The sequence below is a fragment of the Coccinella septempunctata genome, chromosome 1, assembly GCF_907165205.1.
Source record: "Coccinella septempunctata chromosome 1, icCocSept1.1, whole genome shotgun sequence".
Classification (NCBI taxonomy): domain Eukaryota; kingdom Metazoa; phylum Arthropoda; class Insecta; order Coleoptera; family Coccinellidae; genus Coccinella; species Coccinella septempunctata.
Window position 1 is genome coordinate 61,256,963 of NC_058189.1, and position 1,152,927 is coordinate 62,409,889.

Genomic DNA, 1,152,927 nt, shown 5'->3' on the forward strand with positions numbered 1-1,152,927 from the left:
CATATTGTTGAAATTTTAACCATATCAGCTACAAAATGATGAAGAGATAAACTGGATGTACCTTGCGAAATGAAAATGTAGTACGTTGTATTCGGTATAACCGGAAGTAGCAGTAGTCTGAGAATATAATAATATGATAAAGTTTATCTTAGAATAGCACATCATCTCAATACTCATGACTAAGGTCCTGAAAGGACATAAGAAGGTAATAATTAAAACGAGAATAGACTAGTGGAAATCCAAGTTGACAGCAGTTCAGTTCTCAATTTCTATTTCAACTAATCTATTTTCGTTGTTAATATGATTGGTTTTCTATAAACGTCTAATAGGTCTGTGCAGTGCATTCCTCTGTGAATTGGAAATCCATCAAGATGCTTGTTATTGTTATCCTTATTATTTATTATTTTCTTTAACATATCTATACCTCGTATGTCCTTGGGGTTTTCCTTCTTTCCAATACTGTATCATTGTAGCGCAAAGAGCGGAAAAACGATTGCCAGATAGGTGACGGGTCATGTGTCGTCTTCACACTCCGTGACCGTTTAATGATAAGTGCTGAACGGTGCATGTGTCATGTGTTCTAATGATGCCAATGCACGGAACATTTGTAAAGATTTATCTGTACAACAGACGAATTACGACGGTTAAACGATAAAGCTTCGACATAAATACACCTACTTGACGTTTCTGACAGGTCTAGAATTCGGGAAAGAAATTTCACGAGAACCCACCAGATATACCGTTGCTATGTTTACGATGACCTGAGAGGGATTGATTTTCCACATCCTAGCTCCATAAACTTGCCGAAGTCCTACCTTAAGTACCTAACTACACATTTTGAAAAGCTCCTTGTGAGAGCCTCCACGAAACAATAACACTCTGAATACAGGGTGGGCTTTTTAAAACGAAACAGACGAGACAACCACATTAATTGTTGAGGAAAGTAATAACCAATAATAATTATTCCGTTGTCTAATGTTGACAATTAACGGTTACCATCGTAACCACAGAATGAATTAGTCGAATAATTGATGATTTCACATAGCATGGTTAACGGAATGACTGGAACTATACAAAATTCAAAATTAAATATCTTGAAAACGAATGAAATAAATGAGAAAAAAATCAATACGCTGAATTCAGGATAAAAAGGCCTTTCAAATGAGGTATCACTCACCCTATCCTTCCTATTCAAAATTTAGGGGTTGTTGTTCTAACACTAAGGGTTGAAGCGATATAGTTGTGAATTTGACCTCAAAAGTTGTCCTCCTCGAAACAAAAATCGACGTGTCCGAGCATTTTTTCGAAATAAACGAGGAAATAAATTTATTCCGCCCGTTATCTCGTCTGTTTCGTTTTAAAAAGCCCACCTTGTATAACGAATCGTTCAATTTATCCTTCCCTTTATTATGCCTTATATCTCTCTTTTATCAGTAATTATTTCCCAAGGCTCAAGCATAATTTTGAGTATTTATTTCATCGAAGGTTTGCCTAGATGTTCGTATTCATTATGTCAAATTTCTGACCTCAAAGTCACCAATTGGCGGAGTGAAACTGACTTCGTGGAAAAATAAAAATGCAAAGTTCTTCATTCTCAAAAAAATCGAATCTAGAAGGTGGATATGTTGCGCCTGAAGCCAGTGTTAAGAATTTACTATACCGGGTGTGATAGGAATCAGGTTCTCACATGAAAAATCTTTATTTTCCAAGATATAGCTTCGAAATTTTAGAAAATACCAGAGATTGTTTCCATTTCAGTATTTCTTCAACTTCTGGTTAATATTTCGTTTTTATTACTTGCAAAGGATGAGCATTCAACATTAAAGGTGCCTACAGATTACTCTGAAGTGACGTGGGTCATATTGCGCATGATTCAAGAATCTAACTAAGGATTTTGCGCGGAAGCGTTCAGATGGTTTGATGTGATGTATGAATGTACCGTAGAGCTATATTATTGAGGATATCTTTTTCTACATTCCGATTAAACTTATTTCGATATCTAACTTGTTTTCTCAGCATTGTCCTCAATAATATTGCTTTACGCGTACAAGGGAACAATTTCGAGTGGAAACAATTTTTTTAGATTTGTAATAACTGCGAAAATTCTTCTTCAATTGCAATATATTCAAAGATTCGAAATAAAAAAATATGTTTCGAATGAAATATTTTTTTTTACAGGAAACAAAATTGCATCGGAAGTCTTGAAAACTAAAGATTTTTTTTCTGATTGAGCTTGTGACAGCCAGTATAACATTGTGATAATCTTTTTTTGCAATCTGGATCTTGGGTATAAATTCTTCGGATTATTTGACGTCACAAACGTTCGTCTTGTGCTTCTGCGATAACTCATTTTCAAGTGGATCAAATCAGGTTTTAAATAATACTCATGAGAATCGAATGAAGGGTAGGATTGTGACTTCACACTAAATTGAGAATTCGCTCAGTGTTTGAAATACCACAGTTAATTCATAACGAGATGAATAGTCGAATCTCATACGGTGTGGCGAAGAATAATGTCTACAAATCATGCTCAATCTGAAGTTTGTAGACCCATAGTGAAAGAAAAAATTCTTACCTGAATTTGTTGGCCCTTGTGTTTCGAAATTGTCAATCTGAAATCAAAATCAGAAATTACTCGCATTGAAACACAAAGAGATTAGAAATAAAATTCTTCATCAAAGACTTCCCAATGCAAGGAGAAAAAAGAATATCCTTCTATGTCCGGTTCATAGATTTTTCGATAAAAACAACCCAAATTCCGCGCGAAAACGAAAAACGTCCGCATAAACGATGTCGCACGGTTTTTTCGCATCGCGGCAATTTTACCACAGCCGGTAATCAGACAAATTTTTACTGTTTACACTCACCCTGATCTTTACGGTATCAAATGGGCCCATTTGCAGTGATGGAGACCCGCCATATTGGTTGGGCGTATCGGCCGATATAGAGCATTGATTTAAATTATGCTGATTCACTTTTATCGCCCTATTTTCCGGGCAACTTCACCCACGAATGAATGGGCCTGATTCAGCGTAAGAACTAATAGAACTTTTATTGTGATACTTACCTCGGTTAATATTCCAGAAAGAGATACTCGATAATGAAATTACCGCAATTTATGCCCATCGAAATGTGGCGGATGCAGACTTGGATGTAATATCTATTTGTATCAGGAGAATGACTCACTTGGATTGTCCTTGTTGCTTCGTTTTCGTCTACTGTTTTTTTTTTAATTGAAGACATCGAGGTACTTGGCCTTTCCTAAGAGGGGTCTACACCGTTTTAGTGGTCAGTTCAAAAAGAGAAAACGATTATCTTACGTCAGAAACCACTAATTTATATGGGGTTTTCATTATGATTCGATTCAATCAGTTGGTCACCTAGGAAAGTCAGGAATTTTTTTATCCGTCAAACGAAAAAAACAATAAAAATTTTTTTTTCATTTAAGAACAAATATTCCGTCATGTTACTAACTTTCCGATGTGCAGTTATCTCTTCTATGAATTTCCACATGAAAAAAATTCTCGAAAAGTCTCACCATTGGCTACAGTTCGTATACTGGTGAAATTGAAAAAAGACGTTAGTTAAGTGCTGCCATCTTTTCGATGAAAGTATTATAGAAAATATTGTAATATTCGTAACTTCTACTACTCTACTCTTATTGTTCAAGTGGGGGACAACCCAAATTTTGGTAGTCTTTCCCCCTTTACGCCTTATAGGTTATAGGGATGGCGAGAAAGTCCCGTGGTATAAATTCCTCTTAAGACTTGTACCATGAGCGAAATTGAAGTCTGCTTTTTATTTCAAGTGAGGAATGTCTATTTCATTAAGTAAATAAGTTCCATAAAAGAACTCCGAAGAAACTGAAGCTTTGAATTCCAGATATTGGACTTTCACTGCTCAAAGTGACCGTTTTACGGGAAACTACTACTACATGTACAGGGTGGGCAAAATTCGTTGTCCACTGAGGGGATCTCGAGAAGTCGAGAACTATAAGAGCTAGAAGAAAACGGATGACACATTTCTAAGCTTTTTTCAAAGAAACAAAGAATGGTAAAAACCGTAGCCTCCTACGATTCTTCCTTTTTGAGTTATTAGCAAAATATTAGATTTTCAAGATTTCGAAAAATTCTCATAATTAAGAAATGGATCACGCCTTCATAGTAAAGCATCTGAATTAATTTGATTATTGTTCTCATAATTTTTTTTTTCTTCGGAGATACAGATCTGAAACTTGAACCTTCTTAGGCACTTTTGTACGTAGAAACTAGCTGGTACTTCATGGGGTGCTGATGCAGCCACTCTTCGAACGGCAGCCCTAGCTTGGGTTTTTTCGGCAGCTGAATATTGTTGCCCCGTTTGGATTAATAGTGCTCATGTGCAGAAAATTGATGCACAACTGAATCTTTCCATGAGAACCATAACTGGAACTATTAGATCTTCACCTATTCAATGGTTACCAGTTCTTTCAAACATTTTACAGCCTCATATTCGTAGACAGACTGCGGTTATGAATTCCTGGAAAAAATTCCAATCCTATCCCGACTCGTTCCCAATTCTATCATATATTCCCGAAAATACCATTCCAAGACTGAAGTCGCGTAAACCTTTTCCAACTCTTTTCTTAATTCGAATATAAGGGACAAAGACCTTTGGCAGTCTGAATGGAATAGGTGCACTATTTTCAACAAAGAATTAGTAACTGATCCTTCGACTAGAGTTCCTGGTTTTGATCTTCCCAGGAAAATATGGTGTATTCTGAATCGTATAAGAACAGGTCACGGACGTTGCAATAGCATGCTTTTCAGGTGGAATTCAGTTGAAAGCCCTAGTTGTGAATGCGGGGAACCAGAAGAAACCATAAATCATCTAGTTAATCATTGTCCAATTTATAAATTTCAGGATGGTTTCAGAGCTATACATGCAGTTTCCGAATCTTTTTTGAATTGGGTTGTCAATTTTAGGTCAATCTGACATATTGAATCTAATTTTATTATTTTACGTTTATCTGCTTTTGTTTTCTCTTTATTTCAGATAAATGTTTCTGGTATCTTGGAGAAGACTTTCTGGATTTTCCTTTTGGAGAAAGAATCAATTTTTGCAGTGCGAGATGCCCTTCAATATGGAATATTTCAGCTTATTTCGTGAACAATTACAATCCACTACACTCACGGGGAGAAAGGGTTTTTTTTTACTGAGGTTTTTCTTTAAGCTCTTGTATCATACACCAATTTGTATGGTACCCCGTTACGCTAACCTCTGCTTAAACTGTATCTCATACACATGCTATAATTATTGTTTGCTGTTCAAGATTGTAATGCTCTATATCAAAAGAATATATATATACTGATAAAAGATTTTTTCCAATTCAAAAATAACTAATTCAATAAAAGTTCAAAAAAAAGAAAGTTCGTGATTGGATTCTTCGTAAAAAAGTGCCTAAGAAGGTTCGAGTTTTAGATTTGATAAAAAAGTTATGAGAACTTTTCGAAATCCTCAAAAATTTTTGCTAAAAACTCAAAAATGAAGATTCGTAGGAGGCTACGGTTTAGTTTCATTGTTTTCATTGATTAATATTGTTTTACAAAAGATGAGCCTTTTTAATTATAGTTGTAAAAGTTTCAAGAAAATATCTGTTGAAAAGACTAAAAGGGAGTGCGGGAGACTTGAACCATGCTATGATCGGAAGACCAGTCATGTGGTCCAAGCTTCCCGTACTGAGCTTAGATAATAGTTCGCATCAAAAAAATGAAATTTAATGATAGAAATAAATATAAAAAATATACAAAGATTCGAAAAAGTAAAACACATCTCAAATATGAGTGAGTGGTTCTGAAATACAAAATATGTATTTCATACTCTGATACATCTGATGATGAAAACCTTGACATAGACAATCTTTGGTCATAGGAAATTGTTGTCTTTCAATGTTTTTCCTGATAAACAAACTTATGGTCAAGTCTCTCCCGCCCCCTGTTCAACCCTCCCATAGGTTAGGGAGACATGAGCCAATTTTCGGTTCCTTAAGAAGGAATTGCTGTGCTCAAAATGTTCTCTCACCATCGCTCTATTATCTATCGTTACCTATTTCGGCATGATATCTTCACGCAAAAATAATAAGCTGCTACCATTTACAGATACAACTTAAGTGGCATCAGTGTGAAAAAGGGTTCAACTTTCCCGGACTCCCCATACTTTTATGAAAAACTGGTATATTTTAATTTGTTTTTATCATACATCTTTTCTTCGTATTGAATTTCAATACGAAGAAAAGATGTTTCTTCTTTCTCTCAGCGAGATTGTGGAAGTTTTTTTCTGTAGCACTGTAGCGTGTAGCACGAAACTGTCACAAATCTGTCCTCCTTTCAAATGCCGTAATGGAGAATGAATATCAGGAGTGAAAACATTCCGAAGGCAATCCGACCCGAAAAAATCCTCGATCTCAATTCCCTTCATTTCGAATGATCCGACGATATGTTTGCTTGGCAGACAAATATTTGTTGGTGCGATCGGTTGAAAAATTGCATTTGGAAATAGTGCAAAATCACGGAATTGCTCATATGCAGATGAGGATTTGGGACGAAATTGAATTCAGAGGAACAAATATCAGGGCGCAAATAAAATATTGACTCTTCTCCCGGACGTACAACGACGCTCAATATTTATGAGCTTTGATGTTATGGATTGCACCCGGTAAATCGGTATTGAACGATGGCCGTGCAGAGGTCTCTTCATCAGTTGCGTCCGCGCGCGTAGAGTTGCATTTTTAATCAATTCGCGGGTCGAAGTGCACTTCGGTGTTCTACAATTCGCGATAAACTCTTCAGATAAAAGACTCAAATAAGTTTAACTGATCAAAACCTAAGCTTTGCACTTGAAACCCATAGCGGCACGAAATTTCCCAAGTGATAGTTTGAAGCTTGTAAAAATTTTTGCCGACTTCGAATTCCGTGCTAGACTTGAATTTCATTATATATATATCGGTTTTAAAACGTTTTTCTTCGTTGTCCGATGCCTAACTTCCATTCTCGACGGTTGTTCCACTGGTCTTCTCTCAGATCTCGGGCACTCATGGCTTTCCCGATTTCTTCCTTCCAAGTTTTCTTCGGTCTTCCAGGCTTTCTACGGTGTGTTGGTGTCCACATCATTGCAATCTTGGGCAGTCTAGTTCCTTCCATTCTTTGAACGTGACCGTACCATATGAGCTGTCTTCGTTCTATAACGGTCATTATCGAGCCATCTATTCCCATCTGTTGTCTCACTTGAATTTCATTACGAATGGTAACAGAGAACGCCATCTGCTTACTTTCCGTGCCGAAGTGCACGCGTATTGATTACAAATGCAACTTAAAGGTAAGCTTCCACAGTTCCGCATCGTACGCAACGCACGGATCGTATCGAAAGTATTTTAGAATGCTTTGTGTAAGAACTCATATAAGTGCGTCTACGGATACTTATCGTTCTGCCCGGAAGCATCACTTGATCCTTTTAATGCATCACTTGATCCTTTTAATCCGTGCGTTATGTACGATGCGGAAATGTGGACACTTATATACCTTTAGTGCATCGTTTCGGTAGGCAATTTTTGACATATAAGTATAGTTCATTCAAGAATGATTGACATCCCAGTGAGTCTGGAAAGTCCAGACGCAGCTTAATATCTGGTCACAAAAGATTTTCAATAATTTCTGTTGTTTCAATCACAGAACTGGAATATAGAAATATAACCTAGAAAGTATTTGAAATTAAAAAATGTCAAATTTATAAATCGGCATTCGAAATTGATACAATTATGTTTCCAATTTATTATATTGAATTAAGAACATAAACAGCAGTAAAAATTCAAATTATTTGCTGTCGGTGCATAGATTCACATATATGTAATAGGTTTATAGAGATCACTGTTTATTCATATTAAAAACCTGAATTTCGCAACACAAAATCTTAATTAATGGGCTATTACCAACATAAATTCAGTTTTCCATAGCCACCCGAGATGTCAATCATTCTTGAATGGACTATACATAGTATGTAGGCGGCAGATATTTGTTTGGTATGAAAATATAGGTGTTTGAACACGCTGAACCTATTGCGAGCAATTTCGAGAGCCTATCTTCCTTCGTTTATATTTTCATCTTGGAAATGGCATTTTTCGAAAATTGCAATTTTTAATCTTCGATATCTCCTGTTATATTCGTCTGATCCAATTGGGATTTGCGGTTATATAATCAGCGTTGCCTAGGCTTCTACCCTAGCAAAAAACTCGCTCTCGAAAATCTCGATTTCTTGGGTCAAACATGAGCAAGGAGATAGACCCCCCCTAAAATGACCTATTTGCTACTCTGTCTGAAAATCAGGATGTTCTAATACTGTCCTAGGATATGGAGTGAATTGAAGTTGTTTTGAAGATTCTAGACAAAGAAACAGTTGATGATTCAATAGCGAATTGTACTCCAGAGAGCTCTTCGAAGTTAACTCGAAAATGAAGAGTGGAAAAACAAAAAAACTTATTTTCTCCTAAACAGGGCTAGATATATATTGAATTTTGCTTTGGAAATATAGGTTCTCGAACAAGCTATTCTATTGCGAGCAGTTTCGAAAGCCTATCTCCTATCTTTTCATCTTGGAAATGGCATTTTTCAAAAATTGCAAATTTCACTTGAAAATTTGTCAAGAGCCAACGTTTACGCCGAGATGGATGAAATTCTCAGAAATGAGCAAGGGGTTAGACCCCTTGAAATTACCCATTTGCTCCTCTGCCTGAAAATCACAATGTCCTATTAATGTCCTACGACATGAAGTGCATAGAAGACATAGAAGTTGTTTTGGATATTCTAGAAAACCAAACAGTTGAAGCTTCGATGAAGAATTGCACTCCAGAGAGCTCTTGGAAGTCAACTCAAGAATGAAAATTGGAAGAACAAAAAAAAAATATTTCATCCTGAACAGGGCCAGATATTTCAAATTTTTTTATGAAAATTAAGGTTTTCGAACAAGCTGAATCTATAGCAAGCAATCTTGATAGATCTCCCTTCGTTTTATATTTTCATCTTGGAAATGGCATTTTTCAAAAATTGCACTTGAGAATTCGTCAAGACCGAACGGTTGTGCCGAGAATAATGAAAATCTCAGATTTATTACTAGAAAAGTTGCTCTTTCAGAATATGTATAACGTTTGGATCCACGATAATTTAAACGACCCGAAAGATGACCTTCGAAAAATTCCCAAAAAGTTGGGTTTAGTTAAAACACCGAACGATGATACGATGATTTTCCTACAAGATACGCGACTCGAAAATTGACTCGAAAAATTCTCAAGAAATCAGTTAAAACTTCCTCAAGACCCAACGGTTGTGCCGAGATGAATTTCCCTTCAAAGTGAATTCGAAAATGAAGTAAAAAAATATTAAAAAAATATTTTCTCCTAAACTGGGACACATATTTGAAATTTTGGTAGGAAAATATAGGTTTTCGAATACGCCGAATCTATTGCAAGCATTTTCAGAAGCCTTTCTCGCTTCGTTTAGATTTTCATCTTCAAAATTTTTCGTATTTCTTCGATCCAATTGAAAACTCCAGTTCCAGAATCATTGTGCAGCATAGTGGTCTTATTTTTGAATAAGTAATTAAAAGAAAGAGAGACCATAATAGTTGACGATACGATAAACAATTTTTTGCACACATTTCTCTGTTGAATCAACAGGAAAATTTCTGACACTTGTTGGACTTGCAGGACCGACTTCTAAAACTCTAAAATTGGACTTCTTTTCTCATTTTTTCAAGCCTTGTTCTACCTCTTCATGAGTTTCTAACGCTTCGATTGAAGAATGGCCCTCCTGTTATTATTAAACGGTATCTTTGACATTCATAAACATGCCTCACCACTGGAAACACAGAATTGAAGAGACTTTTCATGGAATGCCAAACCGAGTAATCTCCACAGAATTCCCGAACAGCAATCACCCGGGAACGATGCCGGTGCATTGCTCCTAAATCCGTAATAATATTATCTCACAAAACGTTAATTAACAGATAGGGTTCGAGGTGTACAGGGCCAAGTTCATGGAATTCAAACAAGAGGAACCGAATCCATATTAATCCCCCCTTGAAATATCTATCCAAATCAAACACGAGAAGTTCCCGGTATGAATTATGGTCTATTACCACCCGTCGAAGAACTTTCCATATCCCACTCATGAATAACTCGCATATCGTTATACGAGAGGCCGGCGATCTATCTATACTAACTGACAAAGAAACTGCGAAACCCAGAAGGAGATGTTTAAATTTTGAATTTTTTGTTGGTAAAACATAATATAGCAATCAGTAAATGATTAAAATTTGAAGAATTTTTTATTAAATTTGTTAGTAATGTGTTTGTCCACCGCGGTTATCTATACACTCCCCAACACGTCTTGGCATTGAGGCAAGAAGATGAATATTTCTTCTTGAGGGATACTATCCCAAGCTACCTGTACTTCATGTCTCAGAGCCGCCAAAGTCCGTGGGGGCTAGGGTAAATTTTCAAGCCTTCTACCCATGATGTCTCAAACATGCTCTATGGGCGAAAGATCGGGGGATCTGGGCTGCCATGGCAAAAGATTCACATGGGTGGCTTCGTTCGGACAGTTACAGGATGGCCTTGTTCTCCTAACCACTCATCAGCCAAAGGTCGAGTTGTCGCAAATCGGTCTCTAATGGCCATAAGTCTTAGACGCTAATCTTGAACTTCATTTGTGCCCCTTCGACGTCTGGTGCCTACTCTTCTTCGATTTTGGGCATTATCGAACCACGCTTGACAACATCTCATAACAGTAGTTGGATTTCTGTTCGTACGGTTAGCGATTTCTCGAAATGACAACCCCGTCTCCCGTAAACCAATAATTTGATCTCTTTCAAATTCACTTAGCTCGCGATAAATTCCGAGTAGACGTGCTCTAGGCATTTCAACAACAACTAAACATCGACATAGGTTCTCCCCGAACAGCTGGTTTGTTGTGAAATTTAAAAAATTTGCAAAAAACGACTACAATTTTTGAGTAAAAAAATGTTTATTTTAAAAAACCTTCACGATTTTTTTCCCAAATTTTAATCATTTACTCATCCTTGCTATACTAGTTATGTTTTACCAAAAAAATTTAAAATTTAAACAGCTCCTTCTGGGTGTTGCAGTTGCTTTGTCAGATAGTATATATTGAGTGTGCGTTAGTGTATCTGCTCTAACTCATCGGTAGTAGCACTCTCGAGCGAGCCGTTAAGCTTTTTGTTGTTTTTGGAGCCATGAAACCGAAATTCGCGGACTATAAATTACAGGATAGAGAGACGATGTAACGTAGTTACGAACTTCCCGTTTGGAGTGTCATAGGAATTCAGGAGGATTCGTTGAATGAATATACTATGTGACATTGAAACGTGGAAATTCTGTAATGGGAGAGCACTCCTCTTCAGCCGTGTCTGGTGAAGTAAAACGAGAAACTTTTATTCTGTACTTTTCAAATTACGAGTCCCATTCTTCTCCAAGGTCATTGCATTTTTGCATCCGAGGAAATAATGATGAAAGAAATGTCATTAGAGGATAGGTCTATGCTATTTATGGCGAATGACTCATTATTCTTATGTCTTGGTCAAGGAATACTATTTTCCTTGAGTTTGGGCTTGATGATTTCTCGATTGTGTGATATTTATCGAACTGTTAAGGCATGTCGAAAAGAATTAAGATGTAATATTGGATTTCCCTCCAGTGCTGTATGATGAGTTTGGGAGAATTGAACCCCTTTTCACTCTGAAGCCACTTCAGTTGTATCTGTATGATAGCAACTCATTTTTTTGCGTGAAGATATCATGTCCAAAAAGGTAACGATAGATAATAGTAGAGTGATGGGGAGATGAACATTTTGAGTACCTACAGCAATTCTGTTTTTAGGAACCGAAAATTGGCTCATGTCTCCCTAACCCATGGTAGAGAACAGGGGGCGAGAGAGACTTGACCATAAGTTTCATCAGGAAAAACATTGAGAGAAAACAATGTCTATGTCAAGGTTTTCATTATCAGATGTATCAGCGTATGAAAAACATATTTTCTATTTCAGAGTCACTCTTACTTATTTCCCAGATGTTTTTAACGTTTTCGAACCTTTGTATATTTTTTTAAATTTATTTCTAATATTATTTTCCTTTTTTTGAAGCAACTTATTATGTAAGCTCAGTGCGGGAAACTTGGATCACTGATTATGTCTCCCGACCATAGCATGGGTCAAGACTCCCGCACTCCCTTTTAGTCTATTATGTTCTCTTGAAAAATTTACAAGTATTATTGAAGAGGCTTATCGTTTGTAAAACAATATTAATCAATGAAAGCAATAAAACTAAATAACACCACGCACCTATTAAACTTTTCAGACAGTGTAACAAACACACTAGTTGTGCCATGTTACGAGTATGTATGTATTCACGATACCTGTAGAGCGATTTGAATTGGAATATTTGAGGTGGTTCAAGTCTCCTACATGAGAAAGTCTCCCGGACTACCCCTACTATCCTTATTCTATACGTAGGGGAGAGTTCCTTTGAACTGGACAGCCATGAACCGGACGCTACAGTTTTCTACTACACTCGATAGCAATTTAGCATCTCTTATGTAAATCCCATTTTTGCAACATCGATCGAGATCTCTTGTAAAATGGCTGACCCTGTGGCTCGCGCCTTGTTGCGAAAATGGGATTTACGTAAAGGATGCCAAATCACCATCGAGTGTTTTAAAAAACTGTAGAGTCCGGTTCATGGGCCATCCAATTCAAAGGAACTCTCCCCTAACTGATTAGATGGCGTGAAATATTATTCTTTTTCTACAAGTTGTGACTATTTTCCGATTTCTGGAAACTTTTGGGTATCTTAGATTAACACTATGTACAACAAGAAGGGATTGAAAAATGCCTGTGGCATACGGACCAAGGATAATGCTTTGCGTTTCCGGTTGAAAATCCAACATCATCAAAGTTATGTCGATTTTATAACGACTCAAACTTAGGCAATCCTTCAGCTGCCTATGTTTCTCGGTTCATTTTGATGTAACTGATTTTTACTCAGGAAACCGTCATTTCAGATAAGTGAAACCCGTGGAAATTCATAGTTCACCGCATAAATTGGTACTCGACTTGTCACTATATATTTCACCGTTTTAACCACAGTTGAATTTGTTGAAAAAATTACAGCCCATCTTTTGGAAGGTAGTAGTATACAGAAAATCCCAAATTAATTGATTTTGGCTGTTTCTGGTACTTCCGGACTATATAATAAATTTCAACTTTGGTCATCATCCCCGTTTCTGTTTGTGCTAGGATGTTGAAATGAAAACATTATACAGACACTTTTTTGATAGCAATCCAGTGGCATACTCTGATTTTTTCAGCGGGTCTATTTGCTGAGTTTTAACATAAAGATGTGTGTTTTCTTATGAAGTAGTTTAAAATGACTTGGAAAGAATGTTTGATATATTTCTGAAACGGAAAAAAATGGTGGTTCATTTTTTACTACTGTATTCAAAAGAAAACACACAACTTTATGTTATAGCTCAGCAAATAAGCCTGTAGGCAAAAAATCATACAACACCACTGGATTGCTATCAAAAAGTGTCTCAATAATGTTTTCATTTCAACATCTTAGCACATACAGAAAGGGAGATAATGACCAAAGTTGAAATCGCCCAAATTTCATTTTTTTTCTATAACTCGAAAACAAAAGGAGATAGTGGAATGCAGTTGATGGCATTATTAGTTTCTCGGAAAAAGACGACCGTAATGTACCATTCATTTTCCTCTATCTCATTATCACCAATTTTGCCCACCCTGCACAAATTATTTGAGTATGATAGTAACCTATATTTTACCTGGACGAGCCTACATCTCTTACCTATCTGTTAGGAACAGGTTATTTGTGATGTTACCAACCTAAACATACTTCAACCCTAGAAACCAACCTGGTTGTATGATCGGGTTGTCGCGTGTGCAAGGCTCTTTATACATGATATTTTAGCAGAATCCAACCCAGTATACGCATAGTCATTGCCCCTCGATTAATAACCATCAGTCGTACATGCACGATGATTACCAGCGGCCATACCCTGATTAATAACGCAAAATTATTAAAATTCTGTCTTGCCAACGCGACGTGTCCATATTGAATGTTAGCGGCTTGTTCAGTTCCGTGTACCGCGAATTTCCGCGAAATCTCCATCACGTGACGCCATGCGCCATGATTGATGAATCGCTCATTATTTCCTGTGGCCCATCGCCTACGCACCAAGTGCATGTTTGCTGATAAAGAAACGTATTGTGTAATCAGCATTGCCAAGGCTTCCACCCTAGCACAAAAACTCGATTTCGAAAATCTCGATTTATTGGGTCAAAAATTAGCAAGGGGTTAGATCCCCCTAAAATGACCTATTTGCTAATCTGTCTGAAAATCAGGATGTTCTATTACTGTCCTTACTGATCCATATGTATAGCACCTTTATTTCTTGTTACTTTTTCTACCGTTAAAATGTTAATTTCTCTGTATGACATGACATCTGATTTCAAAAGTAAAATTGGTTCTGGTTGCACTCAAATATTTGGAAATACGATTTCATTGAACACTGAAGTTGAAAGAGATAGATTTTGGGTATACTATGCATATTTCTTAAAAAGCAGAAGTTCGAGCATATTTTGGAGAGACCTACTTACCTTTATACCAGTATTTTAGAAGAAAACGTATCTTGAAATCATTCACGATGCAATAACGACACCAAAAAGAAATAACTAATATGAAATTATCGAACAATGACGCTATGTCAAAGTTGCAATAAAATGATTCTGTGAAAAATCATAGACGGAACAGAAATATTTTCAACTGTCATAGACAAGGTAATGATATTTTGACGCGGTGAATGATTCGAAATGTAACTCTCAAGAAGATATAGTTCTATGAAAAAAACACAGAGAAAGTTGACCATAGATTGACAAAAATAATCCAAAAAGGACTTAACACTTGATTGAAAATGCAAGAATTATATCAGTCTTTTCGAAGTTTTAGTGTATGGGGGATTGATCAGTATGAAATTCCTGTCCAGAAGAATCAGACTTCTCACCAAATATTGCCTTTCATGCACGTAAGTGTAGCCAAATCGTTCTGGTTAAATATTTTCAATTCTTCAACTGAACCAAAAAATATATATTTTAAAAAATGTTTATGGTTTAATGGTGTCCATTGAAGTAGAATTTGGAAAATGAATAGAAGAACGATAGGAATTTTAAATCTTGTTTATGACGTTCGGAATATGCCTTCAAATTATAATAAACTCAAATACAATAAATTATTTTTGTAGATTCTTGAAGATGCTAATAAAACAGGTAGCGAAAGCTCGAATGAATTGCAAAAAGTGTTTTCCAATTTAAACCTGGCTGTTAATCCCAATAATTTTTTGTTGATTTCGAAAATCTCGATTTATTGGGTAAAAAATTAGCAATTACCTTTATACCAGTATTTTAGAAGAAAACGTATCTTGAAATCATTCACGATGCAATAACGACACCAAAAAGAAATAACTATTATAATATGAAATTGTCGAACAATGGAGCTATGTCAAAGTTGCAATAAAATGATTCTCTGAAAAATCATAGAGGGAAACAACCATATGAACAGAAAATATTTTCAACTGTCATAGACAAGGTATATATTTGACGCGGTGGGTGATACGAAATGTAACTTTAACTAGAGAAGATATAGTTCTATGAAAACAACACAGAGAAAGTTGACCATAGATTGACAAAATAATCCAAAAAGAACTTCAAACTTGGTTGAAAATGCAAGCTATATATCAGTCTGTTCAAAGTATTAGTGTATGGAGGATTGATCAATATGAAATTCCTGTTCAGAAGAATCAGAGTTCTCACCAAATCTTACCTTTCATCCACGTAAGTGTAGCCAAACTGTTCTGGTTAATATAATATATATTTTTTTAAAATGTGTATGGTATAGTAAGTGTCTATTGAAGTAAAATTTGAAAAATGAATAGAAGAACGATAAGAATTTTAGACCTTGTTCATCAAGTTCGGAATATGCCTTCAAATTCTCTTCTTCTATGATTCACCACAATTCAAATCATACAGGATGCCACTGTTAAACACGCTTTTCTTCATAACTAGTCATAAAAATGTTTCCTCATGAAATTCCTATTCGGAGCTGGTTATTATTTGATGAAGATCTCAATCCTTACACTTGATTACCTAGCGGTTCATGTTTTGGATGAGAATGGATTGAGGATGGAGTGACACATCATTTCTCATATCTTTTCTTCGGTTGAAAATAAGACGAATATCGAAAAAGTTCATTATGAGAAGGAAAAAGACAAGTTAGACATGAAGAGGAAAGAAAATCAACGAAATTTTCCTAGCCCACTCCGATACATAACTGTCCCCTTCTATTCGGTTGCCCTGACTTCAATCATCAGCACACATTAGTCGAACGAGATTGATAGAGTTTCCGCAGTCTCCAAGATTCCAAAAAAAAAAACACCAGACGTTCGTGCGTCGACTGTCGTAATTGGAGAATCCAACAGGATGATAGATGGCGCTTCGGTCGCTGCATTTCTGCACTGTTTGAAAATGCGATTGGAACGTCTATCGCGATTGATGGATGACGTAAACACCGCTGCTGCGTCTCTTCAAAGCTTCACGCTAAACTGCAGTGGGGACGTCAGTCCCGCATTTTTTTGTTTGTTCTGTTTGACGGTTCCGGACCGCTGCCGAGGCCCGGGTTACCAACTATCGAGCTGTCAGTCAGGGAATAGTTACGCCCCGAATGGAAAAAAAAGCGCTCCCCGTCTTCATCGTCTTGATTTACAAAGTTTGTCCGTGAGTGAATCACCAAAGGGCCCTTCGTTTTAAATTATTCGTTTTTGAGTAAGCTATGGAATTTTTGATGTTGAAGTTCGGTGTTTTCAAGCTTGCCTTCTATATTTGTTCAAGGGAGTGTAAAAAGGGATATCATAATGATATGATACTTGAAGTAAGATAACGTGATTTGATTGTGGAACCTATGTCCGCTGCCCCTTCAGATCTCAGATCAAATTTATTTTGAACATGTCGGATCTGCAATGTCACATCAATTACACCGCTTACCTTACCCGCCGCAGACCTTACAACAACTCGCCAATGCTTTGGCGGATCTTTGGCAAAATATTACTCAAACTTTCATTGATAACCTCATTGAAACAATTCCGACTAGAGTAAGAGCACTACGAAGTGCTTAAGGTGGCATCAGCCGATAGTTTGTGATGGAAGGGACCTTTCTTAAGCCTGTATACTCCACCAGGTAGAATTATTATTTTGTTCATTTCCCTGTTAGTTAGGGAGCCCTAGAGAGAAATTCGGTAGTTGCTCGAGAGTGTCAGATTAATATACGGAGAGATACACTGCGCAAAAAAATTAACGCACATTCTGAAAATCTTTAATGAAAGTTAACTCTACCTTGACTTTATAACTTATTTTTTATGTTCTCTCGGGAAGGTTTTGAACGAAACAAGACACATTAAATGGAAGAAAAATTCAGGATTTCGCCGAATCTTATGTGAAAGAAGAGAAATGAACAATTTTCAAAATACTGAAATGCTGATAAGTGATTTATTACTTGGTATTTCCACCCCTTGCGTTAATTACAGCTCGGCAACGACGGTTCATACTCAAAATAAGTGATCTTAAAATGTTCTGTCTAATCCTTCCGTCTAATTTCTCCGAGTTGGATTCCTAAGTCATTAAGAGTAGCTGGATGATTTTCTGAACTTCTCAGCCTTCTATTGAGGTTGTCCCAAACCTGCTCAATCGGATTGAGATCTGGACTTCTTGCTGGCCATTCCATTCGAGAGACTTCAACCTTTTCAAGGTACTCCTGAACGATGCGCGCACGATGGGGTCTGGCATTATCGTCCATAAAAATGAAATTTTCACCAATGTATGGGGCAAATGGCACTACATGCTCTTCAAGAATGTTCTTTATATACTTATCAGCATTCATAGCTCCATTATCAACGATCACTAGGTATGTGCGAGCAGTCAAAGATATTCCACCCCATACCATAATCGATCCTCCCCCGAAACCAGTAGTATTCAGGAAATTGCACTGTGCATATCTTTCATGTGGACGTCTGTATACAAGGGAACGTCGATCACAATGGTAGAGGCAGAATCTAGACTCATCTGTGAAGAGAACTCTTTCCCAATCGGCCTCTTCCCAATGGATATGCTCTCTCGCAAAATACAAACGCGCCCTTCGATGGGCTGGGGTAAGAGCTGGGCCTCTTGCCGCGACACGAGGCCTTAAATCATATTCTCTGAGGCGATTTCTTATTGTCTGAGTGCTAATTTGCACATCATGAGTTTGCTCAAGCTGAATTTGAAGGAAAGGAGCGGTTGCAAACCGTTGTCTCAACGAAGAAACTCTCGAGTAACGTTCTTGAATGGCAGTTGTTATCTGTGGTCTACCCTGTCCTGGTCTTCGGACATTCATACCTGTCTCCCTGAATCGCTTCAACATTCTGGACACACTTGTATGGGAAACTCCAAACCTTTCTGCAATTCTTGTGTATGCCCACCCTTCTTCTCGCTACCGCTGGGGCACATTCCTCGATCCTAGCGATCGAGTGTAGAAAATCAAACGAAAGAAAAACTATTGATCACTAGAATTGATCGAGAACAACTGATTTTAGAATGGAGCCAATACATTCAAAATCTTATAATATCATCTTCTTTTATTCCTGTTGGGAAAAAACATCTGTATTGAAGAAAACCGTTGAAAGTGGATAACATATGCATGCATAATTCTGATAAAAATAATTATCATTGAGAACACCTTCAGTTGTAGAATAAATTTGAGATTTCCATAATGTGCGTTAATTTTTTTGCACAGTGTATTTTGGACCCTGTAAAGAACCTCTACCAAAAATTAAACCTGTATACAGGGGGCATGACGAAAATGTGTGAAAGGGTGCCAAAGATGCAAAAAAAAAATGTCACGTGTACATTCTCGGGTGCGGTGATTTTTTTCTCAATTTGAAGATAACGATTCAAGAATAACGGAAAAACTACAATCTGACAGTTTTAGCATGCCGAAACAATAAATATTGGCCATAAAAGTTACAAAAATCAGTTTTTCTGAATTGTCTCCTGAGCTCAAAATTGTTTTTGCATTCATTATGAAAGTTGTAGAGTATAAAATTTTCTAAATATTTTGTCGGAAGCAATTTTCCCTACGTTTGAACGTTTTTGAAATATATGGCGATGAATGTGAATTATCTTGGGTTTCTACCTTGTCCTTGGCCTTTTCCATGTGTGGCTAAGCTCCTCGCTTTTATCACCCTCTAGCTCGAAAACGGTTGATTTTATAAAAAATTGCTTCAGACAAAAGTTGTATAGTAATTTATTATCTACGACATTCATAATGAATACAGAAACGATTATAGATATAGAAAGGGAGATATTTTGAAAAAATGCCTTGTTATCATCTTCAAACGGTGAGATTAAGAAAACTCCCCCTGAACAGAGTCACATTAATGGGTCAACAAGTCTGCAACACCAAGATTAACCAACTGTATGAATATCTGACACGCTCGAGTATGTTCAAGTAACTATTTTTTTGTCAGTCTCTTAGGTCCAATTAACATATCCTCTAACAATCTGATACGCTCGAGAATTTTTTTTTCACATTTTTCAACTCTTTCGTACGGCCTGCCCCACCACGCAAACTGTGGAATTAACATGAATTTATTGTCAGAGACACAACCTTACTCAATAAGTATTGGCTTTTGGTACTTCTAGTGTAGACTATAGATAGGGAAAAACGTTGAAATGAGTCTTGAGCTGGATTTTCGTGAGGAATCCATTAATGGAAACCGTTTCACGATATCTTTATTTGTCTTGAAGATAAAGCGAAATATTGATATTTTGTCGATGTCGAAAATGTGACTTGACTTCTTCATTTTAAGTTTTCGAAAATATCTGAAGACGATTAAAACATTTTTCACTGGGAATACGACAAGCTTCGTGGTTATCACCTCGCTGATAGAGAAGACACAAGGCACTGGACGCAAGGCGTCGCTAGCAAGTGGGACAAAAACCACCTGACAAACCAGACTCAGGAAACTTAATATTCATGACCCGACATTTTTACTATCTCAGAACCGGTTCTTCAGTGCAGGATTAAAGTTAATTCTAGATTAATTTCGACATTTCCGTTCAATTCTGTCACGTTAATCTGGGCTTACTCCTGGAACCGGGCCTTAGAGGGCTAAGTCCCCATTCCTTTTAAAATTTAGTCGTCTAAGACATATAGATGATAAATGCGGCGATATTACAGTGGGTTACTTTGTTTTTTGAAAATCTTTTCGGAACGACGATGCAATCATCCTTGGCAGGATTGACAGAAAAAAATTTGTTTACGTTTTTCAACGCCCGAGTTAAGCAACCCAACATGTTCAAGACGAAACAAAAATAATAATGCATAAGCATTAAGAGGAACGAAAAAACCTAAGGAAGCAAGATTTGTAAAAACACGTAACAACTCCAAAGAACTCCCTTTCCCGATCTCAACCGGTAAAAACCGTAGGGTTACATTGTGCTGGAAAATAACCAGACGCCACGTTCTCCCCGCTCTCAAACGGAATTCATCTCTTACCACTTCCAGATCCATCCACTCCAGCATTTTTCGACTAAAAGTAACACTACATCGGGGCTCGGATTCCGAGCAGAGAGCGGCAAGAAAGAAAAAACGGAAAATCCAATTCTCTCCTCGCCGAAAAACGAAAAGTTTTCACCGGCCCAGCCGCGTTTGTGCTCGAGATTGTTTCTGGATGTATTCGGTTCAACTTTGGCAACTTCCAAAACCTGAAAAGTCGAGTAGTTCCGCGTTCTCGGTGTTTGATCAACACGTTTGAAACTTTAAATTGCGCTAAAAGCTCGGCAGAATAAAGAGCGGTTAACATTTAACTAGTGTCTGACGCAGCGGCGGGGTAAAATCTTTCTTGCGACCATTCTTCATCCTTAAAAAATTGGGGTTATACCTGAAAATTCTCCGGGAAACTTTTCAGTCTAATTAAGAAGAAGCAATGTATTTTTTGGTAGGTCTTTCTTTTTTCCTGATCTCGAATACGAGGTCTGCACCCTTATTTAGAGAACTTCATAGTTTAATAATTAATATATTCGAAAAAGTGTACAGGGTGGGCAATATTCATTCTCTACTGAGGATATCTCGAGAACTATACGATATAGAAGAAAATGGATGACACATTTCCGAGTTCATTTTCGGAGAAACAAAGAATGGTGAAAACCGTAACCTCCTACGATTCTTCGTTTTTGAGTTATTATCAAAAAATGATATTTTGACGATTTCGAAAAGTTCTCATAACTTTTTTGTCTTTGAAGTTATAGATTTGAAACTCGAACTTTCTTAGGCACTTCTATACGTAGAACCTACTAACAAAAGAGTTTTTTCCAATTCAAAAATAACAAATTCAATAAAGGTTTGCCTTCAAAAAAACGCCTAATGATTCGAAATGAAAAAAATATTTCGAGCTCGTCAGTAGATTATAAATATGTGAACAAGTGCCTGTGGAAGGTTCAAGTTTCAGGTCTGTAACCTGTAACCGACAAGTTATGAGAACTTCTCTCATTTAGAAACTCAAAAACGAAGAATCGTAGAAGGCTACGGTTTTCACCATTATTCGTCTGATATAGACTCCGAAACGTTACAGAATTATAATTTCAACGTTATTTATTTTGAGTTCATTGTCAGGCAACAATTTTTTCTAGTTAATTTGCTCCTGACAAATTAGTGCAAGAATTTACGCAGGAGCAAATCGTTGATTTCATTTTAAATTGATTTTGTTTCAGAGATTGGGAGTGAAAACCCTAAAAAGTTTATGAAGAGATGCAGAATCCTCCCAGAATAAATTTCAATCGATATCGAAAATGTGTCATCCGTTTTCTTCTAGCTCTTATGGTTCTCGAGATCCCCTCAGTAGACAACGAATTTTGCCCACTCTGTATTCTGATTTTGATACATCTACAACTTTGCCAACGTTTCGGACATTATTTGTCCTTTCTCAATCTAGACCAACAGATCTGACATTCACCTTTGAAAAAATTTTTGAAAAAATATTTTGTCTCGGCAATGAATCTTGTTTTCGTATTTCTGTCAAAGGTTATTGTACTTCATGATTAAGTGTTTATCTCATCTGTCCTATGTCAGCGAGTTGGTAAATCCGTTCTTTCCTAACAAGTGGCCTCAGCAGTTACAACATATTAAAAATCCACAAAACATCACAATTTTTAAATAACAAAAGTCGAAAAAGCATAAAATTTGATTTGACAAGTTTCATATCATGAAATAAAAATAAATGTGAGATTACAATATTACTTCTCTTCGACGTAGATGGGCTTGTAGCCGGATTTTATTTCTTAGCGTTCAATTTGAGTCACGTCACCGTGAAAAACCTCACAAGTAACTAGTGCCAGAACAACCGCTAGAGACAACTTCCGTACAGACGTCCAGAGGTAAGACAGCACTCCATACTATTATCTGAGAATCTCAACTTCCATCTTTACCCATCCTTTTCCACAATTTATGTTCTGCCCCTATTGTTAATACCATTCTCTGCTGGTGTGAAAACCCGGGGGGAACAGAAAGCTTTCAGAGGCTTATCGCAGTGTTTCTGTGAAATTTTGTTCGAAACCTATCCCTGCTGAGATCCGACTTCATTGCCCTTTGAGTGTAAGTCTTGGTTTTGGCTGTTTCTATTTCTATTCCACCTATTGCACTGTGATTTTCACTTGACTGATTCATTTTATATCCCTGTGAATCGGTGGTTTCTAAGAGTTGCGTAAGAGTACCCATTGTGTTAATTATTGCGAAACAACCAATAAACTTTCTTACCTTGGATTTTGATTTTCACTAGTTATGGCTAACTCCCTAGATTACATGGAACCTTGTCTTCAACTCGAAGCCACCGGAGTATAGGTTTGCTGTTTGCTATTTTTCCTTTGAAGAAAGTAAGTAAGTAAGTTATATTCCGAATATTTCGCCATTCGGAACACTATGTCGAGGAAAACCAATCATATTTGAGCAAGAAAAAGCCTTCATGGTTTTTGAAAATCACTAGCAATTCGATTTATCAAATTATGATTCTTTGCAATGGGACACATAAATTACGCTTCATTGACAGCAGTTGAACCCAATCACTACGTTACTATGGCCGTAAAAAAACTGAGTTACCATTCATTGTCACTTCAATGAGAATACCGAAAAGCAAGCCCTCAGCACCCCACTGGCCGGCTGGTAGCTCATAAGAGAACAAAGAGAAGTTGGCGGCTGAGTATTTCGCATCTATGACTGTGTCGTTCCTTTCAGCCCTTTACATTTTCATATAGATCAAAGATTACATTCGAAATGTTCCAACCGCTTTTAGCCACGTTCCAATTAAAAGAAGATTTTTTCGTTTCGTTTAATTGCGTTTTTTCACGTCTCGCCTTCCTGAATGAACGGGCCACTGGCGAAATGTCCATTTCGCTACAGTTCAAATACGTATCCATTTTCATATCCACAAAGGTTTGCACTTTGTACCGGCTTCAGACTTCAGAAGTGAGTAATTAACCTTTTTTCTGGCCGGTTGGTAATTCTGGAAGGTATATCCAATTTGAAGTAGTTTTGATGCAGTTATTGCATGAATTTCTATCCAGTAAATAGGGCAAAATGGTAGTTATAATCCATTCTGGGTGGTATTCGAGTTAGATACAGCGAACCTGCAACGTCTCTAGACCTTTCAAAAAAAAAAGGTTCTTCTTGCTTCGCAAACCAGACCTCCACAGCTTTTATTACCTCCTCGTTGAAAGGAAATTTACGACCTTTTAAACTTTTTTCAGTTGAGGAAAGCGATGATAGTCGGATGGAGCCAAATCTGGTGAATAAGGGGGGTGTTCTAGTTATTCAAACCCTAAATCACGAATTTTTTGCATGGGTGAGATTTGTGTACAGGGGCGTTGTGCTGCAAAAACAAAACACCTTTGGATAGCTTCCGTGTCTTTTCTCTTTAATTTTTTCCCGTAGAGTGGTCAGTAATGTCGAAAAGTAATCTCCGATTATTGTTCTAACCTTATCCGAAAAATCAATCATGATTACTCCATGGCAATTCCAAAAAACTGAAGCAAGTACTTTTCCAGCAGATTTTTGGACACGAAACTTCTTAGGTCTCAGAGAACCAGAGTGTCGCCATTCCATCGATCGTTGCTTTGTTTCTGGATCGTAGAAATGTACCCAAGTCTCATCCATAGTAACAATTCGGTTTAAGAAGTCTACATCGTTTTCATATCGAGCACAGATCGAATCCGATGCTTCTTCCCTTGCACGCTTTTGGTCAACATTCAAACATTTGGGGATCCATTTTGCATCAATTTTCCTCATGTCCAAATTGACGTGAACTATATGGAACGCGTTCGTATGGAATATTCAGTGCTTCAGATATCCGTTTTAGCCCAATTCGACGGTCTGATAAAATCATGTCATGAACTGCATCGATATTTTCGGGGACTGACACAGAAACTGGCCTTCCCAATCGGTCATCATCTTCAATGGAAAATTTACCCCTCTTGAAGCTTGCAGTTCAATTTTTCACGGTCGCATACGAAGGATATTGATCACCAAGGGTAAAGCATATCTTCGTAAATCTGCTTACCTCTTAACCCTTTTAAATACAGGTACTTGATGATGGCTCGACATTCCAATTTTTCGATTTTCACAATTTCGGTGGTAATCTTCTTTCTTTCAATTCATTGCGTAACTCTGGTTTACTTTTTCGACCTTAAACTTCATACTGACACTTCTTTTGAGTTATTGTTCGTTGCTATCGTAACGCAATATTTTTTTATGCATGGAACTGGTCTAGGCTAACTAGATATCAATAAATCCTCATAATGCTCCGTTTTCGAGTATTTAGATGTTCGAAAATGAGAAAGTATCTGTGAAATTTGAAAAATTGGGGACTTTGGCTGAATACAACTCGGTTTGAAAGATCCACAGATGTGTAGTGTCACAGATTTAGCTTCTTATTCTGAAAGTATAATAATTTTGTGTTTTCAGGGGTATCACAGCTAATTATGAAATCGGAAAAATGGTATGTAAAAAAAGTGTTTCTTTTGACCTCAATAATCTACTGTTACACTGTTACACCCTGTATACAGGGTATTAATAATATTTCAAATCTTGCATTTGACTGGGAGGATCATTCTAGAAGAACCGGTCTGTTCTTCAGTTATTCGAGGAGATTTACAGGACCCTTATGTTGGGAATCATCACCCACAGATTGGTGATTCATCAGAAAATATGAAGAAAACGAGAAAGAAATTGGAAAAACTTATGACAGTTTATTGATAATTTGTCATTAAATTAAAGACTTTTGGCGGTATGTGCTGGGGTGAGTTCACGCTATTTGAGGAAATGCGTGCTCTTGGGGTGATTGTTTCGTCCCACTGCTAGGGTCGGACTCATCAGGTAGGTTAATGAACCCTAGCAGCTACCTACGACAATCGCCGAAGCAGCGTAGTTTGTGCCTGCTATAAACGCCGGTTACGTCGAGGGTATCGAGTTTTGCGTCGCCGGTGGCGCCATCGTTTGGCGTATGCTGCACCGCAATAGACGTATAATCTACCCTGTGATCGCAACCGTCGCGCGCAGTGATGCCATCGTTTGGCTACCCTTGGTACCATCATGGTGAGATGAAGTATTCCTCTACCATGGGTACAACTACGCCGCCACAGACTCTTCTCGTGAGAAGTATATTTAAAAAAGTGTGAAGAAATTACAAAATACGTATAGTATTCCAGTCTAATTCAAAGGCCCTAGAAATTTCAAATTTGCGGCCAAGTATAAAGGATTCCAAACCAATGGATTTGTGTTTATCTCGATTCGATAAGGAGGCAACAATTTGCATTGCACAGAAATAAGGAGAAAAATTGTGTTCGCAGGGAATTCCGAATATTCTCATTTCCGAGAATATCAGTTTTTTTCGAGAAGTCCAGCTGGATACTTAGGTTCACACGTTCTACGTGCTCTTGTGGAATAGCCAAAGTTCGAAAAGGAATCGGGAAGGCTAGACTTTTCAAATTGGTCACGGCTACCGGATTCCTAGGAGGCCGCCATCCGGGAAAATTGAATTTATAAATATTTCACATCGGATTATACAAGTTGGCGCGAAAAACAGCGATCGGAAAGTGCTTCTGACGGGGAGTTATACCTAGCCGATAATTTTTAAATTGGATCTCTCTATATATAACCGTGGGCGTGGGTGCAGCTGGCTCAAACGAACCGAGCAATTTTCACGTTATTTCCGAACAGTAAAGGCGGAAAAAATGTGGGAACAGAAAAGTGATCTTGCGGAAAGTGGATATTCGGGATGTTGATGAACAGCGTTGAAAAAAATTTCGGGGCGTGGTTGTTGTACGAAAATAAATCTATATCTATTCTCATTTAACTGTTTGTGATTCGATATTGACTCACAATTACTACTCTCCTGAATTGAAGGAATCCTCTTCAATCTTGATTCAATTATTTTAGCCCGAGCATTCTTGATTTCCACTGAAGGCGTGGTAATTGCATTTGTAATTAGATGTTGTATCTGGCAGGAAAATCATAGAAGATTTAAAACGTGATACATACTCTGAAAGAGCAACCTTTCTAGTGATAAATCTCGACATTTCATCCACCCCGGCGCAACCGTTCGATCTTGAGGAAGTTTCAACTGAACCCAACTTTTTGGGAATTTTTCGAAGGTCAGCTTTCGAGTGGCGTATCTTCCAGGAAAATCATCGTTGATCCGAATGTTAAACATATTCTAAAAGAGCAACTCTTCTAGTTATAAATCTGAGAATTTCATCCACAACCTTTCGGCATTGACGAATTCTCAAGTGAAATTCGCAATTTTTGAAAAATGCCATTTCCAAATTGAAAATCTAAGCTGGGGGAGATAGGCTTTCGAAATTACTCGCACCAAAATTTCGAATATCTGGCCCTGTTCAGGAGAAAATAATTTCTTTTGTTTTCCCACTTTTTATTTTCGAGTCGACTTCGAAGAGCTCTCTGGAGTGCAATTCTCTATTGAATCATCAACTTTTGGTTTTCTAGAATCTTCAAAACAAATTCTATGCACTCCATATCCTAAGACAGTAATAGAACATCCTGATTTTCAGACAGAGTAGAAAATAGATCATTTTAAGGGGGTCTAACCCCTTGCTCATTTTTGACACAAAAAATCGAGATTTTCGAAATCGAGTTTTTATACTGGGATGGAAGCCTAGGCAACGCTGATTATATAACCGGAAATTCCAATTTCGATCAGACGAATATAACAGGAGATATCGCAGATTGAAAATTGAGCAACCGTTCGGTCTTGAGGAAGTTTTAACTGAACCCAACTTTTTGGGAATTTTTCGGAGGTCATCTTTCGAGTCGATTACCTTCCAGGAAAATCATCGAAGATCTAAACGTGATACATATTCTGAAAGAGCAACTCTTCTAGTAATAAATCTGAGAATTTCATCCATTTCGGCACAACCGTTCGGTCTTGACGAATTCTCAAGTGAAATTAGCAATTTTTGAAGAAAGCCATTTCCAAGATGAAAATATTAGCGAAGGGAGATAGTCTTTCGCAATTGCTCGCAATAGCTTCAGCAAAATACTATAAAATCAGAGCCAATATAGTAGGACATGTAGATTTAGGTTCAAATAGTTAAGTCATAAGTTGCTTTGCAGAAAATCGATCTTCGGGTAATTTGTACAGTTTGTGATCAAGGCACTATACCATCAGAGACAAAGTTACTTGATATCATGGAAGCTTCTCCCCATTTCATATTAGGAATGTTTGACAAGCTTGGATTCTTCAGAGTGCAGCTAGATTTTGATATTCTCCCAATTCTCAGGGGATGGTTCTTGTACAGAAATATGTCTTTAACCCTTCTGATTCAATTGTTTGTGATTCGATATTCACTCACAATTTCTACTCTCCTGAATTGAAGGAATCCTCTTCGATTTTGATTCCATTATTTTAGCCCAAACATTCTTGATTTCCAATGTGTTCCCAGGCATGTTTGACAAGTTTGGATTCTTCAGTTTCTCCCAGTCCAACTAGATTTTAATGTTCTCCAATTTTCACTCTGAGTTAACGTTTGGTTTCTCCATCTTTGGATATCTAGAATTGTTGGGCCACAGTTATAAGATCATAATGGAGGAAGATTCCTTCAATACAGTGGCGAGCGAATTTCGAAATTTATATCATATTATAGTACCCGTTAGAATTTCAAAGTTAGATATATCAAAAATTTACTGAAACATTGGGAAATTTAAACCAAAGAGATTGAGGAAACAGCAAAAATAATTCTCCAGTAATTCGTTCACAATGGAGAGATCGTTTAAAAAAAAGATTCAGCTAGTCGTCGATGAGCTGACGATAACCAGTAAAGCTCAGACGTTCGGGATATCGATTCAATTTTTCCTTTTCTTCGCCGCACAACTCATCAACGACATCGGTTGTCCTGTCCAGAGAAAATCCCGGAGTCTTAAATTCCAAGTCTATTCATACGATGCCTCGAAGCACGGTGATATATCTGTCGGGGTGTCCATGTGAAGATAAACCTCCAGGAATGATTCCCCTTTCAATATGTGTACGTGAATGGCTCAGCTGGAATAGGTTTTCCTTTTTCGACGTTTTACGTCCGATAGAACCGTCCGGCGAGGCGATTAATGTGAGAAGAACTGTTGACCATATAATATAACGACTAACGGAAAATTCATTCGAATATGTGTGCTCGGGTGGAAATAAATTACGTTAGCTCATTTGAGATGAGGAAAGAGTAGATTATGGACATTTCGATAGACACCAAAACTGAATGTTTGAACATTAATGAATACTCTAAGAAATGTGATAGGTCAGAATAGTAGGCTCCAGAATGTACAGGTGGCCTGTTTTGATATTGAAATATTCCTGGCCAACTTTGGACATCCAATCAATAAATTAATACGTCGTTATATGAAATGCAGAAGATCTGCAGTTATCAATTAAGGATTAAGGGACTGAGTCAAGAATCTGAAGAGTATAACCTGAATCGAGGATAATCAATGAAGACAATAAAATTTATGGCATTTTCAGGAAGAACTCCGAAACGTTTTAAGATAGTAATGAATAAGGAAACTTCAAAACGAGTATCTCATTATAGGCTATGATATTATAACCCCTGATTATGAAAACGATATACGAGGATGTATTGATATCTAGTTAGCCTAGACCAGTTCCATGCCTAAAAAAAATATTGCGTTACCAAAGCAACGAACAATAACTCATTAGAAGTGTCAGTGTGAAGTTTGAGGTCAAAAAAGTAAACCAGAGTTACGCAATAAATTGAAAGAAAGAAGATGTCCACCGAAACTGTGAAAATCTAAAAATTGGAGTGTCAAGCCATCATCAAGTACCTGTATTTGAAAGGGTTAAGAGGTAAGCAGATTTAAGAAGATATGCTTAATACCCTTGGTGATCAATGTCCTTAGTATGCAACCGTGAAAAATTGGACTGCAAGCTTCAAAAGATGTAAATTTTCCATTGAAGATGATGACCGATCGGGAAAGCAAGTTTCTGTGTCAGTCCCCGAAAATATCGATGCAGTTCATGACATGATTTCATCAGACCGTCGAATTGGGCTAAAACATATATCTAAAGCACTGAATATTTCATAAGAACGCGTTCATCATATAGTTCACGTCAATTTGGACATGAGAAAAATTGCTGTAAAATGGATCCCCAAATGTTTGAATGTTAACCAAAAGCGTGCAATGGAAGAAGCATCGCGTTCGATCTGTGCTCGATTTGAAAACGATGTACACTTCTTAAACCGAATTGTTACTATGGATGAGACTTGGGTACATTTCTACGATCCAGAAACAAAGCAACAATCGATGGAATGGCGACACTCTGCCATGTAGTAATCATGATTGATATTTTGCATAAAGGTAGAACAATAACCGGAGATTACTATTCGACATTATTGACCACTCTACAGGAAAAAATTAAAAAGAAAACACGCGGAAAGCTATCCAAAGCGGTTTTGTTTTTGTAGGACAACGCCCCTGCACACAAATCTCATGTTGCCATGCAAAAAATTCGTGATTTAGGGTTTGAATTACTAGGACACCCCCTTTATTCACTAGATTTGGCTCCATCTGACTATCGTCTCTTTCCTCAACTGAAAAAAAGTTTAAAAGATTGTAAATTTTCTTCCAACGAGTAGGTAGTGAAAGCTTTGAAGGTCTAGTTTGCAGAGCAAGAAGAAACATTTTTTTTTGAAAGGTCTAGAGAAGTTGCAGGTTCGCTGTAATAAATTAAAAGGAGAATATCTTGAGTAATAAAATATTTTGACATTTAAATTTTGTTTGGTTCTATAGTAGACTAGGAATTTTTCAATATATCCTCGTATACGAGAAAATATGAGGAATACTTTTATTTTACAGAACGTTCCAGTATTCAATAAATAGCGTCCAACTTGGTTTCAAGAGTTGGGTTCTTTGAATTTTTGTTATTTTAATGGTGCGTAATGGTCGTAATGAGAAAACTGGAAGATGTGGGGGATATCTTGTGTTCGAAAAAGATTTATCAAATAAATGGAAAACTTATTCCGAGATTCATTTCTTTCGATGAAACTATTTGTGAGATAGAACTAAAACAAATTTTTTTTATGGTTTTTCAACAGTCTGTATCTTTCGAACCGAGCCGATTCGGAAAAAATGGTGAAGGAAAAAAGGATTTCTTTTGACCTCAAAAATCTACTGTTGAAATATTTGTGCTAGTTGAAGACTCACCCATATTCTTACGGTTCAAAAATTTTTTCAAATCACCCCCAATAATTTTTGTTTCGAATGTAAGTACTGAAGCATAGATATCGAATAATTATGGTTCGGTCATCTTTTTCATTTTCCTGCTGCCGACGTTGCTATCCAAAATCCTGTACTTGAAATTTAAGACCCGTTTGCACCAAACGCACTTAGTGTTGAGTGTCCCTTAAAATAAACACTTAACTTAAGTTACGTTGCACCAACTGTAAAGTGACATTTAAATGGCTAAAGCTAGCCTTAAATTTAAGCGCTCCTGTAATGACCACTTAGGTATTTAAGGGCGGGATTCTAACCTAAAATAATTTGTTGAACTAATAAACTGGCTGCAGAACTGCTGTGGGTTTTCTAATAACGTCAAGTACCTTTTATTTGACAATCCATTATTTCATTATCAATAATAATGCTAATTCAGCAACAAAAAGTTGTCACTCTTTGATAATAATATAATAGTTTACTTGACACTGACTGACAGGACAATAAAGTTAGGTTAATGAAATGACAACGATCATCGGCAACCGGCCAACCAATGAAAAGGCTTTATTAGTCTAGAATGTAGTTGCACCAAAATAAAAAACTGAAATATCACTAGATATGAAAACTTAAGGGCCCCTTAGTTAAGATTCTGTTAAGCCGCAGTCGTGCAACTGACAATAAAATTTAGCGTCCATTAACTTTAAACTACGCTTAGTTAAGTACTCATTTTAAGGGGGATTGGTGCAAACGGGCCTAAGAGAATCACATTGAATTTAAGGGAATGACAACTACGACATCTTGAATATTTTTGGTGAACTCATGCATTTTGATGAGTTCCAGCTCCTGAAAAAGAAATCACTTTTGAGAACACCCTGTATAACTGTCAGTCCTTCTTCGTTAAGGCCTTCCTGCTTTCCCCAATCGATATTTCATTTCTTACCACCGATGTCACCGTTGAAAAACAGCCTGCCTTCTCTCCTCATACTATCCCAATGGTCGCAGCTCAATCTACGTTTAACATATTTACTTATTGCTCCAAATGGATAGACGATTGAATATTTATATAGGTATCCCCGAAAAAAATCTATCCTCGGACTGAAACCTCAGAGGAGATACGTCGCTCCACTCGTTCTGACCAATTCCGAAATATCCCCCTTATTGTTACGTCCGTCTGTGCCATTCGGAAAAGGCACAAAGTACGTGTAAGCTATTGGGCTCCCCAGGGAGGGCTTATGGAAAAACCGATCTTCTCGGAAATGAGTTGTGCGACGAAAAAACGGAGTGACTGGCGGATGGGAATTTAAATACGATCGCAGGAAATATGGACGGATGGTTGGGGATATTCAGACTGGCGGAGGAAAAATTATGTTTTCGAGATGAAGCGAAACTTGATGCATTTCGTAATACCTTTCCGACTAAATAGAAAGCCGTTGAAAAAATTTAAAAACCCTGTTAATTTAGTCCGTTGCTCTGTCAAATTCGAATAAAGAAGAGTCCCTATGGGGTGAAGTGAGAATTTTTCAGGATAGAAGGAAACATCTCCGTAAAAACTATCAAACTGGTTTCAACATCTATTATTACTATTATTCAAGAGGCGGTTTTAAACAGGGTGTTTCAAAACTAGTGAACCAAACGTCACACCATGATGGAGTAGACCAAATACTATTGAATGACACCAATATTAGTTCAGCGAAAATGTACCGTTTCCAAAATAATCCGAATTTTATGAAAATACCTAAAGTTGCCGATTTTCGAACTATTTTTTTCAATCACAGTGCCAGTTTGGAACAAAGGATAGCGATTTTAAATCGTATTAATCCTAGATTATTGTTTTATCACACCTAATTAAAATTATTTCAAGTTGTTAATCGAAAACCCAAGTAAATGTAAATTAATGTTTTTTCTACATGATTTTTATTACTCAGAATAAACCCCCTCTATAGGGGTGATAATATGGGCGAAAAACGCTGTCCTTATTCACAAATTGTCCCTGTGATTAGAAAATAGACCAAAAATCGGCAATTTCAGGTTAGGTTCTTTTGGAAACGGTACATTTTCGCTTAAATGTTGGTGTCATTCGATAGTATTTGATCTACTCTACCGTGGTGTGACGTTTGATTCACTAGTTTTATGACACCCTGTAGAGTATCTGGTTATGTTCTCGAAATTGCTATCCTATTCTTAAAGCTGTTACTTCATATCGTAGCTTGATTGTCAGAAACGCAAACAATTCGTAAGTAGAATATAATATAAGGACTGAAATCAAACGAGCATGAAACTAGCGTATTCGCCACTTTGCAACTAAGGAATGTAAACTATTTCAATAAAATGTCGGAAATAAATTTGACATCATAACTCAAGATGAACTTTCTACTTCCAATATCGATAAAGGAAAATATAATCATTGATAATTTCTTTCTATAGAGTTTGGCAGAGAGCTCTTGAATATGCGATTCAAATAGTTGGGGAGCCAAAGAGGAAAATTCTGGATTTATTCGAGTGTCAGATTAATATAAGAGGACATACCTTTAACCCTGTAGTAGAGTACCTCTACCAAAAATTAGACCTGTATATAGGGGGAATCGTCTCGGACATCCTTTTAAAATAGTAATAATAGAAAGAATCATTGTACATACTCGAGCGTGTCAGATTAAGATATATGTGGTTAATTTCTTAATAAATTTTTTAGGGTTTTCACTGCCAATCTCTGAAAAAAAATCAATTAAAAATGAAATCAACGATTTGCTCCTGCGTAACTTCTTGCACTAATTTGTCAGGAGCAAATTAACTAGAAAAAATTGTTGCCTGACAATGAACTGAAAATAAATAACGTTGAAATTATAATTTTAAGTGGTAACGTTTCGGAGTCTATATCAGACTCCTTCATCAGACGAAAAATCTATTTTCGAAAATCTTCTGAATTGTGGCTTTTGTTTGACATTAATTGTCAATACATAGAAACAGAGACTCCGAAACGTTACCACTTAAAATTATAATTTCAACGTTATTTATTTTCAGTTCATTGTCAGGCAACAATTTTTTCTAGTTAATTTGCTCCTGACAAATTAGTGCAAGAATTTACGCAGGAGCAAATCGTTGATTTCATTTTTAATTGATTTTGTTTCAGAGATTGGGAGTGAAAACCCTAAAAAGTTTATTAAGAAATGCAGAATCCTCCCAGAATAAATTTCAATCGATATGTGGTTAATTACATATTGAAAAGTATATATTCTCTTAAATGACAATTTAAGCTTGACAAAAATGTGTGAGACGGCGCCAAACTTGCAAAAAATCGACACGTGTACATTCTCGAACGTGGTGGCTTTTTTTCTCATTTGGAATCTAATGATTCAAGAATAATGGAAAAAATATATTCTGACAGTTTCAGCAAGCCTAAACAATAAGAATGGGGTTCTCTCCTCAATTTGGGTTATCACAGCATATGCAAGTTTAAACTGAATAATTAAGAGTTTCATTCATGAATTTTTCAAATGCACCGCGGAAATTATTTAAAATCATTCTTCAAATATGAGGTTTTAAAATTGAAATCGCTTTGTTTCTTGTTTACAATTTGGCAACAGACCCCACTAGAAAATAAAAAGAACAATGGCTTGTTTATAAAATAACAGCTGTTGATTCAGCCATCATAAGGCGGGTACTCACTGGCGAGCCTAAACAGCAACCGGCCATAAAAATCCCATAAAATTTTACGACCTTCCTCGTTCATCGCAGACTCCATAGACAGCCATCTTTGTTTATCTCATCTGTTGTCCTTTATTATCAACGCATATTTCAGTCGATGTTGCCAACTTGTGCAATAGAAACGAAACGCTTCAAATTTTGAATATCCATTTTTATTTTCCGTTTTAATGTACCTAAAACAATTTTTTTTGGGAAACGGTTGAAATGGTCATTTCGAAATACATATGACGTTTCGAAGATATTTCATCATTATCGTCACAAAGAGTATTATTCCCTATTGACCATAAAAGTCACAAAAATCATTTTTTTTTATTTATCTCCTCTTCTGGGCTTCAAATTGTTTTCGCATTCATTATAGAAGTTGTAAAGCATAACATTCTCTACAAATTTTGTCCGAGGCAATTTTTCCTAATTTTAAACGTTTTCGAGATATATGCGATGAATGCACATTAGACTGGGTTTCTACCTTGACCTTAGCCTTTCTCATGTGCGGCTTATCAACCGAAAACGGTTAAGAGTATGGAAAATTGCTTCAGACAAAAGTTTTGTATAGAATTTTATTATCTATCTACAACTTTCATAATGAATGCAAAAACGACCAGAGGTACAGGAAGGGAGATATTTCGAAAGAATGACTTGTTATCATCTTCAAACCGTCAGATTAAGAAAACCCCCCTGATTTGTTTAAGATTAATGGGTCAACACGTCTGCAACACCGAGATTAAGCATTTGTATGAAAATCTAACACGGTCGAGTATGTACAAGTAACGATTTTTTTTGGCATTTTCAAAGGCCTGCTGTAACCTTGCGTAACGTGCGAATTGTCAGTCTCTTGAAAAGTAGCTTCCTTCGGTTCCAATGAACATATTCTCTAAAAATCTGACACGCTCGAATTTTTTTTACCTTTTTCAACTCTTCCATACGGCCAGCACCACCGCGTAAATTATCAGATTCACATGAATTTATTATCAGAGACACGTAGGGCATCTACAGTATCTTAATCTAACACGCTCGAGTATGTACATCTGACGATTTGTTTTACATCTTTGAAAACCTGCAGACTCTTTCGCCACCGCTGAAAGTGCATACCTACATCAAAAAACCTTTTTCTCTTTCTACCATATTATCTTCGAAATTCACTAGGTCTCCATTACGCGCGAGTAAATCCCGATTAAGCATCGTCGGCTCCCCAACTATCAAGAATCGTCAATCTCATACAATTAATGATAACCACCATTTTCAAATTATATTACATATGTACACAATGTTTCGCACAACATAGTTTCTAAAATTCGATAAATATCACACAATGCTTTGCTACTAGAAGGAATATTTTATTTAACCTCTTGCACCCTTATCGGAACACTTTTCATGTTATACTTCGAATTCAGCAGAGAGCACCTCCACAGTTCTGCCCTACTTTCCATAGCGAATTTCATCCCGAGTCCACGATATTAAACAGGACGTCTTCCATCAACCTACCCATCACTTCGGAAATTATCCCCCAGCCATGTTTATTAACTTTCAGACGCTTCGGTAACCGTCTTGCGCCATCGCCATCGACTGTCGTCCTGATAACTTCGAAGCGAACACGTAAATTCTGAATAAAATGATGCAATTTTCCGGAATATGTACTCCACACTCTCTTTCCTTTTGAGCCTTAAGCGGATTTCGTACCCATCACTTCACATCCCCTTCATTAAGCCCGGTCCAAACTGCGAATGGGTCTGTTACCCTGTAACGAATTTCAATGAGTTTTTGGTAGCGAGCGAGGCTTCGCTCCCTTTGACTGATGGCATTATATCAATCTCGTATGTAAATTCGATGGTAATAGGGACGATTTAGGGATTTCTGCGCGGATGAAATCTCTGCAACTTCCAATTGGCACGGTTGAATGAGAGTGAATTGTGTTACTTCAAAGCTACTAATTTTCAAGAACGTTCATGAATGAGAATCTCCTGGTTCTCTTCTCTCTTATTTTGAAAGAGCATAACTTTTTTCAACATGAAACAGTGATTTATAGCATATGTACGAGGATATATTGAAAAATTCTTAGCCTACTATAGACCAAACAAAATTTCAATGTCAAAATATTTTATTACTCAACATATTCTCCTCTTAATTGGATACATTCATTACAGCGAACCTGCAACGTCTCTAGACCTTTAAAAAAATGTTTCTTCTCACTTTGCAAACCAGACCTCCACAGCTTTTATTACCTCCTGGTTGGAAGAAAATTCACGATCTTTTAAACTTTTTTTCAGTTGAGGAAAGAGATGATAGTCGGATGGAGCCGAATGTGGTGAATCAGGGGAGTGTTCTAGTAATTCAAACCATAAATCACGAATTTTTTGCATGGCAACATGAGATTTGTTTGCAGGGGCGTTGTCCTGCAGAAACAAAACACCTTTGAATAGCTTTCCGCGTCTTTTCCCTTTAATTTTTTCCCGTAGAGTGGTCAGTAATGTCGAATAGTAATCTCCAGTTATTGTTCTACCCTCATCCAAAAAAATCAATCATGCTTACTCCATGGCATCCCCAAAAAACTAAGCAAGAACTTTTCCAGTAGATTTTTGGGCACGAAACTTCTTAGGTCTTGGAGAACTAACTAATTGTGATTGAAAATAGTGTACGTATTCCATTCAGAGTGCCAAATGTCCTTGTTCCTTATATTCTTATTAAGGAAAAGGTTGGATCATAAGGGTTTAAGCGAATTTTGTCTGGAAATCGACTTTTGTGTATAATATAAGACATTATTTGAAATTAGTCGGGACAGGAGTGAAATTCATTCCAGGAATAACTGCAGTCTGTCTACGAATATGGGACGCCAAATGTTTGAAAGAACTGGTAACCATTGAATAGGTGAAAATCTAATACTATAGATTTAGTTATGAATCAATTTTTTGCATATGAGCACTATTGACGAAACGAGCATTAATATTCAGCAGCCGAAATAACCAAAGCTAGAGCTACCGTTCGAAGAGTAGTTGCATCAGCACCCCATGAAGTACCAGCTAGTTTATGAAGGAAGCTATTCTTAGTTTTCAACTTCAGACGTGAGTTTCCAGCATAACTCCTGGATATTTTGGATTGAAGTTATGTTCCAAGAAGGAATTCCCGAAACTACGCTCAATTTTCTATATTTTCAAAGATATTCACATAGAAACAAGAAACCTCAGTTTTATTTAGATTAGGACTAAGATGCTAAAAACATGGCGTATGCACTCGTCAATTTTTGAATGAAATGACATTAGACTAAATCGAAAATAAGAGATTCGTTTTGTGGCGGCGTCACCATGTTCTATCTTTGTTCTATGAAAGAAAACATCTCTGTGTTCCTGATCCATCAAAGAATCCAAAAAAACTGAACCGGTCTATTTTCTCAGCTGTTAACGAGTATTTGTGATTAACACTTGAATTTTCGTTGTAAAAACTAATCTGCAGATATTTCAACACTATCGAAGGATTCGGAGGAGTACTTACTATTTTTCTTCAATACTTCTGTTTGACAAACTGTATTTGTGAGGAAGGTAATTCAATATGATTTCAATAAAACAGTTGATTGGCGAAATATGCAATATATTCAGTTGACAGAAACGCAATTTTTGCTATACTTGTGAAGATTATTTGAAGAACAGTCTCGAACAGATTAACGTATTTCTGCTTCTTAATACATGCTCACAATTCACATTACGTATTTTCAATGCAGTTCCTTTGATTAAATATTGCTAAAGTTGCCATAAAACTGTTAGCTCTATCCGTCCCGAATGTTCATCTGATTTGGCTCTGCCTCAATTTCCAACAACAAAGAGTGATAGTCCAACAACACCGAATTCTTAGCTGTAGTTCTTGATTGTACATACAGAAAACTGAACGACATGTTCAATAAATGAATGTTATACGACCTTTCACGAAAGTAATACATTTTCACACACCAATAATGGCTTATAAATACAGAACATTCGTAAGTCGTAGGAATGCATTCAAATTATTTTCAAATATCAATTGACTACTGTCAATTCCTAAACAGCGCTATCTACAGTGGGAAAAACGAAACTTATCTTTTATTTTCGAAGCGGGAAAAACAAAATCTACACCATGTTTTTAGACATCTTAGGACGCAAACGCCACTGGAAAAAGTAATTCCTCAAAAGTTCTAAATATGTAGATAGATTATTCTCTATGATCTCAAATAAGAATCGAGATCAATATCATCAGCGTATAATAATTTCTCTGAAGAAGTAGTAGGAATATCACACAGATATAAATTGAAAAGAAGAGGTGCTACGACTGATCCTTGTTATTCAAAGTTTTGAAATTAAAACAAAAACACGAAACCTTCTATCTCACATCATGTTTTCCACCAGTACATGTAAAAATTTTGAAAATCAAGCAATCCCTCCATGCTACGTCATATGGTGCAGATAAATCCACAAATGCCGTTCCTGTTTTCAAAAACAATGGCGCAACCATTCTAGTGATATATTAAAAAAAAATTCAAATCATAAAACCATTCACGATTATCGTAATGTAGTAGCTCAATTTGAGGGTTTAAACCTCCAGCCTTCAGCCAAAATTATCCATTCCTATGCTTGACTGATTAAGGGCCATCCTGTATATTAGGAACTCTTAAGTATACGAATCGAATCCTTACAAAAGTCAACCGAATCGAACAACAAAAAGAACTTATTGTCAATTCAACTTACCGCAGCCCTAGAGGAGGAAGTAATTGATGACTCGTGAAATCCAAATACAGAATCCATCCCGGGCGAGAGAAAAAGGTGTCTTGGAGAAATTTAAAATCCTTTGTCAGTGTCAACGGGCGTGTAACTTTCGGCACATCGACTCCTTCGGAGAGCAAGCATTCGTTCTTGGAGTTACGAACAAAAAGATCCCGAATGGTCTGCGCTTTCTTACAGTTTTTCGCGATAATGCATCCAGAAGTGCAATATATTTTATTTCGAACCAAGAGGTGTCTTTCTGGATCTCTTGGCGTCTTCGAACTTATCAGATTGGAGTTTTTACGGTAATTGAGATGGAAGGACTGGAGCGGATGATAACAGATTCCATTTCAGACTCTAGAGTCTTTTAGTCTGTATTGATAATGAGTTGGGGATCTCTTACGACATTGTTTCAAGTGATCTCGTAGTAAATATTGTACAAAAACCCCATGATTCAATGGGTTGACTGAGAATTGTTGAATTTTGGTATATACGCAGTTGCCAGAGCCAGTTCGTTGTTGATTCCATAAATACCAATGTCAAATCTGAAAATTTTTTCCTAGAATGTATGTAGCTGGAAAGAGATTCTTCTCCGGTTGAAAACAAAAGATTCCCTGAACAGGACTAGGGAAAGATTGGGTGTATTGATGAAATTGTTTTAATATTGTAGAGGATACAAAACTTTTCATTTTCAGTGGACAGTACCTACTTATGAAAAATAAATGTTTAAAATCTAGCTGCAGCAAAATTGAAGAATATCTTGAAGTTGTAAAATTCATTTTTGTCTGTGAGGTCAAAAGAAATATATACTCCATTCACATTCATTTTAGCAGTCGGTCGGCCATGAAATAATTTTCTCAAGTTTTTGTAACTAGAACGGAGTAAGGTTGGCACTCATGAAATGTCGTTAATGTCATAACGCCGTTTCCATAACTAATATCAATTTTTATTACGAAAATGCCGAAAGTGATTGAAAAAAGAGACAGGGTTTCAGGAAGTGCTATTTAGAATTCAGGTCCGCTCATTCAAATAGTTATAACCTAAAATGCACAATACATCAGATGGTAGCGAACATATTCAATGTAAGAGGATTTATATAATGTTTCATCGGAATCTAAACGACTTATATTTCAGCTGAATATTTCCTCAATCAGAAAGATTGTGAATGAAGAGGATGACAAAGAATTTCCTTCTATTGAGAATTTTATGTTTGAGTGAATTAATGCGAAAAGTTTACTACAGGATTTTCGATGAATGTCATCGTAGAATAAGTTCTCGAAAATTGATTTTTCTATTTTCAATTTGACTTGTCCTATATATTGTAAATGTCTTAAGGTACCAATAAATACCGAATTATTATTATTATATCACTGTATCAAGATGAACAGACACAAATACGCGCCAGTTGTCCTGTTAATTGTTTATTCATGTGAAATTTTTGCTCAAAGGAGAAGTTCATCTGGACTTGAAACTTCAATTTCTTTTACTTATATTGATGAAAGATGATTTTTGTTGAAGAATTTAACATTCTTTTAATTATCTGTTAATTCCTTCGGGAGATACCCATTCCCAACCACTGCATCATATGCATTTTATCTTCGGGTTAATATTTTTGAAATCTACAACTGATGTAACGTAGTCAAACTTTATCCAAAGAAGATAACGAACATCAACTCTCTTCAAGCTAGTGCATATTATGATATTATACTGATCTCTTGTATTTTCCATGCAAATAACTGGATTTGGTATGCCTTCGTTCAGTTTATATAAACTTCAATTATGTTCGTCACATATTTTCCGAAGAGATTCGACACTGTGATAAAATACGTAATAACAGAATCTTTTACGTAGAACGGGCAACATAGCGTTGATTTCAAACCCAAAAATGTTTTGACAAGCTTCATAACCCCACATTATCGTACTATACAGAGTGAAATGTGTCAAATTTCCATGGCCAACCTAGTGCTAAAATAAAAGTGAATGTAGTGTACTTTTCTCTTATGCCAGTTTTTCCTATTGTGCCCTGATAAAGAGATATAGCCATTTTAAGTTTTCATAAAGAGCTGAGCCACCCCTAGAAAAATAAAATTACCTTGAGAATAACTAGCTGAATCTGTGACACTACACTTCTGTGGATCTTTTAAACACGGTTGTATTCAGCCAAAGTAACCAATTTTTCAAACTTCACAGACACTTTTTGAATTTAGAACATCAAATTATTCTAAAATGGCGCAATATACGAGAAAATATGAAGAATACGGTCATTTTACGAAACGTTCAAATATTGCTTCCAACTTAGGTTCACGAGTTGGGTTCTTTGAATTTTTGGTATTTTTAAAGTACGTAATGATGATATTGAGAAAACTGGAAGACGTGGGTGATATCTTGTGTTCAAAAAAGATTGATCAAATAAATGAAAAACTATATTCCAAAATTCATTCCATTCGATAAAACCGTTTGTGAGATAGAACTTAAAATTATCTTTTTTATGGTTTTTCAACAGCCTGTATCTTTTGAACCGAGCCGACTCAGCAAAAATGGTAAGGAAAAAAAGTATTTCTTCTGACCTCAAGAATCTTCTGTTAAAATATCTTTACGAGACACACTCTGTAAAGTTTTCTCTTTTGAGCGCCCTCTGCTTAGAATTATTTTAATTTTCTCTTGAAAATACGAAACTAACAAGAATGAACCAAGCAGATATTTTTTGCGGGTGAGACAGCACTGTGAAAAACTTTTGTTGGTGTTCCTCTATGATTACAAGGGGTAGAAAAAGCTACCTCTAATCCTTGTTTTGCAAGAAACTTTTTCCCATGTTTATATTTTACAATCAAGAAATTTATTTTCGATTGCTTGTTCCATTCTTGAAAAATGAGGTCTCTTGCAATATCCACCTAAAGTACACTTTTTCCGAAAAAAAAAATATTTATCAACAGGTTATGTGTCTGAGTCGTAGAAGCTAAAATTATTTTCGACCTTAAATTTATCCACTAAGCGGATATTAAGTTGATATTTTTATAGAGAACTGGTACAAATATTAAATAAATGTAACAAACAAACAATTTTAAACTTTTCCCAAATTAAATAAGATACTCTTTTTGAGTGCCTTCTAGCTCCCATAAAATGTAGGCTTCTTGTCAGGTTCTTGGTTTTTGAGAAGCAAATTAAAAACTCATCTTTAGGAGACTGTAAGCTGTAACTAAGTAGGAGGGCCTCAAAAAGGAAAAGGTTATATATAAAAGACCCTATTTTGGCGAGGAATCACCCCCTAAATTTTTCAGCAACTATTCATATACAGCCTGTAAAATTTAGAAGTGACCAGCGCATTCGCCAATTTGTGCATTATGATCATTTCAACAAAATAAAATTACCTATAGTGGCTTACGAGAATCCATCACCTAGCTCTATTGTCATTAAAAATAATCAGATGAGAATTGATTGAAAAATGGAGTAGGTATTGTGCAAAAGCAGACGAATTAATTGCATTTGGTATCTATACACAAGATTTCGGTCTGTACCCTAGATCCAAAACGAATAGGTGCATATTGTCATCGTATGATCCATGTCTCCTTACTCCACTCTTTTCTACGATACTGCGATATGAACAGGACGATATGGCAGACCTATCTCATCTCAGGATAATGTCGATCGTACATTCGCGATTCTCGATTTCCGCGTTATCCGTTTCAATTCTTGGGATAGCGAAAAGAAGAAGGGTTTCTCGCATCTATCCAGACAGCTGAGCCTTAGAGCCGCATTTGAATTTCAATCACACATGATTCCCCAAGAGCATCATGGAGAATATTTTGAAGCCTGACGCCGGAGAGGCTGTTTGGTTTTATTTGAGCGTCGGAATCGGTTTTATGATTCGAAAAATGCATTATCAAATTTTCAGTTAATAGCGCGCTTGATGCAAGGCTGGATGAGAACGTTGAATGACATAGGGGAAAGGTTTCAGGTTATTTTGTCCTGCGAACACTTGATCAGAAGAGTCAGATGGCCTTTGAATGTACCACTCCACAAAAGTTAAGGGAGTTCAGAAATGTTGTGGCAGTTTTAAAAATTAACTTGATTATACGATTTCAAGAATCACAATAGGTCCTTTCGTCTGTTTCTTGGTGTAGTGTAATCTACACTGCACTTTAAATCAGCTGATTTTCAGTCTAGTTGAGCAAACGTTACGTCCGTGATATTAACATCATATTTTGCATTTCACACCACAGAACACTAATATTACACCTCTTTTCGACTAAGTGTGGATATACTACACCTCCTCTACACTGGTGTAAATCCAATCAGCAAACGAATACTAAAATCGAATGTAAATTATACCGAGTGTAGAAAAGTGCTACACTTCCTATGCAAACGAGAGGACCTAATAGCATCTCCAGGGGGGTAAAGGTAAACTGTTTAACTTTACCTTCATCTTCACCTTCATTAGATATGATATGATATTTGAAACCTTCCGAACGAAAATAGATAAAACAAGCCTGAGTTGGGGGGTCCCAATGTGCAAATAGTAGATAGGCACCTGAATTCTGGAACCAAACCTACCACCGAACTACTGAGGTTGTGGTATTATTGTCATGGATTCTTCTAATCTAAGGTATGTGGCTCTCATCAGTACGAAAATGTATTGATATCTAGTTAGCCTAGACCAGTTCAATGCATAAAAAATATTGCGTAACCATAGTAACCAACAATGACTCATCAGAAGTGTCAGTGTGAGGTCTGCGGTCAAAAAAGTAAACCAGAGTTACGAAAGAAATTAAAAGGAAGACGATGTCCACCGAAATTGTGAAATTCGAAAAATTTGAGATATGCTTAATAACCCTGGTGATCAATGTCCTTCGTATGCGAGCGTGAAAAATTGAACTGAAAACGTCGTAGAAGTAAATTTTCCATTGAGGATGGTGACCGATCTCGAAGACTAGTTTCTGTGTCAGTACCCGAAAATATCGATGCAGTTCATGACATGATTTTATCAGACCGTCAAATTGGGCTAAAACAGATATCTGAAGCACTGAATATTTCATACGAACGCGTTCATCATATAGTTCACGTCAATTTGGACATGAGAAAAATTGCTGCGAAATGGGTTCCCAAATGATTGAATGTTGACCAAAAGCGTGAAAGGGTAGAAGCATCGCGTTCGATCTGTGCTCGATTTGAAAATGAATAGACTTCTAAAACCGAATTGTTACTATGGATAAGACTTGGGTACATTTCTACGATCCAGAAACAAAGCAATAATTGATGGAATGGCGACACTCTGGTTCTCCAAGACCTAAGAAGTTTCGTGTCCAAAAATCTGCTTCAAAAGTACTTGCTTCAGTTTTTTGGGATTGCCATGGAGTAATCATGATTGATTTTTCGGATAAGGGTAGAACAATAACCGGAGATTACTATTCGACCTTACTGACCACTCTACGGGAAAAAATTAAAGAGAAAAGACGCGGAAAGCTATCCAAAGGTGTTTGGTTTTTGCAGGACAACGCCCCTGCACACAAATCTCATGTTGTAAATTTTCTTCCAACGAGGAGGTAAAAGAAACTGTGGAGGTCTGGTTTGTAGAGCAAGAAGAAACATTTTTTTTGAAAGGTCTAGAGACGTTGCAGGTTCGCTGTATCCAATTAAAAGGAGAATATGTTGAGTAATAAAATATTTTGACATTGAAATTTTGTTTGGTTTTATAGTAGGCTAAGACTTTTTCAATATATCCTCGTATATGGAGCCTTCCTTATAGTGTTCCAAATGTGAATCAGCGGAGTTTATTTTACATTCGGTATCTATTGCTCAGACATTCCGATTGAAAGATGAAACCAAATTTTATACATCGATGCATAAATAAGGCGCATTTTACAGCTGAGCAGCCAAGAGGAATCTATTCGGACTGAAACCTGGTCGTTCGTTCCATAAAAGGTAATCTTTCTTTTCTTTTTCCATATCATATAATCCCAAGTAGCTCCTGAAAAGTTCTTCCGCATGTGTGAATTTTACGCCGGAGCTGATCCGTTTATAAATTCAATACGAATTCATCACGCCACGATTCGGGGCATTGATGAAATGAAACTCTCTCACTGACTGATCGGAAATATGAAATATACGCTGATACTTTCAAGGAAGCTGAAGGATTCTTCTGCTTGTGATTCGATTCGTGTTGGCAGCTTTGTGTATTGGACAGATGTCGATAAATACAGGATGTATTGAAAAATTCCTAGTCTACTATAAAACCAAACAAAATTTCAATGTCGAAATATTTTATTACTCAACATATTCTCCTCTTAATTTGATACATTTATCGCAGCGAACCTGCAACGTCTCTAGACCTTTCAAAAAAAATGTTTCTTCTTGCTAGGCGAACCAGAACTCCACAGTTTCTGTTACCTCTTCGTTGGAAGAAAATTTACGACCTTTTAAACTTTTTTTCAGTTGAGGAAAGAGATGATAGTCGGATGCAGCTAAATCTGGTGAATGAGGGGGGTGTTCTAGTAATTCAAACCCTAAATCACGAATTTTCTGCGTGGAAAAATGGAATTTGTTCACAGGGGCGTTGTCCTGCAAAAACAAAACACCTTTGGATAGCTTTCCGCGCCTTTTCCCTTTAATTGTTTCCCGTAGAGTTGTCAGTAATGTCGAATAGTAATCTTCGGTTATTGTTCTACCCTTATCCAAAAAAAAAAATCATGATTACTCCATGGCAATCCCAAAAAACTGAAGCAAAGACTTTTCCAGCAGATTTTTGGACTCGAAACTTCTTAGGTCTTGGAGAACCAGGTGTCGCAATTCCATCAATTGTTGCTTTGTTTCTGGATCGTAGAAATGTACCCAAGTCTCATCCATAGTAACAATTTGGTTTAAGAAGTCTACATCGTTTTCAAATCGAGCACAGATCGAACGCGATGCTTCTATCCTTTCACTCTTTTGGTCAACATTCAAACATTTGGAGATCCATTTTAAAGCAATTTTTCTCATGTCCAAATTGACGTGAACTTTATGATGAAAGAGTTCGTATGAAATATTCAGTGTTTTAGATATCCGTGTAAGCCCAATTCGACGGTCTGATAAAATTATGTTATAAACTGCATCGATATTTTCGGGGACTGACACAGCAACTGACCTTCCCGATCGGTCATCACCTTCATGAAAAGTTTACCTCTTTGAAGCTTGCGGTCCAATTTTTCACGGTCGCATACGAAGGACATTGATCACCAAGGGTATTCAGCATATCTTCGTAAATCTGCTTACCTCTTAACCCTTTTAAATACAGGTACTTGATGATGGCTCCAATTTTTCGATTTTCACAATTTCGGTGGTCAACATCTTTCTTTTAATTCATTGAGTAACTCTGGTTCACTTTTTTGACCTCAAACTTCACACTGACACTTCTAATGAGTTATTGTGCGTTGCTATGGTAACGCAGTATTTTTTATGCATAAAATTGGTCTAGGCTAACTAGATATCAATACATCCTAGTGTACTCGGTTACAATATAAATATAACAAAAAGAAGAAGACATTTCTTTTTGATAGTTTAAAAGATAATCAAACGATAAAATTTACAATAGTGGGACAAAACAGGCTAGTGGAGATCGGGCAATGTTCGAAAATAAGCAGGGCCATTGGACGACTGGTAGTATAACTGGCTGTGGATAAGGTATCTTCAAATATAGCAGCTCATTATTCAAATGAATTGTAAATCTGTAACGTGTGACAAGCTGCAATTCGTGAAGGCAGTGTTATACTATTTAGTTTTTACCGGTAGTTAATGAGGAATTTTTCAATTTGAATAACGAAAATAAATAGCGATGAGTATTTCATATGAAAATTTGAATAATTGACTATATTTCGTGATATTTACATATATCAAAAAAATATTTTTTCTCTTAAAAATCCTGAATAATATTTTGGAAGATGCGGTCAGGCAAAATGAGATACCATGCAATCGGATAAAACTGGATAGTATCCCGTTTTGCCCAACCAAGAGATCTATTGGTTGCAACAAAGATTTTGAATTCACTTGTTCAACAAGTCAAAAGAAGGATTGGAAAATATGCGAGAAAAACGAATCGGCAGTAAAAGACAAGAAGAAAGAGAAGGTAAAATATATAATATCTAACAAAAAGTCGGCAAAAGAAAGAGAGGAAGAAACAAAAATTGTAGTAGTTCAGAAGATGTCCAGAAACCCGCTGTGACCTGCATTTATTGTTCAAAATTGAACTCTAAATTAAGGAGTGCTGACGGTTGGGTAATGTGCCAGGACTGTCGTATTTGGTCTCACGAAGCTTGTGACGGGGTGGAGAATGATGGTGATATGTACTCGTACGATTTTTGTCGTTGCTGAAGTCTAAATCTGTAAACTTATAAGTTTCCCAAGGTCTTCTGTTTTCTATTTCAGTAGATATATTTGACTCTCATAATCATTTTCATTTTTATTCATACACCATCCCATTTCTACGACTAGGGGGGCAAAACAGGGTACTTAACCTTTTATAACAAATATTACTTTTTCTACATAATCATCAAACAATGAAGGAATGCTCGATATTCAATGTAGACACCAGAGAAGTTATTGTGCAGAAGTAGCAGTTATCAATAGCATATTTAGGGAGTTATGGGTTATATAACGTAAGCTATCCCTTTTTATTCAACTCTCCCCTAGGTTTTATCAACATGAGTTATTTTTTATGCAGAGTCTTCCCAGATTGAATTTCAATCGATACTTAGTCCATACCTTTCGTGAAATTGATTTGGTTGTGGTGGTTGTTTCAATGTTTCTATTTCCCAGGCCAAAGGCGGAGGCTGTTGAAAAATTCATCGCAACCACGGATCAATCAATGATGGAAATAACTATATGCTAAAACTGGGAGTGCAGGCTACGTGTCGACCAAGAACAGTAGTCCTCGGGGTATTTATAGCTCAGAATATCAATTTATATGCAAATTCGTGCGGACGGTGCTGTAGCTTCGCCTTTCAATTTTCGGAGCGATCTTGTTTTATTTGTCGGGCCGCGCGGACGCATATCCGTTGCGAAATTTGTCACACGTAATGAATTCCAGTTTTCCAATTACATTTTTCAATTCGATTTTTGCAACTGCAGCACCACCGCGAGACGCGGCGGTGATCCATCGCGAGGCATGGGCGCGCGCTGGCTCAAGGATATTTAAATTTTTCTCCCCATTGTGGGGATAATCGAATATCGATCCGGCAGATGGCCAGAAATTGCACTTAGGAGATCAAACAATCAGGGCGAATTCGTCCGAGTTCGATTCTGTTGATTGCGTAGACCAATATTGGAGCACTCAAGATGGGAGTAGAAGGGAGCTGCAGACTGCCTCAAGTTGGTCCTGTGACTGCTAATAGGAATTAACTGGATTGAACAATACTCGTTTTCAATACATAAGCATTCATTATTTTAAATTACATGTGTCTCTTAGCTTTATAATTTCTGGACTACTAGGATTTCAACTAGTACATTATTTCTGCTTCAGATTTTTTTCTAAGTAGTATCATATGAAGAAAAATGGACTTGTTAACCAATGGAAGCGAGAAGATTTCAGTAATATCTAATAGTCAGTGAATAATACAAGTTAATCCGAATTAATCTTTTCTTTGTAGTTTTCTACATGTTTTTATAAGACATCTCTAGTAGATTGAATATACTGCTCCACAAAAGTTGGGAAGCTGACTTCCTTTATGGAGTTTTGCTTCCGAATTTGAAAACTGTGGAATCATTTCTTCGTACTCATAGAGTCATTCGGGGCAACTGTGCGCACTTTTGCCTTTCAAGCCATACCCTGTTTCAAATGTTGAAGCTAGGAAAATTAAAACATATTCAAAGATAGAGAATTTTCTAATCTATATGAAAACATCAAAAAGCAAACAAACAAAAACGTTTTCTTTCCGCAAAAAAGAATTTAATAGAGAAAGTCGGAGTGCGTTCACATGCCCCGTATTGCGGGTAAGTGTGCGCACCCTCACGGGGTAAGTGAACGCAGTGCTTTGTGAACCACACAATCAAAACAAATTACAAAATAATGTCATCAAAATGTTACAATATAAGAGAAATGCTGTTTATTGTCAATACAGAAGCGCCATTTTACAAGCAGTGCATTATTGTTCGTGCCACAATTCTTGGTGAACACAACATTTGATACATTCCCCTGTTGGTGGCTCTTCATATTTTTCTGAACAGATAGGACAATATTGATCGAGTCTTAACCAAGAAAATCAGCAATGTCATAATTAATTCCTCACTGAACTAATGCCCACATAATGAATCTATGCGCACACTTACCCGCGCACACTTTCCCCAATAAGCCAAAATTTGAATTGACGTTCTTATAGAGTTGAGCAGCTAAGAGAACCTGAAATTTTTTATTATATATTCAGATTAATATGCCCATGATCGAATAAAATATTGTTTAACACTGAGGGACTCGGAACTTGGACCTGGCAGAATGTGCAGAGATGCTAAAAATTAAAATGAAAACTAGTGAATTTGATTGATTGCAAATAAAAAGTTAAAGAAACGTGGCACGGCGCGCTCCTATGAAAAACTAATTTGGCGATTCTGCGCCCTTGCTTCACCCAAATTAACGCCTCTTTCATACATTGCATAGTCGAGATATAGGTACGCACTGCGCACACTTACCCACTGCGCTCAGTTACCCCGAATGACTATATCACTTTTTCTTATTTTTTCCCAATGGTACAAGTTTTCGAAAGCCCGAAAAAATGAATTGTTTTCATCGAAAACTTCAAAACAATGATCCAGAGCAGAAATTCTTCATTCTGCTGCCATAGACATACCAAGACAATATCTAATAAATTTCATTCAGTTTACCGAGGAGGACGTAGAATGTGCTCTTCAGAATCTCAAGGTCGATAAGGGTCCTGGACCTGATTCAATTCCACCTTTCTTTGTTAGAGAATGTTGCGAATCCTTAAAAGTCCCCCTCACTATAATTTTTAATAGATCTCTGGCTATACGGGAGTCTTTCCATCTTATTGGAAATTGATTAGCAACTATAGACCAATAAGCAAGCTTTATGTGTTCGAGAAGCTCTTTGAGTCCTAGGTTTATCCACACCTTTTCCACTTGGTAAAGACTCAGATTATTCCCGAACAATGCGGGGAGATCGGTTGAGACAAACCTGTTGAGTTTTGTCGAATATCTGGAAAATAGGTTTGACGAGCGGGAGCAGTGGTTCGGGTCCTACTTGGAGAACAGGGGTCAATTTGTTGTGGTTCAGGGTTTCAGTTCAGAATTCTAATGCTACATCGGGTGTGCCTCAGGGGTCTCATTTGGGACCGTTACTTTTTCTGATTTTTATCAATGGAATAGGGAAATGTTTCATTAAATGTAAAATTCTGCTATTTGCAGATGATTTGAAAATATTCATTGTAGTTCGCAACATACACGATTGCATTGCTGTTCAGAGAGAGCTGACTATATCTTGTGAGTACTGTAGAAAAATTGGCTTAGTTTTGAATATTTTTAAATGCTCAGTGATCTCTTTCACGAGAAATAAGCATCATCCTATTCTTTTTGACTATTCCATTGACAATAGGACTCTTTTTAGAACTGACGTAGTCAGAGACTTGGGAGTAGTACTCGATTCCAAACTAACTTTTCATCATCATTTCGAGTCCGTAATCAATAACAGCAATAAAATGCTTGGTTTGCTTACTAGACAATGCAAAGACTTCAAAAATGTAGACGCATTATTAGCTGTATATTATTCTTTCATATTCAGCAGATTAAATTTTGCAACGTCTGTGTGGAATCCTCATTGTAATGTTCACATATTGAGACTCGAAAATGTTCAGAAAAAATTCCTAAGATTTGTCAGTAACAGGTTCGGTCTTATAACCCAAAAAGGTGATCCTTAGAACTACTCTATTAGACAGAAACATTTTAACTTGGTCATTTTGGAATATCGCAGAACTATAAGTGATGTGTTGATGCTCCAAGAACTTGCCGGTATTACCTTATATACCCCGAGTATATCACTGAGGAAACACGAAATCTTTTACTTCCCTAGGAGAAACACTGTTGCTGCTCAGAGTTCGCCTCTGTATCGTAAGCAAAAAGAGACTTCCATGTTTGCAGAATTATGTGACTAATTTTCGACAGTTCCAGAACTGTTAAGCAGAAAATGTTAAGAAAATATTTTGGGGAACTTTAACTTTATCGTCTTCTGTGTATCATTCTTTCTTTTTTCAACTATGTAGATTATTTTGTTATGGGGGATATCACTTCTGGATTCATTTTTTCTTTTTCCATCCATAATGCAAAGCCTCTTGTTTTTTGTGTTTCTTTAATGTAACTGTTTAAATATTGTACACTTTTTTATAATATTTTGTGAATACCTTTTTGAGTGTGAAAATCACCTGTGTGTATTCCTTAGTTGATAAATAAATAAAATAAATTGAAGACGAACGCACTTGGTGAAAACTTTCAGGGTATGTTCATGTGAAACACGAGCCAGTGGACTTCGATACCTACTAACTGACAAAGAAACTGCAACACCGAGAAGGAGTTGTTTAAATTTATTTTTTTTTTGGAAAGAGAATTTGAGAGAGATCGAATTATTGGTCTACGAGAGGCGGGGTTGACATTTCGAGGAATCGCTAACCGTACAAACAGACATTCAACTATCGATTGAAATTTATTTTGGGGGGATTTTGCATCTCTTCATAAACTTTTTAGGGTTTTCACTCCCAATCTCTGAAACAAAATCAATTAAAAATGAAATCAACGATTTGCTCCTGCGTAAATTCTTGCACTAATTTGTCAGGAGCAAATTAACTAGAAAAAATTGTTGCCTGATAATGAACTCAAAATAAATAACGTTGAAATTATAATTCTTTGTAACGTTTCGGAGTCTATATCAGACTCCTTCATCAGACGAAAAAATCTACTTTTGAAAATCTTCCGGAATTGTCGCTTTTTGTCTGACATTAATTGTCCACACACAGAAACAGAGACTGCACAGAAACGTTGATTCATTGTCAGGCAACAATTTTTTCTAGTTAATTTGCTCCTGACAAATTAGTGCAAGAATTTACGCAGGAGCAAATCGTTGATTGCATTTTTAATTGATTTTGTTTCAGAGATTGGGAGGGAAAACCCTAAAAAGTTTATGAAGAGACATTCAACTGTTATGAGATGTTGTCAAGCGTGGTTCGATAATGCCCAAAATCGAAGAAGAGTAGGCACCCGCCGTCGAAGGGGCACAAATGAAGTTCAAGATCGACATCTAAGACTTATGGCCATTAGAGACCGATTTGCGACAACTCGATCTTTGGCTGATGAGTGGTTAGGAGAACAAGTCCATCCTGTAACTGTCCGAAAGATTTACCGCCGTATAAAGGCGCGTACTCACTGGCGAGCAGCAACAGCAACGGCAATAAAAATTCCATTAACTTTAACCTTTAACGACGTTGCACCAGTTAGTAAGTCCCGTTTTTCGTTGCGAAGCACGGTTTTACTTTCCTTTGAGAGTGTAGATGACCGATAAGTCTCGGATCGCTTCGAAGACTGCAACGAACGAAGAAGGTCGTAAAATTTTATGGGATTTTTATGGCCGGTTGCTGTAGCTGCTCGCCAGTGACTACGGTCTAGTTTCGGCTAGAGATGCCCACTAGACCAAGAGACTAGACCAGACTTCAGTAAAATCTCGTCTCGTTGGTCTCGTGGCCATCACTAGCCGAGACCTGGTCGAAACCAGTGACTCTGTCTCTGACCGAAACCCAAATTTTGATCGCGCATTTGAATCGACCCGCGTTGACTACCAAGTTGTTCTGTTTCGTGGTACGAACAACGATATTCCGGAAGTATTTTTCAAACTCTATTAAAACTCCGGAGTTTCCCTCTGTTGAACGGCGCACATCCTATCCGCGGTTACGGTTATTTAAAGCGTGCATCCCCTAATTCGCTTTACCCTTCCTTTCGAATCCAGCCTCGTAAAAGGCGCTGTACGTTTCAAAAGAGACTTCCACATACACTGAATTTCCGCCCGGCACCGATGCGGTCGAATTTAATATAAATTCATCATACGGAAACGCCGCCGCATCCCCCGATTCGCCCATTGAAAAAGTGATCCCTCTCTCAGACAACAGCCGAACAGATCGGCTTTCCCTAATGTTCAAGGCATGCAACTAAAACCGAATCCCTCTGTCTGTAAAATAAATATTTGAGAGGCGGCGAACAGAACGAGAGAGACAGAGAGAGAAAAGGAGAGAGGCAGACACGGTCTCAACGGTCGACTGCACAAATCCGCAACTTTGAAGCCCCGCATATTTCATTTCCCATAATCGATTCCAATCGATATTCAATTTATCAAAGTTTGAAGAATTTGTTTTCGGGAGGTATCAAAAGGACTCGGCAACTTTTAATATAAACGCGTTCAAAGTGCGGGATCCGCTTCTCTACGCCAGACTAGGCAGGACGTGGAAGGAAAAAAGCGGACTTTAATTAAGGCCCTTGCAACATTCATTATTTTTCAGCGCAGCCGTGGGGGAGGTCGGAGTGAAAGGATCGGAAAAACCTCGGTTAGCCACTATTTCTCGGGATAGGCGATCTGGTATTGAGATTAGATTTCTGAGTCAATAGCCTGAAACCTGAATTGAGCGGGGTCGATCTAGATCTCTAGAAACTGACTAGCAGGAATATCCGACAAAAAATATTTTTGACCTTGGGAAAGAATTCATTTGACAACGTCAAATGACCGTTAATATCACAGTCACTTATGTTTTTATTAAATTGTGGATACACGAAAATGATAATAATAGCCGCTGAGCGCTCTCCTACCGCGCCTTATCATGGTGACGACGGCGGACGAAAAGAGTTTGCGGACGAAGAATACTTAGCTTTTTTCGGATTTCGGAAATCAGTATGTAAAATGACATTTTTGTTGAGGTCGTTTTATTCAGAGAATAGTAATGTACCAAGGGCGAAAAACTGTCTATTACAGCCGAGCTGCAAATTTTGGAGCGAGACAATATAGACAGTTTTTGACGAAGTGCATATTAAATTTTTTCGTCGATTTCATGAAAGTACTCACCTGGCGGTAGTTGCCAATTCCCTCATCTCTGAAGGAGTGTTATTCATATTCATACTTCTATCACTTCTTAATTCACTCTTAAAATCTAGCAGATTTCATAAAGAATCAATTTCACAAGGTAAATGACTGTTAATGTCGCAGGCACTTATGTTTTCATCAAAACCTGGCTCTCGAAATTGATTAATGGTCACTGTCTTATTTGTCTCCATGACTCTCCAAGCTCCAAACAGAGCGGACGAAAAGTGTTTACGGACGAAAAGTATCTGACGCGGACGAAAAATACTTGCCATCAAAATTAGTCGACTTTTCTTTCGCGAATTAGTACGTTAAATGTCATTTTCATTTCATTTCATTTTCATTTCATTGCTGTATCCCGTTAGCAGGAATAAATTTGTAATTTCTTAGTGCTAGTTGCGACTGTGTGCGTTCCTGTGACTAAAGAGACCCAACCGTGACCTGAAGATCCTTCCACACTCAGGGCATGGATAGTCACCAACCAGATCTGGCCGCCGCTGTATCCTTCTCGATTCTCCATTATAACTGTGTACCAAAGACCTCCACTGTGACCTGTCTAACTCTAGTTGTTCCCAGTTATGATTGGCATTAACTGATTTCAGGGATTGATGTAGTATATCCTTAAAACGCTTATACTGGTCTTCTGGTTTCCGGGCTCCCTCAGTGAGTTCGCCGTATAGAGCTATTTTGGGGAGTCTTGTGTCTTGCATCCTCAGAATGTGGCCGCTCCATCTGAGTCGGGCCCTCGTTACTTGACTCTCAATTGTTGTACAACTCGCGCGCTGCAAGACTTCTGCATTCGAAACTTTGTGGAACCATCTGATGTGCATTATCTGTCTTAGATGACGTTGAGGTTGACGAAAAAAAAACTTTCCAATCTGGCTACTTTTTCTCATTTTGGGGACACTGCTTAGAAAATACCTGTAAGGCGCCTGAACAAAAAAAAGGTAAGCGGTAATCAAACGTCCCTGAATTTTTGGTTTTAAAATTTGTTGTTGTCGACCAAAACTTTTTTACGATGGACTTCTATGGGTGGGCAAACGAAATAATTGCACGGGCGTAGCCAGGGGGGGGGGGGTTTGGGGGTTCAAACCCCCCCCCGAAATAATATAATTACATAATATTAGTTTCAAAAAGTCTCAATTTATATGTCAAAATCAGAAGAATTTCATTTCAAAACCCCCCCGAAACTCAACCCTGGCTACGCCTATGAATAATTGAGTGCACATTAGTGTACAAACGATCTATGCCATCGAAAATGCTTTTTCGCAATCTCCCAGAAAATGTAAGGAAAAATCTTTTTTTTCCATATCTCTTGAACTGTGCCTGAACAAATGAAAAAATTGCAAGACAAATTTGGGCCTTAGATTGACAAACAACAAACCCGAATGATGACTGACTGACTTGTCCACCTCCATCCTTTGTGCAATATGTTATATTGCCATTTTGATGATTTTTCAATCGCGCCACATCGATTGTTTGTTATGAATGCTCTGTTTTCTACTTATTCTGTTTTAGTATTTTATGACTATATTTTAGCTCAATATATTTTAATGTAGATACTTTCAATAGTTTATTCTGAAAGTGAGTCGCATCACTGTAGATTACCTACTGTTTTAGTGTGTTGTTTATGATTTTTCAGGTATTCATTTGAGTTAACATCTTTTTCATACACTCATAGTTGACATTGTCTATTTAAGCTTGATAAAGGATACATATCAGCCAAAACGTCGCTGGAAGATTAATAAATATATGAATAGATGTTCCTGTGACCGTTATTTTCCACCCTCTGTCGAAAATTTTGGAAGGAAATATCGAATTGGATTAACAAACCCGAATGTATTTGCATTCGGGGTTCCAACTTCACAGACCTTATATCTCTCAATCTTCAGGTCTGGAATGGAGTTTGCCTTATCGAACAAAATTTTGTTTGCAAAATAGTAGATGGAGTTCTTCATTCAGTACAGAGGTCAGAGGGCCATTGATGTGAATGCTTTAGGCAGCATTTATTTTGTGTAAATCGAAAGCAACCTGTATACATAGTCAGAAAAAGAAGTTTGAAACCCACTTACAGAATACAGAGTCCAGAGGCGTATCTATAGGACAGAAAATTATAGAGGGGAACAACAAGCTATAGCAATATTCCATCAGTGCAAATAGCATTCCTTCGGGAACAGTTTCTGTAATTCATATCTTAAAAAATAGAGAATAAAATAGATTTAGATAGACGATAGTTGGTAAGGAGGTTACATTTCACTGCGACCTTAAGATCTATTGTGCCCCCATCAGAACGTTTATAACAAAAACCCTCTACAGCTTGACCTCCAGCTCCAGAGTTCCAATGAACTCCAGTATCTGAGAGGACTTCAAGGAGGCTAAGTCCCCAATACTCCTAGATAGACAATATCCAACATATGAATGGGAAAGTTGAGGAGATAATGTAATGGTTAAGGATAACAACCCTATTTCGACTTGAGGTCACGATGTGGCGCTGTTCATCCTTGAGATCAAGCAATTACCTCGATCACTTGACCGATTCTTGGAGCGATAGATACTCAATCTATGAACACGTACAATCCTCTTATTCCTCCAATTTGTGCCTCTCCCGAGTGATTGCTTTCAGACACCTACCACTTCAATCCTTCACGATACACAATGGCGAGCATGCCTTGAAGCAGTTCGTGTTTGTCGTGATTAAACAACATTAAGTCTGAGCGCTGTCAACCCAGGACAATTCATATTTCGAACGTGAATCGCTACAATGATATTCAATTCTCTTCCCATACCCGAAGATCTCAAACGTTTGTTGCACTTTGAATAATGCCCGTTTATTCCGTCTGCCACATGCCATCCAGGAATCATTTCCTCGTAAAATTCGTCGGGGCAGCTTTTTCGAGGTCGCAGCGGCAGTTTGAGGATGCAATCATATGAGATTGACAAAACACATTTATGCACGACAGTTCGGAGTGACGTCGATGGGACTGGGAGTCTTGGCTGTATTTTAAGTTGATAATATCGCGTCTGTAGTGAAGCGGCGCCGAGTTTTTACCATTAGGTGTTGTTCGTCGATATTCCTTCCAAGCTGTATGTAACCCTGAAATGGTTACCCGTTAGATATAACAGAACCATTTAAATGTATGGATTTAGAATAATATTTCCGGATTCAAGGCTTTGCAATGAATAACAAGTAGAAGTACTCTTGGTCAATCAAGCAGCAAATAATACAGCAGTTAAACGTGCTGAATATGCGACTTTTTGTGTGATTTATTTTTCAATATTTTTTATACAGGTTGGCCTTTTGAAAACGAAACAGACGAGATTACAGACGAAATAAATTTTTTCGATAGAAATGCTCGGACAGGTCGATTTCTGTTTCGAGGGGACAACTTAAGATGTAGGTTACGGATGCATAGCGCTTCAACTCTTGCTACTACAACCCTCACCCCCAATTTTTGAATAGGGAAGTTGGGGTGAGTGATATCTCATTTGAAAGGTATTTTTATACTGATTTTAGCACAGTAATTGTTTTTTCTTTTTATGCATTAGTTCTCGAAATATTCTTAACTAAGTATTTGAAAATGAAGTGGTGTTTTCATGGCACTTGTAGTGTTTTTTTGTTAAAAATCGACATTTTGAGCTTCAAAACATACTTCCTATTAACATGTTTATCTAAATGTCGTTGATTGAAGAATTCTGCGGTTCTATTCGCACATTGATTGTTTGCAAAAAAAAGTTAAATTATTTCCAACCGCTCTGCAATTGAATAAACCATGTCGAACAATGAATTAGAACACATACAAGTCTCGATTCAAAACTAAGAATAATTCATATGTCAAAGAACCAGTAAGCCAACTTGATGATCTGTTCGTAATGAATAAAAAATTATCGATTCTCATTTTTTTTAAAAAGATATGAATTCAATAATCAACAAAATGAAAACATTATTGAAGCCAACTGAGAAAACACTTCATAATTAAGTCGGAAATCGTTTCACGAATTGGGACTGGAATATTTCTGTGGCATCATTAATGATTTGATTTTCTTACCTGGTAATCTGATTAGAGATATGTACGTTTTTGGACTTTTTGGAGATTTCTATCGATAAAGTGTTACCGCATGTTATTGGAAATTCTGCAAATTATATCGAAGATAATTTAGATTGAGTCTCAGCAAGATTGAGCTCCTTCGCAATACGCATTGTTTGTTCGACATCTTGATTAAAGATTTCTATGTCAGTGGATTGGAGGAAGGAAGCCACAGTCATGGTTGTTTTGAAGCTCGAAATGTCGATTTTTCACAAAAAAACACTACAAGTGCCATGAAAACACCACTTCATTTTCAAATACTTAGTTAAGAATATTTCGGGAACTAATGCATAAAATGAAAAAACAATTACTGTGCTGAAATCAGTAAAAAAATACCTTTCAAATGAGGTATCACTCACCCCATCTTCCCTATTCAAAAATTGGGGGTGAAAGTTTTAGTAGCAAGGGTTGAAGCGCTATGCGTCCGTAACCTACATCTTAAGTTGTCCCCCTCTAAACAGAAATCGACCTGTCCGAGCATTTCTATCGAAAAAATTTATTTCGTCCGTAATCTCGTCTGTTTCGTTTTCAAATGGCCACCCTGTATGTATTATGTTCTTCTGCAAGAAATTACTCATTTGCGGACAAAATCTTGGCATGTTTTCCAAAACGAGCATATCCTCGTGTGATAAACTTCCCACCCCATCAATTAAAAAACTACGTCCGGAGTTTAACAAGAAGAACCAAATCCTTAAACTTGATTTATGGCCATTTTGCTCACGTAAGAAATAACTGTAGAGGTAACAATCAAACTACTTTCACCCATGCAACAAAAAAAACGAAAACAACGTTTTATTTACAAAAAACGACGCAGATGACAGAAACTGAAGAATACGCTGCTCGAGAAGCATATCAGATAAGAAACATATCTACTTTTTATCCTTATCTATATAAAGTATGTATCAGAGAAAACCTGTTGTCCCTGGTATGTACGCTATATGCTGGGCCGGCAGATGGAAGATGGTACCTGAACAAGCGGTCGCTAGGAATGTTTCTGAAGGCGGCGCTTTCATCTTCGTAGTTTGAGATGTGCCTATTTTGTCTACAGACTGAGTAGATTATGATGGATTTGAAAAAACAGCCTAATTAAAGTCTTGTCCAGTACTTTAGTCGAGTAGCGTGCAATTTAGAGAATGAACACCAAAAATTTAGTCTAGTAGGAAAGTAACTGGCGTTTCATATCTTTCTAGTTGTCGAATTGAATTTTTCGACAAAATAAATTGGGAATATCTAACTTCAACCTTTTTTTATAAAGGGTTTTTCAAATTGAGCGGTTTTTTTTTAAATAAATAAAACATATAATTTGCCATCGTTTTTAAAAACTTTTTATTGGTGATTGAAGTATCTGTTACGACATTTATGTACGAAAAACAATATCTGCCGAATGGCCTCCCCTTGCAGCTCTACAGACGTCTACTCTTTTGTTTAAATTTTCAATGAAATTTTGACATAATTAAGGCTCTATCTCACTAATGACACGAATAATTTCATTCTTTAGTTCAGGAATCGACTGCGGATTATTCTTATAGACCTGGCTTTTCATATAATACCCAAAAAAATAGTCTAACGATATCAAACCACATGATCTTGGTGGCCAATTGACATCAGTGTTTCTGGAGATTATTTGTCCAGGAAATTATTGTTTCAATAAATCAATTGTGTCATTTGCACAGTGAGGTGTAGCGCCATCCCGTTGAAACCAAATGTCCTCTTTATCAATATTTATTGATTCAGGCCACAAAATTCGTTTATCACCGAACCGGTCTCTTGAATTTTTTTAGTAATTCGACCAACAGTGCTCTCAGATGGACGATTATATAAACCATAAAATTCACATAATTTTCTAAAAATACTTTTCACAGAATGCTGATTTTCATGAAACAATTTAACAATTTGAACGTGTTGTTGTATCATGTACGAAGCCATTTTTATAAATGTCGTACATCATACTTTTTAAATCTCAAAACACCCAGACGAATTCGGTACGCCATCTATATTTTATTTAGTCTTAAAAAAAAACGCGCAATTTGAAACACCCTTTATATAGATCATTTCTGAGAGATCAAAAGTAGTTTTTCCACATTTTGAAAATGCCACATTTTCTCTTTTTCTTCAAATGGAACAACCCATGTAAAATGGCATCAATTGAAATCTCTTTAAATAAAGAATTTTACCATATACAGGGTGAGTTTTTGACTCGTACAAATATTTCAGTGGTAGATTCTTGAAGACGAACGAGAAACTTTTTTCTCTACCATTTTTTCCGAATCGGCTCGGTTTAAAAGATGCAGGCTGTTGAAAAACCATAAAAAATGTTATTTTCAGTCCTATCTCACAAGCGGTTCTATCGAAGGAAATGAATTTCAAAATATAGTTTTTTCATTTATTCGATGAATCTTTCTCGAACATAAAATATCACCCACGTCTTCCAGTTTTCTCATTATGACCATTATGTTCCATAAAAATACCAAAAATCCAAAGAACCCAATTCTTGAAACTAGGTTAGACGCTATCTGATGAATATTTGAACGTTTTGTAAAATAAAAGTATTCCTCATATTTTCTCGTATAATTTGTCGTTTTCGAGTAATTGGATGTTCAAAAACTAAAAATAATCTGTGAAATTTGAAAAATTGGGTACTCTGGCTGAATGCAACGCTTCTTAAAAGATCCACATATGTGTAGTGTCACAGATTCAGCTAGTTATTCTGAAGTTAATTCTGTTTTTCCTAGAGATGGCACAGCTCAGTATGAAAACTTAAAATGGCTATATCTTTTTATCAATTTCAATTGCAAAATGAAACCTCAATTACCCTTGATGATTCTGCGTTAAAAAAATCTGAAAATATCACTTCTCACCGGTGAAACACCCTGTTCAGAAATGGAGCAAGAGAAATAATTCTCGAGTAAACGGAGTTTAAACTCAACGTGTCTTAAAAGTGAAGGGACACAACGGGAATGTTAAATCTAAAAACTAACCTCTAACAAGGAACATAGAAATCAAGACAACCCTGTCAAACAAAAACATTCAACCTTGTTGTAATTGTACGTGGATACTTCAGTAAAGATGGGTTTTAGAAAAACTATCTTCTAGAGTAGTTTTCAGACGAACTTTTAATACATTTATTCCTAGGACGGAGGCACAGGGAAGGCTGACGAGACGAGCCAGCTCTTCGAGATCGAAGTGAGCCGGCACCGAAGGTCAAGGTGAGTCTGGGACCCAGACGTGGAGGCCGAGGACTACGGCGACGGCGTCTCGCCGGGTCGCACCGCCAGCCGTCGTCCCCGCCCCCTAGATGCACCGGACACCCACACCTGGTACGTAATTATTTATATGCAATCTCGCAGATAACGAACAGCTGGAATTTGGGAATCTTCGTCGGGATCGGAGAATATTTCGTTCCATTATTCAGCGCTATTCGAGGTTTTACAGTTTATTCGACATACAGGATGTTTGTCGAGCAGAAGAATGAAAGACACAACTGACGGATAATCAGATCACATAGATACAAGGAATGGAAAATAAATATTTGTTGTTGTCCAAAGACTGGAGTGAGATAGTTGCTTAGTGTCGCCAATCACTATTGAGATAGTTGAATTTGACATCAATGTCACATGTCACATCAATTTTCCATACGGAAAGGTAGGAGCTACAAAAGTTTATTTATTCTGTCTCAGTGTCGCGCTAGACAGAGAAGAGTTTGTACCACAACAAATACATTCATACGTCAATGTCCATTCCATGTATTTATGTTCAAAGAATCAGATCGATTCGGTATTCTTATCCCGTTCCAACAATGCCTAAATTTTAAGGGATACCTAAGAACATTTAGGTGACTCTTAGCTACGATATGTTTAGGCCAGGCGCAGATAGAAACGCAGGTTGGTGAGGTGATACAGCTTTTTTCTGCGCTGCACGTACTATCTGACCAGTCACTGTCAAGCTTTATTTGCGAGGTCTTGGTCTTTTCTATGTTTTACAAAAAAACACGCTGCGTCACCTCACTAACCTTCGTTTCAATTTGCGCCTGACCTTAGTGAACGCTTAAACACTAAGGCCCAGTTTCACAATATATGGTTAACCCAAAGTTATGTAGTGACCAGTGGTTAAATCAAAAATTCTGTTTCACAAAGTGTGGTTTATTGTTTGACCTAAAGTAAACTTGTGGTTGACTTAACCCCGAAAATTTCATGAGTTAACTATGAGTTGCCTGGACATAGAAGTTTCTTTGCGTATGCTTTTCTGCATAGATAACATATTTTGAGTTCTGTCAGAGACAAGTCAGCATTTCTTCGGGAATACTGGTTAGGAAGCGTTTCACATTTATTGGGTGTTTATTAGTTATTATTTACGATTATCGTGGACGATTATGATGAATACTCATAGTAGTGATGAGGAAACAGTGAGGCCCAGAAGATTTGGAGCTAGGAGGAATTATTTTGAGTAATATGTCGACCTGGATTTCTTCTGTAGATTCAGAAACACAGTGGAAAGGAAGGCAGTTGGAAGCGAAGAATCTCAGCTCCTTCAATGAGAATTTTAAAAGTATAGATGCAATGATGATGATTAAGTGCACAGTTTTTTTACATAACATATCTTGTAATGAAAATGAAGGACAACCTCCTTCATGAGGAGAAGAAGAAGCAATGAATTCATATCAAAATGTTGCTGTGCCCCCTATAGGGGATCAAGAATTATTGTCAAATAATAAAACTAGAAGAACTAGACTGAATCTTATGAATAGTTATTATGCAAATATGTTGAATTAAAGTGGTGAAATTTGAATTTTTGAAATAGATCAAAGCATCTCAATTCAAACTCAAATAATCAATAAAAATAGGCTTTTGTAGAATTGTTGATTTTGATTTGAGTGAAGCTGAAGCGTTCGTTTTTTCTTGTGCGAAATAAGAAAAAACAGTGCAACTGTGCTGGACCAATAGAAATTATTACTTTATTGAAAAATTCAAACAAAATTGAGTTTTGCATTTATAACTTAGGCAATTATGAAACTCATATCAGCACAGAACATCAAACATTCGTACGGTGCTCATAAGTTTTATTCGTTTTCTGTCACACTCATAACAATTTCTATATTCTTAAGTTCTTGTTCCACAGAAATACGAAATGTCAGTAATGAATAACCCAAAAGTAGATCTATCGTACACGAAAAACATTACCAACCTTCAGAAAAAAATTTAAACCGATGGTCAAAAAACCATCACTCGTTTTTTTGTTGTGAAACGAGCATCTTTTTAAACCTTGGGTTAACTCAAAGGTAGTGGTTAATAAACCACCACTGGTTACCAATGATTGTGAAACTGGGCCTAAGGGTCACCGTAAATTATAATTATATTTTGAGTTCTTAGCAAAATGTGAGATTTTGACGATTTCGAAAAATTCTCATAACTTTTTTGTCTTTGAAATTACAGATCTGAAACTTGAACCTTCTACAGGCACTTTTTCACGTAGAATCCAAACGACGAGCTCAAACTATTTTTTCATTTCGAATCATCAGGCGAATTTTCGTTTTTTAAGTGCAAACTTTTCTTGAATTTATTATTTTTGAATTTGAAAAAAACCTTTCGGCAGAATATTCTACGTATAAGAGTGCCTAATAAGGTTTGAGTTTCAGATCTGTAACTTCGAAGACAAAAAAGTTATGAGAACTTTTCGACATCGTCAAAATATCATTTTTTGCTAATAACTCAAAAACGAAGAATAGTAAGGGGCCACGGTTTTCACTTTGTTTCTCTTGAAAAGAGCTAGGAAATGTATCATCCTTTTTCTTCTATCTCTAATAGTTCTCGATATCCCCTCAGTAGACAACGAATTTTGCCCACCCTGTACATACACGAGTGTGTCAGATGATTAGTCTCTGTGTTGCAGACGTGTTGACCCATTAATCTGACACTAGTCAAGAGGGATTTTCTTAATCTGATAGTTTGAAGGTGCTATAACAAGGCATTTTTTTCAAATATCCCCCTTCCTGTACCTCTAATCGTTTCTGTATTCATTATAGAAGTTGTATATAATGAAATTCTATGCAATTTAACATACCGCTAAGCGTTTTCGAGTTAGAGAGCGATAAGGGCGAGGAGCTAAGCTAAACCTGCGAAAGGCCAAGGTCAATGTAGAAACACAGTCTAATTAACATTCATCGCCACATATCTCAAAAAAGTTCAAACATAGAAAAAACTGTTTCGGACAAAATTTGTGGAAAATGTTATGCCCTTCAACTTTTAATGAATGCGAAAACATTTTGAAGCCCTGGAGAGGAGAGTAGAGGTACTCTATAAGCTCCAAGGTATCTCCCCTTATATTAATCTGACACGTTCGAGTAAAACCCGAATTTCCCTCTTGGGCTCCCCAACTATAAGTGTTAGTAGTGAATTTGTGGTGAGTATCGATACTTCGAAATCCCAATCATTAAATTGGAGGGATTTATTGGTGATTTTTGCATTGATTTGTTGACACGGTTGTTTGTATGTAGTTGAACTGAACTGAAACTGCAAACCGACACCAAAATAATTTAAATCAACCTCATCAATGTTTTCGTCCATCTATTCAACCTTTCTTGAAATGCAACTCCGTAAAGTTACTGCTCCATTTTCTGAACCCCTGAAAATTTTCGCGATGTTATCTGAACAGCAAGGCATTTTGTATTTGTGAAACGGGACTGAAAGTTTGGTAATCTCATGAACACAAGTTTTGTAGAAAGCTCAGCTCCCATTCCTACATTATAAGTTCCCTTCTCGAGACCTAATACATAATAATGCGGGAAGCTTTCTTATCTAGAATAATAACAAAAGCGGGAAAAAGTTATAACATGCAATTTTGTACGAAATTATCACATGGTATCCATTATTACTGCTTAGAATTCAGTTCGAAAGGAACTGACAAATTCTACTTGAAACAGTTGGTAAAATACACTTGGGATAAATGGAATTTCTTAAAATTTCTATTGACCAGCGCAGTCTTGACGTTGAGACTGTATAGACTCTCAGAAAAATGTTTTGATCTTTAATTCCAGAATCTTACAATATCAGAATGACTGATATAGATAACCTTCGAACTGTACATATTTAGAACTGCATATTTGGATGGGAATCAAACACCTTTATAGTATAGGAACCTTTTCTTCTTTTTCTACGTTCTTTTAGATGTGTAATATACTCTGCGGACATTTCTCAGTGTGCAGATAGGAACAGCATACAATTCACCTTGCACTATGGGGATGGACTTTCCCAACAGGGAGGGGAGGACTGGTTGAAATTAGGTACGACAATCCCCTGTGGACATTAGAGAGCTGCCATAAGTTAATCAAGTGGGACCTTAAGGAACAGAAGCCTTTTTGGTGTAGCCTGATTGGATACTGTGTTTATTTCACAGTAGTTGGTGGTACATGGTCCAGCATCCAGCATCTCGAATAGAGTTAGCCCATTACCAAGCAACCTAGGAAGCTTGATGTTCCAGGACAGCTTACTCCTAGTAAAAAGAGCCATCTCTGTGTTATAAGCATTGGCCGAGAGTTGGTTCCCAAGCACCATAGCTCAATCAATTTTTTTTTGGGTAGCAGGGGGAAAATCTGCAAATCAGACGAACCACCCCCTCCTGAGGGGGAACAAGTGTGGGGTTTCTCACTCTTCTGAGCTCGAGACCCACTAAAAACCCATAACTGCTCCTTGAATTTTGGTTCCGGGCATTTGCCTATACACCGTTCGTCTCTTAGTCGGTTTTCTTCTCGCACATTAGCGTGCTGGGATTTATGTGTTTATCCTTTATTGGATTAACACTTTATTGAATTCTTCAATAAGTTTCTGTTGTTATTTTAATCTCTTTTTAATTGATCTCTTGGTCTCCTTCGGTAAATTCGCATTCTCCTCTTGTCTTCCTCTGGGTCGTAGTCCACTAGTCTCCTTAGTTCTTGATTCGGATGGTTTTTCGCTGTTTCGAATAATTTCTCTGCTTTTCTGTTCATGAATTCCGTTATGGTTTCCCATTTTAGGTCCCTATAAATCTGTCTATTCCTGACAAACCAAGGTGCATCTATTGCACATCGTAGCAGCTTGTTTTCAGTGGCCTGAATTCTTTTGATGTGGCTTTTTGCCGCGAAGCCCCAGGCAACTGATCCATAAGTCAGTTGAGGCCTAGCAACGGCTTTGATTTTCTTCAATTTTGTCTCTTTCGACATGTGGCTTCTTCTTCCTATTAAAGGGTAGAGTCTATTCATCGCTGCTTTCGTTTTGTCGATTGCTTGTTTGATATGACTTTTCCAAGTAAGTCCTTTGTCAAGCGTTATTCCTAAATATTTGGCTTCATTTTTCCAGTCGATTTCTTCGCCGTCAACTTCCAGTTTCGTTGTGGGTCGCAGTCTTCTCTTCTGTAGTAATATTGCTTGGCTCTTTTGTCCATTGATCTTGATTTTCCACTTTATGCACCAGTCATTTGTTTCGTCAATCGTTTCTTGTAGAACTCGTTCTATTACTTCTGGGTTTCGGTGTCGAGTTGCTATGCCTGTGTCGTCAGCATATAACATTAGCATGGTTCTTAGATTCTTTGGAATATCGTGAATGTATATGTTGTACAGAAGTGGCCCAAGCACTGACCCTTGGGGTACTCCAGCCTCTAAATCTCTTGTTGTGGAGCATTCTCCTTCCACTTTCACGTGAAATCTTCTATTTTTGAGATAATTCCGGATCAACTTGCATATTTTGATCGAATATCCAGCACTTCTCATCTTATATATTAATCCTTCATGCCATACTCTGTCGAAAGCTCTGGCGACGTCTAGTGAAACAAGACCTGTGGCTTGTTTATTTTGGAATCCCTCTGTAATGTACTCTGTGAGCCTTAATAATTGTTGCTCTGTTGAATGCTCTCTTCTGAATCCGAACTGTTCTGGCGGTTTCAGTTTCAGATTTTCGGTTTCCTCATTTAGCCTCGTGGCGATAATCCTTTCTACTACTTTTCCTAACGCTGACAGTAGACTTATCGGTCTGTAGTTTTGTGGGAACTTCTTCTCTTTAAATGGTTTATTGAATACTATGACTTCCGCTGTTTTCCATTTTTCTGGGTAGTGTTCTGTCCTCATGATTTCATTCGCGATATTTGTTAGAGCGGCTATACCTTTTCTAGGTAATTTTTTTAACATAACATTCGTTATTTTATCGCTTCAATCAAGCTCAATCAAGCGTAGAGCATTCTGACTCTGATCAAAAATTACGTTACCTCTAATCAGTCATCCTCATTGGTCACAACAGCGAATCCACTCTTTGCCAGCTCGACCAAGAGCCCCATCAGGACAAGATTCCACTCTAGAATCAACGCCCCGGTGGCATGAAGGAACCTCACAACATGCTGCACGATTAAGAACAAGTATAATCGTTCTCACGTTTTCTCTGAAGGGATATAATCCGAGGAAACTTCCGCCACATAACCATCTGCGCAAAGTTCGTAAAAACCAGCGTTGGAAAAATTCCCATCAGCCCATAAAAATCGCATGAATTTTGCATGTGCCGGCAAAGTTGTTCGATCTCCTTAACATCCCCATCTCCAAAATGAACCGGAGAGCTCCCAACTCCTCTAGACTAGAAACAGATTAAACGTCTTGTTAATTCTGGAGGCCCTCCAAATCGGGTTACACTTTCAAATGGAGGGAGTCTCCCGGTAATGAAATTCACTAGGAGCGCGCAGCTTCAAGTTGCAGTCAGTTAACTTCGTTATTCGATAAAACTAAAATCTTCGAGCGTTAAAACTACAAACTCGCTCTGCATAGACGAGAGTGGCAAGTTTCCGCGGGAGCGACGTAAAATTTTTATGTTAACTAGTGTTGCGGGGAATTCTTAATTAGCCCTCCGAATGTCCGTTTACAAAGTCTTAAAATGGGGAGTGGAAAATAGTTTGGAAACTGTTCGGTTGTTTGGATTATAATCCACTTATCGCTTCGGCATTGTTTATGTTGTATTCTTCACTGGGCAAACTGATGCAACGGATTGGGAAAGATCTACGTTCATCCCTTTTCATCCCTATTGGGGCTTCTTTATTACTGGAAACCACATTTCAAATTTCATAGCCTTCTCCTCATAGGGCTGTTATTTGCCCAGTGTTGGGTAGAATTCCGTTAAATGGTCAAGTCAATAATAATATTATAATAATAATAATAATTTTTGTTCATTCTTTAGGACAGGTTACATCTGTATAGAACACGTCAGAAATGAAAACAAAATGAAAAATTAAGAAAAATAGATCAATACCCTAGTAACAAAGAAAAGTAAATGAAAAAAACCATAAACCTCAAACAATAGAAAAATTCAAAAATTCACCAACACTATAAAAACAATTCACAATTAATAATTCCTTTATTTCTCTCTTGAATTCTCTGTACTCCAAAACTTTTAACTTCTCTGGAAGATGATTAAAAAGATTGATACCACAGTACATGGGTGAGTGCTCAAATTTAGTTGTTTTATGTTCAGGAATACAGAGAATATCCTTATGCCTGGTATTGTAACAATGAAAATCAGAGCATTTCTTCAGTGAACCAATGTTTCTTTTAATATATAGTAAACATTCAAGTAAAAAAATACAGGGAAAACTCAACAATCTGCTCCCAACAAAGTAGGGTCTACAGGACTCCATAGGTGAAAGATTGAATATGAGTCGAATGATCTTCTTCTGTGCGATAAATACACGATAACTTGTAGACGACTCGCCCCATAATACTACGTTATAACTCAGATGAGAGAAGACAAGTGAGCAATAAATACAAATTAGAGATTCTTTTGGTAAAATCTGCTTGAGACTCCTAATGGCGAAATATGCACTACCCAATTTCGAACAAACTGAGTCAACATGATTCTTCCAACTCAGAACCCACAGTCCGAGGAACTTTACACAATCGGAATTCTTCAACTCACGAAAGTTTCAAGCTCAGCTGGCAATTCATATACCGCGACTGAAAGTACAGCAGTCTTATTTATATTCAGGATTATAGAATTCCGAAAACACCAATCAGTAAAACAGCGCACTACAAGTTCACACCTAGCGGTGAGTTCAACAAGGCTGGATGCTCGAATTATAAAAGAAGTATCGTCAGCAAACAAGACTATTTTGATATGGGCTAATAGTGATAGTGATATAGGCTCCAATAGTGATTATTGGAGAGAAAATTAATATATTGCGGTTAAATTCCAAAAAAAGTTAGATTTGGAATGATTTTCTAACCTCTTGAGATCGGATAAAATAGCAATAAGAGTAACTTTGGCATCAACTCAAATCGAAATAGATTTAGATGGTGTCTCCACCATCCATGAACAGGGTGATCAAACGCACATGAAATGGAGGATTCTTGACGTTATGGTTGCTAAAAGATGGACTACACGTATCCCAGTGAAATTTCATAACCCACACCACTGGTAACAAGTAGGGGGAGTCCGGGAGACTTGCTCAGGTACGAGACTTGAACCACCTCAAATATTTCAATTCAAATTTTGCGCTACCGGTTTCGTGAATAGCTTGCGATATACTAGTAACAGGGCAGAACTAGTGGCGGCTCCATTTTGGCCGCCATCAGAACAGTTCGGGAGTGAGAGGGTTGAACGTGATTTTGTTGTTAGGAACTAAGAAATTCAATAATTTTTGTTTGTTACACTGTCTGAAAAGTTTAATAGGTGCGCGGTGTTATTTAGTTTTATTGATTTCATTGATTAATATTGTTTCCCAAACGATGAGCCTTTTTAATAATAATAGTTGTAAAAGTTTCAAGAAAACATCTGTTGAATGGACTAAAAGGGAGAGCGGGAAACATGACTCATGCTATGGTCGGGATATTCAGTGGTCCAAGTTCCCCGCACTAAGCTTAGATAATAGTTTGCTTCAAAAACAGAAAATTAAATAATAGAAATAAACATAAAAAAATTCAAAAAAGTGAAAAACATCATAAGTGAAAGTGACTTTGAAATAAAAAATATGTATTTGATACGCTGAAACATCTGATGATGAAAATCTTGAAATAGATAATCGTTGGCCATTGGAAATTGTTTTCTTTCAATGTTTTTCCTGATAAACTTATGGTCAAGTCTCTCTCGCCCCCCTGTTAAACCTTTCCTTGGGTTAGGGAGACATGAGCCAATTTTTGGTTCCTAAAAAACAATTGCTGTACTCAAAATGTTCATCACACCATCACTTTACTATTATCTATCGTTACCTAATCTAATTGGGCATGATATCTTCCATCAAAAAATGAGTTGTTACCATTTACAGATACAACTTAAGTGGTTTCAAGAGAAAAGGGGTTCAACTCGCCCAGACTCCCCATACTTCATCCGACATCTAAACGACTTATATTTCAGCTGAATATTTCCACAATCCGAAAGATTGTGAATGAAGAGGAAGGCAATGAATTTCCTTCTATTGGGAGACCCAAAAAAGTGGTGGAATTTGAAAAAAGTTTACTACAGGATTTTCGATGAATGTCATCGTAGAATAAGTTCCCGAAAATTAATTTTTCTATTTTGCATTTGACTTGTCCTATACATTGTAGATTGGTACCAATAAATACCTAATTATTATTATTATTATATCAATGTATTAAGTTAAACAGTCACAAATACGGGCCAGTGGTCCTGTTAATTGTTTATTCATCTGAAATTTTTGTTCGAAGGTGAAGTTCATCTTGACTTGAAACTTCCTTTAACTCCTTCTACTTATATTGATGCAAGATGATTTTTGTTGAAGAATTTAACATTCTTGTAATTATCTGGGGGAGATACCCATTCTCAACCCCTTCATCATATGCATTTCATCTTCGGGTTAATATTTTTGAAATCTACAACTGATGTAACGTATTCAAACTTTAGCCAAAGAGGATAACGAACATTAACTTTCCTCAAGCTAGTGCATATTATGATATTATACTGATCTTTGGTATTTTCCATGCAAATAACTGGATTTGGCCTGCCTTCAATCAGTTTGTATAAACTTCAATTATGTTCGTCACATATTTTCCGAAGAGATTCGACATTGTGATAAAATACGTAATAACAGAAACTTTTACGTAGAACGGGCAACATAGCGTTGATTTAAAACCCAAAAATGTTTTGACAAGCTTCATAACCCCACATTTTCGTACTATACAGAGTGAAATGTGTCAAATTTCTATGGCCAACCGACTGTTAAAATAAAAGTGAATGGATTATAGTGTACGAGATAAGTTTTTTTCCATTGCTTTGCGATAATTCAGATAACAAATGATCTAGGATCGTATAGGGATCTATTTCAGTAATCTTTTTAAAATTTTTTTTTTCAACCTTGTCATTTTGAAAGTTTTGGATAGGTGATTTCTGGTAAAACGCTTTATTTTGACCAGTACCTACTACGTTCTATCAAAAAAAGCCTCAACTTTAAATACACCCCGTATGTGTGAAATTGACAACCTTTTTCGAAGGAAGAACTCAAAGTTGGGATTGTCGTACAGAAGAAAGTGTGAAACTGAGAAAAAAAGAAATCTTTAAATAATCCTTCCGGTGTTGACTCAAACTTCAACCTCGCCACCTCTCAAGAGAAACTCCCAGATGATAAATCCACGTCACAGACGCGAACAAAAGTCCTTCCGTCTGACGAAAAGTTCTGGAAACCCTCCCAGGACCGACCGGCAAACAACTCGTTCCTCGATACAGTGTACAGTGTATCTCGAAACCTCAATTTAACGTCGGTTACTCGAGTTACGTACGCGAAGAATCCGAATAAAACGCTCTCTGGCAGGGACCGGGAAAAAAACGCCCAGTGAAACTGACATGCAAACTTTCGGATCCGGATGAAATGCCCAAAGTTTGCTCAACAAAGTACTCCCGGGAATAAGAATCGACGATTCCGGCAGACTTGCACATTCCGAGACAATTTGATTTTCGACTAAAAACCAAGTAAAATATGCTGTCGGCGGAAACTTTCAATTTACAGGGACAAATAGCCGGCTTAGAGAGAGAACGAGGCATAATATCGGAGTCTGGATAATGGAAGTCTTTGATACTGCTCGTTGTGAAATAATTTGGGGAGTTATGCAGATTGCTCGATTCTCTGTTTATAACTAAGTTAATATTATGGCGGAATTTCTTACTTGCTGCAATTACTACAGGATCCGCTCGGAGCCTCGCTTCAGACCATGAGGATAAGGTTTTTTTTGTTCTAGAAGAAATTGTATCACTTAAGAATTTGTCACAGAAATCTAGTCACATCTTACTCTAGGCTGCCTGGGATATTTTCCAAGGCAACATTCAGCGTGGGTTTCCAAAGCAGCAGTAGTTGGCACCTAAAAATCAATTTTTAGTTAAACTAGAAAATTTAAAGAAATGAGATTGAGCAGACTTATATTTTAGCTGAATGTTACCACTATAAGAAATATTGTGAATGAAGAGGATGACAAAAAATTTCCTTCTATTGGGAGGCCCAAAAAAGTGGTGGCATTTGAGAATTTTATTTTATGGTGGTTAAATATAGAATTATCAGGTATCATTTAACAAAGTATTGAAAATAAACAGTCATAAATACGAGCCAGTTATCTTGTTCATTGTGAATTCATCTGAAAGTTTAGTTTAAAGGTTTAAAGTTCCTCTTGCCTTGAAACTTCCTTTAATTCTTTTGATTTCCATTGATGCAAAATGATTTTTGTCGAAGGATTTAACATTCTTGTAATTATCTGTTGATTCCTTCGAGAGATACCTATTTTCAACCACTGCATAATATGCATTTAATTTTCGGGTTGATATTTTTTTTTGCAATCTACAACTGATGTAACGTATTCAACCTTTAGCCAAAGAAGATAAACAACATTAACTCTCCTCAAGCTACTGCATATTGTCTCAATAATTCAATTGTCTTCCATAGCAAAAATTAATATATTGAAAAACTTATCTATTGTATTTTCAATGCAAATATCTAGATTTGGTATTCCTTCAATAAGTTTGTACAACCGTTAATTACGAGGATACCGTTAATTACGAGGATGTATTGATATCTAGTTAGTCTAGATCAGTTCGTCCAGTTCCATGCATAAAAAAATATTGCGTTTCCATAGCAACGAACAATAATTCATTAGAAGTGTCAGTGTGGAGTATGAGGTCGAAAAAGTAAACCAGAGTTACTCAATAAATTAAAAGAAAGAAGATGTCCACCGAAATTGTGAACATCGAAAAATTGGAGTATCGAGCCATCATCAAATACCTGTATTTAAAAGGTTTGAGAGGTAAGCAGATTTACGGAGATATGCTTAATACCCTTGCTGATAAATGTCCTTCCAAGGCAACTGTGAAATATTGGACTGCAAACTTCAAACGTGGTAACTTTTCCATTGAAGATGATGACCGATCGGGAAGGTCAGTTTCTGTGTCAGTCCCCGAAAATATCGATGCAGTTTATGAGATGATTTTGTCAGACCGTCGAATTGGGCTAAAACGGATATCTGAAGCACTAAATATTTCATACGAAAGCGTTCATCATATAGTTCACGTCAATTTGGACATGAGAAAAATTGGTGCAAAATGGATCCCCAAATGTTTGAATGTTGACCAAAAGCGTGCAAAGGTAGAAGCATCGCGTTCGATCTGTGCTCAATTTGAAAACGATGTAGACTTCTTAAACCGAATTGTTACTATGAATGAGACTCAGGTACATTTCTACGATCCAGAAACAAAGCAACAATCGATGGAATGGCGACATTCTGATTCTCCAGGTTCCTGCTTAAGTTTTTTGGGATTGCCATGGAGTAATCATGGTTGATTTTATGGATTAGGGTAGAACAATTACCGGAGATTACTATTCGACATTACTGATCATTCTACGGAAAAAAATTTAAGAGAAAAGACCCGGAAAGCTATCCAAAGGTGTTTTGTTTTTGCAAGACAACGCCCCTGCACACAAACCAAAGCTCAAGTTGCCATTCAAAAAATTCGTGATTTAGGGTTTGAATTACTAGAACACCACCCTTATTCACCAGATTTGGCTACATCCGACTATCATCTCTTTCCTTAAGTGAAAAAATGTTTAAAAGGTCGTGAATTTTCTTCCAACGAGGAGGTAATAAAAGCTGTGGAGGTCTGGTTTGCTGAGCAAGAAGCAATATTTTTTTTGAAAGGTCTAGAGACGTTGCGTGTTCGCTGTAATAAATGTATTCAATTAAGAGGAGAATATTTTGAGTGATAAAATATTTTGACATTGAAATTTTGTTAGGTTCTATAGTAGGCTAAGAATTTTCTCAATATATCCTCGTATGCTTGGCACATATTTTCCAAAATGATTCGATATTGTGATAAAATACGTAATTACTGAGACTTTTACGTAGAACGGACAACATAGAGCTGATTTAAAAACCAAAAATGTTTTGACCAGCGTCATAACCTCACTTTTCGTACTATACAGAGTGAAATGTGTCAAATTTCCATGGCCAACCGAGTGCTAAAATAAAAGTGAATCGAGTATAGGTATACTTTAGTTCTAAAATTGTTCCACCCCGAACGACGTGTTGATGAATAATTTTATTTCAAAAACGTTACTTCTAAGATAATACAGTAGATGTTATCACTATACAAACGTTAAATTTCTATGTAATAGATATGAGATCTCATTTGGTGCAAGTCTTGAATGGAATTCAAATTCAAGAAGACTCATCATATTTTCACAATAAGCCATGATTTCATCAGAGAATTTTTAATTAATTAGTCAAAATACACTGTGAAATCAGGAAATCCCCAATTTCCCATTCATCAATTCATCTAGAAATATCCATCCTCAAATAACAAGCGAAATCCTAATGATCCAATTTGATGATGCGCTCAACATAAATGAATTTCCAAGACGATAATGAGATTTGTCTCAGAGCTAGAGCTGAAAAGCCCGAACACAATACTTCCCGTCGAAAAAAAACCTGCAACCCGATTCTTCGAAACGAACGGAGGAAAGCCCTCGGAAACGGCAACGTATAAATCACTTAAACCTTTCATTCTTCCAGGTCCGACGGTGCTTTATTTCTTGACTCCCATCTTCAAACTCATGAATATTCAGGCGAGAAGCGACGATGAATTTTCATAGCGACGAAATCGGCGGAATACAAAACCGTTACGTTCGATTCGGACAGATGGGAAAAAAATGCATTTTCCTCCCGACGGCTGCGTTATTGCTTTCCGTTATGAACACTTCAGTAATCGCGAAATCGGGACTTTCCATTACTTTTATTCACCGCATTCCGGCTTTTATACTACTTATATTTCTCTTCGTCTGTACTGACGCCGCGTCAGGTCCTAATGAAAAAGACCGCTCGAAGAAAAACAATTGGCTATTCGCCTAATGGAAAAACAATAGGGACTTTCTGAACTGTAATTGCTTTCGCAAGAATCGCTGCAATATTCGTCCCGGCAAGATCGATTGCGGATGTGGGTTGTCCATGGTCCAAAGGAGCGCTTCGGCAAATTCCGAAGAGAGATTAGAATTCTCTTAATGCGGTGAGCTTTTATACCGAGTGGATATTGAAGAAACAGTTCAAGAACTATCTCCTATTTCATCACGTCTGTATCAGCTATAGTGTCTACTTCTGTTCGATTCAAATTAGTGATGCCCACGAGACCAATTTGACCAGAGTATTAGTATTGAGAGACGACTCGTTGTCTCTAGTCTCTTCTCGTTTCGAGTCTCGTATGAGAGTCTTGTAAAAGTCTCGTCAATCAGAACGTTTTGCCAAAGCAGAATATTTAAATCTAATTATAATTACGAGGATGTATTGATATCTAGTTAGCCTAGACCAGTTCCATAGCAACGAACAATAACTCATTATAATCATAGATTATAATGACAGTGTGAAGTTTGAGGTCAAAAAAGTAAACCAGAGTTACTCAATTAATTACAAGAAAGAAGATGTTCACCAAAATTGTGAAAATCGAAAAATTGGAGTATCGGGCCATCATCAAGTACCTGTATTTGAAAGGGTTAAGAGGTAAGCATATTTACGAAGATATGCTTAATACCCTTGGTGATCAATGTCCTTCGTATGCGACCGTGAAAAATTGGACTGCAAGCTTGAAAAGAGGTAAATTTTCCATTGAAGATGAGGACTGATCGGGAAGGCCAGTTTCTGTGTCACTCCCTGAAAACATCGATGTAGTTCATAACAGACCGTTGAATGGGCAATTTTCCTAAAACTCCAAAATCGAATTTAAGGTTATTTATGGAAACCCTTTTCCATTAGTGATCCAACACCTGAAGGATTCGCTTCAAAATTTAGAAATTTCAGAAATACACCCTTCGAAACTTACTAAACATTCGAATATGTGAAAGCTTGTGACGTAGAATGCCTTCACTAAAGTCTAGTAAAATTTGTTAATTCGACAACAGTGGAACTGATCAAGAAGATATCCACAGATTGCATAAAATTGTTTCTGTATTCCGTGTCTATACCTTCTAAGATGTCTAAAACACTGGTGTGTGCACTTGTCACTTTTGGCAAGCATCAACATTTCAGAAAATCTGGGATATGGGATCAGTTTCGTGGCGGCGCCACCATGTCATTTGCTTCGTTCTATCCTTGTTCTACCAAAGGAAGTCCAATGATACTCTCTCGTTTTATATTGTTTTGCCGGTTTTGCGTTGAAATCGAATGTCGATCAACGAGTTCAAAATATGAACTGGTCCATTTTGTCAACTGTTAAGGAATATTTATGCTTTCCAGTTCAATTTTCGTTGTAAAAACAAATCTGTCAATTTTTCAATACTATCGAATAAGGGTTCAAAGGTGGATTTACTGTTCTTCTTCAAGATTATTTCCGTTTGACAACTTGAATTCGTGAGGGGGGTAATTCAATATGATTTTAATAAAACACAGTTGATTGGTCAAATGTCCAATATATTCAGTTGACGGAAAGGGAATTTCCACTATATCTACTCAGGAAGAATATTTGAAGTAAAAGACTCGAATAGATTTATGTATTTCTGATTCTCAATACATGATCACAATCCACATTACGTATTTCCAATACAGTTTCTTTGAAATATTGCTGAAGTTTCCATGAAACTTAGGTATATCGGTCCCGAATGTTCGTTCATCTGATTTGGTTCTGCTTCAAATTCCAACAACACCGAATTCTTAGCTGTAGCTCTTGATTGTCCATACAGAAAACTGAACTTACTGAACGACATGTTGAATAAATGAATGTTCTACACCCCTTTCTCGAAACTAATACATTTTCACACACCAATAATCGCTTATAAATACAACATATTCATACGTCGTAGGAAATTATTTTCAAATATCAAATGACAATCACAGATAACAGCATCATGATGACAATGCTCTGTCAAATTCTAAACAGCGCTACCTACAGTGAAAAAAACGAAACTGATCCCATATTCCCACGAAATTAAAAACAAAATCGAATCAGTGAATACACCAGAGTTTTAGACATCTTAATAGCTTCTTAAAACCCATGACATTTTGTGTCATTGTTTGTTTTTCTTGTCAAATATAATCGAAAAACTTGATATTTATTACGTCTATGTTGATCAAAAAACTTTCATGACCATCATAGACATATAGACTCTATGTCTATGATGACCATTATTGACTCGATGGGCGTTGCCGGATTGTGAAAATGACGTAGAATGTTCATAAGAGAGCACTTCTGAAATAATAATTTTCGAAAGTGAATACAGGCAAAATGCAATATGTTAAAATTCGAAAAAAATATATTTCGATATATTTGAGGTATAAAGATTTCAATAACATATATTTTGAAATTTAGGAAAATACCCCATTGGGCTAAAACGGATATCTGAAGCACTGAATATTTCATACGAACGCGTTCATCATATTATTGTTCACGTCAATTCGGACATGAGAAAAATTGCTGCAAAATGGATCCCCAAATATTTGAATGTTGACCAAAAGCGTGCAAGGGTAGAAGAATCGCGTTAGATTGTGCTCGATGATTGAAAACGATGTAGACTTCTTAAATCGAATTGTTACTATGTATGGGACTTGGATACATTTCTACGATCCAGAAACAAAGCAACAATCCATGGAATGGCGACACTCTGGTTTTTCAAGACCTAAGAAGTTTCGTGTCCAAAAATCTGCTGGAAAAGTTCTTGCTTCAGTTTTTTGCGATTGCCATGGAGTAATCATGATTGATTTTTTAGATAAGGGTAGAACAATATCCGGATATTACTATTCGACATTACTGACCACACTACGGAAAAAAATTGGAGAGAAAAGACGCGGAAAGCTATCCAAATGTATTTTGTTTTTGCAGGACAACGCCCCTGCATACAAATCTTATGTTGCCATGCAAAAAATTCCTGACTTAGGGTTTGAATTACTAGAACACCGCTCTTATTCACCAAATTTGGCTCCATCCGACTTTCCTCAATTGAAAAAAGTTTAAAAGGTCGTAAATTTTCTTCCAACGAGGAGGTAATAAGGGCTGTGGTGGTTTGCAGAGCAAGAAGAAACATTTTTCTTTGAAAGGTCTAGAGACGTTAAGAGGAGAATATGTTGAGTAATATAATATTTTCACATTGAAATTTTGTTTGTTTCTATAGTAGGTTAAGAATTTTTCAATATATCCTCGTACACTATTCAGCATTGTTTCAATGACGTTATCAACGAAAGTTTCAGGAATGTTTTGCCAAATGTCCGTAAAAGCATTGGCGATCTCGTGTAATGTCTGCGGTGGGTTAGGTAAGCGGTGTTATTGCTACGATATTGCAGACCAGACATATTCAATACAATTTTGGTCTGGATAGAAAGCCGGCCAATCTATTCGGTTAGTGGTCATTTCAATCTGGTATCTTTTAGTTTTATTTTAGAGGATTCTTACATAGCTACATTTACAAGATCTTAGCTGAAGTTAAAATAGTATATAGTATAGTCGATAGCTATGAGTAAATAAACTCGTTCAATGTGAAGAAACTTCAAATGTCTGTTTCATGTTAGAGGTATGTCCACATTTTAGTAGTGGAAAAATCACGAATTTTAGATAACATTCAGCAAGGACGTTTATACCTGAAATCTTGCGAACTGTTGCCGAAAAATTGAGGCGTTCCATACTTTAAACTGTAAAAGTGTCCAGACTATATGATGATATAGTTCTTTATGCGTTTTCAGATAATACAGGTTATTAACCTGTAGCAAAAGATTAAATCTTCTTAGGGGTTAAAATATCGCTTCTTATCTTCTTCGTAGGAAATGTATCTGCCTTTATGGGCTTCTCACTTTTCGTCTCTGACAGAATATTTACAGAAAAAAACAATAGGGGGAAGATAAATACCTTGAATAGTTTCTCCTACTATTGTAGGAAGGGAAATCCGTTCCTTGTCGCCCCTACCTCTAATTCCACCACGGATATTTGTCCATTCAGATTTAATCTAAACTACGTATAACTCACGAGTGGCTCTCAGCAATCTCATCAGGCAATTTAATCCTTCAACGTCCACGACTAAGAGCTAAAAGAACAACAAACGAGGTGAATGATGACAGTCCCCGTTAGCATTGAATAGGCTCACCCCACGATCGATTCCAAGAGAAAAGAAGCCGTCATCCGTCACCGGAAGCCAACAACGGAAACCCTAATGCAACTCAGCAACCTCTCACGACTTTTATTCAACGCCGCCATTAATCCGCCCGAAGATATCATTGCCGTAATGCGGGAATATTAATTTTGTGTTTTTGTCGATGGGACGGTTATTAAACACACATGTCTGCAACGTATTCTTCGAACGGCCAAATGGCCGTCCTAAATCATTGCCGGACTGCGCGGAGCACCGAGCATTTTAATGCAGCCGTCGCGCATTGTTCCACGGAACACAGAAAATTGTTCTGGCTGCACTAAATGTGTCCATTAGGCGGCCGTGCGGGAAACGGGGTTTACCTAAACACCGCCATTGTGGCCGGCTGATACGAATGGCCGCTGAATCGTGAGAGGGCCCAAGACCGAATTTCCGAGATTTATTTTCATTCGGTTCCCTCGGCCGCGTCGTGAATTACGCGGCAACCTTCGAATTCCCATTCTATTCCGGTGAAAAATGTTAACGGTTTCTGGGGGGCCATAATGCTACTTGGACGCTTCGAGTGGAGGATACATTTGCATTCTTCCGCCATTTTGTTAGCGTCTAACGTTCGGCGGTTAGGTTCTTGGGGTGAGTTACTACCCCGTCCGCCATTGCGGAAGATTTTCTACCTTTAATTTGAAACGAGGCAGGGTCCTTTCTTGGTTTCCATTATATCCATTGAACACAGGCTGTTTTCAAAGGTGAGGCTCTGTTGACAGAAGGTAGAAGTCATCGAAATGAGTCTTTTCACCAAAAAATGTTTATATGAAATATTCAAGATGGCTGAACTACCAACCCTGGAATTTCGAAGTTCATTTAATTTCGAGTACGGCACTGTGTAAGATGACTACGGCATCGGAAATATGGCTGAAAAAGGAATGTCATTCAGTACATCCGAGTCTATCTGATTAGTTGTATCAGGCCACTAGAAGAATATGTTGTATCTTGCGACTTGGGGTGAAAATACTGAAGTAAATTGAGGCATTTCAAGTTCTGTTATTGAAACTACAGAAGTTATTGAAGATTTTCTGTGACTAGATATCAAGCTGCGTCTGGACTACTGGGATGTCAATCATTCTTGAATGGACTATACTGGGTGGGTCTCTGACACGTACAAATATTTCGACAGTAGATTCTTGAGGTAAAAAAAAAACCCTTTTATCCTATACCATTTTTTTCCGATACGGCCCTGATAAGAATTTGGCCCTGATAGCCATTTCAAGTTTTTATAATGAGCTGTGCCACCTCTGAAATAACAGAATTACCTTGAAATCAACTAGCTCAACCTGTGACATTACACATCTGTGGATCTTTTGAACAGAATTGCATACGGCCAAAGTATCCAATTTTTCGAATTTCACAGATACTTTTTTTTTTGAAGATGGAATTACTCGAAAACGGCGCATTATACGAGAAAATATAAAGAATACTTTTATTTTACAAAACAGTCAAATATTTATTGGATAGCATCCAACTTAGTTTCCAGAGTTGGCTTCTTTGAATTTTTTGTATTTCCTTGGTAATGCTCTTAATGAAAAAACTGAAAGATGTGGGTGATATCTTGTGTTCGAAAAAGATTAATCAAATAAATGAAAAACTATATTCCGAATTTCACATCATACCGTAAAACCGTTTGTGAGAACTGAAAATAACATATTTTTAAAGTTTTTCAACAGTCTGTATATTTTAAACCGAGCCGTTTCTGAAAAAATGGTAAAATAAGTGTTCCTTTTGACCACAAAAATCTATTGTTAAAATATTCGTACAAGTCAAAGGATCACCCTGTATATGCCATGATGAGTTGCAATTTTATTCGAGAAATTTCGGGAAATATTTCCCTGACTCTTTGAATACAATCTGCATAATATGAAAAAGTGAACTTAAAGTTCTATTCTATAGATTCTTGGAAACAATGAAGTATTGAGGTTGACAAAGACAGCCTGAGACTACCTCAGTTAGTGTTTCAGGTGACGTGGACGGACTATTATGGAAAAGTATATGCCGACTTCTAATGTCCTTCATCCTTCATGATCTTGGACCATAAATACATGGAATGGCCATCGTAGTGCTACGAATGTATTTGTTCTGATACACGCATTCGATGCTTCTCTGTCTAGCTCGACACTAACGCGAAGTGAAATACCTACCTTTTCGTATTGAAAATTGATGTGACAATGATGTCAGATTCAACATTCTCAATTGTGATTGGCGACACTAAGCAACTATCTACTCCAGTCTTTGGACAACAACAACTACGAGGATGTATTGATATCTAGTTAGCCTAGACCAGTTCCATGCATAAAAAAAATATTGCGTTACCATAGCAACGAACAATAATTCATTAGAAGTGTCAGTGTGAAGAGGTCAAGAAAGTAAACCAGAGTTACGCAATAAATCAAAAGAAAGAAGATGTCCACCGGTATTGTGAAAATCGAAAAATTGGAGTATCGAGCCATCATCATACAGTACCTGTATTTAAAAGGGTTAAGTGAGCAGATTTACGAAGATATGCTTAATACCCTTGCTGATCAATGTCCTTCGTTTGAGACCGTGAAAAATTGGACAGGAAGCTTCAAAAGAGGTAAATTTTCCATTGAAGATGATGAACGATCGGGAAGGCCAGTTTCTGTGTCAGTCCCCGAAAATATCGATGCAGTTCATGACATGATTTTATCAGACCGTTGAATTGAGCTAAAACGGATATCTGAAGCACTGAATATTTCATACGAAAGCGTTCATCATACAGTTCACGTCAATCTGGACATTAGAAAAATTGCTGCAAAATGGATACCCAAATGTTTGAATGTTGACCAAAAGCGTACAAGGGTAGAAGCATCGCGTTCGATCTGTGCTCGATTTGAATTGATGGGACATTTCTACGATACAGAAATAAAGCAACAATCGATGGAATGTCGACACTCTGGTTATCCAAGACCTAAGAAGCTTCGTGTCCAAAAATCTGCTGGAAAAGTTTTTGCTTCAGTTTTTTGGGATTGCCATGGAGTAATCATGATTGAATTTTCGGATAAGGGTAGAACAATAACCGGAGATTACTATTCGACATTACTGATCACTCTACAGGTAAAAATTAAAGAGAAGAGACGCGGAAAGCTATACAAAGGTGTTTTGTTTTTGCAGGACAACGCCCATTGCACATAAATCTCATGTTGCCATGCAAAAAATTCGTGAGTTAGGGTTTGAATTACTAGAACACCCCCCTTGTTCACCAGATTTGGCTCCATCCGACTGTCATCTCTTTCCTCAACTGAAAAAAAGTTTAAAAGGTCGTAAATTTTCTTTCAACGATGAGGTAATATAAGCTGTGGAAGTCTGGTTTGCAGAGCAAGGAGAAATACTTTTTTTTTAAGGTCTAGAGACGTTGCAGGTTCGCTGTAATAAATGTATCCAATCAAGAGGAGAATATGTTGATATGAGTAATAAAATATTTTGATATTGAAATTTTGTTTGGTTCTATAGTAGGCTAAGAATTTTTCAATATATCCTCGTATGAAGAAATCCGTAGATTAATGAATATATAAGTAATTACAAATTGGATAAAACCCAAAACTCATAACTCCAAATATATTTGGAGAATTATATTCCAAACGTCTTTCGTAACGTCTAGTAGGCCATGTGACTGGCAATCACCTTGTATATTGAATACAACGAAATTCCCAAAAACACCCGCCCCGGCCCTAATGATTAATTTGCAGCCGAAATAATTCATGTTGTCGTCAGCTTCCCATCAAAATCCTGGTCTATTATCCCGTCTTATCTCTCCTTTGTCGTCTCAGCTTACATCCTGGATTCTTGCAGCAGGAATTGATTGTGATCCGCGCCTCGTAGCGGGAGGAAAGTGAAGGGCTCCACCTCGTTTTGAATATATTCCAAATCGAATCTGATGCACACAGTGGGTACTCGAATGCTCAAATAAGCCGAGTCGAATCGACAAGGATGAGATTTCCATACCATTGACTGCAAAGAAATTCCTTGAACAAGATGAATTTCAGTCGGATCCAGACGCAGATGAACCAGGAGGAGTGAGCCTTCGGCAGGACCGTCTGAGGGTGCCGCGCATATAAATCTGCCAATTCGTGCGAAATATTTGTTTAAGGAGAAGTAATACCTCAAGAATCTCCATTCAAAAACGACATTCGCTAGTTCCTAATTTACGCTTACAATTTCTTACCTGAAGCCTTGATTTTTTGTTAAATTGAAGTTGAATAACGTCGTGATGTCACCCCGTCTCTTTATTTCCAATTTAGTTGTTTTTTTATGAGAAAAAAAACTTGAACTTTAGTGTCAATAAAACTTGTTTTCACAATTATTTTTCGACGGGGAATTCTCCTCAATTTGGGTTATCACTGCATATGCAAGTTTGAACTGAATAATTATGAGTTTCATTCATGATTTTTTCAAATTCCCGCGGAAACTATTCCAAATCATCCTTCAAATAAGGGGTTTTAAAATTTAAATCGCTTTGTGCGGAGTTTACGATTTGGCAACAACGCATACAAGACAATGAAGAGAACAATGTCCGATCAGCTTGTTTATAAAATAACAGCTGTTGATCTACAGGCGCCTACTTACTGGAGAGCTTCAACTGTAACCGGCCATGAAAATCATCTAAAATTTTACGACCTTCCTCGTTCGTCGCATCTTCATAGACAGCCATCTTTGTCTATCTCATCAAGATAATGTATTGGTTGTCCTTCATTATCAAGGCATATTTCAGTCGATGTTGCCATCTTGTGCAATCCACATGAAACGCTTTATTTAAAGCTTCATTCAAAGCGAAAAATAAAAATGGTTATTGGAAATTTTTTAAATACCCATTTTTATATTTCATTTTCAAGTGCTTAAAATAATTTTTTTTTTTGGGAAATGGTTGAAATGGTTATTTCAAAATGTGACGTTTCAAAGATATTTCATGAAAAATACATTATTTTCGTCAGAAGCAGTATTCCCTATTCTTTATATATTGCAAAGATTTTCATAGCGATATATATGCCAAAATTACGCTGAAATTCCGGAATAACTGAAAATTATTCAATATTCCGAATATTACCACTCACGTGGTAATTTCTATTTTTCAACTGACTCAGTACGTAATTCAGGCTATTGCTCAAAGATAGGACACATTTTCGTATTTGGGGCAGCATCCATAAAGCAACCTTTGAGTATTAATACTCCATAATAATATGGTTTTTCTTCACTGAACGATCTCAAGAAAAATTAAGAACGTTTTCAAATAATCAATAGTAGTAATGAAGGGATTTCTAACGACAAGAGTGATCATTCACAAATTCTGCAGAAGATTTTTGACGCAAAGATGATATTTTTCACAGTGCAATTGGAGAACAAGTTATGTACCTATGATTAATTATTTTTTCTTTAGTTATCATCACATCTTCGAATCAATTTGATGAAGGCTGTATTATTCATTTTTTCTTTCTCGTTTTCTGCTCTGGTTTTTTGTTTAAGATATAATTTCGAAATGAAGAGGGGAAAATGGACTGGAAAAGAAGCCCTTCAGTATTAAAAGCTTATTCTGTAAACAAATTGCACATCATTACACTATACACGGTCAGACAGGGTTTTTTTAATGAGGTTTTACCCTAAGCTCATTTATGGCACTCCTTTACACTAACCTTTGTTGAACCTAAAAATGTATGAATCATAAAAATACACAAGGTAAGTCTTCGACTCCTACAAATATTTCAACCGTAGAGGTAAAAAAAAACACTTTCTTCCTAAACCATTTTTTCCGATTCGGATATGATAAAAAGATATAGCCATTTTAAGTTTTCATAATGAGCTATGCCACCCCTATAGAAACAAAGTTTCCTTCAGAATAACTAGCTAAATCTGTGACTCTACAATACTGTGGATCTTCTAAAAAGAGTTGCATTCGGAGAAAGTACCAATTTTTCGAATTTTTTATTTTCCACCATCAAATTACTCGAAAACGGCGCATTATACGAGAAAATATAGAGAATACTCTAATTTTACAAAACGTTCAAATATTCGTTAGATAGTGTCCAACTTGCTTTCAAAAGTTGGGTTCTTTGAATTTTTGGTATTTTTATGGTATGTAATGGTCATAATGAGAAAACTGAAAGACGCGGGTGATATCTTGTGTTGGAAAAAGATTCATCAAATAAATGAAAAACTTCATTCCGAAATTCATACATTCGATAAAAGCATTTGTGAGAACTAAAAATAAAATTTTTTTTAATGGTTTTTCAACAGCCTGTTTCTTCTGAAAGGAGCCGATTCGGAAAAAATTATAAAGGAAACAAAGAATCTACTGTTAAAATATTCGTACTAGTTAAAATTTCACCCTACATATTCTAAGGCTCCTTCGTTGTACGCTCATTGAAAAAAAAATAGATAAATAGACTAAAAATATAAGTAATTCACAAAAATAAAAATACCATACAAACAGTCTCTTCCTTAATTACAATCACTACCGGCTACACAATCGGCCGATTGGTCACCCATAGTACATGGCATGAACTACACAGCTGTAACCAGGCGCAGGGCTAGTCTGGTGGCATAAATTAGCAGTGTCACTACTATCTCCCTTGCGCTCACTGGGTTCGAACCCCAGCCGGGACCACTTCTTAAAAAACTTTAATTCAATTACAATAATAGTAGTTGGAAATGGTTGGTGAGGTGGTTCTGGGAGCGGTTAACGATTATCACAAATTACGCAATACCGCGGCATATCCCAATTTGTGATACTATATTGGTCACAGCGTGTCCGTGAAGTAAATGTTGGCAAAATCTGTCACCTTCACTGAACACGCCCTAAAAGAACATGGATTAGGCCTACAGGGGAAAACCATGTAAAAATAAAACGCACCTGGCAATCTACCTCAGAGGTGGTGTGGAAAAGATTGCTTTTTTTGAATTTCAATATATAATAGTTTATTACAAACATTTAGAATATTGGTCTAGGCTAATTTAAACTCATTTTAAATATCCAGAAAAACAAACTAAATCTAAAAAACAAAACCCTTTTATATAAAACAATCATTAGACCCCTAATAACATATGCAGCCCCAGTTTTTTGTCACCTCCGTCCCTGGCCCCTTCGCAAGCTGCAAACTTTCCAAAACAATTGCCTCCGACTCATAACAAATAGAAACAGATATACCCGAGTATCAGAATTGCATGAAATAAGCAAAATCCCAACCATTCGCGAATACATAGACAGTGTTTCGAACAACTTCTTCGAACACCAGTGTCGCGAGAACGATCTCACAAAAAACATTACCAAAACGAGGTTCCACAATATAGATCCTCATAGCAAACACCCCTTACCCTACCAATTCCTCCCTATATTCCTTCAACCCCTCACCAATTAAACCTTATGTAAATAATGTAAATTTGTAAATAATTGTACATAGTAACACAACTAACTAAATCAGGTTTTTTATTTTTCATTTTTCCTGAAAAAATCGTTTTGATATAGATACATTATACCATGTACCATAATATTTATTTTAAAAGTAAGACAATTGTTAAATGAATTCCCGAATATTCAATACTTGTAAATTTTAGTGGATACTCCATGTAGGAACTAATACTTAATAATATTAAGTGAACAAATGTGCTCCCTGGAGCCACACCAATGTTAAACAAAATATGAATAAACTCTTTTTGATTTGATTTGATCACTGGGTTCGACACCCAGCCGGGACCACTTCTTAAAACACTCATATTCAACTACAATAATTGTACTTGGAAATGGTTGGTGAGGTGGTTCTGGGGTTACAGCGGTAAACGATTATCACAAATTACGCAATACCGCAGCATATCCCAATTTGTGATACTATATTGGTCACAGCGTGTCCGTGAAGTAAATGCTGACAAAATCTGTCACCTTCACCGAACACGCCCTAAAAGAACATGGATTAGGCCTACAGGGGATACCATGTAAAAATAAAACGCACCTGGCAATCTACCTCAGAGGTGGTGTGGAAAAGATTGCTTTTTTTTAATTTCAATATAGTTTATTACAAACATTTAGAATATTCGTCAAGGCTGATTTAAACTCATTTTACAAATATAATCGTTTCATTGCACAGTGTGTCATGGTGAATAGAAAACAAAATTCAGTAATAAAATAATGATATCGAACTAGCTAACCAACATTACTGAGGGTGCCGAAAGAAAGACCGTCCCATCAAGGAAAAGTTGATATGCTGACCATAGTGTAGAGAAGGATTCATCAAATAAATGAAAAACTTTATTCCGAAATTCATACATTCGATAAAAACATTTGTGAGAACTAAAAATAACTTTTTTTTATGGTTTTTCAACAGCCTGTATCTTTTGAACCCAGCCGATTCGGAGAAAATGGCAAAGGAAAAAAGTATTTCATTTGAGCTCCAGAATTCATTGTTAAAACATTTGTATTATTTAAATATAGTACAGATTGAATAAATAGCTCACTATACTGGATACCATGCTCATGCTGTAATGTTGTTTTTCAACCATCAACGTTAGTTAACCACACGATATTTCTGAAATTGCCAGGGCCTGCGTAGATAATGACATAGAGACAATTCAATATTGCTATCATGAGTATGATGCTCCACTATAAGATAAAGTTTGTAATCGAACAGTAACCCTTAAGATCATTGATGTAGTTTCTATCATATCAAACAACGTTTAGAAACGAAAAAAAAAAGCTCTTTCAATTCTCCTGAGGATCACGGACCGATGAACATAACACCATTATGTGAGAAATTGATGGTATATCTCATTCTGTTACGTAATCTATTCTGAAAGCAATCAAACTTCGTCTATAATCTCCTCTTGAATTTCCCTCTGTTATCTAATGATTGATAGCGTCTTCAGTAACTAGTGTAAAATATTCACCAGATATTTCAATCCATGCTGCAGAAACTGCAAAAGTACAGGGTGGGCAAATTTCGTTATCTACTGAAGGGATCTCGAGAACTATAGCAGCTAGAAGAAAACGGATGACACATTCACATTCTAGAGCTCCTTTTTCATCAGTATAAAATATTCATCAAATAAGAATTTGTAAAATATTAATCATATTTCATCATGAACCGTATCTTTGGGAATTTTCAATTTCGATTTTATTAGAGGCTAACTTGCAGGAACGTCCATTAGGCTTTAAAGCTCCATTAAAATTAAAAACTGCCGTTCTTGAAGGAAATGATGGAGTATTATAAAATTTCAATAAGGCGTTTAATTTTAACGGACATTCCTGCAATCTATTTTATCGGTTGATTTTTTTTTCAATTTGTAAATGACTGACCTTCAAAAGTACCTAATATATCGTAAATTTTCTACGTCTCGTTCAGTTGTGTGAGTATTGGAGTTCTAGTCATTAATTCAGATAATATGGTGTTTATCAACTCAAACCCCATGACACAGTGAAACTCTGGGGACCATCAAAATCCATGTTATCGCAACTGTCCTCAATCATTTCCCCAATACCGCGTCACACGACAGAATGGATACAGTGTGATTGAATTCTAAATCCTTGTCCAACAACAAACATTATACAATGTCCATCAGCGAATATCACGGGCAGAACAATGCACGATCCGAAAAATATGCCCTGCAACAACTGCACATGCACAAGCACTCTATCCTGCCATCGATACTCAGGAGATCAGTGAAATAATGTGGAATGGAACTGTTGGACCATTCATCCGAATTGAATGTATAGTTTAATGACACCAAAACACGGGAGACCGGATTTAATGGCTTCGAACTGCTATATTTGAACCAACTATTCACGCCGGACGAGGGTTTACTCAAATTATAGGAATTTCACCTGGTTTTTAAATTCCACAAAGGCCCAATTTCAAGGATATAAACCGAGGTTACACGTCACTGGCGTTAAGGGAAGAAAATCCCCGAATTGAAATAATTTCTCAAAACATCGCCTCATCCTCCGGTTGGAATATTTGGCGCTACACTGTAGTGATGAGGGACAATGATCCCGAAACCGTTCTACAGTTGCGTTTAGATATTCCAACTTCTCTAGAATTTCCTACGCCCGTTCATGACTAGTTCGCATTATTAGAACGACAATTCTTCGAAATTGTTGTTTCCAGTTTGATATTTCTTAACTTCAATCAAAATATAGTGTCACTGCGTTTTGTGGTTTCTTTACCCTACGTACTTCACTTCATGGACAAAGCAGATGTCAATGTTAAGATGAGTTTGTTTGAATATTAAGCTGAGTTTAAGTTAAGCGGAGTTAATCACTGTTTCCTGAAATTCGTTTTTAATATTTAATTGAAAATCGATGATTTTCACCTAGACTTGATCTAGTTACAATCGTTATATTTCAATAATTACTCCCAGAATAACTTGTTTGCAATATAAGTACTTGTCTTGTTTCGAATGCACTATACATACTTTTTTCGCACAGTTATAGAGGCTTAAAAGTTAGGTTTGGTTAGGTTGTTTGCAATGTACTTGTTTGAAATGCAATACATTCTTCTTTTTGAAAAGTTAGAGGCTTAAAAGTCAGGTTAGGTTAGGTTGTTTGCAATGTACTTGTTTTAAATGTAATATATTTTTCTTTTTGAAAAGTTAGAGGTTTAAAGGTCAGGTTAGGTTAGGTTGTTTGCAATGTACTTGTTAGATATGCAATACATTCTTCTTTTTGAAAAGTTAAGGGCTTAAATGTCAGGTTAGGTTAGGTTGTTTGCGATGTAATTGTTCGAAATGCAATACATTCTTCTTTTTGAAAAGTTAGAGGCTTAAAAGTTAGGTTAGGTTAGGTTGTTTGCAATGTACTTGTTTGAAATGCAATACATTCTTCTTTTCGAAAAGTTATAGGCTTAAAAGTCAGGTTAGGTTAGGTTGTTTTCAATGTACTCGTTTGAAATGCAATACATTCTTCTTTTTAAAAAGTTAGAGGCTTAAAAGTCAGGTTAGGTTAGGTTGTTTGCAATGTACTCGTTTGAAATATAATATATTCTTCTTTTTGAAAAGTTGGAGGCTCAAAAGTCAGGCTAGGTTAGGTTGTTTGCAATGTACTTGTTTGAAATGCAATATATTCTTCTTTTTGAAAAGTTAGAGGCTTAAAAGTCAGGTTAGGTTAGGTTATTTGCAATGTACTTGTTTGAAATACAATACATTCTTCTTTTTGCACAGATAACGGATAGGTTAGGTTAGGTTAGAGGCTTACAGGTTAAAACACAGTGACTTTAACAAGACACTGGCGACAATTGTGGTCTCGTTTTTCATCGGCTATTTTAGTTTTAGCAATTTAATGCCGGATTTGTTCACGTGACGTTTCGTGTTCCAATCCGCATTCTATCTCAGATCTCAGATCACAGCATTGTAATGTGAGCTTATGGCTGTATGCACCGTTTCGTTAAACGAGATTAATTCCTTGAACGTCTTCTTTTCATAGAAATTTTTTGCTTGAACTCCCTTTGAGGGCTTAATCTTCGTGAAACGGTGCATAAGCCGCCATGTTATCGCTGAATTCTTAATTGTCGACATTGTCTTGTTAGACTCACTGTAGGAAATGCCAGCAAATGATGAGATCTACTAGGCAAATTCCGAATTCAAGTAAATAAGGAGTATGTCTATTGTGTTCAGGAGATCATGAGGATGATTATCACTCAAGTAGAGTCGGAAGAACCGTTAAATCATCGTATCCATTTCTCGTTTCACGAAATAAGTCACGAGTCTTTCGGAAAACAGCCAGCTTTCTCAACAATAGATAAATAGGAACGTCATGTCACCAGCTGTGACCTGTTATAGCAAATGGCGGCAGACTTCTGAAACATCCGTTATGGAGCTGCTCTGTAATGAATCCATTTGTTACTTGTCCCGAGCTTCACTCCAACAGATTTCTACTTGTGGGGTATTTAGAGATGACGTATAGCTTCCATAAGAATTATGCGATCTCAGTAGCTTCAACGAAGAATAATCATAAGCGGGGATGATTGATTGGACCTCATCCATCTCGTAGTTGTGTTTTTTCATTACAGTCGAGGATGCACCTTTCTGAAATGTATTCTTTCACTTTTTATGCTCGGGATATACAGGGTGATTTCAAAATCGGGGCCAAAAATGGAAAAATTAAGGAACGTAAACAGACAGCCACTCTACTCTACTTATAGCAGAGAAGGCAAAGGATCATAGCATTGGCAATCATATAATCAATGCCCTTCTATTATGATCGTGTAAAGAGCCAAGAAGTTCCTATATTTTGAAAATAATACTCTGTTTCATCAGCTGATTCAGGACATAGTCGGAATCTTACTTGGGAAAAAAACAACTGTAACCTGAGAAAAAAGTTATTTGACGAAAATCTCGAAATCCCCTTCAAAAATGACAATGACTCCACTAACTATGTGGTTCGAAATGTCATCGCTACGTCGCTGCTATCTATATTTGAATCTTAGAATATAGAATATCTAACATTTCTATGTTCTAAGATTTGAATCCCCAGATGAAAGTAAATATTATAGAGTAGAAAGATAGGAAACCCCCTCACATCTCTAATACTAAAGACCGACTATGTTTTGGTCACTGAAAAACATTTGACAATAAGATGGCGCTGAAAACGGCGCTGTCAGTACAGAAAAACTTTCTAATAACAGTTTTCTGTTTTAAAATTGAGGGGCGCGAAATTCGAATTCTATTCCTTGTATTGAATGTGAAAATCGACATTATTGAGACCAGAAAACAAACATACTGAGCGACAAAACAAAAGCATGATTTTGATTTGTGATCAGAATGTTATTTTTCATCTGAACATTCTTTGGAATCAATTATTATGGATGAAATAGGTACGCTGTCGAATGTTTTTATTTGCAATTTATAAAAAATTCACAAAAATTTCAAATTATGGACAACGAATAGAGCTCTGACTAGAACACAAGAGTAAATGGTGATCTGCTATACGTCAAAGTGCAATACGTTGTTTTGAATTGATAAACTTAGTTGAATTTGTGCAATTTATATACATGAACCACTCATAGCTTACATATTTCGATTCTTTACATATTATTTATAGAATTTTCAGAACCACAATTAAAACAAAGTCAGTATAGTTTCTTTATGCTTTTTTTATGATTTCTTCATGATATGGTCTCTTCATGACACAATTATACAAATTGATTAATGAATTGATAATCAGGTTTCATAAAACTTGGACTTTCCAAACAACAATTTGACAGTCATTCGATTTCCAAATCGAAATCAATAAAACCTTCGCATTTCTAAATATATTGAAGAAGTAGCAATTGAGAATATCTGAATGGACCATGCAATAATTTTAGAGCGATATTTTGAGGTTTTCACAAAGAAATAAGACAACAAACTTCAATAATCAGCAACAAAAAGGAGCTAGATAAACAATGGATGGTACGAGAATCAAAGCATTAGAATCTTTGAACAAAATGGCCATCTACAATCTTACAAAATTTCATATATTTCTGCAAATGGCTCTCGCCACATTTGAAACACAGACGGCGCTCACATCAGTTTAGTCGCTTCGTTTAACATATTTATACTTTATAATCTTTGGTTGAAGTCTTGTTTGACCAGAGGTAATAACACGAATGCTTGAGAAAGTGATATAAGCAAATCCACGTTTGACAATACTGACCGTCGTCAGAGAAATAGACTGAGCAATATCAGCAATGCCAGCATGAAAATGGCTATTTTATAGAGAGAGAGAAATGATCGTCAGGCCAATACTTGTCTCTTTTCTGTTGATATAGACTTGAATGTGGACCTATCGAAATTCTAGAAGAAGGCAACTGGCTGATCTGATGTTCAGTTTCTCCCTGTAAATTTTTTAGGACGTATTTCATCCACAGATGGAGAGGGTATGCTCAGTCCATTTATTTATGTCTATGGGTGGCGGCTAGTACCAATTCAACTCATGAATAGCGAAGAGTAAGGTTTTTGGCCTCGGTATTTACACGAAATTCATTTTTTTAATGTTTTTTTTTTAGGGCAAATCAGTAGTAACATTACTACTTCCATGAAGAAATTCCCGTTTATGCTTGAACCCAAGGATTCCGCAAATAATTATGCCATTTCATCCATTACCCAACGTATTGTTCGAGAAGTCTCAAGTTCAACAACCCGATCGTGGAGGGTATTTTAAGTTTCCCGAATTCTCGTTTTCCTCCCCTTGCACACAGTCCATATTCCGTATTTCCGCAGATGGTCACGTCTTCGACGCCATTCAGAGAGCAGTCGGCTAATTTTACGGACGCTCATCAGCACACTCCGGCTTTGGAAGATCTGCGATGTTTAACTATTCAGCGCGTCAACTTGGCGGATCCTAAACAAATTCAGGCACGGATCGTATTCCGATCATGAACCGGTGGTTTCACGGGAAATTTCGCGGATCATGATGATGGATCCGGGTCATTTGGGACTTCCGTCTGGGTAGCAAAAAAAAAGCTTCAGTTCTTCCTCGATTCTAGTCGCTGGAAAAAGTTTTTCCAACATAAGAATATGGTAGCACTCCCTGAGCCATAAGGAATACAGAATTAGTGTTTGTTGTGTCACCTCACACGATTTTGCAAGTAACTCTCGCGGTTGACTCCGGATGTTCATCGAATTTTTCAGCTGTTCACATCGAGGCTTATCTACAACGCTGAAATCAACAATCTAGAAACTTCACAACCATTCCTTTCATGATTTAATAGCCGTAAACTTCCACAAGCATAAGATGAGCATCAGCTGCACTTTTCCTCCAATTAAAGAAGAAAACTTGAACCTCACACAAATGATACTTTGTTAAAATAAAATTTTATATTATGGCAGAAAAAGGTTTTTTCATTAAATTCGAAGCGATATGCGTCCTAGCTCTTTTCTTACACAGGTCGACAGCGACATGCAGTCTGGCCCACTGAAATTGCAGAATATAGGACATGTTTTATGCCTCATTGCCTTCTAGATGGTGCTAGAGTACTAATATTACTGGGAAGCTCCTAGCAGTATTCAATTAAGGCCCGTCTATTCAAACCTTTGTCCATGGGACTATAGTATATCCAAATCCAAGAGGCCAGCGTAAACATTGCAGCATTCAGTGATCACGCGCCAAGAACGTGATAACGCAGAGGTGTACTAATAAATTTAATTCCGAGAGCGTTATATTTTGATTTGAAACTTTTTGAGTGTACCCGTTCCCGTTCCCGTTGAAAAATATGTATGCTTATCTACGAGTCTTAATCTACTTATATCAAGTTTCACAAAACTTTGATTGCTCGATCAACGATTTGGCATTTGATTTCCCGAAGGAAATCATTAAAACTTTCATATTTCCGAATATATTGGAGGAGTAGCAGTTGAGAATCATTAAATGGGCGTGTATAGATAATTATTTGGTGCAAGAATGATATTCAGAATGCTTATGACCAACTTATCGACTGAAAACTAACTATTTTTAATACTTTCTCTATAGTCGGGTGTTCATTTCTGAAGAAAAACTCGTGAACTTTTCGCCGTATTACATTTTAATCGAAATCTGATAAGGACTCCCATTTGGTGGTCCGATTTTGATTTGTTGCCGGCTGTGATAGAACACCGGAATTTATGCCAAGTCTCTCAGCAACTTGGAGTTCAACGTCCTTTAAACACATTCCTGCATTTTGAATTATCTCAATTTCATAAGTATTCAAAATCATTTCTTTTATCTCGGCACTGAAGTGTCGTTTCAGACGTCTCTTTTTTGGAGGATGTAAAGTATAAATGTGAACGTGCACTGTTGAACTGAAGAATACTATAATAGATATGATTCTATGATTGTTGATAAGGACATTGTGACAATGACAGTTATGCTGAACTGGAGTCAGTCAATAAAAAGTATTTACCGCTCACTTATTTTCTACGCTAGTTTTATTATAATCAATATATATAATTACGAATCCAACATTACAGAGGACTTAAGTCAACACGCGATTCCTCAGCAGTATCAGTACTTGACATTATCTTAAATGCTTGTAACTTGAATAACTTACTACAACTATAAACCAATTTACGAAAGAAAAAGCAATGAATGACCTCTGCAATTCTGCACAACAATTCGCATACAATCAATGAATCAAACGTAATGCGGTTCTGCATTACTCCCACCTGCAAACATGGCGTTCCTGAAGCTTTGACCAATAAGAGGAGTACCTCAAATAAGATCACGCGTTAGTCAGTTTGTTTACGCTGGCCTCTCGGATTTGGATAGACTATAGAGTTGTGTTGCCCTGAATAGATGAGATCGGAACCATATGCATGGTTCCGATTACGAACTCCAGTTGGCTAGTTCGTAACACTTGTTGATATTCATATCAGCAGGTCTCTGTGAGTTAAACAGCAAAATTATAAATTTGTACTCCCAATACCATGACTTTTTAGTATGAAGGTGAAGGGAAGAAGTATCGGTAGAATCGGGTGACTTGGGACAGTCCTGTAACTTGGGACAATTACCCCCTTTGCAGTTTTCCTTGTTTCTTATCATTTATGAGTAAAGGGACAAACTTTTAAGATTGTGTAGCGTCTTTTCGGTTAGTTTAACAATTAATTCCTGTTGAGTTTGCCGTGACCAGACCGTTTGAATTGACAGGAAGAATTTACGAATTCAGGATAGTAAAAGCTCGCTTTTTTATGGCTCTTATACTTTCTAGTGTCCTGTACATGTGTATCACTTCGTGCATGTGTAATTTTTTTTCTGGATATGTGGGATATTGGGATATAAGATATGTCATGGAACAAGGTTGTTTACAAATCAAACGTCAACACGGATCTCATTCATTTATTTTCTTGTTTCATAGAGTGACTTGTGACAATGCCGAATATATACAAGCGGCGCATTAGCAGCAGGAAATATGCCGATTTTTCGCAGGATATTATTATTTACGTTATTTACACAAAGGAATCACCAAAAAATGAAAGAAATCAAAGTTCCCTTGTTTTGTTTAGTTTTTTTACATTTGAGTGACAATATTTATTTAATTTCGGTGTAATAGGGGTTTATCATTTGAATTTCCTTACCGAATTTCAACTATATAATCACAAATTCTAATTTTTCAAAACTGTACACCATTGCAAGTCACCTATTTCATTTGAGAGTTGAGAAATCAATAGATTTTAACTTGTGTCCCAAGCCTCCCAAATCGGTGGGTGACTTGAGACAAGTAGGTACATTTTATTTTTTTCAAAATGTATATCCGAATTCTGAAGCATGGTATAAATCCTAATCAATAGTCTGAGTCATTAAGCATATTCGAACCTCTTTTTCAGATAAAAATAGGTCACCGTTTTGAAAATATGACCAGTTGAATTCAACAATCGTCCCAAGTCATCCGAATCTACAGTAGAAGAAAAGAAAGATATTCTTCAATTAAATTCTACAACAGTTTCCATCATATTTTCAGTAGATGTAGGTAGATTTCCTTTCTGTTCAGAAAATTTGGGAAATATCTCCGTAACTAATAATATTCCTCATATTGACTGTACTTGTACATGAGTTTTTTTGAAGAGGGGTCTATTTTTCTACTAAAAGTAGAAATGGTTTGGCTACGAATATTGCCGATAGGTTTTTGAAAGGAAAAGAAAAGAAAAACTCACGATGTCTGTATTTTTCTCATCAACCTGTAACTTAGACGATTTCCAATTAGTGTTTCATTTCGATACGTACAAAAGAAGAAATACAAAGAATTTTCGTTCCATTATTACCAGCCAATCATGAATCAGCGCAAGAATTCTCAGAGACGCTTACACATATAAAAACAAACTGTATATAGATCGATTTCGGGATTATTGTCCCTCATCAGTACAGTGCAGTGTTACACATCTGAACCGGAGGATGGTGCCTTCATGCGAAATTGGAGGCCCGCCATAAGGGATAGTTTTCAACCCTCATCACGAAGCGCCACCTGTCCCACCAAAACTGAACCAACTCCCACTTGCTCCTGGTGAAATGATTTATGCTGATTTTAGCTTCTGCCAGAAAAACGCACTCTGTATCTGTTGAAGTTTGTTGAGCTCAACTCTCATTCCAGGATTGCCTAGATAGAATAACGACTAGCTAACTCTAGGAGACGATAACTCTTTGAACTTACAGTCGTCCGTTCTTGTTATGTCGATATCCGCAGATCAAAAACCCGCATAGTTAAAAATTCGTTATCCCCACAGAGTCTGGCCGTGGTCGGCGACCCCGAATTTCCAAGCCCGGCTCGGAATTCCCGTCAAAGGCAAATTTTAATTCTCATATCGCAGATAGCCTGGGAAACTCCGCTTGCGAAATGAACGAACCCTCCAACCAGGACCGCGTCAGTCTCTCGGGCTTAAATTATTTACAGCATCCAGTCCGTATAAATCTGTGTCTGATTCAGTAATCTCGTTCACTCTACGTTAATCTCCGGATTATAAAGCTGGACGTCATCACTTTCGGGATGGTCCGTAGCTGAAGCTGCCAGAAATTTTCCACGAAATCGGTTCCCATAAAAATGGAGACATTTTTCAGTAGAGATAACAGGGATGGGGTAATCGAAAGAATACACAAGACTCGTCATTCGAGCAGTAAAAAATTATTTTGAATATTCATGAAACTAACAACTCCAAAGGAGCAATTTTCAGTGAAGTATTCATGGTAAAAACAGAACGTGAATGTAACATTATAGAATTCAAGGTTGGGATTAAGTATACGAGGATATATTGAAAAATTATCAGCCTACTATAGAACCAAACAAAATTTCAATGTCAAAATATTTTATTACTCAACATATTCTCCTCTTAATTGGATACATTTATTACAGCGAACCTGCAACGTCTCTAGACCTTTCAAAAAAAAATGTTTCTTCTGGCTTTGCAAACCAGACCTCCACAGCTTTTATTACCTCCTCGTTAGAAGATATTTAACGACCTTTTAAACTTTTTTTTAGTTGAGGAAAGAGATGATGTCGGATGGAGCCAAATCTGGTGAATAAGGGGGGTGTTCTAGTAATTAAAACCGTAAATCACGAATTTGCATACATGGCAACATGAGATTTGTGTGCAGAGGCGTTGTTCTGCAAAAACAAAACACCTTTGGATAGCTTTCCGCGTCTCTTCTTTTGAATTTTTACCTGTAGAGTGGTCAGTAATGTCGAATAGTGATCTCCAGTTATTGTTCTACCCTTATCCGAAAATTCAATCATGATTACTCCTTGGCAATCCCAAAAAACTGAAGCAAGAACTTTTCCAGCACATTTTTGGACACGAAACTTCTTAGGTCTTGGAGAACCAGAGTGTTGCCATTCCATCGATTGTTGCTTTGTTTCTGGATCGTAGAAATGTACCCAAGTCTCATCTATAGTAACAATTCGGTTTTGGTCAACATTCAAACATTGGGGGATCCATTTTGAAGCAATTTTTTCTCATTTCCAAATTGACGTGAACTAGGTATATGATGAGGGCGTTCCTATGAAATATTCAGTGCTTCAGATATCCGTTTTAGCCCAATTCGACGGTCTGATAAAATCATGTCATGAACTGCATCGATATTTTCTGGGAATGACACAGAAACTGGCCTTACCGATCGGTCATCATCTTCAATGAAAAATTTACCTCTTTTGAAGCTTGCAGTCCAATTTTTCACGGTCGCATACGAAGGAGATTGATCAACAAGGATATTAAGCATATAATCGTAAATCTGCTCACCTCTTAACCCTTTTAAATACAGGTACTTGATGATGGCTCGATACTCCAATTTTTCGATTTTCACAATTTCGGTGGACATCTTTCTTTTAATTTATTGCGTAACTTTGGTTACCCTTTTGTGACCTCAAATTTCACACTAACATTTCTAATGAGTTATTATTCGTTGCTATGGTATCGCAATATCTTTTTTATGCATGGAACTGGGTCTAGGCTAACTAGATATCAATACATCCTCGTAGGACCAAGAAAATATACGAAAAGGACGAAACTTATAAAAATTGGCAGGCTTATACACTGTCGTCTAACAAATCATAATTTTCGTTACACCCTCAGCTTTTTTAATTCAATTGGAACAAATGAAACATCCTGTATATTTTATGGATTTAAAAAACTCCTTTATTTCGAAGTCTTAAATACTAAATTCAGTTAAAATAATTTGAAAAAACGAGAAATAAATCGCCTAGCAGAAAAAACCTTGAAAGATAACATACCATATATCACTTGAGTGTGAAAGCCAACGACTTTCCAAGGTTTGAAAAATACCCAAATACAGGGTGAGTTTTTGACTCGTACAAAAATTTCAACAGTAGATTCTTGAGGTCGAAAGGAACACTTTCTTTCTTTACCATTTTTTTCGAATCTGCTAGGTTTAAAGGTACATGCTCTTGAAAAACCAAGAAAAAATCTTATTTTAAGTTCTATCTCACAAACGGTTTTATCGAATGAAATGAATTTCGGAATATAGTGTTTCATCTATTTGATGAATCTTTTTCGAACAGAAGATATCACCCACGGCTTCCAGTTTTATCATTAACCATTACGTACCATAAAAATACCAGAAATTCAAAGAATCTAACTCTTGAAACTAAGTTGGACGCTATCTAATCAATATTTAAACGTTTCATAAAATAAAAGTATTCTTCGTAATTTTTTCTATAATGCGCCAATTTCGAGTAATTTGTTCAAAAATTAAAAAGTATGTGTGAAATTTGAAAACTTGGGTGGGTACTTTGGCTGAACACAACTCTATTTAAAAGATCCACAGATGTGTAGTGTAACAGATTTAGCTAGTTATTCTGAAGGTAATTTTGTTTTTCCAGAGGTCTCATAGTTCATTATGAAAACTTAAATAGCTATATCTTTTTATTAGGGTCGTATCGGAAAAAATGTTATAGAAAAAAGTGTTCCTTTGATTTGGGCCTCAAGAATCTATTGTTAAAATATTTGTACGAGTCAAAGACCCATCCTGTATAGAAAAAAAGTTTCCATTGTAAGCGTTTTGTCGAATTTTCACAAGGTTGGCAAACGACAACTCGTCTATTCGAGAACCAGTCTAGAAATAAACATAAACAGTTCCCATGTAAATGTCCCTCCGTTCTAACGCAAATATGCAATTCCGCTAAAAAAGAGAGTGTTCCTCACGAATGTAATATCGCTAATTATTGCTGTCGTCTCTCTTAATTAGTGATCAATATTGACAAACCGCAATTTATTCATATTTGTAAACCCCTCAATGATGATGGACCCGAGTGGTTTGCCCATGCTCGAATTCATAACGTTTGATATTAAATGTTTGAATACTGAATCCCAGAACGGTCAAGATCAAACAGAAAGGCGTGTTACACCATGCATAAAATAGTGTTCACTTTGAAGACAGCATTTCAGCGAAATAGGATGTGAGGACTGCCTTTGCTGTACAGTAACAAGTATTGAATTGATGTGGGCGATACTTGATGAAAACCCATAATTGAACTCGAAACAGATTGAACGATTTTCACAAAATGAGTTTTTGAACCACGTCACGTGTTTCGCTATCACAATAGCATCTTCACCCACCTGAAGATGTTATTGTGATGGTGAAAAAAGACTTTGCTGATGATATATTAGTCATGTACGAAGATAAAACTTTTGAGAACCTGAAACAAAAGCAATAAATACCTTAAAGAGTCTGAAGACATGGTTCTAAGACCCGTTTGCACCAAACGCTTAATGTTAAGTGTCCTTTAAAATGAACCCTTAACTTAAATTACGTTGCAAAAGCTGTTAACTGACATTTATATGGCTAAAGCTAACCTTAAATTTAAGTGCCACTTACATATTTGAGGGCGGAATTCTAACCTAAAATAGTTTGTTGAACTGGCTGCAGAACCCATTTTTGATGGATTTTGAAAATTGAATGAATTCATTACTGAATACAAAGCCTTTTCTTTTGCCTTTATTGTAATGCCATCAGTCTTTTTATTTTCAATGTTGTGTCACAAATCACACTATAGTTAGCAACAAACTCTTTTCTTCTGTTGAGAAGTTGAGTGCTCTTTGTAGATTATCACCAGCTGCTTGGCAATCATTCACCGTATTCTTACTAATAAGTACAATAAGGACATTTTTTCCCGTTCCTCTTCAACATTAATTAAACAAATTCCCACAAGACCTTACAAAGAAAGTATTGTACTTATATAAACTCAGGTACCTTCTATTTGACAATCCATATCATTATCAATAGTTTCAACAATGAAAAGTTGTCGCTCTTTGATATATAATAATTTACTTGAAACTGACTGACAGGACAATAAAGTTAGGTTAATGAAATGACAACGATCATCGGCAACCGGCCAACCAATGAAATGGCTTTATTGGAGTAGGATGAAGTTGCACCAAAATAAAAAACAGAAATATCACTAGTTATAAAAACCTAAGGGCCCCTTACTTAAGATTCTGTTAAGCCACAGTCAAGCAACTGGGAATAAAATTAAGCGTCCATTAACTTTAAACGACACTCAGTTAAGTACTCGTTTTAAGGGGTATTGGTGCAAACGGGACTAAGTTAATAAGCCCACCTTAAATCAGCAAAAGATGAAGCATATGACTTTTTTTAGAGTATCTATGTTTTTTTTTCGGGTATGATCTCCAGCAATTGAGAATAAGAATAAATAATAAACAAGTGCCCATCTTCGTTCAAGGCAATAACGAATATAGGTTTCTCTTTATTGGCCTGAATTTCTGTCCCCTTCTGCCCAGCTTTCACCGATCAACAAGTTTCTGTGCCTAAATACACTGCGCAAAAAATTTACGCACATTCTGAAAATCTCAATTTTAATGAAAGTTAACTCTACATTGACTTTATAACTTATTTTTTATGTTCTCTCGGAAAGGTTTTGAACGAAACAAGACACATTAAATGGAAGAAAAATTCAGGATTTCACCGAATCTTATGTGAAAGAAGAGAAATGAACAATTTTCAAAATACTGATAAGTGATTCAATACTTGGTATTTCCACCCCTTGCGTTAATTACAGCTCGACAACGACGGTTCATACTCAAAATGAGTGATCTTAAAATGTTCTGATCTAATCCTTCCCAGATTTCTCCGAGTTGGATTCCTAAGTCATTAAGAGTAGCTGGATGATTTTCTGAACTTAACAGCCTTCTATTGAGGTTGTCCCAAACCTGCTCAATCGGATTGAGATCTGGACATCTTGCTGGCCATTCCATTCGAGAGACTTCAACCTCTTCAAGGTACTCCTGAACGATGCGCGCAAGATGGGGTCTGGCATTATCGCCCATAAAAATGAAATTTTCACCAATGTATGGGGCAAATGGCACTACATCCTCTTCAAGAATGTTCCTTATATACTTATCAGCATTCATAGCTCCATTATCAACGACCACTAGGTCTGTGCGAGCAGTCAAAGATATTCCACCCCATACCATAATCGATCCTCCCCCGAAACCAGTAGTATTCAGGAAATTGCACTGAGCATATCTTTCATGTGGACGTCTGTATACAAGGGAACGTCGATCACAATGGTAGAGAGGCAGAATCTAGAGTCATCTGTGAAGAGAGATCTTTCCCAATCGGCCTCTTCCCAATGGATATGCTCTCTCGCAAAATCCAAACGCGCCCTTTGATGGGCTGGGGTAAGAGCTGGGCCTCTTGCCGCGACACGAGGCCTTAAATCATATTCTCTGAGGCGATTTCTTATTGTCTGAGTGCTAATTTGCACCTCATGATTTTGCTCAAGCTGAATTTGAAGGAGGCGAGCGGTTGCAAACTGTTGTCTCAACGAAGAAACTCTCAAGTAACGTTCTTGAATGGCAGTTGTTACCCGTGGTCTACCCTGTCCTGGTCTTCGGACATTCATACCTGTCTCCCTGAATCGTTGCAACATTCTGGACACACTTGTATGGGAAACTCCAAACCTTTCTGCAATTCTTGTGTATGTCCACTCTTCTTCTCGCAAAACTACCGCTTGGGCACATTCCTCTTGGGTCAAATTGCGTGTTTCGCGTTGCATAGCGATCAAGTGTAGAAAATCATACGAAAGAAAAACTATTGATCACTAGAATTGATCGAGAACAATTGATTTTAGAATGGAGCCAATACATTCAAAATCTGATAATATCATCTTTTTTTATTCCTGCTGGGAAGAAAACCGTTGAAAGTGGATAACATATGCATGCATAATTCTGATAAAAATAATTATCATTGAGAACACCTTCAGTTGTAGAATAAATTTGAGATTTCCATAATTTGCGTTAATTTTTTTGCGCAGTGTATAATAAAACTCAATGTTAATGAACTTAAATTTTGCCACTATTTCCTTCACCCATCTGAAGATGATGATGTTGGGAAATTGTTCTGAAATTTTTCTCCATAACATCTAGGATTTCATTTCCCATCAAGAATCAAGAGAAGGAAGCTACGAACGCTAGAGAGATAAACTTGGCGAAGTAAAAACCATCGAAAGGCTTGAGAAAAATCAATTGCGCGACCCGTTACAAAGGGTGACATATTTTATTTAGGACTCCCTATTGGAACCACTCCGACTGCAATCGGCTCAGATCTGCCGTACGCGAAACGACCTCAATCGCCGTCGGCAAAAACATCATTCCATCCACTCGAACGCGGCTGTATCGACGATACAGATCGGATCCTTTTGAGTCCTACGAGAGTGAAAAAGACAGCCCTCGTTCACCGTACACACAAAACACACACACACTCGTATAAAAGATTCAATTCCCTTTTGAGCGCTTAGAACTATCGAATTATCGAGAAGTGGCTGATAGGAATTGAACGCAGGAGGTTGCAATCTATCTTTGTAGGCAGCCGCAACCCGCTGCAACTGCTGCAATTGTAAGCGTCGCCAATTTGGGAGCATGCAGTGTACCTCTAGGATAAGGGGCAAAAGAACATCTCCCTAGGGATAGATACGGACTGAAGTGACTGAGCAGTGAACGGTCAGCTCAAAAAGCCCCATGAACCATCGAAAGTTGAAATGATTGATTCATTTCAACTAAGATGTCTAAAAACATGGTGTATGCACCATAGACCTATAAAACACATGGACGCGCCCTTTCAGTGAGTTTCAATAGCCACGAGTGCGGCCAACATGAGATGGAGCTAGTATGGGCAAGATGGTATTAATTTCCGAGCTATATTTGTATATTGGCGCCCGTTAGAGATAAAAACAAGTACCTATAATCGAATATAGAAAATTGAACGAATATTAGTATCATTTAGATTGCGTTTAATGATCCAATTAGAACTAAAGAGCACAATTTTTGCTTTCGGCAACTATTCCTCGGAAAATACAACAGATAAGTTCATGAAAAGTTTGTAAATAAATTGATTTGAATAAAAACAATTGAGCACATTTTTAGCCAACACAATATTCTGATTTCTTGTTCAATATCTGAAAAAATATTTCATTGCTCAATATTGATCAAAAGGTTGAAAAATAGACATTACAATCAGCATACTAATTTTCTCTTCTAATCTCAAGTGCTTATTGAGTATTATTTTAGCTAGATGAGAAAAGAATTGACATACATTTATTGATTTGAAATGAATAATTCAACTATGATGTAATAAATCGATTAATACATTCGAAGTTACTATACCTGTGAAATTTCACTTTATCTGTCTTTTCAACTCATTTCGTACTATTAATTGCACTCTACGAGGACACCACTATTACTTTCATAATAGAAAAAGGATACGACATTCAAAGTTGATCTAAAATTGATGAGAAAATTCTGAAAATTTCGATAAATACAAAGTTCAAACGAATGTTTTGCCCATACTAGCTCTATCTTATTTCGGCCGCACCCCCTCTCTCTCTACGCCGTGTCCATGTGTTTAATATGTCTATGGTATGCACTGATTAGATTTTGTTTTTCCCGCTTCGAAAATAAGAGATAAGTTTCGTTTTTCCCACTGTAGGTAGCGCCGTTTAGGAATTGACAGTTGTCAGATGATATTTGAAAATAATTTGAATGCATTCCTACGACTTGCGAATGTGCTGTATTTATTAGCGGTTATTGGTGTGTGAAAATGTATTACTTTCGAGAAAGGTCGTACAATATTCATTTATGGAACATGTCGTTCAGTTTTCTGTATGGACAATCAAGAACTACAGCAAAGAATTCGGTGTTGTTGGACTATCACACTTTGTTGTTGGAAATTGAGGCAGAGCGAAATCAGATGAACATTCGGCATTCGGGACGGATAGAGCTAACAATTTTATGGCAACTTCAGCAATATTTAAGCAATAAAGGAACTGTATTGAAAATACGTAATGTGAATTGTGAGCATGTATTAAGAAACAGAAATATGTTAATCTGTTCAAGTTTGTTCTTCAAATATTCTTCTCGAGTATAGTGAAAATTGCGTTTCAGTCAACTGAATATATTGAATATTTCGCCAATCAACTGTGTTTTATTGAAATCATATTGAATTGCCTTCCTCAAGAATACAATTTGTCAAACAAAAATTATCTTGAAGAAAAATAGAAGTACTCCTTCGAATCCTTCTATAGTGTTGAAATATCTGCAGATTCGTTTTTACAACGAAAATACAAGTGTAAATCACAAATATTCGTTAACAGCTGATTCTTTGATGGATCAGGAACACAGAGATGACTGTAATCTGTGATCGATATAAATGCAGAACAAAATAAAGCGAGAGAGTATCATTAGATTTTCTTTCATAGAACAAGGATAGAACATGGTGGCGCCGCCACGAAACGAATCTCTTATTTTCGATTTAGTCTAATGTCATTCCATTCAAAAATTGACGAGTGCATACACCATATTTTTAGACATCTTAATTTCAACTTTCGATGCGGTGATCTCCCGGAGAAACCATCGTAAAGTTGAAAGTGATACATATTCTGAAAGAGCAAATCTTCTTGCAATAAATTTCTAAATATCATCTACCTCGGTGCAACCTTTCGGTCTTGACGAATTTTTAGGTGGCCCCATCTTTTTCGGAATTTTTCTAAGGTCAATTTTCGACGAGCGTATTTCCAAGAAGAATGATCGTAAGCCCGTTTGTAACAGCCGAGAATTCTCTACCAAATTTTGTTGAGAAAACGGCAGAGATTATTTTGTATGCAACTGAACAGAGAATTCTAACGAAAGTGCGTATGTAACGGTAAAGAATTCAGGGCGCATGAAATCTGGAGTAAATTCTCTAGAGAATTCTCGGCTGTTGCAAACGGGCTTAGAGTTGAAAGTGATACATGTTCCGAAAGAAAAACCTTTCCGTTAATAAATTTCGAAATTTCATCCGCCTCAGAGAAACCGTTCGTTCTTAACGAATTTTTAAGTGACCCCATCTTTTTCGGTATAAATCAAATTTATAGTTGGGGAGCCGACGATGTTAAATCGGGATTTACTCGAGCGTCGTGGAGACCTAGTGGATTTTGAAGATGAGGTGGTAGAAAGAAAAAAAGGTTCTATGATGTATGCACTTTCAGTGGTGAGGAAAGCGTCTGCAGGTTCCCAAAGATGTAAAAAAAATCGTCAGGTGTACATACTCGAGCATGTCAGATACTGTATATGCCCTACGAGTGTCTGATAATAATTTCATGTTAATCTGACAGTTTGCGTGGTGGGGTTGGCCGTACGGAAGAGTTGAAAATGGAAAAACAATGTTTTCGAGCATGTCAGATTTTTAGAAGATATGTTAATTGGACCCAAAGGAAACTACTTTTCAAGAGACTGACAATTCGGACGTGAAGCAAGGTCACAGCGGTCTTTTGAAAATGCAAAAAAAAAACGTTTTCATAATCGGACGTTTCAGATTTTCATACAGATTGTTAATCTCGGTGTTGCAGACGTAGTGACCCATTAATCTGACACTTATCAGGCGGGTTTTCTTAACCTGACAGTTTGAAGATGATAACATGACATTTTTTTTAAATATCTCCCTTCCTGTACCTCTAATCGTTTCTGTATTCATCATGTATACCTACTCCATTCACTTTTATTTTAGCACTCGGTTGGCCATGGAAATTGACACATTTCACTCTGTATAGTACGGAAATGTGGGATTATGAAGCTTGTCAACACATTTTTGGGTTTAAATCAGCTATGTTGCTCGTTCTACGTAAAAGTTTCTGTTATTACGTATTTTGTCACAATGTTAAATCTCTTCGGAAAATATGTGACGAACATAATTGAAGTTTTTACAAACTGATTGAAGGCATGCCCAATCCAGTTATTTGCATGGAAAATACAAGAGATTAGTATAATATCATAATATGCACTAGCTTGAGGAGAGTTTATGTTCGTTATCTTCTTTGGCTAAAGTTTGAATACGTTACATCAGTTGTAGATTTTAAAAATATTAACCCAAAGATGAAATGCATATGATGCAGTGGTTGGGAATGGATACCTCCCGAAGGAATCAACAGATAATTACAAGAATGTTAAATTTTTCAACAAAAATCATTTTGCATCAATAAAAATAAAAGGAATTAAAGGTAGTTTCAAATCAAGATGAACTTCACCTTTGAACAAAAATTTCACATGAATAAACAATTAACAGGACAACTGTCGCGTATTTGTGACTGTTCATCTTAATACATTGATATGATAATAATAATTAATTAGGCATTTATTGGCACCTTAAGACATTTATAATGCAGAGGACAAGTTAAATGAAAAATAGAAAAATCAATTTTCGGGAACTTATTATACGATGACATTTATCGAAAATCCTGTAGTAAACTTTTCGCATTGATTCACTCAAACATAAAATTCTCAAATGCCACCACTTTTTTGGGTCTCCCAATAGAAGGAAATTCTTTGTCGTCCTCTTCATTTTCCAATCTTTCTGATTGTGGAAATATTCAGCTGAAATATAAGTCGTTTAGATTCAGATGAAACATTATATAAATTCTCTTACATTGAATATGTTCTCTACCGTCTGACGTATTGTGGATTTTAGAATATCAGGGTATAACTATTTGAATGAGCGGACCTGAATTCTAAATAGCACTTCCTGAAACCCTGTCTCTTTTTTCAATCACTTTTCCGCATGATATTAGTTGTGGCAACGGCGTTATGACATCAACGACATTTCATGAGTGCCAACCTTACTCCGTTCTAGTTACAAAAACTTGAGAAAATTATTTCACGGCCAACCGACTGCTAAAATAAATGTGAATGGAGTATAGTTGTAGTGTATTTAACTCTGCTCGTGTGAAGCTGAAACGGTTCTGGTGGTAGAAAACGAACTGCTTAAAAAAAAACTAACAACGAAACATAAATGTGTAGAAAGAAAAGAATAGCTCAATTCAACCCTCGCGTTTTATGATAATTTCCATACGTCCATGGAGACACGGGCCGTAATGAAACACCAGAAACGTAAGGAAGTGTACGCCGTTCCCGAAAACAGATTAGCCCGATGAAAAACGGCTACGCCCGCGTTGCACGCCCGGTCCGATCCGGAGAATATTATTTTTCGAAAATCGCCCGGTTTCCGTCATGTGAAACTTTATTTTAATTCGGTAATGTTGGTCTTATCAGTGATTTATTGCGCGGAATGCGCGCATTTCCCATTGTTTCATATTTTCGGGGTGATTTACGAGGCCGGGCGCGCCCGCGCCCTCCTCTCAGGAGCCGCCGGCATCGAACACACGCCCGGTATCTTTTTCTTTTTTGAGAGCTCGCGCCGTTTCGGGCACTCGTGATGAAAGTGCACATACACAGAAGCTCTCTCCGAGGAAATCTAGCAATATATATGTGGTGCTTCTCATCTGGTCCCGAATTGAAATATTGTTTTTCCCGACCCCGTTTTTCGAGACCGTTTAGGATGCTGACACTAGTTTTTCTTCTCGCGGATACGATCTAGATGAAGGATTATGTTATGTATGCCGTTTCCAAGTGGTCTCGAGAAACGTCGCGATGACATAGAATCATTTTTCTCGAATGATTTGCGGGAGGAATGGCGATATTGTCGCTTTCATTCTATTCATCTTGCTCCCAAATTCATCTCGTGTCATTTCGATTAGGTTCAGTTCGAGGATATTCTATCTTGATCTGGCTTCGAATAGGATCGATTTCCAGAAAAATGTCCAAGTTTAGAGTACTGTATTGAATACGATTATGCAAAATACAAAAATACACAGCTGGAAACATGGAAATTCGAGAGGGATTGTTGTTTCTAGTTTGATATTTCCGACGTGGAATACTGTGTATACTCCATTCGCTTTTATTTTAGCACTCGATTGGCCATGTATAGTACGAAAATGTGAGGTTATGACGATTGTCGAAACATTTTTGGGTTTTAAATCAGCGCTTTGTTGTCCGTTCTACGTAAAAGTCTCAGTAATTACGTATTCAATCACAATGTCGAATCACTTCGGTAAATATGAAGTTGAAAATATACAGGGTGGCCATTTGAAAACGAAACAGACGAGATTACAGACGAAATAAATTTTTTCGATAGAAATACTCGGACAGGTCGATTTCTGTTTCGAGGGAGACAACTTAAGATGTAGGTTACGGACGCATAGCGCTTCAACCCTTGCTACTACAACCCTCACCCCCAATTTTTGAAAGGGGAAGATGGGGTGAGTGATACCTCATTTGAAAGGTATTTTTATACTGATTTCAGCACAGTAATTGTTTTTTCATTTTATGCATTAGTTCTCGAAATATTCTTAACTAAGTATTCGAAAATGAAGTGGCGTTTTTTTGTGAAAAATCGACATTTTTAGCTTCAAAACAACCATGACTGTGGCTTCCTTCCTCCAATCCACTGACATAGAAATCTTTTATCAAGATGTCGAACAATCAAAGCGTATTGCGAAGGAGCTCAATCTTGCTGAAACTCAATATAAATTATCTTCGATATAATTTGCAGTATTTCCAATAACATGCGGTAACACTTGATCGATAGAAATCTCCAAAAAGTCCAAATACGTACATATCTCTAATCAGATTACCAGGTAAGAAAATCAAATCATTAATGATGCCACAGAAATATTCCAGTCCCAATTCGTGAAACGATTTCCGACTTAATTATGAAGTGTTTTCTCAGTTGGCTTCAATAATGTTTTCATTTTGTTGATTATTGAATCTGTGGCATCATTAATGATTTGATTTTCTTACCTGGTAATCTGATTAGAGATATGTACGTATTTGGACTTTTTGGAGATTTCTATCGATCAAGTGTTACCGCATGTTATTGGAAATACTGCAAATTATATCGAAGATAATTTAGATTGAGTTTCAGCAAGATTGAGCTCCTTCGCAATACGCTTTGTTTGTTCGACATCTTGATTAAAGATTTCTATGTCAGTGGATTGGAGGAAGGAAGCCACAGTCATGGTTGTTTTGAAGCTCAAAATGTCGATTTTTCACAAAAAAACACTACAAGTGCCATGAAAACACCACTTCATTTCCAAATACTTAGTTAAGAATATTTCGAGAACTAATGCATAAAATGAAAAAACAATTACTGTGCTGAAATCAGTATAAAAATACCTTTCAAATGAGGTATCACTCACCCCATCTTCCCTATTCAAAAATTGGGGGTGAGGGTTGTAGTAGCAAGGGTTGAAGCGCTATGCGTCCGTAACCTACATCTTAAGTTGTCCCCCTCGAAACAGAAATCGACCTGTCCGAGCATTTCTATCGAAAAAAATTATTTCGTCTGTAATCTCGTCTGTTTCGTTTTCAAATGGCCACCCTGTATGATGAACATCATTGACGTTTATACAAACTTATTGAAGGTATACCAAATTTAGTTATATACATGGAAAATTCAAGAGATCAGTTTTGAAATATATTTATTTTTGCTATGGAAGAAAATTGAATTCTTGACATAATATGCAGTTGCTTGAGGAGAGTTGATGTTGGTTATCTTCTTTGGCTAAGGTTGAATGTACATCAGTTGTACATTTCAAAAAAATCTACCAGAAGATGAAATGCATCTGATGGAGTGTAGGGAATGGGTATTTCTCGAAGGAATTAACGGATAATTACAAGAATGTTAAATTCTTCAACAAAAATCATCTTGCATCAATAAAAGTCAAAAGAATGAAATGAAGTTTCAAGGCAAGAGGAACATCACCTTCAAACAAAAATTTCACATGAATTAACAATTAACAGGACAACTGGCTCGTATTCATGGCTGTTTATTTTTAATACTTCGATATAATAATAATAATTAGGTATATATTCATTAATCACTCAAGTCATTCACATTTTATAGGACAAGTCAAATGAAAAATAGAAAAATTAATTTTCTGGAACTTATTTTACGATAAGAGTAATCGAAAATGTATGTAGTAACTTTTCGCAATAAAATTCTCAAATGCCACCACTTTTTTGAATCTCCCAATAGAAGGAAATTCTTTGTCGTCCTCTTCATCTGATTGTGGAAACATTCGGCTAAAATATAAGTCGCTTAGATTCAGCTGAAACATTGTACTGATGAGGGACAATGATTTCGAAACCGGTCTTGAGTTGCGTTCAGATGTTTCAACTGAGAAATTGCCATATTCAATTATGATGAATAACTTGCTCGTTTCAATTCCTACTAGAAAATGATTATTACATTATTACAGGCATTTTTGTCTGAGACTTTTACTCAGGAAGTAATAGATACATAGAAAAAATCACAGAATATTGAGTACAAATAGGAAAGTGTACCCATTGTGTGAGTTAAGATTAAAATAGAAACAAGTAACAAGGGTCTCAATCTCACAGATTTATTGCTCGAAATCACGACCGGTTTCGGGATGTCTAAACGCATCCCATCTTCAGGTTCCTACAAAAGATTTTTCTGAGATGTTACCTAGGTAACGAAATGACAATAAAAATCCCAACCTGTGATGGACTACAGTTAGAAACTAGGAATTCGGTTATAAAATTTAAAAGATTCAAAACACAAATAAAGCAAGCATACATAGGAAAGGTGATTACAAAATGGTGGTTTTATCACGCAGCAGTAGAGATATAAGTTTATAGCGCCATCCACATTTTCATATTGTAAAAGGATGACAATAAACAACAGATAAATACGTATTAAGAGTAGGAAAGAAGACTGAGAAAAGGGAGCTTCTTTCATATTCTGTTTGGACGTTCAATGATGTCCGGAAGTTAATTTTATATCTCATAATTTCCAAATTTTCCAAACAATTCAGTTTACGAACTTTTTCTGCAAAATGGACGACTTCGAAACCGTCATCAGTATAAAAATTGTGGTTGGTCTTATTTGCCAAACATATTCTTGAGACCAACCACAATTTCTATACCGATGACGGTTTCGAAGTCGTCCATTTTGCAGAAAAAGGTCGTAAACTGAATTTTTTGGAAAATTTGGAAATTATGAGATATAAAATTAACTCCCGGACATCATTGAACGTCCAAACAGAATATGAAAGCAGCTCCCTTTTCTCAGTTTTCTTTCCTACTCTTAATACGTAGATATCTGTTGTTTATTGTCATCCTTTTACAATATGAAAATGTGGATGGCGCTATAAACTTATATCTCTACTGCTGCGTCATAAAATCACCATTTTGTAATCACCTTTTCTATGTATGCTTGCTTTATTTGTGTTTTGAAGTTTTTAAATTTTATAACCGAATTCTTAGTTTCTAACTGTAGTCCATCAAATGTTGGTATTTTTATTGTCATTTTGTTACCTAGGTAACATCTCAGAAAAATCTTTTGTAGGAACCTGAAGATGGGATGCGTTTAGACATCCCGAAACCGGTCGTGATTTCAAGCAATAAATCTGTGAGATTGAGACCCTTGTTACTTGTTTCTATTTTAGTATTGAGTACTCGGGGAATAAATTCAAATGAATTTTGTTTCTCTATGGGTGGCAAAGCTCATTATGAAAACTTAAAATAGCTATATCATGGCCGATTACGAAAAAATGGTATAAAAAAATTGTTTTATTCGATCTCAAGAATCTACTGTTGAAATTTTTGTACGAGTCAAAGACTCATCCTGTATATTGCAATCTTCCTTCTGACTTTTTCATGTCAACCTAATAACTATTATAATTTCAGAAGTGAATATCTCGAGTGCTTTCGGGAATTTGATATTAGTTTTGTACCCGATGCTACTTCTGAATTCACATTCATTTTCTTTATATGCCGTTTCGCGAAATCGAATTGATTAAATAATGCCTTATTAGAATTCTCATTCCAAGATAAAACAAAGAAAACGTTCAATTCCATTTCATGCGTCCATTTCAATAAGGGATATAATAAGCATTGCTGAATTGAACGTCAGACAGTTGTATCTCTGCTTACTTTTTTCGACTTTTTCCCCATTTCTCCCAGAAGTTTCCAGAAAGCCTCAGGCGGAATCATCCAGGAATCGTACTGATCTCTTTAAACTCCCATTTTAGTTGCTTCCCAATGGCCATTTCTATAAAGGATTTTTCATTTTTATCGGTTCCCCAATGAAATATGTATTTTCAGTTGCGCGCATCCAGGGCCGGCCTAATCCCTCTAGGATTTGGACGGTGGAGCCGTTGTTACCGATGCACATAAATTGCTGGAAATGGACAAAAAGAAGCTGAGCTCCCTGGGAGGAATCGGACGCCAAACATACATCAGAATACATTATGCAAAAGTCTGGGGAGGGAGGAATTCCGTCCGAAGATTATTTTGAAACAAGACTCAAATAATTTATTGTCGAATTCAAATTTTCCAGAATGTTCGGCAACGCCGATCGTTTCCGGTATTTTCCGATATGAATCCGCGGTTTTCCTGATTCATTGCTCGATAAATTTCCCCCAGGATACGTTTTTCATGAACGAATCGATTTACAATGGTGTAATTTCTATAGCGATTCAAATTACATATGTTTTTCGATTTTTATTTTCATTTCTGGATGAGTCATATATTCGCGCACAAGTTGTGCCCGCCTCCTTGACAGGACTAATTTTCTTCCCTCAACTTTTCTTCTCTACTCCACTTCACTCCACCATGAATTTAACAGTATTTTCAAAAAATTGGTCCTCGAGTAGCTTGAAGAAGATTTGTTGTGTATCTAACGTTGTACTCAGTGCATACCAGAAATATTCTTGAAGAATGTCAACTCATTAACTGCGTTAACCTCCAGAATACATTTGGAAATAACTGAAAACTGAACTTTCCTAAAGAAAATACGAATATACAGGATGAGCCTCTGACTCTTGCGACTATTTTAACAGTAGATTCTTGAGGTCAAAAGAAACACTTTTTTTTTCTCTACGATTGATTCCGAATCTGCTCGGTTCAAAAGATACACGCTGTTGAAAAACATAAAAAAAATGTTTTTTTCTAATTCTATCTCGCAAACGAATTCATCGAATGAAATGAATTTCGGAATATAGTTTTTCATTCATTTGATGGATCTTTTACGAACACAAGATATCACTTACGTCTTTCAGTTTTCTCATTATGATCATTACGTACCATAAAAATACCAAAAATTCAAAAAACCCAACTCTTGAAACTGAGTTGGACGCTTTCTAATGAATATTTAAGCGTTTTGTAAAACAAAAGTTTTCTTCATATTTCCTCGTATTATGCGTCGCTCTCGAGTAATTTGATGTTAAAAAATTAAAGAGTATCCGTGAAATTTGAAAAATTTCGTACTTTGGCTGAATACAACTCTGTTTGAAAGATCCACAGGTATGCAGTGTCACAGATTCAGCTAGTTATTCTGAAGGTAATTTTGGTTTTCCTGGTGTGGCACAGCTCATTATGAAAACCTAAAGTGTTATATCATTTTATCAGGACCTAGTATGAAAAAATGGTTTCAGAAAAAAGTGTTGTTTTCGACCTCTACTGTGGAAATATTTGTACGAGTCACAGACTCACCCTGTATTTATATATCATAACACAAAATATCACTTACATCTTTCAGTTTTCTCATTATGATCATTACGTACCATACAAATACCAAAAGTTCATAAAACCCAACTTTTGAAACTGAGTTGGACGCTTTCTGATGAATATCTGTGAAATTTGAAGAATTGCGTACTTTGGCTGAATACAACACTGTTTGAAAGATCCACTGGTGTGTAGTGTCACAGATTTAGCTACTTATTCTGAAGGTAATTTTGGTTTTCCAGGGGTGGCACAGCTCATTATGAAAAGTGCTATATAATTTTATCTTTGCCGCATCTGACACAATAGTATGAAAGTATGAAGAAAAGTGTTTCTTTCGACCTCAAAAATCTACTGTTGAAATACTTGTACGAGTCAAAGACTCACCCTGTATTTATATATCATAACCCTTGGACAACAACAAACTGAGTTTCAACAGATTTCTATTTATTTAAATGTCGAAAAAAAAACAGAAGCCTTTACCTCACAAACCATTTGGAGTCTAGACGATAATAGTTCGAAATTTCTACAGCTCTTAATCCGAAAATTCCCTAGCTATTTTTCTTTTGAAAGTTTGATCGTGGCCTGCTTCGTCTACAAATTAGTAAATTAATATGGCTCTCATCCATAGGAACAAGGAGAAAGAGATAAATGTCTCATAGGAAGACCAGAATTATAGGGTCCGATTTAGAGGCTCATTGTTTGCCATATTTTCCTTTAAATTATTCTATTTGGAGTATTTTTAATATTTGAGACCCTGTTGGAATAATTAATTTTGGCCGAGAATTCGCAGCAATTTTAGGTTTCACATCAGATGATGATCAGGTTTTCCTAGTTTGTAGGAGTAATCAATAATCGATTTATACCAAAAAGAGCTTAGGTCGGATAGTGTGGATTGAAAGAAAAGGGAAATTCGGGAGTATACGAAGGTTGTTGCATCATCTGGCTAGGTCCCAGGGAACTGAGTAACAAGTAGGCTTAACGTCTCGGTCTTTTAAGGGATTAAATAGAATCGTATATTGCCTGCGGGGGTGACATCGAAGTTGGGGATCGTTCGGAGTTATGCAAAGATGCAGACTTGTGCTGAATTGTTATTCAATGTAAGTAAATTTATACAGGGTGTTCCTAAATTGAACGTACAAACGAAAAGCGGAGATTCCTTAAGTGAGTTTAAGAAAAAAAAGTCCCATAAACATGGGGTCGCAAACGTTCCGTTTTCGAGATACAGAGTGTTGAAGTTTGAATTTTTTTCAAGTTTTTTTTCTCATAGTATCTACACTTCACAAGATATTCTACTGAAATTTGGCATAGATATTACATTTTAGAGTTCTCACCACGTGACATGGCAATTTCGATAGAAGATCTACAGGGTGATATTTTTTCTGGAACACTGCCACCTGTTCTTCTGCAGAACTTTTTTTTGGTGAGCAACTGCTAATTTGAAAAAATGTAAAAAGAAGCTCTGTTCTTATACTAAACCTTTCGGTCTCTTGTAGTTTTGTCGTATCTACCAACGATTTCGAGAAAAAAAATTTTGAACGATTCTGCAGAAGAACAGCTGGCAGTGTTCCAGAAAAAATATCACCCTGTAGATCTTCTATCGAAATTGCCATGTCACGTGGTGAGAACTCTAAAATGTAATATCTATGCCAAATTTCAGTTGAATATCTTGTGAAGTGTAGATACTATGAGAAAAAAACTTGAAAAAAATTCAAACTTCAACACTCTGTATCTCGAAAACGAAACGTTTGCGACCCCATGTTTATGGGACTTGTTTTTCTTAAACTCACTTAAGGAATCTCCCCTTTTCGTTTGTACGTTCAAATTAGGAACACCCTGTATTGTTTCATCTCATTCTGCAGATAAAAAAAAGTTTAAAAAGAGCAGAAAATTCCTCGAAACGTAGGCAAAATTTTTGTAAATTAGCTGCCTAAAGTCCACATTCCCGACAATCTTTTTCACTATTGATAACATGGAAAAATCAATGCATTTCTTTCGATTAGGAAAGAAAGTACGATCATGCATTTGTTCCAGCTTCAGAAACTATTACCTATATATACCTGTCTCTCGCTATCATTACTCAGATAGGTTGATGTGGAAGTTTCCCTTTCTTCAAAGCTATCACGAGAAAATTCATCACCTAAAGCACCATACCGTTAATGCTTATACTACGTGTTAAATTGACGATAAAACACCAACACAGTCTTGATGCTTTCAAAGAAAATAATCTGTGGTTTACCTTCGATGAGTGCGGGGATGTTTTGCATCCGCTAAAAACTTTTCTGGCTTGCGGGTGTTGCATCTCTGGAGATTACGGTGTGATGCTAAGGAAGGAAATCGAAATTTAATAGGCGAAGAAAAGATTATGCAGAGACGATGATTTCCATAATCAAATGCTTTATACCCACATCAAAATTTTACCCTTATTCGGCGGGAAATTCTGCTGTTATGAAATATAACAAAGGAAAGAATGAGGAGTTGTTTTCGTTCCCGCAGATTTATAATGAGAAATATTTATTCTTCGGATCTGTCGATTGCAAGAACGGATTTAGAAATAGACCAGTAAATTCTGACAGGTAGCCAACATAACATAATAACAACAAAAAACTTGTGTCTTCAATATACATCTGGAATTAATTACATTCAGATTCTGCGTTTTTATGGCTGCAGTCCAAATCATGGTGCGAAATGAAAACTGCAAACCCTATAAGGCACAAAAAAAACCCTTTCCTTGGAACATAGATAGATGGAATGGAAAATAAACAATCACAATTGAGACAGTTGATTCGGACGTTGTCAAATGAATTTTCAATGCGAAAAGAAAGGAAAGTATATAAATTTATCCATGTAACGCCACTGTCTTAGGGTAGCTCTAGATAGAGAAACTCTAGGGTTTCAAATATTAAAAATACTTCAAATAGAATAATTTAAAGAAAAATATGTCCCACACTGAGCCTCTAAATCGGATCTTACGTCCGTCTTCCTATGACATTTATCTTTCTATCCTTGTTCCAAGGGATGAGAGCCATATTATTTTACTAATTTGTAGACGAAACTGGCCACGATCAAACTTTTAGAGGAAAATAGTTTTTTCTCATACCATTTTTTCAGATTCGGCCCTGATAAAATGATATAGCACTGATATACAATAAAAATTGGCCATGAAGGTCACAAAAATCATTTTTTTTTAATCATCTCCTTCCCTGGGCTTCGAATCTTTTTCTCATTTATTATTAAAGTTGTAAAGCATAACTTTTTCTACAAATTTTGTCCCAAGCAATTTTTTCTACGTTCAAACGTTTTTGAGATATAAGTATAGCGATTAATGCGAGGTGTTTAGCGATACCTGCTGAAGCGAAAATTCGCTCGTTGGAAAATAGTACATTCTAAGGTTCAGTCACAGACAACACTAAAATATTCGTGACTAATTTCAAAATTGTCTCCATAGAAAAACCTTGTCATTTTGACAATTGGATGAATGAAGATTAGACTGGGATTCTACATTGACCTTGTCCTTTCGCATGTGTGGCTAAGCTTCTTGCCCTTATCGCCCTCTAACTCGAGAACGGTTAAGAGTATGTGAAATTGCTTCTGACAAAAGATGTGTAGACTTTTATTATCTACAACTTTCATAATGAATACAAAAACGATTAGAGGTACAGGCAGGAAAATATTCGAAAAAAAAGCATTTTTATCATCTTCAAAGTGTCAGATTAATACAACCCCCCCTGATTAGTGTCAGATTAATGGGTCAACACGTTTACAACACCGAGATTAACCATATGTATGAAAATCTGACACGCTCGAGTATGTACAAGTAACGATTTTTCTTTACATTTTTAAAATACCGCTGTGACCTTGCGTCACGTCCAAATTGTCAGTCCCTTGAAGAGTAGCCTCCTTTGGGTCTTATTAACATATCCTCAAAAAATCTGACACACTGTAAAAAATTTTTTTTTACCATTTTCAACTCTTCCGTACGGTCAGTCCCACCGCGCGAACTGTCAGATAAGGATGAATTCATTATCAGAGACACGTAGGGCATATACAGTATCTCAATCTGACACGCCGAGCATGTACACCTGACGATTTTTTTTTACATCTTTGAGACCCTGCAGACGCTTTCCCCACCGCTGAAAGTGCATGCATCATAGAACCTATTTTCTTTCTACCATCTAATGTTCAAAATCCACTAGGTCTCCACGAAGCTCGAGTGAATCCCGATATAGCATCGTTGGCTCCCCAACTATAAATAAAAATTGACCTACTCTAGAATTTTTTTACAAAATAAGAAATACCAAAGATATGGATTTTGTGAGTTACTTTTCTCTCATCCTGTATGATAGTCTGTTTGTTTGTGGTGAAGCATCGCGATCGAATTTATCAGACGACGAAATTGCCTGAGTATGAAGATAGGATCTTCATTCAATACCCGCATCGGATCCGTCACCAAACTTCTCGCATTAATATACCGGCGATATTGAGGATCCTTGTTCACTTGTTCATGAAATCTCATATCTAAGGAGCATATTTGCGATGCGACAGCCAAGAAAACGCCGTGAACTGTTAATGCCCGTAGGGTGGATCGAAAACAGCGAGACACGTGGCCCTTTGTGAGGGTTCCTTTAGCCTTCTCGCCCATTATGCCAGGCGACGTACGTAGGTATGAAATCCTTTGAAGTATTTCCATCAATGTCGAGGTATTTTTATAGTAATTTGAGAGTGCACATACGTCTGGGCTCACACAAGTTTGGCGTTCATGGGAATTTAGGCACTGTTAAGTTCGCTACTGGCACTACGCTTGGTTTCGTCTGTCGGTTACAGTTTCTACGCTGATTTGGAAATATTCGGATCAGTTCTGTGCCAAAGTGTACCCAAGTATTTCTATATATGTCTCTCTGATATATCTGAGCATTCATTTTGGGTTCAAGCTGATTTAACTGCAGTTTACGAAGTTAAAAGATGATAAAAGGTAAAACGGTAAGATGAAAAGAAAAATTAGAAGATAATAGGTGTGGGTACTAGATAGATAAATAATGGCATTAATGTGAAAATTCTCTGATCGAAGATCAGTGATCCAAGCACTTCTAGATGAAACAATGAAAACAACTTGAATGAATAACTTCTATTACAAATGCATGCATGGGTCAAAGTTCCATTGAAATTAATGTTTTGATACTTTATCGACTCAAAAATACGAATTACAAAATACAGTAAGGAGTTATTAGAATAGAATACTAATTACAACTAATCCAGAACATCAGCAAATTGATCGGCAAAAGATTTTTAAATGTGTCAGACAACAGCTGCTAAAGAAAATAATCTTTTTTCTACAGGTGCTGATGAGCAAAAACTCTTGTTATATTTTATAGTGTGTGGCAAAGCCGATTGATAAGTTTCGAATGGTCAATGCTCGGTCTGTGGTTTGGGTAGGTAGGTGTGGAAAGGCCTTGGACCATAGATACATGAAATGGCCATTGCAGTGCTAAGAACGCTCTTGTTGTCGTCCACATATTCGATACTTCTCTATCTACACTCTAGATAGATGCAACAGAAGAAAAATATGGGTTTCCGTTAAAAAAAATGCAGAATTTGATGAATTTCTGTTTTGATAATGGATCTACGTTTTCGTGGACCCTGTATATAATATGGTTATTTACAAGGAAAATTTTTAGTTTATCATTTATTTACTAGACACAGTCCAAATTTGAATCAATTACATAGAATATGGACTGAGGGAGCTACAGTCCTTTATGTAAGTACCTAAAACTGTCAAAATATTAATAAAAAGTCAAATTTCTCGAAAACCGTTTAGAATTCAGACATAGTTGTGTCATCAAACTTATAATCAAATCAAACAAGGAATTCAAAAATGTAAAAAGATATAGGGTGTTCCATTTGAAATAACGAGGTTGATAGCTGTGCAGAAGAAACGAAACACACTAAGGTTATGGAACACCCGATATAATTGATATAAAACTTCTAGCTGAGGCGATGAACCTGTTGAATTGAAATGCGAATTTTTCTTGGGAATTCCTTCATTTACATTTCAATTCAGCAGTTCCGATTTTAGGTTGGACAGGTGTGGTAATTCTGAAATCCGAAATTATCGTAGATATCGATTGGAAACTGTCCGTTAGGCCTAACGATTCGTGGGCATAGAGAAAATAGCACCAATTAATATCGAGAATCGTTAGTGGTCGCGGAAAATTGGAATCCCCTGGAGTTTCGCTCTATCGGCCTTTTATGGGATCGACAACCCTACAATACTTTCTAGACCCGCGTTAAAAATCATTTAAATTATACGGTTCGTGCTTTTTAGTTTACGATTCGCCAAAGTGCTCAGATTTTATGCATTTCGACAGTCCTGGATGTCGGGGGCCGGGTGTGCACACAATTTATTCACTGTTTACTCAGGGGCGGAGAAATGGGGACAGAAGTTCAGAACATAATGCATACAAGGTGCGAGTCTTTGTCTCGTACGAATATTTCAACAGTAGATTCTTGAGGTCAAAAGAAACACTTTTATCCTTTAACATTTTTTCAGAATCGGCTCGGTTTAAAAGATACAGGTTGTTGAAAATCAATGAAAAATTTTGTTTTTAGTTCTATCTCACAAACTGTTTTATCGAATGAAATGATTTTCGGAATATAGTTTTTCATGTATGCGATGGATCTTTTTTGAACACAAGATATCACCCACGTCTTCCAGTTTTCTCATTATGCTCATTACATACAATAGAAATAACAAAAATTCAAAGAACCCAACTCTTTAAACTAATAAACTTTTCAGGGTTTTCACTCCGATTCTCTGAAACAAAATCAATTGAAAATAGATTTTTCGTCTGATGAAGGGGTCTGATATAGACTCCGAAACGTTACCACTTAAAATTATAATTTCAACGTTATTTATTTTCAGTTCATTGTCAGGCAACAATTTTTTCTAGTTAATTTGCTCCTGACAAATTAGTGCAAGAATTTACGCAGGAGCAAATCATCGATTTCATTTTTAATTGATTTTGTTTCAGAGATTGGGAGTGAAAACCCTAAAAAGTTTTTTAAGAAATGCAGAATCCTCCCAGAATAAATTTCAATCGATATCTTTAAACTAAGTTAGACGCTTTATAAATGTTTGAACGTTTTGTAAAATAAAAGTATTCCTCATATGTTCTCGTATAATGCGTCGTTTTTGAGTAATTTGTTGTTCAAAAATAAAAAATATCAGTGAAATTCGAAAAATTGGTCTAATGCAACTCTGATTCAAAGATCCACAGAATTCCATATTTGCTACGTTGTCACGATCAATAATCGAAGCTCAGGATTTTTATTTTGAATGAAAGGTAAGTAAACTAGTTGTAGTGGAGTTAGGTATTTGGATGAACTTAGCTAAATCAACTCCTAATCCAAATCCTCATTCGTTCGAGCTAATTTTCACAGTTTTGACCTCAATAATCTATACTATTAAAATATTTGTACGAGTCATAGACTCAACCTGTATAGTGACAAAAATTGATTCAACCGGGAATTTCACCTTTCATTTCCTTCTACATTTGACCTGAAATACACTCCTACTATGGAATCAGAGAATCAGAGAAGTAATACCTCAAGAATCTCCATTGAAAAACGGAATTCACTAGTTCCTAATTTACGCTTTAAATGTCTTACATGAAGCATTGATTTTTTTTTTAAATTGAAGTTAAAGGTCGTCTTGATGTCACCATGTCTCTTTTTTTCAACTTAAGTTGTTTTTTTATGAGAAAAAAAAATCTTGAACTTTAGTGTCAATAAAATTTGTTTCCACAATCATTCTTCGACGGTTTTTCGACATACTTCGATAAAAAGACGACGGGATGACATCGGCGATTCAATTGTTTATATATTGCAAAGATTTTCATAGTGATATATGCCAAAATTACGCTGAAATTCAGGAATAACTGAAAATTATTCAATATTCCTAATATTACCTCTCACGTGGTAATTTCTACTTTTCAACTGACTCAGGCTATTGCTCAAAGATGTGACACATTTTCGTATTTGGGGTAGCATCAGTAAAGCAACCAATGTCGATCGTCTTGATCTCGAATCGTATGTACAGGATGGGCAAAATTCGTTGTCTACTGAGAGGATCTCGAGAACTATAGCAGCTAGAAAAAAACGGATGACACATTTCCAAGCTCTTTTTCGGAGAAACAAAGAATGGTGAAAACCTCAGCCTCCTACGATACTTCGTTTATGAGTTTGATAATTTCGTAAAGTTCTCATAACTTTTTTGTCTTTGAAGTTACAAATCTGAAACTTGAACCTTCTTCAGGCTCTTTTTTACGTAGAATCCACTGATGAGCTCAAAATATTTTTTCATTTCGAATCATTAGGTGAACTTTCATTTTTGGAAATGCAAACTTTTATTGAAGTTGTTATTTTTGAATTGGAAAAAAAACTTTTGTCAGTATATTCTACATATGAAAGTGCCTAAGAAGGTTCAAGTTTCAGATCTGTAACTTCGAAGACAAAAATGTTATGAGAACTTTTCGAAATCGTCAAAATGTCAATTTTTGTTTATTACTCGAAATCTAAGAATGATAGGCCGATTCTGTTTTCAGATTTGGATTAGTCATGAAAAGAGACCTACAGAATGTGTCATCTTTTTTCTTCTAGCTGCTATGGTTCTCGAGATCCCCTCAGTAGACAACGAATTTTGCCCACCCTGTACTACTTCTACTTGCAAACGCCATTCGAATATGGGGTTCTGTAGAATACTCATGGATCATTTGAAAACTGGCGTAATTGTCCGTTGTGCTTGAAAATCTGACTGGTTGAAACGTCAATCAGAAATCATCCACCGCATCTGCGGACCACGGTTTAAAATTTACAGGCTCGTTTTCGACGAAGAACAGCGGCGATGTTTCCCCATTGCAAACGGATATTGCCAAAAACTCCCCTTTCCCAGATAGAATTTCAATTTCCGTTCGATTTAATTAGATGCCACGTGGAACCGAACGACGCACGCCACTGAATTTAATTATCAAAAGTTATGTTCTTGTTCGCATAATGACATTCGGGCCATTATGGCGAACAGCTATCTACCTCGATTTTATAAGCAAACACACAGCACCGAAGCCAATAAACGTTTTCCAGCTTTCCAGGGGAAATTATACGTCGAAGGTTATTTCCGTCTTGGATCGCCTGTAATAAAATTTTCATGGAAGGCTGACGTTTCAATAACATCTTGATGTCACGTGCTTTATTAACTTAATCAGGGCGATGCACGGATGTCCCAGCGAAATATTGCAGGCTTTAAGTATGTTTCGGGGTATAAAAAGCTCTTTTTGTGGTAGAGGAAATTGAAATATATTCAGTGACGTAGAAATCGCGACAAATCCCTGAAGGGGAAAGAATTGTTGGACCAAAGAGAGCAGGTACGGTTTAACTACATGAAGATAATATGTCTTTTTCTTTCATTTCAACGCTTTGTTCGTTCTTCGTTGTCTTGGCTATCTTTATTTTGAGAAATTCATTTTTCTCTTTACCGATTTCGCTTGCACAAAGTCCATGAAATAGTGAAATATAAGGTCCTTTCGTCTGTTTCTTGGTGTAGTGTAATCTACACTGCTCTTCGAATCAGCTGATTTTCAGTGTAGTTGCGCAAACGAATGAAACAAAAATCACTGAAGTTAGGTTGTTACGCTCATAGATTAATAATTTTGATATAATCTATGGTTTCGTTTTTCAGAATTTTTGTAAATTTTTCTTTCTCTTGTAAAGTGATGAATTAAATTCTATCCATTTCAAAGTAGATTATTGTGACGACCGTGACGTTAACATCAAATTTTTCATTTCACACCACTGAACACTAATATTACACCTCTTTTTGATTAGGTGTAGATAAACTACACCTCCTCTACACTGATTAAGATGTATTAAACACTGGTGTGTGCACTTGTCACTTTTTGCAAGCATTAACATTTCAGCAAATCGGGGATATGGGATCAGTTTCGTGGCGGCGCCACCATGTCATTTGCTTCGTTCTATCCTTATTCTACCAAAAGAAGTCCAGTGATACTGTCTCGTTTTATTTTGTTTTGCGTTGATATCGAATGTCGATCAACAAGTGCAAAATATGAATTGGCCTTTTCACTGTTCTTCTTCAAGATAATTTCCGTTTGACAACTTGAATTCGTGAGGGGGGTAATTCAATATGATTTCCATAAAACACAGTTGATTGGTCGAATATCCAATATATTCAGTTGACGGAAAGGGAATTTTCACTATATCTACTCAGGAAGAAGATTTGAAGAACAGACTCGAATAGATTAATGTATTTCTGATTCTCAATACATGCTCAAAATTCACATTACGTATTTCCAATACAGTTTCTTTGAAATATTGCTGAAGGTGCCATATAACTTAGCTATATCCGTCCCGACTGTTCGTTCATCTGATTTGGTTCTGCCTCAAATTCCAACAACACCGAATTATTAGCTGTAGTTCTTGATCGCCATACAGAAAACTGAACTCAGTGAACGACATGTTGAATAAATGAATGTTCTACACCCCTTTCTCGTAACTAGTACATTTTCACACATCAATAATCGCTTATAAATACAACATATTCCCAAGTCGTAAGAAAGTATTCAAATTATTTTCAAATATCAATTGACAATGCTCTGTCAAATTTAGAACAGCGCTACCTACAGTGGGAAAAACGAAACTGATCTCATATCCCCACGAAATTAAAAACAAAATCGAATCAGTAAATACACCAGAGTTTTAGACATCTTAACACTGATGTAAATCCAATCAGCAAACGAATACTAAAATCGAGTGTAAATTACACCTAGTGTAGAAAAGTGCTACACTTCTGATAGTGACACACATTCTATGGTCACGTTATGATTTATTTTATCGAAGATTCTAGATTCTTCAAATTTGTCATCGTTGATACCGCATGCTTTCGCAAGAGACTTTTATCTGAACAAGTGCCACAATAGACAAGTCCAATGCGATGCATGGAAATTAACCGATGACGAGTTTCCTAGCTCTTTTTTAGAGAAAAAGAATGGTGAAAACCGTAGCCTCTTACGATACTTTTCACGAGTTCTCATGACTTTTTTGTCTTCTTAGGCACTTTAATACGTAAAATCTACTGATAAAAAAGTTTTTTTCTCATTCAAAAATAACAAATTCAATAAAAGTTTGCATTCAAAAAAACGGAAGTTCGCCTAATGATTGGAAATGAAAAAATTGTTCGAGCTCGTCAATGGATTCTACGTAAAAAAGTGCTTGTAGAAGGTTGAAGTTTCAGATCTGTAACTTCAAAGACAAAAAAGTTCTGAGAACTTTTCGAAATCGTCAAAATATCATGTTTTGCTAATAACTCAAAAACGAGGAATTGTAATAGGCTACGGTTCTCACCAGTCTTTGTTTCTCTGAAAAAGATCTCGGAAATGTGTCATCGGTTTTGCTCTAGCTATTCTAGTTTCCGAGTTCCCCTGACTAGACTCGAATTTGGGACACCCTGTACAGGATTGGAAGTCGTCACCGAATGCAACGACAGTGCGTACACTGCAGAAAGAGAAGAACTTGTCTCTCTTCTGTGGACATAGACGTGGGTGTGGTCAATTCAAAATTCTAGGAAAAACAGCTATTGGCCACACGTTCGGTTGTCTTTTTCACATTTTCCTATCATATTTACTGAAAAAGGAATACTTGGTCTATTTTTTTTATCTCTAAGGCCCAGTTTCACAATATATGGTTAACCCAAAGTTATGTAGTGACCAGTGGTTAAATCAAAAATTCTGTTTCACAAAGTGTGGTTTATCGTTTGACCTAAAGTAAACTTGTGGTTGACTTAACCCCGAAAATTTCATGCGTTAACTATGAGTTGCCTGGACATAGAAGTTTCGTGGCGTATGCTTTTCTGCATAGATAACATATTTTGAGTTCTGTCAGAGACAAGTCAGCATTTCTTCGGGAATACTGGTTAGGAAGCGTTTCACATTTATTGGGTGTTTATTACTTATTATTTACGATTATCGTGGACGATTATGATGAATACTCATAGTAGTGATGAGGAAACAGTGAGGCCCAGAAGATTTGGAGCTAGGAGGAATTATTTTGAGTAATATATCGACCTGGATTTCTTCTGTAGATTCAGAAACACAGTGGAAAGGAAGGCAGTTGGAAGCGAAGAATCTCAGCTCCTTCAATGAGAATATTAAAAGTATAGATGCAATGATGATGATTAAGTCCACAGTTTTTTTACATACCATATCTTGTAATGAAAATGAAGGACAACCGCCTTCATGAGGAGAAGGAGAAGCAATGAATTCATATCAAAATGTTGCTGTGCCCCCTATAGGGGATCAAGAATGATTGTCAAATAATAGAACTAGAAGAACTAGACTGAATCTTATGAATAGTTATTATGCAAATATGTTGAATTAGAGTGGTGAAATTTGAATTTTTGAAATAGATCAAAGCATCTCAATTCAAACTCAAATAATCAATAAAAATAAGCTTTTGAAGAACTGTTGAGGAAAACACCTAGATAGATATAAATTATTTAAGGAACTTCAAGTTATAAATGCAAAACTCAATTTTGTTTGAATTTTTCAATAAAGTAATAATTTCTATTGGTTCAGCACAGTTGCACTGTTTTTTCTTATTTCGAACAAGAAAAAACGAACGCTTCAGCTTCACTTAAATCAAAATCCAAACTCATATCAGCACAGAACATCAAACATTCGTACGGTACTCATACGTTTTATTCGTTTTCTGTCATACTCATAACAATTTCTATATTCTTAAGTTCTTGTTTCACAGAAATACGAAATGTCATTAATAAATAACCCAAAAGTAGATCTATCGTACTCGAAAAACATTACCCACCTTCAGAAAAAAATTTTAACCGATGGTCAAAGAACCATCACTCGTTTTTTTGTTGTGAAACGAGCATCTTTTTAAACCTTGGGTTAACTCAAAGGTAGTGGTTAATAAACCACCACTGGTTACCAATGATTGTGAAACTGGGCCTAAGTGTGTTTCATCCATTAGAACATGTGCTATTCCTGTAATTCAGGTCACTATAACGATCTCGCTCGTTCATTTTGAAAGTTTTGTATGGGTTTTGGTGAAATGATTCATTTTGACGAGTTCTACCATCTGTTAAAAAACAGACCCGCCATTGAAATCACCCCTTATAATTAGGTTAGGTTAGGTTTGGGTGGAGATTATTTGGAGTTCTACCATCTGTTAAAAATGAAGAGTCATCGTTGAAAACATCCCTTCAATCTTAAAGTACCTTTTACTTTGACTGAAAAGAGAAACTCAAAGAAGCATTAAAGTTAAAGAGACTTGAAACTGGTTGTTCAATTGATTATGAAACTGGCTGTTAATCTTCCAGAATTGTTGATCAGACAAGCCGGCCCTGGCAACTTTGTCCCAGGCATTCATTATCCACTATCTTCAGTTCCTGGTTACGTTGGATAGCTTAACTTAATAGTTCGATGCTAAAGTTTCACGTCATTCTCCGACAATAATTTATGAGCAGAGACAGCATTACTCCGAAGAACGTGTTTGATTAAGTATTAAATTGCCATGATGCTTCCAAGTGCCTGTCAAAGATATTCCGGAGTTCCTCCGGAACATACTCCAACTCTAACACGATCCCGGTTTAATTTTCATCAAGAGTCCAACATACCAACGTTCTGCTACAATGTGGGCACGACGGGTTGTATCATTTTCTCTTCGCTGTTGTCTGGAGCATGACTTGCTTTCTTGGTATTCATCGAGCACGAAGTTTCTGCACTCTGAGTTCTATTCTATCGGAGCTTCATTCTTCACGAAACAGGGAACAATTAGGTCTTTTTGGAAGAAGCAAATAATGTTTATCACTACAGGGTAATTTCAAAGGTGAGACTTTTTTTTGACAGAAGGTAGAAGTCATCAAACGTCATTTCACCAAATTGTTTATGTAAAATATTCAAGATGGCTGAGCTATAAACCCTAGAATTCCGACAAAATCCCATTAAATTTTAAGTATGGGACTGTGGAAGGTGACATATGGTGATATATGGCTGGACTGGACAATGAATCCCAGATGACTACATTACTGAGCAGCTATATAGCAGAAATATATCTGGAATATAGCATTCAGGGCACAAATTATACGTTAATGGTATCATGCTCTCTCCATGATCTTAAACTGATACATGGCAAATATAGAGCAGAGTTACAAATATGTTACGTCACGGAGCGGGAACATGACATTCACAAAATGTGGATATAATTGGCATATAGCACGGACACATCCCAAATATCGTATCAGACACATAATGGTTACAGAAAATATCACATAACAAAGTTCCCTATTAGATCTCCCAAGAAAACATAACAGATATGTTACTGGTCACCTGGGATGGTTCAGTACATCCGTTTCCATATTACACTTCGCAAAAAATTAACGCACATTATGGAAATCTCAAATTTATTCTACAACTAAAGGTGTTCTCAATGATAATTATTTTTATCAGAATTATGCATGCAAATGTTATCCACTTTCAACGGTTTTCTTCAATACAGATGTTTTTTCCCAGCAGGAATAAGAAAAGATGATATTATCAGATTTTGAATGTATTGGCTCCATTCTAAAATCAGTTGTTCTCGATCAATTCTAGTGATCGATAGTTTTTCTTTCGTTTGATTTTCTACACTCGATCGCTATGCAACGCGAAGCACGCAATTTGACCCAAGAGGAATGTGCCCAAGCGGTAGTTTTGCGAGAAGAAGGGTGGACATACACAAGAATTGCAGAAAGGTTTGGAGTTTCCCATACAAGTGTGTCCAGAATGTTGCAGCGATTCAGGGAGACAGGTATGAATGTGCGAAGACCAGGACAGGGTAGACAACGGGTAACAACTGCCATTCAAGAACGTTACTTGAGAGTTTCTTCGATGAGACAACGGTTTGCAACCGCTCGCCTCCTTCAAATTCAGCTTGAGCAAACTCAGGAGGTGCAAATTAGCACTCAGACAATAAGGAATCGCCTCAGAGAATATGATTTAAGGCCTCGTGTCGCGGCAAGAGGCCCAGCTCTTACCCCAGCCCATCGAAGGGCGCGTTTGGATTTTGCGAGGGAGCATATCCATTGGGAAGAGGCCGATTGGGAAAGAGTTCTCTTCACAGATGAGTCTAGATTCTGCCTCTACCATTGTGATCGACGTTCCCTTGTATACAGCCGTCCACATGAAAGATATGCTTAGTTCAATTTCCTGAATACCTACTACTGGTTTCGGGGGAGGATCGATTATGGTATGGGGTGGAATATCTTTGACTGCTCGCACAGACCTAGTGGTCGTTGATAATGGAGCTATGAATGCTGATAATTATATAAGGAACATTCTTGAAGAGCATGTAGTGCCATTTGCCCCATACATTGGTGAAAATTTCATTTTTATGGACGATAATGCCAGACCTCATCGTGCGCGCATCGTTCAGGAGTACCTTGAAGAGTTTGAGTCTCTCGAATGGAATGGCCAGCAAGAAATCCAGATATCAATCCGATTGAGCAGGTTTGGGACAACCTCAATAGAAGGCTGAGAAGTTCAGAAAATCATCCAGCTACTCTTAATGATTTAGGAATCCAACTCGGAGAAATCTGGGAAATATTAGATCAGAACATTAAGATCACTCATTTTGAGTATGAACCGTCGCTGCCGAGCTGTAATTAACGCAAGGGGTGGAAATACCAAGTATTAAATCACTTATCAGCATTTCAGTATTTTGAAAATTGTTCATTTCTCTTTTTTCACATAGGAATCGGTGAAATCCTGAATTTTTCTTCCATTTAATGTGTCTTGTTTCGTTCAAAACCTTCCCGAGAGAACACAAAAAATAAGTTATAAAGTCAATGTAGAGTTAACTTTCATTAAAATTGAGATTTTCAGAATGTGCGTTAATTTTTGAGTGCAGTGTATTTGAATTCTCATAAGTGGACATTTGGAGGACAAAGAATCAGTTGTGTTTCAACCTAGGCCAACCTAATCGTTGCTGGCCAAGCTCGAAACCCAGAATAACTTGTTGTGCCTTTTCGTGACCGAAATCTTGATGAACTTCCCGAATCACTCCTGTCGGAAATTAGGAGGCCCCGTTGGAAGAGCAAGGAGAAGGGGGCGACGCCGTCGAATTATACGAAACCACGTCCAGTGCCACCCCTCCCAGACGTCGTAAAACGTCACCGAGTCTAACGAGGTGATTGAAAAGCCCAATAGCCGAGAATCCTGAAACCGATGAATAGCCTGCCTCATATTAGGCAAATCCCATCTGTCGTCGCTGCAATAAAATGAGCATCTCGTTAGGTAATTTAACGACACACGACCGGCAGGGAAAAACAGTGCTGTACGAGCGTCGGGAGCTTTATGAAATTCCTGTCCGGATCTCTGTTTTCCAAGAGATGTTGATCACGGCGGAAACGGGAAAATTGAATTTGTACCGACGTCTGCCGGGTTCGCAGTCTGTCAATTTGGATTTCGAAAGCTTTCTCCCCTCGTTTTCATCCTCCGATTGTATGCGGCGAGGATGTTGCAGCTCTTCGGCTAATGGTAAACAATTGAATATGTGTTCAATGCCTCATAACGCCAAGGCAACATGTATTAATTAGTACCATTAGTACGGGTCCAAACGGATTATGAAAAACAGAATTGAAGAAAAATTCTTAGCAGTATTAGTTGGGGAGCCCAGGTTGCTAAATCGGGATTTACTCGAGCGTCGTGGAGACCTAGTGGAAAATGTATGAGACATTTCGTCAATCTGGTCGCCTTTTTTCTGAAGTTTGGTTCTTTGCATATGCTTCATGAATGTTCTTATTTTGAAATGAAGTCAGCTTATCATCGGCTTCGATTTTGAAGGAGTTTTCTGAAAATGCCAAGACGTAAATTAACAAACGCTGAGGCTAATAGGGCTATCGGAATGCTACAGGCTGGCCTATTTCAGGTTGTTGTAGCGGAAAGGCTCCAAGTCAGCCAAAGTGTGATATCTCGACTTTGGAATAGGTTCAGGGAGACAGGTTCCGTGTTGGAAAGACCAAGGCTTGGTGGGCGACGAAAAACAGCATCTGCTCAGGATCGTTTCATCACCGTTTCGGCGAGAAGCAACCCTACATCTACGTGTAGAATGCTACGGAATACTCTTCAAAATGCAGATGGGGTTCAAGTTTCCATCGAAACCATCAGACGACGTTTGAGAGAGGTGAATCTAGGTTCTAGACGTCCATTAAGAGGAGTTCCATTACACGTGACCACAAGCATCAAAGACTGGAATGGGCAAGGCAGCATATCAATTGGAACCACTAATGGCGTAGTGTCCTTTTCACTGATGAATCCAGATATGGACGATTTTCAGATTCTCGAAGAATAAGGGTATGGACAATCCCACGCATATCCCGTAATCATCGCTATGTCCAAGAAGTCCATCCATTCTGAGGGGGTAGTGTTATGGTATGGGCCGTGATATGTTACAACGGGCGCACAGATCTGCACATTTGTCCTGGGAATATGACCGCCTTACACTATAGGGAGCATGTCATCGACAATGTTGTGCCAAATTTTCACGCTGCTATTGGTGAAACTTTTCAATTTCTAGACGATAACGCTAGACCGCACCGTGCAGCCATTGTTGAGAATTCGAGCTTGGTATTCCACATTTACCAATACCTCCGCACTCACCAGATTTGAATTGCATGGAACATGCATGGGATATGCTCCAAAGAAGATTAGATAATCATCAACCTACCCCAGAATCCTTAAATGATCTGAGAGAGCTTCTGCCCCGTTCATGGAACCAAATTCCTCAAAAATGATGTCAAGATGTCAAGCTATTATTGATGCCCGTGGAGGCCATACATTGTTTGATTTTTGAAAATTTCGTTATTTTACTCGATTTTTCTTAACCACCCTGTATAAGCTGCCGACCTACGAGCTAAAATTATTTTGCAACTTGAAATCATATTAATATGAATTTTCATCACAGAAATCTTATTTTAACTATATTTTATTGCAATTTAAGTCAATATACCTAACTCATGTGGAGCAGTTTATATGTAGTTGGTCGGCAAATTTAGTATAAATTACCTTCATTATCAGAAAGCCACCTGACATTGAGAGTTACATGATATGATACATGTCGATTTATCTACGATGAATGATACGTCATATAGTTTTGCTTCGAATTCAAGTACACCCTGTGACAAAAAAATCTTTGCAAACAGCCTTATAAAAATGATAATATATACGAGTTTTGGTGAAATGACTCATTTTGATGAGTTATACCTGCTGCCGAATAAAATCCTCATCTTGAAAAACATCCTGTATAGTTATTTTTCTGTTTCTTTTGATGTTTGAAATCATTAATTTCCTGAGCAACTTTTTGCTTTGCATTACTGACTTACATCAATTGAACAATTTGCCATTTCCATTTTATAATCCATGCTGCAACTCCCAAAACGACACATCTTTATAATTCCAGGTAAAAACTTCCTCATGAACGATAACAAGCCATAAGTCAGTGAATATACTGGAACCGTGAAATAATAAAAATCCTAACAAGATTGCCTCTCCCAGTTATTCTCAGCCATTACTTTGTAGGGCTTTCTCGAGTGCTACGTTTACATGCAAATATTTGAGATAGAGCAACTAAGGTGGAAAAATTCATTTCCTGAGTTCCCAGTTGTACAACTGAAGTCATATACAAGACGTAAACTCCAACAGCTTTAGCTCAGTCGAAAAACTTTCGTCAGTATTCACATTTTTATGGATGCATAAAAGAAAACTTTTCAATTCTGCACGGGCGCAACATGAAGGAACGCAGATGTGTAATGCTTAGTTTCAGCCCTTTGTTGAACTCCCATTGCTCGGGGATGCTGTATTGAGAATCTCCGTACTTTATACATGTTCTGGGGAATTATGGATGTTTACAAGTTTTTACATTTGCGCTAACATGTAGACAGGAAGTTGGGATAGACATGAAAAACTTTTATATTTGTTGTACTCGCGGAGGATTATTATGCTTTGTTTGATGAACGTATTCATTTTAATTATCCTCATTTTAGTCTAGAGGATTTCCTTGGCTATCCTCCTCCTCTTTGAAATTCTGTTTATTGGATTAATGTACGTTTCAACAACCATCATTTAGTTTTGAGTTTAAAAACTTTAACGAACTGATAAACTGTCGTTAATTTTATGTGAGTTTCTGATGCCACTTTCAGCGTTTTGAAAATCAGATAACTGTTGGATTTCTAGAGATTAATCCATCCAGTATCTTCACACTGATCTCTACAGCTACACTAAAAATCCCAAACACTAGTATGGTATCCACTAAAGTGAGGTTAAATGCCTGTAAACAAGAAAGACATCGTCGAAGGTTTAACTTAATCCAAGGTTATTGGAAGGTTTTCTTTCCAGTAATCAGTACATTAAGTTTAACGAATAGATAAACTTCCAATAAACGGAGTTCAAAAACCGGGCATTAGGAATGGGGCGATGGTGAAATGATATGTTTTGATGAGTTTCATCCCAATCAATCCCACATCAAGTTTTTTGAAGAATACAGGTCATTAAAGAAATTTGACCAATCTGATGACGGTTCCCCCCAAAGTTTTGTTCGAATCAATATAATTCCGAAAAATTACTGCTAAAAATGACTATTTCACTGTCTCTCTTATCTTCATTTCATGCAAGAGCGCAAACTCATGCAGCCTGTGTCCAAACGTCTGTGAGTGTTTCACAATCTCTTCGATAGATGGAATAGAAGAGTTGTTCAAGGTTCTTTTATGGAACCGTTGATGTTTATTCCTTGGCTTCTCATTTTATTCCATTCAATTTCTCTTCATAAAATGAATTGGTTCTGTAAATTTCATTTTATATTTAGGTTTACCTATACGAGGTTACAAGGATGTTTTAATATTTAATTAGCCTAGACCAGTTCCATGCATAAAAACAATATTGCGTTACCATAGCAACGAACAATAACTCATAAGAAGTGTCAGTGTGAAGTTTGAGGTCAAAAAAGTAAACCAGAGGTACGCAATAAATTTTAAAAAAGAAGATGTCCACCGAAATTGTGAAAATCGAAAAATTGGAGTATCGAGCCATCATAAGAGGTGAGCAGATTTACGAAGATATGCTTTATACCCTTGGTGATCAATGTCCTTGGTATGCGACCGTGAAAAATTGGACTGCAAGCTTCAAAAGAGGTAAATTTTCCATTGAAGATGATGACCGATCGGAAAGGCTAGTTTCTATGTCAGTCCCCGAAAATATCGATGCAGTTCATGACATGATTTTATCAGACCGTCGAATTGGGCTAAAAAAGATATTCGAATCACTGAATATTTCATACGAACGCGTTCATCATATAGTTCTCGTCAATTTGGACATGAGAAAAATTGCTGTAAAATGGATCCCCAAATGTTTGAATGTTGACCAAAAGCGTGCAAGGGTAGAAGCATCGCGTTCGATCTGTGCTCGACTTGAAAACAATGTAGACTTCTTAAACCGAATTGTTACTAAGACTTGGGTACATTTCCACGATCCAGAAACAAAGCAACAATCGATGGAATGGCGACACTATGGTTCTCCGAGACAATTTTCGTGCCCAAAAATCTGCTGGAAAAGTTCTTGCTTAAGTTTTTTGGGATTGCCCTGGAGTAATCATGATTTATTTTTTGGATAAGGATAGAACAATAACCAGAGATTACTATTCGACATTACTGACCACTCTATGGAAAAAAATTAAAGAAAAAAGACGCGGAAAGCTATCCAAAGGTGTTTTGTTTTTGCTAGACCTCACCCCTGCACACAAATCACATGTTGCCATGCAAAAAATAGTAGGGTTTGAATTACTAGAACACACCCCTATTCACCGGATTTGGCTCCAACCGACTATCATTTCTTTCCTCCACTGAAAAAAGTTAAAAGGTCGTACATTTTCTCCCAACGAGGAGGTAATAAAAACTGTGGTTGTCTGGTTTGCAGGGCAAGAAGATACATTTGTTTTAAGATCTAGAGACGTTGCAGATTCGCTGTAATAAATGTAATTAAGAGGAGAATATGTTGAGTACTAAAATATTTTGACATTGAAATTTTATTTGGTTCTATAGTAGGCTAAGGATTTTTCAATATATCCTGTTATATATGTTGATGAAATTTTGATATGAAATGGTAAGAATTGAGAGATGCCAATGATCGTTCGGTAGGAACTCCCAAGTATGGCAAACGACATTCTGCCTACCCTGGGTATTGATCCAATAATACAACTTCAATATAATAAGTAGTACCCTATAACCATAAACAGTTTGAAGGCATATCGTCCCGAAATGTTATCGTTAATGGGGCAATTTTTCTGCATTACACAAGTGCTCAAGTTACAGAAAAGGTAAATGTGGATTGATCTCTCAAGGTTATAATCAAAATTCGATCTCCTAAGACAAAACTCGAATATTTCCTTGTAGACTTGTATCGTTGGCTTCATATAAAAACAACTTCATGATTCTGAATTTCTCCTCTCACCCTGGATAAAGCCTCCTTAATGCCCCCACTTGATATTCCTAATCGCAAACACCTCGATATTTTTAATACGTTTCATTTCCTGCACAGTATCCGGGTACATCTTTATGAAATTGCAACAATAAACTTTTTACGATTGAATGAAGCTGTAAAGTGGTCCATAACTTACATTTTAATGACCGAAAGTTAGATGTAACAGCATTGCATGCACCCATTCCATTTTTACTTGTTACCTTTAATGGCATTAAATGTGCGCTAAGGTTGATAGTAACCCGTAAATGGGAATTGCTTTAGTTGCATTAACTGTATTTCCCCCATGAACTTTGTAAACTTTCGACTTCGATTGAAACCTCCACGAAATTACTGTTGGCCATCTAGAGTGGAAGGTCAGGAGGGTGCGGTGCAGGGTGAGAGAATCCACACAGAACTCCCTTAACAGATTTAGATGATTCGTGTAGAGCGTTCATCAAAACTCTTCATCAAACAGGCTATCGAATTTCTACTCAATTTATGACTTCAAGGATTTGATTTATAAGCTGAAATGTGCTGGCAATTGGACTCACACATCTCCATGTGAGAAGTTAAAAAATTAACCTCTGTTGAATATGGTGGTGACTGTATGCTGAGGAAGGATAAGAAAAACAAGCTGTTAACAATACAGCTACAGCTAGACTGAAGTGAAGAATACAAACAACCTCGGAAGGCTGGTTTGCCTATCTGGTGGTACCAAATAACAAGGAACAAAGGTTTTCAAGAGTTTTCGAACTAGAGACGAACACAAAACAAGATATTCATTCAGACCTTCCACAATGACCGTTTCTGTCGTTTTTCCAGACTTTTTTCAATCAGTTCTGTGTATGGAGAGTAGAGAGAAGGAGAACGTTCGCTGCTTCGAGACCATAGATTATTCGTCATCTAAAATATGTACCAATAGGTAGTTCATGTTTTTGCCAATAGCCGCGCTGGCGATCACGGGATGGCGAAATTTTGATGTAAACTATACTCCATTCAATTTTATTTTAGCAGTCGGTTGGCCATGAAAATTTGACACATTTAACTCTGTATAGTACGAAAATGTGGGGTTATGAGCTTGTCAAAACATTTTTGGGTTTTATATCAACGCTATGTCTCCCGTTCTACGTAAAAGTTTTTGTTACTACCTATTTCATCACAATGTCGGATCTCCTCGGAAAATATGTGACGAACATAATTGAAGTTTATACAAACTGATTGAAGGCATACCAAATCCAGTTATTTGCATGGAAAATACAAGTTACATACGTTACATCAGTTGTAGATCTCAAAAATATTAACCCGAAGATGAAATGCATATGATGCAGTGGTTTGGAATAGGTATCTCCCGAAGGAATCAACAGATAATTACAAGAATGTTAAATTCTTCAACAAAAATCATCTTGCATCAATATAAGTAAAGGAATTGAAGGAAGTTTCAAGTCAAAATGAACTTCACCTTTCAACAAAAATTTCACATGAATAAACAATTAACAGGACAACTGGCGCGTAATTGTGGCTGTTCATCTTAATACATTGATTTAATAATAATAATTAGGTATTTATTGGTACCTTATGACATATACAATGTATAGGACAAGTCAAATGAAAAATAGAAAAATCAATTTTCGGGAACTTATTATACGATGACATTAATCGAAAATCCTGTAGTAAACTTTTCGCATTAATTCACTCAAACATAAAATTCTCAAATGCCACCACTTTTTTGGGTCTCCCAGTAGAAGGAAATTCTTTGTCATCTTCTTCATTCACAATCTTTCTGATTGTGGAAATGTTCAGCTGAAATATAAGTCGTTTAGATTCAGATGAAACATTATATAAATTCTGTTACATTGAATATGTTCGCTACCGTCTGACGTATTGTGGATTTTAGAATATCAGGGTATAACTATTTGAATGAGCGGACCTGAATTCTAAATAGCACTTCCTGAAACCCTGTCTCTTTTTTCAATCACTTTCGGCATTTTCCTAATAAAAATTGATATTAGTTTTATATTTCCATAGTTGTGGCAACGTCGTTATGACATTAACGACATTTCATGAGTGCCAACCTTACTCCGTTCTAGTTACAAAAACTTGAGAAAATTATTTCATGGCCATCCGACTGCTAAAATAAATGTGAATGGAGTATAGTTAAAGTTGTCTGAGCAGACATCTTTCTCTATGAGGCTGAGGGAACTATCTTCCTGGTGACAGATGATTATTATTTTCAATTTTTGAAAAAAGAACAACATAGGCGAAATGTTGAAGGGTGCGCTAGTGTAAAGAGTGGTTTGGCATAGAAAGAAAAGGAGAAGAGATAAAATTTCAGAGTGCAAATTGGAAAAAACCTCACCTCAAGAATCGATTCCAAATCAATTCGTGTGTCGAGAGCAATTTTGCGATTATAAACGAAATCGGAAATTGGAAATGGTCATCCCTCATGTACTCTTCTGAATAAGAATATCAAACCAATAAAACTATATGGTGCAGAAGTGGATATTCTTGAAGAATTTTGTTGACATAACATAATACATGGTTTATAACGGTTCTCAGCTGAGTATTGGAAACAGAATCTACTTTAATACCTAAGTTTTAAATCTGAGATTGCTACCTTTTGTTGTCTGTATGTGTTCTACACCTCACTGCGAATGTACCTATCTAATTTTGAAGATGACATTAAACCAACTAATAAATCCTGTTTAAATAAACAATGATAAACATATGTAGAAATCATTTTTTTGATTAGTGTTTTTTTTTAATTCAATTGATTTCGTCATTTATTATGAATAAATAAAGCTGATTACCGAGTCCCCTTTATAATGTGAATTGTATTTTATTCTTTATTATTCAGAAAATTCATATTTATTATAGATTTGAAGAAACGTATTTGAAAAATCATCAGAAAAAACTACGATGACACATAACCTAAAATAAAATGAAGGCTGTTCATTTCAAATTGACCCTTTAATCCTCCCCCCTTATCGATCAACCTAGCGATCGCAGCGACCCCTATATTTTCCCCGTTTTTGGAGACACATTTTTAATATGGCAATCGTTCTCCTTCTCTCTACCCTCCATAATTCTGTGATTCGCAAGAACTTTTAACACTTCAAGAAACTCGATGTCTCCATACAAATCCCTATGAATTAAACACAAATCCATGCTTTGCGATATCCTCAAAAACCCCGTGTCCCTTCCGAAATTTCTCCATTTTAGCATTTAACATCTTCCCCATCATTTGATATAATCCTTGCGCTCCTCTCAAATCTAATGTATTATCCATTAACATATCATTAGAGTGCTCGCCCACTGGGGAACTTCAGCGACTATCGAAAACAAGAATGACTGATTGATCTCACCACCAAACCGAAGAAAGAAGGGTAATTGATTTGGGTTATTTTCAGATGGGAACCCGTCAGCTCGTAAAGTCATATAATTGATTACACTTACACTCAATCAATCAATGCTTCTTGTGGATGCCTAGGTCTGGGATTAGCAGCAATCGAGATCCGGGAATCAGGGGTTCATGATGCAATCTTTCTGGGAGTTTTCGCGAATATCATCGCCAGGAAGAAGCGTTTATTTTGATCGTGAGTTTCATGTTCGTCCAGGTATTGGATGGTTGTTGTTGATTAACTAGTAATTTTAGAGACTATCTGGGTATGATTATTGGAAAACATTTTAAGGTGAATATAAACCATGGAAATATACTGCTCCACAAGAGTTAGGGATATCGTATTCAATCGTTTTTAAAAATATGCAATCTTCAAGAAAATCGCTGTAAAATCATTTAAAACTCAATAACACCTAGAATCGATTCAATAAAAATCAGTATGAGACATTTCGTCAATCTGGTCGCCTTTTTTCTTAGATTTGGTTCTTTGCATATGCTTCATGAATGTTCTTATTTTGAAATGAAGTCAGTTTATCAACGGCTTCGATTTGAAACAAGTTTTCTGAAAATGCCAAGACGTAAATTAACAAACGCTGAGGCTAATAGGGCTATCGGAATGCTACAGGGTGGCCTAACTCAGGTTGTTGTAGCGGAAAGGCTCCAAGTCAGCCAAAGTGTGATATCTCGACTTTGTAATAGGTTCAGGGAGACAGTTTCCATGTTGGAAAGAACAAGGCTTGGTGGGCGACGAAAAACAACACCTGCTCAGGATCGTTTCATCACCGTTTCGGCGAGAAGAAACCCTACATCTACGTGTAAAATGCTACGGAATACTCTTCAAAATGCAGATGGGGTCCAAGTTTCCATCAAAACCATCAGACGACGTTTGAGGGAGGTGAATCAAGGTTCTAGACGTCCATTAAGAGGAATTCCATTAACATGTGACTATAAGCGTCAAAGACTGGAATGGGCAAGGCAACATATCAATTGGAACTATCAATGGCTTAGTGTCCTTATCACTGATGAATCCAGATATGGACGATTTTCAGATTCTCTAGGAATAAGGGTATGGACAATCCCTGTAATCGTCGCTATGTCCAAGAAGTCCATCCATTCCGGGGGTGTAGTGTTATGGTATGGGCCGGAATATGTTACAACGGGCGCACAGATCTACACATTTGTCCTGGGAATATGACCGCCTCACACTATAGGGAGCATGTCATTGACAATGTTGTGCCAAATTTTCACGCTGATATTGGTGAAACTTTTCAATTACTAGACGATAACGCTAGACCGCACCGTGCAGGCATAGTTGAGAATGAGCGCGAGGAGCTTGGTATTCCTCATTTACCAATACCTCCGCACTCACCAGATTTGATTCACATGGAACATGCATTGGATATGCTCCAAAGAAGTTTAGATACTCATAAACCTTCCCCAGAATCCTTAAATGATCTGAGAGAGCTTCTGCCCCGTTTATGGAACCAAATTCCTCAAGAAATGTTCAACAACCTCGTGTGTAGTATGCGAAGAAGATATCAAGCTGTTATTGATGCCCGAGGAGGCCATACATTGTATTGATAGCCTTAAAATGCTTGAATTCTTTGGGAATAAAATTTCGTTATTTTACTCGATTTTTCTTAACCATCCTGTATACGCTGCAGACCTACAGGCTAAAATTAATTTGCAACTTGAAATCATATTTATATGAATTTTCATCACAAAAGTCTTTCATATACAGGGTGGTCCAACGAACACTTAACACCCCAATTTTCCTACTTTGAAATGAAAATGTCGAAAATCGCTTGGACCTGTCAATTTCTGAGTGGGAACAACTTTTCCTCTCTTTGCATCCCCGTTACTGCAACCCCGTAGGGGGTGAGCACAACCCCTTTCCGGAAAATCGAAGTGTTAAGTTTTCGTCAGACCACACTGTATATCAAGAGAGGCAGATGAATTCAGTGCAATACCTACATCCCAGAAGAAATCAGGAAAATTTATTTCACTTCTGGATTCAAGGACAAAAACTCCAATTCATTTTTGAAGTACCGTGTCTTATAAACCTTAGGACCGTAATAGAGAACCTAATTTTCCCCATTCAGTTTTAATGGAGATTAAAAATTTCATCCAAGACCGGTCTGATACTTTCGTAACGAGTTTGTACATTCTCAGTTCCACTGGAAATGATGCAACTTTCCTCATTAAATTTCCACTATAACTTTGTCGCATCCATCCAAGTTGATGCCCCGTCACAAAATCAAATTCGAACCATGAACACAACAACCGAGAAAAAAAAATTGAATGAAATAGAGAGCGCAGTCAGCAGACCTGATGCCAGGAAACTAGAACTCGCCTGTGGAAACATCCAGGCTGGCCTGGAGCAACAAATCCACTTCGAAGTGCAAAAGTTAAGACGCCTACAGGGTCTACTGCGATCCGAAGAAATAAATAATCTCTCTGGGATAAGAACAAAACTGAACCGAAGAAGAACGAGAAGTCGAAGTCGAAATCTGAAGTTTGGGCAATCAGAGGATTTCACTTTTTCCCCAGAGCTGAACTGGTTAATCGTAATTTAAACCTGCCCAGGATTTATTCCCAATGTTAAAAGTATAAAACAAACTTGGCGTCTCGATCCTTTCTCCCATAAATCAGGGAGTTACCGACTTGAGATAAGGGAATGGAATTGTTCCCACCTTAATTGACGCTTCACGGTCATTAATTCATTTGGTGGGAGTCAAATCAACGCATAACTTTGTATCGGATCCCAGAGGTCAGGAATTCAATTTTTACCAGGACTGTTTGCAGCAGTTTGATTCTCTTTAATTAAGAGGGGTCTACACCGTTTCAGTGGTCAGTTCAAAAAGAGAAAAGACGTGTCTTACGTCAGAAACAACTGATTTATATGTGGTTTTTATCAAAATTCAATTCACACAACTCGTCAGCTCGGAAAGCCAGAAATTTTTTTATTCGTCGAATGGAAAAAAAATTTGAAAATTTTTCTTAGTGAAGAACAAATGCTTATTCATGTTATTCACTTTCCTATATTTCATTCAAATTTATTTTAGCAGTCGGTTGGCCATGAAATAATTTTCTCAAGTTTTTGTAACTAGAACGAAGTTAGGTTGGCACTCATGAAATGTCGTTAATGTCATAACGCCGTTGCCACAACTAATATCAATTTTTATTACGAAAATGCCGAAAGTGATTGAAAAAAGAGGCAGGGTTTCAGAAAGTGCTATTTAGAATTCAGGTCCGCTCATTCAAATAGTAATACCCTAATATTCTAAAATCCACAAGACGTCAGACGGTAGCAAACATATTCAATGTAAGAGAATTTATATAATGTTTCATCTGAATCTAAACGACTTATATTCCAGCTGGATATTTCCACAATCAGAAAGATTGTGAATGAAGAGGATGACAAAGAATTTCCTTCTATTGGGAGACCCAAAAAAGTGGTGGCATTTGACAATTTTATGTTTGAGTGAATTAATGTGAAAAGTTTACTACAGGATTTTCGATAAATGTCATCGGAGAATAAGTTCCCTAAAATGGATTTTTCTATTTGACTTGTCCTATACAATGTAAATGTCTTAAGGTACTAATAAATACCTAATTATTATTATTACATCAATGTATTAAGATGAATAGCCACAAATACGCGTAAATTGCCCTATTACTTGTTTATTCATGTGAAATTTTTGTTCATAGGTGAAGTTCATCTTAACTTGGAACTTCCTTCAATTCCTTTCACTTATATTGATGCAAGATGATTTTTGCTGAAGAATTTAACATTCTTGTAATTATCTGTTAATTCCTTCGGGAGATACCCATTCCCAACCACTGCATCATATGCATTTCATCTTCGGGTCAATGTTTTTGAAATCTACAAATGATGTAAGCCAAAGAAGATAACGAACATTAACTCTCCTCAAACTAGTGCGTATTATGATATTATACTGATCTCTTGTATTTTCCAAGCAAATAACTGGATTTGGTATGCCTTCAATCAGTTTGTATAAACTTCAATTATGTTCGTCACATATTTTCCGAAGAGATTTGACATTGTGATAAAACACGTAATAACAGAAACTTTTACGTAGAACGTGCAACATAGCGTTGATTTAAAACCCAAAAATGTTTTGACAAGCGTCATAACCCCACATTTTCGTACTATACAGAGTGAAATGTGTCAAATTTCCATGGCCAACCGACTGCTAAAATAAAAGTGAATGAAGTATAGGTTAAACGATTTTTTCAGTGAATTTCCACATAAAAAAATTTCTCGAAAAGTCTCGCCATTCGCTACAATTCGTATTCTGCTGATATTGAAGAAGACGAAGTGCTGCCATCTTTTCGACGAAAGTGGAAACTATTGTAATATTTGCAACTTTTACTGATCGTTCGAGGGTTCTGGCAACACCCCACATTTTGGTAGTCTTTCTCCCCCTACTTATGGCTTATACGGATGCCGTGAGAAGTGAGAAAGTTCGTGGTATAAACTCCTCTTAATGATAATACGAGCATGAGTATGTACTGAGATCTAGTTAGCCTAGACCAGTTCCAGGCATAAAAAAATACATATTGCATTACCATAGCAACGAAAAATAACTCATTAGAAGTGTCAGTGTGAAGTTTGAGGTCAAAAAAGTAAACCAGAGTTACGCAATGAATCAAAAGAAACAAAATGTCCACCGAAATTGTGAAAATCGAAAAATTGGAGTATCGAACCATCATGAAGTACCTCTATTTAAAAGGGTTAAGAGGTAAGTAGATTTTCGAAGATATGCTTAATACCCTTGGTGATCAATGTCCTTCGTATGCAACCATGAAAATTGGACTGCAAGCTTCAAAAGAGGTAAATTTTCCATTGAAGATGATGACCGATCGGGAAGGCCAGTTTCTGTGTCAGTCCCCGAAAATATCGATGCAATTCATGACATGATTTTATCAGACCGTCGAATTGGGCTAAAACGGATATCTGAAGCACTGAATATTTCATACGAAGGCGTTCATCATATAGTTTGCGTCAATTTGGACATGAGAAAAATTGCTGCAAAATGGATCCCCCAAATGCTTGAATGTTGACCAAAAGCGTGCAAGCGTAGAAGCATCGCGTTCGATCTGTGCTCGATTTGAAAACGATGTAGACTTCTCAAACCGAATTGTTACTATGGGTGAGATTTGGTTACATTTCTACGATCCAGAAACAAAGCTTCAATCTATGGAATGGCGACACTCTGGTTCTCCAAGACTTAAGATGTTTCGTGTCCAAAAATCTGCTGGAAAAGTTCTTGCTTCAGTTTCTTGGAATTGCCTTGGAGTAATCATGATTGATTTTTTGGATAAGGGTAGAACAATAACCGGAGATTACTATTCGACATTACTGACCACTTTACGGAAAAAAATTAAAGAGAAAGGACGCGGAAAGCTATCCAAAGATGTTTTGTTTTTGCAGGACAACGCCCCTGCACACAAATCTCATGTTACCATGCAAAAAATTCGTGATTTGGAGTTTGAATTACTAGAACATCCCCCTTATTCACCAGATTTGGCTGCATCCGACTATCATCTCTTTTCCCAACTGAAAAAGAGTAAAAAATGAAAGCTGTAAAGGCCTTTTCTGCAGAGCAAGAAGAAACATTTTTGTTAAAGGTCTAGAGACGTTGCAGGTTCGCTGTAATAAATGTATCAAATTAAGAGGAGAATATGTTGAGCAATAAAATATTTTGACATTGAAATTTTGTTTGGTTCTATAGTTGGCTAAGAATTTTTCAATATATCTTCATAATTCAAGCCAAATGGAATAAAAACATTTAGACTGGATCATTCTGCGACTAAAGCTCCTAAAGATGCATAGCTCAAAATCTCGAGGACGATTATGCATAAACCAAACGTTACTACGTTACTATCTGCTATCCGGATATCCGAATCCGAAATTCGATAACGAAGATCGACGTCGGAGAAGAATCGCATAAACCGGCTCGATGCACATCGTTATCTAGTCTAGACCTCATTTTCGAAATACGAGGTAACTGGATACACTCCAGAAATCGAATACCATATGGAGGAGCGACCTAACGATTTAACGACGTAATGGTCTGATGCGGATGGTCTAGTGTTCTCGTTGGAATTCGAGACAACGCTTCCAGATTATGAACATGCTGCCATTCAGCCGAATCGTATTACTAAGTATTCATCGCCTCATCAAAAACCGAGAGTTCGATGCTTCTGGATACAATGTAGGCATATACCTTCCCGCTAACGTAGATGAATGTTACACTCGAAACTCTCAGAAGAAATGATGTCAACTGCTTGATATTTTGGTAGCGAAATGCCTAGGTTTTAATCACTGCAACTGTTTAATACAATACAATTTTGGAGATGCAGCCGCCAAATCATTCATTTAAGCAGGCCATGCATTTCTATATCTTCTATATAGAATTCTATATCTCCAGGAAAACCTTACTAGGACGCACATCTACGTCACAACGGATAGTTAAGTTACAATCAGAACTCTGGATTCACGCAGCCAGACTCTGATGCCATGGATATAGCGTAGTATATTAATCAACAGGAGTCATAAGGTTACTCTTCTATGTGTGCAATCAAGATAACCACCTGCTGGACGCAACCCTTCGCAATATGGATTAGCGATCCAACAATGGGATGGGAACAAAAAAACAACTCTCTGGACGAAAATTGCTAGACTTAAAGGCAGAAAGCTCCTGAAGCTACCACGATCTGAGCTCAAGTAATGGTGGTCCTGCTGACGGGACACTGTAGGTACTCATATCTTTCAAATCACTTTGGGACGTCAGCAGATGAGACATGCAGACTCTGTGGATAGAAAAAGACTCAGCTGACAGTGAACAAGGGTCCTTGACTGAAGGCCTACGTTCTTATGAGGAAGACAGTCCTGGTAATTGCAAATTTGTATCTGCGATATCTTTTTTTTTTCTTGGCAATGGTCTGAGAAGTGGTTTTTGTTCCAACAACCTGACCTTCAACCCTGTCAAGTAAATCAGTCTATCATTAACGAAGGACTCAAGCCAAGAACTCATTCTGATATAATTTATTATACTCGCCCTTCCTGCTCTATAATGAGCATTGCCATATGAGAGCCTTAAGTCGTTTCCGAAAATCTTAATTTTTAAGTCAATGAGAAGCAAGGGGTTAGACCCATAGATTAATAAAACAGGAGATAGAGCATTTCGACAAAAACGCATTCACAAAATACTGCCATAAATATGAATTTGGATTCTTTGGGTGGGGGAACTGGACAGGGGCTGATTCAGAACTACTTGCACTGAATATTTCAGATAGTCGGCAATAATTTTATATCGAATGGAAAATAAGTATGTTTTAATGCAAAGATTTCGAGTATTTTTTTATGACAACTATTCAAAGGTATATAGAACTAGTAATACCAAAACTGTAAGCTTTAACTGAATAATAATGTTACTCTAAAGCAAATTGTTTGAGGTCATTGCCATATTTATGTTTTTAATGCATGCAACTGTCTTCAAAGAAATTTTTCATAAGGTATTTGCCTCGGCTTTTCAAGCTTTCATCTTCAATTTTTCCTTCCAATGAATAGACAACGGCTTGTAGGGTAGCAAATTATTTCTTGAAGTACTGACGACACACTCGTCGTCTTAAATCGGTTTCGACTTCAATTGGCTGTTTTTCAATTTCTGTTCTCCGCGTGTTTTTTCCTGCAAAAATTTTTCAACTGAAATTTCACTTCGAAATATCCTGATAACAGACATTTTCATTCAATAATTAATGGGAATATCCGAGCTCCATTTGAATGGTCATAATATTGTGTTCATAATTACAGTAGTAGCATAATTTTTACATTGCCATTGAAATACATGTTACAAATGAAGAAAACTTTTTTGCTTATCAAAAAAGGTTCAACGCCGTGTGCCTCAAAACATGACCTTTACTCATTTTTGTGGATTTTCATTCCTAAGACGAGTTCTATTAACCATAGTAGTTAAGAGAATTTTTTGTAACACCCTGGGTGGGTATGTATCTTACTTGTTTTATTCTTGAACTACAAGACACTTTCATTTCTGCAAATCCTGAACTGGCATTCATGTTTGATGATTTTCATCCCATTTTCCTTCCATTTTCTTCAAAAACTCCAGTACTGATGGCAGGCACAGTATTGGCTATAATTAAAGCATTGTTAAAGCAATTAAAATCTCGTTCTACTGTTCATCTTGAAACCAGGAAGGATGTTTATATAAAAAAGCATGATTTATTATAGGAGAAAGAGAATCTACCAAATTTCAACTTCACCTCAAAACTAGAAGTTGTCAGAAATCACTTGCAAAATTCCAAACAAAGTGATATTCGGACAAGAAAGCGAGTTAAAAAAGTGGTAATGTACCTATCTTACCTCACTCTGGATGGTATCTTTTTCAAATTAACAGTAAAAGTCGATTTCTCTCATTATACTGAAGTCTGGAGTGTAAATTACAAGAGAAGTGTAAATTGTTTTCAAGACCCAGTCTGGTCTGGTCGTCTGGTTTTATTTCTTGGAAAACTAAAATTTAAATCAATTATTTTAATGTACAAACTCAACATTTCAATGTAAGCAGAAATCATTAGATCGTATTCAAACAGAATTCGACCCTGGCGTCCCCTAACTCCCTCCCCTGATTTCATAAAGTCGTGTACTCAAAAACAAGAATAAAATATCCAAAACTTACCGGAATAAGTGAATCGCTTTCCCCTTCCATGTATAAATGCACTTTTATTTCAAACACACTTTTTACGGCACATCGTTGCATATTTTCCAAAATATTACGACGTGAATGATTGAAATAATGAGTCGTATGCATAAAGAAGAGTATTTGCTTTTACTATAATACTATCTTCGTCAGTTGCTTATAAAATGTATAATTTCCTTTCAATAAACTGAAGTGAAAGCATTTACTACTTCTTTATGCATATGGCCCATTATTTTGACAATTACAAGTACACACGCCGTCTTAGAAATTTTGAAGCGATCAGGAGGGGAATACAAGCGAAAATTCATTTCATTGGTGGTTGCATGGAGTGGGAATTATTGGAAAAATGAACAGTCTGGAAAATAGCTTATGTTCCATCTATATAATCTATGGTTAGACCCTTCTAAAAGACCTATTTGCTATCTTGTCTTGAATCAGGCTGTTCCTTTACTGACCTAGGATTTGGAGTGTACAGAAGTTGTTTGGTACATTCCAGAAAATCAAACAGTGTATGATTCAGCCGAGAATTGCAAAGCTGAGACTTTCTGAACTGAACTGAAAAATGAGAAGTGGAAAAACGAGTAACTCAATTTGCTCGTAAACAGCATCAGATATCCGAAAGTTTGGTATGAAAATATGAGTTTTCGAAAACGTTGAATACAAGGCGAGCAATTTCGAAAGCCTTTTTTCTCTGGTTTAAATTATCTTCTTCGAAATGGAAAGTTAACTGACGTCTTCGAATTTTTCATTTTTTTATTAAATAAAATAATAACAGAAAACCATAAGAATATAACTCTTTCAGTAGAGACGGATGATGCCACACATGATGGACGGCTTTATACAGGTACAAATATAATAATAGTAGATTCTTGAGGTCAAAGGAAACACTTTTTTTTTGTACCATTCTTTCCGATTCGGTCCTGATAAAAAGATAGCCATTTTAAGTTTTCATGGTGAGCTTGGCCACCCCTGGAAAAAACGAAATTACCTCCAGAGTAACTAGCTTAATCTGTGGATCTTTCAAAGATGTATTCAGTCAAAGTACCCAATTTTTCAAATTTCACAGATACTTTTTAATTTTTGAACATCAAATTACTCGAAAACAGCGCATTATACGAGAAAATATGAAGAATACTTTTGTTTTACAAAACGTTCAAATATTCATCAGATAGCGTGCAAATTAGTTTCAAGAGTTCTTTGAAGTTTTGGTATATTTATGGTACGTAATGGCCATAATGAGAAAACTGGAAACAGTAGGTGATATCTTGTATTCGAAAAAGATTAATCGAATAAATGAAAAAGTGTATTCCGAAATTCATTTCATTTGATAAAACCGTTAGTGAGATAGAACTCAAAGTAAAATAGCAGCCTGTATCTTTTGAACCCAGCCGAATAGAAATGTGGGAAAAAGTGTTTCATTTGACCTCAAGAATCTACTGTTAAAATATTTGTATGAGTCAAAGATTCACCCTGTATATCTCCAGAACAACTGATCTATCCCTCAACAACACAAGCTTCCGATGCTGATGAGTTTGCTTTTGATCGATGTTTTCAAATGCCAAATCCATGTTCAACATCACTGATGACTCGATGAGGCCATTTCTCTCTAGGTATTCAACCATTTCGTTATTTAAAGCTACTTCCATGACTTATATAAAAAGTTTTGGTGGCAACTTTAATGAAAAACACTTTGTAATCTTCTTTTCTTTTCTGAGTATCGGGAAAAACTCCTATATCTATATTCCATTCACTTTTATTTCAACACTCGGTTGGCCATGGAAATTTGACACATTTCACTCTGTTTTTTTTTTCAATCACTTTCGGCATTTTCGTAATTAAAATTGATATTAGTTGTGGCAACGGCATTATGACATTAACTACCTTTCATGAGTGCCAACCTTATTCCGTTTCAGTTTCAAAAACTTGAGAAAAGTATTTCATGGCCAACCGACTGCTAAAATAAATGTGAATGGAGTATAGTACAATATATTGATCAATTAACAGACAACAGGTGTCAGTTCTGATGAACACTTTTTGTGTTTTTATATAGAGTCATTCGGGGTAACTGAGCGCAGTGGGTAAGTGTGCGCAGTGCGTATATCTCGACTATGCAATATATGAAAGAGGGGTTCATTTGGGTGAAGCAAGGGCGCAGAATCCCCAAATTAGTTTTTCATAGGAATGCGCCGAGCGACGTTTCGTTAACTTTTTATTTGCAATCAATCAAATTCACTAGTTTTCTTGTTAATTTTCAGCATCTCTGCAAATTCTGCCAGGTCCAAGTTTCGAGTCCGACAGTGTTAAACAATATTTTATTCGATCATGGGCATATTTATACAAACATATAATAAAAATTTTAGGTTCTCTTAGCTGCTCAACTCTATAAGAACGTCAATTCAAATTTTGGCTTACTGGGGAAAGTGTGCGCGGGTAAGTGTGCGCATAGATTAGTTATATGGGCATTAGTTCAGTGAGGAATAAATTATGACATTGTCGATTTTCTTGGTTAAGACTCGATCAATATTGTCCTATTTGTTCGGAAAAATATGAAGAGCCACCAACAGGGGAATGTATCAAGTGTTGTGTTCACCAGGAATGGTGGCACGATCAATAATGCACTGCTTGTAAAAAGGCGCTTCTGTATTGACAATAAACAGCATTTCTCTAATATTGTAACATTTTGATGACATTATTTTGTAATTTGTTTTGATTGTGTGGTTCACTAAGCACTGCGTTCACTTACCCCGTGAGGGTGCGCACACTTACCCGCAATACGGGGCATGTGAACGCACTCCGACTTTCACCATTAAATTTCTTTTTGCGGAAAGAAAACGTTTTTGTTTGTTGGCTTTTTGATGTTTTTTCATAGATCAGAAAATTCTCTATCTTATGAATATGATTTAATTTTCCTAGCTTCAACATTTGAAACAGGGTATGGCTTGAAAGGTAAAAGTGCGTACAGTTGCCCCGAATGACTCTATAGTATCTAGTCTGTTCCAGGTATTTTCTTGAAACTGAACCTATCAAGCACTACACGAATGATCAGTAGTCTAAAATAATCATAATAAATTCCTTGATTTTGTAAGGCAGGCTGGAGATTTGTATTTAACGGTTTTATGATCTACCACCCAAAAATAAACTCATCCACGGCAGTACTTCTTCTCAAAGCATAAATTGAGTCCATTTTCGTCAAACAACGAAAATGACGAAAAATCCCTCACCCCCATTCTCGACTAATATCAATCTGCCATCTCCAACAGCGCTCCAAACTCAGCGATGCGAGCACCACCGGCTCCAATCAGAAAAACAATGAAATGGAATTACAATTTTTCCATCTTTCGTTCGGTTAACGAATCGAATTCAATATCGGACAGGACGGGAAAGAAGTCCGGTTAGTCCAGGGGACAGGACACGACGTAGCTTATTCGATTTCGCCTTTTTCACGAAATGTCCAGGAAGTCTACGAAATGATATATGATGGGAAGGGAGAAAGACCGGACTACGGCATTCGCAGCTGCGGGATTCTATCAATTCAGGGAGAATTTCATATTTTTCGGCGGGACGTTTTTCACGCCTCCTTTCTTCCGATCAGCATTCTTGAATATGGATGGTCCCTAGGGAGGGAAGTTTAAGGTGACGCCAGGGGGGTTGCAGTATGTAGCAGCGGTTGCAATTTGTGTTCCACTCTTTAATGGCGACTGAATCTGTCAGAATCGAACGTCGTTGATTCGTTGAGGTGGAGAATGACGTAACGTAACGACGAGTGACATTGGGAAATGACATATGACAGGTGTTGAATAAGTGGGAAGTGGATGAAATCGAGATACATTGGATATAGTTGGAAATACATGGTTTGTTTCGTTCAGACGTATACTCCATTCACTTTTATTTTAGCACTCGGTTGGCCATGGAAATTTGACACATTTCACTCTGTATAGTACGAAAATGTGGGGTTATGAAGCTTGTCAAAACATTTTTTGGTTTTAAATCAACGCTATGTTGCCCGTTCTACGTAAAAGTTTTTGCTATTACGTATTTTATCACAATGTCGAATCTCTTCGGAAAATATGTGACGAACATAATTGAAGTTTATACAAACTGATTGAAGGCATATCAAATCCAGTTATTTGCATGAAAAATACAAGAGATCAGTATAATATCATAATATGCACTAGCTTGAGGAGAGTTAATGTTCGTTATCTTCTTTGGCTTAAGTTTGAATACGTTACATCAGTTGTAGATTTCAAAAATATTAATCCGAAGATGAAATGCATATGATGCAGTGATTGGGAATGGGTATCTCCCGAAAGAATTAACAGATAATTACAAGAATGTTTAATTCTTCAACAAAAATCATCTTGCATCAATATAAGTAAAAATAATTAAAGGAAGTTTCAAGTCAAGATGAATTTCACCTTTGAACAAAAATTTCACTTAAATAAACAATTAACAGGACAACTGACGCGTATTTGTGGCTGTTCATCTTAAAACATTGATATAATAATAATAATAACTAGTTATTTATTGGTACCATAAGACATTTACAATGTGTAGGACACTTTGGTTGGCCATGAAATAATTTTCTCAAGTTTTTGTAACTAGAACGGAGTAAGATTGGCACTCATGAAATGTCCTTAATGTCATAACGCCGTTGCCACAACTAATATAAATTTTTATTTAGAAAATGCCAAAAGTAATTGAAAAAAGAAACAGGGTTTCAGGAAGTGCTATTTAGAATTCAGGTCCGCTCATTCAAATAGTTATACCTACCCTTATATTCTAAAATCCACAATACTTCAGACGGTAGCGAACATATTCAATGTAATAGAATTTATATAATGTTTCATCTGAATCTAAACGACTTATATTCCAGCTAAATATTTCCACAATCAGAAAGATTGGAATGAAGATGATGACTAAGAATTTCCATCTATTGGGAGACCCAAAAACGTGGTGGCATTTGAAAATTTTATCGTAGAATAAGTTCCCGAAAATTGATTTTTCTATTTTTCATTTGACTTGTCCTATACATTGTAAATGTCTTAAGGTACCAATAAATACCTAATTATTATTAGGTATTATATCAATGTATTAGGCTGAACGACCGCTGGTCGATGGCCAATTGCATAGGCAATAAAGACATTTAATAATAAAAATAATATCAATGTATTTAGATGAACAGCCACAAATACGCGCCAGTTGCCCTGTTAATTGTTTATTCATGTGAAATTTTTGTTCAAAGGTGAAGTTCATCTTGACTTGAAACTTCCTTTAATTCCTTTTACTTACATTGATGCAAGATGATTTTTGTTGAAGAATTTAACATTCTTGTTATTACCTGTTAATTCCTTCGAGAGAAACCCATTCCCAACCACTGCATCATATGCATTTCATCTTCGGGTTAATATTTTTGAAATCTACAACTGATGTAACGTATTCAAACTTTAGCCAAAGAAGATAACGAACATTAACTCTCCTCAAGCTAGTGCATATTATGATATTATACTGATCTCTTGTATTTTCCATGCAAATAACTAGATTTGGTATGCCTTCAATCAGTTTGTATAAACTTCAATTATTTTCGTCACATATTTTCCGAAGAGATTCGACATTGTGATAAAATACGTAATAAGAAAAACTTTTACGTAGAACGGGCAACATAGCGTTTATTTATAAACCAAAAATGTTTTGACAAGCTCCATAACCCCACATTTTCGTACTATACAGAGTGAAATGTGTCAAATTTCCATGGCCAACCGAGTGCTAAAATAAAAGTGAATGGAGTATATATATAATTTCTTTAATCTTTCAAAAAATTAATTCACTCGTGAATTAGTGAGTTGCCATATCAAATTATCGATCAAACATCCACCCTACAGACATTTAACCCACAAGTCCAACACACCACATAACACATTCAACGATCATGGCAGATAATCCAGTTGATAAATTAAACATTCTGTAAGTTAGAAGTGAATCCGAAAGACGCTTAGGTACTCGATCATTCAGTTATGAAAAATTTCCAGGAAGGAGCAGTCCAGAAAGGAACGCAAGGCGAGGGTAAATTGGCAAAGAAAATGGGGTTACCACTTGGACTTCAAACGAGTGAGTAAATCATAACATAAAAGAATTTATTTATTACAAGTCGGAACTCCGTCCAGATAATCAAGGAGGAAGCCGAAAAACTCGGTTTCACGGAAGAGGAATTTTACGAGAAAGTTAGTTTCAAGAAACCCCAACCGAAATATGATTCGATTGGCTGGGATATTGAAGAGGCAGGCGGTGTTCCTCGGACATCTTCAGGTAATTCGATTTTTCGAAATCATATCCGTTCCCAGCGCATCGAAACAAAATTGATTCCATAAGGTATGTGCAGTGAATAAATTTGAACTTTTCGTATTTGGGAAATTTAAAGAAGGGATACTTGGATACTCGAGAATTTTCTTATTTCTTCCCGGACCACCCTGTATCACATACACTTGCCTAGAACCTGGGTCTTTCTTTCCACAACTGCAGGAAAAAATCTGAAATTAAGGGGTTTTATCGCACCAATGCACCACCAATTCCTATGAAACAACCATCATAATGAATAGCGTCTAAAAGGCCTATTTTTGATTTACGAGGATGTATTGATATCAAGTTAGCCTAGACCAGTTCCATGCATAAAAATATATTGCGTTACCATAGCAACGAACAATAACTCATTAGAAGTGTCAGTGTGATGTTTGAGGTCAAAAAAGTGAACCAGAGTTACGCAATAAATTGAAAAAAAGAAGATGTCCACCGAAATTGTGAAAATCGAAAAATTGGAGTATCGAGCCATCATCAAGTACCTGTATTTAAAAGGGTTAAGAGGTAAGCAGATTTAGGAAGATATGCTTATTACCCTTGGTGATCAATGTCCTTCGTATGCGACCGTGAAAAATTGGACTGCAAGCTTCAAAAGAGGTAAATTTTTCATTGATGATGATGACCGATCGGGAAGGCCAGTTTCAGTGTCAGTGAATAAAAAATATCGATGCAGTTCATGACATGATTTTATCGGACCGTCGAATTGGGCTGAAACGGATATCTAAAGCACTGAATATTCAAAACGAACGTGTTCATAATATAATTCACGTCAATTTGGACATGGAAAAAATAGCTGCAAAATGGATACCCAAATGTTTGAATGTTGACCAAAAGCGTGCAAGGGTAGAAGCATCGCGTTTGATCTGTGCTCGATTTGAAAACAATGTAGACTTCTTAAACTGAATTGTTACTATGGATGAGACTTGGGTACATGTCTACGATCCAGAAACAAAGCAACAATCGATGGAATGGCACTCTGGTTCTCCAAGACCTAAGAATTTTCATGTCCAAAAATATGCTGGAAAAGTTCTTGCTTCAGTTTTTTCGAGTTGCCATGGAGTAATCATGATTGATTTTTTGGATAAGGGTAGAACAATAACCGAATAATACTATTCGACATTACTGACCACTCTACGGGAAAAGAATTAAAAAGAAAAGACGCGGAAAGCTATCCAAAAGTGATTTGTTTTTGCAGGACAACGCCCCTGCACACAAATCTCATGTTGCCATGCAAAAAATTCGTCATTTAGGGTTTGAATTACTATTGCACCCCCCTTATTCACCAGATTTGGCTCCATCCGACTATGATCTCTTTCCTCAACTGAAAAAAAAGTTAAAAAGGTTGTAAATTTTCTTCCGACGAGGAGGTAATAAAAGCTGTGGAGGTCTGGTTTGCAGAGCAGGAAAAAACATTTTTTTTTAAAGGTCTAGAGACGTCGCATGTTCGCTGTTATGAATGTATCCAATTAAGAGGAGAATATGTTGAGTAATAAAATTCTTGAAATTTTGTTTGGTTCTATAGTAGGCTAAGAATTTTTCAGTATATCCTCGTAGGAATCATACCCAAACTCTAGTGCTTCCACGTAGGACTTCTATTCAAATGAATACCTAATTGAAAACTATTCTCACTAAAATGCTAAATTCCTGAATAATCACATTTATGCACAATGTGGTCATGGTTAAATAGATTTAATGAATGCAGTGACAGGCTACAATGTGTCGGAAAATCAATATGTTATCGTCCTTCCTGGGGAAAAAAACAATAGAATGTATAATAGACCAAACGTCCACACACTCACCCACTAAGAGTATGCTTTTGAAAACCACTCATCTTCATTTTCATATTGTTCGGAAACTGTTTCAAATGCTCTCTTCCTTAATATTCTCTAGTAAATAGAAGGTACAAAGAAAACTAGAAAACTATGGGTTAAACCAGGAATTATTGCGCTTCTTCCTCGAAGCGTTGCAGCTTCCGGTGTTAAAATTTATATAATCATATACTGCTTCCCTTTGGATGCGAACGAGTATCACTTATTTTAATTAGGAAGAGAATAAGGCAAGATAAAATAATATATACTTCACTAGAAGCTAGAAGACCTCGGTAAGACACTACAAACTATTGTTAATAAGCTCAGGTTCCTAGCAGAGACAAAAAACTTGATAAATCCTATTTAGGCGCACGTACTCTTAAAATCCTCAAAGTGATGTGAACACAGGGTGATTCGAAACTAAAGGAAAATCAAGAAAACTAATTATATCACTATGAGTCAAACTTGCAGTACACAAATATTTCAGTACCTACAGATACAGACTGTGACATTAAACTTCGGCCTCCCTTTAAAGATACAGCCTTTGGAAGGCGCTGAGTCATAAAGCTACATATAATATGAAGCACTAAATAGATGTTACTCACACAATTTTTTTTAAATCCCAAAACTTTATTATTAGGGGTTAAAACATGTATTTTAGCGGGAGGCACTCATTCTATGGAACACTTACCTATACGATGAAATGGAATGAACAGTGATTAGAACTGCTTGTAAGTTTTTATTTATTCCAAGAAAAGTAACTACTGCATCGAAATTCTGCAAGATACTTTTTTTCTCCAGAATTGAATGGGAAACCATAAGATAGTTTTATTTTTCGAAAATCTATCCCACGAAAACAATTTTTGCAGGAAAATCATAATGAGTTGTTATTTTCAACCCCTAATGATAAAGTTATGAGTCTAAAAAAATTGTATGAGTAACATCTACTTAATACTTTATATTATTTATAGTTTTAAGTCTCATTGTTTTTTAGAACCCGTAAAAAAAACTATCAACTAGCCATTGCCTTCCAAAGGCTGTATTTTGGAAGGGAGATCGATTTCGAAAAAAAATTATAGGAACTACCCCTGCTCATTTTCATCGAGAAATCATCTCCCTTACTCCTTCGCATTTGTTTGCAGACACCCTGTATGTCAGGTGAATACTATTATTTGACATAAACGTTGTTGAAGTGAAATTTTAATCAGAATACAGCTCCGGCCAAATAAGAATTTGCTGGTCATGAAATTTTGGACACCCTATTGCGTGAATCGTCATAAAATGGGATTTGTTTCACTCAGGACACCCTATATAATTTTTCGACCGGATTCACAGCGATCATGCAATGTTGACAACCTCTCCATTCCAAAGGATCGGGATTTAACTCTGAAGAATTATTAAGATGAACCTCATCCAGTAAAGCAAAGTGCTGGAAAAGGAATAAATATGTTGAGTGAATTCGCCTGATGAGGATTATAATGGGACCCATCAACCGATCTCGATCCTGGCTTTCAAATTCCGCTTGCGCCTTTGATAAAAAACAGCAGAAGATCCCGGTGCCTTCGCGATGAAATCCATAATGAAAGAAAAATAAAACGGATTATAATTCGCCAGGAAAAATTTATTGCGAGAAATTCTACCGATCGGAGAATGCGGCAAGAAGAAAATCTTCCATGGTCGAAGCATTCATACAGCTATATTTGTAATTTAGTCGAATTTATGCCTGTTGCACTAGGATACAGGATGTCCCAAAACTAGTGAATCAAACGTCACACCACGATACAGTAGATCGAATACTATCGAATGACACCAACATTAGTTGAGCGAAAATTTACCGTTTCTGAAGAAACCTAACCTAAAGTTGCCAATTTTCGAACTATTTTTTCAATCACAACGCCAATTTGTGATTAAGGATAGCGTTTTTCTCCCATACTATCACCCCTATAGAGGGGGTTTATTCTGAGTAATAAAAATCATGTAGAAAAAACAATTGTTTTAATTTATGTACATTTACTCAGGTTATCGATTAACTACTCTAAATAATTTCAATAAGGGGAGGTGAAACAATGATCTTAGCTCAATATAATTTAAAATCGACATGCTTTTCCACAAACTGGCCCTGTGTTTAAGAAAAATAGTTCGAAAATCGGCAACTTTAGGTATTTTTATAAAATTCTGATTATTTTGGAAATGGTACATTTTCGTTGAACTAATGTTGGTGTCATTCGATAATATTCGGTCTACTCTATCGTGGTGTGACGTTTGATTCACTAGTTTTGGGACACCTATACAGGCCTTGATTTCACATAAATGTCCAATACCACTTCAAAAACAGTGTAGAGCACTCATATTTTTAAATAGTGGACCAATGAAGTTTTCATTGTATTATCTTCACATTGATACTATTTAAGTTCAATTAAAAAAGTTGCACAGGCTCAAGATAGTCAAAATTGAAGTTCCGATTGGTTGATCCAATTTTTTACTGCATACCTGTGAAATAATGCATGAAGAATATCATAACACAAAAAAAAATATGTTCTGAAGATGGCCTAAATATGTAAAAAGGAAGGCTGTAGGTACAGGCTGGGCAAAATTGCTGATATCTGAACTACAACTTTTCAACCCAATGAGATAGAGGAAAATGCAAGGCACATAAAGGTCGTCATTTTTTGAGAAACTAATAATGTCATGCTATCAACTGAATTCTTCTTTTGTTTTCGAGTTATAGGCCAAAATTAAAATTTCAACTGTGGTCATTATCTCCGTTTCTGTTTGTGCTAGGATGTTGAAATGAAAACATTATGTAGAAACTTTTTTGATAGCAATCCAGTGGCGTACTATGATTTTTTCCAACAGGTATATTTGCTGAGCTATAAAATAAAGATGTGTTTCTTCTTATGAAAACAGTAGAATAAAATGACTTAGATAGACTGAGGGAGATGTATGATATATTTCTGAAACGGGAAGAAATGACAATTCTTTTCAAGTCATTTCAAACTACTGTTTTCATACGAAAAAACACAACTTTATGTTATAGCTCAGCATATAAACCTGTTGAAAAAAATCATAGTACCCCACTGGATTACTATCAAAAATGTGTCTTCATAATGGTTTTCGAGTTATAGGCCAAAATTGAAATTTGGGTGATTTCAATTGACATTTAAAATGACTGTCATTTTTTTCCGTTTCAGAAATATATTATACGTATCATTTTAAACTACTGTTTTCATAATAAAAAACCATTTTTTTTCATAACTCAGCAAATATAGCTGTTGGAAAAAATCATAGTACGTCACTCAATTGCTTTCAAAAAAGTGTCTGTATAATGTTTTTATTTCAGCATACTAGCACAAACAGAAACGGAGATAATGACCAAAGTTGAAATCGCCCAAATTTAAATTTTGCCCTATAACTCAAAAACAAAAGAAGATAAAGGAATGCAGTTGATGGCATTATTAGTTTCTCGAAAAAAGACGACATGAATGGTGCATTCATTTTTCTCTATCTCATTGGGTTAAAAAGTTGTAGTTCAGGTATCACCAATTTGGCCCAACCTCTACAATGAACACGGAGCTAAATGCAGTAGGAGTTTTTAGACTTTTCACCCTTTCTTCCTCAATTGATATCCACGATGGATTATAAAACAGTTATTTATAACCATCAGGATGATATAACTCTACAGTTCAGTCTAAAGAATGCAGCAACGCAAGCCTAATACTACCACTGTTGATAATATTCTCTAACAATTGAGTTGAGTTAGAGTTAGAAAAAATAAATATTCTACGTTTGAATTTGTATACAGGGTGGGCCATCCATAACTTTCCACCCCGAATTTCGAGCTTTGGGATGGAATAGCGAAAAAACGCTCAGACAGGTCAAATTTTGTTGAAAGGGGGCCAAATAAGGGTGTTCAAATGAGTTTGATATCACTACCCCTCTAGCCGCAACCCCTAACAGCTCTCATTTTTGAATAGGGAAAAGGGGTCGAGCAGCACCTTGTTGGAAAGGCAATTCAATTTCCTGCATGAGTGTATTTTATTTTCATCGCTTTATAATTATACAGAGTGACTCAGTTATTTCATCAATAACTTTAACACGCCGAATTTGGATCTTTGAGATGGAAAAAACGCTCGGACGGGTCAAAAAATGAATTCGATACCACTACCCCTATAGCCGCTACCACTTAGAGCAATTATTTTCGAATAGAGATAACAGATCGTAAATCGTGCGCTTTCGTTTAAATTGAAATAATTGCTGTTAGGGTAGCTGCTAGAGAAGTAGTGATATCGAATTCATTTTTTGACCAGTCCGGGCGTTTTTTCCATCTCAAAGATCCAAATTCGGCGTGTGAAAGTCATTGATGGAATAATGAGTCACTTTGTATAATAATAAAGGGATAAAAAAAATACACTCATGCAGGAAATTGAATTGCCTTTCCAACAAGGTGCTGCTCGACCTCTTTTCCCTATTCAAAAATGAGAGCTGTTAGGGGTTACGGCTAGAGGGGTAGTGATATCAAACTCATTTGAACACCCTTATTTGTTCCCCTTTCAACAAAATTTGACCTGTCTGAGCTTTTTTTCGTTATTCCATCCCAAAGCTCAAAATTCGGGGCTGGAAAGTTATGGATGGCCCACCCTGTATACAAATTGAAACATAGAATAATTATTTTTTCTAATTCGATATCTTGATTACCAAGGAGTGCAATGAGTAAAGTACGCAGTAAAATTTTTCAGTTCATAGTCCAGCTCTGATCAGACTTGAGTCATGGTAAGGATACTCGAGTATCATCTCCCAGAGCGTCCGATAAATTGCAAAATCCATGTTTCTGAAATGAACAACGTCCCATAATAAATCTCCAACAATCCCATCAATGAAACCTCGAGTTATTGGTGGTAATGAACCCGGACGATAAATTAATCGCAGCGTCTGGCGAATACTGAGTCACTCTGTATGATAATAAAGCGATGAGAAAAAAACACTCATGCAGGAAATTGAATTGCCTTTCAAACAAGGTGCTGCTCGACCCCTTTTTCCTATCAAAAATGAGAGCTGTTAGAGGTTACGGCTATAGGGGTAGTGATATCAAACTCATTTGAACACCCTTCTTTGTCCCCCTTTCAACAAAATTTGACCTGTCTGAGCGTTTTTTCGTTATTCCATCCAAAAGCTCAAAATTCGGGGTGGAAAGTTATGGATGGCCCACCCTGTATACAAATTGAAACGTAGAATAACTATTTTTTCTAATTCGATATCTTAAGTACCAAGGAGTGCAATAAGTAAAGTACTTTTCAGTTTTCAGTGCATAGTCCAGCTCTGATCAGAATTGAGTCAATGTTAGGAGTATGATACTCGAGTATCATCTCCCAGAGCGTCCGATAAATTGCAAAATCCATGTTTCTGGAATGAATAACGTCCCATAATAAATCTCCAACAATCCCATCATTGAAACCTCGAGTTATTGGTGGTAATGAACTCGGACGATAAATTAATCGCAACGTCTGGCAGGAAGTCAACAAGAAGATCTGAAGATCTCTTTCGAAGACGAAAATAATGCAGTGCGAGATTGTTCATTTACTTGTTGGTGCTCCTCAAAAGACCCATTGTCCGCACTAAATGTCATATAAGGCTTATTATGATGCTGTTCAAGCGCCGAACAAATTAATTACGTCCCATAATAGAGGCCGGAGTATCTAATAAAGGTAATGCGCTTTTATTAACCGGCGTTGATAGCTCTCGCTCAAAATGCATTTCCACACAACAATGGACGAAGGAGAATAGCCCTCATTTCCCTCATACCTTGCAGATAACTAATGTTATTTCCTTTCGGTACGAACTCGAGAACAATTAATCAAAATACCTTGCAAACAACTACGTAACGGCCTCCCTTCAGAATGATATATTGAAAACGTCTGCAGTAGTCAGATACTTTACCGCAAATAATGGTATGTTTTACCCATTTCAGCGTGTTTCAACCGGTGCTAGTTCACAGTTTCGACGTCACTTCTCACATTTAGCTGGAGCAATGTATTCGGGAACACCTGCGTCGGGCGGAAATGAGTCGAAAAAAAATTAACACGACGGAAACGCGCAATTAATCATCGGGGAAATGATCTGACTGTTGTCGCCGCCGCTGCTGCTGTTCTGTCTCTCTTTCGAGGCGTGGGTGGTGGGGGTGTGCGTGCTGAAACATGTTCGAGCTTTTTTGTATACTCCGTTCACTTTTATTTTAGCACTCGGTTGGCCATAATATAAGTTTCTGTTACTATAATAGAAATGAGTGAGGTGGCACTTACATTGAAATGTCGTGAATGTCATAACGCCGTTGCCATAACTACCCCGGGTTTCATAAAGCTTGATCGGGGAATCAACGCTTGATTGATGAATAGACGTCAATTCGTTTTCAATCGATAATTCAGTCATGATCATTCAGAATATCATTCTCGCATCAAATTATGTTGTTCCTACGTCCATTCACTCATTCACAATTGCAACTTTTTCAATATAGCCAGAAATGAAAAGGTTTCAGTGATTTCGTGTCAGAACTCAAGTGACTGTCAAATCGTTGATCGGTCAATCAGAGTTTTATGAAACCCGCTGCTAATATCAATTAATACTACAAAAATGCCGAAAATGATTGAAAAAGGGAGAAGACAGGGTTGCAGGAAGTTCTATTTAGAATTCAGGTCCGCTCATTCAAATAATAGGTAACCCTGATATTCTGATATATCTACAATATATCAGACGGTAGTGAATATATTCAATGTCAGTGAATTTATATTATAATGTTTCATCTGAGTCTAAATAACTTATATTTCAGCTGAATGTTTTCATAATCAGAAAGATTGTGAATGAATAGGATGACAAAGAATTTCCTTCTATTGGCAGACCCAAAAAAGTGGTGGCATTTGAGGATTTTATTTTATGTTGAACGAATGCGACAATTTACTACAGGATTTTCGATGAATGTCATCATAAAATAAGTTCCAGAAGATTCATTTATCTATTTTTCATTTGACCATTTCTATACATCGTAAATGTCTCAAGGGATCAATAAATATATGATTTTTATTATTATATCAAAGTATTAAAAATGAACACCCATAAATATGAGCCAGTTGTTCTGTTAATTGTTAATTCAGCTGAAATTTTTGTTTAAAGGTGAAGTTCCTCTTGTCTTGAAACTTCCCTCAATTATTTTGACTTGATGGAAGATGATTTTTGTTTTAGAATTCAACATTCTTGTAATTATCAGTTAATTCCTTCGAGAGATACCTATTCCCTACCACTGCATCAGATTAATTTCATCATTGGTTGATTTTTTTAAATTCTACAACTGATGTAACGTCTTCAACCTTAAGCGAAAGAAGATAACCAACATTAATTAACTCTCATCAAGCTACTACATATTATGTGTCAATAATATAGCAGAAATAAATATATTCAAAAACTGATCTCTTGTATCTTCCATGCAAATATTTTGCATTTGGTATGCCTTCAATCAGTTTGTACTTCATATTTACCAGACGGACGGATCTTTCTATACATACTTGAACTCTTAAAAATAAAAGTGAAGTTCATTTCTCACAGTTACTGTTGATTTTTTTGCTCGTCTGCCCGTTGTGCCCCCCCCAGAAAAAAATCCTGAATCCTTGTTTACCGAAGCGATTCGACATTGTGATGAAATACGTAATTACTGACACAGTTACGTAGAACGGACAACATAGCGCTGATTTAAAACCCACAAATGTTTTGACAAGCAGACAAGCGTCATAATCCCACATTTCCGTACTATACAGAGTGGATGTGTCAAATTTCCATGTCCAACCGAGTACTAAAATAAAAGTGAATGGAGTATAGATAACCTCGATCAAAATGGTTGATAAGAAACACTTTAATTGCGTAACTAATGATCTCCACAGGGTGTTCAGTAATTTTGAGGAAATTGCAACTCTCAGTTCTACCCTGTATACCATCAAATTCAATTGAAACATCAAGTGATGAACTAGTTGAATTTAAGTTGGTAATAATCCACAAATTGATATTTTGCGTTGAAGAATTCAGGTTGGCATTAAAAAATTGATAATTTCAATTTTTACTGCTGTTTTATGTTCTCAATTTAATCGAACATAATGGTACCAATGTGAATGCTGATAAATTTGCTCTGAATTCGATATTTCTATTTTCAAAGTTGCATTTATACAGGGTGAGTCTTTGACTCATGCAAATATTTCAACAGTAAATTCTTGACGTCAAAAGAAACACGTTTTTTTTTCCGAATCGGAATTATTTTCAGTTCTATCTCACAAACGGTTTCATCGAATGAAATGAATTTCGAAATATAGTTTTTCATTTATTTAATGAATTTTTTCGAATACAAAATATGGTCCACGTCATCCAGTTTTCTCATTAGGAGCATTGCGTACCATAAAAATAAAAGAAGTTCAAAGAACCCAACTCTTGAAAATAAGTTGGACGCTAGCTAATGAATATTTAAACGTTAAAATAAAAATATTCTTGATATTTCTCGTATAATGAGCCGTTTTCCAGTAATTTAATGTTCTAAATTTAAAAAGTATCGCTGTGAAATTCGAAAAATTGGTTACTTTGACCGAATGCAACTGTGTTGAAAAGATCCAAAGATGTCACAGATTCAGCTAGTTATTCTGAAAGTAATTTTGTCTTTTGACGGGTGGCACAGCTCATTATGAAAACTTAAAATGGCTATATCTTTTTATCAGGGCCGAATCGGAAAAAATGATATTGAAAAAAGTGTTTCTTTTGACCCAAATAATCTACTGTTCAAATATTTGTACGAGTCAAAAACTCACCCTGTATAATCTCCCAGCTCTAAGGTGTGATCGTCCCATTTGTAGGGTTGAAAATTGAGGGTTGAAGCATATAGATTTTCTATGATAGTTCATCCAATCTTTCAATTCGCAACACTTGTGTTTGTATACAGAAATCCACTCGAAGCAAAACATTTACCCAAAAATTCTAGGACTATATTTTAATTAGCTCGTCCGAATCCTAATCACGAAATAATGCCCGGCCTTCCTGCGTTAATAAAACTGGAGAACACAGACAACGTTAATCTACAGGTGTAATTAGGTGCTATCTACATTTTCTCATTATGAACCCTCATAGAGATTTACGCAGATTGTTTGCGAGTGCACAGTAATACTACACAAATCCTGAAATGCAGCATCCTCAGAAGGTCCAATAAATTAGAACGAGAAAAGGGTAGGATAATCGATCCAATTCATTGCTTCACCTTACTGTATATTATTGCACTCGTGAGGATTCATTGTTTGTAGATCGAATCTAATGAACTTATTTCTGGTTTTATAACATTTCAAGCTCAACAACCAAACATCTAGTTTTTGAAATAGGCTCAAACTTTGAAATTTTTATTGGGAAACCCCGTAACATTTTACTTGCCTGCGAAGTTTCATAAACATCCTCTTTTTCGTTCTGCAGATATTTACTTAGTGTCCAATCCTGTAGATATTTTAATAAAGATCCATGAGTCTAGAACAAACTCGAATGTCTTGATCTTAGAAATTTTTGCCGCCTGAATTAAATTTTGTTTCGTTATTTCAGGAGTGATTGGATGGAGAGGTGATTTGAAGTATTCGCTCGAAAAAGTTGGACCCATGTTCGTCAGTCCTCTGCATACGATGCCGAAGAAGGAGAAACAGAATTTCATAATTTTAGGATAGGGGTGATTTTCGTGACTTGAATATTTCGTTTTTTACTTTTATAATTACCTTCATTGACGTAACTATCACAGGGGTATAACATATCGTGATTTGATTGTAGGACCCATTATTGTTGCTTTTGGGCAGCCATCGTCACAATTTTTTTACGGTGATAATCATGCTAGAATTGTCAACCACCACATAGAAATGCATGCATTAAACGAATTTATTGACCCGCTGCCTATACAAATCAAAATTGTATTGAACATGTTTGGTCTGCAATGTCACAGCAATTACACCGCCTATCCGACCCACTACAGAGCATTACAACAGCAGTCAAAGCCAATGCTGACAGACATTTGATAAAACGTTCCTCAAACTTTCACTGATAACCTCATTGACGCAATTCAGAATTAAATCTTATTTTCAAAATGTTACCTATTTTGAGCATGAAGATTCCACCAAGTAGAATATTTATTTGGATCATTGTTTCACTATGTTGTCACTCTAATGCAATCTTAGGCATCTTAGGCAAGTAAAACGTACATATGTAGAGACCTAACTTAATACATCAGTACATTTATAAAAAATCGTTTCTTTGTTTCCCTTTATACCATACAAAGTGATAAAAATTGGTAATTGGGGGTAAGCTAAGGGTAGATCGAGGACACTGAGGTGGACCAGAATAATCTATATTCAAAGGGTCTATATTTTCTTATAATCAAGATACAGAGTATTTTATTGATTTTGCCAATTTCTTCAATTACCCATAACTTTCGAACCACTCTATATATTTTGAGGATATTTGGTCCGTTTATTCTCCGCAACAACTAGCTTATACTGACATAGCAACTGTTTTTTTTTCAGGTCCGGCCTAGGAAAAAGTTATAAATAAGATAGAATCCAAAAAAAACGCCCTGTCTATGAAAATTTATTTTATTTGGTATGATAATCGTGAAAAGGAGAAAAACTAAAGGGAATAACGTATTTTCTGTACTTTCGCATGCTATTTTAGTACTCAATAGACCTAGTCAAATCTGAATTTTCAAACGCAGTAACCAAAATTTCATAAATCACCATTTTTTTTTATTTGGGTTAATCTGTGATAATTTCAAGTAATTTCAACACTGAAACGATAACATTTATTTATTAGATATCAGACCTCTGCTTCCGTAGTGTATCACGTTACCCAAAAAATTCAATCAAATTGATAAAATTGATAAACACCGAATGAAATCTGATTTTTTTGAAATTTTGGTTAGGTACTGTGTTGTATGAAAACTCAGATTTGACAAGGTTTATTGAGTATTGAAAGAGCATGCGAAAGAACGGGAAATACCCTTTAGTTTTTTCTCCTTTTTCGAATATCCTATGAATTTTGAGGAATTTTGATAAACAGGGTATATTTTGGGGTTGAACCTTATTCATCAATTTTTTCTAGGCCGGACCTGAAAAAAAATCAGTTACTTTATCAATTGTTGCGGTGCGGAGAATAAACGCACCAAATATCATCATAATATAGAGGGTGGATCTCGTACAAATATTATAACAGTAGATCCTTGAGGTCGAAAGAAACAAGCTGTTGAAAAACCATAAAAAAAATTATTTTTAGTTCAATCTCACACAACGGTTTCATCAGATGAAATAAATTCCAGGATATAGTTTTTCATTCATTTGATGAATCTTTACGTACGTAAATGACATTATGATCATTACATACCATAAAAATACCAAAAATTCAAAGAACCCAACTCTTGAAACTAAGTTGGATGCTATCTAATGAATATTCGAACATTTTGTAAAATAAAAGTATTCCTCATTTTCTCGTATAATGCGCCGTTTTCGAGAAATTTGATGTTCAAAAATAAAAAATTTCTCTTCATTTCGAAAAATTGGGTACTTTGACCGAATGCAGCTCTGTTTAAAAGATCCACAGATGTGTGGTGTCACAGATTTAGCTAGTTATTCTAGAAGAAATTCTTCTTTTCCAGGGGTGGCTCTGCTCATAATGAATACGTAAAATGGCTATCTATATCTTTTTATAAGGGCCGAATCGGAAAAAATGGTAAGGGAAAAAAGTGTTTTTTTCGACCTCAGGAATCTACTATTGAAATATTTGTACGAGTCGAAGGCTCAGCCTCTATAGGGTGGTTCGAAAGTTATGGGTAATGGAAGAAACTGACACAATCAATTAAACACTCTGAATTTCGATTAAAAAGAGGGCTAGGCCCTTTGAATATTCTGGCTCACCTTCGTGACCTCTAACTACCCTTAGCTTCCGCCCATTTACCAATAAATCACCTTGCATATTTATTATCACATGTACGAAAATTATTATCCACTTCAATAACTTTAAGGTTATGTTATAACCATAAGCTTTGATTAGTATCATCCCTTATCAAACGATTCCAACGACGGAATCTTGAGTATACTCAATCTCAATATGATTATGCTCCCAACTCCCATCTCCCATCGAACTGTTAATTTATAACAGACCCTTTACTGAAGATGAAACTTCCCCATTGATTTCCTCGTAATCCGATCCTATCATTCCCATCCAGTGTAGCGAGGGCAGAAGCCTACGAAGTAAACAAACAAGATAAATCCAGGAATTATTTTCCCAGTACGATACATGCGTCAAATAAACGACAGAAAGCTGGACTATACGGTCAGTTGCCAGTCGGGCGATTAAGAATGGAGCGAAAAAACTTGCCTCAAAGGAAAAACAAACATTTTGATGCATATAGTGGATTTGTCAAATACGTATTATTTCCCTTGTTTGCATAATCCCGTCTGAGTGATCGCCTGTCCGTATAAACTGAGCCTGTCGGACGGATCAGGACGAGAAGGGAGGGTTGGATAGATCCTAGAATCGAATTGATTGTTTGCATGTCTGAGGTAATGCCTGAAGTTCTGAATAAAATAAAATTTCGAATAGGATCTCATGTGAACCAATCTATACAAATGGAAATAAATGATGAATAAAGAAATAACTGACATGAGGTCAGGGGCGGTCACCCATCCACGTCCTGAACCCACCCAACGTTGCTTAAAACAAGAAATAAACTGCTCCACATGAGTTGTATTCGGCTGTATATGAGCTGTATTCGGGTTCGGCTTTTGGACGGTCCGAGAATGGTTCTAGAACTGCGCAAAGGATTTTATACCAGGGCGCAACAGTTTTGCGCAGTATTAGAACAATTCTCGGACCGACCAAAAGCCGAACCCGAATACAGCCAGGGATATTGACTTAAATTGCAAAAAAATATAGTTAAAATAAGATTTTTGTGATGGAAATTCATATTAATATGATTTCAAGTTGCAAATTAATTTTAGCCTGTAGGTCGGCAGCGTATACAGAGGGTGCATGGTTAACAAAAATCGAGTAAAATAACGAAATTTTACTCCCACAGAATTCAAGCATTTTAAGACTATCAATATAATGTATGGCCGCCACGGGCATCAGTAACAGCTTGACATCTTCTTTGCATACTACACACGAGGTTGTTGAACATTTCTTGAGGAATTTGGTTCCATAAACGGGACAGAAGCTCTCTCAGATCATTTAAGGATTCTGGGGTAGGTTGATGATTATCTAATCTTCTTTGGAGCATATCCCATGCATATTCTATGCAATTCAAATCTGGTGAGTGCGGAGGTATTGGTAAATATGGAATACCAAGCTCCTCGAGGGCATTCTCCACTATGGCTGCACGGTGAGGTTTAGCGTTATCGTTTAGAAATTGAAAAGTTTCACCAATAGCAGCGTGAAAATTTGGCACAACATTGTCAATGACATGCTCCCTATAGTGTAAGGCGGTCATATTCCCAGGATAAATGTGTAGATCTGTGCGCCCGTTGAAACATATCCCGGCCCATACCATAACACTACCCCCTCGGAATGGATGGACTTCTTATACAAAGCGACCATTACGGGGTATGCGTGGGATTGTCCATACTCTTATTCTTCGAGAATCTGAAAATCGTCCATATCTGGATATATCAATGAAAATGACACTACGCCATTGATCGTTCCAATTGATATGTTGCCTTGTCCATTCCAGTCTTTGACGCTTATGGTCACGTGTTAATGGAACTCCTCTTAATGGACATCTAGAACCTAGATTCACCTCTCTCGAACGTCTTATGATAGTCGTCTGATGGAAACTTGGACCCCATCTGCATTTTGACGAGTATTCCGTAGCATTCTACACGTATATGTAGGGTTTCTTCTCGCCGAAAAGGTGATGAAACGATCCTGAGCAGGTGTTGTTTATCGTCGCCCAGCAACCCTTGGTCTTTCCAACACGGAACCTGTCTCCCTGAATCTATTCCAAAGTCGAGATATCACACTTTGGCTGACTTGGAGCCTTTCCGCTACAGCAACCTGATTTAGGCCACCCTGTAGCATTCCGAAAGCCCTATTAGCCTCAGCGTTTGTTAATTTACGTCTTGGCATCTTCAGAAAATTCGTTTCAAATCGAAGCTGTTGATAAACTGACTTCATTTCAAAATAAGAACATTCATGAAGCATATGCAAAGAACCAAACTTCAGAAAAAAGGCGACCAGATTGACGAAATGTCTCATACTGATTTTTATTGGATCGATTCATGTTCTTATTGAGTTTTAAATGATTTTACAGCGATTTTCTCGAAGATTACATACTTTTAAAAACGATTGAATACGATATCCCTAACTCTTGTGGAGCAGTATATTTGCTCAGTATTACAAAATTTACAGCACTGTAAAATTAGTGCAGAATTAGAATGTTATCTGATTAAATGTTTCCAAGATACAGATTTTTCTATTTTTTCAGTGAAACTATCCTTACGTATTCGTATTGACAGTCAACAACTATTCATACTGGGTATCAATTCACTTTAAGATCGGTATTTTTTCAATATCGTGTAGAAAAATTTAGATGCCTGTAACTCTAAAATTCGACCAGTGAATTTACTGATGACTCTGAAATTTTCTGGTCTCTAACTCTCATGGTAAAATTTCATCCATCCTTCCGTTCAACCTTAGTTGAAAGACTTTTTTCCAACCTCTAAAATATGATATTAAAAGGCTCCATCCAACAATTATAGTTTGCAGAGATAATTCATTCTAATTGACATAGAGCAGGAGGCTGATTTCTATGCTATGCAAAAAAAAATGATTGTCTAAAACAAAATTTATTCAATAGAAGATAAAATATATTCCAGAATACAAATTACGAATAATACTTTCTCGGAAATCTCATAAAATTGAGAAAAACTAACATGAATGATAGGGAGAATCCGCATATTTTACAGGGATTTGTAGAAGATATGATTTCCAATCGTTTTAACCTCTTTGCAGTTCTTCGTCCAGCTAGGATATTTCTTCATTTTTTTGCTGTGGAACTGATCGCATCCACCAGTGGGGTCTTGACTGGCTGGTGCATCATATATCCTGAAGGTTACAAAAAACATAGTTAATCAATCTAAAGATTTACACCGCTCAACATTTGATAGAGATCACCTATAATAATAATATGATAAAAACAACTTAAAATAGCCCAGTTTTGCTTAAAATGAATAACAGATATAATCAAAAGACAAGAATAAAAGAGAAATTTGATCCCCATCAATTGTTGAGCGGTAGGTATAGTTGGAAGATTGAATTCTTGCTTGGGCAAGCATTTATAATGCTTACTAACAAGAATAAACAAGTAATAAAAAGTACTCACGCGTTAGTGAGCTGAAGTATTTGTTGATATTTTGCAGGCTCGTTGATAACGATATCAGTCTTTCCATTCCAAGATGAAAATTGCAAACGTTTACGACAGACATCCCCTATTTTGCTTCCACCCCAATACGACTTATTCGCTCTGGCTCTATTTTTAATGACCCAAGCTACCCATATTTGCCCTTCTTGAGGCTCACCTCTAGCTTCACCATAAACCGTTTTCGCGAAGATTTCCCTGTCAGTCAAAGCCTCTGAAACTGCAAGACAACCTAATTGAAATTTGAATTTTCTTACGAAGAAAGTTCAAGGTACCACTTGACCACCAAACATTAACAATAAAGATGAGAGCGAATAGAAGAATGGAAACATTTGCTCCTCGGTTATATTAAATTGCCATACTAACGAAATATTTATCAACAATGTTACTGAAGAAATTTTTTTACCTGAAACTAATACTGCACTCATAAGGAAAAACAAGAAACTGGACGAACGCATCTTTCAAAATCTCGGAATACGTAAAGTTAACTCACGAACTGCAGCAAACGGAATAGAGTGGTCAAGTTCATTACACGAATTTGTTGATACTATTTATAGTGATACCTACGTGGTGAATCCATCAAGTTGTTGCTGGGGATTCACAGTTCCCAAGTCCTTATCTTTCTCCGATGAGTAAAGGTGATTTGGCGTGACCTGAAACTGGTTATAGGGTCTTTCATTGAAATCAAACTCTACTCTCGGATGCAAGTTGAAAGGAATCGAAAACAAAACACGAAAAACGAATGAAGGAGGCCATTCTATCAAAGGTTTTTATCACTATGAGAACATTTTACCAGAAGGAACCCTAACAGACAAGATTATTTTCTGTATTCCAAATTATTTTTCCCCTAAAATTTATACAGGGCGGGTACAAATATTTTAACAGTAGATTCTTGAGGTCGAGAGAAACACTTTTTTCCTTTATCATTTTTTCCGAATCGGCTAGGTTTGAAAGATACAGGGCTTCTCGACCCATTGTTCGATCTTGATGATTATTTCATTGATTACATCTTTTTGGAAATTTTTCGATAGTCAAAGTTCGAGTAGTGTATCTCTCAATAAAAGTAACCTCAGATGAAAATTTGATACATATTCTGAAAGAGCAACTCTTCTACTAATAAATCTGAGAATTTCATGGAGCTCGATGCAGCCGTTCGGTCTTAACGATTATTTCATTGATTCCATCTTTTTGGGAATTTTTCGATCGTCAACGTTAGAGTAGTTTTTCTATCAATGAAAGTAACCGTAGATGGAAATGTGATACATACTCTGAAAGAGCAACTCTTCTAGTTAAAAATCTGAAAATTTCATGGAGCTCGATACAGGCTGTTGAAAAACCATGAAAATACACAAAAAGTCGAAGAACCCGCCTCTTGAAACTAAGTTGGACGTTTTGTAAAATAAAAGTATTCTTCATATTTCATCGTATAATGAGCCGTTTTCGAATTTAAAACTATCTGTGAAATTTGAAAAATTGGGTACTTTGGCTGAATACAACTTTGTTTAAAAGATCCACAGATGTGTATTGTCATAGATTGATGTAGTTATTCTGAAAGTAATTTTGTTTTTCCAGGGGTGGCACAATTCATTAAGAAAACTTAAAATGGCTATATCTTATTATCAGGGCCGAATCGAAAAAATGGTATAGGTGAAAGTGTTTCTTTTGACCTCAAGAATCTGCTGTTGAAATAAACTGCTCCACATGAGTTAGGGATATTGACTTCAATTGGAAAAAAAAATGGTTAAAATAAGATACTTGTGATGAAAATTCATAGTAATATGATTTCAAGTTGCAAATTAATTTTAGCCTGTAGGTCAGCGTATACAGGGTGGTTAGGAAAATTCGAGTAAGATAACGAAATTTTATTCCCAGAGAATTCAAGCATTTTAAGACTATCAATAAAATGTAAGGCCTTCACGGGCATCAATAACAGCTTGACATCTTCTCTGCATACTACACACGAGGTTGTTGAACATTTCTTGAGGAATTTGGTTCCATAAACGGGGCAGAAGCTCTCTCAGATCATTTAAGGATTCTGGGGTAGGTTGATGATTATCAAATCTTCTTTGGAGCATATCCCATGCATGTTCTATGCAATTCAAATCTGGTGAATGGGGAGGTATTGGTAAATGTGGAATACCTAGCTCCTCGCGCGTATTCTCAACTATGGCTGCACGGTGCGGTCTAGCGTTATCGTCTAGAAATTGAAAAGTTTCACCAATAGCAGCGTGGAAGTTTGGCACAACATTATCAATGACATGCTTCCTATAGTGTAAGGCGGTCATATTTCCAGGACAAATGTGTAGATCTGTGCGCCCGTTGAAACATATCCTAGCCCATACCATAACACTACCCCCTCGGAATGGATGGACTTCTTGGACATAGCAACAATTACGGGGTATGCGTTGGATTGTCCATACCCTTATTCTTCGAGAATCTGAAAATCGTCCATATCTGTATTCATCAGTGAAAAGGACACTTCGCCATGGTCTTTGACGCTTATTGTCACGTGTTAACTCCTCTTAATGGATGTCTAGAACCTAGATTCCCCTCTCTCAAACGTCGTCTGATGGTTTCGATGGAAACTTGGACACCATCTGCATTTTGAAGAGTATTCCGTAGCATTCTACACGTATATGCAGGGATTCTTCTCGCCGAAATGGTGATGAAACGATCCTGAGCAGGTGTTGTTTTTCGTCGCCCACCAAGCCTTGGTCTTTCCAACACGGAACTTGTATCCCTGAACCTATTCCAAAGTCGAGATATCACACTTTGGCTGACCTGAGTTAGGCCACCCTATAGCATTCCGATAGCCCTATTAGCCTCAGCGTTTGTTAATTTACGTCTTGGCATTTTCAGAAATCTCGTTTCAAATCGAAGCCGTTGATAAACTGACTTCATTTCAGAATAAGAACATTCATGAAGCATATGCAAAGAACCAAACTTCAGAAAAAATAAGGCGACCAGATTGACGAAATGTCTCATACTGATTTTTATTGGATCGATTCAAGTTGTTATTAAGTTTTAAATGATTTTACAGCGATTTTCTCGAAGATTACATACTTTTAAAAACGATTGAATACAATATCCCTAACTCTTGTGTAGCAGTTTATTTGTATGAGTTAAAGACTCACCCTAGATTAGATAACAACAATGACATTTTTTTGTCCGGACGTTCTTCAAAAAGCTCAATAGTAAACAGCCTGACTGTCAAAATGTAGTACTATGACTAACTTCTGATAGTTAATTTCTATAACGCATAGATCAAAATGAAAAAATGGACCTGCTTTTACAAAATTGTAAATACCGCAGATATGAATGTTGTGCTTCACTTTTTAATCACTCCGTTCATAAAACATAAATATTAAAGCGCTCACACAGTTCTTCAGAATAATTATTTCTAATCTCCAATACAGAAAAGCTTTTGGAAGAAGCAAAGAGACCACTAACTTTATGTCGAAACTACCAAAGAATCTCTTGAATGCAGAACATTTTCATCAAAAGACTGTACATATATACACAAGCACTAGGGATAGTTATTCCACAATCCATTTCCCTTTCATTTACACATTTAGTCCGTCTGGGAAATCTCACAGAGGTGTCGCGTTTTTAACTACCCTCATGAATAATTCATTGGGGTTGAATTACTCGCCGAAATTTCAAAGTTACACATAATTTCAACGAATAAATTCACGCAGACCGTGGGAGATTCGTGTGCGAAAACTCTACAATAGTGAAAGGGTTCAAAATAAATCACATTCTGGGTTCTGAGGGAAGGATGAATGGAATAGGAAATCTCAGGAAGAGGAAAATTTGATAGAATTTTCCAGATAACGTGCCACCACTATAACCAATAGCTCATTTTTCTGTCAGTCGGTGAATTCATTTGATGGCGAAATTATTTGGGCGGGAATTGTGAGTTGTGTGACAAAACATTTCGATAGGTCTTCAATCTGAGTATTCATGTAATTCTTTTCAAAGTAACTATTGATAGATACCACCGACCACCGGCTAACATAAATACAGCATTGGTTTATACAGGGTCTTTCACGAGGAACCTCACCCATATTTATACGGGAAACTACTGAACGTATTTTCATGAAATTCAGCACTTATAAGTATTTCACGATGCTGATGAAATCTAAAATATTTTCAAGGCATGAGCACCTCCGGTTTTTCCATTAATGACGTCAACTTCCTTTTTTCAAATTAGAACACCATTTTTTTATTGCAGAAATAGATTCCTTAGAAAATTTCAAGTTATTTTGATGTAACATTTTTCAGTTTTGTTTGGAAAATTCTCTCTGAGCGGGAAAATTTGAAAAAAAAATCGAAAATAGAGCTCCGCTGAAACAAGAATAACTTCGAGGTTTTTGGATGGAAAATTTTCATTCTTGGGATTTTTCAAGATGTAAGATTGATGTATCCACTTTAAAAATCGAAATCGCGATTCATGATACAGGGGGTGAAAAAATCGCTTTCAAAGTTAGGGATGACAAAATCGTGAAAAATCAATTTTTTCAAATTAGAACCCCATTTTTTTATGGCAGATATTGAATCTACGTTAAAAAATAATGTGAGTGTATGCATCACACCCTTGCCCTAAAGTGGATATTTTCTGAGTTATTCATAAAAAACTGTTTTTCGTCTTGAATTTTCAGCTATTTCTTTTCCCTTCACGCCAAAAAGATGAAATTTTCAGGAAAAAGAAATAGCTGAAAATTCAAGATGAAAAACAGTTTTTTGTGAATAACTCAGAAAATATCCACTTTAGGGCAAGGGTGTGATGCATACACTCACATTATTTTTTAACGTAGATTCAATATCTGCCATAAAAAAATGGGGTTCTAATTTGAAAAAATTGATTTTTCACGATTTTGTCATGCCTAACTTTGAAAGCGATTTTTTCACCCCCTGTATCAGGAATCGCGATTTCGATTTTTAAAGTGGATACATCAATCTTACATCTTGAAAAATCCCAAAAATGAAAATTTTCCATCCAAAAACCTCGAAGTTATTCTTGTTACAGCGGAGCTCTATTTTCGATTTTTTTTTCGAATTTTCCCGCTCAGAGAGAATTTTCCAAACAAAACTGAAAAATGTTACATCAAAATAACTTGAAATTTTCTAAGGAATCTATTTCTGCAATAAAAAAATGGTGTTCTAATTTGAAAAACGGAAGTTGACGTCATTTCCGGAAAAACCGGAGGTGCTCATGCCTTGAAAATATTTTAGATTTCATCAGCATCGTGAAATACTTATAAGTGCTGAATTTCATGAAAATACGTTCAGTAGTTTCCCGTATAAATATGGGTGAGGTTCCTCGTGAGAGACCCTGTATAAACCAATGTTGCCATCCGAATCAGATTTGTGCTGCGTATAATCATTCAGAGTACCAAAGGTGAGAGTATAGAGGAAGAGTTGATGCTGGCTATGGTTTCGGTCACATTTGTATTTGTCAGAGCATTCTGTTGAATGACAGGATTAATTGTAGACAAAAATAAATACGATATGCATTTCGTAGTAAATATGTTTATATTATTCTAATATTTCTCGAATATAGAAACTTCTGTACTCAAAAAGATCAGAGGATTGTCGAGAATTTCATAGATAAAAGTCTTATTATCTAACCTTCACTCATTCCTCCAGAAAATATTGAATTTGTATCAAATATGAACAATCACTATAAATCATAAAGCTATAGTACAGTGAATTTCCAGGAAGATGAAACTGAATCTCACACAATGAAAAAAGTATTTTCTTGCGATAAAATCATTCTGCGTGTTCACGAATATTCATGAATGCAAATTCGTAGAATTACTCATTCAACTCAATGACACTATTTGATTCTTTTATCTTCATGATAATATTTGCGCAGCAAAGCATAAAAATACATAATGATGGAAATACAGAAGCGAAAGATTGAATTTTCCAAGATTGATGAACACATCTTCTACTTGCGATTAGCAAGGTGTCAATAAACGATATTTGAGATTATTCTTTTATAAGAATCTCACAGTTGTACAAATCTATTTGTTTTTTTAAAGATATTAGAGTGCATGGCTTTGAAGGCCAACTTTTTCATGTGTAAAATATCAATTTCCCGATAAAAATGTTAATTTTCGAACTTTACTACACATGTAGGTACTGTACATGTACGTCAAATTTTCAAGCCATTGTCATTCTTATGGTTATTTTTACGAAATTTGTGTGAAGTGAGATAACTGAATGTTTATTTCTTCCAATGAATAAAAATTTACAACTCATGTGTTGTATACAGAATTTTATTCCATTTCGATTAGGATTCAATTGATAACACTTTCTAGAGAATTATCTAATTTATGAAATAAGGTGTGCCTTCGATTAATTGTTGCTAGAGCAATATATTCAATCCATAGCTACAAGAGAAAGCTGAATTTTTATCCACTCATAATTCATGTGATTTTATTTCACTCGTGAGTTCAAAAAAATTATTTCACTGAAGGGATGAACGTCAACTTACCCTTGTTGCTATGGGTTGAATAATGTCTATGTTTTAAGCTTAAAACGTATCGAGAATAAATATAATATATGCTCAGCAAATGAAAGTCGACTGATACAAATGCTGCCCACCTAAACTTACCTATGATGCCCACTATTAAACTCCGTTGAAGGAACCATCATTTGACGTGTAAATTCTGGATAAATCAAGTTCCCAGCAGCCAGACGAAATTATTTAAGCGGATTGTAACTTCTGAACTTACCCTGTGGTCATGATAGTGTATAAACATCATTAATATGAACGTCATGTCATGTTATGCAGACATTCAACACCACAAAGCTCTCACTAATACTGTTTCAGTTTAGCAAGTTATGTTCTTAGAGTTGCTTCGTCCTGACCACTGACTTGAGAAAGCACATAGGTCCCTTATAATTTCATATTATGTCTATATTAAATTACTATTTAACACAGTCCTGCTTTTTTCAGGATCTTAATTATTCAAACCATGGTTCATTCCCTAAATTGGCAATGGAAAAAACCCTATATCATTACAAAGGTGGCCTGTAAGACTCATTTTTTCTTCTGTATGTAGGTATGATACAGCCTTTTCATTTGAGTGCAACATCACATTTAGTTCGTCAAATTTGGGAAAGAATGAAACATCAAAAACAATCTGTACATTTATTATAAAAAATTCTTCCTCCGGAATCAACATAAACGAATCATGTCCATTATTTCGTGCCGAATTTATTCATTGCAAAAACAGGCGGCAGATGTTCTTGTATTTTCATAGGATCCACTTCTACAGCTACGACTTCATTGTCGGAAAGCATGCCCACATAAATCAGATGCTGAAACAAAAAAAGAGGTTTAGTGATATGAAATTTCCTCTCTGTCTAAAGAATTGACAGACACTCTTCGAATAAGTTAATACGTTTTGGTTTTCTAATATGGTTTCATTGTAACTGGGAAAAATAGTAAGTTAGCCCAGCAAGTACCGAAGAGTTTTAAAGCTTATTGATAAGATAAGATATTGATATTGACAATAACGTTGGTGGTTTTTATCAGCGTCTCAATTCATCTGATGATGTTTCCTAAACTCTTAGGACTGTCAATTTTTATCTGGAAAGAGGCTTTTTCTGATGCGGTCAAACTTTCAAGTTTTTAATAGAGAATATGTAGCAGCAAGGGATTAAAGGGAAGCGCTGAGATTATGTCACTCCTCTGAAAATCGCTCCATTTATTCATTTCCTGGGGATCTACAAAAAGGACCCCCTTCCCTGCTTCATAAATCTCGATAATAGATTCCGAATCAATGAAAAGAAACGAGATAACACGAAATAATCCTAGTCTAGCAGGACGTTAAAGATCACGAGAACTATCCAGTCAGGATTATACAGGGTGTCCGGGGAATAACTGTACATACTCTTACCAGAGATAGAGTTGGACTAGCTGGTTACGGATTGACTATAAAAAATTAATTTCTGGATTTCCCTAGAAAGCTACAGGGTGATTTTCCAACTTCATGGAAATACTTAGACCATCATAAAATCCAAACTTATTGACGGATATTATTGAAACTTGGCAGGTTATTGACACATGCTAAGGTCAAGTCAGAAAGATATCAATTATTTCATTATTCCAGGGCCGGACTTATTAATATTCATTTAAAGTGTTCAGGGAAAAAAAAACACTTTGTATTTCAAATGACAAATAATTGATTCGTTTTTTAGGAAGAAGCTAAATTATGCTTCAATTCTCGGTATCACTCAAAGTTGTCACATCAAGAATTATTTTTTTATGAATTTTTGAATGTGGATAAAGTTCGAAAATTTGAATTTTTCCCCATGAAGAGAACTGGAAATGTCATGTTTGAATATAAAATGCGAATATATTAGTAGAAAATTAACAAAAAAGTTCAGAGCTTTAATAAGCACTTCAATAGCGAAACAATAACAAATGAAAAAAACTAAAATACAGTATAGAGTACCTAATAAAAATAAAAATAGGAACGAATGAACTGCTGAGTCAACGATATTTCAAAAGTGGTTCTAAATGAAAACCAATAGCTTGTATACATTTCTCTTGCCGAATTTTCAAATTGGATACAGCCTTTCGAATAATATCACCATTATTTCTTCAAATATCGCAACAGTTGATTATTCTGTTCATCAGCTGTTCTCTTCACTGGAAGAAGTGTAACTTCGGTCTATATCATTGCTGTCGAACACCCAGTATACATAAGAATAATTTTGAAATATGCTTCTGTATACCCTGTACACATCAGCAATTTTTTTTTCAAAATACCTTCATTTACTCCCTCAAAGTGAAGTCCGCGTCTGGGGTGGCCACCCAGTATATCAACAAATATTATAGTCTTCTTCACCTTCAGTGACTTTTTTAAGAAAATTTATTATTTATTTTCGACCTGCACAAGATGACTATGTCCTGTTCAGGTAAAAAAATTGCAATTTTCGAACTTTATCCAAATTAAAAAACTCATAAAAAAATAATTGTTGATGTGACAACTTTGAGCGGTACCAAAAATTGAAGCATAATTCAGCTTCTCTCAAAAAAGCTAATCAATTATTTGTAATTCGAAATACAAAGTGTTTTTTTACCCTGAACACTTTAAATGGAGATTAATGAGTCCGGCCCTGGAATAATGGAATAATTGATATCTTTCTGACTCAACCTTAGCATGTGTCATGAACCTCCTAAGTTTCAATAATATCCGTCAATAAGTTTGGATTTTATGATGGTCTAAGTATTTCCATGAAGTTGGAAAATCACCCTGTAGCTTTCTAGGGAAATCCAGAAATTAATTTTTTATAGTCAATCCGTAATCAGCTAGTCCAACTCTATCTCTGGTATGAGTATGTACAGTTACTCCCCGGACACCCTGTATAACGAAATTTAAATGCATGAAGCAGTTCTCATGATGACATGACGAGAGACGTGTTTGAGAACCTCGTATCGCTTAATAGTCTCACAAATCCCAGACCTGGGCAATGGACAACGAACAATAAAGAATAACATGAACTCACCCTAGATTTTTTGACTACTTTCAAATTGTAAAGCTCCTCTCCAATGTCTAGTTTCTTTTTCTTCGATGCCTTCTTCGAATTAGCCTGAAAAACAAAAATAAATCAGAAACTTGATGCATGATTATGAGGTGACAACTTGAACAGAATGTCATTTAAAATTCTTGAGGGAGGAATGGTTGCCTCCCCGCTTGGGGAAATAATGATCACACCCACAATTTATAATCAAAAGATGTCCCTCTCACAATCCACGTAAGTGAAAATCATATAATTCTGTTTTTAGTTCAATTATTGATTGCCATCAAGTATCGGCCACATCAAATCAAGATAGATGGAGATCATGCCTGTTTTTTTTGAGCAAGGTACAGGATGGGTAAAATTCGTTGTCTACTGGGGGGATCTCACAAACTACACTTCGCAAAAAAATTAACGCACATTCTGAAAATCTCAATTTTAATGAAAGTTAACTCTACATTGACTTTATAACTTATTTTTTATGTTCTCTCGGGAAGGTTTTGAACGAAACAAGACACATTAAATGGAAGAAAAATTCAGGATTTCACAGAATCTTATGTGAAAGAAGAGACATGAACAATTTTCAAAATACTGAAATGCTGATAAGTGATTTAATACTTGGTATTTCCACCCCTTGCGTTAATTACAGCTCGGCAACGACGGTTCATACCCAAAATGAGTGATCTTAAAATGTTCTGATCTAATCCTTCCCAGATTTCTCCGAGATGGATTCCTAGGTCATTAAGAGTAGCTGGATGATTTTCTGAACTTCTCAGCCTTCTATTGAGGTTGTCCCAAACCTGCTCAATCGGATTGAGATCTGGACTTCCTGCTGGCCATTCCATTCGAGAGACTTCAACCTCTTCAAGGTACTGTTGAACGATGCGCGCACGATGGGGTCGGGCATTATCGTCAATAAAAACGAAATTTTCACCAATGTATGGAGCAAATGGCACTACATGCTTTTCAAGAACGTTCCTTATATATTTATCAGCATTCATAGCTCCCTTATCAACGACCACTAGGTCTGTGCGAGCAGTCAAAGATATTCCACCCCATACCATAATCGATCCTCCCCCGAAACCAGTAGTATTCAGGAAATTGCACTGAGCATATTTTTCATGTGGACGTCTGTATACAAGGGAACGTCGATCACAATGGTAGAGGCAGAATCTAGACTCATCTGTGAAGAGAACTCATTCCCAATCGGCCTCTTCCCAATGGATATGCTCTCTCGCAAAATCCAAACGCGCCCTTCGATGGGCTGGGGTAAGAGCTGGGCCTCTTGCCGCGACACGAGGCCTTAAATCATATTCTCTGAGGCGATTTCTTATTGTCTGAGTGCTAATTTGCACCTCATGAGTTTGCTCAAGCTGAATTTGAAGGAGGCGAGCGGTTGAAAACTGTTGTCTCAACGAAGAAACTCTCAAGTAACGTTCTTGAATGGCAGTTGTTACCCGTGGTCTACCCTGTCCTGGTCTTCGGACATTCATACCTGTCTCCCTGAATCGCTGCAACATTCTGGACACACTTGTATGGGAAACTCCAAACCTTTCTGCAATTCTTGTGTATGTCCACCCTTCTTCTCGCAAAACTACCTCTTGGGCACATTCCTCTTGGGTCAAATTGCGTGTTTCGCGTTGCATGGCGATCGAGTGTAGAAAATCAAACGAAAGAAAAACTATTGATCACTAGAATTGATCGAGAACAACTAATTTTAGAATGGAGCCAATACATTCAAAATCTGATAATATCATCTTTTTTTATTCCTGCTAGGAAAAACCATCTGTATTGAAGAAAACCGTTGAAAGTGGATAACATATGCATGCATAATTCTGATAAAAATAATTATCATTGAGAACACCTTCAGTTGTAAAATAAATTTGAGATTTCCATAATGTGCGTTAATTTTTTTGCGCAGTGTATGTTGAAAGACACACTAAATAAAATCAACTAAATTGGAAAAAAAGAGTCGGGGTGACATCAAGACATCCTTCAACAATTTGAAAAAAAAAACAATTCTTTATGTTAAAAAATTAAAAGCGTAATTAATAAAAACTAGTGAATACTGGTTTTGAACGGAGATTCTTGTGGTATTACTCCCCCTTAACCATTACTCGTCAAAGTCATTGGAATACACCAAAATCCTAGGTAATTTTAAGAGAAACATCGAGATCGGTTGCAGTCAAGATGTCAGACGGGCCGCAATCGATCTACCGCGTCGTTCTTTCCGCGAGCCGAGCATTGATCGTCGTAATAACCGATTTCACGCACCGACGGCCGATAAAAAATGAACGCAAATCAGATCAGGCCGATCCGGCTATGCGAGAGCGGTGTCTCGTTTCGATTGGAAATTGAATTGAAAAGGCAGATCTGCGGGATTAGGACTCGGAGCTACCTCAGCCCGTTTCCGATGAAGGAGGGAATTATAAATTAGGCAATTAAATCGACTAATTTCCTGCCCCGCGAGCAAGGGATTAACGCGAGACGCGTTCACAAACCGGGATCGTTTGTGTCAAAGGATGTGGCACAGCAATGGAAGATCCTTGGAACAAAAATGATGGTGAAACCTATGAAATTTTGTTGAGAACATGTTGCTCTAAGTGAACATCGTAGTTGGCTTCGATTAATCTCTGTTTCTCCTCACTACACTAAAAGCTTTCGATAGTGCGTTCAAAAAAATTCTTCGTCAAGTTGGCTATGCAATTTTGAAGGTCGATGTTCTGTGACTGAACGTAATTCTTTCCTTGACTCACTTATTGTTCCCAAAATGAAAATACATACGTAAACATTGATGACATTATAAGTATTGAAAGGGAAGTGACTTCATAGACAAATTACTCTTCGTATGAACTCTTTACTGTTGAACTCTATATGTTTCGAGCTTTACAAGCTCATCTTCAGGAGTTAGATTCATACAAGTGAAGCTGTAAAAATATCAAGAGACTTAGCAACAAAACAAAGCGAACAGAAAGGTGAATCAACGTACAAACAACAACATCAAAAATCGAACATTGAAAGGTAGAATGTCAAAAAAGAATCAATGAAATCCAAAAATCACTGTGAAAATATGACATTAACCTACTCAGGGTGGGTCTTTCACTTGTACGTACAGGGTAAGTCTTTGACTCGTACAAATACATATTTTAACAGTAGATTCTTGAGGTCAAAAGAAACACTTTTTTTATTTTCCAATTTTTCCGCATCGGCTCGGTTTAAAAGATACAGGCTGTTGAAAAACCACGAAAGAAATGTTATTTTCAGTTCTATCTCACAAACGGTTTTATCGAATGAAATGAAATTTCTGAACATAGTTTCTCATTTATTCGATTGATAATTTTCGAACACAACATATGATCCACTTCTTCTAGTTTTCTCAGTATGACCATTACGTACCATAAAAATTCAAAGAACCCAACTCTTGAAACTAAGTTGGACGCTACGAGGATCTGTTGATATCTAGTTAACCTAGATCAGTTCCATGCATAAAAAAAATATTGCGTTACCATAGCAACGAACACTAACTCATTAGAAGTGTCAGTGTGAAGTTTGAGGTTAAAAAAGGAAACCACAGTTACGCAATTAATTAAAAGAAAGAAGATGTCCACCGAAATTGTGGATATCGAAAAATTGGAGTATCGAGCCATCATCAAGTACCTGTATTTAAAAGGGTTAAGAGGTAAGCAGATTTACAGATATGCTTAATACCCTTGGTAATCAATGTCCTTCGTATGGGAGGGGGAAAAATTGGACTGCAAGCTTCAAAAGAGGTAAATTTTCCATTGAAGATGATGACCTCATTGGGGAGGCCAGTTTCTGTGTTAGTCCCCGAAAATATCGATGCAGTTCATGACATGATTTTATCAGACCGTCGAATTGGGCTAAAACGGATATCTGAAGCACTGAATATATCATACGAAGGCGTTTATCATATAGTTCACGTCAATTTGGACATGAGAAAAATTGCTGCAAAATGGATCCCAAATGTTTGAAGGTTGGCCAGAAGCGTGCAAGGGTAGAAGCATCGCGTTCGATCTGTGCTCGATTTGAAAACGATGTAGTTCGGTTTAAGAATAAACCGAATTGTTACTATGGATGACTTGGGTACAATTCTACGATCTAGAAACAAAGCAACGATCGATAGAATGGCGACACTCTGGTTCTCCAAGACCAAGATCTAAGAAGTTTCGTGTCCAAAAATCTGCTGGAAAAGTTCTTGCTTCAGTTTTTTGTTATTGCCATGGAGTAAGCCTGATCGATTTTTTGGATAAGTGTAGAACAATAACCGGAGATTACTATTCGACATTACTGACCACTCATTAAAGAGAAGAGAAACGGAAAGCTATCCAAAAGTGTTTTGTTTTTGCAGGACAATGCCCTTGCACATAAATCTGATGTTGCCATGCAAAAAACTCGTGATTTAGGCCTTGAATTACCAGAACACCCCCCTTATTCACCAGATTTGGCTCCATCCGACTATCAACTGAAAAAAAGTTTAAAAGGTCGTAAATTTTCTTCCAACGAGGAGGTAATAGAAGCTGTGGAGGTATGGTTTGCAGAGCAAGAACAAACATTTTTTTTTGAAAGGTCTAGAGACATTGCAGGTTCGCTGCAATAAATGTATCCAAAAGAGGAGAATATGTTGAGTAAAAAAATATATTGACATTGAAATTTAGTTTGGTTCTATAGTAGGCTGAGAATTTTTCAATATATCCCCTTATATGGATAAAAATTTAATCATTCCTTCAAAATCGACTCCAACCAACTGAGACAAAACTCGACCAGAAGTTTGTGGAGCTTCTGTTATCACATTTTCAACATTGTAGATTCATTCTGGAGTTCTCTTCTTTAGTCGACCACTTCCTCTTTTTCTTTGAACGCCACCTCTTCAAAGAAGAAGAAGAACGCTAACACATCACGAAACAGTGCTTTGGAAAGATTGGTAATCTACAGCAATATTGGAATATTCATACACGCCTTCTATTTGCCCCCCGTTTCTGACGTTGAATTCGATAATAATAAATGCTTTATGTACGTAGCTTTCAATACAACAAACATCCAGAACACTAGGTAACTATCAACCTTGTAAATGGTACATAGCAGAAGCTAAGCACAGAACATTCCATAGCCTAGTTGACGGTAATTTTTTTTAACGCACGTTAGAATTGACAGCCACTTTAAAATCATTTTTAAAGACCCCTGTTCTGAGTGCTTCAAAAATATATCAGAAAGAACCCAAGAACTTTTCTCATTTCTCACCCATCTCCCGACAATCAACCGACAAATGTTCCTCTCAATTGAAGTCCCCAGACGCATTCCCTCCTCCAATAGAAGAAAATCACATTACGACTCTCCAGCAATTTATAGCGTCGACATTACCCTGATCGATTCAAGACAAAGTGACGTTATTCTATAAGACGTATACATCTCACATATCTCCCCGTCTCCCATCTACCACACCAAGCGGAACCACCTGCTTCTCCCAGATTTCTATCCGGAATCCATCCAGCCAACGAAATTGGATTGAACCGCAACCCCGCACATGCTACATGTATGTGCCTCCTCCCTTTATTTTTCAGACAGTCGAAATATTTCTTAACTAAAGTCCGCCTCCAATCCGGCATCCGTGCAACATAATCGACTCGATCCTTCTTGGAGAAAGAACGGGATAATGGTGATTTATTATTATTTAGTCGGAATGGCAATCCTAACAATGACATATTTTTCTGTTCTCGCAGTATATCTTCGTTATGGTTACCGAAAAGGGGAGAAGACCGAGAAGAATATCGAGAAATGTAATGAGGAAACCAAAAAATGCATCCACCCAGATTGCCCCGTCCCTAACGAACACATTTCCTTTCTGGAATTTCCTTCCTGCGAATGCATTTATCTTTTCCCGAACGAAGGATGGTGCGGGGGTGGGGGGTTGGACGTGACGTAATTCGTTTCCAGAGAATGGTGCTATCCGATGAAAAAGCACGGAAGTTTCGCGGAATGATGTAGACGAAAAAAGTTTCGGTCCTTCAGGGCTATGGAAATTTGCTATTTCTCGTTAGTTCTCCAATCTGTTAGCTTATGATTGATGCATTTTATAGCGAGTAAGGTTTTAGGGGTGATTAAGAGGACAAACTTGGGTCGCGAGCTATATTTAGACCCTGATGAAGGAGTATGACTGACGAAGAAGTATTCAGGGCTGGCATCATATGCTCACTCTACACAGGCCCCTGTTCAAGTTTGTTTCCGGTAGAAATATTGGCAATAAAAAGATGTGTGGAAATATATCTAGAAAGAAAGTATCAGAAATGCGACAAAGGGAAATATTCTGACAAGGTCAGGCTGTGGTCAAAGGACTGAGCTTCTAAGATCTCAGATGATACGGGAGTGCCGAAGGAAACTCAAAGAACTAGGCAAGAATAACAAGGTCACTAAGGAATCAAAGGAAATGAAGAGGCCAATACACTTGCGATGAAAGGAACAACCTCAATTCATTGGCTCGGAACCTTTCAGTGGTATAGGAAAATGTACATACAAGAAAGACCTTCATCAGAAGGGAAAAAACGAAAAAAAATTACTCTGGAGGAATCTTGCGAGGTTGGAACACCTAAAAGCTCCATGTGAACTGCCAGATCTAAGAAATTTCTGGATCTTAGCAAGCGTGGCTTGGTGGTTAATGCGTCGGCTTAGTATACCGCAAGGTACTGAGTTCGATCCCGGGCTAGAGAAGAAATTTTCTAGTCGATACGGGTACGGATCATCATTCACTGTTGGGTTAAAATTTACAGGGCTGTATCTAAACTGGCGTGAGGACACAATAACAATGCCTATCCAGAACACAACTGGTTCTCCGAATTCTTACAAGCTCACAGAGCTTCTGAGGGGTACTTCGGTACCTATAGAGAATCACTACACCCCCATACTGCATTCCTTATCAGGGCATTGTCGCCTCAGAAAACTGAGTAGAGTCTGTGAGGACCAGAAAGATCGTCTGGTGGCAAAATTCCTCGTCATAGCTAGGCAACGTAAAAAAAAAAGGTTTTGACGAGAAACTTGCAGGCGAAAGGACATAACCTCTTTGTAGCCATACACTGAACTTGAGTAGAACTAGCTGGTTAGCTGTTGACGACATAGGCAAAAACAGCTCTAGTGGGGAACACAATAGATCTACAATCTACAATTTTCAATCTATATGTAGAAATATTTTCTCCGAAGGAAAAGCACAGATTTGGAATGTTTATATAAACTGAAACGGTTGAATTGTTCCACAGCTATGCAATCAAGATGAAAGATGATCTTGCCTGGCAACCTAACTAACAATGATACTAGTAAAACTGTCACCATGGACAATTTCTGAAAAAAAAGCAATAACTCATATTAGTCATATTGTCCCATATAGATACCGTTCATCCTGAGAGAACATGAAAAAAACCTTGTAAGGTCGCTACTATTGTTAAATTCATTGACGAAAAATCGACAAGCATCAGATTCCAAACTGGAAAAATGGTACGCAGATATCTACTTTTCAGAAGCCATGTTTGAGAAAGCTTAGGTCGTTGAACGCCAGGTGTCGCATCGATTTACTTCATACTTCGATGCGGCTACTGGATTTTAACAAAAGGTCCTCCGCTTCATTTGGCCAGCATCGTTGATTGAGTTATGCGATACTGATGAGCTCAAATGAGCGCGATACCGATTTATCGGAACTCTCCTTCGATGTTGGCAGGTTCTCTGTGGTATACTCATGTAGGATCTTGCAGTCCGATTGTTTTCTTCATACAGGATAACCTCGTATGAAATAAAAAAATAAACCGGAAAAATCTTCGATCGAGAGTGATTCATATGTCTTGTAGTTGGGGAGCCGACCATGCTTAATCCGGATTTACTGGAGCGTCGTGGGGACCTAGTGGATTTTGAACTTAAGATGGTAGAAAGTAAAAAAGGTTCTATGAGGTATGCACTTTCAGCTGTGGAGAAAGATGATAACAAGGCATTTTTTTAAATATCTGCCTTCCTGTAGCTCTAATCGTTTCTGTATTCATTATCAAAGTTGTAGATAATAAAATTCCATACAACTTTTGTCTGAAGCAATTTTTCAACCGTATTTGAGCTAGAGGGTGATAAGGACGTGGAGTTTAACCACACATGGAAAAGGCCAAGGTAAATGTAAAAACCCAGTCTAATGTACATTTATATCGCTATATATCTCAAAAACGTTCAAACGTAGAAAAAATTGCTTCGGACAAAATTTGTATAAAATGTTATGCTCTACAACTTTTATAATGAATGCGTAAACAATTTGAAACCCAGGAGACGAGATAATTCAAGGAAACGTATTTTTATGACCTTTAAGGCCAATTCTCATTGTTTCGGCTTGCTGAAACTGTTAGATCAAGTTTTTTCCGTTATTCTTGAATCATTAGCTTCAAATTAAGGAAAAAAGTCACCGCGCTCGAGAATGTACACGTGACGTTATTTTTTCGCAAGTTTGGCGTCCTCCTACACATTTTCGTCACGCTTAAATTGTCAGATTAAGAGAATGTATACTTTTCAACATGTAATTAACCACATATATCAATCTCACACGCTAGAGTGAGTACAATGATCGTTTTTTTTTACTATTCTTACAGGCTGTCCTAGACAATTCCTTATATACAGGTCTAATTTTTGGTAGAAATACTCTACAGGGTCTAAGGTCTCCCCTTAAATAAGGGGAGATACCTTGGACCCTGTAGAGTCAGAATAATAATTCTGACACGCTCGAGTAAATCCCGAATTTACTTCTTGGGCTCCCCAACTATTGACAGCGAATGCGAAACACAATTTTAAAAACATCGGAATCAATTCATAAAAATGGGCCTTCGTATAGTTAAGCAGACAATCTCCCACCATACCATTCTGGCTACTGCGTTCGAATATCCCTTACTGAAAAAAAGGCACATTCATCGGTTCTTCGCTTTTGCATTCGGCAATTTCAACAGCACTCGTTCCGGTCATTCTGCGCATCAGACAACAACGAGAAACGTACAAATGAATTTATGAATGTAATACAATAAAAATTAACCAGCATAACGCCTGACAATCGTCCAGTAATAAGCCGGGGCTCTGAAGCGAAATTTGTATCGTTTTAATGGTCCCTTGTGTTTTTCGCAAATTGACTCGCAAGGGTTGTATTTCACGGTAGTTGGCTCGTTTTAGTCCACTTATAATAATTGTGAAATACGGCTTGAGCGACTGCCCTTAGGTGTACGGATGCATTCCCGAATCCACGGCATATAAACCGTGCTCGTGCTCTGTTTACAATTGCCCCCAACGTGGCAATGGTGTGCAGGTGAGATATTTGCTGTACTCTGTAGATTTGCGATAAGAACTGATAATTTTCAACATTTTTAGATCAGGGGATTGAGTAGACCATAACTGTGACCAGTGAACATAATATCATCTACTAATTGACAAATTTGACGCTACTGGTTGAGTCGGAAACAAACAGAGGGTGCGTGAAAGAGACGAAGCGAGGGACATGGCTGTCTTAGCTCATGTAGCAATGGATCCGACCTTTAAATACTAGGAAATTGTCTGGTGTTTCAAGCACAACAATCATATGAATCCCTGAACAACAAGAATTCCATCCTTATAAGCTACGATTGGTTCAGGAACTGAATGAGGATGATCCCGATCGCCCACTCCAGTTCTGTGAAGTGCTCAGTGAAATGATTAACGGTTATCAAGACTACATGTTCGATATCTGTTTCGCGGACGAGTGTTCATTTTACCTTAACGGCATTGTGAACCGGCATAACTGTCGGTATTTGTCAGATGAAAATCCAAGATTACTTCGTGAGGTGCATACTCAACTTCCCCAAAAATTAAATGTTTGGCTGGTATTTATGGAAATCACAGAATTTGCCCTTTTCTTATACCCGGTAATCTCACTGGCGAAATTAATTTACATCTATTGGAAAACGCTATTTATCCAGCCCCTGTGCAAGTATTGGAGAATTCACAAGACCACCAAACGATTATTTTCCAACAAAATTTTCCTCATATTCAGTGGCCACCCAGATCAACCAATCTAGCTCCACTGGACTTTTTTCTATGGGTTCATCTGAAATCCAAGATTAACGCTACCCAGCCTGAGTGACTGGATGATTTGCGAACTCGGATCATCAATGAATGCCGTCAAATTACACCAGAAATCTTGAGTTATGTATACTCCACTCACATTTATTTTAGCAATCGGTTGGCCATGAAATAATTCTCTCAAGTTTTTGTAAGTAGAACGGAGTAAGGTTGGCACTCATGAAATGTTGTTAATGTCATAACGCCGTTGCCACAACTAATATCAATTTTTATTACGAAAATGCCGAAAGTGATTGAAAAAAAAAGAGACAGGATTTCAGGAAGTGCTATTTAGAATTCAGGTCTGCTCATTCAAATAGTTATACCCTGATATTCTAAAATCCACGTCAAACGGTAGCGAACATATTCAATGTAAGAGAATTTATATAATGTTTCCTCTGAATCTCAACGACTTATATTTCAGCTGAATATTTCCCCAATCAGAAAGTTTGTGAATGAAGGGGATGACAAAGAATTTCCTTCTATTGGGAGACCCAAAAAAGTGGTGCCATTTGAGAATTGTATTAAAAAATACAAAAATTAATTTTTCTATTTTTCATTCGACTTATCCTATGTATTGTAAATGTCTTAAGGTACCAATAAATACCTAATTATTATTATTATATCAATGTATTAAGATGAACAGCCACAAATACGCGCCAGTTGTCCTGTTAATTGTTTATTCATGTGAAATTTTTGTTCAAAGGTGAAGTTCATCTTGACTTGAAACTTCCTCCAAAATGATTTATGTTGAAGAATTTAATATTCTTGTGATTATCTGTTAATTCCTTCGAGAAATACCCATTCCTAACCACTGCATCATATGCATTTCATCTTCGGGTTAATATTTTTGAAATCTACAATTGATGTAACGTATTCAATCTTTAGCCAAAGAAGATGACGAACATTAACTCTTCTCAAGCTAGTGCGTATTATGATATTATACTGATTTCTTGTATTTTCCATGCAAATAACTGGATTTGGTATGCCTTCAATCAATTGTATAAACTTCAATTATGTTCGTCACATATTTTCCGAAGAGATTCGACATTGTGATAAAATACGTAATAACAGAAACTTTTACGTAGCACGGGCAGCATAGCGTTGATTTAAAACCCAAAAATGTTTTGACAAGAGTCATAACCTCACATTTTCGTACTATGCAGAGTGAAATGTGTAAAATTTCCATGGCCAACCGAGTGCTAAAATAAAAGTGAATGAAGTATACGTAAACGTTTTCAGCAAAACTTATATTCCTGCATGGAAGTGAATGGTGCTCATTTCCAGCATAGTCAATAAACTAATCACAAAAGTAAGTACTCTTCCACTATTTTATCTTGTCATTTCGTTATTGATGGAAATTTTCGAGCAAAAATTCAGGATCAGATAGTACTCGATAAAATCTTCAACATGAGGTATGGCAACACCCCTAATCCCTATTCAAAATCAAGGAGTTGTGTTACTGGGTTGCAGTTACGAGCAAGCAAAGAGAAGAAAAGTTTTTTCAACTCGAATAGGAAATTGACGATTTTCCACATTTTCATTTTGAATCTGGTGTTGAGTTTTCGTTGGACCAGACTGTATCAATTGAATATATTGGTCTGTACCTACAGATGTCATCCAAGCATAGCACCAATCCAATGAGAAGTAGTTATTTCTTCCCAATTGAATGAGAAGAAAGCCCCTGTACCTTCCATTACTAAATTAGGTACTGGTGGGCAGATCTCATACATTAAAAAGCATTGTATAGATCTTGGAACATAGAAGGAATGGAAAATAAACATTTGTTATTGTCCAAAGACTGGAATGAGTTAGTTGCTTAATATCGCCAATCACAATTGAGATCATTCAATCTGACATTGTCACGTCAATTTTTCATACGAAAAGGTAGGAGCTATGCAAATTTATTTATTTCACGCCACTGCCTTAGTGTCGCGTTAGACAGAGAAGCATCGAATGTTTGTACCACAAGAAATACATTCATAGCACGTCAATGTCCATTCCATGTATTTATGTTCCAAGGTATAGATAGATCATTATTATAGCAATACTTTTTTCGGATCTCATGTGTGAAAATAGGCCCATCGGTGTCGAGAAATGATTCATTTCATGTGAGATTCATGTGAGATTCATTTTCGAATGATTCGATGTTTTGATCAAAGTTCGTCGAGTTGAATCCAGTAGTTTAGGTCTACAGAAAATCAACGCAGAATTTCAGGCAGGTTCATGATTATTTTTCTATGCGCATAGAATGTGAAGGATGATATCCCAGCTCGGATGTTCGGCCGGAAGTTAAAACAAGACCCAGACATTTCAGGTGCCTCGCCCCCAGCCGTCTGGTTGCAAGGCAAACATCCAACTTCCAGAAGATGTCTCCAAGAATAATAATTGTCTTCTCGCTCGTTACGTGCCGAATATCCAGGGCCAAATGCAAATCACGCGGCAAAACTAGTTTTCCGAACTCAATATAAGTTATCCCGGGCCACGGCTATAACTGCACATCTGCGGGATAGGCTACAGCCCCAGGAACGGTGCCCACCAGGACAGGCCCCACTCTGGAAAGCTGGGAAACTTTCTTAGTCCCTCAATCTGCTCCCCTCATTTCCTTTCCGGTCTATTTGAAACTGAACTAACGATGAGCGGATGTACACTGCGCAAATGGAAATCTCAAATTTTTTCTACAACTGAAGGTGTTCTCAATGAATTATTTTTATCAGAATTATGCATGCCTATGTTATCCACTTTCAATGGTTTTCTCCAGATGTTTTTTCCCAGCAGGAATAAAAAAAGATGATATTATCAGATTTTGAATGTATTGGCTCCATTCTAAAATCAGTTGTTCTCGATCAATGCTAGTGATCAATAGTTTTTCTTTCGTTTGATTTTCTACACTCGATCGTTATTCAACGCGAAACACGCAATTTGACCCAAGAGGAATGTGCCCACGCGGTAGTTTTGCGAGAAGAAGGGTGGACAGACAAGAAGACAAGAAGGGTGGACAGACAAGAATTGCAGAAAGGTTTGGAGTTTCCCATACAAGTGTGTCCAGAATGTTGCAGCGATTCAGGGAGACAGGTATGAATGTCCGAAGACCAGGACAGGGTAGACCACTGGTAACAACTGCCATTCAAGAACGTTACTTGAGAGTTTTTTCGTTGAGACAACGGTTTGCAACCGCCTCCTTCAAATTCAGCTTGAGCAAACTCATGAGGTGCAAATTAGCACTCAGACAATAAGAAATCGCATCAGAGAATATGATTTAAGGCCTCGTGTCGCGGCAAGAGGTCCAGCTCTTACCCCAGCCCATCGAAGGGCGCGTTTGGATTTTGCGAGAGAGCATATTCATTGGGAAGAGGCCGATTGGGAAAGAGTTCTCTTCACAGATGAGTCTAGATTCTGCCTCTACCATTGTGATCGACATTCCCTTGTATACAGACGTCCACATGAAAGATATGCTCAGTGCACTTTCCTGTATACTATTGGTTTCGGGGGAGGATCGATTATGGTATGGGGTGGAATATCTTTGACTGCTCGCACAGACCTAGTGGTCGTTGATAATGGAGCTATGCATGCTGATAAGTATATAAGGAACATTCTTGAAGAGCATGTAGTGCCATTTGCCCCATAGATTGGTGAAAATTTCATTTTTATGGACGATAATGCCAGACCCCATCGTCTCTCGAATGGAATGGCCAGCAAGAAGTCCAGATCTCAATCCGATTGAGCAGGTTTGGGACAACCTCAATAGAAGGCTGAGAAGTTCAGAAAATCATCCAGCTACTCTTAATGACTTAGGAATCCAACTCGGAGAAATCTGGGAAGGATTAGATCAGAACATTTTAAAATCACTCATTTTGAGTATGAACCGTCGTTGCCGAGCTGTAATTAACGCAAGGAATGGAAATACCAAGTATTAAATCTCTTATCAGCATTTCAGTATTTTGAAAATTGTTCATTTCTCTTCCTTCACATAAGATTCGGTGAAATCCTGAATTTTTCTTCCATTTAATGTGTCTTGTTTCGTTCAAAACCTTCCCGAGAGAACATAAAAAATAAGTTATAAAGTCAATGTAGAGTTAACTTTCATTAAAATTGAGATTTTCAGAATGTGCGTTAATTTTTTTGCGCAGTGTAGATGCTGACCATCGTTTCGGTCTCATTTGATCTCCGTTCCATTAGAAAAGGAGTTGTGTTGTTCTGACGAGGTCAAATAAGACCGAAATCATGGTAAGCTTTAGTTATTCTTCTTTGGTGGAACGTTCTCCCTCTCATTGTCAAATTGTTCATTTTCATATCAGCGGGTGGTGTGCATCATCTGAATTATGTCTCACTTTAGCCTTGCAGCTTTAACACTCCTCTCCAGAGGAACATTCACTTATCCCAGATATCTCAGATATCAGGAGGATTAAGCTCTGTTGGAGCCCTTTCCAGGTTTTCAGACTCGTGTTAGTGGTTGGCTACGGGCTGCTCCACGGCTTCTTGATGCTGATCAGGTCCTGTTTGCTCGTCTTGTCCTTGGGGTTCGTTGGGTTACTGATTGTTAAGAATTCGGGATGTATGTTTTTTTTTTGTTTGCGAATGGACCAATGCTCGAAAATGTTTGCCTTAAATTTACACCAGAACTGGTATATTTGACAACGTCGGTGAATCAGCGAAAGACGAAACTGATACTGGAGAAATGGAGAAAGTACCTCTCTCTCGACGGTCGAGTTTGTTTCGAGGAGAAAATTTCGAAAACTCCGAAAAATAATCGAGAATATAGTGCATGGTTGATGCAAGTAGAAAGGTGAGTCGAATTACCGTTTTGGTGACTTATTTCTTTTGGTTTCAAAATTATTTATTATTAAACTTTCGATCATTACAGTCCACTAATTAATTTTGTCGCGTTAACATTGGTCCATTCGGCGCCAGATTCGGTTTTTTTTCTTTAATTTCAATTGATTTGGAAAATTTATTCATTGTCGTTTGAATATTTTTAATTTTTCTATTAATTTGAATATTTCCATAATTACATATCTCATATAAGGATATATTATTGAATTCGATAACTCCGTATGTGCGTATATTTTTTGCGCGAAAAAAAAAAAGAGAAAGATTATTATTTCATTGTTTGAATTGCGAATTGGAATACTTTCTCGGCATTCGTCTCAGCAGTGTTGTCGGATTTCATACTAGTTTGTACTGAAATCCTTAAAGTTTCTTTTACAGTCATTTGCTCATTATGCCATCTGATATGGCGGCTTCGTTGGCTATTCATACCGCAAATCGTACAACTGCTTCGAATCGAATATCGGAAATTCTTGATGTGGCGAAAGGTGCTCAGCGCGATCCATCCTTAATTTCCGAACTAATAATGAGAATAGATAGGTTAGAGCCGATTTATAAGCAGTTTGAGAGTTGTCATTCTAAAATAGTCAATATTAGAGCGGTTGAGGGTGAAGAAGTTTTGGAGGCACAGGAAGCTATTCGTTCTGTGGTCGACAGGAATTATTTTACTATAAAAGCCATTCATTACAATTTAGTAGAAAAGGTTAATCTTAACAATAAGGATACTATTCCACCAACGGTATCTCATGTTAGGCTACCAAAAATATCTTTACCCACATTTGGAGGTATTCTTAAGGAGTGGCCAAATTATAGGGATTTATTTGTATCCTTAGTGGATAAAAATTCATCGTTGAGTAACATTGAGAAATTTCAGTACCTGTTGAGTAGCACATCCAACGATGCTTTAGAAATAGTTAAGGGTATTACATTGTCGGGAGAAAATTACCCTATTGCTTTCAATAGTTTGCTTAAGCGCTATAACAATAAGCGGCTTTTAGCGGTTTCGTACTGGAATGAAATTTTTCGTTTTCCAAAACTGGAAAAAGAAAACTTCATTGTTTTGAGAAAGTTGTTGAGCGTGTTCTCGGAAAATTTAGCAGCTCTGGACAATTTGGATTTTCCAGTAGATGAGTGGGATTTTCCACTCTTCAATATTCTTTTAGAGAAAATTGATCCTAAAACTAGAACTAAATTTGAATTGGATCATAGTAAGATAGAGTTGCCTAAGTATACTGAATTGGTGGATTTCTTGACCAATCATTGCAAGGCCCTGGAGGCAGTCGAATTTTCGAACGATAAGTCTCTTGTCCAGAAAGGTCCCTCGGTCAGTTCACATAAAGGTGGAAGAAATAGTTCGAGGGTTTCATTTGTTGCAAACACGAATTCAATGGATAAAAACCAGTGTGTATTTTGTAAGTCATCGAACCACATAAACTTGAAATGTTCAATTTTTCAAAATCGTTCTTCTTATGATCGATTTTTGCTGGCGAAAAATCATCAATTATGTTTAAGATGTTTACAATCTTCTCATCGCTGTAGTAGTTGCTCAAATAACACATCGTGTAGATACTGTGGAAGTAATAGACATCACTCACTTCTACATTTCGATCGAGCGGTAAACGAATCAGGGCATGATCGATCTTTGGAAAATAAATCAAGTACTTCAACTTCTAGTAGTGTTCCTAGTGGTGTATCTGGTGATTCTAGTTCAAAGAATGAGCAGTTAATTTCGAGTCAACCGGTTTCCCTGCAAACTTCGAATAATTTCGACAAAATATCTCCACTAAAGTCTTTAGAATCCTTCGTTTTGCTTTCGACAGCGGAAATTCTAGTAACAGACTCATATGGGAATAAACAGAAAATTCGTGCACTTCTTGATAATGCCAGTCAGGCCAGTTTCATAACAACGAAATGTTTAAATAAATTAGGTTTAAGATATAGCCCCATAGCAACTTCAATTCATGGCATAGGAAGCTCCCCGCCCGTTCTTCCTAAGGGCTGTGTTACTTGTACCATAGGTTCATGTTACGATGCTAATTGTGAAATTCAGGTCGATGCCTTTGTCTTACCCAGAATATGTTCGGATATGCCTAATTTTAAGTTTCGTTCAGTAAATTGGCCCCATATTTCGTGTTTGAAGTTGGCTGATCCTAAGTTTCATTATTCCCGTTCAATAGATATGCTCTTATCTGCGGATATTTTTGCGCGAATATTGGTTCCGGGTAAGATCGAAAATAATATCGAAGAGCCTATAGCTATTAATACATTATTCGGTTGGATTTTAACGGGAAGAATTCGTTCGGAAAATTCGTCGGTTCTCGATAGTGTTCATTTGTCGTCATTTTTGGTATCGAATTCGGCTGATAACGAATCTTTAGAGAATACTTTAAAGAGATTTTGGGAATTAGAACGGATACCTGAGCATAATGTCATATCCGAAGAAGATAGAGTCTGCGAGAGAATATTCACGGAAACTACAACTAGGGATGTCGATGGTCGATACATAGTTGATTTGCCATTTATATCGCAGTTTAAACCTTCTTTCAATGATTCTCGCGAGATCGCTCTTAGAAGATTTTTCAGTTTGGAAAATCGATTATATAAAAGTGATGATCTGAGAAGGCAGTATGGGGAATTCATGCATGATTATTTGAATTCGGGACATATGTCCCTCGCATCGGACTCGATAGATTGTAGTGAATGTTATTATTTACCGCATCATTGTGTGTTTAAACTCGATTCCTCAACAACTAAACTCAGAGTAGTCTTCGATGCATCTCAGAAATGCTCATCGGGATTCTCATTGAATGACTTATTGTACGCAGGACCCAAGTTGCAGAATGATTTAGTTAATCTGTTAATTCGTTTTCGAACGAATCCTATTGCGTTCGTTGCTGACATTAAACAAATGTTCAGACAAATATTGGTTTCACCTAAGTATAGAAATTATCAGCGCATTTTTTGGCGTGATTCAAAAGATGAGTCGGTCAAGGAATATACTTTGAATACGGTTACTTTCGGAGTTACATGTTCTCCATTCTTGGCTAACAGAACAATAAAACAACTCGCCGTTGATGAGGGTTGTAATTTTCCGCTTGTAGTATCTATTTTAAAAGACGACATTTATATAGATGATATATTGAGTGGTAGTGACTCTTTGGAGAATTCTCGTATAATTGTTGAGCAATTGATAAATATTTTCAATAAAGCTGGTTTTCCTCTAAGGAAATGGGCTTCAAACTGTTCGGCTTTATTAGATTTTCTTCCGGATGAGTCCAAACTGACTCCATTGGACTTTGACGATGACTCCATAGTTAAGGTTTTGGGTTTGAGGTGGAATCCTGCTAAAGATACCTTTTGCTATAGTGTGAATATCTTATCCAGGAAATGTACGAAACGCAGTATCCTATCAGAATTGGCGAGGATCTTCGACCCGTTGGGTTTTCTCGCGCCTTTAACATTTTTTTCGAAATATTTGACACAGACTTTGTGGACTTTGGGATTGGACTGGGACGATGTTCCCCCACCGGTTATTGTTTCTCGTTGGGATCAGTATAAATCAGAATTACATTGTTTAGAAACATTTGAAATCCCTAGGTTTCTCGGTATTATTAGACGAGAATCATGCGAATTACATGGATTTTGTGACGCTAGTGAGAAGGGTTTTGCTGGCGTTGTATACCTCAGAGTCAAAATTTCAGATAGTGAATTCGAATCAACATTAGTGCTTGCTAAAACGAAAGTTGCTCCTCTGAAGAAGGTATCGATACCGAGGTTGGAGTTGTGCGCTGCCGTGTTGTTGGGTAATATTTTGGATTACATTCAGTCGATATTTTCATCATTATTTACTATTACTCGAACGTTCGCATGGTCTGATTCTAAGGTCGCGTTATGTTGGATTAAGTCTCCACCAACGCGATGGAAGACTTTCGTAGGAAATAGAGTAGCTTCTATTCAGGAAAAAATAAGTCCGAACTGCTGGCACCATATAAGTGGTTCTGAGAATCCAGCAGATATAGCTTCCCGAGGTTGTCTACCCTCTGAGCTCATAAATAATTCGTTATGGTGGGCGGGGCCCTCTTTTTTGAAAGGTGTTTTTTCTGTTCCGGAAGTTATTGCTGGAGACTTTTCCTCTGACGAGTTTTTTGGCGAACAGAAACTTCACTCTTTCAATATTCAGTTTGAAGATAATATCGTACTGTCCTTATTAGATAAACATTCTTTTCTAAGTAAGATACAATCAATCGTAGCCTACCTCTACAGATTCTCACATAATGCGATGAAAAATCGAACTAAGATAAATGGTTTCCTCACTATTAAGGAACTGAACATGGCCTTGAATGTCATAATTCGAAATGTCCAAGGTACTGTGTTTGCTGAGGAAATTAATCGTCTGAAACTGAATTTGCCACTTTCGAAGACACTACGCAAATTAACACCGTTTATATGTAATTCCGGTTTGCTTAGAGTTGGTGGTCGTTTAATAAACGCCAAATTTTCTTATGATCGAAAATTTCCGATTTTGTTGCCCAGACAACACAGATTGACCAAATTGCTTATTGAAAGTTTTCATCGAAAATACATGCATCCTGGTCCTCGAACGTTGCAACATTTAATCTCGCAGCAATATTGGATTCTTTCACCTAGAAGAGCGATTCGAGGTGTTATTTCGAAGTGTGTTCAATGTTTCAGAGCAAATCCTAGGACTTTTCAACCTCTGATGGGAAATCTGCCTTCCTTCCGTATTTCCCAAGTAAAGCCATTTTCGTGCATTGGCATTGATTTTGGAGGACCATTTTACATTAAGAGTAGCCGATTAAAGGGTGCTAAAATTCAAAAGGCTTATTTATGTCTGTTTGTTTGCTGTGCAACAAAGGCACTACATCTAGAATTAGCATCAGATCTTAGCACTGACTGTTTTCTAGCGGCTTTTCGCCGTTTCATCGGGCGTCGTGGTCGAGTATCGTATGTCCACACCGATGGCGGCACTAATTTTGTTGGCGCCGCCAATTATATCAAGAATATAATGAAAGATGTTGCAGCAGCGGAAAAAATCGAATGGGCATTTAATCCTCCTGCCACTCCTCATTTCGGTGGCCTGTCTGAAGGCGGTATTAAATCGGTAAAAACTCATTTATTTCGTGTGATAGGTGAACAAATCCTCACTTTTGAGGAGTTCAACACGTTATTGGTCCAAATCGAAGCGGTACTTAATTCCCGACCTTTGACTGAACTCAGTTCGGATCCAAATGATCTTTCCGTACTGACTCCGGGTCATTTTTTAACCATGGAGCCTCTGTCGTCTCTGCCAGATCCTGATTTGGCACCTTTAAATATTAAACGTCTTGATAGGTGGCAATTATTAACTAGATTGCATCAGGACTTTTGGAGAAGATGGCACAATGAATATTTGCATACTTTGAATCAGAGATTGAAATGGACGGACAACACTGTTGGGATAAATGTCGGTGATTTGGTTCTGCTTAAGGATGAAAAACTTCCTCCACTAAAATGGAAGACCGGTAGAATAACGGAGTTATATCCTGGAAAAGATGGGGTTATTCGTGTGGCATCTGTAAAAACGACTGATGGTCATTATAAACGTGGACTTACCAAATTGTGTCCACTTCCAAGATCGGACTAATCAGTGCCGATATCAACATACATGTATATTGTGATTACGACATACATGTATGCAATTCATAATTTTTTTTGTTTTTTGTTTTTTGGGTTAAGCTACTCGGAATACCTCTTTTCAAGGAGAATTAAATATTTTTTTTTGTTGAAAACATTTTCATGTTTTGGTGAGCGGAATGTTAAGAATTCGGGATGTATGTTTTTTTTTTGTTTGCGAATGGACCAATGCTCGAAAATGTTTGCCTTAAATTTACACCAGAACTGGTATATTTGACAACGTCGGTGAATCAGCGAAAGACGAAACTGATACTGGAGAAATGGAGAAAGTACCTCTCTCTCGACGGTCGAGTTTGTTTCGAGGAGAAAATTTCGAAAACTCCGAAAAATAATCGAGAATATAGTGCATGGTTGATGCAAGTAGAAAGGTGAGTCGAATTACCGTTTTGGTGACTTATTTCTTTTGGTTTCAAAATTATTTATTATTAAACTTTCGATCATTACAGTCCACTAATTAATTTTGTCGCGTTAACACTGATCTCTCCGCACTTCTTGTCAAAGTGGATGCTGCTCTCTTCCATGTTCTTCTGCATTACTGTGCGTACTGTTTCGTACGCACAGTGCCCTCCCTAGCAGTAACGCCTTCTGCGTGACTATATATAGATAGATATAGATAGTTTCGTCCAAGTTTCTTCAAATACTCTGGTAGTTTTTTCGGTGTTAGGTATGGTCTCGATACATTCACTTCCACTGTTTCCTCATTTGTTCCTCGAGGTCTCCCTATGTCGACATCCTTTCGCTGTGCCTATCTACTAGGTTGTTTTTATTTGGAATCACCACATATATGAATATAGCTCTGCTCTCATCCTTACTCAGATGAGGCCAGGTCTATTGTGAGCTATTTCCCGGTCTTTGAGAACCGTGCGATCCCAGTAGGGCTCGTGATGTTCGTTTTTCCAATACAGAATCTGGACGGTTATGTAGTAAGGAACCTTTTTGACCTTAGAAGTTGGTACTTTATAGACTCTCATTCTCGGAGTGAAATCTTGGCAACATCATCATGCCTTTTCTTCTTCTCTGTGCTGGCGAACTACTGGCATCCCCGGGTTATGTTCTGGATGATTTCGTGTGTTATACAGCCATAACGATAATCATAGTCCACTCTACTATTGCTACTAAGGCATTGTGGTGTTGAAGGAAATGAAAAAGCCGATGAATTGCGAAAAGAGCATCAAGGCCACAGGCTTGGAATATACCAATATAAGGCAGCGGTTCAATGATTGAAGTTGAACAACAGAATAACCCTCTGGAGAAACAATCCTGGACTTACTCAGTGAAAGAAATTCGTGTCCTACACTCTCGACCTACACCAGAAAATTGCTAAAGCTGTCACGAGTTGAGCTTCATGGTGGGACTGCTGACAGGGCACAAATATCATTTGTACAGTATTGGAAAGTCAGCAGATGAGATTTGTAGGCTCTGTGGATCAGAAGCAGAAACAGCTGAAAACATGGTATGCAAGTGCCCAGAGTTGTCTGGCCTAAGAATTATTCATATGGGGAAACCTGTCCTGGATACTCACGAGGTAACGGCCAAGGCCCTTAATGTTGTCGGTTTTATCAACACCATTGACGACCTACTTGGCTTCCTTTGAATGAGTAGGGTATAGAGAAAAAAATCTACATGGTCCCTATTCTCGAAAAGCTAATCAAGCCGCAACAACATCGATTTAAATAATAATATTACTATTAGCATCCTTGCAATATACATATTTCGTGTAATTCTTAGTTGGAATCACTTGCTCCTGGATTGCAATGATGAAGCCTTCTATTTCGGGAAATAACTTACATGGTTGACCTCGTTCTGGTGTCTTCCATAGTTTGCCAATCAGTTTCTAAGTGATCCTATTGCAGCTTCAACGTAGTAGAACTATCATTATCACAAACTACTCGATGAGGTTCTGATGAAACAGCCTGGTTCGGGAAATATTCTCAAAGTACTGGAACAGTTGGACAAATCAACAATTCCTCGACACCCAAGATATCGTGCCAGCTCTGGTCTTTCTATTGAGCTCGAAGGGTTGATGTTTATGATGTTGTATCAGCATTGTTCTTATTTTTATCTGTAGGGCTGCTGAATTGGAGGTGGTCCAAGCCATTAACCGCTTTGAATATATTCTTGCTGTTATTCCTCCGTCAAATCTCTCTTCACCTAGCTCTGTTTGATCTCTAGACACCTCTACGTATCTCCTTCCTTTCATACTTCAATTTCTGCACCTTCCTTCTTCTATTTTGCCTCTCGTTATATTGAGACGATATTTTTCCAGAACATAACATTAAAATTATTATTGCCTAGAGACAGATACTCGGAAAATTCGGGGTCGAGTGCTTCTGAGACGGTCCTGCTCCAGGGCGTTCGAGGGGGTCGTTCTTATGATTGATTATAATACGCGAAGCGGCATTGTCACGTCTGACAGTTACTCACTTCTCTATTGAATAAGACAAATGTGCACCGAGATCAGATTAGGCGAATTACAATGTCGTCAGCCACCTGATTTTCGTGTTACCACTTTTGGGGGAAATTACACGACTAATCGGGTGGTGAAGGTGTCTCGTTTGGATGAGAGCATCGTAGATACCAGTCTGAGGTCGAATTTTACGTTTTCAACGATGCCTTTCTTGACTCTTCAATAGAAAAAGACTGGGTGTCTAGTTGGGCAGGTGTAGGTACTACTTGGAAAATATCAAAAGTTGATCGACTTTGTTGAAATGAATGTAAAAATTGTGTTTCATTTTATTCAAGAAAATTATACAGAGTAGGACATTTTCCGAAAACTGATGGATCGAAAGAAAAAAAAATTAAAAATGCTTAACTCAGAATAGCCTTTGTGTGAGTATTTGACTCGTACAAATATTTTAAGAGTAGATTCTTGAGGTCAAAAGAAACACTTTTTTCCTTCACCATTTTTACCGAATCTGCTTGGTTGAAAAGATACAGGCTGTTGAAAAACCATAAAAAAAAATTATTTTAAGTTTCATCTCACAAACGGTTTTTTCGAATGAAATCAATTTCGGAATATTCCATTTATTTGATAAATCTTTTTCGAATACAGGATATCACCCATACGTTTCTTGAAACTTTTTAGAGTTTTCACTCAGAATCTCTGGAACAAAATTAATTAAAAAAATTGAAATAAGCGATTTGCTCATGCGTAAATTCTCCGTAGTCTGATATAGAATCCGAAACGTTATAAAATTTTAATTGTTCAGTTCATTGTCAGGCAACAATTTTTTCTACTTGATTTGCTCCAGACAAATTAGTGCAGGAATTTACGCAGGAGCAAATCGCTTATTTAAATTTTTTTAATTGATTTAGTTCCAGAGATTGGGAGTTAAAACCCTTAAAAGTTTCAGGAAATGCAGAATCCTCCAGGAATAAATTTCAATCGATATATCACCTATACTTCATTCACTTTTATTTTAGCAGTCGGTTGGCCATGGAAATTTGACACATTTCACTCTGTATAGTACGAAAATGTGGGGTTATGACAAAGATATTACATGTGTAATATCTTTGGGTTATGAAGCTTGTCAAAACATTTTTGGGTTTCAAATCAACGCTATGTTGCCCGTTCTACGTGAAAGTTTCTGTTATTACGTATTTTATCACAATGTCGAATCTCTTCGGAAAATATGTGACGAACAAAATTGAAGTTTATACAAACGGATTGAAGGCATACCAAATCCAGTTATTTACATGGAAAATACAAGAGATCAGTATAATATCATAATATGCACTAGCTTGAGGAGAGTTAATATTCGTTATCTTCTTTGGCTTACATCATTTGTAGATTTCAAAAATATTAACTCGAAGATGAAATGCATATGATGCAGTGGTTGGGAATGGGTATCTCGCGAAGGAATTAACAGATAATTACAAGAATGTTAAATTCTTCAACAAAAATCATCTTGCATCAATATAAGTAAAAGTAATTGAAGAAAGTTTCAAGTTAAGATGAACTTCACCTTTGAACAAAAATTTCACATGAATAAACAAGTAACAGGGCATCTTGCGCGTATTTGTGGCTATTCATCTTAATACGTTGATGTAATAATAATAATTAGGTATTTATTAGTACCTTAAGACATTTACATTGTATAGGACAAGTCAAATGAAAAATAGAAAAATCCACTTTAGGGAGCTTATTCTCCGATGACATTTATCGAAAATCCTGTGGTAAACTTTTCGCATGATTCACTCAAACATAAAATTCTCAAATGCCACCACTTTTTTGGGTCTCCCAATAGAAGGAAATTCTTTGTCATCCTCTTCATTCACAATCTTTCTGATTGTGGAAATATCCAGCTGAAATATAAGTCGTTTAGATTCACATGAAACATTATATAAATTCTTTTACATTGAATATGTTCGCTACCGTCTGACGTATTGTGGATTTTAGAATATAACTATTTGAATGAGCGGACCTGAATTCTAAATAGCACTGAAACCCTGTCTCTTTTTTCAAACACTTTCGGCATTGATATTAGTTGTGGCAACGGCGTTATGACATTAACGACATTTCATGAGTGCCAACCTAACTTCGTTCTAGTTACAAAAACTTGAGAAAATTATTTCATGGCCAACCGACTGCTGAAATAAATTTGAATGAAGTATACGTGTTCCAGTTTTCCATAACGACCATTACATACCATAAAAATACCAAAAATTCTGAGAACCCAACTCTTGAAACTGAGTTGGACGCTACCTATTTGAACGTATTGTAAAATAAAAGTATTCTTCATATTTTCTCGTATAATGAGCAGTTTTCGAGTAATTTAACGTTCATAAATGAAAAATATCTGTGAAATTCGAAATATTGGTTACTTTGACAGGAAGCAACTCTGTTCAAAAGATCCACAGATGTGTAATGTCATAGATTTAGCTTGTTATTCTGAAGGTAATTTTGTTTCTTCAGGGGTGGCACAGCTCATTATGAGAACTTAAAATGGCTATATCTTTCATCAGGACCGAATCGGAAAAATTGGTATAGGAAAAAAGTGTTTCTCTTGACCTCATGAATCTACTGTAAAAGAGAGTGAGTACGCGCCTGCAAATCAACAGCAGTTATTTTATAAACAAGCTGATCGGACATTGTTCTTTTCATTGTCTAGTAGGCGCTGTTGCCAAATCGTAAACTCGAAACCAAGCGATTTAAATTTTAAAACCCCATATTTGAAGAATGATTTTGAATAGTTTCCGTGCTGCATTTGAAAAAATCATGAATGAAACTCATAATTAGAGTCATTCGGGGCAACTGTGCGCACTTTTGCCTTTCAAGCCATACCCTGTTCCAAATGTTGAAGCTAATTAAAATATATCCATAAGATAGAGAATTTTCTAATCTATAAGAAAACATCAAAAAGCAAACAAACAAAAACGTTTTCTTTCCGCAAAAAAGAATTTAATAGAGAAAGTCGGAGTGCGTTCACATGCCCCGGGTAAATGTGCGCACCCTCACGGGGTAAGTGAACGCAGTGCTTAGTGAACCACACAATCATAACAAACTACAAAATAATGCCATCAAAATGTTACAATATTAGAGGAATGCTGTTTATTGTCAATACAGAAGCGCCAAGCAGTGCATTATTGTTCGTGCCACAATTCTTGGTGAACACAACACTTGATACATTCCCCTGTTGGTGGCTCTTCATATTTTTCTGAACAAATAGGACAATATTGAGTCTTAACCAAGAAAATCAACAATGTCATAATTCATTCCTCACTGAACTAATGCCCATATAATGAATCTATGCGCACACTTACCCGCGCACACTTTTCCCAGTAAGCCAAAATTTGAATTGACGTTCTTATAGAGTTGAGCAGCTAAGAGAACCTAAAATTTTTTATTATATATTTAGATTAATATGCCCATGATCGAATAAAATATTGTTCAACACTGAGGGACTCGGAAATTGGACCTGGCAGAATTTGCAGAGATGCTAAAAATTAACAAGAAAACTAGTGAATTCGATTGATTGCAAATAAAAAGTTTAAGAAACGGGGCACGGCGCACTCCTATGAAAAACTAATATGGCGATTCTGCGCCCTTGCTTCACCCAAATGAACCCCTCTTTCATACATTGCATAGTCGAGATATACGCACTGCGCACACTTACCCACTGCGCTCAGTTACCCCGAATGACTCTAATCAGTTTAAACTTGTATATGCAGTGATAACCCTAATTGAGGAGAATTCCCCATTTGGTTCTGACGACCTACACTCTGTCTAGTGTTCACTAGTCCTTTACAACAGTATTACGATTAGGTATTTCATTCAATAGTCGTGGACAAATTTCTTAATTTAATTTGTCCGACAATTTGAATAAAACCAAAATTCTGATTTCAGTCAGCTCATCTAAACCTTCCAACCGTTCCAAGAGGAGAAAAAAAGTCGTGGCCCGACCTCGGTAATACATAAAACCCGTCCAGACGGAAGGGAAGAATTTCCACGACTCAGTGAACTCTTTGTACCGGAAAAAAAACGCACATTTCCATTACCCCCGTGACTTTTTTGCCCTATCAATTTTTATCTTTCGCTTTGTGCATATTGCGAACTGATGCCATCAGACCGCCGTGCGCGCCTTTGCAGCCCAAACAACATTAAAACTGTTCGAACGGCCATTTTCGGGGCAATTATGGTTCGGGGTGTGTTTCCGAATTGCGGATTCGGGCTGCTCTGTATATCGCACAGGTGTATTCGAACGGATGAATCGAAATTGCACATTTGCATTCGCCGTATTTCGTCGACATCATCCCTTTATGGTTTTGAGTGAGTGCCGTGACGTTCGTTTATGTTCGCAGTACGCGACTACTTTCTGTGGTAACGTTTATGGTCACGCCTCTCGATCCGGTCTACAGCAATCAGGATTCTCATAGGAATTTCTCCTGGTAGTTGAGCTGCTTAAGTGTACAGGGTGGGCAAATTTCGATGTTTTAGCACTACAGCTTTTAAACCAGAGGAAATAGACAAAATCTGATACCCCATTCTCGTTCTCTTTTTCTGAGAAACTAACAATTGTAGTAGTCATTTTTGGCCACCTACTTTTGTTTTCGAGTTATAAGCGGAAATTGGAAAAATGGCGATTTCGAAATAAATTTATATCTCCGCTAATACTGATGATAGAGCTCTGAAATTAAAACATAATACGAGCACTTTTTTAAGTAGAATCCAGTGGCTTGCTTGCCTTTTTAGCAGGATTTTTAATTACGAAGGTATGACCCAAAGTTATGATTTTTTTAAATGGGAACACTAGATTTCTGTGCAATTTTTTGAAAGCTCAACTTTTACTGATTTCAAAAATATATAACATCATATGGTTTGTATCAATATAAATAATAGAAAATGGTCAAAAACCTTTTTTCTCAATATTTCTATGGGTTCTACTTTTGACGAGCATAGAAAGAAAGAGCTTTCTATAACAAGAGCAGTCTCCTTCCGGCAATGTCATTCTTTCTACGAGTTTTACCAATTTTCTCAAAATTTGAATCTTGGAGAAAGTGAGTGAGAAGCATAGAAATGAAAGGACTAAAGATGGAAACTGTGGTAATTATAAGATGCTACATTTTTCTATTCTCATCAAAAGTAGAAACCATAGAAATATTGAGAAAAAAGGTTTTTGACCATTTTCTATTATTTATATTGATACAAACCATATGATGTTATATATTTTTGAAATCAGTAAAAATTAAGCTTTCAAAAAATTGCACAGAAATCTGGTGTTCCCATTTAAAAAAACATAACTTTGGGTCATAGCTTCGTAATTAAAAATCCTGCTAAAAAGGCAAGCACGCCACTGGATTCAACTTAAAAAAGTGCCTGTATAATGTTTTCATTTCAGAGCTCTATCATCAGTATTAGCGGAGATATAAATTTATTTCGAAATCGCCATTTTTCCAATTTTCGCTTTTAACTCGAAAACAAAAGAAGGTTTCCAAAAAAGTCTACTACTCTTGTTAGTTTCTCAGAAAAAGAGAACGAGAATGGGGTATCAGATTTTGTCTATCTCCACTGGTTTAAAAGCTGTAGTGCTAAAACATCGAAATTTGCCCACCCTGTACTCAACCGGCAGTTTCTACCAAAATGTCCAAAGGGTAAAATTAAAAAACAAGGACATACACAGAAATTGAAACTTTCCTAAGGACCCTAAGATAAATATATTTTCCCTATCATACAGGGTGAGTCTTTGACTCGTACAAATATTTTAACAGTAGATTCTTGAGGTCAAAAGAAACACTTTTTTCCTATACCATTTTTTCCGATTCGGTCCTGTTAAAGAGATATAGCCATTTTAAATTTTCATAATGAGCTGTGCCACCCCTAGAAAAGCAAAATTACCTTCAGAATAACTAGCTAAATCTGTGACACGTCTATGGATCTTGCATGGAGTTGCATTCGGTCAAAATACCCAATTTTTCGAATTTCACAGTTATTATTTATTTTTGAACATCAAATTACTCAAAAGCGTCGCACTCTACGAGATAATATGAAGAATATTTATTTAACAAAACGGTCAAATATTCATTAGATAGCATCAAACTTAGTTTCAGGAGTTGGGCTTCAAATTTTTGGTATTTTTATGGTACGTAGTAGTCATAATGAGAAAACTGGAAGACGTGGGTGATATCTTGTGTTCGAAAAAGATTAATCAAATAAATGAAAAACTATATTCCGAAATTGATACTGTTGCCTGTATCTTTCAAACCCAGCGGATTCGGATAAAATGGTAAAGGAAAAAATGTTTCTCTTCGAACTCAAGAATCTGCTGTTAAAATATTTGTACGAGTCAAAGACCCACCCTGTATTTTCTCTATCATATACTGTATGACCAAAGATTACAGAGTAGACAGATGGGAAACGAAACCACTAAATACAGTGACTCTATCAAACACAGTGGCGACAATTGGAAATTTAGCAAGAATATGGCGGCTTAGAAGCATAGATTTCAATGCTATGATCTCTAATTCGGAATGCGGATTGGCTCACGTCATTTGAGCAAATCCGCCATATTCTTGCTAAAACGATGTGAAACGAGACCACAATTGTCACCACGGTATTTGATAGAGTCACTGTACCACTAAAAACAGTGACTGTATCAAACACAGTGGCGACAATTGGAAATTTAGCAAGAATATGGCGGCTTAGAAGCATAGATTTCAATGCTATGATCTCTAATTCGGAATGTGGATTGGCTCACGTCACGTGACCAAATCCGCCATATTCTTGCTAAAACGATGAAAAACGAGACAACAATTGTCGCCACTGTGTTTGATAGAGTCACTGTACCACTAAAGTGATGTGAGCGCCATCTCGTGCTTCGAATGTGTAACTAAGGCTCTAAGACTGGATAAAATAATAATTTGAGGGCCATTTGCAAAAGCATATGAAATTTTGTAAGATTTAAGATGGCCATTTTGATCAAAGAAGTTTTGAATGTTTTAATTCTCGTACATCTTTTTGTTTATCTAGCTCCGTCTAGTTGCTGATTACACTATTCAACAAGGGTTCTCCCACCTAAGAGATTTATATTTTTTTTGTTAGGTATTCCTCACCTTATTACAAAAATAATAGTACTTACGTTTGTTTAGCTCCCGTTATCAAAATAAAAGACATGCGTGAATTGTCCATGTTCGCACTTCTGTACCCTACGATACTTTATAAAATAAACAAACTATTGAAACAAGTTCAGTTTCTGGCAGCATTTAATGACTTTGAAAAAGAAGCCTGGTTGTTCTTTGTAGAAGTGACCAAAAATTTTCTTGGCAATCACAAATCTCCGCAATATGTAAATATTGTCAAAACGATGTTACAGGCTCATCAAAAAATGGGATGCAACATGTCCCACCTAAGAGATTTATATTTTTTTTGTTAGGTATTCCTCACCTTATTACAAAAATAATAGTACTTACGTTTGTTTAGCTCCCGTTATCAAAATAAAAGACATGCGTGAATTGTCCATGTTCGCACTTCTGTACCCTACGATACTTTATAAAATAAACAAACTATTGAAACAAGTTCGGTTTCTGGCAGCATTGAATGACTTTGAAAAAGAAGCCTGATTGTCCTTTGTAGAAGTGACCAAAAATTTTCTTGGCAATCACAAAACTCCGCAATATGTAAATATCGTCAAAACGATGTTACAGGCTCATCAAAAAATGGGATGCAACATGTCCTTAAAGCCCGTTTGCAACAGCCGAGAATTCTCTGGAGAATTCTCTACAAAATTCTCGCAAGAAAACGACAGAGATTATTTTGTATGCAACTGAACAGAGAATTCTACCGAAAGTGCGTATGCAACGGTATATAATTCACGGCGCATAAATTTTTGAGCAAATTCTCTAGAGAATTCTCGGCTGTTGCAAACGGGCTTAAAAATACACTTTTTGCAATCACATATTAATTTCTTTCCACAAAATATGGGAGCCGTAAGTGACGAGCATGGAGAGGGATTCAGTCAAGACATCGCGTCATTCGAAAAACGCTACCAAGGCAAAGGGAAACCCTCTATGCTTGCTGATTATTGTTGGTCCATCGTTAGAGAAATACTGGAGTCGTCCTACAGCAGAAAACACAAAAGATCTAAGCGATCGGAATCTCTTACACCATTGCAAATATTATAATGTATTGTTTTTGTTAAAAATCATGAATATAATTATTAAAAAACAACAAGAGCTAACTTCCACTTTTTATTTATCGTGCGTTTATACCTTGGCTACGAAGATTCAAAATATATATATTTTCCTTAGGTGGGAGAACAAAGCTGTAATTTTGTCGATCAGTGTTATTGTCTATTTTTTTGTCTGATTTCTATATGAAAAATCCAAAATATCGCTCGAAAATTATTGGATGGTTAAGAACTGTGGATCAAATAAAATGGATTTGTCGAATTTAAGTTTTTTACTTTGTAAGTAGGTATGTAACTCAAAACATGTGAATCGGTCATTCATTGATTTTTATTTTCAGTGCTCCCCGAAGTGGATAAAATTTTCAGGGCGTAAGGACAATGCCTTCAGTAAACACTTCTGAGTAAAACATGTGCACTGAACATTTTACTGCAAGTCAATTGGGAACTGTTCATCCTTCATCGACGTAAATTGTTGTATACAGGAAGCATTCCTTGCAGGAAGGGCCCATTTATTGGAATTTATGACCTTTATAAGTCCATTCAATGATTCTCAATTGTTACTCCTTCAATATATTCATAAATGCTGAGGTTTTATTGATTTCGATTTGGGCATCGAGTGACTGTCCAATTGTTGTTTAGACAGTCAAAGTTTCATGAAACCTGCTGTGAGTTCATTCATTAATCAATTTGTATATTGTGTCAGAAAAAGACCATATCATAAAAAAAATGATAAAAAAGGTATAAAGACGGGCTAACATACAGGTCTTGCATACCTCTGTAAGGTTTTTTTTTTATTGTGGTTCTGAAAATTCTATAAATAATATGTAAAGAACTGAAATGCGTTTGCTATGATGGTATATTGAATATTAGTTCATATTAATTTTTGATATAAATTGTAAAAATTCAACTAAGTTTATTAATTTAAAACAACGTATTGCACAGAAATAACACCTTTGACGTATAGTAGATCACCAAATACTTTTGTGTCCTAGTCAAAGCTCTATTCGTTGTCCATAATTTCAAATTTTTGTTAAATTTTTATGAATTGCAAATAAAAATATAGCACATCCGACAGCGTATTTCATTGATATCAATTGATTCCAAACAATGTTCAGATGAAAACTAACATCCTGGTCACAAAACAAAGCCATACTTTTGTTTTGTCGCTCAGGATGTTTATTATCTGCTCTCAATAAAGCCGATATTGAAATTGAATACAAAAAATAGAATTCGAATTTCGCGCCCCTCGAATATAAAACAGAAAACTGATATTAAACAGTTTTCTGTTTTGACAATACGTTTTCAGCGCCATCTCATTGTCAAATGTGTGAAACACATACCAAAATGTTGTCGGTTCTTAGTACTAGAGATATGAGGGCGTTTCCTATCTTTCTACTCTACCTGAAGGTTCTCTAAGTGGAAATTAAAGATTACGAACATACAGCCGTAAGGCAAACGTAAGAAGCTCGACGACATATCTAAGGCTCTTTCAACCGACGATCACACATACCCCTACAAAAGGCTCTAGGCCGTTTTAAATTTCACACACGGACAAAGCTCTCCTTGACCTCCCGAATCTCGGCTAATTAATCAGAGTCGCTGTCCATCCGAATGGACCGCACGCGCGGACACTGATGTATCGTCCGAGCGACGTTATCTCCGGTCGACGGGCCTGGTGGTGGGCCACACTATGGGCCCCCTTTTGCTCGCTACGGACTAAATGCAGATGACGATACAATCGGGCCGCGACAATGGTGGATGTAGCGGGACCGCACAATGGATTATTACGATTGATTACCGCCTATACGTCTTTGTTCCGCAAATTAATGTTCCTCGTCAGGGCAAGGGCCGGTTTCGCTCCTTCCGGTTGGTATCTGGACAACGGGATCGGGGAAGGTCGTTGTATCTAGATGACAGGCTGATGGTAATTCTGTCGGAGGTCGATGCGACCAGGGGCCTGTTGCGCCAAACTACTTTTTACGTTCAAAATAAATTCAATGGACGAGTTCAGGAACGTTTGCCAACCTTGTAAATAATAGAAAAGACTCTTTCAATGGAAACGTATTTTTGTTAAATCATATTTGTGCCTTTCGGTTGCTTTAATCTTTTCACCATCCTTGGAATGTCCCCGGCTCTCAAATCCAAGTGATATAAAAGAAAATTTATATTGGATTTTCTAGGTGAATTTTGACATCATTCAGGCGTTTTTTTTTCGTGTTTCGTGCATTATATTTATGGTTTCATCCATAGACTAATCATTTAAGCCATATTTTCGCGATTAAGACGCGTGAAGCGTCTTTAAGCGGTGCTATTCGAGCGAATAAGTCATGACGTCAGTCTTTAAGACGCTTTAAGCGGAACCTGGCGGTCTGTGGAGAGCGCCTGTGTCATAGAGTCATCTTGTCTCTGGCCTGTGTCGTCTTAAGCGGAAAGAGGTAATATAAAGAAGAAGGGAGAATATGTTGTTTATATCGAATTTGATTTGAATTCCTACTAGGGAAGAGTGCTTTTATTGCCAATAATGCAGTTTCTGCATTATCATTTAGAATAAATAAATATTTTTCAAATAATCGCCAAAGAACAGAAATTGAAAAATTCACAATTCGATTCGCTGTCTAATGACAACGACAGATGACTCAACCATCAGCGATATTCTATTTTTGCGACAACAAAATTAATGACGTCACGCTTAAAGACGCTTAAAGACATCGATTAAGACGCTTAATCGCCAAAATATGGCTTTATTTATCATTAGACTATGGTTTCATCACAGAACGCCTCAATTACTAATGTGCTCTGTGATGAAACCATAAATAAATGATTACTCTATGGATGAAACACGAAAACGCCTGAATAATGTCAAAATTCACCTTGAAATTTTCTTTTATATCACTTGGATTTTGGGAGCAAGTATTGGAGAATGTATAAAACCATCAAACGATCATTTTCCAACAACATGGCGCACCATTTCATTTCGTTCAACGTGCATCAGTTCTTAGATGAAAATTTTCCTCACGCCTTGATTGGAAGAAGATTTACGCTACCCAGCCTGAGTCACTGGATGATTTTCGAACTCGGATCATTGTTGAACGCCGTCAAATTCCATCAGAAATCTTGACTATTGTACGTGAACGTTTTCAGCAAAACTTATATTACTGCATGGAAGTGAATGGTGCACATTTCCAGCATTTAATAAATTAATCACAAAAGTACTCTTCCGCAATTTTACCTGTCATTTCGTTAACGATGGAAATTTTGAAGCGAAGTTTCAGGGTCGTTGAGAGTTTCATATATCTCGGCGCAACCGTTCGGCCTTGACGAATTTCTGACTGAACCCATATTTTTCAGGATTTTTCGAAGGTCAGCTTTCGAGTCGTTTATCTGTCAATAGAAGAACCCGTAGATGGAAATGTGATACATATTCTCAAAGAGCAACTCTCTTAGTCATTAATTTGAAAATTTCATCCATCTCCGCGCAACCGTTCGGTCTTGACGAGTTTTTAACTGAACCCATCTTTTTCAGGATTTTTCGAAGATCAGCTTTCGAGTTGTTTATCTCTCAATAAAAGTAACCGTAGATGGAAATGTGATACATATTCTGAAAGAGCAACTCTTCTAGTAATTAATTTGAGAATTTCATCCATCTCCGCGAAACCGTTCGGTCTTGACGAGTTTTAACTGAGCCCATCTTTTTCAGGATTTTTCGAAGGTCAGCTTTCGAGTCGTTTATCTGTCAATAGAAGAACCCGTAGATGGAAATGTGATACATATTCTCAAAGAGCAACTCTCTTAGTCATTAATTTGAAAATTTCATCCATCTCGGCGCAACCGTTCGGTAGAAAAACCGTAGATGGAAATGTGATACTGAAGGTACCTATAACACCGAAGAAACCTTCCTTCGGGAATATTTCGCCAATCAACAAGCTTAAGTAAGAAATCGATATTCAACAGTATCTGGTTAGTAGGTTGAACACATTGAACACCCCACATCAGGACTCTCCTTTCAGATTCATCATCCACGAAGAGAAATTAAACTGAATGTCGTTTTAACCCTCCCGAATTATTAATAAACAAACTCAGACAATTCCAGAAAAGCCCTAGGAAATAATTTCCGTCTTCAATATCAAAGAGCTAATTTCGTTCCAGGGAAATATGACAAGTATTAGGAATTAATTATATTGTCTAGGAACTCCGGGCGAACTTTAATCGAGTTCCCATGTTCCGCAGCGGAAAACGCGAAAAAGCCAGATATTACTCGGAAAAGTTGAGACTGTTGAAAATATGAACAACTCGTTACGAAGATCATACAAAGTGACTCTCGTTATACTCCTTTTTCGATGTGGACGGATAAATTCTACAGGTAAATGCAATTGTAAGTTGGATACCGGGAAGTTGCAAACTCGAAACGAGATGCCTCTAATTATATCGAGTTATAATGCAGCATCCGAAATGATTTCATAAGTATTAATGAGGTCGCCTCAACCCCCTCAAACCCACCAAACAGGAGCGTTGTTCATGATCCTAAGCCCTAATTTACATGCGTATAGCGCGTGTCAGGTCAACAGGGAAGGCTATCTAATGACTTTTTACTATTGAATTTAAGTCTACAGCTGAAATGAGTAGAATAGCTTTAGGCTAAACTTCGCCTCATGATTGTATTCATAGAGTACAAAATAAAGGCCCTTTATTATTATTATTATTATTATTATTATTATAAATGAGCAAAAAAATGATGAACAATGGCCTTTTCTTGTCAAGTGGAAATCCATTTTGAATTACCTGCGCTCAGGTGTACAATTTCGTTAAGTATAATGCATTTTTATTGGTTTACCACAATTCAATGCCTCCAACTCAAGGACATGGTCATAATTTCGATAATACATGATCAAAGAACTAGATTATATTTCTCTGAAAAGTAGTTGAATAGACTCAGACTTTTCGTCAGTGCCTACTCATTTTGCACAGGAAATTGTGTATATATACTCCATTCACATTTATTTTAGCAGTCGGTTGGCCATGAAATAATTTTCTCAAGTTTTTGTAACTAGAACGGAGTAAGGTTGGCACTCATGAAATGTCGTTGATGTCATAACGCCGTTGACACAACTAATATCAATTTTTATTACGAAAATGCCGAAAGTGATTGAAAAAAAAGACAGGGTTTCAGGAAGTGCTATTTAGAATTCAGGTCCGCTCATTCGAATAGTTATACCCTGATATTCTAAAATCCACAATACGTCAGACGGTAGCGAACATATTCAATGTGAGAGAATTTATATAATGTTTCATCTGAATCTAAACGACTTATATTTCATCTGAATATTTCCCAAATAAGAAAGATTGTGAATGAAGAGGATGACTGAAAATTCCTTCTATTGGGATACCCAAAAATGTGGTGGCATTTGAGAATTTTATGTTCGAGTGAATTAATGCGAAAAGTTTAATACAGGATTTTCGATGAATGTCATCGTAGAATAAGTTCCCGAAAATTTATTTTTCTATTTTTCATTTGACTTAGCATTGTAAATGTCTTAAGGTTCCAATAAATACCTAATTATAATATTATTATTATATCAATGTATTAAGATGAACAGCCACAAATACGCGCCAGTTGTCCTGTTAATTGTTTATTCATGTGAAATTTTTGTTCAAAGGTGATGTTCATCTTGACTTGAAACTTCCTTTAATTCCTTTTACTTATATTGATGCAAGATGATTTTTGTTGAAGAATTTAACATTCTTGTAATTATCTGTTAATTCCTTCGGGAGATACCCATTCCCAACCACTGCGGCACTGCATCATATGCATTTCATCTTCGGGTTAATATTTTTGAAATCTACAATGGAGATAACTTATTCAAACTTTAGCCAAAGCGATAACGAACATTAACTCTCCTCAAGGTAGTGCATATTATGATATTATACTGATCTCTTGTATTTCCCATGCAAATAAATGGATTTGGTATGCCTTCAATCAGTTTGTATAAACTTCAATTATGTTCGTCACATATTTTTCGAAGAGATTCGAAATTGTGATAAATTACGTAATAACAGAAACTTTCACGTAGAACGGGCAACAGCGTTGATTTAAAACCCAAAAATGTTTTGACAACCTTCATAACCCCACATTTTCGTACTATACAGAGTGAAATGCGTCAAATTTCCATGGCCAACCGAGTGCTAAAATAAAAGTGAATGGAGTATATGCACCTTTCCCGTCACGTCACGAAAATCCGCTCGCTGTTAGTTCAGCTTGAATATCCCATCCTTTCACTGAACACCATGCTCATAGACATTATCAAAAAAAAAAAAAACGATATCCCTACCGATTGACACGTATCGCTTCTATGAACGGCCTGAAAGCGTCTATGAGCACCTCGGTTGACTGCCATCTAAATAATGGATGAGCATCAATGAAAACACGAGGCATGTTTCATCGAGCGACTATCGCAGAGAGGGTATCACATGTCGAAATATGTGGCGTGTCGACATGACAAGATCTGATTGAATTAATTATGGCGGTTTGTCCGGCTCCGCATAACACGTTAGTTCATGCCAAACTACGCCGCCACATCGAGATGAATCGATACGACAGCAGATTTATCACCAAATGATATCGGACAGATTGTACCAATCGTCAAAATTTCTCATCTCAACGCCATTTTTTTGAACCCCCGGAAAGGTTCCACCTCGAAGAATTCTTCAATTTTTATAGAAATAAATAATAATCATTCACAATATTTGAGTGAATGAAATGTCATTAAGTCGGCAAAAATATGGGATATGGGGTTAAATTTTTCCTTCAGTTTCAAGTTTCCGAAAAATAAGAGCAACTTTCGCAAAAATTTGAATGGCACGACTCTACATATATAGCAGAATTCATTTCAACTATTACAAACCAAATTTTAGAAAACTGCTGGTCTGGTCCGTTTTACACATTAGGTGGAATATCTTGAGAACTGTATGTAATAATGACAAAAGTCTCCGAAGGCACAAACCTAGCTCAATTACGCACCAACATTTTTTGTTTCTAAAATGGAAAGTGCCAGGCCAACTTTGCACACTCCAACATTTGATCTCCACCAGATTTAAAAGCTGAATCTACAGATTTCCAAACAATCAGGTTTCATCAGCAGCAGAGAGAAAGAAATACAAATAACAGCCAAAAATTATACACAAATATACACAAAAAATAAATAACTGAGAGAATAATTTTTGTACATACCTCTTTAGCCTCAATCACCATTATACTGTTGTCATCATGAAGTACAATTTTGTCTGTAGGCACATTATAGAATATATTTCTGATGGAGTAAAATCTAGAGGACCAGCCTTCGGGCAAACAATATGGCAGATTCTTTGACAATTTAGTGAATTCCCTTTCATTTATGCTGTACTCAATTATCTGAAATTAATTTAATTCGGGTCAAACGATTATGAGATAAAACTATGAATATTTTATTTGTAAGATTGTTGAACATTTTTATATTAACCATGAATATAGTAGAAAAAGCAATGAAATGAAATATCACCTCTCCAATTGAATTAATAATCGAAATCAAGAGACTCACCTTATTGTCAGCATACGATATTATAATATTCTCTTTGACTGGGTGAATATCCATACAAACTGGGGCACAATGATATGTTGGTAATTTACAAAAGTATGTCCAAGAACCTCGTTTTTCCTTCTTCCATATGACAATATTACTAGCTGTGTCTGCAGCTACTAAGTACTTTCCATCATCAGATACTTTCAAAATAGTTATTGTATCTGTCAGTTCTAAAAATCAAATAAAACATGTGAACAATCTATATTTAGTAAATTCAGACCAATACTTGAATAAGAATGTTAAATAACAAATAAGAAGATAATTATATAGCATAACTTCAAACTGAGATAGTTTATTCATACCTTTGCCCTCCAATCTTTGTGAAACAGAAACACAATCATTAGAAATATCAAAAACAACTATGTTTTCGCCACGGCACGCTGTGATGAGCTGGGTGTTATCAGGGGTAAAAACGCCATTGAGATGTATACTGTTTGTACCATCGATGTTTTCTACCCTCAATAACGTAGGATCCTCTCCCTCTACCTGAAATAAGAAAATATTCTTAACCCGATTTAAAAATTAAAAAATTTGAAAACTATTCTGAGTCACAATATACAAGACTTAGCCCCCAAAAAAATACTCACATTGATTAATTGGAAAACCCTCAGTCCAAGTCGTGTTCCATAAGCTATCCACATACTATCATTCGACATAGTAGCAAAGATAATACCTTCTTTCACTTCAACCTTCTCGTGATTTTTCACCAACCTCTGGAGAGTCATGATTTTTTTTGGTTTGCTTTTAATGGTGAGTTTATTACATCTGGCCAATGTCCAAACTTCTAAATGCTTTGGATATCTGAGCAATATGACACGAGCTTCTTTACACAGAGTAATCACTGGATTTTGTAATATGGGAGGAAATTGTACAGACTTTCTCGGTTGTTCACAGCTCATCGTTATATATGCGTTACTTCCACCAGAAAACAGTTTATTATCATTCAAAACAAGGGACCTAACATCGTGGTCCTGGAATTTTCTATGCATACTTCGGATCCATTGTTCTTTTCCTCCTTTGGTTTGGATTTTCACAAAATTATGTATGTTAGGGTCAATTCCTGAACAATATAAGTTTGACTCATCCTTAGATATGCATAAAGAAAGTATATCTGCCTTATGCGATTCATAACTTTCCAATTGGGCTCCCACTTTACCATCCCAAAAAGTCAACTTTCCTCTAGAGTCACCACTTATCACAGTCAAATTGTCAGTAAAAGCTAAACACCATACTATAGTGGGTTTTTCAGCTTCTGCTCTTCCAGTCGTCATTCTATGAAGTGCATGACCTAAAAAAATATTCATTAGCCACCCAACCAAACTTTTAGCAATTTAACTATGATAGATGTAGAAAATTCTTACTAACCTGTTTCAACATCCCAAATTCTTATAGCATCTAGACCCCCAGATGCTACGTAAGAACCACTAGAATGAAATTTCAGACATAATATTCGTCCTTCCTGTTTGTCGAAAAATTTGTTGTACATTATTGAATCATCCTTAATATCGAAAATATTCAGATATCCTTGTTCCGTACCAACTGCAATTTGTTTTCTACCTTCATGTATGTCTAAGCAATATGCAGCCTCTCCAGTTACTATAGATTTACGTAAAATAGTACATTTGAAAAGATCGTATTCAATTATGAATCCATGTAACCCTATAGAGAAGAGTCTGTCGTGAAACCATGCTAACTCATCGATGCTATAATTTTCTGTGTTTGAGGCTAGAGTCTTCTCAATAAAGGGAGAATGTTTCACGTTCCATATCTCGATGCTTCCATCCATCCTGAGGATAAAGAACAAATTTGTAATAGAAAAACATTTAATTTCAATCTCTTACCTTGCTACTGCTAATTTTTGACTATGTTGGTTAAGACTCATGCAACATATTGTGGCCGGTTTAGGTTCATAAAACCTAATGTTGTGCACTGTAGAAGATTTTCTCATTTTCACTAATTAATTCGTTCATCAAACAAAAATTCCTGAAAAAGTTTTTCAAGAAAACGTGTAGGTTAAGATTGCCATAACCAAACAAAACAAGTAAAATGACATTTGAACTAATATGCGGTGTGCACAGAAATGTCAAATATTTTCTTTTCTTTCATTTCAACATCGTTATTTTCGAGAAAACTTCATCTTTATGAAGAGCTACTTATGCCAAATTCTTTTTCTTGGTCTTGAAGGGAAAATTGATTGCAAAATATGAACGACGAACAGAAATTGTACCTTGAAATGAAACAACCATAAATTCAATCATAATCTCTTTGTAATCTCTTCTGTGACTTCTGTGTTTGAAAATTCTATGACACCAATCATGTCAATAAATATTATTGTTCATTAATTATTTTTCTAATAAAATAATTATTCATTTGAATAAATTGAGTACAATAATTTTTAATTCATGAATCACGAGAGTAGATTATGTTAAATGAAACCAAATCAAACTTTAAACCAAAGTAAAAATATTTGTAGAAAAAATTGCTAGTCTAAATAAGGGAAAAATTCTGGACTCCCCTAATAAGCCAAAAACAAAAATGCCAGCAATGAAGGATTCATATATAGTTAAAATAGCGGTTGAGATGACTGATCAGGTTGCTCAACTCATTGAATTCAATCAGAAGCAACCTTTGAGTGGAATTATACAAGAACTATGCAATGGGTGGAATCTCTCTGATCCTGAACAGTATGCTTTACAATTCAATGAGAATAATAACAAAAATTATATAACTGAAAAAAATAGGAATGAAATCAAGAATGGATCAATTTTACGTCTACAGTTTTCCCCTTCGAAAACTGCTCAAGATATTTTACAAAAGCTCCAGAATGGCACACCGGAAGAAAAGTCCCGGGCTGTTAGTAACTTATCAAGTTTGAGTTCTGACATGACATTTGCTTTTGATTTCATCAATAAACAGGGGTTGTCTCTGATAATTAAGCAAATTGAGGGAGGTAAATGTAAAGGAACTATTTTAGCGCATACTCTACTATCCTTTGTTGAACTCATGGAACATGGTAGTGTTTCATGGGACATACTGAATGGGGAATTTATTACAAGAGTAGCAAGTCTAGTAAATTCCAAACAAGAGCCTCAAGTTACTCAGGCAGCCTTATCAATATTAGAAAATGTAGTGTTGAATAGTACTGAAGGATATGGTCAAGTTAGTATGATACATTTCATTTGCATGAACGGTTTTTAAGCAAATATTCAACCGTTAAATTGAGGAGAAATGATTTAATTTCTTTCATAGAATGTTAGTATGGTAGATTAAAAAATATATCCATCTACAGTTAGTAACTCTACCTAATAGAAATAGTTTGCAGGTTGAAAAAGAGATTCCAATTGGTTCTTTAGTAGAACACCTTCAAGCAACACCAGTAGTGCAACAAAATGCCGTTGCGCTGATTAATGCTCTCTTCCTCAAAGCCGATATGGTAAAAAGGCGTTCATTAGCAGCTACTTTAGGTTCGAAGCAGTTTAGGATGTGTATTCAGCATAATATATTGCAAACAGGAGCTGCAGAAGGAGCTGAAATGGCTCATCAGCTGTACGTGTTACAAACCTTGATGTTGAGTTTACTTGAACAGAGAATGTCAACAAAAATGGATCCTCAGGTATTTAATTCCACAATATACAAAAATTTCAATTTCATATCAATCTTTGCCATATCCCAGAGTCAGAGTTGGTTAGGTTTTAAGCTATATGTAATATATTTTTGAAAGAATGATCACATTTCAACTATCGCTATTATTCTTTCCTTAGGATCAGGATGGCCATGATAAAATCAAAGAACTCAGGAGAATTGCTTTTGATAGTGAAAGTGCTGGAGGAACAAGATTACCCACAGGTTCTACGAGAGACTACAAGAAGTTAGGTTTCAAAAACGACATTAATCCTGCTCTGGATTTCACTGAAACCCCCCCTGGTTTGCTGGCATTGGATTGTATGATTTACTTCGCAAGAAACCACCCTGAAAGTTACATCAAGTTAGTGTTGGAAAATAGCTGTAGAGCGGATGAGCATGAATGCCCATTTGGTAGGGCAAGTGTTGAGCTGGTCAAGATTCTTTGTGAATTATTAAAAATTGGGGAGTCTCCATCTGAACAAGGTGCGTCATTCCAACCATTGTTTTTCACCCATGACCACCCATTTGAAGAATGCTATTGCATTTGCATACTTTTACTCAACAAAACTTGGAAAGAGATGAGGGCAACGTCAGAAGACTTCTGTAAAGTTGCCAGTGTGGTTCGTGAACAGATCGTTCGGGCTCTTGCAGATACGCCTTTGTCTTTAGATCAGTTAAAAGCAAGACTTCAAACTCTAACTTACAGTGAAATTACTCAATTGTGGCAGCTGGAAAGGACCTCCAGGGAGGAGTGGGAATCTCATGCTAGACCCATTGTTGAACTACGGGAACAAATCACCCCGGAGATTGTTTCTCTTATAAAACAGCAAAGACTTGCTTTTCTTGTGGAGGGAACACGTTTCACCAAATATTCCACCAGAGGGCAGCGTATCAAAGACAAATTTTGGTTCATGAGGTTATCCATCAATCACAAAGTTCTCCATTATGGAGACTGTGATGAAAAAAGTACTCCATCTGCTGAAGAATTACCATCCAAATTGGCAGTTTCTGACATAAGGGCTTTATTAACTGGTAAAGATTGCCCGCATATGAAGGGTAGAAAAGCGTGTCATCAATTAGCCTTTTCCTTAGCTCTTGAAGTTGTGGATTTGCAGTCTTTAGATTGCGTTGCACCGGATGAATTAACTTACGCCTATTGGACTGATGGAATTAACGCTTTGCTGGGGAATCGAATGCATAGCAGAGAGTTTGACAAAGATCTGGATACCCTCCTTTCCATGGAAATCAAGTTGAGGCTTTTAGATGCCGAAGGTATAACTATACCGCAAGAACCGCCAGTTGTTCCACCAGAACCTGCAAATTATCAATTTTGCTACGATTTGAAATGAAGAGATATTGAGAAAGTATGACTTTGAATATGTTTTATGGTACAATTATAGGATTAAGGTAACTCCGTGTATATGGCGATTAAATTGAGAAATTATAGTTCAATACATAATAATAATTTTGTACCAGAGCCCATTTTTATGGTTTTTTTTTAAATAATTTATTAATATACTCAAAACTAAATTTTAAAATATATCGAATTACATCCTTTCAATGATATGTGTGTGGAAGATGATAATTCAATTACATGTTTATTGCAATATTAAAAAATTTTACTCAAATTATTTTAGTAAGATATGTTTTCGAATATTTATGATTTTATAGTAGACCATTACCTACTAAGATATACTTATATGAATATGAAAATAAATGACTGCTTTCCAGCTAATTTATATATTTTATGATCTTCTACTTATTGCATGTTTTTATGATGATTATTAAACTGTCATCTCAGCTAATTTATATATTCTATTATCTTATTATTCTATTTTTTTTTTTTTGATAAATTCTTGAACTGTCAACTCAGCTAATTTATATGTTTTATAATCTTCTACTTATTCATGTTTTTATACCAAATATTCTAAGTCTGAAATAATTAGAGATCTTATACCTGTATTTCAATTTTGATACAAAAATAAAAAGTACTCTGTTAACAAGTTTTTTTATTGCACTCCAAATTCATTTTGAATGGTAGAAGTAAAATATTCTTCGTCGACGATAAGCTCTTAAATTACCGCTTGAATATAAAATATGGCTGCATCGTAGAAGGAAATTTTTTCCATAACTTAAAATAAAATTCATTCGAAAAAAAAATTTAAGGGTAAATAAAAAAAAAAACGACTTTACCAAAACGAAGGCTGAGATATGAGGATCAACGTGCAAAATTTCACAGCGATGGATTCAAAATTGCGAACAGTAGCGTGCTTACAACATATTTGAATAACTCAAAAACTATCAATGAATTTACCAAAATAAATTCGTTTCTTATCGGTATAGCGGTATATTTATTTCGTGAGGAAAAATCAGGATTTAGAAAATCGCTATCTCTGAGCTAATCGCCGCATATTAAGGGCCGTAAAAAGTGCCAGTTGATATAAGTGTGAACAACCAGTCACCCCATATGCATGATATGACCTCTCTGATAATAAAAAAATTTCTTATCTCCAGCGATTGGACGCATGACCTTTCAAATCTCTGTTTCAGTACTCCTGATATAGTGTATCCTATCGAAACTCATTAAAAGAAGTGTTTCCTGAACAATTTTTTATTTCTTCATTTGAATTCACAGAATTGAAACACTTTCGAAAATAAAAAATTAAACATTTATTCAGTATCTTATAAAATGCATATATACTTAATGTAAGTAGATAGGTATCATTAATCGTATAAAAATTATAGTTACCCTAAGTCAGACAAAACAAACATAACAAACTTCAACAACAATGATCAAAACAACAAAAAGTGGAGAATATTAACTACAGTACAATATACATGAGTTATTTACATTTATACTATTGATGAATAAGAATTGGCATTCATATTGCACACCTTCCTCATCAAAAAGGTAACTCAATTTCCTATACACTCAAATGATTTCGAAAAATTGCTTGAAATTTCAGAAAGAACACAGCGCACTCAGACGAAACTATCGTCAATAGTACATTTTAGACCGAAAAATTCGTAATATATTGTTGAGTAACTTCAAATTTAAAGCGAAAGCTTTTCGTTTTAGATATAAGCTGTTTTCCAGCTTCATTTTCAATTTCAGTTCATTTTTAATTTGGTTAGGAAGACCCGCCTCAACTCTTTATGAAAATAAGTTTGTAATACTATCAGAAAAATCAAATAACTAACTGAAATCTTCCTTCAACGCTTCAGGAGGAGAGAGGGGTTGATCCCCATCAAACTAGATTGCTTCAAACGAAATTGGAATAATTATTGAGGATTTACAGGTAATCCAAATTAAAAATTTCATCTCAGCTGGTTTGATTCTGGTATTGGATCTGTTGTGGATGAGGATTGGTGTATTCCATGCCGAAAGCGACCTCTAAGTGTGAATTGCTGTCAGAATTTCCTTCTAAGTTCTCAGAGTCATACTTTATACCCCTTTTGAACCTACCATACAGGGACGAATAGGGTAGGTTGTAATGGATGGCCGCTTGGTTGATGGACATGTGGCCAAGCCTAGAATAATATCGGAACATGAATTTTCATTGGCCAATCAATCAATTCAAGGCTAAATATTATTATCCTTGTTCTAAGGCTCAAATTAACATACAAAGATGCGTTCAAAAGAAAAAACAATCGAACACCTTGAGCCCAGAAGTCCATTGAAAGGTTCAATTACCTGACAGCTTCTAGGGCCTCTCCCATTGCATCTTCAGACCATGGCGTTGGATTAGACCTAGACAGCTCTATACCCTCCCTTTTGCACCTCCCGTAGAGGGTCCCAGTTGGAATTCCAAACTCCGTCGATGCTTTCTGTACGGAAGTCTGACCAGACCTTATGGATTCCAGAGCCTTCTCGAGATCTTCTGGTGTCCAAGTTGTCGGCGCTGCGTTGAAAGGTGCTGCCAATCTGATTCCCTCCCTTCTGGCTATTTTGTATAGGGTACTACTCGGGATACCTGAGAGGAAGGAAAACCTAATCATTCACAGTATTCGAATGGAGTGAGAAATAAAAAAATTACCGAAAGCTTTGCTAGCTTTATTTGCCGATATCGTTCCTGTTCTCAGAGCGTCTAAGGCGTTATTGAGGTTTTCTTCGGTCCAGGACTTCGTTGGACCTTCTTTCTTTGGAGTGTCTATTCCTAATCTATGGGCTCTCTGCCATAAAGTAGTGGAGGGAATACCGTAGGTTGCAGATGCCTGCAACAGGAAAAGGGTGGAAATGTTTTGAAACATGCACACGCATTTATGTCGAAATAAACTGCTCCACATGAGTTAGGGATATTGACTTAAATTGCGAAAAAATATTGTTAAAATAAGATTTTTGTGATGAAAATTCATATTAATATGATTTCAAATTGAAAATTAATTTTAGCCTGTAGGTCTGCAGCGTATACAGGGTGGTTAAGAAAAATCGAGTAAAATAACAAAATTTTATTCCCAGAGAATTCAAGCATTTCGAGACTATTAATACAATGTATGGCCTCCACGGGCACCAATAACAGCTTTTTTGCATACTACACACGAGGTTGTTGAACATTTCTTGAGGAATTTGGTTCTATAAACGGGGCAGAAGCTCTCTCAGATCATTTAAGGATTCTGGGGTAGGTTGATGATTATCTAATCTTCTTTGGAGCATATCCCATGCATGTTCTATGCAATTCAAATCTGGTGAGTGCGGAGGTATTGGTAAATGTGGAATACCAAGCTCCTCGAGCGCATTCTCAACTATGGCTGCACGGTGCGGTCTAGCGTTATCGTCTAGAAATTGAAAAGTTTCACCAATAGCAGCGTAAAAATTTGGCATAACATTGTCGATGACATGCTCCCTATAGTGTAAGGCGGTCATATTCCCAGGACAAATGTGCAGATCTGTGCGCCCGTTGTAACATATCCCGGCCCATACCATAACACTACCCCCTCAGAATGGATGGACTTCTTGGACATAGCGACGATTACGGGGTATGCGTGGGATTGGCCATACCCTTATTGTTCGAGAATCTGAAAATGGTCCATATCTGGATATATCAGTGAAAATGACACTACGCCATTTATCGTTCCAATTGATATGTTGCCTTGCCCATTCCAGTCTTTGACGCTTGTGGTCACGTGTTAATGGAACTACTCTTAATGGACGTCTAGAACCTAGATTCACCTCTCTCAAACGTCGTCTGATGGTTTCGATGGAAACTTGGACCCCCTCTGCATTTTGAAGAGTATTCCGTAGCATTCTACACGTAGATGTAGGGTTTCTTCTCGCCGAAACGGTGATGAAACGATCCTGAGCAGGTGTTGTCTTTCGTCACCCACCAAGCTTTGGTCTTTCCAACACGGAACCTGTCTCCCTGAACCTATTCCAAAGTCGAGATATCACACTTTGGCTGACTTGGAGCCTTTCCGCTATAGCAACCTGTGTTAGGCCACCCTGTAGCATTCCGATAGCCCTATTAGCCTCAGCGTTTGTTAATGTACGTCTTGGCATTTTCAGAAAACTCGTTGCAAATCGAAGCCGTTGATAAACTGACTTCATTTCAAAATAACAACATTCATGATGCATATTCAAAGAACCAAACTTCAGAAAAAAGGCGACCAGATTGACGAAATGTCTCATACTGATTTTTATTGGATCGATTCAAGTTGTTAGTGAGTTTTAAATGATTTTACAGCGATTTTCTCGAAGATTACATACTTTTAAAAACGATTGAATACGATATCCCTAACTCTTGTGGAGCAGTATATTTTCAAAGAAAAGTAAAATGATTTTTTCTGGGCATATTCGAAAAAATGCCTCGTTCAATAGGCTGTCGACTGAAGAGTAGGCTATGTTTTATTGTGAATTGTCTCACCTTTGTTAGACTCATATTGTGGTTTCGCAAAGCGTCTAAGGCCATATCCATATCTTCCTGCGTCCACGTCTTAGGACCACCTGGGTTTCTCGATGTATCTGATGAATTTTTGCCCATCAGCATATCACCGCTGCCATTCATGATGTCCTCTGTAAATGTTAAACATGAATATTAAAAGTTGCATTTCACGAGATAGGAGAAGGTCCAGAAAATGACATTAATATGGCAACCAAAAGCGTTAAAATATGGCTCCAAATTTGCTCTACGCATATAGTTATCTCACCCCGTTACTGTACCCACCTGACCGACTAGAAACTCCCGGTACCATACCCATGAGCTCGGGCGTCACCAGCATGGAATGCATGGACTGGTCCTGATCCTCGTGGCTGTCTCTGGACAGGTCGGCGCCGGACATCCGGGAATTGTGCGAGTCAATCTCGAGCAACGAGTCTTGATCGTAGGATCGCAAGGTCTCGAACTTGATGTCTATCGCCTCCTTCTTGATCTCGTATTTGGAATCGGAAATGTCCGTCCTATGGATGGAACTGCTGTTCAGCAGGGTTCTCGTGGGCGAATGGTCCATGTCCACGTGACCGACAGGTATGGCCGAGGGGGCCGGGGGTTCTGGAGGGAAGTCATCTGTATCTACCCCGAAGTGGGAGAATAGCGTCTGAAATAAAATGGAATAACTGAAATTTTGTCTATTGGTCTATTGCTCGTCGAAAGGATAAGAGAATAGAAGTTTTCTATAACTACGGGCATAGAGGAAGAGGTTGATCCTAAGAAAATTCATGTGGATCAGCTTCTCTAAAAGGCTTGAATCACTCTGGTACATACATTTATTAAATTTAGAATAATTGTCCGCCCCTTTTAGGCACAATGCAAAACAATCAAGGAAGTAAGACTCATTGACTGACCAACCACTGTCACTGTCACGTCTCAGTAAATGGAAGTAGAAGATCCATGTTGATTGAACCAATAAATTATTGGAAGATGAGAAGTTGAGATAACTCATGCTAGCTGCACAGTCAAGCTCCATTCATTCATTTATTCATTGCTGAATCTCGTTACCGAGAGTAAATCTACAAAAAGACTCAAAAACCAGGCTATCAAACGTATAATTTCTTAGGGCTACTTGCAACTGTGTGTCCTCCTGTGACTGAAGAGACCCAACCGTGACCTACAGATCCTTCCACACTCTGGGCATGGATAGTCACCAACCAGATCTGGCCGCCGCTGTATTCTTCTCGAGTCTCCATTATAGCTGTGGGCCAAAGACCTCCACTCTGATCTGTCTAACGCTAGTTGTTCCCAGTTATGATTGGCATTAACTGATTTTAGGGATTGATGCAGTATATCCTTGAACCGCTTATACTGGCCTCCTGGTTTCCGAGCTCCCTCTGTGAATTCGCCATACAGAACTATTTTGGGGAGTCTTGAGTTTTGTATCCTCAGAATGTAGTCGCTCCATCTGAGTCGGGCCCTCGTTACTTGAGTCTCAATTGTTATAAAACTCGCGCGCTGCAATACTTCTGTATTTGAAACTTTGTGGAACCATCTGATGTGCATTATTTGTCTTAGACGACGTTGTTGCGTTTGTTCAAGATGTCCCCTGTAGGGCGTCCAGCTTTCGCTTCCGTAAAGAAGCGTTGGGAGGACCACTGCTTTGTAGACAGCTTTCTTGGTCTTCAGATTGAAGTCGTGATTTTGAAACACTCTGTCCTTCAGCTTCCAGAATGCCCGTGATGCCGAATTGATACGGTTGTGTATTTCCGTGTCCAGGTTAGCCCCAGTATTTATGAAGCTTCCCAAGTATTTGAACTGCTCGACCTGTTCTAGAGTTTCATCATCCAGGCTGATATCTGTTTGAAGGCTTTCTGGCGGATATTGTTTTGCCAATATTGACCGAAAGCTTCGTATATATGTTAATAGGTGTCCAACATTATCTGTAGATCCTCTGGGCTGCTAGCGATAAGTGCGCAGTCGTCTGCATATTGAAGTCCCGTGATAAACTTTGTACGGGTTTCTGCTCTGATGCTTCAGGTTAAACAGGCCTCTGTCAAAACTGAATCTCATTCCAACACCTCTTGCAGGCATACTAATGTCAGCAATAATCGAGATAACTATGGCAGTCCAGTTAGCTCATAATTATAGATCTGAGAAACGCTCACTGAGATTTCCTAGAACTGCAAAACTGGAAAATTGTGGAAAAAAGCTTGGCGGCGTGACAGAGGCACTCTGGTGAAGTCCCTCAGGTTTGCGACCTTCGTGAAGAATTTGGCAGAAATTAAAATTTTTAGATTATATGAGGAGAAGGAAGCAACCAATGCCTAGTAAAATAATACTCCGCTTGAAGAAGCCAAGGCGTGAGGGTTGTTTGGGCCATGAAATTGCAAGAGGGGTTGAGAAAAACCCTACATGAAGGCATGTATCTCTCAATTACTGAGGTATGGAAGTAAGTAGGTCACATCATGAGAGGCAACAAAAGTATGAACTGCTGAGACTAATAATTGAAGGAAAGATTCAGGAAAAAAGTCTGTTGGAAGGCGTCAAAACTCCTGGTTGAAAGACCTCAGAAGATGATTTGGGTGCACTTTCGTTGAAATCTTTCGAGCTGCTGTATCCAGAACAGCGTTAGCTATGTGGATCGCCAACATTTGAAAGGAGAGGGCGTCGTAAGAAGAAGAATAAGTATGGAAGAGCTTCTTGTAGGATCTCCTGAAAGAGCCCAAGAAAGAAAAGCGACAAACTAGACCACAAACTCTCAGAACATTACGACCAGTTCTATTGAACCTTGAATCTTGATCATCATTTTACTCACTTGGCCAGCAAGCAGCCCCTGGCTACTCATATTCAATGCAGTTCTTCGTTGTTGGTCAGGATCTCGTATCCTACCATCTGAATTCACAGGCATTTCCTCCTTTCCACCATCGTTCGAAACGTCCTCTTCTAGTTCGCAACGTTCCAATTTGGGGGTGGCCAATTTTCTCACTTTCTCCTTCCTGATGCAGTCATCCAGAGGGTCTTCGTTGACCAGATGCGCCGATTTCCTGATCCTGGTCACGTTGGACGAGTGGAAATGCTCGAAGTTGGGATTTTCCCTCTCGTTGGTCGACTCGCAGAGGCCTTTTATGCGCAGCTGATCGGCGGTTTTGAGGAGAGACTGGAAAAAAAACAAAAATTCATTCAACACTCAACAAGAAAGGTGGAGTGAAGAGTAGCATATCTGTAATATTCCACAGGAAGGCGAAATTCTGACAAAATGGAGATTTTTAATATCCGGATTGTATTAAACGAGCGAAGAGCGAACTAATTCGCTTTGTGAAAGGTTTTCCCAAATTTTAAGAGGTAATTTTTTCAAAATTCTATTATTTGTCTGCAGCCGCTAGTTTACGAATAAATTCATCACAGACATTAAACTTCCCTTCTTCAACAATTTCTTTTCTTATTTGTATGCACTACTTTTAATGATAACCGAAAATTTTTCAATTAAATATTTTTTGATGTTGTCTTTTGAAGTATCATTTCTTTTTATTTTGTTTGAGATTAATTGGTTACGGCCTCTTCTCTGTTTCATTTTTAATAATAATAATAATAATCCTTTTGATATCTGAGATATCTGGGATAAGTGAATTTTCCTCTGGAGAGGAGTGTGAAAGCTGCAAGGCTAAAGTCATAATAATAATAATAATAATAATTGTTCTCAGGTTATCGTTTCGAAACGTCGGCGTTGTATTGAAGAACAATAAAGAAAATTAGTCCAAGAATCCCAATATTCTTTCATTTCAAATAATAATAATAATAAAATATATTTTTTTATACAGGGTGTCCGCGCCATGGGTCAGCGGTCGATTACTCTAATTCTATTAACTTTGCATAAAAGAGTTTCAAATAAAACTTTCCTCTTTTTAAGGAGGGCATCTCCTAAAATCATTTAGAACTATACAAAGTATTTCGTTTCTTCTGCACAGCTATCAACTTCGTTATTTTAAATGGAACACCCTATATGTATATTTTTGAATTCCTTGTTAAATTTGAATATAAATTTGATAACACAACTATGTATGAATTCTCAACGGTTTTCGAGAAATTTGACTTTTTATTAATATTTTGACAGTTTGAGGTACCTACATAAGGAACTATAGCTCTGTTCCTATTTTATGTAATTGATTCAAATTTGGACTGTGTCTAGTGAATAAATTATTTACTAAAAATATTTCCTAATAAACTTTTTAGGGTTTTCACTCCCAATCTCTGAATCAAAATCATATTATATACAGGGTCCACAAAAACGTAGATCCATTATAGAAACAGAAATTCATCAAAATCTTCATTTTTTTAAATGGCAACCCATATTTTTTTCTGTTCATTATTTATCCATTTTTTGTTCGCTTTTAGTTGTTATAAATAATGAAGAGAAAAAAAATATGGGTTGCATTTAAAAAAATGAAGATTTTGATGGATTTCTGTTACAGAAGAAAGTTTTGTTTTTGTGGACCCTCTACATAATATGGTTATTCACAAAGAAAATTTTTAGTGTTTCATTTATTGACTAGACGCAGTCCAAATTTGAATCAACAACATAGAATAAAGACGGAGCTGTAGTCCTTTATGTAAGTACCTCAAACTGTCAAAATATTAATAAAAAGTAAAATCTCTCGAAAACCGTTGAGAATTCAGACATAGTTGTTTTATCAAACTTGTATTCAAATTAAACAAGGAATTCAAAAATGTGAAAATATATAGGGTGTTCCATTTAAAATAACGAAGTTGATAGCTGTGCAGAAGAAACGAAACACTTTGTATAGTTCTACATAATTTTAGGAGATGCTCTACTTAAAAAGTGGAAAGTTTTATTTGAAACTCTTTTTTGTAAAGTTAAAAGAATTAGAGTAATCAGATAAAAATTAATCTCAATTATCATTGAAAATCATCAGTTTCATTATATCATCATGTAATGACATTCGTATAAGACCGGAACTACCAGAAGTGGTTCATGATGTGACGAAACTAATACTCTTCTTAAGAACTTTGACCAATTTTCACTGAGCTACATCTACCGACAAATATTGGCTGGTAAATGAGATAATTAAGTGACATTCTCATTTTTCTTTCTTATGCACGACTTACTCTAGTCTACGAAAGGCGAACTGAGCAAGAACCAACATGGGACCAAGAGAGCAAAGAAGTGTAAACTCCACCTTTCTCACGATCAGCACAGCTGATTAGACTTGAATCGGGAAATCGGGGAAATGGCAAGGGCCCGCAATTTCCTCCTGCGAAACACGTACTCGACAGTAAGCAAAGTAATGGGGAAAGTGATGCTGATATTGTCTGTTCCCCCAGTAGCAATCAATACGGGGTTCAAGGACGTGCAACTCCTCAGTGTGTCTTTGCATCTTGAGAATGCTTTCGCCGACTTACCAAGTCCCCCCGTGTCCGAGCAGTGGCGTCGAGTAAAAATAAAAACCCAGCCAGTTCGTATAAGGGAGTTTTCCGCTCATAAATACACCAAGTACAAGGGTGGGCAAAATTCGTTGTCCACTGAGGGGATCTCGAGAACTATAAGAGCTTGAAGAAAACGGATGACACATTTCCTAGCTCTTTTTCAGAGAGACGATGAATGATGAAAACCGTAGCCTCCTACGATTCTTCGTTTTTGAGTTATTAGCAAAAAATGATATTTTGATGATTTCGAAAAATTCACATAACTTTTTTGTCTTTGAAGTTAAAGATATGAAACTTGAAGCTTCTACAGGCATTACTATGCGTAGAATCTACAGACAAAAGATTTTTTCCAATTCAAAACAAACAAATTCAATAAAAGTTTGCATTTAGAAAAATGAATGTTCTCTTATGATTCGCAATGAAAAACTATTTTAAGCTTGTAAGTGAAAAAGTGCCCGTATAAAGTTTGTTTCAGATCTGTAACTTTGAAGGTACAGACTTTATACGGGCACTTTTTCACGTAGAATCCACTTACAAGCTCAAAATAGTTTTTCATTGCGAAGGGAACTTTCATTTTTTTAAATGCAAACTTTGATTGAATTTGTTATTTTTGAAGTGGAGAAAATCTTTTGTCAGTAGATTCTACGTATAGGAATGCCTGTAAAAGATTCAAGTTTCATATCTGTAACTTCAAGGCAAAATAGTTATGAGAACTTTTCGAAATCGTCAAAATCTCAATATTTGCTAATAACTCAAAAACGAAGAATCGTAGGAGGTTACGGTTTTCACCATTTTTTGTTTCTCTGAAAAAGAGCTCGGAAATGTGTCATCTGTTTCCGTCCAGCTCTTATAGTTCTCGAGCTCCCTCAGTGGACAACGAATTTTGCCCACCCTGTACAAGAGATTATATATTATTGTTTTTGACGAACGATACCTATATTCCTCTCTAAAGCCCGTTTGCAACAGCCGAGAATTCTCTGGAGAATTCTCTACAAAATTCTCGCAAGAAAACGGCAGAGATTATTTTGTACGCAACTGAACAGAGAATTCTACAGAAAGAGTCAGAAATTCTGATATCAGTGATTAATTGATTGTTTCACTACTTTTCCCTTCATAAAGTATTTTCATCCATCACGATAAAATGAAGAATTTATCTACAGACAAGCAGTTTTCAAAGAATTACGAATTACAGCATGGTTGGTACGTAGAAAGGATTACAAGGATTTTGAAGAATTACTATGAATATTTTCTATATTCAAAAGACCCCCACAAACCAACTCGTATTTTCCGCTTGGCCAATATTTCGCAAAAAATCTCAAGGATAGCTCTTGCACAGTCCAGCTATTTCCTTGACATATGGAAGAGAATTCATGCATCTAGCTTAACAAAATATTAATTTATTGCAATTATGTTCTCTGGCATTTATTAACACGAAGCTTGTTTAAACGAATCATGTATTCCAAGAAGGACATTTGCCAATTTCATAATATAATTGTGTGAGATGAGCAAAGATTCTTAACTCAACTAAAAGAACAAAATGCTTGGGTTGATTAGCGAAAGAGAAATATGGTGAAGCGAAGTTAGCGAAGGACAAATCAAGATTACAGCTTGGTAGAAAATCTAGTCATCCTGTATATCGTGAACGATATGAGATAGATAACGTTGCAAATAAAATGCTTGCAGAAGATGAATCCTCCAAAATCTGTCTAACTAGTATCTTTTCTCATATGAAGTCCTTTGTTCTCTGAGATTTAATTTTAATGAGTCGAGAAAATCTCTCTCACATTGAAATTCGATGAGTGCAGAATAATGTTCGGGCTGCTAAAATTAACCACTTGAATGGCCATCAATGTACAAAGAAACTTGATATACTCTTTTTGAAAATAAGAATGTTTACATTCACCAACCACTCATTTCACCTCTACTGTTTGACCCGTTTTGTTGCCAAAATATTCGATTCTTCCAAATCTTTTGGACCACTTATGCAGTCAAACAAAACTTCCAATCAATCTTCATGAAAAAATTGATTGAAGACGCCTCGAATTCAACAAATACTGATCACAGAATTAAAGGCAGAAACATCGCTCACCTCAGTCTAAATTTTGGTCAATTTCGGTGGTGCAGTACCGATAAAAATTAAAACTCTTCCACTTAATTCACAAACTGTCTTTCAGGCGGAGTTGGCACAAGTTAGAGCCACAAAATACACGGGCTAAGTCACAGGTAGGTACGTAATGTTGACCTGTAGGGTCGGCATGCATTCTTCTCCAGTCTCTCATGATTTACAAATGAAACAGGTTCAATAAATCCCGCTTGACGATTGTTTCGAGGGGAAGGTGCTTTTGTTGACAGTTTAAACGATTTGTCCGATATTTGAATACTAAGCAGAGTCACTTTCCGCTCTTTCTGAAGAATATGAATCAGAGGGTAAACCGATCAGAAAACGCCGCACATTTTGAAAATAAATTTGGAAAATCCTGAATGTTTTTCACTATATAGGGTGTCAATGAATAGTTCCAAAAATATTTGGGGTAATTCTTTGTCAAATAGTGTGAGTATATCATATATAATCTTTTTTTTTGAGCAGCCCCTGTTTAGATACAGCCTACTACAGATGGCACCTGAAAATCAATTTTCAATTTTTTTCTTAGATACCAGAGAACTGTCAGGAATTAAATTAAGCAGAAATTCTTTGGGAGGGAGAATGCAATAAAAATTTTTTGTTGGTCTTAATTGTAAATGTAAGGAGTAGTAGTATCCACCCCTAAAATTTCCTTCATATTAAGTATACCCTTGAAAAATTCATTTGTGATAGTTTGATTCATTTTGAACAAATAAGATGATGAGAAATATTATTTCTTGCTGAAAGTAATGGTTTTTGAGAAAAAAAGTTATCTAACAACGTTTAAGTAGCGTTCTTCTGCCCAATTCCATATCTGTTAGTTTTCTGGTCCTAAAAAAAATGGAATTAAAAATTCTATGGTCATCTTATGGTATCAATGAAATCACAGTAGACATGAAAATATACCCCCATGATTAATTAACTCAATAATTCATGTTTTTTAGTCACGTTCACGTTCAGAAGAAAAAGTAGACATAATGGTATGTATGCAGGGTGAGTCTTTGACTCATACAAATATTTTAACAGTAGATTCTTGAGGTCAAAAGAAATTCCTTTTTTTCTATACCATTTTTCCGATTCGGCCCTGATAATAAGAATAGCCATTTCAAGGTTTCATAATGAGCTGAGCCACCCCTGGAAAAACAAAATTTTCTGCAGAATAACCAGATTAATCTGTGACACTACACATCTGTGGATCTTTTAAAAAGAGTTGTATTAGGTCAAACTACCCCATTTTTCGAATTTCACTGATATTTTTTATTCTTAATATCGAAATACTAGAAAACGGCGCATTATATGAAGAAATTTTTAGAAAACTTTCATTTCATAAAACGTTGAAGTATTCATTAGATAGCGTCCAACTCAGTTGCAAGAGTTGGGTTCTTTGAATTTTTGGTATTTTTATGGTACGTAATGGTCATAATGAGAAAACTGGAAGATGTGGGTGATATCTTGTGTTCGAAAAAGATTAATCAAATAAATGAAAAACTAGATTTCGAAATTCATTTCATTCGATAAAACCGTTTGTGATGTAGAACTAAAAATAACATTTTCTTATGGATTATTATCAACAGCCTGTATCTTTCAAACCGAGCCGATTGGGAAAAAATGGTAAAGGCAAAAAGTGTTTCTTTTGACCTCAAGAATCTACTATTGAAAAATTTCACGAGTCAAGTCTCACCCCGTATATATTTTTGTCATCTGATCAACTGCATCATTCACATTCAAAGAACAAAAACTTTGCTTCATATTTCGAAACCTAAAAGAGAAAAGTTTTTCAGAGTTCCAGTGGATTCTACGTAAAAAAGTGACAAGAAGGTACAAGTTTCAGATCCAGGGTCGTGACACTCTCTTACCCCCACTTCAAATCGCATATTTAGTTCTAATCGTATCGATAAGATGACTCTGTAGACGCAAATATTACAATGTTTGATCTATAGATGACTCTGTTGATCGCATAGAGAAAGGGAAAGAGGTCTCTTGTCTCTGGTTGATCGTTTAAACCCTTGGAACATAGATATTTATGTTCTAATAACAGAATCATAAATAATAATTTGTCAATTTTCAATGTCACTGTTGTCTTCAATGGATATGTACAAATTCGAATATATTTTTATTGGGCGGAAAATTATCAAAAGATCAGCTGAAAATCTCACCTTCGAAAGAAGAATTTCTTCAGAGAAATCGAGTGATTAGTAAAAGAACACGTGTTGGGACAGTTCAAGATACCTTCCAAAAAATGGTATTGAAAACTTATTGTGTATTTGGATGTGATGTGTGTCTTTTTAAAAAGTGGGTTGAAATCATCAAGCCAAAATATTACCAAGATTTATCTGTTGAGCAGATATACAACAGGTATTATGTATGTGATGCTTATTTTAGCTGATTTATCTATTCGAAAATTAGTTTGTTTTCCCAAACCCAAAGATAAAAGATATAAGTTATTGTATTTAGTTGACTCAAATAGATGTGAGGAGTTTAAATATAATTACCATTTCAATAAGGGGTATGTAAACAGAAATGTACTGTATTGAATAAACATTCATTTTTCTAATTTCTCACAAACTTATCTCAATGCTTGTGATTTTAATGAACATTGGATTTTTAAGGTTTTGAGTGGATGGAGGAGTTGTATAAATCTGTATGAAATATTCACATACATTTTTCATTTTAGGTCGTGAGCTCACGGAGGCAACTTATGTAGTAAACCAGTCTTCAATAGCCTTATTGGTGATATAGGCGTAAATGTCGAGTTTTATGGCGATCTCACCAATCAGGTAGAAGACCGATTTGCGACATAAGTTGCTTCCATGTGATCACGGTATAAAATCAACAAATAAAATTGCGCCAAAGCGCTTATTTGAATTTCGCGCTAAATTCGATTTTTTGTATCGATAAGTTGGGTCTCTGTAATTCGTAGTTCAAATCGCACTGTGTAGATGGCGGCGGCAAACAGCGTTTTTCACCATATTAGGGAAGTGTCGTATCTATATGATTCTGTTATCTGTGTTCAGATCTCTAAACAACACTCTGAGACAAAAAAGTTATGTGAACTTTTCTAAAACGAAGCATCGTGGGAGGCTACGGTTTTCACCGGTCTTTGTTTCCCTGAAAAACAGCTAGGAAGATGCCATATTTTTTGACACTCTGTACAGTTCAGAGATATTCTCCTCATCAGCGCCTCTTGCACTGTAGCAGTTTTCGATGAAAAGCGGGATGGGCATTTATTTTTATTTGTTCTATGGACGAGCTCCGGAACGTTTGCCAACCTTGTAAACAATAGAAAAAATTCTTTCAATGGTAACGTATTTTTTGAAATTATATTTGTGCCATTCGTTTGCTTTCATCATTTTACAATCCTTGGAATGTCCCAGGCTCTAAAATCCAAGTGATATAAAAGAAAATTTATATTGAATCTTCAAGGTGAGTTTTGACATTAGTCAGGCGTTTTTTTCGTGTTTCGTGCACTAAATTTATGGTTTCATCCATAGACTAATAATTTATTTATTATTAGACTGTGGTTTCATGACAGAAAACATCTTAGAACATAGAATATCAGGAAGGAGCTTTTTCGAATAAATGTGACGGGAATTGTGCGACGGAAACGGCCATATTGGTCTTCCAAATTCTGATTTGAAAAGTGGCAGACTTGGAAGTCAAATGATTCTGCTGTCTGTGGCCAAATGAACAAAGTGATGTTTCAACTTAATTTTGGTAATTTGGATTCTTGAAATTTGCTGGAAATAAAGATTTTGGATATTTTAACGTGAATAATTCATAGGTAGGTGATTTTTTAAGCTGAATATCATTATTAATTATGAGTTTCTGAATTTCTTGACATAACAAGGTTATCCCATGACAATAACACTCCATGGGCGTAGGTAATGTTGAGTCATAGACCTTGATTCCATTATGTATATAGCCAAGCAGTGTTAGGCGGGGTGAATTTCCGCTTTGATTATTAATTTGAACGAGCGTGAAAAAGCTTCTGACTTAACGTCAGTGCTTTCCTAATTTTTTTTTATTAATCAGAATCAAATGACTATTGAAGTTAGTTTTTTGGAAACTTCATTGTCCTACGCCTCTGTTGAAACGGAAATATATGTCGGCCATATTTCTCCTCTATTCCGGTCAACTTGAAATGAGCAATATGCTCGTTCCTGTTATTCTATATTCTAAGGAAAACATACATCGGTAGTTGAGGCGTTCTGTGATGAAATCACAGTCTAATAATAAATAAATTATAAGTCTATGGATGAAACCATAAATATAATGCAAGAAACACGAAAAAAACGCCTGAATAATGTCAAAACTCACCTTGATAATTCAATATAATCTTTCTTTTATATAACTTGAATTTGAGAGCCAGGGACATTCCAAGATGATGAAAGCAACCGTAAGGCACGAATAAAATTTAAAAAAAATACGTCCCCATTGAAAAAGTTTTTTCTATTATTTACTTTACAAGGTTGGCAAACGTTCCTGAACTCGTCCATTACTTTTGGGTGATTTTAGACCTTCGTTATCGGAAAAACTGAACCCAAATTTGACTTTCCACTAACCGGGTTGTTTCACGAAAACTACAGAAGAAGGACTTGAGAAATTTTGTGTGAAGTAACCATAGACATATAAATAAAATAATAAGTCTATGGAAGTGACCATATAACGTGCGTTCAAAAAAATTCGTCGTCAAGTAGGCTATGAAATTTTGAAGGCTGATGTTCAGTGGCTGAACGTATGTCTTTCCTTGAATTACTTCATCTTCCCAAAATGTAAACAATGATGACATTAACTTCAAGCAAATTGTTTGTACGTAAAATTTTCAAGGGAAATCGGTGATACCAAGGGTATCGAATGCCAAGAAAATATTCATTTCGATTCTACGAAACGCATAACATCGAATTCGTGGCCTCCTTCGACGAGAGCCGGGGCATCCGCATCCTGGCCTCGCATCCTCGCACTCGATAAAAAGGCGCAGAGCGTAGGAGATGAAAGAATCGATCCCGGAAAACCCCGGCTCCTTCCCGCGGCCGCCCGACCGAGAATTTTCCGCAGATGAAATCTCCCGCCGCCGCACGGTCCCTCTCTTAAAAGCGTCAGATATGCATCAATTGTTCGGGCCTAGAGCGGCGGGAGAGCGCGCGAAAGAGACGCGAAAACATCGTCAAGAGAGAGAGACACGAATCCACTCGAAATCAATAAGTTGCGTCCATCGGAGGGTCCAGAAAGCGAAAGTCCGGACGGGAATCGGTCCCCGAACCATCCGGCCATCCTGGGGACGTCTGGATCCGGAAGCGCAGCGATTAGCCGCGAAGAATCTGCGGGTGAAGCAACCGGCGGATGTATATAAGGAGCAAAACGGAAGCAGAAGACGCTGCCGCGGCCACGTTCAGTGTGCGCCCGTCGATTGTGCCGGGCGCAAGAAAAAAGGTAAAATGCAATGGCTACTCACCCTTTCGCCGGAGACGGCAGGAGCTCACTCGCACAGACACACACACACACTCAGGGGGTGGTTTCTGCCCCCTTCGACGGCCCTCGTGTGGCACTGGGTTCGAGAGAGACGTGAACTAAGACTGGCCACAGAGCACAGAGCCTACCTAGTAGGGATGCTGGGGCCGTGATAGATCGAGAAATGTTCCGCGCACGCACTACACAACTTCGGTTTTAATTGGGGCTTTTTGCCGACAAGGACTTCCATTTTTTGCCTCCGACCGTGCACGCCGGGCCTGCAGCCGCTCCTTATTGTTTTTGCGCGAGAAGGTCGTTCCTTCCACGCCGGAACGTTCGTCGGTTCTTCCTCTGCGGATTCGCCGAATCCTCGAAACTTAATTTCTTCGTATATCGCACGAGTTGAAAGTATGCCCCTCTGAGAATATGCAAGAAATCCCCAGTTTGGTTCGTCCCTTCCTACCCACACTAACTTTGGAAATCAAAACACTCAAAAAAAAATTCGGAGTTTCCATTTTAATGCTCAAAAACGTTGCGAATTTCACAAGTACAGGGTGGGCAAAATTGGTGATACCTGAACTACAACTTTTTAACCCAAAGAGATAGAGAAAAATGAATGTACCATTCATGTCGTCTTTTTTCAAGAAACTAATAATGCCATCAACTGCATTCCTCTATCTTCTTTTTTTTTGAGTTATAGGTCAAAATTTAAATTTGGACGATTTCAACTTTGGTCATTATCTCCGTTTCTGTTTATGCTAGGATGTCGAAATGAAGACACAATAGAGACACTTTTTTGATAGCAATCCAGTGGCGTACTATAGGTCCTTTCGTTTGCATAAAAAGTGTAGCACTTTTCTACACTCGATTTTAGTATTCGTTTGCTGATTGAATTTACACCAGTGTAGAGAAGGTGTAGTTTATCTACATCTTCTTTTGACTATGTGTAGATAAACTACACTTCCTCTACAATGGTGTAAATCAAATCGAGTGTAGAAAAGTGCTACACTTTTTATGCAAACGAAAGGACCTTATGATTTTTTCCTACAGGATTATTTGCTGAGCTATAACATAAAGTTGTGTTCTTTCTTATGAAAACAGTAGTTTAAAATGGCTTAGAAAGAATTGCCATTTTTTTACCGTTTCAGAAATATATCATACATCGCCCTCAGTCTTTCTAAGTCATTTTAATCAAATGTTTTCATAAGAAAAAATACATCTTCATGTTATAGCTTACCAAATATACCTGTTGGAAAAAATCATAGTACGCCACTGGAATGCTATCGAAAAAGTGTCTGTATAATGTTTTCATTTCAACTTCCTAGCTCAAACACAAACGGAGATAATGACCAAAGTTGAAATTTTAATTTAGACCAATAACTCGAAAACAAAAGAAGATAGAGTAATGAAGTTGATGACATTATTAGTTTCTCGAAAAAAGACGACCGTAATGTGCCATGCATTTTCCCCTATCTCGTTGGATTGAAAAAGTTGTAATTCAGGTATCACCAATTTTGCCCACCCTGTACAGGGTGGGCAAAATTCGATGGGATTGAATGGCAGCTCTGTATCAGTGAGAGCTAGGGAAAAATGGATGGCACGTTTCCGACCTCGATTTTCGAAAGATTGTTAATGGCCAAAACCTCATCCCTTTATCTTCTTTTGTTTTCAAGTTATAAGGGAAAACTCTTTTTTCGGCTCTTCGTACTGGTGCCTCTATTTCTTAAAGTATCAGTGATATCGAAAAACAAATGTTACATTCTACAAACATTTTTTCATGTAGAATGCAGTGGCGTAATCAATGACTTTTTAAAGTCCGCCACTTCAGTGATTTTTTTGAATATAAATCAAAATACAGGGTGGTCCAGATCGTAACCAAGAAATTTTAACCACGTATTCTGCATCAAAAATAAGCCCAAGTTTGCCATATAAACATATGTCGAGAAATGTTTCCTCTCCGAGATACGAGGTGTTAAAATTAAAGAAAAAAAAATGTTTTTTATTAATAACTTTCACACTGCTTGGAATATTTTCATGAAATTTGAGACATAGATTTTGAGCGTCAAGGAGAACTGTTTGCATAATATCATTTCTTTTCTATTCTACCAGTGGCGTCCGTACTGCAGCGAGACTGAATATTTTCAGATAAAAAAATGATACGCCACTGGTTTTTCCGACAATGAAAATTACTATTTAAATCCTTATTTAATTTGGGACAAATTCGGTCTCTTGACTTTTTGCTGTACGAGGCACCGTTTCCGGTTAAAAAAATAAAACACATTCTCATGCATGAAGAAATCGCCAAAATTTGATATGGTAGGTAGATAATAATAATAAGACTATTTTCGTGAACGATTTCTTCACGCATGAGAATGTGTTTTATTTTTTTAACCGGAAACGGTTCCTCGTACAGCAAAAAGTCAAGAGACCGAATTTGCTCCCAATTAAATAAGGATTTAAGTAGTAATTTTTATTGTCGGAAAAACCAGTGGCGTATCATTTTTTTATCTGAAAATATTCAGTCCCGCTGCAGTGCGGACTGATAGAATAGAAAAGGAATGATATTATGCAAAAAGTGCTCCTTGACCCTCAAAACCTATGTCTCAAATTTCATAAAAATATATCAAGCAGTGTGAGAGTTATTAATAAAAAACATTTTTTTTCTATAATTTTAACACCCCATATCTCGGAAAGGGAACATTTCTCGGCATATGTTTATATGACAAACTAAGGCTTATTTTTGATGTAGAATACGTGGTTAAAATTTCTAGGTTACGATCTGGACCACCCTGTATAGATTTTTTTCAGTGATTCAGTGATATAGTGGTGACTTTTAATTTTTTTAAATATAATCCCTGTGTTATTCTTACATATTTAAGTCCCATATTTTTTTTGATTCAGAATATATAACATACGTCGTTGTTACTCTGATTGATCTTCCAATGAAAAACTCAAAAACTAGATCCTTCTAGTTGGCAGGTCATTTCATTGATAATATGATAATGAACTTTATGCTCTTAAATTGTTTCAGGTTATTAAATGACACAGGCTTTGCCTTTAGTGGATTACCTTAGGTTTATTATTCAGATATTAAAATTGTTATAACCTTGTAGATTTCAAAGAGTTAACCTCATTATTATTACTAAGATGAGAGATTTTGAAGATCACTTTCATTCCAGATATTTGAAAGAATGAAAAATTTCCCAATATGGAATGAATCACTGTCAGGACATTTTATAAACCTGGATTCAACTGAATATGTTCCAAAACCTTTCCAACTAATAGATCATCTAAGTATCTAAATTCTAGTTCCACAGCCTTTTCAAACACCTTCACAAATAAGGCTGTTTCTTACTAGTATAGGGTTGCGTTCACAAACTTACTCAGAGCAAGCTCTGAGTAAGCTCTTATAACTCGAAGCGTTCACAAACGTACTTTTAGTTCCTCAGAGTATGCTCTCTGAGCATGGCCATACACATACTCTACTCTCGGAGTAAGTTTGTGATCGCAACTTAGGTAAATTGGTAAGAAGTCATAGAAATTCTCATAATTTCCTCATTTCCGAGCTTCTTCTGAATATCCGGAATGAAAGTGACCTCCAAAATCTCTTATAACTTGACACAACATAGGAGCATATACATAGTTCATTATCATATTATCCATCAAGAAAATGACATGCCAACTTAACCGAACTAGTTTTTGAATTTTTTTATTGGAAGAAAAATTAGAGATACGACATATTTTATATATTCTGAATCAGAAAAAAATATAAGACTGGAATTTTTAAAAATAACAGAGGTTATATTCAAAAAAATGAAAGTTACCGCTATATGACTGAAGTGACCGACTGAAAAAATCTTTGACTACGCCACTGTATTCTACATGGAAAAGTGTCTTTAGAATGTAACATTTGTTTTTCGATATCACTGATACTTTACGAAATAGAGGCACCAGTGCGAAGAGCTGAAAAATGACTTTTCCCTTAAAACTTGAAAACAAAAGAAGATAGAGGGATGCGGTTTTGGCCATACACAATCTTTTGAAAATCGAGGTCGGAAAAGTGCCATCCATTTTTCCCTAGCTTACGGTTACAGAGCTGTCATTCAATCCCATCGAATTTTGCCAACCCTGTACTCAAGTGATCTAATAAAGAGTCTACTGATCACTGTGTTGAACCTAAGTCATTGACCTCTTAGGGCCTAGTTAGGACATCCTTACTAATATTAAAAATGTGAATGTCTGTAGGTTTGTTAGTTTGTAGTATGTATTTCCATAATTCCTGAACCAGATGACCGATTTTGATGGGAATTTCACTATAGTGTAGAAAAATTATCAAATTAAGTTTTCGTGCGACATTGATTCATATATAACGAAGATATGACGAAAAATATCGATTATTCCTAAATAAGTCTCGCATGAAGCTATTAATTTTAGGCTAATGCTAGATGAACTGAATGAAATAGAGGAAATGATCAAGTACAATTCTGTACATCTGGAATTTCGATGGAACTTCGAGATTCATCTCAAGAAGAGTTGCTCTTTTAGAATATGTATCACATTCTGATCTACGCTGTTTTTTTAGGGAGCTACGCGTGTCGAAAGGTAAACTTCGAAAAATTCCGAAAAACATGGGGACATTCAAAAATTCGTCAAGACCAAACGATTCGATCGAGCTCAATAAAATTTCGAGGTTTATGACTGGAAGAGTTGCTTCAGTTAAAGAATTCTCAAGATCGAACGATTAGACCGAGCTCCATAAAATTCCGAAATTTATCACTAGAAGAATGGCTTCTTCAGAATATGTATCATATTCAGATCTACGTTGACATATAGCTTATATAACAATCATAAAGATATACCTATTTTATATCAACAAATACCTTACAAAATAATAATAACATTATCTTAATAAGGCTTATAAAAGCACTGACCCAATGTCTGGAGATTAAATATTCTACCTAGGATATGTTTTCGATTATTGGTTTTTGAACATGGCATTAACTTTGCAGTTATGAAAGGAAAATTTCCTCCGATAATGAGGCTTTCATTTACAAATAGACACAAAATGTGAACTCATTTCAGGTGCTGAAAACGAAAGAGAGAAAGAAACACTTAAACAACAGTAACTGAAAGTAAAGTTCATCAATCGCTTCTTGTACAAAATTCACCGGACACGAAAGCCTCCAAAATCCGATAATAAAGCTTCAATGAATCCAGATTCTCCGTCAAAGGTTCGAAGTATCAGTGGTGAATTCCACTCAATTTTCCTGAGAGTGAGAGTTATTACTTTTCTCCTCTTTATCGCCTTTCGCTTAGTCTTGACCCATATCTCCTTCGGCTTGTCTCATTCTTTCGCCATTTATATGCGACGACTCTGCTACCAGGCCTTAAATCTCGGTGGATCAACTGCTTTCCGAGCATACTTTCAATTTTTCCAATTCTCGGACTATACAGGCTGCTCCACCATACTCCTGACATTCTTTCAGTATACCACGTGCCCAATTTCAACATCTTATCTCAAGTTTACTCGGTAGAATTGTCCATCCTCGAGGTAGAGTAAAATAGATCGGATCTCAAACCTCTCCCACAAAATACAAAAGTTCAAGCAGGTTTCTATCTGCTCAGTGTACAAGAAACCGGAATGCCTTTTTTTAGTTCATGAAACATTCCTTGAAAGATTATTTCCACACGATTGCAATTTGGACTAGATAATTCCAAAACTCTCATCATCAAATGAGCTAAGGAATTAACACAAAAAAAACTCCAGGTTGTATGAACATCACTCTGAGAGGTGTGCCAATTTCTTTAAGTCTTTAAGGATGTTTGATGACAAAGGGGGCAAGGGGAACATCATTTTGGAAGATGCTTGTTGCAGTTTTGGGCGAAATGTCAGGTGAATTAACTAAAAACCACGGCTAAAAGTCCAGAAATTTCTATTATTATTTACTGTTTCTTTTCCGAAGGCAAATCGAGAACTGCCATAGTTTGGTAAAAACAGAGAAATACGATAAATATTACTTATTCTCAATAGCCAGAAAAAGGTAGACATTCCTTTATGACAATCGTGCAAAAATAAACTGAGTGAACAGGCACATCCTACAAATTTCAATCATGAAGAATAATCAAAGTTTTGTTCAATAGATTGCCAGATTGTTGCAAGAAAAAATGATTATCTTTTGAATTGCATCTATTCTGCCCTGTTGTTGTTTATACTCAATAACTTTCTCATATCTTTCATAAAATTTTATCATCAAATTATCCCCCGATAATTCAGGGGCGTAGGAAAGGGGCAGGTGACTGCTTACTTTCTCCCATATTCTGTGCCACTGGCAGAATTGCAATTTTATTATAAATATGACATTCTCCCTAACACTTTCCTTATAAATACTCAAGCGATAAAGTCATTATTTTCTAAGATATGTGAGTCATTAGGAAAATTTTTCGAGTTAATGGAACACGTACGATCAATGGCTTGATCTGGCATAGTGTACTATAGTTGTACCACCTAGCGCTTTTTTTTTCTTTGAACACTTATCTTTATGTTTTTTTTTGTGAGTTTATAGGCTTCGCCTCAATTCTTGCCCCTCCTGTGAGCCACTTTTAGTACCAACTATAGCATCTACAGGGTGAATCTTTGACTCATACAACTATTTTAACAGTAGATTCTTGAGGTCAAAAGAAACATTTTTTACTCTTACCATTTTTTCCCAATCGGCTCAGTCAAAAATATACAGGCTGTTGAAAAACCATAAAAAAATGTTATGTTTAGTTCTATCTCAAAAACGGTTTTATCGAATGAAATGAATTTCGGTTTATAGTTTCTCAATTATTTAACGAATCTTTTATTAGGAACCTAAGATATCGCCCACGTGTTCTAGTTTCCTTTTTAAAAGATCCACAGATGTGTAGTGTCACAAATTTAGCTAGTTATTCTGAAGGTTATTTTGTTTCTCCAGAGGTGGCACAGCTCACTATGAAAACTTGAAATAGCTATATCTTTTTCAAGGGCTAATCGGAAAAAATTGTATAGAAAAAAAGTGTTTCTTTCAATCTGGGGGTGATTTTTGGGCCCATTTTAAGAAAATAACTTCATATGAACATATGTCCTAAACGTCTTACCTTTTGAGATACAGGGTGGTAAAGTTTTCACGCACTGAATGTATTCAATAATGAGCAAATTTGATCTCTTGATTTTTTTTAGTCCGACGCACGGGTTTCATTAAAATCTACGTATGTTTCTGCATGGTGATATTGTCATATGTATGTATTAACCCTAGATCATGCAGACAAACGGTTTTTATTTATTTAAGCGGAAACCGTGAATAGTATTGAAAATAGTCAAGTGATCAACTTTGGTAAGAAATGATTGGGAATTTCAAAAATAATTTTTATTTCAGGATAAAATATGTTGCGTACCATCAATGTCTGCCGAAATAGGCAGGTCGAACTACGTCCGAACGCCACTGGTGAAAATTACAAAAACAGTGATACATTAAGAAATGCCTCTTGATTCATAGTACATACATGTATGATAAATTTCATTGAAATATCCGAAGTGGTATTGTAGATATTAATAATAAATGATATATTTTTGAAAACTTTACCACTCTGTATCTCGAAAGGTAAGCTCAAAATGGGCCCAAAAATCACCCCCATAAATATTGACATCCAATTAGGAATCACCCTGTATATCACAAACACAATATTTTATTCCCATTAAAAAAAAAGTTTTAGGGTTAGGGCATGAGAAATATCATAGGGTATCTTGATTTTTAAATTGAAAATCGTCGGTTGCAAGGATTTTCCTTTATAATTCCTCGTACATACAAGAATCAAGTGCTTGTTAGGTTACTTTTTGGCACGCCGGCGCTGTATAATCTGAGAACCACGTTCAGCGACTTAACAAACACGGTGTCCCAAAACTAGTGAATTAAACGTCACACCACGATAAAGTAGATCAAATACTTTCGAATGACACCAACATCAGTTCAGCGAAAATAACGAGGAAAATAATTAGAATATTATGAAAATACCTTAAATTTGACGAACTTTTTTTTCAATCACAGGGCCAGTTTGAATAGCAATGTTAGCTTATATTAATCCTAGATTATTGTATTACCACCCCTAATTAAAATTATTCTAAGTTTTCAATCGAAGACCTCTGTAAATGTAAATTAAAACAATTTTTTTCCAGTAATTTTTATTACTTACCTACTTACAAGGTGTCCCAAAACTAGTGAATCAAACGTCACACCACGATAGAGTAGACCAAATACTATTGAATGATACCAATATTAGTTCAGCGAAAATGTACCGTTTCCAAAATATTCAGAATTTTATGAAAATACTTAAAGTTGCCGATTTTCAATCACAGGGCCAGTTTGTGACAAAGGATAGCGATTTTAAATCATATTAATCCTAGATTATTTTTTTATCACACCTAATTAAAATTATTTCAAGTAGTTAATCGAAAACCTAAGTAAATGTAAATTAAAACAATTGTTTCTTCTACATAATTTTCATTTCTCAGAATAAACCCCCGCTATAGGGGTGATAATATGGGCGAAAAACGCTGTCCTTAATCACAAATTGGCCCTGTGATTGGAAAAATAGACCGAAAATCGCCAATTTCAAGTTAGGTTAGGTACATTTTCGCTCAACTAATGTTGGTGTTATTCGATAGTATTTGATCTACTCTATAGTGGTGTGCCGTTTGATTCACTAGTTTTGGGACACCCTGTATATGTATACCCCCTTTATAGGGATGATAATACAGTAATCTAGGATTAATAGGGGCGAAAAACGGTATGCTCTCTCACAAATTGGCCCTGTGATAGGAAAAATAGTTCGAAAATGGGCAATTTTAGGTTAGGTTTTTTTTTGGAAAGGGTACATTTTCCCTGAACTAATGTTGGTGAGTTGGTGTCATTCTATATTCTATAGTATTTGGTCTACTCTATCGTGGTGAGACGTTTGATTCAAAAGTTTTGGACACACTGTATAGACTAAAAATTCTAAATAACAATTTTTAAACCATCCTTATAATCCTCTTTGATTTTTCAGTTACGGTACTTGGAACCACCACACGGAGGAAGTGGCGCAGACCAAGACGCGACCGAGTAGTCCCGTTTCCACGACGGTCCACCACGTTGGCCTGCCGGCGCGCCAAGCCAAGTCAACGTCGCCGCCGACGCACCGGCTGGAGTGGCAGCAGTCGATTTCCTGGGGGCCTGCGGGGTTGGGCGGGACAAAAAGGCTCCTATCCTACGGTCCCGGCTCCTCTCTCGTGGTTTCAGGTTTGGCGGCCGTGACGGCCCGCTGTACTGCCCTTGCTGAAAACATCGCCATTCGCCCGATTGATTTTTATTGCGGGCACGACGCGGGGGCGTCCCGCTGGGACAGTGGCGTAGCAGGGGGAATGCGCGGGGGCGACGCCTTCGAGAAGGGAGCGGATTTCCGGCGAAAATCTCGTTGACAGGGATATGGTTGACACGTGACACATCGCATGGTGATATACCTAGATACTGGGTGTCCCAAATTTCTATTCGCACTATTGTAACTCGGTTGTTTCAAATAATATGCCTCGTAAAGTAAACAGGTTGTTAGTGAATAAGTGCAACAAACTTCAGGGGTTGATTCTGCTTCAAAAATGAATGAAAGTTTGATATACATGGCAAAATTCGTTTTCTACTGCGAGGGGATCTCGAGAACAGTAAGAGCAGAAGAAAACGGATGACAAATTTCCGAGCTCTTTTTCAGAAAAACAAAGAATGGTGAAAACCGTAGCCTCCTACGAATCTTCGATTTTGAGTTATCAACGAAAAATGAAATTTTGACGATTTCGAAAAATTCTCATAACTTTTTTGTCTTTGAAATTAGAGAACTGAAACTTGAACATTTTTAGGCACTTTCATACGTAGAATCTACTAACAAAAAATTTCTTCCTATTCAAAAATAACAAATTATACAAGTTTGCAATAAAAAAAACCAATGTTCGCCTAAACGCCTAATGATTCGAAATGAAATATTATTTTGAGCTCGTCAGTGGATTCTAAGAAAAAATTGCCTGAAGAAGGTTCATCTTTCAGATCTGTAACTTCAAAGACAAAAAATTATGAGAACTTTTCGAAATCGTCTAAATCTCAGTTTTTGCTAAAACAACTCAAAAACGAAGAATCGTAGGAGGCTACGGTTTTCAATATTCTTTGTTTCTCTGAAAAAAAGCTAGGAAATGTGTGATCCGTTTTCTTCTAGCTCCTATAGTTCTGGAGATCCCCTCAGTAAGACAACGAATTTTGCCCACCCTGTACAGTTCAGAATGATATTTTGATAATCGAGTACTCGTGTAATTTTCTAGTCGAGTATATAGTCCAACACTACAAAGAATTATTCACTTCAAAAACATTTTATTGCCTGCAAAATGATTTTCCCATGTAAAGTCTATAGAAACTTTAAGCTTCATTATCGATCAAATCATGTATCTAAGATCATTTAACACCACCCATTTTTTCTTCAGAATCCGAAATAGTTTTTATCCTGCTGTTATCTCTTCTTGAAAATACAGAAAAATTGAATTTTCTTATCAATTTCCTATAGGATGGGGCTTATCTAAAGAAAAACTGAAGGATATTAGTGATATTATGCCTAACATCATTGTGAACCACCCTGTATAATATTTTTCAACTGGTAACAACACAGGAATATTCAACCTTTTTTACTATTAAAAGGGTTTGAGCAAAAATTATAATCCTCAGAAATATGGGAACCACCCTGTATAACTTTTGTCCGCAAATGCTTCATTTTTCGAAGTAGAGGTGCTGAAGTTATCACATATTTATTGCTTCGAAGTATAAGAGTGGTCCAAATATGCAAATGGAACTTGGTGGGTAGTTATTGCTAATTTTTTTCCCGATTCGGCCCTGATAAAAAGATATAGCCATTTTGAGTTCTCATAATGGGCTGTGCCAACCCTGGAAAAACAAAGTCACCATCAGCTAAATCTGTGTCACTACACATCTGTGGATCTTTTAAACAGAGTTGCATTCAGCCAAAGTACCCTATTTTTCGAATATCACAGATATTTTTCAGTTCACAATCAAATTACTCGAAAACGGCGCATAATACGAGAAAATATGAAGAATACTTTTATTTTACAAAACGTTCAAATATTCATTAGATAGCGTCCAAGTTAATTTCAAGACTCGGGTTCTTTGAATTTTTGGTATTTTTATGGTAGGTAATGGTCATAATGAGAAAACTGGAAGACGTGGGTGATATCTTGTGTTCGAAAAAAATTCATCAAATAGATGAAAAACAATATTCCGAAATTCATTTCATTCGATAGAACCGTTTGTGAAATAGAACTGAAAATAACATTTATTATGGCTTTTCAACAGCCTGTACCTTTCAAACCGAACCGATTCGGTAAAAATGGTAACGAAAAAAAGTGTTTCTTTTGATCTCAAGAATCTACTGTTAAAATATTTACACGAGTACCCTGTATAGTAACCTGAAAACAGTTCAAAAAGATAGAGCCTGATGCTTCATTATAATGTTATTGAAGTTTCTTTTGACCTCAACAACCTACTGTTAAAATATTTGTACGACTCAAAGACTCACCCTGTATATACTCCTTACATTGTATATACAGCGGGGATTTTACAGTGTAAACCGTTTCCCCCATCCAATGCGCCAATTTTTCGTACGTGGAAGAAGAGATAAATAAATTATTATTCAGTAGAAAAAAATTGAGAAAAGATATCTACTGTAGCATTCCTACCTAAAGCAGAAATCTGTTAGCAAGATTACAGGGATTTGTACCAAAAGGTCAGATAATACTGCAGTTATGTCTAGCGCCCAACAGATGGCGGCACATATACCATTTCAGCTTACAATCAGAATCTCACAATCTTTCGTTTTTATAGAAAAAAACTCAAGAAACTTGAAAAAAATAATTTTTCTCCATCTAGTACGCGGAAAAAGAATTCCAGCGGGTCACGTATTACGATGCAAAATAACGAATATGGAAACCGGAGATGCTGAAACGGAAATGCCGGAATTGAAAAAAGAGATCCAGGGTTTTCTCTTGGTGAAAAGGCATCGTCATGTGTTTCTCTCATTAAGTTCGAATAACCTCAACCGGCTCTCTAATCCGATCGTAACTTAAAACGAATGGAAATGAAAGTCATCCGGTCTTGTTCCGAGTAAGTGAGATACCTGAAAGTGGAAATGCTCTCCACATTTCGACTTAAATATCGGACAAAAAGATATGGCTCCCTAGAAAACATCATAATGAGGAAAACTGACGGATAATGAATTTTTTGCGATAACAGTCCAAGCCTCTGAGGATTTCTATTAGTTGGAATCATCATTTGAAGATATACTTTGTTTTTCCACCAATGCCAAGTTTTTGGAAACTTGTTCCAACTTTCAAACAATTAATCATTTGATTTAGAAGTAAAAATCAGAAATAATGGTAATCCTGAAATAATAGGAATAATCAGGATACAAATATTGTCTCCCTTTGTACCCTACAAAAGAGAATTAAGTATTTAAGTAGGATTTCCTTCCCGATCAAACCATTTAGGGGTGAATGAATAATTTAAGGGAGAAGCATGAAAGAATTATATTTTAGAAGCTGCTGGAAGTTTGTTAGATGAAGTTAATTGGTAACAATTAACGGATGGTGGAATAAATATATCTTTTCGAGGCCAACTTTACATGAGATTTTATGATTTACTCCATTCGATAGAACTTTTATTTCGGAAATTCCATACTCGTCCAAGCTTGAGTGTCAGGTCGTCAATTTCAGTCGATATCCATTGCTCTGAGTGGAAAATCTACTCACCTGCAGTTCAGTTTGTGAAACGTCTATCTCCCCCTTATAGACGAACTCTATAATGAACTTCAGATCCGAAAACCGGATGTCCTGGGGCATTATGATAGTGGGATGTTTGCAGGGGTTCTCCAGCAGAAGCTTCTGGAAGTAGGAGGAGCACGCAGATAAAACCACCTGAAACAGAACTGTCACCATTATTGCTTGCGTTCGCTTTCTGACGTAAAAGAATCAAGTTATTGGGGTATAGTTGTGAAAATAACGAATTGAAGGACTTTATTTTTAGGAAACGCTCAATGAAAATTGAAATAAATCGATATTTTGTTCTGAGTCTGATTTGAAAATCAGGCCGGAACAACTATTTGCCCAATTTCTTTTTTTCTCTCTGTTTCCCTGTGGTGAGGATATGATAGAGTAATTCAAGTAGAACATATTTGAAGCATCTCACATGATCGAATTGAACGTGAACGGGGGGTGAAGTATTGGTACTTCACCACTATGTATTGATTTTCCATTGAATTGACGACACAAACGAGAAGCAGTGAAATCCTGACTCCCTTCTACTGAAATTTAGGGGAAAATTAAATCATAAACTAGTGAATGCGGTTTTGCATGAAGGTTTATAAAATCACAAGGTATGTACAGGAAGGGCAAAATTGGTGATACCTGAACTACAACTTTTTCAAACCAACGAGATAGAGGAAAATGCATCGCAAATTACTGTCGTCATTTTTCGAAAAACTTATAATGCCATCAACTGCATTCCTTTATATCTTCTTTTGTTTTCGAGTTATAGGCCAAAATTTAAATTTCAACTTTGGTCATTATCTCCGTTTCTGTTTGTGCGAGGATATTGAAATGAAAACATTATACAGATTTTTTCGATAGCAATTCAGTGGCGTACTATGATTTTTTCCAATAGCTGAAAATATGAAAATAGTATTATAGTTTGAAATGACTTAGGAAAACTGAGGGCGATGTATGATATATTTCTGAAACGGTCAAAAAATGGCGATTCTTTTTCAGTCATTTTGAACAACTGTTTTCATATGAAAAAACACAACTTTTTGTTATAGCTCATCAAATAAACCTGTTGGAAAAAATCATAGTTCGCCACTGGATTGCTATTAAAAAGGTGTCTCAATAATGTTTTCATTTCAATATCCTAGCACAAACACAAACGGAGATAATGACCAAAGTTGAAATCGCCCAAATTTCAATTTTGGTCTATAACTCAAAAACAAAAGAAGATAGTGGAATGCAGTTGATGGCATTATTAGTATCTCGAAAAAACACGACAGTAATCTGTCATTCATAGTCCTCTACCTCGTTGGGAAAAAGTTGTTCACCATTTTGGCCACCTTGTACAGGGTGGGCAAATTTCGATGTTTTAGCACTACAGTTTTCAAACCAAAGGAGATACACAAAATCTGATACCCCATTCTCGTTCTCTTTTTCTGAGAAACTAATAATAGTAGTAGTCATTTTTCGCCACTTTCTTTTGTTTTCGAGTTATAACCAAAATTGGAAAAATGGCGATATCGAAATAAATTTATATCTCCGCTAATACTGACGATAGAGGTCTGAAATTGAAACATTATACAGGCACTTTTTTACGTAGAACCCAGTGGCGTGCTCGCCTTTTTTGCAGGATTTTTAATTACGAAGATATGACCCAAAGTTATGTTTTTTTTAAATGGGAACACTAGTTTTCTGTGCAATTTTTTGAAAGCTTGATTTTTACTGATTTCAAAAATATATAACATCATATGGTTTGTAACAATATAAATAATAGAAAATGGTCAAAAACACTTTTTTCCAGTATTTCTATGGTTTCAACTTTTGACGAGCACAGAAAAATAGAATTTCCTATATCAAAATCTGTCTCCTTCCGGCAATGTCATTCTTTCTATGCTTTCTACCAATTTTCACAAAATTTGAATCAAGATATATTTAATAAATTTTCATAATAATGAAAGGACTTATAGAAGGAGGCACTGGTAATCATACGATGCTATATTTTTCTATGCTCATCAAAAGTTGAAACCATAGAAATATTGAGAAAAAAGGTTCTTGACCATTTTCTATTATTTATATTGATACAAACCATATGATGTTATATATTTTTGAAATCAGTAAAAATTAAGCTTTCAAAAAATTGTACAGAAAACTAGTGTTCCCATTAAAAAAAACATAACTTTGGGTCATAGCTTCGTAATTAAAAATCCTGCAAAAAAGGCGAGCATGCCACTGGATTCTACGTAAAAAAGTGCCTGTATAATGTTTCAATTTCAGAGCTCTATCGTCAGTATTAACGGAGATATAAATTTATTTCGATATCGCCATTTTTCCAATTTTTGCTTATAACTCGAAAACAAAAGAAAGTGGCCAAAAATGACTACTACTATTATTAGTTTCTCAGAAAAAGAGAACGAGAATGGGGTGTCAGATTTTGTGTATCTCCTCTGGTTTAAAAACTGTAGTGCTAAAACATCGAAATTTGCCCACCCTGTACATGGTGGGCAAAATTCATTGTCTACTGAGGGGATCTCGAGAATCATAAAAGCTAGAAGAAAACGGATAACACATTTCCGTGCTTATTTTCAGAGAAACAAAGAATGGTGAAAACCGTAGCCTCCTACGATTCTTCGTTGTTTTTGAGTTATTAGCAAAAAATGAGATTTTGACGATTTCGAAAAGTTCTCATAATTTTTTTGTCTTTGAAGTTACAGATCTGAAACTTAAACCTTTTACAGGCACTTTTTTACGTAGAATCTACTGACGAGCTCAAAATAATTTATCATTTCGAATCATTAGGAGGAACTTTGGTTTTTTGAATGCTAACTTTCATTGAATTTGTTATTTATTTTTGAGTTGGAAAACAAAATCTTCTGTCAGTAGATTCTACGTATAAAAATGCCTAAGAAGGTTCAAGCTTCAGTTCTGTGACTTCAAAGACAAAAAAGTTATGAGAACTTTTCGAAATCGTCTAAATCTCATTTTTGGCTGATAACTCAAAAACGAAGAATCGTAGAAGGCTACGGTTTTCACCATTCTTTGTTTCTCTGAAAAAGAGCTCGGAAATTTGTCATTTCCTTCTAACTCATATAGTTCTCGAGATCCGCTCAGTAGACAATAAATTTCGCCCACCCTGTATATTGAACTTTAATTCATTTTAAAAGCAGAATCAACCCCTAAAGTCTGTCGCACTTATTCACCAACACCCTGTTTCTTTATGGGTCATGTCATTATAATTTTTATATTTATTTAATGCAGAATTTCATTGAATCTGTTATTTTTTTATCGGAAAACATCTTTCGTCAGTAGATACGTATAAAAGTGCCTCAGAAAGTTCAAGGTTCAGATCTGTAACTTCAAAGACAAAATAGTTGTGTGAAATGTTCGAAATCGTCAAAAATCTCATTTTTTGCTAATAACACAAAAACGAAGAATCGTAGGAGGATATGGTTTTTACCATTCTTTGTTTCTCTGAAAAAGAGCTATGAAATGTGTTATCCGTTTTCTTCTAGCTCTTATAGTTCTCTAGATCCTCTCAGTGGACAACGAATTTTGCCCTCCCTGTACAAGAGCAATTATCTATTATTGTTTTTGATGAACGATAACTATATTCTTCTCTTACAATGAAAACTTTCAATGCATTCATGAGAAACATTTTTCTTTGAATGAATTTCTAAGAATTTTCATTTTTCACTTTCTCTTTTCGGAAATGCAGACATCAGTGATGTTTCTTTTCATCCATCAGAATAAAATGAAGAATTCATCTCCAGATGAGCAGTTTTTGAAGAATTACATCATTGGAGGTACGCAGAAAGGTTCAAAAGGCTTTTGAACAATTACTATGAACATTTTCCATATACAAAAGATCTCCACAAAGCCTTTCGTATTTTCCGCTTGGTCAATATTTCGCATATTTTATATTTCTCGAGATCTTTTCAGAAGACAACGAGTTTTGCCCACCTTGTACATCTTTTTGATGTCTTCTTCTTATATCCAAGGGTGAATGATTGATTCGAAAGCCTACTAGTGGTTAATGCCATTAAAAATCGCATAAACAAATTATAGCCTGAAAATAATTTCTTTGAAAGTTTTTACAGACTCAAACATTCATTCACTGAGGAGAAAAACAGTTCGAATCAAACACACATGAAAAGCGACTTCCTTCAATGCCATTTACACAGAGTAAACGGTATGCTATTTATAGTCCTTTCTTCGAATAGCTCAAATCCACTCCAAACCTCCCCTAGACCAACCCAAGGCCCACGAAATCCGTGCGTGATCCAAGACAGCTGCACTCGAGTAGTTGTTCCTCCGGTCTCCTGCCCCTTCCACCCCCGTTTTCCACCGCGTACCCGGTTTCGTTTTTCAGGCCGAAGATAATCTTCCTATCCTACCATCCAGCCCAGCCGGGCAGCTCTCTTGACATTGGCATAGCAACCGGCTCCGCTGGGGATGCCGATTTCCGTTGAGCGCTCCGAGCTTTTCCCAGCGCGGTACCGCCCCGGCCTGGCCTTGAAGAACTCCGGTATTGATTTTCGACGACGCACACACCACGGTGAAAACCATGTGGTGAGTCACGCTGGCTGCATGGATGGACTTGATACAAATAGAAAGCTCTGTTCTTTGTTCCGCTCGCCTAGGGCTAGAGGGGACTGGGGCTGTTCTATGGGGGGCTGATCGGTTGGGGAGGGTAATAATAATAATAAACGGGGTGTGTGTTTCATGGGGGGAAGAGGTCTGTTCGTCTCCCGTACGATTTTTCATCGTCCCGTGTGCCATATGCGTTCGTTTCGAAACGAATGATCATTTTTGCTGCGGTTCGAATGAACAGAAATAAACTGCTCCACATGAGTTAGGGATATTGACTTAAATTGCTTAAAAATATAGTTAAAATAAGATTTTTGTGATGAAAATTCATTTTAATTTGATTTCAAGTTGCAAATTAATTTTAGCCTGTAGGTCTGCAGCGTATACAGGGTGCTTAAGAAAAATCGAGTAAAATAACGAAATCCCAGAGAATTCAAGCATTTTAAGACTATCAATACAATGTACGGCCTCCACGGGCATCAATAACAGCTTGACATCTTCTTTGCATACTACACACAAGGTTGTTGAACATTTCTTGAGGAATTTGGTTCCATAAACGGGGCAGAAGCTCTCTCAGATCATTTAAGGATTCTGGGGTAGGGGTATGATTATCTAATCTTCTTTGGAGCATATCCCATGCATGTTCTTATGCAATTCAAATCTGGTGAGTGCGGACTGCGGAGGTATTGGTAAATGTGGAATACCAAGCTCCTCGCGCGCATTCTCATCTATATGGCTGCACGGTGCGGTCTAGCGTTATCGTCTAGAAATTGAAAAGTTTCACCAATAGCAGCGTGAAAATTTGGCACAACATTGTCAATGACATGCTCCCTATAGTGTAAGGCGGTCATATTCCCAGGACAAATGTGTAGATCTGTGCCCCGTTGAAACTATCCGGGCCCATACCATAACACTACCCCCTCGGAATGGATGGACTTCTTGGACATAGCGACGATTACGGGGTATGCGTGGGATTGTCCATACCCTTATTCTTCGAGAATCTGAAAATCGTCCATATCTGGATTCATCAGTGAAGAGGACACTACGCCATTTATCGCTCCAATTGATATGTTGCCTTGCCCATTCCAGTCTTTGACGCTTATGGTCACGTGTTAATGGAACTCCTTTTAATGGACGTCTAGAACCTAGATTCACCTCTCTAAAACGTCGTCTGATGGTTTCGATGGAAACTTGGACCCCATCTGCATTTTGAAGAGTATTCCGAAGCATTCTACACGTAGATGTAGGGTTTCTTCTCGCCGAAACGGTGATGAAACGATACCGAGCAGGTGTTGTTTTTCGTCGCCCACCAAGCCTTGGTCTCTCCAACGCGGAACCTGTCTCCCTGAACCTATTCCAAAGTCGAGATATCACACTTTGGCTGACTTGGTGCCTTTCCGCTACAACAACCTGAGTTAGGCCACCCTGTAGCATTCCGATAGCCCTCTTAGCCTCAGCGTTTGTTGATTTACATCTTGGCATTTTCAGAAAATTCGTTTCAAATCGAAGCCGTTGATAAACTGACTTCATTTTAAAATAAGAACATTCATGAAGCATTATCATTATGCAAAGAAAGGCGACCAGATTGACGAAAGGTCTCATACGGATTTTTAATGGATCGATTCAAGTTGTTTTTAAGTTTTAAATGATTTTACAGCGATTTTCTCGAAGATTACATACTTTTAAAAACGATTGAATACGATATCCCTAACTCTTGTGGAGCAGTATACATTCCGTTTCATATCTACATGAAACACTTGCATTGGTTCCCAAAAAGACAGTGTAAGTTCCTTGAACTGCTATGATTAGTGTTACTTTTTCTCCGATGACACTTGACAAAACACCTTTGGATAGCTTTCCGCACCTTTTCCCTTCAATTTTTTCCTGTAGAGTAGTCAGTAATATCGAATAGTACTCTCCGGTTATTGTTCCACCCTTATCCAAAAAATCAATCATGATTACTCCATGGCAATCCCAAAAAACTGAAGCAAGAACTTTGCCAGCCGATTTTTTGGACACGAAACTTCTTAAGTCTTGGAGAACCAGAATCTCGCCATTCCATCGATTGTTGCTTTGTTTCTGGATCGTAGAAATTTACCCAAGTCTCATCCATAGTAACAATTCGGTTTAAAAAGTCTGCATCGTTTTCAAATCGAGCACAGATCGAACGCGATGCTTCTATCCTTGCATGCTTTTGGTCAGCATTCAAACGTTTGGGGATTCATTTTGCAGAAATTTTCTCATGTCCAAATTGACGTGAACTATATGATGAACGCTTTCGTATGAAATATTCAGTGCTTCAGATATCCGTTTTAGCCCAATTCGACGGTCTGATAAAATCATGTCATGAACTGCATCGATATTTTCGGGGTCTGACACAGAAACTGGCCTTCCCGATGGGTCGTCATCATCTTCAATGGAAAATTCACCTCTTTTGAAGCTTGCAGTCCAATTTTTCACGGTCGCATACGAAGGACATTGATCACCAAGGGTATAAAGCTCATCTTCGTAAATCTGCTTACCTCTTAACCCTTTTGAATACAGGTACTTGATGATGGCTCGATACACCAATCTTTCGAATTTCACAATTTCGGTAGACATCTTCTTTCTTTTATTAATTTATTGCGTAACTCTGGTTTACTTTTTTGACCTCAAACTTCACACTGATACTTCTAATGAGTTAGTGTTCGTTGCTATGGTAACGCAATATTTTTTTTATGCATGTAACTGATCTAGGCTAACTAGATATCAATACATCCTTGTAATTTTTCCAACAGAATTTGAGGATCTAGGCAATCATAAGCCATTGATGTGCCAAGGATAAGCCACATACCTGATCTCCCTCCTCGATGCATCGACAATTCCCTATAGGAACCATCTTGACCATCCTTAACATTCGAAAAGCAGTTTATTTTGATATTCTCGACAGATTTTTCAAGTGATACCATTGACACTCAATCTTCAGTCTTCAATAATGAAATACTGGTATCGATGTCAGACAGTGCCACGTCTGCCCGTATATACCGTGGACCAGCCAAATCCTCCGCTGTGCAAATTCGCCTCTTCTGAAATACGACCGTAGAGAAAACTCGGGCCCCTTTTCCACCGCCGCCTTTCCCTGCTGAAATGTGACCTCGGTTCCTAGCCGAAACCAGTTTTCGCCGCCCATCTGGTCTCCGCCCGCGGTTACCGCACGTTTCGCTCCCGTGAAACTCTCTCATACATATGGATAAAATGAGTAGAAGTGTAGAATGTGCCCCGGCCCAGGCAGCAGCGTTGTTGAGTTTCTTCGAACCAGCGCAACCTTCTAAAATTCCGCCTGTGTGTCGTGCTGAAATGGAAATACGGGGCTTTCTAACGGGTCTCTTCACGGTCCAAAATGAGTCCGAGGCAGATTTTCACGCCGTCAGGTGTCTACGTGAAAGGATCCACTTTGCCGTTCGATGTCGGTCTCGTCCACATCTCTATGATCATGCTCGAAGTGATGGCACTGATCCCGATCTCTGCCAATGAGCCGATTCTCGAAATACTAATCGAAATTCTCCAAATTGTGAGATATACGAGGATATATTGAAAAATTCTTAGCCTACTATAGAACCAAACAAAATTTCAATGTCAAAATATTTTATTACTCAACATATTCTCCTCGTAATTGGATACAATTATTACAGCGAACCTGGAACGTCTCTAGACCTTTCAAAAAAAAATGTTTCTTCTTGCTCTGCAAACTAGACCTCCACAGCCTTTATTACCTCTTCGTTGGAAGAAAATTTACGACCTTTTAAACTTTTTTCAGTTGAGGAAAGAGATGGAGTCGGATGGAGCCAAATCTGGAGAATAAGGGGGTTGTTCTAGTAATTCAAACCCTAAATGACGAATTTTTTGCATGGCAACATGAGATTTGTGTGCAGGGGCGTTGTCCAACAAAAACATAACACCTTTGGATAGCTTTCCGCGTCTTTTCTCTTTCATTTTTTCTGTAGAGTGGTCAGTAATGTCGAATAGTAATCTCCGGTTATTGTTCTACCCAAAAAATCAATCATGATTACTCCATGGCAATTCCAAAAAACTGAAGCAAGAACTTTTCCAGCAGATTTTTGGACACGAAACTTCTTAGGTCTTGGAGAACCAGAGTGTCGCCATTCCATCGATTGTTGCTTTGTTTCTGGATCGTAGAAATCTACCTCAGTCTCATCCATAGTAACAATTCGGTTTAAAAAGTCTACATCGTTTTGAAATCGAACACAGATCGAACGCGATGCTTCTACCCTTGCACGCTTCTGGTCAACATTCAAACATTTGGGGATCCATTTTGCAGCAATTTTTCTCATGTCCAAATTGACGTGAACTATATGATGAACGCGTTCGATGAAATATTCAGTGCTTCAGATATCCGTTTTAGCCCAATTCGACGGTCTGATAAAATCATGTCATGAACTGCATCAATATTTTCAGGGAGTGACACAGAAACTGGCCTTCCCCATCGGTCATCATCTTCAATGGAAAATTAACCTCTTTTGAAGCTTGCAGTCCAACTTTTCACTGTCGCATACGAAGGACATTTATCACCAAGGGTATTAATCATATCGTCGTAAATCTGCTTACCTCTTAACCCTTTCAAATCCAGGTAGGTACTTGATGATGGCTCGATACTCCAATTTTTCGATTTTCACAATGAATGAATGAATGAATGGAACTGGTCTAGGCTAACTAGATATCAATACATCCTCGTAGATATATATAATTTGCCCAAGATACCAACTGCCTCTCTGATCTACACTGCTCAAGAATTGAAGTGGATATTCGACAGAAAACTTACGTTTTACATTTGAATGAAACTTTCAGTGTCCCTGTACTTAACATTAAGCAATTAAATCCACCTAATCTCGGAAAGCCGCTGATTTTGACGGAATTTATCCTCAGTTCATCGAGCATTTATAGTTGGGGAACCGACGATGCTAAAAGTGATTTACTCGAGCGTCGTGGAGACCAAGTGGATTTTGAAGATTAGATTGTAGAAAGAAAAAAAGCTTCTATGATGTATGATCTTTCAGCGGTGGGGAAAGCGTCAGTAGGTTTTCAAAGATGTAAAAAAAAATCGACAGGTGTAGATACTCGAGCGTATCAGATTAAGATACTGTATATGCCCTACGTGTCTCTCATAATAAATTCATGTTAATCTGACAGTTTGCGTGGTGGGGCTGGTCGTACGAAAGAGTTGAAAATGGTAAAAAAAAAATTCGAGCGTGTCAGATTTTTAAAGGATATGTTAATTTGACCCAAAGGAAGCTACTTTTCAAGCTATTCGATATTCGGAAGTGACGTAAGTTCACAGCCTTTGAAAATGCAGAAAAAAACTTTACTTGTACATACTCGAGCGTGTCAGATTTTCATACAGATGGTTAATCTCGGTTTAGCAGACGTGTTAACCCATTTATCTGACACTAATCAGGGGAGGTTTTCTTAATCTGACAGTTTGAAGACGATAACAAGGCTTTTTTTTCAATATCTCCCTTCCTGTACCTCTAATCGTTTCTGTATTCCTCATGAAAGTTGTAGACAATAAAATTCTAGACAACTTTTGTCTGAAGCAATTTCACATACTCTCAACCGTTAACGAGTTAGAGGGCGATAAGTGCGAGGAGCTTAGCCACGCATGCGAAAAGGCAAGGTCAATGTAGAATCCCAGTCTAATGTAACATTCATCGCCATATAACGCAAAAACCTTTGAACGTAGAAAAAATTACTTCGGCCAAAATTTGTAGAAAATGTTACGCCCTACAACTTTTATAATTGATGCAAAAACAATTTGAAGCCTAGGAGAGATGATAGGTAATTCAAAAAAACGGATATTTGTGACCTTTACGGCCAATTTTTATTGTTTCGGCTCACTAAAACTGTCAGATTATATTTTGTTATTCTTGAATCATTAGCTTCAATATAAGAAAAAGGTCCACCGCGCCCGAAAATGTACACGTGACACGTGAATTAATTCAGATGCATACCACCTGCCGATACGAATTCGACAGGAGTTACGATCTGAATGAGCTAGCCAATATGCCATCGTCAGAGCCACCAAATTAAATACGCTACATCGAAGAAAAGCAGATGCTGACCATGGTTTCGGTCTCGTTTGACCTCATCAGAGCAACATAGCTTCTTCTCTGACGAGGGGAAACGAGACCGAAACCATGGTCAGCATCTGCTTTTCTTCGATGTCTCGTTTCGCCTCGTCAGAGAAGAAGCTATGTTGCTCTGACGAGGTCAAACGCGACCGAAACCATGGTCAGCATCTGCTTTTCTTCGATGGAGAGTACTCAATTTGGTGGCTCTGGCGATGGCATATTGGCTAGCTCAGATCGTAACTCCTGTCGAATTCGTATCGGCGGTGGTATGCCTCTGAATTAATTCTTATTATTATTAATTGCCTTCCTCTTAAGGCGTTATCCTTTTTATTAATCTGTTTAATGACCTTCTATCGACTCAGAACTCTGTATAAAAGTGTTGATGTAGGTATCGATTCTCTAATAAGCCCCAGGTCAAGATCTATCGATTTTCCAATATGCCCTTCAGTTATGATTACCTACACCGATATAGGTACTAATTAATTCAATCGAAAAAGAATCGCAACTTACTTTGTGAGCCTTTAGTGAAAGATCATCGCAAGCCAAAGTTACATCGACGAAATCCTCGTTCTGTAAAAGTTGGTGAAAAACGGATGTCATATTACTCTGGTAATTATTCCATCTCAGGCAATAGTGCTGACTCGTCATATCTGAAATAAAAATTGGAGGCTTAAAGTTTGCTTTATTCCATTCATTTATACTTGAGTGCTTTATAGGAGATTGAGTTAATTAATGATAAACAGAATTTTTTGCGAATCTCGGTTTGAAACCACAACGTCAGATTTATTTTTGTGCTATATAAATTAGAAGCTACGGAGATTATTAATTTTCTCTGCTCGAAGCTAGGTTTCGAGTAGGAGGCATAAATTGCATCAATATGGCAAGTATGTACGTACATCCAGATGAATTCTCTTAATTCAGCATGATTTCAATTCTAGGCGAATTGAGCAATCAAATTTACGCATCTCACAAGGAAATCGTCAGAAAACAATGTTCGAGAGGTTTCTCTGTCATTTTTGTTGACCCAGAAACCTTTCTCAAGGTTTGGGGCTGAATGGAACAACAAGTAGACAGTGAGGAGTGTGAGGTACTGATTTTTAACAAGATCTTTCGACATTCCGATTTCGATTTTTATACCAGTTTGCACAACCTACTTATTTGAGGAAGGCTTAACGTTAAGGCTTACTTAGATGTCTGATTTATATAGCAGTTGCCATATAGCAATCAATGAAATAAGTTCTTATTAGGTTTTCTGGCTGTGATCTGTGCCCATCAAGAGCGAAAGTTTCTTCGTACCAGTGGACACTTGTACTCATTATCAGAAAATCAGCCACAGGACTAGTTAGTAAAAAGTACACTGATCGCCATTCCTTTAGCCACTGTACCCGCTCCTTTGCTCACTGTAATCTTCAACACTCGTGTTCGCGAGTGAGTGGAACTCTTGTTCAAAAGCGTCTTGATGTTAAATGACTTCGTGGAGACTACTTCTCACTAAGCTAAGAGAAATTCGAAGTACTTATCGCATCTCGAAGATGTTGAACCGTCATTCTGCAAATGCTCAGAGGCTGTCCCCCTGGTAGAGTCCAAATCAGCGTTCTAGCAAGTGGTCAACCGCTTCTGCATCTTTGACGAGCAGTTCCAGTGGAAAAGTACCTAGATCTTTATGAGTTTATGTAGTTAAACCAAGAAATATCGAGATGATACGGAAAATATGCTTCTTCGTAAAACATCAATATCTTTTTCGACGAGCAGTTGAAAATATAAGCTAATATAAGCAACTGCTCAGTTTATTTTTGAGTGGTTCTAGCGCCTTCAAGCAAGCGACCATTGGAAACGTGGAATATGCCTGACTCTATCAATCACACCGAAAAGCAAATGCTCTCTATATGATACAATAAAAGATCCATATGTCGGCATGGTTATCTACAGGGTGTGACAGAGCCGATTGACGAGTTTCGAAAGGTTATTGCTCGGTCTGTAGTGGGAGCAGGTAAGTGCGGAAGGGGTCTTTGTGTTCCTTAGGGTCTGTAGTTTTTAATCGACACCAAGATTTGTATCGGAATGAATAGAGGCTTTCGTTTCGCGAAAACAAAGCAAAATTTCCGGTACTGGGCTGCAGTTTATCCTCGTCAACTCCTTGAAAGACCACTCCACTCACCTGAAGTCACAGTTTGGTGGGCTGTGTCTCGATTGGGAGTTAAAGGCCCTCAGTTTTTCGAGGAGGAAGTCACAGAAGCTTCCCAGCGATACCTTTCGATGTTGAAAACCTCCCTACAACTTGCTGAAGAACACGATATGGGTGATATTTGGTTTCAGCAGGATAGGGCTCCAGCCCATACAGTTATTAGCTGTCTTAAGGATGTTTTAGGGGCGACTGGTCAAACTGAGAGTGGACGTAGCCAGCGCGCTCACCAGATTTGAGCATCTGCGACCTCTTTCATTAGGGCTTCCCTAAAGATATGGTCTTCGAACATCGTCCACACACTCCGCCACAACTGAAGCAGCGAATAACAGAAGAAATCCTGGCCATACCGCTCGCTACATGCCAAGTAGACAAAACTATATTAATTACTGAGAAATTAAACCGTTTTTCTCCAATTTTTACCATTTTTAAGCCATTTAAAACTCGTCAATAGGCTCTGCTGTATATAATTATAACAAGGTCGAATAAAAGTGCATAATATGCACCAAATACTGAGCTATAACTTACCGAGGATCTTCGAGAGTTAACTGGGAAAATGTACGAACTAAACAGGACGAAGATGCGACAAAGAATAGGGATGGATGAGTCCTGTAGAAGCCTGGAAGGCGAATTCACGAGAGACCGTTCGAAACGAGGAGAAAGAGAGCAGAGAGGATAAGTGAAAAGGAGAACTAGGGGACGCAGGCAGGGGAGCAGGGAGAAGAAAGGCCCGTTGAGACGGGGCAAAGGGGCACGGGATAAAAATGTCTGTCGCCTTGATGACGGATGGAAATGGAGAGGAGCGAGGGATACGGGTAGATAATAGATGCATCGATGGTGTCTTTCCTTTGTCTGGTTGGTACAGAAGAGACATCGGTATATTGGGATAGAATGTTTTTTCTTTTTTGATGAAAACCGGGTATCTATCCGGGGTGTCCCGAAAGTTAATTGCCATACGTTAACCATGGATTTTAAATCGAAAAATAACCATATTTTTTGATAAACTACAGAGTGAATCTACAAATATTTCGACAGTAGATTCTTGAGGTCAAATGAAACACTTTTTCATATACGATTTGTTCCGATTCGGCTCTGATAGAAATATATATGCATTTAAGTTTTCATAATATGCTGTGCCACCCCGTTAGAAACAGAATTTCCTCAATTTTTTACTCTAGGGACTAATCTTTTCTTTGATTAATCTGGATTCATTCCTCTTTCCATAATTTCCATATAAATAGGTGAAAGGTCTATAGGATTAGCAGGAATAGCAATTGCTCTTTGAGCAGAGCGCTGATTCTGATTCAAAACTCAAAAATGTTTTGACAACCGTCATAACGTCTCATTTTCGACCTATACGTCGTGGAATGTGTCAAATTTCCATGGCCAACCGAGTGCTTTTATTGAAGTGGATGGAATATACGTTCCAAAAACGCAAAGATGACTTTTCAGCCTGCTATCGTCAAGTTGGTGTTAAACTTCAGACTGTTGGGACAAGTTATTGATGTTAAAAAGTTCGTGCTCCTTGTGCAGGAACACCAATCAATATTGCTCTTGTAGCTCACGCTTTGGAGGAAAACCATGGTTTAACCATTCTTTGAAATGAAGCATATCGAAGACGACTCTAGTCGTTTTCTACTACTCGTGTACTGATTAAATAAAGTGAAACCCATGTAATGTAATCTAAATTTAATCTGCAGCAACCAGCAGTTCGAAATAACAACACAGTATTCCTCTCCCTGAACAGACAAACATAAAAAAGCGACACATTTTCAACTTATGGGCTTCGTTAAAGTACAAAACTGACACATTTGGGGATTGGGAAACCTTAACAGTCTGTTGAGAAGGCTTTCATTCCCAAAGTGAAATTGTTTGTTGGCTTTTTGGGCCAACGACGATTTCAAAATTATCACCATGCTCATTTATATCAAGGGGCATTTGTTTTCTGTGAAAATTTGTAAGAAGCAATTTTCTTTCTCTGTGCTTGATCGTGACACTGATTCCCTTACTTGGCATAACTGATAGCTTTCCTCTGAATGAACCTTGCACCAAAGACTTAGAAGCAGGTGCTTCGTTAAGGCTCACTTATTTCTTTGATTCTATTACAAGTTAGAATAGGAATCACAGAAATATGTATTAACGTTATACCCTAGAACAAGGATACATGAAATGGAAAATAAACATTCCAAAGACTGGAGTGAGATAGTTTCTTAGTGTCGCCAATCACAATTGAGACATTTGTTTCGGAGATCAGTGTCACATCAATTTTTACTACAAATAGATAGGAAGTACATAAAATTTTCAATATAACGCTACTGTCTTAGTGTCGCGCTAGACAGGGGAACATCGAATGTGTGTACTACAAAACATTCATTTGTAGCACTGAATGTCCATTCCATGTATCTATGTTTTAAGCGTTATACATGACTTTAATTCGATGGTGTAAGCGGGCACAAAATCAAACAATATGGCAGCCCCAGTTCAAATTTGCTTTTTTTGGGTAGTTTTCAGGATTCCCAAAGCTTCACTGGATTGAAGGAATGATCAAATTTTTTCTGACACATATGATCATGTGATAATCAGTGAAAATTCCAAGGAATTTCGATTCCTTTCGTGCTCGATTGCGAAGGTTCATCAATATTATGAAAAACCAACCTTGGAACCACAAAACCAGCGATAGTACAACGAACATTCAAGTTGATAGAAAATCATTTCCTTTTCAAACCGAAAACGATAAAAGAGGATAATAATAAAACTTATCGAAGTTGTACAGGGTGGGCAAACTTGGTGATACCTGAACTGTAGCTTTTCAACCCAACGAGATAAAGGAAAATAAATGGTACAGTACTTCGTCTTTTTTCGAGAAACTTATAATGCCATCAACTGCATTCCACTATCTTCTTTTGTTTTCGAGTTATAGGTCAAAATTCAAATTTGGGCGATTTAAACTTTGGTCATTATCGCCGTTTATGTTTGTGTTCAGAGACTGAAATGAAAACATTATAGAGACACTTTTTTATAGCAATCCAATGACGTACTATGATTTTTTCCAAAAGGCTTATTTTCTGAGCTATAACATAAAGTTGTGTTTGTCGTATGAAAGCAGTAGTTTCAAATGACTCCATTTTTTCCCGTTTCAGAAATATGTTATACATCGCCCTCTTTCTAAGTCATTTTACTGTTTTCATGAGGAAAAATATATCTTCATTGTATACCTGTTGGAAAAAAACATGGTACGCCACAGGATTGCTATAAAAAAGTGTCTGTATAGTGTTTTCATTTCAACATCCTAGCACAAACAGAAAAGGAGATAATGACCAAATGTTAAAATTTTAATTTTGGCCTATAACTCAAAAACAAAAGGAGATAGAGGAATGCAGTTGATGGCATTATTAGTTTCTCGAAAAATGTGCCATGCATTTCCCTCTATCTCGTTAGGTTGAAAAAGTTGTAGTTGAGGTATCACCAATTTTGCCCACCCTGCAAAGACCCTGTACAGGATGGGCAAAATTTGTTGTCTACTGAGAGGATCTCGAGAACTATAGCAGCTAGAAGAAAACGTACTTTTTCACGTAGAATCCACTGACGAGCTCAAAATATTTTTTCATTTCGAATCATTAGGTGAACTTTAATTTTTTTGAATACAATCTTTTATTGAATTTGTTATTTTTGAATTGGAACAAAATCTTTTTGTCAGTAGATTTTACGTATAAAAGTGTCTGTAGAAGGTTCAAGTTTCAGATCTGTAACTTCAGAGACAAAAAAGATATGAGAACTTTTCGGAATCGTCAAAATCTCAATTTTTGTTTAGAACTCGAAATCTAAAAATGAAAGGCCGATTCTGTTTTTAGATTTGGATTAGTAATGAAAAAAGAGCTCGAGAATGTGTCATTCGTTTTCTTCTAGCTGCTATAGTTTTCGAGATCCCCTCAGTAGACTTTTGCCACCCTGTACAGGGTGGGCAAATTTCGATGTTTTAGCACTACAACTTTTAAACCAGTGCAGATAAACAAAATCTGATACCCCATTCTCTTTCTCTTTTTCTGAGAAACTAACAAGAGTAGTAGTCATTTTTGGCCAGCTTCTTTTGTTTTCGAGATATAAGCGTAAATTGGAAAAAAGGCGATTTCGAAATAAATTTACATCTCCGCTGATACTGATGATAGAGCTCTGAAATTAAAACATTATAAAGGCACTTTTTTGAGTAGAATCCAGTGACGTGCTTGCCTTTTTAGCAGGATTACGAAGCTATGACCCAAAGTTTTGTTTTTTTCAATTTTTTGAAAGCTGAATTTTTACTGATTTCAAAAATATATAACATCATATGGTTTGTATCAATATAAATAATTGAAAATGGTCAAAAACCATTTTTCTCAATATTTCTATGGTTTCAACTTTTGACGGGCACAGAAAAATATAGCTTCCTATAAGCAGTCTCCTTCCGGCAATGTCATTCTTTCTATGCTTTTTACCAATTTTCACAAAATTTGAATCTTGGAGAAATTGAGTAAGAAGCCTAGAAATGAAAGGACTAATAGAAGGAAACTGTGGTAATCATAAGATGCTACATTTTTCTATTCTCATCAAAAGTAGAAACCATTGAAATATTGAGAAAAAACGTTTTTGACCATTTTCTATTATTTATATTGATACAAACCATATGATGTTATATATTTTTGAAATCAGTTAAAATTAAGCTTTCAAAAAATTGCACAGAAGTCTAGTGTTCCCATTTAAAAAACATAACTTTGGGTCATAGCTTCTTAATTAAACATCCTGCTAAAAAGGCAAGCATGTTACTGGATTCTACTTGAAAAAGTGCCTGTATAATGTTTTAATTACAGAGCTATATCATGAGTATTAGCGGAGATATAAATTTATTTCGAAATCGCCATTTTTCCAATTTTCGCTTATAACTCGAAAACAAAAGAAGCTGGCCAAAAATGACCACTACTCTTGTTAGATTCTCAGAAAAAGAGAACGAGAATGGGTATCAGATTTTGTCTATCTCCACTGGTTTAAAAGCTGTAGTGCTAAAACATCGAAATTTGACAACCCTGTACAGTGAAAATCCAAAACTTAAATCGATCAGCAGTTTATTTCAAGCTCAGAATCCCCCATAATGAGAAAATCCTGCCATATTTCCAAATGTTCAAAGCTACAACGACTAACAACATTTCGTTCCACACGACATCACGCTACAAATCTCAACGTTCCCATTCTTTTCTGATGACTGTTTCAAACCAGCCAGATCCTCATCGCAATCTTTGACGAAATCGGTTTGAGTGAGAGGAAGCATCGTGGAAGAAAATATACCTACTTTGGAAGGTGAATATCCTACTACAGCATAATAGCGGGAGAGAGAAAAAAGGTGCGGAAAGGACGGCGTTATGAAACTATGAGCCATTGTGTTGTTTCCATCACTTTTCTAGGTCTACGCTCTGTGCGGTAAAACTCCACGACTATAGCTCAGCATTCTTTCGACCGTATTTTTCTTATCGATTTTACTTCTTGCCGTATCTACTCCTCTTTCTCCGTCACCATTGTCAGTCAGTGGGGACTCGTCGTACTCGGAAAATTCCAACAATAAAACTAAACGTATTTTCACACGGTTAATTAAATTGACTATTATAAGCACTTTCTCACCCAGCAATCCTAGTTTGATTGTTCATATTATCGAAATAAAAAAGTTGGATTGGACCACGTACCTCTTCTTTCTCGCCTTTGACTCTTCATAAGACTCCAGAACTTTATCGAAATGGACTATTCGTGTTGTTTTATTCGGTCTGATTTTTCTTGGGAGAAATGACAGAAGTGATAAATTAGAGAATAACGTTCGTTGTTGCTTAGATTTTTCGTGAAACTGATTTCATCACAGAATTCGATGAATTTCTGTGAGTGAGAAAATGGTGAAGATATTCTGTACTATCGGAAATTCGTCGTCAAACTGTGCTTCATTTTTTTCTATTAAAAACATACAGATAATGATACCTCCAATTGCTGGCATCAATCGACTGAATTCTAAGGTTGAAATTGGAAGATCAAAAAATTTTAAGTGATGAAAGACTGGATTTCTTAAGGGGAAGTAAAACCTCGAGAATCTCCATTCAAAAACGGCAATCATTAGTTCCTAATTTACGCTTTCAATTTTTTACGTGAAGCCTTGATTTTTTTTTAAATTGAAGTTAAAGGACGCCTTGATGTCACCCCGTCTCTTTTTTTCCAATTCAGTATGCCAAAATTACGCTGAAATTCAGGAATAACTGAAAATTATTCAATATTCCTAATATTACCCCTCACGTGTTAATTTCTACTTTTCAACTGACTCAGTACGTAATTCAGGCTATTGCTCAAAGATGTGACACATTTTCGTATTTGGGGTAGCATCTGTAAAGCCACCAATGTCGATTGTCTTGATCTCGAATCGTATGTACTACTTCCCCTAAGTAATTTCGTTTACATGAATTTTGGTTATGTTATTAGTTTCTCTTTACAAGTTGGTTCATTTCTTCTTCCTCCAAATTTACTGGTTCGAAACTCAATGAGATTTCCCAATTTTTTTTCTCAAAACAAGGCGTAGATATCTTGAAAACTATAATCCTAATTGGGAGTCTTACCTCTGCTTTATACTTCAAATTACAATGAATTTTGATTAAGATGATAGTTTTCAAGTTATACACTATATATTTAACGACGAAAAAATTCTGAAACGTTACAAAATATTAGAATGTTGCACAACTGTACAAGGGAAATGATGGGACATTACTCTAGAGAACCTTTTTGTTGTAGAATGTAGAATCACTTTGTGAAATTTGGCCAGAGATATGTTGCTCACCCTATACAGTGTTACCCATTTTGAAAGATCCAGTGAAATAAAACCTGGATCAGAAAATATTTCAAATAAAAGTTTCTTAGTCTTTACGAGGACCTACATCCAATGTAGACATTCAATCTGACCTTGGTGTTAGATTTCAAAGTCATTTCAAGGTCAAATAGATTTTTTGAGGAGGCAGTACACATTTTTATCTGCAGAATCTTATTATTCGTAAACAACTGTAGGAATATTTTGTCTCTTTCATTTTCGCTACGAAAATCGTTGTGGGGATTGGGGATATGAAAATCTTCTAAACACAAACTACAGAGCATATTGAAGAAGAGAATATTCATGACAGAGACAAATATCAAATCAAAAATAAATTTTTTATCTGAGAGTGGAAAATAAATATCTAAATAAATAAATAAATGAAAGAATATTCCGAAGTGTCAGAGCTTCGGGCGGTTTATGAAAGTACATTTTACGGTATGCGCCTGTAAAATTCATGATTTGTTCCGTCATATCTTTTCTATTTGTAGGCGCCTCTGCGTAAACAATATTTTCTAAATACAGGGTAAGTAGTTGATTCGTACAAATATTTCAACAGTAGATTCTTGAGGTCAAAAGAACCACTTTTTCCCCTTTTCATTTTTTCCGATTCGGCCCTGATAAAAAAATATAGCCATTTTAAGTTTGCATAATGAGCTGGAAAACAAAATTACTCTCAAAAAAACTAGATAAATCTGTGACACTATACACATCTGTGGATCTCTTAAAAAGAGTTGCATTCGGTCAAAGTACCCAATTTTTCGAATTTCACAGAAATTTTTTATTTTTGAACATCAAATTACTCGAAAATGGCGCATTATTCGAGAAAATATGGAGAATTCTGTTATTTTACAAAACGTTCCAATATTCATTAGGTAGCGTCTAACTTAGTTTCAAAAGTTGAGTTCTTTGAATTTTTGGTATTTTTACGGTACGTAATGGTTATAATGAGAAAACTAAAAGACGTAGGTGATATCTTGTGCTTGAAAAAGATTCACCAAATAAATGAAACTCTATATAAAGAAACTCACTTCATTAGAAGAAACCGTTGGTGAGATAACAAAAAAATTAAAATGTTTTCTGGTCTTTCAACCTGTATCTTTTAAACCGAGCCGATTCGGAAAAAATGATAAAAGGAAATAGTGTTTCTTTCAACCTCAACAATCTACTGTTGAAAGCTTTGTACGTGTCAAAGACTCCCCCTATATACCACACGAAGAAATCAACGATTATAACGTCCAATTTCCATCCACCGGTTGGGATATCTTCGATTTAGAAAGTGTTGTACTTCTATGACCATTGAACACCTGCAGGAGTTCCATCATGCAGGAAAGAGACAAAATATTCTTAGATTTCCACGAAGACTCATATTCTGAAAGAATAATGCATTTTTCCCACTCAAAAATCTAATTGACCTTGAAACTTGAGATGAAACTCAGAAACTCCAAGATCAGAGTATTTGAAAGATTGTCTCCATCAAATGAATTGGTTCGATACAACAATTTTTCCATTTTCTCCATTTCGAAGCATAACCATGGATTTCCGCGGACACGACGATGGAAATACGGTGAAAAATTGGGGGCCCGCCACTGGAGTGCTGCAGGAGCAGACAGTTGTTTTTACGGTTGAAAGTTTCCAACGGTTTCCTTTCCAACGAGCCTAAACCAGGTTTCGTGCATCACAGCCGCCTCTCTCTTCTTGTCTGCCTACCTGCAGGCCCCACCTTCCCTTGAAAAGTCGGACAATAGAAAATAAGGAATTCACGTATTTACAAGACCAAACCCATCGTTTTTCATACCACGAGGCACGAAAATCTTGGCGAACTGGTCGAAACAACCTCAAAAGGGGACATCAGAAATGCAAGGTTGCCATTCTGGCTTGAATCGAAAATACTCGATGGAAAGTTGAGGGTATTTTTAATTGCGGACAATCCCACTTCAAAAAATTCAAATGTTACTGTGCCCTTGATAACTTGATATCGCCTTAGTTCAGGTTTTCCTACGTCTGCCTGAAGACTTAATTGTATGTACCAACGAAAAATCTTTAGTTTATAAATTATATGATCCATTTATGAAATTTTATGTTGAATAAATCATAATAATTTTTTTCCAAATAAAGCGAGAAATACATATATGCAGAAAGCTTGGAAAAAAAAATTGGTCTCATTATAAAAACGATATTTCACGAGAGAGAAGTCAATGAGCAATCAATTGATTTTTTCGTTGGTATTTCGAAAAAGAAGATTATTTCAAATTATTCCAATTAGGTTTGATTGAAATATTGTATACAGGGTGTTTCCAAATTAGACGCAAACCTTGGAGGAGGTGTTAATATCACTCATTTGCTGACGTTTGAGCCATATTTATTGATAACCAAAAATCAACAGTTTCCGAGATATATGAATTCTTGTGTTTAAAAAAAAAATAAACACCTTACTTCATTTTTCGTCACGTCCTTGTATGAGGAATGGTGGAGGTCATTTCGAACATAATTTATGAATACATTTTCTAATGAAATTTTGAGTTCAATTGCAATAAAAAAATATTTAATTCATTACGTTTCTTTCTTTGCTTCTATCCCTTTTCAAATCAGAATCTGCTGAAATGAAACTTTTTTAGGAAATAAAGAAGGAATTAGGCAATTTTTTAAAATAATTTTCTCATACATATATTTTGGAATTTGAAAGTTGCAGGCAAATTGATATTAGAAATTGATTTTTTTTATTCATATACCAACTTTTAAAACATACTAATTCTTTTTCAATATCTAATTCAGGATATTTTTACTTTTATCAAACGTAACATATCTTTTTCTGATGAAAATAATCCAAAATTATAATCAAACTTGGTCAACGTAGAAAAAATTGACGAAAAATGAAGTAAGGTGAGAAATTTTTTGAAAAACACAAGAACTCAATTATCTCGAAAACTGTTGATTTTTGGTTATCAATAAATATGGCTCAAAAGACAACAAATGAGTGAATCTAACACCTACTCCAAGTCTAACACTATCGTATTCCTTATCTTCAATAAAGTTGCGAAACGTCGCTTAAAGGAATGACTTAACGTCTCTCATTTAAACTTATTCCACTCCCAAGACAATTTATCCATATTATTACCTACTCCAAGGTTCTCGTCTAATTTGGAAACACCCTGTATTTTGTGCTACACCATTTCCCTTAATTCGAAGACCTCGAAATTTTCATGCTACAAATGAAAAATCCCCCTTAGCAGGGTTTAATTTTGGAATGAATTATAAAATAGAAATAAGTGAGTAATTGAAAATTCAAAATTAATTGCCGGTCTGTCTGGAAGAGTTATACAGAGTGAGTCTTTGACTCTTACCCCTGGAAAAATAAAATTACCTTCAGAATAACAAGCTAAATCTAAATCTATGACACTATATACACATCTGTGGATCTTTTATATAGAGTTGCATTCAGCCAAAGTACCCAATTTCCCGAATATCACAGATAATTTTTGTTTTTGAACATTAAATTACTCGAAAACGACGCATTATGCGAGAAAATATAAAAACTTTTGTTTTATAAAACGTTCAAATATTCATTAAATAAAGCCCAACTTAGTTTCAAGTGTCGGGCTCTTTGAATTTTTGGCTAATTGGATAAAACCGTTTGTGAGGTAGCACTAAAAATAACATTTTATTATGGTTTTTCAACAGCCTGTATCTTTCAAACCGAAACGATTCGGAAAAAAGTGTTTCTTTTGACCTCAAGAATCTACTGTTAAAATATTTATACGAGTCACAGAGTCACCCTGTATAGTAACAGGACAACAGTACAAAAAGATAGAGCCTGATGCTTCATTATGACGTTATTGATGCACAGATACTACAATCCATTACTTTTTAATTATTTACTCCTACAATATCTCCTATTATATTGAACATTCAGATTAGTCAACACACATATCGTAGAAATAAATGTCTAACAAAGAACTCAATACAACTTTGAACACTGTCGAATTGTAAATAATCTATTCAGCAAAATCGACTTCAAAACGAACTTGTTAGAACATATTATATTACGACGAATTTTTATCATTTAATTTAGGATATTCAAAGAATTGGTTGTGAAAATTTGTGGCCTCATTAGATAATGAATAAGTAATAAATCCATAAGGGGTTTCTTTCATCGAACTTGTTGTTCAAACTTCAAATAAGAATACTATTCGAAATGAAAACAAGGAAAGACAACAAACATAATCGAACAGATGCTGAACATCTTTAAAACACATAAAAGACATAAGTATGGTTGAACTATGAATTACGATTTAAAAGTTTCATATCAGAAATATTCAAAAATGTATACTCAATCACAAATTGTAAAGAAGTAAAAGGGTATATATCAAATAATTTTGAAATAACATGCAGGTTATTCATATATTATTGAAATTGTTTTTAGAACTGCTTAATCGTCTGACGCACAAGCATTTCTGATGACAAATTTTCATTATTATTACTTTGTTGTGTTTTATATATTTGTTTATAACACCCATCAAAATTCCTGGAAATACGGAATATGTCTTAGAGAAAGTCTTCCCTACTTTTTGTTAACACATAATTCACAGGCATGTTTCAGGCTTGATTTTCGGTTTGGAAAAAAAAATTTGAACATAAGCAAATTATCCTTTCATTAAAAGGTAATCTTGGACTAGAATCTGAATGTGTATGTCTCGAAAAAACAAGCTTGACATCAATACAGATGGAACACCATTATAGTTTTACTCAAGATAAGTTTCAATGTTCTCAAAACATGATGAATGCTACAAAAACTTTTCTCTTTATCGTTTTTCTGACTACATTCGCTTCTCTACAACAAATGGACTTTTCAGTACAAAATGTAAAACAATTAACAATCCATGTCGACGTTAGAACATTATTCTATTAAAATTTCCAAATTGTCAATGAAACACCTTGAATGATTTCACGAGTTGGCAACACCGCACCAAATATCAAAAAGCCTCGTCAGGCAGGAAAGGTTTCAAAAGGTAGGTACTTCTGAGAAAAAGCCTTAAAAGTTTCGGGGTAATTGACTACAAGCATTTTTGAATAGTCAGCTTAAGTTGAAGTGAAAATTTACTCAATTTCCAAAATTCCTAGAAGTATGACAACACTTTATGGCGGACAAGAATAGAATTTTGGGGATCATTGAGATTCATTAAATAAAGGTACAGGTCATTAAAATATCGTGAAAATCTTTAGAATTATGAAAGATTAAGCAAATTTTCAAAAGGGAATTTTCTTAGAACTACCTGCAGAGTCATAAATAATTTCAACCATTGATACCTAGCTTATGGCTTGTGAAATATGGTGTAGAAAATTACAAATGATGCATCAAGTGAAACATCACCCTATACAATAATCCTGGGGCAAATTCAATGAGGAAAGGAATAGAACTAAAAATAATGTTTTAACATTTGAGTATATTATTCTTCTCTTTTTGCTCATTTTTTGAGAATTCTGATTAAAATAGTTTTGTTTATACAGAGGGTTTGATTTTAACTCGTACAAATAGGTATTCAAACAGTAGATTCTTGAGGTCAAAAGAAACACTTTTTTCCTTTACCATTTTTTTCGAATCGGATCGGTTTAAAATATACAGGCTGTTGAAACTCCATTAAAAAAATTATTTTTAGTTCTATCTCATAAACGGTTTTATCAAATGAAATGAATTCTGGAATATAGTTTATCATTTATTTGATGAAACACAAGATATCAACATCAAATAAATAAATAAATCTTCCTGTTTTCTCATAATCACCATAAAAATACCAAAAATTCAAATAACCCAACTCTTGAAACTCAGTTCGACGCTAATTAATAAAAAATTTGGACGTTTTGTGAAATAAAAGTATTCTTAATATTTTGACGTATAATGCGCCGTTTTCGAGTAATTTGACGTTCAAAAATTTAAAAGTATCTGAGAAATTTGAAGAATTGTGTACTTTGGTAAGCCAATGTACCCAACCCAAAGTTGTATTCAGATACAACTCTGTTCAAAAGATTCAAAGATGTGTAGTAAAACAGACCTAATTAGTTATTCTGAAGATAATTTTGTTTTTCCAGAGGTGGCACATTATGAAAACTCAAAATGGCTATATTTCTTTATCAGGGCCGAATCGAAAAAAGTGTTTCTTTTGACCAGAAGAATCTCTACTGTTGAAATATTTGTTCGTACGAAGACTCACCCTGTATAATTCTGATGTAAATGAAAACTTTAAACAAAGAGTCCATCATTCAAAAATAGGCATTATATTGTGCTTATCTTTGTGAAATTAAGTTTTTTTGGTACCTTTTTGTCTAAACTAATAACCTGAATTTTTGGAATTTAGATGCTTTTACACATTATATAAATAAGGAACAGTTAGGTACGATTGTTAATTGTTACAAAACACACATGATGAATATGCGGTAGAACTTTGTCAAATTCTTCTATCTCTGAGATTTGGGGTCAACTAATATAAACTATCATCAATGATGAATGTCAAATTTACCACTTCAAATTTCAGATACCTCAGTCTTTCAACATAAGTACATTCACACACAGAGATAATTTAGAGAATATCGCATGTACATTGACAAAATGAGGTAAAAAAATTAAATTCACTGTCGATATATTATGAAACTTAGATTTTCGATCTTGGGCCATCAAAATCCAAAAGTGGAAGGAATATTGTGGATATTATAGACTGATGTAGAGGCAGAGTATCAATCATTATTGATTATTGAAAAACTATTTCGACTTCAGTGGTATATCTGCTCATCCCTTATCCACTTGAAACAATAAATAAAGGAAACATTATTCATTTCATTGAAACTAACATTTAAATATCCCAAAACTTCCACCTTCCTATCTATGTGGACCAACATTTTGCTATGAAATCTACAGCATTAAGTATCATTATTATTAATAAAATATCAAACTTCTTATCCTCTCTACAGAAGAATGGAATACGAAACTTTTTAGTGATTGCAGTAAAACGACAAACTATGAAAAGAGGAAAATAGTGATCTCATAGGATTTCCATTCATATAGTATAGCAAAATATTTCTGATTATACCCGAGTAAAGCAGACAGAGTTTTCTTTAGTAATTCGGTTTACTCTGTTAACTCAGTAAATAATTATTTTCCTGTGAATCGAGTCCCTCGTAGAATGGTAAATAAATAAATACTAAATAGTAATCAGTTTAATTGGATGAACAAACATCACGATACGCATGCTCAAGAGAGACGCTTGCGTTCAAAAAGCCGCGGGATTGAATGTGCCGCGAAATTTGAAATTTACTCGATAAGGCATTCTAACAGTCGAAGGAATTTTTTTTTTTTGGCACTTACAGGATTCTTACCTGTATGCCCAATTTTTCCAGGTTAACACAAAATAAAGTCAACATAAATTCGTACGTTGAATATTTTTCACCTAAAGAATAAAACGAAGACCGCTGTGTGCAAAACGGACTGAACCATGAGAAAAGATCATTGCGGCTCATTTCTAGTGTTTCCTATCTGCGCTCTCTCTTGAAATTTTCGCCATTCTCTTTCTCGTAAACTTTGCCTCGCCGAAAAGAATCACCGGACGACCTGTAACGCAGAACAATGCTTGAGCTTGCTTGCTTTCCTCACAATGGCCAAAAGCTTGCTTTCCCATTGGTCCGCTGATCAGCGTCGATGCGCAAATGTTCAATGCGCAACCGATGTGCCGCTGATATTAGCGTTGCAGGTCTCCAGCGATTCATTCTGCAGTGGAAACGTAACCTTGTGGACGGCAGCTTTTAGTCAAACACCGCGACTGCTACACAAAGCATATATGTATATCTGTTTCTATGTGAAAAGTAGGAACATACTGGATTTAAAATTGTGATATTTAGTTTAAGTGTGCCAAATAGGTAAATCATTTTTATTATTATTAATATTTCTAAAACTTGATATAGTGCGGTTGAAGATTAGTTTTAACAAATTTCGGGTTCGTTGGGAAGCTTCATTTCCCTCAAGCTTTTTATTCATGTTTTTCGTTATTGGAAAATTCGTTCGGAAAATTTTTGCGTGTACTACTCAATTACTCGCTCTTTAATCAAAATTTTGCTGTAATAATTGGTATTTTGTTCGAAATTTTGGAATTTTTCGTTGATGCCTCGCCATTTTTTCCATTATGGTCGGAAAAGCGGCCATTGCTGTTCATCAGCACGACTTGCTTTCCATTCCCCCACTACTTGATGACGTATTCAATGAAGCTTCTCTGGGCCAATAGTACCGTCGGACTTTAGGGAGTTGTACTGTTCGGTATTGATCATCATAATTATTGATCGAAATATGGCCAAGCGTCTTTGAATGTTTTTTCATCGCAGTATTTAAACTTACAGATAACCATGGAAGACGATCAGCAGTTTTGTTTACGGTGGAATAATCATCAATCCACATTGGTATCTGTTTTTGATACCTTACTAGAAAGTGGAACTCTGGTTGATTGTACCTTGGCTGCGGAGGGAAAATATCTCAACGCACACAAAGTAGTCTTATCCGCCTGCAGCCCATATTTTGAGGTAAGCATATAGTGAATGATACAAATATTTTATTTTTCTAGTTTAGAAAAGAACTTGAAGTTTAGGAAATACATTTTTTTCAAATCGAATCTTATTAAATAAATAATCGATTGTTTTTGTTGTTTCAGTCATTATTGTCCAAACACTATGACAAACATCCAATACTTATACTCAAAGACGTTAAATTCCAAGAACTTAAAGCCATGATGGACTATATGTACAGAGGAGAAGTGAACATATCACAAGATCAATTAGGAGCATTATTAAAGGCAGCAGAATCTTTACAAATAAAAGGCCTTTCAGACAATAGAAAAGGGGGCGATGTTAAACCAGCAGCCCCCATACAACCTAAAAGTCCTCAGCCAGCCTCAACGATACCAAAAGTACAAGGCCTAACGATAGAACAACGGACGAGAGATGATAGTAGGGAAGGGTCGCAGTCACCTGGGCCAAGGAAGAAAAAACGTATAAGGCGGAAGAGTGAAGATTTGGATAATCATGACGTTCATTCAAATTCTTCAGAGTCACATAGTAATCATGGACCTACCGCCCAAAACATTCCGTTACCTGCCCCTTCCAAGTTAGCTGCCGATGTGCCTGAACCTTTAGAAACCAAATCTGAAATTATTCTTAGGCATAAACCAAGTGACGAAATGATCCCTCAAGTTCCTATCAAAGAAAAAATAGAAACACATACAGAACTGATGCTAGAACCAAAGTCTGAATATGTTGAGGAAATGAATGAGGACAGTATTGAAGATTTGACGTTAGATGATGATGATATGAGTAATATGGAGCATATGGGTGACGGGGCTGGGCCAAGTCATGGCAACATGGGTGAGGGATCAAGCCAAGGTGAGATCCTAGCAAATTTTTTTCACAACTGTCGATATTCCAGAACACAACATTGCTGGTTGTTTTGGACTGTTGATAGCACTTTTCTTAGGTGCCGTATCCTGTCGAGTGGAATACTAAGGAGCTGTGTTGTTTTTAGATTATTCTGGAAGACAACACAACTTCTTTCCACAAGACATGGGTTGGCATGGTCAAGCTTCACAATATAACATCGAACCTCTTACTGAAGGATTGCCTTTGCGGAAATATTCGAAACCTGCTGTAGAGATGGCTCTTCACTCGATTTTAAACCTAGGACTTTCGGTCACTCAAGCATCTATAGATTTCAAAATTAAAAGGACTACTTTACAACATTACCTTAAAAGACTTAACATTAAAATGAATTATAATACTAGGAAATCGCGTCATCGTACTAGCTAAGTTCGTGTTTAAATTTTTTTTCGTTAAAATTGCTTGTCTGTTGGTGATATCTGTCAGTTTGTGGAATAAACCGTTTATTAAATTTTCACTCTGATTTTTTGAATAAGTAATCGGGAGGTTGTGCTTCACATTTTTAACTTTTACTAGTAATTCTTTCGGTTCTGAGAGTTTTTGGAGATGAGGTCAAAGAACTTACTGATAATTTGTGACATTTGTCATGAATTGAGTTTTGAGATATCAACTCAGTACTTCAGAACCGATATTTATATCATTGAAGTGTGTTGTGACTTATCGGAAATTATTTCAGTGATTTAGTTTTCCCAAATTGGTTCTAAATATTGAGTGAACTTTTGTATTGATGCGATTGTTCATTCAGTGTTTGATTTTGGCAGTTTTCCATCGGAGATTTACACCGGAATTAAAAATTGAGTTCTCCTTCTTGCTTCAGTATGATGGCTAAAATATGTTTTCTAGTTTCTATTTAGACACTAGGTTTTCATTTTGGCCTTTATGAAGCGTTTATTGAAGAGCTCTTCTGTTGAGAGATGATATTTTTCATTTCTCTTCAGTTCTGGTGTATTTGAAATCGATAGGTATGACTGATGGTTGTTTGGAAATTGAGCAGTTCTCAATTTTTTATACCACCGTTATACCTGTGATTGCAAGGTGGAATTGTCTAAAGCGATGAACTTTTTTGGGAATCTGACATTCTGAATTGGTTTTTGATTAACGTTGCAACCCACCGTTTGAGTTCAATAAAATATATGTTATATTGAAAAGTGTGAAGTACAAACCTATATCCATCAGAAAATTAGACCAATTTTCTTCATAACTTTAATGTCAAAAATTTCCTGGACATCTTATGTTTCTGAATAGTGAGGTCCTTCAGTTGAGGAATTTCGAAAGCAGGTTTTTCATTTCAACAATCATTTGTCCCAATATTGAATTAAAAATAAGTCTGTCAAAGAATTGTCAAAATCGTTGGTTCCCATTGGTTATGTGTGGCAGCCAATGCATTTCATAGAACCTGCCTCTCCATGGTAACCCACAATTTTGACAATTTGAGTGCTGCTGAGGTTCATGCTCCTTGCAGATCGACTGGAACTTGAAAAGCTTTCACCATTTTAGCCCAAGATGTGTTTGTAGTTTGTTAAATTAGCTGCAACACTTGGGTTGGTGGTTTGGAATCTTTTTGATCGAGTCAATGTATATGAACTCGGATTTGTTATACTAGAAAAACTTTTTCTATTAGAACAATCTGTTTTATTATATGTTGAACTCTAATAAGATTCTTGGTTGTTTCAAGTTGCACATTGATCCCTTTTTGATTTTAATGAAACTTTAGTTTCAATATCGAATTATTTGAATCAACGTTGGGACTCTTGATTGATTTTTTTTTCGTTATTTTTTTTTTTTTTTGTTAACTTATGGTTTTATCGCTTTTCCAGGTTTTGGTTCTTGGCACCTAGGTAATCAAAGTCAAGATGAAGTGTTCTTAGCGGCACAAGAGGCCGTTGGTGCGCATCGAGATTCACAAGGTAAGATTTTTTATTCATTTATAAACCCATCTGTTTCTCTGTTGGCGTACGTTTTTTTTCAATCAGTGCAATTCAGATTGTTGAATTTTTTTTTGTGATCACTCGAAACATTCTCCAACAGGCAATCAAATGGGTTTCTTTTTTTTTGCATTTACAATGGTATGGCAAAATTAATACACCTTGAGTTTCAGTCTCTGATTTATTTTAGTTGTGGCTTTGGTTTTTAGTTAACTTAGCTTTAGTTCACCTATTTGCTTTTGTCCATAGCTTATTTCTATGTAGTATTTGTTGAATTTCCGCAAAACCTTTCTCCCTCCAACGAAGAAAAAGTGGAAATCTTGATTAGTGTTGCTAATTCTTTTCGACTCATAGTTCGATTGATTTCATATCATTCCCTAGATACATAGTATTTAATTTAGAAATTCTGATTGAAATGAGACTACTCACTCAAGAAATTGGTCGTTTATAACATTTATGTTGAATTTTAAGACTCAATTTTTCAGTTTCGAACGTATTTACAAAATTTCAACGAATTCTTATTGAAAATTGAGCCTTTTTTTTTCGATTTATGGGAAATTCAAAATTTTAATAATTCAATGATATGACACGCGTTACAATCACTTTTTTAGGATTACCTAACGCACTAGGCAGGTTTCAGCACTTTTAAGGTAAGAAGGGGGAGAACTGGTATGGACTCGAATGTTGCCCCTTACTGCCTTTCAGAATTTCAATGATCACTCATTGTCGATAATTTCCAGACACTTCTGGCAAACATTCGAAGTCTTGAACGATCGGAGACTGAGGTCTCGGTGTTGAGTTACTCCCGCTTGTTACATTGTTTTATTTTATTCGATAATTTGAAGTCAGAAAAAATTTTGCCATACCGTTGTAAGTGTTGTTGTGTTGGGTTCTGTAGGAAGTAAATCTAGCAATTGAGTATCTTGTCGAATCCGAATGTTTTTCTGGTAGATTTGAATTATCAATTTATTAGATATTTAGGTAATGCGTAAGTTGATAATTGTAGACAAACATTCGGAAGTTCATTCCATTAACTGTAGATGAAATTGTTAGGTATACATTCCTCCAAATAATGTTGGCCTTCTATTTCATGTACCTTCCAATTTTTCGGGTCTAACACTAATTCAACTGTGCATGCTTTCATTTCATATTGTACAGTTTTATTTCCTGGTTACATACTTATTTTAGTATTTAACTATTTTGTTTCGAAATGTATTTCCTCCATCTCTGCAGATTTGCAGACATGGAGTTTTCAAAATGGAGGTTTTTCCCTTGAATAACCTACATCGGTGTGCTCTAGTTGCATGTGTTTACATGGAATGAGAAAAATTTTGGGCGGGATAGATGTGATGTGGTTGCATGTGAATCGATTTTGGAATTTTGGTGTTTATCAAAATTCCTCGAGTCGTCTTCAATCGAGGACTTTTGGATCTCGTAAAATTTTATGAGATCCCCTCAAATTTTTCTAGGCCTCTCATGGATCGTCCTGCTTCAATAATAATTTATATTTTTGTAGCGGGTCGATTTTGATTCGTGAGATGTGCCGATTTTTTTTCAAACTCGCCTCACATTTTGAGAATTGCGACATTTGTGGATGTTTCCTTCTATTACCTTGATATTTTCAATGTAATGTTTTCAAGGAAGCACCTCTACAAGTGATCTGTCTCTCGAAATGTTTTGGTCGGAACATATGAACTCTGAAACTATTTTATTTCCAGGTAAGTATGATGCGCGCAGAAGTCTAGACAGTTTCTTGACTTTTTTTGCTGACTGCGATTGTAATCATCGATTATTTTGACGTTGATTTTTTTCCTCCTCCCTTGTAACGATATTTTTTTATCGTTACTGGTTTGGAGGGAAATTCAACGATGAATTGACATACGTTATAATTGACTACTCCGAAGACAATTTCGAGTTTATTGATAACGTTTTTTGCTGGGGAATAATTCTGACATTTCATAATTATTCCAATCTTTCGTATTTCTTGATAGGTTCAGCTTATTTTCTACGTGTTACACCGTTCTACTATTGCAAAATACTTTGGAATTTCGCGTTCTATTCATCAGCAATTTTTAAGATCGAATTTGATTTCAAATTTGATCTGTTTTTCAACATTCTTCCTCGAACGAAGTACAGTGATTCTAGGGGGCCAACAACTGACAGGATTCACGTTTCAAATCTCTCTGAAACAGCTTGTCACTTCTTGAATGTTGCATGCCATATTTTTGTACGTGCAGTGTTCTAGAATGACAGCATGTTTTTTAGGAGTTGCGGTATGTCGTCGACGACATAATTTTATCGTCGATGATGTATCGCGATTTACTTCTGCAGCATATAATTTTGTGTGTGTGCATTGGTATAATCTTGAAACGTGACGATTATGTTGATTGTTGGTTTTCCATTTTTTCGACGACTGGTTTGTTGCAGATGGCTTTCCATCTCTCGTATGTCCTAGGTGTGGTCGAATTTACTCCGTGCCATCGACACTTGAACGTCATCTTAAGTACGAATGTGGCGTTGCTAAGCAATTCGAATGCGGTGTTTGTCATCGGAGGTTCTCCAGGAGAGACGTACTTCGCAACCATCAGAAAGCTCTTGCTCATTAGGGACTAGTGCAAGTGCCGCGTAGTGTGAAAAATCGATCGCTAGAACTGATTTTTATCAACTTTGCTTCAAATTGCTTATTTCTGATGTTTTCCCCCGATGGGAAACTGTCGGACTGAGCGAAGCTTGGTTTTTCGAATAGTGGACCCGATTTTTCATTGGTGTATTGGAATTATTTTCCGTCGACCAATGAAAAATTGGGTTGGGAGTGGAGGTGGGACTATTCGAATTTCATTTCATTATTTTCTAAATCCACCGGTGGTAAATTTCATTTTGTCATTAATCATTTCTCCCAATTCCCTTATCCCTTTATCAAACAATGCATTGCGATGACAGACAGCCCCAGGGATGGAATGGAGCCCAGCAGCCAGCATCGGAATTGGTGGACGTGGCCTGACAGCCAAAAAGAGGTTAGTATATATTATAGTCTGTTGAACTTCAGAAAAGACACTTCTTTCGTGAACTGAACTTTTCCGGATTCATTTTGTCTTATTGTGTGTTGTCTAGAGGCTATATTCCTCCCGAAATCTTTTCGTTTCGAAAAATATTCGATCATTTGAAGTGAATATAAATAAATTAATGAACATTTAACAATCTTATTTCGTTAGGCCAGTTCTAAACCTACTGCTGTTTCTCTAGTTCTTCGTATGCAAGTTCTAAAGATTCGACTGTTGGTGTTTGGACTGGCAGAAGTTGATTCATATCTATCAGTACAAAACGAGGCATCTATGGAAAATACTGTCGTGGATTTTTCGGGATGCGTATTCGTGTTTAAGGCGACTTGTCGTACTGGCCAGAAATATCGCAGAGAAAGTAGGAATTCGGTCCTATAATGTGCTAACCTCCGCCTCTGGATTGCTGCTATTGAACCGAAGAAGTAGAAGCTCCCTCGAGAATCCAAACATTTTCGAGTGGATCCTCTTCTTTCTCATGTTCATAATGTATTTGGTAGATATGAATCAACCTTAATCCAACGATATGATTGTTCTCCACTATATTTTGGTGCTAGTTCATTCTTTGATTTGTCACTTCTAGCATTGATCGTTTCGAAACAAAAGATATCTAGTTGAATTTCCCTCTGTCGAAAAGATTAGGTTGAAGTTGAATTCTCGATTGTACTTGAGTTAATATTTGGTTAAATACTTCAAGATTTCGAAACATTTTTAGACAGTTCTTCTCTTGAAGTTCTGGACAAGTTGCGACGAAAATTTGAAGTATTAATAAGTGAGTTACTCAATAATTGTCAAACTGGTTCATATCGAAGAATTCGACTTCTCTTGAGTCATTCATTCAACAAAACGCAGTTTAGATGGTATTTATATGATCCTTCTCTCTCTTGTTGCAGATCTCTCGTTGCAGCACCGTTGGCCAACGTGAAATAAATAAAAGAAAATGTAAAACAATGATTGAATAAAATGCAGATTTTTGAAATGTTGCTTTTGTCTCTTCCCGTTTCCAGAAAATTAGAAGGCCATTTAAAAAGTAAGCGACCTGTGAAGTTGAGATAGAATTGGCACTAGTATAGAACTCCTTATTTCCAGGAGACAAATGGTTTCATGCCCAAAATGACGTCGACTTCACACGTGGCTTTCCTTGTGGCAACTGTGGTAAGCTGTACAAGCATCGAGGAAACATGCGTCGGCACATGGTTTACGAGTGCGGCAAACAAGCACGTTTCCAGTGCTCGTACTGCTTCCGAAAATTTCATCAGCAATCAAATTTGAAAAGGCACTTGGAAAATAAACATAAAAGTATGCCAAAATTCAACGATAGCATAACTGTATTCAGAACTAGACGAGTTTCTTTAGATTCATAAGAATGATTTCAAAATCATAACTTTTTTTTTCCAAAGTTAAAAAGTAAGAATAAGTATAGCCAAAGTATCCCTAACTGAGAGACGATCAATAGAATACAGATTTTCCTTCAATTCATTTGGACTTGGCAGTAAAGTAACCACAAATTTTATTTGAGAATTCTGGAATTCTTACCTTCGCTTTGTCAAAATCAATCATTTAAAAAAGGATTAAGATTAAATCTTCCAGACGGTGCCATAATTCTGTGAGGAAAATTAATTACGTATCTAGTCGGATATAAGTCAGTATTTATAAATTTAGTCGGTTATTTTTGGAAACCATTGTATAATGTCTGTATCTGGTAAAGTTATTTAGTAGGATGATGTAGAATTAAAATTTTTAACGAAAGGAACTGAATTTTATGCATAATCGATAGATTTTCACTGCTATTATAGGCAACTCTGAGGAAGAGAGAGAGAGAAAGAAAGAAAGAGTATAAGGTAAGTATGTAATCATTCTGTTCCGGAGAAATTAGGGGGCTTGATGGATGATAATCATACTTGGAAAACTCTTATTAGGGACTATCGAGAAGTTTGATGTGTATTTTATTTCATTCTGTACATTCCTTGGTCTAAATATAAATTAATGTTTGGCGATAATAAGTAACACTTTTCTTACTAAATTCACATAGATGATGGTATTAACCTTTTTTGCGCAAGGTTTTCATCAATATATCTTGCCGATGTTCTCAATTCCTTTCAGTTCTGGGCAAGAAAAAAAAAATTTGAACAAAAGGTCAAGTCCCTCATCTTAACGAGGATGGAAACTTTTGAGCTTCAAATATTTGGGATTTCGTTCCTGTGTTGAAAGTTTCTTGGGTGAAAATTGGTAAATTGATGTTTAGAACGAATTTTTTGACTCATCTTCAGGTCTGAAAATTTGGTCAGTATCATAAAATTTTGGTAAATTTTTATATTTCGCTGATTTTTTACTATGGACAAGAAAGTGTTTTTTGTCAAAATGTATATTGATCAAATTTTTTGACTTTTCTCGTTTTTTGATACCCGAGAAGCTCACAATGCAAGGTTGTTCTTAAAAAGGGAGTCTAGTTTTTATTCCGCTTACATTCTATGAAATTTCATATACATTCATAATTTTTATTTTATTAGAAAATTTCCTGACTGCAGCCGAAGAATTTTAATGCGTATATTTATCAGTATTTTTTTACGACAGTGTTATGAAGCTATTCTAAAATATAGGTTCTCCTACTACTCAGAATGTACAGAAGAGAGAAATGACGAAAATAATCCAGGAATAGATGGCATTTATAATCGCAAGCTGGATTTTTTAGGTGCAAATTATCAAAGGAGAAGTTCTCAGTACCTACTATACGTATTATATGCGTATAATTATAGTTTTTTGTTATTTTAAGTTGGGGAATTTTCGAAGTTTACATTGAAATTGTTCCCATAAATGGGCTGAAAAAAGCACAATTCGTTATTTTAAGAATCACAAGGAGGATGAACCCCTGGAGTTTTTTCTTGATTTCAATTGTACAAAAGCTGAGCCCTAACAGCACTTTGCACCCAATAAACCGCGAATGAGAACAAAGAATTTGTCAAGTTGCATGAATGTCCGTTTTGGGTATCATTCAAATTTGAAATCCGTGATGAGTAAAAAAATAAAGGTCACTTTGTTCCAAATTAGATTTCAGTCAAGTAATAGAGCATAATTCAAGCTGTGTATCATTAAAAGCAATAAAGAATTTTAATTTGATTTGTACTATTTATTACTAGCTATTAATACATGTTGAAGTTTGCAAATACACACGAGTTGTAGCAAAGAATATTTATTAAAGTTGAAGAAGGTAGATTTGTTTGTAGTGCTTGTTGCAAAAGAAAACATTTTAGGATTTTTTCCTTTTTTTTTTTACATTATTGTAACGTTGATTCAGCAGTAATGCAAGGGGCTCTGGGCGTTTTCCAAGCTAGGGGAATATCATCCAAAGAATATACCTAATTATTCATTATTTTACCTTATAATGCCAATCTCTTCCTAGGGGATCATGCCAATGTCCCGAAATTAAAACGGTCACAGCTTAAAGAGACAAAATTAGGAGACCTCTTTCTTGATTTTTGCCAGGAGGCCCCCCCATCCGCATTTACAGCCCCCTTAATTTCGCCCCTAAAAATAGCCTTTTCTTTATATCTCATACGAAAATCACTGCATTTGGTTCACATCGGGAGTATAATGATATGCGAAAGCTCATAAGGGCCACCTATTTTGGCCAAGTCAGTTTTCACTAGGCCTCGGATGACCTTGCAAACACTAAAAATTAACATAATTAATTGTTAAAACGTTGGAGAGCCCTTCCAATTGAGAAACTTTTTTTTCTCTTGCAATTTTTTAATGCAACGCAAGAATTTTGAGAAAACCAAAAATGTGGCGGGTCGAGGTTTTATCGATCAAATGTTAGATTTTTCCCAAAAATCTTGCGTTGCATGAGAAATTGCAAGAGACAAGAAAGTTTTTCAATTGAATGGGCTCGGCAACAATGATTTTCTAAAAATTCAGATAAACGATGAATGTTCAGTCCTTCTAAAGACGAGAAAGTTTTTCAATTGAATGAACTTAAACAACTTAAACAATTTTAGAGGAAATTAAAAACGCTGTCAACCTTTAGTGGTTCCATAAACATTGTGGCCCAGGGAAAAGCATTTCAAGAGGGTCCATGGCTAAAATAGGTAGCACTAAGAGATTTCACATATCATAAAACTACTGTGTACCATATTCAGTTATGGTTTCGATTTTGGGATTCTGAGATTAAAAAATTCAGGGGGTTGAAACTTTGACCGATTTTGTTTAATTTTAGGTGACCTGTAACGGCCATAGATAGAGTGCAAGTTATTTCAGGCTTAATTGCACAGTCATTCTAGGGGCCATTTGCAATAAAAAAAGTTCTTTTTTAAATGTGTCCGCCCCAACGTATCTTTGTATCTTCAATATCTGGTGAATGAAAATGACTGATATCAAGAGAAAAAGGGATTAATTCTAGATGGAGAAGTGTATTTCATTTTTAAGGGTACGAAAAATTACGAATCAACCCTTAAATTAGTTGAGCTGCAATTGAAACGAACATCGTTGGTGGGGATGTACAACAGTATATTAAAAATTCTTGTAATGGGTACTTAGCACCAGAAAAACTCCTCAGCCGCACTCTACGATTTAGGAACATCGCATTGATTGTCATTGTTTTTAGGCCACAATTTCCAAAGATTCGTATGCGAAAGGTGTGGTCGAAGCTATAAGCATAAAACGAATTTGTGCAATCATATTAGAGAAGAATGTGGAAAGGGTCCCTCTTATTTTTGCCCCATATGCCAAAAAGGATTCAAGAAGAAGCAGCACATGCAACGTCACATCCAAACTCACACGGACTGGAACAAATTCTTGCCCTCACTTCCCCAACCAGACAGACCACCCCAATTAGACGTCTCTAGCCTTAATAATCTGTATCAGTGTACCCAACAATTTCTCTATAATTTTCAGAAACAAAATACGGGTTGATGAAGAATTTGGGGAAAAATGGCCTGGAAGTTTTTTCCAATGTCGGTTGAAAGTGATACCAAAGTTAACATAACATTTTATTTACGACTTAACTGGAGGACCTTGTATCAAATTTTTTTGTTTTATTGTTTGAAGTAGTGATGAATCTCTATTTTCTCTCAAGTTTGTGGCTCTTTCTACACCACATAGTTTTTGTTTCTGAATCTCTTTCGGATAGGCAAGGAATTATCAGCACATCGAAAATATTTTTTTAACAACCGTTGCAATAGCGGGTTTTATTCATATTTTTAGGGTCCTATATTTTTTCAATATTTTTTTTATTTTGTTCAGAAGTATCTTTTTATATGAATATCGAAAGAAGACTCAAATATCCATGATGGTTTGAGAAGATTGAAAGGGTTAAAAAAAATGGGGGAAATTCCAAATATTCTTTTGGTATTGGTAAAATTAAAGTCAGAAAAACATGGTTCAAAATACTCAATAACATGATTTTCTCTAGAATGAGTTTCCTGCATTCCATGAATTTTCAAGAATCAGCCACATCAATTCATTTACAACATCGTTCTGAAAAATTTTCAGGCTCTGTTACACAAAAGGATATTTCCATTATCATTATTACTTCAGAACGGGTTTGTCAATAGGAGAGGCCTATATTCGATAAAAATGTACAAATAATAGTCTAAATTATACGATTTTCAGAGTTTTGGAAACCTCTACAAGGGTGACTAAAAATTTCCGTTGTTTTGAAATTGTTTTTTTATAGAGAATTTTAAAATTTTATCGATCGAAGAGTATGCGAAAAATTCAGTAACATATTCAGTGATATTGACAGTTGATTAGCTTATAACAGTTTATAAGTACTGAAATTATGTGGGAAGTCGTGGTTCCCTAGAATTTTTTTTAAGAACATTTTAGTTACACTTTGTGCGATATTCAAAAATACTCAGAATACGATCGAGCTTTCTTCTATTTCACGAATTACATAATTGAATTTTTGAAGATAGTTTTCAATTGTCTGCATGCTGCTAAAAAATCTTCAAATTAAAGTTTTGTACATTCCTGAACAACAGGATATTATTTTCATATAATCCACAGTTTTGATTGCACATAAAATAGGAACCAATTTTAAGGACTCAATATTATTAAATGAAGGTATTTGTTCAATAATCGACTTTCAATTTGACCCCTTTCCGTCTCCTACCGTGTAGAAGTGTACCTAGTGAACCCAATGAATAATTTGATGTTTTGCAACCTAGTTCAAAAGTCACCAGTTTTCAGTTATGTTTTGGCATGCAAGTTTTCATAGTGAGAAGCTCCCGATCCACAATAGCTGCTTCATACAATTGTTTTTCGTGCTCCTGCTTGCAAGAGAAATGTAATGCATCCTTTGTTGTAAGTGTGCCATTAACTACCAGAATTGGTAATAAAAAAATTGAGTGGTATCGAAAATGTTGCAGATCTTGTTCTCTATGCTGCTACTTTTGAGGAGTACAGCAATCTCAAAGTGTTCAACCATGGGGTACGCTACGGCTGCTCCAGATGTCAGAAGACTTACCTTCAGAAGAAAACACTTGGCAGACATCTACGGTTTGACTGCGGTCAAAGCCCCTCGTTTTCGTGTCAGATGTGCTCTAAAAGATTCAAACATGGCTACATATTGTTGAAGCACATGAGGCACACTCATGACATATTCATTCAGAAATTGCGTAAAAGAAGTCAGGATAATTTTAAGAATGAAAAAATACAATAACAGAGTATCTAGTCAGAACCGAGAGTGAGCCTAGTCATAAATATATTTTCACCTAACGTGTAGTACATATAAGAGTCAGTAGGTATTTATTGCATAAATTATTCTTATAATGTATATAATAAGTATTACATTAAGTTATTGCCGTTATTATCACTGTCTTCAACGTTTGTTAGCAACCATGGTAATTATAGTAGACGATTCTCTTGAAACGGATTTTTGCTGTTTCAATTATGCTTTGTTTCGATGCTAAAGAGCCAACTGATGAAAAAATAACAAATTTTTCGTTGCTTTCAAGAAATATCAAATTGTGAAGAGAGGTCAAAGAGAAAATTTTTTTTAGTTTCAAATATCTCGCGCCGGTGTAGGATACAGTAATTTATCCCTCTATTGCCGGATGTACAAAAATTTCCAATTATTTTTTATCCAATAAATAAAACAACCTTTCCGAAAGAAAAAAAATATTTGAGGACATTAAGTTGAAACTATGTTTCCTATTCCTAGTCTTACCGTTAGATATCGACAAGTACCTTTTTGTGCTCTTCACAACTGTGCAACAAATTTTTCTGTAGCAGGGCCAGCCCACGCTGTTAAATGTGTGAATAATTGGAAACACTAGCGTCGCGTGTTATGGAGATTTAGTGTATCGTCAAGATAAGATCGTAGGGGCGTCAAAAATATAAAAAAAAATAATACATAGTCAAATGGACATATTCGAGCTTATCACATTTTTAAATACCGTTTTGGAAAATATAGCCGAGCACCTCGAACTCATTCCCCTCTATCTCAAGGATGGTTGAACGTAGGAAAAATTGCTTCGGGTAAAATCTCATAATATACAACTTTCATAATGAAGGCAAAAATGATGTGAGGCTCATAAAGGAAATTATTTCAAAAAAACTGTTTTTTGTGATTTTTATTCACATTTTTGCTTCCTCGGCTTGTGAAAACTGCCCAATTATATTTGTACCATTTCTTTCGCATTATAAAAAAAGTCCAACTCGCTCGGGAATGTCCAGGCTACGTACAGATCTCCTTTCGTCACGTTCAAAGTGTCAGACTTTCAGAATATACAGGGTGGGCAAAATTCGTTGTCTACTGAGGGGATCTCGAGAACTATAGCAGCTAAAAAAAATGAAAGGCATATTCTCGAGCTCCTTTTTCATGACTAATCCAAATCTGGAAACAGAATCGGCCTATCATTTGTAGATTTCAAGTTATAAACAAAAATTGAGATTTTGACGACTCCGAAAAGTTCTCATAACTTCTTTGTTTTTGAAGTTACAGATCTGAAACTTGAACCTTCTTAGGCACTTTCATACGTAGAATCTACTGACAAAAGATTTTTTTCCAATTCAAAGATAACAAATTCTATAAAAGTTTGCATTTAAAAAAATGAAAGTTCACCTAATGATTCGAAATGAAAAAATATTTTGAGCTCATCAGTAAGAGAGTGCCTGTAGAAAGTTCAAGTTTCAGATTTGTAAGTATCGTAGGTGGCTGCGGTTTTACCATTCTTTGTTTCGCCGAAAAAGAGTAATCCATTTTCTTCTAGCTGCTATAGTTCTCGAGATACTCCTCAGTAGACAACGAATGTTGCCCACCCTGTACCTACACTGTAATGAACTGAATATATCTTAATCTGAAACTTTCGAGTATGTACCGTGTAATTTTTTTTTATAACAAATTTGTGGCGCTGTTTTACATGATCTCCCTGTATACTCCTCACGACTCATGGTTTTTCCTCCTTATATTAATCTGATACGCTTGAGTAAATACTAAATTTCACTCTTGGGCATTTGGGCTCTCTAACTACTATTATTTAGTTCAATTGCTAAAGTCACAATCGTCAAATTTTTTCAGGAAATAATATACTCACCTGATGATTGCGTGAAAACATCATCCAAAGATTTTTAACTCAAATTCCAATATCTCATATATCCAAAAATTTTGCGTTTTTAAACTATGCTATCCCCCAAAAGGTTTCAGTTTCAGTATATTGATGGAATTTTTTTCGGGAAGAGCAAAAATTCGAAAATACCGAACCTAAGCTAGTAACTACCGTATGTTCGCGATTTTTCTCAAAAACCTCCCTCCTTGGTGCAATTTCTCCTGCTAGCCTTAAGGAACTAGAATAATCCATGCTAGTCCTAGTTATGTATTTTATTTGGTCAGTTCTTCTAGTCTTGTATTCGTAGTACAAAAAAATGTTGAAACATTTATATTTTGTATACATAAGCGAGTTTTATGTACAAATATTTATTCAAAAATAATATAAATATCCATTAGATGGTATGATAAAAGAATGCATTATTTTTTTACCTTGACCAATCCTTCCGTAGTTTAATTCTTGACCTTTCATTTCAATTTCAGTGAAATATTCTTCTTTTTCCTCTTATACCCAAGCATTATCAAGATCTAGATTCTGTATTTTCCATTAACGCAGTAGATAGGTCAACAACTTGTAGTTAATCGAGCAAAACTTTTTTTAGTTCCCATTTCTTTTTTAGGTATAAGGTCACTGGATCATAAATTCCAAATTATCATTCTCAGAGATATCATTAATTATTTAACAGTGATTTTTAATCTTCTAAATTGAACTAATAGAAACACAGATGATCTGCGAAATTTATCTCTCATTCACCAGACAATTTTCTATAAACGTAACTTAATTTTCAGCATGATATTTATTACACGGTAGACTCTATAGTGAACAGCTTCAACACCCAACTGAGAAAATTAAACTGTAGTTCGAGAAAAAAATTGAAAGGACTAGAAAAAATAACGTAAAATTTTTCAGAATTTCTCAATGGTCTTCTGAGAACGAAGAGAAGGGGTACCAAATGGACAGTGTCCGACATGAATGCTGCTCTTTATGCCATATCGAAAGGACTGTTAACGCAAAGGGCAGCCTCAAAAAAATTTAATATTCCACGAAGGACGTTAAGAGATCACATAGGCTTGTTCCCATAAGATGAAAATCAGACGATCGACTATTACATGTGGCCTTACAAAACTGTACATTTTCTACTCCAAATTCTATTCGGAAATAAGAAAATTGTGTTTATTTGTTGTACCTACTTCGTTAACCAAATCGTGAAGAGTATTATTTAACGATTTATTGTTTGGATATAATTAATGACTGAGCACAATAATGGCAGTGAGATTGTAAATAGCTATTTATTTATTTTTTGGAATTTACTGGAAACACATGTTAAATATTGACGAAAAATTATGCGAAATAAATATTATTGACTTTTTCTCCTCACCATTTTTACTGGGACTGGAAATTGACCTTCTCATCATTGCAGCTTTTATCTATCATATGGATGACATCCTATATATCATATAATGTTTATTCTGAGACTAAGTTCTGTTTTATCTTTTATTCAAAATTTTTCAGTATAAGTTTATATCGTTACTTCTTATAAAGTAGAGAATTTTCACTCAAGGAAATTTTAATGTGGCTCCCAAAACGAACGTCGAACACATATACCGAGTGAGTAAAAAGTATTGCATATCTTAGTTATCAGGTAATTTGTAGAAAAATGCTCAGACAGGTTTTTTATTTAAAATTATGCAAACAATTGCATCTTAATGCAGGTTGTTCCTTAGAACAACCTCAACTTTTTGCCAAAAATGGATAAACCATTTGCTGTTGAGGATGGGTCATTGACGTATTGATGTTTTTTATAATTTTTTTTTTATTATAGGGATGAAATGGTTAGACTCATTGAATCTGAATTTTTATTTTTATATAATTTGAGGTCAATTTCATACACTTCAAGAGTGGCTGATGTGTTTGACGTGTTCTCGAAAACATGCCATTACCGTAGGGTGATGAATTATCTGAAAAAAAATAACCATTGAAATAATTAAAAAAGTTAATGATTGACCTGCCCCAGCATTTTTCTACAAAATGATAAACTAAGATATGCGTTTTGTGCATCACTTTATACTGGCTCTATTATATATTTTTGTTGTTTACAGTTAATAATTTCGGAATTTTTTTCAGTCATTCGAACATTTATTGCTTCAGGGAAAATACTTCCTCATGAAAATTCCAATCCAAAGCTTCTGCTTCTCCGGAGTTCTTTCTTGATGAAATTTCTATCGATTTTGTGGTGTTTGAATTTATTTTGGTTTTTGCTATTACAGGTGTGAATACTTGTCCAACATGTCTCAAACAGTATAAATGGAAATATTCTCTTGATCGCCATATTCGAATTGAGTGTGGAAGGGATCCGCAATTTTTTTGTGAGTTTTGTAACCATCGATTTTTTTACAGATATGTTTATTTGCGTCATTTACAATTGATACATAATAATGCATAAAAATACAAAATATTGAGTATATTGAAACAAGAAGTTTTATTTGTGGAGTTTCTCAATCGCACCTGTAATAGAACAAACTGATATTAAGTAGTAGTAGGCCAAGAGATCGATTTACCTTAAAGAACCATAATGAAATTGAAGCTTGCGACGAAAGTAGAAGAAGGAAGGTATTTTACACACAGGATCACTAAAATTTTGTTCGTTCGAAGATGTCTTCATATTTTATTCAATTCAGCTAAAAAGGTTGAAGATCTTCTGGCAAATCACTTATTCATTGTGAGGTAAGTAGGGCAGAAATGGCGAAATGAAATTTTAAGCATGCCATTATTGATTAAAGAGAAAGGAGTGCTTTTCAACGTATTATTGATTCATTTTTTTTCCAGTTCAAAAATATTAAAAATTAAAGATGCACATGGTTTTCAGAACCAAAAAGAGCGACAACACAAAGGGTGAGTCTTTGACTCGCACTGTAGATTCTTGAGGTCAAAAGAAACACTTTTTTCCTATACCATTTTTTTCGATTCGGCCCTGATGAAAAGATTTTGAGTTTTCATAATAAGCTGTGCCAACCCTGGAGTAACCTTCAGAATAACTAGCTAAATTTGTGACCTTACACATACATCTGTGGATCTTTAAAACAGAGTTGTATTCAGCTGAAGTACCCAAATTTCACAGATACCTTTTAATTTTTTAACATCAAATTGCTAGATGACGGAGCATTATATGAGAAAATATGAAGAATACTTTTATTTAACAAAACGTTCAAATATTCATTGATAGCGTCCAACTTAGTTTCAAGAGTTGGGTTCTTTGAATTTTTGGTATTTTTATGGTACGAAATGGTCATAATGAGAAAACTGGAAAACGTGATTGATATCTTGGGTCGAAAAAGATTAATCGAAAAAATGAAAAACTACATTCCGAAATTCGTTTCATTCGATAAAACCGTTTGTGAGAACTAAAAATAACATTTTTTTATGGTTTTTCAACAGCCTGTATCTTTTAAACCGATCCGATTCGGAAAAAATGGTAAATGAAAAAAGCGTTTCTTCTGACCTCAAGAATATACTGTTAACATATTTGTACGAGTCAAAGACTCACCCTGTATATCTTAAAATACACTTAGGATGGAAAGACTAATACTAAGAGTTGTCCCTAGTGCGAGGATGCGTACTCACTCTTTCTCTCTTGAAGGAAAGAGACCTTTATAATTTAAGTTCTGCTTCAACCAACTTAAAAAAATAGCTTCCCTCGAACCGCTGATTCAGATTTCCTTTTGATTATTTTCAGTTATCACGAAAAAACTTGTTACCACATATTGCCTACGTTCTGAAACTCGTGACTTCATAAATTCATATAAAAAGTTTTCAGCACCGTATGCTGTCTACCCTTATCTAGAAAACTATCGAATCGATCCAATTTACTACATCCGATGAAGATTCAAAGTTGAAGATGAAATACCTGAATTGAGAAATGTTCTTTAATTGAAGAATGTTGGGATTAGCTTGTAACATGCAATTTTTGGTTATTTTCGGGATTCCCAACAAGCTTTTTACGATACCCATTTTGGAGAAAGTTCTCGTATACAATCCACATGTGAAATTAGCAGAGTTTCAGTTGGTTGGTCTCAACATCAGCACAGTGGAGAATGTCATTGATATTGATACCTATAAATCATCATGGGAAATACGCTTATTTTCCAAGAAATACGATTTATAATAGTTGCTTTTGTGGTACACTGAAATACAGTTCAACCCCGTTTGTCTGTCCTTCCGTTCAGTTTGGAATTGTTTTATGTCTTTCCTTAATAATTATTCATTTTTCACTATCAGACGTTGAGATGCCTCAGTTTTGATAGAACCAAGCCCTAACGGCTTGATGAACTTGTGGAATGCTTGATGTGCCGCAACCGCGAACATATCGAACTGATTAATATTGATTGTTAATTTCTAGGGCAGAAATCATCTTTCGGAGGAATGGGTCAGCTGTGGTCTATTCCGAACTTGTACGAATGCACCAAGTGCAAAAAAATTTACAGTCATAAAAAAACCCTCAGTAGGCACATTCGTCAAGAATGCGGTGTGGAACCTGTTCTGTCTTGCCCACACTGTCCTTATAGGGCAAGGAGGGCTTATGTTTTGGCTTCACACGTCAAAAGTCATGGATTCGCCTTTCGATAATGAAAACAGGATTTTCGAAATTTGCCAATATTTTTCCTAGTTAAAGGTGATCCTAACCATCTGATGATTCTGACGTGGAAGAGAATGACTATTTTGTCATCTCATTTTATTTTATCTGTTGTACTTAGTGATTAATTCACATTTATTCTAGTCATCTATAACCATTGATAATTTTAGTAAAATCAATTCCATGTGAGTACCTTATTTTTGTCATCATGCCAATGATTTTATGTTTTTATTAATATTTTTATGTTCCGAAAGTACATGTGAACTAAGTGTTTTATTTATGTTCAATCAGGAGAAGTATTGTTCGTTAAGAATGTCACTTGATAAGAAGCATTTAAGTTCAGTTTATTGAAATTTTTACCGTGGTATTATTTCCAGGAAATTTGAATGCCAATGGTCAGGTTTTAGAAGATGAATTCTATGGTCTTTTTTCTCATGGAAAACAAAATAGTATCTCCATGATGAATTCGATATTTTATTGAAAAATGTTAGGAAAAAAACATACTTACATACTTATCCACTTATCCTACAGAAAGGATGAGTGGAAAAGTTTTGGTCAACACTCAACACTCAATATAAGGCACTGGACTATAAAAATTGACAAAGAAAAACTTCCATTTTTTGAATATCTTTGAAGTTTTTGGGAAATATCCATAAAATCCAGTTAATGGAAAAATTCAATTTCATTTTCCAAATTCGTGCAATAAGCTAGAAGTAATCCAAAGATATAAAAAAAGTTATTTCAACTTTGACACTTGTTATCGATATTTTTGGTAAAATAAATTGCGCCAAGTCATCTTATTATCCTGTACATCATTTGCAGTTTAATCTCGATATATTCCTTTCGACGCTACTGTTTATATATCATTATATAAACTTTTAAAGAGCTAACTTTGAAGTTTCTTAGTGAACAAATACTCCTTCTAAGTCAATGAGAATTTATGTGCCATAATATGTTATTTGTTATAATTTTTATTTTATTGTCTGAGGATAAAGTTGAAATTTAAGAGTTTGTTTTATTTTTATCCCAACAAGTTGTGAGAACACCTAATACATCCACCCTAAAATATTTTCAGAGTTCCTTCTTTTCCCCGTTTAAAATCTAGAACTACTCAGGTTGAGCATTATCCCCTGACTATACCCTTCAGAAGAATGACAAGAAATCGGTAGTTTCCATTAATACAGGCTGGTCCAGATCGTAACCAAGAAATTTTAACCACGTATTCTACATCAAAAATAAGCCCTAGTTTGTCATATAAACAATAAACATATGTCGGGAAATGTTTCTTCTCCGAGATACGGGGTGTTAAAATTATAAAAAAAAAATGTTTTTTATTAATAACTTTCACACTGCTTGAAATATTTTTATGAAATTCGAGAAATAGGTTTTGAGCGTCAAGGAGCACTTTTTGCATAATATCATTTCTTTTTTATTCTACCAGTGGCGTCCTCACTGCAGCGAGACTGAATATTTTCAGATAAAAAATGATACGCCACTGGTTTTTCCGACAATAAAAATTACTTTTCAAATCCTTATTTAATTTGGAGCAAATTCGGTCTCTTGACTTTTTGCTGTACGTGGCACCGTTTCCGATTAAAAAAATATAAAACACCTTCTCATGCATGAAGAAATCGCTAAAATTTGATATAGCAAAAATAGTCTTACTATTATTATGTACCTACCATATCAAATTTTGGCGATTTCTTCATGCATGAGAATGTGTTTTATTTTTTTTAACCGGAAACGGTGCCTCGTACAGCAAAAAGTCAAGAGACCGAATTTGATCCAAATTAATTAAGGATTTGAATAGTAATTTTTATTGTCGGAAAAACCAGTGGCGTATCATTGTTTTATCTGAAAATATTCAGTCTCGCTGCAGTACGGACGCCATTGGTGGAATAGAAAAGAAATGATACTATGCAAAAAGTGCCTCTTGACGCTAAAAACCTATGTCTCAAATTTGATAAAAATATTTCAAGCAGTGTAAAAGTTATTCATAAAAAACATTTTTTTTTCTATAATTTCAACACCCCGTATCTCTGAGAGGAAACATTTCTCGTCATATGTTTATATGACAAACTAGGGCTTATTTTTGATGTAGAATACGTGGTTAAAATTTCTTGGTTACGATCTGGACCACCCTGTATAAATCCTCATTTCCTCTTGGCTCTGCACTTGAATTCTCCCTCCCAGATTCAATAAAGATTGAATCTGGGAGGGAGAACGTGGGTAAAGACCCACGTTCTTTCTGCCATGATAGTATCAGATTAATAGTAAATGTTCTACATCTAACGGCTTCTATTTTCCTGGCCTTGACGGAACAACCAGTAATCACTCATTCAATTATATTGTAGATGCATCAATGGAGCTGATAGAGAACGCGACAAACCTAGCTCTGGACCCAAACCTCACTCATTGGACATTCCAAGTGATCGATCCTGAGATCGATTCTTTAGAGCCTTTACTTTCTCAAACATCCTCGCATAACTTGTCGCTAGAAAAGGTTATGCAGGAGGCAGTGAGTGGAGAGAATATGGAAGACGTTACAATCACCATTCTCGAAGACGTGGCGAAATCAGAGGTCGATTTAGAAGAGCCAACTTATATAAAAATAGACACAGTCTGTCCGGAAGTTGTTGTTGACAAAAAACCCGTGATCAGAAGGGGAAAAAAAAGTCACACATTGATAGAACTCGAGAATTTCCACAGGGAGAACGGTTACGAGTGTCCTGACTGCAGAAAAGTCTACAGGGCGAGGAAAAACCTAGCCCGTCATATAAGGGTGGAGTGCGGCAAGAAACCGCCACTGTCATGCGCATATTGCCCATATCGAAGTTACAGGAACAACGAGATACAAAATCATATAAAAAATAAGCACATGGTTTGTTTTTTCTCTAAGTCAGAGTGAATTGGACGATGGTTTTGTTATGAATCATATTTGTTATAATTCGAGTGATTTGAATTGGTATTTATGTCGAGAAAGAATAAAAAACTTTTACTAAACTTTTTGTTTCCTTTTATGGCTCCGTTTTGTGTTTTAAAGAATTATTTGTTGCAAAGTACCTTCATACGAGAATATCAAATTTTTTCGTTTACCTCCTCATACCTTTATGAAAGTAAGTACTCACCTGTTTGTTGGCCTCGGCTATGTCGCCGTAGTTGCCAATTCCCTTCGCGCTGGAGTAGTGTTACTAATCACTATCCATTATAAATTATTATGAACACTAATATTCAAACCATGCACGTTCTCAACTTACTCGTAAATGACTCAATCGCCACCTTGGTACAGTGCCGTAGCGTAGAGACGGCAGCGGACGAAAAGAGTTTGCGGACAAAAAGTGTCTGCGGACGAAAAATACTTGGCTTCGATAAAAGTCAACAATTTTGTTCAGCTTTTTGACCAGCAACTTTTGTTGGAGCTAACATATTCTTGAAAACTTACACTGACTATTGTTTTTTTTTGAGGTCATAGTAGTATGCGTTTGATCACCTCAAACGATGTACAGGGTGGGCAAAATTGGTGATACCTGAACAAAAACTTTTTAACCCAACGATATAAAGGAAACTGAATGTACCATTCATGTCGTCTTTTTTTGAAAAGCTAATAATGCCATCAACTGCATTTCTCTATCTTTTGTTTTTGAGTTATAAGCCAAAATTTAAATTTGGGCGATTTCAACTTTGGCCATTATCTCCGTTTCTGTTTGTGCTAGGATGTTGAAATGAAGACATTATACAGACACTTTTTGATAGCAATCCAGTGGCGTACTATGATTTTTTTCGTACAGGTTCATTTGCTGAGCTATAACATAAAGTTGTGTTTTTTCTTATGAAAACAGTAGTTTAAAAGAATCGGCATTTTTTTAACGTTTCAGAAATATATCATATATTGCCCTCAGTCTTTCTAGGTCATTTTAAACTACTGTTTTTATAAGAAAAAATACATCCTTATGTTATAGCTCAGCAAATATACCTGTTAGAAAAAATCATAGTACGCCATTGGATTGCTATCAAAAAAGTGTTTTCATTTCAACATCCTAGCTCAAACAGAAACGGAGATAATGACCAAAGTTCAAATTTTAATTTTGGCCTCTAACTCGAAAAAAAAAAGAAGATAGAGGAATGCAGTTGATGGCATTATTAGTTTCTCGAAAAAAGACGCCCGTAATGTGCCACGCATTTTCCTTTATCTCGTTGGGTTGAAAAAGTTGTAATTCAGGTATCACCAATTTTGCCCACCCTATACATCGAATCAGACTTTGTTCAGGATCCATATTTTTCTATCACTGCCGTTTTCTGCTTCTGAATTCTCCATTTTGACACGTTTCAGGATATCGAGACGATCTGTTACCAAGTACTCGATTCATTCTCATAACATTCTTTTCGGTTTGGCCACCCTTGAAATTGTAAAGAATCACTGATAACCTACCAACCTTTTGATCAACTGCGAATACAGATGTATTTCTTTTTAACAAGTACTATACCTCCTCGATTAGTCGAAAGGATTACTTAAAATATCGTGACTTAAAATGAGCATTTTTCTATAATGTATTTATTAACGAAGATGGGATTTTCATGCGTTACTTTTCACATACTTTGTGAAGGTTTCTGAGACAGATTCAAGACGTTCTGAAAGCTTCGAATTTTACAACTGAAGGTGAAAAAACTGTTATTGATATAAATATGATAACAACCGAGGTTTGGTAGATTCTTTCACCATACTCGAACATTGAAAGACCCCATTTTGCTAATATTCATTTGTGCAGTTTCAGGTCGTTACGCTTGCAATAAATGTAGTAGAATGTATCGCACGTTAGGATCTTTGACTCGTCATTTGAAGTACGAATGCCAGCAACCTCCAAGATTCACTTGCTCTGTGTGTGGTGTAAGAAGTCATCTGCGATGTAATGTTCTGAAACACATCCGAAAGCAACATTCGGATGACAAGAATCCAGAAGTTTTGGAAGAAGAAATCTTACAGTCTTGCTGAGAGCGATTGATGCTTCTGATATCCAATTAACATTGTACATATTGTGTTACATATATACGAATTAAAATGATTTGTTATATGATTGTTTTCCAGAGTTTAACTTGCGAAAATTATCCTCGGGTTCAATCACATGTCCATAAAATGGTGTTCTTAAGCATTGAAACCAAAAGTATTATATAACTCGATTTTTTTTATGTGAACTATCAAATTAACATAAACATTCTAATCAACAGTGCCTTCAAAAATAGCAACTTGAGAAGGGAAGAATGAACGATTCACAATAATATACTGCCCCATAAAAGTTAAGGAAGTTCAGAAATTTTCAGTTTGAAAAGTTGCAGATTCTTGTCCACCAAATGTTCATTTATGAAAAATCAAATGTTTACTTTCTTACTTTCTTGGTCCCTTTTTGATAATTTTTTCAGTTTCAGGTAAGTTCTTGTAGTTTGCGTTTCTAAGAATTTTGGACCAGTTATTGTTTCACGTTGGAGGAGTGGACGCTCAAGATCCACCACTCCCGCACTAGATCGGTTTCTGACTGCGTCTATCCGTAGAGAGCCTTTGAGTACTTGTCGAATCATGCATAGGTATCAAGTCAGGCTTTACTGAACTTAATTTTTTCAATTGAATTGATTTTGTAGTACAACAACCTACTAAAATAAATTTTCACCTTTAACTGTGACAATTACAGATAAATGGGCAAAATAATGAGACATTCAGTCTAAAAATACCCTCCTTAACTTTTGCGGAGCAATATATTCCTCACCTTCTTTCTTCTTCTCCAGTTTAGCGGAATGGTTGACGTATTAACCTCTGTCGCTAATTGTGTGCTTTGCTGAATTATTATCTATTATTTCACAATTTTTCTCGAGTGCAAATTTTTTCACCTTTTGACTGATTGTGATTGTGATAATCTCACTGAAACTGCTATTTCATCATGGGATGGATGGACGCTGTAGATAGCCCATTTTTGCTTGCAATAAATCCATTTCATCATGGCCTTTTCAGTTTCAGATGGTCAGTATCAATGTGACAGATGTTTCAGAAACTTTAGGCATCAAGGTTCGTTGTACAACCACAGCAAATATACTTGTGGTGCACCAACAAAATTCTACTGCAATTTATGCGCTTACAGTTGTAAATATGTGCAGAGTCTGCAGTGCCATTTGCAACAAAAACATAACCTGGTTAAGACGAGACAAGAGCTGAAAACGAAGCTGTATATGCTAACTGTTAAGGAAATGAATAATATGTTGTCATAATATCAGTGATGAATTTTGATGTTGAAATAAATATAATGTGTATATATGGAAAATATGAAGTAGGTATATCTTATCTTTTTAAATAAATTATTATAGTACTGCGAGTTTTACCAGTTGCACGTGTTTGCACATTCTTCAGGTCATATTCTCTCCGATTTTTTTAAATATGAATTGAAGTTTTATGTTTGAAAATTATTTGATCCAGTCCATTATTTCTTGCGTCCACGTCAACTGATGACGTTGTGGAAATTCAGTAACATTTTAGATTCCGAAATCAGTCTATATTTTTCTACCTATTTCTTCATGTTTCTTCATGTTCTTGAAGTTTCAAATTGATGATGAGGTCGAGAAGCTTTTGTTTGTGTTTTCAATTTTTGTTTGTCTGAAATGTTGCTGCATCTTCGAATAAAAGTTTTTTTCTACTCCCTTATTGTTTTTCTCCCAAATCCTTGATCATTTCGAAGATGTACAGAATTGATTAAACGAGATCAAAAAAGGGGAAAAGCAATTTTGTTGATTCAACTTTCATCTATTTTTCGTGTATCCAGGATTTTCTGTATTGTGAATTCTTATGTTCAGTTACTCATTGGAGACTGAGCATTTTCGATTTATTGTCCATTCTTCTTCTTTTCTAACAGGTTGAGGGCTGGAAAAGCTATTGTAATGGACTCAGTAGATCGAGTCATTGTCTGTCTTCTACTGCCTAATTTTCATTTCTTATTTTTTTTAGTGTACAATTATCCTTGTCCTACTTGCAAAAAAGGATACAAGTGGAGAGCTTCGTTAAGGAATCATATGATGTACGAATGCGGCAAAGAACCTCAACATAAATGCCTTGCCTGCCCTTATAAAACACGACAAAGAGGCAATTTTCGGAGACATATGATGAAAGTTCACAATGTAGACGTGACAGAAGGAAAGAATTTTTATAATATTGAGATGATCAAGAAGAAATTGCCCGTGACTGTCTGATATTTTGTATTAAGCTTGATTATAAGAAAATTGTCAATGTTTGTATTATTTTTCATACAAATTACAATTACAATAATTTACCCAGTTTTTTTCATGCTAAATCTGATAGTTTGGCAGTGCAGTGAGATTTGTGAGTACCTTTAGAGATGTTGCCTTAGTTTTAGAAGAATTATTTCCAAGATATTTAGAAGATGAATTTTGTAGTTTGAGATTTATATGACATTATTCAAGTAGTGATTGTTGAACGAATTATTCAATTTTTGAAATTTGGAGTTTTCGACCGCGAGCATTATTTATCTGATCGAATAATTTTTCAGTTATACCTTGTCAGATCGTTATAGACGAACACCAGGTGGTGCTAGATTTCGATCAGGAAAAACCAAAGAGGAAGCCAACATCTTCCAATAGCAGGATCAGGGGTAATTTCGAATGTCTACAGTGCGGAAGGCATTATATAAGGAAAGATTCCCTGCAAAGGCATCTCACCTACGAATGCGGGAAAGAACCACAGTTTCAGTGTCCCTTTTGTCCCCAAAGATGCAAGAGAAAGGCACATCAGATGAGGCATATAATCAGACAGCACAAGGACAAAGTTGGCCTTGTTAAGGAGAACAATCCCGGAATGTTCAAGAAGACTGAGTAATTATGAAGTATTAATTTATGTGTGTGCTACGTTCTGTTTTACCATCTAAGAAGGAAGATGTGATATGGATTTTTTTGTGGACAATTTGTGAACAACTTCACATCTTCGCTCCGAAGAGTGTTGTTACTTCCAAATGCATTCCTCCGTTGTGTACGTTGAGGAATGTGGAAATTTTGGAGGTCTTGGAGCATTGTATGAATTCATGAATATAGCAAACTTTCTGTGATGTTGAGGGACAGCTTTTTCGTCCTATGATACTCCAACAACATTGGATTTCTCACTAGCATTCATTTTTTAACGTAATGTGTGTTTTCAAAGATCAAGTGATCTCTTAACAGTACAACTAAAGTAGTTATATCAATCTCTCAAATTACAATACAGTAAGTTCAAAAAATGTCCTAACGCCCACATCCAAGGTAAGAGTTTCCCTCTAAAGCCAAAATGTTGGAGGGTGGGAGGTTGTGAGTTTGAAAATTGCATGTTTGTAACCCTGAATCCGTTCACTTTACCAAAACTATGTAATTATAGGTAGGACCATTTTTGTTCTCAATTCAATTCAAATTATTCTTTTGTATAACACAATTTTCGCTCGTGATATTTGAGGAAAAGTGAAAAAACTACTGATTTTTCAACATTGATCCACCTTCCCTCCAAAACCCGACGCACAAAATAGACTTTTTACCCTATAATATATGGATTGTATAGAACAATTTGCAGTTGACGGGAAACCTTCATTTTGGATGTTGGGTTTTCTATCTAATCGCAAAGGACTATCAGATACGTGTGAATAGGATAATTTTTCCATTTCATCCAAGCTTCTTCCATTTACGATGAAAAGTATCCAGAATTTCCTAACCATTTACATAAATTTTCATTGAGGCGTCTGTATTCATGATATTCGTACAATGTTTCATAGGTTTGTCTGTGTGTGCTTCAGTATTTGTTTGCATGCGTTGCACCCATTGTGAAGTTCAAAGTTTCCTTTATTATATAAGTTCTGTTTATTTTTTACCGATTCTCTATATTTAATGATTTTCACCTTAATTCTGTTATTAAAATTTTCGTCTGTTACATCTGTTAAATACGCAGATTGATGAATAAATTTATTTTGTGCATTTCTGTTTTATTTTCAATTTTTAGTTTGTAAATAGTTATGGCTAGTTGTATTGGTGTTTCGTCACTGTTTTTCGTCCCATACTAACATATTCATTTTTCAGCCAAGGATATGTCGATTAAGTGGCCTCCCCATATAGCCTTGCCCATGCTGCTTATGAGGGAAAGCTTGAGGGAGTCCATGATTCAAACTCTGACTCAGACGGCTCCGAAATCTAATAAGACGGCTCTGAATAATTCTCTTCCCGAAGGACCAGGGCACGCCTGCAAGAATTGCGGAAGGGTTTATAAGCTGAAGAGTTCCCTGAGGAACCATCAGAAGTGGGAGTGCGGTAAGGCACCACAGTTTAGATGCGACTTCTGCTCTTACAAGGCCAAGCAGAAAATGCACATGTCCAGGCATATGGAGAGGATGCATAAGGATATAGATTATTCCGCTATTAAAACTGAGACGACAAAAACTGCAAGTCCTACTTCTTCAGAGTAGCGATGTCGTTTAATAGTTCGAATCGTGGTCTATCTTTATTCTGGTAATCGTTAATTTGTTAAAATTGTTCCTACGCAGATTGAATAATATCATCAGGGAGACAGATGGAGAATATTCTACTCTCAGTGTCCTTGAAAGGGATCAAAAACACTGAGAATGAGGTTATCTTCGTCTCTCCATATTCCAGAATGATTATGTATAATCTGTTCATCCTTCACACTCGGAAATATTGGATTGAGGGAAGGTTATTTCATTTTTTCTTGAATCATTCAGACTTTTGGATTGATTCAGCCACAGAGATGTGGAGTCCCATAAAAAACCGGATATTTTACGTTATTATTGTTAGTATCGTAACAAATGGAACTTCTGAATCGCAATACAATATTTCTTCGAGGAATCATCCTGGCAAATAGCCAACATACCCCCTCCCCCTTCACATCACTTTTTCTGTATAGTTCACCCTTTTACTGACAACATTTCTTTGCGTTAACTATTATGCAGCATTTATTAGTTAACAGTTTTAGGTCCAACATTTCCTTCTATTGGAAATATACTACAATCCGATCTCTGTATAAACTTTTACTTTTATATTCATTATTGTGTTCACTATATTTCACTGTCGCACATTTTAAACCTCGAAAGTCGTTTTTTGAGAGCTTCATGAATTTCGTCTGCGCTCTTTTGAAAATGGAAACCCCTATTTTTGATTTTTGCCTAGTCTTGAACCTAACGATTCAATAATTTTCAAGGAATTCAAATACACGGTTGATGTTTGGTCGTTTCAAAGATGTTGTGACCCAGGAAAAAGTGTCCATAGCTAAAACAGGTATCAACATGAGATTTCGCATATCATGAGGCTTCTGAGATAAAAAAGGCCATTTTTAGGAGTAAACTCAGGGAGCTGAAACTACTAGCAAAAATTAATAATAGGGGTAGTGAAAGCTTGACTAAATTTTGCTGCCTTAATTTTCTGTAGAGATTGGAAAATATTTTCTGAATCCAAAATCTGGCACTAACCAAGAAAATATAACTTTTTTCGTTTGTGGTCGACTAAAATAGTATTGGAGTGCTCAAAGAACGGCTTTGAACTTCCACTGCCCTGTTTCTGCAAACTATCTCCTACGTTTAGAAAAAGTGTGATATTTAAATGGCCTTAATGATATTTTCTCGACAATAAATGTAAATATTTTTGATACTATAGGATGTGACATCACATCTTTACAATTTAAAATTACCAGTAATTGTGATAATAGTGAACAAAAAATTATTTGTGCCTCATTAGATGAATGTTCCTCCAACATGTTACTACTAGTTGTTACCTTTTATTCTCTTTGATATTGATTCTCGGTGCCTTTGAAAAGACATTGTTTATTTACTCGTATTTGACTAGGTTAGTTGACAATATTTAAGTTGATGCTTGTAGGTGCTTTCTCGATTTTTGTCGAATTGGATAGTTTTGTAGTTGTCGTAATTTTATTCCCTTTTTTCTGAAAAGGTTCGTTTGTTAGATACCACAAATTTGGATGAAGAACGCACATTGTGGTAGTTTGTGATAACATCACTTTTTCGTCTTAATTTTGGATCAGTTTTCTGATAATGCTCTCTATTTTTCATTTGATACTTAATAGTGAAAATCTATTATATACTTAGAAATTCACAGATAACGGCAGCTGATTTTTTTTTCAATTTTGTAAATATTTCTAATTTTGTGGTAGAAATATGCTCTCGAATATTTTTGTGCTTTTGAGGTATTTTCGAACAACGAATCTCACTATATAGTGAAGAAAATATCCTCTTTTTAGATTTATTTTTTGCTTATTTTATATTTACACTTACGGTTAAGGGTGAGAAGAAATATGGAATCCCCGAACTGCGAATCAATAATACTCAATTAGCTATTTGTGATCAAGCAATAATCAAAAGTTCCTTTGATCAACTTCGTACATCCTGTTTTGTTCTACCAATTATGTACTTTTTTTTTTAGCCTTTTTCGCTTATTATTCATTATATAGCTCCGCTTTTTAGGTTCTGGTAGTGTTTTTTTTATCAATATTTTTATATCAATGATATATTGAAGTAATAAATTTCTACTCGTTTTATTTTTCGTTTCATTTAGCCAGTGGATCCTTCTCCAATTTTTTCAGTTTTCAGCCCTAACTTGAGGATTCAACGGAATTCAGGAAATATGCTTTGCATCTTTATTGAATTCTAATAAAAGGTAAAAAATATGGGTATTACGAAAAGACATCGTCTATGACCATTTGAATTCGTTAAGGTGATGTTGTGTGTTCATATTTTACTCATTAAACTGTTCTGGTTGAAATTCAATTCGAACCGGTATTTTTCTTCTTATCGAAATTTCCAAAACCCTTCCTAACATCGTTCTGTTTCAGATTATGAGGATGACGATGACGATGACGATGAAGATGACTTTGAAGAAGCGGCAGAAGAGAATTTCGTATACCTCGAGGACTTGGAAAGGCCCTCAGTGAAATGCACCACTGTTCGTCCCGCCCATCCCCTAAAAAAACCGAGAATCGCTACGCCAAAGAGCGAATACAGGGTGATACGAAACACAAGGCCGCCCAGAGTTTCACAAGAACGCATGAAGTTGTTCTTGAGCATGTCTCCCTCCGATATAAAACCAAAAGCGAAGAAAAAACTGGCTTGCGAGAGAGATCTCGATGAAATGCCCAAACCAGTCGATAGGTTGAGATGTCCGCTTTGTGGTATCTTACGCGAAAGGATGGAACATATAAGGCATGTGAAAACATGTAAGGGGACTGCCCCAACAATTCAGTACGGCTGCACAGATTGCAGTTTCAAACATTTCGATATTGGCTTACTGAGGGATCATATCAGGAGTGTCCACATGAAATGACCGATTTCTGTAGGACACGTTCGAAGTTTACAGGCATAGATATCAATATGTGACATAAAAATAGTGCAGGATGCATTTCGACAAGGAAAATGAAAGAATAACGTTTGATTTTTCGGCATATCTTTTCTCTTAATGTTTAGAAAATGAGTGTGAAAATTTGGTTGAAAAATTAACAACAGTTAGTCGAGAAGCTGTTTCGAAATGATTCAATACAGTTACTGCACTATACATCTGGATTTTTTTAGATCTGCATTCTGAATTCATTCGAATTAGTTGAATATTTGAGAGTTTCTCACTTCTTGTGTTAGTTTGTTTCTATGACATTAAATTTTTCTTAACAATGTTACTTTTTTATATCCGCAATTCCTTATTCTCCACTTTTTAGTGTTTTAGTATTTTATTTGTGTGTTACACGTTAGCTGGACTGTGAACGTTTATGGTTTCATCCATAGACTAATAATTTATTTATTATTAGACTATGGTTTCATCACAGAACACATTAGTTGTTGCGGCGTTCTGTGATGAAACCATAGTCTAAAAATAAATGAATTATTAGTCTGTGGAGGAAACCATAAATATAATGCACGAAACACGAAAAAAAGTCTGAATAATGTCAAAACTCATCTTGAAAATTCAATATAAATATTTTTTTTTATCACTTGGATTTGAGGGACGGGGACATTCCATGGATTGTGAAATACAATCATAATTTTCCACTCCGAATTTTGAGCTTTAGGATGGAATAACGAAAAAACGCTCAGACAGGTCAAATTTTGTTGAAAGGGGGACAAATAAGGTGCTGCTCAACTCCTCTTCCCTATTAAAAAATTAGAGCTGTTAGGGCTTGCGGCTAGAGGGGGGTAACTCATTTTAACACCCTTATTTGTCCCCCTTTCAACAAAATTTGACCTGTCTGGGCGTTTTTTCGTTATTCCATCCCAAAGCTCAAAATTCGGGGTGGAAAGTTATGGATGGCCCACCCTGTATAGCTCCTACCTTTTCGTATGGAAAATTCATATGACAATGATGTCAGATTGAACTATCTCAATTGTGATTGGCGACACTAAGCAACTATCTCACTCCAGTCTTTGGACAACAAAAAATGTTCATTTTCCATTGCTTGTATCTATGTTCCAAGGACTTTTGATCGGAGGGAAATATTCGATGAAATCGAATTGATTTTGGCCGATTGAAAAAATCGTCGTCAGATAGGCTCTGGATCATAAAATATTGTTTTAGAAGCAAAGCGCTACTCCCAATTAATACAGGATACCAACCTTCAAATTTCCATAGTTTACTTGATGAATTTGACTTATTATTTTGAGGTAAGTTTGAAGGTCATGAAGCACAAGACACAAACCTCTGACAAAATAGGATGGCTGTTTGAGTTTTGCAGAGGCATTTCAAAAGTTTTTTTTTTCAGAAGAAGTATATGTTATATCTATTCCGGAGCAAAAATTCATCTAGTGAAGGTAAGTTCAATTTTTTTCTGAGTGAGGAACTACTAATATCAAATAACCACTTCCGAACATGAAAAGACTTTTCTATGTGCATATTATTTTGTTTTATGATGAAATGTTCAACCAAGCGATAATGAAAAAGGTTAATTTTTTCTGGCTTATTCAATTACGGTATTATTTCAGGTGGATCCCCATTTCAGAAATTAATTCTGCAATCACAATATTTTTTGTTTATTTACCGTTTTTTGTGCAGTACATTTTTTTTTCGTTTAAAAATAGTTTGAAGTAGGTTGTAGTAGGTAAATCAAGTTTAGTTAGTTTGAATAGTCTTGATGGCATCTCTTAGGTAACCTAAATGTTTGTCCGTTGAATCTAACCCAATGCAGTGCGAATTCTCAACATCCCCTTTTCGTATCTTTTTAGCCCCAAACAGAAGAGCCAAAGGAAAGAGGAAGCCAAAAAAACTAACCAAAGAAAATGCAGACGTTGTACCTACTTCGGAATTATTCATGTGTCCTAAGTGTACGAAAAGTTACAAATTGAAGCACTCGTTATTGAGGCACTTGAGATACGAATGTGGGAAGAATCCCATATTCGGTTGTGATAAATGTGATAGACGGTTTAAGTACAAATACGACCTGAAAGTCCATAGGAGTTACAAACACAAACCTGTAGAAAAAGTCGATGAATCTAGTCAAAAGAACGAACCAGTCATGGATGATATAACGAATGGGGACGAAATTTAAACGATGGAGTGGAAGATTCATGAAAACACATATATCTATGTTTGACTGAGGATATTTTCGCGATCTGTGAACTTATGGAACTGACTGTTTGATTTTGAGATAGTTTTGAATGGATTATTTTCAGTTTTCTTTTATTTTTCTTATTGATTTGATACTGTGTTAAATTCAAGTAAATGTGCCATTTATTATTCACCGAAATAAATTAATTCTTCGAAGTACTGCTCTATTTATTTGGGACGAATCTGATGATTAATAGTGACAAATAAAATATTTCAACCTGGAAAAATCTTAAATGGTCATTTACGTACCAACGTCGAAAAACTGTCTATTATAGTCGAGCTTGGAAATTGATAGCCGAAACGCAGTCGAGGCTAGCAAGCAAGCGAGACAATATACCTAGACATATTACATTGTTTCGTTGACTTCATATACCATTATAAAAGTAAGTAATCAGCTGTTTACTGGCCTCGGCTACGTCGCCGAATTTTCCAGTTTCAAGGTCGACGTGTACGCAGGTGGACAAAATACTGCTTTTAACTCCTGTTTCATTTTCATTCTACATTGGGAAAATCCTTGTGTCATAACACTTTGTTTTCGATTCTTAGTGGCGAGAGGCGCTACTACGCTGCCGAACCTGTGTATTTTCATGAGGATTGTTTTCAGCAATTCATGGCTGCCCGAACTGTGGTAGATGTTACCGGAGGAGCGACTCGCTTCGGAGACATTTAAGGAACGAGTGTAATGTCAGAGGCAGATGGACCTGTGAGTGCGGGAAAGAGGCTAAACATAGGTTTGTTCTAGCAAAACACAAACAGACTTGTTGGTTTCACAATGCGAATTGAAGGATTGTTCGTGAGGTTCTGATTATGAGATTCGCTGTAGAGCGTTGATTATCTGTTATCCCCCTGTTCGAAATCCTTTTGTGAAACTCGTAAGACCGACAGTTTGGGTCTGGCGGTATCTTCAAAGGATTTTCATTGTGTTCGCCTTATCGTCCTGCAGTTTTAAACAGGGCTTACACTACGCATAATGCTTACTATTTTCTGTGTTTTTTCTTATTTTACGTGCTTATAAGAAGAAATCCTTGTCAATGAAGAATCTATTTCATATTTGTTTCATTACAAAAATATAGGTCGATTATCCGAATTCCTTACTACTTCAAATAATCGCCGCTCTACTCTATTTGAAATATAAACTGACGATGATAGATTATGAATGTTATTATAGATAATAAATTTTTTTATTCGTTTACAATGTTTCTTTTTGATTTAACACAAGGAAATGCTTGAGACAATGCTCAATATTTCAAAGAACCGCAGCTCACCATATGAGCTAAATTGTTTATTGAAGTGAAAATGAAAGAAATTATTTCACCTATACTCAATGAAATGAAACGGTATTAGAACAGGTACTTCACGATAATTTAGAATAATTTAGAATAAAAATTTTACTGTTGCGAGTTGTTGAGCAAATGCTTATCTTATACAGGGTGAGTCTTCGACTCGTACAAATATTTGAACAGTTGATTCTTGAGGTCAAAAGAAACACTCAGACATAAAAAAAAATTTTAAACGGTTTTATGGAATGAAATGAATTTCGGAATATAGTTTATCATTTATTGCATTACTCTTTTTCGAACACAACATATGAACTACGTCTACGCCTTCCAATTTTCTTATTATAACTGTTATATAGGGGAAAGTTGGGGAATTGGGAACACTTAAATTCAAACGCTGAAAAATTATACGAAAAATCGATAAAAATATTAAACTTCCATTAAAAAATGAACTTTGCTCATTTATGTACTTATCGGAAACAAAAAACTATAAAAAATCAACGTTTCCTTAAAAATATCAACGAAAACAAAAAATACTATCGTTAGTATTTACCCGACACCCTATGGGGTATTGGGAACAGTCCCGGGGCAAATAAGAATGAAATAAGATAATTAGAAATGGCACATATCACACAAGTATCCACTGCTTGTTTCTCTTGCAGTACATTTTTCATGTGCCCAGAGTTTACAGGTATCTCACATGATCCAATCCTACATTGGTGGGGCTTCATACCTTACATAGCAAATTATGCAGTAAAATTCTTCTTTTCTGTGTAACCTGGGTTGAATTTCCTAGTAATTTGCTTTTGGTGTGCTTTTTTGTACCCTTTTTATGTTGGTTTCAGGTTCTTTATGTTAAACTTTTTCCTTCTTAACATTTCTTTGTATTTGCCTTCTTTGTTTTCCTTCGAGTTGATTTTTCATTAGTGAACTCGATAATATCTTGAATTCATTTTGTGTCAATTTTCGAAAGAGATTATTTAGTTGCAGCTCAGCCATTAGGCTAAGCTCACATTAGTGAGCTTTTCGTTTCTTAAATCTTCGAACACACAGCGGGGATATTCAATTTTATATTTCGTTCCGGTCTTCTTTCTATAATTTCTTGGCATCTAGATACAACACATTTCAACGTTGAAATATTTTTGAACTATCAACCAGAGCAGCACAAAAGTGATTGGAAACGCAAGGGGTATAAGGGACGTTCCCAATTAACCACCTGACATCGTTTCTTATTAATCATTATCAAAAGATCTAATGATGTGTAGTGTCATAGATTTAGCTTGATATTCTGAAGGAAATTTTGTTTCTCCAGGGTTGGCAAAGCTCATTATGAAAACTTAAAATGGCTATATCTTTTTATCAGGGCCGTTTCGGAAAAAATGGAAAAGGCATGAAGTGTTTCTTTTGACCTCGAAAATCTACTGTTAAAATATTTGTACGATTCAAAGACTCACCCTGTAGATATATAAAAAAATATTTATCAGTGTTTTCGTCAACTAACTTCGGGGTCTTCAAGAACAGTGTAGAAATTACACAACCGTACTCGGACTGAAAGACTTTTGAAATAAAGCCACATTTCTTCTTTGAAAATTTCAAGGCCAGCTTGGGAATTAGGGGATGTAATTGGTTGATTGAAATCCCCATCAAATCATGAACAAGGGGGTATTCATTGAAACGCGAAATGCCTACCGTTTCGACAAATGTCTGGGGCTATTGACACGAGATGATTCTCAGTAATATCTGTAATGAAAATATTTTCAGATTTTGCTTTCCGTTGCCCTCAATGTGGTCGAAGATACAGGAGAAGAGACTCGCTGAGGAGACATCTCAGAAATGAGTGCAACCAGGAGAAAAGATATTTCTGTCAGCTATGTTCCAAAGCTTTCGCTCATAGGTACAATATGCTCAAGCATCAGAAACTTTGTTCGGATATTTTTGGGTGACCTTCAGATTGTTTGTTTCTTTGTTAATCACTCTCTGGAGTTGAGGTGTTGTTTATTTAAATCATTATATTGTTTGTTCAGTATTACCTTGTTATTGTTTGATAATAAATGATGGAATTCAATTTGTTTTGTAACCAAGTGGTAGGTACTTCTGTTCACAGGATAATACAGGTGATGATCAACCAAGCTTCTTGAAACGCTCGAACTTTTTGTATTTGGTGTTCCTCTTCACGAAACTGCTAGCACAAAAAATTGATTGATTGAAAAGAAAAGTTTTTTCTATTGCTCGAACAAACAAACAGAATCACTTCTGTCTAGTAAGTATTTAGTGAATTATTGAATGTATGAAGATTCAAGCACTACTACATTCAACACTTTCACTCTTCGTTAAAGAAATGGTAATATTTTTTGTTGTTTATCCAGAGGCGTTCTGTTCTTTCGGTAATTTAATCTTACTTCAATTATTGAAAGTGATTTTCCAGAGAGATGAAACATTTCAGCCTTAGAACTATGATTTCAAAGAAAATTATTAGAATTATAGTGGACATCAGAACAAATTACAAGAATAAAAAATAGAGAGTGTTATGCTGGGTATGCAGCCTTACTAAGAACTAAGACAAAAGGAACAAATCAAATTGGAAAACCATGTGACATCCATGTGCTAATTAGATTTGTGTAGTTCTTAAGTCTTAGTCTTTAGGAACTCTTCATAAACCATAACCACCATCAGTTGATAAAAGTAAAAAGCTTCAGGGGTTGATTCTGCAGGCATGAAAATAATTTCAGTTTGCTATATTACTTACGTGTGCAAATGCTTCGTTTTCCTAGTTTTTCTTAAAAACTGACAATTTATTCATTTTGCAATTGATCGAGATTGCAAATGGAATTCAGTATTTTTTAAAAAGTAATTATTGCGTATTTCTTGACATGCAAGTAAGAATATTATGTTCATCATTGACACGTATACGGGTAATGATCTCTATTTGAAAAAAATGGTACGCTACTGGGATGTTCAAAATTGAATATCATCTTTGAATTCCTCGTCCACTTTCCATCAAAAAATCTGTCATGCCTTTTTTTGTAAAGGAAACCGTATTCAGCCTAAAAAAATGAAACGTCAGATCTTGATAATGTATTAGAGAATCAGAAATAAAGCTTCAAGACGTTTAATTTTTTTGCATAAAAACGACGCCCCACACTATGTAAAGGCATGAGAGATTATTTGTCATGACTTGAGCGAATAATTAAAAAATATCATATCAGTTTGAAAAATCTCAATGGCGTACCAAAATTGAGATCAATGATGAACATAAAATTCTTTGTCGCACATGACTATCTCCCGAAACCCACGAAATTTCATTTTCAAAACTCAACCTGTTTCAGCTTAATAAATTGTCAGATTTCTAGGAAAACTTTAAAATTAATATGCCAAACTCTCATTATTTTTTCATGACCAGCCCCTGAAGTTTGTCACATTTATTATCACTATCACCCTATATAGAACCTAAAGAGTGAGGTGAGGATGCTAGAAAGGTGAGAATTTAAGTAATCTTAGCAATTTTGTCATGCGACTATTCTTATCCCAGTAACAGAGTGGTTTTAATTAGTAGATTGTTTGTTTGCACTTAGATTCAAACACCCAGTAGGTTCAAATCTTTCATTTCGGTTATTTTAGGAACATATCCTGTGGAGTCATACCCTTGCCCCCAATGCAAAAGAAGATACAGATACAAAAGGAATTTGAGTGTGCATCTGAAGAATGAGTGTGGAAAAGTTCCAAAATTTTCATGCCCTTTTTGTATCCACAAGAGCCATCGGAAGTATAATTTGAATCTACACATACGACACAAACATAATATGGACGTTTTCATTGAATGAGAAAAATGTGAAATTTCGTTAGATGTTCCACCCTTTTATTCTGCTGTGTTTCCGTATTCGTTTAGTGTGATTTCTTCGATTCCTGTTGTAATATTGAAGCGATATTTGTGATTGACTGAAAATTTACTGTGAGATTTCTTGAACTGAAAGTTATGGTTGTTTCTAGATTATTTGAGATGTGATTTTTTTTATTAAAGAATTGAAGATATTGGGATTTTTACTGATTATACGATTATACGATTTTCACAAAATGAGCTTTTACAATAGCATTTTCAGGTGAGTGGAGGTAAACTATGGATTTTCATCAAGTATCGGCCACATCAATCAATACAGGGTGAGTCTTTGACTCGTACAATTATTTTGACAGTAGATTCTTGAGGTCAACGAAAAACTTTTTTCCTTACCATTTTTTTCCAATCGACTCGATTCATAAGATACAGGCTGTTGAAAAACCATAATGAAATGTTATTTTAGTTCTATCTCACAAACGGTTTTATCGAATGAAATGAATTTCGGAATATAGTGTTTCATTTATTTGATGAATCTTTTTCGAACAGAAGATATCACCCACGTCTTCCAGTTTTCTCATTATGACCATTACGTACCATAAAAATACCCAACTCTTGAAACTGAGTTGGACACTATCTAATGAATATTGTAACGTTTTTTAAAATAAAAGTATTCTTCTTATTTTCTCGTATAATGCGCCGTTTTTGAGTAATTTGATGTTCAAAAATGAAAAATCACTGTGAAATTTGAAAAATTAGGTACCTTGGCTGAATGACTCTGTTTAAAAGATCCACAGATGTGTAGTGTCACAGATTTGTCTAGTTATTCTGACGGTCATTTCGTTTTTCTAGTGGCACAGCGCATTAAAAAAATATAAATGGCTATATCTTTTTTAATCAGGGCGGAATCGGAAGAAATGGCATACGAAAAAAGTGTTTCTTTTGACCTCAAGAATATACTGTTAAATTATTTGTACGAGTCAAAAACTCACCCTGTATACAGGATGTTCCAAAACTAGTGAATCAAACGTCACACCACGATATAGTAGATATAATACTATCGAATGACACCAACATTAGTTGAGCGAAACTATTTTTTCAATCATAAGGCAAATTTGTGATTAAGGATAGCGTTATTCTCCAATATTATCACCCCTATAGAAAGGGTTTATTCTGAGTTATAAAAATCATGTAGAAAAAACAATTGTTTCAATTTACATTTACTTAGGTTATCAATTAACTACCTGAAATAATGTCAATTAGGGGAGATAAAAACAATAATCTTAGTTCAATATAATTTAAAATCGATATCCTTTTTCACAAACTGGACCTGTGATTAAGAAAAATAGTTCGAAAATCGACAACTTTAGGTATTTCAATAAAATTCTGATTAATTTGGAAACGGTACATTTTGGTTGAACTCTATCGTGGTGTGACGTCTGATTCATTAATTTTGGGACACCCTGTATATTCCCTCGTATATTTCGAATAGTTCACCACCCGTCCAAGTTTTAAACATTACCAGGTTATAAAACTAATCAATCGATAATTCTCAGAAATTATTCAACTTTTGTCAGAGTCGACTCTACTTATTTTTGACTTCATAGAATGATTCGAAAATTATAAAACACGATATCGCTCTGCTTTTTCATTTTCTATATCATATTCTTAATCTATACGGAATTCTCATTTTAAAATACTCAACTCGTCATAATTTAGCTGTCTGTCATATCTTAAAAAAAGATCGAGATAAATGCATGATTTTTTTTGTCCCTAAGAGGTTTCAAGTCTCACCCTACAGGTAGTCCGAAAGACACTGCGATTTGTCGAATATGACCTTATGAAATGTTGAGAAGTCCATTTTTTCAAATGGCAAATGACTCTTCGTCTTTTAGATGTTGAATTGCCCAATTGAAAGGCAGTCGTGTAAGTATAATTCATTGGAAGCTATCGATTTGCTATTGATTGTAGATCAAGGAAATATTTGTTTGAATGACGCCAGTTTATATTTCTCGGGGGCATAAATCAAAGTGTACATATATTTATGAACATTCTAATACACACTGGGTGATGCTAATGTGGGTGTCCTTGTTAAACGGAATGTTTGTGCAGAATCAACTTAATGCTTCTATGGGATAATCTAACCGCATCACTTGAAGATCCAACATACCGAGCAAATTTAATATATACTTCTTTTCTAGGATACGAATGCCCAACCTGTCATAAAGTTTACAAAAATGTGAATACCCTGAATTCTCACAAAAGGCAGGACTGTGGCAAAGAGAAATGTTTCGTTTGTCACTTGTGCTTTATTTCGTTCAGAAGAAAGCAGCACTTAAAAAATCATTATTTCAGAAAACACTTCAACTTCAAAGGATGACCGCCAATTTTTAGTTACTCTTCGTTTCTAAAGTACAATTTTAGTTCTATTATGGTGTTAATTATTTATGTTATTTCAATATATATATATAGTCTGTATAGATTTAATTTTATAGGTGAGAAAGTTTGTTTCTGTTGAGTTTTTTAGGTTTAAATTTACAGAGTTTTCTGTTTTCGAAGTTCAATGCTGCTCATCATCGGGGCACTGAGAACAAGATATTTGTATCATTTTTAATATTTTTCATTCGTCAGTAGGTTCAGCCGAAATAAGTTATCATATTCTCGATGTGTTTTTAAAATCTTTTGGTTCGAATTTTTTTTTTTTGGACATTGTACGAATGAAAACATATTTGGGGTTATCGAAGTGTGGCTGGAGTCAGAACAATTCAAATTATGCCATTCTTCCGTTGTTGAACATAATTGTAAATATCCAGCTTTGGTTGGGTTTAGATTACGTCTATTGTCAAAGCTGTGGATAGATACTATCCATAGTTTTATGGTTATACAAATGACTTTTTATTTTGTTGTGAATAGAGATATTTTGGTTTCGTGAACCAATTTATTATACATATATTTTATAGAATACTTTGAGTCATATTAAAAGTTATTCGATATTTTATTTTTATTTTTTTTACTTCCTTCGGGGTCCTTGATTCAGCAACTATAAATTTTTCCACATAAACTTCCACTTTCTATTTAGATTAGTATTCGCTTTCTAAAGGACCACTACGTCTTCCAATCATTCACACATAAGTACAGGGTGTGAATTAATGTATGCGGAAAAATTTAAAGGGTGATTCCTTATCAAAAAAGTGCGAGAATGTCATATAATTTTTAGAAACCAGAAAACTAACAGGAATGAAATTGAGCAGAGAATGCAATCAAAGAAGATTGGTGGTGTTCATATATAGTTGTAAGAGGTAGAAAAAGCCACCCCTAAAATTTACCCACACTGTTTTTTCATAAGAAATAATCCCTTAAATTTTTTCGCAACTATTCATTTCACCTTGTATAATGTTTGGGAAAATAAAACAGCCAATAGTTAATATTCTCGGAAGATAAACTTATAATGGATAGAAATAACATGGAGAAAGTTTTTTTTTATCGAGAAATGAATCAATTCGAATTAACGATCAAAAGCGAGGACTAGAAAGCAAAATTATTTGGATAAAACTACTTGAATGGTTGTGGAGCTGCATATAATATTTTCGGCCATTTTCATCATAATATTCAATTACTAACAGCTTCAGTGACTCGAGCGAATATTCGACGTTGTTAATCAATTTAAAATTCCAGATCATCTCTGCGTTACGTGCCCAAAGTGTGGCAAATATTATAAAAATAGAAAAACCATGCAATCACACCTGTTCCAAGATTGTTCTAAGAGCAAAATTCATAAATGCCCATCGTGCCCTCTGACTTTCAAGAGAATGTACAATTTGAGGATGCATACAATAAGGATACACAGCACCCAGTTATGATTTGAGAATATTTCTTGTCCGCATATGTCATTCGACCCAGACTTTGTTTTTACATTGATGAAATAATATTTGTGACATGGTACAATAAAGAGTAACTTGTTTGTTTTTGGCTTTTCATTTCCTATAATTGACTCTGTGTTTCACATTTTGAATTGGTTATAGAAAACACATCAAAAATCGGTTCAAATTGTTAATTGCTAATGGGAACGCTAATTATTGTAAGTATTTCCGAAACTTCCCCAGAAGGACAATTCGATATAACTATTTTCCTTATATCTATTTGTTTGGTTCTGTGATCCAATAGGACTTCTCTTCATTATGCACATGAAACTTTGTGATTCTTGAAATTTATGATTCCAATTTCAATTTAGTTGAGTTCAGGAGAATGAAAAACAAAAGGAAAATATAGCAAATGATTCTTCGAGAATAACGACCTATCTGAGAGAATCACAGCGATTTTATTGTTTCTCAATTCAGATGGAAACATATGCCTTGAAATCTCATTATTGAATCTTTTTTTATTTTTTTAATGTGGTGTCATCAGAAAATGAATACAATTGAATATTTTTCTCAACCTCTTAGCTACAACCCTATCCAACTTCTGTTTTTCAAATGGGAAAGTGAGCTTTCCAATAACCCCCTACATTGTATATGTTTCCATTTGAAGAACGGAAGCTGGATTGGGCTTCGGTTAAAGGGTTGAAGAAAAACACTTAATTTATTGAGGGTAGTTCGTAATCAATTGATGGAGGTTTCAGCCTTTTATTTTGGGTTATTGGTTGAAAAAATATTAATTTTATCCCATCATAACTCAGTTCAAAATATTGCTATAAAAGCATATTATCATATTGTTTTTATTGAGTTGTTTACTTTCAGGTGCACATGCTAATATTTGCATTAGTTGTGGTAAAAGTTATAAACATCCATCCAGCCTTTACAATCATAGGAGGTATGAGTGCTCCAAAAGCGAGTCCTTCATTTGCAAGCACTGCTCAAGGGGTTTTTGGCATAAACAATCACTCGAGAATCACATTAACTTCAATTGTTGTAAAAATAAATAATGTGTGGGGTTTATTCCAGTGACAATCTATATTGAACAATAGGTACATCACAAGTAAAGTAACCGACCTTCGAAAGTAATTCATTATGGTCACTTTGGAACCCATCTAAAATTTAATATATCGAAAGCTATTTATTGGCGAAAACACATTTCTTTCTTTACGTGAATTCTCTTCTCGACTGAGGACAGTTGAATATCTATTTTTGGAAATGAGATTATTTTTTTATGGTTGGAATTTTCAGAGCTGTGATCAACAGATTTAATTGTATATGCGTTTTTATCATATCGGTATCTATCACTTGTTCATGCAATATAATTCCAGGGTAGTTTATATGAACAAAATTTTTCCAACTTTCATCTTCTTCTTTTATTTTTTTTTTGGAGAAATGATAATGCGCATTATCAAATTTGCTTTTGTCAATTACGATAATCCATTTCCTAACCTTGTACGAAAAAAATTTAATTAAACATTTCTCGATTATCTCGCAAATAGTGCTCATTCCCACTGCTGCAATTTATACAGAAATAATTTTTTTGTTGTTGAAAAGTCATTACCGAAAGGGTCGTTATTTATTGGTTAATTCTTAGCTCTTATTTCAAATGAGTTTTTGGTTTTTGGTTTATTTTATTTTCTGTATAAACTAACCTTATTTTTTTACGTTATTGTAAATTGAATCGAGTAGCTTTCACTGTTGAATATTCGGATAGCTACACATAGCCTCAAGATAACTAACGCCTTATATAGTAAGTATTTTCAATAAAATGTTTGATTTTGCATTAGTTTTTTTTTCTTCGGAAAAAATTATTTTTTGCTATTCCTGGATCGTGAATTATGTGATTCTGGAGAATAAGAACAACTAAAATAACTATCCGAAGTCTTGGTTATCAGAAATCTGACAGCACAGCTTGAAAAAGACGCTTGAATACCTACATATTCGACTATCCTATGATTCCCATTAGGATATCGTTAACCAATTTCGATTTCAGTATTTTCTGAAAAAAAGAGATCATGAACATCGAGTTGGTTAATATAGAATATTCGAATTTAAAAAAAATTTGAAAAAATGTAAATATGTAATAACATCCTGCCTCTACCAATGTGGTTTTGGTTACCTACTTGAAAAAAGCATACCGTATGGTCATTTTGTATATGATTCATGATGAAATCTCACTTTTAGGTCCCAGAAAACACCAGTGCCAAATCTGCCACAAAACATACAAACATTCTGCCTCCCTACGTAATCATAGAATGTACAATTGCGGCAGAACTGAAGGGATGTTTCAGTGTGATTTGTGTGGAGACCGCTTTACCAGGAAGTTTTCCTTGAAATATCACAGACAAACGAAAAATTGTGTGAGACGTCAGATTCTGATGAAGATTTAAGCTTCTGACTATGGCACGTAGAATCGAGAATTAGTATTCAAGGAGCATGTGATTGCTATTATTCACTCGTGAATAATATGTCTGTGGAATACTTCACTTTGTCCACGGTTGTTGAGATTTTTTTAAACATATCATCCCATTTTCTATAAAATCTGTATTCCATTCATTCGAACATTGGTTCCTTCGATATTTCACACATCTCTATGTTCAGACATTGCTTCTAATAGTTATTATGGATGTGACCAGCGAATTATGAAGCATAAATCACAAGTGATTCATGATTACTGTTTCGGACAAACAATTAATTTTGTTGAATTTGATCCCTTTTTTCAACCCGTTTGGACTCCGTGGTAGAAATGGCATTTTTCTTCTGTTTCTACAGCCACTGGCAGAGGGATCATGATAAAATTATGAACAGGACACCGACTCATCAACATTATCAAGAAATTCTTCCTGTCCTGTTCGAATGTAGAAAAAATTACTCGTCTATTCACCACAATAAAAAATATCTCACGCTTGCCAATATTTTCAATATATTATGATTTCTCAAGATCTGTTAGGTTATCTAAAATTATGGTTTCTTGGAATCAAATTACCTTTTCTTCCAAACAGTGATCTACATTCGAGAAAAATCACGTGTAACCCAAATTTTGCTTTTATGTCATTTTTTTATTGTTTGGTATATTTATAAAACGTATGGTTAAGTTACCAAAATTCGAACTTTTGGGTCGTGTTCTTTTTCTTTGTTTCTATCTTCTGCATTTTCTGGGCAACTGTTTACTGTTTGTTTTCTCATCATCATAATTATTGAAATTACCAAAACACTCCTGATTTTCTCTAGTCTTTCTTTGAAATGAAGCATTTATTTTTGTTTTCTATGGTGCTTCAGGCAATATATTTCCATTTCTCCTGAATTCTCTATATTTTATTCCCCACATAAAAACTATACTATATTTTATTCCCCACATAAAAATTTGATCTCTATCGAATTGGACGATTTTTAAATTCCCCTTTCAGACTTATAATCTCATTTCTGTGCTACGGTCATATATAAAAACATTTTTATATTATCATCATTTCTGAATCAAATATTATATTTTATTAGTTCATAGTTTATATATATATGTTTTTAATATTAACTAATTTTATAATTTGTATACAATAAATTATAAATTACACAAATCATTTCTGACCCCTTTCATCAAATACTTCATCAGGTGAAGAAGTGTTACTTGCGAATTTAGTAGTATAATAAAAAAAAAATCACTACTGAAATCCGAAATCTATACTAAACTCTGAATGGCTCGAAATATTTCACTAATATGGATTGTGTCGTACCTATTTGTTGTTAGCCGCTTGCTGACACGCTAAATATATCAAAATTTTAGGTAGGAATCAAGTATTACGTTCTACAAGGATGAACGCCTCTTTCTTTGTATGCACGACTTGCTTTCAAGTTTACAAACATGAAAATGCTCTGAAGAAGCATAGGAAACGCGAGTGTGGTTAAAATGATTTGTTTAGTCTACACGATAATTTCTGCACTCTTAGCATACCTTCAATATAAAAGTGGAAGTGCATTCATATATTTTTTTTATATTATCGGCAAAATGGTCTTGTTGATGAGCTCATATTTTTATAGAAATTTTATATTTTTATGTTTATCAATTTTTGAATATTTTATTTTTTTAATGCTTATTTTCATTTGTATTTCATGATTTATCTTCTCGTTCTTCCATAATTCTTCTAGGATGAGATTTCACTTTTGAATCAATTTTCAGATAATCATATTTTAGAGTTTCGGTTTCTTTCAACCTTTCCAATAGGATTATCATTTATTTCTCTTTTTTATCACCATTCGGAACACTTATCTTATTTTCATATTCTTATTGCACAAAATGTTTGTTTATTTTGATACAAATCGCTTCATTGGAGAATTAATGAATTATTTTTCTATCTGATTCTTTTCTTCGGGGATTTTATGTATCCACACAATTTCTAAAGAATAGCTTGAGATCAATGGGTCCAATAGTTCCATGTAAAAATGAAAATAACTCTAATTTTGGATTCGTGACATTGTTAGCTATTTTTCTTTGTCCTGTTATTTTATTTTAATTATCATATCTATCAGCTTCACAGGTTTTCGTATTTTCATTTTGCAAGGAATTAGGAACTGTAATCCGTTGTATTATTCGTGTTGTTTTGTGTGCAGCTTTCCATCTGAATTTCCCCCATATCACATTAATGACGCATTTACATTTTTAGACGTGGACAGATACATCTATGGCATGAACAACGGACCATATCAATGTGCGAAATGTTACAAGACATATAAAGATAAAGGAAGTGTGAAGAGACATTTAGTATACGAGTGTGGAAAGGGACCAATGTTCAAATGTCCATTATGCCCGTACAGGTGCAAAAGACAAGATGCATTGAAAGCTCATTTGAAATCGAAACGTCATAATGTCAGGTCAATAGAACACAATATTCTTTGCATGTCTGATTGATGGAGTAGTATCAATTATTGTCTTAATATTTTGTTCTTGCTTCGCTGCTTTGTTTGTTTTGTTATCCGAGTTTAAATTGTCTCAGTGAATAAGACTGCTTATAGGATTAGAAGTCTAGCAAGGATTAAGAAGAAATACGTGTTTTCATTGTTTAAAACAATGATAATACGAAATAATTCATTCTGTAGTGTTAAAGATTAATTTTCAGTTTACAGTGCATCTTGATCTATTTTCAGTTCATTTATTACAGGAAAATTTTTTTTCTACTTCCGTTAGTTTTGACCTATATTCCCGTTCTCAGTTTTGAAAGTGACAGTTTCGAAACTGAAGTGAGTGAAGGAAAAAAGGGAAAAATGGTCGTACAAAAAAGAATATTTTTCTTGCACGTTGCTGCTCACCCTAATGGTCGCGTGCTAGAAAGTATCACTTACCGTACTTGATAGTAAAATAACTATTTTCTACTCCTGCGCGTTTTTATCTATTTTCCCTGACTCATTTTTATTTCGTCACTTTTTTGCTCTAGAAAAAGTCACAACTATTTTCAGATTATTTGGCAATTTTGGTTTGATTTTCTGCCGTTTTGTACATTTGGCTTGTTTGTTTTGTGACTGTTCATGTAGAAAATGCAGCAATTGATAAGTAACTTTTGCAGACCATGATAGCTGAGTGAAGATCGATATGGAGAAGTTCAACGTCTTTTATTGTCATAAAGAATTGAAAAATGTTTCGTCTCCCGGACTTTTATATATTTTGATTTATCCTCGTTTTCGGATGCACAGTGTATCTGACCTTTTAGGCTGATTATGTAGTGTAAAACAAATTGTGGTTTTTTACGGAACGAATGTTCATTACTTTAAGTATCTAATTTCATTTGGCCAAATGGATCTAGTCCTCTAGAATTATTGTAATATCTATAATATAGCTGATTATGCAAGAATGCGGTGTTTTATTGCCCTAATTCAGATGAGGAAAAAACATCTGCTGATTTGAGGAATTGTCATTAAGCTGGATATCTCTTTCTTACTTACAACGGGATATCTGTTTTTTTTTCGAACGTTATAGAATGATAATGATAAATTTGGTAATTTCCAGATAAAGTTATTTTCCCATAGATTTTCCTACAGATTACTGGGTATCCAACATACATTTTCCCAATTTTTCTGATATTGTTTTATTCTAGGGATAAAGACCAAGCGTAAGGCAAGAACTTCGTATACTCCTAAGGACAAAGAGTTTCTGGAATTGGAATTCAGAAAAAACATGAGACCCACAACAAGCGATCTTTTGACTATCTCCAAAGCTGTAAATCAAGACCTTGAGACTATACGTATATGGTTTTATAACAGAAGACAAAAGGAAAAGAGAATTCATTAAACTGTCAAGGATCAATTCAACAAATTAGCAATATTGTGTGTTTCATTGGAGAGTAGCCCTTTGAAGTCCCAAATTTGAAACAATTTTTTTGGAATATTTCATAAACATTTTTTGATACCCCTTTGTCACAATTCGGTTTGTTTTCTCAAATTCGATTTGAACTAGCGTGACTTAAAATATTTTGCAGGATCTGAAAATTGTTTACATTTGTGCGATATTTGCAACGTTTTACCTAGAGCTGAATGTGTCCCTCTAAGCGAAGTTGATTTTCTTGAAATATCGGTAATTTTTAAGAAAATCATTAGAAAAGATGAGTGAGTCTGATATTAAGTTCTTCATTTAATAGTGCTTCAAACAAGAATCTTCTTGATACCTGTCAATAATTTTTTTTAGAAAAACAATCAGTTGAGTGCAATCGAAATCAGTTCGATATTTTTCGTATGTATTTTATGAAAACTGGTCCACTCCATGAAACTAATCAAGAACTTCTATTTTTGCGACTCCGAAGATAGACCAAGCATGCGGTTAATCTACTACATTTTGGTTTGGGGCTACATGATATCTTCAGATTTCTTCGAAGTTTATTCAACTGTATATAATTCACTGCCCTTCCTAGACCCATTAGTGGAAATCAAAAATAAATCAGTGAAACCTCAGATAGAATTACTGGTTCATGGTACTTCCTCAAGGCCTTCCATCTCATGAAACTAACCTTTTCTTCATTTGGCGAAACTGTATTCAGATTTTCTGCTGCGGAATATCCACATTTGTTCGATTTCGTTATCCAGATGCTGAATACATTTTCATCTCGCAACTAACAACATTTTGAGGAGGATAGGGTGCTTGATTTTCTACCGAGCTTTTGCATATGATCAGGATGTTTCAGGGCCGAGGAAGTGGATATGCTGGCAGTGTGGACGCCGATACGCAAACACTTACACGCTGTCTAGACATGTGAAAATCGAATGTGGAAAGAGTAAAAATTGCCTGTGCCTTTACTGTCCCGCCAGATTTTACTACAAGCAAGATATGAAAAGACATTGCCGTCAAATTCACAAAGTTGAATTGAGCAAGTCTTGATGGTTGTTCCTGCTCTTGTTGGATTAAGTTTAAGTTTGTGAGATATTTTATGAAATCAGCAATAATGATAATAAATCTTGTGAATGTTCAGAGAAAATCCAATCACTTGTTTTTCAATACACATGAATAGGAGTGAATGGTAGAATATTTCAATTCACCACTTATTCAATGGGCATTATCATTATTGAATTTTCGATTCTTGTTGCACAAGAAATATTACATAATAAAAATTTGAATTTTGTTAAATACCGATCTGTTTACCCGACAAATATGTAGTTTTTTACTCACATTTTTGGATGAATAAACTTGTACCATTCGATTTTTTGTTTATATCATCCTCAGTTCATAAAATGCAGGAAAGAATTGTTCATGAATTTGTTTGTGATAGTCATCTCTTAGAAAAATGAAACTATAGTTCGTAGATATCTTTGTGCGAAATTTTTAGGTGGGATTGTTCTTCTGACCACTATTTGTCTGTTTTCAGGTAATTTCGATCACTTTCTATTGGGAGATGAAAAGTTTAATGCAAATCAGAGTTGTAAAAATTTTCGAAAAGGTACCTTTTGAGTTTTCAGTAGAATTGTGGCCAAATTATTGCTTTATTCGTTGATAATGTAGTAATGAATACATCCATTTGCAACAAACTTAGTATACGTAAATAAAAATGTTGCTGCTTCCGAATTATTTTCAATCAAAATCCACATACAGGGTGTAAAGGGAAAACAAAAAAGTTTGAGGGTACACAGGGTGTCCGCGCCAAGAGGCAGCGGTCGATTACTCTAATTCTATTAACTTTACAAAAAAGAGTTTTAAATGAAACTTTCCTCTTTGCAAGTAGATCTCCTAAAATTATTTAGAACTATATTGAATGTTTTGTTTCTTCAGCACAGCTATCAATTTTTTTGAATGAAACACCCTATATATTTTTACATTTTTGAATTCCTTGTTAAATTTGAATATGAGTTCGATCAAACAACTTTGTTTGAATTCTCAACGGTTTTCGAGAAATTTGACTTTTTATCAATATTTTGACAGTTTGAGGTACTCATATAAAGGACTATAGCTCCGTCCCTATTCTATGTAATTGATTCAAATTTGGACTCTTTCTTGTCAATCAAAAAACACTAAGAATTTTCTTTGTAAATAAACCTATTATATTGGGTCCACGAAAACGTAGATCCATTATCAAAACAGAAATTCATCGAAATCTTAATTTTTTTAAACGGCAACCCACATTTTTTTCTATTCATTATTTAAAACAACTAAAAGCGAACAAAAAATGTTTAAATAATGAACAGAAAAAAAATATGGGTTGCCATTTAAAAAAATTAAGATTTTGATTGATTTCTGTTTTGATAATGGATCTACGTTTTCGTGGACCATTTATTGGCAAGACAGTCAAAATTTGAATCAATTACATAGAATAGAGACGGAGCTATAGCCCTTTATGTAAGTACCTCAAACTGTCAAAATATTAATAAAAAGTCAAATTTCTCGAAAACCGTTGAGAATTCAGACAAAGTTGTGTAATCCAACTCATATTCAAATTAAACAAGGAATTCAAAAGTATAAAAATATATAGGGTGTTCCATTTAAAATAACGAAGTTGATAGCTGTGCAGAAGAAACGAAACACTTTGTACAGTTCTAAGAAATTTAGGAGATGCTCTATTTAAAGTTAATAGAATTTGAGTAATCGACCGCTGCCCCATGGCGCGGACACCCTGTATATTCACAGCCTCCTAAAGATGGAACCAGAAAAGCATTAAATAAACATTAGCCCTGTAATGTTTCACTTATAAAGACTTTTCTTTTTGAATTGGAGTTAAAGACTTCTTGGCGTCACAGTGTCTCGTTTTTTCAATCATATTTTCGTAAAATTCTCAATTGTTTCGAGACCACACTCTCTATACTAAAAGTTGCATCAAACATCGTACCTTCCTGATCAAATTAACGTTTCTGATGGGATTTGAAAAGTTAATCATTTTTCGAGTTGAGTAAGCTGTTAGTTGGACATCCTCCCTTCATGCTTCAATTTCAACATGAACAGATTATTTGAACTTTTATTCTCATTGTTTGCAAGTGGATGGTGTAGATTTTTGACTGAATCCGCATTTTTTTTTCGATTTGCGAAAGAAGCTGGTTGATCTTCTTAAGGATAGGGTGGATTGAAAAACCTGGATGCGAATTTCAATAAGTTGGCAAAGCTTTAAAGTTTTTTTACGAAGTCAAATTGAAATTAAATTTGGGAAGGCTTTCTATTGAAATCTGCATCTAGTGTTCTATTCCAACCATTCGCATTTTTACGCTTTGTCGTCTTTTTTTTTTCAGTAGTTAGCTGGCGAATGCAAATCGTAGTGAGTTATAGTCGTAGTGATGCGTAATGTCCGTAATGGATGACGTGTTTTTTAGGTGAGACACCAAGACGTTTCCCATGCGATAGATGCAATAAATCTTATACAATCAAGAACAATCTCAGGAGACACCAACGCGTTGAATGCGGCAAGGAGAAAAAATTAGTGTGTAGCATTTGTAACAGTAAATTTTACTATAAGCAGGAACTCCAAGGGCATTTACGCATTAGGCATTCATCTTTATTTTGAGCTCACGCCAGTATTATTATCGAGGAATAGTAGTATTGATATTAAGAGATCGTTAACCTTTCCTGACTTTGAACGACGTAAATCGTTCGGAATTTCGTTCTGCATCTCCCTGTACAACATGAATTATTCTTATATAGTCATCGATATTTTGCGAGAAATTGATTTCGAAATCGTGTTTTCCTGTATATGTATAGCTTTTCAATGACGTGATATGTACATGTAGTGTCTTTCATAGTATCTGTATATATTCCTTTAGTATATATCTACTGAAATATAATAAATCAGTTTTTACTGTATTCTTTCATTTTTATGCTCACGTTACAAAGGAGTTTTATCTGGGATGGTGTTGTTCCAAATTGGGGATGTTACAACAGCTATTACTATTGTACCATCTGAGAAAAATCAAACTTTTTTCGGCCATTTTTTATACCCTCTTTTTAAGGTGAATTCAGGAAGAAGAATATTTATTTTGATTGATTTGAGATTTAGCACAGAGAAAAATTGAAAACTGAAACTGCATAAAATGAAATTGAATGACATCAGTTATTCAACCACGACAAGTGTTTCGCTATCACTAGAGCATCTTCAGATGGGTGATAGGAAAATTGATAAGCAGCCACGAGATCTTCTCAGTTCTTGGTCCAGGAACGATCTGTTCTGAAGAAATTGGAGGATATTTTATGAATGAAAAAATACCTTTTTTCGGAAATTGTTTTGGCTGGACCCATGTAAACTGAAATATCCATTGTTGAAATATCTAAAATTGTCAATAAGAGCGGAATTGCGAATTCTGTATGAAGGTTTATTACAGTTGATTGATTTTGATGCTACAGCTTATTCTTGGATCCTTCAAACGTCTGAGACTCTGTGACAACAGTTCGTTCTCTTTAAAGATGCAATTATTGCAATTACATGGTCAGACCTATCTCTGATGCAAATTTGGTGTCATAATATTCACTGGAATATTTGAAAGACTTCGGAAATAGTTAAGGTTTCTTATTATCATTAATTATACTGGAGAAGTTATTTATAATAAAATTGTCGCAGCTTCCTTCTACAGAGGAGTAAACACATACATAGAATTTTGTGTTGTTGTTACTTTTTACTCACTCTGTGTAACAGTGATCTTTGTGAAGGAATTCTGAAAACTGTCAGTTTTTTCCCTTTTTATCACATTAATATTTCGAGTGCATCATACAACCATTAATGTTGAAATATACCGAGTGTGCGTTGATGTGATCGCTTTCCATGACTGAATATCTCGATAATTTTTTAACTGATTAATTTTTCTAGATTTTTGGTTTGAACAGCCTCTTTCGACATCGTCAAGGTACAGTAAATATACCATTACCGATGCAGGGAGGTATCAGTGCCCTAGGTGTCCTAATTCATACAAGCAAAAAACTCATATGATCAGGCATTTGAATTACGAATGTGGGGTCGAACCTCGCTTTGTCTGTACATGTGGAAAAAGGTTCAAACAGAGGAGTAACTACAATACGCATCGCAGAGGTGCTAAACATTGTTAGGTTATGATTGGTTGTTTATTATCATTTTAGAAGGGACTGATGATCAGTACTGACTATCATTAGCGATCGTCGATCAAAGGTTTCTTCTCGTTCATAGGTTTGTTGTATACGCACAAACGTAAATATACCCATTTGTGTTTGACTGATTGTCAGTACTGCTTGTCAGTCCATTGTGAAGTGGAATAGTTTTTGAATTTTATAGAAAAGAGAATAAAGGAATTTTTTCAACCAACTTTGAATCCTTTTTCTTTCTGTAGAGAATAGATTTATGAACGGTAACATCCATAAGTAATATGTTTCTGAAAAATTGTCGGATAAAAGTTGTTCTGGATAAAATGGTTTTCAATTCAATGAAAAATTATGGCTAACCGATGTGCAGAAGGTTGGAATACAACGTAACGTTTGTTTTCTAATGAAACACCCTATATTTCATTCGACATTAGAGTAGGGATTAAAGAGATATAGTTATAGAGGCTGTGAATGAATGGGTGATTCCTTGTCAATAGTAGAGTGGATCATCCATATAAATTATAAATCTTTTTTTGCTCAGACTTTCTTAAATACAGCTCCCTACAGATGGCACTTGAAAAACAAGTTTTTTCTTGGAAACCATAAAACTGACGGAGATGAAAGTGAGCATACATTTTATGGGGGAGAGAAAGAATTGGTGGTGTTCCCTTATAATTATTGTATTGATGTAGAAAAAGCCACTATTCAAATTTGTTCTGCAAGAAACTTTTTCCTTATTCATATATCATTGAAAAATTAAGTTTTGAACAAATGGGTCCTTTATAATTTCGCAAATATTCATTGATACCCTGCACAGAGAGGGCAAAATTCGATGTCTACTGAGGTGATCTCAAGAACTATAGCAGCTAGAAGAAATCGGATGGCACATACTCGAGCTCTTTTTTCATGACTAATCCAAAACTGAAAACAGAATCGGCCTATCATTTTTAGATTTCGAGTTATAAATAAAAATTGAGATTTTGACGTTTTCGAAAAGTTCTCATGACTGTTTTGTCTTTGAAGTTACAGATCTGAAACTTGAACCTTCCTAGGCACTTTCATACGTAGAATCTACTCACAAAAGATTTTTGTCCATTTCAAAAATAACAAATTCAATGAAAGTTTGCATTTAAAAGAATGAAAGTTCACCTAATGATTAGAAATGAAAAAATTTTTTGAGCTCATCAGTGGATTCTACGTAAAAAAGTGCCTGTAGAAGGCAAAGACAAAAAATTTATGAGAACTTTAGGAAATTGTCAAACTCAAAAACGAAGTATCGTAGGAAGCTGCGGTTTTCACCATTCTTTGTTTCTCCGAAAAAGAGCTCGGAAATGTGTCATCCGTTTTTTTCTAGCTGCTATAGTTCTCGAGATCCTCTCAGTAGACAACGAATTTTGCTCACCCTGTACAGAATAGAGTAGAGTAGAGTATGTTTTGGGTTAGAAATTGTTATTCAAAAAGCACTAAAGCAGCGTTGGAAGATTTTCATGAAGTGTCCAACTGTTTGTTTGTTTTTAATCTATTTTTCCGAGTTTTAATGTTTGATAGCGACAAGTAGCAGTTAGTAGGTACCCAATATCATTAAAGCTCTTGCTATAAACTTCGATATTCCAAAAAGTGGATATGGAAAAATTGCAATGTTGTTTCAGAAGGGTGTCCTATTTGGAGTAAAAGAGAAAGCTATGAATTACAAGCTGAGATTCTGAAAACTTTCATATCAGGGACACAAAGTTCAATTTTTCATAAATTTGTTGGCACGAAGTGCAGTTCGATAGGGATAAATGTAATCTTTTCTGAGCATTCTAAATGTTTTTTTCTGGAAATTATCAATGAATCTGAAACAGATCCATAAAATATATTTGATTTTTTTTAGTCCACTCAAATGTGGAATGAAATGACAGTTATTTCATACGAAAAAAGGTACTTTGTGTCACCCTGTATAGAAATCAGTTAGCCATATGGCCCATTTATCGAAGACTGAGTTATCCAGAACAACTCTTATTTGTATTTTTTTTTGGGACATATATATATATGGCCCTCCCTTCTGGTGAACACCCTGTACGTTTTCCTCATTGTGAATCGATACATAAATTTAGATGCCCACAGCATGTCCTAGCATTATCTAGTAGGAATGAAGATAACCCTCTATCGAATAGGTATAAGAATTTTCGAGAAAACTTGTGATTTATGTTCTTTGAAAGATTGGGTTCAATTCTAACAGAGTAAATTGATAATCATAATGACCTATGGTTCAGGACTGCTCCTTATTATATGTTTCATTATTTTTTAATGATTATGTGATGAAATAACCTAAATTTTCCCACAAATTTAGGTTATAATAACAGATCATCCGTTTGTTGGATATAATATATTGTCGCTCTACATATATTATAATAAGAAACAACAACAACAAAAACAGGGCATAATCCTAGTTAACGTGGACATTAAATTGGATATTAGTTTTGTGAATCAAACTGCTCTGTTCTGCAGGTTGTTTTATACCGAACAAATTTTGGATATAAGCATGATATCTACGATGATACCATTGGAATTATTTGGACAGTTCCAGGTTCAGATCTTTCCCTAACCATGGGCAATGTAATGTACAAAGGTTGCTGTGAGTTGTCCTTGGTGTTTTATTGTTCCTTTTTCCATCCGATCATTAATTCAATGAATTTTTTCACAGATGGAAGCAAAGTTTATCCTTGTCACAAGTGTTTCAAGAGGTATAAACATCAGCCGAATTTATATCGACATTTAAGATGGGAATGCAATGTAGAACCTCAGTTCACTTGCTCTCTTTGTTCTAGAAAGTTTAAACAGAAATGTCATTTGAAGTCGCACCTTTTAACGCAACATTTGAACATGTGAATAAATGGAATGGAGTCAAAGTTGGGCTGTTTGATTCACCTCTTTCTAAGTGTTGCTTTCATAAAAACATAGATTTATTACCCTATAGGTCAATATTTCAAAAAATACAGACCAGGTCAAGTTGAAAATCAACACTTGACTGTGAAATGGAGTTTAGAAGACTACCTAGATAATAGTTTCTGAGATACAGAATTTTCTTTATTTTTTCTTAACGATTCCCACGTAGACTGATGAAAATTCATGAGTGTTTGGGTAGCTACGTCTTTAGAATTATTTTTAGGATGAGCTTTGATTCTGCCTGTTGTGGTATATCAATCAAGTGGTTCTTAATCTTCATTTATTTTGATGCTCAATGATTTCTCCAATTAATAACGTTCAAATTGTCCATCCTGTCAAATTGTCCCTCCAACAGCTCTCGGAATTTCTCGGTAAGTACATAATTATTGATACTGGATAATTATTTAATAATCCATCAGTTGTTATAACACTTATGCTTCATTATTTTAGGGATTTTTGTCCGCCTGATATTTTTCTATTCACGATATCGAAATAAGACAGATTTGGCCTACTAAATCAGTAATTTTTTCAGATTGGATGAAGCGCCATACATGTCCACGATGTAATCAACATTTCACCCATCCATGCAATTTTTATCGACATAAAAAACAATGTGGCATCGAGAAGAAGGTTAAATGTGATATTTGTGATTATAGATGTCACAGAAAAGATAGCTTGAAAATGCATATGGTAGTGAGGCATCAGATCTTGTGAAGAAATCGACCATCATCAATCATGTTATTTATTCAATTATTCATCTTTCATTATTGGTTGAATTAATTGGGAAAAAAGTTTTATGTTCAGTTGTCACAAATTGAATTTATTCTTTCGTTTTGTTATTAATTAATTATTCTCTGCATATTGCAGCATAAAAAAATGTTATCTCTTGACCTAATTTTGAATATTTTTCATGTTCGAATACTTTATCATTAATTTTTCCATGTTTATCGATTTTTACATTCAAAATTTTCAAAGACAAATCGGGGTTTATAGTGAATTTTTGGGGTCTGTATATTTCAGAGTTGAATAAAATATTTTTGTATCAGTAATTTCTTGGAATTAAGAGCTGGACTTCTCTTAACCGTTCTCGAAGAATATTTCACATTTTCTTGTGTAAGCACTCTTGTTGATAGTCTGTTATACGTCTTAACTGAAACATAATATATGCTATAATCAGCCCAAATATTTTCTGTCCCATTCCCATAAATAACAGGATGTGTTTTGATGAATATTTTACTTTCTCACCTACCCAAAACTACCCCTTTCATCAAATAATGCTGGTTATGTGACAAATAATTCTTTAGAGCAGAAGCTTCAATTTTCTGACATTGGAAATACAATTTTGCAGGTATTTTATGATTTTCAGAAATTCTGTGAAAAAAAACATATATACCTCATTGCAGATTGAGAAGAGCTTCGATATCTTCACTTTATAAGCATTCTCTATTCACAAGCTTGTAAAATATTTTTATTCAACATTCAGTAAGTAGCTACTTAGGTTTGAAACAGCCAATTTCAGCCAATCACGCAACTGCACGACGAGCACATGCTAATTCTCAATACGCAACATTTTGCAATTTAAGATTCTTTTTTGGCATGAATTTTCACGAAACTATTTTTGTTTTGTCTTTTACCTAGTTATGATATTATCAGAATATAGCCATTTTTTTCATTTTTGGAGTATATTAATTGGTACTAATAATATTAACAGTTAGAATTTGCTTTATATTCTTAGATTGTATTCAGTATCGAAGTAGAAGTAGATTACCCTCTTAAATCTGGTACGATTTTATCGCAAGTAGAATCTTTTTTTTTAAATTGATTGTTTGATTGTGAATAATATTTTAGGGAAATCAATGAAGGATGTTTTCTCTTGTAAAAGGTGCGGTCATTTATTCACCAGGTTAGACAATTTAAGGAGACATATCAATTTCGTTTGTGGCAAACCACCACAGTTCAAGTGCCCCATATGTGCTTATGCGTCCAAGCATAAGTATGTTCTGACGATGCATATGAAAATGAAGCATGGGAATTTTCACTTCATGGCTTAGTGACTTATTTTGAAAAATGTTTTTGTATATGACGATTCATAATAAATTGTTTGATGATAACTTTATTTTTTTATATCCGCATTTTCGTTTTTCATTGCACTGTATTTATTTTCATCACCATTGTATCTTACATTGCGTGCGATAGTTTCATGTTTTCGATCGTTAAATCGTCAATCATGATGTGTTTCGGCTTGGTCATGGGTTTCTAATACCTTGTTACATATTTTTCTGTCTTAACATCACAGAAACTTTTTCTCTGTTCCTTAATGCTAGTCCCCACTGACCTTTTCAAGGAATTTTTTATTCCAGTTCTTGACTACCAATGTCCACAATGCTTCAGGGCCTATACTCATAGGGCAACACTAGCTAGGCATCTGAAATTCGAATGTCAAGTGGAACCCAAATTTCACTGCCCCATTTGTTTGAAGAAATTCAGACAGAAACATCATTTGAAACAGCATTTGAATAGTAACTTACACAATAAATTCTAGTCATATGAAGAATGATATTTGTATTATTTCATTTCTTTTGAAATTTTAGAAATAATAGGAAGAAGGTGATGATGAGATACATGTGCTTATTTAATTTTTTAAAAGTGATATGTGTATCTGTTGTTTTGTTGATGCTTCATATTTTTCGATGATAATTGAAAAGTTTACAGCTTCGAAGAAATAAAAATCGATAATAATATACGAGCCCTTGTCGATTCATTAATTTTGGTCAAATTTGGAGGAATATCCATGACGAAATGTGTGTGCAAAAATGTTTCTGTATTACAGTCAAGTGATTGAAATAATGTGTTACAATGTTCTCACAAATTATCGAATTTATTTATATTTCGAAACCCATTGTACCTGTTTGTTTATTGTTAAACTCAATGATATGATTTCATTCTAGAGCTTTCATACGTCTGTGAGGTGTGCTATAAGAGATATAAGTACAAATGGAATTTGCTCCGACACATGAAGTACGAATGTGGTAAGCCACCACAATTCGAATGTGAAATTTGTGCGAAAGCATTTACCCAGAAAAGTAGTGCCAAAGCTCATGCTGCTAAGGTCCATGGTATCTATGATAGCTCTTGCAGGACAATATCTTCACATTGAAATTTTTCTGAAACATTACCGGTTTCACAAAGCTTGATCGACGACCCATTAGCGGTCAGTTTATCATTCTTGCCTTAAATTTAGATCTATTGACTCATATTCAGAAATGAACAATTTTCATTAATTTAATTTTTTTTTAAGTTTTGTGAAACCGGCTGATAGAAATAGAAATGAGTGACTTGTGACTTTTTGTTGTGCTGCGTTTAAAATATATTTATTATGAATTTTATGTTTTTTCTCCAGCCTACGAATCCTGTATACACGGTGGACCATTATGTGGTACTCGATTTTAAAATGAGCTTATCGCATTATCTGCCACCCCTATTAAAAAGCGATTCTCCTTAATACCTCTCTATGCCTATATTCGACAGTTTTTATGATAGCCCATTTATATAGCGCTTTAAATTTACTATCATTTTGAGGTTTTTTTTTTAAATTTGCTGAATGAATAAGTCACAAAGTGCAGTGACCAGCTTACGTGAGACACACTGTACAGTTCGATCAGTCTTCCATGAACTATTTAGTTTTTTCATCGAAACTTTTCTTTTCTGTAAACGGATATATAGCTCATCTTTTGCTCGAAAATCTTCATTCATCAAAGAATTTCAAAGCACGAATAGGTGGGTGTATATTTTTTACTCATCTATTCATTTATTCATTTCAGATTTCTTCAAACGCAACGGCTTCCATGTCTGCTCGAACTGTCCAAGAAAATATAGATACGAAAGCAGTTTACACAGACATTTGAAATATGAATGTGGCAAACTACCGAAATTCAGATGTAAAATTTGTTTCAAGGCCTTCTCTTATAAAATCAACCTCGAGAAACATTTATTTTTCAGACACGGTGCTGGTAATATTTGCGAATAATTTCAAGATCATTTATATGATTAACAACATACATAATGATGTTGAACTCTATTCTGAAATAAAGTAGCTGGTCCAATTTTACATTTAGCATTATTTCAGAAAAATAGCTACTGAATGATCAACATCTTCCTACCTTGCCTTCTTTGAAGAAGAAGAAAATATTCTCTCTTATTACTCATTGTATACAGGGTGAGTTACCTCTAGAGTGATCCGAAAAACTACAGAAAAGTTAAAAACTCTTCAGGAATTCAATACAAAGAAATCACACATTTCTACCTCTACAGTTTTCAAAATATGATCTCTAGTAGTAGGCACTTTTATGGCCTGGTCTTTTTCCTGAAAACTCATAAGTTCTATAAAAATCATTTTATAAACAGTTCTTTCTTCGTTCTTTTCCTTACTCGGATATAATTTCCAAATGATAGGAAAGCAACAATATTATTTCGAGAAGGAATATGCTTTTTTATACAAATATTTTAGGTTCTTCTTCGAAAAAGTTCTATATCAGAAGATTTTTAGATTTTTTTGTTAGTTAGGTGCTTTCGTATCATTATCTTCTTCTTCTTGTCCGGCGTCAATCCTAGAGTCTATTCCATTATACTTAGACATACTGGGTGAGTCTTTGACTCCTACGAATATTTTGACAGCAGATTCTTAAGGTCAACAGAAACACTTTTTTCCCTTGAAATTTTATCCGAATCGGCTCGGTTTGAAAGATACAGGCTGTTGAAAAACCATAAAGAAAAGTCCCACAAACGGTTTTATAGAATGAAAGGAATTTCGGAATATAGTTTTTCATTCATTTGATGAATCTTTTCCAGTTTTCTCATTATGACCATTACGTACCATAAAAATACCTGAAATTCAAAGAACCCCACTCTTGAATCTAAGTTAGACGCTATTTAATGAATATCTGAACATTTTGTAGAGGTATTCTTCATAGTTTTTCGTATAATGTGCCGTTTTAGAGTAATTTCATGTTCAAAAATGAAAAATATCTGTGAAAAACGTTTTTTTCTACCATCATAACTATGCGATTAATTTACCATTGTTCTCTGATTTTTATAAATAATTTTTTAATCACTTGGGATTCATGGGCCCACCGTTCATCGGTCTTTCAGACTTCATGGTCAGAATCACAGACAGAGGCTCTTAAAATGAAGATATTGCTATATAGCTCTATGGAAATGTCACTTGTCAGAAGTAGGTAAACGTCATCCGCATGAATATTAGTCATCATAGGTAATATGCTGTTGAGTAATATACTATTTTCGACTGTATACTTACTTTTAGCATCTAGACAGTCTTATTATGTACATTAATTTCATTCGTTGATCCTCATGATGTGTGAATTCATGAATTTTTTTTCAGAATACGTAACATCATACCTCGAGAAAATTGTTGGTCCTTTCGTTTGCCCGACGTGTTCGAAGAAGTACCGCTATAGAAGTAGCCTTGGAAGACACTTGAAATACGAGTGTGGAAAAGAGCCTCAGTTCAAATGTACAATATGTTTCAGAACGTTCTCACAAAAAAGTACATTGAAAACTCATATTCTTTCAGTGCACGGATTGTTCAATGAATTTTATCAGTAATTACGTAAAAAGTTGTTATTTTTGTTCCAGTATTAAAAAAATGCGGTTTCGTTCTTTTAGGTTACGTATTTTTTACATTAATGCTCCTTCAACATTCTCACTCAACTTTTTTCAGGAAAATACTCGTGTCCAAAATGCCTAAAACTTTACTCCCACAAAAGTTCTTTGAATCGACATCTGAATTATGAGTGTAACCAACCAAGAAAATTTACTTGTTCCATTTGCAATCGATCGTTTGCTCAGAAAATAAATTTGAAAGCACACCTTCTCCTGAAACATCCTCAGTGGCCAAATCTGTGAATACCGACTCTTTCGAACACCTTTATCTTGATTGTTTTTGTTTCAAACAATTATTATGGATCCAATATTTTATGTTGTTCATTTCTTTCATCATATACAGAGTGTATTGATACTTTACCAATGATTTGTCTTTGAACACCGAATCAAGAATGCTATTCGAAGATGATATTATTATATTACTGTTGTTTTCCTCGACACTTTCTTGAACGAATTAACTAAAAATACGTTATATATACGATGTCCTTCTGTGTCATTTTATTTCTTCTAATATCCCAAATATAAGTTTATATTAAAGAAATTGTTTTATTGGACCTATTCGTATCAAACTAGAACGCATTTCATCTAACTAGTAGATTTTTTTCATTATTTAGGGCGAGTCAGAAATGTGTACCAAGCTTTCTGGTGGTGACAGTACATTGAAAAATAAGTATAGTTTGATAAAGGAACTCATAACCCAAAATGCATATCAAGGGAGATATATCCTTCAAAAGTTGATAAAATTTACAAAAATTCTCCGCATAACTTCTAAACGGTGAATGCCACCATATTCAAATTTCGTGCATAAATGTATGTTGTTAAAATACATTTTTTCATTGCACTTCTACATTTCCGATATTGTTATAAAGGGTGTTTTTAGAGGGTGCGTCATGATTTTTGGGATAACTTCTTTCGTTGTATTCGTTTTGATGATAAAAATAGAAGCATTTGATGGAGCGAAGAAAATTACTTGAAAAAAGTACCATTTTCCAAATTAAAAAAATTGAACCGTTTTCGAAATATTTGAGTTAAAGTAGTCACATGATTTCAGCAGATTCATTCATCGCCAGATTATTGTTATGTATTATTGTTTCTCAAAGCCACAGGAAGGCTATATCATCGACAAAAAAAAACAAAATTGTTCTTGGCCTGAAGAAATATCTTTATCAATGAATCTTGCGATGAATGAATCTGCTGACATCATGTGACTATAACAACTCGAATATCTCGAAAACGGTTCAACCTTTTGTATTTGGATAAGAGTACATTTTTTATGTAATTTTCTTCGCTCCATCGAATGCTTCCATTTTTTCACCAAACAACGAATGCAGTTGTCCAAAAAAATCATGATTCACCCTCTGAAAACACCCTTTATAACAATATCAGAAATGTGGAAGTGCAATGGAAAAATGTATTTTAGCAACATACATTTATGCATGAAATTTCAATCTGGTGGCATTCACCGTTTAGAATTTATGCGGAGAAATTTCTTGAATTTTATCAACTTTGGAAGGATATATCTCACATAATATGTATTTTGGGCCATGAGTTCATTTACCAAACTACACTTATTTTTCAATGTACTATCACCCCCCAGAAAGCTCGGTACACATTTTTGACTCACCCTGTATATCTACATATCATCCCAATTGGAATTGAATTGTTCGAAACGATCTTTTTCACTGAAACCGAGTGGTTTGTCGATTGATGTTTTCTCTGACCTTTCAAGTCCCTGTTCCTGTTCATATGTTCCATTAGTTTCAGGTTTTTACGTAAGGGACAACTACTATTGCTGCTCGAGGTGCCACAGAAGATATAAGCTGAAATCGAGTTATCATCGACATGCCGAATACGAATGTGGAAAACCACCCCAGTTCACTTGCGAACTGTGCTTGAAAACTTTCACGCAAAAAAGCAGCGTTAAGTTGCATCTGATGCATGTGCACAATAAAATGTTCTGACCGAAATGAGGTCTTGGATGATTTTGAGATTTTTCTGATGGGATTTAGTACAAGTATACTTCGAAGGTGAACGAAGCATTTGTTGGATTTGATTGTGGATTTATGTATCGATAAGGAATGCGTTGTATGATGACCAAAAATAAATAATTTATTATCGAAGCTCTGGGAATCTTGTACACCTTCTGATCCTTCTTTGTATAGAAACCTTCATGTATTAGCCTGAGTGCCATGCAGAAAAATTTTGATAAATTCATAACATTTCCAATCCTTGTGTCACTAAATTAAATGTAGTCTACCTCATTCTTCAATTTTCAGGAAGTCGGTGGGATTTTATATTTTTACTTACCTTTTGTGAATTCTATATTTATACTTTTTTTTTTCGTTATGATTCTTCATGATTGACAGTTCCTGCAAAATTTACAGACTATATCGACAAATACAAATTTTCATTTAACTTTCTTTCAGCTTCGAATTTAAGATTGACTATGTTTGGGGAGTTTTTCGACGTAGAATAGATTTTTCTCAAATGAATTGTTTAGTTTTCTTCTTCTCTCTCAGTATAGCACTTCAATTAAAAGTAGTGGGGTACAAACTAAATTATACAGGGTGTTTCCAAATCATACTTGAAGCTTGGAGGAGGTGTTAGTATCACTCATTTGCTGTCGTTTGAGCCATATTTATTGATAACCAAAAATCAACAGTTTCTTATGTTTTTCAAAAAATTTCTCACCTAACTTCATTTTTCGTCAACTTTTTCTACGTTGACCAAGTTTGATTATAATTTTGGATTATTTTCATCAGAAAAAGGTATGATACGTATGAAAAAAGCAAATCTAACCTGTATTAGATGTTGAAACAGAATTAGTATGATTTAAAATCTTATATATGAAGAATAGAAAAATAAATTTTTGATATCAATTTTTAGGGAATGAAGAAGTAATTAGGTAAGTTTAAAAAAAATTGTTTCATATAAATTTTGGAATTTGAAAGTTGCAGGCAAATTGATATTAAAAATTGATTTTTTTTTCTAATTTTTTTCTTCATATACCAACTTTTAAATCATATTAATTCTTTTTCAACATCTAATACAGAATAGTTCTGCTTTTTTCATACGTATCATATTTTTTTCTGATGAAAAGAATCCAAAATTATAATCAATCTTGGTCAACGTAGAAAAAATTGGCGAAAAACTCAAATATCTCGGAAACTGTTGATTTTTGGTTATCAATAAATATGGCTCAAACGACAGCAAATGAGTGATACTAACACCTCCTCCAAAATTCACGTCTAATCTGGAAACATCCTGTATATTTCTTAGGATTTCATTAACCAAATCCAAAAAAAATCCGGCGGTTATCAATATGTTTAAAAAATGATGTTTAAGCACTTCAGAGATTAAAAAAGTACCTACTTTTATTCCTTCATTTGAAGGACTAAATCCCTCAGGAATCAGTAGTAAATTCAATCCCTGATATCGGTGAAATTTCTCCATTTATGTATTTTATATGAGGAAGAGTCACGTAGTGCTTCGACACCCTGTATAACATACCTATGCATGTTTACATTAGTAGAAATCCTCAAGGACAATAATTTCTTCGCATGCTTTCTTCATATTTTTGATGATTACATTCAAGAAATGTCGAATATTTATAAATGATAAAATAAAATTCGCCTGACCAACTTTTTGAGAATTTCTATAAAAAACGGAGTAACTGCGAAAATTTTCACAGAGGAAAAATGTGGTTGACTTCATTTAATTAAGCCAAACAAGGATTTAAAAGGTTATATATTAATTACAGTTATTCTGGTGGGTATTCAGGATTTTTGATGTCGATACTATTCTGTGTGATATATTGAAATGACCGAATTAACTCATTTCGTTTTTTTTTTTGGCTCACATTCAAACTCCTCAAATGGTGTAGGCTTTTTCCATCGCAGCCCACTACCTTCTTAGTTTCTCTGACATATCTTAATTTCAGGAGGATTCTTCCCTTGTCTGAACTGTGGAAAAATCTATAGGTCTGACGGTTCTCGAAGACGTCATTTGAAGTATCAATGTGGAAAACAGAAACCTCCACTCACCGGATATAACATAACAGAGGATAAGGAGTATGAGTGCTCAGTGTGCAAAAAAACTTACAAACATTTCAGTTCCATGAGAAGACATAAACTTTACGAATGTGGAAAGATGCCGAGTATTCAGTGTCCTATTATAAATTGTACATATAGGGCCAAAATAAACGATAGGATGCTTCAGCATGTCAGGATGGTGCATAAGATGGATATTTAGTGTTGGAAAAATGTCAGTCATTCTCAGACAATAGAAAAGAAAAGATGGAGACTTTTTCCACACGAAATTACCATTTTATTCATAGGTCAATTCTCCTGAACTCATCAAAGAATTCTATTTAGTTGTAACAACAGTAGAAAATTCTATATTTTTATTTAAGCCGTCAATCTGAGGCATTTCCCCTGAAAAATGAAGTACATTTTATTGTTGAGTTTCTTGTTTTGTTGCGTGATTATAACATTTTCCAACAAATGCCAATTTTGAACATTGAACCGATGGTGACATCGGTTGATTGCAAAATTTGTTCACGATACTTGTTTAAGGAAGCTTGAAGCTTAATCCGATTTGTGATTACTCACTGTGAGTATGAGTGCCTTGTCTTCATATATTTACTATATATTTCAAGTTTTCCCAATTGTTATCTATAGACCGTTAACGAAATTTGGATAAGTTTTCGATTGTCATCGTTATTTTTCAATTATTTTTTTCAACAATGTTTTCGCTTATACAATTATACCAAGTTTGAAAAAATTTTATAGTCGGTCTTTATTTTGTTAGATAAAATATATTGTATATATCGAACAACTGGTTGTTTTAATTACTTCGATATCACATTTATTTCAGAGTACTATTGTTTCGTTGAAGAATTGCCAACAATTTGTTTCCATTCGATCGAATGCTTTCTTTACTATCTTTAACGTATTTCAGATAATTCGTACAAGTGCGACAAGTGTGGAAAAAGCTACAACAAATACATGTCCTTATATCTGCACATGAGATTGGACTGTGACAAAGATTTGCTCAGCTGCAATTATATCGGCTGTCATTTCAGGACAAAGCGTAAAAGTAGCTTGAAAAGACACTTCGGCAGGACCCACGTTGATTTCTGTTGATTGTTGATGTAAAATATGCTTAATATTTCACTTCGTTTTTGTTGATAACTTTTTTTTATTTAGTCGATTCACTTCACAATCTTTGTTGTATATTATTGTAGGGGTTTATGTGCAATCTGTTTTGTTAATACTGTGTTGAAATAATTCAGCATGTTTCTATTTTTAATTTCATTTCGAAAATTTTCTACTTGCAGATATGTTTACTTTCTGTGAGCATAATTTGTTTTGTGGAATATTCATGAACTCCATGACGTATGTTGTACTTCCTTGTCATCTCAATAAAGGATACTTTACGAACAACTTTTTTAGTGTTTTATTGAACACCCATACACTTCCTACGTTATCCAGTACATGTTAAGGTAGAGGTAAATGAGCTTGATTTCAACCGAATTTTGAATATGTGGCTGTTGATGCAGGGATAGGTTGATTACTATTTCCAATTGCGCTCTATTTGATATGTTATACAACTTGTCCCAATTTCAGATATGACAACATCTATAATTTTTTTATGAATATCCTTAGAGGGTATATATCACGTTACACATACGCACCTAATATCACATTCTTATTGGGTTTAAAAATTGAATAACTAGAGGTATTAGTTAACATTTTTTGTCATGAGTTAGGAGAGTAGCATCGTATCAAACAAAGATCAGCGAGGATATTTATCAGTTTGTCGTTTTGTGAGGAAATACATATTCTGAAAAATGGGGCAAAATGTTTGACAAAAAAATGATAAACGAATAAGTACACGATTTTTAAATTGTCTGAATTATTTCAATGAGTTGAGTTAGATTCCTTCATTTTCGAATTACTTGATATTATTCGATATCTTACTAACGACAAGGAATAGGAGTTTTATATTTGGTAGGTATGTGTAGCTTGATATAAATATTATGTGGACATGTTTTTGGTAAAATACCGATGACGTCATATCTCAAACTGTTCGATCTGGCCCTATACTGATTTTGTTTCGTTTTAGTCTACTCGTGCCATATATGTCAGAGGAATTACAGCAAAAAAAAATCTCTCTACATCCACCTAAGATACGATTGTGGAAAACGTCGTCTACTTATTTGTGAAATTGAAGGATGCCCATTTGTGACAACGAGGACGGGGAATTTGAGACGCCATATGATGGCCAAACATCAAAATTCGAGAGCTGAATGTGCAAAAACGAGTTTCTAGGATATTTATTGGATAAAAATTATGAAATGTTGTTTCTGTATTATCGAGAATAAACAAGACATTGATGAACATGCTTTATTGCAATAGGGAATTCTACTCAATTTGGGTTATCACTGCATATGCAAGTTTAAACTGAATAATTATGAGCTTCATTCATGATTTTTTCAAATTCACCTCGGAAACTATTCAAAATCATCCTTCAAATATGTGGTTTCAAGATTTAAATCGCTTTGTGCGGAGTTTACGATTTGGCAACAGCGCATACAGAACAATGAAAAAAACAATGTCCGATCAGCTTGTTTATAAAATAACAGCTGTTGATCTACAGGCGCGTACTTACTGGCGAGCTTGAACTGCAACCGGCCATAAAAATCCCATAAAATTTTACGACCTTCCTCGTTCGTCGCAGACTTCATGGACAGCTATCTTTGTCTATCTCATTAAGATAGTGAATTTTTTTTTTTTATTATCAAGGCATATTTCAGTCGATGTTGCCAGCTTGTGCAATTCTCACAAAACGCTTTAAACTTTAAACACCCATATTTTTCATTTTTAAGTCCTTAGAATAATTTCTTTTTGGGAAACGGTTGAAATGGTTATTTCAAAATGTGACGTTTCAAAGATATTCCATAAAAAATACATCATTTTCGTCAGAAGGAGTATTCCCTATTTCGTATTAATAATTCGATGGAAAATGGATAAATTCCATTCGCGATAACGAAAAAAATACGGAAATCCTTAGATTACGGTATAAGATGTTTAACATCATTAGATAGAGAATTTTCGTGTTATCTAATGGTCTATCAAAAGACGAGTTACTGTATTTCAGAAAACCAACTTCTTTAACACCAGCACGTTTTAGACTTCATTGAGAAACATCTGATTGACTTAGACAACAAGTAGAATATACCGAATATTCTCCGAGGATAGTACAATTTTGAAGTGACCATAACTATGATCAGTAGAAAGGAAAGGACAATGCGTCTCCGTCTGTCTTCCGATTTGGAGGAGGAATTGAATTGGATCTCGTTGTTTACTAGATGGCGCTCCAGTGTAGTAGTACTCAAAACCTACTACTGGTATTCAACTAGGGTCTGTCAAGTCCAAATTCCAATAATTTTTCATCGGAGTGGGAGTTGTGTTACCTTGACGTAGTCAATTGAGACCGATATCATGGTCAGCATATACTCTTTTTCGATGGAACGTTTTGTCTGCCCCCACAATTTTTATTATTATTACTATTTTAGCTGAAAATCTCGAAACGCTTAAAATAATCTATTATTTTCTTCTTCACATTGAAGGTTCGCATTGAAATCGCGAAATAAACATTGTTCCAATTTTTTACAAGAGTGTTGTAAAAGGTACACCGGTACCCTCTCATTCATTTCGCCATATTCCAATCCTACGAAATGAATGAGTCAAAATAAAGTGACCCACCCCTCCAAAACCTTACTCTCCCCTACTACTCCAACTCATACCTTATACCTGACACAGGGGCCCTAACCTAAGGCCATAATTCTGTCTTAGTCATCTGGGGAGTAACTTTAAACGCTGTGAGATGAAGCGACTAGTTATTTTTGCTTTCACAAATTGGAGAGATGCTGTCAACATTTCGGTAAGTTGTATGAAAATATCCATGAATAAATATGTAAATCCCTTTGTTCGAAATATATCTTCCTGCTTGTTTCTTGTTTTACTTTTATTCGGAAATTATTTCCGCAATTTTATTTCAACTTTTTCTTGGTACTGTATGATTTATGGCTGTTTTTTTAGCATGAATGTTTCAGTGTTATAATAGGTCCATTTGTGCGTATTTATTCTCCACTGAAATTCTGTTTATCGCTTCATATTATCACTTGTTTGATGCTATGTATTTTCCTTACATGTGAGATGTTTTCCGTTTCAGGTGTTCTTCTCATATTGATGTTTATTTTATTTATTTACGTCTTATTACATTATAACTACTATTTTTGCAAGATGAACTAGTGAACGTTGAACACTGGCAGACGTTGTCTAGTCAGAAATATTGTGAAATACCATGGCTACCTGCACTCTTCCACAGGGACTTTCACCCCTCTTTGTAAGGGTAACTAATAATAATCTGAACATTCGTCCCCTCCTGCTATGTACGGTATAGGTCCATAGGCGTAACAACGAGAAAGTATACGGGTGAAAAATTCCGCTCCCATGTTGGCATGTCAAAAAGTGTTTAGTGAAGTGAGAAAGTGGAAAAAATATTTCTACCCTATAAAATGAGAGGCTATGCTCAGTCCACGCGGTTGTTATTTTCGTTTCCCATGGTTTCGCTATTTCTCCTGAAATTTCTTCCCTTTTTATTTGTAATATTGTGAAAGTATCCTCGAATGTGCATTGAATATCATGTAGTGAAGGTAGACTTAGTCGATGAGTAATGCGATGTTTAAATATCAAGTTGGATGTAGTTGTACAGCAGCAATTGTGTAGTATCAGTAAATTTAAAATGTCCGTTTCTCCATAATCAATTGATTTTATGTTTCAGGAAACCAAAAACTGACCCGTGCTGAGATTTTGAGAGGGGTCAAGTTCTTGAACAATACTTGTCCCATTCCTGGCTGCGACCGATCTTTCAAGAGGAAAGACCATGCTCAAAGGCATTATTTGGAGACTCATTATTCGGGCGTCGTCTTAGATGCTGTGTTCGAATGCAAGGGTTGCTCGAGATCGTTCAAAAGGAAGTATCTCATGAACCATCATTATGCCACCTGTCGAGCTCTGAAGCAGGAATATCAGCATCTGATTCCGATACAAAAGCTAGTTTAGTTCGGAATATGCCTACAAGACGAAAGATGATTCAGTATGGGAATATACTGAAGACAACGAAATAAATTTTGCCTTAATTAAAATTTGACACTGACATCAACTTCTTGATGTACCTTTTTCTCAAAAAATAAAGTGAATTATTTTGTGGATCTTTTTATGCAGTAATTATTTCATTGTCTAATAATATATTTTTTATAATACTTGAGACTAACTATTTGAAGGTATACCAATTGAAAATGTATTTTTGTACGAATATTTTTGAATAAAAAATTGTTGTGATCTTTTCGCTTCAATGTCCTGAAAAAGCTCGGAAACGCCCAGCTAATTAATGTCTTGAGGAGCCAGTGTCGGTTCAAGGAATTATTTTGAGGGGGCAAGGGGGAGCATAATTTCATATTTGAAATTCTGTAAATGTTTGTTGATATAAATATGTATATCTTTATAGTTTCATTATAAGCTATATATTTGGAAGAAAACTACTTTAAAGATTATTCTTATTTGACGGGGCAAATAAAATCATTTTTCGAAATTAAAAAAAAAATATTTTTTTAAATTTTTTAATTGCACAAAGAAATACTTTGTGCAATCGTTCGGTCTTGACGAATTTTTAACTGAGCCAAGTTTTTTGGGATTTTTTGAAGGTCAACTTTCAGATAAATAATCTAGATCTGAATGTCATGCATATTCTAGAAGGGCAACTATTTCAGTAATAAATCTCGAAATTTCATCGACCTCGTTGCAGGAATGATGTTTGGGTGGGGGCATAATTTTATATCTGAAATTCTGTAAGGTGTTTGTTGATTACTTCAAAACTCATTCATATTTGAAAAGGTAAATGGAATAATTTCTCGGTATTAAAAAAAATGTTTCTCCATGTTCTCAAAGAGAGGGCCTGGATGCAATTGTGGAATGCTAATCTTTTTGCAGTTCCCATCAGTTTTCTGAACAAATCAATAAAATAAAATAAAATAGTTCGCGTAAGTTGAATGATTTTTCAAGAATTCCCCAATTGCAAAGATAAGTTTATTGCCGAGCGAGGTGTTTAGAACTTCCTACGCCTATGGAATATTTTCTACCCATCTTTCCCATAGTTCGGGTAGTTTAAGGAACCATTTTTATTGTAGGAAGGTACGTCCTCCTCAAAATTACACAAAAACAATTTTCTGTTACATCCCTGAAAAATCAGATAATTCTAACTGTTTAAAATTTTGAGTTACTCACTGTGGTCTGTGACCAGGATATACCCATTTTACTTTTGAATTGGAAAATGGATATAATCAGACAAAGTCATTACAAATCCAGTCACAGTTACTAGGATGAATATGACATATTCTAATTCATTTATTTCCAGGGAAACCCGAGTCGAGAGATTCTTGGCATGGTAAACATTTTTGTACAGGATGTAGCAAGAGATACAAGCGCGAAAGGCACCTTTTGAGACATATCAAGTTCGAATGTGGGAAAGAACCTCCATTCCGGTACCATTAAGTTTTACCAAAAACACACTTTGAATGCCCATCTTCGACAGATGCATAATATAAACTCTTTCTGAAAGTCCATTCTTATTATTGACGAAATGTAATCTTCAATGAAGCAATAAATGACTCATTTTGTTTGTCTGCTGGGAACAAAATGGAAAATGTGCTAATACACAGGGAACATTTGTCAAATAATGTGCCAAATACGGCACAAATTGTTAGCGATATTTACAACTGTTTCAGGAATAAATATTTTTCATTTCATAGTTTTTATTTTCACTTCAGCCTCTGAAACGTTTTTGATATTGTTTTATATGAAAAGAAAAAGTGTTTCTTTTAACCTCAATAATCTACTGTTAAAATATTAGTACGAGTCAAAGACTCAACCTATATAAATGATATCGATTGAAATTTATTCTGGGAGGATTCTGCATCTCTTCATAAACTTTTTAGGGTTTTCACTACCAATCTCTGAAACAAAATCAATTAAAAATGAAATCAACGATTTGCTCCTGCGAAAATTCTTGCACTAATTTGTCAGGAGCAAATTAACTAGAAAAAATTGTTGCCTGACAATGAACTGAAAATAAATAACGTTGAAATTATAATTCTAAGTTGTAACGTTTCGGAGTCTATATCAGACTCCTTCATCAGACGAAAAATTTATTTTTGAAAATCTTCTGAATTGTGGCTTTTGTTTGACATTAATTGTCAACACACAGAAACAGAGACTGCATAGAAAAGTTGATTTTGTTTCAGAGATTGGGAGTGAAAACCCTAAAAAGTTTATGTATATAAATGATGTTGAATGCTGGATGCAATTCTGACTAAACGCAATGGGGAATTCTCCTCAATTTGGGTTATCACTGCATATGCAAGTTTAAACTGAATAAGTATGAGTTTCATTCATTATTTTTTCACATACACCGCGGAAACTATTCAAAATCATCCTTCAAATATGGGGTTTTAAAATTGAAATCGCTTTGTGCGGAGTTTACGATTTGGCAACAGCGCATACAAGACAATGAAAAGACCAATGTCCCATTAGCTTGTTGATCTACAGGCGCGTACCTAGTGGCGAGCTTCAACTGCAACCGGCCATAAAAATCCCATACAATTTTACGACCTTCCTCGTTCGTCGCAGACTTCATAGACAGCCATCTTTGTCTATCTCATCAAGAGAATACATTTGTTGTCCTTTATTATCAAGGCATATTTCAGTCGATGTTGCCAGCTTGAGCAATTCTCACAAAACGCTTTAAACTTTAAATACCCATTTTTATTTTTCATTTTTAAGTGCTTAAAATTTTCTTTTTTGGGAAACGGTTGAAATGGTTATTTCAAAATGTGATGTTTCAAAGATATTCCATAAAAAATACATCATATTCGTCAGAAGGAGTATTCCCTATTGTGGAATGTTGAGCTTCTTGCAGTTCTTATCAGTTTTCTGAACAAATCAATTAAATAGTTATAGAAATATTTCGCGTAAGTCGAATGAGTAATTTATTCAAGAATTCCCAATTGCAAGGGAAAATTCATTGCCGAGCGAAGCGTTCTGAACTTCGTACGCCTATGGAATCAATTTTCTACCCATCTTTCACATGGTCCAGGTGGTTTAAGGAACCCTCTTTATTATAGGAAGGTATGTCCTCCTCAAAATGACACGTGGCAGAAGATAAAGTTACACAAAAACAATTTTCTGTTACATCCCTGAGAAATCAGATAATTCTCACTGTTTAAGATTATGAATTACCCACTGTGACGCTTCCAGGATATACAAATTTAACTTTTGAATTGGAAAATGGATATATCCAGACAAATTGAGCTACAGTTACTAGGATGAACATGGCATATTCTAATTCTTTTATTTCCAGGGAAACCCGAGTCGAGAGATTCTTGGTATGGTAGATACTTTTGTAGAGGATGTAGCAAGAGTTACAAGCATAAAAGGCACCTTTCGAGCCATATCAAGTACGAATGTGGAAAAGAACCATCCTTCAAGTGCCAAGCCTGTACCAGGAAGTTTTACCAAAAATACACTTTGAATGCCCATCTTCGACAGATGCATAATATAAACTCTTTCTGAAAGTCCAACAACCCTTTATAGTATTGACGAAACATAATCTTCACTCTCCTCAAAGAAGCAATAAATGACTAATTTTGTTCGTCTGCTGTGGACAAAATGGAAAAAGTGCTAATACACAGGGAACATTTGCCAAATAATGTGCCAAATATGGAATTGTTAGCGATATTTACAACTGTTTCAGGAATAAATATTTTTCATCTCATAATTTTTATTTTTACTTCAACCTCTGAAAACTTTACGTTATGGTCTTGTTTGTTTATTTCAAGGTTTATGTTCAAGGGAATGATTTTGAGGGAAGTTTGAGCTCAGAATAATCGTTTAAAATGTTATATTATAACTATAATATAGAATATTACAAAATTCACAGCATATACCTTCAAAAAATAAATCATACACAATAGCTAAAGATACAGCAACACTAGGTAAAATTGCAAGAATCAATCAAATATTCATAATGACGGTTTTTAGAATTTTCACAAAATTTTGAGATACATAGAAATAAAACTGAGAACTACATATACATATAATTTCGAACATCTTCAGATTCGCCAGAATGCTATGCGACATTTTCTGAACCATCGTAGAAACGATAGTCGAATCTGTTTTTTGGACGACCCAGAGAACTCTGCTGTTGGAATCTGTAGCCACAATAGATACAGATCGTCATTGATATTCGAAAATTCATGACCTTCAAATAGGGGGTGGAGAAAGTATTCGTAGAGTTTTTCTTGTGGCACTGTGGACACTCGTACAAGTTATCAGCTGAAAGGAAAATGAAATTTAATCGAGAAAAATTCTATAGGAAGAGGGTCCATTAAAGTAGCTTTTCCCCAGAAAAAAGTATGATTAAATGATAGGTACTGATTTTCTATAGGAAGTGAATGCTTCAGTTTGAGATATTTTTTAGTTTTTCTGCTGTAAACTGGATATACTGACACACAATTTTCATTGAACATTTCTTAATAATCTACTGACATGTTTTTCTTATTACAACGACAATAATTACAGAAAGTTAAAAATAGTGCACCTGAAGATGTTCTTGTAACAGCATATATAAGTTGTCATACTAAATTCCACGTGGAACTTCTTTCTTCAGGTGGAAAACATCATGAGGATAAAGATTTAAAAATAAACGATGTATAATTATTGATTTTCATGAGAATTCTTTATTTTTGTTGTGGTAAATAGTAGCAACTCACCATCTTGTAGTACTTCCACGAATGCAAGATTCCAATAATCTATTCTTCTATTAATTTTATGGTTTTTACGCAGGATAGAATTTTTTTTCGAGATTGCTCCACATCGATACATTTTTAGATTTGTGTTTATGCCAGTCTCAACTCAGATACGATCTACGAATATTCTGAATATTTCTCTCGTCCTTATTTTCTTAATGCTCATGTGGCATTGTAAACAATTCAGAAAAACGACTGTAACCTAGAAAATTCATATGCCACGAATGTTGATTTTGAAATACATGATTATACCGATGTTTGCGAAACAATAGTGAATATTTTTATTTCTTGAACAGAAATCATAGTTGAGGGTAGTGGTTATTCATTGATAGTATAATTTACATACAATTTAGATTTGCAGGAAAAATATCGAGTTGGAAAAATTCAACATCAAAAAATTCCGCATTTGATGGAACATCTCATTTCATTTATTGAAACAGGAGGAATTTATGTGGTAGAAATATTTAATATGTAATATTTCCCGTTATACAGGGTTGAGCATAAGTCTCCCAATCAAATTTATATTTCTTCAACTAACAACTCAAAATGAGAACGCTGAAACCCCTCAATTGATGTTTAATCACTCCCATTCTATAGTAATAAAATAGAATTATTTTCGTTAACCCCTAAGCAGCAACCCCATTCAAATTCCTTTTTTCAAAAACACACATATACCATGTGTGGACTCCTCGGAAAACTCACGAAAAATTGAAGAAACACAGAATTCTCTTGAAGAAAAAATACAATTATTTATACAGGGTGAGTCTTTGACTCGTGCACATATTTAAACAGTAGATTCTTGAGGTCGAAAGAAACACTTTTCCCATATCATTTTTTTCGATTCAGCCCTGATAAAAAGTTTTTTATTTGAGCAGTGCCACCCCTGGAAAAACAAAATTACCTTCAGAAGAACTAGCTAAATCTGTGTTAAGCAGACTTGTATTTAGCCAAAGTAGCCAATTTATCAAATTTCATAGATAATTTTTAATTTTTCAACATCAAATTACTCGACAATGACGCATTATACGAGAAAATATGAAAAATACCTTTATTTTACAAAACGTTCAAATATTCAAGTTTCAAGAGCTGGGTTCTTTGAATTTTTGGTAATTTTATGATACGTAATGGTCATAATGTTAAAACTGGAAGACGCGGGTCATATTTTGTGTTCGAAAAAGATTAATCAAATGAATGATAAATTATATTCAGAAATTCATTTCATTCGATGAAACCGTTTTTGAGATAAAACTTAAAATATCATATTTTATGTTTTTTCAACAGCCTGTATCTTTTAAACCCAGCCGAATCGCGAAAAATGGCAAAAGAAAAAAGTGTTTCTTTTGACCTTCAGAATCGAGTGTTGAAATATTTGTAGTAGTCAAAGACCCACCACCCGGTATATTCAAGCTTACAAATATTCATTAGAAACTTAATCAATTTGAAAAAAGCAAAATGGGATTTAGTGCATGAGAATTATAGATAATATCCTGGAAAAACCAATTATAATTAAAACATATCAATAATTTTACGAAAGAAATATGTCAGTGGGTTGAAAAAAAGGCCTACTTGAAAATGATTTTTTTTTCATAAGTCTTCATCTTTGGGGTGATAAAATAAACCACATAAAATTTAAGTCCATATTGCAATTGATTTGTTTTGAAAACCGAAATGTATGATATTTGCATTGGTTGAAATTTTTTTTCCTTTTTCCTTTTTCCTTTTAGTGAGAAAAATTGGGTTCTCCATAATATATGAATTTCAGTGAGAGTTCCACTAACAAGTTCTCAATTTCAGGTAGGGAAATAACGCATCCTTATTCTTGTGGAACCTGTCAGAAGTCCTATAAATACTCTCACTCTTTAAGTAGACACCTGAAGTACGAATGCGGGAAAGAAGCAACTTTTGGATGCTTTGTCGAAGGATGTCCCTACAAATCTAAGCGGAAGGATAATTTGAATGCTCACATACGTTCGTTGCATCTGAAAGAACTCAGCATGAAGCTGAAACCGAAGGAGGAACTTGAGACATATTGGCAATACGACGGAGTTTGAATAATATTTACTTTGTTTTCAATATACGTGTTGGATATTATTTTATCGAATTCCACACAAAGTTTTCGAAGGACAACGAAAGTGTTTTAAAACGATAAATTTTTATTTCCTAATAAGAAATCCATCTTTTTTGAATCATATATTTCTACTGTAATATTGAAGGTGAAATAGTTCGAGAACTATTTTTATTTTCACCTTCGCACTGATTTTTCTACACCAAGCAATATTTTATAATTTGAATAATTATCTATGTACATTTTCAAAGTAATTTTTCAGGGTGGCAAATTTTCTTTTTATCGTTACATTTTCTCTTTGAAAGTTTTCTTTATTTTCGAACATGTTTGGACGATAAAAATAAGGTATATAACGACTGGAATTATATCTACAAGAAGTTTTACATTTGAGATGAATAACTAATGCATTTTTGAGTAGAGTACAATAATAACTTGATTTCATGTGAGTACAACTCAAATGAAACTGATATTATTTCAGTTGTACCCTGCTTTCACCGTCTTACATAAAAAAGAAAATACTTTATAATCATATTAAATTTAATTATTATCAATAACAATAAATAAGGAAAAAATTGATTATTCATCCCTTATGGAACTCAATAAGTATGTGATCATCACAAAATAACTATTAGAATTTTTTTAATAAAATATCTATAACAATCAGTGAGATTTGAACGAATATCGATTTTTATTTATTTTATCAATGAATAACTTCCAGTTTAAACAGTTTTTTTGGAGTGATATTATTGAACAATATTGTTCACCACGTTAGAATGATTATGAAGAAAATTAATTTTTCGTATGTATGACCTTTCATTTCCAATATTGTAATTTGTGAAATAACCATTATTTTAACTATTTGAACAGTGATAAATATTTTTGAAAAAAAAATATAAGAACTTGAATAATTTTATCACGACCATCATCTCATTTTTATATTTGAAAAATAAATGAGAAAATTACATTTCTATACTTCTTTCATTTATAAAGTTGCATGTTTGTGAAGTGTTTTTTCGAAGATCGTGATAAGACTGGTAGATTGGTGAGTTATCTGAGGATATGTGAGTTGAAAGTTATTTTCAGTGGAGCAAAAATATGAAGTTTATTGAAATATTCAGGCTCTGTAGGTGAAATCGTAAATTCACGATAATCACTGACTAACGTACAGTTTCTCACAATCAAATTTAGTTCTTTTAAGCTCGAAGCTTCCTTTACTGTCATTTTTTCGGATAGTTTCACAATTAAACTCAAAATTCCTTTAATGTCAAAGCTTCCTTCAACCCTATTAAAAATGGCACTAAAGGGACTTTAAATTTGATGATGAAACTGGACGTTAGTATTTATTTTGATTGGGAGTGACTTGTGATAGCCCTGAATGAATTTGCACCAAAGATTGTTAGTTGACTCGTGAGTTGATGTTGTCAGTTGGCATCCTTGCATCCAGTTTCTATGAATTCATCTGTTTGTTTTAGGGAGGAGACATTTCTGTGGGGCATGCGGAAAGTCTTACAAAAACAGGCCTACATTGCTGCGACATATGAAGTTGGAATGTGGGAAGGAGCCAAAATTCCATTGTGAATATTGCTCTTACAAAACGAAGCGCAAGTTCAGTTTGACTCTGCATATAAACCATAAGCATATGGAGAAAATTTTAACTATTTGATTGTGATTTTGATTGGGCTATTGTTTAGCGTGTTTTGTGATCCAGAATTGAGTTCGTATTTCTAGTCTATTCTAGTGAATAAATGTGATTATGTGCCAAGAATTTTCTTCGATATTCCTACGAATTTCCCAATATTTTCCCGAAGATGAAGAAGGAAAATTCCGAAAAGCCAATTAGTGGTTTTTCCATATTCCTAACAGAAACAAGGTCACTTCTAGCCAGATGATATTTTGCGGTTGAAAATCTCATTCACTGAATCCTTGGCGTGTTTTTCGGGAAAAGTTTCTCTTCGCCTGATGCTTTAAACAGTCCTAATACATCCTTCTCTAAGTTACGACCCCCTCAATTTCGCCCTTAAAAGTAGTCTTTTTTTATCTCAGAATCCGGTTATAGGAAAATCATTGAATTTGGTACACAAGAGGCTCATCACGATATGCGAAATCTCATAGTGCTACTTATTTTGGCGATAGCCTCCTCAAGACACTTTTTATTGGGCCACGATGTTTTTGGAACCACTGAACATTAACCGTATTTGAATTCCTTGAAAATTGTGAAGATCTAATTGATAAACTTTCTTGTCTCTTGCAATTTTTCGATGAAACACAAGATTTTTGACAAAAATCCAAAAATATCATTGCATGCATTCCGAGATTCATATGAACTTTTACTTGTTAATAAAATTTTTTTATTTTTCTCAAAAATCTTGCTTTTCATCGAGAAATTGCAGAAGACTAAAAAGTTTCTTATCTTCGGTATAACAATTTTCAAGGAAACACGCGGTTGCTGTTAAGTGATTGACCAAGATCACTGATTTTCGAATGAACAGATTCTGAGATTCGAAGAAAAGACTATTTTTAGAAGCTGCAACTCCTAAAGAGGAAGGAAAATTCGGGTCTCTTAATTTTGTCTGATCAAATTTTGTTGCATTGACTTTGGGACACCCTGTATAATGTAGCTATTAAATGCAAATTGTGCATTGAAATTATTTGAACAATTTCGATAAATTCGCAGTCAAAGGTATGATTGAAGGCTGTTTTTTCGTGAAATTTCTGAGATTAATGGTTCGTAGATGGAAAAAGCAATGAAGTGATGATAATATTAACAAAATTATACAAGTATTCACACTAATTTCTGGCTCATAACTGCAGATTGAATATTCATAGGAAGAATGCCGTTTTTGATTTTTGTAAATTCGAATATTTTTCCGAAAAAAATTTGAATTAATTTCACGCTTTTGTTTTAGATAAATTTCTCTCCTTATTCTTTGTGTATCCTAATATGAATATTTGTAGTTAATGTTGAGGAAACCTTTCAACTTTTTTCTCTATACCTATCAACTTAATGGAAAAAACTGATTTGAAAAATTTCATTGAATATGATCGAATTTTACTTTATGAGCTAATTCCCATAAGACGATTAAAAGTATTGATCAATCCAATCGTAACTCTGTGAAGGTAGGTGCTTTTTTATCCAGAATTGGCAGCCGACTGCGAAGTTATTGGTAATGCAACCGTAGGATATTGTTCTATTAGTGCGGTAAAAAAAAATCCGACTGTTCCCGATTGGGTCCCCATCTCATTGTGCGTATTTAGTTTCAGAAAATTTCGAATGCAACAAATGCGGTAAGTCCTACAGGGCGAGAAGGTCACTATGGAGACATCAGAAATTCGAGTGCGACAACAAACATCAATTTCCTTGTTTCATTGACTGCTGTCCTTTCAAATACAGGAGGAAGTATCTCCTCGTAGCCCATCTGAGGAATATTCATGATCTGACGCCAGAGCAAATAGCTGAATTGCAGCAAGAGAAATCGAACACGAATGATTTTTGGAATCAGCAATTTTCTTAGTATCAATATATGAATTTGTGTGTTGTACCTATACGAAGTGATGTGGAATAAATCTTATGTTATGATATTATTGTTTTTTTCTGAATATGCTGATTTCTGTGTTACTATAATAATAATAATAATAATAATACTTTATTAATCCTGTCAGACAAATACATGTATAGGACAAGTCGGACTACCCTATAGGTATACAACAAAGGCATGCTCTCAATATTACTCTGATACATCAATAACTCCCAAAGCATATGTCATGAACATGAACACAAAATGTACGAAAAAAGTAAAAATTTCATCCCCATAATCGAAAAAGGGCTGATGAAAAAAACTACAAAAATCAACAAAATAGTGAATACCGAATATATGAGTTTTGTTCGTTACTTTTTATACTCACTCTGTATTTGTCTTTTAACACTTTAAGACTCTTCCTCCTTGGATCACGCATTATATTCAAATATTGATCGATTTTTTATGGTCTCTATGATATGCAATAACAGCATACAAAATATGGTATCACAGGAATTCATTCATTTGAATTTTTCCGCGTTTTTCGATCTCTTCAAGTGAAATGTTTTCACAGAATCGATTTTTATGCTTACGTTTTAAACCCAAAGGATCGGACATCCTTAAGTAGGAAATTTCTAGGTAATTCCTAATAGGATATTACGCTTTGGACGTTGAAGCCCAAATGTCCATTCACTTTCATAAAAATAGACGATTGGTCATGAAATAATTTGCTTAAGTTTTTGTAACAATTTTTTTATACGCTGTAAAAATGATGAATGTTCTTGCCTTTTGGCAAACAAAAGAAAAAAGTAACCCTGGTATTTTGAAATCCAGGATTTATCAGACGATATCAAGCTTAGTTGATGTAAGTAAATAAAAATTGCGTTTCATCTTAATCTAAATGACTAAGTTTTAGCTGCATATTTCCACAATCAGGAAGATAGTGAGTGAAGAGGATGACAAAGAATTTCCTTGTATTGGGAGATCCAAAAATATGGTGGCAGTTTAGGATTTCATTCTCAGAAAAGATCTGCAACGACAAATTTGGAATTATTACTTAAAAAATTAACACTTCTATATTGACACACTACTCGCTATAATGATGAAGATAATTTGAAAATCAGGGTTGGAGCTAGATTACCCTAGCTCTCACGGTTAGCTGCCATTCAATCCCATCTACATTTGGCTCACCATATACTTTCCATGCCAATAACTATATTTCATATAAACGTTAAGTAAATGCACATGCATGAGATATTATATATACGTAATTTCTAAGAACGATATAGCGCTGATTCAAAACCAAAAAATGTGTGAAATATGTCGAATTTAGAAGGCCAAACGACTGCTTTTATAAATGTGAATGGACCATGAGCTTGGGCTATTCTCGACAAAGCGGGGTTCTCACATTTAGACGTCAGTCATTCTCTTTTGAAGCACTTTTCATACTCCATTTTATTTCATAGTATCTACTTATACATAACTGTATTTTTGTAGTTGGACATTCATGCACTCCTCATTTATATCCCCAATTTCATTCAGGTGCAATCAAAGCGTTTCATTCATAATGCTTCGAGAATAAAATATTGATTTTTCATTATCTCTGATCTGAAATTTGAAGCATTTGATATAAAACTTCATTTTCAGGAAAACGCAAAGAACGTTCCTCAGATATTGGACTGTTCCCATGTGATCGCTGCAACCGACCTTACAAATATCGGAAAAATTTGAGAACCCATCAAAAATACGAATGTGGACAGACCCCTAGGTTCGAATGCTTCTTCGATCTGAATATCTGTCAATATAAGTGCAAAACGAAAACCTCCTTGAAGCAGCATATGCTTCAGAAGCACAATATTCAATTGTAGACATTCATGCACGCTGCTCAGCAACTGAAGGGATGCCGTAAGAATATCAAACCTTGAGGTGAATGAAGAACGAATTGTGATATTGAAAAAACTCTCGGACTAGTTGAATCTGCTAATTCATATAATTATATGAACAATTGTTGAAATTCACAGGTCTGGAACCTGGACAGTTCATCCATCTACTTTGAAATGTTGGTCAAAATTATTGTATTGTTTTGCATAGTTGGATAGTTCTCAAAGAGTGTAGTATTTTTCACATAGAGAAACATCGTATATTTTGTTAGAATGTTGAATATTCTTAGGATATATGAGTGAAATATATTTTTGCAGCAGATGTATTTGCTTTTTGTTTATCTATTGGTAATTTCATAATACCTATTCATTTCAGTTATGCTTTCTAGTTTAAGTTGTTATTTTTATCTCACGTCCTGCCTATAAATTACCCAGAAATTTCACACATTCCAAAAACGGAATTTGGATGTGGTTGCACCTAAGGGGTTAAAAAAATTTCTCAATTCTATTGCTAGAAAATCAGGGTTATTGAAAATCAATTGACAGGATTCCTATATTTACCAAATTAAAGACACGAGCATTTTTGGAGAATTTCTCCAGTTAATTTACGAGGATGTATTGATACCTAGTTAGCCCAAACCAGTTCCATGCATAAAAAAAAATATTGCGTTACCATAGCAACGAACAATAACTCAATAGAAGTGTCAGTGTGAAGTTTGAGGTCAAAAAAAGTAGTCCCCAAATGTTTGAATGTTGACCAAAAGCGTGCAAGGGTAGAAGAGTTGAAAACGATGTAGACTTCTTAAACCGAATTGTTACTATGGATGAGACTCGGGTAAATTTCGACGATCCAGAAACAAAGCAACAATCGATGGAATGGCGACACTCTGGTTTTCCAAGAGCTAAGAAGTTTCGTGTCCAAAAATCTGCTGGAAAAGTTCTTGCTTTAGTTTTTTGGGATTGCCATGGAGTAATCATGATTGATTTTTTTGATAAGGTCAGGACAATAACCGGAGATTATTATTCGACATTACTGACCACTCTACGGGAAAAAATTAAAGAGAAATGACACAGAAAGCTATCCAAAGGTGTTTTGTTTTTGCAGGACATCGCCCCTGCACACAAATCTCATGTTGCCATGCAAAACTTTCGTGATTTAGGGTTTGAATTACTAGAACACCCCCCTTATTGACCAGATTTGGCTCCATCCTACTATCATATCTTTCCTCAACTGAAAAAAAGTTTAAAAGGTCGTAAATTTTCTTCCAACGAGGAGGTAATAAAAGCTGTGGTGGTCTGGTTTGCAAAGCAAGAACAAACATTTTCTTTGAAAGGTCTAGAGACGTTGCAGGTTCGCTGTAATAAATGTATCCAATTAAGAGAAGAATATGTCGAGTAATAAAATATTTTGATATTGCTGTTTTGTTTGGTTCTATAGTAGGCTAAGATAATGGAATAAAATTGTTACTAGAACTAACTGCTGAAATATTTTCACATGGACAATTTTCCACTTCCTACTCATTCAATCCAGTAACAATTCATTAACTCAGTTTCATTTTCAGGAAAATTCTTCAAATGTGAAGTCTGCTCTAGATCGTACAAATATCAACGTAATCTGAGATCTCACCAGAAGTTCGAATGTTTTAAGGAACCCCAGTTCCGTTGTCCTTTCGAAAAATGTCTGTACAGATCGAAAACTAAGGGAAATTTGAAGCAACATATCGCTAAGATTCACTTACCTGAATGTTCAACGAAAACCACAGAATTCCCCAGTGTATTTCCATGAATGTATACATTTGAAAGGATCTTATTGAGAGTTGACAAAGGAAGGGAATATGTGAGATAGTTATACTAGAAACAGGAATAAAAAATCATTTCTAAAAGATTTTTTTCTTTGTCCAGCAGTTCCTGTGAAGGCCTTAGCCCTTTGCGTCCAATTTTTGCTTTTGAAGAATCAATGAATACCCACATATGATAGTTTCAAGACACTTCAAAATTCAGGTTTTTCCAACCATACTATGTCACTATTGGAGTGTTCTTTGAAAATATACTACTTCAAGGAGTATAAATCATGAAAAGCCAATAAAATAGAACCCGCTAGTGCATTTGTAGTTTGATAATCTGCTCAAAGTTGAATCGATTGATCTGGAAGTGAACTCACTAATATTTTGGACGCTTTTCAGCTAAATTCACCTGCCCGGCTTGCAATAAAACTTACAAATATCTGGGGAATATGAGAGCACATCAGAAGTACGATTGCTTCAAAGAGCCACAGTTGGAATGCCCCGTGTCAGGGTGTTCCTATCGAGCAAAGTTCAAATCGAATTTGAAATCTCATTTAAAGAGGATGCACAACCAATCCATGTTGCTTTCCCAATAAAGTAATCAGAATTGTCTTATTTCACTGTTTGATTTGTTACGTCCGAAACTGAAGGCATGAAATTGAATGTACGAAGCTATTTTCGGTTCATTATCATAACTAATGAACCGTTAGAGCTTCTGCAAGTTTACCACATATTCGACTGATTATATCACCTAATATTTTGGTTACTTTTCAGCCAAATTCACCTGCGAGGCATGTCAAAAAACTTACAGGTATTTGGGCGGCCTGCGATGTCACCAGAAATACGATTGTTTTAAAGAACCACAATTCAAATGCCCTGTTTCAGAGTGCTCCTACCGAGCCAAGTTCAAATCAAATTTGAAAGCTCATGTTAGAAGAATTCACAATCAGTCTTTGTGATTTCTCGATGAAACGTTCACAATGTTCAAGTATGCTTAACTTCGAATTTGAGTGAATCTTAATAAAACGAAATAAAGGTATTCTAGTCTGCTTATCTCATTTATTGATCTATGAAAACCTGATGAAACAATTTTATGCATTGTGCATAAGCTGAAAACGAAATTCCTATTCTTTGCACTTTTTAAATCATCCGCCGATGAGTTAATCAGCGAATCAATCATTTGGGTATTTCTTCAAAAATATTCATTGTTTCGTCCTCATCAAGAACATTTTCATATAAGTTCAGCCTTCAGCTACTCCAACACCTAGCTATTATTTGACTTGACCTAGATCATTAATTTTTTTTTATACTGACGAATATTGGGAAGACAGCGAGTTTTATAATCAATTCTGTTCCTTTATTTTCTAAATGGATTATGAAACTGGCTGTTAGCATAGTGTGTAGTGAGTATAGTTAGTGTATTTAGTAGAGGTGCATTTCTAAGTTATTGGTAACAGAGTTGGAAGCTACATCACAGTATTAAAAGTGAAAAGTGAGCTTTTGTTAATGCGTATAAAACGCATTGAATAGTGGCAAATGTGGCTGAATATAATATCTCCTTATATATTACTTTATGTGATATTCATTCGTTTTTTTTATATAGGCGTCATTGATGAACGATGAAGAAGTTTCTTTGGGTAAATTGATAAAATCTTCACACATCTAGGTTGATTTTGATTATTCTCGATTGAATTTAGTTTTTAGGAATTGGAGTCTGTGAAACTGAAAAACAGTTCGATGATTGGCATCAGGGCTCTGTAAACAATAAATAACGATATATAAATACAAAAAATAAAAGCAGTAACGATTCATAGAATTCGACATTTTTTTTCATTAGGTTAAAAGTTTCTGAAAAATGTATAATTTCAAGACAATTGAATACAGCACAGATTGAGTTCGGTAGACTGAAGTAAGTCTTTTAAATTAATTCAGTGTTTTTTCAGATGTCTTAAAGTAATATTGCACGGATTAAGTTAAGTCTACGCGTTTTATAATGTTTCACTGCTTTTAAATCTCAATCTGTATTTGTTAAAGTTATTTCAAAGACAGTAAATCAAAGAAAAGAGAAACATGTGTTTCGTTTCTTCTGCACACCTGAAACTTCGTTATTTTGAATGAAACACCTCATATATTTTTACATTTTTGATTCCTTGTTAAATTTGAATATAAGTTTGATGATACAAATATGTCTGAATTCCCAACGGTTTTTGAGAAATTTGACTTTTTATTAATATTTTGACAGTTTGAGGTACTTACATAAAGGAATAAAGATCCGTCCCTCTACTATGTAATTGATTCAAATTTGGACTGTGTCTAGTCAATAAATGAAACACTAAAAATTTTCCTTGTAAATAACCATATTATATACAGCGTCCACGAAAACGAAGGTCCATTATCGAAACAGAAATTCATCAAAATCTTTTTTTTTTTAAGTGACAACTTATATCTTTTTTCTGTTCATTATTTAAAACAACTAACAAAAAAAGTTTAAATTATGAACAGAAAAAAATATGGGTTGCCATTAAAAAAAATGAAGATTTTGATGAATTTCTATTTTGATAATGGATCTACGTTTTCGTGGACCCTGCATATAATATGGTTATTTAAAAAAAAAAAATTTTGTGTTTCATTTATTGACTAGACACAGTCCACATTTGAATCAATTACATGAAATAGGGACGGAGCTATAGTCTTTCATGCAAGTACATACCTCAAACTGTTAAAATATCAATAAAAAGTCAAATTTATCGGAAATCGTTGAGAATTCAGACATAGTTGTGTTATCAAACTTATATTTAAATTCAACAAGGAATTCAAAAATGTAAGAATTTCAAATAACGAAGGTAATAGCTGTGCAGAAGAAACGAAACACTTTGTATAGTTCTGAATAATTTTAGGAGATGCTCTACGTTTTATTTGAAATTTTTTTTTGATGATTTGATTTTGATGCTATTCTGATGGTCATTATGAATTTTCGTTTCATGATGCGAAATCTGTGACATTGAAAATGTCAATTGTTTCTAGCCTAATCTATCGCTAAACCTTCTGTCGGTGGCAGGAAAAAGGTATAAAAATACCTACTTCTGTCAGATATTTAATTTAACTATTTCAATTGACTGATTTCCCTGAATTTTTTGAAAAAGATCATGGAGCATGTGTTTATACATTTTTCACTAATAATATCGAGTGTGTGTGGTTCACAAGAACTAGAAGGATGTTACTAAGCCATGTAAGTTGAAATTTTTCATTCCGTTATTCTTTCAGCAATCTAAGATGATAAAAATGAATATGGACCCACAGTTGTACATTTGCCGGAGTTGCTTCTGTAACAAATGCAATCTCTCTAACTCGAATTGGTTTCAGGCACTCCCTTCGTTTGCTACAGATGCGGGAGAATGTATAAGGGTAAAAATGGTCTTGGCAATCATCTCCGATACGAATGTGGGCTGGAACCAAGATTTTTCTGTAATTTCCCTGGTTGCAACTTTAAAACAAAACTTAATGGAATATTGAAACGGCATAAGATTTCGAAAGGACACTTCCTTATGTGAAACACCGAATTCAATCGATTCCATGATTGAAAACTTCAAGCCCTATGTACATATTCATTTAGATATTAAAGGGCTAAAAACAATATTGAAATTGGGTAGGGAGAATTTAAATCAATATTGTTTATATTCCTTGACGTGAAATAATTGACCATGAAAATTTTATTTGAGGAATTATTGGGCTATTTCCATTATTTTTAACTAATTTCTTAATGGCTAGCTCTCGCCATCCATCTCCAGGGTTCTTTGGTTTTTAACCAAAGAATTTACCCATGTATTTAGTTACACTCCGTGTAACTCGTTTTTTTCCGAAGGAAATCTAACTGAAATTGTTTTTTTTTTCATGGAAACTGACTATCAGTCAGGGCCAATATTGATTTTGTTTCCATTTTTTGTTTGGTTTTATTTTATTGCCTTGTTGTTCTGATTATTTGTAAATTTTTTTTAATGAATCCTATAGGATGTACATTATACCCAAATTTACCTGTAATTATTATAAAGAAATGATAATTCTGGGCGTTGAAGTTGATTTGACTTTATGGGTAGTTTATTTAAAGTTATTGTTGTGTTTATGCAGATTTGATTAAGGTTGAGAGTTCTCTGTTGCCACAATAAATTATTTGTAATGTTTGCAATTCTTTCAATGACGACCCTGGTCTGAATTATACAATGTAATTCACCGCGATAGCCCATTACAATTTTACGGACAACTAATCACAATTTCGTGATGAAAATTGGGGTTTTCGACAAAGAACTTTCTCCATAATATATTTCTAGACCTCTGCAACTTCTGTTGTCAACTACTTTCTCATTTTCAGTATATCTTAGCGATTTGATGGCAATTTCCACAATTTTCAGCACAGTGATTAGTTTTCCTTAAAAATCTGATCCAATCGTGGAGAATCAACCTGTAGAACGTTGTTTAAAAAATTCTCATGATTGTGAGAAGGAAAGTTTCGATAAGGGCCACGTGCACATACAAAGATGAACTGCTTTGACATATGTTCATTTTATACTTATTTTGCGAAAACGTTTTGGAAATTTTTATTTTATAGTTATATTCTAAATATTTTTATGTTTATATCGATAAATTTCGAATATTCTGTGAAATTTTCAACTCACTCGCTCTGGAGATGCATCTTTCTTGAATATCCTTCAAACTATACAGGGTGAGTTTTTGACTCGTACAAATATTTCAACAGTAGATTCTTGAGGTCAAAGGATACACTTATAGCATTTCTGCAGATTCGGCCCTGATAAAAAGATATAGCCATTTTCAGTTTTCATAATGAGCTGTGCCACCCCTGGAAAAACGAAATTATCTACGATTAACTAACTAAATCTGTGACACTACTCCTCTGTGGATCTTTTAAAAAAAGTTGCATTCGGTCAAAGTACCCAATTTTTCGAATTTCACAGATATTTTTATTTTTGAACATCAAATTACTCAAAAACGGCGTATCATACAAAAAAAAACTATAATACGTTTTAAAAAACTTTCAAATATTCATTGGATAGCGTCTAACTTAGTTTCAAGAGTTTGGTTGTTTGAATTTTTGGTATTTTTATTGTACGTAATGGTCCTAATGAGAAAACTGGAAAACGTGGGTGATATCTTGTGTTCGAAAAACATTCACCAAATAAATGAAAAATTATATTCCAAAATTAATTTCATTCGATAAAACCGTTTGTGAGATATAACTAGAAATAATTTTTTTTATGGAGTTTCAACAGTATTTCTTTTGACCTCAAGAATCTACTGTTAAAATATTTGTACGAGATAGTAGCGTTTTCAGTGCTTGTTTGAAGCCATTAAATTAAAAACTTTCAGCGTTATAAATTTTTCGACCGAATGTCCATTCCATAAAATTTTTATTTCATTTAATTATAAATTCTGTTTCATTCAAAATAGATATTTCGTTTTTGACGAATTATCTCTTTTCTTGTTGATTTTGTTGTAAATTTGCTGCGTATTTGGGAATATCGGTGATAAGCATTTACAATTTTTGCAAAGGCATTCTCATTTATTTTACTCATCATGTATCTAGTACTAATATGGATCAGGTATATTTTTGCCCAATTATCCGAACTTCTGCTTTTCTGTACTCCCACATGATGATTACATATTTTTCCAGGTATTTATAGGTGTGAAACTTGTGGAAAAACCTACAAATGGCACGCAAGTCTTTCTAATCACGTTAGGTTCGAGTGTATGATGGAACCCCAGTTCATTTGCCCAGAAGAAACGTGCACTTTCAAATGTAAAAGAAAATCTAACTTGGGACGACATATTTTGAATAGGCATAAAAAACATGAATAAAGCCACCTTATATACACTACGATGTTTTCTTGACAAAGTTTACCAAGTCATTCTTAAACTGCAGAAACCCACTGCATATAACGCACACTTTTCTATGCGAACAGAAATATTTCTCACTTCGTGACGAAATTATTTCAATGTTCTGATCCCCAACGAACCGTTGTGTGGTTTACTACTATGGTCGATCTTTTTATTAACTTTGTAGGAGAATTATTGTAGAATTCCAGTAACGCTAAATTGCGAATAATGAAAAATTTTTTGCAGGGCGTTTCTACTGCCAAACCTGCGGCAAGAGTTACAAATGGAAAAAAAGTCTCCTGATACACTTGAGATATGACTGCATGACAGAGCCAAAATTCAGCTGTCCAGAGGAATCGTGCTCGTATAGATTCAAAAGGAAGGCGTACCTCAAATTCCATTTCAAAAGGTTCCATAAAGGAGAATTGCCCTCGTAATAACATCCCAGCAAAATCTAGATATAACACTTTTTTAAGGATTTTTGTACATATTTCGAATTAAACTTTTTTTTTTGATAGAAAAATTTATTTTTCCGATTGAAAATATATCCTTGATCAAGAGAATCAAAGAGTATTTTCCTTAGACAATCACAATTTGATTCGATAATTATATCAACAAAAAATATTCGAAAAAATTGTTTTTCAATAATTTTCGGAACACTCCATGACAAAAATCTGTGAATTCGTTTTTATAATGTAAAGGTCAAGCTTAAACTGACAAGGAATACAATAATAAGAACTAGTTCTAATGTTTTTCATCGGAGAAGGAGTTGTGTTGCTCTAATGAGGTCAAATAAGACCGAAACCATGGTCAGCATCTACTCTTCTTCGGTGGAACATTCTCACTTTCGTTCTGCTGACCATGACAAAGTAGCTATACTCAATTCACATTTATTTTAGCAGTCGGTTGGCCATGAAATTATTTTCTCAAGTTTTTGTAACTAGAACGGAGAAGGGTTGGTACTCATGAAATGTCGTTAATGTCATAACGCCGTTGCCACAACTAATATCAATTTATATATTCTAAATCCACAATAGGTCAGACGGTAGCGAATATATTCAATGTGAGAGAATTTATATAATGTTTCATCTGAATCTAAACGACTTATATTTCAGCTGAATATTTCCACAATCAGAAAGATTGTTAATGAAGAGGATGACAAAGAATTTCCTTCTATTGGGAGACCCAAAAAGGTGGTGGCATTAAAGTATTTTATGTTTGAGTGAATTAATGCGAAAAATTTACTACAGCATTTTCGATGAATGTCATCGTAGAATAGGTTCCCGAAAATTGATTTTTCTATTTTTCATTTGACTTGTCCTTTTTACATCGTAAATGTCTTAAGGTACCAATAAATATCTTATTATTATTATTATATCAATGTTATGTATTATGATGAACAGCCACAAATACGCTCCAGTTGTCCTGTTAATTGTTTATTCATGTGAAATTTTTGTTCAAAGGTGATGTTCATCTTGACTTGAAAATTCCTTTAATTCTTTTTACTTATATTGTGCAAGATGATTTTTGTTGAAGAATTGAACATTCTTGTAATTATCTGTTAATTCCTTCGGGAGATACCCAATCCCAACCACTGCATCATATGCATTTTATCTTCAGGTTAATATTTTTGAAATCTACAACTGATGTAACGTATTCAAACTTTAGCCAAAGAAGATAACGAACATTAACTCTCCTCAAGCTAGTGCATATTATGATATTATAATGATCTCTTGTATTTTCCATGCAAATAACTGGATTTGGTATGCCTTCAATCAGTTTGTAGAAACTTCAATTATGTTCTTCACATATTTTCCGAAGAAATTCGACATTGTGATAAAATAGGTAATAACAGAAACTTTTACGTAGAACGGGCAACATAGCGTTGATTTAAAACCCAAAAATGTTTTCGTCATAACTCCACATTTTCGTACTATACAGAGTGAAATGTGTCAAATTTCCATGGCCAACCGAGTGCTAAAATAAAGGTGAATGGAGTATAGTTCGATTCTGATCGTTACACTTGTTGATATTCATATCAGCATATTTTTTTATTTGAAATTCAATTTCACTATCGTAATAAAGTGTTACTTTTTAAATATTTGAGAGGGAGTATCAAGTTAGGGATGACCAAAACTTTAGACTTTTCGGAGTTTCATTCTTCGAGACCCATATTTGAGAGGAAGTATTTTCAATGGGGTTTTTAATTTTACACGTATTACTTGCTCACAATTTTCTTTTACCTATAGAATTCCTACTATTAAGCCTGAAAAACCCTCAATTTCCCAGAAATTTTGAAGTAAATCGAGGAAGTGGAAAATATGAAGTGTTTCGTCCTGAAACAATCTTTTGTGTAAAATTCCCAGTGGTTTCGCATCGGCTTTGGTCTTACACTGACACTTGAGGATAAGACCTTGCCAAAAAGACCAGCAGCAATTTATTTTATGGCAATTTTCGAGCTTCCATTTTGATTCTGGAAGAAGGTTTTCGATTTGCATAATTATTCGACAGTCGACAAGGTTTCGCTATTTCATCACACTTGTTCACTGTGCACCATCTCTCCCAACATACAGATTATTTAATTAATTTCCATTCGTTTGTACGCAACTCCGCATATCCGATTCACCTATTGATTTTTTTGCAGATAGGAGACGGTATGAGTGTGAAAAATGTCATCGTAGATATGCTTGGAAGAGAGGTTTAAGACAGCACGAGCGGTATGCCTGCAATGGAGACCCGCAGTTTTCTTGTCCTGTAGAATTTTGTAACTACAAGGCTTTCCTAAAGGGAAACATGAAAACCCACGTGCTAACCAAGCACAAAATGGATTTTCAATAATTCAAAGACTCAATAATCATGGGTGCATTATATTATATTCATAATTAATCTATGGTATCCATTTTTTTTTGTTATATGTATCAATAAACAATGGATGTGTGCAGCGTAAGAATTGGTTGAAAGATTTTCTTCGTACCAAAGTACCAATTTTACTGGAAGTTTCAGAATCAATACGATAAAACATTCTAATTCTTATAATAATGTTTGATAAGAGATAAACAAACAAAACTGATTTACACATAGTAGAGACCATTTTCTGAAAATTATAGACCACTTTGAAGAAAAATACTAGTAACTCCTCTGTTTTTTCATTATCTTTCGCTCCCTCGTTTTTTGTTTTGGAGAATATACATCGAATTCCTAATTTCATCAAACTGTCGGTGTGTCTAATGTGGAGGAAAATACAACAACACCGTGAGTTTTCCAGTGGAAACTTATCTCTCTTCACGTTTTCCAATTAAGATAACATTTTTCAAGTTTTAGTCTTAGAGTAATACTTTGAAATTGAAATATAATCGTACAAAGTAATCTTCACAGACTACTATCATTCCTTCTTGCAGATGGGCCACCCTTTGTATGCAAAAAATGCGACCGGTCTTACAATTTCAGTTCGTCTTTATGGAGGCATCAGAGATACGAATGTGAAAAAGCTCCGCAGTTTGCATGTCCATTTTGCAGCTATAGGTGTAAGCAAAAATGGAATTTGAAATCTCACCTCAGGTACAGACACAGTCACAAGTGAAAATTGTGATGTTCCTGATGTAATCAAAATAAAATACATTATATTTTCCTTCTTGCATCATTGTGAGTTTTATTCGTCGAATTTTCCCTTCTCAACCTTGTTTATTTCAATAATATGAATTAATTTATCCATACCACCCGCTGGTATGAAATCAACAAGTCGATCTGTATCGAACTAGCCAATTTGTCATTGTCAGGACAAGGGAGAACGTCCCATCGAAGATGAGTAGATGCTGACCATGGTTTCGGTCTCATTTGACCTCGTCAAAGTAACACAACTCTCTCTCCCATGGAAAACGCTTGGAATTGACGTAACCTCATTAACTAGTAGTAGCGCCATCTACTATAAAACGTATATCTCCTATATTTCCTCCAATTCTGCAATCAGTTATTGCTATGCTCTTTTTAAGAGTGTTAGCACCCTTAAGGAACGATTTGGTACATAGGTTCAGTAGAAAAAAATAACTAATTTCTCGGTGTTCTATCAACCCTAGAAATATCCCTGAAAAAAACAAGGATATACATAGGGATGAGCCTTGAAAATATGAATGAAATACCATATTCTCATTGGCTCAAGTGTATATTTTGACGCAGAACTGATTCGGAAAAATTTGCATGCTGTAATTTCCTCGAAAGAGGTACCAACTTCGAAATATTTTGGGCATATAATGCGAATATTAATACTTTTATATTTTAGAGTTTCCATATCCCTGCCCAAAATGTCCCAGAAAGTATAAATCTAGATCAGGACTGGCCACTCATCTCAAGTACGAATGTCAGAAAGAACCAGCTTTCAAATGTGCTGTATGCAGCTATAGATGCAAGCAGAAGGGGAATTTGAAACAACACATGAGGAACAAGCACAAACTAGCCATGGCTGATACTTCATCGTTTGAATGGCACTCAAGCTACATATGAGCATACGTTGGAAATCGGTTATTGGATATCATATCTTCATTCTTTCAAATCAGTCTTTACTCACAATGGTGAGTTGCAGCAAGGCTGATATATATGACAAATGTCCGCCGGTAGTTTGTGAATAATCTTGAGTGGATGCTTTTCAGTAAATGAGGTTATTTATTAATTTTTCACCTCTTATGAATGATCTTTGTTGTAATCCTAGTGTCGTCATGTAAAATAAGTAGATACATAAAGATATTGTATAATCAAATAAAGATATTGTATAATCAATAATTTTTCTCCCAGTCTTGGTGTTGTGATAGATACCTATCCCGACAATTGAGTATGGAACGTACTTAGGTTCTTTTGTACTGACTTCTTGTTATGTTGAGAGTATTGAAACTCTAGTTGGGGAGTCCAAGAGGGTATGTCGGGATTTACTCGTGCGTGTCAGATTAATATAAGGGGACATACATTGGACCCTGTAGAGTAGGGCGAATTGTCTAGGACAGCCTGTCAGAATAGTGAAAAAAACGATCATTGTACATACTCGAGCATGTCTGATCAAGATATATTTATGTGGTTAATTACATGTTGAAAAGTATACATTCTCTTAATCTGACAATTTGAGCGTGACGAAAATGTGTGTGAAAAAACTTCACGTGTACCTTCTCGGGAGCGGTGGCTTTTTTTCTCATTTTGATGCTAATGATTCAATAATAACCGAAAAAATATAATCTTGCAGTTTCAGCAAGCCGAAACAATAAAATTTGGCATTAAGGTCACAAAAATAAGGTTTTTTTAATGTCCTCCTCTCCTGGGATTCAAATCGTTTTCGGATTTATTATAAAAGTTCTAGAGCATAACATTCACTACAAATTTCGTCGGAACTAATTTTTTCTACGTCCAAACGTTTCTGAGGTATTTGGCGATGAATGTACATTAGACTGGGATTCTACCTTGACCTTGACTTTTCGCATGTGTGGTTAAGCTCTCGCACTTATCGCCCTCTAACTCGAAAACGGTTGAGAGTATGTAAAATTGCTTCAGACAAAAGTTGTGAATAATTTTATCATCTGTAACTTTCATAACAACAACAACAACTTCATTTCAAATAATGTTGATCGCTACATACAATGCATATACACACCAACAATAAATGAAACGACGTCACAGCACAGTAAACAAATATGTACACTAGACTAACTGTGCACCAAAATACTCTGCCAAGTTATATGGCTCCAAGTTTGCCAGCAAAAAATACACTTCTTTTCTGAATTTTTTGAGATCACTTATAGATTTTATTCTATTAGGCAGTTTATTAAATATTCTTGTACACATGTATGTTGGGTTGTTCTCTGTCAATGTTAGTCTATGTATAGGATAATTTATATCCAATGATCTCGACGAGTATTTTTGAGTTGTATTGAAATTATTTCTATTTTTAAACAAGAATATTAAACAATCATTTAAATATAGGCCACTTACAGTTAAAAGACCTTTTTGTTTGAATACTCCCCTACAACTTTCTCTGTATTTCATTTTATACATAATCCTTATTATTCTTTTTTGAATTATAAACATTGTTTCTAAGTTTCCTCTACGTCCCCAAAAAATTATGCCGTATCTCATAATGAATACAAAAACGATTAGAAGTACAGGAAAGGAGATATTTAAAAAAATGCATTGTTATCATCTTCAAACTGTCAGATTCAGAAAGTCCCCCATGATTATTGTCAGATTAATGAGTCAACAACAGATCAACATAAATCTATTATCAGAGACAAATAGGGCATATACACTATCTTCATCTGACACGATCGAGTATGTACACCTGACGTTTTTTTACATCTTTGAAAACCTGCAGACACTTTCCCCACCACTGAAAGTGCATACATCATAGAACCTCTTTTTCTTTCTACCAAATCTCCAGTAAATCCTGATTTCAATAATTTCGTCGGATATATTTGTTTTTTCAAATAATAATTGTTTAGGTGTGGGACATGGGTATTTTAATTATTGCATCTTTTTTTCAACCGAACTGAAACGATGGTATTAACAGGTCTCGACAATTTTCACGAGGCAAGACGAATTAGAAGAGGCAGGCAGCATTCACCACCACATAAACACACAGACGTTGGAAGTCACCTACCTATGATGACAATAACCAGAAAGAGGTGCAGAAATTGCTCCAAAAAGGGTATAGAGAAAAGAACTAAAACAGTGTGCACCGGTTGCAATGTTCCCATATGCAATTACTGTTTTTTATCTTATCACACCGATATTCCGAATATTTAACTCGTTTCAATAAATTCTTTGAATCATTATAACATTTTCACTGCTGAGATATCCTATAGTTATAGAGAAAAGGTACGAAAAGCATACTGGTCCATAAATGTGCTTGTTTGCAAGATACTATTCGAATTTCCTCCTTTGTTAGGAATTGCAATGCTGCAGAGGAAACTGATGAAGATTTTTGCGTTGAATGGTAGAAAAATAAAATTCTCCCTCCATTTCCAACAACAATTCCCACTAATATCGCGTATGATTTCAGGTTTTCCCTGTCTAGTCTGCCATAAAGTGTACAAAGCCAAAAGGTCCTTGTGGCGTCACCAAAAATTCGAATGTCAAAAACCCCCGACATTCAATTGTCCTGTCTGCCCCTACATGGCGAAGCAGAAATCCACTGTTGTCAGTCATATGTTGAAAAAACATAAATCTACGCATTTTCTTGCTCACGATTCGTACATGAATGTTATATGCAATACAGATGGGTAGAAATTTGTCCAATTGGATGTAATAGATGTCTGTTGATCTCAGTAGATGTAAGAAATCGAGGAAGGGTTGATGAGTTGGCGAACAAATCAGAACTTGAACAGTTCGAATCACAACAAAATAGACATTTTTGAAGGATTTTGGAAAAATCTGTTAGTGAATATTCATTATACAGGGTGGTCCAGATCGTAACCAAGAAATTTTAACCACGTATTCTACATCAAAAATAAGCCCTAGTTTGTCATATGAACATATGTCGAGAAATGTTTCCTCTCCGAGATACGGGGTGTTGAAATTATAGAAAAAAAAGTTTTTTATTGATAACTCTCACACTGCTTGAAATATTTTTGTTAAATTTGAGAAATAGGTTTTGAGCGTCAAGAAGCACTTTTTGCATAATATAGTTTCTTTCTTATTCTACCAGTGGCGTCCGTACTGCAGAGAGAATGAATATTTTCAGATAAAAAAATGATATGCCACTGGTTTTTCCGACAATAAAAATTACTATTGAAATCCTTATTTAATTTGGAGCAAATTCGGTCTCCTGACTTTTTGCTGTACGAGGCACCGCTTCCGGTTAAAAAAATAAAACACATTCTCATGAATGCTGAAATCGCCAAAATTTGATATGATAGGTACATAATAATAATAAGACTATTTTTGCTGTATCAAATTGTTGCGATTTCTTTATGCATGAGAATGTGTTTTATTTTTTTTTTACCGCAAACGGTACCTCGTACAACAAAAAGTCAGGAGACCGAATTTGCTCCAAATTAAATAAGGATTTAAATAGTAATTTTCATTGTCGAAAAAACCAGTGGCGTATCATTTTTTTTATCTGAAAATATTCATTCTCTCTGCAGTATGGACGCCACTGGTAGTATAAAAAAAATTATATTATGCAAAAAGTGCTTCTTGACGCTCAAAACCTATTTCTCAAATTTCATAAAAATATTTCGAGTAGTGTGAGAGTTATTGATAAAAAATATTTTTTTTTCTATAATTTCAACACCCCGTATCTCGGAGAGGAAACATTTCTCGACATATGTTTATATGACAAACTAGGGCTTATTTTTGATGTAGAACACATTAGGTGCTGAATTATCATGAATTACCGTTAAGTACTGCGAAAGTTGAACTTCCTTAGGATATTCTGTGGAACTCATCAATCTACTCTCTTAGTCTCAAAATGTGAAAATGATTTTTTTTATTTGTTTTCCGTAGTAATTTCTGGAAAAAATGATTGAGAGAATAATCCAATAAATTTGTCTGTGAAATTTCGTATTTTATTCGAAATTGTTCTCTGAAATTCTACATTAGTGTTTCATAAAATTCCTTCATGCTCTCATCATATAGTGTGTCAATTTGAAAAGGTGCCAACCTTAATATCTCGAACCTTATGCAGCATAAGAATAAGAGGAAGATTAGAGGAAAAAATCTAAAGATGTCAAGTCTGGGGAGGGTAATGGCCTCATTTACTTCCAACTAGATGGTGCCCACTGACGTTCATCCAGTCAGGCAATGGCTGATCATTTCCAAGAGAAATGGAGTGGTAGAAGAGGGTGAATGGCCATCATGTTTCCCAGACTTGACACCTTTAGATTTATTCCTTCGGGGGCATTGCTTCTGCACTGTGAGCTGAGTTCGGGCAAGCAGTCGAGTGCGGAAAGACACTTTACACTTCACAAGTTGGGAACATTATTTTTTTTTATGACGTTCATTCCCTCATAATAATATCGTCTTCTGCCAAAGGCAGGACATAAATTCACTTTCTGTCACTAATTGTTTTAGTAATTGAATGTGATAGTGTTATCCCTTTTTGGATGCATGTCGAGTGTAGCTGTGTAAATTTTTTAATAACACCCATTTTTTTCAGAATTTTTGCAAAGACGTTTCAGGTGTCCAAGGTGTTCTTCCAGATTCAAATCTAAGTACACATTGACCAGACATATAAAGTTTGATTGCGGGGAAGAAAGAAGATTTCAATGTACTTCATGTCTGAGCAAGTTTAAGAGGAAGTGCCATCTAACTGTTCATTATATGACGTGCAAATCGAAATTGAGACAATGATATCTCGTCAAATGCTCGTAGAAAATGTTTTCGACTTACTTTCAATAAATGCTGATAAAACTCGATGGTTTCATTCTTTTTTTATAAATAGATGTACAGAAATAAGAGCTGTGAGAAATTGAAATAGTTGAATCATGACCAAGGTTCTGCCTAATAGTTTATCTTCAAGATTGTGAGCTTAAGTGAAGAAATAATCCTTTCTTTTCGACTGTAGTGTTCTGGTAGATTCTTCTCTTCCTAGTTAGTATCGCATTTCTGCGTTTTTCTTTCTTGCCTGACTGATTTTTTTTCCAGTTGCAGAAAATCAATACAAGTGCGAAAACTGTTCTAGAACGTACAAGTATAAATCGAACATGACATTCCACAGAAAAAAATGCGGTATCGAACCACAGTTTCAATGTAGGGTTTGCCGGAAAAAGTTCACGTCCAAATATGGACTTCAGGTGCACACTTCCAATTCTTGTTCTGCAAGAAAAGCAAGATATCGACAAGCAAGTATTTCTGCCCTTGAAGCTTCTGGAACTGGAGAGACTTTATCAAATTTGGCTATGCGGACGAAAGTCTGAACGCGCTAGGTCAATTTTGGGCTTATTTGAGGACATCATTTGAATCAACAAATATGTCACTGATTTTAACCATGTTTTATTTTTTTTTGTGCTCAAGTTTGTGCAAAATGTAATTTCATTATACGCTTCCTCTTTTGAAAGTTTTTTGCTTGTAGTAGCTGTTGCTTTTTTGCATAATATTTTGTCATATTTTATTTATAACTATAATGTGAATACTTATTAAATATTTATAACAAGTGAGTTGAAAATAATTATTACTTCGGATGAAAAATTCATCTTCATGATATTTTTCATTTATGAAACTTATGACACTGAGATAAGCTTCGATAGGGACAGTTGGAATAGAAGTTTCTGTACCCAAATTTGAATACCTATATTCTTCTTGAGTTCGGCCAGAAATTTCACGAACTAGAGTAGTGATTTGGGGTAGGTATAGAATGTTTTGCTCTGTTGTTTTTACACCTCTTTTCCTTGTATGGAAGTATTCTTTCTTGTAGTGTCTTATATTTTCATTGAATATCAATTATTGTTTTTTTTATCTCACTGAATTTTCTTCAAAAACGATTTCGCCGAATATATGAAGATTATTATAGGAAGCGCATTACATGAGTGGTTTTTCGTTGTAAAATCGGAACTCTATAATTCAATGATAAATAATATGTCGCAAATTAACAAATACAGCACAGTCCGCTAGATCAAAAAATATATAATTTGAAAATCGGTTTATTTTTTATATTCGACGATACAAAACGAGTAAAAAGCAACATTCAAAATTTATATCTTTGGTAATAATTTTGTAAAAAAATTATACATGTCCAATTTGTTCGACTAAGTATGCAAGTTTTCATATACAGGGTGTCTGTGAACAAATGTGAAGGACTTAAGGAGATGATTCCACGATGAAAATAAGCAAGGGTAGTTCCTATAAATTTTTTTCGTAATAGACCTCCCTTCCAAGATACAGCCTTTGGAAGATGATGGTGAGTTGACAGTTTTTAATTTTTGTTACGTGTTCTAAAAAACATTGAGTCATAAAACTATACATAATATGAAGCACTAAGTAGATGTTACTCACACAATTTTTGTAGATCTCATAACTTTATTATTAGGGGTTGAAAATAACAACCCCTTATGATTTTCCTTTAAAAATTGTTTTCGTGGGATAGATTTTCGAAAAATAAAATTCTCTTTTAGTTACCCATTTAATTCTTTAAAAATAAAGTCTGTTACAAAATTTCGATACAGTCGATACTTTTCTCGGAATAAATAAAAACTTACAAGAAGTTCTGATCACTGTTCATTTCATTTCATCGTATAAGTGTTCCATAGAATGACTACCTCCCGCTAAAATATCGCATCAACTCTCTGCCTCATAGACCTTCGTATACTGCTTGTAAGTTTTTATTTATTACGAGAAAAGTATCGACTGTGTGTGTTTTACTTTTCGAAAATCAATCCCACGAAAACAATTTTTGAAGGAAAATCATAAGAGGTTGTTATTTTCAAACCCTTATAATGAAGTTGAGATTTAAAAAAATTGTGAGTAACATCTACCTAGTGCTTCATATTATGTATGATTTTATGACTATAGAACCCTTAAAAAAAATTAAAAACGCCTTCCAAAGGCTGTATCTCAGATGGGAGCGCGATTTCGAAAAAAATTTATAGAAACTACCCCTGCTTATTTTCATCGGGGAATCATCTCCCTAAGTCCTAAGCATTTGTTTACAGACACCTTTTATGATTTTTTAAAAGGCAACCCTAACTTTTTCTGTCAGAAATGGATCGACCCGATTATGTGGTAATTGATGTTTTTTTTTAATCTTATTATAGGGATGAAATGGTCAAACTTATGAAATTCTGATTAATGTATTGTGAAGTCAGTGACCCACCTACACTTCAGGAGGTATTGATGTTTTTGAAATATAATCGAAAATATGCCGTTTTTGTAAGCTTCAAACAGCAGCTTTAGAATGCATGTCATTAGACTCAAAATAACAAAAATAAATAAAAATTCGAATTAAATAAATTTAACCATTTCATCCCTTCAATGAAAGAAGGGTTCTCAGAAATATATTTCCATTTCTGACATAAACAAAATGCTTGATAAACCCCTCAAGTTGCATTATTTGAAATGAAAATTGACCTGTTCGATAATGTTTTTTACAAAATACCTAAGATATAAATTTTGTTGCTCACTTTTTACTCATTCTGTATATACCTTAACTAAGCCACAGCAGATTATTCATTGAAGATATACCTACTATATTACCTCGATGCAAAATAAGGACCAGGAGTCAACATGGAAATCAAAGTGACAGGTTTCCTTTTAAAGCCTTGAGTAACTCACACGAGAAATGAAGAATTCATGTTGTCATTAATTAATATGACCAATTATTTCAGGTATTATGGCTCATGAGATGGGATTTGATGGCAGGTTTTTCTGCGTGAAGTGTGGTTCTTCATATAAGAATAAGAATCATTTGAAAAGACATCTGAGATACGAATGTGGAGTTGAACCACAATTTTCCTGTGATAAATGTTTCAGAAGATTCAAGCACAATAACCATCTGAAACAGCATAAGTTTAGGAACAACTGCACTTAACTTTGAGGATCTCGCTGTGATTGTTGACTGTGTTTCTGTATTCATTACTTCCATAGTAATCGATTCTGTATTATTTTTGTGTTCAGTTTCATCTCTCCCGTTTTAAGAATCTATTTGTTCATGAAACTGACAGTTGGACTACTTCCTTCCTTTATGGCGATGTAAATTTCTACTGTATCTACTGTACCTAGAAACATTCTAAGGAAGATTCTAACAACCCACACACAACCCCACAATCTTTTAAGATTGTGGCTTGAACAGGCTCTTAGTATCGTTTTTCATTCGTATGCGAAGACCAGTTATCACTAATTAAAAAGTAGATACTGATCAACTTTTCATGCAGATAATGAGTTATGTTTCGAATTGAATATTGCCTAGGTTAAATTATGAAGATATAAAATAAAGTGTTATTTTTCATTGTTCTCATTGTTGATAACCACTCGAAAATTTTTTTTTAGATCAGTGTTGAATTTCCTTTTATCGACTTAAACTTCAAAGCTAATGAATGCAATGTGAAATATATATTACGGTTATCCTATCTGAAGATTTTAGCTGAATAATGAGAAGAATCTTGTATTGATTTATTATGCATATTGATAATAATTTATTCATAATAATCAGTATGCAATAGTCCCACTTCAAACTGGGACTAGTGAAATAGAGCAGTAAATAGTTGTGAGGGGACAATATCAGATATTTAAATGGTTTTCTCATTAAGTTCCAAAAATTATTCCTTACTTTTCTAGGTAAAACTGACGAACCTATAGTTTGTATGAAATGTGGACGTGTGTATAAGCACAAGTGTTCTTTGTACAAGCATCTCAAATGGGAATGCGGAGTGGAATACAAATTCAAATGCAATTTATGTGATAGAGCCTTCAGACAAAGAACGAGCCTGATCAACCATTCGATGAAGCAGCACTGATCTCGAAATTTGAGAGCATTAAACTTTTTTTGTTATTTTTAATTAAATTGGTGTTATAAAATAAATAAAACTGTTGTAAGAAAAATATTATATATATTGCGTTATATTTAGTGCACTAGAATAAATGGAAAATTTGATGAATTCACTCATTCCCCATGCTGAAAAAATCTGTGCAGTGTACAGGGTGGGCAAATTTCGATGTTTTAGCACTACAGCTTTTAAACCAGTGGAGATAGACAGAATCTGATACCCCATTCTCGTTCTCTTTTTCTGAGAAACTAACAAGACTAATAGTCATTTTTGGCCATCTTCTTTTGTTTTCTAGTTATAAGCGAAAATTGGAAAAATGGGATTTCGAAATAAATTTATATCTCCGCTAATACTGATGAAAGAGCTCGGAAATTAAAACATTATACTGGCACTTTTTTGAATAGAATCCAGTGGCATGCTTGCGTTTTTATCAGGATTTTTAATTACGATGCTATGACCCAAAGTTATGTTTTTTTAAATGGGAACTCTAGATTTCTGTGGAGTTCTTTATAACAAAATATGGTTTGCATCAATATAAATAATAGAAAATGGTGAAAAAAAAATTTCTCAATATTTCTATGGTTTCAATTTTTGACGAGCACAGAAAAATAGAGCTTCCTATAATAAGAGCAGTCTCCTTCCGGCAATGTCATTCTTTCTATGCTTTTTACCAATTTTCACAAAATTTGAATCTTTGAGAAATTGAGTAAGAAGCATAGAAATGAAAGGACTAATAGAAGGAGACTGTGGTAATAATAAGATGCTATATTTCTCTATTCTCATCAAAAATTGAAACCATAGAAATATTGAGAAAAAAGGTTTTTGACCATTTTTTATTATTTATATTGATGCAAACCATATGATGTTATATATTTTTGAAATCAGTAAAAATTGAGCTTTCAAAATATTGCACAGAAATCTAGTGTTTCCATTTAAAAAAACATAAATTTGGGTCATAGCTTCGTAATTAAAAATCTTGCTAAAAAGGCAAGAACGCCACTGGATTCTTTTTAAAAAAGTGCCTGTATAATGTTTTAATTGCAGAGCTCTATCATCAGTATTAGCGGAGATATAAATTTATTTCGAAATCGCTATTTTTCCAATTTTCGCTTATAACTCGAAAACAAAAGAAGGTGGCCAAAAATGACTACTACTCTTGTTAGTTCTTCAGAAAAAGAGAACGAGAATGGGGTATCAGATTTTGTCTTCTCTGGTTCAAAAGCTGTAGTGCTAAAACTTCGAAATTTGCCCTGTACAACGAATTAGATACAGAGTGAGTTAAAAAATACTCCATCTTCCACACCTCAAAGGATGTATGAAAAACTCCAATTAAACATGAAAAGTTAAGCAATCCGTTTTATCAAAGATTACAGATATTAACTATTTTCGTTTTTCATCGACTAAACCCACGTTATAATTATTGCAATGTAGTTTTAGATCCTCATAATCGAGCATGTTGATTTGTACGTAATAGTCTTAATAGTTTTATTTTTCCTTATTTCAGATATGTTCGAATGCCCAGAATGTAACAAAAAATATAAAAGAAAAAGTTCACTGTACAATCATCAACGTTGGGAATGTGGGAAAGAACCACAGTTCAAATGTTTGTATTGCACTTACAGAGGAAAGCAAAAGATTCATATCATCATGCACGTAGCTGCTAAACATAAGGAAATTGAAAATGCCTGGAAGAATAAATACAATTGATTTTTTTACAACAAATTTGTTCTCTTACATTATAATTTTTGTTTAAAAATTTATGGAATTTCGAGTTTCTTATGAATTGTTTCTTTTTCGTTCGAAAATTGTTCTGTTGAATTATTGGTGATTTCTAATAAATTCTCGAATGTTTCCTTCGAAACAAATAGTTTGTTCTAGAACTCCTCAGATGCGTATCGTTACTAAACATTTTCATGATATGCGCACCATCGTGCTTTCAGTTGCTCTATAGCTTTTCAGTCGTGCACGTGGTATATGTATGATCTCGGAATTATCGAATCAATCGTTATCTTCGGTCGTATGCATGTTTTTCATTATTTGTATTAGTTTGTATTAGTTTTTTTCATCATTCAACTGAACTCATTTTTAACTCGACTCTCGTGGTTTTCTGTTCGATTTTAATCTATTTCAGCCGCAGCTCTTTCTAATTTCACTTTTAGAATGGTTGTCTTCATTCTCGCAGAATCCATTTAAATCTGTTCACGAGCTAACTGTCTTAGAATCCCAGGGTAACAATTATTGATGGCTTCAGATTTGACTAATGATGTTTTTTTCAGGATCTCACATATGTAATTGTGGGAGGCGTTATAAACATTTGAGGAATTTGAAACAGCATGAGAGATTTGATTGTGGAAAAGCACCAAGATTTTCGTGTCCTTTATGCTCTTGGGGCTTCAGAACACGTTTCAATTTGAGAATCCACATGCAAAAACATGCTAGTGACAACATGTAGTTCTTTAACACTATTTTCTCTTATGAAGTAGAGATAAATTTTTATCCGCCCATGCATAAATCATTATTTATTACTATTTGTGTATCTGTTGAACACAGAACTATTAAAATTATCTTTTTAATTACTAATTTTTTTGTTTCCTGCTGCAAATGGATTTTATTGTGGAGGTAAGAGCATGATATAACTGTTAAACGATCAGTTTATCCCTTTGGTTTTCAGGTTGATTTTTTTCCTTTATTTTTCATGCAGTGTTATTTTATTTATATTTTTTGTTTATTTTCACCTCTTCAATTTATTTTATTTCGGTTTTTGGAATGAAAGTTCACCTATTTTGTTGTCATCATTTTGTAAATATGATTTTTTGCTTGTACCATACACTGACACCCTTTATGTTCGTTGTCTTGTCTGGAACGAGTGAGACTAATCAATGTTTTTTCAGAGTTTCTGGAGTTCGACAAGATTTACATCCCACCTTATTTGAAATCGCTACTGAAGTCGCCTAAGCATTCCAACAGAGGTCGGAACAGTCATTCCATGAGAAAATACAATTTGTTTTCTAATCAGATAGTGCGTCCTGGATACAGCAGTGATTCGCAATTTGCGTGCAAGCACTGCGGGAAAAGATATCGTTGGAAATCTACCATGAGGAGGCACGAGCAAGTCGAGTGTGGTGGCAAAGAACCAATGTTCCTTTGCCCGTATTGCCCATACAGGGCAAAGCAGAAAGGAAACCTGGGTGTTCACATTAGAAAGCACCATAACAAGAACGCAACAAACGAAGAAATAAACCTTTCCATAATGATGAACAATTCGATTAAAACAGATACTTTTGCTAAGATGGAAGATGGCAAAGATCCATACGAACACGAGAAGAGTCAGTGATTCAACAATGACACCCACTCATATAAGATATTAAACCAATTGGTCTCTTACTCAACCTTATTTTATATAAATGTATTTAATTTATGTTACCGATATTGAATTTTACTTTAGTTTCTTCGCGTTATTGTTAAGTTTAAATTCATAAAAATTTGTTTTTTATTTGGGTCACTGGTGATGAAATTATTTATTTACGGGCAATATTGGAGAAATTTGTGCCTTAACGCGATAAACCAACATTGTTAATCACATTTTATTATATTTACAACGAGAAGAAGATTTTCTAAGTATTGTTAACTAGTTTTAGTATGTTACTTTTAATTTTATTTATAATTTTGGAGATGGATTAATGATTGTTTACAGAAGTGATAATAACCTATTTTATTTTGATTGTTGAATTTGAAGGATGATTTATCGTTTATTTATATCAGAGGAGAAATTATTATTATTTAATTTATATTCTATGTATATCATGGGGGTTGGCAATAAACAGAGGTACTCAATTCTGTGGAATGGCTTTTTTTACTGATGCCCGTTCCTTGACTAGCTTGTCCATGCTGTGAAAACGACAAAATAACTTATGGTAAGACTATCTTAGCAGTTTTGAAGATGATACACTTGATATTTTTTTATCGACATCAAAAATGTTGATAAATGTACATTCATGAAAAATGGACAAACGTTTCATTGTTCCTTCCTTCAGGTAAACTAGTGGAAAAAAATTTCCGTTTCAATTATGATAAACCATATTTAGTTTAGATCAATCCCGAGTATAAAAATATCTATTCTATTCATTATTGTTCCGATTAAGAATCTTGTTTGACCTTAATTCATTTTCAGGTGGCAAACGATATCAATGTCCGAACTGCTTCAGGAGATACATGGTTCTTGGTTCTTTGTCAAGACACCTCAAGTACGAATGTCAGAAAGATTCGTCCATAAAATGTCACCTATGTGAATACAAAACTAAACATGGTTTCGACTTGAGGAAACATTTACAAAGGAGGCATTTCATCAGTTGAAGACAATAATCTGATCCCTTCAAATTTATGATTGAACACGAACAATTTTGTTATTTCTTCAAATTTCAAACCCTCGATAGTGGAAAGTTTCAATTATGACTGATTTTAATAATGAATTTTTTTTATTATGAAATTACTAACTCTCCTACTAGTAGCTATTATATGGAATATGTATTTTCCATTATTGATTTCCCCTCCTATTTTCTCAGTTATATTCATACAAAGAAATCCACATCATTATTCTGTTATTGCAGAGAGGACTTTTTCATTTTTTTGCCTATCCTTCCATATCGGTTGATTTCGAATAAATAATTATTTAAAGCTGTTGGAAACAGATAACAATATTGTTATATATTTAGTATTATTTGTGACTACATTTCACACAATAAATATTTGTTCTCAGGATGGTTGTTATTTGAATTTCCTTATGAATACTATTTTGTTTTTTTTTATTCTTCATTTTATTCTTTCTTGGACAAAGGACCACAAAAAATTTTCTTACATCTCATTCCTTGATTCTACTGATTACATCTACTTTTGAAGGATTTTCAACTCGTAAGGTGATATTTATGATTCATTGTTGAAGTTACTTCTGACTAACAAATATTTCTTTCAGATCGACCGTATAGATGTGTGATTTGCAATAAAAGTTATTTGAAATATACCTCATTGGCCAGGCATGTAAAATACGAATGCCAAAAAGACAGTACGCTCAACTGTCATCTTTGTAGTCACGTTTCTCGCTATCATTTTCATTTGAAGAAACACATGAATGTCGTTCACAAATTGGATGAAGAGGAGGCCAGATTTCATGTTCAACGACTGAAACAAAATGCACTATGGAATTCAACTGTAGAGGACAAAATATTGTATTGAAGTTCTGCAATTTATATTCTAGTTTTTATCTAAGTGTTGTTTATGATTGTTTGGTTTAATAAATTATTATTTATTGTATATACATTTTTTTCTTCTTTTGGGGTATATCATCACCTTATACGTTCTCATATGTTCTGTAAAAAAAAAACAATGAAATCAGTCTTCAGCTTTCATCATTTTGATTTTTTCTCCATCTCTTGGTTCCTTAATTTGCGATTTATTTATTTCAAACATGGCTGATATTTTTTATGAATTTAAGATTAGCTTGTTTGCTATTCTCGTTTCCGTCAAATCATTCCAAATGTTAGATTTCACATGGTGTGAATAATATTTTTATCTCCATTATTATCTGACTTGTGAATAATTCAGAATTATTTCAGAAAATAATGACTGAAGTTATATCAGTCTGATAAATTCTCTTGATATCTTGAATTTTCAGGGCGTCCATTTCATTGTTCGCGATGTAGCAAGGACTATAAACAACTGAAATCTCTCAAACGCCATCAAAGATACGAATGCCATAAAAGAGGAAGGTTGACATGTCAATATTGCGGGTATAAGGCCAAGTACAACTTCTATTTGCAGAAGCATATTCGGAGGCAACATCAGAATGGATTGTAGCTATTTATAGTCAAGAAGTATATCTCGAATAATTTCAGTCTTTGTGAATATTCATTCTTCTTAACTTATATACTGGGAGTTTTTGTTAGAGTTGCACACGAAATACTCCTTGGTTTTTTTTATGGTCAATGTGTATTTCCATTTCCTGGATGATTTTGTCAGCACACAGAAAGATGTCTGTAAGAAATAAAGGGATATTTTCATTGATTCATATCAGTTCTCATCTGAGATCAGCCTCAAAACCATATTCGTATTTTTGTGGAGAAGAGTAGTGGTTGTTTGCAAATAAACATTGCGTTCAGGATTCATTCAAAAATATGGCGCTAATACAGGGTGTTGAAGAAGAACTGCGAAAGAATTCAGGGGGTGATTCATGTTCTATGAAACTTTTTCGACTTCTTTATTCAAGGGTTATAACTCAGCTAGAGGTAAGAATTCGAAAAAGTTTAATTTAACACCTGAAATTTTTCTCAGTTGTTTTTCAATACCCTATATGCTACAGGATCGAAAAATACCATCAGTCAATGACAAAGCGTTGTGAAGTCAGTGCCTCTAGCTCATTCGAATTTATAACCCCCAAAAAAAAACCCAATATTTCAGGAATATAACTCCTATCTAGTTGAAAATTAATTTTTTGTTTTGAAAAAAACCGAAGGCGTTTTTTTTCTGCAACCCTTCCTAAATATGGGTTATTCATAATCCTAAACTCAGTTTCTTCATATTGTACAACATATATGACTAGAGAATGAATATTGACTAGAGACAAATTGTTGCATATGTAGAATGAATTAGTTAATTTCTGTACAATATTTAAAAGGACAAGTAGTATTGTATGATTTGATTATTATTAAAGTATTTTTCTTTCCTTATCTTGGCTAGCATACGCATCCACGATTGACATAAATTAGCTTTTAGCTTTCAACGACTTATTCCAAAGGTTGTGAATTGGAGAATTATACAGGGTGAGTCTTTGACTCGTACAAATATTTTGACAGTAGATTCTTGAGGTCAAAAAAAACATTTTTCCTTCACCATTTTGTCTGAATCAGCTCGGTTTAATAGATACAGGTTGAAAAACCATAAAAAAATTATTTTTAGTTTTATCTCAAAAACGGTTTTATCGAATGACATGAATTTCGGAATATAGTTTTTCATTCATTTGATGAATCTTTTTCGAATACATAATATCACCCACGTCTTCCAGTTTTCTCATTATGACCATTACGTACCATAAAAATACCAAAAACTCAAAGAACCCAACTCTTGAAACAAAGTTGAACGCTATCTAATGAGTATTCTAACGTTTTGTAAAATAAAAGTATTCTTCATATTTTCTCGTATAATGCGCCGTTTTCGAATAATTAAATGCTGTGAAATTCGAAAAATTGGATACTTTGGCTGAATACAATTCTGTTTCGAAGATCAACAGTTGTGTAGTTTCACAGATTTACCTAGTTATTCTGCAGATAATTTTTTTTTCTAGGGGTGGCACAGCTCATTATAAAAACTTAAAATTGCTACATCTGTTTATCAGGGCAGAATCGGAAAAAATGGTATGGGAGAAAAGTGTTTCTTTTGACCTCAAGAATCTACTGTTAAAATATTTGTACAAGTCGAAGACTCACCCTGTATAACATAAATATATAATATATAATAACTGTTTAAGTTAAGTAAATTCAAGATACAAACACTAGCGCCCTTCGTTGGGCTAGAGAGGCCTTGCGATTGACGTGTTGACTAATTAAAAAAAAAAAAACACTAGATTCTACTCAAAAAAGTGCCTGTAGAAAGTTGCAGATCTCTGACTTCAAAACTTATGAGAAGTTGTCAAAATCTTCAAAACCTCGATTTTTACTTATAAATCCAAAATGCATCGTAGGAAGCTACGGTTTTCATTATCTTTTATTTCTCGAAAAAGAAAAACCTACGAAATATGCGATTTATTTTACTCCAGTTCTTTTTATTTTCGAGATTTCCTCACTGAACATCTAATTTGGGATACCCTGTACAAAGCCTAAAGCTTCATTTCTTTAAGTCTTCATGAATAATTTAATATTGAGGTGCCACAGTTTAATTACTCATGTATATTAGCTATCATCACACAATGAAATTATTTTCATCTAACTCTATGCTCGGACAGGTCAATTATTAATTTAAATTACGTTCTCTTCGATATAAGAAAATGTTATACAACATGTCCCAAACTTAGAGTTATAATGTCATCCATAATTGGAAAATGAAGGATTCTCTCCTGGATTCTTATCATTGACATTTCCCGTTTTGCAGTTCTGGATTACGTATGTGCCAAATGTTATAAACAGTACGGAACTAAGGAGGGACTGAGAAGCCATGTAAAGTATCACTGTGGCAAAGAACCCGGTTTCCAATGCCCATATTGCCCTTTCCGAACTTATCAGAAATGCAATCTTAAAAAACACGTTTGGAGGAAACATAAAAAAATGTATACGTGAAAATTGGTAACCAACAATTATTTTCTGAAAAATAAAACATTTCCTCTCAGTTTGTTTTTTTTACTTCGAGAGAAAGGCTATGTTTCGCATAGGTACAATTTGCCTGAATACCTCCATCGAGCGAGTTAATTTTATATTGATAATAGGTATATAATTGATATTTATATAGTTTAAGTCTCTTTCAATACTCTGTTTTCTTTCTATATTATTAACTGTGTTATCTTTGTGTTTCCATTATGTTTTTGTTGTTTCAATTTTTTTTCTCTCTCTATGAGAAGTAAATTATTAAATTATTATTATTATTCCTATTTTGAGTATTTCTCGAGATGGTTGATTCAAATCTCATCATCCTGACTAGGTTGATGTTATTATTGGTTTTGGGTATTTACAAGGAAATTGTATTCGATGAAAAATACTGTATCCATTCCTCACATGCCTTTCAAATGTTGCCCACTGTTGATCACCAACTGAACTCGTTCCTTTTTCAGAGAAACCAGTCCGATGCAATACCTGTGGAAAACTGTATAAAAATCAAAACACTCTCAACGTCCATCAAGCTGTTGATTGCGGCAAACCCAATCAATTCAGCTGTGTATGTTGCGATTTCACATCCAAGAGAAAATACAACATGAAAATTCATATGCTGAAGAGACATCCACAGTACATGCTGAAGAATTCGAATTATCTGAGCTGCGAAATTTGTGGATTTACATGCTCTGAAAAATCCGTCATGATCATGCATAAGATGCAAGCGCACTAGGTTGGGAAAACGGGCTGTTATAAATACATTTATCTTCAATATCGTTTAAGTTATTGACAACAATTTAATTTTATGGATAATTGATTTATATTGGTATTAAATTTTTGTTGAATAAGTTTCTCTTTCATTTCAAAATAAAAGGAAGATTATCCTGAAAGTGCTACACTCTACGTTTGTACAATTTCTACGGTGTTGATTTAAAAAAAAAGTTGAATCTTTTGAATACTTGGGAGAATATGAACCCGTACAGAGTACTTTTCCATTAGAAATGAAGAATAAAACATTTTTTCTTCATTTTTTTCAAAGTAAGTGTACCTTATCAACTGAACAAATTGAAGTGTTTGAGTTATAGTTGGGGAGCCGACGATGCTGAATCAAGATTTACTCGAGCGTCGTAAAGACCCAGTAGATTTTGAAGATCAGATGGTAGAAAGAAAAAAGATTCTATGATGCATGCACTTACAGCGGTGGGGAAAGCGTCCGCAGGTTCTCAAAGATGAGGTATGGCGAGGAGCTTAGCCACACATGCGAAAGGTCAAGGTCAATGTAGAAATCCAGTCTAATGTACAATCATCGCCATATATCTCGAAAACGTTCAAACGTACAAAAAATTTCTTCGGAAATAATTTGTAGAAAATGTTATGCCCTACAACTTTTATAATGAATGCAAAAACAATTTGAAGCTCAGGAGAGGAGATAATTGAATAAAACTGATTTTTGTGACCTATATGGCCAATTTTTTTTTATTTCGGCTTGCTGAAACTGTGAGATTATATTTTATCCGTTATTCTTGAATCATTCGCTCCAATATGAGAAAAAAATCCACCGCGCTCGAGAATGTACACGTGACGTTTTTTTTGCAAGTTTGGCGCCCCCTGACACATTTTGTCTCGCTTAAATGATCAGATTGAGAGAATATACACTTTTTAACATGTAATTAATCACATATATCTCTATCTGACACGCTCGAGTATGTACAATGAATGTTGGTTTTACTATTCTGACAGGCTGTCCTAGACAATTCCCCCCATATATAGGTCTTATTTTTGGTAGAGGTACAGTGTCCAAGATATCTACCCTTATATTACGCTCGAGTAAATCCCTCTTGGGCTCCCCAACTATAAGATGTATTTCGAATTCGCCAATATCATTTCTCACAGTCTGATTTTGCAGGTACATGTTACTGTGACATTTGCGATAAATATTTCAAGAACAAGAACTCCTTGAGCTGTCACAAGAGGTTCGACTGCGGCAAAGCCAACAAGTTCACTTGCTCCTTGTGTCCTTACGCCACCAAAAGACCTCACACGTTGAAGAGGCATTTGATCAATGTGCATAGGTATACTGACAACTTGGACTTTAAGAGTGGACCGTGAAAATTTTCGATCCATCGTGCAACTCGATCAAGAATGATGTCATGGTGCAAGAAAGGTGAAGGCGGAGAAGGCTATTGAAACGAACGATTCGTTTTTACATCTTACTTTAGGAGTGTCACCAGACAGTATAAGTCAGCCATTACTGAAAATTGTATGGTTCTGTAGTTGCAGTAGCATCCGTTGTCACTTCGATCATTTCCAGAAATAAGAGGTGTTACTTCCCCTTAAGCTGGGTACAGACATGCAACGGAACTTCGTGTCCGAGTTCTGTTGCACGTCTGATCCCAACTTTAGATCATCATTTGGGTATTGGCTTGCGTGTAAGGTGCTCTGATGGCATAGCGTTTCAATAGTCAATTTCCTCCTTCGCCTGTTTCAAACCAGCTTAAAACAAGTGTTTATTTCTGTGATAAATATTCAATACAAATGTACCTATTTATTAGTCAATTGACACAAATGTAGATTAGATTATCGATCACTGTGGTGCATTTCTTGTGGAAATATATTGTGAAACCTTTCGTGGAATATAGTGGCTGTATGTTATGAATGGAGTTAGAGAAATTTACATCAAGATCGCTGAGTTAATGGGTGTCTGACAGACAGCAATGACCAATATCGAGGAATTTAAATAAATGTATCTACATGGAGAAAACTTTGTATAGTTTTCAAAATCCTTTAGTTTTCGATATAAACCTTACGAAAAAGTCCAACAATAATGCAGACATCATATTTCCTCAACAGCAGTGCATTCCTATACAGAACCGTAAACCCTAATATCCAAATATTCTCCGTAAACGTCCAGTAGGCCTCCCAGCGTAGGACACCCTGTACAGTGTGAGGTAAATGAGTGGAGTCTATAGAAATGGCCATATTATTGTAAAGAAATATGTAGTAGCTGATGATAATCTTCAATGAATTAGTTTTGGATCGGAAACACCGAGACCAAAATATTACGTTATTTTAATGTTTACAATATGCATATTTTCAGATGCTTTCGCTTGCGAGACATGCGGAAAAAGGTATAAGTCTCTCCTGGTCCTGCATAGTCACAAGTCGACCGACTGTCGAGTACCTATCAAAGAATGTCAGTTCAATTGCGGATATAAATCAAAGAGACTGTACAACATGAAGAGGCATTATCTCAGTCGTCATTCAGATATTTGGAGGTACTAGAAAAGTGGAATCTATTTTCATATCCCTTCCAATTCTTCAAAAATGTAAGAATCTTTATTATGGTTGAAAATATAGTTCGAATCCAGTTTATTTCTTATTTTGTTGTCAGGAAAATAAAAATATAGAAAATACACAAGGACCTACGTACCATCTTTTATCGAAAATTTACTCTACCTATCGCTTCCATACATGTTCAATGTTCTAATTTTATTATCATACTTCAGGCAGACAACCCTTCCGTTGTTTACGTATGAAAATGAACATGAATAAGTATGAAAATAAATATGAACCCCTCTGAATATTACCAACAATCTTATATTTTGTTATTTTTCCGAACGTTCTCCACTTATACGTTCTATTTAATAAGTTGAGACGTAATATCCCAAAAGAATAGATTTCTGTGATTTCACTTATGACTAGAGATTATACTGTATGATTTGATTTTATCATACCAAATCCCAATCATGAATATCAATTTGATAAGCATCAATTTATTGAAGACACCGCTCAGCTCAGTTGATACTTATTAGGCGTATGTTTTTGATACATATAAACTTATGTTTATAGGAACTTTTGTTCATCATACATACCCCTGTGTCGACAACGCTGATTTCTGAATTGAATTTTTTATAGGTCGTGTCAGATGTGAAATGTGTTGGAAAACTTATAAAAACCGAGCAACTTTAGGGGTTCATATCAGCATAAGTCACAATCCTAAAAGTAAAATCCACACTTGTAAGTACTGCGAGTATAACACTACAAGAAGCCATGATATGAAGAGACATCGTTCAAGACACAAGAAAACATGAGATAGTGAAATGAACTGAAACCTAGACGGATTTTTTCGAAACTTCTACGCCTGGACAAGAATAAGTTGTTCTAGCTGTTTCACATTCACATTTTCGATCAGAACTATCAGGAACTTGTTGAAATTTTTGGGCGGACGCATGAATTTACGGTTATTCATCAAGAAGAATAAAATAATGAATCAAGTTATGTTGAATGAGTAAATATAGATCATGTTTCGAATTTTTTTTTCTCTTAATTATTAACCCTTTTTTCATCTTTTATCGTAAACTCGTACATTTTGTTAACATTTCGATAACTACTTTATTTTTCTTAGTCTGTACAGGGTGATTCTTGACTCGTACAAATATTTCAACAGTAGATTTTTGAGGTCAAAAGAAACACTTTTTTCCTGTGCCATTCCACAGATAATTTTTAATTTTTAACATCAAATTACTCGAAAACGGCGCATTATACGAGACAATATGAAGAATACTTTTATTTTATAAAAAGTTCAAATATTCATTAGATAGCGTCCAGCTTAATTTCAAGAGTTTGGTTCCTTGAATTTTTGATATTATGGTACGTTGAAGAATTCTACTTTCTTTCTCCGATTTTCTCTCAAACATACGTGTTTGGGAATTTTGCGAAATCTTTGATATCATAAAATATTTATTCGAAAATTTATTTCACCAGTGAAATATTTGCGACTGCGTCAATAAAAAATACTTAATAGCAAAACTATCTTCACGAAACTAGAAGTGCGTTCAGATTTTCCGAAAAAGCTGTACTTGTTATGTTTCCGTAAGCAAGTTTCAGATATGATGACCACAATAACTCGTAAACCACTGAAAACAAAAATATCGATGTATGTAGATTGAAATTTCGAATTTCAATTAAATTTTCAACAAATTTTTTTTACAGAACAGCGTGTCATGTGCGACATATGTCTCAAGACCTATAAAAACAAAGATACCCTGACTTCTCATAAAAATATTCATCATAATCCCAGAGCCAAGGTGCGTAAGTGCAGTTATTGCGGTTATACCACTACAAGAGGACACGACATGAAAAGACACCACGCAACCAAACACAGTGGGAAAGAATTTTCCTACTAAACGAATTCCAAATCTGACGAAATCTAAAATGGAACCATTGAGGAAAAAAATTCATGTAATCGTTTTTATTTTTTTGAATGGTTAATACAATCTGGAAACTGCTGTACCTAGTTGTTTATTGAAATATATCTGTTTTTTGAAAATGGTGTTTCAAAATCGGATCTTTCCTCAAAAATATTCAGCAAAGTATCCTCAAATCAAACAGCAAAAACCTTAATACCGATAAACTTCTGATTAGTAAGTATGGCTGATATAAAACATTGTTCTGTGTTGTTACTTCTTTGAGATTGCGTATATTCTAACTAACATACTTTTCAGATTTTGCAGTCCCAAAACCGTTGCCTAAACGGCGTGACTGCAACTGTCCTGATCGTAAAGGAAAACCCAGTGTACTGCATCTGTCTGGTAACTGTAAGGAAGAAGAGATTTTCAGATGTATGGCTAAAAATTGTGACTTCAACACGAATAACAGAGAGACCTTGATCAGGCATTTGCTAGAACACGATTCCTAGACAATCACTGTCATCAATTCATGACGATCATTTCGATTTAGAAACTTTTGTATGTTTCTGTTTCAAGGAATATTTCAAGCTTCTCGGATCTCAAATTGAGCGATCTATGGTAAAGAAATGAGTGGCAGAAAATGACGATGATCATATCCACTCATTTCATTATTTTACATCTCATTCCTCGACAAATAAATTAAATTTTAATCGCAGGTAAAACTCCTGAAATCTCTAACGAATGTATTCCTTGGTACGTCATCAAGATGCCGAAAAAAATTATCCAAATGGGGTACTTTTGAAAGGATCCTAACTAGGTTCAAAAAGCCCCTTCTTGAAAACGAAGATTTCCTTTTCTGATCGTAGTTCAAGTTGATTTCCGAGAGGGATTTGGTCCCATTTTATCTTTTATGAAACCTGGATAAGTTCGATTCGAATGTGCCATATTTTTTACTTCAGCTACTTCTCGTTATTATCATTATTATCATAAGATATCTACTTACCTTTCTTATGAGCTGTGATTTTAGTTCATATCCTGATTTTGTATTTTTCATGTAAATACCTTCGATTTAATATTTTCTCTCAGGGATACTATGAAAAATGTACGAAATTAATCAAAAATATGTGTACAAACATTAGAAGTTTCCTAATGCTCGACCACAATCCGATTGAAAAGACATTTGAAATTGTCTTAAATCACCCACGTTATCCAAAAACATTTCTATTTTAGCCACAAATCCACTAGTTTCGATTTGAACAAAACCTCTTTCCTTTATTGTAAAATGTGAATTTCACAGTTATTTCTGCTGTTAGCAATACGTCCATAATTAAGTATGTGTCTATGTCATAAGAAATCTAAATATCAATAAGATGACTGTTAAACTCAGGTTAAGATCCCACTTTGCTAGAACAATCCTTGTAGAGCAATAAGAAAGTTAAAAAAATATCACTTCTTTTATGGTTGCAAAAACATTTCGAGTACTAGTTAATTTTGAAAGTGTTATATAGCTTATGTAATTTTTTTTTTCTCGAATCAATTGCTTTCAATTCTCCACAAAAATGAGCAAAAAGGATGGCTCCTAAGAGTATCAAATTGTTCGAAGAAAATTTCAAATGAAATCATATTTCAAATATTACAGTTGGGGTAATATTTTCTAGAACTTGTGTTACAACTATCAAAAACTTACCTCATCTGAAACAATATTTATTCATTTGATTTCATTTTTTCATTTCATTTTCATTGGAAATTTTTTGATAATTTCAATCAATAAAGAGATAGCTCACCTTGTGTGAATTCTAATGCCAGAAAATGAGGAAAATTAAAAATAGATTGACGAGTTTGAGTGTTATTTATTGAAAAAATTTCGATTTTACTCCAGCCTTAGGTCTGATCACTAACAGACATTTTTATATTATGTTATCATGTAGTATATTCATTATTCATACCTCGACAGAGAGACTGTCAAAAATCAGAGCTTTTTCCAAAGAATTCTTCTGCATGAAGGATATATCGATTTCTACAGGGTTAGAATTCAATCATGTTAAACATTAGAATTATGTAATAAAATAGTATTATTCTTGTGTGATATATAAATTTGATTAAATGGCTTTAATGTGAATGTGTTTCTGTTCTTATACATGGTTTACAGGGATCTGTTTATTTGGGTTGTAAATATTTCATCGATAAAATTATGTGAAAAAGTTTACTGTTTCGCTCTTACTACAAATAAAACAACAATCTTGCATGTCTATTGACCAGTTCTCAGTTTATATCGAGGATAGCAATTTCTTCCTAGGAATTTTCAAAACACTCTACTTGTCTGATTTATTCTAATTTATGATTTTTTTCAGGTTTCTATCCTTGTTTGATATGTGGCAGAATTTATAGTCATTATACATCTCGTAGCAGGCACATGAAATACGAATGTGGGAAATTGCCCACATTCAAGTGTTCCTACACAGATTGTTCATATCGTGCAAAAAGGAAAGGTCACCTCAAGGTCCATATGGCTAGAAGACATAACATCGTTCTACTATGAACCATATTTTTATAAGAATCAAATTGTAAATTTGTTATATTCTGTACCATATTTTTGGTATTTTGCACTCCTGCGCACAGTAAAGGAGCTCTAAACCTAAAGCTGGTTACATACATGTAACAAAACTCATGTTGCAGGTCTGTACTCACCTTCAGTGAGTGGGTGTGTAATGTACCAAGTTTCATCTACGACCGGATGGGTTGAAAATTAAAAAGAATTTATTTGAGTCCCGAAATTTTTTATATACCCTCAGCATGTACATATCTATTGTTCAGTTAATTAGTTCGATAATAAAGCTCATTTAACAATTTCTATATAAGATACAGTCGAGAGATTCCTTTGAAATTTGTTTTCAGTTTTCTCGCATTTGGAATGATTTTTCTTTTTCTTGGGTCTGTGATCGAATACGAATTCATATGACTACTTACCAGTGCAGTATTGGTTGATAACAATAACTAGCAGATTGAAATGTAAGAATCGCTAAATGTTACAAACATATTTGCATATTATTGTTATAAGAATCCCTTAATGTTCCTGAAAGTATAAATTCATAATTTATACTGATTGCTTCGATAAACCAGAAATCTGATGTTGGAAGCATTAATCTGCAACAGATTTTTTAATACCTTCACGCTTAGTCGAAAGAACTTAAAGATCTACTGTTGAAAGATATGTACAAGCCAAAGATGTACCTACTACGTATTTCTATAAAGCGGATCGTAGGTGGAAGTTATTTACAATTATAAGTTTGGTTTAAATGTTATAATTTATTGAAATACAGAGCTGTTAAGGGTGATAGTTTGGTAGTCATTTATATACCATTCGTTTCAATTCCATCGGATTATTCAAACTTGGGTTGAGGCAGAAAAATCAATTTTGATTATATTATGAGTGCCAGAAGTGACACTATAGCCCAGGACGGTCCATTAAAATTCAATGCCCCATTAAAATTTCAATCCTCCTTTATTCCTTCCGAATATGACTGTTTTAAATGTTAATGGAGCATGAAATCTTAATGGACGCTGCTGCGGACTATAGTCGTTTGAAAAAATAGCTAGAAGATATGATTTTCTCCAAATCCTCCATCATATGGAGGATCATTCGAAAAGTTGAAGTGAGAAATTAGGTATAATTTTCATTGTACCTAAGAAAAATTTGATACAAGGTTTATTTACCAATGCTTATCTCATTCTCACAATGGTTATTTATGTACCAAGAACGAAAAGCTGTCTATAATTGTCGATCCTGTAAATTGAAAGTCGAGGCGTAGCCGAGGCTAGCAAGCAGGCGCGATGTGAGAGTGAGTGTCTCTGTGTTTTGTCGTTTCTTTACTCTCTTTACTTCATTTCATAAATGAAGCAGATATCAATGTTAGAAACAGTTCGTCTGATTTTCAATCTGAGTTTAAGTTGAGCGGAGTAAAATACCATTTGGTGAAATTGGCCCTAAATCAGGAGAAGCCTAGTTTTCTTCTACTGCTTCGGTATGTCGTAGGTTTCAGAGCTTTACTACAATACTTCAATAGCCAGCAGATGATTATTTTTCTGGAATGTAATAGCCATAATTGTGTTTTGAAACTGTTGTTGTTTGATTTGCTGTCTATTCCGTGTGGTTTCAATAGGAACATTGTGGTTGTGACAAGTTGAGGTCGGTTCGTTTTTGATCATGTACATACAGGAAAGATACAAAATTGTTTTTTTTTCTTTCAGGTGGTCGAAAAAGGTTCATTTATTCGGATTATCAAATTCAAACAATGAAGAATTTTTACGAATCTCGACCTTATCTTTCAAAACTTGATGCTGCCTATCTATCGAAAACTTTAGGTGTTACTCAAGACAGACTCCGGATCTGGTTTCAAAACAGACGACGCAGAAGTAGAGAAAATGAAATTGTTTAAAATTAGACTGAAGCTGAGATTTGCTGGCCATCAATAAATTCGAATTGATATATTTAATTATTATATCGGCGTGATATACTTGAGGAATGCAACAAACAAGACGATGTTATTTTGAAGGAATTATTTTACTGAACAAAATATAAATTTATGGTTGAAATCTTGTGTGTGTCATTCTGTTTATTTTGGGATTGTTATCAGGCATAAATTCGAATTAATTAAAAGTGAAATATGAGTTGATTTATCACCTCTCGTGGACAAATTCGATTATCCCAAAAATTTCAGTAAAATTAGGCTGAAATAGAAAAAAATGGCTGGCGATCGGAAAGTTCAAATTTAGGAGTCCACAAATAACCCTGTCGTTTTTATAGGTATTAGTTATCAGGAAAAATGGACTTTTTAGCTTTGATATCAATTCGACAGTTTTTTTATGTAAATCTTCGGTTTTGAGATGTATGAAAATTGATTATGAAATTTTTTCGAGTTTCATTTCGATTACCAAATCTTTTTTCATTGAATCTCATACAATTTTGTGCCCAAAATTATATCTTATGATCTCATCTCCATCTGAAGTCAATAGTTATATACCTATCTGATTCAGTTTACGGATCCACTTACTAATTGTCCTTTTTTTCAGTTTTTCGCACAAGAAATAAGTTCACTAAAGTGCAATTAGATGTGTTGAGAAAACTTTACATAACTCAGCCTTACCCAACGAAGCAGGCAATTGCGGAAGTGTCAAGAATCATCAATGTGCCCGAAACTAGGATTAAGGTCTGGTTTCAGAATAACAGGCAAAAACAGAGATCTTGGGTAAGGGTTCGTAGTGCTGAGGGACATTTGTGAGTTGTTAGAATTTAAATGAATCATCAGATTTTAAATTTGTACACTGTACGATTTATTTTTCTATACTTAATGCAAACTGTTACTATGAATTGTTTCTTGATTTTTCAATGAAAGATTTTATGGCGTTTCCAATAAAAGCCAATTTGAAAAATGTTTTTTTCTTTATCGCCAAATATCTTTTATGATGTTGACTAATTTTATTCTTTTTTTTCTTGAGTCTTTGAACTTTCGTATCATTACATGAAATTCTAATGTAACTTGTTGTATGAATCTGTAGATTATTGAAGTCACGAAACAGTTTCCTCTTCTTTTTAGTTATTTTTTCAGTCATAGAAGCGATACGAGCCTCAAAAGTTCGATTGACCTATCGCAGATATAAAATTTAAACAGTATCGTCACATTCATCAGCAATTTTCCTTTTCTTTAATTGTTGTTTTAAATCGATTAATACCCAAATATCCTCGGATAGGTCGATTAGTATTTTAAATTGCTCTATTTTTGATGTGTGGAAATACAGTCAGTCCCAAAGTTACACAAAACTTCAGTCTGTTCTCTTGTTCTATCTCTGTAGCCAATCTTCATCAAAATTTTTTTAAGTTTTGCATTTTGTGCGACTTTTCAACAAACATTGTTTTTCACAAAACGACAAACAAATGAATATCCTTGCTAATTTTCGCTTGATACGATGCTATTATCTTCACTTAATTTTATGAGACTCTCTTGTTTGACAAACAATGATAAACAAATACCTCTTGACATACCACTTTTAAACTGCCTAAATTATTTCACCGAGTTGAAACAGATTCCTTAGGTATGGAATTAGTTAATGATTGTTAAATACCTTTTAATCGACAAGGAATGATAATTTGATGTTTGGTCATAAAAAAATGAGATTGCCATTTAAAAAAGAATAAAGACCTCTCCGAGTAATATTTACAGTTGATTAACTCCGCACTGTATTGAAAGAAACAAACATTTGTCTAAAATTTGCACCTTTTTTTTGATTAGGTGCTTCCCTTGAAATAATCTTTCAATATGGATATTTCTTTCTAAGAATCTCTATACGAAGTAACTGGACCACAATAATTGAATGGACGAGTTCAGATACACTTGCCAATCCTGTAAATACTCGACAAAACACAATAAAAACGTATTTTTTATACTCTATATATTTGTGTCTGTCGGTATCCTCAATCATTTAACAATCCTTGAAAAAGCCGCTTGCTATCAACTCAAAGTGATGATATAAAATTTATATTGTTTTTTCGAGGAAAGTTTTGACTTTATTTGATACATTTTTCTTCTTTTGTTCTTACATTTATGGTTTCGTCACATAAGTGTTCTGTGATAGTACAAAGGTTTTACATCAACTCTATGTGAAGTTTCAATATTTTTAATTATTAACCTTGACACGTTATCATTTGTTTTGTTTCCAAATCACCAAAAAAGCCCAAATTATATGAAGAAATATTCGAGTATAGAATAACAGTAGGTGGCACAAGACGTGTAATTAAGGATCCGAAAGTTGCTTGCATATGGCCGACTCCTGTTTCCGTATTGTAATATATTTATAAATGAAGTAATTAATTCATCATGTAAACTACTTACCTGTGAAATGTCCCTAACCTCATCCGCTTGTTTTTGTGTTTAGTAAATCTACCAGATGCACAACTAACCATTATGTATTTATTTAGAATATAGACATAGACAGCGAGCTCCGATAGTGCTGGTGCATTGGCATTGAACTCTAAAAGAACTGGAAGGGCCTCTTAGGTACCGAAATATGACGAAGTATGTCCAACTGAGACGGAAGATGTAGAGCAACCCATCTCTTTCTAATGGTTAGGCAACCAATCGAATAACCGCATCAGCCGTCGGACGCAGCAGTCGTCTCACTTCAACGCCCCGGGTTGTTTTTGTTTACATCGTTATAAACCAATTGACAGAGCGCAGAGAGAGATAGATTGTTCTACATCTTCCCTTTCAGTCTTCCTCAGTTTGCCTGCATCGAGATGCCATTCCAGTTCTTTTAGAGTTCAATGTGCTGGTGTTACAGGCCGCATTCGAATAACATAGAACCGAAACGACCAGGTCAGTAGTCATCGGAAATATTGGAAGTACTGTGAACTACCCCTGAGCATTCCCTATTCGGCTCTACAGTAAAATGGCAGAAAAATATGAAAGAGACTACCGAACATGTGGCCAGTTGTTGTCTTTTTCTAGAATTTTAATTCGTTCACAGTCACGTCTATGTCCATAGAAAAAAGACAAGTATTGGCCTCATCATAGCTTCCTCTCTTTCTAGAGCAGACACTTCAGTCCATTCTTTATGTCGATGGTTTGAACTTTGACAGCGTTGAAAATGAATTTTGACAGAGAACATAAACCAAACATCGAATTGATTGATATTAGGTTTATGATGAAGAATAACCATAGACATAACCTATAATTATGAAACACATGACTGATGAGTGACACAAGGAGGTCTTATCATCGATACTTCTACTATTCTTCAAGCCGCTGTTACTAGTAATAAAAATATATAAAATAATCCGATTGGGTATTGGAATTTCCAAGATCTGCTTAGTAGCAGGCTTATTTGTCGTACCTACTTAGTCGGGTGGGTCTAAGTAGCCGTGCACATAATAAAAGAGCTTCTGAACTCTTCCTCCCAAATTCAGTTTGGCCATTCGGAAATAAGTTTGTCGTATTTTGGTGAAAAAAAAAAGATTCAGGCAGCTATCTTGCCATTTACCGTGCATGTGTTTTTCATAGTCATGTTTTAAAGTTGGACATGATTGATAATCAGAAATTGACTGTTCGAATTTCAGGATCCTATGGCTGTGATAAATGTCAGTCAAGGTTTACAAGTCATGACGCATTTAAAAGGCATGTCAATCGTGAATGCGGTGTGGAGCCAGCTTTTATCTGTCATGCCAAACATTGTGGTTACCGAGGCAAAAGAAGAGAACACCTTAAAAAACACCTATTCAATAAACATAATATTATTTTTTGAAAATTGTCAATTTTGAAGGTTAGAACAAAACAAACAATAAAAAGATATTATCAATATTGGTCCGTTCTTCCGAATTATCAGAAATACTGCTGGAAAAATATAACGATTCAGGATATCCGAAAAATTCAGAGGAAGCTTATGGATAGCACATTCGGAAAAATGGGGGTTCTGGGAGAAAAATTCAAATTTTGTACCTCGGAACATTAGAACACATGCCTTATGGCTGAAGCTTAATGGTTAGAGCTCTAACTGCGATTATGCTAATTGCGGGTTCGAGGCCCGTAGAGATCTGATTTTTTTTTTTCATTTTAATTTGAAATGATTGAGGTTGAAGTATTTCGAAGACAGCTAAAGATATGAAAATTAATTGAGCTTCGATTTATGATATTGAATGTTGGCTTATGTTGGAGTCTTCTGCTTATGTCAGCGTTGTTTTCAACCAAAATTCCTTAAAAATTAGCCTAGTGTCAGTTAGATCTGTATATACAGTGACGTGGTTTAAACACTCTATTTGTGGAAATCGTATAATCTGTTTCAAGTTCAAAAATTTTAGTGTAAATTTAAGTTCGAAAATAATTTTGCAACTACATTTACATCTAGTTCAACTTACAATTTCTAGCTTTTGATGTCAGAAACATACCCTTCCAGGGAATACGGTTTATTAAAGGTAAAATATTGAGTTAACTAATACAGCGAAACCAATTGAAATCCGAGTACAATTTAATAACATGTATAAAGTATTGGTTTTAAGGATTGGTATCCGGTACAGGCTTTTCTAGATTTCTTTAGTTATTAATGAGAAAACTTTTTACAGGTAGAGATGGTGGCTTTCCTTGTCCCAATTGTCCGAAAGTCTACCAATACGCCAGTTCCAGATTCAATCACACAAAATACGAATGTGGCAAAATCCCTGCTTTTCTGTGTCCAGTGGAAGGATGCAGCTATAAAGCAAAAAGGAAAACTTGTATGAAAGGGCATCTTGAAAGAAGACATAGTCTGTCTTATCATATGAGAGACATAAAGAATGTTTCGTATGTGACTCATGATACAAACTGACTTTTTTCCAGATGTTCAATAAAATACTTATTTATGCAATATTTTGTATTATATTTTGTTACTTTGTTATAATTTAAACTTATATGTACATACCGACTGTCCCATGGTGTGTGGCCTATTAGAGGTTTACGAAGTACGGATCTTAAGTTGTTCTGAAAGTTTTAGTACTAGGGTTTACGTTTTGCAGTGTTGCGACGTTGCTGCTTATACCAAAAATACTGAAAACTTCGTTATTTTCAATGGGAGACCCTATTCATTATAATTTTTTCGCTTCTCTATCCTCTATTCCGGATAATTTCGGAGATATCACAGGCTTTACGCAAAAAATTGGCAAAAACATGGATCCGATGAAGTTGCCATAAAAAAGACATTTCATATTTTAGGAAGCTCAGATTTCGAAAATTGCTCACTCAGATGCTGAGAATGAGTTTCGTGTAGAAAAACTCGGTTTGTGATATACAGGGCGTTTTGAAATTCTTCGTCTTGTCACTCGATACAAAAACAGCAAAAACTTGCTTTTTTCGAAGTTTTTCATGTGATGATTTCGGAGAAAATCAAAATACGCATCTAACGATGTATCATGTTCCTATGGGAAAACCTCATGGTTTCGGAATTTAAGTAAGATAAAATAAGCAAGGCAGTCTAAAAACTCTCAATAAAAATTTGACTTCCGAAACAAACATCGTTATCTAACGAAATATCACATGAAGGGTAGGTAGTTATTCCCGTGTTTGTACCGAGTGACAAGACGAAGAATTTTGGAACATCCCGTATATCACATCTACACAAAACTCATTCCCAGCATCCAGTGACCTGTTTTCAAAATTTCAACTTTCGGATAAGCGGCAACGTCGCAAAATTGAAAATATTTAAGGTAGATAGTTAAGAAGCGTAAACCTACTAGGTACCCAAATTTTCAGAAGAATTTCATAATCCGTTCTCCGTATCCAATAGTGACGGTGACATCTACCATGAAATAGGTTGAATAAATGGAAAGAAAATCGTTAGTTCTTGTATTCATAATCTTGGCAACGTTGGCGATGAGGTCATACATTTATGCTTTTCTCAAGAAGTTCAACCTTTTTGGAGACTGCGTAGCAATTATTCGTGAGACACTCAGGTACAATATTGTGTTACCGGGCATAAGATTGTGGTGGTGGAAGCTGTTAGCTCACAAGTAAACGAATTTTCACTCGAGTCAGTGCAGTTTGTGTGTGACATTTTTGTGTTCCCTGAGGACTTGAAGAAAATATTGTACAAGTTCGTGAGTAAAGAACATGGTCGCAACAAGGATCTTATTTTATATATTTTGAGATTTGCTTATGTTTTTTCGCATTTTTTGCGAATTTTGTACATACTGGTTTGCAGGAAAAATTTGGGCAAGCTACAGCCACCCAAATTTTTCCCATTTTTCTTTCTCTATTTTCACATTATATTCTGAATTTTTGGATGGTGTTCGCAAAATTGAGAATTTATCTCCATGTGTGTATTATTTTCGTTATTTTTATGTGTTATATCTATGTACGAATTTCTTGTACCTTGTACCTTCTCTCATCATCTGTGAAGTCTCGCTATTCTTCATAATATTTGACACGAATGTTTTTCAGGTATGAATACAAGGAGACCTAGAGGACGTGGTGAATATCGTTGTTTATGTGGGAGAACGTATTACGAAAAAAAAAATTTGATGCGGCATTACAAACTGAAATGCTCCCGAGTGATAAACTTCTTTTGAGTATTAATTGATTGTTTGGGAGGTTGAACATGCATTTATTTATATAATTTGGGTCGATATTTGATTACGTTTTCTGGAATTGTAGAAATTTTCTCTGAAAGGATAAATTATTTTTGATTAAAATCTGGTGTTTTGATTTTCCCCATTTCCCGCATGGTTTAGGAGAAATAGAGGTAGATTGAATATTGTAGTAACAAATGTTCTATACCGATCACCTTTCTCAGCATTTTCATTCTCTAACTTTTTTTGATTTCAGAACCCGGGCCTTCGAATATGGGAGATCTAACTGAGGAAAAAAGGTACTTTTTTTCGTTATTGAACATACGCGCTAAATCTGGAATACTGAAGCCGGTTAATGGGACCAAAAAAGTTCCTGCACATACCACTAGAGAGGCTACAAAATCGCTCACTCCAAAGAAGGTCGAAAATCCCGATGCTATTACTCCATATCAATGCAAAGACTGCCCTAGAACATATAAATTGAAAAGTTCCCTGAGAAATCACGAAAAATGGGAATGTGGTAAACTTCCTCAATTCGCCTGTAGATACTGCCAATATAGAGCAAAGCAGAAAATGCATATGCGGAGACATTTGGCTAGAGTGCACCCCGGTTGTGATTTTATGAAATTGTGATATCAAAGAGTATCAACTCTTTGGTGATATAGACATCGAACAGAATTTTTCAATCTGTTGATGTCATGCCATATAATTCAAATCAAACATATTTTTATACACATTCGTTAGAATTACATAAAGAACAAAAGTTTTTTTTTTAATTCATCACATTTTTGTTTGATATATGAATCTGTTTCTTATTGATATGACTATGTTATTCTACGTTAAAGGATACGTTTTTTTGTGAATTTTATTCCTATTTTGTTTGTCTTTGTCATTCTGACCTGAATTCTTCGGAATTCAAATATGTGCCTATATGATGATTGGTGATAATTATTGTGCCAATTTCCATATTTTTGGAATAAATTTTGTATAAATAATTTTTTTTCTTTGACGAATAGCATACGTGCAACGTTTGTTTTTTATTTCTGTTATCTCTTTTTATTTCGAGCACAGCTGTTTTTTTGAGCTACATATATTAAATCACAATACTAACGGAAAAATACTGCTGTCCGCCTTATTCGATTTTCTTGTGAAATACTTCGGTTTAAATGTGTTATGCGTGAATTCCCTCGAATTTTTCTTCAGACTGGATGTATGAGTTACCCGTGTCTCAAAATTGCTCCGTTAGGAAAATTGCAAGGTGTGATACTGTTCCTGTTTTAGTGCTAATTGGTGTTTTAATCACTTTTTTATTTTTCTACTGAAATCGCGAAAATTAGAGAAAAATTGAGCTAGATTTATGGTTATCGCTGCATAATTCCAAAAAAAATTATCTCTATTCCTAATCTGTCTCATTTTTTCTCAATTTTTTTTTTCATTTGGAGATGAAGTGGCACTGCCTTTTTTTCGTGGTTTGCATGGTGATGCAGACGAAATATCATATTTAAAACAGATTACACGATTTTCTCAAAATGAGTTTTTAAAGCAAGTGAAGGTAAACTTTTTAGCTTCACCCACTATTTTACCTATGTTTTAAGTTCAATTATGGATTATCTTCAAGTATCGGCCATATAAACCCAAGAAATATTAAAAGCCCTTTCTTCTAATGGAACTGACAATTTTTGTCTTCCGAAAATGATCTTAAATAAATGGCAATAAGACCATTTTTTTTCAAATGGCATGCCCTGAACTTTTTTGTCAGGTCAATACCCTAGTATTCATTTTCATGGAAACATTTGAAAAATAAAAATTTTCCTTAAAAATGAAGATCATTCAAAAAAATTACTCATTGACGTTTTTTAAATTTTAGAAAAATTGCATTGTCTTTCGGGCAAACTGTAGAGCGATAACTTATTGAATTGCATGCAGTTAATTTTTCCTCAATGTATTATTCACAGGCATTAGAACTTTCTTAACAATTTAAGTTTTTGCCCTGTATAATTATCATATTATTTATCGTTTTATTTTTCTCAATAAATGTGGTATGATTTCATTATTGTTTCCAGGAAGGATTTAGTTAGCAATCTTTATTCCTTTAGTGTAACATTTGGTAGAATGTTTGTTCGACAAAATGTTTCCCTCTTTCACGATGTCGACGTTCATTCATATTTTTTTTCATGCAATTTTGACCAATATTCTAGAAACTTTTCCAGTCCCAGTAGAAGTATCGATTCAGCTGTCGTTGACGAAAATGTTACTGGTTTGCAATGGAAAAATAACTACCTAGAATGCGGTTGAAAATATGACCCTGAAGGGAAAGTTTGGCTCTGTCATATTTGCATTCTCTGTTCGAAGCAAACGGTTTATCCCCAACAACGAACAAAAAGCATTTACTGCCTCTACCATATTGTATTGTATTGTGTCTTGACTCTCGGTGCTTTTACAACCAGGTGCCTTTTTAATTACATTCCAGTTTTGAAATTTTGGAGGATTAGTGAACAACTTCATGGAATAGATTTATTGTGTGTATTATAAATGACATTTCCGAAAAGGTTGAGTGCCATAAAAGCTCCCAGGGATTCCAGATTATTTCAGGAAGAACAAGTTCCCCTTGATTTGAACAATAATTCCAAACACAAACATTCTTTGGGTTCAAAGATTGAAAAGATATAGACGTCTTGAAACTTATTTCCAACGTATTTTCCAATACTGTCAATTCATTTAATACGATTCAAAATGTCGTATTGGTGAATATTGTAGTTCGTGAATTTTTTCGTTTCAACTTTTTGTGGTTATGTTCATAAGAGGATAAAATACATATTTCCCATTTCTGACTGAGAACATATTTTCGATTTCAGAGTGGAGAGCCAATTGTGTCGAGTGTGAAAAATGTCAGAAAGTGTTCAAAAATGTGGCTACCTACCGAAGCCATATATATTACGATTGTGGGACTACAAGAGCTTTCTTTTGTCCTTCTTGCAACTATTCTACTAGACGAAGATACGACTTGAAAAAGCACATTCGCCATCGACACAAAATGTCAATTAATTCTTCGGAAACTGCGGAGAAAATCTAACTTTTGAAATCCCGAAAGTACTGAGGAATATCTCTGTACAATAATGTTCCTTGTTTTTTTTTTATTCATCTCCTAATCGCATCATCTCAAAGCTCTGTGAGCAGCTCCAAGTTGGAGGATTGAAAATATACCGTGTGAGTAGAAAGTAAGCATCAAAATTATCTTGGGTATCTACTGTTTTGTAGAAAAAGTCTGGAATTTTGATTTCGTTTCATGTGTGAAGTGGTAGTTAAAATTTAAAATAATAATTTTCCATCCCGAATTTTTTCTACAAAAAACTGAATACCGAAGATATATATTTTGTACATTACATTTTACTCACAAAATTTTCCTTCTCGACTGAAATTTCATTTGTGTGCGTTCTGCCTAACTTTGTCAAAACGAAATAAATAATAAATTGTAAAGCCTGATTGTTGTTTTCTTCGTACTTTTATTAATGCTGTTTACGTCTATGATATTTCGAATTCATAAAAATTAGCAAACTATTAATTAGGGTTGGCTTATGATACAGATGAAACTTATGGTACGTAAGTAAACAAAAGCATTGATTCTTGAAATCAAGAACTCACTTTTCCCATCTCCATTCAATTTTATATGTATATCTCATTCATTTTATTACTTTTATCGTTTTTACAGGAATTTTTAACACCAGAAATATCTTCCATTGAATAAAATTATATTGTTAATTACCTACATATCATTAAATGTCATATTTTGAGGGTAGAAGTCAATTTTCTCTAGAACAGTTTACACTTTTGTGGTGAAGTTGCATGTTTCTTTATTCCCTGCATAAAACTCAACTTGATTGTCTTTCTGCCAAAGGTCATCAATGAAAATACATGGTTATGTCGCGAATATCATGATTTATTAATTACAGAGTCGACGAGTGCAGTTAGATGCCAATATTGTAACAAATTCTTCAAGAATATCAGGTCATGTAGAACACATATTTATTTTTCCTGTGGAAAAACCAGCAGTCATGCTTGTGAGATGTGCTCTTATTCGACGTCTCGTAAATACGATTTGGAAAGGCATGTGAAGAGGAAACACAATGGCTGAAGATTCTCAATTAAGAATGGAGGAAAAATATTTAAATGAAATAGCTGGCAACCCTGTATAAATTGTCACTAACATTATTGTTAGCAATAGAAGTTTGTCAATACATGCTCTATCGAACTCAGAGTAATCTTTGCAATGATATGTCGCTCTTACTCACATTCCAATTGTGTGATTGGTTATGAAGAGAATATATAAAGAATATTTTTATACACATTCGTTAGAATTACATAAAGAACAAAAGTTTTTTTTTAATTCATCACATTTTTGTTTGATATATGAATCTGTTTCTTATTGATATGACTATGTCATTCTACGTTAAAGGATACGTTTTTTTGTGAATTTTATTCCTATTTTGTTTGTCTTTGTCATTCTGACCTGAATTCTTCGGAATTCAAATATGTGCCTACCTATATGATGCTTGGTGATAATTATTGTGCCAATTTCCATATTTTTGGAATAAATTTTGTATAAATAATTTTTTTTCTTTGACGAATAGCATACGTGCTACGTTTGTTTTTTATTTCTATTATCTCTTTTATTTCGAACACAGCTGTTTTTCTGAGCTATATTAAATCACAATACTATCGGAAAAATGCTGCTGTCCGCCTTATTCGATTTTCTTGGGAAATACTTCGGTTTAAATGTGTTATGTGTTATGCTTGAATTCGCTCGAATTTTTCTTCAGACTGGATGTATGAGTTACCCGTGTCTCAAAATTGCTCCGTTACGAAAATTGCAAAGTGTGATATTGTTCCTGTTGTAGTGCTAATTGATGATTTAATCACTTTTTTATTTTTCTATTGAAATCGCGAAATTAGATAAAAATTGAGCTAGATTTAGGGTTATCGCTGCATTATTCCAAAAAAATTACCTCTATTCCTAATCTGTCTCATTTTTTCTCAATTTTTTTTTATTGTCTTTCTTCCAAAGGTCATCAATGAAAATACATGGTTATGTCGCGAATATCATGATTAATTAATTACAGAGTCGACGAGTGCAGTAAGATGCCAATATATATTGTAACAAATTCTTCAAGAATATCAGGTCATGTAGAACACATATTTATTTTTCCTGTGGAAAAACCAACAGTTATGCTTGTGAGAGGTGCTCTTCTTCGACGACTCGTAAATACGATTTGGAAAGGCATGTGAAGAGGAAACACAATGGCTGAAGATTCTCAATTAAGAATGGAGGAAAAATATTTAAATAAAATAGCAGGCAACCGTGTATAAATTGTAACTAACATTATTGTTAGCAATAGATGTTTGTAAATACATGCTCGAACGAACTCAGAGTAATCTTTGCAATGATATGTCGCTCGTACTCACATTCCAATTGTGTGATTGGTTATGAAGAGAAAATATTAAGAATATTTTTAAACTTTCGAAAATTCTATGTCGGTATGTAATTGGAAAAGTTATAATGTTTTGGTACGTTGGGTTCTGTGAGGAAGCATTAAAGATGTTATTTCAGATAATTGTTTTTTAATGTTCATGCTGTGTGAGCTGAAACATTTGGATACCTGTGAGTAAACAGCAATAATTTCTTCAAATTACAGAACATAGTAGCTGTCTCCTAATTTTAGCTGGTTAATGGAAAGACAAAAAGCGCAAAAATATATAAATTTTCCCAGTTGATGCTGAAGTTTGTTACCTATACATAATAATATATATTCTCTTGAATATCAGCAATACATTTTTAGTTATCCAACAATATAGCATATGTATCAGTTATAACAGAGGTAAGTGTCACGAGGTACCATACAATTCGGCGTATGATCAAGAGCTTAGGGAACAACCTCAGTAAAAAAACCTGGTCCCTTTGATTTTAAAGCCTCCTTTAACCCCTTTAAAGTGACACTAAAGGAAGCTTTAAGCTTAAAGGGACTTCAAATTTGTTTATGAAATTGGACGTAAGCTTTTTATACTGGAAGTCTTTTTCATTGATTTAAATATTTCTTTCTCTTCGCTCAATTTCGAAAATATATCTGAAAGTAAAAGCCAGAGCCTAAAACGAGAAAGAAAAGGTAAATAATACAGCCTCCATCAAACGGATTCGCAGATTTGATGATAACAAAAGAAAAATTAATTAATCATAGGTAGGTACATAACTTGTTTTTCAACTACACCGTGAAAGATATCATCTCTGCGTCAAAAATCTTCTGTTGATTTCGGTGAAGGATCACTCCTGACGTTATATAAATATACCTTCAGTAGGTACTGTAATCAATGATATTCCAAATCAGTGGTTATTTATTAGAAAATGGGAAAAAAGAGAAAGAAATTTAGAAAAATTGTAACACTTTGTTCACAATTTGTCGAAAAAAAAATAAGGAAAGAAATATCGAAAAAAAAATGAGAATATATCGTAATCCATTGCTTCCATCTCTGAACATATTTCTTTACAAATAAACCTGTGAATTCGAACAATGAATGAGATCATTATCGATATCTAGGTAGGTAGGTATTAGTTCAATGTCTGTAGGTGATATGGGTCATGTAGCTAACACATTCAATAGAAGTGGCCACTACTCGATACTGTTGTAGTCAACCAGCTTTCATCGAATAGAGCTGTACAGTTCGTCACACACGTTTCTTAATAACCACAGGTGAACATAGAATTTTTCTTGGACTATTCCTCATGAAATTACAATTTGTTGATTTCAGAGTGGAGGACCAATGCCGCTAGATGCCAATATTGCAATAAACTCTTCAAAAATATCAGATCATTGAAGGCACATATTTATTTTTCCTGTGGCAGCACCAGTGAGTTTTCTTGTGAGTTGTGCTCTTATACAACAGCTCGTAGGTTCGACTTGAAAAAACACATGAAGAGAAAACACGACGGCTAAAGGATTCAATCGAACAGTTACCTACAAATAAATGTATTGACATTGACTATGGAGATTTGTCACATATTATTGGTGAATAAATGCATTGTTTACAACTAACTGTTTATCTATATTCCTTTCTGTATTCTATTGACCAAAACCTTAAGAGTTCAACAAAAGCAAAACATACAGGGCGAGTCTTTGACTCGTACAAATATTTTAACAGTGGAGGTCAAAAGAAACACTTTTTTCGTTTACCATTTCTTTCGAATCGGCTCGGTTTAAAAGATACAGGCTGTTGAAACTAAGTTGGATTCTAATGAATAGTTGAACGTTTACGAGAAATTTAATAAAATTAATATCTGTGAAATTCGAAAAATTGGGTACTTTGACTCTTCTTAAAAGATCCACACATGTGTAGTGTCATCATCATAGATTTAGCTAGTTATTCTGAAGGTAATTTTGTTTTTCCAGGGGTGGCACAGCTCATTATGAAAAATGGCTATATCTTTTTATCAGGATCGAATCGGAAAAAGTGGTATAGAAGAAAAGTGTTTCTTTTGACATCAAGAATCTATTGTTAAAATATTTGTACGAATCAAAAACTCACCCTGTATATTCACAGAAGTACACGAAGAAGAGCTGAATTTTTTCGTTTTTATTCATTTTATTCATTCTTACGACTTTTTACAGATGGAGGAAAATGAATGGCACATTGGGATCACTTTTTTTTTATGAAACTGAATATGCGCGATCAACTGCATTCCTCCATCTTTTGTTTTCGTATTATAGGCTAAAATTGAAATTTTGGCGATTTCTACATTGGTTATCACCTTTTTGTGCTAGCATGTTGAAATAAAAACATTATAGAGACAATTTTTTGACAGCAATCCAGTGGCGCACCGCACTATGATCCTATCCAAGAGGTTTTTTGGTGACGAATTTGTTTTTTCGTAAAATCTATAGTTAAGCAGGTTTTTCGTATCAATTTCAGAGGCAGAGATTGAAGATAATAATACAGAACAATAATAAAACAGTAGAAATTGAAGCACGAAGCGTTTTACGCAAAATTACTAACCTACACTACTTCGTATAACCTATTTACCTATAGTGTTATATCTATTTAGGTCTAATCATCTACTTCTAGCCGATGAAAAACCTGTGTGTATCTATGCACTGTTTTGAAGTAATCGACATGGAGATCGTATGAATGGAAAAACATAATTAATTATAACAAAACATTTTTCAGATGGAATAGTATGTGGAGTTTGCCTGAAGACGTTCAAAAATCAAAGTTCGTTCAGATGTCACCAATACAATGGCTGTGGGAGAGAACCAGATCACTTTTGTCGGCTCTGTGATTATTCCTCTAAGAGAAGATATAATTTGAAACAACATTATTACAGAAAGCATCAAATTGAATTCTGCGAATTCGAGAAAGAATTACAAACATAATTGGATAGGAGCCATTCAGTAAACCGCGAATCTACAGACGCATAAATAAATATTTGTTTATGAATATTGATTCCATATATCTTCGAAAAGTCTATCTCGTTATGCTTTTGAAAAAAGAATTCGTACATTGATCCGTAATGATGTATTGAAGAGTTTATGACAGAAAATTAGTTTTTAATGTGAATGATGTTGGAGCTAAAACATGTAAATATCTGTGAGTAAACAGTCAAAAATTACTGCAAATTACCAGTTATATTCAATATTCCCTAATATCATATTTGCCATCGAGCACACAAATTTGTTACAATAATAGTTGAGTCAGCATTGTCAATATATGGAAATGAAATTTTATTTCTATATAAAATTTAACAGTTTGTTGAGAAGCAAATACTCGATATTTATTCATTTATTTGACACTGTAAATTCATAGGATGACGATTAAAGAGGGTTTCTTCAATACACAAAATATCATTATGAACACAATTATATCATCCATTGACAATTAACCAATTAGACATAGGCACTTTGTGAATAACATACATGAAGTAGAATAATGTTACAGCATAACATCAATTATAATACCAAACATTCTTACAAACAACGATCTAGCATAGTTCACTAGCTTTCATCGAGTGGAGCTGTACAATTTGTTACACTTTTCCCTATAGAAAAGCATTTCCAGGTGATTATAGAATTTAGTTTTATTGGACTCTATCTCAATTAATTGTATTTTGTTGATTTCAGAGTGGAAAACCAATGCCGTTACATGCGAACGTTGCAGCAAACTCTTCAAAAATATCAGATCGTTAAAGGCACATATTTATTTTTCATGTGGAAGGACCAGTGAGTTTTCTTGTGAGTTGTGCACTTATACAACAGCTCGTAGGTTCGACTTGAAAAGACATATGAAGAGAAAACATGATCATTACCAAAATGTACACCTTTGAAATCGATATGTATTGTTGAATAAATGTATTGTCGATAACCGTTTATCTATATCCATTTGTACATTCTATTGGTTCAAACCATAAAAGATTTCAGCAACAACAAAAACGTAATCTATTCAGGAAAATTCAAAAGGTGATTCCTTGTTGAAAAATTGTGTGGGTCTTTCATATGAATTCTATATGAGATAGAGTTCCATAAAGATGACAACACAAAAATAATTTTTAATTTTTAACTTAGAAACCAGAAAACTGACAGAATTGAAATATGCAGATTGTCAATGTTCCTCTATACAGGGTGAGTCTTTGAATCGTACTCGTCCGATTCGGCCCTGATAAAAAGATATAGCCATTTTAAGGTTTCATAATCAACTGTGCCACCCCTGGAAAAACAAACATCAAATTACTCGAAAACGGCGCATGATACGAGAAAATATGAAGAATACTTTTATTTTACAAAACGTTCAAATATTCATTAGATAGGGTCCAACTTAGTTTCAAGAGTTGGGTTCTTTGAATTTTTGGTATTTTTAAGGTACGTAATGGTGACAAAGATAATACTGGAAGACGTGGGTGATATCAAGAAAGATTCATTGAACAATGAAAAACTATATTCCGAAATTCATTTCATTCGATAAAACCGTTTGTGAGGTAGAACTAAAAATAAATTTTTTATGGTTTTTCAACCTGTATTTTTTTTTTTAAACCGAGCTGATTCGGAAAAAATGTTCAATAAAAACAGTGTTTTTCTTGACATCAAGAAGCCACTGTTGAAATATCTGTACGAGTCAAAGACTCACCCCTCACCCTGTATAATTGCATGGGGTAGAAAAAAACCCCAACATTCGTTTCTCGAGAGACTTTTAACTTATTTATATAATACCATTGTAAAATAAATTTTTGATAGCTTTTCAACAAATTCTAATATCATGCTGACATTGTAGGAGAACCTCAACAAAATTTCAGTTGATGGCGTCAAATAATTATCAATGAATATTGTATATCATGAAATTCTCAACAATTTTCATCCGGAGCAATTTTTCATATGTTCAACCGTTTTCGAGATGAAGGACGATGATATCAAGGCACATGCGCCTACATGCCAAAGCTGAAGAATTGCGAATGCTGAATATTATTCTATGGTTATTCAGTTGCGAGCGATTCATAGAAACATGTGTAGTATAATCAGTATCAAAATCTGACACGTACGAGTGTGTCCATTTAAAAAAAATTTCTATATTTTTGACCCCCTGTAGACGCTCATCCTACCAAAGGAAGGACAATTCCCTTCTACCATATAATCTTCACAATCCACTAAAGGTCGTTTTCTATAAGCTAATATCGTTTCACTGACGAAGCATTCTAAAACCCACCTATAGGTAGATAATAAAAATGAATCAGATGCTCTTCTATCTTCAGTAACTGAAACGTTTATTGAAAACGGCTGTAAGTCTCCACGACATTCAAGTAAATCCACATTTAGCATAAATCAATAAAGTGAAAGTATACACTTCTCTTCACTGAATAGCACTTATTACCTGGAGAATATTTCCAACTCGTTTTCAGGTAACTACTCTTATTGAAACTCTTTTACGTACCTGAGTAACTGAAGAATGGAGGAGGCAATCCATAGAATACCAGTATTGAGAGTATTAAACTCTCAATACTCAATGAGAGTACTTAACCAAAAAGGTAGAGGTATTTGTTTCACTAATGTAAATACTAACTGTAAATGATATGAATTTGTATAGTTAGCTCTTCTTCTCGAAATAACAATTAACTATATGTGTATCAACTTGGATTTATCATACTGACTAATTTCGTTTTTAGGTCAGAGGATATTCCAATGTCACAAATGCCATAGGATATACAAACATCAGTCTTCCTTACATCGCCATGTACAATTTGAATGTGATAAACCCCCAGCGTTCATGTGTCCAATTGAGGGCTGTAATTATAAGGCCAAACAGAGGAGTAGTGTTAAGAGTCACTTTTTTGCACGACACATGCCTCATTATAAGTGTGAATTGAACGAGTAGTTAATTGAAGTGATGGAATTTTCGGTGGTGGCTTTTTCAGGATATAACGATGGGGAAAGTGATGATACTTGTCGAGGAAATACTTTGTTTTATTTCAAGATTAAAGTATGATTTTTGACAGGACGCCTTCAAGCGTGATACATGAGAGTTGTATGATAATGCCTAGTGTGCTTTTTCCCTAGCCATAGGCTATTTAGCAATTTCAGTTATACAGAGTGCTTAAACAAAAGATGCTTTTAATTATTATTCTTTTTTGATTTCTTTGCACTAATTTACTCATCCACTTTTTAATTCAGCCAGGTTGATAATCAATTTTGAAGTCTCATTAATTAATCTCTTTTTCGTATCCATTTTCAGTAGAACTAATAAAAAACAATAAAATTAAAGGAACACCGAATTTTTTGATTGAACTGGCTGTTAAAAATATACAGGCTGATTTACCGCGATGATCTATAAATAACACGTTTATGGAGAACTAAGCAACACGACAATATATAAGCAGATAATTTTTCGAATTCTGGAATTTATCCTTCAACTCTCATAGAATAGCATAGAAATGTTCTTTTTATATCATCCTTCCATACCTTTGAGGGTGTTATAGTGCAGCTAATATCGTTTTATGCTTAATGTCCTATGGGATTCAGTGCCTAACATCAGTTGTCATCAATTTCTTCCCCATAGTTTTCTCTTGTTTATAAAAATTTTTCTTTCTGTTTTCTGTAAGAATTTCGTTGTTCTCTTAGACTTTTTTTTACTTCTCCCCTTTTCCGGAAGTGAGTTGATGTTGAAGCTTTTGTTTCTACTCGATTATACTATATTATTCCATTTTCTGTTGAATTATGTATTTTACTTCAAGATAACGCAAAATCTGACAATTCCGAATGAATATATTTTCTTCCATGTTGATACCATTGAATTAAATGTCTTTTTATAAAATGTTACGTTCATCATTATAAGTATTCGTTTAAGTATTAATAATTATAGTTTTGAACACATGAGAAGTCGATAATGTTCAGGGTAACAATAAAATTCTACCTCTGAATTGTCTCTTATTCGAAAACTCCAAAAAATATTCCAAATGTTTCTGAGCCATTTACCTATGCTGAAGTTATTTTTCAGGAGGTAATTGTTCAACTTTTGTTGGTTATTTTCACCTCACAAACTGGGGTCAAACTGAAATATTCGTGGATTTCCTAGTGTTGGTGTTATTTTGGAATAAATCTTTTGCTTTGCAAATATTTTTGGTGGAATAAAAATTGTGGACAATTTTTTCAATTCTGCGTGAATCATTCTTGGGCCAAATTCCCACAAAATTATGTGAAACCCCATTTAATCTACAACAGACTCATTTCAGGACCTGGTGATTTCGTCTGTGCAAAATGCTCGAAACACTACAAGTATCAGCGAAATCTTCATAGGCATATAATGCTCGAGTGTGAGAAGGAACCACAGCTCTCATGTCAGGCGTGTGCTCGAAAATTCAAGCACAAGTCAAGCCTTAAAACACATCTCAGAAGGCATCTCAACCTCTTTGGCACGGAATTCAATTTCAATTAATCATGGGTGATATTGTCATGTTGTTCTTGCAGAAACGAATGCATATTTATGCACAAAAACGTTTCCTTCGGTTGAAAGGAAAGAAAATATTCGCGCATGCTTTCAATGGAAATGATGAACCTCGATGATTATTTTCAATCATTGCGAATGTATGGACAACAGTGATAGCACATAAAAAGGAAGTTTCAATAAGAGTGCAAGATTCAGATCAGAAAAGATATGTGTCAATGTCAATATACTTCAAGTGCGCAATATTACAGTTTATGTTTAGATAATACAAATAACCACATAATTCTATGACTATCTTTATAGTTCTATGCTAATAACCAACATACATATGTCACCTGTCAATCTGCCATTACATAATTAAAGTGTCATCGTGACAGTCAAAATGATGCCAATTCAAATCTTTTCTTATTGAAACCGCCTTTACAAATCATGAGATTACAAATTATTAGTTCATTGATAATCAGATGGAGCACATAAAACAGTTCATCTGGAGTATTTCCAAACTTTGAAATGGGTTGAATTTGATTTTGTGACAATATCATTTTGTCTACTGGTCTTGAAAAATTAAATCGGTTTGAAGTTCTCATTTATATTCAAGGAAATTCCATTTTTGAATTTTTCCTCGTTAAAATGAATATTGAGCTATCTCGTTGATTCTTGGACAGTTCCTTTCATTGGAAATGTGCCAGATAAGCTTTTTTATATGCATCTCCCTCTATAATTACTAAATAAGTATATTTATCGCCTTTCCCTACACTATCTAGTCACAGCGAGCTTAGGAAGCTCGTCTATCTTGTATCGTTCAAGTATTTTGAATAGTAGAAAGCTTGTGTGATTCACTGATGAGTAGTTCCTATTTTGTCGTTTTTTATTCGGAAACGACATATTGGAAAATTTTACCATTTTGAATTTGAATTGAAGACAAATTTTCGTGTGTATAGCTCTAGAATTTCACTGAATCTTCAATATGACGGAATAATAGGGCTAAGCTAACTGAAACTCATGTGAATTTGTCTTAAGTCGTTCGTTTTCGCTACCATTTAGTACCTTTGTAACCAAACAGTATTAAATAAATAAAATATATATTTACTCCATGTTTTCTTTTTGAAGAACCTCAAGTTTCAGAAACTACAGTTAAGTATTTCGCACTTGATACTGTATATTCATGAATCTTAACCAAATCTGTGGAGAGTGTCCCAAATTCGATGTATAGTGAAAGACTCTCAGAATAGCTAAAACAAAATCGGTGACACATTTCCTAGCTCTTTTTCAGGGAAACAAAGAATGGTGAAAACCAAAGCTTTCTACGAATCTTTGTTTTTGAGTTATTAGTAAATATTTTTCCAAATATTTTTGATCGAATAAAAATAGTGGAAAATTTTTTAAATTGGTGTCTGCGTAAATTATTCTTGGGCCAAATTTTCACAAAACTATGTGAAAACCACAGCTTTCTACGAATCTTCGTTTTTGAGTTATTAGTAAAAATTTAGATTTTGACAATTTCGAAAAGTTCTCATAACTTTTTTGTCTTTGAAGTTACAGATCCGAAACCACTTACCAGCTTCAAATTTTTTTCTGTTCTATATTTCGATTTATTAGGCAAACTTTTGTTTTTTTTTAATGCAAACATTTATTGAATTTGTTATTTTTGAATTGAAGAAAATTTTCTGTGAGTAGATTCTACGTATTAAAGCCTGCAGAAGGTTCAAGTTTCAGATCTGTAACTAAGACAAATAGGTTATGAGAACTTTAGCCATACGCTAAATAAATAAATAAATAGTTTCTGAGATTCCCTCACTGGACCGGAATTTGGGACACCCTATACAATGTTTCTCGAAATTAATCTGTCAAAATTTTGTCACAGATTCTCGAGTCAAAATTAGTAGACCCATATTTTTCATTTTTGCCAGGAGTAATTGTTCTTGATTATGAAAGTGAATATGAGCTCACAAAGCTCCAGATTTTCTTTCGGTCAAGTGATTTTGTGTTCTTCTCTTTACTCCACATTTTTTACAGATAGATTCTCCTGTACATCATGCAATAAAACTTACAAGCACAAAAGGAATCTCTCGAGACATCAGAAACTGGAATGTCAGCAAAATCCGAAAATATCATGCCAGCTTTGCCCCAGGAAGTTTTTTCATAAATTCAATTTAAAGATGCACGAGATGAGTGCCCACAAACTAATGAGGAACTAGGAATTTCAATTTGGCAGTTGAGGGGGCTCATTGAGATGAGTTATGTGTTCGGTCTAAAATTTTTTGTTGCAGATGCACGCTTCACATGCCCTGAATGCCGAAAGTCCTACAAGTTATATAGAAGCCTGAGTCGTCATTTGAAGTTTGAGTGCAGGCAATGAAAAATCGCAGTTCGGTTGTGATTTGTGCCCCAAGAAATTTAAACGAAAGCATCAATTGAAAAACATAAAGCGGCATCGAATTACTATAATGCTATACACTTGATTGAATAGTTTTTTCAGTATTGATTTTTGTGCCTCCTGGATTTGAGAATCATTTATTTCGTATGATCTATTTTATGATTTGCAGGAATGTTCACGAGAGTAACAATTTTTTTATATTTTTTTTTCTGTCTCTAGTGTTACAGAGATTCAATAAATCTTATTTATACAATACATATTTTCTTTAGCAAGTCATCAAAAGCGAATCAACAATTCGAAGATTCATATGGATGGAAAAATGTGAAATGATAGTGTTTTAGAAAAAATCGTGCATTAAGACTAATCAAAAACATCGGTTTATAAAATAACATAAGAAGAGAAAATGCCTTTGTGTGGAGTGATAACGGTTCTTTTCAATACATTTTATTCTTGTGAAATTCTTGATGATGGAAAATTAATTGTCTAATTTTTGTAGAATATATCGACAGGCAGGAAATAGCCCAATAAATTTTGCAATGTTTCCATTCTCGATGCAACTCTCAACTTGTTTTCTCAATATCCAATGTTAGCAGAACGTTTTTTTTTGTTGAAATATAATTTGTTTATTCTTTTACTGGCATCATATACAGTTTCTATATTTCTGTGAGGATTCTGTAATCATATTTTGTAGATATTATTTGTTTTGATTTTTGTTTTCAAAGATTCAGTATTGAACGAAAGCTTGTTTTTGTGTTTCTTAGTGATTGCTTTTTTTCGATTTCAATTTTGTGAATGGAAGAATGCTTGATGACTTTTTGTGAAAAAGCACTATAAATGTTCATGTCGAGGAATTACAGTGCGTTTTATGTACATTACCTAATTTGCGATATTGAATATATATTTTTCTTTTGTAGGATCATCGACATCTTATACTTGTCATCAATGTAATAAGCAATACAAATACAAGAATAACTTATGGAGGCATATACGACATGAATGCAACCAAGAACCCAAATTCTGTTGTGAGATCTGTCCAAAGAGGTTTAAACAGAAGGGACATTTGAAATCGCATTATCTAGTCCACATGAGCGTTGACGATAAACGCATGTTTTTGAAATAGTGCTTTTCTATGTTTGTAAATTTGTAGATTGTTCAAATATAGTGTGTGATGTGTGGACCACTTTTTCTTGATCTACACCTATCAAAAAACTGTTTACCTTTGAATATTTTTCTAATTATGGACCAGGAAGTACTGTCCTCAAAAGTTTTCCATGTTTGGAAATAGCGCTTGCATGAAAATTGATTTTGTGCCTCGTGAATTATATCTCTGACGCAAAAAAAATTCTGTTAAATCATCATATATGATTACGTTGCGAACAAGAAACTTAGTATCACCTGAAGAAGCTTCTGTGAAAGCTAAACATGTTTAGTGGTAATACTCATAGTGGTACTTGTTTTAGTTTAGTTTTTCAAATTTATTGACGCATTTAGAATTTTTCTTTTATTTCTTCTTTGGTCGTGCTCATTAAATTTTTTACTTTTCAGAGAAAAATTTCCGATGTGAACGATGTGGGAACTACTACAAATATCTTAACAATCTGAGGCGCCATTTACGATATGAGTGTCAGATTGAACCAATGTTTCAGTGCAAATATTGTCAGAGAAGATTCAAACAAAAAGTCAACATGCATAGTCACCTCAAAAAATGTGTACTCAGTTACTCCGTTATACATTCTCAGTAATAGTGTTCCGTTTGTTTTTTTGCGACTACTGTTTAACGTTTTATTAACTAAAGATTATATTTTTTTGCTTTGAAATTATCTTTATGTTTATTTATTTGGACTACCTACCTGTGCACTCTGATACTGCAGCCGATGATTGCATTAATATTCGTATTCAGTTAGATAAATGAAAAATTTTGCAGAACTGAAAAAAACTTTATGTATTGTTTGTGTGGGAAAATGTTTCAAGTTTTATCGAGAGTATTCTCAAATTTTAATTTTTCGATTTGAATTACTTAATTTTCTTTATTTTTAGGAGACAAATATGTCTGCTCCAAATGCAACCGAGCCTATAAGTATAAGAATAATAGGAATCGTCACATGAAATATGAATGTAACAAAGTTGGGACTAATGTTTGTCCATTGTGCCAGAAGGTTTTCAAGTACAAACATAACATGGAAGCTCACATATTCTCGGTGCACAGCAATTCGAAGAACGCCCTAATCTCAAATAACGCCAAAAAAAAGAAACCGGAATAGAATAGCCTTCGTTAAACGTGAAACAATAGTTATTTATGTGAAGAGTGAAGAAGAAGGAAGAAATTCGATTGTTTTTTCGTGCTGCAATGGCCAAAGTTTGAAAAATAATTAATTTACATATTGTAGTTATATTTTTTTCACAAGTGTGAAAAAAAATAACGGAAATTAATCTGTAGTAACTGACGAATTCATGCTATTTGCAATTATTAATCATTTTCTCATTCAGTAACTGCATTTTATATGAATAAACACATGAAGAATAAGGTGTAATTTCTTCACCACTTAGTTGAGTAATTAAGACGAGTTTATACCACGAGACTTTCTCGCTATCCGTATAAGACGTAAGGGGGGGAAAGACTACCAAAATGTGGGGTGTTGCCAGAACACTCGAACGATCAGTAGAAGTTACTAATATTTCAATAGTTTCCACTTTCGTCGAAAAGATGGCAGCACTTGGAGAATTTCTTGTTTCAATATCAGCAGGTTTCGAATTGTAGGGAATGGCGAGACTTTTCGAGAAATTTTTTCTGGTGGAAATTCTTTGAAAACATCGTTCCACCTCGGAAAGTGAATAACACGAACGAGCATTAGTTTTTCACTGAAAAATTTTTCAAATTTTTTTTCCACGAATAAAAAAAATTTTGGCTTTCCGAACTGAAGAGCTGAGTGAATTGAATTTTAATGATGACCCCATATAAATCAGTTGACGTAAGATATACCTTTTCCCTTTCTGAACTGACCACTGAAACACTCTTAATATAATGAATTTCTCTAATAGACAATAAGCTCATTGATTGTTGAATAAAAAAGGTTTGAAATTAGTTTCATTGTCGTACTATTATTCAATTTCAAAGATGGCACCTGAAAAGCAATTTTTGATTTTTTTCTTAGAAACCAGAGAACTGGTGGGAATAACAATTTGCTGACATCCTATGGGAGCGACAAGGAAGTCAAAATAAAATTTGGTGGTGTTTCCGTTGGTATAACTACCAAGGGGTAGAAAAAACCACCCCTAATATTTGTTTCGCACGAAATTTTTCACTTTATTCATATTATACCATTGAAAAATTTATTTTTGATAGCTTGATTCATTTTGACAGAATAACGTCCGTAATAGTTTCTTGCTAACTTGGTTTTTGAGAAAAAAATATCAGCAAGAACGTCAAAAAAGTCATATAGGCTGGAATTATCTTCGATCTTAACCTAATGAGCGGATATCATGATGACATCACCCAAATTTTTTGTATTGCTTTCATGTTCCCATATAATGTCTGCTAAATTTAATTTCTATCAGTTTTCTGGTTGCTGAGAAAAAATAAATAGGACCCAAACAATTTTTTTAGTAAGGAACCACCCCTTGAATTTTTCCGCAACTATTCGTTTACACTTTTCATACGTATTTACAGTTCATTCCATATACAGATTGTATCATTACAAAATATTTCAACCATAAAATTTACAGTGTTTTATTTGAAATTCTACAAATTATGTCCTATTTCATTGAATTTTTCGATGCTTCAATACTTTCTTAGCTAATATTGTATTGCGAAAAAGTCACTGCTTGTCTAGATAATTCAAGTTAGACCTGAAGCTGCAGTTACAATTATTACTATGATTGAAATGTGTAGGTATTAATCTTGGAAGCTTTTCGGAAGATTGTATGGAGCTCATAACTCAATCAAATATTTGAGAACAAATGAGGTGGTGTAATAGGTACCTTTGTAACTTTAGAACTATGCTATGCTATTCTTAGGTTTGTATGTTGAGATGGACCTTTAATTTGTGTATTTTTCAGAAGGCAACTACGTATGCTCAAGATGCAATAGATCATATAAATACAAGAGTACAATGAATCGCCACAAGAGGTATGAGTGTAACAAAGTAGGAACCCACATTTGCCCTCTATGTCAGAAGGTGTTCAAACACAAACATAACATGGAGACACATTTTTTCACCGTGCATAACGCTCCAAAAGACGCAGTTCCCTCTAAACAATATTATTTTGAGGGAAAAGAACTCAATTGAAGTATCGCCCATTGAAATATCTGACATTTTATGTTTATAATCGAATATTGATTAATAAATTGTTTTTATTCAAGCTATGATTCTGAAATTTATTTACCTCTGCTTTGATTGAGTTTGTTTAGGTTTGATTTTGTTTATTTACTGTGGCCAAGTTCGTATCATATTGGAGCTCATAGCAGCACTATTTTTCCCCAATTTTATTGCCTTGCCTCTGTAAAAAGATCAAAACGTTACATGCGATATAAAGCTCATTTTAATGGTCAGTTTAAGCAGCGTTTCTAAAGACTAAGATCTAAAACCTCAATAGAGGTAGATGGCAGTGATATCCATGTGCCCATTGGATTTGAACACTCATCTTCGTGAAAAGTTTGTGGCAATCATCTGTGATGTGATGAGAATTGAAAAAATCCTGTTATTGGTGTAGTTGCAAACATGTCATTGGACATTTCAACAAGACTATGACAACAACGTCTATGCAAGAGATATTCATTTGGCAAATATTGTTCTTTTTATATTATGTAGGTATTTTAATTCAAGTGTTTCATATTTTCTGAAGGAAGGCGAAACTATCTATTTTCACATAAAATAAGCATATACACTTCTTGCAAAGTGTGATGGAGTGTGAGGACCCCTCATTATATTTTAAACATTCTAGCGAAAATATTTATTACAAATCTCTCAATTGAGGAATTGTACTGATTCTCATCATTTTCATTTTGTGTTGTCTCCATTTATTAGTCTCCATGTTGTTTTTTCATTTCAGGAAATTCATTTGATTGTCCCAGATGCTCAAAGAGTTATCAGTACAAGAGTTCACTTTTGCGTCACCAGAGATATGAGTGCACGAAGAAAGGATATTACAGTTGCTCATATTGTGGAAAAACTTTCAAATACAAGTACAAAATGCTTCACCATACGGAAACCTTACATGAGAACCGATCCACAAATTGAACGTTTTATGTGTATTGATCCTTTGGGAAATGTCTGAATATGTGTTTTTTTCTTTTGAAAAGATCTGAACTACAGGAATAAAATATAATATTACTTGCATAACATGAAGAAGATTGATTTTTCTCTTTTCTGTTCCTACTACTTTTTCTTATTTCCACATCTTTTCTTGGTTGGATATTGTTTATAAATGGTCGGAGAAGCTTTTCAAAAACTTGCCATTGGCATATCTCCGAAGTTATAGGAGGTATGAAAAACATTCGAAAATGTTTCAAAACTCAGGTGAGTGGAGCATATTGCTGAAACGAAACACCTGGTCAATTGTCATCTAGTAGGTATCTGGATTTCTATTTCGTTTCAATAACACTAAATTTTTATATCATATCTACATAAAATGACAACCTGAATATTTGTTTCCTTCCCTGAAATAATCTGTAGAAGTCTAAATCCTTCGTATTTAGAGTAACACCAGGTAAGTGTTAAAGGAAAAAAGAAGCTATCAAAAATTTCAATTTCAAACGAACCTCATGTCAGATATCCAGTAGCAAATGCATGTCCTTCATTTATATTTATATTTTTTTTTTAATTTTGTAAAAGTGAACGATTTTATTGTGTGTATTATGACGATTGTTAGTCCTTTGGTGTTTATATAGTCGTGCACTTTTTTTTTTCAATAATCATTATTTTTTTAGGTAAATTCCAATGTATGCAGTGTGGTCGTTACTATAAATACGAATGTAACCTGAAAGCTCATTTGAGAAGAGAATGTTTGAAGGAGCCTCGTTACAAGTGTCCAGTAGATAGTTGTGAGTTCAAATGTAAGGTCAGGACTTCCTTGAAGCGCCACATCTTTCACTCAAGACATCGGAATTTGAGTATGGACAATCGCGTGAATTATTGGAATAAAGTTTACTTCGAGGACATTAAGAACCAGTGAAACATATGGAAAATGTGAATGTATTTTAGTGAGCGTCAGGACAATTAGAGTGCTACTTGAGAATAGCGGCTTTGAAAAAAGTTATGGTGGTTTCCCATACGAAGCCATAGCTTAATAAGTTCATCTCTATATCACTATAAGATTTAGGGATTTGTATGCCTTTGATTTTCCCAGACAGTTATCCTAATGAAGATGAAAACAACAACCGAATTTTTGAATCTTATGATCTAGGCAAGGAGAGACAAGATAATGATTAACTTCGTTTAAAATTAACCCTCAAAATAAACCCCGAAAATTTGAAGCTGTACAGTTCCTTTACAGTACCGTTAAATTATCATAATGTTTTCGAACATTTGAGATTTTATTATGACATTTGGAAGTACTTCACTCCTTTATATTCAAATAACGAATCGACAGATAACGCTTTAAGGATTAGGAATTTCTTGAGTAAAACTCTTTGCAATATGACTATTGCCGAAATCGTTAATTGACTGCATAAACTTAGTAACCATTTATTTCATTTGTCTGAAATAATTGGGCCGGTAAACTTTATTTCTTGTTTAATTTTCTCATAGAATTGCAAGAATTCAACTAAAGGCAAAACAATAAAAAAATCATTTTATAATATCAGTCCATGTGAGTTGCAGTAATAAAATGTTTTTCGCATAATGAGTAAACTTTTCATTTATATTACCTCTCATATTGCTGTGAGGAAAGGATTCATGTAGAAGTTTTTGCGTTTACCTCGTCTCATTCATTAATTGACTAAAAAACAACTGAAAATTGGGTAATGTGCTGATTAATTAATACTTCCCTCCAGTATTTTCATATTTTGATTATATTTCAGGAAACTATGAATGTTCTGTATGCCATAAAACATACAAATACAACTCAAGCTTAATAGCTCATAAAATGCAAAAATGCCTTCATAGTGATAAGAAGACATGGTAGTTGATATTTCAATGAATTTCTATGTGGAAAATTCTATAAAAACATACGATATTTTTATGTTTGTTGGGTAGTTTGGTAGAGAATAAATATATTCATTTTTATAACTATGTTTTAGTGATCTCCACATCGATGTCATCCCTATACTTTTATTCTATTTTTTCTAATTCTTCCATTCCGAATCACGACCAAACTTTCAAAAAACGAATTTACCAACTCAGTTGTGAGTATGATAATAGTATATTTTCCTCCATATCCACATTCCACTAACCTATCTCTTTTTCAGCCAGATTCTATTGTTTGAAATGTGGTAGATGCTACAAACACAAAGCTTCTTTAGGAAAACATGAAAAGTACGAATGTGGAAAGCCGCCCCAATTCAAGTGCTGCCACTGTGAATACACCTGTAAAATACCTGGAAATATGACTAAACATATAAGGATGCATCATGGCAGGGATCCATAAGTTTTGAACTTATTTGGAACAATGAATATAATAATGACATTATCAATCATATGAATGTGCCTTATTCAACAGTTTTTCATGACGGACTTATTTCTTTGTAGTTCATATTATATGTCCCAATATATTTTCGTCGCAGCAATATTTAAATAAATCAATGAGGTTTCCTTGGTTGACTTGTGCAATACAAAGTGAAATTGTAAATAGCATCAAATAAATACTTACTTACTTAATTACTTACTTCATTATTTCGATTTTTATTTTAGTGAAAAATATTAAATAGTGAAATCTAAGGTGGGATCTTTCTATAATTTGTATACAGGTATACGGTTCGGCCCTGATAAAAAATGTGAGTGATATCTTGTGTTCGATAAAGATTCATCAAATAAATGAAAAACTATATTCCGAAATTCATTTCTTTCGATAAAACCGTTTGCGATATAGAACTAAAGATAAACATTTTTTTATGGTTTTTCAACAGCCTGTATCTTTTGAATGGAACCGATTTGGAAAAAATAGTGAAGGAAAAAAGTGTTTCTTTTGACCTCAAGAATCTACTGTTGAAATATTTGTATGAGTTAAAAACTCACCCTGTATATAATTTGTGTTCAAAAACATGTTCCACTCTAAGTGTGGTTAGGTTCGGTTGATTAGTGCTTACTATAGATATTATCAGAGATATTACACATGTAATATCTTTGGATATTATGACAAATGTGATCGAATTCTTCAACTACACTAATGGAAAAAATTAATCAGAATTTCTCGGTGATTTTCAACAGTCTGTAACAAGAAGAAAAACTGTACTAGATACAGCAGATCTGGGAAACGAAAATTGAAGCTCCAAATGTCTAGTTTTTGGATCTGGAGGGCCTATTTTTGAATATGGAATATGTAATTCCGTATAATCTACTGATCACTATTGAAATATAAAAACCTTTTTTTTTTTTTTTTTCCGACGTATAACATACGCTTTGCGATAAAATATTTCGAGGATGGGATGACGATAATACTAGAAATAGAAAAAATCTCTTCGAAATTCAGAATTATAGTAACCTCAAATATATACAGCTAAAACTTTAATAGTTATTTATTTGGTACTATAAATATTTGCTATCTTAAGTTAGAAACCGTAGGTGTTAAAATTGAGCACGTAAAATTTCTTTACAGGCCGGCTGCATAAAATGACGACCAAGAAATATCCGAGAAAAAAACCTAGTGCAGAAAAATTAACATATTATCAACGTATAAAAAATGACCCTGAAAAGTACGCACGCCGAAAGGAAATGGACAGACAAAGATACTTAAGAAAAAATGAACCTTGGGAAATAGAGTAAAAACGAATAAAAAAATATCTGGAGCTCAAAAAATAACTACGATTTCATCATTGTTTATGTTGACTACAGTATACCTACTCTACATATATTTATTTCATGTTATTGGAAATCCCATACCGCACTTGAACGAATTTATATTTTCTATTATAAACAGAAAAGTTTTTCATTCAATGTTGTTACTAATTTATCAATTATTGTTCTCTTTGACACGACGTCAAAATTTAATCTAGTAGGAGAATTTTCTAATGAAGTTATGAATAAGTTTTTGTTTTGATGTTATTAAGTTATGAATTAAAGTTAAATTTTATAAAGAATTGCTTGTTTCATTGGCCTTATTATATAATTACGTAATTTTTTGTATTCGTTGAACGTCTAACTGAAAATTCCATTTTCATATCTTCCTAACGCCGGTTTTTCGGTTTTTCCATCCATATAAACAATTTATTCGTCGACCTGAACTAAAAATGACGTTTTACTTGCTAATTTCCGAATAAAAAGTCGACTATCTTTGAAGGCAAGTACTTTTCGTCCCCATACTTACTTTGATATATACGATCGAATCAATATTATGAATACGGAATTTGATAAAGACATACGAGGATGTATTGATATCTAGTTAGACTAGACCAGTTAGTAATTAGTAGTTATAAAAAAAATATTGTGTAAGAATAAATAAAATAATAAAAAGATAAAAGTAATAATAAAAGTATAAAAGCTGTGGTGTCTGGTTTGCAGAGCAAGAAGAAACATTTTTTTTTGAAAGGTCTAGAGACAGGTTCGCTGTAATAAATGTATCCAATTAAGAGGAGAATATGTTGAGTAATAAAATATTTTGACATTCAACAATTTTTCATATTTATGGTGTCATCATGTAATAGAGATAAAGTGATTTTTTCGAAACATTACACTAATTCATTTCAGTGTGTCACTAAAATTTGGTGTGCAAAGATCCCAAATTTGTTGTGAGTTTCGTTTCAATTATTTTGTTATCATCGAATTAACAAGGTTTTTTTTTCAGATTGGGATCTAGAAGGCAAAGTTTACGTTTGCCCCCAATGTTCCCGTCGTTATAAACATCCACAATCATTGAACAAACATAAGAAGTACGAGTGCGGTAAAGAACCCCAATTTTTTTGCCCCCTAGAAAACTGCGATTATAAATCAAACTTCAAAGGAAACCTCAGGCAGCATCTCAAAAGACGTCACGCCCATGTACCAATCTCTGATACTCCAACTGATAAATTTCCTCCTGAAGATTAGACCATTAAAAAAATTATTCAGATGCTTGCATTTTTTACTTTCTTACCTTTCACCAACACGAATGCAAAGGTGAGTCTATAGTAACGTCAGTCGAACACCTGTCTGAAAATCATCTCAGTGCTTTTCGCATTGCCCAACAAAAACAATGAAGAAGTTGAAGTGTTCATTTGTCAGGAAATCAAACCTCTGGCAGTGTTTGATGATACAGAAGTATATATACAGGAAAAGTTTGTTCAAATAAACCATTACGTTCATCGCAAATCCATTTCGTTAGTCAATATATCGGATAGTTCTCATAATGAAATAACTAATTCTTCACATTTACAGATATTGGAAAATTTTATCCTTGCACTAAATGTGGTAAATTTTATCGACACCAACAGTCTTTGCATCGTCACTTGAAGTTTGAGTGTGGAAAAATGCCTCTGTTTTCTTGTCCAGTGACTGGATGTTCCTTCAAAACCAAAGTGAAGTGCAATTTGAAACAGCATTGCAACAGGCACTATATACGAAAGGAAATTTCTTTCGATATCCTAAGTTCCCTGAACAAACCTGATAACTCTGAAAAATATGGTTATATATAAAATGCCTAGTTTCAATTTGAACTTGCAAGTGTCCAAGAATTTAAATAAAAAGTGTTAACCCTTTCAGCTTCATTCTATCGATTTTTATTTTCCTCTGATATTTCCTGTGATCCTACCATCAATTTTAGCTATACCCAACCAAGATTTATAGCTATATATTTAAAAACGACTGCGATAATTTAAAGGAATATACATCCCGGGAAACATAAGGCTTTGTTGTTTTTGAATGTTGTCATATTTTATTTGAATTTCAGCTACTTCTTTATCAATCAAGTGAATATCAATGAATTCTTCTACTGGAATAAAAAAAATAGTGGTGTACTATTTCAGGATAACTTTTGTTGTTTTTGGAGCATTTCTTCAGAACTATTGTTATAAGCCTTTTTTTGTTCAAACTGTCCATGTGGAAACCAACATGGCTATTTTTTTTCTTGCATCATTCACTGCGCAAAAAAATTAACGCACATTATGGAAATCTCAAATTTATTCTACAACTGAAGGTGTAGAATTATGCATGTATATGTTATCCACTTTTAACGGTTTTCTTCAATACAGATGTTTTTTCCCAGCAGGAATGAAAAAAGATGATATTATCAGATTTTGAATGTATTGGCTCCATTCTAAAATCAATTGTTCTCGATCAATTCTAGTGATCAATAGTTTTTCTTTCGTTTGATTTTCTACACTCGATCGCTATGCAACGCGAAACACGCAATTTGACCCAAGAGGAATGTGCCCAAGCGGTAGTTTTGCGAGAACAAGGGTGGACATACACAAGAATTGCAGAAAGGTTTGGAGTTTCCCATACAAGTGTGTCCAGAATGTTGCAGCGATTCAGGGAGACAGGTATGAATGTCCGAAGACCAGGACAGGGCAGACCATGGGTAACAACTGCCATTCAAGAACGTTACTTGAGAGTTTCTTCGTTGAGATAACGGTTTGCAACCGCTCGCCTCCTTCAAATTCAGCTTGAGCAAACTCATGAGGTGCAAACTAGCACTCAGACAATAAGAAATCGCCTCAGAGAATATGATTTAAGGCCTCGTTTCGCGGCAAGAGGCCCAGCTCTTACCCCAGCCCATCGAAGGGCGCGTTTGGATTTTGCGAGAAAGCATATCCATTGGGAAGAGGCCGATTGGGAAAGAGACAGATGAGTCTAGGTTCTGCCTCTACCATTGTGATCGACGTTCCTTTGTATACAGACGCCCACATGAAAGATATGCTCAGCTCAGTGCAATTTCCTGAATACTACTGGTTTCGGGGGAGGATCGATTATGGTATGGGGTGGAATATCTTTGACTGCTCGCACAGACCTAGTGGTCGTTGATAATGGAGCTATGAATGCTGATAAGTATATAAGTAACATTCTTGAAGAGCATGTAGTGCCATTTGCCCCATACATTGGTGAAAATTTCATTTTTATGGACGATAATGCCAGACCCCATCGTGCGCGCATCGTTCAGAAGTACCTTGAAGAGGTTGAAGTCTCTCGAATGGAATGGCCAGCAAGAAGTCCAGATCTCAATCCGATTGAGCATGTTCGGGAAAACCTCAATAGAAGGCTGAGAAGTTCAGAAAATCATCCAGCTACTCTTAATGACTTAGGAATCCAACTTGGAGAAATCTGGGAAGGATTAGATCAGAACATTTTAAGATCACTCATTTTGAGTATGAACCGTCATTGCCAAGCTTTAATGAAAGCAAGGGGTGGAAATACCAAGTATTAAATCACTTATCAGCATTTCAGTATTTTGAAAATTGTTCATTTCTCTTCTTTCACATAAAATTCGGTGAAATCCTGAATTTTTCTTCCTTTTAATGTGTCTTGTTTCGTTCAAAACCTTCCCGACAGATCATAAAAAATAAGTTATAAAGTCAATGTAGAGTTAACTTTCATTAAAATTGAGATTTTCAGAATGTGCGTTAACTTTTTTGCGCAGTGTATTTGGATCTATTGATGCCAAATTGCCAATTGCATCAATCTTTCAGTTGATCAAGACTGAACTCTTTATAGCAATAATATAATACCTCACGGAGATTGAACAGAGTTCGAATTGGAGGATTTTCATCTGAATATCTAGTCCAGTCGTTCTAAAATTGATGTTTTTAATTTATTTATGAAAATTATAGAAATGTATGTGATTGTGAATTTTGGTGCTCAGCTGCATGAGGAGGCTTAGCCTCCCTTGACTCATCTGACGGCCGAACTTATTCTTGGTTTTTCCATAATTTTCCGACCCAAGATAATCTCGTGTTATTTACAGGGAGGTTCAAATGCTACAAATGTGGCAGATTGTACGCGTGGAAGAAAAACTTGATGCATCATCTCCGTTACGATTGCGGACAGGAGCCTCGTTTCAAATGCGACTTCTGCAATAAAAAAGCGTTTCAGAAGGTTTCTATTCAGAAACATATCTGGAGTAAACATCCTCATCTTTTACAGTATTGGAATAGTTCCAAGATGAACTCTTAAAGTGGCCATTCAAGGTAGAGCCGAAAGTTAATTCACTTGTGGTATCACTATTGAATATACAGGCTGTCCCGAATTCAATGTCCAGTGAGGGAATCTCTGAAACTAGAAGAGCTAGTGCAAAACCGAACCGATGCGGCTCGTTTTCAGAGAAACAAAGAAGAGTGAAAACCGTAACGATCCTTCGTTTTTGAGCTATTACCAAAAATTTAAATTTTGAAGATTTGGAAAAGTTCCATAATTTTTGTGTTTTTCAAGTTACAGATCTGAAACCTCAACCTTCTTAGGCACTTTTATATGTAGAATCTACAGGCAAACGATTTTTTTTCAATTCAAAAATAAAGGATTCGATAAAAGTTTGCATTTTGATGAACCAAACTTTCTAAATCCAAAACAGGAAAAAAAATTTTGAGCTTGTCAGTGGATTCCACGTAAAAAAGTGCCTAAAGAAAGTTTAAGTTACAGATCTGTAACTTCGAAGACGGAAAGTTATGAGAACTTCTCGAAATCATCAAAATCTAAATTTTTGCTGAGAATAACTCAAAAACGAAAGATCGAAGAATGCTACGGTTATCACCATTTTTTTTTTTTTGAAGAAGGAGAGCTCGGAAATGTGTCATCGGTTTTGCACTAGTTGTTCTGGTTCCCCTCATTGGACATCGAATTTGGGACACCCTGTACAAGCTATCTTAGATCAGATACGAGTAAAACAGTCGGTATAACTTTTTTATCGGTAGACAGGTTGAATTAATCGAAAATTGGTGAATCTACCTCAGCTCTATCAGTTTAGACCGAATTTTGACACATTTGAGAAGTCTGTGGCTGGACTCGAAATTCTATGGATATTCTACCGACCGATAATGACGCAGGTCAGGCGTGGCCCAACAGTGACTCCACCATGAATGGTCCCTTTAGTTCATACAACTATGCGATTTTTCTGTTAATTTGATTGTTTATAAGGAATAAATATTTCTGTTGAATGTTTGATTATTCTGCTTTTTCACCCAGATATCGAATAGAAACTTCAGGTCTTTTTCCTGTATCTCCTTTTTCAATATATCCTCTCAAATCCCACGTGCTTCCAAGTCTCATCAATCATACTGTATAAATATCATTATTTCTCACTTTCATAATATCAGAATTTTAGGATTACAATGTGACAGATGTGGTAAACGATATAACAAAGTAACTGCACTGATATCTCACAAGCAGATCGATTGTGGAGTTCCTGCCAACCAATATAGATGTAATTTCTGTAATTTTCAATCGAAAAGAAAGTTCAACCTTAAAACACATTTGAGGAATAGACATGGAGTTGTTTGAGAATAGGCACGTATCGTTTTAATTATTTTTATTTTATAATCATTATTTTGCCTTCCTTTGCTCTTTCCATGTTTATCTATTCTTGTGTAAACATAAGGAAAAGTTTTATACCGTTTTATGAAGATGCTGAAATTTTCATCCATTATACACTGGGGTGTTATTGACGATTTTGAATTTCTTTCAGATTGGCAATGTGAAGACTGCCAAAAAACTTTCAAGAATAAAAACTCACTGAGCTGTCACAGGCGATTGGACTGTGGCAAGCAGAAAAAATTCACATGTCCTCTGTGTCCATACTCCAGCAAAAGACATTATTCTCTCAAAGTTCATTCTTTGATTAAGCATAAAGATTACGGACAATTCAATTAATTCATATTTAGGTCTAAGATTGTTTCTAAAGTGTGTTTATTAAAGTTATTTTTAAAGATACTTACTTATTCTTTTTATTTATTTCCTCTCATCTCTGAGTTGGGTAAAAAAAACTTGTTCTACATAATGAAAATTCCAAAAACATAGGTGGTTGTATACTTTTTGAAAAAACAAAAACCATATATACAGTGTGTGTCTCAACTATGGAATGAATTCAGTTTATAGCTCTGACAGAACGATTAGTGTTTCAAATTGCGCTGTTTTTGATTTACGAAAACATTAGGCAGCGTGTCCCAAATTCGAGATATGTGTATACTTGTTTTTTTTGCCTTCTTTCATTTTCAAAGCAGGATAACTTTTGTTTCCTAACCTAATAATTAAGTGATCTTATTGAGATTATTCGATAATAAGTCTTTAATAATTTGGTTGTAATTTAAACTTTCTTGTGATTATTGTAAGTAGGTCTTACGATTTTTTTATGCCTGGACTAATTAACCCCGTTTCAGGTAATGGAGTAAGGACTTGTTTATATTGCAAACGTTTGTTCAAAAATGACCGATGTCTGGAGACACACCTCAAAAGGAACTGTAAAAGTGTGGCCGTTATGAACTTGGAATGTAAATATAATTGTGGTTACGTAACGAACAGAATGTATAACCTCAAAAGGCATTACGTTCAAGGTCATAAGGAGGAATCGCCGAAAAATTATTATTCGCGTCCAAGTAGTGATAATGATTTGTCCATTGATTGCAAATATGAACCAATGTAGTGTGGGATACATGTACATATATAAGGAAATAATAAAATTGTGTTTATCGTTCGAATAGTTTCATTATGAAAAGTGTCAATGTTTTATGTTTATATCGTTATGCCATTATTCTTGAGTTTTTTCGAACTGACAAAAGCTGATGAAAGTTGATTTTTTCTGTTGACTATCCCAAATAGATTTTGAGTTGCCTGCCATTTCGCTTAATTTTTATTTTCCATTATGTTTTTGTGTTATATTTGTTCCAGCTTAATTTTTTCAGTTTTTAAGCAGCCTTGATTAGAGTGGAACGTTTTCCGATAAGCTATTGAGTGCATTGTTTGGATTTGTGAGTGTGACTAGTAATCGAGATCCGTTTTCGTGCTGTTGAAATAATGAAGAGACTGTTTCAGATGTGGTGCTTTACGCTGCGAACTTTGAGGAGTATAGTAAACTCAAAGTTTACAACACAGGCGTCCGCTACGGATGCGCCAGGTGCCAGAAAACCTATTTGCAGAAGAAAACCCTCGGTCGCCATCTTCGGTTCGACTGTGGACAGAGTCCCTCTTTCTCCTGTCAGATCTGTTCGAAAAAATTCAAGCACGGTTATATTCTGCTCAAGCACATGAGACACACGCATGACATTTTCATACAGAAACTGCGAAAAAGGCAACACAGTAACGATAACGATTAATGAGGATCTTTTAACAAAGATTGTTATTTTTCAAACCTATACTCCATTCACTTTTATTTTAGCACTTGGTTGGCCATGGAAATTAGACACATTTCTTTCATAGTACGAAAATGTGGGTTTATGACGCTTGTCGAAACATTTTTGGGTTTTAAATCCACGCTATGTTGGCCGTTCTTCACGTAAAAGTTTCTGTTACTACGTATTTTATCACAATGTCGAATCTCTCCCGAAAATATGTAACGAACATAATTGAAGTTTATACAAACTGATTGAAGGCATACCAAATCCAGTTATTTGCATGGAAAATACAAGAGATCAGTATAATATCATAATATATGCACTAGCTTGAGAAGGGTTAATGTTCGTTATCTTCTTTGGTTAAAGTTTGAATACGATACATTAGTTGTAGATTTCAAAAGTATTAACCCGAAGATGAAATGCATGTGATGCAATGATTGGGAATGGGTATCTCTCGAAGGAATTAACAGATATTTACAAGAATGTTAAATTCTTCAACAAAAATTATCTTGCACCAATATAAGTAAAAGGAATTAAGGGAAGTTTTAATACATTGATACAATAATAATAATTAGGTATTTGTTGAACTTTTCGCATTAATTCACCCATAAAATTCTCGAATGCCACCATTTGGGTCTTCAATAGAAGGAAATTTTTTGTCATCCTCTTCATTCACAATCTTTCTGATTGTGGAAATATTCAGCTGAAATATAAATCGTTTAGATTCAGATGAAACATTATATAAATTCTCTTACAGTGAATATGTTCGCTACCGTCTGACGTATTGTGGATTTTATAATATCAGGGTATACCTATTTGAATGAGCTGACCTGAATTCTAAATAGCACTTCCTGAAACCCTGTCTTCTCCCTTTTTCAATCATTTTCGGCATTTTCGTAATGAAATTGATATTAGTTGTGGCAACGCCGTTATGAAATTAACGACATTTCATGAGTGCCAACCTTACTCCGTTCTAGTTACAAAAACTTGAGAAAATTATTTTATGGCCAACCGACTGATAAAATAAATGTGAATGGAGTATACTTAAGGCATAATGAAGAGAGAACACAATGTATTATACTACTACAATTCCCTGAAATTGAAAAGTAAAGATCTCAGGTCATTCTCAGCTTATGCTCGACAGTTCCGTAGATTTACAGGGTGTTTAGTGAAGATGAGGCAAAAATACAGGAGGTAATAACTTGTCTGGATTTCGGAAACATTGATATTTCTTGAGGAAACTTGGGGTCACGTATTTGCCGCTCCTGAGATATTTTCGTCAATAAAAGTGAAGGGGGCTAGATATAGGTATTTCGTTAAAATTTTCGATATTTCTTAAGCAGAAGCTTCTAAAAAAAATCTTAAGGTTTTCAGGCAAGTAAGCACCTCCTGCATTTTCGCATAATCCTTAGTGAACACCCTGTATATTGATCATTGCTTTTTGTGTATCCTAATGATTGAAGAGAATACAACTGAAATTTTCCTTCGTATTAAGCACAAGTAACAAAAACAAATGAGATTTTTGATCTCATTCCAATATTACATGTTATATGGATAAAGATAATTGATACACCCATTAGTGGATTTTTTTATATCTTTAGATCTGATAAATCCGGAGAAAAATGACCTAACAGATAAACAAGTCTCTATCTCGCTCTATGACGTTCTAATGATCACCAAAAATAGTCTATTTATTTTAGCAGTATCATGACGTCAGGAACTATTTGGATACATCGTTGCCAGATTGTCAAAACTGTCCTCCTTCTTATCGCTTGCATCATAATCTAGTGGAGAAACTCCCTATTTTTAGGGGAACTTCAATAGGGTGTAAATTGAAGAAAAATAGTCGTACATGCATCTTCGAATATTTTCTTAACTCAAATTTACTTAAATTTCTCCTGTTACTGCTTCTGGCTGAGCTGGAAGTAGATTATTTTGTGAGTGATTATCGATATTTCAGCAAACAGCACAGAGAATTCAATATTGATTACAAAAGCCCCAAATCATTCTCTTCGAGATTCAGCCATCGTTGGTTTTTTTTCTTCTTGGGTTTGTGAACGCGGATACAGTTTTCAATACTGAGCGATCGCCTTGACGTCATATAATTGCTTGAATAAATAAACTATTACCCAGTACAACTTATCGGCCCTTATTCCTTATATTTTGTTCTGTACTATTTTTTTAAACTCCAATACAAAGATGTCTTCTTCTAATACATAAGTTCAACTAGTCACAACCACCCCTTATAAATATTGGGGTTAATCCACTTGTTTTGAAACATATGAACATATTTCATATGACAAAAGTTTATTTTAAGACTTGTGCCGTTACGCCCAAAGATATATTCTAGTCACGAACAACAAATTTTCAACATTATTGATTACCTTCATTATGTTATCATTATACATATGTATTTGAAGCATTTAGTTTCAGATTCAAATATGAGAGTGCCTTCAAGTTTTATTTCCAGTCAGATGATGAATATTCTATAGATATTTATTTCGTTACATAAAAAGTAACATGTTCCTTATTGTTTGCACTGTAAATGGGATTTGTTTGCTGAAATCTAAATGGTTCAAATTTGCCATACCTAGGTTTTAACATTTTTTTTCAAAGCGATCGCTTCTACAGAAAGTCTACAGTCTGAAATTGCTTCAGAAATTCAGAATGTTGTACTGCCGATGTCTAGTCATTTTATGTGCCATATTTTTTACTGTTTTTGATAATTATTATTTCTTATTTCGTATTTTATTGGCCATTTTTTATTCGAATAAATAATGTTAAAAACACTTTGATTGGATACATTCGTACCTATGTGCAGGAAATTTTTTCGGTGTTCTTATATATATATCAAAATAAGTACCTTATCGATGCTTCTTTTTGTTGTAAGCGTATTGTAAAAATGAGTATTCAATAAAATTCATTTCGATAACTTTCTTTCACTTGATAAAATATATTAAATTTCTTCTAGAGTTTACTTGTTTTAAAATGACTCAATCACATGCATAATTTCTTTTAAATTCTTACAGTTCGTGTGAATGAACCTTCTCCTGAGAATTTTCTGAATATATTAATATGAATTTATTTTTGATATGGAATATCTCAAGAAGCTGTGACCAAATATTGTTGCATTTATTTCGGGACACCTGTATAATCGCATAAACTCAAATCTCTTAATTTTATTTATACTTCATTTATTCCACCACAGGTACTGCTTTTGTATAAAATTACCTAATACAAAGAATATACCAATATAAATTCCACTATTTGAATATATTTTAAAAACTTTTCAACATAGCGTCAAACAACCAGGCTGTTCTTTGTAATTCAAAGGTCTTGGAGATAACATTCTACACCCAAATTTGAATGATTGTACGTTACTTGAAATTATTTAATGGGATTTAAATGGCCTCTCAAGTTATGACCCTGCCAATTGTCCACTTACCCTTTACGGTACAATGCAAGAATTGTAAATTTTCAAAGGGTCTCAATAACTCCAAAAGCTTTTCATCCTGTGATTCTTGGAATAAATTCCTTATTTTAATGATTTCTTCTCCTATGGTTATGAATATTATCTGTCACCTACCCTTTTCTGTCCGATGTTGATATAATATTACTATTTATCTTTTTTTAACAAAAATTCAATGGGACTCAAAGGAAATCACTCATTTGGATTTCTCTATGAATAAGGTGATTTCTGATTTTTTTTAATCTTGAGCTGTAAGCTCTCTCAGCTGAATGATTCAATTATTTTCATTAATTCAAAGTATTTTTCAGAAGAAATCTACAACTGTGACCAATGCTCCAGAATTTATCACAAAAAGGCGTCCTTGTACAAGCATAAAAGATATGACTGTCAAGTAGGAAGGAAATACAATTGTAATATCTGCCATAGTTCTTTCAAACGAAAGGAAACCATGAATGCCCATCTGAGAAATAGGACTTGTACTAAAGAATAAATCGATTCTTTCAGACTGATTTTTCATTCGAGTTTTTCTATAATCGATAACCTCGTTAACTTCCACGAAGATTCAGATTGATTACATTCATGTGGCGGTTTCAGAAGTGGTTTTGGATTAGCGACCATCATTTTATATTTGAGATTCTGTAATGTGTTCTGTAAAGCTTCTCTGAAATTTATTGTTATTCTTATTTGATTTTTGGAATTCGAAAAAATATTTCTTTATTTCGTCCATCTCGGCACAACCATTCGGTCTTGACTTGAATTTTTAACTGAGCCCATCTTTTTCGGGATTTTTCGAAAGACAACTCTTCTAGAAATTATTTTGGGATGGGAGCATAATTTTATTTTTGATATTCTATTTGTTGATATAAAATAAATAGATGTAGCGTTATTATTGTAATACATATATGCTAAATGTTTGAAAGAAAACTACTTTGAAACTCATTCATATTTGAAGATGAAAATAAATCATTTTTCGATATTCGAAAAAATATATACTTGATACTGAAACGTATTCGGCTTCAAACCGGCAACACTGTCGAATTCACAGGTAAGGCGCTCTCTAGCGAGCTTGTGGTAAAGCTTTTTGAACTAGTATAAACATATTTCGTTTTCTCTTAGTAAATCGTAGAACTTCATACTTTTTTTTTATCTGAATGAGATACATAATTCTATTTCTCTTTTTTGAACGTTTAGAATGAATATATTTGAGAATTCTTCTGAACCGGGATTAAGTTTTTTTTCACATTATTCTATAAGGAAAAAACTTGTTTCTCTTCGAAAATATAATGATATAAGTTTTTCCATTTCATGTTTTTTTTTCATTTCTGTTATCATGATATGTATTATGTCTTCAGCATTCAAATAATAATAATAAAAATATTTCTGATCCCCTTATGATTTTTTTTTTTCAGATGAGGAGTACACATGCGGACACTGTATGAAATCCTATTCCAAATGGGCATCTTTGATTCAGCATCAAAGATACGATTGTAACCCAAGGTTCCATTGCGAAAAATGCGGGAAACTATTTAAAAGAAAAGAACACCTCAAATATCACTCGAAACATGTCAATTGTAATAAGAACAAAACGCAATGTTAACATTTGGTGAGTAAATTCTACACTGAACACCAAATACAGTTCTATCAATTTTCTAAAAATTGTGATTCATTTGGCGATGAAAGGGACCCTTGTAAATTCATTTGCGTCAGATAAATATTTTCAATTGAAACTGTCATATTTTCTTGTATTGTAAACTTAATGACTTCTACGGAATCGCTTAAGAATGGTTGAAAATTTCGGAAACACCTACCTGGTACGTTGAGACTCTAGGTACCTGGTTCATTTGAATGAAAATGTTCGCGTTGGAAACCATTACTGTCCAGTCCTCGGTGAAGTAAAATTCAGATTAAGAGTACGAAATTTCAGTTTGTGTAGAATTGCGGAGTGAACGAAAACGTCAGTTGTATTGAGTGACATTTCAGCTGGAAGTGCGAAAAAAAGCAGAGGTTCTACTAAGGATGAATTGTTCGAATGCCATAAAAATACTGACCCAGAAATTATGAATTTGATGGAAGATTGTGATAAAAGTAGGTGAAGTGAAATAATTGTATGCTGTAAGTAAAATTTCTGCAGGTAATGTAACACCACTCGTATGGCAATATTCAATTTCTGTCAAAAAATTTATTCATGGGGTAAGTGTTATTAATTTTAAAATTTGACTTTTTTAATTATTATTCTTTCAGTTGTTTTTTATGCTTTCACCAACAATAAGTATTTCTTTTTATTCTATCAGCAAAATTAATGTTTTTTGCATTCTATTATTTTATTCACTCTTCCAAGAAATATAAACTATTTTGTATTTTATGAATTGAAATGTTTGTGTTGTGATTAATATTGTTGAATGAAAATATGCTGAGAATTTATTATTCGTATATTGACTGATGGTAATTCTTCTTATTATTCCATCATATACGTGAAAATGGCACAGTGAGTGACGTTTTATTGCCATATAGGGTTGCATAGTGTACACTTCAAAATATTATAAATATACGAATATCGTTCGAGATAGAAGTACCTAAATAACTTTATATCTCTTACGTACAGTTCCACAATCAAATTTGAGGTCGCTTTAATATTAAAGCTTCCTTTAACCCTAATAAAAATGATTCTAAAGGAAGCTTTAAACTTATTTGATTATGAAACTGGACGTAAGAGATATAAAATTTTATGGGTACTTCTATCTCGAATGATATTCGTATATTCATAATATTATTGAACATTCTATCAGCAGAAAGTGAGACGAGGTCCAGAATTATTGATAATCAGGAAATTGTGCAAAACTTCGGTCGTAATGATGAAGTGATTTTTATAAGTGCGGAACGTTTAGATTGAGTGCTACTGAAAAGTGATCTACTTGGTTCTGTCGCGTTGTAATAACTTCTAAATAATGACCTCACTCCTCTGGAGACATAGGCACGAATTTTTCTCCGTGATTCTCAGGATCTATGTTGGTATGAAACGAATCGCCTTCCAAAAGCAAAAATAAAATTGAAAATAAAAAGATGTGTGTTTTATTTCCTTCATTTAACTCAAGAAATTAATAGTCGTATTTGCAGGTTGTTATATCTGTCATCAATGTCAAAGAAGATACCGAACCAGAGCCACATTGAAACGACACATGAAATACGAGTGTCAGGTTCCTAGAAAGTTTTTTTGCAATATCTGCTGCGTCCGTTTCAAAAGAAGGGAAACGCTGAAACGTCACACTCAACTCATTCATAATCCCCACTGATGAATAAACCAAATTGTTGATTTATTTATTATCCTATTCCCGAATATGTTATCTATTTCAACTTTTTCAGAGTGTTTATTTGTTTTTGAAGTGACTGTATTATTATTTCTATTTTGTGCATGCTTGGGAAGATTGGCAGGGAGAGTTTTTGGTTGAATGTTGCCTGGGTATAAAATATTGGTCATCATATATGCAGAAGAAGCAGTTTTCATTATGAGTGGGACTCCCCTCATAAATGATGAAGATATAGAAAAAGTTCTTCTGTATGATGGTACATACTCTTTCATATTCTATAGTGCTGTTTGTAGAATAAGACCTCGTTAGTGTGACTTATAATCTTGGAATTTCAACAAAAAATTGTCCGATATGACAAGTTCGAAAATTTCGTTTTATCCAGCTAATACGTCAAATATTACATTGTGCCACTGTTATGTAATATTTCCAGCGTAGAATAGGTTCAGAATATAAAGTGTTACAGGGTGTTTAACTTGAAAAATTTTAAATCCAGTGTTATCGTCATATTTGGCAGGAAGTATACGTTTCAGGTCAACAGGTCACTTGATTTTGTGACTTATTCATTGAGCAAAATTGAAAAGTATACCATCATTAGGTATAATATTCAAATATACCATCGGAAAATTTTTTGGAAATATGTATGGAAAGCTTAAACTGTTTTTCAAAAACAATTAATTTTGCTGAGAAGACTGGTTTTCTTGATAAAGATATAATTTTCCACAATTTCTATTTTCATTTCAACTTCCGTTTTTCTTGAAAACGACTGAATTTTTTATCTCAATCTATGAATATAATTCAGGTGTTTTCACCAGTTGGTATTAATTTCATTTTAAATTACTCTGAGGACATAAAATTAACATTCGGAAGATATATCCATGCTGAATCGATTAAATGTAAAATCTTGAAAGGTTAACATGAGTATATTTTTCGATCTGACATTTTGAATTTCCTCTGGGTAATTTGAACTGAAATATATTCGATTATTAAAGCATTTCGAGAATAGGGGAAAAAGTTGTTTAAGTAAATCGTTCACGGAAAAATCGAAAGTTATAATGGGGAAAAATGATGAGGAGTTGTAGATGAAACTGCTGAATTCATTTTCCTTGAAGAAGTTTCTAGATAATTTTCTAAGCCTACCTCAAATAATTTTTCTATAGCATTTTGAATAACAGCCATTGAAAATGCTGCCATAGTTTCACTTTTGCGTATGTCAAGGGGATGTGACACTTTGATCCCCCTAAATTCTACGCCACTGGCGGCACTGCAAGACCTTGTTAGTAAATGTTGCACCCTTCCATTGCGACAAATTCATAGTTTCAAGAGATATTTAGTTAAACATGAAGCTATACAATTATTCTGACAACAATGTGTATTAAATAATCATGAAAGCTTACATGTTCCATGGATTGCATTTTTTCACAAACGAAACTCTAATCCGATGCTGATACATAACATAGCATTGTTTTGTTGCTACGGATCAAAGTTTCATTTGCAGAAAATAAAATCCACAATGTCCCAAAAAGCTTCCTCGAATAATACAAATTATAATCCTGATAATTGAACATCTTTATGTTTGACAATCGAACAATGACTTTGTCGCTATGAAATAAGAGTACAATATTAACGTAGAAGGCATTGAAGAATCGGAAAATTGTAATAAAATGGCGTAGAATTGAAGAAAGATGAAACAGTCACCTGCCTCTGTCTTATAATCCACTGTTTTTAGCCTAAAACGCTCATTTGGCATTGTTTAGTTGGGGCTACACTACCTACACATTCTTTGAAGTGCTGGTAAAAAATACCTTCAAATTTTCCAAACTGAAACAGTCTACATCTGCAAGATGTGGGTTGAATCTTGATATTTTGAGCCCAGGCATCTAATGTGAAATGTGCACCTTGTATATAAAAGGTTGTACTTGCCGTTTCATGATTGTTATTTTGTGGTGTTTTTTATTCTTCATTCAAACTTGAATGTTGTTTCCCTTGCCAACTCTCCTATTATTGCAGTTTTTCGGAAAAATAAGGAGTTGTGCGCTTGAGTGTTGTTCGCGATTTATTTTAGTTACAGAGTTACAAATTTAATAAAAATATTTATAAATCAAAGTGTTTTATTTTCCATTTTTGGTAAGGTGGACATTATATGAAGGTACGCATATTCTTCAGATAACTGTGATATGGTTCATTCTCATTAATCTTATTATTGGCATTTTATCCATTTTGTCATAGTATTTGGTTACTTTTCGTTTTTAGTGTAGTTTGGTTAGTTTAGGTTCATCCCATAGTATCATCCCTGTAAATAGCTTGGCTTCAATTCCGATATTCAAATACACGCTTAACTCATGCTTTTTTTTTCTAGGAGATCAAGCACTCTCACTTATCAATAAATACCCTCCGGCATTTTATTTATCGATGATGCTGATGCGCGAAAATTTGCAAAATTCCATTGCGGCCGAATCACTCAATAATGTTGCCTCGACGTCTTCTTCGAAAATGCGGATGAACGTGCTTGGCGAGGGTCAAGGATATGCCTGCCCTGACTGCAGGAGAAGATACAAATTGAAAAGTTCCTTGAGGAACCACCAGAAGTGGGAGTGTGGTAAAGATCCTCAGTTCAAATGCGAGCACTGCACTTACAAGGCCAAGCAGAAGATGCACATGGTGCGACACATGGAGAGGATGCACAGAGATTTAAACAATGACAAGGTTAAGGCGGAGAATTTGGATACTGCTGACAACAATTCCAAATCCAACTGAGATCTCGAATATCCGCTCCATTGAATACACCGACCAGTAGCTAGTGACACTTTAGTTCATCTATAGCTATTTTATTGAAAAACAGAAATGTCAGATATTTCCAATCGTTAATGAATGCAATATGCATCTTGAAAATGTCAGACATATTATATGTCCTTATGACAACCCGAAGTGTTACTAGCTCTTGGTCCTATTTAGGAAGGCTGTAGCTGTCTTCTTGTACTGGTTGGTACATCCTATTCGTTATCACGTGCTGAATATCATAACCTATGGCTGTTGTAAAGATGAAATGTTGTTCATCTATCATCACTTAGAACCGTTTCAAACTGAATGCTGGGAATATACAGGCTGGTCCAGATCGTAACCAAGAAATTTTAACCACGTATTCTACATCCAAAATAAGCCCTAGTTTGTCATATAAACATATGTCGAGAAATGTTTCCTCTCCGAGATACGGGGTGTTGAAATTATAGAAAAAAAATGTTTTTTGTTAATAACTCTCACACTACTTCAAATATTTTTATGAAATTTGAGAAATAAGTTATGAGCGTCAAGGAGCACTTTTTGCATTATTTTTTTTTATCCTACCAGTGGCGTCCGTACTGCTGTGAGACTGAATATTTTCAGATAAAAAATGATACGCCACTGGTTTTTCCGACAATAAAAATTACAACTTAAATCATTATTTAATTTGGAGCAAATTCGGATTCCTGACTTTTTGCTGTACGAGGCACCGTTTCCGGTTAAAAAAATAAATCACATTCTCATGCATGAAGAAATCGCCAAAATTTGATATGGCACGTACATGATACTAATAAGACAATTTTTGATATATATAATTTTGGCGATTTCTTCATGCATGAGGATGTGTTTTATTTTTTTAGCCGGAAACGGTGCCTCGTACAGCAAAAAGTCAAGAAACCGAATTTGCTCCAAATTAAATAAGGATTCAAATAGTAATTTTTATTGTCAGAAAAACCAGTGGCGTATCATATTTTTATCTGAAAATATTCAGTCTCGCTGCAGTACGGACGCCACTGGTAGAATTAAAAAGAAATTATATTATGCAAAAAGTGCTCCTTGACGCTCAAAATCTATTTCTCAAATTTCATGAAAATATTTAAAGCAGTGTGAGAGTTATTAATCAAAAACATTTTTTTTTATAATTTCAACACCCCGTATCTCGGAGAGGAAACATTTCTCGACATTTGTTTATATGACAAACTAGGGCTTATTTTGGATGTAGAATACGTGGTTAAAATTTCTTGGTTACGATCTGGACCATCCTGTATACATATCCCTCATGTATGCTTTAAGATTTCATCGCTCTCTTACCTCAAAAATACTCAAAGTGTCTAGACTATTGTCAGTCCATCCTTCTCAAACGTTCCTAACTAATGCCATAACAATCTCCATTATTTGTTTCTCACAGCGAATTATATTCAGGAACATTTTTTTTACCACCCATTTTGTCTTGGTTTGGCCAAGAAAAGTTGACGATATCATAATTACGAAAAGTTCTTGAACACTATTGATAGGAGAAATGTAGAGTATTGTGAAAAATGTTCCTGTTAAGGTTACACCATCTCAAATTTCCAGAAAGGAATGAAAAAGTCAATCTTAACTTGGAGGTTATTCGAGAGAGAGACAGATGTAGGTAGACAGTGTTTAATTTAGAGATACATAATTTCTAATCCTACTTGAAATATCTCCAATTGACTAACCCCAGATACTGGACTAGGTTTCTACTGACATGCTCTCCTAAATGTATACTGCTAATTGTATGAACATTTTCCATGTAATGTTTGTTCGACAACTTTTTTATATCTACATTATTATGAGCTCAAACTCGAAGAATAACCATCCAAAAAAAAATTAAAACAGATCGTTCCTACAATGCCATAATATTATTGAAGCAATACGTTGACAATGCATTTCCTTCACGCATATAAGTGCCTTCTCTGAAAAATTCCATATTTTTATAGGGGAATATATTGTTCTAGTGCCTTCTATTTACCACTGTATTTATATTCGTTCAGTAAACTCGTTACCCGTTGAATACTTGTTAAAATATGTATATGTTAATGATGAAGACGAAAATGATAACTAGGAATTGTAATTGTTAGAGAAATTTTAATTATATTTGTTATTGTATCGTAGGCAGGCTACGAATTTTTTATGACATATAAAGTGTTTATGTATCCATCCTAGTTATACTGTAGTTACGTAAGTTCTAGTTTTTCTAAGAATTTCGCTCTCTTTTTTCTCATAAGATATATTTTTATCAGAATCGAATATGAATTCCTGGAGATACTCAGCAAACGAATGCCTAGTTCAATAGCACTAAAAGAACAAGCCTTACGTGAATTTTACCATTTTTGGAAACTTTAGACATATCTCTCTTAGCATTTTAAAATATTCAGTCTATATTTCGTGTCCACAGAATTTTTTGACTAGGCATTTCATACACATAGGTTAAGAAATTATTTGAGTGGAAAAGGAGATTTCACATTTTTAAATACTCATTTGTGATTCAATCCAAAAGTTCCTCAAGCGCCTTTCAAATATTTTTGAGATATTTTTTAGAATTTTTTTAAACAATAATTATGCTATGTCATTTTATAAATAGCTTCATAAGGTAGTGGTATTTCTTTATACTTCGAAATGAATAAAGCTTTATATAATTTATGCGTTTTTTGTTCTCACACAAGTCGAAAGTAAATCTTTGTATATTTCTGTTATGCCTAATATATGAATTGAAACGATTGAATATAAAATGGAGGTGAGTGAAAGCAGCAAAGTTTTACAAGATTTCCCTAATGAAGTTTTGTTTCAGATCCTGCAATCATTCGTCCAAAACTATGAAGAAAATAAGCATTCTAAGGCTTACGATGGTTTTTACAGACAAATTGAGAATGCAGTTAATTTTGTTGCTTAAAATATTTTTTCTTTCAGTTATCAACATTAAACCAGAATTTTTTCCATAAATGCACAGATGTCTCATTCCAGTGTTAACAATTGTTTCTTCATTGTTCATTTCTGTTTGGCAACAACATATATTCACATTGAATCATTTAACTCTTTTTTTTCAGCTTTCAAATGCCCAGCTTGTGATAAAAGTTATAAAACCTTGAATTCTCTGAGGTGTCATAAACGCTTGGACTGTGGTAAAGAGAAAAATTTCAAATGTTGTTATTGCAACTTTGCATTCAGAAGGCATTCCCATTTGAAGAAACATATAGAACTCAAACACTGAAGGAAGAATTTGCATTTCTTCCACTTGATTTGTGTTTCCTCCTCGTTGAAATAAGAAATTTATTTATTTGAGTTGTCGTTTTCGATTTTCGCATTTTTTTAATATCTGTTTAACTGTCCACTAATCTCATCTTATTATAATCTAAAGAAGTCAGGACCGAAATGTTAGTAAGGAAATAATTTTTTCTTGCTCATAAAAAATTGTTTAGTACAATATAAAGGTACCAAATTTATATTGTAAATAGTGTTAATGTGTTACAAAGTACAGTTTTTCAGTCTGTGCATTAAATATTTCTGAATCAAGGTACTTCTTTCCATGCTCCCCTTTTTTGTCAATTTTCGTAAATGTTATTTGATATATTCCATGTTTGCTATTGAATGATTCCTTTCCTTATCAAGAATAAGCCTTTCGTTTGTGAATGTTCATCGTCCAATGACGAGTTTGGGAGAAAAACGTTCCACACATCAATAATTAACCTCTTTCCAGTTTTGTCCTCAGTTTTCGTGGTTTCAAGATCAGTTTTTATCCGCGCATTTTCAACCATACATGTTTTTTCAGGTGGTTACAAATGTGATCGATGTTCCAGAAAATACAGTACCTTGGCTTCCCTCAAATCACATAAAGTGCAAGATTGTGGGAAGAAAAAGATTCACCTTTGTATTGGATGCAACAAAGGTTTCTGTAGAAAGTGGTATCTGGACCTTCATTACCGAAAAATACATGGAAATGTTCAGTGATTTTTTTGGCATAACTTTGAAGGATCGGTTTTTTTCGTTTTTAGAATAATTATATTATTTTGTTATTCCTGAGAAAGTATTTCGGTTGAGTGGTATTCGTTCGCCTTTGGCAAGTTATGAATTTTGTTGATTTTTGTTAATAGATATTATTATTGTGTTTTTTCCTTTTACAATTTTTCATTTTTTTACCTTATTTTTTATTTAATTCGGCTCACAAAGTGATGATGATCTTGTTTCTAAAAACTCGCCAAAATATTTTTGCATCATTTATATTTTTTCGCGAGTTTTCTGGTATTTTTCATGAATTTTTGTGACCTTATATTATTCGGGTATGTGTCGTTTTTTTTTTTGCAGAGGAACGTGAGAAATTCACTCCAAGATATTCGTTATCCTAAGACTATTTAACAATTGTGCACTTTATCCTTAAACATTTATCATAAGAATATGATCTATGTGAAAATTTTAATTTTTTAGGATTCAGCAGAACATGAATTTTGGTATTCGCTTTCTTTGATATTGACGGTTCATTGTTGAAAGAAATGAACCAAAATTTTTCCTAAAAATACTGATTCCTTTTTTTTTCAGGATTCTGGTGTGATCAGTGTTCTAAAAAATATAGCACCTTGAAATCACTGAGATCTCATAAGCAGAAAGATTGTGGTAGAATGAAAAAAATCCATAAATGTCCTGCTTGTTTCAAGGGATTCGGTAGAAAATGGTACCTCGATCTCCACTATCGAACAAAACACAGCGATTCTGAAATAACGTGATATTAACCTCACTTTATGTTTATATGTTTGAGTGTTACAATAAAATGGTTTTCCTTCATTTAAATATCATTTTTGTTTATGTTGATGAGGTTTTTATAATTAACAAACTTTCAGTAATTGTTTTGTGTATTCCTTGTACCCTTAATATGGTATTATTTTTGATTTTTCAGGAAGTTGTTTACCTATTATAGTTTGATGGCAAGAAATATAGTTTTTCTTTCCTCTTCTTAATATCATCAGATTGTGGTTTTGATGAGATTGGAGGGTTTTGTAGATACATTGTTTTCCGGTCACAGTGTCACTTTGAACAATTCGAATTCCTCAAACAAATTTTCTGAACTTTTTTGGGCACTTTGAGTTAATCATAGAGGAATTTCGAATCTTGCCCTAGATTTGACAGCATTCGTTTGTGAAGCCTCTCTGTAATTCTTATGTTTGCAAAAAGCTCTGAAATTTTGTTCACCTAAGTGCCTGATCAATTATCGAATGATGAGTATATTTGCCCAGACAGTGTTTTTGTATTAGTATTTTAACTAGCGTTATTTTTGATCTGAGAAAATGTTACACAGCGATATATAACGTCATCGATAATTTTTTTTATAGCAATCCTAACCTAATTTGTTTATGGCTATTCTAAAAAGATATATTGGGTTACACCTGCGTAGCTAATGTCAAATTTTTATTCCCTGTCGTTAAACAAACATCAATAACTTTTAAAATGAAGGGATGTGCTTCAACTTAATAAAATAATTCAGGCAGTATAAAAATTGAATATCAAAAGGTATTTTTTTGTCAAACAAAAAAGTGAGAAGAGCAAAGATTAGCGAGGATAGGTATTTTTCAGTTTGTCAGCAATGTTCGTTGAAAAATCGGATAGAATGCAGAATTTAACCTTTTTTGTTGAAAAATAATAAACCTCTTGATATTCTTATATCAATATAGTTGAATCAGATTCCTCATTTTCGAATTAGTTGATGTACGCTAAATATGTTTCTAGCGACGGGGAACAAGGATTTGATATTTGATCATAAAAAATTAAGTTTGGCCAATAGGAAAATTATCGATGACGTCATTTCTACAATTTGGGACACTCTGTGCAACATTTTCTTACATCAAAAATACTCTCTGAGCTTATTTACAAAGAAAATGTTAACTTATAGTTTATACTCTGTTTGTTTGGGTTTTAGGTTTGTTTTGTTGCAATATTGTACGAAATGAAAATAAATTAGTGTGATTTCACTCCCTTGATGTATATATTTTTTTTCCAAGGAGAATGTAAAGATATTTATGACTATTCCAGAATAATGTGATATTGGCTTTCATAACTCGTCTTAACAATGGTCATACAACAAGTATGATAACTTTAACTCTTTTAACTGATGTTTTACACATTTCAGATCATATCCATGGATATCCATGCGAAAAATGCCATAAAGTATTCGAGGACCTGGACGAATTTTTGCTGCATAACCAAAATTACTGTGAAGATTCAAGCATTTTATATGCAATATTAACCTCTAGAGAGAGGAGCTCCTGTTGATTCCAATTTTATAATTTTTTTGATTTTTCGAAATATAGGAATGATTAGTTTTTGAATGTGAATTTTGAAATAGATTTCGATCTTATCCCCTATCGATTTGTCAGATTCGCAATAATTGAATCCGATAATGTGATAAATCGATGGGGGTGGGGGAGGAAGATTTTCAAAGTTCATACCTAATATTTAATTTTTTTTTCGGGTTAGATAGTAGTTATCTCATAGTCTTAATAGCTAGAATGGACACTAACTCGACGAAGTATGGTGGTGGCACCCTTGCAAATTACCTTGAAATAAAATAAAATTGATTTCTAGGAAAGGGAAGCCTGGCAGGAGTGACCTGGACAAGGATTTACGCCTGCGAAAAGTGCGAGAAAGTTTACAAGCACAAGGGGAATCTGAAGAGACATAAAGATTACGAGTGCGGAAAAGAGGCCACTTTCGCCTGCGAATTTTGCGCTTTCAAGTGTAAAAGGTTGGACTATTTACGCGTGCACATAAAATCGAAGCACTACAAGAATTTGCTCAACGCTGGGGCACCTTTATCATTTGAGATTGAATAATGAAGAAACTCCTGAGGAACGATACTCTTGTTTTATACATTTTTTATTTGCTTTTATTTTTACGAAATCGAGATTGTTTTCTTATTGATATCGATAGTTACAGTATTAGTTGATAATGATGAATTTATTAATTCATTAGTTTATGTTCATATGAAATATCTCTCTATTTTTATGTTGTCATTTTTTTGTAATACATTATCATATTCTTTTTTTTTCTTTTATTCCTACCGCTTATATACCACTACGAGAAGTCTTACAAACCTCAGTGCTCAAGGTTTTAGTACTACAGTTTGTGTCCAATGGAAACTACCTCCATAAATCGAAAAAAAACTATCTGTCTTAGCAATAATTCCATATTGTAAGTATAATTTGTGTGTGACATTTCAATGACTCCAATAACAGTTTATCTATTTTTTTATGAATTTTGGCAAGAGTTTCTCGGAATAAATAAAAGAGGAGACAAATAAAGAAGTTATAATATTCTGACCATTGGTTAATTTTTATCAGTTAAGGTAAAACTGGAAAAATCTGAAATGTTTGTTCCTGAATCGAATTATTCTTCTGAATTGAATAAATCTTACGAAAATTAGTCCAATAAAAATTCCCAAACACCCTAATTCCAATCTTCCAGTTTTATGTCGAATATGTAAGTACACATATGAATATAGGTCAATCTCTTTGGAAATTTCTGAGTGTGACAGTAATGGATGAGGCACCACTTTCTAACTGGCTCGAATTTCAGGTTCAAGTGGTAAACCGAGAAGAAGAAGAACAACAATAGAACAGTATGCAAAGGTTATGCTTGAGGTTACTTTCAAGAAGAACCAAAGGCCCACAACCTCCGAGCTGGAGATGCTTTCAGACGCTCTCTGCATGCAGTTCGACACTGTCAGAACTTGGTTCCAAAACAGGAGGGCCAAAGAGAGAAAGATTAAAAATATACCCCCAACGCAAGAACCGGAATAATTATATATTTTGCACATTGACGTCAGCTTTAATTTTTTTTTTAAATCTGGGCACATCACTTTGAAGACTTCAATTTTATTTTTATTTATTTTTATCTACTAATTTTTCTTTATTTGAGGTGTTTTCTAGGGTGATTTTATACGTGAAGCATACTGTGAGCAACTTTCGGGAATCTCTCTGTTTTTTCTTCATTTCTTTATTAATTTTTTTGTGTCTTACAGATCGGCTTGAATGTAGGAACCGATGATCTAAACGAAATGCAAAAAAAGGTCATCTCGGGGGAAAACTGATCTCTGTGATAATAATCTCTAATTTTAAAGGTTCCAGCAGCTACAAAATATTTTTTAGCCCAACTTCACAGTTTCGTTGAAGAAGTAGTAAAATTGTTGGTTTCTGTTTTCACATATGGGATTACTGATATTTTCTCGGTTCATCAAAAATCATTTTTTACGACTGATTATGCAGTATACAGGGTAGTCTTTGATTCGTACAAATATTTCGACAGTAGATCCTTGAGGTCCAAATAAACACTTTTTTCTTTTACCATTTTTTCCGATTCGGCCCTGATAAAAAGATACAGCCATTTTTATTTTTCATTATGAGCAATGCCACCTCTGGAAAAACATAATTACCTTCAGAATAACTTACTAAATCTGTGACACTACACATCTGTGGTTCTCTTAAAGAGACTTGTATTCAGCCAAAGTACCCAATTTTTCAAATTTCACACATACTTTTCAATTATTGAACATCAAATCACTGGAAACGGCTCATTATACAAAAAAATATGACGACTACTTTTATTTTACAAAACGATCAAATATTCATTAGATATTGTTCAACAATTCCGAAATCGATTTCATTCGATAAAACCATTGTGACAAAGAACCAAGAACAACAACGTTTTTCAACAGCCTGTATCTTTTAAACCGAGCAGATTCGGCAAAAATAGTAAAGGAAAAAAGGGTTTCTGTGGACCTCAAGAACCTGCTGTTAAAATATTTGTACCAGTCAGAGATTCACTCTGTATAGTCGAAATATCGCCTCCTTTATTTCGAGATAGGGCTCAACATCTTCAGTACTTTTACTGAGATTCAAATAGCACATCACTTTAATCCAAGTAACTGCTTTATTCGTAATTAGCGTAGAGTTTATAATACTTTGTTATGGTATTTAGCAATAGATCCACATCATAATTTCATACGTAGCACTGATATTAGGAGGTATTCTATCGATAATAACAATAATAGTTTAAAAAAATCCTCAATATAATTAGCTGATAAAAATCATTGATCGTGTTGTAAATATATTGAGTTAGTGTTGGATAAATGCGGTTTGATTCAATTAGTCAGTTCGAGGATCCACAGCAACGAATTAATTCTTTCAATAATACATAGTAGATAAGTTGAATGTATAAAGTTGAAGATTGAACTGAAGAAAAATTTGGTGTTGTATTAGCTTTCTTCACAAAATCAAATATTAATCTTCTATGTCCAAAAGTTCGTGTGGTGGTTGAACGATTGAGTATTGCTGACAAGTTTAACTTATTTATACTAGTTCAGTATACCTCTGTAATGTATCTATTCACTGTTGTAGACCATTGTAGATTTAAAGAATGTCGTTTATTTGTTTGTGTATAAAAATACAATGTATTCAAAACTGTTTTCTCATCCTTACCCTCTTTCTCTGTCATGAAGTTTGGTTCATTTAGTTCTTACAAAATGAATCAACCTCATGATGATATATTCACATTAGATGTTAGAGTTTCACATAGAGAAGGAATACTTACTTGATTGTTTTGACGATCCATTGCTTTGGTAACAATTCTTTGATCAGTTTTTGTGTAGATAGGTTGTTTGTGGAATAACAGGTTGCTGAGAGCCAACTAGTACAGATATTTTTAGTTAGTGCACCTGCTTATATTTGTTGAAGACATAACAAAATGAGTTTGAAGGGATTAATATTATCATGACTTTTACAAGGGTAACTGTAGCTCAATATCAATAATGGTTTGAAGAAGTTTAATCCTGTTTATAAGCCCGTTAGTATCGCCCTTTTGGGGACCTAAAGACTTTTTTCATATTGAAGTTAAGGATATTCAAGAAGTTATCAGTCTTTGTAGAACCTTCGATAATCATCTTTTTTGTATTACAACTCTTTCCCTATGATGATATCAAGTCATGTTGCTCGTGTCACCAAAAGCAACTACAAGTGGTAGGATTCTTGAGAAGAAAATTCTTCAGAATTCAAATGGAAAATTTTTCTCTGAACTCTACACACAGAAACCTATGCGATTGCTGGAATCTAAATAGTGTTTTGAGGGTAACATTTGAATCTTGCATTCTCGATTCTTTCGCAGATTCTTTTTCAAACTAATGAATGGTCTTTAACAGGAGGAGATTATGGTTGTCCTAACTGCCAAAGAGTATTCATCTCGAAGACTAACTTGAGAAGACACATGAGATACAACTGCGGAACAGCGTCAAATCCACAGTTTCAGTGTTCAATTTGCTGCAAATTTTATAGCCAAAAAGCCAGTCTCACTCGACACATGTTGAACTTGCATGGTGCATTTTGAAAGATTAAAATTTTAACTGCAACAGTGTTTTTTTACACCCAATATCATCACTCGATTCAATTTTTTTTAATTTGAAGTTGTATTGGTCAGTTTGATGTTTCATCTGATGTAGGTAATATGTAGATATTAGATTCTTATTTTTGGTAACCTGAATGCCTTCTACCACATTTGGATCGCTCTGCAAACCATCAAGGACCATGTTTCATCCTGAGGTGCAATTTCCGATACCTCAAAATCGACAGAGTATTCATTCGTTTCATGGCAAACATCTACGAATGAACGGTCTCAAAAATCTGTGGAATTGAACCATATCAGGTTGAAGAAAAATTTTAACTTACTGTAATTTTTGAAATTTTTCAGATCTTTCTTGTTTTCGCTGTGAGAGGTGTGCGAAGTACTATAGGACTCAGAAAAGTTTGAGAAGTCATCAGAAGTTCGATTGCGGAGACTCAAGACATTTTGTTTGTGGGATATGTTCGAAAGGCTTCAAAAGGAAGCATCATTTGAACGATCATATACAGAACATTCACTCCAAGAAAGAAAATTCTTGAATAGAGCACTCTACCACACTGTGGATATTCCTGTAACCCGAATATACCAGATGAAAAATACTTACCCTATTTTCTTAAGATGGAATTTCATAAAACAATTTTCTATTATAAAAATAGAAATGTATATATGTACAAAAAACGACAGAACCCCTATTATATTCAGCCTGTAAATTGCTAGCTAAGGCCAGCAGTCGAGACAATGTACTGTTTTTTACCAAGCCTTTATGAAAGTCAATACTTACCTATATGCGGATATTAGTGTTTTTGAAATGTTTCCTTTCATCAGCTATTATAGAGATTTTATCCATAGACTTTTCCATAAGTTGTCTTGTGGAGAAAAATTGTGAATTGAAATTATTTTGAATGATTAAGGCTCGGTTGTTCAATTCAGGTTTAAACCGAGATTTAAGTTGATCCTGGATTAACGTGACAAATTTGAACTTAAATGTCAAAATTAATCCAGGATTAACTTTAATCACGAATTGAACAACTGGGCCTTAGAAATAACCAAAACAATAAATAAATAAGGAATAAACTACATTTCGAACATTGTTCTAGTCGATCAAGAACATTTGGTTCTTTTGTTTCATCACAAGCTACTACTATTCGTCGATGAAGTTGGCTTATGTTTAATAGAAAACACTTTACAAAATGACTTCACATCTATGTCAAGTGCTAAATATGTAGAACCTTAGGGCCATACGAATACATAAATTTAGAAACTGTTTTTTTCCTTGAATCGTGTCTGGATCTTTCTTCTCAAAGTATAGGAATTTCAATAATACAAGAATACTTAGGGTGAATCATGTAGAAATAAATTGAACAGGGTGCAATAATTTGGTGAAGAATTGTTCATAATATAGCTAAACATTGATTGATCGAAATTTCAGAGGTGAGTATCCAACAATACAACATTCCATGAAACAAGTATTCATTGATTATTGGTTTTCCTCCCTTCCTCAAAAATGTTATCACTCACACTTTTCCATGCGTTGTCTTGTGGAAAAAATTGTGAAGTGAAATTATTTTGAATAATTAAGGCTTGGTTGTTCAATTCAGGTTTAAACCGAGATTAAAGTTGATCCTGGATTAACGTGAGAAATTTGAACGAAAATGTCAAAATTAATCCAGGATTAACTTTAATCACGAATTGAACAACCGGGTCTTAGAAATAACCAAAACAATAAATAAATAACGAATAAACTACATTTCGAACATTGTTTCAGTCGATCAAGAACATTTGGTTCTTTTTTTTCACCGCAAGCTACTACTATTCGTCGTTGAAGTTGGCTTATGTTTAATAGAAAACACTTTACAAAATGACTTCACATTTATGTCAAGTGCTAAATCTGTAGAACCTTAGGGCCATACGAATACATAAATTTAGAAACTGTTTTTTTCCTTGAATCGTGTCTGGATCTTTCTTCTCAAAGTATAGGAATTTAAATAATACAAGAATACTTAGGGTGAACCATGTAGAAATGAATTGAACAGGGTGCAATAATTTGGTGAAGAATTGTTCATAATATAGCTAAACATTGATTGATCGAAATTTCAGAGGTGAGTATCCAACAATACAGCATTCCATGAAACAAGTATTCATTGATTATTGGTTTTCCTCCCTTCCTCAAAAATGTTAACACTCACACTTTTCCATGCGTTGTCTTGTGGAAAAAATTGTGAAGTGAAATTATTTTGAATGATTAAGGCTTGGTTGTTCAATTCAGGTTTAAACCGAGATTAAAGTTGATCCTGCATTAACGTGACAAATTTGAACGGAAATGTCAAAATTAATCCAGGATTAACTTTAATCACGAATTGAACAACCGGGCCTTAGAAATAACCAAAACAATAAATAAATAACGAATAAACTACATTTCGAACATTGTTTTAGTCGATCAAGAACATTTGGTTCTTTTTTTTCACCGCAAGCTACTACTATTCGTCGATGAAGTTGGCTTATGTTTAATAGAAAACACTTTACAAAATGACTCCACATCTATGTCAAGTGCTAAATATGTAGAACCTTAGGGCCATACGAATACATAAATTCAGAAACTGTTTTTTTCCTTGAATCGTGCCTGGATCTTTCTTCTCAAAGTATAGGAATTTCAATAATACAAGAATACTCAGGGTGAACCATGTAGAAATAAATTGAACAGGGTGCAATAATTTGGTGAAGAATTGTTCATCTAATATATAAAATTCTCGTGTCATAGTTTTCGTTACCATACTCCTCCGAAACGGCTTGACCGATTTTGATGAAATTTTTTGTGCTTATCCGGTATCTATGAAAATCGGCCAACATCTATTTTTCATCCCCCTAAATGTTAGGGGTAGTCCACCCCTAATTTTTTTTTGTATTTTTTAGACAAAATTTTTAATTTCTATTTTTTTATGATACAACATATAAAAATACATACAATCCTCAATTTTCACCCTTCTACGATCAACCCTTATTTTTTAATAGCCATTTTAGTAATTTAATCATTAGGAAATTATTTATATGGCAAAACAACGTTTGCCGGGTCAGCTATCTATGAGAATCGGCCAACATCTATTTTTCATCCCCCTAAATGTTAGGGGTAGTCCACCCCAAAATTTTTTTTTGTATTTTTTAGACAAAATTTTAATTTCTATTTTTTTATGATACAACATACAAAAATACATACAATCCTCAATTTTCACCCTTCTACGATCAACCTTTATTTTTAATAGCCATTTTAGTAATTTAATCATTAGGAAATTATTTATATGGCAAAACAACGTTTGCCGGGTCAGCTATCTATGAGAATCGGCCAACATCTATTTTTCATCCCCCTAAATGTTAGGGGTAGTCCACCCCTAAATTTTTTTTTTATTTTTTAGACAAAATTTTTAATTTCTATTTTTTTATGATACAACATGGAAATTCTTTATATGGCAAAACAACGTTTGCCGGGTCAGCTAGTAATATAGCTAAACGTTGATTGATCGAAATTTCCCAGGTGAGTATCCAACAATACAACATTCCATGAAACAAGTATTCATTGATTATTGGTTTTCCTCCCTTCCTCAAAAATGTTATCACTTTATTTGGAGTGATTATTTGCTGAGGCACAACAAGGTGTATTCTATTCATAATTTTATTTTCTATATTGTATTCAATCTTAAACCTCCAAAATCAGTTGATTGGAGGACTGACGATCTTTTTAATAATTTCGATTCGGTTCGGATACAATATGGCAAAAATTGGCGTTACTTTTGCCCATTCTTTCATGTATTTATCCTCCACTGAAAGTTTCGTGTTTCAGGCCTGCAATATCGTTGTAAAAACTGCAATAGAGAGTACAAATATCGAAGAAACTTGTCGAGCCATCTGAAATATGAATGTGGAATTACTGCAGCTTACGGATGTCCCATCTGCCCTTATAAAGGAAAACGGAAGCATCACCTCAAAGTGCACATGAGGCTCAAGCATGAAAACTACCCCCATCTGCAAATATGAAAGAATCGCGTACTGAATAATAAAAGTGATGCGTATATACGAGTAGTTGTAGTAATAAATATTTGTTGACACGAAAAGTTTCCCAGATATCCGAACATTTGATGTTTTCGAACGATCCCAACTTGAAACCTTTCCATTTTATTCTGTCGTAGATTATGTTAGATTTGTTGAACACTTTGTTGGGTTTCATGCACGTCAAAGCTCAGTTTGAAGCTACCTTACATTTTTGTCGATGAGATGGAGATACCCTGAGATTTCCCCAAGTTTTTTCGTTCTGTTATGCTGTTTAGACTTTGGTCTTTCTACAATAGAATAGGAACTCCTGGATATCGATAAATAAATGTTTATTGAAGTCGATAAAATACTGTGTGTGTCAAAGCTACTTCAAGAATTCATATCCTCGGTATTTACAGTTTTCTAAAAAAATTACCGAACAAGTTAATTTTTATTTTAAATAACGCAACCCTTCATATACAGGGTGAGTATTTGACTGCAACAAACATTTTAACAGTGAATTTTTGTGGTCAAAAAGATACACTTTTTTCTTTTTCCATTTTTTCCAAATCGGTACGGTTTGAGAGATACAGGCTGTTAAAAAACCATAAAAACATGTTATTTTTAGTTCTATCTCACAGGCAGTTTTATCGAATGAAATGAATTTCGCAAGATAGTTTTTCAATTATTTGATGAATTTTTTTCGAATACAAGATATCACCCACGTTTTCTAGTTTTCTCATTATGACCATTACGTACCATAAAAATACCAAAAATTCAAAGAACCCAACTCTTGAAGTTTCAAGAGTTGGGTTCCAACTTAGTTAAGTTGGACACTATGTGATGAATATTATAACGTTTGGTAAAATAAAAGTATTTTTCATATTTTCTCGTATAATGCGCCGTTTTCGTGTAATTTGATATTCAAAAATAAAAATCGAATTCGAAAAATTTTTTACTTTGACCGAATGCAACTATCTTGAAGGATTCACAGATGTGTAGTGTCACAGATTTAGCTAGTTATTCTGAAGGTAACTTTGTTATTCCCCAGCTCATTATGAAAACTCAAAATGGCCATTTTTTTTCAAGGCCGAATCGAAAAAAATGGTATAGAAAAAAGTGAACGAGTCAAAGACTTACCCTGTATAATTGAGGAGTGTGTCATGCAACCTCTTTGAGGATGAAGGGTAGATTGAGTTTATTAAATGGCAACCCTAATGTGTTGTGCCAAAAATTGATTGGTATTGTAATTTTGACTTTAATTTTATATAATTCATCAAGAATATCCTACGAAAAACTCATGTTTTGATAACACTCCAAAAACATTCAACTAATATTTCGAATCAATGAAATACCACATATGAAAATAATTAATTCCAATAAACCATTCAATAACTCAGCCTTATTACTTGTCATGATCATGAAGTTACCCAAATGTTAGCTGGAAAAATGGTTGGTCATTATAACAAAAATTCCGTTTATTTTTGCAACAGAAATTCTTCACTTATATCCTAATATTTTCGTGGGTTTATTACAGTGTGTGCGTATATTTCATGTGTCAGTGATATATACATTAGTCTGGAACTAACAATTAGCTCTTTCTAATATATTTGTATTTCAATTGTTGAATATATCTCGAAAACTGTAGTTTTTCATCCGTATATAGAGAAAATGTTTTTTTTATTTCATTAAAGTACCTGTGTATGTTTCAGGGAAACCATTTCGATGCGCAGTTTGCCAAAAAGCCTACAAACATTCCGCCTCTCTCTACAATCATACAAGATTTGAGTGTGGTCAGACACCCCAGTTTCTGTGTAAATTATGTCCGTACAAGGGAAGGAGAAAACATCACTTGGTCAATCACTACGTAATGCAACACAACGTTCCATTCGAAGATTACATGAAAATTTAAAATCAAATACAATGAAAATTTCATTGAAAGAATTTCTACAAAGAGCAGTTGGTATAAAAATAATGCCGTCCTGACGAAGAAACAATTAGAAAAAAAATTTTTTTTGTGAATATCAACTGAAAATTATAAATTTTTATATCTGATTTGTTTTATTATTCCCCCTTATATAGTCCCCCTTCTGAATGTTGTGAGTGTTGATGATTATCTCTCCTCGTAAAGTTTCCTCCAAAATGTTCCTAATATGGTTTTTTTTCAGATATCAGCCTATTGTGGTTTAATGACTCGTTGTTCCACTGTCTGAGATGTGGCAAACAGTATGGCACGAAACAGCATGCAATCTGTCATATAAAATTCGAATGTGGCGCACAGGCCACATTCCAATGCCCACTCTGTCCCAGGAAATGTAAACAGAAAGACATTCTGCAGAAACATCTGAGGAATATACACAAAATTCTGACATGAAAACTTACTGGCTGAAATTTCATCGATTTCGAGTAATTTCTTCGATATGTCCGATTAATTTCCGGGCTGTCATATTCACAACACTGAAAAATATTTTGGTGTACCAAACGTAATTGAGTTAATTCTTCTACTTCGTTTTATATCGGTAGTTTTAGGAATTTAGCAAGTATGCAGTATTCCCTATTTGATGGGAAAAACATTTTCTAGTCTCTCTCTCTTCCTATTCAATTTTCCTGCGCACATATTGATAATTTTTCTACTGGCTGCTGGCGAAGCAGTGATGGACCTAAATTTACTTGGACATGTAAGGGAAGATAAATGGCTGTTAATAAAAAAATACGCCAAACATTGTATTTGAATGTTATCTTTCGCTATCTACAATGGAGTAAGTATTACATATATTAGGTAAAAATGGGATCATCTCATCCCTTCGCATTGAGAGTTCTTACACAACTATTATACAGGGCGATTCACGCGATAGCATATTAGACGTTTATAGAAAACTTCTTCGTGCTGAAAATTTGCTTATTGGGGTTTTCGACAATGAACTTCCTCCTCTGCAACTCCCGGTTATACCGCAAACAGCCTACAACATTCTTACTTCGAAGGGCACACCCAGTATACAGGGTCAGTCTTTGACTTCTACAAGTATTTTAAAAGTAGATTCTTTAGGTCAAAAGGAACATTTTTTTCCTTTACCATTTTTTTCGAATCAGCTCGGTTTAAAAGATACAGGATGTTGAAAATCCATAAAAAAATGTGATTTTCAGTAATATCTCACAAACGGTTTTATCGAATGAAATGAATTTCGGAATATAGTTTTTCATTTATTTGATGATTTTTTTTTCGAACACAATATGTCACTCACGTCTTCCGGTTTTCTCATTATAACCATTACGTAGCATAAAAATACCACAAATTCAAAGAACCCAACGTTTTAAACTAAGTTGGATGCTACCTAATGAATATTTGAACGTTTTGCAAAATGAAAGCATTCCTCATATTTTCTCGTATAATGCGCCGTTTTCGAGTATCTGTGAAATTTGAAAGATTGGGTATTGTGGCTGAATACAACTCTGTTTGAAAGATCCACAGATTTGTAGTGTCTCAGATTAAGCTAGTTATTCTGAAGGTTATTTCTTTTGTCAGGGGTGGCACGTGGCACTGCTCATTATGAAAACCTTTATCTCTTTATCAGGGCCGAATCATAAGAAATGGTAAAGTATTTCTTTTGACCTCAAAAATCTGCTGTTGAAATATTTGTACAAGTCAAAGACAAACCCCGTATATTTGCATCGTTAGTTAGCTACTTGGATGGTAATTTCGATTGTATGAATAAAGTTCATTGTCATGTTCGTATGTCCAAATGTATCTACACAAAATTGTGATAACTTCTCTCTAAACGTCTAATAGTCCATCACAGTGAGTCACCGTATATATGAACTTATTTCTCCAAAATAAGTTTATAAGTTGCAAGGTATTTTGTATTGTACATATCAGTGTTTTTTTTTCATTGAAATATTATTATACAATGTGGAAAAAACGCGAATGAAAACAATGCTGTCTGCTGATACCTTTTCCTTCCTTTCCGATAACTTCAGTTATCGGAATAATATAAAGTTAGACAGTAATGAAAAACTAGATAAACGAATAGGTACTTAATAAGTCATTTACCATACTGAACAAGACAGGCTAGGGAAAGTCACATGAATGAATAAATAGAAAGGAATTCTTCTTGAAGCAGTGCACACCTTTAAGTTGTAAACATTTCCTTTTCATTCTTATTTATCTGGATGAAAATTTTCATCTCTGCATGCTCTGAAAAGTGTGTGAACATAAGAAAAACATTTTTTAATTGTAGTTTAATATCCGTCATCGTTTTAAATGTAGTGTTATTATTGTCCATACCATGTAGCTATTTCTGAATTCCGTCAATAAATAATTATGAAATACATGCGCAGTTTGATTGGATAACTCCAATGTTTACATGAATTGATATTTCTTGCGAAAAATGGAATAAGATGCCCAGATAGATATATAGAATATTTCCCTATACTTAAATCCGCCATTTTCAAAGAAAAGGATTTTTCAATGAAACCGTTTAATTTTCAAAAACATTTGTTCAAGTGATAGAGCCATCGAATATTTTCCATATACCGAGTAAACATCGTGAAGAACCATCCCAAATAATGATATATTTCAAATGTTATATGATGAATACCTAATTCAGCATGTTAATACCAAAGGTATAGAATTTTAACATCCCTTTTCTTAATCCCAGCATCCATGTAACAGCGCGAGTCTTTAACTCATTTCATTAAATCACTTACAATTTATTTGTTGAAAATATGCTCCATTTGTATTTTAAATTGCCTTTTCTTGATGATAGAAAATGTTCTACAGCCTACAGCGTATCCCAAATTTGAGATATAACGTCATGGATAGTTTTTCAAATAGCAATCCTTAATTTTCGTGCATATTTATTTACTGAATTTATTTCAAGTTAGAGACTCGCACTGTATTAGATTTGATCCCTTTCTGAGAGTCAAGGAAGAATAAATTTTTTTATTATTATTTTCCATTTAAATATACATTCATATTTCCAGTAAGTCGTCTAAATGATTTGAAATTTTTTATTTTTTAATTTGTTGCATCAAATTTTCTGAAAATTTTATAGGGAAATGTTTTCTCGTTTGTGTCCTGTGTTTTTGTCTGTGTATGAGAATTAGAATTTTGTTTTATGTTTTAATTCATTGGTAAGTTTTTTTATTTGTTTTTCAATGTTTTTCAGTTCAATTCATAATTGTTTTGTTTTGGATCTAGTCGATTCTTGTTAAAAACTCGCAGGTCATTGTGAAACTGAATAAAATTTCATACATCTTTTTCGATATTATATTCTGAATGTTTATGACTGTTTTCTTCATTGCAGGTTATTATACATGCACCAACTGTAGCAGGGGATATACGCGAAAAGCTAATTTAGCGAGACATATCAGACTGGAATGTCTTGTAGAACCTAAATTTAGCTGCGACCCATGCAACAAAAAGTTCCGTCAGAAACACCACCTTAAACAGCATTTGCGCAGTAGTGCCCATTTACAATGTGCATATCAGTCTCATTGAATTCATGTTTACCTGGAATTTGATTTGTCTATCGTATTTGATAACGGTATCAGTGCATGGATGATGATATGAATTTATTATAATAATGAGCAGAACTGCTGAAATATTGGTGGTGATATAATCGAAGCAAACTGAATGAATGAAAACAAAACTGAGTTTTTATTCCATTCCTTTTGGTAATTTGTTTTGAGTCATGTAAAGTAATCTTGTCATAGTTGTGGCTTGAAGTAAATAAAGGACAATAGATTATCGTATCCCTATAAACACGAATTTCTATTTCATTATCAGAGAAATATCCCAAATATTATTTTTCTCAAATGGCTTAATACTTATTAATTTTATGTGATATGTGTTGGCCATTTGAAGATTGGAATTTTGAAGTTGTGGAAATTTTATTGGAGGATGGTTGAAGGTAGATCAGTTCTGGGTACTTAATATTAAGTAGCCTGCAAATATAGGAGGTACTACCGGAAATACTTAACCGATGCAAGAGGTATGTGACGATCTACAAGAGAATCAAGAACTCAACACTGTTGATTTTTTTTCGTGTTACAACCCCAGTTCAGATGTTAACTGTGGTCTTATTTCAGCATCACGTGGCCTGGAATGTCCGAATTGTAAAAAGGTTTACTTTAAGAGGAACTCTTTCAATACGCACGTGCGTTTGGATTGTGGAAAACCAAATTTAGTTTGCAAACTTCCCAACTGTAAATTAAAGACCAAGCGTAAAGGAAACATAAGGAGCCATTTAAGCCAAGTTCATGGCGTTCTTGTAAATCACGAGATGTTTTATTCTACTGAGTATCGGTAGCCCATTGTAATTCATCAATCACATCTTGTCTAGACCTGAATAAATATATTTTTCTTTGTTCAGCTTTTTTCAGGGGACTTATAAAAGTTCTCGAACCTTCAGTTAGAGGTTTTTTATTCATCATCATGTTATTATTATGAAATTATTATTTCATTTTTTGTAGCAATACGAAACTTCTATTTTTTACAGCTTTTATAGAACTATTTACATTTTATTATTGTTGTTTATAAAATCAATAATCATTATGAATGCCGCATTTTTGTTACATTACTTGTTGTACTGTTGAACAGTACCTATGTTAGCAAATTGTTGATTAAAAATAGAAAAGATATTTCAATACGATTAAAAGTAAACGTTATTCTTTCATGAAATGATTTCTCTATCAGGAACAGCCTAACTTGCTCTCATTAATTGTTCGTTATGAACAGGTTTGAAGCATTTCATTTGATTAAGCTTATTTTTGGAAGGTGGGTAATCATCATTGCCGCAAAAAATGACTGCCTCGACTTGTGGTTATGATTCGTTTCTGTCTAATTTTTTTCATGTGGAGATCGATGTTCATGAATTTCTCGCGAAAAGTCGGTATTTGATCTCCAGGCATATTTGAACGTATGTTTCACTGTCGTTCAGATCCAATATTTCATGCAATGGAAATGCCATGAATGTTCGTTGATCCGATAAGAAAAAAAATTTATTCAAATCAAGAGTTTTCCTTGGGTCAAATCTCTTGCAGTTTTCATTGGCTAATTTTGGCTATTTCAGGAATGAAAGCATGGATGTGCGAATCTTGTGGCAAATCCTACAAGTACAAAATATCTTTACAGAGACACGTGAGATATGAATGCTTCAAAGCACCCCAATTTGAGTGCCATTATTGTGATTATAAAGCGAAGCACAACTCCTCCATGAGGACGCATATGCGTAGACATTTGGCAAGAATGGAAGCATCAACAAAAAAATGAGTTTTTCCAATTTTATTGTTGTTTTGTTTTTTTAAGTCGACGGTAATATGTGGAATCTAGAATACGTGTTTTTTTTACTGTTAAAATATGTTTTTTGTTGGGGTTGTACCTGTTATTGCACCTCTGTCAATATAAAGTTACCTCGAAAAATATTGTTCAATTCATTAGTCCTCATCCACTCTTCACTTCAGAGATAGCGGCAAAAAATATTCAGCTGGGCTCAATAAATGAGCGGCAAAAAATATTCAGCTGCAATAAATGCTGGAGTTTTAATTAAAAAAACACGATCAATCGATTTCACTGTTCTTTATTAAATTTGAATTTTTTTTCGGAATGTGTAAGCACCATTACACTTTATGGATAACTGATCACATTTCCTAAAATTTTTAGGGTTTTCACTTCCAATCTCTGAAACAAAATCAATTGAAAAAATGAAATGATATATTTGGTCCTGCGTAAATTCTTGCACCAATTTGTCAGGAGCAAATCAACTAGAAAAAATTGTTGCCTGAAAAAGAACTGAAAATAAAGAACTTTGAAATTATAAATTTATATTGTAACGTTTCGGAGTCTATATCAGACTCCTTCATCAGCCGAAAATCAATTTTCGAAAATCTTCTAATTGTATCTTTTGTTTGACATTAATTGTTTGAAAAATTGGTGATACCTGAACTACAACTTTTTGATCCAACGAGATAGAGGAAAATGAATGTGCTATTCATGTCGTCTTTTTTCGAGAAACTAATAATGCCATCAACTGCATTCCTCTATCTTCTTTTGTTTTCGAGTTATAGGACAAAATTCAAATTTGGACGATTTCAACTTTGGTCATTATCTCCGTTTCTATTTGTGCTAGGATGTTGAAATGAAAATATTATGCATATACTTTTTTGGTAGCAATCCAGTGGTGTACTATGATTTTTTCCAACAGTTATATCTACTGAGCTATAACATAAAGATGTGTTTTTTCATATAAAAACAGTAGTTTGAAATGACTCAGACAAACTGAGGGCGATGTATGATATATTTCTGAAACGGTAAAATAATGGCGATTCTTTCTAAGTCATTTCAAACTACTGTTTTCATAAGAAAAAACACAACTTTATGTTATAGCTCAGCAAATAAACCTATAGGAAAAAATTATAGTACGCCACTGGATTGTTACCAAAAAAGTGTGCATAATATTTACATTTCAACATCTTAGCACAAACAGAAACGGAGATAATGACCAAAGTTGAAATCGTCCAAATTTAAATTTTGGCCTATAACTCGAAAACAGAAGAGGATAGAGGAATGCAGTGGATGGCATTATTAGTTTCTCGAAAAGAGACGACATGAATGGTACATTCATTTTCCCCTATATCGTTAGGTCAAAAAGTTGTAGTTCAGGTATCACCAATTTTGCCAACCCTGTACAGGGCGTTTATGAGAAGATCATCCAGGTTGGACAAATCGAGATTTCTGTCTTCTCTTAATTCAAGTTTTTCCTTGATAACTCTCAAAGATTTTATTTCAGATACATATAAGGTTTATTTAGGTATTCTCTTCAGCAGAAACGTTCAATTAAGGTTGCACCTTTTTTTATAAGAATCTCAATACTCATAAACCATTTACATTTTACCTACCCAAGGTATGGGTAGGTACCCTCTTCAAAGGGTCATCGAATCAGCTATCTAACGATGCAAAATATACTTTGTGTATTATTTGAAGTGAGAATGTTGTTGGCTGTTTATTTCTGTCTGTCTGAAGAGTTAAACCAAAGTTTTCACTTTGACAACTGGTATTTAGTCATTATTTCGAATAATGCTCGGAAAATATTATTTTGGGTGTGATTTTTTTGTAAGTGTTGGGTATCTGAAAATGACTTGAATTATTAGAGCCCGTCTGAGAAATATTCAACGAAGAAACCTGTACTGTACGTTCAATAAAAGAAGACACATACAAAACACATATTCGCTGAATGAAGTAAGAATGTATCTCATTCCCGACCCCTGAATCCCTACTAACTTCATTTTTCATTTCAGATTACCCTTACAAATGCGACTATTGCCATCGCACTTACAAGTACAAAGCCAACATGAAGTTCCACAGAAAAAAATGCGGTATGGAACCGCAGTATCGTTGCGAAAAATGCGACAAAAAATTCACGTCTAAATACGGCCTGCAAGTGCATTCCCTCAAAGTTTGTGCTAAGAATGCTCCGGCCGTCAGTGATCTTCCGGCACTAGGTGGTTTTTTTGGAAAGAACCCCTTGCTATTCAACAACTGGGGAGGACAGCAAGTGCTGTCTTACGAAACTATTTACGCTAGGGAAATGACCTCTCTGCTGAGTAGATTGAGTGGACTTAAGTACTTGAAATGAATAGCATTTCCTGAGGAAAATGCTGGAGAATTATTATGAAAAAAAGAAATTTGTAGTTGAGAGCCAGATTTAACACTGTGGATGAAACAAAAGAAACATTGTATGGATTTGAATTTTTTCATGTACAATGGTTATTTCAGGAAGTTTTTGGTGTTCACATTGGAAAAAAACAGAAATATAGAAAACAATATACTATATACGTACTCAATCATAGACTGAACTGTGAAAGTTACTAATAGTAATATATTGTAAATATAATCTCAAACATATACCTTATAAAGGCAAAGATTAAAATAATAATATGAATACTAAGTAACATAAAAAAACTATGATGAATGATGAATGATGAATTTATAGGAAAGAATATCGATTAATATATTTATTATAGTCAGGATGACAAACGATCGGTTTTCACAACTTTCAAACAAAATAATGCAGTATCACTTGTAGGAGGATTTACTTTGGCTCTCTTTGAAAGCAAGGTATAAAAAAGTTGTGATAATTTGTTGATTCTAGGTGTTCTGTTTTCTATGTCACTTAGTATATGTATGTATTCGAGACGACGAATTGGAGATAGGGGTTGTCAAATGCAGACCAGTAGGTAGACCTTCCCAATTGGTCTTCTTCATGTTCAATCCTAGAACAAAACAAAAAAATCAGTGGATAAATACAATCATGCCTACTTGTAGAACTATAGAAGCTTTTTAGGCAGTGAATATTTAGGTAACAGCTTCGCTTCATGAGTTACGATCAGTATTATCAGGCCTGTGAATTGTACATAGGTATTATCGAATATTTTTAGATTATAGAAGTATACTATTTTTGCATTGTCGTAATATATGTATTTGTTTAATCGATGTACGGTTCTGATGATAGAATACATGTAATATATTAATATATATTATTCAATAACCGTTTCCATCCTGGTATGACTTAAAATGCTTCCATGTGAGTAGGTAACATTGCATCGAACTGAATATGGAATTTTTTTCGGAAAGTGAAAAAAATGTTTTCAGTATTGAAAATTAATTCCAGAACGTAATCGTATATTTTTTGTGATATACAGGGTTGGGATAAATCTGGATTATAATTAATATTCCGTCAACCAATACCTCCAAATGAAAACGCTGAAACTCTCAATTGATTTTCAATTACCCTCATTTTCATGATGGGCATTGTGAATGATGAATTTTGCTTTGTGATTACCGTACAAGGTTCATTTCCCATGCACTCATGTGATTTCGCGCTTCCTTTACCTACAGTGTGTTTCACGTAAGAGGGGTCACTATACTTGTGACTTATTCATTGAGCATAATAATGTCCTCTATTCAAGTGTTTCTTTCGATGTCCTCACGGTGGATCAAAAGATCCAACCGAAAAAACTTTTTTACTCTATATTATTTAGAAATCGAAAAACTTGCTGCAACCTTATACTTTCAAATTGATACTTATACTTTCAATTTGAGTGTACGATGGGTTGAAATACTTGTCGAAAGTTTATAACGTTTTGGAATGTTACTAATTATACGGTTCTTGTATTCATTCTTCTCCATTGCAGGATTGAAATACTGTTTATTGTATTGAAGAGGATAAATTGACTCTACTAATTTTCTTGGATGAGGTGTGACTTGAACACTGTACAGAATCAGTTGTAAATAAAAATATTTCAACTAACTCCTTTCCTTTCTTCCCTCAAAAATAAATAAATGAATAAATTATAATAATTTCATGTTCTAGTGTATTTGGATCAGCAATATCTTTTCGCTTGTCTTAAATGTGGAAGGGCTTACAAACGCAAGAGCTCCCTCTATAACCACAACAGGTGGGAATGTGGCAAAGAGCCACAGTTCAAATGTTCTTACTGCCCTTACAAAGGACGACAAAAAATCCACTTCATTATGCACACCATGGCAAAACATAAGGAACACAAGGATGAAGTGCTGTCTCCTTCATTCAAGAAGAAGGATGAAGTATGATTTTGTCAGTTTTGCTATTATTTATTCGTTCAGTATTTAAACAGTATAATTACTTCCAACGAAGGAGATATTTAATCTTTTCGCAGAATCCTCTTAACAATCCAATGCACGCCTTCCTTGTTGAGCTGTATTTAATGGAGCCTTCAGAAATCTCAGAGAAATGAATTTATTTTTTGTCCTTTTCTAATGCTCTCTAGCTTGAAACAAAAATGTATGTGTTTTCTGCTCGGACAACTGCTGATTTCAATGAACTGATGAATCAACAATGAAGTTCAAATTTTATCGTTTTTTCCATAGCAGTATTGAACATTGAGTCTTGAATCAAAGATATTTTCAATATCTATAGTCAAATCACCTTCTTTTTTACATTACGAAAAATCATATTAATTAAGCATATTTTCTGAAGGCCCATTTCAATGCAGTTCAACAAGTATATTAAGGAATTAAGTTAAGTTTTTGAAACAAACGATATATTATTCAATAGTTTTTTTTTTAATTCGAAATGGTGAACTGAATTTACCTTATTTATTCTCACCTACAGCATTTTTTCTCTGTCCAAGACTGATTTCAGTTTTTTTTTGTTATTGTTATGATGTTGTGCTTATATTTTCCATGAGAATACTATTTTACTACCTCTAAAGTTTGTAATGAAATCCAGGAGAAACCATAAGTTACTTTTTTGTTTGTATTACAATTTTTTCACACTGTCTATGCGTATATCCTGGATTGTGATGCAACCTTGTTCAATTTGGTATCTCTTTCAGATTGTTTAGAAGAGTGGAGTTAAAGGTAGAGCATATTATTGTGAGGTGTTGGAAAAACAAATTGCATATTTTTATCGTTTTTATAATGTTAGTTTATTTATAGTCGATATTATATTTATTTAGTTTGATATTTTTTATTCAAGGGATTGAAGGTTTTAAGTATTCCATTTACTTTAATTTTTTCATTATTTTTATATGTTTTTTATCAGATTATACTGAGATACCGCAATGTTTGCCTATATTCCTGAGTATTTCTGACATTCTGAGGTGAACCTTATCAAAACTCCTTCATTTTGTAGGTGATACCCACATCTACAGGAATATTTTTATATTTAATACGCTGTTGATTTTGATTATCTTATTTCCGAATTAATTCAACGTTTCGATTTCTTCAGAATGCATTTCTAGAAGTAACACCCGCGGATAATACCCTCTGCGCCATCTATCACTTCGAACAGCTACTGATAGTTGCTCTGTGAAAGAGTGCCCTGTAATATGTGTGGCGCCACTGCACTGCACTTTCACTAACATCGTTTGTTTACATAGATTGTGAAATGTGAAACATCACTTAAAATATTGTGATTTGTGAGTGGTATTTGTTCATTAATCAGTGAAGTGAAATGGATTGTTACAAATTGTGCTTGTGTTCAAAAGGACTGCTGGTAAGTCATTTCTAAGAACAAATAAGTAACGGTTCTGTCGTAATTGATATTCTAACCTCAAAGTTATATTGTGAAATTTCGGTTTGTGAGTATAACTTCACTTATCACTATAATCTGTTGTGATTTGTGATTATGTAGAACGTTCCGACGCACGTAATTATTTTTTTAATCTCGATTTCGTCTATAGTTTATTAGACAGAATGAGTAAAAATTTACGGTCAAATTTCATATCTTCGGTGTTTACTATTTTGCAAAAATTTTTGAATTTTTTGAATGTCAACCCCAACTTTTTAGGCCAAAAATAGATAGACCTTTTGTTGCTGGGAATGATTTGATCATTGATGGTCGTTTTTTAACATCTTTTATTAATGAAAAGATTAAACATTGAATTCGAATTATTGTATTTTGATGCCAGTTACAAATAATAATATATTAAATACATAATAATAATTTCTGTAATTATACGTAATGTAAAATAAATGTTTCTAAGAATTTGTCAACATAGCAGATATACAGGGTGAGTCAGCGTGCTCGATCCGAGGCTCGATTCGTCGATAGCTATTAGAAATTTTGGGCTCGTAGAATGATTCAAACTTTGGCGGAATCTTCTCTAATTAATGCATATGCATAATTATTTTTTACTTCATAGGGTGATTCTGCTGTCCGTGTTTATATCATATTCTGAATCTACATATGAGATTCTGATTTCGAAATACCTCAATTGCCGTACAGGCTGTTCCATCTCAGACGAGCCATCCCGTATATTTCTTATTGGAAATTTTTCCAATCACTATGGGATAATAAATTTACGGGGTGTCTCATCTGAGATGAAACACCCTATGTCTGTGTGCCAGACAAGTACTTTAATTCCTTATAATGGAAAATTATCAAATAACATTCTTCTAGTCAGAGGAAATTTGACTCTTTTCGGGTAACATGCCAGGTAAGTACAGTAAAAAATGTAACCAATAGGATAGTTTACTCTGCGGGCCTTCAGCTTATTTTGAAGTTTTTATGTAGATATTTTGTAGCTCTTGGAACTAGGAAACTTTGATGCCGGACTTTTGAAATTCGGAATACTTATGTATTGCTGAAATGATACTTAACATAGCCAAAGTGTTTTTCAATGTTCAAGTTTTTTCCATACAAATTGGAGTGGGAAATAACGGTTTTTGTATATCTCATACTTATGTTTTTTCCAAAAAAATTCAAGTCTCTCCTTTCAGATCGTTCTCACGTTTGCCTAGATTGCGGCAAAAGCTACAGACATCTTCCTTCTCTTTACAATCACAGAAGATATGAATGTGGAAACAAGGCACCTACTTTTTCTTGCGACTTATGCCCCTACAAAGCGAAGAGAAAGGGTCAGTTGAAAATGCACATGGCCAGACATCTGCATGAAAAGGCGTGAAAAAAAATCTATATGTAAACTTTTTCATTTTTTCATATGTACACTTTGTTCTGATTAAAACACGTTCTTTTCACGATTCGTTTTAAAATGAAAATACATGATAGTCGATATTTTTCTGATGTCTCTCAGTGACCTGAGAAGGGAAGTTTCTGGGGGTTGGGTTAAAAACTTAAGTGGTCTTTCGTCTCGAAAGAGAAAATGACAAGAGTGATTGTATATCCAACAAAATGGCATCAGAGGCTTTTGATTAAAATATAAATTTAATTGACATGCTCTGGAGCCGTTGAAATAAACTTTATTCTATAAAAAAAATGTTTTATTAAAACCTACCCTTTCCCTGGTTTACTACAAACGTGCATGTGAAATATCAATATTTCTTTCTTATATTGGGTTAAAAACTTTATTGCGTTCTCTACAGAGTGGGCAAGTTACCTCAGGCCTAATTTCACAGTGATTCTATCGGCAATTTGCAACAAAAAAGTTCCTAAAGAAAATGGTTCAACTTTCTTTCGTTGTGAAGTTACTCAAGATTCGAATGTTTAGTAATGTTGCCCAATTTTTTCACTCAAAACAACGCATATCTTGAAAACTATAATCCTAATCGGAATTCATTGTACAGGGTGCGCAAATTTCGATGTTTCACTCTACAGCTTTCAAGCCAGTGGAGATAGACAAAATCTGTTACCCCATTCTCGTTTTTTTTTTCTGAGAAACTAACAAGAGTAGTAGTCATTGTTGGCCACCCTCTTTTGTTTTCGAGTTATAAGCGAAAATTGGAAAAATGGCGATTTAGAAATAAATTTATATCTCCGCTTATACTTATACTCTGAAATTAAAACATTATACAGGCACTTTTTTGAGTAGAATCCAGTGGCGTGGTTGTCTTTTTAGCGGAATATTTAATTACGAAGCTATGACCCAAAGTTATATTTTTTTAAATGGGAACACTAGATTTCTGTGCAATTTTTTTAAAGCTTAATTTCTACTGATTTCAAAAATATATAACATCATATGGTTTCTATCGATATAAATAATAGAAGTCAGTATTTCTATGGTTTCAACTTTTGACGAGCACAGTATAATAGAGCTTCCCATAACAAGAGCAGTCTCCTTCCGGCAATGTCATTCTTTCTATGCTTTAGGAAGGATGATATTACCGGAAGGAGACTGCTCTTGTTATAGGAAGCTCCATTTTTCTGTGTGTTTTTCTGTTTGTCAAAAGTTAAAACCATAGAAATATTCAGAAAAAAGGATTTTGACCATTTTCTATTATTTATATTATTGATACAAAAATACAAACCATATGATATTATATATTTTTGAAATCGGTAAAATTAAGCTTTCAACAAGCACAGAAATCTAGTATTCCCATTTAAAAAAAAACATAACTTTGGGTCATAGCTCCGTAATTAAATATTCTGCTAAAAAGGCAAGCACGCCACCAGATTCTACTTAAAAAAAGTACCTGTATAATGTTTTAATTTCAGAGCTCTATCATCAGTATAAGCAAAGATATAAATTTATTTCGAAATCGCCATTTCTCCAATTTTCGCTTATAACTTGAAAACAAAAGAGGGTGGCCAAAAATGACTACTACTCTTGTCAGTTTCTCAGAAAAAGAGAACGAGAACGGGGTATCAGATTTTGTCAATGTCCTCTGGTTTAAAAGCTGTAGTGCTAAAACATCGAAATTTGCCCACCCTGTACAGGTTGTCCCAAATTCGATGTCGGCATTTCGGAAACTAGATGAACTAGAGCAAAACCGAACCTCTTTTTCAGAGAAACAAAGAATGGTGAAAACCGTAGCCTCCTACGATCTCCCGTTTTTGAGTTATTAGCAAAAATTGAGAGTTTGGCGATTTCTAAAAGTTCTCATAATATTTTTGTCTTTGAAGTTAAAAATCTGTTTTTGCACTTTTATACGTAGAATCTACTGACGAACGATTTTTGTTTTCCAATTCAAAAATATCAAACTCAATAAAAGTTTGCATTTAAAAGAACTAAAGTTTCCTTAATAATTCGAAATCTAGAACAGGAAAAAAAAATTGAGCTCGTTAGTGGAATCTACGAAAATGTGCCTGGGTTTCAGATCTATAACTTCAAAGAAAAAAAGTTATGAGAACTTTTCGAAATCTTCAAAATCTAATTTTTGCTAATACCTCAAAAACTAAGGATCGTAGGAGGCTTAGAATCCATTCTTTGTTTCTCTGAAATAAAGCTCGGAAATGTGTCATCGGTTCTACTCTAGCTATTCTAGTTTCGAGATCCCCTCACTGGACATCGAATATGGGACACCCTGTACATTATAGGAAAGATTTTCGATTAGATTTCAAGATATGCCTTATTTTTAGTGGTGAATTTATTCAATTTTCGTGGAAATAGGTGAGTATACAAAAACTTCTAACTAGTTAGTATCATAATCAAACTTAAAGTCCCTTCAATTTCATAGCTTCCCTTGGCGGTACTAAAAATGACAATAAAGGAAGTTTTGAGTCTGAAGGGACTTTAAATTTGATTATGAAACTAGACTCATCATCATTCTTAAATCTCCTGAAAGATATACAGAGTGAGTAAAGTGTAACGAACAAAGATATAATCTGAAAACAATAAGTGAACTCTGAACAATTTTTCTTCAATAATATTGAAGATTTTTGAAAACCTGGCACGAGGATGGTTTTAATAGTTTTTTGGTGAACCAATATTCGATATATTATTATTATTATTATTCAATATTAGATGTATAATTGTGATATTTGTCTCTGAACAAGTGAACTTATTCAGTGCGTTCTATTCGATATCAGGCATCCTGAGTATCTGGGATGTTGATTTATAACATCTCCATTTTCGTCTCGATTTGATCGAACCCAAACCAGAATTGCGTTGAGCTGTGTGAGTTTTTGCATGCTCTCCTCCTGTTCTTTTCGTTGAATAATAAAATGTAATTTCAGAAAGCCGCCCACATCGATGCTGGAAATGTGGCAAAGCCTACAAATGGGCATGCAATCTAGGACGTCATGTGAAGTTCGAATGCAACACTGAACCGAAGTTTCAGTGTCAGATATGTCAAAAGAAATTCAAGCAGAAAGTTAACCTGCGTACCCATCTCAAGTTCGTACACGGGTACTTCGAGCCAATTTCCAACTGATTAGCGACAGTTATATTAGGTGTTTTTGTATTATAATATTGGATTTTTCGAACCGTGGTCTATCGTGGTCTATTTTTCCACGAAATACGTGCAATGGAGAAAAGCACTGAAAAAATCATCATCATTTATGAGAAGCATTCTTGAAATGCCTGTGGCTATATGATTATTAGGGTCGGTTTATTCAACTGAACTATGAAGGGTTCGTTATATATCTTTAGTTTGTTGAATTTAATACGACCTGCAACTATTTCAAAAGCCTCAACGATAGGTGAAAATCTTTTTGTCTTCATAAAAACTATGAAGATGGCGTGAAACCCCAAACATTGCATTATAAGACTTCTACTAAGTACTTGAACCATCCCTGTGAAAATCTCATGTGGTTAAATTTGATGCCAATAAGATGTAGTCTTATGAATAGTCCATTCACTTTCACAAAAGCAATCGTTGACCTTGAAAATTTGACTCGTTCCACACCGTATAGGACAACACTTTCAGCATTGTTGCAACATTAGCAAATAGGGGTTGGAAACGTCGTTTTGCCAAGCTTACTCCGTTCTAGTTACAAAAATTATTCCATGGCCAATTGGCTGCTTTTGCTGCTTTTGAAGAAGTGAATGGACTATAAAAATAAATTCCCTATCACGGTATATCTAATGTACCAAAGATTCTGGAAAAATCAATTGGGTTAACAGTCATTGATAATGGTGTATTTTAGTCTTGCCACCCGCAAACGAATATTTACAAATTGAATACAGAAAAATTGACACTTTTGTATAAAGCAAGATGACGAATCTAGTGCACATACAATGAGACATCATGAAATCAACTTATGATTGTGTGATAATCTGTGAATTTTAATAAATTCTCATACAAGCAGATATTAACTTACAATTTCCTTAAAGTTATTCAAAATTCTGACTGATAGACCACGGCAAATGCTGCTTTTATTTTTCGACTGTAGCAATCGATAAAGCAGGCAATTTCATTATTTTTGCGGTTATGTTTTCTAGAGGAAAAGTTTAATACATTACTGTTCCTCATTTTTGCTTTTGCCATTAAATTAGACAATAGTTCCGCTGAAGACCATCATCATCAAATATCTTTTAGCAAAAAAAAAATCCTTGTCTTTGAAAAATGATGTACAGGATGGGCAAAATTAGTGATACCTGAACTACAAATTTTTCAATCCAACCAGATAGAGGAAAATGCATGGCACATTACGGTCATCATGCCATCAACTGCATTCCTCTATCTTCTTTTGTTTTAGAGTTATAGGACAAAATTGAAACTTCAACTTTGGTCATTATCTCCGTTTCTGTTTGTCCTAGGATGTTGAAATAAAAACATTATGGAGACACTTTTTTTGTAGCAATCCTGTGGCGTACCATGATTTTTTCCAACAGTTGTATCTGCGGAGCGATAACATAAAGATGTGTTTTGTCTTATGAAAACAGCTGTTTGAAATGACTCAGAAAGACTGATGGCGATGTATGATATATTGCTGAAACAGGAAAAAATGGCGACTCTTCCGAAGTCATTTTAAACAACTGTTTTAATACGAAAAACACAACTTTATGTTATAGCTCAGCAAATAGACCTGTTGGAAAAAATCATAGTACGCCACTGGTTTGCTATTGTGTCCCCATAATGTTTTTATTTCAACATCCTAGCACAAACAGAAACGGAGATAATGACCCAAGTTGAATTCGCCCAAATTTCAATTTTGGCCTATAACTCAAAAACAAAAGAAGATAGTGGTATGCAGTTGATGGCATTATAAGTTTCCCGAAAAAAGACGATTGCAATGCGCCATTCATTTTCCTCTATCTAGTTGGGTTAAAAAATTGTAGTTCAGGTATTAGCAGTTTTGCCCACCCTGTACATCATTGAGTTCATGATGATGCTAGAACATTTCAGTAAATCGAAATAAGTCCTAGGCTACCAGTTGGAAATGCTTTCTGTTGAAGTTTTTGAAGAAATACGGGATCAAAAATCATTTTGAACATCTACGATTCTTGATCCCATTCTGATTGAATTTTTAGGTGACTTGCTTGTTTGTCTATGTAAATAAAGTATTCTGCCATTTTTTTTTAGCTGAAGTATACAAATTTGAATGAATTCATGTTTCATGTGAATTATAGCTCAAATAAATGTTCAGTGAAATTGTGTTCTGGATATTCCTTTCTTTAATTAGTTAAATTTCCTGATTATTGTATTGATGAAGCAAAATATTCACCAGCAAAAATGAATCAGTAGAAGACATGCTGCTAGATTGAAGTGGTATGAAAACTATCTATGCCTTATATATATTTTATTATTATTTAAGCTTTCTGCTCATATATCGTAAATATGTAAAATGTGGCATTTTCTTCGGAATCGACTGTGAAACTTCAGGAGAGGATGGTTATAATTTTTTTCGCTTGTTCGATTCTTCGATCTGATTGTCGAGTATATCCCTATATATTCTTTCTGTGAATTGCATCATTTGATTGTGATTCGGACACCCAATTATTTCTGATATCCAATGTGGATAAAATTAGTTATTGTAAATACCATTTTACGTATTCATCACCTATTTTCACAAGGGCCATATCATTGTAGACAATAACCCTGTATATAGATACAATAATTTAGACGTCATTGGGAACTGCAACAATTCTTCTGAGTCGTCATGTGGTTCATCGAATTGTATCATTCTTTTTGGGTATCTTAACAATTACCATGAAGAAAATTTATCGGTTATCGCCATAGGAAAATAGAGAAACTTCTGTTCATTTAATTTTCAGGAAAACATCCTTACCGTTGTCGAGTGTGTGGAAAACCGTACGCCACTAAATCAACCCTTAGCAGGCACATAAAACACGAATGTGGAAAGGAGCCTCCCTTCAAGTGCGCTTTCTGTGGATGCACAGCCTTTTATAATTTTAACATACAAAAGCACATGAAAACACACCAACACTTATTGAAGGATACGGAAAAATTGACTGATTTCATTATCAAAATGGATGATTTGAGGCCTAGGCGACTTTTTATATGAAATCTGTTTTTATCTGTTTAACGCAATTTTATAGTTTGAAGTTATGTTATTGTTATACGATCCAATCTATGATTTGAATTTCTGAGGGATCTTCTTGAATGGCTTTGATGGTGGGAGTTTTCAGTACGTAAGAAATAATAAACATATTCTCTTCAAACTTTATATTGCTTGTTGAGAAATCTCACTATTATATCCTCAAGAATTCAATCCTCCCTTGAAATGTTATCTCGATAGATTATAAATTTTTTTAGTACATAAATTTAACTTGAAAATTGTTCATTTTATTTCCCTCTCAGAATAAATATTTTCAATACATTGTTTTTTAATGTCTATTTTCAGTAGTTCATTACATTATGATAGTTTGTTATACTGAGTAGAGCACAAAATTTATAACTTCGGTATTTTCTCTTATATAGAACATGTCAATTGTTGTTTTGAATTACGCAAATTTCAATCCATAAGTGATGAGTGCTTAAGTTTTTTTGAGTGACAACCATACCTTTTGTTGCCATTTGACAAAATTCAACCACTCTCATTTGTAGGAAAAGTTGGATAAAATAAAATTTAACCCCTTCGAGTTTTTTCTTCAAAATAGTAAATATCAATTTTCTGCGCTACTTCTTATACAGGCTGAGTCAACAGTGTTCGATCGGTCGAAATTTTGGACTAGGAAATTGATTCAAACTTTGGCGAAATCTGCTTAGCGCATAAACTTAAATTATTATAATTATATTATACAGGGTGAATCTTTGACTCGTACAATAATTTAAGAAGTAGGCTCTTGAGGTCCAAAGAAACACTTTTTTCCTTTACTATTTTTTTCAGATCGGCTCGGTTTGAAAGATACAGGCTGTTGAAAAACCATAAAAGTTTTTTATTTATTTTATTTATCTCACAAACAGTTTTTCATTTATTTGATGAATATTTCTCGAACACAAAATAACACCCACGTCTTCCAGTTTTCACATTATGACAATTACGTACCATAAAAATACCAAAAATTCAAAGAACCCAACACTTGAAACTAAGTTGGACGTTATCTAATGAATATTTGGACGTTTTTTAAAATGAAAGTATTGCTCATATTTTCTCGTATAGATAATGCCTTTTCGAGTAATTTGATGTTCAAAAATTAAAAAGGAAAAGAAAGGAAAGAATTTGAAGAATTGGGTACTTAGTCTGAATACAACTCTGTTTTAAAGATCCACAGATGTGTAGTCTCACAGATTTAGCTTGTTATTCTGAAGGTCATTTTGTTTTTCCAGGGCCGGCACAGCTCATGAAAATTTAAGATGACTATATCTTTTATCTTTTTATCAGGGCCGAATCGGAAAAAATGATGTAAGAAAAAAGTGTTTATTTTGACCTCAAGAATCTACGGTTAAAATATTTGTACGAATCAAAGACTCACCCTGTATAAATTTGCCGGAAGAAGTGGTCTGTCAAAAAGGTACACAGATAAATTATGACAATTGGGGTATTACGGAATCAGGGTTTCATGTAAACTCACAATATGATATAAATATTGGGTATGCTCATTTGAAAAACCAGGGTGGTATGGTGTTTCAAAACTTTCGGACCAGCCTTTAAAGTCAAAAATATTTGTTGAGCTTATGCGCTAATTATAGTTCATTATGCCAAAGTTCGAATCGTTCTCCTGGTTCAAAATCTCTAAGAGATATGCACCGATTAAGAACCTGTACAGGGTGGGCAAATTTCGTTGTTTTAGCACTACAGCTTTTATACCAGTGGAGATAGACAAAATCCGATACCCCATTCTCGGTCTCTTTTTCTGAGAAACTAACAAGAGTACTAGTAATTTTTGGCCACCTTCTCTTGTTTTCGAGTAATAAGCGAAAATTGGAAAAATGGCGATTTCGAAATAAATTTATATCTCCGCTAATACTGATGATAGAGCTCTGAAATTAAAACATTATACAGGCACTTTTTTAAGTAGAATCCAGTGGCGTGCTTGCCTTTTTAGCAGGATTCTTAATTACGAAGCTATGACCCAAAGTTATGTTTTAAATAGGAACACCAGATTTCTGTGCAATTTTTTGAAAGCTTAATTTTTACCGATTCCAAAAATATATAACATCATATGGTTCGTATCAATATAAATAATAAAAAATGGTCAAAAACCTTTTTTCTCAATATTTCTATGATTTCAACTTTTGATGAGAATAGAAAAATGTAGCATCTTATGATTACCACAGTTTTCTTCTATTAGTCCTTTAATTTCTATGCTCGTTACTCAATTTCTTCAAGATTCAAATTTTGTGAAAATTTGTAAAAAGCCTAGAAAGAATGACATTGCCGGAAGGAGACTGCTCTTATTATAGGAAGCTCTTTTTTTTGTGTTCGTCAAAAGTTGAAACCATAGAAATATTGAGAAAAAAAGTTTTCGACCATTTTCTATTATTTATATTAATGCCAACCATATGATGTTATATATTTTTGAAATCGGTAAAAATTAAGCTTTCAAAAAATTGCACAGAAATCTAATGCTCTCATTTAAAAAAACAAAACTTTGGGTCATAGCTTCGTAATTAAAAATCCTGCTAAAAAGGCAAGCACGCTACTGGATTTTACTTAAAAAAGTGCCTGTATAATGTTTTAATTTCAGAGCTCTATCATCAGTATTAGCGGAGATATAAATTTATTTCGAAATCGCCATTTTTCCAATTTTCGCTTATAACTCGAAAACAAAAGAAGGTGGCCAAAAATGACTACTACTCTTGTTAGTTTCTCAGAAAAAGAGACCGAGAATGGGGTATCAGATTTTGTCTATCTCCACTGGTTTAAAAGCTGTAGTGCTAAAACATCGAAATTTGCCCACCCTGTACACTGTATAAGAAAAAGAGAAAAATGGCTTTCTTATACCGTGTTTTTCCATCTACTGAGAACAGTGACTCAAGTAGACTCTAGGGAACTCGAGTCAATATCTCTTTTTTACCTATTCTACACATAAAACCCTGTGATACTGATACTTATTAAGAGATATTATGGAGAATGAATTGTTCCAAACTACATTGAGTAAGTTATTAACTCCACTGAATTAAAAAAGTAAGTATTTGGTCTGTGTATATATATATGCATTATGATCATTTTCGAAAAAAAACCTATTTTCGAATTTCTTAACCGAACGTGTAATATTTTATATGGAAAAAAGGTAAACGGTCATCGTTTATATATCTCTTTTTTATTTATCGTTTGTTCCTTTTTTCATTTACTTGAGAAACAGCACACCTCATAAAACCGAGAATGGCATAAGTTATCTTTCCCTTTTCTGCCACTTTTAGCACATATCTAATGAACTGTTCATTCCAGATCACTTTCGTTGCACCCAATGTTGGAAAGTGTACAAGTATGAGAACTCTCTGAGGTCACATCTCAGATTTGAATGCGGTAAAGAACCTCAGTTCAAGTGTACTATGTGTTCTTACGTATCGAAATTGAAAGGAAACTTGATGAAACACATGAAATCCCGACATAAATCCAAATGATGAAAAACATGAAAATAAAAAAAATGTACTTATGTGACAATATCAAAAAATTGATATTGGGGTGAACTGTCTATAAATATAGCTGTTAAAAGATTCTAAAAAGAGTTTAATTTCAAGATTCCAAGCAGACCTAAACAATAATCCTACCCATATCCATGTTAGTACTGTAGATGGAAATTTTTGTAATCCTTATCTTCAATAACAATTCTAACAAATACTTCTAAAATTCTCTTTTATTTCTAAGCGTATGGATTTATAACATCTGTTTTTCTCAATCGGTATGGAAAGAAATATAGAAATTGTAATTTAAGCCCTCTAAAACTACTCCTTAGTTGAAAAACTTTGTCACTGTCACTGAAAATTTGATCCGAACATCGATACTATACAGAGTGAGTAGAAAGTAACGCACAAAATTAAAATTTTTGGTATTTATTATTTAGTAGGTTGAAGGGTTTTTTTCACTGGCAACCCCTTTAGTTTTGTGACAGAAATGTATAGACCGTTTGCTGATGATGATTGATGAATTAATGGGATTTTTATCCGAAAAATTAACTTTTCTAGCACTGCTGCACAAAAGAGTAAAAACCCAAGATAATAATTTTGTGCGTTACTTTCTACTCACTACGTGGTAGATGTATGTAATTTGAGGTGTTTAATGGTGAAATATTTCGTTTTATTTGTACGAATGGTCCAGTTTGAAGGAAAATATTTCAAATGTGTCGAATGAGTTATTATTAAAAGCACAAAACCAATGGTTTTTTTTTTGTTACATTTATCCAATAACGTTCTCCATTTAACAAAATCAAACTTTGAATCTCTTTAATTTTAAAGCCTTCTCTAGTCCTACTGAAAATGACACTAAAGGAAGCTTAGAGAATTTGATTATGAAAAACTTCTCTGCAAAAAAAGTGGTCATAGCATTGAAAAAATAATGAAATTCCATTAACTGTTCTGAAAATCAGGCATTTGAGAACTCGATAAGAAATAATTTAAGAAATTTTTGAGCTTATAATATTTATTTTAAGATTAATAGATACTGCTTTCCGGAAAATAATCAGATCATTTCTTGATGTATGTGCATTTAACTCAAATTTATGGCAGTCTGATTCGATAAGAGAATGATTTCTTCTATTAGTTTTTCCATTCCTTTGAAATAAACTTACCAAAAAATAGCAAAGAAAAGATTCCCTAAGTAATAAAAAGAATTTTTTTTGCAATTGGTGGTGACTAAGTGAAATTTTTCGTTCGCTTCATAGTTAGCTTTAGATGCATGCTTCTTCTTTCTCGAGAGAAGAAAAAAAAAATTTGACTATTTCCAAGAGGAAAATCAACTAGTAGTTCAAGTCCACCAGATTAGTGGCTTAGTGGTGTCAGGTTAATTATTTTTTTATTTTATTATAATCTTAATGCTTTTTTCTCTTAAGTAGTTAATATTCTTCTCATATTTCATGATTCTTGTACTCTCTTATTGATTCTTGTACTAACAATTATTCTTTCCAGATGAACAAGCTAGATATATGTGTAAAAAATGTGGAAAATCTTACTCCCTTGTCAAGAACCTCCAGAGGCATGTCAGTGTGGAATGCGGAAAGCAGAAAAGATTCAAATGCGAATTTTGCCAAAACTCCTACTACTACCGTAGCGATTTGAAACGGCATCTATTCCGAGTGCATGGAATAGATGTTTTTAAGATTTAAACTGTTATTTTTCATTTGCAATTTCCTGTTTTGCTTTTAAACTAGGGTTTTCAAAAAATATAACTCATAATGGTTCTGTCTCTATGTCAAAATCGAGACTTTTATTTGCTTGTTTGATTTACATTGGAAGCTAAAAGGAATTGTGATAACGAGACTTCAAGGTTTATCATCATAGAAGATTATGAAGGTTGGGATTTTATTATGAGTCAAATTTTATTGTTGACAATTTTTCAAAGAATTCAGGCTCACATGAGTTTTTAAATACCGAGAGACCGACAATAGTAGAATCCTTCTCTGATCAATTCCTATTTATATATTCAATTTGATTTTGTTTGTCCAATAATTATTTTTTTTTGACACTCATTTTCTTCTTCTTCTTCTTTATATCAGCTCATTTTAGATCCAATCGAATATTTTTAAAAACTATATTTTTTTAAAGGAGCGACTACTATGGGGACCTACATTCCAAAACTATTAATGACTTATTCAGGCCTGAAATATATATTTCTTGAATTCCTGCTGTTGTTATCTTATGTAAGAATAACTATATTTTTCTACATTTATTGGCATTATAATGATTATGATAAGATTTATACAGTGATTCTCTCTATCAGAGAGTCTAGTTTTCTAATTTTATACAGACTGAGAACAATAATTAGGTGCTAGTGAGTCGATCTATTGAATAGTTGATAATTTTTTTTGCTAAGGTTACTTAAGTTTTTCTGTATATCATATTTTTAATATTACTTGTTAATGTTATACCAGTTATTATTGCGTCAATAAAATATTTCTCTGTATTTCAAGTACTTAATTATTCGTCTGTTTTCCTAATATGGTCAACCTTAAATTCTAAAGCTTATAAGATAACTACCGGTTTGAAAATCCAAAATGGAGTGTGAGTGTGTGAGCAAAATGAAAGTTGAAGTTTACACGTTTTGTGGCTGTCCTATACTCTTGCTCATTTCTACACTTACGTGTTTCTAAGAACAAATGAATAACGAATTTCAATTATTATTTTGGAACAAGAATCTGAGTTCAACGAAAAATTTGGGTTGCCATTAAAAAAATTAAAGTATCCCCCATATTGTAAAATGTAAAATCTTTATGGTCATTGGTCGTGCACATGAGTCTCCTACTTTACTAAAATTCTATAATACAACTACTTCTCTGTTATTAATTGTCTATTATTTAATGTGGTGGAAGATGCAAGGCAAAGATTGAAAATAGAATCAAACTAATTTATTGCACAAAGGTAAAAACTTTAAGTAATTTATTCAATACCTAGTCACCGTTACTAACAATTCTCCTTTTCAGTTGCATCGAGTCAGTTTGTATGTACAACCTGTGGAAAATGTTACAAATATAACACCAGCCTTTACAATCACCAAAAATACGAATGTGGAAAAGCCAAATCCTTCGTTTGCAAGTTCTGCTCTAGGGCCTTCTGGCACAAGCAAACTCTCAAACACCACATAGAATATAGGAGATGCAAGAAAATCAACAGCACAAATTTCTTCGATGATCTGTTGAATTTTCAGCAACAGTATTCAAAGATTGAATAATGGATGAAGGGTATAGATATATATTATAGTGAAGGATGTGTTTTGTCGGTTGTTCCGAAACTACAAAATCAGGGATATGCCCTGTATAAAGGGTGAAGCGTAAGTCCGGAATAAATTAATTTTTCTACAAACAATAGCCAAAACACTGATATCCGTCAATTGATTTTCAATCACCTCCATTTTCAGGCAATGAAATTGAGTGATGTTCTTCAATCAAATACGTACGTCTCAAGTATTGGATGAAGAACTATTAATTTCATTTTTTCAAGAGACTCTCGTGTTTCGTCTGTTAACCACGAAATTCATTCATTCATCATTGCTGCACCCCGTTACCGGAAATAAATATACACAAAGACAAAAAAAAGACCACAAAATCAGAAAAAAAGTTATTATAGTTGCGAGAGCCGAAGAGGGAAATTCGGGATTTACTCGACCGTGTCAGATTAATATAAGGGGGCATACCTTGGACCCTGTAGAGTACCTCTACCAAAAATTAGACCAGTATATAGGGGAATTATCTAGACTACCTGTCAGAATAGTAAAAAAAAACGATCCTTGTACATACTCGAGCGTGCCACATTAAGATATATGTGGTTAATTACATGTTGAAAATTATATATTCTCTTAATCTGACAATTTAATCGTGTCGAAAATGTGTGGGAGGGCGCCAAATTTGCAAAAAAAAAACGTCACGTGTACATTCTCGAGCGCGTTGGCGTTTTTCCTTATTTTGAAGCTTATGATTCAAGAATAACGGAAAAAATATAATCTGACAGTTTTAGCAAGCCGAAACAATAAAAATTGGAAATTAAGGTCACAAAAATCAGTTTTTTCGAATTATCTCCTTCCTGCGCTTCAAATCTTTTTCGCATTCATTATAAAAGTTGTAGATCATAACATTTTCTACAAATTTTGTCCCAAGCAATTTTTTCTACGTTCAAACGTTTTTGAGATATATGGCGATTGATGCAAGGTGTTTAGCGATACATGCTAAAGAGAAAATTCACTCGTTGGAAAATAGTACATTCTAAGGTTAAGTCACAGACAACACTAAAATTTTCGTGACTAATTTCGAAATTGTCATCATAGAAATACCTTGCCATTTTGACAATTGGATGAATGTAGATTAGACTGGGATTCTACATTGACCTTGCCCTTTCGCATGTGTGGCTAAGCTTCTCGATCTTATCGCCCTCTAACTCGAGAACGGTTAAGAGTATGAAAAATTGCTTCAGAAAAAAATTGTGTAGAATTTTATTATCTACAACTTTCATAATAAATACAAAAACGATTAGAGGTACAGGCAGGGAAATATTCCAAAAAAAGGGATTTTTATCATCTTCAAAGTGTCAGATTAAGAAAACCCCCCGTGATTAGTGTCAGATTAATGGGTCAACACGTTTACAACACCGAGATTAATCATCTGTATGAAAACGCTCGAGTATGTACAAGTAACAATTTTTTTTTTATTTTCAAAGGACCGCTGTGACCTTGCCCCACGTCCAAATTGTCAGTCCCTTGAAAAGTAGGTTCCTTTGGGTCCAATTAATATATCCTGCAAAAATCTGACACTCTGGAAACTTTTTTTTACCATTTTCAACTCTTCCGTACGGCCAGTCCCACCGCGCAAACTGTCAGATAAGCATGAATTCATTATCAGAGATACGTAGGGCATATACAGTATCTTTAACTGACACGCTCGAGTGTGTACACCGGACGATTTTTTTTACATCTTTGAGACCCTGCAGACGCTTTCCCCACCGCTGAAAGTGCATACACTAAAGAACCTTTTTTTTTTCTACCATCTCTAATCTTCAAAATCCACTAGGTCGGCTCCCCAACTATTAGGGCATTCCATTTTCCGTGAGCTTTCCAACGAGTTCTTACATGGTATATGTTTCCATTTAAAAAATTAGGTGGGCTTTCGGTTAAGGGGTTGAAAAATGAGAGTAACTAAAAATCTATTGACAGGTTTCATCGTTTCCATTTTGAGTTACTGGTTGAAGAAATAATATTTCATTGCAGATTTATGCTCTACCCTTTATATTCATGGAAACTATAAACGCATTCCTCCACTTTCATTTTTTCGAAACAGAATTTTCTATTTACTATTTTTTTATGATATCGTGATTGTTATACGGAAAGATTATTATGTATGACGCTATTTATAAGTATAGGTGAATGTTTAAATTGATGGTATATTTATAGTTCAGGTCTTATGGTTCTAGATAAAGGCATCTCATGTATATGATGAAATATATATAATTAATAAATAGTTATTGCAGAATTTGTTGTTTTTTTATATGCAGGTATTTTGTTTAACATACCCCTGTTTTTGTGATTCGACTGATTGAGAATATATTTTTCTTACATATTTTTTTTGCAGAACAACCTGTCTGTCTTCGTTGCGGTAAGGTTTACAAGTATCGTTCTAGTTTGATAAAACACCGACAAGAAGGTTGCCAATTCCTCTGTGAAAAAAGATTTCCTTGTGAGCAATGTGGAGCCTCGTTTAGAGGAAAAAATGGCCTCAATTATCATACCTACTACAGCTGCCCGGAGAGGAAAAAAATATTTTTGTAGAACAAAGGGCAAAATCACCTGGTCATACAAGGTTTACCCTGTATATTATATCTGTAAAAGTGTACCTATTGTTTTATTGTAGTTCGCCTGACAAAGATTAAATAAATTATCAATCGAGTAAAAGAGTAAAACTGCCTTCCCTTATAGACTAAAATAAATGAACATTTATAAATAGATTCCACAATAATTCTACCGTTGAATATTTAATTGAAAAACCTTCAAATTGAAGTGTCACATGAAATGCTGCCCTATCAGAAAAACCCTCGATGACGTCATAACGGCTAAACCAATTACGAAATGTCAAAAATTGTTTTCACATGGTATTTTTTTGAATTTTATCTCAGCAACATGGGATGGTGACAATACCATATTGATAGAAAATTTTAATTGTGAATGCTATGGCTCTGAAACTAACGCTTGTGGAATTGTTAACGAGCAAAAACAGCGTTTGCATGATTCGAAACTCGTTGGTGAAGTATTAGTATTGCAATTCTTATTTGTTATATTCGTACTTCACCTTCCGCTGTATTTTTAATCATTTTGTTATTTCAGAATCAGCTCTCAACAATTCTAAGCCGAAACCGAAAAAAACTCCTAGGAGAAAAATATATGGTGGTGGCAAGAAGAAGAAGAAGAAGGTGGTGATCAAAAAAAAAACTTTTGATTGCGTTATATGTGACTACAAATGTAAAAGGAAGCTCAATTTGCAAATGCACATTCGTCTAAATCATTTTTAGGTAAAATTTTAGCTTAGTCCTTAGTAATAAGTGTCGTTTTTATGGTGGTGATTCTGATTTTCAATAAAATTATGCAACAAAAACTTTTTATTTGATTCCTTCGGACCTTTTGAATTCCTTATGAGTAAAATCGAAATAACAAAAGTTTAAATCACATATCAACTATTATCAATAATAGTTCCAAATACAAACATGAAAGAGAAAAATTTCATCTCGCATGAATTTCGAACTCGGAAACTTCTTGCAAATAATTCATTTGTATAAAATATAAATAAATATAAACACTCTAAGCACAACCTCACATGGCATAGGAAGCCAATAAGCACAAAAAACAGAAGCTCATTTTGGGATTTACTTTGATATTGTGAATATTTATTATATCATTAAATTTTTGACCTGAAATTTCAGGGAAGAATGTCATGTTATTGTCAGGAAACATAATTTTGTATATCAATTATTATTGTCGGTATATAGCTACTTATTTCGTGAGCACCGAGTGAAAGAAGTGAGGGAGAATAATCAGCTGATGCAGGGGGTTCGGAAATAGTTTTATTTATCCAAACTGCTGCGTCTCGCCGGCCGCGGAAGAATCCGAACGAAAATCGAATAATCACACCGAGTCAAGGAAAAACTCTAAACCATGAAGCCAGATTTTTGACGTTCACCAAATTCAAACAAATCTACGTCGGTTTGACAAAAGTGATTTTAGAACGATCACGGACTGAGATGAGACCTATTGCTTCTGTTCATAGAGCAAGGAGTAGTGTTTTGGACCTCTTTATTTTTAAAAGTCATAGCATAATGATTTTTTAAGGCTAACCTTCCTACACTATACCGGCTATACTGACATCTTATAAAGGAGCCATCAATTTATTCCATTTTCATCGAGGTTTGAGTTGTGTTGCTCTGACGAGGGACCGAAACAATGGTCAGCATCTACTCTTTGTGGACGAGGTGGTATTTCTGTTTATACTCAGAGTGATCAGGTTTGCTAGTTCGATTCAGATCTTAACATTCGTTGATTTTATATCAGGGGTGTTATTCATCTGAATTAATTTCTTTTATTATTCACCTCCCAGAAGGCGATATCCACTTATGATCAAATCATGACGTTGCCACTTTTAAATACCCTTCCTTGACACAGACGAAATTTTTTCAGGTGGGGCGCAAAGGCCTTTTGCATGCACAAATTGCTCCAAATCCTACACCAACAGAAATAACTTGAGGAGACATCAAAGAGTTGAATGTGGAAAAGAAAAAAGTTTGAGTTGTGACTACTGCCCTTTGAAATTTTACTATAAGCAAGATAAAATGACTCATATGTTTATTCGGCATAAGCATGAAAGAAGTTAAATGTAGTCACTGCTTTTTTTGAACCTTTCACTAAATTTTCCTCTTTAGAGAATTTTGAGCTGCTCTATAGTTACCGAAATAAGCTATAGGCTTTATGGTGAGGTTCCCCAACAAAAATCAAGAGGCCTTTCGTATAATTTTCAATACCTTGAGTTTTGAAGTTGGAAAAAATTCTGTTCGTTCCATATCTCCTTATATATAAGAATTGAATTTGGCAAAAGTTGTAGCTAATTACTATCACTCTTTTAGGGTTTTTCTGATCCTGGAGGGTGTTTTTTTGTATTCGTGAAATAAAAAACTTTTTGTATTTTTTGTTTTTGAATTACCCCTCCAAAGCCAATTAGCTAGAAATGCCCCTGCTCAGGCATGCTCCACTTAAACACACACACACAGATATTAGAATTTGTTGAAAGACATCAAGCTGCTGTAAAATATAGTCCTTTTGACTTAATTACATCAGCTGATTTGGTTTGATATGACTCCGTTTGACTGAAGCCTATAATTTTCCCCTTTATATCTGCAATAGGCAATAGCTTGAAGGGAAATTGATAAGACCATATAATTTGGGGAAATCCACCCTCCAAAATGCCTTGGTCAACTGGAAGATGAATTTTTTGAACGCTCTTTATAATGTTAGCTATAAGTTCTTCACGAAAACTAACCTAAAATTAGCATAACAAAATATCAAACTGATGAACATAAATGATAACGCAAATGATAAAAAAAGGTTCACAGAAAATCAGTTGAAGTTTATTCAAGGCTATATTATTTATTTAGTTGTCATTTTTAAACACCCTCTATTGATTCAGGCACTGATTTTTCAGGTCCGGCCAAAAAACCTTTTCCATGTACAAACTGCTCTAAATCCTACATCAGCAAAGCTAGCTTGAACAGACATCAAAGAGTTGAATGCGGCAAAGAAAAAACTTTGAGCTGTGACTACTGCCATCTCAAATTTTACTATAAGCAAGATAAAATGACTCACATGTTTATTCGGCATAAACAATGAGAACATTACATACATTTTGAGTGATCATTTATATTATACCCATACTATATTCACTTTGAATGCCTAATTTTAAGAGTTGCATTTTTTAAATAAGACATCTGATATTGCATGATAATTTTTTTGCCATATTATATATAACGCTGAAATAAACCATATTTTGTTGAAATCGTTATTTTTATAGACGTGATATGTCACCCGACTCATATTCCCTATCCAACAATTTGAATGTTGGGTAGGGTAGCTTTGAATGAAATGTATTAGGTATGTGCATTTGGAGAAGTAAAATCTCAATCAAAACACAGCTTTTTCAAAATAAGATGGGGAGTTTTGCACGTCTTCAGGAATATAATAATAAGTGTTTTGGTTGTGACACCCTGTATATACTCGACTTTTTTGTTTATTTCAGATTTTTAGTTTAACCGAGAAGTAAGTTCGATCTGCTGTCCTTTAATTTGTTCTGATTCGTTTTTTTTTCCGCAGATAAATACAGATGCAATCAGTGCTTTCGACATTACAAGAGTAAACAGGCTCTGGTCAGCCATCAGAGATATGATTGTGGAAAAGTCCCGATGCTCCAATGTCCGATTTGCCCTTATAAGGCGAAGAGAAAACACCATTTACAAAGTCATTGCAAACAGATTCATGGAGTGGATATGGTAGCATCCAGAATACATTGTGGGAATATTGATTCAACAATGGACACCTCCAGTTACTAAACAACTGAAATTTCGTCAAATGTTGACGAGAGATTCAACTCAATCCGGGAAGCTGTAACGCGATCAAAAGATTTCACAAACTCGTAACTTTTTCTCGATGTATTGATGTAATGATTTTTAATATTTCATGTCATGTATAGAGCTACAAAATAAAAAAAATTTCCAACTAATCACTACTTGTAGAATAGTGTTCACCAAGCACGAAATGAACATTCAAGTGTTGGTTGAGCAGTGCTATTTCTGTACTCCAAATAGCATGCTACATCAACTTCCCTTCAACATGCATAAAACCAAATTGATTTGTTACTATGTCGCTAAAGAGTTGAATTAATAAATTTTTGATATGTTGTAGATTTTAGCCCCTCGGGCTGTGTTCTCGAGCACAAAAATGGGGTATGAGTATACTCCATTCACTTTTATTTTAGCACTCGGTTGGCCATGGAAATTTGACACATTTCACTCTGTATAGTACGAAAATGTGAGGACATGACGATTGTCAAAACATTTTTGGGTTTTAAATCAGCGCTATGTTGCCCGTTCTACGTAAAAGTTTCTGTTATTACGTATTTAACACAATGTCGAATCTCTTCGGAAAATATGTGACGAACATAATTGAGGTTTATACAAACTAATTGAAGGCATAACAAATCCAGTTATTTGCATGGAAAATACAAGAGATCAGTATAATTTCATAATATGCACCAGCTTGAGGAGAGTTAATTTTCGTTATCTTCTTTGGCTAATGATGTAGATTTCAAAAATATTAACCTGAAGATGAAATGCATATGATGCAGTGATTGGGAATGGGTATCTCCTGAGGAATTAACAGATAATTACAAGAATCAGGCCCGGACTGGCCAGGTCCGCAGGTCCGCGATCGCGGAGGGCCCCCGGCCTGAGGGGCCCCTACTAACGTAGATAAAGATAATAGATGAAGTAGCTTCAACAAGTGAGTTGCCCACAAAGAAGCTGTTACTTCAGGCCAAGGGGAGTAAAATGTTGAGGCATCTTAGTTAAGCCCCTTCTATTCTAGTATCACAGCATTGTAAACTGTTAAACACACAGATTCGTTTTTAATTTAAGTGTTATTTTTCTAATCACTAAAATCTGTTTTTCATCATTTTTATTACAAAAATTATTTTCACCTAATTCATTCATACATTTGGTGTGGCTACAATACTGCATTTTGGAACTAGAAACAGATTACATATATGATTTTCACATAAAATGAGTGGTAAACCACGACACGTGTTTTGTGATTACAATAAGATCTTCAGGTTGTTGAGGGTAAACTGAAAAATTTGGTACCGAACGAGGAGATTTATAGACAAACACAGGTTGTTTTTACGGTGAGGCTTTCACAAGCATTTTCAATGCGTTTTCTTTTTAGTTCGTCAGCACTATCTACTTCACCGTCACTGTACACTAATGTTTGCAAATGACCCCAAAGAAAAAAATCACAGGGGTTGAGATCTGGGGGAAGAAATGGATCCGCCACGTTCTATCCACCTATTCGGGAACCCATTATTTAAATAATTTCGAACGTTGCTTCGAAAGTGGGGTGGTGCTCCATCCAGTAACAACCACATTCTCTGTCGAATATTGAGAGGAACATTTTCTAGTAATCCTGGCAAATTGTTCTGGAGAAAATGGAGAAAGTCTTCACCTGACATTCGTGGTGGTGGAAAAAATAGCCCAATAAGCATTCCACGCAGGAGTCCGATTCAGACATTCAAGGAAAACCTTTGCTGAAAATCTGTTCTTCTAATAGCGTGAGGGTTTTCTGTAGACCATACATGGGTATTGTAGAAATTGTTTTCTCCATTTCTGGTGAAAGTGGCTTCGTCAGTAAACAGAATGAATATTGTTAGATATTGGTGATTTAAAAGCCACAGGCAGAAATCTTTTCTTGGAGTATGATCTTCTGGTTGGAGTGCTTGAACTTTCTGGAAATGGTATATAGGGGTACAGTTGCTCTTGTAGTGTCTTTCAAACTCTACTGTGGCTCACTCCGACGACCCTGGCTATGGATCTAGTACTTGTTGTCGATTGTTCCTCAACTATGTCCAGAATCTGCTCCTCGATTTCTGCCATTTGCGATGTTACAGGCCTGCCAACATTTGCTCCCCGGGATCAGTGCAAACATCCAGTATCCCTACATATTTGCACCAAGTTTATAAACATCCGAGGAGTTGGGTGATTTCTTAATGGAAATCCTTTACTGTACAATCTGCACGCCGCACTGGCACTCTGTTTGGATTCACCATAAATTAAAATCATGTCAACAAGTTCATTGTTTGAGTAAACGTGAGGCAACTACTTTGCGACACTCCGAAAATTCACAAAAATCTTACGCTGACTCTAACGGTTTCCAGTATACTGACCTTCCACCGGCACAAGCCTCATAAAGGTATGGTTTCGGTAGAGCGTCGGATGCATGCAGTGGCTGCAGAATGTGACTACCCATATGCAATTACCAAGCTGCAGTCACATTCTGTAGCACTGTAGCATTGCATCCGAAGCACTACCGAAATCATACCTTGAGCCCTGGTAAATATTTTATATAAATGATTTTTGGTACTATGACTTATTTTGAGGAGTTCTATTACCTGTCAAAAAAAAAGCCTCACCTTTGAGAACACCCTGTATTTAACTCTCTACTGTTGAAAATATAGAGGGGGCGGGGGTAGTTTCCAGGATCAGAACATTCAGAGTAATTTCAGGATTTCTTCATCTGCTGAGTTGCTAATATGAAACAAACAAGCAAACCAAAAATCCTGTCAAAAAAAAAATTTGAAAAATTGTATGCGAAATGAATAAAAAAACAACTCGTTGAAATCTAGGGAAAGATGATATCATTATGCATTCATTGAAGGTTTCCTTTGCTATATTATTTAATGACCGATCATCCGATTGGTACCTATTTTGTAATTGATCTGAAGGTTCCGAAAATTACCATTACCCCTCTAGTCCGATTTTCACCAACTCTGAAATGAAATTGCTCAGAATGTTCTGGAAACTGTCACTGCCCCTTGTAGATTTTTAGAATAGAGAAAAATGCTTGTTTAAATATCTTCTCGTTCGATACCATATATTTCAGTTTACCTTTACCCACCTAAAGATGTTATTGTGATAGCGGAACGAGTGTCGTGATTTGACAAACCTTTTTTGTGAAAATCATATAATCTGTTTCAAGTTCAATTTTGGATGTATCGGCCACATCAATTCAATACTCCACTTTCATTTTTGACACCTTTGTAATTATTGACAGTTCTACAGAATGTGTTTTCTAGTGGTATCTTAAAAATAATTTGAATTTCTAATTTTAATAAAAAATAAAGTCAATAAAAGTCGAATATCATAATATTCGCATAAATACCTAGCGTAAAAATGCATTTTCATTGTTTTCAAGCACCTAATTCGTTTTCAAAAATTTCCCGGGTAGAGCCCCGGACCCCCCGATATAGGGCCCCTTAAAAGGTCTCAGCTGAGGGCCCCAAGTGGTCCCAGTCCGGGCCTGACAAGAATGTTAAATTCTTCAACAAAAATTATCTTGCAACAATATAAGTAAAAGGAATCAAAGGAAGTTTCATGTCAAGATGAACTTCACCTTTGAACAAAAATTTCACATGAATAAACAAAACAGGACAACTGGCCGTATCAGTGGCTGTTCATCTTAATACATTGATATAGTAATAATAATTAGGTATTTATTAGTACCTTAAGACAGTTACAATGTATAGGACAAGTCAAATGAAAAATAGAGAAATCAATTTTCGAGAACTTATTCTACGATGACATTAATCGAAAATCCTGTAGTAAACTTTTCGCATTAATTCACTCAAACATAAAATTCTCAAATGCCACCACTTTTTTGGGTCCACTAATATAAGGAAATTCTTTGTCTTCCTCTTCATTCACAATCTTTCTGATTGTGGAAATATTCAGTTTAAATATAAGTCGTTTAGATTCAGATGAAACATTATATAAATTCTCTTACATTGAATATGTTCGCTACCGTCTGACGTATTGTGGATTTTAGAATATCAGGGTATAAATATTTGAATGAGCGGACCTGAATTCTAAATAGCACTTCCTGAAACCCTGTCTCTTTCTTCAATCACTTTCGGCATTTTCGTATTAAAAATTGATATTAGTTGTGGCAACGGCGTTATGACATTAATGACATTTCATGAGTGCCAACCTTACTCTGTTTGAGTTACAAAAGCTTGAGAAAATTTCATGGCCAACCGACTGCTAAAATAAATGTGAATGAAGTATAGTTCCCGTGACACAGGGCGTCAAAATTGACAATTTAAGTTCTTGGCTCAGGGCTCAGAATTTTATTTTCGAGAAATTACTATACTTCTATGGAATACGAAATCTCAATGTACAGGATGGCAAAGTTGTGGTAGACTGAAAAAAATATCTGACTAGAAAAGTGATGTCCATTTTCTCCTAGCTGCCATTCAATCCCATCGAATTTTGCTCACCCTGTATACAATGTCACAATGATCTATTCATTACGATTTTCGTTTTGTGTTCTGTAACAGTAATGGGAAAGAAAATTTCAGTTTGATTAATTTTTGACCATCCAGTGGGAGTTCATTGAACAGAATTCTGTCTTGTCTGCATGCATTTTTTTTGTTCAGGGTGGTTCGAAAATGGGAAACATGTAATCATTATGACCATGCTTTCTTAATGATCTTGAGTGGTTCTTCTGGGTGTTGCATTAATCGAATTTCTTTATTTGAACGTATTTGCAGGTTTTTTCGAAGCTAAGCACAAATGTAACTCTTGTAATCGCTGGTATCGGTATAAAAAAGGCCTGAATCAGCATATGAGGTATGAATGCGGAGTTCAACCCCAGTTCAGATGTCCCGTTTCTGGTTGCTCCTACAAAGCCAAAGTAAAAGGAAACCTAACTAAGCATGTTTTGAGGCATGCTGCAGTTGAGAGTGAAGATAAATAGTCCAATATTTCGTTACCATTACCGATGTGAAAAAAATTACACCAAATATAATAAAGTCATTCTGAGCATTGGTTCTTTATTGATTCCTCCACAAAGAGACAATTTTTTGGGTTTGTTCCTGAGTAAGTTGTGAAGGAACAGAGCAGGGGAAATTAACGTATATGAAATACTAAAGTATTTTACTTAAAATACAAATTATGAGAAATAGAATACAACTACTCCAGCCTGGCCAATGGATCGATAAAATAAGAATTTCCTTTCAGGAACAGAAAGAAGACTTTTGAATATTGAATTGATGAAAATCCATAATTGAAACTAAAAACAGATTATATGTTTTTCACAGGGTTGAAGGTGAACTACCTTCACCCACCTGAAGATACTATTGTGATAGTGAAACACGTGTCTTGGTTCAAAAACTCATTTTTGTGAAAATCATATAATTTGTTTTTAGTGGCATTTTTGTATGTGTTATCAGACAAACAGCCCCTCTTGTTGGAAAATGAATATAGCTCGTGATGATCACAAACTTGTGTAAAATTGTATGAACACATTTTTTTATATTTGCTTTTATACTTCTGGAAGCTGACTGACTATAACACCATTTTTGAATTATGTGGTTGATCACTGTCCTTGGTCACAAAATAATAAATTCGTCATCTTTCATACTACCACGCTGCTACCATGCATTCATATATTTCTCTTTTTATTTGCCTCTTAGGCATTTATAGCAAAATAAAGTTTTTGACTTTCTTTTGTGGTGATTGTTTTTGGCAACCAATGCATAAGATAAAATTCAACCCTAAGGCCTGGTTGCTCAGTTCACAATTAAGCTGAGATTTAAGTTGATCCTAGATCAACCTGACAGAATTGAACGGAAATGTCAAATTTAATCTAGGATCAACTTTAATCCCGAACTGAGCAATAAGTGTTATAACCCCAACCCCTATATTTTGAACAGGAAAGGTTGGGTAAATGATACCTCATTTGAAAAGTCCTTCCATTCTGTGTTTAGCATGTTTAATTTTTTTCATTCAATCCATTCGTTTTCGAAATATTCGCATTTAAATATTGAACAATGTTAGTTTACGCTGCAAGCATGCTGAGTAAATCAGTCGATTTTTCACTCATTTATTCTGCAATTTCTATGGTAAATCAACTGTAAGGTTTCCTTATTGATTACTTTTGAAAAATAAAGAAATTATTTCTATTCTTCCTGGTAACGAACTATTTTCACCCCATTTGTTGATAAAAGAAACAAACAGTAATATTTTAATGTCTTGCTTTTGGATTTAACGAAAATTGTCGAAACCATACAATAAATTAGTGAAGAATTGATATTCAACGAAATGACTAATTCTGTACAAGATTTATCTTTGAATATCACCAAAACGAATGGATGAAAAAAAGTAAATTTGCTGAACTCAGATTAGAAAAGCCTTTCTCCATCTTCTTTATTGAAAATATACAGGGTGAGTCTTTGACTCGTACAAATATTTCAACAGTAGATTCTTGAGGTCGAAAGAAATACTTTTTTTTACTTTTTTTCCGATTCGGCCCTGATAAAAAGATATAGCCATTTCAAGTTTTCATAATGAGTTGTGCCACCCTTGGAAAAACAAAATTACCCTCAGAATAAATAGCTAATCTACTACACATCTGTGGATCTTTTACAGAGTTGTATTCAGCCAAAGTACCCAATTTTTCAAATTTTACAGATTTTTTTTTATTTTTGAACATCAATATAAACATCATAATGAGAAAACTGAAAGACGTGGGTGATATCTTGTGTTCGAAAAAGATCAATCAAATAAATGAAGAACTATATTCCGAAATTAATTTCATTCGATAAAACTGTTTGTGAGCCTTTATGGTTTTTCAACAGCCTGTATCCTTTAAACCGAGCCGATACTGAAAAAATGGTAAGGGAAAAAAGTTTTTTTTTTACCCCAAGAATCTACTGTTTAAATAAGACTGTATAGGGGTTGGGGTTGTAACACTAAGGGTTGAAGCGAGACGGTTTTAAATTTTACCTAAGAATGTGTCCTCCTGGAATAAAAAATCTACATGTCCGAGTGTTTTCATTTAATTGGGTGCTGCCACTTCTTCATTTTCAATGGCCCTCTTTGTGAGAAATGATGTCACAGAGTGACATCATTAGTGGTCTGAAAATGAAGCCGAAAAGTGACCGTAGGAAAAGTATTCTGCTGAAGTTTGGATTACGGTTCATCCTTTTTTACACTCACTTACGTTAAAAAAATTGAAACCTAATTTCTGGCAAAATAAAGAATAAAATAAGTATTACCAACGTTATAATTATGGCCCAATTTGTTTTCAATTTTTTTAAGCGACCTACAATATCCCGCCTAAAATGGCATCTGAATTACCCACCCTTGCTGAAAGGCATTTATAACTCAAATTTTTAGTTGGTGGAACATAATCATTATTTGAATCAAATGCTGTAATTGTTTATTTTTCAGAACACGTTTGCGAATTGTGTGGTCGATCGTACAAAGCCAGAAGATCACTTCTGAGGCACATTAAATATGAGTGTTTCCAAGAAAGGAAATTTCAATGTCCCAACTGCGCCTATAGGGCAAAACAGAAATCACATCTGAAGAATCACATCTTCAGTTGCCACCGAGATTCTTGTTAATGGGCTATTTGTCTTAGTCTTGTTCTCATTGTTGAATCGAATCTCCGCGAAGGAAACATGTTGGACTGGCTGCTACTTAGTGGTTCTTGAGACTTATGTGGAAACACAGGATTTTTGTAATAATCGTGATAATGTTGTGAAGTTTCTTGAAATAAATTATACCATACTTGAGAAAGATTGTAAATAATATCCAACTTCAAATTGAATTGAATGTTTTCTTTATTTTCGAATGGGTGGGCAAAATTGGTGATACCTGAACTACAACTGTTTAACCCAACGAGCTAGAGTAAACATTACGTTCGTCTTTTTTCGAGAAACTTATAATGCCATCAACTGCATTCCACTATCTTCTTTTGTTTTCGAGTTATAGGCAAAAATTGAAATTTGGGTGATTTCAACTTTGTTCATTAATTCCGATTCTATTTGTGCTAGGATGCTGAAATAAAAACAATATCGAGTAACTTTTTTTAATAGCAATCCAGTGGCGTACTTTGATTTTCTCCAACAGGTTTATTTGCTGAGCTATAACATAAAGTTGTTTGTTCGTATGAAAACAGTAGTTTAAAATGACTTAGAAAGAATCGCCATTTTTTTTCTGTTTCAGAAATATATCATACATCGCCCTCAGTCATTTTCAAGTACTGTTTTCATAAGGAAAAACACATCTTCATGTTATAGCTCAGTGAATAAACCTGTTGAAAAAAATAAAATAACACCACTGGATTGCTATCAAAAAAGTGTCTGTATAATGTTATCATTTCAACATCCTAGCACAAACAGAAACGGAGATAAAGAACAAAGTTGAAATTTTAATTTTGGCCTATACCTCGAAAACAAAAGAAGATAGAGGAATGCAAATGATGGCCTTATTAGTGTCTCGAAATAGGCGACCGTAATGTGCCATGCATTTTCTTCTATCTCGTTCAGTTGAAAAAGTTGTAGTTCACCCATTTTGCCCATCCTTTAGTATGTGTAAACATACTATCCATTCTGTATCCATATTTCGCATTATTGGATGAAATCACTGATGATGTTCTTCATGATTGGGTAAAAAAAATGTGAACGAAGGCCCTTTCTTCAAATAGTAAACCTATGGAATCATACCCATAATTCTTGAACATACAACAATAATTAAACAATTTATATCGAATATTATTGATATGGATATTATCAACATGAAAAGCATGATTTTCACCATCTACTCGAAATAATTGTTTTTCTATTTCATTTTCAACGCATTCAAGGACACTTCTCTTAGATGTTGCCACTTTCTCTGAACCATTATTTTTTAACATGTGCATCTTTCAGAGTATGTCTGCGCCGTTTGTTTCAAAACATACAAAGCTAAACGATCCTTGTGGAGACATTCGAAATACGAGTGCCAGAAGCCTCCACAGTTCAGGTGTCCAGTCTGTAATCACATGGCCTATCAAAAGTCAGCCATTGTATCCCATTTCAACAACAGACACAAACGTCATCCCATCGATGATAACAGTATCTAGTGCGGACCTTTTTGAAAATTTGTATAATTGGCTTTCTTGACATGTGTACTAAAATGTCGATTTGCTGGGAATTGAATAAACCTTATTACTCATATTATTGTTTTTATTATCGAATTAAATGAATGTTTCAACAATTTGTCTCTTTTTTTCTTCCTTCACCTTAAGCTTGTGTCAGATTGATGAAAAGTTTCATACTGAATAGATTTTTAGTACCTAATCATTATACCTTTGGTTGTGCACTCATTATAGAAGTGAAATGTTCTTAATTACAATCAGAGTGCAGTATGTAATTTGTTCTAGTTACAAAAACTCGAGAAAATTATTCCATGGACAACCATGTGCTGAAATAAAAGTGAATGGAGTATAAATATAATACAATAACATATCATGAGTTCAAAATATTCAAGGTCAATGAAATTTAGCTTAATAATATTCTGAGCCTATACCTTGCTCAGCTTCTATTTCAAAGTTTCGTAGTTATCTTTCTAATTAGATTATTATAAACTACGAGTTTTTTCATATTAAGTTTTCATATAAAAAATATTGCTTCTGTTGCTAGTATTGCAAGGGTACAATCTAAGTTTAGTCACAGTAGAACATCCACTAATCTTTTGAATGCTCGATAGTAATGTCTGGCATGTTTCTGTACATTCAACTTCATTTCAAAGATTATCATTTTTTTTCAGCAGAAAATAAGTGCCTTCGTTGTAGTAACACGTACCAGTCCAAAAAGAGTTTGATTTATCATATGAGGCATTTCTGCAACGTTGAGCAGAAGTTCAAATGCAATCTACCTGATTGTGGGTTCAAGACTAAGTTTTCCAATAGTTTAAAACGCCACTTTGTCAAAATGCATGGTCTCTATAAAAAATAAAGCATAAATCTGTATTTATCTTTCTCTTCCCAGCTGAATTTGTCGTTCTTATTATTTTTGATGGAATTTCTTCTGCACAACTTTCTGTTTATGAATATGTTATGTATCGAAAAATTATGAAAAGAAGCTGATGATTTATTTCGCCAAATAAATACTGCATTCGTTTTTAAAGTTTATTTGTAAGACTAATTCTCAAGTTTCATTTCATCCATTGATCGAATTGAGTTTAATAATTGTTTTGCTGCAGTTTTACCTCATCATGAGTAAAAATACAAGGTAGAGTACTCTATAGCAAGAGTTCTGTTAGCCTTTTCGATGCAACACTCTCATTTTTATTCTAGTGACAGGTGAAACTTTCATTGTGTTTTATGTTTTTGTTTGTGTATAAGTGGTAGATACCACCTGATCAAGCCAGGGGCGGTTCCAGAAAGGTCAAGGCCGAACGGTTGTACCGAGGTAGATAAAATTTCGAGATTTATTACTAGAAGAGTTACTATTTCAGAATATGTATCACATTTAGATCTACGATGATTTTTCTGGAAGATAAAGTTGACCTTCGAAAAATTCCGAAAAATATGGGGACTGTTGAAGATTTCTCAAGGGAGTTAAGTATTCGTCAAGGCAGTGGTTGCACCGAGCTCGATGAACTTTTGTGATTGTTTACTAGAAGAGTTGCTCTTTGAGAACAATTATAAAGATACCCATTTTAACCTCACATAATTTCAAATATAAAATTATGTCTCCTGGAACCTCCACTGGATCAAGTAACTGGTCATAATCCTTCATTTTTAACTCATTTTATTAATTCTATTCCTAATTTTTTTTTGACCTCTTCGAATTTTAGGTGCTGCTCCTGCCTTCAGCTGTTTCACTTGCGGGAGATCTTACAAAGCTTCGAGAAGTTTGACGAGACATCGAAAGTACGAGTGTCAAAAAGAGCCGTCTCATCAATGTTCAGCATGTCCGTATCGAGCCAAATATAGAAACAGCTTGATAAGACATGTTGTTGTCTTTCATCCTGATGTGTACAGAAAAGAACTGTTGACACAGCCACAATAATGTCTTTCCCCAAAAATTCAAAACGTGTATTTTAGTTATAAGAATGAATCATTGCCATAAAAATAGTTATTTACCTAACAAGTGTGGAAAGTTGTAGACTGCAGTGTGGAAAAGGCACTTTTCACATGAGTTAGGAACAATATTTTTCCTACTGACATAAATGAAGGACTTGACGTTATAAGAAATTATTTTTTTGTGCGCCTAGTCGGATAGAGAAACGTTTGAATTTTATGATTAGCGCATAGAGACAATTTCATGATTGATGAGACTCTAATATTTGCTTGTGGAATAAACCCCTGCTATTCACTTTCCGCACGTATTTTTCTTACTTTCCAAACGTCAATACGTGTAGAAAGTAATACTTTCGAAACGCTAGTAGGAAAGAGTATTAACAGGAAGACAGTTAAAAAGTTTGACAATTTGTGTGAAAATTCACCACTTTCAAATTTTTTTTTGAATGCTTTCTCAACCAAGATAGTGACAACAATGTTTCTATGAGGGACCTGTCACGATATCCACGAATTACTTTTTTCCATGAGATTCGATATAGAAAATCATAAACTAATAAAACATACAGGGTGATTCAAAACAGGTGAAAAATTAAGGGACATATAGAGACTGATATTCTTGATTGAACGTAAAAAAAATGTTTGGCCGATGAGGCTTCGTTTCCGAGTTTTTGGACAATAATTTTTCTGTATGCAATCAATTAATTTTCATAAATTACCACCGCATATTTAACGAAATGTAGTCGTGTGTTGTAGTCGCCTGGTGAAACCAAAATTTCAATGGTGGATGGATTGGTCGGCGTGGTCAGGTGCTATGGCCAGCGAGATCACCTGATTCGAATCCTTCGGATTATTTTGTTTGGAGACAATTAATGATAAAGAACAATTAATGGAACGAATTATTAATGCAGACGAATCCATTTAGAATAGGCAAAACATGCAATTGGTGTACAATTCCCTTATTCTGCGTTGCCAAGCATGTATCGATGCTAATGGAGGCATTTTTGAACATTTGATTTAATTTTTTTTGTATTTTTATCAGCTATTAGAGTTTAAAATTGATGATATGCAGAAATTTTGAACACTTATATCTCGGAAACAAGACAATATCCAAAAATTTTATTCTACTTTTTTCATCAAGAATAAAAGCCTGTATACGTTCATCAATTTTTCGGCTCGTGTTCTGAATCACCCTGTATACATATATCCAAGTCGAGGATGCATCTTGTATATTTATTTTTCCTCGATTGTTCAGGACGATTTGATTCAAGATAATTTATTGGAGTCAATATTTTCAATTATGTCTAGCTTTTCAAATACTGCCTAACTATCATTTAGCCAGTATTTCAAACAAGTGTGTTATATATGTATAATATGTACCTCTGATATTGTTCTCAAATGAAACAATATTTTCGAATATATGGTCGTTTTCAAGGTGGTTTTTCATTAGATTCTAAAATGAAATATCCTCATTCTTGATAACTCTTTAATTAAGTGTTCACCCTTAACGATCATAAAACTTCAACTGACAAGGATTATTTACGTTTTATCGAAGATCGATACATAAAGGGATAATAATCTTTTATCACATTCATAAGTCACTTCAGATTACTTCCCCATTATTCACAGAGTGTTCATTGAATATTCATTAATCACTAGTGATTTATGAACCATTATCCACTGGTCTATCAAATCTCGTGGTGCAGCCGCAAGACGGAGGCTCTGAGCATGGAGTTATTCCAATATAGAGCTATATTGAAAATGAGGTGAGATATTTCAGATTTAAGGGAACTTTTCGCATTTTGAAACCTAGCTACATAAATGATTTTCCAAAATTCCCTGGACCTATCAGTCTTGGTTCGGACGACTTCATTAGATGAAATTTCATATATTTTATTATGTTTTATGGCCTACAGAGGATATCATTAGTGAATAATTTCCTTATGTTCATTATTGATCGTTTTCATCATTGATCATTTCAAGAAGTTGAAAGGGTAGTTTAGAAATATGATCTTTAAAAAACGAAAGTTCGCAGAGTTTTGTTTAAATCATGTGATTCGCCCTGTATTCATCTTCAATTCATCGAACCCGATCAATAAAAGCATTTCAAAACAGAAAAAACTAGTTTCCTCAGGTATGTAGAATTTCTACCTTTACCAGATATAGGTTTGGCAACATTGCTTATAATATTTGAGTGGTATATGATTAGATTATTCTTGTATGTTTTATATTCGGATCAAACGGGCTTACATCTTTTTCTTTTACAGAAACTTTTTGTTGTAATGGCTGCGGAAAATATTACAAGACGAAAAGATCTTTAAGTGTTCACCGCTCGAGGGATTGTGGACGGTTCAAATCCATCCAATGTGATTATTGCCCGGCAAGTTTCACCAGGAAGGAAAATTTGAAATTACACATTTTCGCAAAACACAGAAATTTATGATCAAGATGAAGTTTTTATAATAATGAATGTTTTCTATTAGACAAAAGGAGTGGAAACCTATGTCTGTTTTATTTTTCAATTTACAATTCTTCAACCCTTTTGGCTCGCCAGCAGTCGCTTGACGAATTGTTACATTCGTTGACTGCGGGTAGTAGTTTATTCTGGTAGCCTTTAATGGGTGTGTGGGAGTCTGCAGGGTAAGTGAGGTTTGAAATCATTTCTCGAAGCGTACCATCGGTGTCGCTTAAGGCCTCATCCTCCGGTTGAAATATCCATCACTACACTTTACTGATGAGGGACAATTATCCCGATACTGGTCTACAGTTGCGTTTAGATGTTTTCAACTTCTCTGGGATTTTCCTACGCTTGTTAAAGTGCTGGAAGCTGATGCTATTAAAAGGATGGATTGGCCAGCTCACTCTCCAGACATTAGGTAATTGCATCGGGCGCATATCACCTTTGGTGATATTTAATATTCAGAGAACAAGAAAACGTGTATTAATTCAAGTTTCGCAATGGCAGAATTCTTTCCCTTCCCATTTTTAATAATACCCTCGGATGTCACTTGTAGTACGAGTCTATTACGCATCTATCAGAATTCTTCAGTAATAATTTTTTGTTTTCAGAATTTGTTTGTGACACTTGTCACAAATATTTCAAGAACAAAAATTCGCTGAGATGTCATAAAAGTCTGGACTGCGGCAAAGAACGCATACACTCTTGCATGTTATGTGAATATAACAGTAATAGAACTTACAGTTTGAAACAACATATACGGAACAGACATAGAGAGTATTTTCGAGAAGACCATCACTGTTGAATTTAACATGGCTGTGAAAGTTATTTATGTTAATGTTTTAGTGAATTGTAAATGTTTATAGTTTGTGTCGTATCATCCTGAATAAATTCGTTCATTCTGAAACTTTTTTGATTATGTGAAATTTTTTCTTTCATTATCAATTGAACTGAAGGAACTATCTACTATCCTGCTCACCAAGTGGAATTCATAACAAGTGCCTAAATTGTGAACAAATCAATTTATCCGAAATTTTCATGTAAGAAACATGGCTTTAGAATAACTTTTTATTCGCCAATGCAATAATTTCTACTTCTATCATTCTTTCAACTCGAAAATGTTCTAACTCATGTATTTTTTCAGGTTACTCCTACAAATGTTTAGCATGTCTCAACGTCTACGGAAGTTTTGACGAACTGAGACTTCACAGGGAAAATGATTGCGGAAGTGAAGAAAGTTTTTGTTGTTTCATATGCCAGCAGTCGTACAGGAGAAAAGATGACCTCAGGAAGCATATGTTGAAGCTGCACGATGGAGTTTATTTTCATTCTTAAGACAGTGAATAATAGTACTCGATATGAAAGATGTTTCAAATATAATGTTGCAGTTGTTTTAGAATTTTTCTTTGAAATTTAAAACATACTTATTTTGTGCCAAAGTCGAAAAACTGTTCATTTTAGTCGAGCAGTTTTTTTTCGAGGTGCATATATGTTTTCGTCGACCTCACATAGTTTCATGAAAGTAAGTACCTACTCCCCTGTTTGCTACCCTCGGCTACGTCCCCGTAGTTGCCAATTCCCTCAGCTCTAGAGTAGTGTTACGGATAACCATAGCGCTATTTCTATCCATTCTTGATTATTGTGAACGCTGATACTCAAACCACGTTTTTAATTCACTAGTAAAATCTAGCGGAATTCTAGGAATTCATACGAAAAGCCAATATACATAAAGAAGCTTTTGGTCACTATTCAGGATAGACGTCTCTCCGAACATCTTGAGGGAATGAGGGACTTCATCTGAAACCACCTGTAGGCTAGTGTATTATAATTTCTGATCCTCTTTTTAAATTCGAAAACTTTAATTTTTCTCACACCAATATTTTGCAAATTTTTCATTAATTTGGTTAATTATTAGCTCGTGAGCTAATGACTTCGTTACAGAAGTTAAGTGGATGTAACATTCTTTGGTGGGCAAACCATAATATGGACTAGATCTTCTGATCTGATCCATGCAGGTCAGATTTACTTAAGATCAAGTGTTATAGTGTAGAATTCTTATTCACTCTGGCTTTATTTTGCAGAAAGCTTTCTTTGCCCTGGTTGTGGAAGATATTACAAGACAAAAAATTCCTTGAACGTGCATCGATCAAGGGATTGCGGAAAGACCAAATCGTACAAATGTTATTACTGCGATCTGTCATTCAAGAGAAAAGAGAGCTTGAAAGTTCACATGGCCAGTCAACATGTATTCAGAAAGTAGTTTATGTTATTGTAACAGCCGCTGAAGTATTCAGAGAATGCGCTACCAAAGAAGCTTAAGTTTTTATCATCCTGTCTTTGTTTTTTTTCAATTTGGATATGAAATGTAAATGGAGAAATATATGTTATGTTTGATGACTGTTTTAATGTTTTTTTCTGACCATCCAAATCGTTTTATCTCTCAAATTGACGCTGCAAAATCAATACTGAAATTTTTTCAGTTCTGAAATCATTCCAACACAGAATTTAAAGAAATATAATATAAATATGAGATGAGACAAAATTCTTCCTAGATTGTCAGTGGATTTTTCGTAAAAAGTACGTGTGCAAGGATCTGTCACTTCAAACAAAAAAAATTCATGGAAACTTTACCAAACCGTCAAAATCTTTATTTTGCTAATAACTCAAAAACGAAGGATCCAAAGAGACTACCGTTTTCACCCTTGTTTACAGAGGTAAAAGGGCTAAAAAAAGGTGCAATATGTTTTGCCCTAGCTCATTTATTTTTCAAGATCCCTTTACTGGACATAGAATTTGGGACACCCTGTACTTTATTAATGCGTAATGCATACATGCCAGCCAGCTCGAAATTTTTTTCGTTCCATTCACTTTTTCAATTCTTCTAATTTGATTTATTTCAAAGATTTTATTGTGAATTGTTCATTCAAGTGAATCATATTGCATCATTTTTTATGGTCAAAAATGTTGATTCTAGGACATTCGGCTATATTTTTTGGGCAAAAATAACCTTCTACAAGATTATACAAAATGTCGTGTTTTGCCAACGCCTTCCTCCGTCACTGACTTGACCTGTGTCGTCGTATACTGTATTTCATTTCATTGAGGCTGAATAATCTCCGAAGTATTTACGTATTTTCACCTACTTTTTTCAACCAAATTTTTTCAACCTTATTTCGGGACACTCTGTATATCATCAATTTAGAACTCGAATTTCTGGGTTAAAGCAAACTGACGGATGTTATTTATCGTTTTGCGGAATCAACATGCCTTCAAATGTGAACTGTGAACATTTCTGAGCATTTTCTCATCTGGAATTAAATGAAAAATCTGATAGGACGACTTAAATACAACAATTGACGATGAAATGAAATTTGTATCCTTTTTTCTTCTCTTTCTTCGCTATAGAGATGATCGATTTGGGTTTGGTTAACACACACTTCCAAAATCAAAGAATACTCTACATTATTCTGTTATCATCCACGACAATACTCCTCAAATTTATTTTCAGCTGGATACCTCATCTGCCCAAGGTGTAATAAGTCTTACAAAAACAAAAATTCCTTGGCAGTGCACCGTTCCAGAGATTGCAAAATACAGGAAGGATTTTTCTGCATACAGTGTTTCGCATCGTTTTCTTGTAAAAACATCCTGAAGAATCACATGATTTTCGAGCATGGTTACACCGAAGAGTATTGAATTTTTCAAAATAAATGCCCTTGACTACTATACCATATTTGATATGATTTGTTTTTGTCTGTATAAATTATTGATAGTTTCTGTTAGTGCCTGTAAAATAATATGTTTTCAATATGTTTAATTACAATTATCGAAAATGCAATAGAATATAATGAAATGATCGTCTGTGACAAATGAGAAACTTTTCATGTTTTTCCTTTTTCCATGATGTACAACCCCTTCAATGAATAAATGAATCCGTTTGTTCCTATTTTTGTGCTTTTATCTTTTCCACTTCGAAAGTAAGAATTTAGTAGATCAACCAAGTCAGTTCCAGAAAAGGATCGTTAGTTTATAGTGACAGGGAGGTTTTTCTCCAAGTTATCATAATATCCCTGTATGCTCTTATTACTTTAGATATTACATAATCCATAGATCAATTTTATCTCTCCATTCACCCTTATGAATCGTATTCGAATGTAATTGTCTGTTTTTGTTTCAGTTCGATTCATGTGTCCACAATGCTACAGATTTTACACACACAAAAGGTCACTTAGGCGGCATATGCAATATGAATGTCAAAAAGCTCCAATGTTCAAATGTTGCTTCGACGGATGTTCATATAAAGCACACCAGAAAGCCACATTGTTAAGACACGGCTTCAACAAGCACGGTCTTGCCACCAACGACGATTCTATGGTTCTTGAAATATCTGTGGACAAGAGCTTTTCACTGAAGGAGGAGTATTGAATCGAAACTTTTCATCACATCCACTGAGATTTCGTGTAGCAGTTATGGAGCGTTCGTACAGCTTTCCTAAGAATTAAAACATAAAAATTTTGACTAGAAACTTTCTAAAATCCAAGTCAATCAAATATGGCCGGAATTGGCCGATACTTGATGAAAAATCATATTTAAATTAAACAAAAAAATACTTCATTTTCACTACACCATTATTTAAACATTTCTTCTATCTAGAAACTAAAAACTGAAGGAACATCACATCATTTTTGGGTTAATTCTGAGGGAAGCCGCATGGACTTGCTATAAATCCACAAATCGAAGATTTGAACGTTCTATTTTTTTATACCATAGAAAATAGATAAAAGTGCAGAAGAATATAATGCTTTCCATGCAGAAACCACCACAACCATCATTATTATACTATTTCAACTCACATCACGATCAGAATTAGATAAGTAAATGTTTGAGCAGTATATGAGCTTTATCTATTTTTGTATTCCTGGAACATCGTTTCCTTCATGTTGAATTCTCATTTTTGTTTCCAATTTTTGAAAAAAAAAATACCCTCGTGTTTCTGGTCATGATTTGAGCTGAAGAATACAGAAAGGCACTTTTTTCCATTTCATCACCCTGTATACTATCTTTTTCACCAGCGTTGGCTTCACGAAGTTTCAGCAGTCGTTGGACAGAACCGGTAATTCTTTCAACAATATTCTGTGTAAATATTTCTCCTACATTCTTATTTCTCGTTACACTGTTTTAAGTTTACTCTCTTGAGAAAAAAAAATATATCGATAGTATAGTAGATTTTAATAAAATGTAAATAATATCCAAGAGTATGTGTGATTCATTGTCGAAAAGTGAAAAAGTCTTTTATTTACCGAAAATCTCACAATTTATAATAGAAAATGTAAATGTTTAATAGCAATCAAAAACTTCGAAGAACATTTATTGTTTTTTATTTCAGTCCATCCTAAGATGTATGTACCTAAAATCCTCACCAATTATTCTAATACCAGTGAATTAGATAATTTTATAGATTTAGCGAAATATCCCAAATCTAAGAATTTTTATTAGGGCAAAGCATCTTGATGATGTATCCACACTTGCATATTTCGTGATGCCCTAGTGCTCCTAAGTTCCAATATATGACAGTATACCTTTGTACAATGTACAAGGTTGGTTTCCGAAAAATTCCCATTTGAAAAGCCAACCTCTACTTAATTTATAATTTTCGTTACATTCTCCCCTCCAATTATGTTTTTCACCATTAACTGATTCTTTTTTCAGGGCACGAAAGAAAATACGTTTGTCCGAAATGCCATAAACGTTACAAACACAGACACATCATGATGAGGCACTTTACCCTGGAATGTGGTATACCACCGCAGTTCACTTGTTCAATTTGTGGCCACAAAAGCAAACGTAAATATGAGATGGCTAATCATATCAGATCCCAACACATAACTTTGATAAGTTAGAAGTATTTGATCATTTCTTATTTTATTATTGTTCTTAACGTTTCAAATAAAGTGAAATAAAGTCAGTTTTCAATATTAGTTTTTCCTACCCAACTGTAAAACACAATCCCGTGTCCAGGAAACAGTCATGTCCTGTTCTTTTCTGGTCTGGCTTTTTGTAACTTCTTTTTATATAGGGGAACTATAATCAATATTTGTACCGAGGAGATTTATTTGCTTTGAATATTTTCATGCTGTACGACTTTTTGTATACTTTCTGATTTAAATCCAGAATATTTACCATATTTCTATAAGCACTGAAAGCATACCAATCTACACCATAGGTTGAGGTTGGTATTGATAAATCGCCAAAAAAATTTCAAATTCATTGTTTTCTGATTGGTATAAAAACGATAAATTAGCTAAATGACGATAAAATAATAAAAAAATATCATGAAAAATTACAGTATTGCCCATACAATTTGTACAATGATGACTCAAACAAAAGCCATTCAAGAAATGATAAGTTGCCACCACTTACATAGAGAATTTTTACAGAGGATCAAAGGTTTCGCAAAATTTTTCGGAGAAATGCAAGGTATACGAACCTTTAAAACAAATTCTTCACGGAAACCATCGTGAGTCGAACTTTGGAATTGATTCCTTCAGCATGGTCGTAGAAATTGTCTTTGACAGGACTTTTGGTATGGGCGAAAAAAATCGAAAATCGATGATGAAAACTGAAATGAAATGCAGAAAAAACAACAGAGCAGATGTGACACCTGGCGGAGAAATGTCTTTGACTTGTACAGTACAGTAGATTCTTGAGGTCCAAAGAAACACTTTTTGCCTCTTACCGTTTTTTCCTAATTGGCTCGGTTAAGAAGATACAGGCTGTTGAAAAACCATAAAAAAATGTTATTTTCAGTTTTATCTCGCGAACGGTTTCATCGAATGAAATGAATTTCGGAATATAGTTTTTCATTTATTTGATGAATCTTTTTCGAACACAAAATATCACCCACGACTTCCAGTTTTCTCATTATAACCTTTACGTATCATAAAAATACCAAAAATTCAAAAAACCCAAATCTTGAAATTAAGTTGGACGCCATCTGATGAATATTTAAACGTTTTGTGAAATAAAAGTATTCTTCATATTTTTTCGTATAATGTTTTCGAGTAATTTGTTCAAAACTTACAAAATATCTGTGAAATTTGAAAAATTGGTACTTTGGCCAAACTCTCTATAACTCTGTTTAAAAGATCCACAGATTTGTAGTGTCTCAGATTTGACTACTTATTCTGAAGGTAATTTTCTTTTTCCAGGGTTGGCTAACCATGGAAACTTAAAATGTGTACATTTTTTTATCAGGGCCGAATCGGAAAAAAATGATATAGGAAAAAAGTGTTTCTTCTGACCTCAAGAATCTACTATTGAAATATTTGTACGAGTCAAAGTCTCACTTCATTCCGACAGTTACATTCATAATAGTAAATAACAATAATCTTCAAAATTTTATGCATTCGGTAAATGCAGAATAGTTTTTTCACTTTGTTCATCCCATTCTTCCTTACTCCTGCATATCACCGACTGTAGTAGGGCGATACTAAACTAAGTGACTAGTTTCAACCCATTAATAGAAATAGGTGATCTTTGGATTGTTCAAAAAGGCTTATATCACCTAATTACTGCTCGTGAACTGAAGAATGAATGCATATAAATCGAAAAATTGTAGTGTGATGTGGCGTATATCAGGTTTTCGCTCAATCCTCATTTTTTTCACATACTCACATACTGTAATCTTCGTTTTTCAGGATCCGACTATCACAGTTGCGACAAATGCCACAGGAGGTACACTTTGCGTTACAATCTGCTACGTCATCAGAAAATTGAGTGCGGAAAAACTCCAACACATATCTGCCAAAGATGCGGTTGCAAATTCAAGTACAAGCATACCTTGGTTCGGCATCTCTTGATACATCGAGATTAGGCTTTATCAAGAAGTCATGCATAACAAAGAATGGTTTTTTTCGGGATTAATGAATCAAATAGTCACTATAACGAAGAAGATATTTTGACTGTAAGATCCCACGAATAATATTCGAAACCTGGAATCAGTGCATGCTTTGTGAAAAGTTTTCCTTGTATATAAAAAATAAAATGTGAATTGAGCAATTTTATTCGTATTCTGAATCCTTTCCAGCAATTAATGTCTGTCCATCGTATTCTGCACACATTTTCTTATCAGAATCAGCATTGGTCGATAGTCGAATTGCTCATTTCGAGTCTTATTTATTGTGATTGTTCATCGTTTATCATCTTTTGTTAGTTTGTCGTTGATTTGGTGTTAGGAGGCACTTTAACTTCGATATTGTCCGAAATTCGAACCATATTAAAATCTCCAATCACTTTCAGCTATGAGACAAAGGAAAGTTAGGACGCATTTCACACCAGAAGCCAGAGCGTTTCTAGAAAATTCCTTCCAGTTAAATTGCAGACCAACCACGTCTGACCTTGTACAGATTGCCCGTACCATCAAACAGGAACTTGGCACTGTCAGAAAATGGTTTCACAATCGCAGACAAAAAGAGAAGACGATAAATTTAGCCAACATTTTACTACATAACAATTCTAGTTGAAAATTATACCTCATTCGGTGTTACCTTATTGAAGCTTTCACACAAAGAAGAATAAACGATTGAATCTTCAGTTTCAAATGATTTTTTGCTCCATATTCCAAAGACAAGCTGTATTCTAGAAGGCTGTTTGTAAATTCCGTTTCGTTGGTTTCATATGATGAATATTAGTGACTGCTTCTTGAAAATATAGTTCAATTACAATAAATATAACTTCCATCACTGACAGACTCATCATTCATTAGATACCCTCCAAGCTTTCTGACAAGGCCCACTGCCATCTAGAGAGCTTTGAACTGAAAGTTAGAGCACATGGATGAACGCCATGGAGAAAGAGAATTGATTTGGTCCCCGTCAGGTGACGCTAGAGTTTATTCAAACATTATTGCGCCTGTTGACGTAGAATAAAGAGTTACATTTTTATCCAGGTGTGAGCTGTGTTACTCTGACCAGGCCAAATAAGACCGATAACGTGCTCAGCATCTACTCACTCTTCCTCGATGAAGTGGACTCTCTATTGATGCTTCGAGCGGTGTTAGTTAGCTAGTTCGATTTAGATCGTAACGTTTGTTGGTTTTTATATAAATGGTTTTGTATCTGAATTACCTTGCTATACCACAACTGTCTGGCTTAATATTTTTTCAGAAACTTTAGGAAGGTTAACAATTGGAAAAAATATAGAATAAAAAATATTTCTCATTTTGAAAAAACGGAAAATACCAAAAACTTTTCATATGGTGCCCAAAAAATTCTACAAATTTACACTTCTACCATTTTGATGATTCTCTTTACTCCTGCTTTCACGAAAAATCCTATTGCTTTCATAGAAAGGAAAACAAATATTGTTTCGATGGAAATTATGGGTTAATGGGAAATTTAGGTTTGTAAAAATGTGTTTGTCATGGGAAGGCGTGACAAATTTTCTAGAAAATAGATTCAAACTTTATTCAATAATCCAGAATTCAAAATGGTTACTTGCATAACCAGTTAACCCAATACGCAAACCTAGAGGTGTATTGATAATTCTTCCTCAGTCAATTGTATTCTCGTAGATTTTCGACTGGTCAAAATTAGCTCTAAAATATTCATCGATTTTCAGCCTATGTCTGCAATGTGTGCAGCAGAGCCTACAAATTAAGGAGATCCTTGTGGAGACATATTAAATTCGAATGTCAAAAAATTCCGAAATTCAATTGTCCTTTTTGCCCATATAAGGCGAAACAAAAATCATCATTGACCAGTCATCTTCAAAGGCACATAAACTATATTCCTTCTAAAGAGAACTCGACGTATTTCTAATGATCATGACACCGGTAGATCTACTAATTTCGACATATCAACTGTTTCCAAAGATGAAGTGTAGGTATATATGAAGATTAATTTATTTAAGTGAAATAAATGTAGATTTCGAATTGTCTTTCTTCATCCCTCTCCTCCAAAATATTAAAATAGCTAATGTATCGAATAGGAAGAGTTGAAAACTACAGAATTTTTTTTCGAAAAATCAATCATCAGAATTCCAATAGTTACAGTTTGTAAGTTTTTGTGTGTTTGTTTTGCACTGCATCGGCATGTCACTGTCACTGAGAAGAAGACTCTTATTTTTAGTATTTATATATGTATAAATTCTTAATTTTAGCTTTGTGTTTTTGTTTTAGGGAACTACCCTTGTTTTGTTTGTGGTCGAAACTACAGTCACTACCCTTCCTTAAACAGGCATTTGAAGTACGAATGTGGAAAATCACCAACGTTCAAATGTAACGAGAAAGACTGTTCGTATAAGGCAAAGAGGAAGGGGCATTTGAAAAGTCATCTATATAGAATCCATAAAATCGATCTCATTTAATAAAAAATTCTCTGAATCAAAAGAAATAATTTTTTTATGTAAGAAAGTTCAATTGGAAATCCCAGCACCTATTTGACCTCAATAGAGCCCGAACATGTTAAATGCTAACAGACGCTTTATCTTATTGTATTAACTGAGCAAGTGTGCTTGTAATGTGTGACATAAATGGATTTTCTTATTGACATAGAAAACATAACACCCAGTATTAATAAATTTATTTGAAAGTATAATTTCTATAGGAATATATTGATTTAACCAAAGGGGAAGAAGAATTTGATATTTGGGTTTTAAGTCAGATCAAGAAACGATTAGTTTTGTATATCTACAGAGTGGCTTTTGTCGTATCGTCGATTCTACGCATCCGATCGTCGGTCGATACTTTAATATTCCAAAAAATATTTCCCACAAGTTCTCGAAGCAACTCTTTTTGTGATAAATCTTGAAAGTTCATCGAGCTCGAATTTTTAGGTGACCCCATCTTTTTCGGAATTTTTCGAAGGTCAACTTTCGACACGCATATCTTCCAGAAGTATCACCCCAGATCTGAATGTTATACATATTCTGAAAAAGCAACTCTTCAAGTGATAAATCTGAGAATTTCATCCATCTCGGCGCAACCGTTTGGTAGTGCCGAATTTTTAACTGAACCCATCTTTTTCAGGATTTTTCGAAGGTCAGCTTTCGAGTCGTTTAGCTCTCAATGAAATTAACCATAGTTGGAAATGTGATACATATTCTGAAACAGCAACTCTTCTAGTGATAAATCTGAATATTTCATCCATCTAGGTCTTGACGAATTTTTAACTGATCCTATCTTTTTGGGAATTTTTGGAAAGTCAATTTTCGACATATGTAACTCAAAGAAAAATTTTTGTAGATCTGAATGTGATACATATTCTGAAAGAAAACCTTTCTAGTAAAAAATCTGAGAATTTTCATCCATTTTGGCACAACCGTTCGGTCTTGAGGAAGTTTCAACTGACCCCATCTTTTTGGGCATTTTTCGATGGTCAGATCTAATTGTGATACATATTCTGAAAGAGTAACTCCTCTAGTAAAAAATTTGAGAATATCATCCATTTCGGCAGAACCGTTCGGTCTTGAGGAAGTTTCAACTGATCCCATCTTTTTGAGCATTCTTCGATGGTCAACTTGCGAGTAATTTTTCTTCCAGGAAAATCATCGCAGATCTAATTGTGATACATATTCTGAAAGAGCAACTCTTCTAGTAAAAAATCTGAGAATTTAATCCATTTCGGCACAACCGTTCGGTCTTGAGGCAGTTTCCTCAAGACCATATTTTGGGGCATTTTTCAATGGTCAACTTGCGGATAATTTTCTTCCAGGAAAATCATCGCAGATCTAATTGTGAGACATATTCTGAAAGAGCAACTCTTCTACTAAAAAATCTGAGAACTTCATCGATTTCGGCACAACCGTTCGGTCTTGAGGAAGTTTCAACAGACCGCATCTTTTTGGGAATTTTTCGAAGGTCAACTTTCGATACTCGTATCTCTCAGACAAATTCTCGTAGATCTAACTGTGATACATATTCTGAAAGAGAAACTCTTCTAGTAATAAATCTCGAAATTCCATCGAGCTCGGTGAAACCGTTTGGTCTTGAAGATATTTTTAAGTGTACCTATATTTTTGGGAATATTTCCAAGGTCAAATTTTGACATGCGTATCTCCCGGAAAAATAATCGTAGATCTAAATGCTATACATATTCTGAATGAGCAACTCTGCTAGTAATGAACACCTCTGGGACATTATGGGAAAAAGATTAATCCCTTCAACCCACATACTCCACAGACATTTGGACACGAGGTTGGAATGAGATACTTCAAGTGAAAATCTTCTTATTAGAAGTATGCCCTGGGGTATTTCTGAGTGCATAAGACATGATGGAGGTCCAACAGTGTTCAACACATTATTAATTTTTCTCTTCTGTCCCACTCTTGATCGATTACCTTTATAATGTATGTACAAAAAAAATTGATGTAGTGGATTCACAGCTGGTTTTTCAGTTTTCTATATCAGATAGTATATTTTATCAATATCGTTCAGGATTCTTGTCGATGTTCAAGGGTGATAAATGGTTTAACGAAAAAAAAAGGATCGAAATTGCACAAAAACTAATCGTTTTCTTGTATCTGCATGCAGATTATATACCGAAAATGATCAAAATATTCGAATTATTACTGGGTGTTCCTATTTTAAACTAACTCTGGATAAATACGTTCAGTTCCTATTGAAATGTATTCGATTATCATTTCTATAATTTGACACAATTGTATATATTACACCTACTTATATATTTTACATTTTATTATTATTATGCTGAAATGTGAATCTAGTCAAAAGGCCAACAAACTGTTTATGTTCCACTACAGCTAGATCGTCAAACTGTTTTCATGCAAATCACAAAAATTATAAATATAGATGAATATAATCATGTAATAAAATTTTTTTCAATACGATAATTATTGTTTGGATATCGCTGCAAAAATGATTCAAACTGTCGTTTTCTGTCGTTTGAGAATAGATTACTCCTTCCTTAAATAATACTGGCACATGTTGTATAGAAGCACTTTTTAGTCTTGAGGAAAATTTAATAGAGAAAGAAAGAGATCCCACAGTGAGAAACAACGGTTCTAAATTCATTGTTCGATAACTTGCAGGCTCATCAGAAGTAACCGACATTTTGGCAACCCTACCCGAGAAATCGCGCGATCAATACGAAAAAGAATACCGGATGTTCTCTGGCTGGTGCATAACAAACCACTACGAAAAGATAACGGAGGTAGTGCTGCTGAACTACTTCCAAGAAAAAGCGAAAACCCTCAAATCCACCACACTGTTCACCAGATACTGCATGCTGAAGTCGGTACTGGCTATGACGAACGGCATCGACATCAGCAAGTACACAAGTTTATTGAAGTTCTTGAGGGACACCAAGCAGGGCTATATTGCTGTTAAGAAGTCAGAAACTTTATCGAGGGACCAGATGAATTTGTTCATAAGAGATGCTCCAGATGACGTCTATTTGATGATGAAGGTGAGCATATCAGTTTTTGTAATGTGTATAGGGTATCCCAAATTGCTACTTCCGGACTAGATTTGTGAAAAGTCCATAAGTGGAAACCGCTTCACGATATCTTCATTTGTCTTGAAGATACACAGAGTGTTTTCAACGGTGAGACTTTTTTTCTTGACAGAAGGTAGAACTCATCAAAATAAGTCGTTTCACCAAAAATTGTCCATATCAAATATCCAATATGGCTGAGATACAACCCCTAGAAGTTCGACAAAATTTCATTCAATTTCAAGTACGGGACTGTGAAAAGTGACTCCGGCTTCGGAAAAACGAAACAAAACATAAACATATGGCTGGACAATGAATGGTTCAGTACCAAGTTCATCGGATTAAAGGCATCAGGTCACTTGAGAGAATAATAATAGTTGTATCGTGCAATTTAAGGTGAAAAAAAATATAGAAAATCCAGATAGTTTCTAGAAAGTGCGATTGTTGAAATGTTAGAACAAGAAGATTGTGATGCACATTGTGAAAAAATTCGTGAATAATTTAGAGGAATTTTAGTGGTGAGATTTTGAAGTATTATTTTATTTTTCACCCTTGTGTCGTAAGTCTCTTCTGTCAGTTGGTATCGAAATGAGCATTTCATAAAATCGTGTAAGTTACTAAAAAATAATGAGAAAAATTCGGCAATCCTAAGTTTCCATTTTCATTACCACGTAAATATCGAACGAGCCAATATCCTAAACGAAACCACATGGTCGAATCAGGAGATAAGTTTTTTCCCATTGCTTTGCGATAATTCAGCTAACAAACGGTCAAGGGTCGTATTAGGATCTATTTCAGTAGCAATTTTCATTTTTTTTTCAAAATTATCATTTTGAAAGTTTTGTGTAGGTTATTTTTGGTGAAACGCTTCATTTTGACCAGTTCTACCTTCTGTTAAAGCTTCACCTTTAAATACACCCTGTATATAACCAAATTTAGTGATGTAAGTAATATATCGACATATATATTTTTCTGAAAAACTATTTTTTCTTTGTATTACATAAGATAAAAAAAAATGCATTCAAAATAATTTAAAATAACGAAGTTGCTTTTTTCACCCTTAGTACAGGAGATGAAGAAAAATTGAATATAGTATCGTATTCCCAGTAAAAAAGGGGCTGTAGAAAGTTTCTATCGTTTTGAGATATTTTCGTAAATAAAGAAATTATGCCGCATTTTCGAAATCGATAAAATATATCAAAATTTGGTTATAACTTCAAGACAAATGTAGATATCGTGAAATGGTGTCCACCAACGGACTTTTCACGAAAATCGAGCCCAGGACTCCTCTCAACGTTTTCACCTATTTAGAAGTACCAGAAACAGCCAAAATCAAGCCATTTGAGATACTTACCTGTATATAGGATGAGGCTTAGACAAACTTAGTAAAAGCCGGATTTGGATGTTTTGCAAGACTTCTTGCCTACAATAGAACCACCATTCCTAACATGGTGTATTCTTAACTCGAGCATGTTTTAAACTGAAGCAACTATCCGAGTTTCGCCTATACAGGGTGGTTTCTGACAAATGCCTACTAGTTCTGAGCTACTGGGTATAATTTTTTTTGTTCCAGTGTGCTCTTTTTTCATTTTCGCCTTATTTTATCGAGTGTCTCAAAATTTCAGCCCTCCCATATTTTGGTCTTCCATTTCCTATGCCCGACAGGTCATCTACCAATCTACAATGCATTATTTTGAAACTTGAAAAGTGAATAGTGAACAATCGTGAATCTTCTTTCTTTCAGGTAGCACTCATTTTCGGAGTAGCAGGCTCCATGAGCCGTATCGAGCTGAGCTATATCACCATAGACGACATTGAGGACTCAGGTTCGACTATATCCTTCACAATAAATGATCCAGATTCCCTGTTCCCCCGAGTAGCCAGAATAATAGACGAAGGTGAAGACACCTTGAACTACGCATACTACTACAGGAAGTATGCTGCTCTCCGACCAATTCACACAGCACATCGACGTTTCTTTGTCAACTACAGGGATGGCAAATGTTCGGCTAATGTAGTCGGCCAGAACACATTCGGTAAAATACCTTCGGCTGTAGCCAAATTTCTGAACCTTCCCAATCCAAAAATGTACACAGGATACTGTTTTAAGAGCACTTGCAAGTCGTTGACCATGGGCATGGAGAAATTGAACACTAATTCTTTCTCTAGTGTCTTTGGTCTTCGTCATTAGATACCTTTATCATTCATGTTTGTCACTTAGATTCGGGGTACATAGAATCCTACTAGGATGGCACTAAACGACTGTTAAATTTGGAACGATACACTTTTTTGTATTTAGTCATATCTTGTTAATTTATAGGTCCTTTCTGGATATAATGTTTGTGATGTTTGTGAAACAGATTTGTTGATTGATTAAAATAAAAAGTTACTCCGAATGTATTCATTTCTCTAGTTTGATAATCCTAACACATTAACGTACAGTTAAGGGAATGTCAATAATAATTTAATGGTCCATCATTATTTTAATCCCCCATTAAACAGTTTTGATGGCGGATTAAAATTTTGATCGACCATTACATTATTATTGACATTCCTGCTATTAGGTGTAAGTCATCATGTGAATTGATGAAGTTTTTATAACATCAGTAGAGGAAAGTTTCGATTTGTTACTGTTCTTCAAGACACACATCAAGATCACATTATTATAAGTAAGGTAAGCGTAATATACAAACCAATCCATTTCGTTGAATGGATGCAGATAGAAAACATGATAAGATTTTTTTCGCTAGAATAAGACTTTGAAGAGGTTAATGAAATGAAAAAAATTCCAGGAAAAATATGCTGTTCTGCCATATGCATCCCAAATCTCTCTCATCGTACTCCATTGAAATATTTAAATTTTTCTCTGTTATTTTCATTTCTAGATAAACACGGTCGTTATTATAAAACCCGATACTATTCGAATAATTTTTCAGATGGTTTCGCTTGCAATAGATGTGACAAGAAATACAAACATCGACGTAGTCTTTATAGTCACCTCAAACATGAATGTGGAAAACAACCAGAGTTCATTTGCGAACTTTGTTCTTTTTCTTCTAAACTCAGAGGAAATTTGAAGAAGCATATGTGGAGGAAACATTCAATCGAATATATTTAATCCAACACTGTATCAATTGTAAATTATTCACCAATATTTTATTTATTTGTACAAATGTTAAAATATAATTATTTTTGATGTTTTAAGTTGTTTTTTTTTTAGAAATTAAATGTGAAATCGGTGAAATACAATCTGCAATTGATCCTTCACCAAAAATTAATGAACGACAGCATGATGTACATAATTTCGATAAAGTTTTCCCTTCAAACTTTTTCCTTATTGAAAAAAATCGTACTCTCTTTTATTTATTTCCGTTGTTGCAGAACTATTTTTACTCAAATCAGGATATTCTTGTATTTCAAATGTGTATTCCATATGTATTTCAATTCTGAATGTTTACTGTTATCTTTTGATTGTGGAAAAAGACACACACAAAAAGTTTACAATCACCACGAATGCGGAGTTCCTCGCTCATATGAGTGTTAACGCTGTCCTTATAAAGCAAAACAAAGGAGATGTTCGAGAACCTAACGATATCTTACACGCTACTGACATTGTATAAAGATTGCAGTCTTTATACAATGCTGCTGATACCTACTCAAACGCGTACCTGCCCTCAAATTGAAGCTTTGCAACATATTTCGGATTCCTGATGCTGTGATGAAGGTGTTACGTCGTGCAGTGAACCCTATTAGCCGATCTTGTAGCTCTTGCTCTTCCACCCTCATGAGTAGGTATACGCAGTACTTCCACTAGTACGAGGGCGATTCCACACTCCATTAACTACACTCTGTGAAACCCGGTGAGGGAAAGCAACTTCTTGTTGAGCTGAACCTTCGTTTAGCCAACACACTACTTGTTCAAGTTGCAATTATTGTTGTTGCTACATCACGTTCCCTCAGCATATTTGAGTGAAACAATAAGTATAGATATTCGTAGTTCAATTCTACTCCAGAATCTTACACAATTATCAAGCTTCAAACTCGCACTTTCTACATGATCATTATCGTTTCAGATATGACTTTTCCCCAGTCAGGTATGCAACATTCAGATGAAGTACCATTCGTGGAGTTTCATGGTCACTGGCCAGTTCATACCAGCAAGGGAAGATGCAGATTATGCGTGAATGGAATGTCTCGAATGAAATGCGAAAAATGTGATCGCAGGCTCTGTTTCACTGGATCACGAAACTGTTTCAAAAACTTCCATTTGAATTTATAAAAAAATAATATTATGTTCAAGAGCTTCTCCTTTACAATTCACACTTTATTCGAAGTTTAGCCTAAGTTGCTATGGGTTCATTAGCATCCCTTCATAGATTATTATATTTTTGTTGTTTCATTAAATGTTCAATCTTTTTGGGAAATTATTTCTCTTTTAGGTCCAATCGATCTATTTCAATGCAAAGTGGGAAATGCATGTTCCTCTTAAAATATTTCCAGTTATTCATTATTATTAATTATAATTAAAAAACAGACAATCGGAATAATAAATCATGGCTTCTTGTACCTAACTTAAAAAAAATGATAGGCTGAGATAGAAGATGTGACAAACATTTTTCGTCTGAGACATCTGAAGAATTAACTGTACTTCGCTAGACGCTGTTGGTATAAAATATTCACATTAGATGGCTCGAATTGAATTAATTCTTGCAGAATACTTATAGACAAACAAATCATTAATATGTGATTGTTTCAGGTCGTAAACCTTACCTGTGTCGAAAATGCGGAAGAGAATACAAATATCAGTCATCATTTCATCGCCATATAGAATTTGAATGTGATAAGCCACCATCCTTCATGTGTCCCATAGAAGGGTGTAACTTCATGACAAAAAGAAAAAGCACTGTGAAGAACCACATTTATACCAAACACGGTTTATAATGAAAAGTTTATATATTTCTGTTTCTTATTTATTATTGTACAAATTTGTATTTAGTAGGTTTCAATCTTGAAAATTACCTTTATTATATATAAAATGTTTAATGTTCACCACTCTATAACATACAGGTTTGTTTCACACGAATGATACAGATATTCAGACTTTCTGTGCAGGTCCAGATCCGTTCAACGTCTTCATGCATTTTCATGAAAATTTCAAGAAGCTAAAACAAAATATTGACTCATAATGTCTTGTTGATAGCACAGATGGGGACTGAGAAAATAGCATTTCTTATTCCAAATCTTGTTACACACCCTGTACATCAAATTTTTAATAAGGGAAGACAGCATTCAAAATATTCGCGTGTTTCGAACGCTGATTCAGACTGTCCAAATTGTCCTGCATCTGCACTGAAAGCCTCTGAATGAAACACTCTGAATGTTGTTTCATCTTAGGTTATTATTACTGTCAGTTTGTTGCCTACGCTATCAGTCAAAATCTTCAGTTGATGTCATATTTGCTTATGAAGCATGGTACCCAAAACCCAACTGTATATAAGTTATATGAATTATGCTCTATTTATATTCTTTGGTATAGGTACATAGTTACCCCTGCAATAGTCTTATAGTGTTCCAGAAGTCCTCACAATAATGGAGTTTGTGAATAAACATGAACTGTGATATGCGATTAAAGATAATATGATGGAATAGGTCTTTCAACAGAAGCCTTTAGTTAAATTAAATTTCAATGTATCGTTTCATTGAATAAAGTTTTTGTTTGATCATAATAAAGAGTTGAAAGATATAAATCGATTTGTTACTCTTTGTGCCAAATATCCTTCATAAAACGAAAGGTATTCCAATGAAGAAATCTTTTGAGGAAAGTATAAAGTCTCCAAGATTTCAAACACACAAATGTATTCGTTGAGAATAATGGAAATCCAAATGATGAGGAATACCTGTTTCACTGATATTCTTGTCGTAATAATTTTATGTTCTAACAAATATTGAGCAAATTAGGCTCTGTTTGCTTTATGATTATGAAAGCGTTTAGTCCAATAAATATATTATATTTTTTATTGGAAAAATGTAAAAGTTACCAATCTCTCTTCGATTTATCCAATGATGTGGATACACTTTGCAGTTCTATTACTGACACTATTTTGTTTTAGATAATTCCTATGACTGTGCAGTGTGTGGTAGATCATATAAAGTAGCGAGATCACTATGGAGACATCAGAAATATGAATGTCAGAAAGAACCATGTTTCAGCTGTTCTGTTTGCTCATATAGGGCAAAACACAAATCCAGCATGTTGAAGCATATGTGTAACATGCATTATGACGAATACATGAAAATGAGGATTTCGTAGATTGTTTTAATTTTGTGGAAAATAGTTTAAGTTATACATACCGGATGTTGTACGTACATATACGATTTATTATTTGTTGAAGCCGTAGAAGATATTTATTTTGAAGTTTTTATGATGGATATGTATTCATGAAATTTCATGTTGTAAAATCAATACGATACAAAATTAAATAAAATTTTCAAACAATGTCGGTTTTATATGTTGTTAACTTCTTTTCATTTCTCTGATGATTTTGATGAACGATGTCGTATGGTCTGCTATAGTTGAATTTTGATTTTGAGTTGGATTTAACACTCAACTCAACTTGCACTTGAACTGTACAACTAGGATCAAATTTTGGGGAAGCTAACAAATAGAAACAACAGATTCCACATTCTCATTTGTATATGTTGTCTCAAAATACACTCAACACCTCAATTTTCAGGCTTTGAAATGAATATGTGGAAAATCGCAATGTAAATTTGTTTGAATAATCAAGTTTTCCTCGATTTGGAATTCGAAGCCTATAATAACTTTTTCATTTCAGCGTTTAGGTGTGATGCTTGCAATAAATCTTATGAAAAGGTTGTATCCTTGATTTTACATAAAAAGAAAGACTGTGGAAAATCAGGTTCATTTCCATGTCCAATTTGTCCGAAATCATTCAAGAGAAAGACACATTTAGATGGACACATGCACAGGATTCATGGTGTTGCTTGGCAGAGAAAGTCAAGAATCACAACGACAGATCTGTAATATTTTGAGGACTGTTATTTCCTCAGAATTCAATAAGCGGATTGTTCTTAGATGGACCTATCTCTTGAAACTTGTCTAGTATGTTACGCTTTTTAATTTTATTGACTGGTTAATGTTGTTTCTGAAAAGTTGATGATGAAGGGATAACTTTTCATATTTGAAAACTACGTATATCAATAATTATCATGTCAGAATCATCTGAACACATTAGACAAGAAATATTTGTTGAGGATTAAATTGATCACTAATATGAAAAAATACTTTTGGGACACCGGTCTCAAATGTTTGGGAAACTTACCACTAGACACAACCGAATGAATATTCTAAATTGTATATTCTATATTCACTCAAATCTCACAATCTCATGTTGCATTGTCTGTCAACGTCAATGACATGTACAAATTACGAATTTTTGGAATTACTTGATTTTTGTTATATTTGTTGTAATTGTATTGTATTATTCGATTGATTTAGATTAACAATGCATGAATAAAAGCAGGTTCTGAATAATTGATTTTTTATTTTAATTTCATTCGATTTTTTGTACAATTTGAGTCATTTCAGTGCAATTAAATAAAAAGAAATTACATTAATATTTTCGAATTATTCAACAAAACTTCATGCGTTACTACAACAGGTTATCAGTAAAATATGAATGAAATATTTGTTTTCTTCAATTCCTTAAATGAGTCTAGAAAAAAAGGCAAATTGTTCTGTGTCAACATCTTTAGCTTTGTTTTCAGCTAGATTACAGAATAAAAAATATGTTATCCTTCTATGAAGATCATCCTTCTAATTTATCTCGTGGTGTTTTTTTGTTCAATTATTATTGTTTATGAATGATTATCGGGATTGTATTCCTGATCAAATGTCCTAGTAACACCTACCTATGTAAATATGAAATAATATTCATTAGGTGTATGAATAAACAAGTATTTTCCTCGATTTTAAATTCAAAGTTTCCTAAATGTTCTCATTTCAGCGTTTAGATGTGATGCCTGTGGCAGATCTTATCAAAAGGCTAGATCATTGACGTTACATAAACAGAAAGACTGTGGAAAATCAGGTAGATTTCCTTGCCCAAATTGTCCAAAGTCGTTCAAGAGAAGGACACATTTAGATGGCCATAAGTTAAGGATACATGGCGTGGCCTGGCAGAGAAAGTCAGGATCCACGATTTGACCACGAAAGTTCTATGGTGTTTTGGGGACTGTTACTTTTAAAAGTACTGAAGAAAACTGAATATTATTTATTTCTTCAAATTTATTTTATGTTTTTTTGGATTCTTGAAGTTGTTTGTTAGGGAAGGTTGATTTAAGTTTTATATTCGAAAACTTTATATTTATCAAAACTAGTATGTACAGGGTGGGCAAAATTCGTTGTCTACTGAGAGGATCTCGAGAACTATGAGAGATAGCAGAAACGGATACCACATTTTCTAGTTCTTTTTCAGAGAAACAAAGAATGGTGAAAACCGTAACCTCCTACGATTCATCGTTTTTGAGTTATTAGCAAAAAATGAGATTTTGACGATTTCGAAAAGTTCTCATAACTTTTTGTCTTAGAAGTTACAGATCTGAAACTTGAACCTTCTACAGGCACTTTTTTACGTAGAATCTACTGACGAGCTCAAAATATTTCTACATTTCGAATCATTAGGCGATTTTTAATTTTTTTAAATGCAAATTTTTTTTGAATTGGAAAACAATCTTTTGTCAGTAGATTCTACATATAAAAGTGCCTAAGAGGGTTCAAGTTTCAGATCTGTAACTTCAAAGCAGAAAAATTATGAGAACTTCTCGAAACCGTCAAAATCTCATTTTTGCTAATAACTCAGAAACGAAAAATCATAAGAGGCTACGGTTTTCACCATTCTTTGTGCCTCTGAAAAAGAGCTTGGAAATATGTCATCCGTTTTCTCTAGCTCGTATAGTTGTCGAGATCCCCTCAGTAGACAACGAATTTTGCCCACCCTGTACAACTCAGTTTTCATGAAAGTTGTTCAAAAAAGTTATACAAGATCAATATGAGACTAACATTTGTCACTACTCACTTCTCCTCTCATCATTTTATTATATTTTTTTTTTGGAAATGATGACTCTTACAAATATTTACTGAGTAGAAGAAATCTAGATAAGAAATGTTTGTGAAAGATTAAATCAATAATTCTATATAAAAAACCACTAGGTGCCTTGCTTGGGTAAGATTGAAAAACTCAAAATATTAAATTCATGGAAGCTGTACGATTTTCAATAAAACTTTTTGTGGTCACATACAATTTTTTTTCTCACCCGTTTTTTCCTATAACTAATGTTCAGTCTGAGTATGTGAAGAGAAAACGATTAGTACTCGTATATGTACGTATAATATGAACAGATTTGATGGTAAAACTCTCGGTTTATTCAACCCCTGTAATATTACACTACTGAATATTTTCTTTGCAGAGTTCGTGTGCGATGCTTGCAACAGATCTTACCGCTTTCTTTCGTCCCTGAAGTTGCATAAGCGGAAGGACTGTGGAAAAACAGGAAGGTTCCCTTGTCCAGGTTGTCCAAAGTCCTTCAAAAGGAAATACCACTTGGAAACGCATCTAGGTCGAATACATGGATATGCTGGAAAATTATTGCCTGAAATGGATGAGTAGTGTTCCAATATTTCCTAAGAAATTGTGCACTGAAATCTGAAATTCAGTAGATCATTGGACATATTTCAAGGGGTGACTAGGCGGAAAAGAAACAGATTTGTTATGATGAAATTGAGGGAACAATAAACTATGAAATGTTGACGCAATTCCTGCAGTCACTTTTACTGTTTTTCTTTCTTCTAGTCAACCTGAATCATTTGTCCCTTATTTATTTATAAATTATATGGTTCTTGGTCTCAAAGAATACTATTTTTCACTATGAGTACCTATATTTCGTTAGTTATAAATATGCACGTTGAAATCAAGTTTAATGTTGGTATGAAATGTAACTATTTGTCAAAATAAAGTGTTTAATACAGATAATTTTTTCATTTCATGAATGGTTGTTTGGTATAATATTTGATGTGACAATAATCATAAAATGTCGACAGCCACAACTGGGGAGTATGAGTATGTGCTTATTTGAAGGGTTATTTCTTTACTTTTTGGATTTGTGAAAAAAAACCTGAAAATTGAGAGGAGTTAGATTGAGTTTCAATTATTCCAATAATTGACGTTTTATAATAATTTTGAAATCCAACGAAACTATCGACTTTTATGTTTTATTTTAAGATATGGAATGGGAGGTACTTTTATCGCAGATTGAATATCAAGAATCCTGTATAAAATTATTTTTTGAATGTATATAACTCACACTTATATTGCCTTATTATTATCTTCCAATCTTAACACGAAGTCAATTTCAGATTTGTCCAGGAGGTACCGTTGTATGTGTGGAAAAAGTTATAAGAATCCAGAAAGTTTATCGAGGCATAGAAGGCAATGTGGCAGGGAAAAAAAGTACGTTTGTCCCTATTGCGGACTGAAAGGTCATAGAATGGATAATCTGAAACGTCATATAAATGTCAAGCACAGTGGAATGTCCTGTGAGATCGTGAGGATTATAGTTTAACGTATGTTATGGGAGAAGTTGGTAGGAGAGGTACACCTAAGGTCCAAAATGGAAATAGGGAGAACTGGCACCTGAATTTTAAAGACCAGAAAGATTCGCTGTTGGATTCTTGAATAGTATTTAATGTACGGAATGATTAAAGGCCCTGGAGTTTTTACTCACACCCTTCGGTGTTTTTTAACTTCTTGATGAAGAGATCTCAGGCCCTAGACGAGGTATAACTAAATATTTTTTTCCTACTGTGGCCTTAGCATACGTTGTTGATGGTTTAAACGTTAATTTCAGCAAAGATTATAGAGTAAAAAGATAGGAAACGCCCTCATATCTCTAGTGCTAAAAACCGACTACATTTTGGTCTGTGAGAACACGTTTGACAATGAGATGGCGCTGAAAACGTACTGTTAAATAACAGTTTTCTGTTTTATAATTGAGGAGCGTGAAATTCGAATTCTATTCCTTGTATTGTATCGCTTGAATTTCAATATCGACTTTGTTGAGACCAAAAAACAGACATCCGGAGATTCAAAACAGAAGAAGACAACAAATAGAGCTTTAACTAGGATGTCAAAATACCTTCAAATTTATATTCAAAACAGTCTTAGGTTCTTAGTGACACATTTGAAACAAGAGATGGCGGTCACATCACTTTAGTCGCTTCTTTCTACTCTATAATCTTTGGTTAAAAGTGAAAACTACATCGGTCAACACCAGGACTTTTAATCATTTCATTAATTTATTTTTATATAATTTTTTTGGATTCTTGAAATGAAATTTGCGTGATGAAAATAATCTTAATAATAAAGAGAGTCCCGCAACAGTTGCGCGGTGCTCCATGTATACAGAGTGAGTCAACAGTGCATGATCCATCGGTCGATAATTCTCAGAAATTTTTGGACTAGGACATTTTTTAGAGATCAATTCTCATTTGAAAGAGCAGGGTTGTATCAAAAATATTTTCTGCTAATGCGCTAAGATGAGTCGACTTTGCCGAAGTTCGAATTTTTTTTCTAGCCGAAAATTCCTAAGACTCATCTATTGAGCACTGTTGATTCACTTTCACTTTCTTATATTGTATATTTCAAGAAAATATGGGTTATTCGTTAAATTAAATATGTTTTACTAATTTTTTTAATATAATTTATGATTTCTGTTGATTCAATGAGGTACTTCTGGATTGTCTGTAACACTTATCGACTTATAAAAGTATCAAATATATTTGAAGTATTTTACGTTTTCTTTTTCGATTCACTAAATCTCCTCTGCTCTGAATTCCCCTCAGACAATTGTTCTTTCTTGTTTTTTTTTTCAATCGAAGTAAGCTTTCAAATTCTGTCTGGTTTACAATATAAGTTCTACAAATCTATTATATTCTTTGACAAGTCATATTCAATTTATTTCATCGAACAGTTATGACTGTCATTATGAATGTCATTCTTTTGACGTCCTCGTGGTATATAAATCTTCTCGCGTGACTTATTTTCAACATAACACATAAGTACCATGAATAACTATCTATTATTCATATCTCAGTAGATATTTTCAATTTTCATGAAGAGAATTGTGTATAATATCAAATACAGAGCGAGTAAGAAGTAACGTACAAAATTCATATCTTCGGTATTTAGTATTTTGTAGAAAAATGTTCGAACATTTCATGCCTGAAATATTCCTCAATTACACATGAAAAGAAGAAGGATTTTTCTCAAAAATAGTAAATACCGAAGATATGAATTTTGTGCGTTATTTTTTACACTCTCTGTATATCTCAGGGTGATCGTAACAATGATAATGTCATTTTGAGTCAAATTTTTATTTTCAAATCGCATATGTCACTCTCATAAAATTGATGTAGGAGTTTCGAAAATAATTCAGTTGATAGGATTTCTTTATAATAATTTTTTCCACGGGCTTCAAAAATTTCATTAACACGAAACTTTTTTAGGTACTGTCTTCACCTGTAGTAACTGTTTGAAAGTTTTTTTCTGCTTGAGCAGCTTGAGGTCCCACAAAGGGCAGGACTGTTTAGTCACTAGAGAACCACATCCGTGTGCATATGGTTGTGGATACAAAACGAGACGTAAAAGAGATCTGTTGAGACATTACAAATCGAAAATGCACAGAATCGAGAAAAAGAAAACATAGAAATTGCATTACAACCAACAATTCCTACTCAACCTCTCACTTCCGAATATTCACGCATCTCGTTTTCAGAAATGTACGTGTGCGATTGTTGTCAGAAAACATTTTGCCATTTGAGGACCCTGAACACACATAAATATCTGGACTGCAAAGTGAAGAACATCAGCCTGGAGTGCATATATGGATGCGGCTACAAAAGTACACGAAAATACCATTTGAAGAGACATTACTTGTCGAAGCACGAGTGACCAAAGCAACAAGTTATAGAATTCATGTTTGTATTTTTTTTTTCATAATTTTACTTGAAGAGTTACATTTCATTTTGAAAGTGATTCAATTATGTTGAGGTATTATTCTGAATATATTCTTCTGGAGTAGCAACATATGTTTATTTTCATTATTCCATGAGTTGATTTATCCATCAAAAATTGAATAAGTACATATTTGTATTCACAATAATTATCAGAGGAAGGTGAAAACTACGCCTGAATTTGTAGTTTTGAGATATACAGGGTGTCCGTCAACAAATGCGAAGGACTCAGGGAGATGATTCCTCGACGAAAATAAGCAGGGGTAGTTCCTATAAATTTTTGTCGAAATCGACCTCCCTTCCAAGCTACAGCCTTTGGAAGGCGATGACGAGTTGACAGTTTTTAATTTTTTCGTGAAAATATTAGATATAGATAGATTAGAAGCGCAAACCCCCAACTTTTATAAACAATTTATCCGCAAACGTCTTATAGGTCACCCACCTTGGAAAACCCTGTATAGGCAGTTTTCAACACAGGTAAGTAACGTTTTTGTTTTTGCTTTTCGCAATTTTGCCCCATTCATCATTAAACTCGATATTTTTGTGTAACTTGTTACTTAAATGCGCATTTTTCGTATATATTATTTTGATTTATGCTCCTCCTTTCAGGAAAAACGGCACTGCAGTGCAGCATTTGTGGAAAAAATTACAAACATAGCTCTTCTCTTTACCGTCACATACATTTCGAGTGCAATAAGCCACCTGGATTCAAATGCCCTTTCGACAGCTGCAATTACATGGCTAAGAGAAAAAGCAGCATTAAAAGTCATTATGTTGCCAGGCATACAAGAGCGGAAAATAAAAATACTAAAGTTTTGTTCTTCTCCTGATCATAATGATGAAACTACAGAATTTATTGAGATACTCCTGATTTTTCAGTTTTCTGTTCAGAGTGTGCTATTTGAACTCGGAATGTTGTGCAAAGTTCAAGAGAAAAAAAATGTGTTTTCTGATCATAGAAATCAATACGAATGAAAACAAATTATACTCCATTTACTTTTATTTCAGCACTCGGTTGGCCATGGCAATTTGACACATTTCACTCTGTATTGTACGAAAATGTGGGGTTATGAAGCTTGTCAAAACATTTTTGGGTTTTAAATCAACGCTATGTTGCCCGTTCTACGTAAAAGTTTCTGGCATTACGTATTTTATCACAATGTCGAATCTCTTCGGAAAATGAGTGAACATAATTGAAGTTTATACAAACTGATTGAAGGCATACCAAATACAGTTATTTGCATGGAAAATACAAGAGATTAGTATAATATCATAATATGCACTAGCTTCAGGAGAGTTAATGTTCGTTATCTTCTTTGGCTAAAGTTTGAATACGTTACATCAGTGGTAGATTTCAAAAATATTAACCCGAAGATGAAATGCATATGATGTAGTGGTTGGGAATGGGTATCTCCCGAAGGAATTAACAGATAATTACAAGAAAGTTAAATTCTTCAACAAAAAACATCTTGCATCAGTATAAGTAATTATACGATTTACGATGACATTCATCGAAAATCCTGTAGTAAACTTTTCGCATTAATTCACTCAAAGATAAAATTTTTTAATTGCCACCACTTTTTTGGGTCTCCCAATAGAAGGATATTCTTTGTCATCCTCTTCATTCACAATCTTTCTGATTGTGGAAATATTCAGCTGAAATAGTTTAGATTTAGATGAAACATTATATAAATTCTCTTACATTGAAAATGTTCGCTACCGTCTGATGTATTGTGGATTTTAGAATATCAGGTTATAACTATTTGAATGAGCGGACCTGAATTTTAAATAGCACTTCCTGAAACCCTGTCTCTTTTTTCAATCACTTTCGGCATTTTCGTAATAAAAATTGATATTATTATAGTTGTGGCAACGGCGTTATGACATTAACGACATTTCATGAGTGCCAACCTTACTCCGTTATTGTTAAAAAAACTTGAGAAAATTATTTCATGGCCAACCGACTGCTAAAATAAATGTGAATGGAGTATACCTACTCTAATATACAGGCTACTTTGATTAGCCGGTGATATGGCGTGTCATATGCCAAAGAGACGAACGAGAAACAGTAACGTCCTTTATAATAGAGGTTTTAATGCAAACATTGGTAGGAATTTCCCTATGGCCAGAATTTGTAATGATTTCGATGAATATGAAAGAATATTTTTGTTATGTCGTTATCTTCCTGCAAGAAAAATTGTAGGAAAATTCTTGTTTCAAGAAATTCCTTTCTTTTAAAGTTGTTGATTGTTGTTGATTTCTCGAATAACTGTTCATTTTTAATTATTGTTTTTTTTTGTGTGGATACTTTTTTGCGTGTAGCCTATTTGTGTGCCATTTCTATTGATAAATAAATAATCAAGGAGAAGACCAAAGTCAACTGAATTCCCAAACTTCCCACATTTTAGGTTCCAATGAAATCTCTCTGATTTGACGAAGACTTCATAAAAAGGATTGAGTATTATAATTCTCACACCAGCGATTATTGAATTATTCTTACTATTACCGTGTGTCATAATTATATTCCTAAAAAATTATTTATTGGGGTATTAATTTGTAGATACGACTTCAAATTTGAACCATTGATTGACTTCATAACTAATCTATCACAAATCCATTTCAGATTTTCAAAAAATAGTTCTGCAATCTCTGTCGAAGATAGCTGCAACCTTGAAACGAAATTCGACCAAATTGGACGAAATCAACCACAGAATCTTATCATCAAGTAACGAGTTAGTACCACCTGAAAATTTACCCCAAAATTTCCCAATGAATACCCTAGAGCTCTTTCAGAGTTTCGAGAGGTTGCTCTGGGAAGATGCAGACGTGTGGCACTACATGGTGATTTGATTATTCGTTCGAAAAAAATTTAAACTACCATTGAAATCTTCCAGGTTAAAAGATTAGCAGCCCTAGGTGGCTCTGGGGGTGAAAGCCTCACTAGGAGAATTCTGAAATTCTTGATTACTGATGAGGTAGCTTCACTCTTCAACTGGAAGGGAAGGGATAAAATGCCTTTCGAGAAGTTGAAAGTTACGGAATTGGTTGTTGGTGAGTATTATCATTATACAGGGAGAGTCTCGTACGAATATTTAAACAGTAGATTTTTGAGATCGAAAGAAACACTTTTTTTCTGTACCTCCTGTATCATTTTTTCCGATGCGGCCCTGATAAAATGATATAGCCATTTTAAGTTTTCATAATGAGCTGTGCCACTCCTGGAAAAACAAACTACCTTCAGAATAACTGGCTAAATCTGTTATACTTCACATCTGTGGACCTTTTGAACAGAGTTGTATTCAGCCCAATGTTTCAAATTTCACAGATAGTTTTTAATTTTTCAAAATTTCTCGAAAATGGCGCATTATACGTGAAAATATGAAGGATACTTTTATTTTACAAAACGTTCAAATATTCATTAGATAGCTTCTAAATTAGTTTCAAGAGTTGGGTTCGTTGAATATTTGATATTTTTATGGTACATAATGAGAAAACTAGAAGACGTGGTTGACATCTTGTGTTCGAAAAAGATTCATCAAATAAATGAAAAACTAAATTCATTTCATTCGGTAAAACCGTTTGTGAGATAGAACTAGAAATAAATTTTTTTATGGTTTTTCAACAGCCTGTATCTTTCAAACCGAGCGGATTCGTAAAAAATGGTAAAGGTAAAACGTTTTTGTCTAGGCTTTATTGCAGATAAAATTTTCAGATTTTGAAACAAATAAGTTGATTGTTAGAAGTTAGAAGGTAAAACAATAACTGATCCAAAATTCTTAAAAACGCAAAATGAAATTAGTTGCCTGAAACTGAAAAAGTTATGAATTGGGGAGAATTAAAGAATGTAAACATTGGGTGTCTCATGAATGAACTTGTGGTAGACAAGAATCGGCAACTTTTGAAACGGTAACAAAATTTCTGAACTTAACTTTTGTGGAGCAGCAGATATATGTGACAGACAAAAGTTTTCTTGGTTTATGCACCTTAGATTCGGGTGACTTGGAACGATTGTTGAATTCAACTTGTCATATTTTCAAAACTGTTACCTATTTTATCTGAAAAAGAGGTTCGAATATGCCAAATGACTCAGACTATTGATTAGGATATATACCATGCTTCCGAATTCGGATATAAATTTTGAAAAAAATAAAATATACTTGTCGCAAGTCACCCACTGAATTGAGAGGCTTGGGGCACAAGTTAAAATCTATTGATTTCTCAACTCTCAAATGAAATAGGTGACTTGAGACGGTGTATAGTTTTGAAAAATTAGAATTTATGATTATTTAGTTGAAATTCGGTAAGGAAATCAAAGGTTAAACACCTTTTACAGTGAAAGTAAATATATTGGAACTCAAATATAAAAAAACTAAACAAAAGGCAACTTTGATTTCTTTCATTCTTTGGTGATTTCTTTGTGGAAATAACGTAAATAATAATATCCTGCGAAAAATCGGCATATTTCCTGCTGCCAATGCGCCGCTTGTATCTATTCGGCATTGTCCCAAGTCACCCTATGAAACAACAAAATAAATTAATGAGATCCGTGTTGCCGTTTGATTTGTAAACAACATTGTTTCATGACATATCTAATATCCCAATATCCCACGTATCCAGAAAAAAATTACACATGCACAAAGTGAAACACATGTACAGGACACTAGAAAGTATAAGGGCCATAAAAAAACGCGCTTTTACTCTCCTGAATTCGTTAATTTTTCCTGTCAATTCAAACGCTCTGGTCACGGCAAACTCAACAGGAATTAATTGTTAAACTAACCGAAAAGACGCTACACAATCTTAGTTTGTCCCTTGACTTATAAATGGTAAGAAACAAAGAAATCTGCAAGGGGGTGATTGTCCCAAGTTACAGGACTGACCCAAGTCACCCGAATCTACCGGTAGTAGTACTCCTTTCACGTCACTGAGTACACATGTTTATTAAATTTCTTTTTTGCAGCTGCAGTGAGGGTTAATTATGCAACAGAAATGAATGAACTGAAGATTTGTAACACCGTGAAAGACTGGTTGAAATTCGCGAAAGTTAGGATGCGATCAGCTGGCAGAAAAACTCATTTTGCTTTGAAATTCTAAACCTCTCTGCTCGATTTTATACAACTTTTTTTTCGTTATAAATATTATATTCAATTTAAAGTATTTATTTGTATTATTTCAATTTTTCTTTCAAACAACCACAAACAGTTTCGGATACATTTGACTAAACTTGAAGTTTGGAGAGAGTACCTACAACTCCCTATCAGTTAAGTCACAGCCGTCTTTATCTAGTTTAAGAAGGCTGTGTATAAGTTCAAGGAAACTAGGATACATAGGGATTCTATAAAATATTCCTAATTTTTTTTTCGACGAATGTGTATTTCGTTTGATGATGATAATGGTATATCTAGTTCGATTCAGACCATGGATGTGAAAAATGTATAAATAAAATTTCGTGAACACATGAAAAAATTCGGAGAGTTGTCTTATAGAAGCAGTTCGATGACTAATATATAATCGGAAATATCAAAGTGACAATTTGTACCACCAACGTCAAATTTTCACCAGTCATTCAATACTCATTCATGTGAATTGAGCAAATCGGATAAAGATAAAATGAAGGGTTCGAAATCGCAGGAAGAATTAGCCAGTCAATTTCAGAATATCGGAGGTCAGAAAAGTCCAGAAGATGTAGTCAGACTGAAAGCAAGACTACGCGATGCATATTCCGATGAGATAAGTTTGGGGTCCCAAACGGAGGTCAAACAGAACAAACCGAAGAAAGGTAGGTGTTGATTGATTCGAAAATTCCTCCTAAATATTGGTGTCTTCAAATTTTTTCGGTATAGTAGCAGGCTGAACTTTAGCTCCTCGAAGGGCATTACAAGACGTAATCAAGTGTTACTTTCTTCCTGAATACTACACTGGCGCTAGTAGTCTTGAATTCCCCTTTTTTTTAAACTTTATTCTGCACCCCTAACTATTTTATAAGGAGCTAATCCTAAGTTTCCATTGGAAAAAAGTATATACGAGGATATATTGAAAAATTCTTAGTCTACTGTAGAACCAAACAAAATTTCACTGTCAATATATTTTATTACTCAACATATTACCCTCTTAGTTGGATACATTGGTCGCATTCAGCGGACGAAACAGTTGCGCAACTGTTACCAAACGCTAGCGTAAACGTTCGGTGACATATGCGCTACATTCTCAACACGTTCTGGAGCGGACGCCACTTTTGGGAGCGGATTTGATTTGTGCTAGGTAGCGGTAGCGGAAAGGAGCGAAAGTTGGACTTGAACTGAGTAGGTAGTTGTTATTTAGTGTGGAAGATGCACGAGCTTGAGTTTGTTGAGGAAAATGAAATGAAAATTGATGGAAGGTAATAAAGAAGGATGTTAAATAAGTTATAGGAAATATACTAGAGCAACAAAGTAATTCGTCAGAATTCTAGGTTGTTTTTCACAAAAAAAAAATGACTTAACCAGCACAAGGTTAACGAAACTTAAAACATCCGTTTGTTTACGTCTTTCCTACAGACTTCTCAACTAATCAGCTGATAGTGACAGCTCGTTGGACTGCCTTATCCTATCTCGGCTTGCCAGCGAACGTTCAACATGTTCCCGACCGCTACCGCTACCGATGGGTAGCAGAAGCGTTTTGCGCTCCGTCCGCTGAATGCGACCATTTATTACAGCGAACCTGCAACGTCTCTAGACCTTAAAAAAAAAAGTTTCTTCTTGCTCTGAAATCCAGACCTCCACAGCTTTTATTACATCCTCGTTGAAAGAAAATTTACGACCTTTTAAACTTTTTTTCAGTTGAGGAAAGAGATGATAGTCGGATTGAGCCAAATCTGGTGAATAGGGGGGGTGTTCTAGTAATTCAAACCCTAAATAACGAATTTTTTGCATGGCAACATGAGATTCGTGTGCAGGGGCCTTTGTCCTGCAAAAACAAAACATCTCTGGATTGCTTTTCGCGTCTTTTCTCTTTAATTTTTTCTCGTGGAGTGGTCAGTAATGTCGAATAGTAATCTCCGGGTATTGTTCTACACTCATGCAGAAACTCAATCATGATTACTCCATGACATTCCCAAAAAACTGAAGCAAGAATTTTTCCAGAAGATTTTTGGACACGAAACTTCTTAGGTTTCGAAGAACCAGAGTGTCAGAGTGTCACCATTCCATTTGTTGCTTTGTTTCTGGGTCGTAGAAATGTTCCCAAGTCTCATCCATAGTTACAATTCGGTGTAAGAAGTCTACATCGTTTTCAAATCGAGCACAGATCGAACGCAATGCTTCTACCCTTGCAAGCTTTTGGTCAGCATTCAAACATTTGGAGATCCATTTTGCAGCAATTTTTCTCATGTCCAAATTGACGTGAACTATATGATGAACGCGTTTGTATGAAATATTCAGTGCTTCAGATATCCGTTTCAGCCCAATTCGACGGTCTGATAAAATCATGTCATGAACTGCATCGATATTTTCGGGGACTGACACAGAAACTGGCCTTCCCGATCGGTCACCATCTTCAACGGAAACTTTACCTCTTTTGAAGCTTGCAGTCCAATTTTTCACAGTCGCATACGAAGGACATTGATCACCAAGGGTATTGAGCATATCTTCGTAATTCTGCTTACCTCTTAACCCTTTCAAATACAGGTACTTGATGATGGCTCGATACTCCAATTTTCCGATTTTCACAATTTCGGTGGACATCTTTCTTCCAATTTATTGCGTAACTCTGTTTTACTTTTTTGACTTCAAACTTCACACTGACACTTGTAATGAGTTATTGTTCGTTGCTATGGCAACGCAATATTTTTTTCATGCATGGAACTGGTCTAGGCTAACTAAATATCAATACATCCTCGTAATTGAATAAAGATTCGTTTGAATTGTTTCAGTGCGATGCATCACTCGTGCAATGGCTGAAGACTTCAGTAGAGAACAAGTTTTGTTCAGTTCGCTCATTGAGACCATTTTCTACATATTCTTCGCTATAACCTGTTGGATCCGTAAGTAGGTGTATATACTTATATCAGAGTTTAAAAGTATACCTAAGAGGACTAAATCCATACTTTTCAATGCGACAAATTTTAGAATATAGTTCTACTTTCTGGTCTTCTAATCTCACAGTATCAACACTGAGAGTCATGAGCTTATTGTATCTCTTCGATGGATGAAAGCATGTTCTCTAGTTTACCCTTGGCAGGTCGTAGAGCTCTAAATCTTATCTTATTGGTCCTGTATTCCATTCGATCTTTTGATTGAGTGCATACCCCTTCTTTGTAGACGTGGCAAACCTGAAAAATTCTGAAATGTACTATATGACCGAAGCTATCAAGCAGGGCTTCTTCAAGAAACAGTTTGGAGGTGATGATGCAGAAGGAGTGGAACCGATAAGCTTCGCTGACATTGCTACAGTTTCCGACATGTGGAATGTAAGACAGTGTTTTGACTGTTTTGTTGTTAGTTGTTTAACTGACACCATGAGTGTGTAAAAATGAGGGATTACCCTAAACATTGTTTAGGTTAGATCGTGACATACTTTTTTTCAGTTTATATCTAAGATGTTCATCGACACCATTTATTACGATAAATACTTCAGTAAATTTTCCAACGTGGAAGATGAAAGAGGGCTAAGTGTGTTATTTGAAAACGTTCTTCTGGGGGTTCCCCGGATAAGGCAGGTGAGTTTCATCGTTGACGAGTTGCTATTTTGAGGTTATCACCGTAAAACCTTGCTTCTCCTTCAAATTCACTCAATGATTCGTTGAATGGATTGATTACATAAAATATCTGTGACAAAGCTATGGTTACGTTTTGAATACTTCTTCATTTTCATTCGTTCTTTTAACAGGTTCGCGTTGCAGAGGACTCTTGTGAGATCCACCCTTATTTTCGAAGATTATTCAGATTGTGTTTCTCATCGTATGACGACTATACTGAAGATAAAAGTACATTTGGAGTAGGCAAAGAAACTGCGTAAGTTGTCCTCGAATAAGAATCCCAAATAAATTGTCTTCGATCATCGTGCTTCTAATTTCTATATTCTTTCTATATGACTCTACTCTACTCTGCTGATATGAATCAGCGAAAAAAATTATTTGCAACGGTAAAAAACGCGCTCGAATATAGGTCATATTTATTTCGAAATTTGTAAGAAAAATTTAGCGTATTGAATTAGTGAAAATTATTGAAAAACATCAATTTTGGAATATAAAATGCAGAGAAAGATTTCAAACTGCGAAAATAGTTCATACCACATTTCTGGCACTTCTGATTTCCAGACATGGTCAAGGTCATTTGTTTTACACCCTACCTCTTTCGATTTTTTTCTTCGGACAGTCGGAGTTCCACTTAATGAACCACGAACCACTGTGGTCCAACGAAAATTTAACACCTCGATGGTCCGGCTTTAAAATGAAATATGGAAAATCGCTCGGACCCGTCAATTTCTGATTCGAGGGAGAACAACTTTTCCGCTCTTTACATCCCTGTTACTGCGACCGCCGACCCCCTAACGGGAGTGAGCACAACCCTTGTGTTGATACCTCATGTTGAAGATCTTATCCAGTTTTATCTGATGCCGCAATTTCGCTTCAAAATTTCCATCGATAACGAAATGACAGGTAGAACAATGGAATAGTATACTCCATTCACATTTATTTCAGCACTCGGTTGACCATGAATTAATTTTCTCAAGTTTTTGTAACCAGAACGGTGTAAGGTTGGCACTCATGAAATGTCGTTAATGTCATAACCACAGATTACAGAGAATTTCTCTGTAATCTGTGGTCATAACGCCGTTGCCACAACTAATATCAATTTTTATTACGAAAATGCCGAAAGTGATTGAAAAAAGAGACAGTGTTTCAGGAAGTGCTATTTAGAATTCAGGTCCGCTCATCCAAATATACTTCATTCAATTTTATTTTAGCAGTCGGTTGGCCATGGAAATTTGACACATTTCACTCTGTATAGTACGAAAATGTGGGGTTATGAAGCTTGTCAAAACATTTTTGGGTTTTGAATCAACGCTATGTTGCCCGTTCTACTCTACGTAAAAGTTTCTGTTATTACGTATTTTATCACAATGTCGAATCTCTTCGGAAAATATGTGACGAACATAATTGAAGTTTATACAAAATGTTTGAAGGCATACCAAATCCAGTTATTTTCAAAATACAAGAGATTAGTATAATATCATAATATGCACTAGCTTGAGAAGAGTTAATGTTCGTTATCTTCTTTGGCTTACATCATTTGTAGATTTCAAAAATATTAACCCGAAGATGAAATGCATATGACGCAGTTGTTGGGAATGGGTATCTCTCGAAGGAATTAACATATAGTTACAAAATGTTAAATTCTTCAACAAAAATCATCTTGCATCAATATATATAAGTAAAAGGAATTAAAGGCAGTTTCAAGTTAAGATGCAAAACTTCACCGTTGAACAAAAATTTCACATGAATAAACAAGTAACAGGGCAACTTGCGCGTATTTGTGGCTATTCATCTTAATACATTGATGTAATAATAATAATTAGGTATTTATTAGTACCTTAAGACATTTACATTGTATAGGACAAGTCAAATGAAAAATAGAAAAATCCATTTTAGGGAACTTATTCTCCGATGATATTTATCGAAAATCCTATAGTAAATTTTTCGCATTACTTCACTCAAATAAAAAATTCTCAAATGCCACCACTTTTTTGGGTCTACCAATATAAGGAAATTCTTTGTCGTCCTCTTCATTCACAATCTTTCTGATTGTGGAAATATTCAGTTGAAAAATAAGTCGTTTAGATTCAGATGAAACATTATATAAATTCTCTTACATTGAATATGTTCGCTACCGTCTGACGTATTGTGGATTTTAGAATATCAGGGTATAACTATTTGAATGAGCGGACCTGAATTCTAAATAGCACTTCCTGAAACCCTGTCTCTTTTTTCAATCACTTTCGACATTTTCGAATTTTCGTAATAAAAATTGATATTAGTTGTGGCAACGGCGTTATGACATTAACGACATTATATGAGTGCCAACCTAACTACGTTCTAGTTACAAAAACTTTAGAAAATTATTTCATGGCCAACCGACTGCTGAAATAAATTTGAATGAAGTATAGTTATACCCTGATATTCTAAAATCCACAATATGTCAGACGGTAGCGAGCATATTCAATGTAAGAGAATTCATATAATGTTTCATCTGAATCTAAACGACATATATTTCAGCTGGATATTTCCACAATCAGAAAGATTGTGAATGAAGAGTATGACAAAGAATTTCCTTCTATTGGGAGACCCAAAAAAGATATATTTTCAGACACTAAACTATCATCACAATTTATATTTTCGGCTTAATTTGAGAATTTTATGTTTGAGTGAATTAATGCGAAAAGTTTACTAAAGGATTTTCGATTAATGTCATCGTAGAAAGTTCCCCTCAAGCTACTGCATATTATGATATTATACTGACCTGTAGTATTTTCCATGCAAATAACTGGATTTGGTATGCCTTCAATCAGTTATTTGTATAAACTTCAATTATGTTCGTCACATATTTTCCGAAGAGATTCGACATTGTGATAAAATACGTAATAACAAAAACTTTTACGTAGAACGGGCAACATAGCGTTGATTTAAAACCCAAAAATGTTTTGGCAAGCGTCATAACCACACACTTTCGTACTATACAGAATGAAATGTGTCGAATTTCCATGGCCAACCGAGTGCTAAAATAAAAGTGAATGGAGTATACTTACTTTTGTGAAATTTAAGTTTTCGTTGGACCACCCTGTATCGAATTCGCTTTTTCTTATTAACCCAAGGGTCTCATCTTGTTGGAAGAAGAATGATTAGTTTTACATTCTCTTCATTTTTCAAGTTGGGTATATTCCGATGAAACCGTCACCGAGAATATACAGGTGGCTGGCGCTGTAGCCACATACAACGGCGGTGGATTCTACCTTGACCTTAGTCTGAATGGGACCGAGGCCTTGAAGCAGGTCAAATATCTGGAGGAAAACCTCTGGATCACGAGGAACACGAGGGCGGTGTTTCTGGACTTCGCGGTTTATAACGCCAATCTTAACATCTTCGGGATATGCAAGTAAGTGCAATCCTGTTTAACTAATAATTGAATATTATGTTTGAAGATTTTCTGATATTTCCTTGACTCCCATTTTCCAGTAAGGAGTAAGAGTGGTTGCCTCATGGTTAAGATTTAAATGAACATAGAAGATGGGTTCACAGAGCAAAATTCAATGTCTTCATTAAAATTTTATCTGTGAGACCAGTTTATATCTTCTGTGTTTAAAACATTATTTTTTGCACACTTCATTTTTTTCTCATGAATTATTATTGTACGGATTTTTATTGTATTTGTGAGAGTGAAACTGTTTCATATTCAATTCGAATTAAATATAACAAACAAATTTGTAAAATTGAATGATATACCCAAAAAATACTTTCGTAATAAAAATAGTCTTAGTAATCTTCATCAGACACACAAATAAAAGAATATGCTTCTGCAATTTTACATATAATATGCCCATGCTATTTAATAAAAAGATTAATAAAAAACCCACTCATCCTTATGAGTCAATTATTTGCTTTTAATTTTTGATGAAAACTTTGGGATTGTAACCGCCGTATTCTCCGTCAAGATTTTTCCAAATATACTTGAGATAAATCGATGAAATATGGAACAAGACTCCCCTAGAGTTAAGCCCCAAGTTATAAGTTCTTATAGTTCATTTTGAGAGTTGAAATCTGTGTACAATAAATGAAAAAACATAGTGTCGTGTGATTATTCTTAATGTTGTCTCTTATCAACTCGAGTGAAGAGAGCAGAAAATGTGTAAGAACAAAAAATTTCCTGGTATTGCTTGTTAAGATGATGACAGGTAAGCAAGTAAAAATCATCAATTAACCCTATTCCAAATAAGATATCCATATCTTCATTCAGATGATATGAATCTCTTATTTGACACGATGTAGTTTTTTAACGTATTCCATATTTTATTTTCTTTCCAGATAATTTCAAAATAGCCATAAATTATATGGAAAATGTAAAAATGTGAGAAAAGGAGAAGAATAAGGTGAAATAAAATAGAAATGAATCTAGCCAGAAAGAAAAAGATCCGACACTAATATAGATATGATATACTATAAAGAGGTATATAATCTAACTGAGAAATTTACCATAGTATATCAGTCGATCTCTGATTCAATGTTCGCAATTTTATGTCCATCAAGATTTGGATATTTCATTTAACTTTAAGAGTAATATCTATTTTTTGTTTATTTTTGAATAAATACGGTTCATTTGAAAGACCCTTGTGCAATTTTCCTCTAATGTTTCCATGAACAAAACAAAATTTTCCATCAACAATCTGTGGAAGAAAGACTGTCATTTTCTCAATTTCATTCCTTCAGCCTTTTTGTATTAACTCAAACTTACTATTGTACAATCAATTTTGTAAAGAAAAAATTTTATGTAACAAAATAGATATCTACTTCTAGTTTCCAAATGATAAAAAATACCTATTTCATTAAAATGTATTCAAATCTTTATTTTCTTTTCCAACTTCTCTTTCCTATTAATAACATCGTTGCTTCCTCATCATTTTCATTTCCATCTACATTATTGTGCTTTGAAATCATCTCGACCAATTTTCATAATCAATCAGTAGCAATAGAATCTGAATATTTTAAGCTTACATCCTGTAGTGGAATACAAACATACTAATATGTTCTTTATTTTGCAGATCACCTTGTATTCGAGTTGGAAAAGTATGTTAAAGGTGAGTCTGTTTTTCTGTTATACAGGGTGTGGCAGAGCTGATTGACGACTTTCAAAGGGCTATAAAAATGGTGAAAATTGCAGAAAAACGGTTTAATTTATTCAAATCGTAAGAAAAATAGTTTTTGTACTCAGGTTTTGGAAACGATATCGCTAAGATGGCAGCGGTCAGCAGCGATATACTGTAGTATATCTGTGTAGTATATACTGTAGTCGATCTTTGGCATATATCGAGCGGTTTTGCCAAGATTTCATCTGTTATTATATTAGCTGCTCGAGTTGTGGCAGGGTGTGTGGACGATGTTTAAAGACCTTATATTCGGCCCACATATCCTCTCAGTTGGACCAGTAGCCCCGGGAACATATATCTCGAAACAGCTGTAGAAATTCGGGGAGTGTGGGCTTTAGACCCATCCTGCTGGAACCAGATGTCACCCTGATCGTTTTCTTCATCAAGTTTTTTCAAAAACCACACGCGAAACGGTCACAGATCGGTTATTTTCGTAAAACGTACGAACGGCGATGCATTTCAGTTGAAATCATGGCCCTGACCAAAAACTACCGACCCTAAGGAACACCAAGAGCCCTTCCACACCTACCTGGCCCCACTACAAACCGATCAATGACACTTCGGAGCTCGTCAATCGAATCTGCCAAACCCTGTGCATCGAATTACTTCTTTCGGGGTTCCTGAGTGAAAATATTTCGGAATATAACCTCACTCGTATATTTTTTATTATTTGGTTTCAGGAGAATTCGAAAAAACGAATAACATACTGGCTGAGCTGCTCTACCAGCTCAAAAATACGAACACTGGAACTAACGCAACAGAAAACCAAATGATCGGTGAGAAGTTTAGGGCCTTTCTCACAAAATTCCCCATTACGGAAATCGAGAACCTGAAAACTATGGAACAGTCGATGCAAGAAGAAGAATCTTATGATAAGTTGGTCAGTCGGCTTTAAAATCAGTTTTTTTTCCTCCATTTTACCGTTTCGTATTCCAGGTCGTTTATTTGAAATCCATCGGGGGAACGTCATTGAAGGAGAAAATTCACAGGATTATGAAAAGAATGTTTTCCAATAGATTAATAGCGCAGTCCAGCTGGCTGGGCCATAGTCGTGGAGAAAAGAAAAATTTCCGTCTGAGTGGCCTCAAATTGATTGAGGCTGTGAAAGGTACGCAAAGTTTTTTGTTGACGTTTAGCAAACTCGACTTGTAATAAATCCATAATACGCGAGGGAATACTTTACGTTATATGCACGACTCTTAAAATATTTCATTTTCGTTAATATCTGTAACCATCTGTATCTGTGTTCGAAGCATAGACATAGAGACATGGACTGAGCTAAATGCCAGCATGAAATTGGCTATTTTATAGAAAGAGAGAAATGATCGTCGAGCCATTACCTGTCTCTTTTCTTTTCACATAGATGTGAGTGCGGACCAATCAAAATTCTAGAAAAAGACAACTAGCATGCCTGACGTTCAGTTCTCTCTGTCACTTTTTGACCGTATTTCATGGATAGATAAAAATTGAAGGCACAGTCCATGTCTCTATGTATATGCTTACTCCATGTCTCTATGTTAGTATGTTGTAATACTTGTTGTATTGCTTGATTTTGGGATGTTTCTGGTACTTTCAGACTGAATAGGTGAAAACGTTGAAAGGAGTTCCAGTAAAAACGTGCCTGAAGAAAGTTTTTATCGTTTTTAGATATTGCGGAAGTTATGGATAGGTAACATTTTCTGAATCGACAAAATATAAAAATTTTGTTATATCTTCAAGAAAAACGAAGATACGATGATGTATTGATATCTAGTTAGCCTAGATCAGTTCCATGCATAAAAAAAATATTGCGTTACCATAGCAACGAACAATAACTCATTAGAAGTGTCAGTGTGAAGTTTGAGGTCAAAAAAGTGAACCAGAGTTACGCAATAAATTAAAAGAAAGAAGATGTCCACCGAACTTGTGAAAATCGAAAAATTGGAGTATCGAGCCATCATCAAGTACCTGTATTTAAAAGGGTTAAGAAGTAAGCAGATTCACGAAGATATGCTTAACACCCTTGGTGATCAATGTCCTTCGTATGCGACCGTGAAAAATTGGACTGCAAGCTGCAAGCTTCAAAAGAGGTAAATTTTTCATTGAAGATGATGACCGATCTGGAAGGGCAGTTTCTGTGTCAGTCCCCGAAAATATCGATGCAGTTCATGACATGATTTCATCAGACAGTCGTCAAATTGGGCTAAAATGGTTCACGTCAATTTGGACATGAGAAAAATTGCTGCAAAATGTTTGAATGTTGACCAAAAGCGTGCAAGGGTAGAAGCATCGCGTTCGATCTGTGCTCGATTTGAAAACGATGTAGACTTCTTGAACCGAATAGTTACTATGGATGAGACTTGGGTACATTTCTACGATCCAGAAACAAAGCAACAATCGATGAAATGGCGACATTCTGGTTCTCCAAGACCTAAGAATTTTCGTGTTCAAAGATTTGCTGGAAAAGTTCTTGCTTCAGTTTTTTGAGATTGCCATGGAGTAATCATGATTGATTTTTTAGATAAGGGTAGGACAATAACCGGAGATTACTAATCGACATTACTGATCACTCTACGGGAAAAAATTGAATAGAAAAGACGCGGAAAGCTATCCAAGGGTGTTTCGTTTTTGCAGGACAACGCCTCTGCACACAAATCTCATGTTGCCATGCAAAAAATTCGTGATTTAGGGTTTGAATTACTAGAACACTCCCCTTATACACCAGATTTGGCTCCATCCGACCATCATCTCTTTCCTCAACTGAAAAATAGTTCAAAAAGTCGTAAATTTTCTTCCAACGAGGATGTAATAAAAGCTGTGGAGGTCTGGTTTGCAGAGCAAGAAGAAACATTTTGTTTGAAAGGTCTAGAGACGTTATGCAGGTTCTCTGTAATAAATGTATTCAATTGAGAGGTTGAGTAATAAAATATTTTGACATTGAAATTTTATTTGGTTCTATAGTAGGCTTAGAATTTTTCAATATATCCTTGTATAGTGAAACAGTTTCCACTAATGGACTTTTCACGAAAATCGAGCCCAGGACACCTGTCAACGTTGTCACCTATCTAGTCTGAAAGTACCAAAAACAGCAAAAATCAAGCAATTTGAGATACCCTGTATAGCTCAAATATATTTCGAAAATTTTTATGTTGTACATTACAGAGGCTGTCGCTGATGACCCCCAATACAATGAAAAGATTTTCGAGGCCATAGCGAGCAACTGGACCAGGCAGGGCACACAGAGGGTCATGAGAGAACAAAAAAAATAAACAAATAAATTTATTCTTCTTCCCTTTGATTTTTCTTATTCCGTTTGTTCTTATTTTATTTTCATGTTCTTTACTATTTGTTTGACTTTTCATTTTGTATCAAAATCGTGCTCATTACTCGGCTCATTACACTTTCTTTATGTTATTTAGAAAAACTACGGAAATTTATATTCATAAAAATATCATGTATGTTTATGATGATAAATGAAGCACTTTGTGGGTATTCTTCGTTTCAATAAGCTTTCCTTACCTGATATGCTCCCAATTTACGTGATAGAAACCTCTATAATGCATCCCAGCGAGCACAAACATCCCTGGGATGTTTTGGGATGTTTCGAAAATGTTGGCATGAGGATGTTTCTTTGAAACGTAATATGCACTTCCCAAAGAGGTCTCCAAAGGCTATTGGAAATCTTTATTTGTTCTGATCTGTGCCATCTGTGGCATTTCTTCGTCTACCTACTGAGAGGTACTGTCGTGTTGAAAATAATGTAAACGTGTGGATATCTTCTCTTGGCGTCGCATAGTTTGCCTTGGGGGGTTTATTCCAAATAAACAAAATACAATTCACCTATTTCATTTTGCCGCCATTTCCACTTTCTTCGTAGTTTGGACTGTGGACTGTTCGGAGTTGAAAGTTGATTGGTGATTTGTATAATATTAACTACTTCTGTGTTGGTTTTGATTGTGAATTTAGGATCGATCTCTTCATAGTAACCAAATACAATTAATAAGTAAGTATTACATGAATTAAATGTATAGTATAATGTCCAGAAACATACATATAACCTCAAAAGAATCCACGCTGCGTGGTTAATATTATTTGTGTATTTGGGACTAGGTATAAGAGATCATTGTATTTTGGTTGGAATAATCGAATGGTATATGGAAGGTTATTATAATTATTCAAGAAATAACTTTATAAAGTTTAAAGCCATATCATCGAGGATTTCAACATATTTCGATAATCTATCTCTGCCGTTGATAATTCCCAGAATATTTTGTAAGATTACTCTTCCGACGATGATAATAATCATTCATCACTTGTGAATCACAAAATAATTCAAATTGTTCCAGAAAAGTTCTTGTTTTTGAAAACTCCTTTAAATTGTTCCATCTTTAAATACCAGTACAAATAATTAAATAAATAAAATCGTTTCGCAAATCAACCTGGTCAGGAGCTATATACAACTCAAATCTTCCAGATCCTTTCATGCAGCTATTTTCTCTGTTATTTTAATTGGAAAAAATCATCTTAACCTTCATATATTTTGTGAATTAATTGTTTTTATTTTCTAGATGTGATCCATAAAAAATTCCAAATCACTAGGAAAGTATTCGAACTCTATGCCAAAGATTGGTTTAGGCATATTAGGCAGAGGAGGAGGGACGATAAAATGAAGGGAAAATAAATTTTTCATAAATTTTTTTTCATTTTCCCTTTCGGTACATCTAATATTATAATCAGTTTGTTTTCTATTATTTCTGTTTTTTTTTATGTTGAATGTGATATTTCTTTTTGGTTATTTATGTTTGTTTTATTGAATGTGATATATTTTTTTGTTTATTCTCCCTTTCTGTAGTATAATTTTTATCAATTGTTTTTTGTTGTTCAATTTTTTATGTGAAATGTGATTTCTTTTCTTTTTGTACCTGTTGAAGTATCATTAAAATATTTTTATTCTTATATAGTATTCTGTATTTCATTTAAAAACTTTGTAGTTCATTTAAAATAGAATGTGGTATCCTCAAACATTCGAATGAAAGAAAAAAAGCCTCACAAAAGAATTTCATATAAAGTCTTAGAAACAGCGATTTCGTGTGCGCAAAGCGCTTTAGAAATGTTCTATTGTGTACATAAAAAGGCTATCAAAAAAACTTCTGAGTAGTTCATTTTGTGACATCCCAGGGACATCCATATAATAGCCGCCTGCGGCGGACATTGGCTGTTCTATAAAAGTTCTATTCATGTATAAACAGAACATCGCAGTGGATGTTCAATGTCTCGAAATCTCTTACTTTTAACATCTCTGAGATGTTTTTGTGCTCGCTGGGATTATTTCAAGTTTGTGTCTGATGAAGAATTCGAAGCATGTCGAAGAAATATGAAATAGTTGAACTTTCCATTATTCAAGGGATTCTGTATCCTCACATCACAAATATATGTACATATGTATCTGTTGAGGAGGTAATAACCGAGCCTGTGGATGCGTATTTTAAGCATTTCTGTATTAATTCTTACCTTTTCAAAATCCAGAAGTGTGCCTACTTAAAAGGTTCATAAACATCACAGCTATGTTTTCGCGCTCTTCCTGTGACATACCTGCTACATAATGAAGGAAACATGCTGATAAATTTCTGCGATGTAAATCACATGGATCCGTTATACAGATAAGTCGCACGCGCTCTCCTAATGATGAATCTCATGGTGTTTTTGTTCTTTTCAGAATAATATTCGAACTTCCTCCAACCGGGGGTGTTTTACCTAGTCACAAATTCGACTGTGTGAAACTGATAGTGACGTACGACCAATGGGGATACTTCATTTTCATATGCGAGTCCGTTTTTTACATATTCATCTTCATTTACTTGCTGCAGTCGCTGAGAGAATTAGTTTACTTCAAATGGAGATATTTCGTTCGTTTTTGGTCATACATTGACTGCGTTATCACAGCAGTAAGTTCGTGCAACAAGAAGAAAATTAATTGAAAATCTAAAATAACAACTAATTTTTTTTAATGTTATTTCTCGGTGTTTTTTTCGAGGAGAGATAGGTAAACTCGATATCAGTTCTCGTCAGTTGAAAAATTACCTCAACTGAATACGATATCACCAAAAAATCCAAAAATTTTTATTTCAGAACTCAATTTCTGAAAAATTCTATTCTTTCTGTTCTATAATTATGAGCCTGTTCCAATTCACAGCTAGCTCTGGTTACTTTCATCCTCATGAATTATAAGAGGAATTATGTGGACTACTACATAACGAAAATAAAAGAAAATCCTGACAAATATGGAAATTTGGAGTACATCGCTTACATGCAAGGCCTACATGATGATATAGCTGCCATCACACTTTTCTTCGTATTCATCAGATTCTTCAAATATTTGAATTTCAATAAAACAATGGGTCAATTGAATGACACACTGAAAAAGGTATGTACTTCTTTGAGATCATTGTGGCGTACCTATCTTGTTTTATAAATATTTTTGATTTTTGTTTCTTCACGTACTGATACAAATTAATGTCAAATTAGATCGAAAATCCAAGTATTTGAAATCCAACCTTCATGCATGAAATATTTGAAATATGTATATCATTCTTTATAATTTTTGGAATATTTGAGATAGTTACCTACACCCTACACCTACCTTCCCAAGAAATGGCCTCACATCGAATATACTTTGAAAAACAGATCTCGATGTTGATTTTCAACTCACCCTGATATTCTAACATATTTTTCTTCGACAGTGCACCTGGGATATAATGGGTTTTTCCATCATGTTCTTCATCATTTTCTTCGCTTACTCTGAACTTGGATTCCTACTCTTCGGTTCACAAGTAAGTTGTGTAGGGGCAGTATTGTATATTCACTACATATTAGGTATCATATAGTACCAGCTCTTATAGCTCATAACATAGTATATCAAGTGATGAATTTATCAGTTTGAACAAAAAGAAATTTATATTTGATTTTTATTCTGGAAATCATAGAATTATTTATCGAGGAAATTTTTTCTTGTATAACTTCATATTTTGAATTTCAGGTGAGAGATTTCAGAACCTTTGGACACTCAATGTTCACCCTTCTAAGAACAATACTGGGTGATTTCGACTATGGAGTGATAGAAGAAGCTCATAGAATTTTAGCACCTATATATTTCCTCAGCTACATATTTTTGGTATTTTTCGTCCTGTTGGTGAGTTATAATTTTTTTTCACCAATTGATTATGTCCTTTTCCTCAAATTATATACTAATTAATATAATATCTTATTCAATAGTATCGAAGTGCTCCATTACCATACCATTTCATATTATATTTGTCTTATCTTATATAACTTTTATATTTCATTTCATTTTTTATCTTTTCAGAACATGTTTTTGGCTATCATCAACGACACCTACGCAGACGTTAAAACAGAACTGGCAATAGCTCCAACCGAATTACAAATGACCGACTATTTAAAGATGCATCTCTTCAAATTCTTAAGTAGGAGCAAATGCTGCAAATTCAAGGTGAAAGAGATCAAGAAAACCGATTACAGTTTAACTGCCGAAGAAATAAGGACGGCACTCGATAAGTAAGCAATACGTTTCAATCTTTTCGATTTCTCCAAATTAATATTTCACAATTCGAATAAAGTGCTAATGAATAAAGTTACTGCTCAATCTTTTACAGGTGTGGCTTCAGTTACTTAGAAATAGAGATGTTCTTCGCCCGCTACAATATAAATCCAGTGGCTATGGTGACAGAATACGATATCAGTAAACTTGTGTCTGAATTGGAGAATATTACGCCAGGTAAGGTTGAATCAGATATTTTATTTCTGACAACTTAGTCCCTTAATCTTATTTCATATTTCGGTTTTTTTTTACATCTATTGGGAAAAAAATTTATTCATCCACCATTTTCGGACCACAAACAGAATTATATATGATTTTCACACAACTAAGTTGTTAATCCACTTCACCTGTTTCGCTATAGCATAATATAGAGCATTTCCTGTTGGGTGAAGGTAAACTAACTGTATTGTTATATCGAAACACGTGTCGTGGTTTAACAATTAACAATTCGTGTTAGAGAAAATCATTTCATTCTGTTTTTACTTCAATTATAGATTTTCGTCAAGTATCGTCCACATCAATCCAGTCTTATCTTTTCGTTTCAGAAACTGTAACAGAAAAACAGAAAACTCCAGAAGCCGTGAAAAACACCGAAGAATTATTGCAGTGAGTTTTCGAAATTTCCGTATTTTATTAGATTTTATTGCTTTCGATTTCTTTTATCATTACAGACAGAAACAGCAGCTGAAAGACATGGAATCCACGATGTTTGAGTTAGCGTCCAAGATTGATGAGCTGATCAAGACTCTCGAGAAACTTAATGCTACGCATGTAACGAAGAAGGAAGAATCATCAGAGAGCCTCGATTTCTATTAAAATTTTTCCTAAATTTCATTGTTAAAGTGTATATTATTTTTATCCAAAGATTACAAAATATGAAAGAGAGTATTTGTTTTTTTTTTTTAATCAGTAGGTCCTTTCGTATGCATAAAAAGTGTAGCATTTTTCTACACTCGATTTTAGTATTCGTTTGCTGATTGAATTTACACCAGTGTAAAGGAGGTTTAGTTTATCTACATCTCCTTTTGACTATGTGTGGATAAACTACACTTCCTCTACACTGATGTAAATCAAATCGAGTGTAGTAAAGTGCTACACTTTTTATGCAAACAAAAGGACCTAGTATGTAGGAAGTATGTAGGTGAATTTGTTTTTAAGGTACAATTTGAAATAGCATGAACATTGTGTAGTTCACTGAATTTCGTCTCAATATTGAACTGCCTATCGAAGTTATTCTAATTCATAATAATTTCATTTTTTGTTTCAGCCACTACTGCATCCATTGAAGAAATGAATCTTGGCATTAGGGCACTGACATATGGTAATGAATGAATGATAATTTCTTCTAATATCACAGGGTTTATGTTTTATGAAATTAGACACAATAACCTGTTGTATCAGATTAGCATCTATCTATGATGTGTGACAATAGTATAGTCACACAGATTACAGATGTGTAATCTGTGCGATAGTAGTGAGTTTAATACTGAACGAAGTATTAGTTTGTGCAATCATTTTTAACTCCCGATTAAATATAACTTGTCATTTAGTGAGGAAAACATTAGGGGGAGTGCCCACCAAAGTAGTGTAGCACTGGACATGCCACATACATATGTATATCATATGACAAAGGCGATGTATATTCAGATATCGCACATCTGAGTGAAGTGTCAGTTGCGTGAAATATGCCGTTCTCAGTTCAAATCTGAAAATTATTCAATATGCATAGCCTTTGTCATGTATGTGCCATGTCAGTGCTACGCTACTTTGGTGGGCGTTCCCACTTAGAGAAATGTCCCAGTAACATAAACTGCTCCACATGAGTTAGGGATATTGACTTAAATTGGAAAAAATATAGTTGAAATAAGATTTTTGTGATGGAAATTCATATTAATATGATTTCAAGTTGCAAATTAATTTTAGCCTGTTGGTCTGCAGCGTATATGTAGGATGGTTGATTAAAATTCGTAAAATAACGAAATTTTATTCCCAGATAATTCAAGCATTTTAAGACTATCAATGACCTCTTCTTTGCATACTACACACGAGGTTGTTGAACATTTCTTGAGGAATTTGGTTCCATAAACGGGGCAGAAGCTCTCTCAGATCATTTAAGGATTCTGGGGTAGGTTGCTGATTATCTAATCTTCTTTGGAGCATATTCCATGCATGTTCTATGCAATTCAGATCTGGTGAGTGCGGACGTATTGGTAATTGTGGAATACCAAGCTTCTCGCGCGCATTCTCAAATATTGCTGCACGGTGCGGTCTAGCGTTATCGTCTAGAAATTGAAAGTTTTCACCAATAGCATCGTGAAAATTTGGCACAACATTGTCAATGACATACTCCCCATAGTGTAAGGCGGTCATATTCCCAGGCAAATGTGTAGATCTGTGCGCCCGTTAGAACATATCCCGACCCATACCATAACACTACCCCCTCGGAATGGATGGACTTGTTGGACATAGCGACGATTACCGGGTATGCGTGGGATTGTCCATACCCTTATTCTTCGAGAATCTGAAAATCCATATCTGGATTCATCAGTGAAAAGGACAATACGCCATTGATCGTTCCAATTGATATGTTGCCTTGCCCATTCCAGTCTTTGACGCTTATGGTCACTTGTTAATGGAACTCCTCTGGACGTCTAGAACCTAGATTCACCTCTCTCAAACGTCGTCTGATGGTTTCGATGGAAACTTGGACCCCATCTGCATTTTGAAGAGTATTCCGTAGCATTCTACACGTAGATGTAGGGTTTCTTCTCGCCGAAACGTTGATGAAACGATCCTGAGCAGGTGTTGTTTTTCGTCGCCCACCAAGCCTTGGTCTTTCCAACACGGAACCTGTCTCCCTGAACCTATTCCAAAGTCGAGTTATCACACTTTGGCTGACTTGGAGCCTTTCCGCTACAACAACCTGAGTTAGGCCACCCTGTAGCATTTCGATAGCTCTATTAGCCTCAGCGTTTGTTAATTTACGTCTTGGCATTTTCAGAAAACTCGTTTCAAATCGAAACCGTTGATAAACTGACTTCATTTCAAAATAAGAACATTCATGAAGCCTATGCAAAGAACCAAACTTCAGAAAAAAGGCGACCAGATTGACGAAATGTCTCATACTGATTTTCATTGGATCGATTCAAGTTGTTATTGAGTTTTTAATGATGTTACAGCGATTTTCCCGAAGATTACATACTTTTAAAAACGATTGAATACGATAACTCTTGTGGAGCAGTTTATTTCGTCAACAAAATTATGTAGATTTAGTAGATCTGTACAGGAGAAGGAAATGAGCAAGTTTTCATTTTACTGGCTCTAGATATCCTTCAGAAAAATTATTTTCGGTAGTGACTCTTGAATAATATTTTTCTTGACTTTCTTCTACAGAGATGCCAAGAATAGTCTACATATTGTATTCGAAGTGTTCTTACCAATTGCTTGTTGTCTCGGGATATCAGGTAGTTTCTTCAGATTGATAATTTGTTCAATTTAATTAAATATATGCTCCATAAAATAGCACGTTTGCTTGCACCTCCCATGAATATCATTACTAATATGTCACCCATGCATGTTTTTTATCATTCATAGAAGTCGCAGCAATGAGGAAGCAACTACAAGATGTCATGTTGCGTGTGATGAATATTGGCGAGATTGTGGAGAATAAATACAGAGGAAAGTCAGAAATAAATCAACGCTTCAGGGACATCTTTCCTCTGAGAGATGAAGACAATCTAAAGAAACTCATCTTGACTCTAGATAGCGAGCCCCAACTACTTGAGGACTTGGTAAGTTGGTTTCTCCTCATCCGAAATGGGGGTTGTGCTACCCCGTCCCCAATGGAACTTATTTGTTTGCTTATATTCAATATTTTTATAGAAGTCGTATTTCAATGGAATTGGGGGTTCTAGCGCCAAAGACCACCATGGACGCATTTTCAAGTCCATTTTTACGAACGACTTGGGGATGAGATGCTCATGGAAGGGGCAAAGAGGTAACATTCGCCTGGAGAATTTGAATTTTATTGGTACCTGTATGTGTGAGTATAGTTTTAGACTTGTTATTAATTTGCTCATTGGCAATGAATGAATGAATTTTCAATTATTCTGATATTGAATATTTTCATAAGAATTGTATTGGTTTTGAAATTCAATACGTGACTTTGGAATAATAATATAATAACTGTTCTTTAATGGCCGAAAGTCCTTCAGCCTGCTTTGGAATATTATCTCATTTCTTTTCAATTTCGCTCTTTACAAATTTCAGAGAAAATCATTTAAAAATATTCAATTTTTCGTTTGGATGGATGCATTCACTAATCCTTATAGGGTATTTGCTTACCAGTATTTGGTATTTTTGTAGGTGTTCTGAAGGAGACATGGAAAACTACGGATAAGGAATTTGAAGTGTTTTCACAAGACTGGTTGCGACATTGTTCCCAAAGAAAAAAGAGGGAAGAAACAAGAACAAAATGAGACATACAATGTTAAATGGCCTTTCTTTATTTCCATTCAAACGAATTTATTCCTGGTGTGAATAAAGAAATATTATTCATTTAAATTTGGTATTTTTTTCCGGCCGTAAATATATTTCTATATTTAAACAATTGTTTTTGTATCATAACACTCCTTCATCATTAACTGTTTTTGATCATATTTAGTATGATGCGCCGTTTTCGAGTAATTTGATGTTCAAAAATAAAAAATATCGTGATATTCGGAAAATTGGTTAATTTGGCTGCATGCAGCTCTGTTTAAAAAATCCACAGATATGTATAGTGTCATCTTGTTTTTCTGAAGGGAATTTTGTTCCTCCAGGGGTGGCATAGAGCTCATTATAAAAATTTAAAATCATCATAATTTATATCTCATTAATTTGAAAATTTTATAAGGTAACTTTTTTTATACGAGCAAAATTAGGGGAAGGATGGAATAATACTCCTCTGATTCAATTTAGTTACACTGTGCATCGAAGTGTGACATATGAGCTCTTCCCCAAATATGCCGCTTCTCTTTGAGACGATCTTTTTTCAGTAAGAATTTTCGATGTGCTGACATCGTTGGTGAAAACGAAATCACACTGGCGTTTGCCAGTTGGGGATAATGCCTTCGTTGTACTCTTTCCGAGTCGTTCCTCCCAGACAACATCAAAGTCGTAACTGAAAATAATAGTACATACATTACATATAACGAATGTTTTTCATGTCTTTCAGTTGTCGGTATGTAGACTTCCAACCATTAGAAACTGGATGGTTAGTATAATAACTAGTGTGTGATTTTTTATATCATAATACAGAATAAGTGGTTAGATATAATACAGAATAATTCCGGAGGATAAAATACATGGAATATCTGATAAATTACCTGCATCTGTATTCATTATGAGCAATACTTTCCCAGGAAATATTTGATCAAATTGAATTACACTTTCGAAAGTCCAATCACAATCCTGTGAAGTTTGAAAAAGTCATAATAATGACATGATTCAAAACTGAGTTCTTAAATGAATATCTGCTGAATACTCAATGAAAATCATAAATCTAGTCACTGTTTCCCATAATTCTCCACTGATGGGGAAGTGTTTATATTAGGTTTTTACTTATCAAACATTATTAGAAATGGAATTCTACTCTTTCTCTAAGAAATCCTCATCAAATTTACGTATTTCATTCAGAGAACAAATACTTATGAAACTTTATAAAAAAAAATAAAAAATTGATATGAAAAGAAAAACTTTTATTAATAATACAATAATTACACTTGCATTTGAGTGAGGAATTTCAAACAATGTATCATTTACACATTATTATTTATATCACCAGGGATAAATCACATAGGTTTTTCAATTCAAAAAGTTCGTCAATCTAAGGGAAACTGAAACTTCTTATTTCCTGTTTTACAAAATAAATAATTCACTGGGATATACCATATTTGTTCTGAATATTCAGTCATCACTTTGTTCAACATTAAGTTGAAATGTGGTAAATAGGAGTCCAATTTACTCTGTAGATCTCCCACACACCATAATATGCTTATATGAAATGATGGATCCTATAAAAACCATTTAATCAAGTTTGTGTAAATGAAAATTAAAGTATACTCACTTGATAGAAAGGTGGAAGCTTGAATTCTGATAGGCAAATATCCAATTCTTTTATCAGAGCATGTAAGGTATCATGAGCACTAGTGACTTCTAAACCAATGAAAGTTCTTGTTTTCTCTTCATTGCAATATACTTTTAAATTTCCAATTGTAAGAACAAACCTTAAAGCAGGCAACAATAGGTTATACATTAACAGCAGAATCTCAATTTTTTATATGCATAGAAGAACACTAGTTTGTTGAAATCAATGGATTTCAATGGATGAAGACACTCACCACAAAAATGTTTACCTTCTATAGTGTGATATTCTCTCTTTTATCGAATTCATAAAAGGATGAATCCAGTGGTATTTCAAAATAACAGTTTTCGATAAGCTCAAATGTAAATCTTCAACTTTTTGAATAGGCACTTCAGGTATGCATTTAATTATAGATTCCTGTAGAGATGTAATACCATTATGAGATTCACCTGAAAAATATGGTATCTGGTAAGTGGTATTTCCATGCAACAAATCGAATTCACCTACAAGGCACATAAACAAAAGTGGCCCAATTGCCTCTCTCATGCTTGAATGATCGAATTCGTCCTTGGTGTTCTGATGGGTCGTCTATCCATGTGGGACTATCAATTTTTTTCATACACTCTGGAACGGGGAGTCTGAAATATTAATTTTTATAATGTGGCAATTCGCGCAAGCAGAATGTACTCCACCTTTGCCTGACTTCTTCTTTGAACCTCCTTTTTGTTGAAACGTTAGGTCCAGGAACATCTTCATCCGAACTTTCCCCATCATTTCCATAGTAGGCTAATAGTTGAAGAGCACTCCCTTCCATTTCTATCGATTATTATTGATTAACTGGATATAATTCCTTAATTTACAAATATTCTGATAATTGATGTTATTGTGAGGTTAGGATGATGACAGCTGACCACAGATAACAGAGATGCAGCTGACAGCATGATATTTGATGTTCTGTGGCATGAAGTGTACGCTCTACTGCTACGATCTGCTACATGCAACTACTGAACTACTGCATATGTATTTGAAATTTAAGAATTTTAATATTATAAATATTTCCTTGGGAATTATGCAAAAAAACGAATGTGATTCCTCCTAAAACTGTGTGATAAGGCAACACATAATTTACTATGTTTTGTAGTTCTGTGTTACGATAGATCAAATCAACACAAAACAACAAATTTTCAATTCAAAAACAAAAACGTTGAGATCAAGAATTCCTTGTTGAAATGGATAAATACCTCAAATCTACCAATAATTGGAACGAAGATAAACTCAACGATGCAATAAGGAAGAGGATTCAGTTTTATAAAGAAGAAAGTAATAAATTCAAACTTCCACTTGAACATAATATTTTAAACCTAACTTTTTTCAGATGCAAAATTCGAAACAACATTCAGTCATTGTAAATTACTACATGAATCTTCTTCCAGTTCGAATTGGGACTTGGATTGGGATATGCACAAAGAAATCGATCGGCTTGGTACAGTTCTAGAACATTTTGACATCACTGAATTTGATGCTACAGCACTGGCTATGGCATATATTGAGCAAAAATCAAATGATAACAATTATATTATAGAAAAATTGAAAAATGACACAAAACTCTACATTGGTCTAAATGATGAAATCTTGAAAGATATCGAGAGATTATCAAGGTGATGAATTGATTTTCCACTTGAATCAGTGCCATTATGAAATTAATCAGATCCCTGAAAAAATTTTCAAATTTTCTTCTTGGTCATCCCAATGCAACTTTTCATTTATTTATAAATATTTTTAGGGATTTGAAAGAAGCTAAAGAAAAAATTCACAGTGCCTTTGAGCTGTCTAATGATGATATCTTTGTACTAGAGAAAAAAATTTCTGCCTATGAAAATGAACTTGCCAAATTTGAAGTAAGTTTGAGTTTCCTTGCACCAGTCATTTACTATATATTCATTCTCAATTACAGAAAAAACATTCTTGGTTAAAGAACCCTCAGCTTGATTTAACACATATAGCTAAAGAAGCCCAAACTTTGGCAAGTATGCAGGAGGAAAGAGAAGCTTTAGAAAAGGAATTAAATATATATCAGGGTTTACAACCTGATTTGCAGGAAGCTTCTCATCAGCTTTCAGTAGTAAAGAAACAATACCAGGAAATGAAAGATAAATTTCATTCAAGTGTTTGACATTAATAAGAATGCATATTACCACTTTTGCCAATGCAATTACATTAAGAAAATAAACAATTACAAAATAATTGTTTTTTTCTACAAGCTTGAGTTCAACCTTTTTTGTGCACGCATTTAAAGTCACGAAGAGTCACTTTCTCAAATGGTGTGCGAAAAACCCATGTAGTAAAATTGCCGCATCTTTGGGGCACAGCAGTTTCGTGCGGGCAAGTACCACTTTTTAGTAAAATAAATATTTTTTTCTCACTTCGAGTCCTTCATTTACTAAACTGATCTCATCAATATTTATATGCAAGCCTACCTATTTCTACTTCTGGATAAATTGGAATAAAGAAAGGAAAGTCGCTAATTTTTATATTGAAAAGAATTGATTACACTGAATGATACCCAAGCAAACAGAAAATAAATATATTCAAATAAAAAATCCTATAAAAAGAGGACTGAACAGAAGGTAAAAATTATTCACACATCTCCAGGTCAGTTGTCAGACTTTTCTATTCTTATAAATAACAATCCAAGTGCTTCAATCATATTATCTAGTTGGTACAGCTGATTCTTTGCGTGCGGCATCTTGTAAGAGTTGTGTATCAACTTCATCAGCTGGTAATTGAACATAACGAACAACAGATCCTCGAATGAAACAGTTTTTAACAGAAAGCTAAAAAAAATTGAGTCTTAGAAGATATTCATGATAAACCTAAATCTTACCATGTGTGGGTATTTATCGGTATCTGTCACACTTATATCAGTGAGTTTTATATTTAAATACTGGTCTACCGAGTGCAGGGTACCACAAATACTGTAATTGAAATACAAAAAATAAGTGCAATGGTGAGAGGTTTAATAGCTGAGTTTTCACCTTAGATCGTTTTTAAGTTCTACGACAACATCTTTCCCTACTAAGGATTTGAAGAAAGAGTAGAAAAGCTGAAATGAGGAAAAAAAGAATGAGGAGCTTTTCTCGCTGTTGCAACTGCTCAACATACCATAATGATGAGGAAATATTAGAATTAATACGAAAAATTTGCTAGTTCACAAGGCAAAGATTAATTTCTCATAAAAAGGTTGTTCTTTTATTTCTATTGATTACTGATTTTTTCAAATATTCGGTATTTTAGGTTAAGTGGTTGTTGAGCTCATAGAAATAAAGACTATGTCTATGGTTGAGCTTTAACCACAGAGCCCAGCATAGAGCATAACTATTCTTCTACTTCTTGAATATGTGCTTGGTACCTACCTAAATAAATCTACTTCTTAAATCATTAACATAATTATAATCAGCCAAATTGAAATGTTTGGACGGCCACAGCCTTGTTATAATCAAGACTCTGTAGTAGTTGAATAGGTGTTCCTTCGGGAAAAACCAGTAGAATCGGGTAAATAATTGTAAGATAATCTTGGTCTAATTTTAATTGATTATTAGAAAAACAAAAGTCATATACAAACGATTGGATGTGTTTAATGGTGAAAGCTGAGAGATAATACATGATATAAGATTCATTGACAGTAAAATAATTTATATTAGAGGATTTTGATTTTAACATTAGGCCTTTATGGAGGCACAGCATTCTAAAGTATAGACCGCTGTGCTGTCGGTATAATTTTAAAGTCTGAGAATGAATAACATGGACATTTCGATTTGATGAGTACGTACATAGATATAATTTACATATATTATAATCCTAAATCATAACTTAATAATTCAACACAGCCTCTTCGAGAAAAAATAGCAGAACAACTTACTGATACATTTATCGCCCATAGATTAACAACCACTAACTTTTATTTACAGATGATCTCTTCAGAAAACAAAAAGAGTTAACTCTATAATCTTTGTTCAGAAACAGTACCGATTTCCAAACTGAGTTTATTCATTTACTGCTCATTCCCATCTAATAATCTCTATATATTTCACGTTGGAATAGATTCAAAATATTTTTATGGGAAAAAGTTTTAACATTTTTTATTGCTGATATGTGAGTGGAAGGTTCCAATTTTCCTTCGAATCAGACAGGTACCTATTATAAACTCAAGATATCCAGACAATTATTAATAGAACCTAGAAATGAGCAATATAATAACGAGCATCGAGAAAAAATTGTCTGCGTAAGTGAATGAACGTGGTGCTTAACTTTCATAATTATTCTTCAACCTACAACCTGTTGAGTTTTCAGCTTGCGCAATTATCTCCTCCCATTTTTGTCAATCTTAGGTCTTATTAAACATATAACATAGAGGTACGAACTATGAGAACCTACCTTTACCTCCATGGTCTCAAATAACAAAAACAGGAAGCAGTAGGACATTTCGGATTGACGGTCACGCTGAGGGGCAAACCATAGACATATAAACATGGACTGTGCCTTCCCTTTCTATCTATGCATGAAATACGGTCAAAAAAAGTGACAGAGAGAAACTGGACATTGGGCATGCAGTTCTCTTTTTCTACAATTTTGTACTCACCTCTATGCGAACAAAAAAGAGACGGGTAAATGCCCGACGATCATTTCCCTCTTTCTATAAATAAGCCAATTTCATGCTGACATTGCTCAGTCCATTATTTCTATAAAAACCATTGAAAATCTCAGAAAATATAAACTGAACCTGCTGTGCCCCTCAGTAGCCTTAGCCTTGTCAAAAGTCAGCTGCATGATAATCACAGATGATGGCTTAAGGTTAGCACTACTTCCAGACATAGCCAACTTGACGAACTTTTTCGAATTCTCGGTATACATAAGATGAATATAAATTTTTCTATCATCTACAGCATAATTTTTTGTCAATTCAAATATTAATGTTATTCGAAGATATTCATCGATCTATGTCCCTCTTAACCGACGCATTATGATCGTGATCTTTTTCCAGGCGATATGATATTGACTAAAACGTGTAATGGTTCTAACCGACTGTACATTTCACAAGCGTTTTCAAGTCTTCTATAACAAAGCTCTCATGTTAAAATAACACAACCGTTTTATCACAAAAAGATTCATTTGTCGTCGAAAGGAGTCTTGACAAAGTATGTGGTCAAAGTTCCTTTCCCTTTGACGTATGTCGGTCCCCGGCATTCACAGGTATATCCTGCATTCATCAATATCTTAGCTGTATCTTCAGTAACCTGAAAGTAAAAAAAATCATTGATCGGATAATCAATCGGATAAAGGATCTAAACGGTGTATAATATATGTTCTTCTTCTTATATCAGCTTAATCAGGATAATTAGGTACCCCAACAGTTCTCACAATGTCACTGGTAATTTGTCTGCGCTTTGAAAAATTTTTAATGTAAATGTAAATTCACCCAGAACTAAGTACAAATGACACTACAGTCACTGTACAAATGAAAACCTACAGTGTTCGCTATGTGCTTGAGCCAAGTCTTTGTATGGTTGCGCAATTAGACGATATTGGAAAATCTAAAAGGGTTCATCCATGACACTTTATTAGAAGATCATTACCTGCAAGTGCCATATCAATAAACGAACTACACTGGATATTTACCTGTATTCTTCCCATGATACCACAAGAATCCATCCTTGATGCTACGTTGACGGTGTTCCCCCAAATGTCGTACTGTGGCTTCTGGGCTCCTACCACGCCTGCTATCACTGGCCCATGATTTAGTCCTGTTGAATAAAGAGGACATGTCAGACTTAAATTACAAGGCTGGCACACTATTATTATTATTATCTGAACATGAGTAGTTGTGGCTCGGTTAGCCTTTCGGGAACTGCGATCATGTAGATCTTTTGGTCTCTACCCTACTCATTCGTAGGAACCCAAGGAGGTCGTCAATGGTGTTGATAAAACCGACAACATCCTTAGGGGCCTTGGCCGTTAACTCGTGAATATCCAGAACAGCCGGTTCCCCATATGAATGGTTTTCAGGCCGGCCAGCTCTGGACACTTGCATACCATGTATTCAGCTGTTTCTGCTTCTGATACGCAGAGCCTACAAATCTCATCTGCTGACCCGTCAGCAGTCCCACCACCATCCGAAGCTCAGATCGTGACAGTTTCAGCAGCTTTTGATGTAGGTCGGTAAAAACATCACGAATTTCTTTGACTGAGTAAGTCCAGGAGTGTTTCGCCAGAGGGTTATTCTGTTGTTCAACTCCCATTGCTGGACCGCTGCCTTATATTGGTCTTTTTCAAGCCTCAGATCCAGCAGGTGTTAACCTTGATGTTCTTTCTGCATGTCCATCGTATTTTTCAATTCCTTCAACACCACAATGCCCTGGTACCCATAGTAGAGTCATTTTATTGCCTCTGGCCAGTTGCTTTATGGTATTACGGCACTGCCATGTCAGTAGTGTGATTCCAGGGACCTCAGCGTTGCTTGGCTGTTCGTGGTGATATAATATGCGCCCCTTCAAAGTTCATTTTAAGACACTCTTGAGCGCATATGTAAACAGCCAGTGTCTGGGTCTGTAAAATCGAGGGTTCACTTCCCAGGGCTTTACAGACACTCAGTTTAGGTCCATATACCCCAATGCTGGTGCCCCTTTCTGATTTTGGACCATCAGTAAACCATGTGGATGACTTTGTCCAGACGACTCACGAAACTTATTGCACTAGGACGGTCATCTATGACCGGTTCGAAAGGCGTTTGAAATCGCAGATCAAGTATGCGCTGCAGTAGGAGCTGTGTGCATAGCTCCCATAACACCAACACAGGCCATAAAAAGCGAAATGAAATAGTAACTATGAAATAAATAAACTAAGCAAAGGAATGCGGCTTCGGTTTATTTTTATGTAGGTAGGCAGGTTTTTATTTTATGTAAGTGTCTGCAAAAAGATGCTGTTCATTTACAAACAATTATGAAATAGCAATTGAAGCTTCTATTTATACCAGCAATAAATCCTAAAAATGATTCAAAAGGATATGCCGACACATTTAGAGTTATGAAAACTTAGATGATAGTTACATATAGTATCTATAGTGGTTGGAAAAACTAATACTCCTCATTGAGATATTCCTGAATTTCTGCAATATGTGAAGCCTAAAATGCAATATCATGGTTGCAGCTACCTACTCTTTGATCGTCGAGGACACATTTCAAATTCAAAAGTTAAGAAAAGGACTGCCGGAAAAATAATTTATGACAATAAAAGAAAACCTACCCACTCTCAGTTTGAACCTTTGAAATGCATCTCTATTTATTTGGTCCAAGCTTGTCATCAGAGCTACAGCAAAATCCACCAGGGCGACTATAATGTGTTCTTCTTTACGAGTTCCACCCTGTACAAAAAATGTGAGAGAATAAGTAGTTTTCTTGTTTTTCTTTAGTACGAATTTCGTTTATTCTTGCAAAAATAATTTAGTGCTACGTGCTACAGCGAAAAGAGCAAGGAAAGCAAATCAGTTATTAAAGACGCAGTGATGAGCCTACCTTCTCTTCTTCTTTCCCTGGATTCAGTCCCGAAGCTAACATATAAGTGCTCCCGATTGTTTTGATTTTCTCTATGCAACTAAATTTCGGCTTCAATAGAAGCTGAAAATGAATTTCAAATAAATTCAAAGGAGACGTTATGGAGAAATAACAATATTATAAGGAATGAAAGGGATGATGAAAGAGTTTGGTGATAATGCACGATGCATGCATAATAGAGGTATTCCTACCTTGTCGAATTCACAAATTATTTCGTTGAGTAACCTTAGGCATTCCAAGCCTTGTTTGTTCACGTCGCTCTCATCGTAAAACTCCTTGTAGTTGGGTATGGAGGCAAACATCACTGCTATACAGGAATATCTTTCGTGGTACAGTTCCAAGTTGTCTCTTTGAGCGAGAAAATGCTCAGCGACGTGGGCTGGTAGAATATTTTCTAGTAATATCTGAAAGATGTATTATCTACGTTCAGATACATAACAGATATTTTTTCTATAACTAGAAACACAATTATTTTTTTATCAGCTAGTACCTACATATGATAGGACGAAAAGCAGAAAACACGTGGAGGTTACAATGCACTCTCCTGATGATTTGATGCATTTAAAATGCTATTTTCAGCTATTTACATTATCCTTTGCATGGGAAGTATAGTTCAAATACGACAATTGCAAATACAATCACATGACAAACGTAGCGTGCTTATTTTTGCACGTAGAGAATTGTTGCTGGGTTTTCATCATTAAACACTACATAAATCGTGCCAATTCCACAGTCGTTTATCGTTAATAGATATTTCGTTCGGTATAAGGGCAAGGCAGTGAAAAGACAAGTGGCTATTTGATTATTAGGGAGTCTTTAAAAATCTTAGAAAACTCACCTTATTTATACCCCTCATAGTTTCAACTTCCTCTTGTTCCACTTTTAACTTCGCTTTCCATAGGAAGTCTGTCCTTGCTGTGAATTCTAACTGTCGATCTAATATATGGAAAAGAAGTACAACAACTGTTAGAACCAAAGCACTCTTAAATTCGAACGGTAAACCTGGAAACCTGAGAACACAAAAAACAGAAGAACATTTTGATGATGTACAACAATAGGAGTTGCGTTCTTTGCAATTCAAGCAATAAAACTTGAATATGAACAGAGGAGTAAAAGGAATCAACAAGAACGATTTTTTCGACAATGAATCTAATGAATTTGTTCAAAGTGGTTATATACTGCCCACACTTCAACTTAGTGATTTGGCTCAAAAATGGACCGTTAATTTGAAATCTCGTATGAAAATCATGCAAGCTTTTGTTACTTACTCGTCGAAAACGATGTTATGGTAAACCTGAAAAAACTCGAGGTAACTGTAAATAACAATGTGGGTCACCAAAGATGCCACCATGAGACACAATTTCAGGATGAAACCCATCCTCAAAAATACTGATATTGCTGCTAGGACTAACGCTGAACTATACAGATATGTCTGGAAAAGAAACACGAAATATTGTAGATACCTAAATGCCATGCAACTTCTTACTTACAGGGACATATTCCACAATGGTATCGTTTGAGATTTCCAAATCTTCTAACTGAAACCGAAACTCGTTGGAACCATTTGAAAATCTTAACGAAGCACTTTGGTTGCGGCTATTATTCGATAGGAACTCAGCAAATTGAAGGTCTTTGTGGGTGTTTGGATAGTAGTCCACCTAAATGAATAGAAATTGATTTCAGCCATGCATTTAGAACGAGAGTAAATATTGTGTGAGAGCTTGAAAACTAACGACGTTTTCATCAACAGAAAAAGTATCCCATCTAGGTATACAGGGTGAGTTTTTGACTCGTACATATATTTTAACAGAAGACTCCTGCGGTCAAAAGGAGCATTTCTTCCCTTTGCCATTCTTCCAATTCGGCTTTATTGAAATTGTTGAAAAGATACAGGCAGTCGAAAATCCATGAAAAAAATGTAAGTTTGAATTATATCTCACGAACGATTTTATACGAGTAGTTGGGGAGTTCAAGAGGGAAATTCGGGATTTATTCGAGCGTGTCAGATTAACATAAGGGGAGATACCTTGGACCCTCTAGAGTACCTCTACTAAAAATTAGACCTGTATATAGGATCGTCTAGGATAGCCTCTCAAAATAGTAAAAAAAACGATCATTGTACATACTCGAGCGTGTCAGATAAAGACACATGTGGTTAATTAGATGTTGAAGAGTATATATTCTATTAATATGACAATTTAAACGTGACGAAAATGTGTGGGAGGGCGCCAAACTTGCAAAAATAACGTCACGTGTACATTCTCGAAGCGCGGTGGCTTTTTTTCTCATTTTAAAGCTAATAATTCAAGAATAACGAAAAAGATATAATCTAACAGTTTCAGCAAGCAGAAACAATAAAAATTGGCCATAAAAGTCAATAACAAAAATCAGTTTTTTTTAATTATCTCATCTCTTGGGCTTCAAATTGCTTACATTATAAAAGTTGTAGAGCGTACTATTTTCTAAAAAATTTTGTCCGAAGCAATTTCTTCTACGATTGAACGTTTTTGAGATATATGGAGATGAGTGTGTACATTAGATTGGGTTTCTACATTGACCTTGGCCTTTCGCATGTGTGGCTAAGCTCCTCGCTCGTTTATCGCCTTCTAACTCGAAAACGGTAAAGAGTATGTAAAATTGCTCCAGACAAAAGTTGTATAGAAAGTTATTACCTACAACGTCCATAATGAATACATAAACGATTAGAAGTACAGGAAGGGAGATATTAAAAAAATGCCTTATGTTATCATCTTCAAAATGTCAGATTAGGAAAACCCTCCTGATTAGTGTCAACTTATTGGGTCAACACGTCTGCACCGAGATTAACCATCTGTTTGAAAATCTGACACCCTCGAGTATGTACAAGTAACGATTTGTTTTTATTTTTGAAGGACCGCTGTGACCTTGCGTCACGTCCAAATTGTCAGTGCCTTGAAAAGTAGCTTCCTTTGGGCCCAATCAACAAATCCTCTAAAAATCTTACAGGCTCGACAAAAATATTTTTTTCACCATTTTCAACTCCTATAAAAATATCAGAAATTCAAAGAATCCAACTCTTGAATGTGAGTTGCAATGATGAATATATGACCATTTCAGAAAATCTTCATATGTTCTCTTATAATTCGCTGTTTCAGAGTAATTGGGATTCCAAAAGGGAAAGAAAACTGCGAAATTCGAAAAATTGGTAACCTAACTTATGGCTGAACACATCTCTTTTAAGGATCCACAAATTTGAGGTGTCAAGGATTTAGCTTGTTATTTATTATGAAATAGAAATGTACCAGACAATGCACTATTTGTACCAGACAAATAGTCTGCTCAATTTAATTTCTGTTTCTGCTGCTCAAATACCTAACATAGTTAGGAAGCTGAATTTTTTAATTTTAAAATAGTTTCCTGATTCAAACGTTGTAAAATATGAATAGTTAAACCATTCACTCTCCGCACTTATCATAAATAATAGCAGTTATTTCTAGAATACCGAATTCCTTCATCTTTGCAGTGGAACTTCTATTACTTACGAGTGCTATTCCCTAGTTTCATTATCTCCCCAACAGTTTCCTCCACTTTACTCGTAACGATAGAGCAAATAGGAAACAGTTCTCAGACTTTGTTCGACCCAAAGGAACGATATGTTCGATGAAGTGAGATGAGAATTCGCGCCAAAGAGGATTTGACCTCACGCAAGACACGTTTTTGCTGGTCCTCGAAGATGCAGAGACAAAAGGGTTGAAGATTTTATTCGAAGTAATGGCGTCTGAGGAACATGCTCATTCAATTACAGAGACAATAAAGTGGAATCGAGAGGAAGTTGGTTGTTTTTTGTCGTTCCTCATGATGACAGTATTTGCCCTTAGATAAGTGGAGAGAAGCGAAGTGTTACCTTTGTATTTCTTGCACTATTGCTTCTAATATTACCTGAATTCTGGAGGGGGGGGATGGAGAGATAAAGATAATTAGTTTTTCGTTCTTAGGTGCAGAATTTTGTTAGTTGACTCTCCATACAGGCTTCATAATTTGATAATTTTGATACAACAACACACGGGCGTAGCCAGGGGGGGGGGTTTCGGGGTTCAAACCCCCCCCCCGAAATAATTTAGGTACATAATATCAGTTTCAAAGAGTCTCACTTTATATGTCAAAATCACAGAAATTTCATTTCAAACCCCCCCCCGAAACTCAACCCTGGCTACGCCCATGCAACAACATGAGTTTTGTGTGCAGGGGCGTTGTCCTGCAAACAACTTTGGATAGTTTTCCTCGTCTTTCCTTTTTAATTTTTTCCCGTAGAGTGGTCAGTAATGTCGAATAGTAATCTCCGATTATTGTTCTACCCTTATGCAAAAAATCAATCATGATTACTCCATGGCAATCCCAAAAAACTGAAGTAAGAACTTTTCCAGCAGATTTTTGGCCCACGAAACTTTTTAGGTCTTGGAGAACCAGAGTGTCGCCATTCCATCGATTGTTGCTTTGTTTCTGGATCGTAGAAATGTACCCAAGTCTCATCCATAGTAACAATTCGGTTTAAGAAGTCTACATCGTTTTCAAATCGAGCACAGATCGAACGCGATGCTTCTACCCTTGCACGCTTTCGGTCAACATTCAAACATTTGGGGATCCATTTTGCAGCAATTTTTCTCATGTCCAAATTATTAAGTATTAAGCATATCTTCGTAAATCTGCTCACCTCTTAGACCTTTTGAATACAGGTACTTAATGATGGCTCGATTCTCCAATTTTTCGATTTTCACAATTTCGGTGGACATCTTTTTTTAAATTCATTGCGTAGTTACTGGTTTTCTCTTTTGACCTCAAACTTCACACTGACACTTCTAATGAATTATATTGTTCGTTGCTATAGTAACGCAATATTTTGTTTATGCATGGAACTGGTCTAGGCTAACTAGACATCAATACATCCCCGTACATATTGCCCTGAACTGCTGAGCCTGATCAGTTTCAATGCACCTTCGAGGACGTCTCGTGTAGTCTTGTCTTTTTATCCTGATCCTGTCCGTACCAACTACCGCAAGCATTTTTATATTACTATTAATATAAAATATAATATCATATCTATCTATATATCTATATGTTTAACACGCTGTAACAGTATGTCACCTACTCTTCAAGTTTTTTGGTTTATCATTATCGTTGTTTAAAGTGTTAGTTTTGAGTTTGTTGTAGAGTTTAAATCTTATTGTATGCAGTTTGTTTTATTTTTCTTCATATTATGTATCAAATGGGTTGTACCGTTCATAAATTATGCGAAGCATAATGAATAAATAAAATAAAATGAAATAAATAAATAAAAATAAAATAAATATAATATTTGTGGATCTTTTAAAAAAAGTTGCATTCGGTGCTTTATACGAAAAAGTATGAAGAATACTCTTATTTCACAAAACGTTCAAATATTCATTAGATAGCGCAGAACTTAGTTTGAAGAGTTGGGTTCTTTGAATTTTTGGTATTTTTATGGAACGTTATGGCCATAATGAGAAAACTGGAAGATTCATCAAATGGATGAAAAACTATATTCCGAAATTCATTTCAGTCGATGAAACCGTTTCTGAGATATAACTAAAAATAACATTTTTTGTATGGTTTCTCAACAGCCTGTATCTTTTAAACCGAGCCGACTCGGAAAAAATGGTAAAGGGAAAAAGTGTTTCTTTTGACCCCAAGAATCTACTTTGTTTAAATATTTATACGAGTCAAAGACTCACCTTGTATGTTCCATCAATCCTTGGACACCCTGTGTATATTTATTCAATCACTCACCAGTGTCACCACAGAACAAGCAGAAATCAAGACGACCGATACCAGAAATATGGCCAGTCTGAGGCAACGGCTCTCTGAGACAATTTCTCCTGGTGGCGAACATTGTTCCTGTTGATCCAGAGGCGTTTCTGAAGGAGGTCGTGGTCCACAGCATCCGTCCAGCCAGCATAAATAGACGAAGACTATGAGAACTACAAGCGTTGGACCAAGAGTGCCGTACATAACGAGGCTCCTGCAATAAGAAATAGGTAGTGTATATTTTGGGGGCAAAAACCATAGAAATATTGAGAAAATAGGTTTTTGACCATTTTCTATTATTTATATTGATACAAACTATATGATAATATATATTTTTGAAATCAGTAAAAATTAAGCTTTCAAAAAATAGCACAGAAATCTAATGTTCTCATTTGAAAAAACATAACTTTGGGTCATAGCTTCGTAATTAAAAATCCTGCTAAAAAGTCAAGTACGCCACTGGATTCTACTTGAAAAAGGGCCTGTATAATGTTTTAATCTCAGAGCTCTATCATCAGTATTAGCGGAAATATAAATTAATTTCGAAATCGCCATTTTTCCAATTTTCGCTTATAACTCGAAAACAAAAAAAAGTGGCCAAAAATGACTACTACTCTTGTTAGTTTCTCAGAAAAAGAGACCGAGAATGGGGTATCAGATTTTGTCTATCTCCACTGGTTTAAAAGCTGTAGTGCTAAAACATCCAAATTTGCCCACCCTGTACATACTCGAGCGTGTCAGATTAAGATACTGTATATGCTCTATACTTGTCTCTGATAATGAATTCATGCTTGTCTGACAGTTTGCGCGGTGGGACTGGCCGTACGGAAGAGTTGAAAATGGTAAAAAAAAATTTTTTTCCAGCGTGTCAGATTTTTGGAGGATATCTTAATTGGACTCAAACGAAGCTAATTTTCAAGGGAATGACAATTTGGACGTGACGCAAGGTCACCGCGGTCCTTTGAAAATGTTTAAAAAAATCGTTACTTGTGCATTAATCTGACACTAATCAGAGGGGGTTTTCTTAATCTGACACTTTGAAGATGATAAAAATCCTTTTTTTTTCGAATATTTCCCTCCCTGTACCTCTTATCGTGTTTGTATTTATAGTTCATTCAAGAATGATTGACATCTTGGGTGGCTATGGAAAATCGAAAATAAGTTGGTAATAGCTCATAAGTTGAGATTTTGTTTAGCGGAATTCAGGTTGGTATTGTGAATAAACAGTGATCTATAGTCCTATTATGTGTGAATCTATGCACTGACCGACGATAATTTGAATTTTGTACTGCTCTTTATGTTCTAAATTAAATCGTACAAATTGGAAATATGAGTGGTTCAATTTTGAATGCTGATTAAAATGCTCTGAATTCAAATATTTTTTCTTTTCAAATACTTGTATAATTATATTTGCATATTCCTGTTCTGTGATTGAAACTAAAGAAATTATTGAAGTATTTTGTGATCAGATATTAAGCTGCGTCTGGACCTACTGGGATGTCAATCATTCTTGAATGGACTATATTAAGAAAGTTGTAGATAATAGAATTCTACACAACTTTTGTCTGAAGCAATTTTACATACTCTTAACCGTTCTCGAGTTAGAGGGCGATAAGGGCGAGAAGCTTAGCCACACATGCGAAAGGGCAAGCTCAATGTAGAATCCCAGTCTAATCTATATTCATCCAATTGTCAAAATGACAAGGTATTTCTATGATGACAATTTCGAAATTAGTCACGAAAATTTTAGTGTTGTCTGTGACTGAACCTTAGAATGTATTATTTTCCAACGAGTGAATTTTCGCTTCAGCATGTATCGCTCAACACCTCGCATTAATCGCCATATATCTCAAGAACTTTTGAACGTAGAAAAAATTGCTTAGGACAAAATTTGTAGAAAATGTTATGCTTTACAACTTTTATAATGAATGCGAAAAATATTTGAAGCCCAGGGAAGGAGATAATTCAAAAAAACTGATTTTTGTGACCTTTATGGCCAATTTTTATTGTTTCGGCTTACTAAAACTGTCAGATTATATTTTTTCCGTTATTCTTGAATCATTAGCTTCAAAATAAGAAAAAACGCCACCGCGCTCGAGTATGTACACGTGACTTTTTTTTTGCAACTTTGGCGCCCTCCCACACATTTTCGACAAGCTTAAATTGTCAGATTAAGAGAATATATACTTTTCAACATGTAATTAACCACATATATCTTAATCTGACACGCTCGAGTATGTACAATGATCGTTTTTTTTTACTATTCTGACAGGCTCTCCTAGACAATTCCCCCTATATACAGGTCTAATTTTTGGTACAGATACTCTACAGGGTCCAAGGTATGTCCCCTTATATTAATTTGACACGCTCGAGTAAATCCCGAATTCCCTCTTCGGCTCCTCAACTATTTTTTCCGAATCGGCTCGGTTTGAAAGATACAGGTTGTTGAAAAACGATGAAAAAATGTTATTTTTAGTTTTAGTCACAAACGGTTTCATCGATTAAATGAATTTCGGAAAATAATTTTTCATTTATTTGATGAATCTTTTTCGAACACAAGATATCACCCACGTCTTCCAGTTTTCTCTTTATGACCATAACGAATCATAAAAATACCAAATATTCAAAAAACTTAATTCTTGAAACTATGTTGGACGCTATCTAATGAATGTTTATATGTTTATAGGTGTCCATCATTATCTATAGATCCTGATACACCTATAAACATATATACGAAGCTTTAGGCCTTAGACTCAATATCGACAAGACCAAAATCCTGGTAAGTCCGCCAGAAAGCCTTCAAACAGATATCAGCCTGGAGAATGAAACTCTAGAACAGGTCGAGCAGTTCAAATACTTCAATACTTGGGAAGCTTCATAAATAGTAGGGCTAATCTAGACACGGAAATACAAAACCGTATCAATTCGACATCACGGGTATTCTGGAAGCTAAAGGACAGAGTGTTCCAAAATCACGACCTCAATCTGAAGACCAAGACAGCTGTTTACAAAGCAGTGGTCCTCCCAACGCTTCTTTACGGAAGCGAAAGCTGGACGCCCTACAGGCGACATATTAAACAGCTTGAACAAACCCAACAACGTCATCTAAGACAGATAATGCACATTAGATGGTTCCACAAAGTTTCGAATGCAGAAGTCTTGCAACGCGCGAGTTGTACAACAATTGAGACTCAAGTAACGAGGGCCCGACTCAGATGGAGCGGCCACATTCTGAGGATGCAAGACACAAGACTCCCCAAAATAGCTCTATATGGCGAATTCACTGAGGGAGCCCGAAAACCAGGAGGCCAGTATAAGCGCTTTAAGGATATACTACATCAATCCCTGAAATCAGTTAATGCCAATCATAACTGGGAACAACTAGAGTTGGACAGGTCACAGTGGAGGTCTCTGGTACACAGGATAATGGAGAATCGAGAAGAATACAGCGGCGGCCAGATCTGGTTGGTGACTATTCATGCCCTGAGTGTGGAAGGATCTGCAGGTCACGGTTGGGTCTCTTTAGTCACAGGAGGGCACACAGTCGCAACTAGCCTTAAGAAATTACAAGTCTGTTCGCAATTTTTTTTTCTTTTTTTCTTCTTTTTTTTCTTCTTTTTTTTTTCTTCTTTTTGTAGATTTTTTCCCGGTAACGGGATACAGCAATGAATGAATCTAATGAATATTCGAACGTTTTGTAAAATAAAAGTTTTCTTCATATTCTCTCGTATAATACGCCGTTTTCGAGTAATTTGATGTTGAAAAATAAACAATGCAACACTGTTTAAAAGATCCAAAGATGTGTAGTGTCATAGATTCCCATGCAGTTTCGAAATTAAAATTCTTCTATTTCAGACGAATAAATCTGCCAAAGAATTTGGCCCTTCCAAGCCAACTATTCATTTAGAAAGTCGCACCTGTTCATAGATCCTATCGTGATTATTCGACGACTTTAATTAATTAACTTATCGGGTTTGTACCTTCACCAAAAAATAAATTAATCAAGTTCAAAGCAGCGACGATTCTCGTTCGGGGATAGTTATACCATTATTTACTTAACATCTAAACTAGGATTCCCTTTGTAAACCCCCGGCTTCGAGCTCGTATTGAATGTTATTTAGTTACCCCCTTTCAACGTGCCATAAAACCTCCAATTTCGTTTGGAAATCCTCATCCTCATGCGTTCTATTCGATACAATACGAGAGATGAGGAACTAATTAGCTTGTAAAATTGTTATGCTAATAATAGTTGCAACATCTCGGATGCTTATAATCAGATATGTGAATTAATTAGCAGATTAACAACGACATGAGGGCTCAGACTGATGATACTATTTGTCACACAAGCGCAGATCGAACCGCTAATTGATTTTCGACCTCATATGTAAACACCAGAAGGAAGCCCCAAGTTCAGTATGTACCTACCCGCAAAGTGCACAATGTTAACCTTACTTGAATTTTGATCCAAATGTTTACAATCTCTAATAACACCAGGTCTGAAAAATCTACCTACACCGAGATAAATGAGGCTCACGTTGCTTTCGAAAAAATTGGTCGTCAAGTAGTCTGTGGAATTTCGAAAGAACATAAAACTACAAAATTCCATACCCTACTTGACGACGAATTTTTTTTGAACTCACATTACCTCAGTTGTGGCACATCCAAAACAAAAAAGCATACGAAACACGACAATTTCTTCTACCCAAAATTATTGAAATTTTCATTGCTTGTTCTCATCCTAAACGCACTAGGTATACAGGGTGGTCCACATCGTAACCAAGACATTTAAACCACGTATTCTACATCAAAAATAAGCCCTAGTTTGTCATATAAACATATGTCGAGAAATGTTTCCTCTCCGAGATACACAGTGTTAAAATTATAGAAAAAAATTTTTTTTTATTAATAATTTTCACACTGCTTGAAATATTTTTATGAAATTTGAGACATAGGTTTTGAGCGTCAAGGAGCACTTTTTGCATAATATCATTTCTTTTCTATTCTACCAGTGGCGTCCGTACTGCAGCGAGATTGAATATTTTCAGGCAAAAGAATCATACGCCACTGGTTTTTCCGACAATAAAAATTACTCTTTGAATCCTTATTTAGAGCAAATTCGGTCTCTTGACTTTCTGCTGTACGAGGCACCGTTTCCGGTTAAAAATATAAAACACATTCTCATACATAAAGAAATCGTTCACAAAATTAGTCTAAAAATTATTATTTATTATTACCGGTATGTACCTACCATATCAAATTTTGGCGATTTCTTCATGCATGAGAATGTGTTTTATTTTTTTAACCGGAAACGGTGCCTCGTACATCAAAAAGTCAAGAGACCGAATTTGCTCCAAATTAAATAAGGATTTAAATAGTAATTTTTATTGTCGGAAAAACCAGTGGCGTATCATTTTTTTATCTGAAAATATTCAGTCTCGCTGCAGTACGGACGCCACTGGTAGAATAGAAAAGAAATGATATTATGCAAAAAGTGCTCCTTGACGCTCAAAACCTATGCTCAAATAAATATAAATCATAAAAATATTTCAAGCAGTGTGAAAGTTATCAATAAAAAACATTTTATTTTCTATAATTTTAACACCCCGTATCTCGGAGAGGAAACATTTCTTGACATATGTTTATATGACAAACTAGGGCTTACTTTCGATGTAGAATACGTGGTTAAAATTTCTTGGTTACGATCTGGACCAGCCTGTATAGGCTGTATTAATACCCCCTGCATCTACGCTGTATAAGACCCCTCTCACCTGAGAAACTCTCATTACCAAGAAAATACAGATTTAGCGCCCTTAGAAGCAGTTCTGTAAACCTAATTGAAATTCTGTGGAAGATGGTGTTGGGAGATGCATCGAGCCCTTGCTTTTGAGTATCTCCAGTTTGTAACGAGCCATTTCAGCGTTGAAATTGAGTAATTAATATTGTAGACTGAATATAATGAAAGTTCAAAACGGGCTGTTGTGGAAAAACAGACCTGCAACTTGTTTGTCGCACCAGATATACGAGGATTCATTGAAAAATTCTCAATTAGGTACGTAAAAACAATGATGAAGTACCCAATTTTTCGAATTTCACAGATATTCTTTATTTTTGAACATTAAAATTTTAAATTACTCGAAATCGTCGTATATGTACCTCATACGAAAATATGAAGAATACTTTTTTCCACAAAACGTTCAAATATTTAGTAGATAGCGTCCAACTTCATTTAAAGAGTTGGGTTCTTTGAATTTTTGGTATTTTATGGTACGTCATAGTCCAAATGAGAAAACTGGAAGACGTGGGTGATATCTCTTGCTCGAAAAAGATTACTCAAATAAATGAAAAACTATATTCCATTCACTTTTATTTTAGCACTCGGTTGGCCAAGGGAATTTAACACATTTCATTATATTGTGTACGTATTTTATCACAATGTCGAATCTCTTCGGAAAATATGTGACGAACATAATTGAAGTTTATACAAACTGATTGAAGGCATACCAATTCCAGTTATTTGCATGGAAACTACAAGAGATTAGTATAATATCATAATATGCACTAGCTTGAGGAGAGTTTATGTTCGTTATCTTCTTTGGCTAAAGTTTGAATATGTTACATCAGTTGTAGATTTCAAAAACATTAACCCGAAGATGAAACGCATATGTTGCAGTGGTTGGGAATGAGTATCTCCCGAAGGAATTAACAGATAATTACAAAAATGTTAAATTCTTCAACAAAAATCATCTTGCATCAATGTTAATAAAAGGAATTGAAGGAAGTTTCAAGTCAAGATGAACTTCACCTTTGAACAAAAACTTCACATGAATAAACAATTAACAGGACAACTGACACGTATTTGTGGCTGTTCATCTTTCTTTGATATAAAAATAATAATTAGGTATTTATTGGTACCTCGAGACATTTACAATGTATAAGTCAAATGAAAAATAGAAAAATCAATTCTCGGGAACTTATTCTACGACATTCATCGAAAATCCTGCAGTAAACTTTTCGCATTAATTCACTCAAACATAAAATTTTCAAATGCCACCACTTTTTTGGGTCTCCCAATAGAAGGAAATTATTTGTCATCCTCTTCAGTCACAATCTTTCTGTTTGTCGAAATATTCAGCTGAAATATAAGTAGTTTAGATTCAGATGAAAGATGAAACATGATATAAATTCTCTTACATTGATTAATAACTATTTGAATGGGCGGACCTGAATTCTAAATAGCACTTCCTGAAACCCTGTCTCTTTTTTCAATCACTTTCGGCATTTTCGTAACAAAAATTGATATTGATATTAATTGTGGCAACAGCGTTATGACATTAACGATATATCATGAGTGCCAACCTTACTCCGTTCTAGTTATAATACAAAAACTTGAGAAAATTATTTCATAGCCAACCGACTGCTTAAATAAATGTGAATGGAGTATATATTCCAAAATTAATTTCATTAGATAAGACCGTTTGCGAGATAGAACATAAAAAAATAGCCGATTCGGAAAGAAGTGTTTCTTTTTATCTTTGACAAAATATTCGTACGGGTCAAAGACTCACAAAAACTTTACCTTGGTATAGTAGTCAGGTGCATTACACACATGGCAACAAATACGCATGACGAGCAGGCGATGTAGTATCGAAACTCTGGATCGCACAAACTTCTATATTCTCGTTCGTGTTTGGGATTCCGAAACCACAATAATGCCGGATGAAGTTCTTCAGCACTCCAGGATTTTCTGGAAAACAGGTTTCGTTAATATTATCTCTTGCGAGTCAGCTCAGTGATCTATTTTCGAAATTTCAGCTTCCTAAAATTTGCAATGTTCATTGGCAATTATGTGTGGAAAATTTTTGATATCAACAATATGGGTATAGGAAAGTACTAGACGAAAATACTCACATAGGGAGAGGGAAGCTAAAAAAGTTATAATAGATAGGGTGTCCCATTTGAAATTACGAAGTTTGTAGAATTTTTTCGTATAAGCGGCAACGTCGCAACATTGAAAATATTTTAGACAGATAGATTTGAAGCGTAAACACTCGTACCCAAATTTTCAGAACAATCCTATGATCCGTTCTCCGAAAAGTCTAATAAGCCAGCCTGTATAGTGTAACTTGTTTCTTTCAAAAAACATAAGATAACAGTTTGTTTTACCAAGAATAATGAAAGGCTAAAAAAAGATCATAGTATGCTTCGAATATATTAGTTAAATCTTTTATTTCAAATTGCGTTTAATAATCTTTTAAGGTGAAACACACGTGCTCTCATTTTATTCTGTTTCAGGGCAAAATAAAACGAAGGAAACTAGCACAACGTGCAAGTGTTCGCAGGAAATCAGTTTTAGAAGCCAAAACATGTTCCCTAATCTGCGATTGAGAAACGAAAGATGAAATATAAATGTCTTCTTCAACCTGAAAAATAGTTCTTCAAATCCCTTACTTGAGATGAGTTTGCGGGAGGATCATACTCACTTGCATTCCAAACACGTGCTCCTTCCAGGAAGCAGATTGGATTCTATCATGGCCAAGCTCTGTGAAAAATGCTTTTCAGTATTCTGAATTCGAAGTGGTTTTACGATGAAACGTCACATTTTATTTTGTTATTTTATCAGTAGGTTAGCATTGGACACGTGCTGTTTTTGAATGTGGATTGGAAAAATGTTTGAAGTAAGATTAATACACTGCGCAGAAAATTAACGCACATTCTGAAAATCTCAATTTTAATGAAAGTTAACTGTACATTGACTTTATAACTTATTTTTTATGTTCTCTCGGGAAGGTTTTGAACGAAACAAGACACATTAAATGGAAGAAAAATTCAAGATTTCACCGAATCTTATGTGAAAGAAGAGAAATGAACAATTTTCAAAATACTGAAATGCTGATAAGTGATTTAATACTTGGTATTTCCACCCCTTGCGTTAATTACAGCTCGGCAACGACGGTTCATACTCAAAATGAGTGATCTTAAAATGTTCTGATCTAATCCTCAACAGATTTCTGCGAGTTGGATTCCTAAGTCATTAAGAGTAGCTGGATGATTTTCTGAACTTCTCAGCCTTCTATTGAGGTTGTCCCAAATCTGCTCAATCGGATTGAGATCTGGTATTCTTGCTGGCCATTCCATTCGAGAGAGTTCAACCTCTTCGAGGTACTCCTGAACGATGCGCGCACGATGGGGTCTGGCATTATCGTCCATAAAAATGAAATTTTCACCAATGTATGGGGCAAATGGCACTTCATGCTCTTCAAGAATGTTCCTTATATACTTATCAGCATTCATAGCTCCATTATCAACGACCACTAGGTCTGTGCGAGCAGTCAAAGATATTCCACCCCATACCATAATCGATCCTCCCCCGAAACCAGTAGTATTCAGGAAATTGCACTGAGCATATCTTCCATGTGGACGTCTTTATACAAGGGAACGTCGATCACAATGGTAGAGGCAGAATATAGACTCATCTGTGAAGAGAACTCTTTCCCAATCGGCCTCTTCCCAATGGATATGCTCTCTCGCAAAATCCAAACGCGCCCTTCGATGGGCTGGGGTAAGAGCTGGGCCTTTTGGCGCGACACGAGGCCTTAAATCATATTCTCTGAGGCGATTTCTTATTGTCTGAGTGCTAATTTGCACCTCATGAGTTTGCTCAAGCTGAATTTGAAGGAGGCGAGCGGTTGCAAACCGTATGATGAAACTCTCAAGTAACGTGGTCTACCCTGTCCTGGTCTTCGGATATTCATACCTGTCTCCCTGAATCGCTGCAACATTCTAGACACACTTGTATGGGAAACTCCAAACCTTTCTGCAATTCTTGTGTATGTCCACCCTTCTTCTCGCAAAACTACCGCTTGGGCACATTCCTCTTGGGTCAAATTGCGTGTTTCGCGTTGCATAGCGATCGAGTGTAGAAAATCAAAGGAAAGAAAAACTATTGATCACTAGAATTGATCGAGAACAACTGATTTTAGAATGGAGCCAATACATTCAAAATCTGATAATATCATCTTTTTTTATTCCTGCTGGGAAAAAACATCTGTATTGAAGAGAACCGTTGAAAGTAGATAACATATGCATGCATAATTCTGATAAAAATAATTATCATTGGGAACACCTTCAGTTGTAGTATAAATTTGAGATTTCCATAATGTGCGTTATTTTTTTTGCGCAGTGTATATTGAATATCAAGAAAATCAGCATAACAGAATAGATAATTTGTGACTTCAATTCCTAAATCATTCATATCAATAATCATCCTTTTGAACTCCCGTTTCAACAGGGATTAATGTTCTATTCCCCATCAATTTTATACAGATGTACAAAAATGAAAACCACAATAACCACTAAAATCCATTTCCGGTGTTAGCTGTTGGCGGATTTTAAACATCAATTATCAGCTTTTAGCAGAATACGGGAAATACATATTTTCACATATCTATCAGTCAGCGGAAATGCGTTAATAGCAATTAACTAGAAATTCATATCCTCATAAATGCCCCTATGAAAAATAGAACTATTTCACCATTTTAATTCAGAATTCCACTACTAGCGTTTTACTTGGATTTTTACAATTCAGATTGGACATCGATCACTTTACGTATTTACATGCACTTTGTATTCTATGAACAACTGAAAATGTTAGTCACGAAATTAGTTGGATCATGCAGCAAACTAACGAACCTGTCTGTAGGAGTCAAACTGTGAACATGAATAATCAAATGAAAATGTTAAAATCGTTAAAATTGTGAATGAAGTTTTTCCTGTGCTAGAGGGAAATATTGTGTAGATGAGAAGAGTGATTCTTTTTGTTAGACTTTTGCAACTATACGCATTGTAAAAAATTTATATCTATCAATCTAAATAAAATATCGACAGCCACTGCAAGATTTTCTCTTTCATTGGAAGATATATTCGTGTTTCATAAGGCTAAACAGAAAACAATTCAATTAATCAACAGAGGTCATTAACTACATACTTAGAAAACAAAAGCCTTTTCGGGTAATATACAGGGTCTATCGAAAGGTGAGGCTTTGTTTAACAGAACTGGTCAAAGTAAAGCGTTTCACCAAAATCACCCATACAAAACTATCAAAATGACAAAAAAAAAATTATCACTGAAATAGATCATGTGTTATCTGAATTATCGAAAAAAAATAGGAAAAAACTTATCTCGTGACGACTGACTCAACTACATGGTTTCGTTTAGGATATCGTTAGATTTTTACGTGTTGCGATCTGAATTGAACTAGCCAATTTGCCCCAATAGAGTACGGTCCATCGAAGAAAAGAAGATGCTGACCATGGTTTCGGTCTCATTTGAGCTCATCAGAGCAACATAGGTCCTCCTCCGATGGAGAACGTTTGGAATTGATGGACTCTTTTTCGATATTGGCAAGCGCTACTGAGTTATTATCCAGTAACAAAGAGTTGATACTCTTTGCCAGTAACGCAGAGCGCCACCCAGACGAGTGGTATGCATCTGAATTAATCCTTATTATTGTATTCATTGCCTCCCCGTTTAGGCTTGATCATTCTTGACAATAAACTTTCCCAATTGCCTACCCCAAACCGCACGATACAACAATTTTTTAAAGTGCCCTAATCTGATGCAACTAATCAGATTTACTCGGTACTGAACCAATCATTATCTAGCCATATGTTCTGTTTTGTTTCGTTTTTCCGATGCCGGCGTCAATTTCTATAGTCCTGTACTTGAAATCTAATGAAATCTTGTCGAAATTCTAGGGGTGGTAACTCAGCCATCTTGAATATTTTATACAGACAATTTTTGGTGAAATTACTAATTTTGATGACTTCCACCTTCTGTCAAAAAAACCTCACCTCTGAAACCACCAGGTATAGAAAAAATATGCATTAAATTTTTCGGAAAGATGAATTTTTTGGTACGAGGAAACATGCAACATTTAAATCATCATCATTTAATTTGATCTCCTTAAAAATCTGCATCAACTATTAAAAAAAATGGAGAGTTTTCGAAATATTCAGGAGTGTTTTAAAATAGTTCATCATTTATTGAAAATAAGTCGAAGGTGTGCCAGCTATACACTAACAAAAATTAGCCTTTATTTTTTTTTTGAGGTCAATTCAAACCAAAAAGTTATTGACAGTAAATTTGTGAATATATCTCCTCGACATAAGATTTGTATTACCTTCAAACTGTGAACCATTTCTATTTTGCATGAGTTGAGTTATCAATCGTTTTTTATCTATTTCTTCAATGAAGGTTTATTTTTGAAATGCTTCGCTAGGATTACATTTATAGCATTTTCGAAGTGATATCGAAATTGAGTACCGACTTTATCTTTTTGGCTCAGTTATTGGTAACCGAAATACATATATCCTTTAACTTGATGACTATGCCTGAGTGATTTCAACTATTTACAAGAGTGCTCTCAAAAGATGGATAAAAAGGATGTCTACTCACAGTCAGTTCTATGTTTTTAGCCAGTGTCGACTCGGCGATGTTGGCGAAAGGTTTGTCCGCACCCCAGCACTCTACGTACTTGGTCATCTTGCTAGAAGGTCTGGATCTGGAGGGCATGCCACTTGGGGTGGCCATACCTACAATAATATCACTTGTGGCACTATTGCCGCGGTCTCTCATCGAATTTCGATACTTTAAGTGCCCGTTTTGTATTTCTGGCTCTTCTTTCTGCAACAGAATTTATTTTGAGATGCCTCATAGAGAGCTGTATCGTTTTCATCAAAGATTATAGAGTTAGGTTAGGTCTATAATCTTTGGTTTTCATGAAACTGGTTCGGATATTTGCTGAAAATGAGGAAAATAGATTTTCCCAATAAGATGAGACTACTAATTCATGTTGATGAAAATTTATCATTTATCACATTAATAAGAATCAAAACCAAAAGGAAGATGAGAAGAAACAGCCAAGCAATTTCAATTGTCATACCTCTCGTTGGTTCTCTCTGATTACATGTAAATACAGAAATGGTCAAATATAAAGAGGGGGGAAACTTCATTACAAGCTTCGGTACAGCCTTCTAATTCGAGGTGTATAAATTCTGTTCCCGAATAGAATTCGGAGCAGAATAATCGTATGGGAAATTAGAATCAAGCCTTCTGTGTTTTGCACAGAGTCAACGTCGAAATGAACCCATATTGATCCAGGGGAGAAAGCAATAATCCGTATGGCGTATACAGGGTGAGTTTCTGACTCGTACAAATATTTTAACAGTAGGTTTTTGAGATCAAAAGAAATACTTTTTTCCCATACCATTTTTTCCGGTTTGGTTCTGATATAGCCATTTTAGGTTTTCATAATGAGATGTGCCACCCCTGGAAAAACAAAATTACCTTCAGAGGTGACCAAAAGAAAAGATCAAAAGAAACACATTTTTCCTATACCATTTTTTCCGATTCGGCTCTGATAAAAAGATAAAGCCATTTTAGGTTTTCATAATGAGATGTGCCACCCCTGGAAAAAGAAAATTACCTTCAGAATAACAAGCTAAATCTGTGACACTACACATCTGGATCTTTAAGCAGAGTTGTATCCAATTTTTCAAATTGCATTTTAATTTTTGAACATCGATTTATTCGAAAACGACGTATTATACGAGAAAATATGAAAGATACTTTTATTTTACAAAACGATCAAATATTCATAAGATAGCGTAAAACTCAGTTTCAAGAGTGGGTTCTTTGATTTTTTTGTATTTTTATGGTACATAATGGTTAAAATGAAAAAACTAGAAGACGTGGGTGATATCTTGTGTTCGAAAAAGCTTCATCAAATAAATGAAAAACTATATTCCGAAATTCATTTCATTCGATTAAACCATTTGTGAGATGGAACTGAAAATAACATTTTTTATGGTTTTTCAATAGCTTGTATCTTCTGAACCAAGCTGATTGAGAAAAAATGGTAAAGGAAGAAAGTATTTCTTTTGACCTCAAGAATCAATTTTTAAATATTTGTACAAATGAAAGACTCACCATGTATATCTAATTGACTTCGTAGAACTTTTGGCATGCAATGTAATCCACGGAATCAATGCAATTGTCAAAATGATACAGTATTTCTATGATGACAATTTCGAAATCAGTTTCTGACTGAACCTTAGAATGTACTATTTTCTAACGAGTGAATTTTCGCTTCAGCATGTATCGCTAAACACCTCGCATTAATCGCCATATTTCAAAAATGTGTGAACGTAGAAAAAGTTGTTTAGGACAAAATTTGTAGACAATGGTATGCTTAAAACTTTTATAATGAATGCGAAAAGGATTTGAAGCCCAGGGAAGGAGATAATTAAAAAAAAACTGATTTTTGTGTCCTTTATGGCCAATTTTTATTGTTTCGGCTTGTTAAAACTGTCAGATTATTTTTTTTCCGTTATTCTTGAATCATTAGCTTCAAAGTAAGAAAAAACGCCACCGCGAACGAGAATGTACATGTGACGTTTTTTTTTGCAACTTTGGCGCCCTCCCACACATTTTCGACATGCTTAAATTGTCAGATTAAGAGAATATATACTCTTCAACATGCAATTAACCACATATATCTTAATCCGACACGCTCGAGTATGTACAATGATCTTTTTTTTTTTACTATTCTGACAGGCTGTCCTAGACAATTCCCACTATATACAGGTCTAATTTTTGGTAGAGGTATGTCCCCTTATATTAATCTGACATGCACGCTCCGAGTAAATCCCGAATTTGCCTCTTCGGCTCCCCAACTATTACAGGAGCACTTATAAATTTAAGGTTAGTTTTAGCCATTTAAATGTCAGTTAACAGAAGGTGCAACGTAATTTCAGTAAGAGTTCATTTTAAGGGACCCTTAATACTAAGTGTATTTGGTAAGTGTATTCTATTATTACTCACATTCTTAGTTCAAATATCATATCGACATTGGAACCATTCGAACCATTCGAACCATTCGAATATTATTATTATCGAAATGTAGCAATTCAATTCATGGATGCATCAGCGATCCAGGTTATTGCAGCGTTCCTGAAACGTGCTTGGAATTCTAAACATTTTTTCAGTGCCCGTGCGGAAACGAAATTGAGTTAATACCTAATATCGGCAGGAGTTGGTACGAGAGGATTTGCTCTATCTGTCGAAGATAAACTCAGCTGCGATATCACGAAGGATCTACGATGTATAAGCCAATTTATCGAAAGGCCGACCTTTCAGACTTTCCGTTTGTAGACACGGAGTTGTGGAGTTTGTATAAAATTAGTCTACTGTCGATTCGGATAAGCTTTGATGTGCAATGGGATTTTGTCTTACAAGGAATAATAATATGTATATGATACACCTAAGGACCAAAATGGCAATCTCCCCAGCAGAAATATATAAAAAAGCGTTACCTTCCGTTTTTACAATTTTTCTCAAGAGAATCCCAATAAATCATAAACCGTTGAGTATTTACCCAAGTTATGACCTACTATTGAAATTGCTATACTGGGTGTGCCATTTTTTTTTTCAAGAAAATGTCCAATTTTCAATGAAAAAAAAAGGAAACTTATTTCATTATGAGGACTTCTAATGATCTTGTATATCGTTAAATTGTAGCGGAGTTATTTGGTGGGGAAAAGAGCCCTCTAAAACCGTTTCAGTTGAGGTCTGAATAAAATTCAATTTAAAATAACCCTGATTCGACGTATTCAAACATTTATTTCAGCAATTTCATCCCTACACGTATGTATTTTACCATTATTTGACTAACAGCGGCAATAACTATAATAAATCATGTTCTCTAATTATTTTGGATGCAATATTTCGGTTCGGTCGTTTTAATCATAAATGGTTTATTCAGGACAACATTTTGATACCCCCATTCCATGGAGTGGAGTTTTTACACTTGGAATAGAGTATCATCAAGTTTTTCAGATTAGGGTTTGATTACAATAAGAAAATGTCTGATTCTTTATTCGGAAAGTACAGAAGCGAACTCAAGAAATTTGGTATACCATCCCAGTTATTTAAAATGATAAGCAGAAAGTATACAGGGTGAGTCTTCGACTCGTACAAATAGTCCAACAGTAGATACTTGAGGTCAAAATAAACACTAGTTTAAAAGATACAGGTTGTTGGAAAATCATAAAAAAATGTTATTTTTAGTTCACAAACGAAGTTATCGAAAGAAATGGATTTCAGAATATGGTTTTTCATTTATTTGATGAATCTTTTTCGAACACAAGATATCACCCACGTATTCCAGTATTCTCTTTATGACCATTACGAACCATAAAAATACCATAATACACAACACTTGAAACAAGAGACATGTCATAGATTTAGCTAGTTATTCTGAGGGTTATTTTGATTTTCCAGGAGCGGTGCACCTCATTATAAAAATTTAAAATGGCTTCATCTTTTTATCAGGGCCGGATCGGAAAAAATGATATAGCAAGAAAGTGTTTTTATGACCTCAAAAATCTATTGTTAAAATATTTGTACGAGTCAAAGATTCATCCTGTATAGTTCTATAATAGATATACTACATTCACTTTTATTTTGCACTCGGTTGGCCATGGAAATTTGACACATTTCACTCTATATAGTAGGAAAATGTGAGGTTATGACGCTTGTCAAAAGATTTTTGGGTTTTGAATCAGCGCTATGTTGTCCGTTCTACGTAAAAGCTTCTTTTATTACGAATTTTATCACAATGTTGAATCTCTTCGGAAAATATGTGACGAACATACCAAAAGCAGTTATTTGCATGGAAAATACAAGAGATCAGTATAATATAATATAATGTGCACTAGCTTGAGGAGAATTGATGTTCGTTACCTTCTTTGGCTGAAGTTTGAATACTTTACATCAGTTGTAGATTTCAAAAATATTAACCCGAAGATGAAATGCATATGATGCAGTGGTTGGGAATGGGTATCTCCCGAAAGAATTAAAAGAACGTTAAATTCTTTAACAAAAATCATCTTGCATCAATATAACTAAAAGGAATGAAAGGAAGTTTCAAGTCAACATGAACTTTACCTTTGAACAAAAATTTCACATGAATAAACAATTAACAGGACAACTGGCGCGTATTTGTGGCTGTTCATCTTAATACATTGATATAATAATAATAATTATTATTATTATTATTTCTCCTTAAACCGAGAAGTTATCAATTACTGAATTCTGGAAGGAACGAGAACAAACCACAAACAATAATAATAAAAATAATAATTAGGTATTTATTGGTACCTTAAGACATTGTCTTATGTATAGAACAGGTCAAATGAAAAATAAAAAAATCAATTTTCGGGAACTCATTCTACGATGACATTCATCGAAAGTCCTGCAGTAAACTTTTCGCATTACTCAAACTCAAACATAAAATTTTCAAATGCCACCACTTTTTTGGGTCTCCCAATAGAAGGAAATTCTTTATCAGCCTCTTCATTCGCGATCTTTCTGATTGTGGAAATATTCAGCTCAAATATGAGTCGTTTAAATTCAGATGAGATATTATATAAATTCTCTTATACATTGAATATGTTCGCTACCGTCTGACGTATTGTGCATTTTAGAATATCAGGGTATAACTATTTGATGAGCGGACCTGAATAGAAAACTCTAACGATTTGTCAAAATCAGCTAAGCGTTCGTTTCCGTGGGGCACACAAGCTTTTCCCTCCATTGATTCGCTTGCTGTTTTGGTCGAGTATTGTGTTTTGTGCATGTTTTTGGAAAAAATGTTCTTCCCGACGTTAGATTAAAGTGATAAGACTATAAATTTCTCAGAAATGCCTCTTTACAGTGATAATAAAAAGCTTTGTGTGCCCCACGGTAACGAACGCTTAGCTGATTTTGACAAATCGTTAGAATTCCCTATTCTAAATAGCACTTCCAGTCACTTTTTTCAATCACTTTTGGCATTTTCGTAATAAAAATTGATATTAGTTGTGGCAACGGCGTTACGACATTAACGACATTTCATGAGTGTAAACCTTACTCCGTTCTAGTTACAAAAACTTGAGAAAAGGCCAACCGACTGCTAAAATAAATGTGAATAGAGTATACCTAATTGGGTATCGAACTGTATTCGCAATATCATCTGGAACTCAGAAATTCATCAGAAATTGCACCCACTTCTGGAAACATGAAAATGAAATTGTTCTTCTGGCTCCCCATGAGATTAATTTGTGCAGAACCTCGTGTTTTATCAAAATGAAACATGATGACTTATCTCTTCCATCGATATTTTTTCCGTGCTAATGGGAGTGTATAGGGAGTTTAAGCATGCAAGTCACCACACCTCATGAGCTCGATAATTTTGGTGATTACTCATTTTATCGAGTTTAAAATAACAGCTGTGTGTATGGTGTAGAAAATATCTGGAGCGTTAATAATTGTTCGAAAAAATCAACTTGTATATTGAATTTTCCAAATATCTTCACATCAAAACTAATTAATGATTACGTGTTTCACTTGAGCAAAACATTTTCAGGTAGAAGAGAAAATTTCTTCAGTTTATTGATTATACTCCAGAATGATCTATATATTGAAACATAAATTTTAACTCACTTTCGGGGGTATAATGAGATATGTTTCTATTTTGTGATCAGCTAGATATGCCTCTCTTTTTCCACCATTCCCAGGTTCAACTTCGAATTTGTCCCCAAGCTGAAGCATGGTTGATTTGGTGATGTGGACTCTCCTGAAAAGGAGAATATAATCACTCAGGAAACTCGAATTTGAAAATAAATACTTGAAGAAATCTATAATAAATCTTAGTGAGTTAAGAATTCTTTTCGAATATTTCCCCTCAACAAATTTTCGTTAACAATATTTACAAGATGCAGCAAAAATGAAAAAAATTGTGTGAGAAGGTTATGGGGGAATATTCTCGAAAAAACAACAGAGTATAAAACGATATGTGGATAGATAATGATCCGTATGGCAAAAATTATGATGATAAACACTGAAAAACTATTCATCCTTCACTACTAGTGTTGCCAACTTATTCAAAACTCTATGTATCGAGCTGCATCGAAAACCATCAAAATGCTATGATCCTGCTTGTTTTATTATTTTCATTGAAATTTACGGCCATCCCAAACCGGTTAAATGTTCAATAAAAATCGGTCATCAATAAAACTCACCCAGCAATTCCACCGGATTCCATGTGGTTGGCAAGAGTGACGTCATCGCTCCAGACATCGAATTGCCATTTCCGGAGTCCGAGTACTCCACAGAGTACGTTTCCGGTATGGATACCGATACGCATATCGACATTGAATCCAGTGGCCTCCCTCACGAATCTGAAATTGAAATTTATGCTAGGGATGGTCATTTCCGAGCTGAGAATGAATTAGGCTAAGGAGTCGAAACTTGGAACATTGGAAATTGAGAAATCAGACTCTGAATTCGAATAGAATGAAAAATCACCATAGAGTTCGTTGAATTTAATTCAACTTCCCTTCGTATAGTGTCAGGTTTCTCAACAGTAATCAAATGAAATATTCAAACTATATGCAGTGCAAATTGGCGAATGCGCTAGTGAAAATTTAATTATTTTTCTAGTCGTTTTGCTTTTTTGCTACTTCTTGTTGGGTCAGAGGAATGAAATACCTAAATAGTATTTATTTAACTATTATTCTTTCCGTTATAAGCCAAAAAAAGTTCGATTTCCACCCATAAATTTTACGACCTAGTTGTAACAAAATACGCAAAATTTCATTAGCAGGAAATTGTAATTTGTACAACAGGTGACTGGAATGTACGAGGATATATTGAAAAATTTTTAGCCTACAAAATTTCAATGTGAATATATTTTATTACTCAACATATTCTCCTTTTAATTGGATACATTTATTACACCTTTCAAAAAAGATGTTTCTTCTCGCTCTGCAAACCAGACCTTTACAGCTTCTATTACCTCCTCGTTGGAAGAAAAATTTACGATTTTTTAAACTTTTTTTCTGTTGAGGAAAGAGATGATAGTCGGTTGGAGCCAAATCTGGTGAATAAGGGGGGTGTTCTAGTAATTCAAACCCTAAATCACAAATTTTTTGCATGACAACATGAGATTTGTGTGCAGGGGCGTTGTCCAGCAAATACAAAACACCTTAGGATAGCTTTCCGCGTCTTTTCTCTCTAATTTTTCCCGTAGACTGGTCAGTAATGTCGAAGAGTAATCTACAGTTATTGTTCTACCCTTATCCAAAAAATCAATCATGATTACTCCATGGAATCCCAAAAATCTGAAGCAAGATCTTTTCCAGCAGATTTTTGGACACGAAACTTCTTAGGTCTTGGAGAACCAGAAAGTCACCATTCCATCGATTGTTGCTTTGTTTCTGGATCGTAGAAATGTACTCAAGTCTCATCCATAGTAACAATTCGGATTAAAAAGTCTACATTGTTTTCCAATCGAGCACAGATCGAACGCGATGCTTCTACCCTTGCACGCTTTTGGTCAACATTCAAACATTTGGGGATCCATTTTGCAGCAATTTTTTTCATGTTCAAATTGATGTGAACTATATGATGAACGCGTTCGTATGAAATATCAGTGCATCAGATATCCGTTTCAGCCCAATTCGACGGTCTGATAAAATCATGTCATGAACTGCAACGATATTTTCGGGGACTGACACAGAAACTGGCCTTCCCGATCGGTCATCATCTTCAATGGAAAATTTATACCTCTTTTGAAGCTTCAAGTCCAATTTTTCACGGTCGCATACGAAGGACATTGATCACTAAGGGTATTAAGCATATCTTCCTAAATCTGCTTACCTCGTAACCCTTAAATACAGGTACTTGATGATGGCTCGATACTCCAATTTTTCGATTTTCACAATTTCGGTGGACATCTTCTTTCTTTCAAGTCATTGCGTAAATCTGGTTTACTTTTTTGACCTCAAACTTCACACTGACACTTCTAATGAGTTATTTTTCGTTGCTATGGTAACGCAATTTTTGTATGCATGGGACTGGCCTAGGCTTACTAGATATCAATACATCCTAGATAGTATGTTTATTCATGGAAAAAAAATTTAACCCATGAGTCCGAAAAAAAAATTCAAACATGACGTCCCTCAAATCTTAATATCTTCTTTTGTTCTGAATGAAAAATACGATGTTCTAAAATTGTTTATATCTTTTTTTTACGAACGATTCCTATGAAAATTTTGAATCCTTCAATATTATCGTCGTTTAATCAAATTGCACCATTTTTTTTGGAATCGGCTTCCTAGATTTCAAGGTACGACTTTCATATCTTCTTTCTTACGGCAGCCATATTGAATTTTCCGATTGGAAAATAAATAATAATATTTTTATTCAACATAAGATATATTTTCTTTGAAATGGACGTCAGATAACCAGTCATATAGTCGATCTTCGTTGAGATAGTGAAAAATAAGTTTTATTCTATAGCATTTTTCCAATAGTTCATCAAAACGTTATGAGAACACCATAAGAAAAAACTTTGAAAGTCGTATCTTTAAATCTATGAAATTCAATGAAAATTGTACATCTTTATTGAATGACGATAATATTAAAGGATTTAAAAATTTCATGGAAATCGTTCGTAAAATGAAGAAGTTATAAGGAATTTTCGAATATCATAAACGATTTATCGTTATTTAAATCTAGAACAAAAGGAGATACATATTTAGATTGGAGGGACGTGTTGGGGGACTCACAAAGGCAGAAGTCTTTTGTGTCGATAAACGGAATTTTTATCTTGTAAAGTTTAGAAGATATAAGTGGTGAGAAAATTAATGATATCAATTTAACATATTTTCTTCGAAGTGATTCAAGACACCTTGGCTAAGTTGCAAAATGGCGAAGGAACCTGGCTCCGATGTGTAATATCTTTCAGTGAAACAGTTTATCAAGTAAGTTCTGTATACTACTGATGTTACCTACGAGATATTCATTAGATAATTATGTTATCTTCCAAAAAAATTATGGTTTGACGCATTCCAACTCGTAATATGATGCCAACCTTCGTAGTCTACTACGGTCAAGGATCTCAACTCTCTGGATCTGAACTCTCTGCGAAACAATATCTGCGTAATGCAAACTTTCCGAATCAAATTATAATTGGATAAATTTTGCCGGATTCAACCCCTGCCACGAAAGAGCAATAATTCTTGCTCGGAGTGCACATAAATCATGTTTATAAGAGAAGTTGATATTTTTTCGGTTCCTGCCGACGCTGACGGGGGTAAAAAGTGGAATTTAACATGTCGCGAACATAATTTCGTAATTTTATGGTTGCGCTTACACGAACTTCTGGCAGTATATGATCCCTTACATAATGGACAACTGGAACGTACAGGCTGGATTTGTAATTCATCACAGAAGAATCCTTCCAATCAAACTATGCACGGTGTTGATTTTACGTTTTCAGTTCCCACTTTATGATGAATAGGATTTATCTACTTATACAGGGTGTATTTGAAGGTGAGGCTTTTTTTTCAACAGAAAAAAAACTTATCTCCTGATTCTACCATGTTTCGTTTAGTTTATTGGCTCGTTCGATATTTACGTGGTAATGAAAATGGAAACATAGGATTGCCGAATTGTTCTCATTATTTTTTAGTAACTTACACGATTTCATGAAATGGCTCATTTCGATACCAACTGACAGAAGAGACTTAGGACACAAGTGTAAAAAAGAGAACAATACTTCAATATCTCACCAATAAAATTCGTCTAAATTATTCAGGAATTTTTTTACAATGGCATCACAATCTTCTTGTTCGAACATTCCAACAATCGTCGTAAAAATGGGATGAAATGGGGAAACATCATAGCACTTTTTAAACATAACTAACATAAGCTTTTCAAGAAACTGCCTCGATTTTCTACATTTTTTTTCAACCTAAATTGCACGATACAACAATTATGATTCTCTCAAAAGTGACCTGTTACTTCTAATCCGATGAACTTGGTACTGAAGCATTCATTGTCCAGCCATATGTTTATGTATTGTTTCGTTTTTGCGATGCCAGAGTCACCTTCCACAGTCCCGTACTTGAAATTCAATGAAATTTTGTCGAACTTCTAGGGGTTGTATCTCAGTCATCTTGAATATTTTATATGGACAATTTTTGGTTAAACGACTTATTTTGAGTTCTATCTTGTGTCAAAAAAAGGCTAACCTTTGAAAAAACCCTGTATATTGGGAGCGTCGTAGGGACCTAGTGGATTTTGAAGATTAAATGGTAGAAAGAAAAAAAGGTTCTATGATGTATACACTTTCAGCGGTGGGGAAAGCGGTTTTCCAAGACGTAAAAAAAATCGACCGGTGCCGGAGTACGTACCTACTCGAGCATGTCAGATTAAGATATTGTATATGCCTACGTGTCTGTGATAATAAATCCATATTAATCTGACAGTTTGCTTGGTGGGGCTATCCGTGAGTATTGAAAGTTGTAGATAATAAAATTCTATACAATTTTTGTCTGATTTTTGGTAGAGTTACTCTACAGGATCCAGGGTATCTCTCCCCTTATATTTATCTGACACGCTCGAGTAAATCTCGAATTTAGCTCTTGGGCTCCCCAACTATTAGATATACAAATTTAGTATGTAAACACAATGTGGGTTCTTAGGTAGGTGATCTGTGAATCAGTATTTAAGAAACCATGGGGCATTTCGGATCAGCTGACAGGACAAACAACACAAGTGTTGGTTAGGTTCATGTTATTGTAATTTCTGTTGGTGATCATAAATCCTCATCAATTTTTTGAGAAAATGTCCGAAAATATTATTTTTCTTTCAATGGTGATATGGAAGTGGTGTATGATAGAAAACTGTTTATTGACAATATTGACAGGTACAATTTGAAGTTTTACGATCATAAACGTCATAGATAGCTTGCTTGCCTCTCAAGTGACCATAGATAATCTAGAAGTGACGTAATTTCGAACTTCGATTTGTTCAACTTCTCATGAACAACCTGTACATTTTTGGACTAAACAGCAAAGAGTGTTAAAATACTACATAATGGCACGATTAAAAATGGTAAAGATTTTTTCGAAAAAAAACCCTCCAGCAGAAATATTACAGAAAGTTCGACCTCTCATTTTGACTATTTTTTTCATAAGGATCCCTTTAACCTATACAACGTTGAGCTTTTACCTAAGGTATGGGATTTACTGCCGAAATTGCCAGTGAATTAGCCATTTAACTATACAAAGCTAAACTGGGAGAATGTTCCATTTTTTAAAACCCCATATTTTCAGCACAAAATTATGATTTGTGTTTCGTGAACGTCTAATTGGAACGAGGTGAATCACCCTGTAAAAGATTTCAGAGTGTCCTGTAATTCGTAATTCCACCACCGCCGCTTAACCGTAGGATTAAAATTAAAAAAGATTTACTGTTCCATACATTATTTACAAATTAGGTGAGTGAAGGGGTTTTTCCCTCATTTGGGGGGGAGGTTTGTATGCTGCAGGTTTCTTCCATAAATACTTTCTGAATGTTTGCGCATAATAATTTCAAATACATAGACGTTTAATTTGAATATTATAATTGACTCAATAATATCTTTGTTACATAACTACTGTTTACTGAAAATAAGACCGTGATTATGCCAGAATGTTGAATAAGTGGAACTTTGTTTATTCACTTACCGAATGGCCTCAATCATCTGCAAACCCATGTTGACGCAGTTGTAGGCGTGATTTGGCCTTGACACTGGCAAACCGGACACACAGTAATAACAGTCTCCAAGGATTTTGATACGCATACACTGGTTATCCTGAAAGCAAGAACAGGACTAAGTGCAATCAGCATCGAAGGAATTGGAGGATTCTGGGTTGATGAAATCAGCATTTATAAGAAGTCTCCTTCACCATCTATAGATTACTAAGAAATTAAGATACTAACGGAGTCAAATGGTTTTAGATGAAAAGAACATCCTTATGGTACAATGTTCAGGACCACCTTATACAGGGTGTTTCATGAACATTGCAAATAAGTTCAGGATGCTGTTCTCTGAATTTGGAGTCGGAGAAGTCCTTTAGGCATTTGTCCGGAAATGCTTTGTTTCCAAGATATAGGGAGGGCGTCCAATGTAGACCAAATGAATAACAAATTAAAAAAAAGTACGTAGCGCCTTTTTCCAAAATTGTCCTTATTCAATTGAGAACAAGGGGAGTATAAGAATTTTTTCTATAGGATGCGCCACATTTCAGTAAAAAATTGAAAACCGTTTGTTTGAAAAAAAATTCTCTATAAGAGCCATCGTGCAATGAATTTTATTACATCAAAAAGTTTTTTAATTCCCAATAGTCCAGTCATCTCCTCATGGTTTGCCGAACTCTTTCAAGAACATCTGGAATTTGTTATTTATTTGGAAATCATACAGGGTGTCCGCGCCATGGGGCAGCGGTCAATTACTCTAATTCTATTAACTTTACATAAAAGAGTTTCAAATAAATTTTCCTCTTTTTAAGTAGAGCATCACCTGAAAAAATTTATTATTTAGAACTATACAAAGTGTTTCGTTTCTTCTGTACAGCTATCAACTTCGTTATTTATTTATTTATTTATTTATTTATTTATTTAATTATATACGGACTAGCCATTTTACATATTTACAATGAACCTACAACAATATCAACCAGAAGAAATGTACAAAAATCAGTGAAAACTCTCAAGATTCCTAAAATAATTCTTCAGTTGAAAAATTGAAACATGAAAAAGATCTATCTCCACCGAACCAGCAGCCCGCAATGCTCTATCAAGAGGATTATTCATCAAATAATTGGTTCGGCAAAACTTTATGTTAAATTGTTCCCAAGTTCTGAGACTTCTCTGAGGAACGTTTAAATGTATCCTCTGTAGTAGATATGGGCAATCGATGTAATTGTGCAAAATCTTGTAAACCAGCATTATTTCAAAGTTATGACGTCTCGTTTGAAGGGATGTAAGGGATAATTTATCTCGAATGTCCTCATAATGAATAGTATCAATGGTTAATCCCCATTTGTATCCTATCCATTTCAAAAATTTATTCTGGACCCTTTCAATGGCTTGTATATGCACTGCATAGTGAGGTGACCATATCACACATGAATATTCAACAATGCTTCTCACATGAGCTATGTACATTGTCTTAATAGAAGAGACATTAAAGTCATATGTCTTTTAATGAAGCCTAGCATTCTTAAAGCTTTTGATGATACGTAATTTATGTGCTCTATAAAACTCAAATTTGTATCTAGCAATACCCCAAGATCCCTCACTGTGCTAACCGACTTTAATATACACGCATTTACTGAATAATCAAACAAGACCACCGAATTAGACCGGGAAAATCGCATAGTCTGACACTTCTCCACATTAATTTCTAACTCATTTTGTACGCACCATTCCAAAACGTTTTCGACATCTCTCTGAAGTAACAGGCAATCAGTTATTGATCTTATAAGCCGAAACAGTTTCATGTCATCCGCAAACAGAAGAAAGTGACAAAATTTTATGACCGATTTTATGTCATTGATGAAGCACAAGAATAAAAGAGGCGACAAAGGTGATCCTTGCGGGACGCCTGAAATTACTTCAATACCTTCCGAAAAAACATCAGAAATCTTTACGAACTGTGTCAACCCAATTAAACGATCTGAAATCCACTCGATTAGGGGTGACCTGAAGCCCAAAGCTCTGAGCTTGGCAATGAGAAGCCAATGAGGTACCCTATCAAAAGCCTTGGCAAAGTCGGTGTAGACTACATCAACTTGTGCCTTCTCGACGAATGCTGACTGTATCAAGTCTATGAAACATAGCAAATTTGTTGTAACCGATCTACCGGCAATAAATCCGTGTTGCTCTTCAATAAAAATATGTTTGAGTATTGGTGTCATTTTATTAGTTATTAACGTATCTAAAATTTTCGGAATATAGGAGCTTTTTTGTTACTGGTCTATAGTTCCCCACATCACCAGAATCACCTTTTTGAATTTTGAATGGAACATCCTATATGTTTTTACATTTTTGAATTCCTTCTTGTTCCTTGTTGAATTTGAATATGAGTTTGATGACATAATTATGTCTGAATTCTCAACGGTTCTCGAGTAATTTGACTTTTTAAATACTTTGACAGTTTGAGGTACCTACTTACATAAAAGACTACAGCTCCGTCCCTATTCTATATGTAATTGATTCAAATTTGGACTGTGTCTTGTCAATAAATGATTCACTGAAAATTTTCTTTAAATAACCATATTATATACAGGGTCCACGAAAACGTAGATGCATCATCAAAACAGATACTCACCAAAATTTTCATTTTTTGAATGGCAACCCGTATTTTTTTCTGTTCATTATTTGAAACAACTAAAAACAAACAAAAAATTTTCAAATAATTAACAGAAAAAAAAATATGGGTTGCCATTTCAAAAATGAAGATTTTGATGAATTTCTGTTTTGATAATGGATCTACGTTTTCTTGGACCCTGTATATAATATGGTTATTCACAAAAAAAATTTTTAGTGTTTCATTTATTGACTAGACACAATCCAAATTTGAATCAATTACATAGAATAGGGACTGAGCTATAGTCCTTTATGTAAGTACCTCAAACTGTCAAAATATTAATAAAAAGGGAAATTACTCGAAAACTGTTGAGAATTCAGACATAGTTGTGTTATCAAACTTATATTCAAATTTAACAAGGAATTCAAAAATGTAAAAATATATAGGGTATTCCATTTAAAATTCAGAATAACACCATTGAGTATTTTGAGTTTAATACTCAATGATAACACAATATAATCTTGGAAACGAAGCATTTCCAAGCAAAGGTCTACGAGAGCTTTCCGACTCAAAATAACCCAGAGATCAAAATCCTGCAGAATTCATTAAACACCTTGTATATCCTGAAACAGTTAGTTTTGAGGATGACACTATTTTCAATTAGTTTTTTCTCCATTTATTTTTACCACTGATAATCCACTTCTACCCATCAAGATCGAAATTTAACCGCATCAGGACCTAATCAATCGATTCTTGTACCAAGGCCAACCTCAATATTTTCGGGAGGATGAACAGACATCGCACTCAAATCGAATCGGAACGATCAAATATCGTGCTTGTTGCCGGGAAAAAATGACTGCGCGGAAGGAAATATAGGTCTCGTTATCGTATATATCGAATTCTCTGAAACGTCTAATGTCAAATGAAGCGAATCCGAAACATTCCCCCATGTGCCCGAATAATTTTTACGGATGGAGCTGTCACATCAATCGCGGCAGCAGCGGTCTGTATACTCGTGGTTCGCAGGACGACTTTACCGGAGAAATATCGCGGAATGAACGCAGTATTTCGAAGCCAGGGCGATATATGTACATATAAGGCCGTCAATTATTTTACTTTTGGAGAAAATCCGTTTTGCCCTTTCACAGACTGATACGAGGGTTAAGAGGAAAATTTTGTCGGTTGCTTCTGTGGAAAACCGGTTCTCCGGTTCTATGATCAGCGTTGCCAAGATTTCTACCGAAGCAATATCGAAAATCTTGATTTTTTGTGTCAAAAATGAGCAAGGTGTTAGACTCCCCCTGAAATGATCTTTGATCTTGCACCTCTACCTAAAAAGCAGGTTGTTTTATTAATGTCTTAGGATATGAAGGACGAAGAAGTTGTTTTGCAGATTCCAGAAAACAGTTAATAATGGGGAATTCTCATCAATTTGGGTAATCACAGCATATGCAAGTTTAAACTGAATAACTATGAGTTTAATTCATGAAAGTTTCTAATGTACCACGAAAACTATTCGAAATCATTCTTCAAATATGAGGTTTTAAAATTTAAATCGCTTCGTTTCTAGTTTACGGTTTGGCAACAGCGCCTACTAGAATATAGAAAGAACAACGGCTTCTTTATAAAATAACAGCTGTTGATTTACAGCCATCATAAGGTGCGTACTCACTGGCTAGCCTCAACAGCAACCCTCCATAAAAACCCATAAAATTTTATGACCTTCCTCGTTCGTCGCAGACTTCATAGACAGCCATCTTGGTCTACCTCATCAAGATAGTGTATTTGTTGTCCTTTATTATCAAGGCATATTTCAGTTGATGTTACCAACTGTGCAATAGAAACGAAACGCTTTAAATTTCAAATACCCATTTTTATTTTTCATTATTTAGTACTCAAAATATTTTTTTTTTGGAAACGGTTCAAATGGTTATTTCAAAATGTGTTTTAAAGATATTTCATAAAAATTACATCATTATCGTCAGAAGGATTATTCCCTATTCTATAGAGAATTGCACTTCAAAGTGAATTGGAAAATGGAAAATTGAAAAAAAAATCGATTTACTCGTAAACAATGTCAGATATGAGGAAGTGTGGTATAAAAATATAGGTTTTCAAATGCGCTTAACCTATTTCAAGCATTTCCGGTTGCCTATCTCTCTTCGTTTAGATTTTCGTCTTCGAAATGGCATTCTTCAAAAACTCCAAATATCCAAATATCAATTTGCTATATCTCCTGTTATATTCGTTTGATCAAATTGGGATCTCCGGTTCTATAATCAGCGTTGCCAAGGCCTCCACCAAGGCATGAAAAATTGATTTCGAAAATCTCGTGTTTTTGGGTCAAAAATGAGCAATAGGTTAGACTCATAGACCTAAAAATGACCTATTTGCTCATCTGTCTAAAAATTAGGGTATTCTATTAATATCCTAGGATATGGTGGGCGTAGAAGTTGTTTTGTTCTGAAATCAGAACATAAAAAAGTTCATAATTCAATAGGGAATTGCACTCCAGACAGCTTTTCGAAGTCAATTCGAAAATGAAAATTGGAAAAACAAAAAAAATTAATTTCTGCCAAACTGGGCCAGATATTTGAAATTTTGGTATGAAAATATAAATTTTCGAACACGCTGATATTGCGAGCCATTTCGAAAGCCTACCTCCTTTCATTTAGATTTCATCGTGGAAATGGCATTTTCAAAAAAGTGCAAATTTCACCTGAGAATTCGTCAAGACCGAATGGTTCTGCCAAAAAGAATAAAATTCTCAGATTTAATACTGGACGAGTTGCTCTACCAGAATATGTATCATATTTGGATCTACGATAATTTTCCTGGAAGAAAAACTACTCGCAAGTTGACCATCGAAAAATTCCCAAAAAGAAAAATGGACAAACAATAAATTCGATTTCTTTCTAAACAGAGTAAGATATCTGAAAGTTGTATATGAAAATATAGGTTTTCGAATACGCTGAATCTATTGCAAGCATTCCCGAAAACTTATCTCCCTCCCTTTAGATTTTCATCTTGAAAATGGCATTTTTCAAAAATTGCAAATTTCAATCTGCGATATCTCCTGATATATTCGTCTGATCCAATTGGGATTTCCGGCTTCGTAATCAGCGTTGATAAGGCTTTTATCCTAGCACAAAAACTCATTTTCGAAAATCTCGATTTTTTGGGTCAAAAATGAGCAAGGGGTTAGACCCCCCTAAAATGACTTATTTGCTCTTCTGCCTGAAAATCAGGATGTTCTATTACTGTCTTAGGATATGGAGTGTACTACTTTGTTGAATCCACCAAACTAAACAGTTGATGATTTAATAGAGAATTGCACTCCAGAGAGCTTTTCGAAGTCAACTCGAAAATGAAAAGTGGAAAAACAAAAAAATTATATTCTCCTAAACAGGGCCAGATATTTCAAATTTTGGTATGATAATATAGGGTTTCGAACACTATGAATCTATTGCAAGCATTTACGGAAGCCTATCTATCTTTGTTTAGATTTTCATCTTCGAAATGTCATTTTTCAAAAATTGCAAATTTCAATCTGCGCGCGATATCTCCTGTTATATTCCTTAGATCTAATTGAGATCTCCAGTTCTATAATCATCATTGCCAAGGCTCTCACCCTAGCATAAAAACTCGATTATGAAAATCTCGATTTTTTGGGTTAAAATAAGCAAGGGGTTGGAACCCCCAAAATCCGTCCTATTTCTCATCTGTCTAAAATCAGGGTATCCCATTACTGTCCTATGTGGTTCTCCTGCTGCTGTTTTCTACATCGTTTTCTGTCGTTTCTCCACTTTCATTTTAGATTATTCTCGTCCAATTTTTTCTTCCTGTTTTTCTTTCAGCCTGGTCTCTTGTTTCTTAGTTTTCGTCGTAGTGTACACTTTCAGTTATACTACTGTTTTTATGGCTTTCCACTCTTTCATAGGCTGTTTACCAGTTCAGTTATGTATGTATTCTTTGGTTCTAGTGGTTTCTGTCAACTGCTTGATCTCTTTGTTTCTTATATACCACTTTGCGTCAAGAGCTTTTCTAAAAGACATGTTGTGTATTCATTATTACACTTTCTAATGTCACAGTCAGTCTAGTTTTGTAAAGTCTGATTTTTACTTCTTGGTCCAGTTCGCTCTTCCATTTCATGAGGGGGTATAAAGATATCCATTGATTCTCCTCGTTTTTATTGCTGCCTATATGTCTTCTCATAGTTGAGTTTTTATCCATTCTTATTCCAAGATGCTTAACTCCACTTTTTCATTCTATTTCTTCGTCATTTATTTTAATATTAATCTTTGGATTATATTTATTGTTTTTAAATTGTGACATTATGGTTCGACTTTTGCTGTCAAGTTCGAAAATGACCTTCAAAAAAGCCAATGACACAATTTTTGCAGATGATATGGCTTGAAACTTGCTGGATACTCTAGTGGGTAGCCTACATTCTTATGGAAACATTTTAGGCCTAAAGTGAATAGATTTCGAAATTTATTTTAGGCCTAACATAAACGTGGTTTAAGAGCTTAATATTTGTTCAATAAAACGGTGCATACGGCTATTAGAATGGGGCATTCCTAGATGGATACATAGTTTGAATATCTGAAGTGGAATGCACCTCTAATCTACATAAGAACTAACCAAATACACTTCGGCAATCCTCAATGAGCCAAGATACATATAGAATTCAGGAACTTCCAGCTTCCAGCCCCACAAAACCACTCCGGAACTTCCAACTATTTACTTTGGGAATCACCCGCAAGAAATCTGAAAGTTGCAGTGCTCAGATCTCCGTATACAGATATGTGTTTACAATTTCATCTGTTGGTTGCCCTCCGGTTTATTTTTCCTCTCGGGGTTCAAGTTGATATATCCCGGGTCATAAACAGGAAACCGGTGAATCTATTTCGATTCGAAACGAAGGACGTGGGTCAACAACGGTGAAAATTCTATTTTCGCACAAAAACTTTTCATTGCCGCGTTTCACTTTTACGACGGGAAATGAAATTCGGCCGGTATGTTAACGGCAGAATTCTATTCATTCGTGAGGGAAACGCAACAAATCATACTGACGTTTTGTGATTGAACGATGCTTTTTCTTCGTCCTGTATGCGGTAAAATTTACACAAGTTGTTTGTTGCTGATAAAGGAAAAAAATTCGAGAAAAACTTGCACGAAATTTTTTTTTCCATGGCTGTCTTCAGCTTCCTCTCGTATTCTCGTATAAATATTTCAACAGTAGATTCTTGAGGTCAAAAGAAACTCTTTTTTCCTATACACTTTTTTCCGATTCTGCACTGATAGAAATATTTAGCCATTTTAAGTTTTCATAATGAGCTGTGCCACCCCTGGAAACACAAAATTACCTTCAGGATAACTAGCTAAATCTGTGACACCACACACCTGTGGATCTTTCAAACAGAGTTGTATTCAGCCAAAGTACCCAATTTTTCAAATTTCACAGATAATTTTTAATTTTTGAACATCAAATTACTCTAAAACAGCCTATTATACGAGAAAATATGAGGAATACTTTTATTTTACAAAACGTTTAAATATTCATCAGATAGCGTCCAACTTAATTTGGGTTCTTTGAATTTTTGGTATTTTTATGATACGTAATGGTCATGAACAAACTGGAAGACGTGGGTGATATCTTCTCTTCGAAAAAGATTTATCAAATAAATCAAAAACTATATTCCGAAATTCGTTTCATTCGATGAAACCGTTTGTGAGATAGAACTAATAATAATATTTTTTTAAGGTTTTTCAACAACCTGTATTTTTTAAATAGAGAAAAATGGTGAAATAAAATAGGTAAGTGTTTTTTTTTAATTCAAAAATCTACTGTTGAAATATTTGCAAGAGTCAAAAGACTCAGCCTGTATAATTGTGGATATCGAAAAGTATTCTCAAAATTTCAGTCGAAAAATAAGTTTCAATGTGAAATTGAGAAATGAATATTTGAAATTATTCAGATAATAAGGGTTGAAGAATATATCGACTGGAAAATGGAAATAGTCCAAGATCTTGGACCTCCACGATGTGTTATGAAACGAAGCAGGCAAAGGACCAGTTTAGCCGTTCTCTGCACTAAGCCAGTCGATCACTAGATCACTTATTGGTGCCCAGACTAGGAGTGAGAGGTAGCACAAACTGAGTACGGTATGGACCTGATCAAAACTTCTGATCCGTCGATAAACAGTTCTGCCCATCGCCCACAATCTGCAAATCATCAAACTAGCTGACCTGATGATAATTTAAACGTCTTCCTCTTTTTGACATAAAAGATAACTCCCCATTACGTATTTTAAGTGGTTCAAATCAGAATTGTAACTATGTATTAAAACACAATTATTATCGCTTACTTACTGTTTTTGTGAGAACAGACGCTATAGAGTTTGTTATTTATGTTTGAACATAAAAACCACTCTGTAGATATACTCGTAGTTGAAAAACTGATCGCTCTTTAACCTAACGTAAACGAATATACATGGTGTTCCTAAATTGGAGGAACAAACGAAAAGAGGAGATTCCTTAAGTAATTTCAAGAAAAATGTTTCATAAACATGGGATCGTAAACTATTCGTTTACGAGATACAGGGTGTTAAAGTTAGAATTTTTTCAAGTGTTTTTTTCTTATAGTATCTACACTCCACAAGATATTCAACTGAAATTTGGCATAAATATTATAATTGATAGTTCACACCATGTGATGTGCCAATTTCGATAGCAAATCTACAGGGTGATATTTTTTCTGGAACACTGTCCCCTATTTTCCCCAGAACTTAATTCTAGTGAGCTACTGTTAATGTTGAAAAATGTAAAAAGATACTTTGCGGTTTTACTAAACTTTATGGTCTCTTATAGCTTTGTTATATTTGCTACCGATTTCGAGAAAAAAGTTTCGAACAATTCTCTCGAAATTCTCAGAAAAACCCAAATTGTCATAAAATATTCAGTTAGTAAGCTGTGGTGAATAAATTCATCCTTAGTTTTGAAATATCAAATTAAACTATGTATTTCTAATAATAATGAATGAGTTTTCATACCAATCCAAAAATTCCAACATCAACACCCTGTAGCTCGAAAACGAAACGTTTATGAAGCCATGTTAATGGGCCTTTTTTTCTTGAAATTACTCAAGGAATTTTCCTTTTTCGTTTGTACCTCCAATTAAGGAACACCCGGTAGGTATATCTAGAAATACCTAATGAAGTCATAAAGTCTCGGTGTTCTGTTTTCTATGTTACTCAGTATACAGGCTGCCCCAAAACTAGTGAATCAAACGTCACACCACGATAGAGTAGATCAAATACTATCGAAAGACACTAACATTAGTTAGTATACCGTTTCTGAAAAAACCTAACCTAAAGTTGCCGATTTTCGAACTATTTTTTCAATCACAAGGCCAATTTGCGATTTTAAGGATACCGTTTCTCTCCCATATTATCCCCCCTATAGAGGGGGTTTATTCTTAGTAATAAAAATCATGTAAAAAAAACACTTGTTTTAATTTACATTTACTTAGGTTATCGATTAACTACTTAAAATAATTTCAATTAGGGGAGATAAAACAATAATCTTAGTTCCATATAATTTAAAATCGATATCCTTTTTCACAAACTGGCCCTGTGATTAAGAAAAGTAGTTTGAAAATCGACAACTTTGGGTATTTTAATAAAATTCTGATTATTTTGGAAACGGTACATTTTCGTTGAACTATAATGTTGGTGTCATTCGATAATATTTGGTCTACTCTATCGTGGTGTGACGATTGATTCACTAGTTTTGGAACACCCTGTATATCAAAATTTGGTGAACAACGGCAGAAATCATTTGAAAAAAATTGGTGATCGTGATTTATGTTGAGTGTAACCTTCGATACCAACTTGAAAACTTTCCACCCACCCAAATCAAATCACAAGGAAACCTCCCCCATCCCTGATTCGATATCGCCGAGTAAGTGTTTCGACTTATGGCCCACTCGAGGGTAGCATATCCAGATCTAGAAATCCGTTTAGGGGTGCCGCGTACCTACTCACCTGCGCTATCTGATCAAACCTCCCGAAGAGCTCGTTCAAAGTTTTAACTAGGTCGGACGCTGAAAGTTGCTCGGAAAGTGGGGTGAAGTTCACGATGTCTGCATACAATATCGAGACGTTGTTGTGTCTTTGCACGTACATTTCGTGAAAGCTGCGGTTCGAATGCTCCTGGCAGGCGTCCGCCATCTTCAGCATGATGCTCCGTTTCACCTGGAAGGAAAGGGATGTTTTAGAGTTCGTTGGGTGGAGGAATACGAGGATATATTGGAAAATTCTTAGCCTACTGTAGAACCAAACAAAATTTCAAGGTCAAAATATTTTATTACTCAACATATTCTCCTCTTAATTGGATACATTTATTACAGCGAACCTACAACGTCTCTAGACCTTTCAAAAAAAAACGTTTCTTCTTGCTCTGCAAACCAGATCTTAACAGCTTTTATTACCTTCTCGTTGGAAGAAAATTTACGACCTTTTAAACTTTTTTCAGTTGAGGAAAGAGATGATAGTCGGATGGAGCCAAACCTGGTGAATAAGGGGGGCGTTTTAGAAATTCAAACCCTAAATCACGAATTTTTTGCATGGCAACATGAGATTTGTGTGCAGGGGCGTTGTCAGGCAAAAACAAAACACCTTTGGATAGCTTTCCGCGTCTTTTCTCTTTGATTTTTTCCCGTAGAGTGGTCAGTAATGTTGAATAGTAATCTATTGTTCTACCCTTATCCAAAAAATCAATCATGATTACTCCATGGCAATCCCAAAAAACTGAAGCAAGAACTTTTCAATCAGATTTTAGGACACGAAACTTCTTAGGTCTTGGAGAACCAGAGCGTCACCATTCCATCGAATGTTGCTTTGTTTCTGGATCGTAGAAATGTACCCAAGTCTCTTCCATAGTAACAATTCGATTTAAGAAGTCTACATCGTTTTCAAATCGAGCACAGATCGAACGCGTTGCTTCTACCCTTGCAGGCTTTTGGTCAACATTCAAACATTTGGGGATCCATTTTGCAGCAATTTTTCTCATGTCCAAATTGACGTGAACTATATGATGAACGGATTCGTATGCAATATTCAGTGCTTCAGATATCCGTTTTAGCCCAATTCGACGGTGTGATAAAATCATGTCATGAAATGCATCGATATTTTCGGGGAGTAACACAGAAACTGGCCTTCTCGATGGGTCATCATCTTCAAAGGAAAATTTAACTCTTTTGAAGCTTGCAGTCCAATTTTTTACGGTCGCATGCGAAGGATATTAAGCATGTCTTAGTGAATCTGCTTACCCCTTAATCCTTTCAAATACTGGTACTTGATAATGGCTCGATACTTCAATTTTTCGATTTTCACAATATCGGTGAACATCTTTTTTTAAATTTATTGCGTAACTCTGGTTTACTTCTTTGACCTCAAACTTCACACTGACACTTCTAACGAGTTATTGTTCGTTGCTATGGTAACGCAATATTTTTTTATGCATGGAACTGGTCTAAGCTAACTAGATATCAATACATCCTCGTGAATGATTCTATGTTGGCGCAGGTGGATTCTGTGGACTAGATCTTTTCATTATTATTCTGGAATTCATTTGAAAGACGCATCTCGAAATCAATCATTCGGTTTTCGAAATATAAGAAATCAAAGTAATGTATATAATCCTGCTGTAACTCAGGTATGTTCAATCATCTAAAACATTCAGTTTATTGAACAGTTTAGTACTCAACTTTGCTCAGGTGTTCGTAGTTTGAATTTTGAGAATATATTTTTAAATTATATGTTTCTACGCGTATATCCCTTCTTCGATGGACATTGCTTCACTCGTCACTTTTCTAACAGATTAGCGAATGTTTCAATCTAGAAGCATTAAAGCATTACGTTCGAAGATAATTACACATTAATGCACATATATAATATCGCATCCATAATCACTGAAGAACCTCTCATATAACGTATTAACGTAATGCAACCACAAGGTAACTGCGTATCAGAATCCATTGTTTTTGCGATAAGCATACATATAATCACATTACTTAATGCGTTACTGTTCTCCACCACTACATAAAGGCAGAAGGACTTAAAAACGGGCTGGCTTGTTTCCACCTGAAAAGATAAATCCCTCTAGCTTTTGTGGGGTAAAATTAATCAGGAAGTGTTTCATCCCTATACAAATCCTTTTCCTATTGACTGATTTGCATGGGAGTTATATGAATATTCATGAACGTGATACGGTAATTATAATATTCGATCAACTCATAGATTCCACGAGTCAGCTCTAGAGGTAAATGGTTCGATTTTTTATCAATTTTCTCAACGAATTCTATCAATGATTTTGTATTCTCTTCCTCGTTTCATTTTCAACTGAATAAAGGCTTTCAATGTACCCATAAATATACCAGAAGGATATCATATATCATATTGCAAAAATAATAAATTCTCATTCCTGCAGGAAAAATATTTTACTTGTAACCATTATCTATATTGTTCGTGATTCAAATTCATTCATTATTCCAACATCTACCGCGAACCCTGAAGGAAATAAACATAAATAATATCAGACCCAATCTGAATTTCCGGTTAAATTCCAATTGCGTTTGCTTTGCGAGGCAGTCCAATAACGATTTCATGAATGCCTTATTTGTGGATTTATCCCGATTTCGATTAGGGCAAAGTTCTAGAATTCAGATTATTTCTTGTTTGCCGTGAGTTGAAAATGAGCAAAATTGTTTTCTGATATGGGCAATATTAGTATTTACAGAGATTTGCTTCAGTTACGGAAATATCTAACAAATTGAATTTTTTTTCATTTAAGTCATTTTGTTGATAATGTTTTGCTCAGGTAATTCTGAGGGACGTATGAAAATGACAAAATTGATTTGGAAGGTTCCCAAAATGTGTCAAACAACAAAAATATTGTCTGTGAAATATCAAGCTCCTACATTTACTCTAATTACTATAAACTTTCTGGTTCTAGATAGCTTTCTAAATTACTATGAAAAACAGGACACATTATAAGTGATTACATACATAATTATTAGTAGACTAGCTGACCCGGCAAACGTTGTTTTGCCATATAAATAATTTCCATGTTGTATCATAAAAAAATAGAAATTAAAAATTTTGTCTAAAAAATAAAAAAAAATTTAGGGGTGGACTACCCCTAACATTTAGGGGGATGAAAAATAGATGTTGGCCGATTCTCATAGATAGCTGACCCGGCAAACGTTGTTTTGCCATATAAATAATTTCCTAATGATTAAATTACTAAAATGGCTATTAAAAAATAAGGGTTGATCGTAGAAGGGTGAAAATTGAGGATTGTATGTATTTTTGTATGTTGTATCATAAAAAAATAGAAATTAAAAATTTTGTCTAAAAAATACAAAAAAAAATTTAGGGGTGGACTACCCCTAACATTTAGGGGGATGAAAAATAGATGTTGGCCGATTCTCATAGATAGCTGACCCGGCAAACGTTGTTTTGCCATATAAATAATTTCCTAATGATTAAATTACTAAAATGGCTATTAAAAAATAAGGGTTGATCGTAGAAGGGTGAAAATTGAGGATTGTATGTATTTTTGTATGTTGTATCATAAAAAAATAGAAATTAAAAATTTTGTCCAAAAAATGAAATAAAAAATTTAGGGGTGGACTACCCCTAACATTTAGGGGGATGAAAAATAGATGTTGGCCGATTCTCATAGATACCGGATAAGCACAAAAAATTTCATCAAAATCGGTCAAGCCGTTTCGGAGGAGTACGGTAACGAAAACTATGACACGAGAATTTTATATATTAGATAGTTATCTAATGATACGATGATAGATAACTCTGATTGCAAATTGGCGAAAGTGCTGAAAATCCCGAATCAATAGTGGGTGAGATTTGAATTAAATTTTCAATAAAAAAAAAATACTAATTTCGATTATAATGGAAGTCATTCTGAAGAAACTTAGAATACAGGGTGGACAAAATTCGATGTCTACTGAGGAGAAAATGGATGACACATTTCCGAGCTCCTTTTCACAGAAACAAAGAATGGTGAAAACCGTAGCCTCCTACGATTCTTTGTTTTTGAGTTATAAGCAAAAAATGAGATTTTGACGATTTCGAAAAGTTCTCATAACTTTTTCGTCTTTGTAGTTACAGATCTGAAACTTGAACCTTCTATAGGCACTTTTCCTGACGAGCTCAAAATATTTTTTTATTTCGAATCATTCGGCGAACTTCCGTTTTTTAAATGAAAACTTTTTTTGAATTTATTTCTGAATCGAAAAAAATCTTTTGTCAGTAAATCTAAAGTATAAAAGTGCCTAAGGAGTTCAAGATTCAAATCTGTAACTTCAAAAATGAAAAAGTTATAAAAACTTTACGAAATCTTCAAAATATTATTTTTTGCTAATAACTCAGAACCGACAAATCGTAGGAGGCTACGTTTCTCAAAATTCTCTGAAATAGAGCTAGGAAATATGTCATCCGTTTTCTTCTAGCTCTTATAGTTCAGGAGATCCCCTCAATAGTCAACGAATTTTGCCCACCCTGTACAGTGATGAAGTTATTAATTCCTGACAGAAATATTCATAGCAATATACAAAAACATACAACTCACCTGCAGAAACATTAGCTACTCTAAAAATGCAACGTCACTTTTTCTGATAAAGTGCCTTTCCATACAAAATAGAGAATTATAGGTTAATATCATCAATGTTAAAGTTTTCCTTTTGGAAACACGTGATTCAAAGAAAAAATCACATTCAGTCACAGAAAACTATCCTTCAAATTTCCATAGCTTACGTGACGAATTTTTTGAAAGCACGTTATACAGGGTGGGCCATCCATAACTTTCCAGTCTGAATTTTGAGCTTTGGGATGGACCTCGGACAGGTCAAATTTTGTTGGAAGGGGACAAATAAGGGTGTTCAAATGAGTTTGATATCACTACCCCTCTAGCCGCAACCCCTAACATCTCTCATTTTTGTATAGGGAAAAGGGGTCGAGCAGCACCTTGTTGGAAAGGCAATTCAATTTCCTGCATGAGTGTTTCTTTTTTCATCGCTTTTCATTATTATACATAGTGACTCAGTATTCCATCAATAACTTTCACATCGAATTTGGATCTTTGAGATGGAAAAAACGCTCGGACGGGTCAAAAAACGAATTCGATATTACTACCCCTCTAGCCGCTACCCTAACAGCAATTATTTCAATTTAAACGAAAGCGCTCGATTTACGACCTATTATCTCTATTCAAAAATAATTGCTCCAAGTGGTAGCGGCTAAAGAGGTAGTGATATCGAATTCATTTTTTGACCCGTCCGAGCGTTTTCTCCATCTCAAAGATACAAATTCGGCGTGTGAATATTATTGATGGAATACTGAGTCACTCTGTATAATAATAAAGCGATGAAAAAAAAAACACCCATACAGGAAATTGAATAGCCTTTTCAACAAGGTGCTACTCCACCCCTTTTTCCTATTCAAAATTGAGAGCTGTTAGAGGTTACAGCTAGAGGGGTAGTGATATCGAACTCATTTGTACACCCTCATTTGTACACCCTCATTTGTCCCCTTTTCAACAAAATTTGACATTGTATGAGAGTTTTTTCGTTATTCCAACCCAAAGCTCAAAATTCGGGGTGGAAAGTTATGGATGGCCACCCTGCATATGAGAATTTGCTTCCAGTGATTATTTGCCATGATCGCAGATTTCCCAAAATATTCAGTTTCATATTAATCGATTAATTAACAACACAAACAAATCGGAATCCCAACTGAACTATAACCTTAGGTTCCTCCAAACCACAATGCTTAAAAGTCGGAAACAGCTCAGTTTGAAGCCTTTAAGCTTGGGGGCTGATGCGTCATAACATAAAATTGACAAAGTGCAGCCATAGCATCTGATATCACCGAGATCGTAACATTTACGATACTCGATACCAGGCTTATAAAATAGGTTTTAGGGTTGTCAGAACAGCATGAAAAGACGCTGTCATTGATTGGAACTCCAAAGTACCCGTAACGTGAATTTATTCGTTGGTTTTATGGATGTAAGATAATAAATCGGGAGAATCATATACTAATAAGTTCACTTTGATAATCCTCAATCTTTATGAATATTTTAAAAAAAATTTATTATTCTATGGTGAAATCAAGGTGGAAAAATTGAGTGACGCTGTCATTGATTGGAACTCCAAAGTACCCGTAACGTGAATTTATTCGTTGGTTTTATGGATGCAAGATAATAAATCGGAAGAATCATATACTAATAAGTTCACTTTGATAATCCTCAATCTTCATGAATATATAAAAAAAAATTATTATTCTACGGTGAAATCAAGGTGGAAAAATTGAGTGATATTTTCGAAAAATCAGATATATGGTTTCGACGGAGTGGTGAAAAAGAGGTCTTTTTATTCTGTCTTGAACTCCTGTGTTCTTCAGTTTATCCAGAAAAAAATCAATCGGGAAAAGTTTTAGTTCCTCCAATTTGCCCCAAACCACTTTGAAACATTTCAATTCAATGAAAACGTGAAAGGAACCAAGGAGTGGGGATTTCTAAAAGACTGTCAAAGTCAATTTTATGTTCCATTATAGAGACTGGAGTAAAACAATTCGAATAGTTGCTGATTGTTGGAATAGAACCATGGTACGAAGATATATTGATATCTAGTTAGCCTAGACCAGTTCCATGCATAAAAAAAAAGATTGCGATACCATAGCAAAGAACGATAACTTATTAGAAGTGTCAGGTGAAGTTTGAGGTCAAAAAAGGAAACCAGAATTACGCAATAAATTAAAAGAAAGAAGATGTCCAGCGAAATTGTGAAAATCGAAAAATTGGAGTATCGAGCCATCATCAAGTACCTGTATTTAAAAGGGTTAAGGGGTAAGCAGATTTACGAAGATATGCTTAATACCCTTGGTGATCAATGTTCTTCGTATGCGACCGTGAAAAATTGGACTGCAAGCTTCAAAAGAGGTAAATTTTCAATTGAAGATTATGACCGATCGGGAAGGCCAGTTTCTGTCAGTCCCCGAAAATATCGATGCAGTTTATGACATGATTTTATCAGACCGTGGAATTGGCTTAGAACGGATATCTGAAGCACTGAATATTTCAAACAAACTCGTTCATCATATAGTTCACGTCAATTTGGACATGAGAAAAATGGATCCCCAAATGTTTGAATGCTGACCAAAAGCGTGCAAGTGTAGAAGCATCGCGTTCAATCTGTGCTCGATTTGAAAACGATGTAGACTTCTTAAACCGCATTGTTACTATGGATAAGACTTGGGTACATTTCTGCGATCCAGGAACAAAGCAACAATCGATGGAATGATGACATTCTGGTTCTCCAAGACCTAAGAAGTTTCGTGTCCTAAAATCTGCTAGAAAAGTTCTTGCTGCAGTTTTTTGGGATTGCCATGGAGTAATCATGATTGATTATTTTTTGGATAAGGGTAGAACAATAACCGCAGATTACGATTTCACATTACTGACCACTCTATAGGAAAATACGCGGAAAGTTATCCAAAAGTGTTTTGTTTTCGCAGTACAACGCCCCTACACACAAATCTCATGTTGCCATGCAAAAAATTCGTGATTTAGGGTTTGAATTACTAGAAAATTCCCCTTATTCACCAGATTTGGCTCCATCCAACTATCATCTCTTTCCTCAACTGTAAAAAATCTCGTAAATTTTCTTCCAACGAGGAGGTAATAAAAGCAGTGGAGGTCTGGTTTGCAGAGCAAGAAGAAGAATTTTTCTTGAAAGGTCTAGATACGTTGCAGGTTCGCTGTAATAAATGTATCCAATTAAGAGGGTAATATGTTGTATAATAAAATATATTGACATTGAAATTTTGTTCGGTTCTATAGTAGGTAAAGAATTTTTCAATATATCCTCAAGCAACTTCTATAGTACTCGTAAATCGTTGTAACTACACTTCGAAAGAAAAATTCAGCCTTTTCTTTATCTTATCTTCTGGTAATCTTTTTAGTGATGCTCAAATTCGTCAAATCTGAACCCTGAGAAGATCATTCATAACTTTACTTCTTTCAAAGTCAGGACGGTCAGATAGGTAGGGCTTTTGTCCGGAATTCTCATTTTTTTCGTGCAGTTCCGAACGAATCCACAAAAAAGAAGTTTACGACGTCGTCTTCCACACAAATATGGAATCTGTGAGATAAAGCCTCCGAATATTTCATTGTTCATATCAGACCCATTCCTCGTTTCAGTTCTGGAAACATCTTTGTCTGGATACAGAATCTCGCTACTTGACTCTCTGAAGGGTACTTACAAGACGGGTCGAATGACCTCGTCTACACAATACTGACGCTATTCGAGGATATCTGGAATTTAAATACCTTCTTTCTTACACAGGACGATTGCCCTCGAGATTAAATTGAAAAGTGAAAACTCCCTCCGGTGAAATTCAGTGCGAAAATTGGGTATGGAAACATGAAGAAATAATTGATTTCTTCGAACAGAGACGGAGTTGGAAATGAGCCGAATATTGGCTTCTTTAATTGGCAGAATTGCCGAATTTTGGGCTTACAAATGCACGAAAGATCAATCAAGAAGCAAGCAAAACAGCCAAAACGTATCTCTGTTTGATGCTCATTGCGGTCAGAAGAAATAATTAGACAATATATATTTTTTTTAATGTGGAAGGTAATGTATTAACTGTGAAGGGAAAACGTTATTGTCCTAGATAACATGTGGTTTCAGCAGGACGATGCCAAATTTCTTAACACTCATAACACTTGTGAAGCATGTGATATACTTTCTTGAGCGAGTTTGATTCGTTTGGTCTGATTTCTCGAAAGTACTGTTTTGCTACGTGTTAGGGTTTCCCACGTGACCCAGGGAGTGTTCAAAGAAAAAAAAGGAAATGGTTGACCAAAGTAGGTAACCTCATAGTTAATGAACAATGTAATGACAGAATCTTCACGATCACGAACCTCTGTTTGGGTTTTATTTCAACTGGCAGATGTCATACGATCTTGAGAAAGGACATCAATTTGTTTTTTAAAATTTAGATTGTTATCAGAAAATTGAACATGTTGATTACCCTGGAAGCATTTTTTTTCTGATGGAACCTAGTGTCATCTTTCTATGTATGTCAATTTTCAAAATATAAGTGTGTGGAGTAGCCAAAAAAATGCTTAATCTTGTCACCAGATACAAAAACGGCAAAAGGTTGATTTCAAATGGAAAACCCTACTTTTCATTAGATATTTTCAGAGAAAATCACAATACCCATCTAATGATGTGTCATGTTCTCAAAGAAAACCTCAGGGTTTCGGAAATAGAGTCAAATTTCTATGAAAGTGAGGGTTTTCAGAATCCCTTGCTAGAATTCAACGAAAAAGGTGGCAGAAATTCTTCGATAATATCAGAAGTCGTACGCTAAGAAATCTCAGTTTCACAGAAGTTTGACTTTATTTCCGAAACCATGAGGTTTTCATTTAGGAACATGATACATTATTAAATGCGTATTTTCTCTAAAGATATCAGATCAAAAGTAGGATGTAACTCTTGAAAAATTCAACTCTTTCTTTTTTTGTATCGAGTGACAAAGCGAAGAATTTTGGAACACCCTGTATATCACAAATGAATTTTTTTCTACAAAAACTCATCTTCAGGATCTCAGTGTTCTATTAATGTTTTAGGATATGAAGTGCATGAAATTGTTTTGAAAATTCTAGAAAATCAGTTGATGATTCAATAGAGAATTGCACTCTAGGGAGCTTTCTCTTAGTTCAGATTTTCATCTCGGAAATGGCATTTTTCTAAAATTGCCAATTTCAATCTGCGATATCTCCTGTTATATTCCTCTGATCCAATTGGGATTTCCGGTTTTATAATCAGCATTGCCAAGGCTTTCACCCAAGCACAAAAACTCGATTTCGAAAATCTCGATTTTTTGGGTCAAAAATGAGCAAGGGGTTAGACCCCCCAAAAATGACCTATTTGCTACTCTGTCTGAAAATCAGGATGTTCTGTTACTGTTTTAGGATATGGAGTGCATAGAAATTGTTTTGAAAATTCTGGAAAACCAAACAGTTGATGATTCAATAGAGAATTGCACTCTAGAGAGCTCGTCGATGTAAACTCGAAAATGAAAATTGGAAAAACAAAAAAAAATATTTTCCCCTAAAGTGGTTCATATATTTGAAATTTTGGTATGAAAATATAGGTTTTCGAACACGCTGAATCTATGGCGAGAAATTTCGAAAACCTATCTCTCTTCGTTTAGATTTTCATCTCGGAAATGTCATTTTTCAAAAATTGCAATTTGTAATCTGCGATATCCCCTGTTATATTCGCCTGATCCAGTTGGGATTTCCGGTTTTATAATCAGCATTGCCAAGGCTTTCACTCAAGCACAAAAACTCGATTTCGAAAATCTCGATTTTTTTGGGTCAAAAATGAGCAAGGGGTTAGACCCCCCAAAAATGACCTATTTGCCATTCTGTCTGAAAATCAGGATGTTCTGTTACTGTTTTAGGATATGGAGTGCATAGAAATTGTTTTGAAAATTCTACAAAACCAAACAGTTGATGATTCAATAGAGAATAGAATAGAGAGCTCGTCGATGTCAACTCGAAAATTAAAATTGGAAAAACAAAAAAAATTATTTTCCCCTAAACTGGTTCAGATATTTGAAATTTTGGTATGAAAATATGGGTTTTCGAACACGCTAAATCTATTGCGAGCAATTTCGAAAGCCTATCTCCTTTCGTTTAGATTTTCATCTCGGAAATGGCATTTTCCAAAAAGAGCAAATTTCACTTGAGAATTCGTCAAGAGAGAACTGTTGTGCAGAAAAGGATAATATTCCCAGATATGATACTAGACGAGTTGCTCTTTCAGAATATGTATCATATTTAGATCTTCGATTATTTTCCTGAAAGAAAAACTACACGCAAGTTGACCATCGAAATATTTCCAAAAAGATGAGGTTAGTCGAAACTTCGAACTCAAGACCTCAAGAACGAACGGTTAAGCCGAAATGGATGAAATTCTCTTTATTACTAAACGAACTGCTCTTTCAGAATATGCATCATATTTAGATCTACGATAATTATCCTGGAAGAAAAACTTCTCGAAAGCTGACCTTCGAAAAATTTCCAAAAAGTAATAGGCCACCCACCATGGGAAACCCTGTATACTGACGATCTTCTCCAACTTTTTCTGAAGCATATGGTTCTAATTTCATATGGCAGTATCTGATATGGGGGCTGTCAAAAGCACAGGATATTTAAAATGGGAAGATCCGTTCAATCAGCAAATGCTACTGTGTTGAAACATCCGTTTCACTTTCAAAATAAAACATTTATACCTCACCTCTGCCGCGATGTAGGCTGGTATGACGCTGAGCAGGAGCTGCTCCTGCTGCTCTTTCTCGCACTCCAGTTTAACCCTCGACTCTATGCACGTCCTCGTGCCCACGAAGGTACGTCTATGTGCCCCCTCCGTCATGTGTCGATAGTATAATCCAGTGGAGCTTCCGGCCAAGAGCAGGATCAATTCAGGAATTATCTGAAAATTGCGAGAACGGTTGCAGTGAAAAAACGAATGGATCATCAATGATCAATATTCAGATGGGTAACTACGGATTGGAACTTGGTTTCGGAAGGGCGGATTTTTATGAATATGTATGTGGAAGCTTTGACGAAATCGTAACGAACGTTTGCCAATGAGAATTGAAAGACTGAGAGGGAAGCGTATGGAATTTTTAAAATGTTTCCTGTTATTCGTTTATGATGACCCTTAATATGTACGAAGATATATTGAAAAATTCTGAGCCTACTATAGAACCAAACAAAATTTCAATGTCAAAATATTTTATTACTCAACATATTCTCCTCTTTTGGATACATTAATTACAGCAAACCTGCAACGTCTCTAGACCTTTAAAAAAATGTTTATTCTTGTTCTGCAAACCAGACCTTCACACTTTCTTCACTCTTTGGAAGAAAATTTACGACCTTTTAAACTTTTTTCAATTGAGGAGAGATGATAGTCGGATGAAGCCAAATCTGGTGAATGAGGGGGGTGTTTCAGTAATTCAAACCCTAAATCACGAATTTTTCGCATGACAACATGAGATTTGTATGCAGGGGCGTTGTCCTGCTAAAACAAAACACCTTTGGATAACTTTCCGCGTCTTTTCTCTATGATATTTTTCGCGAATAGTGGTCAACAATGTCGAATAGTAATCTCCGGTTATTGTTCTACCCTAATCCAAAAAATCAATCATGATTACTTCACGGCAATCCCAAGAAACTGAAGCAAGAACTTTTCCAGCAGATTTTTGGACACGTAACTTCTTAGGTCTTGGAGAACCAGAGTGTCGCCATTCCATCGATTGTTGCTTTGTGTCTGGATCAAGAAATGTGCCCAAGTCTCATCCATAGTAACAATTCGGTTCAAGAAGTCAACATCGATTTCAAATCGAGCACAGATCGAACGCGATGCTTCTACCCTTGCACGCTTTTGGTCAACATTCAAACATTTGGGGATCCATTTTGCAGCAATTTTTCTCATGTCCAAATTGACGTGAACTATATGATGAACGCGATCGTATGAAATATTCAGTGCTTCAGATATCTGTTTTAGCTCAATTCGACGGTCTGATAAAATCATGTCATGAACTGCATCGATATTTTCGGGGACTGACACAGAAGCTGGCCTTCCCGATCGGTCATCATCTTCAATAGAAAATTTACCTTTTGAAGCTTGCAGTCCAATTTTTCACGGACGCATACGAAGGACATTGATCACCAAGGGTAATGAACATATCTTCGTAAATCTTCGTAAATCTGCTTACCTCTTAGCCCTTTTAAATACAGGTACTTGATGATGGCTCGATACTCCAATTTTTCGATTTTCACAATTTCGGTGGACATCTTCTTTCTTTTAATTTATTGCAACTCCTCGTAAACAAAGTTAAAAAAGCCTGTGGGAATCCGTTATGAAGTGAATAACGATTATACAGGGTGAATTTGGACAGGATTTCTCTGAGAAAACGAGTTTTTATATTTGCTTAGAGAAATCACTTCTTGAATGACTAAATCAAATAAATTTTATTAGGTAACCTTTCTTAGCTAATTCGTGTAGCACCAAAAAGCGTTTGGTCAAAATTGTGAAATAATTCTGCAAAATTCAAACCCTCTTTCAGTTTCTTAAAACTTGCACGACCTCTTTGTAAGGATTCGTTTTTCTTTTTGAATCGTCTAGTTATTCCTGGTTGACCACGTAGAAAATTGAGGAGTTATGGGAATGGATTACTTCCAGGGCATTTACTTCGAAATTCTCCATCTGGAGCGTTCACAATAAGATTACAGTGGGTATAGTACAATAATTGCCATGATCAATCATGATGAATAAATTCTACAGCGTGGCCGGAGATAAAGCCGACAAAAATAATGGGGTCATAAGGACTGCCAATATGATTGCAAAATTTCATATAAAATGTCCAAAACCGATTCGTTGGGACGTTGGGCCTTTGAAAAAACAGGACCGGAATATACACTGCGCAAAATAATTAACACACATTCTGAAAATATAAATTTCTCCTCAAATTTCAGTTCGACACAAAAATAGACGTCTCCTACACTCAAAATGTATCATTTTTGAGATAGTTCGAAATGAGTATAATAATTCAATCTACACTGCGCAAAAAAATTAACGCACATTCTGAAAATCTCAATTTTGATGAAAGTTAGTTAACTTTTACATTGACTTTATAACTTATTTTTATGTTCTCTCGGGAAGGTTTTGAACGAAACAAGACACATTAAATGGAAGAAAAATTCAGGATTTCACCGAATCTTATGTGAAAGAAGAGAAATGAACAATTTTCAAAATACTGGAAGGTTGATAAGTGATTTAATACTTGGTATTTCCATCCGTTGCGTTAATTACAGCTCGGCAACGACGGTTCATACTCAAAATGAGTGATCTTAAAATGTTCTGATCTAATCCTTCCCAGATTTCTACGAGTTGGATTCTAAGTCATTAAGAGTAGCTGGATGATTTTCTGACCTTCTCAGCCTTCTATTGAGGTTGTCCCAAACCTGCTCAATCGGATTGAGATCTGGACTTCTTGCTGGCCATTCCATTCGAGAGACTTCAACCTCTTCAAGGTACTCCTGAACGATGCGCGCTCGATGGGGTCTGGCATTATCGTCCATAAAAATGAAATTTTCACCAATGTATGGGGCAAATGGCACTACATTCTCTTCAAGAATGTTTCTTATATACTTATCAGCATTCATAGCTCCATTATCAACGACCACTAGGTCTGTACGAGCAGTCAAAGATATTCCACCCCATACCATAATCGATCCTCCACCGAAACCAGTAGTATTCAGGAAATTGCACTGAGCATATCTTTCATGTGGACGTCTGTATACAAGGGAACGCCGATCACAATGGAAGAGGCAGAATCTAGACTCATCTGTGAAGAGAACTCTTTCCCAATCGGCCTCTTCCCAATGGATATGCTCTCTCGCAAAATCCAAACGCGCCCTTCTATGGGCTGGGGTAAGAGCTGGGCCTCTTGCCGCTACACGAGGCCTTAAATCATATTCTCTGAGGTGATTTCTTATTGTCTGAGTGCTAATTTGCACCTCATGAGTTTGCTCAAGCTGAATTTGAAGGAGGCGAGCGTCTCAACGAAGAAACTCTCAAGTAACGTTCTTGAATGGCAGCTGTTACCCGTGGTCTACCCTGTCCTGGACTTTGGACATTCAAACCTGTCTCCCTGAATCGCTGCAACATTCTGGACACACTTGTATGGGAAACTCCAAACCTTTCTGCAATTCTTGTGTATGTCCACCCTTCTTCTCGCAAAACTACCGCTTGGGCACATTCCTCTTGGGTCAAATTGCGTGTTTCGCGTTGCATAGCGATCGAGTGTAGAAAATCAAAAGAAAGAAAAACTATTGATCACTAGAATTGATCGAGAACGACTGATTTTAGAATAGAGCCAATACATTCAAAATCAGATAATATCATCATTTTTTATTCCTTCTGGTAAAAAAAAATCTGTGTTGAAGAAAACCGTTGAAAGTGGATAACATATGCACGCATTATTCTGATAAAAATAATTATTATTGAGAACACCTTCAGTTGTAGAATAAATTTGAGATTTCCATAATGTGCGTTATTTTTTTTGCGCAGTGTACTTCCATTGTTAAATTCTTGTAAGAAAATCTCTCTCTGTATATATCGAAAATCTGAGCTCAGATTCGAAATATGTATATGGAAAAAATTTTACATGAACTTTTTTCTGCCAACATTCAACCTATTACGTAATGAATTATTAGTTTCGATTTTTTCACTCACGAAATTGATATTAACAATGATTAAATTATGATTTATTGAATTTTTAACAGACCCAGACACAAATAATATCGAGTATAATATTGTTTGTCTTTTTATCAGGACCGAATTGAAAAAATTGTTATAAAAAAAGTGTTTCTTCTGACCTCAAGAATCTACTGTTAAAATATTTGTACGAGTCAAAGACTCGCCCTGTACATCATCAAAATCTTGGTTTCAAGACAAAATGTCTCACAGAGGTTCATCGCCAAAATAGGTAACACTATGAGATTACGCATATCGTAAAACTCCCATGTACGCCTCCTGGCAAAAATTAAAAATAGGGGTCTCCTAATTTTGTCTGGAGAATCTGAGATCAAATTTATTAATCAATTTCCTAAGAGCCTGTATAGCAATATCTCTATGTTCAGAGTCTCATCAGTCTGAAGTTTGCACCATGTTGGATAGACCAGTGAATATAGTGACTCGTTAATCACAAGTGAATTATGAATGTCATAATGATCAACGAAACGCATAGATTACGATCACTTTATGCATCTAACGTGGGAAAACGTTCATAATATTATAATCATTTGAAACCATTTAACTAACCTGTAAAAAATTTTCGCCACCTTTCAGCTTGACTGTGGCCGACGTTGCTAAATGCGCTGTCGTCACCACGGCCGCAAGGACGATGGACACGGACCTGGACAACGGCAGCATCGTGTGTATGGCCAGGACTAGCGCGAATAGAGGAAGGGCGGCATGTCTGCCCGCCAGCCATATCATAGACGTCGCCACCACGACGGTTATTGTTAGTGAGGAAACCAGAGCCCACACTTCCGATTCTAGGATGGCTGGAAACTGAGAGGCCATTAGGATGACAAACAGGACGAAGGTGAGGATCGACAGGACGACCACGGCGCTGATATTGTCCAGCATGTCCTGAAAAATAAAGAAGGATGTTGTGATGATGTTGGTACTTCATTTTAAATGATGACTATACAGGATTAATGGGGTGATCTGAGACGATTGTTTAATTCAACTTGTCATATTTTCAAAACAGGTGACCTATTTTCATCTGAAAAAGAGGTTCGAATATGCTTAATGACTCAGACTATTGATTAGAATATCAACCATATCAATTGTTTATTAATTATTACCAGTTTCACATACGTTATTATACTATAAATTAGAGGTTTAGCAGTTTTATTTAGGTTAGAACTTGAATAAAAACTCACTGGAAGTACTTGGTGTGTACAACCAAGATGAATTATTTGTGTTTTTTGTGTTATCCACTTTCAACGATTTTCTTCAATACAGATGTTTTTTCCCAGCAGGAATAAAAAAGATTATATTATCAGATTTTGAATGTATTGGCTCCATTCTAAAATCAGATGTTCTCGATCAATTCTGGTGATCAATAGTTTTTCTTTCGTTTGATTTTCTACACTCGATCGCTATGCAAGGCGAAACACGCAATTTGACCCAAGAGGAATGTGCCCAAGCGGTAGTTTTGCGAGAAGAAGGGTGGACATACACAAGAATTGCAGAAAGGTTTGGAGTTTCCCATGCAAGTGTGTCCAGAATGTTGCAGCGATTCAGGGAGACGGGTATGAATGTCCGAAGACCAGGATAGGGTAGACCACGGGTAACAACTGCTATTCAAGAACGTTACTTGAGAGTTTCTTCGTTGAGACAACGGTTTGCAACCGCTCGCTTCCTTCAAATTCAGCTTGAGCAAACTCATGAGGTGCAAATTAGCATTGAGACAATAAGAAATCGCCTCAAAGAATATGATTTAAGGCCTCGTATCGCGGCAAGAGGCCCAGCTCGAAGGGCGCGTTTGGATTTTGCGAGAGAGCATATCCATTGGGAAGAGGCCGATTGGGAAAGAGTTCTCTTCACAAATGAGTCTAGATTCTGCCTCTACCATTGTGATCGACGTTCCCTTGTATACAGACGTCCACGTGAAAGATATGCTCAGTGCAATTTCCTGAATACTACTGGTTTCGGGGGCGGATCGATTATGGTATAGGGTGGAATAACTTTGACTGCTCGCACAGACCTAATGGTCGTTGATAATGGAGCTATGAATGCTGATAAGTATATGAGGAACATTCTTGAAGAGCATGTAGTACCATTTGCCCCATACATTGGTGAAAATTTCATTTTTATGGACGATAATGCGGGACCCCATCGTGCGCGCATCGTTCAGGAGTACCTTGAAAAGGTTGAAGTCTCTCGAATGGAATGGTCAGCAAGAAGTCCAGATCTCAATCCGATTGAGCAGGTTTGGGACAACCTCAATAGAAGGTTGAGAAGTTCAGAAAATCATCCAGCTAATCTTAATGACTTAGGAATCCAACTCGGAGAAATCTGGGAAGGATTAGATCAGAACATTTTAAGATCACTCATTTTGAGTATGAACCGTCGTTGCCGAGCTGTATTTAACGCAAGGGGTGGAAATACCAAGTATTAAATCACTTATCAGCATTTCAGTATTTTGAAAATTGTTCATTTCTCTTCTTTCACATAAGATTTGGTGAAATCGTGAATTTTTCTTCCATTTAATGTGTCTTGTTTCGTTCAAAACCTTCCCGAGAGAACATAAAAAATAAGTTATAAAGTCAATGTAGAGTTAACTTTCATTAAAATTGAGATTTTCAGAATGTGCGTTAATTTTTTTGCGCAGTGTAGATTGAATTATTATACTCATTTCGAAATATCTCAAAAATGATACATTTTAAGTGTAGGAGACGTCTATTTTTGTGTCGAACTGAAATTTGAGGAGAAAATATCCAGCGTCTCCATTTGAAAAAATCAACTCATTGGTTTATCTAGAATTTTTGTGGATTTGAGAAACGAACGTTTGCAAACAAGCCTCCATTTGTAATTTTTCTCAAAAAACTGAAAATAAATCTGAAATTGCCTGAAATAGATATAGGAAATGCTTCACAAAATTAACGTTGAATTTGAAGACACATTCAAAAATATCAAAATATATAGGGTGTTTCATTTGATAAACCAAAAGTGATAATATTATTTGTCAGGATCGACTCCTTACTTTTTCATACTTAAAATATGTAGATCGGAGGGAGAAATTAGTTGAACTGATATAAGATAATACCTACTAGATTTCTGTAACATGTTCTGACTTGTTCTTGGAAATCTTATTGTCACAGCGATTAAGGCTGAGTTTTTAAATTTCTTTTCGATGATATAATGGGAAGATCTTGTTTCCTTGTGCGAATACCCTGTACATGGTCAATTGTCACGTAGAGAACGAGCGACAAGCCTTCGGGCTAGGGATGCAGAGGTAGGTTCTGTAGGTAGGACCAATTGTATGAAATTTTTGGCCAAGTCACCGGCACGGCACAGGGACTTCGTAAAAGTTCGGGTGTTTTCGGTGTTAATGCGAAAAATCTTTCGAGATAGTACAATAGATGTGACCGTTTCTAGTTTCGAAAACACCTTGCCTGGTCAGTTCTCATCAACCTTTAGGCTGTGATAGTAACTTTCTAGGTGATTATAGAACTCATCAACGCTCTTCGGAATTTATACAAGTTCGTGAACTATTTGTGAATTGCTGTCGAGTCTGGAATTTTCGAAGATAGATACAAACAGATTAGACTTTCATCAGCGTGGGTGACTAGTGTGTGATGAATTTATATTGAAAGGTAAATTTCTTTACTAACAATGCAACGTTTTATTCTTAGTTTATGTGTATCGCGAAAATATTAGCTGCATAAATGGATAATGATGATTATTCTTACTAAGTAGACGGTGAACAGTCCAAATCAAAGTATGCATTCGTAATTTAATCACAAAGGAGTTTGGTTCTGTTTGATTAACTTGAAAAGAAGATTACTCGAGCCAAATATAGCTAATTCAATAAATCAAGAATCATATTTACGATCTTAATACAGAATACGGAAGTATCATCAATTAAAATAAGTTTTATAAACTTTGTTTCCCTATCCAAATAGAATCGGGTGGGTGCATTTGAAGTTTACTCTATACACGTGTTATACTGTCAACATCGTACAGATACTATTGTGACACGGAAACACGTGGTCCCTAAAATTCGCTGTATTGGTCATTCTTTTCATTATTCTCAGATTATTTTGAAGAATTCATGAGTACGAAATTATTTCTCTATTTTTTTGAATCCATTCAGTCAGTGTTTCCCTGTAATGCAGATGTAAATTTTGAGTTATTAAATTGGTCAGCAATTGAACATTCCTATTCAATGACGGTTTGTACCTAGAAAGTACACAATGAAGTCAATATTTGTGGGTAAAGTGGTAAAGTAAACCTGGGTCAAAGCAGGTACTCCTACATCTGCAGGACTTTTTGTACCTATACAAGCATAGTCCCTCTCCCTGGGTTTAAAACGTATGATGCTTTCTTCATGGAATTTTGAAAATTTACATTTTGTTCATAATTTCAACTGCCAGGTAAAGAAAAACTTTAAAATCGGGAGAATTTTGAACTTTGAAATTGAAACGTGTAAACTTTGATTCATTATATCACATTTTCGAAAATCCTTTTTTCAGGAAAGTTAAATTTGGTTGATATATGACGAAATTCTCAGCTTTTTTTCGGTTTTTGAAAGTTAAATCAATGTCATCTTCATATATGTGATAGAAAAAGATGAAAATAAGGTGAAATATCGAAAAAACTACATCAAAGGAAAGCTGAAGGGATAATTGATCTGTTAAAATGAGTAATTTTTGTTTCAAAAAGGTACTAATTTTTCAATTCTGTATAGCTACAGCTAGGCTCTCCAGTATGAAAACAAAAGGGTTATGAACTTCTTCATCGATATAAGCGGCTGAAAGTCAACAAATTATTCATGGTATATGGAAGAATTTTCCAAAGTCATTTGTCTGTTTGCTCTTCGAATACAAATACAAATGAATATGAAATTTCTTATCTTCACGAGATAAAGGCTCATTCCAAAGCATTTAACTAAATCACAATGAAATACAGTCACTTCTCAAAGAACCATCAAACTTATTCGAACAAAAAATATTGAAATTTCCATTTGGTTTGAACGTTGATTAGTCAGATTTAAAGCACATATAATCTACCCAGCACTTGAAAGTCTTTTGATTATTGAATGACAATAAGAATAAGAAGTGTATCTGAGTTTTGTTTAATCTCCCTGCCCATAAAAACACATTTTGAGGCAGAGTAAGTAGTACTTATAGTGATATATATGATATTTTCGCCACTTATTATTGATCCAATTATAATGTTGAGATGCTGCCTCCTATACACTCATACGGAATTGAATATCCTCCTGCAAATCATTTAGTGATAATAGGCTGTTTTCAGGAAACACCAACCTATGAAATTAAAATGGAGAAAGAGGATAGTTGTAAATTCACTTTGGGAAATTTAGAATCTTATTGCATCAATATCAAATCATGCCTGACAAATATCTGCCAAAATCTGATGGGTTTTTACGCAAAGAACTTCAGACAGGACTCCGACCTGAAAACTCGTCTGGTGATCCACAAAAAAATTGCATCGATAGTACGAACGAAAAGAGAGAAATTTAAAAAGGAGGACATGAAAAAGACTCTATTGATGCAAAGGCTCGTGAGGTCGACTTATACCGTAGAAGAATTGAACATGCTGAAGTCATATAAGACGCAAGTGAAAGATTTCAATGATAAAAAACAGCAACAGAAACTCGAACAAAAGTTGGTCAAAGCCAGAAGTATAAAAACACTATTGAATGAGGTGAATGAAGGAAAAAGAGATTACAAGCAGAGCAATACGAAAATATTCGAAATGTGCCGCAACACTAACAGGCAAATGCCAAGGAAGTGCCCTCTAGCGTGGAATATCGTACCTAATCGAGCATTATGAATTATATATTTCCATAATTTGTAAAACAGTTATCGAGGACACTTTTTAAAATCGGATCAGCTCAAATCTATCACATTTGATGGTAATATAAAAGTATCTCCTATAAATTTGAAAAAACCAAAGGTTCGTACTACACACTATACAGGGTGTTTAATGGCGATGGCCTATTAGACCTTCATGGAGAACTAATCATAATGTTGTCCTGAAAATTCGTATGTTGGGGTTTTCTACAATTAAAAAATGGTGAAATAGTGAAGATGGTTTTGAATAAAGTTGAAAAACTGTCGCTATTAAATCCACTATTTAACGAAGATAAACTGGGTGTTTTATTTTAAATAAGAAGGTATATAGTTTCCGGTATACGTGGACGTTACAGAGGTCTGAATATATTTCAGGGTGAAATTTCATTGACGACAACCCCAACATGCCAATTTTCAGTACAGAATTGTTTTCTGTATACGTCTAATACGCCATCGTGGTGAATCAACTTGTATATTTTGTCTCGTACCAGCTATTTAGGAAATAACCATTCAACTGGTTTGGTTCAGATAGGGAACTTCAAAAATTTGTAAATTTTTGTAGGAGCATTCAATTGTTTTTACTCTTTCGATAATAAAATGAAAAATAATTATTTATATGCATTATGGTGTAGCAGAAAATAATAAATAACAACAAGCCTTATTATTGTTACATTCACACAAGTACATAAAAAAATTGCTCAAAATGTAGATTTTCAGTACTTAGATATTTAGCCTAAGTTAAATATCTGCACTATCAAAACGACGCCAAGCTGAGGTTAATTTGCTGTTCTTTTTTCATAAGGTATCTACCTACGCATGTAAAATACAAGCATATACATATTATCCTTAATACGCATGCAACAAACTGTTCTTAATTTCAAAAACAAACTACATAGCTTTTCGATGCCTTTTGCTTATTCAGTTTTTATAATCATAGCATTTTTTCAGATCTTGAAGACGAATTATCCTCAAGGAGTGAAGTTTTGAAAAAATATTATTCCAGAATAATAAAAATACTAGGATCAAACAAGAATATCTCGAAAGGTAAGGAAAAAGCATTCTATTTGTGGAAATTTTCTTTTCTCGATTTGCATCTTGAAAGTTGAGTTCATTGTATAACTTGTCCGATATCTGTAGACGATATTTTTTTCACACTTTTATTTTTATCGATACGGCTGATGTCAAAATGTTATTTGACCAAATTCGTTCGCTTTCTCGAACTCTAGGAGTTTATTTCGAAAAAGTGAATATGTGAAGTGAGATTTATTTCAATTTTAAAGTGTGCAATACAGTAAGTACAAGATTCCAAATTGTCCCAAAGTCAAACACCGAGTAGAAATTCTCACTTCACTAAAGAACTCCCAATCAAAAAAATAAATTCAGATGGAGAAGTGCAATTTGTGGTTTATTTTCGTCCGATTTACTACAAGATAACATAAGAAACAAGGCTTTTGGATTTTTGAAAGAGTCGCTTTGATGGGTATAAAATTTCTTGCATGATATATTGGTGTAAAAATGGTTGATGTTGATGGGCGTGAAAAAATTAAAATTTATAACAACTACTAGAATCGATTCGTTCTTGGTATGCCAACATGTCATGGACAATTTAAACCAAAGGATATAGATACATGAGGAAGTGCAGATCTTTTTTACAAGCGATATTTTTATTTTTTTTCAAATGTAATTTTAATATGCATCAATCACCAATAAAAAGTTTTTGAGAAGTATGCCTATTCCTTGTTTTATTCACTAGAAAAAAAGGGAGGGATTTTGAAGACCCCTGTGGGAACATCTATTTTTGAACATGACTGAAAGTTCTTCATTTCATACAGATTTTACGCAGAAAAATTTTGTTAATTTCATCAGCATCTCCGATGAGAGATGGGTATGGAATACTGAAAAACATCGACAACTGGATTTTCACACAGACCCCCACGAAATTTTATCAGAATCTGCTATAATTTATACTCAATATGTTTTGTTGGATCTGTCGTCATCACGACAAATTGTTTCTTTTATTTTACACATGTAGGAGCATTTAGTATGATAACATTGTTCATACATTCGGGAAGTGTTTGTTCATTATGAATATTTAAAGTTAATTTATTTATTCAACTCTGACTATAGTTGTTAAAACTGTAAATAAGCTCCACATCCCTGACAATTTTTGGATTCCCATCAGTTACTTCAGTTCCAAGAGTAAGTTTGATCGAACAAATCATATTTCTTCCATATTTTTTCTGACGAATTTATTTTCAGTTTCAGTTAGCAGAAAATGGTAGAATATAGAAAGAATTGATTGTTCGTATTGCATTTTGATTGATTACTGTCCCACTACGTTTACTATTAAACCCATATTGACAAGATGTTGCTGTTGAAGAAAGTCCATGATGTTATTGCAAGTTTAGTTTCTTTTATAATCCAGTTGGTCGTCTTTTGTATCTGCAAGAAGACAAGGTTTGTTCTCGTAAATGAAATAAGGAGTTATGTTTTGATAGTTTAATTTAACAGCCGTTTCATCTTTTTCTATTCATCGTTTGTTTCAGTTACTGAAGAAATCATCTTATTTCGTTTCTGTGATGATCTGTAGATATGTTTTAGAATATTTTTCTCTTATCTCAGTATGTAACTGAAATTATGCATGGAAAGTTTATTGAAAACGGCCGTTAATTTTTCACTCATGTTCAAAAATGGAAACCTTCATATCGTTGAGGGGATATTTACAGTGTGGCTTGCTTCACGATTCAGTTAGTACTTGAGGAGTTCAAAGGGAAATTAAACAAAGACTTTGAAGCGCAGTCAAATTATCACTTTTTTCATAGTACAAACTGCATACAAATATTTTTTGACAAATCACATACAGGGTGTTTCATAAGTCGTTGGCCATATCCTTATGGTGAATGCAGGTCATCCAGGCCTTTCAGAAAACTTGCTTTTTTGTAACCTTATGCTACTAGTTTCGAAGATACGGGGTGATGAACATCGGTCCAGTGTCTCTGATCGGTCTAAATTTGCGATAGCCATAACTCTGGACTGCAAGGTGCGATTTCGATCAAATTTCATGGGTTTGTTCACTTCAGAAAGCTCTTTCAAACAGCTCATGAAGTATCAATATTTTCAGGGCAGTACTCAGAATATCACGATTTTCTTTTCAAGCCTCGAAATCTATATTTTTTACATCCTTTACAGAAATTTAGTAATTGTCATGAAAAACTGCATTATTCATTCTAAGGAATTCAATTTTCACTTTGCATGGCACACTTGTCACAAGAGAAGAAGAATCGGACGAATTTATGTTTTAAGTAATTTTCTTTAAATGCGGTCCTGTTTTTATTCCTTTGATGATAATATTTATTGTCCTTTTCCGAGATTTTGAATTATTTTAAATTCTGTTCAACGCTTTTTCGTTTTAAGTCCTCCGCACCTACTGAGTGTTCTTAAAAAAGTGATTGAAGTATGCAAAATCCTTTGAAATTACGTATTGAATTTAAATACGAATTATGCAAACGTAAACCTTCTTGGAAAATGTAATCCGTCAATGTATTTGCTTCATAACACATAAGTTATTTATTTGTTCAAAAAACCTTAACCTTAACAAAAATCCTTAGATGTCCTAGCTCTTATAATGGGAAGTATAAAATATTTTTTCTTGAATTTCATTTACACAAATATTCACTATTTGAAAAAAGCCATATTAAGCATATTTCCTGCGGAATATAAATCAATTTTTTTTGTGTTTCAGGACGTATTTCATTTTCTAAGAGGGTTTACTTCATTTGAATCTAAATTCAAAATATATTTCCAAAAGAATTCATATCTTGATTTTGCCTACTTTTCAATCTCTTTTTTCGAACACTCAGTAATTTAAATGAAGAGAAGTTGAACAGAATTCAAAATGTCGGCCAAAGATATTAAATATTTTTACCAAAGGAATAAAAACAGGACCGCATTTCGAAAAAATTACATAAAACATGAATTCGTCCGGTTCCTATCTCTTGTGACAAGTGCGCCATGCAAAGTGAAAATTGAATTAAAATAATATAGAATACCTATATTATGTAGTTTTTCATGAAAATCACGAAATTTCTGTAAGGGATACAAAAATATAGATTTTGGAGTTTGAAAGAAAAATCATGATATTCAGGGTACGGGCCTGAAAATATTCATAATTCATGAGCCGTTTGAAAGAGCTTTCTAAAGTGAACAAACCCATAAAATTTGATCGAAATCGGACCTTGCATTCTAGAGTTATGGCTATAGCAAATTATTTAGGCTTATGGTCATGAATCACCCCGTATATCCGAAACTAATAGCCTTAGGATACAAAAGTAGCAAGTTTTCTGAAAGGCCTGGATGACCTGCGTTCACCATTAGGCTATGGCCAACGATTCATGGAAATACCCTGTAATCCTCCTAATAATAATCCATGCCAAGTATTTTTAGAACCTTAGTTTTGATAGCAAGGTGTTTGAGATCTTGAACACCCATGTTGTTTTGTAACAACCTACCTTGTCTTAGTTTCCACTTTAAAATCCTATAACACCCAAATAGTCGCCAAACTTACATACCTGAAAATTTCGTTGATCGTTTAAGCTCGCGAAGAAATTGCTCATCAAAGAACCGTATTTGACTCCTTGATGGAAAATGTGATGATGAACAATGAAAATAAGGAACTGAATCGGTGCACTAGATGAAATTAACAAAGTTGATTTTTCAGAAATCTTCTGGGTTCGATCTCATCTATAATCGAGATGACTTGGACGTTAGCACGTTTGATAAGACGTGGTATCAGACTTGTATGTTGCGGCTTGACAATAGTGTCAAAGGCGAGCCGATTGAGAAGACAAAAACATAAGATCCTACGTGTGATCAATGCTAAAGGCTTCCGTCTAAGGGATCGAGATGAACATTTGAGAAAGGATCTACTGTCAAGGAAATTAGTAGAATCCCTATTGACCCCAGAACAGATGGAAGTTGTAAAAGTACAACTGGCCGCTAGAAGCAGACAACTGACTAATGTTCAACAAAAAGAATTAGAAAGAAGATTGCAAAAATCAGAGAGAGTGAAACAATTGCTCGATGATGTGGTTGAAGGCAGGAAAGAAAGAAAAATTGCCAACCTAGAAATATTGATAATGTCTTTTATGAGCAGAAGATTGATGATTCAACAAAGAATCACTAGAAATTTGAGAGAAAATAGAGGAGCAAATGATAGACGATATCCGTACCTATAATTTGTCTGAGTGTCACTAGTGATTGTTTTTTTACATTTATTTGTATGTAATTTATTGATATGTACCATCGTAATATTACATAATACACTATTATAATTACAAATAAGATTTATAGTAGAGATGAAATGTTTTCCTATAAATATGTATATTTATAAACTAAATTCTAGAATTGATAATAAAATTGGGTTTAGGAAACCCAATAAAATTATTCATTGCTCCTTCTATTACACAAATTTTTGCTGCTTGGCTAATAATACCAATTTAAGCAGTTCTGTGAGAGGTCCACTGAATTCCTGGAAGATAATTCCAGGTAGCTTCTCTTATAATAATTATTCCGATTGCCTGTTTTCAAATTCTTCGTTCAACAATAGGAAATTCAATTTAATATATTGCTACAGGTGAGTGATTCGATCGTTGAAGTTTTGTATTTAATAAATTAGGACATATATCTAGTTCAAAAAAATTCAGATTTCAAGATACGGAGTATCAGTGTGATATTATTTTGAACAATTCTCAAAAATATTTTGAGCTATATAAACATATTATGGGATATGTTTTGACAATGATAAATAATAGATAATATTTTTTTAGCATCTTACACGAACTGATTATGGGAGGTAAGTGTCTGAATTTCCGAAATCGAATATTTTTAAGCTTTCATGATTTATTTGCACAAAAAGCTTCACCAGTGACTATAAAAATCTTTCATTTGTTAACACATATCTATTGTTATATAAAATACTTCATGGGGGCGGTAAGGGGATGTAAATGTTATGGAGGTTTAATAATAACAACCCAAAGGTGGTGTGTCTTTGGACCTTTATAACCAAATATTTATTCAATAGATATTGATATCAAAAAGAGGTTTTGAAAATATCAATAAGTACTGAATATAAAATCATGAATGAAAAATAGATATTTGTTCAATATTTACAACAAATCGACAAAAACATTGTTTGTAACTGAATTAAAATCAATTCCGTCAACAAAAAATCTATCCTCATATCAAGAAGAAAATACAATGAAAAATAAGATAAGGTTACATCCAAAACACAATGATTTAAAACACTACAAAAATGTTTCACAATTATACCCTCAATTCTTTAATATAATTCCCTTTATCTTCTCGTTGGAATGGAGTTATGCAATCATATCCAGTTTATTCATAATCTCTTTTAGCTTTGACAACCTCCCAAGTTGTGAAAAGTGTTCGGAGGCTAAATCAATTTTTTATTGTTGTAATTATTAAGTTCTTTTTACAAATCTGCATTTCCTCGTTATCTATACCCAAAATTCAGAACTTATCCATGCATCGGTTATAGTTGGGGAGCCGACGATGCTAAATCGGGATTTACTCGAGCGTCGTGGAGACCTAGTGGATTTTGAAGATTAGATGGTACAAATAAAAAAAAGGTTCTATGATGTATGCACTTTCAGCGGTGGGGAAAGCGTCTGCAGAGTCTCAAAGATGTAAAAAAAATCGTCAGGTGTACATACTCGAGCGTGTCAGATTGAGATACTGTATATGCCCTACGTGTCTCTGATAATAAATTCATGCTTATCTGACAGTTTGCGCGGTGGGACTGACCGTACGGAAGAGATGAAAATGGTAAAATAAAAATTTTTCCAGCGTGTCAGATTTTTGGAAGATATGTTAATTAGGCCCAAAAGAAGCTACTTTTCAAGGGACTGACAATTTGGACGAGACGCAAGATCACAGCGGTCCTTTGAAAATGTAAAAAAAAAAACGTGTACATTAATCTGACACTAATCACAGGGGGTTTTCTTAATCTGACACTTTGAAGATGATGAAAATTACATTTTTTCGAATATTTCCCTCCCTGTACCTCTTATCGTGTTTGTATTTATTGAGAAAGTTGTAGATAATAGAATTCTACACAACTTTTGTCTGAAGCAATTTTACATACTCTTCGTTCTCGAGTTAAAGGGCGATAAGGGCGAGAAGCTTAGCCACACATGCGAAAGGGCAAGCTCAATGTAGAATCCCAGTCTAATCTACATTGATTCAATTGCCAAAATGACAAGGTATTTCTATGATGACAATTTCGAAAGTAGTCACGAAAATTTTAGTGTTGTCTCTGACTGAACCTTAGAATGTACTATTTTCCAACGAGTGAATTTTCGCTTCAGCATGTATCGCTAAACACCTCGCATTTTTCGCCATATATCTCAAAAACGTTTGAACGTAGAAAAAATTGCTTAGGACAAAATTTGTACAAAATGTTATGCTCTACAACTTTTATAATGAATGCGAAAAATATTTGAAGCCCTGGGAAGGACATAATTCAAAAAAACTGATTTTTGTGACCTTTATGGCCAATTTTTATTGTTTCGGCTTGCTAAAACTGTCAGATTATATTTTTTCCGTTATTCTTGAATCATTAGCTTCCAAATAAAAAAAAAAACGCCATTGCTTTCGTGAATGTACACGTGACTTTTTTTTTGCAACCTTTGCGCCCTCGAACACATTTTCGACACGCTTAAATTGTCAGATTAAGAGAATATATACTTTTCAACATGTAATTAACCACATATATCTTAATCTGACACGCTCGGGTATGTACAATGATCGTTTTTTTTTACTATTCTGACAGGCTGTCCTAGACTATTCCCCCTACAGGTCTAATTTTTGGTAGAGGTACTCTACAGGGTCCAAGGTATATCTCCTTATATTAATCTGACACGTTCGAGTAAATCCCGAATTTCCCTCTTCGGCTCCCCAACTATTATATCCAAATATTGAGAGTGAAAAATAAGAGTTCCTTGAAAATTGAATATTGAATATTCTGCTAATAAATTTCAATTTAACAATAATCTAATGATCGAAGCGGCAAAAAAATTAAACTCAAGTTTTCCAGGTCTCAAAGATGGAAAACATATTTGAAGTCAAAAAATGCATCGTTGCACTTTCGAAAAAGTTGAAGGAACCCCAGCACTCCATGAATAAGAATCTTCGAAGAAAGGTCTTGATCGCCAACATGCACAATCAAATTTTGAAAAGAATAGGCGCGGATACTCCGCCGAAGAAAAATGGCAAATCGGATGTACCACCATTGAGGCCCGTAGAAGAAATGATCGAGCTGGATAGGAGGCTGGAGAAATCCTTCAAAATATCGGATATTTTAGACGGCGTCTCTCGAGGAGTTTTCGATCCTGTGAAATCGAACGAAAAAATATCCAAAATGTGCCATCAGGAAAGGCCCGTTAGGACCTTTAGGCACAGGAATTTCGTCCATGAAACACCCAAAAGGGCTCTGTTTCAGGGAGAATTGGCGGAAACTGACGTTTGCGAGTCCCATTCTGACAATGTTGATTTTCACGAAAATCCAGTGAAACATTGTTCAAAAGAAGGGTGTAAATTCTATGAAGAACATGTTTTACAAAGTAGACGCCGTAAAAAGAGACGGCAGAAATGATGAAAATGTTAATTTCTAGTAGCATTTTATGTATATATGTATATAGTGTAATTTTTTTCTGTACTATATGGCAATATTTGCTTTCAACTATGCAATATGTATATACCTCATAAATGTTGTAAATTTGTATTTATATGAGAAAATAAATAGTGAAACTAGGGCATATGTACTTTATTTAATTTGGTGAAGTTTGCAAGAGCTAGATTGTTTGAATTCCGAATGAATCGATCACTGTTCAGAGGTATTAATTTTTTTCGTAACTTAGCATCTGAACAATACAGGGCGAGTCGGTTTTCATGAAACAAAATCTTCTTCTTTATGGTGCGCAAAAAGTGGAAAGTTGTTTTTTTTTAAAATTATTTTTCCAAGAAAACGGCAAATTTATAGCACAATATACAATATACAATATACAATATACAATATACGAGGGTGTCCGCGTCATGGGACAGCGGTCGATAACTCTAATTCTATTAACTTTACAAAAAAGAGTTTATAATAAATTTTCCTCTTTTTAAGTAGAGTATCTCCTGAAATTATTTAGAACTATACAAAGTGTATCGTTTCTTCTGCACAGCTATCAACTTCGTTATTTCAAATGGAACACCCTGAATATTTTTACGTTTTTGAATTTCTTGTGACATTTAAATATATGTTTGATGACACAAGTATGTCTGAATTCTCAACGGTATTCGAGTAATTTGACTTTTTATTGATATTTTGACAGTTTGAGGTACTTACATAAAGGACCATAGCTCCGTCCCTATTCTATGTAATTGATTCAAATTTGGACTGTGTCTAGTCAATAAATGATACACTAAAAATGTTCCTTGCAAATAACCATATTATATACAGGGTCCACGAAAACGTAGATCCATTATCAAAACAGAAATTCATCATAATCTTCATTTTTTCAATGGCAACCCATTAACAACTGAAAGCGAACAAAAAATGTTTAAATAAAGAACAGAAAAAAAAATGGGTTGCCATTTATGAAAAATTGAGATTTTCATGAATCATCATGTTTTGATAATGGATCTACGTTTTCGTGGACCCTGTATATAATATCAATATTTACGAAAAAATGTTTCATTTATTGACTAAACACAGTCCAAATTTCAATCAATTACATAGAATAGGGACGGAGCTATAGTACTTCATGTAAGTACCTCAAACTGTCAGAATATTAATAAAAAGTCAAATTTCTCGAAAACCGTTGAGAATTCAGACATAGTTGTGTCCTCAAACTCATATTCAAATTTAACAAGGAATGCAAAAATGTGAAAATATATAGGGTGTTCCAGTTGAAATAACGAAGTTGATAGCTGTGCAGAAGAAACGAAACACTTTGTATAGTTCTAAATAATTTTAGGAGATGCTCTACTTCAAAAGAAGAAAGTTTTATTTGAAAATCTGTTTTGTAAAGTTAATAGAATTAGAGTTATCTGTCCCATGGCGCGGACATCCTGTATATTCTCCTTATATTTTCTGAATGTTCAATCATTTTTCAAACAATTTAAAATTACCGTGAGGAAACAAGATCATAATTCGGAAAATGTACAGGGTGAGTCTTTAACTGGTACAAATATTTCAACAGTAGTTTCTTGAGCTCAAAAGAAACACTTTTTCGTTTACCATTTTTTCCGAATCAGCTCGGTTTAAAAGATACAGGCTGTTGGAAAACCATAAAAAAATTATTTTCAGTTCTATCTCATAAACGTTCTTTAGAATGAAATGATTTTCTGAATATAGTATTTCATTTATTTGAGGAATCTTTTTCAAATCCAAGATATGACCCAGTTTTCTCATTATCACCATGACGTACCATAAAAATACAAAAAATTAGAAGAACCCAACCCTTGAAACTAAGTTGGACGCTATCTAATGAATATTTGATCGTTTTGTGCAACAAAGATATTCTTCATATTTTCTAGTTTAGTGCGCCGTTTTCGAGTTCTTTGATGTTCAAAAATAAAAAATATCTGCGAAATTCGAAAAATTGGGTGCTTTGACCGAACGCAACTTTTTTTAAAAGATCCACTAATGTGTAGTGTCACAGATTCATCTAGTTATTCAGGTTATTTTGAAGATCTATGTTTTCAATAAAATAAAACACTTAGTAGTCGCACTAAAAAAAGCTGCGACGAAGAAATCCATTTCCTAGTCATATTGTTCTATATCAACATCTTTATGTTGAGCAAAAACGAATTCATATTACCAAATGAATGCTTAGAGACCATAATCCATAATAACTCAACATCAAAAAAAATATAAAAACAAATACACTAGTGAAACAGACACATGGAAGGTGTTGTTTTAATGATTAATCAATATTTCCAATTGATGGGAATAAAAAAGATTCAAATGTTAGCATATTCTATTATTTCAGAGACTCATATTGAATATAACAAAAGTAATAAAATAAAATATGTCATGTACAGAAACCAATAAAATTTTCGCCAATTTGACAATAAGATAATTTTATTGAGTAAATGTTCACTTCATCAAAATTAAAGAAAAAACCAAAAGTATGGCGCCGTTTTCGAGTAATTTGATTTTCCGCGAAATTCGAAAAATTGGGTGCTATGACCGAATGCAACTTTTTTTAAAAGATCCACTAATGTGTAGTGTCACAGATTTATCTAGTAATTCTGAAGCTAATTTTGAAGACACGATACCCATGGCAAACTTCATTTAACACGAACGGATGTGAGTTATTATCAAGATTGTAAATAAAATTCGCAAATTATAAAATTTCAGGTTTTTAAAGATGGCCACAGACGTCGATTTCGAAAATTTACTAAAGGACACCACATCCAAACTGAGGAAACTCAGGGTGGTCGACGATGAAGGACTGCGCCAAAGCGTTATACTGAGGAAAGTATTGGAAGAGGCAAAGAAGATTTTAGCAGCACAGGACGACACAAGAAACGAAGAACAAGCTTCTAATAGTGAGCCGCAAGACCCGCAAGCAAGTTCATCCGGTGCTCGAAGTACGAGGTTGAGACAAATGTCCGAAAAAGAGCGTGATCTTTTAAGATATAAATTGGAGAGATCCGAAATCATTAAAGAGTACCTCGATTACATAGTCTACGGAGAACATAATCCAAAAAAGATAAACAGGCTCATTGCGAGGTTCTCTGGACTGCACAAGAAAAGGCGGATTCAGAAATTGAGGCACCAAATGTTCGTTTTCGTGATCCCAAAAAGAGCCTTGTTCCAGGGTAATCTGGAAGATGATTCGGAAGAATCTGAAGAAGATGGGGATCGAACAGTGACAAGAATAAATTTTAGGAGTAACTGCTTGAAAAGAAGGTTGACCATTCTGGATCTCGAAGAAATTTGCATTTCAAAGGATAAGCTCAGAATTTATAGACGTAGTAGACACAGACAGCCTAACAAATTCCTGCCTCGATTATTGTAAATATAAGTATAATTACGAATAGTTTGAGATCTTTTCACAGCTCTGATAATTTTCACGTTACTTCATTGCTCCCAATATTCTGAAATTATTGGGAATTACTTATATATTTTTTTGACAGTTCCCTGAAAATGGCACCTGGGAAGCAATGTTTTTCCTCAGAAACAACAAAACTGTTATCTGCTCACTTTTATATCTGTAGTTTTCTAGTTTCATATATTCATATTCACCCTTTATAAATTCAAATTCAGTATAGGAAATATCAGTTGTTATAATAAATAATTCTAATAGGGATGCTTCATAACAACATTTGGTATTCATTTTGGTTTTCAATAAAATTATTTTTTCTATACTTCATCTGTATTTCTTTATTCGTTTCCAATCGAAACACTTAATAGTCGCAATAAAAAAAGCTGCGACGGTGAAATCCATTTCCTAGTCATATTGTTCTATATCAACATTTTTATGTTGAGCAAGAACGAATTCATATTACCAAATGAATGCTCAGAGAGCATAATCTATAATTACTCAACAGACAAATATGGAATCCAGTAATTGAGATACAGTAAGTCCCATTAAAAAAATATAAAAACAAATAATAAATAAATAAATAAAAATAAATACACTAGTGAAACAGACACATGGAAGGTGTTGTTCCAATGATTAATCAATATTTGAAATTGATGGAAATAAAAAAGATTCAAAAGTTATCATATTCTATTATTTCAGAGACTTATATTGAATAAAACAATGGTAATAAAATAAGTCATGTACAGAAACCAATAAAATTTTCGCCAAATTGACAATAATATATTTTTATTGAGTAACTTCATTAAAAATGAAGAAGAAACAATAAGTGTGGGAACAAATTATCAGAAAAGTTAAACTAATAAAATTAAAATACGCTAGCGCATCTGACAAGTAATTCCTTTACTGACAGAACAGTCATAAAAGAGAAGGGGTAATTTTCACTCCGAAAGGCTGGCAGGTAGAATAAGAATATTAGGGGTATCTTATCTTTCTCATTTTATTCCGATACATTGAAGAGTAAGGTGCTTGTCTCATTGTCAAATTTGAAGTTTCGTGTTGTGTTTTGTGCCTATATCTGAAAATGGTGAGTTGAATATAATTTATAATATAATAGTATTGAGAAAGTAGTTTTGGAGTTTGACTAAACTTTTTGCTTTGAACCTAACCAGTTATTACAGACAAAATATTCCAGAAATTGTTCTTTAAATTAATTTTTTACTGCGATTGTTTATCCCTAGGAATAGATGTAAAAATTTGACTGATCTTTTTGATCTGATAGTGACAAAATGTGAAATATTTCGAAAATTGGCCATAATTCTAATTTTCTTGTTTCGTTTGTTTATCTCCAGAACATTTGAATTTTATTGAAATATTCCGAGAATAATATGGAACTGCAGATAGTTAATATTTGGATGTTGGAATTTGTAATGGGTCGTTTCGAATTGATCTTTTAAAAACAATTTTTTGTTCATAGTTATGATATAATTTATATTTTTGTTTCAGACGACCAAAATCTTAAAGAAGAATGGGATCAGCAAGCCGAAAATTTCCATTGATTTAAAAAAGGTGGCCATTGCCACTTTGGAAACTTTAAAAGCAGGAAATTTGCGAAATGTAGTGGTTGTCGGAAACTTTATTGAAAATAAGGCGAGTCTGCTGAAAGAGCTGAAGAATTTATCGAGCCCACCGAAGAGTTCAGCCACGAAAAAGAAGTCTCCAGGCCTTCTCAAAGAGAAACTGGAGAAGGCAATTCGTATGAAGAATATTCTAGAAGAGGCTGTGCAAGGAGAAAGAGAGAAAGCTCATAAGGAATTGGCTGAATTGTGTGAAGAAAGGAAGAAGAAAGTTGAATTCAGGCATCACAATTTTATAACTACTACTTCCCCCCTTGCTGCGTGTACCCCAAACCGCAGAAGAAAAGGAAAGAAGAAGCGGAGAAAAAATAGTGGAAAAAAATTAAACTGACAAACGGAGATTTTCGTGAATTGTGAATTGAATTGTAAATATGTAAATAATATATTTGAATTGATTGTACATATATTGTTCTGTGATATTCATAGTTTTATAAATAAATTTTATATGAAAAATGATTTTTTTTCAAGAATTCTACAAAAAATATATTAAATAATATCAAAAATAAAAAATGGAAGTTGAAGCTTTATTTTTGGTATTCATCGAATCTAAGTAGCTTCTCTGGAAACGAAAATATAATTTATTAACTCATTCTTATTTGAAATCTTGAGTCATTAGGTGTCATTTTAAATATGTATCGAAAGCATTGTTTTCTCTTGAAAATCAATTAGGATATTTAAATTTTCGCAAAAAAAAATTCAATATATAAATGCATCAAAAAGATATGAATAATTGCGATTTAATTCGTCATATATAATCGAAATTCCAAAGATTAGTCATTGAGGTACACATATTATAATAGAATAAATTCGAGAAGGCATGTGAATGAATACAAGAAAACATGCTCTTGCAGGTAAGTAAAGGAGAATTCTACGTTTTTTTCGGTCGAATGCCTATTTCGAAAAGAAAAATATACTATTCAACAGTACGAGAAAAGATATTGAATGCTTTTTTTCAATACACATTCTCTTAACTTTAGGGACTGCTCATTTATTTCGATTATACAAAAAAATTATAAGCGAAATATCCAAATAATTCTTTCTATGAAGTATCAAAGATATGTCGATCTTTGCGGATTCTTTTCTGAATATAAGTCATATTTGATTATCCTATTCCTGAAAAAATATAATGGCTCTCTATAATAAGAACTGAAAATGAAAATTCATGGAAACAATTCAAAATAGTTTTAGATAAAAATAAATTGAAGTATGCAGTAACGAAATTTAGGAATTCCTTTCGAACTGGCAGAAAGTTTTTCTCTGAATTTATGATTCCGATTAGTGATATGCTTCAAAGAACCCAATATTGTTCCTTCATATTACCAGAGTACCTGCTGAAGTAATAAAAGTATTAGTGAATACCAGAAAGTTACTCGAATTCTTAGAACCATTAGGAGAATAAAGCATCCCTCAAGGTGGTTATGTACTTGTTGTTCAATAAACATGAGTCACCAGCTGGATGGAAAGAAATTGCAAACGAATACTGAAGACATTGACTGATTTCTTTTTTCCTACTTTTATTTCATTTGTGTTGAACCAAAATGCCTGCAGTCAATATTTCTAAAAACAACCGTTAATTTATCCATTCAAGAAATTAATTCACCTGAATTATATTGATATATTTGTTGTTTTTATTTATTAATTTCTCAATCGGTGAATCGAAAGAATGTTGATAAATTGTTAGTTGTTACCATACACGATTTGAATTTGATTTTTAATGAAATGCCGCAAAAAACCTTCATTTCATTATATTTCAGACACTAAAACTATCATCAAAATTTGATTTTCAAGTTGGGGACTTGAAAATGAAAAGACATGGATGAGATCAGAATAGTTCCAACATTTTGGGATTCATTTTTTTAAGAATATTGTAGAGTTCATTAATTAGAGTACTGGAAGAATATTTCTGTTCCCGATTTTTATTTCAATTTAATACCACATTTTTTTAAGATTTCTACTCAACCAAAGTATCACAACTAAATTCAGTTGCAACAGTATTTATTGATCTTATCGTGGTCTTTGTGAAATAAGGAATTAAAATTCGACGATTCATTTAAGAATTGGATAGGGCATCCACATTCTGAAGGTATAGTTTACGTCTTTCGTTGACAAAATCAGATATAAAATATAACATTTCAAAAAGAAGAGAAAGATACATAAGCACCAATATGAGATAATCAACTTATTAATCATCTCGAAACCGATCAGTTCAAGCACAGTAGCATAATAAAAAATATATCATAGTTCTGAGCTGAATAGGTATAGAAAAAAATTTGGACTCATATCGGATCCATTCAAAATTTTCGTAAATCAACGATATTTTAATTCGGCCATTTACCACATTTTCAAAGGCGATAACTAGTGAAATATATATCTAATAATTCAATACTGTATGTACATCTATAATTCTGATGTTAAGCACAGATCTGAAGCTTTATCTGACATTTTGCAGGGGCTGTTTATTGAAAGTCAGACAGGTAAAAGTTGCAAAATTTTAGGAAAGACTTCAGTGTATACCAAAACTTCGAAGAGAGAAGTTCAAAATATATTGTTGGCTGTGTACGATTCAGAATCCTAAGAAGTTCTTCGTGTGAATATGAAAGTGGTGAGTTGAAGTTTGTATATAAATATATCATAATAATAATCAAATGAATTCAGTTTTTCTTTATTTCTATTGTCAATGTTCATTTCGATTTTTTTTTTCATTTTTATTTTGTTGAGGGTAGAAAAAAATAATTGAATCTACTTGGTTGTTATGCAGTAATCTATAATAATAAGAGACCTGATTATATCAGAAGTATACGGACAATAAAATTATAAGAGAACGATGATACATTTATAAAAATATTGTTGTCTTCGAAAAATGTTTTTGACTCGATGAGCGTTCATCATAATTCTTTTAGAACCCAAAATCGTATGTTTAATTTGTTTAAATCGATATATACTCATAATTTAATTTATACAGGATGTTTCCAAATTAGACGTGAACCGTGGAGGAGGTGTTAGTATCACTCATTTTCTGTCGTTTGAGCCAAAAATTTATTGATAATAAAAATCAACAGTTTCCGAGATATTCGAGTTCTTGTATTTTTCAAAAAATTTCTCAACTGACTTCTTTTTCGTCAATTTTTTCTACGTTGACCAAGTTTGATTTTAATTTTGAATTATTCTCATCAGAGAAATATATGATAAGTATGAAAAAAGCAAAACTACTGTATTAGACGTTGAAAAAGAATTAGTATGATTTAAAAGTTGGTATATGGAGAAAAGAAATATCAATTTTTAATAATAATTTGCCTGCAACTTTCAAATTCCAAAATGTATGTATGAAAAAAATTTTTTAAAGACTTGCCTAATTCCCTCTTTCTTTCCTAAAAAAGTTATCGTTAGAATCAAGTAGTTTCGTTTCAGCAGATTCTGATTCGAATGGGGATAGAAGCAAAGAAAGAAAAGTAATGAATTAAATATTTTTTTATTGCAATTAAATTGAAAATTTCATTAGAAAATGTATTCATAAATTATGTTCGAAATGACCTCCACCATTCCTTATACCAGCTCGGGCTCTCTTTCTAATTTCTTCATTTGTTAATTTCCGCCTGAAATTCACTATTTTACCGTCTATTCTCTCCACAAGTTGTGGATAGTTTTTCTTTTTTTAGACGTATCATATCTTTCTCAGATGAAAATAATCGAAAATTATAATCAAACTTGGTCAACGTAAAAAAATGACGAAAAATGAAGTAGTTGAGAAATTTTTTGAAAAACACAAGAGCTCAAATATCTCGGAAACTGTTGATTTTTTGATATCAATAAATATGGCTCAAACGACAGCAAATAAGTCCTCCAAGGTTTACGTCTAATTAGGAAACACCCTGTATATTTTCTCTCTTGATTCTGAGATTTAGTTCAGTTATATAGCTTTTATGGGTTTGTACAACTTTTCAGAGGTTTATTGCTTGATAATGATTCTAAAAAGCCTTAACATGTCATCTGTTAAATTTGTGTAATCTGAAAATATAACGTTCCATAACAATTTCGAAGTGTTTTCGAGATCTTTTACTTTTTCTTAATATGGAAGTGTTCTTAATCCGGTTTCAAGTAATAAGGAGGATTGAATCAATAATTAACGAGAGTTTTTTGGCTTTTCAGACTGTGAGAATCTCAACAATGTCTAATTGGGACAATTTTATTTTACCGTCAAAGATAGCACTATCTACGGATCAAAAACTGAAGGGCTTGAATAAAGGACAATTACAAATTTTGGTGCCTGTGGGCAATTTACTCCGAAATAACGAGGTTGTCCAGGAGCGTTTGGCAGAAGTGAGATTCTATGCGAACAGTGACTCGGGAAAACTTAAAAATTCAGCGGTATTTCTAAAAGAAAAATTGGAAAAGGCACTGTACATGAAGGAACTTTTGGAGAAAACTGTTCAAGGAACCCATGATACAGAACGATTACGAATGGAAATAGCGGATTTGTGTAGGAAGGAAAGAAAAGTAGTCAATTTAAGACACCAGGATTTTGAACAAACCACGTCCCCTCTTGCTGTGCACAAAAATGATTTTCGAAATCGTGGATTCAAGAGGGGACGAGATGAATGAAAAAAAAAATTGATGACATGTTTAATATACAAGGTTTCTGTAAACAAATGCGAAGGACTTAGGGAGATGATTGCTCGATGAAAATATGCAGGGGTAGTTAATATATAAATATCTTGGAAAGGAGATCGATTTCGAAAAAAACCCTGCTTATTTTCATCGAGGAATCATCTCCTTAAGTGCATCGCATTTGTTTACATGCACCTTGTATATATATACCTATATTTCGCCATGATGGATGTTTTGAATGAACATTTGTAAATTTTAATATATTATTATTAGTAGATGTATATATTATGGTTAATGAGTTTTTCGAATAAAATGAATTTTTGTTTATATCAGTTTTTCCATTACCTACAAGGATTGAAAAAAAAATAAGGTGAAAACAATTTTTGAAGGAAAATCATAAGCGGTTGTTATTTTCAACTCCTAATAATAAAGTTATGAAATATACAAAAATTGTGTGAGTAACTTCTACTTAGTGCTTCATATTATTTATAGTTTTATAATTCAGTGTTTTTTGAAACCCGTAAAAAAAATCAAAAACTGTCAACTCGTCATTGCATTCCAAAGGCTGTATCTTGGAAGGGAGGTCGATTTCGAAAAAATTTTTGAGGAACTACCCCTGCTTATTTTCATCGAGGAATCATCTCTTAGTATGAAAATATCTAACGGCATGCAGAGAGGAATTGAACATATTTTGATTTTATTATAATTTAGACATTTAACTCCAAATCTCCCTAAGTCTTTCGCATTTGTTTAGAGTCACCCTGTATAATTATTGTTTCATATTTCATTGAATAAATAAAGCTTCGAGAAAATTTATACGGTACTTAAGCTTCTTTATGAATAGTTATATCGAAATAAGAATTTTTCTTCGAAAAAAATTACGAGCACTGTGTACCCTTAAAGCATAATTTTAAGATGAATAAATAGATCGTCATCGTTAATTCAAATATTGAAAAGGTTATTCGCATTTGTGATTTTCAAGTGTGCATCTTTAAATAATTCTCAGAATTCTCGAACTAAGTGTATCAGAAAAGATTTCATGGAACTATTCAAGGGTTTATCATCGCAGAAGCCATTAAGGAAACAATGCCTACTACCAGGTACAGGTAAGATATTCTAGAAATGAATCTTTTGTCAATGGTGAAGCATCTGAATGAAAAGAAATGAAAAACCAAATGTATTTCTGAAGAAATACATACGTAGAAGTAGCAGTGTAATATTTAAAAGTTTGCTTGGAAATACTTCAGGAAGACATCCATCCATCCACTTATTTTTATTTTTCCTAAACTCCAATTTACCTGACATTACCCCAGGTTTTTTCATAAATCTTCTCAGAATCCGTGCTTTTTTCGTGACCCATTCAAATCATTCTATTTTCGTTGAGTTTCCAGAATTTCACGTCAAAATTGGATTGGCTTAGAAAGATTTTTTTCACCTACCTGCACATGCAGTACGCAAGTTGTTACGAGAAGTCCTGAACATGTTATTGTTGAAAGATAGAGACATGACATGAAGAGAGCATGCTTAAGCCTAATGCAGTATCGATGGTACAAGGTCTCCAGCTCCATTCCATCTACTGAAACAAAGTGAATTTCACATTAAAATCATTCAACAAACCACATTTTTCAAAGAAATATTATTGTTTTATTTCTACGCAGGACTATAAGGTAGTTTAGCAATAAAATAGTTGCTTATTTCAGTGCTTCTGCCCATTTGGGTACGATAAATGGAATATTAAATAGTTTTATTGAATTAATCATCACAGAGCGAAGTAAGATGAAAAATAATACAGAAAATATCTAAATTCGATTTCTTTACGAACTGTGAAGTTATCTAAACCCTAGAACAACCATTCAATTATCAAAACAGTTTCAGTTGAACGAAGCGTAAAACAAACGAATATTTCAATTAATTGGACTAGGTTGTGATTTGGAAAACAAATTTTTTGACTATTATGGAAATAGGAGAGCAAAAATTGAATTTTTCAGTTTGCTGAAGATAGTTTTTGTGGATCCAAAAATTATTTAGTTCAAGGAAAAGTGTTAAGTATACAGGGTGAGTCTCTGACTCACTCAGGTCGAAAGAAACACTTTTTTCCTATACCATTTTTCCGATTTGGCCATAATGAGCTATGCCACCCCTGGAAAAACAAAATTACCTAACTAGCTACATCTATGACACTAGAAATCTGTGAAGGTTTTAAACAGAGTTGTATTCAGCCATAGTAACCAATTTTTCAAATTTCACAAATACTTTTTAATTTTGAACACCAAATTATTCAAAAAAGGCGCATTCTACGAGAAAATATGTGGAATACTTTTATTTTAGAAAATGTCAAGAGTTGGGTTCTTTGAATTTTTGTTATTTTTATGGTACGTAATGGTCATAATGAGAAAACTGGAAGACGTGGGTAAGTAAGTTTTCTTAAGAAGTGACTTTCTGGAATTGAAACAACAGTTTAAACTCAGATAATTATTCGAAATATTTTGCTTTCTTGGAAGACTCGATGAACCCAAGAACTGAAAAGCTCGACGAAACTCATCTGCATTTTACCACAGAGATTTTCGGCAAAATCTTCAACCCCAGATTGTTTTTATATAATTACAGGAAATTAAGCGATGGAATCGCTGAATAATTCAAAAGTCAGATACTGGGAAACTCATAATTTCGAATATTGCAGCGAGAATAATAAAATGAGCTATAATCCCATAGTCGTATAGGAAATTGCCTTTTGACAGTTTCCGATGCCGGAGGTTTCGAGAATGAAAACTTAATTTTCGCTGAACTTCCTTAATGATTATGAATTTGAGGGTAAAGTATTGAACCCCCACCTCGAAAGTTGATTTCTAGCCGTAGCTTCAGATTAAGGAAAAAATTAGTACTAAAGGCTTACTACAAAATGGTGAATGAGCCAGTCAATTTCACTACATTTCGAAATTAATATTGGATTACTGAATAATTGTTTGTCTGTTCGAATCCAGAACTGCACCAATATCGGTCGTGTCTTTTTCAATTTGAAATCTACAATTGAATTGAACTTTCGCATGAGACCTATCGTAAAATCAATCCTCATAAAGAAGGGTTTATATTCTTATATAAACCCTTGGTATCAATCTCCAATACTGGAAATTTCAAAGTGATTGGATAGATCAGAGTTGATTTGATCCATATCCTCAGTAGAATAATTCAGAGTGAATTGAAATTTTTATATGAATTTCTGAAGCACTTGCTGTAATAATATCGCATGTGAGAGACCTGGAATAGCAATCCCCTTGAAAGCTTCATTGAAATTAAAGCGATGACCTGATTTGTGATGATACTGCTGTTGAACGATATCAAGATCTCCTGCTTGTGACGTTGATAGCCATATAGGTATAGAATGCGAACATATATTTCCGTTTGTACGTATTCGAACACTGTCGAAAACCAAACAGGAATGTAGATAGGGAAACAGGGTTTATGATAGAGTGAACAGGTCGAAAAATACACTGCTGGAAAAAAAAATTTCACCAAATTCATTTCGAAATAACTTTACAAGGTGTGCATGGATTTTGATTGTTGACTATTTGTAGCTTATTTCATCTACGAGGATGCATTGATATCTAGTTAGCCTAGACCAGTTCCATGCATAAAAAAAATACCGCGTTACCATAGCAACGAACGATAACTCATTAGAAGTGGCAGTGTGAAGTTTGAGGTCGAAAAAGTAAACCAGAGTTACGCAATGAATTAAAAGAAAGAAGATGTCCACCGAAATTGTGAAAATCGAAAAATTGGAGTATCGAGCCATCATCAAGTACCTGTATTTAAAAGGGTTAAGAGATAAGCAGATTTACGAAGATATGCTTTACCCTTAGTGATCAATGTCCTTTGTATGCGACCGTGAAAAATTGAACTGCAAGCTTCAAAAGAGGTAAATTTTCCATTGAAGATGATGACCGATCGGGAAAGCCAGTTTCTGTGTCAGTCCACGAAAATATCGATACAGTTCATGAAATAATTTTATCTGACCGTCGAATTGGCTAAAACGAATATCTGAAGCACTGAATATTTTATATGAACGCGTTCATCATATAGTTCACTTCAATTTGGACCTGAGAAAAATTGCTGCAAAATGGATCCCCAAATGTTTGAATGTTGATCAAAAGCATGCAAGGGTAGAAGCATCGCGTTCGATCTGTGCTCGATTTGAAAACGATATAGACTTCTTAAACCGAATTGTTACTATGGATGGGACTTGGGTATATTTCTTCAATCCAGAAACAAAGCAACAATCGATGGAAAAGCAACACTCTGTTTCTCCAAGACCTAAGAAGTTTCGTGTCCAAAAATCTGCTGGAAAAGTTCTTGCTTCAGTTTTCTGGGATTGCCATGGAGTAATCATGATTGATTTTTTGGATAAGGGTAGAAAAATAACCGAAGATTACTATTCGACATTATTGACCACTCTACGGAAAAAAATTAAAGAGAAAAGACGCGGAAAGCTATCCAAAAGTGTTTTGTTTTTGCAGGACAACGCCCCTGCACACGAATCTCATATTGCCATACAAAAAATTCGTGACTTAGGGTTTGAATTACTAGAATTATTAGAGTTATTCACCAGATTTGGCTCCATCCGACTATCACCTCTTTCCTCAGCTGAAAAAAAGTTTAAAAGGTCGTAAATTTTCTTCCAACGAGGAGGTAATAAAAGCTGTGGAGGTCTGGTTTGCAGAACAAGAAGAAACATTTTTTTTGAAAGTCCTAGAGACGTTGCAGGTTCGCTGTAATAAATTTATCCAATTAAGAGGAGGATATATTGAGTAATAAAATATTTTTACATTGAAATTTTATTTGGTTCTATAGTAGGCTAAGAATTTTTCAATATATCCTCGTAGTTTATCACCTGATGTCGACTCTGTAGGAATTTCAATTGAATTAGGTTGTAAAGAGGGTAGATCTGAAGTTGCAATTTCTTCTAAATTTTTAAACTCCACGTGGAGGTAATTAGTGACGCAATGGTGGGTAAATTTTAAATTGTTACTTTCAGTTCTACCCTGTATACCATCAAATTCAATTGAACTTTCTGCAGACTCGACATCACTTGGAAACTAGATGAAATAGGCTACGAATAGACAACAAAATGATCAAAATCGATGCACACCTTAAAAAGTTATTCTAAAATGAATTTGCTGAAAATTTTTTCTGTCAGGTTTTTTCAGTCCAGGAGTTTATTTCAGAAGAATGCATTTTCCATTACTATAAATTAGTTTCAGTGAAGTCCGTTTTCAAAAATGTGAATCGGAGATGTCGAGCAATATTGCAAGAGATGATAAAATCAAAAATAAATAAAGTTGAAATTTTTTATGCAACAAAAAATCGACCTTCAGTAAACACTCGAACCCCTGCAATACGAGTGAGATCGTTTTATAATCCGAATTAAACAACTCTTCGCGATGAATCGAACTTCATTATTTTTAATTGGATTTCACCGGTCCATCCTACGAGTATTTCAGAGGTTGACCGAATTTCGATTACGAAAAATAGGAAATGAAAACCGCATCAAAGATTGCTGAAACACACATTTGTCGACTTCTAAATTTAACCATTTAAAACGAATATTGCGAGAGCTGTCCACGAGCTTTGATCCTCAAACAAACCCTGTTGAAAGGAGACTTTTAATTGAAATTTCTCAATATCTCAATGTTGCCCGTTCGATGTTTGTACATGTTCAAATACGAAAATTGAGAAGACGCGAGTGACGAGCAAATAAAATGTTTCAATATCGATGATTAAGCGAGGTGGTGGTATTGTGTTGTCAATATTGAACTTCGGTAGAAGCAAATACGGTAAATTAGAAAATTCAATGGATGTTGATAGGATTAACGCCAAGTTTTAAATACTCATCGTGTCCATCTATTCAGATATTTGCGCATTGACTGATGTTGGCTGTACTGAAAGGCTTAAAGAAATATGCACATAGGCTTTGAGTATTCATCCCCCCAACTCAATGATATGGGCAACTATACTCCATTCACATTTATTTTAGCAGTCGGTTGGCCATGAAATAATTTTCTCAAGTTTTTGTGACTATAACGGAGTAAGGTTAAAGACAGGGTTTCAGGAAGTTCTATTTAGAATTCAGGTCCACTCCTCCAAATAGTAATACCCTGATATTCTAAAATCCACAATACGTCAGACGCTAGCTGAATATTTCCACAATCAAAAAGATTGTGAATGAAGAGGATGACAAAGAATTTCCTTCTATTGGGAGACCCAAAAAAGTGGTGGCATTTGAGAATTTTATGTTTGAGTGAATTAATAAATACCACAGGATTTTCGATGAATGTCATCGTAGAATAACTTCCCAAAAATTGCTTTTTCTATTATTCATTTGACTTGTCCTATATATTGTAAATGTCTTAAGGTATTAATAAATACCTAATTATTATTATTATATCAATGTATTAAGATGAACAGCCACAAATACGCGCCAGTTGTCCTGTTAATTGTTTATTCATGTGAAATTTTTGTTCAAAGGTGAAGTTCATCTTGACTTGAAACTTCCTTTAATTCCTTTTACGTATATTGATGCAAGATAATTCTTGTTGAAGAATTTAACATTCTTGTAATTATCTGTTAATTCCGTCGGGAGATAACCATTCCCAAACACTGCATCATATGCATTTCACCTTCGGGTGGAAATCTACAACTGATGTAACGTATTCAAACTTCAGCCAAAGAAGATAACGAACATGAATTCTCCTCAAGCTAGTGCATATTATGATATTATACTGATCTCTTATATTTTTCATGAAAATAATTGTATTTGATATGCCTTCAATCAGTTTGTATGAACTTCAATTATGTTCGTCACATATTTTCCGAAGAGATTCGATATTGTGATAAAATACGTAATAACAGAAACTTTTACGTAGAACGGACAACATAGTGCTGATTTAAAACCCAAAAATGTTTTGACAAGCGTCATAACCACACATTTTCGTAGTATACAGAGTGAAATGTGTCAAATTTCCATGGCCAACCGAGTGCTAAAATCAAAATGAATCAATAAAATAAGAAGAGTAGAGAAGTTTCGTGTTTTTTCAAGATCACCTTGAATCTTGAAGAAAAAACAGCAACTTAGCTTTTACCTTCATCTCTCTCTCAATCGTTCAGTAGTTAACATAATTTTCAGTCCATTTCTGCAGTAGGAGTGGTACAGGGTGTTTCTCGAGCGCCATGGTGAATGAGGGTCATCTAGGCCTCTCAGAAAAGTTGCTTCTTGTGTATCCAAAGACCATAGATTTACGTATTTTTTATTAAATTTTCGATACCAATACTTGAGAACGAGTAGTCCAATTTTGATGAAAATTTATGTAAGTTTATTTCTGATAGCCTTCGAAATGGCACAGGTAGTTCGCAGATTATCAGGATAAAACTCAAAATATAGAGGTTTATTTTTAAATATCAAAATCAATATTTTCTGCAGCAGTTGAAGAATTTTGTTTTCAGAATTAAAAAAACGTTTTTTTTCAATCAAATTCAATTTTCACTTTGCATGGCACACTTATTCTAGAAGAGAAACGAACGAACAAAATCATATGTCAGTCCTTTTTTTCAATTATTCAATTATAATTTTCAATACCAGGAGATTTTGAATAATGAAAGCCCTCTTTCAATTATTTAGTATCCTGAATCATCAACGTATTCAATCATACAACGTATTCAATTAGCCTGCCTAAAAATTATAGGTATTTGAAAAATGTATCATTGAACTATGAATTCTTTCAAAATTATGAATATTCTTGAGCGAAATGACGGGTAATATCTTTCTTCGAAATCAATTAACATAATAAATATTCAATGTACAGGATGGTCGAAATTGGTGATACCTGAACTACAACTTTTTCAACCCAACGAGAAATAGGATAATGCATAGCACATTACTGTCGTAATTTTTCGAGAAACTAATAATGCCATCAATTGCATTTCTCTATCTTCATTTGTTTTCGAGTTATAGGCCAAAATTAAAATTTAAACTTCGGTCATTATCTCCGTTTCAGTTTGTGCTAGGATGTTGAAATGAAAACATTACGCAGACACTTTTTTGATAGCAATCCAGTGGCGTACTATGATTTTTTCCAACAGGTATATTTGCTGAGCTATAACATTTTTATAACGTTTTTTCTTATGAAAACAGTAGTTTAAAATGACTTAGAAAGACTGAGAGTGGATGTATGATATATTTCTGAAACGGAGAAAATATGACGATTCTTTCTGAGTCATTTTAAACTACTGTTTTCATGAAAAAAACTGTATGTTATAGCTCAGCAAATAAACCTGTAGAAAAAAATCATAGTACGCCACTGTATTGCTATTAAAAAAGTGTCTCTATAATGTTTTCATTTCAACATCGTAGCACAAACAGAAACGGAAATAATGACCAAAGTTGAAATCGCAAAAATTTAAATTTTGGCTAATAACTCAAAAACAAGAGAACATAAAGGAATGCAATTGATGGCATTATTATTTTTTCGAAAAAAGACGACATGAGTGGCACATTCATTTTCCTCTATCTCCTTGGGTTAAAAAGTTATAATTCAGGTATCACCAATTTTGCCCACCCTGTACAAAAATCCATATTTTCTAAACAATTCGCACTTCTTCATATTGCAGGGCAGACACTCACGAAAAAATACATTTTCCTAGATAGTACTCACCAGTCATTCTATCTAATATTTAATAATTTCGAAAGATTTCATAGTTTTATAATACATTTTTCAATTATATTTTTTGGGCAACATGCTTAAACAGTTGATGTGCTGATGTCTCAGAATGAAAAATAATTGAAGTGGTGGGGGTTTTTGCTATCCAAAATATCGGTAGGTGGCAATGAAAATTACAACAGAATAGTTGAAAACAGGACCGAATTTTCAAAAATGAATATGAACAAAATTTTTTCAACTGATCCAGAAAATATGAATTTTGATATTTGGAAGATGCATCTCAATATTCTGAGGCCGGTCCTGATTATCTTGAAATTGCATTTACCAACTTGAAAGGATATCGAGCCTTCAAAATTTTATTGAAATCCTACCACTCATTCTTTCTCACTCATTCTTTTCGATATCTATAAAGATACCGAAAAGAAAGGCCAAAATCCATCACCCTGTATCTCCGAAACTTATGGCCCAAAGTACAAAAGAAGCAACTTTCCTGAAAGGCCTAGAGTGCATTCACCACTAGCCTATGGCCAACATGACCACTAATCAAACACCCTGTAGCTCTTGTGATAACTGCCTGAGAGGCACGCCCTTCAAACTTTCGAAACTTCTATTTGATTGCCCTTTCTCTAGCCTCATACAAATGACAGACAGCATACCGTTGTCCATTTTATTCCAGATTTCCATAACTTGAAGAAAGCAATCCAATTATTATCCATATTATTCGTTCAGCAAAACCTGAAATCCAATTTCGAAAGTCCCATTTTCGATGAAGCTCAAATCCATACATTAATCTAACAATAATTTGCATCCGATGTAGATGCCGTTCGCTTCTCCGATAACGAGATTATTGTGCAAAATTAATTAAGAACTATTTCCATCCAATATAAAAGTGCTCAATTCGAAGTTCATATACAATTTGTAGTACAACGCGGGATTGACCTCGCTTCAAGATAGAGTCCGCAGTTGTTGCGAGTTGTCCTGAATATAATGAATCCAGAGTTTGAAACTAGGTTCTGCCAGTGGAAATACTTCAAATGGAATTGGACGTTATGCTTGAACTGGCCCGAATCACCATCCCCTCGCTTGATGTAATTCGCATTTTGAATATACAATCGACTTCAACTTTGGATCCGCGTATATCCCAGACATATCATCGTCGATCTAAGTGTGATACATTTTTCAAAATAGCAACTCGTCTATACTGCATTCACATTTATTTTAGCAGTCGCTTGGCCATGAAATAATTTTCTCAAGTTTTTGTAACTAGAACGGAGTAAGGTTGGCACTCATGAAATGTCTTTAATGTCATAACGCCGTTGCCACAACTAATATCAATTTTTATTTCGAAAATGCCGAAAGTGATCGAAAACAGAGACAGGGTTTCAGGAAGTGCTATTTAGAATTCAGGTCCGCTCATTCAAATAGTTATACCCTGATATTCTAAAATCCACAATACGTTAGAGACGGTAGCGAACATATTCTGTTTACTGCAGGACTTTCGATGAATGTCATCGTAGAATAAGTTCCCCAAAATGGATTTTTCTATTTTTCATTTGACTTGTCCTATACATTATAAATGTCATAAGGTACCAATAAATACCTAATTATTATTATTATTATATCAATGTATTACTTGACTTGAAACTTCTTTTCATTCCTTTCAGTTACATTGATGCAAGATGATTTTTGTTGAAGAATTTAACGTTCTTGTATTTATCTTTTTAATTCCCTCGGGAGATACCCATTCCCAACTACTGCATCAAATGCATTTCATCTTGGGGTTAATATTTTTGAAATCTACAACTGATGTAACGTATTCAAACTTTAGCCAAAGAAGATACCGAACATTAACTCTCCTCAAGTTAGTGCATATAATGATAGTTTGTATAAACTTCAATTATGTTCGTCACATATTTTCCGAAGAGATTCGACATTGTGATAAAATAAGTAATAACAGAAACTTTTACATAGAACGGACAATATAGCGCTGATTTAAAACCCAAAAATGTTTCGACAAGCGTCATAACCTCACATTTTCCTACTATACAGAGTGAAATGTCTCGAATTTCCATGGCCAATCGATTGCTAAAATAAAAGTGAATGTAGTATAGGTGCAACCATTCGGTCTTGACGAATTTTTAACTGAAAGCAGCTCTTTCAGGATTTTTTGAAGGTCAGCTTTCGACTCGTTTATCTCTCAATAAAATTAACCGTAGATGGAAATGTGATACATATTCTGAAAGAACAACTCTTCTAGTAATAAATCTGAGAATTTTATCCATCTAGGTGTAACCGTTCGGTCATGACGAATTTTTAACTGAACCCAGCTTTTTCAGGATTTTTCGAAGGTTAGCTTTCGAGTCGTTTATCTCTCATAAAAAATTACCGTAGATGGAAATGTGATACATACTCTGAAAGAGCAACTCTTCTTGTAATAAATCTGAGAATTTCATCCATCTAGGTGCAACCGTTCGGTCTTGACGAATTTTTAACTGAAAGCAGCTCTTTCAGGATTTTTTGAAGGTCAGCTTTCGACTCGTTTATCTCTCAATAAAATTAACCGTAGATGGAAATGTGATACATATTCTGAAAGAGCAACTCTTCTAGTAATAAATCTGAGAATTTTATCCATCTAGGTGTAACCGTTCGGTCTTGACGAATTTTTAACTGAACCCATCTTTTTCAGGATTTTTCGAAGGTCAGCTTTCGAGTCGTTTATCTCTCAATAAAAGTGACCGTAGATTGAAATGTGATACATATTCTGAAAGAGCAACTTTTCTAATAACCAATCTGAGAACTTCATATATCTAGGTGCACTTTTTCGGTCTTGACGAATTTTTAACTGAACCCATCTTTTTCAGGATTTTTCGAAGGTCAGCTTTCGAGTCGTTTATCTCTCAATAAAAGTGACCGTAGATTGAAATGTGATACATATTCTGAAAGAGCAACTCTTCTAATAACCAATCTGAGAACTTCATATATCTAGGTGCACTTTTTCGGTCTTGACGAATTTTTAACTGAACCCATCTTTTTCAGGATTTTTCGAAGGTCAACTTTCGAGTCGTTTATCTCTCAATAAAAGTGACCGTAGATTGAAATGTGATACATATTCTGAAAGAGCAACTTTTCTAATAACCAATCTGAGAACTTCATATATCTAGGTGCACTTTTTCGGTCTTGACGAATTTTTAACTGAACCCATCTTTTTCAGGATTTTTCGAAGGTCAGCTTTCGAGTCGTTTATCTCTCAATAAAAGTGACCGTAGATTGAAATGTGATACATATTCTGAAAGAGCAACTCTTCTAATAACCAATCTGAGAACTTCATATATCTAGGTGCACTTTTTCGGTCTTGACGAATTTTTAACTGAACCCATCTTTTTCAGGATTTTTCGAAGGTCAACTTTCGAGTCGTTTATCTCTCAATAAAAGTGACCGTAGATTGAAATGTGATACATATTCTGAAAGAGCAACTCTTCTAATAATCAATCTGAGAACTTCATATATCTAGGTGCACTTTTTCGGTCTTGACGAATTTTTAACTGAACCCATCTTTTTCAGGATTTTTCGAAGGTCAACTTTCGAGTCGTTTATCTCTCAATAAAAGTGACCGTAGATTGAAATGTGATACATATTCTGAAAGAGCAACTGTTCAAGTAATAAATGTCATGCGTATCTCCCAACAAAAACATCGTAGAGCTCAATATGACACACAGTCTTCGTGGTGTGAAACATGTTATCTTCTTTCAAAATCATGGAACATGAGCCAACGAAGAAATATTTATTTATTATTTCTGCACTAAATTGAACAGTAACATCTTTTGAACTCCAATGCAATAGATAAAGAGAAAACTGTCCTTGTCTCCATATCTATCAAATCGACGAATTATATTTTAATATTAAAATGCTACCGGCGTATTCGCCAATTTGTAAAGGACCTCTCATAATAAGCGTTTAAAATACGGGCGGTGTTTTCAAAGGTGAGGCTTTTTTTTGTCAGAAGGTAGAAATCATCGAAAATAAGTCGTTTAACTGAACATTATATATAAAATATCCAAGATGGCTGAGATACAACCCCTAGAAGTTCGGCAAGTTTAATTTTAAGTACAGGACTGTGGAAGGTGACTCCCGCATCGGACAATGAATGGTTCGGTACCAAGTTCATCGGATTAGATGCATCAGGTCACTTTTGAGAGAATCATAATTGTTGTATCATGCAATTAAGGGTGAAAAAAAAATGTTGAAAATCGAGGCAGTTTCTTGAAAGTGCTTATGTTAGTTATGTTGAGAAAGTGCTATGATGTTTCTCCATTTCATCCCATTTTTACGACGATTGTTGGAATTTTCGAACAAGAAGATTGTGATGACCATTGTGAAAGAATTCGTGAATAATTTAGACGGATTTTAAATGAGATTTTGAAGTATTATACTATATTTTACACTTGTGTCCTAAGTTTCTTCTGTCAGTTGGTATCGAAATGAGCCATTTCATAAAATCGTTACTGAAAAATAATGAGATTCGGCAGTTCTATGTTTCCATTTTCATTACCACGTAAATATCAAACGAGCCAATATCCTAAACGAAACCACATGGTCGAATCAGGAGATAAGTTTTTCCCTCTGCTTTATAGAGTCGTATTAGGATCTATTTCATTTTCAAATTTTTATTCAACTTTGTCATTTTGAAAGTTTTGTATAGGTGATTTTTGGTGAAACGCTTCATTTTGACCAGTTCTACTTTCTGTTGAGAAAAAAGCCTCACTCTCAAATACACCCTGTACATATACAGGGCATATATGCATATATGTCATGACATATATGCACTTGACAGATATAAAATTCGAGCTTTCTCTGCAAGAAATGAATACTTACCTAACCGTCATCTAAGTTTTATGGACTACTAGCTGACCCGGCAAACCTAGTTTTGCCATTTAAATTATTTCTAGGGTAGATAATAATAACTAACTCATCGTGATTGCTCGATTGGTCGTAAGAAAAAGGAATGCCTTTTTTTCTGTTCTGTACAATTTTTTTTGGGAATATTTTGTTATATAAACCTTGCTCTAACAATAATAAACACAACAAAAAAAGAATTGTCCAATTTGGTGCGATCGTTTGAACAATAAAGCATTTTGAAGTAAACCATAGATCCTCTTTTATTAATATAGATGATACAGAATTATCTTCTTTATAAGGAGAAAAAAAGTATTGAGGTTCATGGTTTGTTTTGTAATTCAACAATTGTCGGCCACAAATACCCAATGAAAAATTCTGCAAATTTTTGTACATGCAAACTTCGAAAATAGCTATAAATAATGGCAACATTCCGATCATTTCCAACTCCACAACAACACGAAGCCAACTTGTCGGTCGTGAAATAGTCTGCCAGCCATAAAACCGCTTTTGCGAATACAATGAGCAATAATTCCTCGCTAGTAATTGAATGGATATGAAAACGTAACACCATGCAGTATATATTCACTATGGAAATGACCAATTACTCTGGAGTTAATGACAATGTTTCCCAATATTTGTCTTTGCCAAACTAGGAGTGTCAGTCTCAAAGCGACCTAATTTTCATAATCAATGTGTCGCGTGGGCTGTTTTCATGAAATCTGGATACAAGAAGCTCTGCGATGAAAGTAACTTTTGGAAGTATTGTACTTAAAAAGACAAGCTTCTGGTTTATTTATCGAAAGAAATTTCACATGGAAACACAACATTTGGATATATGTAATTCAATTGGGCACATTGGTGTCAATTTTTGTAAATAAAAAGTTACTGCACTTTTGTTTGTTTACATCGAGAAACGGAGAATATTTTGGTGTTTCAATGAGAGTTTTCATAAAAAAAATATCTCAATCTGTTGAAAATATTTTCATCTTTCTCGTGACAATGGGGAAAGCTTTGTCAAGTTTTCATAATTTGCATCCTTTGAGCAAATCTTTGATTACGAATTTCTTGTGAAGAAGTCTGTTTTTACTATTTTCCACGATGAAATGAACTTTTAGTCAATGTTTAAGGGCATATGTATTTCGTCCTTATAGCATGGTAATGTTTTTGTACATTTCAAATCAGTTACTAAAAATAGAAGGTGAATTAACTAACCTATACTTCATTCAAATTTATTTTAGCAGTCGGTTGGCCATGAAATAATTTTCTCAAGTTTTTGTAACTAGAACGAAGTTAGGTTGGCACTCATGAACTGTCGTTAATGTCATAACGCCGTTGCCACAACTAATATCAATTTTTATTACGAAAATGCCGAAAGTGATTGAAAAAAGAGACAGGGTTTCAGGAAGTGCTATTTAGAATTCAGGTCCGCTCATTCAAATAGTTATACCCTGATATTCTAAAATCCACAATACGTCAGACGGTAGCGAACATATTCAATGTAAGAGATTTTATATAATGTTTCATCTGGATCTAAAAGACTTATATTTCAGCTGAATATTTCCACAATCAGAAAGATTGCGAATGAAGAGGATGACAAAGAATTTCCTTCTATTGGGACACCCAAAAAAGTGGTGGCATTTGAGAATTTTATGTTTGAGTGAATTAATGCGAAAAGTTTACTACAGGATTTTCGATAAATGTAATCGGAGAATAAGTTCCCTAAAATGGATTTTTCTATTTCTCATTTGACTTGTCCTATACAATGTAAATGTCTTAAGGTACTAATAAATACCTAATTATTATTATTACATCAATGTATTAAGATGAATAGCCACAAACACGCGCAAGTTGCCCTGTTACTTGTTTATTCATGTGAAATTTTTGTTCAACGGTGAAGTTGCATCTTAACTTGAAACTTCCTTCAATTCCTTTTACTTATATTGATGCAAGATGATTTTTGTTGAAGAATTTAACATTCTTGTTATTATCTGTTAATTCCTCCGGGAGATACCCATTCCCAACCACTGCATCATATGCATTTCATCTTCGGGTTAATATTTTTGAAATCTACAAATGATGTACCTAAGCCAAAGAAGATAACGAACATCAACTCTCCTCAAGCTAGTGCATATTATGATATTATACTGATCTCTTTTATTTTCCATGCAAATACCTGGATTTGGTATGCCTTCAAACATTTTCTATAAACTTCAATTATGTTCGTCACATATTTTCCGAAGAGATTCGACATTGTGATAAAATACGTAATAACAGAAACTTTTACGTAGAACGGGCAACATAGCGTTGATTTAAAACTCAAAAATGTTTTGACAAGCTTCATAACCCCACATTTTCGTACTATACAGAGTGAAATGTGTCAAATTCCCATGGCCAACCGAGGAAAGGATTTACACAAAAAACAAATCTGTTTCCCAGAGATTACTTTATCCATCTAGTGAGTTGATATACAGACGAAATTCGATAACATTCACACAAAATTCATTTAGAAGAATCATTTCTGATTTCCAGTTCAAGTTGGACAAGTTTTCTTAGAATCAATGTTGCAATTTTATAGCCATTTTATATAATGGATAAGGCAAGATATCATAGTTGTTACTCTGCATAAAATCGATTTCCTTCTATTCTGATCGTGTAGAGAGCCAAAAATTTCGGATTCAAAAAATATTGCTCTCTTTCATCAGCTAATTCAGAACATAGTCGGAATTTCGGAATACTAATACTTAATGACATTTATTGACCTAAAATTGATAATAATCAACATACTTGAATCCAGTTGCGACAACCAAACTTTGAGAAAAAACAATTTTTAACTGAGAAAAAGGATTTCTTCGAAGAAAATCTCAAAAATGCCAGACTGCATTAACTTTTTAGTTCGAACTGTCATATCCATGTCGCTGGAATCTACATTTGAATTCCCAATAGAACAAAAAGAAAAATAGTGAAATGATAGTCTCTTCGTGTATATACAGGGTGTTTGACGCAAAGAGTCCACTAGAAGTACCTAGAGAACTGAAGGAAAAATTCTGATGACGTTTTTTAGATCATAATGTAAGGCCAGGATCTATTCAACTGAAATATTCTCGTCTTCTGTTAATAACTTTATCATTTCAAATGGGACACCATATATTTTATCACATTCTTGTATTGTACCATTCAGTTGAATACTCAAAGATTGTACACTTCGATGAATTGTTATAAATTCTCTAAAATCTTCAGATTGAGGTATAGGGTTTATTACAGTATTAGAAAGAAACCTTTGCATCTATGACGGTACAGAGTTCTATTTGAAGAACCAAATGTATCACCAAATTATTTAGGTTTCGCACATTTGATTATTGAAGTTGTGCTTATGGCTGTCCTGCTTAACTTACAGAACGAAAAATAGGTGAAAATTATCAAGCACAATCACCTCCATCGAAATATTTCGAACAAATTGATTTACGAGAAAATTGCTAGTAGATTTCAACATAGTAAAAAAATTTGTAGATACTGAAAGACTTCTGCGTGGGACTTTCAGAATACATAATACACGATTGGTTAATTATTGAATATTTCAGTTGGATTGATCACGAAAACTTCATGAAAAGACTTGAACAAATCCTAATTGAATCAGTATTGACCTTAGAGTCTTATAGAGCGCTGGCATGCAGAATAAGGGTTAAATTGACAGCTAACTTTTTTAGGTGAGACATTCAGAATAATGTGCTTCCACAAACTTAACTCTTAATTATGTTGAAAATAGGGTCTCATCTCTAGAGAATAACGGTTCCATTGGTAGTTGGCGTTTTGAGGATGCTATGAATATTTATCATTTTCAAATCTCAAAGCTCACATTTACGTTCTGGCAATTTATTTTGTCAATATTGATCTTAACGAATTAGGTCATTACCTAACAAATTCATTCTATTATTTTGAACTGTGCTCGTTATAATACAACTTCAAAAGTACCTGAAAGAATGCCAGTTCCTCATAGCTTCGATTGGAATATTCCTGTGTTTAGCCAACCGAAATGTGATATGAGAGACAAGATGCAACACAACTCGAATACTTCTAGAAGAGGCACCTAAGTATTTGTCTACACTGCGCAAAAAAATTAACGCGCATTATGGAAATCTCAAATTTTAAAGGTGTTTGTTCTCAATGATAATTATTTTTATCAGAATTATGCATGCATATGTTATCCACTTTTAACGGTTTTCTTCAATACAGATGTTTTTTCCAAGCAGGAATAAAAAGAGATGATATTATCAGATTTTGAATGTATTGGCTCCATTCTAAAATCAGTTGTTCTCGATCAATTCTAGTGATCAATAGTTTTTCTTTCGTTTGATTTTCTACACTCGATCGCTATGCAACGCAATTTGACCCAAGAGGAATGTGCCCAAGCGGTAGTTTTGCGAGAAGAAGGGTGGACATACACAAGAATTGCAGAAAGCGATTCAGGGAGTCAGGTGTGAATGTCCGAAGACCAGGACAACTGCCATTCAAGAACGTTACTTGAGAGTTTCTTCGTTGAGACAACGGTTTGCAACCGTTCGCCTCCTTCAAATTCAGCTTGAGCAAACTCATGAGGTGCAAATTAGCACTCAGGCAATAAGAAATCGCCTCAGAGAATATGATTTAAGGCCTCGTGTTGAGGCAAGAGGCCCAGCTCTTACCCCAGCCCATCGAAGGGCGGGTTAGGATTTTGCGAGAGAGCATATCCATTGGGAAGAGGCCGATTGGGAAAGAGTTCTCTTCACAGATGAGTCTATATTCTGCCTCCACCATTGTGATCGACGTTCCCTTGTATACAGACGTCCACACGAAAGATATGCTCAGTGCAATTTCCTGAAAACTACTGGTTTCGGGGGAGGATCGATTATGGTATGGGGTGGAATATCTTTGACTGATCGCACAGACCTAGTGGTCGTTGATAATGGAGATATGATTGCTGATAAGTATATAAGGAACATTCTTGAAGAGCATGTAGTGCCATTTGCCCCATACATTGGTGAAAATTTCATTTTTATGGACGATAATGCCAGACCCCATCGTGCGCGCATCGTTCAGGAGTACCTTGAAGAGGTTGAAGTCTCTCGAATGGAATGGCCAGCAAGAAGTCCAGATCTCAATCCGATTGAGCAGGTTTGGGACAACCTCAATAGAAGGCTGAGAAGTTCAGAAAATCATCCAGCTACTCTTAATGACTAAGGAATCCAAATGGAGAAATCTGGGAAGGATTAGATCAGAACATTTTAAGATCACTCATTTTGAGTATGAACCGTCGTTGCCGAGCTGTAATTAACGCAAGGGGTGGAAATACCAAGTATTAAATCACTTATCAGCATTTCAGTATTTTGAAAATTGATCATTTCTCTTCTTTCACAAAAGATTCGGTGAAATCCTGAATTTTTCTTCCATTTAAAGTGTCTTGTTTCGTTCAAAACTTTCCCGAGAGAACATAAAAGAGTTAACTTTCATTAAAATTGAGTTTTTCAGAATGTGCGTTAATTTTTTCGCGGAGAGTATATTGATCCTAGGCATTATTGCCAGTTGAAAATAAGAACGTAAAACAATATCTGATATAAAATACTTGGAAACAATAACTTGTCCGAAATCGAAAAAATTAGTAACGATAAAGCAAAACAAAATTCACATATAAGAGAGTAAACATTTGATTTCTCATAAATGACCACTTCGTGGACAAGAATCGGAAACTTTCGAAACGATCACAAAATTTCTTTAACTTTTGTGGAGCAGTATATGTCCTGAAGCGCCCATTATTGGATGCCCCGTTTCATGGAGAATCGATGAAACTAAATAACTACTAATCCAGTCGATAACTCGGCAATTCGTCGATTTAGAATCGTAGAAACGATACAAATAATTGAGCCACTCTTTTATGTCCGCTTTAACGGTATTACAAACGCCCACAAGTACAAATTTATTTATAATCTCATTCATCTGTCCAAACGAAACAGAGCGGACAAATTCCGTGGACCGCTCTATTCGGGACACCCGAAAATATCGCTTAGAATTTATCATTCGATTCATCTTAGATAATGCCGGGAATAGAATCTCGGGGATACGAATAACAGATTTTTATGGATTCTGGAAATCTTGTCGTAACCATGAATGTTATCGTCTTTGTGTTGTTTGCTTTGAATTTGTGGCATTTTCGACGTATTTGATGAGGAATACTATTGTTTGATACGAAAAATATAATTAATCTTCAGCACAAATGAGGTCACTTTGTGATTGTTAAGCTTCTTCCATAGTCTGATTCAATCCGTCTTTTTTCATGGATGTTTTGGATGCTTATTTTTATAACGAATTAGTGGAGATTATACTCTGACAGAAACAAAGCAGATAGAAGTGCTCTTTCACTTTCAACGCTGTGAAGTAGCACAGATAATGATATATTGTGAGGCCTCTTTGAGATAACTGGGATTTAATTCAAAAAGGCAGTTGTTCATCAACAACATCAAAATCTTTAACTTTTTTTCGTTACTTACTCTTTATCTATTATATTTTTTTCCGGGGTTTTTCGAGTAGCCTTTTCTAGACTTCGCACCGATATTTTCAATGTTTCATTATGTCATTTTTATAAAGGTTCTATACAGGTTGTCTGCAAACAAATGCGAAGGACTGAGGGAGACGGTTCCTCGATGAAAATAAGAAGACCTCCCTTCCAAGATACAGCTTTTGGAAGGCAATGACGAGTTGGCAGTTTTTAATTTTTTCTAAGGGTTTCAAGAAACACTGAGTCATAAAACTATGCAGGGTGGGCAAAATTCGTTGTCTACTGAGGGGATCTCGAGAACTATAGCAGCTAGAAAAAAGCGGATGGCACATTCTCTAGCTCTTTTTTCATGACTAATGCAAATCTGAAAACATAATCGGCCTATCATTTTTAGATTTCGAGTTATAAACAAAAATTGAGATTTTGACGATTCCGAAAAGTTCTCATAACTTTTTTGTCTTTGAAGTTACAGATCTGAAACTTGAACCTTCTTAGACACCATTATACATAGAATCCACTGATAAATGATTTTTTTCCAATTCGAAAATAACAAATTCATTGAAAGTTTGCATTTAAAAAAATGAAAGTTCACCTAATGATTCGAAATTAAAACATATTTTGAGCTCGGCAGTGGATTCTACGTAAAGAAGTGCCTGTAGAAGGTTCAAGTTTCAGATTTCTAACTTCAAAGACAAAAAAGTTATGAGAACTTTACGAAATTGTAAAACTCAAAAACGAAGTATCTAAGGAGGCTGCGGTTTTCACCATTCTTTGTTTCTCCGAAAAAAAGCTCGGAAATGTGTCATCCATTTTCTTCTAGCTGCTGTAGTTCTCGAGATCCTTTCAGTAGACAACGAATTTTGCCCAGCCTGTACATATCATGAAGCACTAAGTAGATGTTACTTACACATTTTTTTAGATCTTTTATAACTTTATTATTAGGGGTTAAAAATAACAACCCCTTATGTTTTTCCTTCAAAAATTGTTTTCGTGGGATAGATGTTCGAAAAATAAAATTCTCTTATGGTTTCCCATTTAATTCTTAAAAATAAAGTCTGTTACAAAATTTCGATACAGTCGATACTTTTCTCAGAATAAATAAAAACTTACAAAAAGTTCTGATCACTAATGAGGATAAATTCAGATGCATACCACCCGTCGATATGAATATCGACAAGTGTTACGATCTGAATTGTGCTAGCCAATTTGTCATCGTCAAGGCCCCCAAATGGAGTACGCTCCACCGAAGAAAAGCAGTTGCTGACCATGGTTTCGGCCTCATTTGGCCTCATCAGAGCAACATAGCATTTTTCCACGGTGGAGAACGTTTGGAATTGATGGAACTTTATTCAATGTTGTCATGTTCTGGTGGGTATTATTTACCCACAGCGCCATCCAGCATGAAACGGTATCCGATTCAATCCCCCCCAGATAGAAACCAAGACGAAGACAATAGCATATGTCCCATATTTTCCCTAATTCAGTACGCCGGTTCGCCTTTGCGAACGTCGGACGTATGATGGGAAGTCTGAGACGCGCTCGGTTCGCGGCAGAGTACGATGCCGGCGGTACAATAATGAAGAATGTGATCACGCCTAACAGGGAGGCAATGAATAAAATAATGAGGATAAATTCAGATGCATACCACCCGACGATATGAATATCGACAAGTGTTACGATCTGAATTGAGCTAGCCAATTTGTCATCGTCAAGGCCCCCAAATGGAGTACGCTCCACCGAAGAAAAGCAGATGCTGACCATGGTTTCGGCCTCATTTGGCCTCATCAGAGCAACATAGCATTTTTCCACGGTGGAGAACGTTTGGAATTGATGGAACTTTATTCAATTCAAGTTCTGATCACTGTTCATTCCATTTCATCGTATAAGTGCTCCACCTCCCGCTAAAATACATGCATCAACTCTCTGCCTCATACACCTTCGTATACTGCTTGTAAGTTTTTATTTATTTCGAGAAAAGTATCGACTGTATCGAAATTTTGCAAGAGACTTTTTTTCTCCAGAATTGAATGGGAAACCATAGGAGAATTTCATTTTTCGAAAATCTATCCCACGAAAACAATTTTTGAAGGAAAATCATAAGGTTGTTATTTTCAACACCTAATGATAAAGTTATGAAATTTAAAAAAAATGTGTCAGTAACATCTACTAAGTGCTTCATATTATGTATATTCTTATGACTCAGTGTTTTTTAGAACCCGTAAAAAAAATTAAAATTTGTCAACTCGTCATAGCCTTCCAAAGGCTGTATCTTGGAAGGGAGGTCGATTTCGAAAAAAATTTATAGACACTACCCCTGCTTATTCTCATCGAGGAATCATCTCCCTAAGTCCTTTGCATTTGTTTACAGACACCCTGTATATATTTTTTCATCCATGTGAGAGGGAAAATCTTTCAAAGGCAGAACCTGAGAAGGATCGCTCTCTCAGTGGTGTTAGATCCTTAAGCTGTTGTTTGGATACTAACTAATAAACTCCCACACATTATTGGGATAGTTCTTCATCCTTTGTCCTGTGACAAAGGAGATGATCTACAAGTGGCTCTCACGTTCTAGGGACTTGATGACACGCAATAATGCTTTGAGATTTCTGCACGTCAAAAACTCAGCCAGAATTCTGCAGGCCAGAATAATACTTAATTATGTTAGGTAGCATTTCTCCTAAACATCCTACAATCAGAACCACAATTTTTATGTCCTGGGTACAGAGAAACCAGTTCGAAAATTAATTCTTTGTATTTTTTCCATTTCTATTCTTCTTTCATCGGCATGGGAGAAAAATTCGAAGACAAACAAATCTTTTAGCTCTTTGTCTAGCAGAACTAGAAAACCGTAGGTTCCTATCAACAAAATTGAGATTTTGTTTTTGAATTAACAGATCTGAAACTTGAACCTTCCTTCTTCAGGCACTTTTTGGCGTAGAATCCAGTGGCGATTTAAAAAATTATATTCTCTCCTATATTTCGAAATATGAGGCAAAGTTTTGTTTTTTCAAACGTAAACTATTATCGAATTAGTCATTTTTGAATTGGGTAAACATCATCTTAAAATCTCCTCAAGGAAAGTGCCTGTAGAAGGTTGAAGTTTCAGATCTGTAACTTCAAAGACAAAAAAGTTGTGGAAACCTTTCCAAATCTGAAATTTTTGCTTGTAACTACAAGACGCAGGATCGTACGATGCTGCGGTTTCCAACACTCTTCGTTTCTCTGAAAAAACGCACGACAACGTAGAATTTGTTTTGCTCAAGCTCTTGTAGTTTCTGAGATAACATCACTAGACATCGAATTTGGGACCTCCTGTACACCTGTATAGAATAGGCAAAATTCGTTGTCTATTGAGGGGATCTTGAGAACTATAAGACCTAGAAGAAAGCGGATGAAACATGTCCGTGCTCTTTTTCAGAGAAACAAAGAATGGTGGAAACCGTAGCCTCCTACGATTCTTCGTTTTGGAGTTATCAGCAAGAAATGTGATTCAGACGATTTTGAAAAGTTCTCATAACTTTTTTGTCTTTGATGTTACAGATCTGAACCTTCTATAGGCACTTCTTTTACGTAGAATCCACTGACGAACTTGAATTAATCTTTCATTTCGAATCATAAGGCGAACATTTTCTCGTTTTTTTGAATGAAAACTTTTATTGAATTTGCTATTTCTGAATTGGAAAAAATCTTTCGTCAGTAGATTCTACGTATAAAAGTGCCTAAGAAGGAACAAGTTCCAGATCTGTATTTACAAAAACATAAAACTTATGAGAACTTTTCGAAATCAGGTCCTTTCGTTTGCATAAAAAGTGTAGCACTTTTTTACACTCGATTTTAGTATTCGTTTGCTGATTGAATTTACACCAGTGTAGAGGAGGTGTATTTTATCTACATCTCCTTTTGACTATATGTAGATAAACTACATATCCTCTACACTGATGTAATTCAAATCGAGTGTAGAAAAGTGCTACACTTTTTATGCAAACGAAATGACCTATAGTCAAAATCTAATTTTTTGCTAATAACTCAAAAACGAAGAATCGAAGGAGGCTACGTATTTCACCATTCCTTGATTATTGATATCTGAAAGAGCTCGGAAATGTGTCATCCGTTTTCTTCTACCTCTCATAGTTCTCGAGAGTAGACAACGAATTTTTTCCACCCTGTAACAAGACAGAGGGCCTCTTGGCAAAACCACAAATACTCATCTCCTGATTGAAAAACTGGAAAAGCAAGGATTATATGTGAAAAATGATATTTGAAAACTTCTTCTGTCTAAAAATGTAATTTCTAGCCAACTCCCTTGAAAATCATGCAGGACCACTGATTCACAATCCATATACTCGTGTGTATTTCCAAGACAACTTCCGACAAGATTCAGCAGTTTACTGAGCCTTCAACCCAAGCTATATAAATTTCCATTAATATTCATAAACTTCAACGCACACTTTCTTCGGAAAATGAGGAACCTTATTTATTTTTATATTAGGACTCAGCACTGAGTTGGGGTGGAAGACGCCTGGATAACTCAAGGAAACACGAGGTAGCTGGCACGTGGATTATTTCGGGGATTATCCTGTCGTGTAGAACACTTTCATCAACATCGCCCTTTCGTTTTCGTTGAAAGGTATAGCTCCGAGCAAGAGATTTAATTTCGTTCAGAAAAATTGGACATATTTTTTCCGGTTATTCTACTGCAATTCCTGCACAACAAACCAAGCAGCAAATGAAATGGGACAACACTAAAATTTCAAGAAAAAATTCCCTGCTCCAGTTACTTAAAGATAAAGGATGCTTGCGAAAAATCCAACATCGGCGTAGAAATGTCAAAGAATTTCAAGAAAGGGGGGTGATTTTATAAAATGGCGATATTTCCATAGCAAAGCATTGTATCCGAAAAGTGGCAAACAGGCCTCGATATGTTGAGCTAACAATTCGCCAAGCATCAAACAAAACTTTGTCAAACCTCTACTATTCCCAAGTTCTTCGCCAACAGACGATAATTTTTGGCTGCCTTACATTCATACCCTGTATAACAAGGAGAGATTGAAATAACTAGGCAATTTTTTAGGTGTCCCACTTCTTTGCTACGTATACAAGGCGAGTTTTTGACTCGTACGAATATTTTAACAGTAGATTCTTGAGGTCAAAAGAAACACTTTTTACCTTACCATTTTTTCCGAATCGGCTCAGTTTGAAATATACAGGCTGTTGAAAAACCATTGAAAAATTATTTTCAGTTCTATCTCACAAACGGTTTTATCGAATGAAATGAATTTCGGAATATAGTTTCATTTTTTTGATGAATCTTTTTCGACCACAAGATATCACCCACGTCTTCCAGTTTTCCCATTATGACCTTTTCGTATAAAATACCAAAAATTCGAAGAACCCAACTCTTGAAACTATGTTGGACGCTATATAATAAATATTTGAACGTTTTGTAAAATAAAAGTATTCTTCATATTTTCTCGTATAATGCGCCGTTTTCGAGTAATTTGATGTTCAAAAATTGAAAAGTATCTGTGAAATTTTAAAAGTTGGGTACTTTGGTTGAATACAACTCTGTTTAAAAGATCCACAGATGAGTAGTGTCACAGATTCAGCTAGTTATTCTGAAGATAATTCTGTTTTTCTAGGGGTGACACAGCTCAGTATGAAAACTTAAAATGACTATAGGTCCTTTCGTTTGCATAAAAAGTGTAGCAATTTTCTACACTCGATTTTAGTATTCGTTTGCTGATTGAATTTACACTAGTGTAGAGAAGGTGTAGTTTATCTACATCTCCTTTTGACTATGTGAAAAAATAGAAAAAAAAAGTGTTTTTTCAACCTCAAGAATCTACTGTTAAAATATTCGTACCAGTCATAGACTCACCCTGTATAGTTTAGTTCTATATTTCTAAATTTCTGAATAATGTCAAGCATTTATATTATTCGTCTATAGTATGTTTTAATCCCTTAGCTTGGATTGAAACAAAGTTATGACTCTTGGGTCACCCTGTACATCTGTAAGAAATAACGAATGTTGAAATTGAGATATACTTTTCAATCCTTATGACTAAATAAGCGACCAGATAGATATTTTCTTGGGCTATCTTAATATGATTTCAAGTGATAATTTTTCACAAAACTCCACAACAGTGGTTCCCAACTAGTGAACCACCAGTGGTCCGCAGAAGCAAAAATATGGTCCACGAACTTAGAACATGGAACTTAGTTCGAAGTCCGCAAATGATTAAGAGTTTTTTATTTAAAATTTAACCGCTGCTTTCAGATCAAACTGTTCAATAGATGGCGTTAGTGAATAAAATCAGTAGTACACTCAATACAAACTTGCTGAAAAATTTGAGAACGTCGCAAATATATTCATTTTTGGAGATAACCTTCGATTATACGTAAAAATTTCCAAAAAAAAATTAATTAGATAATCGACAAGATTGAACGGTTGCATCGAAGAATTTCCAAAATGATGGAATCACTTAAATAATCGTCAAGACCGAACGGCTGCATCGAGCTCGATAAAATTTTCAGATTTTTAACTAGAAGAGTTGCTCTTTCAGAATATATATCACATTTTCATCTACGGTTACTTTTATTGAGAGAAAAACTACTCTAACGGTGACTATCGAAAAATTTCCAAAAAGATGGAATCACTTAAATAATCGTCAAGACCGAACGGCTGCATCGAGTTCAATAAAATTTTCAGATTTGTAACTAGAAGAGTTGCTCTTTCAGAATATGTATCACATTTCCATCTACGGTTAGTTTTATTGAGAGAAAAACTACTCTAACGGTGACTATCGAAAAATTTCCAAAAAGATGGAATCACTTAAATAATTGTCAAGACCGAACGGCTGCATTGAACTCGATAAAATTTTCAGATTTTCAACATGAAGAGTTGCTCTTTCAGAATATGTGTCACATTTCCATCTACGGTTATTGTTATTGAGAGATAATCCACTAGAAAGGTGACTATCGAAAAATTTCCAAAAAGATGGAATCACTTAAATAAACGTCAAGACCGAACGGCTGCATGGAGCTCCATAAAATTTTCAGATTTATTACAGTTTTATTACAGGTGCTCCCTGCTAACAAGAATAATATTAAAGAGGTCCCTGGCCAAGAAAAGGTTGGGAACCCCTTCTCTATAAGTAGTTCTATGCAGTACTCAAGAATTACCTCGTTTTAAAGATCACTTCTCAGCTTCAAATCGATCACAAATTCCACGCTCACAAATGCCGGGTACCTAGCTATTCGTATTTCCAAAGGCACGAGCACTTTCCACCGAAAACCGCCCACTGATATTTCCTACGGATGAGATCAAGCCAAAAAAAGAAAATAGCGGAAAAAGCCAAGTGGAAACTGCCTAGGCGCACTCCACTGAGATTTAATTAAATCTATCGCGATGACGGGTCAACTAAGCTACTTAGCGATTTCATCACGTCGAAATGAACCGAAGATTTATTCCGATGCGGTTTATTCACATCGGCAGGCGTCTAGCTCTATGGTCCGAACGGCATCGGGCTGGATGCAGCGGACGCGGTGGGAAATTATAGGGTACAATTGTTGTCGGGAAATTTTCCATCCAATGTTCGATTTTCTGTCCGATAATTAGGACGATTGGATTTCAGCGTAATTCATTGTTTTCATCATGGACCGATTCAGCCTTAATCCGTTTTTTCTATGCTCATTGACACCATAAATTCAGAATCCTGATGAATTTTATTATTTATTTATCGGTGGTTCATTCTGCCATTTAACGAATGAAATCAGGGGAAAAAAACCATGAACATCACATAGGAAGTCGAATAATCACATGTCAACTAGGATCCCAATAAAAAGTTGAAAGAATATGAGAAGAACGAGATTAAAGGAATTCGTCTTTCGATTTTGTTGGAAATTAGGTTGGTTAAGGATAAATTCTTCTTCAATGAAACGCACTTTGTGAAACAATCTGTATATTGATTCAATCGATTTAACGGAGGTCGATCTATACTCTCAATGAATATCGAACAAGAACTAACTGAAACGGAGAGAAATATCTTATTCCTAAAAGATGCTTATATACAGTATATAGGTTCCAATAGCAAAGTACATAATATGGTTCTCACAGTCGAAAACTGCTGGGGTATGTTATTCAACACTTTGACCGCCAGCACTAATATTGTTGACTAATAAACCAATCGCATTTGACATATTTATTGTTGTCGAGAATTCTGAATGAGTAAGGGATTTGGTTTTGCTTTACTCTGATGAATTTATCTCAACAGATTTTTTCAAATTTTGATCGAATACTTGCCTAATCCTGATAAGGGCGAGAGCGGTGAGACTTTGACATTTATGAATATTTTACATTATTTATTACAGAGAACCTGCAACGTCTCTAGACCTTCCAACAAAAATGTTTTTTCTTGCTCTGCAAACCAGACCTCTACAGCTTTTATTACCTCCTCGTTGGAAGAAAATTTACGACCTTTTAAACTTTTTTTCAGTTGAGGGAAGAGATGATAGTCGTATGGAGCCAAATCTGGTGAATAAACGGGATGTTCAAGTAATAAAAACCCTAAATCACGAATTTTTTGCATGGCAACATGAGATTCGTGTGCAGGGGCGTTGTCCTGCAAAAACAAAACACCTTTGGATATCTTTCCGTGTCTTTTCTCTTTAATTTTCTCCCGTAGAGTGGTCTGTAATGTCGAATAGTAATCTCCGGTTATTGTTCTACCTTCATCCAAAAAATCAATCATGATTACTCTATGGCAATCCCAAAAAACTGAAGCAAGAACTTTTCCAGCAGATTTTTGGATACGAAACTTCTTAGTTCTTGGAGAACCAGAGTGTCGCCATTCCATCGAATGTTGCTTTATTTCTGGATCGTAGAAATGTATCCAAGTCTCATCCATAGTAACAATTCGGTTTAAAAAGTCTACATCGTATTCAAATTGAGCACAGATCGAACGCGATGCTTCTACCCTTGCTTGCTTTTGGTCAACATTCAAACATTTGGGTATCCATTTTGCAGCAATTTTTCTCATGTCCAAATTGACGTGAACTATATGATGAACGCGTTCGTATGAAATATTCAGTGCTTCAGATATCAGTTTTGGCCCAATTCGAGGGTCTGATAAAATCATGTCATGAACTGCATCCATATTTTCGAGGACGGGCACAGAAACTGGCCTTCCCGATCGGTCATCATCTGCAATTGAAAATTTACCTCTTTTGAAGCTTGCAGTCCAATTTTTAACGGTATATACGAAGTACATTGATCACCAAGGGTATTGAGCATATCTTCGTAAATCTGCTTACCTCTTAACCTTAATGATTGCTCGATACTCCAATTTTTCGATTTTCACAATTTCGGTGGACATCTTATTTCTTTTGTTATTGTTCGTTGCTATGGTAACGCAACATTTTTTTATGCATGAAACTGGTCTAGGCTAACTAGATATCAATACATCCTCAAAGTGGATTTTGCAGATTAGATGGTAGAAAGAAAAAAAGGTTCTATGATGTATGCACTTTCAGCGATGGGGAAAGCATCTGCAGGTTTTCAAAGATGTAAAAAAAATCGTCAGGTGTACATACTACAGAGTGTCAGATTAAGATACTGTATATGTCCTACGTGTCTCTGATAATAAATTCATGTTAATCTGACAGTCTGCGTGGTGGGGCTGGCCGTACAGAAGAGTTGAAAATGCGTTTGCAAGATATGACCAAAGGACCGTAAAAAATCCGAACATTTGGAGGTTTTTCACGATTTTCTGCCTGAGCTTTTCTGCTACGAGGCAGCAAACTTCAGCACCTCAAAAAATCTATAATTACGTTGCAAAGCCTTGTACCTCACTCATGTCCGCCGGATAATATGTCATTAGAAAAATCGTTTACTATTCGAAAATTCGACACCTTTCGAATATGCAATATTGGCTCTTGCCTGAATAGATGGCGAGTTAAAAAAAAAATACGATCATAAATTGTATTTTAGCGACTGGCTATATGTACCTATAGAGCAATTTTTCATCGAAATGTCTCTCCTACGCCTCATCATTATGCCTGTACCGATTCGTCTAAAATTAGACACGTGTGTTTGACACTTCGTTTTGTGTCTGAAAACTCAAACATTGATCCAACGGGTGTCATCCAATTATTCACGTGAATATGTGATTTACATGAACGAGCTCAACGCGGATGTGCGAATAAAATCGTTCGCACTGCTTGTTCAAACTGAGGAATCGCTGATTGACTACACTTTCACAGTAATTGAAAAATTTGCTTGTTTTTTCTTTGATCCATTTTCGTCATGAGAATATTCAACAAATGTGTGTTGGAGATTAGATTGGTCATCTTTTGGTGGAGTCCGTCTCATTTTAATTATTATCCAGTTTTCTCATTATGACGTACCATAAAAATGACAAAAATTCAAAGAACCCAACTCTTGAAACCAAGATGGACGCTATCTAATGAATATTTGAACGTTTTGTAAAAAAAAGTAATCCTCATGTTTTCTCGTATAATGCGCCATTTTTGAATAATTTGATGTTCAAAAATAAAAAATATCTGTGAAATTCCAAAACATGGGTACTTTGACCGAATGCAATTCTTTTTGAATGATCCACAGATGTGTAGTGTCACAGATTTAGCTAGTGTTTCTGAAGGTAATCTCATTTTTCCAGGGGTAGCACAGCTTATTATGAAAACTCAAAATAGCTATATATTTTTATCAGGGCTAATTCGGAAATAATGGTATATATCCTTTGACCACAAAATTCTACTGTTGAAATATTTGCACTAGTCAAAGAGTCATCCTGTAGGAACAGTCTTTGAATTGTTGAAGAGTTTTTCGAAAGATTTTCAAAAAAAAAGTTCAGTGCATGTCATTTGGAAAAATTGACATATTTTAAAGCTCATGTTCGAAAAATTACACTGTCTTTCGGAACAACTGTAGAGTGATCCGAAAAACTGCAAAGGACTTGAGAACTCTTCTATAGAATTCGATATAAAAATCAGAGATATATCTCAAACGGTTTTCAAACTATATGCTCTTCGGTTAATACCATCATAACCATGAAATTTGACCTAAAAAAGTGGCCTACGTCAAAAAGACACAGACATAAATTATGAAAATTGGGGTACCTTGAAATCAGAATTTCATGTAGACACAGAATATGAAAAATTAAAGATTGACAATTGTCATTTGAAAAAGAATTATGGTATCGTAATTCACCACTTTTGGACCAATCAATAAAGTCAAAAATCATTCTCTATACCTGAAATTTCAAAGAGTTATCGATCTATAGAGCACTGTTGACTCACCCTGTATAATTGGTTAATTTAGTATCTCGCTGAGTTCAAGAAAATTATCAGTTTCGAATAATTTACCTTCAGTTTTATCTGCGATTTCGAACTACTTCGAAATAGGATATATTCAACGTCTGTCAAAAAGGACCAAAATAAATCGAAAGATCTGCCAGCAGAACTTTTATTACCACGAAAATTCCCAACGGTAAAATCAAGGAACTCCGAATTTATTCAATTATCAATCTACGTGGAAATTTTCACCTCTCCAAACAAATTCACAAATTTCCAAGCCAGAATGATCAACATTTCAATATGGAAATGTGAATTTCTCTCGTTGATCGCAACCCAGCATTAGCATATCGTCGGGAAAGTCTCAGCGGAAATCTAAGACATCGAAATACAATTTTCTACACGGCTGAAGTATATTATGATTTTCCTCGGGGATCATTTTCATGCACGGTAGAGTTTTCGTTCTAGGAATACATTTCCTCTAACACACTTTTCGTTTCTTCATGTTCGAGCAGTACAATCTCAATGGGATAATTAACCGAATTTCTATCCGACGTATATGTAAAGGTAGTATACTTATTGTATATACGCACACAAAGATGACTTTTACATACAGGCTGGGATTTTCAAAACGAAACAGACTAGATAACAGGCAGAATAAATTTTTTTCGAAAAAATGCTCGGACACGTCGATTTTGTTTCGAGGGGGACAACTTTTAAAGTCAAATTCACAACTATATCGCTTCAACCCTTAGTGTTAGAACACCAACCCCTGAATTTTGAATAGAAAAGATAGGGTGAGTGATACCTCATTTGAAAGGCCTTTTCATCCTGAATTCAGCATATTAATTTTTTTCTCATTTAATGCATTCGTTTTCGAGATATTCAATTTTGAATTTTGTACAGTACCAGTCATTCCGCTAACCATGCTATGTGAAATCATCAATTATTTGACTAATTCATTCTGTGGTTACGATGGCAACCGTAAATTGTCAACATTAGACAAGGAAATAATTATTATTGGTAATTACTTTCTTCAACAATTAAGATGGTTGTCTCGTCTGTTTCGTTTTAAAAAGCTCACCCTGTATATACGAGGATGTATTGATCAAAGAGTATCAACTCTTTGGTATTGATATCTAGTTAGCCTAGACCAGTTCCATGCATAAAAAAAATATTGCGTTACCATAGCAACAAACAATAACTCATTAGAAGTGTCAGTGTGGAGTTTGAGGTCAGAAAAGTACATCAGAGCTACGCAATAAATTAAAAGAAAGAAGATGTCCACCGAAATTGTGAAAATCGAAAAATTGGAGTATCGAGCCATCATCAAGTACTCTGTATTTATAAGGGTTAAGAGGTAAGCAGATTTACGAAGATATGCTGAATACCCTCGGTGATCAATGTCCTTCGTATGCGACTGCAAGCTTCAAAAAAGGTAAATTTTCCATTGAAGATGATGACCGATCGGGAAGGCCAGTTTCTTTGTCAGTCCCCGAAAATATCGATGCAGTTCATGACATGATTTTATCAGACCGTTCAATTAGGCTAAAACGGATATTTGAAGCACTGAATATTTCATACGAACGCGTTCATCATATAGTTCACGTCAATTTGGATATGAGAAAAATTGCTACAAAATGGATCCCCAAATGTTTGAATGTTGACCAAAAGCGTGCAAGGGTAGAAGCATCGCCTTCGATCTGTGCTTGATTTGAAAACGATTTAGACTTCTTAAACCGAATTGTTACTATGGATGAGACTTGGGTGCATTTCTACGATCCAGAAACAGAGCAACAATAGATGGAATGGCGACACTCTGGTTGTCCAAAACCTAAGAAGTTTCGTGTCCAAAAATCTGCTGGAAAAGTTCTTGCTTCAGTTTTTTGGGATTGCCATGGAGTAATCATGATTGATTTTTTGGATCAGGATAGAACAATAACCGGAGATTACTATTCGACATTACTGACCACTCTACGGGAAAAAATTAAAGAGAAAAGACGCGGAAAGCTATCCAAAGATGTTTTGTTTGCGCAGGACAATGCCCCTGCACACAAATCACATGTTGTCATGCAAAAAATTCGTGATTTCGGGTTTGAATTACTGGAACACTCCTCTTATTCACCAGATTTGGCTCCATCCGACGATCATCTCTTTCCTCAACTGAAAAAAAGTTTGAAAGGTCGTAAATCTTCTTCCAACAAGGAGGTTATAAAAGCTGTGGAGGTCCGATTTGCAGAGCAAGAAAAAACATTTTTTTGAAAGATCTAGAGACGTTGCATGTTCGCTGTAATAAATGTATCGAATTAAAGAACGTTTGCAACAGCCGAGAATTCTCTACAAAATTCTCGCAAGAAAACGGCAGAGATTATTTAGTACGCAACTCAACAGAGAATTCTACCGAAAGTGCGTATGTAACGGTACATAATTCACGGCGCATGAAATCTCGAAATTTTCTAGAGAATTCTCGGCTGTTGCAAACGGGCTTTATCAGAGAGAACCAACGAGAGGTATGACAATTGAAATTGCTTAGCTGTCTCTTCTCATCTTCCTTTTGGTTTTGTTTCTTATTAATGTGATACATGATAAATTTTCATCAACATGAATTAGTAGTCTCATCTTGAGACCGTTTGCAACAGCCTAGAATTCTCTGGAGAATTATCTACAAAATTCTCGCAAGAAAACGGCAGAGATTATTTAGTACGCAACTCAACAGAGAATTCTACCGAAAGTGCGTATGCAACGGTAAATAATTCAGGGCGCATGAATTTTCGAGTAAATTCTCTAGAGAATTCTCGGCTGTTGCAAACGGGCTTAAGAGGAGAATATGTTCAGTAATAAAATATTGTGACATTGAAATTTTGTTTGGTTCTATAGTAGTCTAAAGCCCGTTTGCAACAACCGAGAATTCTCTGAAGAATTCACTACCAAATTTTGATGAGAAAACGGCAGAGATTATTTTGTATGCAAGTGAACAGAGAATTCTACCGAAAGTGCGTATGCAACGGTAAATTACTCACGGCGCATGAATTTTCGAGTAAATTCTCTAGAGAATTCTCGGCTGTTGCAAACGGGCGATAATTATTCAAGAGAATTATTCAATATATCCTCGCAGGTCTCCACGTCGCTCGAGTAAATCCCGATTTACTGTAGTGGGCTCCCCAACTATAAGTAACCTCATTTTATAATCCGTGCTCCTAACAAATTGATCGATATTTTGTAGGTATCGTTGAAATTTTTCCTTAAATCAACGCTCTATTTCACGATGTTTGCATCCCTAATCACACGCTCCACTAATTTCAAAATGCACCATCCTGCCGTCCGGTCCCAACGTCATCAGCGGCAGTAAAACCAAAAGACATAAAATAAACGTAAAACTAAAATTCAGTTAGATTATTATTACTGCCACATAATCTAGGTATATATCCGTGGAAATAATCGTTCGAAATCGCTTTCCAACGATCCGCTTAATTTTCGTCAATTCAAAGTGTATCACCGCGAAATATTCGATTCGAGCTTGAAGCGAGGACGTTTCTCGAAAAAAGTCCGAAATAAAATTTCAAATTAACCGTGCGAGTGCGTCGAGAGTTCGACTGGATCCAAGCCAGGCACCTGTTGGTTGTTTGTTATGGATACTTTTACCAAGTTCAAGATCTTTCATTATTTCGGTTTCGGCTTCTTATACAACGCTTGGTTTCAAGTTATGAGTTTCCTGAATTGTTGATTTGGGGGGAAGTTATGAGTTTTGCAGGGGTTATTTTAGCGTCCTTCCACTCTGTTTTCAATTATGGTCCATTATTTCCTTCAGAATCGAGCACGTGAAAAACTGATGACTCCCTGAAAGTTTCTCAGTTGCCAAGTTCATCCTGAACATAATTTCTTACATCCTTCAGTTATGTTTCTTCGATCCAACTAAGATCTTCGATTGAACTTGAAGACGATTTCTAATATCCTCTACCTGAAAATCATTAGATTCGAGAAAACAAAACAGTTGATGATTCCATAGAGAATATCAATCCAGTCAACTAGAAAATGAAAATTGGAAAAACAAAAAAAATATTTTCTCCAAAACTTTGGTATGAAAATACAGCTTTTCGAACACGCTGAATCTATTGCGAGCAATTTCGAAAGCCTATCTCCCTTCGTTTAAATTTTTATTCTGGAAATGGTATTTTTCAAAAACTTTCAACTCAAATTTCACTTGAGAATTCGTCAAGACCGAGCGGTTGCGCAGACATGGATGAAATCCTGAGAATTATTACAAGAAGAGTTATTGTTTCAGAATATGTATAACATTTGGATCTACGATCATTTTTCTGGAAGATACGCGACTCAAAAGTTGACCTTCGAAAAATTCCCAAAAAGTTGGGTTCAGTTAAAACTTTCCCAAGATCTAACGGTTGTGCCGAAATGGATAATAAGTCGAGATTTATCACAAGAAAGGTTGCTCTTTTAGAGTATGTATCACGCTTAAATCTACTATGATTTTTCTGCTAGATACCACCCCACTCGAAGGTTGAAAAATGAAGAAATTAAAAATTTGATTTTCTGGTTAACAGTGTTAGATATCCGAAGGTTTGTTGAGCAAATATAGGTTTTCAAACACGCTAAATCTATTGCGAGCTATTTCGAACGACTATTCTCATTAGTTTAGATTTTCATCTTGGAAATGGCATTTTTCAAAAATTGCAAATTTCGATCTACGATATCTCCTGATATATTCGTCTGATCCAATTGGGATTTCCGGTTTTATGATCAGCATTGCTGAAGCTTCCACCCTAGCACAAAAACTCGATTTCGAAAATCTCGATTTTTTGGGTCAAAAATGAGTGGTTAGACCCCCCTAAAATCATCTATTTGCTACTCTGTCTAAAAATCAGGAAGTTCTATTACTGTCCTAGGATATGGAGTGCATAGAATTTGTTTTGAAGATTCTAGAAAACCAAACAGTTGATGATTCAATAGAGAATTACACTCCAGAGAGCTCTTCGAAGTCAACTCGAAAATGAAAAGTGGAAAATCAAAAAAAATTGTTTTCTCCTAAACAGTGCCAGATATTCGGAATTTTGGTATGAAAATATAGGTTTTCGAATATGCTGAATCTATTGCAAGCAATTTCGAAAGCCTATCTCCGTTCGTTTAGATTTTCATCTTGGAAATGGCATTTTTCAAAAATTGCAATTTTCAATCTGCGATATCTCCTGTTATATTCGTCTGATCCAATTGGGATTTCCGGTTATATAATCAGCGTTGCTTAGGCTTCCACCCCAGCACAAAAACTCGATTTCGAAAATCTCGATTTTTTGGGTCAAAAATGAGCAAGGGGTTAGACCCCCCTAAAATCACCTATTTGCTACTCTGTCTAAAAATCAGGAAGTTCTATAGCTGTCCTAGGATATGGAGTGCATAGAATTTGTTTTGAAGATTCTAGAAAACCAAACAGTTGATGATTCAATAGAGAATTGCACTCCAGAGAGCTCTTCGAAGTGAACTCGAAAATGAAAAGTGGAAAATAAAAAAAAATTGTTTTCTCCTAAACAGTGCTAGATATTCGAAATTTTGGTATGAAAATATAGGTTTTCGAATACGCTGAATCTATTGCAAGCAATTTCGAAAGCCTATCTCCGTTCGTTTAGATTTTCATCTTGGAAATGGCATTTTTCAAAAATTGCAATTTTCAATCTGCGATATCTCCTGTTATATTCGTCTGATCCAATTGGGATTTCCGGTTATATAATCAGCGTTGCTCAGGCTTCTACCCTAGCATAAAAACTCAATTTCGAGAATCTCGATTTTTTGGGTCAAAAATGAGCAAGTGGTTAGACCCCCCTAAAATCACCTATTTGCTACTCTGTCTAAAAATCAGGAAGTTCTATTACTGTCCTAGGATATGGAGTGCATAGAATTTGTTTTGAAGATTCTAGAAAACCAAACAGTTGATGATTTAATAGAGAATTACACTCCAGAGAGCTCTTCGAAGTCAACTCGAAAATGAAAAGTGGAAAATCAAAAAAAATTGTTTTCTCCTAAACAGTGCTAGATATTCGAAATTTTGGTATGAAAATATAGGTTTTCGAATATGCTGAATCTATTGCAAGCAATTTCGATAGCGTATCTCTGTTCGTTTAGATTTTCATTTCGGAAATGGCATTTTTCAAAAATTGCAATTTTCAATCTGCGATATTTCCTGTTATATTCGTCTGATCCAATTGGGATTTCCGGTTATATAATCAGCGTTGCCTAGGTTGCTATCCTAGCACAAAAACTCGATTTCGAAAATCTCGATTTTTTGGTCAAAAATGAGCAAGTGGTTAGACCCCCCTAAAATCACCTATTTGCTACTCTGTCTAAAAATCAGGAAGTTCTATTACTGTCCTAAGATATGGAGTGCATAGAATTTGTTTTGAAGATTCTAGAAAACCAAACAGTTGTTGATTCAATAGAGAATTACACTCCAGAGAGCTCTTCGAAGTCAACTCGAAAATGAAAAGTGGAAAATCAAAAAAAATTGTTTTCTCCTAAACAGTGCCAGATATTCGGAATTTTGGTATGAAAATATAGGTTTTCGAATACGCTGAATCTATTGCAAGCAATTTCGAAAGCCTATCTCCGTTCGTTTAGATTTTCATCTTGGAAATGGCATTTTTCAAAAATTGCAAATTTCAATCTGCGATATCCTTTTATAAATCGTCTGATCCAATTGAGATCGCCGGTTCTATTATCAGCATTGCCAAGGCTTCCACCCTAGCACAAAAACTCGATTTCGAAAATCTCGATTTTTTGGGTCAAAAATGAGCAAGGGGTTAGACCCCCCTAAAATCACCTATTTGCTTCTCTGTCTAAAAATCAGGAAGTTCTATAGCTGTCCTAGGATATGGAGTGCATAGAATTTGTTTTGAAGATTCTAGAAAACCAGACAGTTGATGATTCAATAGAGAATTGCACTCCAGAGAGCTCTTCGAAGTCAACTCGAAAATGAAAAGTGGAAAATCAAAAAAAATTGTTTTCTCCTAAACAGTGCTAGATATTCGAAATTTTGGTATGAAAATATAGGTTTTCGAATACGCTGAATCTATTGCAAGCAATTTCGAAAGCCTATCTCCGTTCGTTTAGATTTTCATCTTGGAAATGGCATTTTTCAAAAATTGCAATTTTCAATCTGCGATATCCTTTTATAAATCGTCTGATCCAATTGAGATCGGCGGTTCTATTATCAGCATTGCCAAGGCTTCCACCCTAGCACAAAAACTCGATTTCGAAAATCTCGATTTTTTGGGTCAAAAATGGGGTTAGACCCCCTTAAAATGACATATTTACTCATCTGCCTAAAAACCAGGGTGTCCTTCTACTGTCCCAGAATAAGGAGTGTATAGAAATGGTTTTATAGATTCCAGAAAATAAAACACTTTATGATTCAATGAGGAATTACACTCCAGAGTGCCCTTCAGAGTGAACTCGAAAATAAAAAAATGGAAAACCAGTGAATTCGATTTCCTCGTAAATACTGTCATAGATCCTAAAGTTTGGTATAGAAATATGAGTTTTCAAATACAATGCTTCCATTGCGAGCATTTTCAAAAGCCTATCTGCCTTCATTTAGATTTTCATCGTTGAAATGGCATTTTTCAAAAATTCCAAAGTTCAATCTGCGATATTCCTCCGATTCAATTAAGATCCCCAGTTCTATAATAAGCATTGCTCAGACTTCCACTTGAAAAACTAAAATCGAGAATGTTGGCCCCCAAAAATCACCTTTTTGTTCCCACCTATATCTGAAAATCATTCAAGATTCCAGAAAACCAATCAGTTGATGATTCAATGGAGAACTGCACTCCAGAGAACTCTTCAAAGTGAACTAGAAAATGGACAAATTGTCTATTTAGTTCGACAAGATTGTTAAAAATCGTACTCTGTAATTACTGACTCACTATGTTAAACACGGATTTTATTGAAATATATCTACAATGGTTGATGGAAATGAATGAAGAATTGTCCCATCAATACAAAACTTCATGTGGTCGTAGATGGTATAACTGTTTCACAAGCTTAAATTTTAATCGCAAGATAAGCTTTCTATGCATAAATCTTTCAACCATTGAGTATTAATACTCAATGTCCTCACCCAACTTTTTCAATCGATTCTTTCGTAAGCCATCGCAGAGTCCTTCACCGAATGTTTAGTGCATACAGATGTGCCAACGCTGAATATGGTCCTTTTTCCCACCCATCCAAAATCCCGAACTAATTGCTGATTATTCTCATTTTCGAGTATCACTTTGAATCGATTCTCGTCTTGAATGCTCCGTTAAACAAAAGTTCTTGTCGGATCGATATCACATTGCTCATTTCGATATTTCCCAATAATAAAATATTAATGCATGATGAATAGTCACATTAATGACTTGATGCTCGGAACACAATGGAATTCACCGGAATCGGCAATTTCCAGAGGAATTCTGGAATTCGATATAAATGTTTTATGTTCGCTTGTCGGAGGAAAAATAAAGTTCAGAATGCTTTCGCCTATTGTGAGTAGGCAGAGCTATATGAGAACGGAATAATTAATGATAATGAATAATTCCCAGGAATCTGGAAGAATGTTATTGTAATGAATTTTTCAGTGTTTCAATTGAAGGAATATTTATTCAGGTATCAGCAGTTTTTTCAATGGACTATCATACAAAATGTAAACGTTTCACAATTTTTTGTCAGAGCATTACGGAAAAATGATCTAGAAATTATACAGGGTGTCTGTGAACAAATGCGAAGGGTTATTGGTGAATGTAAATAAAAACACATTGTGATTATTTTATAATTCTTTGGCGATCGATTTCGGCTATGATTAAGCCATCATCAGGCCAGCTGAAATTACATTTTTCACAATTTTAATGATGATTTTTTATGTAAACGGTGGTCATTGTAAAAGAATGAGAGTGTGCAATCTTACAGTCGTTGGAGGTAAATTGGTAAACATATATGATGAGTCAAGATCAAGGATGAAATATGTGACTTCAAGAAATAATTTTTCTCTATTCAGTTCTTTGAAATATATCCCAAACGTCGAAGTTCCTGTCGTGTTCAATATGTAAGATGTAGTGGAAAATAGGAGTTAGATTAGAAGATTAATTTGGGGTGTCATTTGTCGAGTATCTAACGTTGTGTGTTGTGTTCGGGAAATGTATCATTTTTATTATGCTGTTATCTCGTAAATTAAATTCTGTCAAATCGTTTAGTAAATGTTGATTACTTCTGTTCTTTAGAATTTCTAATTGTTCAAGTAATGTTAGTTTGTAATAATTATGTTCCTTATGTAGTATTTTCAAGTTGTCGAAGTCAGTGTTATGTTAATGTTCGTCTAGATGGCATCCTAAGGCTGATTTAGGTGTATTTCTGCGGTGTTCGTTGAATCGTTTCTTAACGTTACGTGTGGTCATTTCGATGTAGAATGCAGGACAATCTGTGCAGCTGATTTTGTATATTCCACTTTGTTCTTCTTTTTTGGTTTTTGTCTTATTGTTAACTAATAAATTTTCGATATTTTTTTATGTCGATTATTTATTAGAGTATAATCGTATTTGTTAACAATATGTTGGATGTTTTCATGTAGACCTTTATAGAATGGAATGGATAGATATTGTTTTCTTTTTGCAATGTGGGGGTAGATTTTCTTCAATATTGTTTTTCTTTTGATTGAATGGTATATCTGATCTATATATTCTCTAGTGTATTGATTATTGAAGCCAATTTGGTATATAATATTCTTTTCTTTATTGTATTTTTCAGGGGATAGGGGAATGTTAATTAGTCTGTGAAATAGAAAGTTGAAAGCAGCTCTTTTTAATGTTGGTGCATGATATGAATGGTAAGGAATGATAATATCGGTTTGTGTAGGCTTTCTATAAATATCAAAGGAGAAGTTATTGTTTCTATCGAGATTAATTGTTAGATCGAGAAAATTTATGGTGTTAGAGATCGAGTGTTCGATGGTAAATTTTATCTTAAACATAGAATTGATGGTTTCGAAGAATTTTTCAAGTTCTGTTTCAGTTCCATCCCAAATGCAAAAAATGTCATCCACATACCGTTTCCATGTGATTATACTCTTCTTATATGGTAGTTGCATTATTAGTTCTTCTATATAGTCAACATAAAATTCCGCAATAAGGCCGCTGGATGGTGAACCCATAGGTAATCCATCTTTCATTGTATATATAACGTCATCGAACATGAAAAAATGTTGTTCTGTTATAAGAAAACATAATTTCAATATATTATCGATGTCGGTTTTGTCTAGATTCAATAAATTCTCCGAATTATAGTGTTTTATGAGTTGTTCCTCAATTAGTGTAAGTGATTCACTGACAAGCACGTTCGTGTATAGGTTAACTATGTCAAAAGATATTAAGGTGTAATTTTTATCTGGGTCTAATTTGAGAGATGTAATATGTTCAACCAATTCTGAAGAGTTCTTAATTGCATGTTTAGAACTATATTTTAATTTATGTGTGAATAAATGGTTGATGAATTTTGAGATCTTATGTACAGGTGAAGAAATTGCCGAAGCTATAGGTCGGATACTTTTTTCAGGTATAGTCATAAAACTATACATAATATGAAGCACTAAGTAGATGTTACTCACACAATTTTTTTAGATCTCATAACTTTTTTATTAGGAGATGAAAATAACAACCCCTTATGATTTTTCTTCAAAAATTGTTTTCGTGGGATATATCTATTTTCGAAAAATAAATTTCCAAAAAGTTGAAATCACTTAAATATAGTGGATCTGTTAAACAGAGTTGTATTCAGCCAAGTTATATCACATATACTTCTTAATTTCTGAACATCAAATCACTTAATAATTGTGCATTATGAGAAAAAATATGAAAGAGATAATTTTATTTTACAAAACGCTCAAAAATTCATCAGATAGCGTCCAACTTAGCTTCAAGAGTTGGGTTCTTCGAAATTTTGATATTTTCTTGGTACATAATGGTCATAATGAGAAAACTGGAAGACTTGGGTGATTCCTTGCATTCGGAAGAGATTCATCAAATAAATAAAAAACTATATTCCGTAATTCATTTTATTCGATAAAACCGTTTTTAAGATAGAACGAAAAATAATTTTTTTTATAGTTTTTCAACAGACTATCTTTCAAACCGAGCTGATTCGGAAAAAGTGGAAAAAAGTGTTTCTTTTGACCTCAAGAATCTTACTGTTGAAATATTTATACGAGTCAAAGACCCACCCTGCATATAATATTGCTATGGAATTAATTCATTTTCAACCTTAAAAAACGGACCGAACTAATTTGTACATACTTGAAATATGTATCGTAGCTGAAAACCGAAATCTAGAATTTTCGCCAGCTGGCAGAACTTTCTCATTAGATCTTGTGTATTGTTTTTATTAAGACACAACGAAAATTAACTAGGGGAAGTTTCTGAGACACTTTCGCGATACAGATTATCCCCGATATGGGTAAACTATCAAAGAGAAACACTGCACAAAGTCGTTAAGAACTTATGAATACTTGGCAAGAAGTTTGACTGAAAGCCGAATCAACTCAGTTATGCTAAGGGCTTTGATAGCCATGAATTAGGCACGGAACAATGAACAACTTCAGACTGAAAACGGATTAAGTGTGATAATTCACTTCCAGGTGGGAGAAAGCGATGCATGAAATACAGCCTGATATTTCATTGAACCTTTGATGTTGGACTAATCTTTCTGAGATCAGGATGAATATGTAACATCTGAGACAGGTTAGACTTTCATAGATATAGAATAATTGTTAAGAGAATAAGGCTGCTTTTATGGGTCATAGAATACACAGCCTAACTCTACCCTAAAAAACTCTAAATGGTTGATAGTTCATGGGGTTAGTACAATAGCCTATTGACTATTAACGAGAAGAAAGCACACGTGGAATGTATATATAGGAGGATATATTGAAGAACTCTTACCCCCGGTTTCATAAAGCTCGATCGGGGAATCAACGCTTGATTGACAGATAAACGTCAATTTGTTTTCAATCAATAATTCAGCCATAAGAATTCGGAATTCAATTCTCGAATCAAATTATGATCTATATACATCTATTCAATGATTCTAAATTGCTTCTTGTTCAATATATATAGGAATGAAAAAGTTTTTGTGAGTTCGTTTTTGAAATCCAGTGACTGTCAAATCGTTGATCGGGCAGTAAGAGTTTTATGAAACCCGCTGTGAGCCTACTATAGCACCAAACAAAATTTCAATGTCAAAATATTTTATTACTCAACATATTCTCCTCTTAATTGGATGAATTTATTACAGCAAACCTGCAACGTCTCTAGGCCTTTCAAAAAAAATGTCTCTTCTTGCTCTGCAAACCAAACCTCTACATTGGAAGAAAATATACGACCTTTTCAACTTTTATCAGTTGGGGAAAGAGATGATAGTCGGATGGAGCCAAATCTGGTGAATGAGGGGGCTGTTCTAGTATTTCAAACCCTAAATCACGAATTTTTTGCATGGTAACATGAGATTTGTGTTCAGGGGCGTTGTCCTGCAAAAACAAAACAACTTTGGATAGCTTTTCGCGTCTTTTCTCTTTAATTTTTTCCCGTAGAGTGGTCAATAATGTCGAATAGTAATCTCCGGATATTGTTCTACCCTTACCAAAAAAAATCAATCATGATTACTCCATGGCAATCCCAAAAAACTGAGGCAAGAACTTTTCCAGCAGCTTTTTGGATACGAAACTTCTTAGGTCTTGAAGAACCATACTGTCGCCATTCCATCGATTGTTGCTTTGTTTCTGGATCATAGAAATGTACCCAAGTCTGATTCATAGTAACAAGTCGGTTTAAGAACTCTACATCGTTTTCAAATCGAGCACATATCGAACGCGTTGCTTCTACCCTTGCACGCTTTTGGTCAACATTCAAACATTTGGGGATCCATTTTGCAGCAATTTTTCTTATGTCCAAATTGACGTGAACTATATTATGAACGCATTTGTATGAAATATTCAGTGCTTCAGATATCCGTTTCAGCCCAATTCGACGGTCTGATAAAATCATGCCATGAACTGCATCGATATTTTCGGGGACTGACACAGAAACTGGCCATCCCGATCGGTCATCATCTTCAATGGAAAATTTACCTCTTTTGAAGCTTGCAGTCCAATTTTTCACTGTCGCATACGAAGGACATTGATCACCAAGGATATTAAGCATATCTTCGTAAATCTACTTACCTCTTAACCCTTTTAAATACTGGTACTTGATGATGGCTCGATACTCCAATTTTTCGATTTTCACAATTTCGGTGAACATCTTCTTTCTTTTAATTTATTGCGTTACTCTGATTTACTTTTTTGACATCAAACTTCACACTGACAATTCTAGAGAGTTATTGTTCGTTGCTATGGTAACGCAATGTTTTTTTTATGCATGGAACTGGTCTAGGCTAACTAGATATAAATACATACTCGTATTTTCACTTCCTAATTCAACTCAAGAAACTTGCAGCCTACTCGATGATTATCGATTTCATCTGTTGAAAATCTGAACCGTTGCTGTCTAATTTGGGCAGGAGTTTACAGGACGAAGTTGTAGTATTACCAGATGTACATTTCCCGTTAGGAAGTTCATTCATCGTGGGCCGAAAGTTTAGCTTTATGGAAAACTCATTCAGGAGTTACACAATATGATACAATCCCACAATGACAATGATAATGTTCGTCATTATCATTGTCCTATTTTCTAAAGTCGACAAAGTTATCCAGTTCTCGAGTTGAATAATTTATAGATCAATAAAACAGGGATAATACACTGTTGCAGTCCATAGAAGACTTAGATTCACGTACAACAAAATTTAACATTACTGCTGGATACATTTACATAAGAAAGTGTCGCATAAAATGGCCATCATTGAAGAAACTTCCCACTTCACTTCGAACGGCTTTTCCGAGAAGTGTTGGTTCATAATCCCCATTGCTAATTCCATCAGCAACCCCTCACTGCAAAGAATTGCCCATCATAGTGGAAACAGGGCCTAATTGGAAAGAAAAAAGCTATCAAGTTTTCGCTGGATCCAAGGATGATATCAAGGACAGGCATAATGTTTGATCTGGAATAATGGACAGAACCCTAATTGAATTAATTGCCATTTGAATTAGTCTGAAAGCCAGAAGCCAGAGGCTTATATTTGCTGAAAAAGGGTTGAGATTCTGGACAGAAAAAAAGGTTTTTTTTCGGAAAGTCGTGGGAGATTTACTTCAGGCATACATCTGCCCACTTTCACTAAACACAATGAAATCCAGGCTAGTAGATTTCCCCATGTGAGATAGGAAATTTCCGAAAAAAATTTTAGGTCACCTCATCAAACGTTCGCAATTTTTTATAAAATATTTTAAATGGACTTTGGTCATGCAACGAAGTCAGGAAATCATGAAAAGGTCCAACAGCTGTTGACCTGGATTTGAATGTAAGGGAAGGTTATAGAACAAGATATGCCTCTCTACATAGATGCCATAATTGCCCTATTGTACAGGGTGGGTAAAATTCGTTGTCTACTGAGAGGATCTCGAGAACTATAGCAGCTAGAAGAAAACGGATGACACATTTCCCAGCTCATTTTCGGAGAAACAAAGAATGGTGAAAACCGCAGCCTGCTACGATGCTTCATTTTTGAGTTTGACAATTTCGTAAAATTCCCATAACTTTTTTGTCTTCGAAGTTACAAGTCTGAAACTCGAACCTTCTGATGAGCTCATAATATTTTTTCATTTCGAATCATTAGGTGAACTTTAATTTTTTTTAACGCAAACTTTTATTGAATTGTTATTTTTGAATTGGAAAAAAAATTTTTCGTCCGTAAATTCTACGTATGAAAGTGCCTAAGAAGGTTCAATTCTCAGATCTGTAACTTCAAAAACCAAAAAGTTATGAGAACTTTTCGAAATCTTCAAAATCTCAATTTTTGTTTATAACTCGTAATCTAAAAATGATAGGCCGATTCTGTTTTCAGATTTGTATTAGTCATGAAAAAAGAGCTAGTGTCATCCGTTTTCTTCTAGCTGCTATAGTTCTCGAGATCCCCTCAGTAGACAACGAATTTTGCCCATCCTGTACATCCTCCTAATGGGCTGCTCATTTCCTTCTCCAAGCTAGCTAGGCCCCTTGAATCTGATATTGGAATGCATATATACAGGGTGTCCTAAAACTAGTGAATCAAACGTCACACCACGATAGAGTAGACCAAATATTATCGAATGACACCAACATTAGTTCAACGAAAATGTACCGTTTCCAAAATAATCAGAATTTTATTGAAATACCTAAAGTTGACGATTTTCGAACTATTTTTCTTAATCACAGGGCTAGTTTGTGAAAAAAGAATATCGATTTAAATTATATTGAACTAAGATTATTGTTTTATCTCCCCTAATTGAAATTATTTTAAGTAGTTAATCGATAACCTAAGTAAATGTAAATTAAAACAATTATTTTTTCTACATGATTTTTATTACTCAGAATAAACCGCCTCTATAGGGGTGATAATATGGGAGAAAAACGCTTTCCTTAATCACAAATTGGCCTTGTGATTGAAAAAATAGTTCGAAAATCGGCAACTTTAGGTTAGGTTTTTTCAGAAACGGTACATTTTCGCTCAACTCAACGCTTTGTTGTTGGTGTCATTCGATAGTATTTGATCTTCTCTATCGTAGTGTGACGTTTGATTCACTAGTTTTGGGACACCCTGTATACTTAATAGTTCAAGGGGGTATACGCCGTGAGTCAATGGCTCGTACAAATATTTCAACAGTAGAATCTTGTGGTCGGAAGAAAAACTTTTTTCCTTTACCATTTTTTCCAAATCGGTTCGGTTTGAAAGATACAGGCTGTTGAAAAACCATAAAAATGTTATTTTTAGTGAAATGAAAGTTATAACGGCATGCAGACAGGAATTGAATTCTGAAAAAAGTACCACCCAGAGCAGGATTCGAACCTACGACCCCCCGATTACCGGTCAAAAAAAACTTTCATTTCATTATATTTTCAGACACTTAACTATCATCACAAGTTATTTTTAGTTTTCACCAACGGTTTTATCGAATGAAATGAATTTCGGAATATAGTTTTTCATTTATTTGATTGATCTTTTTCGAGCACAAGATATCACCCACGTCTTCCAGTTTTCTCACTAGGACCATTATGTACCATTAAAATATCAGAAATTCAAAGAATCCAACCTTTGAAACTAAGTTGGACGCTATCTAATGAATATTTGAATTGAACGTTTCGTAAAATAAAAGTATGTATTCTACATATTTTCTCGTTTTCGAGTAATTTGATGTTCAAAAATTGAAAAGTGAAATTGTGAAAAATTGGGAACTGAGTACAACTCTGTTTAAAATTTCCACAGATATGTTATGTCACAGATTAAGCTAATTATTCAGAAGGTAATTCTCTTTTTCCAGGTATATCTTTCAATCAGGTCCGAATCGGAAAAAATGGTATAGAAAAAAAGTGTTTTTTTTTGGCATCAAGAATCTACTGTTAACATATTTCTTCGAATAAGAGATTCACCCTGTATATGTATATCTGTATATCTTCAGTGCTCAATACGTCGTTGTTGAAAATAATGAAACCGCCAAGCATCGACGTATTTTTCAACACTCGCTAGGCACTTATGGCGCTGGTCTATCTACGCCAAGTCAATGCGGTAAACGGCATAAAATTTTAATTAGGAACCCCGCCTGAGACCGTTTCGTCGCGTGATTATTTCGCCTGTCACGGAAACCTACCTTACAGGGGGAAAATAAATATTCACATTTGGAAGCGAACTGCTTTCGAACTGATTAATCGTAAATACAAAGCTCCAGATGTAACCGGAATCATTCTAATTTTCGGTGTTTCGACTTTTGAGCTTCAACGGGGAAATGTAGGCACAAAACGCAATTTGTGTTTAATCAGATCCTTCATGTAGCGCGCAAAGGCTGATATTGAATATTATTTCGCTGCAATACAAAGGCCAATATTTTTTTGATGTTCCTAATTGAAAATATTCAAAAAAATATGCCCTTATACGGGGATATATTGATATCTAGTTAGCCTAGACCAGTTCCATGCATAAAAAAAAATATTTGGTTACCATAGTAACGAACAATAACTCATTAGAAGTGTCAGTGTGAAGTTTGAGGACAAAGAATAAAACCAGAGTAACGCAATAAATTAAATGAAAGAAGATGTCCACCGAAATTGTGAAAAACGAAAAATTGGATTATCGAGACATCATCAAGTACCTGTTTTTAAGAGGGTTAAGTGGTAAGCAGATTTACGAAGCTATGCTTAAAACCCTTGGTGATCAATGTCCTTCGTATGCGACCGTGAAAAATTGGACTGCAAGCTTCGAAAGAGGTAAATTTTCCATTGAAGATGATGACCGATCGGGAAGGCCAGTTTCTGTGTCAGTCCCCGAAAATATCGATGCAGTTCATGACATGATTTTATCAGACCGTCGAATTGGGCTAAAACGGATCTGTTCATGTCAATAGGGACATGAGAAAAATTGCTGCACAATGGATCCCCAAATACTCGGAAACGATGTTGAGTTCTTAAACCGAATTGTTACTATGATGAGAGTAGGGTTCATTTCTACGATCCAGGAACAAAGCAACAATCGATGGAATGGCGACACTCTGGTTCTCCAAGACCTAAGAAGTTTCGTGTCCAAAAATCTGCTGGAAAGTTCTTGGTTCAGTTTTTTGGGATTGCCATGGAGTAATCATGATTGATTTTTTGGATATGGGTAGAGAAATAACCGGAGATTACTATTCGACATTACTGTCCACTCTACGGGAAAAACTTAAAGAGAAAAGACGTGGAAAGCTGTCCAAAGGTGTTTTGTTTTTGCAGGACAACGCCCCTGCACACAAATCTCATGTTGCCATGCAAAAAATTGGTGATTTAGGGTTTGAATTACTAGAATATCCCTCCTATTCACCAGATTTGGCTCCATCCGACTATCATCTCTTTCCTCAACTGAAAAAAAGTTTATGGTCGTAAATTTTCTTCCAACGTGAAGGTAATAAAAGCTGTGGAGGTCTGGTTTGCAGAGCAAGAAAAACATTTTTTTTAAAGGTCTAGAGAAGTTGCAGGTTCGCTGTAATAAATGTAATTAAGAGGAGAATATGTTGAGTACTAAAATATTTTGACATTGAAATTTTGTTTGGTTTTATAGTAGGCTAAGAATTTTTCAATATATCCTCGTAACATTGCATCACGAAATTATGCTCTAGCAAACATTGGACTGGCTGTTACCTCTCAACCTTTCCGTTACAGAATCATTACATGCTCAAGATGCACAAATAATGACTTTTCTCTCTTAACAGGTTCTGAAATGGATACAGCCCGGATAAATTGACATAGATGTATATGGGTGGTCACCCGTTATTACCTACTGTTATGATCTGTTATATTGTTAGAATTTTTTTCCTAGTTGAATATAGGTAACAGTAAAATGATATATTTGTACGGGACAACCATACCAAAGTGGGTGAGTAATATATTCCTTGTAGTAGACTTTTGTTTATGATTTCCATCAATTTCATGATCACCAATACTCGGAAAAATATACTTCATAAGTGGATGGTGAAAACTTGCATTGTTAGAACTCTCTGTCTTTTATATTTGACGTTATTGTGAAGGATCAGGGTGATCAGGGACTAGCTAGGGTATTTCCTTATCCCTTTTATAATTGTGCACCAGTTTAATCGTATCGGGTGATTCATTACCCTTGTCTGACGAAAGGTGAAATGCAATAAATTTGGAATCCAAAACACAGATATTTCTAGTCATTCAAACGACAGATAACCTTTAAGTTCAGTCCGCAGCTCACACACAAACAATTCCAAAACTATCCGTTGAAGTAGTATGGATTCAGATTGATTTTGAAATCATAGTGTTCATTTTAGTGCGTTTTTATTAACTTGCTTCTTTGTCTCTCTCTCTCTCTCTCTCTCGATAGATGATACTATTGTACAGGGTCTTTGACTCGTACAGATATTTTAACAGTAGATTTTTGAGGTAACAAATAAAACACTTTTTTCCTATACCATTTTGTCCGATTCGATTCAAAAGAGGTAAATTTTCCATTGAAGATGATGACGGAACGGAAAGCCAAGTTTCTGTGTCAGTTCCCGAAAATATCGATGCAGTTCATGACATGATTTAATCAGACCGTCAAATTGGGCTAAAACGGATATCTGAAGCACTGAATATTTCATACGAACGCGTTCATCATATAGTTCAAGTCAATTTGGGAATGAGAGAAATTGCTGCAAAATGCATTCCCCAATGTTTAAATATTGACCAAAAGCTAGCAAGGGTAGAAACATCGCGTTCGATCTGTGCTCGATTTGAAAACTTGTTAAACCGAATTGTTACTATGGATGAGACTTGTGTACATTTCTACGATCCAGAAACAAAGCAACAATCGATGGAATGGCGACACTCTGGTTCTCCAAGACCTAATAAGTTTCGTGTCCAAAAATCTGCTGGAAAAATTCTAGCTTAAGTTTTTTGGGATTTTTTGGATAAGGGTAGAACAATAACCGGAGATTACTATTCGATATTACTGACCACTCTACGGGAAAAAATTAAAAAGAAAAGACGCGAAAGGCTATCCAAAGGTGTTTTATTTTTGCAGGACAACGCCCCTGCACACAAATCTCATGTTTCCATGCAAAAAATTCGTGATTAGGGTTTGAATTACTAGAACGAACTCCTTATTCACTAGATTTGGCTCCATCCGTCTATCATCTCTTTCCTCAATTGAAAAAAGGTTAAAAGGTCGTAAATTTTCTTCCAACGAGGGAGTAATAAAAGCTGCGGAGGTCTGGTCTGCAGAGCAAGAAGAAATATTTTTTCTGAAAGGTCTAGAGAAGTTGCAGGTTCGCTGTAATGAATGTATCCAATTTGGAGGAGAATATGTTCAGTAATAAAGTATTTTGACATTGAAATTTTGTTTGGTTCTATAGTAGGCTAAGAATTTTTCAATATATCCATTCTGATCAAAATGAAATTTTATAGCATCTAGTTGTCTTCAATTTTTCCATCATATGTCGGTCATAGAAATATACTGTAGACTGTGTGCCACATTCGTTTCAAAGATTTCTCATATTTTTGTTCCAAAATACAAGCGGTGAATTGAGATGTCCTATCTACTTGATGAATGAGCCCGCGCTTGGAGACTCCTCGAGAATATTAGAGGTTATTAATATCTTTTATTTATTTTATTTATCCGATGTAGCCAAGTGCTCCAATTAAATACACTATTTTCAGTCTAGGTTGACGCCTGAAATGTGTTCAATATGTATTTTTGCTGGTGTTGAATAATGAACTCAGTTTAGGGATGTTTATTTATTGCCTTTTTCGTGACGTTGAAGCAAGATTACTCACTGAAGGTTGGAATGATTTTGATAATGTTTAGCATAAGGAACGATAAATAATCAGGCAGTAAGAATCGAAGGTATAGTATACAGTGTGAGGAAAACGAAAAAACTTAGGGGCTCTAGGTTCTCTCTCAAAAAATTTGTTCAAAACTGCATTGTCACAAAATATTCTATATTGAATACAGGGGTTAACCGATTGGGTTTGAATCTTTTAGATGAATCAAACTATAAAGTCTCAACAAGTAGTCCTTTGAACGAAACCAGTATCAGGACCGTCATATTGTCTTAAAAATAACTCACCCTTGTGAAAAAAGTTTTTGGCATAACTTCAAAGATTCCGGGATAAATTATTATTTTCAATTTAATACTGCTTCACGGAACAGTTTTGCGAGGAATTCTCAAATAATTCGAAAAGCAGTGAATCATCTAGTCACTAGATTCTAGTGGCACACTCTCAAAGTATTCATGCTCTAGAAATTTAGTTTGAAAATTTATCATAATATTATTGAAAGTTTTTAAGAAATTCTTGTTCGTCATGTTTGTTCCAAAACTTTTTGGTGCGTTGTTTTGTTTTTTCATAAATTCACGTTCATTGAAAAACAAAAATAATCCACAAATATATCAAACTGAGTTCTCCTGACGAAGGGCTACAGAATACGTACGAAGATATATTGAAAAATTCTTAGCCTACTATAGAACTAAAAAAAATTTCAATGTCAAAATATTTTATTACTCAACATATTCTCCTCTTAATTGGATACATTTATTACAGCGAACCTGCAACGTCTCTAGACCTCTCAAAAAAAAAATTTCTTTTTGCTCTGCAAACCAGACCTCCACAGCTTTTATTACCTCCTCGTTGGAAGAAAATTTACGACCTTTTGAACATTTTTTTCAGTTGAGGAAAGAGATGATAGTCGGATGGAGCCAAAACTGATGAATAAGGGGGGTGTTCTAGTAATTCAAACCGTAAATCACGAATTTTTTGCATGGCAATATGAGATTTGTGTGCAGGGGCGTTGTCCTGCAAAAACAAAACACCTTTGGATAGCTTTCCGCGTCATTTCTCATTAATTTTTTCCCGTAGAGTGGTCAGTAATGCCGAATAGTAATCTGCGGTTATTTTTCTACCCTTATCCAAAAAATAAATCATGAATATTCCATGGCAATCCCAAAACACTAAAACAAGAACTTTTCCAGCAGATTTTTGGACACGGAAGTTCTTAGGTCTTGGAGAACCAGAGTGTCGCCATTTCATTGATTGTTGCTTTGTTTCTGGATCGTAGAAAAGTACCCAAGTCTCATTCATATTAACAATTTGGTTTAAGAAGTCTACATTGTTTTCAAATCGAGCACAGATCGAACGCGATGCTTCTACCCTTGCACGATTATGGTGAACATTGAAGCATTTGGGGATCCATTTTGCAGCAATTCTTCTCATGTCCAAATTGACGTGAACTATATGATGAACGCTGTCTTATGAAATATTCAGTGCTTCAGATATCCGTTTTAGCCCAATTCGAAGGTCTGATAAAATCATGTCATGAACTGCATCGATATTTTCGGGGACTGACAGAAACTGGCCTTCCCGATCGGTCATCATCTTCAATGGAAAATTTACCTCTTTTGAAGCTTGGAGTCTAATTTTTCACGGTCGCATACGAAGGACATTGATCACCAAGGGTATTAAGCATATCTTCATAAGTCTGCTTACTTCTTAACCCTTTTAAATACAGGTACTTGATGATGGCTCGATACTCCAATTTCCAGATTTTCACAATTTCGGTGGACATCTTCTTTCTTTTAATTTATTGCTCTGTTTATAACTCTGTTTTACTTTTTTGACCTTAAACTTCACACTGACTTTTCTAATGAGTTATTGTTCGTTGCTATGGTAACGCGATATTTTTTTTTTGCATAGAACTGGTCTAGGCTAACTAGATATCAATAAATTCTCGTATTTTAAATATATAGTTCCCTAAATTCCGACTTTAAAGTTTAAATTTCATTTAATACCGACTTCAAATTCCATGCCATAGGATGTTCTATGACGACGTGGATCATTTCCGGAAATACAGGTTGCTTTTTTTGTCGAATAGTCAAATTCAAATATACTGGGTGTTCCTACATGTGCCATGAATGTTATAATTATGTACATAGGTGTTCTTTGCTTTTAGTTTTATTCTATAAAGAGTTCGCACACCTTTCATGAAGTGTGGTCCAACGAAAACTTACGGCCGGTTGCATAATCAAACCTGAAGTCCTTTTGATTTTAAAGCTTCCTTTAACCCTATACTTAAATGACAGTAAAGGAAGCTTTAAGCTTAAAGTTACTTTAAATTTGAGTATGAAACTGTACGTTAACACTTCAATGTTCCGGCTAAAAGGAAAATGTGGAAAAGCCGCGTAACACCCCTCATCCCTATTCGAAATCAAGGGGTTGTGCTCATCACCGTTAGGAGGTTGAAGTTACGGGGATTAAAAGAGCATCAAAAAATTTGTTCCTCCTCGAATCAAAAATTGACAGGTCCGAGCGACTTTCCATATTTTCCATTTGAAGCCTGAAAATTTATGTGTTAAGTTTTCGATGGACCACACTGTATATCAAAGAACATTATTCGTACTTCTACGTCTTTATATGACACCAAATATGCCAGAAACATTTTCAATATATTTCTGTATAATTTTTTACGAAGAATTAGAATTATTATACAGGGTGAGTACTTCTTACAAGAAAAGCATGTTCCACCACTGATATTGGTTTCATTCATTCGTTTTCGACATCAAGCGGTCCATCAAGGTTGCAACAAAATGATTTATTCGGCCTTTGCCCAAAAAAAAGAATTATGTTCCGGCTGGCCTGCCTATCATGGTATCGATGACGGAAATAATTTTAAGACCAAGAGTATAAATTCTCTTTCAATGTCAGTCATCCAACGAATGAATCAGGTATTTCACTATCAATTAGAAGTTAACGATAGCAAATATTATCGGCAAAATACCACATTAACACTAATGAAATATAGCGAATGACGGAATATTTCTAACCCAATTTATAATTTGGAAGGAGGGAATTTTTCGCTCATCTTACTTCTATCCATTTTATTCAAGAAGATTGAGAATTTCAGAAAGCTCGGTTTTTCTAGACAAGCTACACAATCGTTTTCATTAGTCTGCAGGAATTCGCAAGAAGAAATATTGCTGGAATTCTAATAGTGCTAGGGCTCTGATATAACTTTGTAAACTTTTACCAAGGAGATGTTTAGAAGTAATGAGACTTTTTTTGTGATGAAAATGTCTTTCAGCTGAATACCACGAATTCAGTTTCAGAAAACTTCATGGTAATCAACTCCAAATTGAATTTGGAATGAAGTACGCATTCTTCAAGACTTTTGGACCTTTTCTGGTCACTTTCTCCATGTTAACACCTTCATAATGTAATTCGTACTTAAGTTACCATAACCTTGTGACCTTACTTATATGCTGGATAAAATGGGCTTTTAGGTTTAATGAACTATATATACAGAGTGTCCCAAAACTAGTGAATCAAACGTCACATCACGATAGAGTAGACCAAATATATTATCGAATGACACCAACATTAGTTCAACGAAAATGTACCGTTTCCAAAATAATCAGAATTTTATTAAAATACCTAAAGTTGCCGATTTTCGAACTATTTTTCTTAATCACAGGGCCAGTTTGTGAAAAAGGATATCGATTTTAAATTATATTGAACTAAGATTATTGTTTTATCTCCCCTAATTGAAATTATTTTAACTAGTTAATCGATAACCTAAGTAAATGTAAATTAAAACAATTGTTTTTTCTACATGATTTTTATTACTCAGATTAAACCCCCTCTATAGGGGTGATAAGATGGGAGAAGAACGCTATCCTTAATCACAAATTGGCCTTGTGATTGAAAAAATAGCAACTTTAGGTTAGGTTTTTTCAGAAACGGTACATTTTCGCTCAACTAATGTTGGTGTCATTCGATAGTATTTTTATCGTGGTGTGACGTTTGCTTCACTAGTTTTGGGACATCCTGTAGAATCTAGTTTAGTTTTCACAAATTTAATTGCACTTTATGTAGATGTATTGAACTGGGGTTATGAGATGTTTAATCTGTGGGCTTGAATAAAATTCAGGATGAGTATAGTCCAATTACTTTCATGAGAGCAGTCGGTTAGCCATAGAATAATTTCCTTGAGTTTTTGTAACTAGAAGGGAGTAAGGTAAGCACACATGAAATATTGTTTATGTCAAAACGACGTGGATACAACCATTTTTTCTGATTTGGCCCTGATAAAAAGATATAGCCCTTTTAAATTTTCATAATGAGCTATGCCACCCCTGGAAAAACAAAATTACCTTCAGAATAACAAGCTAACTCTATGACACTACATGTCTGTGGATCTTTTAAACAGAGTTGTATTCAGCCAAAGTACTCAATTCTCCGAATATCACAGATATTTTTTATTTTTGAAGATCAAATTACTCGAAAACGGTACATTATACAAGAAAATATGAAGAATACTTTCATTTTACAAAACGTTCCTATATTCATCGTCCAACTTAGTTTCAAGAGTTGGGCTCTTTGAGTTTTTGGTATTTTTATGGTACGTAATGGTCATAACGAGAAATCTGGAAGACGTGGGTGATATCTTGTGTTCGAAAGAAATAAATAAATAAAAAGCCATATTCCAAAATTCATATCTAGTTATCTCTAGGTTATATAGAGCACCCAGAGCACCCTTGATATGCATTTTCGGACATGGGTTACTTAGGCAAGAAGCAGTTATGTTTTGATATTATAGAAATATTGGTCGAAATTTACGATTCACTTTGTATAGTATCTTTATCCAATGGTTCAGTACTTTTCGAAATAGCCAAAATGAAACAGTTCTTATGTGAAATTTCATCAATTCGTTCTTTGTTTAATCTTCATAAGCTTTCAAAATTCTTAATGGAATCATTATTGCACACAAGAGCATAATCATTTAAAATTTCAAAGGATCCACCTAAAGACATAATATGATATATAAAGACACAATAACAAAATCATGTTATTCAGTTTCTTCAATGGAATAAATCAGTTTAATCTCAACTCAATCAGACCTATAGTTTTGAAAATATTGGTTGAGCATCTTTCCTAAGAGCTGACCAACGTTGGGAGAGCTCATTTCATGATATTTGTTCCTGACTTCAAGTCAGTGCTTTCCAATTGTTTAAAATAGAACCAACAATGAAATGATATATGTACCTAATCATTTTCAGAGAAAATTTCACTGGTTCTCGTCCTTGTTTCCAATATTCCAATGAAACAAAAAGAATTTCAGTCCAAAAGTTTTAATGAATGATTAATAAGTTGGTAGGTACCAGTTTGAAACTATTTCTTCATGAACTTTTCAATGATTGATATGCCCAATATACACATTCTTTATAATGAAAATAAACATCACGATCATGACTTGAAATTCTTTCGAAAAAAAGATTATATACTGTATTCTTTCCCTAATATAAATAAGCCTTCGAGAAAGCCTGAAATCTTAAAATATCATATGCAAAATATTCAGCATAAATAACTGAAAGATTATCAACAAGATCCGCATCTATTTTAAGCACATCCCTGGAACCAAAACTAGGACCCACCTTCATCAGTTTCCTCACTCATCTTGGCCCTCTCCCTTAGAACTCCATCGAAAAACAATACGAAATGACGATCGCGAAATGGCCCGCTAAATACAAACCTCCGTCGATGCGTCGCGACGCCAGTCGACGCTACAGATAGGCCGCCGGATTCGCAGCAACTGGTGAGTTGTGTTTATCTCGCGAACACGTTTATTTCTATTGGCTACGCGGGCTGCAACAGAGTGTTACAAAGAGGTGATGTAACCGAGTTTGCCAGAAAAACGCAACTGAATCTAATGCGGGGTTATTTATAGCCAAGCTTAATAATGGTACATTGAGTAGGATGAGTGGTCAAGTCGTTCAACTTTGATCCGTGTCTATTGTTCAAGATCGCGAATCTAATTGTGACCTGCATTTTGTTTGATGCACAAACAAGGGTAAAAATTACGGTAATAGGTTTAAATCGCGCAGCATCATTGGCTCGAATCTAATGGATAATATCAATAACCAATCCATGTAGCAAATGGACCGAATACCTCGGTAATCCAGTTATACAGGGGTTTGAAATGCTAACCCTTCTGGAGTTAGAATGAAAGAAAATTGGCTGAATTCGATTCGGTGACAAATTCGCTTCCTAATTCCGAATACTCCTCAGAAAAAGCAGAAAAAAACTCTCTAAGATAGCGTTTTCGAGTCACCCAAAGTCAACCAAAATACAGGGTTGGAACTATTTAGAGGGGGGCAACAGGTATATCGAAAACCGTTAGTAATACAGGGTACCTTAAATTACAAAGAAGTTGCGTTATTTAAGGATGAGTGGTTTGGTGTAAACAGTTCTGAAATATCTCTTATGGTTCCGGAGATATCTCGAAAAAACTAAAAGCCAAAATTATCATTTTTTCTTCATAACTCATTTGTTTTTGGAGATAACCACAAGAAATTCAGTGTGAGGTCATAATCCTATATATAGCAATGATGCTGGTGTACTACTTTTTTGTAATTTAAGCCACCCTTTATTTTTAACGGTTTTCGATATTCCTACAGTCAGCCCCTAAATAGTTCTAACCCTGTATACAGGGTGTTAGTGAATAAGTACGACAAACTTCAGGAGGTGATTCTGCATGAAAAAATAATGACATAATGCTGTATAACTTATGTTCGCATATGCTTCCTTTTCCGAGATACAGGGTGTTAAAATTTAACTTAAAAACTATTTATTTATTGCTCTGAAACCGGTAGAATGCGAATGAAATTTGAAGGGTTTCAAGAGTATTATGCATTTTCTGACCTGTAAACAAGAACTTTTTAACAGTTTAGTGAATTTGAAATAGCCACCAGGAAGCACAGAAGTGTGAATACGGTACTGGTAGATTCGGGTGACTTGGGACAGTCCTGTAACTTGGGACAATTACCCCCCTTGCAGATTTCTTTGTTTCTTACCATTTATGAGTGAAGGGACAAACTTATAAGATTGTGTAGCGTCTTTTCGGTTAGTTTAACAATTAATTCCTGTTGAGTTTGTCGTGACCAGAGCGTTTGAATTGACAGGAAAAATTTACGAATTCAGGAGAGTAAAAGCGCGTTTTTTTATGGCCAAAGTGTACAGAGGACACTAGAAAGTATCTAGTGTCCTGTACACTTTGTGCATGTGTAATTTTTTTTCTGGATACGTGGGATATTGGGATTAGATATGTCATGAAACAAGGTTGTTAATAAATCAAACGGCAACACGGATCTCATTTATTTATTTTGTTGTTTCATAGGGTGACTTGGGATAATGCCAAATAAATACAAGCGGCGCATTGGCAGCAGGAAATATGCCGATTTTTCACAGGATATTTTATTATTTACGATATTTCCACAAAGAAATAACCAAAGAATGAAAGAAATCAAAGTTCCCCTATTTTGTTTAGTTTTTTTACATTTGAGTTACAATATATTTGCTTTTGCTGTAATAGGGGCTTATTATTTAATTTCCTTACCGGATTTCAACTATATAATCACAAATTCTAATTTTTCAAAACTATACAACTTCCCAAGTCACCTATTTCATTCGAGAGTTGAGAAATCAATAGATTTTAACTTGTGTCCCAAGCCTCCCAAATCGGTGGATGACTTGGGACAAGAATATTATATTTTTTTTTTTAATTTATATCCGAATTCTGAAGCATGATATATATCGTTATCGATAGTCTGAGTCATGAAGCATATTCGAACCTCTTTTTCAGATCAAAATAGGTCACCGTTTTGAAAATATGACAAGTTGAACTCAACAATCGTCCCAAGTCACACGAATCTACGGTACTGGATTATTGTCGGATATACAGGGTGTTTCACGAGCGGTTGGCTATAGCCTAATGGTGAGTGGGGGTCATCTAGGCCTTTCAGAACAGTTGCTTCTTTTGTACCCAAAGGCCATTAGATTTGGAGATACAGGGTGATTTATGGATTTCGCTTTAAATTTCGGATATCCATAATTTGAGAACGAGTTGGCCGTTTTTGATGAAAATTTGTGGGATCGTTTACTTCCAATAGTCCTTCGAGATGGCACAGGCAGATTATCAGGACAGAACTCGAACTTTGAGATTTATTTTTCAAATATCAAAAAAAGAACTTTTGTTTTCAGAATTGGAATAAAACATATTTTTTTATTGTTTTCAATCAAATTCAATTTTCACTTCGCATGGCACACTTGTTCCAAAAGAGAAACGAACGAAATCATATTTCAGGTTCTTTTTTGAGATTACAGTCCTGTTTATTCAGTTATAACTTTCAATGCCACCTGCCGAGATTTTGAATATTAAAGCCCTCTTTTCATTTATTAAACATTCTGAATCATGAATATTAGCAGGTTTCAATGAAAATTATAACTAAATAATTGAGAAAAGGACCTTATTCTCAAAAATGAAAATGCAATCATGTTGCATTCTTCATTCGTTCGTTTCTGTTTTGTATCCTTGTGAAGTGAAAATTGAATTCGATTGACAAAATGTCCTTTTTTTCAATTCTGAAAACAAAAATTTTCAACTGATCCAAAAAATATAGATTTTGATATTTGAAAGAAAAATCTCAATATTCTGAGGACTGTCCAGATTATCTTGAAATTTCCTCTGCCATCTTAAAGGGTTATTAGAATTCAACGAGCCCACAAAATTTCATTATAATCGGACCACTCATTCCCACGTTAAGGATATCGAAAATAAGTCCAAAATCCAAAAATCACCCTGTATCACCGAAACTAGTGGCCTAAAGTAAAAAAGAAGCAAATTTCCTGAAAGGCCTAAGTGAGCTGCATTCACCACTAACCTATGGCCAGCCACTCGTGAAACACCCTGTAGAACCAAGTTACAGGATGTGTCAGAAGAATGACCGACAAGCTTATGGCTCTACGGGACCTAGTCACGTCCACAAGGTCAACTGCGGACCAATTTTTCCATAGAATGACAGGCTGATTACAATACGAACTGTTCATTGTACAATCAGAAGTTTGGATTTACTCAGTTTGTCTAAACCCTCACCCCCATACTAGGCGCAGAAGGCTCGACTAGTTTGGTGCAGAGAATGACTGAACTGGAATCTTCAATGGAATAATTGAATCTTTAGTGATCAATCCAGATCCAGATGAGTTTTTTATGAATAGCTAGAATATTTTCTAGGAGAACATGAAAGGAAGAAAATCCAAGAATGAAAACCCTAGTTTGTTAACAGAAAAGAGCATTTATGCCCATTCTGACTCTCGATAATTTTACCCTTTCTTACATCAGAGAAAAGAGTAGTCTTCTTTTTTGTTTTTGACCTAGGAATACCTATGATGAACCTTGAAATTTTCAGTTTAACCAAACACTAGACGAATAGGGATCGCCAGTTACAAATTTCGATAAGGGTTCAGATTGAAAGAATGTGTTCGAGTCGCCTCTCTCATAATTCATGTTTAATTATAAGTATTCATATTAATTAATGGCAATTTGGCTATTATCGAACCCATTGTTTCATTGGACGTGTGCGTCAGTTAAAATTGAAATATTCCTGATTTCAGTGTCATTTAAATGTCGAGTATTCAGTGCGATGGGTATGGGTACAAGTAAACTCGCATTGAGGAGGGTTCCGTATTAACATTTATCAATATTCACATACCCTAATAATAATTAATAACCAACAAACGGATTAACCGTTATCGAAAAATACTAGAAGTGGGGATTTTTCTCTCAACAACTTTTCCAATCATCTACTCAAATCTTCTGATTTTAAGGATTCAAAGTTGGGGAGTTATCACAATCTGTAGCTCCCAGGACCTGGCTTTGGAACTCTCTAAAATCAACAATTTTCACTCAATTCATTGTGTGGTGAAAATGAATATTGATTTTTTTTAAGATGCTAATGTTGCGATTAATGATAAGGTGTGAAATGCAACAGCGTTTCTGCATGTGCTGACACAAAAAGTACTTAAATATCTTACGAACTATTAAAATGAGTGACGCATAGATGAACTCTCAAAATATCGCATCCACCAAATTAAAACTCTCTCCGCATGATATCGAACACAAAAGTACCTACATATGTCAATAATAGAGAGAGCTTTGAATTAGTTGCTATCAGGTAAATCACGTGTCAACGCAATCCCTATCGTAGATTATTTTGAATCACCTAACAGCGTGAAAAAATGCTGAATATATTGGCTTATATCAGTCATTATTAACACCGGTTTCAAAGGTTATCGATCACTTTTGCAGTGATAAAAACTCCTGGTCAATTTAATATTGATTTTATTCCCAATTTGGGTTCTCGTTTGGATAAACTGTAAAATAAAGGAGGTTCTTCGAAAAAAAATATACCAAAGAAAACTGCAGATTGGCATTAATGTACTGGGAGGTTTCTTAAATGGGTTTGAATGAATTGGTTGAATCAAATCAAATCAGAATCACTTTATTATAATGCAATTAGTGTCGAAGATAATTTACTCATTGATTTAACCAGTCATCCGACATTTGAAAGCTATCTATTTATTGAGTTGGAGTGATCAACTAATAACACTTGCTACTTAAACGAATACCAATCATTTCCTACTAAATCATCTTGAATTATTTGTTTACAAGGCTATCGACAACGCTGAGTCCGTCTCTGGTATTCCTTCAAACATCTCTGACGCATTCCCTCAAAATAAACTACAAAGACCACTTAATGAATTCCTCGAAATCTGCATAATATACGAATGGCTGAAATCTCATTTTTTAATCACCTGAAAAATTACCCTTGAACTTGGTCATCTGTAATCCTCAATGTATCCAATAACTGATAACACTAGTGGGTAAAATGGTTATCATTCAACTGGCAGTCCTGTCGACAACAAACAATCGGACAACAACCTTATAATATAAGCTGAAAGTCGAGAAGCAAGTAGACAATTTGAGATTCATCATTTGTGTGTTGTTTGCTAGTGTGTTTGTGCGTTTTAAGCTATTGGGATAGAATATACGAAATAGATTAATTTGAAGGATTCTCATAATGCCAGGTAAATATTTCTCCAACATTATGTATCCGAGAATAATTTATCAGGCGTGAAAAATAGCTTCATATATTATTTTCACTACAAAACTTGAAATTTATATAATTAACAGATAGAAGTGTGAAAGGGATTCTCGAAAATAGTATTGCACGTTAATAAAATTGAGCAGATTCTTATTGCCCTCAATATGAAAAATTTGAGAATAAATACCAGAATGGAAAAAACGAATCATTTCTCTATGGAAGCTATTTTTGTCATAAATCAGTAACCCATATTTGTATAAGATATAGTAGTAGAGAATCTGATAGTTGTACAATACGATCATAACTACCCGTTATTCGACATTTAAGGTCCCGGCTATGCGTCCCCCATTGATGCTATGAAAAATGGCCCAAGGGAAAAGATTCTTTACGTCATATGCATTCAACCCGACCAGTCCGAGGAAAAAACCGACTTATTGGCTACTGTTGACGTTGACCCAAAATCTCCTACTTATTGTCAGGTGAGTTGCAGTTTATTTACAGAATATTATGGTGACATATTCATCATATGTCCAAAAGTGAAAAGATTTGTTTCCGCCCGGGATCGAACCGGGGACCTTCCGCGTGTTAGGCGGATGTGATAACCACTACACCACGGAAACAAGTTGATAGATTGGAAAAGTTAGAAATATTTATATAAAATATAAATCTGATCTCTTTCTTCTTGTTTCAGATAATACATAAGCTGAGGACGCAAAGGAAAAACGACGAACTACATCATTTTGGCTGGAATATCTGCTCCAGTTGCCACGGAAAAGAATGTTGCTCTAAACGTGATAAAATAGTTATGCCAGCCCTTGGATCCGATAGAATTTATATTGTGGATACTGGGAAAAATGAGAGAGAACCCAGTATTTATAAGGTAAATTACACAGCTGAAATTCACGTTTTTTCAGAATGTTCAGTTTTCATTTCACTGCAATATTTTTACGTAAATCTGAGTAATAAAGTAAACTACTGTAATTTTAAAATAAGAATTGACCTGTTGGCTGTAAGAGCATTTCTTTCAAAATAATGCATTTTGCTCGTTAATTTTCACACACTCTATTTATTGCAAAGTGAAGAACTCCATTCTAAGATCTTCAAATCCATTCATCTGGGGGGAAAAATTTGGTAGTTATTATACTTATGGTTATGGATACAAAAACATAAGTCAGTTCAAGTGTATCACTAACAATGCGGATTATTTAGATGGTTCTTGTTGATGGTAAGATGGTAGATTAGATTTTCTAGGCAGTTTTTTTTTTGCTCAAGGTAATTGAAGCTGAAGATATGCATAAGGTAAATTGTTCATTTCCTCACACTACACACTGCCTCGCAAACGGAGAAATTATGATTTCAACTCTGGGGGACAAAAATGGTGAAGCCAAAGGTGACTTTATTTTACTGGACGGAAAAACATTCGAAATAAAAGGTGACTAAAGGTTTATATACAGAACATCCTAACTCTAACTGATTTGGGTAACACAATTAGTTAATTTTCATCCCTCTAATTCATTTTTAGGCACATGGACCAAAGGCAAAACTGCAAAATATGGCTACGACTTTTGGTACCAACCCCATTTCGATGTTATGGTATCTTCGGAGTGGGGCAAACCCAACCAAATCAAAAAAGGCTTCGATCCAACCTGCAACTACAGCGAGTGTTATGGACAATCGTTGAATTTTTACTCTTGGAGTAAACGAGAACTGATCCAGACAATCGACCTTGGGTTGGAGGGTCAGACACCTCTGGAAATTCGTTTCCTCCACGACCCACTCAAGAAGGAGGGTTTTGTTGGATGTGCTGGGTATGGGGCGATATACAGGTGAGTCAGAAAATGCTCGAAAATGAGGTGAATTTTGAATGTCCATTCAGAAATACACTGAGCAAAAAAATTAACGCACATTATGAAAATCTCAAATTTATTCTACAACTGAAGGTGTTCCCAATGATAATTATTTTTATCAGAATTATGCATGCATATGTTATCCACTTTCAACGGTTTTCTTCAATACAGACGTTTTTTCCCAGCAGGAATGAAAAAAGATGATATTATCAGATTTTGAATGTATTGGCTCCATTCTAAAATAACTGATTTTATCGATCAATTCTAGTGATCAATAGTTTTTCTTTCGTTTGATTTTCTACACTCGATCGCTATGCAACGCGAAACACTCGATTTGACCCAAGAGGAATGTGCCCAAGCGGAAGTTTTGCGAGAAGAAGGGTGGACATACACAAGAATTGCAGAAAGGTTTGGAGTTTCCCATACAAGTGTGTCCAGAATGTTGCAGCGATTCAGGGAGACAGGTATGAATGTCCGAAGACCAGGACAGGGTAGACCACGGGTAACAACTGCCATTCAAGAACGTTGCTTGAGAGTTTCTTCGTTGAGACAACGGTTTGCAACCGCTCGCCTCCTTCAAATTCAGCTTGAGCAAACTCATGAGGTGCAAATTAGCACTCAGACAATAAGAAATAATCGCCTCAGAGAATATGATTCAAGGCCTCGTGTCGCGGCAAGAGGCCCAGCTCTTACCCCAGCCCATCGAAGGGCGCGTTTGAATTTTGCGAGAGAGCATATCCATTGGGAAGAGGCCGATTGGGAAGGAGTTCTCTTCACAGATGAGTCTAGATTCTGCCTCTACCATTGTGATCGACGTTGCTTTGTATACAGACGTCCACATGAAAGATATGCTCAGTGCAATTTCCTGAATACTACTGGTTTCGGGGGAGGATCGATTATGGTATGGGGTGGAATATCTTTGACTGCTCGCACATACCTAGTAGTCGTTGATAATGGAGCTATGAATGCTGATAAGTATATAAGGAACATTCTTGAAGAGCATGTAGTGCCATTTGCCCCATACAATGGTGAAAATTTCATTTTTATGGAGATAATGCCAGACCCCATTGTGCGCGCACCGTTCAGGAGTACCTTGAAGAGGTTGAAGTCTCTCGAATGGAATGGCCAGCAAGTCCAGATCTCAATCCGATTGAGCAGGTTTGGGACAACCTCAATAAAGGGCTGAGAAGTTCAGAAAATCGTCCAGCTACTCTTAATGACTTAGGAATCCAACTCGTAGAAATCTGGGAAGGATTAAATCAGAACATTTTAAGATCACTCATTTTAAGTATGAACGGTCGTTGCCGAGCTGTAATTAACGCAAGGGGTGGAAATACCAAGTATTAAATCACTTATCAGCATCTCAGTATTTTGAAAATTGTTCATTTCTCTTCTTTCACATAAGAGTCGGTGAAATCCTGAATTTTTCTTCCATTTAATGTGTCTTGTTTCGTTCAAAACCTTCCCGAGAGAACATGAAAAATAAGTTATAAAGTCAATGTAGAGTTAACTTTCATTAAAATTGAGATTTTCAGAATGTGCGTTAATTTTTTTGCGCAGTGTATATAAGTTCGCTCACTCAATTTGTTGTGAGTGTAAGATCTAAGAAGGTAGGTAGGTGCGGAAGGACTCTTTGTGTTCCTTAGGGTCTGAAGTTTTAGTTTTTGGGGTCCCACTGAGTGGGGAGTGATGTTTTTCTCTAACTTTGCCTTTTGAAACTGGTCAATGGCTCTGCTGCACACTGTATTTGATATTTTTCCTTGTTTTTCAGGTTTTACACGAATTCTGATGGTAAATGGGTTGCCGATAGAGTCATACACGTGAAACCAAAAAAAGTCAGTGGCTGGATTGGCGAATATATGCAAGGTAAATCCATAAAATTTTATTGTTAACCTTGGTGAGTAGTTTTATGGTGATTAATCAACCAAGTAACTCTCCAAACTATTGTCTATACCTCATGAATTCGCATCAAACAATCCACAGTCTTGAAATAGCGTTTTGTGTCCAATTCCAGGTATCATAACTGATATATTGATATCGTTAGACGACAAATATCTCTACTTTTCTAACTGGACTCATGGTGACATCAGACAATATGATATAAGTGATCCTTGTCACCCAAAATTAACAGGTAAGCATTTCCAGGGCATCCAGAGCTCCTACACAATTTAAAAATTCATTTCTTATATTATCTTATCCATATTTGTGTGTATTAGGTTTCACCTAACTGTTTTTCATTTCTTGGGTTCAAATAACGTTAATTTAGTCCCATTTTCGTTGTCGCATATCATATATATGTATGATACTTAATTTTCATGAAAAGCTGAGGTAGATGTGTTCTGATATCCCTGAGGCAATAAGGGATTTATATCTCAAGGGGAACTTGTTGTAATTGAATACTTGAGTTATTCAGTAGCGATCTGTCATCAAAAGACAGTGGCGTACTCACAAATTTTGTGTTCCTACTTATACCTCATTTGAATGATGACCTCGGTTACATTTTTTTAAATTCTATAATTTCAAAATGGATCTCATACTTTCGGAATTCCAATCACTGTGCAAACCCTCTGTGTATAATACTTATGTCCTTCCACTCGCAGGTCAGATATTTCTGGGAGGAAAGCTCCTATCCGATTCTGAAATAAAGGTCCTGGAGGATCCTGAGTTGAAAGAGAGACCCCAGCCAATTCACGTGAAGGGCAGGAGGGTCTATGGTTCACCGCAGATGATGCAGCTGTCTCTAGATGGAAAACGTCTATATGTGACATCTAGCTTATACTCTCCGCTTGACAAATACTTTTATCCTGACCTTGTCCAGCATGGATCTGTACTTCTCAAGGTGGATATCGACACTGTAAACGGAGGATTGAAGTTGGATGAGGATTTCTTGGTGGATTTCGGAATTGGACCAGACGGGCCATTATTGGCCCATGAAATAAGGTTGGTACACTGAATAATTCCAATATCAGGAGGGATTTAATTTCAATCGAAGTTTTTATTTACTGCTTGAAATAACTTCAAAAACTTTGATTTTTTAGTTGAAATTTTGGTTAAACTTTCACTATATTCGATTCAGTATTGTCTGACGTTTCATCCATTCAATATCGTTGAATTCAACAGTTTCTCCACTGAACTGCGTAGCGCATCCACCACTATTGCTCGATGGAATAAAACTTATATTTGTTTTATAATTTCAGGTATCCTGGAGGAGATTGTACTTCTGACATTTGGTTAGCAGACTCAAACTAATATCGATTTGTACGAAACATCTTTATTTCATAAAAAAATAAATAAAATTTATGCGAACGATGTTTTTTTAATTAGTTTTTCCTAGACTCAGCTGACCCATTAATCTGGAACAGTAAGAATTCAAGGATGTGAAAAAATTGTCTACTTTCACATATATTTCTATCATACGTTATCGATTTGAGCTTCAATTCTTTTCCATAGGACGATTCCTTGTAAGAAACATGAACACTCAAATTTCTGCAACTTTTTCAATATGACAGGGCCTATATATTCCTATATCAAAAGGAATAGCAACCCCTTAAAATATCTCTTGCTTAAAACAGTGAGAATCCTATCGATTTGATTGATTGAAATTAAATGAACAAAACTCTTTGCTCTTATCCATCTAGCGGAACCACGTAATAACTCGTTGTCGACATCCAGTCCACTCTACACGCAAAATACAGTTACCATTCCATCACCCGATAAGTGGCGCCCTCTGCAGACCGTGAGGCGCCTAATTTCGATTTTCTGGGGGAAGCTCGTTCTGCGCCTCGATCAGAGCAACCAGTATGGCAAAGATGCTGTTTGAGATGTGTTAGCGCTGACGGGAGAGTCTGTTGGTTAGGTTAGTTAGTGTACGATTAACTAACCTTCGTTTCGACCTATATTTTTGTTGAACTGGTTAGTTGTTTTAGTGCTGTTTTGATTGTTCGCGTTGTTTTCCTCACCACCTTCTGTTCTGGATATTCGTTAGCATTTTACCTGGCACGAAATTGTCCGGGTTTTGGATTTTGATTGGAACGTGAGTTTTTGTTTACGTTAGTCAATCAATACTGGAATGTTCCTTTTTTCGAATCAGGTGGTCCTGCATGATTGAAGTGGAGGCTGATGTATCTCAGATTTATTTGTTTGGTGATTTGTTGCACGATTTATTGGGGAAAGAATATCGGCTCTAAACCCTTAATGAGATATTTGCTGAAACCTTTTTGTATATTAAATTTAAAAAAACATTCTTGTTGAAAATGTTGAAACTGATCATTTTCATCGGTTTATGCACAGTTTTGGTGAAAAATAACGCACAAAATCTAATATTCGTTATTTACTGTTATCGAATGCTCGAAAGGTAAATTCGAGGGAAAATTCTTATTTAAATTTTGGAAACGTATATTTGAGGTTGTCCTTTATGGAGGATAGTTGAGTTTTTTGAATGAAAACCCTATTTTTTCCAGAACTGGATAGACCTTTTGTTGCTGAGGATGATTTGCTCATTGATGGTGTTGTTTTATCAACCCTTTTCTTCAAGTTTTTCTTGATTAATATAGGGATGAAATGATTCAACACACTGGATTCGAATTTTTATTTTTTCACGTATTGTGAGGTCAATCAGAAACATTCTCAGTGTTCTTGTTTCACTAAGCATCATTCTCTGATATTAAAAAAAAATTATATTATAACAAGTACCATATTTTGACACCTATGTGTTCAACTTAATCTACATTTTCTTCAAAGAAATATGAATACAACTAGAATTACGTTAATTTGCTTATAAGTATTCAGTGGCACCGGTGTGAACCTAGCAGACCGTTTCCAGCAGACCGTTCGACGGAAACACCCGAACGCGGCGACCAGTGGCGTACAGCCAAAATTTTATAACACGGAAACTATTCGCCGGAGCATAACCATATTTGGTATGTAGGATCGTTATATCGATATGATTAACCACACAAAAAATCAGCGACTCGCATAGGTATCCAGGGGGTTATTTGTCAACCCCTAAATTTCAAAATTTCATAACACGGAAACTATTCGCCGGAGCATAACCATATTTGGTATGTAGGATCGTTATATCGATATGATTAACCACACAAAAAATCAGCGACTCGCATAGGGATCCAGGGGGTGATTTGTCAACCCCTAAATTTCAAAATTTCATAACACGGAAACTATTCGCCGGAGCATAACCATATTTGGTATGTAGGATCGTTATATCGATATGATTAACCACACAAAAAATCAGCGACTCGCATAGGGATCCAGGGGGTGATTTGTCAGCCCCTAAATTTCAAAATTTCATAACACGGAAACTATTCGCCGGAGCATAACCATATTTGGTATGTAGGATCGTTATATCGATGTGATTAACTACACAAAAAATCAGCGACTCGCATAGGGATCCAGGGGGTGTTTCGTCATCCCTTATATTTCGAAATTCGATAAATCGGAAACTGTTCGCCGGAGCATAACCATATTTGGTATGTAGGATCGTTATATCGATATGATTAACCACACAAAAAATCAGCGACTCGCATAGGGATCCAGGGGGTGATTTGTCAACCCCTAAATTTCAAAATTTCATAACACGGAAACTATTCGCCGGAGCATAACCATATTTGGTATGTAGGATCGTTATATCGATATGATTAACCACACAAAAAATCAGCGACTCGCACAGGGATCCAGGGGGTGATTCGTCATCCCCTAAATTTCAAAATTTTATAACACGAAAACTATTCGCCGGAGCATAACCATATTTGGAATGTATGATCTTTATATCGATGTGATTGACCACACAAAAAATCAGCGACTCGCATAGGGATCCAGGGGGTGATTCGTCATCCCCTAAATTTCAAAATTTTATAATACGGAAACTATTCGCTGGAGCATAACCATATTCAGAATGTAGGATCTTTATATCGATATGATTAACCACACAAAAAATCAGCGACTCGCATAGGGATCCAGGGGGTGATTCGTCATCCCCTAAATTTCAAAATTTTATAACACGGAAACTATTCGCCGGAGCATAACCATATTTGGTATGTAGGATCGTTATATCGATATGATTAACCACACAAAAAATCAGCGACTCGCATAGGGATCCAGGGGGTGATTCGTCATCCCCTGAATTTCAAAATTTTATAATACGGAAACTATTCGCTGGAGCATAACCATATTCAGAATGTAGGATCGTTATATCGATATGATTAACCACACAAAAAATCAGCGACTCGCATAGGGATCCAGGGGGTGATTCGTCATCCCCTAAATTTCAAAATTTTATAATACGGAAACTATTCGCTGGAGCATAACCATATTCAGAATGTAGGATCTTTATATCGATATGATTAACCACACAAAAAATCAGCGACTCGCATAGGGATCCAGGGGGTGATTCGTCATCCCCTAAATTTCAAAATTTTATAACACGGAAACTATTCGCCGGAGCATAACCATATTTGGTATGTAGGATCGTTATATCGATATGATTAACCACACAAAAAATCAGCGACTCGCATAGGGATCCAGGGGGTGATTCGTCATCCCCTGAATTTCAAAATTTTATAACACGGAAACTATTCGCCGGAACATAACCATATTTGGTATGTAGGATCGTTATATCGATGTGATTAACTACACAAAAAATCAGCGACTCGCATAGGGATCCAGGGGGTGTTTCGTCATCCCTTATATTTCGAAATTCGATAAATCGGAAACTGTTCGCCGGAGCATAACCATATTTGGAATGTATGCGAGTCGCTGATTTTTTGTGTGGTTAATCATATCGATATAAAGATCCTACATTCTGAATATGGTTATGCTCCAGCGAATAGTTTCCGTATTAAAAAATTTTGAAATTTAGGGGATGACGAATCACCCCCTGGATCCCTATGCGAGTCGCTGATTTTTTGTGTGGTTAATCATATCGATATAACGATCCTACATTCTGAATATGGTTATGCTCCAGCGAATAGTTTCCGTATTATAAAATTTTGAAATTTAGGGGATGACGAATCACCCCCTGGATCCCTATGCGAGTCGCTGATTTTTTGTGTCGTTAATCATATCGATATAACGATCCTACATACCAAATATAGTTATGCTCCGGCGAATAGTTTCCGAGTTATCGAATTTTGAAATTTAGGGGATGACGAATCACCCCCTGGATCCCTGTGCGAGTCGCTGATTTTTTGTGTGGTTAATCATATCGATATAACGATCCTACATTCTGAATATGGTTATGCTCCAGCGAATAGTTTCCGTATTATAAAATTTTGAAATTTAGGGGATGACGAATCACCCCCTGGATCCCTATGCGAGTCGCTGATTTTTTGTGTGGTTAATCATATCGATATAACGATCTTACATACCAAATATAGTTATGCTCCGGCGAATAGTTTCCGAGTTATCGAATTTTGAAATTTAGGGGATGACGAATCACCCCCTGGATCCCTGTGCGAGTCGCTGATTTTTTGTGTGGTTAATCATATCGATATAACGATCCTACATACCAAATATGGTTATGCTCCGGCGAATAGTTTCCGTGTTATAAAATTTTGAAATTTAGGGGTTGACAAATCACCCCCTGGATCCCTATGCGAGTAGCTGATTTTTTGTGTGGTTAATCACATCGATATAACGATCCTACATACCAAATATGGTTATGCTCCGGCGAACAGTTTCCGATTTATCGAATTTCGAAATATAAGGGATGACGAAACACCCCCTGGATCCCTATGCGAGTCGCTGATTTTTTGTGTAGTTAATCACATCGATATAACGATCCTACATATCAAATATGGTTGTGTTCCGGCGAATAGTTTCCGTGTTATAAAATTTTGGCTGTACGCCACTGGTCGCCGCGTTCGGGTGTTTCCGTCGAACGGTCTGCTGGAAACGGTCTGCTAGGTTCACACCGGTTTCAGTGGCCTGCTCAATCACCTGGATCAACACCAATAGATTTTTTATGGGAATAATTAAAAAAATAAAGACCGACTACGTTGGAAAAAAAGGTTCCAATATGACAAAAAGCCAGGACCATACCTGTCGAAACACTGCAAAGATTGACACGATTTAATATATTGGAATTCATTCAAATGAAAATGCAGATTGAGTGTCAGGGAGAACAGGGTCGTATTTAGACTTTATAAGGGAATTTTTGGGAATTCAAAATTAAACAATTGGCGAATAAGAGTTAGTAGGAGGGTGGTACACGTTTTTTCCAAACAATTTTAGTACAGCACAGGTTGATTCATAACTTAAATGGTGAGAATAATAATTGACTATAATCGAGCGTAACAAACTTCTTGTTGATTCGCACATTTTATGCCATATACGAATCGGAACCAGAAAAGACGTAGTAACATTGAACAATGCAGTAGCGAGGGGCGATGAACAATGATAGTAGGGTACTTAATTACTTAATAAGTAGGGCATGTCGGAGGGCATATCAGGACTTCCTACTAGAACAACTAGCCACAATATGCATCGTCCTATTGTGTTTGCGACTTGTCTCTGTTCAAGTCTATTTCCTCTTAGTGGTTGTTCAGCTTCATTGACCCTTTTCCATGGAATACTAATAAGCATCCTGTCAACCAATGACAGAGAAAATATGAATGCGTTCGATTTAAATGCAAGGGTTGATTATAATTGAAGGAATATCTATCAAAAATTCTGAATTTATTCTGAAACTCTTGACTCTTGAAATCGTCAGCTTCCCATCTCTCGGTTTCAATGTCAAATACGAGCTAGTTCGGAATTATTTTGCATAACTAGCGCTCTGCTTTTAATGTTTAGCTCAACTTTGATGGATACATATCCAGTTTCTAGGGAGCGCTGACGAAGAGAAAGGTTACTAATTAATTTCTGCGACGTCCTAATGGAATGATTCAGTTATGCAAATTCATCTTCTGAATACTCTGGTGAATTCACAATGTGAAAATGGATTATCAACTCGGTATCGCAGGAGGAATGAGATCTGGTGGGAAATTGAAATTTATAAATGGAGTTCCTGAGATCATTTCAATAGGAAAACGAAACTATTCTATATGGGTGAATATGAGATTATTATCTATCCGGTATTCCCAATTCCTTATGCAGTTTTCTATCTATTTGCCAGGTAGATAAGGATTCTATCGAGGATTTTATCTTATGAGCTGAGGTCTTATTTGATGATGACATATACGGGTATGTGATGTTTGCTGATTATGAGGCATCATTTTGTTATCATGTTGAATATTTAACCAGAATATTAGATCTGGTGATACATCAGATTTGAGTAAAAGTAAGTATTGGGCAAAGCCCAAATCTATCTTGACAGTGTGTCTATAATAGAATTTTTGGTTTGCTCAAAAGAGAGAGGACATTTTTCGTCATGGTATGAGAAATATACATACAGCAGTAGAAAATATTAAGGAACCGAGAAAAATTCCGAATTTTGAGGTGATTTCCAACAAGATGTGACTAGTCGTAATGAAAATTTGAATGAGGAAATTGTAGCTCTATGCAACATCTCCGATAAAATGCGTTTTATCATGAAAAAAGTAAGAAAATCCGATTGTTTTTTACTCGAAAAATTGTTTCTGAAAAAAACTTCTTAAGAGTGGATAATTTAAAAAAAAAATTAAAGAAAACTCATCTCTGAAAAGTGTGAATCTTGTGGTTATAACTTCGTTGAAAAGAAATATCGGAAATCAGAAGTGGAACATCTGTTAAAATAACCTAATTTGCTGAAGTGAATAAAAAAAATCCTGAAAAAGTTAGTAGGTAGTATCTCGAAATGAATTTTTTCCCGACTTCAAATACTATTCGTGATAAAAATGTTAAATAAATTGGGGAAATTTTTTTTCCACATTCTTAAAGATTAACAGCTTTAATAGAAAAAATTGCAATCCTTCAATTTTTTCAGCTATACTCGAACGAATAATGAAAATAACTCCAAACCGCTTCATAATACAATATCCTTAGGTACTTTAAGTTTGCTACCTGCCGAAAAAATCACCTCAAAATCTGCATTTTTTTTTTTGGTTCTTTAATTGTTTCAACTAGTTCTTGTGAAAACTCTCGGAAAATTCTGTAAAAAAAGGATCTCCTTATCTTGTTTCAGAAATCTGTGACCAAATTATGCTGCGTTAATTTCCAGACACCCTGTATATCGTTAAAAATTGATGGATGTGATTTCCGCATTGAAAAAACTGCCATGAATCACCAACAATTTGGGATCATCAATCATTCCTTGTTTATAGCTGAATGGCGGCATGTACGACCAAAAATTAACGAGAGAGATAATAAGATTTTTAATATATGACTTGTTTTTTCGCTTCATGCCTGCCAACCCTAAAAATCCCCCAATTATTCGGTGGCTAACACATACTGCCACAGGAATGTTGCAGGCTGGCTAGGGATAATGAAGCCATCTTTATTTTTCCTTTTGTGCAATCTCAACAAACTGTCGTTGTCTGGGAGCTGATGCTGAGCGCAAACAGACGTGCATGGTCATGTAACATCGTTACAAGTCTTCATCAAATATTTACATTACCGCCTAACTGGTTCAATTAAGGCTCAAATTTTTATATCTTCACATGGTTGCTGTTGGGAACTATAATTAAACCGTATTAGAAATTTCTCCTATGAGATGGTTATTGTTGTCGAAAAATATTGTTTGAGCGGGTTCTATTAGCATATATTAGCAGTGATGGTATCTCGTTTATCTGCGAGTTCTCACTTTTTGTTCTTTATTTAATCGGAAGATGATTACCCTATTATATATTTACTTTCGAAATGGAAAAGCGAAATGTTCCTGAATTATTTTTTATGAAAGATTTATTGAAATATACGAGGATATATTGAAAAATTCTTAGCCTACTCTAGAACCAAACAAAATTTCAATGTCAAAATATTTTATTACTCAACGTATTCTCCTACATTTATTACAAGGAACCTGCAACATCTCTAGACCTTTCAAAAAAAATGTTTCTTTATGCTCTGCAAACCGGATCTCCACAGCTTTTATTACCTCCCCGTTGGAAGAAAATGTACGGCCTTTTAAACTTTTTTTCAGTTGAGGAAAGAGATAGTCGGATGGAGCAAAATCTGGTGAATAAGGGGGGTGTTCTAGTAATTCAAACCCTAAATCACGAAATGTTTGCATGGCAACATGGGATTTGTGTGCAGGGGCGCTGTCCTGCAAAAACAAAACACCTTTGGATAGCTTTTCGCGTCATTTCTCTTTGATTTTTTCCCGTAGAGTGGTCAGTAATGTCGAATAGTAATCTCCTGTTATTGTTCTACCCTTATCCAAAAAATCAATCATGATAACTCCATGGCCATCCCAAAAAAAACTGAAGCAAGAACTTTTCCAGCAGATTTTGGACACGAAACTTCTTAGACCTTGGATAACCAGAGTGTCGCCATTTCATCGATTCTTGCTTTGTTTATGGATCGTAGAAATGTACCCAAGTCTCATCCATAGTAACAATTCGGTTTAAGAAGTCTACATCGTTTTCAAATCGAGCACAGATCGAACGCGATGCTTCTACCCTTGCACGCTTTTGATCAACATTCAAACCGAGATTTAAACAATTGGGGATCCATTTTGCAGCAATTTTTCTCATGTCCAAATTGTCGTGAACTATATAATGAACGCGTTCGTATAAAATATTCAGTGCTTCAGATATCCGTTTCAGCCCAATTCGAGGGTTTGATAAAATCATGTCATGAACTGCATCGATATTTTCGGGGACTGACACAGAAACTGGCCTTCCCGATCGGTCATCATCTTCAATGGAAAATTTACCTCTTTTGAAGCTTGCAGTCCAATTTTTCACGGTCGCATACAAAGAACATTGATCACCAAGTGTATTAAGCATATCTTAAATCTGCTTTCTTTTAATTTATTGCGTAACTCTGGTTTAATTTTTTGACCTTAAACTTCACACTAAAACTTCTAATGAGTTATAGTTCGTTGCTATGGTAACGAAATATTTTTTTTATGCATGGAACTGGTCTAGGCTAACTAGATGTCAATACATCGAGCAATACATAATCGTATTTTTTGAGTCGGGATAAGAACCAATCAATTTTTCAACCATATCTACAGAGTGAGTTTTTGTTTTATGACCTATTTTCACAAGAAAAATAAGTAGGTGATTTTGTTTTCTAGCTACCATTCGAATTGGATCGTTGTACAGTGTGTCCCACAGTCACAGGTTTTTATGACTCATTCACTGAACAATCTGCAGAAATTATTTTTATACGTGTTGCATTCCTTCTTTGGTACGCTGTACATATATCTTCAGTTGAAGATTTAGAACGATCATCGTTGTCCCTCATCTCTCAAATTTAACGATCAGATCTTTATGGCTTATTATACAACCTATCCATTCATACATTTATAGATGTGTAGGACGTTAGATCGATTTACTCCAGCGTGGGAGTAGGTAATAGCAAGTATATACATAAATATTTATTATTCGCAATTGAATGAACCTTCTTCGAGGTACAATGGGACATTTATTAATTCTGTCCGAACATGGGAAATTTTTAGAGAAACTTGAATGCTGCATGAGGTGTATCTATAACTCAGGAAAACTATCATGTCTGTCACTTTAGATTTGTTCAGAGATTTGTTATTCGTGAAGTTTTTTATGGATTATTTTGTATGTGGAAGCTCATCGTATATGGTTCAGAGTTTTTCACTGTGTATAAGTCAAAGATTCACCCTGTATAATGGATTGTCTTTCTTCATATGTTTGAGTTAAAGGGTAATATTGAGTATATTTACATCAGTTCTTCCGTTAAGTTTATTTCTACAACGCACACGAAGTATTATGCAATTACAGCTTTCAAATTTAAAAAAAATGTGACAAGATTGCAATATTCTAATAATACTTACTTGTTTGACCGATTCAGAAAAAGTAGAAGTCACTGTTAAGTGTTGATAACCCCAACTGTTTATTTATTCACTGAGACCTATTTGTGACATTGACTTTCTTGCTAATAAATTGGATTGATTGAAAAATTAATCTACATACTGACAATTCCGTAGCTCACTTGAGATGTTTTCATTCAATTCGAGATTGGGATTAACGATATTGCTTCTTCAATTAAACAGAAACGGTATTATTCATAAGAGTCATGCGTAATGTAAGAATTTTTTTGGTCATAATTCTCGACACAATTTCTTATTGAACATACACAAGTACATAATAACATACCATCGATAATATTACATAACAATGCATTCAAGGTTTCCCCTTTTGCTCAGTTACATAAATCTCAATGGAATGGATTGAATGAAATATGTATAACTGAATAAATCATATGATAATCGGTTTTGTATTTGTATGCATCACAGTTTACAGCACTTCCACTTCCATCAAGTCTTGGAAGTTCTTTTCATCTTACTAAATCAAATTATCTCCAATTTAAAGCCCCCATAGTTTTTGAGCAGTCTTAACGAATTTAGTGGGTGTTGAGTAATATATTTGAATTAAGTATGAAAGGGTCACTATATCACTATCAACCAAACTATTTACTGCCCTTTCTATTAGATTTTTCGTTGCTTGTAACAAGTGTTCTCGACAATTCGTCGTCAAGTAGGCTTTGAATCCGAGTTTGAATGTTGATAATCTGTATTCGAACATAGACAGAAGTTACGTCAAACACGTCACACATATTTTTCTGACAGATGCTCCATTGCGCTTCAAACAAACACAAGTAGAAGTTCATGGACCTTCTTTTATGAACGTAATTGATCAAGTTTAAGGTTCTTATTTTAGGTCTTCCACTCTCCTTCTTTCAAGGTTCAATCCTGAATTCTCTCGAATATTCATTGACAGAATAGGTCACCTTCTCGCTTTTAGTTTCTTGCGTAGATTAATTGAACAGAGTTCATCTGTGACAGAGTTAATCTATGGTTTCTTGTATTTTTTCGCCAAAATTTTCAACCATAACTTTTCATTTCTCATTCAACCATATTCTGTGATCGCAAATCAATCCAAATCATAGAATCACTGAAAACAATCTATCTCGAAAATCCCTTTCTTGTCAGTTTGCATCGAATAACAGAAGCACTCACAGAATAACAAATTCCAAATCGCTTCTCCTAAACTTCTCACTTTCAGAGATCGAGATTGACGTACTTATTTCTTTCACCGAAACTTTTTCGGTTATTTCGGAACTCCCAAACTCAATTTAACTTTCTGAAATCTAGGACTTCTATACGTATCTTCGTTTTGAATAATTAATTAACACTGGCTGAGGTGCCCTAATTTAGATCCAACGTTTACCGTTGAAAGTTTTAGCGTCATTGAAAGAGTAAGATCTCATTCACTCTGCTTCCAGATTGTCTGAGTTTTGAAATGCTGTCAAAAGTAGTCTGCCATTTTCGTGTTGAAACTCTGAGCAGCAATTTGGTGACTCGTTTGGTAATATTTATCATCATGCAATCAATGGTTATCTCTATAACTTAGAATTAATCTCGGAATTTAATCGGTAAATTTAAGTAATTTTTTTTAGTTGTGAATATGCTCAGATAGATCGATTAGAATTTTAAATTGTGCTTTTTTATGTAAGAAAAAGTTATCGTGAGGTTATGAAATCTTGAGCTCAAAGGTGGCAGTGAAAATTTCGTATTTATGTCAAAAAAATATATTCGCAGCCCAAAAAAATATAGAGGGTGAGTCTTTGACTCGTACAAATATTTTAACACTAGGTTCTTTAGGTCAAAAGAAACACTTTTTTCCTTAACTATTTTTTCCGAATCGGCTCGTTTTGAAAGATACAGGCTGTTGAAAAATCATGAAAAAATTGTTATTTTTATTCAATGAAATGAATTTCGCAATATAGTTTTTCATTTATTTGATGAATCATTTTCGAACACAAAATATCAACTAAGTCATTATAATCTTTACGTACCATAAAAATACCAAAAATTCAAAGAACCCAACTCTTGAAACTAAGTTGGACGCTATCTAATGAATATTTGGACGTTTTTTAAAATTAAAGTATTCTTCATATTTTCTCGTATAATGCGCCGTTTTCGAGTAATTTGATGTTCAAAAATACAAAGTATCTGTGAAATTTGCTAAATTGGATACTTTGGCTGGATAAGATTCACAGATGTGTAGTGCACAGATTTAGCTAGTTATTCTGAAGGAAATTTTGTTCCACCAGGGGTAGCTCAGCTCATTATGAAAACTTCAAATGGCTCTATATATTTTTATCAGGGCCAATTGGAAAAAAATGGCATAGGAAAAAAAATGATTCTTTTGACCTCAAGAATCTACTGTTGAAATATATGTATGAGTCAAAGACTCACCTTGTATACTATAAATAATACTATTATCTAAAAGTCTATTTGACTGAATTATTTGACTATTCTCTTTTGAATCTCTTTACCTGTGAATTTCCATCTGTAGTAGGTTCCAACAGTGGGTTACTATATTGATCTTTCGAATGTCAGGTAATATAAATGAATAGAATTCATAAAAACTAGTAGATTACCATAAGTGCGACTATATTGTGTCATTAATTATGCTAGCGTTGTAGTGGTTTATAAAACTGACATGGATGGAAGATTTTCATCTAGTTTATGCCAGTTTTATTCAATACTCGCGAAAATTGAAGAATCCTTTCTTCGAAACATTTTCATCATTTTTCTGTCGGCACAACCGATCATTCTGACACTCTACAGTTGATTGGGGCTCATAAATACCCAGAGCCATTTACTTTCTCTTCGAGGTAATAACAGCAGGTTATTCGAACAACCTACAGCTCTCATCTGATTGAAGCCGAAATTCCGAGTCAAATCTTTGATATAACGGTGTGTCTGCCCATGCAAGTCTTCAAAAGACATCAATCGAAGCGTTTCAGCTATATAACAGCTAATAGCTTCAATTTCTCCGTATTGTCAGATTATTCTCGAAGTAGAATTGAACGTGTCAAATGTACAACTTTGTCTTTTCGTTGCTTTCGCTTATTGGGTTACCTAGTTGTAGAGCTTCAGGCAATTCAGTTTTAGTTTCTTCTACCTCTACGGTGTCCTTGGAATGGAATTCGACCAAAATACTGAACAATTCCATAACAGGCATTGTTTTTTTGTTTCTTTCTCTTCAAATATCTGAAACACAAGGATTAAAATTGAAAAATTCTTGTGTGTAGAAGACAATGTTGCTTAGCCGTAGTAGTAGTGACAAAAAAATGGTATCTTGAAGTCGACTCGATTTCGAAGTCATATGTGAAGTTGGGCCGATTTTTTTCGATAGTTCTGGGTGGGTAGATTGAGAAGAATTGCGATTCTCATGGAAAAAACAATTCACTGTTTTGCAAAAATGAGTTTTGAAGTTATTTTTAGATGAATAAGGACGAGTTCTAGAGTTCTTGAAGAAAGTTCTGGTTAATAAAAAGAATTTATGAAAACATCAATTTTTGACTCTGCTACTCAGAACTTGTCATCAGATTTCTCATCAGATCTCAAAACTCTTTTTACCTACATTCCAAATGTTGGTTTCCGAATTTCTGACTTCATTGAAGCTGATAAAACGAAAATTTTTGTTTTTCAAGGAAACCTATCGAATTTTTCTATAGAACATACCTAGCCTAACAGAACTGAAATATTTCTTATTTTTCTTTCCAAAATGATGGTTTTTGAAAGTCAAAAATTGATCTTTTTTCCATTTTTTTTTTAATTTTGCAGATCATATTCTCGTTCACCTAAACCAGTCACAAATTATCCTTTTATGACATATACAGGGTGTCCTCGCCATGGGGCAGCGGTCGAATACTCTAATTCTTAAATTAGCTTTACAAAAAAGAGTTTCGAATAAAACTTTCCTCTTTTTAAGTAGAGCATCTCCTAAAATTATTTAGAACTATACAATGTGATTCGTTTCTTCTGCACAGCTTCGTTATTTTAAATGAAACACCCTATATATTCTTACATTTTTGAATTCCTCGTTAAATTTGAATATAAGTTTGATGACACAACTATGTCTGAATTCTCAACGGTTTTCGAGAAATTTGACTTTTTATCAATATTTTGACAGTTTGAGGTACTTACATAAAGGATTACAGCTCAGTTCCTATTCTATGTAATTGATTCAAATTTGTACTCTGTCTAGTTAATAATTGATACACTAAAATTTTTTTTTCTGAACAACCATATTTTATACATGGTCCACGAGATCCATTATCAAAACAGAAATTCATCGAAATCTTCATTTTTTTGGCAACCCATATTTTTTTGTGTTCATTATTTGAACAACTAAAAGCGAACCAAAAATTTTCAAATAATGAACAGAAAAAAAAAATGGGTTGCCATTTAAAAAAAAATTAATATTTTGATGAATTTCTGTTTCGATAATGGATCTACGCTTTCGTGGAACCTGTAAATAATATGGTTGTTTAGAAATAAATTTTAGTGTATCATTTATTGACTAAACACAGTCCAAATTTGCATCAATTTCATAGAATAGGGACGGAGCTATAGTCCTTTATGTAAGTACCTCAAACTGTCAAAATATCAATAAAACTCCAATTTCTAGAAAACCGTTGAGAATTCAGACATAGTTGTGTTATCAAACTTATATTCAAATTTAACAAGGAATTCAAAAATGTAATAATATATAGGTTGTTCCATTTAAAATAACGAAGTTGATAGCTGTGCAGAAGAAACGAAACACTTTGTATAGTTTTAAATAATTTTAGCAGATGATCTACTTAAAGATAGGAAAGTTTTATTTGAAACTGTTTTTTAAAGTTAATAGAATTAGAGTAGTCGACCGCAGCCCCATAGCGCGGACACCCTGTATGACATGGATGGAATTTGTTGCGCAAATAGAGTGCCTTGACTAGTTAGAGCCTCACTGAATGATTTCATCTCGAGCAAAACCCAAAACCCGAAAATTGACTTGAATTTACAACAGTGTTGAATACAAAAATAACACTCAGGTACCATTATCATATAAATCGTAGTTCCCATTGGGGGATTGCCACTTTTAAAATTATTATTGGTGCACATCCAATCTTTTTGTTGCTTTCGCAATATGCAAGCCTGATTGAACGATAAACGAATGAGAGAATGCCAGGTGCATGTAAGATGCTGGGAAGCATCACTACACCGTTGCGTTGTTACAAAAACAGGTATAAAATCTGGTGGACCGAACTGCTAAATAATGTTCCTGAGTATTGTATGGTCATTTCTCATATTTCACCTTTTCATTTGGTACCTTCGAAGGGAATATGAGGCCGATGAGGGAGCTCCCACGTGGTTCTAGTCACGTACTGTCAAAACTTCAGTTCGTTTGATCATTCTGACAGAAAAAGGTATATATACATATACAGGGTGGTCCCGATCGTAACCAAGAAATTTTAACCACGTATTCTACATGAAAAATAAGCCCTAGTTTGTCATACAAACATATGTCGAGAAATGTTTCCTCTCCGAGATACGGGATTTTGAAATCATAGAAAAAAATGTTTTTCATTGATCACTTTCACACTGCTTGAAATATTTTTATGAAATTTGAGAAATAGGTTTTGAGCGTCAAGGAGCACTTTTTGCATAATATCATTTCTTTTTTATTCTACCAATGGCGTCCGTACTGCAGCGAGACTGAATATTTTGAGATAAAAAAATGATACGCCACTGGTTTTTTCCGATAATAAAAATCACTATCTAAATCCTTATTTATTTTGGAGAAAATTCGGTCTCTTGACTTTTTGCTGTACGAGGCACCGTTTCCGGTTAAAAAAATAAATTATATTCTCATTCATGAGGAAATCGCCAAAATTTGGTATGTAAGATACATAATGATAATAAAACTATTTTTGCTATATCAAATTTTGGCGATTTCCTCATGCATGAGAATGTGTTTTATTTTTTTAACCAGAAACGGTGCCTCGTACAGCAAAAAGTCAGGAGACCGAATTTGCTCCAAATTGAATAAGGATTTAAATAGTAATTTTTATTGTCGCAAAAACCAGTGGCGTATCATTTTCTTATCTCAAAATATTCAGTCTCGCTGCACTACCGACGCCACTGGTAAAATAAAAAAGAAATGATATTATGCAAAAAGTGCTCCTTGATGCTCAAAAACTATTTCTCAAATTTCATAAAAATATTTCAAGCAGTGTGAGAGTTATTAATAAAAAACATTTTTTTTTTCTATAATTTTAATACCCCGTATCTCGGAGAGGAAACATTTCTCGACATATGTTTATACGACAAACTAGGGCTTATTTTTGATGAAGAATACGTGGTTAAAATTTCTTGGTTACGATCTGGACCACTCTGTATACATATCATGAATCTCAATCTTTGTAAAAAGTATAAATCTGTTTTACCTTCTTATCTTTCTCAGAATGTCACTTGAGATGGCACGAATGTCATCTTCAACATCTAGTGATCTGGTATTTTTACGTGATAATAAATTTCACAATCGATTTCACATATTTTAAATCCCAGAGTTCATCGATCAATCTAAAAGAATGGCTACCTTCTAGCGAATTTCATACTAAGCGCGATTAGAAATTGCTGTATGAAAAAAATTGAGGAGCGGTCGTTCTCTTTCATCGAACAGTCAAGATATTTCTCTTCTATGTGATGGCGTGGGAGGATTGTAACATTTGCTGGTAGTGCCATAGCACCAGATGTCTGATATATCTTGGAGGCAGGATTAAATTCCCTATTTCACAATATGCAAATTGGTGCGTAAAATCTGGAGCAATAAAACATTTTGGAAGCACCGACACATGAAAAATGATTTGACTTTGTTTGAACTGAAAATAGTTGTAGGTACCTCGAAATTTCAAAGTATAGAGATAGAGAAACCAAATATGTACGTTTGAGTGAATTTTTCATAACACAATGTAAGAAATGCAAGAAAAGAATCTAACTTGAAGTGGAAAAAAAAAACAATTTCAGAACTGTTGATTACTGTTGGAATAATGTGATATTTTATTTTTTCAGATTTCTGCTTTCAATTCTTCCAAAAATCAGGTATGTACAACAGTCATTTTTATCGACAATATTTGTTGTTGAAAATATACTTAGTATGGATTTTGGTCTTAAAATAATTACTAGATTCGCTCGAGGATTCGCTAAAAAAAATTGAATGAAATTATTTCTGTCACTGTTTTAATTGGTAGAAAAACGAATGTTTTTCCACTGTTGATATGGAAGGCTGTAAGTTACTCGAACTATTTCTATCGGTAGCGTGGCCGAGCGGTCTAAGGCGCTGGTTTAAGGCACCAGTCTCTTCGGAGGCGTGGGTTCGAATCCCACCGCTGCCATTCTTTTTTTATAATTTACCTACTAATTTCATTTTGCTAAATTCCAAAGAAGTTGATTTCATTTTAAAGATGGTTCCTAAATTGGTGATAGAAATGATAAGTGGGTATTCGTTGGGTAGTTCTGGGAAAAAGTTGTGTTAATGTGGACTCGAAAAATCTTAGTTTTTGAAGTAAAGAAGAGTTTTCGAGTCTTCATCGGTTTTAAGGATCACTCTAAAGGTCATTCGAAAGAAACTACTATTTTTCTGAATGACTTTAAAAATGCCAATAAGTCAATTTTTTCAAATGGCGTATCCTGAACTTTTTTATCTGTTGTGTGCCCCTGGACGTACCCTAGCTAGAAGGAAGTCTTTATTTTCATGGAAATATTTTAGGCCAAAAATGGATAAATTTAGAATTCATTTTGATCTCGAAATGTTTCCATAACTTGCTTATCCGATGGACAAAAAAGTCAACTGAAAAAATTGACTTATTTACAAAAAATTGCAGTGTCCTTCCGACCACCTGCAGAGTGATTCGAAAAAAAGAAGAAGACTTGACAAATCCTCGGGAATTCAATAAAAAAATCGTACATTTATCTGAAACGGTTTTTACGATATGATCTCTATCATAACCGGGATCATAACTATGAAATTTGTCGGAAAAAATCACCTAAGGCAAAACCGCACACAGAAAAATGTTGGGAGTTTCGAAATCAGAATCTCGATTCAGATTTGATAAAAAAAATTGGTTATTTTTTTGTTGAAAAAGCAGGTTGGTATCGTGTTTTACCACTTTGGGTATTTTTCAAAGTTTGAATCATTCTCTGCTAGTCCCAAAATTTCTAAGAGCAATGTTGACTCACCCTGTATATTGGTATCATTTCAAGAGTGTTGAATTTTATTGCATCCTCCAGAATTTCTGTACTAATCAGAAGCCTATCTGCATGTTTTTTCCGAAGGAAATAAATGATGAACATCGCTCGCCAAATAATGGAGAGTAGACCTCTTTATTTTTGTATACAACATAAATTTGGGGACACCCAGTTCGCGGGATATAAATCTTCGGAGCCGAAACTAGGAAAATCCATTACCGTCCTCGATAGGACTTCGAATTCACCTCATAAATTCAGAGCGAAAAGAAATTTTCCTCCCAGCTGGAGTGTTTCAGCAAGAATGGATCTTCATCGGGCGAACTTGTTAAACATTTCGAACATATTTCCTGAAGATTAAAACGTGCTCTCGCTGTAGGGAAACACGTAGGTAGGATTTGAAAGTCTCGAAGTCGATTTCACAAGATTCGGAGATAGGTTGTGCTGGAACATTTCGATTACGAGGTTTAAGCTTATACATACAAGGCGATTCTTAATTTTTAAACAGGTGATAGAAATCATCAAAATGAACTCTTTTGAAAGTTCGAAATAAAGAAAGCATTTTGTGTTAAATCGAGAATTTGTCACCAACGATAACACAGGCCAACAAAATGAAAAAAAAAATTGGTGCCGGAAATCTTACATCTGATTTTAGATGTTTTTAATGTGCTGATTCCAAAAATGCCACCAGATTTTTTCTGTCAGCTCTAGTTTCTGAGATACACGTTACAGGTTAAATGGTATATTGACAGTTCAAAACGTAGTTTAAAATGTGTTCTTTTACATAACGGTAACAAATATGGCTCAATTCCTATTGGTCATTCTACTACCATGAAGGAAGAATATGAAACAATAGCATTAGTTTTGAGAAAAATTAAATACGAAGAACATCAGTGGTCAATTTGTGCTGATTTAAAAATGATTAACTTCCTCCTTGGACAGCAGAGTGGTTATACAAAATATCCTTGTTTTTTGTACCTTTGAGACAGCAGAGCTAAACATGAGCACTGGGTTAACAAAAATTGGCCTTCAAGAGATGTCATGATTCAAGGAATACAAAACGTGATCAACGAACCTTTGGTTTCAAGAGAAAAAATCTTACTTCCGCCCTTGCATATCAAGCTAGGCCTAATGAAGCAATTTGTGAAGGCTTTAAATCGAGATGGAAATTGTTTTGGGTATTTGTCACGTAAATTTCCTGGCATTAGCACGGAAAAACTAAAAGCTGGTATATTTGATGGTCCTCAAATAAGGCAACTTGTTAAAGATCCACATTTCACCACATCAATGAACGAGACTGAATCTGACGCTTGGAGTTCATTTGTTCAAGTAGTACAAAATTTTCTTGGCAATGATAAAGCAGAGAATTACGTAGAATTAGTGGAAACTATGCTTTCAAATTTTAATATTCTCGGCTGTAACATGAGTATAAAAGTTCACTACCTCCACAGCCACCTAGATCGTTTTCCAGAAAACTTAGGTGATTGTAGTGAAGAACAGGGGGAAAGATTCCATCAGGATATTAAAACTATGGAAGATCGTTAGCAAGGACGATGGGATAGCCACATGATGGCGGACTACTGCTGGAGCCTTCAGCGAGAGTGCCCTAGTAAACTCCATTCTAGAAAATCGTATAAAAGAAAATTTTTATGTGATTAGTGACTAATGTAATTATGTAAATTAAGTTTTTGCAATAAATACTCAAATCCATGTGTCTTTGTTTTTTTTAACTGTCAATAGTAATATTATATATTATAACAGTTATAACGTAAATTATATACACAATTTTTTTTAAAAATCTCAAAAACTAGATCTGATAGACAAAATCTGAGAACTTTTTTACATTCTGCATCCAAAAATTACTCAGGAACAGTTAACAAATCGCAGGCACCAAAATGTGTGTTGGCCTGTGAATCAATTTGTTCACGAATAACTTTACGAGCACTTTTTATTCGTAGTCTCTATTCTTCCACAGTCTCTACCGATCCCTCTCGATACACTAATGTTTCAAAATGATCACAAAGAAAGAAATCGAAGGGATTTAGATGAGGGGAGCGTGCAGGCCAAAAGATCTCTTCTTCGAGAGTTAGAATCTTCCAATTGCAATGTATACTTTGACAATGTGATGCTGTAAAACTGTTCTTGACTCAGTGTCTTCCATACTTTAATTTGGCCACTTCTACTACCCTAGTTATGGTTCTTGTGCTTATTGTATGAAGAATACTTTTATTTCACGAAACGTTCAAATATTCATTAGAACCGAATCGATTCGAAAAAAATAGTAAAGGGAAAAAATGTTTCTTTTGACCTCAAGAATCTACTGTTAAAATGTTGTACAAGTCAAAGACTCACCCTGTATACGTTGATTTATTTCATTAGTTGTACCTACCTCTTGTCAACAAAGAAGCATCCCTTTGAAAACAACCTGTACATGTGTATGATGCCAGGCCAGATTATTTTGTTTGATTTTTTCAACAGTTCAGGAGAAAGCGTATGAAATATATTGTCCCATATAACTATTTTTCAGAATACTGGAATTCCAATTTGAATATTATTATACGAGCAATAATTTGCATGATTGCTTTACTCTAGAATTCACTTACGCACCTCACAAGAAACGACTGGAAAGCGGAGAAATTGCAGATACAGTAAAAACTACCTATCACTCGATAAATTCAATGAAAATTGACCATTCTCGATATTTCAAGCTTTCGTTTAATTTGCATGACATGACGGGATAACTAGGTACTAGGAGATATAAATTTTTTTGAGAGTAGTTGTACGTTTCACATCACAATAATTCTAGTGCACATCGGTTATCGATCACGTTCTCACCTAGTTCTTAGAATAGCGGATTTTGTACTTTCTTCTGAGAGGTTTTGATGGTTATGATCGAATTAAAGCAGAAGTTATGTTCCTGGAGCAATTTCCACAAATCGGTCAATAGGGAATAGAAAAAAGTAGATTCTTTTATTATTTCAATAATTATAATTAGGGGTCGCCAAGTACTTGAAAATTTCAAGATCTTGTCTTAATTTCTAGAAATTTGATATCGATAGTTCGAATTATTAGGGGAGACTAGGGAGCATTGATACATGGGGAGGCTTGATACAGGCTTATATCCGCGATCTGTAGCCGTTTTCAAAAGTTTTATACTAGTGAACACTATTCTTTGGCAGAGGGCATTGCGTGACGTTAATCTGTAAGGCTTACAGTAGTTTGTTTGTGAAATATTCAACGAAGAGTGTTTCGAGGTGAGAAATTGTAAGTTTTTACTCAAGTTACCTAAGGGTTTTATGATCATGCATTAATTCTTCGGCATGAACAAACATTTCACTGGGAAATATGCATAAAATCACTCAATTTACAGTTTTATTCGCCTTTCAAAATATATGAGTATAAGATGAAAACATAAATCCCTCTAAAAATTGCTTTCGGGGAGGTTTGAGACATTTGTCGTGGGGAGACCTGATACATGAATCATCTTCAAAAAAATATTCCGTAGCTAGTTGGATAGGCCTACATGAAGGCGTTTTCACCATCCAACATATCAAAGGGATTTTTAACAACTGGAATTTATCCGTACCATCCCCATGTATTTAACGAGGTCGACTTTTCTTGTGCGGAAGTGACTAACCGACCATTTCATGATTTTTCTACACCTATGGGACCAAAGCAAGCCAGTATCATTGCTGACCTACCTACTGAGCTTAATAATCCTCTCGATTACTCTCCCAGTACATCGTATCAATCCTCCCATATGTGGGGAGGCTTGAGACAGTTTGCATGTTTTTGTGTTCAACGTTCTGTATAGAATAAGATGGTTATGTTTTGAGACTTCTATATTTATTTTGTTGAACGATTAATTGAAGAATCATATAATATAAGAAAAGTCCTGTTTCTTCATATAATTCAGTTTCCAGAATATAAATTCCAAAAAACGTATCAACCCTCCCCAGTCTCCCCTACTCCATATCAATCATATCATATCTTTTCCACCATTGAAATGCGATATCAAGGGACTTGGTATGATTTTTATTAGGTATATCTGAACTAGTCCAGTCAAAATATACAACTCAATCAGGAATTGAATGATAATTCCAGGCAAGATAAATCAATCAATAACGTACCACCATTGTTCAAAAACGCCAATAAGAAGTATGGTATTTGCAACTACCTGACACTTGAATGGAGGGACTGTTTTAACTTTTGTAAGCCAGCTTTTTCATCTTCAACTTATTAATGTGAAGCTATACTGTGTTTCGTGAAGTCTCATCGGTTTTCTTTTCAATTCGACGCACTGTATACTGATGTAATTCATATCATGCAAATGAGATTGGAGAAATATGAAATTACCTAAAATATGTATTTCTTGTGGTTCTTATATCAACATACATTGATTTGGAATTCAAATGTAGATTGCAGCGACATGATGATGACAGTTCGAACTAAAAAGTTAATGCAGTTATTGTCATTTTTTAAGGGGATTTTGAATTCTTCGAATAAATCCTTTTTTCTCAGTGTATAGTTGTTTTTTCTCAATTTTGAAGAATGCTTGTCGAAACTGGATTCAAGTGTGTTAATTATTAACAGGTCAATAAATGTCATGAAGTATTAGTATTTATGAAAAAAATTCGAATATGTTCTGAATCAGCTGATAAAAGAGATAAATATTTTTGGAATTCGAACTTCTTGCCTCTTTTCACGATCATAATAAAAGGAAATGGATTATATGACAGCCACAACTATGATATCTTGCCTTCTCCATTATATACAATGGCTAAAATTACAACATTGATGCTAAGAAAACTTGTCCAAGTTGAACTGGAAATCAGAAATGATTTTCTAAGTGAATTTTGTGTGAATGTTCGTTTTTTGTGTGAATCCTTTAATTTTGAGGTTATATATCAAGGTCAGTTAATTCACCTTCTATACTTCGTAACCAATTTGAAATGTACAAAAACTTTATCCTGCTATAAGGACGAGATACATATGTCCTTAAACATTGACTGGAAGTTCATTTCATCGTGGAAAATAGTTAAAACTGACAGCTTCCCAAGACAGTCGTAATCGAAGATTTGCTCAAATTATGAAAAATTCACCAAGCTTTCCCTATTATCACGAGATAAATGAAGATATCTTCAACAGATTATGATATATTTTTTATGAAAACTCTTATTGAAACACCAAAATATTCTCCGTTCCTCGATGTAAACAAACAAAAGTGCATTCATTCATTTTTTATTTACCAAAATTGACAAGAGGGAGCGTATCGCTCGTTTGGAATTCCCAATAGTTTTCGAAATTCAAAATTCCAGACATAATTATCTACGTAGAAAACTGTTACCCGGGGGAAAAATTCTGAACGATACAAACATGCTCAAGATATTCAGATTTCCCATTGTGTCCCGAAATAGAACCTTAATGTCACAAAAGCAGGGCGCAAATTCCTCTTATCGGTTAAGGATCACGTTTTAATTCGCTTTCAGCGTTCGTAAATCCCCCTGAAAACGGCATCAAAGACTGTTTTCGCCAGATAAATCACTTTTGGGGGAATCGAATCCGAACTTCAGTATCTTCAGCTTCATTGCTTTGTCGAATTAAATCGAACAGAATGAACAGAATCAACGAATATACCGGGTTGAAATATTCGATATGGATTAAATCGGGGTAAATTGAGATCGAGTAGGTATTCCAATGTTGCAGTGGATTATTTATTCATCAATGTTTCCACAGTCTGGATTGGATTTGAAATCCAAAGGACACTTCGGAGATGTTTTAGATGTGTACAAAGAAAAAATGAAATTGTAGACCTGTAGTTCAACAATGAACTGTGGTTTATGACTACAAGATATAGGACGTGAATTGTAGTTCATTGTAGAACTACTTACAGATCAACGATTTATGCAACTGGCCTAAGGAATATTCTTCAGGATCGTCTCATTAGCCTAAATACGAAAATGAATTTTCTCCAAGATCGTGTTATTTCACACAATATGATTTTTTCCTATGGTCTCATTTGAAGAAACGTGTAAATACCTATTTCTGATTTGGAACAACTGAAATAGAATAATTGAAACAATTTATCAAATCAACGATTAGCCTTTCATTTTAATCAACGTTTTCGCCAAATGCGAATTATCTCATATTATTGGGATTCTTGTAATCTAACTCATTGAAAGAAACGCTTTTCGCACATTGGAATGAATCATTAATAGTGGTAACTTCTGTTCTGAAAAATTGCTGTTCCATATAAAATCACGATACATACTTAGGTTAATATCTTCAACGACTTTTTTTGAGAACACGTTCTTTGCCTTCACAGTTTATTACAGTTGCATTGCTGTTCATGACATTCCTATCTTTGGGCACTCTAAAATGTACGAACTTTTTGAAATGCAGGTTTCCGTGGGACATAAATCCAACTGATTTCCCTGGTGTCATGTTGGATTCATGAATTCTGAACGGGAACAGATGATATAGAGTGAATGCACATTATGTGGTTGAATAATTAATCATGGTACTCAAATAAACTGCATGATCTTTCAAATTCGACAAATATTGGGAACGAAATAGCTACTATCAATGTTCATCAAACCATCTCTTAATCCTCTTATTTCTGGGAAATGGCACTGATCGAAAATAAATTTTTAGTATCGAAAAACAAATTATGATGCGTTCTCGATGTACAAAGTGAAAATTTGACCCGTCAAATATTTCAAAATTAGATTCTTGAGGTCAAAAGAAACACTTTTTTCCTATACCATTTTTTCCGATTCGACTCTGATAAAAAGATGTAGCCATTTTGAGTTTTCTTTATATGCTGTGCCACCCCTGGAAAAAAAGAATTACCTTCTGATTCACTAGCTAAATCTGTGACACTACACATCTGTGGATCTTTTAAACAGAGTTGTGTACAGCCAAAGTATACCCAATTTTTCAAATTTCACAGATATTTTTTATTTCAAAAATGGCGCATTATACGAGAAAATATGAAGAATACTTTTATTTCACAAAACGTTCAAATATTCTTCAGATAGCGTCCAACTTGGTTTCAAGAGTTGGGTTCTTTAAATTTTTGCCATTTTTATGGTACCTAATGATCATACTGAGAAAACTGGAAGACGTGGGTGATATCTTGTGTTCGAAAAAGACTCATCATATAAATGAAAAACTATAATCCGAAATTCATTTCATTCGATAAAACCGTTTGTGAGATAGAACTAAAAATAACACTTTTTTATGGTTTTTCAATAACCTGTATCTTTTAAACCGAGCCGATTCGGAAAAAATGGTAAATGAAATAAGTGTTTCTTTGGACCCAAAAAATCTACTGTTGACATATTTGTACGAGTCAAAGATTCACCCTGAATATGTTTTATAGCCTAGAGAATATCCAAATTCAGGTTTTCAATGGTATGTACAACATAAACTGTAATGAGAAGAAAGTGAGAACATGCTAATTTTCAGCATAAAATAATGATTAGTTCTCCATAAATATCTAACTAAAAATTAAATTTTTTTTTATGATTTTTAAACAGCCTGTATCTTTCAAACCGAGCCGATTCGGAAGAAATGGTAAATGAAGAAAGTGTCTCTTTTGACCTCAAGAATCAACTGTTAGAATATTTGTTGAGTCGAAGACTCACCCTGTATAGTGGACTGGATCAGAATGGAGAATTCTCCTCAATTTGGGTTATCACTCCTTATGCAAGTTTAAACTGAATAATTATGAGTTTCATTCATGATTTTTTCAAATTCATCGCGGAAACTATTCAAAATCATCCTTCAAATATGGGGTTTTCAAATTTAAATCGCTTTGTGCGGAGTTTACTATTTGGCAACAGCGTATACATGACAATGAAAAGAACAAAGTCCGATCAGCTTGTTTATAAAATAACAGCTGTTGATCTACAGGCGCGTACTTACTGGCGAGCTTCAACTGCAACCGGCCATAAAAATCCCATAAAATTTTACGACCTTCCTCGTTCGTCGCTGACTTCATAGACAGCCATCTTTGTCTATCTCATCAAGATAGTGTATTTGTTGTCCTTTATTATCGAGGCATATTTCAGTCGATGTTGCCAGCTTGTGCAATTCTCACAAAACGCTTTAAACTTTAAATACCCATTTTTATTTTTCATTTTAAGTGCTTAAAATAATTTTTTTTTGGTAAACGGTTGAAATGGTTATTTCAAAATGTGACGTTTCCAAGATATTTCATAAAAAATACATCATTTTCGTCAGAAGGAGTATTCCCTATTGAAAAGTGTTGTTTTCTTGATCTAATCATCGATAATCAATCTAGCCAAAAACTGGTTTGCAGCAGTTTTTCAGCTTATTGAACATTTCTCGAGAATGAGGAGTTGAAAATTGGAAAAAAATCCAAAATAATGCAATCTCTGATACTGAAGATTCTCTCAACCTCTTTCGCTGGGAAAATTCTCCATACAAAACTGATTATTCCCTGGAATCCACGACAAATCGAGCAGATCAACGTCCCCGAGTACCCTGCGACGAATAAGAAACTTTTTCATTATACTTCAAAGGATTCCGATTTCTGAATGCTTGGCGAGGGCGGACAGAAACTTTTCCAATGTTGAGCAATGAAATAAATAACTTTCTCTCCCCTTTTCCCGCGTTGCAGCTCCCGAAGGAATCGGACCGGCCCAGGATGAGTTACGGATGAAAATCAATACTAATATTTTCGTTGTTGGAGTAAATAACTCGATTGAAAGTGGCCTAGGAGACTGGGGATATTGCTGTCATAAGGGGTGGAATTTCAGGACATAGTTGCTGATTTCGGTCCAATAAATCGGGCAATATAGGATTGAGTGAAGGATTTATTTCTTCCGGCTGAACTGTCAATAGCAGTATCCTGTATTGGTTCATGATTTGCAATAATGAATCTTTGATGTAGCGTAGTACGATTGCTGAATTCAACTTGTCAATTTGTCATATGTATTTTCAAAAAATGAAAAAAAAGATTCGAATATGACTTATGGCCATATGCACCGTTTCATTGAACGAGATTAAAATTAAATGCTTAAACATCCTTTTTTCCATAGAGATTCTATGCTTGAACGTCGTTTTAGAGCTTAAACTTTGCTCAATCAAACGGTGCTTACTGCCATCAGACTATTGATTAGGATATACACCATGCTTCAGAATTCGGATATAAATTTTGAAAAAAATAAAATATACTTGTCCCAAGTCACCCACCGATTTGGGTGGCTTGGGTCACAAGTTAAAATTATTGATTTCTCAACTCTCAAATGAAATAGGTGACTTGGGAAGGTGTATAGTTTTGAAAAATTAAAATTTGTGATTATTTGGTTGAAATTCGCTAAGGAAATTAAATGATAAACCCCTCTTCCAGCGAAAGTAAATATATTGCAGCTCAAATATAAAAAAACTAAACAAAACAAGGGAACTTTGATTTCCTTGACTAAAAACTCAACGGTTCATGAGTTGTTGGGAAAATATAATAATTATAATACGAGGATGTATCGAGGGATGTATTAATACATATCTAGTTAGCCTAGACCAGTTCCACGCATAAAAAAAAATTTTCATTACCATAGCAACCAACAATCACTCATTAGAAGTGTCAGTGAGAAGTTTGAGGTCGATAAAGTAAACTAGAGTTACGCAATAAATAAAAAGAAAGAAGATGTCCACCGAAATTGTGAAAATCGTAAAATTGGAGTATCGAGCCATCATCAAGTATGTACCTGTATTTAAAAATGTTAAAAGGTAAGCAGATATATGCTTAATACCCCTGGTGATCAATGTCCTTCGTATGCGACCGTGAAAAATTGGACTGCAAGCTTCAAAAAAGGTAAATTTTCCATTGAAGATGATGACCGATCGGGAAGGCCAGTTTCTGTGTCAGTCCACGAAAATATCGATGCATGACATAATTTTATCAGACTGTCGAATTGGGCTAAAACGGATATCTGAAGCACTGAATATTTCATACGAACGCGTTCATCATACAGTTCATACAGTTCACGTCAATTTGGACATGAGAAAATTGTTGCAAAATCGATACCCAAATGTTTGAGTGTTGACCAAAAGAGTGCAAGGGTAGAAGCATCGGGTTCGATCTGTGCTCGATTTGAAAACGATGAAGACTTCTTGAACCTAATTGTTACTATGGATGAGACTTGGGTACATTTCTACGATCCAGAAACAATGCAACAATCGATGAAATGGCGACACTCTGGTTGTCCAAGACCTAAGAAGTTTCCTGTTCAAAAATCTACTAGAAAAGTTCTTGCTTCAGTTTTTTGGGATTGCCATGGAGTAATCATGATTGATTTTTTGGAGAAGTTTAGAAAAATAGCCGGATATTACTATTCGACATTATTGACCACTCTACGGGAAAAAATTAAAGAGAAAAGACGCGGAAAGCTATCCAACGGTGTTTTATTGTTGCAGGATAACGCCCCTGCGCACAAATCTCATGTTGCCATGCAAAAAATTCGTGATTTAGGGTTTAGATTACTTGAACATCTCCCTTATTCGGCAAATTTGACTCTTTCCTCAACTGAAAAAAAGTTTAAAAGGTCGTAAATTTTCTCCCAACGAGGAAGCTGTGAATGTCTGGTTTGCAGAGCAAGAAGAACATTTTTTTTGAAAGGTCTAGATACGTTGCAGGTTCGCTGTAATAAATGTATCCAAATAAGAGGAGAATATGTTGAGTAATAAAATATTTTGACATTGAAATTTTGTTTGGTTTTATAGTAGGCTAAGAATTTTTCAATATATCCTCGTAAAATTATGAAAACATTCCATCATACGTCCATTCTACGTGGAAAATAGGAGGGTTACCTAACTAAACTCTATACTCAAAGTTGAAACTTTCAGAATTATCAAAGAAAAACTTTCAATAAGGGAAAAGAGTCAGTTCGACCTGTCTGATTATTCTGTGATTTCCGAAAACCATAGAAAAACGAAATTCTATGTTCCAAACAATAATTTTGACTGTTATATACGTAATATACCTAATATAATTCTCGGTTTTCCTATTGATATGCGGAACACCTTTATTCAAATCAGCCTCGAAATCAGCTCAAGTTTTATGCATCTCTACACGGAGAGAAAGTGCGATAATAGATATGATGAAATGGATAATATCGTTATAACTCATACTAGTTGCATACACAAACCTACGAACTCCGTTAGTTATAAACCGAAGTATGGGCAAAACAAACCGTGGTAATTTATAGAATATGGGAATCCATAAATAAATCCACAGCATGGCGAGTGGGATGTGCAATAACGAAACTGAACACTGGTTTGAAAACGAAAACTTGTAAACAGAAAGGGGCTTACTATGAAGTTCTAATAATAGCCTTCACACGATACGGATATACGATAGATGATGGTTCGTAACTAGCTTCTTCTCACGATAATTCTTCAGTGTGCATGACACTATCTCTGCTCAATTGGGTAATGAACACTTTGCTTTCAGGAGCAGCAGGAGTATTTTAGAAATTATTTTAAACGATTCTTGAGCTCTGACGACCATCATGTATCAAATTATTAGCTGTAGTTATTTTATCAAAACATATCGAAAAACCTTGTTCATTGACACCAAAGTTCAGTTATTTTTCCTCATAAAAAGCAACTCAATTGGAAAAAGAGAGACGGGGTGATATCAAGACGTCCTTCAGCTTCAATTTAAAGAAAAAATCAAGGTTTCACGTGAAAAATTGAAAGCGTAAATTATGAACTAGTGAATGCCGTTTTTGAATGGAGATTTTTGACGTATTACTTAACCTTAACCACTTTAAAATATTAGTACGTATACTCCATTCACATTTATTTTAGCAGTCGGTTGGCCATGAAATAATTTTCTCAAGTTTTTGTAACTAGAACGGAGTAAGGTTGGCACTCATGAAATGTCGTTAATGTCATAACGCCGTTGCCACTACTAATATCAATTTTTATTACGAAAATGCCGAAAGTGGTTGAAAAAAAAAACAGGGTTTCAGGAAGTGCTATTTAGAATTCAGGTCCGCTCATTCAAATAGTTATACCCTGATATTCTAAAATCCACAATACGTCAGACGGTAGCGAACATATTCTATGTAAGAGAATTTATATAATGTTTCATTTGAATCTAATGGACTTATATTTCAGCTGAATATTTCCACAATCAGAAAGATTGTGAATGAAGAGGATGACATAGAATTTCCTTCTATTGGGAGACCCAAAAAAGTGCTGGCATTTGACAATTTTATGTTCGAGTGAATTAAGGCGACAAGTTTACTACAGGATTTTCGATGAATGTCATCGTAGAATAAGTTCCCGAAAATTGATTTTTCTATTTTTCATTTGACTTGTCCTATACATTGTTAATATCTTAAGGTACCAATAAATACCTAATTATCATTATTATATCAATGTATTAAGATGAACAGCCATAAATACGCGCCAGTTGTCCTTGTTTATTTATGTGAAATTTTTGTTCAAAGGTGAAGTTCATCTTGACTTGAAACTTCCTTTAATCTCTTTTACTTATATTGATGCAAGATGATTTTTGTTGAAGAATTCAACATCCTTGTAATTATCTGTTAATTCCTTCGGGAAATACCCATTCCCAAACACTGCATCATATGCATTTAATCTTTGGGTTCATATTTTTGAAATCTACAACTAATGTAACGTATTCAAACTTCAGCCAAAGAAGATAACGAACATTAACTCTCCTCAAGCTAGTGCATATTATGATATTATACTGATCTCTTGTATTTTCCATGCAAATAACTGGATTTGGTATGCCTTCAATAAGTTCGTATGAACTTCAATAATTATATTCGTCACATATTTTCCGAAGAGATTCGACATTGTGATAAAATACGTAATAACAGAAACTTTTACGTAGAACGGGCAACATAGCTTTGATTTAAAACCATAGACCTATAAACCCAGTTTAATAGGTCTATGTTTAAAACCAAAAAATGTTTTGACAAGCGTCATAACCACACATTTTCGAGTGGAATGTGTCAAATTTCCATGGCCAACCTAGTGCTAAAATAAAAGTGAATGGATTATAAGTATAGATAAACTTTTACTACATCAGCAAAATAATATCACAACATTCATTGATTCAACACCTGTTACAATGATCTCTATAAATATAGATTGATAGTGAAACCGCCTTCTACTCGGCCTTCTATCGATAAATCCCAAGTGTATCGGATTTATTCGAGTAGAATTAACACAAACTGGGCCGGCTCCAAATCACGCAGATGGGTACCGAGCATCGATCTCGAAGAAAGTACGCTATTTGCGCCTTCTTGCATCGATTTAGAAAGGATTAACGACAAGCTGACAACCTCGAGAGAAACTCGGATCCTGGTTCTATGAGATGAAATCATTCAATGAGCTTCAAACCTTCCAGCTATCTTATCGCGTTCGATCTTCAATTTAACGGGGATTGCTGGAAATTGATTACAGCCGAAATAGCTTGTGTCGCCTCGCCGTCTGAACTTCGCTACGTAGAGAGGGAGGGAAACGTCGTTGTCTTGGGATTTGAGGAAATCCATATCATCCTGCTGTGCCTTCACATTTTAAGTTTCTATCCGATAAAGCAGTGGTTCTTAACCTTTTAGTGATCAGGGACCATTTGACAAAATTGTTGTCTTGTCACGGACCACCAACTGTTCCGAGGTAATATTAAGTACGTAAATGTCAATTTTTGTAAATGAATAAACAAGGTTGTTGTAGTAATAAATTTGAATCGGGCTCGACTTCGATTTATGCCCCACCTCAGATTTTGATGATTATTTTTATATAGATAGAATTTTTCATGAGAAATGGAATGGTAGTAATCTCAATCGGAGCGGAAATTTATAGTTCATTAGCTATGATTTTTTGAAATGTTCGTTAAATGCACTCAATTATGACATTTGAGTGTTTGTTCACTGTAAGTCTCGATTAATTCGAATGTTTTTCTCAACAGAACTCAACCAATTGGGATTTTGAGGTTATTCATTGGAAGAAATGTGAATAATTGATCAATTTTGGCTAAAAATTGAACTGAATTATTTTGAGGTTAGGTTAGGTTGGGTTAGGACAGTGAAAAAACAATTTCATACATGAAAGTATCATTTTTGGCGATTTCAATTTAAGTTTAAAGGACCGAAAAGTGAAAATATAATTTTTCATGATAATATAATGATATAGCCCGTATTTTGATGAAATTTTCAAAAAATCGTTTCTCTCAAATTAAGTTTGCCGGGATTGATAGTTGTCCAGGAAAAAATCGGCAAAAAAATCTGACGTAGGCACTTTGTCGAATTCGAGAAAAAGCACTTTACAAAAATTTCAAAAAATCATAACTGCCGAACTAGAAGTTTCCGCATATTGAGACTAATACCATTCGATTGCTTATAAGAAATTCTGGCCCAGTTGCAGGAAAGTCCATTAAGATTTGATGTCCTATCAAAATTTAAAACTGTCATTTTTGAAGGGGAAAATGGAGGATTAAGATTTTAATAAAGTATTAAATTTTAATGGACTTTCCTGCAACTGGACGTAAATTTATAGAAAAATAATTATTAAAATTTGAGGTGGGGCATAAATCGAAGTTTTACCAGAAGCTTTATTATTTCAATGCGATTTTTTTCACTGCATACTCTTCACCAATTTATGAATCCTTCGTTCAGTGCTAGGTACTTAATGCCAAACTGGCATGTCGGCACTGGCATCCAACGGATTTTGATTCTTGTTTTTATTTACCAGTAGAATCGAAAACCCCTGCTCGCATAAATATGCCGATGAAAAAAGAGAGCATTGGGGTCTAGTCTCCCCATATTTTCTATTGAAGAAACCCAGTTCAATATAACACCCGTCATATTTTCGTTTTGGTGGCATTTTTCTAAAAAACTAATATAAAATAATTGTTATCAATAAGTGCTCTTCAGTGTGGTACAACCCTATGTCATGTCGGTTGGCTTCGCGGACCACTTCAGGTGCTTCCAGGGACCACCAGTGGTCTGCGGACCACCGGTTAAGAACCAGTGCGATAAAGTGAAGAAAAAAATACAGAAAAAACTTGTTTATTTTGTGACATCTTAAACTAAAGTCGAAGGGTCTTGTAAAACCTTTCTATAGATCGAAATAGATTTACAGGGTGGGCAAAATTCGGTGGGATTGAATCACAGCTCGGTAACCGTGAGAGTTAGGGTACGTTCATACCGAAGATGCCTGGATGAGCGCGGTGGAGGTCGCGGTCGCGATTTTTACATCGATGTCAAAACAAACCTTCATATTCTAATGAGACCGTACATACCAAGGATGTTTCACCCGTTCACCCTCGCCGCTTATCATCGCGGTTTACAGCGATGTCAATCGCAGAACAAAATAGTTTGATTTTATAAGCGATCGAGCTGTTGCCGCGAGGTACCTTGCACGCTTATTGGCGCTCTTCAAATCACGTGAAATTCACCAGGGAAACGTATTTATTTTTCAGTTCGTTTGTGAGCTTTGACTGAAAGGAAAGCATCTTCGACATGTACTGCCAGACATCGATGTAAACCTCGACCGCGATCGCGACCTCCACCGCGCTCATCCATGCATCTTCGGTATGAACGTACCCTTAGGGAAAAATGGATGTCCGCCACTCCAGAAACTTTTTAACCAGAAACGGTGCCTCGTACAGCAGAAAGTCAAGAGACCGAATTTGCTTCAAATTAAATAAGGATTCGAATAGTAATTTTTATTGTCGGAAAAACCAGTGGCGTATCATTTTTTTATCTGAAAATGTTCAGTCTCGCTGCAGTACGGACGCCACTGGTAGAATAAAAAAGAAACGATATTATGCAAAAAGTGCTCCTTGACGCTCTAAACCTATATCTCAAATTTCATAAGAATATTTCAAGCAGTGTGAGAGTTATTGATAAAAAACATTTATTTTTCTTTAATTTCAACACCCCGTATCTCGGAGAGGAAACATTTCTCGACATATGTTTATATGACAAACAAGGGCTTGTTTTTGATGTAGAATACAAGGTTGAAATTTCTTGGTTACGATCTGGACCATCCTGTATATATGGGGTGGTCCACCCCAGACGCGGCTCTCATTTTGAGGGAGTAAATGAAGATATTTTGAGAATCTTTTCTTGTGGGGTGTGTAGGATGTCGCAAAGCACAATTTAAAATTATTTTCATATATACAGGGTGTTCGAAAACAAAGGTATAGACCAAAGTTAAACTTTTTAAAATTTAACAGCTTGAGCTTGCCAGTCCATTTTTGAGGTCAAATACAGGGTGTTGCATTTAAAAAAGTGTAACTTTGGTCTAATCTTGACCCTGTATATATGACAATAATTTTAAATTTTGCTATTGAACACCCTACACACACCCAGGAAAAGATTTTCGAAATATCTTTATTCACACCCTCAAAATGAGCACCGCGTCTGGGATGGGTCACCCGGTATAATATAAGTCGTATCTATAATTGTTCTTCCAATAAAAAAACTCAAAAGCTAGTCAAACGGTCAAGTTGGCAGGTCATTTTCAGTGATGATATGATAATGAACTTTATACTCTTATGTTGTGTCAGGTTATGAGAGATTTTGGAGATCATTCTCATTCCGGATATTTGAGAAGATGCTCGGGAAATTAGGAAATTATGAGAATTTCCATGACTACTTCATAGTTACTAATTAACATCTACTAGAAGTGGCACAGTCTTATTTGTGAAGGTGTTTGAAAAGGCTGTGGTACTAGTATCTAGATTATCTATTAGTTGGAAAGGTTTCGGAACACATTCAGTTGAATCCAGGTTTATTAAATTTCCTGGAAGTGATTCATTCCATATTGGTAAAATTTTTATCCTTTCAAATATCCGGAATCAAAGTGATCTTCAAAGTTTCTCATATTAGTAGTAATAATGAGGTTTATTCTTTGAAATCTACAAGGTTGTTACAATTTTAACATCTGAATAATATATCTAAGGAAATCCACTAAGGGCAAAGCCTGTGTCATTTAATAACCTGACACAATTTAGGAACATAAAGTTCATTATCATATTATCAATGAAATGACCTGCCAACTTGACCGAACAAGTTTTTGAGTTTTTTTATGGGAAGAACAATCAGAGACACGACGTATGTTATATAATCTGAATCAGACCAAAATAAGGGACTGGATTATGTAAAAATAACACAGGGTATATTTAAAAAAATAAAATTTATCACTATATTTCTGAAGTGGCGGACTGAAAAAAATCTTCGACTACGCCACTGCATTCTACATAAAAAAGTGTCTGTAGAATGTAATATTTGTTTTCGATATCACTGATACTTTACGAAATAAGAGGCACCAGTACGAAGAGCCGAAAAAGCAGTTTTCCCTTATAACTTGAAAACAAAAGAAGATAGGGATGCGGTTTTGGCCATTAACAATCTTTTGAAAATCAAGGTCGGAAGCCATCCATTTCTCTCTAGCTCTTACTGTTACAGAGCTGCCATTCAATCCCATCGAATTTTGCCCACCCTGTACATGGATTTTGTGATTTTATGTTAGTACAAAAATTGGTTCAGTCCTGTTTCTATGATGAAAAATGCATTTATTTCAGAACGAAATCAAAATTCGCAACACACAATTAACAAATCCTCATAACTCACGCATTTCCTTACAATATCATATTTTCTCGTAAGGTTTCACAGAAAATCTTTCGTAATTTCATTGCAATGTTTCACATCGAGTCACGAATCTTTCCTCTATAAATTATATCATCGAGAGTGTAGAATTGCCGGTCGTGCTGTTTCTTGAATGTTAATTATTTTAATCAACTTCTTTTCTGTTAAGTTTCCCAATGCTGTAATTGGAGAAAGATTCTACTGGCGGATATGGCACGATCCACTCAAGAATGAAGGCTGTGCCGACAAATTATGAGATAAATGAGAATGTTTTCATTTAGATACATTGCTTGAATGTTTCTCTTCCTATTAATGGCTCATGTATATTTAGGTCAGCGTCCACTTCATTCAACATCAACCATCAACACAGTATTAGCTTAATCTTTTACTCCTTTAGCCAAGAGTACCGAAAAAAATGTCAGTATTTTCCATCAAACAGATGATTTATACAGGGTGATTTACGTATACCGTCCATTTGAAGTTTGGGCAAACCTATCGGCAATATGAATGGAAATTTTTGCCGAGGAGTTTTGGAAACTGATTTCAACTAAAATATTTTCAGAGGAGAGCGGCAAACAGCAAATTACTTTCTTATCAAAAATGGTATCCGCACTATTTAATGACCCCATAAACGTGTCTATGAATGAAGAAATATTATTAACTATCTAGTTTTTGTTTGGGGACATAAGAAATTTTGGTGAATAACACATATTTTGTGCTTCCCTGACCAACTTCTGGTACTCTTTTGACAGGTATATGAGTTGTATCTGTTTACTGTTTGAGTATATCAGTGAAATCTTATTGTATGGAATTGTTTCGTGTATGGGTTTTTGAGGAGCATGCAATGAAACCCCGCAACTTGAAAATCTCAATTAAGTGCAGTTCAATATCCTTATTTTATTTCATTGGAAGAAATTCATGTGGTTTCAGTGCATTGAACGCTCGATTGAAGGTATGTGAGCAGTGACATTGACTAAGAGTTATTCTATGTGCATTCCTTAAGTTCGAATTCGAATGGATTCAGCATACTCACAGTTTGAGTATACAGGGTGTTAATTGTGGTTTGCTTGGTGAAAAATTTTCGTAATTCAATCTTGTGTATTCTTGAAGAGGGAGTACAGGGTGGGCAAAATTTGTTGTCTACTGAGGGGATCTCGAGAACTATAGCAGTTAGAAGAAAACGGATGATACATCCTCAAGCTCTTTTTTATGACTAATCCAAATCTGAAAACAGAATCCGCCTATCATTTTAAGATTTCGAGTTATAAACAAAAATTTGAGATTTTGACGATTCCGAAAATTTCTCATAACTTTTTTGTCTTTGAAGTTGCAGATCTGAAATTCAAACCTTCTTAGGTACTTTCCTTCGTAGATTCTACTGATGAAAGATTTTTTTCAAATTCAAAAATAACAAATTCAATAAAAGTTGGGCATTTCAAAAAATTTGTTTTATATATTTGCTTTATACAAGGTGTTTTAAAAAAAGGCGACCCCAGTCTCAAGGCTGGGTAGGAAACTGAAAAACAATTGGGATTCGCTCAGTGCGAAATTTCTGTAACGAGAGGAAAAAAAATTACACTTTTTTACGATTTTGCCGAAACTACTGAAAACATTGTTATGAAACTTGATACGATTATGCCTTGGAAGCTAATATATACATCCCATTGATATGTTTTCATATCTGATTCTGGCGTTAGTAACACGTTTCGTACTAAGTAGTATTGAAAATATCTTTTCTAAGGTTAGACTAATTAATTAAAATTTCAAGTGAACTCATCATCATTTTACAACAAAAAGGTACTCCTGTTGAAACCCGGTACTGTGTACCGCTTTCGGAATATTTTGATTATTAAGTAATAATCTACGCTGGTGTAAAGTAATGATAGACTAATTGAACAAAATATCGCAAGAAGAAAATTGAAATAAAGACTTAGGAAATAAAATAAAATTCAATTTGAGTAAGTGTACAGGATGGACAAAATTCGTTGTCTACTGAGAGGATATCGAGAACTATAGCAGCTAGCAGAAAACGGATGATGCAAGATGATTTTTGTTGAAGAATTTAACATTCTTGAAATTATCTGTTAATTCCTGCGGGAGAAACCCTATCCCAACCACTACATCATATGCATTTCATCTTCGGGTTAATATTTTTGAAATCTACAACTGATGTAGGTAACGTATTCAAACTTTAGCCAAAGCGATAACGAACATTAACTCTCCTCAAGCTAGTGCATATTATGATATTATACTGATCTCTTGTATTTTCCATGCAAATAACTGGGTTTGGTATGCCTTCAATCAGTTTGTATAAATTTAAATTATGTTCGTCATATATTTTCCAAAGAGATTTGACATTGTGATAAAATACGTGGTAACAAAAACTTTTACGAAGAACGGGCAACATAGCGTTGATTTAAAACCCAATAATGTTTTGAAAATCGTCATAACCCCACATTTTCGTAGTGTACAGAGTGAAATGTGTCAAATTTCCATGGCCAACCGAGTGCTAAAATAAGAGTGAATGGAGTATATCAACGGTGAAAATAATAAATAAGTCAAAATTATACTGTGTTTCCATAAACATAAAAAACTGTATGCCTGAAAGTATATATATATGTTCTTTTGATATAGAGCATTACAATCTTGAACAGCAAACAATAATTGTAGCATGTGTATGAGATACAGTTTTAGCAGAGGTTAGCGTAACGGGGTACCATACAAATTGGTGTATGATACAAGAGCTTAGGGAAAAACCTCAGTAAAAAAACCCTTTCTCCCCGTGAGTGTAGTGGATTGTAATTGTTCACGAAATAAGCTGAAATATTCCATATTGAAGGGCATCTCGCACTGCAAAAATTGATTCTTTCTCCAACAAAAAGGAAAATCCAGAAAGTCTTCGCCAAGATATCAGAAACTTTTATCCGAAATAAAGAGAAAACAAAAGCAGAAAAACGTAAAATAATAAAATTAGATTCAATATGTCAGATTGACCTAAAATTGACAACCCAATTCAAAAAAGATTCGGAAACTGCATGTATAGCTCTAAAACCATCCTGAAATTTATAAATTGGACAATGATTAACTAGATGATTTATGGTTTCTTCTGGTTCCCCGCATTCACACCTAGGGCTTTCAACTGAATTCCACCTGAAAAGCATGCTATTGCAACGTCCGTGACCTGTTCTTATACGATTCAGAATACACCATATTTTCCTGGGAAGATCAAAACCAGGAACTCTATTCGAAGGATCAGTTACTAATTCTTTGTTGAAAATAGTGCCAAAGGTATTTGTCCCTTATATTCGAATTAAGAAAAGAGTTGGACCATAAAGGTTTACGCGACTTCAGTCTTGGAATGGTATTTTCGGGAATATAGGATAGAATTGGGAACGAGCCTGGATAGGATTGGAATTTTTTCCAGGAATTCATAACCGCAGTCTGTCTACGAATATGAGGCGGTAAAATGTTTGAAAGAACTGGTAACCATTGAATAGGTGAAGATCTAATAGTTCCACTTATGGTTCTAATGGAAAGATTCAGTTGGGCATCAATTTTCTGCACATGAGCACTTTTAACCCAAACGGGGCAACAATATTCAGCAGCCGAAAAAACCAAAGCTAGGGCTGCTGTTCGAAGAGTGGCTGCATCAGCACCCCATGAAGTGCCAGCTAGTTTATGGAGAATATTATTCCTGGTTTTTAGACGCAAACTTTCCAAATGGGCTTTGAAATTCAGCGGGGAATCCAGCTTAACTCCTAGATATTTCGGATTGAATTTATTTTCCAAAAAAGAATTACCGAAAACTACACTCAATTTTCTATATTTTTGATGATTATTCAAATGGAAACACGAAACCTCGGTTTTATTTGGGTTAGGACGCATACGCCACTCGAAAAAGTAATTCCTCAAAATTTCTAAATCCGTAGATAAATTATTTTCTATGCATCTAAAATCAGAATGACGGAAAGTAAAAATTGCAAAGCTAAATTCCAATTGGAGTTTCAAGATTTCTCGTTTTCTTGACAATAAATCTTGGTATTGACATAAAATGTCTTGTCTTGTCTTGAAATTCTGAAATAACTGCCTGTCTTGATCAATACAAGATATTGAAATTTCCAAGAACTTGTCGAGACCCCCAACGCCAGGGTGTCCTCACGAAACGAGGTCATTCCCAATATCTCCATGTCCATGTTGGCCGATAAAACCGCAAAATACCGATACAAGAAAGGTCCATAATCTGGCGCGACCGTAACGCGAGCCGAGTATTTCGTAATTTGCCATAAAATGGAAACATCAACGGCGATAGCGACGTTTATGGAGAGCTTGAGGGACCGTAAGAAAGACGCTGCTGCAGACGATTTATCGGGTATATCCGGTCCGTGGAATCTTAGAAAATCGGGAAACGGTGCTGACGAACGGTATCCTCGAATAAAACGCTCCACTATTTCCAATGAAATGAATTATTGATCTTCGATGCGTCGCATTCATGACGAGAGCTTCATAAATAAATATTTGCCCGGAATGAGTCTACGGGTTCGACGGTTTGTTGACTGTCGGGTCCCATTTTTCGTTCCAGTTCCAGCTATATCTTTCCTTTGGGGAGAGTCCATGCAAAAGTTTTCGGATTTTTTTTCAATTGTTACAAGGCAGGCAATTTTCAGTACAATTTTACAATCTCTAGTCCAATTTTTCTTCAGTCGATTTACAGCTGATATAGTTCCTCAGAAAAGGCGAAAATTAGACTTTCAATTCAATAAAAAAAATTTCATATACAGGGTGAGTCTTTGACTCGTACAAATATTTTAACAGTAGATTCTTGAGGTCAAATGAAACACTTTTCTCCCATACCATTTCTTCCGATTCGGCTCGGTTTAAAAGATACAGGCTGTTGAAAAACCATAAAAAATTTTTATTTTTAGGTCTATCTTACAAACGAATGAAATGAATTTCGGAATATACTTTTTCATTTATTGGATGATTCTTTTACGAACACAAGATATCACCCACGTCTTCCAGATTTCTTATTATGACCATTACATACCATAAAAATACCAAAAATTCAAACCCAATTCTAGAATTTAAGTTGAACGCTATCTAATGAAAATTTGGACGTTTCGTAAAATAAAAGTATTCTTCATAATGTCTCTTATAATGCGCCGTTTTAGAGTAATTTGATGTTCAAAAATTAAAAAGTATGTATCTGTGAAATTTTAAAAATTTGTAATTTGGCTGAATTCAACTATGTTTAAAAGATCCACAATAGGCAATACTCCTTCTGACGAAAATGATGTATTTTTATGAAATATCTTTAAAACGTCACATTTTGAAATAACCATTTCAACCGTTTCCCAAAAAAAAAATATTTCAAGTACTTAAAAATGAAAAATAAAAATGGGTATTTAAAAATTTCATTTCAATTGCACAAGTTGGCAACATCCACTGAAATATGCCTTGATAATAAAGGACAACAAATACATTATCTTGATGAGATAGACAAAGAAGGCTGTCTATGAAGTCTAGGACGAATGAGGAAGGTCCTAAAATTTTATGGGATTTTTATGGCAGGGTGCAGCTGTTATTTTATAAACAAGTTGATGGGACATTGTTCTTTTCATTTTCTAGTAGGCGCTGTTGCCAAATCGTTAACTTGAAACCAAGCGATTCAAAGTAATTTGTTGTTGTTTTCAAAAAAGTAAAAAACATCTCGGAAATAAGTGAGAGTGACTCTGAAATAGAATGTATGTATTTCATACGCTGATACACTTGATGATGAAAACCTTGACATAGACAAGTTGGTCATTGTAAATTGTTTTCTTTCAATGTTTTTCCTGATAAACAAACTTATGGTCAACTATCTCTCGCCCCTGTTCAACTCTGCCATGGGTTAGAGAGACATGAGCCAATTTCCTTATACTCTGAAACTTTTCGTGTTTGGTTGGACGTAACCCCAATTATCCAAATCTAAATGTGAAAACCGATAAACTATAGGCTTTTGGAGCTAAACGTTACATGTGGGAAGCACCAGGCAATTCTGTTGTCAGTCCTGATTTATGAGATTCGGGATAGGCACGCACGTAATTGAAGGGGAGGGGAGTCCCAGGTGGAAATGTAGAAAAACAACGGAACAACGAATACCTGATTCGGAAAATCGATTTTGGAATTTGAATTTGAGCAGTAGAAATTGCGAGTTTTCAGACCGACAACAAATCAGGTGCAAAGATTGTGCAGCATTTTGATCCATTATTTGGGGTGCAAATGGTCTCACCTCAAAATTGAACACAGATATTTAGTCTTTTTTTTCACTGATCACAGAATGATGGGACAAAAATGCAATCTCATGTGATCTTTCGTTTTATTTGGAAGACTGTAACGAGTGTAACGTCAGAAACATAACCGCAAAACATTCAGTGATCTTCCTTTGAGACAAAAAAGTTCCAACATCTATGACCCAACAAAATGTCGAAAACGCTTTGTCATTTCATGACATGAAATGTCAAAAATCGAGAATGAATCTGAAAATTTCGTAAATATTTATGTAAGACAGATTTCGAAATTAAATTAATTTTCTGATCTAATTTTTTTTTCTGTTTCAGATTTTTGACAATATACTCATTGAGGTAAGTGAAATATTCCCATAATATTTCAATTTGGTTAAAAAATTCGAGTAAACGTAACATTCTCGATAACTTCAGCTACTAACTGTCCTGCTTTGCAAGTAAGTTTGCTTCTTGTCAAGAAGAATGTACCACTAATTATAACAAACAGCTGTCATTGATAGAAGTTGTCTGTTATCATCCCCCTGAATTTTCTAGATATGTGTTCTTTCTCCGGAGAACTGTCAATCTAATCATTCAACATGTGCCTTCAAACAAAATCCATATGGAGAAGAGATTCATTGTTTTTGTGTGTAGTAGTTGGCAGGTTCTCGGTTGAGGATGCGTTAAAACTATATCGAAAATTTTGTCGAATCAAGTTGAAACGTTTCGAGCATTATATTGCGTCATCGGGAGATTTTTGTTGAATTCAATCTCAAAAACCTCCCGCATCTTTTTCCTCATAAAGCTTCTATTTGAGCCACGAATTGAATTAGGGTGAGTCTTTGAACAGCTATTCTATTTTGAATATTATTTGCCAATACCATTTTCTATGGAGTAGTTCAACTGGAATTTTCCGTCTCTGTTTATTGGGATGTATAGTATGTCTTCAGAAAATTTTAGTTCTCATCTTCATCAACGTAAATCAAACTGATTCTACCATATTGAAACAGTTTGATGAAGAATGATAAACATACACCTCTTGACATTCTATTTTTGAACTGCCTTGATTGTTTTAGTGGGTTGAATCAGATTCCTTCTTTTTCGAATTATTTTATGTTTGTCAGAAATCATTTTAGGACGAGGAATAATAGTTTGATATTTGGTAAGCATGTGTAAACTGATATATCCTTTCAGAATAGTCATGAACATTTAAAAAAAATTAGGATTGCCATTGCAAAATGCAATATGAAACACTAACTGTCAAAACAACAACAAAAATGTCTTTGATTTACTGAATTCAGTCCAAGTTAGAGACTCGTTCTGTGTAGGTAGGATAACGACCAATAAAAGTTAACTCCTGAAAGTATGTCATTTAGGAGAATAATATATCAGTCGAGCATTCATTATGCAAAGTTGAATTGATGAAGTTCACGGTCGTCAATATTAATAATGGAAATAAAATTGTTTTCCAACTGTTAACACGTTCAATTTAGAATTGAATTACTTGAATGTCAATAAACTTGAAGAATATTGAATTGAAACAGCTGATACGCAATTAGAGTGTTGAACTTAACAGACTGACGGATATAATTTTTACAAACATATTAGAAATCATTACATCTATACTCCATTCACTTTTATTTTAGCAGTCGGTTGGCCATGAAATAATTCTCTCAAGTTTTTGTAACTAGAACGGAGTAAGGTTGACACTCATGAAATGTCGTTAATGTCATAACGCCGCTGCCACAAGTTATATCAATTTTTATTTAAATGCTGAAAGTGATTGAAAAAAGAGATAGGGTTTCAGGAAGTGCTATTTAGAATTCAGGTCCCCTCATTCAAATATATTATACCCTGATATTCTAAAATCCACAATACGTCAAGCGATAGCGAACATATTCAATGTAAGAGAATTTATATAATGTTTTACTGAATCTAAACGACTTATATTTCAGCTGAATATTTCCACAATCAGAAAGATTGTGAATGAAAAGAATGACAAGGAATTTCCTTCTATTGGGAGACCCAAAAAAGTGGTGTCATTTGAGAATTTTATGTTTGAGTGAATTAATGCGAAAAGATTACTACAGGATTCTCGATGAATGTCATCGTAGAATAAGTTCCCGAAAATTGATTTTTCTATTTTTCATTTGACTTGTCCTATACATTGTAAATGACTTAAGGTACCAATAAAGACCTAATTATTATTATTAAATCAATATATTAAGATGAACAGCAACAAATACGCGCCAGTTGTCCTGTTAATTGTTTACTCCTGTGAAATTTCTGTTCAGAGGTGAAGTTCCACTTGACTTGAAACTTCTTTTAATTCCTTTTACTTCAATTGATGCAAGATGATTTTTGTTGAAGAATTTAACATTCTTGTAATTATCTGTTAATTCCTTCAGGAGATACCCATTCCTAACCACTGCATCATATGCATTTCATCTTCGGGTTAATATTTTTGAAATCTACAACTGATGTAGCGTATTCAAACTTTAGCCAAAGAAGATAACGAACATCAACTCTCCTCAAGCTAGTGCATATTATGATAATATACTGATCTCTTGTATTTTCCATGCAAATAACTGCTTTTGGTATGCCTCCAATCAGTTTGTATAAACTTCAATTATGTTCGTCACATATTTTCCGAAGAGATTCGAAATTGTGATAAAATACGTAATGACAGAAACTTTTACGTAGAACGAGCAAAATAGCTTTGATTTAAAACCCAAAAAAGTTTGACAAGCTTCATAACCCCACATTTTCGTACTATACAGAGTGAAATGTGTCAAATTTCCACGGCCAACCGAGTGCTAAAATAAAAGTGAATGGATACTTCGATGTAGCAAAAATATCTCCCTTGGTGCAATGGTGGATAAGGATACACATTGCTCAACAATTGATAAGGATTTAGTATAAATTCCTGTTGTGACTTTTGTTGAGTTATCTTGAATATCCCAATAACTTCTCGACTTGAACAGTTCGTAAAGGTTTAACCTACATTCCGTAACACAAAAGTTCGAATAGGTTCGATGTGAGAAAGAATTATTGGCAGATTTGAATGGCGAAGATCCAGGCCATTGAAGAGGAACAACATTTAATGAATACAAATGGACGATATTATTCATGCAAAATATAACGATCACGATGAACTCCTTCACCTTGGTTCACGAGAGCGCTTTACATAATTTGTACGTTTTTATCGAGGACGTATTATAATTGAACCTTGATTTTCATTCATGAAATGGGGGAATATCCCTTGTGCTTTACTGGCCAAGAGTCTGTCGGATTCGTTATGAATAAATTGAATTGTTGTTTGATATTCCATTGTTGCTTTCGCTGGTGCATTGTCGATTGTAACGAGCATCTATAACAGTATCGATGTTGAAGTTCACTAAACTATCATTGTCTACTGATGGATCTTTTTACATGGGTGATGAGCTGCAGATATACACTGCGCAAAAATATTAACGCACATTCTGAAAATCTCAATTTTAATGAAAGTTAACTCTACATTGACTATATAACTTATTTTTTATGTTCTCTCGGAAATGCTTCGAACGAAACAAGACACATTAAATGGAAGAAAAATTCAGGATTTCACCGAATCTTATGTGAAAGAAGAGAAATGAACAATTTTCAAAATACTGAAATGCTGATAAGTGATTTAATACTTGGTATTTCTACCCCTTGCGTTAATTACAGCTCGGCAACGACGTTTCATACTCAAAATGAGTGATCTTAAAATGTTCTGATCTAATCCTTCCCAGATTTCTCCGAGTTGGATTCCTAAGTCATTAAGAGTAGCTGGATGATTTTCTGAACTTCTCAGCCTTCTATTGAGTTTGTTCCAAACCTGCTCAATCGGATTGAGATCTGGACTTCTTGCTGACCATTCGAGAGACTTCAACCTCTTCAAGGTATTCCTGAACGATGCGCGCACGATGGGGTCTGGCATTATCGTCCATAAAAATGAAATTTTCACCAATGTATGGGGCAAATGACACTACATGCTCCTTGATATACTTATCAGCATTCATAGCTCCATTATCAACGACCACTAGGTCTGTGCGAGCAGTCAAAGATGTTCCACCCCATACCATAATCGATCCTCCCCCGAAACCAGTAGTATTCAGGAAATTGCACTGAGCATATCTTTCATGTGAACGTCTGTATACAAGGGAATGTCGATCACAATGGTAGAGGCAGAATCTAGACTCATCTGTGAAGAGAACTCTTTCCTAATCGGCCTCTTCCCAATGGATATGCTCTCTCGCAAAATCCAAACGCGCCCTTCGATGGGCTGGGGTAAGAGCTGGGCCTCTTGCCGCGACACGAGGCCTTCAATCATATTCTCTGAGGCGATTTCTTATTGTCTGAGTGCTAATTTGCACCTCATGAGTTTGCTCAAGCTAAATTTGAAGGAGGCGAGCTGTTGCAAACCGTTGTCTCAACGAAGAAACTCTCAAGTAACGTTCTTGAATGGCAGTTGTTACCCGTGGTCTACCCTGTCCTGGTCTTCAGACATTGATACCTGTCTCCCTGAATCGCTGCCACATTCTGGACACACTTGTATGGGAAACTCCAAACCTTTCTGCAATTCTTGTGTATGTCCACCCTTCTTCTCGCAAAACTACCGCTTGGGCACATTCCTCTTGGGTCAAATTGCGTGTTTCGCGTTGCATAGCGATCGAGTGTAGAAAATCAAACGAAAGAAAAACTATTGATCACTAGAATTGATCGAGAACAATTGATTTTAGAATGGAGCCAATATACATTCAAAATCTGATAATATCATCTTTTTTTATTCCTGCTGTGAAAAAACATCTGTATTGAAGAAAACCGTTGAAAGTGAATAACATATGCATGCATTATTCTGATAAAAATAATTATCATTGAGAACACCTTCAGTTGTAGAAAAAATTTGAGATTTCCATAATGTGCGTTGATTTTTTTGCGCAGTGTAAATCGTTCAGATTCAGATGAAACAAATATAACATATATAAATTCACTTACATTGAATATGTTCGCTACCTTCTGATATATTTTAGATATTACAATATCAGGGTTACCTACTATGTATTTGAATGAGCGGACCTGAATTCTAAATAGCACTGCCTGAAACCCTGTCTCTTTTTTCAATCACTTTCGGCATTTTCGTAATATTAATTGATATTAGTTGTGGCAACGGCGTTATGACATTAACGACATTCCATGAGTGCCAACCTTACTTCGTTCTAGTCACAAAAACTTGAGAAAACTATTTAATGGCCAACCGAGTGCTAAAATACAAGTGAATGGATATAGATAGAGGTCCCCAAAAGTAGTAGAAACAGATCTATCCTAAACTAAAAACCCATTAGTCCCACAAAATTAATATTCGAACAGGTATATCCCCAAGAGTGACAGCTGAATTTGACAGACAAATTTCACGCCCGTTGCCAACTGATTAATAATGAATTTTCCCGAAACACGGAATTAGAGTTCGGAATGAGGTCGCAAGACCGCAGACGCCCTCAACCAAGACATCTAAAGATGAATTAGTCTCGTTTCATTTGTTTTCATGGACGTCCTTCGAATGATGTCTTCAGTTAACAAACAATTAATGTCATTCTGGTTACTAGCCAGATGTTTAGGCAACGATGCAAGAACAAATGCTCCCTTTGTTCGGCTGTAATCTATCAAAGCGGAGATAATCTTGACATTCAGCCGCATCAGGACTATAATTGGGAATGATTTTATTCGTCGGAGATAATTAGATGCATCATCGTATATATTTATATGGTATAATGGAAGCTAGGACTTGGATGAGGAGGATTTGATTAAAACCATGGCCGCAGTAATACGTTTGTTTTGCGAAGGCTTGGCTCAATTTGTTATAGATTAACGTGAATTTGAATTCTTTATGACATGAAGTTTAAACAACTCATTCAAGTAGAAATCAGGTAATAAAGTTCTTTGTTCAATCAAGGACACAAAACTGCTCAAAAATTGGAGAGTGTCTTTATAAAGGACGTTTTCAAAGTTGAGGCTTTTTTAGAACTCATCAAAATAAGTCGTTTAACCGAAAATTTTCTATATAAAATATCCAAGATGGCTGGGATACAACCCCTAGAAGTTCGACAGGATTTCATTGAATTTCAAGTACGGGACTGTGGAAGGTGACTCCGTCATTGCAAAAACGAAATGACTATGAATGGTTCAGTACCAAGTTCATCGAATTAGATGCATCAGGTCTCTTTTGAGAGAATCATAATTGTTGTATCGTGCAATTTAGGGTGAAAAAAAAATGTAGAAAATCGAGGCAGTTTCTTGAAAGTGCTTATGTTAGTTGTGTTGAAAAAGTGCTATGATGTTTCCCCATTTCATCCCATTTTTACGACGATTGTTGGAATGTTCGAACAAGAAGATTGTGATGCCCATTGTAAAAAAATTCGTGAATAATTTAGACGAATTATATTGGTGAGATTTTGAAGTATAATTCTAATTTTTACACTTGTGTCCTAAGTCTCTTCTGTCAGTTGGTATCGAAATGAGCCTTCATAAAATCGTGTAAGTTACTAAGAAATAATGACAACAATTCGACAATCGATTTTTGGTGAAACGCTTCATTTTGATCAGTTCTACCTTCTGTTATAAAAACCTTCAAATACACCCTGTATAGTAATGCTGTACACACCATGAGGTGAGGAATATGTTTGCGTATTATAAACGAACAAAATATGGTCCTCATGACACTTATGTATAGTTTCATAATCAAATTTAAAGTCCATTTAAGCTTAAAGCTTCCTTTAGTGTCATTTCCAGTAGGGTTGAAGGAAGCTTTGTGTTTGATTATTTATGAAACCGGTCGTTATTGGCTTAATTGAATAATTGAAAAAATTACAAGAAACTCCTTTCTTGCAGCGTTATGTTATTTTGCGATATTGCAACCGATGTGTAGTATCAATTGTTTATTCATTGTCACTAGTTTCACATACGTTTAGAGGTTTAGGAGTTTTATTAGGTTAAAACTTGAAAAAAAAACTCACTGGAAGTAAAATACTTGGTGTGTACAACCAAGATGAATTATTTGTGTTGGTTAAACGGTTAAAGGTTTAATACAAGATGTTGTTAACGGTCTTCAGTTTGAGTCTGATGGGAGTTTTTTGTTTCCCTTTATAGAGGAAGTTCCTAAATTGGAGGTACAAACAAACAGGGGAGATTGCTCGAGTAATTGTAAGAAAATAATGTCACATAAATATGGGACCGCAAACGAATCGTTTTCGAGATACAGGGTGTTAGAATTTTTTTCAAGTTTTTCTCTTATAGTATATACAATTCACACTATATTCAACTGAAATTTGGCATAAATATTATAATTGATAGTTCACACTATGTGACATGCCAATTTCGGAGGCAAATCTACAGGGGGATATTATTTCTGGTATAAAGTTCCCTGTTTTCCTCCAAAACTTTTTTTTTTTTGATGAGCCACTGTTAATTTGGAAAAATGTAAAAAAAAGCTTTGTTGTTATACTCAACTTTATGGTCTTTTGTAGTTTTGTCGAATCTGCTAGAAATTTCGAGAAAATTTTGAACAATTCTCTCGAAATCCTTAGTAAAATCCAGATTGTCATAAAACATCCAGATAGTAAGCTGGGGTGAATATATTCATTATTAGTTTTTATGCTTATTTTCCTGATCTGTAGCAGTGATTCATAAAGATTCGATAAACTTGTATAATCATTACAAAAAATGTATTACTACAGAAAATCGAGAAGAAAACTTTAACACCCTGTAACTCGAAAACGTTTCTGCTTATGCTTATGGGAATTTTGTCTTAAAATTACTCAAGAAATCTCCCCTTTTCGTTTGTAACTTCAATTTAGGAGCACCCGGTATATTTTTACATGTACAGGGTAGGCAAAATTGGCAATACCTGCAACCTACAACTTTTTCAACCCAACGACATAGAGGAAAATGCATGGCACATTACGTTCGTCTTTTTTCGAGAAACTAATAATGCCATCAACTGCATTCCACCATCTTCTTTAGTTTTCGAGTTATAGGTCAAAATTAAAATTTCAACTTTGGTCATTATCCGCGTCTCTGTTCAAGCTAGGATGTTGAAATGAAAACATTATAGAGACACTTTTTTGATAGCAATCCTGTGGCGTATTAGGATTTTTTCCAACAGGTATATTTACTGAACTATAACATAAAGATGTGTTTTTTCTTATGAAAACAGTAGTTTGAAATGACTTAGAAGACTTAGTGCGATGTATGATATATTTCTGAAATGGTAAAAAATTGACGATTCTCATTATTTTCAAAAGAAAAACACAACTCCACGTTATAGCTCAGCAAATAAACCTTTAGGAAAAAATCATGGTACGCCACTGAATTGCTATAAAAATTGTGTCTGTATAGTGTTTTCATTTAAACATCCTAGCACAAACAGAAACGGAGATAATGACTAAAGTTGAAATTTTAATTTTGGCCTATAACTCAAAAACAAATGAAGATAGAGGCATGCAGTTGATGGCATTATACGTTTCTCGAAAAAAGGCGAATGGCAGGCACATTCATTTTTCTCTATCTCGTTGGGTTAAAAAGTTTAAGTTCAGGTATCACCAATTTTGCCCACCCTGTACGTAAATTATCCACCTAAATTTTCTAGCAAATAATTCAAATTCGTATGTGGCCCGCTCATTTCACCTTATAGTGTTTAGTATACTTTCCACCAAATTATAGCTGATTTTATCCAATCTTGTATTCAGAGGTTGCAGTTTAATATTCGCCCTGGGCTATGAGATGCATTCTACCAATACCGCGTTCTTGATGTTATTTCGTAACGTTGCTGATGAGGTTATCCGTATCTAGGCGACCTGAAATATTCACAATTTCCCAGGCAATCAGGTAACGTCTACGTACTGGGGAAAAGTTGGGTATTGTTCGCGTTATGTAAGAGAAATTACTAGAAATTGGCGTGGAACAAATTCTGACGAAATTATATTTTGCTCGGTTATGAAAATTCAGTGGATTTCAGTAACTGATCGTTATCGAATTTCCTGATTGAGATAGTTTCAGCTACATGAATTGTTTGATGTTATGATGCATAAAATTCGACCGATAACACAGTGTATATTTCCACTGATGCCTAGGAAGAGTTTCAATTCGAATTTTCAGGATGAAAATGTGCTTTTTACAGGTTTTTTCAGTTGGAAGATTCATCATCATTCAAAAATTAGGTTTTATTTATTGGCTATAAAAATTCATTACGTTCGGTCATTAAACATCAACTCTTATAATTCCATAGCCTACTTTACACGAAATTTTTTTAACGCACTAAAGAAGTATCCATGGAATATCATTAAGAAAATTTCCCCAAAAAATATAAGATTAGATATTCTAGCCTTTTTATAATCTCCAATGTCAGATTAAAGGTCGGTCGAACTTAAGGAAACCTTGGTCGAACAACGAAAAACAAATTTCATTCATCAATTCAGCAGATACGTTAACGAGGCCAATGTCAGTGCCGAAAATGTGGCCACAAAAAAACAAACAAATTAAGAGGGAATAAAATGGTGCCATAATATAACACTTTATCAGCGAGGATGAGGCTCATTAAAATTAGAGTAAATATTGGAGTATTAGATTGAGATAAATCTCCCAAGTTTACTCGTCAAGAGTTGAATACCCGCTAACAATAAACCGGCGTACTCTTGATGAAATATTTCCTGGTGACGGAGAGATGAACGCTGTAGATAATGACCGAAAATTTTGTTAGTTGACAATAATGATGTCTCTTAGTTCAGTCACTCTGTTCTCATGAAGAAAACATATGAACCATATTATCGAGTATCGTGAATCTGGATTTTTTTTACTGAAACGTACACGAAGGAAGTACCGTAGATCAGTGGAGTGTAGAGAGAGGAAGTTGATGAATATGACAGTTGAGGGTCTGCAGGAAAAATCTCCCCGGAAAACCGGAGAGAGTTCAATAGATACCAATTTTTTTTTACATTTTAGTTGGTGAGCCCAAGAGGGAAATTAGGGATTTACTCGGGCTTGTCAGATATAGGGGGAGATACCTTGGACCCTGTAAAGTACCTTTACCACAAATTAAACCTGTATATAGGGGAAATTGTCTGGGACAACCTGTCAGAAAAGTAAAAAAAAAAAACGATCATTGTACATACTCGAGCGTGTCGGATTAAGATATATGTGATTAATTACATGTTGAAAAGTATATATTCTCTCAATCTGACAATTTAAGCGTGACAACCTGTCAGAATAGTAAAAGAAAAACGATCATTGTACATACTCGAGAGTACCTATGCGATGTATTGACAAATTGTTGATTTTTATTGTCTATTTTCTCATTTTGTTTGACCTGTCCCATACAAGTATGAACTTGTCAGAGGGGATCAATAAAAATTATTATTATTATTATTATTATTATCAGATTAAGATTGTATGTGGTTAATTACATGTTGAAAAGTATACCGGGTGGGCCACCCCAGACGCAGCGCTCATTTTGAGGGAGTGAATAAAGATATTTTGAAAATCTTTTCTTGTGGTGTGTGTAGGGTGTTCAAAAGCAAAATTCAAAATTATTGTCATATATACAGGGTCAAGATTAGACCAAAGTTGAACTTTTTCAAACGTAACACTCTGTATTTGACCTCAAAAATGGAATGGCAAGCTCAAATTATAATGATTTTCTACAGATCACTTTATACCTTAGAAGAACAATTTACGAAATAATGGCGAAAATGGTTTACTAGTTTTGAATTAAAAATCGAAAATTGCTCAGAAATTAAGTATCAGCTTGAGATGTAGGAAAATTTTATGAAGATAGTTTCGAAATTAATTTTTACGTTCAACGAGATATAGAAATACCGGGTGTGCCATTTGAAATGAGAAAGTTTTCGACGATTATTTGTAGCTGATGTTTGAGAATTAATTATGGTCACTCTGTATATTCCAGAGTGGAAATTTTCTTTTTTATGTAGGAGTAGCCTTGTCTACTCGAAAAAATTCTGTCTGTATCGCTGGCGTAACTAGTTTCTTCATTAATTGCTATTTAAAAACACTACATATTTTCGATTTTTCGCCATTATCTCGTGAAAGGTGCTTCTGAGCTATAAAGTGATCCAAAGAAACTCATCATAACTCGAGCTTGCCATTCCATTTTTGAGGTCAAATATAGGGTGTTACATTTAAAAAAGTGTAACTTTGGTCTATATCTTTGTTTTCGAACACCCTGTATATATGATAATAATTTTAAATTGTGCTTTGCGATACCCTACACACACCACAAGAAAAGATTTTCAAAATATTTTCATTTACCCCCTCAAAATGAGCGCCGCGTCTGGGGTGGGCCACCCGTTATATTCTCTTAATCTGACAATTTAAGCGTGACGAACATGTGTGGGAGGGTTCCAAACTTGCAAAAAAAAGTAAGTCACGTGTACATTCTCCAGCGCAATGACTTTTTTTTCTAATTTTGAAGCTAATGATTCAAGAACAACGGAAAAGATATAATCTGACAGTTTCAGCAAGCCGAAACAATAGAAATTGTCCAAAAAGGTCAAAAAAATCAGTGTCTTCAATTATCTCCTCACCTGGGCTTCAAATTGTTTTTGCATTCATTATAAAAGTTGTAGAGCATAACATTTTCTACAAATTTTGTCCGAAGCATTTTTTTCTACGTTTGAACGTTTTTGAGATATATGGCGATGAATGTACATTAGACTGGGTTTCTACAGTGACCTTGGCCTTTTGCATGTGTGGCTAAGCTCCTCGCACTTATCGCCCTCTAACACGAAAACGGTTAAAAATTTGTAAAATTGCTTCAGACAAAAGTTGTATAGAATTTTATTATCTACAACTTTCATAATGAATACAGAAACGATTAGAGGTACAGGAAGGGAGATATTTAAAAAAAACTGCCTTGTTAACATCTTCAAACTGTCAGATTAAGAAAACCCCCTTGATTAGTGTCATATTAATAAGTCAACACGTCTGCAACACTGAGATTAACCATCTGTATGGAATTCTGACACTCTCGAGTATGTACAAGTGACGATTTTTTTTGCATTTTCAAAGGACCGCTGGGATCTTGCGTCACGTCCGAATTGTCAGTCCCTGGAAAAGTACTTTCCTTTGGGTCCAATTAAAATATCCTCTAAAAATCTGACACTCTCGAAAAAAAATTTTTTTTCACCATTTTCAACTCTTCCATACGGCCAGCCCCACCACGCAAATTGTCAGATTAACATTAATTTATTATCAGAGACATATAGAGCATATAGAGTATCTTAATCTGACACGCTCGAGTATGTGCACCTGACGGTTTTTTTTTACACCTTTGCGAATCTGCAGACGCTTTCCCCACCGCTGAAAGTGCATATGTTACGGCTAAAAATAGGTGTGAACATAAACTTAAGATTAGCCGGCTAAACTTAAGTTTAGCTTCGGGTATTTGGTAATGTTCGTTTCTTCTATCTTTAGCCGGCTAAACTTAAGTGTAACCACATCCCATCGGCTAAAAATGTAGAAGGCTTGAGGGGCGCAAATTTTCGGCAATTAAAAGAATGTAAAGAAACAGTAATACGAGTATAATCAAACCACTAATGCAATGCATTTTCTGTATAAATTTCACATATTTTAATAGCAGAAAAGCATTCTGTTAAGCAGTTGAAAAATTGGAGAATGAACATATATTTGTTTCAACTGTGTCTCAACGAATTCTTATTGACGAATCTAAAAATCTAAACGCCTGATGACAAAATTCATGACATGCTATTTTGAATGTGGGGGAAAACTGTAGTGTTAATGATTATTTTTCATCTTGTTATTATTCATAATTTACGGGAATTGAACGAGCAAAAGGAGTGAATGAAGACAAGAATGATTCCGCGAATTTCTTCATCAAAATACCAAAAGTCAAATTCTAGAAAAATATAAGTAGAAGTACCCAATCTTGTTTGTAGTTAACCGGACTGATTGGCTGATAAGCTTTACGATGAATGCACTTGTATACCCCGGGATGATTCATCAAGGGTGGCGACAGGCCATATTTTGGAACCCGTATGTTCAATGACTCGTGAAGAAATTTTTAACAAAATCAGGGCCTGTTCCGATATTGCTGGTTTTACTGGCCAGCAATTGAATAACAATAGAACTCGAACGACTGGGCCAATAGGCATCGTCTCTGAAATACTGACAGTACTGTTCAGGAATATCGGAACAGACGGTCAGCTAGAGAAAGTGTTTTCAACTATGTTCATGTTCATAGTTTTTTTTTTGTTCTTTTTTGCGAAAGAATTGGTTGGAAAGAAATTGCAACGTTAGAAACTATAGTTCCTATTTCGTAATTTTTCCATAAACCCAATTATTGAATGGTAGGGAAAATATACTTTTGTTTGCAGAAAAAATTTTCTATGTCTAATATCTCATTTTCTTGTGGGGTCATATTATGGTTTTTCACAAATTAGGCTTGGTTTGAATAGCATTAATCTCCTAAACAGATGAAAATAACTCGTTAAATGTTGAATTGAAAACCCATGGGCGTTATGTAATACAACCCCAATACATTCGATGCTCTTTTGCATATTTCAATTCTAAAAATTTAAACAAAAAAGTGGCCGTGTGCATTCATCCTATCCCATCCGACCATTCATGAGACATCACCTTCTCTCGTGTCCATCGAATACATTTTTAGCCATTCCGTTTTGGGTAATGTGCACATTAGCCGGCTAAAGATAAAATGCCCTGACGCAGATGAATATTTTATCGAACTTTAGCCGATCCTCGAATATAAACCTAAGTTTAGCCGGCTAATCTTAAGTTTATGCTCACATCTATCTTACATACATTATAGAACCTTCTTTCTTTCTACCATCTAATCTTCAAAATCCACTAGGTCTCCACGACTCTGAGTAAATCCCGATTTAGCATCGTCGGCTGCCCAACTATACTACTGTCGTAGCGAGCCGTTCTAGATGTCCGAAGCTCGGCTGGTGGCATTCAACTGTTCGGTTCTGACAGGTTTCAAAATAATGGGATAACTGAGGTCAGCTCTAAAGAAGAATGTCCCTGCTAGTGCCTATAAAACAGAGGAACCAAACTCGTGGTAATATTGGGATCAACTATCAGCTGCATCACACTAAACATGACGTTTTCGTAAATGAACATCTACTTCAATCTTCAACTGTCCAGTCGCGGTGATCCTCGGCCCACTACCATATTCTGTATTCCATCCAAAATGGGATGCTGTGCCCCAGTTTGAGAGATATGGCTTCATTTATTTTTCACTGCCCAACTCTCAAACCTCAATGTGAAGTCTAAAACTGAACGAATTGAACCTTTGGGCAAAGTTTGTCGCCTTTATTTATTGAGTAATTGGAAATGTTCACCCGAACAAAATTCAAAGCTAGCCTAACCTAAGACTCAGATATGCTTTCTTATAATTATTCCACTCAATAAGAGAATTCATAATCCTGAATTTACATGTGGGAAAAAATGAAACGAAACCATCAAGCTTGAGTTATTTCAATACGTAGGAATGCATGACACACAAACACAGTTTTCACTAGCTCAGTATTATTATCTTCAGTCAGTCCAAGATTCGAAAACCTGTTCGATTCAAGTAGGAAGTGGGATAAGTAAATTGAATTGCGTGTGGTCGCAAACGCAAGTGTCTTTGATCCAGGTGCTAATTCGTATTTTAAGTCGAGGTAATTTTGCCGTTTCAATACCAAATCTCGGCAGTGATGATGCAGAACTCATTGGAGACAAAGGAATTCCTTGGTCTATTGATAAGAAGCGACTTACAGTTATCAAAACGGTAATTTGGAAATGTGGCCATTGAAATGAACAGGTTCAAAGATTAACCTTTTTTTATAGTTTCACGCATTCGTTTTTACTAGTTGAAGATTTGAAATTCAGATGAGCCATCAGTAATCACTAGGCTATAAAAATTTTACAGATACCACAAATTCTGCGAACTCTGAAATACAGAAAATGAAATTTGGAAACTCCATTTCTCAGATGCTGAATGTTTCCTAAGAATGGTCAGGAAAGGTCAAGTAGGCCGTGGATTTTTCAAGGCTTCTGTACCATTTTCCAGATAAACTATCAGTTAGCTTTCTGGAATTATACATGAAGTGATTCGATAAACGAATTACGTTCAGTCACAGAATATCAACCTTGAAAGTTTTATAGGCTACTTGATTTTTTTAAATTCTGATTGACGGCAAAGTTTGAGAAATATCGTCGTTTTTTTGCCTCTATATATTCAAGATTAAATGGCTGCACTGAGCTACAATCGTAAATCAAGTTCAATTTCTCCTTATCTAGGATTTCAACAATGGCACAATTCAGAATGAATTGGGTTTACGATGATCATAAAACTTTCTGTTGTTTTTGACGAAAGCCTGGTTTATGGTTGTTGAGTTCGACTCGGAATGGAAATTTTTGATAGAGTTATTAATCATTCGTTCAACAACAGCGCTATATAATAACTTAGGTCGATTGAGTTTGACGGTTAAAATTGATTAATCGTTACATTTATGAGAGGGCAAACAAAATATGTTATTTCGTGAAAACTTTATGCAGTGTCTAACTAATAAATTGGTTGTTCACATAGCAAGTTGTCTTGATGGAATGTTACTTCACTGTATATTCAACATGAATAATTCAAAGGGACAAAGCTTGATCGCTAATGAATGCATTGTTTGACAGATGGAGTTTGAAACCATAAGCCCTTCGTATTCACTTCATCAACATCCTTATTAAAGATAATAAACCAAGAACGCATATACAGGGTGAGTCTTTGACTCGTACAAATACACTGCGCAAAAAAATTAACGCACATTCTGAATATCTCAATTTTAATGAAAGTTAACTCTACATTGACTTCATAACTTATTTTTTATGTTCTCTCGGGAAGGTTTTGAACGAAACAAGACACATTAAATGGAAGAAAAATTCAGGATTTCACCCAATCTTATGTGAAAGAAGAGAAATGAACAATTTGCAAAATACTGAAATGCTGATAAGTGATTTAATACTTGGTATTTCCACCCCTTGCGTTAATTACAGCTCGGCAACGACGGTTCATACTCAAAATGAGTGATCTTAAAATGTTCTGATCTAATCCTTCCCAGATTTCTCCGAGTTGGATTCCTAAGTCATTAAGAGTAGCTGGATGATTTTCTGAACTTCTCAGCCTTCTATCGAGGTTGTCCCAAACCTGCTCAATCGGATTGAGATCTGGACTTCTTGCTGGCTTTTCCATTCGAGAGACTTCAACCTCTTCAAGGTACTCCTGAACGATGCGCGCACGATGGGGTCTGGCATTATCGTCCATAACAATGAAATTTTCACCAATGTATGGGGCAAATGGCACTACATGCTCTTCAAGAATGTTCCTTATATACTTATCAGCATTCATAGCTCCATTATCAACGACCACTAGGTCTGTGCGAGCAGTCAAAGATATTCCACCTCATACCATAATCGATCCTCCCCCGAAACCAGTATAGTATTCAGGAAATTGCACTGAGCATATCTTTTATGTGGACGTCTGTATACAAGGGAACGTCGATCACAATAGTGGAGGCAGAATCTAGAGTCATCTGTGAAGAGAACTCTTTCCCAATCGGCCTCTTCCCAATGGATATGGTCTCTCGCAAAATCCAAACGCGCCCTTCGATAGCTGGGGTAAGAGCTGGGCTTCTTGCCGCGACACGAGGCTTTAAATCATATTCTCTGAGGCGATTTCTTATTGTCTGAGTGCTAATTTGCTCCTCATGAGTTTGCTCAAGCTGTATTTGAAGGAGGCGAGCGGTTGCAAACCGTTGTCTCAACGAAGAAACTCTCAAGTAACGTTCTTGAATGGCAGTTGTTACCCGTGGTCTACCCTGTCCTGGTCTTCGGACATTCATACCTGTCTCCCTGAATCGCTGAAACATTCTGGACACACTTGTATGGGAAACTCCAAACCTTTCTGCAATTCTTGTGTATGTCCACCCTTCGTCTCGCAAAACTTCCGCTTGGGAACATTCCTCTTGGGTCAAATTGCGTGTTTCGCGTTGCATAGCGATCGAGTGTAGAAAATCAAACGAAAGAAAAACTATTGATCACTAGAATTGATCGAGAACAACTGATTTTAGAATGGAGCCAATATATACATTCAAAATCTGATAATATCATCTTTTTTTATTCCTGCTAGTAAGAAAACCGTTGAAAGTGGATAACATACATATGCATGCATAATTCTGATAAAAATAATTATCATTGAGAACACCTTCAGTTGTAGAATCAATTTGAGATTTCCATAATGTGCGTCAATTTTTTTGCGCAGTGTATTTCAACAGTATATTCTTGGGGTCAAAAGAAACACTTTTTTTCTTTACCAATTTTTCCGAATCGGCTCGATTGAAAAGATACAGGCTGCTGAAAAATCATAAAAAAAGTTCTATCTCACAAACGGTTTTATCGAATGAAGTGAATTTCGGAATATTGTTTTTAATTTATTTTATGACTCTTTTCCAAACACAAGATTATCACCCACGTCTTCAAAATTTCTCATCATGACCATTACGTACTATAAAAATACCAACAATTCAAAGAACCAAACTCTTGAATGAATTAATATGTGGACGTTTTGTAAAATAAAAGTAGGCTTCATATTTTCTTGTATAATGCGCCATTTTCAAGTAATTTGATGTTCAAAAATAAAAAAGTATCTGGGAAATTTGAAAAATTGGGTACTTAGGCTGGATACAATTAAGTTTGAAAGATCAACAGTGTAGTGTCACAGATTCAGTTAGTTATTCTGAAGGCCATTCTAAAATGATTATATCTTTTTATCAGGGCGGAATCGGAAAAATAGTATGGGAAAAAAATGTTTCTTTTGACCTCAAGAATCTACTGTTAAAATATTTGTCTACTGTAAGTATTTTGCTCATGACATAAGAAAGGGGCATATAAAACGTGTCCTTAAATAGATTAATATTGAATACAAATAACAGACATTTTTTTTTCTTGTGTGATGTTTGTTTTTCGAGGGTGTTCCATGCCAGTTGGGTGGACCATTCCACCTTCAGATACATTATTTCCTCCCTTGACATTCTGATGGGAATTGCTGGGAGTTACTGGGAACGAAATCTGAGAAACCTGCACCCGTCCGATTGGAATAGCTCGATAATTGATCGGCTAACTAGGTTAGGATATCCACATGATAAATAACCCAGAATATCTGTAGCATGACGGTGGAATGCAATTCTTACAGGTGTCACAATATGCGAGTAAACTGACCGTTTGGCTCGTGTTGCCGCTGCTTCTAACTGTTCTATAAATAAATACGTGGAACAGGTTCAACAAAAGCTCCATCGTTGGTTCCGATGACCGACTACTCGCGATCGGACCAGTGAACAGGGGCAGACTTGGGAAACCTGATGAAAGGTTTGGGGTACGAAAGAAACCAGAAATCCATCAAAACAAAATTCAATAATAAATGAGAAATGGTACATCGATGAAAAAGATTGAAAAAGAAACCATCCATTACTCTAACTACTAAGAAGAAACGTTTCCTTACCCTTTTTGACGAACGTGTAATCAATGGAAAATAAAATACGTTACTTCAACTAACAATGAAACGTTTCTTCATCGTATCTTGTCAACGTTTATTCAATATGGAGTAAAAAAAATTACATCATATTAAAAACAAAACTATTCAACAACCCTTTACTTCAACAAACAATATTAAACGTATCCTTATCGTTTATCCTCAACCATTATTCAATAAGATGTAAAAAACGTTGGGTAAACGTTAAATTACAGATCACTCATTTCGATACTATAAAGCAATTATGTTATATAATCATTGGTAAATGGATGTAAGCTAAGGGAAGACAGGGGACAAGGAATTGATAAACTTATATTCAAAGGGTCTATCTCTCTTTATAATCAAGATACAGGGTGTTTCATTGATTTTGTCAATTACCCATAATTTGAACCACCCTATACAGGATGAGTCTTTGCCTCGTACAAATATTTCAACAGTAGATTCTTGAGGTTAAAAAAAAAACACTTTTTTCCTATACCATTTTTTCCGATTTGGCCCTGATAAAAAGATGTATAGGCATTTTAAGTTTTTATAATTTCCTCTGGAAAACAGAATTATCTTCAGAATAACTAGCTAAATCTATGACACTACACACCTGTGGATATTTTAAACAGAGTTACATTCAGCCAATCTACCCAATTTTCCGAATATCACATATTATTTTCAATTTTTGAACATCAAATTACTCAAAAATGGCGCATTATAAGAGGAAATATGAAGAATACTTTTATTTTACAAAACGCTCAAATATTCGTCAGATAGCGTCGAACTTTGTTTCAAAAGTTGGGTTCTTTGAATTTTTGGTATTTTCTTGGTACGTAATGGTCATAATGAGAAAACTGGAAGACTTGGGTGATTCCTTGCATTCTTGCATTTCTTGGAAAAACAAAATTTCCATCAGAATAACTAGCTGAATCTGTGACACTACACATCTTTTTTCTCCTTTTCCCTAACATAGTGCTTTTTTGGTTCGATCTTATTCTTCTTAGTTTTTCCTAGGCCTTACTAGGAAAAACTAGTTTCCGTCAATAAAAACTAAACGTTGCGAAGAACGTAACAAATATCATCAAAATATATAGGGTGATTCGAAAGTTATAGGTAGGTAATTGAAGAAATTGGCATAATCAGTAAAGCTCTCTGTATCTTGATTATAAAGAGAGTAGACCCTTTAAATATAGTTTTTTCTTACTCACCTCAGTGTTCTCTATCTACTCTTAGCTTCCGACCATTTACCAATGAATCACCTTGTATACCGCTCCATAAAAATTAAGAAACCGTTTCAAAAGTTTCTGATTCTTGTCCACCAAATATCCATTTATGAAAAATCAAATGTTGACTCTCTTTTATATGAATGGTTTTTTGCTCCTCGTTCAATAAATTCTCCAGTTTCAGGCAAGCTATTTTCGTTTACATTTCTAAGAATTTTGGATCAGTTACTATTTTAAATTCTCAAAATCAACTTTGATTCAAAATCTGGATTTTTCGTTTGTGATATCATGCCTAGACGTTAACTATTAATTGGTTCTTTCGAACTATTGAAAGCGTTGTTTCTCGGCTCGTTCATCAATATCGGGAAATTGGAAACGTTACCGACAGACCGAGTAGTGGACGCCCAAGATCTACCACTCCAGCACAAGATCGGTCTCTAACTGTCTCTACGCTTGGAGAGAGCCTTCGATTACTTGTCGAATCATGCGACAGCAGCTTTTGGACGTTTCTTGTGTTTTGGTATAAATTCTCGAGGACTTTTGTGGAGGAATCATGAACTGTAAAAACTTCTGGAGGGTGTATTTTTCCATTTTCGAGTTGATTATTGGAAAAAATCAATTCGTTGATCGAATGAACATCGATACATCTTTTTCAAAGCCCAACACCGTCAGTCTAGAACGGATCTGTTCACCATTCTGGATTTTTCCCTTTCACGAGATGGCAACTACCGATAGAAGGCTTTGGATTTGCAAACCACTCACGCTAGATACCCGCTTCTGCCTACCTTCAACGTCTGCCCACGCAACCTGTTTATGTTTAATTCTGGGGGATTTGCATGGAAATGGGTTCGGTTCTTTGGATTCCCGCCTGGATTCGGATAGATTAGAGCCTGAATGCGGTCTCCTTTATCACCCGCGTGGAGGTATTCCGAACATTTTCGTTGGAATCAAGCTTCTAATTGCTGTTGCGGGGATGCTGAAAAAGCCACTTCTATGTCTGTGGTGGGCCGGACATGGGTTGACGTTTTCCTGTTGGTTATTCTCGTTAATGAAGCCCTGGAATATTCACAGTTTGCCTAGCGGTACTTGCAGACTTGAAAAAATGGATGAGAAGTGAGGCGAACCTGAAACAAATTTTCATCATTTGAAAATCTTCCATAGTCTCGGATTAGCCATTCAAAATCAAGAAATCTTAGAAAAAACTGATAAAGTACAGTTATCTAATCGCATTTTATAGCTAACATTCAAGCAAATGAGGTTCACCAAGCATTATTGAGGGTGGTTCAACTCAACTTATGGGGTGAGCACAACCTCATTTTGAATAGGGATGAGGGGTGTTGCGATAGCCAATTTTGAAGATCGTATCCAAAGATTATAGAGTAGAAAGATAGGAAACGCCCTCATATCGCTAGTACTAAAAACCGACTACATTTTGGCCAGTGAAAACACATTTGACAATGAGGTGGCGCTGAAAACGTATTATTAATACAGAAAAACTGTTTAATGACAGTTTTCTGTTTTATAATTGAGGGGCGCGAAATTCGAATTCTATTCCTTGTATTGAATTTCAATATTGACCTTGTTGAGATCGGGAAACAAACATCCTGAGCGATAAAACAAGAGGATGGTTTTTTTTGTGACCAGGATGTTAGTTTTCATCTGAACATTGTTCGGAATCGATTGGTATCAATGGAATACTCTGTTGGATGTGATAAATTTTTATTTGCAATCTATAAAAAATTTACAAATTGAATTTGTACAATTTATATTAGAAATTGATATGAACGAATATTCAATTTACCGTCATAGGATACACATTTCCGTTACTTACATATTATTTGAAAAATTTTCAGAACCACAATTGAAAAAACCTTACAGAGGTATACAAGACCTGTATTCAAGCCCGTCAGTATAATTTCTTCATGCCTTTTTATGATTTCTTCATGGTATGGTCTCTTTATGGCACAATATACAAATTGATTGACGAATGAATAAAACGCTCACAGAAGGTTTCATAAAACTTTGACTTTCCAAACGACAATTTGACAATCACCCGATTCCCAAATCGAAATCCATAAAACTTTTGCATTTCTGAATATATTGAAGGCAATTGAGAATCTTTGAATGGACGTATAAAAGTCATAATTTCCCCTAAATGAGCCCTTCATGCGAGGGATGCTTCCTGCATACAACAATTTACGTGGATGAACAATTCTCAATCGACTTGCAGTAAAATGTTCATTGCACATGGTGTAATCAGTAATGTTTGCAGGCCTCTACGCCCTGAAAATTTTATCCACTTCGTAGCACTGAAAATAAAAATCAATGAATGACCGAGTCACATGTTACCAGTTTTAATACTTACATTCCCATTTTCCTTAGTAAAATTCGTTTTATTTGATCCACAGTTCTTCACTATACAATAATTTTCGAACGATATTCTGAGGTTTTCGCCAAGAAGTTAGACACAAATTTCAATAATCAGCAACTAGAACGGGCTTGAAAAACGAAAGGCGATACGAGGTTGTCTATGGATACGAGAATCAAAACATTCAAAACCTGTTTGATCAAAATGGCCATATGACTCTGTCATCTCGCAAAATTTCATATGTCCCTCGAATTAACATTTTAACCAGTCTTAGGGCCTCAAAAACACATTTTAAACACAGATGGCGCTCGCATCACTCTAGTTGCTTCGTTTCCTATCTTTCTACTCTATAATCTTTGATCGTATCGTGTACTATCTGATCATAAATTTCGCTTCAAAATATCCATCGATAATGAAATAACAGCGAAAATAGTGAAATATGCAATGTGGAATTTATCTAGAGAATATTAATCGTATCCGTCATATTTCGAAGTTATCTTGTTAATTTTTTGTGCAAAAAACCTTATTCTATCGTGAATTTTTAAGCATTTCCAGCAAAAACGTGAACTTATTACTACGCTACGAGGGCAAAAGAAGATTCTACAAGGAATGCCGTAGTGCCTTTTATCCATTTGGCAACACCAAGAGAGCAATATAATTCCCTTCTCGTAAATTTCAATAATAATCCGAGCCGAATCCGTAGATTGATATTTATTTCATCGATCCTGCGTGGGAAATCCAATATTTCTGGCTGGATATCGTCCAAATCCTTTTTAATTTATCGTGCAATATATCCGGATACGCTGAACCTTGGCGTGAGGAAAAATTCCCATGTGCTTGATTTCATCTTGTTTCCCTCTGATATTGGACGATTTCCAGTTTTTGAATCATTATTAGAATTGTTCAATCAATTAGTTGCGCACGCGATTCTTAGAACCGAAAAAAAATTGACCAAAATTTCCAAACTTGGTGTCAGTAGTAATGGCAGCTGATTTTGGTGATTAGACTTTAGTCCATACAGTTCGTATCGCTTTGGGTTCTGTTTTTTTATGTTTCATCTTCACCTTCCCGTCGATTTGTTGAAATACGAGGATATATTGAAAAATTCTTAGCCTACTATAGAATCAAACAAAAATTAAAATATTTTATTACTCAACAAATTCTCCTCTTAATTGGATACATTTATTACAGCTGACCTGCAACGTCTCTAGATCATTCAAAAAAAAATGTTTCTTCTTGCTCTGCAAACCAGACCTCTACAGCTTTTATTGCCTCCTCGTTGGAAGAAAATTTACGACCTTTTAAACTTTCTTCAATTGAAGAAAGAGATGATAGTCGGATGGAGCCAAATCTGGTGAATAAGGGGGGTTTTCTAGTAATTCAAACCCTAAATCACGAATTTTTTGCATGGCAACATGAGATTTGTGTACAGGGGCGTTGTCCTGCAAAAACAAAACAACTTTGGATAGCTTTCCGCATCTTTACTCTTTAATTTTTTCCCGTAGAGTGGTCAGTATTGTCGAATAGTAATCTCCGGTTATAGTTCTACCCTTATCCAAGAAATTAATCATGAGTACTCCATGGCAATCCCAAAAAAATGAAGCAAGAACTTTTCCAGCAGATTTTCGGACACGAAACTTCTTAGGTCTTGGAGAACCAGAGTGTCGCCATTCCATCGATTATTGCTTCGTTCCTGGATCGTAGAAATGTACCCAAGTCTTATCCATAGTAACAATTCGGTTTAAGAAGGCTACATCGTTTTCAAATCGAGCACAGATCGAACGCGATGCTTCTACCCTTGCACGCTTTTGGTCAACATTCAAACATTTGGGGATCCATTTTGCAGCAATTTTTCTCATGTCCAAATTGACGTGAACTATATGATGAACGCGTTCGTATGAAAAATTCAGTGCTTCAGATATCCGTTTTAGCCCAATTCGACGGTCTGATAAAATCAATTACATCGATATTTTCGGGGACTGACACAGAAACTGGCCTTCCCGATCGGTCATCATCTTCAATGAGAAATTTACCTCTTTTGAAGCTTGCAGTCCAATTTTTAACGGTCGCATACGAAGGACATTGATCACCAAGCATATCTTCGTAAATCTGCTTACCTCTTAACCCTTTTATACAGGTACTTAATGATGGCTCGATACTCCAATTTTTCCATTTTCACAATTTCGGTGGACATCTTTTTTCTTTTGATATATTGCTCAACTCTGGTTTACATTTTAGACCTCAAACTTCACACTGACACTTCTGATGAGTTATTGTTCGTTGCTATGGTAACGCAATATTACTGGTCTAGGCTAACTAGATATCAATACATCCTCGTAATCGGAACAAATTTTCCTTCACACGATAATGAAACACCAACTTCTTTCCCTTTCAAAGTCATCCTTCATTCCTCCAATCAATTTTTCACCTGACACCACAAACCACCAGCGATTTATTACGCAATGGATCAAACCTCAAGCATCTCGTCATCGACTTCCGATGAGGGTCTCACGGATGAGAACCTACCACTTCAGGAACGCATCCTGAGAATTTCACCTTATTGGAATTCCCAGAACGAAAACTAATCGAAGGATTCATATACCACCGGTTTATCTTCTAACGATACCGCAGTTTTGATAAATGGATTTTGTGATGACCGCTCCAAACGGTCTGTCTATTTCGTTAATTGAGGAAGTCATACTCCTGTTAGATGTGGGCAGAGTATGTTTATGTATTTATCAAATATGAAAGATAACCGCAAAAGTGAAAGAAGCTAATAAGCGTTCGTCCAAATACATAATATCGTCCTTGAGATTTCCATATTTGGGTATTTTCCGAAGGTGAACTTATATCTGAATTTTTTCGATAGTGAACGGAGATAGAAACGTGACACATATTCTGAAAGAGCAACTATTCTAGTAATAAATCTGAGAATTTCATCCATCTCGGCGCAACCGTTCGGTCTTGACGAATTAATTTTTAACTAAATCCATCTTTTTCAGGATTTTTCGAAGGTCAGCTTTCGAGTCGTTTATCTCTCAATAAGAGTAACCGTAGATGGAAATGTGATACAATTCTGAAAGAGCAACTATTCTAGTAATAAATCTGAGAATTTCATCCATCTCGGCGCAACCGTTCGGTCTTGACGAATTAATTTTTAACTAAATCCATCTTTTTCAGGATTTTTCGAAGGTCAGCTTTCGAGTCGTTTATCTCTCAATAAGAGTAACCGTAGATGGAAATGTGATACACTTCTGAAAGAGCAACTCTTCTAGTAATAAATCTGAGAATTTCATCCATCTAGGTGCAACCGTTCGGTCTTGACGAATTAATTATTAACTGAACCCAGCGTTTTCAGGATTTTTCGAAGGTCAGCTTTCGAGTCGTTTATCTCTCAATAAAAGTAACCGTAGATGGAAATGTGATAAATATTCTGAAAGAGTAACTCATCTAGTTATGAATCTGAGAATTTTACCCATCTAGGTGCAACCGTTCGGTTTTGACGAATTTTTAACTGAACCCATCTTTTTCAGGATTTTTCGAAGGTCAGCTTTCGAATCGTTGATCTCTCAATAAAAGTAACCGTAGATGGAAATGTGATACATATTCTGAAAGAGCAACTCTTCTAGTAATATATCTGAGAAATTCAACCATCTAGTTTCAACCGTTCAGTCTTGACGATTTTTTAACTGAACCCTGCTTTTTCAGGAGTTTTCGAAGGTCAACGTTCGAGTCGTTTATCTCTCAATAAGAGTAACCGTAGATAGAAATGTGATACATATTCTGAAAGGGCAACTCTTCTAGTAATAAATCTGAGAATTTCATCCATCTCGGCGCAACCGTTCGGTCTTGACGAATTTTCAACTAAATCCATCTTTTTCAGGATTTTTCGAAGGTCAGCTCTCGAGTCGTTTATCTCTCAATAAAAGCAGCCGTAGATGGAAATGTGATAAATATTCTGAAAGAGAACTCTTCTTGTAATAAATCTGAGAATTTCATACATGTCGGCGCAACCGTTTGATCTTGACCCATCTTTTTCAGGATTTTTTGAAGGTCAGTTTTCGAGTCTTTCAATAAAAGTAACCGTAGATGGAAATATGATACATATTCTGAAAGAGCAACTCTCCTGGTAATAAATCTGAGAATTTCACCCATCTAGGTGCAACTGTTCAGTCTTGACGAATTTTTAACTGAACCCAGCTTTTTCAGGATTTTTCGAAGGTCAACTTGCGAGTCGTTCATCTCTCAATAAAAGTAACCGTAGATGAAAATGTGATGCATATTCTGAAAGAGCAATTCTTCTAGTAATAAATGTGAGAATTTCATCCGTCTAGGTGCAACCATTCGATCTTGACGAATTTTTAACCGAACCCATCTTTTTCAGGATTTTTCGATGGCCAGCTTTCGAGTCGTTTATCTCTCAATAAAAGTAACCGTAGATGAAGATGTGATACACGCTCTGAACGAGCAACTCTTCTTGTAATAAATCTGAGAATTTCATCCATCTCTGCGCAACCGTTCGTTCTTGACAAATTTTTAAATGAACCCAGCTTTTTCAGAATTTTTCGAAGGTCAGCTTTCGAGTCGTTTATCTCTCAAAAAAAGTAACCATAGATGAAAATGTGGTACATATTCTAAAAGAGCAACTCTTCTAGTAATAAATCTGAGAATTTCATCGGTCTAGGTGCAACCATTCGATCTTGACAAATTTTCAACTGAACCCATATTTTTCAGGATTTTTCGAAGGTCAGCTTTCGAGTCGTTTATCTCTCAAAAAAAGTAGCCGTAGATGGAAATGTTATACATATTCTGAAAGAGCAACTCTTCTAATAATAAATCTGAAAATTTCATTGACCTCGGTACAACCGTTCGGTCTTGACGAATTTTTATCTGATCCTATCTTTTTGGGAATTTTTCGAAGGTCAACTTTCGTCAAGCGTATCTCCCAGAAAAATCATCGTAGATCTGAATATGATACATATTTCAAAACAGCAGCTTTTCTAGAAATAAATCTGGAAATTTCGTCGACCTCGGTACAAAACCGTTCTGTCTTGTCTAAATAACTTTTTTTTGTGATTTTTCAACACCCTGTATCTTTCAAACGGAGCCAATTCGGGGAAATTGATAAAGGAAAAAAGTGTTTTTTTTTTACCTCAATTTTCTACTGTTAAGTCAAGTACCTACCGTCATTTGATTTACCAGTATTGATAAAAATGAATGGAAACTATATTCGTAACTTTTTTGTTTCAGTTGCCTTCACTCCTCATCTACCCCCGGAAACCACCAGACTGTTCGGGTAAGTTAAAAAATGCTTTCCTTTCCGACGAAATACAGTAGAATCCGATTATTATGACGCCGGCTATATTGACCAATCGCTTATTATGACGCAATTGCAGTGTTAAGTTTGGTTTCATTCAAAACTCCTTACAACAGGGTTCGGATTTAATGACTTCGCTTATAATGACATGTCGCTTACAATGACATGATTTCAGATACAACAACATTATTTGTAGAAAATTTATCCGGTTATAGTGACATCTCGAGCGTTTTCTCAAGCCACCCCACCCCTTTTCATGCGACGAGGTTTGATACGATACGAGATATATCAGATTTTTTTGTAAAAACGAAAAAGTTCTTCATATTTAGCTGATAATTTTAAATTTTTTCAATAAAGGAAACATATAATTTGTCGTTTTTCTCTCAAATTGAATCCATAAAAAATATCATCAATTTTGCTTTTTGTGACTTCCGGTTATTATGACGTGTTTTTCATTTCCCCTCAATGTCATTATAAGCGGATTCTACTGTATTCAAATTTGAGCCCATTCGTTAAAAAAATCGAGTTAAAAAAGCAATAATCTCCTTAGCCGCCTCTCTTCCAAACAATGCTGTTTCAGACTTTGCATTTCTCCAAGTTCGCTGCGTCGCATCTTGGAAAGGAATTAGCGGAGAAAGCTCCGAGGAAAGCACTCCAGGCTTCTCCAATCAAAAATTATGCTCGGTTTTATCCGCGACAAAATACGGCGGCCTCTGCTCTCTAAAACATTAACTTTACCAAGTACTAATTGAAGTTATTCATTGGCCCTGCCCGTCTGCAATTAAAGTTTGGCCAAACGTCTCGGCGCATGCTAAATTCAGACATCGTCTGCGAAGAGCCATCCAGTCCTGTTCTCGTTAAACCGACTCCTGTAATGTCGGCTGAATTGAGGAGAGCAATTTGTTGGCTGTGGCCATTCGGCGGATTTTATCAGCCGTAAATACACCTTAATTTTATAACTTTGAAGGCGATGAAAAGTGATGTATTTTTTTATCTCTGATAGAGGAAGCTGCTATCTGTATGATGACAGTTATAACTGAGGGTTTTGTTCGGTGTTAAGGTTCGATAAAACCAGATTAAAATTAGATCTACCTTCGAAGGGGGGTCAGAAGATCGGTAGATTTAACACACTGGCTTCGACACAGAGTATTCACATGAATCTCCGATTGTCCCTCCAAAAAAAAATCGTTTGGTCAAGTTGGCGGATCATTTTCATTGATAATATGATATGATATAATAGAGAAGGCACTTTGGGGTGGCTACCCTTCCTAGAATATTCCCGTTCGTTCCCGTGTTCACCCCTACGGTTAGGTAAGCACTCTGCTGGTGTGCATACCCGGGGTGAGCCGAACGCGCCTAAGGGTGAGCCGTCGTAATTCTGTGTCCTAACCTGGCTGAAGTCCGATACCTGCCCGTTAAGTGAGCGTCTTAGGTTCTGGCTGGCGAACACGTCCGTAAACCCCGTACAACGTTTGAGATCGGATCCTGTTTCATTCCGTCCGTTCTGCCTTGTAAATTCACTGATCTCGAGTCTTTCACTGTACGAATATTATAATAGTGCCATTTGTGTTTCCTTGTACGAATCGACAAATATAATTTGTGTACGTTGATTTTGACTTTCACTGGTTGTCGATAACACCCCAGACACCGAGGAACATTGTCTTCGGCTCGTAGCTACCAGGGTAGGTTTGCTATTTTCCCTTAAAGAATAGCTGGCGCTCGAGTACACCGAGGAAAAGACGTTACAATGCCTTTATTTTACAAAACGTTCAAATCTTCATTAGATAGCGTATAACTTAGTTTCAAGGGTTGGATTCTTTGAATTTATGGTATTTTATGGTACGTAAGGATAATAATGAGGAAACTGGAAGACGTGGGTGATATCTTGTGTTCAAAGAAGATTCATCAAATAAATGAAAAACGATATACCGAAATTCAGTTCATTCGATGAAACCGTTTGTGAGATAGAACTAAAAATAACATTTTTTATGGTTTTTCAGCAGCCTGTATCTTCTAAACCGAGCCGATATGGAAAAAATGGTAAAGGAAAAAAATATTCCTTTTGACCTCAAGAATCTACTGTTAAACTATTTGTACGAGTCAAAGACTCATCCTGTACAACTTATAAGTTGAAAACTCATTATTAGCTCTTATAGTTACAGATCTGCCCTTCAATCCCATCGAATTTTGCCCTTCCTGTACTCCCTGGGTTCAATGAAAAATGTCCGAAAAAAATTATTCATTTAGCTATATCGACCTGGGTCATTATTTCGACTAATTTGAGGTCGTAGATCACGAATATGCAATTAGTTTTTTTCTAGGATCGATATTTCGGGAAATAAATTTTCGAAAAAATTTGTCAACTTTGAGGAGCTGTATCAGCCAGAAAAAAGGGGATAGACATGAGCTGATTTTTTTGGTGATACATTGGTTCTTTGCGAATAGATAAAACCTTATTTCATTCGTCTACGGTGAGCAGTTTAGATTTTATGATTTTTTCCGCGAAGGTCCAAAATTTCCGATTTTCCATTGACCCTAACTTGACAAATAATTTTTTTTTAAAATATCTGTTTGCATATTCGTGTTCTCCGCCCTTGAATTAGTGTACAGTATAAATTTGGTTCAGATTGAAGACCAAAAATTTTTACACAAAAATCCAAATTTTTCCATACAATGTATGGAAAATTTGAAAAAATTTCGATCTCTCCAATTTCCACCAAAATTGGACTATTTACTGAATCGAGGGCGTAGATTACGAATATACAAATTGAATTTTGCTGAAAGGATTAGTTGTCAAGTTATGGTCGATGGAAAATCGGAAATTTTGGACCTTCGCGGAAAAAATCATAAAATCTAAACTGTTCGCGGTAGGTGAATGAAAGTTAGTTTTTTCTATGCGCAAAAAACCAATTCATCACCTAAAAAATCAGCTTATGTTTAGTGTCCCTTTCCTGGCTTCTACATCTCCTCAAAGTTGACCTGATCATCCATCATCAAATTAGAAATAATGGGCTTGTCATGAAAAAATCGTCAGGGTTATCGAAGCGAGCTACACACTTCCAGATTTCTTTGGCCTCACTCGTTTATCTTCTTGGGATCCTCTTATAAGAAATCGACCGGCTGGCCTTTTGTAGCTCGTCGCGTCGCACGGCTCGTCATTATGCAAGCGAAACTAGGCACATCGTTGAACGACCTTTAACACACGCGACGAAGATCGAATGGAAAAAATGGTCAAGTTCCCGAGTACGCCGGTAGCCGCCAACAACAAATCGTTGCGGATGGGTTAAACAACAGTCCGATCGTGTTCCTTTCGTACACCTATTGCTGCTGCTACATGAGAGCCGAGCATTGCGTTCGGCATACAAATCGAGATGCCGTTCTTTCGCAGAAGGCGACCGGCCTTCGACGAGCTAAACGGTCTTCAATTACCGACTTTTCTGGGTAGAAGAGTATCGGTCTACTAAGGCTTGAAAGCCTTTCGGTTAGTGGTGTCGGGATTTTATCCAAATCGACAGCTTGTGACGTGAAAAACGGATTTGTGGTGCCAGTTACATTTGGCTCGAGATGAAAGAAGAGGAAGCTGTCTGAAATTATGATCGATCTGTCGTAATCTAAGGTACTGAACTTGACAATCTTTGAAGGGCTCCACGAAAAAAATTATTTTCTTCATTTTTCCTGAAAGAAGGCAGATTTTAGGTTGTGCAGTGCAAAATTTGGGATGCAAATTTTTTGAGATTTTTTTTTATTTTCTAATGATGCGATCCTCATGTATTTTTGCACAAGTTTCCTTATCTCTACTCAACTACCGGTCTAGTAATCTACTAAATTTCGATTTAGTTGAATTTGAATATTGAAAAAAATTCATTCATTGATGACGCATTTGGATCCTCAACCTACCCTGAAAATCTCAAGTGCCTTGATCTTTTCCTTCAAAAGTTAAGGTGTTTATGGATCCTTCACAGTCCTAGGAGATACTTGAGCCTGCCCACCAACTTCTACACTCTACCGCCTCTTCATAGTCGAGCCAGACCAAGAAATTCATTATAAGTTATTAAAAATTGTTGTACAACAACAATCGAATGAATGTATTTTTGACGTCTAAAAAGAAAAGATTTGATAATTTGAAAATCTTGTTGGTAATCGAAATTGTAATATGATTATCGTCCAAGTACAGAATTTTTGTGAAGAAACTGCCATTAATGGTAAAGATTTCTTCTGAAGTAAAATGGAAATGGCTCAACTTGTATAACCTCAACTCAAACATTCCTGAAGAAGCTGATAAAAAAGTTAGCGAAAGCCAGAATGAATTAAAGAGAGTCCCTGAACCTGACTGTTTTCCCAACAAATTTATTTGGTTGTACAGGGTGGGCAAAATTCGTTGTCTACTGAGGGGATCTCGAGAACTATAGCAGCTAGAAGAAAAAGGATGACACATTCTTCTTTTTTCATGACTAATCCAATTCTGAAAACAGAATCGGCCTATCATTTTTAGATTTCGAGTTATAAACAAAAATCGAGATTTGGACGATACCGAAAAGTTCTCATAACTTTTTTGTCTTTGGAGTTACAGATCTGAAACATGAACCTTCTTAGGCATTTGCATACGTAGAATCTACTGACAAAATATTTCTTTCCAATTCAAAAATAACAAATTCAATAAAAGTTTGCATTATTTAACAAAATGAAAGTTCACCCAATGATTCGAAATAAAAAAATATTTTGAGCTCATCAGTGGATTCTACGTAAAAGAGAGCCTGAAGAAGGTTCAAGTTTCAGATTTGTAACTTCAAAGACAAAAAAGTTATGAGAACTTTACGAAATTGTCAAACTCAAAAACGAAGTATCATAGGAGGCTGCGGTTTTCACCATACTTTGTTTCTCCGAAAAAGAGCTCGGAAATGTGTCATCTGTTTTCTTCTAGCTGAGAACTATAGGTTCTCGAGATCCTCTCCCTAGACAACGAATTTTGCCCACCCTGTACCTACAACAACAAAAAAGCATATTGACAATCCCATAAAAATTCCTATTAAATTAGCATCCATTTCATTTCTTTCACAAAAACTCGTTTCTCTCGACAATTCAAATAAGTACAAGAGTTTCAATATATGTTATGATTTCTTACGAGATTTCTCGTTAATAAATCGATCGTTCATTATTAAATTAAAATACAGGGTGAGTCTTTGACTCGTACAAATATTTTAACAGTAGATTCTTGAGGTCAGAAGAAACACTTTTTTTGGAATCAGCTCGGTTTAAAAGATACAGGCTGTTAAAAAACCATAAAGAAAATTATTTTTAGTTCTATCTCACAAGCGGTTTGATCGAATAAAATGAATTTCGGAATATAGTTTTTCATTTATTTGATGAATCTTTTTTGAGCACAAAATATCACCCACGTCTCCCAGGTTTCTCTCATTATCACCATTAGGTACCCTAAAAATACCCAAAACTCAAAGAACCCAACTCTTGAAACTAAGTTGGACGCTATCTTTTGAATATTTGAACGTTTTATAAAACAAAAGTATTCTTCACATTTTCTCGTATAATGCGCCGTTTTTGAGTAAGTTGATGTTCAAAAATCAAAAAGGGTCTGTGAAATTTGAAACATTGGGTGCTTTGGCTACATAAAACTCTGTTCAAAAGATTCATAGATTTGTAGTGTCACAGATTTAGCTATTCATTCTGATGGTAATTTTGTTTTATCAGGGGTGGCACAGCTTATTATGAAAACTTAAAATGGCTATATCTTTTTATCAGGCCCGAATCAGGAAAAACGGTATAGAAAAGGTGTTTTTTTTACCTCAAGAATCTACTGTTAAAATATCTGTACGAGTCAAAGACTCACCCTGTACACTGATCAAAAATTAAACAGAGAAAACTCAGCTTTTGCACTAGAATCAAATTTTCAGTATTGAGGTGTGTTGAAAAAAATTACAAGAAACTCATTTCTTGTAGGTTCCTGATTTTTAGTTTGTGTCTTTCGTGTGGTCCGTATGGGCCATTCCACTTCATCTGGTGTTATGTAGTATCAATTGTGGATCAATTGTCACGTGTTCAACATGCGTTTAAAAGCCGTCCAACTTGAACAATTCACTTTAGGTTTATCCATACTTCAGGTGTTGGTTAAGTTAACTATTTTTTGTGTGATTGTGAAAACCTAACCTGTAAAATTTCCTTTACCAAAGGTAAACCTTCGATTGTAAAACCGGGCGTTAGTGTGTTGGCTAAACGAAGGTTTAACTCAACAGGCGACTGCTAACCTGGTTTACAACGTGTAGTTAGTAGATCGTGAAATAGCTTTTGTACTAGTGGAATTCCTGCAAACTAATGTGGTTGTAGGAGTAAGAGCTACAACTGTCGTACAAGATCGGGCAATACGGTTAACTGCTCCACGAAAACTCTACTTCGCAGCATCCTGAATCAACAGCTCATTCCTGCATTATACCGGTGGGATACTTTGCGATGAAACGATCTGGAATATTTATCGACGTATAAAACCACAAACTTCAACAACACAACATTCATATCTGCTCAAGAATTTTGTGTTGAGTTGAATAACTCTTGGATAAAATCAAGGGAATATTTCGCAACGTTCAACATTTAAACGTGGTTTATTTTGCTCAATGATTCATTCGGAGTGTATGAAATTAAAATATTATGGAAGTAGGGTTACAACTAATCCTAATAAGGTTTCACATTTTCCAAGCAAGATAAAAAATAACAAAGATAACATAATGGAGTCTCCGATTCACTTTCTATTGGTAAGAGCATGACGTCAAAGGTCGAGAGTGGACGCTTTTAAACGCCTCAGCATCTTCAACTCAAGTGCCTCTTCTCTTGCTGACGCACCTTCGTCTCTCTCAATCGATTTAGTCATGAAAATCGTTCGTTTTCACTTCATAGATCTCCGGTAGACGGGATAAGTCACGGCAGGAAATAATTTAGCAATTAGCGCACTTTTGCGGAAGACGCCTCCAATCCTGGTAGACTGGTCTGGGTGAAATAGTTGGATCATCAAAAAATGATTATATTTCGAGAACTTCCGCATTCAATATCGAATTTTCCATTCAATCGGCAACAATACAGGCGGAAATGAGCAGAAACAGAGGAAGTGTATCATGATTATGTACCTACTATTACTTCGTGAAAACCATAATGCACCGGGTTGTAGAGACTCTACGCCTCGGTATGCTCGAAAATTGCTGGCCCAATGATGATTTACGCCATTGAGCACCACTGTGAAATTTACCGCATGCTCGGGAACTGTTTCAAGGCTTATTCGGACGTCTGTTGGGGAAGAAGCGCGATAAAAGGGACCGTTGGGAGTATCAGAAAGGTCGTAATGGCAATTTTTCCTGAATCTTTGCCAGGAATACATGGAAAAAGGTTAATTTCTTTATATTTATACTACCTCGCTCAAAAAATACAAGATGGTGTTATCATTTAAACCTCGATGACTGTGAAATCATATTTTTGGGGTTGGTAGTACTGTCTTTGACATCTGTCTGTCAAAAACTACCAATATAAGGTGCGTGAAAAAAATTTCGTCGTCAAGTAGGCTACGACATTTCGAAGGTCGATATTCTGTATCTAAACGTAATTTTTAGCTTCTACTCTACCATTTTTCTGGTAAACTGTCAAGGTAGAGTTCCAGATCCTTATTGTATCAAAAACCATCAGCTAATTATGCTTTGACCGGCTTTGACCGACGTACAAAAAGTATTGATTGTTGAATTCTACTTCGGAAATAGGGAGAAAATAGAAGGCTAGTGGAAATACTCTATTGATAAATGTTTCAGCGAATCCGGGATGGAGTATCCCAAAGTTGATGAGGATTTTCAATCTTTCCAAATTACTCTTTCGCGTTTTCTGTGACTCGGGTAGTATTCAAAAGAAAAAAAGAAGTGGTCGAGCAAACAAAAGAATTTGAAATATTTGATGGAGGAAACATCAGTGTGTTCCCAAATACAGGGTTAGTCTTTGACTCGTATATATAGTTTAAGAGCAGATTGTTGAGGTCAAAAGAAACACTTTTGTCCTTTACCATTTCTTTCCGATTCGAATTAAAAGATACAGGCTGTTGAAAAACCATAAAAAAATTTATTTTTAGTTCGATCTCACAAACGGTTCAATCGAATGAAATGAATTTCCGGATATAGTTCTTCATTTATTAGAAGAATCTTTTTCGAACACAAGATATCAGCCACATCTACCAGTTTTCTCATTATGAGCAATACGTGCCATAAAAATACCGAAAATTCAAAGAACCCAACTCTTTAAACTAATTTGAACGCTATCTAATGAATATTTGAACGTTTCGTAAAAATATTTTTCCTGCTTTCTCGTATAATACGCAGTTTTCGAGTAATTTGATTATGAAAAATAAAAAATATATCTGAAATTCGAAAAATTGGATACTTTGACCTCAAAAGTGTAGTGTCACAGATTTAGCTAGTTGATAAGCTGTATCAGTTACTTTTTTCTAGTCGTGCTTAATTTCATCTTTCTTTATATGTCAATTCTCCAAATATGATGAAGAGCAGCATCTAGAAAGCAAAGTTTTTCAATTCAGACACAACTTCTTTCCCAGTTTAGTTTATTATGCTATAAATCAGAGGCAAAATGTGGGACCTGTAATCTTTGATGGAACTGAGCGGCAGCAAGTTATAAAGTAGAAAGAATAATACATTTTATAGCTGGTCCAATAATTATTTTCAAAAAGAAAAAGCCAGAGCACACAGAGCCGCACCAGCAAGGCTACTCTAAGGAGTATTTTTCAGAATCATCTCAACAGCGTCAATACTAAACATGAATTTCCTTCACGAAGTTGTGATCTTACACCATGCGATTTCTTCCTATGCCCTCAGTTGAAGAATTCTATTATTCAAATACTTATTTTTGCTATGGACCTACTGAAGGCCAGAATCATTGAAAAAATGGATCGTCCTACCATTTTGAATACCGTTTTTAAATCTGTCACAAAACAATATGAGAAGTGTTTGGAATAAAGAATAGGGCATTTCCAGCAACTACATTTCAATTATAAATTTTAATTAAAGTATTGGCCACATCAATCCGAAAATAAAACGTTTGAAGTGTGACAAAAACCTTTCTTTCAGGTTCTGTCGAAAGGTATGTGTATAATTGGTACGTAGTCAATTTTTACAAAAAATTCAAAAATACTCCTGATACTTCTCAATGAATTAAATGTGTCCAGATGATTTTTGAAATCTTCAAATACGTGGTATTCCCTCCATTTTTCTTGAAACGCTTTCGAAAGAGCCAGGATCGATCACCTTGGATTCTTAGGTCGTTGGTCACTCGAGAGTACTTCTCTTGTTTCTCGGAATACTCTCACAGGAGGGTAAGACCCATATTCTTGGAAGTATCGCTCAAGAGGTGTGCGGTCATTTCGGGCAGCTTCTGGTTATTCTTCATATTCGTATGAATCATTGGAAATACCGAAGCAAAGAAAACATCAAGGGGATACGAATGGATTTCATGCATCGATCGTTGATGTGGATGAATTTGAGTTACTCAGTCCAAATGATGAATTACAGAATATGAACTATTAAGGAATTTCTTTTATCAGAACAGTGCTTGTTTTGACAGAAATTGTGACAAAACACTTGAAATTGCATTCAAAACTTTCACGAACAACATCATTCTTTACATAAGCGCAAATCTGTATCAAACGCTCCTCATGTAACTGCAGAAGATTGACGTTCCGTTTGAACAGCTTGTAGATCCTTCGACAGTTTTCTGCATTCCTTAGCGTTGTCCATTACCCATCTCTCCTCCCAACCGTCCCGTAAAATTCATAATTGAAGCAAAAGAAGATGAGAATACATGATAACCGTAAGAGCGTGTCCAGTCTCCATAAAAAATTATCGATTCTCCTCAATATGCTCGACTTACGTAAAGTACTGTTAACTCCGTGTAACTATGCTAATTTTTGCACAGCTAGTTTCCATGGTGGACGGAACAAGGGAATATTTTGCATAATGCTATTCTGCATAGGTGGTTGGTAACGAAATGAGAGGTTTTCGAATAGTTGAAGGTGAAATGGGAAGGATTTGAAAACTCTCGAATAAGTTTTCAACTCTATGAGACTTTTCTTCATGTTCATACGAGGATGTATTCATATCTAGGTAGCCTAGACCAGTTCCATGAATAAAAAAACTAATGCGTTACTATAGTAACGAACAATAACTCAGTAGAAGTGTCAGTGTGAAGTTTGAGGTCAAAAAAGTAAACCAGAGTTACGCAATAAATTAAAAGAAAGAAGATGTTCATCGAAATTGTGAAAATGGAAAAATTGGAGTATCGAGCCGTCATTCAGTACCTGTATTTAAAAGGGTTAAGAAGTAGGCAGATTTACGAAGATATGCTTAATACCCTTGGTGATCAATGTTCTTCGTATGCGACCGTGAAAAATTGGACTGCAAGCTTCAAAAGAGGTGAATTTTCCATTGAAGATGATGACCGATCGGGAAGGCCAGTTTCTGTGTCAGTCCCCGAAAATAACGATGCAGTTCATGACATGATTTTATCAGACCGTCGAATTGGGCTAAAACGGATATCTGAAGCACTGAATATTTCATACGAACGCGTTCATCATATAGTTCACGTCAATTTGAACATGAGAAAAATTGCTGCAAAATGGATCCCCAAATGTTTGAATGTTGACCAAAAGCGTGCAAGGGTAGAAGCATCGCGTTCGATCTGTGCTCGATTTGAAAACGATGTAGACTTCTTAAACCGAATTATTACTATGTATGAGACTTGGGTACATTTCTGCGATCCAGAAACAAAGCAAACATGGATGGTTTGGCGACACTCTGGTTCTCCATGACCTATGATCTTTCATGTCCAAAAATCTGCTGGAAAAGTTCTTGCTTCGGTTTTTTGGGATTGCCATGGAGTAATTATGATTGATTTTTTGGATAAGGGTAGAACAATAACCGGAGATTACTATTCGACATTACTGACCACTCCACTGGAAAAAATTTAAGAGAAAAGACGCGGAAAGCTATCCAAAGCTGTTTTGTTTTTGCAGGACAACCCCCCTGCACACAAATCTCATGTTGCCATGCAAAAAATTCGTGATTGAGGGTTTGAATTACTAGAACACCACCCTCATTCACCAGATTTGGCTCCATCCGACTATCATCTCTTTCCTCAACTGAAAAAAAGTTTAAAAGGTGGTAAATTTTTTTCCAACGAGGAGGTAATAAAAGCTGTGGAGGTCTGGTTTGCAGAGCAAGAAGAAACATTTTTTTGAAAGGTCTAGAGACGTTGCAGATTCGCTGTGATAAATATATCCAATTAAGAGGAGAATATGTTGAGTAATAAAATATTTGGACATTGAAATTTTGTTTGGTTGTATAGTAGGCCAAGAATTTTTCAATATATCCTCGTACTTCAATTTCCCTGAGCACAGTCAGAAGACAAGACTTCTCCATGAAGTTAATCTAACATACTTATCAAGAAGAGTTCTTCCCACTCGCGAACACTGATGGCGAGTTGAATGTCAATATGACTCTTCACGAATTCCATTAGCTATGTACTGGGTGATCCCCTCTATCTTTCTGATGATGCATTCCCCAGTGAACATTCTGAGGGAAATAGAGATGGTCTCCTACTATTTTCAACTCCTTTTTCGGTTAGAGACCGCCTCTCAGCACTTGTAACAGGAAAAGTTTTCAAGATACCACAGCTACCTCAATTTCCCTAAGCACAGTCAGACTTCTCCATGAAGTTGATCTAACGGAGATGCCTGTTAAGAAGAGTTATTCTCACTCTCGAACACTGGCGTTGGGTTGAATAGAGAATATGACTCTTGTCATTTAGCAATGTACTGGATGATCTCTTATAACTTTTCGAGGATGAATTCCCCAATGAACTTTTTTTTGAGAGAAGTATAGATCGTAAACGGCACATTCGCTTGATAAGACAGCCAATCTTCCAAAACTTTCGCGTCAATCATCTAGTAGTACATGATAGGAAACACTTAAGATACTTATTCGCCCTCCCATAGTCATGTCAAAATAGTGCATTCTAATCTTAGTCTATTTAAATTCCTCTTGGTTCTCATTGCGGGAAAATATCCGATACGTATAAACCGCCTTCCAAACCACAACCATTACATCTTCCAGTTAACCAAACAGTCACTACGCAACACTGGTATCCGAACATAATAGGTAACATACCGCTAATTAGAATGCCTCGCATAGATAATCCATATCAGCAACAAGGCGTATTATTCAACGTCTATAGGAAGAGTTTGTGGTCGCAACCAACGCAAAACTGTAATTAGAGCCAGTCGTAAGAAAAGTGCGGCACTTATATTCGCTATTGCAGCATTCAACAGCGTAATGGTAGGTTATTGGATGCCTGGGATGGTGACGAAATAGGAAGGTCGCCACAGTTCATCCCACCAGGTGATCATTGAATTATCCGATTTTGCGTGTGTGGTAGGAAACTGAGCTTTTGCTTTTTCGGTTAGAATTTGTTGCGAAATAATTAAGACAAAAGCGAGAGGGCGTTAACAAGAATGTAACCAACCTTGGTGCATGTAGATCATTCTGTTATTAAGATGTGAAACCGTAGGACTAGCAGATTTTGACAGACTGTGGAAGCCTTATTGTTTTGGCGACTCAAATATACAGGGTGTATTTGAAGGTGAGGCCTTTTTTCAACAGAAGATAGAACTGGTCAAAATGAAGCGTTTCACCAAAACGCACCTATACAAAACTTTCAAAATGACAAAATTGAAAAATATTACTGAAATAAATCCTAATACGCCCCTAGGCCGTTTGTTAGCTGAATTATCGCAAAACTGTGGGAAAAAACTCATCTCCTGATTCGACCATGTGGTTTCGTTTAGGATATTGGCTTCTTCGATATTTACGAGGTAATTCAAATGGAAACTTAGGATTGCCGAATCGTTCTCTTCATTTTTAAGTAATTCACAAGATTTTATGAAATGGCTAATTTCGATACCAACTGACAGAAGAGACTTAGGACACAAGTGTAAAAAATAGAATGATACTTCAAAATCTCACCAATAAAATTCGTCTAAATTATTCACGAATTTTTTCACAATGAGCATCACAATCTTCTTGTTCGAACATTCCAACAATCATCGTAAAAGTGAAATGAAATGGGGAAACATCATATTTCAACATAACTAACATAAGAACTTTCAAGAAACTGCCTTGATTTTCAACTTTTTTTAACCTAAATTGCACGATACAACAATTATGACAACAAAAATGACCTGATGCATCTAATCCGATGAACTTGGTACTGAACCATTCATTATCCAGCCATATGTTTATGTTTTGTTTCGTTTTTGCTATGTCACTTTCCACAGTCCCGTACTTGAAATTCAATGAAATTTTGTCGAACTTCTAGGGGTTATATCTCAGCCATCTTGGATATTTTATATAGACAGTTTTTGGTTAAACGACTTATTTTGATGAGTTCTACCTTTTGTCCAAAAAAAAACCTCACCTTTGAAAACACCCTTCTTTGACTCGTACAAATATAACAGTAGATTCTTGAGTTCAAAAAAATACTTTTTTTCCATACCATTTTTTTCTATTTGGCCCTGATAATAAAGATAGCGCCATTTTAAGTTCTAAAAGTGAGCTGTGCGACACATGGAAAAACAAAATTACTTTCAGAATAACTGTGTGAAACGTGGGTGATATCTTGTGTACAAAAAAGATTCAACAGTTCAATGAAAAACTAAATTCCTAAATTCATTTAATTCCATCAAACCTTCTTTTCTGTTAAAATATTTGTACTAGTCAAAGACTCACCCTGTTTTGTACTTGTCGAATATTGTTCAGAATTCAATGATTGAAATATATAGTCCATTTAAGAATGAATGACATCCCAGTAGGTCTTGAAAGTCCAGGCGCAGCTTAATATCTGGTCACAAAAGATTTCCAAAAATTTCTGTACTTTCAATCACAGAACTAGAATATATTAATTTAACCTAGAAAAGTATATGAAAATAAGAAATATTCAAATTTGTAGTATATTAATCGGCATTTAAAATTGACACAACTATGTTTCCAATTTGTACGATTAAATTAAGACAGCTCTACAAAATTCAAATAACCGTCGGTAAGTGCATAGATTCACATATAATTGGTATATAGATCAATGTTTATTCACATTACCAACCTGAATTCCGAAACAAAAAATCTCAACTTATGGGCTATTACCAACTTAAATTCGATTTTCCATAGCCACCCGAGATGTCAATCATTCTTGAATGGACTATAGTATATCTACATATAATGCGACAAATACTCATTCAGATTACTTAAATATGAGATATATAATTCATTATTTCATAAAATTATGGACACAACCTCACATTATTCAAAACATGGGACTACTTAAAATAATTTTCATTTTTCTCTAATTTAGTCAAATCAGAATCCTCAAAACAACAAAACAACAATTTGGCGAAGGGCAAATACCTCTCAACAGTTTCCACATCCCCAACTATTATTCTTCTTTTTAGCTCTGGTTATGGCTACATTCAACCTTCTATGATCTTCCAATATCTCAAACTGCAAACACAAGATTACATTAAACGCAAATATTTTCATTTGATAACTGTTGAGAGGGTCCTTGTTGGTCTGGGTTAAAGAGACTCAATTTAACAAAATGCCGACGTTTCGATTTATTTAAAATCGTCTTCAGGGTTCTACAATAGATGGTACACATTGAGACGCTATTTAAAGAAGGTAGCATTACAAATCAACAAGAAAAATATTAGAACAATTGGGAAGGAAACATATATAGAAAGTTTTGTATACGAACAAACCACTAAAGCAAGCAAAAATTAATGAAGGGTAAGGGAAAAAAAAAGATCGAACAAATTACCATCTTGGTTACATATATATAAATATAAAAAGAGTATTTATTATTGACCCTTCAACAGTTATCAAATTAAAATAAGGTCTTTAAAAATACATCGCAAATATTTTCCTTCAAACTACCTCAAAAATTGAAGCATAGCTCTACTAGCTATACTCGAAAGACATTGTAATTGGTAGATTGTATATTAAATAATAAATGATACTAAAAAAATCCCATTCCGCTATCACAATTACTTCAGAATTACAAGTGGGTGGTGCACGTAGCTTTCGATATATATATATATATATATATATATATATATATATATATATTCTTTTGAAAAAGAGTGTTACAAACTTTTACAATCTGAAAATAACAATGAAGCGGGTGTAAAGAAAGGGAACAAGAGACAGATCCTAAAAACCTGTTCCTCGTTCCAGATCTCAGTGTAAGCAGAGGAAAAATGTCAACGGGGTACCATACATATCTTCGTATGATACATGAAAAAAACAGAGATAAAAACCTCAGAAAAAACTCTCTGTTTGCCCGTATAAGTGTAATGATATTTACGTAATGAAATTCGGACCTAGTGTAATAAAAATGTAGGTAATAAATTTTAGTATGCCTCTGGTTTTGGCAGGATGATTTGGCTGGCGTAGGTTCAACTCATTCATCTGGAACAAACTTGGTGGCTTCTTTATACCACTCCGTTTAATACCCTCTTTATCTCATATTGCATCAAGATCTTTTAAAAGACTCGATTTGTAACAAAATATCCTCCATTTCCAGATCCACACGTCCCAGATGGCATCGTGCAGGCGAAACACGTCACCGCCGAAGCCCGGACCAAAACCGACACCCCAACCTCGGGACACCATGTAACTCCAAAGACTGATCCGGACGGCCCCCCAAATGGGTGCGAACATGGGCAAGAACACCTCCCTCCTGGACGCTCTTCCGTCGGGCCAGGGCACCTTACACGTAGTGATGCTGGGCCTAGACTCGGCCGGCAAGACCACAGCCTTATACCGCCTAAAATTCGACCAATACCTCAACACGGTACCTACCATAGGCTTCAACTGCGAGAAAGTGAAGGGCATGATCGGGAAGGCGAAGGGCATAAACTTTCTGGTGTGGGACGTGGGCGGGCAGGAAAAGCTACGGCCGCTTTGGAAGTCGTACACTCGGTGCACGGACGGTATAGTGTTCGTGTTGGACAGTGTAGATATAGAGCGGATGGAGGAGGCGAAGATGGAGCTTATACGGACTGTCAAGTCTCCGGAAAACGCCGGTGTGCCCATCCTGGTGCTCGCCAACAAGCAGGATCTACCGGGCGCTAGGGAACCTCGCGAGCTCGAGAAGCTGATGGGTCTGACTGAACTGGGGGGTAGTGGGGCCCCTGGGGGACACCTCTGGCACGTCCAGCCGGCCTGCGCCATCACCGGGGACGGTCTGCAGGAGGGGCTCGAGGTGCTGTACGAGATGATACTGAAACGCAGGAAGCTGGCGAAAGAACGGAAGAAGAAGGCTAGGTAGACCTGTCTGTAAGATGTAGGACGCGATGTTTAGTCAATATTTTGAAGGTAGAATGTGAGGTTCCTTCGGGCATCATCTCGAAACAATCCTTGAAGGTCTTGACGTGATAGAATCGGATTGGATGTAAATTATACAGGGTGGTCCAGATCGTAACCAAGAAATTTTAACCACGTATTCACAATCGAAAATGAGCCCTAGTTTGTCCTATAAACATATGTCGAGAAATGTTTCCTCTCCGAGATACGGGGTGTTAAAATTATTTAAAAAAAAATGTTTTTCATTAATAACTTTCACATTGCTTGAAATATTTTTGTGATATTTGAGACATAGGTTTTGAGCGTCAAGGAGCACTTTTTGCATAATATCATTTCTTTTTTATTCTACCAGTGGCGTCCGTACTGCAGGGAGACTGAATATTTTCAGATAAAAAATGATACGCCACTGGTTTTTCCCACAATAAAAATTACTATTTAATCCTTATTTAATTTGGAGTAAATTCGTTCTCCTGACTTTTTGCTGTACGAGACACCGCTTCCGGTTAAAAAAATAAAACACATTCTCATGCATGAGGATATCGCCAAAATTTGATATAGCAAAAATAAATTATTATTATTATGTACCTACCATATCAAATTTTGGTGATTTCTTCATGCGTGAGAATGTGTTTTTTTTAATAGTAATTTTTATTGTCGGAAAACCAGTGGCGTATCATTTTTTTATCTGAAAATATTCAGTCTCGCTGCAGTACGGACGCCACTGGTAGAATAAAAAAGAAATGATATTATGCAAAAAGTGCTCCTTGACGCTCAAAACCTATTTCTCAAATTTCATAAAAATAATTCAAGCAGTGCGGGAGTTATTGATAAAAAACATTTTTTTTTCTATAATTTTAACACCCCGTATCTCGGAGAGGAAACATTTCTCGACAAATGTTTATATGACAAACTAGGACTTATTTTTGATGTAGAATACGTGGTTAATATTTCTTGGTTACGATCTGGACCACCCTGTATTGTACAGGCTGGGCAAAATTCGTTGTCTACTGAGGGGATCTCGAGAACTACAAGAGCTAGAAGCAAGAGAAACAAAGAATTGTGAAAACCGTAGCCTCCTACGATTCTTCGTTCTTGAGTTATCAGGCAAAAAATGAGATTTTGACGATTTCGAAAAGTTCTAATAACTTTTTTGTCCTTGAAGTTAAATATCTGAATCTTGAACCTTCTTAGTCAATTTTATACGTAGAATCCACTGACGAGCTCAAAATATTCTTTTATTTCGAATCATTCGTTTTTTTAAATGCAAACTTTTGATGAATTTGTTATTTTTGAATTGAAAAAAAATCTTTTGTCTGTAGATTCTACGTATAAAAATTCCTATAAGGGGGAGCGCCCACCAAAGTAGCGTAGCACTGTCATTGCACATACATGACAAAGGCGATACATAATTTTCAGGTATCTGACTGACCGAAGTGTCAGTTGCGTGAAATATGTCGTTCTCAGTTCAAATCTGAAAATCTTTTTCTTGTATGTTTATCTTTGTCATGTATGTGCCACGTCAATGCTACGCTACTTTGGTAGGAGCTCCATCTTAGGTATAAGATTTCAAGAGCATGAAGAAATAAGTTGTTTCTATCGAAACTTTCAACACAATGATCGAGCGCAGAACTTCATCATTCTACTGCCTTAAATATACCAATACAAACGCATATTTCACGCAATTGACATTTCACTCAGATGTGCGATATCTGAAAATTATCAATGGCCCTTGTCATGTATATGCCATGTCAGTGCTGCGCTACTTTGGTGGGCCCTCCCTCATAAGGTTTAAGTTTCAGATATGTAACTTCAAAGACAAAAAAGTTACGAGAACTTTTCGAAATTGTCAAAATCTCATGTTTTGTAAATAACTCAAAAACGAAAAATCGTAGGAGGCTTCTGTTTTAACCATTCTTTGTTTCTCCGAAATGAAAAAGAGAAATGTGTCAACAGTTTTCTTCTAGCTCTTATAATTTTCGCGATCCCCTCAGTAGACAACCTACAGGGTGGCAAAATTGGTAATACCTCAACTGCAACTTTTTATTTTAACCCAACGAGATAGAGAAAAATGAATGTACCATTCATGTCCACTTTTTTTGATAAACTAATAATGCCATCAACTGCATTCCTCTATCTTCTTTTGTTTTGGAGTTATAGGCCAAAATTCAAAATTGGGTGATTTCAACTTTGGTCATTATCTCCGTTTCTGTTTGTGCTAGGAGATGTTGAAATGAAGACATAATACAGACGCTTTTTGATAGCAATCCAGTGGCGTTCTATGATTTTTTCCTACAGGTTTATTTGCTGAGCTATAACATAAAGTTGTGTTTTTTCTTATGAAAACAGTAATTTAAAATGACTTAAAAAATCGCCATTTTTTTACCGTTTCAGAAATATATCATACATCGCACTCAGTCAATTAAAACTACTGTTTTCATAAGAAAAAAATACATCTTTATGTTATAGCTCAGCAATTATACCTGTTGGAAAAAATCATAGTACGCCACTGGATTGCTATCAGAAAAGTGACTGTATAATGTTTTCATTTCCACATCCTAGCTTAAACAGAAACGGAGATAATGACCAAAGTTGAAATTTTAATTTTGTCCTATAACTCAAAAACAAAAGAAGATAGAGGAATGCAGTTGATGGCATTATTAGTTTCTCGAAAAAAGACGACAAGAATGGTACATTCATTTTCCTCTATCTCGTTGGGTTGAAAAAGTTGTAGTTCAGGTATCACCAATTTTGCCCACCCTGTACATAACTCAAATATCAATCCCTGATTCATTCATTATATTGCTCAATACTTCGATGTAATCGATTCAATAAGCCACGATGCTAATGACGAAATTTCACCTTAAAATTGATTTATTAACGCGATTAAAATTAATTTTGAATCCTTCACTATTGTATTGTTAATGGTTTGTTCGATACATTGAAATTTCACTCTGATTGTGGCTTGTTCTCAAATAACTCAGACGAATTAACGATTCCTTTCACTGATGGATGTAGATTCAAGTAATTCTCGAAGTGTTACATTACTTCTGCACCTCGATGTTGCACTTGAAATTCATCATATATAACATTCTTTCCCTGCAGCCAAGCATAATGGCGAGAACGAAAACTACTCTCATATCCGAAAGTAGTAAAATTTTATCGTTCGCAGCCGAAAACGACGTAACATAAAACCATCATATGCATTTAAATTCTTCACAAACTTTCTGAGCATCATAATTGTCTCCTATGAGATGAGTAGGATGCTGGAGGGTAATTCATCCATTAAGAAACTGTCAGATCTTTATCTCGTCTGACAGTAAGGTGAGGGGAGGAGTTCTGTAATTACCGAGAAGGATGTACGACCCCAGAACGAAAACAATCCGAGAATAGAACAGGGTTTTTAACCCCAAGGGTCTCTCGCACGGAACACTGTGGAATTTGCAAAAGTTGGGATAAGTTTGCAGATTCTTATCATTCGAGAGTGATCAGGGCTAGTGAAAGAGACTTTGTGTGGTCAACCTGAAAAATTATAGATAAAAATCGTATAGGTACTTTTGTACAGGGTGGGCAAAATTCGTTGTCTACTGAAGGGATCTCGAGAACTATTAACTATAAGAGCTAGAAGAAAACCAATGACACATTTCCGAGCTCTTTACAGAGAAACAAAGAATGGTGAAAACCGTAGCCTCCTACGATTTTTCGTTTTCGAGTTATTAGCAAAAAATGAGAAGTTTTCGATTTTTCATAACTTTTTTGTCTTTGAAGTTGAAGATCTGAAACTTGAGCCTTCTACAGGCACATTTTACGTAGAATCCACTGATGAGCTTAAAATATTTTTTCATTTCGAATCATTAGGCGAACTCTCGTTTTTTAAATGGAAATTTTTATTGAATTTGTTATTTTTGAATTGGAAAAAATTTTCCTTCAGTAGATTCTACGTATAAAAGTGCCTATGAAGTTTCAAGTTTCAGATCTGTAACTTTAGAGACAAAAAAGTTATGGGAAGTTTTGGAATACTTCAAAATTTCATTTTTTGCTAATAACTCAAAAACGAAGGATGGTAGAAGGCTACTGTTTTCACCATTCTTTTTTCGCTGAAAAAGAGCTCTTGAATGGGTCATCCGTTTTCTTCTAGCTGTTATAGTTCTCGAGATCCCCTCAGTAGAAAACGAATTTTACCCACCCTGTACTGGATTTCCCGAAATGAATGCAAAAAAAAAATGGTCGCAGATTTTCGAGGCAAATAAGGAGACCCCAATTTTTTATTTTTGCCAAAAAGGCCTGAATTCCACCCCTAAAACTAGTGTTAAGACAATTTTTACTAGGCCACAATGTCTTTGGAAACGCTAAACATCAACCGCTTGTTTGATTCTTGAAAATTGTCGAACATAAAACTCCTGTCTACCAAATTTAGTGATTTTCATATGATCGAATTCTGAGGTAAAAAGAAATGGAAGAAAAGGGGACAGTATTCAGAGAGCTATAACTCTGAAAAAGGAGGAGAATCTGCGACCAAATGTTGTTGCATTAATTTTGTGACACCACCCTGTATTGTCATTTCTACAATTTCAGATTTCTTTCCTCATAATCGATATATTAGATTGACAAAAAGAATTGCCATTGGAGACAAATTCCAGAATAAAATCGAAGACCAAACAATAACTCTTCTAACTTCGGGAATTTTAATTGAAAGAATCGATGAAATTCCCTGAATTCCTATTATAGTTTCATATATGTAAGGTGTATCGTTCCAAAATAATTGAAGAACACAATTTTCAGTCTTAGGAACACTTTATTTACAATTTATTCACGCAGCAACGTTTCGAGAAAAATTCTTCTCTTCTTCAGGCTGAAATTACAAGAATGGTATGAACAAAATAGATCTAAATACCAGGACAATCCAGAAACTAAATTCAAGAACAGAGCAACAAAACAATGCAACTACAGTTTACGAACAACAATAGTGGAACAACAAAGACCAAGAACAATGACAAAAAACTATCAGAGGAAAAATCCACCAACTCACCTTATGAATAATGAATTAAAAATCGTCTGAAAAATTCAAACTCGTAAAATCATTCGAAAAAAGCAGGTTCATCTCGGGGTCTCAAATTAACGTGACGTACAGGTAGGTATGGACGCATTGATATGAATGAAACAAGAACATCGCACATACGCGGTCGGAATGCGTGCACTCGAGAAAAACTATTTATTTATTTCCTTTATCAAATTCGAATACGCAATACTGAGTGAACCAATATCAGATCTCGAGTTCACAGAATTGGGGTGTTTTCTTATAAGCAACATCTCTTTGAAACTACGCTTGAACCAATTGGTCTCCTTGGTTAGAATCTTCGCATTTTCAAAATCAAAAAGATGTCCCTCATTCTTAGCATGTTGGGAAAGTGCGGTTGCCTCAGATTGTCTTTTACAATCTAACTGATGTTGCCTCAATCTGGATCCGAAATATTGACACGTTTGTCCAACATAAATAGCATCACAATTCGAACAACCAACCCCATACACCAAACCGGATTGTCTCATTGGGGGATCAATATCTTTCAAACGGGAAAATAGGCTCTCTTCTAACCAAGGAGACCAATTGGTTCAAGCGTAGTTTCAAAGAGATGTTGCTTATAAGAAAACACCCCAATTCTGTGAACTCGAGATCTGATATTGGTTCACTCAGTATTGCGTATTCGAATTTGATAAAGGAAATAAATAAATAGTTTTTCTCGAGTGCACGCATTCCGACCGCGTATGTGCGATGTTCTTGTTTCATTCATATCAATGCGTCCATACCTACCTGTACGTCACGTTAATTTGAGACCCCGAGATGAACCTGCTTTTTTCGAATGATTTTACGAGTTTGAATTTTTCAGACGATTTTTAATTCATTATTCATAAGGTGAGTTGGTGGATTTTTCCTCTGATAGTTTTTTGTCATTGTTCTTGGTCTTTGTTGTTCCACTATTGTTGTTCGTAAACTGTAGTTGCATTGTTTTGTTGCTCTGTTCTTGAATTTAGTTTCTGGATTGTCCTGGTATTTAGATCTATTTTGTTCATACCATTCTTGTAATTTCAGCCTGAAGAAGAGAAGAATTTTTCTCGAAACGTTGCTGCGTGAATAAATTGTAAATAAAGTGTTCCTAAGACTGAAAATTGTGTTCTTCAATTATAGTTTCAGATGATACCCGAGAACCGAATAAAGTAATGTTAATTACCGGGCCACTACTTTGCCTCCTAGAAACACGAACAATTTGATATGCAATTTTCACTATGACATTTTTAACGATTTTTACGGACCTTGTTTTTACCCCTTATTGTTGCAAAAGGCTGAAATTCTAAAATGTGTATATAATAGTTTTTCTATGTGTATTATATTATATGTAAAATATAAATGTTGTGTGTGAATTGGACGACGTTAGTTCAGTCAATAGTTAGGTTATTGTTGAACATTTCTTGTATGCAGCTTTCCATTTTTCGTTTTGTACAAATATTGCCTAGACAATGCCCTTATATTTGTTGTATTTGGCATCTCCCTCAAATTTGACGAGAAACTGTGGGAATTTTGCCTCAATAATTATAACCTAGCCTCTGACTTCGAATGAATGAAATTTCGCTTTTACATCACCGCTCTTTCACCATGATTTGCCAGATATCATTGTGACAATTTGTTGTAATTACATCCACTTGTATTATCGATACTTATCAGCAACCAAATAGAAAAAGAATCAACATGCAGGCTGCAAATTATGCCGCCCACCGTTTAAGACCTGAATGATAAAACGTTGTGATCTTAGTGCAAGTGTTCTCATCAATTTGCGATGCCTGTTACATGATGTTAATTACAATTCACACTTATCTGAAAGTGAAAACCGATTGTAGAGAGCGAGTGTGATAAATCTAGCTTATTTTCCCACGGTTTTATTGTAGTTATTGGAAGAGGACTTGTTTTCTTCTTTATTTGAATTGAAATGCATTTCTTGCTGTGTGTTCGTTTTCATTTTCTCAATAATGCGAGAATTGTTGTTGCAATATTCGTGTTTCTTTTTACCTTGTGAGAAATGAATTTTTTGAGTTCTAGTTTCAAGTCTAAAGAATATTGTTGTTGGAATAGTTTTAAGAATTCTTTAACTAGGTAGACGAGGCTATCTAATGTCGAAAACTAAACATTCACAAAACTAAATTAGATTCAGTTCAACATAGAAATCCCTGTCTTGAAAATTATTGAATCGAAAAAATGTATCACTTTTATATCATGAAAATATGAACGAGAGTTGACCAACAAAATGCTAGGTCAGGTTCTTCATCACATCAGTCATAAAATTATATGATACACTTTCTCATTGTCGAGACAATAAAGCAATTAATATTCGAAGATCGTCATTAATTTATTAGTTAGAAAGCTGCTGATACTTCTACAATACGCTACAGGTAATAATTTATCTACCACAACAAAACTGCTCATTTAAAGATTATTTATTGTTAATATTCCCTTGTTGCTTCAAGAGACTTTCGACTAGATTGTTAGGATGAATACTATCCGTATAAAACATGATTATATAGTAATTTTATTGGATAGTTTTCATATAAATTGCTCCAATGTTATTTATTTTTTATAAGCTACTACTTTTTGTGATAAATAAATATTGTTACTGAGTACATTCATCTAGATTTGCTCCTGTAGAATAGTAGCAATCATCTAAATTAGGTAAACTATTTGTACATGTATTTTCCTATATAAGGCATGTAGACCACAAACAAAACATAACTGCTATGACTTTGTTGTCACTATTGTTAGTTCCCCGTTGTAAATATGTACCTACTAAATATGACATTGAAATAATTTGTAAATTAATTATGCAATATATTTGTTTTCTTAAATTTGTTTTTTATGAACCCTCTTAGTTGAAAAAGGTGTTGCGTGATTTTTCAATCACCATGAACATCAATGGGAAAAAAGATTCTATAGACATACCAGCATATTTGGGATTCATTTTAATAGATTGCCAATTTTTGGTGTCGCATTTTAATGTCGTCACATTTATTGTTGTGGAATAAGGTGAACAAGGAGAGGTCATTTTTGAAAACAAATAAGTCTAACATGATACTTGACGTGAAAAATAATGGTGAGTATTTCTTAATCTGTGAAAATAATCGATAAGGTGAGTATTGGAAAACAAATTTTTTCTTTAGCTTAGATCTAAGCTAAGCTCTAAGCTGGTTTACTTCATCGATGGAGATACGAGGATGTATTGATATCTAGTTAGCCTAGGCCAACAACAAATATTGCGTTACCATAGCAACGAACAATAACTCATTAGAAGTGTCAGTGTGAAGTTTGAGGTCAAAAAAGTAAACCAGAGTTACGCAATAAATTAAAAGAAAGAAGATGTCCACTGAAATTGTGAAAATCCAAAAATTGGAGTATCATCAAGTACCTGTATTTATAAGGGTTAAGAGGTAAGTAGATTTACGAAGATATGCTTAATTCACTTGGTGATCAATGTCCTTCGTATGCGAAAAATTAGTAAAATAGGTAAATTTTTCATTGAAGATGATGACCAATCGGGAAGGCCAGTTTCTGTGTCAGTCCCCGAAAATATCGATGCAGTTCATGACAAGATTTTAACTGACCGTCGAATTGGGCTAAAACGGATATCTGAAGCACTGAATATTTCATACGAACGCGTTCATCATATAGTTCACGTCAATTTGGACATGAGAAAAATTGCTGCAAAATTGATCCCCAAATGTTTGAATGTTGGCTAAAAGCGTGTAAGGGTAGAAGCATGGCGTTCTATCTGTGCTCGATTTGAAAACGATGTAGACTTCTTAAACCGAATTGTTACTATGGATGAGACTTGCGTACATTTCTACGATCCAGAAACAAAGCAACAATCGATGAAATGGTGACACTCTAGTACTCCAAAACCTAAGAAGTTTCGTGTCCAAAAATCTCCTGGAAAAGTTCTTGCTTCAGTTTTTTGGGATTGCCATGGAAAAATCATGATTGAATTTTTGGATAAGGGTAGAACAATAACCGGAGATTACGATACGACATTACTGACCACTCTACTGGAAAAAATTTAAGAGAAAAGACTCGGAAAGCTATCCAAGGGTGTTTTGTTTTTGCAGAACAACGCCTCTGCACACAAATCTCATGTTGCCATGCAAAAAATTCGTGATTTAGGGTTTTGATTAGTAGAACACTCCCCTTATTTACCGGATTTTACTCCATCCGACTATTATCTCTTTCCTCAACTGAAAAAAAGTTTAAAAGGGAGTACATTTTTTTTCAACGAGGAGGTAATAAAAGCTGTGGAGGTCTGGTTTGCAGAGCAAGAAGAAACATTTTTTTGAAAGGTCTGGAGACGTTGCAACTTCGCTGTAATAAATGTATCCAATTAAAAGGAGAATATGTTGAGTAATAAAATATTTTGACATTGAAATTTTGTTGGTTCTATAGTAGGCTAAGAATTCTTCAATATATCCTCGTATAATTCAATTTTATGCGAAGAAAATTTCACAGTCCGTGTTCAGATTACCAAATATGTTACGAATATCTAAACATCAACACTCGGACGTTTCGGAAAAGAGCTAACATCTTCAAGTTGTTAGATATAATCCCAGTCAGCTCGTAGCAATTATTTTGGCTGGATTAACTTAATTGGAAGCTCCCCAGATGTTCAAACAAACGGCATAATCCCAGGATTTCCTTCAAATTGCATGTAGGCCTAGGGCCTAGGAACATAAACTGATATCTCGTTCTTGTGAATCAGAGAGTAAGAAAACTGTTTTTTTGAAGCAATAATACCAAATTTTAGTAATGAGTCTCCATGTTTTAAGCCCGTTTGCAACAGCCGAGAATTCTCTGGAGAATTCTCTACAAAATTCTCACAAGAAAAGGGCGGAGACTATTTAGTACGCAACTGAACAGAGAATTCTACCGAAAGTGCGTATGTAACGGTACATAATTCACGGCGCATGAAATCTCGAGTAAATTTTCTAGAGAATTCTAGGCTGTTGCAAACGGGCTTTAGATACTATAGGCTTCGAGAACTCAAAAATATTTCGTAAATTGCAAAAAAAAGCCAGAATTTTTAGAAACACTAAGGAAAAGTTACTTCTGTTTGGAATAATGGCAGGTATGGTAAGAGTGGAAGAAATTAGAAAATAACAGAGGAACCACTCTTGCTTTCACCATCAACAAGCAAGAAACGATTCTTAAATTGAATTAGCCATCTGCGGGGGCCTGGATCTAGCTCTCCCTTTCAACGGAACTCTGTCACGATGAAAAAGATCAAGTGCTTAATTCTAAAGACAAGAAAATGTTAGCTTTCTTTATAAGGTCAGGTTCAATAATGTTAGCGACTCCCGAGTAGGCGTATAACGATATCATGTGAGAGTTTTTATGTCCACTCCAATTAGGAATGTTCTCTGATGGTCGCTAAACTTTTCCAACCATGCATGATACATCATTAGGTGCGTATTTTGATGTTCTCTGAAAGTATCAGATAAAACGTGGGCTGTTCCATTTGAAGAAATCACAGCTCTTTTCCGTTTTTGTATAGAGTGACAAGACGGACAGATTTGGGGCACCCTGTATATCACAAACCTAGTTTTCTCTGCACAAAACTCATTCTCAGGATCTCAGTGACCCATTTTCAAAATTTCAGCCTGCTAAAATATGAAATATATTTCTTTTCTATACTTATTTCGCAATTTTTTGCGAAAAACCGTAAATTTCTCCGAAAGTATCAGGCATAGGGGTACGAAAGTACTAGACAAAAACACTCAGATGGGGATAGAGAATCAAAAAAGTCAAAATAAATAGAGCAATCCTATGATCCCGATGATCCGTTCTCCGTAAACGACTAATAGGCCACCGACCGTGGGACACTCTGTATACTTGTTCGTAAATTCATTCATCGGTGGATGCAGTTTATTCCAAACGTCAGTGTGCCTCGATTCAAGGATAACCTCCTTTGACCTCTTTATAGTCCTTGAACAACATTGACTAGTAGAATATAGGTAATGTCACAGAAGGATTACACCTATTATGTTATCCTGTAGTATACTGCGTCCTGCCTAATAGTTATTTGAATTATTATGTTTCATAACATCATTGAACTCAAATTCCACGTGAAAATAGGAAAAAAATGCTTTTAATTCTGACTTTCCGGGTCTTTGTGAAGGAATGTTGATGAATTGAAAAACGCAGAACCGTACACGCTGGAGTGGTTGTAATTACCGACTTCTGGAAAAATTATGCCGTGGAAAAATATGGACCTTTCCTCTTTTTTTTTGCTCCATTCACTTCCACAGTGCACGCTCAGCGCTAACCAATGGAGCCGAGCGTGGAACTTCAGTTCGTTAGCGAATTATGTGGGATCATGGAGAACAGTAGCGTGTCGTGTAGATGGTCGGATCAAAAAAAAGGGGGCAAGCTTTTTTAGTTTGGGAATTTAAAAGAATCTATTGTCACAGTTGGCAAGGAGTTGTACATAGTCAGTAAAAAGTAACGCACAGAATTTAGATCTTGGGCATTAAATATTTTGTGTGCCAGCTTCAAAATTCCATAGCCTACTTGACGACAATGTAACTCACGTTACATATAGTGTGATCCAACGAAAACTTAACACGTCGATTGTCCGGCTTTGAAAGGAATATGTGGAAAATAGCTCGGTACCGTCAACTTCTGATTCGAGGGCAAACAATGTTTCGCTCTTTGCAACCCTATAACAACAACCTCCTAACGGGGGTGAGTACAACAACATGATTTCGAGAAGGGATGAGGGGTGTTGCGATACCTCATGTTGAACATATGATCGAGTACTATTTGGTCCTGAAATTTCACTTCAAAATTTCCATCGATAACGGAATGACAGGTAAAATAGTGGAAGAGTACTTACTTCTGTGATTAGTTTATCAAACGCTGGAAATGGGCAACCATTCACTTCCATGCAGTAATATAAGTTTTGCTGAAAACGTTTACGTACATTACTCAAGATTTTTGGTGTAATTTGACTGCATTTATCAATAATCCAAGTTCGCAAACCAACCAGTGACTCAGGCTGGGTAGTGTAAATCTTGGATTATTGGTGACCTCATAGAGAAAAGTCCAGTGGAGACAGATCAGGTGATCTAGGTGGCCACTCAATATGTCCCCTTCTTCCAATCCAGGCGTGAGGAAAATTTTCATCTGAGAACTGAGGCACCGGTTGAACGAAATGAGGTGGTGCGCCATCTTGTTGGAAAATGATCGTTTGATGGTCTTCTGCATTCCCCAATACTTGCACGAGGGCTGGATAAATAGCGATCTCAAATAGATCTAAATTAATTTGGCCAGTGAGATTACTGGGTTTAAAAAGAGGGCTGATTATGTGATTTATATATGAATAACCGCTCAAACATTCAATTTTTGGGGAAGCTGAGAATGCAGCCCAAAAAATAATCTTGGATTTTCATCTAACCGACAGCTATGTCGGTTTACAACGTCGTTAAAGTAAAATGAACACACATCCGAAAAACAGATATCGAAGATGTAGTTTTGATTACCGTTAATCATTTCACTGACCACTTCGCAGAACTGGAGTCAGCGATCGGGATCATCCTCATTCAGTTCCTGAAGCAATCGTATCTTATAAGGGTGGGATTAATGTTGTTTAAGGATTCTCATGATTGTTGTGCGTGAAACGGCAGATACATCGGACAATTTCCTAGTACTAAAGGTCGGATCCATTTGCTACATGACCTAAGACAGTCTTCGCAGAGTCGTTATTTCTAAAAAATAATTTTATCATTCCCACTATTTCTTCTACTAAATACACCATTTTAATCAATATTACTACAAATTTACAATCCCTTCGACACACTTGTGACGTTGTTAAAAATTCACGATAGATCAAGATAAATCAAAAATATGGTTCGTCTACTTTTTGAACAATAAATTGACAACACATGTAAACTACTAAATACCTTTGAAATGAGTCGGACACGAATAATATTCTCGAGATGAATTCCACATTGCCTCTTTCACTATTTTCGCTGTTATTTCATTATCGATGGATATTTTGAAAAAACATTTTAGGGTCAGATAGTACTCGATACGATCTTCAAAATCAGTCATAGCAACACCCCTCATTCCTATTCAAAGTCAAGGGGTTGTGCTAACATCTGTTAGGGTGTCGGAAAATCGGAGTTTTCGTTGTTCCACCCTATGTAACGTGAAATGCGATAAACGTGTTTAATTCATGAAAAAAGCCTTTATTCGAAAGACTCCTTATGTCTTCGAAAGTTTGGATGGGTCCGATTGAATATATCTCTGTTTCAAATATCCACTGAAGTTTCTTTCCTCTTAATTAGGAAAAGACCGGAGAATTCCGGATCCTTTTTTCCCTACTGTGAGTTATTTCTCAACTTCGAAATACGAATCAGTGAAATCCGCAACCCTACCGCACTGGCTTTCAGAATTACCGCAACTGCGCTCGGATTAAAAACCCCTCGTTTACATCAGACAAAAAGACTCATTTACCCAACAGTCAGCCGCTGGCAGCCCTCCATTTTCCAACATTCTGATGTGTTCCTTCCGTCAAGATATGCTAAAATCTGTGTCGAGGACAAAGTCAACACGTCGAGAACGTCGTCGTACATATGAGACCCCGTTTCTGATTATGCTGCAGAATATTTCTTTTGGGAAGACACCGAGCTGAAGATCAGATGTTAATATTTCAGGAAGTCGTTGCTGATCATAGAAATCAGGAGACTTTTCTTTTCTTCTTCTTTATATTTTCTACTTCCAGTCCTACTTAGTCTATTCGAACAAGTTTCAGGTTCAATGAAAGAACTGCGGCATATTCAGAATATTACTTAGATTTTCAGAAATCTAAAGAATGAGGTCTGCAGAGTTAGTGAGGTTTGGTTCAGTTTTTGCTGGACAGGTGGCGCTTTCTGATGAGATATGTATTTCTCTGGGACGCCTTGGAGTACCCGAAAAATTCTTAGCAGTATGTAAAAACCTTCATTCCACAACACCGCTAGAATACAGCCTAATGGCTCTACAACCGACCATTTCTTAACCAACTCTGGAATAAAACAAGGCTGCGTGTTAGCGCCTTTACTCTTCAATATTTTCGCCATAGCTGTCTCGATAATTGCTGACATGAGTATGCCTGTAAGAGGTGTTGGAATAATATTCAGATTCGATGGAGGTCTATTTAACCTGAAGCGCCTCAGAGCAAAAACCCGTTCAAAGTTTATCACGGAACTTTAATATGCAGACGACTGCGCACTTATCGCTAGCAGCCCAGAGGATCTACAGATAATGCTGGACACCTATAAACATATATACGAAGCTTTGGGCCTTAGACTCAATATCGACAAAACCAAAATCCTGGTAAGTCCACCAGAAAGCCATCAAACACATAGAATGAAACTCTAGAACAGGTCGAGCAGTTCAAATACTTGGGAAGCTTCATATATTAGGGCTAACCTAGACACGGAAATACACAACCGTATCAATTCGGCATCACGGGCATTCTGGAAGCTAAAGGTCAGAGTGTTTCAAAATCACGACCTCAATCTGAAGACCAAGACAGCTGTTTACAAAGCAGTCGTCCTCCCAACGCTTCTTTACGGAAGCCAAAACTGGACGCCCTACAGGCGACATATTAAACAGCTTGAACAAACGCAACAACGTCATCTAAGACAAATAATGCACATCAGATGGTTCCACAAAGTTTCGAATGCAGAAGTCTTGCAACGCGCGAGTTGTACAACAATTGAGACTCAAGTAACGAGGGCCCGACTCAGATGGAGCGGCGACATTCTGAGGATGCAAGACACAAGACTCCCCAAAATAGCTCTGTATGGCGAATTCCCATTCCGAAACCAGGAGGCCAGTATAAGCGCTTTAAGAATATACTACATCAATCCCTGAAATCAGTTAATGCCAATTATAACTGGGAACAACTAGAGTTGGACAGGTCACAGTGGAGGTCTTTGGTACACAGTTTTAATGGAGACTCGAGAAGGATACAGCGGCGGCCAGATCTGGTTGGTGACTATCCATGCCCTGAGTATGGAAGGATATGCAGGTCACGGTTGGGTCTCTTCAGTCACAGGAGGGCACACAGTCGCAATTAGCCCTAAGAAATTACAAGTCTGTTCGCACCTTTTCTTTTTGTTTTTTGTAGATTTATTTCCGGCAACGGGATACAGCAATGAATGAATGAATGTATTTCTCAAAGCGGCACACCGGTTTCGCTTAAGGCCCCATCCTCTGGTCGAAATACCTATCACTACACTGTACTGATGAGGGACAATGATCCCGAAACAGGTCTACAAGTGTGTTCAGATGTTCTCAAATTCTCTGGGATTTTCCGAAGCTTGTACATTATTGAACCAACCATTCTACAGAACTATCGTTCTTTAAATTGTTATTTTATGTGGAATAAAACAGTAGTCGAAGACACAAAAGTATCGATAGTAAAGAATTTAGAACTTACGGAAAGAAAAGCATTTTAGAAAGACGTGCATTCACTGTTTTTTTTTTTCTTATAGGTACAATTTCTTAATCCAGAAATTGCTGCTTTAGTACAAGTTTCCTCACCAAGATTCAGATTTAAATCGAAGAAAATCTCAGATTTCAACTAAATTCTTATACGAAGTAGAAGAATAATAAAACTTAATCGTCTAACCAAAAATTGTAGAATTTCAAAGTTTCTGATTCTTGGAAGTAATAAGCCAAAAGAATTGGACATGCAATCCATGGTCCTTACTGAGAAGTAAATCCTCAAGATTGCGCATCAGTGATTCTGCTATAAAGTTTAATCGCCACTTCTTCGATTTCCATATGTCGCACTTTTTCAACGCATAAGCCACCTGACTCGATATTAACGGGAAGTACTCAATTAACATGGTAAACGAAAGTTCAATAGTGTGCTACAACGATTAACTTGGCCTGTTTGCAGTAACTACATGGAATAATAATGGGCTATAATAATTATTGCGGGATTAAGTAGCAAGGTGGTCGGTATGAATCTCCTTATCTATATTAATAAAAGAGGATCTATGGTTTACTTCAAAATGCTTTATTGTTCAAACGGTCGCACCAAATTGGACAATTCTCTTTTTGTTGTGTTTATTATTGTTAGGGCAAGGTTTATATAACAAAATATTCCCAAAAAAATTGTACAGAACAGAAAAAAAGGCATTCCTTTTTCTTACGACCAATCGAGCAATCATAGAGTACTTATACGTTTGCCGAGTCAGCTAGTTTATAATAAAAGGATCTTCAAGACGATACGATCAAAAATTGATTTGTTGAACCCTACACAGAAATACCATTTGGCGAGTTGGTATACTGAGTGAGATAAGAACAAAAGCAGCACCTTGTTGGAAAGGCAATTTCTTGCTAGAGTCTATTTTTTTTTCATCGCTTTATTATTATACGGAGTGACTCAGTATACCATCAATAACTTTCACACGCGGAATTTGGATCTTTGAGATGGAAAAAACGCTCGGACGGGTCAAAAAATGAATTTTATATCACTACCTCTCTAGCAGCTACCACTTAGAGCAATTATTTTTGAATAGAGATAATAGGTCGTAAATCGTGCGCTTTCGTTTAAATTGAAATAATTGCTGTTAGGGTAGCGGCTAGAAGGGTAGTGATATCGAATATCGAATTCATTTTTTGACCCGTCCGAGCGATTTTTCCATCTCAAAGATCCAAATTCGGCGTGTGAAAGTTATTAATGGAATACTGAGTCACTCTGTATAATAATAAAGCGCTGTAAAATCATTTAAAACTCAATAACAACTTGAATAGATCCAATAGAAATCAGTATGAGATATTTCGTCAATCTGGTCGCCTTTTTTCTGAAGTTTGGTTCTTTGCATATGCTTCATGAATGTTCCTATTTTGAAATGAAGTCAGTTTATCAACGGCTTCCATTTGAAACGAGTTTTCTGAAAATGCCAAGACGTAAACTAACAAACGCTGAGGCTAATAGGGCTATCGGAATGCTACAGGGTGGCCTTACTTAGGTTGTTGTAACGGAAAGTCTCCAAGTCAGCCAAAGTGTGATATCTCAACTTTGGAATAGGTTCCGGGAGACGGGTTCCGTGTTGGAAAGACCAAGGCTTGGTGGGCGACGAAAAACAACACCTGCTCAGGATCGTTTCATCACCGTTTCGGCGAGAAGAAACCCTACTTCTAAGTGTAGAATGCTACGAAATACTCTTCAAAATGCAGATGGGGTCCAAGTTTCTATCGAAACCATCAGACGACGTTTGACTCTAGGTTCTAGACGTCCATTTAGAGGAGTTTCATTAACACGTAACCATAAGCGTCAAAGACTGGAATGGGCAAGGCAACATATCAATTGGAACGATCAATAGCGTAGTGCCCTTTTCACTGATGAATCCAGATATGGACGATTTTCAGATTCTCGAAGAATAAGGGTATGGACAATCCCACGCATACCCCATAATCGTCGCTATGTCCAAGAAGTCCATCCATTCCGAGGGGGTAGTGTTATGGTATGGGCCAGGATATGTTTCAACGGGCGCACAGATCTACACATTCGTCCTGGGAATATGACCGCTTAACACTATAGGGAGCATGTCATTGACAATGTTCTGCCAAATTTTCACGCTGCTATTGGTAAAACTTTTCAATTTCTAGGCGATAACGCTAGACCGCACTGTGCAGCCATAGTTGAGAATGCGCGCGAGGAGCTTGGTATTCCACATTTACCAATACCACCTCAATCACCAGATTTGAATTGCATAGAACATGCATGGGATATGCTCCAAAAAGGATTAGATAATCAGCAACCTACCCCAGAATACTTAAATGATCTGAGAGAGTTTCTGCCCCGTTTATGGAACCAAATTCCTCAAGAAATGTTCAACAATCTCGTGTGTAGTATGTATAAGAAGATGTCAAGCTGTTATTGATGTCCGTGGAGGCCATACATTGTATTGATAGTCTTAAAATGCTTGAATTCTCTGGGAATAAAATTTCGTTATTTTACACGATTTTTCTTAACCAGCCTGTATACGCCGCAGACCTACAGGCTAAAATTAATTTGCAACTTGAAATGATATTAATATGAATTTTCATCACAAAAATCTTATTTTAACTATATTTTTTTGCAATTTGAGTCAATATCCCTAACTCATGTGGAGCAGTTTATTAATACATTTCAATTCCACAGGATAAGTGGTGTCTTTTTTCCAGCGTCCAGCTTCCGTCATCGTATAATTTTAACACCATAAACTGATGTAATTTAACAAATATATATATATATGAGTTTTAGCAAAGGTTAGTGTAACGGGGTACCATACAATTTGGAGTATGATACAAGAGCTTAGGGAAAAACCTCAGTAAAAAAACCCTGTCTCCCCGTGAGAAGTGTAGTAATGACAAATTTGTTTACAGAATAAGCTTTTAATACTGAAGGGCTTCCTTTCCATTGGCATAAAAATTTCTTTATCCTTTTTCCATTTCGAAATAATATCTGGAAAAAGAAACAGAGCAGAAAACGGGGAAAAAAGTGAAGAATAAAGCTTTCATCAAAACTCATTCGAAGACTTGATGATGAATGATGAAAAAAATAAATAATTATAGGTACATAACTTGTCCCTCAATTGCACTGGGAGGAATATCATCTCTGCGTCAAAAACCTTCTGCTGATCTTGGTGGAGGATCACCCTCGTCGTTAGAAATGCCTTCAGTACTCAAATTAATAATAGCCAAATCTTGCTTTTGACTGGGAGGGTCTTTCGACCAGGTCCAGTCTTCCAAGTGATGATTCTTCTGTTCTTCAGTTGTTTGAGGAACGCTACAGGACAATTATATTGGGGAATCATCTCCCATAGATACACCATTGATTATTCAGTAGAAAAATGAAAAAACGAGAAAGAAATTAAAAAAACTTCTGGCTGACTTACTTTGAATGAACTGAGATTCTCAGGTGTAGAGAGGAATTTAAGAATATCATTTCGTCGCAACCTGCCTCTGCCTGAAGCCTCCTTCAGCAATAACTGATTACCACATAAATTAATCATTCCAAATTTTCACGCTCGTTACGCAGCCAATCAATTAGTAATACAGTCCCTAGTCTGCCAATCAGTCCTGGCTCAGCCGCGTCCTTGGGCGATGTCAGGACAATCGCCTGATTAGATCCGCGCGTCCTTGGCAATTGCCACAGGACGGCACTATACCCGGCGTATTGATCGGGAAAGGCAACTGGGTTAGTGTATTTTCAGGGGTAACGCGGAAGGTCCTGACGGCCCCACCAGGGGCGGTATATCCACAAGGACGCCCGAGTGGAGTTATTTCGAAATTAGGTTCAATCCGAACCGGGTCACCTCCGGCCACTTGTTTGCAGGGGGGGGGGGGGAAGGGGGGTACGTAGTATTTGGCTTGAGTAGCCCGGGGGAAAAATGCGAAGTAGGCAAATGTTGGGGTGTGCTTGAGGTTTTTGGTCCCTGGGGGAGGATTATGCTTGGTTGGGCATTCGAAATCAGTGCCAGGTCCGGGGTGTTTATTGCGGTTACATAGGTTGTTTACTTGAGATGCGGCAAAAATGCTGGAGGTCAAATATATAGGGTGAGTCTTTGACTCGTACAAATATTTTAACAGTAGATTCTTGAGTTCAAAAGAAACACGTTTTCCTTCTACCATTTTTTTCGATTCGGCCCTGAATATACAGCCATTTTAAGTTTTCATAATGAGCTATGCCACCCCTGGAGAAACAGAAGTACCTTCAGAATAATATCTGTGATACTATACTCCATTCACATTCATTTTAGCTGTCGGTTGGCCATGAAATAATTTTCTCAAGTTTTTGTAACTAGAACGGAGTAAGGTTAATGTCATAACGCCGTTGCCACAACTAATATCAATTTTTATTACGAAAATGCCGAAAGTGATTGAAAAAAGAGACAGGGTTTCAGGAAGTGCTTTTTAGAATTCAGGTTCGCTCATTCAAATAGTTATACCCTGATATTCTAAAATCCACAATACGTCAGACGGTAGCGAACATATTCAATGAAGGAGAGTTTATATAATGTTGCATCTGAATCTAAACGACTTATATTTCAGCTGAATATTTCCACAATCAGAAAGATTGTGAATGAAGAGGATGGCAAAGAATATCCTTCTATTGGGAGACCCAAAAAAAGTGGTGGCATTTGAGAATTTCATGTTTGAGAGAATTAATACGAAAAGTTAGGTACAGGATTTCCGCTTAATGTCATCGTAGAATAAGTTCCCGAAAATTGATTTTTCTATTTCTCATTTGACTTGTCCTATACATCGTAAATGTCTTAAGGTAGCAATAAATACCTAATAATTATTATCAATGTATTAAGATGAACAGCCACAAATACGCGCCAGTTGTCCTGTTAATTGTTTATTCATGTGAAATTTTTGTTCAAAGGTGAAGTTCATCTTGACTTGAAACTTCCTTTAATTCCTTTTACTTATACTGATGCAAGATGATTTCTGTTGAAGAATTTAACATTCTTGTAATTATCTGTTAATTCCTTCGGGAGATACCCATTACCAACCACTGCATCATAAGCCAAAGAAGATAACGAATATTAACTCTCCTCAAGTTAGTGCATATTATGATATTATAGTGATCTCTTGTATTTTCCATACAAATAACTGGATTTGGTATGCCTTCAATCAGTTTGTATAAACTTCAATTATGTTCGTCACATATTTTCCGAAGAGATTCGACATTGTGATAAAATACGTAATAACAGAAACTTTCACGTAGAACGGGCAACATAGCGTTGATTTAAAACCCAAAAATGTTTTGACAAGCTTCATAACCCCACATTTTCGTACTATACAGAGTGAAATGTGTCAAATTTCCATGGCCAACCGACTGCTAAAATAAAAGTGAATGAAGTATATCTAAAAAAAACGTCCTCTAGGAGTACAAACTATCCTCTTATGAAAATACTGCTAGTTAACAAGATAAATAAATCGAAAAAAAGCTATACAAAGCTGAAAAAAAACTTAAAGAACTTTTCATTGTAAAAGATTTGCTTGATATGATAATTCACAACCAATTCACAACAAAATTTTACATCATGTATCAGAATTGAAATTTACACGTCAATGGTCGATGGTATTGGCCTGTTTTTCATTTATTAAACTATTAAACTTCACTGTCACACACTGTCTATGGTGAACTCACAAGATCTGTATCAGCCAAGTTTGGCTGGATCGTCATATATCTACCTCCAGTTTCTAGAGTTCTCTCTCCTTTAGAATTACCCTGTATGTAGTTTCTGAAAACGAATCACCTCCTGCATTTTTGCCATATCTGAACATCCTGCATGTTTGAACAGAGCATTCCTTTGTTCATATTCTACTTCGGAACAGAAAACGAGAAAAAAATTCTTTCCAGCTTCCAGTTCAAATCCCTGAATTCTGAAGGTGGAAATTGACTGACAATCTTTTACGAACGCATCCAATTCAACATAGCAACATCGATAAGAAATGATAATTTTTCGAGTCAATTTCCTTCACCTAACTACTAATTCAGATGAAAGTATAATACATAATTATTAATGAAGCAAGACAAAAGTTTCATGAACAGTGTGGTAGGAAAATAACTATTTTAATGTCAAAGGTCAACTGTGAAAAATTGCCATTTTATGCTCGATTCCAAAGGACAATTATAGGGAAAGAATATATCCTGTAGATTCACATGTTCCAAATATATTATTATGAAAGTTCTCGATTTCTTGCCTTAAAAAGCATAGCTGAAATTGCGTCTTTTTCACCAGACAGTGGAAGTTTTCCAATAACGAACTCCGTTATGACTTTGAAAGTTATATCACACCCGAGTCACTCCATCATCTTTCATGAAATTTATTGAAAATTTACCCGAAGAAATTTATGTTCGGCAAAGCGTGCACTTTCGCAAGTTCAAAGGCTGCTTCTTTTGAGAGTTCATGTGTGTAATTTCTCAATCGCTCAGATGTTTCGGATAAATTTGGTGCGTAAATGAGCTAAACCTCAGTCATCTGAATTCTTCCAAAATGGAGATATTGAATGAAACTTATTATTTCTCCACAGATTTTGAATTCTTAAAGAAGATTTAACTGACCCCATCTTTTTGGGAATTTTTAAAAGGTTGACTTTCGAGTCTCGTATCTTCCAGGAAAATCATCGTAGATCTAAACATGATACATATTATAAAAGAGCAACTCTTCTTGTAATAAATCTGAGGATTTCATCCATTTCGACACTACCGTTCGGTCTTGAAGGAGTCTTAACTGACCCCATATTTTTGGGAATTTTTTGGAGGTCAACTTTCGAGAAGCGTATCTTTCAGTAAAATGATCATAGATATAATGAGGGCTACCGCGTGTGAATTCGCCGCTAGATGTGCTAGTGTAGCGTGAGGTCCAAATCATAGACTCAACTATATGATTAATATTAAGTTTGTGGTCTCCATATATCTATAATACTTTTATTGATATTACGTGTTTAATGCTATAGAAGAAGTGAAGTCAAATCATTGTCAGAAAGGGATTTACACACATGACGAACAAGATATTGATTAGTAACCAAATATTTCTATATTCAATTTCTCCAATATTATGATCTGTGAAATGACAAGTTCCCGTCATCGTAGATAAACAAATCTTGCATTAGTTTGTCTATGTTCAGGACCTTACTCTACAAAGGCGCCAACTGGTGAGCAAAAAAACGGTAGCCCCCATTGTGATACATATTCTAAAAAAGCAACTCTTCTTGTGATAAATCTAGGAATTTCATCGGCCTCGGTGCAACCTTTCGATCTTGACGAATTTTTTACTGGCCCCATCATTCTGGGAATTTTTCGGAGGTCAACTGTCGACACACGTACATCACCAGTTGAAATACCATCAGAGCTTTTAGTCTCTCTTGCCTGGAGTTACGGCAAAAAAAATTGTTGCTTATCATGTAACGGCAGAAACATCACGCTACAAAAGTTACGGCCAATATCTCTGAAGAATGAATCCTCCGTTGCCTTCCAAAGAAGAAAGGACCATATTGGCGAACGGGAGTGGTACTATACATATCTTTATTTCCATCGTTCGAACTGTGGGTGTGCTGGTGAATTATATCGGTGGGAAGGTAATTCGAATTTCCTTCTGGTCAGCGTAGAATCATTTTAATGTAATTATTTCATTTGCCGGCACGACGACCGCATTATTATGCCAATTTCCGAACCCGATTCGATTGGTAATAACGGGCTTAGAACCAGCTCTATCTCGTTTGTGGCTGACAGACAATAGGAAGGAGCTCCATCTTGTTTTTTCACTAGCTACAGGTCGTGTTGGAAGCTGGATTATCGCCAATCCAGTTGAATGAGCAGAAGGAACAACCAATATTTGTAATAGAAGAATAAATGGTAAGAGAATCGATCTACAGGGTGAGTCTCTGACTGGTACAAATATTTCAACAGTAATAACCTTTTGTCCTGCATAAACAAAACACCTTTGGATAGCTTTCTGCGTCTTTTCTCTTTAATTTTTCCCGTAGAATGCTCAGTAATGTCGAATAGTGATCTACGGTTATTGTTCTACCATTATCCAAAAAATCAATCATGATTACTCCATGGAAATCCCAAAAAACTGAAGAAAGAGCTTTTCCAGCAGATTTTTGGACACGAAACTTCTTAGGTCTTGGACAACCAGAGTGTCGCCATTCCATCGATTGTTGCTTTGTTTCTGGATCGTAGAAATATACCCAAGTCTCATCCATTGTAACAATTCGGTTTAAGAAATCTACATCGTTTTCAAATCGAGCACAGATCGAACGCGATGCTTCTACCCTTGGACGCTTTTGGCCAACATTCAAACATTTGGGGATCCATTTTGCAGCAATTTTTCTCATATCCAAATTGAACTATATGATGAACTCGTTCGTATGAAATATTCAGTGTTTCAGATATCCGTTTTAGCCCAATTCGACGGTCTGATAAAATCATGTCATGAACTGCATCGATACGGGGACTGACACAGAAACTGGCCTTCCCTATCGGTCATCATCTTCAATGGAAAATTGACCTCTTTTGAAGCTTGCAGTCCAATTTTTCACGGTCGCATACGAAGGGCATTGATACCCAAGGGTATTAAGCATCTTCGTAAATCTGCTTACCTCGTAACCCTTTTCAATACAGGTACTCAATGTTTCCATTTTCACAATTTCGGTGGACCTCTTGTTTCTTTTGATTTATTGCGTAACTTTGGTTTACTTTTTTACCTCAAACTTCACACTGACACTTCTAATCTAATGAATTATTGTTCGTTGCTATGGTAACGCAATATTTTTTTTATTCGTAGAACTGGTCTATGCTAACTAGATATCAATACATCCTCGTATATGTTTCAAAGAATATTATTATTATTATTCTGATCTTATATTATAAGTGACAGACACTTTCCATGGGCCAAAACTAAGATGTCTAAAAACATGGTGTATGCACTGATTAGATTTTGTTTTTCCCGCTTCGAAAATAAGAGATAAGTTTCGTTTTTCCCACTGTAGGTAGCGCCGTTTAGGAATTGACAGTTGTCAAATGATATTTGAAAATAATTTGAATGCATTCCTACAACTTGCGAATGTGTTGCATTTATAAGCGATTATGGGTGTGTGAAAATGTATTAGTTTCAAGAAAGGATGTACACTATTAATTTATTCAGCATGTCGTTCAGTTTTCTGTCTGGATAATCAAGAACTACAGCTAAGAATTCGGTGATGTTGGACTATCGCCCTTTGTTGTTGGAAATTGAGGCAGAGCAAATCAGATGAACATTCGGGACGGATAGAGCTAACAGTTTTATGGCAACTTCAGCAATATTTAAGCAATAAAGGAACTGTATTGAAAATATGTAATGTGAATTGTGAGCATGTATTAAGAAACACAAATATGTTAATCTGTTCGAGTCTGTTCTTCAAATATTTTTCACAAGTATAGTGAAAATTGCGTTCCAGTCAACTGAATATATCGAATATTTCAACTGTGTTTTATTGAAATCATATTGAATTGCCTTCCCCACGAATACAATTTGTCAAACAAAAATTATCTTGAAGAAAAATAGAAGTACTCCTTCGAATCCTTCTATAGTGTTGAAATATCTGCAGATTCGTTTTTACAACGAAAATACAAGTGTAAATCGTTAATGTTAAATATTCGTTAACAGCTGATTTTTTGATGGATCAGGAACACAGAGGTGACTGTAATCTGTGATCGATATAAACGCAGAAAAAAATAAAGCGAGAGAGTATCATTAGATTTTCTTTCATGGAACAAGGATAGAACATGGTGGCGCCGCCACGAAACGAATCTCTTATTTTCGATTTAGTCTAATGTCATTCCATTCAAAAATTGACGAGTGCATACACCATATTTTTAGACATCTATAATCTTACTCTAGAAGTTTTGACAATATTTTTTTCGTGTCTCCTGCATTATATTTATGGTTTCATCCATAGACTACTGATTATTAAACTATGGTTTCATCACAGAACACCACAGTCTATGCTTACGTAGACCATAAATATACTGCAGGAAACACGAAAAAAACGCCTGATTTATGTCACTTGAAATTGGGAGCCGGGGACATTCCAAGGATTGTGAAATGATGAAAGCAACCGAAAGGCACAAATATAATTTTAAACCAATACGTTTCCATGTAAAGAGTGTTTTCTATTATTTACAAAGGTTCCTAAACTAGTCCATTCTAAACTTACATAGATGTATCTATGTCCTAAGGTTTTCATCTGACCTAACGTGGATACTATAAAACTTTACTAACTACTACTCTCACGAATCCTGCTTCGGAAAGAATATTGTCGGGTCAACACTCAGTATTACCTACTCTGTTAACCAAAAGCATACCCAACAAAATTGTCTTAATAAAAGCTAAATAATACATTCAAACACAGAACATCAACCTTCAGAAATCAAATCGTACATTTTGACCCAATTTGTTGAACTCTTTTCAGTTTATGGAATCATTCGTTATGACGTGGAATCCCCAAAATAACTCCCTGTATCGATATAACTCAGAGTCTCCATGGTGATCCGATTCTCTTTATTGACAAAGCTTGACGTTGAATCAGTCGTAATCTTCGTGTTTCCGCCATGGATATGGATTTCCGCAAGAAAAACTACGAAGATGACGAAGAATCATCCGGTAGATCCATACCCTTTGAGGATGATTCCAACACCACGTTACAAACCCCAGCGGAGAAGGAAAGACAACGTAGAAAGACGCTGAAGAATATCAAAAAGAAAAAAATGAAGGAAGAAGGAATCGTACCATCAGGGGAAGACAGGAGGTCTCTCAATGTATCCATAGATGACAGATCCAGGGAGAGTGTATTAAGCCAAAAATTAACCTTCCTCAAGAGACATAAGACACCGGTGAAGAAGAGGATGTCAGCCAAGCTGAGGAACATCATGGAACCCAAGAGCAAAGAGAAATCTAAAGATAAATATTTTTCCCAAGCACCAGGTGTTAACTCGGAGAATCTCAGAGACCTGCACGCTGAACCTTCACCGTTTCTGTATCCGAAAGACCTGGAAGAGTTCGCCCAGAAGGTGTTAAACAAGGCTTGGAGGAACAACTTGAGGACCACGGAGCTAACCAGGAAATTCTACGAAAGGAACAATTACCGCACTAGGCAGCAAGGGGATCTCCTCAAGAGACTTTATACAGAAGATCCAGACGTCAGTAACTTGAAATATATCGTTGATATTGACCCTGACTTTTTCAAAATAGCTGATGGAAGGCCCATTCCTGACAAGCTCAATATGAGGGACTATATAGATACTGTGAGAGATGTCTTGAGGACCAAGATCATCAATGGGTATCGCGAAGATGATATACTGCTGATCGAGGAATCTCTAAGGTTGGAACAGAAGATGATTGATGAAATCAAGGAGAATTACCAAACTTACGTTAATACCTTCGAAGAATTCTTATACAACGACCACACTTACTCCATGAAACTGCTACGTCAATCTGAGCAAGAAGCCGTCTTAGCTTACGAAAAATACGAGGAATACAAGGAACTGAGCAAGGAATATGGAGCCTTAAGATCAATTCTTTACAACTCAGAAGAGAAGTGGCGAAACTGCAAGATGTACCAGAAGTTCTTGTACTTAGTGAGCCCGTTGTCGTGGAGGAAACAACACGATTTCTACCACTTCAAGAGCCCCGATGAACCGATTGAAGGGCCAGAGGGATCGGCTGCGATTTTTGGCAAGTACCGGCTTGGCGATAAGGAGGCTGAAATATCTCTGGAGGATCTCATCGGGCAATTTCTGGACGACTGTGCCACCCAGAGGGAACCGGAGCTCTATTTCGAGGATCCGGAGCAACTATTGGACGTTTTCAGGTTTATGGAGCTGCAGAATCTGAATTCCTTGCTGCATTCCGAAGAACTGGCTGCTCCTCTGGAGGCTGTGAAGGCTGGCATGCAGAAGGCTGAGAGGATGTTCGACATAGAGATCCAGAGTTTGAAGGAGGCCATCGATAAATTGGCTGGCGGTATAGCGTGAGTATATCAATTTTTAGAACCTAGAACAGATATTTTGCTACTTTTGATGTCGTGATTGGGCTGGAACCTTTCTTGGGTGTTGTAAAATGTACCTACAAGAAAGAGAGTCAGGAGGAGGAAAAAACCGAAAGATAATTACTCTGGAGGAATCTCCCGAGACTGGAACAATCATAGACATGTGTTTAGTCTATGGGAACAATCAATGAAGTTTCTTGGGAACTGCGAAATCTAAAAGGTATTTGGATCTTAGCACCTTTATACTGAATTCCTTACATGTACGAGGATTGCCTTCTATAGAACCAAACAAAATTTCAATGTCAAAATATTTTATTAATTAACATAATCTCCTGTTGATTGGATACATTTATTACAGCGAGCCTGCAACGTCTCTAGAACTTTAGAACAAAATGTTTCTTCTTGCTCTGCAAACCAGACCTCCACAACTTTTATTACCTCCTCGTTGAAAGATAATTTAAGACCTTTTGACCTTTTTTTTTTCGTTGAGGAAAGAGACGATAGTCAAATGGAGCCAAATCTGGTAAATAAAGGGGATGTTCTAGTAATCCAAACCCTAAATCACGAATTTTCTGCATAATCACATGAGATTTGTGTGCAAGGGCGTTGTCCTGCAAAAACAAAATCCTTCGGATAGCTTTCCGCGTCTTTTCTCTTTAATTTTTTCCCGTTCAGTGGACAGTAATGTCGAATAGTAATCTACGGTTATTGTTCTACCCTAATCCAAAAAATCAATCATGATTACTCCATGGCAATCCCAAAAAACTGAAGCAAGAACTTTTCCAGCAGATTTTTGAACACGAAACTTCTTAGGTCTTGGAGAACCAGAGTCTCACCATTCCATCGATTGTTGCTTTGTTTCTGGATCGTAGAAATGTACCCAAAAGTCTAATCCAAAGTAACAATTCGAATTAAGAAGTCTACATCGTTTTCAAATACTTTTGGTCAACATTCAAACATTTGGGCATCCATTTTGCAGTAATTTTCTTATGTCCAAATTGACGTGAACTATATGATGAACGCATTCGTATGAAATATTCAGTGCTTCAGATATCCGTTTAGCTCAATTCGACGGTCTGATAAAATCATGTCATGAATTGAATCGATATTTTCGTGGACTGACACAGAAACTGGCCTTCCAGATCGGTCATCATCTTCAATGGAAATTTTATCTCTTTTGAAGCTTGCAGTCCAAATTTTCACGGTCGCATACGGAGGACATTGATACCAAGGGTATTAAGCATATCTTCGTAAATCTGCTTACCTCTTAACCCTTTTAAATACAGATACTTGATGATGCTTCGATACTCCAATTTTTCGATTTTCACAATTTCGGTGCTCATCTTCTTTCTTTTAATTTATTGCCTAGCTCTGGTTTACTTTTTTGACCTCAAACTTCACACTGACATTCCTAATGAGTTATCCCAATATTTTTTTTATGCATGGAACTGGTCTAGCCTAACTAGATATCAATACATCCTCGTCTGTGACAGAATGGAACTTATTGAGTAATCTGGTATAAGTAATAATCTTTCGCAATTTTGCTTCTTTTTGTTCAGAGTCATTTTTATTTTCATATACAGGATGAGACTAGTACAAACATTTTAACAGTAGATTCTTGAGGTCAAAAGAAACACTTCTTGCCTTATTTTCCGGTCCGGTTAAAGAGATACAGGCTGTTGAAAAACCATAAAAAAAAGTTATTTTTGGTTCTATCACCACCAGATATCACCCAGGTCTTCCAGTTCACTCATTAGGACCATTACGTACCATAAAAATAGCAAAAACTCTTGAAACTGAGTTGGACGCTTTCTAATGAATATTTTAAGGTTTTGTAAAATAAAAGTTATCCTCATGAATTCAAGTATAATGCCCCGTTTTCTAGTAATTTGTAATAATGTTCAAAAATTAAATCTTTGTGGGCTGTGTCAAAGATTCACAGATGTGTAGAGTCACAGATTTAGCTAGCTATTTTGAAGGTGATTTTGTTTTTCGAGGGGTGGCACAGCCCATCATGAAAACTCAAAATTATCAGGGCAGATTTGACAAAATGTGTTTCTTTTGACCTTAAGAATCTACCGTTGTACGAGCCAAAGACTCAGCCTGTATACATATATGGATAATAGCCTATCTGGTTCTTTTTCAACAGGTGGGAGGAAGAAAGGGCAAAATACCTGGAAGAACTGGCGATGGAGCTCGTCAATGGCGAGTTCAGAAAACTGGTGGTGGATGATGATATCCTCAATCTCCATGTCTTTGTCGAAGACGTGTACGAAGCGCGTATAGGACCTAACGATGCAAATCTGTCTGTCACGGATATGATGAGAGGAATAGAGATAAAGGTACTAGTGTGATAATTATGCTGAAGTGAACTTGAGACTCTTGCTTTGTGATATTTCGACCAGATAGGTTTTTAGGAGTGCTGCAAATTGAATTTTCAGGTTAATTATTTCTTTTCGGAAGGTATACACTCTCCTTTGACCTATATCATGTTAACTTCTCTTGACCAGAGTCAGATAACAACAGACGACCTCAGAAGTATGAGTAGAAAGTGGGTAATGAACTGACTAATTTCTTATAACCATAATAGAAAATTTAAAAAATGCCTACTTGCGCTATTTTTAAGAGGCAGTATCGAGGCAAGTGCTACTCAAAAAAAATCATATGAAAAATTCACATTATTTTTTGACACGTAATCGAATTTTTTGAAGGTATGGAATTATTTGCACCCTATAGAGTCATTCGGGGCAACTGTGCGCACTTTTGCCTTTCAAGCCATACCCTGTTTCAAATGTTGAAGCTAGGAAAATCAAAACATATTCATAAGATAGAGAATTTTCTAATCTATAAGAAAACATCAAAAAGCAAACAAACAAAAACGTTTTCTTTCCGCAAGAAAGAATTTAATAGAGAAAGTCGGAGTGCGTTCACATGCCCCGTATTGCGGGTAAGTGTTCGCACCCTCACGGGGTAAGTGAACGCAGTGCTTAGTGAACCACATAATCAAAACAAATTACAAAATAATGTCATCAAAATGTTACAATATTAGAGAAATGCTGTTTATTGTCAATACAGAAGCGCCTGTTTACAAGAAGTGCATTATTGTTCGTGCCACCATTCCTGGTGAACACAACACTTGATACATTCCCCTGTTTGTGGCTCCTCATATTTTTCTGAACAAATAGGACAAAATTGATCGGGTCTTAACCAAGAAAATCAACAATGTCATAATTTATTCCTCACTGAACTAATGCCCATATAATGAATCTATGCGCACACTTTCCCCAGTAAGCCAAAATTTGAATTGACGTTCTTATAGAGTTGAGCAGCTAAGAGAACCTAACATTTTTTATCATATATTTAGATTAATATGCCCATGATCGAATAAAATATTGTTTAACACTGAGGGACTCGGAACTTGGACCTGGCAGAATGTGCAGAGATGCTAAAAATTAACAAGAAAACTAGTGAATTTGATTGATTGCAAATAAAAAGTTAAAGAAACATGGCACGGCGCACTCCTATGAAAAACTAATATGGCGATTCTGCGCCCTTGCTTCACCCAAATGAACCCCTCTTTCATACATTGCAAAGTCGAGATATACGCACTGCGCACACTTACCCACTGCGCTCAGTTACCCCGAATGACTCTACAGGGTAAGTCTTTGATTCCTACACATATATCAACAGTAGCTTCTTGAGGTCAAAAGAAACACTTTTTCCTGCATTTTTTGATCGGCCCTAATAAAAAGATTTAGGTTCACATAATGACCTGTGCCACCCCTGGAAAAACAAATTACCTTCAGAATAACTAGCTAACTCTGCGACAATAACATCTGTGGATCTTTCGAAAAGAGTTTCATTCGGTCAAAGTACTCAATTCTTCAAATTTCACAGATACTTTTTAATTTTTGGACATCAAATTACTCGAAAACGGCGCATTATACGAGAAAATATGAAAAATACTTTTATTTTACAAAACATCCAAATATTTATCAGGTATATTGCGTCCAACTTAGTTTCAAGAGTTGTGTTCTTTGAATTTTTGGTACTTTTATGGTACGTAATGGTCCTAATGAGTAAACTAAAAGACGTGTGTGATATCTTGTGTTCGGAGAAATTTGATCGAATAAATGAAAAATTATATTTCGTAATTCATTTCATACGATAAAACCGTTTGACAGATGGAACTAAAAATAACATTTTTGAATGGTTTTTCAACAGCCTGTATATTTTAAACCGAGCCGATTCGGAAAAAATAATAAAGGAAAAAAGTGTTTCCTTTGATCTCAAGAACCTGTACACAGATTGTTTTCAAAGGTGAGGCTTTTTTTTTGGACAGAAGATAGAACTCATCAAAATAAGTCGTTCAACCAAAAATTGTCTGTATATAATATCCAAAATGGCTGGGATACAACCCCTAGAAGTTCGGCAAAATTTCATTGAATTTCAAATACGGGACTGTGGAAGGTGACTCCGGCATCGCAAAAATAAAACAAAATATAAACATATGGCTGGACAATGGACGGTTCAATACCAAGTTCATCGGATTAGATGCATCAGGTCACTTGAGAGAATAATAATTGTTATATCGTGCAGTTTAGGGTGAAATAAAAAATATAGAAATTTCAGGCTTTTTCTTGAAAGTGTTTATGTCAGTTATGTTGAAAAAGTGCTATGATGTTTCCCCATTTCATCCCATTTTTACGACGATTGTTGGAATGCTCGAACAAGAAGATTGTGATGCCCATTGTGAAATAATTCGTGAATAATTTAGACGAATTTTATAGGTGAGATTTTGAACTATTATTATTTTTTTACACTTGTGTCCTTAGTCTCTTCTGTCAGTTGAAATCGAAATGAGCCATTCCATAAAATCGTGTTAGTTACTGAAAAATAATGAGAACAATACGGCAATCCTTCGTTTCCATTTCAATTACGAGCGAGCCAATATCCTTGAACGAAACCACATGGTCGAATCAGCAGAAGAGTTTTTTTCCCACTGCTTTGCGATAATTCAGCTAACAAACGGTCTAGGGTCATATTAGGTTCTATTTCAGTAATCATTTTCAATTTTTTTTCAACTTCGTCATTTCGAAAGTTTTGTCTAGGTGATTTTTGGTGAAACGCTTCATTTTGACCAGTTCCACCTTTTGTTGAAAAAAGCCTCACCTTCAAATACACCCTGTATGTAATAAATCATATTTTATACGTTACATATTCAAATTACAAGGGAATTTGAATTTTTCTTCGTATTCCCTTCTAATGGTTCATTATGAAATAATACAGCGAAAATTGGACATGAAGAGTACCTCATTAATATTGTGGATTCGTAGTAATGCAGTAATCTCACTGTGTCATCTTACATCATCTAATCCGCGTACCACACGCTCTCTCCCTTATGCCTTACGCTACTTTTCTCCATCATAATAACAATCGTCGCAGCCATTATGCGGAGATCTTCTTATAATCTGTCGATCTTCTCATACAATCACCATTCCGCAAGAACCGAGATAACCACCAGGAAGGATAATTCTGCAGCGATTGTATCGCGAAATAGAAACGCAAAACCGCTACCCGACGTCAATTATTATTCGTTATTCGGATGCTGGATTATAATCGTGCCGCCATAGGCCGAATAGACGACAAAAAACATCGAAGAGGAATCGATAGAATGACGTACAGGAGGAAATAATAACCAGCTTTTGTCTATTCTCGTTCGTGGCCACAATGAATTTTTTATATTATGCTCCATGTACGAAACATTCATTTGTCCTTGGTCCTGCTTTAAAACGATAACTCAGCAGAGAAATGAACAGAATGAAGATTCTACCTGGTCCGCAGGTTCCTCCTTGAAATCAATCTTCCTGATTGAAGGTGTGCAACCTATTCAGGATGCTGTGAAGGAGTTGCAGTTAACCTTATCAACCGATCTTGTATGGAGGTTGTAGATCTTGCTCCTCCAAGTATGAGTATGAGTATTTGCAGCAATACACTAGTACGATAACGATTCCAAGCTCTACCAACTACACTCTGGAAACACTGAAGCCAGGCGCAAATAGAAACGCAGGTTATTGAGTTGACCGCGCAAATAAAGCGTGACAGTGACTTGTCAGATAGTACGTGCAGCGCAGACAAAAGCTGCGTCACCTCACCAACCTGCATTCATTGCTGTATTCCGTTACCGGGAATAAATCTACAAAAAGACAAAAAAAATTTGAAGATGCGAACAGACTTGTACATTCTTAGGGCTAGTTACGACTGTGTGCCCTCCTGTGACTGAAGAGACCCAACCGTGAACTGCAAATCCTTCCACACTCAGGGCAACCAGATCTGGCCGCCGCTGTATCCTTCTCGAGTCTCCATTATAAATTATAACTGTGTACCAAAGACCTCCACTGTAACCTGTCCAACGCTAGTTGTTCCCAGTTATGATTGGCATTAACTGATTTTAGGGATTGATGCATTATATCCTTAAACCGCTCATACTGGCCTCCTGGTTTTCGGGCTCCCTCTGTGAATTCGCCATAGAGAGCTATTTTGGGGAGCCTTGTGTCTTACATCTTCAGAATGTGGCCGCTCCATCTGAGTCGGGCCCTCGTTACTTGAGTCTTAATTGTTGTACAACTCGCGCGTTGCAAGACTTCTGCATTCGAAACTTTTTGGAACCATCTGATGTGCATTATTTGTCTTAGTTGACGTTGTTGCGTTTGTTCAAGCTGTTTAATATGTCGCCTGTAGGGCGTCCAGCTTTCGCTTCCGTAAAGAAACGTTGGGAGGACGACTGCTTTGTAAACAGCTGTCTTCGTATTCAGATTGAGGTCGTGATTTTGAAACACCTTTAGCTTCCAGAATGCCCGTGATGCCGAATTGATACGGTTGTTTATTTCTGTGTCTAGGTTAGCCCTAGTATTTATGAACTGCTCGACCTCTTCTAGAGTTTCATTCTCCAGTCTGATATGTGTTTGAAGGCTTTGTGGCGGACATACCAGGATTTTAGTTTTGTCAACCTGCATTTCTATTTGCGCCTGGCCTAATTGTTTCAGTTGATAGGTTTCTAAACGCATGGTGCGTGACAATCAATGCACAACTGATACTACACAACACCAAACTGATCAGATGAGTTCCAATAGTCCATTATCGCACAAACGGATCGCAAAAAACTATTATACACCTACGCTATAAGGAATGAGTTTCTTGTTTTTCGCATGTGTGTAATACGCAAACATACATCTGTCCACTTGATATGTACAGGGTGCGCAAAATTCGTTGTCTACTGAGAGGATCTCGAGAACTATAGCAGCTAGAAGAAAACGGAAGACACATTTCCGAGCTCTTTTCGGAGTAACAAAGAATGGTGAGAACCGCAGCCTCCTAGGATACTTCGTTTTTGAGTTTGACAATTTCGTAAAGTTCTCATGACTTTTTTGTTTTTTAAGTTACGAATCTGAAACTTGAACATTCTACAGGCACTTTATTACGTAGAATCCACTGATGAGCTCAAAATATTTTTTTTTATTTCGAATCATTAGGTGAACTTTAATTTTTTTGAATGCAAACTTTTATTGAATTTGTTATTTTTGAATTGGAAAAAAATCTCTTATCAGTAGATTCTACGTATGAAAGTGAAATGTTCAAGTTTCATATCTGTAACTTCAAAGACAAAAAAGTTAGGAGAACTTTTCGGAATCGTCAAAATCTCAATTTTTGTTTATAACTCGAAATCTAAAAATGATAGACCGATTCTGTTTTCAGATTTGGATTAGTCATGAAAAAGGTCTCGAACCTGTGTCATTCGTTTTCTTCTAGCAGATCTGAACCTTCTTAGGCACTTTTATACGAAGAATCTACTGACATCTGCTTTCAATTCGAAAATAACAAATTCAATACAATTTTGCATTTCAAAAAAACGAAAGTTCGCCTAATGATTCGAAATGAAAAATATCTTGAGCTGGTCTGTGGATTCTACTTAAAAAAGTGCCTGCAGAAGGTTGAAGTTTCAGATCTGTAACTTCAAAGACAAAAAAGTTATGAAAACTTTTTAAAATCTTCAAAATCTCATTTTTTGCTGATAACTGAGAAACGAAGGGAAACCATGGTTTTTAACCAATTTTTATTATTTATATTAATATAAACCATATCATGTTATATATTTTTGAAATCAGTAAAAATTAAGCTTTCAAAAATTGCACAGAAATCTAATGTTCCCATTCAAAAAAACATAACTTTGGGTCATAGCTTGGTAATTAAAAATCCTGCTAAAAAGGCAAGCACGCCACTGGAATCTACTTAAAAAAGTGCCTATATAATGTTTCAATTTCAGAGCTCTATCATCAGTATAGGCGGAGATATAAATTTATTTCGAAATCGCCATTTTTCCTATTTTCGCTTATAACTGGAAAACAAAAGAAGCTGTCCAAAAATGACTACTACTATTGTTTCTCAGAAAAAGAGAACGAGAATGGGGTACCAGATTTTGTCTATCTCCACTGGTTTAAAAGCTGAGGTTCTAAAACATCGAAATTGCCCACCCTGTACAGCAATACAGAAAATTTGATTCAAACGCAGAAAGTAAGTTTCTCTCGAATATCAACTTCAATTTTTGAGCAGTGTACAAACAAACCGATTACTGTTATGGGCATATGCAGAGAACCCAGACGGAATTTCTCATTTCACCTCTGCTGAACCCTTTCGGTTATATGGGAGTCTAGTGGAGTTTCAAAAGCAATAAAAACCACCCTTACAATAAACTTTCCCTCTTTTCAGTATCGAAACGAGCTGTTGCAGCTAGACAAGATGCCGTCAGAGCAGGTCACCAAACTGGAAGCTAGTTGTTATGCAGAAGAAGCGCGCATTTTGAGGATTGCTGAAAAAGCTTCGAGGAAGATAATGGAATTAGAACGATTGACCTACAGATTGCTCAAAGCCTTCACGCCTCCCGAGGCTAGGACTTCTAGGGGTGAGTAGAATTATTGAGTAGGTATTTTACCGTTGGTAGAACACAGAATGCTATTACGATAGAATGTAAATGACCCCAGCTTTTCAAGTTGTTAACCAGAAAAGACTGTAGCAAATCTTGGAACTTGGATTACCACATTATAATAACACGTTCTTGTTCTTGATATAAAATGTTAAGTATCAAGAATGATCACTGAAGTTTCATTTACAAATGACTCGTTTGCAACAACTCTTTTTCTGTATTCAGGTAAGATCACCATATCCAAACCCTCCAAAACAAAATCATAATATCTCCTTTGATCGGAATAATTACATAGTCGTATTGAAAATTCGAGGAATCCCGAAAAACCCCAATCTGAGTGCCCCCACAACAAATTTCAATATTAAAATGACATCGCACACTCCAAACCCAACAAAAACCAGATTATTCATCAATCAGATCAGTTTTTTCCAAATCTATACTCCATTCATTTCTATTTTAGCACTCGGTTGGCCATGGAAATTTGACACATTTCACTCTGTATAGTACGAAAATGTGGGGTTATGAAGCTTGTCAAAACATTTTTGGGTTTTAAATCAACGCTATGTTGCCTTTTCTTCGTAAAAGTTTCTGTTATTACGTATTTTATCACAATGTCGAATCTCTTCGGAAAATATGTGACGAACATAATTGAAGTAGTTTATACAAACTGATATAAGGCATACCAAATCCAGCTTTCTACCCGCGCTTCCCAACCCACGCATTTTCTTCTAAATAGCACTTCCTGAAACCCTGTCTCTTTTTTCAATCACTTTCGGCATTTTCGTAATAAAAATTGATATTAGATGTGGCAACGGCGTTATGACATTAACGACGTTTCATGAGTGCTAACCTTACTCCGTTCTATACTTCATTCAAATTTATTTTAGCAGTCGGTTGGCCATGAAATAATTTTCTCAAGTTTTTGTAACTAGAACGGAGTAAGGTTGGCACTCATGAAATGTCGTTAATGTCATAACGCCGTTGCCACAACTAATATCAATTTTTATTACGAAAATGCCGAAAGTGATTGAAAAAAGAGACAGTTTCAGGAAGTGCTATTTAGAATTCAGGTCCGCTCATTCAAATAGTTATACCCTGATATTCTAAAATCCACAATACGTCAGACGGTAGCGAACATATTCAATGTAAGAATTTATATAATGTTTCATCTGAATCTAAACGACTTACATTTCAGCTGAATATTTCCACAATCAGAAAGATTGTGAATGAAGAGGACGACAAAGTATTTCCTTCTATTGGAGACCCAAAAAAGTGGAAGCATTTGAGAATTTTATGTTTGAGTGAATTTTCGTTTTCTACAGGATTTTCGATAAATGTCATCGTAGAATAAGTTCCCAAAATGGATTTTTCTATTTTTCAATTTAACTTGTCCTATACAATGTAAATGTCTTAAGGTACCTACCAATAAATATCTAATTATTATTATTACATCAACGTATTAAGATGAATAGCCACAAATACGCGCAAGTTGCCCTGTTACTTGTTCATTCATGTGAAATTTTTGTTCAAAGGTGAAGTTCATCTTAACTTGAAACTTCTTTAAATTCCTTTTACTTATATTGATGCAAGATGATTTTTGTTGAAGAATTTAACATTCTTGTAATTATATGTTAATTCCTTCGGGAGATATCCATTCCCAACCACTGCATCATATGCATTATTTCATCTTCGGGTTAATATTTTTGAAATCTACAAATGATGTAAGCCAAAGAAGATAACGAACATTAACTCTCCTCAAGCTAGTGCATATTATGATATTATACTGATCTCTTGTATTTTCCATGCAAATAACTGGATTTGGTATGCCTTCAATCAGTTTGTATAAACTTCAATTATGTTCGTCACATATTTTCCGAAGAGATTTGACATTGTGATAAAATACGTAATAACAGAAACTTTTACGTAGAACGGGCAACATAGCGTTGATTTAAAACCCAAAAATGTTTTGACAAGCTTCATAACCCCACATTTTCGTACTATACAGAGTGAAATGTGTCAAATTTCCATGGCCAACCGACTGCTAAAATAAAAGTAAATGAAGTATAGTTACAAAAACAGAAACTTATTTCATTGCCAATCGACTGCTAAAATAAATGTGAATGGAGTATACACAGAGGTCCCCAACCGTCCAAGTTTTCTCACAAGTAGTAACAACAAGTACAACTCTTTTCCAGAACTCAAATGGAGATCTCCACCTCCAAATCCTCCAAAACCCCCGCCGAAGATAGTGCGCGAGCTGACGGAATCAGAGCAGGATTACTTGAAATTCTTCACGGAATTTTGCGCAGACAAAGATGATCCCCTCAAATATGGTATCGATATAAACCAGCCCCCGGCTAAGGAAAAGAAAGAATCTCACGAAGAGGGAGAAGAGGAAGAAGAGGAGGAAGAGGAGGAAAAGGATACGGATGCTGGTGATGAAAACGCCGATGAAGAGCATTAAAAACAGATGCTGTATTTATACGATTTTTTGTGGAAACAAAATATATTCAGCTCTATATCGAACAATTTTGTTATCTTCACTATTTGAAGTTTTATTTGTAAACGATATTTAATAAACTGCATTCAAGCATCTATATTTATTTCTCTAATATACTGCTCCACAAGAGTTAGGGATATCGTATTCAATCGTTTTTAAAAGTATGAAATCTTCGAGAAAATCGCTGTAAAATCATTTAAAACTCAAAAACAACTTGAATCGATCCAATAAAAATCGGTATGAGACATTTCGTCAATCTGGTCGCCTTTTTTCTGAAGTTTGGTTTTTTGCATATGCTTCATGAATGTTCTTATTTTGAAATGAAGTTAGTTTATCAACGGCTTCGATTTGAAACGAGTTTTTTGAAAATGCCAAGACGTAAATTAACAAACGCTGAGGCTAATAGGGCTATCGGAATGCCACAGGGTGGCCTTACTCAGGTTGTTGTAGCGGAAAGGCTCCAAGCCAGCCAAAGTGTGATATCTCGACTTTGGAATAAGTTCAGGGAGGTAGGTTCCGTGTTGGAAAGACCAAGAGTTGGTGGGCGACGAAAAACAACACCTGCTCAGAATCGTTTCATCACCGTTTCGGCGAGAAGAAACCCTACATCTACGTGTAGAATGCAACGGAATACTCTTCAAAATGCAGATGGGGTCCAAGTTTCCATCGAAACCATCAGACGACGTTTGAGAGAGGTGAATCTAGGTTCTAGACGTCCATTAAGAGGAGTTCCATTAACACGTGACCATAAGCCTCAAAGACTGGAATGGGCAAGGCAACATATCAATTGGAACAATCAATGGCTTAGTGTCCTTTTCACTGATGAATCCAGATATGGACGATTTTAAGATTCTAGAAGAATAAGGGTATGGACCATTCCACACATACCCCGTAATCGTCGCTATGTCCAAGAAGTCCATCCATTCGGAGGGGGTAGTGTTATGGTATGGGCCGGGATATGTTTCAACGGGCGCACAGATCTACACATTTGTCCTGGGAAAATGACCGCCTTTCACTATAGAGAGCATGTCATTGACAAAGTTGTGCCATATTTTCACGGTGCTATTGGTGAAACTTTTCAATTTCTAGACGATAACGCTAGACCGCACCGTGCAGCCATAGTTGAGAATGCGCGCGAGGAGCTTGGTACTCCACATTTACCAATACCACCTCACTCACCAGATTTGAATTGCATAGAACATGCATGAGATATGCTCCAAAGAAGATTAGATAATCATCAACCTACCCCAGAATCCTTAAATGGTCTGAGAGAGCTTCTGCCCCGCTTATGCAACCAAATTCGTGTGTAGTATGCAAAGAAGATGTCAAGCTGTTATTGATGCCCGTGGAGGCCATACATTGTATGGATAGTCTTAAAATGCTTAAATTCTCTGGGAATAAAATTTCGTTATTTTACTCGATTTTTCTTAACCACCCTGTTTACGCGGCAGACCTACAGGCTAAAATTAATTTGCAGCTTGAAATCATATTAATATGAATTTTCAATACAAAAATCTTATTTTAACTATATTTTTTTGAAATTTAAATCAATATCCCTAACTCATGTGGAGCAGTTTATATCCATTCTCACTGTAATCGATTGGTTAAAGAAGTGCTGGAAAATGATAAATCTGTAAAAGGAAAAAGCAGCAGCATTCACCAGAAAGTAGAAATTGCAAATCTAGATTTCAATTGAAGTTTCAACAAGATTATCATTAATTATTTTCAATTCACATTTTTCGCAGTAAATAGAAATAGGTATTGAATTTCACAAATAAACGCGTTTTATCGTATAGACAAGATATTTCAAGATTTCTTGTTTTCTGACAAAAAATCTTGGTATTGACATAACATTTCTCGTCTTGAAATTATGAAATTAACTCTTGTCTTGATCTTGTCTTCAAGACAAGATCTTGAAATTTTCAAGAACTTGACGACCCCAAATGTTCGTAAATCCATATCACCAGAAATGGAGCAGCAGGATTCCCGTTTCAGTGTCAATATTATTCCAACAGAAAAACCTCTAAGTCCCTCATTCTGTCCCTGATAACCTTACAAATCCCCCATTCATAAACGCATCGTTTCCGTCCTCCATCCACCGAAGAAACGGGGTGAAATGACCTCCCGCGATTTGCGAGATACGAGAAACGTGAATCGACGTAATGGGAAAGAAAATTGGAGCAGGACGTACAATTACATTTTCAACGAAGCGCGTATTAAGTTCAGTGTGGCAGAAATTATACGATATTAATTTATTAAATCGCGTAATACCATATGACTACGGTCTGCTCCCGGTAGTAAATCATGGGAGATAACAGGAGATCCTCCGGAAGTCCGGTCGTGAGATCCGGTTGAAGATGCTGCAGATCAGTAGTAGGATACCATGCAGTGATTATCAGTTTGTTCGCTTCATTGTGGATGATTTGGGGATGAAATGGTATCAGTTCATGTGTTTCCACACTGAGTATTGAAACTTTCATGGGTATTCGATCTTAACCTTAAATTTTTTTCGCAACTGTTCATTTTCACCCTGTATAATAAACCTTAGTGATATGGTGCCCTTCCCTATTCATATTTCCTCCGATTTTGCTGAGATTGATCTGTTTTTTTTTTGGTAATCTTTTTGCACCTCAAATGGATGTTTCCAAAAAATGAATAAAGTATACAGGATGTCCCAAATTCGAAACGTTTCCGAGCTCTTTTTCACAGAAACAAAGAATGGTTGAAACCGTAGCCTCCTACGATACTTCATTCTTGAGTTATTAGCAAAAATTGAGATTTTGACGATTTCGAAAAGTTCTCATCAATTTTTTGTCTTTGAAGTTACAGATCTGAAACCTTCTTAAACACTTTTTTACGTAGAATCTGCTGACAAAAGATTTTTTACCAATTCAAAAGTAACAAATTCAATAAAAGTTTTCATTTAAAAAAACGAAAGTTTGCCTAATGATTCGAAATGGAAAAATATTTTGAACTCGTCAGTGGATTCTACGTAAAAATGTGTCTGTAGAAGGATCAAGTTTCAGATCTGTAACTCCAAAGACACAAAAGTTATGAGAACTTTTCGAAATCGTCAAAATCTCAATTTTTGCTTATAACTCAAAAACGAAGAATCGTAGGTGGCTACGGTTTTCACCATTTTTTGTTTTTCTGAAAAAGATCTCGGAAATTCCTCATCGGTTTAGCTATTCCAGTTTCCGAGATCACCTCACTGGACATCGATATACAGGGTATTTTCAAAGATGGGCTTTTTTTGACTCGTCAAAAAAAAATCGTTTAACTGAAAATTGTCTATATAAAACATCCAAGATGGCTGAGATACAACCTTTAAAAGTTCGGCAAAATTTCATTGAATTTCAAGTACGGGATTGTGGAAGGTGACTCCAGCATTACAAAAACGAAACAAAACATAAACATATAGCTGAACAATGAACGGTTCAGTACCAAGTTCATCGGATTAGATGCATCAGATCACTTGAGAAAATAATGATTGTTCTATCGTGCAACTTAGGGTGAAATAAAAATTTAGAAATTCGAGGCAGTTTCTTGAAAGTGTTTATGTTAGTTATGTTGAAAAAGTGCTATAATGTTTCCCCATTTCATCCCATTTTTACGACGATTGTTGGTATGTTCGAACAAAAAGATTCTGAGGCCCATTCTGAAAAAATTCGTGAATAATTTAGACGAATTATATTGTTGATATTTTAAAGTATTATTCTATTTTTTACACTTGTGTCCTAAGTCTCTTCTGTCAGTAGGTATCGAAATGAACCATTTCATAATGTTGTGTAAATTACTAAAAAATAAAGAGAACAATTCGGTAATTCTAAGTTTCTATTTTCATTACCACGTAAATATCGAACGAGCCAATATCCTAAAATTCCTAAACGAAAGAAACCACATGGTCGAATCAGGAGATAAGTTTTTTCCCAGTGCTTTGCGATAATTCAGCTGACAAACGGTCTAGGGTCGTATTAGGATCTATTTCACTAACCATTTTCAATTTTTTTTTTTTCAACTTTGTCATTTTGAAAGTTTTGTATAGATGATTTTTGGTGAAACGCTTCATTTTGACCAGTTCTACCTTCTGAGGAAAAGAAAGCCTCACCTTCAAATACACCCTGTATAAGCAGATACCTATAACTCAAAATTACATTGTTTTATGGATTTACAACAGCCTATATCTTATCAACCTAGCCGAATTGGAAAAAAAAGTAGGAAGAAAAGTGTTTCATTTGACCTCAGAGGAATCTTCTGTTAATATATTTACAAGCCAAGACTTGTATGTTGTATGAAGCCCGCAAGATTTGGCCAACAGGGTGGATCCTACGTCATCTATCTTGATTATATAGGCACCACAATAAACTGTTTCCTAGAAATTTGCCTGATGACTCCGTTCAAACCTTCTTCGAACATTTCGGAAATGCCAAAGATTCGTTTCCAATTAAAGAATCCAATTTACTTTGTTGGTATTTCCGAAATAGACTCTCGCGAGTGAAATAGTGTCTAAGGGCAGCATCCAGCTGCGTCTTCACATCCTGTTTTAAATCTACTAGATCTAGATATATGGTCCACGCATCACACATATGTATCGCACCTTTTCCTCCCTGGGATGGGAAAACTATCCCTTGATGGTGCTTTATCAAACGGATATTCCTGTGTGCAAAGCGAAGCTTGAAATAGTGAGGGGGAGTACCCTTTTTTTAGTAAGTTGATACTTTGTTTGAAGCTTTCGATCGGAAGTTATCAGTCTCGTCCTAAATACGTCCTGGATTTATGGAGGAAGCATTTAATTTGCTCGAGGATATTATGAAGCTATCGCATCTATGCATCCTTCATCATTTAAATAGGAATTTTTCGAAAAAATTCCATTACTTCCAAATCTTCGAATATCAGAACTATAGCTGCATTTTTTTATCCGACTATCCTTCGCTACTCTACCCCTGGCACTAGTGACCCATTATTTGCTGGAAACATGTTGAGCTGAATTGACGGAGTTTGGGAGTTTTATAGCAGGATTATTATATTAATTGTATTTTCAATACATCTTCTACAACATGAATTGTTTTTTATTCGATCCTTCCATTTTCAAGCTTCAAACTAAGTATCATCTAAGGCAGGAGTTGTCAGGTGGTACATCATCTTTATTCAAACTTTCCCACAGTAATTTTCGAGTAGAACCTGTACGGATTTTTTCACTAGGGGGTTCAAAGTCATATTTCAAAAGGTACACCGTAGAAGGGGTGTTATAATTTTTTTCCTTCATCATCACAAAACATAGGTTGATCTTTATTGAAAAGCTAAATATCTTATACCCCAGCGTGGACTAAAGCATGTTTTCAATAATTACTAAAAAGGTATGTGAGGTTGCATATCTGTACGCTTTTTTTTAATGAGAAGTAATACGAATTCCAAAATTATAGATTTTGTACGAAATATGACACTTTTGTGAGTCTCAAGTTAAAAATATTCGACAGCTATACAAATAGCTAGACCAACTAACAGAAAAGTGGTTTATCAATATTGACCCCCTTATAATGATAAGTGCCAACTTCTAATGATTATCATGAAGGTATGTTTGGTTGCATAACTCCAGCAATTAATCAATCAGGAAGACATACAGGCATCTATCTACACAATACTTTCAAAACGACGAAGGTGAAATATCATTGAACGTTTCTGATCTGAATAACCGAAAAGCAACGCACTTTTTCTTATGATTGCTGTGAAAATACAGTTAGAATAATAATAATTTAATTTGTCAATGAAACATGTCACAAGCACTTTCAATACGCTCTCTCAGTTTCTTCTACTCTGCTTTTACCTCACCTCCCAAGATAAGATGCACTAATTTTCACGAACGACACCAAAAAGTTACTCAGATAGTGGCAAATGTACTGAACAAGTGCTAACAATTTTGTAATTTTTAGAAATCAGGTTTCAATATTTTACTATTATAGTTTCGAACATCTGAATTATACTTTACTTCTTGTTGTCCTATTTCAGAGCCCCGATGAAGTCGAAAATATAGTTTTGTGAATAAATGGTTGATCTAGAAACCCAAATACAGGGTGAGTCTTTGACTCGTACAAATATTTCAACAGTAGATTCTTGAGGTCAAAAGAAACATTTTTTTCTCTTACAATTTTTTCCGAATCGGCTCGGCTCAAAATATATAGGTTGTTGAAAAACCTTGAAAAATATTATGCGCCGTTTTCGAGTAATTTTGTCAAAAAAATATTTATCTGTGAAATTCGAAAAATTAGGTAATTTGGCTGAATGCAACTCTGTTTGAAAGATCCACAGATGTGCAGTGGCATAGATTTATCTTGTTATTCTGAAGGGAATTTTGTTCCTCCAGGGGTGGCAAAGCTTATTATGAAAACTTAAAATGGTTATATATATATATATATATATATATATTTATCAGGGCCGAATCAGAAAAAATTGTATGGAAAAATGGTGTTTCTTTTGACCTCACAGTCCCATACTCGAAATAAAATAAAATCGTTGGAAATTTCAGGGTATTATAATTACGCCATCTTGATTTTAGGTGGACGTTCTACCTCCTGTAAAAAGACTCACCCACGGAAACACCCTGTATACCTTCTCAAGATATGCATCTTAAGCAGAAAAACTGCAACCAACAATACAGAGACACACAACAATTGGTCGATAGTCGCATTTTTCGACAATATGTTATACACTATACAGGGTGTTAACGAAGCAGAGTCTTTTTTACAGCAGGTGGAACTCATCAAAATTTTAGCAAAAATTGATTAATAAGAAGTCATTTTTTAAATGGTTCAGTACATTCGATACAATTCTAATCAATGTTTGCGGTTATGGACAAACTAATCCCTTTATAGAGATGTCCAACATCATCATTTTGAAAGTTTGGTATATTTGGAATGCTTTAAATTTATCAGTTTTAATTTCGGTTAAAAAAATACTCACCCTGTAGTGTTATAGATGTTGTTAATTCTTGGATTATTACTGGATGACGAACTGTAATTTAATGTATTTTCTAGACAAATTTTACTGTTGAATCTGATGAAAAATTTATTGCTGTTGTGTATCTTTAGTTCAAATACCACTTTGAGTATTAGTACTTGTTTGTGAATTAAAAGGGGAATAACTGGGTGTTTGCAATAACACAAAATTTAAAATGTTTAAGTTAGTCTGTAATTAAGTATTCAACATTTCCAAATAAATTCCTCTTCTATAATAAAACTCAATAAAAGTAAGATGATAGCTATCAAATTCAACCAAAAGCATCAATTCAACGTAATTATATTATTTATTTCGTGTAATATCGGAGAAAAATTAATTTTTACTGGAAGAAATTATTTATAATACATATTTATACATATTTAGTACAACACATGCAATACACCTCTTTGAAGCAAGTTCTGATAAACTCAATACGATCGTTATGTACTACCAATTTGTTTCAATAATAATAATATTAGATGACTCAGACCTCTAAGCATAGAAAAATAGTTACAATTTCATAGTTGTTGGATTTCGTTTGTCAGAACTTGAGAATCAGTAATTTACAATCAATATATTTCCTATTCAACAATAAATGAAGACTTCGAATTTTGGCTGATCTCAGTACATCAAATAGAACAAATAAGTTAACGAAATATCATTCGTGAGCTAATTAAACCGACAAGGATACGAAACTATTGTATTGGGTGATATTCCTTTTCAGTATGTCAGCGCAAAGCCCTAGCACTCGTTCGAACCTGCAAAAAAAAAACAAGAATATATTTTCAATTTATATAAACCACATAAAAATATCGAGAACAGATGAAAATGAGGTTTAGTTTCATCATCAAAATAATTAGAACAACAAGAAGTTAGATCTACTGTCGCTTTTATATATATGGATTTGACTGCATCACTTGTTGATAAATATGTACAGAGTGTGTTTGAAGGTGGGGCTTTTTTTTCAACAGAAGGTAGAACTGGTCAAAATGAAGCGTTCCACCAAAAATCAGCTATACAAAACTTTCTAAATGACAAATTAAAAAAAAAAAATATTGAAATTGATTACTGAAATAGATCCTTATACACCCCGGACCGTTTGTTAGCTGAATTATCGCGAAGCAGTGTCGAATCAGAATCATCTCCTGATTCTGATTCGACCATGTGGTTTCGTTTAGGATATTGGCTCGTTCGATATTTACGTGGTGATGAAAATGAAAACTTAGGTTTGCCGAATTGTTGTCATCATTTTTTAGTAACTTACACGATTTTATGAAATGGCTCATTTCGATACCAACTGACAGAAGAGACTTAGGACACAAGTGTAAAGAATAGAATAATACTTCGAAATCTCACCAATGAAATTCGTCCAAATTATTCATGAATTTTTTCAAAATGGGCATCACAATCTTCTTGTTCGAACATTCCAACAATCGTCGTAAAGATGGGATGAAATGGGGAAACATCATAGCACTTTTTCAACATAACTAACATAAGCACTTTCAAGAAATTGCCTCGATTTTCTACATTTTTTTTCCACCCTAAATTGCACGATACAACAATTATGATTCTCTCAAAAGTGACCTAATGCATCTAATCCGATGAACTTGGTACTGAACCGTTCATTGTCCAGCCATATGTTTATGTTTTGTTTCGTTTTTGCGATGCCGGAGTCACCTTCCACAGTCCCGTACTTGAAATTCAATGAAATTTTGTCGAACTTCTAGGGGTTGTATATTTTATATAGATAAGCCTCACCTTTGAAAACATGTATAGTGACTGAAGTGTTCGTCAGGGGTTACTTATTAAATTGTTTCGCTGGATAAATCTAAGTAATCCTCATTCAAGGAATGAATTTTTCTTACCTGGCTCTGTCCAATTTCACGCATTTCAAAGGTCCACAAGCTACAACGGTGGCAGCTCTTGGTCTGTTCAGGAGCAGGGCGATCTCTCCGAAATAATCTCCGGGGCCCAATTTGCCAACCTCTGTGGGCTCTTCGCCTTCTGTCCGGTTCTGTTTCACGATGGCCGTTCCTTCCACAATTATGTAAAAATCGTCACCGGGTTCGCCCTGTCTCACTATGGTCTCACCGTTTTCGAATCTGCAGCAAAAGTGAGAAAACGTCAGTTACTTTTCGATGACTAAAAGATTCCTTGATTTACCGACCTCTTCTCAAATCGCCATAAAAATTCTTAAATATTCTCATTGAACTCATTTGTTTTAACAAAAAATCATAAACCTCCTGATATTCAATTGTTCAAACTGACTAAGTTATTTCAGTGTGTTGAATCAAATTCCTTCAATTTCAATTTATTGGATGTTAAATATTTTTTCAATGGAAATGAATAAGAATTTGTTATCTGGTACGTATGTTTAAAATGGGGATGGAAATATTCATACAAAATTCGGATTATCATTTGAAAAAATATCGATGACGTTATACAGAGTGAGTATTTGACTCGTACAAATATTTCAACAGTAGATTCAAAAGCTTCTGAAGTGGTTTCACAACTCAGAATTTGCCAGATTTCTTCACTTTATCTTTGTCCAATTCACATTTACATTCACGAAGCTTACTCTGATGAACTACTTCTGAATCTGTTTATCTAAATTCCCTTTTTTTGGAAAAATCAGGTTTTCTTATCACAAGTCGCTCTACAGGGTGAGTCTTTGACTCGTACAAATATTTCAACACTAAATTCTTGAGGTCAAAAGAAACACTTTTTTCTCATACCATTTTTTCCTATTCGACCCTGATAAAAAAATAAAGCCATTTTAAGTTTTCCTAATGAGCTGTGTCACCCCTGGAAAAACAAAATTACCTTCAGTATAACTAGCTAAATCTTTGACAATGCACATCTGTGGATCTTTTAAACAGAGTTGTATTCAGCCAAAGTACCCGAATTTTCAAATTTCACATATACTTTTTAATTTTTGAACATCAAATTACTCGAAAATGGCACGTTAAACGAGAAAATATAAGGAATACTTTTATTTTACAAAACGTTCAAATATTCATTAGATAGCATCCAACTCAGTTTCAAGAGTTGGGTTCTTTGAATTTTCGGCATTTTTTGATACGTAATGGTCACAACGAGAAAACTGGAAGACGTGGGTGATATCTTGTGTTCGAAAAAGATTCATCAAATAAATGAAAAACTATATACCGAAATTTATTTCATTCGACAAAACCGTTTGTGAGATAGAACTAAAAATAATTTTTTTTATGGTTTTTCAACACGCTGTATATTTCAAACCGAGCCGATTTAGGAAAATGATAAAGGAAAATGTGTGTCTTTTGACCTCAAGATTATACTATTAAAATATTTGTAGGAGTCAAAGACTGTACATCGAATTTGAGACACCCTGTATAGCATTTTCTTTCATCAAAAACAGCGACTGAATTCTTCCAACCCATTTTTTCCAATAAGGATTAACGATTTACTACAGAGAGCTCTTTGAAAGCAATATCTGATTCGAGAGAAAATGTAAAAACTGCACTAAAAACGCAGTGAAATTCATTTCATTACCACCTTCCAGATTGAAATTCGAATACGTTTTTATGTGACAATATAATTTATTTACTAGCCGTAATTTCAATTATTCCCGAACAATTTGGACGCGAACGACCCTTCAGATAATAACGAGCAGTTTCATTCGATAAAACTACCATTTCCGTTTCAAGCAACGCCTTTTATTTGTTGCATTTTAGCGAGAGCTATGAGGGGGTGTTTTCAGTAGCTATTCGAGAGAGAATGGAGTTGCTTTAGAACCTCATAAATCCGGATATATTCCCCGAGTCAGCTATTCTATAATTCAGCATTGTTAATCTCTCTACGTTATATAGGAGGGTGCAAAGTTCATCGAATTTCACTTGAAAAGCTGCGGAGGTTGGAGGAGAATATTTTAGAGGTTGCGGTTGGGGAATGTTCTAAAATTAGTGAAAGTTTTAAATTAGTTATCTTTTCTCTTAGCCTCATATCGATTTAAACTTATTTATGAACATCCCTACCCCTCCTGCAGGTGTTCTTACACACGGGTGACCTAGACTGACTATCCCAATGATTTTATCAGAGGAGAGTGGTGAGTTAACGGACGACTAGAAGGGTGTACTGCTCCACAAAAGTTAAGGAAGTTCAGACTGTTTCAAAAATTTTTTGAATATTAGGAATCTAATGTTCACTCACTTATCCAACTCATTCTTCAGCGTATTCCATTATAAGTTTCACAGTTTCAAGTGAAAATTTATTATTAGTATTTGTAGTACAAAATAAGGTCACTCAAAAATTGAATAAATAAGGTTCAGTAAAGAGAATGGTCCACTTAAACACCAACCTAAAATCGCCTTTGCATTCTTTCAATTCAGAAAGTTGATTGTAAGAACGTAAAACAATAACTGATCCAAATATCTTAGAAACGCAAACAACAAGGACTTGCTTGAAGGTGAAAAAGTTATCAAACGAGGAGAAAAAAAAATTTAGATATAAGACAGTAAACGTTTAATTCCATATTTTAACAGTATATTCTTGAGGTCAAAAGAAACATTTTTTCCGATTTGACCCTAATAAAAAGATGTAACCATTTTAGTTTTCATAATGAGTGTGCCACCCCTGGAAAAACAAAATTATCTTCAGAACCACTAGCTAAATATGTGAACTTGGTGAACTGATAACCCATGGGTTCACTGGTGACACTACACATCTGTGGATCTTTTAAACAGAGTTGTATTCGGCGCATTATAAGAGAAAATTTGAGGAATACTTTTATTTTACAAAACGTTCAAATATTCATTAGCGTCCAACTTAGTTTCAAGTGTTGGGTTGTTTGAATGTTTGGCATATTTATGGTACGTAATAGGGAATACTTCTTCTGATGAAAATAATGTATTTTTTATGAAATATCTTTGAAACGTCACATTTTGAAATAACCATTTCAACCGTTCCCCAAAAAAATTATTTTAAGTACTCAAAAACGAAAAATATAAATGGGAATTTAAAATTTAAAGCGTTTCGTTTCCATTGCACAAGTTGGCAACGTCGACTGAAATATGCGGTGATAATAAAGGACAACAAATACACTATCTTGATGAGATATACAAAGATGGCTGTCTATGAAGTCTGCGACGAACGAGGAAGGTCGTAATTTTTTTTTATCGCCGGTTGCGGTTGAGGCTCGACAGTGAGTAGGAGCCTTATGATGGCTGAATCAACAGCTGTTATTTTATAAACAAGTCATTGTTCTTTTTATTTTCTAGTAGGCGCTGTTGCCAAATCGTAAACTAGAAACGAAGCGATTAAAAAGAAAATATTTGAAGAATGATTTTGAATAGTTTTCCTGGTGGATTTGAAAAATTCATGGATGAAACTCATAATTATTCAATTTAAACTTGATAACCCCAATTGAGGAGAATTCCCCATTGTCATAAGTCATAATGAGAAAACTGGAAGACGTGGGTGATATCTTGTGTTCGAAAAAGATTAATCGAATAAATGAAAAAGTATTTTCCGATATTCATTTCATTCGATTGAACCATTCGTGAGGAATCTCATCTATTATACTGAATTATTGCCGATCTTTATTGCTCTTTTTTCCGGCATGCAAAGACACCCTTATTTAAACAATAAAAGACCCAAACGTTTTCTCGGAACATCTCCACAGATGAGGAAAAAAAAAACCTCTGTTAAAGGAACAAAGAAAAATTTCCAATTCTATCTATTATACGAAATCATGGACCACCTTTATAGCTTCTTCCTTTCACGCACACAGAGACACCACCCTTAATTAAACAACGATTTATTCATCTAACTCTAAAAAATATTCATCAATCAATCTAATAACACACCAGTATAACATTAGATAATCCAACCACATAATGTTCAAGTACTCCGAATCATACTTTGTGGGATTACTCTTGAATCGCCATTGAAGTGGGCCAGAAACCGCTCTGATACTCTACTATCAGATGCGCCAAAGCAAGTTCGTTGACACAGTCCCGTACTAGAAATTTCCCGGAATCGCATTCAACATTGCGGGATGGTAATCCGACATCTTGAATGTTCTTTGAACGATTTTTGGTGAAATAATTTTTTTTTTTCGTTCGTGGTATGATTTGGCGTCGACTGGCTCCGGAGTTATCAACAAAGCATTTACCTGACAGGCTCCAAGGCATCCGCCACCGTCAACCTCTCCCATTTGTCCAAGTTCTCCAAGATGGACACCCTCGACAGGAATTCCTCGTACATCTTACGTTTCCTAATCGTCGATCCCATCAGGATCCTGCGGTAAGAATCCCTGTCGATCCCCCAAAGCTTCACGCCAGTCTTGGCCTTCACCGATGCCGCCCTGGGGGTGCCATAGATGAGGGCCAATTCGCCGAAACTTCCGCCCTCCCCTATCGTCGTTACCAGATCATTGTTGACGTAAACCTGCAAAATGTCAGATGGGTTAATGTTATGACGGGGGTGAAGGTTGAGGGACACAAAGAATAACAATGCCAGAGGGTGGGTTTATCTAGAGCGAAATTCACACCCTGGAGACGTTCAGAGGTGGTAACACACCCTACAAAGGAGCGACAATAACTGAAATCGATAATTTATAATGTTGGACCCTAGATCGAGAAGACGTGATCAAAATTTAGTAAATTAACTGAAGGTTTATCATTTTTCGTCGACATGACAACGACATAAAAATAACTACATATTCAAAATCTGCAAAAAGGACACGTAGGGAGCAGGGTGAGTCTTTGACTCACTTTCTTCCTTTACAATTTTTTACGAATCGAAAAAACGTTTACTTTTATTGAGAGATAAACGACTCGAAAGCTGACCTTCGAAAAATCCTGAAAAAGATGGGTTCAGTTAAAAATTCCTCAAGACCGAATGGTTACGCCGAGATGGATGAAGTTCTCAGATTTATTACTAGAAGGGTTGCCCTTGCAGAATATGTATCACTTTTCTATCTACGGTTACTTTTATTGAGAGATAAACGACTCGAAAGCTGACCTTCGAAAAATCCTGAAAAAGATGGATTCAGTTAAAAATTCCTCAAGACCGAATGGTTACGCCGAGATGGATGAAGTTCTCAGATTTATTACTAGCACACTGCACACGCAGGGTGCAGGGTGAGTCTTTGACTCACTTTCTTCCTTTACAATTTTTTACGAATCGGAAAAACGTTTACTTTTATTGAGAGATAAACGACTCGAAAGCTGACCTTCGAAAAGTCCTGAAAGAGATGGGTTCAGTTAAAAATTCCTCAAGACCGAATGCTTACGCCGAGATATATGAAGTTCTCAGATTTATTACTAGCACACTGCACACGCAGGGTGCAGGGTGAGCCTTTGACTCACTTTCTTCCTTTACAATTTTTTACGAATCGGAAAAACGTATACTTTTATTGAGAGATAAACGACTCGAAAGCTGACCTTCGAAAAGTCCTGAAAGAGATGGGTTCAGTTAAAAATTCCTCAAGACCGAATGCTTACGCCGAGATGGATGAAGTTCTCAGATTTATTACTAGAAGGGTTGCCCTTGCAGAATATGTATCACTTTTCTATCTACGGTTACTTTTATTGAGAGATAAACGACTCGAAAGCTGACCTTCGAAAAATCCTGAAAAAGATGGATTCAGTTAAAAATTCGTCAAGATCGAACGGTTACGCCGACAGGGATGAAATTCTCAGATTTATTACAAGGAGAGTTGCTCTTTCAGAATATGTATCACTTTTATACCTACGGTTACTTTTATTGAAAAATAAACGACTCGAAAGCTGACCCTCGAGAAATCCTGAAAAAGATGGATTCAGTTAAAAATTCGTCAAGATCGAACGGTTGCGCCGAGATGGATGAAATTCTCAGATTTATTACTAGAACTGTTGCTCTTTCAGAATATGTATCACATTTCGATCTACGGGTACTTTTATTGAGAGATAAACGACTCGAAAGCTGACCTTCGAAAAATACTGAAAAAGATGGGTTCAGTTAAAAATTCGTCAAGATCGAACGGTTGCGCCAAAAAAAAGGTGTTTCTTTTGACCTCAAGAAATGAGCGGACACAGCATCCCAGTTTGAATAGGGAGCATAGACTATTACGACGGCAGCGGGTCGTGTATCACCGCAATCATACAGTTGAAGGTTAAAGAGAATGTCAACTAAAGACCACCAAAGCAGCGTAGCACTGACATGGCACATACATGACAAAGGCGATGCAAAATTTTCAAATTCAAACTGAAAACGACATATTTCACGCAACTGACACTTCACTCAGATGTGCGATATCTAAAAATTTTGCATCGCCTTGTCATGTACGTGCCATGTACAGTGCTACGCTACTTTGGTGGGCGCTCACCCTAATGCGATCAAAGTGAACATCTTGAAACGAATTTTCCTGAAATAAATTGACGAAAGGGCAGTGATCTCTATCAAACAGTTTGAATTCAAAATGACCAACGTATTTTCTGAAAAAAAAGTCCTCAAGTTGAGACTCTCAATTAAGTTTTCACGAAGAAGTGCATCTGAAGAAGGCTTAATCTGATATAACAAATAAGATAAACTTTCCGCAAACTACGAGGATGTATTGATATCTAGTTAGCTTAGACCAGTTCCATGCACAAAAATTATTAGAAATGTCAGTGTGAAGTTTGAGGTCAAAAAAAGTAAACCAGAGTTACGAAATAAATTAGAAGAGAGAAGATGTCCACCGAAATTGTGAAAGTCGAAAAATTGGAGTATTGAGCCATCATCAAGTACATGTATTTAAAAGGGTTAAGAGGTAAGCAGATTAACGAAGATATGCTCAATACCCTTGGTGATCAATGTCCTTCGTATGCGACCGTGAAAAATTGGACTGCAAGCTTCAAAAGAGGTAAATTTTCCATTGAAGATGATGACCTATCGGGAAGGCCAGTTTCTATGTCAGTTCCCGAAAATATCGATGCAGTTCATGACATGATTTTATCAGACCGTCGAATTGGGTAAAACGGATATCTGAAGCACTGAATATTTCATACGAACGCGTAAATTTGGACATGAGAAAAATTGCTGCAAAATGGATCCCCAAATGTTTGACTGTTGACCAAAAGCGTGCAAGGGTAGAAGCATCGCGTTCGATCTGTGCTCGATTTGAAAACAATGTAGACTTCTTAAACCGAATTGTTACTATGGATGAGACTTGGGTACATTTCTACGATCCAGAAACAAAGCAATAATAATCGATGGAATGGTGACACTCTGGTTCTCCAAGACCTAAGAAGTTTCGTGTCCAAAAATCTGCTTGGAAAAATTCTTGCTTCAGTTTTTTGGGACTGCTATGAGCATTATTGATTTTTTGGATAAGGGTAGAACAATAACCGGAGATTACTATTCGACATTACTGACCACTTTACGGGAAAAAATTAAAGAGAAAAGACGCGGAAAGCTATCCAAAGGGTGTTTTGTTTTTGCAGGACAATGTCCCTGCACACAAATCTCATGTTGCCATGCAAAAAATTCGTGATTTAGGGTTTGAATTACTAGAACACCCCACTTATTGACCAGATTTGGCTCCATCCGACTATCATTTCTTTCCTAAACTGAAAAAAACGAGGAGGTAATAAAAACTGTGGAGGTCTGGTTTGAAGAGCAAGAAGAAACATTTTTTTTGAAAGGTCTAGAGACGTTGCAGGTTCGCTCTAATAAATGTGTCCAATTAAGAGGAGAATATGTTGAGTAATAAAATATTTTGACATTGAAATTTTGTTTGGTTCTATAGTAGGCTTAGAATTTTTCAATATATCCTCGTATAGTAGGTCAGCGTCGGCTTCAGTCGGCCGCCGAAGATTCGGCCGACTCGGTCCGTTTAACGCCGATAAACCATCGATTTTTTCAAAGTTCCCACAGAAATCTCACCTCCACTTCGCCCTGATCTATCACGTAGAAATTATCGCCCTCATCGCCCTGCTGTATGATGGCTTCGCCCGGCATGTACGTCACCGGGAACATGGCGTCGAATATGTCGGACCTCTCGTTCTCGTCCAGGTGGGCGAACAGCACGTTCTTCGCTATGGCTTTGTACAGGGCTGCCATGGTCTTGTAGTCCTTAGGCACGACTTTTTTGACATAACTGGTGGCATCTTCTTCGGTTACTGGCTCGGCCGATATACCTCCTCTCCGTTTGGCGGGGGGTTGGGAGGCGGAGGGGGGCATGGGCGATAGGTCGTCCGCCTCGTCCGGCGAGGTGGCCTGCTTCGCCTCCAGAGCTTGTTCCTGCAGAGGTAAAAATATAATTATAAAAGGGGACCTTCCAAAAGGGGCTGGAAAATTGATGTTAGTTAATTTGGTTAATTCGCTTTTAAAGTATAGAAAACTCCTGCTGCTGGTACTGAACCTTTTCGTTCATAGCATTCATTATACAAGGACGTGTGGTACATATTGTGCTCTCGGAAACATTCACGCAGTGTATTCAATTACCAATGGCCGACACTTTTAATTCAGTTACATACTCATAATAATGAAACTTTCAACCCCAGGAGCGAAAAATAGAAAAGTAATTAAAATTCAGAAATCTCTGGAGAATAAAAGAAACGGTTGAAAAATAGGGTAACCGTTTGAAATAATAAAGAAGGCTTTTTGAAACAGTGAGTGTCAAAGGCTGTAACTTGGACGGAAAAGGGTTCTGAATAAAAAGTTATAGGGAAGACCCCTCTTTATTTTGAATAAAACCATACTTCAATCAATTTTTCGCTTCAATTTAGGATCATCCTGTACAGAGTATCGCAAATTACTTGATTTTGGCTGTTTCTGCTACTTCTGGACTAGATAGGTACAAACGTTGAGAAGAGTCCTGCCACGATTTTCACGAAAAGTCCATTAGTGGAAAACGTTTGGAGTTACCTTCATTTGTCTTCAATTTTTAACCAAATTTTGATATTTTGTCGATTTCGAAAATGTGCAATAATTTCTTAATTTTCGAGAATACCTGAATATCCATTTTTTTAATCTTTCATACTTAAGGTGGAAGAAACAACTTCGTTATTTCAAATACGAATCCATTCTCTTTATGATTTCATGTCACAGAAAAAACATATACAGGGTTAGAACTATTTAGAGGCTGACTATAGGAATATCGAAAACCGTTAAAAATAAAGGGTGGCTTAAATACAAAAAAGTAGTACATCAGTATAATCGCTAAATAGGATTATGACTACACAACGAATTTGGTGTAGTTATCTCCAAAAACAAATGAGTTATGAAGAAAAAATGATAATCTTGATTTTCAGTTTTTTCGAGATATCTCAGGAACCATCAGAGATATTTGGGTACTGTTTACAGCCACCCACTCATCCTTGAATAACGCAACATTTTCGTAATTCAAGCTACCCTGCATTTCTAACGGTTTTCGATATCACTGTCCCACTCTAAATTGTTCTAACCCTGTATATGTCGATATATTACTCTTCAAGGCAAAATCAGCATAAAAGTGAAATAATCACCTAACTGTTGAATCCCACATAATTTTTTTCTATGAATGAAGTGGAATACTTCAATAAATTGTAATAGTAAAGATCATATAATGAGATGAATTTTCATCAATTTTTTGAGATGAGATCACTTCCAAAATGAAGCAAGGCCATAGATATAGGCAATCAGTGGATGGGAAATGAAGTTTCAATTTGTATCATAGAGATGGAGAATTATTCGGAGTGAACATTTTTGTGGTGAAAGTTTTCAAAGAATCCAATCAAAAATGGAAATTTCACTAAAGCCCGTTTGCAACAGCCGAGAATTCCCTAGAGAATTCACTCGAAAATTCATGATGGATTGGGACAACACTAAAATTTTAATGACAGAACCAGACCATTTTAAACGAAAAATTAAAGAGTCTACGTGTATTCTATTAGATCAAGATAATAATTTGGCAAATTGTTCGATAGGAATAAATCATATTTGGATCAATTTACTAAAGAAGGAACTGTCATCCGGTAATTTCAAAATTAAATGAATCAACGTTTCTGTGCAGTCTCTGTTTCTGTGTGTTGACAATTAATGTCAGACAAAAAGCGACAATTCAGAAGATTCTCAAAAGTAGATTTTTCCGTCTGATGAAGGAGTCTGATATAGACTCCTCGACATCGGAAACAGCGAATTTCATTGATAAAACTAGTGCTGCTCTTCTGAAATTATCGCAGTTGAGGAATACTAACGAAAGAATTTCTGAGGGTATTCACAAGCTTGTAAAGAGTTTGTGAACACGACCATTCATTCTACGTTGTAACGCATTGTAGGTCCGTCAGATCTCAAAACGGTCTCAAGACCTACCTCAGTTGATACTTTCTCAAGATAGTGACAGCATCTCAAGATGACGGCTTATTAATAAACCCATATCAAGTCATTATCAATTTGATACTATCTCAAAAAACGATAATTGAAACTCAACTTATGAAATGTTCTTGAGATATACTTGAGACTGCAAAACGAAAAGAGAAATTAGTAGGTATTTTTATTGCTGCTTGATATTTTTCAATACTGTGGCTCGCAATAAAGTGTAACGAAGCAAAGAACGCTGTAGGAGATCACAGAGTGTAGGTACGTCATGTGAACTCTGGACATTTGAAAGATCCTGGAGACGTGCATGCTTCCTGCCCATCTTGCGACAATGTCCAAAAATTCTGTATTAGGCCCAACAATGGCTTGAACATTAATTGAAAAGTCTGATTTTCTGTTGCGATAAACTTCATGAAATCGATTTCGTCGTAGTAGTTGACCACATCTTCCATGGATTCCATATTGACTTTAATAATGCCGATTTTTGGAAGCACAAAAGACAATTAAATTACTGTCAGTTCACAAAGCAAATCAACCCAACCTTCATTTCGAGATCATCTTGAGTCAGGGTTTGACCATACTCAAAATTTGACGTTCCCAAAACCTATCTTGAGATCATTCGAGGATTTGAGTCACATTTATTAATAAGCGCCTACTCAAGTGAGATCACCGATTAAGACGTCATCTTGACAGAGTCTCAAGTAAAATTTATTCATTAGACTGGTGTCTCAAGACGCTACTTAAGACATTCTCAATACTTGAGATCTGACTATTAATACGGACCGTAGACTAGTTCGGAATCAGTTCGAACTTTGTTGGAACGCCAATTTTACATGGGCACACTCAGTCTAGTTGTTCTGACAGTATTGTTTATTGGAGCAAACCTCGAATAAACTTCCACCTTTTCCTGTCAAAAATAAGGAAACAATCGGATATACCTAAGGAATCTCTGGGTGAAACTTCCAACGCGTTTCTCTGTGGCAATCTGTTTTTTAGCTGAACATAACCGAACGTTTTGCTTCAAACCAGCGTTTCCCGCACGAATGCGGATTTGATTGATGGCGCCCTTTTCCAGCAGGTGCCAACTTTCGGGCCGTCCGACCCCCTCCGACCTTTAATGAACGCCGGCACGCTCGGTCGGAGCAGAAACTTCCCCGTGACGGCGAAAAATCCAACAGGAAAATTTTTCCTACCTACACACGACCGTTGTCTCCTAATCCGATTAGGTTTTGTGCGGCGAGGTGAACTCAGATTGTACCTATCCTATCCTTTCTTGTTGCAGCGGGATCTCATCGATCTGCCATTCTGGATTTTATGTAAGCTGGCCGGTTTTATCGCCGGAGCAAGGGTTCGTTTTCCCGCAGAGGACGGTTACCTTTGCGCTTTCGAGATCGCAGGAGGTGATATCAAGTCGAACACGCTGCAAATTTAACGTCGGAGATTTATTGCAGTGTTCAAAGATTGAAGCGGATAATTTGCGTACATTCAATAAAAGTTTGCATTCAAAAAACCGAAAGTTGGTCTAATGATTCGGAATGAAAAAATATTTTGAGCTCGTCAGTGGATTCTGCGTAAAAATTTACCTATAGATAGTTCAAGTTTCAGATCTGTAACTTCAAAGATTCAAAAGTTATGAGAACTTTTCGAAATTTTTTGCTAATAACTCAAAAACGAAGAATCGTAAGAGGCTACGGTTATCAACATTCTTTGTTTCTCTGAAAAAGATCTCGGAAATGTCTTATCCGTTTTCATCTTGCTGCTATAGTTCTAGAGATCCCCTCAGTAGACAACAAATTTTGCCCGCCCTGTACAGGGCGTACTATGATTTGTCCAACAGGTTTATTTGCTGAGCTTTAACAAGAAGATGTGTTTTTTTTTTATGAAAATAGTAGTTTGAAATGGCTCGATTTTTTCAAAATCATTTAAAACCACTGTTTTCATACGAAAAAATACAACTTAATGTTATAGCTCAGCATATAAACCTGTTGAAAAAAATCATAGTAGGCCATGGGATTGGTATCAAAAATGTGTCTCCATAATGTTTTTATTTCAACATCCTATCACAAACAGAAACGGAGATAATGACCAAAGTTGAAATCGCCAAAATTTAAATTTCGGCCTATAACTCAAAAACAAAAGAAGATAGAGGAATGCAGTTGATGGCATTATTAGTTTCTCCCACCTGTACAGGGTGGGTAAAATTGGTGATTCTGTTTGTGCTACGATTTTGAAATGAAAACATTATACAGACACTTTTTTATAGCAATCCAGAGTCATACTATGATTTTTTCCAACTGGTTTATTTGCTGAGCTATAACATAAAATTGTGTATTTTCGAATGAAAACAGCAGTTTATAATGGCTTAGAAAAAATCGCCATTTTAGCCATTTTAAACTACTGTTGTCATAAGAAAAAACACATATTTATGTTATAGCTCGGGAAATATACCTGTAGGAAAAAATCATATTACGCCACGAATGTTTTCATTTCAACATCCTAGCTCAAACAGAAGCGGAGATAATGACCAAAGTTGAAATTTTAATTTTGGCCTATAACTCGAAAACAAAAGAAGATAGAGGAATGCAGTTGATGGCATTATTAGTTTCTCGAAAAATGATGACCGTAATGTGCCATGCATTTTCCTCTATCTCGTTGTGTTGAAAGAGTAATAGTACAAAGTATTAGTACAGATATCTCCAATTTTGCCCACCAGAACTGAACTGAACACAGATGAGTCTAGATTCTGCCTCTACCATTGTGATCGACGTTCCCTTGTATACAGACGTCCACATGAAGGATATGCTCAGTGCAATTTCCTGAATACTACTGGTTTCGGGGGAGGATCGATTATGGAATGGGGTGAAATATCTTTGACTGCTCGCACAGACCTAGTGGTCGTTGATAATGGAGCTATGAATGCTGATAAGTATATAAGGAACATTCTTGAAGAGCATGTAGTGCCATTTGCCCCATACATTGGTGAAAATTTCATTTTTTTGGACGATAATCCCAGACCCCATCGTGGAATGGCCAACAAGAAGTCCAGATCTCAATCCGATTGAGCAGGTTTGGGACAACCTCAATAGAAGGCTGAGAAGTTCAGAAAATCATCCAGCTACTTTTAATGACTTAGGAATCCAACTCGGAGAAATCTGGGAAGGATTAGATCAAAACATTTTAAGATCACTCATTTTGAGTATGAACCGTTGTTGCCGAGCTGTAATAAACGCAAGGGGTGGAAATACCAAGTATTAAATCACTTATCAGCATTTCAGTATTTTGAGAATTGTTGATTTCTCTTCTTTCACATAAGATTCGGTGAAATCCTGAATTTTTCTTCCATTCAATGTGTCTTGTTTCGTTCAAAACCTTCCCGAGAGAACATAAAGTTATAAAGTCAATGTTGAGTTAACTTTCATTAAAATTGAGATTTTCAGAATGTGCGTTAATTTTTTTGCGCAGTGTATTTGATCTGCTTCCTGATCTCTAATAATTTCGAAAAAAGATATCCGAGGTCCTTCTTTCTCCAAGTCAGTTCTCGAGATGCTCTGAGTGGTCATCGATTTTGGGACATCCTCTATAAGAACTGCGATTACAGCGATTTCTCTCCACTACTACCTCGAAATACCTGACATTAAAGCAGTAAATAACGTCTCTCCGTCAAGTTGAGATACATATTTTGTTATTCTTCTCGGTCGGATCGCATCAAGCTGAATATCCAGATTCTAGACGGTTTGCCAAAAAAAAACCCGCGACGACTGTAATATATGTTTTCGTCCCGCTTATATCAGCGCCGCCCACGTTTTCCAGGACGGCTGTTGCCGATGCCGACGACTGTCGAAAGAAATCGTCGCCACCTTCGATCGCGATTCATGTTTGGACCGTTTCCGAAGCCACCTCCGGGAAAGGGGAAAAACGACGGGGAAGAAATAATCCCCTTTGATCTACGTTTGGTCTTGGGACGATTCGAAATAGCGGCAGTCGTTGAACCCGTGCCAAGACACGTCAAGAATTTTTACGAATAATTTGGGGAAATTGCGAAATGTGGATTGATGTTGTTTGGACGTTTTAGGAATGCTGAGTGTTCATCTTGCTAGAAATTTCAAACGGAGATTCGTTATTTTCAACGAGTTTTCACTTTTTCCGGCAATATTAAAATTGAGAAAATGAAAAGTTTAAAGTAATCCCTAGTTCATTGACTAAATTGTGACGAAAATATCGTCGGAAACGGGTTTTGGGGCTAGTACTTGACCCTTGAGTAGGGATGTAAACCAAATATCGATATGTCAGAGATTTCGATGTTCCAATTATTGTAAGACATCGATGTTCGGGTTTATCCAGGGATTTCAAGGGAATCATACAGGGTGAGTCTTTGGGTCGTACAAATATTTGAACAGTAGATTCTTAAGACCAAGAGAAACACTTTCTTTCTTTACCATTTTTCCCGAATCGGCTCGGTTTAGAAGATACAGGCTGTTGAAAAACCATTTAAAAAAAATGGATTTTTAGTTCTACCTCACAAACGGTTTCATCGAATGAAAAGAATTTCGGAATATAGTTTTTCATTCATTCGATGAATCTTTTTCGAACACAAGATATCACCCCCGTCTTCCAGTTCTCTCATTATGACCATAACGTACCACAAAAATACCAAAAATTCAAAGAACCCAACTATTGAAATTAAGTTGATCTAATTAATATTTGAACGGTTTGTAAAATAAATGTATTCTTCATATTTTCTCGTATAATGCGCCATTTTCTAGTAGTTTGATGTTCAAAAATTAAAAAGCATCTGTGAAATTTGAAAAATCGGATACTTTGGCTGAATACAACTCTGTTTAAGAGATCCACAGATGTGTAGTGTCACCCCATCTTCTGAAGGTAATTTTGTTTTTCCATGGGTGGCACAGCTCATTATGACAACTTAAAATTCGACTGGGTCACACTCGTTCAGCGTAATATGTATTGGGTTTGGTGATTTTCATTGTGAAAAATCAACGGTTGTTCAATAAAATGCGCCAACCAGAACTGACGAAATGGATACAGAGGATGACCTCGCGAAGTGAAATGACTTGCTATACGGTATAGCGAGGTGATTAATTGTATTTCTCCAGAAATGAAAGAAACACAACCAGGGCGGACCTACTCGACAATTTTATTCACTACCCCAAGGGCTACGCTCCATGACTGATAGCGAAGAAAAGGTCTATTTTGAGCGCAACTACGGGATTCCACTGAGGACGAGCGGTACCTCGTATTCTCTACCCCAAGGGCTTACGCACCATGACTGATAGAAAAGAAGAGATTTCTATTTCAACACTTATGACGCGAGAACGCGAACAGGGGGGTTGACGGCACTACCCCAAGGGCTTACGCACCATGACTGGTAGCGAAGGGAAAAGTCAGACTCGCGAAACAGGGTAAAGTACGGCAAAAGATAACAGAAAGCGGTGTCAAATAAGTAACCGGTGTAGGTCTAATAAAGAAACTGAACGGTATAGACGGGGACCTACCTCCTTTATTCAAGGCACTCGCGGAAAACCGAAAAATAAAAATTTGGTTTCTAAGAGCACTACCTTCGTAACACAAAATTTATTCTAAATTCGCTGAACGGCTCGTCGTGCACAAAATCAAAGAAGAATCGCAGAGAAAAGAGAGTAAAGAGCGTTAAGAGACAAAAGAGAGTCAAGTGACAAAACAGGCCGTCGCGGGGGAAAATCTGCTTTTATAGGCAAATCCCCCCACACGTTCAAAATCTGAAAATTCCAGAGTGCGACAAGAGTGAAAAACGTCGTCAGCTCCGGTTTATCGCATATCAACATCAGAAAAACGTCAAAACCCTCAACGGCATGCAAGAAAAACAACGTTAAACACAGCTCAACGGTTTTTTACATTTACTCTGCCTACCGGAATGAATGCACTGAAGATTTGAGAATTAAATATTTTCAAAGGCGGAAATGTGAAATGAAAGGAATGCACTAAAATAAACTGCAATTTTCTCAGAAAACTGGGATTCATTACAGAATCTTTAGGTGAACTTTTGTCAGTAGATTCTACGTATGAAAGTACCTGTTTCAGATCTGTAACTTCAAAGACAAAAAAGTTAAGAGAACTCTTCGAAATCTTCAACTTCTCATTTTTTCTAATAACTCAAAAACGAAGAATCGTAGGAGACTATGGTTCTCACCATTCTTTGTTTCTCCGAAAATGGGCTCGGAAATATGTCTTGCGTTTTCTTCTAGCTCTTATAGTTCTCGAGATCCCCTCAGTGGACAACGAATTTTGCCCACCATGTGGACAAACACAAAAAATATGAGCCACACGGCTTAATTGAAAAAAAAATGAAAAATTGTCAACGACCGCCTAGAAAGGCATGTGGCATTAACCGAATGGACTGGCCCGCTACCCCCCAGGCCAAAATCGTATTTAAGCAGGAAATTTCTTGAGTCGAGACAAGATTTCAAGACAATATGTCAAGTAAACGACAAGATTTGTTTGAGATGTCTAAAACACTGGTGTGCGCACTTGTCACTTTTTGCATGCATCAACATTTCAGAAAATCGGGGATATGGGATCAGTTTCGTGGCGGCGCCACCATGTCATTTGCTTCGGTCTGTCCTTGTTCTACCAAAGGAAATCCAATGATACTCTCTCGTTTTATTTTGTTTTGCGTTGATATCGAACATCGATCAAGGAATTCAAAATATGAACTGGCCCATTTTGTCAGCTGTTACGGAATATTTGTCACATACAGTTTAATTTTCGTTGCAAAAAAAAAATCTGTCAATATTTCAACACTGTCGAATAAGAGTTCGAAGGAGTATTTACCATTCTTCTTCAAGATAATTTCCGTCTCACAAATTGAATTCATGAGGGGGGTAATTCAATATGATTTTAATAAAACACAGTTGATTGGTCAAATGTCCAATATATTCAGTTGACGGAAAGGGAATTTTCACTATATCTACTCTGGAAGAATATTTGGAGTAACAGACTGCAACAGATTAACGTATTTCTGTTTCTTAATACATGCTCACAATTCACATTACGTATTTCCAAAACAGTTTCTTTGAAATATTGCTGAAGTTTCCATAAAACTTAGCTATATCGGTACCGAATGTTCGTTCATCTGATTTGGTTCTGCTTCAAATTCCCACAAAACCGAATTCTTAGCTGTAGCTCTTGATTGTCCATACAGAAAACTGAACTTACTAAACGACATGTTGAATAAATGAATGTTCTACACCCCTTTCTCGAAACTAATACATTTTCACGCACCAATAATCGCTTATAAATACAACATATTCGTACGTCGTAGAAAAATATTCAAATTATTTTCAAATATCAAATGACAATGCTCTGTCAAATTCTAAACAGCGCTACCTACAGTGGGACAAACGAAACTGATCCCATATCCCCACGAAATTCAAAACAAAATCTAATCAGTGAATACACCAGAGTTTTAGACATCTTAGATTTGTTGACTTTTTCTCATGACAAGACAAGAAGTTGGTCATCAAGATAAGAATTATTCTCTTGTAGGCCCCTAGCCATCACTTTTCGAGCAGAAAAATGTCATCTTCCTACAGCCTGAATTCAAAAAACCTCCTGAAGAATACGATCCGGGTGACATCTGTTTCAAGCCCACACAGCTCGGATTTCATCAGCTCTTTCGAGAAAGATTTTCCATAAAAAATTTATGTTCAAAATTTCTGCGTTTCTTCTCAACCTAATCTTTCAACTTATCCTCGGAATAAAGATCTCTGACATCTTACCTTGAACTCACGAAAATTCGGAGCTTATTATGAAGTACCCCCGAACCTCGGGCAATTTTCGATCCTTTCATGTTTTTAATAATAGACCGACGGGGCGGGGGCGGGGTGACCTTAAATAATGAGATAACCGAAGATGAACATTCCAAATTAAAGGGACGAGTAGGTCTCCAGTTTCTCCACGACATCTTGACGAGCACGAGAGGAAATGTCCTGGATGCCCACGGGAATTATTAAAGGGTGGGCGGCGGTGGTGAAATATTTGCCTGCTATGCGGAACGGGCACGTAGAAGGGACTTGAGCTTTGGTCCAAATTAAAAGCGCTGCCGGAGAAGGAATTGGAAGCGGTTGTTGTCGTGATGAAATCGATTAATATTCGATGATTGAAGACTATGGAAATGACTTGGTCTTGAGTGACATCGTATTAAAGTTCTTCGCCTGGTATGATGGAGTAGTAATGGTCGGAACTTTTTTATAAGGGGAAAAACTGCGGACGTGGATTTTTTCAAGTTTTTCACAGCTGGTATCAAATTTTCACGGTTTACGTTTTGAGACGGTGAATAGGGAATACTCCTTCTGACGAAAATGATGTATTTTTTATGAGATATCTTTGAAACGTCACATTTTGAAAAACCATTTCAACCGTTTCCCAAAAAAAAATTATTTTAAGCACTTAAAAATGAAAAATAAAAATGAGTATTTAAAGTTCAAAGCATTTGATGAGAATTGCACAAGTTGGCAACATCGACTGAAATATGCCTTGATAGTAAAGGACAATAAATACATTATCTTGATGAGATAGACAAGTTGGCAACATCGACTGAAATATGCCTTGATAGTAAAGGACAATAAATACATTATCTTGATGAGATAGACAAAGATGGCTATCTATGAAGTCTGCGACGAACGAGAAAGGTCGTTTCTTCTTCGAAATACACTACTCAAAAATGTAGTACACATGTGACAATATACAGGATGGGCTTTTGAAAACGAAACGGACGAGATAATGGATAGAATTAAATTATCTAGAGAAATGCTCAGACACAACTTTGAAGATCAAATTTACAGCGGTTTTCCTTCAGCCTTCAGTGTTACAACCCCAACCCCTGAAATGTGAATAGGGAAAATGGTATGCGTGATACATCATTTTGAAGGTCTATTTGTTTGTTTCTAATAGTTGGGGAGCCCAAGAGGGAAATTCGGGATTTACTCGAGCGTGTCAGATTAATATAAGGGGACATACCTTGGACCCTGTAGAGTACCTCTACCAAAAATTAGACCTCTATATAAGGAGAGTTGTCTAAGACGGCCTGTCAGAAAAGTAAAAAAAAACGATTATTGTACATACTGGAGCGGGTCAGATTAAGATATATGTGGTTAATTACATGTTGAAAAGTATATATTCTCTTAATCTGACAATTGAAGCGTGTCGAAAATGTGTGGGAGGGCGCCAAAGTTGCAAAAAAAAACACGTCACGGGTACATTCTTGAGCGCGGTGGCGTTTTTTCCTTATTTTGAAGCTAATGATTCAAGAATAACGGAAAAAATATAATCTGACAGTTTTAGCAAGTCGAAACAATAAAAATTGGCCATAAAGGTCACAAAACTCAAAGTTTTTGAATTATCTAGTCCCCTGGGCTTCAAATCATTTTCGCATTCATTATTAAAGTTGTAGAGCATAACATTCTCTACAAATTTTGTCCCAAGCAATTTTTTCTACGTTCAAACGTTTTTGAGATATATGACGATTAATACGAGGTGTTTAGCGATACATGCTGAAGTGAAAATTCACTTGTTGGAAAATAGTACATTCTAAGGTTCAGTCACAGACAACACCAAAATTTTCGTGACTAATTTCGAAATTATCATCATAGAAATAACTTGTCATTTTGACAATTGTAGATTAGACTGGGATTCTACATTGACCTTGCCCTTTCGCATGTGTGGCTAAGCTCCTCACCCTTATCGCCCTCTAACTCGAGAAAACGATAAGAGGTACAGGGAGGGAAATATTCGAAAAAAAGGGATTTTTATCATCTTCAAAGTGTCAGATTAAGAAAACCCCCCCGATTAATGTCAGATTAATGGGTCAACACGTCTACAACACCCATATTAACCATCTGTATGAAAATCTATATCCTCCAAAAATCTGACACGCTGGAAATTTTTTTTTACCATTTTCAACTCTTCCGTATGGCGAGTCCCACCTCGAAAACTATCAGATCAGCATGAATTCATTATCAGAGACACGTAGGGCATATACAGTATCTTAATCTGACACGCTCGAGTATGTAGACCTGACGATTTTTTTTTACATCTTTGAGACCCTGCAGACCATTTTGTAAAAGTGCATACATCATAGAACCCTTCTTTCTTTTTACCATCTAATCTTCATAATCCACTAGGTCTCCACGACGCTCGAGTAAATCCCGATTTAGCATCGTCGGCTCCCCAACTATAATTATGTATTTCTCTTTAGACGATATCATCTGTCATGAACCAGATATCAAAATATTACTGTCCCTTTCATAAACAATTTAGGTTATAATGGTTTATTCCCTTCACTCATTGACATAAAGATTTGAAATAGTATTTTCTTTGAAAAACAAGTACAGGAACCGTACAGAAGATTTATAGTCAAATCTATTAGATAAATCAGTTAATATTCGATTGATTTATACAGCATGCTTACAGGAGAAACTAATGTTCGTCAAAATTCAAATGCGAATGTTTCGAAAACTAATGAATTGAATGAAAACAAAATGAATATTTTTATAGTTTACATCTGGCAGTAAGGTCTGTAAACTGCAAATCAATCTTGAATATCTACAACCATTATTCTATTTCGACAGAAACGACTAGGTCTTCTTAGCCAGTGATAGAACATTTAGGTAAACAATAAAGCGTAAATGGACGAATTATACAAATTGTCCTCATCCTCTCTGGAGCATCTAAGTAATATACAAACGAGCTTGTAATAGATGAATATCGTCTGGATATGTTGGCGAATGTGGACTTCAACAGCTTCTTATTTATCTAATGGGGAACGAAGCTCAACTTTGAAAACCCTTGAAATTTTCACGTTAACCACTTGAAGTTACTGAGGAACAAAGAATGAAGGATAGAAATGAGGAAAGAATTGAAATTGAAATCGGGAACAGAGTGAAAAATGTCAAATTTCCATGGTCAACCGACTGCTAAAAAAAAAGTGAATATAGTATACTTGTAGATTATGTTGTAATTTTATATACCTACATCAAAGCGCGTCGCCGCTAGGTATTCCACTACCTGACCTTGAGAGTGGGTGCTGACTAATGTACACCCTCAATACTAAATCATATTTAATTATGAGCCATTACAAAACTCTTGCCGATTTTCGTTGCCAGCTCTGTCGGACTATATGGTTTCTCGAAAATGGATCGTAAAAGTTTTTCTCGTTCATGGGCACTTGCCGGGGAGGTCAAAATCTACAACCTTTCGAATATTCGGGAAATTTAACCGAAAGCTATTTTTAATATACCTACCTACATGATGAGGGGTCCTTTTCGCACGTGTTGATGCCAGTCCGCAACATGCAATTTTTTTTTGTGTCGCAATCGGTAAACACAGAGTTATTTCCATACGAATTTCATATTTGAAACCCGGATTATAATCTCGCGGGTATATTCCCGGTTATTCCATTCAGGTTCCAATCGCTATTCGGGATCAACAAATATGCTCATTCATAGAATCCGGATAATTCCCACCCGTACAATTCTAGTAGCTATAAGTATGATTATTTAATTTCGGTTCTCTAAAATAAACTCGGCCGAACTCGAAATAGAAGCCTATTTTTAGTCCGCGGATTATCATTTTACTGGGGAAAAATGATATTTCATACGGTTGTGCATTCGTGAAAAATTCAGAACAAATAGCTGGGAAATTAAACACGTCCACCTTGTGTTCGACACGCGAGAAGTGAATTTCATTTCCCTAAGTCGATATTTAGATCTACGGAAATTTTGCCGAGGATTATGTTCCTTGCAAGCCTCACGAACTAGTCTTGGTGTAGTGTTCTGAGCTGACATGCAAAAAAAATTACGGAATTAACAAGTCAAGTCCTCTTCCTTCTGCTGAGCGCTTAGCACAAGGCTCAGAAATCCACCAACACTCTTTATTTATGTACGAGAAAATGCTTCTTTCAATTCATTGTTAGAAACAATGTACTATCCACAAGTAGATTTTTTTTAAACGTCTCTAAAATACCTCAAAAGGTGAAAAAAAAGTTTTCCTGAGTCATTTTCTTTCCTGACAGAATATATAGACATCATAGACTCCATTTCCTCTTATTTTAGCACTCGGTTGGCCATGGAAATTTGACACATTTCACTCTGTATAGTACGAAAATGTGGGGTTATGAAGCTTGTCAAAACATATGTTATTACGGATTTTATCACGATGTCGAATCTCTTCGGAAAATATGTAACGAACATAATTGAAGTTTATACAAACGGATTGAAGGCATACCAAATCCAGTTAATTGCATGAAAAATACAAGAGATCAGTACAATATCATAATATGCACTAGCTTGAGGAGAGTTAATGTTCGTTATCTTCTTTGGCTAAAGTTTGAACACGTTACACCAGTCGTAGATTTCAAAAATATTAACCTGAAGATTAAATCCATATATTGCAGTGGTTGGGAATGGGTACCTCCAGAAGGAATTAACAGATAATTACAAGAATGTTAAATTCTTCAACCAAAATCATCTAGCATCACTATAAGTAAAAGGAATTAAAGGCAGTTTCAAGTCAAGATGAACTTCACCTTTGAAAAAAATTTTTACATGAATAAACAATTAACAGGACAACTGGGTCTAAGACGTCTGAGATACAACCCCTAGAAGTCCCACAAAATTTCATTGAATTTCAAGTACGGGACTGTGGAAGGTGACTCCGGTACAGCAAAAACAAAGCAAAACATAGACATATGGCTGGACAATGAATGGTTCAGTACCAAGTTCATCGGATTAGATGTATCAGGTCACTCTTGAGAGAATCATAATTTTTGTATCGCTATTTGGGGTGAAAAAAAATGTAGAAAATCTAGGCAGTTTCTTGAAAAAACCTATGTTAGCTATGTTGAAAAAGTGCTATGATCTTTCCCCATTTCATCCCAATTTCAAGACGATTGTTGGAATGTTAAAAGAAGAAGATTGCGATGCCCATTGTGTCCTAAGTCTCTTCTGTCAGTTAGTATCGAAATGAGCTATCTCATAAAATCGTGTAAGTTACTAAAAAATAATGAGAAAAATACGGCAACCCTAAGTTTCCATTTTCATTACAACGTGAATATCGAACGAGCCAATATCCTGAACGAAACCACATGGTCGAATCTCTTGAGAAAGTTGGACGCTATCTAATGAATATTTGAACGTTTGGTAAAATAATAGTATTCTTCATATTTTCTCGTATAATGCGCCGTTTTCTAGTAATTTGAAAGAAAATATCTGTGAAATTCGAAAAATTGGATACTTTGACCTGATGCAACTCTTTTCAAAAGATGCCCAGATGTGTAGAGTCACAGATTTAGCTAGTTAATCTGAAGGTAGTTTTGTTCTTTCCAAAGATGGCACAACTCATTATGAAAACACTCAATGGCCAACAGCGGATTTCATAAAACTTTGATTGTCCGATCAACGATTTGACAGTCACTCAATTTCTGGAACGAAATCAATGAAACCTTTTCATTTCTGCATATATTGAAAATGTATCAATTGAGAATAATTGAATGGACATATAAGCATCATAATTTGATGCGACAATGATATTCTGAATAATTATGACTGAATTATGGATTGAAAACAAATTGACTTCTATTCGTCAATCAAGCGTTGATTCCCCGATCAAGCTTTATGAAACCCGAGGTATATCTTTTTATAAGGACCGAATCGAAAAAAGTGGAATAGGAAAAAAGTGTTTCTTTTGTCCTCTATTGTTAAAACAATTGTATGAGTCAAAGACTCACTCTGTAGAAGGAATTCGTTCTTTTATAAATGGGGCACCTCTTCTCAACACAGTTTTTCAGTGGCAGATTAGTCGAAAAGCATCCCATTACTGGTTTTTCAAAAATGTCATCCGCTTTTCAACTTGATTCTTGATATGAGATACCTTATTGTACGAAAATTAAAATAAACGGCGGAAAATCCCCTTTTTTAATGTCCGCCGAGCAATATTTTCTTGGTGAAAAATCGGCTTGTAACGTCTCTTGGCTTCAGTCCATACCGCATCCAAGTTTCTTGTTTATGAATCATTTTCAACGATTTGGAATTGCTTGTTCTCCATGCGTTTGGCAGAAATCCTCTCCGATTTTACTTCAACTTATGAGTCTTCGTTCATTTTCTCTTCCTCTATACGTTCTTTGTCTATCACGTCAAATTATCCCGTTTTAAGCTGGAGATTTCTTCCGTTCAAAGAAGCCTCTCATAATGCTACTTGAAAAACTCCCGAAATTAAAGAAGTACGAGGATGTATTGATATCTAGTTAGCCTAGACCAGTTCCGTGCATGAAAAAAATATTGCATAACCATAGCAACGAACAATAAGTCATTAGAAGTGTCAGTGGCAAGTTTGAGGTCAAATAAGTAAACCAGAGTTACGCAATAAATTAAAAGAAAGGAGATGTCCACCGAAATTGTGAAAATCAAAAAAATTGGAGTATCAGGCCATCATCAAGTACCGATATTTAAAAGGTATAAGAGGTAAGCAGATTTACGAACATATGCTTAATACAGTTGGTGATCAATGTCCTTCGTATGCGACCGTGAAAAATTGGACTGCAAGCTTCAATAGGGGTAAATTTTCCAGTGAAGATGATGACCGATCGGGAAGGCCAGTTTCTGTGTCAGTCCCCGAAAATATCGATGCAGTTCATGACATGATTTCATCAGACCGTCGAATTGGGCTAAAACGGATATCTGAAGCTCTGAATATTTCATACGAACGCGTTCATCATATAGTTCACGTCAATTTGGACATGAGAAAAATTGCTGCAAAATGGATCCCCAAATGTTTGAATGTTGACCAAAAGCGTGCAAGGGTAGAAGCATCGCGCACGATCTGTGCTCGATTTGAAAACGATGTAGACTTCTCAAACCGAATTGTTACTATGGATGAGACTTGGGTACATTTCAACGATCCAGAAACAAAGCAACAATCGATGGAATGGCGACACTCTGGTTCTCCAAGACTCTAAGAAGTTTCGTATCCAAAAATCTGCTGGAAAAGTTGTTGCTTCAGTTTTTTGGGATTGCCATGGAGTAACCATGATTGATTTTTTGGATAAGGGTAAAACAATAACCGGAGATTACTATTCGACATTACTGACCACTCTACGGGAAACAATTAAAGAGAAAAGACGCGGAAAGCTGTCCAAAGGGGTTTGTTTTTGCAGAACAACGTCCATACACACAAATCACATGTTGCCATGCAAAAAATTCGTGATTTAGGGTTTGAATTACTAGAACACCCCCCTTATTCACAAGATTTGGCTCCATCCGACTATCATCTCTTTACTCAACTGAAAAAAAGCTTAAAAGGTTGCAAATTTTCTTCCAACGAGGAGGTATTAAAAGCTGCGGAGGTCTGGTTTGCAGAGCAAGAAGAAACATTTTTTTTTAAAGGTCTAGAGACGTTGCAGGTTCGCTGTAATAAATGAATTCAATTAAGAGGAGAATATGTTGAGTAATAAAATATTTTGACATTGAAATTTTGTTTGGTTCTATAGTAGGCTGAGAATTTTTCAATATATCCTAGTAAATCAAAATTTTCCGCACTGAAAAATATGTGATTGAAATTTCTAGGTTCTGCTGTTACCAGATGTCCAAACTCACGATATAGAGTCATTCGGGGTAAATGAGCGCAGTGGGTAAGTGTGCGCAGTGCGTATATCTCGACTATGCAATGTATGAAAAAGGGGTTCATTTGGGTGAAGCAAGGGCGCAGAATCGCCATATTAGTTTTTCGTAGAAGTGCGTCGTGCCACGTTTCTTTAACTTTTTATTTGCAATCAATCAAATTCACTAGTTTTCTTGTTAATTTTTAGCATCTCTGCACATTCTGCCAGGTCCAAGTTCCTAGTCCCTCAGTGTTAAACCATATTTTATTCGATCATGGGCATATTAATCTAAATATATAATAAAAAATTTTAGGTTATCTTAGCTGCTCAACTCTATAAGAACGTCAATTCAAATTTTGGCTTACTGGGGAAAGTGTGCGCGGGTAAGTGTGCGCATAGATTAATTATATGGGCATTAGTTCAGTGAGGAATAAATTATGACATTGTTGATTTTCTTGGTTAAGACTCGATCAATATTGTCCTATTTGTTCAGAAAACTATGAAGAGCCACCAACAGGGGAATGTATCAAGTGTTGTGTTCACCAGGAATTGTGGCACGAACAATAATGCACTGCTTGTGAAAAGGCGCTTCTGTATTGACAATAAACAGCATTTCTCTAATATTGTAACATTTTGATGACATTATTTTGTAATTTGTTTTGATTGTGTGGTTCACTAAGCACTGCGTTCACTTACCCCGTGAGGGTGCGCACACTTACCCACAATACGGGGCATGTGAACGCACTCCGACTTTCTCTATTAAATTCTTTTTTGCGGAAAGAAAACGTTTTTGTTTGTTTGCTTTTTGATGTTTTCTTATATATTAGAAAATTCTCTATCTTATGAATATGTTTTAATTTTCCTAGCTTCAACATTTGAAACAGGGTATGGCTTGAAAGGCAAAAGTGCGCACAGTTGCCCCGAATGACTCTAATCATTCTACAAAACGTTTTTTTTTCTCCCTAAGGGATTAAAACGGAAAATCGGATCGTGAAACCATTTCGAAAACGTTATTTTACTCATCCGGGATGAAACGGAACAATATTTCATCGGATCGACTTTGTCCGAAACAACGCCAGGAAATTTCACGGTTAATATCGATTCGCCGAGAGGCTGGAAAAATATTATCGCGATCCCTGAAAAATTCTGTTAACGATTTTGTTTTCGTTTCTGCTTCTGCCCCCAAGAGGGGCAGTTTTATTAATTTGCCAAGTTCTCGATAGGGGTTCGTTTGGCGAGGGAGTATTAAGATTGCGGAGTCTGATGGACCCTTTGGCCTACTAGAATTTTCATTAGTTATTGCGCGAAGGAAAATTGAATGGTGCGGAGGGTAGAACATCAAAACGCAGTTTTATCGAATACGAACTGGTTTATTATTCACGACAATGCATCGTCGGGATCGTGCTATAAAGCTTTCAAAGTTTGAAAGCTCATGAAACGACTCTCCATGTCCTTCGTCCCGAATATTTGAGGCCATCAAACATCAAGTCCTCCTAGCTGAGGGATTTTGTAGATAACGGAGTAGAGCTCCATCGAAAGCCCTCAATATAAAGAGGTGAAATGGTAATATTCCTTGGATTGAATATATCAGGAATAAACGTCAATATTTTTTATTCAACAAGGGGAAGGATTGAAAATTTTCTCCATTATGATGAAATTTTCGATACTATCAAACTCTGTATGTAATATTTTAGTGTAGATGTGTCATTTAACAATAAAATCTAGGTTTGGATTCTCGAACCATGATTTTAATTTCTAGGAAAGCAAGATATTTGCCACTGCAAAAAATATTGAGAAAAGAGAAATTCTCGAGATGATATTAAAAAAAAACAAAATGTTACAAGACAGATATAAAACATCTAAACAAAATATACCGCAAAATAATATAACGAAGACTCACAAAACGAATTATCGCTATGCAAGAAATAATTTTTCAGATCCCTGAATTTCACGTCAAAAATCAAACTGTCACTGCCGAATGACAGGCTACGTCAATGTCATCTGTCATCCCCTTTTACACAAATTGGATGTTCTTGAAAATCAACTATAAAATTTCTATTGTAAATGGCGCCATTGTGAGTTTTATTTGGATTCAATTGAATGATTGCATATACAGGGTGTTTCCTAGGTGAATGTCAATATTTATGGGGGGTGATTTTTGGGCCCATTTCAAGAAAGAAACTTCATATGAACATATGTCCTAAACGTCTCACCATTTCAGATACAGGGTGGTAAAGTTTTCACGTCACTGACTGTATTCAATTAGGAGCAAATTTGATCTCTTGATTTTTTTTAGTCCGACGCACAGGTTTCATCTAAAAAAAATAAAATCTACGTATGTCTCTGCATGGTGATATTGTCATATATGTATGTATTAATGATATTGTCATGGTCATACAGAGAAACGGTGAATCGGATTGAAAAAAGTCAAGTGATCAACTTTGGTGAGAAATTATTGGGAATTTCAAAAATAATTTTTATTTCAGGAAACATCTGTGGCGTACCATCAATGTCTGCCAAAATAGGTAGGTCAATTAACGTACGAACGCCACTGGTGGAAATAAAAAAAGGGTTACATTAAAAAATGCTTCTTGATTCATAGTACATGTATGACAAATTTCATTAGAATATCTAAAGCGGTATTGTAGATATTAATAACAAATGATTTATTTTTGAAAACTTTACCACCCTGTATCTCAAAAGGTAGGACGTTTAGGACATATGTTCATATGAAGTTTTTTTCTTAGAATGGGCCAAAAAATCACCCCCATAAATATTGACATTCAATTAGAAAACACCCTGTATGTTGTTTCCTTATTTCTTCTGAGGAAGCTCGGAGATCTTCGAGCGAAACGTCCTTGAAATTTGATGACATGAAATTCGTTGTTTTAATTACGTCTTTTTATGAACCAAAAACCTAAGCAAGAATATACAGGGGAGTCTTTGACAAATATTTTAACTGTAGATTGTTGAGATCAAGAGAAACACCTTTTTCTTTGCCATTTCTTCCGATTCGGCCTTAATAAAAAACGATAGCTATTTTGAGTTTTCATATGAGCTGTGCCACCTCTGGAAAAATAGAATTACCTACAGAATAATTAGCTAAATCTGTGATACTACACATCTGTGGATCTTTTAAACAGAGTTGTATTTAGCTAAAGTACCCACTTTTTCAAATTTCAGAGATACTTTTTAATTTTTGAACATCAAATTATTTGAAAACAGCGCGATATACGAGAAAATATGGAAAACATTTTTATTTTATAAAACCTTCAAATATTCATTAGATAGCGTCTAGAATTTTTGGTATTTTTATGGTATGTAATGGTCATAATGAGAAAACAAACTTATGTTTGAAAAAGATTCATCAAATGAATAAAAAACTATATTCCGAAATTCATTCCATTCGATAAAACCGTTTGGGAGATTTTTTTAAAGGTTTTGTAACAGCCTGTATCTTCTAAACGGAGCCGATTCGATAAAAATGGTAAAGGAAAAAAGTCAAGAATCTACTGTTAAAATATTTCTACCAGTCAAAGACTCACCCTGTATATCGCTGAAGCCGTAATCAATGTTGTAAGCATCACATAATAAAACATAAAAATGAGTGAAAAAAATGTTCAGTAATATAAACAATAATTTGAAACAGCCATTTTTCAGAAACTATAACTCGAGAACAAATCAAGATATCTACGATCCACTTTCTTATATCTTATTATTAATGAAAAATAGATCTCCTTGAAAATTTTTCTCTATCTCTTATAGTTCTCAAGATACTCTCGGTGAGCATCGAATTTAAAACAACCTGAACTTGCCTGTAAAGTTCCGTGAACATCGTCCTTATCGTTTCAAAGATATTCACCTGTACAATTTCCTTCTTACGCGAACTTTGCATGTCTACACTTCGGACATGCAGACAAACATTGTAGAGATATCTATCGAAGATAAGGTCGATGAATTACGTTAGAGCACAACGAACATCATTATAAACTACTCGTACTTCCTCCATCCGAAATCGATCTAGTCGTTTTCGAGTAAAAAGTCGGATACATAATAATTCTCGCGACACAACCGATGCACCGCGCTGTTTGTGTTCCGCTCGACGTTATTAAATTGCCATCTAACGATATAGCCCTCTGTTGAGATCTTATGGAATTCGTAGAGTTCGACGACGGGACAAATTAGTTTCGCATTAATTTATGCATCATGTCGCTGAAAGCATACAATTGGTTTATTCATAGAACGACGAATATGCTAGGAGTAGCAGCACAATAATTAATCATTTGGCGTTATTGATTTCGAATCTTGTTATGTTATATATGCAACTAATAATACACTTAATAATTTATACGGTGTTGCATCCCAATATCACTTCTGAATATTGAATTTTGCAGGGTAAAGTAGAGCTAATGGATCAGTGATGATCAAGTTTCAAAATTACAAAAGGTCGAGCTATTGCTTTGACATACAATTGGCTTGTTACATATTTCTAATATCAGATAGTTAGTATTGAAAAAGACCTGCTTCGTGAAATGAGAAAAATAGTGCCAAGTTAATTTCTTCCAAAATAATCGAAATATTTCGACAATTTAAATTGGAATAGAAACTTTGAAGACAATACTCATTATCATAATGCATACCATTAGAAGGAAGCAGTTTAAATCGAGAAAAATGTGAAAAATTTCTAGAACTGTCAAATATTTCAAAATATACAGGGTGAGTCTTTGACTCGTATAAATATTTTAACAGTAGATTCTTTCCATACCATTGTTTCCAATTCTGCCCTGATAAAAAGGTATAGCCATTTAAAGTTTTCATAAAGATCTATGCCACCCCTGGAAAAACAAAATTACCTTCAGAATAACTAGCTAAATCTATGACACTACACATCTGTGCATCTTTTAAACAGAGTTGTATTCAGCCAAAGTACCAAATTTTTGAAATTTCACAGATATTTGACGAAATATAAAGAAAACTGTTATTTTACAAAACGTTCAAATATTCATTAAATAGCGTCGAACTTAGTTTCAAGTGTTGGGTTCTTTGAATTTTTGGTATTTTAATGATATGTACAATGGTCATAATGAGAAAACTGGAAGACGTGGGTGATATCTTGTGTTCGAAAAAGATTCATCAAAGAAATGAAAAACTCTTTTTCGATATTCATTCCATTCAATAAAATATTTTTTATGGGCTTTCAACAGCCTGTATCTTTTAAACCGAGCCGATTCCTAAAAAATAATAACGAAAAAAGTGATTCTTTTGACCTCAAGGATCTACTGTTGAAATATTTGTAGATTTGTACGAGCTAAAGAGTCACCCTGTAGATATTGAAAATTTAGAACAAATTCCATAAATCACCTCTATCTCGGACTCTCAAAAACTAATGGCCTTAAGTACAAAAGAAGCAATTTTCCTGAAAGGCCTAAATGAGTGGCATTCACCACAAGCCTTTGACCAATGACTCGTGAAACACCCTGTATATCGAAATTCTCGTTATTTCTTCAATTTCCGAGCATCCGGAAAGAAAAATTCGAAGTCTCTGTTATCCTGACACCATCATCATGTTATCAATGAAAATAACCTGACAATTTGACCGAACGATTTTTTTTTCCATTAGAGACACGACGTGTATTATATTTTCCGAGATATTTTCTGTATTAGATATAGAAGAAAACCTTCGACTAAGCCACTGAATTCTACTTAAAAGTAACTGTAAAATGTTACATTTATTCTTCGATATTACTGTAATTTTACGAAATAGCAGCACCAATTCAAGGAGAAGAAAAATGAGAAAGGGGGATGCGGTTTTGGCCATTATTCATCTTGTAAAAATCGAGGTCGGAAACATGCCACCCATTTCTTCCTATCTCTCACGGTTACATAGTTGCCATTCAATCCCATCGAATTTTGCCCATCCTGTACAATAAAAAATAGAACCAACGCAAGGCTAACTCCTAAGTAATCATCCTGTATTACATATTTCCAGAATATGCATATAAACGTTTTATGGACTATCGCAAGTGTAAAAACGCGAGTTCTTTCTCGGAAAATGTTGTGATGGCATACTTCCTAGACCTTTGTTTAAAGATTAAATCTTCAACATTGTGGGGCAATTATTCAACGTTGAAGTCAACCCTTGCATTTAAACAAATTGTAGATATATCTACATATTCAAAACATCGTTCTCTATCGAAACGGCAAGCTCAAGGTTATAGGGCAAAGAAATCCAAGATTTTAGTGAAGGAAGAAATCGAAAAATTCATCCAGGAAGCGACAGATGAAGAAAATTTAATGACTAAGGTAATTTACAAGGTTTTGATTTCTATTCAGATTACACATTTATTCATTTTTTAGGTTGCTTTATTATTTGGTTTTTTTGGGGCCTGTAGAATGGATGAGTTAGTTCGAACGGCTCTGCACGATATAGAAGATCTAGAATCTAAGCTTTTAATTAGCATACCTAATTCGAAGACCAAAAAATCAAGATCATTTGTAGTTGATCAGATGTACTTGAATCTTTATCGAAAGTATGTTTCCTAAAGATAGGTCCGCTCATTCAAATATTAATTTATACCCTGATATTCTAAAATCCACAATACGCCAGACGGTAGCGAACATATTCAATGTTAGAGAATTTATATAATGTTTCATCTGAATCTAAACGACTTATATTTCAGCTGAATATTTCCACAATCAGAAAGATTGTGAATGAAGAGGATGACAAAGAATTTCCTTCTATTGGGAGACCCAAAAAAGGGGTGGCATTTGAAAATTTTATGTTTGGTGAATTAAAGCGAAAAGTTTACTACAGGTTTTTCGATGAATGTCATCGTAGAATAAGTTCCCGAAAATTGATTTTGCAATTTTTCATTTGACTTGTCCTAAACATTGTAAATGTCTTAAGGTTCTAATAAATACCTAATAACTATTATTATATCAATGCATTAAGATGAACAGCCACAAATACTAGCCAGTTGTCCTGTTAATTGTTTATTCATGTGAAATTTTTGTTCAAAGGTGAAGTTAATCTTGACTTGAAATTTTCTTCAATTCCTTTTACTTATATTGATGCAAGATGATTTTTGTTGAAGAATTTAACATTCTTATAATTATCTTCTTGTAATTACTTCGAGAGATACCTAGTCCCAATCACTGCATCATATGCATTTCATCTTCGGGTTAATATTTTTGAAGTCTACAACTGATGTAACGTATTCAAACTATAGCCAAGGAGATAACGAACATTGACTCTCGTCAAGCTAGTGCATATTATGATATTATACTGATCTTTTGTATTTTCCATGCAAATAACTGGATTTGATATGTCTTCAATCAGTTTGTATAAACTTCAATTATGCTCGTCACATATTTTCCGAAGAGATTCAACATTGTGATAAAATACGTAAAAACAGAAACTTTTACGTAGAACGGGCAACATAGCGTTGATTTAAAACCAAAAAATGTTTTGACAAGCGTCATAACCCCACATTTTCGTACTATACAGAGTGAAATGTGTCAAATTTTCATGGCCAACCGAGTACTAAAATAAAAATGGATGGAGTATAGGTCACCGTTTTGAAAATATAACAAGTTGAATTCAACAATCGTCCCAAGTCACCCAAATCTACGGTAGGTATTCTGAAATGCATAGAGATTTTCTAAATCATTTATGTAGAACGTTAAGAACTGTAAGGAAATATCATTTCCTTAGTTAGAAACTGAATATTTCCTAACATGTGGGAAATCTCGACTTTTTCTTTGAGAAATTTCGTCTGGAACGTCAAAATTTCCTAGCAATTTGCGGGAAAAATAATAACCATCGGAAAACCATAACGACGCTCATTTAAATTCCGCATACCCTCGGGCAAAACCGCACTGCGAACCCCGAATCAGGTCCGCGTTAAACCGAGGGAAAAAATCGTGAAAACCCCTCGTACCTTGGACATCTCGGGGCACCAGTAAGCAACTTTTCGGGATGGATCAGCGTCCGAGCAACAGGAGGCGTCGACGTCGATCTCTCTGCTAGACCGAAACCAAACACACACGCACCGTCCGACCTCGCAACGCTTTTACGTACTGAACCGCACTGCTGGACTACTGCAGGACGTCGCGTCGCCGACGTAGCTCAGCTGTTATTATTCTTCGGAGCGAGAAACCCGCCGCAGACGCGTTTGCGCCGCTTTTCGTGCATTTCGCGAAACTCTCACCGCTTCTCGTTGTTTTTTCCATTCTTCTCCTTCGCCCGTATCTGGCACAAACGGCAAGTGGAACTTGATGAACGACTGCTTTGTATTAGGCACAAGGAACTCATTCGGAAGTGGAGCCTCGAACTTTACCGTTGACAAAATGGCGAATGCGATTAGATTTATGGAGTTCTATTCACGAAGTTCTTCGGGGAAAGATATTTTCCGCGAATCTCTGGGAAATGTTGACGTTCCAGATGAAATCCCTCAAAGAAAAGTCAAGATTTCCCAATTGTTAGGAAATATTCATTTCATTACTGCTTACTGAAAGGAAATGATATTTCCTTACAGTTGTTAGTGCTCTACATAAATTTAGACGTTCCAGATGAAATCCCTCAAAGAAAAGTCAAGATTTCCCATCTGTTAGGAAATATTCATTTCCTTACTGCTTACTGTAAGGAAATGATATTTCCTTACAGTTGTTAGTGCTCTACTTAGACGTTCCAGATGAAATCCCTCAAAGAAAAGTCAAGATTTCCCAACTATTTGGAAATATTACAGTAAACAGTAAGGAAATGATATTTCCTTACAGTTGTTAAGCCAGCCACAGACACAGAGAGAATACGGCGTGCAACATACAACATGCAAAGAATGACAACCATCAACTTTCGCACTTATTGTCCACACACATGAGAGAAAAGAACGCTAAAACGCGAGAATTCGTCAGTTCGAAAATGTCATCAGTGGGAGATGAGGAATATTTTCTGATGGCAGTGGCGTACGCTTGTTTGGTAAAAAAGAAGCAATTGAAGTCGCTTCGAGAGAGGAAACTTCATCCTCTCCTGCGCCTGATCATTTGGATTCCAATACTTTTTTGAATTCCCGTCAGAAACCACCACGAAGGGTGTTAATTTTTGATTTTACCGATTCAACTGTTGAGGATTTTTCAACATCTTTCAACTTAGCAAGTAAGACATTATATGGGTAATGCTTCTTCGATCGGTCCATATATTCTTTCGATTTTGTTTTCCACAAAGATGGGAAGGACCTATAAATTTCTTTAAACTCCATAAGGAATTCGCGGGAGAGATTTCTCAGATCGGACATCGTCCTTGGTGAATTTCAAGCCGAAACAGTATTGAAGACTGAAGCTGCAGCTGCTCGATTTGATTTACTGTATGTATATTGCCTACTGCACTGGTGTAGAAGTCCGTTCGTGCATAAAATCGGCCACACACGGACGTTCATGCTACGCGCATCATGCAAGTTTTCAGGATGGTTCGGAAGAGAAGAATGACGGACAACATACAACATTCATGCCCACACACGAGCGTTGATGGTTGTCATTCTTTGCATGTTCCATGTTGCACGCCGTCTTCTCTCTGTGTCTGTGGCCGGCTTTAGTGCTCTACATAAATGACTGAAAACACGATGTCTATAAGGAATCAATTCATGTTTTGAAAATCTCGATAAATTTCACGATGTATTTTAAAAACAGTTTGTTATATTTACAGTTTTTGACAGTTAGTATAATAGTAAATACTCCTTCTAACGATAATGATATATTTTTTATGAAATATCGTTGAACCGTCACATTTTGAAATAACCAATTCAACCGTTTCCCAAAAAAATAATTTTAAGCACTTAAAAATGAAAAATAAAAATGGGTATTTAAAATTTGAAGCGTTTCATATCAATTGCACAAGATGGCAACATCGATTGAAATATGCCTTGATAATAAAGGACAACAAATACATTATCTTGATGAGACAGACAAAGATGGCTGTCTATGAAGTCTGCGACGAACTAGAAAGATCGTAAAATTTTATGGGATTTTTATGGCCGATTGCAGTTGGGGCTCGCCAGTAAGTACGCGCCTGTAAACCAACAGCTGTTACTTTATAAACAAGCTGATCGGACATTGTTCTTTTCACTGTTTAGTAGGCGCTGTTGCCAAATCGTAAACTTGAAACCAAGCGATTTAAATTTTAAAACCCCATATTTGAAGAATGATTTTGAATAGTTTCCGCGGTGCATTTGAAAAAATCATGAATGAAACTCATAATTATTCAGTTTAAACTTGCATTTGCAGTGATAAACCAAATTGAGGAGAATTCACCATTTCTGAAAATTGGAGGAACATTATTAGAACTATGAAAAACATTTAAGACAACAGGCGAGATAGTTATTTTGTTGAAACTTCAGAATATATTTTGAAATCAGTTTGTTATATTTACAGTTTTCGACAGTTAAACACTAAAATAGGGAATACTTCTTCTGACGAAAATGATATATTTTTTATGAAATATCGTTGAACCGTCACATTTTGAAATAACCAGTTCAACCGTTTCCCAAAAAAATAATTTCAAGCACTTAAAAATGGGTATTTAAAATTTAAAGCGTTTCATATCAATTGCACAAGTTGGCAACATCGACTGAAATATGCCTTGATAATAAAGGACAACAAATACATTATCTTGATGAGATAGACAAAGATGGCTGTCTATGAAGTGTGCGACGAACGAGGAAGATCGTAAAATTTTATGGGATTTTTATGGCCGATTGCAGTTGGGGCTCGCCAGTAAGTACGCGCCTGTAAATCAACAGCTGTTATTTTATAAACAAGCTGATCGGACATTGTTCTTTTCATTGTCTAGTAGGCGCTGTTGCCAAATCGTAAACTTGAAACCAAGCGATTTAAATTTTAAAACACCATATTTGAAGAATTTTTGAAGATCACGGATTAAACTCATAATTATTCAGTTTGAACTTGCATATGCAGTGATAACCCAAATTGAGGAGAATTCCCCATTATTGAAAATTGGAGGAACATTATTAGAACTATGAAAAACATTTAAGACAACATGCGAGATAGTTATTTTGTTGAAATTTTGGTACCTTGAAAATGTTATTGCCACCTCAACCTTATTGTTGAGAGATTCTTAAATATATCCTTCAGCAACGTTAGTTGGTTTCCATCCGCCATGCTTCTTTTAACTAGTTATGTCAGCACCAGAGTGAACCAATATTGTTGCAGAAGACCAGCGAAAGCAGTGACTAGTATATTCTGTCGGATTTTCCAAGTTCAAATAACTAGCAACTATTTCAAGCATTTTTCTAAATTGATGTATTCCTACTAATTGTCTACAACCCTTTCCGCTTTGATATTTGAAGAAAAATCGGTCACTGTTCATATTTTCTGGTCATAACGAAACGTAGTTTCAATAAAGATTCAAGTCCATCTGACTTAGTACAAATGATATTGGTTTGACCCAACATGTTGAAGTTTTCATCTTTAAACAATGGTCTAGGAAGTATGCCATCATAACATTTTCTGAGAAAGAACTCGTGTTTTTACTCTTGCTATAATCTATACAACGTTTATATGCATATTCGTTCTTTTCTCTTGATTTTATTGGCAATAATTCTAATAAAGAAGTATCCACTGCCTCAACCAACTCTGGAGAAGTTCCAGAAATGGAAAATTTATCATTTTACACTGTTTTGTTGTTTCTCTGGAGAGAAGTGTTAAAGCCGCAATGCTGTCTTGTCGGAATACGTATACTAATTTCGTAAGCACGGAGAAACAAGGGGGGGAATCAACTGAACTCGAAAACTGCTCTACTCATCCAAACCGCTGCCAACTTCATCAATGAAAACGTAAACAAGGGAGGATCTTCAAAGAACTGACAATATAATGTTTATTCTAGCATTGTGGGACTTCGATTTTTCAACATACAGCACCGTCGTTTATCATAGTTTCGGCTCTTGAGAATCGAGTTCCATAATGAAAACTACGTGATCCGGGCATGAACATATTGACGTAGAGTAGTTTTTGTGGAAACGCATTTTTTCCATCCTAGTCAAACATCATCCGATGGCATCATTTAGTATACCTATTCCTTGACGTTTGCTCAAGGATTGAAAGCTGTTTGTTCGAGGAATATAATCAATTAACACAATTCGGACTATAAAGGTCATCCGGTAAATTGTTTGAATTTTATTAGTGTACAAATTAGTCGATGCATTGAGTTTCAAACGAAACAATCTATTATTTTCATTCACACTCAACTACTTTGTATCCGAGAATCAACAACAAATAAACACTTCCTCGGTAACACGAATATGCATCATCTAATTCACTTTCGGTATACTACACTTCCAGTTATCGTTAGATATTCAATTTGATGGCAATTTCAACAATATTCCTCTTTTGAAAAATTGAGAGGGCACACTTTTTTGAATATTTCCACTGTGCAGGTTTTTTCAAGGAAACCTTTACCATTTTCAATGTTGAATGTTGTTATTATGTAGTTTTATAACATCATCTGCTCTTTTGGGTCGGAGATGTATAGGGTGTCCCAAATTCGATGTCCAGTGAGGGGGTCTCGGAAACTAGAATAGCTAGAGCAAAACCGATGACACATTCCAGAGAAAAAAAGAATGGTGAAAATCGTAGCCTCCTACGATTCTTCGTTTTTAAGTCATTTTAGCAAAAAATGAGATTTAGACTATTTCGAAAAGTTCTCATAACTTTTTTGTTTTTGAAGTTACAGATCTGAAACTTGGACCTTCTGCAGGCAGTTTTTACGTAGAATCCACTGACGAGCTCAAAATATTTTTTCATTTCGAATCATTAGGTGAACTTGCTCGTTTTTTTTTTTTCAATGCAAACTATTATCGAATTTGTTATTTTTAAATTGGAAAAATCTTATGTCAGTAGGTTCTAAAAGTGACTAAGAACGTTCAAGTTTCAGATCCTTCACTTCAAAGACAAAAAAAATTAGAACTTTTCGAAATCGTCCAAATCTCAATTTTTGCTAATAACTCAAAAACGAAGAATCGTAGGAGGCTACGGTTTTCACCATTCTTTGTTTCCGATGAAAATGAGCTAGGAAACGTGTCATCGGTTTCGCTCTATATAGACGTGTTTGTGAAAAGATCATCGATTTGGACGAGTCGAATTTATTAAAACTCAAAATTTTCCAATTCGAATCTGGGTATTATATTTTTTATTATTTCAGTCGATTCTGGGTAAATGAAAGAGGGGAGTTACCTAAAATTACCATACCTTAAATGAAAAATTGCGGAATTATCGAGTAAAATCTAGAAATAACCGAAAACAATAAATTCTGCTTCATTAGTCTGTGATTTCCGGAAACCACAACTGGAAACTAAAATTCGATGTTCCTATTCATAATTTTAACATTTCATGAATTGCTAATTGATTCTCAACAATCCCAACAAACATTTCATTAGGTACCATTCATGAAATGTCAAAATTATTCATCAGATCATCAAAATTCTAATATTTCAAGGTTTCCTTGATAACTCTGAAAGCTATCAGTTTTAGTTTAGTCTTTCTCACTTAGAATCCACTGAAATGATGAAAAATATAGGTTATGAGGCTGAATTTTGATTAATACGTTTGGTCGAACTTGATGATCTCCCATAAGCACCTTGCACATTTTCAGTCCGAACAGCAAATAATGTTGTGATACAACATAATGGCAAAATTGAAAATGTTAAAAATTTTTTGAAAGAACCATCCCAGCAGAAATATTCAAAAAAGTGTGACTTTTTGTTTCAACCATTTTTTTTCATAAGAATTTCGGTAACTCATAAACCGTTGAATTTTCACCAAAGGTATGGGACACTGTTGAAATTGCCATCAAATCAGCTATATATGATAACAAGATGTGCCATTTGAAATAAGAGAAAGTAGTAGGCTTTGGAATCAAAACTTTCAACACAAACTTACGATGAGTTCTCCATAAACGTCTAAAGGGCCATCGCCCTTTAATAATTCTACCTCTCAAGACTGAAGAAATCGTGAGGAAATAAATCTCTGATCTCTACGTCAAGAAGCAATGAAAATTTTTCTCTCAAATTCGCATCGAAAACCAGATTCCGTCCTTTTCCACTTGTGCAGGTTTCTCAAAGTGGGTAATTAGATACTCTTGACGTATTAACATTTATTTACGAATCATGAGATATCTACACGATTTATCAACAAAACTAAAACATAATCACAACTGGACAACCTAGGTTCATTAACGAAATTAATGCTCTATTTGCATCCGTATCAGCAACGCAATAACAAACAGATTAAAATCGTAGCTTAACAAGTTCTGGGTAATCTTATCACTGCCCAATTCCATAGTCGTCGCTGCTCTCCAAGAAAATTACTTCGTCTTTAACTTCCACCGGTATCCCTTGGACAGCAACCCGAAGATCCTCATTTTCTCGTACGCGCCTTTCCAACAGCGACCTCAATTTAGAATTAGCACCGGTTTCTTGTTCTAATAACTCCGTCATTCGTTTTATTCTCACCTCCTGATCCTCCCTGTTTTGCCGGAAAAACAAGTAGTTCGTTCTACACTGCTTCGTGACCATTTCGATGAGCAGATCGGAATTTCCCGAAGGGTTTTCCTCGATACAAGTTTTCAGGAGATCGTAGTCGATCTTCGAAAGTTGCAATTGGTTCGAAACAATCTTTTTATCATGTTCCAAATTCTTCAGTTTATTCTCGAAATATTTATTGAGTGCTTGAATTTCATTCGAAGCTTTTTCGTATTTTTCCTTATCGAGCAACGATTTTTGCAGCTTTTCGACTTCAATCTGCTTCTCGTGGACGTTTCCCATAATTTTCCAAAGCTTCTTATCGCTTTCCAGGAGTTTATCGATGAAGGTGCATACCGATCCTAATTCGTTGTTGAGTTCGGTCAGTTCTTTCCTCAATTTACTGTTCTCTTCCTCTCGCTCTGTGTAATTACGCAGTAAAACTTTATTTTCCGCGTTCAGTACCTCCATTCTCTCCCTGTCGCCTTCGGAATTCTGTTTGTGCCTCCAGTTCTCCCTTTCCACCCTTATCAAACACTCCTCGGATGTCGTCATTTCCTGGGAGATTTCAGCGTTTTTGACGTCCATCTCCTGAAGCGATCTAGACAGTTCGGTAATTTTGGATTTGGCCCTTTCGATCTCAATCAGTGTCTTGGCCAGTCGTTCGTCGTTGGTGTGTGTCGTATTTTTCATCCGCATGATCATTTTTTCCACGTTGGTAACGTCCACTTGCTTGGCGTTGGCGGTATGCTGTTTTTTCAGCTGGTTCAAGATCTGTCCTACATCCATAATGTGAATGTGTCCTTTATGAATCCTCGAAACTATCGATGTTTAGCTCGTGTTTGTTCAAGGTTAACAACTGGATACACTTGACGTTTAATGAGGCGAACACAGACTACGGATTAGGTGGTTCTGTGATTTGAACCGAATTTGATAGATAGAAAAGGCGTTCAGGAGGGTTGAAATATGATAACAGTGGTGATTTATGCTTCGGAATGAAATATCTTCATTGGTTTGAAAGATATTAATCAATGGATGAAAGTAAAATTTTTATACGATTATCAAAGTGACGGTAATAATTTTCTGTGGACGTTCGTTTTGCAGATCGGCGTGTAGAGAAGTGCAGTGAGGTGACGCTCGATGTCATACACATATACTTCATTCAAATTTATTTTAGCAGTCGGTTGGCCATGAAATAATTCTCTCAAGTTTTTGTAACTAGAACGAAGTTAGGTTGGCACTCATGAAATGTCGTTAATGTCATAACGCCGTTGCCACAACTAATATCAATTTTTATTACGAAAATGCCGAAAGTGATTGAAAAAAGAGACAGGGTTTCAGGAAGTGCTATTTAGAATTCAGGTCCGCTCATTCAAATAGTTATACCCTGATATTCCAAAATCCACAATACGTCAGACGATAACGAACACATTTTCAATGTTTCAATTTATATCATGTTTCATCTGAATCTAAACGACATATATTTCAGCTGGATATTTCCACAATCAGAAAGATTGTGAATGAAGAGGATGACAAAGAATTTCCTTCTATTGGGAGACCCAAAAAAGTGGTGGCATTTGAGAATTTTATGTATGAGTGAATTAATGCGAAAAGTTTACTACAGGATTTTCGATAAATGTCATCGGAAAATAAGTTCCCTGAAATGGATTTTTCTATTTTTCATTTGACTTGTCCTATACAATGTAAATGTCTTAAGGTACTAATAAATACCTATAATTATTATTATTACATCAATGTATTAAGATGAATAGCCACAAATACTCGCAAGTTGCCCTGTTACTTGTTTATTCATGTGAAATTTTTGTTCAAAGGTGAAGTTCATCTTAAATTGAAACTTCCCTCAATTCCTTTTACTTATATTGATGCAAGATGATTTTTGTTGAAGAATTTAACGTTCTTGTAATTATCTGTTTATTCCTTCGGGAGGTACCCATTCCCAACCACTGCATCATATGCATTTCATCTTCGAATGAATATTTTTGAAATCTATAACTGATGTAACGTTTTCAAACTTTAGCCAAAGAAGATAACGAACATTAACTCTTCTCAAGCTAGTGCATATTACGATATTATACTGGTCTCTTGTATTTTCCATACAAATAACTGGATTTGGTATGCCTTTATTCAGTTTGTATAAACTTCAATTATGTTCGTCACACATTTTTCGAAGAGATTCGACATTGTGATAAAATACGTAATAACAGAAACTTTTACGTAGAACGGGCAACATAGCGTTGATTTAAAACCCAAAAATGTTTTGACAAGCTCCATAACCCCACATTTTCGTACTATACAGAGTGAAATGCGTCAACTTTCCATGGCCAACCGACTGCTAAAATAAAAGTGAATGAAGTATACAGGCTGGTTCGACGAAATTTTAACATCTCGTTTTTCCGGCTTCAAAATGAAAATGTGGAAAATGGCTTCCACTTTTCTCATCCCCGTAACTCCAATACCCCAACGGAGGTGACCACAAGACCTTAATTTTGAATAGGAATGAGGGGTGTTGCGGTAACTAATTTCGAAGATCGTCGAGTACTATCTGACCCTAAAATTTCGCTTCAAAATAGTCATCGATAATAAAATAACAGCGAAAATAGTGAAAACATTATCCCAAAAAATTCTTCAACGGATTGAGACCAGCGGTCTCCACGTACTTAAAATTCCAACCCCCAAAATTTAAAACCCTATTCATTCCGTATAGATTCATCGATGTGACACAGAGAATGCATATTAATTAATACTGCATCGCTCCCTAATTGTCGTTTAACAAGCCCCTGTTGATAATACGCTTATGATTGGCTGATACACGGTCGAATACACTAATTAATCATGATCCGATGATCATTGTCCGAACTTCGCTGGACGCTAGGTGAACTGAAAAGCTGCACGCACTGAACTGAATAGTGAACTCTTATAAATTACAACATTTTAACAAATTGGCGAATGCGCTCATAGGATACCCTTCATAGAACTATACCATGATGCGTATTTTGCTATTTGACTGATTTCGGAAGATATGGAAACGGTTGCATCGAAGTAGTTTCCAATAAATCCTCACACACAGTTCGGTGTGTGAATTCAGGTGTTTGTGATATTTGTAGTACGAGGTATAATGGTGGATGCGACGATCGTTTTATATGATATAACTTCAAAGCCTGCAGACTCCACCAGGTCGAAAATTTGAATTGAAATATTTGAGGTGGTTCAAGTCTCCTACCCGAGCAAATCTCCCAGACTCCCTCTGTGCAATACGTGAGTACATATTATATAAAGTCATTTTTCATTTCCCTGTATACGAGGATGTATTAATATCTACTTAGCCTAGACCAGTTCGATGCATAAAAAATATTGCGTTACCATAGCAACGAACAATAACTCATTAGAAGGGTCAGTGTGAAGTCTGAGGTCAAAAAAGTAAATCAGAGTTACGCAATAAATTAAAAGAAAGAAGAAATTGTGAAAATCGAAAAATTGGAGTATCGAGCCATCATCAAGTACCTGTATTTAAAAGGGTTAAGAGGTAAGCAGATTTACGAAGATATGCTTAATACCCTTTGTGATCAATGTCCTTCGTATACGACCGTGAAAAATTGGACTGCAAGCTTCAAAACGGGTAAATTTTCCATTAAAGATGAGGACCGATCGGGAAGGCCAGTTTCTGTGTCAGTCCTCGAAAATATCGATGCAGTTCATGACATGATTTTATCAGACCGTCGAATTGGGCTAAAACGGATATCTGATGCACTGAATATTTCATACGAACGCGTCCATCATATAGTTCACGTCAATTTGTACATGAAAAAATTGCTGCAAAATGGATCCCAAATGTTTGAATGTTGACCAAAAGCGTGCAAGGGTAGAAGCATCGCGTTCGATCTGTGCTCGATTTGAAAACGATGTGGACTTCTTGCACCGAATTGTTACTATGGATGAGACTTGAGTACATTTCTACGATCCAGAAACAAAGCAACAATCGATGGAATGGCGACACTCTGGTTCTCCAAGACCTAAGAGGTTTCGTGTCCAAAAATCTGCTGGAAAAGTTCTTGCTTCAGTTTTTTGGGATTGCCATGGAGTATTCGTGATTGATTTTTTGAATAACGGTAGAACAATGAACAATACCCGGAGATTACTATTCGACATTACTGACCACTCTACGGGAAAAAATTTAAGAGAAAAGACGCGGAAAGCTATCCAAAGGTGTTTTGTTTTTGCAGGACAACGCCCCTGCACACGAATCTCATGTTGCCATGCAAAAAATTCGTGATTTAGGGTTTGCACTATTAGAACACCCCACTTATTCACCAGATTTGGCTCCATCTGACTATCATCTCTTTCCTCAACTGAAAAAAAATTTAAAAGGTCGTAAATTTTCTTCCAACTAGGAGGTAATAAAAGCTGTGGAGGTCTGGTTTGCAGAGCAAAAAGACACATTTTTCTTAATGATCTAGGGACGTTGCAGGTTCGCTGTAATAAATGTATCCAATTGAGAGGAGAATATGTTGAGTAATAAAATATTTTGACATTGAAATTTTGTTTGGTTCTATAGTAGGCTAAGAATTTTTCAATTTATCCTCGTATATTACTACATTAATGCCAATTATCTCGTGAAATATTGAGCAACGTATTAACTCAGGTCGTGTTTCAAAAATGACAGTAAACTCAAAGAAACCACAGCGTGAAATGTCAACAGCATATTAGGTTATAGAGCTCATAATTTGGTGCCTCTTCTTGATATTAGACTAGCATGTTTTAAAACCTCCGACAAATCGATTTGGCTCGTCCAAACACTTATAATTATTTACCAGATCAACAAAATTACAGTCAGGCGAATTTTCCCGTTAGATCCTATCCGTTCAGCCCTGTTCATATCCCAACTTCGCCGAAAGTTTTCTCGCAGTTATTATTACCCCGTCATCGGTCATCATTGCAGAGGCGGAATTTCGCCCGTTAATTACCGCTGCAGAGGCAACTTTGATCGCAGCGAATTACGGTTCGCCGGCGTTGGAACTCGCGTACCTCACGTGAATGCAGAACCACTCGATTCGGTAGGGCGAAATTAATTCGGTTTCGATGAAAGCGATCGAACAATGTTCTTGTCGGCTTTATGGGGGATTCGTTTTGATGTGGAATCGGAAACATGCACCCTAATATCAGTTAGTGATAATGCTTGCTTTCGAGGAACGTTCGGTTAAAGCGCATCAGCCAAAAGTTTTGTCATTTCCAGGGTTCAACAATCTATACCACTTGAACTATAGTCAAGTCGTTTGGTGATTTGGAACTGCAAAAATCGCTGAAAATTTTTTCTCGACGAATGTTTTTTGGGGTGCTGCATCTCAAAATCTTGTCATCAACTGAATTCTTATATGGCTTTACCATGAAAATGGAGGAAAACCATTGAATTTCAGAGGTAGTTTTTTTCTCATAATTCCGACACGACGAGAAATATTTCCTACCATAATGAAAGCTGACCAAATTTCACGAAAAATACACTGCGCAAAAAAATTAACGCACATTATGGAACTCTCAAATTTATTCTACAACTGAAGGTGTTCTCAATGATAAATATTTTTATCAGAATAATGCATGCATATGTTATCCACTTTCAACGGTTTTCTTCAATACAGATGTTTTTTCCCAGCAGGAATAAAAAAAGATGATATTATCAGATTTTGAATGTATTGGCTCCATTCTAAAATCAGTTGTTCTCGATCAATTCTAGTGATCAATAGTTTTTCTTTCGTTTGATTATCTACACTTGATCGCTATGCAACGCGAAACACGCAATTTGACCCAAGAGGAATGTGCCCAAGCGGTAGTTTTGCGAGAAGAAGGGTGGACATACACAAAAATTGCAGAAAGGTTTGGAGTTTCCCATACAAGTGTGTCCAGAATGTTGCAGCGATTCAGGGAGACAGGTATGAATGTCCGAAGACCAGGACAGGGCAGACAACGGTTTGCAACCGCTCGCCTCCTTCAAATTCAGCTTGAGCAAACTCATGAGGTGCAAATTAGCACTCAGACAATAAGAAATCGCCTCAGAGAATATGATTTAAGGCCTCGTGTCGCGGCAAGAGGCCCAGCTCTTACCCCAGCTCATCGAAGGGCGCGTTTGGATTTTGCGAGAGAGCATATCCATTGGGAAGAGGCCGATTGGGAAAGAGTTCTCTTCACAGATGAATCTAGATTCTGCCTCTACCATTGTGATCGACGTTCCCTTGTATACAGACGTCCACTTGAAAGATAGTGCAATTTCCTGAATACTACTGGTTTCGGGGGAGGTATGGTATGGGGTGGAATATCTTTGACTGCGCGCACAGACCTAGTGGTCGTGATAATGGAGCTATGAATGCTGATAAGTATATAAGGAACATTCTTGAAGAGCATGTAGTGCCATTTGCCCCATACATTGGTGAAAATTTCATTTTTATGGACGATAATGCCAGACCCCATCGTGCGCGCATCGTTCAGGAGTACCTTGAAGAGGTTGAAGTCTCTCGAATGGAATGGCCAGCAAGAAGTCCAGATCTCAATCCGATTGAGCAGGTTTGGGACAACCTCAATAGAAGGCTGAGAAGTTCAGAAAATCATCCAGCTACTCTTAATGACTTACGATCCAACTCGGAGAAATCTGGGAAGGATTAGATCAGAACATTTTAAGATCACTCATTTTGAGTATGAACCGTCGTTGCCGAGCTGTAATTAACGCAAGGGGTGGAAAAACCAAGTATTTAACCACTTATCAGCATTTCAGTATTTTGAAAATTGTTCATTTCTCTTCTTTCACATAAGATTCGGTGAAATCCTGAATTTTTCTTCCATTTAATGTGTCTTGTTTCGTTCAAAACCTTCCCGAGAGAACATAAAAAATAAGTTATAAAGTCAATGTAGAGTTAACTTCCATTAAAATTGAGATTTTCAGAATGTGCGTTAATTTTTTTGCGCAGTGTATTATGATGGATTTATTTTCTCTAGACTGCGTCTTTCCTTGAGTATACACAAAAAACCGAAACAACGTCTGTTTTTATCGTTTTTCGCCATTTTTATTATGAACCCATTTCTTAACCTAGTCGATAATATAATATGTTGTCGGATTCAGCACATCAAAAACATACAGAATCTACCGTTTTCAGTTACCTTATTCCGAATGGAAAGTGAAAATCTGTGACTACCCACCCACTAATTTACTAAAACGCGCTAAAGTGGGTAAAAAATGCATATTTCGCATCCCTCACTCCATGATTGATCTTTGCGTAAAACGTTTTTATACGCCCTCTCGACATCAAAAAAACCTTCAGATCGCCATTCTATCCACTATACCACGACATAAAATAAATAAACCAAATTATCCTGATCGACTGGCTTCAATCAAACCCTTGGGTGGATAAAGGTAAAGGCAGGTCTTCACAAAGCTCATCGTTATAGAAGCACAAAGACAAAGCCGCCTTCGATGAGTCGCGAATTGAAAAATATAACCCTATTATCCTTCGGGAATTCCCGAGAAGAGTCCTTTCAACGACGCCCACGTCGCTAGTTTCGAACCCAAGGGACTGGTTGGTTGATTTATACACATATACGTACACGTGGCAGGTTCGTCAGGAATTCTTCCTGTTTATTAGGGGAAATTTGCAATTAGGTCCTACGAGATCGACCTACCGGTCCATATATGTATATATATTCACGGAAAAGCTTCTCGAAGCAGAAGATAATTTCATGAAAACCCAGGAGGATGTGTTCGGCTGGAGATAAATGTAGATAAGCTAGTTTACAATTTCCCAAGCCTCGTCTGCGATGGATTCCCTATTCCAGATTAAATGCAGTGTTCCATATACAGACTGAGTATAAAATTCATTTTCGAAATTCACTATGCTGTAGAGAATTGCTCGACTAGGTTAGTTTTTATTTTAGTAACTTTTCATGTACAGAGTGGACAAAATTCGTTGTCTACTGAGGGAATCTCTGGAACTATAGGAGCTAGAAGAAAACGGATGACACATTTCCGAGCTCTTTTTCAGAGAAACAAAGAAAGGTGAAAACCGTATGCTTCGTTTTTGAGATATCAGCAAAAAACGAGATTTTGAAGATTTCGGAATGTTCTCATAACTTTTGTGTTACAGACCAAAAACTTGAACTTCTACCGGCACATTTTTACGTAGAATCCACTGACGCGCTCATAATATTTTTTTAATTTGAATCATTAGGCGAACCTTCGTTTTTGTCAAACTTTTATTGAATTTGTTATTCTCGAATCGGAAAAAAATCTGTCAGTAGATTTTACGAATAAAAGTGACTGTAGAATGTTCAAGTTTCATATCAAGTTTCCTCAACGACAAAAAAGTTATGAGAACTTTTCGAAATCTTCAAAATCTTGTTTTTTGCTGATAACTCAAAAACTAAGAATCGTAAGAGCATACGGTTTCCACCATTCTTTGTTTCTCTGAAAAAGAGCTTGGAAATGTGTCATCCGTTTTCTTCTAGCTCTTATAGTTCCCGAGATCGACTCAGTAGGAAACGAATTTTGCCCACTCTGTACATGTCTGTACATTGCCTACTGAAATAAAAAATAACCTAGTCGAGGTTCTCATAATATGATGGCCATAATGAAAATTACATTTTTAAAGATTTTCAACAGCCTAAATCTCTTCAACCGAGCCGTTTTACGAAAATGTACCTATGTACAAGTCAACCTCACTCTGCAGATAGGGCCAAAAATGTTCTTATAGACATAGGCGGCATATTCTTAAATCCTGCCCTGGCTATAGCGTGCCTATAGCAATAAAGAACGTTTGTTGTAGTTTCATGGTATGACGGTATTCTATTGAGTGACTTTTTTCAATTTTTCAAATTGTTTTTGGCATCCCATGTAAGTTACTTGATGGGTTATATTGGAAAATTCTAAGTCTACCATAGAACCAAACATAATTACAATGTCAAAATATTTTATTACTCAACATATTCTCCTCTTAATTGGATATATTTATTAGAGAGAACCTGCAACGTCTCTAGACCTTTAAAAAAAAGTTTCTTCTTGCTCTGCAAACCAGACCTCCAAGGCTTTTGTTACCTCCTCGTTGGAAGAAAATTCACGACCTTTTAAACTTTTTTTCAGTTGAAGAAAGAACTGATAATCGGAGGGAGCCAAATCTGGTGAATGAGGGGGGTGTCCTAGTAATTCAAACCCTAAATCACGGATTTTTTGCATGGCAACATGAGATTTGTGTGCAGGGGCGTTGTACTGCAAAAACAAAACAAAAATAGCTTTCCGAGTCTTTTCTCTTTAATTTTTTTCCGTAGAGTGGTCAGTAATGTCGAATAGTAATATCCGGTTATTGTTCTACCCTCATAGAAAAAATCAATCATGATTACTCCATGGCAATCCCAAAAAACTGAAGCAAGAACTTTTCCAGCAGATTTTTGAACACAAAACCTCTTAAGTCTTGAAGAACCAGAGTGTCGCCATTCCATCGATTGTTGCTTTGTTTCTGGATCGTAGAAATGTACATCGGTTTCAAATCGAGCACAGTTCGAACGCGATGCTTCTACACTTGCATGCTTTTGGTCAACATGCAAACATTTGGGGATCCATTTTGCAGCAATTTTTCTCATGTGCTAATTGACGTGAACTATATGATGAACGCGTTCGTATGAAATATTCATTGCTTCAGATATCCGTTTTAGCCCAATTCGACGGTCTGATAAAATCATGTCATGAACTGAATCTATATTTTCGGGGATTGACACAGAAATTGGCCTTCCCGATCGGTCATCATCTTCAATGGAAAATTTACCTCTTTTGAAGCTTGCAGTCCAATTTTTCACGGTCGCATACGAGTCATTGATCACCAAGGGTATTAAGCGTATCGTCGTAAATCTGCTTACCTCTTAACCCTTTTAAATACAGGTACTTGATGATGGCTCCATACTTCAATTTTTCGATTTTCACAATTTCGGTGGACATCTTGTTTATTTTGATTTATTGCGTAACTCTGGTTTACTTTTTCGACCTCAAACTTCACACTGACACTTCTAATGAGTTACTGTTCGTTGCTATGGTAACGCAATATTTTTTTTATGCATGGAACTGGTCTAGGCTAACTAGATATCAATACATCCTAGTGTGTCTCAAAAGAATCACAATGAATTTTTTTTCTCTTCTACTGTATGAAATGAACCATTGTAACCATTTTATTAGGATCGAAATGTAGACTTGCGCTGGAAAATCCAGAATCCGATCGTTTTCAACTCAATCTCGTATTGAAGAGCCTTCTACGGCTTCTCGGCCATTTTCCCTCGCTTCCTTCAAGGCCCCAACAAAGAAATAAATGAATATGGATGTACGTAACAATGTAACAAACGTTCCGTTATACAGCTGATCGCATTGATGCCCGTTTACGCCAAGGTGAATCGAGCTAGTCACCGGGAGAAGGCAAAAAATGCTGGAGAATGTATACATGCAGAGCCAAACATCAAAAAGACGCTGAGAAAATAACCGCTGCACCGGCTTCTCCAAATAATAAATAAAATGTGAAATGGAGGGTCTTTCATAACGTCACATCGATCTCGTTATTCCCCGTATATTCTACTGTATTTTCATCGATGTCACATACTCGATAACTCTTTGATATTTGTTCTTCAACCTTGTTATGCAGAACCCTGGTAACACAAGAATTCTCAGGTTACATCCTCCAGAAAATCTATACTGAACTTCGAAGAATTACGCTAACGAAATCAGTTTGTGCTTTCGGTGTATTTCTTTCAATGATGAATGTACAGAAAGGCTCTGAATCCCACATCAGAAAGGTTCTTCAATCCCAAAAATGGATTAATATAATACAATTACAAAAAAAGATAGAGGGATGAGGTTTTGGCCATTAACAATCTTTTGAAAATCGAGGTCGGAAAAGTGCCATCCATTTTTTCCTAGCTCTTATGGTTACAGAGCTGTCATTCAATCCCATCGAATTCTACCCACCCTGTACATAGTTATACAGGGTGTTTTTGCATTGAAGCGAAAAATTTCAGAGGGTGATTCTTCAGTAAAAATTAAGGGGGGTCTTTCATTTAACCTTTTGTTCAACACTCTTTTCCCTCGAAGTTACAGCCCTTTGAAATTAGATGAAAATATGTTTTATTTAATATAACGATGTGCAGTTCAGGTGGAAACCATACAAATCTTCCGGGACTTTCAAAAAGTATTCTCCTTCGTCGAAATTGAAACCATCCTGATATGAATAAACGATTAGATGAAATGTCCAGTATCCAGTTCAGCTGCGGTTTTTCAAGAGAGAATCGATCACAAACTTGTCGAGAGTAACAACTCCATGAATGTTTGTACATATTTCTATTATTAAAGAAAATTAGACTATCCCAATCTGAACAATGGCTTGGCGTGAATATTATCTTTGGTCACAATGAAAAACCACTAATGACGTCATTTCGAGATTGCCACAGAATTATACTAGATATACATTATCTCTTATCGCAAAATCCATTTTTTTCTGGTTACGCTTTATGTTCGGGTGGGAACCAAAATTTTAAATGATTATACATCGGAGAAAATCTTCTTCGTTTAAGCGATTTCTCGATCCGACTCAGAACATTGACTGTAGTCAAGTAGGCTACTTGATATGACAGGAAGTTTGACGTTCTACACTCGAGATTTACAAAAAGTTTCATCTTTCGAGTCAGTTACAAACTCAATTAGTTAAATCGACTCAGCTTGTAGAATAGAAATAGGTATGAGCAATGATTATAGAGTAGAAAGATAGGAAACGCCCTCATATCTCTAAAAACCGACTACATTTTGGTCAGTGAAAACACATTTGACAATGAGATGGCGCTGAAAACGTACTGTTAATACAGAAAAACTGTATTATAGTTTTCTGTTTTATAATCGAAGGGCGCGAAATTCGAATTCTATTCCTTGTATTGAATCTCAATATCGACTTTGTTGGGACCAGAAAACAAACAACCTGAGCGACAAAACAGAAGTATGGTTTTGTTTTGTGACCAGGATGTTAGTTTTCATCTGAACACTATTTGAAATCAATTGATATCAATGAAATAGGCTGTCGGATGTGCTATAGGTACTTTTAATAGCAATTCATAAAAAATTTACAAAATTTCAAAATAATTATGGACAACGAATAGAGCTTTGACTGCTGGGACACAAAAATATATGGTGATACGTTAAAGATGTTATTTCTGTATAATAAGTTGTTTTGAATTCATAAACTTAGTCGAATTTGTACAATTCTTATCACATTTCAAAAAGTTCTTTACATAATATATGCTCCAAAATTTTCAGAACAGAACTTAAAAAAACCTTACAGAGGTATACAAGACCTGTATGTTAGCTCGACAGTTTACTTTCTTTATGCTTTTCTTATGATTTCCTTATGATATGGTCTCTTTATGACACAATATATAAATTGATTAATGAATGAACAAAACACTCACAGCAGATTTCATAAAACTTTGACAAACAACAATTTGACAGTCACACGGTTCCCAAATCGAAATCAATAAAACCTTTGCATTTCTGAATATATTGAAGGAGTAGCAAATGAGAATCATTGAATGGACGTATAAAGGTCATAATTTCCCCTTAATGGGCCCTTCATGCAAGGGATGCTGCCTGCATACAGCAATTTATGTGGATGAACAGTTCTCAATCGACTTGCAGTAAAATGTTCACTGCACATGGTATATGGTATGGTGTCTGCTGAAGTCAGACTGTATGCCCTGAAAATTCATCCTTCTTAAATTTAAAAATTACATATGCTCTTGCAAATGGCCCTCAAATTAATATTTTCACCAGTCTTAGGGTCTTATCAATACATTTGAAACACAGATGGCGCTCACCTCACTCGCTTCGTTTCCCGTCATTCTACTCTATGATCTTTGGGTATGGTACAAAAAGTAAGTTTTCTTTGCTTTGGAATATCCACTTATGTATAACGTTACATGAGTATTTTTTCATAACTCTCACGGTTTCAGAGCTGTCATTCAATCCCATCGAATTTTGCTCACCCTTTACAGGGTGGTACATTGGTGTAATAACTTTTTCAACCCAATGCAATAGAGGAAAATGTATAGCACATTACGGTCGTCTTTTTCCGAGAAACTAATAATGCCATGAACTGCATTCCCCCTATCTTATTTTGTTTTCGAGTTATAGGCCAAAATTAAAATTTCAACTTTGGTCATTATCTTCGTTTCAGTTTGTGCTAGGATGTTGAAATAAAAAAATTATAGGGACACTTTTTTGATAGCAATCCAACAAAAAGTTGTGTTCTTCATTATGTAAAGGGTAGTTTAGAATGGCTTAGAAAGACTGAGGGCGATGTATGATATATTTCTGATACAGTAAAAAAATGGCGATTATTTCTAAATCATTGTGAACTACTGTAGTTGGGAAGCAGAAGAGGGAAATTCGGGATTTACTCGAGCGTGTCAGAATAATATAAGGGGACATACCTTGGACCCTGTAGAGTACCTCTACCAAAAATTAGACCTGTTAGGAGAATTGTCGAGGACAGTCTGTCAGAATAGTAGAAAAAAACGATCATTGTACATACTCGAGCGTGTCAGATTAAAATATATGTGGTTAATTACATGTTAAAAAGTATATATTCTCTTAATCTGACAATTTGAGCGTGTCGAAAATGTGTGGGAGGGCGCCAAAGTTGCAAAAAAAGTCACGTGTACATTCTCGAGCGCGGTGGCGTTTTTTCTTATTTTGAAGCTAATGATTCAAGGATAACGGGAAAAATATAATCTGACAGTTTTAGCAAGCCGAAACAATAAAAATTGGCCATAAAGGTCACAAAAATCAGTTTTTTTGAATTACCTCCTTCCCTGGGCTTCAAATCTTTTCGCATTCATTATAAAAGTTGTAGAACATAACATTTTCTACAAATTTCGTCCCAAGCAATTTTTTCCACGTTCAAACGTTTTTGAGATATATGGCGAATAATGCGAGATGTTTAGCGATACATGCTAAAGCGAAAATTCACTCGTTGGAAAATAGTACATTCTAAGGTTCAGTCACAGACAACACTAAAGTTTTCGTGATTAATTTCGAAACTGTCATCATAGAAATACCTTGTCATTTTGACAATTGGATGAATGTAGATTAGACTGGGATTCTATATTGATCCTGTCCTTTCGCATGTGTGGCTACACTTCTCGCCCTTATCGCCCTCTAACTCGAGAACACTTGAGAGTATGTAAAATTGCTTCAGACAAAAGTTGTGTAGAATTTTATTATCTACAACTTTCATAATGAATACAAAAACGATTAGAGGTACAGGTAGGGAAATATTCGAAAAAAAGAATGTTTATCATCAAAGTGTCAGATTAAGAAAACCCTCCCTGATTAGTGTCAGATTAATGAGTCAACACGTCTACAACAGCCAGATTAACCATCTGTATGAAAATCTGACACGCTCGAGTATGTACAAGTAACGATTTTTTTAAACATTTTCAAAGGACCGCTGTGACCTTGCGTCACGTCCAAATTGTCAGTCCCTTGAAAAGTAGCTTCCTTTGGGTCTAATTAACATATCCTCCAAAAATCTGACACGCTGGAATTATTTTTTTTTTAACATTTTCAACTCTTCCGTACGGTCAGTCACACCGCGCAAACCGTCAGATAAGCATGAATTCATTATCAGAGACACTTAGGACATATACAGTATCTTAATATGACACGCTCGAGTATGTACACCTGACGATTTTTTTTACATCTTTGAGACCCTGCAGACGCTTTCCCCACCGCTGCATACATCATAGAACCTTTTTTTTTTTCTACCATCTAATCTTCAAAATCCAATAGGTCTCAACGACGCTCGAGTAAATCCCGATTTAGCATCGTCGGCTCCCCAACTACTGTTTTCATAAGAAAAAACACATCTTTATGTTATAGCTCCGCAAAAAACCTATAGGAGAAATCATAGTACGCCACTGGATTGCTCTAAGAAAAGTGTCTCCAAAGTTGAAACCGCCCAAATTCCAATTTTGGCATATAAATGAAAAACAAAAGAAGATAGTTGATGACAGTTGATGACATTATTAGTTGGCTCGACTTCGATTTATGCTCCACCTCAGATTTTGATGATTATTTTTTTATAGATAGAATTTTTCATGAGGAATCGAATGGTAGTAATCTCAATCTGCGGAAATTTATTGTTCATTAGCTATGATTTTTTGAAATGTACGTTAAATGCACTCAATTATGACATTCGAATGTTTGTTCACTGTAATTCTCGATTAATTCGAATGTTTTTTTCAACAGAACTCAACCAATTGGGATTTTGAGGTAAGTCATTGGAAGAAATGTGAATAATTGATCAATTTTGGCTAAAAATTGAACTGAATTATTTTGAGGTTAGGTTAGGTTGTTAGGTTGGGTTAGGACAGTGAAAAAACAATTTCATACATGCAAATATCATTTTTGGCAATTTAAGTTTAAAGGACCGAAAAGTGAAAATATGATTTTTCATGATAATATAATGATATAGCACGTATTTTGATGACATTTTCGAAAAATCATTTCTCTCAAATTAAAAGTTTGCCGGGATTGATAGTTGTACGTATAGATTTTGTATCTTCTCCTGCATCCAGGAAATAATCGGCAAAAAAATCTGACGTAGGCACTTTGTCGAATTCGAGAAAAAGCACTTTACAAAAATTTCAAAAAATCATAACTGCCGAACTATCAGTTTCCGCAGATTGAGACTAATACCATTCGGTTCCTTATAAAAAATTCTATCTATAAAAAAATAATCATTAAAATCCGAGGTAATAAATCGAAGTTTTACCGATTTGTAACCCAAATCGAGAAGAATTTGAAGAGAACCGATTTCGCAAAAAGATTTCAACGAAACCATCCAATCCCAGTCGTAGGGTTTGAACCTTTCGGACCCGAGGGCCGACGTCTCAATTTAAAACCAGCCTGTATAGAGCGTCGTCGTCGCCGTCCAACAACGTGGCCGTCGACGGGGGCCTCGGAGACCCGCGGCGGCGCACACCGCGCCGCCGACTTTCCGTGATTTCCACTCGTTCGTATTCGCTCGCTCGCAGCCCGACCGAGTCCGCGACCACCAAATCGCGTAGCGCCACCGTCAAAGTAACATGGCGTCCCCGTCAGCTGCACTGATAGATCGACTTGACAAACAGGGCATTCCCAAGTCGAAAAGAAAACTCCAGAAACACCTACGCAGCGCAGGACTGGCCTACATATCCAGAACGGGAAAGCTGATACCGGCTAAAAAGGTCGCAGGTAGGTCCAAATTGACTTATTTATCCCGATCCGTTGTTGTTTACCTTTCGTCACCGTTTCACAACCTTCTAGTGCCTTTTTCGATACGTCACCGTTTTCGCGAGTGTCATCATCGCCTTCGATCAACGTCAACGTACGTCTCCCTCTCTTTAACATTCAGGACCCTTTTTCGTTTAGCCAAAATATCACCCTAGATCGGGGCTAGAAAATAAGTGTCTACTTAGCGACCTTCCGTATGTAGGTCATTCGATTTATTGGAAGGAAACATTGGCCTTGTCGTTAAGGCACGTGTCGTACGGATAACAGGTTCTTCGCGGCCGTACTTTTACTAAAAACGCCGTTTTCACAATCGCGTTTTCGCCTGGCACAACATGAAAACATTGCGGATAAGTGGGACGACGAGCAACAGCAGCGCGTACGTCAAATGTCAAAGATTGTGTTTTGTTTTCGGATCGCCTTGTGGCGCGCGAAGGCCTTCTTGGATATCTCTCCACACTCGACCGATGAATAATTACTGTTTCTAGGCACCGTAAAAAGGTTAATTGCGGTTTCTACGAGCGCGCTATTACGGCCTTCGTTTCGACTGATTTGTTTTCCAGTTTCTCCCGGTCATTACTGTACTTTTAGACTTATCGATAAATGGCGTTATTAAATTCGTATTTCCTTTCGAAGGCCTTGCACATATTTGGTGGTGCCATGATCGATTCCGTTCCTTATCTAGTACTACAGGTCGAGCGCTCCCAAGATCCACCGTATCTCCTTATAATCTCGAAATTATCAATCCTCACTACACGATTTCATTGTTGACTCCCGTAAACAAAAGCTCTCCAGTGTTGTAACCAAAGAAAAAACAATCCAATAAACTCTGTCCTCACTTTTTAAAAATAAAACCCCTGAAACAATACCGAATGTTTTGATTTCGATAAGGCAAACCGACAGAAGGAACATCCTACCTCAATTTCCAACTGAACACCTGTTAATAGTATGTAAATTCTATCGATCGAAAGCATCGTGAATTTTCGTATGTGAACTTAATATCGAAATGCTCCCGTTGATTCCAGTCGACCAGTAGTCCATAATTCCCTCGATAATAACTAATTTCGGCGCCAATTATTTAATGGTTTCGGATCTTCTAATCGGAAAAACAATCAGCAGTTTGATTGTTGGGGGATTTGCGGTTGGAACGTTTTATCGAACTAATTTTACCTATTGTGCAACTTCATACTCTCTTCTGAAGCGCCTAAACAGTGAATATGTTCAACAGGTTTAGGGAAATTCTTCATGGGACTCCTCAACGTCCACTGCACCAATTCTGCCATGATTTTAAAATATACGTTTCCTATCAGTAATACCATACTTTGGATGTTTCCTTATTTATATTTTACAACTCTACGTTTGGCCTGATTTTGTGGCTGCATCACCGAAAATGTCAAGCTAATCGTGAAAACTAACAATAGCACCTGAACAAGCCCCTATCCGAGTATTCCTCTTCGTAAGGCTTTACCCAATTCTACCCTCAACTCAAAATCATTTTAAACGAAAAGAGTGGAGCTTCCTGAAGCATTCGATGCATTTCAGCTGCACTTTTCCTTCAATTAAAGCAGAAATTCTTAGTTTATTCATTACTTAAGTTGCCACTCTGGGATATTAAAACAGTGAAAGTCACTTTTTTAAAACAGAACTCCCAATATAATTGGGACTCGTACAAATATTTCAACAGTAGATTTTTGAGGTCGAAAGAAACACTTTTTTCCTATACCATTTTTTCGATTCAGCCCTGTTTGAAAAATATAGCCATTTTAAGTTTTCATAAAGAGCTGTGCCACCCCTGGAAAAACAATATTACCTTCAGAATAACTAGCTTAATCTGTGACACTACACATCTGTGGATCTTTTAAACAGAGTTGCATTGAGCCAAAGTACCCAATTTTTCAAATTTCACAGATACTTTTTAATTTTTGAACATCAAATTACTCGAAAACGGCGCATTATACGAGAAAATATGAAAAATGCTTTTATTTTACAAAACGTGCAAATATTCATTTGATAGCGTCCAATTTAGCATCAAGTGTTCAGTTTTTTGAATTATTGGTATTTATATGGTGCATAATGAGAAAACTGGAACACGTGGGTGATATCTTGTGTTCGAAAAAGTTTAATAAAATAAATGAAAAACAATAATATTCCGGAATTCATTTCATTCGATGAAACCGTTTGTGAGATAGAACTAAAAATAACATTTTTATGGCTTTTCAACAGCCTGTATTTTTTGAACCGAGCATATTTGGAAAAAATTATATGGAAAAAATGTGTTTCTTTAAACCTCGAGAACCTACTGTTAAAAAATTTTTACGAGTCACCGACTCAGCCTGTATACAGGGTGTTCCTAAATTGGAGGTATAAACGAAAAGAGGACACTCCCTGAGTAATTTAAAAAAACAGTCTCATGAACATGGAACCGCAAACGATTCATTTTCGAGCTACAGGGTGTTAAAGTTAGAATTTTTTTAAAGCTTTTCTCTTATAGTCACTACAATTCACTAGATATTAAACTGAAATTTGGCATAAATATTATAATTGATAATTCACACCATGTGCCATGCTAATTTCGATAGCAAACCTACAGGGTGATATTTTTACTGAAACACTGTTTCCCTCCAGAACTTTTTTTTGGCGAACCACTATTAATTTGAAATAATGTAAAAAAGAGCTCTGTTGTTATACTGAACTTTATGGTCTCTTGCAGTTTTGTCCTATCTGCTACCGATTTCGAGAAAAAAACTCTGAACGTTTCTCTCGAATGTCTCAGAAAAATCCAAATTGTCATAAAACGTCAGTTAGTAAGCTGTGGTGAATAAAAACATCGTTAGTTTTGACACATCAAATTAAACTCGGTAGATAATATACAAATAATGAATGTGTTTTCACAACTTGTTTTGATACCAAACCATAAATTCTAACTTTAACACTCTGTATTTCGAAAACAAAACGTTGGCGATCCCATGTTTATGGGGACTTTTTCCTTGAAATCACTCAAGGAATCTTTCCTTTCTTTTGTATCTACAGATGTATCTATACAGAAGGTAGAGTAATTTAAAAAAACAACAAATGATGGATTTTTGATATGGAACAATGTTATCGCAGCGATCCAAAATAAAAAAAATAAACCCAATTGGCCGTGTTCGTAATCTGAGCATAGAACCTGATATGCGGCGAGATGTACCAAGGTTATTTCAATTAAACGATTATTTTCGATCGAAGATGCACCGAAAGAACTGTGCCACATTTTTGTTTTGGATCCTTCGTTTCGATAATTTCAACACATTGACGATTGCTGATTGAAACCTCACGAAGCGTATTCGGTTTTCAGGTAATCGACCTTGGGAATAGCTCGTAATATGCGACTTTGGAGATTTTTTCGACGTACGATCATTTCTTTTTGATATACCCATTACGCGCCAAGGTCGTTTCAGACTAGGACGTTTTTCCTAATGCACTTAGTGCCGATAAGTTCATGAGAATGGGCGAAAAAAAGAATATGAAGATCTCTAGTGCGAATTTGTAACTAGGAATTGTAAATCAAAGACATTTTTGTTGTAAATTGGTCAATAAGTGTTTTAAATAACGCTCTTTTTGATTTTTCAACGTTTTTTTTTGCAAAAAGACAAACTAACAAATAATATTCTTGCTAAACTCAGCTCGATACCATGCTACTCTCCTTACTTATGTGCATTCAACTTTTTGTTTGACCAAAATACTCTTGACATTCAATTTTTGAACTGCATTGAGTTGATTCAGATTCTTTCCTTTTTAAATTAGTTGATGTTTGAAATATCCCTTTAACGACGAAGAATTTGATAGTTGGTACGCGTGTGTAACTTGATATACCGTTGGAGAATAGTCATGAAAAAATTGCTTTGAATTTAAAGCAATTATCGATGACGTCAAATCATTTGGGACACGCTGTATAACATTTTCACACATCAAAAAGAGCGCAGATTACAATACTAATCGATCTAACCGAGCATGTTCACTACAGAATAAATTTACTGAATTTTTTTTTAATTGGAGACTGGCACTGTATGTATTTTTAATTTAGATTTTGATTCGTTTATAGTCGAGGTTAGAATATTTCAAGAGGTCTATGGAAATACGAGAAAAAAAAAGATTCAAGTTGGTAATAGCCCATAAAGTAGGATTTTTAGTTGAAAAAATTTTTAGTGAAATTCAGGTTGGTATTTAGAATAAACACTGTCCCATAGATCAATTACTGAAAGTCTGTGCACTGAATGGAGATATTTTTAATTTTGTATTATTTCTTTATGTTTGTTTTTTTGAATTGTATCAATTTGGGATGCTGATTAATGTGCTCTGATTTGAGTATTTCTTCATTGCAGTCTTTGACTTGTCAAATATTTGAACAGTAGATTCTTAAGATCAAAAGAAACACTTTTTTTTATACCATTTTTTCCGATTCGGCCCTGATAAAAAGATATAGCCATTTTAAATTTTCATAATGAGCTGTGCCAACCCTGGGAAAACAAAATTACCTTCAGAATAACTGGCTGAATCTGTGACGATACACATCTGTGGATCTTTAAAACAGAGTTGTATTCAGCCAAAGTACCCAATTCTTCAAATTTCACAGATACTTTTAAATTTTTTAACATCAAAAAATTACTCGAAAACTGCGAATTATACGAGAAAATCATATGACGAATACTTTATTTTACAAAACGATCAAATATTCATTATATAGCGTCCAATTTAATTCCAATGGTTAGATTCTTTGAATTTTTGGTATTTTTATGGTGCGTAATGATCATAATGAGAAAACTGGAAGAAGTGGGTGATATCTTGTGTTCGAAGAAGATTCATCAAATAAATGAGAAACTATATTCCGAAATTCATTTCATTCGATGAAACCGTTTGTGACTAAACTAAAAATAACATTTTTTTATCGTTTTTCAACAACCTGTATCTTTCAAACCGAACCGATTCGGAAAAAATGGTTAAGCAAAAAAAGGGTTTCTTTTAACCACAAGAATCTACTGTCAAAATATTTGTACAAGTCAAAGACTCACCCTGCATTTTATTTCTGTGATTGAAATTATTTTGAAATTATTAGAGATCTTGCGCGTTGTCTTAACTTTCAAAGTCAATAATTCTTGAATGGAATATAAACATCAAAACAAGAGATTCGTAGGTTCTGTACACATTCGCCAGCATAGAAAAACAAGTCATTTCTCGGATTACCATCGAATCAACCTAACGCCTTAACCCGCGTCTTATCTGCGATACGCTACTGCCTAAACGGAAAAAAACCAACTGGAACGCCAGATCTCACTTTCTAGAACCATTTCGGTGGATTCGTACTTTGAGACGATCGCAGAATGTGAAAGATGCTATCTCGGCCAAACGGTCACACCGTTTCCTCACTTGTTGCGTCAGGAGCAGCAGAGAATCGCCCATCGAGAAATGTTCGCTCCTCCGACGAGCGCAGGGAGCAGAGAGATGACGTCCTTGTCCGAGAAATCCTAACCCATTTTGTGTCGATAAGAAGCGGCCCGTATCGTTGATTGATGATGACAAACATGTCCGATGGAGTAAATAACGCTTCGATGATAAAGGAATGAATGGAGGTTGGACGATGTTTTAAACGAACTTACACCTAGACTGAAAGAGTAGATGATGCGTCAGCCAACTTCGATATTAAGGCCCGGTACTTTCACGTGCGAATAAATAAATTTATTCGCATTTATTAAGTCTTATTCGTAAGATTAGGAAAAAAGCAGTCTTTTCACGTTCAGATAGTGTTATTCATCGAATAAATCTGTCATTGAAACTTAATTAGAAGAGTTTATTTGTCATAGATCGAATGTCGGTACGTCATTATTGGTTGAATAAAATTTATTCGAAGGTGAAAGTACCGGGCCTAAGTGACATTCGAATTCTTGTGTCAATTCGTATTGGCAAATTTGAATAAGGGAAAAAGAAAAAAATTGTGGCCTGGGAGGGTCTCGAACCTGGGTTCTTCACAGCTTGCAAAGACACAGCGAAACTTATAATTCAAGTAGCAAATGATTATTGATGCAAAATGCAATCATATAGTGATATTTTTAACACTTTTTACTAAACCACAATGTCTTTAGAGCCACTAAACATTAAGAGCGTATTTTCCTCGAAAATTGTCAGGGTGTCAGAAAGCCCATTTAATTGAAAATATTTCTTGTCTCTTGCAATTTTTTATCTCAAAGTAGAAAGTACCATACCTATGGAATTACATATTCCGTTTTTTTTTTTCATGTGGAAGTAGTTCAATATACGAAAATAACCTAACAATTTTTTTTACCGAAAATTTTCTCTACTTCCTACTTCGTGTTCTTTGCTGATTATTAAAAATTAATAAAGACATACTTTAGATCTCACTAAGCTTCATGAAAATCGTCTGAAGTTTTGGAGTTATTCGAAAAAAATTCAAAATAAATCATAAAACCCTGCATATCGAAAATGAAACCAAACGGACCAACTTTTATACAGGTTGCCCACCCAGTACAGGGTGGGCAAATTTCGATGTTTTAGCACTACAGCTTTTAAAAGAGAGGAGATAGACAAAATCTGATACCCCATTCTCGTTCTCTTTTTCTGAGAAACTAACAAGAGTAGTAGTCATTTTTGGCCACCTTCTTTTGTTTTCGAGTTATAACCGAAAATTGAAAAAATGGCGATTTCGAAATAAATTTGTATCTCCGCCGATACTGATGATAGAGCTCTGAAATTTAAAACATTATACAGGCACTTTTTCCAGTAGAATCCAGTGGCGTGCTTGCCTTTTCAGCAGGATTTTTAATTACGAAGCTATGACCCTAAGTTATGTTTTTTTAAATGGGAACACTAGATTTCTGTGCAATTTTTTGAAAGCTTAATTTTTACTGATTTCAAAAGTATATACCATCATATGGTTTGTATCAATATAAATACATAATAGAAAATTGTGAAAAACCTTTTTTCTCAATATTTCTATGGTTTCTACTTTTGATGAGAACAGAAAAATTTAGCATCTTATGATTACCACAGTCTCCCTCTATTAGTTCTTTCATTCTTTTTACTCAATTTCTCCAAGATTCAAATTTTGTGAAAATTGGTGAAAAACAGAAAGAATGACATTGCCGGAAGGAAACTGTTTTTGTTATAGGAAGATCTATTTTTCTGTGCTCGTCAAAAGTTGAAACCATAGAAATATTGAAAAAAAGGTTTTTGACCATTTTCTATTATTTATATTGATACAAACCATATGATTTTATATATTTTTGAAATCAGTAAAAATTAAGCTTTCAGAAAACTGCACAGAAATCTATTGTTCTCATTTAAAAAAACATAACTTCGGGTCATAGCTTCGTAATTAAAAATCCTGCTAAAAAGGCAAGCACGCCACTGGATTCTACTTAAAAAAGTGCCTGTATAATGTTTCAAATTCAGAGCTCTATCATCAGTATAAGCGGAGATATAAATTCATTTCGAAATCGCCATTTTTCCAATTTTCGCTTATAACTCGAAAACAAAAGAAGGTGGCCAAAAATGACTACTACTCTTGTTAGTTTCTCAGAAAAAGAGAACGAGAATGGGGTATCAGATTTTGTCTATCTCCTCTGGTTTGAAAGCTGTAGTGCTGACACATCGAAATTTGCCCACCCTGTACAATACAATTGTGCAGGTGTTCAAATTTGTTTTCTACCGATTCGACTCAGGAATTTCAAGGGCTCGAATTTCAATCATTCGAAAACGGCTCAAATATAGACTTTCTAATCGGTTCAAATGACATCCGAATTCGATCGACTTGTCATAAGGCAAAAACGTCACACACACAAACGACGCGAATACGCAAGAATTCCCCAACCTCGACCTGTCGAAAGCAGCAACGGTGGGACTACAAGTTGTCCGTCTATTATTATTTCTACATCGATTTCTTCACCGTCGGCCCCTACGAGACGGGCCAACCTCCAAAAACGAAGAAGTAAAAGTTGGAAAATTACGCAATCCAAACGGGGCAGGTCCTTGAATACCCACCGTCGCAATATCCCCCGTTTCTCCCGAAAACATACAGGGGTACCCAAAATTTTCGGATTTTCGAAAAAAAATTCATTATTATTCGTTGTCCATGTCGTGCAACTTCGCAGGTCTAATAATTAGCCAACGCTATATATTCCAGTCGAGATGTGTGCTGTAATTACTACGTCGACCTTGATCAACGCGTTGTTGCACATACTACACACGAACGGACTACAGAGATGGTTGTATAAAAATTATAATATACGATTTACCTTCGTGGATGTCCTTTAAAAGTTACCTGTTACACACGGAGCCGTTCGTTTATATATCGAAAACATTCGTACTAATGACGTTCTTGTTCTTCGTTCCCTCCTTTACTTTCATCGTTCGCACAAAGAAATTGAAAACGTTTCGTACTATACAGGGCGTCCCACAAGTTGCGATGTTGCAGCTTATACGAAAAAATACTACAAACATCTTTATTTTAAATGGGACACCCTATTTATTATAACTTGTTTCGCTTCCCTATCTCCATCTGAGTATTTTTGTCTAGTACTTCCCTATCCCTATCCCTGATACTTTTGAAAATATTAACGGTTTTCCATGAAAAATTGCCAAAAACCAATGTAGTAGGCATAGAAAAAACGTTTGAAATTTTAGGAAGCTGAAATTTTGAAAATAGGTCGCTGAGATCCTGAGGATGAGTTTCGTGTAGAGAAAACTTGGTGTGTGATTTACAGGGTGTTCCAGAATTCTTCGTCTTGTCACCCGATACAAAACCGGTAAAAATTTGTTTTTTCAAATGGAACACTTAATTTTTTCAAATGGAACACTCTACTTTTATTCTGACATCATCAACATGCATCTAACGCATGTTCCTATATGAAAACCTCATGGTTTTGGAAATGAAGTCAAATTTCTATGAAAGTGAGAGTTTTCAGACTTATTTCATCTAACAAACCTTTTATGAATGAGACAAACACTTCAGTCGAGTGTTCAATGATTTTAGGATCTCGCGAAATCAACGTGGCAGTAATTCTACGGTAGCAATAGAAGTCCTACGCTGAGAACTCTCACTCTTATAGAAATTTTACTTCATTTCCGAAACCACGAGGTTTTCGCATAGGAACATAATACAACATTAGATGCATTTTTTGATTTTCCCTGATATCAGATAAAAAGTAGGGTGTTCTCTTTGAAAAAATCAAGTTATTGCCATTTTTGTATGGAGAGCAAAGACGAAGAACTTTGGAACAGCCTGTATATCACAAACCGAGTCATTGGATCCATGTTTTTGGCAATTTTTTTGTGTGAAACCATTAATACCTCCGAAAGTATCAGGAATAGGGAAGTACTCGACAAAAATACTCAGACGGAGATAGAGAAGCGAAAAAATTTATAATAAATAGGGTGTTTATGACTCACAAACAATACTTTTCCAGCCCATCGTGCAAGAATTATCAGATGTAGAACGAATATCAACAAAAAATCATCCCTACTCGATTCATCATTTGGGTAAATCAAAACGAGTTCGAAACTCGTATCCCGGAATATACAGGGTGTGCCAACTGAACCCGCCAACCTGCACAACTCCGACGCCTAGATAAACTAACATGAATTCACCTTTCGAATTTAATTTCGCATAAACTTCAACTAGGATAACGTCGGAATTATCAGCTATTCGATCTAAATGAGGCAATAATTGTTTTCATTAATTTATCGATCTTATCCCCCCAATTGATTCGCGGAATCCATATTGGTTGATGAAAGTTTTCAAAATATATTTTGGCCTCGAAGGATGAATAAAATGAGTAGTAATTATTGCTTTATTAATTGATTGAAAATAGGTTGTAGTGGGACATATTATCCCATTCTTCATTATGTATTACGAGAAAACTCCACAACCCATCAACTACACTATACAGGATGAGTCTTTGACTCGTATAAATATTTTAACAGCAGATTTTTGAGGTCGAAAGAAACACTTTTTTCCAATACCATTTTTTTCGAATCTGCTCGCTTTAAGAGATACAGGCTGTTGAAAAACCATAAAAAAAATTAAACTGTTTTACCGAATGAAATGAATTTCGAAAAATAGTTTTTCATTTATTTGATGAATCATTTTCGAACACAAGATATCACCCATGTCTTCCAGTTTTCTCATTATGACGAAGACGTTCCATAAAAATACCAAAAATTCAAAGAACCCAACTCTTGAAACTAAGTTGGACGCTATCTTATGAATATTTGAACGTTTTGTGAAATAATAGTATTCCTTATATTTTCTCGCATAATGCGCCGTTTTCGAGTTTGATGTTCAAAAATAAAAAATATCTGATATTCGCAAAAATTGGGTACTTTAGCTCCCTGAAGACCCCGCATAATATTATAAGTAAAAATTGTTGTAGTTTATTATGTAGAAAAATGCAAGCAGACTTTGAGTCCACTAGCTGCATCCAGATATAATTAAAAATGACAATAGTTGAAGTATAAGAAGGAAATTCAACATAGTGAAAACAAAGTCAACATAAAAATTAGAAACGATTTATCAAAAGGCACATTATTCACCGAAATCACATTCAGTTCAACACAAAATAATATTTTCCCAAAACAAATTGTCAAACCAAACTTTACTGAATGAGAGTTAAGAGTAGTCTACACAGTTTAATGGATGCACCTCTTGATTAAACGAAGTTTAAGCTCTAAACGACGTTCAAGCATAGAATCTCTATGGAAAAAAAGATGTTTAAGGAATTAATCTAGTTTAATGAAACGGTGCATATGGAAATTAGAGGCCAGTTCAAGAGAAGATAATGAATATCTTTCATCAGAAACCCCTAATTTATATGGGGTTTTCATTATAATGCAATTCAATCAGAAATTTTTCTATTCATCGAACAGAAAAAAATTAATTTTTTTTTCATCGAAGAAAAAATATCCATTCACGTTATTAACTTTCCGAGGTAGAATCATCTCTTCTATGAATTCTCACATGAAAAAAATTCTCAAAAAGTCTCGCCGTTGGCTACAATTCGTATCCTGGTGAAATTGAAAAAAGAAGTGCTGCCATCTTTTCGACGAAAGTGGAAACTATTGTAATATTCGTAACTTCTACTTATCGTTCAAGTGTTCTGACAACACCCCACATTCTGGTAGTATTTGCCCCTTTACGCCTTATACGGATGGCCAGAAAGTCCCGTGGTATAAACTCCTCTTAAACCTCAAATGAAAACCCCAAAATTCGGCACAAGGTGTCCCATACAACTCGGAAAGATCTGACAGATCTACAACACACCGAAAGCAAAAACCCTCTAACTAATCCCTTGTTTTTTCCAGACGAACTATGCCAATGCCCCCAAAAATGTGATGAACGAGTGCCTAGAGAGGCGCGGGAACGCCTCTTCTACCATTTCTACGGCCTCGGCGAGGCCGACGCCCAGAACCAGTTCCTGCGCCAGAACATGGACCTGCGGGCGCGCATGAACGTGCCCGAGTCCACCGAGTCCGGCAGGCCGCCGCGCAGGATCACCTGCAAGTACCTGGTGCCGCTGCTGCCCTCCAAGGACCACGTGGAGGTGTGCCAAAAGGCGTTCGTCAGCGCCTTCGTCATAACCACGAAGCGGGTGCGACTGCAGCGCGAGAAGCTGATATCCAGCCTCGGACTGAACAGCTACAGCAGCCACAACAGGAGCGCCAAGAACAACCAGGCGGCGACGTCGCCGGTCGAGACCAACAACAACAACGTCAAAAAAATCACCCAGATGCCTTCGACCCCCTCATCACAGGAACATACCGCATCGTCGGCCACGATACCGTCGGACGAGGAGGAGATGGCGGACGTGGAAGGCGGTGACGACAACGAACCAAAGAATTTCCAAATGTCTTTTATACAGCAGCTCAGGGGTACGCAGAAGAGGAAGATCAAGCAGCTGGTCGACAATCCTCTGATACCCCTCGGCCTGTTCTTACCAGACGGAGTTACCATAGCCCCTGTCACGGTCACGCCCGACCACGACAGGGACATCGCGATAGTCAATAACTTCTTTTCCAATCAGCTCTGGAAGCCCGAATACATCGGGACCTATTCATGAGGGTGTCTTAAACCTAGCCTTATTTTTCTACCTGATCACTCTTCGATGTACTTACTAGGTTAATTATTGAGAAATTAAGAAGAATTATATATATGTATACATGCGAAATTTCACATTTGAGATGAATTACCTATACGTATTGTTATTTATATTTATATACGTCATAGTTTATTACGGAGACTATATTGATCGTTTTCAATAAAAATGTTTTATGTTTTATAAATATATATTAATTTAGTTAAGAAATGTTAACTCTTATAAGATTATGCCTGTGATCTTGAAAAATGGAAATGCCTTATGGTTTTAGTTATAGCGATCGTGGGTACCTAAGTCAAAATAAAAAATTTATTGTTGTAATATAGATTTGTTTCTTTTCGAATTCGTTGTTACACTTTCACCACTCGCAAATGCGATAACCTGATTGATTAATTTTGTTTTAAATTGTTTATATCTATTATATTTGACTCAAATCCTCTAAATTATAATTTTTTAATTCCCATATTGAATATTGGATAGAATAAAGCGCATACATGCCGATATTTTTTAACGAAAATTTCATCTTAATCACTTCATTATTAATAATTTCGACTCTGTGAGAATGGAATTAAATTTTCATTGCGATTCATCGTTTTCAAAAATTAATATCGATTGGAGGATATTTTGGAATGCTAGGAATCAATAGTAACAGCTTGAAAAATTTCAGAACAAGAAAATTTGAAGCAAGTTATTCTGAACTCTAATATATGGATAATATATATTGTTACGTTCATTCATATTGTCCCAATAATATTTCTAAAGGAAAATATTGAGAAAATCGAAATATTTTGACGTTTACCAAACGAAAATGTAGGCAAATCCACGATCAGAGAAAATACTCCCGCCTGATGTCACTAACAAATATGGCATTTCGGATCAGCTGACTTTGACAGCACCGCTGAGGGGTACACAAATGCTGGTTAGTTTTATATTATGTGTTGTGATTTTCGGAGGAAATGTCCTTCAGTAAATATTATCTATCCAACAAAGGTGATATAGAAGTTCAGTAAGATACAAAAATTACTATTATTTACAATATTGACTCGTATAATTTCGAGTTTTGTGGTCATAAATGTCACTAATGGTGCCTTATAGAGTACTCTAACTATTTGTCAAAATAGTCAGGTGTGGAAGTAGAGGTTAAAGGGACGATATGAAGTTTTTTAGAATACCCGCTGTTCGGACTTTGAAGAAAACAAACACGATCAAACGAACTGTCCATGATTAGGAGACCTAACGTCGGAAACAAAATCTTTTCCGAAAACATGCACAAAACGCAATAAAACACCAATCAATCTAGACCGAAACAGCATGGGAATCAATGGAGGGAAAAGAAGCTGATTTTGACAAATCGTTAGAGTACCCTATGCATAGACATAGAGACATAGACTATGCCTTCCCTTTCTATCTGCACATGAAACACGGTAAAAAAAGTGACAGAGAGAAACTAAACATCGAGAATGCTACTTGTCTTTTTCTAGAATTTTGATTGGTCCGCACTCACCTCTGTGTCAACAGAAGAGAGACAGGTATTGGCCCAACAATCATTTCTCTCTTTCTATAAAAAAAGCCAATTTTATGCTGGTATTGCTCAGTCCATGTCTCTATGTCTATAACCCTATAAAGGTCAACGTCAGTTTGCGAAAAGTGAGGTTGGCACCATAGAATGGACTGACTGACTGAGCAGTACCCTCATGAACATAGACATAGAGACATTCCCTTTCCATCTGTGCATGAAACACGGTCAAAAAAAGTGTACGGGATAAACTGAACATCAGGTCAGCTAGTTGTCTTTTTCTAGAATTTTGATTGGTCACGTCTATGTCAACCGAAAAGAGACAGGTATTGGCCCCTCCTTCTATAAAATAGCCAATTTCATGCTGGTATTGCTCAGTCCAAGTCTCTATGTCTATGTTCATGAAAGTGTCTATTCTCTAGAAAGGGACAAAACTACGAAGCGGTCAAAACTTGTCTCTTTTCTGTGGCCACAAACGCGAGTGTGGACCAATCAAAATTCCAGAAGAAAGAGACAACTACTGGCCGAACGTTAGGTTGTCTCTTTCACATTTTTCTGCAATATTTACTATACAGCGGATTAGGGAATGCTCAGTGCAGTGGGGGGTCCACGATGAACGAAACGTCGTATTGAAAATAGAAGCAAGGCACATTAAAGCGAATGTATGTGAGAAATATCGTGAAGTGAATTTAAAACAGAGAAGGAAGTTTCTTGAACATGAATGAAAGCGAAAGTGCAAAGTATAGAAAACGGGACAAAAGTAGTGGGACATTAGAAAAACGTATTATTTGAAATAACCGAGTTATAATTGTGCATGCAGGTATCCTGGGACACCCGGTACAATATTTCTGATAGTTTGAAAATCTTGAAGTTTTCTGCAGAATTGTCAACGTATTTTTCTGTTTATTGTTGTGTGTTTTTTTTCAAAGGACTTAATGCATTTCCTTCGAAAATCAGTCACGCTGTAAAGGGAAAACAATGCCTATGAAGTCTAATCGTCGTAAGTTCGCCTTCTACACCGAAACCTAACAACGTAGCAAGGATGACCAAGGAGTCCGCCACTTCTCCGGTTTCCCGAGGCTTACGAAACCCCCAAAACCGCGTCCGATGCCCCGAACGTGCCCCAGTTTCAAAGTCACCACATGCCCTTGTTACCGCAACTTCAATTTCCCCTTCGATCGATGCGTCCCTAGCGCGGCGCCGTCGTCGTCCTCACGGGAACTTGACGTCGACGGTGAAAAAAAAAGGACGTCGTCCGAAAATGCATAACTACTTCTGGGGGTCGGGCTAGTCCCGACCATAAACGGACTTACCGCGGCCGTCGGCACCATCAGCATGGTCACCACGGGCAGGTCAACCCTTCGTTGACTTTCGCGTATCCCGATTTGACGCTTTCTAGCGCCAACGTCCGCGTCGAGCGAGCGCGAGGCCTGCAAACGGGGAAAGGGGTGACTAACCAGGGATGCGACATCAACGTCGATGTTGCCGAAAAAATTTAATATTCTATGGTTCGCACGGTCTTCCGCTTCGATGGAAGAGCAGGCTATGATAGAAAAAGAGTTTCAATAGTTGATGTTCTGTGTTCGACATTATGCTCCGCAGTGACCATAGACTTCGAGTCTTTGTCATAGACATAGATGTCTATGACTGTGACTCAATCTGACACCTGTTGGATGGTGTTCTATGGTGTACACCCTCTTACTCTTTAGATTCTAGAGTTTTTCAGAAAGTAACAACTAAAAAGAGCTTCCACTCATGAATTTGGGACGAACTCCTGTCAACGACCTTTTGTTCTGTATTGCGCCCTCTTTAAGCAATACTGGAAATATCCTTATATTTTTAGGAATGTATTCCAACTTCTCCAGGTACAAATATATTCCGTAATTGCTCGTAGATAGCATTTCAATTTATTTCGTGAGTATAAATAACTTGTTCTTTCTTTCCCATTGAAATGAAAATTGAAAGAATTTTATCTTTGGTACTACACACACATAAGAACCGACGTAATACGAAAGAAATTTAGTTGTTTCAGTTCGAAAATGCTATCTTTAATCTGATTGGTCACCCATGTCAGGAATAGCTCAGATGATCGTACGGGCGAGAGTTTAATGTGAATTACTGGGAAAGAGGTCTTGCCTTGTAAATTGACAGAATAAGACCCGAGAAGATAAAGCAAATTGCTATACATATTTTCTTGGTGAAACCTCTTGTTTTTACTGTGTGGTACCATTAGGAGATATTCTTCATTCGTGTCATAGACAAGTTATAGGTTACGTCTATGATCCGTCTATAAGGGATGCCCGATTCAATATTTTTCATCGAATCTTATTCGCAGAAATTCGACCTTCAAAATCCCTCGACCTACTTGACAACGAATTTCTTCAACATTCGTTAAATAGCAAATTACTTTTATGTTTTCATAACGTAGCAAGATCGTCTTATAATCAGTTCCAAATCGATTGATACCATATTCAAGTACACAGCGATATGACGAGCGTTGAAAACATTTCAACGTCTAGTAGGCTATAAAAGGTTGATATTCTGTGCTTTGCTTCTACAGACAGGGATGGGTAGTACCGATAGGACTCATCGATAGCGAAGAAGTGTTTTTGGCCTCGGCATTCATAAAAATAATTTTTTTATGATTTTTATAAGGCACAGTTGAAGATGGAACTGCTGGCCTACTAGTTATTGAAGATATGTGAAATTTTATTGAACTATCAAGTGAGCGTTTCGCATTCGGCGAAAATCTGCTAGTTGCATTTTCACTCTGCTAATACCGGGGTCGTACCAGCTGAGCGCCATGTTCAGACATAGAACATCAACATTCAAGACTCCATAGACTACTGGTCGACGAAATTTTTTCGATGTTCATCGATCTCATGTTAAAGTCGTCGTTCGATTAGAATCTGAAATGTTACACCCCTTGAGCCGTGACGCAAACATGACGTCACGGGGTGGAAAGAGGAGATTCCATACTCCAAAGGTCATTCGCAGTGAACTCATAGTGTGGGGGAAAGGGGTGCAATGTTAAACAAGCTACTTCGAAAACGGGAGATCGTTTACCCCTTTAATACGCCTACGTACATTCGAAAGGTCAAAATCAGAATAATGCCTCTCTTCAGATCCCCATATGCGACAAAAATAGGAAGTTCATCTGATATTCCATTTTCCTAACTCTACTACTTCGATATTTCAAAGCGAAACTGCGTATTCGATATTTTCTGGATAGAAGATATGACTTGACTCTTTCGCACTGCCAACCTATTTTCACAGAACGCTAGAGGGCGTTATCCTTTGTCCTAGATGTTGATAAAGAAGATAGCATGATTTCGAGAGCAACGAGTAGAAGAGTCAAGGGGGAAAATCAGCGGAGACAGAGGTTTTGGAAGTCGGTCTATTTGACCAAATCGCTAAATCTCGCCGGCCGCGAAAGGTAACACTCTAGAACCTGCAGCCAGATCGGAAAAGATCACAAGAAGTCCTAGAAAACTGAAATTTTTGACGTTTAACAAACGCAAATAGAGACAAATTCACTTCAGTCTGACAAGACTGACCAAAGTTAAGTTAGCAACGATAACGATAACTGACAGGCCGACAGGGGTGGGTAGTACCAAAGAGGAAAGAGGTAAATCTATGGTAGTACCGATTCGACTCATAGTAGTGTTTTTGGCCTCGGTATTTATGAGATTATTTTAATTATGGTTTTTTATGGTAAACCGGCCTGAAAAGGTGGATCTTCTAGCCTACTAGTTCTGAACTATTTCCAAAATTCGAAGATACATCAAATTTTCGAGCATATCCAAATAAACTTCAGCATTCAAGTTTTCCGAAAAAAAAATGGACTAACGGCATGATTACCCAAGATTTCAGCCCAAAAATTTTGTTTTTTTGAGCGCTGAGTACGATTAGCATAGCTCCAATATAGACAGATATGACGTAACCATTCAAGAAAAACGTACATTCCCCGGAAAAGCAAAAGAATGCTGTGGGTCATTATTGGGCGGTCTGACGTTTTTCCAAAAAATTCTAGTTTCTAGTAGTTTTCCAAGCCAGCAATTCTTTATTTGTGGCATATTTATCTTTGATCATCATATGAGAATTGATACATGTGTACCAATTTGGGCAAGCTGACAAAAAACCTCATCCTAATCTCCACAATCCTCAGATTACTCTTTTCCTTTTCCTCGATAATAGCTACATCTTCCGAAGAAGAGACCTTACAATTAATCAACTGATTTAGGTATACAAAAAACTAATTATTTGCGCAGAAGATGGCTTTTTAAGCATTTTCTCAGGATTTTTGAATGCACTCATGTTGTTTCCCATTGATTGAAAAGTGCTTTGAGTTCGAAAAACTACCTGAATTTGTCACCTGCTTAATAACATTCCTAAGCATTCTACTATTGGTCTCGAAGCACAGATTGCTTCAAGTCAAATCTTATTGTCTTTTCACAAACCTTCTGAAAGAGGATTCAGATTCAACTAGAGTGCATTGCTCAAAAGATTGAATGATTATAAGCACTGTCTGCTCATTTATTGTTCCTCACAAAACATACGGTACACTCCATTCGATGAATCTTAAACTTAGCTTTACTGCATAAATATGAACCTGTAAGTTTCGACAAGGCATTTCCAATATTTTGAATGTACTCATGAATCAACTCTCAGGGCAGGAGAAATTTCAAATGTTGAGAATTCATATAACTGGACCAAGAATAGGACATTCATTATTGTTCGAATAACATGAATATAACTTGACTCACCTTTTCCAGTTTCTGAAAATGTTCCCTAAGAAAAGCAATAGGATTCGTGGGACGGCAGACACACAGTTGAACTATGCAATCCTTCAGTATTTGTTGAATATTGTGATCTTGCACATAAGCCTCACACTCCCTGATAGCCTGTTCATCATCCATACTTGTGTTTGAAGCCATCTGAAAATTTTGCGACTACACCAAGCCGAACGTTTTCAAAGTTATGTCAGTTGTTTTTTTTCACTCAAGGTTTATATATTTTTAAAGCAAACGTTTCACAAACTCAACGAGAACCCCAAAACAACTTTTGACACTTTTTTATTTTTATTTGTTGATGTCGATAACCTAGATTCCTTTGGAAATTATTTGAAGGATGTCTCATTTGTCCTTTTCAATTCCTACTACCGGCCTTTTTTAAAAATGAAGAGAAAAATCATGGAATTTCACCATTTCCTTAATTTATACAATTCATTAGCAGACAAGCCAGATTTTCTGATATTTTGCAAAGCCCAAATATCATCAAGAGTTAGGTGGAAAATATTGTTCTATGAACACTTGTCAATTTTAAGCGGTTAATTTGTGGTTCAAGTTCAAAGATCAAAACAAACAACACAATGATAATTTAAGAAATTACCTATTGTGCTAATTTATTATATTTTTCTGTACAATTGTCTGAAAAATGAAAAAGTTGAAAGTTCAAAAAGTGAGTTTTCATCAGCTTTTAATCATATTTTTTCAATGCAGTATATTAATTACAGAATGCTAAACTAAATAATAAGACTCCTACCACATTATCTGATTTTTTCAAAAAAATCGAAGAAAAAAAACAATCTGGAGTCAAAGAGGAAAGTAATGATTTCTCTCAGAGTACATCTAAAGAACAAGATGAAAATCAAATTCAAAATTCGCCCAAGAAGAGGAAAGTTACAGAGACATATAGTGTACCCATTGATTCTAAGTCTCCAAAAAGATTGTGTTTATCCCAAATTCCCTCTACATCTACCAATTGTTCCCCTACTCTCAGTAATATGAAGAGACAAAAAATTAATAGTAGAACACCTGAAAAACTGAATAAAACCACAACCAAAAGCTCAAGAACGCCACCGCTTAAATTATTTCAAAGGACACCTACGAAAGTTTCCGATTTCAGTGTGAACATCATTGAAAATTTTGTCAAGATAACACCAAGTAAATCATCAGCAGGATGTATGTCTCCTTCAAGTTCAGGAAAAATTAGAACAACACCAATAAAACATTGTTCTCCCTCAGTTTCTAACAGGTGATAAAATTTTTAATATCAATTGAATCACATGGAAGTATGAATTCGAATCTAAATAAATTGATTTTTTAGATCGGTTGAGGCTCAGAAATTAAATGAAATGACACCCAAAAAAGAGACTCCTAGGAAAAATATCAGCAGCCCTGTCTCAAGAGCTAAAGCTAAACTAGATTTTGGTGAATCGAAAACACCTTCTTCAACATTGACTATTGATAAAGGTGCAGGGAGTTCCAAAGAAAATGGACTTTCTGCTGAGGATATGCAAAATATTCTTTCAGAGAATTCTATTGATGATTGTTTCTCTAATTTTTTCGACAATGAATTTGAAGAAGAATTGTTAGCTGATAATGCTGGAAATGTGAGTGGGATTACTTTTTGCTTTTAAATTATAGTCAGAGTTTGATAAGTATAAAAGCTCTGACCTAGAGCTTAGTATTGCTTTTGATCTGTGGTTAGTTACTATAAGTTTTGATTTCTAAATATTTCCAATGATCCTGACAATATTTCAATATATTGATCAAAAGTTTTTCACTAAATGAAAATCTGGCTCGAAGGACCATCGAAAAGTCCATGATTACACTTGGGTAACTGTAGATCGTAAATAAAAGAAAAATTTAACATGATTATATTATGACTTGCCTAAAACTACATGATCAATCAACAGGTGTCCCCAGAGTGTACCCTTGACCTAAGTGAATCTAAATATTGCAAAATTATAAAAATTGAATTTTTTCCTTCATATAACAAAATAACTATAAAATCAAATACCAGTGAAGAATATGCAATTTGTACTCTAAGGGACTTTTGGTAAATATTCTCACATGATAATAATATTGTCATTTATTCCTCCAAAAATTCCAGGATCAACACCAATCTTGAAATTGGAGATAAAATACATATCATGGCTAAAAAAGACGATTCCTATTGGGTTGTAGACAATAAAAATGGTCTTCTGGTGTATGAACCCGACCTTTTAATTTCAAGTACTTCTGTAGTTAGTGAGTATTTTTCGAAAAATAATTTTTCCCTTCTTACTGAGCTCTTGCAGTTGTTTCATTCAACTTTTATCTATTGTTTTTCAGATACTCTATTTTGTAAAAGAAAGAGTGTCCTCAGTGACAAATTTCAAGGTTTTGAACCTGCCAATGAATTCATGTTGATAGGCACATTGGTTCACTCTATCTTACAGCACACCCTAAAATTCAAGTTAAAAACAATTTCTCAAATAGAAGCTACCTTGGAAAAAATGTTGAAATCCAAAGAAAGTGTAAGTTCTATATCTTACAAATTATCAGTTTGAGCTAGTAATAATGCATAATTCCCAGTTTGATGGCAATTATTTAGTGATTTTATACTTCTCCTACATTTATTAATATATTAAATCAACTTAACATGTAGGTAAGAAAGATTTATGAATCAGACCAAACTATCGAAAGCGTAAAATCAAAAATGGCAATTTACATCCCAAGAATTCTGGAGTTTGTAGACTCGTATGTGCAAGGTAAAAGAAAAGAATTGAACAAAAACTGTTGGCAAGGTCAAATTGATGAGATAGAAGATATTGAAGAGAATATTTGGTGTCAGAGATTGGGTATAAAAGGAAAAGTGGATGTTACCATAAGAAATGGTTCGAAAGTAATGCCCTTAGAGTTAAAAACAGGAAAATCATCATTTTCACTTGAGCACAAGGGTCAAGTTTTGTTGTATATTATGATGATGAATAAACTGGGATACAAAGTATCATCTGGATTACTGTTATACCTGAAGTGAGTAGGTAGTCCTTTTATATAGGTAAATCGGAAGATTTTTGTGCTGACATTTTGAATTTTTCATTGTTGAGAATTATTGATTTCTATTGAAATTTTTAGAGATGGGATAATGAAGGAGATACCCATGTCGGAAAATGAAAAACGTGATATAATGATACTCAGGAATGAATTAGCATATTATTTGAGAAGAAAGCCAAAAGTGATTCACTCAAAGCTCAATGACGCAGTGCAAAAAATTGAGCCTTCCGAACTGCCAACACCGATAAGCCATCATAGTGCTTGCGGAAAGTGTCCATATAACATTATATGCACAACTTTTATAGAGTGAGTGGAACTTGTACAGATATTGGGTGTCTTACATTATCATTCATTATTTCAGATACAATAAGGATGATTTATCTAATAATAAATCATTGCGGCATATTAAGGACGAAGTTTTATCGCATCTCACTGAAGCACACATAAATTATTTCATACATTGGAGTTCCTTGATAAATTTAGTGGAAGTATCAGAAAAATCCACATCCAAATCAGCTCAAGAGATTCTTACCATGGCTCCGTTAGAAAGGTTAGTACAGTTCACATCAATAATGGGTGTTGAAGGCAAATAATGAACTGAATGAGATTTTTTCTGAATATTTGTAGATCATTATCTTCAGTTTTAGGTATAGGGTGTGAAACATTATTAGATGAAGATTTTGTGTCCTATCTACCGATTTATTAAAGTACTCAGTGCTGTATTCAAAAAAATAAACTCTTAGTTTGAGTCTGCAGATTTTTTGAAAGAATTTCATTTCGGGTCATGAAACGAGAAATATTCTTTTTGCAAAAGAGGAAGTGGAGTTAGAGTCTGTGTGTGAATGTGTGTAATCCACGGTTCTTGAGTTATTAAAATTTTTTGAAAAAATTGCGCACAGTACAGGGTGGACAAAATTCGTTTTCTACCGAGGGAATCTCAAAAAAAAAAGGAACTAGAAGGAAATAGATGACACATTTCCGACCGCTTTTTCAGAGAAACAAAGAATGGGGAAAACCTTAGCTTCCTATGATTCTTCGTTTTTGAGTTATTAGCAAAAAATGAGATTTTGATTATTTCGAAATTTTCTCATACCTTTTTTGTCTTCAACGTTACAGATCTGAAACTGGAACCTTATTATAGGCACTTTTATACGTAGAACATACTGACAAAAAATTTTCTTCCAATTCTAAAATAACAAATTCAATAAAACTTTTTTTTATGAATGAAGTTTGCATATGAAGAAATGAAAGTTCGCCTAATGACTCGAAATGAAAAAAAAATTTGAGATCGTCAATGGATTCTACTTAAAAAAGTGCCTACAAGTTTCAGATCTGTAACTTCAAAGACAAAAAAGTTATGAGAACTTTTCGAAATCGTCAAAATCAAATTTTTTGCTAATAACTCAAAAACGGAGAATCGTAGGAGGCTACGGTTTACACCATTCTTTGTTTCTTTTAAATCCGTTTTCTTCTAGCTACGAATTTTGCCAACCCTGAACAGTTCGCAATTTTGAATCTATCGATGTGAGATTTTCCTTTTTGCTTTTCTGAAGCGTGACAGAGCCTATTTATTTTGGTCAGAAGATCCAGCCGTTTTCGAGTTTCTCGAAATTTACTGGAATTTTGGGTCTCTTTTTGAAAATTTTTGCTCATCAGGCATGGGTGTTTTCGAACGAAATTCATTTCAGGTTATGAAAGAGGGAATGTTCATTTTGCTAAAAAAAATGGCGTTACAGCAACATCCTGTATAGAAGCGAAAATTTAGGAGTTGCTCCCTAGTTCTTTGTTTGCAACGGAGAAGATTTCTGGTATTTTAATGAAAGTTTTCATGATCTCCTCTGAGTCGAAGCCAGGATATTAAATCTACAGATCTTCTGATCCACCTCAAAGCAAGATCTACTGTTCCTTATTAATTCTGGTCCATCAAGTAATTCCCACCTGACACCCCTTCAGTGAAAAAAATTGCAAAAAATCATGGAGTAATCATCTCACTAAAAAATGATTCATTCCTAATTCGTTGAATTTTTCAGGGAATCAAAGGGTAGGTGTATCTGCAATTTGAAAATTTCAGACACCTCTGACGAGTTCAATGGCCTTATGAACCACACCTTCACCAAAAGCGAGGAATCCAATTTCAATTTTTTCGCCTCGGGTATAGAAGAAGGAAATTATTGCGTGATAAGTACCGATACCAGGTCTGCTGTCCTTACCGGATTTGTCACTTATATAGATACAAATTCCGTCACTGTGGCATTGGATAAGTAAGATATCATCTCTCTCTTTGTCTCCTTCAAACAGTTCAACATTATTGCTTTTCAGAAACTTGAAAACGAAATATCCAGATGAACATTTTCACGTGGATACATACGAATCTTCCTGCAGTCATGGTTTCAATCAAACTTGCCTGACTTTATTACTAGAACCGTCCACCAGAGGGGAAGCACTGAGGAGTGTGGTGATCGATAAAAAGGTGCCCAGCTTTTCTAAAAAACTTCCTAAGGTTGTTGCTGTTAAAGGAATGCCGATATTGAAGAGGTTGAATCCGATCCAGAGGAAGGCGGTACTGAAGGCTATTTCTGCGAATGACTATCTCCTTATCAAGGGAATGCCAGGCACAGGTCAGTGTTTTATATTTGTAGATTCAAGAATTATGGAGACTCTGTAGTTAGGTTCATTGTTACCATTTATTGATGTTATCATATCACACACACCTCAGAATCGAAGAGAATATTGGAGAGGAAACTCACTTTTAACATGAGGATAGGCGTTTGTTGGCGTATTACACACTCAAAAAATATGTTCCTCATGACACTTAATGGCTGGAGTTAAAAAAAAATATAGGCACTTAGTTAATATATCACTATATCAGTTCATATACAAAATCGTTTTCTTATTTCCCTTTATACAGGATGAGTCCTTGATTCATAAAAATATTTTAACAGTAAATTCTTGGGGTCAAAAGAAACACTTTTTATCTATACCATTTTTTCCAATTCGGCCCTGATAAAAAGATAGAGCCATTTTACGTTTTCAGAATGACCTGTGCCACCCCTGGAAAAGCTAAATATCCTTCAGAATAACTTCAAATTTCACGAATACTTTTTAATTTTTGAACATCAAATTACTGGAAAACGGCGAATTATACGAGAAAATATAAAGAATACTTTCACTTCAAAAAACGTTCAAATATTCATTAGATAGCGTCCAACTTAGTTTCAAGAGTTGGGTTCTTTGAATTTTTGATATTTTTAGGGTACGTAATGGTCATAATGAGAAAACTGGAAGACGTGGGTGATATCTTGTGTTCGTAAAAGATTCATCAAATAAATGAAAAACCATATTCCGAAATTCATTTCATTCGATATAACCGTTTGTGAAATAGAACTAAAAATAACATTTTTTATGGTTTTTCAACAGCCTGTATCTTTTAAATCAAGCCGATTCGGAAAAAATGGTAAGGAAAAATATTGTTTCTCTTGACCTCAACAATCTACTGTTAAAATATTTGAACGAGATAAAGACTCACCCTGTATACTTTTACATGTAGATACGCAAATTATCAACTTCAATTTTCGAGCAATGTTTTATAATAATTTTTAAACAGGAAGGCGATCTCTACTATCATTTAAAATGTAATTTTTCAGGTAAATCTGCCACCATTGTTGCGCTGGTAGAACTTCTGTCAATTCTTGGAAAAACTGTTTTAATTACAAGTCACACCCATTCTGCAGTTGATAACATTTGCCTGAAACTTTGCAAGCTAGGTATTGATTTCATCAGGCTAGGGAGTCAGGCAAAAATACATAGTAGTTTACAGAAGTATAGTGAACACTACAAAACAAAGGATTGCAGTACACCAGAGGAACTGGCTGAAGTGTATGATAGTAGTGTAGGTTCAACCTTAAATTTCGAAAATAAATTCACAAATTCTAGCTGTGTGTTTTTATCCACTGCGGACACATTACAAGTAGCAATTTTTCACATTGAGAAACTGAGAAGGGTGTATTTCATTTAATTTTTTCCAGAGAATAATAGCTGTTACATGTCTAGGATCCGGACATCCCATCTTGTCAAAAAGAACCTTAGATGTCTGTATAGTAGATGAAAGTACTCAAGTGTTGCAACCTACTATAATAAGGCCTATTTATGTGGCTAAAGTCTTCATTCTAGTTGGGGATCCTGAACAGTTACCTCCTGTCGTGAGGAGCCCAGAGGCTATGTACGTATTCCGATAATTACGGTTATGGGTAAAAAAAAAACAGTACGATATTTCTTCTACCAATGAGAAGTTTTCAGAGAATTGGGAATGGCGATGAGTATGTTCGAAAGATTAGATTGCGAAGAAAGTGAGATATCATTAACAATGAATTACAGGATGAATAAAGTAATAACAAAATTAGCGAACGATTTAACGTATAAAGGGAATCTATTGGTTGCAGATGATAAAACAGGGAACGCCACCCTCCTCATCCCTAAGGAAAAGGTAATAATAGCATATCTTGCTTCCGAAAAATATTTTTTATAATTTTTCTAGGAGATATTGAAAATTTTCGAAGATTTCAAATGGATGAAAGAAATCCTTGACACAGGTTTGGAACATTCAGTGAAGCTAATAGATACTGGACCGGTGTGGAATCGAGACGATAAAATTTCATGGAACGTCAGAGATGAAAACGCTAAAGAAAATAAGTCTGTGGTCAATATTTATGAAGCGGCCATCATTTATAACCTGACTCATGCCTTGTTGGAGGTAAGATTTACTCGGTTAAAAAACCTTTGTGATAGTGTTTTTTTTTTCATTAAATCTGTAGGGTGGAGTCAATCCGGAGAGTATTGGAGTGATTGCTACTTACTCTTCTCAAGTCAAACAGTTATCTTGTATTCTTGATCAGAATATTGATGTGAGCACTGTAGACAGGTTTCAGGGCAGAGACAAAGATGTCATACTATATTCTTGTACCAAAAGTGTGGACTGCTGTGTTAAATCGAAGGTAAGTTATCCAATATCATTTGAAAATGGAAAATATTGAACTACTTGCTAATGAAAATTCATATTATTTTAATACCGGAAGATGCTTAAATTTTTGAGATAGTTGAGAAAATATTTGCGTTTCATGGAATCTTATATTTGCAGTTTGAGATATTGGAAGATCATAGGAGGTTGAATGTAGCCATAACCAGGGCTAAAAAGAAGTTGATAATAGTTGGGGATGTGGAAACTGTTAAGAGGTATTTGCCATTCGCCAAATTGTTGTCGTGTTTTGAGGATTCTAATTTGATTAAATTAGAAGAAAATGAAAATTGTTTCAAGTGGTCCCATGTTTTGAATAATGTGAAAGGGTTGTGTCCATAATTTTTTGGAATAATGCATTTTGTATCTCATATTGAAGTAATCTGATGTATTTGTAGCAATAAATTTATATTTTTTGAATTATTGGTATTTTACTTTCTGATATTCCATTTGAAAATTATTCCCCTACTTCCAAGCTCAACTCCTGAACAATATTTGACAAGTAGGTATAATACAGGGTGAGTTTTTAACTCGTACAAATTTTTTAACAGTAGATTCTTGAGGTCAAAAGAACTGCTTTTTTCCTTTGCCATTTTTTCCCAATCGGCTTGGTTTAATAGAAAAGTCTGTTGAAAAACCATACAAAAATTTTATCTTAATCTTACAATAAGGTTTTATTGAATGAAATGAATTTCGTAATATAGTTGTTCGTTTATTTGAAGAATCTTTTTCGAACACAAGATATCATCCACATCTTCCAGTTCTCTCATTATGACCATTACTTACCATCAAAATACCAAAAATTCAAGAACCCAACTCTTGAAACTAAGTTGGACGCTATCTGTAGTATATTTGGACGTTTTGTAAAATAAAAGTATTTTTCATATATTTTCTCGTATAATGCGCAGTTTTCGTGATTTTCAAAAATAAAAAATATCTGTGAAATTCGGAAAATTGGGTATTTTGACCGAATGCAACCATTTTTAAAAGATCCACAGATGGAATGATGGTTACTTCTTTACTTACCCATCAAACATCCAGAGAAGCAGGCTCGGTGATATCAGGATTGTGCTCAAAAACTCAAACATCAAATTTGGACAAGTTTATTTATCATTCCTATAAATACAATCTAATGATAATACAAAGGAAATAATATAAAACACCAACTACTCCTCGACACTTGAAGGCGTTTCAGAATAGCCGCAAATATAAATGTCCATATCTTTCAGCGTGTGTTTCATTAGATTCAAAATTTTTGTATTGAGAAGATCATCCTCCTCGCTTTGGAAAGCTATGTAGAAGAAATTATCAATCTTGTAATTTTTCACAATCGCATGGAGACAGCTTGCAAAGGCAACAAAACTAAATGGATCCTCGTATTTGTCTTTAACAATGCAACCATAAAGAATATATTTTTTAGCAAACATCGGAACTAGTCTAACTGGTTTACCAAGATCCTTAGATTCCTTTTCAAAGTGGGCTAGGAATTTGAATTTGTCATCTAATTTCCTCATGTTTTCCGTTATTTTACCATCTTTAGACGCAAAATAAATTATTACTGTTTCCGGGTCAATTTCTGTGACCGGTTTTTGCTCAAGAACTACTTTGCATTTTTTCAAAGTTTTATTGTTTAGTCCATCCTGAAATCATAAATACCAAATAAGAAAAGAAATTTTGACTATCGTAAACGGATAATGCACAATAATTGTTAATGGAGGGACAAAAATAAAGAGTTGGCTATGTTGGAAATCTCTCCTGATTAAGCCTCTCTGAGAACTCTGGACCAATTTAATTTTAGAAAACACTCAATATTGCATAAACCCAAACTCAAATTTATTGAGCTCAGTGAAAGCGACCTGTCAGCTAATAAAATTAAAATATTTAGGGAATAAAGAACTCTTTCAGTCAGTTCAAACATCTATTTAATGTAATACTAAGCTTAACAAGAATAAAATTGATGAAAAAAAAATACAAAAATAAACCTTAATTGCACACATAATAAATTGCCCTTAATTCAATACAAATATAACGTAATTTGTTTCCTTTGTAGAATTCTGAGTGAAGATGGTGCTCTACTTTATATAGTTAAGAAGCCACTTTGATATGGAGGGCTGGTCCATCTTTCTCTTTTTGTTGCCATCTTGATCTTTGGACTTCCTATATCTTTTCTTCGGTTTCTTGAAACAAATTTGAAAAAATAATGCAATTCTAATTCTGATCACTTTCATCAATTGCAATCCATGTAATCGAATAAACTATATTTCAAGAATGAATTTGGCAATATGTTTTTTAAATTTTTTATTGTAACTCGACTGATTTCATAGCTGATAAATGCTTTCATGGGAACGAAAGGGGATACTTGGCAGTGTTCTTTTAAATATGTCACTTGACGTTTCGCGCATAACAGCGGTAGGCATCGTCAATGGAATATCTGTCTAAAATGGGATATTCAATTTGGGTTTCAGTTTGAAAGAATTCTTCAAATATTTCAAATATGAGATTTCAACTTTTAACTGGTCTTTAGACAGAGAGGATTGACTCCTGAATGAGGTAGAAACGACTTTGGGCACTTGTACAACACTCCAAGAAAAAGGTTATGTCTTGTTAACTTAATAACAGCTGGTTATTTTCAAGAAGTCATCTTCCTTTATCTACGTCACCTGTAGTAGATGTTGCCAAATGGTTAAATAGAAACGAATCCTTTAATCTTTAAATCTCCATATTTATTTTTCGTTCTTGAAAGGAAGAACTCAGGAGCTGATAAATAACCCCATCCTGAGGATAGCCTCCTTTCATGGGTCCATCCCCTTTCACTTCCATTGGTTTCACATTTGTCTGATTGATGACTGGTAACCAAGCCTCTATTTTCTATTATTTTTACATTTATTCCACATTAATCTTCAGATAATAATGTTGATTTTGAAAACACTATGTTTTTCATCCATTCTTCATGGTATGTTTTACAAGGGCCGACCTATCCTTATGAAACAGTTGACTTTTGGGTTCTTATTGTATTCTCAAGGTTATCCCTACGTAAACATTACCGCAATCGAAAGCTTTGCTATAAATACCCGCTTCCGAAAGAGGATTGACCCCCTGTTATCACAGAAATTCTTCTGAAGATGATTAACGCAGTTGTGGGCGAAACGCCTAATGAAACACTTAAAAGACCATGGCACGTTCAAGTTATATTTGACAATTTAACAGATTCCTCAGTATTTAAGACATGAATAATCTTCCAACCCAGAGCCTCTCGTTTCGCTTATAAGATTTTCCTGTTGTGTATCCTAAGTACTGATATTTTTCCATTTGACTACACTGCCATGTCTGAATTCATCAAGATCCTTCTCTTAGCCTTTGTGCATTGAATATTGGAATTACTTCTTCCCACGTTTCTTTTTACCACCTTTCACTGAATGCTAATATTATACAACATTATAACCTTATCTATAATATACGTCTCTATATCTATATGCGGGGTGATTCACCGCGATGGCATATTAGAAGTTTATGGAATATTCATCATAATTTCGCGCTGAAATTTTGCATGCTAGGGCTGTTTTCGTCAATGAACCTTTTCCCTAAAATTTGTTGAGACCTCTGCAACTTCTGATTATACCGGAATGAGCCTACTACTTACTTATTTCAAATGACATACCCAATATACAGGGTGAGTCTTTGATTCATACAAATATTTTAGCAGTAGATTCTTGGGGTCAAAAGTTCAAAAGAAACACGGTTTTGGTTTTAAAGATACATGCTGTTGAAAAACCATAAAAAAATGTTATTTTTAGGTTTTATCGAATGAAATGAATTCTGGAATACAGTTTTTCATTTATTTGATTGATCTAGACACAAGATATCACCTACGTCTTCCAGTTTTCTCATTATGACCATTACGTATTATAAAAATACCAAAAGTTCAAAGAGCTCAACTCTTGAAACTAATTTGGACGCTACCTACAGTATTTTTCCCCGTATAATGCACCGTTTTCGAGTAATTTGATGTTCAAAAATTATCTTGGCTAAATACAACTATGTTTAAGAGATCCACAGAAGAGTAGTGGCACAGATTTAGCTAGTTTTTCTGAAGGTAATTTTGATTCTCCAGGGATAGCACTGTTCATTATCTTTATGAAAATGATTTTTATCAGGGCCGTATCGGAAAAAATGGTATTGGAAAGAAGGGTTTCTTTTGAACTGAAGAATCAAGTGATAAAATATATGTACCAGTTAGAGACTCACCCTGTATATTTGCATTGTTACATACCTGATTCGATGACGAATTCAACAGTATGCCATGCCTTGAATAAAAAGTCAACAGTTTATGAAAAAATGATGAGAACAGAGTCACATTTTTGCTTGTTCATAGACTCACAAGTCACATAGAGGAAGCGCAGATAGATTTTTCCTATACTAAAATGGAACTGGACTTGCTCTGTACAGTTCACAACTGTTGTGAATAACTCTACGAACGAACCTAATCAAACAGTTCAAAATTGCTGTTTTCCCTTATTTGAAGTTTTTCCTTGATAACTCTGAAAGTTTTCATTTTAGGGTTTGTCTAGCTAACACCCCCTGTTTTTCTACGTAGAATCTACTGAAATAATGAAAAATATACGTTGTGATTTGAAAATCTTTTGACTATTGATGAATTCCATTTGTCCAACTAGAGAATATTCGAACAGCAAACAGTGGTATAATTCTACAGAATGGAAAAATTGAAAATCTGAAAATATATTCAAAAACTTGTTATCTTCCATTTTAACAAGTTTGTTGATGAGAATCCCGATAACTTATAAACTGGTGAAATTTTAGGTATCTAGCGATGTAAAGATGTACTGGGTGTGCCATTCAAAATTCAAAATAAAAACGTAGTGGGCTGCTTTCAATATAACCGGAAATTGCAGAGATTCAACAATATATCAAGGAGAAAGTTTCTTGGTAAAAACCCCAACATGCAAATTTTCAGCACAAAATTGTTATCAGTCTAATAGGCCATCATGGTGAATCATCCTGTGTAGTGTCCGGTAGAAAAAGAACTTACAACTCACAAGCAAAATTATAGATATTGCAGAAAAATAATCAAGAAGTCGTTTTGCATAAACCAGGCATCTTCAATTGAATAATTCAAAATGGCTAATTCATATTTTGTATACAGGGTGGCAATAGAAAATTTGAGTAGAATGAATTTGAATATTTAAGGATCAGTTAGGAATATTAGATCATTAAAGAGAAATTTATCCAGAACAACCTTTATTTGACAATTTTTTCTGCAAACCCTACGGTTTCACATGTAAAGTGTAGGGTCTTTGTTTATCGGACAACCAGTACCTTTAGTAAAAAAAATTTAAAAATTATGAATAACTTACCGGTTGAAAATTACAAACTAGAATGTCTACTTCTTCATTTCTAAATAGGAATTCAATCATAGGCTTCACATGGTCCCAATCAAGCCGATCCAAACCGCATCCAATACGTGGGAGTGCGAGCTTTGTAACATTGTTATTCTTCATGTGGGTCCTCAGTTTCAGCAAGGACGACCAAAGCGTGTCATAGGTTGGTTTTCCCCGAGACAGAGTTTTCGTAACCAAGTAATAAATGAACCTTCCGTTGATTTCAAGAAAAGCTAAGCCTCCTGATACTGCTCTCTGGTCCAACAAATCTGCCACTTTTTTGAATTGCACCCTGAAATCATATTAGATTAATATTCGATATATTTCAAAAATACTGGATATTGTTATCAATTTTAATAAAACTGTACCTAAACTCGACGGCTATTCCACTTCCCATGTTCATGTCCTCAGCGACGCAGTGAGCTAATGCGTAATCATCTCCAACACTGAACAAATCTTGTTCTTCCTCCTTCACTTTAGTAAAATTAGCGGCATCCTTTGAATGCAAGAAAGAAAGAAAACTTTCTTGTTCCTCACTTGGACTTCCTAAGAATATACTTCTGCCTCGTCTAAAACTCTCTCTCTTATCATCCTTGTCCGGGGAAAATTTTGTATTCCCCCTCTTTTCAGAAGAAAACCTAGAGTTCATTCTTTTTTGCTTATTCCAATCTGACGTTGCGTTTTCAGAAGTATTTCCCGAACTCACTTCCACATCTTCGCTTTCAAAAGTATTTCCGGGATTCACCGTCATATCCTCATTTCCCGAAGAATTTCTTGGGCTCCTTTTCCTATCTTCATTTTCCAAAGAATCATTAGAATTTACACTCCTATCTGCATTTTTCGAGGAATCTACTGAACGCACGTCCTTAGGAGAAGGCCTTGAGTTTGGTCCTAAAATTGTTTTATTTTTCATTTTCCTTACACTTTTTTCTTTTTAATGACGCTTACCTTGTCTCCAATTTCCAAAGGTCTCAGAAGATTCAGAATTATCCCTATTTTTGGAATATTGTTCATTCTTATTCCAGGCACTGGGGAAACTCCTTGAATAAAACAGCATAAAGAATTTGAATTTAATACCATAAGATCACCATGATAAATTTGTTTTTGCAATTAATGTTTCTACTGCCATACTCCATTCATTCATTCATTCATTCATTGCTGCATTTTAAATTTAAAAATGTTTGTAACCATGCTTTGAATCACTCTGTGCTGCTATTAACTAAAGAAGATTTTTGATCTAAATAAAATAAAATAAATTTTCAAAATTTGCTATGTTACAATTTTTTACAAAGACCCTGTACAATTTGATTCTGCAATGAGCGCACCTCATTCATATCATAAAGAAAAAAAAATGACTATATGGGCCAAGACAATCTTGTTGCAGTTTTCTTTACAAAAAAAAACAGGTCTTGGCATTTCTCCATGTTAGTGACGATATTTGTCTAAGTGAAAAAATGTTACAAGAGGTAAATTAACTTTGAAAATAACCGTGCTGAGCTCAAAATATTAAGATTCAACCCGAATTTTTTATATAAAATGTTTTTCCTTTCTGAGTTACAGGGCGTTCTATTTAAAAATTTTAAATAGGGGCAAACAAAGATAAAACAAGTCTTCATCTTACTTTTTTTTCTGAAATGATAAAATATACAACATAGCTGTACGGAATGCTACATAAAATTAAAGTAGAATTCGAAAATGTAATGCTTCAATTAGTTCAGATCAATTCGAACTTACCTTTGAGGTCCCTCTCTTCGTTCTCCCTCTCTGTTCGAGTCCCCTCGGTTATTATAATTCGAACGGTAATCCCTTGTATTTGAATCCCCACGAGATCCACCCGGATTGCGCCACGTGGTCCTTTCGTTTCCATCGTTATCATCATATCTCCTCTGCCTTTGATATCCATCTGTTCTGCTTGGTGGTCCGTTATAATTTTGAGAATTGTAACTAGACCTAGGTGGCACATATTTTTGTGTTGACCTATCTGGTACTTCCCTATATGCTTCTTGTCTATTTTGACGTGAATTGGCCACTTCAGTATCATTTGATGTGGAGTCTTCGTACCAGGAAGGATTCACAGTAGGCTGAGCCTGTTCTGATACAGAAGAGTGGGTATCCTCACCTTCGCCTATCCCATTCATAAACAAGGTAATGTTAGGCTGTGTGGTGTGAGGAAAGTTTAATACGAGACAAATTTTGAGGGGACATCTTTCGATTGCGAAATTTGTGTTGAATGGTAATAGGAGTAGAGTGATAAATCACATTGATGGAAGTGAAATTTCACATAAGGCTGAATCCCCATGTTTTCACGCAACAGCCACTGTCAAAAAAGCCTCCGAAAACTATCCCAAATTTCAAAAGGTATTATCAGGTTTTTAGATTAATGAATTATTAAAAACATCTAACATAAGCATGGAAAGTTTTCAGAAATCTCATGCAACATCACGATAGAATATATAAATATAATGGTTTTATTTTTATTTCAATGAATTTTGAGTAGTACTCCAACAACACAAGTTTAAACCTTAAATGTTGATTAAACAATGAAAAAATAATAAATAAGGGAACAAAATTTTCAATTAATTACATACCCTCATTACTTTCATTCTCCATATTTGAAGAATTATCGCCTCTACTCTTCTCCTGTGAAATGGTTCCTCTTACAATTTCCCCATTATTCTCTTCCTTTAAAGAATCTCTGTTGTATTCTCTATCATTACCCCTCCTTGAATTTGGGTCACCTCTAAACGGTCTCTCATTTCTGTGCAAATATAACAATGGTTTGAAATTTCATGTTTTCATATTGTTGTGTTGTAAGCCTTCTGACAGACTTTATTGACACAAAAATTGTTAATGTTCCTGTTCAATGTGAATACATATATAACACTCAATAAATATGTATTACTCTCAAGTATGGATACTTGAGAGTGATTACATTCACGTCTGGTTTCACAAAGCACTAGTGAATCAACAATTCAGTCTTGAACATCCATAATGTCATTGTTGCTTAAAATTATTATCCACAATTCATTCTGAATTCGAAATGTTTCAAGCAACTCCATTCTGGGAAAAATTGTTAATTGTTGATCAGTTAATCAAAGTTTTGTAAAATCAGAGAACAGAAATCATTCACACTACAGATATAAACACATTTATTCGCCTATTGCTGAGTGTGCACGAAAAAAGTCTTGGTGCAGTCCTAGCAGCTTGACAAATACATCTTAATAGCAGATTAAAGGTAAAGAGTACTATTTGAGCAAGTAAAAGTAAACTTTCTTACGAATTTACCTTGGTTGTCTCCAAGTACTTCCTTCAACAGATGGTGCAAAACTGTCAGAATTGCGACTAACAGGTTCAGTTCTCCAAGGACCTCTGGATGCTCTCTCCTCATCGAGATCAGGGCGGTCCCTCTGGTTCTGCCTTCGGTTATTGGCAGATGAATATGAAGAGCGTTCTTCATTCGAGTCATTTGGGATTGATGATAAATCCACAGTGTTTCCAACCTGCACTGCAAATGGTCGAAATTTTTTTTTCCCGTTTTTTCCCATGGTTATCTGAAATCCGAATCAATTAGATCAAGAGTCAAAATTAAACTTCATGGACCACCTCATATTTTGTTGTGGATTTTTTCTTAGATTGAGTCTTGGATGAAAAATCGATTAATATAAATGTCAATTTAAAGAAACAAGTTTAGGAGATATGATTTTTATTTCAATTCCATCAAAGATACATAAACTAAAAAATTATTGCCATGAAAGCTGGTATTTTCACTGTTGTGTATAACCTATATAATATATTTTTCCATTCCACACGATCGATATTTTTTTCTTTATCTCATTATTTTGTTTATAACCTCTACAAAACAAAACAGTTCAAGAGTGGAGTACACTTTTCGGTACGGCCTTTAAACGGTAATGCAGTCATTAGCATTTATAATACAATTCCTTCATAAAATAACATCCCACACAGGGAAAAATTAATACAAAATTAAGGTAAATACAACTCAATAATAATCTATGGGTAAATAATAAATTCAGTTTGACAGTAGTTGTCAAATTTAAAAGCTGGATTAGCAGTGAATATGACGTATTATAATCCACTATTTCATATGATCGTCGTGAAAAAAGTATCGTTTTCGTTCATAATTAACTTACGAGAGATATTCCGTATTTGTTGATATTGTTTATTGGAATCCTTCACGAGAAACACTCAAACTCGCTAATATCGACTACAAAAGATGGTCCAAAACGTACTATTTGCAATATATTGATCATGTGGATAGTGTGAGATGAAAGACTTTAAAATAATGAAATCCCTATTTCTTCTTATTCCTGTAACCACCCATTCAACATATTTTCAGCAAAGTATTTATTAATAGTAATGAGACACGTATGAAATCATGATAAATTAGAGAACAAATTGAATAGTCAACTGTTAGTAAAGAAATCTTCACCGGTTCACGTAACAATCTTCCATTATGAACGCCGATTTGATTATGAAAATCAGAAAATCATTAAAATGTACAGATGGAACGTAATAACTTATAATGAAATATGGTTAACGTGTTTGAAGTATAATGGACATGTGTATTTTTAACTTTAGTAAGTACTAAGAAGCAGAAACCACTTACCTCTTAAATATACTATACTCCTAACACTGCTAGGTTCAGAGATAATAGCGAAAAACGTGATTCCAATCAAGAAAACTATTATCGGATAAAGGGGATTCCCCTTTTTACAAAACTTACACTATTAAAAAACTTGACAGTGGAAACACCAGACCACCTCACTACCACAGAACAGAACTAACACGAAAGTCACAGAAGTTAATGACATAAGCGTGGTTAACGAAAAGTTGAGGTTATTAGAGCTACAACCACAGATTATAGCTTTTTCTTTGTTACAACAGACATAATTTGCAGTTCACTTACACTAAACTGAAGACTTCAATACAATAATTAATTTCATCAAAAAGATAAAGAAATCACCGTAATTTTTAATCGAAATCTACGTTCTTGAATTCAATAATTTTGAGTGCTGTATTAAATAATCCATTAAAAAAAAAGAAAATAGCTCAAATCGCTGAAATATAAATAATTGTCATTGAGTCAGATGAAAGATATGAATGACTCATTGCATTGTTCATGTCATATCATGTTTTTGAGAAATAAAGGAAACTGAAAAAATATCTTGTTATCTCCCTCTACTCACCACATTAATAAAAAAATGAATGTAAAAGAGCCGCCACCCCCTTATACTCCTAACGTAGTTCCAGGTATGTATAATCAACCGAATTATAGAAAATTTTAGTAATATGTACAATATTGAAGGAATCCATCAACAAGGACAATGGCAAGCTCCACCTGCGCCTCAAGGATATCCATATCCTCAACAACAATGGCAGCCAGCCCCGAATGCCCCATACCCTTCCTATGGAACCACTACTGTTCCTCCTCAACCAACTGCAACGACTGTGGTAATCCCACAACCTGAAGTTATTATTGTAGGTGGATGTCCCGCTTGTAGGATAGGGGTTCTTGAAGATAATTATGGATTATGTGCCTTATGTTGTGCCATTGCATTTTTTCCTGCAGGCATATTATGCTGTCTACTGATGAAAGAGCGTAGATGCTCTCACTGTGGCGCTATATTCGATTGAATAACATTCGATGGTGAGACTTTGTAATCACTTCCAAGAATTATTTGTATGAATAAGTTCAGTTGATTTATCGTATCTATGTGGGTTTTAATAATTTGCACTATTCACTATTACTAGTCGATTATACAAATTGTGATATCTTATATTCCAGTGTTGTAAAACTCATTTTCCCCTGCATATAAGCTGGATCTTGTATAACGTTTTAAGAATATAATCAATTCCGCTCTCAATGAAAGGTTAATACATTTCTATATGGTGATAATTATTCTAATCACAGTTTGTAAAAATGCTATCAATTATTTTGTTTATTTCTCCTGAAGATCTGCAGACTTCTAGTCTTATTTCCATTATATTAATCCATGATGTGATTAATTAATGATATTTGTTTGAACATATTGACTTTTTCCCTTGTACGAATTAAAATCTAAAGTTGTTGAGTTTTAATTCTGATGAGTATCTCCAAATTTTATTCATTCCTATTATGCCATAAATTTGTTGACTTTGTAAATATGGAATTTTATCTGTGAATAAGTAGGTATGTATTAATAAATGGTTTATGATTCCCCATTTTTCCTTAATTCCTCCTTGAGAGATTGCTTTATGAATGGGTTCATCTTAGATAACAATAATGCACTTCGTAACTATTTACTTGCAGCTATTTGGCATTGTTTATATGTCATTTATTATTGTGCTAAAGACAAGAACAGAAACTATCAGAACAGGAATTGTTTTAATATTTGTGTGAATCAAATAGAAGAGGAATTTTCACTATGAAAACAAATCCTATAAATGTAGAACTAGAAAAAGTCCAGGACAATGATTAGAAAAAACTTTTTTTGTTAAATGAAAATTTCAAGGTACCATATTTATGTGATTCTCATAATTTCTCATCAATAAGCTCTGTTTGAATTTCAATATTTAATTGGCAATATTCGTATTCATATATACATTCACGCCAATAAAACAATTTCGATATCCATAATTGACCTTTCTCAATTTTCATAATTATCAAGGTTTCAATTATTGTATTGGTGTCAAGTTTAAGTACAACTGCATCTCGTTTGGCGAATAATAATGCTTATGCGAATTCTCAAGGAAGGCTTTTAATTGTAGCGGAACTAATTTACGTAAAGTTTTTATTGTTGACAAGGCAGTGTTTCGGACAAACAATATAATATTCTCCATACGGAATAACTTTATCTTAAATGAACCAACTCGGCGGAATTCATATATAAATATATTCAGTTATTTATTCTTCAACAATGCCTACAAAAACGTCTCCATTATAGACATAGACAATAAAATTATGGGGGAATTCATTCAGCTTTCTTCAAAATGATGAATTCCCAAGTGGCCAAAAATCAGTAGTACCTACCTATCCCTATTTTAGTCATGAGAATCTACATATCATCGTTTCCAAAAAACTGTTTTCCTATTACCTATTTTAACTATCCCAAAACTTAAATTGATTTCAGAGTTGCGCTGAAATTTATATGACATGGTGTTATATTATTCTAAATAATTTATTGTTCAAAAAAAATTCAGGTAGTATTGAATGATACTAATATTTGAAATAAATATTTATGTTTACCGATCAGGATGCATCGTTTTTTACTTTTCTATCTTCTCTTTGAAAGTTCTTGTGTTCTGACCACAACCTTCGCAATCACTGCATCAGTCAAGATTCCAGTTGATTTAAACAGAAATTATAATGCAATAAAAAAAGCCGAGTCTTTAAAGCATATCGATCCTTCATGACCTAAATCGGCAAATATTGATTTGATCTACAAGGTCTCATTAAAGTTGATCTATCAGAACGATTGCTGACCATGAACGGCAAATCCATGTACACACATCATAAGTAATAATGAGTCTTGAATTCTGGAAATGATCATTTCATATTATGAGAAGCAATAAGGAAGTCAGAAATCGTATGAAAATCTTCATACGATTTTTCATTTTTCGTGAACACGATATTGGGGATGATGAAGATGCGAAATGGGAGGATATCCGAAGTGGAAATTAAGAGGTCTACGAAGATATTCCAAATAACAATTGGAAGAAAAAATTTGACCAGAGCGAACACCTAACGCGCCCTATACAGATGTTACCTGAAAACTAACTCTTTTTTCTTAGAAATCAGAAAATTGAAAGAAATGAATTTATTACCTTATTCAATTATTCAAAAGGCATCAAGCTATCAAAAATTAATTTTCAATGATATAGAATGTAATCTAAAGGTGTTAAGTTTGGGCAGAGTGGAGGCCTTTCTCTAACAATCCATGTCTCTTGAAAATGATATGTGAGACATTGCCTATCTCTAAATTTAAAATCATTTATACTTTATGAATGACCACCATCCTCCCCAGACTTGACATCTTTAGATAATTTCATCTGGGGACATTAAAAGTCGGTTGTGTATAAAACACAGAATTGAACTTAAGAATGCACACAGCATATAGAGAAATTCAAGCTGAAGTTTTCCAAACCGTGAATTCCAATTTCCAAAACTAGTGAATCAAACGTCACACCACGATAGAGTGGATCAAATATTATCGAATGTCACCAAAATTAGTTGAGCGAAAATGTACCGTTTCTGAAAAAACCTAACCTAAAGTTGCCGATTTTCGAACTATTTTTTCAATCACAAGGCCAATTTGTGATTGAGGATAGCGTTTTTCTCCCATATTATCACCCCTATAGAGGGGGTTTATTCTGAGTAATGAAAATGTAGAAAAAACAATTATTTTAATTTACATTTACTTAGGATATCGATTAACTACTTAAAATAATTTCAATTAGTGGAGATAAAACAATAATCTTAGTTCAATATAATTTAAAATCGATATCCTTTTTCACAAACTGGCCCTGTGATTAAGAAAAATAGTTCGAAAATCGGCCACATTAGGTACTTTAATAAAATTCTGATTATTTTGGAAACGGTACATTTTCGTTGAACTAATGTTGGTGTCATTCGATAATATATTTGGTCTACTCTATCGTGGTGTGACGTTTGATTCAATAGTTTTGGGACACCCTGTATATTGTTTTGTTTACAATATAATGGACAAACTTTCGAAAATCTTTTATACAGGATGAGTCTTTGTTTCGTAAAAATATTTCAACAGTAGTTTCTTGAGGTCGAAAGAAACACTTTTTTTCTTCACCATTTTTTCCGAATCGTCTAGGTTCAAAAGATACAGGCTGTGGAAAAACCATAAAAAATTTATTTTTAGTTCTATCTTCAAGTGGTTTTATTGAAAGGAATAAATTTCGGAATATAGGTTTTCATTCATTTGATGAATCTTTTTCGAACTCAAAGATATCACCCAAGTCTTCCAGTTTTCTCATTATGACCATCAAGTACCATGAAAATACCAAAATTCAAAAATCCCAACTCTTGAAACTGAGTTAGATCTAAACAATATTTGAAAAATAAAAGTATTCCTCATATTTTGTCGTATAATGCGCATTTTTCCAGTAATTTGATGTTCAAAAACTAAACAGCATCTGTGAAATTTGAGAAATTGGTTACTTTGGCTGAATACAACTCTGTTTAAAAGATCACAGATGCGTAGGGTCACAGATTTATAGTTATTCTGCAGGTGATTTTGTTTTTCCTCATTATGAAAAAGTAAAATGGCTTTATCTTTTTATCAGGTCCGAATCGGAAAAAATTGCATGGAAAAATAGTGTTTCTTTTGACCTCAAAAATCTACTGTTAGAATATTTGTACGAGTCAAAGACTCACCCTCTATAGTACAAAATTTTTCATTTTTTTATGCTTCATTGCTTCTCTTGCTATCGTATAACTATTCTACTCTTTTTTTTTTGGAAGTTCTTATACAAAGAACGTCAAGTGTATGGCATTTTTGAAAAGGCAATCGAATTACCTTTAAAACAAGGTGTGTCATTCAACCCCTCCCCTTCCCATTTAAGATTTTAAAGAATTCTTGCACAGGGTTGATGGATTGATCCTCCTACGAACCAAAGTTTACTTCTTTCTGCATTTTTTATTATTTTGCATAGGGGCCGAGGTCTAAGGGTGGTACCTTTTGAAATTGACCCGCTGTTGTAGTGTAAAGTGTTGGATATCCCTTTCGTTTTGAATCTTAAATGTACCTCTACCAAGTTCGCAGAATAATTTGAGGAACCCTCGTCAATTTGTTTCTTGCTGCATCAAACAACACTACAACGGTCTTCTAACGAGCATTTTAGATGGCTGGTACTTTATAAACCGAAGACCCCCGTATATCTGGTTCATATCCAGAGGACTCGATAACAATGAACCGTTAAGGTTAAGAACAAACCAACTGGATTCAGGCAAACGACAGAATTTTGTCGGAGAATATTACCATTTAGCCGGAGCAGTTAAACCGTGACTTAATTCAATGTTAGTGGCAGGGAAAGTGGCCGTATAAAAGAATATTGAAGATCGGAAACCGCTCCACAGCCGAGTCGTTGGTCCATCTGAAGCGCTTAAGTCTTCGTGTTACTTAGAGTAAGCGCTCAAACAAAATGCCGGCGAATAACGTGAAAATTATATCTTACGACAAATTCTCGACGTCTTCCTCATCGTCCGACGAAGAGTACTCGAGTTACAGGAAGGTAGATTCGTCAGACGACGAAGGGATCCAATTCGTGGTCCATTTCGACGAGAAGGATGAAGAAGTTGTGCATTTCGAGAGTTTACCCAGGAGGGACCGCCACGAAAACTTCCTGAAGAGATGCACCGATATCATGCTGAAGGAGGCGGTGTTCGAAGCCACCAGGAGACAGAATAAAGTCACCAATTTCAAGACGCCGGAAGAGCTAACCAGCCAGTTCGACTTCGAGCTGAGCAGCAAGCCTGCCAGTCACGATAAACTGGTGAAAATAGTGAGGGATACCATCTCGTACTCCGTGAAAACCGGCCATCCTTACTTCGTGAACCAGCTGTTTTCCTCTTTGGACCCCTACGGCTTGGTTGGGCAGTGGCTGACCGATGCCTTGAATCCGAGCGTTTACACCTACGAAGTATCGCCCGTTTTCACGCTCATGGAGGAGACGGTGCTGAGGGAAATGAGGAAAATCGTTGGTTTCGAAGGGGGTAGAGGAGACGGTATATTTTGCCCTGGTGGTTCCATGGCCAACGGTTACGCCATCAGCTGTGCCAGGTATAAGTTGTTTCCGGAAGTGAAGGTGAGTGAAATGAGCGCAGAGCTGAAACGCTGCCACTTTATTTTATAGTTCTTTAGCGCAATTCAACGTACTGGTACTAACTGCGATACAAACACTGAAATTTCACACAATGGTTCATTCATTCCAAAATAATCAGGACATTCACTTTCCAATCAACATAAAAGATATCTATGAGCTCCAGAGCTCGTTGTTATTGAGGACTCCTGATAATGACAGTAGTGAAAATTATGAATAAATAACGTTGGTTTATCTTTGAATACGAATAATCAAAGTATTTTATGTTTTATCAACGAGTACAAAAATAGTAAACTGGAAATTAAAAGCTCATTCTTTGACAATTTATACAAATCCATTTGTTTGAAGTTTTTGTTATGAAAACACGAATACGTTGAATCCATTGTGAGCATTACAGGAAGCCTATCTCCCTTCGTTTAGATTTTAATCTCTAAAATGGCCTTTTTTAAAAATTGCAAATTTCAATCTGCGATATTTCCTGTTATATTCCTCCGATCCGATTGAGATCTTCGGTTCTATAATCAGCGTTGTCAAGGCCTACTCCCTAGCACAAAAACTTTATTCTGAAAATGTCGGTTTTTTGGGTCAAAAATGAGCAAGAGGTTAGACCCCCCCAAAAATGACCAGTTTGCACCTCTGTCTAAAGAGCAGGCTGTTATATTAGTGTTCTAAGATATGGAGGTCAAAGAAGTTGTTTTTTAGATTCCAGAAATCCGAACAGTTCATGATTCAATAGAGAATTGCACTCCAGAGAGCACTTCAAAATAAACTGGAAAATGAAAAATCGAAAAACAAAAATTTCGATTTTCTCATAAACAGTGTCAGATATGTGAAAGTTTGGTATGGAACTGTAGGTTTTCGAATACGCTGAATCTATTGCAAGCATTTCCGGAAGCCTATCTCCCTTAGTTTAGATTTTCATCCCAAAAATGGCATTTTTCAAAATTTGCAATTTTCAATCTGCGATATCTTCCGTTATATTCGCCTGATCCAATTGGGATTTGCTGTTTTATAATCAGCATTGCCAAGGCTTCCACCCGAGCACAAAAACTCGATTTCGAAAATTTCGATTTTTTGGGTCAAAAATGAGCAAGGGGTAAGACCCTCCCAAAATGACCTATTTGCTTCTCTGTGAGAAAATCAGGATGTTCTATTACTATCTTAGGATATGGAGTGCATAGAATTTGTTTTAAAGATTCTATAAAAATAAACAGTTGATGATTCGATAGAGAATTGCACTCCAAAGAGCTCTTGGAAGTCAACTCGAAAATGAAAAGTGGAAAAACAAAAAAAATTATTTTCTCCTAAACTGAGCCAGATATTTGAAATTTTGGTATGAAAATATAGGTTTTCGAACACGCTGAGTCTATTGCGAGAAATTTCGAAAGCCTATCTCCCTTTGTTCACATTTTCATCTCAAAAATGGCATTTTTTAAAAATTGCAATTTTCAATCTGCGATATCTACTGTTATATTCGCCTGATCCAATTGGGATTTCCGGTTTTATAATCAGCATTGCCAAGGCTTCCACCCGAGCACAAAAACTCGATTTCGAAAATTTCGATTTTTTGGGTCAAAAATGAGCAAGGGGTAAGACCCTCCCAAAATGACCTATTTGCTTCTCTGTGAGAAAATCAGGATGTTCTATTACTATCTTAGGATATGGAGTGCATAGAATTTGTTTTAAAGATTCTATAAAAATAAACAGTTGATGATTCGATAGAGAATTGCACTCCAAAGAGCTCTTCGAAGTCAACTCGAAAATGAAAAGTGGAAAAACAAAAAAAATTATTTTCTCCTAAACTGAGCCAGATATTTGAAATTTTGGTATGAAAATATAGGTTTTCGAACACGCTGAGTCTATTGCGAGAAATTTCGAAAGCCTATCTCCCTTTGTTTACATTTTCATCTCAAAAATGGCATTTTTTAAAAATTGCAATTTTCAATCTGCGATATCTCCTGTTATATTCGCCTGATCCAATTGGAATTTCCGGTTTTATAATCAGCATTGCCAACGCTTCCACCCGAGCACAAAAACTCAATTTTGAAAATTCCAATTTTTTGGGTCAAAAATGAGCAAGGGGTCACACCCCCCTAAATTGATTTATTTGCTACTCTGTCTGAAAATCAGGATGTTCTATTGCAGTCTTAGGATATGGAGTGCATAGAATTTGTTTTGAAGACTCCAGAAAACCAAACAGTTGATGATTCAACAGAGAATTGCACTCCAGAGAGCTCTTCGGAGTCAACTCGAAAATGAAAAGTGGAAAAACAAAAAAAAATTATTTCTCCTAAACAGGACCAGACATTTGAATTTTTGGTATGCAAATATAGGTTCTCGAACACGCTGAATCTATTGCGATCAATTTCGAATGCCTATCTCCCTTCGTTTAGATTTTCATCTTGGAAATGGCATTTTTCAAAAATTACAAATTTCACTTGAGAATTCGTCAAGACCGAACGGTTGCGCCGAGATGGATGAAATCTCAAGATTTATTACAAGAAGAGTTGCTCTTTCAGAATATGTATCACATTCAGATCTACGACAATTTTCCTGGAAGCAAACTTACTCGCAAGTTGACCTTCGAAAAATTCTCAAAAAGTTGGGTTCAGTTAAAACATCCTCAAAAGCGAACGGTTACGCCGGGGTGGATAAATGTCGAGATTTATAACTGGAAAGGTTGCTCCTCTAGAGTATGTATCACGTTTAAATCCCCTATGATTTTTCTGCTTGATACCTAACTGGAAAGTTGAAAAATGGAAAAATAAAAAATCTACCATCTTTTTTACGCCTTCTTTTTCATTCTCAGACCAAAGGCCTTCACTCCCTGCCACGCTTAGTTTTGTACACATCAGAGGATGCGCACTACTCCGTCAAGAAGATGGCCTCCTTCGAAGGGATCGGTTCCGACAACGTTTACCTCATCAAAACCGATAAGCGAGGTAAAATGGACGTGAAGGATCTCCAGGATCAAGTGAAGAGGACAATCAAGGAGGGAGGAGTGCCATTTTTGGTGAGCGCAACTGCTGGCACTACGGTACTTGGGGCTTTCGACCCACTGAAAGAGATCGCAGACCTTTGCCAAAAGTATAAACTGTGGCTTCACGTGGACGCAGCCTGGGGAGGTGGAGCCTTGATGTCCCAAAAGCATCGACACCTGCTAGAAGGCATAGAAAGGTTAGAACTTTATGAAAAAATCAGTTTTATCATCCAAATTGGCACCATTACCATGTCCTTGTCCTCAATGGTTGAGTGATTTCCATACCTTCTACCCATTGACAAAAAAGTCTTAAGACACCGGTGTGAAAAAATTGGAAAATAAGTCAAAAAGTCATCAAACAATAAGTTCGATGTCCGCACACCTTACCCATAATTGAAATGGGGTAAAAATACGTCAGCAATGATAGATAGCACCTTGATAACGAACAATTTCATAAGTGCTTTCAACAAAGTGTCTAAATTCTTCTATACACTTTTATCTTAACGCACTTCCACAATACACAAAGTTCTTCAAATTATTCAGATAGTCTCGAATGTACTGAACAACTGAACCATTGTAAACAACGACTACTCATGTTTTCTTGTATCCGGCGACGCATTCCAGTCCCGTACTTGAAATTTTATAAAATCGCGTTGGACTTGAGGGGATGATGACTGCGCCATCTTGAATGATTCGTATGAGCGATTTGTGGTGATTATTTTCAGAGCTGATTCAGTCACGTGGAACCCGCACAAACTGCTGACTGCACCGCAACAGTGTTCTACCTTCCTACTCAAACATGAAGGCCTGCTTGCAGAAGTCCATGGTACGGGAGCTGCTTATCTCTTCCAGAAAGATAAATTTTACGATACCAAGTACGATACCGGTAAGTAAAATTATGTTATTTTTGCCCTTTAGCCCTTCATTGAGATATTATGTAAAAAATGCACAGAGATAAAGTTTTCGACTTAGAGTTTAATCGAAGACTTGTACTTTGCTGTGCAATATTTATTCGAAGGTTGTAGAAAATAAGGGCTTCATCTGACGGATGATTTCCGGAATAAAGATTTTTTTATTTTCTAGTGATAGTCTTCGTTTGGGTACTTCACAACCAGCTGTGTGTTATATTGCAAAAAATTAAATGCCTCAGGGTCATTCATATGTCTAATCCATTCAATATGGATGAATTAAAAGCAGCAATCAAATATTCTAAATGTCGAAAAGCCGAATTTTGCTCAATATTTTTTAGTATCTTGCACGATTTAATGAAATGGCCGATACCAACTGACAGAAGAGACTTAGGACACAAGTATGAAAAAAAAGAATATTACTTCAAAATCTCACTAATAAAATTCGTCTAAATTATTTACGAATTTTTTCACCATGAACATCACAATCTTCTTTTTCGAACATTCCAACAATCGTCGTAAAAATGGGATGAAATGGGGAAACATCTAGCACTTTTTCAACATAACTAACATAAGCACTTTCAAGAAACTGTCTCGATTTTCTACATTTTTTTGTCACCCTAAATTGCACGATACAACAATTATTATTCTCTCAAGTGACCTTATGCCTTTAATCCGGTGAACTTGGTACTGAACCATTCATTGTCCAGCCATATGTTCATGTTTTGTTTCGTTTTTGCGATACCGGAGTCACCTTCCACAGTCCCCTACTTGAAATTCAATGAAATTTTGTCGAACTTCTAGGGGTTGTATCTCAGCCATCTTGAATATTTTATGTAGACAATTTTTGGTGAAACGACTCATTTCGATGAGTTCTACCTTGTGTCAAAAAAAAGCCTCACCTTTGAAAACACCCTGTATTGAATTATTTGATAATAAGATAAGTAATTAGGAAATAGGAATGAATGCGTTACTCACCTTGAAAACGTGCTATTAGTTGAGTTTCGAGCGAAGTTAAGCAAGAATGAACCTGTATATTTTGTATATTTACTAATTTCGCATCCGATTCGTAATTGAAACATCCAAAAAGTGCATTTCAACTAACGAATTTCCTCTTGCCAGGCGATAAACACATCCAGTGCGGACGAAGGGCGGACGTCCTAAAATTCTGGTTCATGTGGAAAGCGAAAGGAACAACCGGTCTCACTCAGCACATAGAAAAAGTATTCGAGAATGCAGCCTACTTCACCGAAACCATCAGAAACCGACTGGGCTTCCAACTGGTCAACCACGCGCCCGAATGTACCAACATTTGTTTTTGGTACATACCGAAAAGTTTACGAGACGCAAAATCGGAGGAGAACTACAATGAACGCCTGCATCTTGTAGCGCCAGCAATGAAGGAGAGAATGATGAAGGAAGGTACCATGATGGTGACGTATCAGTCTCAAAAAGGACTACCTAATTTCTTCAGGATAGTTTTTCAAAATTCGGGCTTGGATAAGTCAGATATGGTTCATCTCGTGGAAGAATTTGAGAGATTAGGTGCAAATTTGTAGATATTTATAGGAATATTAAGTATTTATTTGAAATTTTAGTCTAGAGAAAAGATATTGTATTTCTTTAAGATAAATATTTTCTATTGAAATTGTTGATGTCCTGAATATAAAATAATTAAACTCGTCAGAAACGATTCAATCATTACAGGATGGTCACACGAAATGTCCACTAGAAGTATGTAAAGAACCGACTGAGATTTTTTCTGAAAATTTGTGCATAATAATGAATGACCGGTATATATTCAACTAAAATATTCTAGCCTTGGTATACTACTTCCAAGTTGAGCCAAATTTTGTTATTCCAAATGGGACACCCTATTTTTCATCACATTCACATTTTTTTATTTATTAGAACTTCCCCATACCCAATCCTCAAGGATATGACAAAGTTTATCAGAATGTAATGTAATTGAGACCAAAATTGACTCTTCTAAAAAATACAACACCCTGTGACTACAGGGTGAAAGATAAATCTCTAGATGGACCTCCAAAATCTCTATCTAACAATGTTTCGAACCCTTTACCTAAATCTGAAGAATTTCAGGAAGATCTTCATCTTAAATTTGAGAATTAATATCTCCTTGACGTTTGGGTATGGGGAAGTTCAAATAAACCATAGTTGAAGATTTTGGAGAATATTTCAGTTGAATAGATCGTGGTTGTTCATCATCCTTCTTCCTATTCAGAAAAAACATCGAAATTTCTGTTTTATTAAAATATTTAATAATAATCAATGTAATGCAATAAATTTTATAATCAAAAACAATAATGATACAGTAGTTCAGATTACAATCAAAATGATTTTTTACTGTGACAAGCTATACATTCTGAACATCCGATTGGTATCAAATCGAATAAAGACAAATCTCATCCGAGAACAATCAAAAAACACTCACGAAACCTCTAAGCGATATATTGCACTCTCAAATTAACAAGTGATTGATTAGCACGGGAAAAAAATAAAATTTCACACAGAGCGTAACTGCAATGTAGATATACAATAAATTAAGGCACATTACATCTCCATTCATCATAAAAAACATGTTTTCATTATTTAGTTTTTATATCACTTATGTTTGGAATGATCACGAATAAACTCTATGTACACACATACATTTTTCACCTCCAAAAAACAATCGAGAACTACTAACTTGTGATAATAATTATTCTACGCATCTATGAGGAACTAAAAGCTATACTTGAATATGTTAACTTATTAAAAATTTGAATATTACCTATTTTTACTGCATTGAATAGTCAATTATTTGTGGGAAAAAGCATCAGAATACCCATTATTTATATAAGAAACATATTGGTCATTACATTCTCTACCAAGTTTCATTTGGATCGAAAATATAATACAAATCATTCCTTTTTAAAATTACGCATTCATACTATTCGACATATTGAAAAAACTACCGTATTTTAATACTAATGACTCGTTTCTCGATAGAAAAAAAGAATGGTGGTTCATAGACCAAAAAAGCCTGCATTTCATTACTGTATAAAGCTCGAAAATCCTATTTAAACAGGACGAGTTTAGTGATAGAAAATTTCGATACCATGATTCCAGAAAAAATCCTTCAAAATGATTTATTAAAATTAATATTGGTTAAACTATTCATTCACTGTGGTAAATATAAATATCATCATAAAACCTACCAAACCTCTTAATGGACATGTTCAGAAACATTTGCCAACATTTTAAATACTCGTAAAAACTCCTGCAATGGAAAAGTATTTTTTTTAATGCTATTTATACCTTTCAGTTGCCTTAATCATTTAAAAATTCCTGAAATTGTAACGGTTATCAATTCCAAGTGATGGAAAATTTATATTGTATTTTCGAGGACAGCTGGCACAATGCCAAGGATTTTGAAATGATTCAAGCAACCAAAGGAGCACATAAAAAAATTTGAAGTATTAATTGTAAAAATTTTTCGAGTGCTTAGGTTTCTGAACTGGTCCATTTGAATGGTCTCATCTCGTCGATGATTGAACTTTATACATTTTCTGGCTAATGAGTGGTCATATTTTGATGGAATCTAACACCCTACGACATTTTCATAGTTATAAGGAATCTGAACGATAAATAAGGTTCATTTCTAATTTATATTTACAAAGATGATAAATAAATAAATATTTCCGATTAGAACCAAAATTAATTTCGACGTTTCAACACTTTTTGAATTTACTTAATTTTTCGAATTTAATTAATCAATAAGATTTTCTATATGATAATTATCCCTCTAAAATTTAAGGAGAAGACCTTTCACTCTGGGACGACTACGTTAAGCTCAATTGCAATGCAATGCCAAAATTGTGTGTTTTACTTCAATCTACTCGCTCTAAACTATTATTCGGTGTATGTTATTTGGTCTACTAAAATTCTGATACGAGGTTCATATTATTATCTTCATTCCAGGAATTCTTTAAAACCAATTCTAAATAAATATACATGTTCGTTTTCTTCCCTTGCACATCATTGAAAAACCACAAACAATCGATGATCAAATATAATAACAATATAAGATTTAAAGCAATAGTTTCGACATATCTTTAAAATAATATGATTAGCATCAACAAAAAACAAATATTTTATATGTACATAATCAACAAAAACGATGAGGAAGAATTAAACCGAAATCATTTAGATTATTGACTTATACCACATTCTTACCAGTGATCAAATTTTCATCATTCGAACCGAGGGAAAGGAAACTTTGTACTATGTCTTCGTTATGTGAAAGACGGGTCCTATCCTCAAAAAGACCCTTCTTAAAATGGATCGCAGCTCTGCCTTGAGATCGAAGCAGACTATTTCACATAGGAGAGGATAATACTTGGAGACGTGTACGGCAAACTGGAAATAATTTTACCCTTGTTAGCTATTATCGATTTAATCTAAAATAGGTACAGGGTGAGTTTTTGACTAGTTCAAATATTTCAACAGTAGATTCTTGAGATCAAAAAATATACTTTTTTCCTATACCATTTTTTCCAAAGCAGCTCAGTTTAAAAGATAGAGGCTGTTGAAAAACAAAAATTATTTTTAGCTCTATATCACAAACTGTGAGTTTCGGAATATAGTTTTTCATTTATTTGACTAACATAAGCAATCACCCACGTCTTCCTCTTTTTTCATTATGACCATTACCTACCATATATATGGACCCAACTCTTAAAACTACGTTGGACGCTATCTAATGACTACTTGAATGTTTTGTCAAATAAAAGTATTCTTCATATTTTCTCATATACGAGGATGTATTGATATCTAGTTAGCCTAGATCAGTTCAATGCATAAAAAAAATATTGCATTAACATAGCAACGAACAATAACTCATTAAAAATGCCAGTGTGAAGTTTGAGGTCAAAAAAGTAAACCAGAGTTACGCAATAAATTAAAAGAAAGAAGATGTCCTCCGAAATTTTGGAAATCGAAAAATTGGAGTATCGATCCATCATCAAGTACCTGTGTTTAAAAGGGTTAAGAGTTAAGCAGATTTACGAAGATATGCTTAATACCCTAGGTGATCAATGTCCTTCGAATGCGACCGTGAAAAATTGGACTGCAAGCTTCAAAAGAGGTGAATTTTCCATTAAAGATGATGGCCGATCGGAAAGGCCAGTTTCTGTGTCAGTCCCCGAAAATATCGATGCAGTTCATGACTTGATTTTATCAGACCGTCGAATTGGGCTAAGACGGATATCTGAAGCACTGAATATTTCATACGAACGCGTTCATCATATAGTCCACGTCAATTTGGACATGAGAAAAATTGCTGCAAAATGGATCACCAAATGTTTGAATGTTGACTAAAAGCGTGCAAGGGTAGAAGCATCGCGTTCGATCTGTGCTCGATTTGAAAACGATGTAGACTTCTCAAACCGAATTGTTACTATGGATGAGACTTGGGTACATTTCTACGATCCAGAAACAAAGCAACACTCTGGTTCTCCAAGACCTCAGAAGTCGTGTCCAAAAATCTGCTGGAAAAGTTCTTGCTCCAGTTTTTTGGGATTGCCATAGAGTAATCATGATTGATTTTTTGGATAAGGGTAGAACAATAACTGGAGATTACTATTCGACATTACTGACCACTCTACGGAAAAAATTAAAAAGAAAAGACGCGGAAAGCTATCCAAAGGTGTTTTGTTTTTGAAGGACAACGCCCCTGCACACAAATCTCTTGTTGCCAAGCAAAAAATTCGTGATTTAGGGTTTGAATTACTAGAACACCCCCCTTATCCACCAGATTTGGCTCCATTCGACTATCATCTTTTTCCTCAACTGAAAAAAAGTTTAAAAGGTCGTAAATTTTCTCCCAACGAGGAGGTAATAAAAGTTGTGGAGGTCTGGTTTGCAGAGCAAGAAGAAAAATTTTTTTTTGAAACGTTTAGAGACGTTGCAGGTTCGCTGTAATAAATGTATTCAATTATGAGGAGAATATGTTGAGTAATAAAATATTTTGACATTGAAATTTTGTTTGGTTCTATAGTAGGCTAAGAATTTTTCAATATACCCTCGTAATGCGCCGTTTTCGAGTAATTTGATGTTCAACAATTAAAAAGTACTTGTGAAATTTGAAAAATTGGGTACTTTGGCTCTTACTCTGTTTAAAAGTTTACCAAATGTGTAGTTTCACAGATTTAGCTAGTTATTCTGAAGGTAATTTGGATTTCCAGAGGTGGCACAGCTTATTATGAAAATTTTAAATGGTTATATCTTTTTATCAGGGCCGTATCGAAAAAAATGGTATAAGAAAAAAGTTTCTTTTGACCTTGAGAATCTACTGTTAAAATATTTGTACGAGTCAAGACAATGAAGTGAAGCAACAACAAAAATCATTATGACTAGTTCGAAATTCTAAGAATAGCTACAAACTTACCCTATTATCCGGCATCTTCAACAACCTAGTCAACACCAACAGAAGCAAGGACGTCCACTCCTCCCTGTGAGTCTCGCTCTGCAACTTGAGAAAATACTCGAGAGCTTCCTGACACACGCTGATCAATTTTCCCTCTATCACCGACCAATCGCCCTGTCTGCTCTCGTCGCAGTACATCTTGAACAGTATCCTGAGCAGACAGGCCAAGCTCTGAGATTCCTGTTTCAGCAGGTTCGGTTTCACGGAACCCCTGTATCCCGCCTTCCACAGCAGGTTTCGTTGTTCGTGATTCAAGTTGAACGTTTTGGCGAAACGATGGGACTGGAGCAGACAGTCCGTCAGCAGGAGGAGGTGCGACGAACTCAACAGCCTGTACATTCCCTGCTCTTCCCGTTGACACTCCGTCAACGATGTGTTTCCCGTCATATCTGCAGCTACTAGAGCCAAAGTCTCGGCGTCTTCCTTCCTCGAAGTGGCGGGATAGAACACTATGTTGTCGATGGTCTGGATTAACTCCAGCTGGACGACACTTTTTATCATCAGTCCGTTCAGTAGCAGGCCGTCCGCGTTTCGGATGTCGACTAGACTCGGCCGCTTCAGTATTCCTTTGTTGATGCCGGCGTCGCCGTTCTGTTCGATGATCGCCGTCGTTTTTATGGAATCGGGTTTCCAAGTCAGCAAGGCGGACGGCAGGGTCGAATTGAATATGTCCAACATGCACTGGCACGTTTTGTCCCAAGTGTCGTCGTTGAATTTGTGACCGTTCGAATTTACCAGGTTTTCCAAGCAATTCGTACCTGAAAAGAGGAATTACAAGGTGATCATTTCGTGGTTAACATAATGAATTGTTAAGCAGGTACAAGGCAACACAGACTCTGCCTATGTCATAGAGGTTGTAAGTATTAATCGAAAATACCCTCAACACTCAACACACGTGTTTAGCTATCACAATAGCATATTCAGGTGGGTGAAGGTAAACTGAAATATTTGGTACCGAACGAGCAGATATATAGGGTGCGTCTTTGACTGGTACAAATGTTTCAACAGAAGATTCTTGAGGTCAAAAGAAACACTTTTTTCCTTTACCATTTTTTTGAATCGGCTCGGTTTAAAAGATACAGGGTGTTGAAAAACCATTGAAGAATGTTATTTTTAGTTCACTCAGGAACGGTTTTATCGAATGAAATGAATTTCAGAGTATAGTTTTTCATTTATTTGATTATATGATTATGACCATTACGTAGCATAAAAATACCAAGTATTCAACGAACCCAACTCTTGAAACTAAGTTGGACGCTATCTAATGAATATTCGAACTTTTTTGGTGATGATGATGATGGTTTAAAAGATACTCAATCGATCGCCAAAGAATAAATTTCTTTGCTTGTACCTACGAATATTCGAACGTTTTGTAAAATAAAATTATTCTTCGAATTTTCTCGTATAATGCGCCGTTTACGAATAATTTGAAAATGTTGATTTAAAAAGTATGAATTCTTTCAAATATTGGAAGGTATTCTCACAGGATGAGGACAGGCTCGATGAAACAACTTTATAATGCCGAGGTTTCGTTAGATATTCTAACTTTATCAAGGATGGAAATGAGGTAATTGAAAGATATTGTGCTTCAACAAATGTTATACCTCATTTCCAGCCTTGATAAAGTCAGAATATCTAACGAAACGTCGACATTATAATGTTGTTTCATTGAGCCTGTCCTCATCCTGTGAGAATACCTTCGAATATTACAAAGTATCGGTGAAATTTCAAAAATTGGGTACTTTGGCTGAATATAACTCTGTTCAAAAGATCCACAGATGTGTAGTGTCACAGATTTAGCTAGTTATTCTGAAGATAATTTTGTTTTTCCAGGAGTGACACAGCTCATTATGAAAACTTAAAATGGCTATATCTTTTTATCAAGGCCGAATCGGAAAAAATGGTGTAGAAAAAAAGTGTTTCTTTTGACCTCAAGAATCTGCTGTTAAAATATTTGTACGAATCAAAGACTCACCCTGTATAAAAAGACGAACCGTCACAAGGAAGCTAATAAACTTCACATTTATCTACCTTATTCGTTTGATTTGATATTTATTATTATTCTTGATGCTTGATGATCCACCTAGAATATTCTCCGTTTGAAAGATAATTTGATAACTTCCGATTTCAAAAAGTTTGATATTTTTCGCCTGCTCTGAAATTGCTCTGAATGATTTGGAAATTAACATTATGTCCTCTAGATATTTAGGAGTAGACTTAAATGCTTGTTTATCTACCTTCTCGTTCGGTACCAGATATTTCAGTTTACCTTCGCCCACCAGAAGATGTTATTGTTATAGCGAAACACGTGTCTTGTTTAAACAACTCATGTCAGTGAAAGTCATATATCTGTTTTTAGTTCGATTATGGATTTCGGCAACATCAATTAAAAAATAATTACCCGATTTCGCCAGTTGTTCATTCTCCTGCTGAACACACCAATGCAACTGTATGTACAATTCTTCGAGCAGCAGCGGTCCCAGCGTGTCAAAGTATTGAGTGAAGACGTCCACAATCGCATATAACGCATGGTTGCAAGTGGTAGTCATCCACTCGGCCTTCTCCGTATGTTGTTCGGGCAACTTCATATTGTCAAATATCCTGAACAGAATTTTGAAGAGGTCCCTCCACCAATGGGGGCAGAAGGAATCGCCGTACGTCTTGATTATCTCGAATAAAACGGTCAGCGCTCTTGTACGAACGTCCAGCTTACATCTGTTAACAACGCACGACAAGGAAAACAACAGCGGGAACCAGCCTCTAACCCACACCCTATCTTCTTCGGTAACAGTAACGTCGTTTTCCATACCTGTAATAGAAAAAAAATCACGACTCCATTCGTATTTCTACTATACTCCATTCACTTTTATTTTAGCAGTCGGTTGGCCATGGAAATTTGACGCATTTCACTCTGTATAGTACGAAAATGTGGGGTTATGACGCTTGTCAAAACATTTTTGGGTTTTAAATCAACGCTATGTTGCCCGTTTTACGTAAAAGTTTCTGTTATTACGTATTTTATCACAATGTCGGATCTCTTCCGAAAATGTGTGACGAACATAATTGAAGTTTATACAAACTGATTGGAGGCCTACCAAATCCAGTTATTTGCATGGAAAATACAAGAGATCAGTATAATATCATAATATGCACTAGCTTGAGGAGAGTTAATGTTCGTTATCTCCTTTGGCTAAAGTTTGAATACGTTTTACATCAGTTGTAGATTTTAAAAATATTAACCCGAAAATGAAATGCATATGATGCAGTGGTTGGGAATGGGTATCTCTCGAAGGAATTAACAGATAATTACAAGAATGTTAATTTCTTCAACAAAGATTATCTTGCATCAATATAAGTAAAAGGAATTGAAGGAAGTTTCAAGTCAAGATGAACTTCACCTTTGAACAAAAATTTCACATGAATAAACCATTAACAGGACAATTGGCGCGTATTTGTGGCTGTTCATCTTAATACATTGATATAATAATAATAATTAGTTATTTATTGGTACCTTAAGTGATTTACAATGTATAGGACAAGTCAAATGAAAAATAGAAAAATCAATTTTCGGAAACTTATTCTACGATGACATTCATCGAAAATCCTCTAGTAACTTTTCGCATTAATTCATCCAAAATTAAAATTCTCAAATGCCACCACTTTTTTGGGTCTCCTAATAGAAGGAAATTCTTTGTCATCCTCTTCATTCACAATCTTTCTTATTGTGGAAATATTCAGTTGAAATATAAGTTGTTTAGATTCAGATGAAACATTGTATGAATTCTCTTACATTGAATATTTTCGCTACCGTCTGACGTATTGTGGATTTTAGAATATAAGGGTATAACTATTTGAATGACCGGACCTGAATTCTAAATAGCACTTCCTGAAACCCTGTCTCTTTTTTTCAATCACTTTCGGCATTTTCGTAATAAAAATTGATATTAGTTGTGGCTAAGATGTCTAAAACTCTGGTGTATTCACTGATTCGATTTTGTTTTTAATTTCGTGGGGATATGGGATCAGTTTCGTTTTTTCCACTGTAGGTAGCGCTGTTTAGAATTTGACAGAGCATTGTCAATTGATATTTGAAAATAATTTGAATACTTTCCTACGACTTACGAATATGTTGTATTTATAAGCGTTTATTGGTGTGTGAAAATGTATTAGTTTCGAGAAAGGGTGTAGAACATTAATTTATTTGAAATATTAATGGAAACAACAATTCCGAAGGAATTGTCGTTCCAATAATGTGAGTTAGTCATTCGGAATTGTTGTTTCCATTAATATTTCATTCTTCCGATGCGCCCGGTTAGGCGCTTGAACTGGAGTGCTGTACACTGTACAGTACTCCTTCTTTTTGTATTAATTTATTTAACATGTCGTTCAGTGTGTTCAGTTTACTGTATGGACAATCAAGAATTATTATAGCTAAGAATTCGGTGTTGTTGGAATTTGAGGCAGAACCAAATCAGATGAACGAACATTCGGGACGGATATAGCTAAGTTTTATGGCAACTTCAGCAATATTTCAAAGAAACTGTATTGGAAATACATAATGTAAACTGTGGGCATGTATTAAACATCAGAAATACATATCTCTATTCGAGTCTGCTCTTTAAATATTCTTTCTGAGTAGATATAGTGAAAATTCCCTTTCCGTCAACTGAATATATTGGATATTTGACCAATCAACTGTGTTTTATTAAAATCAAATTGAATTACCCTCTTCATGAATACAATTCGTCAAACAGTAATTACCTTGAAGTAGAATAGTAAATACTCCTTCGAACCCTTATTCGATAGTGTTGAAATATTGACAGATTTGTTTTTACAACGAAAATTAAACTGTAAATCACAAATATTCCGTAACAGCTTACAAAATGGGCCAGTTCATATTTTGAACTCGTTAATCGATGTTCGATATCAACGCAAAACAAAATAAAACGAGAGAGTATCATTCTACTTCCTCACAAGGATAGAACGAAGCAAATGACATGGTGGCGCCGCCACGAAACTGATCCCATATCCCCGATTTTCTGAAATGTTGATGCTAAGATGTCTAAAAATGTTTTTAGACATCTTAGTTGATGCTTACAATTATTGACAAGTGCACAAACCACATCTTAGTTGTGGCAACGGCGTTATAACATTAACGACATTTCATGAGTGCCAACCTTACTCCGTTCTAGTTAAAAAAACTCGAGAAAATTATTTCATGGCCAATCGACTGCTAAAATAAAATTGAATGGAGTATACTAAATCTGACTCACCTCCAAACTCCGCGAACAAATGGGGCGACTCGCTGATGTGACAAGCGCTCTGTCTCAGCAGCCTGATGGCCTCCATGCTGGTGTCGGGAAATCTGGCGTTGCAGGCAAACTCCGACAAGCATTTAACTGCATCTTGGAAAGAATCAATCATGGAGGAGAACTGCCTCACGTACAATTCCGTGATTATTTTTCCGGTCGTCTGGAATGCCAATTCGACGATGGACTCTTCTTGGTCGCTGGCGGCCAGGTGGAAAACCGAGAATATGTTCTTCCAACCCGATTTGATGTTACTTGCCTGAGAATTTACCATCTGAGCAACGCATCGGACAACCTGGGGAGAAATTTCGGGTTTAGTAGTGATCGCCTTGACGCTGTTTCGTTGGAATAAAAATAAAAAAACTCATATGGAAACAACCATCATCTTACAGAAAAAAAGGTAAAACATGTGCCCTATCAGAATCAATCAATTTATACAAATGTCTATTATTATAGCTTATAGTCCATTCAAAAAAAATTGATATCTCGGGATTTTACTGCTGTTTATGTACTTTTCTAATGGAACAAATGATTGTTCCAATTTTGAATGCTGATTAATATGCTCTGAATTTGAATATTTCTTCTTTTCGAATACCTTTCTAGGTTATATTTATACAGGGTGAGTCTTTGACTCGTACGAAAATTTTAACAGTAGATTCTTTAGGTCGAGAGAAATACTTTTTACATTTACCATTTTTTTCGAATCGGCTCTGTTTGAAAGATACAGGCTGTTGAAAAACCATAAAAAATGTAATTTTTTACTTCCATCTCACAAACAGTTTCATCGAATGAAATGAATTTCGGAATATAGTTTTTCATTTCTTTGATTAATCTTTTTCGAACACAAGATATCACCCACTTCTTCTAGTTTCCTAATTATGACCATTACGTACCATAAAAATACCAAATATTCTAAGATCCCAAGTCTTGAAACTAAGTTGTACGCTATCTAATGAATAAACTGCTCCACACGAGTTAGGGATATTGACTTAAATTGCAAAAAAAATAGTTAAAAAAGATTTTTGTGATGAAAATTCATATTTATATGATTTCAAGTTGCAAATTGATTTTAGCCTGTAGGTCTGCAGCGTATACTGGGTGGCTAAGAAAAATCGAGTAAAATAACGAAATTTTATTCCCAGAGAATTCAAGCATTTTAAGACTATCAATACAATGTATGGCCTCCACGGGCATCAATAACAGCTTGACATCTTCTTTGCATACTACACAAGAGGTTGTTGAACATTTCTTGGGGAATTTGGTTCCATAAACGGGGCAGAAGCTCTCTCAGATCATTTAAGGATTCTGGGGTAGGTTGATGCTTATCTAATCTTCTTTGGAGCATATCTCATGCATGTTCTATTCAATTCAAATCTGGTGAGTGCGGAGGTATTGGTAAATGTGGAATACCAAGCTCTTCGCGCGCATTCTCAACTATGGCTGCACAGTGCGGTCTAGCGTTATCGTCTAGACATTGAAAAGTTTCACCAATAGCAGCGTAAAAATTTGGCACAACATTGTCAATGACATGCTCCCTATAGCGAAAGGGGGTCATATTCCCAGGACAAATCTGTAGATCTGTGCGCCCGTTGCGTGGAATTGTCCATACCCTTATTCTTCGAGAATCTGAAAATCGTCCATATCTGGATTCATCAGTGAAAAGGACACTACGCCATTGATCGTTCCAATTGATATGTTGCCTTGCCCATTCCAGTCTTTAACGCTTATGATCACGTGTTAATGAAACTCCTCTTAATGGACGTCTAGAACATAGATTCACCTCTCTCAAACGTCGTCTGATGGTTTCGATGGAAACTTGAACCTCATCTACATTTTGAAGAGTATTCCGTAGTATTCTACACGTAGATGTAGGGTTTCTCTCGATGAAACGGTGATGAAACGATCCTGAGCAGCTGTTGTTTTTCGTCGCCCACCAAGCCTTGGTCTTTCCAACCTGTCTCCCTGAACCTATTCCAAAGTCGAGATATCACACTTTGGCTGACTTGGAGCCTTTCCGCTACAACAACCTGAGTTAGGCCACCCTGTAGCATTCCGATAGCCCTATTAGCCTCAGCTTTTGTTAATTTACGTCTTGGCATTTTCAGAAAACTCGTTTCAAATCGAAGCCGTTGATAAACTGACTTCATTTCAGAATGAGAACATTCTTGAAGAATATGCAAAGAACCAAACTTCAGAAAAAAAGGCGACCAGATTGACGAAATGTCTCATACTGATTTTTATTGGATCGATTCAAGTTGTTATTGAGTTTTAAATGATTTTACAGCGATTTTCGAAGATTACATACTTTTAAAAACGATTGAATACGATATCCCTAACTCTTGTGGAGCAGTTTATTTGAACGTTTTGTAAAATAAAAATATCCTTCATATTTTCTCGTTGAATGCGCCGTTTTCGAGTAATTTGATGTTCAAAAATTAAAAAGTATCTGTGAAATTTGAAAAATTGAGTACTTTGTCTGAATATAACTCTGTTTAAAAGATCCACACATGTGTAGTGTCACAGATTTAGCTAGTTATTCTGAAGGTAATTTCATTTTTTCAGGGTTGGCTTAGCTCATTATGAAAACTTAAAATGGTTATATCTTTTTATCAGGGCCGAACCGGAAAAAATGGTATAGGAAGAAAGTGTTCTTCTTGACCTCAAGAATCTACTGTTGAAATATTTGTACGAGTCAAAGACTCACCCTGTATTTCCAGTTCTGTGAATGAAACTACAGAAATGATCGATCTTTTGTGACCAGATATTAAGCTGCGTCTGGACTTTCAAGGCCTACAGGGATGTAGGCCTTCCGCACTTGAAATTTTATTCAATCACATCGAAATGAAAATTTTGCTCGTTGCCTTTGTTAAGTTATCCGGATTATCTATTAAAGATGTGTTCTTTTAGGAAAATCTGGGATATTTTAAGTAGGGGCTGCTCGAAAAATGATATGAAAGACCCACACTACTTTTTGACCAGGAATGGTCCCTTAAATTCTATTCATTCGCACCCGGTATAATTCATTTTACCCTGGGCCTGTTCCGATATTGCTGGTTTTACTGGCCCGCAATCGAATAACAATAGAACTCGAACGACTGGGCCAATAGGCATCGTCTCTGAAATACTGACAGTACTATTCAGGAATATCGGAACAGACGGCCTGCAACGTCGGGTAAAGGAAAGTCTTCAATGCAATATGCCTTACCATATCTCTGATAGTCGTGAAAACGTTTCTTTTCATGATATGTTCGAAGGGACGGAGGAAATCCTTCTGAAAGCGGAAATTGGCGAATTCCCCTTTCTCGATAAACTTCATGGACAGCTGCCGCAAACTGTCGACGGCGAAAAAGCAGATCTCTTCGCTGGGGTTGCATCCGACTGCGTTGAAGTGCTCGCCCAGCACCTGCCAAATTCTGGACCACTGGAGACGGATCCTACCCATGTTGTAATAGGATATTTCCACGATCTTCTGGAGGGAGAACATCCGCGGGTGACCGGGATACGCCAATTCGTCCAGGGAGACTTGGCACAGGGCTTTGACGAAGTCGACTATAGCGTCTCCGTCTAATCTTATGGAACCTGAAAGAAAGAAAGATGGCTGTTAGAGTAGGTAAGCCCACTGGACGTCGTGGAGACGGAGGATTGTGAATATTGGATGGTAGGAGAAAAAATATAGGTGGATGCACGTCTACAGGGGGTAAGAAATATTTAAACAGAAATAGACAAATATGGACATACCCAAGCGTGCTAGATTTTGATACCGTTTATAATCCACGTGATATTTCAAGGAAACTGACTTTTGTGTCTTTTATTGACTCTTTTTGCTGCTTTGACTTGTGATTAAGTCCGAATTATACAGGGTGAATCTTTGACTCGCACAAATATTTCAACAGTAGATTCTTGAGGTCAAAAAAAACACTTTGTTCCTTTACTATTTTGTTCTTCCAAATCGGCTCTGTTTAAAAGATACAGGCTGTTGAAAAACCATGAAAAATTACATTTTTAGTTCTATCTCACAAACGAATGGAATTAATTTCGGAATATAGTTTTTCATTTATTTTATTAATCATCTTTTTCGACAACAAGTTATCACCCACGTCTTCCAGTTTTCTCATTATGACCCTTACGTAATTTAAAAATACCAAAAATTCAAAGAACCCAACTCTTGAAACTAAGTTGGACGCTAGCTAATGAATTTTTGAACGTTTTGTAAAATATGAGTGTTCTTCATATTTTCTCGTATAATGCGTCGTTTTCGAGTAATTCGATGCTCAAAAATAAATAATTTCTGCGAAACTTGAAAAATTGGGTACTTTGGCTGAATACAACTCTGAAAGATCCACGGATGTGTAGTGTCACAGATTTAGCTAGTTATTCTGGAGGTAATTTTGTTTTTCTAGGGGTGGCACAGCTCATTATGAAAACTTTCAATAGCTATATCTTTTTATCAGGGCCGAATCGGAAACAACGGTATGAAAAAAAGTGTTCCTTTTGACTTGTAGATTCTACAGTTAAAATATTTGTACGAATCAAAGACTCACCCTGTATATAAGAGAAAAACTTATTGTTATCCCACAATCGTCTTTAGAAGGCAGTGGTTATCCTGAAGGTAATTTTGTTTTTCCAGGGGTGGCACAGCTCATTATGAAAAGTTAAAATGGCTATATCTTTTTATCAGGGCCGAATCGAAAAAAATGGTATAGGAAAAAAGTGTTTCTTTGGACCTCAAGAATCTACTGTTAAAATATTTATATGAGTCAAAGACTCACCCTGTGTATTTTACTTTTTTCTGGGATAATTTCCTTCGCAATACAAAAAAAAACAAAGACGAGCGAGAATGTCCAAGTGACGTTTTTTTCGTTCGATGCCCTTTCTTCACGGTTCGTCAGATTTCCCGATATACAGGATGTTCCTAAATTGGAGGTATTATACAAACAAAAAGAGGAGATTCCTTGAGTGATTTCAAGAAAAAAGTCTCATAAATATGGGATAGCAAACGATTCGTTTTCAAGATACAGGGTGTTGAATTTAGACTTGTTTTCGAGTGTTTTTCTTATAGTATCTACACTTTACAAGATATTGAACACAAAAGTAGTTGGCTTGAATAAATTATTGATTGAGATGTTCGTATTAGCCGAACTTGAGCGACGGTTGTAGCTTTCACTTTTTTCGCTCCAATGCTAATATGCAAGAAATAAGCTTTCTCCGGAATTTCTAGTTCAATTTTTTGCAGTGTATTTCAAGTAGCTTGAGCATTCAGCGGCCAACCAGTAAAATACCAGTAAAATTTTTTCAAAGCTGCTTTTTGTTTCAAGTTCTCCATACAATTTCACCCGACGTAAAAATGGCGCAAAACGCGTTAGCAGGAGTAGCATTTCGTCAACTCAAACAAAGGCACTTTCAATAAAATGTCTCAATTTTTTAAATCCCACGATTCACCAATTTTTTCAAGCCCCATTCAATCATACAGATAGACTCTAATGTACTAAACAAACGCGAACTATCACGGTTCAGTCATTTGTTTAATTTTCCCTCAGCCCTTCCAAAATCCCGAACCTGAAATCGCATCGAAATTTAGGGGATGACAACTCCGCCATCTTGAACATTCGGTTATACGCTCGGTTATAGGTTGCGTTCGCAAACTTACTTCGAGAGTAGAGTGAAAGTATGACCATATGATCAGAAATATACTCCGATCTTTACTCCGAGCTCGTGGTTCACAAGTTTACTCTGACAAACGTCACCGTAAGGTCATAAATAATATTTACATTTTCATCAGGGATAAATGTTTGAGTATCCATGACAGAGAGTCCAGAGACAACCCTTTGTGCATTTTAATCTTGAATTTTGGCTGTCATAAATGTATAACATGGGTCCTGAAAATTATAATGTCTTCTTGGAAACCTCATGTCAAAACCGTCAGAGTATAACTTTACCCACTTCAAAAGCACAGTTTACTGCGAGGAAGTTTATGAACGCTTACAGAGCATACTTGGTCTTCCTCGGAGTAAGTTCGTGAACTCTTCGGAATGGTTTTATCACTGAAATTATTAATTTCATTATTCATTTCATTTTTTCATTATTATTTATTTCATTTTTTTCAATTGGCGAGATCTACTTCCTGTCGAGGCTCATTTACACCAATCTCACCTGTGAAAATTCTATCGACCGCGACCACGACGCTCTGCGAGCTCGTTTGTCCGATGTGTTCCTTCGAACTCGGATCCGGAGGTTTATGCGCAGGCCCGGACAGAAACTCCGGTCGCACCCCGGTCCCTATCAGCTGCGCCAGTTCCAGCTGTGATATGCACTTGAGGATGTCCAACCAGCTGTTACCCAGGTAATTGCCGTCCGTGTGCGCCACCATTATCAGGGTCTTGATGGTGTCGATGTTCTTCGCTTTCATGTCCATGATTGGCGAGTTGGCGGTCAGCAGGGTGAATCTGGCCAGTGCTTGAACGTAGGCGTCTCTCTCCAGGGACATGTGGAAGATGCAGGCGATGCGTATGGCGCAACGGATGCCGTCCAGGCAGAGGCTGGCCACTTCCGGATCGTCGCAGTCTTGTAAGCCTGGAAAAAGGGATAGGATGACGTGCGTTCAAAAAAATTCGGTAAGCACAAACATTACAGAGTAGAAAGATGGGAAACGAAGCTACTAAAGTGATGTGAGCGCCATCTGTGTTTCAAATGTGTCATTTAGACGTTAAGACAGGTTAAAATATTAATTTGAGGGCCATTTGCAGAAACATATGGATTCCTCAGCCTGGATTATGAAACTCTGGAACAGGTCGAGCAGTTCAAATACTTGGGAAGCTTCATAAATACTAGGGCTAACCAGGACACGGAAATGCACAACCGTATCAATTCGGCATCACGGGCATTCTGGAAGCTAAAAGACAGAGTGTTTCAAAATCACGACCTCAATCTGAAGACCAAGACAGCTGTTTACAAAGCAGTCGTCCTCCCATCGCTTCTTTACGGAAACGAAAGCTGGACGCCCTAGAGGCGACATATTAAACAGCTTGAACAAACGCAACAACGTCATCTAAGACAAATATTGCACATCAGATGGTTCCACAAAGTCTTGCAACGCGTGAGTTGTACAACAATTGAGACTCAAGTAACGAGAGCCCGACTCAGAAAAGCGGCCACATTCTGAGGATGCAAGACACAAAACTCCCCAAAATAGCTCTGTATGGCGAATTCACAGAGGGAACTCGGAAACCAGGAGGCCAGTATAAGCGGTTCAAGGATATACTGCATCCATCTCTAAAATCAGTTAATGCCAATCATAACTGGGAACAACTAGCGTTAGACAGATCACAGTGGAGGTCTTCGGTCCACAGTTATAATGGAGATTCGAGAAGAATACAGCGGCAGCCAGATCTGGATGGTGACTATCCATGCCCGGAGTGTGGAAGGATCTATAGGTCACGGCTGGGTCTCTTGAGTCACAGGAGGGCACACAGTCGCAAGTAGCCCCAAGAAATTATAAGTTTGATCGCACCGATAGTTTTGTTTTGAGTCTTTTTGTAGATTCATTCTAGGCAACGGGATACAGCAATGATGATGATGAAATTTTTTAAGATTTCACATGGCGATTTCGATCGAGGTTTTGAACGTTTTGATTCTCGAACCGCTTTTTGTTTATGTAGCTTTTCTAGTTGCTAATTATTGAATTTTTCCGTCTAATTTCTTCGTGGAAACCCCAAAATATCGTTCGAAAATTATTGAATGGTGAAGAACTGTGGTTCAAATAATAAAATAGATTTTCCGAAGTGGATAAAATTTTTAGGGCGTGAAGACAATGACTTCAAACACTACTGACCACACCATGTGCAGTGAAATTTTTACTGCAAGTCAATTGAGAACTGTTCATCCACGTGAAGTGTTGTATGCAGAAAGCATTCCCTGCATGAAGGGCCCATTTAGGGGAAATTATGACCTTTCTACGTCCATTCAATGATTCTCAATTGCTACTCCCTCAATATATTTAGAAATGCAAAGGTTTTATTGATTTCGATTTGGGAATCGAGCGACAGTCAAATTGTTTCTCTTCATAAACTTTTTAGGGTTTTCACTCCCAATCTCTGAAACAAAATCAATTAAAAATGAAATCAACGATTTGCTCCTGCGTAAATTCTTGCACTAATTTGTCAGGAGCAAATTAACTAGAAAAAATTGTTGCCTGACAATGAACTCAAAATAAATAACGTTGAAATTATAATTCTTCGTAACGTTTCGGAGTCTATATCAGACTCCTTCATCAGACGGAAAAATCTACTTTTGAAAATCTTCTGAATTGTCGCTTTTTGTCTGACATTAATTGTCAACACACAGAAACAGAGACTGCACAGAAACGTTGATTCATTTAATTTTGAAATTACCGGATGTCAAATTGTTGTTTGGAAAGTCAAAATTATATGAAACCTGCTTTGAGTGTTTTATTAATTCATTTATCAATTTGTATATTGTGTCATAAAGAGACCATATCATAAAGAAATCAAAAAGAAACTATACTGAGGGGCTAACATAAAGGTGTTGTATTATACCTCTGTAAGGTTTTTTTCAATTGTTGTTCTGAAAATTCTGGAACTAATATGAAAAAAAATTCTTGAAATGTGTACCTATGGTATGATGGTATATTAAATTTTGGTTCATATTAATTTCTGATATATGTAAATTGTACAATTTCAACCAAGTTTATTAATTCAAAACAACCCATTTCACAGAAATGAGTAACACCTTTGACGAATAGCAGATCACCATATACTTTTATGTCCTAGTCAAAGCTCTATTTGTTGTCCTTAATTTTGAATATTTGTAGCTTTTTTATAAATTGCAAATAAAAATACAGCACATCCGACAGCGTATTTCATTGACCCCAATTGATTCCAAACATTGCTCAGCTGAAAACTAACATCCTGATCACAAAACAAAACCATATTTTGGTTTCGTAGCTCAGAATGTTTGTTATCTGGTCTCAACAAAGTCGATATTGAAATTCAATACAAGGAATAGAATTCGAATTTCGCGCCCCTCAATAATAAACAGAAAACCGTTATAAAACAGTTTTTCTGTATTGACAGTACGTTTTCAGCGCCATCTTATTGTCAAACGTGTTTTCACTGACCAAAATGTAGTCGGTTTTTAGTACTAGAGATATGAGGGCATTTCCTGTCTTTCTACTCTATAAATCTTTGGCTGTTTGATTTTGCAGGTGGATAATCTATGCTCGAACATCAGGCTTTGTCGACTTACCAACACTAAATGCGGCCAAAAACGACGTCCACGCCATCTTGAACATAGGCCGAACATGTTCCAAATGTTTAGCCAAGGTGAACGGAGTCTGAACATGAGAAACGGATTCCATCAGATTCTTAGCAGCGGTCGAAATCGCCTCCATCTCCATATTGAACAATATCTTCCTCCTCTTCTCGCTGTTTATCTGTTGCTTTCCGGGCTTATTGATCGTGGCCTTCATCTTGATTTCGTGTCCCGCTATTTCATCGTAGATCTGCGACAGATATTCTTCCGGAACGTCCTTGCTCTCCGTACTCCCCCTGTTCAATTTGATGTATTGCTCTTTGGTCATTTTGTTCTTCACTTGGGGCGAATGGAGGTCGGTGGTGAGCATTATTATGGAAAAACCCAGGACGTATGCCGTATCTGCACTGGAAAAGTAGGTGTTGTTCGGATTGCAGCTGCAATAACGACTCGCGAATTTTTCCATCAACCTTGAAATGAGAAAAGATACAAATGTAACTCATGAGTAAAGCCATTAAAACACAGAAACACTTCAATATCACAATTAAAATGGTGAGTAGCTTGTATGAACTTCGAAAAACAAGATTATAAAGTAGATTCAACCAAAACAATGGACAAGTCGTGTGACCATACCGTTCAAATTAGCAATAATATACTGAATCCGTAAGAAATGGAGTGCCTGATTTTAGAAGAGCCATCGCATAGGAAAAAAGTGACATTTTCTATGGAAAAAAGTTAGTTTCAGCCATTATTTTACCTGTCAATCTTTTGAGCCTCTCCCGGTAATCTAAAACCATCCAGGAAGTGTCTCAGAGCGGCAACGAAATCCATGTTGCTGAATTCCAACTGATCGACATAAGCGTACATAGCACCTTTCGAAAAATCATCATTTTCTCCCAAGAAATCCCCTATGAGCGTTTTATCCAAACGGTCATCATTCAGCAGAAACCTAGCCACATCTTCGTGTTCAGTCCCCAATAAACCTTGTTCCTGAAGGAACTGTAAGCCTTTTCTAGGTTTTTTGTTGAACATTTCGATCCCCGTCTCCCAAACCTGGAAAATAAATATTATTCAACCATTCAGATTAACTCCCCAAAAAAAAAACCTTACTTCTTTCTGTTGTTTGACAACTTCCAGCTGTTCGGGGGAATCTAACATCTCGTTATTTCCTCCAGAACTGTCTAGGGAATGTAAGCTATTAACAGAGCCACTTCTAGATTTCAATGAGGAATTGTCAGTCTCTTTTGGAGGTTGTTCTCCTACCGTTGATTGAAGGTTAGGATTCACATATAAATCTTTGCTCCATTCAACCATACACTTTAAAATAGACACCAAGCATTCCAAGCCTGAAAAAATGTTCATAAAAATCACCCAAGTCGTAATAAACTTACGAATGATTAAAAAAAAAACCTTTATTTTATATTACCTCTTATCTTCATCGCTTTTTCTTGGTTAGGAGAAGCCCCCAATTCAATGGTATGCCTCCCTTGCGCAACTTTGAATAAATCGTTGATCAGACGCTCAAACAAATTGGCGGCAGATAAATCACAGTCATAGTTGACGTATATGTCAACAACACTTTGCGCATCACTGCAAATTCTTGTCAGGGCCTGAATAACCATCCACTTATGCTCAAAAGATGAATTTGTAGTCTCCAAAATGTTCAGGAATATTTCCTTGAAAAACACTTCAATTTGCATCTTCAAGTGAAGCTTGAAGTTGGATAACAATGCTAAAAATATTGTTAAAGACAGTTCGAACACTTTCGGTATCGAACTGACCCCATTTTTGGACAATGCAACACATAAGTATTGTTTGATTGCTGTTATAAACATTTCATTGGATCGAAATACAGGTCCTGCATTCTGCAATATGGATAGTAATAGTTGAAGAGATAAGATTTTAGATCGTAATTCGTGGGACTTTGGATCTGGAGTGCCATCGGGTAGGGGTTTCATAGACAGCTTACACAGCGCTCGGAACACTAAGAACGCATCTTTTTGTAAAATATGGGTGAATTTTGCCGTACTCATTGAGTCATTTTCACTATGGGTGTCCACACTTTCTTGTGATGGTATTCTGTAAGAACAAACAAGATTAAAAGTAGGTCTGCCTTCAATGTAGATCAAAAGATCAGTAGATTTAATACACTGGCTTAGACACAGAGGATTTACATGTGACAGAAGCACAGCACTCCAAGATTTAATGAAAACTCCCATTTAACACCAAAAATTTTCGTTTATTAATCTAATAAAAGAAATCTACACATTTGAGCATTTGAAAAAAATATTCTGAAGAAATGAAAGTTTTCATCAAGATTCATCAAGAACATTTCCCTTCCAAATTTTGATATGAATTTTGTTCAAAAAATCCCCATACTTAACAAGCTAAAAATTTATGAAAAAAAGGCTCGAAATTCTGGTAAATTTCAATTAATTTAGAATTGGACTGTGGCCAAAATCAATAGGCTTTGTCATGCTTCAGATGAGCACTGGCACGCAAAATTTCACATAGATAGATTCAAAATTGCGAACTGTAGTATGCCAAATACAATTTCTTTTAAAAATTCAAATAATTTCTCTACGTCCTCTGAAACTGCTGATAGTTTTTCTTCCACAAAAAAATTTTTAAGTTACAAACCTTGTGATAACTGAGTGTAAACTAGCTGTATCAAGTTGCTCAACCGATGAATCGCCACTAGACGTGTAGCCATTCGGTTTCTCCTCTGCCTTCTGTTCAACATTCTCAATTACAAGTTCAACAACTCTTTCAGTTTTCTCAGACTTAGATGAGACACTATCACTCAATTCATTAATCGCATTACAGATAATATCATCTAAAATTTCGGCAACAATTACTTCTGGACTCTCCGGACTATCCACACTTTCACTACAATTAATTTCAATTTTTGGACATTCTACATTCCCATTTTCCCCACTATTACAAAGTTTATCAGTTGAGTTATTTTTTTTTATATCACAATTTCTTCCTGTGGTATTGTCTTGTTGGAGATTCAACTGGGATTGTACCTCGGCTTCAAGAGCTTGGTTTTCCATCCTTGTGAAAATAACATTCAACATTTGGGTTAGAGTGGCTCTAGCTGTTGTTTGATTGACAAGATTTTTACTGGCCAAAAATATATTGTAGCATGTTCGTACTGCCAATAAGATAGTTCCTTCATGCACTTCCACATGCTGGCTTGTGACCACTGTCAGTAAAGCTTTGATAATTTGAAGTTGGACACCTGGGAAATACCAGAAAATTCTATTAGTGCTTCATTTAACTCAAGGAATATAAATTACCTTCATCTGTTTGCGGTCCGGTGAAACAGGCGCAAATTGTTTCCACAATTCTGTCAATCAACAGTTTTCCTGGTGTAGTGGAATCTGGAACATTGGCAGTCAAGTGTCCATATGCTATCAGCTTTTGCAAGCAATCCAATGCCGTAACTACAATCCTAGCAGATTTACTCTGGCATGCCAACTCAAAAGGAAGAAAATATTTTTCTGTAGTCAGTATATTTGCCTCTCCACTCTTGGGTATTGGTAAAGCATCAGAGGTCTGAGTTTCAATAGTGGTGTCATTCTCAAGTTCTTTTTTTATTTCTTCTAAAAAAACATGAAATCGAAATTTAAGAGTGAACATCAAAAGAACTGTAAATAGATGTAGCAATATCTTACCAAGAGCAACTTCACAGGCCCTCTTCAGCTGTGAATGATGGGACTTCTTAATCTCCCTATCATTGAGAATTTTTTCTAGTGCTCGTATAATAAACATTTCTTTAGTTTTTGAATTTGATTGCATCATTATATAAGGCTTGAAACAATTAAATTAATCCCTTTCTAAAGGGATCATCGTCTATGACGTGTAGCGATTTCTATTGCTTCAGACATTATCAACACATATTCACATCCTTTCAATATACAATAGTCAATAAAATAAATAATTTCAAAAAACTACAACGTCTGATTTCACACACTCGTCATATTCAGAGAAACAAGATTTTTTTTTAATCTAATGTTTATTACAATTGGCTAACATACGAAAAGTGTCAAATGCCAAAAAATGACAACAATGCAAAACGTCAGCTGCGTGCCAATCGTCAGTCCGGCCAATCATTCAAAATTCAAATCAGAGAATTATTTTACAATTTACCTGTGCTTTGCAAAATCAAACGGCATTCTTACAAACTTGCAGTGTGAAAACTGTTAAGTCGTCTCATTCCAATCAAGAAATATGAAGGATTTAATAGAAGAAAAAAGTCCGAGTTGAAATATCTGAAAATACCATTTGGCAGCATTGTTTTTCCTGGTTTGTATTTTTCTGTGTTTACTTATTTCCCAGCCCCAGCATCAAAAGAAAACATTGAATTTTCCCGTGTGCAACGTTTTCATCTGGAAAAACTGCATTGATCAATTACAACTCTCTATAGGTCTTGTTATGGACCCTTTTGTAATTATAAATGGGGAACAATGGTAATTTCTCGAAAAGGACTCTCGTAACTCTAATTGAAGTATTCTCTTCTTTAGGGATATACTTTATTGTTGCGTCTGTCTCACATCTTTAGATAAAGTAAAACCTCCAGCTTTGAGTATAGAGATGAAGGAAAACTTCGAACTTGGTGAAAGACTGGAATCTGTTTATCCTTTACTGGATATCATATTCGAATATTTGAATGATAAAGATTTAGATAACGTTATGAATGTGAAAAAATCATGGGGATCGATTGCTGAAAGGCTTCTTAAAAAGAGGTCCCAGCCTTGTTGGGTGACATGCTACCAAGATCGTGGAAATGTTTTTTTTAAAGACAGTGGTAATTTACATTTCAACAATGCAAGTGCTGCAATTGTTTTATTCGGGAGACATTACAATCTGAATGAATACATTTCTTTACATGAAGACACAAACACTTTTCAGCAAATGAAATGTAGGTTGTTGAAAATACACAAAAACAATTCTTATTTCATACACATGTTCAGTTGTAGAATATTTTAATAAGGAGATAATAAGCAGAAACATAAGTTTTTGCATATTAACATGCCCAAAGGTTGTCTCATATTTCTCTCAAGATGTAGAAAACAGATATGGATCAATTTTTGATACGTTGTTTCTGCCTGTCATACCTGGAATAAGAACTACTATGTTTTACTGCAATTTTTCCAAACTAAAGAAAAACCCAGGTCTCTTGGAAAAACATATTAAACCAAGTGAGGAAGTCAAATGTCTCCTTCTCTTCGATGAATATGATATACGAAGCTCTGTTGATCATTTGTTCAAGATTATTCTGAAGGAGTGAGTAGCTTTCATTTTATTTCCTGCAGACCTTATTATACTGGTTTGCTTTTTTCCAAAGTATTCATAGCTTGAGTTTAACTGCATTCTTGCAGCTTTTTGTTTATAGGGGTTGATGTGCAGTAGGAATTGGAAATAATAATCTTGTTTTCTTAAAAAAAAAAAACAGGTATTTTGAAATGTCGATTATTTCTACACGGAATCAAATCGTGAAAAAAGGATTCATCTAAAATATTTATATATCATTTATATTGAGCATGCTCTGACAAACAAGATAGTAAGTCGATTATTTTTAAGTCAAATTTACCAGCTTGGATCTACAAATAAGTTTGTTGTTCCTTATATGATAGCTTCTTGAACACTGGTGATTTTCAACACATTGGGGAAAAAGTATCTATATGAACTCATTCAAAAATAAATTTTAGAACTAAACCAGAAGAATTAGCACTTGGAGGCGGGCTTATCCATGGTATAGACGCTTTCAACAAACAAAAGGAAATTCCTGAGATAACTCGAAACAAAAATGAAACGTTCTGCATAGCGTTCACAAAAGAACGGGGTACGGAACCAAATTTTAATGCTGCTTCATTTGTTATAAGAGGTAGTGAGCTCACTGAAGAAGAACTGAATGAAGAACTGCTGAAGGTGAGCCTTGCATTAGTAGATTTTTTGCAACAGTTGCGTCTAGTGGGGGGGGTTCTTACTCTGCTCTTTTGCATTATGAAAGAGGTGATACGATACCCTGTAATTTTACACAATTCACTTTCAGTTCAAAAAGAACATCATTATGAGGAGTAATAGCATTGCTTTAAGAGTATGCTGCCAAGCAAAAAAAGGAAAAAAGAAGGAATCCCTCATATTCAATGCTCATTTCCCAAATACTTCACTACTTGGTTTAGAAGCAGCTGGAGAGATAGGTTGGAACTGTTTCAACCTACCACATGCAGAAGGTGAAATATTTTGCTCTCATTAAAAATTTCACATAATGAAAATGCATTAGTTCCAGAACCTGTTGAGAGCAAACCAAAGAAGTCCAAAAAACACTACCCGAAGTTCCAACATGAATGGTCAACAGTTTTTGTTGTGATTACCTGGGGTGATATTGTTGAAATGTGATTTATTTAATTTTATTGATGTACAAGATGTTGAGATTATTATATCCATACTAATATTTTCTGCTGCTAAACTTGAGATATATTGATGTATTTGATGGAGAAATAAAATGATATTTGTTCAATTGAGTTTTTTCATATTTACAAGAAGACTAAATACATAATTTCTGTATTTGTATAATCTATTACATTCTTTCCAACGTGTTTGCTCAGCACCTTCCTGCCATTATATCGGTCCTCTTCTCATCTACACAATCTTGAAAAGCTTGTACAATATTTGAACATTTCATTGGGTTTTTTGCATTCTCCTTATAACAAGCTAAGACCTCCTGTTGAACATCATGACATGGCGGTAAAAGTTTTGATATTTCTCTAGAATCCTTCAGTGGCACCTTCTTAGTATCCAACTATAAAAAATTGTTGGTCATGTTTTACTTGCTTTCAATCAAACATTACATATACAGGGTGCCTATTAGAAGTTAACAGATAATTGTAGTTGGTAACCATCTACGGCATAACTGGGAGTCATAAATCCTTGAAATTATTTCAAAAAAGAAGGTAAACCTACCTGTCTGTAGAAAATTTTAAACAAGTGCAATATATATTTAACCACAGGTGGGACACCCTGTATATCAAGAGTAGTTTTAAAGCAATCCTTTTCAATACTCACAGTCTTCTTGTATTCTTCCTCCATAATATCGTTTATCTTCTTATGACAATCTTCTAAATTCTTGATCCTATTTTCCCAGTACTCATCATTTTTCTTTAATTCCTCCAGCTTTTGCTGCCGAATTTGAAGCGAGGTTAGACTAGGTTCTTGCAGAAATAAAGGAACTCCAAGAATCTGAACATTGTTGGATGCGGATAATGATTCCTCTGGCTCTTGATTTCTTACCTGTTCTGCCAGAAAAAAAATAGAGTTATATAATCAACCTCATACAGAAATCAATAACGAGTGGCTTGAAAAAGGTTTGATTGAGTTACAGGACAGGGTGAAATGCCATCAGAACGAATATATTTTCAAGAAATACCAACTTTGTTTTCCTTTAAGGCGTTCGACAACATCATCTGATACTTTTATAACGTTAGCTGCATTATCATTTTCTATTGTTATTTTTCTTGTTCTACTAGTATTTCCACCCATGTCGTGGATTATTATATCATAAAGTTTTAATTTAATTGGTTTTCCAAAATTTCACATCGACGATCAAATGCCTTTCGACACTGACATCGAAATTTCAGAATTCGACAAATGATAAAAACAAAAGTTAGGTTAAATTTTTGACATTTAAGGTACGAGCACTCATAGAAATAGAAACCATTTTTTTATGGCTCTGGATTCTATGAAAATTTAAAATTTTAAATAAAATTTCCGGGAATATCTAAAATATGTACTTTATTCGTTATTCTTTCAGAGAACAACTCTAAATTTGAATCAAAAATAACTTTTTTTGACTGCAGATATAAAAGAGCAGCTGTACAATTACAGATCTACATAATGGCAAGTAAAAATACAAGGAAAAATTTAGAATATAAAATCTTAGGTTACTTAATAAAATAAATAAATATTAATACAATAAAAACATAGCAACCGAGAGTCCCAGTCCAAAGTACAATGTGCTTAATCTTCGAATCGTCCTAATACTACATTTTTCAAAAGAGGTCCAACTTCTTTAGGATCTCTCAGTACTTCAAGAACCATTTTTTCTATATTCCTCATGATCGACACTTTCTGATGATCCTTGAGGGGATACTGAATGACGGTGGGTCCAGCCTATGAAAAATCTGTTAGTATAAATTTATTTTAAACATTTACCAAGGATACCTTATACCAGAAGTTGACTGTGATAGTAGGGCCCATTCTCATTAAAGATTCAACATGATGCCACCAATAAATTGGTATATAGAGAACCTCCCCAGGGCCAATTACAGCTTCTATTCCTTTAGCTTCTCCAAATTTTGGGAATCTAACAAGGTCAGGTTTGTCTATGTCTACCTAAAGAGATTTTTCTGAATAAATGGCAATACCAATATAAAATATACAACTCTATTATAGCTGGATGAATAAATGTATGCTTTCTATGTTGATTAACAAGAGATAAAACCAAATTCCTTATGGGTATACAGCTCAGAACTTTTATAGACACTAATTTGATTTTCTTAATTCCTTACCATGCTTTGTCTATCATGAGGATGATGCACAGGATGGGGATACATACACTGAAATTGATCTGGAGAAAATAATATACATCTTTTATATCCCAATACTTGTGCAAAAAAATTTTCTTGTTCATCGTAATGACAAGGTGTTACATTGCCTTCCATAGATATATAGAGTAAATTCGATGTTAGCTTTCCCCATCTATGCAATTTCTGTTTGAAAGTTATCCATTTCCAATTGAAATTAACAAAATCTTGAACTATATTTGTACCAACTGCCGAAGTTAAGGACTGCTGCATGTAAAGTCTGAAAAATAAAGTTTTTTCATAATAATCAACTATAAATTGAATGTTTCACCTTTCCTCCCCTTGCTTCCAAGAATTCATTGTCTTTATGAACTCACTGATGGGCATTTCTATTTTTCTTATAGGTGGTGTGAACTGTACCCCTTTAGGATTAGTTTGGCTGAGCATCTTATTCTCATCGAAATATTTGAATTTGTGGGTCTTGGAAAAATATACAGTATTCAAGGCTGCGCCCATATTCTCTTCCATATATGCTAAATTCCATTTTTCGACAGCTGGCTTTACTAAATTTGTTCCCAATATTACCACTGGCTTCTGAAAGTAGCTAATAGTACCAAGATTGAACTGAATATTTGTATCATTTGGGGATGTAAATAATAAATAAAAACTTACATTTGAACGTATACATTCGTCTACTCTTGGATCGTCGAATTGATACCTGGGTACATCTCCAAAATTCAAACAATACTTCCTTAAATTGTTTTCATCCCACGGTTTTTTCCCTTCAGTCGAGGTACTTGCCATTTTGGATCTAACCTAAATAACTTTGAAATCGAGTTGAATTTCTTCTAGGCCGAGAAGAAGCTATTTAATGCAGGGAAATCCTACATTTCACACATTCTCTAAATATAAACTTTCTTAATATTTATTCGAACGAGAGTGTTTTACCCCCTCGAATAACATAGCAAGTCACGTATGTCGTAAACAGATGTAAACATTGACTTGAATGTTGGAAATCGAGTGTCATTTCCATTTGGATTGAATTTTCCATAGTTTTATCGTGAATGAAAAATATGAATACATTTTCGTAATAATTGGGCTTAATTATAGGCTTCGTCAAATGGGACTTTGTTGCTGTTTTGATAATGGCATACACCACACGTCAAAAATAAGGCCCTATCTGACCCTGTCAGGAATGTTGAGTATTGTTCTTTGAGAAATAATAGATTTAACCATTGTTGAAGCACATATAACAAAAAAGCCAAGATGTATTGATAGAATACCGATCTTTCGGGGATAATAGGTGCAGATATGTGGAAATTTTCATACGAATTGACTGCTCAAGCACCTACTAGTGTTTTTTCCTGGAGTATATCTGAACTTCCCAAAGTGACTTTTAAATCAGTTATAAGCAGAGACAACTCTGGTTATATAAGTCTGATGCAGTTATTTATCCTACCTAGCTGCTACTTAGGCTCTATCTTAGGTAATTTGGCTGTCCAATCAGAATTGATAAATCATGCCAATTTCCTTGACTCCTCCCACCATAAGTCAGTATCCGTCTAGCCCCGCCCATTGAATTTGAAAATTCTCAAGTATGATGTAAAAATTAAAAATGAATGTATTTTTCGCATTTATCATAAGAATTTATACTTCAAGATTAGAACTGTTTCAAAGATATTTTTCCATGTTGTCCACTTTCTCTTCTTTATTCTTTAGAAATGACCAAGCCATGTAGGGAAACATAGAAGTGGAAAAAAATTTATGCTTTTTACTCCTAGGTGAGAACTGTTTCATAGAAATTCTTCCCACTTTGTCCATTTTCAGAACGTTCTTTTCGTTGCTCAATTCATGTAAGAAAACATGCAGAATTTTCGATCACATTTATTTGTAAAAAATTAAAAATAAATCTCAATAAAATTATACAGTCTTATACATATATTTTGTTTTAGGAAGCATTTTTAAGTAACATGTTTTTTGGCATGAGACATCATCGTTGATCGAGAGACGAAGGTCTTTTTACAAACTTCACATGAATAAGGTCTTTCACCTGTGTGCAACCTCTTATGTATGGCCATTGGGGTGAATTGTGTGAACGTCTGTCCGCAAATATCACAGCTGAAAAGTAAAAGGTATTCATGAAAATAAAAACTGAATAGAACGATACTTCACACTTGTATTCCATGAAATGCGAGAGTAATTTACCTATAAGGTCTTTCCCCTGTGTGCGATCTCCTATGGCACCTCAAGGCATCTCTTCTAGCGAAAGCCTTCCCACATATCTCACAAACGTAGGCTTTTTCCCCAGTATGCAACGTTGAATGTATCTTCAAATCGACCCTTGTCAAAAAACCTTTATTGCACACCTGAAATATTCGACATTATTGTTTTAATTCTATAATTTAAGATAATTTAATAGATTTACCAACCTCACAAGCATATGGCTTCTCTCCTGTGTGAATTTTCAAATGGGTTTGCAGATAACTTTTGGAGACAAACATTTTATTACAGATTTTACAGGAGTATTTTCTATTGTCCAAACCATTGTGTATTTTTTGATGAGCCTTGCATAAACCTGGAATTTCATCATTCATTATCTTGAAAAGTTAATGTTTTGTGAAAAATTTTATCTGCGGAGTAGGCCATTAAAATATGGTTTTGTTTTTTGCAGGCTTTCTGAAAGGACAGAAGCATTGAACGAACTCACCTTTAGTTATGAAACCTCTGCCACAAACGTCGCAAATGAAAGGTTTCACTCCCAGATGACGGTTAGTATGGTCTAAGAGAGACTGTTTAGTTTTGAAATTAGCCCCACAAGTTGAGCATGGCCATGGTTTAACATCAGAGTGTACTCTCTGATGAACCATGAGATAACTGCGACACTGAAATCCTTTTCCACAGGTAGGACATGAAAACTCGTACTGTCCTGAAATAAAACTCAAATTAAACTTCCCATTTTATGCATAATTGAAAATATCAATAACTATAGATATGAATACGATTATGGGGGATTTCAACATGAATTTACCTGTATGTTTTGCTTCATGTTGCGCAAGTCCAATTTTCGATCTAAAACTTTTCTCACATGAACCACACTTGTACGGTTTCTCCCCAGTGTGCTTCCTCATATGCTCGTTCAATTTATAATTTGTAGTGTACACTTTTCCACATTCTTTACATACCTAAATTGATATAAGATGTTAAGTTGAACATTTTTCATAATAAGAACCATATTTACCTTTGGGGTCCATTTTTTTCTCTGTTGTGACTTATTTTCTTCACTGTTTGGTTTCAATCCTTCTTTAATGTCATTTTTCACCTCTTCGGCCTCTCGAGTCGGATTTGATGCTTCTCTATTATCATCATAATTACCACCATCTTCATTGTTATCATCACAGGTTTCTACTACTTTGTTGGGTGATTTAACAGCTCTTTTTAATCTTGTTTTGATAGGCTATTAAAATATTGGGGAAGATTATAAATAAACAAAACACTCTACAGACATGAAATACTTGGAACAAAATTTTCAAGATGTATTAATATTCGAAAAAAACTCACCTTAATTTCTTCCATTGGCAAAGTTTTGTGTATTTCATTCATAACAGTTTGATGCTCTTGCTTTATATGAGCATTCAACATGTCTTCACTAGTATACACCACAAAACATATGTGGCATTTCGTGAAATGTGACGTATAATGCTCTTCGAAAGACTCTTTGCTTGAAAAATCAGAACCACAAACATTACAAAATATATTTTCTGTTGTATTGGCATTAATTCTATCTAATAAATCATTGTGCTGTTGTAGAAGATACATCTAAAATTAAAAACAAAAATTAAGTATGTCAATTAGTGGGACTGGCAGAAATATACAATAATACATTTTTATATGAACTTACTTTATCTTCCTCACTGCTTAACCGATCATTCTCTATTAGAAGCTGCGTTTCAGTGTTATTACTATCTTCATGGTGGCTAAGAGATTCTAACTTGATATTATCATTAGATGAAGAATCACTAGTCATTTGAATATTGCAATGCTCAGAAGAAACATTCTGATGCCGTGTATGCGAATAACTCATTTGATTAATGCCTTTATTTCCACTGAACATTTCATGTTTATCCTAAAAGAATACAGAATCATGACATAAGCAACCATTTAAATTTTCAAATAATAAAAATTTCAGAGAGAACAAATTCAATGTATCTTATCATACCCTTTGCATCTGATGAATAGCATCACTATGAGATAATTCCTCCAAAGTAATATTCTCTACAGTCAGCTCATGAGGAAGTCTATACTGTTCTTGTAATATTTGGTGCTGTTGGTGCATAATATTTTGTTGATGTATCATATCCAGGTTCTCTTCAGTAAATTGAGCATCATGAAGATCATGAGTATTGGCACTATTCATCAGCAAAGCTTCTTGAGCTTGCAAACTATGATTGGACAAATCTTGGGTGGTAAAATCATGATGGTTCAAATCCAAACTAGCCAAACTTTGGCTACTCGGATCCAAGTTAACATCCGATTGATGTGATTGGGCTAGTAAAAGTAATAGAAATTTTAGTAAAAACTTAAATTCAACTAGCTGGAGTCTTACCTAAAATCAAGTTGTGTTCTACCACAATACTATCTCTTTGATTCAAATGTGATAAATCCATTTGAACGTTTTGTATTTGATGTCCAATCAGATGATGGTCTGGAATCATAATTAAACCATTATGATCCATTGAGATAACATTCAATGCCCCTTCTTGTTGTATCTTCTCATTGTCGAGTTCTTTCACCAAGTCTTGAAGAAGTTTCTCTGTTCTTACACTTCTTTCACGAAATTCAAAGAGCAATTCTAACTTGTACAAGCAACTCTCACATATCATTTTAGGTAGAGCATCTGTTTGATGTATCTGAAAACGTAAAAACAAAAATAAACGAATAACATCAAAAGAATGGATTAGTATTTTTAAAAACAATGGTGAAAATTCGTATTCGACCTACCTGAAGTGGAAGACAGCATTCAATTTTTTTCCTGACTTCCCTGAGAGATCCCTCATTTTCGAAAATATGTATTCCCAGTATAAGGGTTGTTTTGGTGGCACATAATCTACACAAATCTCCGTATCTTGAGAGATCCACAGTGGAGGCCATATTGTATTATCGATTATGAGAAAATGAAACTTTTCGATTCAAGAAAAAATAGGACTTTGGGGCCCGAATTCAAGCGGGCTCGAATCGGATATAATAAAAACGACACAGAAGCAAAAAATATTGACACATAAATAACCCCCAAATTGAAAAATTCATTCAATTTCAACTCGACGTTTGTGACACTGCCATTATTTCATTCAACGAAGAATAACCTTCAAATGGGGTGAATTAACCAATAAAATGACATGTTTATCGAATTTGGTGGGAAATTTGAAAAATTCGCCTTATTCTTATTACAGTGATGAAATGAGAATAATTAAAAGGAATCATTATTATTGATGGCGATTTTATACGGAAGGATTAATTAAAGTATTTCCATTTTGAACCCATCTCTACACATTTGAATTCTTGTTGTTATGGAAACAGTTCATTGTTTGTATCGAAATATTGTTCTTTCTGTAATTTCCAAAGAAAGAGTTATTTTTGAAGAGTTGTTCTTTTTTAATTATTTCTTCAATAGTCCATAGTTAGATTGATATGCATACACCATCAACTATGATGAGTTCTAAATCAGATCAAGAAAGATTACTGGTTAGTGCTGATGGAGAAGCAAATAAAATTTCGAGAATGTCAACTCCAAAACCAGTAATGCACCTAGGCTCTGCTATAGAAGTAAGTGGCGTATACAAATTTTTTTTTCAAAATAAAGCAAAATCGAATTGACCAGCGATATAAATGAAGAACGTGCAGTAAAACTTGGAATGGTGTGCAGTATGGTACCATAATGTAATGAGTAATGAGCCATGGGCTCATTACTCCGATTAATGTCTATGTAAAAAGCTTTATTGGTGCTAAACGATTTAGGCCTTCATTTCAATTCAAACCCGCAAAATCAAAAACCTATACCTATTTTTGCGATTATTCTGTTAGAATTGGGGAGAGATTAAAGATATATGGCACTATTTTACATTATTGCATCTCAAAGTTCAGGACTTAGGATGACATATTCAAATTAATGAAACGTTCAGAAAAATATAAAGAGGTAGAACTGAGAGTTATTCGAACATAGGTCAGGCTAGGTTTTTGATTCATTACCAATCCATATAACAACTCCAAATAAGCTTCAGAAACCTGGCAATATGGCGGTACCAAGCACGCCTTTCCGTACTGGTGTTGAATCACGATCTGGCACAGCCCTTAAACCACCATCAAGTTTCAAAGTCAACACGGGGACATTGCGCTCATCCACAAGAACAGCAGCTTCAAGCCTTCGGTCAGGAACGGCAGCGGTCCCTAATAGGCCAATGACAGCAGTCAGAGGAGCTGGCTATACCTCGCATGGGAAAACGTTCGATCCAACATTTCAGTCTTCTTCGATGCCAGTGCCACCCTTGGAGCTACAAAAAGACGACTCGTAGGTATCGAACCTTCAAGATTCCCACTAATATCAGGGAAGCTTTCTTTTGAGAAGGTATTCAAGCTCTCAGAGTTTTTTTTTCGAAATTAAAGCCCCGAGGAAAGAATACGCCTTCAAGAAATGAAAATCATGGATTTGGTGGAAGAATCATGCAAAGCTAGCGCGGCAGGAGACTTTAGACGCGCTTTGTCCAAGGCCAAAGAAGCTTCAAACAAGGAAAGAGCTCTGATAAAGATTCAGGAGCAGGTGAAGATGGCAGAGACCCATAATATGGATTTAACATTCGAGGTGAGTTGATTATGCAGTGGGGAAGGACCCAAAGTCAAGATAATCAATTCCCTTCAGGTCCTATTTAATCTCGGCAACCAATATGCGGCCAATGAACTCTACCAAGAAGCTCTAAACACCTACCAGATGATCATCAAGAATCGGATGTTCACCAACGGTTACCGCCTTAAGATCAACATGGGCAACATCTACTTCAAGCAGGGTCGCTACGATATGGCCATCAAGATGTTCCGTATGGCCTTGGATCAGATGTCCAACGTTCATAAAAACCTAAGGTTCATTTCATATTCTTCTGTGTCTACGTATGTCTGATACGATTTAATTCAAGGATTAAAATAATGCACAACATAGCCATGGTTTTCATCAAGATGGGACAATGGGTGGAAGCTGTGACCAACTTGGAGTATATAATGAGCGAGCAGGCCTGTCATAGGGCTGGTCTGCACCTGGTGGTTTGCTGCAGAGCTCTGGAAGATACGGACCAGATGAAAAATGCCTTCACATCTCTTTTATCGGTTCCTATGAATATGGACGATGAAGACAAATACAACATGGAACAGGTATGAACCACGAAAAGTCTATGGATCCAAGTTTAACGGTACCTACCAATCTTCTCGGTTTTAGGACAATCCTGAAGAATCCTTCATCGCTAGAGCCATCAGAAATGACGATCTGCACCGATACGAAATTCAGAAACGCAGAGAGGCTGAATACTGCATCTTAAATGCCGCCAAATTGATTGCACCACTTATTGGTGACTCGTTCAGCGCAGGTTAGAACTTGACCGTCATAAAATCTGCTTGACAAACGCATATTCTTGAGTGTTGCAGGTTACGACTGGTGCGTTGCCACCATAAAGAAGTCGGAATACGCCAGATTAGCGTCCGAACTGGAAATCAACAAGGCCGTGATGTTTCTGAAGCAGAAGCAGCTACCAGAGGCTGTGAATACTTTGAAGGCTTTCGAGAAGGATTCTAACATAGCTATAAACGCTGCTGTGAATCTGTCGTTCATCTATTTCTTGGCAAGTTCAGTATATACTTGGGCACAAAGATTCGGCGAATAATACTAATCATATTTTGCAGCAAGGGGACTATGAGACCGCGTTAACTTACGGGCAAGTTGTAGAATCTTCCCCGGTTAAGATACCGGAAGGATTCGTGAATTTGGGTGCATGCCTGATGGCGCAGGGTCAACAGGAGAGGGCTATAAGTTGTTTCGAGGCTGCTCTGGAGTTGGCACCGAATCATTTCGAGGCTACTTATAATTTAGGTGAGTTAATGAGTGTAGATTGAGGATTTCTAGAAGGTTTTATAGCACTGCGACTTTGGGAGCTATTGTACTCCCTATAAGAGCTGTTCTAGCCACTATAGGTCGTCTACAGCTCACCCTCCAGTTCCAAAGTTCTCTCCAGTATCTAGGATGGCTTCGAGGAGATGTTACTGCAAAGAGGCTCTTTGGACTAACACAGGTGTCACAGATATAGCTATAAAATAGTAATTTTGGTTTTCCAGGGTTGGGCACAGCTCATTATGAAAACTTAAAATGGCTATATCTTTTTATCAGGGCCGAACTCTTTTATCCTCAAGAATCTACTGTTAAAATATTCGTACGAGTCAAAAACTCACCTTATTGTGTATAAGAGAAAAACTCGAAAAAAATCCTAACTTCAACACCCTTTATCTCGAAAACGCTATCATTTTCAGGTCTTGCTCTGAAGGACCAAGGACACTTCGAGAGGGCCTTGGAGTGCTTCCAGCAATTCACCGGATCCTTGGCGCTACTCCCCTGTGTGATATACCAAACTGCGCACGTTTTAGATTTGATGCAAGACGCCGAAGCCGCGGCAGACACCTACCAACAGCTTTTAGGCTTGGTCCCGGCGGACGCTGAAGCCTTGCAAAAGCTGGGAGAATTGTACGATCGCGAAGGGGACAAACAGCAAGCCTATCACTATCACTTGGAGGTTTGTAGTCGCTAAGAGTAGACCGCATCCATCAGTAAGTGTGATGAAGTCTTTCAGATACTTCCCAGCCAATTTGTCGGTGATCGAGTGGTTAGGATCGTACTACATCGAGATGCAAGTGGTGGAAAAGGCCTTGGTTTATTTCGAGAAAGCTGCCATAATGCAACCAAACGAACCGAAGTGGAACATGATGGTAGCTGCTTGTTATAGAAGAAGCGGAAACATGCACAGGTGAGAAAAACGGATGTAGGTAAAGAAGTCAGGTGATTCATCGGGAAATGACCAGTCCGTGACGAGTTTTAGTGGGTACTCATGTCATTTTTGGTAATATATAGGTAGTTGACTCAAATATAGGTCAATGGAGATAGCAAATTGGGTCAAAACTGATGAGGATTTCTTTTTAAAGAGCTTTGACACTGTACCAAGCTATACACAAGCAGTTTCCAGAGAATGCAGAGTGTCTACGTTATTTGGTTAGATTGTGCAGCGATTTGGGAATGAGGGAGACTCAAGATTACGTGATGGAATTGAAGAAGCTAGAGAGGACCAAGGAGGTTAGGGAAAGGGTCAACAGCAGCCGTCCAGGTGAGTTTTACTGTTTGAATTGACTATCTTGTTGAAACAAGTAAACAACTCAGATACGCTGAAAAAGCTAGGTTCAGTTAAAAATTCGTCAAGACCGAACGGTTGCGCCGAGATGGATGAACTTCTCAGATTTATTACTAGAAGAGTTGCTCTTTCAGAATATGTATCACATTTCCATCTACGGTTACTTTTATTGAGAGATAAACGACTCGAGAGCTGACCTAGGAAAAATCCTGAAAAAGATGGGTTCAGTTAAAAATTCGTCAAGACCAAACGGTTGCGCCGAGATGGATGAAATTCTCAGATTTATTACAAGAAGAGTTGCTCTTTCAGAATATGTATCACATTTCCATCTACGGTTACTTTTTTTGAGAGATAAACGACTCGAAAGCTGACCTTCGAAAAATCCTGAAAAAGATGGGTTCAGTTTAAAATTCCTCGAGACCGAACGATTGCGCCGAGATGGATGAAATTCTCAGATTTATCACTAGTGGAGTTGCTCTTTCAGAATATCTATCACATTTCCGTCTACGGTTACTTTTATTGAGAGATAAACGACTGGAAAGCTGACCTTCGCAAAACCCTGAAAAAGATGGGTTCAGTTAAAAATTTGTCAAGATCGAACGGTTGCGCCGAGATGGATGAAATTCTCAGATTTATTACAAAAAGAGTTGCTTTTTCAGAATATGTATCACATTTCCATCTACGGTTACTTTTTTTGAGAGATAAACTACTCGAAAGCTGCAGCAGTAGGTTCTTGCGTGAAAAAATCAGTATATTGAGATTCTCTCTAGGTCTCCATAAAATCAATCTTTGTAATTGTAGAATTTTATCGATGAAATTGCCATTCTTTCAGGTTCTAGAAGGGGCAATAGAGGCTTAACTTCGAGCGCCAGTTCAGGATTCAGTGTAGTAATGGAAAATGTATCAACCAGCGCAAGAAGTTCGGCAGGTAGAAATTTAGAATCTTCACAAATGATGAACTTCCGGAATAGCGCAGGAAGTAATGATTCTGGATTAGATAATAGTGGTAAGTGAGATTAATAAACTAACATTTGTAGCGTTTTTTGAACAACTCGTGGAATTGAAAGTTAATTATGGAAAAATCTAATTTTTTCAACTCAAATCCATATATACCTACCAATACTCGAACTAAAAATTTTCTTTTATCAGATACATCCTATATGGATCCATTAGGGCCTCAGCCTTTGAGACCACGAACAGGGATGGGTAAACCTCTTGACTTTGAAGATTTTGACAATGAAGAATTGGGTGATGACCTACTACCTGAATAGTGAGCTTATAGCATTTTATTCTGTTGTGATGGAATGTTTCATATCATGATTATAAAATGATATGAATTAATTTTTTATTCTATGTAGTATGTAATTGTTAGAATTCAAATACAATGTATGTTAATATATGTTAAAAAAAATTGCTTTGGTGATTCTTTATATATAAAGGACATCTAAGTGTGTAACAAGATGGATATTTTTGGAAATTAACTGAATAAAAGAAATTTTTATGTTCTGATCACTTATTTTATTCCCATAACTTATGGTTTCATTACATTCTGGGTTTAAGGTTCTCAACATTTCAACATTTAAAAAAGAAATAAATAATATTAATAACATTTTGGTCAACACATTCTAAAAAAAAATTAGAAACTCACGATTTGCAGATTCGGCTTGAACACATATCAAAGTATAAAAATTCCTAGATATTTAATAAACAATTCGAATAAATTTCTAAAACGAAAAATATATGAAAGTCTTTAATTCAGTCAATTGAGGGAAATCTTTGATATTGATAGGTTATAAAATCATACTTATGTACAAACGAATTTGAATATCTTTTTCTTCAAAATACTGGAATGGATGTTCAACATATGATTGGAAATTCTATCAAGTTTGATTATAATGGATATTCCTTCAAAGAAAATTAAATAAATAATTCTAAATTGAACTATATCACCAGATTTGGGAGACATTCATTCATTCACTGTCATTGTGTATAATCTTTTTTAATTCATCCCAATGCAGTTCAACCACAACATGTCCTTCAGTTTGTTCTATTAAATCTATCGTAAGAGGTGCATAATCATCCATATCCATTGGTGACCAGCCTGTATACTGTTTAAAAACATAATATATAAAAAATTATACCATTTGTTCTAACCTTAGTTCACTAAGGATTATTATCATACTCTGAATAACATTTTCAGATTCTATCTTCATCTTCAGTATTAAAAATCAATTACTTACAATAGAAGTATTTTTATGCCTGATTTTTCCCTCATGTTCAAATGGTTCATACTTTTGGAGGAGAGATTTCCCATCTATTCTCCATATCCAAGGATGCTTATTAGGATCTCCAACTTGAGCATCTTTTTTGGAGATGACAAATGAACCCACCTATTTAATATTTATAAAGATTAGAAGTAGATTCAGATCACTTTATATAAACTTACTGCATAGTTATTCGAATACACTACTTTGTGTCCACTTTTTTTGGTAGATGCACCACTCGGGCTAACTTTTGAAGAAGGAGATTTCTTTTTCCTAACTGCACCATTTTTGGATTTATTAGGTAAATTCCGTTCACTTGTACTATCACTGCTTTCATCTACTTCCAAAGATTTTTTAGGTTTTTTTGCGGTTTTTCTGGTTGTCCGTCTTCTAGCTGTTTTTTTCTGAAAATTTATGCCATTGGAAAATAGGAATAATTCGTGTGCAATACAACAATTTTCTTCATTAAATCTTAATCACCTCAGTTTCAGCCCATTCATCCTCAGAGCTCTCGTAAGATTCAGGATCGTCTTCAGCTTCTGAGAGATTCATTTATCCGATTTATAAATCTGAGATATTTCTTTTATGGAAGAAAATCTACTTTTCCTAAAAATCCAATTAATTAATTAATCGCCATCAAAATATTCCTCAGAGATTTGAACTATTGGACAAAACTTTTGACACTTGTAGTTTATTGTTGTTGTTAATTATAACAAGTTTTATTAATTATTTTTCAATCGGGAAAAGTTTGGAGGATAAAAATAGACTTCAAAGCTCTTCATTCGTTAAGAAACAAATAGTTATTTCAAAAATAACTGAAAATACTGATTGAGTTGGAACCACAGATGCACAGATTCCATTGTTGGTAACACTTCTGGAACAGGATCAAAGTGCTTTAATTTCTGTAAAGTGATTGTTTCTTTTTTCAATCTCTGACGTATTGAACTAAAAATTTTGATTTAATTCATCAAAGGCGTGTTAATTGGGAACTTTTCAGTGTTTTGGGTGATATTCTTCAATTTCAAGTTCCAAAGGACCGTAACAAACAAATGTTAGTTAGTTTGCCCAGATAATAAGACCACAAGGTATATGATTGATTTATCATTAATTATTGATAGGCTTTAGACGATTCGGAGTTATTGACTCCCAAACTCATCAATGCAGGGATTTTGCTGAAATTAACATTTTTGGCTCTCAAGGACCAATTTATATTATACTGCCTATTCCTTTTCAGATGATTAATTTGACAGTAAAAACATTGGACTCTCGGAATCACCAGTTTTCAGTGAATGATGATGTAAGTTATAAAAGCTGAATCTTATATATTTAATGTTCAAATTTTGATTTAATCAGATGACAGTGGAAGAATTCAAGAGGCATATAGCTGAAGAAGTAAATATATCTGCAGAAACTCAAAGAATTATATATTGTGGACGTGTGTTGCAAGATTCATCAAAATTGATTGACCATGGTGAGTAGTAATAACTTTTTCTTCTCATATAGATCTTGACTATTCTGAGAGGGAATACTCACGAGTTCCTGGAGTTTTTGGAAAAACGTGAAAATTTTGGGTTATCAATAGAGTGTTTAAATTGTAGATCTGGATGGAAAAGCTGTACACTTGGTGCAAAGACCACCACCAGGTACCACACCTTCAAACTCCTCTCGATCTAGTAGGACTTCTTCACCACATCCTACACATAGAATGTTTCCTACTTTCGAAACCAATAATGCCACAGTTTTCTTGGGATCAGTATATCCCAGCAATTTAGACACACAAGGAGTATTGCATCCTCCAACTCATACCCATGCGTTCACTAGACTCAATGTGGCTAGGAGGTTAGTGAAATTCAAATATTTAACTTCTATAAAACAGAACCTATTCTCTTGGTATTCTGAAGATGTGAATTCATTCGAGTGTGCTTAAGTTATCTTAGAAATATGATTTTCAAGGATGCTGAGGAGAGCTGAACATCTTATTACTCAGTTAGAAAATCCGACAGCTCCGTCTGAGCCTGCTCCGCAGGATGATCCTCAAGATGAGGTACTGCCTATTATTGAAGCCAGGCTGTACTATCCTGGTGCACACACAGCAGCTGATGAAAGTCAAATCATCACCCAGTTTTTCCAGAATTATTTACGTAGAGAGTAAGTTGCTAAATTTCTGTTTATATTCATCATTCGGCCAAATTGAATTCTAGGATATAATTTGGAATGAAATCTCTTTGAGGCTCATTAATACGCTTTTTCTTGAGGTGCTTTCTTTACAAGTTCTGGTATCAAGCAATATTAGGCAGGTTGATTTATCATTTGCGTCGATTGTAGGTCACAGAATTCGGGAAATGCATCCCAAAGTTCTGGCAGCACCCCCCAGGTTCCAACAAACACAAATACAGGGGAGCAAAGTACACCAAATACTTCAACTTCCACGGCTCCACCCAATGAGTCTGTACAAGATACAAGGTTCCCTGAGTAAGCACTAACTTCGAAGATTTGTTACCTATACAGGGTGTCCCGCCGATAATCCCCATTAGAAGTTTATAAGATGAACCTTCCTTTTGCAAATATTTGCAAGGTTTATGATTTATACATGAAATGGTTACCAACTATATTTCTCTGTAACTTCTATAGGTACTGCTGGTGGGATACCCTGTGTTTTTGATTTTCACATGTAGCATTTTTTAATTTTAGGAATGCCACAAGAACTGCCCAGTTGGCAGAAGTATTGAGAACATTGAACGATGTGCAGCTAAGATTTGCTCCCTTCTTAGAAAGATATCAGAATTTTATGCGCAACGATCCAGTGGTAACTTCTAATGAAGTAAATACACAAAAATTTAATTATCTCCTTCATTTCACTGAACTATTTTTAGGAAACTCAAAAGATCCAATTGGAGCTGAATAAAGTGTCGGAGGTGATGCACTTTCTTAGTCACGCTTATCATTCTCTTAGCGACGTTATATTGAGAGTTAGAACTTCACCCCCAAGACCGCTTTTAACCCGTCCTTTGATGCTACAACAATCGGCTTTTGTTCAGACACGTATGGGGATTCCAATTCAGGTCGAGGTAAGAGAAAAAATCAGTTTTAAGCATTAATTGAAATATCTGGATAGTTTTCAAGTGCAAAATTGCTAGTATCATTTCTGAGGATATTTTAGGGTCTTTCTATCGTAGATTTGGAAGTTTCCTTGTTTTATGAATGTTTCTATGACTAATCTGATTGTCTTGACGTCATTGTCTCTCTAAAGAACCTAAAACTATGGTCACGACGGACTTGGCTTTAAAAAATATCAATAGATATTAGAGATCTACTAATTTGATGTTTCAGGCACAAATAAACTTGTCGGAAAGACCCAGCGGCGGTGCGAGCAACGGTCAGGCCCCCCAGACCGGGGAAACCGCGCCCCCCAACACAACCGCCCCCACCGCCACCCCCCAGTCTTTCTCCAGCCAGGCCGTGCCGATGATCAGCACAGTACGCGTGCCCATTCCTTTGGAGATCAGAGGTCTGATGCCCACGCAGGGCATGAGCTCCTTCGTCCCAGCCCGGGAGGGTGGGGGCGCTGCCTCGGGCCCCGCGGCCGCCGCCGCAGCAGCCCTCGCCGCCTCCGGGGTCGGCATCCGGAGCAACAGCGCCTCAACCTCGACCTCGTTCAGCTCCTCGGACCCGGAGGTCGAACTGATCATGGAGGTCACGCCTGAAGGTATTAGCATTGATTCTTTGGACGCCGGCGTCGTCAGATCTAACCAAGCCGAGGACTGTAAGTGGTGTTTATTTGTGAGTTTTGAATCGTCTCTCGAGTAGCGAGAGGACTGCGGATGACGAAAGGGAGCCTTATTGTGTGACTGTCGATAGCTAAATAGCCAATCGTTAGGTCGAGTGAGTTGGTTTGTTTGTGAGTGGTTCACAACGGTTTTGAACTGTACAGAGCAAGCGCAAATGGATTTTCTCTACCCTAAAATGGAATTGCGCTTGCACTGTACAGTTCAAAACTGTTGTGAACCACTCTACGAACAAACCTAAAGTTCGATATGCTTAACGCACGTCGATGCGCTGAAACGTTTGAAATGAATCTAACAGTGGACACATGTCAGTACCATTGACAGCATCTTTGTAATATAAGTTAGGAACATCACTCGCATTGTCTAAACCGTCGGTTGTCTTGGTTACACTTACCTGTCCCCACACCAACCAATGATTGTGAATATTCGTAAGAGTGCCGTGTTCGTCTGAAAGCGGTATTTTTTAAAATTTTCAAGCAGTACCTTGAAATATTATCTTACTTTATACTCATTTATCAGCCAGTTTATCGACCTATTGTTCAATAGCTATATAGTTAGTTGAATGAACTGAAATTTTTCGGTTTTGGCTTCCCTAATCCTCTGGAGTTCAAGTGATTATAGAGTGTTTGTATTTTCAAGGAAAATTACGTTATTTGGTTGTTTTATTCTGGTTTTGTTCTTACATTTATGGTTTCGTCCAGAAAACTTCTGCTACTAAGGTTGACAACTTCGGCACTTTATTAGTTGTTCTGTGACGAAACTATAATTTATATGCACAAAACACAGAAACAATCTAAAATTATGTCAAAAAGCTTTGAAATCACAATATGAATTTTCTGTCTTATCAGTTGGATTTTATAGCTTATATAATTCCAAAGATTGTTAATTGATTAAAGAGACCAAAAGGCAGAAATAGAATTTAAAAATACTTAATCATTGTCTTTATGACATTTGAAATATCCCGCGAACCAAATATTGTGCTCTTATTTCAACAGCCTTCAGATACAGGATGATTCAAAAATTATATTATGATGATTGAGCTTGCAAATTTATGACAAACAGGATGTGGTTTTCCCACAAAAAATAAAAGTTGAATATATTGATAATCAAAACAGACGAATACTATTATTTGAAAGAAGCCCACTTGCTCTAAAATATATGAAAATGGGGAATACTCCTCCTGACGAAAATGATGTATTTTTTACGAAATATCTTTGAAACGTCACATTTTGAAATAACCATTTCAACCGTTTTCCAAAAAAAATTATTTTAAGTACTTAAAAATGAAAAATAAATATGAGTATTTAAAATTTAAAGCGTTTCGTTTCTATTGCACAAGTTGGCAACATCGACTAAAATATGCGTTGATAATAAAGGAAAACAAATACACTATCTTGATGAGATAGACAAAGATGGCTCTCTATGAAGTCTGCGACGAACGAGGAAGGTCGTAAAATTTTATGGGATTTTTATGGCCGGTTGTTGTTGAGGCTCGCCAGTGAGTACGCGCTTATGATGGCTGTAAATCAACAGCTGTTATTTTATAAACAAGCCATTGTTCTTTTCATTTTCTAGTAGGCGCTGTTGCCAAATCGTAAACTAGAAACGAAGCGATTTAAATTTTAAAACCTCATATTTGAATAATGAATGAAACTCATTATTCAGTTTGAACTTGCATTATGCTGTGATAACCCAAATTGAGGAGAATTCCCCATTCTAATATATGTATAAATTGAAACAAGGTTTTTCCATTCAGCTACTTTAGCAAATCAACAAATACAACATGTAGCGTTTTGAAACGCCCCGCACACAAAATACGTCTTCATATATTCTGTTTTGTTTGAGGTTATTAGTTTCGACAGATAGATCATTCAGCTGCTTAGTTATATATTAAAATTTTACTTTTTATTCTTGACGTGGTTTTTAGCTACGAAGTTACAGAATAAGGTCCAAGGTATTGAGTTTTGAATTTTTTTCTTGAAGCGCGTACTCACTGACGAACCGAACCTGCAACGGTAATGAAATCCAAAAAACTGGGCACCTGCGCATTTTGAACAGAGAGCATATTCACTACTATAACCTGCAACATAACTGGATATTTATTGACGGTGCGGGTTCGGTTCGCCAGTGAGTACCCACTTTTAGTAGCTTTCGCTATAGTTTTTATTGAAAAATTTCTTATATTTGAGGATTTAATTATCAGTTCATGAAAATTCTATAATATGCACCTTTCAAATCAAAATTCAGCGTCAGAAATATTTCTAATCAACCTTATCTCTGTGAAATTTTGTCACATAACCTAACATACCAAAAGCATGCATAGAAATTTTGATGTCTTAACAAATTAACCGTTGGGTCATATGTATGTAAGGTATTTCCAAACATAACATCCTGTACTTTGTTTTCTCATCTGTAAAAACTTGACGAATAATATCGAAAACACCGATTCACCGGATTTTGATTTCAGTCCTTAGAGGAGGGTCCATAAACGGACAACAGCCGGCCAACTTTATACACACCATGATGCAAATGGCCACCGAGCTGATTCACGGTACCGGTCGAGATCCGACTGCCGCGCGACAGACCTCTGCCACCAGCGCCCCGCCGCTGACCCCTACGCCGCCAGCCCAAAATTCGCAGGCGCGAGGCAACAATCAGACCAACCCGACCAGTTCTACACAGACCCGATCTACCCCTAGGTAAATTCCGCTTGTCCAATGAGGTTGAATCGATCGACACCGAAAATCGTCGTTTTTTTACAGGCCACACGTCCATTTGCACCATCAAAACATACCTTCGGGTTTCGATCCCTACTTACCGTGCCATTCACATCACGTCAGTCGACGTAGGGTGTTCAACGAGTCCTCTTCGACTTCCGCCAGTGCTGCGCAGAATCAGTCCAGTTCCGAAACCCCAACTGCGAGAGTCAGAGTGGAAGAGAGACAGAACCTCTCAAGTGACACTCTTCACGGAAGATTACACGGGTGAGGACTGATATAATACGAACATACACAGGGTGTTTCAGATAAAGTGTCCCCTAGAATTTTCTAAAGAACAGAATGAGATTTTTCATGAAAAATGTGTTTGTCATAATAAGGGCTTCCAGTCATCAGTTGATGGGAGTGCACCAGTCCTAATTTAGACTGTTCTATTGAGCGGAGCATCAAACCCTTGGATTATAGTTCATAGTAAGGTAAAGGGAGGGGGGTGCACTGCACTGATAGCTGTGAAACGTCAGACTTGTTATAAACTGCCCCACATGAGTTAGGAATATTGACTTAAATTGCAAAAAAATATAGTTAAAATAAGATTTTTGTGATGAAAATTCATATTGATATGATTTCAAGTTGCGAATCGATTTTAGCCTGTAGGTCTGCAGCGTATACAGGGTGGTTAAGAAAAATCGAAACGAAATTTTATTCCCAGAGAATTCAAGCATTTTAAGGCTATCAATACAATGTATGGCCTCCACGGGCATCAATAACAGCTTGACATCTTCTTTGCATACTACACCCCAGGTTGTTGAACATTTCTTGAGGAATTTGGTTCCATAAACGGGGCAGAACCTCTCTTAGATCATTTAAGGATTCTGGGGTAGGTTGATGATTATCTGATCTTCTTTGGAGCATATCCCATGCATGTTCTATGCAATTCAAATCTGGTGAGTGCGGAGGTATTGGTAAATGTGGAATACCAAGCTCCTCGCGCGCATTCTCAACTATGGCTGCACGGTGCGGTCTAGCGTTATCGTCTAGAAATTGAAAAGTTTCACCAATAGCAGCGTGAAAATTTGGCACAACATTGTCAATGACATGCTCCCTATAGTGTAAGGCGGTCATATTCCCAGGACAAATGTGTAGATCTGTGCGCCCGTTGAAACATATCCCGGCCCATACCATAACACTACCACCTCGGAATGCATGGACTTCTTGGACATAGCGACGATTACGGGGTATGTGTGGAATTGTCCATACCCTTATACTTTCTTCGAGAATCTGAAAATCGTCCATATCTGGATTCATCAGTGAAACACTACGCCATTGATCGTTCCAATTGATATGTTGCCTTGCCCATTCCAGTCTTTGACGCTTATGGTCACGTGTTAATGGAACTCCTCTTAATGGACGTCTAGAACCTAGATTCACCTCTCTCAAACGTCGTCTGATGGTTTCGATGGAAACTTGGACACCATCTGCATTTTGAAGAGTATTCCGTAGCATTCTACACGTAGATGTAGGGTTTCTTCTCGCCGAAACGGTGATGAAACGATCCTGAGCAGGTATTTTTTCTCGTCCCCCACCAAGCCTTGGTCTTTCCAACACGGAACCTGTCTCCCTGAACCTATTCCAAAGTCGAGATATCACACTTTGGCTGATCTGGAGCCTTTCCGTTACAACAACCTGAGTTAGGCCACCCTGTAGCATTCCGATAGCCCTGTTAGCCTCAGCGTTTGTTAATTTACGTCTTGGCATTTTCAGAAAACTTGTTTCAAATCGAAGCCGTTGATAAACTGACTTCATTTCAAAATAAGAACATTCATGAAGCATATGCAAAGAACCAAGCCTCAGAAAAAAGGCGACCAGATTGACGAAATGTCTCATACTGATTTTTATTGGATCGATTCAAGTTTTAAATGATTTTACAGCGATTTTCTCGAAGATTACATACTTTTAAACTATGGAATACGATATCCCTAACTCTTGTGGAGCAGTTTATTTGCCAAGGTTAGGTTAGTTTTGGCGTGTTCCTATGATAGGGCTTGAAGCTCCAGTGCGTCAAGCAGTGCAGCCAATGAACGGCCGGTATCTATTCAACTAAAATACTAACCTAGACTGAAACGGAGTCGGTCAGTTAGTACGTGAAACGAGCGAGTGAAAATAAATTAACTTTGTCAATTCAGATAACACCCTACATACATTTTTGGATTTTTCACCAAGTTTTAACTACTCTATTTGAAGTTCACACCTAAACCTTAAGATTCTGGAGATATTAGTTCATTTGTCTTCAATCTGACTTAAAGATCGCCTGAAGTAAAAGAGTTGAAAATTATACTCTCCGCAGAGAATACTCCCTAAATTCAACTTGTTGTTTAAGCTGATCAGAGTGTTTCTTGGGAAAGTTAAAAATTGACTCTAACTAAGAGGGGTTCCAAATTTTAAAATGGGTTGATTTGCTCTGCTACCTTAAGACTTATGGTCCCCCCTATTAGAGCTGTTATCGACTACGGCTCGCAGTCATTTTCTAGAGTTCTAATGAACTCCAATATCTGGGATGGCTTCGAGGACCTTACCTCCTCCCTCCTGCAAGTTTCTTGTTTAAAGCATTTTTTGCGTTAACTAGCATTCTGCCATAAGGCGATCTGGAGTTTCATCTCATCTCACAGAATTTGCTGCTTGATAGTATTTCTTTTCCCTTTCCTAATCTTCCTCTACTTAGCATAGTAGTGAATGTGAAGATTAGCCGATGGGATGTCACAATCTTTCAGAAAAAAATCTCATTCGGTTCTCTAGATTTTTCTACACTTTGCACGAAATGCTCTGCACGATAGCTTTTCATGAAAAGCAAAGTGAATTGTCTCTATGTGTTCCACAGTGCAGTGAACAGACTCTTGGAACAAGTTGGAATAGGTGATGCCCCAACAGCCGTTGGGGAAGACAGAATTTTACCTTCTCTTGCTGAAGCTATGATTCATCCTTCGGCATTTTCCGTGAGTATTTATAAGATATTTTATTCTGTATGCTTTCCTACATATTTTTTCCCATTTTTTAATGTTGTAGGTTTCTTTACTTGGAAAACTTCATGATCAATAATAAATTTTGCTTTATTTTGTCTTCAGGGCTCAAGGGTTTTAGAGAGGAGATACACTTTGGAGTCTGTTTTCGGAGAGTTCAACTTATCTGGAACCTATAGGTCCGGGGAAAGTATATTTGGAGATGTCTGTATGGCATTATATAGAACTTTATCCTTGAGGTAAGTCTCTCCATATACAGGGTGTTTTTAAATGTGGGTCAAGAGTGAGAAGGTAGAACTTGTCAAAGTAAATCCTCACCAAAAGTCATTATAGAGTAAGTCTTTGACTCGTACAAATATTTCAACAATAGATTCTTGAGGTCAAAAGAAACACTTATTTCCTATACCATTTTTTTCTGATTCGGATAAAAAGATATATAGTCCATTCAAGAATGATTGACATTTCGGGTGGCTATGGAAAATCGAATTTAAGTTGGTAATAGCCCATGAATTGAGATTTTGTGTTGTGGAATTCATGTTGGTGTTGTGAATAAACATTGATCTATAGATCATATGTGAATCTATGCACTTACCGATGGTTATTTGAATGTTGTACAGCTGTTTATGTTCTTAATTTAATCATACAAATTGGAAACATAATTGTGTCAATTTTGAATGCTGATTAATATGCTGCAAATTCGAATATTCCTTATTTTCATGTACTTTTCTAAATGCTATTAATATATACCAGTTCTGTGATTGAAAGTACAGAAATTTTTAAAGATCTTTTGTGACCTGATATTAAGCTGCGCCTGGACTTTCAAGGCCTACTGGGATGTCAATCATTCTTGAATGGACTATAGCCATTTTAAGTTTTCATAATGAGCTGTGTGAAAATTTTGTTTTTCCACTGGAAAAACAAACCTTCAGAATAACTAGCTAATTCTATGACTACATATCTGTGGATCTTTTCAAAAGAGTTGCATTCGGTCAAAGTACCCAATTTTTCGAATTTCATGGATATTTTTTAATTTTTGAATATCAAATTACTCGAAAACGGCGCACTATACGAGCAATATGAAGAATACTGTTATTTTACAGAACATTCAAATATTCTTTATATAGCGTCCAACTTAGTGTCAACAGTTGGGTTCTTTGAATTTTTGGTATTTTTATGGTACGTAAGGGTCATAATGAGAAAACTGGAAGGCGGGGATGATATCTTGTGTTCGAAAAATCATCCAATAAATGAAAAACAATATACCGAAATTCATTTCATTCAATTAAACCGTTTGTGAGATTTCAACTGTCTGTATCTTTTAAACCGAGACGATTCGGAAAAAATAGCGAAGGAAAAAGTGTTGTTTTTGACCTCAAGAATCTTCTGTTAACATATTCGTACGGGTCAAAGACTCACCCTGTATATAAAATATTCAAAATGACAGAGGCCTATCGGATTTCAATCGTATTTCATTAAATTTCAAGTTTCAAATTCAATTAAATGTCAATGTTTCGAAAACCAATGGATAGAAAATTAATTATACTCAGAAGAGGAAGTTCTTTCAAATGAAGAATTACTTACCTCGTCTTCCCCACGAGCGTTTTTATAAAATTCGGTTCTGCCGACCTACAGAGCCGCGGTTTCGTTTTCAATGGGCCACTCTGTGTAAATATCAACCCTCATATAGGGGATTTTTGGCGGAACGCTACTTAATTTAGGCCAGTTCTACCTGGTGTTAAAAGAACCCCCTTACATAATGTTAATTCCAAAAACTGGCCTAAAAAATGGGTAATGTAACCAAGAATAGTGAATATGTCACGAATTTTATGCAATTTTTTTCAGGGACATACTGAGGTTGAACGTAGGTGATTACACCCCTCTAGCTCGTGTTATGACTCATCTCCGTGAGTACTTCAGTTCCTTGTCTCTAGAATCAGGTGCACGTATCAACGAGGTAGTTGAACGGTTTGTGGTGGAATCCCAGGGAGTGTTTCTTACCATGGTGAGTAATATTTATTTATCGATATATGCTTCAAGATAATGGTCACACAATCAGTGAACGACTCCTATCTACTGTCGAATGAAAATTTTTAAATACAAAGGATGCAAATCTGATTGTTAAGCAGGTTCCTTTGACGGTTTTAAAAATCGAAATTTATTCAAATCGAATCGATGACCCCCTATTGTTTGTTTCAGTCGCAAGTTCCTATCTGGCGCGATGTGGACATTACAGCCACGTTGATTAAGTTCTTCCGCGCCAAGTTACCGGCAATCTTGGGACTTTGTGCGAGGGAATTGGAAAGAGACACTTCGGACCCAACCGCCTTGTTCGAGACGGTGGTAACGACGGTCAAAGAATTGGGTGCGTTGGTCTTTAGGGCCTGCAACAGGGATGTAGACGCGGCCGAGTTGGTCTTCAATAGAATTAGGGTGAGTTTAGTTATTCGAAATTGAAATTTTTCGAAAATTAAGAAAACTTCTTAGTTTCGAGAATGATCAAATTCTACCGAGCTGCATTTGATTGTTGTTTATTTTCAGAGTAAACATTTGAAAGGTCTTCCCGAGGAGTTGCTTGCCTGGTTCGCACCGAATGGATACTCCTTTTTAACAGATTTCTTAAGGAGAAACAGCCATCTAATAGGTTCTGTTGAGTCCTATATCGTGTTACAGAAGCCTGCCAGTCAGAGTGAGGCTCAGGAATGTTTCAGAGACCTCATCAATAATCAGGAGGAGGAAGAAGAGGTATGTATTGTTATAATGCATTGTAGAATGAATAGAAAGGACGGTAAGAGATGTTAGTGTCTTGTTTTGGTCTCCTGAATTCAAAGAGGATACATGAAAAGTCATGTTTTTTTATTTAAATTACTCTTTCCATCTTTAAGTAAGGTACAGGGTGGGCAAAATTGAACCTGAACTACAACTTTTCAACCCAACGAGATAGAGGAAAATGAATGGCACATTACGTTCGTGTTTTTTCGAGAAACTGAAAATGCCATCAACTACATTCCTCTATCTTCTTTTGTCTTCGAGTTGTAGGGTAAAATTCAAATTTGGGCTATTTCAACTTTGGTCATTATCTCCGTTTCTGTTTGTGCTAGGATTTTGAAATAAAAACATTATGGGGACACTTTTTATAGCAATTCAGTGGCGTACTTTGATTTGTTCTTACAGGTTTATTTGCTGAGCTTTAACATAAAGTTGTGTTTTTTCGTTTCAAATGATTTAAAAAGAATCGCCATTTTTTCCCTTTTCAGAAATATATCGTACATCTATCTCAGTCTTACTCAGTCATTTTAAACTACTGTTTTCATAAGAAAAAACACATATTTATGTTATAGCTCAGCAAATATGCCTGTTGGAAAAATCATAGTACGTCACTGGATTGCTATCAAAAAGTGTCTGAATAATGTTTTCATTTATCAGACAGAAACGGTGACAGTGACCAAAGTTGAAATTTTAATTTTGGCCTATAACTCATCGAACAAAAGAAGATGGAGGAATGCAGTTGATGGCATTATTAGTTTATCGAAAAAAGACGACCGTAATGTGTCATGCATTTTCCTCAACCTCATTGGGTTGCAAAAGTTGTAGTTCAGGTATCACTAATTTTGGAATCCTGTACAGTGTGACTAAAATCGGTTATAGGTATCTGTTAAAAAGTTATAGTTTTGAATGTACTTTTTGATAGCAATTCAATGGTTCATTCTGATTTTTTTTTCTGCTAGTTGTAAGTATCACCAATTTCGCCCACTATGTACTGGGTGTCCAAAATTAGATTCCAATGAGAGGATCTCTGAAACTAGGAAACAGGTTGCACTTTTCCTAGCCATTTTCCAGAGAAACAAAGAATGGTGAAAACCTTGGCTTTGTTTTTGATGTCAAAAATTCACATAACTTTTTTGTCTTTGAAGTTGGAGATCTGAGACTTGAACCTTCTAGTGGAACCTTTTTACGCATAATACACTGGCATGGAAAAATTTTCCCTTCTAAATTTCGATGTACTAAGCAAAGTTGGTTCTTTTAATGCAAAAAATTATGCTCTAAAAAAAATAAAACCTTGCTTCACAATCCGAAAACTTGGGATGGAAATTTTTTTCCAGAATGTCTGTGGATTCTACTCAAAAAATTCCTGCAGAAGGTTCAAGTTTCAGATCTCTAGCTTCAAAGATAAAAAAATTATGTGAACTTTACGTAATCCTCAAATTTTGCTTTTATTTTGAAAATTAAGCATCCTAGGAGGAAACAGCTCTCACCATTCTATGTTTCTCTAAAAAGGGCTTGGAGAGGTAAGATCTGCGTTGTTCTAGCTCGAATTTGAGATAGCCTGTATATATGGCTGTGAATATTTGTTTTTATCTTAAATAATGTCCTTGTAATTTTGACCAACTGGGAAATTTCCATACTGGCAATGAAATTTGTTCTTAGAATGGATTCAAATCATTGATCTTTCAAAAAATAAAACAGCTTATACAAGTTTTAAAATCTTCATCGAATATTGCCCGAAATTATTTATTTCAATACAGAAATGAAACTATAATAACTATCAATATAAAAAAAATCGGTATCACAATTTTCAATTTTAGTTCGGTGATGTTCAAGAGACTATAAAGAACAAATTGCCTATTTTTATTAGTATATTATTAATATTAGCTGCTTGCTAAATCTTCTTTTGTACAGCCAATGGAAGTGGAAGAAGCCCAACCGGAATCAGCAAGTGATAACGAACCTTCAACCCTTCCGAAACCCAAAGAAACTGTCACAGAACCTCTTCCCAACGTCGTACACGGGTCCCAACCATGGCACAGTCAAGTACCCGCGGTGAGTTGAGCGAAATTGACGAAAAACGAATATGTTTTATTCCGTTCTTTTGCAGGACTGGGTACCCATAATCACAAGGGATGTGCAACAGCAGAAAAAATCTAACATACAGGCACCGTTCAGCGACGCTTACTTGTCTGGCATGCCCAGCAAACGTAGGAAAATAGTACATAATAATAAGCTTAAGCATGGAATTCCGTTGCCTCAAGTCATAGCAGGTGAGTGAAAAATTATTTTTATTTGTCGTTTTTCTTCCAGAAGTGATTGAAAAGTATTTGAAACGCGTAATTCGAAGGTATTTCATAGAAAATACTTCATTTCCTCGTCGTTTTTCCTTGTTCCAAGATTTTCGGCATATTTTCAAACCAAAAATTATGTCCTGTTTGAAGAATTAACGAAATTGTTAATTTCGACAGAGAGCGTTAGGAAAGCTGTGAATAATACTGGCCTAGCAGCAGTGGCACCTTTGGAAACTGTGTCTAGACACGCTGGAACCTCAGTGGAAATACAAAATGCTTACAGGGCGTTATTGAGAACCTCTGTCCAACAAGGATTGAGAGATAACCCAGATTTCACCCCTGAAAGATTTCCTAATGCTGCTAATTACTTTTTCCCAAAGTAGAAACTAATTTATTAAAATAAGATTGCTACTCATAAATTTTTAGCGGAAAGATATATACTTTGCAACGTACCTAGTATGAACCATTTTCACATTTAATGTCCAGTGTCCCGAGTTTGTAGAATGAATGCATTATATGGCTCAAATTGGTTGTTCTAGATAAAGATCGTACTGTATTGATTTTCAACACATTCATTCTTAATTGTTTCAGTTCTTTCCCTTCCATTAAAAGAAATATTCGAGGGATGATTGCTATTAATCATCTTATTAATTTTTATGTATGGATATGTTTAATAGATAATTTACATTGAATATGTGTTTTTTGTCCACCAGTCCCTTTCCTGTTTCCTACTAATGAAAAATTGTGCAAGCTGAGAAACTCGGTACTTTTATTATAAAAAAATAACAAACTGTATTACACACTACAAACTGTATTATTGGATAAAATCGTTTTACGACCTCATTGATGCAGTCTCCCCCCGCTGAACACTGTAGAAACCTGCTATAGGGGGATCAATAATCACTCTTTTCAAGATCAAATACAGAATAGCCCCAAGAATGATTTCCCCCAAAGCAGTTAGTAGAACAACTACCCAGGCTGGAAGTAGCGAGTCATCTGAAAATGGAAATGAGTTAATTCGCTCCATAATATATAGGGTGTTTCACGCAAAATGTTTTCCAGAACCGAATGAGGTTTTATTTCCCGAAAATTTTTGGATAATAATAGATTTCCAGGATCTATTCAAATAAAATATTCTTCAGTGGGCATTCTGAATTAACGAAAGTTGCAGGCATATCAAAATCCTGTTTACTGAAGGAGAATCTCAAGAGACTATTTCGATCAGACATTTTTTCTTAAGATTTTTTGCCGGACATGACTTGTGACAATGAGTGAAAGAGATGGGGGGAAAATCAGCTGATTCATAGGATTGCGAAATCGCCCAATGTGAGCGAACCGCTGCATCTCGAGGGCCGTGAAAATGCCAAACGAGAGACGAATAATCGGAGCTTGCATAGCAGATACTCTCAAACAGGTAGCCGGATCGAAAATGAGAAAAATATCTTAAGAATTTCGAGATTATTGACGTTTACCAAACGCAATTATCAACAAATCAGTCGTAAGATTAACATAACCTCTATCTCATGACCAAAGTGATGTTAGCACCGATCACAGACAGGACAGGGGTGGATAGTACGGATTCAACTCATCGATATATGAGGGGTTCATAGCTGAAGTGAGGCTGCATGGACTTGGTTCACTTCAGCTATGAACATATAGCGATGAGTAGTGTTTTCGGTATTTATTAAATTCATTCATAGCCTACTAGACTTTTACTTCTAGTGGGCTATGATTTATTTTATTATGTGCTTTTGAAGTAAATCGTCCTTAAAAGGTGGATCACCAGGCCTGCTAGATTATTGACTATATATTATGTGATTCGCAAGTGATTTCTGTCTTTCGACGCTGAACTGCCATTTTTTTCCAAATATGGAATTAAATTATTTTACTCACAATAATATGTTCTCGTTATGGTTCTTCTTCCTTTCAGGATGACTCTCCTACTTTCCGCATTTTCAATAAACAAGCATAAGAATACTGTAAGGAGAAATATATTTCAATTCAAATTTATTCTAGTTTTTGGCAGTAAGTTGGGAAACTCACCTGTAAGAACAGCTGCTACATATAGTAATTTTTTACACAAACCCATTTTTACCAAAAAAATCTTGCAGCACAAAAAGCTTTCTGCTCATACGTAGTGAGTGATTGACTATCGGTAATCTTTCAGAATTATCTTATCAATTGATAATTCTGTTGATGGAGTTGGGAAAGTTAGGTGTGACTCACAATGATTAACATATGATACCTTGTGGAAAAGCGAAAAGTTCATTCCTAACATTCACATTCGTAGAAAGTTAAAAGTTCCGAAACTTTCCCGCACTAGTTCGAGAATATTAATATCTCCTCCGTTTTTTCTCTCATTGGTGCGGGAAATAAGTGATACTTCAGAAACTGATAACAGTGAGGGAAAATACAAGTCGTAAAAAAAATGTTCCCAACTCATTCATGTGCAGTGTCTTTCCTGCACTAGTTGGGAAAATATTTATTCCACCAGGACCTTCTCTCTATTAAAGCATAGGCAGCCTAACGAGGGGGTTTAAAGGTGATAATTACACCCCCGGACCCGGAGCACTTGTTCCATTTCAAATTTTTTATTTTACTCATGAAATACCAAAGAAATATGCAATAGTAAAATTTGCTGGAAAAAGAACATGTTGTTTGAAATTCAGCTTCATCTTGTGTTGATGAGTAGGTAAATGATCATTAATTTAAGGGTTTTCCAGAAAAAAACAACTCCTTGGATCAAGGTATATTTTTCATTATATTAATACTGATATACAATTTGAGATTCGGAAACTAATTTCTGTTGAATAGCACTGTGGTTTTCAAACTTGAGCCGAGGCAGGTACGTACCCTATCGAATCAGGAGCTTTATCCAACACGCAAAATTTCAACAGCACATACAGCAAGCCCCCGCAAAATAATTCGGCCAAGGCTACAAAGAGTACCAGAATCCAAGCTGGTAATATCGAATCACCTGAAAAATTCAAAGTACATGTCATAAAACTTTGCAATGGTTGCTTGTTCCGAGAAACAAAATCCTTGATTTCTTTGAGCCAAGTCACTGTCCATAAACTCTCAACTTCCGAACGAAAGAAGGGACTTTCTCAAGAATCTATGCTTCGGATTACGCTTGAAAGAACCTTCGAATTATTTTTTGAGAGCCAAGGGCATGTTTTCTATTCAATCGTACTCGTCAGTTCAATAACTGGATGGGTGAACTCTGTTATGAGTTATAACGAGTGCTGACTTTATAACAGTGCTCCCCCATTTTTATACATTGTTGTTTTTATGATTTTTGTTTGATCTGGCAGAATATGAGGATTCTTGAAACGTCAAACCAATAAAAAAGGCATTATATTCACTATATTCGAAAAAAAAAACTCACGGAAATAAGTCCTTGTTATAGTTTTCCTTCCCTTTAGTATCTTCCTTCTGGCTTCTGCGTGATCGGAAGCTATCAGGACCACAACTACAAAATCAAAAGCGATATTGAACGGTCATCAAAAAACAGTGGAAAATCTCGACTCACCCAAACAAATCAAAAAGAGTTTATTCCTCATCATCATCGTCTCGATACGAAAAAATGCTTCTCGAGAAAGCTGGTCCCGGACGATAATAATTTATCAAGCATTAATGGCCTTTCAACAACACCTCAAGAATTAAAAAGAGGAAATTAGGTCTCTTATCTCACGTTGGAATGAATCCCTTTGTTTATACAACTATGTTTGTTTTTTTAATCATCGCGATGAAAAGATAAATGTATAAGGATGGTGCTGTTCTATGCAATGAATGAATGCAATCAGTGGCAGCTCTAGCTTTTTTAACTTCTTTAAATTATCAAGGAGATGATCTTATTCAGGATTTTATTATATGTAAATGCCGTTGATATTATGATTTGGCTCTACGAAATTGAACCTTAAAACCAATCCATTATGGCCATGAGATTTAGGTACCATAGCTCATTATAATTATTTATTTTTGACATAAAATTGATTGATTCTCCTCATACACTTTGGTGCTAGCGAATAGCTTTCATACTTGACGGTTGAGTGTTGAAAATCAACCAATGAAAATTGAAAACCAATTGTTGATAATTCAATTCACAATAATTGTAGGTATAGATGGACATTCTGATCAGCCAGAAACTAATGGAAAAAAATCGATGTAAGCGCTGCAGTTATAACTCACAATATTCTCCCAATAGTCCCAATACAAGTTGTTATCAATATTTATTTGTTTTCTTGGAGATAATACTGTTAACCCTGTATATATCGAACTGTTATCGATTAGAGATCGTTTCAAAAACGCCGTGATCTAGTCCAAAGTGCTGGTTATGTTTGGAAGTTCGGTTTTCGAAAAGTTCGAAGTTGGACATAGAATATGGCTAATAATTTACTGAAAATTGGATTTATCGGAGGAGGAAAGATGGCTCAAGCTATGGCCAAAGGTTTTATATCAGCAGGTATGCGATTCCCATCTGTTTATAGCGGAGCATTTTCATTTGGACCTACATTTTATACAGGGCCTTTAAAAATGGTTGTAACGTAGCAGTGGGCTTAGAATTTTTCTTTGACGCTTCATATACTGACAAATATCAGCATCAGTTATTCTGATCTCTGTTTCCTGAAATGTGAAAATTATTGATATCTGCAGAATAAGAATATTTCTACGCCTTCTGCGGTTTTATAAAGGGGCAGCTGTTTTATAATATTCTTTTATCTTCAGAGCTCCATCAACTGATTTTGAATGTACTTTTCAACCAGCAAATTCAATTTTTCAAACATATTCTCGTATCTTTCCTAACTGCCAATTGTGTCGATTAATGAGAAAAATTTCTAATACAATCGTAAAGTACAGGGTGGGCAAAATTCGATGGGATTGAATGGCAGCTCTGTAACCATAAAAGCTAGGGAGAAATGGATGGTACGTTTTCTGGCGTCGATTTTCAAAAGATGGAAAAGATGGCCAAAACCACATCCCTCTATTTTCTTTTGTTTTCAAGTTATATTTATATCTTACATATTTATATCTCTGTGAGTTAGTGCCTCTATTCAGCAAAGTTTCAGTGATATCGAAAAACAAATGCAAGATTTTAGAGACCTTTCTTATTGTAGAATGCAGTGGCGTAGTCAAATTTCTTTTTAGTCCGCCACTTACTCAATGATATGTACTATAGTAACTTTCATTTTTTTTAAAGATTAAACCGACGTTTTTTACATATTTGAGTCACATACTTTTTTTTTGATTTAGAATTTATAATATACATCGAGTCTATAAATGTTCTTTCATTTTAGAAGTACTCAAAACTCGATGATCTTTGGAGTTTCGCTATATGATTTCAAATATTTTACAGGAACTTTAAAACAGAGTAAACGATTTTCATGAAAATGAGTTTTTAAACCACGACACGTGTTTCGCTCTTACAATAGCATCTTCAGGTGGGTGATAGCGAGACACGTGCCATGGTTTGAAGACCCATTTTTGTGAAAATCGAACGATCTCTTTTAAGTTCAATTATGGATCGGCCACATCAAACCAATATTTTTCACAGGACTCTCCAAGGGAGAATCGATGATTTCCAGTTGCCACCCTTCTGACCTAGCCTCAGCCAAAGCCTTCAAAGAACTTGGAGCAGAGTCCATATTCGAAAATGTCCCCGTTGTGGAAAAATCCGATGTTGTCATAGTATCTGTGAAGCCCTCGATAGTACCTATCGCATTAGGGGACATAAAGAAAGCTCCCAATGTCAATGCTGATAAATTATTCCTGTCTATTGCTATGGGAGTCACTATCAAGCAGTTAGAACAGGTAATTAATCATCCAGTGGGGAAATTGTTGAAATGAGAGTATTTCCAAAGAGAAATATTATCTGTTGATATGGATCAGAGATCACTGAAAGAAGAAAATTGATTTTCATAACTTTTCATAAATATATAGATGTGAAAATTTCATAACTTCACTTCAGAACAAATAATAAAATACAAAAGATTCTTTTATTTTGATTTGGTACTATAGCAACCAGAAAATGAAGTGAAACTTTCACACTTCTTCAAAACCCCTGCTTATTCCATATAGAATCATTAGGCATAAGTGAAAACTCGTTACCATAGCAAACAGAAAAAAAGTGAAAACCACGCATCTTCAAAACCAATCAGATTTTTTGATTCGTTGCTACGACAACCAGAACATACAGGAAAAATTTCTCTTCTCTCTACTGTAAACTCATGCGAGATGCATTTATTTTGAGTCGTTACCACGGCAACCAGAAAATTTGCCCGAATTTTTTTCTGGGCGAGGTGATAATTCAGTGAATATTTTTTAACGGTAATTTGTCATTTTCTTATCCCACCACATAAGTGATAATTTGCAGTGAAATAATTAATGGGCAAAATTTTACAACTTTTTGAGTTAACCGAATCGCTAAAAATTGTGCTGATATTTGTATAGTGCCTTCCAAATCAATCTCGTGTCATGCGAGTTATGCCAAACACACCAGCCTTGGTTAGAAGTGGAGCTTCCGTATTTGTAAGAGGGGTCAAAACCACTGAAGATGATGTCAAAATAACTAAAAAATTGTTGGATTCCATCGGTACCTCGGAAGAGGTACCAGAAAGTCTGATGAACGCCATAACAGCTTTGAGTGGATCTGGTCCAGCTTACGTAAGTGCCCTATTTCTGTTTTATACTCGAAACAGGGAAAAAAGTTCAAAATTTCTTTTTCATGCATTATTGAACTTTTTAATTCTCATTTGTTGACTTACAGGGTGAGTCTTTGACTCGTACAAATATTTTAACAGTAGAATCCTGAGGTCAAAAGAAACCCTTTTTTTCCTTTACCATTTATTCCGAATCGGCTCGATTCAAAAGATACAGGCTGTTGAAAATTCATAAAAAAATGTTATTTTAAGTTCTAAGTATATCACAAACAGTTTTATCGAATGAAATAAATTTCGAAATATAGTTTTTCTTTTATTTGATGAATCTTTTTCGAACACAAGATATCACCCACGTCTTCCAGTTTTCTCATTATGATCATTGCGTACCATAAAAATACCAAACATTCAAAGAACCCAACTCTTGAAACAAAGTTGGACTCTAACTGATGAATGTTTGATCGTTTTGTAAAATAAAAGTATTCTTCATATTTTCTAGTATAATGCTCCGTTTTCGAGTAATTTGATGTTAAAGAATTAAAAAGTAGGTATCTGTGAAATTTGAAATACCTGAACCTGAATACAACTCTGTTTAAAAGATCCACAGATGTGCTGCCACAGATTCAGCTAGCTATTCTGAATGTATGTTTTTCCAGGGGTGGCACAGCTCATTATCAGAACTCAAAATGGATAATTTATCGGAAAAAATGGTGTAGGAAAAAATTTTTTCTTTTGACCTCGAGAATTTACTGTTTAAATATTTGTACGAATGAAAGACTCACCTTGTACAGTTATAACGCGTAATTTTTATATTTATATCTTCTATCTTCCCGGATAATGTTGATAGTTAGAGTTTGTGTAAGGGTGCTATGAAAGACGAAAAAAAGATTATATCGTTTTTACGATTGCAGATATTTGTGCTGATCGAAGCATTGGCCGATGGAGGAGTAAAAATGGGTCTCCCCAGAGATCTGGCCTACAGGTTGGCGTCGCAGACTGTTTATGGTTCAGCTCAGATGGTTAGAGATACCAACACACATCCTGGTATTCTGAAAGACAACGTGACTTCACCTGCTGGCTCAACAGCCGCTGGATTGCATTATTTGGAAGATAAGGGTAAGATTTTTTTATTTTCCTGGAGGTGCTGTACATATACAGGCTGTTCCTATATTAGAGGTACAAACGAAAAGGGTAGATCCCTTGAGTGATTTCAAGAAAAAAAGTTCCATAGACATGGGACCGCAAACGATTCGTTTTCGAGATACAGGATACAGGGTGTTAAAGTTGGAATGTTTCTCAAGTTTTTCTCTTCACGAGATATTTGACGGAAATTTGGCATGAGTATTATAATTAATAGTTCACACATGTGACATGACAATTTCGATAGCAAATCTACAGGGTGATATTTTTTCTGAAACACTGTCCCCCTCTGTTTTCCTCCAAAACTTTTTTTTGGTGAGCCACTATTAATTTGAAAGAATTTGAAAAGGAGCTTTTATTATTATACTGAACTTTATGGTCCCTTATAGTTTTGACGTATCTCTGCTACAGATTTCGAGAAAAAAATTTTGAACTATTCTCTCGAAATCCTCAAGAAAAATTTAAATTGTCATAAAAATTCAGTGGGTTGTGGTGAATAAATTCATTGTTAGTTTTGACACATAAAATTAAATTCTGTATTTCTAATAATGAATGTGTTTTCACAACTTGTTGCGATACCAATCGAAAAATTCAACTTTCAACACCCTGTATCTCGAAACGATCCTATGTTTATGGGACTTTTTTATCTCGAAATTACTTAAGAAATCTCCCCTCCTCGTTTGTACCTCCAATTATTTGGGGCACCCTGTATATTCTCCAAAAACGGTCATAGGAAATGGAAAGATCTGCTTTTAAGTTTTTTTAGGTCAGGTACTTTGTTTCGATTCTTTTTCATTCAGCTTTCACAGTCCTTAGCCTGTGGACAATAATATACCTGACATGAATGATTCGAATACTTTTGGTCTTGAATTTTTATAATTTTTTTTGGATACGCTATTTTTTCTCGAATCATCCATTCAGGATGCAGTATTGAATTTGTCGTTTAGGTTTCAGAAGTGCACTAATTGGGGCGATTCAAGCTGCAACTGAGAGATGTCAACAAGTATCTGGTTCATGAAATGCAGGGGTCAATGATTATAGTGTTTTTTACGAATTAATTCTTGTTGAAATTGATTGATGTGTCATAACTAATGTAACCGAGAACCGCAAGCGTTAAGATGCATTTTAGTCCTGCTAAACGAATGTTTTTCTTATGGAAACAATATTATGCATTAATAATTTGTTCAATTGTGTCACTTTGAGTAGTACCTTTTTTTCTCTTCTCAGATAACTGGGTACTTTGGAAATTCACTTGACTGAAAATTGGTCTTAATGCTTGTTAATTGAAATAAACAACTGATTAGGTAGAATAAAACAAACTGGGAAATAAAAATAGGACACTTTTTCAGTGAGCCTTATCCAGTAATAAATGAAATGTAGGTTTCTTTTACCTATTCTTCCGAAGTGATGATTTATCAGACTAATTGTTCATTATAGTTAGACAATAAGGTAAGAAATTACTGAATTAGGTATATGCCAAACTTCAATTTTAGCTTCGAATTTCAGTTAAAACCTTGAAAAATATATGTTTATATGTAGTCAGCATAAAACTAAAGAAATATTGGATTTGTAGGTGATCGTGAAAATTTGTTCAACAGTAAAATTGAAATACACGTAGTTTTCCAAGCATGAATTTTATTTTGATCCTAGATTGTTGACCATAAAAAGCAGAAATGAAGTCGATCCTGAATGTAGTAATGACTTCAGAACTTTTCGGGAATTCAGTAAAAATTTCATTTTTGTAAATTCATTACGTGAGGTGGCGTATTTTGAAATCAGAATTTCTTGTAGATTCAGAATATAAAATTGGAATTGGGAATACTCATTGGGAAGCTGGGAGGTATATATCGTGTTTCACCACTTTACGGCCGCCATATACAGGGTGAGTCTTTGACTCGTACAAATATTTTAATAGTAGATTCTTGAAATTAAAAGAAGTTTTCATGATGAACTGTGCCACCCCTGTAAAAAATTACCTTCAGAATACAGTGACTATATACTGGGGAGTAACGGCGCATTATACGAGAAAATATGAAGAATGCTTGTATTTTATTAAAATATTCATTTGATAACGTCCAACTTAGTTTCGAGAGTTGGGTCTTTGAATTTTTGGTATTTTTATGGTAAGTAATGGTCATAATGAGAAAATTGGAAGACGTGGATGATATCTTGTGTTCGAAAAAGATTCATCAAATAAATGAAAAACCATATTCCGAAATTCATTTCATTCGATAAAACCGTTGATGAGATGGAACTAAAATAAATTTTTTTTAATGGTTTTCAACAGTGTGTATCTTTTAAACCAAGCCAATTCGGAAAAAAGGGTAAGGGAAAAAAGTTTTTCTTTTGACCTCCAAGAATATACTGTTAAAATATTTGTGCGAGTCGAAGACTCACCCTGTATTAAAAAATATTGCGTTACCGTAGCAACGAACAATAACTCATTAGAAGTGTCAGTGTGAAGTTTGAGGTCAAAAAAGTAAACCAGAGTTACGACATAAATTGAAAGAAAGAAGATGTCCACCGAAATTGTGAAAATCGAAAAATTGGAGTATCGAGCCATCATCAAGTACCTGTATTTGAGGGTTAAGAGGTAAGCAGATTTAGGAAGATATGCTTAATACCCTTGGTGATCAATGTCCTTCGATGAGACAGTGAAAAATTGGAGTGCAGGCTTCAAAAGAGGTGAATTTTCCATTGAAGATGATGACCGATTGGGAAGGCCAGTTTCTGTGACAGTCCCCGAAAATATCGATGCAGTTCATGACATGATTTTATCAGACCGTCGAATTGGGCTGAAACGGATATCTGAAGCACTGAATATTACATACGCGTTCATCATATCGTCAATTTTGACATGAGAAAAATTGCTGCAAAATGGATCCCTAAATGTTTGAATGTTGACCAAAAGCGTGCAAGGGTAGATGCATCGCGTTCGATCTGTGCTCGATTTGAAAACGATGTAGACTTCTTAAACCGAATTGTTACTATGGATTAGACTTGGGTACATTTCTACTATCCAGAAACAAAGCAAGAATCGATGGAATGGCGACACTCTGGTTCTCCAAGACCTAAGAAGTTTCGTGTCCAAAATTCTGCTGGAAGAGTTCTTGCTTCAGTTTTTTGGTATTGCCATGGAGTAATCATGATCGATTTTTTGGATAAGGGTAGAACAATAACCGCAGATTACTATTCGACATTACTGACCACTCTACGGAAAAAAATCAAAGAGAAAAGACGCGGAAAGCTATCCAAAGGTGTTTTGTTCTCGAAGGACAACGCCCCTTCACACAAATCTCATGTTGCCATGCAAAAAATTCGTGATTTAGGGTTTGAATTACTAGAACACCCCTCTTATTCACCAGATTTGGATCCATCCGACTATCATCTCTTTCCTCAACTGAAAAAGAGTTTGAGAGGTCGTAAATTTCTTCCAACGAGGAGGTTGGAGGTCTGGTTTGCAGAGCAAGAGAAACATTTTTTTGAAAGGTCTAGAGACGTTCCAGGTTCGCTATAATAAATGTATTCAATTGAGAGGATATTATGTTGAGTAATAAAATATTTCGACATTGAAATTTTGTTTGGTTCTATAGTGACTAAGAATTTTCCAATATATCCTCGTATCTTCATCATTTCTAGAAATAAGCTGAGATGTTTTTACTTCCCAAAATTTGGACGTCAATGTGAAATTTCCAGCGCTCCTTTTTCGGTGTCAAATAGAATGCCTTCCGATTGGTCCCTTTTCCGAAGAACGTTTATAAAAATACCGATTTTATTGGTCTGTATTTCTCGTTTGAACTCGAACGGTCGACATATTTGGTCCCGTACACAATGTTACGGTAGGATTTTCTATTACAAATGACTAAATGGGGCCTAGATTTCCTCTCTACCATGATTCTATTGTTCACAACGAGAATAATGGTCGCTCGGTTTTCTCGAATTTGCATAATTGCAATAATTACGAGTCGGATAAAAACAATGTGCAGCTGGCAAAAAGTGTTCGAACGGTCGCTGGAATTGTAACAACTGGAAGTAGAATCCTTGGTTTTTTGCTTCGGCTGCTCATGAAAGGAAAATTGATCGAAGTCATCAGAGATATGGATAATTGAGGAACTTTTGTCTGGTGATGCCGTGTTAGGCAGACAATTTTATATCCATTTTGCTACAGGATCAAGAAAAAAAGACATAATATCGAAATATGAATAAGTTGAACAAATTTTATATGAGTTATGCTTAGATGCCTTTTTTCCTCTGTTTTTCCTGATGTACTTAAATGAATAGTTGCGAAAATATTTACCGGGTGATTCCTAGTTAAAAATAATGCGTTGGTTTCATACTTTTACCTTTTTTTTTGAGCAATCTCTACTTGGATACAGCCCCCTAAAGGTGGCACTTGAAAAGTAATTTTTTATTATTTTTAAAAACAAGAAAACTGACAAAACTTACAGGGTAGGCAAAATTCGTTGTCCACTGAGAGGATCTCATGAACTATGAGAGCTAGAAGAAAACGGACGACACATTTCTCACATTTCTGTTTTTCTTTTCGGAGGAACAAAGAATGGTGAAAACCTTAGCCTCCTATGATTCTTCGTTTTTGAGTTATTAGCAAAAAATGAGATTTTGACGTTTTCGAAAAGTTATCATAACTTTTTTGTCTTTGAAGTTACAGGTCTGAAACTTGAACCTTCTACAGGCACTTTTTCACGTAGAATCCACTAACGAGCTCAAAATTTTTTTTTTCATTTCGAATCATTAGAATCGTTTTTTCAAATACAAAATTCACCGAATTTATTGTTTTTGAATTGGAAAAAATCCTCTGTCAGTAGATTCTACGTATTAAAGTGCTTAAGAAGGTTCAAGTTTCAGATCTGTGACTTCAGAGACAAAAAAGTTAAGAGAACTTTTCTAAATCATCAAAATCTCATTTTTTGCTGATAACTCAAGAATAACGAAGAATCGCAGGAGGCTACGGTTTTCACCATTCCCTGTTTCTCTGAAAAAGGGCTCAGAAATGTCATCCGTTTTCTTCTAGCTCTTATAGCTTATAGTTCTCGAGAACCCCTCAGTAGACAACGAATTTTGCTCACCCTGTACATTGGTTTCAATGGTTAATAAAAATAAGGTAAAGATTCTCGCGAAAATAAATTTTAGGGGTGGATTTTTCTACCCCTTGCACTTACCGAAATTTTTTTCTATTGCCTTCTAACTCCCATATGGAATGTCTGCTTTCTAGTTTCTAAGATGAAAATTGCTTTTCAAATGATTCTTTTTTGACAAGGAATCATCCATTAAATTCTTCGCATGCGAAGAATTTATAGTTTCAACTATAAATTAACCCCCCGTACACAGAGTGTACCGAAATTAATGGAACAAAATACGGTTCACAGATTGTCGTAAAAAAATTAGGAAACCCCTTTTTTTAATTGTTGCCATGAGGCCCTTAGCTTGACTTCCTGAATCTGAATATCGCTCCTAAAATTCCTAAAAATATTTAGTTCTTTTCTTTTATCTACGCGGTCATATACGAAAATCACTGAATTCCGTAGACAGGAGTTTCATATACCTATGAGTTGCAGAATCTGATAATGCTTCCTATTTTGGCAATTAAACCTCTTACGTTATTTTTTACAGGGCCACAACTTCTTTGAAACTACTGAACATTAATTCCTTCAAAATTGTTAAACCGTTTAGGCCCATACACTTGAAAAACTTCCTCATCACTGCGAATTTTTCATGGAACTCAAGATTTTTTTGGAAAAATATTTTTCCACTACATCATCATTGACGAAGGAAAATTTCGATCAGACAAAACCTGCTATGGACAAACGATTTATATCATAAAAAGTATTTTTGAATAGTCAACGAAGGACTGTGAAATTCGCGTTTGTATGTGCCAACTTCACACTTTTCTAACTTTGCTGTTTGCTGTGAGAGAGTTGTTCTGTTCTATTTGTATATAGCGCATTTTAGAATAATCAATTAATATTGTAGACACATCTTGAAATTTATTGAGGAAATAAAGAGAATACAGAACAAATGAAATAATTGGCTGGACAAAATTGGACATCTATTTTTTCTTATTTGAAATGGACAACTTTTTTCCATATCTCGAGAGATATGAAAAAATGTGTGAACATAGACCTACGATGGACGATAAAACGACCCTTAATTTTTGGTTTCATAATAGTTCACAATTGAGGCTGCCAACTTCACAGGGTTTTTACTTATTTTGCCTCCTACGTCCTGAAGTATCCCAATGTTGAATCCGATCACCCTGTATAGATTGTATACAATATATATACAATATTTACTTATATATACAATACAGGGTGTTCCTAAATTGAACGTACAAACGAAAAGGGGAGATTTCTTAAGTGAGTTTAAGAAAAAAAAGTCCCATAAACATGGGGTCGCAAACGTTTCGTTTTCGAGATACAGAGTGTTGAAGTTTGAATTTTTTTCAAGTTTTTTTCTCATAGTATCTACACTTCACAAGATATTCAACTGAAATTTGGCATAGATATTACATTTTAGAGTTCTCACCACGTGACATGGCAATTTCGATAGAAGATCTACAGGGTGATTTTTTCAGAAACACTGCCACCTGTTCTTCTGCAGAACTTTTTTTGGTGAGTAACTGTTAATTTGAAAAAATGTAAAAAGAAGCTTTGTTCTTATAATAAACTTTTCAGTCTCTTGTAGTTTTGTCGTATCTACCAACGATTTCGAGAAAAAAAATTTTGAACGATTCTCTCGAAATCCTCGTGAAAATCCAAATTATGATGGAAGGCCACTTTGTAAGCTGTGGTGAATGAATTCAGTGTCAGTTTTTATGGAAATTTTCCTGATCTATGCCAAATTTCAGTTGAATATTTTGTGAAGTGTAGATACTATGAGAAAAAAACTTGAAAAAAATTCAAACTTCAACACTCTGCATCTCGAAAACGGAACGTTTGCGACCCTATGTTTATGGGACTTTTTTTTCTTGAACTCACTTAAGGAATCTCCCCTTTTCGTTTGTACGTTCAATTTAGGAACACCCTGTATATAGATTGGATTCAAGAAGGAAGGAACAATGCAGCAACAAAAGTCAAAGCATAATTTATGTGGAAAACGCTTATTCACTTCGGCAAAACGGGAATCAGTTGGGCTGAAATCAGTTAAATTGTCGAACATGCATGATTTCAGAACCGAAGGAGTTAGTAGGACATGACGTAGACCTCACCGCATTTCCTCTCCTCTCCTACCCCAGGAGATCCTTTGTGGATGGAGTTGTTGGGTGCTGGGACAGCTGACCCGACGCATGCGCATCCCCCAGTCCCAGTCAGCTGAGTTCATTGTCAAAGTGTATCGAACGCTTTGAGATATCCGACCGTGTAAATTTGCCGGGTGTTGATGTTTTCCAGCGGTGTACATGTCCCTCGGTTTCCCTGAAAAAACCAGTGGCCAATATTCACGTAAGTACGGCTGTTTTTCAAGGAACATTTCGTATTTTTCGTTTTCGAGAGGTTCGAGACGAGAGTGCGCATGTCTAAACCGAGGAATATTCCACTGACGGATCAGTTTTTCTTGAAAAAGCCGGCCGGCCGATAGTTCTTTGTTTTCATCTGCAATTCAAAGTATATGTTGATCGTTCGTGATGATCCACAAAATGAACTGAATTTATTCTTGTTCATCGATATCCGACACGGAATTCATTCCAATTTTGCCATTTCCGTTGAAAACCGAGAAATTGTGATTATCGATTTCGATTTTCAAATTGACCAGAACTAAGTACCTGTATGAATTTAAAATTATTACTCATAGCTTCTTCAAATGTGGGTAAGATATCCAAGTGAAAAAAACGACACCAAGAACTGTTGAAATACCTCGATAAGTCATTTCACAATTATAGGATTCATCAAGTTGGCATAGCTTTGTTGGATGTGACTCCGCTAAATTACAAAAACGTAACAAATAATAATTAACGCTGAGAAATTGATGCCAACTTTCGTTTCGAATTCAACGTTGATATTATGTTTGCATTTTAAAATATAATTCATCGAGTTTTCGTTCAGAATACTTCTTATTCATTTAATTGTTTCTGACCAGCCTTCGCTATTAGGTAGGTGTCGATTCACGTTGTCAAATTGATTGATTGCTGTACAACTTACGGTATATGATTAGGAAAGCCTTTTATTTCTGAAAGAGTTTAATTGGGATTTATGCGAAAAATTACATGTTAATGATACGCTTGGTTCGCAACTTACTGGGTTTTATGAATATGATTCACAATTTTCTAAACCACCATTAATTATAGTCATTAACTATAGTTTCATTTTCCCTAATAAGTAAATATTGAAAGATTATGTTCGTTTGTACGTATAGAGAACTTTATTAATTGACAATTTCACACGAAGATAAAAAATATATCTCTTATACTGTGGAATTAAAAAACTTACTTATTTCATATTTGAAGGCTCCCACAAGTAGATTGATCATTTATTTCAACAAGTATATCGAAAAATCTACATTAGTCGTTTTATTTTCAGTTACCGTTAAATATATATAAGATATAATATATAAGATATAGGACTTAGAAAAACTTAAAGCTTGGCTTAGTCATTGATTTATCAGAATAATGTACCTGGGTTCAAATCCCACCGCAGAAATGTACGTTGTTTCGGAAAAGTCTGGTGTTTTTGTATTTTATGATTGGAGAGAGAGCAGGGAATGCGTGACGTGAATGTTTATACAAGGTGTCTCAATCAAAACACGTAAAAAAATCAGATATTTGTTAGTTTTCAGTTTTTGTTTTTAGAGCTTTGAAGACGGCTTTCGAAAAAGTGCATTTCAAATTTCTACTATAAATAAATGTTTCTTTTCTTGAATTAGATACATGTCTGTGACTGTTGATATCCATGGTGCCCTCACATTCCTCATAATGAAATATCTAATCAATACCCCAGTATTTGCCGATGTATATCTTTTCTGCATATTCAGAATTAGAAGACCTTTGAAAAATTTAATGACATTGAGCTCTGCTCTATCGTAGTTTTCGATATGAAAACATTTTGGAAAATGCAAAATTTTGTGACGTGACAGTTTTATAAAATGAAAGGTAACCATAAAATGTTTCAGTAAAAGCTGAGTATTTCTTTCAAGCACAGAATATAAATAATTCCATAACCGGAATTATTTGAACGCACGTTAATTCTTAACAGTTATTCAACATCCCTCCAACAACTTTCTCTTTTTCTTAACCCTTTATAATATGCTATCTATCATCTCGAATTGGTAAATAGCACACGCTAGATCATCAATGCCCTTAGTTAACATCAACAATGATCTATGTCTATGATTATCATTGAACTCTATGGGAATCATAGAGTTCAATGTTGATTATTTACTATGGCGAGGAGCCTTCCCTTGGCTCCTTTGAGAACTTCAGTTTTAAATTTCTTTTATGTTATCTGAAGGAAAAAACGTGTAACATTTGCTTTGGGGGTTCTGCGGAAATGTCACATCTAGTTAGCTTTCGTGAAAATTTGTCCTCAAATGAGCTGTGGAGTTTTGAAGGTTGTCTCCAGAAGAACGGGGGTTATGTATCAGCTTCTTCTATTTCCAGACACGAGACCAATATCCAGGCCAACAATAATAACCAGTATTAAGATCAGTATTTACGGAAAAATTACACCGAGGTTAACAGAAACATGTTCGTCCAAGCTGAAATCGCAAAACCAAGCACGAATAACAACAATCTGAGTCGCAGCGAAGACCAGAACAACGGAACCAGCGACTTGTTCCTGCAAGACCTGGATCTGGTATCCCGTTTCTGTTTGCCGATTTGTTCGCACGACAATGAGGTGCGGGAGGTGGCTTTGGATGCCATATCGAAGACGGTCGAGAGTTGGTTGGACGGAATGGGCAGCCCCATGAATAGTAGGTGAGTAGCAGAAATTTGGTAAATTTTTTTTATGCGTGAAGGATCGGAAAATTTCCGCGAACTGGCAACACTGGTGCTAGGAAAATGCCATCTTGGTGCATAGAGAAATAGGGCATTGCGGATCAGCTGACTTTGGCTCATTTGTCATGTCAATTGCTGAAAATTATCTCTTTATTGGATCATTTCTTGAAAAAGTTACCACTATATTGACTGAATCGTTTCGAACCTAACCTTAGTATTCAAAAAAGGTGTAATTAAGTGTCTCCTTGATTGGATTTGAAGAAAAGTCGAATTTCTTCTTCATCAAACGATGAAAGATGAGGAAACAGTACTCAGAATCGATGTTTATTGATGAAAATTCGATACACCTCTAACAATAAAGTATTACATCACTTCCATTTGATTAAAACTGAGATGCGAATCGAAAGAAAAACGTAAAGCAATTATAATGAAATAAAAATAAGCTTGTTGCTGATAGATCAAAGATCTCAGTGTTGATAGCTCTCTAGAAATGTGTGTCATTGTTATGAATAAAGTCGAGGCAGTTTATTGTTCGTCACAATCCATGACCAATCCATAGCGAGAAAGATACCTAGTGGAATCAGCTTGTTTATCTACATATTTCGTAGAAATGGGAAACTAGATCTGGATTTGAAATAGGATAATATGGTTTAGACCCCCCTGAAATGACCTACATATTTGCTAATTTGTCTGAAATCAGGATGTTCTATAACTTCCCTAGAACATGGAGTGCATTGAAGTTGTTTTGAAGATTCTATAGAAAACCAAAGAGTTGATGATTCAATAGAGAATTGCACTCCAGAGAGCTCATCGAAGTCAACTCGAAAATGAAAAGTGGAAAAACAAAAAAATTATTTTCTCCTGAACTGGACCAGATATTTGGAATTTTGGTATGAAAATATAGATTTTCGAATACGCTGAATCTATTGCGAGCAATTTCGAAAGCCTATCTCCCTTCGTTTAGATTTTCATCTCGAAAATGGCATTTTTCAAAAATTGCAAATTTCACTGGAGAATTCGTCAAGACCGAACGGTTGCGCCGAGATAGATGAAATCTTGAAATTTATATCAAGAAGAGTTGCTCTTCCAGAATATGTACAGCATTCGGATCTAAGATGATTTTCCTTGTAGATACGCGACTCGAAAGTTGACCTTCAAAAAATTCCCAAAAAGATGAGGTCAGTTGAAACTTCCTCAAGACCAAACGGTTCTGCCGAAATGGATGAAATTCTCAGATTTATTATTAGAAGAGTTGCTCTTCGAGAATATGTATCACATTTAAATCTACGATAATTTTCCTGGATGATACGCAACTCGAAAGTTGACCTTCTAAAAATTCCCAAAAAGTTGGGTTCAGCTAAAACTTCCTCAAGAACGAACGGTTGTGCCGGGTTGGATGACATGTCGGGATTTAACACTAGAAAGGTTGCTCTTTTAGTGTATATATCACGTTTAAATCTACTATGATTTTTGTGCTAGAAACCACCTAACTCGAAGGTTGAAAAATGGAAATATAAAAAATTTGATTTTCTGGTTAACTTAACAGTGTTAGATATCCGAAAGTTTGGTAAGCAAATATAGTGTAATCGAAAAATAAGAGCATCCAGTAACAGTTGGGGAGCCCAAGAAGTAAATTTGTGATTTATTCGAGCTTGTATATAGGGGTATTTGTGTAACACTGACCGCGTTTCAGCGCGTATTTCTTTCGGGATCCTTCCAGATCCTGTTTTTCCTTCCAAAGATAGGACACGAAGATTTTCTCAATATGAATCCATTTTTTCTCAATTTTCCACAGGTGTAAATCGATAAATGAGAGAACGACAAGTTGTAACAACATAGGATCCCCACCTGCTGAATATATGGAACTGGTGGCTTTACATTTACCAATAATACTAAGGCTTAGTCTCAACTGTCCCTTCGCCAACGTAAGAGAGAAATGTCAACATATCTTGGAAATCGTGAAGGTGAGTTTCTGTTCCATAAAAAAAATTATTGGTTGAATGTCCTATTCGATAGAAGTCTTCCCAGATCTTGTCTACGATCGACCCATCTTAAGGGCTGAAAATATTTCACAACAATAATTGATATTTCGAAAACGATAATACCAGTCAACATTGTGAAAAATAGAACAGTCTTACTGAAAAAATGAAATGTATTGAAATAATTTTAAAAAAGGAGAAAAGAAGAGAAAAGTTCTGACGTTAGGTTAGGAGATTTTTGAACTCTGTCCAAATTCATGATCAACACTGTGACCCATCTAGCTACAGCACTCGTTCAAAGATGCTTGTTTCCCAGAAAAAAATTGTTTTCTAATTATTTCCCAAAGTCCAGATGCGATGAAATTAGAAATTAGTATTTGGCTCTAAACTAACGTTGAGAAACTTCGTGCCAAATTCGAGGGCCAGCTGGCAGATGGATTCTCAGATATACAGATGGAATAAACACACAAAATTACTATCTTCATTATTTGCTATTTTGTAGAAAAATGATCTGATTTTTTATTACGCCACTTTTTATGTGAAATTGGGGAGTTTGTCATGCACCTTCTGCAAGGTATTGAATATATTATACAGGGTGGGCTTTTTAATACGAAACAGATGAGACAACCACCTTAATTGTTGAAGAAAGTAATTACCAATAATAATTACTTCGTTGTCTAATGTTGACGATTAACGGTTACCATCGTAACCACAGAATGAATTAGTCAAATAATTGATGATTTCACATAGCATGGTTAGCGGAATGACTGGTACTGTACGAAATTCAATATTGAATATCTCGAAAACGAATGCATTAAATGAGAAAAAAAATTAATATGCTGAATTCAGGATAAAAAGGCCTTTCAAATGATGTATCACTCACCCTATCTTTTCTATTCAAAATTTAGGGGTTGGTGTTCTAACACCAAGGGTTGAAGCGATATAGTTGTGAATTTGACCTTAAAAGTTGTCCCCCTCGAAACAAAAATCAACGTGTCTGAGCATTTTTTCTAAATAAATTTATTCCGCCCTTTATCTCGTCTGTTTCGTTAAAAAGCCCACCCTGTATAGGAAATTTTTGCTGAAATTACATTTTTTGATGATTTCCACCTTCTGTCGAAAAAGCCTCACCTTTGGAAGATCCTGTATGAAAAAAAAATTATGGGAGTTTTGCTATAAGAATAGAAAGGTTTTTTAAATACCCCATGAGGATAATTTGGCTATTGAGCCAAATCATTCTCATATCAGCAAAGAAAGCTCTATTAATTTCTGACACGAAATGTCAGGGTTGCCATGAATTATACATGAAAAAGTGACCTGTTAGAGTATTTTTCTACAAAATAATACCGAAAAGATTAATTATTTTTCACTCAATATGTAAAATAATTATTAATTCTGAATATGAGGTTATTTATTAAAAACATTCACACAATTAAAAGATGAATTTCGTTCAGTTATCGTTTTTGTTAAGCATAAAAATTATTAACTTTTCGATGTTTCTGTTCGCAAATCGAAAAATAGCCTTGATTCGAATAATAATACCACGGCTTGACGAATGTTGGGACCAGCAAGGTGTTATTTGCGTGAGGAGAACACTCCCGATTTTATCTGTGTAATTGCTTCCTTCATACTTCATTGAGTCAACTGTTACTATGTAAGGCAGCCAAATACACATAATTGGATATCTGCGAGGACGTTGAAATTTAGATCTCGTTAGTAGATTCCAAATAACCCATTCCCCGTTTGTGCATTACATTGGGTACTTGTTTTGGAAATGGTAACTACCTGCAAAAAAGAGGATTTGTATATTCAAGAAATTTTATTTCCAGCTATGTGTGAAAATTACGAGATTTGTGATTTCTTGAAAAATAAATCTATAATTCAGCTTAGATAATACTCTTAATTTTAAATCGAACATAAATACAAACTGTATTTTTCATAATATCTGAACAAATCTGAGGGCGATGTAGATGTATGATATATTTCTGGAACGGAAAAAAAATGACGATTCTTTCTAGGTCATTTTAAGTGACTGTTTCTATAAGAAAAAACACAACTTCATGTTGTAGCTCAGCAAATATACCTGTTGGAAAAAATCATAGTACGCCACTGGATTGCTATAAAAAAAGTGTCTGTATAATGCATGGGCGTAGCCAGGGTTGAGTTTTGGGGGGGGTTTTTAAATGAATTTTTTCTGATTTTGACATATAATCAGCGGGTTTCATAAAACTCTTACTGCCCGATCAACGATTTGACAGTCACTGGATTTCAAAAACGAAATCGCTTAAACTTTTTCATTCCTACATATATTGAACAAGAAGCAATTTAGAATCATTGAATAGATGTATGTAGATCATAATTTGATTCGAGAATTGAATTCCGATATCTTATGACTGAATTATTGATTGAAAACAAATTGACGTTTATCTGTCAATCAAGCGTTGATTCCCCGATCGAGCTTTATGAAACCGGGGGTGAGTGAGACTTTTTGAAAATTATTTTATGTATACCTATATTATTTCGGGGGGGGGTTTGAACCCCCAACCCCCCCCCCCCCCCCGGCTACGCCCGTGGTATAATGTTTTTATTTCAACATCCTAGCTCAAACAGGAACGGAGATAATGATCAAAGTTGAAATCGCCCAAATTTCAATTTTGGCCTATAACTCGAAAACAAAAGAAGATAGAGGAATGCAGTTGATGGCATTATTAGTTTCTCGAAAAAAGACGACATGAATGGTACATTCATTTTCCTCTATCTCGTTGGGTTAAAAAGTTGTAGTTATCAACAGGTATCACCAATTTTGCCCACCCTGTACATGAATCAAATTTCCAGTATTGCAATACATACCATGTGGACATGTGGAAAGGCGTATGTTTCCATTTAACACACACAAAATATGGTCCACATGATACTTAGTAGAATTAAAAAAAAAATGCAAGAAACTTCTTGTAGGTATAAAATATTTTTTGTGCTTATGCTTTGTATATTTTGCTTGGAAATCTTCCCATTCAACGTGATGCTGGGAGCAACTGAACTCGAGCTAAATTTCTTCATTACTGTTCCAAATCAGAAAGATCAACAATTTGATGACATTTTTCCTTTCAGATTCGTGGTTTACCAACACCCTATCCTGTGATATTCGGACCTAGTGCTTTCATCGATACAGAAGAGGTGAGATCTCATACTAAAAACGGATAGGGAAATGGCATTTAGTTGTAGAAGAATTCAGTTTTCTTTGTCATGGAATGATATAAGGTAAACTAGAACGAAAATCAGAAAGTATTATCAGAATTTGATCTTGAAATTTTGGTGAATTTCCTCGTTGAAGGTTTTCCAGGCTCAACCCTAAGATCTTGACGGTTTTGTTTCTGAAAAAATAAAAGTGTTGCTTTGCGCGAAGTGAAAAATTATAGATGAAGTGACAACACTCGGACAAGATTCGAGTGTTTTCTATGAAAACATTTTGGCTTATCCAGAAATGTGTTGAATTCAAACCCTTAGGGGATAGTTCCTATTGCCTATTGCCAGATTTTTTTTTTATGTCTATTCAAATAGGTCTTATCAAAAATTTATCCACATATATTTGTATCTGCAAAGGTGCTCCCAATCAGATATACTGAAGTTTTCTTTAAGGAGGGCAAATGAGTCAACTAAAAATGAAAAAGAAAAAAATTCCTGAACAGCGTAAGGGATCAGAAAGTTTGGTAGGGAAATATGGGTTTTCGAATACGCCCGATACGTTGCAATCAATTTTAAAAGCCTATACTCTTCGTTTAGTTCGATGTTCATCCAAGAAATGGCATTTTTCAAAAACTGCAAATTTGATTTTCTGCGATATCTCCCTTTATATTCAGCTATATTTAGCATTGCTTTGTACTCCACATGAGAACATTAAACTGGGTCGAAAGTGGGCAAGGGGATAGACCCCCCCCTAAAATGACACAAATGTACTCCTATCTGAAAATCAGGGTGTTTTTTTACTGCCCTAAGATTTGCAGTGCATTGAAGTTGTTTAGTTGATTTCGAAAAACCTTACAGTGAACGGTTCAATGGAAAATTGCACTCCAGAGAGCTTTTCGAAATGAAGTAAAAATGAAACAAAAAATCCATCCATTTTTCACAGTCGTTCTTGTGAAAACCGGTCCGTTATGTTTGATTTGGCCTAGAGTGATGACATTCTCACCAAGAAACAAGATTCCAAACTAATGGTGCCAAAGCTCTGACACTTGCTTGGCTCTACTCCAGAATGTACATCTGTTCGCCTTATGGTTTTTTAAGTATATTTTCGGATGCAGTATTTAAGAACGCTTGTTATAACTTGCATAATGGCGTGCATGTTGTGTTAGGTCGTGAAAGCTTTATGAAGTTCTAAATTCTGAATCTATTGATTGTTGGACGTAGGTTTCTGTTGTTTTCCGAACTTCAGGTTGGTGAGAAATTTCCACATTACACATTCCAAGAATCAGAGGTATCTCCCATCCGTAGGCTTCCTATTTTTCCTTCAAATTGTAAGCTCATTTGTGGCTGAAAACTTCTGCAAATATTTTGTGGTGGTTTTCAATTTTTCCATTGAATTACTTTTGAATCGAAACGGTGATAAGGGTCTGTTGAATGAAAAAAGAGCCCCACCAGAGTGTTGTAGTGAATTTGTCAAACGTAAAGAGTAACATTGTAAATTGGTAACAACATAATCTTGAAGTTGTCTCCCGAGGTGCCTCCTATCAGCGTTACATAATTTGCACTGAATTCTTAATTATTAATACTACCTCCTTCAGGAAAGCTACCGGTGGGATAGTTTTTGGTCAAACAATCTGGAATAGGTTGCATCGCTTCAATTTTAGCGCAAGCTGCCAGGCACCCGCGATTGAGTTGGGAGCAGCGGCGTGGAGATATCGATGAGCTCTCTAACATGAATGGTACGATGAACACTTCCATACGCCAACGTCTCTTTTCGATGGTGACTCAGGGTGCGTTTGGAGAGGCATTTGTTTTAAAGGGCGCACAGTTGAGTCGTGATTTGATTGTAGAACTATTATTGTTCCCTTTGGGGTAAACATCGGCGACAATTCTATGGTAATGGACAAGAATCCTCGTCCACACCGCCCAGAATTGTAAACGAACGCATAGAAATACATGGCATTAACCGAATGGATTGGACCACTGCCTGCCAAGACCAAAATAGTATTGTATACGAGGATATATTGAAAAATTCTTAGCCTACCATAGAACCAAACAAAATTTCTATGTCAAAATATTTTATTACTCAACATATTCTCCTAATATTCAGTTGAGGAAAGATATGATAGTCGGATGGAGCCAAATCTGGTGAATAAGAGGGTGTTCTAGTAATTCAAACCCTAAATCACGAATTTTTTGCATGGCAACATGAGATTTGTGTGCAGGGGCGTTGTCCTGCAAAAACAAAATACCTTTGGATAGCTTTCCGCGTCTTTTATCCTTAATTTTTTCCTGTATAGTGGTCAGTAATGTCGAATAGTAATATCCGGTTATTGTTCTACCCTTATCTAAAAAATCAATTATGATTACTCCATGGCAATCGAAAAAAAACTGAAGTAAGAACTTTTTTGGAATTTTGGACACGAAACTTCTTAGGTCTTGGAGAACCAGAGTGTCGCCATTCCATCGATTGTTGCTTTGTTTCTGGATCGTAGAAATGTACCGAAAAGTCTCATCCATAGTAGCAATTCGGTTTAAGAAGTTTACATCGTTTTCAAATCGAGCACAGATCGAACGCGATGCTTCTACCCTTGCACGCTTTCGGTCAACATTCAAACATTTGGGGATATATTTTGCAGCAATTTTTCTCATGTCCAAATCGACGTGTTCTATCCGATGAACGCGTTCGTAAGAAATATTCAGTGCTTCAGATATCCGTTTTAGCCCGATTCCACAGTCTGATAAAATCTTGTCATGAACTGCATTGATATTTTCGGGGACTGACACAGAGACTGGCCTTCCCGATCGGTCATCATCTTCAATGGAAAATTTACCTCTTTTGAAGCTTGCAGTCCAATTTTTCACGGTCGCATACGAAGGACATTGATCACCAAGGTTATTAAGCATATCTTCGTAAATCTGCTTACCTCTTAACCCTTTTAAATACAGATACTTGATGATGGCTCGATACTCCAATTTTTCGATTTTCACAATTTCGGTGGACATCTTCTTTCTTTTAATTTATTGCGTAACTCTGGTTTACTTTTTTGACCTCAAACACACTGACACTTCTAATGAGTTACTGTTCGTTGCTATGATAACGCAATATTTTTTTTTTATGCATGAAGCTGGTCTAGACGAACTAGATATAAATACATCCTCCATGTTTGGTCTGGAATGTCACAGCAATTACACTGTTTACCTGACCCACCGTAGACATTACAACAGCTCACTAATGCTTTGACGGACATTTGGCAAAACAAACATTGGCATTAGGAAGAGCTAGAGGGACCGATATTAAATCTTGATTTCAAGGTCTTTCTAACAGATGGAACCTTTCTTAATCCTGCAGAATCCACCACGGAGAATTCTCTACTATGTTTTCGCTCTAAAGCAGTCTAAGTATGTCGACAACTAACTTAATAAATTACGTTGTATACAAAAGAAGTTTATTTCGTTTCACATATTGTTACAAGTTTGCTCCACTTTTTGTCTGAAAATTACCCAAGGAATCTCTCCTTTTCTACTGCACCTCCAATAACACTCTGTATACCTACCAGTAATTTTTTTCCAAAATCCTCTTGATCCAAAAATCCATTCGTTCAAAGGACACGTGTTTCGAAGAGCTCGATCACCTATATTTAAACTAATTGGAAAAAATAAACCGGTAACCTTTCATTGCGGTCACCCAACAACTCGGATACGATCGCACATAATGCGCCTGCATCTAAATTTATCCCTTGACGCAAAGACACGCGGTCTGGCAAAACAATCAATGGAATCCGTCGAGCGAAATATCAAACCGTCCTGGACGTCCCGAATTCTATCGAAAAGTTTCGAAAACGCTGCGTCTGACGGGGTATAATCCGGGCATAATTCGTGCGAGATATATATGTTGTATTTACTGATCTGTGGAATATAACGACGACATCGGTATCCCCGTTCACAATGCGCTCGACGACTCGCTGAATTTCCGTGAGTTAGTCACCGCTAAATCGGGAGATGCTAGTAGCCACCTGGCAACAGCAGCATTCCGCGTATTACTGCATTCTGAAGGCTTTTCCCTGGAAAATTCGGGGTTTCGAATGAAATCCGGATCTCTTCTGCTGGCAAAGTGGCGAGATATCGACAAAAGGTGGAATCCTCATAATACAGGGTGTTTCATTGGTAAATGAACATACGGTAACCTGAGCTCATAGACTTATAATAACATGGACTCCGCCTGTGAGAGAGAGGTCGGTAGGTTGAATAAGATGGAGAGTTTGTGGGCAAGCTGTCAAAAGGTTATAGAACACAAGTTTGTGCGAAAAATTTCTTTAATAAATTTTCAACAAGCTTCCGAGAAGACACACAGGAATTCCATAGCATTCCTTCGAAATGAAATTATCAAAAAATATGCGAGTTTCACTCAAGAATAGATGTAATGATAATAATAATCAACACCTTGTGGGCAAAGTCTGCGAAAATTGTAAAAATTATCCATAATAAATGTTCAACACGCTTCCGAGAAGGCAAACAGGAATTCCTTAACATTCCTTCGAAATGGAAAATTCAAAAATTATGTGAGTTTCATTCAAAAATAAATATAATGTGAATAATACTCAATGTATGAACACCTTGTGGGCAACGTCTTCGTCACATATGATTTTGACATTGCCCACACGGAATCAGTTCATCTCTTTCTTATTCGATTAGAACGCATAAGCCCTTCTCTCTCTAATGCACCCAACCTCTCGATCTACTGAAAAGTCACGTGACAGTGAGTCCATGTAATATTAGTCTATGCCTGAGCTACAGCTACCCTAGGCGAGTCCAAAAAACTCATATTAGATAGGTCAACTCAATTCCATAACCGAGGTACAGGGTGTTTCATTTATTCACCTAAAATTTCAATTTCTCATAACTTTTGAACCAACCAGTATAGTTGGTTCATATTTGAAATACACTGCGCAAAAAAATTAACGCACATTCTGAAAATCTCAATTTAAATGAAAGTTAACTCTACATTGACTTTATAACTTATTTTTTATGTTCTTTCGGGAAGGTTTTGAACGAAACAAAACACATTAAATGGAAGAAAAATTCAGGATTTCACCGAATCTTATGTGAAAGAAGAGAAATGAACAATTTTCAAAATACCCAAATGCTGATAAGTGATTTAATACTTGGTATTTCCACCCCTTGCGTTAATTACAGCTCGGCAACGACGGTCCATACTCAAAATGAGTGATCTTAAAATGTTCTGATCTAATCCTTCCCAGATTTCTTCGAGTTGGATTCCTAAGTCATTAAGAGTAGCTGGATGATTTTCTGAACTTCTCAGCCTTCTATTGAGGTTGTCCCAAACCTGCTCAATCGGATTGAGATCTGGACTTCTTGCTGGCCATTCCATTCGAGAGACTTCAACCTCTTCAAGGTACTCCGGAACGATGCGCGCACGATGGGGTCTGGCATTATCGTCCATAAAAATGAAATTTTCACCAATGTATGTGGCAAATGGCACTACATGCTCTTCAAGAATGTTCCTTATATACTTATCAGCCTTCATAGCTCCATTATCAACGACCACTAGGTCTGTGCGAGCAGTCAAAGATATTCCACCCCATATCATAATCGATCCTCCCCTGAAACCAGTAGTATTCAGGAAATTGCACTGAGCATATCTTTCATGTGGACGTCTGTATACAAGGGAACGTCGATCACAATGGTAGAGGCAGAATCTAGACTCATCTGTGAAGAGAACTCTTTCCCAATCGGCCTCTTTCCAATGGATATGCTCTCTCGCAAAATCCAAACGCGCCCTTCAATGGGCTGTGGTAAGAGCTGGGCCTCCTGCCGTGACACGAGGCCTTAAATCATATTCTCTGAGGCGATTTCTAATTGTCTGAGTGCTAATTTGCACCTCATGAGTTTGCTCAAGCTGAATTTGAAGGAGGCTAGCGGTTGCAAACACCTGGCAACAGCAGCATTCCGCGTATTACGGCATTCTGAAGTAGTTGGGGAGCCGACGATGCTGAATCGTGATTTACTCGAGCGTCGTAGAGGGGTCTGCAGGGTCTCAAAGATGTGAAAAAAAATCGTCAGGAGTACATACTGTAGCGTGTCATACTAAGATACTGTATATGCCCTACGTGTCTCTGATAATGAATTCATTCTTATCTGACAGTTTGCGCGGTGGGACTGGCCGAACGGAAGAGTTGAAAATGGTAAAAAAAAAAAATTCCAGCGTGTCAGATTTTTGAAGGATATGTTAATTGGACCCAAAGGAAGCTACTTTTCAAGGGACTGACAATTTGGACGTGACGCAAGGTCACAGCGGTCATTTGAAATTGTTAAAAAAAATTGTTACTTGTACATTCTCGAGCGTGTCAGATTTTTATACAGATCTCGGTGTTGTGAACGTGTTGACCCATTAATCTGACACTAATCAGGAAGGGTTTTCTTAATCTGACACTTTGAAGATGATGAAAATTCATTTTTTTTCGAATATTTTCCTACCTGTAACTCTAATCGATTTTGTATTCATTATGAAGATGTAGATAATGAAATTCTACATAACTTTTGTCTGAAGCAATTTTACATACTCTTAACCGTTCTCGAGTTAGAGGGCTATAAGGGCGAGAAGCTTAGCCACACATGCGAAAGGACAAGGTCAATGTAGAATCCCAGTCTAATCCACTGATCAATTCACAGAACTGGAGTGGGCGATCGGGATCTACCTCATTCAGTTCCTGAACCAATCGTATCTTATAAGAATGGAATATGTATATGTTATTTAAGGATTCTCATGATTGTTGTGCGTGAAACGCCAGATACATCGGACAATTCCTAGTACTAAAGGTCGGATCCATTGCTACATGACCTAAGACATCCACGTCCCTCGCTTCGTCTCTTTCATGCACCCTCTTTTTGTTTCTGACTGAACCAGTAGCGTCAAATTTGGCAAACAGTTGCACAACGTAAGCAGCGGATAGCTGCATCTTTTCCAGAATGTCATATGTTAAATAAAGGAGCTGTTGTTCGCGCAGAGTCGTTATTTCTAAAAAATAATTTTATCATTTCCACCCTTTACTCCTGCGGAATACAGCATTTTAATTCTACTACAAATTTACAATCGCTTCTACACACTTGTAACGTTCTAAAAAATTCACGATAGTCCAAGGTAAATATCAAACACATGGTGCGTCTACTTTTTGGAACAAAAAATTAATAGTACTCGAAAAGATCTTCAAAATTAGTTATCGCATCACCCGTCTTCTCATTAATTAACTTTTTCGTGTTCAACTACCACTTTTAGAGTCAATTTTAAGCTTCCTCGAGAAACATTCTAATTAACAGGAAAAATTGTTCCTGCGAAAAAAATTTTAGGCGTGACTTTTTTTACCCCTTGCAATTATAGGGGAACAGCATGAAATTTTTGTTTTGGTTGCTGTACACTCAATTTTATGTTCATTACTGCCAGGATTCTAAGAGAAAAAGTAAAATTTTCAGGTGTCACCTGTATCTAAGCATAGGCTAGTACTCAAAAAAGTTCATATAAAAGTCCCAAAATATAATTTTTCACAAGAAGAAGAAGAAATCACCCCTTGAATTCTTTCGCAACTATATTCAGTCACACCCTGTATGTTACTTTCTATTGTGTTGTACCAATGATACAAATAAAATCTAATGCTTCTTCATACTCCAATCCTTGACTCTTTAGAGAATGAAAATAATAGGGATATCGATAATAAAAAAAGTAATATTACTTAGAAACTGTACGTAACTTTGACCAATCAACCGAATGAAAGCATGTCCGTACTGGAGAAAGATTTTGAAGAAAATTGAGACCTGAGAGAAACATAAAATTTTTTCAGTTTAGGTTGACCAAAAATATTTTAATCACAGATCAACAAAATTCAATTTTCTTCATCCATAAGGAGGAATTTCATGAGAGTAATGAAATATCAATTTATGATTTCTTCAGACAAAATCTTCGTTCACGGTTGGGGTGAAAACAGAAATAGTCAGATCGTCAGTCAGTGGATTCTACTTAAAAAAGCCCCTGTAGAATGTTCAAGTTTTGGATCTTCGAAGACAAAAAAATTATGAGAACTTTTGGAAATCATTTTTTGTTAATAACTCAAAAACGAAGAATCGTAGCAGGCTACGGTTTTCACCATTTTTTGTTTCCCTTAAAAAGAGCTTGGAAATGTGTCATCGGTTTTGCTCTAGCTATTCTAGTTTTCGAGATCTTCTCACTGGACATCGAATGTGGGACACCCTGTACACCACTACGTATACCAATGGTTTTTTCATTTCCCTTTATATATTATACAGGTACGCAATGTATCCACTTCAATTTATGAGCATTTGAGCTTGCCTTGTCTGGCGGTATTACTGATATGGAAAAAATAAATGACTCTTCTACTGGCTACCTTAGCCTGATGAATCTCGCGAGATTTTTCACTCATCTTCAATGAATTTACTGTCGAAAAATGCCCCTCCTCGAAATTGAAAATTAAGCAGTCTTGGCTTTCCCCGGAAAAACTATTTATATAGTCCAGTTTGGACTGTTCCATGTGCTCCACCCTGTATGGAGGAGAACGACCAAGTTTAGTGAAATCCAAGTCGATCCAATACTGTGCTTTCGATTGCTGGTCACAAAAGTAACATAATCCACTCAGCATTCGATTAAGTTGAGAAGTTTCAGTTTGCCCACTCGTAACACGTGAAAGACACGAAAATGCAACACTTGAACTTTACGTTCCTGATAACGCATTGCCTCAATTCCATAGTTTACAACCACACACAACCTGGTGGTCTCATTCTGGCGGCCAGCAGTCGAAATTTCAATTTTTCCTTGGTTCGAATCGGTCCGAATGGGACACAAAAAATGCAGCCATATTATGCCTACCCAGAAATGTATATCCTCGAGGATGTTTCCGCGAAGGATTTGTCTGATACCCTGCGAAACCTGAGGAGTTCAAGTGATCTGTTCAATCCTCGTGCCAAGCATGTGGTTATAGGTGATACGTTCAAGCTACCATACAAAAAGATCTTGCATAACGCTAACATCTTCAATGTTATATTTGTATACAGAAAAACCGGTGAGATTTTCGAATCCATCACTGGAAGGTACTTTGGAGAATCGAAAGTGATTGGTTGGGAAAAAATTGGAAGCTGTGGTACATTGGAACATGCTGATATCTTCAGAGATAGACCGAATCATCTGAGTTCATACAACATGGTAGTCTTGTTTCCAGAAGCTGTGCAAGAACAACTTCGGTACCATATGGGGATTTGGAAATACATATTCAGTCAATTCGAATTAAGTTATACCGTTCAAATGACCAGCCTTCATGATTTCGAGAGAGACTTTACTTCTGGGGACATGCGCGTTGGGGGATATTATAAAGATGTTCATCATTTAGATGAAGCATTTCCCTACATGCAATACGAGGTGAGGTGCTACGTCAAAAAATGTACGAACGTTTCTATATTGGCGGGAATTTCAAACAGGTTCAATGTTCGGGCTTTAATTTTCTGCCTTTTGGTAGTCGCCTTAAACTGGATCCTCTGGAAACGAAGTATCTCGCTTAATCTGGATGAATTTCTTTTATTGGTAACTAGTGGAGTACCCAACGTTAGATATTGGCGATCATTATTCTACGTTTTTTGGATTACGATTTATTTCCTAGCTTGTTTCACGTTGGTAACTCAATATATAAAGATTGTTTCCGAATCGAATATGGAAAAACAAATTGATAATATCCAGAAACTGGTAAACAATAGATATGACGTTTTGGTGAGATCCAAAAGAGAAGAGGAGTACCTTAAAGGTCACAAGCTGTTCGAGAATCATACGAATTTTGTGGAAAGCAACTGTCAGACTAAAGATCAGTGCTTAGCTGAAATTATCGAGGATCCCAATAAGGCGATGTGCTTCTTCGACCATTTGGGTGCCTTTTCGAAGATAGGCCCAAGTTCCCTGAAGTTGAAATTTGTAGGACCGGCCTTATGGGCATACCCCGCTAAATCTTACTTCGTGAAGGGTCAACAATTGTTTCCGTTGTTGAATAAACGGTTGAAGCATCTTTTCGAGCATGGGATGATGAATAAAATCATGGAAAAATATTCTGCACTGTACGGTCCTGACGTTACTGACAAATTGCAAAGGACGGGTTTCGAAAAATTGAGGATTAGGCATTTATTCGTGCATTTTGGGATTTTGGCCGTAGGATTTTTATTCTGCGTCATTATTTTTTTGGTAGAATGTGTCACCTACGATATTTTAGTCAAGATGTTCCGTATGTTGTGCTGCATTGTTTCATCTCATCAGTAGTTTGGTAGTTATTTTTTCGAATTGTTGATGTGAGTAGCTCATAACTTTATCTATTTTCTGTTTAATATTCTTCAGATAGTTTTTTGGTGAATCCCAATTCATTTGTACAAGGTGAGTCTTTGACTCGTACGAATATTTTAACAGTAGATTCTTGAAGTCAAAGGAAACACTTTTTCCTTCACCATTTTTTCCGATTCGGCCCTGATAAAATATATAGTCATTTTGAGTTTTCATAATGAGCTGTGTCACCCCTGGAAAAACAAAATTACCTTCAGAATAATTAGCTAAATCTGTGTCACTACAAATCTGTGGATCTTTTGAACAGAGTTGTATTCAGCCAAAGTACCCAATTTTCCGAAAATCTTAGGTGTTTTTTATTTTTTTTTTCAAATTACTCGAAAACGGCGCATTATACGAGGAAATATGAAGAATACGTTTATTTCACAAAACGTTCAAATATTCATTAGAAAGCGTCCAACCTAGTTTCAAGAGTTGAGTTTCTTGAATTTTTGGTATTTTTTTTGGTACGTAATGGTCACAATGAGAAAACTGGAAGACATGGGTGATATCTTGTGTTCGAAAAAGATTCATCAAATAAATGAAAAACTATTTTCCGAAATTCATTTCATTCGATAAAACCGTTTGTGAGATGGAACTAAAAATACAATTTTTTATGGTTTTTCAACAGCCTGTATCTTTCAAACCGAGCCGATTCGGAAAAAATGGTGAAGGAAAAAAGTGTATCTTTTGACCTCAATAATCTACTGTTGAAATATTTGTACAAGTCAAGGACTCACCCTGTATAGTTATTTCGTTATCCCTGTAACCTTCTTTACTATGTAATATGTTAGGATTGTGAAATAAATCATTATTTTGATTGAATACAAATAGGTTCATTGATCTTGCCTTGAAATCTTCATGTACACTGCTCAACAATTGATAAGGATCATTCCAAAAATTCATTTCAGGAAAATATTCTTTTCAAGATGTGTATTTTGATCAGATACCAGAGTATGTTTAGTTGATAGAGTCATTCGGGGCAACTGTGCGCACTTTTGCCTTTCAAGCCATACCCTGTTTCAAATGTTGAAGCTAGGAAAATTAAAACATATTCATAAGATAGAGAATTTTCTAATCTATAAAAAAACATCAAAAATCAAACAAATAAAAACGTTTTTTTTTTTCGCAAAAAAAAATTCAATAGTGAAAGTCGGAGTGCGTTCACATGCCCCGTATTGCGGGTAAGTGTGTGCACACTCACGGGGTAAGTGAACGCAGTGCTTAGTGAACCACACAATCAAAACACATTACAAAATAATGTCATCAAAATGTTACAATATCAGAGAAATGCTGTTTATTGTCAATACAGAAGCGCCTTTTACAAGCACTGTATTAATGTTCGTGTCACCATTCCTAGTGAACACAACACTTGATACATTCCCCTGTTGGTGGCTCTTCATATTTTTCTGAACAAATAGGACAATGTTGATCGAGTCTTAACCAAGAAAATCAACAATGTCATAATTTATTCTTCACTGAACAAATGCCCATATAATGAATCTATGCGCACACTTTCCCCAGTAAGCCAAAATTTGAATTGACGTTCTTATAGAGTTGAGCAGCTAAGAGAACCTAAGATTTTTGATTATATATTTAGATTAATATGCGCATGATCGAATAAAATATTGTTTAACACTGTCGTACTCGGAACTTGGACCTGGCAGAATTTGCAGAGATGCTAAAATTATCAAGAAAACTAGTGAATTTGATTGATTGCAAATAAAAAGTTAACGAAACGTCGCACGGCGCACTCCTATGAAAAACTAATTTGGCGATTCTGCGCCCTTGCTTCACCCAAATGAACCCATCTTTCATACATTGCATAGTCGAGATATACGCACTGCGCACACTTACCCACTGCGCTCAGTTACCCCGAATGACTCTAATCTTGCTCTTTAGGTGAGAATGAAGAGATTCATATTTTTGATTGAAAATTTTGTACAAATTGGTCCATATATCCATCTGGTCCATATTGTAAAAACATCAATTCATTTTTATTATTAGATTTCGGGGTATTGAGACAACTGCTGTTTTGAAAATCGACTCTATTTTCTATAAAATTACAAGAAACATATCACAAAAGACTATATTATAATACACCATCTAAAACGTTCCATAAACAAACATGGCTTTGTCCATTTGGGATTTCCTCGCAGTTGAAACATTTGAATCTTTATTTTGCTGAGAATTTCGGAGGGACAATCGTCAGATTTCTATCTAATTTTTGTTCAGAAAACTGGACAATGAATTTTTCTTTAGTATCGATATTTTTCCAATTCTCCTGTTGATTCTGCGATCGTCCTCCTCAGCATACGAATATACAAATCATATTACATCTCTCTACTCTTCAACTTCCAATCACCAGATACCACGGTAGTATGGCGGTGATCAGAACACATGCTATACAGGATAAACTGATGCCAATCAAGGACGATCCAATTCTTCGGTAAACTTCGTTTTCTTGTTCCTCCCTTTCGAATTCCAAAACTTCAACGGCATGCAGGAAAGTAACTCTGAAGAAAAAATGTGAAAAACTTGTTCCACCCTTTTTGGGGAAATCGAATCTTTACCTAGTTTCGCCATTCTCTCTCCTCCAGTAAAGCACTCCATCATTTCTTTGATCCAAAATCCACTGGGGATCGCTGTTCTCGATATTCGTCTCCGTCATCAGGAATTTGTGAAAAAATCTGTAATAAAATTCAATTTATATTTAAATACCTTTCTTTGAGTTCGTGGCAAGAAATATTCCTCAATATATTCGGGAAATTCATAGTTTTCACTAATGTTGAGATGAAACTGATATTTTAACCCAAGCATTTATATGGGACGCTTCAATACTATTTCAAATATTTGCCGAATACATACAAAATAACGGTCAAAATCGATCTATCGTAAAGTTCAAACAACCAAAAGATAAATTCCTGAAGAACGACAAAGTTCTTTGTTCTTCGATAGTGAACCTTCAGTCATTGTTCCTTGTTCGGCTGAAGTAGTGTTAATACTTTGTTGGCAGTTATTTCCTTCATTTCGTAGAAATGCGAAAAAATGCCATTGACTTCTTTTTGGGGACTTTGGAAATTCGCCTCAACAAAGTTGGAAGAATTACGTAGTACCATCAGTTTGGTGAGTTGTGAAACGTTGTGGAACATTTTGACGTGTATATTTTGACGTGTATATTTTAACAGTAGATCCTTCAGGTAAAACTTTTGATTTCGATGTAATCAGTTTGTCCGAAAGACACTGCAATTTTTCGGAAATTATTATCATTATTTATTGAGAAGAGATGAGGTTTGCACCTCTAAACTCAAATAGAAACAATGAAAAAATTATGAGGACAATCGTAAAAAAAAAATTAAGGGAATGTCAAATTCCAACAAATACTCTTTGCCTGTTGACTTTTCCTGTCTTTTTGATACTGTTGGCTGGTCTTCATTTTTATGGAAGCAATTTAGGCCTTGAATTAATATTTTTCAGAATTCGTTCAAATGTTTCCATGAAAATGAAGACCACACACTTGGGTAACCAACAGATTGAAGAGGTCGGAGCATGCCATTCGAAAAAAATGAAGTTATTGACATTCTTTGAAGGTCATTTTCGAAAAATCGCAGTGTCTTCAGAACCACCTGTAGAGTGATCCTGAAAATTGAAGAAGACTTGAAAACTCTTCGGGAATTCAAGAAAGTAAAATCATTCATTTATCCCGAACGGTTTTCAAGATATGATCTCCAGTTGAAACCATGAAATTTCTTGGGATATGTCAAAAAGGCACACATGTAAACTATGACAATTGGGGTACATTTCATGGGGTGTGTTCATAAACTTACTCCGAGAGTAGAGTATGAGTATGGTCATGCTCAGAGAGCATACTCTGAGGAACTAAAAGTACGTTTGTGAACGCTTCGGGTATATATATATATATATATTCTTTTGAAAAAGAGTGTTACAAACTTTTACAATCTGAAAATAACAATGAAGCGGGTGTAAAGAAATGGAACAAGAGATAGATCCTAAAAACCTGTTTCTCGTTCCAGATCTCAGTGTAAGCAGAGGAAAAATGTCAACGGGGTACCATACATATCTTCGCTTCGGGTAATCAGAGCTTACTCTGAGTAAGTTTGTGAACGCAACCATGGGATTCAGAATATGATATGAAAATCATATCAGTTTTCGTGTTTCAACATTTTCGAACCATCCTATAAAGTCAAAAATAAGGCCGTTGACTCATCCTGCAGATATCAGATACTGTAAGATCAGTTTTTGTGCGATAGAGTACGTCATTTTTTTATCCTGCGTTTTGTTAAATACAGATAAAACTTCGTCTGCTTTGTCTGTAGACAAACAGTGAGTGTTAAAAAGAGAACAAACATTCCATCTAGCGGTTTTGATATAGCTCGCATAGTTGTTTTGGGGTTATAGAGGCACTCAGATTTTTCATTATTTTCTTAAGATTAGAAAAAGGGAAAACAAATAATTGTGTAAGATACATACCAACTATTACTGAATGTTCTTATTTTACATTCACTTATTACAAGTATATAAATGAAAAAGTTCCTAACTGAGGAGATCTACTGTTGAATTATTTATACATGTTTAATAAGGTGTATTATACAGGGTGACAATTTAAAAATTTGCCAGGCCAATAATGTCGCGACAAGAATATTTTCAGAGAAAATGCTGGAACAGGTCAATTTTTATTCGGAGGGGGACATATTTTGAGTAGAATTGCAAGCCGAAATCTCCTCAACCCTAGGTGTAGATTGACCTCAATTGAAAGATCACTTGTCCCTCTATATGAATATTATGGTTTGAGAATTTTTATTGATTCCTTGAAGTAGTTACAGGAGGTGACAATTTGAAAACTTGCAAGGCCAATTATGTCGCGACAAGGATGTTTTCAGAGAAAAAGCCGGAACAGGCCAGTTTTTAAGGGGGGGGGGGCATATTTTGAGCAGAATTGTAATCTCCTCAAACCTAGGTGTAGGGGCTATCACCCCTAAATTATTCATAGAGAATAGAGAGTGAGCTAAACCTCAATTGGCAGACAATATGTCCCTCTACATAATACTATTGTCTTCCGATTGAGGTATAGCTCACCCTCTATTCCCTATTAAGAATTTAGGGGTGACAACCCCTACACCTAAGATTGAGGAGATTTTGGCTTACAATTCTGCTAGAAACATGAACCCCTCCGAATATAAATTGACCTGTTTCGGCATTTTCTCTGGAAACATCCTTGTAGAAACATAACTGGCCTGGCAAGTTTTCAAATTGTCAGCCCCTGTAACTACTTCAAGGACTCAATAAAAATTTGCAAACCATATTATTCATGTGGAGGGACAAGTGATCTTTCAATTGAGGTATAGCTCACCCCCTATTCCCTATTCTGAATTTAGGGGTGATAGCTCCTACATCTAGGCTTGAGGAGATTTCGGCTTACAATTCTGCTCAAAATATCCCCCTACGGATAGAAATTGACCTGTTCCGGCATTTTCTCTGAAATCACCCTTGTCGTGACATAATTGGACTGACAAGTTTTCAAATTGTCACCCTGTATTATGAACAAAACTGGGAGTAGTTTAAAATAATAATTGGTTTGAATAGTAGCTTCAGGATCTTCAATTTTAGATTGTTTGGCAGGCGGTATAAAATGTGTTTCTAGAAAATTTTGTTGACGGCTTAACTCTTGGCTCCTTTCTTGACGTTTTCTTGACAAATTAAATCTTGTGGTGATATTTATTTGTTTTCTGACGAACTCAACTTAGAATATTACTCGTTGCTATTATCTATCGATACGCCACTGTTAACTGGACTCAGTTCTGTCAATTGAACTAGACTTTGCCACCTTCTACGTCATCACTATTTCAACCGGCTTTGAACTGAATTGCAATTTCTTTCTATACCTACTCTTGATTATCACAAAGTGGTAGTCTTATTTCACCATAAGTGACATTGACTCAGTTCAGTAAAAAAAACGTCTACTGAGCCATTAAGCTCCGATTCTAACTCAGAATATTCACTAACAAGCAATAGAGAGAAACGTATGATTCTCATTCACCATGCATTCACCAATGCAAGATAGGTACTAGTGGTAATACTGACAGAAAGAAATTTTGTTATTCTTTCGAAATTCAGGTGGACACAAGTACCAACGGCGAAAATAATAAATAAGCCAAAATTATACTATATTTTCATAAACATAAAAAAGTGTATGCCAGAAAATGAAAATTGCAAATCTAGATTCCAACTGGAGTTTCAACAGATTATCATTAATTATTTTCAATTTACATTCATCTAGCAGAAAGTGTTCAATTTTCTTGACAAGAAATTTTTGTATTGACATAACATTTTTGTCCTGTCTTGCAATTCTGAAATCTGATAATTGAGACTCAAAACTCCCTCTGTATGCTCTTCGGTTATTCATCATATCTGTCTTTATATTGAACAAAATTTCGAAAATCTTGGGATAATTCATTCAGATACCCGACAATGGAATTCATTAAAAGGATAAACTTTCCTTTTATAGAACTATATAAGGTCGAATACATTCGAGGTCAGCGCAGTTTTTGTTTTTTAATTTCGGAATTCGCCGACTTCTTTATCTAACTCCATCACTACGAAAATTTCCCGAATTGAAATGTCAACAATTTGCTCGATAAAATAATTTGGGTAATGGCGGTGATAAATTCATTAACGTAATAGAATGGAGGTCATTAAGGGAAAACTCTATATATTGTTACCTGAACTGAAATACCCGTTTACGATATGAAAAAGATATTTTATTCACATTTAAAGTTCGGAATGAAATGAAATATATGTATATGTACCTGATAGATCCGGCAATTGATCACTATTGTCTCACTCGGGCGTGTAAGGTTGATAATTTCGGGCTAGGAAACTATTGAGCAACAGGGTCACCTATTTACTGCGTCGACTAATGATATTCAGACTGAAGGCGAACTTTGACACTAAATAACAGTGCTGTTTGTACTATTTCTGTGTATCGGTTAAGATACAATGAGTTTCTTCTTGTCATATCGATCGATCAGTCGGGAAAAATAAAATTGACGATAAAATTATTTTTATTTCCTACCTATATACCTTAATCGTGCTTTCGAATAATGAAACTGAGGTAATAAATAGGTACATAGTTCAAGTGTGGAATGTTGCTTTCGCTATTTTTACGTTGTTGATAAAGCTTGCTCGTGGTAATACATCCAAGTACGTTTCAACACTCGTTAGGGAGTTTTTTAATCACTTTTGTGAACAAAAAATACCTGGATTCATTATGTACAGTTCAAATGTTGAACGAAAGGGTATGGGATTTTAGGTTTTTACTAAAAAAGTTGCAAGAACGCAGGAGATGAAGCATCAACATTTTGTTAAGAAACATATGGGGTCAAATATGCACTCCTATACAGGGTGGGTTTTTGACTCGTGCAAATATTTTAACAGAAGATTCTTGAGCTCAAAAGAAACACTCCTTTCCCATACCATTTTTTCTGATGCGGCCCTGATAAAAAGATATAGCCATTTTAAGTTTTCGTAATGAGCTGTACCACCCCTGGAAAAACAAGATTACCTCCAGAATAACTAGCTGAATCTGTGACACTACACATCTGTGGATTTTTTGAGATGCAGAGTTGCATTCGGTCAAAGTACCCAATTTTTCGAATTTTACATATATTTTTTTATTTTTGAACATCAAATTACTCGAAAACGTCGCATTATACGAGAAAATATGAAGAATATTATTATTCAAAAAAAAAATGTTCAAATATTCATAACATAGCGTCCAACTTAATTTCAAGAGTTGGGTTCTTTGAATTTTTTGTATTTTTATGGTACGTAATGGTCATAACGAGAAAACTGAGAAGACGTGGGTGATATCTTATATTCGAAAAAGATTAATCTAATAAATGGAAAACTATATTCCGAAATTCATTTCATTCGAGGAATGTGAGAACTAAAAATATTTGATGCAAAAAAAACTAAAAGTATTTTTTTTTATGATTTTTCATCAGCCTGTATCTTTTAAACCGAGCCGATTCGGAAAAAAGGTAAGAGAAAAAAGTGTTTCTTTTGATCTCAAGAATCTAGTGTCAAAATATTTGTACGAGTCAAAGACTCACCCTGTAAGTATACAAGGGGATTCATTGGTAAATGGGCAGAAGCTAAGGATAGATAGAGGAGACTGGGATGAGTCAGAATAACCTATATTTAAAGGGTCTAACACTCTTCAAAATCAAGATGCAGAGTGTTTTACTGGCTTTGTCAACTTCTTCAATTACCCTAACAACTAGTTCAAACTAACATAGTAACTGATTTTTTTTCAGAGTTGGCTGTTCACAAACACTGAGATGTTGCCTCATCTTCTCTGAATTTTTTCTTCTTCATTAAATGCGATATCTTAATTTAAAGAGAAATCACAGCACTACGGAAGGTTTCAGTATCAATTCAGATTAACGTTAAGAGTTTTAATTTTATAATAATTATTCTTTTTCAACAATTTATGAATATTTTGTATTTTTTAAGTATAATCGAATGAAAACTTCTGATTTTATTCAATAATAATTACTTATTTTTTTTTGGTTCATCAGATCAGTCGGACACTAGTTATACTCATTGTTAATCAGCAAATGATTCGAAGATTTCTAAAGATAACGAAATACAAAATAAAAATTCCATCTCGGTGTTCACAACGAATAAGATATAAGGAATTTGTGTAGGTGATTAAATTGACGAAAAAACAGGCGTTAAAAAAAAATCGTGACCAGTTAGCCCTTGAAATTTTTAAGGTTGATGTCCTGTGAGAATTTCAAACTCAATCAGCGCTCCCACCATTTTGCAATTCCAAGATGAACATATTCCGGAGTCTATATTTGTTCAATCGAAAAGGAAACTTGATCTATTGGAGAGTCCATTGAAATTGAACAATTCAACAACGACAAAACTCTATGGTGAATTTCTTAGAATTACTTCTCCTACATCTTGTATATTATTAGGAACGAAACTGGGATACATATTATTGGTCTGATACTGATAAAATAATTTTGACCAAGCGCTTGGTCAAATGAAAACTTTTCCATTGTATCATTCACTCCAAATACAAAAAGTCTCTTGGTGTACTTCATTGATATATAAAAGAATGCAAGATCCGGCCATTTCAAATAAGGAGTTTTCGTCCTTTAGGAGCATCAACTTTTAACGCCAATGGTTAGATGGCGCCACTTATCTCCGAAGGAATACTGCTATTTTTTCAAGGAAACAGAGTATATTCTGTATAGATCTTATTCGAAAAATATTCGAACTTTTCAAGATCATGAATTATTTCGTGAAAATTTTGTTATTCGCCAGATTGTAGGTGAAGAAAATTAGTTTTTGTTCAACTGTAAATGGTAACTAAAAATATGTATTCTGTTTTCTGTTTATACAGACCGTTTTCAAATTGAAACTGAAAAACATTGTTTTCACTGGGATGGGTTATTCAACCAATACTCTTTCGCTATCACAATAGCATCTTCAGGTGGGGAAGGTACACACGTCTGAGTAAAAATCATGTAATTCAGTTTCTAGTTTAATTATGATTTTTTGTCAAATATCGGCCATATTAATTCGTTTTATTCTGTATAAACCATTTTCAATACTATGAATTATTTACCTTTTTTATTCATTTGGTTTACTTTTTTTCAGTTGCCACATTTGGGCACTTGCAATGAGCAGGTGAGTTGTAGTAGTATGCTTCATAGTAGTTCTTTAGTAGGGGGATTTATCACAGTTTTTTATTAAATTCAAAATTACTGAATTATTTACTCCAGGAATCCCAAAGGTTTTCAAGCTTTTCTGTTTTCCTACGACCATTCTGAATCAAGTAAATGTTATTAAATTTACTTTATATACGTATATTATGTTATTTTCATACTTTTCTGTATTTTCGTTAATTTTTTCCTCTAATGAGCCCTCTACCGGAAAGTATCGAGGTTTACATTTACTTTCGACAATAGCCTTGCTAACTGAAGTATGTGATCGACTGATTGGAAGGTTCAAAAATTTAAAAATAAATCTGGAAAAGTTGTATTTGTTTTTGATGCTTTTTTAATGCTAAGACTCTTCCATTTGAGCCCAATGCTTAGCTGATATTATTATAATTTGCTTCAAAAAAGTTTTTCAGAAATATAGTAAAGTGATATACTTTGTTGCAAACTAGATAGGGTTCCTGGAAAGGAACAAAGATTCAGAATAGGTGTTGTGGAATGATAGGAACAAAGTTCCTAGAAAAATCGGGTTGCGGAAATTTTTCAACATATTTTCCATGAACCTTGCAAATCTTATCGAGGATTTCCTCCTCTAGTGAGGTTATACTGGGTATACGTCGACCTATTTCAAGTTCCGAGATATTCGAAAGACTCATTTCCAGGGGTAATGGCTTGTGAAACAACAAGGAAAATGATACACGAAGTGGAAATGTATCAATGATACCAGGAAGTTCAGGATCTGATACACAAACAATAATGACTGATAAAGTTCAAATTGCTTATCGCCGCCAGTTTTACCTGGAAGTGTCTGATACAAAAAAAAATGACGATTAATTCGAAAACAAAGAATGGTACTTTTCAATTTTACCGAATCCATATTTTTGGAAATATTGGGAAAGTAATTTTTTATCAGGATCGAGAAGCGTTGGGCGAGTTCGGCACCTGGATGGTTGACCGCTGGAATTATGAATTTGAACCAGCTCAAAAAAGCTTTCCACTCCTGGGTATTTTATTTTTATTATTTTTAATAGTGTTAAAATTTGTTGAAAAAATCGAAATTGTTCAATATTTCTTCAACTACTTCAGTAGTTTATTTTTCCATTTTTCTGATGTGTTGCAATAAACGGAAATCTGATGAAATACGTATTGTTAGAGTAGAATCATCGGATTTTAATTTGGCAAATTTCCATCCACTTTTAGTCAGTTGATATTTAAATAGGCATCACATCTTGGGTCAGTGAATTCTAAATTCTAAACTACACAATATATATAGTGGCATGTTGACATTCTTTTTAAAGCCAAAACGCTGCGGATTTTGTTTCATTATTTTCATTTGATAAGTCAAAATAAATTAAATAAGTCAAAAAGAGGAACCACAGGGCCAATAGAATGGCGAGAACAGGAGATACAAAAATATAATATTTTAACAGTAGATTGTTGAGGTCAAAAGAAACGCTTTTATCCCTTAACATTTTTTACGAATCGTCTCGGTTTAAAAGATACACACTTTTGAAAAACCATAAAAAAATGTTACTTTTAGATCTATCTCACAAACGGTTTTATATCGAATGAAATGAATTTCGGAATATAGTTTTTCATTTATTTGATGCATCTTTTCGAAGAAGATATCACCCACGTCTTCCAATTTTCTCATTATGACCATACCATAAAATACCAAAAATTCAGAGAACCGAACTCTTGTAACTAAGTTGGACTACTGGCTATCCAATGAATATTTGAACGTTTTGTGAAATAAAAGTATTCTTCATATTTTCCCGTATAATGCGCCGTTTTCGAGTAATTTGATTTACGAAAATTAAAAAGTATTGGCAAATTTGAATAATTGGGTACTATGGCTGAATGCAACTCTGTTTAAAAGATCAACAGATGTGTGGTGTCACAGATTTAGCTAGTTATTCTCAAGGTAATTTTGTTATTCCAGGGGTGGTACAGCTCATTCTGAAAACTTATAATGGCTAAATTTTCTTATCAGAGCCGATTAGGAAAAAATGGTATGGGAAAAAAGTGTTTCTTTTGCCTCAAGAATCTACCGTTAAAATATTGGTACGAGTCAAAGACTCACCCTGTGCCTCTTAAATTTTTTCATTCATACCTGTAAAGTTTCGTTTTTGTTTGTCTGTTTGCTGAAATTTCTTCAGTTTTATCTACACTGCGCAAAAAAATTACACACATTCTGAAAATCTCAATTTTAATGAAAGTTAACTCTACATTGACTTTATAATTTATTTTTTGTGTTCTCTCGGGAAGGTTTTGAACGAAACAAGACACATTAAATGGAAGAAAAATTCAGGATTTCACCGAATCTTATGAGAAAGAAGAGAAATGAACAATTTTCATAATACTGAAATGCTGATAAGTGATTTAATACTTGGTTTTTCCACTCCTTGCGTTAATTACAACTCGGCAACGACGGTTCATACTCAAAATGAGTGATCTTAAAATGTTCTGATCTAATCCTTCCCAGATTTCTCCGAGTTGGATTCCTAAGTCATTAAGAGTAGCTGGATGTTTTTCTGAACTTCTCAGCCTTCTATTGAGGTTGTCCCAAACCTGCTCAATCGGATTGAGATCTGGACATTTTGCTGGCCATTCCATTCAAGAGACTTCAACCTCTTTAAGGTACTCCTGAACGATGCGCGCACGATGGGGTCTGGCATTATCGTCCATAAAAATGAAATTTTCACCAATGTATGGGGCAAATGGCACTACATGCTCTTCAAGAATGTACCTTATATACTTATCAGCATTCATAGCTCCATTATCAACGACCACTAGGTCTTTGCGAGCAGTCAAAGCCCATACCATAATCGATCCTCCCCCGAAACCAGTAGTATTCAGGAAATTGCACTGAGCATATCTTTCATGTGGACGTCTGTATACAAGGGAACGTCGATCACAATGGTAGAGGCAGATTCCAGACTCATCTGTGAAGAGAACTCTTTCCCAATCGGCCTCTTCCCAATGGATATGCTCTCTGGCAAAATCCTCTGAGGCGATTTCTTATTGTCTGAGTGCTGAGTTGCACCTCATGAGTTTGCTCAAGCTGAATTTGAAGGAGGCGAGCGGTTGCAAACCGTTGTCTCAACGATGAAACTCTTAAGTAACGTTCTTGAATGGCAGTTGTTACCCGTGGTCTACCCTGTTCTGGTCTTCGGACATTCATACCTGTCTCCCTGAATCGCTGCAACATTCTGGACACACTTGTATGGGAAACTCCAAACCTTTCTGCAATTCTTGTGTATGTCCACCCTTCTTCTCGCAAAACTACCGCTTGGGCACATTCCTCTTGAGTCAAATTGCGTGTTTCGCGTTGCATAGCGATCGAGTGTAGAAAATCAAACGAAAGAAAAACTATTGATCACTAGAATCGATCGAGAACAACTGATTTTAGAATGGAGCCAATACATTCAAAATCTGATAATATCATCTTTTTTTTATTCCTGCTGGGAAAAAACATCTGTATTGAAGAAAACCGTTGAAAGTGGATAAAATATGCATGCATAATTCTGATAAAAATAATTATCATTGAGAACACCTTCAGTTGTAGAATAAATTTGAGATTTCCATAATGTGCGTTAATTTTTTTGCGCAATGTATGTCTATGTCTATGTGATAATGGATTTTATAAAATTAGGAAAATCTGTCAGGGTACATTATTTGATGTGATCCGGTACATTTTTTGATGTGATCCAGTACATTTTCAGCATTGATGTTTACAAATATTGATATTCGGACCCAACTTGGAGGTACATATAAATAATTCAAAAATTAAAGTTATCAGGAATTTGGACAGTTTTTTATTTTCTCAAATGTTCAATGTGCCAACGTTTCGTACAACTTAATATTCTTGAGGTAATATCGGTAACTTTGTCTTTGTGATTGTTTTGTTGAATGTCCTTTCGGTTTTTAGCCCTGAAGAAGGAGGAATTTGTTGGCACATTGAACATTTGAGAAAATAAAAAACTGTCCAAATTCCTGATAACTTTAATTTTTGAATTTCAATCATGGACGAAAACCAAACTGATCATATAAATAATGTGAACCTTCACGTGATCAATTTCTCTTTCTCTGTCTTAGAAAATTCTCGAAATTTCTGTGAACCGTAGTGCCCTGTCTCCTTTTAAAATGCTTCGTGTGGAATAATAAAAAAAAACTTTTGCAGTTCTTATAAGCAATAAATATTTTTCTTCTTTCGTGCGGGACCAGCCAAAATTCCATTAAAATTCCCCGGGTATATCACCTTCCCTTTCAAAAACAACATCTTTTCGCCCAATTATTCCAATTCGTGCGAGATAAATCGTCTTATTATTAGCGACCTGACAGGCTGCACCTGCGGAGGAGAACGGGCTGCCTCCAACTACGCGCAGTTGGCCACGGTAAACAAATTTTCAATGCCAGTTCCATCCGAACGCTCATTGTGAGGCAACAGTCGGAATGAGGCGAAATATGACAACACCTAACGAGCTGTCTTGAATTTTGATGAGCCACCAACCGTCGTCCATTCTAATTTCGAACACGAATTATATCTTTTTATCGCGAGAAAAACGAAGCGTGTTTTGTCGTCCTCCGTCAGCGATGACAGACCTTCGAACAGCAGAGGTCCATCTTCATATATAGGTGTGACAAGATCAATATTTTGTATAAAGACACGAGAACAAAAACGTTGCTTTGAAGCCCAATCTCGAGTATGGACGATCGGGAAAATTTGAAATTACAACTCTGGTTTTTACATGAGTAAATTAGAACAAATTTTCGAATGAAAATTCAGTAGGTATTAAGAGGGGTCTACAACGTTTTAGTGGTCAGTTCAAAAAGAGGAAATGAATATTTTACTTCAGAAACCACTCATTGGTGCTATCAAACCCTAATATCCTAGGGCTACTTGCGGCTGTGTGCCCTCCTGTGACCGAAGAGACCCAGCCGCGATCTACAGATCCTTCCACACTCCGGGCATGGCTAGTCACCAACCAGATCTGGCCGCCGCTGTATTTTTCCCGAGTCTCCATTATAACTGTGGACCAAAGACCTCAACTGTGATCTGTCTAACGCTAGTTGTTCCAGTTATGATAGGCATCAACCGATTTTGGGGATTGATGCAATATATCCTTAAACCCCTTATACTGGCCTCCTGGTTTCCGAGCTCCCTATGTGAATTGGCCATACAGAGCTATTTTGGGGAGTCTTGTGTCTTGCATTCTCAGAATGTGGCCGCTCCATCTGAGTCGGGCTCTCTGAGTCTCAATTGTTGTACAACTCGCGCGCTGCAAGAATTCTGCATTTCAAACTTTCTGAAACCATCTGATGTGCATTATCTGTCTCTAAGATGACGTTGTTGCGTTTGTTCAAGCTGTTTAATATGTCTCCTGTAGGGTGGGTGTCCAGCTTTCGCTTCCGTAAAGAAGCGTTGGGAGGAATATTGCTTTGTAAATAGCTGTCTTTTAGCTTCCAGAATGTCCGTGATGCCGAATTGACACGGTTGTGTATTTCCGTGTCCAGGTTAGCCCTAATATTTATGAAGCCAAGTATTTGAACTGCTCGACTTGTTCTAGAGTTTCATCCTCCAGGCTGATATCTGTTTGCTTTCTGGCGGACTAACCAGTAATTTATATGGGGTTTTCATTATAATTCAATTCAATCAATTCGTCTTTTTCCAATTTCACCAGGATACGAATTGTAGCCAATGGCGAGACTTTTCGAGAAATTTTTCCATGTGGAAATTCATAGAAGAGATAATTTCACCTAGGAAAGTTAATAACACGAATGAATATCTGTTCTTCAATGAAAAAATTTTTTTTTCCGTTTGACGAATAGAAAAAATTCTGACATTCGGAGACGACGAACTGATTGATTTGAATCATAATGAAAACCCCAAATAAATCAGTGGTTTCTGACGGAAGATATTCATTTTCTCTTTTTGAACTGACCACTAAAACGGTGCAGACTACTGCAGAACCCTCTTAACGAACGACATTCTAGAAAAAAGGTATCAGCTGCTTACGTTGTGTATCTGGCTGCCAAATTTGACGCTTAATACATATACTCCATTCACTTTTATTTTAGCACTCGGTTGGCCATGGAAATTTGACACATTTCACCCTGTATTGTACGAAAATGTTGGGTTATGAAGCTTGTCAAAACATTTTTGGGTTTTAAATCAACGCTATGTTGCCCATTCTACGTAAAAGTTTCTGTTATTAAGTATTTTAGCACAATGTCGAATCTCTTCGGAAAATATGTGACGAACATAATTGAAATTTATACTGCTTGAAGGCATACAAAATCCAGTTATTTGCATGGAATATACATCAGTATATCATAATATGCACTAGCTTGAGGAGAGTTAATGTTCGTTATCTTTTTTGGCTAAAAATTGAATACGTTACATCAGTTGTAGATTTCAAAAGTATCAACCCTAAGATGAAATGCATATGATGCAGTGGTTGGGAATGGGTTTCTCCCGAAGGAATTAACAGATAATTACAAGAATGTTAAATTCTTCAACAAAAATCTTTTTGCATCAATATAAGTAAAAGGAATTGAAGGAAGTTTCAAGTCAAGATGAACTTCACCTTTGAACAAAAATTTCACATGAATAAACAATTAACAGGACAACTGGCGCGTATTTTTGGCTGTTCATCTTAATACATTGATATAATAATAATAATTAGGTCTTTATTGGTACCTTAAGACATTTACAATGTATAGGAAAAGTCAAATGAAAAATAGAAAAATCAATTTTCGGGAACTCATTCTACGATGACATTCATCGAAAATACTGTAGTAAATTTTGAATTCACTCAAACATAAAATTCATAAATACCACCACTTTTTTGGGACTCCCAATAGAAGGAAATTCATTTTCATCCTCTTTATTCACAATCTTTCTGATTGTGGAAATATTCAGCTGAAATATAAGTTGTTTAAATTCAGATGAAACATTATATAAATTCTCTTACATTGAATATGTTCGCTACCGTCTGACGTATTGTGGATTTTAGAATATCAGGGTATAATAACTATTTGGATGAGCGGACCTGAATTCTAAATAGCACTTCCTGAAAACCTGTCTCTTTTTTCAATCACTTTCGGCATTTCCGTAATAAAAATTGATATAAGTTGTGGCAACGGCGTTATGATATTGACGACATTTCATGAGTGCCAACCTTAATCCGTTCTAGTAACAAAAACTTCAGAAAATTATTTCATGGCCAACCGACTGCCTAAATAAATGTGAATGGAGTATATACCTACCCATCTACAACCTTAGAACATATATAGATGGAATGGACATTCAGTGCTTCAAATGAATGTTTTGCACTCGATGTTTCTCTGTCTAGCGCGAAAATAAGACAGTGGCGTTATATTGAAAAATTTACATACTTTCTATCTATTCGTAAAATTGATGTGACAATTATCTCCGAGACAAATGTCTCAATTGTGATTGGCGACACTAAACAACTATCTCACTGCAGTCTTTGGAATGTTTATTTTCCATGTCATGTATCTATGTTCTAAGTCTACAACAGAGGAGATGAACTTACGAGATACAACTGGTGATTCTAAACAAAGTAGGATAAGTACACAGCGCTTCGAATAAAAACAGTTTCTCTCTATACAACTACTCCTGCAAAAACCTATAAACTACAGATCGAGAGACCTTCGGAACCATTTCGATGGGCGAGCACCTAAATCACCATATTATTCGAATCGCTCGAAATGACCCCCATCATTTTCCAATTAGTTTTTAATACTCCAGCTCTTGTTTCTTGACCCTGATACCCGACGACCTCTGGGTCATCACAAAACAAGAAAGAACCGATTGCATTTCGCTCTGCTCAACGCAGTTATCATTATGGCGTTCGCTCTATAAACGAGAACGGACGCAAGACGGTATCAATTACGCCTCAAGATTTAAATGTCTTCCTTTCTGTCGAATAATCTCTTACGATAATGAGTAATCTTACCGACATGAGACGCATCGACTTTTTGGAACGGTCCACGATATGTTATAATAGTGAAAATATTTTCGCGCCACGTTTGTTTGTGCGAATTATTTTTATCGCCGGCTGATAAAGTTCCCTAACACCGAATCTGACCTGAATAAAACAGTCCCGTGAGCGAATTTCCGGGTTTGTGCTGATATTCCGAGGATGAAAACTTATTTTGATACGCATCGCTGAATTATCACCGTCAGAAGGTGGTTAGCGGAATGGTTTGGGAATCGGCCAAGCCGAAAAAAATTTATTTACGTTGTTGTTGTTACCGCTGACGAGTTCTCAACGTTTTTATATCGATCAGCTTGAGCTATTATATTACCCTCGAATGCTACACTTTTATACGCACTACATAATATCTTATAAATTAGGTTACAAGCGAACTACTAATGAAGTAGTTAAATTTTTGGAGAATTAAGATCTATTCAAGAAATGAAATTCATCAGAGGTTTATTCTACAGGGTGTTTCATTGGTAACCTGAGGCGAGTCCAAAAAATTCATATTATATAGGTCTAATCAATTCCATAACCGAGATACCGGGTGCTTTATGTATTCACCCAAAATTTGAATTTCTCATAACTTTTGAACCAACCAGTATAGTCGATTGATATTTGAAATACAGGGTGTCCCGTAAAGACCACGTCAAACGAAAACGGAAAGTAGATCAGAATGTGCTCTACCTGATGTGAAAAAATCGTTCATATGAAAGTCTCACAGTTTTCGAGATATTTGATGTTTTATGAAAATGTTGAATTTTTTCACTTATACTGCTTTCTCTCTTGCGGAAGCTACAATTAAATACTTTTCGAATCAGTTTTTTTCCGTAAATTTTGTTGAATGATTACTCCAATTCATGCAATGAAAAATACCACAAAATATTTTACAGGGATTCTGAAAAAAAAAATTGAAATTCATGTTCTGAAGGAAGTGTTTTTTTGTGCTGAATTCTATCTGCGTGGTATAAAAAAAGACACTAGACCTTTTCTGCATATTACTTTGAAAAGTTGCCCATTTTGTGAGGATTCCGAAATGGTAAAATACAGGTGAAAAACTTCTTCACGAAAAAAGATATTTGAATGTTTATCGAAAATGGAACATTTCTATGAAAACCTGATTTTTTCACCTTTTCCATAAATACTTTCATTTTGCACTTCCTGCTGAAAATAATCAATTAGCAAATCAACAAAATGTTATTAAGATGCTAATTCACTGACTGAGTTTTTTTATTTCTTTTTCTTTGCCTAAAGAACTCTCGAACATCGATATGATGTGATGCGATTCAATGATTCACCAGACTTAAATCCTCTGAATTTTTTTACTGGGGTTTTTTAAAAAAGGGAAATTTATTCGAATCCTATAAGAGATGAAGCACACCGCATTCGTATTTCAGCAGCCAAAATAGCGGGGAGAAGTTTGTATGGTTTGAAAAAGGCATTTCTCAATAGATGATGGGCATGTATTAGCGAAGTGGGTGGTCATTTTGAGCGTTTGCTCTAATAAGAATCCTGAATTTTTATTATTGATATTTTTATAAAGTTTCTTCACAATAGATTTGTTGATGTTGAAGGTCCTGTGCGTTATTACATTATATCATTGCAATTAAAGAAAAAAAAAGAATAATTTCATTTTATAAGTAATTTAAGGACTAACTGACATTTTTCAAGAGAATTATTCAATATGTTACAGCAGAATCTGCAAAATGAAAGAATTTGTGGAAAAGGTGACAAAATCAGTTTTTCACAGAAATGCTCCATTCTCGATAAACATTCAAATATCTTTTTTCGTGACGAAGGTTATCACCTGTATTTTACCTTTTCGGAATCCTCACAAAATGGGCAACTTTTCAACGTAATATGCAGAAAAGGTCTAGTGCCTTTTTTTTATACCACGTCAGATAGAATTCAGCACAAAAAAACACTTCCTTCAGAACATGAATTTTAATTTTTTTTTTCAGAATCCCTGTATAATATTTTGTGGTATTTTTCATTGCATGAATTGAGGTAATCATTCAACAAAATTTACGGAAAAAAAACTGATTCGAAAAGTATTTAAATGTAACTTCCGCAAGAGAGAAAGCATTTTAAGTGAAAAAATTCAACATTTTCATAAAACATCAAATATCTCGAAAACTGTGAGACTTTCATAGGAACGATTTTTTTACATCAGGTAGAGCACATTCTGATCTACTTTCCGTTTTCGTTTGACGTGGTCTTTACAGGACACCCTGTATATGATTCACTTACACAGGTCTTAAAACGATTTGTACCCTAAATAAACAAAGAAAACATTCCTCACTTCGCTTTCCCTGGAGTTTCCTTTGAGAAAAATGACGTGCGTGATAATGAAATCTACTGAATCTCAATAAAAAATTTCTGATCTTTTCAAATATCTCCATCAAATCCAAAAATTTTGATATACAGTGTGTTGAATCTCAGCTTGGAAGATGTTCCATATTTTTCAATTACGGACCTGGAGTTTTTTCGAAATTTAAATGTGAATCTATCGACCTGTCTAAGAGAATCATATATTCCAAATATCAACCGACTATACTGGTTCGTTCAAAAGTTATGATAAATTGAATTTTAGGTGAATACATGAAGCACCCTGTATCTCGGTTATGGAATTGATTAGACCTATCATATATGGGTTTTTCGGACTCGCCTAGGGTAGATCTAGCTCAGAATAGAATTCAATCCGCCGAGTACCGGCGTCTTTAGTTCGTCAATGAGAAGCTTGCATTCAAGCCGAGGTTGGAAAATTTGAACAATTTTTATAGTCTCAAAATTTTCATTTATCATTATGATTTGAACATAAAAATATGATTTTTCAAATGCTTGTATCTTCTAAACTAAAACGAATCGGACATACACTGCGCAAAAAAATTAACGCACATTCTGAAAATCTCAATTTAAATGAAAGTTAACTCTACATTGACTTTATAACTTATTTTTTATGTTCTCTCGGGAAGGTTTTGAACGAAACAAGACACATTAAATGGAAGAAAGATGAATCTTTCACATAAGATTCGGTGAAATCCTGAAGGATTTCACCGAATCTTATGTGAAAGAAGAGAAATGAATAATTTTCAAAATACTGAAATGCTGATAAGTGATTTAATACTTTGTATTTCCACCCCTTGCGTTAATTACAGCTCGGCAACGACGGTTCATACTCAAAATGAGTGATCTTAAAATGTTCTGATCTAATCCTTCCCAGATTTCTCCGAGTTGGATTCCTAAGTCATTAAGAGTAGCTGAATGATTTTCTGAACTTCTCAGCCTACTATTGAGGTTGTCCCAAACCTGCTCAATCGGATTGAGATCTGGACTTCTTGCTGGCCATTCCATTCGAGAGACTTCACCCTCTTCAAGGTACTCCTGAACGATGCGCGCACGATGGGGTCTGGCATTATCGTCCATAAAAATGAAATTTTCACCAATGTATGGGGCAAATGGCACTACATGCTCTTCAAGAATGTTTCTAATATACTTATCAGCATTCATAGCTTCATTATCAACTACCACTAGGTCTGTGCGAGCAGTCAAAGATATTCCACCCCATACCATAATCGATCCTCCCCCGAAACCAGTAGTATTCAGGAAATTGCACTGAGCATATCTTTCATATGGACGTCTGTTTACAAGGGAACGTCGATCACAATGTTAGAGGCAGAATCTAGACTCATCTGTAAAGAGAACTCTTTCCCAATCGGCCTCTTCCCAATGGATATGCTCTCTCGCAAAATCCAAACGCCCTTTCGATGGGCTGGGGTAAGAGCTGGGCTTCTTACCGCGACACGAGGCCTTAAATCATATTCTCTGCGGCGATTTCTTATTGTCTGAGTGCTAATTTACACCTCATGAGTTTGCTCAAGCTGAATTTGAAGGAGGCGAGCGGTTGCAAACCGTTGTCTCAACGAAGAAACTCTCAAGTAACGTTGATGATGGCAGTTGTTATCCGTGGTCTACCCTGTCCTGGTCTTCGGACATTCATACCTGTCTCCCTGAATCGCTGCAACATTCTGGACACACTCCAAAAACTGGGAAACTCCAAACCTTTCTGCAATTCTTGTGGATGTCCACCCTTCTTCTCGCAAAACTACCGCTTGGGCACATTCCTCTTGGGTAAAATTGCGTGTTTCGCGTTGCATAGCGATCGAGTGTAGAAAATAAAAACGAGGGAAAAACTATTGATCACTAGAATTGATCGAGAACAACTGATTTTAGAATGGAGCCAATACATTCAAAATCTGATAATATCATCTTTTTTTATTCCTGCTGGGAAAAAACATCTGTATTGAAGAAAACCGTTGAAAGTGGATAACATATGCATGCATAATTCTGATAAAAATAATTATCATTGAGAACACCTTCAGTTGTAGAATAAATTTGAGATTTCCATAATGTGCGTTAATTTTTTTGCGCAGTGTATGTTCATAGGAAAACAAATGTTCAGAATAAGCACAGCTACCATCTGTTAAAGTTTGTCTGTTTGTTAAAGCTTGTAGAACACCCTGTACAGCGCTATGTTCGGCCCAGACTAGCCAATACTACTGTTTCCCGATTAAAGTCTTATCAGCTCGGGACAAATTATGAATTTCTTCCGCGTACTCAAGTTTGTTTACACAAAGAAGGAAACAATTTTTTTAACGTGCCTTGCGACACCTGACCTCTTACAATTCCGTCGTTCGCCTCTATTTGTATTGACCTATCGAAGATCGATCTTATTTGTCGCCAAAATGAAAAAACCGAACCAGCCATCGTCCTCCTAATAAGGTCGTTTATCTGAGCTGTTGTTGGAACACTCAGAAATTTTTGTAGATAGCGAATTGAGTCCAACGGATCATTGTACTTTATCAGGGAGCGATAGTGTTGGCCACTGGGATCTATTTCGGTTGGTTAAACTGCGTCTGAACGTGAAACTGAGGGCTGGAGCTGGCATTAAATTCGCCGTGATAAATAATGTTCACGCAACAGATCGCTAGGTACTCTCACTTGGAGGCATATTTAATCTGGCGTTGCGCTATTTGGGAGTGCAGTGTGCCCCAAATTCGATGCTCACATAGTGCTAAATGTCTTTGAAACGGATTGAAAAACCGAACGGTTGCACCAAGGTTTCATTACAGGCAAAGTTGCTGTTTTAGAATACGTATCGCATTTAGATAGATCTACGGTTACTACGGTAATTTTTCTGAAAGATTTGCTTGTTGAAAGTTGACCAACGAAAAATCCCGAAAAACATGGGGCCAGTTAAAAATTCGTCAAGACCGAACGGTTGCACCGAAGTCGATGAAATTTCGAGATTTATTATTTGAACAGTTGCCTTTAAAATATGTATCACATTTAGATCGACGATGATATTTCTGTGAGATACGCGTGTCGAAAGTTGATTTTGGAAAAATTACCAAAAAGATGGGGTCATTGAAAAATTCTTCAAGACCGAATAGTTGCACCGAGGTGGATAGAATTTCGAGATTTATTACTAGAATAGTTGATGAGTCTTTTACTCTTACAAATTTTCCTCAACCATTTTTCTCGAATCGGCTCGGTTTGGAAAATACAGGCTGTTGAAAAACCATAAAAAAAATGTTTTTTTCATCTCACAAACGGTTTTATCGAATTCAATAAATTTCGGAATATAGTTTTTCATTTATTTGATGAGTCTTTTGCGAACACATGATATCATCCACGTCTTCAAGTTTTCTCATTATGACTATTACGTACCATAAAAATACCAAAAATTCAAAGAACCCAACACTTGAAACTAAGTTGGACTCTATCTAATGAATAGACGAACAACGAATTTGAAAAATTGGGTACTCTGGCTGAATACAACTCTTTTTAAAAAATCCACAGACGTAGTGTCACAGATTTAGCTAGTTATTCATCCATAAAGGTGATTTTTTTTTACATTGGTGGCACAGATCATTATGAAAACTTAAAATTGCTATACGAGGATATACAGGGTCTTTCACGAGGAACCTCACCCATATTCATACGGGAAACTACTGAACGTATTTTCATGAAATTCAGCACTTCAACACATGAAAATTTTCCATCCAAACACCTCGAAGTTATTCTTGTTTCAGCGGAGCTCTATTTTCGATTTGTTTTTCGAATTTTCCCGCTCAGAGAGAATTTTCCAACCAAAACTGAAAAATGTTACATCAAAATAACTTGAAATTTTTTAAGGAATCTATTTCTGCAATAAAAAAATGGTGTTCTAATCTGAAAAACGGAAGTTGACGTCATTTCCGGAAAAACCGGAGGTGCTCATGCCTTGAAAATATTTTAGATTTCATCAGCATCGTGAAATACTTATAAGTGCTGAATTTCATGAAAATACGTTCAATAGTTTCCCGTATAAATATGGGTGAGGTTCCTCGTGAAAGACCCTGTATTGAAAAATTCTTAGCCTACTATAGAACCAAACAAAATTTCAATGTCAAAATATTTTATTACTCAACATATTCTCCTCTTAATTGGATACATTTATTACAGCGAACCTGCAACGTCTCTAGACCTTTCAAAAAAATGTTTCTTCTTGCTCTGCAAACCAGACCTCCAAGGCTTTTATTACCTCCTCGTTGGAAGAAAATTTACGGCCTTTTAAACTTTTTTTCAGTTGAGGAAAGAGATGATAGTCGGATAGAGCCAAATCTGATGATTGAGAGGAGTGTTCTAGTAATTCAAGCCCGAAATCACGAATTTTTTGCATGGCAATATGAGATTTGTGTGCAGGGGCGTTGTCCTGTAAAAATAAAACACCTTTGGATAGCTTTCCGCGTCTTTTTTCTTTAGTTTTTTTCCCTTACAGTGGTGAGTAATGCCTAATAGGTTATTGTTCCACCCTTATCCAACAAATCAATCATGATTACTCCATGGCACCTAAAAATCTGAAGCAAAAACTTTTCCAGCAGATTTTTGGACACGAAACTTCTTAGGTCTTGGAGAACCAGCGTGTCGCCATTCCATCGAGTGTTGCTTTGTTTCTGGATCGTAGAAATGTACCCAAGTCTCATCCATAGTAACAATTCGGTTTAAGAAGTCTACATCGTTTTAAAATCCAGCACAGATCGAACGGGATGCTTCTACCCTTGCACGCTTTTGGTCAACATTCAAACATTTGGAGATCCATTTTGCAGCAATTTTTCTCATGTCCAAATTGACGTGAACTATATGATGAACGCGTTCGTATGAAATATTCAGTGCTTCAGATATCCGTTTTAGCCCAATTCGACGGTCTGATAAAATCATGTCATGAACTGCATCGATATTTTCGGGGACTGACACAGAAACTGGCCTTCCCGATCGTTCATCATCTTCAATGGAAAATTTACGTCTTTTGAAGCTTACAGTCCAAAGTTTTACGGTCGCATACGAAGGACATCGATATATCTTCCTAAATCTGCTTACCTCTTAACCCTTTTAAATACAGGTACTTGATGATAGCTCGATACTCCAATTTTTCGATTTCCACAATTTCGGTGGACATCTTCTTTCTTTTAATTTATTGCGTAACTCTGGTTCACTTTTTTTACCTCAAACTTCACACTGACTCTTCTAATGAGTTATTGTTCGTTGCTATGGTAACGCAATATTTTTTATGCGTGGAACTGGTCTAGGCTAACTAGATATCAATACATCCTCGTTTATTTATATCAGAGCCGAGTTGGAATCGGAAAAAATGGTATGTATATGCAAAAAGTGTTTTTGTTGACCTCAAGAATCTATTGTTGAAATATTAGTACGAGTCATAGACTGACCCTGTATATCTCTGAAATGGTAATTAATTTTTATGATCCGTTACGAGTATCACATAAATCATAAAATTTTATGGCAAAATGTTATGGAATTTTTCGAATTCCTCGAACATAAACCAACATATAGCGAAATATTTGAAACGTAATTTTTCAGAAACGCCCTGTAACTTCAGAACGAATCGAGATATCCATGATCTAACTTCTTGTATCTAATAATCGCAAAAAGAGACACCTGACGTTTTTTTTTTACATCTTTGAAAACCTGCGGGCGCTTTCCCCACCGTGCATACATCGTAGAACCCATATTATTTTATTTATCATCTTGGGCTCCCCAACTATTATAATTATACACTGCGCAAAAAAAATTAACGCATATTCTGAAAATCTCAATTTTAATGAAAGTTAACTCTACATTGACTTTGTAACTTATTCTTATGTTTTCCTGGGAAGGTTTTGAACGAAACAAGACACATTAAATGGAAGAAAAATTCAGGATTTCACCGAATCTTATGTGAAAGAAGAGAAATGAACAATTTTCAAAATACTGAAATGCTGATAAGTGATTTAATGCTTGGTATTTCCACCCCTTGCGTTAATTACAGCTCGGCAACGACGGTTCATACTCAAAATGAGTGATCTTTTGGATTCCTAACTCATTAAGAGTAGCTGGATGATTTTCTGAAATTCTCAGCCTTCTATTGAGGTTGTCCCAAACTTGCTCAATCGGATTGAGATCTGGACTTCTTGCTGGCCATTCCATTCGAGAGATTTCAACCTCTTCAAAATACTCCTGAATGATGCGCGCACGATGGGGTCTGGCATTATGGTCCATAAAAATGAAATTTTCAACAATGTATGGGGCAAATGGCACTACATTCTCTTCAATAATGTTCCTTATATACTTATCAGCATTCATAGCTCCATTATCAACGACCACTAAGTCTGTGCGAGCAGTTAAAGATATTGCACCCCATACCATAATCGATCCTCCCCCGAAACCAGTAGTATTCAGAAAATTGCACTGAGCATATCTTTCATGTGGACGTCTGTATACAAGGGAACGTCGATCACAATGGTAGAGGCAGAATCTAGACTCATCTGTGAAGAGAACTCTTTCCCAATCGGCCTCTTCCCAATGGATATGCTCTCTCGCAAAATCCAAACGCGCCCTTCGATGGGCAGGGGTAAGAGCTGGGCCTCTTGCCGCGACACGATCCCTTAAATCATATTCTCTGAGGCGATTTCTTATTGTCTGAGTGCTAATTTGCACCTCATGAGTTTGCTCAAGCTGAATTTGAAGGAGGCGAGCGGTTGCAAACTGTTGTCTCAACGAAGAAACTCTCAAGTAACGTTCTTGAATGGCAGTTGTTACCCGTGGTCTAACCTGTCCTGTTCTTCGGACATTCATACCTGTCTCCCTAAATCGCTGCAACATTCTGGACACACTTGTATGGGAAACTCCAAACCTTTCTGCAATTCTTGTGTATGTCCACCCTTCTTCTCGCAAAACTACCGCTTGGGCACATTCCTCTTGGGTCAAATTGCGTGTTTCGCGTTGCATAGCGATCGAGTGTAGAAAATCAAACGAAAGAAAAACTATTGATCACTAGAATTGATCGAGAACAACTGATTTTAGAATGGAGCCATTACATTCAAAATCTGATAATATCATCTTTTTTTATTACTGCTGGGAAAAAACATCTGTATTGAAGAAAACCGTTGAAAATGGATAACATATGCATGCATAATTCTGATAAAAATAATTATCATTGAGAACACCTTCAGTTGTAGAATAAATTTGAGATTTCCATAATGTGCGTTGATTTTTTTGCGCAGTGTAGTTACTGAGTGTCAATTGAATCTTTCCAAACGTTGGAAAAAATGTCAGAAACTCCTAAACGATCGAACCGATTTTTTTTTTAATTCCGAACAGTGGACATTAGAATCTGTATCACTCTTTTGTTGAAATCTCTATTACTTGAAACTATCTCACAACGATAACCGCATATGAACCTCTAGCAATTAATCTATTCCGCGAAAAGAGATCGGGGCAAGAAAAACGGCAACAAGCCAGCTTGCCGTATCTAATTCGTTGTGTGAAATAATAATTGTACAGGCCTGGCTGGGATGTGCGACAATTGAGAGGTCTACGCTCCAAGTTACGACATTTGGTAAATTAGAGATAATTATTATTATTATCATCTAATTTATGTTTATATCGAGCGTTTAGTTAATTCAGCCTCGTTCATTATTCCGTACTTGGTTTATTATTCGACGTGTACGCATCCTTCATGCGTTCAGGAAGCAGCGTTTGATGGCGAAGATCAAAATTGTCAACAACTAGGTATTTACATGACTATTTGGACACTCGGTTCGGTCACCGCTAAATTTGTCAACGTGGAAATTTGTCAAGTTTTCCGGTAGAAGGTTGGGCTATGTCGCTTTTCTGATTCTCACTTGTATCGTTGCATCAATCGAGGTCTTATGTCACCAGTTAGAAAAGGACATATGGTCATGTAAAATTCGTGGGGGATCTCGAGAACTATAAGGGCTAGAAGAAAACGGATGACACATTTCCTAGCTCTTTTTCAGAGAAACAAGGAATGGTGAAAACCGTAGCCTCCTACGAATCTTCGTTTTTGAGTTATTAGCAAAAAATGGGGTTTTGACGATTTCGAAAAGTTCTCATGACTTTTTTATCTTTGGAGTTACAGATCTGAAAATTGAACCTTCTTAGGCACTTTTCTAGGTAGAATATACTGCCAAAAGAATTGTTTCCAATTCAAAAATAACAAATTCAATAAAAGTTTGCATTTAAAATCGAAAGTTCGCTTAATGATTGGAAATGAAAAATGAATTGAGCCCGTCTGTGGATTCTACGAAAAAAGTACCAGTAGAAGGTTCAAGTTTCAGATCTGTAACTTCGATGACAAAAAAGTTATGAGAACTTTTTGAAATCGTCAAATTCCCAATTTTTGTTAACAACTTGACAACGAAGAATCGTAGGAGGCTACGGTTTTCACCATTCTTTGTTTCTTTTAAAGAGCTTGGGAGGTTAAAATCTGTTTTCTTCTAGCTCTTATTTTTTCAAACAAAGATTCGTTATTTTCAACGTGTTTTCTTTCACAAGATTAAAATTGAAAAAATAAAGAGTAAAACGTATAACAAATTTCCGAGCTCTTTTTCGGAGAAACAAAAAATGGTGAAAACCGTAGACTCCTACGATTCTTAGTTTTCAAGTTATTAGCAAAAAATTAGATTTTGACGATTTCGAAAAGTTCTTATAACGTTTGTGTCCTTGAAGTTACAGATCTGAAACTTGAACCTTCTAGAAGCACTTTTTTACGTAGAATCCACTGACGAGCTCAATATATTCCTTCATTTCGAATCATTAGGCCCACTTTCGTTTTTGTAAATGCAAACTTTTATTGAATTTTTTATTTTTGTATTGGAAAAAAATCCTTCGTCAGTAGATTCTACGTATAAAAGTGCCTTAGAAGGTGAAAGTTTCAGATATGTAATTTCAAAGACAAAAAAGTTAGAGCTTTACGAATTCGTCAAAATTTCATTATTTGCTAATAACTCAAAAACGAAGAAACGTAGGAGGCTACGGTTTTCACCATTCTCTGTTTCTCTGAAATGAACCCGGAAATGGATCATTAGTTTTCTTCTAACTCTTATAGTTCTCGATATCCCCTCAGTAGACAACGAATTTTGCTCAAATAAATGAACAATATATTTCAAAATTCATTTCATTCGATAAAACCGTTTGTGGGATGGAACTTCAAATATTATTTTTTTATGGTTTTTAAACAGTCTGTATCTTTCAAACTGAGCCGATTCGGAAAAAATGGTAAAGGAAAAATGTGTTTTATTGTCCTCAAGAATAGACTGTTAAAATATTCGTACGAGTCAAAGACTCACCCTGTATAATGAAGCGATTACGTAAAATATGAAACCGTGGATTTCAAGCTTTAATGCCGAATTAATAATAGAGGAAAATGATAAGAGTACAATTTTGTAGAGCTGGACGAGTTCTATGAAAAAGTCCGCGATGACATACATATATCTAACTTTCGGGGATAACCCACTATAATCAACATTTTCAATTAATTTCCGGCATGGAATGAATTAGGGGAAACTCGGAGAGTACCGGACCGAGGGTATCACCGGACATTCATCGTTTTCTTGGATTTATCATTTTACCCCCCTCCTTTGAATGGCCAAACGAACTGTCTACGCAAACATATCTTTAGTTGACCTTGATTTTTCAGCCGTTTAAGAGATAATAGTTAAATTGTGATTTTTGTGATTGATACATGGACAGCATAAATTTTGAAGTCTCTCTTCTTTTGATTGGTAGGTGTCCAGATGGTCTCCTAGGCATAGTGCAAGCTTTAATGAGTAATGAGAATGAAAACTTGTACAAATACCCTGCACTTCAAATATCTCCCCAGTAAATGGCTAATTGATTGCAAGGTGCATCTCGGGTGTCAGCGGACACAAGCATGTCGGGCATGACCGGACAAAAATAATCTCAATATTTTGTTATAAAAATGCCGAAGTCATTTGGTTCTAGAAAATCTCCTCAAAACCAAAATACTCCAACAAAGATCAACGAACAAGATACCTTATGCTCAGCACAATCCACCAAAGACAGAAACTAATGATCAAAAAGAAAATATTTTTGATGAACAAATTCACAAAAAAAATTTTGTGATAATCTCGAAGAAATTTTGCAAGTTCCGAATGCTGCAGAACACAGAATAGTTAAAAAAATACTTGAAAAAAGTGCTCACTTGCAATCCATTATAAATGACTTGGAAGAGAAAAATGAAAATGAGGCTAAAGGAGTAGAAAAAATTTGAACGAAAGTTTAAATCAAAATTTCGAATCCAGTTAAAAAAAAAATAGAATTTTCATCCAAACGAACACGAGAGCAGGAAACTCGTTTTCTTATTTGCCATGAATGTTTCGACGAAGACTGGATCCAAGGTTGTCTCTGGTTGTGAGTGTAATAGATGGGTCCATGAGGGATGCTCTGACGTAGAAAAGGGTCATACGTATGACAAGTGTGATTATTGTTGAAATTTAGCTTTTTTCAGCAGTATCTACAATTTTTTTGTGTCCGATGTTACCCGCTAGTCTTGAAGACGTTCAAAATGTTCACTTATTTTCTTTGAACGATGTATGTTTATTTTATGAAGTGTATGTTTGTAGCTTTCCAGGACATGTGAAGTTTATGTGGAATAATCATTTCAAACTAAGTTTGTTGGAAAAATTCGAGAATAAATTTATGTTTTACTATTTTTTCCTTTCATGTCCATGTAAAAATTAATATGTATGTCTTTTATCTGCGGCATTCATTCCTGACGAAAAATGCTCTTTACAGCATAGTTTTCTAACGTATATTTCGCGAGATGTAGCTTGATGAAATTCAGGCGAGAAATGAAATCTACACGGGATCGCAGTATCACGTGACGTTATGTTATCATTTCGAGTAGAATTAGGATCGGGATAACGTCGTAGGCCTTAGCTGAATCGAGTCATAGGGAAACAGTTTTTTCTCAGGAGGGCAGCTCGAATCTTTCGATAATTGTAGTTTGTATTCAGTTCTCTTCATTATCGGGGTTTTATTTACATGCTCATTAATTTTTTCATGCTGATCATTGATTATTGTTGCTGATTTTTAATTATTATAACTTTTCGGTTATATTTATACTTTTATTTTCATCTCAAAGTGTAAAGTGTGGTTCAAAATAACACGACAGTTGAGGAGACCACCTCATACATCTCAAATTCACCATTTCGGACCTTCCAATAGAATAATTGCCCCTCCTACCTACTCACACTGTTCGGTCGAATTTGCCGGTGCGGTGCGTGTACCACAAAATGTATATTATTCATTAGCCTATTATTGCTATAAGCTCAACTTCACGATAACATATGGGAGTCTGAGGATAACGGCACGAGGCTCCAAGGTCCCCTATTAATAGGTCCGCTATATTGTTTATATCGGTGTGATCTCATTCGCGCTGATTTTTGCTAAACAACGAGCAATTTCCGCTTTTCGAAAAATTGTTTCCTTGTAGGTTTGGAAATAGCTCAAAACCTTGTTGGAAGAAAATTAACGACCTTTCAAACTTTTTTCAGTTGAGGAAGGAGATGATAGTCGGATGGAGCCAAATCTGGTGAATAAGGGGGGTGTTCTAGTAATTCAAACCCAAAATCACGAATTTTTTGCATGGTTGCATGAGATTTGTGTGGAGGGGCGTTGTCCTACAAAAACAAAACCGCTTTGGATAGCTTTCCGCGTGTTTTCTTTTTAATTTTTTTCCGTAGAGTGGCCAGTAATGTCGAATAGTAATCTCCGGTTATTGTTCTACCCTTATCCAAAAAATCAATCATGATTAGTCCATGGCAATCCCAAAAAACTGAAGCAAGAACTTTTCCAGCAGATTTTTGGACATGGAACTTCTTAGGTCTTGGAGAACCAGACTGTCGCCATTCCATGGATTGTTGGTTTGTTTATGGATCGTAGAAAAGGACCCAAGTCTCATCCATAGTAACAATTCGGTTTAAGAAGTTTGTATCATTTTCAAATCGAACGCGATGCTTCTACCCTTGCACGCTTTTGGTCAACTTTCAAACATTTGGGGATCCATTTTGCAGCAATTTTTCTCATGTCCAAATTGACGTGAACTATATGATGTACGCGTTCGTATGAAATATGCAGTGCTTCATCTTCGTGAATCTGCTTAACTCTTTACCCTTTTGAATACCGGTACTTGATTATCAATTTCGGTGAACATCTTCTTTCCTTTAATTTATTGCGTAACTGTGGTTTACTTTTTTGTCCTCAAACTTCACACTGACACTTCTAATGAATTATTGTTCGTTGCTATGGTAACGCAATATTTTTTTATGCATGGAACTGGTCTAGGCTAACTAGATATCAATACATCCTCGTGCTGATTGAATTGCAGATATATTTTCATTTTTATTAATTTGGTTGACAAACCATGTAAGTTTTGACGGTAAAATTATTTGTTGTAACTTTACATTATGAATGTAAATATTTAACAACAAATGAATATGAAGTTTGAATTTCTTTAAAATAATAATGTGGATTTATGCCGGCTTTCTGAAACGTAAAACCCAAGAAAGGAAACAATATAATTGGCAGCTAGCGATAACTAAATTCAATGCGAGTTTTTTTTCGAAGTAGTTCTTTTATTGGTGACAATTTCTACATCCGATGCTGCACGAGGAATAGGCATGAAAGAGTGATATTTCACAATTTTTAGAAAGCTATAAAACAGGCATAAAGGTCAGCGACGTGTCTTTCTACTGGTAGAATGAGAGTGGCACAGTTCAAAGTGTCCTATTCGTTTTTAGAATTATGAAATTCTATAATCTCAGGTGTTGTCATTTGGCGGTATATGTCTTGTCACGAAGACATCATAATGACTTATCTCAGTATTTGGTGGAGGGAATGCTAATAGGGAGAGTTTGTTGTTATATCGAAACATGGCTGAGTTTATATGCATCTTATTTCAATTCGAAAATGGTGAAGGAATTACTTTTTTATTTTTTCTCGATGTACATGTTGGGCAAATTTCGATGTTTTAGCACTACAGCTTTTAAACCAGAGGAGATAGACAAAATCTGATACCCCATTCTCGTTCTCTTTTTCTGAGAAACTCACAATAGTAGTAGTTATTTTTGGCTACCTTCCTTTGTTTTCCAGTTATAAGCGAAAATTAGAAAAATGGCCATTTCGAAATAAATTTATATCTCCGCTAATACTGATGATAGAGCTCTGAAATTAAAACATTATACAGGCCCTTTTTTGCGTAGAATCCAGTGGCGTGCTTGCCTTTTTAGCAGGATTTTTAATTACGAAGCTATGACCCAAAGTTATGTTTTTTTGAATGGGAACGCTAGATTTCTGTGCAATTTTTTGAAAGCTTAATTTTCACTGATTTCAAAAATATATAACATCATATGGTTCGTATCAATATAAATAATAGAAAATGGTCAAAAACCTTTTTTCTCAATATTTTCATGGTTTCAACTTTTGACGAGCACAGAAAAATAGAGCTTCCTATAACAAGAGCAGTCTCCTTCCGGCAATGTCATTCTTTCTATGCCTTTCACCCATTTTCACAAAATTTGAATCTTGGAGAAATTGAGTAAGAAGCATAGAAATGAAAGGACTAATTAGGGAGACTGTGGTAATCATAAAATGCTACATTTTTCTATTCTCATCAAAAATAGAAATCATAGAAATATTGAGAAAAAAGGTTTTTGACCATTTTTTATTATTTATATTGATACAAACCATAATATGATGATGATGTTATATATTTTTGAAATCAGTAAAAATTAAGCTTCCAAAAAATTGGTCAGAAATCTAGTGTTCCCATTTAATTAAATATAACTTTGGGTCATAGCTTCGTATTCGAAAATCCTGCTTCAAAGGCAAGCACGCCACTGGATTCTACTTGAAAAAGTACCTGTATAATGTTTTAATTTCAGAGATGTATCATCAATATTAGCGAAGATATAAATTTATTTCGAAATCGCCATTTTTCCAATTTTCGCTTATAACTCGAAAACAGAAGAAGGTGGCCAAAAATAACTACTACTCTTGTTAGTTTCTCAGAAAAAGAGAACGAGAATGGGAATCAGATTTTGTCTATCTCCTCTGGTTTAAAAACTGTAGTGCTAAAACATCGAAATTTGCCCACCCTGTACATAGGTGTAATGATGAAGTGAACTTGCACTACACCGCCACAACATACAGAGTTGCTTTCAATTTCAGAACCTTCCTCGTGAAATATCGCATATGACACAATCAGTTGTCATCATCATATGTGAAAAAAAGTACAAGTTTCAAGCTTATATACTACTCCAATAAAAGGCTCATGTTGGATTCAAGAGATTGATCGCCCACATGAGAAATTCAGATTTTCCCTCAATTCCTAATACTCCTTATCTCCTTCGATTTTACGAGCGAGGCTTTTCCTTCTCGCTCATCCCATTGGCCGCAACGAAGCAAAAACAATCTTCCCAATCGGAGAACCCATTGTACAATCTGGTCTAACATTTCAAAATCGTGTTGTTTTCTCCTTCGTCCGAGCACTCATAGTGATTAAACGTCTTCCGTGTCCATAAATAAATTCACTCGCAAAATACACAGAATGTTGCGTCATCTTTTCGAAGCGGCGCGTTATCGTTCGCATCAAATTTTCAAACTGCCTCCGAAAAAAACAATAACGCGCGTAATTTTATCGACTCACCACCGTGTCAGCGTGTCAATTTGAATTCGAAACAATTCTAGTTCTTTCAAGGACGGACAAATGATGGGATAGTAGGTGGAGCACGATGTCAATTCGGAAACTTGAATTAAAATTGTGTATTTTTTGCTCTATTGTGATAGAGTTCGTATCATTTTCAAATGATATACAGAGTGTTTTCAAAGGTTAGGCTTTGTTTTTGACAGAAAGTAGAACTCCTCAAAATAAGTCGTTTCACCAAAAATTGTCTATATAAAATATCCAAGATGGCTGGGAAACAACCCCTAGAAGTTCGACAAAATTTCAGTGAATTTCAAGTAGGGCACTGTGGAAGGTGACTCCGGCATCGCAAAAACGAAAAAAAAAACATAAACATATGGCTGGACAATGAATGGTTCAGTACCAAGTTCTTCGGATTAGATGCATCAGGTCACTTTTGAGAGAATCATAATTGTTGTATCGTGCAATTTAGGGTGAAAAAAAAATGTATAAAATCGAGGCAGTTTCTTGAAAGTTCTTATGTTCGTTATGTAGAAAAAGTGCTATGATGTTTCCCCATTTCATACCATTTTTACGACGATTGTTGGGATGTTTGAACAAGAAGATTGTGAAGCACATTGTGAACGAATTCGTGAATATTTTAGACGAATTATATTGGTGCGATTTTGAAGAATTATTGTATTTTTTACACTTGTGTCCTATGTCTCCTCTGTCATTTGATATCGAAATGAGCCATTTCATAAAATAGTGTAAGTTACTAAAAAATAACGAGAACAATTCGGCAATCCTAAGTTTCCATTTTCATTACCACGTACATATCGAACGAGCCAGTATCCTAAACGAAACCATATGGTCGAATCAAGAGATAAGTTTTTCCCACTGCTTTGCGATAAATCAGCTATCATTTCCAATTTTTTCTTCAACTTCGTCATTTTTTTCGAATACGCTTGGTTTGAAAGATACAGGCTGTTGAAAAACCCTAAAAAAAATTATTTTTAGTTCAATCTAACGAACGGTTTTCTCGAATTAAAAGAAATTCGGAATATAGTTTTTCGTTTATCTGTTGAATCTTTTTCGAACACAAGATATGTGTGAAATTTGAAAAATTGGGTACTTTGGCTAAGTACAACTCTGTTTAAAAAATCTACAGATGTGTACTGTCACAGATTGAGCTAATTATAATATTCTGAAGGTAATTTTGCTCATTATGAAAACCTAAGATGGCTATATCTTGCTATCAGGCCGAATCGAAAAAAATGGTATAGAAAAAAAAATTGTTTCTTTTAGCCCCAAGAATCTCCTGTTAAAATATTTGTACGAGTCAAAGACTCACCCTGTATATGGTGGTCCGAAAGTGACGAAACACGATACCACCTAGCTTTTCCAAATGAGAATACCTAATTTGTATTTCATATTGTGAATCTACATGAAATTCTGATTTGGAAATATCCCATCTGTCATAATATATCTCACAAGAGTAGCCGTAGTAACCACTCTGCTATTCTCAGCTATATACGGACCATACCCTATGTTAGAACGGTTGTACGCAATTAAAAATCGAATTTTTTTATGCCCAAACAAGTTTTACCAGAAGACGATGCCAAAAGAGGTTGGTCGAATACAAGTGCAAGTGGCCAATTCATTCAATGTTGGCCAACGCACAAGTACTCTACAGAGTGTCCCGAAAATAGTGCAACGAACTCTGCTCGCAGTTTCCCGAGCAGAAGTCTTGTGTTTCATGAAAAAATTGCAAGAGACAAGGAAGTTTTTTTCAATTTAATAGGCTTTATAACGGTTTTATAATGTTCAAGGAATTCAAATACGTGTAATTGGAAAAACCTGCTGGAGAAAACGATCAGGCTCCAGCAGGATGGGGCTACAGCCCACACAGCTCGAATTTCATGAACACATCGTGCATACACTCTTCTGTCGCACCCTGTAGTACTTATAGCGATTCTTCTCTCCAATATACCCGCTCCATTGCTCACACTTATCTTTGTCGCTTGTGTTCGCGAGAGACGTTTTCTGAAGTACAGATACTCTCTCAGAAGAGAGAGACCGTCTCTCACGAAAGGGTCAAAAAACTAGTGATTAGCACGCAGAGTGAACGTGGCTAACAGTGAATGTACAGTGTGATTATTTATATTTTTCTCAATAGCTATCTCTATTAATATTGGTCATTCAGAATTCAGAACTAGAAAATGCAAAAAAGCATCGTAAACCTGCAAATTTTACGTAACCTTGTGTTTTTTAATGGAACACCCTGTATTCTATTTTCCTGATTGTTTTATTATCCATGGCTACTATCTTATGGCGTTCTACAGTTGATTCCTTAGCTGTAGACGAAAAATCTGTATTTTTCGCACTAATATTTCAACACTAGATTCTTTAGATCAAAAGAGACCTTATTTTCCTATGCCATTTTTTCCGTTTCGGTCCTGATAAAAAGATATAGCCATTTTAAGTTTTCATAATGAGCTGTGCCATCCCTGGAAAAACAAAATAACCTCAAGAATAACTAGCTAAATCTGTGACACTACACATCTGTGGGTCTTTTAAACAGAGTTGTATTCAGCCAAAGTACACAATTTTTCAAATTTCACAAATACTTTTTAATTTTTGAACATCAAATTACTCGAAAACGGCGCATTATAGAAGAAATTATGAGGAATACTTTTATTTTACAAAACGTTCAAATATTCATAAGATAGCGTCCAACTTAGTTTCAAGAGTTGGGTTCTTTGAATTTTTGGCATTTTCATGGTACATAATGAGAAAACTGGAAGACATTTATTACCATTTTTTCCGATTCGGCCCTGATAAAAAGATATATCTATTCAAAGTTTTCATAATGAGCTGTGCCACTACTGGAAAAACAAAATTATCTTCAGAATAACTAGCTAAATCTGTGACACTTCACATCTGTGGATCTTTTAAACAGAGTTGTATTCAGCCAAAGTACCCAATTCTTCAAATTTCACAGATACTTTTTAATTTTTGAACATCAAATTACTCGAAAACGGCGCATTATAGGAGAAATTATAAGGAGTATTTTCATTCTACAAAACGTTCCAATATTTTTAAGATCCTCCGACTTAGTTTCAAGAGTTGGGTTCTTTGAATTTTTGGTATTTTTATGGTACGTAATGGTCATAATGAGAATACTGGAAGACGTGGGTGATACCTTGTGTTCGAAATTATCGAATAAATAAAAAAACTTTTTTCCGAAATTAATTTCATACGATAAAACAGTTTGTGAGACAGAACTAAAAATAACATTTTTTTATGGTTTTTCAACACTCTGTAGCTCTCAAACCGAGTCGATTCGGAAAAAATGGTATAAGAAAAAAGTGTTTCTTTTGACCTCAAGAATCTACGTTTGTATAAACTGTATAAGTTTATGTACCAAATTGAAGAAATATGGATCTTCGGAGAACATCGATATCCTTAACTTCTGACGAGCAGTTTATCCAAATGATGGGACGTGGCACGAGCTATACCCCATGTCATCCATCCGTCCAGGTGTCCACCAACAGTAGAATTCCAACGATAATCCCACATCTATCCCGAAACCCGAAAGTCGTGAAAGATTCAACACCACCTGACGTTGGCGGATACTTGGCAAGGTGCGCGTCAATTTTTCATTACTAAAAACGCGAGATGACGTACCCAGGTAGCGAAAACGCCAATTTGGCATCGGCCACCGAAAAACAATTTCGATTTGACCCGTTGTTCTAATTATAGGGATCAGAATTCAGATATAAACCCCCGATTATTTTTCGACAGGCCGTGAACTGTTTGTGTATTTTCACTGACGAAACTGCACATCTGTTTCCACGGCTTGTATACAGGAAAGTACTCGGTTTTATTGTGCAATTACCACACGGTTTTATGTGCTGCAACTACGGACCGGCGGTATTTCTGGATGGGTTCCGTTGATAGGAGGATTCGGAAAGGCTTCGTTTTTACTGTTAACGGAAGCTGTTAGTAATCAGACGATTGGAGATATTCATTAATGGTTAATCGTCTTCGAGATAAACAAAGAATAATAGACGATTCATAGAAAAAATTTCAACCTATACTCCATTCACTTTTATTTTAGCAGTCGGTTGGCCATGGAAATTTGACACATTTCACTCTGTATAGTACGAAAATGTGGGGTTATGAAGCTTGTCGAAACATTTCTGGGTTTTAAATCAACGCTATGTTGCTCCTCCTACGTAAAATATTCTGTTATTACGTATTTTATCACAATGTCGAATCTCTTTGGAAAATATGTGGCGAACGTGATTGAAGTTTATAAAAACTGATTGAAGGCATACCAAATCCAATTATTTGCATGGAAAATACAAGAGATCAGTATAATATCATAATATGCACTAGCTTGAGGAGAGTTAATGTTCGTTATCTTCTTTGGCTAAAGTTCGAATACGTTACATCAGTTGTAGATTTCAAAAATATTAACCCGAAGTTGAAATGCATATGATGCAGTGGTTGGGATTGGGTATCTCCCGAAGGAATTAACAGATAATTACAAGAATGTTAAATTCTTCAACAAAAATCATCTGGTATCAATATAAGTAAAAGGAATTAAAGGAAGTTTCAAGTCAAGATGAGCATCACCTTTGAACAAAAATTTCACATGAATAAACTATTAACAGGACAACTGGCGCGTATTTGTGGCTGTTCATCTTAATACATTGATAAAATAATAATAATTAGGTACTTTTGGTACCTTAAGACATTTACAATGTATCTATAGGACAAGTCAAATGAAAAATAGAAAAATCAATTTTCGGAAACTTATTCTACGATGATTTTCATCGAAAATCCTGTAGTAAACTTTCCGCATTAATTCACTCAAACATAAGGAAATTCTTTGTCATCCTCTTCATTAACAATCTTTCTGATTGTGGAAATATTCAGCTGAAATATAAGTCTTTTAGATTCAGATGAAACATTATATAAATTCTCTTACATTGAATATGTTCGCTACCGTCTGACGTATTGTGGATTTAAGAATATCCGGGTATAACTATTTGAATGAGCGGACCTGAATTCTAAAGAGCACTTCCTGAAACCCTGTGTCTTTTTTAAATCCCTTTCGGCATTTTCGTAATAAAAATTGATATTAGTTGTGGCAACGGCGTTATGGCATCAACGACATTTCATGAGTGCCAACCTTACTCCGTTCTAGTTACAAAAACTTGAGAAAATTATTTCATGGCCAACCGACTGCTAAAATAAATGTGAATGAAGTATAGGAGAGCTGCTTTTTCGGAATGTGTATCACTTACCGATCTGTTATGGTTTTTCTGGAAGATACGCGAATTTTATATTCGAAATGGCATTTTTCAAAAATTGCAAATTTCAATCTGCGATATCTCCTGTTATACTTGTCCGATCCAATTGAAATTTCCGGTTTCATAATCAGCACTAGTCAGGCTCCAATAAATATATCAAAAACTCGAATTCGAAAATCCCAAATTTTTGGGTCAAAAATAGGGAAGGGGACACATTTGCTCCTCCCTCTGAGAAGTACAGTGTTTTATTATTCTTCTAGAGAAAGAACTTCATACTAGTCAACTAGTCGTTTTGGAGATTCCAAAAAACAATGAGCCAATGCCAAATTGCACTGTAGACAGCCTTTCAAAGTGAACTCGAAAATGAAAAATGGAAAAACAGAAAATTCGTTTTTTTTCGAAATCATAGTAGGAGATCCAAAATTTTGGTATGGAAATATAGGTTTTCGAACACGAAAAATCGACTGATAATAAAATCGTAAAATTTAAAAAAAAATTTTTTTTATTTGTGGCTTCAATGTTTCAAAAATCAGGTATAGAGAATGTAAAATAAATAATTATTCACCAATTGAAATTTTAACTTGTCGGTGATATGAAACAATGCTTGCCAAATAAAAATTTCTTAGTGAATTTTACGAATAGAATCATTATAAACAAAGTGGATTTATTAGGAATGTTGTTCTGGAGGTCACTCCATTGCAAAATTCCAAAAAATTCATCACCCAATCAATTAAAGTGATTTCCATATGGAACAGTGTTGAATGTTCGAAAAGCAATCTCATAAAAAGCCTTTGAAAAGCCAATTTCCATTCGGGATTTTTCACGTTCAATTTTCATGGTTAATTAAACATTGCTTTGGATACTTAGCAGCTGACATCAGAAATATTTGTTGCTTGTTTTGCTCCGTCGGTAGGTAACGATATACTTACGGTTTAAGCTTCGATATCTTCCTTTTTTTAGACGCCCCTGATCATGTCCTCGCTTTTTACATAACAATTTGGCAAATGATTGTGTTTGTTTCGAATTTAAATACTTCATTTTTATTGGATAAAATACCTCATATCGATTATTTATACGATGCCTACGCACGTTTACCGAAATTAAATGAATGGGTTTAACGATCTTTTCAGCCTATTTTCGTTGATATACAGGATGGTCGAAACTCGACTGGTTTCTCGAGGAGAAAAATTTATATTTTTCGAACCAGGCTCGATGAAATAGATAAAGGTCTTGACGTTTCGTTCAATTTGCCTTTTTAAAAATGCCATACACGTGGTACCTTTTAAAATTGACAGACTGTATAATATTTTTTACCATACGAGTTGGGAGTGTTCAAGCAGATATTTTTCGGAAATTTAGGACACTCCTCTCTCGTCATAATCCTCCTGACTATAAATTCTATCCAAATCCACATTTTTGAAACTTCGCTATAGATGTTCGCCGTGAAAATTGAGCCTTGTGTAAATAAAGCGTTCGAGTGTCCTCATTTCTAATTTGCACAACTTGATCGCTATAAGAAAATAGCATTTCGGTATCAGAGGTGAAGTTTGGACGTCTGTGTTGAATTTTGTGCCGTTATCTATTGAGACTCGATGTTTGTCTTTGATAAAATGAAGTTTTCTAGTGGAATATGTCCCATTTTTGTAGAGTAAAAGGTTGTTATTATTCAAGATGATACTTGAACTCACTTGAAGGTTTTATATCCATCCCCATCCTCACTACGTGAATGTTTCAGATTTGATTCTCTTTCGCTTTAAATTTAAATCTGTACAGGGTGGGCAAAATTTCTACTGTGGGGATCTCGAGATCTATAAGAGCTAAAAGAAAATGCATGGCACATTTCCGAGCTCTTTTTCAGAGAAACAAAGAATGGTGAAAACCGTCGCCTCCTACGAATTTTCGTTTTTAGTTAGTTATTAGCAAAAAATGGGATTTTGGCGGTTTCGAAAAGTTCTCATAACCTATTTTGTCCTCAAAGTTACAGATCTGAAACTTGAACCTTCTACAGGCTTTTTTTTAGTAGAATCCTCTGACGAGCTCAAAATATTTTTTCATTTGGAATCATTAGGCGAACTCTCGTTTTTTTAAATGAAAACTTTTATTGAATTTGTTATTTTTGAATTGGAAGAAATCTTTTGTCAGCAGATTCTACGTATGAAAGTGCCTAAGAAGGTTGTTCAAAATCTGTAACTCCAAAGACAAAAAAGTTAGGAGAACTTTTCGAAAATGTCAAAATCTCATTTTTGCTAATAAATCAAAAAAGAAAAATCGTATGAGGCAACGGTTTTCACCTTTTTTTGTTTGTCTGAAGAAGAACCTTCAAATGTTTCATCCGTTTTCTTCTAGCTCTTATAGTTCTCAAGATCCCTTCAGTAGACAACGAATTTTGCCCATCCTGTAGGTTCTGTTTTCATTCTAGATTCAGTTTTCAATTGGTATTTCGAAGCCTTTTAAACGAGAGTTTCAATTAATTCTACTGATAGTCTTTCCAGCGTACAAAATTATACAGGGTGTTTACAAAGATGAGGCTTTTTTGACAGAAGGTAGAACTCATCAAAATAATTAGTTTAAACAAAAATTGTGTATATAAAATATCCAAAATGGCTTAGATACAACCCCTAGAAGTTCGACAAAATTTCATTGAATTTCGAGTACGGGACTGTGGAAAGTGACCCCGACACCGCAAAAACGTAAAAAAACATAAACATATGGCTGGACAATGAATGGTTCAGTACCAAGTTCATCGGATTAGATGCCTCAGGTCACTTTTGAGAGAATCATAATTGTTGTATCGTGCAATTTAGGGTGAAAAAAAATGTAGCAAATCGAGGCAGTTTGTTGAAAGTGCTTATGTTAGTTATGTTGAAAAAGTGCTATGATGTTTGCCCATTTCATCCCATTTTTAAGACGTTTGTTGGAATGTTCGAACAAGAAGATTTTGATGCCCATTGTGAAAAAATTCGTGAATAATTTTTAGACGAATTTTATTGGTTAGGTTTTGAAGTATTATTCTATTTTTTACACTTATGTCCTAAGTCTTTTCTGTCAGTTGGTATCGAAATGAGTCATTTCATAAAATCGTGTTAATTACTAAAAAATAATGAGAACAATTCGGCAATCCTAAGTTTCCATTTTCATTACCACGCAAATATCGAACGAGCCAATATCCTAAACGAAACCACATGGTCGAATCAGGAGATAAGTTTTTTCCCACTGCTTTGCTATAATTCAGCTAACAAACGGTCTAGGGTCGTATTAGGATCTATTTCAGTAATCATTTCCAATTTTTTTTCAACTTTGTCATTTTTAAAGTTTTGTATAGGTGATTTTTGGTGAAACGCTTCATTTTGACCAGTTCTACCTTCTGTTGAAGAAAATCCTCACCTTTAAATACACCCTGTATACAAGATGCAAGTAATTTTTCTAAAACATTCATTACAGAAGACTCTTAGATCCCTTATAGGGATGGTTTTTTCGGGTCAAACTCATGTTGGAAATAGAAGTTGACCTGTTTTTTTTAAATCTTCATTTCTGAGTTCTGTGGGGGTCAAATTTTCGTTGAAACACCCTGTATATCTGATGAGATTGCGAGAGAAGTCTAATAAAATTGTTAGACCGTTTCATTATAAGTACATTATAATCTACATGATTTCAGCACTCAAAACTAATTGAGATAAATTTATCTGTTAATCTACCTGTTGGTGATGATGATCTTAATGCAGCAACAACCGGTTGATATTGATTCCGATAAGATACATACTACGTCATCGACCACTCGTTCCTCTCGGTAGCAACAGCTAATTCGAGAATCGATAGATACTCCAAAAAAATTGGGGCATCAAGTGGATGGTTTATGAGATTTAACAATATGACAAACTCTAGACCTTGATACTTATACGTCATCTCACACATCAAGTGAGAGCTGAAGACTCGCTAAGATCTAAATCGGAAGTTTTGAATGTGGACGAGGCTTTGAATATACAGGGTGAAGGTTAAAATCAAATATGAAGTATGATGTAATAGTGCCTTTATTTGTATCGGTATTGATGGAATTTATGATAGATTTAGAAAAGACCCAATCAGTGTACGCATTTAGATGGATTTTTCACTGTAAGGTTCGCCATTATCCATAGATAATAGTAATAGAATGTTTCCGAATCAAACACGAATAATGATGTATTCAATTAACAAACAAAATTGAAAAACGAAATAGGAATATTGATTTTGTCGGGTTTGATTGAGTTATTGAGTATTAAAAACTGTATAGAAATGGAAATCTTTAGTCTATTCGCTTTTTCATGACCGCTCCATAATTGATCAACATAGAATGTTCATTAGTTATGAAGTGGCGATAAAAAATAAATTTACATTATTGCTTCAACAGATTTTTTTGCGTTCTGAGGCATCATCTCTGGATTGAAAAAATGAATAAAGAAGATTACAAATAAATTGATTATGGTACCTACCTAGAGTGGATGAATGAAAATTGAAGTTTTTTGGAGGTTTTCAAAGAAAAATAAAAGAAATAGTAGTTATTTTTAGCTTATTACTCTACCGTTTCATTTTTATCTTGAACGGTTTTTTTTTAATTGTTATCGGTAAACAGGGTGAGTCTTTGACTCGTATAAATAGTTTAACAATAGATTTCAATTTTTTTTTAAAAAAAAACGCGATTTTATTCTGTTTGTCGACTACAGCTGAGAAATAAATTGCAACAATAAAAAGAGATCTCTCCACTCTACCCATTTCTGAAATTGTCCAGAAAGCATTGCGAAAATATCACAGCAGCGTACGGAACAATTACACTTAAGAATTATTATTTTGACATTTAGACGGTTTGAGTTATTAGTACTCCGTATAAACTGTACAAACAGCGTCCTACTTCGAGAAACATGACGACGCCTACTCGATGCCGGTTCATTCGAACGCCAGCTGATTATTAATTGCTATCCACCTTGAATCGGACGATATTTGCTATGAAATCACTACTGTGTTCATCTTCGGAAGGTAGAAAGCTGATAGTTATCATCGAATCTGTCATAGTTTTCATTATTTCACTCCTCTCATCGACTAAAAAAAAAAGGAATAACGCCCTGCCAAATAACCTAAAATCGCTGATCGCTGGACCTTTTGCCACAAAAGCAGTTGTACAGGGTGATTGATTATAAATGTCCCCTTCCTCCTCTTTAGGTTTTTTGCGTCACTGTGTTGAGAAAAGAAGTTTTGTACAAAAGTTTCATGATTAATTTCGGAGAAAACCTATTTTTATATATACAGGATGTTTCAGAAAGTCTGTGCGTGATCCTCTTTTTCATTTTCAACTGTTACACTAATTTTTTACCATATTTTCTTGAATTCTCCTGAGAATTCTAAACCTTTGTTTTTTCACGAACCGTATACCTAGGTTTGTCGTATAATCAGATATTGACCATACCATGTTAGAGGGTGTTCAAAAGATTTTTTATCGTTCAAGTATGACAAATTTCATTAAAATATCTGAAGTGGTATTGTAGATATTAATGATAAATGATTTATTTTCGAAAATTTTACCACCCTGTATCTCAAAAGGTAAGACGTTTAGGACATATGTTTTTATAAAGTTTGGCCCAAAAATCAGCCCCATAAATATTGACTTTCAATTAGGAAACACCCTGTATAATATTATTTTATATTGTGATACTTCAATGTGAGTCGATTGTAGTTAATAGCTGGTAGTATTATTGTTGGATGATATTGGATTGTTGTAACAGCAAATTACCACTAGGGGTGACAGAATATTTTTTTATTGGATACAGGCAAGTCACGAACTCGAACACGATTCACTTCCCGTCAAAATCAACATACAGAACTTAATCGAATTACAAAATCACACGCGGTAACACAAATGACTAAAAAGTACTTCAAACAAACTTACCCTTTTATCAAAGATAAACTCTTTGTTTATATATCACAGCCAAACTGTCTTTTATCCTTGCTTATAGTTAGCACGAGTTAACATAACACCTACAACTAAAATTTATAGTTTTAGGTTAGGTTAGGTTGTAATCTTTGCCTGAAGCCAAAGAACTGCCTTGCCTAAAACCTGTTTTAACCACAGACAGGTGGGTAGTTTATGGTTTTAACTTATACCTCAACTATTTATGACTAGCAATGCCTTCTGACCACCTAACACTGTTGCCAATTTTTTGTGAAAGTTACGAGAGACTAACGGGCAGTGGTACCATCCGACAATTGTAGCATTTCGAAGATTAGAAATTTTAGAACCACGTTAAAATCGTATCAACGAAGGTATTGGAGGTTGACTCATCTTACTCGAAATATATAATACCATAATAAGTATGATCTTAATTATTATTCTACTCGATATTCATCTCATGATTTGAATAAGTGCTACTAATTCATTTAATTAGTTATAGTACCGCGTTCTCAAGGCGTCAAAATTTTAATTTAATGATGGATATTCGAAAATCATATCAGGATACATATATTACAGTTTATTAGCAAGTTTTGTATGCGGATTAAGTAAATATTTAAATTTCATTTGCCCCTGTGAAATTTCGACAAAAATCTGTTTGAGGACATCCTGTATATCGTCACATACATAAAATAAACTTCCGGCAAAATTTGAGTATGAGGATATTAATAACAAGCATTCTCATGATTGAATATCAAAATATTTTTTCAGAAATATTGCAAGCTGTTTATTGTATGGTTTCTAAAACAATTTGAAAAAGCTTGTAATTAATATCCTTAAGTTTTGACATGCAGTTTATATTGTGTATATGTGACGATATACAGGGTGTCCCCAAAAAAATGTTGGCGAAATTTGAAAGGGACAAATGAAATTTAAATATTGGACAAGCCAAATACAAAATGAATAAACTAAATCTGGTTTTATGACTCTTCCAACCAAGTCTACCTTTTTTTTTTTTTCAAAAAACGTTATTCCTTGATTGAAAATTCAATCAGATCGGGCAAGTGCATTTGTGCGTTCAAAGGTTTTATCTGCCCTTATACAACGTTCACAATAGGCTTCCGCCCTTTGTTTGCTGAAAAATTCACACCTCACCCCACCTATCACACTCTGCTGCTTTTTATTTGATGGGAAGTTGATAGTAAAAACACGTGTGTCCCTCTCAGTTTACCGTATAGTAAAATGGAGCGACAACTAAAAGAAATTACATATTCACGCTGTCTAGACTATTAGGAATAGTGCTTGTTCAGTAAATATTATTTTCTATGGTACTTTCGAAATTGCCACGAAGGTCGACAACCATAGGGTATGTCTCGAGGATCGTCTTACTACAAACTGATTTATACAGCGCGGTTATAATACCTATAATTGAACACAAGATGTGAAGATAGATGGTACAGTTAAAACCCGTTCTCAGTAACGTTTTCTCAAGTAGAAACTTGTAATTTTCACTGAAACGAGAATTTACTGAGCTACTCAAAAATGAATATTAGTCAACACTAGTTCCATCTGGAGAAAAAGCGTTTTGTCGAAATGATTCAATGACTGAATGGAAAATGTAAAGAGAAGACAACTTTTGTAACTCAAAATGCCACCTGATAGTTTGTCCTGCAATAACAAGTACCTTTTTTTGTGAATATGTTCGTAGTAACCACAGAATAAACAGCTTGCAATACTCATTGAAAAATACATCGAAAAATTCTAAGCCTCCTATAGAACCAAACAAAATTTCAATTTTAAAATATTTTATTACTCCAAATATTCCCCTCTTAATTGCCTACATTTATTACAGCGAACCTGCAACGTCTTAAGACCTTTCAAAAAAATGTTCCTTCTTGCTCTGCAAACCAGACCTCCACAGTTTTTATTACCTCTTCGTTGGAAGAAAATTTACGACCTTTCAAACTTTTTTTCAGTTGAGGAAAGAGATGATAGTCGGATGGAGCTAAATCTGGTGAATAAGGGGGGTGTTCTAGTAATTCAAACCATAAATCACGAAGTTTTTGTATGGCAACATGAGATTTGTGTGTAGGGGCGTTGTCCCGCAAAAACAAAACACCTTTCCGCTTTCCGCGTCTTTTCTCTTTAATTTTTTCCCGTAGAGTGGTCAGTAATGTCGAATAGTAATCTCCGGTTATTGTTACACCCTTAACCAAAAAATCAATCATGATTACTCCATGGCAATCCCAAAAAACTGAAGCAAGATCATTTTCAGCAGATTTTTGGACACGACACTTTTTAGGTCTTGGAGAACCAGAGTGTCGCCATTCCATCGATTGTTGCTTTGTTTCTGGATCGTTGAAATGTACCCAAGTCTCATCCATAGTAACAATTCGGTTTGAGAAGTCTACATCGTTTTCAAATCGAGCACAGATCGAGCGCGATGCTTCTACCCTTGCACGCTTTTGGTCAACATTCAAACATTTGGGGATCCATTTTGCAGCAATTTTTCTCATGCCCAAATTGACGTGAACTATAAGATGAACGCGTTCTTATGAAATATTCAGTGCTTCAGATATCCGTTTTAGCCCAATTCGACGGTCTGATAAAATCATGTCATGAACTGCATCGATATTTTCGGGAACTGACACAGAAACTGGCCTTCCCGATCGGTCATCATCTTCAATGGAAAATTTACCTCTTTTGAAGCTTGCAGTCCAATTTTTCACGGTCGCATACGAAGGACATTGATCACCAAGGGTATTAAGCATATCTTCGCAAATCTGCTTACTTCTTAACCCTTTTAAATACAGGTACTTGATGATGGCTCTATACTCCAATTTTTCGATTTTCGCAATTTCGGTGGACATATTCTTTCTTTTAATTTATTGTGTAACTCTGGTTTACTTTTTTGACCTCAAACATCACACTGACACTTCTAATGAGTTATTGTTCGTTGCTATGATAACGCAATATTTTTTTATGTATGGAACTGGTCCAGGCTAACTAGATATCAATACATCCTCCTATTTTGATATTCAAGCATAAAAATGCTTGTAACTCGAAAACGGCGCTTTTTTTCGATGTTGCACCGGTGTACCTTTTTTTTACAGAATCGATAAAAAGCCATAAATGGAGGAATTCCGCCGATATCGTCAACCAAAAAAAAAAATTCTGACCATGAGCTAGGGGTCAGTCCGCTTCTGGCGGTCACCATCATGTTTGGATGTAATGGAAGTGATTTACCCATACTACCTACAGTTTTCAATTTGGTTCCTAACCATCTTCATCTATCACGAAATCAACTTATCGTATGATCGCGAATTGCATTCAAATCGAGTGTGTGTATATCAGTCAACAAGTACCTATCGAAGATGTGGCACACATTATCGTAATATATTCTTTTCACATTAATAATATTCAAGTACATAATCTCCTTGTGCTGATTAGTACGCGATTTTTCACGTAAACGATGCGTGTCGGAACCTGGTCCAAACGGAATATATTTTCGCATCGTTTAATGAATGTATTTCGACGGTAATAATCGATGATTGTGAAATCGCAAGCGGAAGATGTAAAATTTTTGACTTATCGACCTCCAAAAGATCAATAATACAATGATAATTCAATAATCATTAAAAAACAACGGCTTTGAGATGCCGCACTTTTCGGATAATCTTTTGTGTCAGAAAATCAGACGTTGTACACCATAGACATGGATCTTTGAGAATTCTATGCATAGCATAGAATATAATACTCAAAGATGCATAAACTCTACGTCTATGAATATAGAATCATAGAACCCATCTCTTCGAGAAACGTATGATTCCTGTAGTGTCAAATTTGTTCAATTTCAGATGTGACGATTAGGAATACAACGTGCCGAATTGCTCTCGTATTTCACATCAAAGAAACTGCTTATATCCAACAATTGGAGCATCTGGTTTCGTTAGTTTCCGCAAAGATAGCTGATTTACGTGAGACGCCCTTTTTGATCTTGCAACTGACATGGCCATTATTTCTAATAATGATGATAAGAATCCTTGGGGAAAAAAATAACCTTGAATCTGTTAGAACCATTGACGTACATCATCTTGCACATAGACATGGTTGAAAAGTATGAAAATCTGTGGTCTTTCCAGGGGTGGTAAGGTCGATAGACGACGAATCTGCAGGCAAGGTAAATCTGTCATCTCGAGTCGACGATTCTATGTTGAGCTTTCATCTGAATTTCTCGATAAGTAGGCTACAGCAACGCCCATAGTCTGAAAAGCAGATTAATCCAGACATCTGGCAACGTTTTACTAGATCAGAGCTACTAGCTACTATCCATTTTTCAGGTTGAAGTAAGGAATGAATAAACGCTATGATCTTAATGCATATTTATCAATAGGTTATACTAGAATCCATGCAGGCTACACCAAAAAGAGTTGGAAAAAGTTCACTCTATTGTCTCTATTCCCAAACACAAAGGGCCCGTGTCTCAAACTGAAACCAGATTTTTACAGGGGGGTACCTGCTCGGAAATCAAACGTTTTTCGGCAGACATTGTCGAGAAGTCAACATAGCCGCTACCTCCCCCACTAAACAAAACGAGATTTTAGATTTTACGCTTTTCAAAACACGATCTAAACAACTGTCCCCGTCCCCGCGTGTTGCCAGGCTGCCAGGGAGCAGCGATCAGCTGATAAACAATCGAGCAACGAGAACAGCAGTCGCCAATCAGCTGGCGCGGTCCCCATGCGTTCCTGCATGCTAGCCGGCTAGAAAACTTGTTTCATTTTACTCCGCAACTACCTAACGACCAACACTGCCGTTCTAAGATTGAACATTTATAATTCGAATAAGTTAGAGCGAGATTCTCATTGTATTCGATCAAATAATATCCTCTAATTCGCCTATTTCAGTGCGGAAATGTGCGGAGCATAGACATTAATTGTGTTTTCTGTGTCGTTGAACTTCGAGTGTGCATTTCCTGGATGTTTTCGTAGGCGAAGTCGGTGCACTGTGAAGATCTTGCCGAATTGTTTACGTTATCCTTCTATTCCTGGCCGTTCCAAAGCTCGCCAAAATTCCGGTTGCACGCCAAAACCTCGGACCGGCTCATGAAGGTACAACCATGGGCCAAATACCCCAAAATGTGAGTAATTCAATCTATGACCGCCGATTCTACCTATTAACATAGAACTTTATTGAATTGAGGCTCAAACCAGAGACGAACAAGAGTTTGTCTCTGTCTCAATTTATTTATCTACCGCAAACAGCTTCGTTGAATTTGTGATCACGAAAATAGGCCGCTTTCTTTACTAAACTCCGCAAATATAGGCAGGAGAGGTTTTTCTTTCATCACATAAGTCGAATATGGACTTATTAAAACTTATTTATTCAATGATAATCAGTTTGTTGAAGTTAGACCTAAATAAGCGAGTTGTTTCTTTTCTGATGTTCGTAGCGGTGTGTAGAAAGCGCACGCTTATTATTCAACCGGTTCTCCTCTCTCCTTTTGACTCACGACTATTTCCTTAGAAACCAGCTCGATTTCGAATAATTTCAATCCGGACTATTTTTATCTATGATTCTCCATTCGACCACTGGACGTAAATCATAAAGGATATACATATTCGATATAAGACTGCGACGTCAGTTCGTAACTCTATTAGAAGGTTCAATTTTTGTATATTTCACCATTCTTTTTAATATTCATCGAAAATAAATTAATAAATATATAAACCTTTTTTCTATGGCCCAAGAATGAATCTCATGTACATAGAAATAATTAAATTAATGTTCCTTCCATAGACTTATAATAATATTTATAAGTCTATGGTTCCTCCTCATCTCTGTGAACTTTTTTAAATTTGTTCCGAATATATGTTGAATTTTTCAATTTCAAGACTGAATCTTCGCAGGCGTCGAGGAAATCTAATTAGACAATGGATATTGTTCGCGAAAATATCGGCACACTAATTTAATTTGGAAACTGAAAGTTCAATCTTATTTTTCGCCGAGATGATAACTGTATGAATATTGTTATAACCTCGAACAAAATACATGTAGATAAGTTATCACGAAAAAATCGAGTGGAGATTATAGCGAATTTGTTATTTTTTGAGACATGTGGTTATCTTTAAAGTTGTATCGTCGAAAAACGATTGCTTCATGCGATCACAAGATGCGATTTTTTTTCGTTGGGATCGAATATCTGGCTGGAAATTTAATTTGTATTATTACTCATTGAGTATCATTATTGCGGGGTTCACTAATACGTTATCAATGATAATTGTTATTATTGTAGCCATGTATTTTCACAGTATTTCCTGATATGAGTGGAAGTTTGTGAGCAATCAAATGAAAATATTTAAATCCTCAATTAGGTCTGCTCAAATCACCATAATTCAATGGAAAAAATTACTGATCTTATTTATTATTACGGGCGATGACATATTTGTTATTGACAATTGTGAAGCTATCTAAGGGACGCCGTTTTGTATTGCACTCGTAACTTTGGCCAAAATGTTCTTGTCCAGTTACGGAAAATTAATTTAATTGAAGCGATGCTGGTATTTTTTTTTTCTCGGATATGGCTATTAGTTTATTAGAAAAACAAGCATAATATGCTTAATAATATCCTTAATTTTTCCAGTCCGTTTGGTGAACGAAGTAAAATTTGTAATACAATAAAATATGAGTTACAACCACCCATATTAACTCTAATATTTATTTCCTATATGCAAACCTGTATAATCATTGGTAATTTCATTTCGCACAAGAGTTGCCGGATTCAAACATGACCCATTTAACATTTTATTTTCATATAAATGATTTTTTCTCTAAACATTCATGCGTTGCCAAGTTGACAAACACGGAACACTATAAGGACAATATAATTCATTTCAAAATGACAAGTAGAATATAACCCACTCAAGAACACACTACACTTCCGTAATGTGTTATTTAATTCTGTGTATCTTTTGGACAGAGTTGCATTCGGCTAATGTACAGGGTGGGCAAGATTCGTTGTCTCCTGAGGGGATCTCGAGAACTATAAGAGCTAGGAAAAAATGAGATTCTGACGATTCCGAAAAGTTCTCATAACTTTTTGGTCTTCGAAGTTACAGACCTGAAACTTGAACCTTCTTAGGCACTTTTATACGTAAGATCTACTGACCAAAATTTTTTTCCAATTCAAAAATAACAAATTCAATAAAAATTTGCATTTAAAAAACGAAAGTTCGCGTAATGATTCGAAATGAAAAAATATTTTGAGCTCGTCAGTCAATTCTACGGAAAAAAGTGCCTGTAGAAGCTTCAAGTTTCAGATCTGTAACTCCAAAGACAAAAAAGTTATAAGAACTTTTCGAAATCGTCAAAGTCTCATTTTTTGCTAATAACTCAAAAACGAAGAATCGTAGGAGGCTACGGTTTTCACCATTTTTAGTTTCTCTGAAAAAGAGCTCGAAAATGTGTCATCCCTTTTTTTTCTAGCTCTCATAGTTCTCGAGATTCCCTCAGTAGACAACGAATTTTGCCCACCCTGTCCGAAGTACCCAATTTTCCTAATTTCACAGTTATATTTAAATTGCTTTTCAACCAAGTGTTTCTTTTGATCTCAGGAAACTTCGGTTGAAATACATGTAGGCACAAGTCTAAGAACATTTTTCATATTTTTTAACGTTATCAAGCAATATAAATTTGAATTATTCATAACAGTATAAACCTAGCGGTCTTAGATGGCTGTGTCACAGAACGGTTTATTCATAACCAATGCGTGGATCTCAAGTAGTCTTCGTATCCCTCTCAGGTCAATTTTTTTTTCTTTAAAGCTTGATTGGGAATAGTTTGAGTTGGAAATCTAAGAGGTATCCCTTGATCTCAAGGGATACCTCGTAATGAATATTTATTCATTACGAATTTTGAATTGCACATTAGAAGAAGGATAGAAATCTGATGTATTCAATTTCATAAAAAGAAGTGTGCATCAAGGTGAGTGCCGATCAATTAATTCAACAAATTCAAGAGCGCCATCTATCGTCGGATACCAGCAACAACGTGTCGTATTCCTGTGCGTGCATATTTTATTTAGCGCCAGTTTCATCGCTCATATTCAGCAACTTTTTTTTTGCAACTTCACAATGACATAATACTATAAACCAATTCGGAATCTGAATGATAAACCTCTCCATGAAAGTGAGATCGGCAATTAACGGACTGAATATTCTCAGTGTATCCCAGGCGTATTTACATATAAATTACCAGACCTAATAAAATCCAAGGCTTTTTTCGAGAGGTGCTTGTTTACGCGAATAAATTAATGAGATAAAACTGAACTGTTTTTTTTTTGTTCCTCTCGGTTATTTATCGTTGTTTATCGTTCGCACTCGCGTTCGCAGTTCTTGTTTTCCAGGAAATTGAGGAAGGAAATCTTGTCCGAGAAAATTCTTCGAATTTCACTTTCGATTGGCGTTTCGCATCTATTCGAATAATAAGTCTTACAAGAGAAAAATAAATTGAGAAAACCGTATTCGTCGTTTCCAGGATCACAGATATTTAAAAAAAAATCCTTATAGAGCATGCCAATAATCTAGGGAGACAAAGACTACTAAATTTATCAGTTGATTCTTGAGGTGAAAGAAATACTTTTTTTTTGATTCGGTCTAGATAAAAAGATACAGCAGTTCTGACGATGAGGTCTTAAAACCCTGGAAAAATGACACTACACATCTGTGGATCTTTTGAACAGAGTTGCATTCAGCCAAAGTACCCAATTTTTCGAATTCCACAGAAATTTTTTATTTTTGAACATCAAATTACTCGAAAACGGCGCATTATAAGAAAAAATATGAAGAATACTTCTATTTCATTCCATTCGATAAAATCGTTTGTGAGATACAGGATGTCCGCTGCCATGGGGCAGCGGTCGATTACTCTAATTCTATTAACTTTACAAAAAAGAGTTTCAAATAAAACTTTCCTCTTTTTAATTAGAGCATCTCCTAAAATTATTTAGAACTGTACAAAATGTTTCGTTTCTTCTGCACAGCTATCTACTTCGTTATTTTGAATGGAACACCCTATATATTTTTACATTTTTGAATTCTTTGTTAAATTTGAATAGAAGTTTGATAACACAACTATGTCTGAATTCTCAACGGTTTTCGAGTTATTTGACTTTTCATCAATATTTTGACAGTTTGAGGCCTATACATAGAAATACCTATAGCTCCGTCCCTATTCTATGTAATTGATTCAAATTTGGACTGTGTCTAGTCAATAAATGATACACTAAAAATTTTCTTTGTAAATAACCATATTATATAGAGGGTTCACGAAAACGTACATCCATTATCAAAACAAATTCATCAAAATCTTCATTTTTTTAAATGGCAACCCATGTTTTTTCTCTGTTCATCATTTTTGTTCGCTTTAAGTTGTTCAAAATAACGAACAAAAAAAAAATGGGTTGCCCTTTAAGAAAATGAAGATTTTGATGATTTTCTGTATTGATAATGGATCTACGTTTTAGTGTATCATTTATTGACTAGACACAGTCCAAATTTGAATCAATTACATAGAATAGGGACGGAGCTATAGTCCTTCATGTAAGTACCTCAAACTCTACGTTTTCGTGGACCCTGTCCAGATTCCTGACCAGAGACAAGAGAAAAGAGAGACTGCCGAATAGATAGGCAACACGGGGGACACGTTTTTAGAATTAGGTTAAGAATTTTTGGAATCCCGTCGGAAATGGCGCTAGTGTTTGGTGGCCAGTTCAAGAACTAGTGGATGTGGATGAAAGAAATCTGTAATCTATGACAGAACTCAAGTCAGCTGATTTCCGTCATTCCGTCTGAGTTTGTTTTGTTTAATGCAAAAAGTTAGAATATTTCGAGATTTTTGTTTATTCCCCGAAAAAGAAATTGTTTGCTTTTGAACACATGGTGAGTTTTTGTATATATTTCTATTTTTATAATCAATTAAAATTATGTATTGCTTGATTTTACAAAATTGCGAAATGTTATTCATTTTTTGGATACCAAAATATAACGTGCGTTCAAAAAAATTCGTCGTCAAGTAGGCTATGAAATTTTGAAGGCTGATGTTCGGTATATCGACGTTCAAAATTCCATAGCCTACTTGACAACGAATTTTTTTGAACGCACGTTAGAATATTTTTTCAGATCCCATGCCCAGAAGAAACAAGAAAGACTCAAATGGCTTTCAAGTCTGGATGGCTTTAAACAATAAATGCCACACAAAAGTTGTAGGGACCAGGGATTCAAGTTTTTGAGAACTAGAAGTCTCAATCTAGGGGATCCTCCGGGAAATATGTTTGCTGCTTTTCGAACTGTTATTATTACATCATATAAAACTGCAATAATTTGATATTGGACCATTTCTAAATCTAACAAGAGTTATGAAAATGATGAGAATGGCATATTGTACCGCCATTTGGACATATTGCATCGATAACCCCTAAGTTGAAATTATTTTTAAAGTCGCATGTAACATTTTTCTGGTTTACATGTGAAGAACATGTGGACTTGGTTGTTCATGATTAATTGGAGTATGGTATGTATTTCTCTAATAATTGTAAGAAAGTATTACGATAATATACAATATGATATGACCACAAAGAAATAAAGCCTGAATCCATCAAATTCAGTTATTCATGTATATCAAAGTTCAGTTTTTGTGTTTAGTTTGGCCCATATTATTTATCCATTCAACCCTTTACAAGATCAGTTCCTTTATATAATGTATCCTGTACAATATTGTAATTATAGTTGTTATTGTCAAATATTTCTATTATATATTCATTTCGGTTAATTTTCTGTATATTTTTTCTATACAAATGTAATTTTCTAATATTTTCATGAATATATATTTATTTCAGTTGATTTTCTATTTTATTACACTATTTCATGATTCGTCTAAAAATCTATAATTACCAAGTTCGAAAAATACACTCCATCGACTCTCTCTACTCCTATCGTTCTTTTAATCGAATCTTTCCCACTAAACTCGATAAAAAGAACAATAGGAGTAGAGAGAGGCGACGGAGTGTATTTTTCGAACTTGGTAAATATTATTTCAAAAACGAGGCCGTTATTTGAATTTCCCGCGCAAATTTTTTCGGATTAGTTTCTCCAGTAGCCAAGGGGGGCGCCACTAAACGTGTCGCCCATGAATAACACTGAATTGACTACTCTCCTCTTTCCCTTTCTCTATGTTCCTGACCTTTCTGAACAATGTAAACAAATCCACGTCAATTTGACATTTCTGACAAAAATGAGTTTAGCACTGATCACAGACAGGGGTGGATAGTACGGATTTAACTCGTCGATAGCGAAGAGTAGTGTTTTTGGCCTCGGTTTTTATTCGAATTCATATTATTTTAATTTTTTTAAAGCAAACTGGCCTGAATAGGTGGATCTCCTGGAGTCTGGACTGCTAGTAAACACTCCATACATAATGATAATTTTCAACACATGACTGGTTCGTCATCGAGTAATAAAAAAGCGCTATAACGAACCAATAAATTATGAAGATGTTTTCGTAAAATTGATTATATCGGATATAAATGCCACTTTTGATTCATAAAGATGAACTGAACATAATAATTACGCAGGAACTCAAATCTCTTTCAGTTCGAAAAAAAAAAGAACCGATTGAACTGTCTTCAAGTGAGAATGTCTGGTTTCATATTCAGTCATAAAGTTTCAAGAGCTCATCACTTGTCATTTTATTGGCTCAACGTCCTTGTCCAGTTACAATCAATCCAAAAAATGACCTATGACCTTCCTTTATTCGTCCAGGAATTGAATAGACAGTCATGAGCCCAACTCATTGCATCTGTTGAATACTGAAAATACAAGGCAAATATTCATCAATATTTTACCCCTGCTATTTTATCCGATTCATTCTTTCATTCCAAAAGCTCAGTGTTTCGTTGACCAATGATCACTCCGCTATTCGTTATTATTTGTCCTTTCAGCATGCAAAACTGCTGTTTTTACAATCGTCGCCCACATATTTTTAGCGATAAAGGATTCGAATCTCCTAACCCGTCATCGTTATACGATACTAGGCCTTGAAATTCGCTCACATGACTCGTAAATATTGTTGTTGACAAACATTACCCAGATACAAGACGATTTTCAACATTTCCATCAGTTTTATTGCGGAACTGTTTACGTTTCCATTTCCTTTATCTTGTTAACAATTTGTGTTAAGTTGTATGTTTTGAGCAGACTCCATTATGGATGTACCACAATATATGGCCCAGGTGCAGGGACGTCCATTAAGATTAAACTAAAAAACTGTCATTTTTTAAGGGAATAGTGGAAGATTTTAACTTAATTGGGCATTAAATTTTAATGGGCATGCCTGCAACTGGACGTGAGTCCCTTTTTTGGAGGTGAGAGGTGGGGCGCCGTTCTACCCACAATATAATTGATATACAGAGTGTGAATGAAAAGTTACGAAAAAATTTAAGGTGTGCTACATACCTGTTTTCTCGAAACCGTTACTTTAAGGAAGTAACAATGGACCTTGTTTGTTCAAAATGAACCAAGTTATCAAAATTTAATTTTTTAATGGTATAATGTGAATAGGGAAAAAATTTCATGCGAAAATTTTTTTAGGGATGGCTATTTCTAACCCTTGCAATGGGGAATTCTCCTCAATTTGGGTTATCACTGCATATGCAAGTTTAAACTGAATAATTATGTGTTTCATTCATGATTTTTTCAAATTCACCGCGGAAACTATTCAAAATCATCCTTCAAATATGGAGTTTTAAAATTTAAATCGCTTTGTGCGGAGTTTACGATTTGGCAACAGCGCATACAAGACAATGAAAAGAACAATGTCCGATCAGCTTGTTTATAAAATAACAGCTGTTGATCTACAGGCGCGTATTTACTGGCGAGCTTCAACTGCAACCGGCCATAAAAATCCCATAAAATTTTACGACCTTCCTCGTTCGTCGCAGACTTCAAAGACAGCCATCTTTGTCTATCTCATCAAGATAATGCATTTGTTGTCCTTTATTATCAAGGCATATTTCCGTCGATGTTGCCAGCTTGTGCAATTCTCACAAAACGCTTTAAACTTTAAATATCCATTTTTATTTTTCATTTTTAAGTGCTTAAAATATTTTTTTTTTGGGAAACGGTTGAGCTGGTTATTCCCTATTATAGGAGAACACCACCAACATTTTTTTTGCCTTCTTGCAATTTTCTGTTTCCTAAGAAAATAATTAAAAATTGATTTTCAAGAGCCATCTTCAGGAGCCTTTATCTAATCTGAGCAGGGACTGCTAAAAAAAAAAAAATTTGAAAGATCCTCACTTTTTTCACCAGGAATAACCTCCTGTACATTTTTCTGTCCTCTCTAGCCATGAAATGAAAGTACGAAACATTATGTTCTCAAAATTTGAAAATATTGAAATACGAAACCATTATTGTTAAATTTACCTGTGAAGATCTCAGTTTGAAACATGCCTCTTTGAAATTTTGTTCACAGTTTCACTTTGAACTCCTGAGTAAAATTTATCATGCCAAATTTCATGATTTTCGCTGTGGTAGTTCCAGACAAAATTAATGAAATCAATCTCGAGTTGAGTTTTTTATGGCTACTCTGACTTCTCGTGTCAGAAACGGATCATTTTGTATTTTAAATTATAACTAATGAATTTTCTTTAATAAAAATCACCAATTACAAAAGTGAATGAATTTCTGGTTTTTATTTCAGAGAATTCATCGATTACTGCTCAACGAAAAAGGCATGTTTTCACCTCAAAAGCATCTATCACGATCTATCATTGACGAAAAATACATAAAAAAGTATGAATTCGAATAAAAAAGGGTTCATTAAAAACCCATCAATGACCAAACTATCCTCAGCAACGAAGGGTTCATCCATTTTTGCCACAAAAAGTAAGGGGTGTCCTTAAAAAACACTACTATCCTCCACCCTTCGTAGAGGGTGCATGTCCATCGCCTCAATTATACATGAACAGTTGCGTCATAAAAAAAATTGACTTGTTTGGGCATTTTTCTACGAAATAGCGATGATTACCGAAGATGAATTTTGTGAGTTACTTTTTATTTTGTTTATTTCTCTAATGACTTCGGATTTAAAATTCTTCCAATTTCATTTCGGTTTGAACTCGACCAAAGCAGTTATATTCAGAGTGTAATAAGGTAATGGGCTTCATTCGAATGACCGACTGTATATATCAGCAAAACCGCACCTCTATCGTGGCATGGAACTGATTGGTCGTAAAAGTCTATTAGCCTGAAAAACGTACACAAATTAAATTTTCCCCATTTGTTCAAATCAAAACAAGCCAGATATTATATCCGTCCCACACCCGACAATTTACAGTTGCGTCAATGACATATACAGCATAATCTCTAGACACGTGGCCGATTTATTAGTTATTTATCACAAACAAAACACATTCCACAATTTTCTAATGCACCTCGCAGCAAAACATTAAACTCAATCAATGTCGCGAATACAAATAATGTTTTTTAAAAATTGTCAAGCTGCTTATTCATATAAAGCAGCGCCAGTTTCTCGGAACTGCTGGTAAACAAACATTGGGAAAGCTTTCGTTTTTTTTTTTTCTGCGGGATGTTGTTGCAGGAACGAGGTCGTTTGGCGAATACTCAGATAGGATTATGTGAAAAATGGTCGGATGGGGTTCAAACTCGAAACCGATACACAGATATTTCCGATGCTGAACTTGTTTTTAGGTTGAAAAAAGACGTTCGATTGGGCCAAACTCCTTATACAATCTGGTAGTATCGGTTCATTTGTGAATAGGAACGAATACTGTCGTCATTTGTTGATTTACAGTCGTGATTGGGCCTTGAAGTCCAAAAAGTATTCGCACATGTTGTTCTCGGCTCGCCATTTCTAAAAATAAAGTTACATTAGCATGGTAATAACCTGATAAACAATACAATAATTCAGAAGTACTTTGGAACATTCATTCTGGGTCGATTGCTTCCGAAATATCAGAAATAACAGTACAAGAAATATTGTAAATCGATCTAAAGTAATTTCCGAATATCATGACTTGGAGACCACTGGAAGTATTCGAAATATTAATGAAAACCTTTATTTTCAGACGCAAACCTTGTTTGCGGACACTTTCCTGCAAACGAACCGGCTAGATCATGTCAGTCAGGTGATGGGATATCATCCTACATATTTGGATCATTTTATCAAGACACAGAATTTTATTTTGAGGGGTGATGGTCCACTACCCTACGACTATAGGCACTATATTGCAATTATGGTAAGAACTCCTGATCCTTTACTTGAATATTTTCTGTTTCGAGTTCATTTTTCAGTTTAGTATCACAAATTTTTTAACAGAAGATTTTTGAAGTCAAAAAAGCACTTTTTCCCATTGTTTCTCATTCGGCCCTGATAAAAAGATATAGCCATTTTAAGTTTTCATAATGAGCTGTGCCAACCCTGGAAAAACAAAATTACCTTCAGAATAACTAGTTTAATCTGTGGCAGTACACATCTTTGGATCTTTTAAACAGAGTTGTATTCAGCCAAAGTACCCAATATTTCACATTTCACAAATAATTTTCAATTTTTGAACATAAAATTACTCGAAAACGGCGCATTATACTACAAAATATGAAGAATACTTTTATTTTACAAAACGCTCAAATATTCATTAGATAGTGTCCAACTCAGTTTCAAAAGTTGGGTTCTTTGAAATTTTGGTGTTTTTATGGTAAGTAATGGTCATAATGAGAAAATTGGAAGACGTGGGTGATATCTTGTGTTCGAAAAAGATTCATCAAATAAATGAATAACTATATTCCGAAAATCATTTCATTCGATAAAACAGTTTGTGAGATAGATCTTAATTTAACAATTTTTTATGGTTGTTCAACAGCCTGTATCTTTCAAACCGAGACGATTCGTAAAAAATGGTAGAGGAAAAAAGTGTTTTTTTTGACCGCTAGAATCTACTGTTAAAATATTTGTACAAGTCAAAGACTCACCCTGCATATTTAATTGCTTTATTCTTTAGATGAAAACGCCAATTTTGTTTCAGGCTGCTGGAAGGCACCAGTGCAGCTATCTCATCAGTCTCCAAAAGCAGGAATTCATTCTTCAAGGCGGAGATCAGACTTGGCTGAAAGGTCTCAGCTTCATACCGCAGAAATTAAGGAACCTCTATGAAATAAATAAAATATTAGCACATAGGCCATGGCTTCTGAACAAAGGACACATCGAAGTGAGTATTCTAATTTTCCCTGACGATATAAAGTTAAGTAATGAAGGACTTTCAACAAAATATCTCAGAAATGACCCTTATAAAAATTTTTTGGGACGGGACATGCATTTGTACGGCATCTTCAGAACACCCTGTAGATTCATCCGATGCACTTCTCCAGTTTGGTAAATTTGAGAATGCCGATTCCTTTTCTGTCGTTTCAACTCGTTAATATCGATTCCACCAGTTTGTAAAATACCCATTTATAAACGGTTTTTTGATTATTTTGAAAAATACTAACTGCACAGGTTATGGTTTCAATTTCACTCTTCCATCTATTTTGCGAGATGATATTTCATTCCGAGAGTAATTTTCCATCATCACATTCCAACACTAAACATCGATGGAAATCCAACCTTTTGTATGCATCTTTTAATCTTTCAACTTGTGCAGTTGAGTAATGAAAAAGCTCATCGCTGATTAGCCGAAAAGCACATTGAGCTATATGCGAGTGAAAAACACACGGTCCGTGCTTTACGTAATGAGTTGTGAGTAATGAATACCATTCCCCAACTGAAAAGAACATGCAGAAAAGACGTGTTCCACAATGGTAGAGCATAAAAACATGGGAGATTCGCGTTTGCAAGTTGATGATATCACGAGGCTCTTATTAGGTCAAATGCGACATCTCGCATCGGCGGAGAGTCCGTGCTGGTCCATTTAGCACCTCTTCGGCTGTGGGCCTCCATTAACGCCCGAGTACTTTTCCATTAGCCGCGAACACGAGCGTTCGCGTACAAGTGTCAATGTCCCGGTTCAGAAAATCAATTTCACCTCAACACAATAGGAATTTTTCCCTCAACGCTCCATTATTTTCAGAAATTAACCAAATGCGGCAAGGACAGTTGGTCCCTGGGCGAACTAGTACAGGCCATTGTGATCCTGGCTCATTTCCATTCGCTTTGTTCGTTCGTTTTCTCCTGCGGCGTGAACCAGGAAGTGGACCAGGAGGGGGCCTATAGGTATTACAGCGAAAAAATGAAGGAGGCTGAGGCCGAATGTAGCGCCGTCGAAGGCTACCCGAGGAGCATGTGGAGGTACTCCAAACCAGGTAGGGAGTTTTTCGATAAATATTGTTAAAGGTACTGAGGCTATTAAAACGGAATTAATGGGCGATAATTCATGCACTTCGCTCATAATCAAAGCATCGTCCTTCGTATTATTCTCAGTTCATTATTATATACCGTTATTACAAGTATGTTAGTTCCAAGGCAAGTATACTGTTGTATTCAGGTTCGGGCCCATCTTTTCCATTGAGACACTCTAGGCACGTGCCCAGTACCCTGCCATCTTCAGGGGCCCCCTAATCACCAAAAGACCTACATATTTCTTTCGTAAAGAAATTAAAGTGAGTCTAGAACCATGCTTATATTTTTTTTTATATTCTAACGAAAGAGTGATGGGTCGAGGTCATAGGGGGCCTTCTTGTGCCTAGGGCCTACAATAGGTTGTTGTATTGAAATAACAAAGTTGAAATATTTCAATAATTTTTGGTGCACGTGTTTGTAGACTGTGAACGAGAAATTTCTGCTAATCGAGTACTTGTTGGATTCTTTCCATCATTTCTTTGTTTGTTTTTACCACCGTTTCGGCACGTCTTAGCGTGCTGTCATCAGGGTTCGCTTGCATTTCTAATTCCTGAATTTCTCGATGATTCTGGAACTGTTAACATCCAAATTTGAAGGGTGCGCTGAAGAAGGCATGTTGAGACATGAGAATACGTTGGTAAAAATAAAGCAAACAACAGATGGTGGAATCAGCCAAAATGATTATACCGCCAGTATGCGTTTATAAGTTGGAAAAAGTGAACTTTCATGAATCGAGCTGTCAGAATTCAAAAAACTTTCTTCTCATGAATAAACATTTATTTAACTCGTTTGTTGTATGAATAACTATTATAATATTCCCCATTTGATTCCTTAATGTCGGCAACTACGTATATATTTCAAGAAATTTGTTCGCATTCAACTCAAATAGGTGACTTTCGACGAAATAAAGTTAATTTGGAAAAAATATTTTGTTGGAATTGTTTACATGGTACTCCTCAAGTGTCAACCTAGCATCTCGGAAATATCAAACTATGCGAGCTAGTCTTTCAACCGAAGGTTGGGAAAATATTTAAACACTACACTGTACCGATGAGTGGACAATGATCCAGAAACCGGTATACAGTTGTCGTCTCCAGTTGACATAAATTATTGTTATTAACAAAAGAGATACACTTTCGATTTAGGTTTGTGCTTCACAAAAATATAACCAAAATGAGGTGAAGGACTGAAGATATACATATATGGTTGAATAGCCTCTATTGCCAACCAGGTAATAAAAAAATTCCTATGTGGAAGCTGAATCATATTTTTCAAGCTCCTCCCTCAACATTCTTCACTTTCGAATGGATTAAAAAAGCAATTCTAAAATAGAAAGTGTGATTTGTAAATAAGGGTGCATTTCTGACGGAATAGAAACAAGAAAGATTTATATTTCTGGGGGTACAGAAAAAAACTATGTTTTTATCGTTGTGTATTAATGTTACGATAGTATTCAATGGTAATGATGGTATTTCATCAATACCTAATAACCCGCATTTTTACCTTGTCAGTAGGTACCACCGTTTTAACGATAATGCAATAGTACTTATTTATGGATTAAACTATTATCATCGGAGACCATGATTGAAATGTAGCGGACGTATCAGGAGCATCTTCCTTTTTCCGAGCAGAAAATAATGCAATTCATAATATACAGGGCGAGTCTTTGACTCGTACAAATATTTTAACAATAGATTCTTGAGGTCAGAGAAATCACTTTTTTTACCATTTTTTCCGAATCAGCTTGGTTTTGAAGATAAAGGAGGCTGTTGAAAACTCATGAAAAAATGATATTTTTAGTTCTATCTCACAAACGGTTTTATCGAATGAACTGAATTTCCGTATATAAGTTTTTCATTTATTTGATTAATCTCTTTCGAACACAAGATATCACCCACGTCTTCCAGTTTTCTCATATGACCATTTTACGTACCATAAGAATACCAAAAATTCAAAGAACCCAACTCTTGAAACTTAGTTGGATGCTATCTAATGAATTGTTTTGTATAATAATAGTATTCTTATTTTCTTGTATGAAGCGCCGTTTTCGAGTAATTTGATGTTCAAAAATAAAAAATATCTATGATATTCGGAAAATTTGGTACTTTGGCTGAATGCAATTTTGTTTAAAAGATCCACAGATTTGTTAATATGAAGGGTATTTTGTTTCTCCAATAGTGGCTTAGCTCATTATGAAAACTTTAAATGTTCACATCTTTTTATCAGGGCCGAATTGGAAAAATGGAGTAGAAAAAAGTGTTTCTTTTGTTCTCAAGAATCTTCTGTTGAAATATTTGTACGAGTCAAAGACTCACCCCATATTTGCGGTTCAAGTTAGGTTCGGTAGGTTTTTTATGCTCAAAAATGCGAGAAAAAGCCTCATCTTTCCAAGTTTCCACCCAATTTCCTATTTCTGCGAAAGTAACATGCCAAATCGTGCTGCTACCGTCTGAGCAACCAGTAATCTGCATGGGCAATGTCTGGAGGATACAGCGGATGTAATAAGATGCTTCACTTTAGTGTTTCTTGATATTTTCTACGACTTACCATATGAGACCTTTTCAATCTACTGTTCTGTCTTGATTTCGAATGATTACCATTGAATTTCAATTCTACGAAAACTGCTTGTGTCATCTCAAAATTTTTTGCAATTCTGTAAGGGCCTCTTGCTTTTTTGAGTTTTTGGCCCTGCAGAGTCTCTGAAGCAATAATTCTTAAAATGTCGAGAGTACGATTTAACGGTAACAGCATTGTCCCTATAAATCCACCACCATTCGATGGATTTCAGCTGCATTTTCTTCCAATCGAGTTAGCAGCGTTTGTCTTCGTTTCAGAAACCAGTAACGCCTATGCGAGCCCACCATCCCCCACCATAGAACCGGAGGTCGCCATAGTCGATCTGATGCAACGCATGAAGAAGCTCTCCGAGCAAACTCAGGAATGTACGCCCGTGGAATTGGCCAAGAGGTTCGAGAACATCGAGACCCAGTCTGCGGAAATAGGCGTTGTGGGAGCCGAACCCCACGACACCCCTGCCGACATCACCTGTTTCGTGGAGGAACCCAATTTCACATATCAAGATTTCGCAAAGAGGGCGGACCAAAAGACCATAAGCACCTTCAGGGTGCAGGATTACTCCTGGGACGACCACGGGTTCTCAACGGTCAATAGGTAATGAGATTCTCTAACCCTTTTAGGTTTTTGACAAAGTGGATCATTTGGCAACAAGGAGAAACACTCTTTTTTATTGAATATTCTTTCGATTTATTGGCTAGGTAAACATTAAAGACAGCACATAGTTTCCTGCGAATTAAGACTAGAATTGATGGAAGTTCGTTCATGTTTACAACTGACTATAAAATAATTCAATGACGTCAACTATTTTTTTGTCCAGACAAAACATTCAAACTTAATCTGATGAAGGGGAAAAAAGAGATAGTATTGTTGATCAAAAATGGATTTATTCAAACAAGCATTCACCTTGAATTCATTACAACCATAATGCAAATAACGTTATCACTCTCATGTGTAACACTATTTGTTCATGAGTAATAACCGATAGATACTTGAATATTTCACTCTGCCCATAATATATTAGATAAATAGGAAGTTAAAATAGCTTTTGTCACCATTATTTCCGTCTATATCAAATACATCACTTGATTTTTAATTTTTATCCATGTTTTCAGATTGTATAATGATGTTGGAAATTTATTGGACGACAAATTTAAGACTGCCTACAATTTGACCTACTACACGATGGGAGGAAGGACAGACGTGGACACTTCCCGTTTTAGGCGTGCCATCTGGAACTACCTGCAATGCTTATTAGGAATAAGGCATGATGATTACGATTATGGAGAAATCAACGCGTTGCTGGAGAGGTCTCTGAAAGCTTTCATCAAGAGTGCTTGCTGTTATCCAGAGAGGGTGACCAAAAAGGATTACGACAGGGTTCTTAGGGAATTCAAGCACAGTGAAAAGGTGAGCTCGATTTTTAGTCAATTTGATTTTTATTTAATTTGTTCGACATTTTTCAGGTCCACGTGAATTTGATGGTGCTAGAAGCTAGAATGCAAGGGGAGCTCCTCTATTCCATGAGGACTATCAATCAATACATGACAAGAAGTTGAGTTGTGGACCGGGCTAAGAGCATGGTGGCTATCAACTGTCAGTTCGAGAACCTGTTTATGGAGTTTCATGTGGTTTACGAAAATTATATAACTACTTATAATGAATGCACAAAACGCCAATTAAGTATAATTGACAATAGGGAACGTTTCAGAAATGATTCCTAGGGAGATGGTTCATACTTCAAAGGGTTTTTCCCAGTTCAAGCCAAAGTCCTTGTCGAAAAAATTGTTCTCAACGAAATTGAAATGTTATTTTTTTATACAGAGCGATAAGAATTGCATTATGAAAAAAGGGCTCTGATCTGAAAAACATATCATTGTAATGGAGTCAATCATTGGTTTTTCATGGAAATCTTCAGTAACGGTTCGTCGCAATTATTTTCAATAAGTTCAAATCATTTGGCTGAATTTAGGAAGATGCATGAATGATGAATTTATTCCAGACCAAATTTATGAATGTTGTTAATCAAGTCCAAATAATCTAATTTTCAGCATTGATTCGATGCATATATTTATTAGAGTTTTTATATAGTTAGTTTTTCCAAATTAATATTCGATATTCTTCTCAACTATTTAATGAAACATTCTTATGGGCAATTTTTTTTGGTTCTCCCCTCAGGAAGACGAGAAGTAACCCTTTAGTTTTCCCAATTAAAAAAAATTGTTGAAAATATGAAAAATTTCTTTCAGTTATTATTGGTCAATTTCAATAAATACTTCTCTTTCACTTCTGTTGACTTAAACTGTTTTTACATCAATCACCACAAAAATCAGTCTATAAGATTGATTTTTTTGAATTTTCCTTACCCTACAATTGAATTATTTCAAAATCATGTACTTGATTTGTCTTCACGAATTATTTGAACGTTTTCATTAAACTAGAAGAAAAGTCTATTTAATATTCGAACCAAGTTCAACATATTGATCTCAGCTTTAATATAAGACAAGTAATTTCGCCATAAGTTTCAATAATTTGAAACTGATTTCGATTATTTGGATCTGTTATATTACATTTAATTTGTAATTTCGAACATATTTTGAACCTTTGTTAATTTTCGAGGAAATTCTATCTTTGCTGTGATGGTTCAATTTAATATTTTCGTGTCGCTTTGTGAAAATTGAAAAGCGACACTTATTTTATTTCACTGATTTGTTGAGGCTTTCTAGTCAATGAATTGAAATTCATAAATAAAGTTTTGCAATCAATATATGAATATTTTTTTCATGTACCTACTTAGGTTACTCAGTTAGTTTCTTGTTTTAATTTTTAGAATATTTTATCTTTATGAATGATTGTAGCGTCATATCGTGATTTTTATATTGAAATGATGAATTCAAGTTATAAAATTCAGAAGTACAAATATCGATTCACCAATAACATTTTTCTGCATATTAAAATTGCTTTAATTGAAAATATGATTATGTGCAGAATGTGCGATCTGACTGGAAAAACCAATTGTATTTTACAAGAGGAAGCCTTTTCCAATTTGTGATATTCATCTAAATGTGATTACTGTGTAATAGTTTTTAGATTGTTCAATTCAATAATTATTGATAAGTTTTGTTGATGTTTAACGATAGAACTTTAGTGATATGTTTTAATTAATCCTTTTCAAATAAAGTAGTTTGATTCCATCTGAAGTTTCTCTGAGTATACTCCACCCAGTTCACCAGGCCATAACTCGTGTAAGTTTTCAACAATGATATAAAAATTCATCAAATTGAAAAGAGACAAATTCAGTATAACCGATTAAAACAACAAAATACAAAATCCCTTTAAAATATACCCTTAAAACCATCTATGAACATCATGCAATCTTTATGTCTCGTTTTCTCGAAGAACAAGCGATGAAATCCCTTCGAAGATTGAAGAAAACCTTTAAAAATGCAAAAAAAACAAAAGTTTCAATCGTGAATGCCCAGTCGAATGTTACGCCCATGTCCGCATAATCGATGTCAATCGTATAACGTGAAGTTAGCCGGGCACCTTAAATTCTATGGTTCCTTTTGATGACTTTCGAATATTACCCATATTCATCAATTTTTTTAAATATTTTCGCGCGACAAAAGATAAAAGTAAAATTTTGTGTGGGAGAAAATTCTTTATAAGAAATATAGACACTTTTTCAACATTTGCCGATTTTAGGCTATGTCCCGTATTCATCGCAGATCGAGGAGGAAATGGAGGCCAATTCTTTGTCATTTTATCTATACATATGGCTACCACGGCAGGGTTCCCAGTATTACCAACATATCTTTCGGACAAATATTTTGACGTTAATTTGACATCCTCGAATGGCTTCAACACATGTTCCATCTTGTAGATATAGAATTATAGGAAAATAACATTACCTGTTTCATAACCCATTGTGTTCAGCTAATCGATAGACAAATCCAGAAGAAATTTCACCTTATTTGTTCAGTAGCTATGGATAATTCGGTCTCTTGCAGTTGACCAATCAACCACGAAGAATCAATTTTTGCGATTCAAAATCTGAAATCAAACACCCTTGCGTTCACTCAAGGATCAAACCTTCCTCTGGTTCTTCAATCCACTAATAAATTTTGACGATAATAACAAAACACACTTCGAACAATTATACACTTCAAAAGTGTTTTTATTATTTTTATGTGTTATAATTTAACATAGTGCTCAATAAAAAGACATTTGAATTGCAGTCCCATAGTTAATATATACATAATTCAAACACGAAACAGGTAATCCATTAATAAATATCGTAATAATTTCTCACCAACGTCTTTGACGACCTTGACTTCATCTAACAAAATATTTTATTCATAATTCTCAACAATATTCATAAGCTCCTATCATCTCAAAGTCTTTCAGAGGACGACGATTCCTCGTTGTCCATTTTTGTATTTCCTGCATTGCAGACCCGACACTTGCAACATATTATACAAGGAGCAGCCAGAAGCAACAACGGTGAGGCCACTAGTAGCAAAATTCCAAAACCAGCAAATATTCCTATCACCTGAGTCCTATGCCACATAACCGAAGCTCTGGAGTGTCCAAGTTTATTTTTGCAAGGACCTTTGTCATAATGTCGCAGAAGAAAGTCATCCTATAAAAAAAAAATGGAATTAAGCCGTTTTTAGCAACAAATACATACTATCAGTATTCTGTTTGCTTCTGTGAATGGTCACAACCACATAAAACTCAACTGTTAAACACTAAAAGTGGACTCTGAGCATTGAGTTATCGCTAAATACATGGCTCAAAAATTGAAGTGGATAGTCCATTCGAGAATTATTGACATTTAGGGTGCCTATGGAAAATAGTAAATAGGTTGGTAATGGCCCATTCCATCACATTTCGAGTTGCTGATTTCAGAACTGTATTGGCATTAAACTCTGACCTGACCCATAGATCTGTTAGATATATATTTTATGATGTTGTTTATGTTCTTGGTCTAATCAAAGAAATTGAAAAAATCATTGTATTAATTTTGAATGCTGATTCATTTCTGCTGAATTCGAGTATTTCTTTATTCCAGATACTTTTCTAGATTATGTTTATACCGGGTGGCCCACCCTAGACGCGGCGCTGATTTTGAGGGAGTAAATGAAGATATTTTGAAAATCTTTTCTTGTGGTGTGTGTAGGATGTCCCAAAGCACAATCTAAAATTATTGTCATATATACAGGGTGTTCGAAAACAAAGATATAGCCAAAGTTACACTTTTTTAAATGTAACAACCCATATTTGACCTCAAAAATGAAATGGCAAGCTCAAGGTATGATGAGTTTCTTCAGATTACTTTATAGCTCAGAAGCACCCTTTATAAGATAATGGCGAAAAATCGGAAATATGGAATTTTTTTAAATAGCAATCAATGAAGAAACTAGTTACGCCAGCGATACAGACAGAATTTTTTCGAGTAGATAAGTTGGCTACTCCTACATATAAAAGAAAATTTCAACTCTATAATATACAGAGTGATCATAACTAATTCTCAAACATCAACTACAAATAATCGTCGAAAACTTTCTTATTGCAAATGGTATTTTTATATCTCGTTGAACTTAAAAATTAATTTCGAAACTATCTTCATAAAATTTTCCTACATCTGAACCTGATAGCTTCTGAGCAATTTTCGATTTTTAATTCAAAACTAGTAAACCATTTTCGCCATTATCTCGTAAATGGTCTGATATAATGAGGTATAAAATGGTCTGAAGAAAATCATCATAATTTGATCTTGAATTCCATTCTTGAGGTCAAATACGGAGTGTTACATTTAAAAAAGTGTAATTTTGGTCTATATCTTGACCCTGTATATATGACAATAATTTTAAATTTTGCTTTTGCACACCCTACACACACCACAAGAAAAGATTTTCAAAATATCTTTATTTACTCCCTCAAAATGAGCGCCGCGTCTGGGGTGGACCACCGGGTATCTTTTTTAATTCTGTGATGGAAACCACAGAAATTATTATTTTTAGTTGCGTCTGGACTTTCGAGGCCTACTAGGATGTCAATAATTCTTGAATGGACTATACAGGGTGAGTCTTTGATTCGTACAAATATTTTAACAGTAGATTCTTGAGGTCAAAAGGAACACTTTTTTCCTTCACCATCTTTTCCGAATCGGCTTGGTTTAAAAGATATGGGCTGTTGAAAAACCATAAGAAAGTTTTATTTTTAGTTCTATCTCACAAACTGTTTTATCGAATGAATTTCGGAATATAGTTTTTCATTCATTTGATTAATCTTTTTAGAACACAAGATATCACCCATGTCTTCCAGTTTTCTCATTATGACCATTACGTACCATAAAAATACCAAAAATCAAAGAACCCGTTTCTTGAAACTGAGTTGGACACTTATGAAAATTCGAACATTCTGTAAAATAAAAGTATTTTTCGTATTTTCTCGGATAATGAGCCGTTTTCGAGTAATTTAATGATAACAAATTCTAAAGCATCTGTGGAATTTGAAAACTTGGGTATTTTGGCTGAATACAACTCTGTTTAAGAAATCCACAAAAGTGTAGCGTCACAGATTTAGGTAAGTATTCTGACGGTAAGGCCAGGCGCAAATATAAACGCTGTTGAGTGAGGTGACGCAGCGTGAGTTTTTGTAAAACATAGAAAAGAACAAGACCGCGCAAATAAAGCGTGACAGTGACTCGTCCGATAGTACGTGCAGCTAAGATGTCTACAACACTGGTGTGTGCACTTGTCACTTTTTGCAAGCATCAACATTTCAGAAAATCGGGGATATGGGATCAGTTTCGTGGCCGCGCAACCATGTCATTTGCTTCGGTCTATCCTTGTTCTACCAAAGGAAGTCCAATGATACTCTCTCGTTTTATTTTGTTTCTCGTTGATATCGAATATCGATCAACGAGTGCAAAATATGAACTGACCCATTTTGTCAGCTGTTAAGGAATATTTGTGATTTACAGTTTAATTTTCGTTGTAAAAACAAATCTGTCAATATTTCAACACTATCGAATAAGGTTTCGAAGGAGTGTTTACTGTTCTTCTTCAAGATAATTTCCGTTTGACAACTTGAATTCGTTAGGGGGAGTAATTCAATATGATTTTAATAAGACATAGTTGATTGGTCAAATATCCAAAATATTCAGTTGACGGATAGGGAATTTTCAATATATCTACTCAGGAAGAATATTTGAAGAACAGACAAGAATAGATTTATGTATTTCTGATTCTCAATAAATGCTCACAATTCACATTACGTATTTCCAATACAGTTTCTTTGAAATATTGCAGAAGTTGCCAAAAAACTTATATCCGTCCCGAGTGTTCGTTCATCTGATTTGGTTCTGCCTCAAATTCCAACAACACCTAATTCTTAGCTGTAGTTCTTGATTGTCCATACAGAAAACTGAATAACATGTTGAATTAATGAATGTTCTACACCCCTTTCTCGAAACTAATACATTTTCACAGACCAATAATGGCTTAAAAATACAACATATTCGTATGTCGTAGGAAAGTATTCAAATTATTTTCAAATATCAATTGACAATGCTGTCAAATTCTAAACAGCGCTACCTACAGTGGGAAAAACGAAACTGATCCCATATCCCCACGAAATTAAAAACAAAATCGAATCAGTGAATACACCAGAGTTTTAGGCCAGGCGCAAATAGAAACGCATGTTGGTGAGGTGACGCAGGGTGACGCAGCTTTTTCCTGCGCTGCACGTACTATCTGACAAGTCATTGACACGTTTTATTTGCGCAGTCGTCTTTTCTATGTTTTACAAAAACTCACGCTGCGTCACCTCACTAACCTGCGTTTCTATTTGCGCCTGGCCTAAGACATCTTACGTGCAGCGCAGGAAAAAGCTGCGTCACCCTGCGTCACCTCACTAACCTACGTTTCTATTTGCGCCTGGCCTAATTCTGTTTTTCCAGGGGTGGCACAGCTCATTATGAAAACTTGTGTGTGCCATAGATTCAGCTTATTCAACAAGCTGAATCTATGGAAGGAATTTTGTTTCTCCAGTAGTGGCATAGCTCATTATAAAAACTTAAAATGGCGATATATTTTTATCAGGGCCGAATCGGTACAAATGGTATGGGGAAAAAGTGTTTCTTTTTACCTCAAGAATTTACTGTTACATTCAAAGACTCATCCAGTCCATTCAGATATTATTATCAGTCAAACTTACGTCGAGACTCGCGAGGCAATACCAACAAAACACGTGCTTGCACCTCTTGCACATCATCTGAGCACAGCCTTCGTCTTTTTCGATAGGAACATTGCACATGGGGCAGCACTTGATGAGATCCGAATCGAAGGGTATCCCGGGCTCTTCCGCTTTACCCTCCCTGGCCAGCTGTTTGCTGTACTGATCGCACGTCTTCCCCTCGTGCCATTCCAGTTTGCAGTTACTGCAAAAGTTGTTCGTGCAAGTGGGACACAGCACGCTCTGAGGTAGGCAGGGCTGAGACGGACACAAGGAACAGACCGTTTCGCAGCCGGCCCTCGGGCACCAGGTGCGACTCTGGTCCACCTCGATCTCTGCAAGGAGAAGATGAAAACCGGATTTGTCGAATTGAAGGACGGTAACGTTGCCATCGGGCGGTATTTACCTCTGTTCAGCCTGTACTTTTTGTGTTTCTCGAACTGTTCTTCTCCTACAAGTCTTTTAATCTCATCTTGCTGCAGGACCCCCTGCTCGGGACATCGTGCGTCGGGACACGATATGTCGTAGGCCCCTTCAGCTATTTCATATTTGACATAAACTGTCATGCACTGAAAGGAAAATACACATATGAAGCAGAGAATACACTTTTTTCTTGTTTCAACAACAGACCAAAGACAAGTTCACGAAAAATCTATCAATTTTAACAAGAACATCTTAAGTTTAGTGATTTTATTATGGTTTACATAAAAAAGATTGTTTATTTATTTTGAAAATATGAGGTTACGTTAACTGTTAATTTGGTCCACATAAATGGTAACATTTTTGCTATTTGTTAGTTCATAATTGAAACTCCATTTACTTTTATTTCAGCACTCGGTTGGCCATGAAATAATTTTCTCAAGTTTTTGTAACGAGTAAGGTTGGCACTCATGAAATCTCGTTAATGTCATAACGCCGTTGCCACAACTAATATTAAGATGTCTATACTCCATTCACGTTTCTTTTAGCAGTCAGTTGGCCATGAAATAATTTTCTCAAGTTTTTGTAACAGAGTAAGGTTGGCACTCATGAAATGTCGTCAATATCATAACGCCGTTGCCACAACTAATATCAATTTTTATTACGAAAATGCTGAAAGATATTGAAAAAAGAGACAGGGTTTCAGGAAGTGCTATTTAGAATTCAGGTCCGCTCATTCAAATAGTTATACCCTGATATTTTAAAATCCACAAAACGTCAGACGGTAGCGAACATATTCAATGTAAGAGAATTTATATAATGTTTCATTTGAATCTAAACGACTTATATTTCAGCTGAATATTTCCACAGTCAGAAAGATTGTGAATGAAGAAGATGACAAAGATTTTCCTTCTACTGGGAGACCCAAAAAAGTGGTGGCATTTGAGAATTTTATGTTTGAGTGAATTAATGCGAAAAGTTTACTACAGGATTTTCGAAGAATGTCATCGTAGAATAAGTTCCCGAAAATTGATTTTTTTATTTTTCATATTATACCAATGTATTAAGATGAACAGCAACGAATACGCGCCAGTTGTCTCGTTAATTGTTTATTCATGTGAAATTTTTGTTCGAAGGTGAAGTTCATCTTGACTTGAAACTTCCTTTAAATCCTTTTACTTATATTGCTGCAAGATGATTTTTGTTGAAGAATTTAACATTCTTGTAATTATCTGTTAATTCCTTTGAGAGATAACCATTCCCAACCACTGCATAATATGCATTTCATCTTCGGGTTAATGTTTTTGAAATCTACAACTGATGTAACGTATTCAAACTTTAGCCAAAGAAGATAACAAACATTAACTCTCCTCAAGCTAGTGCATATTATGATATTATACTGATCTCTTGTATTTTCCATGCAAATAACTGGATTTGGTATGCCTTCAATCAGTTTGTTAAAACTTCAATTATGTTCGTCACATATTTTCCGAAGAGATTCGACATTGTGATAAAATACGTAATAACAGAAAATTTTACGTAGGACGGACAACATAGCTGATTTAAAAGCCAAAAATGTTTTAACAATCGTTATAACCTCACATTTTCGTACTATACAGAGTGAAATGTGTCAAATTTCCATGGCCAACCGAGTGCTAAAATAAAAGTGAATGGAGTATATCTTGAGATCATTCGTGGACATCAGTCACTTTTATTAATAAGCGCCTACTCAAGTGAGATCGCAGATTGAGACGTCATCTTGACATCTCAAGTAAAATTTATTAAATAGACTGGTGTCTCAAGACGCTACTCAAGACATTCTCACAACTCCAGTTCTGACAATCAATACGGGCCTAAGAAAGGGACCAATCTCATGGGTAGATGGAAAACACGTGCACGCCATCTGTCAATCAGATTGGTCCCTTTCTTAGGTATTAGTCCTAAGTAACTCTGCATAAACTCCCAGTTGCATTAAGGCCAAGTAAGCCCGAGCCTAGGGCGGCCTATCGGACATCCTTGATGATAAAAAGAAATAATTCAAAGTACATATACCGGGTGTCCCAGAGCTTTTAGGCCAGCAAATATCTCAGTTACCTGCGGAAAAAAAATTGAAAAAGATACTTGTCGTAGGAGACCATACGCTCTTTCATGCAGCATAGCAAAATCCACCCCCTGACAAACAACCCCCGAGAAACCACCCCTAACTTTTGTTTTTCAAATGGCACCCCCATGTTTGTTGTGCTTCAACTTACAGTTTTTTTCATTTCTCATTCAATGATGTATCATGGTAGCTAGAATGGCATGCAGAATTATGGAAAATAAAAATACAAATGAAATACGAATTTATACGCTCAGCTGTATTGTTACTGCAACATTATACTAAAGAAAATGTTTTATAACATAAATTATAATAAACAAAAAGTACAGCATTTTATTGACTCTTTTTTTTCAACATCCACTTTTTCTTGTCTCTACAATGTGGACTAATTCGATCAGTCCAATTAACAGTACCCACTAACGAATTCAATTTTATCGAGTGACTATCTTTACAACTACATGTTATGATATATCATTGATTGAGAATTAAAAAGAGCTGTCAGTTGAAGCCAAACAAACATGGGGGTGCCATTTGAAAAACAAAAGTTAGGGGTTGTTTCTCAGGGGGTGGATTTTGCTATGCTGCATGAAAGAGCGTATGGTCTCCTACGACAAGTATTTTTTTAAATTTTTTTTTCCGCAGGTAACTGAGATATCTGCTGGCCTAAAAGCTCTGGGATACCCGGTATAGAGTGAGTGAAAATTATTCGAGTAAATTCAACATTCTACATCCCCAAGAGCCTAGGGAGGCCAAGGCTGCAAATCAGCCACTGTAGGCTCCCCATTAGGTATTAGTTCTTAGAGAGGCTGTATCATGCGATAACCAAAGGTAATAAATATAATGAGATTATAAATATCCTCCATAATCTTCGGCAATGACATATAAGACCTGTTGCGCACTCTCCGCGGAATTTCCCGGAACTCACCTCTAAACAAAAAGAGCAATTGCACTGTTTAATCTTATAAACTTCTTTGGAAGGCACCTCGGCGAGACACAATTTACACAGGAGATTGGGCTCGTCCTTGACGGGCACGAATCCGGCACAGGAATTGAGTGAATACTTCGACGAGGAGGCGAGCGTGAGCAGGCTCGAGCACCGCGAGCACAGCCTCGGGTTCGAACCGTCCGAGGTGATCCTCAGTCTGTTGACGGGTTGCAGGGGCTCGACGCTGCTCGTCGACGACGAGGACTTGAGCACGCCCGTGAGGGCGAGCACCGTGTCGCATTTGCGCAGATTCGCCAAACTCCTGCACTGTTTTATTATCTGCCCCTTGGGCTGGTCGTCGCGTTTCACCAGGGGCAGCGAGGTTTCGATCTCACTACAGTTTTTATCTCGTGAGCCGACAAAAGATTTAATACCCGGCATAGCCTTAAAATCGACTTTGCTACAGGACCGACGGCGGGACGGCGAAGGCGAGACATGTGGTAGGGCGATTGATGTCACTAGGCGGCGGCCCTGCTGCTGTTCCAATATTTGGTTGTTATCGGCCACTTTACCTGAAACAAGCGGGGAAATTTGCGGTTAGATTTGTGTCAACGGGAAAATTCAGCTGAAATATAGAATAATTTATGTATCATGTATGTGAATAGTATTTATAACTTGTGGAAAACATAATTGTAGCTCTGGTAGGTTTCTTTGTAGTATATTGTTGTATTTCAGGTGAATTTCACTGTGGCATCATGGTATAAAGTGTTGTTATTCGTTTGTCAAGCTCTTTGTCGGTGTGTATCTGTATATTTTCAATTTCTTGTAGCCCTGAAGAAGCAAATATACAGGGTGGACATTTGAAAACGAAACAGACGAGATTACAGACGAAATAAATTTTTTCGATAGAAATGCTCGGACAGGTCGATTTCTGTTTCGAGGGGGACAACTTAAGATGTAGGTTACGGACGCATAGCGCTTCAACCCTTGCTACTACAACCCTCACCCCCAATTTTTGAATAGGGAAGATGGGGTGAGTGATACCTCATTTGAAAGGTATTTTTATACTGATTTCAGCACAGTAATTGTTTTTTCATTTTATGCATTAGTTCTCGAAATATTCTTAACTAAGTATTTGAGAATGAATTGGTGTTTTCATGGCACTTGTAGTGTTTTTTTGTGAAAAATCGACATTTTGAGCTTCAAAACAACCATGACTGTGGCTTCTTTCCTCCAATCCACTGACATAGTAGTAATGGGCATTACTACCTTAACTACCTTAAGAGTCATAGTTACTTTCTGGGCGTATATCTACGTCAGAATGTTATAGTTGAAAGAATTAAAAGTAACTATGACTCTTAAGGTAGTTAAGGTAGTAATGGGCATAGGACTACCTTAAGAGAGTCATACTTACTAAAAGCCATTCTGACTCTCTTAAGGTAGTCCTATGCCTATTACTACCTTTACTAGGTACCTTAAGAATCATAGTTACTTTTAATTCTTTCAACTAAAACATTCTGACGTAGATATACGCCCAGAAAGTAACTCTATATAGGGGAAATTTTCTGGGACAGCCTGTCAGAATAGTGAAACAAAACGATCATTATACATACTAGATCGTGTCAGATTAAGATATATGTGGATAATTATTACATGTTAAAAAGTATATATCCTCTTAATCTGACAATTTAAGCGTGACGAAAATGTGTGAGGGCGCAAACCTTGAGAAAAAAAAAGTCATGTATACATTCTCCAGCGCGGTGGTTTTTTTCTTATATTCGAGCTAATTATTCAAGATTAACGGAAAAAATATAATCTGGCAGTTTCAGCGAACCGAAACAATAAAAATTCCATAAATGTCACAGAAATCAATTTTTTTAATTATCTCCTCTCCTGGACTTCAAATTGTTTTCGCATTCATTATAAAAGTTGTAGAGCATAACAGTGTCAGCAAATTTTGTCCGAAGCAATTTTTTCTACGTTTGAACGCTTTTGAGATATAGGGCGGTGAATATACACTAGACTGGGTTCTACATTGACCTTGGCCTTTCGCATGTGTGGCTAAGCTCCTCGCCTTTATCGCCCTCTAACTCGAAAACGGTTGAGAGTATGTTAAATGGCTTCAGGCAAAAGATGTATAGAATTTTATTATTTACAATTTTCATAATGAATACAGAAGCGATTAGAGATACATGAAGGGAGATAATTTTAAAAAATCTTCAACACTGAGATTAACCATCTGTATGAAAAATGACAAGCTAGAGTATGTACAAGTAACGATTTTTTCTTGCATTTTCAAAGGACCACTGTGGCCTTGCGAATTGTCATTGTCTTGAGAAGTAGCTTCCTTTGGGTCCAATTAACATATCCTCTAAAAATCTGACACGCTCGAAAAAATATTTTTTTTTAACATTTTCAACTCTTCCGTACGGCCTAGATGAAAACATCAAATACACAATTTTACTGTGTTGGAAGCACCAGTAGTAAGTCTTAGTTCCTCTTAACCACCATAAAGAGTAACATTTTTAATTAAATATATATGTACTGTGAAATCACTCATTGTAAAGTATCCAGGAAATTGGCAATATGGAAAAAATTAAAATTATCCAATGCTGTTGACATTTCCAGGGGCGGCCGAGGTCCCCTTTCGGGACGCTCATGATATTTGCATTGACGTTCCGTCACTGATCCGAGCCAAACTTTTTCACGGATGAATACATTATGTGTAATGATGCGACTCGTTATATTCCACAATCAGAATTACTTCCAAAGTCGGCAACTGTATCATCTAACACTACACCATATTGTGCGCATTAATAACTAGTATTTTGCATAAGGTCAGGTTTTGGGTACTTCCTCCCAATCGAAGGAATTGACCGAATCATCATCATCATCGCGAAAGAACCACTTGGCTCTCATTGTGAATTTCAAAATAGGTAATTTCCTTTTTGCGAACGATTCCTATTCAAATTTTACGTTTTCAAGGTAGCTTGACAGCTCAACTGTGTTGATATGTAACTTTTTCGAATTCTTGCATATTTTTGGGGAGAATATTTCGTTCCCTTCCAAGGAATACTTTCCAACCACAGTGCTAGTTTCTAACTTGGTAGAAAAAATTGTTTTTACGCTATATATACACTTTGCAAAAATTTAGAATATTGAAATTTGCCTGATGCTAATAAAATAGCAGTTTTTGATTGTTTCTGTTGCCCTAAAACGTTATCACAAAGGGGCTGAAATAAACAACCCATATAATATTCAGCATGAGGACTTTTCAAGTTCCTATTTGAAACATTGATTTAAAAAGGCAGACTCCAACTGCAACTTTTTTATGTCTTGACTTTTCATCATAAAATTGTTAGTTTAATCAAAAAAATAAAATACTGCTCAAACTCTTTTCCTATTAATTCACAGAGGTCATCATTTATTAAAAAAAAACAAAGTAAGTTGCTGTCAAATGAAATCATATGACAATAGTTTTATTGTCCTGATTTGCTCTAATTTTCAAAGTGGATAAAAAATGAAAACAATTTTTTTTACCTAATTTCAAAGGGCTGTAACTTGGAGGGGAAAGATGTTGAACAGAAAGTCATATGAAAGACCCCCCTTAATTTTTGCTAATCAATCACCCTTTGAAATCTTTCGCATCTATTCAGAAACACCCTGTATGTGAATCTATGGCACTGACGATAATTCGAATTGTGTACTGCTGTTTATGTTCTTAATTTAATCGTACAAGTTGTATCAATCTTGAATGCTCATCAATTTGCTCTGAATTTCAATATTTCTTCTTTTTTTATACTATCTTAGGTTATATTTATACAAGGTGTTCTACAAGCAGTATGACAAACTTTGACAGATGGCAGCTGTGCGTATTCTGAACATTCCTTTCCTATTCCCGATTCGTTTTTGTTTAGAAGATACAAGCATTTGAAAAATCATATTGCTATGTTCAAATCATAATAATAAATGGAAATTTTGAGACTATAAAAATTGTAAAAATGTCCACCTTCGGCTTGAATTCGAGCTTCTCATTGACGAACTAAAAATGCCGTTATACACTCGGCGAATCAGATTTGGGTCGTTTCGTATTTGGTTCGCTGCATCTTGAATTCTTACAAGTAATTGTTGATGAGATTGGATTTCAACATGATAAACCAGCTGCTTCTTATGTCCCCACAAATAAAAATCTAAGGGATTTAGATCAGGCGAACGAGGTGGCCATGTATTGGTCCTCCTTCTGCTCCAAAAAATTTGTATGCAAATCTGCATTCGAACGATCATTTATAATATGTACCTTAGACTCAATATCGACAAAACCAAAATCCTGGTAAGTCCCCCAGAAAGCCTTCAAACACATATCAGCCTGGAGAATGAAACCCTAGAACAGGTCGAGCAGTTCAAATACTTGGGAAGCTGCATAAATACTAGGGCTAACCTAGCCACGGAAATACACAACCATATCAATTCAGCATCACAGGCATTCTGGAAGCTAAAGGTCAGAGTGTTTCAAAATCACGACCTCAATCTGAAGACCAAGATAGCTGTTTACAAGGCAGTGGTCCTCCCAACGCTTCTTTACGGAAGCGAAAGCTGGACGCCCTACAGGCGACATATTAAACAGCTTGAACAAACGCAACAACGTCATCTAAGACAGATAATGCACATCAGATGGTTCCACAAAGTTTCGAATGCAGAAGTCTCGCAGCGCGCGAGTTGTACAACAATTGAGACTCAAGTAACGAGGGCCCGACTCAGATGGAGCGGCCACATTCTGAGGATGCAAGACACAAGACTCCCCAAAATAGCTCTATATGGCGAATTCACTGAGGGAGCCCGGAAACCAGGAGGCCAGTACAAGCGGTTTAAGGATACACTACATCAATCCCTAAAATCAGTTAATGCCAATCATAACTGGGAACAACTAGCATTCGACAGGTCACAGTGGAGGTCTTTGGTACACAGTTATAATGGAGACTCGAGAAGGATACAGCGGCGGCCAGATCTGGTTGGTGACTATCCATGCCCGGAGTGTGGTAAGATATGTAGGTCACGGTTGGGACTCTACAGTCACAGGAGTGCACACAGTCGCAATTAGCCCTGAAAAATTATAAGTCTGTTCGCACCTTTTTTTTCTTTTTTTTTCCTTTCTTTTTCTTTTCTTTTTGTTTTTTTTTCCTTTTTTCGTCTTTTTGTAGATTCATTCCCGGCAACGGGATACAGCAATGATGATGATGATGACAAACTTTGACAGATGGTGCTTATTCTGAACATTTTTTTTCCTCTGAACATATATCCGATTCGTTTTTGTTTAGAAGATATAAGCATTTGAAAAATCATATTTCTATGTTCAAATCATAATAATAAATGGAAATTTTGAAAGTACTTGAATGCAAGCTTTTATTGACGAACTAAAGATGCCGTTACTCGGCGGATCAGATTTTGGTCGTTTCGTATTTGGTACGCTGCATCTTGTCTTTGTCTATCAAGTAATTGTTGATGAGATTGGATTTCAACATGATAAACAAGCTGCTTCTTATGTCCCCCCCAGGCGAGCGAGGTGGCCATGTATTGGTCCTCCTTCTGCTCCAAAAAATTTGTATACACATATGCATTAGAACGATCATTTATAATGGAGGGCCATTACGGATATTCTATTTCTGCTCAAAATCTTATACAGTGTCCTGAATTATTGTTTAAAATAGGTATAAATGTCCCAACAAGAAATTTAAGAACTATTGAACTTTTCCACATTCCGTTCCTGCGGACGAATTCTTCCCAGATTGATATTTTTGTTATAAAATCTACAGCCGCAAAACGTATTTTGAAGGAGAATTTTCTTGGATGATTCATGTTTGTCCGAATATATATATTTTTTTCTTTTTGTCTTGTTACATATAAAAATTAAGTTCTAGTCTAATATTGCATCGAAGCTGTATTTTCTTTATATTAATTAGTGGATACCTTATATGGGGTTCACCCCTTTTGGATCTCAATTGTGCAGAGATAAATAAATAAAATATCGAATCATTTTTTAAAATCCCACCCCATACGTTTACCCTGAAACGTCTTTGTCTAATGCTATATGGATTCTGCAATGCCCATGCATGTTCATTATGGTTATTTTTGATACCATCCTTATTGAAACAAGTGTCGAATGAATAATTAAAAAAAAACGATATTTTCTGTCGGCCTACTAGATCAAAACATGAAAAAAAAATTCAAATGCGTGTAACTCCTAAACGAAAACGAGCTACGTTCATAGGAAAAAAAAATGTTCAAAAGAAGCACAGCTACCTTCTGTCAAAGTTTGTCATAGAGCTTGTAGAACACCCTGTATATTCCAGTTCCGCGATTGAAACTATAGAAATTATTGAGGATATTTTACTTTCGATGTTGGGATTTTTTATTTTCACATTTTTGCAATGAAGTGCACGCCGAATTCTATTTCATAACTCCTTTCCCTGCTCGCAGACTTTAAGTACAAGGCCTAGGTCCTGCAAAATACTGAATATTCAAACATCCAATTGAAGTTTTCGCTCCAAAACTCTGAAAGTGAAATTTTTTATTCAATCGACTTACAGTAATCGCGTCCTTTCATCGAAAAACACGTGAAGGATCGATCGTCGACTCTCGAACGACTCGGGATCGACGTCAGACACTAACGTTCGAATTTTCTCTTCGACAAATCCACCGGTAACCTCCAAGGACGTGAAAATTCACCCAGAGAGTCGATCCGTCCGAATCGTTAACCGAACACGTATGTATGTATGATCGTTTCGAATGCAGATCGCGATTTGTTCAATTACCGGAAGCGGTTGACTAATCAAAAACAGCAGGGACTAATAATGTTGGAATCGCAACGATATTTCGCTTTTCCCCCGATTGCGTTCGATACACAAAGGAAATCGGTGCGATATCGTTTATCGAGAAACGTGTCGAACGTTGGGATTGCCCAAATTGTTGGCGTACATGTGGCTTGGCCGCATCGTGATTATCAATCGAATGCTAATTGAAAATATCTCCTCGATGAAATGTTCACGTGAAAGTTCTGGAGCTCCTAGAGCACCACGAAGCATTGTTTACGTTTTTTTAACCTTTTTTTTTATATAATAAAAGCTATATAGGGTGTCCAAAAGTAGGTGGCCTATAGACGTTCAAGGACAAAGGATTATTGGATTGTTCAGAAAATTTCGTATCTAGGGTTTAAGCTTCTGATCTGTCTGACGAAAATCAAAGATTATAGAAAAGAAAGATAGTGAACGAAGCGACTGAAGTGATGCGAGCGCCATCTGTGCCTCAAATGTGTTTCTAAGACCCTTAGACTGGTTTAAATATTAATTCGAGGGCCATTTGCAGAAACATATGGAATTTGGTAAGATTTCAGATGGCCCTTTTGAATGTTTTCTCTTACAGCCTTTTGTTTATCTAGCTCGTTCTAGTTTCTGGTTATTGAAATTTCTTGCCAAAATGCCAGGTGAAAACCTCAAAATATCGTTCGAAAATTAATACATGGTAAAGAACTGTGGATCAAATAAAATGGATTTACTGAAATTAAGTTTTTTACTTTACTAAGGAAAATGGAAATGTAAGTATTAGAGAACTGGTAACATGTGACTCGATCATTCATTGATTTTTATTCTCTCTCAGTACTCCGAAGTAGATGAAATTTTCAGGGCGTAAAGGCCTGCAAACACAACTGACTACACCATGTGCAGTGAACATTTTACTGGAAGTCAATTGAGAACTGTTCATCCACGTAAATTGTTGCATGCAGGAAGCATCCCTTGCATGAAGGGCCCATTTATGTCCATTCAATGATTCTCAATTGCTACTACCTCAATATATTCAGAAACGCAAAGGTTTTATTGATTTCGATTTAGGAATCGAGTGAACGTCAAATTTTTGTTTGGAAAGTCAAAGTTTTATGAAACCTGCTGTGAGTGTTTTATTAATTCATTAATCAATTTGTATATTGAAAGAAGAAAGAAGAAGAAAGATAGTGAACGAAGCGACCAAAGTGATGCGAGCGCCATATGTGCTTCAAATGTGTTTCTAAGACCCTTAGACTGGTTTAAATATTAATTCGAGGGCCATTTGCAGAAACATATGGAATTTGGTAAGATTTCAGATGGCCCTTTTGAATGTTTTGATTCTCTTACAACCTTTTGTTTATCTAGCTCGTTCTAGTTTCTGGTTATTGAAATTTCTTGCCAAATTGCCAGGTGAAAACCTCAAAATATCGTTCGAAAATTAATACATGGTAAAGAACTGTGGATCAAATAAAATGGATTCACTGAAATTAAGTTTTTTACTTTACTAAGGAAACTGGAAATGTGAGTATTAGAACTGGTAACATGTGACTCGATCATTCATTGATTTTTATTCTCTCTCAGTACTCCGAAGTAGATGAAATTTTCAGGGCGTAAAGGCCTGCAAACACAACTGACTACACCATGTGCAGTGAACATTTTACTGGAAGTCAATTGAGAACTGTTCATCCACGTAAATTGTTGCATGCAGGAAGCATCCCTTGCATGAAGGGCCCATTTATGGAAAATTATGACCTTTATACGTCCATTCAAAGATTCTCAATTGCTACTACCTCAATATATTCAGAAATGCAAAGGTTTTATTGATTTCGATTTGGGAATCGAGTGAATGTCAAATTGTTGTTTGGAAAGTCAAAGTTTTATGAAACCTGCTGTGAGTGTTTTATTAATTAATTAATCAATTTGTATATTGTATCATGAAGAGACCATATCATCATAATCATAAAGAAACTGTACTGACGGGCTAACATACGGGTCTTGTATTATACCTCTGCAAGGTTATTTTGGATTGTTGTTCTGAAAATTCTGGAACTAATATGTAAAGAAATTCTTGAAATGCTATAATGGTATATTGAATATTGGATCATATTAATTTGATATAAATTGTACAAATTCAACTGAGTTTATTAATTCAAAAGAACCTATTGCACAGAAATGAGTAACACCTTTGACGTATAGCAGATCACCATATACTTTCGTGTCCTAGTCAAAGCTCTACTTGTTGTCCTTAATTTTGAATATTTGTAGCTTTTTTATAAATTGCAAATAAGAACATAGCACATCCGACAGCGCATCTTATTGATATCAATTGATTCCAAACAATGTTCAGATGAAAACTAACATCTTGGTCACAAAACAAAACCATACTTTCGTTTTGACGCTCAGGATGTTTGTTTTCTGGTCTCAACAAAGTCGATGTTGGAATTCAATACGAAGAAAAGAATTCGAATTTCGCGCCCTTCAATTATAAAACAGTAAACTGTTATGAAACAGTTTTTCTGTATTGACAGAACGTTTGCAGCGCCATCTCATTGTCAAATGTGTTTTCAAAGACCAAAATGTAGTTAGTTTTTAGTACTAGATATATGAAGGCGTTTTCTATCTTTCTAATCTATAATCTTCGACTGAAATATTTTCAATGTTGCGACGTTGCCTTTTATACGAAATATACTACAAACTTCGTTATTTCAAATGGGACACCCTGCTTATTTATTATATGGCTTTATTCGCTTCTCTATCCACATCTGAGTATTTTAGTCTAGTACTTCCCTATATCTGTTCCTGATGCTTTCGGAGATATTAACAGTTTTCCAAAGAGAATTGCCAAAAACAATGAAATATGCATAGAAAAGATATTTCATATTTTGGGAAGCCGAAATTTTGAGAATAGGTCACTGAGATCCTGAGGATGAGTTTCGTGTAGAGAAAAATTGTTTTGTGATACACAGTTCTTCGTTTTTTTCCTCGATAAATAAGTAAATAGCAAAAAGTGGATTCCACTATATTTTTAATCTGACATTTTCAGAAAAAATCTAACTATGTTCTAAACGAAAACCTCATGGTTTAGGAAAACTCAAATTTCTATGAAAGTGAGAGTTTGCTGAATGCCTTGCCAATTTCATCTAACGAATACAATTCCTTGTATGAATGAAAAAAATACCTTCAGTTTAGTTTCCAATGATTTTATAATCTCACATAATCAAACAGAAGATTCAAATGCTATCTGTCTTTCGTTGTTTCGTAGAATGATAAAAAGAACCAGTTTTCTCGAAGAATATATTTGTGAAAAAATGGCTTGTCTGGTTTTTTGTCGAATAGTGTATCTCTAGCTGAATTAAAAACATGTTGTTCCAGTTTTTTTCACGATTACAAGAAATGAGAAAAAGTTCCGTTCATTTTTGATTTATCATTTATCCAACGTCACATCCTCCATTCAGGAGAGCAGCTCGTTAGCGACACGCAACCACCAGTTTTCAGCCAGAATAAAATATCAATAATAAGACTGAAAGAAATGAATGACGAGCTGCGTTCGTGACGACGCGCCCCACAATTTCCTCTATTTTCGATCGTTGGAACCGAACCGAGGAAAGTGGGATCAAACCGCGCAATTTCAGGAATCCCGAGGTTTATTGTTTCAAAGTTAAAATTGAATATCGCATGAATTTCACGCATCCGCGTAGAGACGAACGGAGAGGGCTCAAAATACGCGATTATAATACACTGCTCAAAAAATGAAGTGGATATAGTTGGGAGAAAACTTATTCTTTTTGCCCTTGAATCAAATTTAAAGTATTGCTGTACAGGCTGGGCAAAATTGGTGATACCTTTTCAACCCAACGAGATAGAGGAGATAGAGATAGAGGAAAATGCATGGTACATTACGGTCGTCATTTTCCGAGAAACTCTAATAATGCCAGTCAGTTGTGGTTTAGGCTACCAATAATAATTGACTGATTGTGTAATTACATATTTTTTATGTGGTCACTCCCATACTTGAATGATTCATTCATTTTCCAATGAGAAATGAGAGGAACTCTCATTGGGGGGGTGGGCAAAATTGGTGATACCTGAACTACAACATTTTCACCCAACGAGGTAGAGGAAAATGCATGGCATATTGCAGTCGTCTTTTTTTGATAAACTAATAATGCTATCAACTGCATTCCTCTATCTTCTTTTGTTTTCGAGTTATAAGCCAAAATTTGAATTTCGACTTTGGTCATTATCTCCCTTTCTGTTTGTGCTAGGATGTTGAAATGAAAACATTATAGACACTTTTTTTATAGCAATCCAGTGGCGTACTATGATTTTTTCCTACAGGTTTATTTGCTGAGCTATAACATAAAGATGTGTATTTTCTTATAGAAACAGTAGTTTGAAATGGCTTAGAAAGACTGAGGGCGATGTATTCTTTCAAAGTCATTTCAAACTACTGTTTTCACACAACTTTATGTTATAGCTGAACAAATAAACTTGTAGAAAAAAAATCATAGTGCGCCACAGAATTGCTATCAAAAAAGTTTCGAATGCAGAAGTCTTGCAACGCGCGAGTTGTACAACAATTGAGACTCATGTAACTAGGGCCTGACTAAGGTGGAGCGGCCACATTCTGAGCATGCAAGACACAAGACTTCCCAAAATAGCTCTGTATGGCGAATTGGCAGAGGGAGCCCGGAAACCAGGAGGCCAGTATAAGCGGTTAAGGATACACTACATCAATCCCTAAAATCAGTTAATGCCAATCATAACTGGGAACAACTAGCCTTAGACAGGTCACAGTGGAGATCTATGGTGCACAGTTACAATGGAGACTCGAGAAGAATTCAGCGGCGGCCAGATCTGGTTTGTGACTATCCTTGCCCGGAGTGTGGAAGGATCTGTAGGTCACGGTTGGGTCTCTTCAGTCACAGGAGGGCACACAGTCGCAATTAGCCCCAAGAAATTGGGGCTTGTTCTGTTTTGTCTTTTTGTAGATAAATTCCCAGTAACGGGAAACAGCAATGAATGAATCAATCAATCAAAAAAGTCTGTATAATGTTTTCATTACAACATCCTAGCACAAACAGAAACGGAGATAATGACCAAAGTTGAAATCGCCCAAATTTCAATTTTGGCCTATAACTCGAAAACAAAAGAAGATAGTGAAATGCAGTTGATGGCATAAGACGACCGTAAAGTGGTATTCATTTTACTTTATCTCGTTGGGTTGAAAAAGTTGTAGTTCGGGTATCACCAATTTTGCCCATCCTGTACGTACCATTTGTGGAAGCGTATGCATTTAGAAGCCTTCTAATTTGGTTAAACGAAGGTCTAAGTAAACAAGTTGCTAACAAATCGTCTTACGTCCAGTTTCATAATCAAATTTGAAGCCACTTTAAGTTTAAAGCTTCCTTTACTGTCATTTTTAATACGGCTGAAGAAAGCTTTAAAATTGAAGGGAAAGTCCATTAAAATTCGATGCTCCATCAAAAGTTAATCCTCCATTTATCCCTTCAAAAATGACAGTTTTGAATTTTGATGGGGCATCAAATCTTAATCGACTTTCCTGCAACCGGCCCTTATATTTTCCTTTATAAAGGATCAGTCTCTGACTCGTACGAATGTTTCAACAGTAGACTCTTGAGGTCAAAAGAAACACTTTTTTCCCTTACTATTTTTTCAGAATCGGCTCGGTTTAAAAGATACAGACTGTTGAAAAACCATTAAAACTGTTCTATCTCACAAACGGTTCTATCGAATGAAATGAATTTCGGAATATGGTTTTTCATTTATTCGACTAGTCTTTTTCGAACACAAGATATCATCCACGTCTTCCAGTTTTCTCATTATGACCATCACGTACCATGAAAATACCAAAAATACAAAGAACCCAACTCTGAAACTAAGTTCGAAGCTACCTCATGAATATTCAAACGCTTTGTAAAATTTAAGTATTCTTCATATTTTCTCGTTTAATGCGCCGTTTTCGAGTAATTTGATGTTCAAAAATAAAAAAGTATCTATGAAATTTGAAAAATTGGGTACTTTGGCTGAACACAACTCTGTTCAAAAGATCCACAGATGTGTAGTGTCACAGATTCAGCTTGTTATTCTGAAGGTTATTTTGTTTTTCCAGGGGTGGCACAGCTCATTATGAAAACTTAAAATGGCTATATCTTTTTATCAGGGCCGAATAGGAAAAAATGGAATAGGAAAAAAGTGTTTCTTTTGTCCTCAAGAATATAATGTAAAAATATTTGTACGAGTCAAAGACTCACCCTGCATGTAAATTATCCACTTCAATTTTTGAGCAGCGTGAATAATGTTCTCCTTCTCGAAGCCAGCCCGTGAACTATGTATACGTGATATATCGATCCCTGCAATTTCCTGGAATAAAAATGACTCACGAGATCGATTCAAATGCGGCGTTTTATTAATTGAAGCCGTACTCAGTCCGTTTTCATAATCGGATAATATCAATTATGATAATTAAGAGTGAGAAGAGAAAGGAAGAGCAATATAAGTAGACGGTTATGGTTAACCGCAAGAACGTGCAGTGCAAAACGTCCTCAAATACTGGCGATAAGACGATTAAGCCTTTACTTTGTTGGCTGTAAAAGCCTTCAATTTCTTATTTATACAGCCAAATTAGGAAACATTCTACGAGATAGTATATATCATTCAAGGAGCTTATTATGATGGCTATTTTTCATGCGAATTACGTTTATAAAACGAGACGAATTAAATCGAGTGTAGTAAATCAACCGAGTGAATAATGGCCATAATATGCGAGTAGAATACTTTACTTTATTTAATACATTTTCAATATAAACTGTATATTCATTTCAATATCTCAATACTACGGAAACTTTTCGATATCTCTATGTTCAGAGCCTCTTTCTGTGATTCTGACCATGAAGTTATATAGACCAGTGAATAATTGCTCATAAAAGAACTGACGCTTTTGTCAGCTTGTTATCTCATAATCAGGTATTGAACTTGTTCAAAGCTGCTTGATCCCGAATCAGAATCACATGAAAACTATAATATAATTCAATTAAAAAGGGTTATACAGGGAGTCTTCAACTCGTACAAATATTTTAAAAGTAGATTCTTGAGTTCTTGAGAAACACTTTGTTCCTACGCTATTTTTTCCGATTCGGCCCTGATAAAAAAATCTAGCCTTAAGTTTCCATAATTAGCTATGCCACCCGTGGAGAAATAAAATTCCCTTCAGAATAATAATAATAATAAGTTAAATCTATGACACTGCAAAATAGAGTTGCATTCAGCCAATGTACCCAATTTTTCGAATTTCACAGATATTTTTTCATTTTTGAATATAAAATTACTCGAAAACGGCGCATTACAGGAGAAAATATGAAGAATACTTTTACAAAACGTTCGAATATTCATTTAATAGCGTCCAACTTAGTTTCAAGAGTTGGGTTCTTTGAATTTTTGGTATTTTTATAGTACGTAATGATCATAATGAGAAAACTGGAAAACGTGGGTAATCTTGTGTTCGAAAAAGATTCATCAAATAAATGAAAAACTATATTCCGAAATTCATGTCCTTCGATAATACCGTTTGTGAGATTGAAGTAAAAATAACATTTTTATATGGTTTTTCAAGAGCCTGTATCTTTTAAACCGAGCCGATTCGGAAAAAATGGTAAAGAAAATAAGTGTTTCTTTTGACCTCAAGAATACACTGTTGATATATTTGTACGAGTCAAAGACTCACTCTGTATAGGGTTTTCATAAACGATCGTTACATAAATGATTTTCACGGTTTTTCAAAAAGAATTGAGAATACAATTATCAGAAAACTGTTCGAAATTCCTTGATATTTGAAAACGGAGCGGCAGAGTATAATGCAAAGTCCACTGGTGTGAAATAAATATGTTTTTTCATGTTTCCTCTTGTCGTCAAACTAAGCATACAAAGTATTTTCAGAGTGAGTCTTTTGGTTCGATACAAAATACAACACATCAAAATAAATCAAAACACTTATCATTAAAAATCGCCACTTAAAAAATATTCAAGATGGCGGAGTCATCAACCCCTCAAGTTCGATTTTATTGAATATCAAGTACGGGACTGTGGAATGCGACACCATCCACGAAAAAATGAAACAGATACAATAATTATATCAAAAATGCAGCTTATTCCCAGAAAAGTGATTTCAGACCTCTGTTTACCGGACTAAGATGCCTGAATCATCATTGTTTATAACGGTTAAGTACATTCGAGACTATCTGAATTTTGGGGGTCATAAAAAAATGGGTTATCGTGGGACGTAAGATAAAAAAATGGTATTGAAAGTAGGACACTGCATCAAAAGTGCTTCGTGATGAAGTGCCATTATTGCTACCGCATTTTCATCCCATTTTTACTTTGGACAAGACTGTGCCACTGTGCGGACAACTTTAAACAAAAAGACTTCGAAAAAATATGGTCAATAAGTGAGACGAACTTCCTTGGCTTACTCGAATTTGTACCAAATTTCTTCGAATTACTTCCAGTAAATGTCAGGAAAAAAGGTACACACCGGATAGGTGATGTTTTCTTCAATCTACATATCTCACACGGTGAAGTTTGAAAAGCTTATGGTGTTTGACTATTAAATTTTTACATTTTCATGGAGAGAATTCGTCATGGAGTAAGCTATGGACTATTGAAAGTTGACGTTTGAAATTTCGAATACTAAACGTCAAATTTTATTATTCCATAGCCTACTCCACGCTCGTTGGACATTTGCGGAATTTCACAACCCTGCGCGTCAATGGAAAACGATTCGACAAATCGAGAAAAAAGGTACAAAAAAATTAAAGACCGCGAGAATTGCTCTGGAATAAAATGCTTTGTTCGGATAACTTCAAAAATGTACCTTTTTTGCAGATGAATTCTTGCTTTGTGCCGACTATTTCGCCAAGTTCTGTGAGGGTTCCGTACCCGAAAGACCAGGAATAGATGGCCCTTCTTCGTTCCTTCTTGTTGATCGGAGGATCTGGCCAGACGGCGCTCAAACAAACGCGCTGTCTTCCTAAACTTCGTCTCAAGGGCAAAGATGTACTATCTCCTGTGATGGAATAATTTGAAAAGGTCATGGCTGCTCTGGACGCTGTCCAGTATTCGCATCACATTTATGAACACCTGGAAAACCATAGAATTTGTAGCTATACACAAAAAAGAACATTGAAAAAGTTCTCTGGAGACCCAGCAACAATGGAATGCCCATAGACATATAGACTCTATGTCTATGATAGGAGTGCCAAAGGAAACGCAGCTAACACTGTTTTACGCCGAAAAATCTACTCAAAACGCTCGAAATTGCAGAAACTTCATCATTATTTTCTATATCATCGAATATTTAACTTGTAACTGAATATTTCAAAGCTGAGCGATATTTGAAAAGAATTCAAGTTAAAAAAACAGATGTAATAGATAGATTTTCCACTCAAGACGTTGAAAGACTTACGGAAATTCTTGAAAACTGGATATGTTGTATAGTTCTGGGAGAAACCCAGCTGGTTATGGACAAAAACCGAGACAAAAACACTTTGAAATAAGTTGAATTTTAGTTGATTTGAAATACATATTGAACAATAAATTATATATAAAATTCTAAATAATCTCAAATGTGTAGGAAGTTTTCGAAAAAACTTAAGAAAACAAGAGGGAGATGAAAAATTAAAAAAATATTATGTTACGAAAATGAATGAAAAAAAATACATACCATCTCGAGGCTGGTGTGCATCGTCAAATAAATATAAAAAATCTAGAAAGAAAAATAGAAATAATAAGTGAAAACTTAGAAATAGCACAATAGCCAATTGATTGAAAATAACAAAATTAAAGCCAAGAATGAAACATGACTTGTTTGAAATACTAATGCGACGAAATTAACCAGATAAACAATATATTTTCCTCAGCATATTACCTTTTCGGTCAAAAGAACAAATTTTATCAGCTCTGGCAATAAATTCGAAAAAAAGTTTTCAAATAAGCGATATTTCGCTGGTGATATAACAAGACAACAATACAACTACTGAAAACTGAATAAAGTGAAAAACAAAATAAACTTCCATGACTGATTTCTTTGTCAAAACAACACATCTAGATAACCATTATCACAACGTGATGGTTTTATTATCTTCCAAACCAGATAGGTACGTGTGGAATATTTTCATTAGCATTGATTTTCAACTGAGTTAATAAGCTTTATAATATGCATGGGTACTTAGAGCTGGAATAATGGTTTTGCCGTTACCATTATCTGGCTATGTCAAGGACAAAACGAAGATCCTCAAAAATATTCCAGATCGGCTAAAATTTCAGTATTCCGAGTTCAAGTAGAATGTAACCTAAAGGAGTTTATGCATAATTCAAACACATTAATTTTGGAAATATTCCGCACAGATGAAAACATAAATTTGAAGACTGCTACCTCAAACATTACGTCTAATTGACAAAAACTAGGGTTATTACGATAGGAGAATTAGAAGCTAGATTATATTTCATTACATAAAACCAAAACGCACTTCGAATATTCACAACAAAAAAAAAACATTTTACTTACAAGTATTATTTGTCAGTGCTTTGTCAATCCACTACTGGATTATTGCCACGTTACACATTACCGATAAAAATCACTTTCTTATTTCTGAAGAAGACATCCCAACACAAACTTTACATTTAGCAAAATCGACTAAACAATTACTAGGGAGCAGAAAATTCTCCGAAAAATTACATTTCTTCCTGATTCACACGACTGACTTTCGTATTTTTCTGTCAGATTTGACAGCTATTGTTTCCATAGAAGTACCATAGAGAGCTGCATAACCTAAAAAACTAAGAATTTTCAAAATTTGATTCAGTTTGAAAATTCTTATTTGTATTAAATTTTCGTATTGCATTATGGACATTTTCTCAATTCGATTCAATCAAAATATACTCAAGACCCGATTGAAATTTTTAAGAATTGATAAACTTGATTATTCTCATAAGAAGAAGACTTGACATCGGTAATTAATTAAAGGTTAGAATTAAAAATCAAAAAGTTGACAGTTTTTTACCAACTCCCGTTTCTAATGAAAGTAAAGAGTAATGAGCCGATTTAAAGAAGGAAATATTTAAATAAATTATAGCAACCTTTGGCTTGTCAGTGGACTTTTCTTAACATTAAAATATGACAGAACAACATGAAAATAAATGGTCCACTTATGGATTCAGAATCCTCATAAACACCGTATCTCATCCTTTTGAATATGCTAAAGTTCTCATACAGGTTAGATTTAGTAACTTGCCTTGCCGATAATCGGTCAAATTGGTTTCTGAAAACCTGAAAATCTCAAATTCAATTTTCGTTTTAGATTGGATATGAACCTATTCCACCTAGACCATCCACAACATTTTTTGGAAAGCCAGCTCTTAAATTACCTAATATATTTCAGTATGGTGAGCATAAATCATATCTAAGTTAATATTATTTGGTCTCATGTTTCCCTTTTTTAGTGAAACATATTAAGACAGTCGATGGGTTTACCGGGTGTTATAGAGGATTAGAATCAAAAGCTTGTGGTAGTATATTGAGTGCACTTGCTACTCAAAAAGTAACTGAGTATTTGGAAATTAATAGGGTTGAAGATGATGAGGAAGAGATGGATGTTGAGTTATTGAGGTAGATATATTGGGCTGTAGATTATTTAATTAGTCATCGATAGTTTGTTTATCCTTTACCGTATAAGCTCTTCTTATATCTAATTTTTAGAAGAAAAAGGTTCATTCGCAGCACAAGAAATGATATTGTTACTAGAGCAACTGCCATCATAGTAAGTCAGCCATTTCATGTTATAACAGTAAGAATAATGGCGCAATTCATTGGTAGAGAGGTGAAATACCAGTAAGTGATTGAATAAGATGATTTGTGATGTTAATAAAAAATTCATGCTTTTCAGAGGTTTGTTTGGATCTATAGGAGAAATTTATCGACAGAATGGATTACTTGGATTTTTCAGTGGTTTAGTTCCCAGACTTCTTGGGGATATACTAACCGTGCTGATTGCTAATACTTTAACTTATGTTATCAATACATATATTGTTGAAGAAAAAGAATTACAGGTTTATACTTCTGCAACCATGATGGTAAATTCATCTTTCTTTATTACGAAAACATTATACAGGGTGTCCCACTACAAGTGCCCATGTATTTATGCAAAATTTCAAACATCTTATATATATATTTCTGTGTGGACTTCTAATGGGGACATCCCTGTGTAACTTTTAGAACTGTTTGCATTGATAAAACTAATTTTTTTTCAGTTTATTGCAACTGCAGTTACTTATCCATTCCAAGTAGTTTCTAATTGTATGGCTGTAACTAAATCAGGACTTATGGCTGGATCACCACCATTGATGCCTCACTACGGTACATGGGTTAACTGTTGGACAGACTTATCCAATCGCAACCAACTGAAGAGGGGCTCCAGCTTACTTGTCAGGTACTATGTCGGACCGCAATTTTCAATTGATAGTAAAGTGATGCCAAAGATGTCCAGTTTGAAATATTAAAGCATTTTGTCGTTTTTATTTTCGTGTTCTGTTAACTGTAATAAATTCCCATCGGCTGTATTTAATAAATTTGTTGTTATTCATTGTTTGTTTGTACAATCTTTCATTTTACAAGTAGTGAGTATATTTTATGAAGGTTATTGAATATACTGAATTCACTAGATTGTTAAAATGGATTTACTTTTATTGGGATTCACAATAAACGATAAGTATTATGAAACTCTTTGTTTTGTGAACAAAAACTGTTCATTGACTATATTAGACTTTCCATCTTAAGTTTCACCACCATCAGTAAAAGGTGATCGATCATAAGGAAATAGGAAACACTTGTACCTATACAGGGCGAGTCTTTAACTTGAACAAATATTTTAACAGTAGATTATTGAGGTTAAAAGAAAGAAACACTTTTTTCCTTCAACATTTTTGCCAAATCGGCT

The 1,152,927-nt window shown here is 35.3% G+C and overlaps 37 protein-coding genes, 4 long non-coding RNA genes and 2 other non-coding genes across 69 annotated transcripts; 26 read left to right on the forward strand and 17 right to left on the reverse strand.

The window, feature by feature from the left end:
* The first annotated feature begins 155,543 nt into the window (after positions 1–155,543).
* LOC123307489 lies at positions 155,544–167,991 on the forward strand. Its single transcript, XM_044889823.1, has 4 exons — positions 155,544–155,578; positions 155,644–155,722; positions 155,779–155,920; positions 167,380–167,991. Exons 1-4 carry the CDS (start codon positions 155,544–155,546, stop codon positions 167,496–167,498), a joined length of 375 nt encoding a protein of 124 aa, XP_044745758.1. The 3' UTR covers positions 167,499–167,991.
* Positions 167,992–172,641: 4,650 nt separating this feature from the next.
* Positions 172,642–173,793, reverse strand: LOC123314009 (spore cortex-lytic enzyme-like). Its single transcript, XM_044899122.1, has 3 exons — positions 173,634–173,793; positions 173,192–173,447; positions 172,642–172,914 (listed from the first exon to the last, which is right to left on the reverse strand). The coding sequence occupies exons 1-3, from the start codon at positions 173,683–173,685 to the stop codon at positions 172,770–172,772; spliced, it is 453 nt and encodes a 150-aa protein (XP_044755057.1). The 5' UTR covers positions 173,686–173,793; the 3' UTR covers positions 172,642–172,769.
* A 6,582-nt stretch (positions 173,794–180,375) lies between these two features.
* On the reverse strand, positions 180,376–223,680 carry LOC123310758 (U3 small nucleolar RNA-associated protein 4 homolog). Its single transcript, XM_044894405.1, has 8 exons — positions 223,478–223,680; positions 223,002–223,423; positions 222,224–222,924; positions 221,939–222,122; positions 221,595–221,806; positions 221,249–221,428; positions 182,756–182,839; positions 180,376–180,559 (listed from the first exon to the last, which is right to left on the reverse strand). The coding sequence occupies exons 1-8, from the start codon at positions 223,582–223,584 to the stop codon at positions 180,440–180,442; spliced, it is 2,010 nt and encodes a 669-aa protein (XP_044750340.1). The 5' UTR covers positions 223,585–223,680; the 3' UTR covers positions 180,376–180,439.
* A 263-nt stretch (positions 223,681–223,943) lies between these two features.
* LOC123310768 (engulfment and cell motility protein 1) lies at positions 223,944–227,148 on the forward strand. 2 transcript variants are annotated; one of them, XM_044894416.1, is made up of 3 exons: positions 223,944–224,489; positions 224,959–225,249; positions 225,398–227,148. In XM_044894416.1, exons 1-3 carry the CDS (start codon positions 224,172–224,174, stop codon positions 226,607–226,609), a joined length of 1,821 nt encoding a protein of 606 aa, XP_044750351.1. In that variant the 5' UTR covers positions 223,944–224,171; the 3' UTR covers positions 226,610–227,148. The 2 variants fall into 2 exon arrangements, with proteins under 2 accessions (XP_044750351.1, XP_044750358.1); XM_044894423.1 differs by having other exon boundaries at positions 224,088–224,795; positions 225,398–227,145.
* A 763-nt stretch (positions 227,149–227,911) lies between these two features.
* LOC123309063 (protein tramtrack, alpha isoform) lies at positions 227,912–820,214 on the reverse strand. Of its 6 annotated transcripts, none has more exons than XM_044891931.1 (9): positions 819,670–820,214; positions 268,215–268,354; positions 256,987–257,151; positions 233,943–234,284; positions 231,422–231,791; positions 231,122–231,270; positions 229,298–229,475; positions 228,955–229,234; positions 227,912–228,791 (listed from the first exon to the last, which is right to left on the reverse strand). In XM_044891931.1, the coding sequence occupies exons 2-9, from the start codon at positions 268,350–268,352 to the stop codon at positions 228,584–228,586; spliced, it is 1,830 nt and encodes a 609-aa protein (XP_044747866.1). In that variant the 5' UTR covers positions 268,353–268,354; positions 819,670–820,214; the 3' UTR covers positions 227,912–228,583. The 6 variants fall into 6 exon arrangements, with proteins under 6 accessions (XP_044747866.1, XP_044747858.1, XP_044747876.1 ...); XM_044891923.1 differs by lacking the exon at positions 819,670–820,214 and adding an exon at positions 284,117–284,242; XM_044891941.1 differs by lacking the exon at positions 819,670–820,214 and adding an exon at positions 284,106–284,220.
* Positions 284,495–570,839, forward strand: LOC123309087 (longitudinals lacking protein, isoforms A/B/D/L). Of its 11 annotated transcripts, none has more exons than XM_044891989.1 (8): positions 284,495–284,653; positions 285,128–285,307; positions 285,436–286,162; positions 288,031–288,120; positions 567,544–567,597; positions 569,871–570,067; positions 570,159–570,318; positions 570,642–570,839. In XM_044891989.1, the coding sequence occupies exons 2-8, from the start codon at positions 285,134–285,136 to the stop codon at positions 570,752–570,754; spliced, it is 1,515 nt and encodes a 504-aa protein (XP_044747924.1). In that variant the 5' UTR covers positions 284,495–284,653; positions 285,128–285,133; the 3' UTR covers positions 570,755–570,839. The 11 variants fall into 11 exon arrangements, with proteins under 11 accessions (XP_044747924.1, XP_044747933.1, XP_044747959.1 ...); XM_044891998.1 differs by lacking the exons at positions 567,544–567,597; positions 569,871–570,067; positions 570,159–570,318; positions 570,642–570,839 and adding exons at positions 558,578–558,613; positions 559,363–559,562; positions 559,619–559,790; positions 561,824–561,945; XM_044892024.1 differs by lacking the exon at positions 567,544–567,597.
* On the forward strand, positions 288,127–292,426 carry LOC123309211. Its single transcript, XR_006537243.1, has 3 exons — positions 288,127–291,152; positions 292,088–292,224; positions 292,284–292,426. It is a non-coding gene; the product is annotated as an uncharacterized LOC123309211 (long non-coding RNA).
* Positions 342,426–343,576, forward strand: LOC123309189 (DNA-binding protein Ikaros-like). Its single transcript, XM_044892165.1, has 2 exons — positions 342,426–342,796; positions 342,958–343,576. The coding sequence occupies exons 1-2, from the start codon at positions 342,721–342,723 to the stop codon at positions 343,137–343,139; spliced, it is 258 nt and encodes an 85-aa protein (XP_044748100.1). The 5' UTR covers positions 342,426–342,720; the 3' UTR covers positions 343,140–343,576.
* Positions 361,338–362,253, reverse strand: LOC123309161. Its single transcript, XM_044892132.1, has 2 exons — positions 361,999–362,253; positions 361,338–361,561 (listed from the first exon to the last, which is right to left on the reverse strand). The coding sequence occupies exons 1-2, from the start codon at positions 362,108–362,110 to the stop codon at positions 361,356–361,358; spliced, it is 318 nt and encodes a 105-aa protein (XP_044748067.1). The 5' UTR covers positions 362,111–362,253; the 3' UTR covers positions 361,338–361,355.
* On the forward strand, positions 362,240–363,966 carry LOC123309230. The gene is made up of 3 exons (XR_006537249.1): positions 362,240–362,345; positions 362,388–362,488; positions 363,829–363,966. It is a non-coding gene; the product is annotated as an uncharacterized LOC123309230 (long non-coding RNA).
* LOC123309178 (longitudinals lacking protein, isoforms A/B/D/L) lies at positions 426,012–427,680 on the forward strand. Its single transcript, XM_044892154.1, has 2 exons — positions 426,012–426,291; positions 426,430–427,680. The coding sequence occupies exons 1-2, from the start codon at positions 426,213–426,215 to the stop codon at positions 426,636–426,638; spliced, it is 288 nt and encodes a 95-aa protein (XP_044748089.1). The 5' UTR covers positions 426,012–426,212; the 3' UTR covers positions 426,639–427,680.
* Positions 550,323–567,161, forward strand: LOC123309053 (polycystic kidney disease 2-like 2 protein). The gene is made up of 14 exons (XM_044891900.1): positions 550,323–550,565; positions 552,696–552,806; positions 553,084–553,232; positions 553,350–553,481; positions 553,652–553,776; positions 556,693–556,917; positions 564,378–564,606; positions 564,855–565,085; positions 565,402–565,491; positions 565,698–565,850; positions 566,025–566,233; positions 566,332–566,453; positions 566,822–566,882; positions 566,948–567,161. The coding sequence occupies exons 1-14, from the start codon at positions 550,397–550,399 to the stop codon at positions 567,090–567,092; spliced, it is 2,151 nt and encodes a 716-aa protein (XP_044747835.1). The 5' UTR covers positions 550,323–550,396; the 3' UTR covers positions 567,093–567,161.
* On the reverse strand, positions 571,994–573,290 carry LOC123309138 (U6 snRNA phosphodiesterase). Its single transcript, XM_044892079.1, has 5 exons — positions 573,093–573,290; positions 572,908–573,038; positions 572,672–572,849; positions 572,383–572,542; positions 571,994–572,329 (listed from the first exon to the last, which is right to left on the reverse strand). The coding sequence occupies exons 1-5, from the start codon at positions 573,212–573,214 to the stop codon at positions 572,138–572,140; spliced, it is 783 nt and encodes a 260-aa protein (XP_044748014.1). The 5' UTR covers positions 573,215–573,290; the 3' UTR covers positions 571,994–572,137.
* Positions 573,578–574,644, forward strand: LOC123309142. Its single transcript, XM_044892093.1, has 4 exons — positions 573,578–573,720; positions 573,776–574,058; positions 574,184–574,298; positions 574,355–574,644. The coding sequence occupies exons 1-4, from the start codon at positions 573,630–573,632 to the stop codon at positions 574,571–574,573; spliced, it is 708 nt and encodes a 235-aa protein (XP_044748028.1). The 5' UTR covers positions 573,578–573,629; the 3' UTR covers positions 574,574–574,644.
* Positions 574,917–575,729, reverse strand: LOC123309172 (U6 snRNA-associated Sm-like protein LSm2). The gene is made up of 4 exons (XM_044892144.1): positions 575,563–575,729; positions 575,436–575,503; positions 575,285–575,375; positions 574,917–575,234 (listed from the first exon to the last, which is right to left on the reverse strand). The coding sequence occupies exons 1-4, from the start codon at positions 575,563–575,565 to the stop codon at positions 575,109–575,111; spliced, it is 288 nt and encodes a 95-aa protein (XP_044748079.1). The 5' UTR covers positions 575,566–575,729; the 3' UTR covers positions 574,917–575,108.
* LOC123309201 (adenylate cyclase type 2) lies at positions 575,969–718,411 on the reverse strand. Its single transcript, XM_044892188.1, has 21 exons — positions 718,243–718,411; positions 662,138–662,274; positions 637,050–637,382; positions 632,454–632,648; positions 621,100–621,309; positions 610,425–610,552; positions 604,929–605,087; positions 604,351–604,483; positions 598,264–598,491; positions 596,499–596,516; positions 594,290–594,348; positions 593,386–593,553; positions 585,792–586,023; positions 581,498–581,665; positions 581,276–581,439; positions 580,846–581,017; positions 580,199–580,411; positions 579,969–580,070; positions 579,700–579,817; positions 578,077–578,201; positions 575,969–577,694 (listed from the first exon to the last, which is right to left on the reverse strand). Exons 1-21 carry the CDS (start codon positions 718,262–718,264, stop codon positions 577,566–577,568), a joined length of 3,213 nt encoding a protein of 1,070 aa, XP_044748123.1. The 5' UTR covers positions 718,265–718,411; the 3' UTR covers positions 575,969–577,565.
* On the forward strand, positions 644,317–647,782 carry LOC123309154. The gene is made up of 3 exons (XM_044892121.1): positions 644,317–644,539; positions 644,600–644,797; positions 647,058–647,782. Exons 2-3 carry the CDS (start codon positions 644,706–644,708, stop codon positions 647,572–647,574), a joined length of 609 nt encoding a protein of 202 aa, XP_044748056.1. The 5' UTR covers positions 644,317–644,539; positions 644,600–644,705; the 3' UTR covers positions 647,575–647,782.
* Positions 723,402–728,894, forward strand: LOC123309132 (methanethiol oxidase). Its single transcript, XM_044892064.1, has 9 exons — positions 723,402–723,730; positions 724,075–724,226; positions 724,439–724,627; positions 725,020–725,179; positions 725,270–725,573; positions 727,366–727,460; positions 727,609–727,725; positions 728,195–728,534; positions 728,792–728,894. The coding sequence occupies exons 1-9, from the start codon at positions 723,724–723,726 to the stop codon at positions 728,841–728,843; spliced, it is 1,416 nt and encodes a 471-aa protein (XP_044747999.1). The 5' UTR covers positions 723,402–723,723; the 3' UTR covers positions 728,844–728,894.
* Trnav-aac lies at positions 724,295–724,367 on the reverse strand. The gene has a single exon. It is a non-coding gene; the product is annotated as a tRNA-Val (tRNA).
* Positions 729,381–771,025, forward strand: LOC123309224. Its single transcript, XR_006537247.1, has 3 exons — positions 729,381–729,627; positions 745,573–745,602; positions 771,002–771,025. It is a non-coding gene; the product is annotated as an uncharacterized LOC123309224 (long non-coding RNA).
* On the forward strand, positions 745,814–745,895 carry Trnal-aag. The gene has a single exon. It is a non-coding gene; the product is annotated as a tRNA-Leu (tRNA).
* On the forward strand, positions 798,120–814,724 carry LOC123309147 (ADP-ribosylation factor-like protein 4A). The gene is made up of 2 exons (XM_044892106.1): positions 798,120–798,165; positions 813,862–814,724. Exon 2 carries the CDS (start codon positions 813,985–813,987, stop codon positions 814,606–814,608), a length of 624 nt encoding a protein of 207 aa, XP_044748041.1. The 5' UTR covers positions 798,120–798,165; positions 813,862–813,984; the 3' UTR covers positions 814,609–814,724.
* Positions 820,215–820,233: 19 nt separating the features above from the next.
* On the forward strand, positions 820,234–820,805 carry LOC123309217. Its single transcript, XR_006537246.1, has 2 exons — positions 820,234–820,551; positions 820,729–820,805. It is a non-coding gene; the product is annotated as an uncharacterized LOC123309217 (long non-coding RNA).
* Positions 820,806–840,780: 19,975 nt separating this feature from the next.
* LOC123313722 (cilia- and flagella-associated protein 100-like) lies at positions 840,781–853,834 on the forward strand. The gene is made up of 4 exons (XM_044898711.1): positions 840,781–842,241; positions 844,409–844,601; positions 851,026–851,218; positions 853,435–853,834. Exons 1-4 carry the CDS (start codon positions 840,824–840,826, stop codon positions 853,701–853,703), a joined length of 2,073 nt encoding a protein of 690 aa, XP_044754646.1. The 5' UTR covers positions 840,781–840,823; the 3' UTR covers positions 853,704–853,834.
* Positions 853,835–860,901: 7,067 nt separating this feature from the next.
* On the reverse strand, positions 860,902–938,308 carry LOC123310969 (cAMP-dependent protein kinase type I regulatory subunit). Of its 2 annotated transcripts, none has more exons than XM_044894698.1 (5): positions 937,977–938,308; positions 870,618–870,974; positions 866,884–867,158; positions 862,598–862,834; positions 860,902–861,490 (listed from the first exon to the last, which is right to left on the reverse strand). In XM_044894698.1, exons 1-5 carry the CDS (start codon positions 938,145–938,147, stop codon positions 861,406–861,408), a joined length of 1,125 nt encoding a protein of 374 aa, XP_044750633.1. In that variant the 5' UTR covers positions 938,148–938,308; the 3' UTR covers positions 860,902–861,405. The 2 variants fall into 2 exon arrangements, with proteins under 2 accessions (XP_044750633.1, XP_044750641.1); XM_044894706.1 differs by lacking the exon at positions 937,977–938,308 and adding an exon at positions 896,622–896,794.
* On the forward strand, positions 919,296–932,017 carry LOC123310981. The gene is made up of 2 exons (XM_044894715.1): positions 919,296–919,518; positions 930,904–932,017. The coding sequence occupies exons 1-2, from the start codon at positions 919,371–919,373 to the stop codon at positions 931,656–931,658; spliced, it is 903 nt and encodes a 300-aa protein (XP_044750650.1). The 5' UTR covers positions 919,296–919,370; the 3' UTR covers positions 931,659–932,017.
* Positions 938,309–938,559: 251 nt separating the features above from the next.
* On the forward strand, positions 938,560–946,465 carry LOC123318704 (DNA replication ATP-dependent helicase/nuclease DNA2). Of its 2 annotated transcripts, XM_044905406.1 has the most exons (17): positions 938,560–938,670; positions 938,726–939,246; positions 939,319–939,604; positions 939,911–940,053; positions 940,108–940,244; positions 940,329–940,513; positions 940,645–941,012; positions 941,115–941,339; positions 941,395–941,583; positions 943,064–943,294; positions 943,353–943,651; positions 944,678–944,922; positions 945,059–945,252; positions 945,330–945,516; positions 945,568–945,783; positions 945,845–946,024; positions 946,168–946,465. In XM_044905406.1, exons 1-17 carry the CDS (start codon positions 938,647–938,649, stop codon positions 946,384–946,386), a joined length of 3,849 nt encoding a protein of 1,282 aa, XP_044761341.1. In that variant the 5' UTR covers positions 938,560–938,646; the 3' UTR covers positions 946,387–946,465. The 2 variants fall into 2 exon arrangements, with proteins under 2 accessions (XP_044761341.1, XP_044761350.1); XM_044905415.1 differs by lacking the exons at positions 938,560–938,670; positions 938,726–939,246; positions 939,911–940,053 and having other exon boundaries at positions 939,462–939,604.
* Positions 946,466–947,131: 666 nt separating this feature from the next.
* On the reverse strand, positions 947,132–956,222 carry LOC123309295 (GATA zinc finger domain-containing protein 14-like). The gene is made up of 8 exons (XM_044892338.1): positions 956,185–956,222; positions 954,726–954,991; positions 954,029–954,198; positions 953,175–953,565; positions 952,389–952,480; positions 951,809–952,331; positions 951,417–951,732; positions 947,132–947,684 (listed from the first exon to the last, which is right to left on the reverse strand). Exons 2-8 carry the CDS (start codon positions 954,983–954,985, stop codon positions 947,211–947,213), a joined length of 2,226 nt encoding a protein of 741 aa, XP_044748273.1. The 5' UTR covers positions 954,986–954,991; positions 956,185–956,222; the 3' UTR covers positions 947,132–947,210.
* Positions 956,223–956,547: 325 nt separating this feature from the next.
* LOC123309309 (brain protein I3-like) lies at positions 956,548–957,658 on the forward strand. Its single transcript, XM_044892364.1, has 2 exons — positions 956,548–956,711; positions 956,767–957,658. The coding sequence occupies exons 1-2, from the start codon at positions 956,663–956,665 to the stop codon at positions 957,093–957,095; spliced, it is 378 nt and encodes a 125-aa protein (XP_044748299.1). The 5' UTR covers positions 956,548–956,662; the 3' UTR covers positions 957,096–957,658.
* Positions 957,659–961,349: 3,691 nt separating this feature from the next.
* LOC123309300 (cysteine sulfinic acid decarboxylase) lies at positions 961,350–968,171 on the forward strand. Its single transcript, XM_044892351.1, has 4 exons — positions 961,350–962,276; positions 965,101–965,468; positions 965,997–966,157; positions 967,302–968,171. The coding sequence occupies exons 1-4, from the start codon at positions 961,614–961,616 to the stop codon at positions 967,736–967,738; spliced, it is 1,629 nt and encodes a 542-aa protein (XP_044748286.1). The 5' UTR covers positions 961,350–961,613; the 3' UTR covers positions 967,739–968,171.
* Positions 968,172–968,440: 269 nt separating this feature from the next.
* Positions 968,441–991,307, reverse strand: LOC123322854 (brefeldin A-inhibited guanine nucleotide-exchange protein 1). 2 transcript variants are annotated; one of them, XM_044910907.1, is made up of 13 exons: positions 990,926–991,306; positions 990,548–990,853; positions 989,886–990,489; positions 988,672–989,324; positions 988,356–988,591; positions 988,003–988,298; positions 987,240–987,715; positions 984,129–984,548; positions 981,184–981,557; positions 977,943–978,273; positions 975,071–975,478; positions 972,631–973,427; positions 968,475–970,601 (listed from the first exon to the last, which is right to left on the reverse strand). In XM_044910907.1, exons 1-13 carry the CDS (start codon positions 991,050–991,052, stop codon positions 970,467–970,469), a joined length of 5,163 nt encoding a protein of 1,720 aa, XP_044766842.1. In that variant the 5' UTR covers positions 991,053–991,306; the 3' UTR covers positions 968,475–970,466. The 2 variants fall into 2 exon arrangements, with proteins under 2 accessions (XP_044766841.1, XP_044766842.1); XM_044910906.1 differs by having other exon boundaries at positions 968,441–970,601; positions 990,548–991,307.
* A 251-nt stretch (positions 991,308–991,558) lies between these two features.
* On the forward strand, positions 991,559–993,774 carry LOC123322856. Of its 2 annotated transcripts, none has more exons than XM_044910908.1 (6): positions 991,559–991,720; positions 991,775–992,172; positions 992,225–992,537; positions 992,963–993,182; positions 993,307–993,487; positions 993,538–993,774. In XM_044910908.1, the coding sequence occupies exons 1-6, from the start codon at positions 991,686–991,688 to the stop codon at positions 993,651–993,653; spliced, it is 1,263 nt and encodes a 420-aa protein (XP_044766843.1). In that variant the 5' UTR covers positions 991,559–991,685; the 3' UTR covers positions 993,654–993,774. The 2 variants fall into 2 exon arrangements, with proteins under 2 accessions (XP_044766843.1, XP_044766844.1); XM_044910909.1 differs by having other exon boundaries at positions 993,544–993,774.
* LOC123322857 (MICOS complex subunit MIC19) lies at positions 993,770–994,909 on the reverse strand. The gene is made up of 3 exons (XM_044910910.1): positions 994,685–994,909; positions 994,320–994,549; positions 993,770–994,056 (listed from the first exon to the last, which is right to left on the reverse strand). Exons 1-3 carry the CDS (start codon positions 994,791–994,793, stop codon positions 993,859–993,861), a joined length of 537 nt encoding a protein of 178 aa, XP_044766845.1. The 5' UTR covers positions 994,794–994,909; the 3' UTR covers positions 993,770–993,858.
* Positions 994,910–995,028: 119 nt separating this feature from the next.
* Positions 995,029–997,006, reverse strand: LOC123311440 (hypoxia-inducible factor 1-alpha inhibitor-like). Of its 2 annotated transcripts, none has more exons than XM_044895406.1 (5): positions 996,509–997,006; positions 996,168–996,430; positions 995,822–996,116; positions 995,475–995,645; positions 995,029–995,423 (listed from the first exon to the last, which is right to left on the reverse strand). In XM_044895406.1, exons 1-5 carry the CDS (start codon positions 996,638–996,640, stop codon positions 995,271–995,273), a joined length of 1,014 nt encoding a protein of 337 aa, XP_044751341.1. In that variant the 5' UTR covers positions 996,641–997,006; the 3' UTR covers positions 995,029–995,270. The 2 variants fall into 2 exon arrangements, with proteins under 2 accessions (XP_044751341.1, XP_044751352.1); XM_044895417.1 differs by having other exon boundaries at positions 996,168–996,440; positions 996,509–996,649.
* A 698-nt stretch (positions 997,007–997,704) lies between these two features.
* Positions 997,705–1,001,170, reverse strand: LOC123321069 (zinc finger protein 260-like). Its single transcript, XM_044908869.1, has 11 exons — positions 1,000,835–1,001,170; positions 1,000,440–1,000,743; positions 1,000,053–1,000,381; positions 999,735–999,959; positions 999,395–999,652; positions 999,075–999,290; positions 998,865–999,018; positions 998,544–998,762; positions 998,266–998,411; positions 998,042–998,202; positions 997,705–997,954 (listed from the first exon to the last, which is right to left on the reverse strand). Exons 1-11 carry the CDS (start codon positions 1,000,982–1,000,984, stop codon positions 997,798–997,800), a joined length of 2,319 nt encoding a protein of 772 aa, XP_044764804.1. The 5' UTR covers positions 1,000,985–1,001,170; the 3' UTR covers positions 997,705–997,797.
* Positions 1,001,171–1,001,347: 177 nt separating this feature from the next.
* Positions 1,001,348–1,006,669, forward strand: LOC123320309 (intraflagellar transport protein 88 homolog). The gene is made up of 13 exons (XM_044907924.1): positions 1,001,348–1,001,656; positions 1,002,106–1,002,398; positions 1,002,494–1,002,689; positions 1,002,747–1,002,964; positions 1,003,018–1,003,249; positions 1,003,314–1,003,461; positions 1,003,520–1,003,713; positions 1,003,775–1,003,961; positions 1,004,396–1,004,655; positions 1,004,705–1,004,886; positions 1,005,062–1,005,240; positions 1,006,097–1,006,270; positions 1,006,414–1,006,669. Exons 1-13 carry the CDS (start codon positions 1,001,522–1,001,524, stop codon positions 1,006,533–1,006,535), a joined length of 2,520 nt encoding a protein of 839 aa, XP_044763859.1. The 5' UTR covers positions 1,001,348–1,001,521; the 3' UTR covers positions 1,006,536–1,006,669.
* Positions 1,006,670–1,006,759: 90 nt separating this feature from the next.
* On the reverse strand, positions 1,006,760–1,008,319 carry LOC123321828. Its single transcript, XM_044909897.1, has 4 exons — positions 1,008,009–1,008,319; positions 1,007,711–1,007,932; positions 1,007,505–1,007,654; positions 1,006,760–1,007,372 (listed from the first exon to the last, which is right to left on the reverse strand). The coding sequence occupies exons 1-4, from the start codon at positions 1,008,078–1,008,080 to the stop codon at positions 1,007,235–1,007,237; spliced, it is 582 nt and encodes a 193-aa protein (XP_044765832.1). The 5' UTR covers positions 1,008,081–1,008,319; the 3' UTR covers positions 1,006,760–1,007,234.
* Positions 1,008,320–1,008,447: 128 nt separating this feature from the next.
* LOC123319029 (large proline-rich protein BAG6) lies at positions 1,008,448–1,022,790 on the forward strand. 2 transcript variants are annotated; one of them, XM_044906157.1, is made up of 19 exons: positions 1,008,448–1,008,613; positions 1,008,763–1,008,825; positions 1,008,882–1,008,999; positions 1,009,127–1,009,367; positions 1,009,482–1,009,676; positions 1,009,854–1,010,000; positions 1,010,220–1,010,349; positions 1,010,402–1,010,596; positions 1,010,859–1,011,291; positions 1,013,781–1,014,012; positions 1,014,076–1,014,297; positions 1,016,906–1,017,020; positions 1,017,150–1,017,283; positions 1,018,887–1,019,046; positions 1,019,241–1,019,474; positions 1,019,583–1,019,786; positions 1,021,722–1,021,862; positions 1,021,918–1,022,080; positions 1,022,279–1,022,790. In XM_044906157.1, exons 2-19 carry the CDS (start codon positions 1,008,763–1,008,765, stop codon positions 1,022,482–1,022,484), a joined length of 3,333 nt encoding a protein of 1,110 aa, XP_044762092.1. In that variant the 5' UTR covers positions 1,008,448–1,008,613; the 3' UTR covers positions 1,022,485–1,022,790. The 2 variants fall into 2 exon arrangements, with proteins under 2 accessions (XP_044762092.1, XP_044762734.1); XM_044906799.1 differs by having other exon boundaries at positions 1,008,449–1,008,613; positions 1,010,859–1,011,234.
* Positions 1,022,791–1,026,384: 3,594 nt separating this feature from the next.
* Positions 1,026,385–1,031,523, forward strand: LOC123321258 (pyrroline-5-carboxylate reductase 1, mitochondrial). Its single transcript, XM_044908703.1, has 5 exons — positions 1,026,385–1,026,566; positions 1,027,656–1,027,912; positions 1,028,552–1,028,764; positions 1,029,669–1,029,873; positions 1,030,845–1,031,523. The coding sequence occupies exons 1-5, from the start codon at positions 1,026,485–1,026,487 to the stop codon at positions 1,030,913–1,030,915; spliced, it is 828 nt and encodes a 275-aa protein (XP_044764638.1). The 5' UTR covers positions 1,026,385–1,026,484; the 3' UTR covers positions 1,030,916–1,031,523.
* Positions 1,031,524–1,037,201: 5,678 nt separating this feature from the next.
* On the forward strand, positions 1,037,202–1,124,609 carry LOC123322841 (sestrin homolog). Of its 2 annotated transcripts, none has more exons than XM_044910886.1 (11): positions 1,037,202–1,037,354; positions 1,039,505–1,039,822; positions 1,041,639–1,041,807; positions 1,044,931–1,044,996; positions 1,065,077–1,065,106; positions 1,116,578–1,116,748; positions 1,117,532–1,117,714; positions 1,118,573–1,118,804; positions 1,121,676–1,122,012; positions 1,122,531–1,122,825; positions 1,122,882–1,124,609. In XM_044910886.1, the coding sequence occupies exons 2-11, from the start codon at positions 1,039,590–1,039,592 to the stop codon at positions 1,122,972–1,122,974; spliced, it is 1,809 nt and encodes a 602-aa protein (XP_044766821.1). In that variant the 5' UTR covers positions 1,037,202–1,037,354; positions 1,039,505–1,039,589; the 3' UTR covers positions 1,122,975–1,124,609. The 2 variants fall into 2 exon arrangements, with proteins under 2 accessions (XP_044766821.1, XP_044766822.1); XM_044910887.1 differs by lacking the exon at positions 1,037,202–1,037,354 and adding an exon at positions 1,037,487–1,037,718.
* Positions 1,057,580–1,062,502, reverse strand: LOC123322844. Its single transcript, XM_044910892.1, has 3 exons — positions 1,062,211–1,062,502; positions 1,057,957–1,058,073; positions 1,057,580–1,057,899 (listed from the first exon to the last, which is right to left on the reverse strand). The coding sequence occupies exons 2-3, from the start codon at positions 1,058,052–1,058,054 to the stop codon at positions 1,057,734–1,057,736; spliced, it is 264 nt and encodes an 87-aa protein (XP_044766827.1). The 5' UTR covers positions 1,058,055–1,058,073; positions 1,062,211–1,062,502; the 3' UTR covers positions 1,057,580–1,057,733.
* A 953-nt stretch (positions 1,124,610–1,125,562) lies between the features above and the next one.
* Positions 1,125,563–1,150,726, reverse strand: LOC123322843 (probable E3 ubiquitin-protein ligase RNF144A-A). Of its 3 annotated transcripts, none has more exons than XM_044910888.1 (7): positions 1,150,500–1,150,726; positions 1,149,657–1,149,698; positions 1,148,808–1,149,073; positions 1,133,103–1,133,674; positions 1,130,066–1,130,228; positions 1,129,642–1,129,994; positions 1,125,563–1,126,057 (listed from the first exon to the last, which is right to left on the reverse strand). In XM_044910888.1, exons 3-7 carry the CDS (start codon positions 1,149,025–1,149,027, stop codon positions 1,125,809–1,125,811), a joined length of 1,557 nt encoding a protein of 518 aa, XP_044766823.1. In that variant the 5' UTR covers positions 1,149,028–1,149,073; positions 1,149,657–1,149,698; positions 1,150,500–1,150,726; the 3' UTR covers positions 1,125,563–1,125,808. The 3 variants fall into 3 exon arrangements, with proteins under 3 accessions (XP_044766823.1, XP_044766824.1, XP_044766825.1); XM_044910889.1 differs by lacking the exon at positions 1,150,500–1,150,726 and adding an exon at positions 1,149,861–1,149,976; XM_044910890.1 differs by lacking the exons at positions 1,148,808–1,149,073; positions 1,149,657–1,149,698; positions 1,150,500–1,150,726 and adding an exon at positions 1,139,685–1,139,838.
* Positions 1,150,727–1,150,967: 241 nt separating this feature from the next.
* Positions 1,150,968–1,152,573, forward strand: LOC123311515 (mitochondrial carrier homolog 2-like). Of its 2 annotated transcripts, none has more exons than XM_044895551.1 (6): positions 1,150,968–1,151,207; positions 1,151,293–1,151,377; positions 1,151,435–1,151,600; positions 1,151,694–1,151,822; positions 1,151,878–1,152,064; positions 1,152,242–1,152,573. In XM_044895551.1, exons 1-6 carry the CDS (start codon positions 1,151,109–1,151,111, stop codon positions 1,152,488–1,152,490), a joined length of 915 nt encoding a protein of 304 aa, XP_044751486.1. In that variant the 5' UTR covers positions 1,150,968–1,151,108; the 3' UTR covers positions 1,152,491–1,152,573. The 2 variants fall into 2 exon arrangements, with proteins under 2 accessions (XP_044751486.1, XP_044751478.1); XM_044895543.1 differs by having other exon boundaries at positions 1,150,969–1,151,207; positions 1,151,691–1,151,822.
* Positions 1,152,574–1,152,927: the final 354 nt, after the last annotated feature.

Coding starts and splice junctions, on each gene's coding strand:
- LOC123321258 (XM_044908703.1), top strand. CDS start 1,026,485: ATGGCTAATAATTTACTGAAAATTGGATTTATCGGAGGAGGAAAGATG. Junction 1,027,913..1,028,551: donor CTATCAAGCAGTTAGAACAG/GTAATTAATCAT, acceptor ATATTTGTATAG/TGCCTTCCAAATCAATCTCG. Junction 1,029,874..1,030,844: donor GCATTATTTGGAAGATAAGG/GTAAGATTTTTT, acceptor TTTGTCGTTTAG/GTTTCAGAAGTGCACTAATT.
- LOC123309132 (XM_044892064.1), top strand. Junction 725,180..725,269: donor AAAAACATTCGAAATAAAAG/GTGACTAAAGGT, acceptor ATTCATTTTTAG/GCACATGGACCAAAGGCAAA. Junction 727,726..728,194: donor TTGTCACCCAAAATTAACAG/GTAAGCATTTCC, acceptor TTCCACTCGCAG/GTCAGATATTTCTGGGAGGA.
- LOC123318704 (XM_044905406.1), top strand. CDS start 938,647: ATGAAAAAGTTGAAAGTTCAAAAA. Junction 939,605..939,910: donor TAGCTGATAATGCTGGAAAT/GTGAGTGGGATT, acceptor ATCAATCAACAG/GTGTCCCCAGAGTGTACCCT. Junction 944,923..945,058: donor CTGAAGTGTATGATAGTAGT/GTAGGTTCAACC, acceptor AATTTTTTCCAG/AGAATAATAGCTGTTACATG.
- LOC123309309 (XM_044892364.1), top strand. CDS start 956,663: ATGAATGTAAAAGAGCCGCCACCCCCTTATACTCCTAACGTAGTTCCA. Junction 956,712..956,766: donor TACTCCTAACGTAGTTCCAG/GTATGTATAATC, acceptor ACAATATTGAAG/GAATCCATCAACAAGGACAA.
- LOC123309142 (XM_044892093.1), top strand. CDS start 573,630: ATGGATAAATACCTCAAATCTACCAATAATTGGAACGAAGATAAACTC. Junction 574,059..574,183: donor GATATCGAGAGATTATCAAG/GTGATGAATTGA, acceptor AAATATTTTTAG/GGATTTGAAAGAAGCTAAAG. Junction 574,299..574,354: donor ATGAACTTGCCAAATTTGAA/GTAAGTTTGAGT, acceptor TCTCAATTACAG/AAAAAACATTCTTGGTTAAA.
- LOC123309172 (XM_044892144.1), bottom strand. Junction 575,376..575,435: donor GAACTTAAAAACGATCTAAG/GTGAAAACTCAG, acceptor TTTCAATTACAG/TATTTGTGGTACCCTGCACT. Junction 575,235..575,284: donor CCGATAAATACCCACACATG/GTAAGATTTAGG, acceptor AATTTTTTTTAG/CTTTCTGTTAAAAACTGTTT.
- LOC123309178 (XM_044892154.1), top strand. CDS start 426,213: ATGGAGGAGGCAATCCATAGAATACCAGTATTGAGAGTATTAAACTCT. Junction 426,292..426,429: donor GAGAGTACTTAACCAAAAAG/GTAGAGGTATTT, acceptor TTTCGTTTTTAG/GTCAGAGGATATTCCAATGT.
- LOC123321069 (XM_044908869.1), bottom strand. CDS start 1,000,984: ATGGCCTCCACTGTGGATCTCTCAAGATACGGAGATTTGTGTAGATTA. Junction 1,000,382..1,000,439: donor AGAACACAACTTGATTTTAG/GTAAGACTCCAG, acceptor TACTTTTACTAG/CCCAATCACATCAATCGGAT. Junction 998,412..998,543: donor CAGAGGTTTCATAACTAAAG/GTGAGTTCGTTC, acceptor ATGAAATTCCAG/GTTTATGCAAGGCTCATCAA.
- LOC123309147 (XM_044892106.1), top strand. CDS start 813,985: ATGGGTGCGAACATGGGCAAGAACACCTCCCTCCTGGACGCTCTTCCG.
- LOC123309087 (XM_044891972.1), top strand. CDS start 285,134: ATGGAAGACGATCAGCAGTTTTGTTTACGGTGGAATAATCATCAATCC. Junction 288,121..531,292: donor TGCGCATCGAGATTCACAAG/GTAAGATTTTTT, acceptor GATAACTTGCAG/GCTCATCAGAAGTAACCGAC. Junction 531,670..533,440: donor ACGTCTATTTGATGATGAAG/GTGAGCATATCA, acceptor TCTTTCTTTCAG/GTAGCACTCATTTTCGGAGT.
- LOC123320309 (XM_044907924.1), top strand. CDS start 1,001,522: ATGCATACACCATCAACTATGATGAGTTCTAAATCAGATCAAGAAAGA. Junction 1,002,690..1,002,746: donor ATATGGATTTAACATTCGAG/GTGAGTTGATTA, acceptor AATTCCCTTCAG/GTCCTATTTAATCTCGGCAA. Junction 1,003,462..1,003,519: donor TGGTGACTCGTTCAGCGCAG/GTTAGAACTTGA, acceptor TGAGTGTTGCAG/GTTACGACTGGTGCGTTGCC.
- LOC123319029 (XM_044906157.1), top strand. CDS start 1,008,763: ATGATTAATTTGACAGTAAAAACATTGGACTCTCGGAATCACCAGTTT. Junction 1,014,298..1,016,905: donor CTTCACGGAAGATTACACGG/GTGAGGACTGAT, acceptor TGTGTTCCACAG/TGCAGTGAACAGACTCTTGG. Junction 1,017,021..1,017,149: donor TTCATCCTTCGGCATTTTCC/GTGAGTATTTAT, acceptor TTTTGTCTTCAG/GGCTCAAGGGTTTTAGAGAG.
- LOC123309201 (XM_044892188.1), bottom strand. CDS start 718,264: ATGAGTGAGGAAACTGATGAAG. Junction 586,024..593,385: donor CACCTGACTACTATACCAAG/GTAAAGTTTTTG, acceptor TTCTTATTGCAG/GAGCCTCGTTATGTACGGCA. Junction 580,071..580,198: donor TAATTTGTGAATTCGACAAG/GTAGGAATACCT, acceptor ATTCATTTTCAG/CTTCTATTGAAGCCGAAATT.
- LOC123309189 (XM_044892165.1), top strand. CDS start 342,721: ATGATTTCTCCAATTAATAACGTTCAAATTGTCCATCCTGTCAAATTG. Junction 342,797..342,957: donor ACAGCTCTCGGAATTTCTCG/GTAAGTACATAA, acceptor TAATTTTTTCAG/ATTGGATGAAGCGCCATACA.
- LOC123309138 (XM_044892079.1), bottom strand. CDS start 573,214: ATGGAAGGGAGTGCTCTTCAACTATTAGCCTACTATGGAAATGATGGG. Junction 573,039..573,092: donor AAAGAAGAAGTCAGGCAAAG/GTGGAGTACATT, acceptor TTAATATTTCAG/ACTCCCCGTTCCAGAGTGTA. Junction 572,543..572,671: donor AGAATATCACACTATAGAAG/GTAAACATTTTT, acceptor GCCTGCTTTAAG/GTTTGTTCTTACAATTGGAA.
- LOC123322856 (XM_044910908.1), top strand. CDS start 991,686: ATGGACCCTTTTGTAATTATAAATGGGGAACAATG. Junction 992,173..992,224: donor CACTTTTCAGCAAATGAAAT/GTAGGTTGTTGA, acceptor ACACATGTTCAG/TTGTAGAATATTTTAATAAG. Junction 993,488..993,537: donor CAACCTACCACATGCAGAAG/GTGAAATATTTT, acceptor AAAATGCATTAG/TTCCAGAACCTGTTGAGAGC.
- LOC123311440 (XM_044895406.1), bottom strand. CDS start 996,640: ATGGCAAGTACCTCGACTGAAGGGAAAAAACCGTGGGATGAAAACAAT. Junction 995,646..995,821: donor CTCATGATAGACAAAGCATG/GTAAGGAATTAA, acceptor AAATCTCTTTAG/GTAGACATAGACAAACCTGA. Junction 995,424..995,474: donor CAGTCAACTTCTGGTATAAG/GTATCCTTGGTA, acceptor GATTTTTCATAG/GCTGGACCCACCGTCATTCA.
- LOC123313722 (XM_044898711.1), top strand. CDS start 840,824: ATGGATATGGATTTCCGCAAGAAAAACTACGAAGATGACGAAGAATCA. Junction 842,242..844,408: donor AAATTGGCTGGCGGTATAGC/GTGAGTATATCA, acceptor CTTTTTCAACAG/GTGGGAGGAAGAAAGGGCAA. Junction 851,219..853,434: donor CGAGGCTAGGACTTCTAGGG/GTGAGTAGAATT, acceptor ACTCTTTTCCAG/AACTCAAATGGAGATCTCCA.
- LOC123322843 (XM_044910888.1), bottom strand. CDS start 1,149,027: ATGACCTTTTCAAATTATTCCATCACAGGAGATAGTACATCTTTGCCC. Junction 1,130,229..1,133,102: donor ATTGCTCTTTTTGTTTAGAG/GTGAGTTCCGGG, acceptor TTTTCCTTTCAG/TGCATGACAGTTTATGTCAA. Junction 1,126,058..1,129,641: donor ATTGCCTCGCGAGTCTCGAC/GTAAGTTTGACT, acceptor TTTTTTTTATAG/GATGACTTTCTTCTGCGACA.
- LOC123322841 (XM_044910886.1), top strand. CDS start 1,039,590: ATGTTCGTCCAAGCTGAAATCGCAAAACCAAGCACGAATAACAACAAT. Junction 1,039,823..1,041,638: donor GGCAGCCCCATGAATAGTAG/GTGAGTAGCAGA, acceptor AATTTTCCACAG/GTGTAAATCGATAAATGAGA. Junction 1,118,805..1,121,675: donor GTGGAGGTACTCCAAACCAG/GTAGGGAGTTTT, acceptor TCTTCGTTTCAG/AAACCAGTAACGCCTATGCG.
- LOC123322857 (XM_044910910.1), bottom strand. CDS start 994,793: ATGGGTGGAAATACTAGTAGAACAAGAAAAATAACAATAGAAAATGAT. Junction 994,550..994,684: donor ACGCCTTAAAGGAAAACAAA/GTTGGTATTTCT, acceptor TTTTTCTGGCAG/AACAGGTAAGAAATCAAGAG. Junction 994,057..994,319: donor AGGAAGAATACAAGAAGACT/GTGAGTATTGAA, acceptor AATTTTTTATAG/TTGGATACTAAGAAGGTGCC.
- LOC123322844 (XM_044910892.1), bottom strand. CDS start 1,058,054: ATGACGGAGACGAATATCGAGAACAGCGATCCCCAGTGGATTTTGGAT. Junction 1,057,900..1,057,956: donor AGAGAGAATGGCGAAACTAG/GTAAAGATTCGA, acceptor TTTTTTCTTCAG/AGTTACTTTCCTGCATGCCG.
- LOC123310969 (XM_044894698.1), bottom strand. CDS start 938,147: ATGGCTTCAAACACAAGTATGGATGATGAACAGGCTATCAGGGAGTGT. Junction 870,975..937,976: donor ATTTTCAGAAACTGGAAAAG/GTGAGTCAAGTT, acceptor TTACCTCTGCAG/GAACAAGCTCTGGAGGCGAA. Junction 861,491..862,597: donor GTGAAATTGGACAGAGCCAG/GTAAGAAAAATT, acceptor TTTTTTTTGCAG/GTTCGAACGAGTGCTAGGGC.
- LOC123309053 (XM_044891900.1), top strand. CDS start 550,397: ATGAAGGGTTCGAAATCGCAGGAAGAATTAGCCAGTCAATTTCAGAAT. Junction 553,777..556,692: donor GGAGTAGGCAAAGAAACTGC/GTAAGTTGTCCT, acceptor TCATTTTTCAAG/TTGGGTATATTCCGATGAAA. Junction 556,918..564,377: donor AACATCTTCGGGATATGCAA/GTAAGTGCAATC, acceptor TGTTCTTTTCAG/AATAATATTCGAACTTCCTC.
- LOC123309295 (XM_044892338.1), bottom strand. CDS start 954,985: ATGGGAAAAAACGGGAAAAAAAAATTTCGACCATTTGCAGTGCAGGTT. Junction 952,481..953,174: donor CGAAGAGAGGGACCTCAAAG/GTAAGTTCGAAT, acceptor GTTTTATTCAAG/GAGTTTCCCCAGTGCCTGGA. Junction 947,685..951,416: donor TAGTTTGTAATTTTCAACCG/GTAAGTTATTCA, acceptor TTATGATTTCAG/GATGGACTAAACAATAAAAC.
- LOC123309063 (XM_044891913.1), bottom strand. CDS start 275,622: ATGAAGAGTCAAAGGCGAGAAAGAAGAG. Junction 257,152..268,214: donor TTTCACTAAAGGCTCACAAA/GTAAGTTGCGAT, acceptor GTTCTGTTTCAG/GTGGTTTTATCTGCGTGCTC. Junction 229,235..229,297: donor TAAAGCTAGCAAAGCTTTCG/GTAATTTTTTTA, acceptor CCTTCCTCTCAG/GTATCCCGAGTAGTACCCTA.
- LOC123321828 (XM_044909897.1), bottom strand. CDS start 1,008,080: ATGAATCTCTCAGAAGCTGAAGACGATCCTGAATCTTACGAGAGCTCT. Junction 1,007,933..1,008,008: donor ATGAATGGGCTGAAACTGAG/GTGATTAAGATT, acceptor ATAAATTTTCAG/AAAAAAACAGCTAGAAGACG. Junction 1,007,655..1,007,710: donor TGTATTCGAATAACTATGCA/GTAAGTTTATAT, acceptor AATATTAAATAG/GTGGGTTCATTTGTCATCTC.
- LOC123310981 (XM_044894715.1), top strand. CDS start 919,371: ATGGCGTCCCCGTCAGCTGCACTGATAGATCGACTTGACAAACAGGGC. Junction 919,519..930,903: donor ACCGGCTAAAAAGGTCGCAG/GTAGGTCCAAAT, acceptor TGTTTTTTCCAG/ACGAACTATGCCAATGCCCC.
- LOC123322854 (XM_044910906.1), bottom strand. CDS start 991,052: ATGATGCAATCAAATTCAAAAACTAAAGAAATGTTTATTATACGAGCA. Junction 984,549..987,239: donor TTTGGCCGCATTTAGTGTTG/GTAAGTCGACAA, acceptor CCCTTTTTCCAG/GCTTACAAGACTGCGACGAT. Junction 975,479..977,942: donor TTTGTTCGCGGAGTTTGGAG/GTGAGTCAGATT, acceptor TTTCTATTACAG/GTATGGAAAACGACGTTACT.
- LOC123309154 (XM_044892121.1), top strand. CDS start 644,706: ATGTTGCTGTTGAAGAAAGTCCATGATGTTATTGCAAGTTTAGTTTCT. Junction 644,798..647,057: donor TGTATCTGCAAGAAGACAAG/GTTTGTTCTCGT, acceptor TTGATTTTTCAG/AAATCTTCTGGGTTCGATCT.
- LOC123309300 (XM_044892351.1), top strand. CDS start 961,614: ATGCCGGCGAATAACGTGAAAATTATATCTTACGACAAATTCTCGACG. Junction 962,277..965,100: donor AGTTGTTTCCGGAAGTGAAG/GTGAGTGAAATG, acceptor TTTCATTCTCAG/ACCAAAGGCCTTCACTCCCT. Junction 966,158..967,301: donor CGATACCAAGTACGATACCG/GTAAGTAAAATT, acceptor TCCTCTTGCCAG/GCGATAAACACATCCAGTGC.
- LOC123309161 (XM_044892132.1), bottom strand. CDS start 362,110: ATGTATCGATGTGGAGCAATCTCGAAAAAAAATTCTATCCTGCGTAAA. Junction 361,562..361,998: donor CGTGGAAGTACTACAAGATG/GTGAGTTGCTAC, acceptor TTTTCCTTTCAG/CTGATAACTTGTACGAGTGT.
- LOC123310768 (XM_044894423.1), top strand. CDS start 224,172: ATGCCAGCAATGAAGGATTCATATATAGTTAAAATAGCGGTTGAGATG. Junction 224,796..224,958: donor GTACTGAAGGATATGGTCAA/GTTAGTATGATA, acceptor AATAGTTTGCAG/GTTGAAAAAGAGATTCCAAT. Junction 225,250..225,397: donor CAACAAAAATGGATCCTCAG/GTATTTAATTCC, acceptor TTCTTTCCTTAG/GATCAGGATGGCCATGATAA.
- LOC123310758 (XM_044894405.1), bottom strand. CDS start 223,584: ATGAGAAAATCTTCTACAGTGCACAACATTAGGTTTTATGAACCTAAA. Junction 221,429..221,594: donor TATCGTATGCTGACAATAAG/GTGAGTCTCTTG, acceptor AATTAATTTCAG/ATAATTGAGTACAGCATAAA. Junction 180,560..182,755: donor AAGTAGTCAAAAAATCTAGG/GTGAGTTCATGT, acceptor TTTTTGTTTCAG/CATCTGATTTATGTGGGCAT.
- LOC123314009 (XM_044899122.1), bottom strand. CDS start 173,685: ATGCGTTCGTCCAGTTTCTTGTTTTTCCTTATGAGTGCAGTATTAGTT. Junction 173,448..173,633: donor GAGTGCAGTATTAGTTTCAG/GTAAAAAAATTT, acceptor GTTGTCTTGCAG/TTTCAGAGGCTTTGACTGAC. Junction 172,915..173,191: donor ATACTTCAGCTCACTAACGC/GTGAGTACTTTT, acceptor TGTAACCTTCAG/GATATATGATGCACCAGCCA.
- LOC123307489 (XM_044889823.1), top strand. CDS start 155,544: ATGGCAGATAATCCAGTTGATAAATTAAACATTCT. Junction 155,579..155,643: donor GTTGATAAATTAAACATTCT/GTAAGTTAGAAG, acceptor AAAAATTTCCAG/GAAGGAGCAGTCCAGAAAGG. Junction 155,723..155,778: donor ACCACTTGGACTTCAAACGA/GTGAGTAAATCA, acceptor AACTCCGTCCAG/ATAATCAAGGAGGAAGCCGA.
- LOC123311515 (XM_044895543.1), top strand. CDS start 1,151,109: ATGACAGAACAACATGAAAATAAATGGTCCACTTATGGATTCAGAATC. Junction 1,151,378..1,151,434: donor ACCTAATATATTTCAGTATG/GTGAGCATAAAT, acceptor TCCCTTTTTTAG/TGAAACATATTAAGACAGTC. Junction 1,151,823..1,151,877: donor GGTAGAGAGGTGAAATACCA/GTAAGTGATTGA, acceptor CATGCTTTTCAG/AGGTTTGTTTGGATCTATAG.